The sequence below is a fragment of the Bacillus rossius genome, chromosome 11 (assembly GCF_032445375.1).
Source record: "Bacillus rossius redtenbacheri isolate Brsri chromosome 11, Brsri_v3, whole genome shotgun sequence".
NCBI lineage: Eukaryota > Metazoa > Arthropoda > Insecta > Phasmatodea > Bacillidae > Bacillus > Bacillus rossius.
This window is the reverse complement of record NC_086338.1, coordinates 14098682-15178154: the sequence shown is the minus strand read 5'-3', so window position 1 is coordinate 15178154 and position 1079473 is coordinate 14098682. Positions and strand designations below refer to the sequence as shown.

The window sequence follows — 1079473 nt, the reverse complement described above, 5'->3', positions numbered from 1 at the left end:
CCAAAAACAGCTGTCCGGTCTGCCCTACAGGGACGTCACAGAGTTCAGGGAACGTCTCCTGAACTACGATAAGCTGGAAAAGTTGGACAGGGCACCAGCTAATAAGGAGGAAAACGAGAGGGCTCCTCATCACAACCGCCAGCCACCCATGAACGCCTACTGGCAGAACCGGGATAATAAGCCCAGGGACAACCAATAAGCGATTGTCAACATGATAAGTTGGCAACCTAAGTGCAGAGAGCAGAGCTCCTATGGCAGATACACTGCGAGCCAGCGGAAGGGGGCTTATAACAAGAAAAAGACCTGGTGGTCAAATATACGCAACTACCACAGTGACGATGAAATCTACCACAGGAAGAAGCAGGACGACCGCAAGGACAACCGCCTCGTTGTACCGCATTGATGACAGCACCACCTCATCGGGCCGCCTATGGCAACCTACTGCGCCGCATACGCATACGCGTGTTTTCGGCTTCCACTCCGTGTCGCAGGTACATATGGCGAATGTCCCTGCCACGGCATGGTTTACCGGCAAGCCTGGTAGTAAGCATGCATGGCATACCCCCTCCATGTCGATGCTCACGGCTCCATCACGGCTCAATTCGACGCGCGTGGTAGCGACGCAGCTGCATCACCCGATCTCTGTGTGAGGCGCGTGGACTTCCGCTCCCACAACCGTTATCGCGCCTGGCGCGTAACTTGATGCGCGCCTATCGCGCCGTTATCGCCCCTTGCGCGTAGCTTGATGCGCGCCTATCGCCAGCATCCGCTCCCTTGCTCATCTGCACTTCGCATCTGTTCCAGCGCAATTCCTCTGTCCCTACACGAGCCCTACCTGCTTCACTAATTTTGACGCACTATGAAGTTGAAAGAAAAATTGAAAGTAAGTTATTAAAAAGCCACACTAGTTGAGTGCCATTTTGACACGAACCCCGCTACCTCTATGTGAAATTAAGTGACTTAAGTATTGTTCGGAATCTCAGGGTAGGTTCGGCCTTGTGGCTAGAGGCAGTGGTTCGACACAGTGGGGCCCCCTGAGCTGTTTCAGCCACTCGGCACGCCTGATAAGAACAAGAAAATACCGGCTGATTTCTTATTAATTTATTCTGGCACAGCCCAATACATAGTGCTGCCCTTCCTGGCCGTAATGGTTGTCCCGAAACGAATCGTCACACGCGCGACCACTCACTCAGTGGCGGCTCACGATTTTACTACCCGGTAAGGTCATTCACTTTGGAAACGATGCGATGATTAGATAAACAAACCCTAACATAACACACTAGAATCCTGAGCAAGATTACACTTCACAATTATAATTACGTAGTACACTGGGCTAAGAATGCGTAGGCCCGTAACTCCGGCGACGCTACATGAATCTTAGGACTGTCCCAGAAATTGACGCGTTTGTAAGACTGTTAGTTACGTGTTGCCTACTGGCTGCCCCGTGCGGGCTGAAACTAATTAGCCGACTGGCTAGGATATCGCGTGAAGCGCCAAAGTACCATCTCGCAGTTCGTACATAGTACTTACGTATCACATTGAACGATAGTCTTGGAGCACTGAATAATTAGGTTACATACCACTTGGTAAGTCAAGGCCGACCACGGGACTGGAAGAAAAGGTTTACAGAATTATACAACTATTAAAAACTACATATCAGTGAAAATAATAAATGCTGGTCCCATCTCGCGCGGAGGCTGCCGGCCTCTGTGAGCTCCGGAAGGATACTGCTGCTCTCACCACGCGCGACCCCCTCCCCGCCAGCCGTCCCGCGCAAAAAGGTGTGATTTTCGCGGGAAACTGAACCGGCCAGGTTTGGGACAAGGCGCACGGTGAAACATAATTTTAAAAAATATAAAATGTTAAACAATGAAAATAAAGTATTATATGTTCCTGTGGAAAAATACATAAACATTTGTTGTAGTTCGGCGGAGGTATATGCCACACCCGGCCGGATCCTTCCGCCGACGTGGCAGTTGTTTCATGGCGTTCGCCCTGTTGCACCTTCTACACTCCGGTGCGTGTACGAGCGCGTTCGGTGCACATGCCTTCGTGAGACGTTGATGAGGCATAGCTGTCTATGCGACATAGAGGACCATTGGCAGTCGGCATCAGAACTTAAATTTAAGGAAAAATCACCCATTAATATGAAGACAGAAGTTGATGACAAGATGTCTACTGCAAGAATCGGAAATATGAACCACCTCCAGAAGATGACGTTACGCGTACAGAGCAAAAAATCATGGAAACACGAACACCAAGAAAATGCAATGGTCCGGCCATACCTCGAGAACTTTCATTAGTCGTAAAAATGACTCAAACTTTGGAGTGTACAGAAAATATAAGAGGTGGTGCTCAGTGCTAAAGAAATAAGACTTCTCACCAGGAAATATATGTATAGATGAGTACAAAACACACAGGACTCCAGGCCTGTACAAATTGCTGTTTCGCAGGGAACGTAAAGGCTATTTCCACAAAGATTTGTAAGAATAATAAAGACTTCTATAACTAACTCATCCCCATTTTGGCAATAATGATCCAGAAAGTGGCATATATAAAGACGAATATCATGAAAAATTCGTCTTCTCACTAGAATCTTCAGTGAACTAGCAGTAGGTACATGATGAAGGCTTTAATAAACTAGAAAGTGGTCAAAACTTTGTGTATTGGGACGACCGAAACTAATTGATAGACAAGTTAAGACTTTTACTTGCTTTGCTTTTGCAGGAAACCATTCGCACATCAATGAAATAGTCTCCATACTCGAAGAACTGAGGGAAGCTTGCTAAATACTATGAGTCTAACCGGTATCGCTCGCGAACATAAAGCTCCAACAAGACGAAAATACCTTTGCTACATAGTCGTAGTGAGTGGACTTGTTGATTTATTCCAGGCAGATCTTGTTGAGATGATACCATATTTACGAATGAATAAAGGTTACAAGTACATGTTGGCGGTCATCGATTGGTATAGCAAGTTCACTTGGGCCAGACCTGTGAAATCGAAGAATTCAATCGATGTAACCAAGGCTATGGCAGATTTTTTGAATTGACATCGTCCGACCGAAGGCCACCCTAAAGCCCGACCTGCAACCGCCAGTATCGGACCCCGCTAACGGAACGCACCCCTAGCCATGGCCCACCCGAGTCAGGCGAGCCTTCGATGCCAAGGTAGAATCAAGGGCCGTGTCTAATTAGTTAAACACCACAACCCCTGTTCACGAATAATCAGACATAATTTAATAAGAACCGCACTAGTAATTAAAAACCCCGCCTAAGGAAAGTGCGACGCAGGAGTGCCCGAGTCACTCAAGTGTGAACTTACATTAACAAGTGTGTGAGTGCCCCCTTTGCGGCCTTCAGCCTTAATTAATTATAGTGTTGTGTTAACATAAATATTACCTCCCCGTTTTTTGTGTGTAACTAGCCACTGGAGCGGTCAACAAGTGTCGAACAGTCTCTGGTGTTACTCTTATTATTTAAACTTAATTTACGTAAATTTGTTAACCATAATTCTTGAAGAGTATCCGCCAATTATATTAATAATTAATAATTAATAATTATTGTACGAATTTAGAATCACTCTCAGTTTCTTGTTATCAAAATAATTTCCGAATAACGGAACTTTAGAAACTTTGGCGCGAGAAAACGCTGAGACCTTCCCTACCAGTACTGAGCGACTCACGGACCGGGGCGGACGTGCGTTCCACGGGGAGTCATCACCCTTTGTCTCCTCTGAACATTCTTCCTGGTAACTATAGTCATTTAAACCAAATATTTTCTCGTTGTGTAAACTCCCCATGCGTCCCCGGTCGTTTTATAGTGTAGGGCCTAACCCAGCCGCTTAACGATAAACTCCCCGCACTAGACATTACGCGGGGCAGTTCACCACACAGCACGGGCCAACTCTCGCTACAAGTGAATTTTTGTTAAACATCGAGTGCACAGGCACCGACGACAGCTACGCATAGAACTTGCATCTAATTTAATTGCGGACTGCGGTCCACACAGGTGGACCCGGGTACCGCCACACTAGCAATTTTCGGGATTGGCCGTCTCCATTCAACCTCCCCCTTAACCTCGACTGGCGTAAGGGCTTAGATTAGTGACAGTGCATCAATGTTAATTCAGTGTACTTTCGTAGGGTAATTTAACGTATGTCGTGTAAGTGTAAACTGTAATTGTAACTGTTGAACCAATTAAACGTCCACTCCGCACACTCCGTGCGCGATGTGTCACCGACAGTATAAAGTTCGAATCCGTGTATGTTATTGTGTTGAGTCTCCCTACCCCAGCTAGGAATCAGCGTGTTATGCTGCACAGGGCCTGTGACGTGTTAACAGCGAGGGATCCCTCCAACCGCAAATGTCGCCAACGGTCCTAGCGGGCCACGCAGGGGCAACGCACCCACAGAACCCAAACTTGATTAGATGCAGAGCTAGCCTGGCGCCCTCCCGGAACACATTTCACTAAGAGCCAGTTTTCCTGCTAGGATACACGCCTGGTCTCGAACACGAGAACCCGGACGACGGCAGCATGATGGACATGTACCGTCGGAACCTGCAAACGGATCTTGACAAAAAATTCTACAAAGCAACTTTCAAGGCTTTGATGAAGAAGTTTGGCATCAAACACTACTCTACATTTATTAATGTCAAAGCCTCCATTGTCAAAATGTTTAACAGAACTTTGCGCACCAAGATGTGGCAACAGTTTACTGCTAACAAAAATTACAAGTGGCTGGATATCTTGCCGAAACTAATAAGCGGGAAAAAATACCACGGTACATTTAACCACCAAAATAAAGTCTAAAGATCGGAAGGTTGATCACTTGCTTAGAAAATCATTTTCCAACACAAAGAAGAATTATCCACAAAAATCTAGAGTTAACGTCGGTGGCATTGTGCAGATCTCCAAGCAGAAAGGCATCTTCGAGAAAGGTTTTACTACGAATTGGAGTCTCGAACATTCCCATGTGACCCATGTTTACGAATCGGTGCCTAGGACCTATTACCTCGACAATTTTGACCACAAACCTATATGTGGTGGCTTCTATGCCGAAAAGATTCAACCTACGATGCATCCTGATACATACCTACTTGGTGGAGAAGATTCTCAAATGAAGAATTGTTCGATCCAATGTCAAATGGCTCGGCTTCCTTCCTCGCTTTAATTCGTGGGTTGCAGATGCAGAATTCTAGCAATGCAAGTAATTTCCTAGTTGTTCTTGTAGCAATATGTAATAAATTTTTATTAGTATTTTGTTGTTTTATTTCTCGAACCTGCGATTCTTTTGGTAATTTTTATATATTTTTTTGCATCAGTCTAGGATCGTACCAAGAATTGTAATCAATCGAATCAATCATTTTGACCTGATTTTTTTATTAATTTGGGAATATTTTCCCAACTTTCTAGCTAAAAATCACAAAATTTCAAGTTTGTGGCCAAGTTGCTAAAATGGTGGCCAAGACGGCCAATAAGTTGGTGGATATCGCGACAGTTGACTGTCTGTAAATAAATAATGGCTGTACTCTAGCTGGATAAAATTACACTACTATGACGACAGCACCCTCTAGCAGAAAAATAAAAGAAAGAGGACCCAAAATGACGGCCTCCTGCAGACAAAAACAAGATGGCCACCGTGATACTGGCCGATGTACTATATTCCTTGGTGGAAGGTCAGTCTGCCTATGGCTTCCATGGAAGAAGGATCCATCGCCATTTTTAATCGAATGACCTTACTGTGTTCAAACCAAGGACTCCATGGCATAATAATGTTTATTTTATTAAAAGTTTTATTATGTAACTTTTTATAAATTTTAAATTTTTTCCACTGGTTTTTCCTGACGAAAACTACTGATTTTCAAGATGGCGGCCTTAACAAAAATGTAATGGTGATGTAATATTTTTCAAAATGGGGATGCGAGTATTTTATATTAAATTTTAATTAATACAAATATTTATATATATTTTTTATTTTCCCATTAAAATGGACAATAATTATGGATTGTCAAAATGGTGACCGTAACGAAAATGTCAACATTATCGAGTGGGGCATTTGATACCAATATGGCGGGAATTTAAAATGGCGGGCGTAATGAAAAGTGTAATATCATAATTAAAAATGGCTGAATCGAAGATTTAGGGATACAAGATAGCCGCCGGGGTCAACGACCAAGGTCAAGGTCATCCAATATGGCCGCCGTGATGTCACAATTCAAGATTGCGGACCGGCACCACGGCTTCACAGCCTTAAACCTGTAAAAGAACATACATTTTTATACTACTATACTTTATACATATTTGAAATAAAGTATAATAAATTTTATTAAACTTCCTTCACAGGATCGAGCAGAGGTCTACAAATTCCATGGCATAACATTTTTTTTTTTTTAATTTAATTTTATTAACTTTTTTATATTTAAGATAAAAATACAACCAATGTTTCATTTTTTCAGTGGTAATCAAGGTGAAGGCCATTTCAGATGGTGGCAGTCGGTGGACGTCTTTGACTCGATCCACTGCTCCACACAATGGTCCAAGCTCGCGGGCCTACATTTACCTACTCGCTACTGTTTTATTATGCTTCTGGAAAGATTCATCTTGCGTAAATAGTTTATGTTTGTCTCACGGAAGCCATTATAAATTTTATATGGTATTTTCTAAAAAAAAAAAAAGCTAATTTGTAAGATTAACTTAAAAAAATTAAATAACAATAAACTTACAAAATATGTATTTTTAGAATCTCTTGCCTAAGGGGAAAAGTAAGTTATTTCCCCTTGCAATTCCATAAGTACTCCGACGTCATTGCAGACTTAAACATAAACTGTCTCATATTATGCTTCTTTACTAAAATTATGTTTTGAGCATCTTCTTAAGGACAACTCGGCCAATAATGATTAAGTTTAGCCATGAGATATAAATAACAACACAATGTAAGTAGGTACCCTAGTTGTTGATAAAAGGCTTTGGAACAATAATTATTGACAGTTGGTGTTTTTGGCAGTTATTGTTCTTATTGTTGAGTTATTTGTATGTGTTGGTCACATTTGAGGTCTAGAACTACATTATTGAAAAGGTACAGTTGTGTTATGGATTGAGTTTGGTGGAAGTGGAATATTTTGTAAGTTTGGTTTGTAAATTAAACATGATTATACGTTTTACCTGCAGTTTTGTAAGTAGATTATAGGCCCTACCTTAAAATAATGTTTTATATTTTAACAAAAACCAAATAAAAATCTTGTATTTGTAAAATAAATATTTGACTCTAAAATTATATAGGGACTGCATATTTCCATTAAATTTATTTAGGAAACTAGTCAGAGTGTTTGGTTCTTTTTATTCAAAACCAACCATCAACTGTGCCATGTCATATTTCACACTTTCACCAAAATACACAAATTACTACATCAGCTATCAAAATGCCTTATACTTAAATAACATTCAAATATTTTAATATATCAGGAATATTTTTAATTATACAATTTACCCAAATATGAGAAAATCATAAATATTTCTAAAACAGAAAATTATAAGTCAAACTATTTATTAAAAATATAAATTATGAATGAGTTTGAATTTGTTAAAACTGACCAAAATTCGTAATTATATGGAAAATTTTCAACGTGGATTAATTAAGTAAAAATTCTAGTCATAAATGAAATATGATTATTAACATGTTTTTAATTTTAAAATTTTAAAATTACATTCGATAGGTAGTTTAAGACTCAATTCATATTTATTTACATGCATTGTTAGATTTCTTCACATTTAAAATCATTACGCACTTGGTGATTGTCTATATTGATTTCCCCTAAGTACACTTTTGTATTTGACTGCTGAAGTAGAAAACTTTGGGAGACCTAAGATGTACATGAAGTTCTGCCATTCCCGATTACACCCGAACAATTCACCTTCGGCCAACTTCGGGATTTGTTTTATTTTTGCGCAGGAAAAGTCGGTGGTCGTCTCTCGGGGCGTGCGCATCTCTCTCGCGGGCTGTTGGCTGGGAGTTCCCTGCGCCCTATTGGGTAACCGAAGGCTGGCAGTGCGTGTTGGTTTTGTGTGCGTGCTGGGGGCGGCCTAGCAGCGCCAACTGCTACCGACCGCGTCCCGCGGGTGGCGGATACGGGAGCCCAGCTCGAGAGTTGCAATCTCGCTGGGGTGGCTGTGAATAACCAATAGCAGTCCGCGGACCAATGGCCGGCCTGTGGAGTCGTTATCACGGCTGTCGGGGAGAAAGGTAGCCTGAATGTAGCTCGGCGCGCGGCAGAAAGCAGCTTCGTCGGCGAAGGCACCGCAGGGGAGCTCGATGTGCCTTAGTAGCGAAGTGTAGACGAACTGCGGGCTGGAACTTGCGGAGCTGTGGACTGCCGCGCGCGCAACGGAACTGAACAGCATCGGAATTCTGAAGGAAGAGATGGCGGCGCCTTCAAGTTGGGGCCCTGTTGGAGCCAGTGGTAGCCTGGGCGGCGCGACCTTCAACCGACCCGGGAATTTGGGGGGCAAGAGGGTCCGACTCGCAAGATACTTCATTCGCCTGAACGACTTACCCCCACCCTGGCTTGAAAGGTCGTTGGCTGTTGACTGGAAGAAGGAAGATGAAGATGGCGCAATGTCAGGCTGCCTTTCGCTCCGGGAGCCAGCAGTTCGAGCCGGTTTACTGGCTCGTCTGCCCACTTCTGTCTTAACTGTGGCTGCCTGGGCAGCTGTGGCTGGGCTGACGTGAAGTCGCCCGCCCCTGGGGGCGCATGCGCCCCTGGCTAATAATAACCCAGGAGCTCCCAACTTTAAATGCGGGCCGCAAGGCCCAAGCACCCAACTCCACCAAGGTTGATTTTTCAGCCTCTCCAACTCTTCTTACATGGACCCTTCTTCCTCTTGTCCAGTAGTTACCTGCTTGCGTAATGCATGTTATTTGATCCCCGCATGAACCGGCCCAGGGTTTTCCCTGTGTCTATGCAGGTTTTACCTGGGTCACATTAGCTAGCTTTTAAGCTAGGCGACCAATGGGGCGTCAGTCATGGCGCCAATCGCAGCCATGGCTGGTCAGTAAACCCCAATAGCACACGATGCACGCGCCCTTGTCCTGCATGGTTAAAAACCCGCATGGTAGAGTGTATAGGCTTCGGCCTGAGACACACTTAGGTCCTCCCCTAACCTGGACCCTCCCCTACACACTTAGAATTAACTTAGGCTAGGAAAAAAGAAAAAATCGCGCAGGAAAAATGAATTCAAATATTGAAAGTGGTCGGTTAGGTTAGCTACATTAAAACACTTTAAAACACTATGGACGGTTGGTTAGGTTAGTATAGCTACATTAAAATAAACAGAGAAATATAAATAAACCCGAGGTTGGCCGAAGGTGAATTGTTCGGGTGTAATCGGGCAGGGACAGAACTTGATGGACATCTTGGGGTCCCCGAAAACTTGATCGAGTGTCTGCAGGGTGACCGGATGAAGCTAGTCCTTCTTGATGATCTCCGGCGGGAAGACGGGCAGCTGGAAGTTGTTCCTCCGGAGCGGGATCTCGGACAGCTGCTGGTCGATGGGGATCCTCTGGTCGTAGAGCGAGGGCGCCTGGAAGATGATGCCGCACGTGCCCACGATGCAGGCCATCGTGAACACCCACAGGAAGAACCTGTCCAGCACCATGGAGACGTACTTCCAGTCCTCCACCACCTGGGAACCACGCAACAAACTGCATTTGAACAGAGGTGTAAATCATTGTCTGGGCTCTATCGACATAATGGACTGTATAATTACTAATAATCACAAACTTCTACTGTCGCGCACGGCCGACCTACCGAAGCGAAAACAAACGAGAACGAACTGGTCACAAGATGGCGTGGGAGCAGCAGCGTCACGATTCCAACGCTGCAGGCGGGAGATTCAAATTCAACATTTACACCCGGCCTGAACAATCATTGTCACCCAAACATTTCACGATCGCATTTCTTTCGCGTTCACTACAAGTATGACACATCGTTAGACCAAATTATGTTCATGAATTCCATATAAATTATAGCTAGGGACAGGAAAATTTCGCGGGTTCAATGACCTACAGGATGAACTCCATTGATCTACGTACACTCGGTCAAACGTCACCCACTCATTGGCAGCTGTCTTGTAAAACGTCCCAACGTAGCAGCCTGTTATTCGATAAAGCTTTGGTCGGGCGTTTCTCATTGGCTCAGAGTCATCCAGGTGAGTTGTGAGCCAATGGCAGAGGCAGCACTTAGGTATAACTATTTGTATTTTAGGCTATCGCGAAATGAATTCGCGAATTTTTCCGGTCTCTAAGTATAGCGTAGTGAGCATCATGACTGTAAACGACTTTATGTTATTTTATAGAAGAATACATTCACACATGCTTGCAGCATTACTGCAGTTGTGAATGCTTAAAGGAAGAGAACGATAAAATAGTATTTTTTTCTTTTAGAAAATTATGTTGATATATGTTAGTACAAAATGGTCACTCCCCATGCAACATTAAAATTTGTTCAGTTCCTATGTGTATATATGCTAACGTTTTAATTCTTTTCAAAGCTTAAATAATAAGGTATTAAAGTTTTTTTTTTGTTATTTTGATATTTCTTTTGTAAATAAAATGGTAAAATTATTAACAATAAACACTTTAAATTAATAAAAACTAAAAATTTTCTGTAATTTATAATTTAGTAGTTCAACTTAAAACCTTGACAAATATTTACTTCGAGTCTCGCCAGAGGCGCTGGGAGCACCGCAGAGCGTTATTAAAATTTTATCTTCACTGTTATTACATAAATGTTTTATAAATTTAAAATAAAACCCATTTTTTTTCGGATAATAATTACGGATTTTCCATATGGTGTATATAAGTCATAATTTAAAATGTTGGGAAGTTCTACCGTGATAAAAACGGCAAAGTTTGGGAGTGGGGCACTCGATTCCAAGATGGCAGAAAGTTCTAGCAAACAAAATGGCGGACGTGACATCATATTTAAAAACTGCGGAATTCAAGATGGCGGTCGGAGTCAAGGTCAAGTTCAAAGTTCAAAGTGAAAGAACACGATAAAAGGTCCAGGTCAAAGGACAATTTCAAAAGTAAAGGTAAGCCAATATGAGCTCCGTGACGTCACAATCCAATATGGCGTACCCCGGCATCAGCACCTGACTCCGTACCCTGAGCCAGTAAATACTTTAATAGACTACTTTTGCTACGAATTAGTCATTTTCGGCTCGTCGGTACCTAAATATTCTTGCATCGGTAAGATAGAACTTCGTATGCCTAAAGTTCCATTTAGTTATATCTCAGTATTTTACTGTTTTTACTATCTTTTTCTTAATAAAAATTAAAACTTTCCAAAATGTTCTTTGAGATGTTAAATTAATTATTCCCGAAGAGCCAGCACGCTTGGAATATTCCACTCAAGCCACGACTGCACACGTGGAGTGGCGCAAGGGCGCCCATATGAAAGTTTGTAAGGGGGATGGGGCAGAGTTTGTAGGGGGAGGGGGGGGCAAACCATCACAAATGACAAAAAAAATGGCCAAAAATGGCCTTAAAGGACTCAAAATTTGTCCAAAATGCTCAAGAACACCTATTTTTTTTCTTCTTTGCCTGAAAGCTAGAGGGAGCCACGGACCCACCCTGCCCATAGGTATGGGCATTGGCGTAGCTGTGTTCATAAATTTGGGGGGGGACAAATAATGATTTTGATTTCATGTAAACCCATTCCCCTCTTACTAAGACTGGGGGTCCGGGGGTCCTCCACGGGAAAATTTTGATTTTAAAAGTGCAAAATAGCGCTTTTTAAGCAGTTTTTGTATCTAACCATTGGATACATCGATGTTAAAATTATTATTGTTTCCTTATGATAAAATTTGAGAGTGAAGAAATTACAAATAAAGTTGGGCAGAATAATATTATAAAATAAAAAATATCACGGTCTAGAAAGTTGGTGGGGACAGTCCCCTCCACCCAAAAAGTTCAGGGGGACACGTCCCCCCTGTCCCCCCCGGTTCCTACGCCCCTGGGTATGGGCGCCCTTGGAGTGGCGCGAGAAGCGAGTATACCTCGTTGTCCTTGTCGGCGTCCTTGATGTGCTGGGCGATGAAGCGGACCCCCTGCAGAGCGGACAGCACGTCGGGCGACAGCTGCCGAGGAAGAGTGTTGTCCGAGTCCGTCACTGCGCAGCCACCCGCGCGGTCACAACAACCAACCGTGCGTCACTTTTGGTCACATCACAAATGAGCGTAAAGAAAAACATCCCGCTATTCAATTTAATTTTTTCACAGGGACATGCATTTCAAATTTAGGTGGTCATATTACACCAATTTCTCCTGATAAGCATGCTTCGAGGTTGTTATTAAATTCAAAATATAACTGAAAACAAATGCGTTTTTTTCTTCTGAGCTCTTTTTTTTGCATTTAAACAGGTAAGTTAAAGTTTCTTTCAAATATACAGCAGTAAAACATCACGTGTTCAACAAGGAGACACAAGTATTTATAAATAATGACAATAATTTATTCATGTTGAACACGATGTCAATCCAAGGAAAGTTGATGCAAAATTAATGAAAAGTTATGAAAAACATTTGTCATATTGTAATTAAATCTTTTAAATTATTCATTTCCGATTCCAGGCACGAAATTTATTTTCCTGAATTTTTTATGTATTGATTTTTAAACCTATTAACTTTAATTTGTTAATCACACACCACTTAACTGACATGAAAGAATATATATATCCATCTTGAAACCGTATAAATTGTGCTAGTCAAAATTTAATTTCGAGTTGTGTGTTTTACAGTGATAAAATAATAATAAATATATATCATTACTGCATTGTTTAATGAACAACCTTCCCCTGGCTTCTAACAAAAATGTGCTATCAAAGTTAGTGTTAAACATTTTCAACCAAATGATTTTCCTCTGAGTTTTTCAAGATAATATCGTCTAAAATAGCTAGTTGTTAAGTGGGTATAGGAACTACAAGGTTATGTTTTATATTATTGTAAATTGTCAGTTACTCAGTTACTATCATCAGAATGAATATTATTTTCAACCATTCTTCTGTAGAAATTAATAATTGATATTATTTAATGGTTAGACATGAACTCATATATTAAATCAAGCCATATAACATGAGTAACACCTACATACAATTATAGGTAAATAGTTTACAGGGTAAAATACATATAGGCCTACACTAGTTCTACCATGTTGCAAATATGATTTTTTATGGTGATTTAATGGATTGAAACTGAGAAATGTACTGTAAAATGTAAGTCAAATCTAAATCAACCTCGTTAAAAAATATAATTTAAACACTCTGTTAAACTATTGAAGTGACATCATCTAAGTGAATATGTAAAGCTTTGTAAACACATTGTCTTTAGAATAAATATTTAGAATAACAATTCAATGCCAGATTCAATCAGGAAAAAAAATTTTAAAATAATGTAAAATTCCATCCAAACATCAGCAAGTATCCTCCCTACACTGGAGCTACAGAAGTTGGGTAGGTCTTCACTGGTGTGCAACTCGAAACTTGGAACAGGGGCGCAAATCTGTGGTATTTGCAAGGGTGCCCCTTGAAAAAAGGCCTCTTTTTAGGGGGAAAGGGGGGTGTGAGTGTATGAGAGTTTTGCGCGTGTGTTTTAACCAAAAAAACATGTCATTTCTGGACAGAGTGCTTGTTTATTGTAAGCTGTCCATATCTTGGCCTTTATGCATGCGATAAGCAGAAAAAAATTGAAATATGAAGTAAGTTTTCCATGAAGCATTGTTTTGAGTGTTCCACAAGCTAGGCCCCCTCAGTGAAGGGCTTCTTATCCCCAGGAGGGGGGAGATCCCTGACCCCCCAGCAATGGCGGCTTCAGGAGGGAGGGGCTATCGCACAAAGAAAGGTCGTAGTTGCAAAAAAATGAAAGTGGTCAGTAGTATAGGATAGCCGGTCCGAGATCTGGGTTCTGGGTGTGGTGGTGGTGTCGGTGTCCGCCATCTTGGATTTGTGACGTCACGGCGGCAAAAATTCCTCAAAATTCCTCAAAAATAACTCAAAATGACTCAAAATTTCCCGTTTTGAGGAAAAATTTCCTGTTTTCGAGGGAAAAATTCCCGTTTCGAGGGAAAATTTCCCGTTTTAGTCCTTAAAAATCCCAGTGGCTGAAAATTCCTAATACTGGCTTAAGCATCCTTAACTCAAGCCTCAGTTAAGCCATTTCTAGGAATAAGGATATCATGGCAGCCATATTGGATTCTGTCGTCACGGCGGCCATCTTGGATGAGCGTAACGGGACACAGCGTAACAGGACAAGTAGATCACGGCGCCCATATTGGATCCGCCATCTTTAAATCGAGCGCCCCACTCATTATGATGAAATTTTCGTCTCTTTCACCATATTGATTTTTTTTCTGTTCCACTGGAGGTCGCCATCTTGGATGAGCGTAACGGGACGCATCGTAACGGGACACAGCGTAACGGGACGAGTATATCATGGTGGCCATTTTGGATCTGCCATTTTGGATGACGTCATTGTGTTCTCGAACATTCCGACGATGTGTTTTCCGCCATTTTGGGTGATGACGTCACCGTTGCAATTATCGTTATGATCGCCCATCTTGAAATTTGGACGCCATCTTGAAAATCTTCAATTATTATCCGATTTTAATGAAAAAAATTCCAAAATCCATCAAAAAATTAACTTATTCGAATTCTGATTGATTATATCGATCACCGTCCTCGGTTCGAACCCGATGAGTGCAAAAAAAACTAAAAATGACGACAGGCTCCTTCCTCAATGGTGGATGCAGGCAGACTGACTCCTACCACTTTTTTTCAAAGCATATATATCGTCACCTAGTTTGACGTCATGTCCGCCATCTTGTCTTCATCCGCTGGAGATCACCATCTTGTTTTCGTCAGCTAGAGTGTGCTGATACCATGTTAGTATAATTATCTGGTCACCACACCTTTGACCTTGACCTTGAACCTTGACCTTGAACTTTGACCTTGACCTTGAACTTTGACCTTGAAATTTGACCTTGACCTCGAAATTTGACCTTGACCTTGAACTATGACCTTGACCTTGAACTTTGACCTTGACCTTGAAATTTGACCTTGACCTCGAAATTTGACCTTGACCTTGAAATTTGACCTTGACCTTGAAATTTGACCTTGACCTTGAAATTTGACCTTGACCTTGAAATTTGCCCTTAACCTTGAAATTTGCCCTTGACCTTGAAATTTGACCTTGACCTTGAAATTTGACTTTGTCCTTGTCGACCATCATGGATCCGACATTTTATGTTCAGTACATGCTACCAGGAGCCACCACCTGCCGGAGTACGTCATCTTGTGTGTACCTACTTGTATTATAGAGTACATTTCCATCTGGATAATTTTATTCTAACCCGCTACAGTGCAGTAATAATTTATTATTGCTGTGGCACCCGACATCTTGTCATTTGGCCGCCATCTTGTAAATCCGTAATTATTTAGCCAGAAATTCGGGAAAAATTCCAAAATTCATTAAATAAATCACTCATTAATTTACATATTGATTCGATCGATTCCCGTCCTCGGTTCGATACCCGATCGTTGAAATAATGTTTAATTTTATGTAAAAAATAATAATTTCAATAAACCATGTTCATCATTCGTAAAGAGACTCTAAATCCTCTACGACCACCATCCTATCAGACATCAAGACCACCATATTGGAAATTCGTAATTGTAATGCTAGAGATTCGGGAAAAAGTTCAAAATTCATTAAATAAATTTGTAATCTATATACTGATTGATTAGATCGACTAAGAACCTTGGTTCGATCCCTGACCGATACAAAACAACTTTAATTTTAAAAAAGTACCAGAAAAGTGTAAGGTTCGAGAAATAAAACACCTCAAAATCTTTTACAAACATAATATTTATTACACAATTTCTATTCTACTACAGAATCACTTGCAAAAGCCAGCAATCTTATAAACATTTAGCCCTGCATAGACGTACAACGACTACTTCTTAGCTCCAAATGCTCCAAACGGCCTCCAAATGGCTCCAACAGCTCCAACAGCCTCCAAATGCTTAACACAGCTCCAAATGGCTCCAAATGCTCCAAACGGCCTCCAAATGCTTGACAGCTCCAAATGCTTCAAAAGGCTCCAAATGCTCCAAATGACTCCAAAAGGCTCCAAAAGCTCCAACAGCTCCAAAAAAGGCTCCAAATGCTCCAACAGCCTCCAATGCATAACACAGCTCCAAATGGCTCCAAATGCTCCAAACGGCCTCCAAATGGCTCCAACAGCCTCCAAATGCTTAACACAGCTACAAATGGCTCCAAATGCTTGACAGCTCCAAATGCATAACACAGCTCCAATGGCTCCAAATGCTCCAAACGGCCTCCAAATGCTTGACAGCTCCAAATGTCTCCAGCAGCTCCAAATGCTCCAACAGCTCCAAAAAAAGGCTCCAAATGCTCCAACAGCCTCCAAATGCTAAACACAGCTCCAAATGGCTCCAAATGCTTGGCAGCTCCAAATGCTTCAAAAGGCTCCAAATGCTCCAAATGGCTCCAACAGCTCCAAAAGGCTCCAAATGCTTCAAAAGGCTCCAATTGCTCCAAGAGCTCCATCTTCAATTGGTTCCAACTGATTCCAATTACTTTTATCGAACTTGGCATGATTACTAACATGTCTTTATCAGTATACATTTTGACTGGCAGTGGTAACGTATTTTGCACCTTTAAGTTATAAGTTTTATTTAGAAATCAGATTTCGATAAATGGTAGATACTATTTGGAAAGAAAATATATTAATTTATCTTCAAGTTTATACACATACATTTAATTTAAGCCATTATTGTATGTAGCCAGCTTCCCTCAGTTCTTTGAGTATGAAGGATATTTCTTTAATGTTCGAATAGTTTCCTGCACAAAGCGATCCATGTAGTAGTCGTAGCCTGTCAACCAATATGTTAGGATCTTCCCATGAGGTATAATCAATCTCTTCTGCTGCGTTCATCATCCTTGCATGTTTATAATAAATATTATCTCTGGTGTCTATCGTTTTAACACCAACCACAAGGTCACTTTCGTCATCATGCCAGTGATTATCACAAGCTTGATCAGGATAATTTATTTTATTACGTCGTTTCCATCGTTTTGGTCTCAAACCACCATCACAGTCTTCGCTCTTGCATGCTTTTGGTGCTTCAGTACAGTACTCAATCATGTCAGCCTCAGATGTGTCACCACAATCTTCAATCATGCCAGCTTCTGATGTGTCACCACAGTCTTCAATCATGTCAGCACCACAAACTTGATCAGGATAATTTATTTTATTACGTCGTTTCCATCGTTTTGGTCTCAGACTGCCATCACTGTCTTCGATCTTGCCTGCTTTAGGTGCTTCAGTACAGTACTCAATCATGTCAGCCTCAGATGTGTCACCACAATCTTCAATCATGCCAGCCTCAGATGATTCATCAAAGTCTTCGACCTTGTGAGCTTCAGGTGGTTCTCCATCTTTCACATTTTCATGGAGACGACTAGATATTGGAGTAAATATATTTTCATTTCTAATGTGGTTACAACTTCCTTCGTTTGTTTTAAATTTTAAATTATTATCTTGATCTAGATCAGTAATTTTAGCATTAGCTTTTTCGTCTTCGTTCCTCTTTCGCGATGTTGTAGCCCAGTCTTCGTTATCTTTATTCATCTTAATTGTACAGATCTTGTAATGTCTATCCAAGTAATATCTTCTACCAAAGGATTTCTGACACTGACTGCAATGAAATGGTTTTTGACAAGGACCCAAATTACACTCGCTTCTCTCATGCCGTTTAGCATTCTTTCTCAAGGTAAACACCTTGCTACAGTATCTACAGTGATGACGTTTCGATACAGCAACTAATCCCGAATCAGGATTCATATTAGTTACTGAGACTAATGCCAGACGCAAACTAAGAGTTTTAAATTAGATATATTACTTAAATAGAATTTTTTAATTATTTCATCAGCGAGAATTAATTTATCTCATTCAAAGGTATTTGTTGCAAGTAGTTCTGCTTTTCAACAACAGATGTCGCCACATGTTACTTGCAGGTAAATAATATTTAATTATTTTATGCGGGATGCGGGATGCTCACTAAGATCACAATAGATCGATGGCTTCGCTAGACTCCAAGGAAAAGGATGTTTGTTCTTCCAGTCAGTGTTTCACAGATTTCTCAAAGCATATTATTAATTTGACTGAGGAATGTTATTTTTTTAAATTCCACCTGATAAAAAATATTGCAAGTTTTGATTTAGTAGCAGAAATTATCGAATTAAATGTAACTTCAAATAAAATGTCATGACTCATTAGACAAAAAATCCATGCAGAGAGCGGTTTCTCAGAATAGTCAGAAGCACTTAAAGAAACCACAGGAATGATAGCAAGAACACGGGAAAAACCATCAAAATATTGACAAGAATAATCAGGAGCTCACGGAGAAAACCACCATAATATTGACCAGATTAATCAGAAGCACTCGGAGAAATCCGCCACACGTTTTCTTTGATATCATAAAATTAAAAAAAAAATTAAAAAATAATAAAAAATTTAAAACCAAAAGAAATTACATAAAATACATAAATATATTCTGGCTTGTACTAGAACTCTATCTTTGCTCAACAATGATAAGTTTACAAGCTAGCAGAATCTATTTATGTATTTTATGTAATTTTTTTTGGTTTTAAATTTTTTATTATTTTTAAATTTTTTTTTAATTTTATGATATCAAAGAAAACATGTGGCGGATTTCTCCGAGTGCTTCTGATTAATCTGGTCAATATTATGGTGGTTTTCTCCGTGAGCTCCTGATTATTCTTGTCAATATTTTGATGGTTTTTCCCGTGTTCTTGCTATCATTCCTGTGGTTTCTTTAAGTGCTTCTGACTATTCTGAGAAACCACTCTCTGCATGGATTTTTTGTCTAATGAGTCATGACATTTTATTTGAAGTTACATTTAATTCGATAATTTCTGCTACTAAATCAAAACTTGCAATATTTTTTATCAGGTGGAATTTAAAAAAATAACATTCCTCAGTCAAATTAATAATATGCTTTGAGAAATCTGTGAAACACTGACTGGAAGAACAAACATCCTTTTCCTTGGAGTCTAGCGAAGCCATCGATCTATTGTGATCTTAGTGAGCATCCCGCATCCCGCATAAAATAATTAAATATTATTTACCTGCAAGTAACATGTGGCGACATCTGTTGTTGAAAAGCAGAACTACTTGCAACAAATACCTTTGAATGAGATAAATTAATTCTCGCTGATGAAATAATTAAAAAATTCTATTTAAGTAATATATCTAATTTAAAACTCTTAGTTTGCGTCTGGCATTAGTCTCAGTAACTAATATGAATCCTGATTCGGGATTAGTTGCTGTATCGAAACGTCATCACTGTAGATACTGTAGCAAGGTGTTTACCTTGAGAAAGAATGCTAAACGGCATGAGAGAAGCGAGTGTAATTTGGGTCCTTGTCAAAAACCATTTCATTGCAGTCAGTGTCAGAAATCCTTTGGTAGAAGATATTACTTGGATAGACATTACAAGATCTGTACAATTAAGATGAATAAAGATAACGAAGACTGGGCTACAACATCGCGAAAGAGGAACGAAGACAAAAAAGCTAATGCTAAAATTACTGATCTAGATCAAGATAATAATTTAAAATTTAAAACAAACGAAGGAAGTTGTAACCACATTAGAAATGAAAATATATTTACTCCAATATCTAGTCGTCTCCATGAAAATGTGAAAGATGTAGAACCACCTGAAGCTTACAAGGTCGAAGACTTTGATGAATCATCTGAGGCTGGCATGATTGAAGATTGTGGTGACACATCTGAGGCTGACATGATTGAGTACTGTACTGAAGCACCTAAAGCAGGCAAGATCGAAGACAGTGATGGCAGTCTGAGACCAAAACGATGGAAACGACGTAATAAAATAAATTATCCTGATCAAGTTTGTGGTGCTGACATGATTGAAGACTGTGGTGACACATCAGAAGCTGGCATGATTGAAGATTGTGGTGACACATCTGAGGCTGACATGATTGAGTACTGTACTGAAGCACCAAAAGCATGCAAGAGCGAAGACAGTGATGGCAGTCTGAGACCAAAACGATGGAAACGACGTAATAAAATAAATTATCCTGATCAAGTTTGTGGTGCTGACATGATTGAAGACTGTGGTGACACATCAGAAGCTGGCATGATTGAAGATTGTGGTGACACATCTGAGGCTGACATGATTGAGTACTGTACTGAAGCACCAAAAGCATGCAAGAGCGAAGACTGTGATGGTGGTTTGAGACCAAAACGATGGAAACGACGTAATAAAATAAATTATCCTGATCAAGCTTGTGATAATCACTGGCATGATGACGAAAGTGACCTTGTGGTTGGTGTTAAAACGATAGACACCAGAGATAATATTTATTATAAACATGCAAGGATGATGAACGCAGCAGAAGAGATTGATTATACCTCATGGGAAGATCCTAACATATTGGTTGACAGGCTACGACTACTACATGGATCGCTTTGTGCAGGAAACTATTCGAACATTAAAGAAATATCCTTCATACTCAAAGAATTGAGGGAAGCTGGCTACATACAATAATGGCTTAAATTAAATGTATGTGTATAAACTTGAAGATAAATTAATATATTTTCTTTCCAAATAGTATCTACCATTTATCGAAATCTGATTTCTAAATAAAACTTATAACTTAAAGGTGCAAAATACGTTACCACTGCCAGTCAAAATGTATACTGATAAAGACATGTTAGTAATCATGCCAAGTTCGATAAAAGTAATTGGAATCAGTTGGAACCAATTGAAGATGGAGCTCTTGGAGCAATTGGAGCCTTTTGAAGCATTTGGAGCCTTTTGGAGCTGTTAGAGCCATTTGGAGCATTTGGAGCTGCTGGAGACATTTGGAGCTGTCAAGCATTGGGAGGCCGTTTGGAGCATTTGGAGCCATTGGAGCTGTGTTATGCATTTGGAGCTGTCAAGCATTTGGAGCCATTTGGAGCTGTGTTAATTATTTGGAGGCTGTTGGAGCCATTTGGAGGCCGTTTGGAGCATTTGGAGCCATTTGGAGCCTTTTGAAGCATTTGGAGCTGTCAAGCATTTGGAGGCCGTTTGGAGCATTTGGAGCCATTCGGAGCTGTGTTAAGCATTTGGAGGCTGTTGGAGCTGTTGGAGCCATTTGGAGCTGTGTTAAGCATTTGGAGGCTGTTGGAGCTGTTGGAGCCATTTGGAGGCCGTTTGCAGCATTTGGAGCATTTGGAGCCTTTTGAAGCATTTGGAGCATTTGGAGCCTTTTGAAGCATTTGGAGCATTTGGAGCTTTCAAGCATTTGGAGGCCGTTTGGAGCATTTGTAGCCATTTGGAGCTGTGTTAAGCATTTGGAGGCTGTTGGAGCTGTTGGAGCCATTTGGAGGCCGTTTGGAGCATTTGGAGCCATTTGGAGCTAAGAAGTAGTCGTTGTACGGCTATGCAGGGCTAAATGTTTATAAGATTGCTGGCTTTTGCAAGTGATTCTGTAGTAGGATAGAAATTGTGTAATAAGTATTATGTTTGTAAAAGATTTTGAGGTGTTTTATTTCTCGAACCTTACACTTTTCTGGTACTTTTTTAAAATTAAAGTTGTTTTGTATCGGTCAGGGATCGAACCAAGGACCTTAGTCGATCTAATCAATCAGGTTATAGATTACAAATTGATTTAATGAATTTTGAACTTTTTCCCGAATCTCTAGCATTACAATTACGAATTTCCAATATGGTGGTCTTGATGTCTGATAGGATGGTGCTCGTAGAGGATTTAGAGTCTCTTTACGAATGATGAACATGGTTTATTGAAATTATTATTTTTTACATAAAATTAAACATTATTTCAACGATCGGGTATCGAACCGAGGACGGGAATCGATCGAATCAATATGTAAATTAATGAGTGATTTATTTAATGAATTTTGGAACTTTTCCCGAATTTCTGGCTAAATAATTACGGATTTTCAAGATGGCGGCCAAATGACAAGATGTCGGGTGCCACAGCAATAATAAATTATTACTGCACTGTAGCGGGTTAGAATAAAATTATGCAGATGGAAATGTACTCTATAATACAAGTACACACAAGATGAAGTACTCCGGCAGGTGGTGGCTCCTGGTAGCATGTACTGAACATAAAATGTCGGATCCATGATGGTCGACAAGGACAAAGTCAAATTTCAAGGTCAAGGTCAAATTTCAAGGTCAAGGTCAAAGTTCAAGGTCATGATCAAATTTCGAGGTCAAGGTCAAATTTCAAGGTCAAGGTTAAATTTCAAGGTTAAGGGCAAATTTCAAGGTCAAGGTCAAATTTCAAGGTCAAGGTCAAATTTCGAGGTCAAGGTCAAATTACAAGGTTAAGGTCATAGTTCAAGGTCAAGGTCAAATTTCGAGGTCAAGGTCAAATTTCAAGGTCAAAGTTCAAGGTCAAGGTCAAAGTTCAAGGTCAAGGTTCAAGGTCAAGGTCAAAGGTGTGGTGACCAGATAATTATACTAACATGGTATCAGCACACTCTAGCGGACGAAAACAAGATGGTGATCTCCAGCGGATGAAGACAAGATGGCGGACATGACGTCAAACTAGGTGACGATATATATGCTTTGAAAAAAAGTGGTAGGAGTCAGTCTGCCTGCATCCACCATTGAGGAAGGAGCCTGTCGTCATTTTTAGTTTTTTTTGCACTCATCGGGTTCGAACCGAGGACGGTGATCGATATAATCAATCAGAATTCGAATAAGTTAATTTTTTGATGGATTTTGGAATTTTTTTCATTAAAATCGGATAATAATTGAAGATTTTCAAGATGGCGTCCAAATTTCAAGATGAGCGATCATAACAATAATTGCAACGGTGACGTCATCACCCAAAATGGCGGAAAACACATCGTCGGAATGTTCGAGAACACAATGACGTCATCCAAAATGGCGGATCCAAAATGGCCACCATGATATACTTGTCCCGTTACGCTGTGTCCCGTTACGATGCGTCCCGTTACTCTCATACAAGATGGCGACATCCAGTGGAACAGAAAAAAAATCAATATGGTGACAGAGACGAAAATTTCATCATAATGAGTGGGCCGCTCGATTTAAAGATGGCGGATCCAATATGGGCGCCGTGATCTACTTGTCCCGTTACACTGTGTCCCGTTACGCTGTGTCCCGTTACGCTCATCCAAGATGGCCGCCGTGACGACAGAATCCAAGATGGCTGCCATGATATCCTTATTCCTAGAAATGGCTTAACTGAGGCTTGAGTTAAGGATGCTTAAGCCAGTATTAGGAATTTTCAGCCACTGGGATTTTTAAGGACTAAAACGGGAAATTTTCCCTCGAAACGGGAATTTTTCCCTCGAAAACAGGAAATTTTGCCTCAAAACGGGAAATTTTGAGTCATTTTGAGTCATTTTTGAGGAATTTTGAGGAATTTTTGCCGCCGTGACGTCACAAATCCAAGATGGCGGACACCGACACCACCACCACACCCAGAACCCAGATCTCGGACCGGCTATCCTATACTACTGTGGTCAGATATTGGCCTTGGAATGATATTTACAAATTACAGGTTTCAAATACAGAACCTTAGTAGCTCCATGCAACTCTTGATGAGATGAAAGTTTAACGTATGAAATTAAATATTTAAGTGAACATAAATATACAATAATCAATAACATTGGTCTCGGGAGGGGCTATCGCCCCCACCGCCATGGGCGTCGCAACCGTGGGGGACGGGGGGGACACGTCCCCCCCCCCCCCCCCCCCCAATAATAAAAGTCTTCAATTTCGTCCCCTCCAATAATATATTTAGTTCCGTAGTTACATTAAAATTATGATTTCTATGATATAACCCATATGTTGCGCATGGTGCATTTAGTCCAATCATGGTAATGTGAGCATTGTGTTTTTACTAATTTGTTCGCTGAAAATATTTTTTTTAAAAATAAATTATATATTGCAACCAACTATAATTAGAATATTTAGGAAATAAAATGCCTAAAAACCACCTTTGTGCACCTTCAAACCCGAAATTTTCCCGGGGGGACCCCCCACTTTTTCCCCAGGGGATGGATATTCCTCAACAACTAAATCAATTTCAGTCCCCCCCCCCCCCCCCACCTTGCGACGCCCATGCCCACCGCCCCGCTTCTGGAGCCGCGCTTGCCCCCCGGGGGGGAGGGGGAGCGACGGGAGATGCAGACCCGACGAGTGCGGCTGGTGCTGCCGCGCCTCCTCGTCCTGGCTCAGCACCGACTTGTAGGCCGACGTGACCGACTCGAAGCCCGGACTGCCCTTCAGCTCCGGCGGGTAGGGGTCGCTGATGCTGTCCCTGCAACCAGCAAGAGGCCGGCAAGCCTTCTCTTCACGGGCGAGAGAGACAAACCCCCGGTCGTGCATCTTCGGGGGGTTCTGCTTCGTTCATTGTAACTCATGATAACTAATGGTCAATTAGGTAAGGTTAGCTACATTATAAAAACTTTAAAACATTGTGGACGGTTGATCTGGTTAGGATAGCTACATTAAAGATACTGTGAAATCATGTAAACGGTTTCCTAGCCCGGGATAGCTATATATTAAAAAGTTATTTGCTAAACAACCATAAAATGATTTTAAAGTATTTATAATGCAGCTATACTTACCTAATATAACCGGCCATCCACAATGTTTTAAAGTATTTATAATGTAGCTGACCTATCCTAATCGACCGCAAAATTTAATGCCACACCGGTTTATACAATGAGATAGAACGGGAAAAATAAGCGAGCATGAACTTGGGGGAACTTCGGGTGAGGCTCTCTCGTCTGTGAAACGAAGGCTTCTTTTCGAGGACTCACACGCAGGGCCAGATTTAGAGGTCTGGAGGCCTCGGGGCAACAGAGGAGCGGAGGCCCCGTGGCTCCAAATTATTTTACAAATAAAATTAACAATTTTTTTCAGTCGAGTTTTCCAATAAATAATTTATTGTGAAATCAAGTAGATTCTCTTAGTATTTAAAAAAACATACATAAATATAATCGGAGATAAGAATTATATGAAATTAAATTTTAGTGTTAATGAATATTTCTGTTAATATTTAACAATAATATAATCATGTATGTACAAAGTAAACTGTAGGTAAATGTAAAACAGCGAAAAAAGAATATCAAAGGAAAAGGTGTTTAGTAGTGTTTACTTGTCGGAATTTGAAAGATTTTTTTCCGAAGTCTCTATTGTGGGGGCCCCTCCGTTTGTGGAGGCCCCGGGGCTTTCGCCCCGGTTGCCCTCCCCTGAATCCGGCCCTGGTCACACGGGCTCATGCTCGCAGTTGCTTCCCAGCGGCCGGCTTCCGAGTTCACCATCGATCCTCCCATTTCAGGTCAAGATCTTATATTTACAGTAATTACATATCAACTTGTAGACATTTTCGTTTGTTTAACTTTCATGAAATGAAAAATATTTACAGCTCATACTTTTTTTGCAAAATTATCTGCCAAGGTTACATTTTTAACTTTTTTTTGGATTGTACAAATAGGGAGAATTTAATTTATTGCAGAACTTAAACTTTTTTAGGTTTAACTGAAATACCACTGGCCACTTCAAGAAATTATTAGAATTTATTTCAGAAAATGTTAGTCAATTTTACCTGGCATTTCGAAATTCTCAAATTTGTTACAATCTTGACCGCCAAGAAACACGAAATGAGTTTTTGTCATAGAAATGCAAACCATATCATGAAGTAGCCAGTGACATTTAAGTTAAACCTAAAAAGTTTCAGTTCTGCAATAAATTAAACTCTCCCTATCTGTACAACCCAAAAACTTTAAAAATGTAACTTTGGCAGCTGATTATGCAAAAAGTATGCGCTGTATATATTTTTAATTTCCTGAATTTTAAACAATTGAAAAAGTCTAAAAGTTAATCAGTGATTAATATAAATATAACATCATGACCTGAAATAGGAGGCACGCCCTTAACATGCTACTCATGGCATTCAAAACCAACATCCCCTCACGTCTAACAAATGCGCTATGGAGATGGAATTTTTTAAAACCTTTACAAGCAATACAGCTGGGACAATAGGTGTGTATTGGTCTTGAAGGGATATTGGAGAAACTTACAGAAATGAGGTTTATTTTATTGGAATCAGTATATTTTCACATTTGTTTTATCAAGTTCTGAAGATCACAATAGGAAAATGTTGGCCATCAGCATCGATTCATTGATGAGGGCGATTTTGGAACCCACGAATTTTTAGTTTTCACTAAGCTACATGTGTGTTTAAGTGTGATAAAACTGTGTTTCTGTACATACTTAAGTGAATGTTTAAAATATAATTTAGTGGTTTTCAAGGCGAATGCATATTTGGTGTCAGCTTCATTTGGTTATCACAAGGGTAGTAGAGGAAACTTGCAGTTTGCTATGTTTGTTATATTTTCTGAATTTTTTTGTGTCACATCTTAAGAGTTTGCTTTTTTTTTCTGTTGGCTAAGCAAATGCAGCGCACCACCCATTATCTTTACAAATGAGTCTGTTATTTCAACACGACAAAACGCACCGATGATGTAGTTCAAAACACGACCGAGGATCAAATTAGAATCAAACAAGGCGAGAAAATTATTTCTTTGACCTGCCTTAAGAAGTTGGGTCGATTCCTCTCATTTCAAACTTACCTTCAGACTCGAAAAAGAAGCGCCTAGAGCCGCAAAAGTTAGAAAAGATGTTCCAGTTTGACCCCTGATGGAGTCTTACAGTATTTTAATACACCCAAATCAGTAAAGCATTTTTTACAGGAATTTCATATTAACGTTTACGCAGTTATGACTTTCAAAACTATAATTATAGTAACCACTGAAATTTTATTTTAGTATTAAATACTTCAATACGCTCTTATGACATGGATTTGAAACTGTTCCACACAGGATAAGATGTGTGTCGATGATTTCCTCTTGGAGAAATTACTGCAGTTGTCATCTCTTCAATTAATTATCTATTTTATAATTAATTGAAAAACTTCTGCAATGTGATATGTGCTGCATGTTTAAATAGATTCAACGATAATAGGCTAATTGTAAAAAAATAGCAAAACGTTTATGCAGCTGTGAAGTAGGCGTGCTGCTGAGCAGAGCGAAGGACTGCTCTCGATGATGGCACGTGCTTGAAAGCAGGCCTGGAGTCTAGTGGGTGTTGCCTGGGACCTCGCAAAGTCTAGCTTCGCCACGGGTGTACATTTCTTGGCTAGAACAAGAAGTTGATTGAGAGTTACATACACTTTTCCATCCATTTGTGGAGTTAATGCCATGGTACACGAAAACCAAAGTTGAGTAATTCTTTGTAGCTTGAATGTGTTTCATCAACACCGATATGTTGCACTCTTAATGCACTGCGATGCTTGCTATCACTTGGTGATAACCTTCGCTACATCATATAATTACGTAGTCCCACCCATAAAATGACGAAAAGAAGCACTATGTTGTTACAGTAATTAATTATAACTCCGAAGCTAATCAAACAAAATATAAAAAATACAATAATTATCAATTTCTGTTAATTTTTTTTGACGTGACAATGTCTAATAAATCGATGAACGCCAGCTGCACGCACGAAAAAGTGTCCCGTTACGCACATTGTTCCGTTACGATGTGTCCCGTTAAGCTCATTGTACGCTTGCGCCGCATCTATCTCTCTTCCACTTGACTGTTTATAAAGTGAAGTGAAAAGTAAATGTAGTTTTCATTGCTTATTACAACAACAATTTCGGCAATAAAGGTGAATTATTTTTGCATTTTAAAAATCTGATTACTACTATAATTTCAAGTATTTATTCATTTATTACTAAAATAAAAATGATTCAATTTTATTCATAAAGTATGCAATCATTTAATCAATGTTTTGTCATGACGTTGTCACGTTAAACTATCGTCCGTAAACCGACTTTACAGACAACCAATTTTTTTTGTAAATTCCCGATCCAAGGGGAGTGACCGGGTGAATAGCGGTTTATTCTCCTGCTTCTCGGGAATCCCACGATCGGGAGCCCAGAGCCCAGAGCCCAGAGCCCAGAGCCCAGAGCCCCGAAGACAGCGCCTCCTTCGACCAACTGCAGTGGCGCGCGCACTGACCGGAAGTCCAGCTCGTTGGAGTAGCCGTTGTCGCAGAAGTGGTTGCCGTCGCTGTTGTAGCGCAGAGAGTAGGGTGGCCGGCGCATCATCAGCAGCCGCGGCATGAAGTGCAGGAACACCCTCTTCACCCACGGCGACATCTTGTGCGTGGAGGGCGACCTGCGCAGAGCCGACACCACGCGATGTCCTTGCCTTCCATGGACCACGTGACACTGACTCGAGCGTGATCTACGGTCAGATCGTGGCTATATCACATCTTCTGTTGCACCATTGTGTTTTGAAAGCCCAACCAATATCATTGGGAAATAGGTACGATATGAACCGACACTCAGATAGATTCATGAAAAATGATATCGGATCTACACTGCATGAGCAGAAAAGTCCTGAATTTTTAAGTACATTATGCAGGTTAATTTAATCAGACATTTTTTTTTTACCTTAGTTTCAGTTCATTCATAATACAGTTATCAAAACTGGTACTTATTCTAATTTTACAACCACATCTTACGTAACATAACCTCTTTTTAAGTGTTTGAAATGTTTTTGTTTGGTTATGTTTTAATAAGACTTTTAATTTTATAACAATTACTTTCTATATTAAATACTAGCTGCCCGACCCGGGTTCGCACGGCTATACTAATGGAAAAAAAGTAAGCCACATCTCCCATTTACAGTAATGGTAAATAAAAAAAATCAGTGAAAATTTATTACAATGCTGTATAATGTACCGGAGAGAAAATGAATAGCACCGATGGTTTCCCGACTCGTGCACGCAACGTACAACTGATGTACCCGTACTTCGCTACGGCAGTCTTCAGGCAGATCACTCTTGCGCCGCTCATTATACATGCCCCTCCTTGTGGGTACGCCACTGCCGCGCGATGCCCGTTGCCATGGAGACGCAGAAGGCATGAACAATGCAAAATCCTGTTCTCATGCAGACAAAGTACCCACTGTTGCCTGGTTTTAACCACCCATGGGATCTAATTTTCGGAAAATGTCATCCTGCGTAACATTAGGAACATTACTGTGAAGTTTCAAGTCTGTATAATATATATACTTGAAAAAAGGGCAATAAAAACAAATTAAACACAGAGAGAGGAAAAAACAATAGTTTAGGTTTGCGATTTAAAGTGATAAAAAGTATTTAAATACTAATTGAACTCTTATGAGGGTACTGATTGCTTCGTTGTTAATATCACACGGGTGTTTTTTACTTGTATGGGAAAATTAAGAATGATAAGGCATCTAGTGCGTGGCAACAATGTTAATAGGCAATAGGAAATAAACTTCTAGCGCCTGCGGCATTGTCAACACACACTTCGTACGTGTACTGCATGTTGTATCTAACCCCCTCCAACGCATTTGATTCTAAATTGGACTTTTAGTAAGGATCCCTAATGTTATTAATAATATAATATAGCCTATAGCCTTCCTCAATAAATGTACTATCCAACACTGAAAAATTTTTCAAATCGGACCAGTGGTTCCTGAGATTAGCGCGTTCATACAAACAAAAAAAAAACTCTTCAGCTTTATAATATTAGTATGGATAGGCTTTTATAGTCAAAACCTATTAATATATCAGACTGCTTTGATTGATATTAACTTTTAAAACAGTATGTGTTTTCAGTCGTTATTAAAATTGAGTCAGCCGCCGTATGTGCTGCTATCTTGTGTCATAATCGATTGTAGCGACTCATATAGTTCCATCCCACCAATAGAAATGCACCTAACATTTCTTAGACACTGCTGCTACATGTTGTCGCAGATTAGAAATGTATGAACTTGAGTTCACGCGAAAGACGATGGTGTAGTCTCAGTACGTATTCGCGCAAAGATCATTTTTGGACTAAGATCATTGGCTCGCCGATCAAAGAGCAGAATGGTGTAATGCCCTCGCCATTGATGAGATGCGTCATCGGGCAGTATCACCGAGGACCCAGACGTGAATGAAATGCGCTGAAGAAGCTCGTGGCCGGCAGACTAGAACAAGTAACAAGACTACCCGAGGCCTGGTCTGAGGCGGGGCAGAGACGGCGCACTGACCTGAAGTGCACGTTGAGCACGAAGACGGTGACGGAGATGGACAGCTTGACGAGGATCATGGTGAAGAGCAGGTCTACCCGAGGCGGGGCAGAGCGGGCGCACTGACCTGAAGTGCACGTTGAGCACGAAGACGGTGACGGAGATGGACAGCTTGACGAGGATCATGGTGAAGAGCAGGTGTACCCGAGGCGGGGCAGAGCGGGCGCACTGACCTGAAGTGCACGTTGAGCACGAAGATGGTGACGGAGATGGACAGCTTAACGAGGATCATGGTGAAGAGCAGGTCTACCCGAGGCGGGGCAGAGCGGGCGCACTGACCTGAAGTGCACGTTGAGCACGAAGATGGTGACGGAGATGGACAGCTTGACGAGGATCATGGTGAAGAGCAGGTCTACCCGAGGCGGGGCAGAGCGGGCGCACTGACCTGAAGTGCACGTTGAGCACGAAGACGGTGACGGAGATGGACAGCGTGACGAGGATCCTGGTGAAGAGCAGGTCTACCCGAGGCCTGCTCTGAGGCGGGGCAGAAAGGGCGCACTGACCTGAAGTGGACGTTGAGCAGGAAGACGGTGACGGAGATGGACAGCGTGACGAGGATCATGGTGAAGAGCAGGTCTACCCGAGGCGGGGCTGAGAGGGCGCACTGACCTGAAGTGGACGTTGAGCACGAAGACGGTTACGGAGATGGACAGCGTGACGAGGATCATGGTGAAGAGCAGGTCTACCCGAGGCGGGGCAGAGCGGGCGCACTGACCTGAAGTGCACGTTGAGCACGAAGACGGTGACGGAGATGGACAGCGTGACGAGGATCCTGGTGAAGAGCAGGTCTACCCGAGGCCTGCTCTGAGGCGGGGCAGAAAGGGCGCACTGACCTGAAGTGGACGTTGAGCACGAAGACGGTGACGGAGATGGACAGCGTGACGAGGATCATGGTGAAGAGCAGGTCTACCCGAGGCGGGGCTGAGAGGGCGCACTGACCTGAAGTGGACGTTGAGCACGAAGACGGTTACGGAGATGGACAGCGTGACGAGGATCATGGTGAAGAGCAGGTCTACCCGAGGCGGGGCTGAGAGGGCCACTGACCTGAAGTGCACGTTGAGCACGAAGACGGTGACGGAGATGGACAGCGTGACGAGGATCATGGTGAAGAGCAGGTCTACCCGAGGCGGGGCAGAGAGGGCGCACTGACCTGAAGTGCACGTTGAGCACGAAGACGGTGACGGAGATGGACAGCGTGACGAGGATCATGGTGAAGAGAAGGTCTACCCGAGGCGGGGCAGAGCGGGCGCACTGAGCTGAAGTGTACGTTGAGCACGAAGACGGTGACGGAGATGGACAGTGTGACGAGGATCATGGTGAAGAGCAGGTTTACCCGAGGCGGGGCAGAGCAGGCGCACTGACCTGAAGTGCATGTTGAGCACGAAGACGGTGACGGAGATGGACAGTGTGACGAGGATCATGGTGAAGAGCAGGTCTACCCGGGGCGGGGCAGAGCGGGCGCACTGACCTGAAGTGCACGTTGAGCACGAAGACGGTGACGGAGATGTACAGTGTGACGAGGATCATGGTGAAGAGCAGGTCTACCCGAGGCGGGGCAGAGCGGGCGCACTGAGCTTAAGTGTACGTTGAGCACGAAGACGGTGACGGAGATGGACAGTGTGACGAGGATCATGGTGAAGAGCAGGTTTACCCGAGGCGGGGCAGAGCGGGCGCACTGACCTGAAGTGCACGTTGAGCACGAAGACGGTGACGGAGATGGACAGCGTGACGAGTATCATGGTGAAGAGCAGGTCTACCCGAGGCGGGGCAGAGCGGGCGCACTGACCTGAAGTGCACGTTGAGCACGAAGACGGTGACGGAGATGGACAGCGTGACGAGGATCATGGTGAAGAGCAGGTCTACCCGAGGCGGGGCAGAGCGGGCGCACTGACCTGAAGTGCACGTTGAGCACGAAGACGGTGACGGAGATGGACAGTGTGACGAGGATCATGGTGAAGAGCAGGTCTACCCGAGGCGGGGCAGAGCAGGCGCACTGACCTGAAGTGCACGTTGAGCACGAAGACGGTGACGGAGATGGACAGCGTGACGAGGATCATGGTGAAGATCAGGTCTACCCGAGGCGGGGCAGAGCGGGCGCACTGACCTGAAGTGCACGTTGAGCACGAAGACGGTGACGGAGATGGACAGCGTGACGAGGATCATGGTGAAGAGCAGGTACTTCCCGAGCAGCGGCACGGCCAGGCTGGTGGGCGGGATGATCTCGGCCAGCAGCAGGAAGAACACGGTCAGCGACAGCAGGATGGAGATGCACAGCGTCACCTTCTCGCCCGAGTCGGACGGCAGGTAGAACACCAGCACCGTCAGGAAGGTGATGCCCACGCACGGGATGATGAGGTTCACCGTGTAGAACAGCGTCTTGCGCCGCATCGTCATGTTGAAGGTGATGTCTGCAACACCGGCCGAGTGACTTTAAAACTGCACGTCACATTGACCCCGAGTTCAATACATCGCTTTCAAGAAGAAAATTTACTCAAGGAGAAACTTTCGAAGAAGGAAACCCTTATACAAAAAAATTCTGGTACCTGCAATGAGCATGGCAAACCAATAACAACCATTCCACTTATGTCAGAAACATACCAAAATATATTTTCTTAAAAGTAGCTTTGCTTGTGGCTCTGTATCCCATACCATGTACTTTTTCCTTTTTATTTTTTTGTCAATACTTTTATTTAAGGTCTATTTCTAAAATACTAACTCTATACCTTCCTTGAAATATGTAGCTCTACCATAAATAACTTCAAAATATATTTTCTAAGGGTAACATCATGGACATAAAAAAGCGCGCTAGTGATAATAATTACGAATACTTGCGCGCTTATTTACACCAGCATTATTATACTAAGTGAATTACTGTTACAAATTGTTGTGAGGAAGAAAAAAATTCAAGGGAGGTAACGAGTTTAAGGTTAAAAGTAGCTCTTACATAAAAGTATTGACGAAGAAACGAAAAGGGAAAAAAAAATCAACATTGCGTGTTAAGACCGAGCCTGAAATAAAAGATTGAATATGAATTCTACAAAATTGTTGCAAGCCTACTTCAGTTATATTTAGGAAAAATTTGTAATGTTTTTGATTTATAGTCAAAAATTATTCGATATTGCATGACACTGTGATATATCTTTAAGATATACCATCACCCTACTTAATTCGTGAGAAGACGAGTACTGCATTGCGACCCTGTCTTCAATCAAACTCCATCATATATATACAGTATAGTAATGAAACCTAATTTATATTTCAATATTTTCCTGGGGTTAGTGAATAGTTTTGAAATTTTTAATATCCAAAAGAACGCCTGTGGTTTTAGTCTCGTGGAATTCAGACGTTAAATTCACTTACATGAAAAAATTTGGAAGTTTATGATATTAATATGTTAGATATAACAATTATGTAGGACAAAATTCTATCTTCCCACAGAAACTGACCTTTACGAGTTTGCAAATAAATAAATATCAAACATTATAACCCAATGACAAGACGATCATTAACATGATGAGAAAGAATCGTGCTTAAAAAGTCAATCTCTCCTGCAAGAGTTTTTACAGACATACTTGAGTATAACTGTGTTGAAATAAGATGAAAATGCAGAATAAATCAAGTGAATACAGGGAAATAAATGTACCAACTTGTGGCTGTATTTGTGACATTGTGGTCTTTAGACTTTCTGTCAGAATGAACTTTTCCTAAATAATATTATAGATTTATTATTTTTTGTATACTCGATACATAATTATTTTTTTAGAAGCAGAACAGATGACCAATCGAAAAGCTCATTTTTTGTATCGTTTTGTGTCGTAAGTGTCCCTCCAACTCGTACACTGTGAACCATGGATCTTGTAGTGACACCCGACTGTAGAGTTGAGAGTGCATGAGCATGCAGACGATGTGCGCACCTGAGTAAGGCTCCTTGCAACAAGGATAGTACTCCTCGTTCCTAGTCGCAGGAACCTCTAGGATGTCCCACTCAACCGACAGGTAGAACTCGGTCAGGTCTATTCCTGTCTTGACTAGATTGCTGCCAGCCGTCTGCTCGATGTGCTTCAGGTCTACCTGCAGTCACATGTATAACATAAACCATACGTCACTTCACACAAGTTACTTAACTTAGTGCCTAATACATTTAATTCAGTAAATCTAAAGGTAGGTTTTAATTTTTCATGGTTTTGCACATTGGTAACGAGTATATAGTAATATTAAATGTTTAGCCACCCGAGTAACAATGCGGTGCTGATAAATTTAATCATATCATGTGTTAGGATCAAAACTACTTACTTCACCTCATGAACTTCGTTATTTTTGTTATGTTTTACACCAAAAAAAAATCGAAAAATTTACCAGGATAGGAAAATGATCCACCTGACAACTAAATAATTTAGTCATTAAGACTTGTAGTAGTATACATTGGTATTTCGTATGACTGGTTCCTGGTTTATGTGTGAAGTGGGATCAATGACCGACCGACCTCTGATGTCATGTCCACCATCATGGATGACCTTGACCTTTGACCATTGACCATGACCTTGAATTTTACCTTTGACCTCAGTCTCCAGCTTAAATTCATCCATCTTGAAATCCAACTTCCCAGTAACCTGACATTGCACTTTTCAATATGGGCGCCATATTGAATTGTGGAGCCACATCCGCAATCTTAGAACTGATTTCGCAGTCACTTTTTTCAATTCTGACGACACAGACGCCATTTATATCTAGTCGTCTGCTTGAGGCCGCCATCATATATGATATCACGGCCACCATATCGTTTTTTTAATGTTATGCTGGAATCCGCCATCTGCGGTTTGTTACAAGATAGCGCCAGAATCACTTCGTCTCATGCATATAAGGTCAATGTTCCATTACATGCCAATGTAGTTGTGGACCTTTTTGACACATTGAATTTAGGTTTTTATTCAAAATACATTGGAAGTGAGATGATTCGAACCATGACAGCTCGGAAATTTGTGTTGTAAATCATACGCCATTATATTGCCACCGTGACATTTCAAACCGAGAATTAAAAAAAGGTTTATAAAAATAACAACACATTAGCTGACTTGTAATTTTTATTTAATTAGAAGGAATAATAACATCTCCTGCTAGTGTGAGTTGCCGTCATATTTATTTTCAATACTTGCTATCAGGAGCAATAGTTAACAACATCGCCTGCTAGAAGGTGCTGCCTCCAACTTGTTTTAAGTAATCGATACCAGGAGCGGTAAGACTCTTTGTCCATTTTCAAGAAAAACACCAAGATGAACAATGGGAAACTCAAAATGCGCCATACAGCCTCGTTGCTGCTAATATATCGACCTGTTTGAAATTAAATAGCTTAATTTGTCAAGCATCAGGATTATCAATACTGAATACGTACTGACAAATCGCCATCCCAGTTTAAATATTTGCATATGTACTTGATTGATTTGACGGAATTGTAACATTCCACATTGATGTGCGCTTTAAATATTTTTGATAACAAAGGCTAATAAGGCACAATCCATCTGTTGTCGATTTCCATCTTGGCATTTCTCATTCTAATTGTAGCTGTGTGATTTACAACATCTGGTTTGTCGCGTAAGTATTGAGAATAGGCAGAATCACCAGTGCAAGTTTCATGAATAAATTCTCTGGAATACATTATCGTGCATTCATTACCAGAGTGACTTTAACTTCATAACTGGCACCCACTCCACAGACTAATATCGCCCTGTTTTCATTCAGTGTGAGTTGCGATCAGAAAACAAATTTTTAAGCTTATAGACGTAGCCAGAATTTGTGGATGGAAATTGAAGGGCCCTATTGAAGTTATTTTGAATATGCTAGTTTATGGGAGACTGAGCTTGAGTGGGGCGGGGAAGTGAGAGGTATGCAATACTCCCAAGATCCTCCCTCGGGAAGCTCTTTTTCAAAAGATGATGCTTTAAAAAATACATTTTTCAAATACTAAAACTCTTACATAATAATTGCTAGGGACCGGAAAAATTCGCGGATTCAATGACCTCTAGGATAGCCTCCATTATCCTCTCCATTTCTCAAGTAAACACGCGTGTTCATTGGGTACTAAATTGTGAGGCGTCTCCACTGGGTAGCTTGTGATTCGACGCTTCTTTGGTCGATAGTCTCTCATTGGCCCAGAGAGCTCCAGTTTAACTGCGAGCCAATAGCAGAACCAGCAAAATTATACACATGTTTGAATTTCAGCCTATCACGAAATGAATCCGCGAATTTTTCCGGTCTCTAATAATTGTAACTTATAAAATGTAGTCATTAATGTACCTCATAATAAGTGTTTAAAGGGAAGTCTACTCTATTTTTTCATATTTATTGGTCATAAATTGAGCCACACACTAGACACTTTAAGCTGGTGAATGAGTTTATTATTACTGAAAGACTCCGGCTCCGGAGGAAGGCCTGGCCACACCCGTGCTCGAGCCATCGGCTGCCCTGGCACACCGTCGCTCACCTGGAAGCCATTGTAGGTCCACGAGCCGAACTTCATGGTGCAGCTTTGCTCGTCGAAGGGGAAGTACTCGACGTTGATCTCGCAGGACGACTTGTAGATGGCGGGCGGCTTCCAGAACACCTCGCCCGTGAACTTGAGCGTGGCCTTCGTCATGAGCGTGACCTCGTAGTTGCCGTCGGCACTGCAAGGAAGTGAAGGAGGGGGGTCAGCATGGACACACGAGCACCAGCCTGCACGTGCCTGCAAGTGCCTACTCACTTGTTGAACAGCACGATGTCCGGCAGCCAGATGTGCTCGGAGGGCACGTACAGCATCTCCACACCGCCGTACTCGTCCGGGTTCCACTTCAGCTTGTAGTCCTCCCACATCTGCGACACGTGGCAGTAGTCCAGTCGATATAATTAAAAATAGGGGGTTAGCTGGAAAGTATTCCGAAGTTAATGAAATTTTATATGTCATTTGGGGGTACTCTGGGGTGTAGAATATGAGTTTTCGACCTCGAGGACCCTGTGCTAACTTCGGGAGGCCCAAAAAACCTCGAAATGTTTGGACTTTTTTCAGTTTTTCGCTTATATCTCGTGCAATAAGCGTTTTTGATGTACCATTTTGTGTTACAAAGTTGCAGATCATTAAATGTCCTTTAAAATACACTGTCTCACATTTTTTTCCTACGTAATATTAACCGATATACAGCCCGTCAAAGTTAGAAAAAATTTCTCAAAATTAAAAAAAAAAGCAAAAAAAAGAAGGGTTTTTGCCCATTAACTTTTTATTTTCACCATTCACACCAAACAACTACGACATCTATGGACCCCCCCCCCCCCTCCTTCGCTCCTTCAAAAGTCAATACTACGTCCTATTCCAATTTGAGAAATGCTTTACAAAAACCGTCTCTCACGCCAAAAACCCAAACATTGTATACCCTTCTGCGTGTAAGGGATTACTGGGGAAGTCAGCACAATGGAATGAACTCTCATAACCTCTTGCCCAGGTATAACATAACGGGATCAGGGACAGGTGTTTGGGCGAGCCTTATCAACACCGATTCAATAGAAGGCCTGAAACGCCGGACCCTTTGCCCTGCTGCCTAAAAGAGGGAGGCAGTCCTTGCTTGCTGTTGTGTTATGCTTTCTGTGGCAGTCGGCAGTTTTCATTTTAGTGTTTAGCTGCTTTTATTGTGCATTTCTGTGTTAATATTTATGTAATAATATTACAAAATATCTATTTTTAAATGTTTTGCAAGTGAGTGTGCAAATTGCACAGGAATTAATATGAACGGACCAACAGTGCACGTGTTAAAATTTCTACAAGATATCGAGACTAAAAAATGGCTTATAGCTACTTTAGTGAAAATTTTAAACAAAGTTGACGGTCAAGGGTAAGTCTTAAATTTTAGTTTAAAAACTACGCACTACTTTTACTTAAATGTCAATTCATTATTTATTTTTAAAAAATGTAATAATTGTTCTTATGTTATTGAAACAATCGTAGTGTGCTTGTACAAGAAGCCACATTTCATGAGGTCTGCCAAAACTACATGGACTATGTTCAAATGCACTTTGGGAGCAATGCCATTGTAGTTTTTGATGGATATCCTGTTGGGATCAGCTACTAAAGCACCAAAGCAGCAGAACGGCATCGGCGGTCATTGCTGCATTCATCAATGAAGTTTGTCTTTTTAAAGACAACATCTATCATTACAATTTCTTAGGCGAAATTTCTCTCCAATGACACCAACAAGAAGAACTTCATCACCATGTTGAAGACTGAAATGCAAGCCAAGGGTATCCAAGTAAAACAGGCATTAGAAGATGCCGATGTTATGATTGTGGAGACAGCTGTTTCAGCAGCTGACAATTTTGACAGTGTCACCATTACAGATCTCCTTGTGCTACTCATTGCATTAGGTTATTCCAAAGATAACATATATTTCCATAAGAGTGGCAAAGGTAACACCCCCACTGTTCTGTATTCATCCCATTCTTTCAAGTATGAACCACAAGATATTCTGTTCCTTCATGCAATAAGTGGGTGTGACACCACCTCAGCACCCTTTGGAATTGGGAAGAAGAAGGTTATGCAAGTGTACAATAAGTATCCTTGGCTTTCGAAAATGTTGGAGGTGTTCAAAGATCCCGAGGCAACGCCTAACCAAATCGCCGAAGTTGGGGAGAAATTCCTTGTGATACTGTACGGAGGGACTACCAATGCTGACAACCTAAACGACCTGAGGTACCGCACATTCTCAACCATGTTGGCAAAGCCAAAATGTCAACTTGCCAGACTGCCACCAACAAGAGATTCTGCCTACTATCACTTCTTCAGGACATACCTGCAAGTCCAGGCGTGGATGGGAAGTGAAGGGAGGTCTCATCAGAAGTTGCCTTCTGCTTGGGGAAGGAGCCTGACCAAACGAGGTTAGTATTTTATGCATGTTGACAACATGTCTGTCATGATATAGTAGTACATTGTAAATTTTTAAGCACTGTCAGACGATTTCCTATTCCTTCATTCATTGTGCTATTCCAAAATACATGTATTAAGTGAGTGATTAATCTGTTTATAGGTGTGGTCCCCATCACCACAACCATGGACGCTGCTCCAGAGAAGCTGCTCCACATCATCATCTGCAAGTGCACCACTGGATGCACCTCTGGAGGCTGCAGCTGCAAAAAGGCAGGACTCCGGTGCTCTGCCATATGCAAGTACTGCATTGGCACCACTTGCGAGAACTCTCCACATCCAAACATCAATGAAGAGGACACAGACGACGAATGCGACGATCAGGCCAACCTCCTCCAGAAAATGTTGCCCCAGGAAGAATACATAATGGACGATGACGATGGCAATGACGAAAACGACACAAACATGCCAGTAGCACCAAAGCGATCAAAGCGTTTGGATACTGATGTGCATCAGGTTTTTCAGTTGTTGATATTGATGAGTAAGTACATTATTCACCTGTAAATGGTGAAAAAAAAAGTTATTGGGCAAAAACTTTTTTTTTTGCTTTTTTTTAAATTTGAAAATTTTTTCTAACTTTGACGGGCTGTATCTCGGTTAATATTAAGTCGAAAAAATGTGAGAAGTGTATTTTTAAAGGAAATTTAATTCTCTATAACTTTTTAACACAATATTTTACACAAAAATGCTTAGTTTACGAGATATAAGTGGAAAACTGAAAAACGTCCGAAAATTTCGAGGTTTTTCGGCCCCCCCGAAGATAGCACAGGGTTCTCGAGGTCGAAAACTCGTATTCTACACCCGAGAGTACCCACAAATGACATGTGAAAATTTCATTAACTTCGGAATACTTTCCAGGTAAAAAGTGGATATCGACTGGACTACAGTGGGAGAGTGACTCGGAGATCTGTACACCGTGGCAGCGAGGCCATGCTGGCAGAAGTAATGTTTGAAAAAAAATAATTTGTGCCTTGATCAACATCCATGTATGCCAAGCTCAGACACTAACTACTACACAGTCATCCAACCGGAGATCTATACGCTGCAGAGTTCCTTGCGATGCATAGGAAAGGACTTTTGGAAAAAATTTAAGTTAATAAAAGATCTTGAGAAATATTTTGGGCCTGGTGAAAGAAAATGGCGAATGCAGAAGATAGCAAAACCATGAACTATACACACGGGTGAAAAAAAATAACTCAATGATGAGGCGGAGAAGGAGGATTGCATTTTATGACAGCTTCTGTCAGCTTGTGAACTTCTCATTTGTAGAACAAGAATGGAGTTCTAGCTCTAGCCAGAAGTTTTTGTATTTTTATAATTTTTAGTTTTTATTTTATATTATTTTTTTTATTTGTTTCTGTGATTTTTTGATAATAAAGAAATATGTGTGACGGTTTTCTCCGTGTGCTCCCAATTATTCTTGTCAATATATTTTGATGGTTTTCTCTGTGTGCTCCTGATTATTCCTGTGGTTTCTCCAAGTGCTTCTGGTTGTTTCTGAGAAACCGTTCTATGCAAGAAGGATTATTTACTTAATGAGTTATGTCATTTTATTCAGAGTTAAATTTAATTAATAGAATTTCTGCCACTAAATCATCACTTGAAATATTTTTATCGGGTGGATTTCAAACGACAAAACCATTACTCAGTCATATATAATAATAAGCTCTGAGACATCTGAAAAGAATCTTTGTCCCTGTCTTTTTCTAAGTTTGTTGGTTACTATCCCAACACATTGGGCACGTTGATATGAAACAGATTTAAAAATAAATCAAATAAAAGCCAAAATAAAGAATTAAATATTTGTTTTGAATATTATTGCTATTGTAATGCTTATAAGATGTTTTTAAATTGCTTTAAATTAATACTTGTAACAAAAAAGCAATAAATTTATTTATTAAATGGTAACTAAAGTCACTCATTCATCTTAGTATTTTTGTGTAATTTTGACCGCAAAAGTTATATCAAAAACAAAAAAAAATTAAAATTAATGTATGCCTAATTACCTGTTCCACCCAAACGTTCGTGGTCATGACTTGGTTTTTCAGGTTCTGAAACCAAATAAAAGATATTATATGATATGACTATACAGAAAAAATATTTTAAAAATAATATTAGTATAGCTGTACGTTAGAAAATTGTCAGAGAACATTAAATTATTTATACAACCGCCATTTTACAAGTTAACAAAGGCTCATGTGGCATAGAGGGGTAACATATATCTTGGAGTCCTGTATGATATTGAAGGTACCATGTCTTAAAGTTGGTGGCTGGGTTGGCGTCTGTAATGATTCAGTGTGAGGATACATACCATAATAAAGTTAATTTTTGTCTTAAGACTTTTTTTGACATTGTAATTTTAATTACATCCTGTAAGTTATTTGTGATGCCTTGAAGTTTAGTTTATTTGAAACTTAAATTTAACTTAGTAATTATATTAACATAATTACAAAAACAGACCAAATACTAATTCCAGCAAGAAATATACAATATTTTGTCCTAAAACGTCGGAGATATACTTATATAGAAGTGTACTAGAGTGTAGGTACTCACTATTAATAGACTTCAATTCTCGGTATTGAGTAAAGTGCAAAAACCAATTTTTAACCTAGTTATACTAATAGTAGGTAGATGAGAATTTAAGCTGATACTTCTTTAAGTTTAAAAAACAATCATGGATTCCAAGAGAAAAACACGTCTATATTTATTTCACAAAATGCTCAATGAAGGTACAGGACTACTCAGCGGTAAACAATAAGAACGAGCAATATCTCAAGTTAAATTTCTTCAAGCATTCACCCAACATTATTGATGAACAACATTACTGGTAACCAAAATTATTCGTGATCGGCGATTCGTATTGGTGATCAACATTATTGGTGAACCACATTATTGTTAAGCAACATTAAGGCTTAAAAGAAAAATTCTGAAGCTCATAAGCATACATGGCCTGTGGGTAAAAAAAAGAACATTACTGAGCGCAGAAGATGCAGAAAAGGCCTCTGTCCTCGGACATTCAACAAGGTGTTAAGCCAGAGACAGAAGTTTTAAAATTACATTTAACACAACTAACAGCAGTTCAAGCTTTAATGGCGCAGTATCAAAAGTTGTTTAAGAAGTGTGTGTGTGTATATATATATATATATATATATATGTATGTACATATATACACACAAACATTGACTAGACTCTTAACTCTATGAATACAAGAAAAATGTTACCTATATATTTTTAATAATGGCTAAAGTAGAAACTTATAAGTAAACAGTTTAAGTTAATTTAAGGGAAGTAATACACAGAGAATATATAGTGCTGCCCAATCATTCGGAGGGGTCTGAACAGGGTGAAATATCCTTCGCCAACACAAAATTACAAGTCAACCACTGAGTGAAAATTAACGAAGTGGAAGACGTGAATGTTGTGCAGGTGTTTCCACAAGGAACTTCACGCAGAATCACTGCAATCATCTTCAGCGGCGCGCAGTTCATAACCCAGACATGATTTTGAGAGTTGCGGCCGAGACAGAAGATTAAAAAAAAAAAAACCAAGTCTAAAATACACACTTAAGGGGCCCGCCTACCTGGGCACACATACGGTGTGCAGAGCTTCAGGAAAAACAACGCGATTTCTAAACTACTCAAGATATCTGAGTGGGACCTATTTACGAATAGCATTTAAGAGTTCGTTGAGGGCCGAAAAGTACTTTTAATTTCTGATTAAGTTTTTAAACTGTATTTTTAGAAGCGTTAAAATGCCTAAAACGCGTGTTTCCAGAGTAATTTTTAGGCATAAAACAATCAGTACAGATTCTTGAAAGCACTTAAGGGGCTTGCATAACACCTTTATCTTCATTTCTCCGCCATATAATGTTACGGTCACCGCTAAAATTTCACAGTTATCCTGTGCCGACGAGAAGACTGCGCGCCAGTTCAGAGACTTGCGCTTAGAGGCGATACCGCGCTGGAAGCACCAGCGAGCGTCGCGCTTATCATCCCGCCTCACTAACACATATACACCCCTGACGAGGTGGGCCTCTTAAGGCGTGACAACTTCACACCAATAGAGAAACAAGAAGCTAACAATTTGCCGTGACTCGCCCAAATAACCTCGCTAGGACACTCGCAGAGATGTTAAGCTTTCCTCGCAGTATTTTTACTTCATCCCAAACTCCAACACCGGCGTGCATATTGTTTAATTGGCCTAGAGAGCACACAGCCATCTGATTCTATCACTAACAAACCTATTTCTGCTATCATCACTACTTCTTCCCTCAAAAACCAATAAATTCGAGCAAAGCTTTCTTTCTCCGCCGTTATTTCATTCGCTTCGTCCATCTATAAACAAAAATGGCCTCCACCATATTGTGCAAAGGGAATTTGCTACCTTCTACCCAGGGCCGGTGCAAGGTAAATTGGCGCCCTAGGCGAAAACCTTGATGCCCCCCTACCCCCCCCCCCCCCCTCGGCCGGACACCCCCAAAAAAAAATTTCCTTGCCTCAAAATACATCACGTAAGCCTAATATTTTGTCAACAATCAAATGTAAGCAGGCTTGTGTTTTTTTTTTTACTTTTTACTTATTACAAATCATAAACAGGTCACCGTGGACTTTAAATAATTACTTATATTAATATAAACATTCCAAACTGTTACAAAAGTCAATTTTCATCTAGTTTCAATAATCGTTAAAAATATTATATCAGCTGTTATGTGTCGTGCTGCGCCACCCCCAGCTACATTGCGCCCTAGGGGGTTGCCTAGTTCGCCTATATGGACGCGCCGGCCCTGCTTCTTCCCTTCAAGATACGGCTGCTCTTAAATCGGAATTTAAAAGGAAATTCGTGGCTATGAGTTATCCCAATTCTATTACTTTTCAAATGAGCTCAAGGGAAGACAATTTAAAATGGCTGAACTGTTGCAGTCACGAGGTAAATGTTTCTATGCTTGGATATGGCTTTCAAACCATAATGTGCGCATCGTCCTGGGAATATTGCATATTTAAACCTCCATAGAAAATGTCTCTGGTGTCCTCAATACCATTGGTATCGAACATTCCAAAGTACTTTGTTTGGAAAGCAGAGGAGACTTCCCACAATCAATTTCCTCGTTTCTCATCGTCTTGTAAGGGACACAGCAGCTCTCATAGGTCCTACAACTCAAACACCTTCATGGAATCGGCGTAAAGTTCGAAATATTCGTGGCAGAGGGAGAAACAGCCAGTGCTACCGATGCCAGGCTTTATGTTCGATGTGGTGAGCATCGCATGTCAACAGAGTGTCCATGGCCTAAAACAGAAAAACCAACATACTGAATCTGTAAGGATAATCATCGGGCGAATTTCTCCGGTTGCTCATACCATCAACAATTGAAGTAAGAAAGCAAAAATGTATAAAGACGTAGCCTGCAGTTAAAGGGAATGTAGCAACTTCACCCAACATTCTTACTGCATAGTCTTCTAGGAGGAACTCGAACTGTTCCATCATCAATGTGGTCTTGGGACAAAATATCCTAACAGAGATAAACCGGCATAATGATCCATTTGACATTCCTATCGTAGACTCACTAAGGGACGTCATTCCCCTAACCCCGATGCTTCGAATTCTGCATATGGCTTCGCAAGTTTCAACAAAACATCCATCAGTTCCGATCAAGTTCTTCTCTTACCAACAAATGTGAAGTCATTCTAGCAGGGCTGTATATCATCATTTAGGCAGTGTTTTTTCCTTGGGGCATCCTACCGACATTCACAACTCCAATAACAACTAAACTCATCATCTGGAAAACCTTTTCTCTGGCCCCACAATTACCAGAGGTCCTCTAGCATTTGGATCTTTATCACTCAGACCTTGTTGGCTTAACCGAAGACTTGTTAACACCAAATATTTCATTAAGTATCCCAAGCTATGTAATTCATAGCACCGACAGAGGCACTAGAAGAGGAGGAGTTTCAGTGCTTGTAGAGTGAGGAATTCATCATTACCAAGGGACCCCTCTGCGGGACTCCCGTATCGAACATGTTTCCCTCCGAATCACAGGAGTTACCTCTCCTTTTACTCTCACAATATTGTTTACCTGGTACTTGGTCCCCCTTTTCCCCAGCAAAAAAATGCTTCGACTACTCAAAATTGACCATAATTCAATTATCGTGGGCGACCTCAACTGCCACCACAAAACCTGGGATGTGCAAAGACACCGCCCGAGGGAAAAACCTGGCCCTTTTGTCACCCTGTATGCATAGCCTAGTGATCTGTACACCACCCACTCCTGACAACTCTACTGACCACCTCGATGAGCTGGGACAGCCGCAGTCCCAGGCGCACGATCAGTGTCTCCGTGTTGTTGATGACCGGGCGTATCAGGCGGTTGTAGTTGCTCAGCAGGTCATCGTACAGCCTCTTGGCATCTGGGTTTGCCTCGTAGGTGACTGGCTTGCCGCCTGCAACAACCACACATTACCACAGCTACATTTACACATACGATTCCTGAAGTAAACCGTCTTACAGCAGACACAGTAAATACTGACGATGACACCACCATATCGTACAGAGTTATAAGTCTAATGACCAGTTGCACCATTCAGCTCTTCGATCCGCTATCCAATGATATTTGCCAAAGAATGATCTAAGGATCATTTCTCTAAACTTTGCGCCAAAATATATTTGGACTACACGCTCTTCGTTCACATGAACTATAATCCATATATTTCCAATCTGCTACAAGAGGCACCATCAGTGTGGAATAAATGCAATATGCATTTCTATTGGTGGGCTGAAACGTTGTAAAGTCACTACAGTCGATTGTATCACGGCGAGCAAATTTTAAATGCGATTAGTACAAGATAGCAGCACATATAGTCGCTGCATCATCTTTTGATTTTTACTAACTGCTGAAAACACATACTGGTACTCAAATTTTAAATACATCGAAGCAAGTGGAAATATGAATAGGCTTGACTTAAAAAGTACTTATATTTAACATTGAATGTAATCATGATGAAATAAAATATTAAAACTTTCATCTAAAATAACAATACCTATATAAAAAAATTTTAAAAATGGATTTTTCGTGTAACACTAGAATAAGTAAGAAAAAATTATTTGTGTATTATATATAATCTTAAATTATGAAAACAACCTCTAATTGTCACAACTGAGTAGACGAACCTGCTTAATGTTCGTGAAATGACGCCCATGTCTGCTCGCGCAGTAATGATTCGAGATCATTGCTACCAACCGACCCGAGAATCGGTTCACAGCGCAGTTCGGGAATCCTTCTTTTCACAGACGAGAGAGCCAAACGCCCAATCGTGCATATTCGGTTTTTTTGTTGTTTTTTTTTTTTGGTTCATTGTAACTCATGATAACTAATGGTCAATTAGGTTATGTTAGCTACATTATAAATACTTTAAAACATTGTGGACGGTTGATTTGGTTAGGATAGCTACATTAAAGATACTGTGAAATCATGTAAACAAAAGAGCGAGCATGAACTTCGGGGAACTTCGGGTTTGGCTCTCTCGTCTGTTGAAAGAAGGCTTGCCAATGTGAGTATTCGGGTCTGTGCAATACAAAATGTACATCGTAGGCTTCCCACCTGGCCACCGACTGGACGTTGCTGGTTAATCGACTCATGTGGAGATGCCCTGAACACACATATCAAGGCATGCAAAAGGACTCGCTTTGCCTTCTTAGAAGCCTGTAGACATAGAGAAACGCTTGAATTTTGCTTGTTTTTTTAACCTGTAGAATTTCTGTAACAATTTTTTTTATTTGTAATTTTGTTGGTTTTTTTCCCCAACATTTTCTTCTTCTTTTTTGTAATTTTAATTTAATGATCTTTTATTTCATCAAGCAACCATCGAACCAAGGATGGATGTCGATAAATTCAATCATTGTTTTAGCAAGTGATGTTTTTAATGAATTTAGAATTTATCCGAATTTATAGCTTGTAATTTACAGAATTTCAAAATGGTGGCCAAGACAGCTGACAAGATGGCGGACACCGCGGTAATGAATACTACTGCACTCTATCGGGGAAAAAAATGAACTAATATGGCGACAGCGCATTATAGCAGACGAAAATGAGATTGCGACCTCCACCAGACATGAACAAAATGGCGGACCCGAGATGGCTGCCATAACGTCATACTGTCTGGTATAATATCTGCCTTGGCATTAGTGGGGACAGGTCAGTCTGTCCGTGGCTTCCGTGGAGGAAGAATCCATTGCCATATTTAATCAAATGACCTCGCTGAGTTCGAACCGAGGACTTCCATCTCCATGACGTGAGTGCGTTTTTTAATTTTTAATTTTTAAATAACATTTTTATAAAGTTTTAAATTGGTCAAATGGCCGAGACGACAGAGCTCTTTTTTGCTGGTCTCCACATTCACCTGACATAACGCCATGCAATTTTTTTCTTTGCGGCTATATAAAATATTTGTGTCTACGTTCCACCACTACCTAATGATTTGCCAGACTTGATATACAGATTTGAAGAGGCTTTTGCATCAATTTCTCCGGATATGTTAACCAAAGTGTGGAAATAACTGGACTTTAGGTTGGATGTGTGCTGTATAACTGAAGGTGCACATATTGAACATTTGTAAGAAAAACTAGGTTAGTTTACTTTCAATTTGATGCATAATATGTTGTCTAAATTAAACTGTTATGATATACCATTGAAACTGGAACATTATTTTATTGAAACCTTACTTTTACACGGAGAGTTTACAGGGAAACATGGAAAATATAAATCAGTGTGTTCGGACCAAGACTTGAAACCGAGTCATTCCGAACATGAGCACAATGTTTTAATTTGGTTTGGTCTGGTTTTCTGTTTCCTTACCATTCGAGTTGTGGTTTAAAAAAGTGCACCAAATATGCAAACACAAAATAGTTATACTTATCTTGGAAAAGAATGTGTAATGTAACTGACAATTATGCTTGACACGGTTAGCTCCTAAAATATTTTCTGTGCTGTTCCTAGTGTTAGTAATTAAGATATTAAATTTTATTTTATAACAGATACGCGTGTATTACTTCACCATTGTAAAACCATTACTTAACTGCTGAAATTTTACCTTATTTCAATACATATGCTCCCACAATTCCGCATCTTTAAAATTTGTTATCTCGACTAATATTTATTTTACACCAGCTAACTTTCAGTTTACACTGTAAAAATTGTTAAACTGTAAGAGTGTTGGTGTATTTTGACATTATTGTCATGTTATTTGTAAAAACAAAGACAGCTTTTATATTTTAACACTAAAAACTCAACATTTGTTTAAAAGAAAAGTGGGTGCGTGTATTAGTAATGTACGCGCATTAGAAGTTATACTAACTTGGCGTAATAACAACTAACTTTAACTTTGTATGCAAATAATTAATAGATATAAAATAATAAAATGACTGGGGTGATATTAATATACTTAATTGGCAAGGCAAAAATCCATTTTAATTTAAAGATTTAAATAAATACTCAAAATTCAAATTTAATATAAACACATGTATAAAAGAATTATATTTTATTTAGTAAAATATTAAAGTGATAAAATTTAATTAGTAATGATAATTAATAAATAAACTGAGAGTTTATTCTAATTTATTAATTTTATTTATCACATGGAAATGTAATAACTTATAATCCAATAGATTATACATATGGAAACATAACATTACAAATACTGCTATGAAAACAGCCAGAAGACTACTAAAACTTCCACAGACACTCCCTGTCATCGTTATGCATACGGGAACACAACTTCACTTGTATAAATACACTTGAAAAAGTTTATAAACACAATGTCTATCACTAACATTTAAAATTAATCAATTTTTTGCTTAAATGGACCACTATTCAATCGCTTACACTTTGAATAAGTTTAAATAAATGTTTTACATAACCTTCTGTAAAAATAAACAAATGTAAATATTTTATTTCAATAAGAAATATCTTAAATAACACATTTTGATGTATATGTAAAATTACACAGACAAGTGTTACATTAATCAACGTATTTTTGTCAGATTATTGTAGTTATATAAACACACATCATTGTAACGAAACATACAATTTTTCACAGCAATTTCACAACAACCAGGGAACTACACAAAATACAATTTATTTTACTTATTATTATGATTAAAACCTATTTAATTTATTCGAGATTGTATCATCAGGATTGTCGTGAGTTTAAGATGCTTGATTACAAATTTGAAAGTTGTGGGTTTGAACCTCCGATGGGTCATTGAGAATTTAGAATATGATCGCTATATCATTTAAACACGTTAAAATTAAATATCAATTACACATAGTTAAATAACAACTACAACGTACAAAAAAAATTTATGTATTGCAAACTAACATGGTCTGTATTTTTTTTATTTAGTAAATGATTCAGTAAAATTACCTGACAATTGTGGTATACAACACAGAGTAAAAAAAAACACAACAGCTATGGTAAATCAACCAAACCATAGCAATGGTAATTGTACACTAAATGTACGTGGCAGCAGTCTCTACCGTTGATAGTGTAATTTCACACCTACGCGGTGTATTTTTTCCCTCCTGTTTTTAAGTGAATACATACCAATACATTTATGTGTGAAATTACAGAATTTGTTTTTGTTTGACGTGACAACGTCTAAGAAATCGATGAATGCCGGCTGCACGCACGAAAAAGGATTACTCATTGTCCCGTTACGCACATTGTCCCGTTACGCAGGGTCCCGTTACGCTCATTGTACGCTTGCGCCGCATCTATCTCTCTTCCACTCGATTGGAACAACCAGCGATTTGACTTTTTCGAGGCACATTAAACTTGAAACACTCCCATTCGTTTCCTACTTTACCTATCATCGTCCTATCCTCAACAGAATAACACAGATTGGAAGAAGTTAAATAGCAAACATGTATAAAAGTTATAGTTAAAATAATCTCTTCGTTAAAGTAATAAACATTTTGAATTAATGAGTGCAAATAAAAGTAAATTTATCAATTAAATTGTAGATTTCATTTCACTCCTTCTTTGTATCCATACAAAATAGTGATAATTCAATAAAAATGATTCAATTTTTTTCATAAAAAATTGCAATCATTTCATCAATGTTTTGTTATGACGTTGTCACGTTAAACTATCGTCCGTAAACCGACTTTACAGACAACCAATTTTTTTGTTTCAGTTGACGTGACGATGAGGCAAAGGCCGGAGGTGTCGGTGAGGACTGTCCTGGACATGCCCCCCCCCCCCCCCCCTCTAAAGGGTGTGGCTGGGTGGACCCCTGGATCCAGGGCGCGGGACCAGCCTAATTGTATTTTTCTGTAACTATTTTCAATTTTATCTAAGTGTGTAAAATAAATATACATACTCGCTGTGATTATTTTAAAGCAAAATAATTTTATAAATAAAGATTATTTTGGACTTATTAAATAGTAACCATAATTATACCCTGTATTTTCAGGTTATATAACATTCTAAAAAAAGAGTGTAGGTAAGAAATAACCATGCAATTATGATGTAGCGCGTGACTGTAAAATGAGGGGAGGAACTGTGTCTCCATTCCTGGGTCCAGGGCCCTTAATCTAATGTGTGGGCCACGGTCCTAGTTGCTAGGCATGGAGCCGGGGGAGACATGGACGTGTACTTATTGACTGACTCACGGCGTGTTGTTCAGAGACGACGAGGGGTGGTGATATGGCAGCCACGGCCATGCCACCAGTACACACTACACAGAGACCGTGCTCCATAGGGAAGCCTTCTTTTCACAGACGAGAGAGCCAAACGCCCGATCGTGCATCTTCGTTTTTTTTTTTGTTCATTGTAAATAAATATTGCGGTGTTGACAAAAGGATACTAATGGTCAATTAGGTTAGGTTAGCTACATTATAAATACTTTAAAACATTGTGGACGGTTGATTTGGTTAGGATAGCTACATTAAAGATACGGATAAAAAGCATAAACTTCGGGGAACTTCTGGTTTTGGCTCTCTCGTCTGTGAAAATAAGGCTTCCTGTGCTCCTCAGGGAAGACTGGCCGCTCTGCTGCTCCTCGTGCTGTCACGTTAGGACCTCGTGATTCCTGATTCCTGTTCCCTGGCGACAGCTGCAGTCACGTGTGTTACAAGATACCTGCAGTTTTTCCGAGTGACACTTCTTTGGGCGCGACGAGAATAGTTTCCAAGCCGAAATTTAATGCTTCTTTTTTCGTGAAGCGTTGTTGTCAAACATTTCTGACGCGGAAAGGTACTTGGCCAAATAAATATAAAGAGAGCACTTTGATATATACGTTGCTGGACTCGTTTTCGTTCTCCTCTTTGTGCGAAGATTCGTCCCCCGTCCAGAAAAAAAAAATAGAAACGAGAGAGCTAGATGAACGAAAAAATAACACACATAGTTTGCGCATGCGCTTTTTTCAGGAGATATATATGTGTGTGTGTATATGTAAATATATATATATATATATTTATAGAGAGAGAGAGAGTTTTATCATACGGACAACTGTGCGCGCCATGAATTTTATATTTGCTGCCAAAGCGCCTGCGTTCCTCCTTGTTCAACCAGCAGCGTAGATGGCGCTGTTGAGACAGTCCCTGCATTTCCCGCATAGATAGCGCTGTTATGAATTTCATATTTCGGTCAGAGATTTGGCGTGTTACAAATGGCATAATTTTTTGAAGAAACAGTAACACTCACAGTTTTTTTATGGTGTATTTCAACAGTGAGGTATAGCCTATTTATTGTTAAATAATCATTATTGATTTATCAATAATCATCGATATCATGAGCAGATATTTTGAAGTGAGTAATAATCTGATAATTCGTTTTTTTTAGATAATTTTCTTTATTTTTGTCTATTCTCTCTCTCTCTCTCTCTCTCTCTCTGCCGATTTATTCCCTACGATATACTTACGAGTCGAGTTTTGAATCGATAAAGATGTTTCACTTCCATCACATTTACTGAAATTCACGCGCACATTTTTTATCTAGCGATTATTATAATAAAGTTAATTTGATTGACTTATTAAGACATGGGCATTAACTTATATCCCACTTTATGAGCTGCCCCTTGCTACATTTTTGTACATTTTCACCTTAATGTTTGGTTCACAGACTAACGACAAGAACCATTTCAAAATGTTAGCTAAATATTCAAAAACGTATAAAAAAACTCGTTTTCCTTTCACATACATGCTCACTCCTTATGCCACATTACATTAACTATAGTCGTTAGTCGCTCTGCGGTATAGTTTCCGCGAAGATAGGTTATAGTGGACTACGAAAATCTCAAGTTTGTTTGCTGTGCGTTCTTCTTTAAAAAGTCCGTAAACAACTCTAGTTTCTTGCCCGTTTCGCAGATATTTCTCCATAAATGTTTGTGACTAGCAGCAAACCGTAACTGTAAGATGGCGATGGAGTCGGGCCCTCAATGGGAGGATCCTAAGTAACGAACAGCAACCCAAGAAAACTACACGATAAACTCTCTCCAGTTCGCTCTTGGAGGCAGGTGTTTTCGATCTCTTTCCGTTGGTGAAGCTAGCTGTTCAGAGCTGTATCCGAATAGTGATGTATCCGAATAGTGGCCTAATGGATCCCTTATCTAAGGGATCCATAGATAGTGCATCGTAATGGACGCGGCCATCTTTGAGTTGTATCCGAATTCTCACAAGGGATGTCGATACATCCTCTCATGCGTCCACTAATTCGAGATTTTTAGGGATGCGACTCTCGCATCCACTGATACGTCCATACATCCCTTAGCTTTGTTATTGTGAACATAACCTTTAAAGAGCGAACGTGTGATACGAGAAAATTAATCAAAATTGATTTTGAACTAGAAGATAAATACGTGAAATGTAACTATGGTATTTATAAATACTTATACCATAAGTATATGTTTACATAATTCACATAAACAGTACATTAATTTGATTTGTAGGAACAACAAGTCGCCGATTCAAATTTTCTTCCATATTTCAATTCCCAACGATAATTTAAATCATCCGAAGTTGTTTACAATTTTGAATGTTCATTTACGTTTTACTGGCCCACCTTAGATGCCAATCTACATTAGTACAATGACAAACCAACAGGTAGTGCTAGCTGCAAAACAATTCGGATATCGTACATCCTTTAGAATGCATCCTTTAAACTGTGGGTGCATTTGTTTAGGGATGTAGGGACGTGAACTTAAAGGACGCATCCCTAGGTATTCGGATACAGCCCAGATAAGAGGCGCCTGTGGCAGCGTGCCGTTGCAAGGTTACGTGCTTTTCAGGTGATTTCAAACATAATTTTTATTTTTTGGAATAAAATGCTGTACATTTAACATAAAAATAATTTTACACATAAATGAATTATTATTGCGAAATGTTTCAGATGTGATACTATTCATAAAATTAGGTTTACTAAGCGGCAATTACCTCTTTGATATTTGTTGGTAAGTAAACATCTGTTTTTATTTTATTGTATTCGTTTGGAGCGTCACAGCTGTATGCAGGAAAATTAACAGGCCTACAGGTAGTAACCAGCCCAACATTCCCTGCAGTAACCTTTTGAAACCTTGGTGTAATATACGAGGGAGATTAGATCAGGACTTGAATTTAGGGCCTTCTAAGTGCCAGTCAGTTGTATTGCAACTATGACACCTCACTCGGTTCTGTAAATACATAATTTAACGAATTATACCGAACATTCTGACACGAATATTGCGAACTATAAATTCGTAATCACATTCCTTAACCGTAATTCCAAATGTGCTCGTATCATATATTGGTCGAAAAATGCCCCAGCAGTAAAGTATTTTTTTTTAAGTGAAACTTTTTTGCTGAGCGAAAATTCCGATCGAATGAGGGGAACAGTCAGGTAGGTGGTGGGGGAGAACCGGTAGAGGAGGAGAGTGCGTCAGCGGCGACGCCTCTCCAAGGCATAACTAGCGGTCGAATGGGAAGACTGCAGGGGGGAGGTAGAAATGACGCAGCAGTGATGCCACAGTATGCTCGTAATGCTGCGTGTTTATGTCTGATCCTCAGTTTTCGTAACGACTAATGATTGAAGCTACCATATTACATATGTAAACAGTTTGATTTGATGTGTGAAATAGACGTATGTACTTAAGAGGTTCGCTTTATAAATGTAATTTATTTTTTGTATGTGAACATTGTGATTTGAAATGTCAAAAGATATTACACACTTCTAAGATTGACTTTATCTATAAGTGTAATTTATTTTCGATTATAGTGGTTTTTTATTCATTAATTTTATTCAGCTGGAGATCGTCATTAACAATATTAAAAATGCAGAAGCAAATAAGAGCTATTATCAAAGGCAAGGTGGGAATAAACCGCCAAAAGAGGCGCCAAAAAGTGCCAGTGAACTGATGCGAAAGTATAGGGTACGAAAAATGTTTTTTTTTAAATTTCAGATCATAATATCTGTTCAATAAAAAATATACTAATAATTCATCTCTATCTATACCTAATAAGCAAGAAGTTTCACAATTGTCGCGCGTGGACTTTTTTTACTACGCTTTTTTTTTCTATTTTATTTAGCCACTTTAGCTATTAATTACTATATCTTCGTTGCTATAAATACAATTAGTTGTGAAAGGAGAACCTTAAATGAATTACTTTTATGTGTGAAAGCATGCATGCTTGCAAGTAAAAAAAAAACACACATTCAGGCAAGCTTAAAAGCATGCAAACATGCAGACCCGCAACTTGCACGCCCACGCAGGCACGCAGACACTCAGAATAGCAGGCACGCAGTCACGCAGGCAAGAAATAACGCAGGCGCGGAAACACGCAGCTACGCCCACGGAGGCACGCGGGCACGCAGCTACGCCCATGCAGGTACGCAGGCAGGTGTGCACGCAGCTACGCCCACGCAGGCACGCAGACACTCAGAATAGCAGGCATGCAGTCACGCAGGCTAGAAAGAACGCAGGCGCGGAAGCACGCAGCTACGCCCACGGAGGCACGCGGACACTCAGGCTAGCAGGCATGCAGTCACGCAGGCTAGAAAGAACGCAGGCGCGGAAGCACGCAGCTACGCCCACGGAGGCACGCAGACACTCAGGCTAGCAGGCATGCAGTCACGCAGGCTAGAAAGAACGCAGGCGCGGAAGCACGCAGCTACGCCCACGGTGGCACGGAGGCGCGCGGGCACGCAGCTACGCCCATGCAGGTACGCAGGCACGCAGACACTCAGGCTAGCAGGCACGCAGGTACGTCAACTCAGGCAGGCACGCAGGTACGTCAACTCAGACAGGCACGCAGGCACGTACCTGCAACGGCGGCGACGAGCAGCGCGCACACAGCTGCTGCCCGCAGCAGCATGGCGGCAGCACTGGTCCAGAGCCCTGCCTCCGGCCTTGTGTACCATCGATCTGCGCGGCGCAGCTACTCCCTCCCTCCCTGTCCACCCTCTACCCTCAACCCTCACCCCTCTCCACGCCCCGTGTTGCACGTGTTTTATTCTGACACTGGCCTGTAGCTTTTGCCAGTTACTGGCCAGCTCTCGGCATTTCTAACACCTATACAAACAAGTACTCCAATAAACACATACGAATCCATAAGGGGACATTTATAGATAAAGGGTAAAAAAATAATCCATTAACAATAAAAGTAATTGTAAAAACTAGTTAATTTGTTGATACATAATAACGGACAAATTATTTCCGTGCTAACAAATAGTTGAACCGGCCCCATAGGAGACATGTAATTCGAGGTGGATTCACCCAGGAATCTCATGGAAGTCTCTCCTTCCTTTTCTTCACACACACGTTGTGCAGAGCTTCAGGGAAAACAACGCGATTTCAAAACTACTCAAGATATCCGAGTGGGCCCTGCTAACGAAAAGCATTTAAGAGTTCGCTGAAGGCCGAAAAGTACTTTAGATTCCGAATTAAGTTTTTAAACTGTATTTTTAGAAGAGTTAGAATGGCTTAAACTCATGTTTTCAGAGTACGTTTTAGGCGTAACACAACCGGTACAGATTCTAGAAATCACTTAAGGGACATGAATTACACCTTTATCTTAATTTCTCCGCCATATTATTTTACGTTCACCGCTCAAATTTCACAGTTATCCTGTGATTACGAGAAGACTGCGCGCCAGTTCAAAGCCTTGCGCTTAGAGGCTATACCGCGCTAGAAATACTAGAGAGTGTCGCGCTTATCATCCCGCCTCACTAACACACATACATACACGCCTGACGAGGCGAGCGCCTTAAGAGTCAACCTACTCCTTCCCTAGACTCTCCACCATCGACCTATCGCGTCACATTCCTTGCCTCTGTAGCACTCCGCTGCTACGAGCTTACTGCTTTCCAAAACTACAAGTGTTCCAAAGGTACCTGAGTACACACTTACCATAAAGTAAAACATGTTTATGTTTATAAACTACTAAAATAGTTCAGATTATTCCCACTTCACTAATATACGTGATCTAACTGCTCCAAATTAACAATAATGTTTTTAATTAATTCATTCATAACTCTTATCCCTAATTATGCCTTCCCTGACATGTTTCAGGCATATGCCACCCACAAACGCTCTTTCAGTTTGCAATCAGGACCATCCATATCTGCCCGGACATACGTCATGGCTGAAGTTCAATGTCAGAAATATAATGCTTGTTTTACCATTTAGTCCCAATTAAAGTTTATAAAATTATCAAGTGTCCACGCACATACTGCAAAAAAAGATAACCAGTTAGCAGCAATAGTTTTTATTAAAGTAGTTTATTACTTTTCTGATAAAGTTTCTTAAAAATCGCAGTTTACATCATTTGAAATATTCCCTGTTATTTTCTTCTTGACATGGCTATCGCCAAATTCTATCTACGTGGTGTTGACCTTTCAAACAATGTCCTCTTTATTAACGTGATTTAGGCAATGTACAGTAATGACACCATTCAATAAGTATTGTTGCGAGAGCGAGAGACCAGACCGCGACGCGCGCCAGGTTCGGAGCTTGCTGGCGGCCCCGCACGGCCACTGACGTCACGTGCCGTCCACTGACGTAAGGCATGCCACGTGTGCCTGGCCAGATTACAAGGGTCCTCTCTACGCACCCTCCTCCGCACCGTCACGCATCGGACTATTGTAACCTTTAGCGGCCTGGGAATTCCGGGCTTACAGAGGCCGCCACGCGGAGTGGCGTGAATAAGCGTTGCGGTTCTGGGTGCTTCGTGCGTCAGGTCGGCCCGGGATGAAGCGACACGTCACAGCCGCTCTCGTCCCATCGAGAAGGACGCTGGCCTCCGTGGGAGTTCAGAGGGTTCAGAGATTTCTTTGAGTAGGGGCGAGAGTCTCCCCCTCGGGAAGTGATGCTGGCGATACTCGTGCGATCAGCGAGAGGGGAAGAGGCCAAGTGGTCCTTGGTGAGCGAACCAAACCTATCGGGAGGTGATATATGCGAGATGGCCTGGCAAGGCAGTCGGGTGCGACGAGCGATAGTTGAGTACTGTGCTGCGGCGCGGTGTGTGCGAGTGTGCGGAGTAAGCGGACAGAAGAGCGAGCCACTGTTGAGCCAGGCTCCAGTGTAAAGTGTTAATATTTCAACGATCAGTGTAAGACTCAATCTTGGAACTGATCGAATCAATCAATATTTTAATAAGTATTTTTTTTAATTAATAATGTTTTTTGTTCTCAAATTTCTTGGTTAATCAATACGAATTTCCAAGATGGTGCACAAATTTCAAGATGGTGGGTAACATAGTAATAAATGATTACTGCCATCTAGTGGATAAAAATTAAACTATTATGGCATCATGTTCTATTCTACTAAACGAAAACAATAATTGGATCCAAGATGACGGTCTCCAGCAGACGTTCGTGACAACATAGGTAGTAGCTGTCGATATATATATATATATATATATATATATACACCTTGGCATTAGTGGTGGGAGGTCAGTCTAACGGTGGCTTCCGTAGAGTTAGGATCCGTCGCCATTTTTATTTTGATCCTAATCGGAACTGATGACACCGTGTGAAAGTGCGTTTTTAAATTAAAAGTTTATTAAAATTGATTAATTTTATTTTTTGTAAATTTTAATTTTTCCCCAATTTTCTAACTAAATAATTACGGATTTTCAAGATGGTGGCCGTGACATCATAATCCAAGATGCCGGAATGTTTTTATTAAAATTTTGTTAAATAATATTTTTAATGCTTTAAAATATTTTACATTAAAATCAGATAATAATTACGGATTTTTAAGATGGTGGCCGAAACGATAATTGCAACGGTTACATAACAAATTCAAATGGCGACCATGGCATCCTTATTGTTAAGGTCTGACCACAGCTGCTTATGGCGGCATGTAGATGCAGACTTTAAATCGCTTGCGAATTTTTTAAGCCATTTTGCGATTTGAGGACTAAAATAAGAAATTTCCCTTCAAAAACGGAATTTTTCCTTGAAATAGGGATATTTTAATTTTCAAATTTTTAATATTTTTTTGGCTTAATGTTTCCCTGTAACGCAAAATTTGACGATATTTTGACATTTTTTGGCAAATTTTTGAGTAATATTTGGCCAAGTTTGTCGAATTTTGAAGGTTAAGGTCACAGGTCAAGGTCTAATGTCAAGGTCAAGGTCATAAATGATGGCCGCCGTGACGTCACAATCCAAGATGGTGGACATGCAACCAGTCCTCTGGCCGGCACCAGGCGCCGGGCATACCAAGCTATACTACTAATGAGGACTGGATGATGCAACTCTCAATCCACCTCTGGCTCTGGTCCAGTGCGGATCATCTTGCTTGACTAGTTTTGGTGCATAAGTCCCGTAATCGTCTATTCTTAAGAACTCGATGACGACTTTACCATCTTTAACGACAACCTCGATAGACGTTGTATCATCGTCAGTGCAGACTTCGTTGGAAATGTTGCTGAAAGCTCCAGAGATCCCGATGGCGACGACGGTGGTGACGAAGAATCAGGGACTGGAAGTAACGCGCTACTAGTAACGACGTTATTTGTAATAGTTACTTTTTATGGTAACGATCGTGGTAACGCAATATATTAAGTTTTCAGTAACTGTAACTGTAACTGAATTACATTTTTCTGCCTTAAAGTAACGATAATTGTCGTTACTTCTTGCGTTACATTTTTTAAATGTATTTCTTATCGAACGAACAACGATTTGTTGATTTTTTCAATCCCAGAACGTAAATCCCGACAAGCAAATTATTTGCGATGGTATTGCTTGTACTTGTAAAACTGCTGTTGGTTAGCCTGCGCTCGTATTTTGATTATCATTTATTTAATATTTGCGACATGCGGGTTTACTGCTGTGCTGTTTAATTAATTAACCTACCTGTGCACATGCGCGAAAGCAATGACAGAATCTAATGAAGCGAGAAGCCTAGAAAGCAGTCCAGAATTTTCGTTGCCGTGGCCTTCATATTCTAATTTTTTCGAAGTTCGGTCGAGTGATAAAAATAACCTTAATGTGAAGTGCTTGTTGTGTGGTGCTGCCAACAATTTTGTAGTGTGAACTAACTACTCAATGTAATTTAAGACCTATTTAAATTTTTTAAGTTTAAAAAACATATATCTTTACTAAACACAATATGTTTTATCATCTTTTAATTATAACAAAATTACGTATCACATTTTTAGTTTTTTCACAAAGTAACTGTTAAAGTAACTTACAGTTACTTTTCTCAGAACTGTAACTGTAACTGGTTTATTTTCAGTAGTGTAACTTGTAGTTGTAACAGGGTGACATTTCCAATGGAGTATTTGTAACTGTAACTGAGTTACTTTTTAAAAGTAACTTTCCGGTCCCTGCGAAGAATAAACTGTTGGCAATAGCGTCAACAGTTGCACCTATTGCTCCAGTGGTGCAGGAGGTTTTAATGTTTGCAGTGTCTTCAGCAGCAGGACAAGGGTTGTCAACAAAGCCAGTGACATCGATAAAGGACGCAGCAACTAACGGTGTTCTATCATCCAATTGTATACACTGTGACATCGAAAACATGAAAATATGTGATTACATAATGCGCGATTGTATAAAAATAACTCTGAACGCATTAAATATCGGTGCAACAGGTGTTGTACCCAGTGTATATGCTATGGAAGATTAAAAAGACACATCAGGAATTGTGATGGACTGGTTGCGCTAACATCGGGATCAAACTGTATCTTCTGTGACGAGACGTTTGTGCACATGTTCAGTGGGAGGCATCATGAAATATAACACTGTCCTTTTAACGAAATTGAGAACTCTGTACTGTGTACTGTATGCGAAAATCAACTGTCATGTGGAGATGCCCTGAATTACATGCCAAGGTATGCAACGGACTCGCTTCACACTCTAAGGAGACTGTAGAAATCGATAAACGCTTGTAATTTGTGTGTTTTTGTTCTTGTAGTAGGTAGAGTAGAAATTAAGTAATGAAATGTTATTTGTTAAAGAACTTATAGTATTTTATTTCTTGAACCTGGTTCTTTTGTGGTAAATTTATGTTATATTTAATCAAATTACCTATTTTGCATTGACCAAGGATCGAAGCACGGGTAGGAATCCACCGATTCAATCAGTAAATTAATGAGTGATTTTTTTTAATGAATTTTGGAATTGTTCCCAAATTTATAGTCTAAATATTTACAGAATTTCAATAAGGTGGCCAATATGTCATCGTTAGCTTGCTGGAGGCTGGTAGTAGAGCATTTTAAGCCTCTTTTTAGGACTCTCCGCCATATTAATTAAACAAAAATTATGTGAAATTAAATTTTTTGCATCGACCAAGTATTGAACCAACGAAATGACTAAATTTAATGAATCAGTCATTAATGAGTGATTTTATGATGACTTTTGTAATTTTTCCCATTTTTCTAACTAAATAATTACGAATTCCAAGATTGCTGCCAAAACGAACCACAAAATGGCGAAAGCCTTAGCAATAAATAATGGACTCTAACGGGTAAAAATTAATCCAATATTGCGGCAATGCACTCTGGCAGACTACGTGACACTAGCGCTCCTGGTAATGAGTACATAAAATAAATATGCTGCCTCCAACAGACGAAAACAATATGGCGACTATGATGTCATAACCCAAGACAGCGGCCTTCAGAAGACGAAAATGAGATGGCTGCTGTGATGTCATAATCCAAGATGGTGGCCTCCAAAATACTAAAACAAGATGGCTGCCGTGATATAAACCAAGAGGTTGGCCTCCAGCAGACGAAAACAAGGTGAAAATGATGTCATAATCCAATATGGCTGCCTCCAGCAGACTAAAACAAGATGGCGGGCGTGACATCATATTAGCTGCTGTAATATATACATTGGTATTAGTGGTTGGAGGCCAGTGTCGGTGGCCTCTGTGGAGGAAGGATCCATCGCCATTTTTATCTTGTCCTCACCTGGTTCGAACCAAGCACTCTGAGCTCTATGATGTAAGTGCATTTTTCATTAAGTTTGTATGAAATTTTATTAAAATAATGTTTTATTAGATTATAATTTTTCCTTCGATTTGGATAATAATTGCGGATTTTCAAGGTGGAGGACGTGATGCTATAATTTCAAAATGGCGGAAGGTTTTTAATAAAAATTTTACAGTATAATTTTTTTAGAATACTTAAATTTTTTTCTCATTTTTTTTGATAACAATTGCCGAGTTTCGAAATGGCGACCATGTCGATGATCTCACAATTAAAAATGTTGGAATCCAATATGGCGTTAAACAAAATGGCGCAATGTTCTGGAATCAAATATAGCAGAAACTAAGATGGCGGAAACCAATATGGCATATTCCAGATGGCCACTGGGGTCAAGGTCAAGGACTAAGGTCAAGGTCTTCCAAGATGACTGTTGTGACATCACTATCTAAGATGGTAGTCATCAGCTCCAGCTTCACATCCATAACCCAGAGCTGGACCTACATTTATATACTTCTCTACAGTATGGATATAATCTACTACAAGAAAATTGACCAACTAACTATGCATGTTTTACGCTTAATATAGGACCAACAATCCCTGGAAAAATTTTACGCTTACCACAAGATGAAGTGGTGCTTAACCATTAGATCTGACTACAGAATTTGCTATGCATATTTAACAAAAAAATACACATTAAACAAAAAGTAAATACATTTAGAAGCGCTAAGTATATTTAACGAAAAGTACATACATTTGTATGAACATTGTACGAACATTCAACTCAGTAGGATACAATATCATCAGTAGGGATACGATCCCATCGGTAGGGTACCTTCCCATCAAAGAGATGAGATCTCATCAGTAGTAATACGATCCCAACAAAGGATACGATCCCATTAGTAGGATAAGATCCCTTTTATGGGATTGTATCCTACTGATGGGATTGTATACCTGTGATTATATCGTATCCTACTGAGTTGAATTTTCGTAAAAACGTATGTTCTTTTCGTTAAATGTGCGTAGTACTTCCAAATGTGCTTCATTTTTTTGTCGAATGTGTGTCTTTGTCGTTGAATGTGGGTAGCAAAGTCTGAAGTCAGATTTAATACGAAACGATTTTTACATTGGTAGTAGCCAATGCCGTAAAAAATGTAGGCCTATGTATAACGTAAGGCGACCGGCGAAGTTAGAGTGCCTCGCATGCGATACCAGCATACTCTAGTTTACAACCAACGAAATATCGGGTAGGAATGAGGATGTTAAAGACTAAAGTGGCCGATCATGATCGACGAACTCCCAATAATAGGCATCTAGAAGCGGACGCCCCCGAACATTGCCAAAATTTTAAGACTGGAAGCCAACAAGCCATCGAGCTGTAGTCCATACAAAAAAAAACGTGTCCCGAAATGGGCATTTACATTTTCCTCTTGGGACTTGATTCCCGCTCTCTCCTGGGTTGCAGCACCAGGGAAACACTCTCCCAGTTTCCTGTCAGATCTTCAAAGGTAACATTCTGCTGCAGATACTCGTGTTTCCTAGTACCTACTAGGCTCCATCAGTACAGGGTAATAGGGCAATGCAAGCCTCTCAGACGGGTGAACCCACTATTAGCCGACACATAAGCCAGGCGCGGCTTCATAAAGCGCAGATTGCCTAGAACTAGTCCACCCTAACGGACAGCCGAGCCACTGAAACGGCGCGAACTGAGGGCACACGGGGTCTAAACAGCATGGCATAGTAACCCAGGCACACGGTGTCAAAAAAAAATGGCTTCACGCTGCAAAAAAAAAAAAATTCCAGTATTCTGTTTCACTGTCATTCCCTGTGTTTTTGGGGTGCTGAATCCGAATCTGGAATCAAACAAGAAAATTTCCTGGTGCGGTTTGAGATATTCGCAAAAAAAAAAAAAAAAAAAAAGAACAGCGAAATTGTCGCACTATTTTTTGGACATGTTAAATTTAATAATAATAAAATCAAGAACAACGCCTGATTACGAACTCTGTAACATGAATTCAAATTGGTTTTGATCATTAAAGAAGTTATACATACACTATAAAATCTCATCCAAAACCACTAAAATGAAAGTTCTATCATTTCTGTGAAGTAAAGTTAACTAGTTTAAAATAAAACCCTTATAATGTTTTCCACGAAATTTCTGTCTAAAATTTCAAAGATAATCTGTTTTTAGGTTCAGGATTTGGGTTTTTAATAATCAAACTTATTTTAAATACATTATATAAGTATGGAACTTTTTATATATAAACCTCAATCTACTGAGGAAAACTTTATCAAGTAATAAAATAACGTAATGTTTATAGTTAGAATAAATTTTCAAAATATTTTAATATTTTTTTAGTGAGTTCTATTCTTACATATTATGCTATTTTTTTCATTTTACTTTATTACCGTTTATATTATAAATAAAAATATTTAGGTTGAATATTTTGCTTTAATTTATATTTTTAGCAATATCATTGTCGAATTTGATTTTTTTTTTTGTGATTTTTTTGTAGAACATTTTATTTTTCACAATAGTAAAGTTTGAAAAAAATTCTGCAACTGGTTTTTATTAATTCCTTAAAATCTTTATTCATATAATAAACTGTTTTAATATCCCACCATGGAAGAAAAAGTTTTTTTTTCTGTGAGGTGTGTTAAAAGCACCTGACCAGGTACATATTCTACCGTAGAGATGAAACATGATTGGCCAAACAAGGTGGTTGTACACAAGGGCGTACATCTGTAGGATTCGAACACAGGTGGTGAGCCACGTGGCTGGCCCGTGGGTTTTAACCAAGAGTCATCCCTGGATAGGCCGCTTGTATTCTGTACACTGCCCACATTCCTGCCTGTATGCATACAATAATTAGACAATTTGAAAATATATACAGAAACATAGTTTTGATGTTTCCGTTTATCAACGCTGTTTCACAGTCACGGTTTTGCAAGCACAATCTGGCTCCCCTCACTGAGTGGGGCTTCTTTGTTCGGAGGGGGGAGGGGGGCTGAATTGTATCCTCTTGGAAAGAGTACCTTTCATACTTTTGGTGGCGGTAGTGTAGCTGGGTAGAAACTGGAAAGGTACCCTTTACGATTTCTTAAAATGTTTTAGTTTTAATGCAAATATGCACTGGAAAGGTATCCCCTCGGAAATGGTACCTTTCAGGATTTTCTGTACAATGATACAGCAGAAAATAAACTGGAAAGGTACCCTTTTAAAATTTTGCTCTTTCGTAGTCCAATCAAAGACATAACTTAAGAATTAAGAAAGTATTTTTTTTATTACATTTCATTTGAAGTAGTTTTGAATCATGTCGTAAGTAACGATTAATAGGTTAAGATCATAAGCAATATAAAAAAATACTTAAAAATATTGTGGATGGTTGGTTTAATTAGTAAAGCTGCATTTAAAAAAACTATGAAATCATGTGATACCTTTCCAGTGCATACTTGCATTAAAAACGGAAACATTTTAATAAATCGGAAGTTTCTAACCAGCTACACTTACCGCCACCAAAAGTATGAAAGGTACCCTTTCCGAGGGGATGCAATTCTGTCGTCCCCTTTGTTCCAGGAAGGGGGGTCCGGGCACCCTCCGCTCCCCCCGTGGATCTGCGACCGTGTGGTTGGACAGCAACTGGGACGAGGACGAGGCGGTGACGAGTGAGGCAGGGCAGAGAGCGACCCGTCACCGCGCGCCCAGGCCTAGCAGCACGGGCCTCAGGCGCCTGGTGGACCCGGCAGTCAGCTCCTGGCGCAGGCGTCGCGGCGGCTCTGCCCTCGCCCTGCGCAGCTCTGCAACACCCGCGCACATCCCACTAGCTCACTGCAACCACTGCGCCACGAGGCCTGACAGCACACTGTTAGAACTGTTGCAATACCAGTATCCTCAGGCTCTTTAGATTTTGAAATTACATTTGACGTGACAACGTCTAAGAAATCGATGAACGCCGGCTGCACGCACGAAAAAGTGTCCCGTTACGCACATTGTCCCGTTACGCTGTGTCCCGTTACGCTCAATGTACGCTTGCGCCGCAACTGTCTCTCTTCCACTCGATTGGAACAACCGTCGATTTGACTTTTTCGAGGCACATTAAACTTTAAACACTCCCATTCGTTTCCTACTTTTCTTATCATCGTCCTATCCTTAACATAATAACACAGATTGGAAGAAGTTAAATAGCAAACATGTATAAAAGTTATAGTTAAAATAATCTCTTCGTTAAAGTAATAAACATATTTGAATTTATGAGTGCAAATAAAAGTAAATTTATCAATTAAATTGTAGATTTCATTTCACTCCTTCTTTGTATCCATACAAAATAGTGATAATTCAATAAAAATGATTCAATTTTATTCATAAAAGTATGCAATCATTTCATCAATGTTTTGTTATAACGTTGTCACGTTAAACTATCGTCCGTAAACCGACTTTACAGACAACGAATTTTTTTACTATTCACTATTTAAGATTACCAAATATATTCCAAGGTAGATTCACTTCATGAATATTAATTTGGCACACTTACACTTTTGGTATGTTCCCTAATTTTCATGACAGTGACTAAATGTGAGTTTATGTTCAAACACGTGGGTCCACAATTTCTTCCCGTGAAAATTTCGTTGCTTGGTACGCACGCATCGTAAAAATTATCTCTTATTTATTTTTCCATCAAGCGCCTGAAGAAATATTACTTCTACGATTCTACAGTTTTATTCTATCTTGGTGAAATTTAACACTGTTGACCGGGGACCAAAATAAAAGCTTCTACTCCTTGGCTCTTCGTGAGCGCAACCTTTATTTACAACATCCTAGCTGTACCCTGCGTTGCCCGGAATTCATACAAAGTGAATTAAATGATTTCACGATATTACAATCTCCTGTCACGCTTCGATGCGCAGTGGTTAAGAATAGTGCGCGGTGAATGAGCTAAGAAAGCAAGGTTATAAACTCAGCAGTGGAATTTTTTTCTCTTTTGAATTATAGATGACTGGTTTAGTACATAATTGTTCATTTATAAAATATAAAAGAACACGTTTTATTTGTTTATCGTATTGCTATAAAATTATTAATGCATAGCTCAGATCGATTTATTATTTCATACAGGGTGGTACCTATATATCCTCTATTTTTACTTCAAGTAATGTTAGATTAATTACATATGTTGTTAGGAAATGAATTTCCATTAATTCGCATAGTTAATAGAAGTAAAACTGTATAATAGTAAAACAATCCTTGATTACTTAATAATTTATAGTCCTCTAACACGTGTGGATACTAAACCGTATTAATTTTAAATGAATTTTAACAAGGTGAGCACTATTTTAATAATTTTTATTTTCAAAGATCACGTCTGAATCAGGGTTTAATATTTATTCAAATCTCTTTTTTATTTTTTTAATCGAAGATGTTTCATTATATAGGTTAATATTTCGCTCTGCAAATCGAATGATTTGATAGTTGATGTAGCTGCTACGATAGTAAATCCTAGTGGCGGGTGAGGAAATATGTGTGAGTCGCGTTCAGAAATTTTGTGATTTATATTAAATATTGGTCCATTTAATTTAAAACATTTATTGGTTTGGAATATTAGTGTTGTAAATCGTATTTATCATCTTTTGTAAGTGTATTTATATCAGTGAGGTTATGTTCCCGTATGTATTATTTATTTGTATTATAAATTATTACATTACTATGTAATAAATAAATTGATTAATAAATTTTAATAAACATTCCGCATATTTATTGATTTTCATTATTAGTTAAAATTAATCTCGATTATTTACCTAAATTATTTTATACACATATTTATACTAATATTGAATACTGAGAATTTATTTAATTAGTATTTTATGCAGTAAATTTCGAAATATTCAGTGTCTAAATAAAAAAAGTATAAATTCTAACGAAGTGCATAGTTATAACTTTTTTAAAATTTATAATTAACACCAAAGCAAATTTTATGTTATACCGCACGTATTTTTTACTAATCATTTACTACAAAGCTCGAGGCGCCATGTTTTTCATTTGTGGATCCGGAGAGTCAGACGTACACAGTTATTTTCGTCCTATTTTGAAAGTCAAGTGCGCCCAATTTTATCCATCTCAAATAGAAGCTTTTTAAGTAATTTAAATTTGTGTGCCTGCTGAGACTTATTTTATAAAACGTTTTCATAATATTTCTCAAAACTTTTATATTTTAACTATTTTGTTTATTATTAGGTTCATTGTTTGATTGAGGGTGAGTTAATTTAAGCTTGAGACAAAGTAACACGAAAAAGATTAAGTACATTAGGAGGGGGAAAAAATTGCCAAGAGTTTGGCTTCAGTGATTTTGAGAAGACATGGATGACTGAAATAGGGGTAACCATTTCGAACTGTCATAGATTAGAAAGACATAACTTTGAAGTGAAATAGCTTAGAAACAAATATTTTATGAACATGAAAAGATTGGGTCACATAACCTCCAAGCGGCGCGCACTCACCGCGGGCCCTGACCCTGGCGAGGGGGTGGAAGGGCGCGGGGCGCAGGGCCGGGGGCGACGCCGGGGGCAGGAAGGCACACCGCCGCCACGTCACGCCCGCCTCCGAGCTGCCCGGCGCGCTGTCTGCCCACACACACACACACACCCACACGCCTGCCCGGCCTCAGCACTCAGCGAGGAAGACACAGATTCCTTTAACTCAGGGTGGCCACATCCGCCCAATAACATGGTGTGTGAAGCTGTTATTATTTCACTTCAGTTAATTGTAGTGCCATGTTGTTTAGACGCCCAAAAATTTGGATGAAGTGAAGCGTTTGCCGTGTAAAAACAGTTTTAAAATTACTTTTTGACGTGACAACGTCTAATAAATCGATGAACGCCGGCTGCACGCATGAAAAAGTGTCCCGTTACGCACATTGTCCCGTTACTCTGTGTCCCGTTAGGTTCATTGTACGCTTGCGCCGCATCTATCTCTCTTCCACTCGATTGGAACAACCATCGATTTGACTTTTTCGAGGCACATTAAACTTGAAACACTCCCATTCGTTTCCTACTTTTCCTATCTTCGTCCTATCCTTAACAGAATTGGAAGAAGTTAAATAGCAAACATGTACAAAAGTTATAGTTAAAATAATTTCTTCGTTAAAGTAATAAACATATTTGAATTAATGAGTGCAAATAAAAGTAAATTTATCAATTAAATTGTAGATTTCATTTCACTCCTTTGTATCCATACAAAATAGTGATAATTCAATAAAAATGATTCGATTTTATTCATAAAAATTGCAATCATTTCATCAATGTTTTGTTATGACGTTGTCGCGTTAAACTATCGTCCGTAAACCGACTTTACAGACAACCAATTTTTTTTTGGAATATTAACCATATATGTTTCATATTATCTATTTTCCAAAATGGAATAACCATAAAAAAAATATGTTAAAGGGCGTTATATTTTGTTTCAAAACTTAAAAACTGCATAGCCGCAAAGTAAGAGTATTGAAAAACTTAGCCTCAGTTTCATGTGCAAAAATACGTGCTAACATCTGCATAGTATGTACCCGCACAATGCAGCCATGCTTATTTCATTGCTACCAAGATAGATAATTCAACATTGGCCAAAACTATTCCATAATATAATTGTATAATTACTTATAATACAAATGTTTATGAAATTAGGCTACTTATTTTCCTTCAAGTCATTGTATTTAAAAAAAATTCTGTTTTATAAATATTAAAAAATAAAATTTTTATTTTTGCATTCCTCACACTTGAATGCTGCCCACGGATACACGTCTGTTCCCGGCGCGGAGAGGTTGGAGATTGCCGAAATATGGCCGCTTCGCAAGGGAGGCAACTTTCTCCTCCTTTGTGAGACGGCGCCAAAAACTTGTAATAACCTAATTTGTTATATTATGAGTAAAAAACATCTTCCAGGTGCTTGATTAAAACTTTGCACCTGGTAAATAGTTTCCTAAGGCTTAACAGTTGTTTTAAATTATTTAATAATTTAAAAAGCGGCACCAAGTTGGCGACTGTAAATTGAACTATAAATGGTCTCAACGTGCACTGTTTGGTTGTGAATTCCCTTAGTTTGGCTAGACCACTATCACAGGGCAATTAATCAAGGCCAGTAGCCGCTGTGGCTAGTAACGAGGTTTGTTTTCTGTTCCGTGCGTGCCGCGCACGCACAGAGTCTCTAAGACGCACTTACTCACTGCTTGTGATTAATTAATTTTGTCTTAATGCCTCGTTTGGGAATTGTTTTCCGTAGTCGAGCCCCCGGGGTTTCGTGTCCTGATGTTTAATTCAGTTAATTGAGGTCACGCCCGGGGCGCTCGCTAGACTCATTCCGGCTGAGCTAGGGGTGCGCTCCGAAAACGGGATACGGTACTGGCGGTGCGGAGCACGGGCTTAAAGGCCATGGTTGGTACGACGTCACAGTGAAAAGTTAATGTGGTTTTCATTGCTTATTACAACAACAATTTCGGCAATAAAGGTTAGTTATTCTTGCATTTTAAAAATCTGATTACTAGTATAATTTCAAGTATTTATTCTTTTATTATTAAAATAAAAATGATTTAATTTTATTCATAAAATTATGCAATAATTTCATCAATGTTTTGTTATGACGTCACGTTAAACTATCGTCCGTAAACCGACTTTACAGACAACCAATTTTTTTTAGGTTTTCTGTATCATTTTTCGTGTCAGTGATTAATATTATAAGTTTCTTTGCAACATGAGATGACATTAATATCTTGGTTTTAAGATATTAAATGTTTACATATCACTGGCGAGTACTGAAAACTCTTTTTTTTATAGGTGGCTAATTTCAAAGGTATTGTTATTAACAGAACTTAATTTCTACAAATCTCAGTGAAGCTGTTTATATGTACTCTGTACATGGGCGCAAATCTGTAGGATTTCCAGGGGGGGGGGGGGGGGCCGTGAATTCTGTGGTTTAAGAATTTTGCGCTAGAGGTCAACCGAAACAAGTCTTCTCTGGATGATAAGCTCGTATGTTATACACTTTATTTTTACGTAAGTGATATTAACAATAAAGCAGAGCAACATATGTTTTAGTAATTATTAATTAATGACTATAAGAAATGATCTCTCAAACATGTTTGAATAATTTGCTAACCTAAATACATAAAATATCCATGAAAAAATCTATTAAAATAATATACGTGAATATAACGCTGTCCGTCCGTCTGTCTGTCCGTCTGCCACCAGGCTGTATCTCATGAACCGTGATAGATACAAATACTAAAAACATAGTAAAATAAATATTTAAGGAGGCTTCCATGCAACCAACGTGATTTTTTTGTTCGTTTTTGCTTGATATTGAAAACGGCAACAGGTAGACGCTTGAAATATTCACAGAATATTTAGTTATATATTCACTTTAAAATAAATGATTAAATTAAAATAAAACAAATTTTTAAGGGGGCTCCCATACAATAAACGTGAAAACAGAATAAAATTTCACAAATGATGTATTTCTGTTGCCGCTATAACAAGAAATTCTAAAACAGAATAAAATAAATATTTAAGTGGGGCTCCCAATCCCATACAACAGACATGATTTTTTTTGCCGTTTTTATAGATAATGGTACGGAACCCTTCGTGCGCGAGTTCGACTCGCACTTTGTCGGGTTTTTTATGCCACATCACATAATTACTGCGATTCAAATGCTGTTCGTGAAATTCTTTGTTCACAGTTTTTGATGCGCCCTAAAAACCCAAAGCTCCAAAGCTAATAAACGGATCAACATCAAATGAACGATCGAATCATATTAAAACCCTTAAAGACTATTTTATTTAGTAAAGGCATCAACCAGGTAAAAAAGAAAAAAAACTTAATGACACAAATGAAAAATCTCTTAGATAGAACTATGAAATTTATCCTACAGCTAATTGAACCACATACATTTCTCGGCTTATTTTTAGTATAATCAGTATTTTGGCAGTGAATATTATTTAGTTAAAATATACCGCTTGATTAGTTATTAAAGAGACGCGTTTGCTTCCTTATTAACTTAAATACGGATGTGTAACGTTTAAATACTTATTTCTCAATCTTACTTTTGTTTACTCGTGCAGTGTTGCAGTTATCAAATAACAAATGTTATAAAGTGATTATCGGCCATGAATTGTGAAAATTATCGTTTGATAATAAAAGGGGAGTGATTTTAAATTCCATATTGACGAGGAAAAAAATTATTCCCTGTATATTCACATGTAACGTACAGAGCAGCTAGCCTTACAGAATGGAGATGAGCTAAAAAAAATTCCAGTAATGGTATATAAGTTTCAGTTCGTAAATAAACTAAATTCTGCTATAATTACTGTTAAAGTATTAAGTTGTTTATTTACTGGGAAAAATAACGTTACATAATCACTTAAATAAAATATATTACCTAAATAATAGTCACTACTTATAAAACAATCAAGCTTACCAGGTGAGAATCAGATTCTGTTTTCCGTTTCTTCCGCGTCACGAAATTATCCATGCTGATGTTTGCCAAGAAAGCAGAAGACTGGCGCACACGAGAGCAAAACCACTTTAAAAACAGACTACCTGAAACCTATAATACTGTCGTTTCAGAGGACAAGGTAGTGTGGGTATCAATGGGGAGGAAATGCTAACGGAACCCTACCCTAGCTTCGTCCTTTGGAATGAACGGTTTCTAGGAATTAAGGGTTTCAAAGTTCTCACTGGAAAACTCCATGCCATGGCTTTCGCAGAAGGGGTAGGGGAAAATAACTACGGAACTCAAAGGTAGGAATATAAAGCATGTCAAAGTGTCTGTCGTCGTTGTAAATAATAATCTGATATATATGCTGTGTACACCATTAACTTTAAAACCACGAAGTGGGCCCCCCCAAGGAGGGGCCCATTAATTCCAGGGGGGCCAGGCCCCCCTGCCCCCACCCCCCCCCCCACCGGGATCTACGCCCATGACTCTGTGTAAGTAGTTATTATTGGAAAACAACAAATAAGTTGTTTGCCGCCTTGTGCGTTAGTAGTGAAATTTCACATGTAAATATATAAAAATGTGTGCGATGGCATACATATGCGAGTGTGTTATAATGCGAACATATCGTGGCCACATCTAGCCCCTCCCCCAAACCTCTCGTCAACAACTGTCCGACTCCCGATCGCTGGATTTTCCATTGCTCTCTGGGCGTAACATTTTCTTTTCGCTCTGATAATTTCTTCGCCTCAACTTACCCTGTTGGTAGTCTAAAGTTTTATATAAATAAAATATAAAGAAATTTCAGGAAATATGATAGTTAAATATGGCGCCTGCATCCATCCCCCATGGAAATGTATTTAATCAACTCTACTCACGCATGACGCGAACCTCCGCAACGTAGTGCGCCCACGCGCCGCCAGGTAGCAGCAGTATCAGCAGCAGCAACGCTGCCATGAGCGCGGCCTGAGAATGCACTCGGCCGATGCCTCGCGCTCAAAGAACCGGGAAGCGTTGCGTCTTGCTGATTGGCTGTTGTGGAACATGGAGGCGAGCCCACTCCTCCCACCGTCTGGTTTCCTCCCGCCTCTTCCCCCGACGAGACCGACCACGTGCCAGCTTGCTTGAAGCGCTCCCAACTAGAGGGACCTACGCAGGGCCGTATTTATGCTCAGGCTATCTAGGCTGTAGCCTATGGGCCCGCACCACAAATGGGGGCCCGCACCACACGACACGGAAAAAAAATTATACTGCGATGTGAATCTTCTTATACATATTCGTAAAATACGCGTCGACATAGTGTCCAGTTGTTTTGTGTGGATTAATTGCGCCGAACTAAACTCTTCTGTGGAAAGCTGATATATGAGTTGTATCAGCATTTAGAAATTTTCGATTATTTTGATTGGTTTTAGTGTCACTTAATTCCTTAACCTCTAAATACTGTTTTGTTAAATTGTCTAGTTTAATAATAAACTTTTTTTTTTTTCAAAATAGAAAATTGATCAAAACTATGAGTTTTGTAGGTCAGTTAAAATAAACTACCCACCCAGACCGAGGTAAGAGACACCCACTGTTTCACTGGAAGGGGATACCTACTCAATATACCCCCCCCCCCCTTAGAGAGGGCCCGCGCCACAGACTCAGCCGAGGGGCCCACAGGCAGTAAATCCAGCCCTGGACCTACGCACCAGAGGGAACTACTGTACAGGCGGAATATGGTCACTAGAAGAACTGTGCCATTGATAAATGCCAACATCAAAAATAAGTTTTAAATATGATTAAGACATAGAAATTCCCTAAACATAAAATAGTAATTTTACAAACATGCTTAGTTCAGAATTTATGGAATGGTGTATTAACGGACTGGCGTTTTGAGTATAGCTGCAAACTATTATACTTTGAAAATATTTTCTGTCAATGTTGAATTATCTTGGTAGCAATGAAATAAGCATGGCTGCCGTGTGCACATATTCAGACCTGTACATGTGTGTATTTTTTTCGCAATCGAAACTAAAGTTATGCTTTTCAACAGACTTTGCGGTTTTGTAGTGTTTAAGTTTAGAAACAAAACATAAAACACTTAACATCGTGTTTTTTTTGTTCCATATTGGAAAATAGATAATCCGAAATCACAGCAACGAACGACCAAAAGTAAAAATCAAGGTAGTCAATAGTTTCTTTCGAACAGTTAACGACTTTTAGTTTGTTAGGTTGCCGATAAATACCGCACAGTCCATTATTAATAAGAGCATCAGTTATAGCACTTAGTTGCGACTGAATATCTTCCTTGCTTTGTGCTATTGCTGCGCACTACCGGACCAGCAGTGGACAAGACGGCTCGGTCGCTGTCCGTGGACGTAAGTGACGACACAGACGATTCGGGATGTCAGGAGGGCTGAGGCTCACCACTTGTTCTGGTCTGGTGCAGCAATCTGTAGCGTTGTCGCCCAGACCACAGACAGAAAACTCCTCCGTTCCAGCATTAACTACTCTGTGACTTCTCCTTTCCATACCTCACTATCCGTTCACCGATTTGGGTTTATCTTTGTCCCAAAAATTGGTGGATGAAAAAAATTATATAACAGAAATTGTGGAGTGTTGGAATAATTATCGCTGTTTGTGGGAAATAAAGAATGATGCATTTTCAAATCGTGATCTCAGGACCAACAATTTGTCTTCAACAATTTGCTGTCGGTCTTCAAGAACGACCATCCAAATGTTACTGTTAACATGTCTGGATCACTAGATGCAACTCTGATGAATGACTGGTCCGGTAGTGTGTAGGCAATTTTAGTGTCAGAATATAGTCAGCTTTTGAGGCAATTTAACAAGAGTAGGTTTTGGGTTGAACTAACAGGCATATCAAGTCCACTGCACCGGTTATATTGACATACATTGCCCATCCTATGACTAAAAGTGCGACATGGCTAAGGCCGAGACTGGTGAGGCTGCGCAGTGGTAAACACCTGACTCCCATTCAGGGGACTCGGGTTGAAATTATGGATGGACCACCCTGTTACCGGGTTGTCGGGTTTTCCTTCAATAGCTCACACAAAAAATTTACCAATAAGTATGCCATACAATTTAACTTGTATTATGCACATATATAATTGTGTTCTGCATATTAAATAGAGTTAATGCCATTGGTTTTAGGAGACAAAACTGTTTTATTATCATTTGGAAGCTCAAACAATCACTGTTTATAATGATGATAAAACTCTTACTTGGTTATTTCCTTCTGAAAAGCTCTTGAAACTCATTAGCAGGTGATTCTCTACTTACCTTAATTAAATGGAGGCAACCAACTTCTGTCAAGACACGACCGCCATCTTGTTGTAGTACTCGCTACTAGCTGCGCTAGTGTCACATAGTACACAAAGCATCTGCTAGAGAGTGCTGTCGCCATCTTGTGTTCTATACTTGTTACTAGGAGCCATAGTGTCACTTAATACACACTTATTTTGTGTGTATTACCACCATGTTAATTTAATTTTTACACACTAGAGTGCAATAATAATTTATTACTGTGGCACCTGTCATCTCGACAATTGGCCGCCATCTTGGAAATCTCAAATTATTTACCTAGAAATTCGGGAAGAATTCCAAAAATAATTTACAACTAATTTACTGATTGATTCGATCGATTCCTGTCCTTTGTTTGATACTTAATCGATAAAAAATTTAAAATTTCAATAAATCTGGTGGAAATTCCTAAAAGAAGCTTAAATTACTCAGGTAATAACCTCCAGTAAGGATATGATAACATATTGACCGACATCTTGAAAAGTCAAAATAATAAACATAGAAATTCAGAAAAAATTTTAAAATTCATCGAAAAAATCACTCGTTAATATAATGATTGGTTAGGTTAATATCCATCCATGGTTCGGTAATTGATTAATAGGGAAAAAAATATTTTTGACAAAAAGTACATATTTAATCAATCGTTCAAAATCATAAAGGCAGCTTAACAGTAGCGGCCGGTATTAAAGAGCACATGTGCACGTGCACACCCAGTTTTCTTCAGAACATTCATTTATTTATTTTGTAGAGTTAAAAGTTCCTTTTTATCTACTTTTACCAGTGGCAGCTACCAGAGTTACACTCGTCGCTTTGTTTGCATCTGTCACGGACGTCTGTTTTTATTTTTTTCGATTGCGGCGATACGGCAACGCTGTAGTGTTCACAATGGATCTGTGCACGAAACGCGCTGCCTGCATGCCTGCCTCGGTCCTTATGCGCATGCGCACGAAGGAATTACGTCACCTCCTAGGGGACATTTAACACTGGACGAGTGCACGACTGTGGTGTGCTCGTGATTGTCCTGGCGTTTCATTGATGTAGTTCCAAATTTCAGCACGCACAGCAGCACTGATCAGAGAAGTAAGTCATAACTTATGAATCAGCCCGGTAGATGCCAGTATTGTCCACTCCAATACTATCACCAAATACAGTAGAGGGAGAATACAGGACAGCTCGCTCGTTTTCGCGAGAAACCGACGGTGCTGCGCTCTCGCGGCTCGGCGTGATGACTAGCCCTAGCTGCCGCGACCACGGCCGCGCCATACGAAAACCTCTGAAACTAAACTCGCTGAATTACAAAGAGTAACCGTCAGAATTGAAAGGAATTATTATTAAATACTTTTTTTAAAATTCTATTGCCTTATAGAACGTAAAAATTTTCCCCAAGTCAAAATATTTCTTTTAGAAAAACATACTATCGTGAGTGGTAATATTTCCCACTTCCCGCTTTCATTGTTAACTAAATATGCCTTATTTCTTGGTTTGTTGATATTATAGTGATTTTATGCATTGTTTTTTTCTTCTTATTTTCACACAATTCCTTTTCAGATAATGTATTTCATCGCAAAAGCATCGTACACACCTCTTTTATAAAACAATTGATTATGACATTAAAATATTTGTTTTACGATGAATGTGGGAGAACCCGGAGTAAAGAAAACAAAAAAAGCAAAAAAGTCATGCACATGTAAATTGTATGGAATATCTAGCATAGCAGTGGTTATAAGGTATGATCGGGGAAAATAAACTTCTTGCTACCTATTTAGGTACAGCTGGATAAAATTTTACAAGCATATTCGTCTTTTTTATATGATTTGCCTTTTTCATTTACAATGGAAGTGAATCTTGTAAAACTTGTTCTAGCTCTGGTACCATTGTAATAATGCATTTATTTAAATATTATTATTTTAAAGTAACGCGGTATTAATACATATTTAATATTTATGGTAGCTTAAGATGGTGCAATTGTAAGTTCTAATTTAAGGATTATATTGTTTATTTACATTGTGTCAAACGCTATGTACTTCTACATATTTATGTCATACTGAAATTATGTATTTTTTCATTTCCCTTTAATTTTCAATATTATTTAAATGTCCATGTTATTTAATTTTAGAGGTGTAAAAGTAACGAAAAAAGCGTACCCGTATGTATTCGTTACTATAACAATTAGTACTCGTTACTATCGTATCGTTACTTCTGATACCGCATAACATGCTATGTTATGTTGCAGCAACAAATCGAGTCGTATTGCGTACGCGTACAGTATGACGTCGCGTAAATAATAATAAATAGAATATAAATCATTAACAATATTTGATAATTAACCGTTTTTGTTAACCAAGAAACAATTAAATCTCATTAGAGCGGCTTTATTATATTATCTCTTTTAAGATAATAAAAAAACCGTGAAAATTCGCGATAATAAAAAACAAAAACATACATATTTCTTATTTGTAAAAAATACTTTCTTACGTTGTTTTTGTTCCTATCTCAAACTTTGTCTACACACACAATACCTTTAATAAACAGTAAAAAAACTTGGACGACGAATTTCCAAATTATACTTTACTTAATAAACAAACATCGTTCTTTGTAACGTAAATTCATCGAATATGCGCGCGCATGCGTGAAACATACGAAAAATGCGAGTAACGAAATGCAGCCGTGTGTAACGTTTCGTTACTCGTATATAGACGGCGCACCCGTGACTCAGTAACGAATACATACATACAGTTTGCTACAGCTCTATTTAATTTCATAATATCGTGCTGAAATCTCTGTTAACTGTACATATAATTATTATATACGTATTATACACTATATATATGAATAACTGTACTCATTATATTGCACATATTCATAAAAAAACTTATTTTAATCAATAGGCTGTTGAACGATAGCAAATCAATAGTATTTAGTGGCTAAAAAATTTGGATAATTTAATTAATTCATTAGAAAATTTCCTAAATGAACAATGATTAGCAATAGAATGCTTTGAAAATTTTTACTTCAATTTTCCTTGAAAATATGCTGTTCATTATTAACTATTTTTTACATCGAAAGCAACTAACTTTTCAGCAAATAAATTTACATCTGCATGGCCGCAAAGAATACGAGGGTCAACACAATTTTTTTCAAAGGAATCTGTTGATTAGTCTAGGTGCAATGACGAGTTGAATATAATACATTTTAGGCTTGGAATGCATGGCCGTGGGTACTGTTATCACGCCGAGCCGCTAGGTAGCAGCACTGACGCTCTTCGCCCGCGCGGCTGTGCTATTAGTATAGAGCTGTCCTGTATTCTCCTCTACAGTATTTGCTATCACCCCTAACCAAACAAACTTTTCGTTTTCAGTTTTTTTACGTCCAGTGGAAACAAGAAGTTGCGTGTGATTCAATGCTTGCGTAAATATCTTTAAATAATTAGTGTGCGTGTGCGTTTGTAAAATATTTTTCTATAGGACTACCTTACGCAGGACAACATTTTTCTGAGGTATGTTATAAAGTTTCCCTTTGTTGTAAGACTTTAACTGTGAAAATGTGACTGCATTATTTGGCGCGTACAGCAAACATGTACGATTTTTAAAAATCACCATAATGAATTCCGTACAAACAATTTTAGCGAACAGAAAACTTTCGTAGGTACGAGGAAAAGTTAACAATTAAAAATTTAGGTTCTGATCAGCCTCATTTAGAAATTACTACGGAAACAAAGTCACAAAAACGTATTTTCTTATGTAAATTTAACAAAAACATTTACACAAAACACAAGTGGCTATGCGGCTGTGTAAAAACAAATGCTCTGTTTTTTTTTCCGTGCCTGATTTTTAGTGCAGAAGTTAGCGCGTGGACAAAGTCAGGTTATAATGACCTCGTACATTTGGGCGAGAAAATTAATAAACATGAAAACTCTCTTGCTCACAAAAATGCCAATATTGAACTTACATTGTTAGGTAGAATAAACATCAGTACACAGCTAGACAGTACTTACAGAGAGTCTGTTAAAAAACATAATGAACAAGTGGACAGGAACAGATATATTGTCGGTAGACTGATAGATTGTGTAAAATTTTGTGGAGCGTTTGAACTGGCGTTACGAGGGCATGATGAAAGTGAAACTTCTGAAAATCCTGGTGTCTTCAGGGGCCTCGTTAATTTTGTAAGCTCGATCGACATTGCAATGAAAGAACACTTAGAAAATGCCACTGTGTTTAAAGGTACTTCAAAGACGATCCAGAATAAATCGTTAGAATGCATGTTGTGCGTTTGCAGGGAAGGAATTTCAGAGGAAATAAAACAAGCAAGTTATTTAGCTGTAATGGTAGATGAAACCAATGTTGTGTCCACTTCACAAAAAATGGTATTAGTATTTCGATACGAGAGAAATGGCATCATTTTGAAGAGATTTTTTTTTTTTTTTTTAAATCCAGAAGGTTTAGATGCTGAATCTATATACAAAGCTGTTTATTCAGAAGTAGACTCGCAACTGGGAGAGAACAAGACAAAATTAATTGCGCAGTGCTATGATGGTGCTGCTGTCATGAGTGGCCATGTTAATGGAGTGCAAACAAAAACGAGAGAACAGTATCCTTTTGTGTATTACATTCACTGCTATGCTCATCAGTTTAATTTAGTTTTGCAGAAATCTGCAGCCATAAACAGTTCTGTGAAAATATTTTTCTCCAATTTGTCAGGTTTCCCAGCATTCTTTACTCGGTCTTCGCAGAGGACAAAACTACTTGACAGTGTTGTGAAAAAGAGATTTCCAAGATTGGCAGCCACAAGATGGGTTTTCAACATTCAGGCAGTTAACACTGTATTTGAGCTAAAGAACGAGCTGATTGAGTGCTTAGAAGATATCTGTAATTCAGAGCGAGTAAAAGACAAAACACGACGAGAAAGCAGTGGACTTGTTTCTAATTTACACAACCCAGTATTTTTATTTTGGCTCGAGTTTTTTTATCGTATCATGCCGCACGCTGACATTTTGTTCAAACAACTGCAAACCACTGACATTGACTCTGGAAAAATCAAAACATGTAGTGAGCAGTTTGCAAGTTATGTACAGGTTGCTAGAGATAAAGTGGAGGACATGTGTAGGCCTACTTCAGTGGAGCAAACTGATCAAAACAAAAGGAGAAAATTATCATTTACATCCATAACTGCAAATGCTAAAGAAGTCTGCGATGCAATTATTGTTGGCATTAAAGATAGATTTTCGTTTAATGGTCATGTTATGGTTTCTAAACTTCTTCACGTCAATAGTTTTCCAGTGTTTTCAAATGCATTTCCAGAAGAAGAATTTATAGTAGCTCTTGAAACATACTCGTTTCTATCAAAGGAGCAACTGCGAACAGAGCTGCAAGTTTTGTATAGTAGGAATGACTTTCATCAAGCTTTGGTTATACTGCAGTTTCTTTTGAGCAATAATCTGGACCAGGACACATTTCCTCAACTTAGTAGTCTTCTGAGGATTATTGTAACAACTCCCATGACAACAAGTGAAGCTGAACGGTGCTTATCTACTCTCAAGAGGGTTAAAACTTTTCTTCGGAACACTATGTCAGAAGAAAGACTTACTGATTTAGCATTGTTGTCAATAGAAAAGTCTCTAATAAATAGCATGCATGATTTTAATCATAAAGTCATCAACAATTTTGCTCAGCTGAAAACCAGAAGAATGGACTTTTTTTTTTTACAAATAAATAATGGTGCAATACCTTTATAGCATTAAAGTTTGTAAAATCATATTTTTTAGCTTCACATTTCTTTCAGGTGCAACACTTTGATAAGCTTAAGCCCAGCTACAGATTTGAAAAATCAAGAACATCAAACATAATTTTTTATTATTTATGTGAGGCTTGATCAGCGATCTACCATTTTGAATTACAATTTAGAATCTCTTAAAAAACAACTAGTCTGCTCAATAAGCTTCGTTGTGTTAATTCAGGCTACAAATACAGACATGAGTTTATGTAATAAACGAAATATATCTTTCACGACTCCAAGATAAGCAGTAACTGCTACGGTGCCGCACCAACACAGATAATCTGACACTAAAGCAGGCTTCAAGAACGCAGTAAGGTAGGAGGTATTCTTTTTTTTTTCTTTATGAGTGCATATGTGTTCGCATGTGTGTATGTATGAGTGTGTGAACACCCATAATTTAACATTACCGGCCGCTACTGCAGCTTAAGTTCCTGGTATTCCAGCCGCCTATAAGCCGATATTACCACCATCTTGGAAATTTGTAATTAATGACCTAGTAATTTGGTAAAATTCCAAAGTAGTGTAGAATAGGGGCTACTGACCCTGGGGTCCAGGTGTGGTGGTGCCAGGGTCCGCCAACTTGGATTCTGATGTAATGATGGCTATCTTGGATGACCTTGTCCATGACCTTTGACCTTGACCTTTGACCCCGGCGGCCATTTGGATCCGCCATCTTGGGTCAGTAATTTTGTTTTCTAGAACATTCCACCATTTTGAATTATAATGCCACTGTTGCATTTTTCGATACGACCACTTTCTTGAAAATCTATAATTGTTATGCTATAAACTTGAAACAATTTTAAAATTTATTAAAAAAATTAATCAAATTTTAATAAAATATTATTAATATTAAGCATTATATTATTGGCCAAACCTGGTGAGGGTGAAATAAAAAATGGCGACCAATCCTTTCTCCATGGGAGTTACTGGCAGACTGACCTCCCACCACTTATGCCATGTGTATGGCAATCTTTGTGCATTTCGTTATGGACACCATCATCAATTCTAGATTTTTGCATGTTTCTTTACGCTCCACCATCTTGAAAATCCGTAATTTTTAAGCTAAAAGATAGGAAAATTTTAAATTTATAAAAAAATGTAGTTAATCAAGATTTAATTCAATATTATTTAAAACACACATTTATGTCCATGGTTCGAACCCGGTGAGGACAAAAATAAAAAATGACAACAGATCCTACCTCCACGGAAGCCACAGGCAGACTGACCTCCCACCACTAATGCCAGGGTATATATACATCGCCAGCTAGTATGAGGCCATGTCCGCCATCTTGTTTTTGTATGATAGAATGTGCTACCATTATGTTAGTTTAATTTTTTCCTACTAGAGTGCAATAATCATTTATTATTACTGTGGCATCGCCATCTTGAAATTTGGAAGCCATCTTGAAGATTCGTAATTATTTAGATATAATTTCGGGAAAAATTCCAAAATTCATTAAATAAATATGCAATTAATATACTGATTGATTCATTTGTTCCTGTCCTTGGTTCGATCCTTGAACAATCCAAATATTTTAATTTAATATAAAATATACTTATTTGTTCAAAGTCTTAAAAGTAGCCTAAGTTCCACATAAACTAGCATTCAGTAAGTCTTTATGCCCACCATCTTGGAAATCTGTAATAATGTAGCTAGAAATTTGGGAAAAATTCCAAAATACATCAAAAAATCACCATATAATAAAATGACTGAATATTTCAATTCCTGTCCTTGGTTTGATCCTTGGTCACGGCCTAAAGACTCATGTAGCCAATAAATGTTGGAGTCAATGACTGTTGAAGCCAATGAATGTTGGAGCCAATGACTGTTGAAGCCAATGACTGTTGGAGCCAAAATACTGATGGTGTCAATGACTGATGGAGCCAATAACTGTTGAATATAATGACTGACGGAGTCAATGACTGTTGGAGTCAATACTGTTTGAGGCATTATATCCTGTCGTAAATTGACGATCGCATCAAAATATCTTGAATGTATGCACATGTACATCCTTTTCTTTAGATGTACTTCTTTGTACTCAAATTTAAGTCCAAATGTGCGTCTTTTTCGTTAAATGTGCTTCATTTTTGTGGAATTTTCGTAAAAATGTGGGTCCTTTTCGTTAAATGCGTGTCCTATGTATACATTGCATTATCGGTGTGTGCATTGCATTTTTTGCATGTACATTGTGTGGTCATTGCATGTCCAGTGTGTCCATTGTGTATATTGCGTGTACTTTGCATGTACATTGCGTGGTTATTATGTGTACATTTCATGTAAAGTACATACATTACATGGTCATTGCATGTATATTGCAGGTCCAGTGCATACATTGCATGTTTGGTGTGTACATTGCATGGTCAATGCATGGTAATTGCGTGTACATTGCGTGTCCAGTGCGTACATTACATGGTTATTGTGTGTACTTTACATGTCCAGTGCGTACATTGAGTGAGTCGAAAGGCAATTGTACTTTTCTTGACGATATCATATAAAACATAATCATTCAATGTCGTAGCAACAAACGGTCCTTTAAAATATAACTTGTGGATGGACTGTGTGTATGGTAAGCCATATCCGTTTGAGTACAAAGTGAAGAAGTGTGCTTTCAAAACATCGGCTGTTGTAATTTACAGTTCTGACGATGTGAAGCAGTCTGTTAAACACGGTGTCCAGAAACTCTGTCAAGAAAAGTCAGTAAAGGATCTGGCTGGTCTCTGTCTAGTATAAAATGTTTGGAGCTGAGAATTAGTTATTCCATACCGATGCAAAACTAAATGATTATTAGATTGTTAACTTTCTCAAGTGTATCTGTAGTAGAATAGAAATTATGTAAAAAAAGATATGATTGTAAAAGAACTTTCGGTGTTATATTTTTAACCTGTAATTTTTTATTTCAATTATTGATCAAGTATCGGACCAAGATGATATAATCAAATATTATATTAATAAGGGATTTTTTTTATGAATTATGGAATTTTCCCCTAATTCCTAGGTCAATAAATACAAATTTCCAAGAATGTGGTCATAACAGCTTACTGGAAGCTGGTTGGTAAGGAAACTAAGCTGCATTAAGGACTTTCCATCATATTTATTTAAATTATTATTTTTTAGATAAAATTAATTTTTTGTATCACCCCGGGATTGAACCAAGGACAGGAACTGATCGAATCATTCGGTATATTAATTGCAGATTTGTTTAATGATGTTTGGAATGTTTCCCGAATTTCTAGCTGAATAATTACATATTTCCAAGATGGTGCCTAAATTTCAAGATGGCGGGCACCTCAGTAATAATAATTGAATATTGCACTCTAGTGGACAAAAATTTATTTAACATGGAGGTAGCGCACTCTAGCAAACAAAAACAAGTTGGTGGTCTCCAGCAGATTAAAACAAGATGGCGGACATTACATCATACTAGCTGGCGATATATATACCTTGGCATTAGTGGTGGGAGGTCAGTTGGTCAGTGGCTTCCGTGGAGGAAGGATATAACTTTTCTTTTTTTACTTCACCGGGTTCGAACCAAGAATGTAAGTGTGTTTTAAATAATATTTTGTTAAAATTTGATTCATTAATTTTTTATGTATTTTAAATTTTTTATAAATTTACAGCATAATAATTATGGATTTTCAAGATGGTAGCCATAAAGAAAAATGCAACGATCTAGAATCCAAGATAGTTTCTGTAACTAAACGTGCCACGATAATGTCATACACGTCCCAGATGGCGGTCGTAACGAAATGTGCAATATTTCTAGAATCCAAGATGTCGACCATAACGAAATGTGCAAGTGTTTTTAAATATTTTTTATTAATTATTTTTTTTATAATTTTTTTAATGTTTCTAATTAAATTCTAGTATAATTATTATTACAGATTTTCAAGATGGTGGCCAATGTCGCGGCCTCGTCTCTGGTGAAGCTGTGGAGACGGGGTGGACGTCGCTCGGTCGTTCAGTTGTTGTGTTGTTTGCCCGGCGCCAGCTCTTTGGTAGAGCAGCCTCACACTCTGAGGCGGGAGTAGACCGTTCGGCCCAGTGCAGCTGACCGAGGACGTGCTGACAAGGAGTAGTTAGCAGGAAGATTGGGTGTAGAAGAGAGGATGCCCGCGGTCTCACGAAAGTCGCTAGCGGAAAGGATGGAAGTTGGAGAGAGGGATGCCCGCGGTCTCACGAAGAGTCGCTAGCAGAAAGGATGGAAGTTGGAAAGAGGGATGCCCGCGGTCTCGCTAACAGGAGTGTAGGAGAGAGGGATGCCCGCGGTCTCACTAAGAGTCGCTAGCAGAGGATTGCCTGCGGTCTCACAAAGAGTCGCTAGCAGATAGGTGCGAGAGAATGAGAGAGAGAAGGAAAGCCCGCGGTCTCACAAAGAGTCGCTAGCTGAGGAAAGGAAGATGAGGAATTCAAGCCAATGATACCACTTTTGACTGAGGTAATATTTATTCTCCCAGATTGGCTGGGAGAGAGGAAAGCTCACAATGGTAAATATTCTCCCAGATTGGCTGGGAGATGAGAGCTGTCTAGGCTTGTTAGCCCGCACAATTTATACACGTTTCGTCTACAATCATTAGTGTTAAAGTTTTACATATTTCTATCTCTTTTGATCTTTTGCATTTTACAATATTATTTCCACATCTACAAAACATACTTACAATATACACTTAATAATCTACCTAAATATTTACAATAATAACATATATAAAATAACTATAATACATTGTCTCTTTATATTTACAACTGCCATCTGGTGGCGAGTGGTGGCACTACCAGGGCCATGGCTGGAGTGTTGCGCCGCGGACAGGATTGTGACCCGGGTTTTTTGTTTAATAAAGAGGAGGTACGACGTCAGACGCCCCCCCCCCCCCTGGAAGCCCGGGTCTAGGCCGTCCGCGCGCCCTCCAGCAGGCACATGATGCCTTCTCTCCTCGTAGTTGCGAGCGTCAGGGCCGGCCTGCTGGTTCCGGACTCCCTGGGTCGCCATTCACCAGTGTGTCCAGTTCGCTGCCTGTGACGTAATCTGCCAGGTACAGTGAGGGCCGGCGGCGTCGTCGGCGGTGTCTCTGGTTGTCCTCAGCTGGTTCCTCCACGTTGACCCGGAATTCGGCATCAGCGAGGGAGGCTCCATGCCCCCACCCACCTCGGGTAGGGGAGGGTGGTTCTGTTGTCTCAATGTCTTCCGGTTCTGTCACCAGGGGCTGCTCCTCTGTGGTGTTTAAGCCTGCCTCTGGTGTCCCTGTGACATCAAGGATCAGAATTCGTGCTGGGTGCCTCCGGTGCTGTCGCCTCGGGGTCGTGGCAGGGGCTTCTGCAGGCCTCTCCATTCTTGTCCTTGGGCTCGGTGTTCCCTGGAACAGATGCTGCATCCCTTGGGGTGTGACAGATCGGTGGTTGTCCGGCATCGGTCCTATCACATCTGGAGTAGGATCCTCCATGGCATTGCCCCCTTCTGGGAGTGCTGTTTTCCGGATATGGTCCCGGTGTACTTTTCGCATTTGTCTACCCCGGCGCACCAAATAAGTGTTTTGACTCAGCTGCTTCAGGATGCGGTGTGGTCCCGACCACCTGGGTCTCAGTCCAGCACAGTAGTTCCTAATTGCATTGGACAGGGTATGTGTGCGGACATACACGTGGTCACCGGGCTGTAGCTCCGGTGGTTGTCGTGTGGTCTGCGGGGTTATCTGCTGAGTGTAGGCCCTCTGGTGTTCTCGCGCTGTTGTCAGCTCAATCGCTTGCCGCCTACAGCGATCCTCGGTGTCTTCCCCTTTATCTCTCACTCCATGGGCCGTCCATTCGCCGGGCATGGTCCATATCTCATCCAGTTTTTCTGCTTGCTATGCTCGTCGACGCTCAGCATCTGGGGAGGTGCGTTGGGCGTCGAGAACTCGTTGTTTGAGTTCGATCAGGTCCGCTGGAGGTGGGTCATCATCTCCCACAGTGAGCAGGCGACAGGTCATGTCTCTTGGCCTGTGGTCGTGTGACCTGTGGGAAGGTGGTATGCTTCCTTGTGTATATACTGCCAGGCGCTCACGTTTACCTAAATTTACCCGGCCTGATGCTGGTGAAATCAAGGCATCCTGCTCTACCAACCATGGCTGTCCGAGTACCAAATCTTCTCTGAGTCCTTCTACCACGACTGCTGAAGTTTGGGTCACCATCTCCCGTATACCCACAGTGATGATGGCATCTCCAATGGCTGTCCCGGTTCCAGTGTTCGTAGCAAGGCGCAGGGCACAGCGTCTGGGTGTGATATCTGCGGGTGGTACACAGTGCTGGGCGACGAATACATGGCTCGCCCCTGTGTCTATAAGTGCGGCAGTCTGTCTCCCGTTCAGGGTGATGGGGATCCGCATCAGTCGGTTTTCTAGCGTGGTGAGCTGCCCCAGTTGTTCAATGTTGTTCTCTGTGGCTTGCGGCAGGGGATTGGCTGGTACGGGGGTTAAGTCTGTAGGTCCTACACCCCCTACTGCCCTTTTTCCTGCCAGTTGGTGTTGCTGTTGGTGTCTCTGGCAGTCCTGATGCCAGTGATACGTTCCCTGTGGGCATCCAAGACGGCACTGTGGTGGTCGGCCTCCATCGCGCCGATTGCCTGCATTCCGCCATCCTGGAGATGTGTTTTGGCTTGTCCCACCAGGTGGGCCCTCGATCGCCCGTGTTGCTGTCCGCCATGGACGTTCCTGCAGTATGTCCCTGCTTGTCCCTGCAGGTGCTCTAACCTGATGTCTGGGTCCTCGTTCGGGGATAGTTGCCCCGGTCCGACGTCCCAGGAGGTGTCGTAGGTTGCCTTCTGTAGCTGTTGCCTGTCGTACATAGTCCTCTACTGTTCCATTGCAGTATGGCCTGAGGAATGGTTGCAATTCTTCTCGCATTAACGCAGTAACTTCTGGCAAAGCTTGCTCGGGGTCTTCTCCTGGGGCTATGCGCCGGTACAGCCGCAGCTTGTTTGCCACGAACTGCTCTACTGACTCTGAGTCCTTTTGGGTTTCGCCGTAGAAGCGAGCCTTACAGCCCATGACTGCCATGCGGTCGTCGAAGCGCCGTGTTAAGCGGGTAGCGAACTCCTGCCACTGCATGTCATAGCGCCCCCACAGGTTCCACCACTCACGAGCTTGCCCGCGTAATTGCTCACTCGTGCGTTGTGTCCATTCTTCAATCTGCACCCCACATTGTGTCAACCGTCCCTGACACCACTGCACAAACTCGCATGGGTCCTCATGCGCTAGCCCACTGAACTCTGGAAGCACTATGCGTCCTGTTGCGGTAGCTGTCCGCCCTATATGCACGTTTGGTTTCACTGCTGGACTTGCAAGTACCTCCCAGTCTATGAGGTTTGCCCCTGCCTTCTGTGTTGGTGCCCCAAACCAAGGTACCCATTGCTAACTCTGCTCTCACTGGTTTGCACTCAGATGTGTTGTGCCACTGTTCCTCTCCTGTCATTAGGTCCAAGTCCCTTGGTGGTTGACCTGTTTCGCCTGTGGTTGTCAGTCTGTGTGGTAGCATTGTGTCACGAATTTCTACAAGTTCTGTCCTGCACACATTCTTCTACACTTGTTTAGTGAATATACACACTTCGGGTCGCCGAATCCTGCTGACTGTTCATGAACTCTGGTAGTCTCGATGATGGAGTGCCACACGTTCGGGCGCCAAATGTCGCGGCCTCGTCTCTGGTGAAGCTGTGGAGACGGGGTGGACGTCGCTCGGTCGTTCAGTTGTGTTGTTTGCCCGGCGCCAGCTCTTTGGTAGACCGTTCGGCCCAGTGCAGCTGACCGAGGATGTGCTGACAAGGAGTAGTTAGCAGGAAGATTGGGTGTAGAAGAGAGGATGCCCGCGGTCTCACGAAGAGTCGCTAGCGGAAAGGATGGAAGTTGGAGAGAGGGATGCCCGCGGTCTCACGAAGAGTCGCTAGCAGAAAGGATGGAAGTTGGAAAGAGGGATGCCCGCGGTCTCACTAAGAGTCGCTAGCAGAGGATTGCCTGCGGTCTCACAAAGAGTCGCTAGCGGATAGGTGCGAGAGAATGAGAGAGAGAAGGAAAGCCCGCGGTCTCACAAAGAGTCGCTAGCTGAGGAAAGGAAGATGTGGAATTCAAGCCAATGATACCACTTTTGACTGAGGTAATATTTATTCTCCCAGATTGGTTGGGAGAGAGGAAAGCTCACAATGGTAAATATTCTCCCAGATTGGCTGGGAGATGAGAGCTGTCTAGGCTTGTTAGCCCGCACAATTTATACACGTTTCGTCTACAATCATTAGTGTTAAAGTTTTACATATTTCTATCTCTTTTGATCTTTTGCATTTTACAATATTATTTTCACATCTACAAAACATACTTACAATATACACTTAATAATCTACCTAAATATTTACAATAATAACATATATAAAATAACTATAATACATTGTCTCCTTATATTTACAACTGCCATCTGGTGGCGAGTGGTGGCACTACCAGGGCCATGGCTGGAGTGTTGCGCCGCGGACAGGATTGTGACCCGGGTTTTTTGTTTAATAAAGAGGAGGTACGACGTCACCATAATGAAAATTGCAACGGTGATATCATATTCCAAGATGTCATCAGAGGCTTAGGGAGGGTTTTTGATGCGGAATTTGAGCCTCAATGCGGGTTGTTCAAACCGTTGAAATTTTTAAGGACTAAAACGGGAAATTTTCCCTTAAAATGGGAATTTTTCCCTCGAAATGGGGAATTTTTTTTTTAGTAATTTTGAGTAATTTTTGAGGAATTTTGAGTCATTTTGGATTCCAAAATGGCCGCCATGACGTCATAATCCAAGTTAGCTAGTGGCACCTCAGCACCTCTCCTTAAACCCTGCGCTCGGACTGGCTATTCTACACTTCTGATAACAGCATTGATAAAAGTTATCCAACCCCACTATGAAGGTGGATGCGATACAGAGCATCGTCTCTTACCTGGTCTCAATAGTGGTGGTTTTTCTTTTCTCTCATGCCTTAACCTCCGGTCGTCAACAGGATCAGTGCAAAACTGCCAGTTGTGGACAATAATTTTTTTTTAGCCTTATCTTGCCAATAATTTAATGTGGACTTTAATCAGACAAGCAGCACCTGAGGGGCTTGCCAGCATCTGGATAACTGTCAGACCCGTTGAAGCTGTCGAACAATTAATCGACATCAGCTACAAACGATGCAGTACATAACAGTACCTTCTGGAGGAAGTATAGCTGGAAGAGAACACAATCTTTATTTATTAAGTATATGAACTGTAATAGTACCTACTGTAAAACAGTAAATTATACAGTGTTGCACACATTAGAAGAAAAAAAAATTTGAAATTATTTTTTTTTACTTATTGAAATTTTTCTAGTCATTCCCTAAAAATAATATTGCATTATTAGTTTACTGGTTTAATAGTTAGTTACATTAGCAACATTAAACACTATAAAATTGTGAGAAAGCTTTTTTTAGGTTATCTACTTTAATATTATTTTATAATTGTGTACCTAATTAGTTTGCTATGTTAGGTCATCTACATTTAAGGTATTGTAAAATGGTTAGAAGGTTGGTTAGCAAACAGGAGCTTAAAACATCAAAAATAATAATTTTAGTCCTGACATTTTTTATTGTCATTCTGTAGGGAAAAAAGTCAGGATATTAAAACATACATTATCATATTTTTACTACAATGTTTGATGTGGCATCCTTACAGTAACAAATTACCAAGATATTGATAAATATAAAATAATGGCAAAATGAAAATAACACAGGCATCTTGTGTTTTAGTTCACGACATGCAAAATCGCCTAAGGTTTAAAAAAAAATTAAAACATTATCTTGAGAATCATACAGCCTGCATTGTAATTTATATCAACAAATAGATTGCTCTATTAGTATTTGGTCAGTTTATGAATGCAACTATGAATTGTTCCCTTTTAAGAATGGCTTGCAAGAACAGAGTCCTAATTTGAGGCTTAGGTTAGGATGGAATGATGTTTCACAAATATAATTTTCATACAGTTTGTATGATGTTAACTTAAGTGCCATTTGTTTCAGTGATTTATATAAGTAATGATATAATTTAGTTTATGTGTAGCAATAATGATTGCTGTTGTCATTAATTAATTCTTAGGCAAATTAATAAATAAGTTGAACCCTTGCTACATATTAAACTTATGTTACCAGATTGAGCATATTAAAAATATATATATATATTTCATACCCACCTCTACACACAGCTGTGGATAGTTGCTGCAGCAATGTGACTCATTACTTAGACTGCTGTCGACACATTCATTCGCTCACTTGAAGTTTGAGCAAGATGTGCTTCAGTAACTTTTGGTATTAATCTGAAAACTGATTACTTGTTTTCTTCATAGGTACATTTTTTAATGTGTTCCCACCTGACAGCACCAGCGATTGGTAACTCCCCACGAACATTTACACCTTTCACTATGTGTGAAATGTGTTTCTAGTACATTTCAATAAATGAGGCAGATCAAATACAACAGCAATTTCATGTCCATTGAAATGAAACACTGGGTCTGGAAACTTTGGTCCAAGCTGTTTCTGTGCTGACACATTTTTGGTGTCCATATCACATGCCGTGGCAACAACATTTAAACTAACTGTGAAACAGCAAGCTAGTACTTCTTCAAACGTTACTTTAAATTCTCCACTTTTCATACCATCATGTGTAAAATAACAGGTAACTGGTTGTTTCCACTTCTTCCTTAGACCTCATAACATAATCACCATAGCATAGTTCACAAAATCAGTAGGTGCATCGAGACTTACCACTGTCAACGCGTCTAGTGATGTTGTCCTCTTTAGGATAATATTGAACATTTTCTTTCAAAAACATTTACTCCAACATGAACCCGCAATAACGATCAGGAGACAAAAGTGACGAAACAATTTATTTGATGAGAAACATTACTTGGTTGACAACACCACATTTGAAGAGTACAGCATTCAACAAGTTCAATAATGACTTTTTGGATGGCGAAACAAGCATGTGTCGAAGAATAGAATTACAAGAAGGGCTCATTTAGTAAATTGAAAGAGCTACAATCTTTTCATCTACTGTCCAATGTCTTCCTTAGGGTTTCATATTTTTAAAGCATAGCTGCGATGTAAGGAGACGATAGGTTGCAGGTGACATATTCTTGAGTTCTCTAAGCTGAAGGTCAGCTGCCTTATCTACTATCTCACGAAAATTAAAATTCTATTCTCTAAGTTGTTTGCACACATGTTTCCTGGCTTTCACTGTCCGTTGAACTTTCTCAATAGTTTATTTTTATTTGGTGTCAACACTCACATCCTCGAAACACCGCAGGTTTCCAGAAGAGTGGTTCCTGTACTTTTTTTTGCTCTTAACATACAGTGGTTTCTGAACTGATTCAACTGTTGTATCAATCAAATACACAGCCAGTTCTGGACAGCGAGTTCTTCTGAGACCTTGTCTACACTGATGGGACACATTCCAGGATCTGTCAATTGCAGTCTGCAACGTGCTTTTGGTGGGCACACAGGTGTAGATGACGTATATGGCAAGAATATACTGTTGCTCACAAATGAATAAAAGGAGCCACAGTCAGTACTGTTCTCTGCATTTGGCAAAAAAGAAATTTTTGAATGTGTGTGCTTAACAGGCCGAACATGTGGTGAAGATGGAGACAAATTTGTCTCATACTGAAGCACAAATGGCTGTACCACACTTTATGTTGTTACATTTGGTGGTAATGAGACAGGCATTGCTTCAAAAACTGAGTGCAAAACATGGTGGTTTAGTTTATTTATTTTAATTTATAAAATCCGATTCAATGAAGTGATTTGCGCAAATGAACATTGAAGAGCATGTAAGTACTTTATTAGGATCGCTGATGGAAGTCATGCCAGGTGCAAATTTTGAGACAGCAGAAAGCCACTTCATCAACCTGAAACACAAATTTAACCTATTTTGCATATTATGTAACAGTCATTAGATCCAAAATATGTATTTACAGAAATAATATAAAGCTATAATAATAACAAAAAATCTAACACTGCATAAATATGCAATTACCAGTCAGCTATTTTGTCTGTACTTTAACAACTCCTACATTATGGAATCAAATAAAAAATATAGGCAAAGGTTCAGATTTACTTAAATATTGACTACCCCTTGAATGTTATTATAGACCTTGCCGTCACCCGACCTCTGATTAAGGCCCGGGAGGTACCTGACGTGCGCTACGGGCGTCATGGTGCTGCTGATGTCCGGGGGGTGCCAGGCTAGTGCGATACTAGGCCGTTGATGGTGGGTCGTCGGTACTCTGCCCCTGCGTGCCCCGCCAGGTACGCGGCTTGAAACCTATCCTGAGTTGCGGCGCTCAGCCGTGTGGAGGACGGAAGGGTGCAGAATGATGGTAGACGACACAGTTTAGATTAGACGGTGTTTAAATCACGTACTTTCAGGTGGTATGCGTGGGTACCTTGTACGCCCTACACGTACACTATGCGATACAAAGTCGCTACACAAACTGCACTAATGTGCTGTGCGGCATCTACGCCGTATTACATTTACACTTTAAAACAAAACACGACACTACAACAACCCTTGGATTTTACCACGGCAGTCTCGCGGGAACGTGATTAATGTTTGCTGGAATAGGCCAGCGCCGAGAGTTAACGAGTCTGGGAGGGTTCGACGAGCGTGACCCTAAATTAACTGTAACATTTACGTGATGTTGGAGCCGGAAGGTGTATGCGTGGCGAATTAACTAAAAAACACTGCGGCTGGAGTCGGCCAGTACCGTAAGTGGCATGATCCGCGACGCGGTGCGGAATAACTAAAAAGACGGTCGGGATAGGCCCAGTTCCGCGGAATACATGCCGAGTTGACGTGAGCAGCATCGAATTAGAAGGTTACGTGATTACATTACTTACAGAAGGAGCGATCGGTGAGCACAAAGGTGAAGGCTGCTCACGGACGAACACGTCTTGACCCGGCGCGGAGTGGTTCGAGACTGCCGAACATGGCCGCCTCGCAAGGGGGGGGGGACCTTTACTTCCCTTGTAAGATGGCACCAAAAACTTATATTATATTAATTGGTTGAATTATAACAAAAAACACATTTCAGGAGCTTAAATAAAATCTAGCACCTGGTAATTGGGTGCTTAAGGCTTAACAGCTGTTTTGTATTATTTAATGATTTGAAATGTCGCACCAAGTTGGCGACTGTCAATATAGTGACAAATTGTCTCAGTGTTAATTGTTTAGGTTGGATTTCTCCTAACCTGACTTGATCAGGTTCACGGGCACTGTAATTAAGGCCAGTGGCCGCGGCGACTAGTAATGAGGTTCGTTGCCCACTCTGTGGGTGCGGTGCTCGCACGGATTACCTACGACACACTTGCTTAATGCTTATGAATAATTACTATTGTTCTAGTGTCTCATTCATTGCTTGTTTTATGAATCCAGTCCCCGGGGTCTCGTGTCCTGAAGTTTATTCGAGTTTATTGAGGTCACGCCCGGGACGCTCGTTTGACTCATTCCGGCTGGGCTAGGGGTGCGCTCCGAAAACGGGATCCGGTACTGGCGGTGCGGAGCACTGGCTTAGAGGCCATGGTCAGTACGACGTCAACCTAAGCATTAATTTTGGCTGCTTAATTGTAGAAACGTTACTCCTGCAGAGTAGCGGCTTCCAGGAAATGGTGTGATTAACAACAAAAGTAAAAGGCTGGTTCGGTCAGCTACATTAATTACTTATTATGAATTCATTTTATGGTTATGTGTCTAAAATTTTCTGCATAACCTTCCCCTTCTGTTTTTATTCATTCGCCACTACCCGAGGTCTCGGGTTCGGGACCCGGAATGAACCCAGTAATTGCTGGTGGGATTATTTAGTGGATTACATTATGAGAGGGCCCCACGCTAGCCATTGTGGTTGTGTTGGTCATCAGCACCAGCATGGATCACTGGACTCGCGTTGATTATTAATTTAATAACTTCGGGCAGCGAAACAATTTTATGGGTTTACCAGTGTTTCCAATAAGCCTGTTCATATGCACTGTTCGTACCCTGTAAGCATAATTCTTCTCCAGAAGAATTATCTATTGCTGTTGTATTAGCTGGAACCTTGGGTTGATGCCACCACACACTTCATATAGTTCTTCACCACCCACACTATTAACGTTTGTAGCCGTTAACATGCGCTGTGGAGCACAATCGTGATTGTAGTCATCATCCTAAATAGGTCACACCATTCTGTTATCTACTGCCTGGCAGCAGTGTCGCAAAATTCCTCTGTGCGGGCCGCGCGAGGGGTGCGTTCTGCCAGCGTGATCCTTTGCTGACAGAGTGTGGACTGTCCTTTACCGCCGCACGATATACGACATCAATGTAACTTCCCAGAAGCTGCTTTTATACTAAATTTCCATCGAAATAATCAACTATAAAGCTATAAATTTTATATTTTTTTTATAGGCTATGCTGTAAACTAACTCAGATAAAACTAACCTGAATAGTAAATTAGGATTTAATTGTTCAGACAAATTATTATGAGCAACGAAATTTCGTACCAATATGTCACTCGTACACATGAATTTAAAGAAACTAATGATAATATATTAGCATTTTTGGTAAACCCACTAGTCATAAAGGCACAATCAGTTTACATACCAAGCTTACTTTACTGAAGCCCTTAGAAGTCTGAAGACGAAGACTTCTGGGATGACATGAAGACATAGAAAAGAGAGGGAGATTATTTGCACATGCTAACACAGAAAATCGATGACTATTCTTTGTTATGATGACAGTTTTAATATCAAATTAATTTTTTCCAATAGCTGGTATTTCAATATAAAACAATCACAAGATCCATCAAAATTACCCATAAACACGTGAAAACAACAATACAGGAGCTACGGAAACAGACTGCTAAAATAATTGGATGTTATTAAATTTTAGTATATATATTTCCAGAGATATTTGTGGACAGGAATACAAATAAAATTTAAGTTGTAATTTTTTTTTCCATTCTACCAAACTTAAAAGTAAAAGATAAATAACTTAAATTAAAGTTTGCTATGACTAGTTTTGTACTCAGTTGTTGTCATCTACTAAGATGTCCAAAAACAAGCAGACCAGGGAATCATTTCGCTCATTTAAGTGGGGCGACTGAATTGTTTCGACCCGGCGTAGTGACTATTCCGGATTCCCTAAGTAAAAGAACGGATTTCCATCGAACGGAATAGTGACTATTCCGTCTACGAAATAAATTCTGAAAGATGGCCCGGATTTGTACCGACACGGAATAGTGTATATTCCGCACAATCGTAGGAATGACGGAATTGTGTCGAAACGGCGTAGTGACTATTCTGTTTGTTGTTAGCATTTACAAATAGCACACGGAAAAGTGTCGAAATATTTTAGGTGAAATTCCAGTGACTAACCTGTACGCCAGAACCATACCGATCCGGAATTCTGTCGAATCTGATATTTTAAAACTAGTTCATATAAAATGACGGTAGATTGCAGGCTTATCCTGTTTGAGCAATGCTGCCACCTGGCAATGAAGCTAAAAGCTATGAGTTTGATTTGAAGTTGAAATACTATCCACAGAGTTTCGAAAGGGTCGCAGAGATCATCAAAACCAACGTTTTCATAATAGGATTATAAATGCCATTAACAGAATCTTAGTATCAGGTTTATTTCCACGTAATTTAAATACAAAAAAAGTCACATACCTATAGATGAAATAATAATTGGTTCATAAATAATAAATTGACAGTTAATGTTAAGAAAACCTGCTATACATGATAATATTAAAATATAATTATACTTCAGCAAATCTGGATATAAATTTGAACTATTATTAAATCCAAAAAGTACGCTTACAGCAAAGAAATTGGGCTTAAATATTGACTGTACTTTATTTAAATCATGGTTATGTACATTGGGCAGTCCCCACTCCTCCTATGTATATTTTTTTTATTTATTTTCTGAGCTCGGAACTTAACCTTATACTTCAGCTTACAGAATTAATACTTGAGTATGGTGGGTGATACCACAGGGGTGAAGAAAATGTTTAATCTGTGGTGTTGATGACTCGTTGACATATTTAAAACTAATTTGTACTAAAACCCTTGAACACTAAATACATTAAAATAAATGAGCCAACAACAAATGACTCCTGTTGCTGATAAACTGTAAATGATATGGTCAGTATGCTATGGAACCCTAGACTATAGTATACTGGTAGGAATGCAGTTAGAAAAGGAAATAACAACAAGAGAATTATGATGAGAGAAACAAAAAAAATTTAATGGTGGAAAATTTATTATATTTTATTAAGAGCCGTCTGGATGAAAATATAGTTTTGAAGGTGGAAATGGTAGATATACAAAATGACTATAAACAGGAGGCAAAACACAGCAAACACTTTCACTAACAACAAAACACTGACACACAGAACCAAACAATGATTACTGAAAACCTTCAAAATCTTACTTAAACAATATTAAGATTAATAAACATGAAAATCTTACATTAAGTTTACAATTCTATTTGGTGTATGACGCAATTGAGGATTAGTAGAAAATTTATTATATTTTACAGGCTTTATTTCTGAGCAAAAAAAAAATATATTATAATTATTTTGAATATTTAAAATTTACATGTGATCAATCCCTTCTGGAGTCTAATTGTAGCTAAACTCATTGGGAGATACGGAGGCACAGATAAATTTCAAATGTTTGTAGATACTTTAATACAGTTTAAATTCAAAGAGATAGTTATAACGAAAACAGAAAATAATAGTTACTTAAGGCACACGGCATTACTCAGTAGAAGCAATTTTTAATCGAACTGAAGGACCACTGAGTGTTCGGAAAACGTACTTCTCTTTAAAAACAGCCAAAAATATTTGATCTTCGTTCCAAATAATGTTTAAGGTTACATAGTTTACGTGACGGTACAGTTCAACAATTAACGCGGGCGTAAAATCACTTTTGCTATAAGCCCCTTGCTTAGTACAATGTCGACGCTACTTGCTTATGGCGTACCTTTACTAGTGAAACTTAAGTCAATTTTCATCTAAAATAATTTCCTTAGTTCCAGAACAACTTTACTCACTGTCGATGTCTGGGTCTAGATGCACAATTTTACATTACACCATATAAGCAACAATAACAAGAAAACCATATTTTATAGATTTTAAATCACCAAGGCGTTAGGCCTCAGCCTATACGTGGTAACGCCAAAAAAAAACCTTCCAACTTAATTTTTAATCTACTTCCTGTTCCGGTGCTGCCGAATCCCGTGAAGACCCTGTCTGGGAGATCCAGAGCAGCATCTCATGGCCTTCAGTCACAACAATAGTGTTAAATCACAGGTAAGTAATATCTCGAAAAACAATAAGATTCCAAATAAAAAATGTGAACAGGATGAAACATACATGAAAAATCAGTAGGACTTCCAACAATACATAGGAAAAATAAGTTCATAATAATAAGGTTCAAAATACTTATTATAAGTTCTTGTTTTCAGGTTAGACCTATAGTGTTTTTCAAGTTAAGGTAATACAACAATAGCGTGCTCGTAAAAATGCATTGACACGAGAGAAGGTTAATTCAAAGAATAAGAAAGTATATAAATAATACTGAAAATACATTTAAATAAGAATTAAATGTCTGTACGGACACTTTGTGGTAGTACAGAAGCTGTCCCATGGGGTAACAATAAAACGCAGTGGACACGAACTACGTGGCCGCCGGTTTAGTGATAGCCCATCTGTCTCTGTCTTATGTAGCATGCGCTTCAGGTTCCCGCGCGACGGTTGAGAATTGGCGGAGGGGTGGGGGTAACTGGCGCGCGACTGGCGACCAACCAAGTGCTGGCGCTCGGAGTGACTCGTTGTCTACCGCCGGCCGTCCTCGAAGCAACACCTCGCTGCTCCGCGCTCCAGAAATGGCGCGAAAACTCCGTTGTCTCGTCGTCGTGCTGGTGGTAAGGTGTTGGGAGGGTGTCTAGCATCAGGCAGGCTCAGGACACTGGTGAGTTTACTTACAATTGAATGCAGTGGACGGCGATTCAGTGTTAGGTGTACCATTAACAACCCTCAGTCGTTCTGCAGGTGTGACCACGGCGTTGTGGTGTGCCGATCCACGCCGGGGCAGACGGCAACGTCCTCTCCATGCCATCGCGGAGGGTGCCTGCTACCGAGAGGGCAGCAGGACGTGCCGTGCCGGGGTCACCCGCGCTCGTGGGGACGAGCGGCTGGCGGCGGCGGGTCCTGACAGGCGGTCCGCAGGGCAGCCCTATAGCCGTCCCAGATGGGGACCAGTGGTGTACAGCAGGGGGTGGACGGAGGTCCCATGCTGACGCAGCTGCGTCAGCGGACGTGGCGTCGACCGGACGTCCCGTTGGAGCGGGTCCAGCTCCGTCGTCGCACCGCTAAGTACATGGCCGTGTCCTACACTCGTTTTCACTTCCGCACTAAGCACATGACAGGCGTGTCTCTAGTATCTCGCGGTCTCATAACTTACTCCATAAATAATCATAACAATGTTCTGTGCTTACTGGTTGCTTTCTGGATTCGCCCTCACTGTCGCATTGGTGTAAGACAACAATAGGGATGTGATCACATACAAAAAAAAATTATCATTATTATGAAAAATATGAAATTATTAAGAATTCTTATAATTAATTATCATTGACTTATGAGAATACAGTATAGTATGCAACAATCGCATAACATCTTATTACTTCTTAAACACTAATATTTTGCTATAATTATTAAATATGATAGGAATACACTATTTACACAATGGTACTGCTAGTTTTATTCTTGGTTAACTAGTCTTTCAGTTGTACAATGGTTTAACTGTCTTGCTGGCTTTGTTTACATATAGTACTCTAGCCTTGGTACTGTACAATAATACTATAACTTGTTACCATAAAACTTGCAATTACAATAGAAATACTTATCATGGTTGGTTGGCATTTTTTTCCTTTCAGAAAAATTATGAAAATTGTTTTCATTCTAATTATTATCCTTAGACATTATGATAATTTAGTATACAATTGCTATTCAGCTTATTTTACTGACATATAACAGTCTTGTGATTTGAATCATAACAAACATAAAATATTTACAATACTTAAAATGTTTAAACAGCATTTTGTTTACTATTAGCTGAGTAAACTTGTTGACTATTAATGCAATTAGCAGTATTATTACAAATTTTATAACATATTTTAAGAGTTTTTTTTTTTTGTTTTTACAATTTGATCTCAGTGATTTTGGTTTTGTTTACATATGGATATATCACTTTCATGTGATGTTTGGTGTTCATACATCACAAATCAAAATTATTTATTACATGGAAAACAATTCTAAGAGATTATTAAATAGTAACATAACACAAGAAAAATATTTACACACAAAAATAACCAGTTGAAAAATTATATACATGCTTAAGCTTATACATAATCAAATATTATCATTTCTTATGATACCTTGACATTTATTATTAGTATTCAAGACTAGTATTATTATTTCTTGCCAGATGAATAATAATTTATATACAGTCTTTGAAAGGTTCAGTATTCTCTCTTGAATATGGTGAGGCTTTCAGCTGATTGTTCACAGTCTCTCACTCTGTTACTCTGGACACAGCTGCACAGTAGATTACTTGCAGAATGCTGTTGTCTTGTTAGATAGCCTGTCAGTTACTGGCTGATGCAGAGTCTCATATCATTTCAAGAATGTTCATGATCTTCCAGTCAGGTGTTACACCTATTTACACTGACATATAAAAATTTCTTGCACTTTTATACATTTGTCACACTTCTGTTACAGTGACTTCATACAACAACTGGGCAGCATAAGAGCAGACTTTCTCTCGCAACACCAGTGTTCCTTGCTACTGTGGATAACAACTCAGAAGACAATCACATCATCATGTGCTGCTGAACAACAGTGACGTCACTCGCGTGACAGTGTGATCCTCAAGATGACAGTGCTTCGAATTATGTGTTACACATCAAAAATAATATTCGGCGTTCATAAAATTAATTTGTGCCCATAATTTATAAAATCAAATTCCAAAATAAATCAGTTCCAATGCAGTTTTTTTTTTATTCTGATCGAGCAAAATAAATTCCACAAATTTCTTCATATCAAGCTTCCATAAATTTTCCTTTTTTAAATTGCAAAATATTATTAAATTTTTAATTTTTTTTTTTTTTTTCTTTTTTTTTTTCAAATAAGATAGCTTTGTGGGTGATACAACAACAAGCTAAGGCTCAGAGTGCTACGAGAAGGAGTATCATATCTGCAGGTAACTAGCAGTTAGAGTGTGCATGGCTTAGTAGTTGCAAGTGTTCTTGTGCTTGTAGTACGCAATGTGCATGTACTGCTTAGGAGTCACACAGCTGGTCGGCGAAAAAAATTAACACATAGTAGTCACTCTTGTTAGTTTGGTTAGCTCACACTATAGTGAATCAGTAGGTTTTTTTTTTCCTTCAGAGTAAACAACATGATTACACTGTTAGTAGCCATCTAGTCCTGCTCACATGTGTCACCGAAGTTTCATACCCATTTAGGTCATGCCATAGCCATACATTACGGTACCATAATAACCCTAGGTTAGTGCTGTACAACAAATCCCAGTGCGGCAGAGCCTTAGTCTTAGACCGTCACGAGATAACACACTGGTTTTAAGCTCATCAGGCAACCAGACTAGTGCATTTCCTTACACTAACAAATACAGCATACCGTACAACCTTGGCTAGCACAGGTCCTGACTTGGACACGAAACATTGAGCTTCACACACTTAACAGTGTTCGATGTACAGGTCCTTGATCACATAGGACTACACAGTGTAGACAACATGTACACCAATGTTGTTTCTATACTTCACATGGAAAAAAACAATTATACTAGCTAACACACAAACAACACATGTTACTGTGGGACAATAGGCTTGTGGTAGGCCCTTAGTTGGGTTAGGTTATACCTGCCTATGATGATGTTGGTGGCAGGGTCTGCCAACTCTTAGCAGTTGTTGTGAATTCTGTTTATGACCACATAGGGTCCCTTGAACAGCAAGAACAACTTCTTGGTAACATGGTCCCACTTCTTGCTCCCGCTTGCACTCCTGCATAACACTAGGTCTCCTATACTGAACTGCTTGATTTTAAAAGCACTCTTCCTTCTTTGCCTTGCTTGCGCCTCAGACTGTAGGCGGTCGTTGATCAACTGTTCTACCTCACTGCCTGTGGGTAGTTCTGCCTGATCAGTTTCCATGTCAAATTTGGGCATATAGAGCGGGTCGATCGCCACCGATCTATCCAGACACAGAGCTTCATAAGGGGTGACATGTAGGCTCTGGATAGCGGGTATGAGTTCGGGGCGATGCAAACCTGACCCGTTCTAGTTTAACGCTCTATCCTGGTTGTTCTGGCTGCACTGCTGGGCAGCTGAACCTGCTGGGTTAGGCCCTGTCCAATTACTTGGACCATTAGCAGCCCTGTTTACTGCTGCCTGAAACTCTGCAGCAACAGGATTCACTGGCGCATTGCGCTGGAAGTAGCCCTGTTGAGGCTGGGAATTGTCTTGCGATGAGAATGAGGGTGGTGGGTATGGAAAATGATTTTGGATGCCGCCAGATGAGCCGGTGTGATACTGTGGTCTGCAGCTTCTCTCTGGACTGGCAGGGGTCTTGCGGTGTGGCGGGCGGAAGTCAGGTTTCCCACTAGCGTAGTCAGAATAAAACCGCTTCTGGCCCTGGTGACGGTAGTCAGCCTCACCATCTGACTCGGCATAGCGCTGCGGGTAGGTGAACTTCCTGGGTGGCCGTTCAGTTGATGTTTTCCCCTGGAACTGGCTGTTGGGGTCCTCCTCACCGTCGCTGCAGGTCTGCTTGTTTGACCACCAGGTGGTCTTGTGGTAGGGCTTGTTACGGTTGCTTTTGCGGTTGTACTTGCCCTGGTGCTTTTTCCCTTGCTGCCCTTGGCTGGTGTACTCGTCATTTTTACCTGACCTCTCCCATGTCAGGGTGTGCACATTTGCCTGGCGATCATCCTTGGGCCGATTTTGCCAGTAATTGTGCACTGGCACATTTTTACTGGGAGGCTGCTGAGGTATTCGTTCAGCCTCATCCTTAGCTCCTTGCCCTCGCTGCAGCTTCTGCAGCTTGTCTACTGCCAGAACATGATCTCGGAATTCATTGACATCTTTGTATGTGTGTCCTGACATCTGGATTTGGTAGGCGAGTGGGAGCTGTGTCAACATGGTTGCTATGAACTCATCATCTGACATAGTTATATCTAAGTACCGGGTACGCTCATACATAGCTGAAATGTGAGCTTCCAGGCTACTCCCCTTGCGACAGTCAAACCGGTCCGTGTGCAATTGGGCCCTCAAATTGCCTTGCACTTTTAAGTTCCAGAACTGTGCTCTGAACTTTTCTCTAAACTGTTCGTAGGAGGTGATATGTAGGCTCTGGAGCTCCCACCAGAAAAAAGCAGTGCTTTTGAGTGCTACATTCAGGCACTTCAATTTTTCACTGTCACTTAATGAGAAAGTCTTTGCGTATTCCTCAAATTTATTGAGGAATCTGACTGGGTTCTCCAATGACTTGCCAGAGAACATGGGCATGGACTCGGCCCAATGTTTGGCTGGATGATGCAGTAATGCGGCTTGGTCAAGATGTGGGGTGCTGCACGATGGGGTAGGATGAGGTGGTGTGACAAGTGGTGAGATAGCTGGGGGTGGTGGTGAGTCTTGGCTGGCTGTCACTGCAGGCTGCAGGCTGGGTAGCTCGGTCATGGAGGTGTTTGTTGTCGCCATCCTGCTGTGCAGCTCTTCCACTCGCTGTTGGACTTGTTGCTGGAGAGCGCTGGCACATGCCTGTGCAGCTTGTTCGGCGGCTGCTCTTGCTCCTGACTCAACAGTTTCAATTCTTGCCTGTAGAGTGACTGTGGTTTCTTCAATGCGTTCGAGCCTCTGGTGGATCACTTGCGACTGGCCCTGTCCCTCCATCCGTACTCGGTCCACAGATCTAATCAAAGATGTGGTGTGGGATTCTAGGTTTTCCACCCTTTCCTGCTGTGTTTGCACTTGACTGGCCAGCTGTCCCACTGACTGAGTTTGCTCTTGCAGTCTGGCATCCAATCGTACCTCCAGGTCACTGAGGCCTGTTTGCAGCTGGCGATCTAAGCTCTCTATCCTTATATTCAGCTCACTCTTTAACTCGCAGAGGTTAGCGTCCAGTTGCCCCGCGACTGCATCAATCTTTTCACTCATGTTCTGGGCGTTGGTGTCCATCTTGCTATTCATACGTTGCAACATTAGCAAGATGCTGGTTAAATCAGCTGATGGTATGTCACCTGTAGGAGTGGTGGGGGCAGACATATCCGATTCCCCTGCTGGTGCCTTTTCCTCTTCAGTAGCAGCTGCAGGTGTGGCTGCTGCTGTCCCACCTTCCCTGTTGGTTTCACACCTCTCCGGCGTGTTGTGTTCAGTGAGCACCAGTATACCTTCAGGTATAGCTGCATAGGACTGTGTGTTCTGTCCAGGCTGTACATCCAGTAGATGTTGGTATACCTGCTCGTACTTTTCTTGTTGGCAGGCCTGTGCTGTGGTCATATGTTCCTGGCCTGGCACAGGTGCTGCAGTCTCGCCCATATCACTGCTGGTCTCAGACCGGCTCCTCAACTCATACACCTTGTTGAATGACATTTTGGAGTACAACAGTAGAGAAGTCGTTTCCCTGGTGCCAACACGTAGAATGCACACCTACTCTTGAAGTTGCTATGTTCGGCACTATTTCTTCGGAGCCACCACGTTGCGGGCGCCACTTCCCCTCTGGGCAGTCCCCACTCCTCCTATGTATATTTTTTTTATTTATTTTCTGAGCTCGGAACTTAACCTTATACTTCAGCTTACAGAATTAATACTTGAGTATGGTGGGTGATACCACAGAGGTGAAGAAAATTTTTAATCTGTGGTGTTGATGACTCGTTGACATATTTAAAACTAATTTGTACTAAAACCCTTGAACACTAAATACATTAAAATAAATGAGCCAACAACAAATGACTCCTGTTGCTGATAAACTGTAAATGATATGGTCAGTATGCTATGGAACCCTAGACTATAGTATACTGGTAGCAATGCAGTTAGAAAAGGAAATAACAACAAGAGAATTATGATGAGAGAAACAAAAATATTTAATGGTGGAAAATTTATTATATTTTATTAAGAGCCGTCTGGATGAAAATATAGTTTTGAAGGTGGAAATGGTAGATATATAAAATGACTATAAACAGGAGGCAAAACACAGCAAACACTTTCACTAACAACAAAACACTGACACACAGAACCAAACAATGATTACTGAAAACCTTCAAAATCTTACTTAAACAATATTAAGATTAATAAACATGAAAATCTTACATTAAGTTTACAATTCTATTTGGTGCATGACGCAATTGAGGATTAGTAGAAAATTTATTATATTTTACAGGCTTTATTTCTGAGCAAAAAAAAAAATATTATAATTATTTTGAATATTTAAAATTTACATGTGATCAATCCCTTCTGGAGTCTAATTGTAGCTAAACTCATTGGGAGATACGGAGGCACAGATAAATTTCAAATGTTTGTAGATACTTTAATACAGTTTAAATTCAAAGAGATAGTTATAATGAAAACAGAAAATAATAGTTACTTAAGGCACACGGCATTACTCAGTAGAAGCAATTTTTAATCGAACTGAAGGACCACTGAGTGTTCGGAAAACGTACTTCTCTTTAAAAACAGCCAAAAATATTTGATCTTCGTTCCAAATAATGTTTAAGGTTACATAGTTTACGTGACGGTACAGTTCAACAATTAACGCGGGCGTAAAATCACTTTTGCTATAAGCCCCTTGCTTAGTACAATGTCGACGCTACTTGCTTATGGCGTACCTTTACTAGTGAAACTTAAGTCAATTTTCATCTAAAATAATTTCCTTAGTTCCAGAACAACTTTACTCACTGTCGATGTCTGGGTCTAGATGCACAATTTTACATTACACCATATAAGCAACAATAACAAGAAAACCATATTTTATAGATTTTAAATCACCAAGGCGTTAGGCCTCAGCCTATACGTGGTAACGCCAAAAAAAAACCTTCCAACTTAATTTTTAATCTACTTCCTGTTCCGGTGCTGCCGAATCCCGTGAAGACCCTGTCTGGGAGATCCAGAGCAGCATCTCATGGCCTTCGGTCACAACAATAGTGTTAAATCACAGGTAAGTAATATCTCGAAAAACAATAAGATTCCAAATAAAAAATGTGAACAGGATGAAACATACATGAAAAATCAGTAGGACTTCCAACAATACATAGGAAAAATAAGTTCATAATAATAAGGTTCAAAATACTTATTATAAGTTCTTGTTTTCAGGTTAGACCTATAGTGTTTTTCAAGTTAAGGTAATACAACAATAGCGTGCTCGTAAAAATGCATTGACACGAGAGAAGGTTAATTCAAAGAATAAGAAAGTATATAAATAATACTGAAAATACATTTAAATAAGAATTAAATGTCTGTACGGACACTTTGTGGTAGTACAACATGTTGTATACAAAAATCTAAAACAGTCCCTGTACCCGTTCTTATATTTTAAAACATATATAATTTTTTTTTAGTTAAATTCATATTTTTTAATTTTGAAATGCACTTTCATTGATTGCCATTTGTAACGTTTCCGTGCATTATGGAAGCAGCAGATGCGACAATGAAATGTCAGGGAGATCCTTCTCCGTTCACGTTTTCGGTGTCTCCGTTTCCGTGCCATTGTAGAACGGGCCTGAGAGTGAATTTCAAGATTAATAAATAATAATAAAAAAATTTATTATTTTTTAAAATCTAATTACGGGCAGAATTTGCAAATATATATAATTAACGACAAATTAATAAAGAACAATAAAAATGTTAGTTTTTCAAACAAATGTTAACGTATTTAGAACATAAACAAACATGACTACCACCAAATCCAAATACTCGGCGTCTATTGGTCGCACGGAGCAACGTAAACGGAAGAGCTCAGCATTGCCGAGCTAATCCGTGCGGGTCCGTCTCCATCTGCGTGCCATTGTGGAAACTCTGTTCCGTGAGATCCGTCTCCGTTTCCGTGCCATTGTAGAACGGGCCTTAAAAAGAACCGTATCATTATGTTTTTTACAACTGACTTTCTGAATTATGAACATGACTTTTGTAGCCTTATTTTGGATGTCAGGTGCCACAGGAATGAAATTTATTAGGAAATGAGAATTGCAATCGTTAGAGTTAATACATTTTTCGCAGTTGGAGCTTTGTTTGCATTAACATTATTTCTTAAATCACGCCTTATTTGAGCCGTGAGCCGGCTGGTGTAAGCAATTTAGCCTTGCGTACATCTTGGATACAACTGTTTCTTAGAACATGCTAGGATTCAAAAACTGTATTTGACACTTCTTCGTCGCGTTTAATAGCTCCCTTATATTTTCTGAAAGCAAGTATCCCCTCGAGCCATCAATAACAACATGCCGGTCTCATCTGTGCAGACAGAGGACGCGCTACACGCCGGGTTTATAAGAATAACTAGACCACTTTGTTAAGCAAATCAGTTTGATCAAAAATTTTGATATTTCTGTAGCTAGAAACTTAGGTGCGCGAATGGAAAAGCATGGTAAATAAATTGTGGCGTGATAGACCCGGTGCAGGGAGATACCCATGGCACACAACTTTGTTAGAATTAGAGGTGATGATTAGGTCAAGCCACTAACTACCCAGATAGTAAAATAGACTTGAATCGAGCTTGAATCAAGCTTGCCATGAGTCATGACAAGCCTACAAGCTTGAATCAAGCTTGCCATGGCAAGTGTGTTAGCTTGAATCAAGCTTGATTCAAGCTAACTAGTTTACACTTGACAAGCTTGCAGCAGCAAGCCTGCCACGATAAGCTTGAAGCAAGCTTGCCATAATGTGATTGAATCAAGCTTGCAGCAGGCTTGCCGCGACAAGCTTGCAGCTGGTTGCCATGTCAAGCTTGCAACAGGCTTGCCTTGACAAAATTGCAGCTGGCTTATCGTGACAAGCTTGCAGCAAGCTTGCCGCGACAAGCTTGTAGCTGGTTTGCCATTACATGTTTGCTGCTGGTTTGCCATGACAAGCTTGCAGCTGGTTTGCCATGACAAGCTTGCAGCTGGTTTGCCGTGACAAGCTTGCATTAGGTTTACCATGACAAGCTTGCAGCTGGTTTGCCATGACAAGCTTGCATTAGGTTTACCATGACAAGCTTGCAGCTGGTTTTCCATGACATGTTTGCTGCTGGTTTGCCATGAAAAGCTTGCAGCTGGTTTGCCATGAAAAGCTTGCAGCTGGTTTGCCATGAAAAGCTTGCAGCTGGTTTGCCGTGACAAGCTTGCAGCTGGTTTGCCGTGACAAGCTTGCAGCAGGCTTGCCTTGACAAGCTTGCAGCTGGTTTGCCATGACAAGCTTGCAGCAGGCTTATTGCCTTGACAAGCTCGCAGCTGGTTTGCCATGACCAGCTTGCAGCAAACTTACCATGCCAAGCTGTCAGTGGCTTGCCACTAGATGTCATGACATGCTTGTTAAGCAGCAAGCTAGTAGTGAAGTGCTTGCAACAAGCTTATAACAAGTGTGCTTTCATATGCTTGTAGTAAGTCTGATGAAATTATTATACTATCAAATTGGTTTTTCTGCAAATTTGCAGAAAATTTCAAGACTGCCATTAGTTGTCTGAAGAGTAAAATAAATTTTGTACAATCAGTGCAACACTGCTGCTGATACAGGCGGAAGAACACATAATGCTTATATTGTTCTGTCAATAATCATTATTGTACATCATTCTACAAAAAGCCAGCTGCAAGTAGGTAGAGTTGACTATGCTTAATAAAATAACAAACCGAAAGTTTACCGCTGTATACCTTGTGCGTATCACCGAAAATTTGCATTTAAGTCCTAGATGACAGCGACTTACATTAGTCCATTAAAATGCTACCCATTTGTACAGTTTTTAATTTAGACTGTCCATAAAATTACCAAAATAATCTTGAGACTCTAATACAGCCATTAATGTTGTAAAAAGCATAAATTATTAATATTAAAGATATGATATTAAGCGATTAATTCATGACTTTTTTTTTATCTTTGCCACCCAGATAAAAATACGATATACACCAATTTGAAGAACCCAATGCGAGAAATGTCCAAATAAATGTTTATGGTTATACCTTTAGCTTTAAGACAGTATATTTATAAAGAGTCTAACGTAATTAGTTAGCTTATTAAAGCGGCCCGAGCGTTGCAATGTACTGCGGCCGTACTGATCTCTCACGGCCACCGCCGCGCTGGCGCGGCATTGCGACACACTGCGTACTGCGACACTCATTCAACTGGGTCTTATTTAGGGATTACTTTAAACATAGCTAATTCATATGATAGGGTGTATTTATGTTACATGTATTGAGATTATGCATTTTTTTCTTATATGAATTTTTTTGATACAATAAAATTAACAATAAACGATTTATGCTTGGAACTTGTAAATTAAAAACTCTAGAGGACCTCTGGTTTCATATATGCATGGATTTATTCTGTTACAACAATTTTATTATTAAAAATTATTTTTGTAGCAACTAATTTTTTTATTTCTGATAGATCGTTTTATTTTCGATCAGAACAATGCAAAATTTTAATGTTGCATGTATTATAAAATATTAAAAATTATATATTTACTTCTTTAAAATCAGTTTACAACATAACAATTTAATAAAACGATACATCGTAAATGTACTCTGAGTTTTTTTTTTTTAATTTTTATAACATAATTCTTATAATAATTGGTATTACTTTTTTTTTTAGAAAATAAATAAAACACGAGTTGTGTTGTAAAATGTATAGGTAGCATTACATATTTAATTTTTTTTTATAAGTTAGGCGGGTTACACACATATGCATCTCGCACGGTGCGACTAGCATTTTTCTTGCTACTAGCATGCAGCTCGAAGAATAACCTGTGTTAATCACGTGGAGATTACACACATATGCGACTGGCACGGTGCTACTGGCATCGTGCAGCTCGAGTGCTAGTCGCATGCAGCGTGCAGCACCACAGGAACCGATCGGTCGGTGTTTTTGCGCTGCATGCAGCGTGCGTCTTGAGTTGGCGCATGCGCAGAACACATTTCCAAGTCGCATGGCCATACGCAGACAGCCCTGACGCTTTCGTTCCCACGTGTACTGCGTTGACAAGTGCGGAAAGTCACTTTTTGAATAGCTTGAGTTTGTTATTAGTAATTTGTAATTAAATAGTGAATAAAATTGTGTGAATAGTTTGTTGTAATAATTAGAAATGCCTTTTCCGGAGGACGAAAAAACAAATATTGAATTTGTGTTAGCTGTGGAGGAGACTCCAATACTGTATAATTTTAAGTTGAAAGAATACAGTAACAGAAATGAGCAAGACAAGGCATGGAGACTTCTGGCATCGAAGTTCAACGCTTCAGGTTAGTGTTATTTATATATTTTATTATAATAAGGTACGTAGATAATAATTATTATTAATGATAAATTACATACCACGCTATCAACAGCTATATTAGTAATACAATACATGGAAACTTTGCAATTGATAAGGCTTTTTTATTTTAAGATTTGCCCCCACATATTTAGATTTTTAAATTAGGCAATATAACGATAGAAAAAACTAGGACAACTGATTCGAATGTTTGTAATATAGATTTGATGAGATTAGATAAGGAATAATTTATTACATAATGAAAGCTGTTTGTTATTTTCTTCTAAATTTAACAAATTCATACAAAGTTATACATATTTTGAAAAGGCAACGCGTTTTCTGGTCTTGTAAAATAATCACTCAGCATGGTACGAAGGTCCTTGGCACGAGACAACTGTCCTATTGGGCGAGTTAGTTGTAGTGGTGTCAAGTTGTTGTATGCTTCTTCAACTTCATTCTCGTACTGAGGTTTGCCGATGAACTTTGATGAAATTGTGCAAAACGCATGCAGATTTTACTATTTTAATTGCTTTTGTTGGCTCACATTCTATTTGGCCCAAGAAAATTCGAAACTTATGTGCCAACATTCCGAATGCACATTCTACACTCTTTCTTGCACGGGACAACCGATAGTTAAATGCTCTCTTAACATCATTGTCTCCTTTTCTTGGGTACGGCCGAAATAGAAACTCTTTTAAAGGAAAACCTTGGTCTCCGATGAAAAAGTAAGGGAATGGTGGGTCTGTAGTGTTTAGTAATGGCTTCGGATCCGGGATACGCAGATCATTCCTCTCTATAGCTTGGAGGAAGCCACTATATTGTATTACTCTTCCGTCGCTGTTCCTACCATAATCTCCAACACTTATCCATGTGAACAGGGAGTCCGCATCAACGCAGGCCAACAATACCAAGGAGAAAAATCCATGATAATTGTAATAAGCCAATCCAGAGTTCTGCGGGCACTTCAAACGCACATGTTCCCCGTCTATGCTTCCCAAACAATTCGGGATATTCCATTGTTGGTAGAACCTGTCACTTATCACTTTCCAATCGTTTTTGAAGGCATTGGCATATAGTCTGTTTGAAGAGTCTCCCACAAACACTCAGCAATGTGTTCCACAATTTCGCTTACAGTTGACAATCCACGGTAAAATTCGTGGGCCAGCGCAGTAAAGGTCAAACCCGTAGATAAATACCTGAAAATACAAACATATAAAGTAACTTTTAGCAATTATTTTGCTGAGTATGAAATGGTATTGCGGAGCAAAAAGACTTCTGCTGCTGCTACTAAAAAATCTGAGAAAATTTCAATGTAGCTACTCTAAAGTTTTCAGTTAAATATTAGGTATAGGGTTAAAATGTCTATAGGTGTTATTATTTTTTCAGAGGCGGAATGCAGATTGCGATGGAAAAACATCCGTGGTGGATTCACAAGGTACTTGAAGAGTATGAGCGATACTGGAAGCGGAGCGAAGAAACCTTACTACTTGTGGGACCAGTTGCAATATTTACGACCCTATACCAAGTCTAAATCTCAGTCGGGGAACCTCGGCTTAAGTCAATTATCTCAACAGGAGGAAACAGAAGATGGGATAGAAGAGTTAGGGGACGATGTTGAGGAACAACAACAGAACCAGCCTACTGAAACGGCCACAACAACATTTTCTACGGGTAATTCTTCACAAACCCCTCCTTCAACTACGCCTTCCTCGTCTTTATCAGCATGGCGAAGCTCGAAGTTAAGAAAAGCACAAAAAAAAAGAAGACTCATTAGAGAAGGCTGTCTCCACATACTTAGACAAGACCAGGTATGAAAGAGAAGATACATCATCAGCCGACCTCGACTTCTTCAAAAGTATTTTACCGGACATAAAGGGTTTTACACCTCCAACCAAAAGACGGTTTAAACGTAAAGTGTTGGATCTTATAGATGATCTGGTAGAAGAAGATCTTGCATCATCAAGCCGCTAATCTTCAGCAAATACACCTTTAGAAAGGGTTGGAGGAAATATTCCCAGTGCATCTATGAACTCTCCTAGAAACTTCAACCGTTCAGCGACCACACCACCAGTTCCAGTAACGATGTCAAATGAATTTCCCATGACCTCTTCTCAGAACTTCAACAACATGCAAGTTTACGATGCTTCGGATGCAGATGGAGCTACTGCTTCCTACTTGACATGGGACTACCGTAGGCCTACCAATTAACTCTATTTAAAACGTTTTAAATGAAATGGATTCACCATTGTTAATTGTACATTCAATTTATGACTGTACAAATCACAATTATTCATTGAGTTAAGTTTTGTTTATTGTTGTGAAATTCACTAAAATGGTTTTTCTTAAATAACTAAAGAAACAGACTCTTATTAATATTATCGCTAAAATAATCAGCTGATTCCATTACGTATAATGTTAATACTTAGCGATAGGCGTTTAACATTCCTATATATCATATATTGCAAAAACTCTAATGTATTCTTTCATATACCACATACCTTAAGAAAATAGAGAGTCGTTCCTCAACACCGACAGAATCACGCCATCTACTATTCTTTATGTCACAATGGTCTCTCAGTTCACTTAATTTGATATATGTGTCTGGATTCATGCGGTACAACTTCTGGAACTTCTCTGGGTGTTCCAAGAGCTGTTTACTGATTATGTATTGGCTACTTTCAACATTTTCGCGCCAATAAGGGTGTACCCAATATTCACGTTGAATATTTATTCTTCTTCGACGTCGTCTTCTTCTAATGACGGTAAGTAACAGAAGCATTTCATCATCCGACGACGACATTTTCCAATGAACTGAGTGCCAGAACGTCCCCACCTCTCTCACCTTGCCACTAGCACGTGCCACGACCATGCAGATGTTTTTGCAAGAGTTTGACCGTATTTTATGACCCTAGCTGTGAGAGGCTGTTCGTCCAAGAAATCCTAACGGTTAAGGAAACTAATCATTCTCTGTAGTCACGTACGGGTGTGCTACTCGCGCAGTATAGTCAAATATCGTCAAATATCACAACTTTCCGGGACGCTCGGTCATTTCTCGGTTAGCTCTGGTTTCACCACAGTAAACAGAACAAAATCTTGTCTGTAGTGATTTCATATTCCTATTACCGTAGCAGTATGGCGTTTGAAGAAAAACCAAGTTTGCTGTATACTGAGAGCCTACTTAAAAAAAGTATTTATGGAGTTATTTACGAAACACAATTTTGTGGATCGTTTGGGAAATTATCATTTAGGACTTAAATGCTCGTTATTGGTGTGATCACAGGGGTTACATCGGTAAACTTTTTACATGTTACTAAGAAACGGTCATTCTACAACTGTACAAATTTTCTTCTTTGGGATAATTTTCCATGTATTAAAAACCTTTGTTTCTTAACAGCGAAATTCGTCCCGACCCGAGCCAACTTCGGCAACCTCGCAGTACACACTACGCGGCTCGGATCGCTTCGGCGGTCAGACAAATTGTACCAGACTCCCAACAAATTAACTAATGTAAAGCTTAAGAACTTTGCAACTACTTTTATTTAATATTTTCACATTGGGCTTTTCATGTGTATTTCCATTTGTGCTATTTTTTTGCATAACACCTCTCTCCTAATATTATTGAATACATAGCATATTTAGTCAAACGTAGTGAAAGGTTTTTAAATTTAATCATAGAGATTAATGTTTTCAGTTAGTTTTGGTTTGCTTTTATGAAGGTCTACTATAAGCACGGTTAAATTGCCAATAAAGTAGGTATTATTTAGTACTTAATTACATGTTTTCGGTGTTACGCGCAAGGTTTGCGGAGGTAAACATTTTACATGTTGCTAGAAAACGTGTATGTTACTACTGTTTCAAATTTCAGTTTGGAGCAAATTTTACAAAGATTAAAACTCTTCTATTTCGTGGGAGTGGAAGTGGCCCCAGCGCTTGCGGATGTGGCTCTGTCGCAGTGCGTAGACGACATTGATACGCTCGGAAGGCTCTAGTGATCCAATTAATTAAGCTATACCTTTAAGAGATATGTCGCTGTTAAGCTTAAGAATCATACAACAATTTTTGTTCAAGAAATATTTTCGTAAAACCCTTTATTTTTAAGTGAATAATATTTTTATTTCCTTGACTGATGTAAAGAACTTATTTCATTAATGAAACAATTTTTTTCTTACCTTTTATATTAACACTTAGAACTTTATTCATTATAAATGTGTGTAGTAGTGCTTTAAGATTATTTTCATAAAGCTATCGAGAGTCTACGGTAAAGAGTGCGTAAATGGAAAGAATTTTAATTAACTGCTGTCAGTCGCTGTCATCTAGGGCTTAACTGCAAATTTTCGGTGATACGCACAAGGTCTACAGCGGCAAACTTTCGGTATGTTATTAAGCATAGTCGACTCTACCACTGTGCTATCATATTATTTATCTTGTTTGGTATCCTTCCGCCCAGCGGTCAAATTAACGTTGTCAAGGGCCTAAAACTCGTGCCCAAGCGTCTATTACGGGAAATGTGAACATATTACAACTTTTAAAAATTAACTACACGCCAATTCTTACGCAAACTTCACTGTACGCAGTCACATACACCTTTACCTGTAACTATTTTTAAATGGAGTTTAAATAGAATATAATTAATGTCCATATGGTTTATATATAATACTAGCTGCAGTACCCAACGTTTACCAGGCTGAACCCAGGGTGATATATTGTCTGCGAGTAAAGCCGGGCTTCAACCAAATTCACTCCGGCCGCGGGATTGGCATTTACATGCAAAACAAATTATTGCGCGATTTCCACAATTTTTGTGATAATAGCGTCAAACAAAAACATTGTTGTAGATTTTGAAGACCTTTAACAGTGCAATGGCTTCAAAAGTTTTAATTTTTTATTTCAAGATGGTGATATCATGTGATATAATATTCAAAGTATAATAGTTTTCAGGCTATTAATTAAATCGCTTAAACAGCTGTACTGCACCCTTGACTGAGTTGAATTCTTTTAAAAAAAAGTCAGCGGGACTGATACTCTATCTCTAAAAACAAAGACACAGCATGCAGGGGCGCAACAACTAAATTTCCAAAGGGTGGACAATATACCTTTTTATAAAGAATCATCTATCCCCCCTATTGAAGCGGGGGGGGGGGGGGGTCCGGGGGTCCTCCCCCGGGAAAATTTTTATTTCAAGGTGGAAAATGGTGCTATTTAAGCAGTTTTATTATCTAAAAATTGATTACACAGCACTTTCTTTGCCACCATTTGCCCCCACTTCAAGGTTTAAAAGGGGGAGGGGGGAGCAAAATACCCTTCCCCCCCTGTTGTTGCGCCCCTGACAGCATGGTTATTTGTAATGGAAACATTGAGGCCGCGAGGCCCAGCCAACACCCTCTGGACACAAGGCCTGCTTTCAAGCGCGTGACGTCATCAAGAGTGGTCCTTCACTCCGCTCTACGGCGCGCCTGTTTCACAGCGTTTTAGCTGCTTTTCGCTCTTATTTTATTACTTTTATATTCTTATAATTCTGTCTCACTGTATGGACATCACATATAACATTAATTAAAAGTAATTGTGGATTAAAATTTAACTAGTTAAGTCATGCGATTTAAATTCGGAGTACAAAATCAGTAATTTCTCGAAGAGGAAATCTTCGACACACATAATCTTAGCTTGTCTAATATAGTATTAGACACATTTCATTAAAGCGTATTCGTCAATCATTTAAAATTTAATAGAAAAATGTTATTAAAACTGATATTTTTAAGAATGAAAATGCGTGGCTAAGATAACCATTACAAAAACGTATCAGAGTGTTATAATACGGTTTTAAGAAATTGACTTAACGTTTATAGACAGTCATTTTTTTTATTACATTTTCTAACGTGTGCTTTTAAAATATACTTTGGATGTTTTGTAAAAACGTTTCTACTCACAGCAGTGCTAGTTTCGTTAATAAACACAGTTATAGACTGTTTTATCACGACAGCAGGCCACCGAAGCAAACTCTATTTTCTTTATTTTAATGAATTTTAGGTTGCTTGTCAAGAAGTTAGTTCAGTTTGACTAAGCTCATCGAAACACACGAACTCTGCTAAAGTAATTCAAAAAAATTCTGTCATTCCATTTATTATCCATAAACTGTTTTGGCTGTTTTTAAACTTATGTTGACAATATGTTTATAAAGCAAAATAATTACCACTGGAATTATTTTAGAACACACTTATAGTCTTACCTAACCCAGATGCCTCCCAAACAAATACGCTTAGTTTTAGTTAGGTTACGAAAAAAAGATCCAAATGGACTTTCAGTTTATGACTGAATATAGCTACATAACATAAAAACATACCTACACATAATAAACGATATTATAACAAGACGTAACTTTATTACATTTCATAATTGCTGAAGACAGTTTTGCTGTTACAGAACAAACTTTGAACATCATTCACAGTATATTGTTACAATACCAGCAGAGTATATAGTGATTAGTATATTTTAGCAGTAATTGGTTTTAATGGTTAAATGTAAACATCATCTTCATCCGACGATAAAAGGCTATAATGACCATAAAAACAAGTTCACTTTGTAGTCATAATACGGTTTCAAGTGAATTTAGTCAACCAGAGAAAAAGTACTCTTCTCTCGTATGTAACTGATACTTACTTTGTAGTGTTTCAAGAAATTAAAATTTTATTTGTTATTATTGTTGAACGGGCAATTTTTTTTGTGTAAAAATGAGGCAAAATTATTTCTTCCTGGGTTCCTAAAAGAATCTTATGGGCATGAGGTGTAATGGAATACACAAATTGAGAATTTCAAGTTACAGGGAAATAATTAAAATGTATGTTTTCAAATTCCAGGTGGACAGACTGTTCAAAAAATGAAATAACAAAAATTTGAGTTTAATTGAACATGTGCTAACTCCTGTTGCAAAAAAAATTATTTTTATTTCAGGGCTTTCTCGACTATGACTAGGTGCTGACAAATAAGAAGGGCAGTTGGGAAATATTTCTGGAACGGCATCATCACATAATCTTGGGTGTGCCAGTGGAGCAGTCAGATGTTTCCCAGTTCTAGAATAATAACAGCTTGTTTCCTTCAATATGTAGTCTGACTTGAAATGCAACTCGCATACCTTATAATAAAGAAAATAATTATTTGAAACAATGCATTCATTTTAACAAGACCAGTTGAGCAAATACAAATTTGGTTTATAGTGTATAATATTTTTCATTTATTGGTGTAGGTTTGACCTTTATTAAGTTTTCAGGGTCAGTTAATTGCGTTTACATAGAAAATATAGTTATTTAGCAATCTTTTTTATCCATAGCATTATAAATTTGAAAGTGGATGTATATGTATGTATGTAAGTATACATGTTTATATATAGTGTGAGTATTAGTGACTTGTAAATTTAATGCTTCTTGCAGGAAATTTCAAATATAATTCTAATAGGCCTTTGCTTTACTATATTATATTTATTTTTTCTCTTTGGTTATAAATGTTTTTGTTTTATAGTTCGTTACATTTGGTAACACAACAGCGATACGGCATGTTAACTGATCTCTCAGTTCCAAATCACATAAGAAACCCACATCCCGACACAACGACTATACGGAATGTTAAGTGATAGCTCGGTTCGAATTGCAGCAAAATCCGACATCGAGTAACAAAGCAGTGAACCACCATGTGAACTGACCGCTCAGCACGAAATCTGTACAAAAACTGACATTTGGCAAGCTACAGAAGGGAAGGAACACGTGCGCGCGCTAGGCTCGACCCTTGCCGGCCGGGGCAGGCTAGGACCACTCCTGCTGACGTCACACGCCTCCCTCCGTTTAGAAAGCAGGCCGAGGGTGTTGGCCCAGCACATGGTTGTTGACGAGGGTTGACAGGGGGGAGAGGAAGACGCGCGAGGTGGCGGAGACAGGCTGCCGTGTTGCCAGCTCCTTCCTGGAAGGTCACCCACCCCTCGCGACTTGAGCCAGGGAGACGGACACGCCTTGCGCGCGGGGTAGTGACAGTTCTGCATTTACAACTTCAGTGGTTAGTGTTTAACTCTTTACAGGACAGCTAATAAATACAAAAACTGATAGCATGATGGTCATGCATTAAAAATAATAAAAATTGTGCTCTTCGTCTTCACAAATTAAATTTGTACATTACTTTAAATAGTTTTTTTCTGTGGTCGTTTTTTCATATATAATTTAGGAGGATTTTATGTCACACTGTTATGTACACCGAGGTTTCTTCGAAACAATCCTGTCTAAACCAAATGCTTATTAATTTTTTTAACTTCACATTTATTATGACAAGAGATCTCAAATTCCTATCTGAGTATCTACACACACTTGATAAAATTTTATTTTAATAGCGAGTTTTAAAAATAACACAGAATAGTTTTTGCTATATTTAGGTTTAGGCTGCTCCTGAAAATTCAAATGTTTCTGAAGATGCACAACCGATTACATTTGTTTCAAACTTTGATATTTTTGGTAGAGCCGTGTAGATAAAAAAATCTAGCGACACTCACATTCTGTAAATTAGACTTTTTTTTAAGAAAAAGATTTTATGGCGTCGAGGTCCGTGGCTAGCTGCGCCCTCGGCTACCGAGCATGATGGGAAGGGATGGGGAAAGGTGTGTGACGCCAGCGTCTCGCCGAGGTCACTCATTCTCTCTTGTGTAGTATTAGTGTTCGGAACGCTCGACTACGTGTGACTTATTCAACGAAGTTTTATCAAGTCTTGGTACGCAGTGTGCGATTATGGGCAGCACAAAATTCCTCAAGAAACGGCCACAATAAATTGTCAAAGCGAAATAAATCCGCAAAAAAGAAAATGCTTCTGGCACGTATGCTAAAAATAAAAAAGGTACCTATCTACATTGAGTGTTATATTTATTATTATGCATACACGGATATGAGACATTTATGTGTGACCTACTGTAAAACTTTTAAAATAAGGTTGAAAACTGACTGTCCTGGAAATTCATTTTTAACATTATTAACAGTTAAAAAAAAATATATTTGCTCTAAACACATTTCAAAAGGATTTAAGGTTTTCTTTTATGCTTAAAAATAATTTATATATGCCTATATATTGAAAATTTATTAATGATACATTACACTTGTGTGCTAGTGACAATGTTAACCGTAAAAGTGCGGATGCATACGGGACAATTTTGATTTTTATATGCAGCTATAAATACCATTTTTATTAGGATGCAATTTTATGTCTATAATTTTTTTTGTAATCTTTACTGTCAATTTCACGTGCTGGCACTTATTGCCAGCGACAATAGATTATAAAACATAAAATTAAATAATTCAATCCAGAAATATTTCTGTAAAATATTCGTTATGTTATTCCATTTTAAAATTTTACCATGTGTATATATTTTTTTAGATGTATACGTAAAACAAATTTTTTTTTAAAAATTCACTTAATGTAAGAATCTATTTACGTTAAAAGTAGTACTAAATTAGATTTTCTGAGTTTTGGTGACGCCTTTGCCCACTCACCGATGGACTGCCATTGTGATTATACGCACGTCTTATATTTGCTACAATGTGACTGAAAAACGTTATATAATAAACGTTTGTATAGTTTTATTTAACAGTAATGAATAGTATCAAAATGTATATTATTAATGTCATGTTATAATTGCATGTCTAACATCTAACAGGTGCACAATGTTAGTATATTAAGGAGTATCATTTCTGTGACAAAACAACTTATGTAATTAATGTTGATTGCATCCCATCACTGCAAGTCACTTTGGAAGAAAGAAATAATATCGTAGAACGAACAAAAATGCAAGCTGATTGTGAGCTATGGCACAAAATGAGACGTGTGCGGTTAAAAGCCAGTCATTTTGGCGTTGTTTGTCGCCGGAAAGAATCTATGTCCTGTTCAAATCTTGTTAAACAGTTACCTACTTAACAAGCCCCCGTTTTCGACACTGGCAATGGAATACGGTCGTCGCAATGAGCATATTGCCATTCAGAGGTTTCAAGCACAAACCGGATTAGTTGTACAGAAATGTGATTTATTTTTGGATCTATAATACGGATATTTGAGTGCTAGCCCCGACGGACTTGGTCGAAGAAAATGCGATTGTTTAAATCAAGTGTGTGCCTTCTGTAGTTGACCAAGGGCTCCAAGAATCTGCAATAAGAAAAATAAAGTTTTTTCTACGTGTGAATGACGATGGAAGTTTAATTCTTAAACGTTCACACCTTTATTTTTATCAGCTGCAAAGGACTTAAACAAAGCGCGAATATTGTTACTTCATAGTAATGTCTGGCGTTCGTCAGAATTTACACGTAGAAAGAGCAGAAAGAGATAAGCTCATGTGGAAAACAGAAATGTTGCCGAAACTGACTAGATTTTATCGTAGGTGTTTGCTGCCTGAGGTAGTGGTGCCAAATCAAAGCATAGGCAGAGCCATTAGAGAACCAGACTACATTTTGGAAGCTGAAAGAAGCTTGGTAGAGAAACAGCAATCAAGACGTTAAAAACTGAGCTGGAAACAGCAAGGGATAAATGAATGTAAATATAATTGAAGTAAGATATTTTTGTTCTTTGAAACTCTGTACGATATGTTCTGTTGTGTTCAAATTTGTTCTAACATCGAAAACATTAAGTTAAACGAGAGAAAAAATTATTTTTGGAAGTAACTGTTCATGAGTTTTATATAAGGTTATAATTTTATCTGAAGTTTATATTTTATGTTCCGTGGAGACATACCTTTTAAAATATTGTTTACAATGAATTTCGAAGAACTGTTATATGTATTTGTTTATTTTGTGTATACTATGATGTAAAAAAAAACGAACATTGATTTATTTATTTAAATGGATGTTCTAGTAATATACATGTCTTTTGGTCTCTATGTTGATGTAAACTGCGTTTCTACTATCAGTGATATGGTTTTTCTTTTTAATATTAGTAATTTCTTATTTTTCAGCTTTTTTCTATAGTGCTTTATAGAGTCTAGATTACATACAGACTACCAATTTTGAGATATATACAGGTAAATAACTATGCACTGGCAAAACGTCTGTCGGGATCTGAAAGTGATATAAATTATTTTGCACACTTGACATTCAAATTAAGAAGACAATTACTATCTACATCTTATTTCGAAAAAGGTCCCATTCACCCTGTGTTCAGCCCGGGCAACGCCGGGTACTGCAGCTTGTCTATATATATATATATATATATATATATATATATATATAATTATTTTTCATGCATTAAGCACAGTTTTTACTCAACTGAAAATCTCTGTTTGTATAAATAAATGCATATATATATATTACTTCAGTTTATAAGTTTGCAAGTTAAGAACAATTATCCATGAACGATACGGGGCTCTTGGTTTGCCTATTGTACTTGCACTTGGCAATTGTTTTATAAACTTAAGTTTTAATACGTCAATGTATTAGGTCCTCATTTTTTACATTTCGTTAAATTGTCAATGTGTAGCAAGTATATGTATGTACATGGTGTTTTATTTCTTACGAAATATTTGTGTCTTGACTCATCTCGACTACTGTTAAATTATTCAGTAATTTACAAATTATTTAATATTTCAAAAATAGTCCTGCCCTATAACTCGAATAAATATATATATATATATATATATATATATATATATATATATATATATAATAGATAATGCCCGGCATGCGTTGCAATGCCTCAATCAATTTTTTTTTGTAATTTTTTAAACGTATACTTAGCATCTCTCTTATCTATCTCTCTATGTATATCTCTATAACTCTCTCTATCTTTCTATTTATATCTCTATCTCTCTATATATATTTCTACATATATATCTCTATATATCTTTCTAGCGGACCCGACAGACATATATATCTCTATATATCTTTCTAGCGGACCCGACAGACATTGTCCTGCCCAAATGTACTTTTTGTGAGATATGGATATGGCGGTAAGTATTTCTACGCTGGACATTTTGTATCTTCTCATTATACATACCCCTCCTCTTGGGCACGCCACTGCCGTTACCAAAAACCTTTCCCATGGTTACGCAGAAGGCAACAACAATGCAAAAGCCCGTTGCCATGGAGGCTAATTATCAACAATGCTTAGTTTTTTTGCTTTTAAAGCGTGTTTTTTTAGTTTTTTCTTAACTCAGAATCGAGATAAAATATCCAATTGTGAATCTAAACCATCCTCGAATCCCCGTGAACTCACACAAAAAATTTCATCAAAATCGGTCCAGCCGTCTAGGAAGAGTTCAGTGACATACACACGCACACAAGAAATATATATATATATATATATATATATAAAACATAATTCAAATATTTCGTCACAAGCGTTATATTCGCATACATTATGTGGAGAAGTTAAAATATTCTAAATTAAAAAAAATAGGTTTGCTCATAAAATTAAATGTGTGTTTGTAGGAAAACCCACCAGAGTGTCGGTGCTTACGTTACGGTGTTACGGGACGTAATCCTTGAACATGACATGTGATAGAGTCCAGTTTAACTGACCATTGGTTGTAGAATTATAACTAAAAAAATATATTAAAAAATACGTTATCAATTTAGTATCTGAATTCATCTCCAAAAAACCCTGCTCTATACGATGCCCAATTAAGATTCCTGCTGTCCCGGGCTTCTAGTGCTGAAACACTGCTGAGTGGGTGTGCCTCGCCTAACGGTCCGCCCCTAGCTAGGCACGCGGCTGTTCTCCTCAGTGGGACACAGAACTGGCAACACCGGATGAACACGTGTTCCCGCCGGCGCATCCCTTCCACCCTTCAGCCCACTCGCTGCCACGGTCATATCTCTATAGAGCTGTTTCTTGGTTAACAAAAACTGTTAATTATCAAATATTGTTAATTGTATATATTCTATTTATTATTGTTTACGTGACGTCATACTGTACGCGTACGCAATACGACTCGATTCGTTGCATGTTATGCGGTATCAGAAGTAACGAGTAACGATACGATAGTAACGAGTACTGATTGTTATAGTAACGAATACATACGGGTACGCTTTTTTTCGTTACTTTTACACCTCTATATCTCTGTCTGCGATCTCTCGCTCTCATCTCCACCCCAGCACTACCTGGTGACCATGATTCACAACCGCGACCTTGAAGCTTGCCCTTAAAACGAAATGTATAGCACTATATGCAGTGGCGAGGCGTGAGGTTTACATGAGGGGAAGCAATAACTCCGTTCACACCAAAACATGATGAGGTTGGGGGGGGGGGGGGGGTTTGGGGGCCCTCCGCCGGGAAAATATGGATTTCAAGGTACAAAATGGTGCTATTTAAGTAGTTTTCTTAACTGAACATTGACTATTCCACAGGTAGAAAAATTGACATTTTTTTTAAATACATTATTTTTGAAAAATAATGATTGACTTACATTATTCTGATAGTAAAATACCTACTCTACATTACTTATATACTAAGTGGGAGTGGAGTATCATCGTACGCCCACAAATCCCCCACGCACTGCCAGCCAACAGCCCACGGGAGAGATGCGCGCGCCCCGAGAGACGACCGCCGACTGAAACGCGACATCGCCACCTGCCCTGCCGAACTGTGGCGGACATAGCCGAAGCAGTCGGCGGAAAAATTCCACAGTCTGCTTCGGCCATGTTCGCTCCAGTTCGGCAAGAAAGCGTTACCTTCGTAGCTTCTACCGCGTATTTTTCCAGCCAATCCCCTCCCTGAACCTTTGTACCATGCCACCCCCCCTCCCGAAAGGAAACTACTGCGGCAGCCTTCCTGCTGAAAGCGGTCCTGCCAGCGCTTATAAACCTAGCAACGCTTCTAAAACAGCATGTTTTTGTGTCAACGAGTTCTTTTTTTATAGCGCACAGCGCACAGTATTGGGTCCCAAGAAGATAGTGTAAAAAATACATACACCTAACTGCACGAGCCAAAGTAAAATACTATTCTGAATAAAATATTTATTTAAAAAATACAATGTCTGGAAACTGCCTGGGCAAGCACTGCTTGCCTTGCTTGCCCTGACGAGACGCCACTGACTATATGAGAGTGTGGTGGACATAGAGAAATAACACACAATTGCTGTTTGTATGTCTATGAGCCTTTGTCCTATAAAAAACTTTTCATTTGAAAAAACAAATATTTAGTTCATTAATTGAGATAAAAACTATCCTACCCCTTAAGTTGGACTAAGTTACGTATATGTGCAAAATTTCATTAAAATCGGTTAAGTAGTTTCGGAGATTAGCGTGGACGAACATCGTGACACGGGATTTTTATGTATAAAGATATATCAATAAAAATATACAGCATTTCAGCTACCGTGACATGGGGTGAGATTGATATCAAGGGGTGAAATTAATCACTCATGCATTGTAGAAGTTTTAAATTTTTATTTTGTTGTATGTCTTTCTGGGAAAACATTTCAAATTTTAAAATGGTTGAAGAATGTATATAGCAACGACCTAGAGATATATAGACTGCTTATCACACTGCTTTCAGCGCCAATTGCTGCTGTCGACGGCATACTGAGGAACTACAATCCGAGCGAGAGAGACAGAGAGCTGATTTGACAGATTGGTGGGCAAAACATAGCTGTAAAAGCATTGGTTCTTATGGGAGAAAGGTGCAAGTTGCTAGTAAATTCCCTAAAAATGTAGGTTTTTCGCAATTTTACAGTTTTTGCGGGTAATACTTAAAGATGGAACGAGTGAAATATAATTTTAAATACAGTTTCATCGTAATGCGATGTGTAGGTACGACATTAAATGCGCTAGAAAATAGCTAACCCTTCTTCGACCCAACGTTTGTGACCAATATGTAGATCAGTTATTGAACCTATTATATATGTATTTCGTGTATGTAATTTGATACAGTACATGGAATTTATCTCATCACTAAGTACTATTAATTTAAAATAATCGACTGCAATGGAATAATGACCACTTTTAAATGATTTGTGTGGGTTTGTTATTATTGTAGTCGTATTCGTTCATTACGAGTTTTAGTTGTGTCTTTACTGTTAATATTTCAGATTCAATGCAATTACATAATTAACTTAGTACACTGCCACTTTTCTGCTGTCATCGTACGTTGTCTGCTAACAAAGCACTGTTTGCCCACCATTCTGTCAAATTCAATTGGAATCAAAGATGGCCTCCCACTAGCAGTCTATATATCTCTAGGTCGTTGGTATATAGTAACCAAACACATAAATGCCCAAAACAAAACAAAAAAAGCCAAACAAGTCAAAAATAATTTTTTAATGTAGGTAATAAAAATTGCATTAATTTTAAGTCTTAAAACTTTACAGCCGAGACTGTTAGCTTATTTTCATTTCGTAACAACTGATTAATAACACAAATGTCTGACATGTCTGCAATGTATACAAGTTTTCCCGCCTCTTTGTAACCTTTTAGGTTAGGAGATACAAACCATGTTTTACCATGGGGTGTGTGTGATTGATAGATGGTGTGGTGTTGAAATGATTTGTGTGTCTTGTATGAAATATTGTCAAAATTATAATGTGTAACTCTCTCTGGCAGTATATATTGGCCGTTTTCCATAAAACATAACTGCACTGCTAGCCACCAACATTTATTTATATAGTTATTTACAAGAGTGAACACATGTGGCAACAATGGACTGAAAATGGACCAAAGGGAAGCCCATGCTGTGCTGAACCATGCTGTTCATTTGGTGCACGATATAACCATACAATTCATGGGTGGATAGATGCCCAGACATTTACTGAATGGTTTGTAACATGCTTCCTTCCACATGCTCGGCGACTTGAAGGTAGAAAGGTACTTGTTGGAGATAACCTAGCCTCGCACTTTACAGACGAAGTCATTCAACTGTGTCAGGAAAATGAAATTTCTTTTGTGTGCCTACCGCCTAACACTACCCATCTCACCCAGCCTCTTGATGTGTGTTTTTTTTAGACCACTTAAGTCATCATGGTGTACTGAACTTACACTGTTCAAAATGAGAAGTTTGAGATCAACCGGAATCCCTAAGCAAGAATATCCTGAAATGCTTAATTACACTTTTAAAAGAATGAATGGAACACAGAACTCCATTAGCAAAAATGTAGTTAGTGGCTTCAAAGCAACAAGTCTCTGCCCTTTAAACCCAGACCAAGTTCTGCGAAAGCTACCAGGGCAATCGGTATGTGATGAAGTCATACATGACTTTCTTGTGGAGTACCTCAGCACTCAGCGACACCACGGAGACGGCAGTGTATGCCAGCGAAAAAGAAAGAGGCTTAATATAACAGCAGGGGCAAGTGTAACAGCTGCTGCAAGAGTAGATTCCGACGTAGATGATCCTCTTCCATCTACTTGGCAACTCATGCAGAAAGTGTTGAAGATCTCAGTGCTAAAAATTACAATGAAGCATAGCCATTAGTGTACATTCAATCAAGTTCTGAAATGCTGAAGACGGGAACTTTTGTTTTAGTTAAAGTTTTGTCTGGTAGGCGAAAATCAACAAATTTTCAGTATGCTGCTATAATTCAGCACCAAATCGACGAGACAGAGTTCAGAGTTATGGGACTTAAATCGATCGACACACAGAAAACAGTGTTTAAGAGTGTCGAGGAAGATGTGTTCTCGGTTACAACTTCTGACATTATAGCTGTTCTACCTTTTACCTGAGCCTATTGTAGAACGGTCAGGCAACAGGTTACGGTACAAATTCAGTGGACAAATAGAAGTTCATGAGTGTTAAATCATGTGTCACTATGTTATTGAAATAATTTCTAGTGAAACTTTTTTTTGAAGTTATCTCCTAGAATTTTAGTGAAAAAATTTAACTTTTTAAAATCTTTGTAAACATGCCACGTTAAACTGTTAGACTTGATTATTAGAAGTTATGATTTTTTTTTGTCCTTTTACTTCACTATCTTTTTAACTTTCTACAATGCTAAAGTAAACAAAAACTGTACACAGTTCATTCGCTAACATGCATGTGCTATACTAGGGGATCAATCTCACCCCAACCTATACAGAAATGTATATCTTGTAAACGGCTGAACCAATTTCCTTGTGGGTTCAGAATGATCCTTTGGATGTTACAGGCTTCAATTCTATGTAGTTTCAAGTGGGGTATCAAACTCACCCCAACCCATGGGGTGAGTTTGATCCACCATATATATATATATATATATAATGTAATATTAAAAAATAAAAAAATACTTTTCAGAACATCTCATTGTGTCACTGAAATATCTACGTAACCATGACGTTTTTTATTGGTTTTAAAAAAATTATCAAAACAAATATGACCCCAAAAGCATAGCAAACATATCAAACTCACCCCACGTTACGGTATATATTTACATTCAAAATCATAACGACTAAAATTATGTTATTTAAAAAATTCTGCTGTCTGAATATGCTTACTCATATCAGCCTCAAGGGCAAGATCATATTTTATAGTTATTAAAAATCAAAATAACTATATAATTATGTAACTAAAGATCAGAATTTTCAAACAGCTTTCTTTCGATCTTAAAAGTTCTATTTTAAATGTAGTGCAATAAAATGTCTCACAGAAAACTCATTTATTGAAAACTCATTTATTAAATTAACTAGTTTTTGTCATATTTTTCTGAGACATTTGCCCAAAATTTACTTACGTTCGCATGTGGAGCCATAAATATAATTTAATTAAGTACTACAACCATTTTATTATTGCTTACATGAAATAACCTTTGGCAGACCACGGCCATCGCTGTTATCAAACCACGTTATTTCGCACTGCTTCACAAGAAAAAGTCAGCTAGAACTCTGCCACATTAACAGAGGCAGCGCACTGGAAGTGTGACCCCACCCAATCAATATTTACAAGAACAATATAATATTAAGAAATAAACTCTTAAGTAGGTTTTTTTTAACGAATGTGAACTGATTAATTTTAATTTATGGAAGCGCCACGGGGTGTTGCGCATCGTCCCGGAAGCCATATCCTGGCTTTAGCAGAGGTTTAAGGTGAATTTTTGAATTCGTAGGCATCGTCTGCAGTTTGAAGTGCATTTCGGTTTGGAATCGCTGTAGACAGATAATTTTAAAAAAAAATTTTTATTCTTGGTAAAATATATATGCACCTATTTGAGATACCAGACGTTTGGGATAAGTTACAATTGAACCTTAAATGTGCAACATTGCAGCTCGTAACCTATAATTCGTACTCAAATCAGAAACGAAGATGTTTAACTTAAATATAAAAGAAAAACTAGTTTTGAATTAATATCATCTAATCCAGGCCATCATAAAATGGCTTTACAGTTAAAATTATATATAATTATATTTATGAAAGCATGAAAGACAAGCGAACTTAATCAGAAACACATAAGAATAATCAATATCCAAAATTTAAAACAAAATATTTTTCCAAAAAATTGGTTGTCTGTAAAGTCGGTTTACGGACGATAGTTTAACGTGACAACGTAATAACAAAACATTTATGAAATGATTGCATACTTTTATGAATAAAATTGAATCATTTTTATTGAATTATCGCTATTTTGTATGGATACAAAGAAGGAGTGAAAAGAAATATACAATTTAATTGATAAATTTACTTTTATTTGCACTCATTAATTCAAATATGTTTATTACTTTAACGAAGAGATTATTTTAACTATAACTTTTATACATGTTTGCTATTTAACTTCTTCCAATCTGTCCGTGCAGCCGGCGTTCATCGATTTATTAGACGTTGTCACGTCAAAAGTGTCCCGTAACGCACGTTGTCCCGTTACGCTGTGTCCCGTTACGCTCACTGTACGTTCCACTCGATTGGAACAACCATTGATTTGACTTTTTCGAGGCACATTAAACTTGAAACACTCCCATTCGTTTCCTACTTTTCCTATCACCGTCCTATCCTTAACAGAATAACACAGATTGGAAGAAGTTAAATAGCAAACACAGGGGTGCCCACTAGGGGGGGGTAACGACGCAGACTGCGTCATTAAAATTTCAAGGGGGGTGGTTAAAAGACGAGAAAAATGTATATATTATTTACATAATTATAGCTTCTAATGTGAAAATACGTTTCTGGTGCTTTGATAATTGAAAGGGATCTTGTAAATCAAATTGGCAACCCCGCACTTTCCTCAACAAAAGCAGTTTGTAATCTGTCGGTTCAGGATGGAAATATTACCTGATATGACCAAAATTATTAATATAAAATCAGTTTTAATTAATGCAAAATGTGATAAAATATAATACTAAAAAAGTATAATATTATAAAATAATTGAGTAAATCATTGAGAAAATGGCATAACAAAATTTCGAAGGGGGGGGGGGGTTGGGCGCATCATTAGGTTAGGGGGGTTGAGTCATAGTGTTGGGGGGGGGGGGGGGGGGTTGGGCACCTCTGGCAAACATGTATAAAAGTTACAGTTAAAATAATCTCTTCGCTAAAGTATTAAACATATTTGTATTAATGAGTGCAAATAAAAGTAAATTTATCAATTAAATTGTAGATTTCATTTCACTCCTTCTTTGTATCCATACAAAATAGTGATAATTCAATAAAAATGATTCAATTTTATTCATAAAAGTATGCAATCATTTCATAAATGTTTTGTTATGACGTTGTCACGTTAAAACTATCGTCCGTAAACCGACTTTACAGACAACCAATTTTTTTTTCTGAGATGGTGTATTTGTATTTGTTGTAGCTTAAGAATTTACGAAATTATTAGAGTTTTTTAAGGATTTTTTTTTGCAAACAACTTTAGATAAAGGCAGTTAACACACATTGAGCCTACCCTACACAAAACCACCAAATAGGCCTATACATCAGGAGAAACCTGAATGTTAGACACTGCAACTGAAACAAATGTTTTCATCATATATACATATTAGGCTATTTGTTTGTACTATTTTCGAGTCCCCCAAAATTGAGAAAATCTTCTCTTTCAACGATGGTCTTTGTAAAAAAAAAACTCGCTTTATATATTAGACAGAAAATAATTAACTATAAACACACATATACCTAATTATAATTTTATCGTATTGCAAAAATAATGTTTTGAATTGATAGTAATTAAGTAAGCATCAAACAATAAATAACAGTAAAAATTTCTCCTAACAAACCAACTTTCCGCCTTATTTTCAACTCATTAAAACACCAAGAAACGAACGAAAAAGATGAACAAAACTTTCTGCCTACTCTTGCAAATTAGTTTTAAATTCTGCGTTTTTCAACCAAAAAGTGTATATTCGCAACTTCAAAATTACACAATTATTTTTAAATCGTACTTAAAAAATTAAATAAATAAATGTGTGGCAACATCAAAATTTCATACATTTAAATATATTTCTTAAAATTGTTTAAAAAAAAGTTGAATTATAAAATATTTATGCTATATAAGATGCAAGAGAATCGGCAAATTAATTTAAATTTTAAATATAAATCTATCAACATAAATTTCACATAAGTTAGCTAACTTTTGAATTCATTAAAATTTCAGTAATGATGTGGTAACACGTTTTAAAATTTTTTTTGCAGAATTCAAAAAAGCTGAACCTTCAATCGGCTTAATGTTACAATAATAGCATTACCGTATGAATTCTACTCATGTTGTTAGTAAATATAATGCAATATATTTAATGAAACAGGGCTCACGCGTCTACCAAGTCAGTTTTATAATTATCACATCACCATGTGCGGGACACTTCAAATATGTGCAACATATTATTATACAACATAATACATGCCGTACGTGATCTATAACTCCTGTCGAGCTGTGTCAACCGATTATAATTCAAGTTTTTGGTCTAGTATTGTGGAACAGGAGATTGGCAGTTTTGATGTTTCAGAGACATTAATTTTTTTATATTTAAAAGTAAAAATTTATTCTGTATTGCACAGAAAATAAACATAGTCAGTGTATGAATTGACAATTTATGCACTTAAAAAGTACAGGCATAAAATAAATCATTTGTACAAATAGAAACCGAGATACACAATAAATTATAAAATTATAAATGGAAAAAGGGTATACTGGCGCACCCTGCTCAGTGATAATTCGCAATGAGCTTCAACAATTAGTTATGAGTAACTTGACCAGTGGTGTCTCGTCAGGGCAAGCAAGGCAAGCAGTGCTTGGCCAGGCTGTTTCCAGACATTGTATTTTTTAAATAAATATTTTATTCAGAATAGTATTTTACTTTGGCTCGTGCAGTTAGGTGTATGTATTTTTTACACTATCTTCTTGGGACCCAATACTGTGCGCTGTGCGCTATAAAAAAAGAACTCGTTGACACAAAAACATGCTGTTTTAGAAGCGTTGCTAGGTTTAGAAGCGCTGGTAGGATCGCTTTCAGCAGGAAGGCTGCCGCAGTAGTTTCCTTTCGGAAGGGGGGGTGGCATGGTACAAAGGTTCAGGGAGGGGATTGGCTGGAAAAATACGCGGTAGAAGCTACGAAGGTAACGCTTTCTTGCCGAACTGGAGCGAACATGGCCGAAGCAGACGGTGGAATTTTTCCGCCGACTGCTTCGGCTATGTCCGGTACAGTTCGGCACGGCAGGTGGCGATGTCGCGTTTCAGTCGGCGGTCGTCTCTCGGGGCGCGCGCATCTCTCCCGCGGGCTGTTGGCTGGCAGTGCGTGGGGGATTTGTGGGCGTACGATGATACTACACTCCCACTTAGTATATAAGTAATGTAGAGTAGGTATTTTACTATCAGAATAATGTAAGTCAATCATTATTTTTAAAAAATAATGTATTTAAAAAAAATGTCAATTTTTCTACCTGTGGAACAGTCAATGTTCAGTTAAGAAAACTACTTAAATAGCACCATTTTGTACCTTGAAATCCATATTTTCCCGGCGGAGGGCCCCCAGACCCCCCCCCCCCCCCCAACCACATCATGTTTTGGTGTGAACGGAGTTATTGCTTCCCCTCATGTAAACCTCACGCCTCGCCACTGAACTTGACAGATGGCGTTGCTAAACCACGCGAACACTGCGCTCTAACGTCGTTATGTAGGTACTACTTGAAAAATTCATATTCGAATAAAATCCGGATCGGACCATGTTTGACCAAACTACATTACTTCCATCGATAAAAATTCGACACTTTTCCGCATACAACTAACCCGACTTCCACCATACCCGGAAACTTCACTACAGGGAAATGTGTCGAACCGGAATAGTGACTATTCCGGGTCGGCACAAGTCCGTGCCAACTTGTGAGATTTAAATCTTGTATGGAATAGTGACTATTCCGATTCGACACAAATCCGTTTTTTGCCATTGCTTAGGCGGAATAGTCACTATTCTTTTCGACACAAATCCGCGTCCCCATTTAAGTTAAACCTCGCCCCCCCCCCCACCCACCCTTAAAGAAACCATGTTAAAACCAGAGATAATTAAATTGACCAGATGGAACATAAACACATCGTTTTGGTGAGGGGATTGAAGTCAGGTGGGAAAGGTCCGCCATATTGCTTAGTGAATAACCGTTGATTTCACCATTTGATTGCATTGTGAGTAGTTGAAAGTTTGTTAATTTGGTTTTTGAGTGTTGTAGGTGAATCTGTTGTAATTTCTCAAAAGTTTGGTGGTTTTAGAAGTAGAATGTGTGATTTTGAACGAGTGTGACAATCTATAAAGCATGATTTAATATATTATGGCATCGTGTGTTGTGTATGGTTGTGTGAACAGAAGTTCTAGGAAAACTGAGAGCCAGTTATTGAAGGAACAGGGCCGGCGCGTCCATATAGGCGAACTAGGCAACCGCCTAGGGCACCAAGTAGCTGAGGGCAGCGCAGCACGACACATAACAGCTGATATGATATGTTTAACGATTATTGAAACTAGATGAAAATTTATTTTTGTAACAGTTTGGAATGTTTATATTGATATAAGTAATTATTTAAAATCCACTGTGACCTGTTTATGATTTGTAATAAGTAAAAAAGTAAAAAAAACACAAGCCTGCTTACATTTGATTGTTGACAAAATCTTAGGATTACGTGATGTATTTTGAGGCAAGCAAAAAATTTTTTGAGGTGTCCGTCCGGGAAGGGGGGGGGGGTATTAAGATTTTTCGCCTAGGGCGCCAATTTACATTGCACCAGCCCTGTGAAGGAAAAGCATAAGAAGATAACCTTTCACAGGTAAATTGTGTTTGATTATTTTAGTGAAATACTATTTTGATCGGCTCTATTAGTTGCTATCTATATGATATTTAAGATGCAATAGACAATGTCGCAATTCCGTAGGAACAAATGTAATCAGACAGTATTGAAAAAGCAGTGTGTTATGCATCAAATGTTAGTAACTGTTGGATGGATTCATTGTTAAAGAAAGAGATATTAGTGTGGGCGATGGCTACCCTGAATTGTTGGCTGGGGAGGAGGATTCAAGTTTGAAGGCATAGTTTGAATTTATGGATATGTAAACGAATAGAAAGCATTCAGGTACCTTTCTTTGTTTAAACGACATATGGGTTAGGTAGGTAATGATGGAACTGATTATTGATGTTGAAGGGGTAATTATCTCGACTAGTCCCTCTTCCTTAAAAAAAAAAAAAAATTTAAAAAAAAACCGGCAATACTTTTATTTCGTGCTACAAAATGTCCTCTATTTAACACATTTTGTGGAGATAAGAAATTCCAACTCGTTTAGGAGATATTGCTGTTAATGAATAATTATTAACATACCTGTACATTGGTGCGGACTTCGCATTTATTTTTGCAGTGTGTCCATGTATGTTTGTTTAAATCAACTCATGATAACTAATGGTCGATTAGGTTAGGTTAGCTACATTATAAATACCTACTTTACAAAATTGTGGATGGTTGGTTATGTTAGGTTAGTATAGCTATATTAAAAATACTGTCAAATCATTTTAATGGTTGTTAAGGAATTTCTAATTTAATATGTAGCTATCCTGACCTAACACACCATTCACACAATCTCCCAATTTTTTTTAATATAGCTATACTAACCTAACTAACAATCCAAAATCATAATTTTAATGATTTTAATGGTTTTAGAATTATTATAACAACACGTGTGTGTTAGTTTGTTGTTTAAAACAGCTGTTCATGTAAACAATTTCTCAGCTACATAGGCACCATATTGCTTAGTGAATGCCAACTTCAAGAAGTATCGGTTATGTTCCATCTGGTCCATTTACTTCCAAGGAAACTTCCATCATGTAATAATGACTTTCACTACTACTAGCACTGATAGTTTGCAGGCCACCGCGAACTTCACTAAGCCGATGGAGAATAATAAACTTAAGTTGCTAGACATATCTATATGACCATGATATAAACAAATCCTGCAATATGTCATGACAAATAAAAAATATCACGCACGACAGCAATGCAGGCATTTTATCGCCGACTCCTATCCCAACAGAGCGCTTTAGACTTAAACGAATATGTACTTATAAAGTACAATCTCAGAGCATTTTTCAATAATCCTCTATATTTGAAGCCTTCATCGTTTGCTTTTTGCTGGAAACCATAATTAAAATTAAATATAGCAATGTAGACAGCCGCCGATTGATTCTTATTGGAGTGTTCTAAATTTTGGCCTTTGATCAGCTGTTAAAAATCTTGTTTTAAAACGAAAGATAGAAGACTTTCTACGATATACATACTTGACACATGAAAAAGCGTTATCTTTGGTATGTACCCTTTGTTTATTTTTTTATTGTTCATGTATAGTTTGTAACAATTTAAACTTTGTGTATTGTTCATCCCGCGCTTAGTAACCTAGAAACTCATGTGATTTTATCACTAGTGATTAAAATGTGGGCGTACAGTGTATATCCGTGCCCTCTTAGATCAAGTGTTGGCTGTTCATTCGTTTAAGAAGAGATTTGTTGTGATGGTAGTTACTGAAGTGATTTTTGTCTAGTTTGCGCAATTATGAATATCCTAATATGGAAGTGTATAATTTTAGTTGTATTATTTTTTTTATCATTTACACTGACACTCTTGCCACTAAAACTTGTGACAAGGCTACGAACTTCAGTTGATCCACTAGTTCCTTCTAGGTATGTATATAGGGTAAATATGTATTGTACGGATTAGCGCCAAAAAAAATCGTACAAATATGAAATAACTTTCATTATATGCTCTTTTACGTCCTCTTTTCAAAACCGCCTGCGGAGATTAAATATTCCAATTACTTTTGGAGATATCGCCGTTCTTATTTTGCAATACAAGCCCTATGTAATCATTTAACAGACGCCATTTTATATTTTGCCGTGTGCGCGTGAATGCCTAAATAACAGAAATTTTCCATTATGTAAGGTTAGTTACATGATAAATACTTCAAAATAAACGGAAATTAAAAATAATATAAATTAATTTTACTTGTATAGTTTTAAGTATTTATAATGTAACTGACCTGACCTAACAAAACGGGACAAAGGTAGATTAGGTCAGGTCAGCTACAGTATAAATACTTTGAAACTGAACGGACATTAAAAATAATAAAAATTAATTTTAATGGTTGTTTAGTTTTTAAGTATTTAAGTATAATGTAGCTGACCTGACCTAACAAACCGGGAAAAAGGATGAACAGTAGGAACTCACGTAATTTTCTTTTTACGTGATGTAGTCGTTCAACTACGTCGTGGGAAAAAAAAAAAAATCATACTTGTAAACAAGCAACAATGGTGAACGCGGGAAGCCTACGATTCACTCATCCTTCTGGACATACCCGAATACTCACGTTGGCAAGCCTTCTTTCAACAGACGAGAGGCAAACGCCCGATCGTGCATCTTCGGTTTATTTTTTTTTTTTTGTTTATTGTAAATAAATATGCAACTAATGAAAACTAATGGTCAATTAGGTTATGTTAGCTACATTATAAATACTTCAAAACATTGTGGATGGTTGATTTGGTTAGGATAGCTACATTAAAAATACTGTGAAATCATGAAAACGGTTTCCTAGCGCTGGATAGCTACATATTAAAAAGTTATTTGCTAAGCAACCATAAAATGATTTTACAGTTTTTTTAATGTAGCTATACTTACCTAATATAACCAACCATCCACAATGTTTTAAAGTATTTTTAATTACTTCTTACTAATTTTAAGAAAAGAAGGCTTGCCAACGTGAGTATTCGGGTATGTCCAGAAAGATGTGTGAATCGTAGGCTTCCCGCTGAACTCCGCTTCAGTGCACAGCATGAAAAGTAAAAAATTCCGTATCTCCTAAAGTATTTGGAATTTCTGATCTCCGCCGGGTTTAATGAAAAGAGGAAGTTAAAGAGCACAGAATAAAGGTATTTTCGGATTTTTAGATTTTTTTTTTAAAAAATCGCCAAAAAATTAATATTAAAAAATTCGATATCTCCAAAAGTAATTGGAATTTTTTATCTCCGCAGGCGGTTCTGAAATGAGGACGTAAGATAGCATATAATGAAAGTTATTTCATATTTGTACGATTTTTTTTGGCGCTAATCTGTACAATACATATTTACCGAGATCTATTTCACAGAAAAAAAAAATCCAGTTTTTTTAAGTAATTCATTCTCCAAGAGGGTAAAATTCTTATGTCACGGCTTTTTCATAAATAAATTTAGAAAATATTGTTTTCCACTACTACAGACGGTCCTCTATTTACCTTTAAAACAGCATTTGCAAATTCATATTGTTTTCAGAGAAATTACTGTTTATTGGTTACATTCGGTAATCAGTAGTCTGTGTAGTGATGCGGCTGTCACCATTCTTCTTGAGAAAAGCAACTTGGGAAATCTAATATTCACACTAAGTAGTCCATTTCAAAGCCCGAACCGTTCCAAAGTTCATCGCTTGCTCGTGAAACTTTGATTGCACATAATATAGAATAAAAATGTGTGATAATGATTTGCCAGAGTTGAGACACAGAATAATGAGGCTATTGTTTCCATTTCTCCGGACGTGTTAACCAAAGGGTGGGAAGAACTCGACTTTAGGTTGGACATGTGCCGTATAACTAAAGGTGCACATATAGAACGTTCGTAAGAAAAACTAGGTTAGTTTACATTCAATTTTATGTGTGATTTGTTATGAAAAGTCTAAATTAAACTGTAATGATATACAATAATTGAAAGTGGGATATTCTTGTAAGGACATACTGTATATTTATTTTGTGTTGCAGGCATGACCGCCTCATCAGCTTGCTCAGCTGCTTCGCTGGGGGAGTGTTCATGGCGACCGGCTTGCTGGACCTGCTTCCCCAAGTCGTCAGCGCATTTGTCGAGGTGAAGTATGATGACCTGGTGACAGACATTGACACAGTATAGTGTGCAGAGTGTGGAGCCTGGCTGACGCAGGGAGGCATCCCAGCGTGCTGTACGAAGCGTGTGGAATTGCAGGCCACTGCCTTTCCCATTTTTAGAGTTAATTTGATAAAGAGTTAATGTTTTTCAGTAATGCAATCCATCAGCATGTACGAGGCAATTTTTTTAAGTAAGTATCATTTTTAAATTAGGCCACTGCAATGCTGCGACCGGCATTCTGTACATGCGGGCTGTGTACTTGCATCTGTTGGGCAGCCACAGACACCATTGTGGAAATATTTTACAGTTTTTATGTTTGTTTGTGAGTATTTAAAAGGCCTCTGCCGATTAAGATTCCCTTCGACAGTAAAATATGCGCTGTGATTCGTTTTCTTAGTGCTAAATACGTGACAGACACTGAAATTCATTGTCAGATCGTTGGGTTTATCTGTTGGGCATACGGTAGCTGATTTAGGCTTGTGGGTTTGTGTTTTAATTTTTAATTCTTAATTTCCATTCTTGAATTTTTTCCATGTCGAACGGTGCAAAACTGGAATGGCATATGTCCAAGAAAATATAATTAATTTTCTGAGAATGCCATCTTATCTGTGGGTTGTTAAACAATTATTTGTATGCCTTTAAATTATCTATTTGCCTCATTAGAATTGAATTTTAAGAAACCAATAGTAAGGTGACTCAACACATTCACTGGCTAAAACTCTACAACTTGGTCTCCGAGGTACATTGCCACGGGGATCGGAGACCACATCATCCGTCTCCCACCTAGGCAATTCTTACATGTATTTTTCTAATTGTGTTAGAAATGTCTATGTAGCTGTATTTTCAACCGATGATTTAATCTCGTACTTGTGTCTCTTGCAAGCTTTTTGACGTGACAACATCTAATAAATCGATGAACGCTGGCTGCACGCACGAAAGTGTCTCATTACGCACATTGTCCTGTTACGCTGTGTCCCGTCACACTCATTTTACGCTTGCGCCGCATCTATCTCTCTTCCACTCGATTGGAACAACCATCAATTTTACTTTTTCGAGGCACATTAAACTTGAAACACTCCCAATCGTTTCCTACTTTTCCTATCATCATCCTATCCTTAACAGAATAAGGAAGAAGTTAAATAGCAAACATGTATAAAAGTTAAAATAATCTCTTCGTTAAAGTAATAAACATATTTGAATTAATGAGTGCAAATAAAAGTAAATTTATTAATTAAATTGTAGAATTTCATTTCACTCCATCTTTGTATCCATACAAAATAGTGATAATTCAATAAAAATGATTCAATTTTATTCATAAAAGTATGCAATCATTTCATCAATATTTTGTTATGACATTATCACGTTAAACTATCGTCCCTAAACCGACTTTACAGACAACCAATTTTTTAGTGTACCTTTTTCTATGTATTGTATACATAGAATAAGTATTCTTACTTAAAGCTTTTGTTCTTGTACATTTCCTACTAAGCCCAGGTTGATCTACTTGTATGTCCATATCAGTAAGGTGTTTCCACTCATTTAGGTAGGCCTACTCAAAATAAAACATTCTAAAAATGATAGAACCTTTATTGTGGCTTGTGTCTATGTATGTATTTAAAACTCTCTTACACATAATTTAAAATTACACCAATTTTGTAAAAACAATAATATTCATTACAATAACAAACTAATCAATATTTAAACATTATCTCTGTAAATAAAGTATAACTTTAAATCCCATATTATTATAAGTAGTTAGTGCATTTGTTTGGTAATGTATGTTTAAAATAAATTTTTAAGTCGTTACAAAATGTTCAGAAATTAATTTTTCATATTATTATTCCACCTACATTTTATTATATGACTATAATTTCAATTTTATTGTAAATAATATGTAATGTATTTTTTATACCATACTTTATGTACCTAGTGCATATGTTATATATTTATTTTATAAATAGTTCAGTTTGTATGATTTTTATTCTATTGCTTTGTATTTCAGGTTTGTAGTATTTTAATGCAGATATATATATTTTTTTCCCTGTCAGGAAGATTTTTGTGACATGACACTGATAAATAATATAAAGGCTACTGATTTATTTCTTTACCACAATGTTTTTACAAAAGATTGAAATTCCAGTATGAATTCTAAAAATATATATATTTTTTTAATATTATTTCTTCGTGCTGTTTGAAATGTGTAGGATTTGTTTTTAAGTTCCTTTACATTATTTTATTAAAATCAGTATTTTTTATTTGGCACTTTGTTTAGGAATAAATTATTCTTATTCATGCCTTCAAAATTTTCAACAGCCAAAATAATGTACAGTCAGGATGGTAAGTTATATATTCATCTAGAGACACGTGTTAAATATAGAATCAAAATAATATTATTAATTTTTTTTATAATTGTAATGGTTGTTATTGATTTGTGCTGTGCCTTACACATTTTGACCTGAAGTGTGTTAATAAAAAAAATGGGCTACATAGTTTAATGTGGAGATTATATTTTTCTGATGATAAGGAATTAAGTGGCTTATCTTAAATGAAAAGTAGGTTATCACATGCGTTTTTGTAAAATGAAATTAACTGTTGTGCTGTTCGTTTCATTGTATTGCTAGGTCGTCACTACCTCATAACTCTTATCAGTATATTTTGAGATTCCTGCTCTTGTTGTCTAGATCAGGGGTGAGGAAACTTTTTGGCCAAAGGTCAAAAGCCAGTCATTTGAATTGCATTGTAAGACAGTGGACATGCAATTAAATTTATCATTTCTTTACGTGTAATGGAATTGGTTACCATAATTACATACCTGCTATTCTTGAGCTTAATGGACCTTATTTTCAGGGGTGGAGGACCAGGATTGGCTGATTTAAACCAAGTGGTTTTTTTTTATAATAAAATTTTTTTTTCAATTAGGTATTGTATTTTTAAATAGAAAACATATCTTAATTTTTTTTAATGAAAGGTCTAATTCCACTCTAACAACAACATAAATTTGCTCATTAATGTTTTGTTGTGATTTACAGGAACAAAATATTTTATATGTACTAATCAAGATCTTATCATTTAAATTATCTGAATACATGTTAAATAATACCCAGCTAAATACACTTCTAAAATTATAAATATTAAATAGTTAATTCCTATTCTGTGGGAAATTCCTGACTGTATTATAAATCCCCTGTCTGCTGTTAAGTCCCAATCAAATGTGCAAATTTGCTTGATGTCAGTTATTTGGTGTTATTAACTTTTCTGGTTCAATATGAATGGCAGAAAGCAGGATGTTGTATGGCTTTCATTTGAACATGCTGAGAACCAAAATAACTAACGTAATAAAAATGCTGGTTTGAACCTAAAAACCAGGTGTGAACAAAAAAAGATTGTTTGGTTTTATTTTTTTTTTTCAAACCAGGTTTTTTTTCCAACACTGTGGCTTCAACAGGTCAAGTTTTAGCTTGTGATACGCCAGTGTAATTAAAATTGTCCAAAATCAATCACGATGAGGTCAAGTTAAATTCAGAGGATTCAGTGTCAGCCAGCGCAGTACGTAGAATGCTTTTAACAGTCCTCACCGAATTTTTCCGCGGTCCCATTTGTGTGCCGTTGTGTTGTAGAAATTTCTTGAAAGGTTAAAATATTCAAATACCAAAGTGTTATCAGTAGAGACCTGTAAAAGTAGATGTTATTTTCCGTATAAAATAGGTGTTGTTTTTCTTTGAAATAGAGGTTATTTTACCGTAAAATAGATATTATTTTCCTGAAAATATCACTAATTTTTTGTTTGAAAATAATTTTCAATGGAACTTAATTTATTTAGCTCGCCTATTTACAATTTAAACTATGATTTCTAATTTTATTAGGCCTTAATTAAAATGGTCAGCAAAAATCAGTTCAGTTGTGTGACATGTAAGCCTACTAATGCCTATAAAGTAGGAGTTGTATATGATAGAAAATAATTAATCAGTCATCAAAAGAGAGCATGGTGAAACATTCAATATTCTTCTCTTTCAAGTTCTGGCGTCTTTCGGTAATCACGTGATTGTAGTGACTCAGCAAACGTTCACAGTCCACATTATTTGTTGGGAGAAAGATGGCTTGAAGTGCAGCTGCAGCAAATGACATTTGTTCTGTGCCAATAGCCACCAGCATTTTACGAACATCACATTCTTGCCCTGCTTTAACTGCTTCTTGCACAGCTTCCTTCAGAGATTCGTAGCCTTTGTAAAGCACTGAATCGTCAACATCTCCAACCCCGGGGAGGCATTATGGTTGGCAAAATGTCTTTGGTGTTGTTAAGCAAGATATGCTTTGGGCTGAAAACCTTGTTCAGTGTTTTGAAAATTCTTGCACTTGGGTCTGCATTTTGTAGGCCTTGCAGTTTGTCCATACATACAGCTGAAGCTTTCTGGCACATTTGCTTCACATGAGCTTTGTCAGTCGTGGTCAAAGATGAGATTTTTTCTTAAAATCCCGCAGAAAAAATGCCTTGAGAAACACTATCGAAGCCTTTTATAAGGTCGTCTAAATATCCAGTCAACAAATGAGCTGTTGGATATTGTGACCCCTCAAGTTCTGTCAAGATTTCAACAAGTTTTGCAGCATGATTTTTTACAAAGTGACATTGAGCTAAAAGTATACATACATTCTTGCTTGGCAAAGATGTCAAGTACTTAATGCCACTGTTGTCCACTTTCAAGTCTTCCTGCTTGAAGAAGGAGATAATATCCACCAAGTACTCTGACAAGTAGAACACAGACTTGAACCACGAATTCCAGCGTGTACTAACTGGCATCGGGAACAATATTGCTGGCTTGTCTGTGTTTTCAGCTAGGTACTTAAGATAGTGGTGTCTGCGATTTCGTGTGTTAAGAAAAGCAGTGTTTACTTTAACAACACCATCATTAAGTTCATGTAACTCACAAGACATGACACTTCCTACAAGTGCCAGCTTGTGTGCCCAGCACTGCACATGTAAAACATGTTCCCCAAAAGGGTCATTCTCATTGAAAGGGATTAACGTCCCTTAACATTTAAAACTTAATAAAATGCTTTCTACATATTGGTATTAACTTAATATAACAAGTAAAATTAGAGTGACATTTCTATGTCCAGCCAAAAAAATATAAAATTTTATTTATGATAGATAACTGGTTCACAGTCATAGGCGTGCCCAGACATTTCCATTAGGGGGGGCCCTGCTAAATTTTTAAATCAGAAGCTGAATTTAGAATGTTAAATAGCCTAAATACATTCACTCATTGCCGTGTTTATATTTTTGTGCAGTATCGACGAGATATGAATGTTTACTAGTTAATATTTATATCCGTATAATTTTAGCAATCTTGAAAATATGTTTTTTTTCCATAGACAATGTTTAAAGGGTACTTACACATTTTTCCCTCTCGAATTTTCCAATAGCTTGGTCCAGATCTACCTTGAAATTAACTTCTTTTTAGTGAATGCAAACACAGCAATTCAGACAACGGAACTTTAACAAACCTCTTAATTTTTTTATTTTTGCATGGCCATTTTAAGAGACCTCGTGTTTTAAATAAACTTAGGCGGCTGTATTTCCAGAACGATAAAATGTTTAGAAATATTGATAATTACCACACTGCAACGCTGAAAAACAGTTTGAGTGTCACAGTGCCAGGAATATACGAATATTAACGAACGCATTAGAGAAAATGCCGATCTGAGTGATTACATTAGGAGGGTCCATGGCCCACCTGCCCCCCCCTGTAGGCACGCCTATGTTCACAGTATAGCTATGTATACCTCCGTGGACTGTCCCCCAAGACATTTTAGTTAACATTTTCTGTTGTTTCAAGTATATTTTAATTTTAAATAATAAATGTATTATTGTTAAAATTAATTAGATATTACTGTTATAAATTCTACTCAAAAGCATCAATGAACAATGAAGCAGAACATTTCTTAAAATTGTTTACATTTTGTCCTACAGACTGCGCATCTCCTCCGTGGACACAACTTAAAGTTAAAAAGAATTACCACTCTAGTGCTACAATATCTTTGGTTTTAAGGAAAATGGAATGTCAAAAGTAGACATTTTGTGATATCACTGCTGTTTGAATAGTAAATGTGACTATTGTGTCAAGATCATTCAGTAAAGTTTGATGAATGTTTTGTGTTGAGATGAAAGTGTCTCCTCTCTGACCACTGTAATATGAAAAGAAAAGGATATTTTTCATAGTTGTCTTCACTTGGCAAGTTATTTTTTGGTTGAATTTTACCAACTGTTTACTAAGTTTTCTAACCTTAAAATTAATAGCTAAGATATAAAATTTATGACTTTTTGTATCATCCGTGGACATCTCCTCCGTGGACACTTGCTGTCCACGGAGAGGAACACATTGTCCACGGAAGAGACAAAAATATACAAAGGCCTATTATTCGACAAAAAAATTTTAACTTTTTTGTAGCATTTGTTTTTATTAATAACATTAATACATTAACATGCCAATCAACACATTCTTGTAAGCGTGAGGGTATCAGTTTATTTTTAAAAAAGGAAAACATTTTGGTTGTGAATTTGCAATGCACCTAAATCTTCTCACAAATAATGTATTAAAAATAACTCATTCTGTTTGATTTAAAAGTCAGCCAGAATTAGGCTGGATTGGAGAGCTGAAGAGAGAAAATCTTGAGGTCTCCTCACCATAAAAATGCATTGGGAGGAGATCCCAAGATTTTCTCACTTTCACTAGCTGCAATGCAGCCTTAAGTATAATTTATGTAAAAAAAAAATTACAAGATATAGATGTTACTGTAAAACATGGTCAATTTGTAGGCAATTTTTTCTGTCAAAACATTCCGCAACTTTGTTTTCAATGTTCAGTTCCTTCGACACAAAAACTAATATATATAAATTAATGTCTCGCATGTCTCCACCTGATTCAAGTTACCGTTCTACGGTGCCTAACTCAGAATATCATGCAGCTATTTGTAAGGTTGGTTTGTAGCTTTGAAACTAAAAGTAAAGCCATAACGTACATTTTACATTATTTGTATTTGTTTATAGGAAAAATGGACAATTTAAAAAAGAAAAAACCTGGTTCTGATAAAATCAAAAAAAGACGGGAGCAGAAGAAATTTAGTATGAGAAATGCAAGACAAAAAATACGAGACTGTCCAGAACTGCACACTAAAGAAAAGCAGAAGGAAAGAGAAAGGTATCATAAAAGGAAGGAAAGTGGTAAAATAAAAAACATCACTGAAATGAATAGCAGAGAACAAAGAGCTACCAGAAAAGTATGGAAAGAAAATATCGCCAAGCAAAAGAAAAGAGAACAATTTCAGAAGAGTTTCCAGAAGAAAATGTTCCACAATGTACAAATATTTCAGAACTTAAGAACAGTCCAGGTACTGAAAACATTAAGAGTAAGAACACTAGCAGGGTTGAAAGTGGTAGAAAAAGGGCAAAGAAACAGAGGAAGAAGATGCTGAAAGAAATGAAATGTATGAACGAAAAAAATAGGCAACTTCAAAGAAGTGTTGACAAATACAAGAAGAGGATTCAAAGACTGAAACAAAAATCTACCAAAGCTGAAGACACACCAAGAAAGAAAGTAAATGCTCTTCTTAAGGATCAGTCTGTAAATAAAAAAGGTAACAAAAATATTTACAAGAAGTTACTTTTTGGAGAAGTCATTTCAACTCAGTTAAAAGAAAACTTTATACGACAAACATCAATTAGAAAGAAAAGAAGAACAATGTCACTACTAACGGGAAGAATTGTTAAAAAGTACAAATATCTAACGTACATAAAGTCTTTGACATCATACAAAATGTGCTCTGCAGATTATGTATTCAGGAAACCAGTACATGTGAGAGTCCAGATTGCCAGAAATGATGATGTGCAGTTCTTGGAACAGGATAACTGTAGTAGTGTGTGTGCCGGTAAGAAAGAGACAATTACCAAAAACAAGGATAAGAGACAGAAGCGTTACCTCAATGACTCATTGTACAACTTGCACAGAAGGTTTCAAAATGAGCATCCTGAACACAAAAACTTGAGCTATTCTGTGTTTTGTCGTTTATGCCCATTCTGGATCCTTTTCCCTGATGCAAAGTCTCAAGAAACTTGTTTGTGTAAAACTCATGAGAACATGTCATTAATTGTGAGGAAAATGAATTCATTACAAATCATAAATGAAAAAACACCACAGGAACTGTTTAGTTCAATTTGCTGCAAAGAAAATAATGAGAAATGTTTAGAAAGAACATGTGAGTCGTGTAGAAGCAAAGAGGTACGGTTCAATGATTATATAGAGGGGCCAGTCACATATGAAACATGGAACAGCAAGAAAATTCCCACTGAAATTAAAGGAAAAGTCAAATTATGTCAAAAGACAGTTAAGGAATCAATCGAGTGCTCAAAGAAGGAACTGATTTCTGTTTTCGATAGTCATATTTATAAATATATGCAGCATATTTCAAATATTCAGCATCAGTTTGCAGCCATAGATACCATCAAGAAAAATTTAGCCAAAACTGAAATCCTACTTCACATGGACTTTTCAGAAAATTATACATGTAAATATGCCCCAGAGATTCAATCTGCCCACTTTGGAGGATCCAAACCTCAAGTGACATTGCATACTTCAGTATTGTATTGCCATCCTGATGTAATCACCAAACCTGTCTCATGTGTTACATTAATAGAATGTAATCGCCATGATCCAGCTGCTATTGTAGCACATCTCCATCCAGTTATTGAAAATATAAAGTCGAGAGTTCCACATTTAACAACAGTTCATTTGCTCAGCGATGGACCATTCACAGTACAATAACAGAAATATGTTTCAGTTGTTTGGTAAATGCTTGTCAGAAAAATTTTTAGTTGAGGAGATGTGTTGGCACTACAGTGAGAGCGGACATGGAAATGGGGCCCCATATGGAGTTGGTGGATGCTTGAAGAGAACTGCAGACAATTTAGTTGCACGGGGTGTGGACATTCCTAATTTCAACAAACTTGTTCACCAACTTAATGACAATTGCAAAGGTGTAAAAGTGCTTACGGTTACAAATGAAGAGATTCATGAAGTAGACAACATCATACCAGAACGTATTCCTACATTTAAGGGTACTGGGAAACTACATTCAGTAACTTGGAAGAAAGGATGCGACTTCTTACAAGCCAACAGACTAAGTTGCACAGAATGCTCTCCTGGAATTGACTGTTCACATTATGGTATAGGTAGAATACCACTTGCTGCCTTAAAATCTCCTGTATGTAAAGGTTCGAAGGTAAGGTATTCCGAGGTTTATTCATCTGACAACAGTAGTGTTAGTGATTGTGATGCACAAGACATTTCCACGAATGCAGACTACCAAAGCTAAAATTGACATTCCAAACTTGAATGACTTTGTTGTAGTCCAATTTTGTGGGAAGAGATCAGTGCGACATTACATTGGTGTAATAGTTTCTGAAGACAAGTGGTTAAATGAATTTACAGTTAGATTCATGAGGAAATCTGGCAGATGTAAATTTGTTTTTCCAGATGCTGACGACATAGCTGTTGTAGAGGGAAGTGATATTAAGAGTATTTTAAGTTACCCAATTGTAAATAATCGGGATCAGTATGTATTCAATGATGATGTATCCCATTATGATAATGTATGTTAGGGGATATTTGTTAATCTGAGAAGTTTATTTCAACATGGAAAGTTAAAAACAGATATGATTGGTATGTAAGAAGGCAGTTTAATCAAAATATTTTGCCTTTTTTAAGTTTAGTCTACAGTCCTTAAGTTAAGTATTAATTAAATGTTTCTTCTTGCACAAATAAATGTTTTTTTTTCCTCTGCCATTGTATTAGTCTTGACCACAAGTTTTCTTAAAAATCTCCTCCGTGGACACTGATGTCTCCTCCGTGGACAGTTCAATTTTTAAATACTTTTTTACTTCATTAATTTAATGGAATCATCTTGACCATTTGCTTTATTACTGTGAGAAATCTGATGTGATCATTTATAATTATATTTCATGAATTTTAAAATAAATTTAGTTTAAAAAATTTTTAGCTTGAAAATAATCCCTTTCAATGAGAATGACCCAAAAAGGACCTGCAAAGATGACACACACTTTGTCATATAACGAGCAGAATCGGTTACAAGACCCTGGATGTTGCAAAATTGAATATCATATTTCTGAACACACTCATTCACTACTTGCATACAAGTAGTGGCATCTGATTTTTCTAAGTAGCTAACTGAAGCTACTTTCAAAACTGGGTCTTGTAAATTATCAAAAAAATTTTTGAAAAGCACTACAAAGACACATCTTCCTTTGTTGTCAGTGGTTTCATCAGACAGGATGAAAACTTTTCTGTTTCGCACCAAGTCCTTGAGAGAATTTTCTCGCTCTTGTGCTAGTTTTGGGATGTACTTTTCTCTCAGAGTTCTTACACAAGGCAAGTCACCTGCGCCTTCAATAAATTCATCCATCCACAATCTTAAGTTTGGATCCTCCAGCTTTTCTAACGGGATATTCGCTTTCGCAAACGCTTCTGTTGTTTTCAGTGCCAAGTTTTCAACAGAAACTTTTCGTCGAAAACACTGTTCAAACTGGTGAGCACTGACGTTTGAATTTTATTTTCTTCGGACATAGTCGCCACTTTATTTGCGGCCGTTTCATGTTTAGACGTTTTAATGTGTTTAACAACGCCGTCTCTCTTTTCGTAGGCCACCAGGCAGTTACAGTGCCGACACATCGGTAGCATAGAGGCCATCATTTTTGAATTCACCTGCCCGTAAATAGGCATTTACGGGTGGCTTCGGCATTCTGAAGAAAATATACTTATTTTCTTGGTCTAACAAAACTTAACATTTGTCCGTGTTCAGACCGTAAACAATAACAAAACGAATATTAGAGCGGCCAGTCGGTACACAACCGAAGTACCAACCACAGCTAATGATAAAAATGGCGCGGTTTTATTATGGGCCTACCGTAAAATGTATTAAAAAAACGTAAATAAATCGTGTATGTCTCAACTTTATTTAGGCAAAATGAAAACAAAACAATTTCACGTTTTTGAAACACTAACATAGTGTTATAATAATTTTACGTTCACTGATTTTTCATGTCTATCATTTATTTTGGTTATCCTGCAAATTATATATTTGAAGATGGCGTAAAACGCGTCTAAATAAACATTTACTCTTGTCGTGAGAGTAAATATTAAAGGTTACGTGATGTATTTTTGTTTATTTCTTTTGCGTTTTTGTGCGTAAGTATAAATTATTTCAATAAATATGGAAAAATGATAGGTGAAATTTTAAAAAAATGCCCAAATTCACATTTTTTTGTTTCAAAACGTCCTAATTCACGTTTTTCGTTTCAAAACGTCCAAATTCACGTTCTTTATCGCGTTATCGCGGCAGCGATTTTTCCAGGTCTCTAGTTATCAGATGTCACTTTTATAAACCAAATCAATCAAATACTTCACTTCTTCCTGACTTTTAGGTTGAAACCAGATCCGAGGAAATGAAGAAAATTTCGGCCAATCTTCATTCCTTCAGACATGGTCTCAACCAAATGCAAGCAGTAGTTAAGAACTCAGGACTCAACCTATGATCTAGCAATACTTGTCACAGGAACTTCATAGTTGTGTCACTTGATGGGGACAACATTGAAAATACGTGACACTATTTTTAGTGGCTTTCAACAATGATAAGCTAATACTTCTCAGCAGGTGGCCCTAAATAATCATTTTGAAGGTGCTGCCAAGGCCTCAGCTGCCATTGTAAGGGAATCAACGCCACTTTCAATGGCTTGTCCTTTGTGGCTGTCTCTCCGAAGGCTCCATCTAGCTTTGACCCTTTCACATATGACCTTGTCAAACTATTTATGTACATCATAAATTTTGATTCAATACAATTTCTTGGACATATGCCATTGCCGTTTTCACTTTGTGGAAAATATTCAAGAACGCAGTCTGTTTGTGCCTGATGAGGAGAACACATGCCAGTTCATGAACATCGCAACTGTTCCGTCGTTAGTTGATGTCATTGTACTGTCCATTATATCTGTTTATCTTCATCGTTGAGTTCATATGTTTGCTGCATTGGCCAGGTTTTGTTTATTTACTGTTATTGTTGAAACTGTCTCATCTTTGTTAGCCCAGTATGTTTGTCTGTGGTGTTTTGGTTTTTTCATAACTAAATTCCTTTCACGGAATTCTTGTGCTGTCTGATAATTAAGTCTTCTATGCTGTCATTGTTGTGTCGTCCATAATACCTGCTTAGGTTCATCGTTGGGTTTATGTATTCATTTTTAATTATTAATTTCATTTCTTTAATTATTTTCATGATAAACAGTGCAACACTGCAGTGGTGTAGGCCTATGCCAAGAAATTGTATTAAGTCAACATCTATGAAATCATGCTATTTATTATTGTTCAGTTTGTCTTTTATGTGTTCTAATCAATTACAAAACTTTTGTTTCATACCTGAATTATTTCTTAAATGTAAAAAATAAAGATTATGTATTTGAATTTTTAATTGTTTTTTTTTTTCTTAAAATTCAAATACCCGTAGCTTAAAAAAAAAAATCATAGACACCTGATTTTTGCACCAAATTTTTCAGAATTTTAAGCTTAATTCAAACATATCAATAACAACAATAACTTAAAAGCCAGAACTGACTGACGAGGTCCGCCTCACACACGTAGAATGATACACGAGCAACGACGTGCGGGTGGCTGCCCGGCAGGTGAAGGAGCGCCTGCAGCTGGAGTCGCAGTTCCCCGTCGCGGAGTTCTCGGTGGGGATGGGCTTCTTCCTGGTGCTGCTGCTGGAGCAGCTGGTGCTGGACTGCCAGGAGGGGGCGCGCGCCTCGGCGGAGCAGCGACGCCTGCTGCGGCGCGACGAGGAGGGGGCGGAGGAGAGAAGGGAGCCGCCCCCCCACCCCTCCCTGCGCTCGCTGCTGCTGGTGGCAGCGCTCTCCCTGCACTCGCTGTTCGAGGGGCTGGCGGTGGGGCTGCAGCAGAGCCCCGCCAGCCTGCTGCAGATAGCGGCCGCCGTGGGCCTGCACAAGGCCGTGGTGGCCTTCAGCCTGGGCATGAGCCTGGCGCGCTCGCGCTTCCGGGCCGCGCTGGCCGCCTGGTCCGCGCTCGTGTTCAGCGCGGCGTCGCCCCTGGGCATCGGCGCGGGCCTGGGGGTGAGCCGCCTGGGGCGCGGCACGCCGACCGTCGTCACCACGGCCGTGCTGGAGGGCCTCGCCTGCGGCACCTTCGTGTACGTCACCTTCTTCGAGGTCCTGCCCCACGAGCTGCAGAGCGGCGTCGACCGCAAGGCCAAGCTGCTGGCGGTGGTCGTCGGGTTCGGCGTGGTCTGCGGCCTGCTGTTCCTGGATCTGTGACGCGCGGCCGTCTGCGATAACTGCTAGTCCTTCCACCAAAGTTATGTGTTATAACTTTTGATAACCCTAATCTATTTTGAATATTGGTGGTTGCATTGTGATTTGATATTAATTTACAAAACTGAAACTTATTTTTTATATTTATATGTTATGTGTTTTTCTGGTCTAGTGAATTCTTTTAAATATGATTCACCGTTGTGTAAAACGAAAAACGTTTGCTTTAGATAGGCTAAACATAGTTTATAGTATTATAGTAGCCTTAAGTTTGAATTTTTATTTTTCAAGTGATCCTAATTTTACTATCAATTTTACCAGACATTATTTTTATTGTAAGATTATTAGGTTTTTATATATATATATATGTGTGTTTCTTGGAGAAAGATAAAGTTTAAATTAAAAAAATACTAGAAAATAAGTAGCTTGGAGTTCACACATTATATATTCTGTACTATCTATCTTATCATGCCAACAATGAATATCTGCTGCCCACTACGCATCAAAGTCCCACAGAAACATGTCAGAATTGACAAGATAGCAACTACGAGCATGGTTTTAAAACTCCCTCTGATTTTTATAAGATAGTCACTATTCAGTATTTGTGTGTAAAGACTAATTTACTTTTTTACAAATTTGATAATATTTTTTAAGTAGAAAATAAACAATGTTAGAGACGTATAAAAAAATAGTGCACGTAACTCAGTATCCTTGACAGAAGTTAACTTCTTTAGCAGTCTAAACCTTGATCATAAGTATATTGTAAGGGGTAAAACTGCAGTGAGAGAGGGAGAAAAAAGACAATTTTAAAAAAATAACACCTCATTGGGTTTTTTGCTTTCATTTCCTTTCCAAGTATTTAAGAATCCTAAACTTTTTTTTGTATTTATTAGAGATTTTATTACAAGTAAAAAAATTATATACAGGTTTCCCAATGATAGGGAAAACAGGGAAAATTCAGGGAAATTGAAATGGGTCAAAAACAGAGGGAAAACTCAGTGTGTGTATATATATTTATATATTGATTAATACATGTATCACAAGCACATTTTTTCTTAAAAACAAAATTGGAAAGTTGGGGTGCGGGTCGTACATGTAAATCAAAGTAATAGATAAGCCACGAGTCCGGGAAAATTTGGTTCACCATACAGCTGTGACGTGCCGAATTTCATGCTAGGCGGCCCCGGACCGTGCCGAGCTGCGCCAAGCTAGTTGCAGAAAACAGCGGCATCGTAGTTCGTATCTGTTTGGCCGTTTGTGTCATAACTTTGAAGTATCCAGTACGCTGGAAACTTTTTGAAGATTGTTTAGTGAACATATTTTCATTTATTTAGATGTATTTTTTCAAAAGTGCTGCAGCGGTGGTGGTATTTTTGTATCACTGTAAATTGTGTTTGTAGTATTATGGTTTCATGACGAGATTTTTGCCTATCAAACACAACAAAAACACCGCTAAAATAGTTACACATTGTGTTATTCTGAGTCAAGAGTTCTACAGAAGCAGTTAAATATATTTGAAATTTTTTAGTCAATTGTGAGAAGTGTTTTTTTTTTTCCAGAAGAAATCAACGGCGGCCCTCTTATTATTTTCTCATTAGAAATATAGGTTACGTTCACGGGTGTGTGCTAGCTCAGTTTCCTTAATTGTGCAATGAAAACACGATGAAACTTGTGAGACTAAGCGATTAAGTATCGAATGGGTTTTGCTGATCTACATTAGGCCTGGCCTATTCTTGATAGTCTGAGTGGATAATAGTGTGACATTCACGATGTCTAAATTCAATCCTGCTTGGCTATGTGGATCACTGTTTCCTGACTGGAAAAAGTGGCTACGTCGTGTTGAGGGTGGTGACAATAGTGCAAAGTGTATTTTGTTTAAAAAGGTATTTTCTTTGAGTAGTATGGGTAGGCAGTCTGTGAAGAGCCATCAAGAAGGGAAATTTCACAAACAGTTGGTTACTGCGAGCAGTATTTCTGCATCTATGTCAGCATACTTAACAAAGCCTTTAAATCACCAAGAAACGAAGGGATCAATTATTTCAAGAGTTTCCACAGCACCAAATTCTGAATTAGCATCCAGCACACCAGCATCCTTTTCATTGTTAACTGGATCATCATCATCATCATCATTCAGTGCTCTCAAAGAGGTATCTTCAGGCATGGTAAATAAAATACATTTTCAGGGAGACAGTAATGTCAGAAAGGCAGAAATATTGTGGGCATTACGTACATGTTGTTATGAAAAAAGACGGTTTTAATAGCCAACAAGGAATAAGCAGTTTGTTTGCTAAAATGTTTCCAGATAGTTCCATTGCACAATAAATGCAGCTTAGTAGTACCAAGACTGCATACTTAGTTAATTATGGACTTGCCACATATTTTTTTCACAAACTTACAGATGAAATCAGATCCACAAAATATACATTGTTGCGTGCTTTGATGAATCCTTCAATAGGGTATCAAAGGCACAACAAATGGACATAGCTGTATGTATATGGGATATCAACAAAAATCAAGTAATGACTAGGTACTGGAATTCTTAATTTTTAGGCCATTCTACAGCTGATGATCTCTTAGAAGGGTTTCAACAGGGACTAAAGGATGTGGAACTATCCAAAATTGTACAAGTATCCATGGATGGGCCGAATGTCAATTGGTTGTTCATGAAAAAAATTGAAGGCAAAAACTAAGGTGTGCGAAGAAGATCCAGATATATTAGACCTGGGATCTTGTGGTCTCCATGTTGTTCATGGTGCCTTTCAAATGGGTTTTAGAAAGACCGGGTGGGATGTTGTTCAATTTTTAAGGGCCATATATTCTGTGTTCAAAGACTCACCTGCTCGACGATCAGACTTCAGACAAGTTACAAGTTGCAGTGTTCTTCCGATCAAATTTTGTGATTGTCGGTGGTTGGAAAATGTCCCAGTGTGTGAGAGAGCTATACAAATTTTTTTTAAGACCAGTAAATTACCTGCTACATATTCTGTTGAGAAAGTGAAGGAATGTATGAGGGATCCTTTGTTGCTAGCTACACTGAGTTTTTTTTCCTGACAATGGCTTCTTCACTTGAACCATTTTTAAAGAAGTTCCAAACATCGAAACCAATGTTACCATTTCTGCATAAGGAATTGGTGGACTTGCTAAGAGAGTTGCTGGGACGTTTCATTAAGATGGAAATTTTGAAAGCCAAGACAACTTCATATCAGCCGATAATGATTAATAGTATAACATATTTATAGTTGAGTGTTATTCAACACATTTATAGTACGTAAAGTATATTTTCCTACACAATTTTGGAACACATTTAATAACTTAGCCTTGCTGTTTATGGAAACTAATGCTTCAGAATACGTTATTTTGAATAACGTAGAGCATTTTTAGGAACGAATTAGTTGTGCTAAGTGAGGGATAGGTGTACTGGAATTTGAATGGACGTTGTACACAAGAGCAAGTTTAGGAACAGATCATGATATTGGATGAGCACTCTTGATATGAGGTGTAAAGGCCTGGGAGTTAGGAGTAGGGAAAAGGTATTTCAGAGTAGGATTATAGTGGGCGGAGGAGAATCCATCAAGAGTGTTAGGAAGAATTTCAAATTTTTATGTGGAATACCTAACGAACCTGGGACAGTGCCATCATGTTGCGGCGGATAAGGAGAAGGTATTGATGGATGAAGAACAGGGATTTCCTAAGGAGTTGTGTGAACGAGGTGAGTCGAAGTCACTGTTGGTGGTGGATTGAAATAAAGATCAGGGAGGACATGTGGTTGTGTGGAAGCTGTGTGGTGGATATTTAAGGTGTTGGAGGTGGGGGCAGTGTGTTTGTTAGTATCTTTGTCAGGTTGGGGGAATTTTAATATGGAGTGTCATTTAATATTTAGAGTGGTTTCTTGGTACTGTTCATTATAGTAGAGTTGGACAATTTTAACCAATCTGGGGGCACGTGAGGACTCCGAAAATGGGATCGGGTACTAGCGGTGTGGAGCACGGGCTTAGACACCATGGTCGGTACGACGTCAACTATTAATATATGCCCTCACCCACCTCTGTGAAAGGCCCGGGGGGTACCTGACGGGCGCTACGGGCGTCGCGATGCTCTTGTTGTCCGGAGGGGCGCCAGGCTAGCGGGCTGCTAGGCCGTTGGTGTGGGGTCGTGGGTACTCTGCCCCCGCGTGCCCCGCCAGGTACACGGCTTGAATGTAACCTGAATGGTTGTACCTTGACTGTGAAGGCCGCTCGGCCGTGTGGAGGACGGGGAATTACGGAAAATGATATACGAGTTGGCGAGAATACATTTAATTTGGGAGTTTCACCGGGGGTCCATGTGGGTACCCGGTACACTCTACAAGTCCGCTCCGCGGTTCATTCCCGCTACAAAAATTCTCACCAACACTAAACACAACACTACGTGACAATGGTTACCGCGGCAGTCTCGCGGGACGTGGGTCGATGCTCGCTGGAGACGGCCAGCGCCGAAAGTTAACGGGTGCAGGGGGGGCTCTATGAGCGGGCTCCTAAATTCGGCGAAACACTTACGTGTGTGCAGCCGGCAGGCATATGCACGGCGTCCTTAAGTATAAACACTTTCGCTGGAGTCGGCCAGTACCGTACGTTCTGTGATACGATACGTCGCGCAGTATCACACTGAAGACGGTCGGGATAGGCCCGGCTCCGCAAAATACGCGCCGAGTCGACGTGGGCAGTGGTGAATTAACAAAAGGTTTTAAATTTAAAGATTTAGTACAGAATAAAAATAATCAAAGAAAGAAAACTTGAATGCTGCCCACGGACACACGTCTGTTCCCGGCGCGGAGTGGTTGGAGACTGCCGAACATGGCCGCCTCGCAAGGAAGAGAAACTTTCTCTTCTTTGTGAGTCGGCGTCAAAAAACTTATATTAATTGAATTTATTCTATTACCAGTTAAAACATGTTCCAGGTGCCCAATTAAAATGTAGCACCTGGTAATTGGGTGCTTAAGGCTTCACAATGGTTTTAATGTATTTAATTATTTAAATTGTGACATCAAGTTGGCGACTGTAAATTTACTAACATTGTCCCACTGTGAATTTTTTTAGAGGGATTTCTCCTATTCTGACTTGATCATAGTCACTGGCATTTTAATTAAGGCCAGTGGCCGCGGTGACTGTTAATGAGGTTTGTTGTCTGCTCCGTGCGTGGTGTACTCGCCCGGAGTGGCTACGACGCACTTATTACATGTCGGGTGATTAGTAATTTCGTACTAATGGCTTTTCCCTTGATTGAATTATGGGTTCGAGCCTCCGGGGTTCCGTACCTTTAAATTTCATTATGTCTATTGGGGTAACGCCCGAGGCGCTCGCCTGACTCAATCTGGCTGGGCAAGGGGCGCGCTCCGAAAACGGGATACGGTACTGGCGGTGCGGAACACGGGCTTAACGTCCATGGTCGGTACGACGTCATATAATTTGAAATTCTGCCAGCCTTCTTTAAAATCCTATTAGTATCAAAACTTTACTTTAATATATAAAATAATCATACAAAGTAGAACTAAAACCTCTTGTAAAATTATTTTAATACTATGATGAATGAGTAAATCACTTTATGTTCATCATTGGGAAAGATTTATTTTTCTAGTGTTTCCCAGCAAAAACAGTACTGTCAGAAATGTACCCCATTAAATAGGGTAATAAACAGAGATAAGTAAATAGACCAGATGGAACATAAAACACATCGTTTAGGTGTGGTTTTTGCCAAGGGGGGAAAGGTGAGGGGGAAGGTCCGCCATATTGCTTAGTGAATAACATCGTTGTTTTCGCCATTTGATTACATTGCGAGTAGTTGAAAGTTTCTTAATTTATGTATCGTTCATTTGGTTTTTGAGTGTTGTAGGTGAATCTGTTGTAATTTCTCAAAAGTTTGGTTGTTTTAGAAGTAGAATGTGTGATTTTGAACCGGTGTGACAATCTATAAAGCATGATATATTAATATATTTTGGCATCGTGTGTTGCATATGGTTGTGTGAACAGAAGTTCTAGGAAAACTGAGAGCCAGTTACTGAAGGAAAAGCATAAGAAAATAACCTTTGACGCCGTCCCCGTCGCCTGTCCTGGAAATTATGCTAAATTAAATTATGTCAAGGGAAATTTGGTCTCGAGGGCGGGGTTCTTTGCCTCGTGGCTGCAGGCAGGGACGCGTCTACAAAGGGCCCCCCGGGCTGTTATGGCCGCCCAGGACGCCATACTGATGAAAATAACACACGTGAAATTAACTGATTTATTACTGAAGCACACGTTACAATCCTCCACGTCGCATAAGGCACTTTCACGTGACTGGCCGTATCATCGTCGACCTCCACTCCGCCTACACGGCCCTCGATTGGCGGTACTGGTTAGTGTCTGACGGTATACCGGAGACTAGCACGTCGAGGGGTGCAGGCTACCCTGAGCTACGGAGATGATGACTCGTGAGAGCGGCAAGTCTAGTGCTTAGCACGTGGTAGTCCGGACGGTGCGAACACGGAAGATACACTAATGACTGAATGGAAAATTACACATAACACTGAATTACAACACTAAAGTCACTACGAGCAAGTCCCGGGCTCGGGGTGGTTTCAGCCCCTCTGTTCAGGGGAATTACGTCATTCGAGGCTCGTCCTCGTGGTGGCGTGGGCCACGTTAACCTGGGAACTGGCGCGGCGGAACCCGATGTGGTATCTCGTCCGCGACCGTTGCACGTCCCAGGGAATGATGCGTTCTGAAGTTCAGTTTCGCGTTAGGTGCAATGCCGCCCCGCGTGGGCAATTTTCAAGTTCTCCGTGGGGAGTTAGAATGGCGTGAAGCGCAGGCACCTCGACGGGTTACCTAAAGCATTATCAATTACGTAGCACACATGAAAGACTCGTAGTCGAGTCGCACATTTTAATTAAGGACCGTACGAAATATCGTACGGCCGGTTAGGGCCGACCATGGAACTGTAGAAAAGAAGATTCAGAAATATTACCTATGGACGTTACATGTGGAATCTGGCGCGAAAGTTGGATGCTCCCCGTGCGCGGGGCTGCCGCCCCTGGTGAGTGCTGGAAGGCTACTGACTGATGACTCTCCCTGGCAACCGGGCCAGGGAGGGGAGGAAAACCCGCGGGAAAACGACGGAGCGCGGGAAGATGATGCCAGCCAGTTTTGTGAACGGAAATATTTTATAATATCATTAATTAAATAACAAGAATTATTAGGCTCATTAAAAGTTTTAGTTTGTGTTTGTTAATTGAATTATTACATATGCACTGGATACCCTATGCTCATCGCCACACCCGGCCGGGCGCTTTGTGCATCTAGCCGGCCGTGACTGACGTCACGCCGTTCGAGGCACTGCACTACGCTGCACGCGTGGGCGTGTTCGGCGCACTGACACTGATTCAGGTGTTGAGGACACATAACGGCCTGTGCTCTCAGAGGGAGCACCGACGGCGGCGTCACCTTTCACAAGTAAATTGTGTTTGATTTTTTTTAGTGAAATACTATTTTTATCGGCTCTATTATTTGCTAACTATATGATATTTAAGATGCAATAGACAATGTCGCAATCCCGTAGGACCAAATGTAATCAGACTGTATTGAAAAAGCAGTGTTACGTATCAAATGTTAATAACTGTTGGATGGATTTGTTGTTAAAGAACGAGATATTAGTGTGGGAGATGGCTGCCCTGAATTTTTGGCTGGGGTGGAGGATTCAAGGTTGAAGGCATAGTTTGAATTTATGGATTTTGGTAATTATTACTTTAAGGGGCGCCTCCTTAATTTTTTTTCTTCGAATAATACCCTTATTTTGTGCAATAGACCTTCCACTATTTTTTCCGTAAGTGGAGATACAAAATTCATAATATTTTTGAGAAATTGATGTTAATATGAAACTACAGGACCCGTTAAGTAAGACGCAAACTGACATTTATTGCTATTCTGTGTAGTTAGGTAAGTATTATCTAGCATACTTTTCAATTATGCTAACATTTCTTAATTTAGTGTAACAACAAATTACTTGATTTGCAGCTTGTTTTTACACTAATATTATTACGATGCTTAAATCACAACGTTGCTGTATTCTTGTAGCTGTAGGTAGGTAGCCATTTCTTGTTTGCGAGTATCAAATATTTTTTCTTGTAATTGGAGAATGTTGTCATGTGAACGTGAGCCAATAGGTGATTAAGTATTCATTAATTAAAAACGGTGGCGGCGTGTATGCATGTTTTAGGCAACTTATATTTAAAAAGGTCAATTGACTACATTATAAATACTTTAAAACACTGTGGACAGCTAGTTAGGTTAGTATAGCTACATTAAAAATACTGTCAAAACATTTTAGTGGTTGTTTAGGAATTTCTAATTTAATATGTAGCTATCCTGACCTAACAAACCATTCACACAATCTCCCAATTTTTTTTAATGTAGCTATACTAACCTAATTAACCGTCCAAAATAGTTATTTTAATGATTTTAATGGTTTTAGAAGTATAACAACACGTGTGTGTTTGTTCGTTGTTTAAAACAGCTGTTCATGTTGAAGGGTACTTGTTGCAGATCAGCAAATAACCTCCAACCCACGCATGGATAAACTATAAAAAAGTACCCTCACAAAATATGTACCTGAAAACAAATGACAATGTCCTAAGCTGGATTAGGAATGGCTACTAGAGGTGTGTTATTGTAGGTATAAGCAAAGTTAAATTTTATCTTGACGTCATCTTTACTATCCTTTCAACTGCAAATAGGTACATTATAAACAGGTACAAAACAGTTTCTTTCACAAAATACATAGTTGAATAATTCTGATATAATACTGTATAATACTGATCCCTGTAATTGTAACAACCATAACTTGCACAAATTTATAACATGAAACTATTATATTTTACATTATCAAGTCCCGCAATCGGACTCTCACAAAGCAAAGCTAGCCAGCTGTGAATGTCAAAAAAAGAAAGAGTCGAATAGATACAGCACATTATGCCACAAACGGCCTGACTTGTTAACGTAGACCAGACTAATATAGAACTGGCACAGCAAGATACAGTTACTACAAGAAAAAAGAGAAAAGAATTGAAAAATTATTTAACTACAAAACCGCACGTACCACGAGACTACCCGACATGGTTACCCTACTGCAGAATGCCAAACGTAATTTCCAAGTGGCAAGCCGAAACAAATAATTTAGAAGAAATATCAATAAGCTACATAACGCTCACCTTACGTTAAGAACAGGGCCACAACCTGTTGGTGCCCAAGCACACAAACACAAGTACCGCGAAGAAGCTTACCATGTCGAGAGCTCGCCAGCGCCTTACCCCTAACTGACTTAAAAATTTACAAAAGGAACTACATGCTGCTCAAATGCAAAGTGACCCGACCCTGTCGGAGGCTACCGCTGAAAAGGCCACGAGACCTAGCACCTAAAATCCTCGAAAGCAGCGCCCCAGAAGGAGAACCGCGCAAGCGCAGTAAACCAGAAGGGCGGGGGATCAATTACCAATTGGCCGGAGAAGGAATCGTGACGTATTTAAAGGGGAAAGGAGGGGGAATGGGTAGGAGGGGTGACAACTACGCCGCGCCGAAGTCGAAGTATATGACGTCATTACAATGTTGCCGTCACCCGCGGTCTCGTGATCGAGACTCGGGACGGTCCTAGTGGTTTTAGTGGCTCTTAATGAAATCTCCAGCGGGCGCCAGGTTAATTTGAGTATTAACCGAGTTGGTCGTGGGTTTTTGCCCCTGCGTGTTCCACTAGGATCGGCGGCTGTGGATGGTGGAAGGGAGTCCCTGCTTTTGATACGCACTGGCCCTAAACAGTGTAGAGGACTGTTTCCTAACTGTTCAGGGGACGTCTATGAAATAAAGAACACGTTAATTAGGTGCTGGTTTTTAATCCCGCATCTCACAAAGTGTGGATGGGCACAAGTTATACAATTACACTGGACAAATACGTTGACACTACACACACTCGCACTGAATAATTAAACACGTTTTACGTTGCGGCACTTGCAAATCAGATCCCTACATGGGCTTGGGGGTCGTCGAAGAGTTTGAGTGGGTTAACGGCCACTCCCGTGATAAACTGGAATTAGCTTCGTGCCCGGGCTCACCTGTGTGAGTCGCGGGCCCACGAAAGTAATATTAAAAAGAAAAGTCTTTACGTTTGTAGCCGGCAGGCTTCTGCCCGACGAATTAAATTAAGTTCTGTTTGCGGGAGTCGGCCCGGACCGTAAGGTGACTGCGTCGCGAACCGTTGTTGCGCGACGAGCAAAAATTAACGCGGCCGGGTTAAGCCCTGCACCGGAAAAGGGCACGGGGACACGCGGGGAGAGGAAAAAAGAGGTTTTAATGAATTATAATATTTACCAGTATGAAGAAATCAGTAGCACAAAAGTTGAAGTCTCCCCACGGGATCACGTGTCCGCCCCGGCCCGTGAGTAAAACTCTACTGCCGCTTTGTGCCGGCTTGGGGGGTGGGGGGGAGGAAGCGTCATGACGCGCCGAACTTTCTAATATGCCGTTATTCCAAATTTATAATTATAATTAGACATTATTATTTCTAGAACCCTCGTAACTTAATGACATCTGTCTGAATTAGTTGGTGGAAGGCCTATAATAATAATACATAATAAAATTGAGATTAATAATATTTGAAAATAGAAAGTCAAGCTGGAGACTGTCTGTCACTTGTTGACTACTCCAGTGGCTATTTGCAGGTGAAAACGGGGAGGTTAATTAGGTTGATTTATGCTGTTGTTAATTATTGGCGGAAGGCCGCAAGGGATGTTCTGAACGTTTATTAATTGCGGTTTCCCACGGGGAAAACCGCTGCACCCCTACGACGCACTTTCACTCTTAAGGGTTGTTTTGATAATTAAAAATCACTTAATTACTCCCCGTAATTAATGAAGCATAAGAGTTGTTTGGTGGAGTTGGCATACGGGCGTAGTCTATTTAAACACTCACCGACGTCGTCGGCTCGCTTGACTCACGTGACCTGGGCTAGGGTTGTGTTCCGTTAGCGGGGTTTAATACTGGCGGGTGGAGGCCGGGCTTTATGGCCTTCGGACGGACGACATCAAACGCCCCCCCCCCCCCCCGCCCCCTGGAGAAGCCCGGCCTAGCCCGCGATAGACCCCGCCACGGTTTGGCAACCCTAGCTCTGGCAGCCGGTGTGTGCAGGTGTGCGCAGGTACCGCCTCGTTACTGCGGAGGCAGGCTGGCCGAGGGGCGGCGTCGTGGCGCCTGTGCGGACGAGAGTGCGCGCCTCCTCGGCGGCTGCTGTGGCAGGCTGGCCGAGGGGCGGCGTCGTGGCGCCTGTGCGGACGAGAGTGCGCGCCTCCTCGGCGACTGCTGTGGCAGGCTGGCCGAGGGGCGGCGTCGTGGCGCCTGTGCGGGCGAGAGTGCGCGCCTCCTCGGCGGCTGCTGTGGCAGGCTGGCCGAGGGGCGGCGTCGTGACGCCTGCTATTCCTGGCAACCGGTCAACTCGGGTGGTGTTCGTGGTTGGTAGGCCTGTCCCCTTGCTCTTGGGTCGTTCCACGTCGAGCACCCGGGGGTTGGGTTGTCCACCTGTCCCCTCAGGAAGTCTCCCAGGTCGTAATCGGCCAGGTACTTCGGGAGTCGTGGGGCTCGTCGGGGGCGCTCATTGGGGCCCTCCGCCTGGTGGTCGGGCTTCTCGTAGCTTGGGGCTGTGGGGCCCTCCCCTTCTGTGGTTGGTGGGTGGGGTATCGTTCGATAGGGCCTCCTGTCCCGTTCCGGGATGCCAGGTGGGTCGTGCGTCTCCGTCTCCGTCGTCCTGTGGGCTCCCCATGTAGGGGTCCTTGGATCGGTGAGACCGGTTCCGTTGTCGCCATGACCTATTCCGCGACTTCTCCCCGGGCAGATCGATGCGCACGCGGAAGGTGGCGTCAGCGAGTGAGGCGCAGTGTCCCCATGCTCCCCGTGTTGGGGACTCGGGTGTCACCTCCCCCTCTTCTGGCTCTGAGATAAGTGGGGTTGGGCCTGGGCCCTCTTCCGCTTCGGCCCCGTCCAAGTTGTGTGAGACGTCTGTTATTGTCAGTGTCCGTGGCCGTCGTCGGAGACGGCGTGGCCGTGGCCTGGGCCCCTCCTCCGGGTCCTCCCCGTGGCTCTGGTCGGGGGTGCTGGCCGGCTGATTGTGGTGGCCTTCGAGTTCGCCCACCAGGTCCCCGGGTGCCTCCGCAACTGCCTCTAGGGGCTCGATTTCCGCTGTTGTGGCTCCGTCGTCATCAGGCTCGACTGCGGTTCCAGGTAGCCCTCGGAGGGGAAGTGGGCATGGCTGTCCTTGTCCGTGTTGGCGTCGGTGGGGTGTCTGGTAGGGGTCTGCACCCTCTTCTTCGCGCGCTGCATCAGCCTCGGGGGTGGGCGGTGTCCCTGCGGCCGGGAGCCTGTCTCCTGGCAGACTGGTGAGGCGCAGGTCGTCCCGGTGTACCTTCTTCACCTTCCGCCCCCCGAGGTGTACCAGGTACGTTGTCCTCCCCGGTCGGCGCTGCACGGTGTAGGGGCCTCCCCATCGTGGTGCTAGACCGGCACAGTAGTTGCAGGGTGCAGCTGACAGCGGGTGCACCCGCGCGAACACCTGGTCCCCGGCTTGCACAGTCGGCGGTGGGTGCTGCGTCACCGGGGTTATCTCTTCGGCATAGGTCCTTTGGCGACGCCGGGCGTCCTCCTGGACTGTTGTGCGGCGCTGGTCGCGCTCCTCTGCGGTTTCTGTGGGGTGTGGGACCCCGTGAGTTGCCCACTCGCCTGGCAGTGGCAGGTTGTGTCCTTGTACCATCTCCGCCGGCGTCATGCCCGTCGCGGCGTTTGTCCGGCGGCGGATACAAAACAGTGCGTCAGCCACATGCAGGTTCCATTGCGTGTGATCCCCACCGAGACGTATGCGCAACTGAGCCTTCAGCTCCTGGTTACGTCGTTCGGTGGGGTTCGCCCTCGGATGGTAGGCGGGCGTGGTGTGGTGTTCGATGCGCTGTTCGTTGCACCAAACTTTCCACTGTCGTCCCAGGAATTGGCTGCCATTGTCCGTGAGGATGGACTGTGGGTAGCCCCAGCGCGGCAGGAACTCGCTAGACATGATCTCGGTGATGGTGGGAGTTCTTACGTTTCTACACGGGTATGCCTCTGTCCACCTCGTGAAGAGGTCCGTGACCACCAGCAGGAAACGTTTGCCGTGGGTTGTGCGGGGGTACGGGCTTATTACATCCAATGCTATGGTCTGGAACGCGGTAGTTGGTACCCGTGGCCGCTGCTGCTTTTCGCCGTCTGACAGGTCTCACATTCCCGAACGTACTCTCGCATGTCGTGGGTGACGCCGGGCCAGTGGTAGTGCTGGCCGACGGCCCGTCGCGTCTGGTCCGTCCCTGGGTGGCCCGCGAGGTCGTGGTCATGGAAGAACCTTAAGGTTGCCTCCCGTGCCTCAGGCGGTACGTAGACTCTCCAGTCGCGACGGCCCCCGGGTGTCCGGGTCATCACTGTCTCGTCTCGCATGCTCCACGCCTCGTGGTCTCCGGCTGTTGCTTGCCGGCGGCGCCGGTCGGCGTCCTGCGATGTCTCCTGAGCTCTGAGGACGCGATTGTGGACGTCGGCCGCTGTACTCGGTGGGCCCTCGTCGCCGTGCGCGTCGGCGGTGATGCGTGCGCACGTATAGTCCAGGTATGTCCGTTCGTCCTGCGGGCTGGGGGGCAGTATCCCTTCCCAGTCCTCGCCGTCCGTTAGCTGGGTCTGGGTGTCAGGTTCTCGTGACAGTAGATCGGGTAGTTGATTCTCGGTACCAGGGACGTGTTCTACTTCGAAATCGAAGGACTGAAGGAACAGCGCCCACCTAATCAATTTCCCCTTCCTCCCCTGCATTGTATGCAGCCACGTGAGACACCTGTTGTCCGTCCGCAGCGTGAAGTTTCTCCCCTCTAAGTGGGGGCGGTACTTTTTCATCGCCCACACTACCACTAGGCACTCTTGTTCATTGCTATGGTACCGGCGTTCGGCCGGACTGAACTTGGCACTAGCGTAGTCCACTACCTCCTTGTCACTGTTCGGGTTCACGTGGAACAGTACCGCCCCCACCCCCAGGGCACTTGCGTCCGTTTGCAGGTACAGGCAGCGGTCGGGGTCCACTCGCACCAGCGTGTGGCATCGTGTGAACGAGGTTTTGATTTCGTCAAACGCGTGTTTGGCCGCGTGGTTCCAGTGATATCGAGATTGTGGTGACAGAAGGTCCGTGAGTGGCGCTATTGTTCGAGAGAACTCAGGAATGTAGCACCTGAGCCAATTCACGAGTCCGACGAAATGCTGCAATTGCTTTCGGGTCTGCGGCACCTCTGCCTCCGCGATCTTGCGCAGGTGGCCGGGCTGGGGGCGGTTACCTTTGGCACTCACAACGTGGCCCAGGAACTCCACCTCCTGTGTCCCGATGTGGCATTTGTGGTGGGCGGCTGTCAGGTGGTGTGTCGCTAAACGCTCCAGCACTAATGCCAGGTGTCGGATGTGGTCCTCCCACGTCTCCGAGAAGACTTTTACATCGTCCAGGTAGGCGATCGCAAATTGGCCCACATAACCTTCCAGTACCCTCGTCATCATCTCCTGAAACGTGGCGGGAGCGCATTTCAGGCCGAATGGCATGGCCCTAAACTGAAAACGGCGTCCGTCCGGGATTGTGAAGGCGGTCTTTTCCCGGTCCTCAGGACGTATCGGCACTTGCCAGTAGCCGGCTTTCAAGTCAAAGGGTGCTGAATACCCTGGCTCGGCCTAGGCCCGCTACGGCGGCTTCGACACTGATCTGCGGTGGGGGGGAACTGACCGTGATGGCATTCAGCGGGCGAAAATCTACACAGAAGCGTAGGGAGCCATCTTTTTTAGGCGCTAGCACGACACATGCATTGTAGTGGCTGTTAGATGGTTATACTACTCTGTCCCTCAGCATCTCTGACACTTGCTCCCGAATGGCGCGCTGTTCCCGGAAGCCGTAGCCCCTAGGAGTCTCGCGCACGGGATTGTTATGAAGTGTGGGTATGCGGTGTTCCGCCACGGTGGTGCGTTTGAGGGGGTCGGTTGTCGCGAACACGTCCTGCCTCTCCGCTAGCACACGGTTCACCCTATCCTGATACATGTGGGGGACATCATGTCGCAATTGTTCTAATGTTAACAGTTCTGTGGGGGCCTCGGGTGTGGTACCGGTCGCGTACACAGTGAAACGTTCTTGGGTGCCTATGTGAACTCGCGCAGGCCTCATCTCTACCACTGCGTCATGCTCAGCTAACCAGGGCTGACCCAATACAATTTCTTCGTGTAAGTTTTCGACGACAAGGGCTGTCACTGTTGTTGATAGGCCCCGAAGGCTTACCTTAAGCTCCACCTGTCCCACCGTTACGCCTGGTTGGGTGCTGGTCGCCAACCGCAGTTCGGCCTGGTGTGGTCGCAGCGCGCCGGGTGGCACCAGGCTGGGAGACACGAACACGTGACTCGCGCCCGTGTCCACCAGGGCGGCTGCGGGCCGTCCTTCCACCTCCACCGGGAGGCGTATCAGACCATCCCGGGAGCGGGACAGTTGGTTCAGGACGGGCGTGGTTCCGTGCCGGTCCCGCACGTCTCGAGCTGCAGTTGTCGGGGGCAGGGCACATAGTTCCGCGCCCCCGGGGGTCCGTTTCCCGACGGGTGAGTTGGTGGCGGTCGCTGTGGTGGTGGTAGTGGGCAGTCCATGTGCCAGTGGCGCGTTCCAGGCGGGCAACCTTGTCAACATTGGGGCAGTGATGTGTTGGTCTGCCTGGATGGGCCGTCGTGACCTTCCCGTGCGTCTCTTCCGTTGTGCCTAGGTGCCTCCTCAATGTCACGTCGCCGTGTGGACGGTTGTGGTTGTCCATCGGCCCCCTCCGGTAGGTTCGCTAGGGGCGGGCCTCGCCTCGCTGGGAAATTAATTTGTCCCCTGTTGGTGCTCGGCGTGCTCCGGCGCCATAGCCCCTGCAGGTTGCGCTCAGTGTCTACGGCCTGTTGGACGTAGTGTTCGATAGAATCGTGCCGCTGGCATCTCAAGAAGGGCTGTAGCTCATTACATAATAGGGCTGTCACAGTAGTCAGTGCGTGTGTCGGCTCCCTGCCGGGCGATACCCGCCTGAAGAGCTGTATTTTCTGTGCGATGAATTGCTCGACTGGCTCGCCGTCCCATTGTCGTTTGCCATAGAACTGAGACGTACACTGTACGATGGCTTGGTCGGTATCGAAGCGCCGTGTGAACGTGGCTGTGAAGGCCTCCCAGGGCATGCTGAATTGCCCCCATGAGTTCCACCATTGGCGGGCAGTGCCTTTCAATTGCTCGCTGGTGCGTTCCGCCCATTCGTCCGTGGGTATCCCGGACCTAGCCAGTCGCGTTTCACAATGTTGCAGGAATGTGGTAGGGTCTTCGTGTGCAATCCCAGTAAACTCGGGCAGCACTAATTTGCTCTGGTTCCACGATGGTCGCGTGGGCGTCCAGGAGCTTGGTCCGGTTAGTGAAGCTAACATTCTAGCTCGTGTTGAGTTTGGTGCGGCATGCACATAAGTCGGGTACGATGTGGTCTTCGTGTCGATCAGCGTGGTGCTAATCTCGGTTTTTACTGTAGTGGGTGATATGGGCGTCTTGATGGGTTGCAGTGGCCATGGCAGTTCGCTAGCTCCAGCCTCTTGCTTGCACCCGCCCCAAGGGCAGCTGGTCACTTTCCCTGTCGGTGTGCATTGGCACGTGCTGTACCATGGTAGTGTCCCTGTCAACAGGTCTACTTCCCTAGGCAGTAAGCAGTACGCACACACGGTAGTCGCTGGTGGTGACTGCATGTTGTTGGTTAGCTGCTGGGTTGGTGCGCGGTGTTCCGCGCGTACATCAGTGAATGGGCGTGGCAGTGACGAGTCCGCAGGCCGGTCGCGCGCGCCGGGTCGGGCCGCTGGCTGAGAGGTGCCCGGACAGCTGCACAAAGAGGATTCGTGAAGGATTAGGGAGGGGAGCGCTGCCCGGATGACCGCGCAAAGCGGGGAGCGTCGAGAGGTGTGAGGAGGTGGGGGAAGAGTGCCCGGACAGCCGCACAAAAGGGAGAGCGGGAGGATGCGAAAGTGGAGAGGGGTTGGGGGTAGGCGCTGTGCTGTGACGTCAAGTGTCCGCGCGTCCCTTGTTCCGCCGGCTTGCCTTTGTCCAGGAGGCGGAAGGGGACCCTTTGTCCGCTAAATGGCCGCGCCTGCCTGTCTGACCCCAATCACTTGTCGCTCGCAAAATGGCCGCTACTTGCCAACGCCGTGGTCCGTTTGAAGAAAAATGGCTAAAAATTGTTAAAAAAGTCCGGTTTTCGCCACACGCAACGGGCGCCAAATGCCGTCACCCGCGGTCTCGTGATCGAGACTCGGGACGGTCCTAGTGGTTTTAGTGGCTCTTAATGAAATCTCCAGCGGGCGCCAGGTTAATTTGAGTATTAACCGAGTTGGTCGTGGGTTTTTGCCCCTGCGTGTTCCACTAGGATCGGCGGCTGTGGATGGTGGAAGGGAGTCCCTGCTTTTGATACGCAGTGGCCCTAAACAGTGTAGAGGACTGTTTCCTAACTGTTCAGGGGACGTCTATGAAATAAAGAACACGTTAATTAGGTGCTGGTTTTTAATCCCGCATCTCACAAAGTGTGGATGGGCACAAGTTATACAATTACACTGGACAAATACGTTGACACTACACACACTCGCACTGAATAATTAAACATGTTTTACGTTGCGGCACTTGCAAATCAGATCCCTACATGGGCTTGGGGGTCGTCGAAGAGTTTGAGTGGGTTAACGGCCACTCCCGTGATAAACTGGAATTAGCTTCGTGCCCGGGCTCACCTGTGTGAGTCGCGGGCCCACGAAAGTAATATTAAAAAGAAAAGTCTTTACATTTGTAGCCGGCAGGCGTCTGCCCGACGAATTAAATTAAGTTCTGTTTGCGGGAGTCGGCCCGGACCGTAAGGTGACTGCGTCGCGAACCGTTGTTGCGCGACGAGCAAAAATTAACGCGGCCGGGTTAAGCCCTGCACCGGAAAAGGGCACGGGGACACGCGGGGAGAGGAAAAAAGAGGTTTTAATGAATTATAATATTTACCAGTATGAAGAAATCAGTAGCACAAAAGTTGAAGTCTCCCCGCGGGATCACGTGTCCGCCCCGGCCCGTGAGTAAAACTCTACTGCCGCTTTGTGCCGGCTTGGGGGGGGAGGAAGCGTCATGACGCGCCGAACTTTCTAATATGCCGTTATTCCAAATTTATAATTATAATTAGACATTATTATTTGTAGAACCCTCGTAACTTAATGACATCTGTCTGAATTAGTTGGCGGAAGGCCTATAATAATAATACAAAATAAAATTGAGATTAATAATATTTGAAAATAGAAAGTCTTGCTGGAGACTGTCTGTCACTTGTTGACTACTCCAGTGGCTATTTGCAGGTGAAAACGGGGAGGTTAATTAGGTTGATTTATGCTGTTGTTAATTATTGGCGGAAGGCCGCAAGGGATGTTCTGAACGCTTATTAATTGTGGTTTCCCACGGGGAAAACCGCTGCACCCCTACGACGCACTTTCACTCTTAAGGGTTGTTTTGATAATTAAAAATCACTTAATTACTCCCCGTAATTAATGAAGCATAAGAGTTGTTTGGTGGAGTTGGCATACGGGCGTAGTCTATTTAAACACTCACCGACGTCGTCGGCTCGCTTGACTCACGTGACCTGGGCTAGGGTTGCGTTCCGTTAGCGGGGTTTAATACTGGCGGGTGGAGGCCGGGCTTTATGGCCTTCGGACGGACGACGTCAATGTAAACAATTTCTCAGCTACATAGGCCCCATTTTGCTTAGTGAATGCCAGCTTCAAGAAGTATCGGTTATGTTCCATCTGGTCCATTTACTTATCTCTGGTAATAAAGGGACAAATATTGAGGACGTTTATTAGGATGTTACTTGTCATAGAGTAAAGTCATGTGCATATTTTGTAAAAATAAAAAATAGTATATGTACCTCCTATATTTTCCAAATTCTCGGCAAATAGTGTTACCTGTTTTACAGTAGTAATAAAACAGGAAAATGTATTCCAATTACATCCTCGTCTACAGTATGCGATTTATGGTAAGTTAGAGCCTATTTTCCATATAAAATGAGGATACAAATTGATTATATGTCTAACTTTATAGATTAACCAGTTATTCCATCACAGAAAAAGCATGTGCGAATGTCATTTTTTTTCTAACCTAACTAAAATGAAGTGCATTTGTAAGAAGGGGAGGGGGTCCAGATTGTGGAGGAACATTCGTGCATCTCAGGCCGAATCCTTTAAGCCTAGTGATGTTTGGGAATAGCAATATAAGGAGAGACTCGCATGCATCGTGTACTTTGTACAGGGACTGGCCAGCCATGGCAGCGATTGATGTCAAGTTAAAACCAGCATAAACACAGGGAAAACTTTGGTTCAGATATGCAGGGTGCAATAGGCTTGCATTAATAGTGTAGGAAAATACAGGAGACAAAGGATGGTTTGGATGAAGAGTTGATCAGAGTATACAAGAGTCTACCATGTGGGTTTTGGGGGCATTTGGACGCGATGTGCGCTTTCATATTCTAATCGCATCTGGATTTAGATAACCAGAGATGCAAGCACCCCTGGTGGTGGGTGGCTACACTCAGTGGCGTAGCAAGCGGGTGGCAGAGATGGCCCCCGCCAGGGGCGCCGGAGCGGGGGGGGGGGGGGGGGGGCGCCGCCGCGACGATTTCGCGGTTACTGAACGCTCCCCCCCCTCTGTTTTAATCCAATAGGGGGCGCCATTTTCAAGTCTGGCCAGGGGCGGTAGTCACCTTAGCTACGCCACTGGCTACACTCACCACCCCCAACATCTAAATCAGCACCTAAACACAAATGAAGAAAGTAACAACAAACTTACAAACCAGGTACTTTATCAATAGATTATATCTTGCACAATGCACCCTGCATATAATTTTTGCATAGGTAGGTATACATTGCTTAGGCTAAACTTAGACAGTAGACTAAAGCTAATTATTTTTCTTTCTATAGTTTTGTTTGATTTTGAATTTTTTTTTTTGCTATACAAGTTTTATCACTACGTAAGATAAAGAGGACTTCATATTATTTAAGACTACAATCTTACGACATAACCTTAAATGACTGAACTGTACTTGTATTTGGGTAGAACTGTCAGCGTAAGTATGTAAATTACATATTCAAATTACAGGTGAATGGAGATGCGAGCATTAATAATTGTTTTATATTCTTTATAACAGAACTATTGCTAGCCAGCAAGCAGTATGCTACCCGTCGGTACATCAGGATTCGAAGTTGTACGATCGAGCGGCTAGCTTCGGATATGATCGGAACTGTTCGGGTGTCTGACTACGCTTAAGTGAATCTTAGTGTTCCATAAAAAAAAGTGGCGGCGGTAGAAAAAAACTGTAGCCCAACAAAGATCAGCTGTTTCGTGCATGCAGCGCGAAGCTACGAGCTGGCAAAATGGCGTGATGGTTAAAAATACTTACAATAATTTTGCCGTTATTAACTTCATCACTGATACGCAATGTGTAGATGACAAGCACAAGATTAGTTTTTTATACACACCAACAATATTTATTTTATACAACGTATAGCTGACGTTACAAGGTCGTGGATTTTTTGTTCCTGCCTCATTAGAATGTGTAGCAACGAGCAAGATTCCCTCGGTGAGTTGAAGTTTATATTTCGTAAAGAGATTTGCATGGCATGAAATGTTTTTTTTTATTTATATAATTTACAGCGATTAAACCATTTCAAGCACCTTTAAGTTGTGTTATTAAAATACGCTTTCTGCTAGAAAAATAAGCACACGATTGTAGCGCGTACATGTTTTTAAGGATATAAATTTAATTCACATAATTGAATTTTAAATGCCGCGTACTAGAGCTGTTGTAAGCGCGACTTCCAAGGCTATGGACACGACTTCCACTCTACCAATGTTCCCTCAAATCAAGCCTTAGGACATAAATTGCAAGTTCCTAGGTAGGCCTACTGGTCCCCTCCAACTAGTTGTCAGAGCGGTGCAAATGATTTGGTTACCGATGGGCAAGGGTTTCTACATTCATAAAAATTAATTTTTGGATTATGTAATGTTTCAATCAAAACACCACCAGAGTTAAGTCGTTCAGCATGTATGCTTTACATTTATTGTCACACGACCACATATTCTATGTGAATTTAAATCTTAAAAATGTTTATTATTTCAAAATGCTGTAGTTTTAGAAATAATTATGTAATACTGTATCAGTGTAATTTTTCAATAAGTTTTTTCCTTCTGATAAAAGTATACAATTATAACGAATTAACATTGTTACACAGTGCGTAAAAATTAAGTCAATTTTAATCTGCGGTGAATTTGCCGTAAAATATTATGCAGATAATGTTTTATTACTAGGATTTTTTTTCTCCATAAAATAACACCATATTTATTTAATTTTCTTTAGTAAAATACATTAATTTTGGTTTGTAAAAAAAAAGATAGCCCATTAATAAGTTACTTCTAAAATTATAACAATAATTAACCAACCTATATAATACCAATCTATTGAATGACACGCCATTGATTCGTTGTGACTGATACATGACACGCACACGCGCGCACTCAGGCGCACAGGACACAGTAACGCAGGCACCCCGAGGAATAACCGCGACCGAGGAGGATTTTTTTCCCTCAAAGGAACGAGCATCCCTCCATTTGTCGGGAGTATTCGGGAAACTACGGAATCATAATTATTCAGGCTGGCCAGCCCAGGACTCGAACACAGGTCATACGGAATGTGCGTCTAGTGTTTTAACACTGCGCCCCCCCCCCCCCCACCACTTTTTTTTTATACGTTTTCCTCATTGGTAACTTTTTCATCACCGACGAGACAACAATTTTTTTTTTTGCCATCTTTAGTTTTTTTATTAACTACATATCTTTACCATCTACGCGTTAAGGTGGGTTTACGATTGTTAAGACTTAGTCGTGTACTTACCAGATGACTCTATGTAAACTAGTGGAATGGTTTATGACTGTCGTGTGTGAATTTTGACGGGTCGTGTGCGAACCATATGATGACTTAAGACTTAACAGAAATGGTTATATTTTATATTTTTCGTTAAGACTTAAGGGAAGCGACCAATCACAACAAACCGGAACCTTTCAGCCGGAAGTTATTGTCTTGGTATTGGACCGAGCGAGGCAGTATTTTTTGTTAGAATTCGTATATTTGTAATTACGAATTAATTTAGACATGAGTGAACATTCTTATTCAACAGAATTTGACATTTCAGTAGAAGATGATGTAATGATAGAAGAAAAATAGATATCCCATTTGTCAATAACCTATTTCGAACAATGGCCGACCATGTGTTTTGTGCTGTAATTGGTTGGAATTAACGACTTCTATGTCAATCATAAACTGGAAAATGTAGTTTTGACTTAATAGTGTGCTCGATGTTAAGTTATAATTCTTAAGGAAATCAATCGTAAACCCAGCTTTACTGTGGCTCAGTCTAGTTAAAAGGAGAAGAAAGAAAAGAAATATCACATATACCGGTATATATATATTTTTTTGTATTTTGTTTGAAGTATGTACACATATACAAGACATTTCTCTCTATTGTATATATATGTACCTCTATAAATCTCACTACATTCTCTACCTATGTATAAAAATTTATTTTGTTCTCTATACATATATCTATATTTATTTCTCTATGTATATATATTTCTATTTATCTCTCTCTCTCTCTCTCTCTCTCTCTCTCTCTCTCTCTATATATATATATATATATATATATATATATATATATATATATATATATATATATACTTACTAGCGGACCCAACAGACGTTGTTTTGTTCAAACGTTTTAAATTTGAAAATTTACAGGAAATATCCCTGAATTAGTGATGGGTCGTTCGTTAACGATTCGTTCAAAAAGAACGAATCTTTGAGAGAACGAAATCTTGCGATTCGTTCGCGATGTAAAGAACCGGCTCTTTGAGAGCCGGTACCTTGAAATAGTGATGGGTCGTTCGTTAACGATTCGTTCAAAAAGAACGAATCTTTGAGAGAACGAAATCTTGCGATTCGTTCGCGATGTAAAGAACCGGCTCTTTGAGAGCCGGTACCTTGAAAGATTCGGTAGAACGAAAATGCGGAGAGAACGAGAAAACCAACCGGCTCTTTGAGAGCCGGTACCTTGAAAGATTCGGAAGAACGAAAACGCGGAGAGAACGAGAGAACGAGACGAGAGAACCGGCCACGCGCCCGGTCTGATTCGTTCGTGAAATGATTCATGACGTCAGGAGTCTGAAGAATTAGTAATCACAGCGTGAGCATGTTCATAAGAGCAAACGATAACTGATCAAATAAAATAGGGTAACATGAAAAGTATCTATACCTGAAAATGTCAACTGTTAAGTAGTGGTTTAAAATTGCGTTTTCACATTCACATACACAAATTTGGGGGGAAAAAAAACATGAATTAAAAATAACAGGGAAAGTAACTACAAATGTTCACACTTACCATTTAGGTGTTAATTAATGTACCTACTTCATTTTTCTCCATACTGAATCGCAGTAGTAGTATTCAATTTTTGTCTTTTTTTCTCTAAATGTGTTGGTCTACATGTAAACACTTTACTCTCTCTAGAGTGTAAATAGCCTGTATATTAATATTTGTAACTTAAAAAGTAATACAATATAAATAATCTTGTTTCATATACGCAACTGTGATTCACAGGCTACGAAAAGCAATGTTCAAGTACTAGCTATAATAGTGCGATTACAAATTTCGTACCTAACATTCTTAGATTTAATGCTCCCGTATTATATAGAATCACTGCATGAAGCATTTGCAGCGATCAACAGTCAATAATTTTATAACAGTCAGTATACAACTAGACGTTTGAAATTTCATTTACCCATGCAGAGTAGATAAAGATAACCACCCACGCGATCCAGCCTCCTCTCGTTATCGGGTCACGCGATAACGAGGGGAGGCTGGAAGCAAACACGTAGCCAATACTCTAAAGGATGAACGAGTTACGACACCTGATAAAAGAGCCAGATCCTATTCACAGAAAAGAACGAAATGACCGAGATGAACGAATCGTTCTGAACGAATCTTTCACGGAACTGATCCGAAAGTACCGGTTCGGTCAAAAGAACCGTTCTGCCCATCACTACCCTGAATATAATTGCAGCACCATCTGCCGGGTCGAACTGAAATAAAAATAAAATATTTTTGAATATTCGATAACGCGACCACAGCGCTTCCGACCGGATCCTATGTAAAACATCGAACGTTCAACAACAACATTAATTTAATTAATTAATTAATTACAAATATTATTTATCGGCTTGAATTGTGAATCTAAACAATTTTTAAATCCACCTGAACACACACTTTAAAGTGGACCCGACAGACGGTGTCCTGTTCAAACGTTGTAAATCCAAAAAAAAAAAAAAAAAAAAAAAAACTATAAATTAAACAATACAAAACTTCAATTTTAAATAGGCCTATACTTGAAACTATAATTACTGTAAGTAATTTAAATTATATAAATGTTATAATTTATTTTACAAACTTATATTTTTATTTTCAAAGAGACATCAATACGTCATAAGTTGCATAGAATAAAATGAGAACTAACAATTTAAAATTGTAGGTTAAGTTGATTGTTATTGAATGCACGTCTAAAATTAAAAGTAATGAAAAATCGTGTTAAATACTCACTTTGATACTGCACCTTACATATTTTGCACAATGTATATTTTTTATTACATTTTAATATGTAGAATAAAATGAGAACTGACAATTTAAATTTGGAGGTTAAGTTGATTGGTATTGAATTCACGTGTATACATAATTAAAATCACGAAAAATCATGTAAAATACTCACTTCAATACTGCACCTCACAAATTTGCACCTATATTTTTAATTACACTTTAAAACGTTATTTCAATAAATAATAATATAATAATCTCAATAATCAATTCTATTTTAATTTTAATGTAATAACAACAATTCATAAAATCCATCCAAAGATTAACAACAACACATAAATAAATACACAACACACACATATAGTATGTACTGTAAACCTAAACCATTCAAAGATCAACAACAATTTATAAATAAAAAAATTAATTAAATAAACATTTTCCAGTGAACCAAATTGTGAATCTAAACCATCCTCGAATCCCCGTGAACTCACACAAAAAATTTCATCAAAATCGGTCCAGCCGTCTAGGAGGAGTTCAGTGACATACACACGCACACAAGAAATATATATATATATATAAAGAAGAGATATATATATATATACAGACATAGAAAGATCGATAGAGGGAGATATACAGATATATAGAGATTTAAAGGTAGAGCTAGGGATATGTATATGTATGTGTGTATATATATATATATATACACACACACACACACATACATATATATATATATATATATATATATACATACCCCTAGCTCTACCTTTAAATCTCTATATATCTGTATATCTCCCTCTATCGATCTTTCTATGTCTATATATTTCTATCTATATCTTTATTTTAACAAAACAGAAGACGAACACACAAACATTCATTAAAATATATTGTTACATATCCTAATTTTTATCTATATTTTTATCTTTCACAGGGGTGACACAGGTATATACAAACTCGCGTGTATTCGAATGTAACGTATCAAATTTTCAAAGCAATCTGTGAAGAACTTTCGGAAAATAAATATTGTGAACGAACGAACATTTACATTTTTATGTATATAGATTGACAGTTTTGATGACGTGGACATAGTTGAGACTGATAGTAGACGATGCAAATGTGAACCTGTGCCTCAGCCGGGACTCGAACCCAGAGCCCTCGCGCCACGGAGCGGGGTTCTCGCTCTGGTGAGATCAAATGTTTCTTACGGGTTGTTCTCAGAAATATACTGCTCACACATCTTCAACAGAGCGATACGCCAGTCGTTGCAAACTTTCTTACATAGTTATTAATTTAAAATAAGCCAACGTTTAATGCTATTCAACATTTATTTATTTTCCATAAATTTTGTGTAAGAGTGTTGCATGTGTTGCAGCATGGTGCACGTAATAATTTTTAATGGTTAAAATACACGGCACTGCTCTTATTATGAAGCACAGAGGAAGTCTAATCCAAATGTTTCACTGTATAAAGTTACAAATCCAGATATCCAGTATAAATTTCAGGCCACCCATAGTTTTATACAGTAGTACCTCGACTTATGCTACCCCGTCTTTCGCGAATCCGGGGTTAATCGATTTTTAAATATTATCGTCTAATAGTTATTTTGTTTTAACGTTTCGCAACTTTCGATTCTCTACTTCGTACACACTGTTGATAGAGAGCTACGAGGAATTTCAGCGCGAGAAGAAAAAAATATTCGATTCGCCAGACGACTTTGTTGGATTTGATGAAGCCTTCTATGTTAAAATAACTTCAGTTTACGTTTTTGCAATTCATAATAACATAATTTGTTCTATTATCTTATATTTTATTACACATTCTTTTCTAAATTATTTTTTCCGTTAGTTTCCGGTCTCAATTAAACATAATTTGTAGGTAAATTGTACCCCGACTTACGAGAATTTTAATTATATGGATATCGTTCGGTCCCACCCTATTACTGCATACCAGACATCTTGTCTTCAAAAATAAAGTCCAAGTGTTTGTCAATCTGTAGGTCTGTATCCTTATATGTACTGAAGAAATAAAGCAGTAATTTTAACGCTTGTTTTTTTATCCTTTTCTGAAAGAGAGCCTACGAAATAGTGCACGTTATTATTTTGAATAACATGGAATATAAGATAATGGCATAGCTCCAGCTTTAAAACAATATGTACGTACATTCTCCTCTTTTTGCAGTTTTTTCAACTTAGTTATTAAGAAATTATGAAAGTGAATTTTTATTATGCGCCACACCATGCAGCGAAATTTTCGTAGGATGAAAAAAGGCTACATACAATTAAAAGTTATGTATGTGTTTCAAATCTTATACCATAGTAATTGATATTGAATACTTTTTCATATCATTAAAAAACATTCATTTTATGTGAATACAAGAGATAGAAATTGTGTTTATAACTTTTTGACTTTTTCAAGTGTATTTTGAAGTGAGAATTTGTTGTCCTATGTATAATTTATTTGCAATATAAATTAATAATTTTTTATTTGATAAATAATTAAAATAAATAATAATAAATTTTCCGAATATTTATTGATTTCCAGTATAAATTAAAATTTATCTCGATTAGGCCTATTTAATAAATTAAATAATCTATATTTTTACACATTTTTATATTAATATTAAGTACTGAGTATTTCATTTATCAACTTTTCATTTGCTTGAATTTATACTTTGCAACTGTATTTATAATATCACGTCAGTCCTTATATTATTTTATTTCTACTAATGATTTGCATGAAAAATTAAAGTTAGTTTTTGAATTTATACTTCATTAGGTGCAGTAACATGCAACGACATTTTCACGAAATTAAAAAGGCTACATAAAAAATAAAAACTATACATGTGTTTTAAATTATATAATATAGTGATTGATATTCAATACTGGTCCATATAATTAAAAAATAATAATTGTAAGTTATAGTGATAGAAATTGTGTTTCTTTTTAAATTTTCAAGTGTATTTTTATAAGTGATGTTATGTTTCGCATGTATAATTTATTTGCATTATAAATTATAAAATATATTATTTAATAAATAATTAAAATAACGAATAAGAAAAACTTTCAGCATATTTATTGATTTTCATTATTAATTAAAAATCATCTCGATAATTTTACTAAATTCAATAATTAATTTTATACACGTGTTTATATTAATATTGAATACTGAGTTTTTATTCAAATTTTAATTTGATTGAACGTATACTTTACCAACCGTATGTATGAACGGGAGATACCGAAGTTATTTGGCGACAGGCAAAAACCTCAATCTGGCACGTAATAGGTAAGTATTGCTCTCGCAGTTGTACCAGTTGTACAGTATATATATATATTCAAAGGTTGTACTAAGGATAGTTCGACTCACCCAGAACTCAGACTTTCGCGAACTCCCATGAACGGAAGGGACCAATCATGTGCAACCCAGTCTTGTTTTGTTTATAGAAGACAACGGCCAATCACCGAGTGACATAGGACTGTGCAGTTTATACCGGTCATTGAACGCCCGTTTGAAAAAAAAAAAAAAAAAAAAGCCTTCTTACGAGTACAACAGTATGTGTTGACGAAGAACATGTGATTGTTTTTTTTTTTTTTTGCTGTCACAGGCTAGTTCCGGAAAAATACCAAGCAAACCACCTAAAAATATTTAATCCAAAAATAAAATTAAATCATGCTATTCATCGGTATTTAATTTTCGTGAACAACCATTAGCTTAAATTTAGTAACCTAAAAATTACCAAAAAAAAAAAAAAAAAAAAAAATAGATCGTGACGTCGCGGCGGTCATCTGGGATTACCTTCACCTTGTCCATTAACCTTGGTCTTCACCCTGAAAATAAAAATTTGCCAAAAATTACTTAAAATTCCTCAAATTTACCACAAATTCACCAAAATTTCCAGTATTTAGGAAATAATTTTCACCAAAAGATCTTTAAAAAAAAAAAAAATTACAAATTTTCTTGGCAGTGACTGTAATATGTCGTTTAGGGCGCGGTTACACCGTACTCTGAACTACTTTAGGTTAACAAGTTAAATTTTTTCGTGCGGTTACACTCCGTCTGAACATGTTTCGTTCGAGGCCAATTCTCATTGAACCTAAACAGGTTGGCAACGTAGTTCCGAACGACATATCTTCTTCATAAACCTCTGATTGGCTTTTGAGTGTTGAGAGTATATTCAGTCCTTTGCAAGAAATTCAAGATGGAAAATGTTCCTGGCGCAAGTTCGTGTAATGTTTTACCGACTGCAGCAAAAATATAATCAATTAATTATTATTATTTTTTTTTTGTTTTGTAAAATTGAGGCTGATGGCAATTCTCTAACAGAGGTACACTTGCTCAAAAAAAATCAACACATTAATTTCGATGACATTAGACAATCGGGTTTGGAGTTTTAACACACTTCATACCAACCGCCGTGTGATCGTACATTTTAGCGTTTGTAAACCTGTCCACCTGAAGTAGTTCCGGTGTTACTGAGTCGCTTGCAGGATCAAGGTGTCTGCGCGGCGAGCGACCAAGGCCGGCCGCTCCGTGCTGTGTCTGCACAGCGCAGGTAACTGCACAGACCAGTGGCACGTGAACAGTCACGTGCCATTCCCGTGCCCGTGCTGCAGCCGTCAGGACGCACGGCAGGCACGTGGCCGGGGGGAGGGGGGGGAGGTCCTGGCCCTCCCGTCCAGGATTAAAAAGAAGAAAGAAAAAAATTGGTTGTCTGTACAGTCGGTTTACGAACGATAGTTTAACGTGACAACGTCATAACAAAACATTGATGATATGATTGCATACTTTATGAATAACATTGAATAATTTTTTTATTTTTATTATAAAAGAATAAATACTTGAAATTATACTAGTAATCAGATTTCTAAAATGCAAGAATAATTAACCTTTATTGCCGAAACTGTTGTTGTAATAAGCAATGAAAACCACATTAACTTTTCACTTCACTTTATAAACATTCGAGTGGAAGAGAGATAGATGCGGCGCAAGCGTACAATGAGCGTAACGGGACACTTTTTCGTGCGTTCATCGATTTATTAGACGTTGTCACTTCAAAAACACGCGAACATAATTAGAAAATAACAGCAATTTAGGTACCTACGGTTACAAAGATATCATTTTGGAAATTTTGTAATCCTAAGTGGGCAACATGAGTGCGTTTCCTCCATATTACAGCCCTCATACACAGAAACGGCAGAAATTGTTTTTCCAAGTAGGTACGTTATATGTGTATATATATATATTTAAAAAAATATATATAATGACAGTTTGTACACGTGTTACTGTAAGCATGTCTTTCATAAAACCTGACACGCGTGTTTCATGTATTTATTAATGTTAATATGCATGTATTAATGACTTGTCTTAACGAAGTCAAACAATTGACTTTAGAACACAGTATTAAAAACAGTTAATTAAAATGAACTAAATATAAATTGTCCAGTTTTATTTTCTCAAGCAAAATCATTACTTAAATATTCTATGTGAAACGTTATGATTAAATCTATTAGTCAAGTAATATTTCACGTAATGTTTCAAGTGGTTTAGTATTTTTGTTTTGTTTTGTCATAATGTTGCAGCGTGCTTGAATCAGGGTTCGAACACGCTACAATCTCTCACACGAAGAGGGAAGGGGGGGGGGGCTAAAGCGTGAGAGGATAACATAGAAAGGCAATCCCTTCCGGTAGGGATCAACAGTGTGTGACCAAGAGTATGTTAAAACTGTGCCAAATGATTAACTGACAAAATGTCTAATCAAAATATTTATTATTAACAGGCAACATGATGACACAAATCTCAGGTAACAAATGGCAAATATACAAACGACGTTCAGACAAAAAGACGGCTAGGGCCTGCCCAATTGAGGGCGTACAAATAAATATAGGGCCATAATTTTCTATGCGAAAACATTCACAAGTATTGAGGCATGAGTATATGGCTCAAGCCCCAAGCCCAGTCCACAACAAGAAAACACGCATGCTCTAAACCAAGGTCCAATTACTGTAGCATGCAATGCTGGCCAAATGCCTTAAACTAATTACAAGTTACATAGAGTTTGACGACGCACAGTGGGGCCAAATCCGAATTCCCTGGCCAAAAGTCAAAAAGGTTTGACAGTTGGCGCGAATTATCGTACTCGGAGGTTTTCGGGGTCGCTGAGTTCAAATCCATTGTTGTTACATCGAAATTCGAAATATTTACTTCGAAATTACTTCGAAAACAGCGAAAATGTGCCTTTGACGCAGAAAACGGTGTATTTGCTGGGTTTCTGAAGTCCCTAATTGTACATCTTTAAATGTTACGTCAAAATTTAATAACATTACTTCGAATTTTAATCAAAATTACTTCGAAAATACCACAACATTGATAGTAGCGTTAAAAAAATTGTCCCCTGAATGATTTCGAGGTCGCTGAATTCAATTTGTTTATTTTTACATAAAATTCTAACTAGTTACTTCGAAACTACTTTGAAACAGCCAAAAAGAAGCGTTTGACGCAGAAAACGGGATTTGGTTGGGTTCCCAACAAAACTGATAGCAAATCTGTTAATGCTGCTTTCAAAATTCGAGATGACTTCTCCGCAATTTGTTCGGAATAACTTCGGAAGTGTCAAAACATTATTTGCACGTAAAAAGTAGAGCCTCGGGGTTTTTGAGGCTGCTTAATTCAAATACCATAAAACTTATTTTAAGCTCGCAGTTTTTACCTTTAAATCTGAAGTGGTCATTTGGAAATTGATTTGAAATATTAAAAAGTATAAGTCTGACGAACAAATACCGGATGTGATTAGGCTGAAGGCAGTGATTGCAAATCGTTTGCTTAGGTTTGTATTTGACACGAACATCAAAAATAATTTTATAAACTTTTTTAATACCATAAAAATTAAAAATTAAATCGAAGCTAACAAGTAGCTAAAATTAACTAAGAAATTATTTATGCTTCCATATTTTTTAAAGATAAACAATCAACAAAAATATATTTACTAAACAAGTAAAACAGTCGACTGATAATGAAATCTCTTTTGATGTGTAGCTGTCTTTGGCCAAAATGGCAATGCAAGAAAAAAACCCAGTCTTCCTCAGATTCACTATCAAGAGTACTGGTGTCACTTCTACTGTCATCATCAGGTTGTTTTAAGAGGGCAACAACATCCCCACTCAGGCTGCCTGAGAATAGTAGTCTTTAGTACTTTCCAATGGCTTTCGCGTTTTGTGCTTTACAAAACTCGGTCTGGCATGGCGTCAGCCAGACAAATAAACAAAACCGTACGCGCGAAAATCCGAAGTACAACTAGCGCCAGGCAGCGCAGGGCGTGCTTGGTAAATCGTGCATCAAGTGTACACATGTCGTCTGCTAACAAAATTATAAGAAAATAAAAGCTTAACACATTTAAATATATTGCAGATTAATGGTGACATGTTATAATGATTTATAACAATTATTGTTTGCAAATAGTCACGGTAAAAAATATTTATAAACGGTACATAACAAGTGACAATTTCTTACGCACGACTACTGTGCGTGGAGATCGGCAGCCACTCACAATGTTTGTTTACAGTCGGCTTTGTTTATTTCAGAACTCAGCTAAGAGTGAACAAAGAATAATAAAAAAAACGATGATTCATCTTTGTTTACCACCTCCGAAACTTTCCAGTCAAAACACGAGAACCAACAAAAACACGCGTGGCGGTCACCATCGCTCGCAGCCCAGTTGAGTTTCTGCAGCTGAATATACTCCACGGGCAAATTAAAAATTATGTATCTTTCAAACGAGCAAGTTTGAGCAAATGCCGTTTTCAGGGATATATAGGGTACATATTAGGGTACCTAAAAACACAAAAATCTGGTTGGGGGAAATCGGGGGAAATTTTGTAGCTCAAAGAACAGTTAGGTTTACTTAAATTTTACCGTTATTTTATTAAAATACGTTAATTTGTAAGGTAGTTGCAGCTTTCCCGATACGAAATATGTACCCTAAGAATCAGAAAAGAACGTAGATTAAGCTAGTACCTCTGAGAACTCTAAAATGTTGAACCAAAAGTGAGTGCATCAATCAATAAACGACGTTTTTACTACCTAAATTTTTTCTGGAAGTTGAGTTTTTTGTCTTCTCTCAATTACTGTGCAAAAACTATTCGTCATAACGAAGTGATTTGTGAAATTCTTGATGCCCTGGACACTTATATTTCAAAATATAACTACAAGATTCGCGAGAAAAAAAAATTAATTTTAAGACTTTTGGCAAGGGAATTCGGATTTGGCCCCACTGTGCGACACGTCGACAACAGGGATGGCGCACTGCACATGACACGATAACATTTCAGGGCAGAAGAACTAGGAAAAACGAATTTAACAATACTGCCCAACATCACTGCCTAACCAAATCTACCGTCCACACTGGTTTAAAGTATTTATAATGTAGCTAACCATTAGTATCCTTTTATCAACACCGCCATATTTATTTACAATGAATTTTTTTTTTTTCCTAGCCTAAGTTAATTCTAAGTGTGTAGAGGAGGGTCCAGGTTAGGGGAGGACCTAAGTGTGTCTCAGGCCGAAGCCTATACACTCTACCATGCGGGTTTTTAACCATGCAGGACAAGGGCGCGTGCATCGTGTGCTATTGGGGTTTACTGGCCAGCCATGGCTGCAATTGGCGCCATGACTGACGCCCCATTGGTCGCTTAGCTTAAAAGCTAGCTAATGTGACCCAGGTAAAACCTGCATAGACACAGGGAAAACCCTGGGCCGGTTCATGCGGGGATCAATTAACATGCATTAAGCAAGCAGGTAACTACTGGACAAGAGGAAGAAGGGTCCAGGTAAGAAGAGTTGGAGGGGCTGAAAAATCAACCATGCTGGAGTTGGGTGCTTGGGCCTTGCGGCCCGCATTTAAAGGTTGGGAACTCCTGGGTTATTATTAACCAGGGGCGCAAGCACCCCCAGGGGCGGGCGACTTCACTCGTCAGCCCAGCCACAGCTGCCCAGGCAGCCACAGTTAAAACAGAAGTGGGCAGACGAGCCAGTAAACCGGCTCGAACTGCTGGCTCTCGGAGCGAAAGGCAGCCTGACATTGCGCCATCTTCATCTTCCTTCTTCCAGTCAACAGCCAACGACCTTTCAAGCCAGGGTGGGGGTAAGTCGTTCAGGCGAATGAAGTATCTTGCGAGTCGGACCCTCTTGCCCCCCAAATTCCCGGGTCGGTTGAAGGTCGCGCCGCCCAGGCTACCACTGGCTCCAACAGGGCCCCAACTTGAAGGCGCCGCCATCTCTTCCTTCAGAATTCCGACGCTGTTCAGTTCCGTTGCGCGCGCGGCAGTCCACAGCTCCGCAAGTTCCAGCCCGCAGTTCGTCTACACTTCGCTACTAAGGCACATCGAGCTCCCCTGCGGTGCCTTCGCCGACGAAGCTGCTTTCTGCCGCGCGCCGAGCTACATTCAGGCTACCTTTCTCCCCGACAGCCGTGATAACGACTCCACAGGCCGGCCATTGGTCCGCGGACTGCTATTGGTTATTCACAGCCACCCCAGCGAGATTGCAACTCTCGAGCTGGGCTCCCGTATCCGCCACCCGCGGGACGCGGTCGGTAGCAGTTGGCGCTGCTAGGCCGCCCCCAGCACGCACACAAAACCAACACGCACTGCCAGCCTTCGGTTACCCAATAGGGCGCAGGGAACTCCCAGCCAACAGCCCGCGAGAGAGATGCGCACGCCCCGAGAGACGACCACCGACTTTTTTACAATGAACAAAAGAAAAAAAAAACCCGAAGATGCACGATCGGGTGTTTGGCTCTCTCGTCTGTGAAAAGCAGGCTGCCCTGGTATGAGTGCCGGATATCCGTCTCTCCCCGGGCAGGCGGTACCGCGGACAGCCGGCAGAGCGTGTGAATGCGATGCGCAGTTGTTTGTGGTCGAGCGCTGGTGTCCCTGGCCTTGGGCGCGGCTGTCACGTGACCCTGGCCTCTGGGGGGGGGGGGGGGAGGGGGAGGGAGAGAGCATAGCGGGCGGACATGCGCTTGTGTGGAAAAGTCTGTCGCAGGGGGGGGGGGGGGGGGACAACAGAATGGGCCAACAGGACCATTAAAATATTTGCGCCGTTGTGAAATGCCAACATCAAAATATAAGTGTTAAATATAAAGAAACCATAGAAATTTCTTAAGCACAATGACTTAGATAAAGAAATAATAATTTTACTGACATTATCACGAGTAGTTCAGAATTTATGGAATGGCGTATTAACGAGGTAACATGTTGAGTTTAATTGCTGTTATATTATGGAAAAAATTTTTGACAATGCTGAATTATCCAGATCTTGGTAGCAATGAAATAAGCATGACTGCCATATGCACATGTGCAGACGTGGGATCGTGTGCATTATTTGCAATAATTTGCAATATTTCAATTATTGAAACTGAATTTATATGATTTTCAAAACCCATACTTTGCCACTATGCAGTTTATAAGTTTCGAAGCAAACGATAAATTATTTTAACATAGTGGTTTGGTTGTTACGTATTGGAAAATAGATATTAATGGTGAAATTTCCCAGCAACTAACGACAGAAAAAAAATTCAAGGTAGCCAACATTTTCTTTCTAAAAGTATCGACGTTCTAAAAGTACTGCACAATTTGCTGATTTACAAAGACAATAAGAGCATTAGTTATAGCTAGAGACCCGGAAATTTCGCGGATTCCTCTGGCCTCAGGATAGAATTCACAGTTATAGGTGTGCTCGACCCATGTTTACTTTCCCATTGGATAATTTCTTAGCGAGAACATTTTTATCCTTGTTATTTGGCACTACCTGATTCGCTTACTTCTCTCCTAGCTGGGCATCATTGGCTCACGGTCGTAGACGGGCGTGTCCAAACAACTGCGTGCCAATCATGAACACAGTGCGAGAGTGTGAAGGTTTGCATTCTAGCTTGCGACTAAATGAATCCGCGAAATTTCCGGGTCTCTAGATAGCATTGAGTTGCGACTCTTTATCTCCCTTGCTTTGTGGTCTGTCGTAAAATTCAAAACTAGGACGCGTGTCTAGAGATAGCCCCTCCCGACGTGACGTTATATTCATGTTTACTTAAATACTTTAATTAACGTGTTAAATTTCTCTTTCATCAAAATTTGTATGAGACTACATGGTATCAATAAAAGAATTTCCCGTTTTTAATGGTATATTATAACAGTTAATATTAGATTATTTACATCATATCATACATCACATTGAAAGTAAACTAACCTGGTTTTTCTTAAATATGTTCAATATGTGCACCTTTAGTTATACGTAGGGATAGGAAAAATTCGCGGGTTCAATGACCTGCAGGATGAACTCCATAGTTCTACGTACACTAGGTCAAATGCCACCCACCCATTGGCTGCCGTCTTGTGAGACGTCCCAACGTAGCAGGCTGTGATACGATAAAGCTTTGGTCGGGCGTTTCTAATTGGCCCAGAGTCATCCAGGTGAGTTGTGAGCCAATAGCAGAGGCAGCACTGAGGTGTAACTATTTGTATTTTAGCCTGTCGCGAAATGAACTCGCGAATTTTTCCTATCCCTAGTTATACGGCACACATCCAACCTAAAGTATAATTCTTCTCACACTCGGTTAACAATTCCGGATTAATTGAAGCAATGGCCTCTTCAATTCTGTGTCTCAACTCTAGAAAATCATTAGGTAGCGTTGGAACGTGGATATTATCTTTTATATAGCCCCGAAGGTAAAAAAAAAAGTCTCATGGCGTTATGTCAGGTGAACGTGGATTCCAGCGAAAAATAGCTCCGTCGTCTCGGCCATTACGACCAATGAAAAGGTCAGGTTCTTCGAGGTTCAACCACTCTCGTACAAAGAGATTCCAATGGGGAGGGGCTCCATCCAGTTGCCAAATGAAGGCGACAAGTTCACCCTCTACTAATTGGGAAAAGAGCCATTCTTTCGTGCTGCAAAAATAAAGCAGTATTCGCGCATGTGCACATCTAAAACTTTTTGAGTTATTAAGAGTGAGCTCGGGGCTCACTGGGTGCAGGGATGCCTACTGGGGGTTTCCCTCCCCCAAAATTAAGGGGGAACCAAGATGTAAAGTTTTTTGAAGTGAAAACTTCTTTAGCCGCGTTGAGCGATTTTTGGTAGGGGCAAAACTTATGGGTTCGCGTCACCGACATGCTAGTGACGTGTTGCGCCAGACTGGCGACGCGCAGCGGCCTGTGTACATGTATACGCATATATACACTAATACATTGTATATGCTCGACTGTATCATGTGCGTGTTGGACTCTTTTTCGGGTGGGTAAGATCTTGTGAGTTCGCATCACCGACATGCTGTAGTAGCAGTAAGTGAAGTTAATTTGACCACGTGAATACATGACCTAGGTCTGACATCACTGGTAAGTCATAGCTAGGTAATGAATTTTTACGTAATTTTTACATACCACTGACATCTGTTGTGACTAAAAAATGATGTAAGGATAAATGATATCGTACTGACATAATACCAAAATCATTTTCTTACTTACATTTGACGTAGAAATGATGTCATATTACACATTCAAAAACAAAGTTTTAAGTTTTCATTTCTTTTGACAGTCTCCATGACTGGCTATAAGGTAGTGGAGGGTAAGTTTGCGCAGGCGGGAAAGTGTGCGCAGTGATATTTTTCAGTAATTGGTATCACTGGTGCAGCAACTGACATGCTAGTATTGTAGCGAGTTGGGAAAGAAGCAAGAAGAATGAACAGCGAAGATTCCTAATTGAATTCTGCGATTTGTACAGGTAATATACTAGTTTTCACCGTACATAATGTAATATTTTGGTATGTTAATATAAGGGCTTAAGCCTTTGAAAACAATTCAATCGTGTTCTCGCAGTTGTCGCGTAAAAACTGGCAGGCGTAGCTTACGTTTGCTGTAGCTCACTTGTGAAAATGTTCCTTTTTATGCCATCTAGAGGGATTTTTATGAACTAGTGTTGCAGGCGTGCAAGTGTGCGCACCATTATTGTTAATGCGCACACTTACCCGCCGGCGTACACTTTGCCTCTCGTTCCCGAAAAATACATTCAATTAGATTATTATTAGTATTTTGCTATTACATAATTCCTGTATTGGAATCATAGGTTCATATTATTTTTTCCAGTTGTAGAAGTTGAAGAATTGGAGGATAAAATAACAGGAGAAGAAACAAAGACGCAAGAAAACACAAACGTGTCACAAATATAAATCATTCCAATTGCTGGTACTTCGTCAGGACCAACTGTCTCAGTCACAGCGATTTATCCCTTGCCCAAAGCTCAAAAGCAAACCAAAAGGAAAATAATTGGGCAGAAATATGAGATTTTAACTGCAACACCTTACAAAAATTTGCTCTTAGAAAAAAAGAAACTTAAAGAAGAGGAAGAAAAGAAAAAAAAATTGAAAATTTGAAAGCAAGAGCTGAAAGAAAGCTAATCAAGTCAAACACTCAGTTGTTGAAAAACAACAAAGAAGAGAAATGTGAAACATCGAAGTTACTTTCAGCCAAACGCAAACTAACATTCAATACGAGAAGTGCGTCCGATCAGCTATCTCCTTCACAAGACTACGTCTGCCCTGGATGTGATGAATCATGCAGTGATGAGGACTGGGTGCAATGTTGTGAGTGCAGTGAATGGTGGCATGAAGTTTGCTCATCTTATGAAGGGTGCGGAGTTTTTTTTATTGTGATTATTGTTTAAAGAATATGTGATGATTTTGACTGGGTGCGAGTAGTGTGTGTAGGGAATAGTAGCATCAGATTTATTGGTTGTATAAAAATAAATTCTAAATGTTTTAATGATCAAAATAATATTTTACATTTATGTATAAATGTATAAATGTTCGCCCAGTACGATTTTATGTGTAAAAGTGAATACAGTGGGTACAGAAATATAAAATATACGATGTACAACTGATAAGAATTATGCGCACACTTACCCGACATGCTGCGCACACTTACCCTCCCACAGAGGGTAAGTGTGCGCAAATGCCGACTTTTACCATTTTGCTCATTAAAAGAGAATCTCCTGCTGTATAATTACTTGGGCTCTTCAGGACATTCTCGAATAATTATTCTATCATCCTGTATTATTAATTTTCTTCAAATGCGTGTTGGTAAATATTTATGCCAAATATTCCACTAAATGCGCACACTTACCCTCCACTACCTTACATATTTTTTTTTGAAAAAAAAAGGGGGGTGGTACATTTATTTAGGGGTATTCTTTGGTGGGAATTTTTAGTGGGTGCATTATTTAATAAATTTTTTCGAGGGCTTGAAATTAAAATGTACATATCTTGGAAAAAGTGAGAAAAGAACAGCAACACAAGTGGCGCTGGTGGCTGGATTTCGCACTACGACCAACAACAACTTGCTGATCGAGAGAATTCAGTTTTTACTTTTACCGTTTCAACGTTTTCACGTCGTCAGTTGTCACGTTGAGGTTTTGTCCGTTGGTTTGTTGTCTATTCGCGAGTTTTATTGGATTGCAAACTAAGTCGTTTATGTTTTTTTTTTTTTGTGGTTCCAAGGAATAAAAATAACACAAATAATAATTTATTCGTTTTCAAATCTTTTCAAGAATGCCAAAAAAAAAAAAAAATTCATAAAAAATATACGAAATATTGGGAGAACGCTCCGGAACTTCAAGTTTAGTAAACATGTATTATTTAAACCGAAAATAAATTCGTACATATATAAAATTGTAGTTACTGAATGTTAGTTTTAAAAAAAAATTATGCTCTATTTGGGCAGAAAATTATGAAATGTAAATATGCATAATCTATATTGAAAGTGAAAAACGTGGTTCAAGAGAAAAATTTTTTTAGCTTTCAAACAGGGTGTACGATGAAAACTTTATAGAGGTTTTTAATAGACATCTAGGGGGATTTGAAGTTGGTCCTAGGGGAACACTCTAGAAGTTGGCATCACTGACGGGGTGGGCTCCTGCCCGTCCTGGTAACGAGTCGAGGTGGTTTGCGATGTCAGCTCGCGTTTCATGATGTGAAGTTTTAGAATGACTGGGCGGGCACCCATGTATCTGTCGGAGCTGCTTTGCTACAATATAAAAAGTTCAACATTAATTGTTTAAATTTAAGTCTGTGAGACTGTCAGGATGTTAATAATTATGTTAAAATGTTGAAATTTTGACTGTAATTATTTTAGATTAAGCTCATGAAAGTACGTATACGGATATAAACCGAAATCCAACACGCATTTACGGAAGATACGGCAAGTTTTTGGCTATTCTTTCTCACACAAAGTTTGACATTACGTAACTCCTTATCTATGGCAGTGTTTAGTCAGGCGCTGTCTGCGCGCAGTAGCGCCCACTTGAAGACTTGCCTCTGAGACTGTCAGGCAAGGGCTGTGAATTTTGACAAGGCTCATTCATTCTCATTTCGATAAACTTCTAGGCAAAAATATTCCGCGAAAATAAAGGAAATTATTGGCATATTTATCTGGGAATCTCAGTGAAATGTCTCACATTTACGTTTTTTTTTATCAATGGACTTAATGAAAGTAACAAAGTTCTCTGGTGACTAACATAATTTTTCCATATATCAAAATATAATTCGTTTATATCTTTAGTCATTTAAAAAGAGGTATTGCAAGAAATATTTATTTTAAAGATGCTGCATCTGTATTGTGTGAAAAATAAACAATTATTTCGTTATTTACCAACGAATAAAAATAGTGACGCGGTCAGGGCCTGATTAACCCTTAGGATATTTAGGCTGCAGCCTAGGGCGCTAGGGGGGGGGGGGCGCTGAAATCATGTCTTCGCATACACTATTAATCTAGCATCATTGCATCTACCCTACATATTTCAAACTAGACCGAGACAAAACACTAGAACTAAATGTGCTGTGAACTGAAAAAGCTTGGGACTTCCTGATTTTAACATTGATAGGTAGTATGAACAATGTTAAAATGTTCACACTAGTAAACAAAGCCCATAATTAGCCTAGGACGCGGTCCATTCCCTATCGGGTCTTCCTCACAATTATTGACCGAGATGGCGGTATCAATATGATTTTGAAACCTCAGTGCTAGCAGTTTTGTGACGCATTGATAGTTTTGAAGAGCCTGTACTTATTTAGTAGCTACACGTTTTCGTGCCATATTTTATGTTTCAAAGCATAGACATTGACGAGCTGATGCTTGGCGTGGCTCAAGTGATGTCCATCCTTGTCCTTGTCTCCCGAAGCTACGTGAGACACGACAATACTGGCCAGGGCTGAAGAGCTCCTAGGATAGACTCCACAATCCTCTACACACTCAGGCAAATGCCACCTGCTCATTGGCTATTGACTCGGACACCTGCCAACTGGGACGCTTGCGATTCGATACTCTTTTGGTTGAAGGTGTTTCATTGGCTCAAAATCCTTCAGATAAACTGTGAGTCAATCACAGAAGCAATATAAAGATACAGTTGTTTGTATGATATTATATCATGACTTGAACCCGCGAATGTTTCCGGTCTCTAATCATAACAGGATACATTCGAGAAGCAGTAAAAATATCAAAACACCCATCAAACATAAACAAGGAGTATGACTACAATTTAAGCAAAATGTGGGAACCACTTCTCAGAAATACTGAAAACTAATCTCTGCATCCAATAAAATACAGATCGCCCATGGCCTGGCCAGACGGCCCAGGAAACCAAAAGAGAAAAAAGAGGCCTTTGACTGGCCAGCAGCTTCAACCAACTACAGAGGTCCAGCCAACCAGAAGAAATGAAGGCTGTAATTGGCCTAAGCTGCAGCGAGTCAGCGAGTTAGGTACACGTAACGTTTTGTAGCATTACACTACAAGCCAGCGCACACACAGGCCCGTGTGCCAAATCTATCCGACAAGACACGCACCCCCGCCGTAGATTCAAACGATTCTACACCAGTGTGGGGTGCACCTGAATTACAATGCACCAAGCGAGTTGTAGACACTCCTGTTTCTGGCCTCGCCCACGCTTACTGCCCCGGATGGCAGTGTGATGAATCGGCGAATGTCACGAGTGAAGCCTGCAGTGCACTGGCGACTGGCGGCCTGCAGTGACGATTTTTTTTTCTAACCTAACTAAAACTAAGTTTATTTTGGAGGGGTCCGGGTTAGGGAGGGACCTGCTTGCAGTGACTCACGGGCACTGAGGCACGGTGAGGCACGGTGAGGCACGGTGAGGCTCGATGGCCGCGGGAGCCGCCCACTCCCCCCGCAGCTGCGGTGAGGTCACTCCCCGCGACCACCACCAAGGTCGCAGATAACTGCTATCGCGCTGTCAGTGAACTGTGCGCGTGACGTGGCCAATCTCGCCACCTGCAGCGCCTCGAGCAAGGAGTATAGAAGTAGAGAGAGATTTCACTCCCAGGTTGAAACTCTTTCCTTATTTTTTTTCTCGAATAACCGCCACTATGTAATGTAATAATACCAACAACCAGCGTGAAATAAACCATGCAAAAATGTATTTTCAATACGTATTTTATTAATGCATAATGTTAAATTATGGTTTTAAAATAGTTTTCGAACGGTTTTTTTTTTAAATTTATTAAATGTATGTACAAAAATTGAATTCAACGTTATTGTTTAAGAAGGTAATTTGTTTGTCCCAATACCGCAGGATCTAGGGCTCAATATTGTATAGGATCTAGGGTGTTATTTTTATTCCAGATTAATGGAAATATTTTTAATTCCCCCCCCCCCCCCCCCCACACACACACACACACAATTTTTTTGAAATTAGAATCGTTCGGAGAATAACTTAGGTTATCATCTCTCCATCAAATTAATAACTTATTCTGAAGTCCAACAAAAACACTAACCTAACAACATCATTAGGGAAACTAAAATTTTTCACATCGTTTCTAGCCTTAATATTTTCACAGTGCGGCACCCAACATCTTCTTCCAAAAGTTTTCTTCTTAACTTTTTCCATCTCAATTTTTTAAACAACTCAAAGTTATACCAAATTGCATTCGTTTCAAATTCAAACTATAACAGTTTTAAATTTTTAAACGAACAGTGACACCAACACCTACATTCAAAATATCAAAGAAATAATGTATTTAGCATGAATGATTTTAAACGAGTAAACTAAAGTAAATTTCGAAAATAAAATCAGATTCCTTCATCAAAGTCAAATTATTCAATATAAAATTATAAAATTATTTAGTTTAAAATAACTTTCTCACGTTGGCACAAGTCTTTTCACAGTCTTCAATAAGCCATCGTAGGCCCTATCTAGTGACTATCCCCTGGCCACGAGTGAAGAGGCACTCGCTGCTGCACAGCGCCACCTATAGGACGTGTAAAATTTGTCCGACGGCACAGCACGAATAACTACCTGTGTCCGCCAAGTCGTTTATGCTGCTGCCTTATAACTCATTTATTCAATAACATGTCGTATATTTATATTTTCATCACCTTCGAGATCATAATATTCTTCTAATATTTCACCTTCATTCCACTTTTCTGATTATCCTCGTTAGCAACATTTAGCAACATTTAGCGTGTTTGTGCTTATATTATGATGTTTATTCAAGACACATCTTCGAACAAATGATTTATGGCACTGGTTGCAAATAATTTTTTTTTGTTTTTGGTAAGGGCCCAATATACAATTCGTCCTCTCATGACGATTCACATTCTTTCTCAAAGTAAACTCCTTGCTCAAATAACTTCACCGGTGGCCTTTTGATAATGCTGCAGGCAACGTCCAGAATTCATATTTGTTTCTCTAATGATATCAAATACTTAAAAAGGAATTCCATAACTTTTTTTTTTTTAAATTTGGTGCCTATAGTAGTTCTGATTTTCACTAACAGATGTTGCATAATGTAATAACACAGTGATTATTTGAGCTATAAAACAATCTCAAAATAATTTGAATCCTGCCTAGCATATGTTACCATCTTTAATAATCAAAAATTCATAATATGTTGAGTCGTAAAAGCAGTCGCTGTTTTATGTGGGATACGGAATGCTCTCTCTCTCAGTCGCAAGAGAAGGACGGATTCGCTAGGCATCAACGGGAAAGGAAATCTGCTTGCATTGTAGAAACTAAACAAGGCATTTATTGTTTGATTGCCACCTGATTAAAATGTTATAAGTGTTGTTTTAATAATATGAATTCACAAACCAAACGAAACTACCTATATATATATATGTATCCATATATATATATCCATATATATATCCATATATATATCCATATATATATCCATATATATATCTCCATATATATGGATATATACTATATATCCATATATATATCCATATATATATATAATGAAGAAAACTTGTAACTAGTGATGGATGGGTTTCGCCAAGAAGAAGGATAGGAAGTTGCCAGACCTTAACTATATAACCGTGTGGCGGACATAGAGAAATAACACAAACTCACTGTCTGTGTGTCCATGACCTACCTCCTATAATTTTCTACTATAAAATTGGATTTCACCACTATTTCACCTCCTTTGGGGTGGAATTTATTATTTATAAGCAGTATATGTCACTCTCCGGCCCATAAATACATAAATAATATATATATATATATATATGCAAAAAATCATGTCGATACATCGCTCCGTTGCTGCGACAAGAAAGACAAACACACTTACGCATTTATAATATTAGTTTGTCCGTACATGAATGAAATTATCTCTAACCCCTCCTGGCATACATACATACATACCAACATCCAATTTTGTGTGTGTGTATATATATATAACACTCATGTGAACAATTTTCAGTAGCCGTATCACTACTTTAGAGGACATATGTTAACCTTTTGTGGCTCAAACTAACTAAATATACATTTTAATATTTATATATAGCATAGGCGTACCCAGGGGGGATGTTTTGGGGGTTCAAACCCCCCCCCCCCAAATAAGGCAAGAAAATTATGAACACTCATGTCATTCGAGCTCAATTTCTAAACACAGACCAACGAGATAAATAACGTCACTAAGCAGCCCAATTGGTAAATAAATGAAAACAAATTTGAATTGCAGTGGTTGGTTCATGATAGCTCAGTCTAAATTCTAAATTCTCAAATCGTGATGATTGGTCTATGGAATAATCAGTTCAACTCTACTTTGATTATGTTTTAGATTTGCTTAGTAGAATCGGGCATTGAGTAACAGTAGTGATTGTGACCTAATTTCATACAAAACTCTATAAAACTATTAAAACGTGGGGCGGATGGGAAGTTTTTTTGGTCGTTTTGTCAAGTCAGGTACTTTCATTTAAATACTGTACATCTGTACGTATAAATCGAAGAAAAAAGTTCGATTATCGCAAGGTGCGTAATTTTAAACGACTGTTACAAACATTGAAAAGCTGAAATATAAATCTCTCGCCTCAGATGAAAGGGACCTCGTTGAGTGCAACGTGATGTGAAGTTGTGTTTGAGTCAGTAGCTTAATGGCCTCAACTCAATGTGTAGGTGTTTTTAGCGAATATTGTAATAGAACAATATCATTTAATATATATATATATAATATACTAGCTGCCCGACCCAGCTTCGCACGGCTATACTAATGGAGAAAAATGAAACTAAATATCCCATTTACAGTAATAATAAATAAAATAAAATGCTATTAATTTCGACAAAAATTTATTTCAATGCTTTGCGATGTACCGGAGAGAAAACGAGACGCACCGATGGTTTCCCGATTCTCGAGCACGCAACGTACAACTGATGTACCCGTACTTTGCTACGGCAGTCTACAGGCAGAACACCTGCGCCGCTCATTATGCATGCCCCTCCTTGTGGGTACGCCACTGCCGCGCCTCGAATGGAAAAAAAAAATCAAAGCAATGCTTGCTGCCATGGAGACGCAGAAGGCATAAACAATGCAAAATCCCGCTGTCCCACTGTTTCCCGGGCTTAACCACCCTTGGGAGTTGATTTTCGGAAAACGTCATCCTGCATAACATGAGGAATATTACTGTCAAGTTCAAGTTTGTAAGATATAAAATTGAAAAAAAAAGGGCAATTTTTGATATTTAAAGTCCCCGTAAAATTTCAACGGTGATGAGGACTGCACTAACAGTGAATTAGTTCTTGCCATAGAGACGAATGAAGCATCAAAAAACAACAGCCGTTGCCATGGTGATTTTCTACCAAAAACTTGAATTTTGATATTTTACACCCCCAAAACTCCCTTTGGGAGCTGATTTTCGGAAAATCATATCTTAGTGAGCGTCTACATACATCACAAAATGAGTAACTAAGCTAAGTTTCAATCGGTTGAAAGATTTCAAGTCAATCGTAATGAGTCAGTCAGTGGTATTTCGCACAAATATTTTTTTTTAAAATTAAATAATTTTACATAAAATAATAATTAAATCTTTACAGAAATATGCCTCGAATTGAAAAAAAAAAATCGATCTAAGCGATGCCCGTTGCATGAAGATGCAGAAGGCATAAACAATGCAAAATCCCGTTGTCATGGAGATGGAGTACCCACTGTAATGTGCTTAACCACCCTTGTAAGCTGATTTTCGGAAAACGCTGTCATTAATCGAAATAAAATGTAGCCTATATGTAAAGTTGGACAAAGTTACAAATATCAATGCAGTAGTTTCGGAAATTAGCCCGGACAAACATCGTGACACGAGATTTTTATATATAAAGATTTAATTCTGTTTTGCTACACTTGAATTGTAAAGCCTAAACTACAACAGCCCGTCACATCCGTCCGTCAGCCGCCAAGCGATATACAACTGCACTTCACTTCACTGCTAGGATTTTGGCCTTGAGCAGTATCCGTTTAGCCAGAAATATCAATTTCATTATTCTTTTTCATCATCTTTTATCGCAAGTGTATATTTGAATAAGTCTCAATTTTACTCCCATACCTTACCCGGGACTCGAACCCAGAACCTCTCCCACCATAAGCCGGTGTGCATCCGACTACGCTACGGAGGTCGGCTGGCTATTTACAACACTCCGCTCGTCCATCATAATATTTCTCCATGTCAATGCTGACAACTGTTGAGAAAACTTAACAATTTGGGGGGAAAAAATTGTCCTATGTAATTATATTACTTAAACAATTATGCAATGTAAGTACTTGAATCTCATTAAACTCAGAGTTTTTTTTTCGGTATGTATTTTCACATTTCCAGAGTTACCATACGTAATTATAATACTTCCGTGACTTAGACCATTTTTGATTCAAAAAAGAGCTTCAAAATGTGTCCAAACGTAAGCTAAGAAATGATTTTGGAATCAACTAAACAATGAAACAAACTTTAATACATTTTAATATAATATTTTATATGCAAACACCTAGACGACATTAGGAGGTTATAGTTTCATCCGTTCACCCGTCAAAAGTATAAAGTTACCAAGCTTTAGACGGACGAGTGAATGACATTTTTCGGTCCATCTTATTGGGTGCAGGTCACGTAATTGACAGACGGATGACGGATGGACAGGCTATTGTAATTCCGGCCTTAGTTGCTAACGTCCTTATAATCAAATTATACAGCAATTATTCTATTGTCATGCCGTTAACTTATTAGGAATAAGTTTGTAAAGTGCGTACGTAAATTCGTTAAGTTAACTTATTATTTTTATTTATATATATATCTTTTTGGTTTATTTTGTAGGTATTTGAATATTGTAATGTGAACTAACTTAAGTTAATTGAAAGAAAAATTACATATCAACAATAGCCCAGGTTAAAAAATTAAATTTGAGACTATTCTATTTATTTACTCAAGAAATAATTAGTTTTTGGTGTTTATGCAGTTTTTCTTAAAAATCTGGAAGAACACCCCCCGAAAAAAATTCCTGGGTACGCCTATGATATATAGTATGTATGTATGTATGTATGTATGTATGTATGTATGTATGTATGTATGTATGTATGTATGTATGTATGTATGTATGTATGTATGTCGTAGATAAACTCCGACACCTTTTGACCGATCACCATGGAAGTTTGCACATCGAAGTGGTTTTTCATGGAGAAAGTTTTTATGCTATCCATTTTTTTTCGTAACTCGCCGCTAGATGGCGCTGCAGCGCATCAACTTCCAAACCTTTCAACCGTTCGCCATGGGTAAACAGAAAATCATAGGTCATAGACATACAAACAGTAATTGTGTATCATTTCTCTATGTACACCACACTGTCATAGAGCGCTATCCATTTTGCTTTAACTCGCGTACAATATATCACCCTGTGTTCTGCCCGGGCAACGCCGTGTACTGCCGCTATGAATAACTATTATTATTTTATTTGCAGGCAAATTAAATTTGTTTTAACGCATAAAAATGAATTTTTCAATTCATTTGAGCCACCTGGAATCTTACTCCCCAAATTGACGTTAAAAATTGTTTCGTCAATACTGCTTCTTCGGAATCTGAACACGCCAAAGTGATGCAACGGAACCAGACTTCCCGTGGGGAAAAAAAAAAAAAAAAAAAAAAAACGGATGTCAAATGTGATTGAAGCAACAGTAACGGCAAATGTAAAGGAGAAGAAGCTGTGCTTATTCCGCGCATTCCGAGTCCTCGCCGAGCTGCCCCTCACGTTCAAACGTCTGCAATTTCCCGCGCGTCTTGCGTCCATGATGACAATGCACAAAGCTCAAGGGCAGTCACTCGCGTTGCCGGATTAAATTTAACAAACCCATGTTTGTTTTTTTCCGCATTGTCAACTATATTTTACGGACGATAATTTTACGTGATAACGTCATTAGAAAACATTGATGAAAAATTGCATACTTTTTCATTTTCAAATATTGTTTACAGTTTTTGCAAATTTAATTTAAATAATTTGTTTAAATATAATCACGAACAATTTGTTAAAAAAAAAAAAAAAGCCCGCCATAACCTGTTTGATATTATAGAAGATTTTCTCGCACGGTGGTTTGGCCGTATACTTGCACGCTCGGCTCAGGCGGAACGTGACAATGAGTCATGCTTTTTCGTGCGTGCAGTCGGCGTCATCGATTTAAAAGACGTTATCACGTCAAAAAAAACTAATTAGTTTAATTACATAACTGTTCTTTAAGGTGAATTATTACTAAAAAAAAATTATGTTTAGTTTATACTAATAAATATAATGAAATCTTATCACTTTTTCCAAATGTTTTTATAACTTATTATAGTTTCTAGGTAAAATACAAACCCACCATTTTTAGATATAAGGGCGACGTCTGCCAAGCGCGGCTCCAGAGGAAGGGCGCAGGGGGCGACAGCCCCTTCCGAGCCCAAATTTTACTTCTTATTTCTTTGTAGGGAATATTAATGTTAACTTAAATACTTTCGTTAATGTGCTAAACTCTTCTTTCAATCAAAATTTGTACGAAAATACTAAATGTCAGTATTCGAGAGCATATATTTTGTGAATATCCCCAAGGGCAATGTCATCCTGCTGTGTGCGAGAGCCCTGCCCGAGAGGTGTTCCTGGCAGTCGCGCATGTCGGCGGAGCATGCATGCACGCATGCACTGTGCCGCAGGGAAGGACGGCACGACCGGCGCCGGGGGCTGGTGCCGGCGCGTGCCCGCCAGACACGTCATCATGGGCGTGCTGGCCTTCAAGCTGGTGCTCGTCACCTACATCGGCGCCATGTCGTCGCTCACGGTGGTCGCCATGGTGCGGCCGCGCAACGCCTCCAACGCCTCCGCCGGGGGCGACTGCCCCGCGCCCCTCGCCCCCGTCAACGCCAGCGGGCCGCCGGACGGCCAGGTCAGCTCCGCCAGCTCTCCCGCGCGGCGGCTGGTTCAGCTTCCTTGCAAAACCCCTCATTGCTAGAGACCGGAACAATTCGTGAAATCATTTCGCGACAGGCTAAAATACAAATAGTTATGCCTCAGTGCTGCCTCTGCTATTGGCTCACAACCAGGGCCGATGCAAGGTAAATTGGCGCCCTAGGCGAAAAACCTTAATGACCCCCACACCCCTCACCCCGCCGGACACCCCAAAAAATTTTTCCTTGCCTCAAAATACATCCCGTAAGCTTAAGATTATGTAAACAATCAAATGTAAGCAGGCTTGTGTTTTTTTTTTACTTTTTTACTTATTACAAATCATAAACAGGTCACCGTGGACTTCAAATAATTACTTATATCAATATAAACATTCCAAACTGTTACAAAAATCCATTTTCATCTAGTTTCAATAATTGTTAAACATATGATATCAGCTGTTGTGTGTCGTGCTGCGCCGCCCCCAGCTACTTGGCTCCCTAGGCGGTTGCCTAGGTCGCCTATATGGACGCGCCGGCCCTGCTCACAACTCATCTGGATGACTCTGGGCCAATTAGAAACACCCGGCCAAAGCTGTATCGAATCACAGGCTGCTACGTTGGGACGTCTCAAAACACAGCAGCAAATGAGTGGGCGACGTTTGACCGAGTGTACTATGGAGTTCATCCTGCAGGTCATTTTTCAAAATGACTTAAAATTTACTTATTTCGAGGGAAAAATTCCTATTTATTCCCTCGTAAACATCTGGACGCTAAAATTTCCTCAGAGAGGCTTGAATTCTTTAAAATAGCAAAAACTCAAGACTCTGAGTCATGACCTTGACTTTGACTGTCAACTTGAAACATATTTACAATATTTAATTCCTTTACGATTCAGGTCCTCAGTTCGATTCCAGGTGGACGCACTTGCAAAAAATAATGGTGACAAGTCCTTTCTCTACTAAGGCAGATATTACACTAAATCGTATGGAATCATGGCGGCCATCTTGGATTCTCCATTATAATTTCGTGTGCTGGACAGCACTCCGTCATATTAGTTTAATTTTTAGCCACTGTAGTGCAGTAGTATTTATAACCAGACCATTGTGGCATCCGCCATATTGTAGGCCATGTGGGATGCCATCTTGAATAAATATAATCATTTTCCAAGAAATCCAAAAAAAGTTCGAAAATTCTTTAAAAAAAAATCACTCAATAATATTGATTGAATTGGTGTATATATGTCCTCGTTTCGGTTCTTGGTCCATAAAAATGTAATTTTAGCTTAAAAAATTAATTAAATATGGTGAAAAATCCTAAAAAAAATTTTAAATACCCGTCAGAAATTAAATAAAAATGGGCAGGAATCGCATCAGCATTTAAAAAATGGAAAGATTCCAGTAATCTCACATTCGGAAACAGCATTACCAACAGTGGAAGTTTTTTTGCATGCATTACCAATTTGCTGTCCTACATGAAATCTGGTTATATTCCAGCTTGGGTGATGTCGTTTCCACATGCTATCCTCTTTGTTGTAGCTTCCCTTCAAGGCTCAAAAAACGAGAGATCCAGTGGTTGGAGTGCTTAAGTTGTATAGCTGGGCAAACAAACGATAACAACATCTTCCTTTTCAGCAGTTGCCAAAAAATCTAGGGCACTTACGTGAGAAGCATGTCCATCAAGAATAAGAACTGTTGTTCATGTTGGTTTTCTTGGTACATAATGTTCTACAAACCATCGAAGAAATAGTATAGCACTTGTATAGGAGGATTTTAGATTACCAGCAGGTAGCTCTTCCCTTTCTTAAGGTGTTAACAGGTGTGGACATTTATAGAACCTTAATTTGCTAGCATTTTCCTGGTTTGTTAATGTAAGGGGATCCCTATTCATTAACAGTAAAAATGCGACCTGGTTTGTCCATTCGATTATATTATTTTAACACCGACTAGGATTCTATAAAATGGCATGAATCGTCACGATTCATCCCTGCACCTATAGCAATAGAAAGACCTTCGGCTTATCTTAGCTTTATTTCAGTATTTATTTTGAGAAATGAGTTCAGCCAAGAATACACTGCCATTTCAGCTTCCCTATAAAACTTCTGTTCAGTGTTAAATTTTTTGGCTAACTTGGAAGCTAAAACACGGACTCATTCTCGAAAATGCCTAGATATTTAGCAAAATTAGTATTTCGGAAATTAAGGAGCAGATATAGAACATTGAAGATGCCATATTGGTTTCAAAAAACATAATGTAGTAATAATTTTCAGTCGATTCCTTTCCAAAATTTCGCTTCTTTGAAGCATAGTATAGAATTTAATGGAATGCCTGAAGTTAATATTAAATGACGGCTACAACTAGTTTTAACATATGAAATTGCATTAAGTATTAAGTTTATTTCTGAAAATTACTGCAATGCAATAATACTGTCAATACACACTATGTTATGGATTTTGAAAATGACTTAAGGTGATATTTGCTTTAACGATGGCAAAGTCTTTATCTTAATATATATAAATTCAGTGTCCTGATGTTTGTTTCCAGCGAACTCTTCACCAAGTCAACCGATTTCGATGAAAATTGGCATTTATGTGTAATTTTTTCCAACTTGAGAGATATGATAGTTTTTATTTCGATTAATGGTCTTAATAATTTATAATCAATAATAAACTGATTATCAATGTTGATTGGTGTTTAAGCCCGGGAAACAGTGGGTACTTCGTCTCCATGACAACGTTGCGTGTATTGTTGTATTAAGTTTTTGTCAAAATCAATTAATTTTAATTTTATTTCATTTATTATAACTGTAAATAAGATATTTGGTCTCATTTCCCCCCACCCCCCAATTAATACAACCGTGCGAAGCCGGGTCGGGCAGCTAGTATATAAATAAAGAATTTGTTATGGCATAAAATTTATTGTACTAGTATGGCACTTAAAATGTTACTGTCTCTCTGTCTCTGAACAGTTTAAAATAGTTGTTGACTACGCCTTGTCCACGGTTGCAGAGTGGCGAGTTCGACTGGGACGAGATGACCCAGTCGTACATCTACGCGGCGCCCTCGCTCGGGTCTCTGCTGTGCCTGCTGCTGACAGTCCGCCTGAACGAGGTGTGGGGCCCGAAGCTGGTGGTCGGCTGGTGCATGGCTTCCACGGCGCTGCTGGTGGCGCTGGGGCCCGTTGCTGCCAGGACCGGCGTCTGGGTCTACATAGCGCTCCTCTTCTTGCGGGGGTGTTTGGGCGTGAGTACTAGTCTGTCATCTCATCTCTACATACTGGCCTTCGGAGCATGTTAAAGACAGCACTGCTGGTGGCGCTGGGGCCCATTGCTGCCAGGACCGGCGTCTGGGTCTACATAGCGCTCCTCTTCTTGCGGGGGTGTTTGGGCGTGAGTACTAGTCTGTCATCTCATCTCTACATACTGGCCTTCGGAGCATGTTAAAGACAGCACTGCTGGTGGCGCTGGGGCCCATTGCTGCCAGGACCGGCGTCTGGGTCTACATAGCGCTCCTATTCTTGCGGGGGTGTTTGGGCGTGAGTACTAGTCTGTCATCTCATCTCTACATACTGGCCTTCGGAGCATGTTAAAGACAGCACTGCTGGTGGCGCTGGGGCCCATGGCTGCCAGGACCGGCGTCTGGGTCTACATAGCGCTCCTCTTCTTGCGGGGGTGTTTGGGCGTGAGTACTAGTCTGTCATCCCATCTCTACATACTGGCCTTCGGAGCATGTTAAAAACAGCACTGCTGTTGGCACTGGGACCCGTAGTCTCCAGGACCAACATCTGGCTCTACATTGTGCTCCTCTTCTTCCGGGGATGTTTGGGTGTGTGCACTAGTCTAGTGTCTGTGCTATAAGCCTATTCCACTTCTAACTGACTGCCTATAGAACAAAAGACATAATGCATGGCGGCTACAGAGCTCCTGGTGGCACTGGAAACTATTACCTCCAGATCCAGCGTCTGGCTCTACATATCTCTCCTCTTCTCGCGGGGATGTTTGGGTGAGAGTACTAGTCTAGTGTCTTTGCTATAAGCCCAATCTATTCCTACATACTGGCCTTCGGAACAAATGACTTGGTGCATGTTAAAAACATCACTGCTGTTGGCACTGGGACCCGTAGTCTCCAGGACCAACGTCTGGCTCTACAGTGTGCTCCTCTTCTTCCGGGGGTGTTTGGGTGTGTGCACTAGTCTAGTGTCTGTGCTATAAGCTAATGACGCGTGGCTTCCAGGAGCAGTATCTGGCTATGCAAAGTGCTCTTTTTTTTTGAGGTGTTTGGGCGTGAATACTTGTCTGTTATCTCCACTCTAAATAAATTTTATTTCTTTGTGCTGGATTTAAGAACAAGTTACAAGAGACTTGGTGCACGGTAGCCATTCTTGGAGTAAAATGTGATGGCATGATAGTTTTTAGTAATAATAAAATATTTAAAAAATATGTGTGTGTTCTTATTACGCGCGTTAGAATTTATACTTACTTGGCATAATACAAACTACCCTTAATTTTGCACACATATAATTAATACATACTCAATTGTTGCCCCCGGATAGAGGAAACAAGGGAGGTAGTTAGAGCGACACAAAACTGTGTTGTGAGAGTAGCAAGAATATTAACATGAAATACCGAGAGAGAGCAATAAAAATGTTAATACGATATACTCAAGTTGTCTTCGAATATTAGTATTCGTTATTGGATTGGGCCCGCTTGAATATACCAGGTGGCTGCCAACACAAAAAAAGAAGACATGTGAACAATTAACATGATGCAAATGTAGCGCTTCCGTTAGTCGCCGATGTTCTGCTGATGGTCTGCGGCTTAAGGGGCCTCCCTAGTAGCATCAGAAGTTAGCGGAACACTATGTTTTTAAAATAATGATGGGACTTTATTAATCGACACTACGAATCTGAAAATTTTTCACCCACGAGAAGATAATACACGAATTGTCTGTATAATTTTACATTTTTGTTTTTTTCTATCAAAATATGAAATAAAAAATCACCAACTTGTCCAACTTTGGGGCCATTTTATACTGCTTAGGAGAATGACAGAAAAAAAGTACAAGTCTAGAAAAAAAGATAATTTTTTTCTGAAGAAATTCATGTATTTAAAACATATAGTCATCGCTTTGAATTCCGAGATATCTTTTCCACAATTTCCGCAAATCCTGAAAGTTTTCCACCGTCTCGTGCTGCCGCTCGGCGAAGCCAGCTCGCAGGCCACACAGCTCAGGTAGCCGGGTGGAGGAACACGTGGCCGGAGGGGAGGCAGGCTACCTGTGTGTGCGTGCGTGCGTGAGAGGGAGACAACCCACAACCGGCACCGGTAAAAGATAATCCCGTGACCGAAAGAAATTCTCAGAATTGCTTTTAATGTGCCTCGCCACAGTACCATGTGCTCGACTTACTCTGTGACTATATTCGTGTATCTCTAAAACATTGCTTTTGTTTAAACTACAAATATCCTAAAGCTTACCATACTAGATCATGTATTACGAAATAAAGTATTGAAACTAATCAATCAACACATTGAAAGTTGTCCTACAAACTATTTATTGGTGGCTTTACAGTCTCGCTAGCTAATTCGACAAAATTTATATTTAATTTTTAACATGAAAATACACTTCATTGTTTTTCCTTTTATTTTTAATAAAAATTCAAGAAACAATTATTATACCACCCAATATTTTTTTAAATTATTTTAGTTTTCCAAAATAATTTTACACATCTTACAATGCCGGGGAAAAATTTTATACTGGTATTAACCAAATTAATTATTTACAAAAGTTTTGATACTTAAAAATGTAGGTTTTATATAAAATGTATTTTAAATTAAAAGAAAAATCGTATTTTGAAAACTAAATGTCATTTTGCTATGCTTTATGGTTAGATAGATATCTGATTGCCTGCACTGTTTTAAAAATGTTCATGGGATGATATATAAAAAAATAAAAACTAGGGAAGTTCTATATTAAATAAGCTAGTCAGAATTATGTAAATGTTCCTCCTGGCGCAGGAATCACGAGGAGGATTGAAGATGAGGTCAGTGACCGATCGCTCACATATGTAGTTATGGATGGTACGTTATTAATTACAAAATTCAAAAACCATTTTGAAGTTAAAAAGTATAATTAGTGGCAATGTTTAATAAAGATGACGTAAATTTTCAGATAAACTTATTTCTACAGCTCAATTAATTAATAAGGGCAGGAAATAAATTTTTTACAGCTATTATACAAAATTATTAAAAAAATTTAAACCACAATTAATTTATCCAAAAACCAAAATTAAGTAAATATTGCCCACACATTACAACATCCACGAAAGAACCTTGCAAATTATTTTTGTTATATGCATTATTTTGCATTCAAGTTCTTTATTTTTTTATACTTCACCTACTTATAATTGTTACATATTTGGCACATGGTCCGTCACGCCCAATTAAAGGGCCTGAATAAGTAGAACGCGTTTCTGATCAAATTGCACGCCTGTTACTTTACCTGCAACCCGGAGCGGTGTGAAATAAATTATTGTACATTCGTGACGTTGGCAATCAACTTAAATATTTATGAGTTAAAACCAAACATAACTATAACGGATAATCAAAGAAATTTTGAAATTTTGAAAGCTTGTTATGTTTTTATATAGTACACAAAGCAGTTAAACCATAAATTATTTGTTGTTGAAAAAAAATAATCCTTAACCTTTCATGCTTTTTTCATTTATTTTTATTACCAGATATTTCCGTTTAAGTAATACTTATATATATAACAATATAGCAATCTAGAAAAAAATTAAGGTAGCCTTATTCCAAATATAGACGTTAGTTAACTAAGAATATAAATTCGCTTTACAACCACAGCTTGTACACAAGTAAAAAAAACATGGTTTTACTTACAGGCCGTATTGAACGTAGGGTAGGTTTATGACAAATACAACAGCAATAAACATATGGCTGAGTCTGCTTTCATGTACACTTTTTTTTTAAGTTATCACTTTTAAAGCGGGTAAAGGGTACCTATCAAGTAGCTTAGCATTACCCAAAGTGAATGTCGTGCTCCAGAAAATGTTCGAACTATGTAATATTTGTATCACTGTTGCGTTACAGACCTGCAACTTTTTTCAGTGCGCGATGTCACTCTCATGTAAAAATATGCCGTGTTTAGCGCAAACGTGTTCGAATGAATCCACATGGAGCTGCCAAAGAATACCTATCGATGTCGGCAACATACATAAGTATACAAACCAACGTTTACAAGTGTATTCATACGTAAGTATAAAACTGGCGGCGGGCCATGATGCAGTTGGTTCTTCGCGTACAGTCCACTGACGGGATTAGAAGCGTCAAAGATCTTATATGGCTATTCTGTAAACTTGTATGTCATTTCACTGCCTGCTTTAGACAAACAACATCCATTACTTTTAGCTTTGGCTTGAAAAGAATTACTCCGGCCTGCTTTCTTATATTACTTATTTCAGCTCCTCGTGCGACCAGTGTGTATACCTAATTTGTCCGCGGCCTTATCTTTGGGTGAAAGTTATTTGTAAGGGAAGTTGTATCGGTAATGTTCATGTATTACATAACAATTCGACTTAGATACGCACATGTGTTTTTAAAATATATGTTTAATAACTTGCAATACAAAGTATGTGTTGAATTTCATGTATTGAATTTTTTTTTACATTATGTACGAACATAATAATCACAATATTTCATGAGAAATTTTTAAAACATTTTACAAAGTAATCTCTAATTTCTTCCACACCTCATGGTTAACCTTACTATTTTATTTCATGTTTCAGTTGATTTAAACTGTTTGGAATCATAATATGACGGACAATGAAGAATATTAGTTTCAGTAAATTTTATGAGATGATTTACTTATTACATTAAATATACCTCAATTTTTACCTCAAAGGAAAATAGTTGCATATAATTAAATGATAAATATTTGTTTCCCATTAATATAGTTTATGAACATAACTTATTGTTATAATACCTACATTAGTTAAATTGTGTTTTTGTAATGCTCTCCTATTTCAGTAAAATTTTGGGCAAATTGAATAGCATATAGTCGATCTTTAACATAAGCTTTTGGAATACATAAATATAATAAATTATGTTCTCGTGATTTTAACAATTAAATATTTCTTCGCATGAAAAAATTAATTAACTAAAAAATATTTCAGTAATTTATACTTAAGGACTAAAAAAATTTATTTTTATAATATAATAATATTGTATGTATGTATACTTTTCTGAAAAAAGTAGATTCAAGAAAACAAATTTTCTTTTTTTTAATTTTGTTCTTGAACTTACTTGACAAGCGATATTGAACTTCAACTTTATACTTTCGGTATAGTACTTTTCGATTTATTTTCTCCAAACGGGAATTAAAAGTAAAGAATAAATAACATTTTCCTCTATAATTATTGCAGCCGTATACTGAAAAGTTTAACTTTCCTTTATTTGCATGACGCGGAGCTCCTAACTACACAAAATTTTTGTTATTTATTTTGAACGTTGTATTTATGTTTCCTTACAAACTTAAATGAACCTCTTAACATTTAATTTCATCAAAAGTTATACAATATAAGTATCAAGTTAAAATATTTTTAAGTGTAGTTGTGGCTATTTTGTTGTTGAAAATGACACTCTTAAGTTTGAATGAAAGTGAGATATGATAAAATTATGTTTGTAGTTAAAAACAGATAATTCATTTCAAATTCAATCTTTTGTTACATGCATATTTCCAAATAAATTTGACAATATATTAAATTCTATGCATTTGAATCTATTCGTATATTCTGCAGCATTAATTCCTATAAGCAAATACTTATTACGTACAATGTACTTTTAGTCCTGTCGTATAGTTATGCAAAAAATTGTATCAAAAGTATTGTTTCTTCTATGCGGTTATGGTTTAAAAACAAAAAAAGTAATTTAATTTATTTTTAAATTCGGTTGTCAGTAAGAACACGCATTTAGTGTAATACGACATATATTATTCTGTTTATTAAAACATTACTATCGATAACTCCATTTTAGATTTATCTGTCTGTGTTATATTTCAAATTGATTCTTTTTCTTCGGCTTATGACAGCAGCAAATTTTGTTTTATCGCATATGTAATGTTTTTATGTTTTGCATATTATAATTAATGAGTTAGTATTGTTGCGGGTGAGGCTTTTTCACAAATGGACGCGTTCTTGGCGGCTAGCAGATAGGACGCGTGTATTACGCAGGCTGGATAGGGAAGTACGACTGCGGGCGAGCTCCATGATAGAAGCAACGGGAGTAGTATCACTCGGCTATTTGTATAGGTTGGGATAGCTGTGCGAATGGTAGAACAGACCACGGGACTATGGTGAGGAAAAAGGTCCCAAGCTCGACATCCCGACGATGAGACCGTTTACGAACTGTCGATGGATCATCAGGAAAGTTAACAACTTCTTCAGAAACTTGAGTCCCTCTTTCAAAATTCAGTTTAATACCTGGAGATGACTATATTCGGTGTTCTACCAAGCGAAGCATACTCTTAATTCATTACTAGTTGATGTTTAATATTTTGACGCAAAATAAAATTGTGAATCAGCTTACTTTGCTCATGCCAGGTTTTACAAGTTTTGTCAAAGTTAATTAAATGAATAAAAATTGTGTCCCTTTGTTACTGGCTACCCGCAAGAAATTATCATGGTGAATAATAATAATTTTAAGTCGACATGTAATATTTTGATTTTTATGGGATTGTGTTTTGGTAATGGTGTGTGTAACTGTCTTGTGTATTTTATTACATTCACTTCACGTAACGAATTGTCTGAACGTAATGTTATTGTTTGTTTGTTTTAATATTTCGTTTTATTGAACAAAGATACATAGTTTGCCACTTCGAGCGACTACAGAAATGACAATACAATTAGTTTACAGTGTTCCAAACATTTTAGTTTCCTCTACTGTACATGGGGGGAATATTTTTTATGTTATGTTTACTGAAACCATTTTACGCGCTAAGTGAGATGTTGCGATTGAGTAGAAGGGAAAATATGTCATAAAACCCTGCGTAATGTTATGAATTCCATTCATTCGTTTACTCTGTGATCCGGAGGGTCTAATGTTAAGACTGAATACATGTGCACTTCCTCTATGTAGAGTGGCTTCATTGAGATGAAAGCAAAGCTCACGTTGATGAAATACTTATTAATTAAAAAATTAAAATGTTGTTTTATGCTTCAATTTCTGTTAGTGTCGTACACAGATTAAAAATGTAATGCAGAGTTCCTCAGTTTTATGTATATTGAAATTTGCTCATGTGTAGAGTAGTTATTAAAAGCATAAAAAACATATATGACGAATTGTTGTGTATTATTTCCATTAGGCGTGACCATGAAAATAGATAAGATTTTATCATTATGTGAAATCTACATTTTAAATGTTGGCGTTTAAATATTTATGAAAGCGTGTGATCTTAAAGCACTATTTATCTATTAAGGAAGTAGGTAGTTTCTTTGATTTTAGAAGGGTTTTTTAAACAAACAACTAAATTAATTCAAAAATTTGAACTACTGCAAGCAAAAAATACTTTATTCCATTTTTATTTTAAAATTAGCCATTGTATTCTACCTTGCTTACACTCTATTATCGAAAAATATATTTTTTTGACAGAGATGAATACCGTAAATTAATACACAAAACATACATGTTTTCGTATGATACAATAATAGCTAGTGACAGTGACGAAACCAAAATTATTTTGATAGTTTGTATAGAAAATCCCCAACAGTAGTGGTGGTATATTTAGGGATTTATTTGTAGATGGGTAAGTACTATTCCACAATAAAAAATAGTTATCGTCAATTATCAAAGCAGCCATATTTCGTATCTTCTTTGACAGCCTAAATACAGCACCAAATGACGTACTTGGCTAAAAATTAATTCCAGCTGCATGCGTAGATTCCGGGAGGAGGGGAGAATCTCAGGGTGGCCCGAACCTCCCTGAAATAAAAAAGTCCGTCTGAGGGGGCCCCGCTTGCATTTGCAAAATCTTCACGTTATCCCGTGGGCCTCATGGGAATCCTACAAATTTTCGCCCGTGATTCCAGCTATACATTTCACTGACACCTTGAGCACAACAGTCAGTGCACACTGAGTTCTTCCATACCACCCGCACTTGTCTTCGATAAAATCTGAACTCAGGTGGATTCAGCGTGACTGACTAAGCCTGCAGTCTGAATCCACCTGTAGGCCGCTGTTGCAACAGCTAAGAAATTAACACTGCTCGTAGTGAACAGTCTGTATGTAACTCGAAACGTGATTCCAGTTCATTCGTGTATACTTATTCATCATATTATGCAACGTTAAAGTCATTAAAAAAATATGCAAAAATAAAATAAAATGCTAAACGTGTAATAAGAGCCAGAAAATAATAATATGCAGTAATATTTAGTGTAACTAAATACGACGTGAACCCTAGAATACAAAGTTGACGATGTGTCGTTGGTGGGAACACTTGTTTGTTCCTGACATTTTTTTTCTTTACAGAATTTAAAAGTAAGTTTGACATGCACTTTTTATTCAGGAAGTAAGTTAAAAATTTATTTGTCGTTATTGCGATTTAAAAAGTTGATTTGTGTCTAAGATTAAAAATAATTAATATTATTTTCATCATTTTATTCCCAGTTTTATTACTCAATTATTAGTAGGACGTGATTTCTCGTCGCGGTGCGGAATACTTTTATGAATGAAAGCATAACTGTTCGTGCAAAACCATTCATCACACAAATGTCAGTTCGAAAGTATAATGTTGGAAATTTTTTTAATGATATAATTTTTGCATTTTTCCCCCCCTAAAAACACAAGCTAACACATCGATTGTTGGTGACAGCATTTTTTGTAATGTATGTAAATCTCTTAATTATGTAGAACGTTAATTAAAATAAAAATACCTGTTTTAAACAGAATTGACGATTGTTTGCATTTCATGGATATGGACTGGATCGCAACACTAATTTAATGTTTCAAGTTAATAAACACTGTCAGGAAGCAAGCAAGGCAATATGAGAACATTATCTTTTGGTTGAATGTAGCGAAAGGGAAAAACAGTCATCTTTCTTGCCACGATCTTGTTCGCAGATAACGCAGGTATAAGTAGCAAATGGACTCCACACAATGACAACCCTCCCATTATTCCGCCCCCCCCCCTCGCTGAAACGCCCTCTCCCCCCTCCACCTCGGCGCAGGCGACAGTCTCAGGTATATCGCCCCGCCCAACCACTGGCCGTAGCACGTGGCCAGTGGCCCACCGCGCTAAACATTTTTACTAGGGAGGCCCCTTAAGCGCCGAGGGCCGAGGTCAGGGGTTTATATATCCCTCGGGCCGCATTCCTCTATGTTCTCTGACCATCCAGAACCTCGTGGTTACTCCTACTTCAGTCTGGACGGCCGGAAGGGAGGGCAGTCACGTGATCGCTCCCCAGTCACGTGGCGACCCCCTCCACTTCGCGGCTCTGGGTGGTGCGCGAGCGCGCTTGTTCAAGTGGGGCGCCTGTGGGTTTGGACACCCGCTACACAGGCACGTAACGCGGGAGGCAGTCACGTCAGGGTCATGTCCTGTTCGTTGTGGGACGCGTAGCTACCACAGCACAATAATAAAAGGACTAGAGTGATATTATAAATAAGGCTGGAAAAGAATAAATTCAATCAAATTAATTTTTTAATAACTTCTTAGTGTTCAATATTAATATAATCACGTGAGTAAAATTAATTATTAAATTTAGTAATATAATCGAGATAAACAATTTTCATTGATAGTAAAAATCAATAAATATTCTGAATGTTTATTATAATCAATTTATATTATTTATTAAATAATGATATAAATTTAATAATTTATATAAATACACTTGCAAAAGTTTATAAAAACTATTTATTTTACTTATATTCACAATAAATAAATGTTTTTAATGATGTGGATTAGTATTCAATAAAATTCACTAAAGTATAAGATTTAAAAGGACATATATAATTTTCATTCGTGTTTAGCCATTTATTCACTCAGTGTAAATTTTGTTTGATGTTGCGCGGACGTCAGCCGGTGCTTCGCCTCGTAGGCCTGATCCGACTCCACTGTCCAGATCCCCTCCTTCCTGGCAGTTGTACCGCCGACGTACCTACGTACGTGTGTGTTCAAATTGCGCGCCATGGGCGCTTAGCGGCAGTGCGACGTCACCCAGAAACCAATAACTAGAGACCTGCAAAATTCGCGGTTTCGATGGCCTTCAGGATAGACTGCACATACCCCTGTACACCCGGGCAAATAACGCAAGTTCATTGGCTTCCGTCTTGTAAGTCGTCTCAGCTGGTTTGTCTGTGATTCGATCCTTCTTTGGTTGAGGGTTTATAACTGGTTGAGATTCTTCCAGATGAACAGTAAGCCAATAGCAAAATTATGTAAGAGGTATATGTGTTTGAATTCTAGCCTATCACCGAATGAATCCGCGAATTTTGCAGGTCTCTACCAATAACAACAATTGTTATTTAAGAATTAACTTATAAAGTTGCGGATGTTTCATATTCTGAGTGTGTATAAATTATAACAGTGGTTTGTCTCTTCCTTAAAACTAACCTTTGGCGCGGGAGCACATAATAAGAATAACGGTTTTTGTTCCGGCGGGAAGCTGCCTGCTGCTCGCGCGCCCAGTTCTTCTGCATCAACAGCCGAGACCAGACGTGTGCGGAGTTACTAGAGACGTGGGGCCACGTGTCGCCCACCACGTGGTAACCGTATGCCTAGAGCCGGCCAGAGCTTAATAAACTAGCGCGACTAGTATCCCGCCTCACACGGGCCACGTAATGCCCTGACCGGGAGTCTCAGCCGGGTCCACGTGGTGGCGCCCACTACAAACTAACTCTGGTAAGCAGCTAGGTCCTCAGCGCGCTTAGTTAAAATTCACTCGTATCAGTGTTACATTGTAGTATAACTACAATAACAATGTCGTTGATGTTTGTATGGTTGTGGCAGTGGAAAGAGGATGCCAGAGTCTCGGGAAGGGGGGATTGTCTGCAGGTAAACCTGGTGTTGCTGTTGCAGGCGCCGGTTGGCACGGGCTTCGTCATCCTCTTCACCGCCTGGCTGCCGGCCAATGAGAGGACCCGCTCTGCTGGCATCGCCTTCTCCGGTACGCCTGTCCAGTCGGCTCAGAGATCCCTGTCATGGGGGACTGAGACCTGGTTGTTTGAAGTAGTTAGTAGCCCATTCGCTAGATCGTAGTAATTTTCATGATAAATATATAGGGGCAGGCATTTCTCGCGAATAAATCTGAACGCCCACTAGACTGCAACAAGGTGTACCCGCACCAGTGGTTTCTTCCTTGCGATTGGCGGCCGTCTGCGAGACAAGTCGTTGCCTTTTTTGACTAAGCCACTCAGGACGCGGTTGCTTTCGCACAGAATTACTCTGATTGGTGTTGTATCAATCAACATGTACCTGAAAGAAATTCACCCAATCACGAAAGATGTTTTAATTATAACTAGTCTCTGAATCTTTTCGCGAAATATACATGGCCCTATAAATATATTATTAACATAGCTAGATTCATTGTGAGAAGTTACGCATACATTATTATCAGGCAAACAAATCAGTGAAAATAAATTCATTTATTTGTGGAGTGACATACCTGAAATTTTGCATCTTTTACTAATTTATGTAAAACATTATGTTTTATTGCAAAACAGAATTGTTTATCGCACAGTTTAAATATCTGTTACCTACTAGGCATTTAATCGCCAGGCAGTTAAATTAGTATTATAAACCTAAAACTGGATTTGAACCCAGCTCCGTCCGAGATTTATTTTTCTGGTAGTTAATGGGCCTACCCAACAGATAGCGTCACAAGTTGCGCGAATTATGTTTTCGATTTCTACTGCAAGAGTCACACTTCTATATCTCCCTCCACCGAGTTTATGAGGGGGGTCGTTACCACAACGCCGAAATACCAAAACGCCAAATGTCAAAATTGACCACACCGCCGAAATACCAAAACGCCGAATGTCAAAATTGACCACAACGCCGAAATACCATAACGCAGAATGTCAAAATTGACCACAATGCCGACAGCTAGAAAACTGCTGTGTACCACAATGCCGAAATAACAACTGAATGAATTTGTGTGCGTTTCTTAAATGTACTGTCGTAGGGGGGGGGGGGGGGGGGTTCGGATGGACGAAAAGGAGTAATTTGGGCGCCACCACGTGGAAGGGCACGTGGACCCGGCTACGAACTCTCGGCTCAGGGTCGTGACGTGACCCTCGTGCGTCGTGTTCGTGGGCTCTTGAGGCGTCCCACACGCCTCGGAACTCAGGGAATTATACACGTGACCACTGAACCACACATTCTGAGCTAGTGATTTTATTACCAGCGATTTTATTACACGGCACGTTACAAAAATTTTAAAAGAGTTTTACGTAAAGTAATAAAAAACACCGTTGCGGGTGATAACCAGTTTATAGGCTGACCAGGTCACCGCGTGGCCTGGCCTCGAGAGTCAATCACGGATTACGCGTACGAAATATCCGTAAACGGAAAACAAATATTTAGGTGAAAGAGTCTACCACCTGGAGCAGGCCTCGAAGAAGTTACAAGGTTTTAGATTTATTTAAAGATGCGACGGAAACTAATGGATCAGTGAACAAAAGAGATGAAGTCGACGAGGTGCGCGGGCCGCTCCTACTCCAGGCGGCGAACGGAAACAGACTGACGAGACCAGGGCATCATGGCCGCCGGGAAGCGTTAAGTTCCCTTTATGTTACCAGGTAGCCGTCTGGTAACATACTTAACCAAACAAATATTATTTAAAAAACAAACAAAATTTAAGTACACTTATTTATAATTAACAACCTTTAGTTATGGTGTTATTTCTTATTAAAGTTTAAAAACTATTGGCGGGTAGTTCTGCGGATGCCCGCATGGGGCGCTGCGCCGTCCTTACTTACTAAAACTTGAGGCTTGACAATTAGGGATATTTTATTACATAAAAACTTTTATACATTATGTTTATTTTAATAAAAGAAAGGGGTCGTCGCACCGACTCTAGCACCGCCTCTTGCCGGGCGCCCAACACACCCACACACACGCACGGGGCGGGAGGTTTGAATAGAGGGTGGTGGTGGGAGGAGAGGGGTGGCGACGGCGTGAGGCACATCGGGCTTAGGGAGGACGTAGCCCCGGTCGACGTCAATTGCCCCCCCCCCCCCCTGAAGGAGCCCGATGTGACGATCTCACGGCGTCCGGCGTGTTGCAGAATCGCCGCGGTCGTAGGATGTAGCGTGGCGCGGGGGTGGGGGCCTCCACTGCTTACGCCATGCACTCCCACGTGGCAATGTTTTCGTTTCTGGTCGAGGAACACAGACACATGGCGCTGGTACACTAACCTGAAGGTGGCGACCCACCAGCTGTCCCTTGCGGCGGGCGGCGGTAGCGGCTCCGGATCGGCGGCGGCCAAGGTGCCGGCCGCCTGGTGGGGTGACTGCGGTCTGGCGGCTCGTTGCGGGCGGGCAGCAGGCGCGGGTGACGGCCCGGCTCGGCCTCGCTGACAGGCTGGTGCTTAGCGGCCGGTGTTGGCTGTGCGGCCCGGGTCTTGGTCACGCTCGTGGCTTGTGGAGTGTGCTGGCGGGGCGTCGTGGCGTCAACCTGCGCCGCGTCAGGCGGGCACAGTGACACTAGCTGAGGCAGCGGCTGTAGTGGCTTCTTTGCTGGGTGTCGCAATCCAGCCGTCTTGCGACACGCACGAAACGTTTCGGGCAGCCAGACAAGGCGGCGGCGTTTCCGTTGTACGATTGGGGTCGTAGGCCGGCGTCTCCTCGCGACGTTCGCCTCGGACAGGTCTGAGGCGTCTTGGTCTGTTTTGGAGGGCGTCTTGTTCGGTGTGCTGGGCGTCTCGGCGCGATGGTCTGATAGCGGCGCAGTCGGCGTCGGATAGAAGCTCGCAGGCCATACCAGCTGTGTCTCAAAGCCAGGCGGACACAGTGGACCAAATCCGGGCGGCGGTGCGTCACTGAGGCGTCGAATCAGCGTCGGGGCGCCGGGCGTCTCTTTGCGTGGCACTTTCTCGACTACGGGTGCGGTTGGCGGTGATGTGGCCGGGCAGTCCGGCGACATGATGGCGTCAAATCCGGGTGGCGGTGCGTCAATTAGGCGACGCGTCGGCGTCGTGACGCCGGGGGTGGCAGGGCGATTCGGCGGCAGGACGATTTCGAAACCCTGAGACGGCAGCGTCGTGATGCATGACGTTGGCCACGAGTCACAAGGCGTCGGTGACGAGTCAGGCCGTGCAAGCAGCGAGTCGAGTGTCTGTGACGAGTCGGGCGGCGTCAGAACGTACCTTTGTGGGGGCGGGGTCGGGCGGCGAGCGGCGGCGGCGGCGGGCGGGGGCGAGGTAGTTCTGGCGTCGGGGAACGTCGTGGACAAGCGACGAGTCGCTGGGAGCGGTGCTGACTGCGGCGAGCCGGTCGGTGACGTGCGTCTCTTGGTCGGCGTCGGCGGCGTAGGCGTCGGGACGAGCGGCGTCTAGTCGACGAATCGCAGGGAGCCGTGGCAGTGTGTGGTCAAGTCCGGTCCAGTCAAGTCGACGAGCGGGGACGGGAATGGCTTGACCAGCGGCGTCGGGACCAGTGGAGTGTTGTCGACAAATGGCAGAGAGCCATGTGGCGAAGGATATTGTTTGGTGATCTGGTCGGGAACACTTACATCGATGAGTGGCGGAGGGATTTGTGCAGGTGGCGGTCTGGAAACAGGAAGTTCCGGACATGGACTGACGGGTGTTGTGAAGACAGGCGTTCTCGAGTCGGGGAGCGTCTGAGGATAGCTCGGGGAGTGAGTGGTCGGCGTCGTGGTAGCGTCTCTGTAGGCGGCACATGACGGGCACGTGAACGTGAAGTACCGTCGCAAGATGGCTCGTTCGTGGTCGCCGATGCAGCCCCGATGCCATAGGCCGGCACATTCTTGGCAGCGATACCCGTTACCGTCTCCTCCAGGACATTTTTCTCTTGCATCGCAGAATGTCACACCGTGCATGCGATATTCACAGCACCAACCACATTCGTACCCCTTGGCTATCCTGCGGCCCGAGTTCCACTCAGGTCGCGGATAATAGCACCCAACACACTCGTCCTCGTACATGTCCCGGCACTCTCCAACAGTCACACTCACCTCTGTGATGAACATCGGCGATCACGTGGTCCGGAATTCCGTGTGCGCACGTGTTGTTTACGTGTACGACCGGCCGGAATACCGTTAGGCAGTCCGCGTGCACAATGGTTGTTATTCCGCGCGTTCCGCGGCACAACAGCACAACTCACACATTCTGTTTTCGCGGATCGTTGCCTGGCCCCACGTTGGGCGCCACTTGCCGTAAGGGGGGGGGGGGGGGGGGTTCGGATGGACGCAAAAGGAGTAATTTGGGCGCCACCACGTGGAAGGGCACATGGACCCGGCTACGAACTCTCGGCTCAGGGTCGTGACGTGACCCGTGTGGGGCTAGGCTAATTTCCCCTCCTCGTGCGTCGTGTTCGTGGGCTCTTGAGTCAGTACCTTAATGGCGAAATACCACAATCTTACCTAACCTAACCTAGCATAATCTAACCTAACTTAACCTAGCCTAGCCTAACCTAACCTAGTCTAACCTAGCCTAACTTAACCTAGTCTAACCTAACCTAGTCTAACCTAACCTAGTCTAACCTAACCTAGTCTAACCTAACCTAGTCTAACCTAACCTAACCTAACCTAACCTAACCTGACCTAGTCTAACCTAACCTAACCTTTGTGGCAGTCCTGCAATGACATCAATCAAACCTAACCTTACCTAACCTAGCATAATATAACCTAACCTAACTTAACTTAGCCTAGCCTAGCCTAGCCTAGTCTAACCTAGTCTAACCTAACATAGTCTAACCTAACATTGTCTAACATAGTCTAACCTAGTCTAACCTAGTCTAACCTAACCTAACCTTTGTGGCAGTCCTGCAATGACATTTTTGGCGTTAGTGTATTTCGGCATTGTGGTAACAGCAGTTTTCTAGCTGTCGGCGTTGTGGTATTTCGGCGTTGTGGTGTGTCCCCTTTTATGAGGTCTAGAGAATGTCTAGTGTGCTTGGTGCTCGAGTATAACAGGTCATGCAAGTGATCTTAAGGGAGATTATACCTCGCCATCTTGAACGTTCACATATTTTGATACCAGTTGCAATAAAACACAGGACTTTGCTTTGGTTACTTGTTGAAGGTAAACACCTGTGAACTAGTGTAACTATCATGGAATTTATAGTCGCCCGCGTGAATTAATATTTTATTTCTTAGTGGCACGGCGCTTACAGACTAGAGACTGCTAATAAATGTGCGGTTGCAACAAGGTAGAGAACATCAGGGAGACATGATTTATGCCTTGAGTTGGCAAGAATTGATACAAAAGGTACGAAAACAGAATATAGCAAAAACAAAGTGCGCGCGTGGAGTCCACGCACGACAGAAGTGAAACTTCTTGCGTATTATTTTATTAGGGATAGGATGCATCATTTTCTTTGCCAAAGGCTGTAGATATAAGAATGTATGCAAGTATGCCAGCTATAATTATGCTAACATGCAAGTAAGCAAGTGTGTAAGTATGCAAGTATGAGAGTGTGCAATTGTGGGAGTATGCTGGTATGTAATTGAGCATGAAAGTATGCGAGTGTAAATTTATGCTAATATGCAAGAGTGCAAGAAATTAATTTGTGCAATTGTGCAAGTCTGATGCGTGATTTCCAACTCTCCCCTGCCAACTCCTCTTCTACTGGTTACCCCACCACATACCTAACTATTCCATTCCGCTCCCGTTCCCCCCCCCCCTTTTCCATGTACCTAACTATTCCCCTCGTGCGATCGGAATTTGATTAACGCTCGAAAATCGCAGCACCCACAACAAATAATTATCACTTAAAAAAAAAAATGAAAAATATAAAGCGGCAGGGTCTAATCCACTGTAACCATGAAAACTATTATATAAAACTGGTATTTTGTAACAGCTAGCAAGCTACTGTTAGAAGGCTAGAGATGTATGTTGCCCGGTAATGAGGCTGAGCGGGACTAGCGGGTGTGTGCAGCCACCATCGTGGGCACGCTGCTGTCCATGTTCACGGCCGGCAGCCTCATGGAGCAGTACGGCTGGACCATGCCCGCCTACGCCTCGGCCGCCACCTCGCTGCCGTTCCTCGTCGTGTGGTACTGCCTGGTGTACGACACCCCGCTGCGCCACCCGCGGATCTGCCCGGAGGAGCGCGCCTACATCGTCGCCACCACCAACATGGACTATGTCGAGGTGCGCTGTCGCACCAACTACGGCTCCAGACGTCTGCCAAGATCTGTACAAATACAGACATCTCGATATATCCCCTGGCAGTCATTCCTTTTTATACTTACACAACTCCAGAAATCTCCTTGAAGTCATGCTAGGTGTGATTGTCCATTTTCTTTAGAAATACACAACTCCAGATACCTTCCAGCAGATATGCTAGGATTGTTTATCAATTAACAACTCCATATATCTCCTGGCACTCATAGTAGGGGTGTTTGTCATTCATTTTACAAATACACAACTACAATTGTAGATATCTCGTGGCAGTCATGGTAGAAGTGTTTGTCATTCTGCTTAAAAAATGCTCAACTCAAGATATCTCCTTGCATCTTTTCTAGAAACATATGTTATTTCCTTTTACAAATACTCAACTCCATACATGTAAATGGCAGTCATGTATGAGTGTTTGTCTTTCCGCATTACAAACCACACATTGTCAGATTTCTTCTGGCAGTCGTGCTAGGAGTGTTTGTCTTACTGGTTTACAAACAAAAATATCCAGTTGAGTTTGAGCCGGCAAACAGAAAAGTTGTGAGAATTGACGTGAGTAAAAGGTGTCTAAAAATCTGTTCTTTGCATCGCGTAAGTACCATTGCTTATTCATTTTTTTGGTTAAAGTGACTTAAAATAACGGTTATGTACTAAATTTGGAAGTAATTATATTATTGTTTACAAGTGTGAGTATTTTCTTGTGGATAATATTTTCTTGCAGTTCAGGGTTCCTTTTTTGTTTATAGTGTTAGTTCGATAAAAAATTGCAAAATTTTGGTCTCTCCTTTTCCCCCAAATTATACCTCTGTTTCTCTTTTTCTTTAAAATTTTTAATACTGTAAGTCACTATCCCAATCACTTATTTAAAAAAAAAAATAACTTTTACCTAGATAACATGATAAGCCACTTTCAGTTTTTATACCTGACAGTTTTTTTTAACTAAATCAAACCAATTCTTCAAGCCACACTTACTACTAGATAAATATTAAGTGATATTTATAGCTATAAGATTTCTATTTCTTACTCAAATTCATAGAGAAGTTAATTTTTAATGATATGTAATTTGTTTGGTTAATTATTTATATATGATATTGTTAGTTTATTTAAATGTAAGATCTCATTCATTTTTGTGGAAAAACTATTGTGATTGTGATAATTCAAGTCTGATTATCAAAAATGACTATTGTGTTAGAACATTTAATTACTTTGTTAGCAAAATTACAATAAAGAATCTGATTTTTTTTTTTTTCAAATATTTTGTAGGTTGTCATTTGCCATTCCAAATCCTGGATTTATTTTATTGTCTGTGCACAATCCCAAACTCCCGGGATTTATCTCTTTACAGTTTACGGTTTTACTGTTTCTCTGTTTACTATTCACACTTGTAAAAACTAATCAAATGACTTCCAAATTTAGTGCATTCCCAAATTCCCATTATTGTAGGTAATTAGTGCTAATCAACCAAAAAACTAATAAATAAAGCTACATACATACGCAATGAAAAGTGCGGTTTTTTTAGACACCACCTCACTCACAACGTCGCAACTCTCACAACTCGGCACTTCTCTGTGGGGATGGATGCTCAACTAGCGTGTCGCCCGAGCAGCTTTGGAGCGTGTCTTGGCTCATGTGGCGGGAGTCGCGGGCTCATGGCGTCACCAGAACATGAGCGCCGAGTGGACGGGCAGGTAGCCGCATACCGTCCCGGGCAAGTGTCTGCTCGCCAGCTCTGCCGGTATGGCGACTGCCATGTCGCCCTGTCCCATTTTAATATCGGCCTCACTCTGCAAAGATCATAGTTTTGGATCGCATGCCATCCATCGTGACTTCGGTTTTTCTTGGTTTTCTGAAATCACACTGCGCAAATGCTAATACGGTTGTGGTCCGCCGGTTACTTAATGTGTCTTCGTCACCTGTTCACACCTTTATGTTAATAATTAAATGTATTTAGTAATTGATTAATGTTATTGGCGGGATCCAGAGTGCTCGCCGGGGCACAACTGAAGTGTGCGGTAGAGAGTGCTGCAGAGTGGTCGTGCCTCCAGGTCACGCCGCCCGCCCCGTGGTTGAAGATAGTCTCCAGCGGCCCGATCTGGGCCCACATCGCCGTCCAGGTGGCCATGTCGTGGACCAGCTTTGTCTTCGGGGCGCAGCTGCCCACGTACCTGAAGAACATCCTGCACTTCAACATACAGCAGGTAGCGGCCCAGTTGTAGTGATGAGCTGCAGCTCTTGTGGTTCCGACTGAAACCTCGTGGCCAGTTACCAAAAAAGTGGTGCCAAGTGCCACTCGAGTGTTTAAACATAATACGCAGTTTTAATCAAGTTTTTTCAAGAATTAAAAATTTATTTCAATTATTATTTTACTTTAATTAAAAATGGATGAATAGACATCATAAAACTTAATTTCAATTAAAAGAAATACGTTATGATATATTTATTTCTACTTTTCACGAATCACTGTAAATTAGTCATAAAACAACAAAAATATAGCACGTAGATACCACATCAGAGCTTCCTGTCTTAACCACCCTACTGCCGATATCATTATAACAAAAAAGTGATTGTTTATTAGTGTTCTGTACCAACAAAATGGAACCCTTTCGCCGTCGCATCTCTGCTTTTTGTTCCGATACTCACTTTTAGCTCAAAGAATTTTAAAAATGGAAATTTTATTAGATTTTAACTGCTTTGACACATAGTTAAAACCATGTTTCCTATTTTTTTTTTAGATTTTTTCAAGGAAACAACATGTAATTAAAATTGGTGCTAAAAATCTTAAGGGATTTTCGGGTATTTGTGTCATTATCAAGCATTTGAACTTTGATGTCTTGTTCTAGTTGCATTCACTCTTTATAATTTCTGATCTTCATGGTTTTCGGAAATCATTTCAGGCGGATTTTAGTTACTTATTTGAGGCCACGGCCGATTTGTAATTGTTACATTGAATGTTACGTATTGATCTTTGCGAGTCAATTTTGGGTACGTATATATATATGTATATATATATATATGTATGTGTGTGTGTATATATATATATATATATATATATATATATATATATATATATATATATATGTTCTTGTATTATTTCCCTGTGTTTTTGCAAGCTCCGTAAAGCTCTTACAGCCACAGTGTTCCTGTGTGCTGGTCACTCCCTCAGCACCGTGGCATAAGCAACACTCTTGTGTCGCCAGCACAGTAGCTACTGGCGCAGTGCCCCAACTGCCGGATCCCGGCATCGAACTAAGCGCCCGCAAGGAGTCTTAGTAAAGACTGTCTATTGTACAGTTGTCCATAAAATAAGACCCAGTTATACATTTCAATAGTATCAACAAAGCATTGTAGAGTGTTGTTTCAAGGTCACAACTGAAGAGTAACTCAAGCAGTTTTAGATATGTGCATGTGCGAGTATTGCTTGGTTAATTTTTCGCTAGCAGCGCCACCTACGAAAAATGGCGACTCCTGAGCGTAAATCGTTTAGTGTTTTGTAATTTTCGAAAAGTGAAAATCTAATTTCAGTTAAATGTGCGTTTCTCATAAAGTTAATTGTGATCTCACATGCGGCAATTCGAGACGACAGAGCTCTTATTTTCTGGCCTCCACATTTATATGAGATAACGCCATGCAATTTTTTTCCTTTCGGGCTTTCTAAGAGATCGTGTCTATGTTCCGCCGCTGCCTAATGATTTACCAGAGTTGAGACTTGGAATTGAAAAAGCTATTGCTTCCATTACTCCGAACGTGCTAACTAAAGTGTGGGAAGAAATTGACTTTAGGTAGGATGTGACGTATGACTAAAGGTGCACATATCGAACATTTTTAAGAAAAACTAGGTTAGTTTACCATAAACTTTATGTATGATTTGTTATAAGAAGCTTAAATTAAACAGTTAAATATACCATTGAAATTTGGATATTCTTTTATTGACACCGTGTAATTGCGGCATAGGTCAAAGTGTCTACGATGTGGTTTTATTGGTATAAAGTTAGTTTCAAGAAGTGACGCTCAAGACACCGAATGGGTCGAATGTCAGGGGCGTCACAGTGGGGCGCATGGCGCCACCTGTTTACCTGTGAGAAGCCTCCAAAGTGGCTCGATTATGCGAATTCCATATTATTGCCTTTATAACGTCACAAAAGTACGATATTCCCACGCTCGTTAGTGGAAAAAACCTACAATGAATTCATTTGGGCATTAAACAGTAGTCTATTTCGATGTAGATGAGACTTGTAAACACCATAGAATTATACTTTAATTGGATTATCACATTTTGTTTTCGTGTGAGTTTGAGTTTGGCATACACGTTTGTACAATTTTAGACGTACTAAATTTTCGCCACTAGTCCCAACTTTATTTTTGGTACTGACATATTCAGAAAACATGACTTCGAGACGTGCTTCATGTTGCCACCTTGGCGGGAAAGCGCCGATGAGTGACAACGCGAGGCCCAGCGGCCAGGCACCGGACGAGCAGGTTCAGACCTGTCTGTACTTGTTTCAGAGAGAGCAGCGCCGCAAGTAGCAACGCGGAGTGCCTCGAATGTAATGTACTTAGTTTCGCAGATATGTCGGCCAAATTAACATATCGAGAGATATACCATCTTCTCATGGATAAGTAAAGTAACATTTGGAGCCTTGGGCACTGACATGTGTGTGATCATGTCGAAAATAATCATGGCATGAGCGGTAAGAATAAAGTTATCATGCATTCAGTCACGAGAATATGTTAGCTTGTTAGGAAAAAAATGGAAACAGCACAATAGAATCGAAGGAAAATTTGTTACTTCTTGCAACAAATGGCGGGACAAAATAGTGTGGATCTAGAAACCTGCGTCAGCCAAAATCACTCATGTTAAATTAGGTGAGCTCATTCTCTTACCGTATTCAATCTGTCTGTCATAAATTGAACACTTAAAATAAAAGTAATTAAAAACTGTCATAAATTGAACACTTAAAATAAAAGTAATTAAAAATTTAAAAACCGTTGTTACTATTTTGCATTTAAATAAGTTATGAAATCAATAATTGTGATGTAGTCATTGTTTATTTTTTATTTTTAAAATAGTATTTTACCAATTCAATTATTGGTTTTGTGCCATTTTTCTTTTATTTTAATTTTGGAATCAGCATGATATAGCTATTTATCATCCGAACTATTAAGCAAGTTATGTAAAAAGCACGAAGTTGAGTTGCTTGCTTCTCATTCATTTAAAGCTGATTGGCTAACTGTACAGAAATATTAGAAATGCTGTACTGCTCATATTGCTGAAAATTTAAGTTTTGAATGAATTATTCATTTGTTGTGACAATGTCAAAAAGTCATAGGGAGACGAGACAAACGCTTCTGTGTCTTACATAAATCACATATTTAAACAGTTGAAATAAAAAAAACTATAGGGATGTTTACACATTTAAAATGTACAATTTGTATATAAATATTACATAACTTGAATTAATTTATAAAAATTTCAACTCTGCTCTGTGTCTAAGAACTTCAAACTGTATCTAATCACTTTAGCTTGGAAGGCCTGTATTGATGAACAATTTAAAAAAACATACCTTAACGTATATCTTGGTCCTACCCAGGTCACCCAACGAATGATTTTGAGAGTAGTTGTGGGCGCAGCAGAAAAAGGAAAACGTAAGAAATTATAACTTCTGCTTCAACTGGAGCTCTTACCTACTCTGCTAGTAACCCATGATCTCCTTTATTAGAACTCTCTTGCCAAGAAACCGCAAAATAATGTAGTCAATTGTTCTTTCCTCACTTAAAACTCCTTTCGTCTCCAACTTTTCTGTTTAAAGTGGCAGTGACGATGATGATGATGATGATGATGATGATGATGATGATGATGATGATGATGATGATGATGATTAGGATAAGAAATTGTACTGATACCGAATATAGGTGTTTGTTCTTAACATAGTTTTTATGTTTTTTTTTTAACTAAACAGAGTTCCACTTTTATTTTGACTTACGTATTACTCCTATGATCGAACAATATGATAATAATTAAATTAGAACTGTATGCGTATTAAATTCTGTTTTTAATTGATCATTTAGTGACAGGAATATTGTAAAAGTTGAAATAAATGTAATTGTCCGAGGACAGCGGCTGTGCTGTCGTTGACCCCAGTGGCGGGGTGCAGACAGAGTGAAGGAGGGGCAGAGGATGTGCGGTGTTGCAGAGCAGCTTCATATCGGCGCTGCCGCACCTCGCGAACCTCGTGAGTAACGTGACCTGCAGCGCGCTGTCGCAGTGGCTGAGGAGCCGCCGTCTGCTGGGACACCTCACCTGCTACAGGCTCTTCAACTTCCTGGGTGCGTGCCTCTCCCCCGCTGGTACCATCACCTCCCCAGATAGTAGACACCTCGGCAGGTTTTGTTTACCTCATGATGTAAACAACCACCTCCCCAGCAAGTAGACACCTTGGCAAGTTTTGTTTACCTCAGTTGGTACACCATTACCTCCCCAGCTATTAGACACCTCGGCAGGTTTTGTTTACCTCATGATGTAAACAACCATCTCCCCAGCAAGTAGACAGCTCGTCAATTTTGGTTTACCTCATGATGTGTACCATCTCCCCCCTCCCCCCCAGCTGGTAGACATCTTGGCAGGTTTTGTTTACCCTATGATGTCTACAATCACCTCCCTAGCTGGTAGACACCCCGGCAGGTTTGTTTACATCATGATGTGTACCATCAGCTCCCTAACTGAAAGACACCTCGGATAGCCTTTATATCTCACGATGTGTACTACCACCTGCAAGCTAGTAGACACGTGGGTAGGTTTTGTTTACTTCACCAGGTGGTCTACCACCTCGTCAGCTGTTAGATACCTTAGTACGTAATATTGTATACTTTATGTGTACCATTACCTTTCCAACTTGAGGGCGTATGGTGTTATGGAGAAATTATCGGTACTAAATAATGGGCGCCACCACGTGAGTGGGCACGTGGACCCGGCGAGAGACTCTAACCCAGGGCATTACGTGGCCCGTGTGTGGCGAGATACTTGGCCCTCTAGATATTAAATGCGCTGCTCTCGGCCCTACCTAAGCCCGCTCTCAGCGTCGGGCACGCTTCTAACACGCAGTGGGTTCTCAGGGCGTCCCACACGCCGCCGGCCAGGTTGGGGTCCCACGTGGTCCCCCGAACACAAAGACACGTAACACAGTTAATTGGTTTATTTTACTCACGATTTATTTCCGTACACGTTCCTTCACTGGTACAACTGAGAAAACGCCCGAGGCACGAATCGGCTTAGGTGAAGAGGCGAACCACGCACGTGGCCGCCCCAAGTCGTTACATATTACAATGATGATACCAAAAACTCCGAGGAGTTAATATTAAATATTTATACAGTCTCTCCGACCGAGAGAGGCCCCGAGGATGAAAGAAAGAGATTCAAATAAATTAAACTATGGAATTATTACTCAGTGACTCAACGGTGATGTCCTCGGGGTGTCGACAGAGACGTCCGCTCTCGGCCGGCTGTAGAAGGAGACTGGGCTGAGCTCATGGTTTGCAGGTGGCAACATGGCGCCCTTCGCGCCGAACACAATTACCGTTACAACATTCTGCGATTCCGTGCCCCGGCGAAAGTTAAGTAAATAATAGATTACATTAATAAATATATAAAAATTACTGGCAATTTAAAATACCTTAATGTTTACGTAGTTATTGAGAATTATTATAAAACATTTCTACCCTCGTCCAAGTCCGTGCCTATTCGGGTCCGCCCGGGCAACGTCTATAGTTTTATAATTAATGTAATATTTAAATTGAAGAAACACATGATTAAACTGCAACAAGACACTGGGGCAAAAGAATGAAAGAAAAAGGGTTACAATATTAATTAGCATACTTAGGGGTGCGGCGCACTGCATCTAAGCGCCCTCTTGCTGTAGTTCGTGGCGCGCAGTTTGAATCGCACACGGCTATGTATGCTACGACACAAATGCCGGGTAGGGAAGGTGTTGGGAAAGGGAACGGAGGATGATCAGGCTCGTGGGGCGAAGCCCCGGCTGACGTCAAACTATTAAAAAATCTTGCTTATGTTGTTTACCCCAGGAGGTTTACCATTACTTTCTCTTGCTTAGTTGGCTGCAGCTCATTCATGCGAACTTATCTTTGGCGACTCTTGTTATGCTCTTGTCGCAAATGTGTTACTCAAGTTTGTATCCATAGCCAAGTTATTCACTTTAGGACTCATTTCCCACTCCCTCAGTACAGCTAGTGGCGAAATATTTGAGCTAAGTGCCAAGAAGTCAGGTTGGGCAGTTTGTGACTTAGTTCACAAACTGGACCAAACTTAAGTGCAGTGTGTAGAGATTTGGATTATCTGTTGCCGAGATTTTAGTTTTGCGTTGAGTATGTATGTAGTAAAAATTACACTTTCAGTTTTAATTTCTAAATTTTATTTGAATACAGAGCAGTTGTTATTTGGATTGTTATTGGCAAATATGAAATGCATGTGCTAAGTGTTGTCTATAATCACAGAAATACTTGCCCTCTGTTCCCATCTAAATACATTATTTCTTAATCCAAAGCCTTATTTAGCCGGTGATCTCCAGCGACTGAATGAACAGAGATGAGAGAATGCGGTGGGAATCATTATTCACACATAACTTAGAAAGTCACAGCTTAGAAATACCAAAACTTAGAACTCAAAATGCTGCATAAATTATTACTTTCCTACTTAGAGAAATAATTACTTAGCAACACACAAGCTAGAACGACACTAAATTCCGATAAATAAAAAATGTTATTAATTTAAGACTATTTATTTAGAAATGTTTCAACATGTAAATACACACAGCTATATCTAAATTAAATTATAAACATGTAATTTAAAAACCCTAATCACTGAACTACACAACTCAGAACTTATGTCACAACTTAGAAACACATAACTTAACTCTCTTCATTAAAAACATGTAACATTAAATAAGTAACAAACATTAACTTAGAAACACTCAATGTTGAAACACTTATCTTTGAATAAGTTTTAAAATAGTAACTTATATAAACCCAGTGCCAAAACCCTGAAGTCTTAAATGTCACAGTTTCTTTCGCATACATTCTATATGGATGGACTGTAACCTGCATTATGTCCAGGGTGTTCATGGAGGTTTGTTTTGTGTTCAGGGTGTCCATGGTGTCATGATGTAATGGTGTCATTATATAATGGCCTCCATGGTGTCTATGGTGTCATAATGTTCTTGGTGTTCATGGTGACCATGGTGTCATTGGTGTCATAGTGTAGAGGAATTCATGTTGTTCATTGTGTTCATGATGTAATGTTGTAATTTGTATTCATGGTGTCGGAGTGACCATGGTTTTTATAGTGTCCATTGTCTTCATGGTGTTCATGGTGTACGTAATGTTCATGGTATCCATGATTTCCATAGTGTCCATGGTTTTAATGGTGTCCATGGAGCCATGTAATAATGTTGTCAATGGTGTCCATGGTGTTGACGGTGTTGTTGCAGCCACGGTGGCCTCGGCCGCAGTTATCGCCGCCATCTCGGGCCTCGGCTGCGACTCCACGGCCATCGTGGCGGTGCTTGTGGTCGCCATGGCGCTCAACGGCTCCTACTTCGGCGGCAGTTTCATGAACAACCTGGACCTGGCCCCCAACTTCGCCGGCTCAGTCAGCGCCCTGTCCTCCACCGTCACCGGCACCATCAGCATCATTGCTCCGACCATCATCGGCGCCATCACGGACCAGCAGGTGAACTACCCTTGCCCCTCAGCCCCTCAGCCCCGCTTGTCACCAGTTGGTGCGTCTCATCCTCTCTCTCTCTGGGCCGATGCCCGGCGGGGTCACCTCGGACGTCAACGTGGCGGACGTTGCCGTGAGCCTGTGGGTTTCCTCGGGCTACTCCCACCTCCCCCTTCCCCGTCGTTCCGTTCTCTTATTGCTCCTGTCTCATATCATCGCCTGTAACCGACTCTGATGAGCGCGAATTTGACGAGACGTTCCATTCAGTGAAACTAAGTGTTTTCAGTAATTTAAAAATCAATTTTTTGACTACTATCATTTTGTGTACAAATGTTAAAGAAACAATCAAACGTTTGTGAGTTGGTAGCACTAGTTTTTTTTGTTTTGTTTATGTGAGAAGAGGGACGATAATAAGATGTATAAAAGGAAGTAGAAATACACGTTGTTTCTGTGATATTAAGTCTTTTAATATGTAATTCGCACCCTAAAAGATTAATAACATTTAATAGGTTATGGGCCCAGACACAACCTGGCAAGGTCTGCATCTGTTTAAGTTGAATACGGGATTGTGAGTGGAATTATTATTGTATTGCTCCCGGTCGCCATTACTGCAGTGCCGTTCGTAAGCAGTAAGTTTAAAATCACATTTGAGTCATGGAGAGTGAGAAAAGTGTAGTTATTCTAAAGGGAAAAAATAACTGGAATATTTGGAGTTTCCAAATTAGGATAATTTTAGCTGCAAAGGAATGCCTTGACGTCGTAGAGGCAGACTTGAAACCAAAAAATGAAAATTCGTCATCGTTCACAAAGGAAAGCAAAGAATGGTGGTTAAAAGATGTCAAGGCACGTGAAATCATCGTCACAAGAATGGACGAAGATACGATGAAGCATATTTTGACGTGTGTGACTGCCCATGAAATTTGGTGCAAACTAAAATCTATCTTTGAGCAGAAGTCGCAAGTTAGTTTGCACCTACAACAACAGAAATTTTTCAGTTACAGCTACGCCGAGAAGGGTATCGCACATCATGTGTCAGAATTGCAGGAACTTGCTTTCCACATGAGACAAGCAGGTGAGCAAGTTTCTGACCAAATGCTTATTACCAAGATCCTGATGTCACTACCAGCACGATATAAGCATTTTCGAACGTCTTGGGAGTCAGCGACCCCGGACAAGCAAACACTCAATGAACTCCTAGGCCGCTTGCTGATGGAAGAAGAGAGGTTAGGTGATGAAGATGAACCAACACACGTGGAGACTGCACTACTTGCAAAGCGAATGAGTGGAAATTCCAAAGACGGTTCTCAACATTATCAAGAAAAACGTGTGTGTTTCTATTGCAAAAAGCCTGGACATATAATAAAAAACTGTTTCTTTCTTAAGAACAAGGAAAAAAGGGCCATACCCTCAGAGGCTTTAGTGTGCATGGCTCTGTATCATAACAGTAGGTCAGATTCTCAGGGCTTTTATCTAGACAGTGGCAGTTCAGACCATATGAGCTGCCGTCGCGAATGGTTCTCGTCATTTCGCCCAGTGAAAAGAAATGTAAAAATAGGGAATGGGAAATTGCTGGAAGCCTGTGGAGTAGGGGACATAAATGTGTCTGTATTTAATGGTAGTTCGTGGACTGAAACTGTTATAAAAGATGTGTTGTGTGTCCCAGAATTGGAGCTGAATCTGCTCTCGGTAGGTGCATTGGTAAACAAAGGCTTCACAGTGATTGGAAGGTCAGAGGGGTGTTCAATTGAAAAAAACAGTGTTGTGTTTGCGATAGCTGAACGTCATGACAACTTGTTCGTTGTGAAGATTAAAGTACTTCTCAGTTCCTCATATTCTGTAAAATCAGATAACTCTCTAAATATGTGGCATAAAAGGCTTGCTCACCAGAGTGTCTCACATGTGAAGCGTGTTTTGAATAGAATGAATATAGAGTACACGGACAGCGAAAACTGCAACTTCTGTGAAGACTGTGTAAGTGGAAAACAACACAGGTTGCCATTTCCTTGCAGTCAAACTAAAACTCATTACCCTTGTGAACTGGTTCATGTTGATTTAAATGGACCAATGGAAGTGAACAGCCTTGGTGGGGCTAGGTACTTTCTGATCTTCAAGGATGACTTTTCCCATTTCAGAACTGTATACTTTCTTAAGAGTAAAAATGAAACTGTGACAAGATTTAAAGAGTTCTTGGCAGCAGCAGAAAGTGCAACAGGATTCCCAGTGAAAACTATCCGCAGTGACAATGGTACTGAGGTGTCTAACACAGAGGTTGAAACACTTTTGAGGGATAAAGGAATCGAGCATCAGAAGTCTGTCCCTTATGCTGCTGAACAAAATGGCAAGGTTGAGAGGGAAATGCGCACCATTGTGGAGGCAGCCAGAACACTTTTGTCTTCTTCGGATCTAGGAAAGGAGTATTGGGCCGAAGCAGTCAATACATCAGTGTATGTCATAAATAGGACAGGCACAAGTTCGGTGACAGACAAAACCCCATTTGAATTATGGTGTGGCAAACCCAGCAAGATAGACTACTTTCAGGTATTTGGTTGTGAGGCCTATGTACATGTGCCTAAGCAAAAACGCAGAAAATGGGATAGCAAAAGTAAAAAGGGAATATTTGTGGGGTATGGAGAGAACATGAAAGGATACAGGATATGTTTCCCCGAAGAAAAGAAGGTTATCGTTGCGCGTGATGTAATATTCCATCACAAGAGTTGTCCAAAGGAAATCATAAAAAGGAAACACATAATGCTTGTTGAATCAGAAGAGAATCGGGATGATCAACAGCTGGATGAAGAAGATGTATGTCACCACCGAATCGAAGCGGGCCAAGGCCTAAATGATGATGCATCAGAAGCAGGAAGTAATTCATCGGCAGAAGATTTCATAGGATTTGACAGTGAAGAAGTGAGACATTTAGATGCTCAAGATATTCGTTCTCTAAGATGTCGAGAGTTGTTAAGGATGCCAAGCAAATTTCAAGATTACTGCCTTTTCTCTAACAGTGGAATCAGTGAACCTCAGTCTTATGCAGAGGCCCTTGATAGACCAGAAGGGAAAATGTGGAAGGAAGCAGTTGAAAGAGAACTGAAAGCATTGGAAGAAAACAACACCTGGAGTGAAGTGGATCTTCCAGCAAACCAGAAACCTATCGACACGAAGTGGGTGTTCAAAATCAAGGCAGGAGATCAAGATGAAGACATCCAGTACAAAGCACGGTTGGTGGCAAAAGGGTTTCAGCAAACTCATAACTTTGATCACTCGGAAATATATGCCCCAGTTGCCAAGCTACCAACTATGAGATTGTTCCTGGTTATTGCTCTCAAGTACAATATGACTATCTACCAGCTTGATGTCAAAAATGCATTCTTACATGTAAGAATAGATGAAGAGGTCTACATTACCAAGCCAGAAGGTATGGATGCTGCAAACAACGTGATTGGGGAAACACCAGTTAGAGTGTTGAAATTAAATAAATCACTATATGGTCTGCAAAAGTCACCAAATTACTGGAATGAAGAATTTAACTCATTCATGATGGAATTGGGATTCAATCGCTCAAGGTCAGACTACTGTCTTTATTGTAAGCTTGAAGGGAATGCCAGAACCTATCTTCTCTTGTATGTAGATGACTTGTTGCTGATGGGAATGGATCGTGAGGAAGTGGACCTGATTCGACAAAAGCTAGCCTCTCGATTTAAAATGACAGATCTGGGAACAGTCTCAAACTTCCTTGGTATAAACATTTGTCAACATGATGGAGAAATAACGCTGGACCAAACAAAATACCTCGAGAATGTTCTGCTTCGCTTCCACATGACTGATTGTAAGCCTGTGTCAACCCCTCAAGAGGTTGGGTTGGATATCACAGACAAATCTGAGGACACAGAACTCGAGAAGAGGTGTAGAGCACTCATCGGTTGCCTGATGTACGCCATGTTAGGCACTCGACCAGACCTCAGTGCAGCAGTCAGCTTCTTGAGCCGTTTTCAAAGTCATCCTGGAATGGAGTTGTGGAAAGCTTTGAAAAGGGTCTTAAGATACATTCGAGGTACAACAGAACTACAATTGGTGTACACATCCAGGAACCAATGTCCAACTCTACAGGGATATGTTGATGCCGATTGGGCTGGCAGTTCTTCAGACCGTAAGTCGACGTCAGGCTACGTTTTCCAGGTGTTTGGCTGTACAGTTACCTGGTCCTCTACCAAGCAGCAGTCAGTCTCACTGTCTTCAACTGAGGCTGAATATATTGCTCTAAGTTCTGGAGTAAGTGAAGTGCTGTGGCTAAAGAGTGTCTTGATGGAGCTAGGTATTGATGTAGAAGAACCTGTAACCATCTACGAGGACAATCAGTCAGCTATTTATGTGGCAAAAAACCCTGAAAACCATAGACGGCTGAAACATGTGGATATTAAGTACCATTTCGTTAGAGATGTGGTTAATTCGGGAGTGATTACCCTCAACTACATCAAGTCTGATGAACAGTTGGCAGATGGCTTTACCAAGCCTCTAGGAAAACTGAAGTTTGAACAATTTGTGTATCTCTTAGGTCTTGAGTCCAAAAAAAAAAAAAAAAGCAGTAAATAATAAAACATAGTGGTACGCTAGATTAGTAGCTAGTTATGTACGTTTGATTGAGAGGGAATGTTAAAGAAACAATCAAACGTTTGTGAGTTGGTAGCACTAGTTTTTTTTGTTTTGTTTATGTGAGAAGAGGGACGATAATAAGATGTATAAAAGGAAGTAGAAATACACGTTGTTTCTGTGATATTAAGTCTTTTAATATGTAATTCGCACCCTAAAAGATTAATAACATTTAATAACAAATAACTGGCAGAAAGTAAATCTCTCAGGGAACAATTCAGAATTTACAAAGCTAAATTAATTGTGATACTAAAACTGAAAAGAACTATAAATGATTGATGCAAAATTTATACATTTTATATACCTATGACTTAAAGAAAGTAAAATTTGGCATTCTTAAGTTTATCTGAAAATTATTAAAACATATTTAGGCTCTTATGCATGACTATTATTAATACTTTAACATGCCAATTACAGTGCAATATGGAAGGACACTGTACTAAACACTATTTTCATGATTTATCTTGTGTTTCTTTAATCCATTGTTAGTAGTACTTATAATTTGTGCTAGAATGATAAAATATTGGTATAAATATGTTCAATTGTTAGGTTATACAGTTGGATAGAACTAACAAAAGTCTTGTTAGCTTGAACGGGTTTCTGATGTGCATATTCGAAGTCATGTATTATCATACTTGAAAAACCATGACTTTCCAGTTTAATAACTTAGTTTTTTTCTTAAAACTAACATACACAACATCCATTGTGTTTTTGGCTGATGTGTTAATTGTATTAACAAATATTGTTGTTTTTACCTTTTGTAGTTTTGCTTACTTTAATGCTAAATATTATAAATGATGTCAACACAAGTATACTATTTTGTGTAGGTACATAGTGTTTAGGTTGAATGGAAAGATTAGGAGGGGCCTACCAAATAGTTTCATTTTTACTGTCAGTGTTTATAAGCCTTATTTGTGAATGTAAATCTGTCTTTGTGGTTTAGAATCTAACAAGTGTCGGTCAAAAATTAAAAAATTTGTTTTGATTATGTTAATAAGTAGTATCATATTATAGGTCCGAGTGCAGAGGAGCCAGGAGCAGGATTCAGGACTTGTAACTTTTGACCTATAACGTTTCGTTATATACAAAAAATAAAAATAAAAAGATGTTAAGTGCCAATTGTAGTTTTTGTTTTATTATTCAATATAGAATGCTGCACAGATGAATCCAATCACTTTCAAAATTTTTCTCACTCATTCAACTTGTACATCCGCCTGTCGAGAATTGCTCGCAGCTCGGTCGATCTTAATTAACGAAAAATAACGTAGGTTAAGTCCTTCAGTAACATTTTACTGTAAGTACACGAAATCAGTGCAGCCTCAAACATAGCCGCACCCAGCAAAAACGAATTTCGCTATGAGCCAGACGCCGAAGTCGGCAGCCGTAATTTCTAGTTAAAAATGTCCAAAAAGTTCCAAAAACAACAAATGATTAATAAATTACCATCTTCGGCATGGCTCTAGCTACCAACGTTAAATTTATCCTTCTCAATTACTACATATTTTGTGAGAAAGCCACCGAACGCGCACTCCTGGTGCAGCGATCGACAGACGACTGGTGAGACCACGGCACTGGTTCCTCCATGCAGGAAGGGCAGTCACATCACCTCACCGACCAATCACATACACTCTTCATTCACACTAACAATTACAAGCCAATCAGAACACAGAACATATACACTGAAAACCATTTCCACACATAGAAACAGGGGATTCAATTTCTCCTTCTCTCTCTAACACTGTGGAAGAGTAGTTCTCCTTCAGTTCACACGCAGTGACGAGATATAGTTTCTGTCTCTCTCTTGGTGGGGAAATCACCGTTTCACTCGCACTCATAGGTCTCATATACCTGCCTCTTTCTAATACATCCCACACCAAGTCCATTGTTCTAGAACATTAGGTAACCGCAATCATAATAAATTACTTGACAAAATTAAACTTATTTAGAAAAACCTGAAAAAGTAGGCCAAAACAGGCAAAAATCCAGTACAACGACTTATTTGTGAACAATTACATAAAAAATAGTAATGATTTAAAATGTCTGTTAAAATACAAAGTACATTCTTAAAACATACAGCTAGAGCAAATATCAACCCTAAAATACATAAAAACTGTACAAATATTCTTAGCAGTACTTTTTAAGAAATGTTTACATGCATGAAAACAGTTTAAAAGAAAAATATTTAGCTAGGAGGGCAGGGGTCTTGCAACGTTACAGACCCCTGACATCACCGCTTTCCCAGAAATGCCCCTATTTTCCACGAATTTCCTCGAAATTTCCAGTTGACAAGGTCGGGGGATTCGGTAGTATTTATAACGTACTTTTAGTGGGCGCCACCGTGTCTAGGGGGCACAGACCCGGCGAGAAGACTCTGTCTCAGGTGTGACGTAGCCCGTGTGGCGGCGTGACTCGTTTCCCCCTTTCGCAATTACCTTAACCACACAGTGGGATCTCAGGGCACCCCACACGCCGACAAACAACACTCGAAGCACGCAAACACAATGGCTCTATGCAAACGCCTTCCTCGGAGAGCCGGAACGGAGCGTCTCTCTTCAGCTGGCGACGGGAAGCGACTGCGCGAGCAATGGCCGCAGAGGTAGCGTTGCGAAGAGGGGGGGGGGGGGGGGGTGTTTGGCGCCAAGCGCCCTGAACAGTTACCCTGTCTCTCGTCGTGCTGCGGACGTGGTTAGTGATTGAAATGCATAAAAATTACAATAAATTTTAATATAAAAACATATGGCACTTGGGGAACAAAACAAAAGATTGCACAGTATTATTATATCTTGGGGAGCGAAGCACTGATTCTACAGCGCCCTCTTGCGGCGGCGCGCTATTTAAAACACGTCAGCCGGGAGGATTAACAGGAGGGGAGGGAGGTGGTGGCACATCGGGCTCAGATGGGCGTAGCCCTGGACGACGTCAATTGCCCCCTCCTAAAGTAGGCCGATGTGATGACATCTCCCGACCTTGAGTGGGCGTGGCATTGTTTACCTCGCGCTCCCTGTGGCAATGTTTACATTTCGCCAGCTGAGCAGCAGCTCCGTGCCCTTGGATGTCTCCTGGGTCGGAGGTTGTACCTTGGAGCGGGCTCGGGTGCTTCTTTCTCTCCTTCACCTGCCTCGGATTCTGCGGGTTCTTCCACGAAGACCCGAAAGTCTGAGTCCTCTATGGAATAGTGGAATGGCCACATCATCTCATGGCTGTCCGGCGACTCTGGTCGTTCGTCCGCTTCGTCTGGCGTCCATATCAGAGGCAAGGGCATACCGTCTCCTCTCGTCGACAGTTCAGTTCGTCTGTTTCCGCGAACCCGCGGAAGGGAGAGTCCTCTCCGTCTGTCTCTGTGAACAGCTGTCTTGTCAGGCCCGTTCTGCGTGGGGCTGGAACTGGTGACTCCACTTCCACTCCTGGAAACCCCTGGAATCCTGCGCCCTCGTTCTCCATAGGGGTTGATGTCGCAGCATTGGCGTGATGTTGGTCCTCGGTAACTGTGGGGGTCACGGGTTCGCTTCCCTCTCCCTCAGGGCCTCCTTCCCCGCCTCCGTGCGCGATTCGTACATCATCCCGATGGTACTTCGCGGCACGACCACTCGGAAGTGTGACTACGACCGCGGTGAGACCTGGTATGCGCAACACTGCTATGGGGCCGATCCACTTGGGTGCAAGCCCCGCACAGAAGTTTTTGTTTCCAGCTGAGAGTGGATGTAGACGCGCGTACACCATCTGCCCAGGTGTCAGTGGCGGCGGTGGTCGTGTGGTGACGGGTGTGTGTTGCGCCTGGTAGGCCGCCTGCCTGCGACGAGCCTCTTCATGCGTCATAGCGATGTTCCGCCCGCGCTCCTCTGGGGATTCTTCCCTGTCCTCCGCGCATCTCTCTTGCACCCGGTACTGGCCGGGCAGGGGTAGGTTACGTCCTTGCACGAGTGTGGCTGGAGATTCGCCGGTAACTGTGTTCACACGGCGCCGCAGGCAATAAGTGATTTCCGGGATGTGCGTGTCCCACAGGGTGTGGTCTTCAGCCAGCCGGAGTCTCAGCTGCGCCTTTATCTCCTGGTTGCGCCTCTCGGTGGGGTTAGCGCGGGGGTGGTACAATGGCGTGGTATGCGTCGTGACTCGCCACGCCTCGCATAGCACCCTCCACTTCCGTCCCGAGAACTGTGACGCGTTATCCGTCAACACAACGCGTGGGTAGCCCCAGCGCGGGAAAAATTCTGTGTCCATGGTGCGTGCAATGGTGCCAGCGTGGCAGTTTGACAGCGGAAAGGCCTCGACCCAGCGCGTGAAGCAATCCGTCACAACCAACAGGAATCTCTTCCCGCGTGCTGACCTTGGGTACGGCCCCATCAAATCCAGAGCGACAGTGTGAAATGGCTCGGATGGTCGCCGGGGTCTTTGTTGTTCTCGCCCATCGGCTCGCTGCGCCTTTCGCCGTTGGCAGTGTCGGCATCCTCGCACGCCGTCCCTCACATACTTGTTAACTCCGGGCCAAAAGAAGAGGTCTCGTACTGCACGTACAGTCTGATCCATACCCGGGTGTCCGGCTAGTCTGTTCACATGTAACATTGTGAATATTTCGCGTCGCGTCACTGCGGGTGCAAATGTCCACCATGGTTGTTGAGTGCCTGCGGTGCGTGCCTGTAACAATCCCTCGAGCACACGATACCCCTCGCACGCCGCCTCCCCGCACTGACGTATTAGCCCTTGCGTGTGTTCGTCTCTGCGTTGTGCCGCGCGCACGAATGCGTCTAGATCGTCTAGTTCCGCCCCTGGCGGTAGGGTGGGGGTATTGTTTACATCTGTGATCGCACACAGCGCCGCAGCCTGACTAAGTGTGTGTGGCCTAGGTGTCGGTGTGCCGCTCGTGGGTGGGAGGAGCTCGTCCCAGTCCGCGTTGTCCCGCGCCTCTACCGTGTCGTCTGGGTTACGCGACAGCTCGTCGGCCAGCTCGTTCTGTTTGCCAGCGACGTGTTCCACAGTAAAGTCGAGTGCTTGCAGGACCATAGCCCACCGCGTCAATTTTGACCGCTGCCCCTGCATAGTGGCAAGCCATTTCAGGCACTGGCTGTCTGTCCGCAGTATGAAATGCTGGCCCTCTAGGTGTGGCCTGTACCTCCTCAGGGCCCACACCATGCCCAAACACTCCCTCTCATTCACACTGTAGCGTTGCTCTACTGCCCCGAACTTGGCGCTCGTGTACTCAATTATGCGAGGCTCGCCAGCATCTCCAAGCTGTAACAATATGGCTCCTATTCCCTGTTGGCTTGCGTCCGTTTGTACAATTATCTGCTTCCCTGGATCTAGTCGGGCCAGCAAGTGACATTGCCGGAAACGCTGTTTCAATTCCTCGAAAGCTGCTTGCATTTCCGTGGTCCACCGGTAGGACTTTTTTGGTGACAGCTGTTCCGTTAGTGGTGCGGCGATGACAGAGAACTCTGGTATGAACGCACGTAGCCAATTGGCCAGTCCGATGAACCGTTGCAGCTGCTTACGAGTGTTTGGGATAGGCTTGTTTACAATGACAGACAGTTGTTGTGACGTTGGCCGATTCCCCTCCGCATTCACGACCAGGCCCAAAAAATCTAGTTCCGTTGTACCTACGTGACATTTCTCGGGGTTACATGTAAGCCCGTGGGCGGCTAGTCGCTCTAGGATCAACGCGAGGTGGTGCGCGTGTTCGTTCCATGTCTGTGACCAAATGATAATGTCATCAAGATATGCGGCCGCGAACTTGCCCGCGTAGTCCCCTAATACACGCGTCATCATGTTCTGGAACGTGGCGGGTGCATCCTGCAATCCAAAGGGCATGGCGCAAAACTGAAACCGTCTGCCGTCCGGAGTCGTAAAAGCGGTTTTAGGGCGGTCCTCTGGGCGTATGGGTACTTGCCAGTAACCCGCTTTTAGATCTAACGAGGAAAAAATCTTTGCATTACCCAACCCCGCGATTGTATCTGCGATGTTCAACAGTGGAGGTGGTGCGTTTACTGTTACCTTGTTAATTGGTTTAAAATTAACGCAGAAACGTAAAGTGCCATCTTTTTTTTCCGCTAGCACGACCTGGAAGTTGTATGGGCTCTCGCTGGGCTCGATAATGCCATCTCGCAACATTTCCCTCACTTGATTCAGGATGGTCTGTTTCCCCGTGTGCCCGTAGCTGCCAGGAGGGATGAACATAGGGGTGTGGGGGTGAGTAGGAATAGAGTGCTCTGCGACCGTCGTACGTCTCAGCGGATCGGCAGTCGCGAACACGTCACTGCGGGGTACAATTACACTCTGGATAGCTGCCTGGTGCTCACGGGGCACCCCATGCTTGAAAGTAGCGAGACTGAGCTGGTGTTTGGTTGGTGGCGGTGAGCGTCCGAGGCCATACACTGTACGGCGGCCCTGGTTGCCGACATGTACGCACCCATCGCGTACCTCGATCATGGCACCTTGGTCGTACAGCCACGGATGTCCCAGGATAACGTCGTCTCGGAGGTCGTCGACCACCAACGCCGTGGTGCTTGAACGTTGGTCGCGCACGTCCACGTGCAGCGTTACGACGCCCCTGGTGTGGCAGGCGTTCCCAGTGGTCGCCAGCTGGAGTTGGCCCGGCCAGGCCTCGAAGGGCGTCCCTTCGGCGAACTGTGATGACACACAGTTGTGGCTGGCGGCGGTGTCAATGAGGGCACTGACTGCCCGCCCGTTGACCACGACCGGGATGCGAAGTAGCACGCACTCCTCCACGCTCACGTGCCCCAGGCTTGGTCCAGCTGTTGTTGTTGTGATAGCCGGTTGCGCGGGGGTGGCGGGCCGTGTTAGCGCGTCGCCCCCGGCTGCCCGTTTCCTGACGGATCGTTCCGTTGGGCTGCTGGTCGATATCGGTTGCGCACTGGGCAGTCCTCATGCCAGTGGAAGGTGCCACTCGGGCACAAGTGGCATTGCGGTGGCGGCCCCACGCCAATCTCGCGTCTACGCCACGCCGGTGCCGGGCGTTCCTGCCGACTGTTGTTGGCGAATGGGAAGTACGGCACCACAGCCGTTGCGTCAGCGGCTGTCACGGTCTCTGCTCGTACTGTCGATTTGGATGACCGTACCGACTTCAGGTCATACTCAACGGCGCGCGCGTGTTGCGTGAACTCCTCGGCTGTCTGGCGGGTTGCATGTCGTAGATGCGGGCGTAGCTCCGGACGCATCAGCTCGACGATGCGCTCCAACAATCCCTCCGGGCCGCTCGCCGGGAACAGCAGTCTATGTAGCCGGAGCTTCTTGACAATGAACGCCTCCGCCGATTCATTCAGACTCTGTTCCAGACAGTACAACTCCGTCCTGACCTTCATCTCCGCTTTCACGTCCGCGAACCGCGCCTCGAATCGCCGTGTGAACTCCGACCAGGGCATGTCGAATTCACTGACGATGCTCCACCACGTCTTCGCCTCCCCTCTTAGCGCGCCTCCCACGCGCTCTGCCCACTCCACGTCTGGCACGCCGTACCGATTCAGTCTCTCATGACACACTCGCACGAACTTCCCCGGGTCGTCACACGTCCGTCCAGAAAATTCTGGCAGCTCGATGTGACCCACAGGCGTAGGTCGCGCGCACGCATTTGTTGGCTCGACATAGACTCGCGTCCCCATGGCGAACGCCGCCCTGCGTGTTGCGAACTTCACCTCCTGACATTCGGTGCAGTCGTACCAACTGTCGCGTGAAGAAGCCTGCTCGGTCTGGTCCATACACCGCACGTGTTTGAAGGCCCGGCAGTTTCGGCACCAAGCGTCTTTGCCCGCCTCTCCAGTACAGGTTGCCACAGTACACTTCAAACGTTCTATCCCGAATGAATTCATTCGCCCCGCAAAACCGTCCAGGCGTGGTTCGCAGCGTTCCAGACACACGCACGTGTCCATCCACGAGGCCCCCGTGACGCCCCCCACGTGCCTCGGACGTGCGTACGTGACGCAATACATACTGTTTATATTAAACACGAGCTCTGGTTTAATTAAGCCCACTCCAGCTGCCGGTCGTCTATCGTCTGCCATGCTCGCATTAGTTCAACTCACATAAGCACTGCAACAAAATTACCGCTCCCGGGATGCGGAATGCCTCTGCTGCGCCTGGATTCCTGGAAGCGCGCTAGTGGTCACTGGATCGGTCGCGACGGAGTACCGTTAGGCGCGCTGCACGGACAATGGCTGCTCGGCTCCGTGCACTCCGGTTAACAATCGCACAACTCCCGCGCATCCGGTCTTGGTGGTTAAGGCAGCTTTTTGTCACGCCCCACACTCTTGGGAGCCAATTGACAAGGTCGGGGGATTCTGTAGTATTTATAACGTACTTTTAGTGGGCGCCACCGTGTCTAGGGGGCACGGACCCGGCGAGAAGACTCTGTCTCAGGCGTGACGTAGCCCGTGTGGCGGCGTGACTCGTTTCCCCCTTTCGCAATTACCTTAACCACGCAGTGGGATCTCAGGGCACCCCACACGCCGACAAACAACACTCGAAGCACGCAAACACAATGGCTCTATGCAAACGCCTTCCTCGGAGAGCCGGAACGGAGCGTCTCTCTTCAGCTGGCGACGGGAAGCGACTGCGCGAGCAATGGCCGCAGAGGTAGCGTTGCGAAGAGGGGGGGGGGGGGGGGGGGGGGGGGTTTGGCGCCAAGCGCCCTGAACAGTTACCCTGTCTCTCGTCGTGCCGCGGACGTGGTTAGTGATTGAAATGCATAAAAATTACAATAAATTTTAATATAAAAACATATGGCACTTGGGGAACAAAACAAAAGATTGCACAGTATTATTATATCTTGGGGAGCGAAGCACTGATTCTACAGCGCCCTCTTGCGGCGGCGCGCTATTTAAAACACGTCAGCCGGGAGGATTAACAGGAGGGGAGGGAGGTGGTGGCACATCGGGCTCAGATGGGCGTAGCCCTGGACGACGTCACAGTTTTTCCTCAAAATTTCCTATTTTCCCACAAAATGTCCCTATCAAATTTTTTCCATCCCACAATTTTCTAAGAAGGCACTCATTTCCCCTTTGTAGTTTAGTATCCCCCCTACCAACCACCTGATTGGCCGGTTCATGCATGATATATTTGTTTCTGAGTTGTCCACCATATTGGTTAATATTAATTTATTTGTAAGTATTAGAGCAATGGATATGTATATCCTTGCACTGCTATATCAAACTATCAACGGTCGTCATCTCGAATTATGCCATTTCCGTCCTCTATCTTAAATTCAATTTTCTCATGCTCTGTCATTCCACTTATTGCAGCCATATTCGATTATGTCTTTCCCATCATTCATTTTGGATTACGGTATGTAGTTTTCAGCCACCCTATCGCCATTTTGATATTCAAGTTTTTACATGTAACTTAGCATGTGTAACTCAGAGTAATGCAATTAATTTTGACTGCCTGTAATTTCCTATACAGCACTCTATGTTTTGGATACATACATTTCATAAATGTCATGTTTGTTGCCTTTCTGATAAAATTGTAGTTTTTTTTTTAAATTATAGAACAACTTAAGCACTTGTGCTGTATGGGTTGTCTGTCAATACAATTTACCAACTTCAGCTTTATAGCGTACACCTTTGTTCAGGATGTAGGTTATAACACTGTTCATTCACATGCTTCCTTAAAATCAGTGTTTCATTTTTATATCCCAACTGTCACTTGGAAAGCATTGCGTGATGAATGTTTTGGAATACTGAAAACCACATAGAGTAGTTTTTAAACACACTTTTAAAAGTGCAACAGTGGTAGAGAGAGGTATTTATTACCTTTGAGCAGTGTGATATCTGAGACTAGCTACACAACACAGTCACAACTTTGCTGTGTTGTTTGTGTAGAGCAGCAGACTACAGCGGTGCTGTGGTGTTGATCTCAAGAAGCATACTACAACTGAGCTAGTGTTTTTTGTTCTAGAGCAGCAGTCTACAGCTGTTCTTGTGTTATTGGTGTCAAACAGCAGACTACAGCTGTGCTGTGTTTTTAATGTTGAGCGGCAGACTACTTCTGTGTTATGTTGTTTGTGTTAAGCAACCGCTACAACTGTGCTGTGTGGTTGGTCTCAAGCAGCAGACCACACCTGTGCCCTTGTTTGGTTGAGCAGCAGACTACAATTATTGTGCTATGTTGTTGGTCTCAAGCAGAGATAAAGCCACGCTTGTGTTGTTGTTCTCAAGCAGTAGACTACAGCTGTGCTGTGTTGTGGTGTCAAAAACCATACTGTAGGTGTGCTATCTTGTTAGTCTAAAGCAGCAAACTACAGCTTAGCTGTTTTGTTTGTGTCGAACAGCAGACTACTACAGTGCTTGTGTTTTTTGTCATGAGCAGCAGACATCAGCAGTGCTGTGCGGTTGGTCTGAAGCAGCAGACGACACTTGTGCTCTTGTCGTTGGTGTCAAGCAACATACTATAACTGTGCTGTGTTGTTGGTTTCAAGCTGCAGGCTACATCTGTGCCCTTAATATTAGTGTCCATCAGCAGACAACAGATGTGCTGTTGTTTTAGTCTCGAGCAGTAGATTTCAGCTGAGCTGTTTGGTTTGTGTCGAGCAGCTATCTACATCTGTGCTTGCAATGCTGGTGTCTAGCAGCAGACTATAGCTGTGCTGTGTTGTTGGTGTCGAGGTAAAGACTACATTTGTGCCTTTGTTGTTGTTCTCAAGTTGTGTACTTTACCTGTGGTGTTCTCGTCGGTGTCGAGCAGCAGACGCTGGCCGCTTGGAGCAAGGTGTTCTACGTGTCGGCTGCGGTGTCTGCCGCCCCGTACCTCGTCTTCTTCGCGCTGGGCTCCGTCGACGAGCAGCCCTGGAACAGGATCAGCAAGGACGAGGAGCAAGTGCCCATCATCAACGCAGAGGCGGAAGCCCTTGCTGTGGACACATCCCAGGACTGCTGACGCATACTGCGTGCTTCGCTCTATGGGCAGAGCATGGTATTCCTACCCAAAAGTATTATTTCGCATATTGATACAAATCAATATTCTTTATTTGTGATGGAGGTCATAACTCAGGGTGCAATAATAACTTTCCTGTGCCTTATTATAAATATTTTTTTTTTTAGAATAGTAGTTTTAAACTGCCACTTTTGCAGTCCTCACATGTGTTAGCTTTCATATAGAGTTATCCTAATACAATTTTATATATATATATATATTTTTTCATTGAGATGTAATACTCTGCATAGCACAATAGTATATTTAAATTTTAAAAATGATTATATTTGACTTATTGACACCAGCATATTACTATATTAATATCATTAATAATATCAAGCCATTGTGAAGTTGAGTGTCTCAGATACAAGAAAGTGGATATGAAACTATTAATGGACTCTTTGGCTGAAGAATACAGTATTCCCATGTTTAGTCAGAGTACTTAGTGAGGATGACAATGCATAGCTTTTTAACACTTGCTGGTTATAAGAGAGTTTTTCGACCACTGTAGGTGTCGGCAGAAATAAATTTGTAATAGTACCTTATACAGGCCTAAACTGAAATAATTAAAGTTTGTATGTAGAGGTGAAAAGTATGTCCGAAGACACTGCATTTTTATTAGTCTGATTAAGTTTCAAAGTAACACTTTGTTCTCTCTTCATTTGAATTGTTTTCTAAAATATTTATAATTTTGTTACTTGCATACCTGTACTCTCATTTTTATCAAAATTTTATCTCTTATTTCGTATTCCTAATGTTACTTTATCTCCTTTTCCTCATATCACCATATCTTCATATGCCTCACATTACATGTTATCTCATTTGTATTTCTCTCTACCATTTAATCATAACTTACAGCCACGCCCCCTTTACTTAATATCTTGTACACAACATTCTTAATCACATTATATACTTATGATATTTATTCATAGTTCCACACCTAACAATACAGGAGCATATTGTTCACATATATGTCGCTTATCCTATGGCTATGACGGTCCGTCCAGGTTTTGGAGCTTTTTTTTTATCTCATGCAAGGAATAAGGAGTTTATTCGTTTCTACAAAAACTTATTTTTTAGAGTGATTAGTGAAAACTGTGTTGGAAATTTTGAAAGTCTGATGTATAACGTGACGTCGTCCGGGCCTGCGGCCCCTTTGAGCCCGATATGACACCGCCCAACCACCGTTTCAGTTCAAACCTCCCGCTCGTGCGTGCGTGTGTGCGTGTGTGTCTAGCCCGGCAAGAGGGCGCTTAGCTGCAGTGCGCCGCACCCCTAATTTGCTACGTTTTAATATTATTTGTAAACCCTTTTTGTTTTCATTCGTCTTTGCCCCAGTGTTGTGCAATTTACTTGTGTTTTCTGTAATTTAAATAGGTTACCTTAAATAACTATAGACGTTGCCCGGGCGGACCCGAACAGGCACGGACTTGGACGAGGATAGGAATGCTTTTATATGAATTATCATTAAATAAGTAAATAGTAACAAACTTTCCATTGTCAGTAATTTTTATATATTTTTAATGTTTATCTGTAATTTACTCAACTTTCGCCGGGGCACGGAGTCGTAGAATACAGTAACGGTAATTGTGTTGGCGCGAAGGGCGCCATGTTGCCACCTGCGAGCGATGAGCTCAGCCCAGTCGATCTTCATCACTGACCGAGAGCAGACGCGCCAGCACCCCGGGGACTTCAACCTTTGTTCTGCACTGACCAAGTAATTCTGTCTCGTTAAGTATTTCTGAATCTCTTTCGCTCGTCATCCTCGGGGCAGCTCTCGGTCAGCGGACTGTTTAATTAATTAATTGTCTCAGTCGAGTTTCTTTCATCACCGTGTAATAAGTAAACTTTGCAGCATGGCCACGTGTGTGGACCATGCCTTCACCTAAACCGATTCGTGCCTCAGGCTTTTTAACCGTGTAATGTGTAACGTGTAACGGGCGTGTAGAGAGACGTGTTAGTGAAATTAAATCTGGAGAATAAATATAAAGTGAGTACTTATTTAATCACGTGGTGAGTGAGTCTAGGAGTGTGGCGTGCCCGACGCCTAGAGCGGGCCAGGTCTGGGTAGCTAGGATAGAAAGGGCTGGTAACTCGTCCCCACTTGGGCTACGTCACGCCCTGAGCGAGAGACTCCGCCGGGTCCACGTGCCCTTCCACGTGGTGGCGCCCATAGTTAACATCTCGAAATCACCGGCAATGCGCGATCAGCCCTCAAATGGCGCCCAAGAGCGTGGGGCGAGTTACATCTTCCGCGAAAACCAGACCTGTACGAGCGTGTGAGATAGGCGGTTGTTACGCGGAGCGCGCGGAACTAAAGTTCGCGCCGGAACTATTGTTCGCGCGGAGCGCATAGCGGGACTCTGGCGCGCCGGCCACGTGATCAGCCAAGCGCACGCTTCCAGGAATCCGCGCACAAACAACGGACTCCGAGCGCAGTAAGTAACACAGTGCTGATGTGTTCGTGAGGACTGTTCGTGTGCAGAGTACCACGTGCGTAGACATGTATCCGTATCCGGACGAGTGTATCGGGTGTTACTTTCCCCGCCCGAGTTGGGACTTGCATGGCAGGACCGCCGCCGGATACGAGTGTGGCTACTGTACGGAGTACCGCATACACGGCGTGACGAAATGTGGAGCTAGGTCGTGTCCCGGAGGTAGTAGCGAGGGATACCGCTGCCAGGAATGTGCCGGCCTGTGGCATCGTGGCTGTATCGGCGAACGTGAATGGACCGTACTGCGCAAGTTTTTTACCTTCACGTGCGCACGGTGCACTGCCTACCTAGCCACCCAGGCGCAGTACGAGGCAGAGACGCTGGAAAATCCTCCACGACACGCCTCGACGCTTCCCGAAACGCCGACGCCGCTCACGCCGACACCGATCACGCCGACACCACTCACGCCGAAAAAGACGCCGCTCACGCCGACGCCAACCACGCCGAAAACGACTCCGCTCACGCCGACGCCAACCACGCCGGAAAAGACGCTGCTCGACTCGCCGACGCAGCCCGTGCCAAGGACGCCGCCCGTTGCCGGAACGTCACCGCCGCACCAAGCCGACTCCTCACGCACGACGCCGACCCCAGCACCACGAAGGTACGTCCTGACGTCACCCGCACCGCCACGTGTTACGTTACCGACGCCTACCGCTCTGACAAAGACGCCCGTCGTCCTGACGCCCACGCCCGTCGTCCCGACGCCGACGCCCGCCGTCCCGACGCCCGCCGTGCCGACGCTCATCGACTTGACGTCTCCCGACACAAGTCCGATCCCGCCGCCGCCTGCCACACTGCGTTTCGTCGACCCGACGCCACTTATCCCGACGCCGACGCTCGCCGTCCCGACGCCGACAATTCCGCTTCCGCCACCTCCTGTCCTGGAGCCGCCAACCTCGGCACCTCTCGTCGACCTGACGTCTCCCGACGCTGGTCCAAACGCATCATCGCCAGCAAGACCTCGTTTCGCCGACCTGACGCCACTCATCCCGACTATGATGACGCTTGACTCGCCGAAGCCAACCGAGCGACGCCCGACAACGACCGTCCCACCGCAGTCTGCCACGCCGTCCAGCACCCGCCTCGTGTCGGAGACACCTCCCGACGCCGGAATGACCTCGCCACCGCACCGAACCGCCGTCCCGACGCCACCAAGGTCATTTCCGGCGAAACCCGCATCGTCTCCGCCACACGACTCGCCACGGACGCCACCAGATTCGACGCCGACGCTTCGTGTCACCTTGTCGCCACCACCTGGCTTCGACGTCATCCGGCCGTCGTCACCGCTACCAGAGTGCGCAGTCGCAAACAGGACGCTTTGCGACACGATGTCCAGGGCCATGACGCCGAGACGCCTGAGCGCCGCCCCGCCGCCTGGATTTGCTCCTCTGTGCCCGCCTGGTTTCGAGGCACAGACGGATGAACCGGACCGAAAGAGAAGGACGCGCGCGACGCCGACGCGGACGCCGCCTACAGGCCCACCTGACGCGACGCCAGGAACGACCGAGACGCCACGACGCCCGATTCCGACGCCGAATGCCGCAGTACCGGAACACCGGTCAAGTGCCCTGCCGCCCGAGACGCCACAAAAATGTCGCAAGTTGGCAACATTGGGACGCCGCACCGTGAAGAGTCGCCTGAGCTCCCTACATCCGCCTGTCGCGATGCAGGTCGACGCCACGACGCCGGGACGCCCGACCGTCCCACCACCGAACGTGACCACCACCCGGACTTCGACACCTGTCACCCGTCTGTCACGACGGGCCGCGAAGCGCCCGCCTGTCGGCGAGGCTGAGCCGGGCCGTGCCGAGCGCCGCCCGCGCTTGCTGCCCGCCTGCCACGAGCCGCCTGACCTTGGCCGCCGCCGTCCCTGCCGGCCGGCGCCCTGGCCACCGCCACGCTATCACACGCAGCAGCCGCCGCAGCCGCAGCTGACGCAGATTTGGGGCTCGGGACAACTGGTGGGTCACCACCCACAAGGTTAGTCAGCCAGCGCCCATTCTGTCCGTGTGTATCGTCCTCCATAGTGTAAATATTGCTCAACTGTCATTTTGTAAACATTGCTCGCCGCCATCATGTAAGCATTGCTCGCCCTTCCATCGTGTAAACATTGCTTGTCCGTCCGTCATGTCAACATTGCCACGTGGGAGTGCGCGACGTAAACACCACAGGCAACGCCCCCCAACCATCTGTCAAACGGCGCTGTCATATCGGCCTACTTTCGGAGGGGGCAATTGACGTCGTCCGGGCCTGCGGCCCCTTTGAGCCCGATATGACACCGCCCAACCACCGTTTCAGTTCAAACCTCCCGCTCGTGCGTGCGTGTGTGCGTGTGTGTCTAGCCCGGCAAGAGGGCGCTTAGCTGCAGTGCGCCGCACCCCTAATTTGCTACGTTTTAATATTATTTGTAAACCCTTTTTGTTTTCATTCGTCTTTGCCCCAGTGTTGTGCAATTTACTTGTGTTTTCTGTAATTTAAATAGGTTACCTTAAATAACTATAGACGTTGCCCGGGCGGACCCGAACAGGCACGGACTTGGACGAGGATAGGAATGCTTTTATATGAATTATCATTAAATAAGTAAATAGTAACAAACTTTCCATTGTCAGTAATTTTTATATATTTTTAATGTTTATCTGTAATTTACTCAACTTTCGCCGGGGCACGGAGTCGTAGAATACAGTAACGGTAATTGTGTTGGCGCGAAGGGCGCCATGTTGCCACCTGCGAGCGATGAGCTCAGCCCAGTCGATCTTCATCACTGACCGAGAGCAGACGCGCCAGCACCCCGGGGACTTCAACCTTTGTTCTGCACTGACCAAGTAATTCTGTCTCGTTAAGTATTTCTGAATCTCTTTCGCTCGTCATCCTCGGGGCAGCTCTCGGTCAGCGGACTGTTTAATTAATTAATTGTCTCAGTCGAGTTTCTTTCATCACCGTGTAATAAGTAAACTTTGCAGCATGGCCACGTGTGTGGACCATGCCTTCACCTAAACCGATTCGTGCCTCAGGCTTTTTAACCGTGTAATGTGTAACGTGTAACGGGCGTGTAGAGAGACGTGTTAGTGAAATTAAATCTGGAGAATAAATATAAAGTGAGTACTTATTTAATCACGTGGTGAGTGAGTCTAGGAGTGTGGCGTGCCCGACGCCTAGAGCGGGCCAGGTCTGGGTAGCTAGGATAGAAAGGGCTGGTAACTCGTCCCCACTTGGGCTACGTCACGCCCTGAGCGAGAGACTCCGCCGGGTCCACGTGCCCTTCCACGTGGTGGCGCCCATAGTTAACATCTCGAAATCACCGGCAATGCGCGATCAGCCCTCAAACGTGTACTGCATAAGTACAAATTATGGGAAATGAAAGTAGTTATAGGGAATGTAAACTATGTATCATTGTGAAGAGACATCAAGTGGAACCTGACTTTAAACATACATTTTGAAAATTTTTATAACATTTTTGTTAGTTATTTTCTACATAGAAAACTGTGATAGAGAGAGAGGCATTAGCAATTTATAGGCGTTTAAGCAATTGTTTTGTTTTAAAACATACCGTTCGTAGAACATTGTTATTGCAAATGGCCTGCATGTTAAGAGCAAACCTGAATTTTCTGTAGGAAACACTCGAAGCGAGAGCCAGGCTTGTTCTGTTGGCATGACTGCGCATGCTTCGTGCCGCCCCCTGCATGATGTCACGTGACAGTATTTAGAATGTTTTTTTGGTTTTCATTCCTTAGTTTATGGACATATTTTGACTTTGCAAACATGACCGGATTGAAACTTCATGAAGTTTTAAGATATGCACATTTTGATTCAATTATTAAAATTTTTTTTTTCTGAACTTAAAATCGATGGATGTTAGTAATATAATGATTAAAAATAATCAAGTTTACTATTTAGAAAGTTCTTTTTATTGGCAATAGTGTGTGGTGCGAACATTGTCAAATTTACTTCTCATTAAATAGACACTGGTGTATAAACATGCAAATTTAACTTTCAGTGTATAAAGCGTTTGTGTCTTGAAAATAATGTCATTTAAACTTCTACCATAGTTCAGTATCTAACGTGGTCTTAAAGTAGCAGAAACGGTAATGCTTAAAATCAGACAATCCAATGCTTTTTCTTAAATGACTGTGTAGCTTAAATATTTTTACTTCAAATAACATAAGTTAATATTTTTAAATATTCAAATTTATTTCCGTGCTAATGATATTTTCTTTTAATAGGCCTAATTAAGTGCTTAAAACATAAATTAAAATTTATACACTAACATTATTTGCCATAAATACAAAGCTTAAAATGCAAAATCGAATTTTATTTAAAATCTGTCATTTGTGAAATGTCTCTCTCAGCTCACTGTGTTTGATCTCAGTACTTTTGTTTTTAAAACAGGATGAAAATAATTCTCAAATATTTCAAAGTATTAGCCATAGCCAATATCGCATTACTGCAAACATGTCGCTTTTAAATGCTCGATAAAAAAAATGTATAAAATGTTTTCAGCCATTTCATACGCAACCGATGTTTGTTTACAAGTTCATTTAAACTGACCCGATTAAAAACCATGACGTTTTATTCAAATGTAATATTTATTATGTAAACGCTTTAAAGTGAACACTAATAGATTTTCCAAATGGATATAGTATATACAACATTAAAACAACACAACTAGCTGAACGTTACCCGGGCTTCACACGAGGGATATGCTTCATGTCGGGGGTCGGGAGCGGTAGGCAGGTAGGAAGCCATTCGCATCCGCCGTGTTTGTCGCGCTGACATCACAGAAGTGTTGAGCGTGATCGGTTAGGATGATATTCCGTTCGCTTCGTGTCCGTTGCGCTATTGCTGTCCCAGCGTGCCTCGGCCAATCAGAGCTCGGCAACCGGGAGAATCCCCGCCTACCCCCTGAGCGACCGGCCACTAGCCTCGGTGCAGGACCTCACACTGGTTCAACTACTTACAAGGGCGTATATTCCTGCGTGGGGGGGCCAGGGACCCCTCTTCCTGGAATTAAGAATCCCCTAACTGAGGGGGCTCGCTTATGCTTGCAAAGTATTGACTGTGAAACAGGATTGATAAACGTAAATGTTAAAACGATGTTTCATGGAAAACTTTCTGTACATTTAAAATATTTTTGCTTCTTGCAGGCATATAGGCCTAGATATGGGCAATGCACAACATACAAGCACCACTCATGCTGTTGAAACCCACGTGCAAAACTCACCCCCTCTCCCCCCCCCCCCTCTCTTCCCCTTTCACAGCGAATTGTCTGCGGCTCTTTGAGAATCTTGCACATTTGCACCCAGACTACGTATCTCTCACACTTTGTAATCCATATTGCCCTTTATATCTATGGCAAAGTGTATCTGCACAACACAGCTATGGTCAAATTGTATATGCGTTAATTTTCCCTTAATACCACCATTAGGTAGTTAATTATAAATTCACACAAGTGGGTTTGTAAAATGCCATTTCACTGCGCTACATTCTTCACATTGTAAAAACATTTACGTAATGGTTCTTATAACAAAATGGATTGCAGTACCACATTTAATTAGGATATTATTCAATGAATTATTTGTTTATATATGTCTATAGTTTGTTGTTATTATTTTAATGTCTGCTGTATTTTATGGATAGTATTTTAATAAAATTTCTTATCGAAATCAAGGTCCAAAGCCGGGTTTTGTATTTTTTGACGTGACAACATCTAATAAATCGAACGCCGGCTGCACGTACGAAAAAGTGTCCCGTTACGCACATTGTCCCCTTGCGCTGTGTCCCGTTGTGCTCATTGTACGCTTGCGCCGCATCTATCTCTCTTCCACTCGATTGGAACAACCATCGATTTGACTTTTTTGAGGCACATTAAACTTGAAACACTCCCATTCGTTTCCTACTTTTCCTATCATCGTCCTATCCGTAACAGAATAACACAGATTGGAAGAAGTTAAATAGCAAACATGTATAAAAGTTATAGTATAGTATAGTATATCTTTGTTAAAGTAATAAACATATTTGAATTAATGAGTGCAAATAAAAGTAAATTTATCAATTAAATTGTTGATTTCATTTCACTCCTTCTTTGTATCCATACAAAATAGTGATAATTCAATAAAAATGATTCAATTTTATTCATAAATGTATGCAATCATTTCATCAATGTTTTGTTATGATGTCACGTTAAACTATCGTCCGTAAACTGACTTTACAGACCACCAATTATTTTTTAAGTCTTCTTTCGCATTTATCGGAGCTGTTTCCTTAAATAGTTTAAAATTTCGGCCTGCAAATAGAATTCTAGCGGTGGGTGCGGAAACTACTTGTGATTTTAGAGAGGCAGTGTAGTTAAAAACACAATTTGCATTGATTTTTGTTTTGTTTTGATTCCCTCGAGACCCTTATTCAACGAAAAATTTCTATTCCAACACCATACAATAAAGTTGGTATAATAAAGATGGAGGGTTATGATGTCACCGAAAACGTTCCTACGCTGCCATGTTTGTTTTACATGTTTGGTGGATTAGGTGTTTATCAAATATTATATATATATATATATATATATATATATATATATATATATATATACACACACACCTTTATATGCATGCACACACAAACAATATAAATATTGCATAATAGTTTGGACATTTTGTACTGTCTTGAGCAGGGGCGCAACAACTAAATTTCTAAAGGGGGGGGGGGGGGGGGCGATATACCTATTTATAAAGAATCGTCGATCCCCCCTATTGAAGCGGGGGGTTCGGGGGTCCTTCCCCGGAAAAATTTGTATTTCAAGGTGGAAAATGGTGCTATTTAAGCAGTTTTATTATCTAAAAATTGATTACACAGCACTTTCTTTGCCCCCGTTTGCCCCAACTTCAAGGTTTCAGAGGGGGGGGGGGGGGGGCGGCAAAATACCCCCCCCCCCCCCCCCCCCCTGTTGCGCCAATGGTTTTGAGGAAATTCCTATGTTTAATTGTTTCCTTATTGTGCCCACCTATTTGTACAAAGATTTTATTGAAAATATTTTTTTTTGAAAATGTTTTCATTTAAAATGTTAAATTTCTTGGTTAATGTAAAATATTTTCTTGTTTATAATGTAAATGTGAAAACTCAAATAATTTATAGAATTTGTCAATAAGATATGGCCAATTATTTGTTTTATTATCGTTAACTTTAAATGAAAATGAAGTATGTACTTGTTGGAATTATTTCTACTTAGAGTATGATTATCAAAAATATTCTGGACTTTGGACTTACTTTTTGCACAGGCTGTGACCGATTTATGCTTGGAGTGAGAAAGAGAAACATAAAGCGGATTATAAGAAAAATTTTAATAAAATTTTTTATTACATTGATTTTTGTTTTGTTTTGAATCCCTTAAGACCCTGTTTCACTGACAAATTTTCTATTCCAACACCTTACAATAAAGTTGGTATAATAAAATAAAGATGGAGGGTTATGATGTCACCGAAAACCATCCTACCGCTGCCATGTTTGCTTGACTTGCTGGGTGGATTAAGTGTCTATCAAATATATCATATATATAGGACTGATCATAAAAAACTTGTGTTGTTTAATGGAATATGCCAATCAGAATCCTATCCAGCAAAAACGCAAATGGTTGCTGTTTCTGTCAAAACGAATCTTTAAAATGGCGAATAACACATGGACGATTAAAAAGGTAATGCATGTAAAATAATGATGCCATGTGTCAAGTAATTTACTTAGAAGTGCATTGGTGTAGCATACAGGAAGAACCTGAGACCACCCCGCTTCCTGCTGGAGGAATGTCCTGGTCCCCTGGTCTCCTGGTCTCCTGGTCCCCTGGTCCCCTGGTCCCCTTGTCCCCTGGTCCCCTTGTCCCCTGGTCTCCTGGCTCCCTGGTCCCCTGGTCCCCTGGTCCCTCTGGTCCCCTGGTCCCTCTGGTCCCCTGGTCTCTCTGGTCCCCTAGCCCCGTGCCACGATGCACAGAGCAACATGTTCTGTTCTTTTACAAAAGATTCCTTTGGAAACCAATTGCCAAGAATGAATTTGTAATAACCTACTATAAAGATGTAAGTAACTTCATACAACACATAGCTATGGTTATTTTTGTAGATATGAAGTACTTTTTTCGAGGTAATAGGCTTCTAAGTTTTCTTACGAAAACTTATGCATAATTTTTTTGATTTAAATTGATGTTTCACTCAAGCATATTAACTGTGAACGTATTATTTACACATATTAATGAGAACATTATGTTACATGAATATTTCTGTTTGAACAAATTTACAGTTGTTTCCATTGATTCTTAATATCAACCAAGTCAAAATTTATTTTCTTTAAAATTAATGCTATATTTTCTTTAAAAAATATATTGTTAAGACAACCAAAAGTGAATACGTAATAGGTGTTTCTTGCATAAGACTGAAAAATTTTGCTTGTAAACAATGTTATTGTGGATGGACAGCAAACTTCCATTGTAAGTCACATCGGAAATAATTTCTTTGAGACTAAAAGTGGTAAAGTAATATCAACCAAGTCAAAATTTATTTTCTTTAAAATTAATGCTATATTTTCTTTAAAAAATATATTGTTAAGACCACCAAAAGTGAATAATAGGTGTTTCTTGCATAAGACTGAAAAATTTTGCTTGTAAACAATGTTATTGTGGATGGACAGCAAACTTCCATTGTAAGTCACATCGGAAATAATTTCTTTGAGACTAAAAGTGGTAAAGTAATAAGGAGGAAAGTGTTGAAATAGGTTACTTGTACAAGATCTGGAGCAGAGTTAGATGCATAGTTCTGAATGCCCGAGCGCATTTAGACGCTGTAGGAACTGCCAACATTACAAACAGAAGTAACAACATACGAATGAACCATAGAAAACTTCATAACTATACATATACAAGAAATTTCAACAGCGAAGGCTGAGAAGGGCAATAAGATTATCCTGAAGGTATGTGAGTAGTATATAAATGGGCATACTGGCCTTGGAATCAGAGTGCGGATTGGGATTGTAGACCACCATCTTGGATTGTGACGTCACGGCTGCCAACTTGAATGTCCTTGACCTTTGATCTTGACCTTCAAAATTAGCAGAATTTTTTTCAATAATTTGTCAAAATTTCAAATTTTTAGGAAAAATATTCCGCAAAAAATCTTTAAAAAATCAGAAAAGTAAAATATTTCCTTTTCGAGGGAAAAATTCCTCAATGAGGTTCTGTAGTTGGATCTTGACCTTGATCTTTAACCTGATCTTGGCCGCTATCTTATATGAAGTCACGGCCGCAATTTTGGATTCTGCCCCCTTGGATTCTAGAACTTCCCGCGATCTTGGATTTAGGAACTTTTCTTCAATTTAGATTGCGCAATATTTAATTCTAGAACTTTCCATCATCTTAGAATTGAGCGCCCCGCTCATGAACGTTACACTTTTCTTTACGGCATAACATCCCGCCATTTTGAATTGTGACATCATTGTTGTAATTTGCGTTACGTTCACCATCCTTAAAATACCGTAAATATTAATTTAGAAATTCGGAAAAAATTAAAATAAATTAAGGAAAAAATTATTTTTTGCAATTTTAATAACAAACGCACTTACATCATGGAGTCCTTGGTTTAAAACCGTTGGGGGCGTACTGACCTTCCACCACTACTACCAAGTCAGATATTACGGCAGCTAGTATGACGTGTCCGCCATTTTGGATTGTGACGTCACGGCTACGTGAACCGAGGAGGATCCCTGTGGGATATTTAAGTCTGTAACATTGACCGCATTGGAGACTTGGGGACAGTTGGAAAAAGATGGCCACATAGCTTGATCAAATGTAACTCTAGTTGGTGATTTACGAAATAAAAATGTAACACGTGGCGACGAGGATGGGATGTTGTGCCGGAAAGAATAATCCGTTTATTCAGCGTTGTTAAAATGGGAGGTTTCAAAGTGGAAAATTTTGTTTGCAGCGAGGATTCGTGGGAATCGTACGTTGAGCGGCTGGAACAGTGTTTTAATGCCAATGGCGTCAGTGATAAAGAAGAGGACCTAGCAAAGCGGCGCGCAATTTTGATATCATCATTAGGCAAAGAAACATACAAAGTCTTACGGAATTTGTGCGAACCAAAGAAACCTCAGGACGTGAGTTACAGGGAACTTTTTAAGTTGTTGAGTGATCATTATTCTCCCAAGCCATCGGTCATAGCTGAACGGCACAATTTCCACAAGCGTGTGCAACAAGATAGCGAAACAATTTCTGACTTTGTGGTTGGGTTACGGAAATTAATAGGTATTGTAATTTTGGGACGTTTTTAGACGCGGCTTTGCGTGACCAATTTGTGGTCGGGGTAAGAGATAAACATATAACACATAGGTTATACTTGGAACCAGAAGACATCACGTTTGAGAATGCCGTAGCGCTTGCAGCTGCGTATGAAGCGGCTATGGATAATGCATCTTTAGGTGTGGCAGATTTGAAGGTTAGTGAGGTACCTTGTCAGACGCCTCCAGTGACCGAGGCCGTAAATGTAGTCAAGTTTAGGCCCAGGAAGGTAGATGAAAAAGGGTTAGGAACAGTGAAATGCTTTTGCTGTGGTAGGGCTAACCATGTGGTGAAAGACTGTAAATTTAAGAGTTATAGGTGCAACAATTGTAAACAGCTGGGTCATTTGCAGCACATGTGTCCAAATCAAGCGATGTCAAAGAAGGGTGAGTCGAGAGCACACAACTTTGTGGTACATGATGGTGCAGAGAACCAAGTTGGCCTCGTAGATCGGTGGGAAAGTGAGTTCACATCAGTGTTTTGTATATCAACTGGAACAAAACCAAAGCCATGGGTAATACCTGTTTTGGTTGGGGAAGTACAATTAGACATGGAAGTGGACAGCGGTGCTGCTATATCTGCCATATCAGAACATACCTACAAACAATTGTTTGCAACCCATCCCTTGAGGCCTACCAATGTCAGATTGAAGTCTTATACAAATGAGGTGATGAGTCCGTGTGGTACGTTGAGGGTGCCCGTGAAAGTAAAGGGACAGCCTGAGACTGCAGAATTAGATCTTTTTATAGTACCAAATGGTGGTCCACCCTTGCTAGGGAGAGACTGGTATGATGCTTTACATTTACCACGACCGCACTTGTATCATATCGAGACATCAGAGAAGCAAAAGTGGGAGTTGTTTAACAGCTTGGTAAGGCGATATCCACTGGTTTTTGATGAGGGCCTGGGAACATTTACTGGTGGGCAGGTCTCCTTACGACTAAAGGAAAATGTCCCTCCTGTGTTTTTGCCTGCCAGGACCCTTGCGTTCGCACTAAAAAGCAAGGTGGACACGGAGCTAGACAGACTGTTAGGGCTGCACATTCTGCACCCCGTAACATTCAGTAAATGGGCTACACCGATTGTGCCAGTGGCAAAAAGTGATGACAGTGTACGCATATGTGCTGATTTTAAAATAACTGTAAATCCTGGATTAGTAGCAGAGTATTACCCACTACCCAGGGTGGAAGAGCTGTTTGCAAAGTTGAAGGGTGGTGAGGAATTTTCTACAGTAGATTTGTCTCAGGCATTCCAGAAGTTAAAGTTAGATGAGGCATCTCAAGAATTGTGCACAATCAATACACACAGGGGTCTTTTCAGATACAGCAGACTACCATTCGGAATTGTGTCCTGTCCGGCCATTTTTCAGCGTACAATGGAGCAGGTTCTTCAGGGCCTAGACAGGGTTGGTTTTCTTTCAAGATGACGTTCTGGTGACTGGTCCGACAAGGGAGCAGCACTGGAAAAATCTGGGTACAGTATTCCAGCGTCTAGACAAATATGGTCTCAAGGTAAATACGAAGAAGTGTAAAATCATTGAGCCTTCAGTAACATTTTTGGGTCACACTATTGACAAAGAGGGGCTACATACTTGCAGCGATAAGGTCAGTGCAGTTGTGGATGCACCAGTTCCGCAAGACCTTAAGCAGCTGCGTGCATGGCTGGGGTTGGTAAACTATTATGCTCGGTTCTTACCTAACCTCTCTACAATCCTCGCACCCTTGCATGGGCTTTTGAAGAAAGGATGTCGTTGGAGTTGGACCTCGCAGTGCGACGTTGCCTTCAAGCAGCTCAAGGATTTAATTGTTTCATCTACTGTACTGGCCCACTATGACCCTGAGTTGCCTATCAAGATGGCGTGTGATGCTTCCCCATATGGCCTCGGGGCGGTGATCAGTCATGTGTATCTGGATGGCTCGGAGAAGCCAATCGCATTTGCTTCTCGTACATTGTCAGAAGCCGAGAAGAACTATTCGCAGTTAGATAGGGAAGCCTTGGCAATTGTTTTTGGCGTCAAGAAATTCTTCCAGTATGTGTATGGGCGGAAGTTCTGCCTGGTTACCGATCACCAGCCCCTAACGCACATATTTGGCAACCATTGCGGCATTCCTCAATTGGCTGCAAATCGCCTACAGCGCTGGGCTGTTTTGTTGCGAGGATTTGACTATGAGGTACAGTATGTGAGAGGTTCAGCAAACTCCAATGCAGATGCCCTTTCCAGGCTGCCGTTGCACCGGGTAGAGGTTTCAAAAGAGTTTTCATATCTGCACGTTGCAAAGGCTGAGCTTTTACCAGTGACGGCACAAGCCATTAGGATTGCTACAGAGCGTGACCAGGTTTTGAGCAAAGTATTGTTGTGCGTTCGTGATGGCTGGCCGTCAGAGGTTGAAGAGGCTTTGAAACCATTTTACACAAGAAGGCTGGAATTGACGCTTGAGCAGGGAGTGCTGATGTGGGGCCACAGAGTGGTCGTGCCGTTGTCTCTACAGAGTAAAATTTTGCAGGAATTGCATTCCAGCCATTTTGGTGTGTGTTAAATGAAAGCTCTAGCACGGTCTTACGTTTGGTGGCCGAAGTTAAATGATACATTGGAAAAGGTCACAACATCGTGTGAGTCATGCTTGCAGGAGAAGTCTATGCCTGATAAGTCTATCCTTCTGCCATGGGTATGGCCTGGTAAGCCATGGCATAGAGTACATGTGGACATTGCTGGTCCCTTCCTGGGAAAGAACTTCTTGGTGTTAGTGGACAGCTACTCTAAGTGGCCTGAAGTGTGTGAACTCACAAGTACTAGCAGCACAGCCATTATCAACAAATTGCGTGGGTGGTTTGCAACGCATGGCCTCCCGGAGCGGCTTGTATCGGATAATGGCCCCCAGTTTACATCGGAAGAGTTTCAACATTTCTGCCGTCAGAATGCCATAAGACACACATTTTCCCCACCATACCACCCAGCAACCAACGGGCAAGCTGAGAACATGGTCAAGACGTTCAAGCAGAAGATCAAAGCCATTCTCCACTCTGGGGTGCCAATGGAGGTGGCACTCCCTAGGTTCCTTCTGAGCTACCGGACGACACCTCATGCTGTTACTGGAGAGTGTCCCAGCAGTTTGATGTTTGGCAGGGTATTGTGAAATAGACTCTCCCTGGTTACGCCTTCCGTAGCAGCCACGGTTGCTACCCACCAACCACCTCCTGTTTCTTAACCTCGGTGCAGGTCGGACACTTTTGCGCCTGGCAGTGCAGTGACTTTTTGAGTCTATGGGCATGGAGAGAACAAATGGGACCGAGGCATCATAGTTGACCACCTGGGTCCGCTCACTTACAGGGTAAATGGTATTGGAGGAGGTGTTTTCCATCGTCATCTTGATCAGATCAGATTATTTTCCCCATTTCAGACATTTGTGCCACCCTTCGACCAGCACGGCGTAGACAGTGACACGAGTACTTGGGCTGCAGTAGCGCCTCAAGGTGCGAGAACTCCCTCAGAGTCAGTCACTGCCAAGGTCCGTGATACTGTTGGGAAAATAAAGCGTGTTACACCAGGGATGGTTACTGGTGCGAATGGTAGTGCCTTCTTCAAGCGGTTCAGTCCAGCTACAATGGTCAGTGAGAGTCGTGAAATAGGAAGGGGGAAGAGTGTGCTTGACAGTGACAGCGGTACGGACCAACAGGTTTTAGGAAACAGCAGTACGTCATATGCAGGCAGAATGGAGGACGAGCAATTCAAAGGATTTCCTGTAGAGGCATCTTCACTTGGCAACAGCACTGTTAAGGATCGTAGGTACCCGATGAGAGACAGAGTACCAAAGAAGGTTACTGATGTATAGTGTGTTATCTGCAGTGTAGGACATTTGTTGGCAACAATGTAGGTATTCGTTTGTTGTACTCTTTGTAATGTAGGCGTGAGTGACTGGTTTGTGTTCTCTAGTGTATTTGTACTTTCTTTTTAGTATTGGTTTATATACCAATTCTTCTTCCAAATGGTTATGTGGGGGAGGAGTGTGGGATATTTAAGTCTGTAACATTGGCCGCATTGGAGACTTGGGGACAGTTGGAAAAAGATGGCCACATAGCTTGATCAAATGTAACTCTAGTTGGTGATTTACGAAATAAAAATGTAACAATCCCGGTTCCTGCCAACCACCTTCCGTAGCTGCCTCCTCGCCCATCTCTTACGAGCTAGAATCCTACGAGGCGTAAACGCCAATTAATTCATTCATTTAGGTTTTTTTGTTGTGTAACATCTTAGTTATCGGTATGCGGCATTTGGTGAGAATAATTTCGTGAATGCAACTGAAGTCACATGGAACGGAAGTGTGTAACAACCACGTTGCTTCTATCTGTGGTGGATGGCGCAAACCAAAGTTCGCAAGCCAAATGGAAATATATAGTGGTAACCATAGGCGTACCCAGGAATTTTTTTCGGGGGGTGTTCTCCCAGATTTTTAAGAAAAACTGCATAAACACCAAAAATTAATTATTTCTTGAGTAAATAAATAGAACTGTCGAATGGGGATACTTGAGACAGCAGGGAAACTTGAGCCATTTAAGATTTGTTTTTATTTTCATGTTGGTAGCTTTGCTGAAAATATAAATAATCATATGTTCTTATAATGGCTGAGTAGTTCACATTTTAAAGAAGTACTTTGAAATTGATAACATTGTTTAGTTGTGTTTAACATATTTCCTGCATAGTTTTTATTATTTTTTGTAAAAAACCATAAAAAGTAAGTAAAATAACTTATGTACAACAAACACTAATATGCTTACTGTTTGATGGCTACTTTTCCAAAACGTATTGGTGTATGCATGATATCATATTGCTAATACATCCTGCTTTATTTGTATGTACTTTTTTTTAGCTAACAATGTTTGTAATTGTGTCACTTACTTGAGCCACAAGCATGAAAATCGCAAATTATATAAAATCTGATGTTATGTTCACATTTTGTTTAGCTTTTAAGCACTATCATACAAATAATTACTAAAGTACATACTAGGTATATTTTGACCAGTAATTATGTGCAGATTATAGACTATAAAAATCAACTTAATTACTTTTATACATTTTCATGTTCCAGAATGGTCAGAAAGCATGCAAGGAAACCAGGAAGTACATATGCTGCTTACTCAAATAAAGCAATGGAAGATGCGATGAAAGCAGTAAGCGAAGGTAAATTATCAATCAGAAGTGCTGCAGAAAAATATTCAGTGAACAGGTGTACACTTAATCGAAAACTGAAAGGAGTTCATGTTCAGCAATATGGGAGACCACCAGCATTTCACAAGATGAAGAGGCAGTTCTACTGAAGAGTATCATAACAGCTGCAAAATGGGGCTTTCCCCTTTCATGTTTAGATGTTAGATTTATTGTGAAACAGTATTTGGACAAAAAAGGTGTTACAGTATCTCGTTTTAAGAACAATCTTCCTGGAGAAGATTGGTGTCATTCCTACTTGGGAAGACATAAAGATGCCCTCACCATAAGGCTGAGTGAGAACATTAAGCGCAGTAGGGCCCAGTGCCAGCGCGCCCTGTTCTGCGAACCGCAAAGGGCAGACGAGGACGTGGAAACCTTCATCCGGTCCAAGATGAGGCTACACCGACGTCTAGACGCCGGCGGGCCAGTCAACACGGCGCTTGACGTGACGGTAGAGCTGATGAAGAGGGAGCTGCGCCCGCACCGGCGGGGGGCCGTGGACAGGGAGCTCAATAACTTCGTCCAGCTGGCGAAAGAAATCGAGCGGGACCTACGCCTGTCACCGCGCCCGCGGGACACAGCAGCCCGCCGCCGAGGGGCGTCCCCGTCACCCACGACGGCCCCGGAAGACGAGTGGGCGGTAGTACCGTACATGAACCCCCCTCCCCCTCCCGGCGCCACCTGCCGGGGGGCGAAGTGAGGGAGAGAGGGACCACGACGCAACCCGCCGCGCCCGCGGCCAACACCATAACACCGCGGGCCGCGCGCGCTAACCTGCGGGCCGAGGGACAGCGAGACCGGCCCCCACGGTGCCACTACTGCAGGGAGGAGGCCTACCACTGGCACGAGGTGTGCCCCACCCGGGCTGCGCTATGGCAGGACCGCCAACCCGGGGCAACACAGTCGGGAAACGCCCGCTAGGGAACAGGATACCGGCGGGCTACTGTTCCTGGATCACGGCCAGCGCATCAACCACGAGGCCAGTCCGCACAGCAACATCGCTGCCCGTCAGACAGGGCGGCGGTGAACCCCAACACCCGTCAACGTCCCGCACCGGGTCGTCGGCGAGCGGCGCCGCGTCACTGGCGCCCCCGACGCACCCAGCACCACCTGCGGGACCTGACCGGGCATCATCGCCGCCCGTCGGACCAGGCGGTGGCATGCCCCAGCACCCGTCAACGTCCCGCCCCAGGTCGTCGGCGAGCGGCGCCGCATCACTGGCGCCCCCGACGCACCCGGCACCACCTGCGGGACCTGACCGGGCACCATCGCCGCCCATCGGACCAGGCAGTGGCATGCCCCAGCACCCGTCAACGTCCCGCCCCAGGTCGTCGGAGAGCGGCGCCACGTCACTGGCGCTCCCGACCCCCCCCCCCCGGCACCACCTGCAGGACCTGACCGGGCACCATCGCCGCCAGTCGGACCAGGCGGTGGTGTGCCCCAGCACCCGTCAATGTCCCGCCCCAGGTCGTCGGCGAGCGGCGCCGCGTCACTGGCGCCCCCGACGCACCCGGTACCACCTGCGGGACCTGACCGGGCATCACCACCGCGGCTGGGGCGAGCAGGGAACACCACGGACAAGCTGATGCGGGTGCCCGTCCTGCTGAATGGCCAGCCCGTCCACGCCCTGGTGGACACCGCGGCGAGCCACACCTACGTCGCGGCCCAACTGGTGCCCGAGGCAGACCTGGAGCAGCAGGAGGGAGGCGTCCAGCTGGCCACCTGGGGAGCTAGCGCGCTCACGACGGGGGGCGCCCAGGTAAGGATCGCCGTCAGGGATATGTGCAGTCGGACAACAGCCCTGGTGGTGCCGGAGCTGAGGGACGACCTGATCCTGGGACTACCGTGGCTCGTACAGGAGGACGCCGCCATCGACGTAGGTGAGGGTAGAATTCACGTCGGGCGTCAGGGGAGGAGGACGCTGTACAGTGTCAACCAGAGGGGGACAGCCCCGCCAACCCCCACCATCACCCTAGCGGACCTGCAGAATGAGGTGCCCCCTGAGTACAGGAACATGTTCAACGAGGTACTGGCCCAACAAGCGCAGGTGTTCGCCACCGCGGACATGCTGCGGCGGACCACAGTCACCCAACACACCATCCCGACACGACCCCACGAGCCCTGCTTTGTCAAGCCCTTCGGTTTCGGACCCAGGGAGCGGGAGGCGATTCAGGCCCAGATCGCGGAGATGTTGCGGGACGGGGTAATCGAACCGAGTGAGTCGCCGTACAACTGCTTGGTAGTGATGGCCAAGAAGAAGGACGGCTCACTCCGGTTCTGCGTAAACTTCAAGCCCATTAACGCAGTCACCATTCCCGCCCCTCCACCGATCATCAACATCACGGACGCCCTAGCCGGGTTGGGGGAGGCAGGCATATTCACCTCATTGGACCTCAAGTCAGGGTACTGGCAGGTACCCGTCTGCCCCGAGGACCGGCCGAAGACGGCCTTTACCGCGCCCGACGGCCGCAGGTTCCAGTTCTGCGCCATGCCGTTCGGGCTGATGGATGCCCCCGCGACCTTTCAGACCATGATGGTGCGCCTCCTGGACGGGTTCGTGGGCAAGTTTGCCGCGGCCTACCTGGATGACGTCATCATCTGGTCGAGGACGTGGGAGGACCATGCGCACCACCTCGCCATGGTCCTCGAACGGCTGGCCTGCCACGGCCTGACCTGCGCGCCCCGCAAGTGCCATGTCGGCGCGGTAGAGCTAGCCTACCTGGGGCACATGGTGAGCGCGGACGGGTGCCGGCCTCTGCCTGCCCAGCTCGATCTGATCGAGTCCAAACCTCCCCCACGTACCCGGAAGCAGTTGCAACAGCTGGTGGGGCTGCTAAACTGGCTCAGGAGCTTCATACCCGATTTCGCCGTCGTCACCGCCCCCCTGACCGACCTTCTGTCGCCAAAGTACCGGTTCCGGTGGACCCCGGAGGCCGACCACGCCCTGAACGCCGTCAAACGCCTGTTTCGGGAATGTCACACCCTTGCTCGTCTACAACCCGCAGAGCACATATACCTGCAGACCAACACCAGCCAGGAGGGCATGGGCGCGGTCCTGTATCAGCTGGGTCCCGACGGGGAGCGGCGCATCGTAGAATACACCAGTTCCAAGTTTGGGCTGGCGGCGCGCCACTACCACGTGAACGAGCAGGAGTGTCTGGCGGTCGTGTGGGCTGTGGGACGCTACCGTCACCACCTCGAGGGTCGACCCTTTACACTCCGGACCGACAGCCAGTGCCTGAAGTGGCTAGATTCGGTGCAGGGACGGAAATCCAAGTTCACCCGGTGGGCACTCACCTTACAGACCTTTGACTTCCACGTAGAGCACGTGCCGGGTCGGGAGAATCAACTGGCCGACGAGTTGTCACGCCACCCCGACCCGGGCACAGAGTTCGAAGACGAGGGGACGTGGGATGAGTTGTTGCCGCCACCTGGAACTTCCCATGACCAGCCCGAGGGGGGGGAGACAGCCACCCTGTACGCCACCCAAAACCCCGCTACACCGGAAACCCCCCGGCCCGACAATCTGGCCAGCCTCGTCCAGGTCGTGCGTCACGCACAACTGACGGACGCGACGGCGCTCGCCGATGAAGCCGCGTGCGCGGCCGGGCACCGCTCCTTCCAGCGGTGTCTGGACGGCGAGCTGCAGACACGCGCCCCCGGCGATATGGAGAGCTGGCGCACATACGTGCCCGCCACCGCCCGTCCGGCGGTAATGCACTTCTATCACGACCACGACTTGGCGGGGCATCCCGGGGCGGAACAGACCCAGGAGGCGCTGTGGCACACCTTTCACTGGCCCGGGGTAGCACGAGACGTACGGGAGTACATCAGAGGCTGTCAGCCGTGCCAACAACGCAAGGCCCGGAGGGCCGACGGGGTAGAACAGCAACAGCCCCGCAGGCCGCAGGCACCCTTCCACACGCTGGCGCTAGACGTCATGGGCCCGTACCCAAGGACACCCAGGGGGAAACGCTTCCTCGTGGTCGTCACCGACCTCTTCACGCGATGGGTGGAGGCGTTTCCGGTGTCTAACGTCCGGGCTCGGACGATCACCAACCTGTTGGAGGGAGAGGTCTACTCCCGTTACGGATTCCCGAAGGTCCTCCTGACGGACAACGGAAGTCAGTTCATGGGCAAGCAATGGCGGGCAGACTGTCGTCGTTGGGGCATCACCCACCACACTACCCCCACGTACCATCCCCACGCCAACCCTACAGAGAGGAGAAATCAGGACATCAAGGCCCAGCTCCGGCTACGCCTGGGGGATGACCACACTAAATGGGACGTTCACTTGCCGAAGATTTTGTATTGCCTGAGGCGGCGCGTCAACGCCGTTACCGGCCACTCTCCCGCGGAGCTCGTGCAGGGGCAAAACCTGGCACTCCCGGGGGAGTGTCGAGTAGCCAACACAGCCACCGAGGACTGGTGGGGGGAGGAGTTGCGGCCCCAAATCGAGGCCATGCGAGAGCAGGCGCGGGAGAGACAGGCCCAGTTCCTCGCCCACAAAACGCCCGCCACCACACACGCCCCTGTCCCCCTCACACCCGGACAGTGGGTCTACGTCCGCCAACACCACCTTTCGGCGGGGGCAAAGAACTTCTGCGCCGGGCTGGCCCCGAAGTGGTCCCCGCCGCAGCAGGTGCTGTGGAAGACGGGGCCGTCCACCTACGCCGTGCGCACCCCGAGCGGGCGACCGGCCAAGGTACATCGGGACGATTTAAGACTAGTAACCACCCTCCCCGACACATCGACCGGCGGGGCAAGGGAACGACGCACGGGGGACTCCGATTCCCCTGAACCCACGGACGTCAACCTCCCGACGAGTCCAGTCACTGCACCCATGGACGTCAACCTCCCGACGAGTCCAGTCACCGCACCCACTAAAATCAACCTCCCGACGAGTCCAGTCACCGCACCCACTGACGTCAACCTCCCGACGAGTCCAGTCACCGCCCCCACTGACGTCAACCTCCAGACGAGTCCAGTCGCCGCACCCACTGACGTCAACCTCCCGACGAGTCCAGTCACCGCACCCACTGACAGCCAACCGGACGGGACAGGGGCAACGACGTAATCCCGTAACCATCCCGCTACAGACCCTACCGGCACGGGCGAGACCACACCCATCGTTAGTCACCCGGACGACGAGACCTACGTGCCGGAAGCGGACGAGGAGGACGAGCCGTGGTGGCCACTAGACCTAAACCTGAGCACGTCAACATTCCGAGTAGTGATTGAGGAACCGGCGGCCGAGGCAGGGGATGAGGAGATAGCGGATAGGAGGTATCCACGCCGGAGGCGGCGTCTGGTACGACCCACATGCTGTACAGGAGAGCCGTTGGCAAGGGGGGAGGAGAAAGGGCAGCTGGCCCGCAAGCTAGGGCAGTAAGGGACACGAGGAACCTAGACGAGCAGGCCGACACAGGGACGGCCCGGCCCCAGAGGGACCGACGGGCCCCTTTGCACCTGGGTGACTACGTCACCAGCAACCAGGCCGACAGGGAGGCAAATAGCAACCGGGAGACCGGGGCCCCCACTCGTGCCCACCGGCCCGAAACTGAGCCCCCAGGTCCCCGCGGCCGTCTAGGCCGCACTCGCCAGGCCCCAACCCACCTCCGGGACTACTTTCTGGGGACAATCACGTCACTCACCGGGGGCACACAGCCAGGAGCACCCAGCATCCACAAGGGGGGACCCCTATTCACCTGGAGGGACCACACCTCACCCCAGTACCATACTCATAGCTTAATCAGACCCGTGTGCGAACCAATGCAACGTCAGAGTGCGGCGATCCACCGTGTGTAGAGGTGTTGAGGCACAGAACGGCCTCGTCGAGGGGGGGGGGGCATTTGACGCCGCCGTCAGTGCTCCCTCTGAGAGCACAGGCCGTTATGTGTCCTCAACACCTGATCTGTGCCGCGCCTCGAACGCGCCAGTGCGTGCAACATAGTGCAGTGCCCCGAACGGCGTGACGTCAGTCACGGCCCCCTACGTGTGCAAAGCGCCCGGCTGGGTGTGGCACTGCGCAATTAAATAATTTTTTCATGCTTTTGATAAGATAAACAAAAACTAATAAGTGTGAAATCACTAATAATTAATGTTAGTTTAATAATCATTTTGTAAAGTGTTATCATTCACAAAACTGGCCGAAATCATCTTCCCGCGCTCCGCAGTTTCCCGCGGAATTTCCCCCCTCCCTGGCCCCGGCGGCCAGGGAGGTTAGTCAGTCGCCATCCAGCACTCGCCCGGGCCGGCAGCCCACGCACGGGGAGCTCTCAACTTTCGCGCCAACATCACCAGTCACTACAATAGGTAATTATAGCCAAATCGTTTTAATTCAGCTCCCCGGTCGGCCCGAATCGACCGTTCGAGACTCCACGCGGTCCTTTAATAAAATGTGCAGTCCGACACAGGACTTTTAGTATACTACGTTAATGATTAGGTGGCCCATCGTGGCACCTGCGCCTCACGCTGTAAAGTCCCACATCGGGACTTAGTTCATCGCCCCCGCAGGGCGGCACTGCGCCAAATGCGAATTTAAACTTTCAGACGAGTCATTAACTGGGACGTGCCACGGTCACGTGTGTGATATCCTGCAGGGTTCCACCGCGCCCGTACCCAGCATAACGTGGCCCTCGCCACCCCGCGGAGTAGCCGCAATTAGGTAACCAGTTGAGAGGAACACTTTATCTAGACCCGAACACGGGACTAATCGCAGTGACTATTGTGTAGTGTTTGATTTTAAGTAATTTTGTGTGAACAATCTCCCCACGCATTTCACGTTGCGTGCCGCAGACTTTCATATAGTTATGAACAGACTTATCGCCTGCCAGAGCATCCCACTCGCAATTCGCCGGGATTAGCCCCTATCAACGTACTTGCCACCGGGCTACCGTGCGGCCGTAACAAGTCCGCCTATAGAGGGTGGCATGTGTGGAGCTTAGGTCGACGATGAAGCGGCCAGTTACGTGAGCGTGTAACGTGTAAAGTGTGCGACGGAATAAACCAGCTAAAAGTACGTGTGTGTTTTTATTAATAAGGCGTCCTGGGAGGCCAAAACAGCCCGGGGAGCCCTTTGTCGACGCGTCCCTGCCTGTATCCACGAGGCCAGGAACCCCGCCCTTGAGATTAAAATTCATCGAACCTATCAAATTCACGTAAAATTCAGATCAGGCAACGGGGACGGCGTCAACTTTATACTTTTGACGGGTGAACGGATGAAACTATAACCTCCTAATATATTCTAGGTGTTTGCATATAAAATATTATATTAAAATGTATTAAAGTTTGTTTAATTGTTTAGCTGATTCCAAAATCATTTCTTAGCTTACGTTTGGACACATTTCGAAAGCTCTTTTTTGAAACAAAAATGGTCTAAGTCACGGAAGTATTATAATTACGTATGGTAACTCTGGAAATGTGAAAATAATACCAAAAAAACTCTGAGTTTAATGAGTTTCAAGTACTTACTTTACATAGGCCTAATTTTTGAAGTAATATAATTTTCATATGATAATTTTTTTTCCCCAAATTGTTAAGTTTTCTCAACAGTTGTCAGCATTGACATGGAGAAATATTATGATGGACGAGCGGAGTGTTGTAAATAGCCAGCCGACCTCCGTAGCGTAGTCGGATGCACACCGGCTTATGGTGGGAGAGGTTCTGGGTTCGAGTCCCGGGTAAGGTATGGGAGTAAAATTGAGACTTATTCAAAATATACACTTGCGATAAAAGATGATGAAAAAGAATAATGAAATTGATATTTCTGGCTAAACGGATACCGCTCAAGGCCAAAATCTAAGTATTGAAGTGCAGTTGTCTTTACAATTCAAGTGTAGCAAAACCGAATTAAAATCTTTATATATAAACATCTCGTGTCACGATGTTTGTCCGGGCTGATTTCCGAAACTACTGCATTGATTTTAATGAATTTTCGCACAAATATTTGTAACTTTGTCCAACTATATATATAGGCTACATTTTATTTCGATTAATGACAGCGTTTTCCGAAAATCAGTTCCCAAGGGTGGTTAAGCACTAGCAACAGTGGGTACTCCATCTCCATGACAACGGGAATTTGCAGTGTTTATGCCTTCTGCGTCTTCATGGCAGCGGGCATCGCTAAGATCGATTTTTTTTTTCAATTCGAGGAATATTTCTGTATAGATTTTATTATTATTTTATTTAAAATTATTTAAATTTAAAAATTTATTTGTGCGACTGACTGACTATTATACGATTGACTTGAAATCTTTCAACCGATTGAAACTTAGCATAGTGTGCTACTCATTTTGTGATGTATGTGGACGCTCACTAAGATATGATTTTCCGAAAATCAGCTCCCAAAGAGAGTTTTGGGGGTGTAAAATATCCTTATTACAGTTTTTGGTAGAAAAAAAACCATGGCAACGACTGTTGCTTTGTTGATGCTTCATTCGTCTCTATAGAAAAAACTAATTCACTGTTAGTGCAGTCCTCATCACCGTTGAAATTTTACAGGGACCGACTTTAAATATCAAAAATTACTCCTTTTTTTTTTCATTTTTATATCCTACAGACTTGAACTTGACAGTAATTTTCCTCATGTTATGCAGGATGACGTTTTCCGAAAATCAACTCCCAAGGGTGGTTAAGCCCGGGCAACAGTGGGACAGCGGGATTTTGCATTGTTTATGCCTTCTGCGTCTCCATGGCAACGAGCATTGCTTTGATTTTTTTTTTCCATTCGAGGCGCGGCAGTGGCGTACCCACAAGGAGGGGCATGTATAATGAGCAGCGCAAGTGCTGTTTGTAGACTGCCGTAGCAAAGTACGTGTACATAAGTTGTACGTTGCGTGCTCGAGAATCGGGAAACCATCGGTGCTACTCGTTTTCTCTCCGGTACATTACAAAGCATTGTAATAAATTTTTGTCGAAATTAATAGCATTTTATTTTATTTATTATTACTGTAAATGGGATATTTAGTTTCATTTTTCCCCATTAGTATAGCCGTGCGAAGCTGGGTCGGGCAGCTAGTATATTATATATATATTAAATTATATTGTTCTATTACAATCTTTGAATATATATACTGTATAGAAGTCGCCAGCCCAGGTTAAAATTTCTAATACGGTTTTGAGGTAGTTGGTTAATTCACCGCCGCAATCGCCACCATCTTTAGGGCATCGACTTGTGGTGGTCCCTAGCGGACAACTGTCGAACTCTTCAAACACCCCTTCCCCACCAGTTGAACGACCTTGAGCTGCAAGAATGATAGGTGGGGGTGCGGGGAATGACAGCGGGCGACAGTGCTGCGCTCTAATGTGTAAATAACAACTAAGACGATACAGGGCGTTACGGCAGCTCACTGCAGCCATGAAGTTCCCAAGCTGCTCATCATACGCTTCTGAAAAAAGTAGAGTAAATCCTATCCACTCGCGACTTCTATACAGTATATATATTCAAAGATTACAATATTCGCTAAAAACACCTACACATTGAGTTGAGGCCATTAAGCTACTGACTCAAACACAACTTCACACCACGTTGCACTCAACGAGGTCCCTTTCATCTGAGGCGAGAAATTTACATTTCAGCTATTCAATGTTTGCAACAGTCGTTTAAAATTACGCACCTTGCGATGATCAAACTTTTTTCTTCGTGTTATACGTACAGATGTACAGTATTTAAATGAAAGTACCTGACGACAAAACGACCAAAAATGTCCCATTCCACCCCCCCCCCCCTCCTCAAAAGTTTAATAGTTTTGTAGAGTTTTGTATGAAATTAGGTCGCAATCACTACTGTTACTCAATGCCCAATTCTACTAATCAAATCTAAAACATAATCAAAGTAGAGTTGAACTGATTATTCCATAGACCAATCACCGCGATTTGAGAGTTTAGACTGACCTATCATGAACCAACCACTGCAATTCAAATTTGTTTACGTTTACTTACCAATTGGGCTGCTTGGTGACGTTATTTCTCTCGTTGTTCTGTGTTTATAAATTGAGCTCGAATGACATGAGTGTTCATAATTTTCTTGCCTTATTGGGGGGGGGGGGGGGGTTTAACCCCCAAAACACTCTCCCCCCCCCCCCCCCCGCCGGGTACGCATATGGTGGTAACTGTTTAGTGAATTTCAACAAGATGGGCAGTATTTTAATAAAATTTCTTATCAAAAAATCAGGTCCAAAGCCGGGTTTAGTATTTTTTTTCTACTCTTTCGCGTTTATCGGAGCAGTTTCCTTAAATAGTTTAAAAAATTTGCCTGCAAATGGAATTCTAGCTGCGGACACGTAAACGAAATTTTGATTTTCATCACGCAATGCAGATGAAAACTTAATTTGCACATATCTGTATCATGCTCGGATTTATTTGAAAGAATTTTAGGTAAAATTTCGTGTCCGAGTTTCGTATTATAAGATTATTTGCAAGTTGAGAACACTCGAAGCTGCTTGTCGCTGAGGTTAGGTTTGACACGTCACTGGCGGCTGCTGAGAGAATCGCTCACATGTTGGTTCGCGGCGACGCAGTTCGCGACAGGCTCGCCAGGCGGCGACGTGCAGGCTATAGCGACTAGCTGCTACTTTAGAGGTCAAGCGTGATCTCAGTTACACGCTGGTTTGATTGTCGTTCCACCACATTGTTTGTTGCGCCTTTGTGTTGTGAGCGGTCGGCGAAAATCATTCCATGTGAACCACTCTCGGGCAGTGGCGTAGCCAGGATTTGTGTATGGGGGGGGGGGGGGGTTAAGAAGCATGGTTACCCCCCCCCCCTATTAAAACGGGGGAGTCCGGGGGTCCACCCCCGGAAAACATATTTGAATTTTAAGGTGTAAAATAGTGTTATTTTAGCAGTTTTCGGTACTTAACTTTAAATACTGTAATGGTAAAAATATTATTAATTTTTAATAAAAAATTGTTTGAGTGAAGAAGTAAGAAATTAATTAAAGATATTTTTATCAATCCAAGTGCCTCGTTTACGTCCACTCAAAATCATAAATCTTGCTCGAAGCTCGACAGTAAAAAAAAAAGAAATAAAAAGGGTTGGGTTTCGGCAGAACTGATCTATTCCTGGAAACAATTAGCTTTAGCTTTAAGAGTTACATGACATCATGTGGTCGTCTCAATTCTATACTCACACAGTGATCCTTACACTTTTGGAAGCCCAGTCAACACCTGCTTATAATTACCACACTGGTTAAATACAGTAGGTGTAAGATATTTGAAAGCTTGGGACCCGTCATGGCGTCACAACCTTATAGCTTCTGCTCGCTACAGGGTAGGGGAAGGGAAGGAGAATCGGTAGGGCTCGCTTACTCTTCCCCTCCAGTGCAGTGGCCGGTGATAGCAGTAAGACACCCAGGCTTTCAGCTAACCTGCTTTCAGATAAGAAAAAATAATTGGGCTAAGGGGGGGGGGGGGGGGGTTAGAACCCCTGAACCCCCCCCCCCCCCCTGGCTACGCCCCTGCCCACGGGTCGGTCGGTTCGCAACGATCTTGAAGCGACACCGCGCGAGGAGACTTGGCAGCCATTTTCACGGAATTCCTGCCCGTTAGTTTAATATTTAAAAAATTGGTAAAGTCGGTTTACGGACGATAGTTTAACGTGACAACGTAATAACAAAACATTGGTGAATTGATTGCATACTTTATGAATAAAATTGATCATTTTTATTAAATTATAACTATTTTGTATGGATACAAAGAAGGAGTGAAATTAAATCTACAATTTAATTGATAAATTTACTTTCATTCGCACTCATTAATTCAAATATGTTTATTACTTTAACGAAAAGATTATTTTAACTAAAACTTTTATACATGTTTGCTATTTAACTTCTTCCAATCTGTGTTATTCTGTTAAGGATAGGACGATGATAGGAAAAGTAGGAAACGAATGGGAGTGTTTCAAGTTTAATGTGCCTCGAAAAAGTCAAATCGATGGTTGTTCCAATCGAGTGGAACAGAGATAGATGCGGCGCAAGCGTACAATGAGCGCAACGGAAGACAGCGTAACGGGACAATGTGCGTAACGGGACACTTTTTCGTGCGTGCAGCCAGTGTTCGTCGATTTATTAGACATTGTCACGTCAAAAAAAAAAAACAACAACGAAAAAGCAGTCATGTGGACTGTCAACAGAAGTGAAAACTTAAAACTTTTGATTTTGAAAAGATGTACATGTTTCCGAAGTGGAGACCGTTTGGTTCTTCGAGCAAACTCAGTAAATCGCATGTTTCCCCGCAGTTGGATGGTCCTGTGATTATTCGCCGTACGGTGAAATACAATGACGACCCATGTAGCGATATGTGCGCATTGGCTTCGTCGTTGTGCGTCACCCGCCGTACAATAACCTCCATATTACTGACAGTCTTCAAGCAAAACTGAAGGAAGAAGTGCCAAAATTAATTTTCCCACATTGTTATGCACATGTTTTAAACTTAGTGCTAGGGGGTACGACGTCAAGCTGTACTGAAGCAAAGAATTGGTTTGAGCTCTTGGAGACTACCAGTGTATTCATTCATGAATAATTTATCCGCACATCTCTATGGGTGGACAAAATTTCAGAATTAATAGCTGGACAAGGCAAATTGAGACGATTACAGAATATTGGAAAAACTAGATGGTGGGCTAAAGACAAAGGCTTGACCACTATTATAGAGAAAACTCGATATGTCGTGCTAATAAAAACTTTAAGTCCCATATCTTCGAGCACGGAGTTCGAGCCAAAGGTTCGTTCCAAGCAAAGGCATTGATGGATTCCTTTTTGAAATTTGAAACTATCCTGAGAGCCTTCAAATTCAGGAAAATGTTTGACATATCAACCCTAGTAAGCCAATATCTCCAAACCCCTACATTGGATTATCTTAAAGCTTGGGGATTCATCAAATGTATAGATATGAATTTACGATGATATTTAGATACTTTTGATGATGTTTTCAAAGCTGCAAGTTTATTTGCATCTGATGTTCAAGACGATTCACGCCAAAAACATTGATCTCGACATACAAACCACGTTGCTGTTACGAGAATGCCTTAAAAAAAACCGAAGAAACATTATGAGTTATGGCAAGATGAAGCAACATTTTTGGCTACAGACCCAAAGAGATTCTATTCTATTTCTGTCTACAAAGTCATTATTAATTCAGCTTTAGTTAAAATAAACGAAAAATTCATCTGCAACGAAAAATTAATGAAAGATGCCGCTTGTTTGGACCCGAAAAACTTCAATAAAATCAACGCAAATGGGATTCCCAATGACGCACTAAAGTCTCTCGCATCAATTGCAAATATTGATTGAAAGTTGCTGTCAAAAGAACTGAAATCTTTTGCAAATAATTTTGATGAAATGTCTAAAACTCATTGGGATGAGCACATTTCACCTAGGCAACATAAGCAAGACTCAGATTCACAAAGTGAAGAAAAAGACAACGAAGATGTGTTAGACTTAGACCAAACAGCAGAGGACGCCATGTGTTTTTCCAGAAGTGGTTTGGACGTCTGTCAAAGTTGCATACCATGTGCATGTAAACTTTTATCACAGTATAACATGCATATCAGCACGTACACCACCTTATATGTTGCATATTGTGTAATTATCACAATTTCATTCATGTGAGAGACGATTTTCAGCGTTGAAGCTCATTAAAACGAGACTTCGCTCTCTACTGGGGCAAGAACTGTTGGATTCGTTGATTATATTAAACACAGAATCGGATCGAATCAAGGATGACGAGAACATCAGGTTTTACGATCGAGTCATTAACTGCTAAGATGAAGGTTCTCCTCTTTTAAAAAAAAAGTTGATTGGCTAGCTTTATATATTATTTGTTATACTTATTATTATATTTTATTATTGATTGAGATATCCAACAGCTTATATTTAATATGCATGTTTGAATTGTGTTATACATAATACAAAAGCCAATAATAGAATGTCATTGCCAAAGTAACCAAGCACTCAATGGTTGCTATTTTATGTAAGTGTAATTTAAAAACAAAAACAATATTTAAAGGTATGTAGTAGGTAATGTACATGTGTATTAAATACTAGGAAAATAAAATAACCTACAGCCCAATAATGTTAGAGGAGAGACTATATAATTAATATCAGTCCTTTGTGTCAAACAATTTACAAAGAACGCCTTTCTTAAGTGTGTGTTTGTAATTTAATTCATAATTATTGGAATATCTATCTGAGCTCGAGTTATATGAAACTCGCCTATTAAGGGAAGTCCTTTATTACTGTAACCTGATGTGCTATTGTCCGTACCTAATAATTTATTACATCGTTTATAATTAAATTTTATATTTTGTTTATCTCAATTTGTGTATCTCGGTATTTTCCGATAGTATCCCAGCTACCATCATCTAGTCTCGGGCCCCGGGGTTGTGGTCAGCCACCCGGGCCCTTCCGACCCAGTCCAACCCTGCAACAGGCTATATGTTCGTGGTAGTGCGGTCACTCAAGCCTTCGTTTCCTGGCAGACGTGTATAAGAACCACATAATGTAGCACCTGGGTCTCACAGACGGTGGGAAATACTTAGAGTGTTGCAATCCAACTTGATAGACTATAGTCTGTTGCAGTTAAACTATATTTAAAAAATTGTCAGTCATGATCATCCTCAGCAGTAATAGCACTGAACTTCGCTCCACGTTTATTTCTCTTCTGGCTTGAAAGACGGACCTTGGGCCACAGCCTGGGCGGTTTTTCAGGCCTACTACAGCCTTTCAAATGTGAAAGAAAATACTGAATTTTCCGTTATAGTACAAAAACGAGAAATAGATGCACCAGGCCATCTGGCCAGTGGGTTCCTACGAGTGTCGGTTTTGGAAGCTTACATCAAACAAGCACTCCCTGTGGATGAGACGTTTGTGTTGATGGAGAAACTCATTATCAAAACGAGTCATTGAGAAAAAAAATTGTTTTAAAAATAGTGGAGGTAAATAAATTTTGTTATTTTGTCTGTTTGCCGAAGCATAAAATAACCAATTGACGAGGCTAACTCATGAACCAAATGGGATTTTAAGCTTTATTTTATTTATCAGTTGGTGGACGACACATTTCAATCATTACTGTACAATTGGGCTAGGAGGAAACTTCTATGATCTAATTATGAGCAATCACTACATAAATTATTGTGAAATAAATTATTTTCAATTTTCATAGAAATTAAATTACTTTCCAAATTTAATTCATAGAGTACGGAATTGTGCATAACTTAATAATATAATTTAGAACAAATCGAAACAGTAAAGATTTTGTAGGATAACTCTTACTTTAATCACTAAATATAGTTGATGTATAATGTGTGTAAAATTCTCTGGCGCGCTCGGTTGTAACGGCGCGCGCATTCGTTACGCCTTTCCCCGCGACTTTTGCACCGACACCTGACTGCGGTTGAGTGAGCGATTCCTGAATTATGCAGTAAAACCAAGCTCTGGGTCGGTGAATGTGTTCGGTACCACGTAAATGGTCGGACATTCTCTAACATTCACCTAAATTGGGAGCAGCCCGCGCTGGGTAGATATAGGGACCAGGCGCGGCGTCCAGACACAGCCAACTGCTGCCTCAGAGTCGCACCATGACGTCTTTCGTGAACTAGTCATGAGGAACAACCGCTAGAGGACGCCTGCTAGAATAGGGATTTACGTGGAAAAAGCCTGGGCGTCATGTGAAGGCTTGAAGTCAGACCGGCAGCCCGACCAGAGACCGGCAGTCAGACCAGAGACCGGCAGTCCGACCAGAGACCGGCAGTCCGACCAGAGACCGGCAGTCAGTCCAGAAACCGGCAGTCAGTCCAGAAACCGGCAGTCCGACCAGAGACCTGCAGCCATACCAGAGACCGGCAGTCAGTCCAGAGACCGGCAGTCAGTCCAGAAACCGGCAGTCCGACCAGAGACCGGCAGTCCGACCAGAGACCGGCAGTGCGACCAGAGACCGGCAATCCGACCAGAGACCTGCAGCCATACCAGAGACCGGCAGTCAGACCAGAGACCGGCAGTCAGTCCAGAGACCGGCAGTGCGACCAGAGACCGGCAGTCAGTCCAGAAACCGGCAGTCAGTCCAGAGACCGGCAGTCAGTCCAGAAACCGGCAGTCCGACCAGAGACCGGCAGTCCGACCAGAGACCGGCAGTCAGTCCAGAAACTGGATGTCAGTCCAGAAACCGGCAGTCCGACCAGAGACCGGCAGTCCGACCAGAGACCGGCAGTGCGACCAGAGACCAGCAGTCCGACCAGAGACCGGCAGTCCGACCAGAGACCGGCCGTCTAACCAGAGACCGGCAGTGCGACCAGAGACCGGCAGTCCGACCAGAGACCGGCAGTGCAAACAGAGACCGGCAGTCCGACCAGAGGCCTGCAGCCATACCAGAGTCAGGCAGTCCGACCAGAGACCGGCAGTCCGACCAGAAACCGGCAGTCCGACCAGAGACCGGCAGTCCAACCAGAGACCGGCAGTGCGACCAGAGACCGGCAGTCCGACCAGAGACCGGCAGTCAGTCCAGAAACCGGCAGTCCGACCAGAGACCGGCAGTCTAACCAGAGACCTGCAGCCATACCAGAGACCGGCAGTCTAACCAGAGACCGGCAGTCCGACCAGAGACCGGCAGTCTAACCAGAGACCGGCAGTGCGACCAGAGACCGGCAGTCCGACCAGAGACCGGCAGTGCGACCAGAGACCGGTAGTGCGACCAGAGACCGGCAGTGCGACCAGAGACCGGCAATCCGACCAGAGACCTGCAGCCATACCAGAGACCGGCAGTCAGACCAGAGACCGGCAGTCAGTCCAGAGACCGGCAGTCAGTCCAGAAACCGGCAGTCCGACCAGAGACCGGCAGTCCGACCAGAGACCGGCAGTCCGACCAGAGACCGGCAGTCAGTCCAGAAACCGGCAGTCCGACCAGAGACCTGCAGCCATACCAGAGACCGGCAGTCAGTCCAGAGACCGGCAGTCAGTCCAGAGACCGGCAGTCAGTCCAGAGACCGGCAGTCAGTCCAGAAACCGGCAGTCCGACCAGAGACCGGCAGTCCGACCAGAGACCGGCAGTGCGACCAGAGACCGGCAATCCGACCAGAGACCTGCAGCCATACCAGAGACCGGCAGTCAGACCAGAGACCGGCAGTCCGACCAGAGACCGGCAGTCCGACCAGAGACCGGCAGTCAGTCCAGAAACTGGATGTCAGTCCAGAAACCGGCAGTCCGAGCAGAGACCGGCAGTCCGACCAGAGACCGGCAGTGCGACCAGAGACCGGCAGTCCGACCAGAGACCGGCAGTCCGACCAGAGACCGGCAGTCTGACCAGAGACCGGCAGTGCGACCAGAGACCGGCAGTCCGACCAGAGACCGGCAGTGCGACCAGAGACCGGCAGTCCGACCAGAGGCCTGCAGCCATACCAGAGTCAGGCAGTCCGACCAGAGACCGGCAGTCCGACCAGAAACCGGCAGTCCGACCAGAGACCGGCAGTCCGACCAGAGACCGGCAGTGCGACCAGAGACCGGCAGTCCGACCAGAGACCGGCAGTCAGTCCAGAGACCGGCAGTCCGACCAGAGACCGGCAGTCTGACCAGAGACCTGCAGCCATACCAGAGACCGGCAGTCTAACCAGAGACCGGCAGTCCGACCAGAGACCGGCAGTCTAACCAGAGACCGGCAGTGCGACCAGAGACCTGCAGTCCGACCAGAGACCGGCAGTGCGACCAGAGACCGGTAGTGCGACCAGAGACCGGGAGTCCGACCAGAGGCCTGCAGCCATACCAGAGTCAGGCAGTCCGACCAGAGACCGGCAGTCCGACCAGAGACCGGCAGTCCGACCAGAGACCGGCAGTGCGACCAGAGACCGGCAGTGCGACCAGAGACCGGCAGTGCGACCAGAGACCGGCAGTGCGACCAGAGACCGGCAGTCCGACCAGAGGCCTGCAGCCATACCAGAGTCAGGCAGTCCGACCAGAGACCGGCAGTCCGACCAGAGACCGGCAGTCCGACCAGAGACCGGCAGTCCGACCAGAGACCGGCAGTCAGTCCAGAAACCGGCAGTCAGTCCAGAAACCGGCAGTCCGACCAGAGACCGGCAGTCTAACCAGAGACCGGCAGTGCGACCAGAGACCGGCAGTGCGACCAGAGACCGGCAGTCCGACCAGAGGCCTGCAACCATACTAGAGTCAGGCAGTCCGACCAGAGACCGGCAGTCCGACCAGAGACCGGCAGTCAGACCAGAGACCGGCAGTGCGACCAGAGACCGGCAGTCCGACCAGAGACCGGCAGTCAGTCCAGAAACCGGCAGTCCGACCAGAGACCGGCAGTTCGACCTGAGACCGGCAGTGCGACCAGAGACCGGCAGTCAGTCCAGAAACCGGCAGTCAGTCCAGAAACCGGCAGTCCGACCAGAGACCAGCAGTCCGACCAGAGACCAGCAGTCCGACCAGAGACCGGCAGTCAGTCCAGAAACCGGCAGTCAGTCCAGAAACCGGCAGTCCGACCAGAGACCGGCAGTCCGACCAGAGACCGGCAGTGCGACCAGAGACCGGCAGTGCGACCAGAGACAGGCAGTCAATCCAGAGACCTGCAGCCATGCCAGAGACAGGCAATCTAACCAGAGACCTGCAGCCATACCAGAGACAGGCAGTCTAACCAGAGACCTGCAGCCATACCAGAGACAGGCAGTCTAACCAGAGGCCTGCAGCCATACCAGAGTCCGGCAGCCCGACGAGAGACTATGAGCCCTACGGGAGACCGGCAGTCCGACCGGAGACCGAGTTCTACTAGAGCATGGCGGTCCGACCAAAGTCCGGCATTCTGTCAGAAGGCCTAGTAGCACGATCAGAGTCCGGCATTCTGTCAGAAGGCCTAGTAGCACGACCAGAGACCGGCATTCTGTCAGAAGGCCTAGTAGCACGACCAGAGACCGGCATTCTGTCAGAAGGCCTAGTAGCACGACCAGAGTCCGGCATTCTGTCAGAAGGCCTAGTAGCACGACCAGAGACCGGCATTCTGTCAGAAGGCCTAGTAGCACGACCAGAGACCGGCATTCTGTCAGAAGGCCTAGTAGCACGACCAGAGACCGGCATTCTGTCAGAAGGCCTAGTAGCACGACCAGAGTCCGGCATTCTGTCAGAAGGCCTAGTAGCACGACCAGAGTCCGGCATTCTGTCAGAAGGCCTAGTAGCACGACCAGAGACCGGCATTCTGTCAGAAGGCCTAGTAGCACGACCAGAGACCGGCATTCTGTCAGAAGGCCTAGTAGCACGACCAGAGACCGGCATTCTGTCAGAAGGCCTAGTAGCACGACCAGAGACCGGCATTCTGTCAGAAGGCCTAGTAGCACGACCAAAGTCCGGCATTCTGTCAGAAGGCCTAGTAGCACTACCAGAGACCGGCATTCTGTCAGAAGGCCTAGTAGCACGACCAAAGTCCGGCATTCTGTCAGAAGGCCTAGTAGCACGATCAGAGTCCGGCATTCTGTCAGAAGGCCTAGTAGCACGACTAGAGTCCGGCATTCTGTCAGAAGGCCTAGTAGCACGACCAGAGACCGGCTGCCCCGGGGTGTACACCACGGAGGAGTCCGTGGAGGGCCCCACCTCCGGAGTAGACGGAGCAGGACTGGAGGCATGTTCTTTTTAGAACGTTAGTGACAACCTGTTTTTGAGCCGTGTCATTCGGCTTTTAGAATTACTGATGCATCATGTAAAACCCAGTAATGTTTTTATTACATTACAACACTTTTCTTTGAGCACTTTGACAGAAATATATTTATTTGTGGCTTAATTTTACTAGTAGTGATTACTGTCCTCCATGCAAAGCTAGTAACGGTTTTAAAAAACAACTATACGAGTCAGTCTTTAGTGAAAATTATATTCGCCGAGCGATCAATAATTTAATTATTATTATACTCGCCAAGCGAGTTTCTGAATGTGAGCTTTATTTCATAAATTTGTAACAAAATGTAAACTCATAATTTAGAGTTGCATTAATACAATATTTTGTGAAGATGTATCTATTTTTATGTATTTCTTATTAATCGTAATTTAATAATTTGTTCTTACGCTATGGGTCGAATATAAACACAGCTGGTGACGAACCTGCTTTAGGAAGATGTGATAAAATATTTTCAAGGTTTTAAAAACACTTGCTGTTGTTTGTAATATTTACTGTAATAATATTAATATTTGAAACTAATTATTTTGTTCGCTGCTGTGTCCTTGAAGTGCTTGAAGATTTGTTGCGCTAACGTAGCTAAATAAAAGGTGATTTTTAACAAGTTTGGTGTGATAGAGCAAAAAATTATCATTAAAACCTTAAATTAAAAAAAACTTGATATTAGACAATGTTGCAATCAGCATATGGTATCCTAATAGACCCGGAGTCTTGCAGTTATTTTACCGCAAATGAAGGCTAGCAAACACAGCAACACTGTTATCTAACAATGGCGAGTGAAGGACCAGGACCTGCAGTACGCTCGCGTGAGCGCTGCTACGTCGTGTCGTGTCGTGCCGGGCGGTGTTTGCTCGGCCAGCCGCCGCCGCTGTTTGCTAGCGCGGCCCTGCAGATAAGCCCCCTGCGCAGCCAATGGCCAGCCCTGCTACAGCCGGGGTACCGCAGTGCAGGAGCTCCGCGGCTGTCAGCACCGGCGCAACACAATGAAGGGTGAGCTCCAGTGTAACATAGATAAGAGAAAGTTACAGATGGAGCATAAACACAGTTTGTAGGTATCTCTGTTGAAGCCAGGGGACGTAAGGGGGAAGCAGGTCGCCACCATATTGTGACATGAAGAAAATCGCAATTTCTAATAAGTGATGTATGTATGGTGGTGGAAAAGTGCATGAATATTAAACAACTAAAGACTGTTGACTCGAGAAAAATGATTGTGTACAAGAGTATGTAGGCAGGGGCGGAGCCAGGGGGGGGGGTTTAAGGGTTCAACCCCCCCCCCCCTTAGCACCAAATCTTTAATTAATTTCTTATTCATCACTCAAACAAATATCATATTAAAATAAAAAAATTTACCATTACAATATTTAAATTATTTAAATTTAAGTACCGAGAACTGCTAAAATAGCACTATTTTACACCTTAAAATCCAAATTTTCCCGGGGGAGGACCCCCGGACCCCCCGCTCTAATACGGGGGGGGGGGGGACACATGCTTCTTAATTAACACCCCCCATACACAAATCCTGGCTACGCCACTGGTAGTAAACTACATTTCTATATACTATATAAACAAATGGCCGCCATCTTCTTACGTGTACAAACTGGCCACAGTGCTCAGAGCTTATGCTCCATCAGTAACTTTCTCTAATCTCTGGAGTGTACGGCCGGACCTAAGTCTGCTCTAAGGCCTCTGCAGCTCTTTGAGCTGCGTGATGCTCAGCATCTAAACTCTGCTCCCCAGGTTCTTGGGTTCCAGCTACTTTCGCAGCTCGAGCTTTGATAGAGCTACCTACGTGCTTGATTTGATGTACCCTTGCGAGGCATATTAGAAATCTCGGATATACTCACTAAGTAATTACTCAATAAAAATCAGACAGAAAAATAACTGAGTATTTTACATTATCTATCTTAGTACTAAGTAATTACATACCTGTATGAAAACTATAACCAATGAAAAAAACAATTTTTTTTTTTAAGTTTTAACTTTGTACTAAATTTCTGACCAGGATCACGATGAAATCAAACTTTCTAACTTTATAGGTTAAACATACAACATATGTACTGACTTTATTCATCGCGATGGAAAAACAATTGTCAAAATTTCTAACTTTATAGGTTAAACATACACCATACATAAAATTACACTAAATATTAACTTTCTTAACAGAAATGAAAGAAAAAAATTGTCAAAATTTCTAAATGAATATGTTAAATGTACTACAAAAATACAGCAACCCAAACTTAAAAAAAAACATAAAGCATCGTTGATTATTTGTCTCCATGGCGACGGGCATTTGTAACCCAAAGCGATCTATCGGCACTCGAAGAAAACTCACCAAGGACAAGGTGGTACATGCCGTGTGGTAGAAATAGAGAAATATGACACACTCACTGATAGTATCTCTATTACCTACCTTCTATGATTTTCTATTATAAAACTGAATTTACCTCTTTTCACTCCCTTAATTATAGAATTTAATATTTATATGTAGCCTATGTCTTATTCCAGGACATGAGCTAGCTGTGGGGCAAATTTCACTCAAATCTGTCGAGCGGTTCGGGCATGAAAGAGTAAAAAAAAAAAATTATTGATTCCTCACACAAACATTCATCCCCTATTTCACCCCCTTCAAATTTTATTTTCGCGACTAAAATGTGACTATCTCATTCTCCAATGTCCAAAATAATTCTATACCAAAATGCAAAATTGGTTCTGTAGTTTAGGCGTGAAAAGTTAACAGACAGAGTTACTTTCATATGTATAACAGAGGCCAACAAAAAAAAAATTTTTTTTGGTGCCTAGTATTTTGGAACAGATTTTACATATATTTTAATTAAATTATGTATGTTCGCAGACAATTTGAGAAAAAATGGATTAGTTTAAGGAATTTGATGTTTGCTCAAGTGCTATGTAGTGACAAGAAACGAAAAATATGGAATTATATATATTTAGATACCAACCATACAATTATAACAATTTAAATACGAAACATATTAAAAAAATCCTCGGGTATGTCGTATATCTAGAACCAAACTGCCATGATCAAAGAAGTCACCAGTAGTTCCCTGTACACATAATGAAGTAATAATAATAAACATCCAGTGGTTACAAACAGAAATATTACAAAAATATGCACTTAACAATGAGTTAGGTTATTCAGAAGCATATAGTAATAAATATAGAATTGAAAAACAAACCAAATTACCAATAATATGGAATCACTTCAAAAAAAGAAAACAAAGTTCAGACATTTCAAACACAGAAAGGTGAAAAAACGCAAGTAGATCAGTAGAAGATTCAAAGACCAATTCCCCCTCTCGGATAAAGGATGATAACCATTGCAGTAGCACACATTGTCCCACATATGTATCGAAACACAGGGTTAGATCGTAACACACACGAATTCCAGGATGTTTCCACCATCATGTTTGGAACCTTTATACTTATTTTTAAATTTAAATTTACATTGATTAACAACGAGAACCTAAAATATATAAACAGCAGCACCGATAGTAGCTAAACACAACACTCTAAATAGAATATTCTCCATCACGTTCACAAATCCATCCGTGAAATAAAAATGAAGCAACCAAGAAAAAGTATCGATATAAAGACCCTAAACTCTGCCGGCTACCGAAGCCCAGCATGAGTTGCCAGAAGTGTCCTTCACAGACCGTGGTCAAGTAAATGCGCTGGACAGCAACAGCAAAACATGGCGCCATACTGTATGGGAGGTAATTCTACTACACACGCTGAAAACATCACTTTTTTAACATAATTTAACGAAAATAAAAGCATATAAAAGAAAGAAAAATGTATGAAATATACAACATAACAACATATATGTACCATAATATTAACAAAAAAAGTTTAAAACAATAAAAAACTTAAATTGTTGAAATATCAAGATAAACACAGCCCATATATTTTACAAATTTCTTTATATTTAAACGTCTCCAGGACTCATACCATGTATTGGCCGAACATCAGCCATGTACCAAATGAAAGCTGTCACCTTACTTAACAAAATATACTGTTCAGAATTTTTGTCTGGGCCGACACTTTTAATGCCGACGGACAGCAACAAGATCGCGCGCCCAGTTTCACTTGCAGGCAAAAGCTTCACCCGCCCATTACAGGCCTTGAAAAAAACATTTTACTTCTCCGTTAAAAAGTGAAATATGAAAATTCAACAACGAGGTCCTAAGCACAAGATATAAGGCTTTTTATTTAACCTAAAAAATTTGTAATTTAAAAACATTTTTTAAAATTATTTAAGGTCAAACAAAGTTCATATTTCAGAAAATGGCATTATATTATAACGACTCCAGGACTCATACCATGTATTGGCCGAACATCAGCCATATACCAACTGAAAGCTGTCACCTTACTTAACAAAATATACTGTTCAGAATTTTTGTCTGGGCCGACACTTTTAATGCCGACGGACAGCAACAAGATCGCGCGCCCAGTTTTACTTGCAGGCAATAGCTTCACCCGCCAATTACAGGCCTTGAAAAAACCATTTTACTTCTCTGTTAAAATGTGAAAAATAAAATCCAACAACGAGGTCCTAAACACAAGATGTGAGGCTTTTTATTTAAACAAAAAATTTGTATTTTTAAAAACATTATTTAAAGTTATTTAAGGTAAAACAAAGTACATATTTCAAAAACTTGCATTATATTAAAACGACTCCAGGACTCATACCAAGTATTGGCCGAACATCAGCCATATACCAAATGAAAGCTGTCACCTTACTTAACAAAATATACTGTTCAGAATTTTTGTCTGGGCCGACACTTTTAATGCCGACGGACAGCAACAAGATCGCGCGCCCTGTTTTACTTGCAGGCAATAGCTTCACCCGCCCATTACAGGCCTTGAAAAAACCATTTTACTTCTCTGTTAAAATGTGAAAAATGAAAATCCAACAACGAGGTCCTAAACACAAGATGTGAGGCTTTTTATTTAAACTAAAAAATTTGTATTTTTAAAAACATTATTTAAAGTTATTTAAGGTAAAACAAAGTACATATTTCAAAAACTTGCATTATATTAAAACGACTCCAGGACTCATACCAAGTATTGGCCGAACATCAGCCATATACCAAATGAAAGTTGTCACCTTACTTAACAAAATATACTGTTCAGAATTTTTGTCTGGGCCGACACTTTTAATGCCGACGGACAGCAACAAGATCGCGCGCCCAGTTTTACTTGCAGGCAATAGCTTCACCCGCCCATTACAGGACCTGAAAAAACCATTTTATTTCTCTGTATAAAACTGAAATATAAAAATCCACCTAAAGGGTCCTAAACGCAAGATATGGCGCTTTGTATTTAATTTAAAAACTTAGTATTTGTTAATAGTATTATTAAAATTATTTAAGGTCAAAAAGGTACATATTTCAAAAACCTGCATTATATTAAAACGACTCCAGTACTCATACCAAGTATTGGCCGAACATCAGCCATATAACACATGAAAGCTGTCACCATACTTAACAAAATATACTGTTCAGAATTTTAGTCTGGGCCGACACTTTTAATGCCGACGGACAGCAACAAGATCGCGCGCCCAGTTTTACTTGCAGGCAATAGCTTCACCCGCCCATTACAGGACCTGAAAAAACCATTTTATTTCTCTGTTTAAAACTGAAATATAAAAATCCACCTAAAGGGTCCTAAACGCAAGATATGGCGCTTTGTATTTAATTTAAAAACTTAGTATTTGTTAATAGTATTATTAAAATTATTTAAGGTCAAAAAGGTACATATTTCAAAAACTTGCATTATATTAAAACGACTCCAGTACTCATACCAAGTATTGGCCGAACATCAGCCATATAACACATGAAAGCTGTCACCATACTTAACAAAATATACTGTTCAGAATTTTAGTCTGGGCCGACACTTTTAATGCCGACGGACAGCAACAAGATCGCGCGCCCAGTTTTACTTGCAGGCAATAGCTTCACCCGCCCATTACAGGCCTTGAAAAAACCATTTTACTTCTCCGTTAAAAAGTGAAATATGAAAATTCAACAACGAGGTCCTAAACACAAGATATAAGGCTTTTTATTTAACCTAAAAAAATTCAAATTTAATAACATTTTTTTAAATTATTTAAGGTCACACAAAGTTCATATTTCAGAAAATGGCATTATATTATAACGACTCCAGGACTCATACCAAGTATTGGCCGAACATCAGCCATATACCAACTGAAAGCTGTGACCTTACTTAACAAAATATACTGTTCAGAATTTTTGTCTGGGCCGACACTTTTAATGCCGACGGACAGCAACAAGATCGCGCGCCCAGTTTTACTTGCAGGCAATAGCTTCACCCGCCCATTACAGGCCTTGAAAAAACCATTTTACTTCTCTGTTGAAAAGTGAAAAATGAAAATCCAACAACGAGGTCCTAAACACACGATGTGAGGCTTTTTATTTAAACTAAAAAATTTGTATTTTTAAAAACATTATTTAAAGTTATTTAAGGTAAAACAAAGTACATATTTCAAAAACTTGCATTATATTAAAACGACTCCAGGACTCATACCAAGTATTGGCCGAACATCAGCCATATACCAAATGAAAGCTGTCACCTTACTTAACACATTATACTGTTCAGAATTTTTGTCTGGGCCGACACTTTTAATGCCGACGGACAGCAACAAGATCGCGCGCCCAGTTTTACTTGCAGGCAATAGCTTCACCCGCCAATTACAGGCCTTGAAAAAACCATTTTACTTCTCTGTTAAAATGTGAAAAATAAAATCCAACAACGAGGTCCTAAACACAAGATGTGAGGCTTTTTATTTAAACAAAAAATTTGTATTTTTAAAAACATTATTTAAAGTTATTTAAGGTAAAACAAAGTACATATTTCAAAAACTTGCATTATATTAAAACGACTCCAGGACTCATACCAAGTATTGGCCGAACATCAGCCATATACCAAATGAAAGCTGTCACCTTACTTAACAAAATATACTGTTCAGAATTTTTGTCTGGGCCGACACTTTTAATGCCGACGGACAGCAACAAGATCGCGCGCCCTGTTTTACTTGCAGGCAATAGCTTCACCCGCCCATTACAGGCCTTGAAAAAACAATTTTACTTATCTGTTAAAATGTGAAAAATGAAAATCCAACAACGAGGTCCTAAACACAAGATGTGAGGCTTTTTATTTAAACTAAAAATTTTTTTTTTTAAAAACATTATTTAAAGTTATTTAAGGTAAAACAAAGTACATATTTCAAAAACTTGCATTATATTAAAACGACTCCAGGACTCATACCAAGTATTGGCCGAACATCAGCCATATACCAAATGAAAGTTGTCACCTTACTTAACAAAATATACTGTTCAGAATTTTTGTCTGGGCCGACACTTTTAATGCCGACGGACAGCAACAAGATCGCGCGCCCAGTTTTACTTGCAGGCAATAGCTTCACCCGCCCATTACAGGACCTGAAAAAACCATTTTATTTTTCTGTATAAAACTGAAATATAAAAATCCACCTAAAGGGTCCTAAACGCAAGATATGACGCTTTGTATTTAATTTAAAAACTTAGTATTTGTTAATAGTATTATTAAAATTATTTAAGGTCAAAAAGGTACATATTTCAAAAACTTGCATTATATTAAAACGACTCCAGTACTCATACCAAGTATTGGCCGAACATCAGCCATATAACACATGAAAGCTGTCACCATACTTAACAAAATATACTGTTCAGAATTTTAGTCTGGGCCGACACTTTTAATGCCGACGGACAGCAACAAGATCGCGCGCCCAGTTTTACTTGCAGGCAATAGCTTCACCCGCCCATTACAGGACCTGAAAAAACCATTTTATTTCTCTGTTTAGAACTGAAATATAAAAATCCACCTAAAGGGTCCTAAACGCAAGATATGGCGCTTTGTATTTAATTTAAAAACTTAGTATTTGTTAATAGTATTATTAAAATTATTTAAGGTCAAAAAGGTACATATTTCAAAAACTTGCATTATATTAAAACGACTCCAGTACTCATACCAAGTATTGGCCGAACATCAGCCATATAACACATGAAAGCTGTCACCATACTTAACAAAATATACTGTTCAGAATTTTAGTCTGGGCCGACACTTTTAATGCCGACGGACAGCAACAAGATCGCGCGCCCAGTTTTACTTGCAGGCAATAGCTTCACCCGCCCATTACAGGCCTTGAAAAAACCATTTTACTTCTCTGTTAAAAAGTGAAAAATGAAAATCCAACAACGAGGTCCTAAACACACGATGTGAGGCTTTTTATTTAAACTAAAAAATTTGTATTTTTAAAAACATTATTTAAAGTTATTTAAGGTAAAACAAAGTACATATTTCAAAAACTTGCATTATATTAAAACGACTCCAGGACTCATACCAAGTATTGGCCGAACATCAGCCATATACCAACTGAAAGCTGTGACCTTACTTAACAAAATATACTGTTCAGAATTTTTGTCTGGGCCGACACTTTTAATGCCGACGGACAGCAACAAGATCGCGCGCCCAGTTTTACTTGCAGGCAATAGCTTCACCCGCCCATTACAGGCCTTGAAAAAACCATTTTACTTCTCTGTTAAAAAGTGAAAAATGAAAATCCAACAACGAGGTCCTAAACACACGATGTGAGGCTTTTTATTTAAACTAAAAAATTTGTATTTTTAAAAACATTATTTAAAGTTATTTAAGGTAAAACAAAGTACATATTTCAAAAACTGGCATTATATGATAACGAGTCTAGGACTGATAGCAAGTATTGGTCGAACATCAGCCATGTATCAAATGAATGCTGAAATCTTTCTTAACAAAATATTCTTATCATAATTTTTTACTGGGCCGACACTTTTAATGCCGACGGTCCTCAACAAGTTCTTACGCCCTGTTTTCCTTGCAGGCAATAGCTTCACCCGACAAATATGTTGATATTTTTATTTATTTCATTATATTTGAACCACTATTATAGATTTTATTATTTATTGCATACTTAATTATTGTATATAAGTTTTTGATATGTCTTACTAATACTGCAAGGGGTGGAAAATTTTCAATCTGCGCTGCCATCGGAAGAGGACGTGTTGTGGAGCTGCTCCAAGGGTTTATGACGAGCGCAACGACCCGACCTTTCAAAGTATAAAGAAAGGTTTCCTTTCTGCTAAGACGCTCAGGCTATAAAAGTGTCAACTCATCTATAAACTTAGTCACCCGACTTGGCTACACCCGGGAAGCTAACATCCCTATAGCCTTCTTGTCGCCGGGCGTACATTCGCTAGCTTCGCTCGCGCGTGCTGTCGGCCGGGAGTGCCCTGCGCCCTTTGGGAATCACCTAAGGCGTGCAGTTCACCGAAGGGGAGTTGATGCGGGAACCGTAGCGTTTACTCACGGCATGCGCGGGGTGTGTCGCCCTGCCCAGGCCCTTGTCTAGGAAATACAAAAAGAATCACAAATCTGTGAAAAATTTGTCCATAGCTGAATTTCTGCCAATTGTTAGAGTTGACTATGCTTAATAACATACCTGAAGTTTACCGTTGTAGACCTTATGCGTATCACCGAAAACGTGCAGTTAAGTCCTAGAAGTTAGAGTCTTACAGCAGTCCATTAAAATGATTCCCGTTTACGCAGTTAATAACGTAGACTCTCTGTAAGTGCATAAAAATAATCCAGAAACACTATTCAACACGATCACGTTAAAAAAATTCAATGTTGAATAAAAAGTTGAAACAAAGTCGATAACGTTATTGATTATGTTTTTTTTTAAACATTCATTGAAATAAAAGTATGATTTACATACAAAACAAGGGTCGGCGTGTGTGCCGTCCTGCGGCGGTGCTTTGGTCGCAGCAAGCCGGCGCGACGAGCGTTGCACGCGACCTTCATGGCCAAGTTTCAAAGTTCCGAAGATTTAGTTTAGGGATTGCTGCAGATATGTTACGTTTATTCGATTTAACAAAAAATCCGTTAAATTATCGCAAATAAGATAATAATCTAATATTTTTTCATAAGTTATGATGGCTCCATAAAGTTGCAATAAACAATTTTGTTAGAACTTGTTAACAGGAACACCCAAAAATACCAAGTTTAACAATTATGTATACAAATATCTAAAAAAAATTGGGAAAGCTTTCCTTCTCATAAAGAACGATTTAAGCTTTTATTTCTTATTTGACTAAATCTGTTTGAAATGGGAAAATCGAAACACTAATGAACTTTAAAGTAATAACTCTAGGCATCGGACGCATGACGTCACATTGGAGATGAGGCACAATATCAATATTTGAGAGCATGTTTTCAGTTCGTAAACTTAAAAAAAAAATGCTTTAGTAAAGACTGAAAAACCAGATTAGAAAAACTAAGTAAAGAATTTAAAATTAATACCAATACTAATCAAAAAATAAATATATGATAGTTATTGTCTTATTCTATTACTTCAGTAACGTAATCTATTTTTTATCCAGGCTTCATGGTCTATTAGAAACAAAACATTTACAGTTTTCATAGCGCCCATAAAGGTTTGTGGTTTTTATCTTAGGTAAATATTTTCATTCTGATGTATTGTAATAAAATCAAATAAACTTTTGCATCTACTTACATTAGTTAATTGGAGGAATTTACTAGCGATTTTTATCTTTATTTTTAATATCTTTGTTGCCTGTGACTAAAACACTCCAACACAAACGACTTTAGCATGAAGCCTAGAGCAGTACACATTGCGACGCTCTAACGGCTCTAGCGACCCAATAGGTTATTGTAGACAACTAAATATATACCATTTAAAAACTAATAAATATCAAGAAACTTAATTTAAAAGACTTTCAAGTTCCTGTAGTTTATATATATATTAATTCCTGCGATTTTGTAAAAAAAAAAAAACATTTCGCAAAATTTTGTTGATACAACTTTCTTATTTTGCATTATATATATATATTAATTCCTGCGATTTTGTAAAAAATATAATGCAAAATAAGAAAGTTGTATCAACAAAATTTTGCGAAATGTTTTTTTTTTTTTTTTACAAAATCGCAGGAATTTATATATATATATATATATATATATATATATATACACACTTCTAAACTTTCAAAAGTATAAAAGATTTTGAAAACTAATTTTATTTGATAACTGAGAAGATACAATAATAAAAACGTTTGTAGAATTCATATTTGTAGAGCGCAACAAGGAGCTAAGATTTAGGACATAACCGCTAGTTTTCTGAGTGATGCACAAGGTATGGGGCGATAAACTGTTGATATGTTACTACAGAACGTTGATTCTAACTCTACTAAATAAATTCAGCGTTTATGTTTTTTTTATATTAAAAGTGTTAGTTTCCTAAGAGCTAAATTCACCGCAGCCCAAGTGACTTCAGCACCTCCCGCAGTAGAATAGGCCTACACATTACGCCGCTCGGAACGCTTCAGCGCCAGCGGGCAGATCAATGGAGTCACACTCTTAAGCAATATACCATTTGTTAAAGCTTAAAAAATATGCAACTTCGTTGGTTTAAATGAATTTTACGTGGGGCCTTTCATGTTTATGTAATTGTATTTTTATTTTCTTAAATTAAAAAAAAAATTGGTTGTCTGTAAAGTCGGTTTATGGACGATAGTTTAACGTGACGTCATAACAAAATATTGATGAAATGATTGCATACTTTTATGAATAAAATTGAATCAATTTTATTGAATTATCACTATTTTGTATTGATACAAAGAAGGAGTGAAATGAAATCTACTACCTATTTAATGAAAATATATTTAATCTTTATAAATGTGTTTGTTTTTAACAATTGAAGTTAAGTTCCTAGAACATTTTGGGCTTCATTATGAGATTATACTATAGAAATTGCATTTACAAAATTTATTTTTGTGGGTCAATGCAAGAAATTGTAACTTAGGCCTTAACTGCACGATTTTGGTACAACGCACAGGGTTTGCAGCGGTAAACTTTTGATATGTTACTAAGAAATATTGATACTGCTGCTGTACAAAATTTCAGGTTTTATGTAATTTTCCATATGTTAAAAAACTTAGTTTCCTAAGACCTAAATTTGTTCCGACCCGAGCGACTTAAGTACCCACACGGTAGGATACACACTACGACGCTCGGAACCTTTCAGAGGCCCGGTCAGTTGAGTCAGAGAATTAACCAATATACCATTTTAAAGCTTTAAAAATATGCAACAACGTTTGTAAAAGTGATTATTACGGCGGACCATATATCTTTATGTTAATCGTGTTTTTAATTCTTTCGTTGTGAATAAAAGACACTTCTTATTACTTCATCGATTAATATCGTACCTTTAGTATTAACATTTTGAAAATGTTTTAACATAAATGTGTAAAATGGTGTTTCTAGATTATTTGGATGCATTTACGGAGAGTCTACGTTAATAACTGCGTATACGCGAATCATTTTAATGAACTGCTGTAAGTCGCTGCCATCTAGGACTTAACTGCACGTTTTCGGTGATACGTACAAGGTCTACAGCAGTAAACTTTCGGTATGTTATTAAGCATAGTAGGCTCTACCACTGTGCAAAAATTCAGCTTTGGGGAAATTTTTCACAGATTGAAAGCTTTGTTTCGTGGACGACTCGGGGTGCTCGCCTCGCAACAAGAACCGGGGGCGACAGCTGCAGGCACTCTGGAGCCGGGGCGCCCGCCCGGGCTGTGTGCCTGCGGGGAGGGCGTAGAGGCAGTCAGTCACGCCCTGGAGGTTTCCAATACAGGAGCTCTTTGTTGGGAATATAGTGAATACCAACTCGCGGACAATTCGGCGGAAGTCGCTGTTGTATCGTCGGCCCTGAGAAGATCAGTGGAAGCCGATTTTTCAAGTCGATAATGGGAAAGGAACGAGAATATTATAATAATACAAATTTGACAAAAAGTTGCGTGTAAAACGTTACACTACCAAAGCGTTGTGCTCTTATTTATGACAACTTGGTATTGTTCCACGTGGTGAGAACAAAACATGCAACACGCTTTGTTGCTGGTAAGACGAGAGTCGTAGCGCCAAGGTGCCATCCTTAAGGACGTGGTTCAGGTGTATAAAACATTTTCTGCCATTGCGATATTTCACTGTTATTCTATTTGAAAACGGGAAAACTTCTATTGCTGCCTATTCGAAGACTTAACTTTGCTATTGCAATTAAAGCTAACGATAATTAGATAAAATAACTTTTAACTCTAAAAATAGGAGCTAGAGTATGAGTCAAAATGCTGTCAATCAGTGTTGTTATGTAACAGATACCTAACATTTTATTCATACATGATAATCAAAATATGTAGTTTCATTGTTTTTCTAAAGTATTATCCCTAAAGTCTCCTACAGATACAATTGGATCATAGTGCTCCATTAATGAGGAAATAATTATTTTCTTTATTTTGGTGAATACATGTGATGACAAAATTAAAATTTTTAAGTGAAATAAGTATAAATACTGCTAAGAGTAAAAGAAGTTTTATGGATTACTTAGATGCTTTGTGCGTTTCCTTTTTTTTCTTAACCTAACTAAAACCAAATGTATTTGGGAGGGGTCTGGGTTAGGGAGAGACCTAGGTCCGTCTCAGGCCGAAGCCTATACGCTCTAATCATGCAGGGGTTAGCCATGCAGGAGAGGTCGCATGCATCATGTGCTAGGAGGGAATTGGTCAGCCATGGCCACCATTAGTGCCATGACAAACTCCCCTCACTGACTACTCTAGACTAACACTAGATAAGGTGCGCCCAGGTGAAACCTCTATTGACAGAGGGAAAACCCTGGGTTCATTCATGCTGGATGCAAAATTAATGTATTAATTAACAAGCAGGTTGGTTACGGGAACAGAAGGGTTGTTCTGGAAGAAGAGTTGGACAGAGTAAAAAAGCACTACTAAGCGAAGGTGGTGAGCTTGGACTGTTTGGTCCGTGTTCGCGCCATGATGCCAGCCAGCACACATTCTTAAACTAGAAATATCAGTATGAATGTGTACATGTGTATGGGATTATTCTTGGGCGCTTCGCCATTCAAGGTCTCAGGAGACCAAAAAAGTGGAAAATCAGACGATAATTCGAGCCCTGCTGGGCCGAAACACGACAGTATTTTTCGCCTACACGGAAGGACCTACAGGGAGGGCTGCGTCGGTGTTGGGCGTTGTATGTCAATTAGAACCATATTATACTTAATAATACTTAATACTATGAGCTGCCAGCTTAGGATTGCAAGAACTGTGCTTTTTCGCTGGCTCAGTATATGTGCTTAATGAAGCACCCCCTCAGCAGACTCTCGTCTGACTGATAAAGGGATAACATCATCGCCGATGTGGGCCGCGGGGCCCGAATGCCGCATCTTGGCATCGAACTCCGCGACCCTTTAGGAGTACCAGGTGGCTTACTGCCGACCCATAACCTCCTGTTTTGCCTAATGTGTTTTCGGTTTTGACTTTTTGTGTGACTGACTTTTAAATAAGCTGCGAAGCTGTGTTTTGTTGCAAGTGACCTGGTATAATCTACTTTAATTTCGTGTGGTGACTCTACTTTAAACTCGTGTGTTGTCCAGCCCTCCCTTTAAGTTTAAAATTTAAATTCAAAGGGGGGGAAGGGGGGTGAATATTAATTTAATCTGAGCAGTTGGCCTTAGCTGCTCAGTTTGTTTTGATTTTTATTTACTTGCTTGAAGAGCGTGTTGATTTATTTATTTGCGTGTGGGCAAAGGCTGGACTGATTTACTGTGTTAGCTACTGTGTTGTGTGTGTGGCGAGGTTCCTAGACCGTGGGCTGCTGACCCCCTCCCTTTAACGGGAAGAGGGGCTAGGCCGGCGGAGGGGACAAGTCCCCTCTGCCCACGGCTGGCTCGGTGTGTACCTAGCGCGGCTCAGCACCGCAGTTAACATTTCTGCCAACTGCAGCACTGCGCCGCGCGGAGCAGACTGCAGCTCGGTGCGGCCCCAGGCCCTGGGGAGCTGCGGTCTGGTGTGAGCTGGTTCAGCTGCGAGCTGTGCGCCCTTGGTGGCTAGGCCGGCCTCCAGGAGTCGAGTGGCTTCTTCAGGTGTTGCAAAAGCCACTCGGTGAAGGCCGGTGGGGCGCCCTGTTGCCTTGCTGCGTATGCGCCAACACTTGGTCGGTTTGTGGCCGGCCTCGTGCAGTGCAGACTCCACTTCTTCGGTCGGTACCCCAGCCCCTCCGCCGCCCCGCAGGACGACAAAGTGCCAGGGCACTCTCTTCAGTTGCGGAGGCCGCTGGCGATGTTCTGCAGCAGGCTGCAGTCTTGGTTCCCGCGCATCAGTGGCGGCCGCCTCCCTCTTCTTGGCTGGAGGGGCCGGCGTCACTGGGCGGTCTCGAGGCGTGCGCAGCTGTTGTTGACTTGGTGCTGGTGCTGTGGCTGCAGTGCTGGTACCTTTCTCTGCCGTAAAAACGGCGGTTTGGGTGCCAGAGTGTTTCCACTTGGCTGCGGCGGGCGTCTGACACGAGGTGTGTCGGAGCCCTGCTGGTTTGTCCGTCTGTGTGCTGCAGTCCTGCAGCTCTGGAGTGAGCTCAGGCGTCTGGAATGAGCTGTCGTTGCTGTGGTTATTCTTGTTTTGCCTTGCTTGCTCCTCGCATTGCACCACATCCCAGTAGATGCCCCATCCGAGGTAATCCGGCGGGTCTGATGCAATGCGGACGACCGCATTTGTTGTACGAATGCGGTACCTTGAGTCCCGCACTCTCTTGAGACGGTCAAGGCAGGCCGAATCACGCAGATACACCAACGCCTCTGTGGTGCCTGCTGCGCTGCGGATCGGCACTACATCTACTTCTGGCTGGTACTCTTCATCGTCGTAGTCCTCCACGTATCCAGTGACCAGCTCGCTCAGCTTCCCCGGCTCGATGGCTGGATCCCACTTGATCGTGCAACAGAAAGCCGGGGAGCCGATGCCAGCGGGCATGTGTTCCTCGTAGATCTTCTCGTAGAAGTCGATTATTCGACCACTCTCTGAGCGCATCGGCGACCAGTCCTTGAACTCTGCCTCTAGGCTGGATTCGCATTGCTCGGTGTGCTTGTGGCCGCGGTGGTTTCCCCTCCTCTTTCGGTGCGGGTTTGGCATCTTGCTGCTAGTGAGGAGAGAGCTCGACCGACCAGGTGCTTTTTCGCTCCGCGCGCATTGGCCGGCAGTGCCGCTTATATTTTTGTCTTACGTCCGGATCAAAATTTCCGAGCGATAAAACATGTGGGTTTTAACTATTTACGCATTTATCGTAAAATGTTTCTGGGGTTCGAATGTAAAAGTCTTGCAAAGTTTCCGTGTCCGTTTCACAATGCAAGGCTTCTGTAGGGTAATACATTGGAGCGTCTGTAGCTATTCGAATACATTTATTCTGAATTCGCTGCAGCTTTAATAAATGTGTTTTCGCAGTGGTTGCCCAGACTGGGGCTGCGTACGTAATAATAGGGTGAATCAGTGTTTTGTAGAGCACAGTAAACCGTTCGTTACTGTGCCTCCACATCGCCTGCTCATTACTGGATATAGTGAGCTTAGTCTAACCTCAGTTTGAATTCTCTAGGCATCTATATGATGGTGCCAGAGAAGCTTCCTGTCCATGTGGACGCCTAGATATTTTACGACGTCCTTGTGTGGGATTTGTTCGCCAAACAAACGTATTTATGGCCTGTGTTCTACAGGTGGAAGATTTCCGCGAGTAAACACAATAGCTTCGGACATCGTTGTGTTCACTTTGCTAAGCCAGGTCGTACACCATTGCTAGCACACAGCTAATGCATCCGTTTTTTTCCTAGCCTAATTTAATCTAAGCTAATGCAGTCTGGTAGTGGCTAGGTGAAGTGTGTATGATCTGCTATACAGAAACGTGTCGTTTGCATAGCACATAGCAGCCTAACTTCACTAGGCGGTGTTCGGGGCGTGGCAAATCTCTAGAAGGCTATATATGTTAAATAGAACAGGGCCTAGAATACTGCCCTGTGGTACGCCTGCTCTTATTTGTTTGATGTCAGACATAGTTCTTTAAGTTGATACTGAAAACGTTCTGTCTTCTAGGTAGGACGCGACTAGCTTGGTATAGCAGACCAGGAAATTAGTTTGATATAGTTTGTATAGATTAGCCCCGCGTGATAAACTCTGTCGAAGGCTTTTTCTACGTCTAAAAACGTCGCAACTACATAATCTTTTACGTTGAAGGCGCTTGTTATCTCTTCAGTGAGGCGTATGAGTTGGTGCACTGTCAAGTGATTACTGCGAAAAATAGAATGGCCTAAGTGTACAGGCCTGCCCGATCCGCGGACGAAATTTTCACGTTCTGCGCGCATACTTTTCGTTGGTGATACTGCCGACGAGCGCGGGTTTGAATGGTAGTTTGATGATATGAATTGACAAACTGCTAGACTGTGTGTAATATAGTTACCCAAATAACACTAAAACAACAAAAATGAATTAAATAATAAATAACCATCTCTTTTAAAACTATAACGTGTCAGAACTGAGTGTTATTGTGCAAACAAAGACTAATTTTAGCAAAGATTATTGCACGAAGTAAGGAAGGTAGGGTTATATGAATAGTCAAAATAAGTTTTTATAGCAACTGATCTTGAGAAAATGATTTTTTTGTTTGTGTAGGCCTCAACTTTGACAGCTGAGTAAAGTTTATTTAAACAAAGGCACAGCATTTCAATAAGTGTTTTATTTTTTAATGAATTTCTGAATTATAACCTTGTCACAAATTTTTATGTAGGATACATACAGATGCAAGTTTATTATAAACTGAACTATTAGTATTAATGTTTATACGTTTCATTTAGAAAATAAATTTAGCTCATATTGTTACATGAATTAATATATCTGATACGCTTACTTGCGTTATTAAAATAACTTGCATTAACTTCGGAACAATTGTAACGTGTCCCAAATTTTCGGTTGTAAACGCAAACCAAATATTTTCATTTAATTATATTATTAATTGATGTCATGTTATGTTGATAGAACTAACAAAAAACGGCGAAATATAAATTCAAATTTTTGATATTCGTGCTTTATTGTTTGGCTATTTATTTTGGCAATTTTTCATAGTTTAAGCACTTATGAAAATATTTACATAAAATTCTTATAAATGTTTTTTGAGATTCTTTAATTATGTGTGATGATTCTGCTAATAGTTGTTGAGATAATTGAGGTAGATTACCGGTATTTTACCATTGGTTTTGTATTTTGTATTACGTTAGCTACTTTTAAAATACTTTTAAGTCATTTGGATGGTTGGTTAAGTTTTGTTAGCTTAATTTAAAACATTGTTTAATCGTGTGAATGGCTGGAGGGATAAGGTAATTTAATTTCGAACACTGTTCAATTATTTGAATGATTGGTTGTATACAATATTCATTTAAAATACTGTATATTGGTGTAAATGTTTGGGTAAGTTACGTTAGCCACATTAAAAATACTTAACGGCGTTCTTCGGGATAGGTGTTATTCAAAAAACCATTAAATGTTCTTAATGGAGAACCTTCTCTAGAAAATTAGCATTACTTGAAATAGGGATAACAATCTGCAGGTAGAGAAGTAAAGATTGTGTTAGGTAAGTTCCGGGAAGAGGAGTGGCAGATTTTGCATTTAAAACTGCAGAATAAAAAGTACGAATTTTTGAAAAATTTAAATATTTAAGCTTTGTGAAACGATTAATAACCATGCAACATTTTTAAATAATCAATATTAATATTACAAGAGTGACATATTTTTAATTATATAATCTTGATTTTTGAAATAAATGCTTTTTTTTTTCGGATGAGGTTGTACTAACCAGCGAAATGATTTTTTTTCCGTATCTAAACTACCGCGTTATTATTTTCCTGCCTAGTATTTTGTTAGTACAATATATAGTACACAATATATAGTGCACAAAATAATTTATTACGGTTGTGGCAAACAACAGTTAACTGGTGTCACTGCTACAAAAGTTTAACATTATTTAGCCAAACTTGTGTTGTGAATGTATTACACTGAAATAAATAATAAAATCACTTCAGGCTATATAAAAAAAGATTGTCAAAATTAAATGATATCGTAGCTTTCGTCCATTCGAAACCTAAATTGGGCGGAGACAAAACAAAATACAGAAAAAAACTTATTTTGTAATAAATGAGGCAATAAAATTAGTTATAGGTATCTAATTTCTTAATTTATTTACTTGAATTGAAATAAATTTGCCATTAGAATCATCATTTGTTGATAACCGCCGTTCTAACAAAATGTAAATCTCTGATTAACGTATATTTCCGTATACATAGCCTACTTTAGCAAAATATCTCCAGAGTGACGTCACAAATTGCTAGCCAGTGAAAGAGAAAGGTGCGCAAAAGGATACATATATAACTTCACGATGATTCACCCGTTATGTTCACAGTTGACAGAACAGAAGAACGAATGAATATCAAGCAATGATTTGTGTAACATTTTCTTAAGTGTTATGAGTACGTAATAAATATTCTCGCAGAAACTGTATGGTGTTATGTAGGCTGAAGTATCTATTTATTCGATTTTTTATTTATTAGAAAACAATTTGATCCGATTTCCGCATAGGTAGTTGAGAAGTGTAATTAGGATAATAAATTTTAAGCTCAATATTGTGCTAAAACAGATTAAGATAAATTGTAATTGGAACCGAATTAGGGGTTCATATGTAAAAATACAAATGTTTGTTAAGTGACACAATATTTCTGTAAACCTTTGTGTTCTGTACCATTACAAGAAGGAACAACCATATTTCTATACATTTGAGAATAATAACAGTAGTATTACAGAATTATTTTTATTTGGTTTCATATAGAACTTCTATAAGCACTCGAACTATGGTCAATGGACTGGGAATGTTTAGTTTAATGCCGATTATAATTTGTTGTGTTTGTTGCCAGCCAAACTTGTTTAACTATATGATAGAACCTTACACTTAGTACGTGTGGTTTCCAAGTGATGTTATGTTCTCTGGATTATGTAATTACAGTTTCCCTTATACGAATGTACCGAACAAAAATAAAGTGTTGTGGTGTATACCACCATTGAAATATAAGAAACCTCTTAGTTAACACTAGGAAAATAACAAATGCAAGTGACAAGTAGCTCATTTGACATTGAACAAGAGGATCGTTCCAAAGAGAGGTTGCACCCTCCTTCCTGAGCGAGCCTTTTGTGACGTTGCAAGTTGTTTCTTGTTTCATTACAAAGAAAAATTGAAAAAGTAAGCCATAAATTGCACCATTTTAAAACATATTTGCAACATTGCAAATAATTGCTTGAATATCTTTCACACTTGGGGTTGGCTAATGACTAAATTTCGAATAAAATTTTGTATTTACTCATTGATATAACGTTACGTTAACCATGCAAGCACATTTGTTGAAATGCAGCATGTACTTTGTATGGTGTACAATTAACAGCATCTTTCATGTACTTTATTTTAATAATTCTTGGGAATTTTTTTTCCAGAACTAATTGATATGTTCTCGCCCCTTAAATACAGGTAACGAGATGCTGGCCCGTTACCATCACATGCAAGGTCTCAATAGTATATAAACAACATTATTCTAATGTATTGTTATTGTGGTGACTAGCGAATGAATGCAGCAGATTCCAACTCTTCAGAATTGTTTCCAGTAGACGCAGCGTTGCACTGCGTGGCTGCGACTGGTTGATAATCGCTGGCTCCTCTGTGACATTGTGGGCATTGGTGAATCAAGCTTGTCGTGAATGTCAGTGCGCTTGCAAACGGACTCCCCTGCTGCAGCTCATACACCGGTCGTCACTGGATTCTGATGTACTTTGTAATAATTAAGATAGTTTCTGAACCAGAACAGTTGATAAGCTACGGTCCTGAATCAAAAAAGGTAAATTTAAAATGTGTCGTAACTTTATCTTTGAGCCTCATTTAGAAAATGTTAACATACTCACCTTTCATTGTTAGGTACATATTTTTTTACACAATCCCGCATAACCCTGCAAGTTATAAAAATTCTTCCAATGTATGAATTTCCCAATTACATACATATTGATAATGCCGAATGTGGACTTTATATATATATACACATGCATACTTACACATATATGTATAAAAATTGAAAGAAAATGTTTGCTTCAATGTCTCCCCTATAAATAATAAATGAATTACCTATATGATTAAATATCCGTGTTCTTAGTGGATATAACTAGGAAAATCTGCATAATTTGTATGTATTTTGGTAGTTATTAAAAAAGTACAATTAAACTTACAATATTATGAATTGTCATACCTCTAATGTTAAATTTTACTCTTGTACAGATAGCACACTGTATCTAAGTAACATAATTAAGATGTCACAGATATAATAATTAATACTTACTAATTTTATTCGACAATGTGTTTCCGATTCATTTGACTTCTTGCAAATGGGTTATAAATTAAGTATAACTCCAGAGACGTACCAAATTAGGTTACCTTGAGAAACTCATGACGTCAGCGTGTATGGTTTATGTGTTAGGGAAAATTTATTCAAATACTGTGTATTAAAAAAGTGCATGACATGGTATATTATTGTTTTATTTTGAAACAATTAACCCCAATTATTGCGAACACCATGGTAATATGCTTAAAAAATGTGTGAACTCTGGAGTGTATGAGAAGTTATTTCCAGGCCGGCCGTCGAATCGTCCGGTTTTAGGATCGAGTATAAATGACAGAACTTCGACTATCATCCCTTTTCTACGTGTGTCTAAAGCCAACCAGGAGCGTGGAGAAACCCCCCTGAAAAGCCTGACTCGAATGACAATTGAAATGTTTTCCTAACTTAAATTAAACTAAGCTAAAGTGTGTGGGAAAGGGGCCAATTTAAGGTAGGACCTAGGCGTGTCTCAGGGCAAACCCTATACACTAGAATAAATACCAATTATTTAAGTTAAATACAAAGCGTCATATCTTGCGTTTAGGACCTTGTAGTTGGATTTTTATATTTCAGTTTTAAACGGAGAAATAAAATGGTTTTTTCAGGGCCTGTAATGGCCGGGTAAATTTATTGCCTGCAAGGATAACTGGGCGCGCGATCTTGTTGCTGTCCGTCGGCATTAAAAGTGTCGGCCCAGACAAAAATTATGATTAGTATATTTTGTTAAGAAACGTTACAGCTTTCATTTGGTACATGGCTGATATTCGGCCAATACTTGGTATGAGTCCTGGAGTCGTTTTTATAAAATGAAAGTTTTTGAAATATGTACCTTTTTTGACCTTATATATTTTAAAGAACACTATTAATAAATACTAATTTTTTTAGTTAAATACAAAGCGTCATATCTTGCGTTTAGGACCTTGTAGTTGGATTTTTATATTTCAGTTTTAAACGGAGAAATAAAATGGTTTTTTCAGGTCCTGTAATGGGCGGGTGAAGCTATTGCTTGCAAGGAATACAGAGCACGCGATCTTGTTGCTGTCCGTCGGCATTAAAAGTGTCGGCCCAGACAAAAATTCTGAAAAGTATATTTTGTTAAGAAACGTTACAGCTTTCATTTGGTACATGGCTGATATTCGGCCAATACTTGGTATGAGTCCTGGAGTCGTTTTTATAAAATGCAAGTTTTTGAAATAAGTACCTTCTTTGACCTTATATATTTTAAAGAATACTATTAATAAATACTATTTTTTTTAGTTAAATACAAAGCGTCATATCTTGAGTTTAGGACCTTGTAGTTGGATTTTTATATTTCAGTTTTAAACGGAGAAATAAAATGTTTTTTTCAGGTCCTGTAATGGGCGGGTGAAGCTAGTGCCTGCAAGGAAAACAGGGCACGCGATCTCGTTGCTGTTCGTCGGCATTAAAAGTGTCGGCCCAGACAAAAATTCTGAAAAGTATACTTTGTTTAGAAATGTTACAGCTTTCATTTGGTACATGGCTTATGTTCGGCCAATACTTGGTATGAGTCCTGGAGTCGTTTTTATAAAATGCAAGTTTTTTAAATATGTACCTTTTTTGACCTTATATAATTTTTAGAATACCATTAATAAATATTCTTTTTTTAGTTTAATACAAAGCGTCATATCTTTCGTTTAGGACCTTGTAGTTGGATATTTATATTTCAGTTTTAAACGGAGAAATAAAATGGTTTTTTCAGGGCCTGTAATGGGCGGGTGAAGCTATTGCCTGCAAGGAAAACAGGGCACGCGATCTTGTTGCTGTCCGTCGGCATTAAAAGTGTCGGCCCAGACAAAAATTCTGAAAAGTATATTTTGTTAAGAAATGTTACAGCTTTCATTTGGTACATGGCTGATGTTCGGCCAATACTTGGTATGAGTCCTGGAGTCGTTTTAATATAATGCAAGTTTTTGAAATATGTACTTTTTTTGTATTTAAATAATTTAAAGAATACTATTAATAAATACTATTTTTTTTTGTTAAATACAAAGCGTCATATCTTGCGTTTAGGACCTTGTAGTTGGATTTTTTTATTTCAGTTTTAAACTGAGAAATAAAATGGTTTTTTCAGGTCCTTTAATGGGCGGGTGAAGCTATTGCCTGCAAGTAAAACAGGGCGCGAGATCTTGTTGCTGTCCGTCGGCATTAAAAGTGTCGGCCCAGACAAAAATTCTGAAAAGTATATTTTGTTAAGAAATGTTACAGCTTTCATTTGGTACATGGCTGATGTTCGGCCAATACTTAGTGTGAGTCCTGGAGTCGTTTTAATATAATGCAAGTTTTTGAAATATGTACTTTTTTTGAATTTAAATAATTTTAAGAATACTATTAATAAATACTATTTTTTTGTTAAATACAAAGCGTCATATCTTGGGTTTAGGACTTTGTAGTTAGATTTATATATTTCAGTTTTAAATGGAGAAATAAAATGGTTTTTTTCAGGGCCTGTAATGGGCGGGTAAATCTATTGCCTGCAAGGAAAACTGGGCGCGCGATCCTGTTGCTGTCCGTCGGCATTAAAAGTGTCGGCCCAGACAAAAATTCTGAAAACTATTATCTGTTAAGAAATGTTACAGCTTTCATTTGGTACATGGCTGATATTTGGCCAATACTTGGTATGAGTCCAGGAGTTGTTATAATATAATACCATTTTTTGAAATATATATCATATTTGACTTTTAAATAATTTTAACATTGCGTATAAAAATTCACTTTTTTTTAATATTATTAACTAGCCTTACGTTTTGCCTTTATGACTTCGTAGTTGTATTTTGGCTTACATTTTGTCTATTTTATGTTTGGGTAAATGTTTTTGAAACGCGAAAACTGTCATGGCCGAAATGTATGTGTGCGTCTGTTGCTGTTGCTGTCCAAATGCATAATTTTGACTCCGGTCCTTCACAGACAGAAGGGGTTGCCAGTGCGCAACCAATATGTAATTATTGTAAAAGACGCATCTAAAAAAAATCAAACATGTACGTTAAACCAGGCTAGCATTCTCACAGTTTACATGAAAACAGGCCGGAACACAACTTGGTAACATAATATTAGCTATTCCTAAACCCTAAATACATACAATGTAAGAAATCGCACTAGCCAACTTAACACTCACATTCCAAAAAATATAAGTTCACCGAGATATAATGACACACGAATATATGCATGAATGATAGATAAGTACTATACAAGACACAAAAAAAATTCCACTATACTTCAAAACATATATATCAAAGTACACTTTCAATACTATCCCAATGAAGCAGAAAAATTCTATTACAGCCCAAGCATTGTATTTTTTATTTATTTTTATAGTTCAATTGTGATATGTGCTTACTTTCATATACAATGCTTGGGCTGTAATAGAATTTTTCTGCTTCATTGGGATAGTATTGAAAGTGTACTTTGATGTATATGTTTTGAACGTGTTTGGTCACAAACGTAAATCTAGGTTAAATGGCTTCATTATATTCATTTAGCTTAGTCCTTTAACTTTTACACGTCTTTAACGAGTGGTTGTCTTTTTATAGTCCGTGTCTTTCTACTTTCTATTTTACAGGTATGTTATTAGGAATGCTGACTATTACCATCGAATATTTTGCGAGGGGAAGCGATGGGTGGTTTTTCTGAATGCATTTTTTCTTATGCTAGGTAATGTAATATATCGTTTGTAATGTTTAAAATATATATTTCTACTTAATTGTACTATCATGTGTATACTTCAATATTTACCCAAATTTCTGTTGAGTTTAGACTTTTGAAATTGCTCTTTTAGTTCATTCTCATGTTTTGTTTTATTTTTTTTATTTTTTGAGGCTGTGATATTTTCGGTGGTGTTTAATTGTTTCTTTTATATTTACTTTCAGTTATGGAGGTTACACCTGTTCTCATTGGCATACATGTGTCTTTTTTAGTTCAGCATCTGTAGTATATGGAATGTAATTTCTCCTGGCCATCTCTGTGGGTTTGTGAAGTTCTGGGTTTGAGTCTTGGGTTGGGCATCTTGTGCTCGTTTCGATGTAGGTTGCATATTTCTATATGTCTGTAGGCGTTGTTTGGTTTTTTTTTTCGAGTTGACTTGTTTTCTATTACTGATAACGATATTGTGGTAATATTAACAAATATATCTATGTGGGGGTAAAAATTCAAGGAACGTTTATGAGAAATATACAATTTTGTTTGTGTAGGCTAAACGCTTTAGTTACTTCAATACTTATTGTTTAGTATTCTCCTGACACGATATTTATTTTAATGTAAATATATTTTATATAGCTATAATTGGTTATTTTATGTCTGGCAATAAATGGATTAGCACTAATAGGTAGTATATAGTTGGTGGGCAATGAGTGTTCGTACACCACATTTACTTGGATACATGTTTACTTTCATGTAAATTTCTTTTTTCTTTACTCCTTGTCACTATAAAGTCGTTGTCGGGCTTCGTCGTTCACGATATATAGTTTAAAGGCATGGGTGTCGTAGATGATAGTTTGCAAGGCATCCTTGTTGTTTTACATATTTTAATATATTATTTTATCCAGCATTACAGCTGGAACAAGTTTTTGGAGGACGCTGCGTGTATGTTATTTCCGTCTGCCCTCCGGCAATGTGAAAGTTACAAGGTCCGCCGAGGCACCTGTAGCAGTCTCTGTGAGGCGGATATAGTTTTTGTGTTCTGGACCATCGTCGAAGCGAAGCGGTGTTTGAGGCGTGGAATTGCTATGTCTGTTAATAATATGTTATGAATCTCCTCGTGTGTTCTTTCACAAACATTACTATTCAAGTTTCGTCGGAATGGGATTATAGTGCTTCCTATGCTTAATGGGATGCATAGTAGTAGAATATAGATTCTTATTTAAAACTGAACCAGTAACCTTTTATTTTTTACTTTTTTTATTAACGCCTTAGAACTTCTGGGGTTCCTATGCTTATTGGGATGTAGTTAAATAGGTTCTTTTTTTTATTTACCCCGATATATCCTTAATTATTATTTACTAGTATGAAGTCTATAGTTGGTATACATTGCTCTGATTATTCATCTACCACTATATATAGAGATTGTGTTTTATCTAGCCTTGATGGAAATTTAACAATATTCTTATAAGCATTCTTACTGTACAACATGACTCATATAAAATTCTTTTATGAGGGTCAACACTCCTTATTTAGAACACCACACACACACACTCTATGTATATGTCATGAGCGAAAGGGAAGGATGGATAGCCCTTAATATTTTTTTTGTTTAAATAAATAGTATGGTTATTTAGTAGCCTAACGATGGTATAACTATTTCAAATGAGTTAGCGGTATATTGCGGTCTTTATACTACAATGATACATACTTTATTTTATTATTAGAATAACATGCTATGTTCATAGCCAGGAACTATCATTCGTATTTCTTATATGAAGGACAAATTAGTCAGATCTGATGATCTACCTATAAGCATTTGTATTACACAGACCGTTAAAACGACTTATGTTTATATTTCTACAAAGTTTGACTATAAGAGCTTAAACCTGCAGATATTTAGTTTAGAGTACAACACGTTTTACTTACATATATATTATTTAATGGCTATAAGCATGCGCTATACTTACATTTTTTACTATATTTTTTACATAACAACGTATTGTGGCTATATCGCTTTGTACTTCCTATTTAGTGACTATAGTACAGTATGCCTACACAAATACTATAACCGATTTTATTTATTAATGAATGTATACTAGCTGGGCCTGCACTAAAGACTCGTACGTGCATCTTATGTGGGCTGTGGTTTGTTCCGCTGGCTTTTTATTTTTTTGTGTCTTTGTTTGACAGGGTTTACGTTCTCTATTTTCGTATCGCATGAGTGCTTCGTTAATTATTGTAGAGATATAGCTTGTTCCTTCAGTTGGTGTGGTGCTTTGAGTGAGATGTAGTGCTGGCCTCTCAGTCGACAGGTCTTGGTTTCGAATCTTTCCCTGGGTTTGGTGTTATGGTCGTTCTTTCCTGTTGTGTATGTATGTTTCTTATGTTTCGGTTGCTTGATGACATATTTTGAGGATGTAGGTATTTATGGTTATTGATATTTATTTGTGTTGTCATTTCTCGGGCCATGGCATTTGGTGTGTTGACTTGAGAGTGTGTTAGTTTTATAATATTGTTCTCGTAGATAGATTTTTTTAAAAGACTAGTTTTGGTTTATTGGCTTTCTGTGGGGGTTCTATTGTGATTTCCTTATGCATTGTGTTTAGCCTAGTGGTATAATTTTTTTTTGGGGGGGGGGGAAATAGGGGTTTCCGTCCTTATTTATTTCCTAAATGTGTAACTGAATTAGTATTTTTATTGCCTTTCTTGCATTTATTTTTTGGTGTGGCCTGCTGTTGATGGTTTTGCTTGTTTATTTTATTACGTCTTATGGTTGTTTTCTCGCGGATCCGCGTTTGTTTTATTTTTTTTTCCTATTTACGTATAGGGATTTTTAATCTTTGCTTCATGATGTCTCACTAAGCGATTTATTTTGTGATGTGTGTTCTATTATTTCATGGGGTTTTCGCTGCTGAGGTTTTATAATCTGTGATTGGCGATTTTGTCTGCATTCCGCTGTATTGTGTTCGTGATTGTGTGTGTCTGATATAGCATTTTGTTATATTTTACGTGGTTTGTTTTAATTGGTTTATTGATACCTATTTGTATTGTTATTTACACTTGATTTATGGTATTTATTGTCACAGTTATAGTTCGGCGTTTGATTAACCTCATGTATCACTGGGTTATACGTTTTAATTATTGTGTTCCATGCTTAGGCGAGTTCCGTGACTCTACTGCAAGCTACTATAGCTCGCAGCGGGGCAGTGTTAAAAACAACTTTCCCTTCTCGCTGTCGTCACACGAGGACTTTTTCAACAGTTTTCCTAGTGGTTACACGGCGTACAGACGTGTTTCTCTAACGCTCCCGCTTTGTTATATGTTTTATAAAATTTACTTATCGTTAAATGCTGTCGGTTGTGTGGGTTGCTCTCCACACGGTTTACATAGCGTTCCTATTTTTAATATATCTTTTCGTCTGCGTTTTTATTTTTAATTACACGTCGCCGGGTTGGACTGGGTGCATTCCAGTGAGTTTTTCTTTTATGTATGTTTATTGGTACATGTCGCTGAGTGGTGTTTGGATGGTTAGTACTGTTTTTATTTCAACTATGCCTATATGGTTTATTTCTGGTGTTCGTGCCGCAGCTCAGCGGGCCGGGTTCCCCGACGAGCGGTGTAAACATATTTTTTTTTCTGGGTCTTCACCCACTCCGTGCGGTTTTTTATTTTAAATATGTTTATTACTTAACGTTAAGCCGCACGAGCGGCGCACGAGTGATCGTTCAACACTCTTTCCTACACGGGCGTTTGTTCACCATTTATTTAAATGTATATTTATGACCATTATTTACTTATCAATACATATCGCTGGGGTGGGCGGGGTTCGTTCCAGTGAGTTTTTTTCTTTTATTTTATGTATGCTTATTTGCTACGTGTCACTGAGCGCTTTTTGGATGGTTAGTACTGTTTTTATTTTAACTATGCCTATATGGTTTGTTTCTGGCGTCTTGCCGCAGATGAGCGTTCGTGCCGCTGAGCGTTCCTACAAATTTAAATATGTTGATTACTTAACACTACGTGTTAACTGTAGGGGTCCTAACTATGCTTATTACTTAACACACTGGTAGAGAGCCAATTTCTACACGAGATTTGTACAATATTTATTTTACTTGACGTATTGGAATAGAAATAATAGTCTTTGTCCTAACTATGCTTAATACATTTCTATGCTTATTATTATTAAATGGTGATCTACATTTTTTAACTATCCTTATTTTTTCTGTCTTTACAATATTATAGATTTTAACTATGCTTATGCCATTGGCAGAGGGAGAGAGTGCTATTTGTTGTTTCCCCCAAACAGCATTGGTAATATTTATATTTTAAAGACATTATTATGCTTTTAAATATATATAATATGGTGTGGGAATTTTAATTGCTCATTTTATGCGTTGAGTCCCTGCAGGCAACATCTCGCTCTCTGTGCGCGGGTTTTGAGGTTATGTTGCGCCAAGGTAAAGTCATAGATAGTATGGCGGTGTTTGTTTTAAACATACTCTGGGTGGTGGGGATTTTAAGCATACTGGAAATTTAAGCATAGCGGCAAATTTTATAGACATAGCTAGTATGGCTGTGTTGTTTAAAAAATACTCTGGGTGGTGGGAATTTTAAGCATACTGGAAATTTAAGCATAGCAGCAAATGTGGAGTGGTGGGGGTTTATAGACATAGCTAGTATGGCTGCATTATTAAAGCATATTTTTTTCGAAACTAAACATGGTGGTTTAAGCATATTTTTTTCGTAATTTAAACATGGCGGTTGGAAATTTAAAAACATTCCGCCTTTTAAGCATATCTTCCTTATTTAATTCTACTCTCCTCAACTGGTCTCATGGTCTAGTGGTTAAGGTGTCTGCCTCCTAACCACGATGCTGTTGCGTCCCACTGATCGAATCCCCACGCCGCCCAGGATTTTTTGTATACAATTCCCGCCTTCGGAGCGATGGTGGCGCGCTCCGGTAACCAAAGGCTGAACTAAGATGGCGGCCTCCAGCAGACGAATCAATATGGCGACCTCCAGTGGCTGCGACGGTGGCGCGCCCTGGTAACCAATGTCAACAACAATGGCGGCCTCCATGAAACAAGATGGCGGCCCCCAGGGGGAGTACTGGCACAATGTTTACATTTCAATGTTTACATTGAGCCAGAACCCCCTTGGTGCCCCTACTTTCGTGGCACATGCTTCGGGATGCCTGGTCATATGGTTACCGACAATTGTCGTCTGGTGCCACAAATGCTGGTACTGCTGGCGTGTACGTTCAGAGTTCGTGGCACATGCTGCAGGATGCCTGATCATTTGGTTACTGACGAGTGTCGTCTGGTGCCACTACAGCTGGTACTGCTGGTACACATGTTCAGTTTTCGGGAAACCATTAATGTCACAGCTATAAAAAAACACTTTTTGTTCTTAATTACAATAAATGTGATTCATCTAAAACTCACCAACGTCATTTTCGTCAACATTATGACGCTGAAACTCCAACCTCTCAGATCAGTGGAGGTGGCACCAGCATATTTTAAGACTGTTTATTGTAAATTATACAAAAATCATGCATTGTTTAAGAATACCTAAATTTGCTTGTAGCAAATACCATTATTAATGTTAATGTTATAAAATTGTGTAATCGGATTGATCTTAGGAGAAAAAAAATAAGTAGTATGTAAATGTACCTCCTGGCACAGGCTTCAGGCTGTGGAGCCGGGAGCCAAGCCACCATCTTAGATTTGTGATGTCACGGCGGCCATCTTGGACTAGAAAATTCCTCAAAATTCCTAAAAAAATGTCTCAAAATGACTCAAAAATTCCCGTTTTGAGGAAAAATTTCCCTTTTTTGTCCATAAAAATACCAGAGGCTGAAAATGTCCATATAGAGGCTTAAGCATCCATGTCTACAGCCTCCGATAAGCCTCTGACGTCATCATGGAATATGATATCACCATTGCAATTCCCGTTATGCCCGCCATCTTTAACTTTTTTACTATCCGATTTTAATAAAAAAATTAAAATTTATAAAAAAATCAATTAATAAAATTTTTACAAAAAATTAAGAAAAAACATACATATACAGCACGGAGCTCGGAGTCCTCGGTCCTTACCCGGTGAGGGCAAAAAATAAATAAAAATGGCGAACGATCCTTCCCTCACATTGGCTGCAGGCAGACTGACCCCCCACTCAGGTAGTATGACGTCATTCCGCCAACTTGAAATGTGAACGACATCTTGAAAATGTTTCAAAATTCATCAAAAAATGAACTTATTAGGATTCTGATTAATTAGATCGATTCCGTCCTTGGTTCGAAACCGCTAAGAGCAAAAAAAATCATCATCATATCCTTCCTCCACAGAAGCCACCTACAGACTGTCCTACCACCACCAATACCAAGGTATATATCGTCAGCTGGTATGACGTCATGTCCGCCATCTTGTCTTCGTCCGCTGGATTCCGTCATCTTGTTTTCGTCTACTAGAGTGTGCTGGCTACATGTTAGTATAATTTTCTGTCCAACATACCTTTAACCTCATATGTTGGCATTCAACTTTGACATTGACCTTGAACTTTGACTTCGACCTTGAACTTTGACCTTGATCTTTAACTTGACCTTGACCTTTAACTTGACCTTGATCTTTAACCTTGTAATTTAACCTTGACCTTGGAATTTGACCCTGAACTTGATCTTTGACTTTGACCTTGACGTCCATCATGGATCCGACATTTTATGTTCAGTACATGCTACCAGGAGCTACAGCCTGCTAGTGGTAATTGCAACCATCTTGTTTTCGTCTGCTGGAAGCCACCATCTTGCCATCAAGCTAGTTTTATTCTAACCCACTACAGTTTAGTAATCATTTATTATTACTGTGACACCCGCCATCTCTAAATTTGGGCGCTATCTTGAAAATCCGTGATTATAATGCTAGAAATGCGGGAAAAATTACAAAATGCATCAAAAAATTCACGCATTAAGGAAATAAATGATTCGAAACTTGGTTAGATCCTGGATGATGCAAAAAAAATTAAATATAACATCAATTTAACATAACAGTGACAGGTTCAAAAATAAATCACTACAAGTGCTTTCACAGAGATAATATTTATTACGTAATCTATATTTTACTACAGGATCACTTGCGAAAGCCAGCAATCTTATAAACATTTAGCCCTGCATAGGCGTGAAATGACTAATTCTTAGCTCCAATCGGTTTATACTAGACAGAGACCAACCAGAAAATTTACAGACATTGTCCTCCTCTTCTTGACAGAGTTTCTGGATACCATTTTTAACAGTTTGCTTCACATCGTCAGAACTGTAAATTACGGCAGCCGATGTCTTGAATGCACACTTCTTCACTTTGTCATCGAACGGATATGGCTTTCCATATAAACAGTCCAACTACAAGTTATACTTCAAAGGTCCGTTTGTTGCTACATCATTAGTAAGCTGATTGATTATGTTCTGTCTGATATCGTTGAGAAAATTACTAATGTCTTTCGACTCACTTAACGTATTTAGATAATAGTAGACTTTCAATGTTCCACGAAATGCAGACTGCGCCAAGTAGAAGCCATTATCGTTTACTTGTAATGCTCCGAACACAGTCTTAGGTTTATTTTCATGTTCATACGTCATATCAATCGGTTGCTGCACACCGGTTTTTTTGCTTGCACGCTTACGAGTCTCCAATCTAAAGCGAGGAGTCGAAATGTCTGCGGGTAGTTCATCAGTAGGCGCACGGACTTCACCTTTACAGTTTTTCACATGTCGGTGCAAATTATCAATTCGAGTAAACCATTTAAGGCACTCATCACAGAGAAACTTCATGCGAGAAGGATTCTTCGTGCATTTGCTCCACTCATGTCTTCGTGCATCATGTGAAAATGCGAACGACGTATCACAGTAGCTGCAAGGATACCGTGGTGATGAAGACGAGCCTCTCAGGCCTGATCCAGATACTGGCATTGCATCAGTAGTACAATTTCCAGGCATACTCTTATGCACATCAATCATTCGCTGTTGCACCGAAACCTTTACTTTCTGCCGCTCTGCAGGACCTTTGAATGTCTCCATGTGATGCTTCAAATTAGCTTTTCTTGTAAATCGCTTGCGACACTTAATACAAACAAACATTTTACGATATAGGTTCTTATTACATTCTCTCTTCTCGTGATGTCGTGCATTGCTGATGTTTGAGAAAATCTTGTCGCAGTAACAGCACAGATGATCGTTAGTTGTTGACGATTCTCCATCCATTGAAGTCTCCATCGAGGTCGAATCGTCGTTCATCGTGGTTTCCTGCACAGCCAGCTCTGTAGTCATTAGTCTCTCTTCTGCTGGTGGTACCACGACTGATGAAGTCTCCTCCAATGTTGACGTCGTCGTTGCCAACGGGATCTGCACCTTCTTCGTCGTCGCTGACGTCAATGTTCCCGTAGTCGATGGTACAACGCCCATCAAGTTCGTCGTTAAAGTCGGTAAAAATGCCATCGAGTTCGTAAGAAAAAGTAACTACGCGACTTATGCACCAGATAAAACAAATTAGGTGATCCTTACACCGTCGTCGTCAGTAACAAACTGAGCGGTCTGCTGTCAAGTACTTGCTTATATACATGCACTGGATGGAATAATACGCTAGTCAAATCAAGAACAATTTACTGTAATACAAGAGTCAAAACATCATTAAAAATAGAAGCACCATCATCAAAAGGGCAGCTAATTTTGGAGGCACCGTAAATAAAACAGGAAGCACATTCTTCAAAACGAAAGCACATTTAACGAAAAGGAGGTACATTCTCACTTAACTTCAACTCGGTAGGATGCGATCGTCAGTGCTAAGTTCGGATATAATGCCTCCATCAGCATATGAATCCATCATTTTTTAATTCCATAAGTCATTGGCTCCAATATTCATTGGCTCTAATAGTCATTGTCTTCATCAGTCATTTACTCCAACAGTCTTTTGGCTCCAAAAGTAATTGGCTCCTACAGTCATTGACTCCAACTGCCTTTTGTTTAAAATAAAAAAATACAAAAAATGATTCTGCTAGCTTGTGAACTTATCATTGATGAGCAAAGAGAGAGTTCTAGTTCAACTCATACCGAGTTGAATGTAAGTGAGAATGTACCTCCTTTTCGTTAAATGAGCTTTCGTTTTGAAGAATGTGCTTCCTTTTTAATTGACGGTGCGTCCAAATTGAGTTGCCAATTTGATGATGGTGCTTCTATTTTTAATGATGTTTTGACTCTTGTATTACAGTAAATTGTTCTTGATTTGACTAGCGTATTATTCCATCCAGTGCATGTATATAAGCAAGTACTTGACAGCAGACCGCTCAGTTTGTTACTGACGACGACGGTGTAAGGATCACCTAATTTGTTTTATCTGGTGCATAAGTCGCGTAGTTACTTTTTCTTACGAACTCGATGGCATTTTTACCGACTTTAACGACGAACTTGATGGGCGTTGTACCATCGACTACGGGAACATTGACGTCAGCGACGACGAAGAAGGTGCAGATCCCGTTGGCAACGACGACGTCAACATTGGAGGAGACTTCATCAGTCGTGGTACCACCAGCAGAAGAGAGACTAATGACTACAGAGCTGGCTGTGCAGGAAACCACGATGAACGACGATTCGACCTCGATGGAGACTTCAATGGATGGAGAATCGTCAACAACTAACGATCATCTGTGCTGTTACTGCGACAAGATTTTCTCAAACATCAGCAATGCACGACATCACGAGAAGAGAGAATGTAATAAGAACCTATATCGTAAAATGTTTGTTTGTATTAAGTGTCGCAAGCGATTTACAAGAAAAGCTAATTTGAAGCATCACTTGGAGACATTCAAAGTCCTGCAGAGCAGCAGAAAGTAAAGGTTTCGGTGCAACAGCGAATGATTGATGTGCATAAGAGTATGCCTGGAAATTGTACTACTGATTAGGCCTGAGAGGCTCGTCTTCATCACCACGGTATCCTTGCAGCTACTGTGATACGTCGTTCGCATTTTCACATGATGCACGAAGACATGAGTGGAGCAAATGCACGAAGAATCCTTCTCGCATGAAGTTTCTCTGTGATGAGTGCCTTAAATGGTTTACTCGAATTGATAATTTGCACCGACATGTGAAAAACTGTAAAGGTGAAGTCCGTGCGCCTACTGATGAACTACCCGCAGACATTTCGACTCCTCGCTTTAGATTGGAGACTCGTAAGCGTGCAAGCAAAAAAAAACCGGTGTCCGGCAGCCGATTGCTATGATGTCTGAACATGAAAATTAACCTAAGACTGTGTTCGGAGCATTACAAGTAAACGATAATGGCTTCTACTTGGCGCAGTCTGCATTTCGTGGAACATTGCAAGTCTACTATTATCTAAATACGTTTAGTGAGTCGAAAGACCTTTGAAATTTTCTTAACGATATCAGACAGAACATAATCAATCAGCAACAAACTGACCTTTGAAGTATCACTTGTGGTTGGACTGTTTATATGGAAAGCCATATCCGTTCGATGACAAAGTGAAGAAATGTGCATTCAAGACATCCTGCAGTAATTTACAGTTCTGACGATGTGAAGCAAACTGTTAAAAATGGTATCCAGAAACTCTGTCAAGAAGAGGAGGACAATGTCCGTAAAGGTTCTGCTTGGTCTCTGTCCAGTATAAACTGATTGGAGCTAAGAATTAGTCATTTTACGCCTATGCAGTGCTAAATGTTTATAAGATTGCTGGCTTTCGCAAGTGATCCTGTATTAAAATATAGATTATGTAATAAATATTATGTTTGTGAAAGTACTTGTGGAGAATTATTTTCGAACCTGTCACTTTTATGTTAAATTTATGTTATATTTAATTTTTCTTGCATCATCCAGGATTCAACTAAGTTTATAATCAATCATTTCCTTAATGCGTGAATTATTTGATGCATTTTGGAATTTTCCCCGCATTTCTAGCATTAAAATTACGGTTTTTTAAGATAGCGCCCAAATTAAGAGATGGCGGGTGTCACTGTAATAATAAATGATTACTACACTGTAGTGGGTTAGAATAAAACTATCTTGATGGCAAGATGGTGGCTTCCAGCAGACGAAAACAAGATGGTTGCAATTACCACTAGCAGGCTGTAGCTCCTGGTAGCATGTACTGAACATAAAATGTCGGATCCATGATGGACGTCAAGGTCTAGGCAAAGATCAAGGTCAGGGTCAAATTTCAAGGTCAAAGTCAAAGTATAAGGTTAAAGGTCAAGGTCAAGTTAAAGATAAAGGTCAAAGTTCAAGGTCAAGGTCAACGTTTATGGTCAAGGTGTAAGTTCAAGGTCAAGGTGTAAGTTCAAGGTCAAGGTCAAAGTTCAAGGTCAATGTCAAAGTTCAATGTCAACAGTCGAGGTTAAAGGTATGTTGAACAGAAATTTATACTAACATGTAGCCAGCAGCACATTCTAGTAGACGAAAACAAGATAACGGTCTCCAGCGGACGAAGACAAGATGGCGGACATGATATCATACCAGCTGACGATATATACCAAGGTATTGGTGGTGGTAGGACAGTCTGTAGGTGCCTTCTGTGGAGGAAGTATATGATGATTTTTTTGCTCTTAGCGGTTTCTAACCAAGGACGGAATCGATCTAATCAATCAGAATTCTATAAGTTAATTTTTTGATGAATTTTGAACTTTTATTCATTAAAATCAGATAATAAATAATGATTTTCAAGATGGCGTCCATATTTCAAGATGGCTTACATGACGTCATACTACCTGATGATATATATTCATGGTAATACTTGGTGAGGGTCAGTCTGCCTGCAGCCACTGTGAGGGAAGGATCGTTCGCCATTTTTATTTATTTTTTGATCTCACCGGGTTCGAACCGAGGACTCCGAGCTCCATGCCCTTAATGTATGTTTTTTTTAAAATTTTTTATTAAAGTTTTATTAATTGATTTTTTTTTATAAATTAAAATTTTTTTCATTAAAATCGGATGATAAAAAAGTTTAAGATGGCGGGCGTAATGGAAATTCCAACGGTGATTTCATAATCAATGATGACGTCAGAGGCTTATCGGAGGCTGTAGACATAGATGCTTAAGCCTCTATATGGACATTTTCAGCTTCTGGTATTTTTATGGACTAAAAGGGGAAATTTTTCCTTAAAACGGGATTTTTTGAGTCATTTTAAGTCATTTTTGAGGAGTTTTGAGGAATTTTCAAGTAAAATATGTCCACCGTGACGTCTCAAATCCAAGATGGTGGCTTGGCTCCCGGTTCCACAGGTTGAAGCCTGTGCCAGGAGGAACATTTACATACTACTATTATAGTTTCTTTTTTTAAAATACAATTGTTGTGAGGAGAACTGCTGGGTTCGTAAATATATAGCCAAATTATAGTTTTTATTACTATGTACACAGTTTTATTGATTACCAATATTTACAACATTAACAAATTATCTTTCTTAAAATGCCTAATAATTAATTACTCTCGATTCTTACACACTTCACACCTCGCTGGGCCACAATCCCTGGCGCAACTCTCGCCGCAGCACCCCTCGTGGACCTCCGTCGCCGCACTCCGCCTCCGCCGTCGCACTTCCCTTCACCGAGGGTCCACTCGACGCTTCGCTCGAAACTTCGCTCGGGACTATCTTGCTCCAGACCCGCGGAGGCCGGCATCCCGATCTTATATGGATCTGCGCCCTTCCAAAGGCACGAATGCTGCTGGGGTCAGTCTCGTCATTCCGCATTGACCTGACGCCTGAAGCATCGAGAAAGGTTGACGTTACAGGCCGCATCTTCCCGGGACGACCCGACACCCGATGTGTCGAGAAGGGCATTGGCAGCTCGCGCGATATCCCGCGGGATTCCCTATTGCTGCCAGGTGCCAGGTGCATGGTGCCAGGTGCCAGGGCACCTAGACGAGGGGGGTAGCGAAGACCCTTGTGATCCGGCCAGATGCGCAAGGCGTGGTGGCCGCCAGCCAGCTCCAAACCTGGCATCGCGGAATGGTCTCTCACATTCGTAACAATATTTTCTATCACAGTTTAGTCTTTTAAACTTTAACTCTCAAATCACTTAATTCTTTTAAACCTTTGTATATATGCATATGTTTATACTTAAAACACTTTTTGTGTAATAAGAACACGTGAACTTTACTGTTTCAGGTACCTTTAATAGCTGGACATTGATATCCATACTCATATTGAAGTTAACACAAGCACAGAACTCGCCTGCATTTGGAGCGCACCCTCCCATACTCGATGGCAGGAAAGCGCTCGCACATGGACAAGCCGGCTTCGTCCTCTCTATCTTCCACGAGTACTTGGAGCGAGGCATGAACATGCTCGTGGTGAAGACGGAGAGGTCGGCTGATCCGCGCACCGTGGCCGAGGTGATGGCGGGCATCCACAGTAGCCTGGTCCCCGTGCTCGACGTGCTGCAGCTCGGAGACGAGGCGCGCTACGCCAAGCTGCGCATCGCGAACGCGACCGAGAGGAGCACTGGCCTCATCGCTTTCACGGGAGAGACGACGGACAAGTGTTTCCTGGGCTTGGATTGGACCACCGCTCCTTTCTGGAACACTCAAGCATTTTTCTTGCTTGTGGTAACTGATGTTGCCACCAACCTCACAAATAAAACCCTCGCATTGTTCAAAGATTGCTGGGAAAACTTCAACATGTTGAACTTGGTACTGGTTCAGTCTTTCGCTTTTAAAGTGGTGTCTAGCAGTGGAATTATACTGCCTCAAAATTGTGCTATTCACTACAACCCAATCTCTAACGAAGATGTATTGTGCAATACATGTTTGACTACACTCAAAGGGTGTTCAAATTTATATAAAAATAAACTACTCGACATGCAACAACATCATGTCGGGATGACCCACTTTGGCTCCCATCCTCTCTTGACTGTTGAGATGCATCACAACAACCAGGTTTCATTCAATGGGCCAGATGGAAAAATATTCGAAATGATCACAGATGCTTTAAACAGCAAGATATTATATCTTGGCACATACAATTCTTCTCAACAGTATACAAAAAAATACTCTAGAGCATTTATAGGACATAAAATAATACTACTGCCATTTTATCGGAATAATCATCCCTATCCTTCCAGTGACGAATGTGTGACAGTAGTGGTTCCAAAAGCTGAGCAAATACCTGAATATATGAACTTTCTTTTACCCTTCACATGGCAAACATGGTTATCATATTTAACTAGTATGGTATTTTATGCAGTTATCTGGAAATGTGTTACTAATTTTGGCCCTGAAAATAACAGTGGTGGTACCATTTTGGAAACCATCAGACTTTTCATTTCTGGTGCAACAGAGAGGTCAGTATTTTTTACTTACCAGCGCTTGTTTGTTCTTATGGGCATTCTATGTAATATGATCATTGGTAATGCGTACCAAGGATCCCTCACGAGTTACATTACCGTGCGGCATTACTACCCAGACATGAATACTATTCAAGAACTTTTGGATTCTAATATCAAGGTTTCTTCATTTGTAAACTTAGAAGAAGTAAACAGATATATAGAAGAAATGGAATTTAGTGACGAAATTTTGGCAGCTCTGCCAAGATATGTGCCCATAGAAAAAGACTCGGATGCCCTCGACATGATCGCGTTCAGCAGGAATGTCACAAGGATCTTGATAAGGACAGCGGCCCTGCATGAGGTGTCCCGACCCAAATACTTCAAGGACGGGTACCCGCTGCTACACGTCATGGAGGGTTGCTACATGCGGGCTTTCTTCGGCTACCCGGCAGTTGCTTCCAACAATCCCTTCTTGGCTGTGTTCAACGATATACAAATGAAGATTATAGAAACAGGTTTTGTTAGCAAGTGGAGAAGAGATTTTCTGGACGACTCTTACAAAATGAAGAGCAACTTAAGAGCAGTAACCGAACCGACAATAATTAATATAAAACACTTATTACTACCGCTTGGATTTATTCTCTTTGGACTTATTCTATCATCAGCAATATTTTTGAGTGAGATTTTGTATTTCTTTTTAATTTACATGCACTTTGAGAGTTTAAATCACATTTTTAATCGTATTACTTTTTACATTCAGCATTTGGTTAGAGGCTAAGCACTGAGATGTTAGGATTATATACTCTCTTAATATAAAAATCACTTTTCATAAACATCTTTGCATTTGTCTTAGTTAAAAAATTATTTTCTTTGATTTTTTTAATGATGAATAATTCTGAAAAGATAAATTGGTAAGTAATTTTAAATACATATTTATTTTGTCTGGTCTTGTTTCAAACATTAACTATTAAAATGATAAATTAAATTGATAACCACAACGCATAACAAAACTTACATTTATAAAATATACTATTCTATAACCCGTGGCTTCGCTCATGCAATTTCAGGTCACTGCTGATGTGCTTCCATGGAAAAGAGGGTATTATATTAATTTAAAAAGTCTTTACTAAAGAAACAGACACAATAAATTGTCAGGGGCATATTTTAAATCATAAGAAATAAGTTCAAATTTGATGTTTTTTTAAGGCTTATTCATTGTTTTTTTTTTTGTTTAAATTAAACGCTGCAGCAAAACCGGTATGCTAAACTTCAGCTACATCTTGTGGGGCTGCCGGTAACCCCTAGGCAAGACGTGACGGACTCACCAAACGATAGGGCGATTCAAATTCAAGGCAATGCCCTCTATTAAAGAAATTCAAAACTAAACGGTTATTAACGTCGTTATTTAGTTAACCATAGCGAGTTCCACTAAGTGGACGGGCTTCACAAAGGAAAAGGATAAGAAATAAACAGACCTTACTAAATGACCGTGTGGTGGAAATAGAAAAACACTCACTGTATTGCACTTGTTTCAGCCATTTTGGCATGAAGAGATGATTACACAGTTACGCTCCAAATCTATCTCACAGGATCCATGTTTTTTCCGGGATGAAAAGTAGTGTATGACACTCTCTAGCCCGTATCTCTATGCAAATAATTATGTCGATCCATTGCTTCCTTGTGGTGTGAAAGAACAAATCAACAAACAAAAAAATACACATTTTCGCGTTATTTGCAATATTAATAAGAATTTCTTTATGTATTTACATTTTTAATGTGCAAAAATAAGACTGTACTAGTGAAGCTAGCTAAAGGTATCGGAGTGAAGCCTGCCGATAACCTATTTAAAAAGCAAATCCGATTAAAAACCTTAATGGAAAAAGAAAAGGAAAAATAATACAGAAAATTAAGTTTGGATACATGATTTACTGTAGCTCTGTATAAGGTGGCGATACGAAACAGTATGGTTAGGCTAATATTTATGCAAGAGCCAAGCACCACACGTAAAAATCTAGATATTAATAAACAAGCATGGTGTAAAGAAACCACAACAGCTAAATATAAATGGATATGGGCGCAAAGGCATTCAATTAAAAAGTGCCAATAAATTACTGATAAAAATATTTACACTCAATATGCAATATACTTGTACAAAGTCCTTATACTATCCCACTATCATACAGCGTGTGTAATCCAATGGTAAATGTAACAGTTCATTCATAGGCGCAAGAAACAGTGTCTGCAAACCATACACAATTCCCAGCGCCCGAGCCACAATTGCGCTGGTGTAAGAAAATTGCTGTGCTATAATAAGGTATACCTGCACACAAACATCTTGTAGGATAGTAGAGAAAAATGCTTATAAATGTGCAAATGCGCTCAACTGAATGCGCTAACATAAATCATCTGTTAAAAAGTGTAGGACGGAAAGTTTATGCTTGCAAAACCAAAATATTATCAAAATACAGCTACAAAAAGCGTTATTATTTGAGTCATACCATATCATGAACTTGTGCGCGCTGCAACTGCTGCTAATGAAAAACTTTGCTTTTCGCATCGTCTAATGCATCGCTTCTATACAGCGCAAATGGCCAAGCGAGGTACAGTACTGTTCACGGACGAGGCACACTTGAGATTAACACACTCGTAGCCAAGGCTGTAAACCTAGCAAAATGAGAACTAAAATTATGATGGCTAGGTTAAAGGCCGTGACACGAATATCGTGTGGAAACAAATGTTTAAAGACGAGGTAACAATTTAGTGCACACTAAATAAATCACTCAAACAGCACCCAATCTTGACTGTGAGTAAAGGGCGGTGTAACCTTACTTGATAATTTACACGCTGGCATCCAGGCCGGTGTCACGTCCCAGGTCTCCGTTGCCATCGGGAGCAAGTAGTTCTGCATCGGGCTGGCAGTCCTGTCCGGCAAATGTGCGCTGCAACCACCCACCGCCGAGGCGCAGCTCGTAGTCCGATGGTGGCGCCGCACCGCGCCCACGAGACAAACCAACAAGGCGCGATAGTTACGGTACATCCGCGCCTACTTGCCACAATAATGGTGCCCATAGTAGATACATTGAAAAAGGACAAACATATAACACGAGTGAAAAATAAAAAATAAAAACTTCCAACTGTAGGGATAACAATCAATGAACAAGATAATGAAAATGAAAATAAAAAGAAACCAGAGGCTTGAGGAGTCAGCACACTCCACAAATTTCAGACTTAAGGAAACATATTTTTCGCTTTATTTTGTAATGCTTCTCTGTACAAAGAATGTGTAAATTATTTCAAGGAGAATGTACTACCCTATTTTAAGGTAGGAAAGTGTAGAGAAAGAAATAGTAGAATAAGAAAAAAATACTTTATGTAGAAGTGAGTAATAAAGTAAGTAAATTCTTACTTATGTTCACTAATTTCTGCGCAGTTTAATATCCTATTACAAGAAAAAAAATATTTCTCTCTATTGTTTTGCTTATTGAAATTACAAAATTACTGAAATTGACATTTCCTCTGGTATAGTTTCCAACTGATCAGGTATAGCTGATATTATCTGATAGTGGCAATGAATTATAATATTGTTGTAGTTGCTAGTCTGCACATAACATGTTTTTCCCCCCTAGTTTTAACCTTGCACCCCTGAATAGTTCTATTCCCGTCAAACACTCGTGGCCAATTCTCCAGGCAAGTTATTGCCGCTAGTTTCACGCGCCTCTGCTGAAGCAGTGGAGGGGTAGGGGGTGACCACGTTACCACGTGACTGCTCACGTGACTACCACCCCTCCTTTCGTCTCCGCCGAAGTAGGAGTAACTCAGACCTTCTGGGCGATTCGAGGAAGAAGTGGAAGCGCGCCCGAGGAGTATGTACAACCAGGACTGAGCACAGAGCACGGAGAGTGCGGGAGGAAGAAGCACGAAGCACATCTCCATGATCTTCATCCTGCCGCCTCCAGCCAGACCACCAGGAGCGCCACTGTGCCTGGGCACGCATCCAACATAAAAATTGCTATCTTAGTCCCTGGGGCCGGTAAGCTCAACTTGCATGTTACTTTGGAGATCGGACTTGGCCCAGATGAAGGCAGTGTGCGGAGAGCGACTTAGCGAAGAAGGTAACCGTCGGCGGTTTGATGCGTTTACTCGTGGACCGAGTTTGCGACTCGTCGGGCGAGTTTTATGTTAAAAGTCGTTCTACTGTTTTGGGACTTGTGTACGTTGGACATTAGCACCAGAGGGCTGAAAATTATCGCCGTTGATGTGTCACGTTTTACTCGCTGAGCGAGTACGAGAGAGTGAGCAGAAACTCTGAAGGTAGTACTAGTGGCTTATGTGTGTGACTGCGGTGGTTGGTTTGTGGCTGGCATGCTATGGCAGTGCAATAATATGCCCAACTTTAACTTTCTTACCGATAGACACTTGTAACCCCAAGGCAACTATTATTGACTCTGTATAAGTGTGTTGAAGACGTGCGAGTCCCCTGGTTTGAGTGTGACAGGGGTGGACATGCTGTTCTTCGCGTCGCTGTGTCGCAGTCATCGAGGCAACACGTTGTTCCTGTTCGCAAGCGCGCCACGCAAGTCCTGCTCGACTGCTGTTGGGGCAGCAGAGCGCTGGTCGGCGAGCGAGACCGGGACTGGACGCTCTGCGAGTGTCAGGCCAGATTTCACCCACAGTCAAGAGGGGATCATTTAAAGTTGTTGAGAAATTTTGGGTAAATTATTGAAGTTTGAAGCGTTGTGCACGCAATCTAAATGCTTAATGATAGTTGTAATGTTGTAAATAGTGGGTTCAGTTGAATGTCATCATTGTTGTCATTATAACATAAGTGTCTCAGATAATTTATTCTTTATGCTTGGCTTAGTTTCATTTAACGTATGGGATTTTTATATTCATTCATGTTTGCTATTGTAATTATTGGAGGCAATAATTATTTTAAACATAATTATTCACTTTATTTATTTTTCAGAAAAATAATATTTCACTATATGTTAAAGTTGATGTACGATTTGTAAGTAATAATCCATATATGTTTGTTGATAGGCACATGATGTGCAAATGTGAGCAAGCCAAGAAACAAATAACATGTGCAAAAGACCAATTAAGTACTCCAGATTTATCTGTTTGTCTTTATTAACCACATATTCGCAGATAATAAAATGTGTGAATCTCACAAGCCAATTGTCTGGTTTCCCTCGAGCACAACCCTTTATTGTTTCCCCTCCCGGAGACAAAAATATAGTAGCGTAAATTTACTAAGTGTATTCTTTACTTCAGTAATATTATTTAAATTCAGAACATTACGCATACGAAGTATACATAACACACTGATAAATACCATGACAATTATATACACATAACACTGCAAATATGGACACTCGCATATAACACATGAAAAGACATAGATATATAATATTTAGATAAAGTATCAGAACCTGTTTAAATGATATAGAAATATTTTAAAAAAATTATTATGTTCTAACTAATTGTTAGGTTAGACACGAATAAATCACTTTTCAGATGAATAATTTCAATTTTCAAATCAATTTAAGAAATTTAAATTAAACATATAGTTATCAGGGTTTCATTTTCAATGATAAAATAAATAATCTGTTTGTTAGCTCAAGGTTCACACTAATACCCTTTATCCCATACACAGAGATATTACACAAGTTCTCATGAGCAAAGTTTTTTTTCCTTTAAAATTTGGTGCCTAAAAATATTTTGCCAGAATGAAAATTAATCTCATTACAGATGGATATGTAGCATATAACTTGTTTTGACATAAATCTTTCCAAGAAATTAAGCCAGGAAGACAAAGAAACTTAAATGGCTTCCTTTGTACATGTGCAGTTAAGCTTACCACAGTCCCAATATGGCTTCATCTCTCAAAAGCATAAGTCACACACAAAAGTTAAGCTCATGACAAAAACTGTAAAAACCTTAGTATATTCAGATATTAATAATACCAGACATACAAGTGCTAGACTCAATATTAATGCAGAAATGATTAAATCTTCACTAGCATCACTATTAGCCCCATGGTTGCCAGAAGTCCCCAAAGGAGTTTCGTCCTTCTGGAATAACTAGAATATTCATATAACTTTCAAACAACACAATGATTCTTTAAACCATCAGTTTTGCGCAAAACCAGTACCTTACAACATGACAGGCTAAAAAAATGATTAAAGAGATCAGCAATAAAAATCATAACTTATCTGCCAAAGTCCTGTGAAACCTGCGCAAAATAACATCATTTAAATTTAAAAATTAATTACATAAAAACATGTTCAGATAGCACAAGGTTTTATAAGAAACAAATTATATTTCAGCAAAACGAAATTCCAAATTCCAAAAATAGCTGTCACCAACTTCAATTATGTACAAAACATCATTGTCCAGAGAGAAAGCAAAAATTTCTCCATAGATAAAAAACAGTTAAATAATTGGCCTGATTTACAAAAAAAAAAGATATAAACAATTCATGTTAGGCAAACCCCTGTACGCACTATGCTTACAAAAGTGTAGTGAAGAAAGTTTTAAAAGTTAGTATTTTAACTTTTCTGCAAAGGGTACATGTTTATGTATGTGTGTGTCCACACCATTTACCAAACAGTAAATAACTGCAATAAAATGGCATTAATATAAATTAATTCACGTTATTTTTCTGTAGCATCTAATGTGACCTACTGTTGGGTTTCAAAGCAAAAATTTCCCTTGAAAACTAAAGTATTTCGTAAATTTTAACAAAATCTTCCGAGCCGTTTTCAAGTAAGTTATTACTTGCACATAGCGGAGACCATCTTGAACCCTGGCATCTTCCCCTGCACAGGACAGCAGAGTGTCAGCAGTATAGAAGTCAGTTGAAATGGGCTGGGAACATAGAGGTCCGCTATGTATGGCGTAAATAAGGGTGGACAGGCTGTAGAAGTGGTATGTCAGCTCTTTGGTGCATTAGACCATTGTATTGCACCAAATTGTGTTTCTGTTGAAATTAAAGGTTTTGGAGATGGCGTTGGGTTATTTTGAACAGAGCCTTATGGCATGGATGTAGAACTTTGAATATTCATAGGTGATTTGGTGGCGTTCACTTAGATGTAGACATTTTCCTGTCTTCAGACCCAGTCTGGGACAAGTGCCTTGCTGCATCAGATTGTCGTCGAACTGGGTGTGTTCTTGGCTGGGAAGCCAAGTGTTTGTCCATGACGTTATTTGAATCATTTAGGTATCATGTGGAAAAACAAACAGCGAAAAAACTGAATACAGCTTACTCTAAATTCAAATAACTTGATTGAGTAGGTATATGGTCAGAATAAGGTTTTGTATTGCTGCATTCACGACTATGGCAACCTTCAGTTGGGTAAATGGTTCATATAGATAGATTTCAGAGTCCTTTGCTGCATATGCGATGAACAAATTCTGTTGAACGAAGTAAGGCAAATGTGTATCCACACTATGTTCAAAATAAAAATAAATAAGGTTAGCAACCCCAAATGATTCTGAAAATATAATAATAATTCTGCTTGAAAATAGGAAGTGAAATAAAACCATTTTCACAACTCTTGATTCATCCATCCACTCGATCCATGGTTGGGTTATCATATTCAATGTGGTGATTGTTGACGTGTTTGCAAGAAGATGCAAGAACAGATATTGACATAGTTATTAAACAAAATCAAACTCATGGCAGCTTAAAATAAAGCCTGAAGCACAAAGATAGGTCTTGACACGAATAATTCACTCGCAAAAGTTCTGAAACCTGGAAATAACACCAAAATTCGGAGAGTTTCACAGTTTAGCACTGGCCGAGGCCAAAATGATGGATGTGACAAGATTGGTATACAGTTACTTATCTTAACATATTTAACTAATGGATTTGGTCTATTTAACCTATCCCTTTACTTAAGCTTTAAAAGTTAAATTCCCAAATAACCGAACCACGTGTGTGTTGATGCTCTGTGTCAGACGACAGGGTACCCATGTCGGAACTGCCTCGGCCGGAAAATGTACTACTCTGGATGTGAACAGCTTGGCAGGAGCCCCACTGGCCTTGGCTCGTCAGTTTGGCTTCCAAGCACCGCGGACACTGCAGATGGTTCTCTGGAAATCATCAGCCATGCTCATAATAACGATTTTGTTCAACACAAGTACGCAACGACTCAACAGCTTCCCAGAATGTTATAAATTATACATTGTTGTATTATTTGAACTTACTGTTTCTAAACAAAAATACAATCCCTTATATCCCTTAAACTTTCTGAGAAATAAATATTTCCCCCCATTTAACTATAAACATACCCATATATGTATATATATATAAAGAATACAACTAAAATAACCGTGGAATCTGTCCTCAAATACTTATATTTACCGCTAGAGTCAATACAACATGCAATAAAAAATTCATTTCGGCACAACCAACAGACGTAGGTAGATTTAAAAGTAACTATTTCTTCTGGAAATGTTCTGGAAACTTCTACAAACTTCTGAAAAATTATAAGAACCTTTGTAACTGACATCCTATATGTTCTCGAATTTTTCCAAAATGTTCGATGCAATTTTTCTCATATACCGTGCAGTGAAAATGTTTGAATGTTTTTAACTCAATGAATCCAGCACTGAATAGCTTAAAACGAATTTCATATTATGTATACTAAGGTAGTTAATGCATTTTGGAATTTCAAAACTTATTTTGCACTAATACGTGGTCGTATATAAATTTGCTATGGATCAATGTGTAAGATTATATTAAGATGGTTTAAAATAAATTCGAACGAATTTGATAGCAAGTAAGGTTTGAATTGTTTTAATGTAAACTTATTTTTACGATGATAGTCCGTTTCATTAAAAATTATTTCAGCCAAAAATTTTAGATACAGTTTAGAATTTTTACAATAAATTATAATGGAATTGATAGTAGGCTGTACCTACTAAAAACGTTATGATTTTTATGTCTTGTTATTTCCACCACTTGCAGTAACGTTTGTTTGCATAAAAATTTACTTAAGGCAAACATTTTAGACAACATTTAGAAAGTTTAAAACAAATAAGAACAGGCTATACAGTATATACTGGTACGGAAGTTTTATTTATTTATTTTATTCCAACACCTGGTTTTTTCAAACTTTTTTTTTTTTGTAATTGTTCGTCTAAACCGAAATAGTTTTAGACTAAATTTATGGATAATTTTAAGAATATTTTGAAATAATTAGCGCTTACCAAATAAGGGAGATACAATTTTTTTTTTTCCTTTCTTCACCTGTTTATTCCGCCCTTAGCAGCAATAGTATGTTGTATGAAAAAAATTTATTGACAAATGTTTTAGATAAAAAAATACAAACAATTGAAACAAATTCGATTGTGAGCTTACTAAGGGTGTTATGAATTTTTTGTCCCCCATACCTTGTTTTTTCCACCCCTTGAAGTTATGTTTCGCATGAAAAATTCATTTACACAATATTTTTGGTATTACTCCTACGAGTTATAATACATTCAAACGTATGCGACACTTGTAATGTTACGGGAGCTTTAGCGATTTTTCTGTTTTTCAAAAACCTTCCCAATTTTTACCCCTTTGGTATGATTTTGTCCATTAACGAGCTCGATGGAGATTTTCCATTACTTTATTTTACGTCTGTTTGTAAGTGATTTGTATAAAATTAAGACATTTAACGTGTCCATAAAAATTATATATATAAAAATGTTATGGACACGTAAAATGCCTTTATATACTTATATCAACTTTTGGGTTAACAGATTTTTTGGTGTCTATTGACAATGAAAAAAAAAACTATAAAAAATTGGTTGTCTGTAAAGTCGGTTTACGGACGATAGTTTAAAGTGACAACGTCATAACAAAACATTGATGAAATGATTGCATACTTTTATGGAAAAAAAATTAATCATTTTTATTGAATTATTTATCACTATTTTGTATGGATACAAAGAAGGAGTGAAATGAAATATACAATTTAATTGATAAATATACTTTCATTTGCACTCATTAATTCAAATATGTTTATTACTTTAACGAACAGATTAATTTAACAATAACTTTTATACATGTTTGCTATTTAACTTCTTCCAATCTGTGTTATTCTGTTAAGGATAGGACGATGATAGGAAAAGTAGGAAACGAATGGGAGTGTTTCAAGTTTAATGTGCCTCGAAAAAGTCAAATCGATGGTTGTTCCAATCGAAAGGAAGAGAGATAGATGTGGCGCTAGCGTACAATGAGCGTAACGGGACACAGCGTAACGGGACACTTTTTCGTGCGTGCTGCCGGCGTTCATCGATTTATTAGACGTTGTCACGTCAAAAAATTGGTTGTCTGTAAAGTCGGTTTACGGACGATAGTTTAACGTGACAACGTCATAACAAAACATTTATGAAATGATTGCATACTTTATGAATAAAATGGAATCATTTTTTATTTTAATAATAAAAGAATTAATACTTGAAATTAAACTAGTAATCAGATTTTTAAAATGCAAGAATAATTAACCTTTATTGCCGAAATTGTTGTTGTAATAAGCAATGAAAACCACATTAACTTTTCACTTCACTTTATAAACAGTCATGTGGAAGAGAGATAGATGCGGCGCAAGCGTACAATGAGCGTAACGGGACACAGCGTAACGGAACAATGTGCGTAACGGGACACGTTTTTGTGCGTGCAGCTGGCGTTCATCGATTTATTAGACGTCACTTCAAAAACTTCCCGGAAGTCACACCGTGGTAACGACTACAATAGTATTTCTACGAAATCTACCTTAATCACCGGATACATGTTGTGTGGAATGCCTTATCGGCAATCGTGTGCACGGTACACAACACGGGCGTTGGCTCGGTCTGTGTTGTGTGCTGTGGTACCTGTGGTTACAAGTGCTTGCGTTATCGCATCTTATCAGTTGGCAGTCCAGGCGAAACACAGCGTGCTGTTCAAAGCACCAAACAACATGATAGGGGTTCTGGTATGGTTAGGTTTGTTTTTTACCGTAGTAGTATTCCACATAACAGGGATCCATTCCACCACATTTTATAAGATGACGGTTATAGCCATAAACAGAAGCATTAGAGGACCTGGGTTCATCTTTCAAGAACAGTTGTGTGTGAACGTGCATTTATGTGCGTTTATGTATATAAACACAATATACGTATAAATATAAATTATAATATAGGTAAAATTATTGAAAACATTAGCGTAAATAAAAAATTGTCACATAGGTATTTAAAGTGAAAGAAAATGATGAAGGTTACCTTAAAGAAAGGGGGATAGGCCAGGGCCCCCCTGCCATAAAAAATAAGGGGGTTGTCTGTAAAGTCGATTTACGGACGATAATTTTACGTGATAACGTCATATCAATTTTTTTTTAATTGCTGCTTTTAAAAAGACCGCCTTAACCCTTTTGATATTATACAAGATTTTCTCGCACGGTGGTTGGTCGGTTCTTGCACGCTCGGCTCAGGCGGAACGTGACAATGAGTCATGCTTTTACGTGCGTGCAGCCGGCGTTCGTCGATTTATAAGACGTTATCACGTCAAAAAAACACTATTCCAAAGATAATAATTAACGTTAAAGCAAAACTCGTAATAATTTCTTCGTTGTACGAAGTAGCGGCAAGAATTCCACTTGCAGCGTTGTACTACTCTGGCGGGGGAAGCCTTCTTTTCACAGACGAGAGTGCCAAACGCCTGATAGTGCATCTTCGGTTGTTTTTTTTTGTTCATTGTAACTCATGATAACTAACGGTGAATTAGGTTAGGTTAGCTACATTATAAATACTTTAAAACTTTGTGGACGGTTTATTTGGTTGGGATAGCTACATTAAAGATACTGTGAAATCATGTAAACTGTTTCCTAGCGCTGGATAGCTACATATTAAAAAGTTATTTGCTAAGCAACCATAAAATGATTTTACAGTATTTTTAATGTAGCTACACTTACCTAATATAACCAACCATCCACAATGTTTTAAAGTATTTATAATGTAGCTGACCTATCCTAATCGACCGCAAAATTTAATGCCACACCGGTTTATACAATGGGATGGAACGGAGGGAAAAAGAGCGAGCATGAACTTCGGGGAACTTCGGGTGTTGCTCTCTCGTCTGTGAAATGAAGGCTTCCCCTCTTAGTCAGCCAACGTGTCTGCTCAGCCCGGCCGTCGAGTGGCGCTGACGCCACAGAGCCGCGCCAACGCCCTTCTACAAACAACATTGCCCGGCGAGTGGCGTCCAGCGCTGTGGTGTGCAACACGGCGTGCTCTGCCAGTGGAATTACTCCTCTGCACGCGATTGTTCAGCCACGTTCATGCTGATTCTTTCCTGTCAAGTTTCTGTCTACGATCTCGTATTAAAAATTTCCTGGACACGAAAGGTGACCTGAATGAAATATAAAAACGCATAGGACCAGGACGAATAAAAACGAAGCATGTTTATTCCTCTGCCATATTTGTTTTTTGTATAACTCTTGTTTAAAACCCAGCTTCTGCACGATATAATATTTTTTATCTCAACCATGACATGGCAAAATAAGAATCTAATTAAAATACATAGATATAATTTAAAAATTAACATGATTTGTACGAGTTTACTGCAGCCTCTCTGCCACATTTGTTAATTATTTTTCATCTATATAGCAAAACAGATTTTTAAAATCCTCTAGTAACGATAGTTCTTTGCAAAACACGGCCGTTTTATAAACAAACCATGACACTGGCCCATGGTACAAGTGCAGAGAAATCTTAAAAGGTATACTATGCTTGCTATGCCATAGAAGAAACACGCCACAACTAAGAATAACCCATAAACCATACCAGCTGCATAAATTATTCTAAGTCCAATATTCACCAGTAGTAGGTAGTCCGGCGCCTGAGTTTCTTGAGAGAAGCTGGGTGGGGTCGAGGACCCGACCGCCATCTTGAATTCTGAAGTCACGGCGGCCATTTTGTATGACGACCTTGACATGACCCTGGAAGCTATTTTTAATAATGTCAAATACACAATTTTGTTTTTTCGCCATCTTGGATTCTAGAACTTTCTACCATATTGTTATTGCACCATTTAGTTTTCTATAACTTTACGCCATATTGCATTTGTATGACATCACCATTCCTCTTTTCGTTACAATTCTATCTTAAAATTCAGAAAATATTAAACTAGAATCTCGGGAAATGATAAAAAATTTATAAACAAATTATTAACAAAATTGTAATAAAAAATACTATTCCGCCATTTTGAAATTAGTTCGCTATACTGAAAATCCGTAATTTTTAAGGAAAAAAATCAGGGAAAAATTTAAAATTTATAAAAACATTACTTTATTAAATGTTGATAGTATAAAATTTATAAATGTTTCTGGGTTCGTTTAAAGCGAGGTAATTCTATTAAAAAGGGCGATGGGTCCTTCCTTCACAGAAGCCAACGGCAGACAGATCTCCCACCACGAATTTCATGAAATATTTTACATCGGCCAGTATGATGTCATAGCGGCCATCTTGTTTTCGCCTGCTGTAGGCTGCCATCTTGGATATGGTATATTGTTTTGGTCTGGTGGTGGGTGCGGTCGCTGTATTAGTTTAATTTTTACCAGTTAGCGTGCAGTATTATTTACTACCGTGACATCCGCCATCTTGTTGGCCATCTTCTTGGACGCCATCTTGAAATTATGTAATTATTTAGTTATAAATTCGAGAAAATTCCAAAAGTCATTTAAAAAATCGGTTCTTAAGATAAAGATTTATTCGATCAATTCCTGACTTGGTTCTATCCTTGACTGATGCCACGATTCGTACGCCTTACCCTCCGTCACTATTTTCGCTCCCAGGCGGAATGATACTCAAGGCCTGCTATTCCTCTCGGTTCTCGGCGCGATTCCAGAGAGAATATTCTGGGCCCTCGTCGTGACAGAATGCTACTGCCGCGCTCGACTCTGTTGCTTTTTTTCCCTCGGTTATCCGTGACAAGTTTGGATAGGAGATGTAGTCCGAAAACTACGAGATTGACTCCCACAAGTTTCGTTTGTTTTAACATTTATTTTTTGTTTACTGGTTTCTGTTAATTTTATATTGTGTATTCTGCCCGGGTGTCGTACTATGTGGCTGAGCATAGACTCTGGTGTTTCTTCATCTCCTCACCATGTCTTGATGACTCTTTGGCTACCCATATAATTGGTAAGTGTGTTCTAGGAAACTACATCTGCGCGCACACCAATGACACACAAACGCAGCCTCGTGCTATAACGAGGACGCAGAGGGTGTACGAGGTTGGTTTAGACCTTAGTAACAGTTTAGCAAAGTACAGATCGTAGTATGCAGGACAGCGTTCGTGGCGGAGAATTATAAACAAAATTCCAATTACATTTTTATTTAAAAACTAGGCCTAACAATGCTCGCATTAAGATTCACAAATGCAGGTACACAGTACGCTCATACAAATAGTCAATTCAGCTTTAAGATTGTATAAAATAGAACGAATATTAAAAAGGCAAAGAAAATGAGCATCAGTAGACAGAGTAAGTGTAGAAAATACAGTAATAAAAATATATTAATACATTTCATCAAAACCACTGGGCAAAAAAAAAAAAACTAGACGCCACACTGAGCGTGGGAAGCCTAAGATGTACATCAAGCTCTGTCCCTGCACGAACACGCCCGAATATTCACCTTCGGCCAACCTCGGGTTTATTTATATATATTTATATTTCTCTGTTTATTTTAATGTAGCTATACTAACCTAACTAACCGTCCATAGTGTTTTAAAGTGTTTTAATGTAGCTAACCTAACCGACCACTTTTAATATTTGAATTCATTTTTCCTGCGCAAAAATAAAACAAATCCCGAGGTTGGCCGAAGGTGAATATTCGGGCGTGTTCGGGCAGGGACAGAGCTTGATGTACATCTTAGGCTTCTCCACTGAGCGTACCCTTACCAGTCACGTGTTTACACAGTCCGATCGGCTTCAGTTACCAAGAATGCTCAATCGAACCTCGAGACACACATGTCTATCGAAAAACGCCACCACCGGGCAACGTGTGAAGCAAACATTCAAAGCTTAAACGAATACACATTAGAAACTATACACGAGCCCGTGAACAAGAAGACAATGTGGAGAGAGCATGGCAATACAGAATCCTGAACTATCACAGTAACGCGCGCAATACAAACGTCACGTCCCTGGGAAAAACATACCAAATTAAAGGAATCACGGCCACAATCAAACTCGAGCTGAAGGCCCACACAGGTAGTGAGAAAATCCGGGCAAAGCAAGAAAGAATTTGCGTTACGCGGGAGGTGTCCCGAGCGACACAAAGGAAGACAGCGAATAACAGGCATAGAGCATCCTAGTTATGACACCGCGCACAGCCTCATGAGTGAGACCCCGCCTCTCTGTACTCACACAAATTTAAACTGGCACGTGGTTCCACCAATACGTTGACTCAGTGAAAGGCCACAACACATAAGACGTGAAATGGCAAAAATAGACTGACTAAAAAAAAAACCTCCAGCAAGGCTGTACAAGTTAAGGCGCTCAACAACGAGAACGAAAAGCAAGAATACATGAAGGGAAATTACAAGCTAAGCCTTGGGTCGACATAGTTACAATACCGGAGACGCGTGAAACTAGACGCCGAATAAAAAAGCGAGACGGCGGAGAGAAGCGAAGTGAAGTTGACAGCCCGAAACTTACTCAACGAAAGAGGCTTCAAAATAACGACACGGCCCACTGCGCAGGCGCAGAAGGAGAAATTACGGGGAAAAGAAAATCACAAGGTACACATACGTCACAATGAAAGAAGGCTAGGAAGGGGAACGGTTGGTTTGCTGAAGAGGTGGAGGGGGCACCGAAGGACGGCAAGCGCGCGGACTTCAAAGCAGCGGAGACGTCCGCTGCAACTGGATAGTATGATACTTTGAATTCCGTGGGAAAAAAACCGGGAAAACCATTTTTTTTTTGTGAATACAGGTCTCACTTTTTTCCCCTCCCTCCTCCACCACCAGGCCAGCCTGCGGCGTGTACTTACCTGCTAGTCTCGAGGCGCTGATTAGGTGGGCACGCGGCCATCTTGTGCTTCCCCCCTCTCCTATTCCAGCAGGTGAAGGCCGGGCGGGCAGTCAGTCTGCTAGAGCCCGCAGAGCAGTCAGCAGTGTCTGCCGGCTTGGAAGGAGGTCGCTCTGCGCCATGTCGCTCGACGAGGTGAGTGCCGCTCTCTAGCGGGCAGACAGTCTGCTCCGCCAGATGTCACCATAGAGCAACGAGGGAGACATACAAGTGCGACTCTTCTTACAGTTGAAACAAGGCCGTCTTAAACTATGCCGGGGCCCTTGGGCACACAAGAATTTGGGGCCCTTTTGGAAAGTAAAGATAGCGAATTATACTAACATTTTTCTATTATGATCTTCTATTTATTAAGGGTAATAAAATAAACAATATAATATGTCATTAATGATATTACTTAGTATGCTGCTTTTTTTTGTTATGTTTAAGATAATGGTTTCTTTCGGGATTTATGTTGAGCAAAATCTGCTATAGACAATGTCAACATCTATTTTAGGCCTCGTTTAGACTGTGCAGCTTGACTTTGGAATTGGATTGGTTTACATGTTTGATCGCTAGATGGTGTACTTAGTAAATTAGGATGCGTTCTGAAATATTATTAATTAGTGCAAACCGAGAAACGAAAATTTTGAAGTGGCGCTGTTAGGTACTGTGCTCGACAAAAATGTTTTGTGAATAAATGTTTTGAGAAATTGTCGGTCCTTCGGGGCCCTGGGCTCGGGCCCCGTGTGCCCTTGTGGTGAAGACGGTATTGAGTAGAAACTGAAACCATGTTTCGCGCGAATGTGACGCTATCTGTCGGGTGGGACAATAACTACTAGCAAAATAAAATTTTGCCGGGTGGAGGGGGGTTTCAAATCCAGTGTTAGGTTTATAATATTAATTTAACTTCTTGTCTAATTGTTTAGTAACAGAAATTTTAACTGTGTGAGAAACACTGAACGTTGTTTTGTAAGAAAACATCATGTACTATATAAATTAGTAGAATATGGAAATTGTCTGTGTAGCCACACCAGAAAATACGTGACTACAAAAACAAAGTGAATTAAATTTCACTAGCTTGTATGTTTAACGTGTATGCATAACTTCTCTTAATATAGCTGTGTTAGTTATATCGAAACCTTTTCGCGAAAAATCACTGCCCCTAACTATACACACGACTCGACGTTCGTAATTCTCCTGAGAGCATCTGACACCTTTTAATAAAAATGGGTGCGTGCACTTATGTACGCGCTTTAGAAGTTATACTTATTGGCATAATAAAAAATAACTTCACTTTTTCATGCAAATAATGATATAAATAAAATAATTAAACGACTGGAGTGATATAAATACGATTGATAAATTATAAATTCAATCTAATTTTTTAAAAAAAAAATTTCATAATCAGTATACAATATAAGTATAATCATATAATCATATGTACACAATTATTTATTTAATTTAGAAAAATAATCTAGAATATTATCAATTATTAACAAAAATCGAAAAATATGCTGAATGTACATTTTAATTTATTAATTTTCATTATTTTTTTAAATATAATATATTATTTTTAAATGAAATTTTTATTTTGTTTCTATTTATCGGTCACAATATCATTTGTCAGCCAGCTTTAGGAGAGTTGTAGGATTACGAAAACATACACTGCAAACATAAAAAGGCTTACCTTTAGACATCCGCGCATGATTGGAAAGCTGTTGTCATCTGAAAATTTTCTCTTCGAGCAGCAATTAATAAATGTTGCGCCTTCGTTTACGTGGTATTACATTGTTACGCAAAATGTGGGGGGGGGGGGGGGGAAATTTTATCGTAAGGGATGGCCCAATCAAGCGGCTGTGACGTGTCGCGTCATCGCGGGCCGACTCGACGTCCGAAATGTACAGAAAGGTGGCGTTTATTCGCGCCCCTCCACGCAGAATTCCCAGATCGCCTAAAGTGTCAGTGACAATAGCCCGGGGAGTGGAGGGAGATGGTCAGACAGACCCTTGTGATCCGGCCAGGCACGCGTGGCATGCGTGACGTCAGCGCCCGTGCGGCGCCGCTGGGGGAGCTGAATTGTTGCCCTTTGGATGGGCAGCCCTTCAGGATTTTTCTGGCAATGGTTAGTTTAGGTTAGGTTAGGTTAGGTTAGGTCACTTTACAAACTAACCACTGTCAGAAAAATCCTGAAGGGCTGCCCATCCAAAGAGCAACAATTCAAACAAGCTTTCAAAAACACCACTGTTAGAAAAATCCTGATGGGCTGCCCTTCCAAAGGGCAACAATTCAGACAAGCTTTCAAAACACCACTGTTAGAAAAATCCTGATGGGCTGCCCTTCCAAGGGGCAACAATTCAGACCACCTTTCAAAAACACTACTGTTAGAAAAATCCTGATGGGCTGCCCATACAAGGGGAAAGTTTTCAGGATTATTTAAACTCTTAAAGGAGCGTGTTTTCAGAAATTGGATGGGCTGCCCTTCCAGTCTCTGTACAAATAAACCACTGTCAGAAAAATCCTGAAGGGCTGCCCTTCCAATGGGCAACAATTCAGTCGCCCCGCGCCGCTAGCCAGACTCGCTGGAAGGCGCGCTCAGGTGCCTGGCTCGCGGCCTTGCCTCCTTACACGCACGGAACAATATATATTCAAAAATATTTTCAGTCTTTGTCTTGATATTACTTTAACAAATGTTAAAAGATTTATAAAAAAAATTTGGAAAAATATGATTCACATATGAAAGAAAGACTTTATTTCTCAAGGAGCGGGGCGCCCACGTGGCTGCCTTCACCGATGTTTCACAGACTTCCACAAGTTCTCGTGTGTCACACAACTAGTGACATGAAATATCTGCGTTGTATCCTCTAGAAAAGAACATTCCAAGACACTAATATATTATTTTTTTTATAAAGTAGTTCCTTTTTATGTAACAACTAATAAAACGTTGGTAGTACACAGTATGGACTGCGTCCGGGCACAGCTCCATACTTCGGTACAAACATGGATCCTGTTGGCTACACACGGCTACACACACGTGCATTTGAATACACTCTTGAATACCTAAACCGGCATTCGGCTCTACATATTTATTCATAATTAAAACACGACGCTCATAATCATAGTTAATTTCTTTTTTATTATTATTTCCACAGCTTTGTCAAAAATAGATTTTAATCACTTGTTCGTCACAAGTAACGGATTCTTTAACCTAAAGTTAGAAATTGATGTACAAAAAATAAAACAATGAATATAAAAATCCCTAATATATATTTATTTATTTCATATACCTATACAGTTAGTACAAGTCAATCATGGTCTTGATGGAGACTATGAAAAGGCGTAGACTAAGTTCTCGTGGTTCAAAACCTCTTTTTTATGTACGTCCTGACACTCTTGTTTATAGGTCGAAACAATAATCCAGAAATGGTATGAGTATAGAACGGAAATGAACCCATGTTGTAACTGCGCTGACTGAATTGTGTTCGGAGGACAACTCTGGTAGAAGGCCAGTCCGGGCACAGGACGTCGGAATGAAACCCACGACATATCTCGTGCGAGCCAGGCTTACCATCACGCTTAAAAAAAAACATACCACGTCGTTATGTGCTGGTCCGTAACGATGAAACCAGTCTCGGGACAACTCGCGTGCTGCTGGCAAGGTCAGTTGGCAGACAGGCAGTAGAGCGAGAGTGGTTTCTCCAACACTCCTGTCGGTCTACTGACTGCTACACTGCAGACTCTGCACCTGCCTCGCTCTGCAAGGTCGGGCCGGCAAGTGACGGCCGCCGGGAAATACACAACACATTCACTACATATAATGTGCCAGGAATATTACTTTTTATTTTCGCTTTCGTGCGGGACAAACAGAGGAAATGAGAAGAGAGAAAAAAAAAATTATGCTTAGCCTTCGAACAACCTACCAGGCGTTATCCGTCTGAAAGTAATTAATTGGCTGTTTCCTCATCGGACCCAGGACCGGTTGGACGATAGTCTCCTTGTCCTATTTAGAAGCAGGCTATCAAAGTAGTTTGTCCGTGTTTCTTATAAGCCGCGTAAAGGCAGGTCTCTATCCAAGTGTAAATAGTAGTTGATAACTATATCTGTATTTAAGTAACTGGGCGACCCATTTTCCCCACTTGTAACACTATGTTTAATGACTTTTCTACTCGTAAACTGCTTAGGCGCACGTAAAAGATCTATAGTTGGAAATGCGATATCCTATTAATATATAAAAGTGAAAGATAACATGTTTGGATGTTTGTATGTTTGAATGTTTGGATGTTTCTTGCTCAATCATGTCTTTAATCCTGGACGAATTCGGATAAAATTTTTAAACAGATATGGATTAACACATTAACTACATACAATTATGAAATTCCACCCCTAAAAGAGTAAACGAGTGGTCAGCTCAGTTTTACAATAGAATATCATAAGATGTAAATCATAGACATACAAATTTATATACATACCAACAGTGAGTGTCCGTCAAACAATAACCGCAAATTTTTGAAGTTATTTTGATGTTTTCTCTTACTACACCGACTATAGTAGTGTGTAGGAATGTTTTTAGTGTATTTTCACTCAATCACGGAACAGTAAATTTCTTTCACGCTGAATATCAATTCATTATCATGGGAATCACAAATATGATCCGTTCTAATATGATAAGACCTAAAATTTAACAGCATAAATTCTCTCCAATTTAGTTTTAAACAGGGCGCCAGTTTCTTTCGCAATCTATTCAAATGAATGAACCAAATCCGATGACCCATTTATACCTTTACTTCATCAAATTAAAATTACCTTACGTAATACATCACAAACATTTATACAAATGTGTACACATAATCGGTTTTAAATCTATTTTATAACTAATTGTGTTGTATCAGTACTTTGGTTTAGATTCCATCAGTAGTTGGGGTTTCAGCTCTGTCATCCAATATGTAAAAACATTGTGGACAATCAAATATATTATTTATAATAATATTTAGACTCAATAGTAATATTTAAAATTCATAGTAAAGCTATGTTGAAATTAAATATAATAATGTCATCAGTGTTTAATTTATCTGTTAGATTTATTATGTTAATTTAACTACTATATGTCTAATTACTTGGCAACCGAAATTTAAACTGTTCGTAGAAAAATTAATGCTGTTTTGTGATTAAAAAAAGAATTTTCTATATAAATGAGTAGTAGATAGAGAATTTTTGGTATGCTGAACCACTAAACAAGTGGCTACAAAAAAGTGAATTAACTCTCAGAAGTTTGTTTGCCTGATTACTTGCATTACTTCTCACAATAAATATCCATAGTTATGTTAGTAAGTAATATATTATGAAAGCTATTATATAGAGGATGTGCCCAAAACTTCTTCAGAAAACTATATCTCAGTTTCGGATATTAGAGTTTCTCCCTCGTGTCTGGCACTGTCGCACGAGTGTCTGACACTGTCACACGAGTGTCTGGCACTGTCACACGAGTATCTGACACTGTCACACGAGAGTCTGACACTGTCGCTCGAGTGTCTGACACTGTCGCACGAGTGTCTGACACTGCCACTGCCCCACGACTGTGTGACACTGCCACACGACTGTGTGACACTGCCACACGACTGTGTGACACTGCCACACGACTGTGTGACACTGCCACACGACTGTGTGACACTGCCACACGACTGTGTGACACTGCCACACGAGTGTCTGATACTGCCACACGACTGTGTGACACTGCCACACGACTGTGTGACACTGCCACACGACTGTGTGACACTGCCACACGACTGTGTGACACTGCCACACGACTGTGTGACACTGCCACACGACTGTGTGACACTGCCACACGACTGTGTGACACTGCCACACGACTGTGTGACACTGCCACACGACTGTGTGACACTGCCACACGACTGTGTGACACTGCCACACGACTGTGTAACACTGCCACACGAGTGTCTGGCCCTACACACGTGTGTATGGCCCTACACACAAGTGTCTGGCCCTACACACGTGTGTATGGCCCTACACACAAGTGTCTGACTCTTTCACACGAGTGTCTGATACTGTCACTCGAGTGTCTGCCCCTATAACGAGTGTCTGATACTCTCACACGAGTGACTGGTACTGTCACACGAGTGTGTGGCACTCTCACACGAGTGTCTGGTGTCTGACACGCGTGTGCTGTTGAGCGTGCCCGGGCGGCCGAGAAGCGGCTAACAGTGCATGTGAACCAGGCTTGCCGTGTGCGCACGCAGTTAGAGGGCGTGACCTCCCCCTGCCTACGTGACTGTTTTTACACACAATTATCTGCGCCAGCCTCGCTCCTCATTAGCATCTGAGCGGACTTCCGCCGTAACTACTTGCTTTCACTTGTTTCATTTCGAGACATAGCGGTTCGCACAGGTTTCTATCAGAGGATATATTATTTCTGATGTCGCGGTCATGCCTTGTTGCTTTTGAACTGTAAAATTGATTCCTAGAATTACGATATTTGGAACTGAGACATCGTGAATAGATTATACCTTAAATTAAATATTTTTTCGATCGCGACAGAGAAACAAGAAATTTGTGAGTAAAGCTCTCCGAAGGAGGTGTTCAACCCCATTAGGGGATTTTTGGGAGCGAAACCTTTTGAGGGGATTTGGGGGGTGAGCCTTCACTAGATAAAGTTCAAGAGCAAATTTGGGAGGCGAAACCCTCAATGACCTAATCGTATATATAGCTGAATAAGATAGATGGATAACGCCCCCGCAATAATCCTTGGGAACTGATTTTCGAAAACCTCGTTCTCTGTTTATGTCTATGTGATATAAGGAAAACCACTGCCGAGTTTCAAGTCCTTAGGAAATTCACTTTTAAAAGGGGAAATTAAAGCCCCCAAAAATTGTGTATAACTTATTGTTGAAAAACGTGAGAAGTTGAATTTTAACGTCTCCGTTTGAGGGTTGATTTTCGTAAAATCCGTTCTTAGCGAATACCTTCATATAAAAAGTCATTCACGTCCCAAATTTCTAGTGTTTTGGTCTCGTAGTTACGGAGATTTCGTGATGAGTTAGTTAATGAGTCAGTGAGTGGTATTTTGCTTTTTTATGTACATATTGTGGTTTCTCTGTGTGGGGTTGTGTCAAAGACAAGGTGTTCGTGCCACCTTTTCCGGGTCTGAGACAGCGACTCAAGAGTGGCAGTTGAGTCCATCACCGCCGACACACTGCACCAGGTGTGGGACGAGTTTGAATACCGCCTCGATGTTCCCCACGTGACTCGAAGAGCACGCATTGAGTCACTGTAACTTGTAGAAAAACTTTCAGGGATTCTCTGTTTAATAAATAATAGTGCAATAATTTATAATACAAATAGATTATACATACGGATACATAACCTTAAAAACATCGTAAAAATTCACTCTCATTAATTTTTTTTTTTTCGCAACGCGCCTTAAGAAGTATAAATTCAAAAAACTTGGTTTAAACAAGTGCAATGACTCTTAAATGCAATTCGTAATGAGACGATTTCCAGAAATCTTGAACGATTCCAGCCGGGCGACGCCGTGGGAGCCTCTGCTTCGCGCACGGAGCGCACGGAACTCAAGGCCGAGGCCTCGTCAGAGGACTGGTTGTGCCGGCCACGGGCTGGAACCGGTTTGTGCCCTGGAGTCGCCGGTATGCTCACACCAACTAAACCGGTGCTTCGTGTGGTCGTGTGGTACTGTGGTCGTGTGGTCGAACACCGCACCACCTCGACACAGCTCTCGCCGCAGTTGGCGAGCCTGGCGTGTGACGTCACTAGAGTTGTTCACGACGAGCGCAGTGCAGCCACGCATGTTTACAACTGCCGTCAACAGACATGCGCATTGTTATGTTCGGAACAAGTGGGTCTTTGGAGTTCACAATGCTGTAGGTGCATCGAATTCATTAATTACACGTGTTTATTTTGAGTTGTTATGAAAACCTTTTGTGTGATAAGCCACCATAGACTTTGGAGTACCTAAGAAAGTTCAATTTGGTCAGTTCTCCGTGCGTGCTGGCTTTAGTTGACCATTGGGTCGGATGCGTTCAGAGCTAACAACAGCACGAATTGCGGACGTAAAGCTGGCGTGTAAACAACGTGGCTGAGAACACAGAACTCCTCAGAGTTGAAAACATTAGCATTATTAACGTGACAACGTCTAATAAATCATAAAAACGCCGGCTGCATGCACGAAAAAGTGTCCCGTTACGCACATTATCCCGTTACGCTGTCTCCCGTTACGCTCATTGTACGCTTGCGCCGCATCTATCTCTCTTCCACTCGATTGGAACAACCATCGATTTGACTTTTTCGAGGCACATTAAACTTAAAACACTCCCATTCGTTTCCTACTTTTCCAATCATCGTCCTATCCTTAACAGAATAACACAGATTGTAAGAAGTTAAATAGCAAAAATGTATAAAAGTTATACCTAGTTAAAATAATGTCTTCGTTAAAGTAATAAACATATTTGAATTAATGAGTGCAAATAAAAGTAAATTTATCAATTAAATTGTAGATTTCATTTCACTCCTTCTTTGTACCCATACAAAATAGTGATAAGTCAATAAAAAGATTCAATTTTATTCATAAAAGTATGCAATCATTTCATCAATGTTTTGTTATGACGTTGTCACGTTAAACTATCGTCCGTAAACCGACTTTACAGACAACCAATTTTTTTTATTCATGAGTAGGAATACTAGATTGGAAGGGCATGAGTGAGTCCGCATGCAGCACTCAGGGTCCATGAAAATGTTTTGCGATAAGTGAATGTTTACATGTGAACACATTCGGTCTTGATTCTCAAACAGCAATACCCGTTCAAACATTTGTACGAGAGTAAGGCTGTCTTTAAACACTATAGTGCCACGTATCATAATATTTCAGTATTTCTATACATACAACATAACATGTACCTATTTCTTTATATACATGCATACAACACACAATGCTGTTTGTAATTTTAAAAAAAAAAGCCTGTTCTATAGAAATTAGTACGAGATACAAGATTTCTGGTATGCCATACCGCCAAATATATGTTTACCAAAATAAAGTTAATAAATTTAACTGGTTTGTTTGCTTGATAATAGCTTACGCATTTCTTCTCACAGTGAATAAACCTATGTTAGTAACATCATGAAAGCTTCTATCTAGCGTGTGGGCCCAAAACTACTTCAAAAAAACTAAGTCTCAGTCTCAGCAATAGTGGTGTGAAGCTCCCAGTTTCAGGCAGTCGCTGGTTAAGACGTATGAAGGTCTTCCTATTCGATGTGTGCCACTTATTGGCATATGTCACCTTTTCAGGGAATATTTCATTTTTCCCAGGAACCATTTTATTTTGCCAGGCCACATCCTCGGGCCTTCCCGCGTGGCCGGTCGGAATCTCCTTCCAACGCAGCGCTAGCAACGATGACCATTTCCTCTCGCCTTCAGTCACGCACAGACGTGACAACTCCTGTGTCTCAGGGCTGGGAGACCACGTCTCTCGACTCCGGTCCAGGGGGTTTATTCTAAGTTTCCAGCGTTTTCTATCGGAACATTTCGATATCGATTCCGACATATAGCTCTTTGGCCGATCGGCAACACACGGTTCCGAACGATCGTAATCGAAAGGTACTGAAATTGCTATTCTAAGCGCGGTATCGTTACGAGGCCTAACTATCTCGGCAAAGTTCGTGTTACGATTTCCCCCTCTACAATTTTTCTGGCAGCGAAGATGAGATTTTAAAACTTCAACATAACAACAAAAAACACTTCATATTTCTAACAAATTTATAAATAAAAACACAGAGTTTATAAGACAATATACTTTCCAGATGTTTCAATGTTGATAAAAGTATTAATAAAAATCTTAAGTAATTTTAAAAGTGCTCGAGCAAGCGAAAACATGTTTATTTCTTAAATTATTTTTACGGGATATTTGGTGTGTAATGTTTAGAGTTGTTTGCACGTGGTCGGTCATTGTATTATTGAAATAATGGCTGCTCAGCGATCTCGTGTGAGTGAGAGGCAAATTAAAATGTTGCTTTATTTTATGGAGGAGCACCCTGAATTCTTGCGGAGAAAATTTTCATCGAATTTCACGACTGAAACAAAATACACACGCTGAGTTATTGTTGAAACTTTTGATATCTGAAACAGGTGAATAATTTATGAATATGTATTGTGGCCAACTCCCCTTATACCGGGGTAGTTGCACACGTCCGCACTCACCACGCCAGTCCCGTGTACGCGTCACCACTGACATACTGATACTGAGAGTGTAAAGAAATTAAGTTTAAAAGACGCGCATCGACTGGTCTAACATTTGGCAAGTGCGCAAAAAAATATATTAGCATACTAAATTTACCGACAGTCCTGGAAACTCTATCGTGATAGGTATAATAATGATTTACCAAACCAAAGATGCTCAAACTTAAATACAGTAAAAAGGCAAAGGGACTTAAAAGGTAAATTCTAGGTATCATTTAAATTGGTATAATTACATTCACAGTGTAACGACATTGGTTTACAGACACTCTTGCAGTATAATTAATTCTAATCCAAAGTCCCAAAGAAGTCTATTACGGAGGAGGGGGGAGGAACCGAAATTATGACGTTCTTCAGCCTATATAATCCAACCACTAAATCCCGTCGCCGCACTCTGTTTTCAATACACATCTTCTGTAAACCGTACCAGCCGGGAAAATAAAGTACTAAAATCCAGTTCTCACACTTACTTGTTACTGAAGCATACCTCTGAAGCCGGAGACTCCCGGGGTCGGGCGTAAACCCCACTCACTATTTGCGCCTCTAGCAGCGCAATGCTTCTGTGGCCCGTGCACTAGCCCCACACCATCGCGCGCTCGTGTACCACCACGCTTTTTGCTTCGCCAAACGTGCCATGGCATTACCGTCATATTGCCGTTAATTCTCGTTCACGTAACGTAACACAACTTCCCCATGGCTGGGATGCGATTCCTACATTCACGAGCAGTTCCGCGGCCGGCGGTCAAAAACACACTCTCTTCGCAAACAGCTGGCAGCCGCCTCCCACTCGTCACGTCAGCTGACGTCACCCCCCTCCTCTGCTACCACCCCTCACTCCGCTAGATCGTTCTCGTTACTTCTCGTGGGTCCCACTACAGAGTAAGAGTACTTAACGTAAAACAAACTAACTATACTATTAAAAAGTTACAATAAATAAATATTAAAATACACCATTAAATAAAATAAGGACATAAATAGTTTTATAAAAAATTGAATCATCTTAGAATAAACTTTACGCAAAATAAAAATAATAATATCCAAGACGACTGAGGCCGCCACAAGTGGTTCCTCTACACGCTTCCCTCACGCCTCACGGCCAGTGTTCACCATCCTTCCCGCCAGCTCGTGACTTGGTCGCGAGTCTCGCCGCAGCGCTTGCAAGTCCGGGTCTCCGTGCCGAGGCGCTGTATTCCCAGTGCCTAGCGAGTTCCTCCGTTTCCTTTGTATTTCTTCGCGTTTTAATATCATGGAGCAAGTATAATTTTTATTTAATTTACGCGACTGTGCTTATTCGTCGGTGTGACGACTGATGTGCTCCGATGATTTAGTTCTGGATTTACACCCCACAGTAATCGACATATTTTTCTCCCAGATGTATTATTAATCTGTTTCCATAACTGATATTCCTTTTGTTCTTTTACTTTTTTTTTATCGCTACGTTACCTTTGTTTCGCGGTGGGGTTTCTAAACTACCGTTCCAGCTTCTAGTCCAGAGTTGGATCTCTTCTGGACTTCGCACTCCATGCACCGTCACCCCTTCTGAATGACTCCGCCATAATCTTCGGCCTCCTCCCCTACCCCCTCGTGAAGGGCCCTAACCCCCGCTCTACCAGTCTGGCCAACATCCACACACAAACTCACTGTCACCACAAGATGCAGTGGTCTGTACTCCTCGCGGGGCCTTGGTTCGATGCCCGGCTCTGGCACACGGACCACGAGGCCTGTAATTAGCTGTACAGTTTGCGGCACTCTGTGTCGCAGTGTTGTGTGATTAAGCAAACAGACTGAGCAATCTTCCCAGTCTGGCCGGGCACGCAGGCAGATTAAGTCCTCGCTAAAATTAATGTTCTATTCATTAATAAATCTACGTTTCGATTAACGACTGCGTCAAAACCGGACTTCAATTAGTTTAAAAGACTTATCATAATGAAACCAAAATTAAGGCACAAAAACAAATGTTTTTTTCTTTTTTAAATTTGTTGATTTTTTTTTTTTAGATTATTGTGATCATTGTCGAAGTATGTTTACAAAGTTATAAGGTAAACATAGGACTTCAATTATTCATTGTCATTAAGTAATTACACCGGCCGATTTCATGGAAGTTTGTTTTCAATTATGATGTAACTAACTTCACGAATTTTATTTGCCACTATTTATAAACTGTATAAGGACTGTGTTATGGGCCAAAATAACCAGAATGTTGAGTTTATGTCAGAAAAGTTAACGCCCACATTTTAGTAAAGAATGAATTAAAAAAAAAAAAAAAAAAAAAGGTCAACCAGATTCTCTAGACTTATTTTTTCTTATTCCCTGTCATTCCAATCCACTTTTAGACACATTTGTCTGCCTAGATTTGCGTCAACACTCGCTTTTCCACCTCTGGTGTTTTAACTTTAAACTTTCCATTCACCAGTACGCATTCCAAACTTTTAAATATGGTGATTATTTCCTTTAATGTATAACAGAGGGAAAGAGAGTAACGCCACTGCCTTTCCTCCCGCCTTTCGTGCACCATGCGCATAACATCCACGTCTGCTATGCTATTGCTGTAATCGCAGTCCTCAGTACAGCCGCTCAAAGGCCCAGAGCCAAACCTCCCAACCCCCCACTGCCGGTTCAGAGAGCGTGTGGATGGTTTCAAACATCTGCAGTCCGGAAAGCCTACAACTCACGTAGTTTCGGTTCCCTGCAAGAATTTCCGAAGATTTCCGAATTTTTGCGTTTTGGTATTAACGCCACTTCAGCCGCTAAATCAGAAGTTTCCAATGAAAACAAGCATGTTGTGACTGACCTAACCTAACCTAACCTAACCCTTCGATTTTTTTAATTTCATTTTTTGAGAGAAATCCGAAGTTGCACGAACGTGGTAGGGAACCGAAACTACTTGAGTTGTAGGCTTCCCTCTGCAGTCCACTAGTCACGCTGCTTCCCACGGCGCTGCGTTCGCACGTCCTCTCAGCCAGGGGCGTAACCAGGGGGGGGGGGGGGGGGTAGGGGTTGAACCCCCCCCCCTCCTTACCACCAAATCTTTAATTAATTTATTATTCATCACTCAAACAAATTTCATATTAAAATTAATAAAAATTTTACCGTTACAATATTTAAATTTAAGTACTGAAAACTGCTAAAATAGCACTATTTTACACCTTAAAAACCAAATTTTCCCGGGGGAGGACCCCCGGACCACCCGCTTTAATATGGGGGGGGGGGGGGCCATGCTCCTTGACACCCCCCATACACTAATCCTGGCTACGCCACTGCTCTCAGCCAATGGAGTGGCTTCTATTCTGATGCTCGCGAAATTCAAATTTGCACGTTACTATTCGTGTCTGTAACGATACAGGTTTACATTTTTTTAACTATAGAAAAGTAGCCTGTTTCGGCATTTCCTGCCGGTCATTAAAATTATGCTCAGCAATTTCCGAGCGTCCTCTGTAGTAACAAAACTTCCCAGCATTTTCCTCAGACCAGTATTCGAATTTATTGCCTGGCCTCTGCGCCACCTTGGCTGTCCTGTCTCGCAATCTTACTTGCGTCAAGAACCGTCATGGACGTGTTTTAATAGACCTTCAACGCAGTGAATGAAGCCAAACATTAATGAAAGGAGGGCACATTAAGACCACTATAAAAGTGTGATTAATTTCATACCAAATAAGGGCGTTCCGAAAACTCCTAACTATTTCAGCGGTCCACAGATACGGACGTTATTCCCGTGGTACCCTCCATTTATCAGCGTGATTCGGCCAAGGCAAGCCAGCCACCAGCAACAAGCCTATCAGGACAAGTTGCGTCGTGTGACATGGGTCCTCCGCTGTGTTGCAACATCACCGAGTACAAGTCCAAATATCTCGCGTGCTGTCATTAAAGTGCCAGTGATTTATACGTGTGTGTGTAGGTGTGTGTGTGTGTGTGTGTATATATATATAGCGCATGTAACTCCGTACATGTGATAGAACTGAAACTTATTTGGCAATTCAAACCTACACTTGTAAGTATAATGATAAAATAGCAACGAGAGAAAAAGAGAGAAAGAAGACCATTTTTATAAATAAAATGAATTAACAAAATTATGATTCATTTTAAATAACTGCTCATGATAACAACAATTCTTGATCAATCAATAATGATTATTTAACAATAAATATTACTCAGTGTTGAAATAATCACACCATAAAATGATAGGTACATTAAGATTTTCAGGACCCCAACTATAGCACGAAAACAATTCTTACTACATTTATACACATTTTAAAAAGTAATTCAGGTACGATCAATTTTATACTCAACCACATTTATTATGTTACTTAGTATTACTCAGCAAAACCATTTATACAGTTTAATAACAAGATAACACAGCATTTTATGGTGTGATAATTTCAACAGTGAGCAACATTATTTCACGTGCAAACATCTGACACTATTGACTTTGTATTTCACACAAACCCCCTCCTGCGCCCTTTTCACCAACGAGCAATGAACTTGCGAAGGGTCACTAGCTATCATCGTAATTCTCGCGAAGCTCTGCTAGATAATGTAGTTCACTTGAAGTGCTGCTAGATAATTTCGTAGTGCATGCGAAGTTAATCTAAATAATGTCATAACTCACGATAAATTTTGTCAGATAACGTCGAAGTACTTACGATGCGCTTCTAGATAATGTCGTATTTCACATGAATCACTGCTATATAATGTGGTTAAACAGTCAATAGATGAAGTATTCCCAAAATGGAGCCGAGTTATCCTTTATAAACATGCTCTTCTCCTTACCACTCGTTTTTATTTGCGTGAAACATTGCTTCACTTTTAGACTTTTAAAGGCACACTATATTAAAAAAATTATAAACAATTATGTCTCTTTATAACTAACTTAATGTCAAGTTTAATACAATGGGGACTTTCCCATTGGGAGAAATAAGAATCATTAAAAAAAACTCCAATATTTAGATTAAAAGTTATTATTACTGGCTACTTCCTGACAATTTAACATTTTTATAATTTTACTTTAAGATCAAAATCTCTTATAGTGTTTGAGAATTTCGACACTTAAACAAACTATACCAATTTACATGGTGGAAACTATGTGTAGGCCTATGTCATTATGTAGTCCTGAAGAAGGAAATATTTAGAAATGATAAAAATATGTGTACTTTTCCCTTGACTGAGTAGGGAACATTCACTTATATAAATACACTTGAAAAAGTTTATAAACAAAATTAATTACACTTATATTCACAATAAATAAATGTTTATAATTATATGGACCAGTATTCAATATCATTCACTAAATTTCTGAACGCGACTCAATCTTAGTTCCGCACCCGCCGCTAGAATTCGCTACTGACCGGAGAAGCTACGTCGAATATCGAATCATTCGAATTGCAGAGCGAAAAGTTAAACTATGTAATAAATTGTGTTTATAAACTTTTTCAAGTGTAATATAAGTGAGGTTATTTTCCCATATGTATAACATATTTTCAATATAAAAATTGCATTAATTTTTAAATAAATAATAATAAAATTAAAACAATTAGAATAAACATTAGGCATATTAACTGATTTTCATTTTGAATTAAAATTTATCTGGATTATTTTACTGAACGAAATAATTAATTTATACACATGTTTATATTAATATTGTAATATTCAATAGTGATTATTCATTTAATTAATTTTTGTTACAATAAATTTCAAATCTTATCAGTGTCTTTTATCAAAAAGAAGTATAACTTCTAACCACATACATAAGTACACGCCACACACCTTTTATATATATATATATTTTTTATCGGGACGTGGACCACTGCAGTTATGAACAACTGAGGAACGTTGTGAGAACCTGGCCTTCCAGGAAGACCACCGCACGCGTCCTTGATACGTCGCACGTCAAAGGTTCGCGCGTGAACGCAGTGCGCTTCGGGTGTTTGTTTATTCACTACCATTGTTAGTAGCTTTGGCTGCAGCTTTTAGCGCACTTGTGACTCGGCCTGAGAGGAAACTTCCATTCACATGGCATCACTGCTGTGCTCCTATTGTTACCGATGGTATATGTACGATGTCAGGCAACAGTCTTCTTCCTCCAAATGCAAGTGCCATTATCATTATTTTTGTTTAACGGTAAAAAATATGAATTATTAGTCTTATTAGTCTAGGGTTTATTAGCTTTGAAGAATAAACTTTTTTTTATTAATTGTCGATGTAAATTAATTGATATTAAATATTTTATCTTATAGATGACTGCAAGTGCAATAAGTCTCAGGAAATCTAATCGCGTGCATCCTCCGATCAACAGAAGCACATTTTCAAATACCACTCTCATTTAAAAAAAAAAAAAAAAAAAAAAAAAAAAGTTTTTGTGAACGTAACATTAATACAGAATTGTCGACTGCTCTTTTTTTTAAATATTTATTGCCACATGCATAAATAAATGATTGATTGGTGTGGAATATTTTCCGGCTGGCTGCCTTGTAAATGGTTTTTCCAAGGTGGAATTTCCGTCCTCATTCCAAGCACACGTGGTTATTTAATATAGAACTGCTCTGCTAGCCAGCAGGCACGCAGTTTAACGGTGTTTGTTGGTGCGTGTTGCAGAGATTCAACAAGGCCGCTGAAGATGTGAAAGGCCTGACCAAGAGGCCGACGGACCAGCAGCTGCTGGACTTGTACGGTCTCTTCAAACAAGCCACCGTGGGCGACAATGAGACCAGTAAGTCTACTACGCGGACCCCACAGAGTCTTCTCATTGGCTTGAGTGGCCAGGAAAAACTCAAACTCGACTGAGAAAAAGTGGTGTTTGTTGTAAACGTCGCAGTAGATACTATTTTAATGGGTTTGCATGTTCTTGGCTTCTGGGTGTAGGCACGACCCACACCCAGAAGCCAAGAAAATGCAGACAATGGCCGTGAAAGCCTGCTATCTTTATTATTTAATGGGTGTTCGTGTATATTAAGATTTGGCGCAACATGTCCACTTCTTGCAGGAAAAGTGTTGTTGATATACATGACTTTATCAGAAACTGAATTAGCTTATGTCCACTACCACTTGTCTCCATGGTCTCCTCAACCTCTCGACCAAGCTGTGTGCTCACCAGTAAAATGCTACGATTGGAAATGGCGAATCTATTTCCCGGTTCTCGGAACCCATGTTTGGCACTGGTAACAGTGTCAGGCATGTAAAAGACCCATCTTTCTCCTAACCAGGATAACACCCTAGCGGGATCATATGCCTGGGGGAGTATTGATGAATTTTTATGAGGTGTGAACCTAAGTTACATGTCTCCCTGGTTTAATGAATAAATGTATTAAATGCCACCAGTTGTCTTGCTGGGAGTGTACCAGCATCGCCGTGCTGGCTACTGCGTCTCTCGCCCCTACATAGTGCCACTCCCATGTACCAGACACCGAGCGAGGAGATGCAGTGGTAACACGCTGGTCTCGCATTCGGAAGTACACGGGTTCAACACCGGTCAAGAAATTCTGATTTCTGTTTTCCGTGGTTGCTCGAAATTACGCAAGGAAAATACTGGAATGGTTCCTTACGATACAGCATGATCTTGTTGACAAGATGTAGAAACCGGGACTTATTGAGCGCCAACACAAAGCAACCTCATTCCGGAGCCAGTACCGTTGCAGAAAGCAAGTTTGAACTACGCTTAAAACAATTGACAACCATCGTACACTTATCACAAACAGGTCGCCCATTGAAAAATAATGTTTTCAGTGTTACATAATGGGTAGGCAAATGACCTCACTCGCTTGAGTGAACATTAAAACATTTATTCTGTTAATATTTATTCAGCTCTGACATGTTAAGAAATGGAGATAACATTAATTTTAACGGTCGTATACAGTCTTTTTTTAATGGAATAATAGTACATAATTTGAACAAAGTTAGGGAAATAAATGATATCCCGTTTAAAAAAACTGAATTTAATAAGAAATAAGAAATTTGATTCGTTAGGTACCGATTAAAAAAATACAAGGAAAAATGCTACCATTGATTCATTATTGCGTTTCATTAACTCACTCTTTAACCACATTTGATCCGTACTCGCCAATGATATGTAAACATCTAAACTTGGTAACGAGTTATCATGTTGCCAATAACCCTGTAATTCGAAGCTTTGACACGAATTTTTCTCTAAAATAATGCTGAGCGTGATAAATATATTAAAAAAAAATGATTAATTTTAGGGGAAAATTGTTAACATTTTCCTTCTTTTTAAACCCCAAATATAATTTTGTTTAACAACAAAACCTAACTTTTATTTATTTCCTACAATTTTTCTTAAAGTAAGTATGTGTAATTGATGGACTTCGAATAGTTTAGGGACAGTTATGATGCAGTTCATGCGCTGGTATAGGCATGGTGTCTTAAAAGAACAAAAAGTAAAGTTAGTGCACTTGATGCACTACAGGAGGTTTCAGGACAGCTACGGTGCTTTGGTACGCATGGCGTGAGGCAGTTGAGCGAAGTTGTCATCATCTGTTATTCCATGCATGCGACACTCTACTCAAACATACCCTGATGGTCGGCGAAAAAATATCATACAATTTTTGTCTAACAAGCAATATACAAGTTAGATTGAAATAATAAATAAAAACATGCAAATTAATGCCACAGTCGAAAAGAATAAATATAATTGACATGTGATACAAAAATATAAAAAAAGGAAATATATGTTTAAATGCATGTTAGGTCAACTGTGTAAATTATGGTACGCATACAAAACAGTATATCGTAACAACACACGAGCTAAAACTTAAAAACGCAATAATTCTAACTATATTCCAATCTCTTGCATAAAGTTTCATTGGGCACACCAACATGTTTGGTGTGTTCCCTAATTTTTAAGAACGTGACTATACATGGGTTTATGTTCTTACACATGGGTTCGTTATATTTGTCCCACATGAACGTTTATCGACTTCTGTTCCATTTTCAAGAAATTACTCCTACCAAATGCAGCATGCTGAGAGCTAAGATGTTTACACTTCAATAAGTTCTTGTAACTATGGGTTTTGTTTACTATAACAACAGGCAGTTCATAATCTAATACACTCCCTTTATGATAAATCTACCTCACTAAATTACATTCTTCCTGCCAATGAAGAACTTAGGTGTCTAAAACTTTACATGTGAGTAGGCCAGTTGCAAAGTAAGCCTTGTCCACAAAAATTGAAAAACGAGTTTATGGTGGTTTTGGGTGCACCTTTGTGGTTGGTATCAGTGACAGTTAAGAAACTGGAACAAAATAATTCTTTTCCCTGTTTAAAAGCAGCACAAAATACCAGTACAGTTTCAAAACATGCCTTGTCCAAATTTGCTACTGTTACAAAACAGGTTATGTCCATCCCGAATACTGTAGCAAAATAGGTCTTGTCCTTTAAAAATCTAGTGTTTTCAAATGCGTGGTGTCAAAACGGGTCTTGTCCATTAAACATTATTTAAAAATTAGTACGTGCTGTGAGAGGTTTTATAAATCTACAAATGTTGTGTAAAATAAAAAGGCCAATATTGATGAATATTGTCGTAAATATTATAGTGTCGTAAAACTATTTCACTCGTGTAGTTTTGTACTGGGTAGGCATAAAATAAAACGAGTTTTTAAAATATACCAAAGTGATAAATCTAACATCAACTTCAAACATTAATTGCTTACAGGAGTTGTATACTATATTAATTTATTATCACTTCAGCCATAGCATTAATATTGTTACTTAATTTTGGTTTCGTTTTGTTGAAGGTGCACCAAAAGAAAATCGCAGTGGTGATGTTAGATCCAAACAATTTGCCTTAAAAAAACAAGCTGTCGAAACATACATTCAATCACTACAACTACTAGAATCGCACTACTGTCGTGGCAAATCAGAACAGCAATATTTGCAGAGTTCTCTTAAAATAAAGAAGCTTTGGCGTTATTTTAACCAAGCTTCAGGCATCAGCCTAAGAGTTAAATATGAATACTTTAGAAAGATCTTTGTTGAGGACTTCAATATTAATTTTTGGTTGCCCATCAACAGATGCATTTTTATTCTGTATTCGGTTGAAAGAGGAGATTAGTTACATCCATGATCAGGGCAGCAAACAAGATCTAATTACTCAAAGCAGAGTGCATAAGCTCAAAGCAAAAGTGTTTTATGAACTGCTTAAGAAAGAAGAAGATGGTGTAGTTAGTTTTAGCTTTGATTGCCAAAAAAATCAAGTGCTACCTAAACTACCTGATCAGTCTGCTTACTGCAGCCGACAACTCTATTGCTACAACTTTACGATATGCCAGGGCACGTCATCCTCCATACAAGATCACCATAGTACTTATGTTTACACGTGGACTGAGCCAGAAAGGTATAAAGGGTCTAATGCTATTGCATCTGCAGTCTACCATCGACTAAGGAACACAAGCCTTGCTGGTGTACATACCGTAAGTTTGTACTGTGATGGCTGTGGTGGCCAGAACAAAAATAGCTCAATGATCGGTATGCTATGCAAATGGTTACAATCATATGCTCCACAAAATGTAAACAGAATTATACTGACGTTTCCGATCACAGGACATCCATACATCCCTCCCGATAGAGTCTTTGGCCTCATTGAACAAGTGATAAAGAAGAGGGAAACCATAGTTGCTCCTGAAGAATACTATAAACTGTCCAGGGAGCATGGCCAGCTATTTAGACCAGTAGAAGATTATAAGGTTTATGATTGGAAGAGTGCAGCTGAAGTAATATTAAAGAAACCTGGTAACTGGCATTTTCAATTTTCTCCGTTCAAGCGGTTCGTAATACATCGTTCAGAAAATGGAAGTGTTCTCGTAAGAGGAGAGCCTAACTACAAGGTAGATAGATGTTGGAGCTGCTAAATCAATATGCAGGCGTGGCAAAACCATTTCATACATAACACCACAAGAATTGAAATTGGGAGTACCAATAAAACCTGAGAAACTAAAAGATGTGGAAAGCCTTTTGTGTAAGCATTATGGAAGTGAATGGAAAGACAATCCCCTTCTTGGCTGGTACAGTTCTATCCTTGAAGACACAACAGTAGGTGAGGCAGAAGATGCCGAAGATGACATTATCATGACAGATGATGAACTTAGTATATAGTATTTAGGACAAACTAAGAAACTCACTGTTTGCTCATTGCAAACCTTTAATTTTTTTATTTGCATATGTATGTTAAAATTGTGTTGAAAACAATGGTAAGCAAGTCGGTTTGTTTAGTGTTCTTAACTTACAATTTAAATGACCTGTCTGTTCCAAAGTCTGCATCTGTAGCTAAAATACACAATATAAATTTAATTAGTTATAATGTACATTCCTTTAGCAAAGTGCATCTTGTCCAAACCCAGCAGTTTCAAAATAAGCCATGTCCAGCTGACTGTTTCAAAATAGGCTATGTCCAAACAATTTTATTTAATTTAAGACACCCCAATTGTGCAATTTGTATGATACTTTGTGCCGTGGAAAGAAGACTCACTAGCAGTTTGGTAGTAATTTTTAAATCACTGTTAACGCTTGGTAAATGGCGGCAGCAGTTTTTCCTGCATTACGCAAAATGATTTATGCTGGACAAGGCTTACTTTGCAACTGGCCTACTCATGTGTAAAATCTGCATAGCCTGAGTCAGAATCTATTTAGGCCTTTTGATAAAGTGTATGTAATGCCCTCCTTAAATAAGTAACTGTAAACATTTATCATCATCAAAAATATTTTCGAAAACAAACAACATGAATCAATGATACTGGAGAAGAAATTGGTGTTGTAAGGAACTATCTCGCATTAATGGATTTGTCTGGCATGATTTCGGTAAATTGTGGAAACGTTATCAGGAAGTTGGACCTGGATCCAAACGCTAGTCCTCGAGGTGCGAGTCACACCACTGGCCAACCACCGTGTGTTGCCGACAAGTAGCGCTCCTGGCTGCTGTGTTGGGCAGGGTAGCTACTTCCCGACATCTCGTGCTATCCAGATATGGCCAAAGCTTTAATTATAAGTTATTTTTTACACATTTTTGTTTGAGAAGAAATGAAGAACGCATTTATATGTTGTCATTTACAGTCAAATTCTGACATTAATAAACAGTCTCCCGCCTATAACTTTTAGCGAGAAGTCAAATTTTACGTTTTTTTTTACCAGCAGGGCAGCTATATTTTTGCGGATCTGGAGGGGGTGAACTGGCTTCTCTGTGGGCAGTGCAGAGTAAAATTATTGTCATTATTGTGAACCATTATTCCCTTATATATAGACTTGTATTACTGAAGTAACATTATGTTGTTGCCTTTTGAAAGCATGATACAATTTCTCCAGCGTGGATGTTTTTCAAAACCCGTGGCTGGCGTGGCTGGCGTGGCTGGCGTGGCTGGCGTGGCTGGCGTGGCTGGCATGGCTGACGTGCGCGCGTGTGTCGCAGGCAAGCCGGGACTCCTGGACCTGAAGGGCAGGGCCAAGTGGGAGGCCTGGAACGGCAGGAAGGGCACCAGCCAAGAGGACGCCAAGGAGCAGTACGTGTCCTTCGCCAGCTCCCTGCTGCAGGAGTACGCGTGAAGTCCTTCGTCTTGCCGCACCCGACATCACAGCACCACAGCATCACAGCACCTGGCCAGCACAACACCTTAGTGTTTTGGGACAGTTACGAGAGTGCCAAAGGTTTCGCAATTCACTGTCCAACAATGCTGATTTTATTCATGTGTTATTTTTATGTTTTAATTTCAAAATAAAAAATAAAGATTTTATATTCTTATTTTTATTCCTTGTTTTTTAAATAAATATGTTGAAATGGCTATCCTGTTACCAGTTGTGGTGAGGATTACGGTTGGCTCCAGGCTCCACACCCTGAACCCTGTGCCCGGAAATACGTTTGTATACTACTTGGCAGGTCGCGAGCATCATCAATGCCCCCATTGTGTGTCACTATGCATGCTATGCATGCAAATTTCCCACTAATAACAAGCTTTATCCACGCGCATTGGTCCGGACACTCGTGGTGCCTGAACATGGTACACACATCGCACCCCAGTCCATCAGCAATCCCACTGGGGCACAAATGGGAACCACACAAGTTATTCTGTAGACCAGATAATCGTAGCACTAGCCACACTCGTACATGGAGAAGACCCTGGGCCGTGAATCATTGCCGCGGGAAAAAGTACAGTGCCAACAGTTGTTAAGTCTGCATTCCCTTCATCATCTCTCGCTGTACTTCTTTCGTCCTCTTATAGTAGTGAAGTGACTTGTGGTTGGAAGGTCATCTTGGTTCATGGATTCCTCTTGTGGGTTGCAGTTACTGGGCTAGTAGTGGCCGCTTCGCTTCCGGACATGCGCACGATACATTTATACATTTGGCCTTGATTCCAAACTCCTATGCATACATACAACATTATATTACATCTGTCCATCAGTCCAGTTTCCCGGTGGAAACAACGCAGAATCGTCGCAGGTACTTCGCTCAGCAGCATCTCGAAATGGTGCATTGCGGGAAGGGGTGGAGCGAGGCATGGCCACTCCACCGGCATTACGACACATGCGCGGGTCGAGGTGGTTGCTTTCGAGCTTCGCCGAAGTTCACCGAAATGCATTGTCCCTAGAAGGTTGTTGGAGGGGGGGAATGTAGCGGTGAGAGGAGAGAGTCTGTGATGCACGCAATTTGATATGCCTGGGACTCAATGGCGATTGCACTCATTATCAGCCTGGACATCTGGTGTTGTCTTGCTCCAATCTCGCACAACAGAGAAGGGGGAAAACGGAGCCGCTCTCCATGTCCCAAATGGCAATTTCGCTTGCACGTTGATTGGAACAAATGAAAATTTTTTTGATCTTCATTACATGCTGGGGTGCCAAATTCCATCACCCATGGTCTGTGGTATCCTGACCCGGGGTGGGCCTAGTGGGGATTGGTGTGAAAGAGTTTTGACTTTCTTATGTGAGTGTGCCAGGTTTGCTCTTGCTGCTAACCACTGATGTTTCGTGTGTCGTCGGTCCCAGTGTGATCCACTAGGCTCGGAGACTGAGGTTTAACTAGCAGTTAAAATACACACAGACACACTGCCTCGCAGGTCAATCTGAAGAAGCATTTGGAACAAAAATGTTTTATTGCTGTTTATGTTGGCAGTGTTTCACAGTGTGGGCATTGCGTCGACAGAACAGGGCATTTGCAAATTAAAATTGGCATGTTAAAAGATACAGTTCAAGTTACACAGGTGTATCACACTGTAAGATTAGTGGTTTTGCAAAGTTACAAATACAGTGGACAAGACAGAAAATTATGCATTAATATTTATGTGTCATTATTGAGAGTTAAAATATATGCGTAGAACTTTATGTTACTTGATATAATCTTTGGCGACAGTCTTCTAACAGTGTTTACAGGAGTTGGCCAGTGCCGTAAGTTCTGGACCACGCGGTGGAAGGATCACGTGGCAGAAGGAGGTAAAGACTGCTGGTTAAACCCTGCACCATAAATGGTCTGGAGATGCATGGAGGGGAAAAAGCAAAAATGTTTAGGATGAAAAAAACTATAATTACCAGATGTAATGTAGCCAGTGAGGACAATGGTAATGACCCCTGCGGAACGATGCATCCGCCCTGAACCAAGGCCTGTTGAAGACTAAAAACTGCTGCGAAGTGGTGGTTCTTTTGATGGAGGGGGGGGGGGGGGGAAGAGCTGCCTCCCGCCAAACCATGTAAAAGAATTTTAACTAATTTCAAGTGAAACTTAATAATTAAACACTTCAGAAATCAGTTGAATAAAAATATAATGACAAATTAAGTGGCTGAAGGCCTAAAAATGCAGTAGTTAAATTTTAATGTTAATAAATAGTTTTAAAAACATGTGTCAAAATGGAAATCGTATGTCGTTTCTGTGACCACTCTATGTTTTTTTTAAACTTAGGAAACACAATTAACCGTATGGATTAACTTAAGAATTTGAAAGAAGGATTGTGGGCAAAAACACACACTGAACTTATTAGTTATTTTGTGTTAACACTATGGCTTCTCTGACTCGTGTGGTCTGGTTTGAGGGTGCCTTCCACCAGTGGGGGAATAATACTTGCGAGTTGGGAACTGAGCTTTAATGCCGCAGAAGGTACGACGTAATTAGTAAATGCCTAATCTGTACCATGCCTTAAAATCTTTTTGCATTTGTCAGTTAATTTGAAGTGGTAAGAGAGAAAGCCTCGTTATTTTCTTACGCCTGGTTGTAATGAATGTAACAGTTTAAAACTATCAAGTTATTTTTGTTTTGTTTTTAAAGCTACCATACCTAACGATCTGGTTAAAGAAAAATGACAAGCTGCAATAGGTGCAAAGGACATTAAGAGTGATATTCATATTTATGTCTTGAACAATTCCTTCGTCAAGAAATTCTTATATGCATTCTTATTTAAACACTTGGGTGCCATAGACGTTGCTTGAGATGTCTCAAGAGATCACAAACAAGGCAGTCTTGATGAAAGTGAGAGTGCCGTCGTCCGGGGTCTCTGGCTCGAGTCCCGGTGCGGCTCCTAGCGGGAATGGCGGTTATTGATGTAGTGTTTCCGGGTGGGCGCCAGACTAGCTCTGTTTCTAGTCGATAGGTGGGTCGTGGGGTCGGTTGCCCTGCGTGGCCCACTAGGACCATCGGCGGTGTTGCGTGGGTTATGAGGAATTCCCTACTTGGCGGTGGTTGGGAGTCCTATGGTTAATTAATCAGACGCTGAAGTGATGCAACAAATGACGTGCGTCGTTTATTCCTGCGACTGTGGGTTTGGTGTAATACCGTTGATTACACGCCACGTCATACAGAGGGTGACGTCACACAATACAGAAGTTACACAATTACACAAAGTTAGTCTGAAAGTTACATAATAAGACGTGGCACAAGTTCACAAAAAATGTTACGCGGAGGTGCGTTGCACAAGTTTATTGAATGTTACGCGATGGCGCGTCGCACAAGTTTACAAAAGAAAACATTCTAGATTCAAGGCGTCGCACAAAGTTACTAAATATTATGTATTAGCGTGGCACTAGGCGGTTCTGAGCCTGTTTACTCAAAAGAGGGGTGAGGGCGATTGGAGGCAGCCAATCCCGTATATCAATGTCTCGAGGCGGTGTTCGCGTCCACTGTCGTGGAGCGCGGACCGCAGCTAAAATTCGTCCAAGTTCCCTTACGGGGTAGTGTCAGTGCCGGAGCGACTGGTTTTAGTTAAAGTTCTGTTCTTCGGGAGGCAGCCCGTGCCATATGCTGAAACTACCCCACAGACCAAGTGTGGTGCAGGGGGTTTTAAAAGTTATCTGGCCGGATTAAGTCCTGGACCGAAAATTGGACCGGGTACGCACGGAGAGATAAGTAAAAAGAGGTTTCGAGGAAGTGACTATAATTACCAGAAGTGAGTTCAATGCAGACAATGGATGATGTCTCTCCGTGGGATGTGCGTCCGCCCCGGTCCATGAGTCGCGCTGTACTGGCGTGATGTCATGGTTTCCCGGCCGAGGCTCGGTGGCCCTCGCGCCAGGGTTGACCTCATTACGTTAGTTTCTAATGTGACACGTTAATAAGAGATTTTAAGGGCGCTAAATTCCTACATTAATTATCAAGGTTAAAATAACATCACTCGTCCCTTCTACAATTTGGAGTTAGTATGTTTACGAATTATGTCCTCTAAATTATACGTCACACCAGCGACTGTTCGTCTCTTGCCGGACTGCTCTGGTGGGGGTTAATAACGAACACAAGGGGTTAATAATTATGTCACATGGGTTAATTAACTAATCTAGGCAGAAGGCCACCAGGGGGACACTCACACACGTATCGACGTATTTTCACACATGAGTGCCTGGGCACTCCTACGTCGCAATTTCGTTAATCAACTTTTAATTTATACACAATACTGTTTAATATTCTGTGTTTGTTTTTGCAACGTGGTCGGCTGTAATGTCTGTCTGTTTATTAGGGGGCCGGGTTCTACCTTGGTTGCTGGTGGCTCGCCTGACTCGGGTGGGCCATGGCTAGGGGCGCGTTCCGTTAGCGGGGTTGAATACTGGCGGTTGCAGGTCGGGCTTTAAGGTGGCCTTCGGTCGGACGACGTCAAACACCCCTCCTTCGAGAAGCCCGACCTTGCGCCGCTAGTGACCCCGCCACGTGGGGGCGCCCCTAGATTCGGCAGCAGCTCCATCCAGGTGGTACTCGCGGTGGCCGCAGCTAGTAGGACCTGCGTACTGGGCCCAGGTCGTCCCACGTCGAGCAGCCGGGTGTCGGTTTGTCGGGGTAGTCCGGCAGTTATTAGGGCCTGCGCTCTGGACCTGGATCGTCCCGCGTCGAATGTCTGGGGTGGTCCGGCAGCTGGTAGGGCCTGCGCTCTGGATCTGGGTCGTCCTACGTCGAACACCCGGGTGCTGGCCTGTTTGCGTCGTCCCTTGACGCCTGGTACGGCGTGGATGGGTACAGCCTCCTCTCCCATTCCGGTATTCCGGGCGGGTTTGGAGTGGAGGCCTCCTCGTCCTCGTCGTCCAGTTCCGTCACCATGGGGTAGGTGTCGGCGTGGTCGTTGTTCGGTTGTGCCCTAAGCACCACCCCGGACTCGTTCTCGGGGGGTGACAGTTGCTCCGAGAGTGGCTGCGGTGTCTCGCAGCGTGCGGCAGTGCGGTGGTGGCCAGGGTGCCGGCCGGCAGGGGCGGTGGCGAACAAGGTCAGGTGGCTCTTGGCAGGCGGGCAGCAAGCACGGGCGGCGCCAGGCACGGCCCGGCTCAGCCTCGCCGACATGCGGGCGTTTCGTGACCCGTCGCGCCAGACGGATGACAGATGTCATCGTCTGAGTGACGGCCACGTGTGGTGGTGGGGCGGTCGTGCGTCTAGGTGCCGTGGCGTCGACCTGCATTGCGTCAGGCAGATGCAGGGAGCTCAGGCGACCCGGTAGCCGCAGTGATGTCACGGTGTGGTGGCGCGGAAACTTTGAGGGCCAGAGTGCGCATCTCCTCGGCAGCTGCTGTAGCAGGCTGGCCAAGGGGCGGCGTCGTGGCGCCTCTGGAGCGCAGAGTGCGCGTCGCCTCGGCAGCTGCTGTGGCAGGCTGGCCGAGGGGCGGCGTCGTGGCGCCTCTGGAGCACAGAGTGCGCGTCGCTTTGGCAGCTGCTGTGGCATGCTGTCCGAGGGGCGGCGTCGTGGCGCCTCTGGAGCACAGAGTGTGCGTCGCTTCGGCAGCTGCTGTGGCAGGCTGTCCGAGGGGCGGCATCGTGGCGCCCCTAGCATTTTTGATTTTGCTTCAGGCGGTGACGAAGATGGCGTCGGCATCGTGCGCGTCTGTCACGTTTTGGCGGGCTCAATCCACTGTGCCTCGAAGCCAGGCGGGCACCGCGGGGTGAATCCCGGCGGCGGGGCCTCGCACAGGCGTCTCCGCGTCGTGGCCCTGGGCGTTTCGTTGTCCAGCGTCCCTTTTGAGACTGCGTACTCATGTGGCAGTGATGACAGCTGCATGATGTTGGAGCCAGACGGTGGCGACGGTGTGGCGCGACGTATTGGTGTTGAGTCTGGTGGCGTCCCGGATGAGGCGTATGTCCGAGACGACGCGGGTTGCGTCGGAATGGTCTTCGCGGCACTGTGACAGTGGTCAGATGCGGTGGCGAGGCCATCCCATCGTCGTGAGGTGTCTCGGACACGAGGCGGTTTCGGGATGTCGTGGCAGACTGCGGTGGGACGGTCGGCATCGTGCGTCGTTCGGTCGGCTTCGGCGGGTCAAGCGTCGTCACAGTCGTGTTGAGTGGCGTCTGGTCTGCGAGGGTTGTTGAGGCTGGTGGCTTTGGGCCCGGAGGCGGAGGGAGCAGGATTGGCGGCGAGGGGGTGACGAGCGTCGGCGTCGGGACGGAAGGCATCCTTGGTGAGGCGTAGTGCGTCGGCGTGAGTGGCGTCAGGTCGATGAAGCGTGGTCTCGCTGGTGATGGTGTTTCCGGACTTGGTTCGTGAGGCGTCAGGTCTACGAGGGACGCCGAGGTTGGTGGCTCCGGGACAGGAGGCGGTGGTAGCGGGATTGCTGGCATCAGGAAGCCGAGCGTCGGTGTCGGGACAGTAGGTGGCTGGAACATTGTACGTGACGGTGCGGATGTCGTCGGGACGTTTGTTCGTGATATGTCATGCGTCGGCGTGAGTGGTGTCTGGGTGTCGTGGATCGTCACGGTGTATCGTAGGGGAGGAATCGTTAGCATCGCTGCCGAATACTGCACCTGGGTGGCTCATTCTGCGGTACATCGCGCGCACGTGAAGGTGAAGGACTCGCGCCACAAAGTCCCTTCACGCTCGTTGGTACAGTCACGATGCCACAGGCCGGCACACTCGTCGCAGTGGTAGCCCATGCTACTTCCTCCGGGACACGACCGGTTTCCACACATCGTCAACCCATATAGGCGGTACTCTTGACAATAGCCACACTCGTACCCCGCGGCGGTCCTGCCATATAGGTCCCAACTCGGGCAGGGATGGTAAAACCCGATGCATTCGTCCGCATACATCTCTGTTTTCGTGCATGTTCAGCTGTGTCGATTCGTGTTTTTCAGTCGTGGCTCTGTGCGCGCGGGGTCGCGCTCGCCGGCTGGGCAGGTGCCCAGACAGCCGCACAAAACGGAGGCCGAGAATGGCCGCGGCGGAGGTGATGCGCAGATTGTTGTGCGCAGCGACGGCTGAGAGCGCCCGGACAGCCGCACAAAGCGGAAGTCGAAAACTGTCCACGGCGGGGGAGGGGGTGCAGATGGGCGTGTGGGGCAACGGGCGAGGGCGCCCGGACACTCGCACAAAGCGGAGGCCGATGAGGGGGGTTTGGGCTGTGACGTAGGCTTCTGCGTCGCGTGTGGCACTGGAGTGTCGAGCGGGGTGGGGGGTGTTGAAGCCCCTTTGTCCGCTTGCTTCGTCGCGCCAGCCTGTCTGGCCCTAATTACTTTTGCCTGTGCAAATTAGCTGTCCCATGTCTGTGCGGTGGCTTGGTGTGGCCGGAAAAAAAAATCTGACTTGATAATGGCTCAAATTTTTCGTGTTTTCGTGAGAGTTCTTTGTAATTTTGTGTGAAGAAAATCTTGATTTTTCCTGTCTTCGCCCCACGTTGGGCGCCAAATGCCGTCGTCCGGAGTCACGGGCCCGAGTCTCGGTGCGGCTTTTAGCGGGAATGGCGGTTGAGGATGTAGTGTTTCCGGGTGGGCGCCAGACTAGCTCTGTTTCTAGTTGATAGGTGGGTCATGGGGTCGGTTGCCCTGCGTGGCCCACTAGGACCATCGGCGGTGTTGCGTGGGTTATGAGGAATTCCCTACTTGGCGGTGGTTGGGAGTCCTATGGTTAATTAATCAGACGCTGAAGTGATGCAACAAATGACGTGCGTCGTTTATTCCTGCGACTGTGGGTTTGGTGTAATACTGTTGATTACACGCCACATCATACAGAGGGTGACGTCACACAATACAGAAGTTACACAATTACACAAAGTTAGTCTGAAAGTTACATAATAAGACGTGGCACAAGTTCACAAAAAATGTTACGCGGAGGTGCGTTGCACAAGTTTATTGAATGTTACGCGATGGCGCGTTGCACAAGTTTACAAAAGAAAACATTCTAGATTCAAGGCGTCGCACAAAGTTACTAAATATTACGTATTAGCGTGGCACTAGGCGGTTCTGAGCCTGTTTACTCAAAAGAGGGGTGAGGGCGATTGGAGGCGGCCAATCCCGTATATCAATGTCTCGAGGCGGTGTTCGCGTCCACTGTCGTGGAGCGCAGACCGCAGCAGCTAAAATTCGTCCAAGTTCCCATACGGGGTGGTGTCAGTGCCGGAGCGACTGGTTTTAGTTAAAGTTCTGTTCTTCGGGAGGCAGCCCGTGCCGTATGCTGAAACTACCCCGCAGACCAAGTGTGGTGCAGGGAGTTTTAAAAGTTATGCGGCCGGATTAAGTCCTCGACCGAAAATTGGACCGGGTACGCACGGAGAGATAAGTAAAAAGAGGTTTCGAGGAAGTGACTATAATTACCAGAAGTGAGTTCAATGCATACAATGGATGATGTCTCTCCGTGGGACGTGCGTCCGCCCCGGTCCACGAGTCGCGCTGTACTGGCGTGATGTCATGGTTTCCCGGCCGAGGCTCTTTGGCTGTCGCGCCAGGGTTGACCTCATTATGTTAGTTTCTAATGTGACACGTTAATAAGAGATTTTAAGGGCGCTAAGTTCCTACATTAATTATTAAGGTTAAATTAACATCACTCGTCCCTTCTACAATTTGGAGTTAGTATGTTTACGAATTATGTCCTCTAAATTATACGTCACACCAGCGAGTGTTCGTCTCTTGCCGGACTGCTCTGGTGGGGGTAATAACGAACACAAGGGGTTAATAATTATGTCACATGGGTTAATTAACTAATCTAGGCAGAAGGCCGCCAGGGGGACACTCACACACGTATCGACGAATTTACACACGTGAGTGCCCGGGCACTCCCAAGGTTAGTAGAGAGAGGTTGTCTCGATCCCATAAGAACAATGTAGACAGCCCGACACTCCGCTCTGACGTCATCTGCAGCCCCGCCGTTCCCAGCCTTTATACTGCACCTGCTGATTGACGGCTTTCTCTTATCAGCTCGGCTCGTTTCACATGTCTGATACGCAATAATTATAGTATTTCATTTATGCTGTGTAGATTACTGTTAATTATAATCGTTTTGATATGCTTTTCAAATGACAACATGCTGTGACTGAAAACAAGGATGAATAATTAATTTCAACATATTTTTTCAGTGACAGTAAAAATTTTCAAAATATCAATGATGCATCCATGAATTTTAAAAAAATTTATATAATTAATATGTAACTAGTAAACAAAATGGTTTATTTGTATTTATTTCTCAGCAAGATTATAATATTTAAAATAATTGCATATCAATTTCTTAATGTTTAATAAAAGTAGCCATAGCTCATTAAAACGTTTTGGGAATGTTTGCAATGTAAATATACTGAAGTTAGATTTAAAAATGAATTTCTAACATGAATAGAGCAGTTATTCGTGTAATCGTTTCATCCTCTTTTGCATCATACTCGAGCGTTTTCTTCACTTTTACTTCGTCAAAGAACAACAATGCGTTCGAAGTCTAGCAACGAAGAACGTGCTACATTCAAAAGTTCAAACATGTTTTACTAGGATGTCTAGGATACCTTTTCTCATGTCAAATGAAGATGCCCATCGTTGAAGAGTTGAAAGTCCAGGCAATGGGAAGTTAAGTTTCTGTTTTAAAAATAAATAACATCGCTTACTGAAATAACGCAAAGTGAAAGCGAGATCTATTTCCTCATTGGTCCAGTGTACTCTTTTTTTTTTCAACGAAAGTAATAATTCAAATTGATTTTTTGAAAAAAAAAAAAAAACACTGGAAAGAATATTCCGCATGCGGAACTCTAACGAAGAACGTTTTTTTTTGTTTGTTTTTAATATTTAGGTTTTCTTTTTTGAGTGTTTTCATGACTTTCAAATTTAAAACTGACTTTCTTTCAGCAAGAAACAAATTTTCTTTAAGAATTTGGATTTCCTTCCTAAGCATTTAAACCAAGTCATTGTTAGAACAAGACTTTGAATGCTTTAACTGACTACAAGAACATATTTCTTCTTCACTTACATTTTCATTTGAATCTACGATTAATTTACATAACAGTTTGTTTTTTTTTTTGTTTTCCCTGCATTTAACTCGGTCTTCTCGGCGCACACGACTTTCCAATGTTTCTACAGTTGTTGTAATTCCAAGTTTTAACGAAGGTATATCATTTGGTTTAAGACGTCTTTTAGCGCATGTATTTAACAACTCAGCTTTCAAGTCGGGCTCGTAATCATCATCTGTAAAGTGCTCTGAACATATGTAAGTTGTTTTTGGATTTCCCTCACCCTCACGTCGGCATTTCTGAACCCACACTTTCAACAGATGATCATGGCGTGGGAATCGATGATATTTTATATGATTTGTTTCAGGTAAAGATTTTGTTTTTACCAAACTATTTGCACACACAGCCACTGTACACCACGTACCTGGCATTGTAATGTTTAAATACAACTTGTTAACAGCGTTTAGCCTAACAAAACAAATTCACTTTAAATTCGTGTTCTTAACGTTTTGCCTGCTAGTTATAATTAACGAAGCACCTGTGCAGTTATGATATAAGCAACACCAACATTTTATAACACACGCACTCTCAATTAAACTCCTCACAACAATAACTCCCCCTGCATTACGCTGTAGTTTGACACGCTATTACGAGCAGATGTGCTTGTAAACTAAGTAACTGATAGGAGCGGACGGACTGGCAAGCCGAGCCGGGGCTGCAAGTGACGCGATGCGCAGAAAGATGCGCAAGCGATCGAGGCAACCTCTCTCTACTAACCTTGGGGCACTCCTACGTCGCACTTTCGTTAATCAACTTTTAATTTATACACAATACTGTTTAATATTCTGTGTTTGTTTTTGCAACGTGGTCGGCTGTAATGTCTGTCTGTTTATTAGGGGGCCGGGTTCTACCTTGGTTGCTGGTGGCTCGCCTGACTCGGGTGGGCCATGGCTAGGGGCGCGTTCCGTTAGCGGGGTTGAATACTGGCGGTTGCAGGTCGGGCATTAGGGTGGCCTTCGGTCGGACGACGTCAAGAGTGCCATATTTCTTATTTCCGAGAGGGCATTCTCTTGTATCATAGTCGTTGCTTGAGAACACCATCGCATAAGCATATTTCATAGTCGCTGAGATCTTGCTTAAGATCACGAATAAGACAGTATTTGCCAAGACCAAGCATTTGCTTGTTCAGATCGCAGTGTATAAAATGGCTGATTCTAATGAACCTCGTATTTTTAAACTTATTTAAATACTATATGAAGAGCTGAAGTAATTTAATATGTGTTTTAAATGAATGTAGAGTTTGTTTATGAATGGTGGTCACATTTTCAAGTGCTAAACAGACCTGTTTATTTACATATAGATTACAGAACGAGTAAAATGGATGTGGAAGACAATGAGTTTAATGTGACGACAGTCGTCGTACCCTCCCAGATGCAGAGGCCTTACCTGTCCTCCGACGTGGGCCTAAGGGAGATATGTTCACCTCAGGAAATTAGGGACCATAGGCCGAGGGACGTCAAATGATGATTGATGAAGTTCATATCACCATCAGAAAAATTAAATCTACATTCATTACACCCAGAATCCATTAAAAAATAATAAAAAACTGTGGCATTCATATTCATAATAATATATAATCTCCCTATCAAGTTTCTTAGAGCTTCGGTAGTGCAATGGTTAGAGTGCTAGGTTTTGGACATAAATGATAAGGTGAGATGGTATCTACGGTTTAAATCTTGTTGTTTACATGACTTTTTTTCTTAAAGGTTATTTAATACAAATATAATTTTTAGAAAAATTGTATTAATAATATTTTTGTTTATATAATTGTTATAATATTTTTAAATATATAGCTAAGTTCATTGGATGTGGTTATTTCATACTCGGTAGGCTTTGTGACATATGTTTTACTTCTAATAAGATTCAATTACAGGATCACAAGTAACTTGAACAAGAAAAATTAAACTATTATATTAGGAAATGAATGTTAAATTTTATTAATGAAAAAGCGAGCACTTTATAGGAAATTAACTACGTGCATGTTAGCCTTACCTTAAAGCAAAACCCAATTCACTCGTATCCTTTTAATGTTATGTAACGGGAGTTTCAAATTCAATCTCTTTAAGCCTAAATCTACTATTTTTTAATACTAAGACAACTTAATTATAACTTAGTTATAGTTAGTGATGTGCAGAAAGTAAAATATCAAAAATTAATTATAGGTTGCATACTTTTAAAATAAACATCTGAAATTTTATAACATTACACATTTGATTCAATGATCAGTAACATGTTTACAAACCCCCTTAAAAAAAAATATCTCATCTGTGTGAAGTTTGACGTCGTCTGGCCGACGACCACCCCAGAGCCCGACCTGCACCCGCCAGTATACGCTCCCGCTAACGGAACACACCCCTGGCCATGGCCCACCCGAGTCAGGCGACCCGAACAGCAATTAAAGAAAAAGCCGCGGAAACCTGAGTAGACAGATCAAGAACCGCCTTTTCCCACTAGGAGCCACACCGGGACTCGAGCCCGAGACCCCGGACGACGGCATTTGGCGCCCGCTGCGTGGGGCAGAAAATAACGTGAAAAATTTTTTTTTTTCACTTCTGAACATTTTTGAAATAAATTCACCAACAGGCGACAGCGGAGACACGAAACTGCCATTTTGGACACAGGAAGGGTCGAAGGCCAGACAGACCGGCGCGACGAGGCGAGCGGACAAAGGACACTCCAACCACCCCCACCCCCGCACGTCATCATGGCGAGGCGAGCAACGGAGCGACGTCACCACCCCCACTCCGCACGGACCGTTTTCGCCTCCTCTTTGTGCGGCTGTCCGGGCACCTGCCCGCCGCCGATCTCAAACCCGCGCGCTACAACACGCGCCCAGACAACAAACAGCCCGTCACAGGCGGCGAACTTGAACGTACAACATGCAGCTCAACATGCAGGCACCACCTACAGACCTCGTGTGCACGCGTTGCCTATTACCAAGGGAAATAGACCTATTGACGGGATCACTGCCGTGGTACAGGACATGCCAATGCGCGAACACCCGGGACAACGTCACCGAACAGACCTGGGGCAAGCCCTGGAGCGAGACGTTACTCGGCGAGCCGCACACCCAATTACCGTGGTCATGGGCACCGCTTAAGACGGAGGCACAAGCTAACGTCACACTGGGAGGCATACTACCGACTATGGGCCTCACGAGTGCGCGGACCAATCCGGCACCCAAATACATCCCACCACCAAGCGCAATCACCGGACCAAACACGGGGATACATACACGCAACCCGTGCTACACAGGGAAGTTAGCACTACCCGAGTTCAGCGGAATAGGGCACGAAGTACCCAGAGACTTCCTAACACACTGCGAGGTCAGACTGGCACTGTCCGGAATACCGACCGATGAGTGGTCGGGGCGAGCGAGCGAACAGCTGAAGGGGACCGCCCGCCAATGGTGGAACATCTGGGGACGCTTCGGCATGCCCTGGGAGGAGTTTGCCATGTCGTTCAACCGCCGATTTGACACGGAACACGCACTGGTCCAATGCATGACACAGTTCTATGGCGATCGCCAACGCGACGGCGAACCCGTCGAGCAGTTTCTGGCCAAGAAAATGCAACTGTTCAATCGAGTAGCACCCGGCGCCGCGCCAGCCACCGCGCTCTCAACCATTACCACCCTCCTACACAATGAACTGCAACCGTTCATGCGGTGTTACCGCGCAGAGGAAGTCGAGGATTACGTCCGACAAGCCATAGACACGGAACGGAACATCCGGGGACTGCGACACTACGACCCCCCGAACACCGACCGGGACCTGGCCAGACGCCCAATGGGTCAGAGAATAGCCAGCGTCCAGAACCGGGAAGCAAGGGGGCTACCCACCCGACCGCCCGCGACGAGCCATCGAGGACGCACCACCACCTGGTAGGCCCGATGGGTCATCGACACAGCAGGAACCCCCACTACCGCGATGCCAGTTGGGCTGCCCCGCAGGTACCCGCCACTGGCATGTCGACTGCCCACGCCGGCAAACACCACCCGTCACCAACACGTCGGGAAACGCCCACCTGGGGGCACGGCGGTAAAACCCGCGCCTCCGAGCAAACGGAGCCAACCCACACCCGCCGCGGAAATAGCCACACCGCAGCTAAACCAGCTAGTCCGTCCCCGCGACGGCCTACTCCGCATCCCCGTGGAAGTCAACGGGCGACCCACGGCGGCCCTGGTAGACACGGGCGCGAGCCACGTGTTCGTGGCCCCCCACCTGGTACCCCCCGACGCGCTGCAGCCCCACCAGGCCGAGTTACGGTTAGCAACCAGCACGCAACCGGGAAGGACAGTGGGGCAAGCCGAACTCGAGGTACGCATTCGGGACGACGTCACCACGGTAACCGCCCTAGTGGTAGAGGACTTACACGAAGGGATAGTACTAGGCCAACCATGGTTAGCGAGACAAGATGCGGTGATCGAAATGAAACCCAGACGAGTTTACATTGGCACCCGCGAGCGGCTCACGGTGTACGCCATAGGCACTACCCCCGAGAGTCAGGGGGAGAAAGTAACCTTAGACCAGTTCCGCCACAACGTCCCCCACGAGTACCGAGCAGCAGTGGAACGCGTGTTGGCAGAAAGGCAGGACGTCTTCGCGGTAGCCGACCCACTGAAGCGCACAACCATCACCGAACACCACATCCCGACCACCCACGACAACCCAGTACACGAGGCCCCGAGAGGCTACGGGTTCCAGGAGCAGAGGGCCATCCGGGAGCAAGTGGCGGACATGCTTCGCGACGGGGTAGTCGAACCGTCCAACAGTCATTACAATGCTTGCGTCGTATTGGCCCCAAAGAAAGATGGTTCGCTACGCTTCTGCGTCGACTTTCGGCCGCTAAACGCGATCACGATTAGCTCGCCCCCACCTCAAATCAGCGTCGACGCCGCCGTAGCCGGACTCGGCCGCGCGAAAGTCTTCAGTACGCTCGACCTGAAGGCTGGGTATTGGCAAGTGCCCATACGGGCGGAAGATAGGGGGAAAACCGCGTTCACGATACCAGACGGGCGGAAGTTTCAATTTCGCGCCATGCCTTTTGGGCTAAAGTGCACACCGGCCACGTTCCAGGGAATGATGACCCGAGTGTTGGAGGGGTACCTGGGCCGGTTTGCGATCGCGTACCTCGACGACGTGATCGTCTTCTCCGAGACGTGGGAGGACCACGCCAGACACCTGGCGCTGGTCCTAGAACGCTTGGCCACACACCATCTCACGGCCGCACACCACAAGTGTCATATCGGGACCCAGGAGGTCGAATTCCTGGGCCACCTAGTAAGCGCGGCTGGCAACCGACCCCAACCCGTTCACTTGCGCAAGATCGCTGAAGCGGCACCACCGCGGACGAGGAAGCAACTCCAACGGTTTATCGGCCTGGTGAACTGGCTCAGGGGGTACATCCCCGACTTCTCCCGTACCATCGCACCACTGACCGACCTCCTGTCACCACGGGCACGGTACCATTGGGGTGAACCCGCGCAACGCGCCTTCGAAGAAATAAAAGCCGCCTTCACTCGCTGTCACACCCTCACACGAGTAGACCCCGGACGCCGCCTCTACCTTCAGACCGATGCCAGCGCACTCGGTGTGGGCTATGTGCTTTTCCACACGGACCCGAACGGGATCCGCGAGGTCATCGACTACGCTAGCGCGAAGCTCGGACCGGCCGAACGCCGGTATCACAGCAACGAGCAAGAGTGCCTAGCCGTAGTATGGCCCATGAAAAAGTACCGGCCCCACCTGGAGGGGAAGTGCTTCACACTGAGGACGGACAACAGCTGCCTCACCTGGCTGCGTACGATGCAGGGGCGGAAAGGCAAACTCATACGATGGGCGCTATTCCTCCAGTCGTTCGACTTCGACGTCGAGCACGTTCCCGGCACGGAGAACCAGCTCCCCGACTTACTGTCGCGGGAACCCGACGACCGAACAGAGCTGACGGACGAGGACGACTGGGAGGAGATTCTACCCCCGGACACACCACACGGACACGCATCGCACGACTCGGCATGCGCGCGCATCATGGCCGACGCGGACGGGGACGAAGACCCACCCAACACCGTGGCCGACGTCCAGGACCGGGTACGTCGAGCACAGGAAACGTCAATAGACGAGGCAAGACGCCGCCAGCAAGCGACCGCCGGACATGAGGCATGGAGCGTGCAAGACGGCCTGATTCAGACTCACACACCCGGACACCAGGAAGACTGGAGGACCTACGTCCCGACGGAAGCCCGAGAAGCGGTCCTTCGGTTCTTCCACGACCACGACCTCGCTGGACACCCGGGGACCGATCAGACACGACGAGAAGTCACCCGGCACTACCACTGGCCCTGCGTCACGTACGATGTACGTACGTACGTGCGCGAATGCGAGGTCTGTCAGGCGAGGAAAGCGAAGCGGCGTGACGGCGAAGAGCAACAACGACCCAGGTAACCCACCACCGCCTTCCAAACGATAGCCTTAGACGTAATGGGCCCCTACCCCCGCACACCGCGCGGCAAACGCTTCCTCCTCGTCGTGACGGACCTCTTCACGCGGTGGACGGAGGCGTATCCATGCGGGAACGTGCGCACACCTACCATCATCAGCCTGCTGACCAGGGAATTCCTGTCACGTTGGGGATACCCCCAGTCGGTGTTGATGGACAACGCCAGTCAGTTCCTGGGGCGACATTGGAAGGGCTGGTGCGACGAACACCAGATCGAGCACCACACGACGCCCGCCTACCACCCAAGAGCGAACCCGACAGAGCGCCGGAACCAGGAACTGAAGGCACAGCTCCGATTCCGGCTGGGGGCGGACCACACGCAGTGGGACCTGCTCGTGGCTGACGCCCTCTTCTGTGTACGACGCCGCACCAACGCCGCAACCGGCCGCACACCGGCCGAAATGATACAGGGCCACAACCAGCTCTTACCGGGAGAATGGGCCACACACGGCACTCCACACCCCGACGAGACAACGGAGGAACGTGACCAACGACGGGTGACTCTGCACGACGAGGCAAGACGTAGGCAGGAGAGGTACGCCAACCGGATCACCCCAACCACAGATCATCCTCCACCCGCCGTGCAGGTCGGCGATCAGGTGTTCGCCCGACTACACCCACTTTCAGCCGCACCCCGCAACTATTGCGCGGGACTGGCCCCGCGCTGGGGCGGGCCATACACGGTACGGCGACGACTAGGCAGGACGACGTACTTAGTCCGCACGGAGGGACGGCGCCTGAAGAAGGTGCACAGGGACGACATCCGGCTCACCGCCCTACCTGGGGAGAGGAACCCAGACGGAGACGCAGGACCCCCCACTCCGGAAGAAAACGGACGCCGTACGCCGGAGAGCGACATAGTCCAGGAAGAGGACGACTCGCCAGAAGCGACCCCCGCTAGGAGCCGACCCGAACCGCGCCCATACCGTACCCTGGTGTTCACGAACACCACGTCCAACAGGCCCCGCGACGAACCCGCGGACACGCCCGTGACATCACCCGCAGAGGCCGCGTCAGACGACGAGGCGAGGCCACAACCACGGCGGTGGCGGCGCCCGCCCACGTACCTCGACGATTAGCACTTAGCACGGCCACGGGGGACACCGGGGGCGACCCCGCCCACGACGTGCCAGACGAGCCGGAAGAGGTCGATGAGGACGCACCGGAGACGGCAGTGGTACCCTGGGAGGGGAGCGTGGTGTACGAGAGCCCCCCACCGCAATACTACCCACGGGGCGAGGACGAAGAGGCCGTGGAGATCGCCGAGCTGTCGCACAGCATAGGTCAATCCGATGCATGCAACGACGACGGGCCAACGCCGATCGTCACGCAACCCGGAGAGACCGACCCGGAGATCGCCGCCTCAGCATCAGCCGCCATACCCGAACGGGAACGGACCCCGTACCAGTCCACGAACTGTCAACCGCCGCACAAGGAGGACCTCCGCGGACCGGGACATCGACTGGGGACAAGCGAACCCGCCAGCGAGCCCGCGGAACGACCCCGACGGGCCCACAGACCTCCAGTTCGCCTGGCCGACTACGACCTGGGAACAGGGCGCAGAGCCTGTCAGCCGCAAGGCCACCTCGACGAGTCGACCCCCGGATGTTCGGCGTGGGACGACCCGGGACAGGTGCTCGGGCCCTACCAACTGCGGCCACCGCGAGCACCACCCGGGTGGACCTGTTGCCGGAGCTAGGAGGCGCCACGATGCCGCCCCCGGCACGCCTGCCACGACGGCAACCGGGGCGGCGCGCACGCTGGCCCAATCGGCCACGATCACCAGGTCCAGTGCGCTGACCCTATCAGCCACTGACCCCGCACAGGCGCCACGACGCCGCCCCCGGCACACCTGCCACGACGGCAACCGGGGCGGCGCGCACGCTGGCCCAGTCGGCCACGATCACCAGGTCCAGTGCGCTGACCCTTTCAGCCGCTGACCCCACCCAGGCGCCACGACGCCGCCCCCGGCACGCCTGCCACGACGGCAACCGGGGCGGCGCGCACGTTGGCCCAGTCGGCCACGTTCACCAGGTCCAGTGTGCTGACCCTATCAGCCGCTGACCCCGCACAGGCGCCACGACGCCGCCCCCGGCATGCCTGCCACGATGGCAACCGGGGCGGCACGCACGTTGGCCCAGTCGGCCACGATCACCAGGTCCAGTGCGCTGACCCTATCAGCCGCTGACCCCACCCAGGCGCCACGACGCCGCCCCCGGCACGCCTGCCACGACGGCAACCGGGGCGGCGCGCACGTTGGCCCAGTCGGCCACGTTCACCAGGTCCAGTGCGCTGACCCTATCAGCCGCTGACCCCGCCCAGGTGCCACGACGCCGCCCCCGGCACGCCTGCCACGACGGCAACCGGGGCGGCGCGCACGTTGTCCCAGTCGGCCACGTTCACCAGGTCCAGTCCGCTGACCCTATCAGCCGCTGACCCCGCACAGGCGCCACGACGCCGCCCCCGGCACGCCTGCCACGACGGCAACCGGGGCGGCGCGCACGCTGGCCCAGTCGGCCACGATCACCAGGTCCAGTGCGCTGACCCTATCAGCCGCTGACCCCGCCCAGGCGCCACGACGCCGCCCCCGGCACGCCTGCCACGACGGCAACCGGGGCGGCGCGCACGTTGGCCCAGTCGGCCACGATCACCAGGTCCAGTGCGCTGGCCCTACCAGCCGCTGACCCCCCACAGGCACCACGACGCCACCCCCGGCACGCCTGCCACGACGGCAACCAGGGTGGTGCGCACGCTGGCCCAGTCGGCCACGATCACCAGGTCCAGTGCGCTGACCCTATCAGCCGCTGACCCCGCCCAGGCGCCACGACGCCGCCCCCGGCACACCTGCCACGACGGCAACCGGGGCGGCGCGCACGTTGGCCCAGTCGGCCACGTTCACCAGGTCCAGTGCGCTGACCCTATCAGCCGCTGACCCCCCACAGGCGCCACGACGCCGCCCCCGGCACGCCTGCTACGACGGCAACCGGGGCGGCGCGCGCGCTGGCCCAGTCGGCCACGATCACCAGGTCCAGTGCGCTGACCCTATTAGCCGCTGTCCCCACACAGGCGCCACGACGCCGCCCCCGGCACGCCTGCCACGACGGCAACCGGGGCGGCGTGCACGCTGGCCCAGTCGGCCATGATCACCAGGTCCAGTGCGCTGACCCTATCAGCCGCTGACCCCCGCCCAGGAGACACGACGCCGCCCCCGGCACGCCTGCCACGACGGCAACCGGGGCGGCGCGCACGTTGGCCCAGTCGGCCACGTTCACCAGGTCCAGTGCGCTGACCCTATCAGCCGCTGACCCCGCACAGGTGCCGCGACGCCGCCCCCGGCACACCTGCCACGACGGCAACCGGGGCGGCGCGCACGCTAGCCCAGTCGGCCACGATCACCAGGTCCAGTGCGCTGACCCTATCAGCCGCTGACCCCGCCCAGGCGCCACGACGCCGCCCCCGGCACGCCTGCCACGACGGCAACCGGGGCGGCGTGCACGCTGGCCCAGTCGGCCATGATCACCAGGTCCAGTGCGCTGACCCTATCAGCCGCTGACCCCGCCCAGGAGCCATGATGCCGCCCCCGGCACGCCTGCCACGACGGCAACCGGGGCGGCGCGCACGTTGGCCCAGTCGGCCACGTTCACCAGGTCCAGTGCGCTGACCCTATCAGCCGCTGACCCCGCACAGGTGCCGCGACGCCGCCCCCGGCACACCTGCCACGACGGCAACCGGGGCGGCGCGCACGCTAGCCCAGTCGGCCACGATCACCAGGTCCAGTGCGCTGACCCTATCAGCCGCTGACCCCGCCCAGGCGCCACGACGCCGCCCCCGGCACGCCTGCCACGACGGCAACCGGGGCGGCGCGCATGTTGGCCCAGTCGGCCACGTTCACCAGGTCCAGTGCGCTGACCCTATCAGCCGCGGACCCCGCACAGGCGCCGCGACACCGCCCCCGGCACGCCTGCCACGACGGCAACCGGGGTGGCGCGCACGCTAGCCCAGTCGGCTACGATCACCAGGTCCAGTACGCGGAGCCAACCAGCTGCTGAGCCGCGAACCACGCCGGGATGGAGCGGCCGGAGCTAGGGGTGGCCCCATGTTAGCGGGACCATAAGCGGCGCAAGGTCGGGCTTCGCAGGGGGGGGGGGGGGGGCGTTTGACGTCGTCTGGCCGACGACCACCCCAGAGCCCGACCTGCACCCGCCAGTATACGCTCTCGCTAACGGAACACACCCCTGGCCATGGCCCACCCGAGTCAGACGACCCGAACAGCAATTAAAGACAAAGCCGCGGAAACCTGAGTAGACAGATCAAGAACCGCCTTTTCCCACTAGGAGCCACACCGGGACTCGAGCCCGAGACCCCGGACGACGGCATTAGTTTTTACATCTCGTTAGAGCGATATCTAATCTTTTTCGTAATCTAGTATTAATATGACCGATTATAACAGCAAGGGGTGGAAAAAGCAGGGTTTAAAAGATGAATAAATTCATAAGTTCCTTCACTATTAAGAAAAAAAGTTCGAAATAAAAATATATAACTTCTGCACTCTGTACTTAAGCTGGTTTTAAGATTGATTTCCTTAAGAATTATAACTTAACATCTAGCACACGATTAAGTCAAAACTACATTTTCCAGTTTATGATTGACATAGAAGTCGTTAATTCCAACCAATCACAGCACAAAACACATGGTCGGCCATTGTTTGAAATGGAGAAGCAGGTTTGAAATAGGTTATTGACAAATGGGATATCTATTTTATTCTATCATTACATCATCTTCTACTGAAATGTCAAATTCTGTTGCATAAGAATGTTCACTCATGTCTAAATTAATTCGTAATTACAAATATACGAATTCTAACCAAAAATACTTCCTCGCTCGGTCCAATACCAAGACATAAACTTCCGGCTGAAGGGTTCTGTTTTGTAGTGATTGGTCGCTTCCCTTAAATCTTAACGAAAAATATATAATATAACCATTTCTGTTAAGTCTTAAGTCATCATATGGTTCGCACACGACCCGTCAAAATTCACACACGACAGTCATAAACCATTTCACTAGTTTACATAGAGTCATCTGCAGTGGCGAGGGGTGAGTTTTACACAAGGGGAAGCTACTACTGGTGTAGGAACATCCGTACCATTCGTAAAGTGGGGGGTCCGGGGGTCCTCTCCCGAGGAAAATTGAATTTATAGTGGCAAATTGGTGCTATTTAAGTGGTTTTAGTGCCTAAACATATAATATACACCTGGTAGACATATTAATATTTTTATGGTATAATTTGTTTGAGTGAAGAATTTAACAAAGATACCTTTATCAAACCCGAAGACTTACCCAGTCAATATCTGTATTATTTTTTATACTGGGAGAATTATAACATGCATTACAATTCTCATTGACAGAAAATATAATTTCCATTTCAATACTAATTAAATCTTTAATATAACAAATTATAGCATTCCAGTAATATTTATGACAACACATTAGATTTTTTAAAATGCAAAAGTGTATCTACACAAACAGTAAATAACGATTTAGAATTAACATTTTTAATGATTTTCACAAACTCACCTATGATGCGCAACGTCCCAGCTGTTTAGATCACTACGCCTCAAAGCAGTTTACACTCTTCGCGGGTACTTGCCTTATAGGTTAATATAGGCCTTCTGTATCGATTTTATACAACAAACAACAAAACTACCCTAACTTTTGTACACAAAATTCATTCTTCTCTCCTTTTTTTTCACAAATTCCGCCGTGACACATTCATAAAAATCAACTGACAGTTTTATTTTTGACAAAAGTTTCTTCTCTATAGAGAAAAGTGCGAGACCAGATAGTCTGTTTTGCCCCATTGTGTTTCGTGAGTAAGTTTTTATTCGTTTTAATGTAGAAAATGAACGCTCCACAGATGATGTTGTGAACGGTATTGTTGCCACCAACACACACAATTTATGGAACTGTGGAAGAGCATCTTGTAAATCATTGTCATGAATGTATTTAAGAAAATTTTGAACACTTTTGGTTTTCATAGCATCTCGACTATACACAACTTTGAGTTCAGACCGTAGCTTATCAAGTTCAAAATAACTGCCATAATATTCCATTAGGGACTTAAACTGGATCTCAGGAAAACTCTGTGAAAACTGCTGGAATTTTGAAGCATTTACAAGTTCTAAAAATTTTAATTTATTGATGTTTTCGAAACGAGTTTCGATTTGTGTGATGATATTGTCTAATATTTCGGCATGTAGTCTCGAATACTCTCGCGTTGGGTCTTCTACTTCTTTGTGTTTCCGACGTTTATTTTCTAATTCTAGGCCGAATTTTAGCGTGTCACAGAAAACACTTTCAAAATCGTTTCTGAGTTGACAGAGAAATGCTTTCGTTTCTTGTATTTCCTGAATACAGAAACTGATGTCGAGTTGTTTGGTCTGCAGTATATTATACAGGTGTCCAGTGCTGTCAAAAATCTTAGAAAATAGAACTAGGAAAAACACATTTTCAAAACTTTCTAGAAAACTGATGAAACCTTTTGCTGAAGAAATAGTGTCATTATCCCATTCTTGTGGATGTTCTGTTATTGTGGTAAACATTTCCAAAAGGGAATCTCGATTACTGAATGCAGTGTTAACAAGTCTATCATTATAATTCCATCTTGTTGGTGCAACACCTGGCAGCCGTTTCCCAACTATCTTATCTAGCAATGCTACCCACTTAGTAGAGTGCGAAAAAAAAGCAGAAAGTCCAGAAAGGGTGCTGAAGAACACTCTACACTTGCTAATGTTATTTACAGACTGCGTTAAGACAAGGTTCAAAACGTGTGCTGCGCAATGTACAAACAAAGAACTCGGGAATTGGTCACGTACCAGTTTCTGTACGGAATTTAAATTTCCTGCCATAACTGCAGCTCCATCATAAGACTGTGCGATAAGTTTGCTCCCACAGTTAGCTAATGCAACTACGTCAATTGCATGGCCAGCTATGGCTCTCGCTGACCTATTACAGCTAACATCAGTGAATCCATAAAATCTCTCGTTTATTTCTCCATCACTACTTACAAATCTAAAAACAGTGGACAACTGAGAAAGTTTAGCACAGTCTGATGTCTCGTCGAGTAAAATTGACACAAAAACTGATTTTTTAATTTCCTTTTTAATTTCAGCCAACACAACATTCTGAATGGATTCTATTAGATCGTTTTGAATGTTGCATGACATACCAGAAAATACTGTGGACGTCTCAAGATGCTGCGACAATACTGGATCATAAGTCGCAATTAAAGCAAGTAATTCGCCATAATTACCACGGTTTTCCGATTCTTTTGTTTCGTCATGACCACGGAATGGCAATTCCTGCACACCTAAGAAACAAACAACATCTATTAAACGCTTCAAAATTTCTCTGTTTCTTTTAACTTGTTCGTTATGTCGTTGTGTGCTTAATTGTTTGGATCTATCTAAACCAAGATCGACTCTATGTTTCCCAAATTCTTTAAGAGACAAAAACGAGTTTATGTGAACTTCAGAACGTTCGTGTTTTTTAACAGCATTACAAAGATTGTTGAGGTCACAATACCCAGTAGAAGTCCATGTGTTGACTTCTTTTGAAAACAACAAACATGGCCAGCAAAACAGTTTGTTTAGGCTGTTGCATCCCGCTAACCACAAATGTTTTTGATAGACATTTTTTTGGAAATGGCGCACAAAACTGCCTTTCTTACGTGTTGTCGTAATAGTAACTTTTGGTGTCGGCCTACCTTCTTTAATAATGTCACATCTATCCTGAAAAGTGTAGGCACTGCAGGAAAAATTCTTCGCTCGTAATCCACACACACCACACTTACATTCACGTTTTTCTGTTTCATCATTCATTTTATTTTCTCGGTTCTTAGTCTCACAATTAACTTTCTTATTTCGGTTATCGGTGTATACTGTAAAGCCTACATTGCTAACGAATATGGAATAAATTCTAAGTAGCAAAATTAAAATTAAAAAAATCAATAGGTACGAGTTATGTGATAGCGTTACCACGCGCGCAAACAAACGTACTGAGTTAGTATCTCGCCACCTGCCGTGCCGAACTGTAGCGGACATAGCCGAAGCAGTCGGCGGAAGAATTCCACCACCGTCTGCTTCGGCCAAGTTCGCTTCTGTTCGGCAAGAAAGCGTTACCTTCGTAGCTTCTACCACGTGTTTTTACAGCCAATCCCCTCCTCGAACCTTGGTACCTTGCCACCCCCCCCTCCCCCCCCCCCCTCCCGATTGGAAACTACTGCGGCAGCTTTCCTGCTGAAAGCGGTCCTACCAGCGCTTCTAAACCTAGCAACGCTTCTAAAACAGCATGTTTTGTGTGTCAACGTTTCTTATAGCGCACAGCGCAGTGTTGGGTCCCAAGAAGATAGTGTAAAAAATACATACACCTAACTGCACGAGCCAAAGTAAAATACTATTCTGAATAAAATATTTATTTAAAAAATACAATGTCTGGAAACTGCCTGGGCAAGCACTGCTTGCCTTGCTTGCCCTGACGAGACGCCACTGGTCATCTGGTAAGTACACGACTAAGTATTAATTCTTAATTTTCAATCATAACCCACCTTTATACTATCAAATCCATTCTTATTTATTTTTAACCTTTTTAATATTATGTTGAACTTTTGTTAAAGATAAATTTTGATAAAAGCTATTATACCGCAAGGGGTGCGAAAGTACTCAAACACTATTAAAAAAATTTGTCTGAACAATTTTTGATGAGACGAAATATTACTGTTGGAGGTTGAAATAACAAAAGCAATTTAAAAAATTTAAAACTATATTCGTTCTAACTTATTGTTAAATTTCTAAACATAATTTTTTTCTTATCTAATGTTAAAATTTATTTTGCTGTGTAGTTAAATATTATATGTTTATTAAACTAATATTTACGGTAGGTGCCTTATCCTGAAGCTGAAGCAGAGTGACATTTCCACAAAAAAATACAAAGCGCAGTTTTTCAGTTTTTCATCATCAGAAATGTTTTTTTAATCATTTGGTAAAGGCTCGTTGCAGTTAAAAAAAAGTAGTTGTTCAGTAATTCCAGTTATGGAGATGCTAGTTTAGGGTAGTTATACTTGAAAAACTATAATACCAAGTTAATGGTTAATTAAGTTAGGATAACTACATTAAAAGTATAGTGAAAATGATTGATTCGTTTAGGTTTGCAACGTAATGATATGGTAAAATATGTTAAATGGTTTCTTATGTCGTATTCGCAAAAATAACTGTAGAAATGTAGCAGAGCTATTTTAAAAACAGTTTAACCTAATTTTCGTATTATTTTGAAAAAAGTATATTATTAAATCGTTAGATACATTATAACGTTAACTTGCACAGGAAAGACAAAAGTATAGAAAGTTCTTAATAGAAGGCGTGCATCTTTGTGGTTGCAAAAAACTTGTTTTTCCAGGTGTGATTCAACAGTATTGAAATAATAAAAAATCTTCCTGACCTCAACGTACAAACACACCTCAAATTCTGGGGTTTCAGTGCTCTGTGTGAAAAGTAGCACAATATTTAACGAACGAGTCAGTCGGCAAGGTTCGGATATGCTCGTTTCTTTTCGGCTGTCTTAAGTAACCGCTTCGTCAAGCCAGAAGTACGTCAAACAAGCTGTTGTTTGAGCATGGAGACTTCATGAAGCTTATCATGCTCACGGACTATGAAACATGGACATTGAAATCGCTCCCTTAAGAAACAAGACGGTCTTCGCCAAGATTGACTCAAGAGATTGCTCCAGACACGACTATTAATACCAACCTAACAGTTGAAATCTTACTTGATTAAAAATAATTAATTTTAAATAATGGCACCTGCTTAAAATTTAAATGTTTAGCAAACGAATATTCTTGATTTAAATATGCAATTAACATTTCAAAAAATCTTCCCTATGGGAGATCCCAGTTTGTTTGGGTTCAGCATTCTCAACACTCCCACTTTTAACTGACAATTGTAGCAAAGTTATAAGTTACTGATATACATTTAACGCCTAAATATCTCTATAATAAATTTAAAAATCCTAAACTTTAACTTAAGTTTAAAATGAAAGAGTCTTTTAAAAAAAATTCCCACTTTTATAGGAAACTTTCATTTAACACTATGTAAATAATGGGGTCTACTACTACTAGCGCCATTAGTTTGCAGGCCGCCACCAGCTGCCAGTCGAGAGAAAAACGATATGAAGTTATCAGACATATGACAGTGGGAAGCCTTTTTTTCACAAACGAGAGAGCCAAAACCCGAAGTTCCCCGAAGTTCATGTTTTTTTACGTATCTTTAATGTAGCTATCCTAACCAAATCAACCGTCCACAATGTTTTAAAGCATTTATAATGTAGCTAACCTAACCTAATTGACCATTAGTATTCTTTTATAAACACCGCCATATTTATTTACAATATTACAATGAACAAAAAAACAACCGAAGATGCACGATTGGGCGTTTGGTTCTCTCGTCTGTGAAAGAAGGCTTCACGTCAGTGATATGTTGTTTTGTGTGGTATTGGGCGTTGATTGGGCGTAAGGGGTCAAATGAGCAAGGCTAAAGATAAGCGGTTAAGCTTCGAGTGATAACTTTTGAAATTTGTTTTCTAAAGCCACTGATAAGCTATAATCACCGGACGTTGCTGTAAGTATTTTGGCTGAAGTATTCTTAAAACGCCGGTATTTTGTTTTCATTCATAAATAAAATCACTAGTTTAAGGGAAAAAAACATAATATCAGTAGGCCTACGTAGTTTAGAAGTTTCATTTAGCTATGTGGACTGTACGATTACTTTGCGAACTTGAAGGAAGGAAATGATTCCGTGGTAAATATTTTACGTCGCGGCTTTTCAGCAAAGTAGAAATAAAATGGGGTGTGGCTGTGTCATGGACACAGCCGTGTGTTGTACTTTAATACAGCCGTGTGTTGTACTTTAATACGTGTACGTAACAGGTAATATTTTCTATACAAAATATAAAATACACTAATTTATGTATGTTATAATCATGTTTGAACACTAAGAAGTCGTCATCCACGTACATAAATTCAATCGCCCCAGCTACAGATGTACTGGCACCGTCGTTGTTCCGCTCGGCCGCATTCATTCTTTTACTTTCCCGGCATTGCTTCACTCGGTCATATGGTGTTTTATTGGTATCATTCGATTGCTATTTGGAAGCTCTTTCCAACAGTTTGCGATATCTGTATTTGGATTTGGCTTTTTGACGCGTATAGGCCGACATTAAATATTTTATTTATATATATTCACTGACTATATTACACTAATGTTTTATATATGCAATCAATATATTTTGACGAGAGCTGATGATTGAAACTCAAACATCGTAGCTTCTCCGAATCAAAAGTTATATTAAATGGAAATCTCGAAACGCAGCAAAATGACCTCAAAATGGTGGCGCTTCCCCCTCCACCGCACGCGATGCGTCACAGTCCTCACTTAGCCTAACAAATTCTTTGATTCTTTTTCTATCCAGTGGTGTAATTAAATTTTGGATGGAGATGATAGATATGTAGCTGCAACACCAAACTGTATCCCCTGATTTTGTAATGTTTCGTTTTTTGAATTACCTCCCACTATGGAAGCAATTTTAAAGACGTATTCACGTCAAAATTTAAGACAATACCATTTTGCAACACGAGACATTCCTGTACAAGTCCTGAAAACAGCGTTAATAAATTCCTACTAGTTTATGATGAATCACAGTTTTTAGTGCACATTTCAATACGTGTGCTTTGCCACTGCTGTTGCCATTAATTGGATACCTCTGTCGGTTTTTTTGATTTGCTGAACTTTATTCCAATATTGTGAATGGTCCATTTATAGGTAAAGTTAGCTACCGTAGAACAGGCTTGACCCGGACAGCGTGCAGACCATTTTTAAAATCTTAAACCACAAACTCACCTTATGCGATAATGCTATAATTGCATTCAAAGATACTTCAAGGTAAAAGTTTAGTAAAATGTATCCAAGTTTATCCCTTGATCCTGATGGCATGATACTTGCTGTTTTAATTTAGTACGTCAAAAGATTCTGCTCTAAACAAAAACTTGTGATATAACAAGTTACCTATGATCTTAAGTTGAATAAAAAGGAAAATATATTTTGTATTTAAATTAAGATCATTCATTGTTACATGACAAGTTTTTATGTGCAGGATCTTTCGACATACTAAATTAAAACAGCAAGAATCGTGTACACAGGATCAATATTGACAGTATCATGCCATCAGGAATAACGGACAAACTTACTTGGATATGTGGTACAGAACAATTACCTACTTCAAAACACAATTTAAATAGCTGTATAAGTATTAGAGGCTGTGATGCTTTTTTTCCCGTTGTCTTTTGCAGGAATACCAACTGCAAACTTAAAAAAAATTTTTTTGTCCAACTAAGGTTTATTAGATTTCATATTTATCGACAAACATGTTAACTTATACTTTATATAATTCTGTTCAGTATTTTCTCACGAACAAGATTTATATAGTTTAAAACATAGTTTGCTAATCTGAAAAAAACTATTTGAGGAAAAGTTAATCCAGTTTTGACTCTGACACTTCGGCTAAGTGAGATTCGGTGCTGTGAACTCTAGGCCTACTCACGTCTGCTAGTGCACTTCCTGCCAAATACCACAAAATTGACATTTAGAGGTTAGTAGAGTGTGTGTGTGTTATCTAAGTTTACGTGAGGCTTGTTTTTTTAGTTTTTTTTTTTTAAATAAATATATTACTGTTATTGATGTTAGTGAGTGTTAAATGAGTGAACAATATGAGTGTTTGCAAAAATGTGTTCAAGAAATCAAAGACAAAATCTATATCACTTAGAAATGCTGCAAAGAAATATTCTTTACCAGGTACTTACTAGTACTTCATATATTATTTATACTTATTATATATTGACGTCCCTCGGCTTCTGGTCCCTATTTCCCCGTTTACTTAAAATTCCTGTTGTGCCCGTTCTGCTCTCGTCGGAGAGGTGTGGGTCCAGGCCGACGTGGCCGGGACCGGGAAATACGGGACCTGGAGGGAGAGTGAGGTGAGGAGGAAGAATGGTAGGCGGTACCAAGGATAACTCGATGCTAACAGTTCCACGAGCCCCTTTAATTGTAGTTTTTAGAGCCTGAAGCAGCCTGGCAGGTCCGTCGCGGAACGAGCGCCCTTCCCACGACGACCCGGACTCCCGAAAGACCGTCCCGTCCGTTACCACGTCCCGACTCAAACTGCAAATTTCCCCACGTAACAATGTCCCCGATTAAGTTGCTCCACTAAGATGTGTGACACGTGCGCGGTCCGTTACGTAAAAAGTCTCGTAATGACGGCGAAGATTCGGCGGTTCGTGACTACGCTTCCGCGTTCTAGTACGTTCGACTGGTGACGTAACTCATAAACTCAACAGGGTGAGCGACTCGGCGGATGCAGCTCAGCTGCCGCGACAACCCGTGCAGTTACACTGTCGTCGGACTACGAGCGCAGAAGACGCACCCCGCGAGCAGCGCGGAGCGGCGTGTACGTCTGTCTCTGATCGAGCCCTGAGCAACACTGCCCTTTCCCGCCCGCCAGCGGGCCGAGGCCCACGGGCCGCGGGGGAGGGGAGGAGAAATCGGCCGGCGTGGGAGAGGCTCCCCCTCGCGACGCGCCAGGCTGCGATTACATACTAGCACTGCGAAACATTTGAGAAAAGTTACAAGATTATTTACACAACTTAGCGAGACGTTAATGAAAAGTAAATTTACACAAGAATTAATAAATTACGATTACATTATTTACACACTTATTGAGGTTCGCGACCATTTGAAAAATACATAAAGCAGAATTATTTGTAACACTAAAAGAGCCCACTGGCATGCTAGGGCGCACGCGGGTGCGTCCCTGCCCGTCGCACTACACAGATGGTGCACTCGTAACGCAAGGGAGGACGTTGACGAGGCATAACAGCCTGAAGGAGCCGAGGAGACACTTGGGTCGACGTCAATATATATTAAAGAATTTAACATTGTTGTCTATATAACAATAAAAATTTTATATTATTAATTAGGCTAACTTGGTAAATAAACTAATTTTAATACAGTTAAACATAATTAAATTAAATTCTTATATAATTTTCAAACAGGATGTGTATTATAAATTAAATTTTGGTAAATATGTAGAGTCGCGGTATATGCGGAAAAAAAATGCTAAAAATCCGAAAATACTTTTATTCTATGCTCTTTCACTTCCTCTTTTCAAATCAACCGACAAATATTTTTATATATATTAATATATAGATTGATTCTGACTATAGTTTAAAAAGTTATTAGGATAAATGAATGTAAATTTTTGCTTTCAATTTATTTATGTAATTCCTGTGTTTAGTATTGAATATTAAGTTAATTTTGATATGTGTAGGCCTATTCTTTATAGTATTGTAGATGTTTGTGCCAACATACACAATTAAAAAACAATAAATGTAAATGAATATTTGTGATTATCTGAGTAAAGATTTTTCTGTGAGTAGGCTATATATTTGTAGGTGAAATCAAAATATGTATATTAATCTTTTAAATTTAAAATTTAAACTAGGATTAGATACCCTATTATTTTATAAATTAAAATTGCCCAGGGTAGTAAAAGTTTTATTCTTTAAACTTGAAGAATTTTGCAGTGTTTTAGTCTATTTACAGGAATTTGTCCCAAAATTGATAGTCCTCATATCTTTCCTAAATTGGTTATATGCAGTATGTATACCACCCTTATTTACCATTATATACCCATAATTCTGTTGCTTGCTTCTTTGGATTATGCTCCATTTGTTCAGTTGATTCCATCAAGTAAAAGTTATCTACTGTGGTACGCCATGACATGTTTTGTGCTCATTAAAAAATATATTGGTTTATTATTTAAGTTTTCAGTAAAAAGTTCAAATGTTTGAAATGGTAGGCTAATGTTCTTAAATTTATTGGAGCCAGGAGAATTTCCTCTTTTGGTTAGAAAAGCAAAGAATTTTGATAGTCAATCTTGTGTAGCTTATATGTTTTTGAGTTGTAACAAATTTATATGCAGCATGTCCAATACAATAGTGTGTAGAAAATTCACAATCTAAGGATGAAAATAAAATTAAAATTTTAAAAATAAATCAATTTTTTTTTTTAAAATTGGTTAGTTTTCTTTAAACTAATAGTTGATACTTTTATTTTGCTCATATTTATTTTGATTAATTTTCTTGTGTAAATGCTTTTTCAAAATTACAAAAAATAATTTTCTGAAATTATATTTTTTGTGTACTGTTTTTTTTAATATGATTGCAAAATTTAAACATATATAGATAAATTAATTCTAGAGAACAACTTTAATTTCCAGTTGAGCATTCTCAAAACAAATCTAGGTTTTATTCATTTTTTAATGTGGCTGACCTATCCCAATCAACTCTACGCTTCAATTGTAATTGCCGTACCTGCGAAACAAAGAATAAACACAATTTTAAAAAAAGTAGTTTTTTTTAGGCTAGGACTTAAACTCTGTGAGTGTTAGGCTATCTGAATAAACAACACTAGTACAAATGTAAACTAAAATCTTTCTCAAGCAATAAAACAATAATTAGGTTTTGCAAGTTTTGGTATTTTATAATCGTTACATTAATTGATTAACAGTAATCATTAATAACTTTATTTATTTATTTTTTTCTGTATAAGCACTTAACACTAGAAAATTATTTTGTATGTCATGCCCACAACTGAAGGCTCCAAGATGCATGACCCGGACATAAACTTGCACAATGCAGCCTCGCTTGTACAAGTCGACCATTGTCAATTGTAAGCTCATGTGTCACGTTCCTGAGGAGAAGTCCTGGAGTTGTGCAGTACAGGTACGAGTGTGTGTTTTGTTGCAGGCTGCAGCTGTTCACGATGTCTGTAGACGAGGTGAGTGTGGCGGGCGAGGAAGCAGTGTCGTGGTAGACACGTACGCTGGATGGCAGCTCTGTCGTGCTGACCTTGTCACATTTTCTCTGTCTCCATATTTTTATAAAGAAATATTTCAAGCCTGTATTACTCCGCTGTGGGAACCCACAAATTATTTTTCTTGGCGTAGTTTTTTAATTTTACTTTGCCACGTGAAACTCTTTAGAATATGATCACAATCACTACATTCAAACACCGAGTAAAGAACCCAGACACTAACTTTCTGAATCAAATTTTACTGCTGGGAACATGTACCAAAATTTAAGTATTCAAACAATATTTTTTTTTTTTTTATTAATACTACTTTACCTTCATTTTATGACAATACATTCTGCGTATCTTCAGTCATGGAGCCACACTAGCATATAAACTTCCACCATTCACTTCTTAAAAGATTTTCCCACATTTTTACAGTCCAGGAACTCTTGATTGCTGAGACAGAGACGTAGTTTTTCAAATAGTTTTGGGCTGACCCACCTGATAACACCTGATAGCTTTCATAATATTATACTAACATAGCTACACTGATTGTGGGAAGTAGGTAATGCAGCACCTATTATCAGGCAAACAAACCAGTGAAAATTAATTTACTTAATTTTGGTAGCCACATGTTTTTTGGTGTGGCATTCCAGAAATACTGCAGCTAATATTCATTGTTTACGAGAGGGGAAAAAAGGGACTAAGAGCGCATTGCCATTCGTAGACGTAGTAGAGAGTTTTCCCGCTAGGTGGAGTTAATAGATATATTCACTAAACAGCTGCCCTGACGGTGTCATTTTGTAGGTTAAGGTTTGAGCGTAGTATTTTTTTTTTTTTTTTTTCCACCTGCGAAGTCGTTATGGCAGATTTAAAAGAACAAAGTGTATTTGAAATTTGGTTTCCTGCTTGAAAAATCGGCAATGAAAGCTTACCAAATGCTTCAACAGGCTTTCAAGGTGGATGTTATGAGCCACACACAAGTTGTTGAATGGTTTGGGACTTAAAATGTGGTGAGATGTGTGTTGAAGACCATGCTCGTTCTGGGTGCCCTTCACCATCTTGAAACCATGAAAATGTTGGAAAAAATCTGCCAAAAAATTAACAAAGATCGTCGTTTCACGATTGACAAGATTTCAGAAGAGACAGGAGTTAGTTGAATATCATGCCTGCGGATTTTGACTGAGGATTTTCAAATGAGATGTGTTTCCGCTAAATTTGTTCCTCGCCTTCTCAAACAGGATCAAAAAAACCATTTGATTGAATTTGATCCAGGACTTGAAAAAAGAGATTGGAAATGATCCAAACATTTTAACCAAAGTCATAACAGGTGCTGAGAGTTGGCCTTAAGTGTGTGACCCAAAAACCATGCAAGCATCAAGCCAGTGGAAGACTCCCAACTCCCCCACACAAAAAAAAAGCTAGATGAGTACCTAAGGTCAAATGTTAAAGACAATGATCATTGTTTTTTTGATGTTTGTGGATTTGTTCCCCCTGGCCAGACTGTTAACCAGCACTTTTTTATTTGGAAGTTTTAAGACATTTGTGGGAGGATGTACGGAGGAAACGTCTGCAATTTTGGCTATCAGGTGAGTGGTTCCTTAATCACGACAATGCCCCCGCACACACGGCCTTACGAGAGAACTGCTATTTGGCCTCTCAGGTGGTCTCTCGTTCCCCACCCTCCGTATTCGCCAGACCTAGCCCCGTGAAACTTTTTCCTGTTCCCAAGAATTAAGAAAATTCTAAAACGGAAGCATTTTGATGATGCAGAGGCGGTAAAAACAACTTCGTAAAGGGCACTGGAGGATATCAAAGTCGTAGAGTTCCAGAGGTGCTTCAAATAGTGGGGAAAAAAAGACTTGACAAATGCATCACATCTAATGGAGAGTACTTTTAAGGTGACTGAAGGAATTTTGTAAAAAAGGTAATAACAATTTTTTTTAATGACAAAAATCCATTTTTTTGGTCCCCCCCTTATAGAACATGACTTTTTATTACAAAACCATTTTAAGTGCTTTTTTGTTTACACAGTTTAAATTTCTTTTACTGAGCTATTAGTCATCAAGCAAGTGAATGATCATTATAAAACTAACAACCTTCCACCCTAGTTTTTTTCCCTTGAAGTTGAGGGCCCACCCAACAGATAGTGCCATGTGTTGTGCAAAACAGTCTCAGTTTCCACTGTAAAAGTTGTACTTCTCTAACTCTTTCCTTGTTCTATGTGTCTCAACAAAACCATGAATACCATACTATTTTATTCTTAAAATTCTCCATATACAAATTGATTTAAAAAATAACATATTACCCTTTCTCTATACACAATTACCATTGTAAAGAACCATAATTTGGTCCATGACATATAGGAATAATAGAACAACAAAATTATATTTTGTCTCAGAAAAAAAAATTTCTTTTGTAATTTTTCAACGTGAAGGCATGATACGACCTCAAATGTTGCATTGTTGTAAACATGCAATTTTCAACAGCTCGGCAAACTGAAACACGCAATCAGTGTAACTGTTGTGTTTGATAAAATTTTGTTTAGTCAAAATTTAATATTTTTTTCCAAAATGTCATTGTACATGAACAAGTTTGGTAAATTTCCCAAACTAATTTAGTAAATAACACCTTAAAAATTAAATGCACACACTCATCTCTAAGAAAAGGTTTTTAAAAAGTAAGTGCAGGAATAAATATGCTCTTTATTAGAAACTTGTTTTCTTAATTCAGTAGGACCGTAAATTGTTTTATATTTTGAATTTTTTTGTGTCTTAATTTTTTAATCATGTTGGAAAAATATTTAAAACTTGGAAGTTAGTTATTTCTTTTAATTTTGAAGCATTATACCTAATTGTTTCAAAGTTTATTTCAGTACTTGTGAAAATAGTTTTTGACTATAGTCAATATTTTTAAGCTCGTGACAGCAGAAATTGCAGGTAGATGTTGAGCAAGATTAAAATGAAATTAGTGTTTCATCGGAACTTTGTATCGAACAGCTTGGAATGGGTATGCATGCCGGTTGCGTGTACGTAGGTAGTTGTGGGAAGCAGTGGTTGGCGAGCGGCTGGTTGCAGTTGGCAGCACTGTGACTTGCTCCAGGAGTTCGCCAAGGCAGCGCAGGACGTGCAGAACCTGAAGGCCGTCCCCTCGGACACGGAGCTGCTGGAGATATACGCTCTCTACAAGCAGTCCACGGTGGGCGACGTCAACACAGGTGACATGCCTTCTTTCCAGGGTCTTTTTGTTAAGATTAAACCAGCTTTATATATCTTAATACAGTAAACTCCCGGTATATCGCGCCCCGATTGATCGCGGAATGGGGTATATCGCGAGTCAAACCATGTCCCCCAATCAGAAATGAATAATAATAATAATAATAATAATAATAATAATAATAATGGAATAAATTGTTGACAGCCGATTAGGATAATTTTGCGTCGTAACTCACAAACTAAGCATCGGGCAGAAAAAAGCCTAGGCGTAGAAAATGTCCACAGTGAAATTCTAAACAAGATATCTCCATACATTATTCCTCTATCTTGTAGGGTTTTAAAACTATGGTCCAATCCAGCCCAGAGTTATTTTCTGAAACACTAGTTCTTAACTTAACGTCGCTTTATCTCACAAATTAAACATCGGACAGGGGACCCGATAAAGCCCACCGTCCAGCGACATTATCCAGCGTGACTCAGCTGGGGATTGATGTTGGATAGGCTTGGTTGACGGCAAGTGCTGGGAGGGGAGATGCGAGCAGAGAATATATGCGACCAAGACACCCGGGTAGACGGGAGGGGTGGAATATCAGCGCTAGTGATGAGAGGGGCGATGAGTAAGACGAAAGGGGGGAAGTTTGGTGACCTTGAGTATGTAGTTCACTCATTTCCCGTCTGCACACTTCTCGTGGTCTCGTGTGTTGACAAGCGGAGACAAGTCATTGTTGACCGTGCGTTATTGAAGACGTGTTTTTACAGTCAGTCTTGTTAGCGCTTGGTACGATGTCACAGAAACGAAAAACTCATTCTATAGCAGATAAACTAAAAATCATTGAGCGTGTGAAAAAAGGTGAGACGAAAGCGAGCATATCACGTGAGTGCGGTATCCCAGAAGCTACAGAAAGACAGAGTGAGCCCAATCATGTCCCGTTGCTTCACCTGGCAAACTTAAAGCATTATGCAGAACAGAAACGCACTGCATTAGTACGACAAACAAAAATGTCTCTATTATTTTAAAAGAAAAGAATAGGTACACATACATATGTAATGCATACATATATTTCAGTGATAGTGTAAACGCTCCACGCTGTAAATGTAAATTTGAGGGCAGTTTTTTATTTTTATTTAACGTCTTACCTGTCCCATGCTATGCTGTCTAGACAGGAAAGGTTGCGGTATTATGTATAGCAGTGAATGGGGCGGGGTAGTTGAAGTATACTGTCCGAGAGGGAAAAGGTGGGAGGGAAATATAAGGTGTAGAGAGAGTTAGAGATTGGAGCGGGCAGAAAAACGGCAGGGGGCGGGGTTGGGGGAGGGAATGTGTTCACGCAGCACACAGGCAGAGCATGAGTCACTTGACTGAGCAGCGTCCCTGCGTACAAGACAAAATCAGGTAGTCTAGTGTTTAAAATTCCACTCCAGAATCTTCCCTTTTAGTGTGGAGCACTTACACTAACTATGACTTATTTTATTTTTTTACATCTTTTACGGTACAGTATGTAATGTATTAATTGGTATTTTACTGAACATCTGTATATAAATGTTTTGTTACAACTTGAACCTACTGACGTAATATTATTGGGTAATTCATTGTATTATACATGTTCATCTTTTTACTTTGGTATAATGTTTTAACATTAAATTGTAAAGTAAATCAGCTAGCATATTTATAATATTTGCAGAGGAATTCCCAGTGGTCCAATACTTACGTGAACCATACTGTACCACTTTTGCCGTGAGGTAGTAAACAAGTCCCGGAAATGTTTATGTGTAGCGGTCTCCCGACCTTTATCCAGAGGCTGGGGAATATAACACTTGCCGATCCGAGCCACACACACTCAGCAACTCAACACAGCGTTTGGTGGAATAAGTAAAGACAAAGTTTAACAGACTTTTTTTTAATACGGCGACACTGATTGCGCTAAAATTAATTTGGTGCAATTTTTGTTTCCCACATGTGACCATTTATAATTTACTGTAAACATGGATAATAAAGTTGAACCACTTGACACAATAGACGGTTCTTTATTTTTTTATTGTACGAATGCTAGAATAGTTTTTCCTGTATCTGCGGCCTACTTCTGCAAAAGACACGCTATCAGTAAGTAAATCTAGAATTTTTATTTTGTCAATCAAACTCGGTACTTTGCGATTCATATTCGGTTTGAAGTATCTCTACGGCCTTTCTGTTTAGAAGACTTTGACCACAGAATCGTGTGTAACCGCACACACTGCACTTACTTTGTTACGGATACTCAGACGAAGCAGATACTGTGGCTAACACCACGAGACTGGCAGCAGCTTGTGTGCCGCACGTGTGTATGGCAGCGTGTGGCGCGCTCGTAGGCAGTGCGACAAACTGTGCGCGGTTTGCGGAACAAAAATATTCAACATTTAATATTTATCTTTAAAATTTATTATTTTTATTTTTTCACCCGCTTTTAGTGAAAACTGCGGATGCAAAGTCCGCACATAAGGCGGGCCGTCTATACTGTGCGTGCTTGCCGACCAATTAGAACACAGGCGGTGTTTTATGCCTTTTGACCTTGGTCACATCGAAACATCGCGGTTATGCAACAACGCGGGTAAAAGTTATGTCCCCCGACAACCGCGTTAAATAGGGAGTGTACTGTATATATAAATCCAGTGTCCTGATGTTTGTTTCCAGTGAACTCTTCACCAAGTCAACCGATTTCGATGATAATTGGCATTTATGTGTTTTTTTCCAACTTTAGAGATATGATAGTTTTTATTTTGATTAATGGTCTTAATAATTTATAATTAATAATAATCTCATTATCAATGTTGATTGGTGTTTAAGCCCGGGAAACAGTGGGCACTTCGTTTCCATGACAACGTTGCATGCTCGAGAGTCGGGAAACCATCAGTGCTATTCGTTCTTTCTTCGGTACATTACAAAGTTTTTGTCAAAATTAATTTATTTTCATTTTATTTCATTTATTATAACTGTAAATAAGAGATTTGGTCTCATTTTCCCCCCCATTAATACAACCGTGCGAAGCCGGGTTGGGCAGCTAGTATATACATATATACTACATTAGTTATTTTTATTCTCACCATGTTCAAATGAAAGTCGTACAACATCACGTTTTCTGCCGCTCATGTAGAATCAGAAAAGTTATAACATCAAAAGAACTGAAGTCCAGCAAATCTGCACATCTGACTTGGACTTATAACACAGAAAGGGTATTTCCCCACAGGAGAAGGATTCTCCAGAGTATGGGTGTTTACACACAGTATGGGGATTTACAGTGCAGTCTGGAATTTTCCACAGAATAGCAATAAACAATTTGTTTTAATTGTTACTGCTTTGACTTTCAGCAGCCATTTTATTCATGAGAGTTAGTCATTTTTGGCATTTTCAGAGATTAGCAGTAAGTTAAATAACATTTATTAAGATATTAACTTGAAATAAAAAACCATTTTATTCAAAATGAAACCATCTACAAATCATGTTATGACCAAAAAATTTTTATGTGTTAAGGAAATAACTTTAAACTGAACTAGAAAATTATGTTTCGATTTGAAGAATTTAGAGTATTTTTTTTAGAGAAGGAATCAAAACCCAACTTTAATATTTTTTCCCCTTAAACTGTATAATAGATGCCAATACTTGAAAAAAAAAATTTGATACCTTTCAAATGTCTCCTTTAGGTTTTATGAGCCGCCGAATATCACTATTTGTCCAAAATTGATTTTCGAATAGGTATATCTTAAAAAAGGACAACCAAAAAATTTGATATTTTCACAAAATTAATTTCTAGTTAACTTCTAGTATCTCTAGTAACATACAATTTCATCATTGGGTTTTGATCAAAAGTATATTAAATTAATTTAAGGAAAATAAAGAACTACACAAATGATGCACATTGCAACACACACTTGAGTGTTAAAACACTGCAAAAATGTTGAAGTAAGATTAGTTAATAAATATCCTTCTAGTACAAGGTAGGCATCATATGGATTTTAATTCAGTACAACCTAGTTGACTTTTTAAAGTATCAGCAATTTTTACAGTCTTCTTTTGTAAAGCAAGAATCAGCTGGGACTTATTTAGCTTGATTATTTTTATGGCTGGGGAAATATCCAACTTGTAACAGAGTTTATTACATTAAATTTACTTTTTCTAAGTCCGCAACAAAGACATTGTCACTTGCTGAGGGATTTTCTTGAAAGCTAAATACTTTTTTATAACATGAAGGACAAAGAGATTTTCCTGGCACAAAATCAACTTTAGATTGTTTTGGCTTGTCTAGCCATTCATGTTTAATTTCTCATAAACTTTTATTCACCACCTGTTTATGGCTGAGGAATGGATTACTAGTCTTTTCCAAAAATGTGATTTAATTTTCTATATACTTATTTCTATGGTACTGACAAACTGAAATTATATTTTGATTAACTCTTAACTTCATCAAAGTCTTCACATTTTGAGGTAGATCACTTATATACTTGAAAAATCTCTAGAATATGGATATTTTTTTCTTTTACAAACCAACAGAACACTCCATTTCACTTCCTTTTTAACATAACAATAAAAGAAAATACACACAATTCCAAACAAAGAACTACAGTATCTTATATGACAAAGCACTTGTTCCTTTCATGTCCTGACTTGTTGGGAGAGCTAAGCTAGATATTTTCCTGTAGAGACTTGCTTCTTTCATGTCCTAACATGGATTTGAATGATCAAGCAGTGAGACCTGATCTTTTTTTTAACATATATGTATTAACATTATTGTTTTAACAAAAAAAAAAAAGGTGGTTTGTACTTTTAAAGTTTATTATTTTTTAAACAATAAATTTAAGTAGAAAAGGCTATTTAATTATTTATTAATCTCTTTTTCCCATTTTTTACTGTGTTTTAATACTAACAGGTCTGCTGCAATGTGCATCATTTGTATAGTTCTTGATTTTTCTAAAAATAAAAATACTTCTGATCAAAACACAATGATGAAATGTGTTTTGATTCCTTTGAAAAAATTACCCTAAATTCTTCAATTTATTCAAATCGAAACACAATTTTCTAGTTAAGTTTTAGGTTATATCCTTAACACTTAACAAATTTTTTGTCATAACATGATTTTTAGATGGCTCCATTTAGAATAAAATGGTTTCTATTTCAAGTTGATATCTTAATAAACAAAAATGTTATTTAACTTATCGCTAAACTCTGAAAATGCTAAAAATTACCAACTCTCATAAACAGAATGGCTGCTAAAATCTTATTTGGTATTGATAAAAAAATGTTTAAAACATATATATATATATATATATATATATATTAATACTCCAATAAATGTGTATAAACATAAATTGCATGAATTAAAAATTAAATTAAATATGTCAGCAACATTTTATTTTATTATTGGTTGATTTCATATGGAATAGAACGTGCATGTAGTGAGATGCTGAACCCTCTCCGCAAGTGCCTGTTGTCGGAGTGTGACTGCGAGCGCGGGGCGCGGGGCGTGTTGCAGCGCGGCCGGGCATGCTGGACTTCAAGGGCAAGGCCAAGTGGGACGCGTGGGAGGGCAAGAAGGGCATGTCCCAGGACTCCGCCAAGCAGGCGTACGTGGCCAAGGTGCAGCACCTCATCCAGACGCACGGCCTCAAGTGACGGCCTCCGGTCGCTCTTCAGCTGTTACAAACCAACCAGCAATTATGATTTATATCGGCCAGCTTTTTCATGGCTCCACAAACAATGTGTTTGGTGATAAGAGATTTGGAATAATAAATATGCAACACATTTACAAGCAATAACATTTAAGCTTTAACGTGAAAGAGTTTTGTGAATGGGAGTCTTTGTTTTTTGTTATATTCATGTTATGTCTTTGAAATAAATGTAGTCTAGTCTTATTACAGTGGAAATTTTTTTTTTGTCTCCTTACTGTTGTAATACTTAAATGTGTGGTTTTGTGCAACACAACCAGAAATATTATGTTAAGTATTTAAACTTTGGAATGAAACACATTTGCCTTGAGGTGAAGCACTTGGCAAGAGCTTTAGAGATGCTTCTTTTAAAAAGACTGGAATGTTACTTTAGGATAAAATTATTTTTTGTGTCTGCCTCTATTAGAGGAGAGTTTTTCTAAGAAAACTGTTAGCTGTTACTGTATTGCCCCGAAAATAGTCAGTCCGCATATAAATCAATATATTTCTTTTCAGATCTAAATGTGGAAGAATAAATTTATTAAATCGGAAAAAGATTTTTTAAAAATTACTTGCTTAAAAATAATCTAATATATTTGTGAGAACCTGCTGGTCATATGAATATACATCTTATAGTTTATACACAAATTACTTTACAATTAATGGTTACACACCAGATTTAGGTACTAAAATATTTCATTAAATGAAATTTTTGAACTTGAAACTAGGTGGTAACAAATAACAACCGTAGTCACTATCATTGCCATTACTGCAGCTCTTCTCTGGTGGCAACACACACCCAGCTAACAAACATTTTGCAACTCCTCAATTTGTTATTAACAAATATGTTATTTAAAAAGGGTTTTACACCATTGGTAATTTCAGAAATTTTCCAACATTGAGGATAAAATTGATGTATTTTTAAGGTACCCTATACTTAGGGAAGGGAATTTTTCGCGGTCGCGAATTATTCGCGAATTCCGAGGCAAAATGTGAATTATAGCTTAGTCACAAAATATAGCAAAACTTGCACATTATTGTTAATAAAAAAGTTTTAAACATAGTGGAACCTCGCTACTACGAGAGCTTACAATGGCGAGAAAAATCCTCCTAACGAGTACTCGTAATAACAGAACATAGAAAATTCAAGTCTAGTTTAAAATCCTGAACCTTACCAAAATGTCTAAAAGTCACTCCATAACTCCAAAACGGTGCACTGTAGTGAAAAAACGCATAGAATAAAAGTTGAAGCAGATTAAATTTCGAATGGAAAAGGCCTGTATATTTATTTTGTACCTTCAACGGTTTTTGTTTTAATCGCGAATGAAATGGTCTGACTCCTGACCGAGCTACGCGACGCAAAGTAAACGCTGGCACCGTCGCCGCGCCGTGCTTGACGAAGGAAAGGTTTGTGGTTGGGAGGGGAGAGGAGATAAGTGGAGTGGAGAAAGGAAAATGTAGGAGGGAGGGAAGATGGGAAGGACATCTGCCCTCCTCCCTCCTTATGCTGTTGCCGTTTCTAATGGGAAATATTCGGTGTCGCATGCCGAATATAAGTTATTGTGAGGGGTTTATTAATTAAAGTGAATTCTTTGTGTGGCGCATTTCAACATAGCGCCGGTACCCTTGGTTCCACACTAGAACAAGAGACAGGAAATTTTGTGGGAAAGCTCAGACGCTATCGTAATATCGCATCATTAAATCCTGTAATGCTAGACAGGAAGAGTTTTTTTTTTTTTTTTTTTGCTGCCGAGCCTCCATTAACACGCTAACGTACGCAACGTGGTCTCGTATACACACATGCACACACGCACACAGGGGACACGGCTCTAGTACACAGTACACAGGGGCTGGGTTATTTTTAGAATTACCCCTCTTCCGAAAGCCAGCCTAGCGGCAGTTATGAACAGGGGGGAAGGGCTTCTTGAAACGGCATTAATAGCGTAGATGCTAGGCTAGAGTCTTTCAATGACAGAAGGTGGCAATTTCTCTAACTGACCGACTGCCTTTTGCTGGCAACAGGTCGACCTGAAGCTATGTCACCATTCTGGAGTCTGGCTCGATGCCCTGCTCGCGACCGCAGCTCACACAGCGTAGTACTGCAGCTAGGACTTTTCAATGACAGATGGTGGTAATTTCTCTAACTGACCGACAGCCTTTTACTGGCGACAGGTCGACCTGAAGCTATGTCACCACTCTGGAGTCTAGTCCGACGCCACAGTTCGCGACCGCCCCACTTACACGATCATATTACACAGCCACAATGAGTGCTAACTGGCAGCACGACGGGAAACGGCATAAGCCGCCCCCAAAAAGACCAGACCTGACCAAACCAATGCGGACTAAAAGTGCAAGTGCCCCACCCCTTGCATAGTAGAACTTCTACCACGCCCCACTCTTCTTCCAGGACCATCCTTCTATTCCTGTAATCCACCTGCTTGTAATAATGCATGACCTTTGCATCCCGCATGTATGTGCCCAGGGTTTTCCCTCTGTCTATGGAGGTTTTACCTGGGCCCAACTTATCTAGTTTTAGTCTAGAATTAAGAGTGAGGGGAGTTGGTCATGGCGAAAACGTCTGCCATGGCTGGCCAATCCCCTCCTAGCACATGATGCACGTGACCTTTTCTGCATGGTTAAAAACCCGCATGTTTAGAGCGTATAGGGCTTGCCGTGAGACGCACTTAGAGTCTTCCCTACCTAGACCCCTCCCTTACACACTTAGTTTTAACTTAGGTTAGGAAAAAAAAAAAAAAGAGACAGTGAGAAAGGGAGCATATTGTCCGCCACCAGACCCCCTCCCCTCCCCCACACCATTTCATTCTTTCTCGACAGCTAACTGTGAGTCATTGTCCGTGGCGCCAGCGGCCAGCATAACGGCCCTCTCCCGCTTAGCAGCAGAGAGGGGGTGAAGAAGGAAGTGGAAAAGAGGGCAATATTGACAAAGAGAGAGACGGGTGGTTGGAATGCACGCAGGAAGACGTCACTGTTGTTAAGCGACTATCTTTCGGGCTGCTCTACTCTAAAAATAGCTTTGCCTCCCTCTTCTTCAACACACTTCACTACCCCCCTCGCAACCCAACCGGGAAGCAAAACGACCTGCGCAGTGCACCTGCCCGACAGCAGTCACGGTAAAACCTGCCTAGCGCACGTACGTATGTAGATGTAAATAAACAAATTGTCTTGTACTACTGGCAAATATCGGTAATTTGATCATGGTGAATTAAAAACATTCTAAAGGTGATTTGAAGTGAGAGTAGGTACTGAAAATGCCGAACAATAAATTAAGTGCTCGCGACAGGGCATTTCAACATCAGAAAAATGGATTCTATTGCTCAGATAGTCGCACCGTAATGTGCAAATTTTGTAAGTGTCAGGTTGCGTGGGAGCGTAAAGATTCTATAGAAAAACACCTAAAATCTGCCAAGCACATCAGTGCAGAAAAAGGTTGCCCTGAATCAAAATTACAGCCTTCGATCGCTACACGCTTCAGTAGTGCGGAAAGGAAGAAAAAAAAACTGCTGAATACCTCGGCAAACGAGTGACGGAAACTTTTCTGAAGGCAAATATTCCGCTAAAAAAACTTGAAAATCCGCATCTGAAAGATTTCCTGAACGAGTTTGTTGAAGGTGCTGGTGATATTCCTTGTCTAAGAGTACTAAAAGAAAAGCATCTTCCATCAATGCAGCAAAAGAGAGAGGATGTAGTAAGAGAAAAGGTGAAAGACAAACTTATAGTAATTCTGTGTGATGAAACTACGGACTTAAGAGGAAGCTGTGTATTTGTTGTACTATTTAAAGTAATTGATAGCAGTGACAAAATTGATACTGTTGTTGGTGATGTCCATACTCTGGAAACAGCCAATGCAAAGAACTGCTCCAGGGCTATTTTGGATTCCCTAAAGAAGTACAACATTGACTTTGACAACGTGTTAGCGCTTGTTGATGCATTTGATGCTGCTGTCACCAAGGAAGATGTGATTTTCCCTTTGAAGACAGCTTTTTCACAAGCAATCAAGAGCTCATTTACTTTCTGTTGCTTGCCAGTGTGTGAGGCTACTGTACACCTTATCAAGAAACTTTGGTTCTGCCAAACACTCATGATTCATAAGCAATTTTTACCTCCAATCCTCTAAATAACAACACTCATTTTGTTCAAAATGGGAAAAAAATTATCTTTATTACAAACGGCCGAGAAACACATTAATTATACAATTGGAAAGTCCACGAACCAATCGTTCAATTAGTTTCATTTCTGGGCTGTGAATATAACCTCAATCACCGAAACCGGTAAATAAACACTACCTTAGCTTCATAGATATGATACCGACGTGCATGCAACACTTCCACAAAATGGCTGCCGAATTGTCTGGAACTTGAGCGCTAATGGTGGCAGACTTCAGTACCACGGCTTGGACATAAAAAAGTCTGATTCTTCCATCGAAGCTGTGCAGTTGTTGCACTATATCTGTGATAACCAATTTGTTTTGGTTCCGGGTTCCGCTTTTATACGTTTTTTTTTAAGTGAGGAAGTTTGATAGCTACACATGTGGTAGTTGTGTTCTTTTTCTTTGTCTTAACATATATGCCTTCACAGCAGTATCACAGATGCCGACGACATTAATGGAAAGTGCAAGAGCGTTAGTACTGTGGAAATGAGAAATGATCCATCATGTTTATTTTATTTTGTCACGTCCTCACGTCCAATACCGTGTTGAGTTTTTAGTGTGAAAACAATCTTTGTGCTGATTGTAGAAATGAGTGAAAACGTGAAAGGTGCATTTAAAGGTCGAAGTGCGGTTTGGAAATTTTACGAAAAAGTGTCAGAAACGCATTCAAAATGCAAAACATGTGGCAACAAACTTAAACAAGTTCATGGAAGCACAACCAGCATGGCTAAACATCTCGCAAAACACACTGACGTATATTCAGAATTTTTAAAATTGCAATCTCAAATGAAATCTGTGGTACTTCCATCTTCATCTGTACCCAAACAGAAAATTGTCCAGCAGACATTGCAAACTGCATTTTCTAGGCTATAAAAATATCCAAATGATCATCCCAGAGCAGTTTCCATTACCAGTGCAATAGGCAAAATGTTGGCAACAGATCTTCAACCATTCAGCATGGTCCAAGATACAGGTTTTAGAGACCTCATGTCATTGGTTGAACCAAAATATAGCATGCCTGACCGTAGAACATTTGCAAGGCGTGTAATTCCAGATCTTTATGAACATCATCTTGAAAGAATAAAAACAAAACTGGCAACAGACATTGACGGCGGAGTAAATTCCATAGCTTTAACCACAGACATGTGGACTTCGCGAAGTAATGATTCTTTCTTATCATTAACAGCACACTACCTTGATGAAGATTTCATACCTTCACATTTGATGCTGGGAAATTCTCCATTTACATGCGAACACACTGGTACTGCAATTTCACATACCTTAACTGAAATGTTTGAAAAGTATAACATTCCAAGCTCGCTACCAGTATATGTTGTGTCGGACAATGCCAGAAACATCAAGTCTGCATTGTCAAAGACACCTTGGACTTCTTTCAGTTGTCTGGGCCATACGTTACAACTGGCACCTTGGACTTCTTTCAGTTGTCTGGGCCATACGTTACAACTGGCAATCAATGATGCAAAGAAAGAAACGCCTGGAATTGAGCCCCTTTGCAAGAAAGCACGTGCAGTTGTAGGGCACTACAGACGCAGCACACAAGCCCGTCAACGACTCCACGATCTTCAAGTTTTAATGAAAAAACCTGAACACAAGTTAATTCAAGACGTTGACACTCGCTGGAACAGTGAATTTGCCATGTTAAAGAGACTTGTTGAACAAAAAGAATCAATTTCAGCAGAAACTGCATCATCTGGTTCCATTGACAATTTGAATTCTAGTGAATGGAAACTAGCTGAAGGTCTAGTTAAGGTTCTTGAACCTCTAAATCATGCAACTCTTGAATTCAGTAGCCAGAATTTCCCAACAATTTCAATGATTATACCCATCATAGATGGTATAAGAAATATGCTACATTGTTTTGTATCAAAAGCAGAGTCGGGAGATGGAATTTTGTTTGCCAGGAATCTGTCGAAGGCTATGTTATCAAGGTTTGCTGATATTAAACTGACTGGAGAATATGTCGCAGGCATGATTCTTGACCCCAGGTTTAAAGCAGTTCTACTTGAAGCTCACGAACGAGAAAAGGCAATTGCCTTTATAAAGCTTAATATTCCTAAGAATGTTAATGTGCCTGCAGAGTGCATTCCCATACAGACAGGACATGTTGAATGTCAGCCTGGGCCATCTGTAAATATTTGGAGCAATTTTGAGGAACAATGTGCCAAGAATGAATCATGTTTCGTTGAAGCATTTAGTGATCCAGTGGGGCATGAGATATCAAGATACCTCAGTGAACCTGTTGAGAAAAGACATATTAACACATACGACTGGTGGAGAGAAAACAAGACTGTATACAAATATTTGTCAGTTGCTGCCAGGAGATTTCTATGCATTCCCGCAACATCAGTTCCCAGTGAACGTTTGTTTTCTGCTGCTGGAAACATTGTAACATCTCGAAGGCAATGTCTCTCGCCTGATGTTGTTGAACAGTTAGTTACTGTTTTTACATGAAAACATAAATGCTAATTAGCAATAATAACATAGTGTCAATGACAATGTAATAATTGATTTCTTATTTGTTTTATTTATGGAAAATTGTAGGTATGCTTTTGAGAAATGTATACTATTTCATAGTACCAGTTTAGAGGGAATTTATCTTCAAATTTGTAAGAAATTAGGGTAATTAATATCTGTAATATTGGTTGAGGAATATATATTTAAAGACTAAAGAATGTTTGCCTACATTGTTAGAAATTTTTTTTTACATTTGTTTACCTTATGCATTTGCTCTAGAATTAAAGAATCGAATCGAAATCGAAATTTCAATTTTTTTACAGTAATTTGAATCGGAATCGAATCGAAATGAAATCTGTGGAATCGCCCAGCCCTAGTTATAACGTTTAAAAGAAAATTTACTCATCAGACAACATTGTATTTCTATTAATTAAATAAGTAAGTGGTAATTTCTGAATAAATATTAGATTTATACTTTAAAATACATTGTTTTATACGGAAAAAAATACCTACACAAAGCGCTCCGAATCTAATAGCGGGACCAAAAACGTGCGACTTTTACGTGAAAGATTTTTTATCCAACTTTTGACCCCCTAAAATATTGGTGTGACAATTATGCGAAAAAACAGGATATTTGTAAACAATATTGACATCATTTTTCTCATGAGAGAACACAAACAGATTTAGTTTAGTGGTCACATGCGAAAGGGCTACGTATAGCTGTTCATCTGAAATCAATCAATGCTCAAACCTATTCATTTATAAGACCTACAATTCTGTGCCATGAAAGAATCTTTTTACAGCTTGGTTACAAAACATCAAGATTTTTCTCTACTATCTTTAAATTTAATATGAATGTAATTACACTTAACCTTCTGGAAGAAATTCTCTAAATGAAGGTGAAATCAGCATCAAAATCCAGTGTGTAGATTAGAAGAAGTGAACAGACAGGCAAACCAAAATAGCGACTTTTCTTTTGTATAATTTAGAGATATATTAGTGATGTCAGTTGTATTCTTTTCTTGGTTTGGTTACAATTCTTAAAATAAGGTTCTCAATTTTAGGTTAACCTACACACAATGTCCAGTCTAATGGTGTGTTTATTTTTTCAACATGACGTAACATGTGACCACTAACCAGTCACCCAGCCCCTAGGTAGCACAGTTTCTTCACATCTCAGTAGATGCTAGAGCAGCACTGCACCAACATCCTGTGATGCAACACCGTCTAGTAAACATATTAACTTAATTTTTTTGCTTGGTCAGTATTTAATTTAGACACTATTACAACTCAGATCACCTGGCTAAAAGGCAACCTGACTTGAAGTGTCACAAAAAAAAAACACTTAAAAAATAGTAATTTAATTCTGAAGAATTTCGTTGAAAATTTTTTTTTGTTTAAAATTTTATTTTTTGTTGGAACTTAGATAGGCTCACTTTATTAATGAAAAAGACTTTAATTTATTCTAGTAGATTTTTTTTAGTGCTCCCAGAAAAAAAAAAAACATTAACCACCATTACATGATGTTTACAATAGGTCCACACTGTTTCCATAGTAACACAAATTTTCCCTGCTCAAAAAATAAATGTTTGTTAATTTTGATGATGCCAAAAATTATGAAAACTGATACATACCAAACTACATATTATCAAGTTAATTATTTTACACGATTAACATGAACTATAACTTTGCTAAGAGAGGGAGGAGTTAATTGAATATTAAAACCATTACACCAGAAGTAAAGTTGATGGATTTATTGCATGAAACTCCTGTATCACAGTTAATTGATAAATATTGTGACTATAAGTCATCACTATTTTACCTTAAGCACATAATTAGAATTTTATCAGCAACAGAAAAACAAAAAATCTCACCTATAAAGAAACTGGTAATTCACAATTGAGGCGGTCTACGTAAAACGGGCGTATAAGCAAAAATGATGTTTTGAGAAAACACAAAAAGAATATTTCATTGCTTTCTCCTGTTGTCATAGTAATCATTATTCCTGTAATTTAAATTTAATATAGATACTAGATCTATATGAAAACACAGTCAATGAGTTTAAAACAAATCAAACGAATAACATAACCACAAAACAAGAAAACCTGACTGTGAAAACCAGCTGACATCACCTCACAAAAACAGGTGTACCAACTTCAATTTTCAAGATATTGCGATGAAACTTGCACCACTGAATTCTACATGAAATGGCGGATCAAATAAAGCGATCTGCGTAAAAAGGGCGTATGGACCCATACACCCGTTTTACGTAGACCGCCTCAATTTGTAAAATTAAAATCCTCAAAAAAAAAAGTTATAAATAAAAAGGATTTAAACTCTTTTTCAACAACAGGTACAGGAATATTGTGTTAAAAATGCTTGCTTTGTAAAAAAAAAATTTTGGGAGAGAAAACCAGACCCTTATGATGACTATTTATGAGCTTGCATAACTAGGTGTATCCATTTCACAATGCTACACCACAGTCGCTCAGCCATCAATAGTTTGATCCCAAAACCCACAAGGTGATATTCCAGTGGTTCACAGCTATCAACAATCTTGTAGATTACATCATGGTTACTCTCTTTAGATAACACCTCCAATACAAATGACAGTTGGTATTCTTGCAACTGCATTCTTCTTGAAACAAAGCGCGCTCCCGTGCAGATGTTCTGAACGGTCGTTGGACTGGCCGTGGTTCGTGAAGGCTCGCACCACACAAGGACGGCGGCACTAGCCCCGGGAGGCCGGGGCGAGGGGGCACACGTCCAGCACGCAGAAGCGGTTGCGGCACATGGGGCAGGTACACTGCGCGCCCAGCCAGCCACCCGGCCGCTCCTGGTCCTGCCTCGACGCAAACCTGCGCAGCACACTCTCCCGTGGACCTCACGACTGCTGGTGCTCTCAGGGAGAACAGATGTGATACAGACCAGGCAGCATGCTTCTACTTGTTACAGTCTGTAGCGCAGTTTCCTGGGAACACTGGCCGGGGGGGGGGGGGGGGGGGGAGGAGGTAAAACTGTGGTGACAGTGAGAACGAGGCTCTACGGTGAAAATGACTCACGTCAGGCGAGGCCTTAGAAACAGCCTGCCATTATAGCTTGCAGGACATAGCAGTTCATGTCACGGCTTGGAGGCGAATTACAGGCAACGTTCGTGCGCCAAGGCGGGAATAAAATGATCGCCCTGCTGGGTCATTGAATGGTAGGCAAAATCATATGCTGGTAAGGATTGGGGAGATAGGTCTGACATAGATTAAAAGTTGGAGTGTACAGGAGGAGGAACAAGTTTAAGTTCTTGCAGCAAGCAAATAAAATGACAGGTGACAAAAATTTTTAAAAATTCAAATTTAAAATTGTGCTAAAAATACTAATTGGCGGCAAAAGATCATGCTCATGGATTTATAATTACAAATAATAGTAAACAGCTAATACAAACCAGTAAACAGCATTCACCTGCATATTCACTGCATTAATTATTACAAAACTGAGATTAAAAATTTGAGGTGCAACCATAGTAAGGAATTTTTGAGGAAATTATTTCAAAATGATTCCTTTATACCTATATATTCTAAAAAATTGTATTAATTGTGACGAGAAGAAATGTGCATGAACTGTTTACTGCTGATTAAATTTTACAAACAGTATATCTTGGAATTAATTGAATCAAATTAAGTGGTCCGCTGCAGCTGTGGGCCATGTCGGACGTGCCTCTCCTTCCCCTATGCAGAAGCATGGCCAACTCCCCTCCCCCACCCGGGGACTCGCCCCCCTCACTCACAGCAGCACATGACCCAGTTCCCCCTCATCTCTTCCGATATGAGTGGTAGCAGATGGCAGACATCGTAGAGAACTGAGCAAGAACTGTGAGTCATGCACATTTTTTTCCCTTTACAGAATATTCCTGCTCAGCAGCCCAATTCACACGTTCTGCATTCGCAATCACACGGAAACGGAAGCACTCGTAAACAAAAATTGGGAAATGTACTCTCTGAAATTTTTGCCATTTTAGACTCGTAGTTGTTTTTAAAAAAATCATTTGCATCACAAAATAAGGTCATATTTGCAGAAACAAAAAGTTTTGTTTCATCAAGACAATGCACCAGCTCACACCTCAAAGGTTGCCATGGCCAATATCTACGAATTGCAGTTTGAACTCGACCACTCTCCTTACTCACCAGATCTAAACCCAACTGACATTTTTTTTGTCCCTAATTTGCGCTCGGAGAACAAAGATTTTTGTTCAATTAGGCGGCCATCACGAAACTTTTCAGACAATCCTCGTATGCTGTGTACAAAACTGTACTTTTATCATTTTTACTCACAGAAATTAATTAAAAACTCTACAAAAACACACAACGATGCTTTAAAATCTCACAAAACGAAAACACTGTCTTGCTAGTCTCAACTTGTAGCACACACTCCCTCCATTACTCTACTTCTCTTCCTTCTTAGCAGCCAATTACACCCGGCTCGAGGCCAAAGACGTTACAAGCTGCCTATAATGTAATCAAACTGCATTTAGTGATTAAATTTAAGATACGATGGAATCGTCCAATAATGACATTCATAATGATAAAATTTTGATGAAAAGAATAAAAATGTATGAATGCCTATTAAGCCAAAGCTATGTATTGTAAACATTCCCAGTGAAATAAAAAGTTTATTTTGAGAATAAGGGCTTTACCTCAACTTTAATTAATGAAAAGTAAAAATTCTGCTATTTAAAAAAAAACTATTATAAACTCCCAATACACCAATATTTGTAAAGATTTCCAATAAGTCAGATTCTTAATTAATCGAACACTATCATATTAACTGTACAAAATTCCTTTAAATTTTACATCATCCTGGTTATTCAGACGATCCCTGATTAATTGAACGGTAGCTTGATAAAACCTTAAAATAACTGGACAGTACCTAATTAAACAGACAAAACCTGATCAATCAGATGAATAACCTAGTTGAAAGTATCAGGGAATCTAGGGATCAACTTTGATGTTCGTATTAGGTTGAGGTTTTGCTATGGTTCATAATCCTGTGATTCCAGGCTAGAACTGACCCAATGGGCCAAACGACAGACGGCTTCAGGACTCACCACTTGCCCATGCAGTCGAGGCACCACATGGGACGGCAGTAGCACGGCACGCACGGCTCCGACCTCGTCACCTCCGCCCCGGCACACATCTTCTGCAATTTCACCTCCGCCGGCCTCTGCATGCAGCCGATGCACACCTCCGGCTCCTGGCACACAGCACGGCCCACAGTGCACACGCCCACACGCCCCTGCCACGGCTCACTTAACGTAGCCACAACATATCTGGTGATCAATGTGTGAGCTTTAAATATCCACATATATATTTTCAAAATGCTTAAGTTGCACAGAGAATGCAAACTGATGTAGGTTGTAACGTTGCAAGACTCCTGCCCTCCTAGCTTAATATTGTTCTTTTAAACTATTTTCATGAATGTAAACATTTCTTAAAAAGTCTTGCTAAGAATATTTTACCGTTTTTATGACTTGCTGTATGTTTTAGGAATGTACCTTGTATTTTAACAGACATTTTCAATGATAAAAGCTGGGATTCACCACTGGTCGTCGGAACTGTGTGATAACTGCTGTCTCACGGTGTGGGAGAGAGAACGAGAATGGGGAAGTCCCTGTTTCTATGTATGAAAATCGTTTTCATTGTATCTTTGCTGTGTTCTTATTGGCTTGTGATGTGTAGTGTGAATGAAGCATGCGTGTGATTGGTCAGTGAGGTCATGTGATTTCTCCTCCCTGCGTGGAGGAGACGGTGTCATGAGTTCACCAGTCGTCTGGCGATCGCTGCAAGGCGAGGGCGCGTTTTGGCGGCTCGTGGCGGCTGTGTTTCGCCAGGTGTGGCCGCGTTTGAGGCCGCACAGATTTCGGGTTCTTACCTCAAAAGGTTAGTGAAAGACTTAATCGACGTTATTTTTATTTATTTTCATCGCCCGAGCTGCGAGCATTTTTTCGACAGGCGAATATATGTGTTGAATGAGTGCGTAAAACATTGAAAGTGATTGGATGCGTTTGTTTCGTCTTTCGGACAATAAAACACGAATTAAAAAGTAAGAAAATCTTTTTATTTCATATAACGAACGGTAATAAGGTGAGGATATGCACAGTAGGTTTCTTGTTGCATGGGTGCCACTGTATGAGAAGGATGCACAGACTTGGTGTCCGGCGTGACGTCTGTGTGGGGAACGAGACTGAACCCTCTTGTAGCTCCTTACCAGCACTGGCGATGCTGATGGAAATTAGCGAGGATAGTAACTGTGTCATCTCACAGCTTCCTACTAGCAGGGTCGCCAAGAGAAACTAAAGGCCCTAGAAAAAAAGTTTATTTTGAATGCATACTGGCGTGAACTTCTTATTCATTATAAATACTTTTTTTTTGTTAAGAATTCTTTAAAAATATATCAAAAAGAGTTTTGTGTGTTTCAAGGGAAAGGACCTACTGTTAATTCCAGCTGCAAAAAAAAAAAAAAAAAAGAGTCAAAATATGACAAAACAACACAAGTGAATAATGTTCAAATTACTAGTTAATGGAGTGTAGCACTATAAGGCAAAAAGCCACAGACTGATATAATGTAGGTCTACACATAACATAACCAACCACAGACATTCAATTAAGTAAATGTTTCACAGCATTTTTCTCAAGAAAACAATTAGTTAATTCATTTGTGAATCACCTACTCGCACTTGGCAATGAATTAGTGAAAGTGTTAATTCAATGTCGAGTTAATAGTTATCTGGTTGCAAGCAATAGAGCTTAAAATTTTCGTCCAAATCACCTTGCACTATTCTTACTTTTAGAGTAAAGTAAATAAGAAAAGGGATTTTTTTTTTCATAGAACCATTAAAATACATAATATTAAATTTTTACGTTTATTGTGCAAAATACGGAATAAAAAATAATGTAATCATTAATTTATTGATGAAAAACCGTATATTGCTAACACTTTACTATAAAAAAGGGGAGGGGGGGTGGAACTGCCGTAGTACGTAAATTTCAACTTATTTACTAAGACATTGGAAACTTAAAAGTCTGTAGACATAATACGCTGCAATCTTACGTGATGGAAGAGAAAGTCCGCGAGAGATAGTAACATTTCTGATTTAGACGTAGGGCATAACGCAGGTCACACCGAGCAGATCGACCCGCATTTTCAGCCACATGAGTCACGCTGAAATATGAAATCGATTGAAACTACTACGAGCGTAAGAAAAGAAACAGCAATTTTTCCTAAACTGTTACTAATTCAAAGTAATGATTAATATATAAACGTAAAATACCCCTGCAAAATTTTTATAATATTAGTCAAAAATCGTTATAAATAACTACGGGTAACTCATTCAAAGATATGAATAGGTATATTAAACTAAAATAGTTATTGAATTTTATTTTAAAACTATGAAAATAGGTTACGCAAACAATAAATTAATCAAAGTAACAAAGAAAAAATTTGTAATAAAATATATACTTTTAAATTTAAAACCTTATTCCCGTAAAAATACTACATTATCTCACATCAAGTAATGAGAGTTACTCGGAAATGCACTACGTATAATACAACGATGTAGCGCAAACGCGTAAGATCAAGTTCGAAATCATTCCCACTCAAATCGAAAATCTCATTTCATGAATCTTGATTTTTTACCACCTCTCCAATGACCTAGCCGTCATGTTGGAACCAGCTGTCTGGCCAAACGTTTTCTGCATCCCCAGTAAACATTTCTTGTGCAGTATTGCCCCGGAAATCAACAGGAAAATAGTACCTTGATATAAATTTTATGAAATGAAAAAATTAAATTTTTATGTTCCTCATATATAAAATTTGCAACGTTTTTTTATACAAAAATGTTTTAAAAAGATTTAATAACTACCCTGCGTCTGATCATTAATGTTTCTGCTTCCTCTACATTACGTGATTTCTCACTTATTAAAATTTTAATGATTATTTTACATACATCCTGTATTTATATTCTCAAGATTATGTTTAACGCTACATTTAAAAAAAAGTAAACCTTTTATATTAAATAAATGGCACTAATGTAACCTTCGAGAGAAGAATACTTAATGCCGCTACAACGAAAGTACTTAAGATAATACAAGTTCAATTTATATATATATATATATATATATATTTATTTATTTATTTATTTATTTCGTTTTAAATTTCCGTCAACAGTGACATCATAGAAACCGGGAATATTAATTCAATTCTTTTTCTTCTTGGATTTACTTGTAGTTATTTAAAAACGTGAATTTAGCCCAACGCTCATTATGTAATCAATTTAATTTATTATAGCTATACAAAAAAACATATTTTTACTAACACAAATTAAATTATAATCATTGAAAACAGGAATAAAATAAACGTGTTCAGATGTGGCGAGCAAACCATTAGCTGAAGTCAATTTAGCTCTGTGTGGAACTAACAGCGCCATCTATACAGAGAGAACCAAACTGAACACGAAAGTAACTATTTAGCCACAAGAGTGCAGCTCTGAATGCAGGGAGTGCAAACAAAAATATTTCTCACTACAGTCCTTTCAAAATATTTACGCCTTCTCATTCAAATTCTAAGTAACGTGATTCGGCGTTATGTGTTTCTAAGTTACGTGTTTCTAAGTTATGATCATTCTAAGTTGTGTGTTTCTAACTTGTGATAGTTCTAAGTTGTGACTTTTTACGTTATGACGTTTCTAAGTTGTGTGATTCTGCATTGCGTGTTTCTAAGTTATGATCGATCTAAGTTGTGTGTTTCTAAGTTATGATAGTTCTAAGTTGTGATAGTTCTAAGTTGTGACTTTCTACGTTATGACGTTTCTAAGTTGTGTGGTTCTGCGTTGCGTGTTTCTAAGTTACGTGTTTCTAAGTTATGATCGTTCTAAGTTGTGTGTTTCTAAGTTATGATAGTTCTAAGTTGTGACTTTATACGTTATGACGTTTCTAAGTTGTGTGGTTCTGCATTGCGTGTTTCTAAGTTATGATAGTTCTAAGTTGTGTGTTTCTAAGTTATGATAGTTCTAAGTTGTGACTTTCTACGTTACGATGTTTCTAAGTTGTGTGGTTCTGTGTTGCGTGTTTCTAAGTTACGTGTTTCTAAATTATGACAGTTCTAAGTTGTGTGTTTCTAAGTTATGATAGTTCTAAGTTGTGACTTTCTACGTTATGACGTTTCTAAGTTGTGTGGTTCTGCATTGTGTGTTTCTAAGTTGTGTGTTTCTAAGTTATGATCTTTCTAAGTTGTGTGTTTCTAAGTTACGTGGATTTTCCCAAGTTTTCTAAGTTATGGCAGTTCTAAGTTGTGACTTTCTAAGTTATGTGTGGTTCCCTAGCCAGCCAACCAGACAAAGGAGTGTCGGTACCTGCTCCACCCACTTCCCTTCCTCCATCATTAACCCTCTTCCTCCCCTCTTCTACTCCGTCAACACTGCACACCAACACAAGCCCGCGAGTCCAGCTTTCTTTATCTTTATGTCGTTTGAGATAGGACTAACTGCTTACGTCTGGCATGCCTCACGACGGTCCTACTGAGAACGGACAAACTATAATAGCAGTCTCTGTATCACTGCCACTTACAAAATCACCTCCCGCCGCTCACAATACATGGCTTGCTGTTTGATGCATGCCAAGCTGCCCTGCCCTCAGATAAACCCAGAAAAACACGTTTTTAAATTTTTTCTCAAAAATGTTTACAAAAAAAGGAGGGGGGGCGTATACGCGGGCGGGGCCTTTACGCGAGTAAATACGGTATTCACCACACGGTCACACAAAATAAAGTCACGTGGTAAGGTAGAACATAATAATTTACACCTGTATCTGCCTGTTTGTTGATATACAAATAGCAGACAGGATGTCCATAAAAGAATGTCCAGTTTCAATGGTATTTTATAATAGTTTAATTTAGACTATTTACAACAAATCATACATCAAATTGAAGGTAAACCATCCTAGTTTTTCTCAACTTCTCAAAATGTGCACCTTTGGTTATACGGCACACATCCAACCTGAAGTCTAATTCTGTGTCTCAACTCTGGAAAATCAATAGGTAGCGGCAGAACGTAACCACACTCTTTTATAAACCCCCAAGGAAAAAATCGCATGGCGTTACGTCAGGTGACCATGGAGACCAGCTTTTTCCTAAGTGAGGTGATACAACATTATTGTTTAATATCATTATCATTACATTATGATATTTTAAACAAAAATGGGAGTGAATCTTCAGTACTCGCCAGAGATGTGTAAACATGTAACCTCGGTAAAGAACAAATTCATGTGTTATTATGTTCCTCAAGTTGCAAATAAACATTTAAGATGTAACTCAAGCCACAAAATTTACAGTAGAATTCTTTAAAATAATACTGAGTGTAATAAATATACAAAATTTATTTATTCATTTTAACGGAAAATGGTACAAATGTTTTCCCTTTTCAAAACCTAGCTAATATTCTATTTAACCGGTTGCTAAACACCTAACTGAACCAAACACTACCCAACCTAAGTTAGGTTAGGCTAATTTTTATTTATTTCCTACAATTTTTCTCAAGGTCGGTGCATTTATCGTAACAATTATCACGTCCACTTTTGTATCACTCTCTCATTATCCGTAATTTACTTAAAAATTGAACATAAAATATTTGAAATCAAGTTGGCATCTTTTATTTTTTTTCTTAAAAACGGTGTTTTAATCATTTTTAAGATTATACATTTGGCAACATTGATTATTGATTTTCTTCTGAAGTTTGTTGTCAAACATAACCTAATAATATGGCAAAGATATTTATGTCTGTCAAAACTAGGGATGTGCGAATCCTTGATTTTCAGTTTGGTTCGAATCCGATTCGAATCCCTGGCAATATTTAAGATATGAATCCGATTCCTTAAGCACAGAATAATTAAAAATAACTGATTAATTTAAATTAATGTGTGTTCTTTTTTTTCTAACTGTAACTACTGGCAATTATTTATTATACTGAGATTGAAATGTGTATAATTATGTAAACTTAATTAATAAAAAACTCTTTAAAATATGAAAACCAAAACATATTCGATTCTCCAACTCAATAGTAGGGATGGGCCGGTCGAATCCTCGAATCCTCGAATCCCACCGAATCTCTAGTATTTGAAAGATTCGAAGATCGAGGGAAAAGATTCGGGATTCGAGGAAAAATATTTAAAAACTTAAATGCTTACAATTTACTTGGCCTGTTCACGTTTTCCTTGGAACACATCCTATTGAGGTACAGTAGAACCTCGTTAATACGTGATGGTCGGGACCGAGATAATCACGTATTACCGAATTTCACGGACTAGCGATTAAAAGCCCGGAAGGTCTTGTCAAGCTTCTCAGACACCGGCGTGCAGCTGGGTTAAGGCCAAGGCTTACTGCGCCTTGGCAGCAGATGGTTAAAAAATAGTAAACTCCCCATTATTCGTGTTAATTAGGACCCGCCGATGCCCGGACAATTGAAATCCTGTAAAAAAAAAACCCGGATAATCCGTTCAGGGTAAGGGCCTGTAACCAGTACAACTGTTTACAGTGATATATTATTATTTTTATTATGATTGTAATATTAATTGTATATTCCATGAGGGAATATTATGTATTTAATTGTTTTGATTGTAAAGAGGACAACCAAGGCATAACAAATATGACACATCTTATTACCATAGACGACACACTTTCAACTTCAGGGTCTTCTAAGAATTATTCCTTGTAAACTTTATTCATTTGGTCTTAGTTCGATTCTTTTACACTCCAACATCCACGTTTTTATTTCACTATGCAGCTTATTCTGTTTGCTGATATCGATAGCTCCTTGGTTGCTAGGGACGTCGAGTAAATAGATATTAGGAAGAAGAAGGGAGACGCCATCGCCATCTTGCGGAAAGAAGACGTTTCTCGGGCTGGGGCGAACCAAAGCCTTGGTTGCCGCCCGAGAAATAGAAGATTTCGCGTCATCCGCGATCGTGTCCTGCTTAGCATTCTCCTCTCTACGAGTTGAGAAAATTGTATCTGGATTAAATAAATCCTAGATAGGGAGTATCGGCGACTTCGAGTGCCAACTTCCGCGTCGGTCCCGTTTTCGTCTCGTAGTGGTTCCAGACATCTGAGGGCAGCGCCAGCTGAGATTCGACCACGAAGATTGGTGAGACCAATCCAGAATTCAACCAGACTTTCCAGGACGAGAGGGATGTCGAGTCTTCAGCTGATACCCGGCGACCTCAGCACCTCTGTAGTTCGCTAATTACAGCATTACAGCATCCAGAGTTCCAGTGTAGCAGCAGACCACCTGGAGGTCCTGTGAAGAGAGCCTCAAGCCTCCGACTACGGATAGCTAGACCCGGCAGGATATTCAACGTGTTCTAGTGACGTCATTTGCATCTAATTTCCGACACCTAGATTTGACACCTTGGTTGTTTCTCAATTAATCTCTTTTAAACGTAACTTCACACCAATATTTAAGAACCATTAAAATCATATGTTTTTCAATTATTATTATTTCATTTATATGCAAATTTCCACTATTCACGTAACACCACTCAATTTACTTTTTATAATTACTATCCATACAGTAACCCAGGGCAGTGACGTGCTAGCTGGACTATCAGTCTGGGCAGACCATCCAGCAGTAGCGGTCCTGGTATTTACTGCAACGAGGGTAGGCGCCAAGAACCCCATGAGAACACATCAATACAATAGCAAGGAGGTTTATTACAGTGTCGCCACAACTAGGGGCCAACAGTTTACTTTCAGTGGCGCCACAACTAGGAGCCTGTAGTAGCAAGATTGTTGTTTCAGTGGCGAGCCAACTTAGGGGCTTCGACGAGGGTCGACACACACTGGACGAGCTACAAAAGTGAAATTGTGTAGTTTGCTGTAGCATAGCATACTAGTACGTCGGAACCACAACAAGATGGCCGACGAAGGTATGTATTTCCTGAGGCACAAAAAGACCATCTCCGACAAGGAGGAAACGTCAGTCGAGGGCCAGAAAGAAATGCTAGGCTGTGTTGACAACGAAAACAAAGAGGATACACCCACACTAAGCGTTGAGGCAGGTCAAGAAATCAGCTTTGCTCCCGAACCCGCGCGCATAGAGGAAAGTAACGCGTCCGCACCAGTTGTGCAGGCAGCTAAAGAAAACACGAACAATATTTCCATGGAGGATTTAATGCGAGCATTGAATGTGGTTACTATACAAATTAATACTGCGTTAGAATCACAGCGTATGGAACAGGCAAAAACATTATCTGACGAGATGGTTAGGCAGAGGTCAGAAGCAGCAGAACAGGCAAAAACATTATCTGACGAGATGGCTAGGTAAATTAATAATGTGTTAGAATGTCAGCGTACCGAAGCGGCGGAACAGTCTAAAAATTTGTCTGAAGAGCTAGCGCGACAATACTTTGAATTGATAGACAAAGTAGAAGCTAAAATTGGTGATGTAACTAGACAACTAGCGACACAAATTCGCGACACGCAGGAGGAAGTTCATAACATTCGCGAAACGGTAATGAACAGATTTGAGGAAATTGATGCGCAAGTAACCGAGTTACAACAACACGTAATCAACACGGAAACTACGTGCATAGAAGTAGCAAAACGTGCTGCAGAGGAACAGTTCAACCATTACGTTCAGCTTAGCGAAACACAATTCGCGAACGTAAATACCGCGCTACAACGACATGAAGCGAGTAGTACAGACGACATTCGAAACGTGAACAGAAAATTGATCCAGCTCGAGAACTGCGTGCAGCATTTGTCATTGTCTGGAGCGGCAGCGCATACTCCGATAAACGTTGACACAACAAGCGCGTCTGCGGCGGAAACGATGACGTCAGCGCAGCGAGACCCGTCCGCGTCGTCACACCAGGCTACGCCTACTTACCGTTCACAAGACGTGATTACCAACACTGCAACCGGACAACAAGTAATATTAGTGGATACAGCAGCCTTAAACCACCCTGCTAGGCATTGGTCAGAGGAAATGCCTGTATTTTCCTCAAAATCCACGGAAAATCCACGTAAATTTATAAAATTATTCGAAGAATACGCGGAGAGATTCAATCTTTCGGACACAGAAAAATTGCGATGTTTGAACAACTGCTTGAAAAGTACCGCATATTATTGGTGGGAAGTTCACCAAACTTCCATATCATCATTTGGACAGTTTAAAGCAGCTTTCCTACAACAGCACTGGAGTTTAAAAATTCAGGGGAATTTACGCGCTCAGTTACACGGAGAAAAGTATGATCCTAAGAAAAACAAAACACTCGAGGCTCATTTAAGCGACATGTTCGAGCGTACCCGCTATCTAGACGTTGTCATGAGCGACGATGAATTCGTGGCAATGATTCTAGGCCAACTTCCGATGCGCTACCAATTACATCTGACAGGTAGAAGCTTTGACGGCATAGCAGATTTCAGGGAACAGCTACTCGCATATGACAGGCTCGACCGTCAGAATAGGAGTAGCCAGCGAGAGGAATCTGAAAAATCACCGGTGAACAGACAACCACCGCTGTATCAGCCTTGAAATCAGCGGCGTAATGAAAATTACCCGGACAATAACCAACGTAAACAGCCGCACGTGAACAGTCTAATTTGAGGCAAGAATAAGCCGGCCCATAGACGAAACACTTGGTATTCAGGCCGTGACAACAACGATGTTTACCATAGAGGTTCGAAGTCACGCGAGTTTGAACGCTCAAAACACAACCGCTCGTGGCGTAACAGCGAGGAACGCGGAGAATACAGGCGCGGAGGAATTATTTATGATTCAACGCCTAGGCGAGAAGGAAGGGGCGAACAGTCTAGAACCCCGCCTACCTCACCGAGACGGCCACCCAGGTCGCCGCGCTATAAGGACGACAGACATTCGCCCAAATACTCGAGTAAAAACTACGACAAATTGGAAACATTACTATGAAAATCGAGGAGAAGCGAAGTCATCCGGTAGTCCGCGGAACCGACAGCCACACAAACCAAACTCCCCTAGCAAGTTATCGGTTAACCAACTGAGAAGTGAAGCCGCCGGTAATGAAGCTATTCAATTCTCACAAAATGCATTCCAGAATCAACCTTCATCTTCATCACAGTACGCAGGGTATTTTGCAAGACAAGAACCCGTCAATCCTATCACCTACTATGCAAATCCACAAGGCATAGAACCGATACTGGCTAAGTCTACGTCCAGTACCGTGACGTTTAGCGCCGGTAATAGCCAGAAAAATAGAAAGTTAAACTAGAATAGGTCGGTGATGGTACGCCCCGAGCACCGATCGCGAATAGTAATAAGGGGTTAATCCTAGTCCAAGACAGTAAGAGTATGTGTACAATAGTAATGCATGAAAATGAGAGAGATTTCTTGTCAAACGAAGATGACATTGTTACTAAAATTCCAGAAGCATTTTGTCCGGAATTAAATTTAATTGTTTGCGGATTACTCACACCTGTGTTATTGGATAGTGGTGCTGAGATAAGTTGCATTAGCGAAAGTTTAGTATCTGCAATTGAAGATACAGCTTTTAAATTACCTATATTACCCATTTCAAGTCTCAAGATATTAGGAGTCACATCTAGAGCAAGCCCAGTAGTGAATCGACAGGCAATGATTACTATAGAAGGATTGGGACACACTAAAACAGCTAACCCATTGATTGTTAGAGGTCTAGCTAAACCAGTCATTCTAGGAACAGACTTCTTAACAAAGTACGGCATTATACTAGACTTTGGAGGATGGTTAGTAACTACTACTGACAGCACAGTACCAAACACTACTACAAAATGGCAGGTATCTGATAAATTAGTCGGATTGCTACAGCAAGAGATAAGATTACACCAGATGTCTAATGTGAGTGAAGGAAAATCTTTAATGGCCACATCCGAAGATTTGTTGCAAGCCGTTTTAGAGGTAAAGACGATCGAGAATAATCAGAAGCAGGAGCTGTATAATTTATTGGAAAACCATAAAATTGTATTTTCAGATAAACCAGGTCGGAACAACTTGTATGAAGCTAAAATAGTTGTGAAAGCAGGAGAACCGTTCCACAAGAAATCGTATCCGATACCTGCGAAGTATTTTCGTGAAGCCGAAGAATATTTAAATTTAATGTTAGACTGGAAAGTAGTTCACAGAGAAGCTAGTCCATTCGCTAATCCGATGGTCTGCGTAAGAAAGAAGGATGGTAGTGTAAGGCTATGTTTGGACGCGCGAGAAATAAACAAAATAACTGTAAGAGATCGTGAAAGTCCGCACAACACGAGCGATATACTGAGATTATACCAGGGAGTCAAGTACTTAACTACTCTTGATTTATCTGCAGGCTATTGGCAGATTCCGTTCAAACGAGAGTCACAGCAGTACACCGCATTTCTATTCAGAAATCATCAATACGTGTTCAAGGTCATGCCATTCGGACTTTGCAATGCGGTGGCGGAGTTCACTCGTTGTTTAGATGCGACATTGGGTCCGGAATGCAAGAGTTTTGCACGCGCATACGTGGACGACATATTGATAACTTCCAGTACGTTTGAAGAACACATGCAACATCTAAACATGGTAATATCGAAACTGAGAGCCGCAGGAATGACAATCAAGCTAAAGAAATCGCTATTTTGCAGGGAAGAGGTACCTTTCTTAGGTCACATACTCACACCTTCAGGTATTAGAACTGCACCTGATAAGCTAAATGCTATCGTGAATTTTCCTACACCGAGGAATGTAAAGCAGCTCAGAGCTTTTATCGGAGTGATAGGTTTCTACAGAAACTATTCGGATCAAGTTGCTAAGATCGCATTACCACTTTTTGCATTACTTAAGAAAAGTAAAGAATGGAATTGGACTGAAATTGAACAGCAAGCGTTTGAATCGTTAAAAGCCATATTTTTGAACGAACATGTAATACACCATCCAATCCAAGGACAAACGTTTATTCTGTACACTGACGCATCAGCGTATGCATTGGGCGTGAAACTAGCGCAATATGATGAATTGGGCATAGAGAAAACAGTTGCTATGGCGGGTCGTACTATGAACGCAGCGGAAAGAAATTATACAGTAACCGAGCGAGAAGCGTTGGCAATCGTCTGGTCTTTGCAGAAGTTTAGAGATTTACTCCTTGGCGAGAAAATTAAATTAATGACAGATCATCAGGCACTGACGTGTCTAAAAACTGGCAAGACATTCGGTAGCAGATTAACGCGCTGGTGTTTACTGATCCAGGAGTACGACATTGAAATACACCACGTGAAAGGTCAAGACAATATAGCAGCTGACTATTTGAGCCGAGCTCCGGACATGTTAGGCGAGTCGTCAATTCAAAACAGAAATAGTAAGGAGTACCTGGTAGCGAAGTTAATCACGCAAGCCATAGAGGAAAATCCTAAGTTACAGGATATATTTCACAATCTTAAGGGAGCGCAAGAAACGGACGAGTTTTGCCAAGCTGTCAAAACTAAATTATTGGAATTACCACAAACTCACAAGATACATCTATTGTATAGTATATCAGAGGAAGGAATTCTCTTTAGGAATAACGCACCTAAAACACCAGTGGAAAAGTATTGGAAACCAGTGATACCAGCTAGCATGCAAAACACTATAGTTCGAGAAATACACGAATTGGTAGGTCACATTGGTTCTCCTAAGCTATATGAAATGCTACGAAGACCAGTTTACTGGAATAATATGCCGAAGTGTATATTAAAAATAGTGTCTACTTGTGACCTATGTCAGAAATCCAAACACTCTAACGAAAGTATGGAAGGGACATTTCAGCCAATTTTACCTGAAAAGCCGCTACAGCTAGTTTCTATTGATCTGTATGGACCCCTACCCACATCCAAGGCAGGCGTAAAATACGTTGTAGTAATTATGGATATATTTTCCAAATATACTAAGCTTTTTGCTATTAAGCAAGCAAACGCTGAGACCGTGTTAAGGAAGATGAAATCATTCATTTCGCAAATAGGAAAAGTAGAGTGCATTTTGTCAGACCGTGGAACGCAATTCACCAGCGCTAAGTGGCAGCGAGGTATGCAAAGTTTAGGGGTGATACCTACTACTTCTTCTGTCCGTCATCCTCAAAGTAATCCTGTGGAGCGGCAGATGAGGAATCTAGGAAATATGCTTAGGGCATATTGTCACAATGCACAACAAAGTTGGCGAGATTATATACCATTGGTAGAATGCATCCTTAATCATACAGTACACAGTTCGACAGGATTAACACCCCATGAAATTATTACTGCGGAACGATCAGAGGCGTTACCTATTACCATATTACCCGACCACGATAAGGACACGAAAGAACCGGAAACGATAAGCGAAGATATGAGGGAACAAATAGAGAAGTTTGTTACAGCTCGTCTACATCTAGCTGCAGAACGTCGAAGTAAGCTACAGAAGCCGAAACGAATAACGAAATTAAATATAGGAGACCTAGTGCTTAAACGAACTAATCCTGTTAGTGACATGTGGAAACAGGTGATGAAGAAGTTGTTTTTATTATACGAAGGACCATTTCAAGTTTGTGAACGAATAAATGAGAACTGTTACACTCTCAAGGAAACTGACAGTGACAAGGTCATCGGAAGATTTAATCTAACACAGCTAAGGCTTTATAAGCAACCTAAGGCTTAGATACGCTGATCTATAACGTATATTTAAGAGATGATGTTTGGTCAAGTCATCAGTGACATTCGACATGAAGTAAATTTATTGTTTGGCTATAATTAATGTTTATCCCAACAGTAAGGGAGTACTATGTTGCATCGCTAAAACAAGCACGCATGCTTGAGGCTAATTTAGTGTCCACTGTGTCGGAGTACCAGTGAGGACATTTCTGTGCGTAGAGCACTTATCGACGATTTGTTTTTGTCCACTGAGCATGTAGGCCAGTGCGGACATTTGTCGCGGATATGCGATTTTCGTCGTCGATGTTTGTCACACCTATAGGTGGTGTGAATTTTTATTAGCCAGTGCGTAAGATTTGAGCCATGCCACATAATTATTTTATCTTTGAAATTATTGAAGAATTTGATATCTACTGAATGTATACGTCATGGAAGAGTTGAAGATCATGAAGATAACTCGTCAAGATCCAGTAGCGTTCGTCGAGAGGCGTCATCTAAGAGAGAAGAGCCAGCTGTTAGTCAGGCGAAACACGTCACTGTCACATACACAATCATTAATACCTGAGATTCTTTTGAGAGATAGTTCACGTTACCGTTCGTCCTTCAACTTACTTACATATCTGAACACAGCTCCGTCATTATTGCACTGACACATACACTACTTCGTTTCATTTCTCCTAGCTTCGACATTCATATTATTTTCTATTTAGGAATTGTTCCTACCATACACGCTAAGCTAAACAAAGAGATAGTATTTCATTACTCTTGTTATAAATATATGAATCTGATGAGATTTCATTTAATTGAATTTGTCATTTGGCACATGCTTCTTACAAAAGAAAAAGCTTGCCTTATGAGCTAATTTTGAGTATCATTATACTCAACCATTAGTATTGAGCTTATAATAAAGACATTTCAATACTATTATAATTAATTTTGCATAAGCAGAGAACAACCATTTATTTAAAATATTTTTGTCAGTCAAACTAAAGGAAGTGAACACTAGTGAGTGCATTTTCGTCGACAACGAGAAAGTGTTCAAGAACACGAGTGTGTATACGTGATAGCTACGTAATGTTTTATTTGTGATTCATAACTTCGTGCATTATCTGAACGGAAAACATTGTCAGATATTTTGTCAACGATCTACGAATTTGTCAATAACATTTCTACGTACTTGTGTCTATTGTACATGTTTATTCTATTATTTTATTAATCTTTATCTACAAAGGAAAACAAAAACACTAAGTCACTTTAGTATTCAGGACTAGATACTGATGATATGTGATATTGTGTATATATAATATGAGAATTTGATTTGTTTTAAATAATTAATTGATGTTGATTGAAAAGATAACAACATGTTACCTATTAGTCTAAAACAAGGGATATGTTTAATTTTATTATCTTGAATATTATGTTAATAATTATTACTTTTATGATATGCTGAATGTAACGTCATGAAACTTATCTCACACAGACTCTGATAGACTTTCAACGAACAGAAGTGAGAAATTTATGAATTGTTATTCAAGAAAAACATAGTCATGTTAACTCAATGTATATTTAGAAAGTTTATTTTGATTTTTCTGGAAGAAAAGATCACAACAAACATTGAAGCGGCTCTGTAACCAGTACAACTGTTTACAGTGATATATTATTATTTTTATTATGATTGTAATATTAATTGTATATTCCATGAGGGAATATTATGTATTTAATTGTTTTGATTGTAAAGAGGACAACCAAGGCATAACAAATATGACACATCTTATTACCATAGACGACACACTTTCAACTTCAGGGTCTTCTAAGAATTATTCCTTGTAAACTTTATTCATTTGGTCTTAGTTCGATTCTTTTACACTCCAACATCCACGTTTTTATTTCACTATGCAGCTTATTCTGTTTGCTGATATCGATAGCTCCTTGGTTGCTAGGGACGTCGAGTAAATAGATATTAGGAAGAAGAAGGGAGACGCCATCGCCATCTTGCGGAAAGAAGACGTTTCTCGGGCTGGGGCGAACCAAAGCCTTGGTTGCCGCCCGAGAAATAGAAGATTTCGCGTCATCCGCGATCGTGTCCTGCTTAGCATTCTCCTCTCTACGAGTTGAGAAAATTGTATCTGGATTAAATAAATCCTAGATAGGGAGTATCGGCGACTTCGAGTGCCAACTTCCGCGTCGGTCCCGTTTTCGTCTCGTAGTGGTTCCAGACATCTGAGGGCAGCGCCAGCTGAGATTCGACCACGAAGATTGGTGAGACCAATCCAGAATTCAACCAGACTTTCCAGGACGAGAGGGATGTCGAGTCTTCAGCTGATACCCGGCGACCTCAGCACCTCTGTAGTTCGCTAATTACAGCATTACAGCATCCAGAGTTCCAGTGTAGCAGCAGACCACCTGGAGGTCCTGTGAAGAGAGCCTCAAGCCTCCGACTACGGATAGCTAGACCCGGCAGGATATTCAACGTGTTCTAGTGACGTCATTTGCATCTAATTTCCGACACCTAGATTTGACACCTTGGTTGTTTCTCAATTAATCTCTTTTAAACGTAACTTCACACCAATATTTAAGAACCATTAAAATCATATGTTTTTCAATTATTATTATTTCATTTATATGCAAATTTCCACTATTCACGTAACACCACTCAATTTACTTTTTATAATTACTATCCATACAGTAACCCAGGGCAGTGACGTGCTAGCTGGACTATCAGTCTGGGCAGACCATCCAGCAGTAGCGGTCCTGGTATTTACTGCAACGAGGGTAGGCGCCAAGAACCCCATGAGAACACATCAATACAATAGCAAGGAGGTTTATTACAGTGTCGCCACAACTAGGGGCCAACAGTTTACTTTCAGTGGCGCCACAACTAGGAGCCTGTAGTAGCAAGATTGTTGTTTCAGGCCGGCCGTCTTCAAATTAGTGTCTCGGCTTAAAAAAATACAGCACTGCCTAGCCATTAGTTCAGGGTCATTTACAACAGCGGAAGAGAGAAAGATAAGATTGTGCTGACCTTGCACATCTCTCTCTCTCTCTCCCCCCCCCCCCCCCCCCCCCCCCCCCCCCCCCTTCTCTTCGTACAGCCGAATGCCAGCCAGACACGTCACTCGCCAGGGGCCCTATGCTGGAGTTTTAAGTCGTATGCGAGTTGCCAGACGAATGGTCTTTTCCGATCGGTTTGATGCTTTGGTATGCACGAACTGTTCCAGTTTACTCGTGTGCGACTCGAGTGTTCGGAATGGAAACCGAGGGGTCCAACTCGAATGAGATAACCATTAGGAATGCGAAAAGTCACGAAAACAGTGAAAATGGCGGAGTGGTTGGATGTTTTGGACATTGAAGAGCTTGAATTAGCTGAAATAGAAGCAGCTAGAAACCCTCGTCGATTCCTAGAACGGAAGGATGCGTTTGAACTGGACGACAACAAATTTGTTAAGTTGTTTCGTCTTAACAAGCGGTGTGCCGGAGACCTGATTAGCAGTCTGGAAGAGGTTATGCCGGCACCTTCTCGTACAACTGCACTTTCTGTTGAAACTAAAGTAATTGTTAGCACCTTATAAAAAACAAAGAAGCCCTATTGTTATCTTTATGTGCTTGCTTACGTGTAGTTTCGGTGACAAAACAAATGGTTCGTTAGCTGTCAGAGTGCAATGTTATGCAGAAGGCAGTTAGGCCTGTAGTACATTTTTAATATAATTATTGACTGAAGTCAAACACTAAAGCACCATTAACACAGAATGGCAGTTTATCCCTCCTTGGAGCATACCTGAATTAAGTTACCAGTTACAATAAATAGCTAATCAAAGATAAACATAGTAAACCCCCTGTTTAAGCATTATACAGGTTTAAATAGGTACGCCTATTTCAGTTATGTTAACATGCTTGGTTTGTTCCTGTGACAGTGGTAATAGCCTGGCATATTTAGTTCCAAGTGAACGTCTATGTCTTGTGTGTATCCACATTAAAATTAGCATATGTAGCCTGCTCCCTAACGCCAAACTGAACATTAATGGTTAGGCCTACATGTTCATTACAATACTGTAAACACAACACTAGTTAAGGCTACTTAGTCTTAATTTTGGTAAATATGTAGAGTAGCGGTATTTGCGAAAAACAAAATGCTAAAAATCCGAAAATACTTTTATTATATGCTCTTTAACTTCTTCTTTTCAATAAACCCGGCGGAGATAAGAAATTCCAAATACTTTAGGAGATATCGAATTTTTTAATATTCATATTTGGGCGATATTTGTTTAAAAAAAATTAAATTCCGAAAATACTTTTATTCTGTGCTCTTTAACTTCCTCTTTTCATTAAACACGGCGGAGATAAGAAATTCCAAATACTTTAGGAGATATCGAATTTTTAATTTTCATCACAATACCTGTGCTTTCATGGGGCGTTCATATTTGTTGCTTGTTTACGAGTATGAATTCTTTTTTTTCGCGACGTACGTGAACGACTACATCATTTTCTACTAATGGCAAAGGAATTGTACCCGCCTCTAACTTAGGCGAGTTTTTAACGTTTCAAATTTTAATGTTTTATTTGTTATTTTGATATTGTTGCGCAAGTAATAAGTAAAAAAAAAAATTACGTGAGTTCCTACTGTTCAGCCTTTGTCCTGGTTTGTTAGGTCAGGTCAGCTACATTATAAATACTTTAAAACTGAACAACCATTAAAATTAATTCATATTATTTTTAATGTCAGTTTAGTTTGAAAGTATTTATAATGTAACTGACGAACACACAGCAAAATAAAAAAAATGTTTTGATAAAGAGTTTGTCTTCTTCCTACCAAACACGACAACAAACGAAACGGCGATCGTTGATTGGCCAGTTGGAACACGAGCAGAGTAGCCATCCTGACAAATTCACAGTTCTCTCCGAATTCCCACAATCCACTCGACTTCTCCGTCTCGAAGACTTTTGTGTAAGTCGCATGCGACAAGTAGCACCTCGAGCATAGCAAATGTCGAACACACCAAGTCGTATGCGAGTTCATCACTCTACTCGACTCGAATGGTCTATGAAGTCGAACGATTTCGAGCATTAGGGCCCAGGGGCCCTATGCTGGAGTTTTAAGTCGTATGCGAGTTGCCAGCCGAATGGTCTTTTCCGATCGGTTTGATGCTTTGGTATGCACGAACTGTTCCAGTTTACTCGTGTGCGACTCGAGTGTTCGGAATGGAAACCGAGGGGTCCAACTCGAATGAGATAACCATTACGAATGCGAAAAGTCACGAAAACAGTGAAAATGGCGGAGTGGTTGGATGTTTTGGACATTGAAGAGCTTGAATTAGCTGAAATAGAAGCAGCTAGAAACCCTCGTCGATTCCTAGAACGGAAGGATGCGTTTGAACTGGACGACAACAAATTTGTTAAGTTGTTTCGTCTTAACAAGCGGTGTGCCGGAGACCTGATTAGCAGTCTGGAAGAGGTTATGCCGGCACCTTCTCGTACAACTGCACTTTCTGTTGAAACTAAAGTAATTGTTAGCACCTTATAAAAACCAAAGAAGCCCTATTGTTATCTTTATGTGCTTGCTTACGTGTAGTTTCGGTGACAAAACAAATGGTTCGTTAGCTGTCAGAGTGCAATGTTATGCAGAAGGCAGTTAGGCCTGTAGTACATTTTTAATATAATTATTGACTGAAGTCAAACACTAAAGCACCATTAACACAGAATGGCAGTTTATCCCTCCTTGGAGCATACCTGAATTAAGTTACCAGTTACAATAAATAGCTAATCAAAGATAAACATAGTAAACCCCTTGTTTAAGCATTATACAGGTTTAAATAGGTACGCCTATTTCAGTTATGTTAAAATGCTTGGTTTGTTCCTGTGACAGTGGTAATAGCCTGGCATATTTAGTTCCAAGTGAACGTCTATGTCTTGTGTGTATCCACATTAAAATTAGCATATGTAGCCTGCTCCCTAACGCCAAACTGAACATTAATGGTTAGGCCTACATGTTCATTACAATACTGTAAACACAACACTAGTTAAGGCTACTTAGTCTTAATTTTGGTAAATATGTAGAGTAGCGGTATTTGCGAAAAACAAAATGCTAAAAATCCGAAAATACTTTTATTATATGCTCTTTAACTTCTTCTTTTCAATAAACCCGGCGGAGATAAGAAATTCCAAATACTTTAGGAGATATCGAATTTTTTAATATTCATATTTGGGCGATATTTGTTTAAAAAAAATTAAATTCCGAAAATACTTTTATTCTGTGCTCTTTAACTTCCTCTTTTCATTAAACACGGCGGAGATAAGAAATTCCAAATACTTTAGGAGATATCGAATTTTTAATTTTCATCACAATACCTGTGCTTTCATGGGGCGTTCATATTTGTTGCTTGTTTACGAGTATGAATTCTTTTTTTTTCGCGACGTACGTGAACGACTACATCATTTTCTACTAATGGCAAAGGAATTGTACCCGCCTCTAACTTAGGCGAGTTTTTAACGTTTCAAATTTTAATGTTTTATTTGTTATTTTGATATTGTTGCGCAAGTAATAAGTAAAAAAAAAAATTACGTGAGTTCCTACTGTTCAGCCTTTGTCCTGGTTTGTTAGGTCAGGTCAGCTACATTATAAATACTTTAAAACTGAACAACCATTAAAATTAATTCATATTATTTTTAATGTCAGTTTAGTTTGAAAGTATTTATAATGTAACTGACGAACACACGGCAAAATAAAAAAAATGTTTTGATAAAGAGTTTGTCTTCTTCCTACCAAACACGACAACAAACGAAACGGCGATCGTTGATTGGCCAGTTGGAACACGAGCAGAGTAGCCATCCTGACAAATTCACAGTTCTCTCCGAATTCCCACAATCCACTCGACTTCTCCGTCTCGAAGACTTTTGTGTAAGTCGCATGCGACAAGTAGCACCTCGAGCATAGCAAATGTCGAACACACCAAGTCGTATGCGAGTTCATCACTCTACTCGACTCGAATGGTCTATGAAGTCGAACGATTTCGAGCATCAGGGCCCAGGCGCCTGCCGTGCGTTGGCGGATGGAATCAAACAAAGGGAGACGGGAAGCAGACGTCAGGACATCCTCCTCAAGTTTAAAGAGTGACAAATGTGACAGCTGAAAGGGGGGCGACACAAAGGGTCGGTACAAACAGCGTGGCAGAGTTTGGCAGCCCACGCGATGGTTTGCAGTGTTTGCCGGCCGCCGGCCCGCGTGTTGTTAATTTTAAGGGCTGACAATTTTTACTTCTCTTTTTTTTTCTGCTCTTTTTAATCGTCCCGGATTATCCGATTCCCGAATTAGCACGTCACGGATTAACGAGGTTCTACTGTATTGTACTTTTAATTTGTTATTATATAAAAAAATTATGAAGCATGTACTGATTGGGAATCTTACTTTATATTCATGAACATGAATGCATTGTCGCTACATTGGCATTAAATAAGGCATAAATCACAGATGTATTCTCAGAATATGCTAAAAAATAAAATTAAGCACATTTAGGATCTAGACTAGTAACATGAATCTTGTTTTTTTTAATAACTTTAATGAGAAATCTGTTACTTAGTAATACAACAATAATGCCGACTTTCATCACAAGTTACGGTCACACATGTAGTAATAACAATGAAATAATGAATGACAAAAATTAATACATTCAACAATAATTATTTTAATCGCATTTCAATTTTTAATATTCTGATACACGTTCTATTTATGAATTTTTTTAGGACCAAATTTGGTTTGTGTAGACTACCAACGATAAAATATGTATTAATTGAGATTTCCACAATGGCCAACCAATGAATTTGTTAGCCAATCATTTTGAGCAACACAAAAAATAACTAATATTAATATAAAAAATTTTAATGGGTAAACTAGAGAAAACACCCCGTCACTTTTAACTTTGGGCATATTAATCACTATGCTTTAGTGAGGCTTAATTTTAAAAGACGCAAAACAATATTTCTTATGGCCTAAAACCATTGAAGCCAAGATGGCACCTTTCAGTTTCCATTAAATATTTCAGGAAAGTGTTTATCTTCATTTGGGACTTTAAACAAATGTCAAGTTGGTAACTACAAAATATTGTTCCGTCGGATGTTGAATTTCGTTTTCCGATTTCCGTGGATACATGAATTACTGTACTCACAGATAATGCCTGAATGCCTTAAATCCACCAAGTCGGAATCTACAGCAATTGATGAAGTGACCAGATTCTTACGTGATCCTACAATTAACCCAGAAATAAACATCCTCAAATACTGGAAAACTCAGTCTGCATGTTCACCCAGGCTACATAAACTGTCCAAAAAATATTTGTGTTCACCACCTGCGACAGTGTTCTCTGAACGTTTGTTCAGCACTGCAGGAAACATATGTGACCAAAAACGGAATCATCTTGATCCAGACCGTGTCAAAATCCTTGTTTTTTTTTTAATAAAAATTTAAAGGGTTAAATAATTCTGCATAATGTTTAATTTTTTCTCTTAACTTATAAATTATTTTATAATTAACCCTTGAGATCTGGATTCGGATTCGAGGGGTGGATTCGAGGTACTGTTTGGGATTCGAATTCGAGATTCGGATTCGGGAAAAAAGGGATTCGACCCATCACTACTCAATAGTAATAAACTGCAGGCCACAGGGAAATCTCAGTTTTATAAACGTTTCAGCAAACGAAACCATTTTTTCTCCAATAAATAGCCAAGACGTTTTTTTTCTTGTAGGTATGTACGTAATTGTTTTTAGTTTATAGTTGCTGTACGACGAAATTCGTAATTATAGTTTAAGCTCTCGAAATCTCGAAATTCTTTTAATCTCACTGGGTTAATTATTTAATTTACATATCTTTCTTTGATACATCATATTATAAATACTTACGTAATAGTAGCCTAATTTTATTTTTCACTGCTAGTATTTTTGAGCCGTATTAAAATAATTTATAACTTTTGTGAATATTCGTAATACTGTTCGAATCCATGTACGTACAACGATTCCGGGTTCGGGTAATTGTGGATTCGAACCGTACCCAAAATTTCGGGTACTCGCACATCCCTAGTCAAAACTAAAAATAATTTAATTTAACATATCACATTGAATACTATTTTTAACGCCAAAGGTTTTTACTATTTCCCCGAGGTATTAATCCAGAGGAAAAAAATTATTTCCTTGATGTTTGGGAATGGTCTCTTTCCCAACTCTTATCCCGAGTTTCGGGATCCCATCCACCTCTACATATACTAATGAATTACACGGGTCTGCCATGTTGTCGAGGTTACTGAGACACGTGCGCAGACACACCGTTGTTAAGGATTTCCGTTCCAATCACGACATTACTCCTTCCAAATGCAGTATGCTGAGAGCTAAGATGTTTACACATAAAAAATAAAACTAATCTAGAAACAAACGAGAAGTATTGTACAATTTGTGTCATTAGAGTTTACAGTATTCGTTTAGTAGGACATAAATCTACTATTTCCAAGAAAATTTTGATCTTATGTTATGAAGCCAAAATCTTTTGAGATAAACTCGATTTGATTTTCAGTGGACAGTACAACTATTTATATTAAATTTTCGACTACAAACTGAGTGAGGCATCAACAAACAAAATGTTGGGGTTTAAAGGTTTGCGACCTCCAGCACCTTGTTCTCGGACCAGAGTGCGCGGGGCGGGAGCTGAGAGACGCACCTCGGCAGCGGGGAACACAGGGTTCTGCTGCACCACGTCCCTGAAGGTGGCCAGGAAGCGGTCCATGAGCGTGGGGTGGAACACCACGTCCCTGAGCACGGCTATCGGCCGGCTCACACGGTCCTGCAGGTCCCTGAAGTCCGCCGCGTTCAGCCTGCCACAAGCACGACACTCGCAGCGCTCCGCGACAACTGCCTGCGACTGTGTGGCAGTCGGTTAGATGGTCTTGTGAGCAAAGTCTAAATGACATGGCGAATTGCGATAAAACCCAAGTAGCTCTGAAAAGCAATGTGCAATTGAAATCATTTAACTGAAACACTTGATGCAAATAAAAAAACTTCAAACCTTTATTGTTTTAAATTTAATGAATGTCATTGTTATTACAAGATTGAACCAAATTGTATGGGAGAAACTACTAATGAGTTGAATTATTTTTTTTTTGTTTTGAACATATCTGTTATAAGCAAATTTGCTACATTTTACTCTACTACAAATATTTTAGCATGTTAACATTACACTACTTTAAAAGAATATTTATTAAGAGACTCAATTTATGAAAAAATTTAAAAACCAATAACACCTAGGCCTATATCTCCTGTTATAAAAAGAAACTGAAGTAATAAAAAATCACAGTGTCGTCAGGCCATTTTCGTATGCAACAACAAGCTGACATTAGAGAAAATTGATTCTTGTTCGAAACAAATAGTATATAGTGCGTATAAAGTCGAATGGTTCTGACTCTTAATTCTAGCCAAGTTTTTGCTTTTTTTTTTGGTACTTAATTGTTTTTAAGTTAAAATCAAATCCAAACAGACACATTGGAAGTAAACAATGAAAAATGTAAGAGACAGAAAAAAACACACAAAATGTTTCAATTTTGGGGTCAGGATTCTTTCTCAAATGTCACATGACATAAGTAAAACACACAATCACAAGTACAGCAAAAGGTCTTCGATCCAGCATTCTACAGTTATGCAGTCTGTAACGCACTGCTGGCATTTAAAGTTCGCTCAGAATTTATTGTTACAACATGTTTTCATTTTAGTATAGTGATATGTACTAGCTGGTTTTCACGTGTCTACATTTGGTATTCCTGTTAGAATTATAGTGACGTTTAATATCCGGCAAAATCACTAATCTGGCATGGCCGAAATACAGAAAATTCCATATTAAAGAGCTAATTGATTTGAATTTGTGACGCCTACCAACTGCTGAGAAGCCTTTAATGGTAGGCAGAACACAAACACACTCAAACATAGACATTACATTAACGTAAACACAAAAACAGACAAGGACATGACCACTAGACAATAATAGATAACACTAGATAACTCAACAGTTAACATATTTACAAGATCATGTGATATTTAAATTAAATAAGAGACAGAAAAAGTTATCTCTATACATATATAGCGGTTGCAAACAAATATTGCATCTAGTATTTTTCTCCTCTCGTTATTTTGACAGAGAACCAAGAAAATAGTTTAATTCTACTTTAGTTTCATTTAACTTTTATGTATGGTTTATATTTTTAATTTATTTTACACTTAATTAAGTTTGTCCATTTACGAATTATTAATGTGGTTCCAATAATATAGTCATATGCCAGTTGTGTACCTTAAAAAATACTAACGACATTATATACGTACATACTTATTACACATTTCAATCAATATAAAAACTTCTTACAATCAACTAGTGATAAGAAACACATTAAAAAGTTCTATCCTCTGCCAATCCATAGTGCTAAATTTATCTGTATTTTTATTTATTTTTTTATCATGTAATTTAATCTGTTCATAACTTTATTTATTATTATTATGATGTGTCTATGTGTTGTTTTTTTTTCTGTATTAACGTTGTCACCTTTTGTTGTAGTGTTGCGTTGTCACAGCAGGTGGTGCCTGCACGCTGGTGGTGCCCACATTGTGTGTAGCGGCTACATGCAGTGTCCCACCTGGCTGCCGTGCCTACTTCTTGTTTGTTGCCCTGTCTATCCTGTACAGCCATTTTGTGTTTGTGCCTGCCCCAAAAGTATCTATACTGTTGGCAGGCATGTAACAAATGTATAAATAAGTAAATAAATAGATCAAACCAGAGCTATGCAAAGACTAAAACACCATTTTAATTAAAGAAGAATTCATTTGAACTTATTTGGTTTCACGTATCGACGGAGAGGTGATGGGACCGAACATCCAGACCTCGCGACTGGAGGATGGATGCAGAGCTGGTACTCACCGTATGGTGAAGGAGCGGCTGCGTGCGGAGGTGGCCTTCACCTCGATGTTGAGGAACTGGGCGGGCCCCGGGCCGCCCAGGGACACCTCGTGGGTGTCGCTGCTCGACAGCACCAGCGCGCAGTCCCCCTGGTGCGCCACGGCCAGGGCGTAGGGCGTCACCTTCACCAGCCAGTTGGCGGTGGCGACCACCCGCACCACGCTGCTCGTCGCCACGCAGAACTTGTCCACGCTGGGGAGATGACGCACGCCTCTCTCATGCTCTGCTGCGCAACACTGGCGCTCATGACGAGTGTGAAGAGCTTAAAGATACTCTTCGCATCACACAAAGGGTCCTGATGCGGTTTCACACAGTTCAAATACCGCGTAGAATGTTGGTCTGGTTCTTATCCCCTAGAGCGACATACTGCCCAGAGATGGGGTAAAGATGGTGTAGAGATTGGGTGAAGTAACTACAGAATGGGGCAAAAAAAAACCTTAGCCCTACATTCTAAGCTCATGGTCGCAACAAAGTTGATATTCTGAAATTCCCTGACAATCTGTAATAGGTTTCTCAGGGCTAATTTTGTGATTTAAGCTCTCTTTAGTGACCACAGGAGAACTATATGCCCTTCAAATATGCATATCATTTTATTCAAAAATATTAAATTTAGTGAAATAAATTAGTATTCAATAAATACAATGTCATATATCAGTGCACACATGGTACATACTGTTTCACATCTTTATTCACATCATGAAATGCCATAATTTTTATTGTATTTTTTTTTTAAATTGTCTGACCGCTCTGTTTTCAATTGCCTTGTCCCTGACTTTCCCAGTTTTCCTGCACTTATAGCCCACTGCTATCTGGCCGTGGCAACTGCTCTCTGTCGCTCGCATCTGGCTCGTGCGAAAGAACAGAATCACTAGTCAGTTCTTCTGAACCAGCCAAAGGAGGTAAGGAAGATGCACAAAGAAAAACCTAATTATTTTATTTTTGGAGCTCACTGGCTTACGTCCACTCTGACCATCACACATCAGACTATGACAGAAGACGTGCCTGCACACACGCAAATTTTATTCAACTCATTTGCTTCCCATCAAGGTGATGCGAGTTAGTTCTATACTACAAGAGATCAAATGAGTTGTTGACACATGTTGCTTTCCACACCAACCATGAGAATGAGCACTTGCCATGTTCTATTTTACATTCCTCTGGTAATGTTTCTTTGTGCTAGGTTTCATTGAAATGGTGCGAGCAACTAGATTGTGTCAAATCTACATCCTAAATCATGATATTCACCCATTTCATTAGGAGATTGTCCCTCTAAATTGGAGCTTTTGCCAAAATCAAAGAGACTAAGTGAGGGGGAGAGAATAAGCAGACGAAGAATGGTTCCATCCACATCAGAGTAATCACAATTCTCTATTGCTTCCTGTAGATCTAATGTTTGAAAGTTATTGCATGTTATACTTTGGCAAGTTCATAATCATTTTTTTTAACTTTTAAGACCTGCTCTCTGACAGAACCGCATTGCCTATCACATGCCTTTGACAGTTGCATGAACTTAAAAGTATAATATAGTCAAGTTAAGGTGGTAAGGCTGTCAGGCATGGTCAGCGAAATTATAGTTACTTACCATGTGATTACCGCTGTGCGCCTACTTTCAGGAATTTTATGAAGTAATTGTAAAGAAAATATCTAAAAAAGAATGCTTTCGTTTCGCACAATCTCAGACAAATATTCGAATCTTGGCAACCATAATGAGTGGGAGGGAAGACAGAAGGGGCAAAGTGTATTTTGCCTGCTGCGGCCTTGTCCACCAGAAGTTTTATAAACAAGAACAAAATATCGTCGAGTAATTACACAAAAAGAGCTCAGACCGACAGAGAGTTGTGAAGCAGCGAAATTTTGTGGCCAACCTTTACAGAGCCTACATACACATGATACTTTTTTATATCAATAGGCATCAAAATTATACCTACAAGGGTTGTCTGAAAAGTTTCCAACCTCAACATGAAAGATGGGAGCACTTGTCAACAAAAATTGGGGGATATTTTTGCTTATGCTTAGGAATGTACTCTCTGAAATTTTAGCTATGTAATACCTGCTAAGGGCAAAAAAAAAATGGCACTACAGTAAAAATTTAACACAAAATAATGTGTACTTATAATATGTTGAGAATCTTATTGAACGTATTTATATTTAACAAATAATAATAGTTAGAACGAGTAAAAAAGGTTCATAAACTGTTTTGACAGGTTAAGCAATGGTAATCTCACAAAGGCAAGTTATTAAGTAGGCAGCGTGGTCACCTCCTGTACTCTGCGTTGATGTCGGAAGCGACGGCCGCCCAGTCGGGGGGACTCTGGTTGGAGAAGGCGGCCAGCGCCTGCGCGATGGGGTGCGGCTTCCAGCGGCCGTGCCTCCAGGCGCCCACCAGCGCCAGGGCTGCCAGCGGCACGGCAACTGACGCCAGCACGAACAACCTCCACAGCAGCGACCCCAGCAGCAGGAACGACCAGCCCCCTGCCTCCCCAGCACAGTAGAGGCCGGCCACGTAGCCTGCAACACCACCACTGCCTCCGTCACCAGGGAATTGCGATCAAACCCAAACAACACTGAAAAGCAAAATTCTAGTAAAAACCCCACAAAGCACCAAGATGCAATTAGAATCATGAAACGAATTAGCATTTTCAATCCAAACTTGACTCTAATCACAAATACCTAATCTATTAAATATTAAATTCAACAAAACTAATTTATAGCCTACTGTAAACAAATAAATATGTTTTATCAAGATAACAGTAACGTTACTAGGGCAACTAGAACTTGCACTGAAGGATAATCACATGTTTTATTCCAACGCCTCACAATTCTCTAAAACAATCTCATCATCAGACATTCAACGATTAATTATGTTTGTAGGTACAACAATTATTACAAAAGGTTTAGGAAAAAAAATACTTTTTTTTTATCTTGCAACTGTTCCCTACTATTTACTCATTTTTACGTTACAACCATAAACTTTTCAAACACAGAAATACTTAACAGATTTACTGAATTTGTCCCAAAAAGAAATACTTATTATAAGTCATTATATTGAAAAAGTGCATCATGGACCGTGATTCATGGTATCAGTCAAAAAGACACTGTTTTGGAGAAATTAGTATCATGGAACATTCAAGTATAATACCTATTTTTTCTGTAATGTCATTTTTTTTAATAAATAGAATTCATTAAAAATTTAAAAAAAAAATTACCAAAAATATACCGTTTTTAAAATGTAATTGGCCAAAATCTAATTTGTGATGTAATATCTTACTTAAACTTCTTAGTATAGTTTTGTTGCTTGAAATGTTGCTGTACTGTATTTTAAATGGTTAAAAATGACATTTTTTTAATGTAAATACTTCATTGAAAGTTATTAGTCTTCTTGATTTCTTAGCTCATTATGTTGCCACATTTAACATTAATACTGCAGAGCTTCCAAGTGTAAAAATTTAATTAAAATTTTGAAATGACTTAACTTAATTTTTAGTGAATATTCAATGTTATATTCCAAATCTATAAATGATATTCCATTACATTAGAACAAACTTTGCAAATTAAAAGATAATAAGGTAGCAGACAAAATAGTTAGGCAAATGTATTTTAATGCCTGGCAAAGAAGCGAATGCATTTTCTATTGACTGACAAAAGGACTTATGTTACAACCAAAGATGGCAGACATACATTAAAAATTAAACTGGTGTTTTTATTCCGATGTCCCTTTAATTGCCTATATCGTATTTGTTAATATCTTAACAGTTTTTTGTTCCTCCTGTAAAATAATGATTTTGTAACATTCGTCCTATTGCCAATCAGGAGACGATAAGTCATTATTTTATAGCAATTTGGAATTTTTTCTTCTTTTCAAACAAGTGGTTTTCCTTCAGAATTTCTGCAATATTACAATGTCCCATCAGCAAAAAAAAAAAAAAAAAAACGCCTGAATACAAAAAAAAATCTCATTTATTAATCCCACTTAGTTCTAGTATGCTGCGACATTCAAAAATTTTTGAATATTAAAAAATTCGATATCTCCAAAAGTAATTTGAATTTTTTATCTCCGCAGGCGGTTCAGAAAAGAGGACGTAAGATAGCATATAATAAAAGTTATTTCATATTTGTACGATTTCTTTTGGCGCTAATCCGTACAATACAGATTTACCAGGAAATGTACCCGCCTCCAACTTAGGTGAGTTTTTAACGTTTCAAATTTTGTTGTGTTATTTTTTATTATATTGTTGCGCGTAAAAAAAAAATTACGTTCGTTCCTACTGTTGTAATTAAACATCGTTTTAAACAATAATAAATTAATCATCACCTATTGGTTCATTTGAATATTGGCCTATCACGACCTATCACGTGACAACCTTATCCAATAAAACACAATTGACACTCGTAAACAAAAAGCAATGGTCGACGCCGTGTGAATGTACAGATATAGTGATTAAAATTAAAAAATTCAATATCTCCTAAAGTATTTGGAATTTCTTATCTCCGCCGGGTTTAATGAAAAGAGGAAGTTAAAGAGCACAGAATAAAGGTATTTTCGGATTTTTAAAATTTTTTTTTAAAAAATCGCCAAAAAATGAATATTAAAAAATTCGATATCTCCAAAAGTAATTTGAATTTTTTATCTCCGCAGGCGGTTCTGAAAAGAGGACGTAAGATAGCATATAATAAAAGTTATTTCATATTTGTACGATTTTTTTTGGCGCTAATCCGTACAATACAGATTTACCATCCACACAAAACAACTGGACACTATGTCAACACATATTTTAAGAATATAAGAAGATCCAAATCGCAGCATAATTTTTTTTTTGTGTCGTGTGGTGCGGGCCCATAGGTTACAGCCTAGATAGCCTGCACGTAAATACAGCCCTGATGTTAGCAATGGAAATATTATATTCGTCAACAAATTGCCCCAGTCTCAACCCAAAATAAACAGAATCCATTAAAAACATTCCTGCATAATTTTACAACTGCAGAAACCATTCGATAATGTTTTGTTTTTGTTGGTTTCTAATATACATGCAGACACGTGTTATAGAAATGATTGGCAGGAGCGAATGGCACTTACAAAGAGGGATAAAAGAATGGATCAGCATTGTTGCTGCGCTGCGACGTATGTGGTACTGCACGAACATCTCATTCTCACTTCCCAGCCATGAAGAACATAACGTAGGAATTGTCAAACCAGCAGACACAAATTCACTTGGAGGAAATACGAAGCACAATGAAAATACAATGTAGAAAATAGTAAAAATTACATCTGCGCTGGCCATCCTTTTAATTAATTATCACTTTGCAAAAAAATATACTGCATTACGGTTCAATCATTGAATATGTGGGTCTGTAATGATGGCATATATTATATAAATTTTTAGGCCGCGTCACATTTCCTAAGTATTAAGTATGCATTGATGGATTAACACAGTATTCTTTTTCTTTTTTTTACTTGAAACTATTTTTCGTCAGCCAGCTGGTCATCGATGGCCATTGTTTGTTTATAAACTGGTGAAGATAGTTTGGCCAACATGCCGCAAAGCAGCGTTTGGGATGGATCAATCGAACAATAATTATAAAATCTTTATATATTAACATTTTATGAATTCAAATGTTTGAACTATAAGCAACAGAAAAATACATTATACATAATAATATAAAACATATTAAAATTTAACGAAGGCAACATTTTTACAGTTTCTAATCTCTGTTTCTTAGATGGCGACACTGTGTTAGTAAAAAAAAATATATGTGAAACAAAACATTTGCCATTTACAAAATAATTGCTGTATTTGTATGCTGCAATCATGACACTGACAAATTTTGAGGTATGTATTTTGTAATAATTACCGATAAGTTATTAATTGTGATTATTTCCTACGTATTCTTTTTAAGTGAGACTACTTTTGATTATTAGAAAAGTTTGGTTTTTACACTAATTATATACGGAAAGAGAGGATGAGTGGTCGATCATAACCTGTACATAAAGTTCTACAATTTTAAGTACTTATTTAATATTTGTAATTGCATAATGTGCGATGCATCTATTTGTTGCTGGAGTTTAAAAAAAATTTGGGAGGAGTATAGATCGCAATACCATATAGCTATGTCTACACTTATGCGCTTTCATCTTCCTTTTTCCTTTCCACTTGCAATTCCTCTTTCTTTTCAACTTTCCTTCAACTGCATGCGTCTAACGCATGCCTCTGACGCAAGCTATACCTGTCTAAATTGGTGCGTCAGTTTCGTTCAACACTCACGATAGATGTTCACTTGTTGTGATAAGTGCAGTTTATTTAGTAATTAATAGTGATAAAAAGAAGAAAAAGCACAGGCAATTATCAATTTGCCCTTTTCACAAATTTCTCAAGGGTGTCAGAAGCCAACTTTGACACTTTATTGAGAATGGTTCAGCGAAAAATTGAACCCCCAATGGTGATTCGTACCTCTCATCAGCCCCAGAACCCGTCTTTTTCTTACAAACTTTTTGTGTTATTTCGAAAAGCATAAGCTTTTTATTTTATTTTTTAAACCCTGAACATAAAGATTATACTTCTTTCCCAAGTTACTTAACGCGTCGTTTCGAACGGTTTTGTTTGTATACAACTTTGAGGAAACATCCCACAAAGCAGGACACTTTTTATAGTCTTCTATAAAATTTTAAAGTCTCCTCAACCGCAGACGGCATGGCTTCAAAAATATCAAAAGCGCAAGGAAAGACGTATGAAATCCCAGAGTTGTACGGATCGGCTTTCAACACTGTGTGCGCTACGTTCACTCACCCCGTTCAACTCCGATGACGCATGCAACAACACATTCGTCAGTTGCGTTCCTCCGTGCGCTAGATGCATGCCTTTGATGCAAGTAAAAACGCACCAGTGTGGACATACCTTAAAATTGATGATGTCGCCAACATAACATTGACGTCATTACTACATCTACATTCTTACGGGTCAAACGGGGGAATATGGGGTTCATTCACGTGCTTGTTTTTCACAAAATAAGTTTTTTTATTAAACTAAGATATAATTTATACCATAGTCTTTACTATTCAAGTATAGAGTACAATACGGAAGATATATTTCCCACGTTATCATATGTACACAATAATCCTGCCACGTTTTATACATTGGCGATACTAAACTTCATAATTTTTTTTTTTCAAAATGATTTTAACATTCTGGGTATCATAAAGTATACTATAGCCCTACCTCTTCTAGTTAATAACAGGATACCATTAATATCATATTTACGGTATCATGTTCTATACTACAGTTCCACCCGATTAAGTAGGCCTATATTATGTGACACCACATTTGTACATCATAATCTTTGATTGTATTGCATTATGATTTAAACTTTCAGATATCATTAAGTTACACTTCAGCCCTACCTATTATAGTATAGAACACAATAACAAAAATATATTCCGTACTCTTATTTAATTTTCTCAATAACAATATCTTGTGCTAAACAAACATGTGAATCTTCCCCATCCAAAACGCCCATACCCGCACTTGTACCATAAGAACTTACAGGTCGTATTTACTTCAGCACAGCCTTGTTGATGACTTCATCAATATCCCTACCATAACGTGATGCAAACGTATATAATTTTTTGTATTAGCAGACCTACTCTCACCAAAACATTTGCTTTTTTTCAATCATTTCATCAATTGCAAAACTAATCTATAGGAAAACAAACAAATTTCCATTACCTAATAAATTTTATGACTTACCTTACCAAAGAAAGTATTTCAAGTAACATCGCAAATCACACACAACATATCTGTCACCTAACAGCAAATAAAATGCACTTAAAAAACAACTGCAAATCACAAATAAAAGCCATAAAAAACCACTTACCTTTCTTTCAATTATGGCAATAATAGTTTAAAGTCAGTATAAATAATCACAACCTTGCTCTTTTTTTGTGACTAATACACTCATTACCACACACATAAATAAATTTCTTACTTCTTACTAAATACTTATTGTGTACTTATTTATTCACTTTATAAAGATACATATTACATTCCACTTATTACTTAACTCATATTTGTGACACAACCACAGTTTTCACTCCAAAACTCACACTATCATTTGTATTTATTTTCATGGTGCTATTTGTCTTTCATTGCTGTCAATATTACATTCAATATTTTTCTTCGTTCCTTCATTCAAGTTTATCATCATTGACTAATGACATGAGTTATACATTTCTCCTACTTTCTTTCCAACCAGTAGTATGTATGTTATCGAATAATATACTTAACCCAAAAAAATTGATTTTAGTAATGATGCAGCAGCATAAGCATTGCTATTCCGGGGAAAGGGTGGGGGGAAATGGAAAACAGTGGGACACATGTTCTTTAGTTCACCTGAAAAAGGGTGGTGTTATGAAATTCAGGCCTTGCTGAAAAAGAGCCGCTATTTGGGGAGTAATTCAAAACGCTTGTTTCCATTTCCTAACAGGTTTTCAGACCTGCCAACTCTCACGATTTTGGTGTGAGGCTCATGATTTTAAGGTCCATCTCACGCCCTCACGCCAAAATAGTGTTTCCTCACGATTTTTCGGGGCCTCAAGATTTTGTTTGTAAAAGTTACAAATGAAAGCTTACAGTAACGAGTTTCCATCAATACTCGAGTCACGTAAAGGAAGCAATTTTGCGTTTTGTAGCGTGTGCCGTGCTGATTTTTCTATCTCTCATAGTGGAAGAGGAGACATTGTGAAACATGTAGCTACAAAAAAACACAACTAACACGTGAAGTGTATTGCTTCCAATAAAAAAATTAATTTTGCTGTGAACAGTGATAATAGTGTTATACGAGCAGAATGTTATTTTACATATTTTTTAGTTGCGGCCTGCATGATCACTACATGACAGCGCTAAATTATGTTCAACTAAATTAAATCTGCAACCTATAATTTGTTGAAATAAATTTTGAAGCAGAGACCATGTAACATATGTACAGGCATGTCACTTAAATTTAAAGTTTCTTATTTGTTGTTTTTTATATCTAACCTGTATTTATGGGCCTAAAAATTTTTATCGAGGACCTCATGATTTTTTAAATTTGAATGTTGGCAGGTCTGGGTTTTTTTAATCATTTCCTAAGGGGGCTTTGGGATTCTCCTAGTAGTTAACCTGAGATTATCATTTTAAGTATTTGTTAGGTTATACTATTATACTACAAATAATGTGATATCTTAAAAATGTCGGTTGGATTTGGTTATACGAGGTATGGATATTAGATAACCGGACTGAAGTCATAACACTTTTTATTCATCGCTAATTACAGCAGAAGTTTTATTGCCTTCAATGTACTCTCCTTGGTAATCCCTACACTGCTCCATATGATGTTTCGATTTTTGGAAGCAGTTGGATGTCCTCTTCTGTCAGCTGGTGGAGAACCTCTGTTGCTTTTACTTGAACCGCTTCCACACTTTCAAATCTTGCCCCTTTCAGAGCTGAATTGACCTTGGGAAATAGAAAAAAGTCACAGGGGGCAAGGTCGGGTGAGTACAGTGGATGTTCCAACACGGTGATGCCGTATTTTGCGAGGAATGCTTTCACAGACAAGGCAAAATGGGCTGGTGCATTGTTTTGGTGAAGGATCCAGGACTTGGTCTTCCACAAATGGGGTCGTTACCTTCTCATACGCTTGCGTAGGGCCTTCAAAACCTCTATGTAGAACTGTTGATTGACCTTCTGACCCTCGGGCACCCAGTGAACTTAGATAATGTCACGAATGTCGAAAAAGAAAAATCATCATTGCTTTGAATTTGGATTTGCTCATCCTGGCTTTTTTTGCCTTGGCGAGCTTGGGCTCTTCCAATGAATGGATTGCCTCTTTGTTTCGGAATCGTAAGTAAAAAACTACGATTCATCACAAATAATTACCTTGTCTAACAAATCTGGATTAGTGGCGATGTTGTTAAGGACTCTGTCTTGATTCCTTTTGCTCGGGTGTAAGGAGTTTCTGCACTATTTTTGCGCAAACCTTCTGCATGTTAAATGATTCATGAAAAATCTGTCAAACACTTACTTTTTTGATTCCTGTCATTTCAGCAAGCCCTCGGATGCTCAGACAACAATCAGCCCGGATTAATTTACCAATTTGTTCAATGTTTTAGTCCGTTTTTGACGTTGAGGGCCGTTTTAGGTGCCGATCGTCTTCGGTCGTTTCACGCCCTTCTTTAAACTGTTTAAACCACTCAAAAACTTGTGTGCGGAATAAACATTAATTCCAGTAGACTTCTTTCAACATTGCTTCTGTGGGAGTTTTCTCTAGTTTAACCAGAAACTTGAGGTTATCCCGTTGCTCCGCCTGACCACTTGGCATTTTTCCGACGCATCACTAGTGCGTAGACTGCTGCAGTGAAACTGAGTGACCGACTGGCTTGTCTAGCGAGCTCAGGGTGGGGGAAGGACACAGTCATGTTCAAACATGTCGCGGCACGCTCGCAGTTTGCTGGTGGCAGCATCAGTCCGGTTATTTAATAGCCACACCTCGTATACTGCCATAAAAAAAAACTCTAAAATTAATCTATTCAGTTCCTTAATTATTTTATAATAATTCTGTGGGGGCGCATTATGATATTTCAAGAACTGTACATATAATTTGGTAACCGTTTTAACGTTATCATTCATCCATCAATAATTCATCTATCATTTGTCTTCCATCTATCATCACCCATCATCATTCATCATCCATCCAACAATCATCCATCAGTTATTCATCAGTAAAAAATTCATTTTTCAATAATTTATGTGTCTTTCATCAACAATTATCAATCAATATCCATTAAACATACATCATCCATCATCTATACATCATACATCCATTATCCAACCATTTTCCATCCATAATTCATCATTCAAAACCCATCATTCATTATTCATTCATCATCCATTAACCTCCCATTATTCTTCACCCATCCAGCATTCATCGACCTCCCATCATTCATCATTCACCCAGCATTCCTTTTCCAGCCATCATTCAAAATCATCCATCTTTCACCATCCATCATCCATTTGTCATTCATCATCCGTCCATAAATTATCTATAATTCTTTTGATTATCCATTCATCCATCAATCATTTATCATCTAACATACACCATCCATTATATCCAACATCCGTTTTAAATCCTTTAACTATCATCCATCCTTTTTTCTCCATCCATTTTCCATCCATCAGTCATCATCTATCAATATCATCTATCATTCATCCATCCTCCATTAATCATCCATGTTCTCATCTATCTAGTATTCATTATCCATCCAGCATGCATTATCCTTCTATCATTGATCATCCATCCATCAAACATACATCCATGATCCATCATTTTTATATTATTCTTCCACCAACCACCCAATATTCACCAATCAATCATCCATCATTAATCCATCATTCATAATCCAACATCATCCATGAGCCTTTTTAATTCATCATCCATCCTTTTTCCATTCATCATCAAAAATTAATCATTCATCATACCTCATTCATTACATTAACCATTGAACAATCATTCATTAGTCAACAAAATAAATCATTACCATCATCCACAATCATTCATCATCTAATATTTATCATCCTTCAATCATCCATCAACATTTATCATTATCTAGGCATCAACAATTTATCATACTTCATCCATCCATCATCCATCAACCTATCAACCATAATCCATTCATCCATCAATCATTCATTATCCAACCTTCATCAACCATCATAAATCACACATCCATGATCACCATCCCTTATTTATCATCCACTGTTTATCATCTCTCATTCATTACATTAATCATTCAACCATCATTCATAATGTATCAACCATCATCCATCTATCATTCATAATCAATTAATTATTATTCATCTTTCATAAATCATCATTTATCATCAGTCATCATCCATCGTTCATCATATATCTTTCATCATCCATCCATCATTATCATCCACATTAATTAGCAATCATTCAACCTCCATCCTTCATCATACTTCATCATCACGCCTACATGGGTCTGGCGCATGCATGCATGTAGAGACTATAATGTTTAGTATATCTGTTTGTAAGTTGTACCCACCTAAAATGTTCCCAAACTGTTGGTGGGCATGTTACAAATATAAATAAATAAATAAATCATCAACTGCTTCCAGTTTGTGGGCGCATAGTGAGTATTGTACAGCACTTATTTGCATTTTGATGGCAGCTTCCTGTTCCATGTCAAATCCCTCACACACCTGTAGATTGCATCCTCTTGTTGTCCTCATCTTACATTGTCCTTGTTTTTGCCCCTTCCCTCCAATATACTTCCTAGATGTTTGAAGGCTTAACCTTTTTCAACTCAACACCATCTAATTCAAACTTCTCCTTGCTTCATTTTTATTCCCAATCATGACCATCACTTAACTCTTTAGTGCTGAATCTCATACAACATTTCCTCACTTCCTCACTCCATGTTGTTAGTTGCTCTTGCACCTCACTTTTCTTTTATCCCCCCACAATCATATAGGTAATCAGCAAATAAAATGGCCTTTATCTTTCCGTCTCTAATCTTTTCATTTACTCTCTTCAACACTACAATGCAATAACCTGCTTCACTATATTGGCTTGTTTGAATGACTTCGTCATCCCTCTTCCAGTTCTCACACTGCTTCTGTTTTGTCTATACATATTACTCAGTCTAATCATTACCTCTTTTTTAATACCAGCTTCTTCCATAGCTTGCCAAACACACTATTGTACGCCATCTTCACATCCAGGAATATCATTACGAGATCTTTCCCTCGTTCATAACCTCTTTCCATCAGTTGTTGTATGGCAACAATCGGTTCATGGTAGACCTCCCCTCTCTAAGTCTATGCTGCTTCTCACGCCATTTTCCTGCCATGCCCTTCCTTATCTTCTTTTCCAAGATCTTATAAATTTTTTCACATAGACATTCTATAGTTCATTGTTGTGGTCATTTTAAAATTCAAATTATCGCATTTATGTCATAATTCAACTAAAGAACGATTCGAAGATAACGTCATTGACTGATAGTAATGAACCAACATATTTTACCATGCCTTGGATGATTGGTTAGGGCATTGGTAGAGCTCAAATTTCATCCACCTCTATGTATTAAGTTCTGGATCATTTCAGCAATAAATTATTCAAAATGGGTGAAAAACTGAATATATTCTTATAAAATATGTAGTTAAATACATAAAATTTCTCATTGGAACAATTTAGTAAAAAAAACTCTGTATGTGTGCATGCATGAGTGTGTGTTTTGTGTGTGTGTTTTGTGTGTGTGTTTTGTGTGTGTGTTTTGTGTGTGTGTGGGTGTATGTGGGTGTGTGGGTGGGGGGTGGGGTCGGGCAGGTGGGCGCACGCGTGCGTGTATAATACAACAATGTCTTTATGTAAAAATAATAAATACATTAGAATTTTCATAAAACTGAAGTAACTTACTTTAACATAGAGAGGTCAGAATTATTAATCTGTGAAATTTGAAATTTAATCATTAAAGTAATAATTTCTTTTTTTCCTTTTTAACTTAGCACTAAGTCCTTTTGCAGGCACTAGATTTAACACAGGAAAAAAAAAGTTTCCATAGATTAGCATGTGAATATGGAACTTTCTCACACTAGTGTTAGAATTCAGTACACAAAAATTTACTTTTTTCAACCACTTTAGTAGATAGCCCTCTTTGCTCGCTTACTGTGTGTGTGGCACTGGTAGGTACATATGTTTTGCTTAATTGTTTGCAAGCTACCTACTTCTCTTATTGAATTTTGAATTAACCTATTTCTTTTATTTGGGAGTATTTATCAAGTAGTCTACCTTATAACGCTTACTAACTCCTGCAAAATTAATCATTAAAAGTCTTCATGTTTTACTGAAGGTTTCATAATTAATAATTTTTTTTTTATTTCAGATGGAAGTGGATGATAAACTTTCTAAAGGTGAAGGTTTCAGACCATATTATATCACGAAAATTGAAGAACTTCAACTTATTGTTGCAGAAAAGAGTCAGAATTTACGCCGTCTTCAAGCTCAGAGAAATGAACTTAATGCAAAAGGTAAGAAAGGTTATTAAGAGAGTACTAATTCAAAAATTAATCTTTAGTCTTAAAAAGCAATATTACAGATACCTAGGTAGTAATTTTTCCTAGTGTAAAATTTTCGGAAACTCTTAAAGTGCTTTTGTTTGGAAGTGTACATATTTAAAATTGGGGCACACCATACACTAAAATATTATTATACCAAACGTACAGTAACTACAAAAAACTTTAACACTAACAGACTATATCATCATAATACTCATAACACATAATATCATTGCATTAGTGCCTTGGAATAAGCCTACAAAAAACATAATTGACTGTATGAAGTAAGTGAACATTTGCCATATCTCTTTGTCTCTTTGTTTGTCTTATACTTGCTCACCATCTTTAACAGTTCCCATTCTGTGAGCTATGGGATTAATGAAGCTGAAGAGTACATGTTATTTTAAGCTTGCAGCCACAAAAAGTGTGAGATGATCACAATTTGTCAATTAGGTTGTCCCATTCGTGCAGGAATTAACCCATTTGGAGAAGTTTCAGTTTCAACTCGCTACAGAAACAGGTATTACAGGGGAATACAGACTCCATGAGGCTGTAAGGACCTCTCTTGTGGTTCACATTCACAAACTGATGAAAAATTTTAAGATAAAACCAACTACAAGTCAACATATTGCATTTCCAAATATTTAAATGCAGTTATACCCTCTTAAGAAAATCCCACTTATGAAAATTTCCTTCATAATAAGTTGCTGCTAGTATAACTGTGAAGAGCAGTGTATTGGGATGTTTCATTAAGTATGTAATTAATTTTGGTAGCACTGTGTCGGTAAGAATTTCAGAAGGAAACATCTCTGGTGGTTCGTCAACAATGCATCAAACCGCACACGTGATAGAACATTACGTTATACTGTTGTGTCTGCGGAGTCGCAGAAGTCACTTAAAGGCACCAATTGCAGGAAACGTCACTGAAACTAGTTGCCTTCAGTCTGTACTTAATTAAATATGAAAAATGGTTTGGATGTTGATGTGAAGTTCCAATAAGAGCAAAATTATTTCTCAGCTCTAGTTTTTTTGGTAGGTAGGCAGGGAAATTAAAAAAAAATGATGATCTGTGTAAGCAGGCGGTGGGGTCGGGAGTGTTACTAGCGAGGGTTACTAGCGAGTGTCGCATGCTGCGTGTGGTGTGCAGTGCGCATGCTGCGCGAGGAGCTGCAGCTGCTGCAGGAGCAGGGCTCCTACGTGGGCGAGGTGGTCAAGCCCATGGACAAGAAGAAGGTGCTGGTGAAGGTCCACCCCGAGGGCAAGTTCGTGGTCGACCTCGACAAGAACATAGACATCAACGACGTGACCGCCAACTCGCGCGTGGCGCTGCGCAACGAGAGCTACACCCTCCACAAGATCCTGCCCAACAAGGTGCGTGCACTTCTTGCCTCTCTCTCTCGCTTTGCCACGCTCACACGTGAGCTACGTTGACTGGGAGCCGGAAACATTAACATTGCTAGAAACGTGAATCTGTAGTCATTACAGTAATTCTTATTAAAAATTGTAAGTAGCCGGTGCAATGTATATTAGAGACCACATAAAATATAACGTGTTTATAAAAAAGTTGTTTAGCACAGAACTGTTTTTTCAACATTCACTGCACACTAAATGCCGTGATCCGTTGTCAGTTGTCCGCTTTTCACACTGAAACTAAGATCTTGGCTATTTTCACGTATTCCGATTGTACCCGAAGCCACACAGCCGGACCGGGGAACCGGACTACTGCTCTGATTCCCTTGTGCCAACAGTAAACACGTGAGCACTATGAATTAATGTGGTGTTTAAAACTGGCATTTTATAAAAAACGTAGACTTTATGACAACTTATTACAAAAAAAAATCTTAATAGATCCTCAATACATGAAATTTATTGTTGAAAGTTAAAAAAAATATATATAAGTATGTCTTTCACTACTCGCCAGTGATGTGTTAACATCTAACCTCAGTAACGAGCGTATTCATGTGTTCTCATGTTGCACATAAACTTATAATGTGAAACTCAGAACCAAATGTAATGTAAAATTCTTTAAAACAATGCTGAGCATGATAAATATATTAAAAGTTTGCATTTTAAGGTAAAACTTTATGGTAGTGAAACTATCCTATAATACATTTTGTAAACTTGAAAAGTCATAACAAAATATCATAGGAACTTTAAAAATACCTATGATTTATTAGTCAGGAAAATTGTTTTGGGACATACATGGCATTCAAGATATTTAACATATTTTTGGTACTCTAAAGCATTACGAATATGGCACTTTCTTTGAAGTATTTTCAAACTGAAAGTTGCTGTCCAATAGATCCCGGATTTGGACTTAATTTTCGACAAGGAATTATATTAAATACTGCCCATCTGGTAAAAATTCACTAAAAATTTTTATGCTAAAGTGTTAAATCTGAAAAATTTTAAAACATATTACATTAAATATATGTTTGTGTATTTGTTTTTGCTGAAACGACGGAAATCCGTCTGTAAATATTTTTTACATCAAACGTTAACCTAATTGAGTTGATTCAACGTAAATGTTATATAATATTTTATTATAATATTTTATTTTAATATTAAATAGTAAAAAAATATTTTTTTTCTATGAGATATGAGCCACAGACCTCATGCTCATGAAGCACACACCTTACTACCATGCTACCAAGACTGTTGGGAGTTAATAACGAGAATATGTATTATAATCATTATAAAGCCAGTTATATTTTGCTAAGGTGATATATTTGAAAGCAACGTCTTTTCCCCCCAAAAAGCAACACCAAGTGAGCCGCGGGAAGTTCATGGAAACTCGTGGGTGACGTGCTGGTGCGCCCGGTGTGGCAGGTGGACCCGCTGGTGTCGCTCATGATGGTGGAGAAGGTGCCGGACAGCACCTACGAGATGGTGGGCGGCCTCGACAAGCAGATCAAGGAGATCAAGGAGGTGATCGAGCTGCCCGTCAAGCACCCGGAGCTGTTCGACGCCCTCGGCATCGCCCAGCCCAAGGGCGTGCTGCTGTACGGCCCGCCGGGCACAGGTCCGTGCCTGCCTCTCTGCTCCAGGGCTGCCGGAGAGTCCTCCTGTTCTTAGAGGACTTTCTGTTGTAGATGTTTGTGCATTCATTGGCGAGTTGGAACTTCATATTATATCATGAACTATAAAGATCATGTAGTACTAACTTAGCACGATACACGAGGAACCTGATTTTGCGAGTACATTTTCTGGAACTGTTGAAAAATCAGAAGTTTTGACACCGAAATGTAAATAATCAGGAAGAAATTTTAAAAAAATCACAATGAAAGCTTATAAAAATAGGTTATTTTTTAAATGCACTGCGTTTATTTTACGTGGGGTTTAATACTCTCGGTTATGTTCCAGTTTTTTTTAAAATTTGGCGGTGGTAGCTTCTGTGATGTAAGTGGGAACTCATCCGGCTGGACGGACTGGCAGCAGAGCATCGTGACATTGTACGGCTTATAGTCCATTACTAAGAAATCTGTGCACAGTGGTAGAATATACTATGCTTAATAACATGAACATGACAGTGACATACAGCAGTCTATTGTAATGCTTCTCATTTACGTCATTAAATTGTTAGATGCTCCCGTGGACCACTTAGTTGGTTTCAAGTACTTTCCTGTTCTAGAGTCTTCCTGGGGGGCATGCGGAGTAGCGTAATTGAAGTGTGGGCGGCTTGTCACAACCTGTGTTTTATCTCCCAGTTGTGTGCCCTAGTTACAAAAGATGTAATTTTAAATTTTTGCTTGTTACACAGAGTGTCATGAGTACTGACAAAAAAAAATGAACATGACAACTCACAGAAAACAAGACAAACTCAACTTATGTCAAAAGTTTTAAAAAAGTAATACAGAACAGATGGATACAGTGGACTAACAATGACAAAACAGTTTCAACAAGAACACTTAAAAAGACAAAAAAACTTGGACAATACAGCTACAAACAGGCAAACCTGTTGGATCATGTAGACAACACGACGACAACACAGAGACGCACAGCTGATCTCGGTGATGTGACAGAACAGATATTATAGACACCACAACCACAACGGTAGCAACTGTTTTGTTTTAGAAAGTCTACTGTGTTTTACTGTGCTGTTGTTGTAGCATCCAGAATATCTGTTTAGTCATATCACTAGGTTAATGTATGCTTCTCTGTGTTGTTTTGTTACCAGATTATCTGTTTAGTATACAGTAGAACCCTATTATAATATTCCTGCTTATGGCACATTTTTATAGTCCCAAAAGTTTCCCCATAAGGACAGTGTATTTATTTCCTGCATATAAAATTTCATGAATAGTTCATTTCCTGCTTAAAAGGTTTGCTTTTTAATCTTCAATAAATGCAAAAAAGGTTTTAAGAACCTAACTATTCCAACATTATCCTATCTGTGAAGTTTTTGTTTACAATCATTGCTGCACCATAGTTGTAGATTGTTCAAATAGGATTGTATACAAAAACAAACTGCTAAAACACTAGTGCTACATGTTAGTGCTAGCTAACACTGTGTATTCAATACATTGAAGATACATTATGTTCGCAGTCGTGTCTGTTGGCACCTTTGTCTGGAAGGGGGAAAAAATTACAAATCCTTCCATCCTTGCCATTCTAGTGTGTTGTCAGATGTACGTTCATAGTCCTACAATGTTTTAGTTTGCCAACAATTTTGCAATGAGAAGAATAAAAAACAAAATGTTTTCTATTGCTGATAAAGAGTTTAATTTATTTCATAGTCATCATCACAAATCGTAAATCATTTTACAGAAATGTGGCCGCTAGAAGCACGATGAACTAGAAAAATTGTTGGCTTGGTTAAGCAAATTTGAGTATCCAGTGTATCCATCAGTGGTTTTAAGTGGGCGTGTGTGTGTGTTTCCAGGCAAGACGCTGCTGGCCCGCGCCGTGGCGCACCACACGGAGTGCACCTTCATCAGAGTGTCCGGCTCGGAGCTCGTCCAGAAGTTCATAGGCGAGGGCTCCCGCATGGTGCGAGAGCTGTTCGTCATGGCCCGGTAGGTTCGCAGCCTCCAGCCTTGCAGCTTGTGCCGTGTCACTTGTCTCTGTGTTGACAGTTCTACGCATCCTTCTGCTGGAGTTCTAACAACAGTGTTTGTAAAGTAAACAAGCATCATGTGTTGCTTTCAAGTAACAACTGGGACACTTTAGAGCTGTCAAGTTTGATTCTAGTGACACGACACAGACTGTACCATGAATTTATCGAGGTTATCGTTAATTGTAACAGACATTGTGAAACATCGACAAAATCAGTCTCTCTGTTCCTGATGCCGGGAACACGTTCCAGTTCCCGAAACATTGCAACTGTTTTGGCATAGGAAACCTGTGTTCGTTGATGTTGTCAGCATTGTGTTGTCCACAATGTCTTTTTATCTTCATCGTTTTGTTCGTATATTTCCTGCATTGTCCAGGTTTTCTTTTCTGTCTGCATGTACTGTTATTATTAAAACTGTCTTGTCTTTGTTAGCCCACTGTGTTCTTCTGTGCTGTTATTTTTTTTTTCATGACAAAATTCCTTCCACGGAATTAATGTGCTGTCTGATATTTAAGTTTGATTGTGTTTGTCTGTGCTTATGTCGTTTTGTCCATAAAACCTGTTTAGGTTCATCGTTGGGTTTATCTGTTTGACATAGCTGATTTAGACTTGTTCTCTGTGGGTTTATATTTTCATTTTTTTTCCCCCTTAATTGGTGTTGTTGAACGTTTTCCATTACAAACAGTGCCTAACTGCAATGGTGTATGTCCATGAAATTGTATTAAATCAAAATTCCCCATTGCTTAGATCATTTAAAGAATATATCAAGGCTCCACATTAAGGGGCCTCCCTAGTAAAAATGTTTAGCGCGGTGGGCCACTGGCCACGTGCTACGGCCAGTGGTTGGGCGGGGCGATATACCTGAGCCTGTCGCCTGCGCCGTGGTGGAGGGGGAAGAGGGCGTTTCAGCGAGGGGGGCGGAATAATGGGAGGGTTGTCATTGTGTGGAGTCCATTTACTGCTCATACCTGCGTTATCTGCGAACAAGATCGTGGCAAGAAAGGTGACTGTTTTTCCCTTTCGCTACATTCAACCAAAAGGATAATGTTCTCGCATTGCCTTGCTTGCTTCCTGACAGTGTTTATCATCTTGAAACATTAAATTACTGTTGCGATCCAGTCCATATCCATGAAATGCAAACAATCGTCAATTCTGTTTAAAACGTGTATTTTTATTTTTTAATTAACGTTCTACATAATTAAGAGATTTACATACATTACAAAAAATGCTGTCACCAACAATCGATGTGTTAGCTTGTGTTTTCAGAAAAAAAATTGTAAAAATTATATAATTAAAAAAATTTCCAACATTATACTTTCTAACTGACATTTGTGTGATGAATGGTTTTGCACGAACTGTTACGCTTTCATTCATAAAAGTCTTCCGCACCGCGACGAGAAATCACGTCCTACTAATAGATTGAGTAATAAAACTGGGAATAAAATGATGAAAATAATATTAAATATTTTTACTCTTAGACACAAATCAACTTTATAAATCGCAATAACGACAAAGAAATTTTTAACTTACTTCCTGAAGAGAAAGTGCATGTCAAACTAACTTTAAAATTCTGTAAAGAAAAAAAATGTCAGGAACAAACAAGTGTTCCCACCAACGTCACATCGTCAACTTTGTATTCTAGGGTTCACGTCGTATTTAGTTACACTAAATATTACTGCATATTATTATTTTCTGGCACTTATTACATGTTTAGCATTTTATTTTTGCATATTTTTAATGACTTTAACGTTGCATAATATAATGAATAAGTATACACGAATGAACTGGAATCCCGTTCCGAGTTACATACAGACTGTTCACTACGAGCAGTGTAAATTTCTTAGCTGTTGCAACAGCGGCCTACAGGTGGATTCAGACTGCAGGCTGTCAGTCACGCTGAATCCACCTGAGTTCAGATTTTATCGAAGACAAGTGCGGGTGGTATGGAAGAACTCTGTGTGCACTGACTGTTGTGCTCAAGGTATCAGTGAAATGTATAGCTGGAATCACAGGCGAAAATCTGTAGGATTCCCATGATTCCCGCGGGATAACGTGAAGATTTTGCAAATGCAAGCGGGCCCCCTCAGACGGACTTTTTTATTTCAGGGAGGTTTGGGCCACCCTGAGATTCTACCCTCCTCCCGGAATCTACACATGCAGCTGGAATTAATTTTTAGCCAAGTACGTCATTTGGTGCTGTATTTAGGCTGTCAAAGAAGATACGAAATATGGCTGCTTTGATGATTGACGATAACTCCTTTTTATTGTGAAATAGTAGTCTACCCATCTACAAAGAAATCCCTAAATATACCACCACTACTGTTGGGAATTTTCTATACAAACTATCAAAATAATTTTGGTTTCGTCACTGTCACTAGCTGTTATTGTATCATACGAAAACATGTATGTTTTGTGTATTAATTTACGGTATTAATCACTGTCAAAAAAAAATATTTTTCGATAATAAGAGTGTAAGCAAGGTAGAATACAATGGCTAATTTTTAAATAAAAAAGGAATAAAGTATTTTTTGCTTGCAGTAGTTCAAATTTTTGAATTAATTTAGTTGTTTGTTTAAAAAAACCTTCTAAAATCAAAGAAACTACCTACTTCCTAAATAGATAAATAGTGCTTTAAGATCACACGCTTTCTTAAAATTATTTAAACGCCAACATTTCAAATGTAGATTTCACATAATGATAAAATCTTATCTATTTTCATGGTCACGCCTAATGGAAATAATACACAACAATTCGTCATATGTTTTTTATGCTTTTAACAACTACTCTACACATGAGCAAATTTCAATATACATAAAACTGAGGAACTGCATTACATTTTTAATCTGTGTACGACACTTACATAAATTGAAGCATAAAATAACATTTTTATTTTTTAATTAATAAGTATTTCATCAACGTGAGCTTTACTTTCATCTCAATGAAGCCACTCTACAGGGAGTAAGTGCACATGTATTCAGTCATAACAACAGACCCTCCGGATCACAGAGTAAACGAATGAATGGAATTCATAACATTACGCAGGGTTTTAAGACATATTTTCCCTTCTACTCAATCGCAACATCTCACTAGCGCGTATAATGGTTTCAGTAAACATAACATAAAAAATATTCGCCCCATGTACAGTAGAGAAAACTAAAATGTTTGGAATACTGTAAACTAATTGTATTGTCATTTCTGTAGTCGCTCGAAGCGGCAAACTATATATCTTTGTTCAATAAAACGAAATATTAAAACAAACAAACAATAACATTACGTTCAGACAATTCGTTACGTGAAGTGAATGTAATAAAATACACAAGACAGTTACACACACCATTACCAAAACACAATCCCATAAAAATCATATAATATTACATGTCGACTTAAAATTATTATTATTCACCATTATAATTTCTTGCGGGTAGCCAGCAGCAAAGGGACACAATTTTTATTCATTTAATTAACTTTGACAAAATTTGTAAAACCTGGCATGAGCAAAGTAAGCTAATTCACAATTTTATTTTGCGTCAAAATATTAAACATCAACTAGTAATGAATTAAGAGTATGCTTCGCTTGGTAGAACACCGAATATAGTCATCTCCAGGTATTAAACTGAATTTTGGAAGAGGGACTCAAGTTTCTGAAGAAGTTGTTGACTTTCCTGATGATCCATCGACAGATCGTAAACGGTCTCATCGTCGGGATGTCGAGCTTGGGACCTTTTTCTTCACCATAGACCCGTGGTCTGTTCTACCATTCGCACAGCTATCCCAACCTATACAAATAGCCGAGTGCTACTTCTCCCGTTGCTTCTATCATGGAGCTCGCCCGCAGTCGTACTTCCCTATCCAGCCTGCGTAATACACGCGTCCTACCTGCTAGCCGCCAAGAACGCGTCCATTTGTGAAAAAGCCTCACCCGCCAACAATACGAACTGATTAATTATTATAATATGCAAAACATAAAAACATTATATATGCGATAAAACAAAATTTTCTGCTGTCATAAGCCGAAGAAAAAGAATCAATTTGAAATATAACATAGACAGATAAATAGAAAATAGAGTTATCGATACTAATCTATATATATATATATATATATATATATATATATATATATATATATATATATATATATATATATATATATATAACTCGAAGGTGACTGACTGACATAGTGATCTATCAACGCACAGCCCAAACCACTCGACGGATCGGGATGGAATTTGGCATGCAGGTAGATGTTATGACGTAGGCATCCGCTAAGAAAGGATTTTAATTCTACCCCCAAGGGGATAAAATACCACTCACTGACTCACTCATCACGAGATCTCTAAAACTATACACCCGATTGACTTGAAATTTAGCATAGTTACTCATTTTGTGATGTAGACGCTCACTAAGAACGGAGTCTGCGGAAATCCGATCCCAAGGGGAGTTTCGGGGGCGTAATATATCAAAATTTCCAGTTTTTGGTAGGAAATCACCATGGCAACGGCTGTTGCTTTGTTGATGCTTCATTAGTCTCTATGGCAACGACTATTTCATTGTTAGTGCAGTCCTCATCACCGTTGAAATTTTGGCGGGTACTTAAAATTTTCAAAAATTGCCCTTTTTTTCAAGTATATATATTTTACAGACTTGAAACTTCATGGTAATGTACCTTATGTTACGCAGGATGACATTATCCGAAAATTAGATCCCATGGGTGGTTAAAACCAGGCAACAGTGGGTACTTTGTCTGCATGAGAACAGGATTTTGCATTGTTCATGCCTTCTGCATCTCCATGGCAACGGGCATCGCGCGGCAATGGCGTACCCACAAGGAGGGGCATGTATAATGAGCGGCGCAAGAGTGATCTGCCTGTAGACTGCCGTAGCGAAGTACGGGTACATTAGTTGTACGTTGCGTGCACGAGTCGGGAAACCATCGGTGCTATTCATTTTCTCTCCGGTACATTATACAGCATTGTAATAAATTTTCACTGAATTTTTTTTTATTTACCATTACTGTAAATGGGAGATGTGGCTTAATTTTTTTTCCATTAGTATAGCCGTGCGAAGCCGGGTCGGGCAGCTAGTGTTTTAATAAACAGAATAATATATGTCGTATTACACTAAATACGCGTTCTTACTGACAACCGAATTTAAAAATAATATAAATTACTTTTTTTCTTTTTCAACCATAACCGCATAGAAGAAACAATACTTTTGATACAATTTTTTGCATAATTATACGATAGGATTAAAAGTACATTGTACGTAATAAGTATTTGCTTATAGGAATTAATGCTGCAGAATATACGACTAGATTCAAATGCATAGAATTTAATATATTGTAAAATTTATTTGGCAATATGCATGTAACAAAAGATTGAATTTGTAATGAATTATCTGTTTTTAACTACAAATATAATTTTATCATATCTCACTTTCATTCAAACTTAAGAGTGTCATTATTAACAACAAAATAGCCACAACTTCACATAAAAATATTTTAACATGATACTTATATTGTATAACTTTTGATAAAATTAAATGTTAAGAGGTTCATTTAAGTTTGTAAGGAAACATAAATATAACGTTCAAAATAAATAACAAAAATTTTGTGTAGTTAGGAGCTCCGCGTCATGCAAATAAAGGAAAGTTAAACTTTTCAGTATACGGCTGCAATAATTATAGAGGAAAATGTTATTTATTCATAACTTTTAATTCCCGTTTGGAGAAAATAAATCGAAAAGTGCTATACCGAAAGTATAAAGTTGAAGTTCAATATCGCTTGTCAAGTAATTTCAAGAACAAAATTTAAAAAAAAAGAAAATTTGTTTTCTTGAAACTACTTTTTTTCAGAAAAGTATACATACATACAATATTATTTAAAATAAAAATAAAAATTTTTAGTCCTTGAGTATAAATTTACTGAAATATTTTTTTAGTTAGTTAATTTTTTCATGCGAAGAAATATTTAATTGTTGAAATCACGAGAACATTATTTATTACATTTATGTATTCCAAAAGCTTATGTTAAAGATCGACTATATGCTATTCAATTTGCCCAAAAGTTTTACTGCAATAGGAGAGCATTACAAAAACACAATTTAAATAATGTAGGTATTATCACAATAAGTTATGTTCATAAACTATATTAATGGGAAACAAATATTTATCATTTAATGATATGCAACTTTTTTCCTTTGAGGTAAAAATTGAGGTACAGTAAACTCCCGGTATACCGCGCCCCGATAGATCGCGGAATCGGGTATATCGCGGGTCAAACCATGTCCCCCAATCAGAAATGAATAATAATAATAATAACACAGTAAAACCTCGTTAATTCGTGATGGTCGGGACCGAGATAATCACGGATTACCGAATTTCACGGACTAGGGATTAAAAGCCCGGAAGGTCTTGTCAAGCTTCTCAGACACCAGCGTGCAGCTGGGTTAAGGCCAAGGTCATGTGACGTAACATCTCCCGAGGCTTACTGCGCCTTGGCAGCAGATGGATAAAAAATAGTAAACTCTCCATTATTCGTGTTAATTGGGACCCGCCGATGCCCGGATGATTAAAATCCTGTAAAAAAAAATAGTAATAAACCCGGATAATCCGTTCACGGTAAAGGCCATCTTCGAATTAGTCTCGGCTTAAAAAAATACGGCACTGCCTAGCCATTAGTTCATGGTCATTTACAACAGCCGAAGAGAGAAAGATAAGATCGTGCTGAACTTGCACACATAAATTTTGGGTACCCCCCCTCCCCTTACTCATCCCACTTCGTCCAGCCGAATGCCAGCCAGACACGTCACTCGCCAGGCGCCTGCCGTGCGTGCGTTGGCGGGTGGAAACAAACAAAGGGAGAAGGGAAGCAGAAGTAGGACATCCCCCTCAAGTTTAAAGAGTGACAAATGTGACAGTTGAAAGGGGGACGACACAAAGGGTCGGTACAAACAGCGTTGCAGAGTTTGGCGAAGGCTTGCAGTGTTTGCCGGCCGCCGGCCCGCGTGACGTTAATTTTAAGCGCTGACAATTTTTACTTCTCTTTTTTTTCTGCACTTTTAAATCGTCCCGGATTATCCGATTCCCGAATTAGCGCGTCACGGATTAACGAGGTTCTACTGTAATAATAATGGAATAAATGGTTGACAGCCGATTAGGATAATTTTGCGTTGTAACTCACAAACTAAGCATCGGGCAGAAAAAAGCCTAGGCGTAGAAAATGTCCGCAGTGAAATTCTAAGCAAGATATCTCCGTACATTCTTCCTCTATCTTGTAGTGTTTTCAAATTATGGTCCAATCCAGCCCAGTGTTATTTTCTGAAACACTAGTTCTTAACATTTTTTTAACCCACAAATAAAGCATCGGACAGGGGACGCGCTGGGAGGGGAGAGGCGAGCCGAGAATATGCGACCAAGACACCCGGGTAGACGGGAGGAGTGGAATATAAGTGCCAGTGATGAGAGGGGCGATTAAGCCGAAAGGGGGGAAGTCTGGTGACCTTGAGTAGTTCACTCATTTCCGTCTGCACACTTCTCGTGTTCACGTGTGTTGACAAGCGGAGACACATAAATGTTTTGTTACAACTTGAACCTACAGACGTAATATTATTCGTTGTATTATACATGTTCATCTTTTTACTTTGGTATAATGTTTTAACATTAAATAGTAAAGTAAATCAGCTAGCGTATTTTTAATCTTTGCCGAGGAATTCCCAGTGGTCCAATACTTACGTGAACCATACTGTACCACTTTTGCCGTGAGGTAGTAAACAAGCCCCGGAAATGTTTATGTGTAGCGGCCTCCCGACCTTTAACCAGAGGCTGGGGAATATAACACTTGCCGATCCGAGCCACACACACTCAGCAACTCGACACAGCGTTTGATGGAATAAGTAAAGATAACGTTTAACAGACTTTTTAATACGGCGCCACTGATTGTGCTAAAATTATTTTGGCGCAATTTTTGTATCCCACATGTGACCATTTATAATTTACTGTAAGCATGGATAACAAAGTTTAACCACTTTACACGATAGACGATTCTTTATTTTATATTGTACGAATGCTAGAATCGTTTTTCACGTATCTGCTGCATACTTCTGCAAAAGACACGCTATCTGTAAGTACGTAAATCTAGAATTTTTATTTTGTCAATCAAACTCTGTACTTTGCGATTCATATTCGTTTTAAAGTATTACTATGGCCTTTCTATTTAGAAGACTTTGACCACAGAATCGTGTGTAACCGCACACACTGCACTTACTTTGTTACAGACACTGACGAAGCAGATACTGTGGCTAACACCACGAGACTGGCAGCAGCAGCTTGTGTGCCGCACATGTGTATGGCGGCGTGTGGCGCGCTCGTAGGCCGTGCGACAAACTGTGCGCCGCATGCGGAAAAAAAAAATTCAACATTTAATATTTATCTTTAAAATTTATTATTTTTATTTTTTCACCCGCGTTTAGTGAAAACTGCGGATGCAAAGTCCGCACAAAGGCGGGCCGTCTATACTGTGCGTGCTTGCCGACCTATTAGAACACAGGCGGTGTTTTATGCCTTTTGACCTTGGTCACATGGAAACATCGCGGTTATGAAACAACGCGGGTAAAAGTTATGTCCCCCGACAACCGCGTTAAATAGGGAGTGTACTGTATATTTAATGTAATAAGTAAATCATCTCATAAAATTTACTGAAACTAATATTCTTCATTGTCCGTCATATTATGATTCCAAACAGTTTAAATCAACTGAAACATGAAATAAAATAGTAAGGTTAACCATGAGGTGTGGAAGAAATTAGAGATTGCTTTGTAAAATGTTTTAAAATTTTCTCATGAAATATTGTGATTATTATGTTCGTACATAATGTAAAAAAAATTAAATACATGAAATTCAACACATACTTTGTATTGCAAGTTATTAAACATATATTTTAAAAACACATGTGCGTATCTAAGTCGAATTGTTATGTAATACATGATGAACATTACTGATACAACTTCCCTTCCAAATAACTTTCACCCAAAGATGAGGCTTAGGACTAATTATACACACTGGTCGCACGAGGAGCTGAAATAAGTCATATAAGAAAGCCGGCCGGAGTAATTCTTTTCAAGCCAAAGCTAAAAGTAATGGATGTTGTTTGTCTAAAGCAGGCAGTGAAATGACATACAAGTTTACAGAATAGCCATATAAGATCTTTGACGCTTCTTATCCCGTCAGTGGACTGTACGCGAAGAACCAACTGCATCATGGCCCGCCGCCAGTTTTATACTTACGTATGAATACACTTGTAAACGTTGGTTTGTATACTTATGTATGTTGCCGACATCGATAGGTATTCTTTGGCAGCTCGATGTGGATTCATTCAAACACGTTTGCGCTAAACACGACATATTTTTACATAAGAGTGACATCGCGCACTGAAAAAAGTTGCAGGTCTGTAACGCAAAAGTGATACGAATATTACATAGTTCGAACATTTTCTGGAGCACGACATTCACTTTGGGTAATGCTAAGCTACTTGATAGGTACACTTTACCCGCTTTAAAAGTGATAACTTAAAAAAAAAAAGTGTACATGAAAGCAGACTCAGCCATATGTTTATTGCTGTTGTATTTGTCATAAACCTACCCTACGTTCAATACGGCCTGTAAGTAGAACCCATGTTTTTTTTACGACTTGTGTGCAAGCTGTGGTTGTACAGCGAATTTATATTCTTAGTTAACTAACGTCTATCATAACATATTTGGAATAAGGCTACCTTAATTTTTTTCTAGATTGCTCTCTATATATATATATATATATATATATATATATATATATATATATATATATATATATATATATATATATATATATATATATATATATACACACACACACACATACATATACATATATATATACACACACACATATATATATATATATACACACATATATATATATCAGTATTACTTCAACGGAAATACAGTAAACTCCCGGTATACCGCGCCCCGATAGATCGCGGAATCGGGTATATCGCGGGTCAAACCATGTCCCCCAATCAGAAATGAATAATAATAATAATAATAACACAGTAGAACCTCGTTAATTCGTGATGGACAGGACCGAGATAATCACGGATTACCGAATTTCACGGACTAGCGATTAAAAGCCCGGAAGGTCTTGTCAAGCTTCTCAGGCACCGGCGTGCAGCTGGGTTAAGGCCAAGTGACGTAACATCTACCGAGGCTTACTGCACCTTGGCAGCAGATGAATAAAAAATAGTAAACTCTCCATTATTCGTGTTAATTGGGACCCGCCAATGCCCGGATAATTAAAATCCTGTAAAAAAAAGTAATAAACCCGGATAATCCGTTCACGGTTAGGGCCGCCTTCGAATTAGTCTCGGCTTAAAAAAATACGGCACTGCCTAGCCATTAGTTCATGGTCATTTACAACAGCCGAAGAGAGAAAGATAAGATCGTGCTGAACTTGCACACATAAATTTTGGGTAGCCCCACCCCCTCGTTCTCGTTCATCACACTTCGTCCAGCCGAATGCCAGCCAGACACGTCACTCGCCAGGCGCCTGCCACGCACGGGTGGAAACAAACAAAGGGAGACTGGAAGCAGAAGTCAGGACATCCCCCTCAAGTTTAAAGAGTGACAAATGTGACAGCTGAAAGGGGGACGACACAAAGGGTCGGTACAAACAGCGTTGCAGAGTTTGGCGGCCCATGCGAAGGCTTGCAGTGTTTGCCGGCCGCTGGCCCGCGTGACGTTAATTTTAAGCGCTGACAATTTTTACTTCTCTTTTTTTTTCTGCACTTTTAAATCGTCCCGGATTATCCGATTCCCGAATTAGCGCGTCACGGATTAACGAGGTTCTACTGTAATAATAATGGAATAAATGGTTGACAGCCGATTAGGATAATTTTGCGTTGTAACTCACAAACTAAGCATCGGGCAGAAAAAAGCCTAGGCGTAGAAAATGTCCGCAGTGAAATTCTAAACAAGATATCTCCGTACATTATTCCTCTATCTTGTAGTGTTTTCAAATTATGGTCCAATCCAGCCCAGTGTTATTTTCTGAAACACTAGTTCGTAACATTTTTTTTAACCCACAAAGCATCGGACAGGGGACCCGATAAAGCCCACCGTCCAGCGACATTATCCAGCGTGACTCGGCTGGGGATTGATTTTGGATAGGCTTGGTTGACGGCAAGTGCTGGGAGGGGAGAGGCGAGCCGAGAATATGCGACCAAGACACCCGGGTAGACGGGAGGAGTGGAATATAAGCGCCAGTGATGAGAGGGGCGATTAAGCCGAAAGGGGGGAAGTCTGGTGACCTTGAGTAGTTCACTCATTTCCGTCGGCACACTTATCGTGTTCACGTGTGTTGACAAGCGGAGACACATAAATGTTTTGTTACAACTTGAACCTACAGACGTAATATTATTCGTTGTATTATACACGTTCATCTTTTTACTTTGGTATGTTTTAACATTAAATAGTAAAGTAAATCAGCTAGCGTATTTTTAATCTTTGCCGAGAAATTCCCAGTGGTCCAATACTTACGTGAACCATACTGTACCACTTTTGCCGTGAGGTAGTAAAAAGCCCCGGAAATGTTTGTGTGTAGCGGCCTCCCGACCTTTAACCAGAGGCTGGGGAATATAACACTTGCCGATCCGAGCCACACACACTCAGCAACTCGACACAGCGTTTGATGGAATAAGTAAAGACAACGTTTAACAGACTTTTTAATACGGCGCCACTGATTGCGCTAAGATTATTTTGGCGCAATTTTTGTATCCCACATGTGACCATTTATAATTTACTGTAAGCATGGATAACAAAGTTTAACCACTTTACACGATAGACGATTCTTTATTTTATATTGTACGAATGCTAGAATCGTTTTTCACGTATCTGCTGCATACTTCTGCAAAAGACACGCTATCTGTAATTACGTAAATCTAGAATTTTTATTTTGTCAATCAAACTCGGTACTTTGCGATTCATATTCGGTTTGAAGTATTACTATGGCCTTTCTATTTAGAAGACTTTGACCACAGAATCGTGTGTAACCGCACACACTGCACTTACTTTGTTACGGACACTCAGACGAAGCAGGTACTGTGGCTGACACCACGAGACTGGCAGCAGCTTGTGTGCCGCACGTGTGTATGGCGGCGTGTGGTGCGCTCGTAGGCCGTGCGACAAACTGTGTGCGGCATGCGGAAAAATAAAAAATAAAATTCAACATTTAATATTTATCTTTAAAATTTATTATTTTTATTTTTTCACCCGCGTTTAGTGAAAACTGCGGATGCAAAGTCCGCACAAAGGCGGGCCGTCTATACTGTGCGTGCTTGCCGACCTATTAGAACACAGGCGGTGTTTTATGCCTTTTGACCTTGGTCACATCGAAACATCGCGGTTATGTAACAACGCGGGTAAAAGTTATGTCCCCCGACAACCGCGTTAAATAGGGAGTGTACTGTATCTGGTAATAAAAATAAATGAAAAAAAGCATGAAAGATTAAGGATTATTTTTTTTCAACAACAAATAATTTATGGTTTAACTGCTTTGTGTACTATATAAAAACAGAACAAGATTTCAAAATTTCACATTTTCTTTGATTATCCGTTATAGTTATGTTTTGTTTTAACTCATAAATATTCAAGTTGATTGCCAATGTCACGAATGTACAATAATTTATTTCACACCGCTCCGGGTTGCAGGTAAGGTAACAGGCGTGCAATTTGATCAGAAACGCGTTCTACTTATTCAGGCCCTTTAATTGGGCGTGACGGACTATGTGCCAAATATGTAACAATTATAAGTAGGTGAAGTATTAAAAAAAAAAACTTGAATGCAAAATAATGCATCTAACAAAAATAATTTGCAAGGTTCTTTCGTGGATGTTGTAATGTGTGGGCAATATTTACTTAATTTTGGTTTTTGGATAAATTAATTGTGGTTAGTAAAATTTTAATAATTTTGTATAATTGCTGTAAAAAATTTATTTCCTGCCCTTATTAATTAATCGAGTGTAGAAATAAGTTTATCTGAAAATTTGCGTCATCTTTATTAAACATTGCCACTAATTATACTTTTTAACATCAAAATTGTTTTTGAATTTTGTAATTAATAACGTACCATCCATAACTACATATGTGAACGATCGGTCACTGACCTCATCTTCAATCCTCCTCGTGATTCCTGCGCCAGGAGGAACACATTCATAATTCTGACTAGCTTATTTAATATAGAACTTCCCTAGTTTTTATTTTTTATTTATCATTCCATGAACATTTTTAAAACAGTGCAGACAATCAGATATCTATCTAACCAAAAAGCATAGCAAAATGACATTTAGTTTTCAAAATACGATTTTTCTTTTAATTTAAAATACATTTGATATAAACCTACATTTTTAAGTATCAAAACTTTTGTAAATAGTTAACAATTTGGTTAATACCAGTATACAATTTTTCCCCGGCGTTGTAAGATGTGTAAAATCATTTTGGAAAACTAAAATAATTAAAAAAAATATTGGGTAGAATAATAATTGTTTCTTGAATTTTTATTAAAAACAGAAGGAAAAACAATAAAGTGTATTTTCATGTTAAAAATTAAATATAAATTTTGTCGAATTAGCTAGCGAGACTGTAAAGCCACCAATAAATAGTTTGTACGACAACTTTCAATGTGTTGATTGATTAGTTTCAATACTTTATTTCGTAATACATGATCTAGTATGGTAAGCTTTAGGATATTTGTAGTTTAAACAAAAGCAATGTTTTAGAGATACACGAATATAGCCACAGAGTAAGTCGAGCACATGGTACTCTGGCGAGGCACACTAAAAGCAATTCTGAGAATTTCTTTCGGTCACGGGATTATCTTTTACCGGTGCCGGTTGTGGGTTGTCTCCCTCTCACGCACGCACGCACACACAGGTAGCTGCTTCCCCTCCGGGCCAGGATCCACCACCACGCTACCTGAGCTGTGGCTGCGAGCTGGCTTCGCCGAGCGGCAGCACGAGACGGTGGAAAACTTTCAGGATTTGCAGAGATTGCGGAAAAGATATCTCGGAATTCAAAGCGATGACTATATGTTTTAAATACATGAATTTCTTCAGAAAAAAATTATCTTTTTTTCTAGACTTGTACTTTTTTTCTGTCATTCTCCTAAGCAGTATAAAATGGCCCCAAAGTTGGACAAGTTGGTGATTTTTTATTTCATATTTTGATAGAAAAAAAACAAAAATGTAATAGAATACAGACAATTCGTATAGTATCTTCTCGTGGGTGAAAAATTTTCAGATTCGTAGTGTCGATTAATAAAGTCCCATCATTATTTTAAAAACATAGTGTTCCGCTAACTTCTGATGCTACTAGGGAGGCCCCTTAAGACCTGGCTGAAACCAGACTTTTGCAAGGAAAGTACAGTTGTTTCCTAGAGAAACAAATTTAGCTACAGCCTTGGAACTACATCAACAAAAAAACCTAGAACTTATGTTATGGCTAGGGGCAAATATTTTTCACCGATAAATCTGGACGTTCATTAGACTGCAATAAGATATTCCTGCACTAGCTATTGTTCCCTTGCAATTGGCGGCCGTCTTCAATAGAATCTGTTGCCTTATTTGGCCAAGCCATTCAGGATGTGTTTGCTTCCATACTGAATGACTGTGATTTGTGTGCCGATGTGTATGCATTACTTAAATAAATCCAACCAATTATGAAACATAGACAAATCTATAGTGTTTAATACACAGTTAGACTCGAAATCTATTTCACAAAAAGTAAATGGCCCTAGCTATGGATGAAATTGGAACACTGTATTTGAAACAATGTTTAAATAAATAGTTGTGATCAATCTTCCACCATGTTCACTAACAATGTGAATATTATTTTGTTACAGAGAGCATGCTCCATCCATCATCTTCATGGATGAGATCGATTCTATTGGGTCCTCTCGCATCGAGTCTGGGAGTGGGGGGGATTCCGAGGTCCAGAGGACGATGTTGGAGCTTCTCAATCAACTGGATGGCTTTGAAGCTACCAAGAACATCAAGGTATGCACTTGATTCACTTTGTGTTGAGATTTGTGGTTATGGTAGGCATTTGATGTACGTATTTGTAGCCATACAAAACATGATACGTGCCTGATAGAGGTGCCATTGTGTGACATGTTTGCTGCAAGTAATTGAACGTTACCTCAGAAGAGCACAGGTGGAAGTGAACTTTTTTTTCCCACAAAATTCTTGTCACTTAGAAAAGTAGTGCAATGCCTCTAGGAGGTCTTGGGTTGGAACTCTGATTTTTCGTGGTTTATCCATGGTTGTTACAGGACTAGAAAACCGGGAAAACCGGGAAATGTCAGGGAAATTAAAATGGTCAGGGAATTCCGGGAAATGTCAGGGAAAATTCTACGAATTCTGGAAATTTTAAAGTTGCTTATGATTCAAATTTAGCTTTGTTTTGATGCGCTCGTACCGCTACCGAACGACTCCGCTAAAAGGTTGCTGCTTAAGGCACACGGCAACTACAACTTTTTTTTTTTACTTGGTCTACGATTGTCCGTTGCAACAGGCTGTTACAACCACCCACCATAACTTCTGGCCAATCCAGGCACTCGTTTGTTCACTAGCGAACCCAAGCCTTCATTTTTTCGTGTTTTGCTCCTTTTTAATTTGCCCTTGAGACTTTGTCTTATGTTATGTTCCGTTCCATGCAGTGAACTACAGAACGGGCATGGCGTCGTTTATCTTTTGAAGGCTATTTTCACGTGGAATAAGGTGAGTTCAAAGCTTATTACGTGAATTTAAAGGCGTTGTTTCAGGTGGAGTTAGTTTTTGATGCGATCATAAGAAAATAAAGTGCATTTTGATAAAGAGGCAATACCAATTCTCATTTTTAAAACTACCAAGCTGATAATAAAACACGTGCCTTTTGTGTGCGGTTATGATTTTGCATTTTTTTTCTACCTATTTTTTTATTCCTTTTTGGTAAATATGTAGTTGGGCTGTATTTGCGAGAAAAAAAACTGTTAAAAATACAAAAATACTTTTATTATATGCTCTTTAACTTCCTCTTTTCATTAAACCCGGCGGAGGTAAGAAATTCCAAATACTTTAGGAGATATAGAATTTTTAATTTTCATAGTTAAGCGATATTTGTTAAAAAAAATTAAAATTCCGAAAATACTTTTATTCTATGTTCTTTTTAAACTTCCTCTTTTCATTAAACCCGGCGGGGATAAGAAATTCCAAATACTTTAGGAGATATCGAATTTTTAAATTTCCATCACAATACCTGTGCATTCATGCTGCTTTCACTTTATTTCTTGTTTACGAGTATGAATATTTTTTGTTCGCGACGTAGGAGAACGACTACATCATTTTCTACTAATGGCAAAGGGTTGTACCCGCCTCTAACTTAGGTGAGTTTTTAACGTTTCAAATTTTAATGTTTTATTTGTTATTTGGATATTGTTGCGCAAGTAATAAGTAAACAAAAAAATACGTGAGTTCCTACTGTTCATCCTTTGTCCCGGTTTGTTTGGTCAGGTCAGTTACATTATAAATACTTTAAAACTAAACAACCATTAAAATTAATTGACATTATTTTTAATGTCAGCTTAGTTTGAAAGTATTTATAATGTAACTGACCTGACCTAATCGACCATTTTAATTAATTAGGCACTCACTAACACACTTCAAAATAAAAAATAAAAATTGCTACGGTCGAATGATTGTACAAATCTTGTATTGCAAAATAAGAACGGCGATATCTCCTAAAGTATAGGCCTGTGCGAATACCAGTTTTTCAATGCGAAGCGAAGTGCGAAGCGAATACTTACTATTCGTGCGAAGCCAAATCGAATAGTAAATATTTTTTTCTGCTGTAATTTTAAATACTGAATTTTGTTACTCTAAAAATTTTTTTACTGCACATATGTAGTTAAACAAGTGAAAACTAAATGCAAGTTGCATATTGGTAGGTAATTTTATTAAAATTAGTAATAGATTCAATATACTGACTATTCACAAATCCACATATTGCTACTGAAAGTAAAGGTAATCCTGTATTGCTTTTGCTTATAAAAATTACTGAATAGAAATTACAGATTCTTAAGCAACATTGAGTATAAGAATAATATAAGAAGCCAACATAATCCTCTAAAAAATTTTTTCACTTCCAAACTAAACAATACAACTGAAAATTTCAACATACTAATTTCTCACTGCAATTATTTATAGTGAAACACATGTACCTAACCTCATTACTTTTTGTATATTAGGAATAAAATTTAAGTAGCATAAATAAATAACACTCAAATGGAACAATAATAAATTAACTTGTAGCCTTGCAGTTGCAATTTAACAATTTTAAAAAAAAATACATTACATATTAAAAATTATAGCCATACATTACTCTGCTAATACTAGTTTTACATTGCCAAAATACACACGAGTATATTTTTAAAGGACATTACACAGTTTTCTTATGCTTCAAATTAGCATGTAAAAATACTAGCTGTTCCACATGTTCGGGCAAGAGACTTTCCCTACGGCTGCTGACCACATTTCCTGCAGAAGAAAAAAGTCTCTCTGACGATACCTGAGTTGCAGGAATACCCAGGTATTTAACAGCAATCTGTGCTAGGTGAGGATATTTGTTTCTGCCTTCAATTTTCCACCAGTGAAGGGAATCATCACCTCTGTTAAGACGTGGTTCTTTGAGGTATCTTCTCACTTCCTCCGATTCATCTATGTCGACTTGATTAGGAATAGAATCTAGGACACACCACAAACTTGATGCTGGACTCTGAGAGGATGTAGGTACATCTTGAGGTAACTTATTTTCTTTTGGCAATAGTCTGAGTGCAGAAATCAGTGTAGCCTGTGCTTCTGTGTCAGAAATTAACACACCCTTGAACCTTGGATCTATTAACATTGAAATGCGATTCACTGACTCCATAATAAAATTTTGGAATCTGGATTTCAAAAATTTTATTAACGCTCTTGCAAATGTTACTCCATCTTTCTTCTGGCGAATATGCAGCTCAAGGTTAGCCAACAAGCAGTGCAAAATTGGGATTACCATTGATGATGTAGCATATTTTTCCCCACTCATTTCATCAGTGGCCTCTGCAAGTGGTTTTAAAATCTCAACAATACCTTCTGCTTGCTTCCACTCTGACACAGAGAGCATTTCTGTACTGTTTGAATCTGCATGTTCGGCCACCATAGCAGGTCTTATCTGAATCAGCCGCTTCAGCATAGCAAACTCAGAATTCCAACGTGTGTCCACATTTTGGATAACCTCCAGTTTTTGTATGTTCATCTGTTCTTGAAGTTTGTGCAGTCGTTTCCTTGCAGAACTACTGCGTCGGTAATGACCAACAATAGCTCTTGCTTTGGAAAGGAGTGTTTGTGTACCTGCACATTCTTTCTTTGCATCTTCAATGGCTAATTGAAGCGAATGGGCAAAACAATTTCGGGCATTTTCATGAAATAGTGATGAACATGCTAATTTATAGTTTGCAGCATTGTCAGTGATGCAAAAAATGGGTATAGTGGCATTATCAACAGAAATACCCCAGTCACATAAAACTGATTTAATTGCTGTAGCAATGTTGACACTTGTGTGAGATTCCTGAACTACAATATTGCTCATGGCAAATGAAACCAGGGAAAAATCGGGCCTGAGGTAGTGGCACGTCAGACTGATGTAACTGTCATTGGAACGAGAAGTCCAGCCATCTGATGTTAATGATATGGCTGACAGTGATGGAAGGTCTGCAACAAGCATTGACTGAAGTGCCTGTTTAGTTTCTTCGTAGAGGGCCGGGACATAGTGTTCGGAAAATGTGGTCCGAGAAGGTACTTGGTAAGTTGGTGCTACGTGCCGGTTGGCCATCAGTTCTTTGAAACCTTGACCTTCTACGAAATCGTATGGCAACAACTCTGTTGCCAACATTTTTGTAATTTGTTTCGTAATGGACTGAGCTCTGGGGTCACTTGGTGGCATTTTTGTGGATTTCATTAATACTTGTGAAATGGTCGGCTGCTGCAAGCTTGTTTTAGTAGCTTGTTCGGGATTTGGTTTTAATGTTGAGGTCTCTTTCTTATCTTGCATCATGCGATGGTATAATGCTGCATGTTTAGCCTGCAAGTGATTTTGCAATGTAGTGGTTGTACCTGGAACCGAACCACAACATAAAGGTACTTTTATGTGTGGTGTGTGTATTAAAAAATAAATAATATATAGAGAAATTATTTTATATATATTTTGTTAATATGGTAGATAGCATGGTAGTTAACATGGTAGATAGTTAAACTTTAAGACGTTAAGAATAAATATGGACTTGTATAATTCGCTGCAATTTTCACTAAACATATAAAATAATACTCAAATTGAAATTAAAACAAAGAATGTTGTAATGTTATTCCAATATTGATTTAAAAATGCTCTTTACCGTTAACAGCCTAGTCTGGATAGTCAATCGAGTCTCAAACCTTCACCCAGCTTCCCCATAAAGTCTCAGCTTGTTTTATTTAAATACAGGCCTACACGTCCCTTTTCCTAACCTCTAAATCCATTCAAATTGTAAGTCAATAAATTTCCCATACATTATTTCTCCTTTTGAAATAATTGTATAAAGGCATTGGTTTGTAACGCCAGTCCACCTCGGCGAATTATATCCTATGTACACGCGTTTCATTTTCTCCAGACATTGTTTACAATAGGTTAGAGTAACTAAAACGGGACATCTAGGTTACAGTAATTAAAACTGTATATTTCCGTCAAGTTTGAATTAATAAACTTTCGGTTTGGACAGGTAGCACAATTTTTATTTAAAACAACTTTAGCATCGCAAAGTAATTTACCTCGTAGCGTTTTTAGTTTCACGTTACAGGAGTTGCACTTCGCAACGTCGTCGTTCCCTTTCGTGAAATAATGCCATACTTCACTCTTTCTTCTTTTGGGCGTATTTTCTGAGTTTAAATCAGACATAATCTCCGGTCCGCTAATTACCAGTATCTTTTCGTGGTTTTTAAAAACTTAACAAGCGCAGACCTCTCCCACGTTCTCAAAAACAAAAGCAAGTGAGAGCAAGTGTTCTGTTATTTACCGTTCAAAGGAACAAAGAAACGATTGTGTCAAGAAGCAATATCGATTGTTACAAAGTAAGGATCGATTGTTGACTCGCGCACGCTATTAGTCGATACGTAGTGGTTCGGCTACGAATTATTCTAAACATGCGAATATTTAACAAGAGTCTAGCGACAGCAATGCTACCTGCCTGCAACTGGCAGCAAATGCCGCACCGCTCACGCTCGTTCCGGGGCCGGCTGCAAATGCCGACGCTTGTTCCGGGGCCGCCGACGGCGTGCTCGGACGTTCAGCGAGCGCAATGATGTTAATGCAGGATCTGACGCTTTACTAAAGTATTTTCTATTTAGTTTACTAAGCTTCGTCAAACACCGACCAGTGTGGTGAAAAAACGTTATAAAGCATATTGTTTTCTAAAGTTTTATTTTAATAAATAGAATAATATTTAAAACATTACTTTAAAAGAAAGTTGAAACTTTAAACTATACTGAGAATGACTTACACAATTATGTAATTTTATTTGCACCAATTAACACAGACTTTACACCCTAACAAAAAACAAATTATTTACAAAAACTTTAACCCTATTTTGTCACTTATAAGCACAAAATAAATCAAAAATAATTGTAATATTAATAAAATATAAAGATAAAAATTTGAATTATTATATATATAATATTAGTTATACATGTAAATGCCACCCACTAAACACGTGGCTTCAATCATTAACAAAATATTATTCAACTATGTGCACCAAAATGAAGCTTACTGATGGTTATCCTAAACAAATGGATAGTTATAATTTGAGATATTTCGTCCTTAAAACAATAAGTATAATACTGAATAAGATTAATTCACTGTAAATGCTTAACAGAGTGTATAAATAATATGACAAATACTAACATACCACTGAACATTGTACAATTATTTAACTAATATAAGTTAAGTTTGACACTTCAAATGAAATATAAATGTTAGTTGTTGTGAAGTAATGATATTGCGATGTCTTGAATTTCTGTTTCATTTGGTTTCACGATTCCAGCGCGATGACTCACTTTTCTTCGTTTTGTAGAAAACAGTCTTCTCTGTGGCAATATATTTCGTTTGAGTTGCTCTCTTCCCGGAACGGCCTGCTGACTGTTTGAAAGGCATCCATTCTGCGAACGAACTGCAGCTAAAGTTGCTTTAATGGCTGCAGTGTGCCGTCTGATTACCTCAACCTCGCTTTGAGTGGAGATGCCTTTAATTATCTCGTGCATATCTTTTTCAAGTTTGACTTGTTCACAACTTATATTAAAGAAAGTACTACATTTTGTTTTGTTGAGTTCAGCAACTATATCTTCCTTTTCAGTAAATTCTAGTTCATTTTCTAAATGAATACATAAATTGCCATCGCTAGTGGAAGCACTCGCTTGAACATTTTCGGATGCAGTTGTTTCATGTTTTTTTTTCTTTTGACAAATCAGGTGGATATGCTTGCACATGTTCCATTTGATAGTGGAATCCACACACGTGCAAGTATATTTATGGATGCATGTGGCACATTCGGTACATACTAGTTTGCAAGGGCAGTCCAATCTGTTTTCTTTTACGTGATACAATTCTTTTACCTCAGATGCGGATGAAACTTTCCAGCCATTGTCCTCTTCGATAATCAAGTCCATGTTAAGAAGTAGACTCGCTCTATGCCTACTTCTTATATTTACAAGTTTACTGGTCACTTTGCCTTTAGTTAGAACAATTAGCCTGTCAAATAGCTTATCCCTAAGAAAGTTCATAATAGCAAAAATTGCTTTATCCAAACGTCGTCCAGACTTTCCTTGCAAATATATGTATTTTAAAGTTCTATGCATACGTTCTATATGCATGTTTGTATTGATGCCACTATTCAGCCTGAAACAATATGCCCATGACTGAATATTTTTTACGTAGTTCTCACTGAAATATGCCCCAAAATCAGCTGTGTCTGAATCTCTATTCAGTCGGTTTATTACAGCAGGGAGCATCATTTCAAATGCAGCAGGGTCCCTTTCTTGCAACAATGTTCGCAATAGTTTGTAGACTTCGGCCTGTTTCTCTCTACCGTTAACTTTTGACAAATTTTTCCGCCAGGCTCTGTAAACGTGCCAAGAGCAGTAAAGTCTCACAGTTGGTGGCTCCATTGTTAAAACCCATGCATTGAAGAATGAGTCAGCCATGTCAGACATAAAAACTTTGGGGCATATTATTCCAGCTTCTTTTTTTATGTACTCAAAAAAAATTGATAGTACATGTTGATCAGATCTATTCGATATCAGAAATGCGCAAGGAAAACCCTGCCTCATGTCATCTAAAACGAGTAATGTAATCAGTTCGAACCCGTAATTGTTAAGACCATGGGTACCATCGATACAAATGCAGTCACTGCCATATTTTTTCAATAAGTCACACTGAGCATTGTTCATAATAATTAAGACAAAATCATCATTTTTTAACTCGGGATGCAGTTCAGTGACTGTATTTTGAGGCTTGTAAAACAAAACACATGGCTTATCACTTGCACTTACCTCGTTAACCCACGCCTCCACGCTAGTCCCATCATCTCTGTGTCTCACAGAATCTGCACATAGGTTATAACACTGCTCGATATTATATAGGTCTTTTCTGGTTAGAAGGTGAATTCTTTCTAGTTTTGAATCAGATACTGAATCGCGTATCTTGTCTAGAATGGCATGGAATGGAATCTTATTGGCAAGGTCTGTTGCTAAATCACATCTTTCCGAATCGGAGAGATTGAGATGGCCTATGTCATTTTGATGACCTACATGTGTTGAAATGTAACTAATTTTACACATTCCACCTTCAGATTCTATTACTCGTATGCTTGCAGGACATGTCCCATTGATTTTATTACTGCCCTGAGTTTTAATGTGCCTCTGACCTGTACTTTTACACATGTAATAGCCCGAACGATGACATACAAAATAATGCCTAGTAGAATTGTCAGCACAATGTATTGAACCACGTTCTTTCACATACCTGGAAAATGTCTCTTTTTCAACATTTTGCTTCCATTTCACAAAATCTTCGAAAGAGGAAAACTCGAGATCTTGGGACTTGACACCAGCACTGTGTTCCGACTCCAGATGATCCAGAAATGACGTTTTCGTATTAGGTCTGAACTCACACAATGAGCACTTGAAACGGTTTGTGGTTTCCGCACTGTGAAATTTCCGTTCATGGTATCTTAAATTTCGAAAAAGATTATATTGCCTATCGCAACTTTTGCACTTGAATTCCAAATTTTTTTTCCTGTTAGAAACTACGTCATAAATTTTACCGGGTTTTTTCGTCAGTTCGTGTGGCTGAAGATTTGTGTGATATTTCCGTTCATGGAAGCTTAGATTTCGGAAATGACTAAATTTTTTATCGTAATTGTTGCACTTAAATTCACAATTATTTTTCTTGTTCTCTGAAAAAGATACGTCGTCAACTTTCCCGGGATGTTTCGTCCGCACGTGTTGGCGAAGACTTTTCTTATATTCATACCCTCTCCGCATTCTTCGCATACAAATTGATTACAGTTACTCATAGCTTAACACTCACTAAGCACGCACACTAAACAGTCTGTGTGGTTTTTTTATACTGGAGAGAAAAAACGTGCGCGTAAAAATAAAAAAACATCCACACTAAACAGTCTGTGTGGTTTTTTTATACTGGAGAGAAAAAACGCGCGCGTAAAAATAAAAAACATCCAGGGGGTAGGCGCTCCCGATCGGCCAACTTCGGAAAGGATCGGCATTTGCTGCCAGTTGCAGGCGGGTAGCATTGCTGTCGCTAGACTCTTGTAATATTTAAAATGTATTCGAATTGAAGCGAATATTAAATTATGATTCGAATCGATTCGCATTTGCGAAGCTTCGCACAGGCCTACTAAAGTATTTGTAATTTCTTATCTCCGCCGGGTTTAATGAAAAGAGGAAGTTAAAGTGCATAGAATAAACATATTTTCGGATTTTTAACATTTTTTTTTTTCGAAAATACCGCCCAACTACATATTTACCTTATATTTTTTTAAGAATTCATAAACAATAATGTTTTAACCTAACCTGAAAATATTAATATGTACTTTTTTTTTAGCTTAGAGATGTCGAAGAAAACTACTTTTAAGGAGAATTGGCTCAAGGAGCCACAGTTTCAGCTCATCAAACCCTCTGCTAAAAACATAAATTCTGCGTACTGCACTTTGTGCTACAAAAGTATTCAACTCAGCAATACGGGTCGAAGAGCTCTCACCAGCCATGTCGAAGGAAAAAACACATTTGCAATTCTGCCGTCAAAATAACACAAAATAAAAACCTTATTGTACCTCATCTTGAAATTTTTATATTACATTTAATCATTTATGCACGTTAATATTTATGGTATGTACTTCAAAAGAAAGTCAGGGAATTTTTCTCTTAAATTTCTGGAAAATAGGGAAAAGTCAGGGAATTCTAAGATAATATTTCTGTAGCAACCATGTTTATCTGAATCTTGAAACTGAACTTAGCCCTCCATGTTTTGTTGTATTTACACATATTTGGGTTTTATTGCGCTTACAATGGATATTTCACTGTACTGGCTTTGCATTTTTTTCCCGAGATATATTGCTACATGTTATCAGTTATTTGTAAAATGTTATGCAAATATTCATCATTAGAGATGGTGATTTATAGCATTTAAAATAATAACATTTAGCATTTTGAATTTGAAATATAGCATTTTGTAGCATTTTTAAAAAACAAGATTTAGCCAATTCTCTCATTTTACATTACCGAAGAAAAGTATATTTTTAAAAAGCATTAAATAATACACATATTAATTATTAACAACCACAGAAATAAAGATCTAGCACAACTACAAAGATAGCCTATCTTGGCAGGTTTCCAAACAACTTTTTAGCACTTATGAGTGCAATAATTTGAATACTTAAAATTACAATAAATATTTTTTAGCCGTGTTCATGGTCATAGTTGATGTAGAGTGCACAAATAATGTTATTGAAACTGGTTTTTTCAATTTTTTTTTTTTTCGTTTTTTCAATTTTTGCCTTCTTTTGGTTTTCGATCATGCCAGAAACTGTTGCTTGCCGTTTTACCGACTTTTTTTCTTCATCCGATTTCTCGGTGAATATATTTTTTTGCAGCCTGATGTCCCTCAGATTTAATGTGCTTTTCAAGTACATCTTTTTTTTTTCCACTCCAGACGGCGATTACATAAATTGCGCATTAAAATATTTGTATCACTTTCGTAGAACTGTTCACTTTTGTATTCATTTATGCAATCGCGAATGGAAATGACGTTTCGTCCCATTTTTACCACGAGAAATAACAGTATACAACACATTCACGAGTATGCACGTATTTGTAAACACACCACCTTCCACAGACTAGAGGTGGGTCGAAAAGTATCAACCTGATACTTTGTCACTGATACGCGCCTGTATCAGGAACGGCAAACGAGTACACTTGAAAAGTATCAGAGACTTTAGTATCAGTTCAGAATTCACCTGGAACAACATAAAGGCCAATGAGCGCAGTACCGGATCGCAGATGACGGTCACTTGGGCGGAGCTTGTGAAAGGGGAGGGAGCAGGAATGACGAATAAGGGATAAAGAAGGGAAAGAATGTAGGGGAGGAAGCGCAGGGGAAGGCGTTGAAGCCTTGAAGGAGAGGCGCAAAGCGATATTGTTACAAGCAGGGCTGCCACTCATGGGTTTTTCCACCCAGATCTGTGTTTTTCCAATGGTGTTTGGGTTTCTGGGTTTTTAAATAATGAATTCCAACAATTCTAGGTTTTTTATAATTTTAATTATTTTCATACCGAAAACAATAATAAAGGTAGTAGCTACTGTATCTGTTGCAATATCTGTTTGATAAATGCAAACAAGTCTATGTGTTTCACACACAAAAATACATATAAACACAAAACTAGTTTTCAAGAAGCTAAGTCGAATATTAAATTAGACACATTCTTCAAAGAGGCTTGCAGAACACAAAACCAATGCAACAATTAACCTTCAAACCAACCTTGTAGAATCAGACTCTGAATAAAGACTAATGTACATGATGCAGTTTTATAAAAACAATTACCGGTTTAAAGAATGCAGTGAGGGTGTTTGTTTTGTCATGTATATATTTGTAGGTTTTTTTATGATATGTGCTGGTCCAAAAATTACTTATACAGCCATTTTGCTGCAGTGTAATTTTCTTGTATTGGTTGTATTTAACCGTTTTCAGTCTTGTAAGGTAATTAATTGTTTTATATTAAAACCAGTTATGTTTATATTTTTGAATTAGTACGCAAACATTTTCAACGATAGCATTTTAGACGCATCTGGGTTTTTTACCCATGTGTCTGGGTTTTTTTGTAGGTTATCTAGGTTTTTCATGAATTAAAGAGTGGCAGCCCTGGTTACAAGTCGTTTTGTTTATTGTCCTACTTCAAAGTACGCTCAATGCGCAGTGCGTGCACCGTCTCGTTCAATAATAAAACTAATGAAATTTTAATATTAAAAAGTACATTAATACAAGATATAATATTTATATTTGTGCACCTAACAGCTATGAAAATGCAAATAAATTCTCAGTTGACACTATAATAACAGATGTAATCAACATATGGACTTTCTTTTTTCGAAAACAATTAGTAACTAGTGTTTTTATATATTAAAAATTCACGATTTTATCAAAAATAAAAAATAAAAAAACAGATAGGTACATTAGTGAGCATACTATATCAATGTTTTTTCAAATGTTTCTTCAGATTAGTCGATGATTTATAACTCCGTTTTTGTTTACACAAATTACAATTAGCAAACTCATTATTTTCCGTGAAAAAATTCCACACAAATGAAGTCTTTTTCGTGCACTTATCCATTCCTTACTAACTACAAAGCATGACAGCCCGCAACATGGTGATACACGGCCAGGACGAACTGCAGTGAATGTTGAACTGATTGATACTGGTTGTATCAGGCGGGCATGAGAGTATCAGAGGTAGAGAATTACCGGGCGTGATAAATAATGTATCAGATTCTCCTTCCGGTCGCACAGTCTGCGTACGCGGAGCTTTGTTGCCTCCTGGGACCGTCTGATACAGAAGTATCAGAGACTTGTACCATGGTACAATGCTGTATCAGTATCAGGTTGGGACAGATACCGAAAATTGCTGTAACAACCCACCTCTACCACAGACTACACAAAAACGCGGCTTTCACGTGAAATACAGCCAGAAAATGGGAATTGTTAGCGCGGCGAAGCAGAGATGTCGCAATATGGCGGCCTAAAAACTTGTACTCTGCAAGATGACGGACACTCTTCCAGTTAGTTGTTCTTTGCTTTGTTTACAATCGCGAGGCACGGATGGCCATTTTTCATTCAATATTTACGAACAATAGTGTTGTGAATGACGTGACAATAAGATACTTGTGCTGAATACGCCATAAAATGATGGTTTCTTTTGATACTGAACTGAAACGAAATACAATGTGTAAATAAATTGTGTAGAGTGAAGACGAATCTACGTTTTTTACCTTGATATCGCATTTATCTCGGAATAGTCTAGATTTCGCATTTTATAGCGGAAAAAATATAATTTAGCATATTTTCGCATCTATTTCGCGAAAACGAAAAATCACCATCCCTATTCATCATGTAAATTTTAGCCTAGCTATTAGTGTCTGCACCCTCTGTAAGCTGTTTCCTGTGTTTCTGTAGCTTGGTAATTTGTACAACTTTATTTTCAATAGTCCAATTATCAAAATATTCCTTCCAAAGATAAGGAATCAGCGAGATAAACAGGGTGGGTAAAGCGGAGCTTTAAGGCAAATGCTGGAATGGCTGTTACCTGAAGGCCGTGCAAGTTTCCCTAGCACATGTTTGTTGTGTGTCCAGCCCTAGCCCCCGGAGTTGGTGGGGCTTGAGGCTGCAGTCAGGCGAATATTCAGTAACTGTGTTTTGGTAACATCTAAAACTAAAACATGCACCGCAAATATTTCTGAAATTAACAGGTCAATTGATGTGATATTTTCACATAATATAATCTAAACAAAGATGCATACTTGCAGTTCATATCCATATTTTAATAATTATTAGATATTAGAGTTATTTAGTGAAAAATGTTTCAATTAAACAATGCCAAGTGACATAAAAAAAAATAAAGCTATATTATACATGAATGTACCAGTGGTGTAATTTTCTGGATTCTAGTGTCTAGTAGTTAACGAGTTATTGTAAACTAACCATTTAACATGCCTACATTTATCTGCTCATTTTAACTACTTATTTAGCAGTACAGCGAAACCCTGTTAAAATGTTTCTCAAGGTATTTATAAATGTATACTTATTAACTGAGAAAACTTATTAAAAATGAAAAACTGTGTCTAATTATAATACAGGGAAATATTCAATGGGAGAGGGTAAATACCCCCTTTCACAAATCCTAAAAAAAAAATTTAATTCTATCGTTTCCCCCCCCCCCCCCCTCCTCCAAAATGAAATTCTGTGTACACCTCTGGTGCAAAATTTCTTAAGCTTTTTTTGCAAGAAAGTATTTTTTTTTTTATTAACAATAAACTCATGCTTACATTTTGTACCTCATGTATATTTTTTACCACCTTTACCTGAATATAAGGCAATGATTTTTACCTAAACTCTTGAAACTAACAGTGGGGGTCACATTATAATCGCAAACTTGTATCTTGTCGTTGGAAACAGCGTAGTTGAAGAAGATCTGCTCCGCCTGCAACCTGCATCACTTATACCACTTTAGACTGTTATTAGTTATTGCCTCCTAAACTCTGCACAGGTGTGAGATATGAGAGGATGACACATGGAATGTGGAATGAGGGAGAGGGGCAAAGGGTTCCTTCTGCTTTTCTTCACCATGGCTGGCGAAGGCTCCTTCTTTGTCATCCTCCCAGTTGACTACTGCATTCCTCACTTTCTGAGCAGCTGCTTTTCAACTACAGTCATAGAACACAATTTGTTTTCTTTAACTGCCCGTAGTGTTTGAAAAGAGGCTGTGTAAATACCTCTACTGACGAAAGAGGTGCCAGAAAAGGTTTAGTAAAATATGGAATAAATTTTCTAATTTAAATAATTTCAAGTTTCAAGGACTTGAATTGTGATTTCCCCTACGTAAAATAGTTTTCATAAACTCATAATCAAAAAGTCAGAGTCACGTTATATTTGGTTAAATACTGTATATTTCTTCAAAAACAGAATAGTTAATAAACAAGTTCAGAGAATTCTGAAGAATAGTAAATAGAAAACCATTTCAATAGAAACATAGAATTTCAAAATCTTACATGATTTAATTCAAAAATTTGGAGCCAAAAAACATCTTAATAAATTGGAGTATACTAGTTCTAAATAAGCAGTTAAATGGAGCAGATATGTTAGATCATGTTAAGATAACTCATCAACTGCTTGCTCTATGATTCTGCAAAGACACTTCTGTTCCATTTGCAATATTTATACTTTTTTAATTAAATGCATTATAATAATTATTGAAATCTTTATATGAGCTGAAATTATGCATCCTTGTCTAAACTTCAATTCTTTTTAAACATCACATCAGTAGCACCTTTCATTTCAGTAATATCTGCAGTGCAAGTCCAAGGGCACCATCTGCCTGGGCACACATATGTTGTGCAGAGCGTCACAAAAAAAAATCATGCGATGTGATATCTGCTGAAGGTATCTCAGTGGTGTTTGTTTATGAAAAGCATTTATTAAGAATAAGTTGATTGCGGATGAGAAGTTATATTTCCATAATTCATTTTTAAGCTGTATTTTTAAAATAGTGAAAATGGCTAAAACACATGTTTTCAGAATATTTTTAAAGATGAAACTCCCGGTACAGATTCTTGAAAACACTTGAAACATTTTCAATACACATTTATTTTCATTTCTCCATCATATAAGGTTATGGTTACCGCTCGAATCTCAAAGTTTCCCTATGCCTTGCACTTGGAGGCAATACAGTTGTAGAAGCACCAGAGAGTGTCGCTTTTACCATCCCACCTCGCTGACACAACTCCCCCCCTGACTAGGGCTGGTATTCACCAAATAACTCAAATGTTAAAAGTTATTATTCAAGCCAAATCATGTGATCAAATATAATTTTGGTTAGTGGAATTGCATGAAGTCGGTTCAGTATGTATGCAAGGCTGGATGCTTAGTGAGACTGGTTGCCTTAAGTGAGGAGGAGATTTGTCGTTGTTGGCCAACCGGAAGGATGGACGAGGAAAGACGAGTTACTTAAACAGGATGGGCAAAAAAAACCTACGCAATCATTGTGTAGCTTCTCTCGTTAAGACTTTCCAACTGAAACATTTACAGTGCCGGAGGATCATCTCAACATCAAGTAAACCTTGTTTGTTATTATAGAGGGAAGAGTGATTGTGTTGCCTTTTGAAGGTGATCATGGCAACGAACAGAATAGACATTCTGGACCCTGCGTTGCTGCGCCCTGGACGTATCGATCGCAAGATAGAGTTCCCGCCACCAAACGAGGAGGCTCGACTGGACATCCTGAAGATCCACTCGCGCAAGATGAACCTGACGCGCGGCATCAACCTTCGCAAGATAGCCGAGCTGATGCCCGGAGCATCCGGCGCCGAGGTCAAGGTATCTAGACACGCACCTGGACAGGTCCGTGTGCTTGTTGCACACACCTGCAATAACTGTCCTGTTGCTGCACCAGTGTTTAAACTTCCCACCTACTTCTCCATGCGTATATTGAAGAGCATTTCAGTTCCTATGTATACTTAATATCCCCCATGTTCTAATTAGTCTTGCATATATAGTGCCGGTCACTTCAGTTTTTGTTGGCACGTGCTTCTATGTTTAACAAAGTGGCACCGGTGTTGTTCATTTAGTTATGACATAATTTTATATATATATATACATATATATACATACATAGACACACACACACACACAGTGCATTAATCATATTTTTAAATGTTTACACAATTGCTTTGAAGTTTGTGAAATTTGACATTTCGTATAGCAGCTATGTTGAAATAATGTGAAGGCTGAATAGCACCGAGTTGCCACCCTGCTTCACTCTGAGATGCTGTCGTGACGCAGTTACGTGGACATGCCGTGCTGTTCCGTGGTTGACGGCACGGAGGCTGGGGCAGTGCTGCGAGACATGTGTTGTGTTTGGTCTGTGCAGGGAGTGTGCACGGAGGCCGGAATGTACGCTCTGAGGGAGCGCAGAGTTCACGTGACTCAGGAGGATTTCGAGATGGCTGTAGCCAAGGTCATGCAGAAAGATTCTGAGAAGAACATGTCTATTAAGAAACTCTGGAAGTGAATGCATTTTGCCACAAAAATTTTCACTAACAAAATTTGTACTGAAATATAAAGTTAATAATTTACAAGTTAAGCTTTTAACATGTAACTTATTTGATTCTTCTAGTATTTTGTTTTAAACAGCAAATAAATTACATTTCATTCTATCTTAATTTTAAAAAAACCTGTTCCTCATAGATGTTGTGTGTAACATATATGATTAAAAGTTAATGAAAAAATTGTCCAACCTGTTTTTTGTTCTTTAGAAGTTGGTTTAGTTAGTTCCTTTATGACTAGGTACTAAGAGCTTCGATGATTTTTATGTAAAAAAAAATTGTTCTCAAGGTAGATATCAGTATCCTATGTAACACACAAAAAATCTTAATATTTTCAATGTAAAGGTCACTCCATATATATATATATATATATCTGTCTTCAGTAGACTTCCATAGATACAAGTGAAGTCTTTGTTCTCTGTCTGAGCTTATTGGTGTGGTAAGAAATAGGGCATTGGTGTGAACCCTCTGTCCTCTTTTTGTCTGCTTTCTGTGCTACTTTATTACTTTAGAAAGGAGTGATGCGGCATTTTTACACCCACTGCTCTCTTAATTCCCCCCCCCCTCCCTTTTCTTTGCTATGACCCCACCTTCTAAAAAAAAGAAGGATTCAACACATTTTTTTATTCCCATGTGTGTATAACTTCTCAGCTTTTGTATTCTTTTACTTGTCCCCTTCCCAAATAGAAAAAAGGCAGCAAGCTACCTTTTTTTGTCAGTCCTTCTATAAAAACTAGCAGCAGCACGTTGTAGTCAGTGAGAAACTTGTGTGGAGCTGGAGGAACGTAAAAGCTGCACTTCAAAACACCAACGATGGCTGCAGTTTCGTCGTGGAATATTGCATTTGAAAGCTGGTAAATGTCATGTAAAACACAATAATGTACAGTCACACCTTAAACACCCGTCGGAATAGACACATGAAGATCGAGTACAGTGCCAGTTCACTGACATTTAAAACAATGAGCGTAAGGGAGAACCATCAACACCGCTACGTGACCGCACGCACTTGTAGAATTCACACACACTAAATCCGTCTCGTTTATGTTTATATTTTCCCCCTCTTCCAGCCGAATGTTAGCCCAGTAAGTCGCATCACTTGCTGGCGCCTGTCTGGCGGATGGCAGACATAGCACGACGACGTCATTCATAGTGCTTTACACGCACTGCTGAGATATTAATTACCAATGACATATAATAAACTAATGCAGGAAAGTTATTTATGCACATACTCAATGACACACTGCAATATGAAAATTTTATTTATTTACCCAAAATGAAAAACTTGCATAAGGATTGCACTAACACTTTGTGTGTGTTTATCACATGTCGTAACTGGTTCTGACAGTTTATGATAAAACTGCCTACTCCTCTATAGTGACAGATTTTAGGTAGCAATGAAAATATTGTTGCCACAGAAATCTGGGATACAGTTGAAATTGCTGGTTCTGGATACTGCAGTGACCTTTTTATTTGCAAAGGGCCACGTGCATTAATCAAGCCATGTTCTGGTGTTATTTCTGTTGCACTCCATATTCCTATCATGGAATTGTAAGTCTTCCTCACAAGAATAATTTTGTAAGGGAATGAAATCATTTTCAGCAGCATTTCTGACATCTTGCACTACAAAGTTTCGAAGTGTGTCTAGGGCACCTACACAATCATCTTCACAATTTGAAGAAACATAATGGGCAGAATTGAAGTGGTTTATGAGGATTGGTTTAAATGATAATGCAAAAGATGTACAACTGGGATTAACATTTTTAATGCCATGTGCTCTGATGGACCCTACAAAATTCTCTACAGTGCCTTGATTAAATAATTTTTTAGGTAAATATGTTAATTTTCCAGAAACACCCATTTTCTTATACAAAGTCATTTGTCTAGGGTAGTGATGAAGTTTTTAATATATGTAGTGTACATTACACTGCTTATTATCTCGTTGCAGAAAGTTATTGTCCTTAAAATGTTTACACAATTCCTCCACAGTTGAATGTGACATGAAGTTTTAGTGATGGCTGTTTTATATATCTTGCCTGTTTTGTTGTACAATGACAAACCATTCAAGCTATCGAACAACTCATCAGAAAAAGTAAAAGGTCTGAAGTTTGTGTCCCTTCAGCATCAATGTCAGGCATTTCTAAAACCTCTGCAAAACAAAAATTCAAACATATAAGTACTGCATGATCCAAAAATATGATGAAAAGTTTATTGACATTTGGTAATTTAAAAGAAACGCAGTAGCAAAATCAGTTGAAATTAGTAATATGAAAAAATACACATTAAGATAGATTAACTAAATGCCAAGGACTGCCAAAAAGGTTCAAGGTAGTATTAGAGAGGTGACACCGGGCCAGGGAAATATCTAGGGAGTTCTTGATCTGCAACACCCATGGGTGGCTTGCGAGGATGTTGCCATGGATAAACTGTAACTTGTGAGAAATTGCAGAATTAGGGATGAATGTCCACCAGGCATCCATGATCTCTAGGGCCTTAGTCTGTAGTACCCCTTCCAGCCAACTCTGGTATGCCTGTAGTTTATCCCCGCATGAAGCTACTCCGGTTCGTGTGATAGCATCTGTTTGATGGGCCCGGTGAATGACATGGAAGAGGTCGGTCAGGGTGTTGGGACTGTCTGGGTCGGGTATTATGGCTGACTTGGTGATGGCATATAGGGTGGCTGTAGTACTATGCCCTGGTAGGGTCAGGGGATTTCCCTACGGTGGCAGCAAGTTGTCCTGGATACCCTTGTCCTGGTAGGAGTCTTTGGGGTCAGGGTGATGCGAAAACTCGTCTGCCAACTGGTTCTCTCATTCAGGTACATGTTCCACATAAATGTAGAATTTCTGGAGCATGAGGGCCTACCTTGTTGTGAACTTTGACTTGCACCATTTCACAGAGTCCGACCACTCTAGGCACTAATTGTCCTTGCTAAAAGTGAAGGCCTTAAATTTGAGGTGGTGCCGGTACCACTGCACTGCCCACATGACTGCTAAACACTCCTGCTGGTTTACATGGTACCTGCATTCAGCGGGCCCGAATTTTGCGCTAGAGTACTCGATAAGTCACTCTGCCCCTTCTCCCAGCTGGTACAGGACCAGTCCCATGCCCTTCTGGCTGGCATCGGTCTGGAGGTTTTTGGGATCCTCGGCTTTCAACCGAGCCAGCATTTGGCACTCTCGGAACATAACGTTTCACATCACTGAGGGCGCTGTCTGCCTTTCTTGTCCATTTGAACTTATATTTCGGGGATAACCGATCTTTCATCAACATGGTCATACTGGCGAAGTGTGGGATAAAGTTTCAGAGCCAATTTAGTAACACCTGCTGCCACTGCAGCTCTTTGTGTGTTTGAGGAGCAGGTTAGGATTAAATCAGGTCCAGTTGGCCGGGAAGAAGTGTTTTGCCATCTGCACTAACCACATGGCTCAGGAACTACAGCTTCTCCAACCCGATATGATCGTTGTTGGGTGCGCACTTCAACTCTTGTCTGGCGAGCTGCTCGAGGACAATGTTGCGCATGGTCCTCCGACATATATGTAGTCAAGGTAGGCCGTGAAAATTTTGCTCACGAACCAGTCTAATACATGGACTATCATGGCCTGGAAGGTAGGGGGGACCATCCATCTTCCCGAATGGCATGGCACAGAATTGGAATTTACGGCTGTCATTTTGAGTTGACCTCTGGGTGGATAGGCACCTACCAGTAGCCCGATTATAGGTCCATGGATGAAATAAATGGGCATCGCCCAGCTCTGCCATGGCATCGATGATGTTGTTGAGTGTTGGGGATGTGGAGATGATGACTGAGTTAACAGACTTTAAGTTTACACAAAATCGGAGTGACCCATCCTTCTTCTTAGCCATTACCACCAGACAGTTGTACGGAAACTCGTTTGGCACCATCCCACAGCATTTCGGCAATTTGGGATTGGATGGCGTCTCGTTCCCTAGGTCCAAAAACTATTGCCTTCATAGATCGGGGCTCATGTGGTCGGGTGGGGTTGGTGTGTTAAGTTACTGTGGTGTGATGCAGCATGTCCATTGCTGCTAAAACCTGCGGCTGCTGTGCCAAACAGTTCTAAGAATACACATTTGAAATTTTTTATGAAGGGGTTGGGTTAATTCCTGTATTAGGTTATAGAATTTCCAAAATTAACAACAAATGTTAAGTTTTTATTCATATTAGTACATAGTAAAAATACATATCAATAAAGGTTAAAGAAACCTGTAGTTTTTAAGGTAACTGTTAATAAATGTTTTGACAGTGTCCCTATTACATTACTGTTTTGGTTAGCTGCACAAATAAGCACACAGGTGAGTACAGGACATATTGTGATGGCTTCCTTAGGGTGGAGCTGGTGCAGCATCTATCACTAGAATGAAAACGAGGGTGTCACGAGGTCGTATGTACGAGCGAGTGGAGGTAAAGCGCTCAGTAGCAGCCAACTGGCAGGTAACAGTTGGACGGTGGCAAGGCACTCGGTAGCAGCCAGACAACAGTTTGGCAGTCAAGCAGGTGTAAGGTACTCAGTAGCAGCCAGCCAGCAGCTGGCAGTCAAGCAGGTGTAAGGTGCTCAGTAGCAGCCAGTTTGAAGCTGGCAGTCGGGTGGGGATAAGGCACTCAGTAGCAGCCAGTTGGCAGCTGGCAGTCGGGTAGGGATAAGGCACTCAGTAGTAGCCAGTTGGCAGCTGGCAGTCGGACGGGGGAATGAGGCTCAGTAGCTGGCAGTAGAGCAGTGGCAAGACGTTCAGTAGCTAGCAGCTGGCAGTCGGGCATTGGCAAGGCATTCAGTAGCAGCCAGCCAACATTTGGCAGTCAAGCAGGCATGTATAAGGTGTTCATTAGCAGCCAGCCAGCAGATGGCAGTGAAGCAGGTGTAAAGCACTCAGTAGCAGCCAGCCAGCAGCTGGTACTTGATCAGGTGTAAGGCACTCAGTAGTAGCCAGTTGGCAGCTGGCAGTCGGACAGGGGAATGGCGCTCAGTAGCTGGCAGTCGGGTGGTGGCAAGACGTTCAGTAGTTAGCAGCTGGCAGTCGGGCGGTGGCAAGATGTTCAGTAGTAGCCAGTCGGCAGCTGGCAGTGAAGCAGGTGTAAGGCACTCAGTAGCAGCCAGCCAGCAGCTGGTACTTGATCAGGTAGTGTAAGGCATTCAGTAGTAGCCATCTGGCAGCTGGCAGTCGAGTGGTGGCAAGATGTTCAGTAGCTAGCAGCTGGCAGTCGGATGGTGGCAAGGCACTCAGTAGCAGCCAGCCAGCAGCTGGCAGTCCATGAGGTGTAAGGTGCTCAGTAGTAGCCAGTCGGCAGCTGGCAGTCGGGTGGTGGTGGGGGCCCCCAGTATTCCGGCAGTAATGGCTCTTGGTAGGGGTAATGCAACGCCCCACAGTACTGCTGCTCAACCACTGGTAAGCCCCAGTTGTGTCCTGTCCCTGGCTCCAGCACCGCCTGCAGGTGCCTGATGTAGCGGATAGCCATCCTGTCAACAACACACAACACACTCGCTTATAGCCCTGCCTAATTGGTAGTCTCACTGTCGAGAGAAATTAAGATTTACACTTATAGATACCTATTATTAATGTATATTAAACCCAATTCCCCAATTCCATTCAAAGTATTTAAGAGTTGAGAAATTAAGCATTTCAAACATTATTGTTTACTAAAATTGTAGTGAAGGTATTAATTAGTGCTGTTAGTTATTGAACAGGAATTCATCCAATTGCATATAAAAACTATTAACTCTGAATCTGTGACCATGAAGATTAAAGACAAGTTATTGAAGTGAAATTTCTTTGAGCACAATGGCAGCAAAATTTCAAAACCGAATTTTAATGATGTGTTCGTGTAAAATTGTTGTGAAATATGATGGAATACTGGTTGTGGACAGTACAGAGAATTTGTCGGGCTCATTTCCCTTGAGCAGGCTCACGTGGTGGTATGCGGCTCAGGTTAAACCCTGTATACTGAAGTGATAGGCGGGTCGCGGTGGTAGGAACTGGCCTGCGTCTGACGCTATTCGACTTGCTGGCATATAGTAAGGAAGTGTTGGGCAGAGGGCAACACAGTGGTGTTTAAGCGTTTCGTTGTGCGCCGCGCTACGGTTGTGTTTTTTCAAGTATGTAAAATTTAAATTACATACATTAGTGGCAGCACATACTCTGTGGTGAGTGTACAAATAAGCTGGCCATAAAAGTATTATTTCTACAACCATCGCATTCGCAACGATGAGATGATTAATTTGATATATCCCAGACTATGGATACAAACATTATAAATGATTATCTTTAAGAAAAGATGGTGGTCATAAACAAAATGACTGTGGATTTTTTGTGGATTGAGTGTGTATTTTGTGGATTTTTTGGTCTATAAGGTTAGAAAATATAAACACATCCTTACATACTCTGGCGCACTTTAGGAACCGACACTCTATGGTGATATCCATCAGATGAAATCAAGATGGTGGACTCTACTAAACAAGATGGCTGCCTCCAGCATATGATTCCTGTATACTTTTATTACATTATTATTTATTTTGATAATAAAATTATTTTTAACTGGTGGACCTAGGAAAAATGTAATGCATATGAGTGGGGTGTTAGATGATGTAACGAAAAGGGCAACGCACAGAAGTGTGACATTCGATTTAAAATGGGCCTAAAGTTATATAAAACAAAATGGCGGACATTATATAATTCAAAAAAAGATGTCTTTGAGCATAATGAGGCCTTTTGAGGTGTTTTTGCCACCAGAAGTGATGTAATCCAAGATGGCCACCGTGGATCCCTAAATACGAGCCTGAATAAATTGACTAAATGACAGGTTAGACTAGCACTATACAAAATAAGAGAATAGACCCTCTTTGGGGAGCTCACGATCCCCCTGGGGAGCTTGCACCTCTGGATATTTTTCAAGGGGGGGAAAAAGAGTATTTTCTCGAAAAGGGAACTTTTTTTCGAAAAGGGAAATTTTCCCTCGAAAAAGGGAAAATTTTGTGAAAAATGAGGTGTTTTTGTCGCCGGAATTGACATAATCCAAGATGATGGCCACGAATCCCTGAATCCCAACCCGGGACCCGATGCCCCAGAACCTACTATATTTACCTACTGACCCTAAGTGAATTTAAATAATTTTAAAGAACTATGATTATTGAAATAGGTATATGGAATAGGAAAACTTGAATCATAAACCCCCCAGTAATCGTATCTAGTTGTATTAGGAGAAATATTTTTGTGTTCAACGAATGTTTTTGTAATATTAATTTCGAAGCAAATAACCCTGAGACACTAGCAGATATGGATGTGTTGATTTTTCTCCATATTCAGTCTGGATAACTCTTGCTGTTTATAATTTGTATCCACCATTTGCAATGTTTCCCAGGAAGAAAAATTATCTTAGTGCTTATGCTGTGTTGTTCTTGGATTACGTGGTTCTTAATGAACATTAAAACAGTTGAGATTCTTAAATAATATTTTTTATCCTTGATTGTGTTTTTATTGATAGTGCATTAAAAGTATTTATGCATGTTCTGTATGTCTTATTGTGCTGAAATTGTCTTCGAATAGTAGCCTCTTTGTATACTGCATTGACTATATGTGTATGTCATTGATAAGCAAAGTCCCCAAATATATAAAATAATATATTTTGAAACCTAACCAGCCTGTATATTATATTATACCATTCAGTATTGCTTACAGATATTATCAGTAATTTATGTTTCTCTAATTATCAATTCAGTATATATATTTTAGTAATTTACCATTCAACTTTATAAGTATTTTACTGCAAGTAACTATAACATTTAGCATGTTTATATTCAGTAACAGTAAGAAATTTGTTTATCATTTTACCACTGTCAAATCTCAGAATAACATTTATACTTATTCATTAAGGCATCCAATGTTGGACTCAATGTATAATTGACGTCGTCCGACCGAAGACCACCCTAAAGCCCGACCTGCAACCGCCAGTATTCAACCCCGCTAACGGAACGCACCCCTATCCATGGGCCACCCGAGTCAGGTGAACACCGGAACGAAAGGTAGAATTAAAGAACGTGCCCCAATCAGACACCGCGGTTCCTGTACGTTATAAATTTAACGTAAATTAATGATAACATCACTTTTCATTTTAAAAAAAAAACGTACAAGGGAAGTGCGACGTAGGGGTGCCCGGGTCACTCACGTGTGGATTTTTATTAATACATTTATGAGTGCTCCCCTTGCGGACTTCAGCCTAAATTAAATAAAGTAGTGTGTGACTTAATTATAACCTCCCAAATTTTTGTGTATCATTCGCCACTGGAGTAGTCAACAAGTGACGAACAGTCTCCAGTGTGACTCACATTATTCAAAATTAATTAATGTAAACTTGTTGAATCCAATTCCTAAAACGTTTCTGTGTATTAGATTAATTCTTATTATTTTTTGTATGACTTTAGAGCCACTTTCAATCTCTTATTAATTTAATAATTTCCGAATAACGGAAGTTTAGAAACCTTGGCGCGAGAGGACGCGGAGCCCTCCCCTCGCGCCAGGGCCAGACGCCAGTACCGCAGGGTGTCCACAGTTAGTACTTTCGTACTAGATCTAGTACTTTTATTAATTTTTTCGTGGTCTAGTACATTTACGCTCAGATCTAGTACTTTTTTTCTTTAATATAATAATATTACAGTAACTTCAATATGTTTTATTATTAAGCGTAATTATTTTTAAAAACTATGGAATGTATGTGTGTGTGTGTGTGTGTGTGTGTGGTGTGATGTTTAAGTTCAAGCATTGCAATGTCATAATAACTTCCTAAATTGTTAAAACGATAACAAATTATAATTTAGTACTTTTTGTTCAAATCTAGTACTTTTTTCTCGCCTAAGTTGGTACGAAATATGTTTTCCTTGTGGACACCCTGCAGTACCGAGCGACTCGCGGACCGGGACGGACGTGCGTCCCACGGGGAGCCTTCAACCATTGTCTACACAGATTTCATTCTGGTAGTTATAGTCACACTTCAAATCATTTTTTAACTAACTCCCCGTGTGCGCCCGGTCCTTTTACGGTGTAGGGCTTATCCCAGCCGCTTTAACGTAAACCCCCTGCACAACGTATTACGCGGGGCAGTGCAGCATACGGCGAGGGCCGACTCCCGCAATCACAGACTTTCAGTCAACTGCCGCAGTGCACAGGCACCGGCCACAGCGACTTAAAGACTTTTAACGAATTTCATAGCGAGCCGCGGTCCACAGGTGGGCCCGAGCGTCGCCGTTCGCAATTTACGGGATTGGCCGACTCCAATCAAACTCCTCCCCTCAACCTCGACTGGCGTGAGGACCTAATATTAGTGACGGCGCGTCTGAGCGCCCAGTGTCAACTTAGTGTAATTTGTGTAGGGAAAATTAGTATGAATAGTGTAACTGTAACTGCAAGTGTAACTGCCGAATTCAATTAAACGTCCACTCCGCACACTCCGTGCGCGACGTGTATACGACAGTGCCAAAACCAGACTCGTGTATGTTATTTTGTGAACCTCCCCAATCCAGTAAGGGATCAGCGTGCTATGCTGTGTAGGGCCAGTAGTGTATCAATAACCAGGGATCCCTCCCACCACGACCACCGCCGCCGTTCCTAGCGGGCCACGCAGGGGCATTCGCATCCAACAACCCACCTCGTGGTTAACCACCGAGCTAGCCTTGTGCCCTCCCGGACACATTTTCAGTAAAAACCAGCCTTCCCGCTAGGAACTACGCCGGATCTCGAACACGAGAACCCGGACGACGGCATAATATATTTATTTGATGAGTTACACATTGAAAATCATAATCAAGAAATAACTGTTAGTCTGCCAAAATGTGTATGTATGCTTGAAAATGTAAGATATTTATGTTTTTTGGTTTGAGAAAAATAAAGAAGAAAATGTTATAAACCATGCGGTTATTCACGCGGACACAAAACCGGTGGCACGGCAGTGAAGGACGCACCTCAGGGACTCTATCTTGGAGAGCTTCTTGCCCGGGGGCTTGCACAGGGGCAGCTTCTCCCTCAGCAGGTCGAAGGCCCGGTTCATGTCCCTCATCCTCGTTCTCTCGCGGTCGCACGCCGACTTCTTGTAGTCTGCAGCACACGCGGCTCTCACTGGCAATACACACAACTGCAACATCGCTGACAAAATATTACAAATTATATCTAATTAATTGTTACAATTTAAAACTCTCAGTAAGCATCTGGTATAAGTCACAGAACCTAATATGGATGCTGGTTAGATGACTGTAACATTATCGAAAGAACATCGCTGTAGATACTGCAGCAAGGATTTTCCTTGAGAAATAAAAGATAAATGTCACGAGAGTACCGAGTGTATTTTGGGTCCTTGTTAAAAGCCATTTAGTTGCAGTCTGTGTCCGAAATCCTTTGGTCGAAGATATTTCTTGAATAAACATTGCAAGATATGTACAACTAAGATGACTTAAAGATAACGAGAGCGGGTCTACAACACCAAGGAAGTGGAATGACGGCAAAATATGAGACGACTATAATGATCACGAAGAATGTAAAAATGCTAAAGCTAAAAATACTATCCCAAATCTCGCTAATAATTTAAAATTTAAAACAAACGAAGAAAGTAGCATCTTTAGGGGAAATGAAAAGCTATTTACACCAAATTCTAATCACCTCCATGAATTTGTGAACAATAGAGAACTACCTGAAGCTGACATGATTGAGACTGTGATGAAGCGCTGAGACCAAAACATTGGAAACGATGTGTTAAAATAAATTATTCTGATCAAGCTTGCGATGATCACTGGGTCAATGATGAAAGTGACCTTGAGCCTGGTATTAAAACGGAAGACCTCAGAGATCTTAATAATATATATTACAGACATGCAAGGAAGATGATAGCAGCAGAAGAAATTGATTACGCATCATAAGAAAATCCTAACATATTGGTCGATCGTCTGAGACTACTGATAGAATCGATTAGTGGGGAAACTATTCACACCTCAACGAAGTAGCCTTCATACTCAACGAACTGAGGGAAGCTGGCTACATAAAATAATGACTTGTTTTACTTACAATGTGTATAAAATTGAAAAATAAAATAATATTTTGGAGTCCAAAATGTATTGCTTTATTCTTCGTAATCTGATTTCTAACTAAGGCTGATTTCTCGTAATACAACTTCTAACTTAAAGATGTAAAAATCATCACCGATGACTAAATAAAATGAATAGTAATAATAAAGTAATTCCAGCAATCGGGCCAAGTTAGATCGAAATGAATTTCAAATTAGTTGGAGCCAAATGTAGTTGGAGCATTTGGAGAAAATGAAGCTTTGGAAAACCTTGGAGCACTTGGAGCACTTGAATTGATTGGAGCGTTGGAGCATTAAGTTAAGTTCACTTCTGTAGATGAAATATCTGGGTATGGAATCCATGCACAAGAGTATTTCCAGAAAAAAACAAAAAAAAACAGAGAAAGGCATGGGAATGTAGCCAACACTTTCTGGAACTTGAAAATACGAGAATAAAATTTAATTCTTGCTCAAAAAGCGAAGCAGAAACCTTGGTCCCAGAATCTTCATTCATTAGCATAACATAGGATCGTATCGTCCATGCTCTGAAAGGTGATCAGTATAACAGGCTGGAACAGAGATACCTAAGAGGAAAATTTCCAAAGCTAGATTGGGCAAGAAACCCAAAAGATCAAAATTTCGAAAAGGTCCAAAAATTAACTATATGAAGATTTAACAACTTGAGCAATACAGCTCTGATTTGTTCAAGATAAGTACAATATATTTTTTGAATGCGATGTTAAAAAATATTTTAATTAATATAAGCACTCAAAATTTAAATAATAAAAAATATATTAAATATTAATAAATTATATTATAAATTTAGATGTACAACTATGTAAACTTGCCAACTTTCGACATTCACATTCCAGTAGAAATATTATAATGGTTAATTTAAGCGGAAAACAGACACGACAATTTGGTTACTCTATGATTAAACCTGACAACTTACTAAATATTGTACAATTTATATTATCTACCGAAGTCAAAATATTTCATATACCCTTATACAATATATAGCTATTAACTGACCTGAGAAATCTGCATTGTAAATTGCATAGTTTACCACATCTTCTAATAGAAATTTACACAATATCGCACTCATTATCAGTACATATAGAACTTAACACAACATTGTACCAATCATCAGTTCATTTCATAAATTTATTTACAACACTTAAACTAGTTATTTTTTCTCAAGGAAAATGCTTTAGCGATGCTGCAGTTCTTTTCTTATCTCTTTATATAAATTTATCAGAAAATTTCTGATCATAGCGAAAAGGTTTTCAAGCTCCATAAGGTAAGTGCGATTTAATATAAAAATTATAAAAATTGTATTTAAATATTTTTTTCTTAAATTAAAATTTTTCCTAATTTTTGGGATAGTAATTATTGAGTTTCAAGATGGCGAACATGTCATAATGACAGAAAGGTGCCTATTTATTATATATTTTTTTTATAAATTTTAAACTTTTTACCAAATTTTTTTGATAGTAATTACTAATTTTCAAGATTCCGGTCGTAACAATAATTGCAATTATGATGTCACAATTCAACATGATGGTCTCCAGCAGGCATCAAAATGAATGACATAACCTCGGCGGCTTGGGGCGACTAGCTGATGAGGAATTTATGTATTTTTGTAGGATTTTCATTTTTTAAAAGGCAAAAATATTTTTTAGGTTTTCCGAATTCCTATTTTAAAAAAATAAATTATTTGGAGGAATTTAATTCCTAAAAACTTGTAATTTGGGCGATTTAAGGCAATTTTTGAGTCATATTTGGGCATTTTTGGAAAATTTTCAAGTCCAGGTCATGCAAGATGGCCGCCGGGACGTCACAATACTTCAGTAGCTATGTACCACTGCGACGTCCTGCAGGCAGTGAGAGGTGTCGCGAGGCGCACGTGGAGCAGGAACACGCACCTCTCTCGGAGCGGGAGCCGGCCGTCCAGGCGTCGTTCCTGCAGGGCGTGATGGCGACCACATGCGCGTCCAGCGACACCTGGCGACCCGCCACCTCCTCGCGGGGCGCGCTGAAGGGTCCCGCCAGCTGCCCCCCGGACATCTGCAACCAGGGTCCCCGCCCGCGCCCTGGAAGCCTCCTCGGCGGAGCCGCCACGCTCGATACTGCACCATTGTAAACAAGTGAATAATCGATACCCACGTGTTGTCCCCACATGGGTTAGGGTTGTCTTGAATGAAACGAGAAGAAGCCGCTGGCTACCTTCCAGGCCGGCCTGTGGCATGAACGATACACCAGAATGTAAGTGATAGTACCCATAGTACTCACACACCGAGGCAGTGTCTACCACACTACCCATGTAAGATTCCTTGTTCTAAAAATGGCTAGCCTGCTAAGCTTGGAATCGAATCTGAGTCCACAGCTGTGCTGTACCAGCGACCAACTGCTGAGCTAACAGAGCAGGATCGTGGTCTTTGTACACTCCAACGAGGAAGTCCTATCTATACTAAAATTATAAAGCTGAAGAGTTTGTTTGTTTGTTTGTTTGAACGCGCTAATCTCAGGAACCACTCACTGGTCCGATTTGAAAAATTATTTCAGTGTTGGATAGTACATTTATTGAGGAAGGCTATAGGCTATATTATATTATCAATATTATTAAGGATCCTTACTAAAAGTCCAATTTAGAATCAAATGCGTTGGAGGGGGTTAGATACAACATGCAGTACACGTACGAAGTGTGTGTTGACAATGCCGCAGGCGCTAGAAGTTTATTTCCTATTGCCTATTAACATTGTTGCCACGCACTAGATGCCTTATCATTCTTAATTTTCCCATACAAGTAAAAAAACACCCGTGTGATATTAAGAACGAAGCAATCAGTACCCTCATAAGAGTTCAATTAATATTTAAATACTTTTTATCACTTTAAATCGCAAACCTAAACTATTGTTTTTTTTTTCCTTTCTCTGTGTATAATTTGTTTTTTTATTGCCCTTTTTTTCAAGCATATATATTTTACAGACTTGAAACTTCACAGTAATGTTCCTTATGTTACGCAGGATGACATTTTCCGAAAATTAGATCCCATGGGTGGTTAAAACCAGGCAACAGTGGGTACTTGGTCTGCGTGAGAACAGGATTTTGCATTGTTCATGCCTTCTGCGTCTCCATGGCAACGGGCATCGCGCGGCAGTGGCGTACCCACAAGGAGGGGCATGTATAATGAGCGGCGCAAGAGTGATCTGCCTGTAGACTGCCGTAGCGAACTACGGGTACATCAGTTGTACGTTGCGTACACGAGTCGGGAAACCATAGGTGTAATTCATTTTCTCTCCGGTACATTATACAGCATTGTAATAAATTTTCACTGAATTTTTTTATTTACCATTACTGTAAATGGGAGATATGGCTTAACTTTTTTTCCCATTGTTATAGCCGCGCGAAGCCGGGTCGGACAGCTAGTTACTGCATAAGAAAGGTTTCTTGCGAATCTTGAATATTTTAATCAGCCTTAGAAAAAATTATCCATAATTTTGAATAAATAAACATTGTAGTTTTCTGGTTGCATATTGGAATCGGAACTATTGTAATAATTGCTAAAAGTAGTTTACAAAATATTTACATTTGCGCATTATTAATGCATAGTTACAAAATATATTACCAAGATCCAAGTAAATTCTGACCTACAGCAAAATATACACAAAGAAAATTTACAAAGGAGCTACTCAAAATATTCTATAGTGTTATTTGGCTAACTAGAAAATGTGTTAAGTTATTTGGTGAAATTCCTGAATTAATTAAGAAATAATAATTGTTTAAATTACATAAATGTAGTTATTTATAGTGTAAAAAAGTAACCCATTAACACATTTAGTAAATCTTTAAAATTGATTTTAAAAAAATACGCTAAAATAGGTGGAAAAAACATTTTAAACCAAAATTAGGTCAACACTTTTATATGAAAATGGAACAATTGTCACTAACCATAGTTTTAAAAGTATACAATATAATATACTACTGCTAATAAAACATTAAACATTAAATATATAAAATAAAATCAACCAAATGAATTGCCAACTTATTTGAATAAATTAAATAAAAATGATCGAGCAACATTTTTTATAAAGTTAACATTAAAGAAACATTAATAAATACCAAACATATTTGTCTACAAAGTTAATTTGATGGTACTAAAAAATATTTATAATAACTTAATTAAATAAATACAAATTTTATATTTTCAAAAAACCTGAAAATTATCGAAATAAGGTATAAAAAATAACACATATTTAAACTTGTATTTTTTTTACTTTTGAAGGTTTATAGTATAGCGCTAGAGGGCGTGGCCAACAATTTTTCTATTGTTATTACATTTTCGTTTTAAACCAAATATATATTGATTAAATAGGCTAGCAGCCAGTATGTACTATGTAGATACTAATATGTTCGCTGAAGGAGTGTACGACAATGACAACAATCAGGCGAGTGTCGCTGAGGGACTGTACGACAATGACAACTCTCGGGCGAGTGTCGCTCAGGGAGTGTACGACAATGACAACTCTCGGGCGAGTGTCGCTGAGGGAGTGTACGACAATGACAACTCTCGGGCGAGTGTCGCTGAGGGAGTGTACGACAATGACAACTCTCGGGCGAGTGTCGCTGAGGGAGTGTACGACAATGACCACTCTCGGGCGAGTGTCGCTGAGGGAGTGTACAACAATGACAACTCTCGGGCGAGTGTCGCTGAGGGAGTGTACGACAATGACAACTCTCCGGCGTGTGTCGCTCAGGGACTGTACGACAATGACAACTCTCGGGCGAGTGTCGCTGAGGGAGTGTACGACAATGACAACTCTCGGGCGAGTGTCGCTGAGGGAGTGTACGACAATGACAACTCTCGGGCGAGTGTCGCTCAGGGACTGTACGACAATGACAACTCTCGGGCGAGTGTCGCTCAGGGACTGTACGACAATGACAACTCTCGGGCGAGTGTCGCTCAGGAACTGTACGACAATGACAACTCTCGGGCGAGTGTCGCTGAGTGAGTGTACGACAATGACAACTCTCAGGCGAGTGTCGCTCAGGGACTGTACGACAATGACAACTCTCTGGAGAGTGTCGCTCAGGGAGTGTACGACAATGACAACTCTCGGGCGAGTGTCGCTGAGGGAGTGTACGACAATGACAACTCTCGGGCGAGTGTCGCTGAGGGAGTGTACGACAATGACAACTCTCGGGCGAGTGTCGCTGAGGGAGTGTACGACAATGACAACTCTCGGGCGAGTGTCGCTGAGGGAGTGTACGACAATGACAACTCTCGGGCGAGTGTCGCTGAGGGAGTGTACGACAATGACAAATCTCGGGCGAGTGTCGCTGAGGGAGTGTAAGTCAATGACAACTCTCGGGCGAGTGTCGCTCAGGGACTGTACGACAATGACAACTCTCGGGCGAGTGTCGCTCAGGGACTGTACGACAATGACAACTCTCGGGCGAGTGTCGCTGAGGGAGTGTACGACAATGACAACTCTCAGGCGAGTGTCACTGAGGGACTGTACGACAATGACAACTCTCTGGCGAGTGTCACTGAGGGACTGTACGACGATGACAACTCTCGGGCGAGTGTCGCTGAGGGAGTGTACGACAATGACAACTCTCGGGCGAGTGTCGCTGAGGGAGTGTACGACAATGACAACTCTCGGGCGAGTGTCGCTGAGGGAGTGTACGACAATGACAACTCTCGGGCGAGTGTCGCTGAGGGAGTGTACGACAATGACAACTCTTGGGCGAGTGTCGCTGAGGGAGTGTACGACAATGACAACTCTCGAGCGAATGTCGCTGAGGGAGTGTACGACAATGACAACTCTCGAGCGAGTGTCGCTCAGGGACTGTACGACAATGACAACTCTCGGGCGAGTGTCGCTCAGGGACTGTACGACAATGACAACTCTCGGGCGAGTGTCGCTGAGGGACTGTACGACAATGACAACTCTCAGGCAAGTGTCGCTGAGGGACTGTACTACAATGACAACTCTCTGGCGAGTGTCGCTCATGGAGTGTACGACAATGACAACTCTCGGGCGAGTGTCGCTGAGGGAGTGTACGACAATGACAACTATCGGGCGAGTGTCGCTGAGGGAGTGTACGACAATGACAACTCTCGGGCGAGTGTCGCTCAGGGACTGTACGACAATGACAACTCTCGGGCGAGTGTCGCTAAGGGACAGTACGACAATGACAACTCTCGGGCGAATGTCGCTGAGGGAGTGTACGACAATGACAACTCTCAGGCGAGTGTCACTGAGGGACTGTACGACAATGACAACTCTCGGGCGAGTGTCGCTCAGGGACTGTACGACAATAACAACTCTCGGGCGAGTGTCGCTCAGGGACAGTACGACAATGACAACTCTCGGGCGAGTGTCGCTGAGTTAGTGTACGACAATGACAACTCTCAGGCGAGTGTCACTGAGGGATTGTACGACAATGACAACTCTCTGGAGAGTGTCGCTCAGGGAGTGTACGACAATGACAACTCTCGGGCGAGTGTCGCTGAGGGAGTGTATGACAATGACAACTCTCGGGAGAGTGTCGCTGAGGGAATGTACGACAATGACAACTCTCGGGCGAGTGTCGCTGAGGGAGTGTACGACAATGACAACTCTCGGGCGAGTGTCGCTGAGGGAGTGTACGACAATGACAACTTTCGGGCGAGTGTCGCTGAGGGAGTGTACGACAATGACAACTCTCGGGCGAGTGTCGATGAGGGAGTGTACGACAATGACAACTCTCGGGCGAGTGTCGCTGAGGGAGTGTACGACAATGACAACTCTCGGGCAAGTGTCGCTGAGGGAGTGTACGACAATGACAACTCTCAGCCGAGTGTCGCTGAGGGAGTGTACGACAATGACAACTCTCTGGCGAGTGTCACTGAGGGACTGTACGACAATGACAACTCTCGGGCGAGTGTCGCTCAGGGACTGTACGACAATGACAACTCTCGGGCGTGTGTCGCTGAGGGACTGTACGACAATGACAACTCTCAGGCGAGTGTCGCTGAGGGACTGTACGACAATGACAACTCTCTGGCGAGTGTCGCTCATGGAGTGTACGACAATGACAACTCTCGGGCGAGTGTCGCTGAGGGAGTGTACGACAATGACAACTATCGGGCGAGTGTCGCTGAGGGAGTGTACGACAATGACAACTCTCGGGCGATTGTCGCTCAGGGACTGTACGACAATGACAACTCTCGGGCGAGTGTCGCTGAGGGACTGTACGACAATGACAACTCTCCGGCAAATGTCGCTGAGGGAGTGTACGACAATGACAACTCTCAGGCGAGTGTCACTGAGGGACTGTACGACAATGACAACTCTCTGACGAGTGTCGCTAAGGGACTGTACGACAATGACAACTCTCGGGCGAGTGTCGCTCAGGGACTGTACGACAATGACAACCTTCGGGCGAGTGTCGCTGAAGGAGTGTACGACAATGACAACTCTCGGGCGAGTGTCGCTGAGGGAGTGTACGACAATGACAACTCTCGGGCTAGTGTCGCTGAGGGAGTGTACGACATTGAACACTCTCGGGTGAGTGTCGCTGAGGGACTGTACGACAATGACAACTCTCGGGCGAGTGTCGCTGAGGGACTGTACAACAATGACAACTCTCGGGCGAGTGTCGCTGAGGGAGTGTACGACATTGACAACTCTCGGGCGAGTGTCGCTGAGGGAGTGTACGAAAATGACAAATCTCGGGCGAGTGTCGCTGAGGGAGTGTACGACAATGACAACTCTCGGGCGAGTGTCGCTGAGGGAGTGTACGACAATGACAACTCTCGGGCGAGTTTCGCTGAGGGAATGTACGACAATAACAACTCTCGGGCGAGTGTCGCTGAGGGAGTGTACGACAATGACAACTCTCGGGCGAGTGTCGCTCAGGGACTGTACGACAATGACAACTCTCGGGCGAGTGTCGCTCAGGGACAGTACGACAATGACAACTCTCGGTCGAGTGTCGCTGAGTTAGTGTACGACAATGACAACTATCAGGCGAGTGTCACTGAGGGATTGTACGACAATGACAACTCTCTGGAGAGTGTCGCTCAGGGAGTGTACGACAATGACAACTCTCGGGCGAGTGTCGCTGAGGAAGTGTATGACAATGACAACTCTCGGGAGAGTGTCGCTGAGGGAGTGTACGTCAATGACAACTCTCGGGCGAGTGTCGCTGAGGGAGTGTACGACAATGACAACTCTCGGGCGAGTGTCGCTGAGGGAGTGTACGACAATGACAACTTTCGGACGAGTGTCGCTGAGGGAGTGTACGACAATGACAACTCTCGGGCGAGTGTCGCTGAGGGAGTGTACGACAATGACAACTCTCGGGCGAGTGTCGCTGAGGGAGTGTATGACAATGACAACTCAAGGGCGAGTGTCGTTGAGGGAGTGTACGACAATAACAACTCTCGGGCGAGTGTCGCTGAGGGAGTGTACGACAATGACAACTCTCGGGCGAGTGTCGCTGAGGGAGTGTACGACAATGACAACTCTCGGGCGAGTGTCGCTCAGGGACTGTACGACAATGAAAACTCTTGGGCGAGTGTCGCTCAGGGACTGTACGACAATGACAAATCTCGGGCGAGTGTCGCTGAGGGAGTGTACGACAATGACAACTCTCAGGCGAGTGTCGCTGAGGGAGTGTACGACAATGACAACTCTCTGGCGAGTGTCACTGAGGGAGTGTACGACAATGACAACTCTCTGGCGAGTGTCGCTGAGGGAGTGTACGACAATGACAACTCTCGGGCGAGTGGCGCTGAGGGAGTGTACGACAATGACAACTCTCGGGCGAGTGTCGCTGAGGGAGTGTACGACAATGACAACTCTCGGGCGAGTGTCGCTGAGGGAGTGTACGACAATGACAACTCTCGGGCGAGTGTCGCTGAGGGAGTGTACGACAATGACAACTCTCGGGCGAGTGTCGCTGAGGGAGTGTACGACAAAGACAACTCTCGGGCGAGTGTCGCTGAGGGAGTGTACGACAATGACAACTCTCGGGCGAGTGTCGCTCAGGGACTGTACGACAATGACAACTCTCGGGCGAGTGTCGCTGAGGGAGTGTACGACAATGACAACTCTCAGGCGAGTGTCGCTGTGGGACTGTACGACAATGACAACTCTCTGGCAAGTGTCGCTCAGGAAGTGTACGACAATGACAACTCTCGGGCAAGTGTCGCTGAGGGAGTGTACGACAATGACAACTCTCGGGCGAGTGTCGCTGAGGGAGTGTACGACAATGACAACTCTCGGGCGAGTGTCGCTGAGGGAGTGTACGACAATGACAACTCTCGGGCGAGTGTCGCTGAGGGAGTGTACGACAATGACAACTCTCGGGCGAGTTTCGATGAGGGAGTGTACGACAATGACAACTCTCGGGCGAATGTCGCTGAGGGAGTGTACGACAATGACAACTCTCTGGCGAGTGTCGCTCAGGGACTGTACGACAATGACAACTCTCTGGCGAGTGTCGCTCAGGGACTGTACGACAATGACAACTCTCGGGCGAGTGTCGCTCAGGGACTGTACGACAATGACAACTCTCGGGCGAGTGTCGCTGAGGGAGTGTACCACAATGACAACTCTCGGGCGATTGTCGCTGAGGGAGTGTACGACATTGACAACTCTCGGGCGAGTGTCGCTGAGGGAGTGTACGACATTGACAACTCTCGGGCGAGTGTCGCTGAGGGAGTGTACGACATTGACAACTCTCGGGCGAATGTCGCTGAGGGACTGTACGACAATGACAACTCTCGGGCGAGTGTCGCTGAGGGAGTGTACGACAATGACAACTTTCGGGCGAGTGTCACTGAGGGAGTGTAAGACAATGACAACTCTCGGGCGAGTGTCGCTGAGGGAGTGTACGACAATGACAACTCTCGGGCGAGTGTCGCTAAGGGACTGTACGACAATGTCAACTCTCAAGCGAGTGTCTCTGAGAAAGTGTACGACAATGACAACTCTCGGGCTAGTGTCGCTGAGGGAGTGTACGACAATGACAACTCTTGGGCGAGTGTCGCTGAGGGAGTGTACTACAATGACAACTCTCGGCCGAGTGTCGCTGAGGGAGTGTACGACAATGACAACTCTCGGGCGATTGTCGCTGAGGGAGTGTACGACAATGACAACTTTCGGGCGATTGTCGCTGAGGGAGTGTACGACAATGACAACTCTCGGGCGAGTGTGGCTGATGGAGTGTACGACAATGACAACTCTCGGGCGATTGTAGCTGAGGGAGTGTACGACAATGACAACTCTCGGGCGAGTGTCGCAGAGGGAGTGTACGACAATGACAACTCTCGGGCGAGTGTCGCTGAGGGTGTGTACGACAATGACAACTCTCGGGCGAGTGTCGCTGATAGAGTGTACGACATTGACAACTCTCGGGCGAATGTCGCTGAGGGACTGTACGACAATGACAACTCTCGGGCGAGTGTCGCTGATGGACTGTACGACAATGACAACTCTCGGGCGAGTGTCGCTGAGGGAGTGTACGACATTGACAACTCTCGGGCGAGTGTCGCTGAGGGAGTGAACGACATTGACAACTCTCGGGCGAGTGTCGCTGAGGGAGTGTACGACAATGACAACACTCGGGCGAGTGTCGCTGAGGGAGTGTACGACAATGACAACTCTCGGGCGATTGTCGCTGAGGGAGTGTACTACAATGACAACTCTCGGGCGAGTGTCGCTGAGGGTTGTACGACAATGACAACTCTCGGGCGAGTGTCGCTGAGGGAGTGTACGACAATGACAACTCTCGGGCGAGTGTCGCTGAGGGAGTGTACGACAATGACAACTCTCGGGCGAGTGTCGCTGAGGGAGTGTACGACAATGACAACTCTCGGGCGAGTGTCGCTGAGGGAGTGTACGACAATGACAACTCTCGGGCGAGTGACGCTGAGGGAGTGTACGACAATGACAACTCTCGGGCGAGTGTCGCTGAGGGACTGTACGACAATGACAACTCTCGGGCGAGTGTCGCTGAGGGAGTGTACGACAATGTCAACTCTCGGGCGAGTGTCGCTGAGGGAGTGTACGACAATGACCACTCTCGGGCGAGTGTCGCTGAGGGAGTGTACGACAATGACAACTCTCGGGCGAGTGTCGCTGAGGGAGTGTACGACAATGACAACTCTCGGGCGAGTGTCGCTGAGGGAGTGTACGACAATGACAACTCACGGGCGAGTGTCGCTCAGGGACTGTACGACAATGTCAACTCTCGGGCGAGTGTCGCTGAGGGAGTGTACGAAAATGACAACTCTGGGCGAGTGTCGCTGAGGGAGTGTACGACAATGACAACTCTCGGGCGAGTGTCGCTGAGGGAGTGTACGACAATGACAATTCTCGGGCGAGTGTTGCTGAGGGAGTGTACGACAATGACAACTCTCGGGCGAGTTTCGCTGAGGGAGTGTACGTCAATGTCAACTCTCGGGCGAGTGTCGCTCAGGGACTGTACGACAATGACAACTCTCGGGCGAGTGTCGCTCAGGGACTGTACGACAATGACAACTCTCGGGCGAATGTCGCTCAGGTACTGTACGACAATGACCACTCTCGGGCGAGTGTCGCTGAGGGAGTGTACGACAATGACAACTCTCGGGCGAGTGTCGCTGAGGGAGTGTACGACAATGACAACTCTCGGGCGAGTGTCGCTGAGGGAGTGTACGACAATGACAACTCTCGGGCGAGTGTCGCTGAGGGAGTGTACGACAGTGTCAACTCTCGGGCGAGTGTCGCTGAGGGAGTGTACGACAATGACCACTCTATGGAGAGTGTCGCTCAGGGAGTGTACGACAATGACAACTCTCGGGCGAATGTCGCTGAGGGAGTGTACGACAATGACAACTCTCGGGCGAATGTTGCTGAGGGAGTGTACGACAATGACAACTCTCTGGCGAGTGTCGCTCAGGGACTGTACGACAATGACAACTCTCGGGCGAGTGTCGCTCAGGGACTGTACGACAATGACAACCTTCGGGCGAGTGTCGCTGAGGGTGTGAACGACAATGACAACTCTCGGGCGAGTGTCGCTGAAGGAGTGTACGACAATGACAACTCTCGGGCGAGTGTCGCTGAGGGAGTGTACGACATTGACAACTCTCGGGCGATTGTCGCTGAGGGACTGTACGACAATGACAACTCTCGGGCGAGTGTCGCTGAGGGAGTGTATGACAATGTCAACACTCGGGCGATTGTCGCTAAAGGAATGTACGACAATGACCACTCTCGGGCGAGTGTCGCTGAGGGAGTGTACGACATTGACCACTCTCTGGAGAGTGTCGCTCAGGGAGTGTACGACAATGACAACTCACGGGCGAGTGTCGCTGAGGGAGTGTACGACAATGACAACTCTCGGGCGAGTGTCGCTGAGGGAGTGTACGACAATGACAACTCTCGGGCGAGTGTCGCTGAGGGAGTGTATGACAATGACAACTCTCGGGAGAGTGTCGCTGAGGGAATGTACGACAATGACAACTCTCGGGCGAGTGTCGCTGAGGGAGTGTACGACAATGACAACTCTCGGTTGAGTGTCGCTGAGGGAGTGTACGACAATGACAACTTTCGGGCGAGTGTCGCTGAGGGAGTGTACGACAATGACAACTCTCGGGCGAGTGTCGATGAGGGAGTGTACGACAATGACAACTCTCGGGCGAGTGTCGCTGAGGGAGTGTACGACAATGACAACTCTCGGGCGAGTGTCGCTGAGGGAGTGTACGACAATGACAACTCTCAGCCGAGTGTCGCTGAGGGAGTGTACGACAATGACAACTCTCTGGCGAGTGTCACTGAGGGACTGGACGACAATGACAACTCTCGGGCGAGTGTCGCTCAGGGACTGTACGACAATGACAACTCTCGGGCGTGTGTCGCTGAGGGACTGTACGACAATGACAACTCTCAGGCGAGTGTCGCTGAGGGACTGTACGACAATGACAACTCTCTGGCGAGTGTCGCTCATGGAGTGTACGACAATGACAACTCTCGGGCGAGTGTCGCTGAGGGAGTGTACGACAATGACAACTATCGGGCGAGTGTCGCTAAGGGAGTGTACGACAATGACAACTCTCGGGCGATTGTCGCTCAGGGACTGTACGACAATGACAACTCTCGGGCGAGTGTCGCTGAGGGACTGTACGACAATGACAACTCTCCGGCGAATGTCGCTGAGGGAGTGTACGACAATGACAACTCTCAGGCGAGTGTCACTGAGGGACTGTACGACAATGACAACTCTCTGACGAGTGTCGCTAAGGGACTGTACGACAATGACAACTCTCGGGCGAGTGTCGCTCAGGGACTGTACGACAATGACAACCTTCGGGCGAGTGTCGCTGAAGGAGTGTACGACAATGACAACTCTCGGGCGAGTGTCGCTGAGGGAGTGTACGACAATGACAACTCTCGGGCTAGTGTCGCTGAGGGAGTGTACGACATTGAACACTCTCGGGTGAGTGTCGCTGAGGGACTGTACGACAATGACAACTCTCGGGCGAGTGTCGCTGAGGGACTGTACAACAATGACAACTCTCGGGCGAGTGTCGCTGAGGGAGTGTACGACATTGACAACTCTCGGGCGAGTGTCGCTGAGGGAGTGTACGAAAATGACAAATCTCGGGCGAGTGTCGCTGAGGGAGTGTACGACAATGACAACTCTCGGGCGAGTGTCGCTGAGGGAGTGTACGACAATGACAACTCTCGGGCGAGTTTCGCTGAGGGAATGTACGACAATAACAACTCTCGGGCGAGTGTCGCTGAGGGAGTGTACGACAATGACAACTCTCGGGCGAGTGTCGCTCAGGGACTGTACGACAATGACAACTCTCGGGCGAGTGTCGCTCAGGGACAGTACGACAATGACAACTCTCGGTCGAGTGTCGCTGAGTTAGTGTACGACAATGACAACTATCAGGCGAGTGTCACTGAGGGATTGTACGACAATGACAACTCTCTGGAGAGTGTCGCTCAGGGAGTGTACGACAATGACAACTCTCGGGCGAGTGTCGCTGAGGAAGTGTATGACAATGACAACTCTCGGGAGAGTGTCGCTGAGGGAGTGTACGTCAATGACAACTCTCGGGCGAGTGTCGCTGAGGGAGTGTACGACAATGACAACTCTCGGGCGAGTGTCGCTGAGGGAGTGTACGACAATGACAACTTTCGGGCGAGTGTCGCTGAGGGAGTGTACGACAATGACAACTCTCGGGCGAGTGTCGCTGAGGGAGTGTACGACAATGACAACTCTCGGGCGAGTGTCGCTGAGGGAGTGTACGACAATGACAACTCAAGGGCGAGTGTCGTTGAGGGAGTGTACGACAATAACAACTCTCGGGCGAGTGTCGCTGAGGGAGTGTACGACAATGACAACTCTCGGGCGAGTGTCGCTGAGGGAGTGTACGACAATGACAACTCTCGGGCGAGTGTCGCTCAGGGACTGTACGACAATGAAAACTCTTGGGCGAGTGTCGCTCAGGGACTGTACGACAATGACAAATCTCGGGCGAGTGTCGCTGAGGGAGTGTACGACAATGACAACTCTCAGGCGAGTGTCGCTGAGGGAGTGTACGACAATGACAACTCTCTGGCGAGTGTCACTGAGGGAGTGTACGACAATGACAACTCTCTGGCGAGTGTCGCTGAGGGAGTGTACGACAATGATAACTCTCGGGCGAGTGGCACTGAGGGAGTGTACGACAATGACAACTCTCGGGCGAGTGTCGCTGAGGGAGTGTACGACAATGACAACTCTCGGGCGAGTGTCGCTGAGGGAGTGTACGACAATGACAACTCTCGGGCGAGTGTCGCTGAGGGAGTGTACGACAATGACAACTCTCGGGCGAGTGTCGCTGAGGGAGTGTACGACAAAGACAACTCTCGGGCGAGTGTCGCTGAGGGAGTGTACGACAATGACAACTCTCGGGCGAGTGTCGCTCAGGGACTGTACGACAATGACAACTCTCGGGCGAGTGTCGCTGAGGGAGTGTACGACAATGACAACTCTCAGGCGAGTGTCGCTGAGGGACTGTACGACAATGACAACTCTCTGGCAAGTGTCGCTCAGGAAGTGTACGACAATGACAACTCTCGGGCAAGTGTCGCTGAGGGAGTGTACGACAATGACAACTCTCGGGCGAGTGTCGCTGAGGGAGTGTACGACAATGACAACTCTCGGGCGAGTGTCGCTGAGGGAGTGTACGACAATGACAACTCTCGGGCGAGTGTCGCTGAGGGAGTGTACGACAATGACAACTCTCGGGCGAGTTTCGATGAGGGAGTGTACGACAATGACAACTCTCGGGCGAATGTCGCTGAGGGAGTGTACGACAATGACAACTCTCTGGCGAGTGTCGCTCAGGGACTGTACGACAATGACAACTCTCTGGCGAGTGTCGCTCAGGGACTGTACGACAATGACAACTCTCGGGCGAGTGTCGCTCAGGGACTGTACGACAATGACAACTCTCGGGCGAGTGTCGCTGAGGGAGTGTACCACAATGACAACTCTCGGGCGATTGTCGCTGAGGGAGTGTACGACATTGACAACTCTCGGGCGAGTGTCGCTGAGGGAGTGTACGACATTGACAACTCTCGGGCGAGTGTCGCTGAGGGAGTGTACGACATTGACAACTCTCGGGCGAATGTCGCTGAGGGACTGTACGACAATGACAACTCTCGGGCGAGTGTCGCTGAGGGAGTGTACGACATTGACAACTCTCGGGCGAGTGTCGCTGAGGGAGTGTACGACATTGACAACTCTCGGGCGAGTGTCGCTGAGGGAGTGTACGACATTGACAACTCTCGGGCGAGTGTCGCTGAGGGAGTGTACGACAATGACAACTCTCGGAAGAGTGTCGCTGAGGGAGTGTACGACAATGACAACTCTCGGACGAGTGTCCTGAGGGAGTGTACGACAATGACAACTCTCGGGCGAGTGTCGCTGAGGGAGTGTACGACATTGACAACTCTCGGGCGAGTGTCGCTGAGGGAGTGTACGACAATGACAACTCTCGGGCGAGTGTCGCTGAGGGAGTGTACGACATTGACAACTCTCGGGCGAGTGTCGCTGAGGGAGTGAACGACAATGACAACTCTCGGGAGAGTGTCCTGAGGGAGTGTACGACCATGACAACTCTCGGGCGAGTGTCCTGAGGTAGTGTACGACAATGACAACTCTCCGGCGAGTGTCGCTGAGGGAGTGTACGACATTGACAACTCTCGGGCGAGTGTCGCTGAGGGAGTGTACGACATTGAAAACTCTCGGGCGAGTGTCGCTGAGGGAGTGTACGACAATGACAACTCTCGGGCGAGTGTCGCTGAGGGAGTGTACGACAATGACAACTCTCGGGCGAGTGTCGCTGAGGGAGTGTACGACAATGACAACTCTCGGGAGAGTGTCGCTGAGGGAGTGTACGACAATGACAACTCTCGGACGTGTGTCCTGAGGGAGTGTACGACAATGACAATTCTCGGGCGAGTGTCGCTGAGGGAGTGTACGACAATGACAACTCTCGGGCGAGTGTCGCTGAGGGAGTGTACGACAATGACATGTCTCGGACGAGTGTCGCTGAGGGAGTGTACGACAATGACAACTCTCGGGCGAGTGTCGCTAAGGAAGTGTACGACAATGACAACTCTCGGGCGAATGTCGCTGAGGGAGTGTACGACAATGTCAACTCTCGGGCGAGTGTCGCTGAGGGAGTGTACGACAATGACAACTCTCGGGCGAGTGTCGCTGAGGGAGTGTACGACAATGACCACTCTCGGGCGAGTGTCGCTGAGGGAGTGTACGACAATGACAACTCTCGGGCGAGTGTCGCTGAGGGAGTGTACGACAAAGACAACTCTCGGGCGAGTGTCGCTCAGGGAGTGTACGACAATGACAACTCTCGGGCGAGTGTCGCTCAGGGACTGTACGACAATGACAACTCTCGGGCGAGTGTCGCTGAGGGAGTGTACGACAATGACAACTCTCGGGCGAGTGTCGCTGAGGGTCAACTCTCGGGCGAGTGTCGCTGAGGGTGTGTACGACAATGACCACTCTCGGGCGAGTGTCGCTGAGGGAGTGTACGACAATGACAACTCTCGGGCGAGTGTTGCTCAGGGACTGTACGACAATGACAACTCTCGGGCGAGTGTCGCTCAGGGACTGTACGACAATGACAACTCTCGGGCGAGTGTCGCTGAGGGTGTGTACGACAATGACTACTCTCGGGCGAGTGTCGCTGAGGGAGTGTACCACAATGACAACTCTCGGGCGAGTGTCGCTGAGGGAGTGTACGACAATGTCAACTCTCGGGCGAGTGTCGCTGAGGGAGTGTACGACAATGACCACTCTCGGGCGAGTGTCGCTCATTGAGTGTACGACAATGACAACTCTCGGGCGAGTGTCGCTGAGGGAGTGTACGACAATGACAACTCTCGGGCGATTGTCGCTGAGGGAGTGTAAGACAATGACAACTCTCGGGTGAGTGTCGCTGAAAGAGTGTACGACATTGACAACTCTCGGGCGAATGTCGCTGAGGGACTGTACGACAATGACAACTCTCGGGCGAGTGTCGCTTATTGACTGTACGACAATGACAACTCTCGGTCGAGTGTCGCTGAGGGAGTGTACGACATTGACAACTCTCGGGCGAGTGTCGCTGAGTGAGTGAACGACATTGACAACTCTCGGGCGAGTGTCGCTGAGGGAGTGTACGACAATGACAACACTCGGGCGAGTGTCGCTGAGGGAGTGAACGACATTGACAACTCTCGGGCGAGTGTCGCTGAGGGAGTGTACGACAATGACAACACTCGGGCGAGTGTCGCTGAGGGAGTGTACTACAATGACAACTCTCGGGCGAGTGTCGCTGAGGGAGTGTACGACAATGACCACTCTCGGGCGAGTGTCGCTGAGGGACTGTACGACAATGACAACTTTCGGGCGAGTGTCACTGAGGGAGTGTAAGACAATGACAACTCTCGGGCGAGTGTCGCTGAGGGAGTGTACGACAATGACAACTCTCGGGCGAGTGTCGCTAAGGGACTGTACGACAATGTCAACTCTCGGGCGAGTGTCTCTGAGAAAGTGTACGACAATGACAACTCTCGGGCTAGTGTCGCTGAGGGAGTGTACGACAATGACAACTCTTGGGCGAGTGTCTCTGAGGGAGTGTACTACAATGACAACTCTCGGCCGAGTGTCGCTGAGGGAGTGTACGACAATGACAACTCTCGGGCGATTGTCGCTGAGGGAGTGTACGACAATGACAACTTTCGGGCGATTGTCGCTGAGGGAGTGTACGACAATGACAACTATCGGGCGAGTGTCGCTCAGGGAGTGTACGACAATGACAACTCTCGGGCGATTGTAGCTGAGGGAGTGTACGACAATGACAACTCTCGGGCGAGTGTCGCTGAGGGAGTGTACGACAATGACAACTCTCGGGCGAGTGTCGCTGAGGGTGTGTACGACAATGACAACTCTCGGGCGAGTGTCGCTGATAGAGGGTACGACATTGACAACTCTCGGGCGAATGTCGCTGAGGGACTGTACGACAATGACAACTCTCGGGCGAGTGTCGTTGATGGACTGTACGACAATGACAACTCTCGGGCGAGTGTCGCTGAGGGAGTGTACGACATTGACAACTCTCGGGCGAGTGTCGCTGAGGGAGTGAACGACATTGACAACTCTCGGGCGAGTGTCGCTGAGGGAGTGTACGACAATGACAACACTCGGGCGAGTGTCGCTGAGGGAGTGTACGACAATGACAACTCTCGGGCGATTGTCGCTGAGGGAGTGTACTACAATGACAACTCTCGGGCGAGTGTCGCTGAGGGTTGTACGACAATGACAACTCTCGGGCGAGATTCGCTGAGGGAGTGTACGACAATGACAACTCTCGGGCGAGTGTCGCTGAGGGAGTGTACGACAATGACAACTCTCGGGCGAGTGTCGCTGAGGGAGTGTACGACAATGACAACTCTCGGGCGAGTGTCGCTGAGGGAGTATACGACAATGACAACTCTCGGGCGAGTGACGCTGAGGGAGTGTACGACAATGACAACTCTCGGGCGAGTGTCGCTGAGGGACTGTACGACAATGACAACTCTCGGGCGAGTGTCGCTGAGGGAGTGTACGACAATGTCAACTCTCTGGCGAGTGTCGCTCAGGGACTGTACGACAATGACAACTCTCGGGCGAGTGTCGCTCAGGGACTGTACGACAATGACAACCTTCGGGCGAGTGTCGCTGAGGGTGTGTACGACAATGACAACTCTCGGGCGAGTGTCGCTGAAGGAGTGTACGACAATGACCACTCTCGGGCGAGTGTCGCTGAGGGAGTGTACGACAATGACAACTCTCGGGCGAGTGTCGCTGAGGGAGTGTACGACAATGACAACTCTCGGGCGAGTGTCGCTGAGGGAGTGTACGACAATGACAACTCACGGGCGAGTGTCGCTCAGGGACTGTACGACAATGTCAACTCTCGGGCGAGTGTCGCTGAGGGAGTGTACGAAAATGACAACTCTGGGCGAGTGTCGCTGAGGGAGTGTACGACAATGACAACTCTCGGGCGAGTGTCGCTGAGGGAGTGTACGACAATGACAATTCTCGGGCGAGTGTTGCTGAGGGAGTGTACGACAATGACAACTCTCGGGCGAGTTTCGCTGAGGGAGTGTACGTCAATGACAACTCTCGGGCGAGTGTCGCTCAGGGACTGTACGACAATGACAACTCTCGGGCGAGTGTCGCTCAGGGACTGTACGACAATGACAACTCTCGGGCGAATGTCGCTCAGGTACTGTACGACAATGACCACTCTCGGGCGAGTGTCGCTGAGGGAGTGTACGACAATGACAACTCTCGGGCGAGTGTCGCTGAGGGAGTGTACGACAATGACAACTCTCGGGCGAGTGTCGCTGAGGAAGTGTACGACAATGACAACTCTCGGGCGAGTGTCGCTGAGGGAGTGTACGACAATGTCAACTCTCGGGCGAGTGTCGCTGAGGGAGTGTACGACAATGACCACTCTATGGAGAGTGTCGCTCAGGGAGTGTACGACAATGACAACTCTCGGGCGAGTGTCGCTGAGGGAGTGTACGAAAATGACAACTCTGGGCGAGTGTCGCTGAGGGAGTGTACGACAATGACAACTCTCGGGCGAGTGTCGCTGAGGGAGTGTACGACAATGACAATTCTCGGGCGAGTGTTGCTGAGGGAGTGTACGACAATGACAACTCTCGGGCGAGTTTCGCTGAGGGAGTGTACGTCAATGACAACTCTCGGGCGAGTGTCGCTCAGGGACTGTACGACAATGACAACTCTCGGGCGAGTGTCGCTCAGGGACTGTACGACAATGACAACTCTCGGGCGAATGTCGCTCAGGTACTGTACGACAATGACCACTCTCGGGCGAGTGTCGCTGAGGGAGTGTACGACAATGACAACTCTCGGGCGAGTGTCGCTGAGGGAGTGTACGACAATGACAACTCTCGGGCGAGTGTCGCTGAGGAAGTGTACGACAATGACAACTCTCGGGCGAGTGTCGCTGAGGGAGTGTACGACAATGTCAACTCTCGGGCGAGTGTCGCTGAGGGAGTGTACGACAATGACCACTCTATGGAGAGTGTCGCTCAGGGAGTGTACGACAATGACAACTCTCGGGCGAATGTCGCTGAGGGAGTGTACGACAATGACAACTCTCGGGCGAATGTTGCTGAGGGAGTGTACGACAATGACAACTCTCTGGCGAGTGTCGCTCAGGGACTGTACGACAATGACAACTCTCGGGCGAGTGTCGCTCAGGGACTGTACGACAATGACAACCTTCGGGCGAGTGTCGCTGAGGGTGTGTACGACAATGACAACTCTCGGGCGAGTGTCGCTGAAGGAGTGTACGACAATGACAACTCTCGGGCGAGTGTCGCTGAGGGAGTGTACGACATTGACAACTCTCGGGCGATTGTCGCTGAGGGACTGTACGACAATGACAACTCTCGGGCGAGTGTCGCTGAGGGAGCGTATGACAATGTCAACACTCGGGCGATTGTCGCTAAAGGAATGTACGACAATGACCACTCTCGGGCGAGTGTCGCTGAGGGAGTGTACGACAATGACCACTCTCTGGAGAGTGTCACTCAGGGAGTGTACGACAATGACAACTCACGGGCGAGTGTCGCTGAGGGAGTGTACGACAATGACAACTCTCGGGCGAGTGTCGCTGAGGGAGTGTACGACAATGACAACTCTCGGGCGAGTGTCGCTGAGGGACTGTACGACAATGTCAACTCTCGGGCGAGTTTCGCTGATGGAGTGTACGACAATAACCACTCTCTGGAGAGTGTCGCTGAGGGACTGTACGACAATGTCAACTCTCGGGCGAGTGTCGCTGAGGGAGTGTACGACAATGACCACTCTCTGGAGAGTGTCGCTCAGGGAGTGTACGACAATGACAACTCTCGGGCGAGTGTCGTTGAGGGAGTGTACGACAATGACAACTCTCGGGCGAGTGTCGTTGGGGGAGTGTACGACAATGTCAACTCTCGGGCGAGTGTCGCTGAGGGAGTGTACGACAATGACCACTCTCTGGAGAGTGTCGCTCAGGGAGTGTACGACAATGACAACTTTCGGGCGTGTATCGCTGAGGGAGAGTACGACAATGACAACTCTCGGGCGAGTGTCGCAGAGGGAGTGTACGACAATGACAACTCTCGGTCGAGTGTCGCTGAAGGACTGTACGACAATGACAACTCTCGGGCGAGTGTCGCTGAGGGAGTGTAAGACAATGACAATTCTCGGGCGATTGTCGCTGAGGGAGTGTACTACAATGACAATTCTCGGGCGATTGTCGCTGATGGACTGTACGAAAATGACAACTTTCGGGCGAGTGTCGCTGAGGGAGTGTACGACAATGTCAACTCTCGGGCGATTGTCGCTGAGGGAGTGTACGACAATGACCACTCTCGGACGAGTGTCGCTGAGGGAGTGTAAGACAATGACAACTCTCAGGCGAGTGTCGCTGAGGGAGTGTACGACAATGACAATTCTCGGGCGAGTGTCGCTGAGGGAGTGTACGACAATGACAACTCTCGGGCGAGTGTCGCTGAGGGAGTGTACGACAATGACATGTCTCGGACGAGTGTCGCTGAGGGAGTGTACGACAATGACAACTCTCGGGCGAGTGTCGCTAAGGAAGTGTACGACAATGACAACTCTCGGGCGAATGTCGCTGAGGGAGTGTACGACAATGTCAACTCTCGGGCGAGTGTCGCTGAGGGAGTGTACGACAATGACAACTCTCGGGCGAGTGTCGCTGAGGGAGTGTACGACAATGACCACTCTCGGGCGAGTGTCGCTGAGGGAGTGTACGACAATGACAACTCTCGGGCGAGTGTCGCTGAGGGAGTGTACGACAAAGACAACTCTCGGGCGAGTGTCGCTCAGGGAGTGTACGACAATGACAACTCTCGGGCGAGTGTCGCTCAGGGACTGTACGACAATGACAACTCTCGGGCGAGTGTCGCTGAGGGAGTGTACGACAATGACAACTCTCGGGCGAGTGTCGCTGAGGGTCAACTCTCGGGCGAGTGTCGCTGAGGGTGTGTACGACAATGACCACTCTCGGGCGAGTGTCGCTGAGGGAGTGTACGACAATGACAACTCTCGGGCGAGTGTTGCTCAGGGACTGTACGACAATGACAACTCTCGGGCGAGTGTCGCTCAGGGACTGTACGACAATGACAACTCTCGGGCGAGTGTCGCTGAGGGTGTGTACGACAATGACTACTCTCGGGCGAGTGTCGCTGAGGGAGTGTACCACAATGACAACTCTCGGGCGAGTGTCGCTGAGGGAGTGTACGACAATGTCAACTCTCGGGCGAGTGTCGCTGAGGGAGTGTACGACAATGACCACTCTCGGGCGAGTGTCGCTCATTGAGTGTACGACAATGACAACTCTCGGGCGAGTGTCGCTGAGGGAGTGTACGACAATGACAACTCTCGGGCGATTGTCGCTGAGGGAGTGTAAGACAATGACAACTCTCGGGTGAGTGTCGCTGAAAGAGTGTACGACATTGACAACTCTCGGGCGAATGTCGCTGAGGGACTGTACGACAATGACAACTCTCGGGCGAGTGTCGCTTATTGACTGTACGACAATGACAACTCTCGGTCGAGTGTCGCTGAGGGAGTGTACGACATTGACAACTCTCGGGCGAGTGTCGCTGAGTGAGTGAACGACATTGACAACTCTCGGGCGAGTGTCGCTGAGGGAGTGTACGACAATGACAACACTCGGGCGAGTGTCGCTGAGGGAGTGAACGACATTGACAACTCTCGGGCGAGTGTCGCTGAGGGAGTGTACGACAATGACAACACTCGGGCGAGTGTCGCTGAGGGAGTGTACTACAATGACAACTCTCGGGCGAGTGTCGCTGAGGGAGTGTACGACAATGACCACTCTCGGGCGAGTGTCGCTGAGGGACTGTACGACAATGACAACTTTCGGGCGAGTGTCACTGAGGGAGTGTAAGACAATGACAACTCTCGGGCGAGTGTCGCTGAGGGAGTGTACGACAATGACAACTCTCGGGCGAGTGTCGCTAAGGGACTGTACGACAATGTCAACTCTCGGGCGAGTGTCTCTGAGAAAGTGTACGACAATGACAACTCTCGGGCTAGTGTCGCTGAGGGAGTGTACGACAATGACAACTCTTGGGCGAGTGTCTCTGAGGGAGTGTACTACAATGACAACTCTCGGCCGAGTGTCGCTGAGGGAGTGTACGACAATGACAACTCTCGGGCGATTGTCGCTGAGGGAGTGTACGACAATGACAACTTTCGGGCGATTGTCGCTGAGGGAGTGTACGACAATGACAACTATCGGGCGAGTGTCGCTCAGGGAGTGTACGACAATGACAACTCTCGGGCGATTGTAGCTGAGGGAGTGTACGACAATGACAACTCTCGGGCGAGTGTCGCTGAGGGAGTGTACGACAATGACAACTCTCGGGCGAGTGTCGCTGAGGGTGTGTACGACAATGACAACTCTCGGGCGAGTGTCGCTGATAGAGGGTACGACATTGACAACTCTCGGGCGAATGTCGCTGAGGGACTGTACGACAATGACAACTCTCGGGCGAGTGTCGTTGATGGACTGTACGACAATGACAACTCTCGGGCGAGTGTCGCTGAGGGAGTGTACGACATTGACAACTCTCGGGCGAGTGTCGCTGAGGGAGTGAACGACATTGACAACTCTCGGGCGAGTGTCGCTGAGGGAGTGTACGACAATGACAACACTCGGGCGAGTGTCGCTGAGGGAGTGTACGACAATGACAACTCTCGGGCGATTGTCGCTGAGGGAGTGTACTACAATGACAACTCTCGGGCGAGTGTCGCTGAGGGTTGTACGACAATGACAACTCTCGGGCGAGATTCGCTGAGGGAGTGTACGACAATGACAACTCTCGGGCGAGTGTCGCTGAGGGAGTGTACGACAATGACAACTCTCGGGCGAGTGTCGCTGAGGGAGTGTACGACAATGACAACTCTCGGGCGAGTGTCGCTGAGGGAGTATACGACAATGACAACTCTCGGGCGAGTGACGCTGAGGGAGTGTACGACAATGACAACTCTCGGGCGAGTGTCGCTGAGGGACTGTACGACAATGACAACTCTCGGGCGAGTGTCGCTGAGGGAGTGTACGACAATGTCAACTCTCGGGCGAGTGTCGCTGAGGGAGTGTACGACAATGACCACTCTCGGGCGAGTGTCGCTGAGGGAGTGTACGACAATGACAACTCTCGGGCGAGTGTCGCTGAGGGAGTGTACGACAATGACAACTCTCGGGCGAGTGTCGCTGAGGGAGTGTACGACAATGACAACTCACGGGCGAGTGTCGCTCAGGGACTGTACGACAATGTCAACTCTCGGGCGAGTGTCGCTGAGGGAGTGTACGAAAATGACAACTCTGGGCGAGTGTCGCTGAGGGAGTGTACGACAATGACAACTCTCGGGCGAGTGTCGCTGAGGGAGTGTACGACAATGACAATTCTCGGGCGAGTGTTGCTGAGGGAGTGTACGACAATGACAACTCTCGGGCGAGTTTCGCTGAGGGAGTGTACGTCAATGACAACTCTCGGGCGAGTGTCGCTCAGGGACTGTACGACAATGACAACTCTCGGGCGAGTGTCGCTCAGGGACTGTACGACAATGACAACTCTCGGGCGAATGTCGCTCAGGTACTGTACGACAATGACCACTCTCGGGCGAGTGTCGCTGAGGGAGTGTACGACAATGACAACTCTCGGGCGAGTGTCGCTGAGGGAGTGTACGACAATGACAACTCTCGGGCGAGTGTCGCTGAGGAAGTGTACGACAATGACAACTCTCGGGCGAGTGTCGCTGAGGGAGTGTACGACAATGTCAACTCTCGGGCGAGTGTCGCTGAGGGAGTGTACGACAATGACCACTCTATGGAGAGTGTCGCTCAGGGAGTGTACGACAATGACAACTCTCGGGCGAATGTCGCTGAGGGAGTGTACGACAATGACAACTCTCGGGCGAATGTTGCTGAGGGAGTGTACGACAATGACAACTCTCTGGCGAGTGTCGCTCAGGGACTGTACGACAATGACAACTCTCGGGCGAGTGTCGCTCAGGGACTGTACGACAATGACAACCTTCGGGCGAGTGTCGCTGAGGGTGTGTACGACAATGACAACTCTCGGGCGAGTGTCGCTGAAGGAGTGTACGACAATGACAACTCTCGGGCGAGTGTCGCTGAGGGAGTGTACGACATTGACAACTCTCGGGCGATTGTCGCTGAGGGACTGTACGACAATGACAACTCTCGGGCGAGTGTCGCTGAGGGAGCGTATGACAATGTCAACACTCGGGCGATTGTCGCTAAAGGAATGTACGACAATGACCACTCTCGGGCGAGTGTCGCTGAGGGAGTGTACGACAATGACCACTCTCTGGAGAGTGTCACTCAGGGAGTGTACGACAATGACAACTCACGGGCGAGTGTCGCTGAGGGAGTGTACGACAATGACAACTCTCGGGCGAGTGTCGCTGAGGGAGTGTACGACAATGACAACTCTCGGGCGAGTGTCGCTGAGGGACTGTACGACAATGTCAACTCTCGGGCGAGTTTCGCTGATGGAGTGTACGACAATAACCACTCTCTGGAGAGTGTCGCTGAGGGACTGTACGACAATGTCAACTCTCGGGCGAGTGTCGCTGAGGGAGTGTACGACAATGACCACTCTCTGGAGAGTGTCGCTCAGGGAGTGTACGACAATGACAACTCTCGGGCGAGTGTCGTTGAGGGAGTGTACGACAATGACAACTCTCGGGCGAGTGTCGTTGGGGGAGTGTACGACAATGTCAACTCTCGGGCGAGTGTCGCTGAGGGAGTGTACGACAATGACCACTCTCTGGAGAGTGTCGCTCAGGGAGTGTACGACAATGACAACTTTCGGGCGTGTATCGCTGAGGGAGAGTACGACAATGACAACTCTCGGGCGAGTGTCGCAGAGGGAGTGTACGACAATGACAACTCTCGGTCGAGTGTCGCTGAAGGACTGTACGACAATGACAACTCTCGGGCGAGTGTCGCTGAGGGAGTGTACGACAATGTCAACTCTCGGGCGAGTGTCGCTGAGGGAGTGTACGACAATGACCACTCTCGGGCGAGTGTCGCTGAGGGAGTGTACGACAATGACAACTCTCGGGCGAGTTTCGCTGAGGGAGTGTACGACAATGACAACTCTCGGGCGAGTGTCGCTGAGGGAGTGTACGACAATGACAACTTACGGGCGAGTGTCGCTCAGGGACTGTACGTCAATGTCAACTCTCGGGCGAGTGTCGCTGAAGGAGTGTACGACAATGACAACTCTCGGGCGAGTGTCGCTGAGGGAGTGTAAGAAAATGACAACTCTCGGGCGAGTGTCGCTGAGGGAGTGTACGACAATGACAACTCTCGGGCGAGTATCGCTGAGGGAGTGTACGACAATGACAACTCTCGGGCGAGTGTCGCTGAGGGAGTGTACGTCAATGACAACTCTCGGGCGAGTGTCGCTCAGGGACTGTACGACAATGACAACTCTCGGGCGAGTGTCGCTCAGGGACTGTACGACAATGAACACTCTCGGGCGAGTGTCGATGAGGGAGTGTACGACAATGACAACTCTCGGGCGAGTGTCGCTGAGGGAGTGTACGACAATGACAACTCTCGGGCGAGTGTCGCTGAGGGAGTGTACGACAATGTCAAGTTTTGGGCGAGTGTCGCTGAGGGAGTGTACGACAATGACCACTCTCTGGAGAGTGTCGCTCAGGGAGTGTACGACAATGACAACTCTCGGGCGAATGTCGCTGAGGGAGTGTACGACAATGACAACTCTCGGGCGAATGTCGCTGAGGGAGTCTACGACAATGACAACTCTCTGGCGAGTGTCGCTCAGGGACTGTACGACAATGACAACTCTCGGGCAAGTGTCGCTCAGGGACTGTACGACAATGACAACCTTCGGGCGAGTGTCGATGAGGGAGTGTACGACAATGACAACTCTCGGGCGAGTGTCGCTGAGGGAGTGTACGACAATGACAACTCTCGGGCGAGTGTCGCTGAGGGAGTGTACGACATTGACAACTCTCGGGCGATTGTCGCTGATGGACTGTACGACAATGACAACTTTCGGGCGAGTGTCGCTGAGGGCGTGTACGACAATGTCAACTCTCGGGCGATTGTCGCTGAGGGAGTGTACGACAATGACCACTCTCGGGCGAGTGTCGCTGAGGGAGTGTACGACAATGACAAATCTCGGGCGAGTGTCGCTGAGGGAGTGTACGACAATGACAACTCTCGGGCGAGAGTCGCTGAGGGAGTGTACGACAATGACAACTCTCGGGCGAGTGTCGCTGAAGGACTGTACGACAATGACAACTCTCGGGCAAGTGTCGCTCAGGGACTGTACGACAATGACAACTCTCGGGCGAGTGTCGCTCAGGGACTGTACGACAATGACAACTCTCTGGCGAGTGTCGCTGATGGAGTGTACGACAATGTCAACTCTCGGGCGAGTGTCGCTCAGGGACTGTACGACAATGACCACTCTCTGGAGAGTGTCGCTGAGGGAGTGTACGACTATGACAACTCTCGGGCGAGTGTCGCTGAGGGAGTGTACGACAATGTCAACTCTCGTGCGAATGTCGCTGAGGGAGTGTACGACAATGACCACTCTCTGCAAAGTGTCGCTCAGGGAGTGTACGACAATGACAACTTTCGGGCGAGTGTCGCTGAGGGAGTGTACGACAATGACAACTCTCGTGCGAGTGTCGCTGAGGGAGTGTAAGTCAATGACAACTCTCGGGCGAGTTTTGTTCAGGGACTGTACGACAATGACAACTCTCGGGCGAGTGTCGCTCAGGGACTGTACGACAATGTTAACTCTCGGGCGAGTGTCGCTCAGGGACTGTACGACAATGACCACTCTCGGGCGAGTGTCGCTGAGGGAGTGTATGACAATGACAACTCTCGGGCGAGTGTCGCTGAGGGAGTGTACGACAATGACAACTCTCGGGCGAGTGTCGCTGAGGGAGTGTACGACAATGACAACTCGGGCGAGTGTCGCTGAGGGAGTGTACGAATATGACAACTCTCGGGCGAGTGTCGCTGAGGGAGTGTACGACAATGTCAACTCTCGGGCGAGTGTCGCTGAGGTAGTGTACGACAATGACCACTCTCTAGAGAGTGTCGCTCAGGGACTGTACGACAATGTTAACTCTCGGGCAAGTGTCGCTCAGGGACTGTACGACAATGACAACTCTCGGGCGAGTGTCGCTCAGGGACTGTACGACAATGTTAACTCTCGGGTGAGTGTCGCTGAGGGACTGTACGACAATGTCAACTCTCGGGCGAGTGACGCTGAGGGAGTGTACGACAATGTCAACTCTCGGGCAAGTGTCGCTCAGGGACTGTACGACAATGACCACTCTCGGGCGAGTGTCGCTGAGGGACTGTACGACAATGTCAACTCTCGGGCTTGTGACGCTGAGGGAGTGTACGACAATGACAACTCTCGGGCGAGTGTCGCTGAGGGAGTGTACGACAATGACAACTCTCGGGCGAGTGTCGCTGAGGGAGTGTACGACAATGACAACTCTCGGGCGAGTGTCGCTGAGGGAGTGTACGACAATGACAACTCTCGGGCGAGTGTCGCTGAGGGAGTGTACGACAATGACAACTCTCGGGCGAGTGTCGCTGAGGAAGTGTACGACAAAATCAACTCTCGGGCGAGTTTCGCTGAGGTAGTGTACGACAATGACCACTCTCTGGAGAGTGTCGCTCAGGGACTGTACGACAATGACAACTCGGGCGAGTGTCGCCGAGGGAGTGTACGACAATGACAACTCTCGGGCGAGTGTCGCTGAGGGAGTGTACGACAATGACAACTCTCGGGCGAGTGTCGCTGAGGGAGTGTAAGACAATGACAATTCTCGGGCGATTGTCGCTGAGGGAGTGTACTACAATGACAATTCTCGGGCGAGTGTCGCTGAGGGAGTGTACGACAATGACAACTCTCGGGCGAGTGTCGCTGAGGGAGTGTACGACAATGACAACTCTCGGGCGAGTGTCGCTGAGAGAGTGTACGACAATGACAACTCTCGGGCGAGTGTGGCTGATGGAGTGTACGACAATGACAACTCTCGGGCGAGTGTCGCTGAGGGAGTGTACGACAATGACAACTCTCGGGCGAGTGTCGCTGAGGGAGTGTACGACAATGACAACTCTCGGGCGAGTGTCGCTGAGGGAGTGTACGACAATGTCAACTCTCGGGCGAGTGTCGCTGAGGTAGTGTACGACAATGACCACTCTCTGGAGAATGTCGCTCAGGGACTGTACGACAATGTTAACTCTCGGGCGAGTGTCGCTCAGGGACTGTACGACAATGACAACTCTCGGGCGAGTGTCGCTCAGGGACTGTACGACAATGTTAACTTTCGGGCGAGTGTCGCTCAGGGACTGTACGACAATAACCACTCTCGGGCGAGTGTCGCTGAGGGAGTGTACGACAATGACAACTCTCGGGCGAGTGTCGCTGAGGGAGTGTACGACAATGACAACTCTCGGGCGAGTGTCGCTGAGGGAGTGTACGACAATGACAACTTTCGGGCGAGTGTCGCTGAGGGAGTGTAAGACAATGACAATTCTCGGGCGATTGTCGCTGAGGGAGTGTACTACAATGACAACTCTCGGGCGAGTGTCGCTGAGGGACAGTACGACAATGACCACTCTCGGGCGAGTGTCGCTGAGGAGCTGTACGACAATGTCAACTTTCGGGCGAGTGTCGCTGAGGGAGTGTACGACAATGACAACTCTCGGGCGAGTGTCGCTGAGGGAGTGTACGACAATGACAACTCTCGGGCGAGTGTCGCTCAGGGACTGTACGACAATGTCCACTCTCGGGCGAGTGTCTGTGAGGGAGTGTACGACAATGACAACTCTCGGGCGAGTGTCGCTGAGGGAGTGTACGACAATGACAACTCTCGGGCGAGCGTCGCTGAAGGAGTGTACGACAATGACAACTCTCGGGCGAGTGTCGCTGAGGGAGTGTACGACAATGACAACTCTCGGGCGAGTGTCGCTGAGGAAGTGTACGACAATGTCAACTCTCGAGCGAGTGTCGCTGAGGGAGTGTACGACAATGACAACTCTCGGGCGAGTGTCGCTGAGGGAGTTAACGACAATGACAACTCTCGGGCGAGTGTCGCTGAGGGAGTGTACGACAATGTCAAATCTCGGGCGAGTGTCGCTGAGGGAGTGAACGACAATAACCACTCTCTGGAGAGTGTCGCTCAGGGAGTGTACGACAATGACAACTCTCGGGCGAGTGTCGCTGAGGGAGTGTACGACAATGACAATTCTCGGGCGAATGTCGCTGAGGGAGTGTACGACAATGACAACTCTCAGGCGAGTGTCACTGAGGGACTGTACGACAATGACAACTCTCTGGCGAGTGTCGCTCAGGGACTGTACGACAATGACAACTCTCGGGCGAGTGTCACTCAGGGACTGTACGACAATGTTAACTCTCGGGCGAGTGTCGCTCAGGGACTGTACGACAATGACCACTCTCGGGCGAGTGTCGCTGAGGGAGTGTACGACAATGACAACTCTCGGGCGAGTGTCGCTGAGGGAGTGTACGACAATGACAACTCTCGGGCGAGTGTCGCTGAGGGAGTGTAAGACAATGACAATTTTCGGGCGATTGTCGCTGAGGGAGTGTACTACAATGACAACTCTCGGGCGAGTGTCGCTGAGGGACAGTACGACAATGACCACTCTCGGGCGAGTGTCGCTGAGGGAGTGTACGACAATGACAACTCTCGGGCGAGTGTCGCTGAGGGAGTGTACGACAATGACAACTCTCGGGTGAGTGTCGCTGAGGGAGTGTAAGACAATGACAATTCTCGGGCGATTGTCGCTGAGGGAGTGTACTACAATGACAACTCTCGGGCGAGTGTCGCTGAGGGACAGTACGACAATGACCACTCTCGGGCGAGTGTCGCTGAGGAGCTGTACGAAAATGTCAACTTTCGGGCGAGTGTCGCTGAGGGAGTGTACGACAATGACAACTCTCGGGCGAGTGTCGCTGAGGGAGTGTACGACAATGACAACTCTCGGGCGAGTGTCGCTGAGGGAGTGTACGACAATGACAACTCTCGGGCGAGTGTCGCTGAGGAAGTTTACGACAATGTCAACTCTCGAGCGAGTGTCGCTGAGGGAGTGTACGACAATGACAACTCTCGGGCGAGTGTCGCTGAGGGACTGTACGACAATGACAACTCTCGGGCGAGTGTCGCTGAGGGAGTGTACGTCAATGACAACTCTCGGGCAAGTGTCGCTCAGGGACTGTAGGACAATGACAACTTTTGGGCGAGTGTCGCTCAGGGACTGTACGACAATGACAACTCTCGGGCGAGTGTCGCTGAGGGAGTGTACGACAATGACCACTCTCGGGCGAGTGTCGCTGAGGGAGTGTACGACAATGACAACTCTCGGGCGAGTGTCGCTGAGGGAGTGTACGACAATTTCAACTTTCGGGCGAGTGTCGCTGAGGGAGTGTACGACAATGACAACTCTCGGGCGAGTGTCGCTGAGGGAGTGTACGACAATGTCAAGTTTTGGGCGAGTGTCGCTGAGGGTGTGTACGACAATGACCACTCTCTGGAAAGTGTCGCTCAGGGAGTGTACGACAATGACAACTCTCGGGCGAATGTCGCTGAGGGAGTGTACGACAATGACAACTCTCGGGCGAATGTCGCTGAGGGAGTCTACGACAATGACAACTCTCTGGCGAGTGTCGCTCAGGGACTGTACGACAATGACAACTCTCGGGCAAGTGTCGCTCAGGGACTGTACGACAATGACAACCTTCGGGCGAGTGTCGCTGAGGGAATGTACGACAATGACAACTCTCGGGCGAGCGTCGCTGAGGGAGTGTACGACAATGACAACTCTCGGGCGAGTGTCGCTGAGGGAGTGTACGACATTGACAACTCTCGGGCGATTGTCGCTGATGGACTGTACGACAATGACAACTTTCGGGCGAGTGTCGCTGAGGGAGTGTACGACAATGTCAACTCTCGGGCGAGTGTCGCTGAGGGAGTGTACGACAATGACCATTCTCGGGCGAGTGTCGCTGAGGGAGTGTACGACAATGACAACTCTTAGGCGAGTGTCGCTGAGGGAGTGTACGACAATGACAACTCTCGGGCGAGTGTCGCTGAGGGAGTGTACGACAATGACAACTCTCGGGCGAGTGTCGCTGAGGGACTGTACGACAATGACAACTCTCGGGCGAGTGTCGCTCAGGGACTGTACGACAATGACAACTCTCGGGCGAGTGTCGCTCAGGGACTGTACGACATTGACAACTCTCGGGCGAGTGTCGCTGAGGGAGTCTACGACAATGTCAACTCTCGGGCGAGTGTCGCTCAGGGACTGTACGACAATGACCACTCTCTTGAGAGTGTCGCTCAGGGAGTGTACGACAATGACAACTCTCGGGCGAGTGTCGCTGAGGGAGTGTACAACTATGACAACTCTCGGGCGAGTGTCGCTGAGGGAGTGTACGACAATGTTAACACTCGTGCGAATGTCGCTGAGGGAGTGTACGACAATGACCACTCTCTGCAAAGTGTCGCTCAGGGAGTGTACGACAATGACAACTTTCGGGCGAGTGTCGCTGAGGGAGTGTACGACAATGACAACTCTCGTGCGAGTGTCGCTGAGGGAGTGTACGTCAATGACAACTCTCGGGCGAGTGTCGCTCAGGGACTGTACGACAATGAAAACTCTCGGGCGAGTGTCGCTCAGGGACTGTACGACAATGTTAACTCTCGGGCGAGTGTCGCTCAGGGACTGTACGACAATGACCACTCTCGGGCGAGTGTCGCTGAGGGAGTGTACGACAATGACAACTCTCGGGCGAGTGTCGCTGAGGGAGTGTACGACAATGACAACTCTCGGGCGAGTGTTGCTGAGGGAGTGTACGACAATGACAACTCACGGGCGAGTGTCGCTGAGGGAGTGTACGACAATGACATCTCTCGGGCGAGTGTCGCTGAGGGAGTGTACGACAATGTCAACTCTCGTGCGAGTGTCGCTGAGGTAGTGTACGACAATGACCACTCTCTGGAGAGTGTCGCTCAGGGACTGTACGACAATGTTAACTCTCGGGCGAGTGTCGCTCAGGGACTGTACGACAATGACAACTCTCGGGCGAGTGTCGCTCAGGGACTGTACGACAATGTTAACTCTCGGGCGAGTGTCGCTCAGGGACTGTACGACAATTACCACTCTCGGGCGAGTGTCGCTGAGGGAGTGTACGACAATGACAACTCTCGGGCGAGTGTCGCTGAGGGAGTGTACGACAATGACAACTCTCGGGCGAGTGTCGCTGAGGGAGTGTACGACAATGACAACTCTCGGGCGAGTGTCGCTGAGGGAGTGTAAGACAATGACAATTCTCGGGCGATTGTCGCTGAGGGAGTGTACTACAATGACAACTCTTGGGCGAGTGTCGCTGAGGGACAGTACAACAATGACCACTCTCGGGCGAGTGTCGCTGAGGAGCTGTACGACAATGTCAACATTCGGGCGAGTGTCGCTGAGGGAGTGTACGACAATGACAACTCTTGGGCGAGTGTCGCTGAGGTAGTGTACTACAATGACAAATCTCGGGCGAGTGTCGCTCAAGGACTGTACGACAATGTCCACTCTCGGTCGAGTGTCTGTGAGGGAGTGTACGACAATGACAACTCTCGGGCGAGTGTCGCTGAGGGAGTGTACGACAATGACAACTCTCGGGCGAGTGTCGCTGAGGGAGTGTACGACAATGTCAACTCTCGGGCGAGTGTCGCTGAGGTAGTGTACGACAATGACCACTCTCTGGAGAGTGTCGCTCAGGGACTGTACGACAATGTTAACTCTCGGGCGAGTGTCGCTCAGGGACTGTACGACAATGACAACTCTCGGGCGAGTGTCGCTCAGGGACTGTACGACAATGACCACTCTCGGGCGAGTGTCGCTGAGGGAGTGTACGACAATGACAACTCTCGGGCGAGTGTCACTGAGGGAGTGTACGACAATGACAACTCTCGGGCGAGTGTCGCTGAGGGAGTGTACGACAATGTCAACACTCGGGCGAGTGTCGCTGAGGGAGTGTACGACAATGACAACTCTCGGGCGAGTGTCGCTGAGGGAGTGTACGACAATGTCAACTCTCGGGCGAGTGTCGCTGAGGGAGTGTACGACAATGACAACTCTCGGGCGAGTGTCGCTGAGGGAGTGTACGACAATGTCAACTCTCGGGCGAGTGTCGCTCAGGGACTGTACGACAATGACCACTCTCGGGCGAGTGTCGCTGAGGGAGTTAACGACAATGACAACTCTCGGGCGAGTGTCGCTGAGGGAGTGTACGACAATGTCAACTCTCGGGCGAGTGTCGCTGAGGGAGTGAACGACAATGACCACTCTCTGGAGAGTGTCGCTCAGGGAGTGTACGACAATGACAACTCTCGGGCGAGTGTCGCTGAGGGAGTGTACGACAATGACAATTCTCGGGCGAATGTCGCTGAGGGAGTGTACGACAATGACAACTCTCTGGCGAGTGTCACTGAGGGACTGTACGACAATGACAACTCTCTGGCGAGTGTCGCTCAGGGACTGTACGACAATGACAACTCTCGGGCGAGTGTCACTCAGGGACTGTACGACAATGTTAACTCTCGGGCGAGTGTCGCTCAGGGACTGTACGACAATGAACACTCTCGGGCGAGTGTCGCTGAGGGAGTTTACGACAATGACAACTCTCGGACGAGTGTCGCTGAGGGAGTGTACGACAATGACAACTCTCGGGCGAGTGTCGCTGAGGGAGTGTACGACAATGACAACTCTCGGGCGAATGTCGCTGAGGGAGTCTACGACAATGACAACTCTCGGGCGAGTGTCGCTGAGGGACTGTACGAGAATGACAACTCTCGGGCGAGTGTCGCTGAGGGAGTGTACATCAATGACAACTCTCGGGCAAGTGTCGCTCAGGGACTGTACGACAATGACACCTTTTGGGCGAGTGTCGCTCAGGGACTGTACGACAATGACAACTCTCGGGCGAGTGTCGAGGGAGTGTACGACAATGACCACTTTCGGGCGAGTGTCGCTGAGGGAGTGTACGACAATGACAACTCTCGGGCGAGTGTCGCTGAGGGAGTGTACGACAATGAACCTCTCGGGCGAGTGTCGCTGAGGGAGTGTACGACAATGTCAAGTTTTGGGCGAGTGTCGCTGAGGGAGTGTACGACAATGACCACTCTCTGGAAAGTGTCGCTCAGGGAGTGTACGACAATGACAACTCTCGGGCGAATGTCGCTGAGGGAGTGTACGACAATGACAACTCTCGGGCGAATGTCGCTGAGGGAGTCTACGACAATGACAACTCTCTGGCGAGTGTCGCTCAGGGACTGTACGACAATGACAACTCTCGGGCAAGTGTCGCTCAGGGACTGTACGACAATGAAAACTCTCGGGCGAGTGTCGCTGAGGGAGTGTAAGACAATGACAATTCTCGGGCGATTGTCGCTGAGGGAGTGTACTACAATGACAACTCTCGGGCGAGTGTCGCTGAGGGACAGTACGACAATGACCACTCTCGGGCGAGTGTCGCTGAGGAGCTGTACGACAATGTCAACTTTCGGGCGAGTGTCGCTGAGGGAGTGTACGACAATGACAACTCTCGGGCGAGTTTCGCTGAGGGAGTGTACGACAATGACAACTCTCGGGCGAGTGTCGCTCAGGGACTGTACGACAATGTCCACTCTCGGGCGAGTGTCTGTGAGGGAGTGTACGACAATGACAACTCTCGGGCGAGTGTCGCTGAGGGAGTGTACGACAATGACAACTCTCGGGCGAGTGTCGCTGAGGGACTGTACGACAATGACAACTCTCGGGCGAGTGTCGCTGAGGGAGTGTACGTCAATGACAATTCTCGGGCAAGTGTCGCTCAGGGACTGTAGGACAATGACAACTTTTGGGCGAGTGTCGCTCAGGGACTGTACGACAATGACAACTCTCGGGCGAGTGTCGCTGAGGGAGTGTACGACAATGACCACTCTCGGGCGAGTGTCGCTGAGGGAGTGTACGACAATGACAACTCTCGGGCGAGTGTCGCTGAGGGAGTGTACGACAATTTCAAATCTCTAGCGAGTGTCGCTGAGGGAGTGTACGACAATGACAACTATCGGGCGAGTGTCGCTGAGTGAGTGTACGACAATGTCAAGTTTTGGGCGAGTGTCGCTGAGGGTGTGTACGACAATGACCACTTTCTGGAAAGTGTCGCTCAGGGAGTGTACGACAGTGACAACTCTCAGGCGAATGTCGCTGAGGGAGTGTACGACAATGACAACTCTCGGGCGAATGTCGCTGAGGGAGTCTACGACAATGACAACTCTCTGGCGAGTGTCGCTCAGGGACTGTACGACAATGACAACTCTCGGGCAAGTGTCGCTCAGGGACTGTACGACAATGACAACCTTCGGGCGAGTGTCGCTGAGGGAATGTACGACAATGACTACTCTCGGGCGAGCGTCGCTGAGGGAGTGTACGACAATGACAACTCTCGGGCGAGTGTCGCTGAGGGAGTGTACGACATTGACAACTCTCGGGCGATTGTCGCTGATGGACTGTACGACAATGACAACTTTCGGGCGAGTGTCGCTGAGGGAATGTACGACAATGTCAACTCTCGGGCGATTGTCGCTGAGGGAGTGTACGACAATGACCACTCTCGGGCGAGTGTCGCTGAGGGAGTGTACGACAATGACAACTCTCAGGCGAGTGTCGCTGAGGGAGTGTACGACAATGACAACTCTCGGGCGAGCGTCGCTGAGGGAGTGTACGACAATGACAACTCTCGGGCGAGTGTCGCTGAGGGACTGTACGACAATGACAACTCTCGGGCGAGTGTCGCTCAGGGACTGTACGACAATGACAACTCTCGGGCGAGTGTCGCTCAGGGACTGTACGACATTGACAACTCTCGGGCGAGTGTCGCTGAGGGAGTGTACGACAATGTCAACTCTCGGGCGAGTGTCGCTCAGGGACAGTACGACAATGACCACTCTCTGGAGAGTGTCGCTCAGGTAGTGTACGACAATGACAACTCTCGGGCGAGTGTCGCTGAGGGAGTGTACGACTATGAAAACTCTCGGGCGAGTGTCGCTGAGGGAGTGTACGACAATGTCAACTCTCGGGCGAGTGTCGCTGAGGTAGTGTACGACAATGACCACTCTCTGGAGAGTGTCGCTCAGGGACTGTACGACAATGTTAACTCTCGGGCGAGTGTCGCTCAGGGACTGTACGACAATGACAACTCTCGGGCGAGTGTCGCTCAGGGACTGTACGACAATGACAACTCTCGGGCGAGTGTCGCTGAGGGAGTGTACGACAATGTCAACTCTCGGGCGAGTGTCGCTGAGGGAGTGTACGACAATGACAACTCTCGGGCGAGTGTCGCTGAGGGAGTGTACGACAATGTCAACTCTCGGGCGAGTGTCGCTGAGGGAGTGTACGACAATGACAACTCTCGGGCGAGTGTCGCTGAGGGAGTGTACGACAATGTCAACTCTCGGGCGAGTGTCGCTCAGGGACTGTACGACAATGACCACTCTCGGGCGAGTGTCGCTGAGGGAGTTAACGACAATGACAACTCTCGGGCGAGTGTCGCTGAGGGAGTGTACGACAATGTCAACTCTCGGGCGAGTGTCGCTGAGGGAGTGAACGACAATGACCACTCTCTGGAGAGTGTCGCTCAGGGAGTGTACGACAATGACAACTCTCGGGCGAGTGTCGCTGAGGGAGTGTACGACATTGACAACTCTCGGGCGAGTGTCGCTGAGGGAGTGTACGACAATGTCAACTCTCGGGCGAGTGTCGCTCAGGGACTGTACGACAATGACCACTCTCTGGAGAGTGTCGCTCAGGGAGTGTACGACAATGTCAACTCTCGGGCGAGTGTCGCTGAGGTAGTGTACGACAATGACCACTCTCTGGCTAGTGTCGCTCAGGGACTGTACGACAATGTTAACTCTCGGGCGAGTGTCGCTCAGGGACTGTACGACAATGACAACTCTCGGGCGAGTGTCGCTCAGGGACTGTACGACAATTACCACTCTCGGGCGAGTGTCGCTGAGGGAGTGTACGACAATGACAACTCTCGGGCGAGTGTCGCTGAGGGAGTGTACGACAATGACAACTCTCGGGCGAGTGTCGCTGAGGGAGTGTACGACAATGACAACTCTCGGGCGAGTGTCGCTGAGGGAGTGTAAGACAATGACAATTCTCGGGCGATTGTCGCTGAGGGAGTGTACTACAATGACAACTCTTGGGCGAGTGTCGCTGAGGGACAGTACAACAATGACCACTCTCGGGCGAGTGTCGCTGAGGAGCTGTACGACAATGTCAACATTCGGGCGAGTGTCGCTGAGGGAGTGTACGACAATGACAACTCTTGGGCGAGTGTCGCTGAGGTAGTGTACTACAATGACAAATCTCGGGCGAGTGTCGCTCAAGGACTGTACGACAATGTCCACTCTCGGTCGAGTGTCTGTGAGGGAGTGTACGACAATGACAACTCTCAGGCGAGTGTCGCTGAGGGAGTGTACGACAATGACAACTCTCGGGCGAGTGTCGCTGAGGGAGTGTACGACAATGACAACTCTCGGGCGAGTGTCGCTGAGGGAGTGTATGACAATGTCAACTCTCGGGCGAGTGTCGCTGAGGTAGTGTACGACAATGACCACTCTCTGGAGAGTGTCGCTCAGGGACTGTACGACAATGTTAACTCTCGGGCGAGTGTCGCTCAGGGACTGTACGACAATGTCAACTCTCGGGCGAGTGTCGCTCAGGGACTGTACGACAATGACCACTCTCTTGAGAGTTTCGCTCAGGGAGTGTACGACAATGACAACTCTCGGGCGAGTGTCGCTGAGGGAGTGTACGACAATGACAACTTTCGGGCGAGTGTCGCTGAGGGAGTGTACGACAATGACAACTCTCGTACGAGTGTCGCTGAGGGAGTGTACGTCAATGACAACTCTCGGGCGAGTGTCGCTCAGGGACTGTACGACAATGACAACTCTCGGGCGAGTGTCGCTCAGGGACTGTACGACAATGTTAACTCTCGGGCGAGTGTCGCTCAGGGACTGTACGACAATGACCACTCTCGGGCGAGTGTCGCTGAGGGAGTGTACGACAATGACAACTCTCGGGCGAGTGTCGCTGAGGGAGTGTACGACAATGACAACTCTCGGGCGAGTGTTGCTGAGGGAGTGTACGACAATGACAACTCACGGGCGAGTGTCGCTGAGAGAGTGTACGACAATGACATCTCTCGGGCGAGTGTCGCTGAGGGAGTGTACGACAATGTACACTCTCGGGCGAGTGTCGCTGAGGGAGTGTACGACAATGTACACTCTCGGGCGAGTGTCGCTGAGGTAGTGTACGACAATGACCACTCTCTGGAGAGTGTCGCTCAGGGACTGTACGACAATGTTAACTCTCGGGCGAGTGTCGCTCAGGGACTGTACGACAATGACAACTCTCGGGCGAGTGTCGCTCAGGGACTGTACGACAATGTTAACTCTCGGGCGAGTGTCGCTCAGGGACTGTACGACAATTACCACTCTCGGGCGAGTGTCGCTGAGGGAGTGTACGACAATGACAACTCTCGGGCGAGTGTCGCTGAGGGAGTGTACGACAATGACAACTCTCGGGCGAGTGTCGCTGAGGGAGTGTACGACAATGACAACTCTCGGGCGAGTGTCGCTGAGGGAGTGTAAGACAATGACAATTCTCGGGCGATTGTCGCTGAGGGAGTGTACTACAATGACAACTCTTGGGCGAGTGTCGCTGAGGGACAGTACAACAATGACCACTCTCGGGCGAGTGTCGCTGAGGAGCTGTACGACAATGTCAACATTCGGGCGAGTGTCGCTGAGGGAGTGTACGACAATGACAACTCTTGGGCGAGTGTCGCTGAGGTAGTGTACTACAATGACAAATCTCGGGCGAGTGTCGCTCAAGGACTGTACGACAATGTCCACTCTCGGTCGAGTGTCTGTGAGGGAGTGTACGACAATGACAACTCTCGGGCGAGTGTCGCTGAGGGAGTGTACGACAATGACAACTCTCGGGCGAGTGTCGCTGAGGGAGTGTACGACAATGACAACTCTCGGGCGAGTGTCGCTGAGGGAGTGTACGACAATGTCAACTCTCGGGCGAGTGTCGCTGAGGTAGTGTACGACAATGACCACTCTCTGGAGAGTGTCGCTCAGGGACTGTACGACAATGTTAACTCTCGGGCGAGTGTCGCTCAGGGACTGTACGACAATGTCAACTCTCGGGCGAGTGTCGCTCAGGAACTGTACGACAATGACCACTCTCGGGCGAGTGTCGCTGAGGGAGTGTACGACAATGACAACTCTCGGGCGAGTGTCGCTGAGGGAGTGTACGACAATGACAACTCTCGGGCGAGTGTCGCTGAGGGAGTGTACGACAATGTCAACACTCGGGCGAGTGTCGCTGAGGGAGTGTAAGACAATGACAACTCTCGGGCGAGTGTCGCTGAGGGAGTGTACGACAATGTCAACTCTCGGGCGAGTGTCGCTGAGGGAGTGTACGACAATGACAACTCTCGGGCGAGTGTCGCTGAGGGAGTGTACGACAATGTCAACTCTCGGGCGAGTGTCGCTCAGGGACTGTACGACAATGACCACTCTCGGGCGAGTGTCGCTGAGGGAGTTAACGACAATGACAACTCTCGGGCGAGTGTCGCTGAGGGAGTGTACGACAATGTCAACTCTCGGGCGAGTGTCGCTGAGGGAGTGAACGACAATGACCACTCTCTGGAGAGTGTCGCTCAGGGAGTGTACGACAATGACAACTCTCGGGCGAGTGTCGCTGAGGGAGTGTACGACAATGACAATTCTCGGGCGAATGTCGCTGAGGGAGTATACGACAATGACAACTCTCAGGCGAGTGTCACTGAGGGACTGTACGACAATGACAACTCTCTGGCGAGTGTCGCTCAGGGACTGTACGACAATGACAACTCTCGGGCGAGTGTCACTCAGGGACTGTACGACAATGTTTACTCTCGGGCGAGTGTCGCTCAGGGACTGTACGACAATGAACACTCTCGGGCGAGTGTCGCTGAGGGAGTTTACGACAATGACAACTCTCGGACGAGTGTCGCTGAGGGAGTGTACGACAATGACAACTCTCGGGCGAGTGTCGCTGAGGGAGTGTACGACAATGACAACTCTCGGGCGAATGTCGCTGAGGGAGTCTACGACAATGACAACTCTCGGGCGAGTGTCGCTGAGGGACTGTACGAGAATGACAACTCTCGGGCGAGTGTCGCTGAGGGAGTGTACGTCAATGACAACTCTCGGGCAAGTGTCGCTCAGGGACTGTACGACAATGACACCTTTTGGGCGAGTGTCGCTCAGGGACTGTACGACAATGACAACTCTCGGGCGAGTGTCGAGGGAGTGTACGACAATGACCACTCTCGGGCGAGTATCGCTGAGGGAGTGTACGACAATGACAACTCTCGGGCGAGTGTCGCTGAGGGAGTGTACGACAATGACAACTCTCGGGCGAGTGTCGCTGAGGGAGTGTACGACAATGTCAAGTTTAAGGCGAGTGTCGCTGAGGGAGTGTACGACAATGACCACTCTCTGGAAAGTGTCGCTCAGGGAGTGTACGACAATGACAACTCTCGGGCGAATGTCGCTGAGGGAGTGTACGACAATGACAACTCTCGGGCGAATGTCGCTGAGGGAGTCTACGACAATGACAACTCTCTGGCGAGTGTCGCTCAGGGACTGTACGACAATGACAACTCTCGGGCAAGTGTCGCTCAGGGACTGTACGACAATGAAAACTCTCGGGCGAGTGTCGCTGAGGGAGTGTAAGACAATGACAATTCTCGGGCGATTGTCGCTGAGGGACTGTACTACAATGACAACTCTCTGGCGAGTGTCGCTGAGGGACAGTACGACAATGACCACTCTCGGGCGAGTGTCGCTGAGGAGCTGTACGACAATGTCAACTTTCGGGCGAGTGTCGCTGAGGGAGTGTACGACAATGACAACTCTCGGGCGAGTTTCGCTGAGGGAGTGTACGACAATGACAACTCTCGGGCGAGTGTCGCTCAGGGACTGTACGACAATGTCCACTCTCGGGCGAGTGTCAGTGAGGGAGTGTACGACAATGACAACTCTCGGGCGAGTGTCGCTGAGGGAGTGTACGACAATGACAACTCTCGGGCGAGTGTCGCTGAGGGACTGTACGACAATGACAACTCTCGGGCGAGTGTCGCTGAGGGAGTGTACGTCAATGACAACTCTCGGGCAAGTGTCGCTCAGGGACTGTAGGACAATGACAACTTTTGGGCGAGTGTCGCTCAGGGACTGTACGACAATGACAACTCTCGGGCGAGTGTCGCTGAGGGAGTGTACGACAATGACCACTCTCGGGCGAGTGTCGCTGAGGGAGTGTACGACAATGACAACTCTCGGGCGAGTGTCGCTGAGGGAGTGTACGACAATTTCAAATCTCTAGCGAGTGTCGCTGAGGGAGTGTACGACAATGACAACTCTCGGGCGAGTGTCGCTGAGTGAGTGTACGACAATGTCAAGTTTTGGGCGAGTGTCGCTGAGGGTGTGTACGACAATGACCACTTTCTGGAAAGTGTCGCTCAGGGAGTGTACGACAGTGACAACTCTCAGGCGAATGTCGCTGAGGGAGTGTACGACAATGACAACTCTCGGGCGAATGTCGCTGAGGGAGTCTACGACAATGACAACTCTCTGGCGAGTGTCGCTCAGGGACTGTACGACAATGACAACTCTCGGGCAAGTGTCGCTCAGGGACTGTACGACAATGACAACCTTCGGGCGAGTGTCGCTGAGGGAATGTACGACAATGACTACTCTCGGGCGAGCGTCGTTGAGGGAGTGTACGACAATGACAACTCTCGGGCGAGTGTCGCTGAGGGAGTGTACGACATTGACAACTCTCGGGCGATTGTCGCTGATGGACTGTACGACAATGACAACTTTCGGGCGAGTGTCGCTGAGGGAATGTACGACAATGTCAACTCTCGGGCGATTGTCGCTGAGGGAGTGTACGACAATGACCACTCTCGGGCGAGTGTCGCTGAGGGAGTGTACGACAATGACAACTCTCAGGCGAGTGTCGCTGAGGGAGTGTACGACAATGACAACTCTCGGGCGAGTGTCGCTGAGGGAGTGTACGACAATGACAACTCTCGGGCGAGTGTCGCTGAGGGACTGTACGACAATGACAACTCTCGGGCGAGTGTCGCTCAGGGACTGTACGACAATGACAACTCTCGGGCGAGTGTCGCTCAGGGACTGTACGACATTGACAACTCTCGGGCGAGTGTCGCTGAGGGAGTGTACGACAATGTCAACTCTCGGGCGAGTGTCGCTCAGGGACTGTACGACAATGACCACTCTCTGGAGAGTGTCGCTCAGGGAGTGTACGACAATGACAACTCTCGGGCGAGTGTCGCTGAGGGAGTGTACGACTATGAAAACTCTCGGGCGAGTGTCGCTGAGGGAGTGTACGACAATGTCAACTCTCGGGCGAGTGTCGCTGAGGTAGTGTACGACAATGACCACTCTCTGGAGAGTGTCGCTCAGGGACTGTACGACAATGTTAACTCTCGGGCGAGTGTCGCTCAGGGACTGTACGACAATGACAACTCTCGGGCGAGTGTCGCTCAGGGACTGTACGACAATGACCACTCTCGGGCGAGTGTCGCTGAGGGAGTGTACGACAATGACAACTCTCGGGCGAGTGTCGCTGAGGGAGTGTACGACAATGACAACTCTCGGGCGAGTGTCGCTGAGGGAGTGTACGACAATGTCAACTCTCGGGCGAGTGTCGCTGAGGGAGTGTACGACAATGACAACTCTCGGGCGAGTGTCGCTGAGGGAGTGTACGACAATGTCAACTCTCGGGCGAGTGTCGCTGAGGGAGTGTACGACAATGACAACTCTCGGGCGAGTGTCGCTGAGGGAGTGTACGACAATGTCAACTCTCGGGCGAGTGTCGCTGAGGGAGTGAACGACAATGACCACTCTCTGGAGAGTGTCGCTCAGGGAGTGTACGACAATGACAACTCTCGGGCGAGTGTCGCTGAGGGAGTGTACGACATTGACAACTCTCGGGCGAGTGTCGCTGAGGGAGTGTACGACAATGTCAACTCTCGGGCGAGTGTCGCTCAGGGACTGTACGACAATGACCACTCTCTGGAGAGTGTCGCTCAGGGAGTGTACGACAATGACAACTCTCGGGCGAGTGTCGCTGAGGGAGTGTACGACTATGACAACTCTCGGGCGAGTGTCGCTGAGGGAGTGTACGACAATGTCAACACTCGTGCGAATGTCGCTGAGGGAGTGTACGACAATGACCACTCTCTGCAAAGTGTCGCTCAGGGAGTGTACGACAATGACAACTTTCGGGCGAGTGTCGCTGAGGGAGTGTACGACAATGACAACTCTCGTGCGAGTGTCGCTGAGGGAGTGTACGTCAATGACAACTCTCGGGCGAGTGTCGCTCAGGGACTGTACGACAATGACAACTCTCGCGCGAGTGTCGCTCAGGGACTGTACGACAATGTTAACTCTCGGGCGAGTGTCGCTCAGGGACTGTACGACAATGACCACTCTCGGGCGAGTGTCGCTGAGGGAGTGTACGACAATGACAACTCTCGGGCGAGTGTCGCTGAGGGAGTGTACGACAATGACAACTCTCGGGCGAGTGTTGCTGAGGGAGTGTACGACAATGACAACTCACGGGCGAGTGTCGCTGAGGGAGTGTACGACAATGACATCTCTCGGGCGAGTGTCGCTGAGGGAGTGTACGACAATGTCAACTCTCGGGCGAGTGTCGCTGAGGTAGTGTACGACAATGACCACTCTCTGGCTAGTGTCGCTCAGGGACTGTACGACAATGTTAACTCTCGGGCGAGTGTCGCTCAGGGACTGTACGACAATGACAACTCTCGGGCGAGTGTCGCTCAGGGACTGTACGACAATGTTAACTCTCGGGCGAGTGTCGCTCAGGGACTGTACGACAATTACCACTCTCGGGCGAGTGTCGCTGAGGGAGTGTACGACAATGACAACTCTCGGGCGAGTGTCGCTGAGGGAGTGTACGACAATGACAACTCTCGGGCGAGTGTCGCTGAGGGAGTGTACGACAATGACAACTCTCGGGCGAGTGTCGCTGAGGGAGTGTATGACAATGTCAACTCTCGGGCGAGTGTCGCTGAGGTAGTGTACGACAATGACCACTCTCTGGAGAGTGTCGCTCAGGGACTGTACGACAATGTTAACTCTCGGGCGAGTGTCGCTCAGGGACTGTACGACAATGACAACTCTCGGGCGAGTGTCGCTCAGGGACTGTACGACAATGACCACTCTCGGGCGAGTGTCGCTGAGGGAGTGTACGACAATGACAACTCTCGGGCGAGTGTCGCTGAGGGAGTGTACGACAATGACAACTCTCGGGCGAGTGTCGCTGAGGGAGTGTACGACAATGTCAACTCTCGGGCGAGTGTCGCTGAGGGAGTGTACGACAATGACAACTCTCGGAAGAGTGTCGCTGAGGGAGTCTACGACAATGTCAACTCTCGGGCGAGTGTCGCTGAGGGAGTGTACGACAATGACAACTCTCGGGCGAGTGTCGCTGAGGGAGTGTACGACAAGGTCAACTCTCGGGCGAGTGTCGCTCAGGGACTGTACGACAATGACCACTCTCGGGCGAGTGTCGCTGAGGGAGTGTACGACAATGACAACTCTCGGGCGAGTGTCGCTGAGGGAGTGTACGACAATGACAACTCTCGGGCGAGTGTTGCTGAGGGAGTGTACGACAATGACAACTCACGGGCGAGTGTCGCTGAGGGAGTGTACGACAATGACAACTCTCGGGCGAGTGTCGCTGAGGGAGTGTACGACAATGTCAACTCTCGGGCGAGTGTCGCTGAGGTAGTGTACGACAATGACCACTCTCTGGAGAGTGTCGCTCAGGGACTGTACGACAATGTTAACTCTCGGGCGAGTGTCGCTCAGGGACTGTACGACAATGACAACTCTCGGGCGAGTGTCGCTCAGGGACTGTACGACAATGTTAACTCTCGGGCGAATGTCGCTCAGGGACTGTACGACAATGAGCACTATCGGGCGAGTGTCGCTGAGGGAGTGTACGACAATGACAACTCTCGGGCGAGTGTCGCTGAGGGAGTGTACGACAATGACAACTCTCGGGCGAGTGTCGCTGAGGGAGTGTACGACAATGACAACTCTCGGGCGAGTGTCGCTGAGGGAGTGTAAGACAATGACAATTCTCGGGCGATTGTCGCTGAGGGAGTGTACTACAATGACAACTCTCGGGCGAGTGTCGCTGAGGGACAGTACAACAATGACTACTCTCGGGCGAGTGTCGCTGAGGAGCTGTACGACAATGTCAACATTCGGGCGAGTGTCGCTGAGGGAGTGTACGACAATGACAACTCTCGGGCGAGTGTCGCTGAGGGAGTGTACTACAATGACAACTCTCGGGCGAGTGTCGCTCAAGGACTGTACGACAATGTCCACTCTCGGGCGAGTGTCGCTCAGGGACTGTACGACAATGACCACTCTCGGGCGAGTGTCGCTGAGGGAGTGTACGACAATGACAACTCTCGGGCGAGTGTCGCTGAGGGAGTGTACGACAATGACAACTCTCGGGGGAGTGTCACTGAGGGAGTGTACGACAATGACAACTCTCGGGCGAGTGTCGCTGAGGGAGTGTACGACAATGACAACTCTCGGGCGAGTGTCGCTGAGGGAGTGTACGACAATGTCAACTCTCGGGCGAGTGTCGCTGAGGTAGTGTACGACAATGACCACTCTCTGGAGAGTGTCGCTCAGGGACTGTACGACAATGACAACTCTCGGGCGAGTGTCGCTGAGGGAGTGTACGACAATGTCAACTCTCGGGCGAGTGTCGTTGAGGGAGTGTACGACAATGACAACTCTCGGGCGAGTGTCGCTGAGGGAGTGTACGACAATGTCAACTCTCGGGCGAGTGTCGCTCAGGGACTGTACGACAATGACCACTCTCGGGCGAGTGTCGCTCAGGGACTGTACGACAATGTTAACTCTCGGGCGAGTGTCGCTGAGGGAGTGTACGACAATGACAACTTTTGGGCGAGTGTCGCTCAGGGACTGTACGACAATGACCACTCTCGGGCGAGTGTCGCTCAGGGACTGTACGACAATGACAACTTTTGGGCGAGTGTCGCTCAGGGACTGTACGACAATGACCACTCTCGGGCGAGTGTCGCTCAGGGACTGTACGACAATGACAATCTCGGGCGAGTGTCGCTGAGGGAGTGTACGACAATGTCAACTCTCGGGCGAGTGTCGTTGAGGGAGTGTACGACAATGACAGATCTCGGGCGAGTGTCGCTGAGGGAGTGTACGACAATGTAAACTCTCGGGCGAGTGTCGCTCAGGGACTGTACGACAATGACCACTCTCGGGCGAGTGTCGCTCAGGGACTGTACGACAATGTTAACTCTCGGGCGAGTGTCGCTGAGGGAGTGTACGACAATGACAACTTTTGGGCGAGTGTCGCTCAGGGACTGTACGACAATGACCACTCTCGGGCGAGTGTCGCTCAGGGACTGTACGACAATGACAACTTTTGGGCGAGTGTCGCTCAGGGACTGTACGACAATGACCACTCTCGGGCGAGTGTCGCTCAGGGACTGTACGACAATGTCAACTCTCGGGCGAGTGTCGCTGAGGGAGTGTACGACAATGTCAACTCTCGGGCAAGTGTCGCTCAGGGACTGTACGACAATGACCACTCTCGGGCGAGTGTCGCTGAGGGACTGTACGACAATGTCAACTCTCGGGCGAGTGACGCTGAGGGAGTGTACGACAATGACAACTCTCGGGCGAGTGTCGCTGAGGGAGTGTACGACAATGACAACTCTCGGGCGAGTGTCGCTGAGGGAGTGTACGACAATGACCACTCTCGGGCGAGTGTCGCTGAGGGAGTGTACGACAATGACAACTCTCGGGCGAGTGTCGCTGAGGGAGTGTACGACAATGACAACTCTCGGGCGAGTGTCGCTGAGGGAGTGTACGACAATGACAACTCTCGGGCGAGTGTCGCTGAGGGAGTGTACGACAATGACAACTCTCGGGCGAGTGTCGCTGAGGAAGTGTACGACAAAATCAACTCTCGGGCGAGTTTCGCTGAGGTAGTGTACGACAATGACCACTCTCTGGAGAGTGTCGCTCAGGGACTGTACGACAATGACAACTCGGGCGAGTGTCGCTGAGGGAGTGTACGACAATGACAACTCTCGGGCGAGTGTCGCTGAGGGAGTGTACGACAATGACAACTCTCGGGCGAGTGTCGCTGAGGGAGTGTAAGACAATGACAATTCTCGGGCGATTGTCGCTGAGGGAGTGTACTACAATGACAATTCTCGGGCGAGTGTCGCTGAGGGAGTGTACGACAATGACAACTCTCGGGCGAGTGTCGCTGAGGGAGTGTACGACAATGACAACTCTCGGGCGAGTGTCGCTGAGAGAGTGTACGACAATGACAACTCTCGGGCGAGTGTGGCTGATGGAGTGTACGACAATGTTAACTCTCGGGCGAGTGTCGCTCAGGGACTGTACGACAATGACCACTCTCGGGCGAGTGTCGCTGAGGGAGTGTACGACAATGACAACTCTCGGGCGAGTGTCGCTGAGGGAGTGTACGACAATGACAACTCTCGGGCGAGTGTCGCTGAGGGAGTGTACGACAATGACAACTCTCGGGCGAGTGTCGCTGAGGGAGTGTAAGACAATGACAATTCTCGGGCGATTGTCGCTGAGGGAGTGTACTACAATGACAACTCTCGGGCGAGTGTCGCTGAGGGACAGTACGACAATGACCACTCTCGGGCGAGTGTCGCTGAGGAGCTGTACGACAATGTCAACTTTAGGCGAGTGTCGCTGAGGGAGTGTACGACAATGACAACTCTCGGGCGAGTGTCGCTGAGGGAGTGTACGACAATGACAACTCTCGGGCGAGTGTCGCTCAGGGACTGTACGACAATGTCCACTCTCGGGCGAGTGTCTGTGAGGGAGTGTACGACAATGACAACTCTCGGGCGAGTGTCGCTGAGGGAGTGTACGACAATGACAACTCTCGGGCGAGTGTCGCTGAGGGAGTGTACGACAATGACAAGTCTCGGGCGAGTGTCGCTGAGGGAGTGTACGACAATGACAACTCTCGGGCGAGTGTCGCTGAGGAAGTGTACGACAATGTCAACTCTCGGGCGAGTGTCGCTGAGGAAGTGTACGACAATGACAACTCTCGGGCGAATGTCGCTGAGGGAGTATACGACAATGACAACTCTCGGGCGAGTGTCGCTGAGGGAGTGTACGACAATGACAACTCTCGGGCGAGTGTCGCTGAGGGACAGTACGACAATGACCACTCTCGGGCGAGTGTCGCTGAGGAGCTGTACGACAATGTCAACTTTCGGGCGAGTGTCGCTGAGGGAGTGTACGACAATGACAACTCTCGGGCGAGTGTCGCTCAGGGACTGTACGACAATGTCCACTCTCGGGCGAGTGTCTGTGAGGGAGTGTACGACAATGACAACTCTCGGGCGAGTGTCGCTGAGGGAGTGTACGACAATGTCAACTCTCGGGCGAGTGTCGCTCAGGGACTGTACGACAATGTCCACTCTCGGGCGAGTGTCTGTGAGGGAGTGTACGACAATGACAACTCTCGGGCGAGTGCCGCTGAGAGAGTGTACGACAATGACAACTCTCGGGCGAGTGTGGCTGATGGAGTGTACGACAATGACAACTCTCGGGCGAGTGTCGCTGAGGGAGTGTACGACAATGTCAACTCTCGGGCGAGTGTCGCTGAGGTAGTGTACGACAATGACCACTCTCTGGAGAGTGTCGCTCAGGGACTGTACGACAATGTAAACTCTCGGGCGAGTGTCGCTCAGGGACTGTACGACAATGACAACTCTCGGGCGAGTGTCGCTCAGGGACTGTACGACAATGTTAACTCTCGGGCGAGTGTCGCTCAGGGACTGTACGACAATGACAACTCTCGGGCGAGTGTCGCTGAGGGAGTGTACGACAATGACAACTCTCGGGCGAGTGTCGCTGAGGGAGTGTAAGACAATGACAATTCTCGGGCGATTGTCGCTGAGGGAGTGTACTACAATGACAACTCTCGGGCGAGTGTCGCTGAGGGAGTGTACGACAATGTCAACTTTCGGGCGAGTGTCGCTGAGGGAGTGTACGACAATGACAACTCTCGGGCGAGTGTCGCTGAGGGAGTGTACGACAATGACAACTCTCGGGCGAGTGTCGCTCAGGGACTGTACGACAATGTCCACTCTCGGGCGAGTGTCTGTGAGGGAGTGTACGACAATGACAACTCTCGGGCGAGTGTCGCTGAGAGAGTGTACGACAATGACAACTCTCGGGCGAGTGTGGCTGATGGAGTGTACGACAATGACAACTCTCGGGCGAGTGTCGCTGAGGGAGTGTACGACAATGTCAACTCTCGGGCGATTGTCGCTGAGGTAGTGTACGACAATGACCACTCTCTGGAGAGTGTCGCTCAGGGACTGTACGACAATGTAAACTCTCGGGCGAGTGTCGCTCAGGGACTGTACGACAATGACAACTCTCGGGCGAGTGTCGCTCAGGGACTGTACGACAATGTTAACTCTCGGGCGAGTGTCGCTCAGGGACTGTACGACAATGACCACTCTCGGGCGAGTGTCGCTGAGGGAGTGTACGACAATGACAATTCTCGGGCGAGTGTCGCTGAGGGAGTGTACGACAATGACAACTCTCGGGCGAGTGTCGCTGAGGGAGTGTAAGACAATGACAATTCTCGGGCGATTGTCGCTGAGGGAGTGTACTACAATGACAACTCTCGGGCGAGTGTCGCTGAGGGACAGTACGACAATGACCACTCTCGGGCGAGTGTCGCTGAGGAGCTGTACGACAATGTCAACTTTCGGGCGAGTGTCGCTGAGGGAGTGTACGACAATGACAACTCTCGGGCGAGTGTCGCTGAGGGAGTGTACGACTTTGACAACTCTCGGGCGAGTGTCGCTCAGGGACTGTACGACAATGTCAACATTCGGGCGAGTGTCGCTGAGGGAGTGTACGACAATGACAACTCTTGGGCGAGTGTCGCTGAGGTAGTGTACTACAATGACAAATCTCGGGCGAGTGTCGCTCAAGGACTGTACGACAATGTCCACTCTCGGTCGAGTGTCTGTGAGGGAGTGTACGACAATGACAACTCTCGGGCGAGTGTCGCTGAGGGAGTGTACGACAATGACAACTCTCGGGCGAGTGTCGCTGAGGGAGTGTACGACAATGACAACTCTCGGGCGAGTGTCGCTGAGGGAGTGTACGACAATGTCAACTCTCGGGCGAGTGTCGCTGAGGTAGTGTACGACAATGACCACTCTCTGGAGAGTGTCGCTCAGGGACTGTACGACAATGTTAACTCTCGGGCGAGTGTCGCTCAGGGACTGTACGACAATGTCAACTCTCGGGCGAGTGTCGCTCAGGAACTGTACGACAATGACCACTCTCGGGCGAGTGTCGCTGAGGGAGTGTACGACAATGACAACTCTCGGGCGAGTGTCGCTGAGGGAGTGTACGACAATGACAACTCTCGGGCGAGTGTCGCTGAGGGAGTGTACGACAATGTCAACACTCGGGCGAGTGTCGCTGAGGGAGTGTAAGACAATGACAACTCTCGGGCGAGTGTCGCTGAGGGAGTGTACGACAATGTCAACTCTCGGGCGAGTGTCGCTGAGGGAGTGTACGACAATGACAACTCTCGGGCGAGTGTCGCTGAGGGAGTGTACGACAATGTCAACTCTCGGGCGAGTGTCGCTCAGGGACTGTACGACAATGACCACTCTCGGGCGAGTGTCGCTGAGGGAGTTAACGACAATGACAACTCTCGGGCGAGTGTCGCTGAGGGAGTGTACGACAATGTCAACTCTCGGGCGAGTGTCGCTGAGGGAGTGAACGACAATGACCACTCTCTGGAGAGTGTCGCTCAGGGAGTGTACGACAATGACAACTCTCGGGCGAGTGTCGCTGAGGGAGTGTACGACAATGACAATTCTCGGGCGAATGTCGCTGAGGGAGTATACGACAATGACAACTCTCAGGCGAGTGTCACTGAGGGACTGTACGACAATGACAACTCTCTGGCGAGTGTCGCTCAGGGACTGTACGACAATGACAACTCTCGGGCGAGTGTCACTCAGGGACTGTACGACAATGTTTACTCTCGGGCGAGTGTCGCTCAGGGACTGTACGACAATGAACACTCTCGGGCGAGTGTCGCTGAGGGAGTTTACGACAATGACAACTCTCGGACGAGTGTCGCTGAGGGAGTGTACGACAATGACAACTCTCGGGCGAGTGTCGCTGAGGGAGTGTACGACAATGACAACTCTCGGGCGAATGTCGCTGAGGGAGTCTACGACAATGACAACTCTCGGGCGAGTGTCGCTGAGGGACTGTACGAGAATGACAACTCTCGGGCGAGTGTCGCTGAGGGAGTGTACGTCAATGACAACTCTCGGGCAAGTGTCGCTCAGGGACTGTACGACAATGACACCTTTTGGGCGAGTGTCGCTCAGGGACTGTACGACAATGACAACTCTCGGGCGAGTGTCGAGGGAGTGTACGACAATGACCACTCTCGGGCGAGTATCGCTGAGGGAGTGTACGACAATGACAACTCTCGGGCGAGTGTCGCTGAGGGAGTGTACGACAATGACAACTCTCGGGCGAGTGTCGCTGAGGGAGTGTACGACAATGTCAAGTTTAAGGCGAGTGTCGCTGAGGGAGTGTACGACAATGACCACTCTCTGGAAAGTGTCGCTCAGGGAGTGTACGACAATGACAACTCTCGGGCGAATGTCGCTGAGGGAGTGTACGACAATGACAACTCTCGGGCGAATGTCGCTGAGGGAGTCTACGACAATGACAACTCTCTGGCGAGTGTCGCTCAGGGACTGTACGACAATGACAACTCTCGGGCAAGTGTCGCTCAGGGACTGTACGACAATGAAAACTCTCGGGCGAGTGTCGCTGAGGGAGTGTAAGACAATGACAATTCTCGGGCGATTGTCGCTGAGGGACTGTACTACAATGACAACTCTCTGGCGAGTGTCGCTGAGGGACAGTACGACAATGACCACTCTCGGGCGAGTGTCGCTGAGGAGCTGTACGACAATGTCAACTTTCGGGCGAGTGTCGCTGAGGGAGTGTACGACAATGACAACTCTCGGGCGAGTTTCGCTGAGGGAGTGTACGACAATGACAACTCTCGGGCGAGTGTCGCTCAGGGACTGTACGACAATGTCCACTCTCGGGCGAGTGTCAGTGAGGGAGTGTACGACAATGACAACTCTCGGGCGAGTGTCGCTGAGGGAGTGTACGACAATGACAACTCTCGGGCGAGTGTCGCTGAGGGACTGTACGACAATGACAACTCTCGGGCGAGTGTCGCTGAGGGAGTGTACGTCAATGACAACTCTCGGGCAAGTGTCGCTCAGGGACTGTAGGACAATGACAACTTTTGGGCGAGTGTCGCTCAGGGACTGTACGACAATGACAACTCTCGGGCGAGTGTCGCTGAGGGAGTGTACGACAATGACCACTCTCGGGCGAGTGTCGCTGAGGGAGTGTACGACAATGACAACTCTCGGGCGAGTGTCGCTGAGGGAGTGTACGACAATTTCAAATCTCTAGCGAGTGTCGCTGAGGGAGTGTACGACAATGACAACTCTCGGGCGAGTGTCGCTGAGTGAGTGTACGACAATGTCAAGTTTTGGGCGAGTGTCGCTGAGGGTGTGTACGACAATGACCACTTTCTGGAAAGTGTCGCTCAGGGAGTGTACGACAGTGACAACTCTCAGGCGAATGTCGCTGAGGGAGTGTACGACAATGACAACTCTCGGGCGAATGTCGCTGAGGGAGTCTACGACAATGACAACTCTCTGGCGAGTGTCGCTCAGGGACTGTACGACAATGACAACTCTCGGGCAAGTGTCGCTCAGGGACTGTACGACAATGACAACCTTCGGGCGAGTGTCGCTGAGGGAATGTACGACAATGACTACTCTCGGGCGAGCGTCGTTGAGGGAGTGTACGACAATGACAACTCTCGGGCGAGTGTCGCTGAGGGAGTGTACGACATTGACAACTCTCGGGCGATTGTCGCTGATGGACTGTACGACAATGACAACTTTCGGGCGAGTGTCGCTGAGGGAATGTACGACAATGTCAACTCTCGGGCGATTGTCGCTGAGGGAGTGTACGACAATGACCACTCTCGGGCGAGTGTCGCTGAGGGAGTGTACGACAATGACAACTCTCAGGCGAGTGTCGCTGAGGGAGTGTACGACAATGACAACTCTCGGGCGAGTGTCGCTGAGGGAGTGTACGACAATGACAACTCTCGGGCGAGTGTCGCTGAGGGACTGTACGACAATGACAACTCTCGGGCGAGTGTCGCTCAGGGACTGTACGACAATGACAACTCTCGGGCGAGTGTCGCTCAGGGACTGTACGACATTGACAACTCTCGGGCGAGTGTCGCTGAGGGAGTGTACGACAATGTCAACTCTCGGGCGAGTGTCGCTCAGGGACTGTACGACAATGACCACTCTCTGGAGAGTGTCGCTCAGGGAGTGTACGACAATGACAACTCTCGGGCGAGTGTCGCTGAGGGAGTGTACGACTATGAAAACTCTCGGGCGAGTGTCGCTGAGGGAGTGTACGACAATGTCAACTCTCGGGCGAGTGTCGCTGAGGTAGTGTACGACAATGACCACTCTCTGGAGAGTGTCGCTCAGGGACTGTACGACAATGTTAACTCTCGGGCGAGTGTCGCTCAGGGACTGTACGACAATGACAACTCTCGGGCGAGTGTCGCTCAGGGACTGTACGACAATGACCACTCTCGGGCGAGTGTCGCTGAGGGAGTGTACGACAATGACAACTCTCGGGCGAGTGTCGCTGAGGGAGTGTACGACAATGACAACTCTCGGGCGAGTGTCGCTGAGGGAGTGTACGACAATGTCAACTCTCGGGCGAGTGTCGCTGAGGGAGTGTACGACAATGACAACTCTCGGGCGAGTGTCGCTGAGGGAGTGTACGACAATGTCAACTCTCGGGCGAGTGTCGCTGAGGGAGTGTACGACAATGACAACTCTCGGGCGAGTGTCGCTGAGGGAGTGTACGACAATGTCAACTCTCGGGCGAGTGTCGCTGAGGGAGTGAACGACAATGACCACTCTCTGGAGAGTGTCGCTCAGGGAGTGTACGACAATGACAACTCTCGGGCGAGTGTCGCTGAGGGAGTGTACGACATTGACAACTCTCGGGCGAGTGTCGCTGAGGGAGTGTACGACAATGTCAACTCTCGGGCGAGTGTCGCTCAGGGACTGTACGACAATGACCACTCTCTGGAGAGTGTCGCTCAGGGAGTGTACGACAATGACAACTCTCGGGCGAGTGTCGCTGAGGGAGTGTACGACTATGACAACTCTCGGGCGAGTGTCGCTGAGGGAGTGTACGACAATGTCAACACTCGTGCGAATGTCGCTGAGGGAGTGTACGACAATGACCACTCTCTGCAAAGTGTCGCTCAGGGAGTGTACGACAATGACAACTTTCGGGCGAGTGTCGCTGAGGGAGTGTACGACAATGACAACTCTCGTGCGAGTGTCGCTGAGGGAGTGTACGTCAATGACAACTCTCGGGCGAGTGTCGCTCAGGGACTGTACGACAATGACAACTCTCGCGCGAGTGTCGCTCAGGGACTGTACGACAATGTTAACTCTCGGGCGAGTGTCGCTCAGGGACTGTACGACAATGACCACTCTCGGGCGAGTGTCGCTGAGGGAGTGTACGACAATGACAACTCTCGGGCGAGTGTCGCTGAGGGAGTGTACGACAATGACAACTCTCGGGCGAGTGTTGCTGAGGGAGTGTACGACAATGACAACTCACGGGCGAGTGTCGCTGAGGGAGTGTACGACAATGACATCTCTCGGGCGAGTGTCGCTGAGGGAGTGTACGACAATGTCAACTCTCGGGCGAGTGTCGCTGAGGTAGTGTACGACAATGACCACTCTCTGGCTAGTGTCGCTCAGGGACTGTACGACAATGTTAACTCTCGGGCGAGTGTCGCTCAGGGACTGTACGACAATGACAACTCTCGGGCGAGTGTCGCTCAGGGACTGTACGACAATGTTAACTCTCGGGCGAGTGTCGCTCAGGGACTGTACGACAATTACCACTCTCGGGCGAGTGTCGCTGAGGGAGTGTACGACAATGACAACTCTCGGGCGAGTGTCGCTGAGGGAGTGTACGACAATGACAACTCTCGGGCGAGTGTCGCTGAGGGAGTGTACGACAATGACAACTCTCGGGCGAGTGTCGCTGAGGGAGTGTATGACAATGTCAACTCTCGGGCGAGTGTCGCTGAGGTAGTGTACGACAATGACCACTCTCTGGAGAGTGTCGCTCAGGGACTGTACGACAATGTTAACTCTCGGGCGAGTGTCGCTCAGGGACTGTACGACAATGACAACTCTCGGGCGAGTGTCGCTCAGGGACTGTACGACAATGACCACTCTCGGGCGAGTGTCGCTGAGGGAGTGTACGACAATGACAACTCTCGGGCGAGTGTCGCTGAGGGAGTGTACGACAATGACAACTCTCGGGCGAGTGTCGCTGAGGGAGTGTACGACAATGTCAACTCTCGGGCGAGTGTCGCTGAGGGAGTGTACGACAATGACAACTCTCGGAAGAGTGTCGCTGAGGGAGTCTACGACAATGTCAACTCTCGGGCGAGTGTCGCTGAGGGAGTGTACGACAATGACAACTCTCGGGCGAGTGTCGCTGAGGGAGTGTACGACAAGGTCAACTCTCGGGCGAGTGTCGCTCAGGGACTGTACGACAATGACCACTCTCGGGCGAGTGTCGCTGAGGGAGTGTACGACAATGACAACTCTCGGGCGAGTGTCGCTGAGGGAGTGTACGACAATGACAACTCTCGGGCGAGTGTTGCTGAGGGAGTGTACGACAATGACAACTCACGGGCGAGTGTCGCTGAGGGAGTGTACGACAATGACAACTCTCGGGCGAGTGTCGCTGAGGGAGTGTACGACAATGTCAACTCTCGGGCGAGTGTCGCTGAGGTAGTGTACGACAATGACCACTCTCTGGAGAGTGTCGCTCAGGGACTGTACGACAATGTTAACTCTCGGGCGAGTGTCGCTCAGGGACTGTACGACAATGACAACTCTCGGGCGAGTGTCGCTCAGGGACTGTACGACAATGTTAACTCTCGGGCGAATGTCGCTCAGGGACTGTACGACAATGAGCACTATCGGGCGAGTGTCGCTGAGGGAGTGTACGACAATGACAACTCTCGGGCGAGTGTCGCTGAGGGAGTGTACGACAATGACAACTCTCGGGCGAGTGTCGCTGAGGGAGTGTACGACAATGACAACTCTCGGGCGAGTGTCGCTGAGGGAGTGTAAGACAATGACAATTCTCGGGCGATTGTCGCTGAGGGAGTGTACTACAATGACAACTCTCGGGCGAGTGTCGCTGAGGGACAGTACAACAATGACTACTCTCGGGCGAGTGTCGCTGAGGAGCTGTACGACAATGTCAACATTCGGGCGAGTGTCGCTGAGGGAGTGTACGACAATGACAACTCTCGGGCGAGTGTCGCTGAGGGAGTGTACTACAATGACAACTCTCGGGCGAGTGTCGCTCAAGGACTGTACGACAATGTCCACTCTCGGGCGAGTGTCGCTCAGGGACTGTACGACAATGACCACTCTCGGGCGAGTGTCGCTGAGGGAGTGTACGACAATGACAACTCTCGGGCGAGTGTCGCTGAGGGAGTGTACGACAATGACAACTCTCGGGGGAGTGTCACTGAGGGAGTGTACGACAATGACAACTCTCGGGCGAGTGTCGCTGAGGGAGTGTACGACAATGACAACTCTCGGGCGAGTGTCGCTGAGGGAGTGTACGACAATGTCAACTCTCGGGCGAGTGTCGCTGAGGTAGTGTACGACAATGACCACTCTCTGGAGAGTGTCGCTCAGGGACTGTACGACAATGACAACTCTCGGGCGAGTGTCGCTGAGGGAGTGTACGACAATGTCAACTCTCGGGCGAGTGTCGTTGAGGGAGTGTACGACAATGACAACTCTCGGGCGAGTGTCGCTGAGGGAGTGTACGACAATGTCAACTCTCGGGCGAGTGTCGCTCAGGGACTGTACGACAATGACCACTCTCGGGCGAGTGTCGCTCAGGGACTGTACGACAATGTTAACTCTCGGGCGAGTGTCGCTGAGGGAGTGTACGACAATGACAACTTTTGGGCGAGTGTCGCTCAGGGACTGTACGACAATGACCACTCTCGGGCGAGTGTCGCTCAGGGACTGTACGACAATGACAACTTTTGGGCGAGTGTCGCTCAGGGACTGTACGACAATGACCACTCTCGGGCGAGTGTCGCTCAGGGACTGTACGACAATGACAATCTCGGGCGAGTGTCGCTGAGGGAGTGTACGACAATGTCAACTCTCGGGCGAGTGTCGTTGAGGGAGTGTACGACAATGACAGATCTCGGGCGAGTGTCGCTGAGGGAGTGTACGACAATGTAAACTCTCGGGCGAGTGTCGCTCAGGGACTGTACGACAATGACCACTCTCGGGCGAGTGTCGCTCAGGGACTGTACGACAATGTTAACTCTCGGGCGAGTGTCGCTGAGGGAGTGTACGACAATGACAACTTTTGGGCGAGTGTCGCTCAGGGACTGTACGACAATGACCACTCTCGGGCGAGTGTCGCTCAGGGACTGTACGACAATGACAACTTTTGGGCGAGTGTCGCTCAGGGACTGTACGACAATGACCACTCTCGGGCGAGTGTCGCTCAGGGACTGTACGACAATGTCAACTCTCGGGCGAGTGTCGCTGAGGGAGTGTACGACAATGTCAACTCTCGGGCAAGTGTCGCTCAGGGACTGTACGACAATGACCACTCTCGGGCGAGTGTCGCTGAGGGACTGTACGACAATGTCAACTCTCGGGCGAGTGACGCTGAGGGAGTGTACGACAATGACAACTCTCGGGCGAGTGTCGCTGAGGGAGTGTACGACAATGACAACTCTCGGGCGAGTGTCGCTGAGGGAGTGTACGACAATGACCACTCTCGGGCGAGTGTCGCTGAGGGAGTGTACGACAATGACAACTCTCGGGCGAGTGTCGCTGAGGGAGTGTACGACAATGACAACTCTCGGGCGAGTGTCGCTGAGGGAGTGTACGACAATGACAACTCTCGGGCGAGTGTCGCTGAGGGAGTGTACGACAATGACAACTCTCGGGCGAGTGTCGCTGAGGAAGTGTACGACAAAATCAACTCTCGGGCGAGTTTCGCTGAGGTAGTGTACGACAATGACCACTCTCTGGAGAGTGTCGCTCAGGGACTGTACGACAATGACAACTCGGGCGAGTGTCGCTGAGGGAGTGTACGACAATGACAACTCTCGGGCGAGTGTCGCTGAGGGAGTGTACGACAATGACAACTCTCGGGCGAGTGTCGCTGAGGGAGTGTAAGACAATGACAATTCTCGGGCGATTGTCGCTGAGGGAGTGTACTACAATGACAATTCTCGGGCGAGTGTCGCTGAGGGAGTGTACGACAATGACAACTCTCGGGCGAGTGTCGCTGAGGGAGTGTACGACAATGACAACTCTCGGGCGAGTGTCGCTGAGAGAGTGTACGACAATGACAACTCTCGGGCGAGTGTGGCTGATGGAGTGTACGACAATGTTAACTCTCGGGCGAGTGTCGCTCAGGGACTGTACGACAATGACCACTCTCGGGCGAGTGTCGCTGAGGGAGTGTACGACAATGACAACTCTCGGGCGAGTGTCGCTGAGGGAGTGTACGACAATGACAACTCTCGGGCGAGTGTCGCTGAGGGAGTGTACGACAATGACAACTCTCGGGCGAGTGTCGCTGAGGGAGTGTAAGACAATGACAATTCTCGGGCGATTGTCGCTGAGGGAGTGTACTACAATGACAACTCTCGGGCGAGTGTCGCTGAGGGACAGTACGACAATGACCACTCTCGGGCGAGTGTCGCTGAGGAGCTGTACGACAATGTCAACTTTAGGCGAGTGTCGCTGAGGGAGTGTACGACAATGACAACTCTCGGGCGAGTGTCGCTGAGGGAGTGTACGACAATGACAACTCTCGGGCGAGTGTCGCTCAGGGACTGTACGACAATGTCCACTCTCGGGCGAGTGTCTGTGAGGGAGTGTACGACAATGACAACTCTCGGGCGAGTGTCGCTGAGGGAGTGTACGACAATGACAACTCTCGGGCGAGTGTCGCTGAGGGAGTGTACGACAATGACAAGTCTCGGGCGAGTGTCGCTGAGGGAGTGTACGACAATGACAACTCTCGGGCGAGTGTCGCTGAGGAAGTGTACGACAATGTCAACTCTCGGGCGAGTGTCGCTGAGGAAGTGTACGACAATGACAACTCTCGGGCGAATGTCGCTGAGGGAGTATACGACAATGACAACTCTCGGGCGAGTGTCGCTGAGGGAGTGTACGACAATGACAACTCTCGGGCGAGTGTCGCTGAGGGACAGTACGACAATGACCACTCTCGGGCGAGTGTCGCTGAGGAGCTGTACGACAATGTCAACTTTCGGGCGAGTGTCGCTGAGGGAGTGTACGACAATGACAACTCTCGGGCGAGTGTCGCTCAGGGACTGTACGACAATGTCCACTCTCGGGCGAGTGTCTGTGAGGGAGTGTACGACAATGACAACTCTCGGGCGAGTGTCGCTGAGGGAGTGTACGACAATGTCAACTCTCGGGCGAGTGTCGCTCAGGGACTGTACGACAATGTCCACTCTCGGGCGAGTGTCTGTGAGGGAGTGTACGACAATGACAACTCTCGGGCGAGTGCCGCTGAGAGAGTGTACGACAATGACAACTCTCGGGCGAGTGTGGCTGATGGAGTGTACGACAATGACAACTCTCGGGCGAGTGTCGCTGAGGGAGTGTACGACAATGTCAACTCTCGGGCGAGTGTCGCTGAGGTAGTGTACGACAATGACCACTCTCTGGAGAGTGTCGCTCAGGGACTGTACGACAATGTAAACTCTCGGGCGAGTGTCGCTCAGGGACTGTACGACAATGACAACTCTCGGGCGAGTGTCGCTCAGGGACTGTACGACAATGTTAACTCTCGGGCGAGTGTCGCTCAGGGACTGTACGACAATGACAACTCTCGGGCGAGTGTCGCTGAGGGAGTGTACGACAATGACAACTCTCGGGCGAGTGTCGCTGAGGGAGTGTAAGACAATGACAATTCTCGGGCGATTGTCGCTGAGGGAGTGTACTACAATGACAACTCTCGGGCGAGTGTCGCTGAGGGAGTGTACGACAATGTCAACTTTCGGGCGAGTGTCGCTGAGGGAGTGTACGACAATGACAACTCTCGGGCGAGTGTCGCTGAGGGAGTGTACGACAATGACAACTCTCGGGCGAGTGTCGCTCAGGGACTGTACGACAATGTCCACTCTCGGGCGAGTGTCTGTGAGGGAGTGTACGACAATGACAACTCTCGGGCGAGTGTCGCTGAGAGAGTGTACGACAATGACAACTCTCGGGCGAGTGTGGCTGATGGAGTGTACGACAATGACAACTCTCGGGCGAGTGTCGCTGAGGGAGTGTACGACAATGTCAACTCTCGGGCGATTGTCGCTGAGGTAGTGTACGACAATGACCACTCTCTGGAGAGTGTCGCTCAGGGACTGTACGACAATGTAAACTCTCGGGCGAGTGTCGCTCAGGGACTGTACGACAATGACAACTCTCGGGCGAGTGTCGCTCAGGGACTGTACGACAATGTTAACTCTCGGGCGAGTGTCGCTCAGGGACTGTACGACAATGACCACTCTCGGGCGAGTGTCGCTGAGGGAGTGTACGACAATGACAATTCTCGGGCGAGTGTCGCTGAGGGAGTGTACGACAATGACAACTCTCGGGCGAGTGTCGCTGAGGGAGTGTAAGACAATGACAATTCTCGGGCGATTGTCGCTGAGGGAGTGTACTACAATGACAACTCTCGGGCGAGTGTCGCTGAGGGACAGTACGACAATGACCACTCTCGGGCGAGTGTCGCTGAGGAGCTGTACGACAATGTCAACTTTCGGGCGAGTGTCGCTGAGGGAGTGTACGACAATGACAACTCTCGGGCGAGTGTCGCTGAGGGAGTGTACGACTTTGACAACTCTCGGGCGAGTGTCGCTCAGGGACTGTACGACAATGTCCACTCTCGGGCGAGTGTCTGTGAGGGAGTGTACGACAATGACAACTCTCGGGCGAGTGTCGCTGAGGGAGTGTACGACAATGACAACTCTCGGGCGAGTGTCGCTGAGGGACTGTACGACAATGACAACTCTCGGGCGAGTGTCGCTGAGGGAGTGTACGTCAATGACAACTCTCGGGCAAGTGTCGCTCAGGGACTGTACGACAATGACAACTTTTGGGCGAGTGTCGCTCAGGGACTGTACGACAATGACAACTCTCGGGCGAGTGTCGCTGAGGGAGTGCACGACAATGACCACTCTCGGGCGAGTGTCGCTGAGGGAGTGTACGACAATGACAACTCTCGGGCGAGTGTCGCTGAGGGAGTGTACGACAATGACAACTCTCGGGCGAGTGTCGCTGAGGGAGTGTACGACAATGACAACTCTCGGGCGAGTGTCGCTGAGGGAGTGTACGACAATGTCAAGTTTTGGGCGAGTGTCGCTGAGGGAGTGTACGACAATGACCACTCTCTGGAAAGTGTCGCTCAGGGAGTGTACGACAATGACAACTCTCGGGCGAATGTCGCTGAGGGAGTGTACGACAATGACAACTCTCGGGCGAATGTCGCTGAGGGAGTCTACGACAATGACAACTCTCTGGCGAGTGTCGCTCAGGGACTGAACGACAATGACAACTCTCGGGCAAGTGTCGCTCAGGGACTGTACGACAATGACAACCTTCGGGCGAGTGTCGCTGAGGGAATGTACGACAATGACAACTCTCGGGCGAGCGTCGCTGAGGGAGTGTACGACAATGACAACTCTCGGGCGAGTGTCGCTGAGGGAGTGTACGACATTGACAACTCTCGGGCGATTGTCGCTGATGGACAGTACGACAATGACATCTTTCGGGCGAGTGTCGCTGAGGGAGTGTACGACAATGTCAACTCTCGGGCGATTGTCGCTGAGGGAGTGTACGACAATGACCACTCTCGGGCGAGTGTCGCTGAGGGAGTGTACGACAATGACAACTCTCAGGCGAGTGTCGCTGAGGGAGTGTACGACAATGACAACTCACGGGCTAGTGTCGCTGAGGGAGTGTACGACAATGACAACTCACGGGCGAGTGTCGCTGAGGGAGTTTACGACAATGACAACTCTCGGGCGAGTGTCGCTGAGGGAGTGTACGACAATGTCAACTCTCGGGCGAGTGTCGCTGAGGTAGTGTACGACAATGACCACTCTCTGGAGAGTGTCGCTCAGGGACTGTACGACAATGTTAACTCTCGGGCGAGTGTCGCTCAGGGACTGTACGACAATGACAACTCTCGGGCGAGTGTCGCTCAGGGACTGTACGACAATGTTAAATCTCGGGCGAGTGTCGCTCAGGGACTGTACGACAATGACCACTCTCGGGCGAGTGTCGCTGAGGGAGTGTACGACAATGACAACTCTCGGGCGAGTGTCGCTGAGGGAGAGTACGACAATGACAACTCTCGGGCGAGGGTCGCTGAGGGAGTGTACGACAATGACAACTCTCGGGCGAGTGTCGCTGAGGGAGTGTAAGACAATGACAATTCTCGGGCGATTGTCGCTGAGGGAGTGTACTACAATGACAACTCTCGGGCGATTGTCGCTGAGGGACAGTACAACAATGACCACTCTCGGGCGAGTGTCGCTGAGGAGCTGTACGACAATGACAACTCTCGGGCGAGTGTCGCTCAAGGACTGTACAACAATGTCCACTCTCGGGCGAGTGTCTGTGAGGGAGTGTACGACAATGACAACTCTCGGGCGAGTGTCGCTGAGGGAGTGTACGACAATGACAACTCTCGGGCGAGTGTCGCTGAGGGAGTGTACGACAATGTCAACTATCGGGCGAGTGTCGCTCAGGGACTGTACGACAATGATCACTCTCGGGCGAGTGTCGCTCAGGGACTGTACGACAATGTTAACTCTCGGGCGAGTGTCGCTGAGGGAGTGTACGACAATGACAACTCTCGGGCGAGTGTGGCTGATGGAGTGTACGACAATGACAACTCTCGGGCGAGTGTCGCTGAGGGAGTGTACGACAATGACAACTCTCGGGCGAGTGTCGCTGAGGGAGTGTAAGACAATGACAACTCTCGGGCGAGTGTCGCTGAGGAAGTGTACGACAAAATCAACTCTCGGGCGAGTTTCGCTGAGGTAGTGTACGACAATGACCACTCTCTGGAGAGTGTCGCTCAGGGACTGTACGACAATGAAAACTCGGGCGAGTGTCGCTGAGGGAGTGTACGACAATGACAACTCTCGGGCGAGTGTCGCTGAGGGAGTGTACGACAATGACAACTCTCAGGCGAGTGTCGCTGAGGGAGTGTAAGACAATGACAATTCTCGGGCGATTGTCGCTAAGGAAGTGTACTACAATGACAATTCTCGGGCGAGTGTCGCTGAGGGAGTGTACGACAATGACAACTCTCGGGCGAGTGTCGCTGAGGGAGTGTACGACAATGACAACTCTCGGGCAAGTGTCGCTGAGGGAGTGTACGACAATGACAACTCTCGGGCGAGTGTCGCTGAGGGAGTGTACAACAATGACAAGTCTCGGGCGAGTGTCGCTGAGGGAGTGTACGACAATGACAACTCTCGGGCGAGTGTCGCTGAGGAAGTGTACGACAATGTCAACTCTCGGGCGAGTGTCGCTGAGGAAGTGTACGACAATGACAACTCTCGGGCGAATGTCGCTGAGGGAGTCTACGACAATGACAACTCTCGGGCGAGTGTCGCTGAGGGAGTGTACGACAATGACAACTCTCGGGCGAGTGTCGCTGAGGGACAGTACGACAATGACCACTCTCGGGCGAGTGTCGCTGAGGAGCTGTACGACAATGTCAACTTTCGGGCGAGTGTCGCTGAGGGAGTGTACGACAATGACAACTCTCGGGCGAGTGTCGCTCAGGGACTGTACGACAATGTCCACTCTCGGGCGAGTGTCTGTGAGGGAGTGTACGACAATGACATCTCTCGGGCGAGTGTCGCTGAGGGAGTGTACGACAATGTCAACTCTCGGGCGAGTGTCGCTCAGGGACTGTACGACAATGTCCACTCTCGGGCGAGTGTCTGTGAGGGAGTGTACGACAATGACAACTCTCGGGCGAGTGCCGCTGAGAGAGTGTACGACAATGACAACTCTCGGGCGAGTGTGGCTGATGGAGTGTACGACAATGACAACTCTCGGGCGAGTGTCGCTGAGGGAGTGTACGACAATGTCAACTCTCGGGCGAGTGTCGCTGAGGTAGTGTACGACAATGACCACTCTCTGGAGAGTGTCGCTCAGTGACTGTACGACAATGTAAACTCTCGGGCGAGTGTCGCTCAGGGACTGTACGACAATGACAACTCTCGGGCGAGTGTCGCTCAGGGACTGTACGACAATGTTAACTCTCGGGCGAGTGTCGCTCAGGGACTGTACGACAATGACCACTCTCGGGCGAGTGTCGCTGAGGGAGTGTACGACAATGACAACTCTCGGGCGAGTGTCGCTGAGGGAGTGTACGACAATGACAACTCTCGGGCGAGTGTCGCTGAGGGAGTGTACGACAATGACAACTCTCGGGCGAGTGTCGCTGAGGGAGTGTAAGACAATGACAATTCTCGGGCGTTTGTCGCTGAGGGAGTGTACTACAATGACAACTCTCGGGCGAGTGTCGCTGAGGGACAGTACGACAATGACCACTCTCGGGCGAGTGTCGCTGAGGAGCTGTACGTCAATGTCAACTTTCGGGCGAGTGTCGCTGAGGGAGTGTACGACAATGACAACTCTCGGGCGAGTGTCGCTGAGGGAGTGTACGACAATGACAACTCTCGGGCGAGTGTCGCTCAGGGACTGTACGACAATGTCCATTCTCCGGCAAGTGTCTGTGAGGGAGTGTACGACAATGACAACTCTCGGGCGAGTGTCGCTGAGGGAGTGTACGACAATGACAACTCTCGGGCGAGTGTCGCTGAGGGACTGTACGACAATGACAACTCTCGGGCGAGTGTCGCTGAGGGAGTGTACGTCAATGACAACTCTCGGGCAAGTGTCGCTCAGGGACTGTACGACAATGACAACTTTTGGGCGAGTGTCGCTCAGGGACTGTACGACAATGACAACTCTCGGGCGAATGTCGCTGAGGGAGTGTACGACAATGACAACTCTCGGGCGAATGTCGCTGAGGGAGTCTACGACAATGACAACTCTCTGGCGAGTGTCGCTCAGGGACTGTACGACAATGACAACCTTCGGGCGAGTGTCGCTGAGGGAATGTACGACAATGACAACTCTCGGGCGAGTGTCGCTCAGGGACTGTACGACAATGACCACTCTCGGGCGAGTGTCGCTGAGGGAGTGTACGACAATGACAACTCTCGGGCGAGTGTCGCTGAGGGAGTGTACGACAATGACAACTCTCGGGCGAGTGTTGCTGAGGGAGTGTACGACAATGACAACTCACGGGCGAGTGTCGCTGAGGGAGTGTACGACAATGACAACTCTCGGGCGAGTGTCGCTGAGGGAGTGTACGACAATGTCAACTCTCGGGCGAGTGTCGCTGAGGTAGTGTACGACAATGACCACTCTCTGGAGAGTGTCGCTCAGGGACTGTACGACAATGTTAACTCTCGGGCGAGTGTCGCTCAGGGACTGTACGACAATGACAACTCTCGGGCGAGTGTCGCTCAGGGACTGTACGACAATGTTAAATCTCGGGCGAGTGTCGCTCAGGGACTGTACGACAATGACCACTATCGGGCGAGTGTCGCTGAGGGAGTGTACGACAATGACAACTCTCGGGCGAGTGTCGCTGAGGGAGTGTACGACAATGACAACTCTCGGGCGAGTGTCGCTGAGGGAGTGTACGACAATGACAACTCTCGGGCGAGTGTCGCTGAGGGAGTGTAAGACAATGACAATTCTCGGGCGATTGTCGCTGAGGGAGTGTACTACAATGACAACTCTCGGGCGAGTGTCGCTGAGGGACAGTACAACAATGACCACTCTCGGGCGAGTGTCGCTGAGGAGCTGTACGACAATGTCAACATTCGGGCGAGTGTCGCTGAGGGAGTGTACGACAATGACAACTCTCGGGCGAGTGTCGCTGAGGGAGTGTACTACAATGACAACTCTCGGGCGAGTGTCGCTCAAGGACTGTACGACAATGTCCACTCTCGGGCGAGTGTCGCTCAGGGACTGTACGACAATGACCACTCTCGGGCGAGTGTCGCTGAGGGAGTGTACGACAATGACAACTCTCGGGCGAGTGTCGCTGAGGGAGTGTACGACAATGACAACTCTCGGGGGAGTGTCACTGAGGGAGTGTACGACAATGACAACTCTCGGGCGAGTGTCGCTGAGGGAGTGTACGACAATGACAACTCTCGGGCGAGTGTCGCTGAGGGAGTGTACGACAATGTCAACTCTCGGGCGAGTGTCGCTGAGGTAGTGTACGACAATGACCACTCTCTGGAGAGTGTCACTCAGGGACTGTACGACAATGACAACTCTCGGGCGAGTGTCGCTGAGGGAGTGTACGACAATGTCAACTCTCGGGCGAGTGTCGTTGAGGGAGTGTACGACAATGACAACTCTCGAGCGAGTGTCGCTGAGGGAGTGTACGACAATGTCAACTCTCGGGCGAGTGTCGCTCAGGGACTGTACGACAATGACCACTCTCGGGCGAGTGTCGCTCAGGGACTGTACGACAATGTTAACTCTCGGGCGAGTGTCGCTGAGGGAGTGTACGACAATGACAACTTTTGGGCGAGTGTCGCTCAGGGACTGTACGACAATGACCACTCTCGGGCGAGTGTCGCTCAGGGACTGTACGACAATGACAACTTTTGGGCGAGTGTCGCTCAGGGACTGTACGACAATGACCACTCTCGGGCGAGTGTCGCTCAGGGACTGTACGACAATGACAACTCTCGGGCGAGTGTCGCTGAGGGAGTGTACGACAATGTCAACTCTCGGGCGAGTGTCGTTGAGGGAGTGTACGACAATGACAACTCTCGGGCGAGTGTCGCTGAGGGAGTGTACGACAATGTCAACTCTCGGGCGAGTGTCGCTCAGGGACTGTACGACAATGACCACTCTCGGGCGAGTGTCGCTCAGGGACTGTACGACAATGTTAACTCTCGGGCGAGTGTCGCTGAGGGAGTGTACGACAATGACAACTTTTGGGCGAGTGTCGCTCAGGGACTGTACGACAATGACCACTCTCGGGCGAGTGTCGCTCAGGGACTGTACGACAATGACAACTTTTGGGCGAGTGTCGCTCAGGGACTGTACGACAATGACCACTCTCGGGCGAGTGTCGCTCAGGGACTGTACGACAATGTCAACTCTCGGGCGAGTGTCGCTGAGGGAGTGTACGACAATGTCAACTCTCGGGCAAGTGTCGCTCAGGGACTGTACGACAATGACCACTCTCTGGCGAGTGTCGCTGAGGGACTGTACGACAATGTCAACTCTCGGGCGAGTGACGCTGAGGGAGTGTACGACAATGACAACTCTCGGGCGAGTGTCGCTGAGGGAGTGTACGACAATGACAACTCTCGGGCGAGTGTCGCTGAGGGAGTGTACGACAATGACCACTCTCGGGCGAGTGTCGCTGAGGGAGTGTACGACAATGACAACTCTCGGGCGAGTGTCGCTGAGGGAGTGTACGACAATGACAACTCTCGGGCGAGTGTCGCTGAGGGAGTGTACGACAATGACAACTCTCGGGCGAGTGTCGCTGAGGGAGTGTACGACAATGACAACTCTCGGGCGAGTGTCGCTGAGGAAGTGTACGACAAAATCAACTCTCGGGCGAGTTTCGCTGAGGTAGTGTACGACAATGACCACTCTCTGGAGAGTGTCGCTCAGGGACTGTACGACAATGACAACTCGGGCGAGTGTCGCTGAGGGAGTGTACGACAATGACAACTCTCGGGCGAGTGTCGCTGAGGGAGTGTACGACAATGACAACTCTCGGGCGAGTGTCGCTGAGGGAGTGTAAGACAATGACAATTCTCGGGCGATTGTCGCTGAGGGAGTGTACTACAATGACAATTCTCGGGCGAGTGTCGCTGAGGGAGTGTACGACAATGACAACTCTCGGGCGAGTGTCGCTGAGGGAGTGTACGACAATGACAACTCTCGGGCGAGTGTCGCTGAGAGAGTGTACGACAATGACAACTCTCGGGCGAGTGTGGCTGATGGAGTGTACGACAATGTTAACTCTCGGGCGAGTGTCGCTCAGGGACTGTACGACAATGACCACTCTCGGGCGAGTGTCGCTGAGGGAGTGTACGACAATGACAACTCTCGGGCGAGTGTCGCTGAGGGAGTGTACGACAATGACAACTCTCGGGCGAGTGTCGCTGAGGGAGTGTACGACAATGACAACTCTCGGGCGAGTGTCGCTGAGGGAGTGTAAGACAATGACAATTCTCGGGCGATTGTCGCTGAGGGAGTGTTCTACAATGACAACTCTCGGGCGAGTGTCGCTGAGGGACAGTACGACAATGACCACTCTCGGGCGAGTGTCGCTGAGGAGCTGTACGACAATGTCAACTTTAGGCGAGTGTCGCTGAGGGAGTGTACGACAATGACAACTCTCGGGCGAGTGTCGCTGAGGGAGTGTACGACAATGACAACTCTCGGGCGAGTGTCGCTCAGGGACTGTACGACAATGTCCACTCTCGGGCGAGTGTCTGTGAGGGAGTGTACGACAATGACAACTCTCGGGCGAGTGTCGCTGAGGGAGTGTACGACAATGACAACTCTCGGGCGAGTGTCGCTGAGGGAGTGTACGACAATGACAAGTCTCGGGCGAGTGTCGCTGAGGGAGTGTACGACAATGACAACTCTCGGGCGAGTGTCGCTGAGGAAGTGTACGACAATGTCAACTCTCGGGCGAGTGTCGCTGAGGAAGTGTACGACAATGACAACTCTCGGGCGAATGTCGCTGAGGGAGTATACGACAATGACAACTCTCGGGCAAGTGTCGCTGAGGGAGTGTACGACAATGACAACTCTCGGGCGAGTGTCGCTGAGGGACAGTACGACAATGACCACTCTCGGGCGAGTGTCGCTGAGGAGCTGAACGACAATGTCAACTTTCGGGCGAGTGTCGCTGAGGGAGTGTACGACAATGACAACTCTCGGGCGAGTGTCGCTCAGGGACTGTACGACAATGTCCACTCTCGGGCGAGTGTCTGTGAGGGAGTGTACGACAATGACAACTCTCGGGCGAGTGTCGCTGAGGGAGTGTACGACAATGTCAACTCTCGGGCGAGTGTCGCTCAGGGACTGTACGACAATGTCCACTCTCGGGCGAGTGTCTGTGAGGGAGTGTACGACAATGACAACTCTCGGGCGAGTGCCGCTGAGAGAGTGTACGACAATGACAACTCTCGGGCGAGTGTGGCTGATGGAGTGTACGACATTGACAACTCTCGGGCGAGTGTCGCTGAGGGAGTGTACGACAATGTCAACTCTCGGGCGAGTGTCGCTGAGGTAGTGTACGACAATGACCACTCTCTGGAGAGTGTCGCTCAGGGACTGTACGACAATGTAAACTCTCGGGCGAGTGTCGCTCAGGGACTGTACGACAATGACAACTCTCGGGCGAGTGTCGCTCAGGGACTGTACGACAATGTTAACTCTCGGGCGAGTGTCGCTCAGGGACTGTACGACAATGACAACTCTCGGGCGAGTGTCGCTGAGGGAGTGTACGACAATGACAACTCTCGGGCGAGTGTCGCTGAGGGAGTGTAAGACAATGACAATTCTCGGGCGATTGTCGCTGAGGGAGTGTACTACAATGACAACTCTCGGGCGAGTGTCGCTGAGGGAGTGTACGACAATGTCAACTTTCGGGCGAGTGTCGCTGAGGGAGTGTACGACAATGACAACTCTCGGGCGAGTGTCGCTGAGGGAGTGTACGACAATGACAACTCTCGGGCGAGTGTCGCTCAGGGACTGTACGACAATGTCCACTCTCGGGCGAGTGTCTGTGAGGGAGTGTACGACAATGACAACTCTCGGGCGAGTGTCGCTGAGAGAGTGTACGACAATGACAACTCTCGGGCGAGTGTGGCTGATGGAGTGTACGACAATGACAACTCTCGGGCGAGTGTCGCTGAGGGAGTGTACGACAATGTCAACTCTCGGGCGATTGTCGCTGAGGTAGTGTACGACAATGACCACTCTCTGGAGAGTGTCGCTCAGGGACTGTACGACAATGTAAACTCTCGGGCGAGTGTCGCTCAGGGACTGTACGACAATGACAACTCTCGGGCGAGTGTCGCTCAGGGACTGTACGACAATGTTAACTCTCGGGCGAGTGTCGCTCAGGGACTGTACGACAATGACATCTCTCGGGCGAGTGTCGCTGAGGGAGTGTACGACAATGACAATTCTCGGGCGAGTGTCGCTGAGGGAGTGTACGACAATGACAACTCTTGGGCGAGTGTCGCTGAGGGAGTGTAAGACAATGACAATTCTCGGGCGATTGTCGCTGAGGGAGTGTACTACAATGACAACTCTCGGGCGAGTGTCGCTGAGGGACAGTACGACAATGACCACTCTCGGGCGAGTGTCGCTGAGGAGCTGTACGACAATGTCAACTTTCGGGCGAGTGTCGCTGAGGGAGTGTACGACAATGACAACTCTCGGGCGAGTGTCGCTGAGGGAGTGTACGACTTTGACAACTCTCGGGCGAGTGTCGCTCAGGGACTGTACGACAATGTCCACTCTCGGGCGAGTGTCTGTGAGGGAGTGTACGACAATGACAACTCTCGGGCGAGTGTCGCTGAGGGAGTGTACGACAATGACAACTCTCGGGCGAGTGTCGCTGAGGGACTGTACGACAATGACAACTCTCGGGCGAGTGTCGCTGAGGGAGTGTACGTCAATGACAACTCTCGGGCAAGTGTCGCTCAGGGACTGTACGACAATGACAACTTTTGGGCGAGTGTCGCTCAGGGACTGTACGACAATGACAACTCTCGGGCGAGTGTCGCTGAGGGAGTGTACGACAATGACCACTCTCGGGCGAGTGTCGCTGAGGGAGTGTACGACAATGACAACTCTCGGGCGAGTGTCGCTGAGGGAGTGTACGACAATGACAACTCTCGGGCGAGTGTCGCTGAGGGAGTGTACGACAATGACAACTCTCGGGCGAGTGTCGCTGAGGGAGTGTACGACAATGTCAAGTTTTGGGCGAGTGTCGCTGAGGGAGTGTACGACAATGACCACTCTCTGGAAAGTGTCGCTCAGGGAGTGTACGACAATGACAACTCTCGGGCGAATGTCGCTGAGGGAGTGTACGACAATGACAACTCTCGGGCGAATGTCGCTGAGGGAGTTAACGACAATGACAACTCTCTGGCGAGTGTCGCTCAGGGACTGAACGACAATGACAACTCTCGGGCAAGTGTCGCTCAGGGACTGTACGACAATGACAACCTTCGGGCGAGTGTCGCTGAGGGAATGTACGACAATGACAACTCTCGGGCGAGCGTCGCTGAGGGAGTGTACGACAATGACAACTCTCGGGCGAGTGTCGCTGAGGGAGTGTACGACATTGACAACTCTCGGGCGATTGTCGCTGATGGACAGTACGACAATGACAACTTTCGGGCGAGTGTCGCTGAGGGAGTGTACGACAATGTCAACTCTCGGGCGATTGTCGCTGAGGGAGTGTACGACAATGACCACTCTCGGGCGAGTGTCGCTGAGGGAGTGTACGACAATGACAACTCTCAGGCGAGTGTCGCTGAGGGAGTGTACGACAATGACAACTCACGGGCTAGTGTCGCTGAGGGAGTGTACGACAATGACAACTCACGGGCGAGTGTCGCTGAGGGAGTGTACGACATTGACAACTCTCGGGCGAGTGTCGCTGAGGGAGTGTACGACAATGTCAACTCTCGGGCGAGTGTCGCTGAGGTAGTGTACGACAATGACCACTCTCTGGAGAGTGTCGCTCAGGGACTGTACGACAATGTAAACTCTCGGGCGAGTGTCGCTCAGGGACTGTACGACAATGACAACTCTCGGGCGAGTGTCGCTCAGGGACTGTACGACAATGTTAACTCTCGGGCGAGTGTCGCTCAGGGACTGTACGACAATGACCACTCTCGGGCGAGTGTCGCTGAGGAAGTGTACGACAATGACAACTCTCGAGCGAGTGTCGCTGAGGGAGAGTACGACAATGACAACTCTCGGGCGAGGGTCGCTGAAGGAGTGTACGACAATGACAACTCTCGGGCGAGTGTCGCTGAGGGAGTGTAAGACAATGACAATTCTCGGGCGATTGTCGCTGAGGGAGTGTACTACAATGACAACTCTCGGGCGATTGTCGCTGAGGGACAGTACAACAATGACCACTCTCGGGCGAGTGTCGCTGAGGAGCTGTACGACAATGTCAACTTTCGGGCGAGTGTCGCTGAGGGAGTGTACGACAATGACAACTCTCGGGCGAGTGTCGCTGAGGGAGTGTACTACAATGACAACTCTCGGGCGAGTGTCGCTCAAGGACTGTACAACAATGTTAACTCTCGGGCGAGTGTCGCTGAGGGAGTGTACGACAATGACAACTTTTGGGCGAAAGTCGCTCAGGGACTGTACGACAATAACCACTTTCGGGCGAGTGTCGCTCAGGGACTGTACGACAATGTCAACTTTTGGGCGAGTGTCGCTCAGGGACTGTACGACAATGACCACTCTCGGGCAAGTGTCGCTCAGGGACTGTACGACAATGTCAACTCTCGGGCGAGTGTCGCTGAGGGTGTGTACGACAATGTCAACTCTCGGGCAAGTGTCGCTCAGGGACTGTACGACAATGACCACTCTCGGGCGAATGTCGCTGAGGGACTGTACGACAATGTCAACTCTCGGGCGAGTGACGCTGAGGGAGTGTACGACAATGACCACTCTCGGGCGAGTGTCGCTGAGGGAGTGTACGACAATGACAACTCTCGGGCGAGTGTCGCTGAGGGAGTGTACGACAATGACCACTCTCTGAAGAGTGTCGCTCAGGGACTGTACGACAATAACAACTCTCGGGCGAGTGTCGCTGAGGGAGTGTACGACAATGACAACTCTCGGGCGAGTGTCGCTGAGGGAGTGTACGACAATGACAACTCTCGGGCGAGTGTCGCTGAGGGAATGTAAGATAATGACAATTCTCGGGCGATTATCGCTGAGGGAGTGTACTACAATGACAATTCTCGGGCGAGTGTCGCTGAGGGAGTGTACGACAATGACAACTCTCGGGCGAGTGTCGCTCAGGGACTGTACGACAATGTCCATTCTCGGGCGAGTGTCTGTGAGAGAGTGTACGACAATGACAACTCTCGGGCGAGTGTCGCTGAGGGAGTGTACGACAATGACAACTCTCGGGCGAGTGTCGCTGAGGGAGTGTACGACAATGACAACTCTCGGGCGAGTGTCGCTGAGGGAGTGTACTACAATGACAACTCTCGGGCGAGTGTCGCTGAGGGACAGTACGACAATGACCACTCTCGGGCGAGTGTCGCTGAGGAGCTGTACGACAATGTCAACTTTCGGGCGAGTGTCGCTGAGGGAGTGTACGACAATGACAACTCTCGGGCGAGTGTCGCTGAGGGAGTGTACGACAATGACAACTCTCGGGCGAGTGTCGCTCAGGGACTGTACGACAATGTCCACTCTCGGGCGAGTGTCTGTGAGGGAGTGTACGACAATGACAACTCTCGGGCGAGTGTCGCTGAGGGAGTGTACGACAATGACAACTCTCGGGCGAGTGTCGCTGAGGGAGTGTACGACAATGACAACTCTCGGGCGAGTGTCGCTGAGGGAGTTTACGACAATGACAACTCTCGGGCGAGTGTCGCTGAGGAAGTGTACGACAATGTCAACTCTCGGGCGAGTGTCGCTGAGGGAGTGTACGACAATGACAACTCTCGGGCGAGTGTCGCTGAGGGAGTGTACGACAATCTCAACTCTCGGGCGAGTGTCGCTAAGGGAGTGTACGACAATGTCAACTCTCGGGCGAGTGTCGCTGAGGGAGTGTACGACAATGACCACTCTCTGGAGAGTGTCGCTCAGGGCGTGTACGACAATGACAACTCTCGGGCGAGTGTCGCTGAGGGAGTGTACGACAATGACAATTCTCGGGCGAATGTCGCTGAGGGAGTGTACGACAATGACAACTCTCAGGCGAGTGTCACTGAGGGACTGTACGACAATGACAACTCTCTGGCGAGTGTCGCTCAGGGACTGTACGACAATGACAACTCTCGGGCGAGTGTCACTCAGGGACTGTACGACAATGTTAACTCTCGGACGAGTGTCGCTCAGGGACTGTACGACAATGACCACTCTCGGGCGAGTGTCGCTGAGGGAGTGTACGACAATGACAACTCTCGGGCGAGTGTCGCTGAGGGAGTGTACGACAATGACAACTCTCGGGCGAGTGTCGCTGAGGGAGTGTACGACAATGACAACTCTCGGGCGAATGTCGCTGAGGGAGTCTACGACAATGACAACTCTCGGGCGAGTGTCGCTGAGGGAGTGTACGACAATGACAACTCTCGGGCGAGTGTCGCTGAGGGAGTGTACGACAATGACAACTCTCGGGCGAGTGTCGCTGAGGAAGTGTACGACAATGTCAACTCTCGGGCGAGTGTCGCTGAGGTAGTGTACGACAATGACCACTCTCTGGAGAGTGTCGCTCAGGGACTGTACGACAATGTTAACTCTCGGGCGAGTGTCGCTCAGGGACTGTACGACAATGACAACTCTCGGGCGAGTGTCGCTCAGGGACTGTACGACAATGACAACTATCGGGCGAGTGTCGCTGAGGGAGTGTACGACTTTGACAACTCTCGGGCGAGTGTCGCTCAGGGACTGTACGACAATGTCCACTCTCGGGCGAGTGTCTGTGAGGGAGTGTACGACAATGACAACTCTCGGGCGAGTGTCGCTGAGGGAGTGTACGACAATGACAACTCTCGGGCGAGTGTCGCTGAGGGACTGTACGACAATGACAACTCTCGGGCGAGTGTCGCTGAGGGAGTGTACGTCAATGACAACTCTCGGGCAAGTGTCGCTCAGGGACTGTACGACAATGACAACTTTTGGGCGAGTGTCGCTCAGGGACTGTACGACAATGACAACTCTCGGGCGTGTGTCGCTGAGGGAGTGTACGACAATGACCACTCTCGGGCGAGTGTCGCTGAGGGAGTGTACGACAATGTCAACTTTCGGGCGAGTGTCGCTGAGGGAGTGTACGACAATGACAACTCTCGGGCGAGTGTCGCTGAGGGAGTGTACGACAATGACAACTCTCAGGCGAGTGTCGCTCAGGGACTGTACGACAATGTCCACTCTCGGGCGAGTGTCTGTGAGGGAGTGTACGACAATGACAACTCTCGGGCGAGTGTCGCTGAGAGAGTGTACGACAATGACAATTCTCGGGCGAGTGTGGCTGATGGAGTGTACGACAATGATAACTCTCGGGCGAGTGTCGCTGAGGGAGTGTACGACAATGTCAACTCTCGGGCGAGTGTCGCTGAGGTAGTGTACGACAATGACCACTCTCTGGAGAGTGTCGCTCAGGGACTGTACGACAATGTAAACTCTCGGGCGAGTGTCGCTCAGGGACTGTACGACAATGACAACTCTCGGGCGAGTGTCGCTCAGGGACTGTACGACAATGTTAACTCTCGGGCGAGTGTCGCTCAGGGACTGTACGACAATGACCACTCTCGGGCGAGTGTCGCTGAGGGAGTGTACGACAATGACAATTCTCGGGCGAGTGTCGCTGAGGGAGTGTACGACAATGACAACTCTCGGGCGAGTGTCGCTGAGGGAGTGTAAGACAATGACAATTCTCGGGCGATTGTCGCTGAGGGAGTGTACTACAATGACAACTCTCGGGCGAGTGTCGCTGAGGGACAGTACGACAATGACCACTCTCGGGCGAGTGTTGCTGAGGAGCTGTACGACAATGTCAACTTTCGGGCGAGTGTCGCTGAGGGAGTGTACGACAATGACAACTCTCGGGCGAGTGTCGCTGAGGGAGTGTACGACTTTGACAACTCTCGGGCGAGTGTCGCTCAGGGACTGTACGACAATGTCCACTCTCGGGCGAGTGTCTGTGAGGGAGTGTACGACAATGACAACTCTCGGGCGAGTGTCGCTGAGGGAGTGTACGACAATGACAACTCTCGGGCGAGTGTCGCTGAGGGACTGTACGACAATGACAACTCTCGGGCGAGTGTCGCTGAGGGAGTGTACGTCAATGACAACTCTCGGGCAAGTGTCGCTCAGGGACTGTACGACAATGACAACTTTTGGGCGAGTGTCGCTCAGGGACTGTACGACAATGACAACTCTCGGGCGAGTGTCGCTGAGGGAGTGTACGACAATGACCACTCTCGGGCGAGTGTCGCTGAGGGAGTGTACGACAATGACAACTCTCGGGCGAGTGTCGCTGAGGGAGTGTACGACAATGACAACTCTCGGGCGAGTGTCGCTGAGGGAGTGTACGACAATGACAACTCTCGGGGGAGTGTCACTGAGGGAGTGTACGACAATGACAACTCTCGGGCGAGTGTCGCTGAGGGAGTGTACGACAATGACAACTCTCGGGCGAGTGTCGCTGAGGGAGTGTACGACAATGTCAACTCTCGGGCGAGTGTCGCTGAGGTAGTGTACGACAATGACCACTCTCTGGAGAGTGTCGCTCAGGGACTGTACGACAATGACAACTCTCGGGCGAGTGTCGCTGAGGGAGTGTACGACAATGTCAACTCTCGGGCGAGTGTCGTTGAGGGAGTGTACGACAATGACAACTCTCGGGCGAGTGTCGCTGAGGGAGTGTACGACAATGTCAACTCTCGGGCGAGTGTCGCTCAGGGACTGTACGACAATGACCACTCTCGGGCGAGTGTCGCTCAGGGACTGTACGACAATGTTAACTCTCGGGCGAGTGTCGCTGAGGGAGTGTACGACAATGACAACTTTTGGGCGAGTGTCGCTCAGGGACTGTACGACAATGACCACTCTCGGGCGAGTGTCGCTCAGGGACTGTACGACAATGACAACTTTTGGGCGAGTGTCGCTCAGGGACTGTACGACAATGACCACTCTCGGGCGAGTGTCGCTCAGGGACTGTACGACAATGACAACTCTCGGGCGAGTGTCGCTGAGGGAGTGTACGACAATGTCAACTCTCGGGCGAGTGTCGTTGAGGGAGTGTACGACAATGACAACTCTCGGCCGAGTGTCGCTGAGGGAGTGTACGACAATGTCAACTCTCGGGCGAGTGTCGCTCAGGGACTGTACGACAATGACCACTCTCGGGCGAGTGTCGCTCAGGGACTGTACGACAATGTTAACTCTCGGGCGAGTGTCGCTGAGGGAGTGTACGACAATGACAACTTTTGGGCGAGTGTCGCTCAGGGACTGTACGACAATGACCACTCTCGGGCGAGTGTCGCTCAGGGACTGTACGACAATGACAACTTTTGGGCGAGTGTCGCTCAGGGACTGTACGACAATGACCACTCTCGGGCGAGTGTCGCTCAGGGACTGTACGACAATGTCAACTCTCGGGCGAGTGTCGCTGAGGGAGTGTACGACAATGTCAACTCTCGGGCAAGTGTCGCTCAGGGACTGTACGACAATGACCACTCTCGGGCGAGTGTCGCTGAGGGACTGTACGACAATGTCAACTCTCGGGCGAGTGACGCTGAGGGAGTGTACGACAATGACAACTCTCGGGCGAGTGTCGCTGAGGGAGTGTACGACAATGACAACTCTCGGGCGAGTGTCGCTGAGGGAGTGTACGACAATGACCACTCTCGGGCGAGTGTCGCTGAGGGAGTGTACGACAATGACAACTCTCGGGCGAGTGTCGCTGAGGGAGTGTACGACAATGACAACTCTCGGGCGAGTGTCGCTGAGGGAGTGTACGACAATGACAACTCTCGGGCGAGTGTCGCTGAGGGAGTGTACGACAATGACAACTCTCGGGCGAGTGTCGCTGAGGAAGTGTACGACAAAATCAACTCTCGGGCGAGTTTCGCTGAGGTAGTGTACGACAATGACCACTCTCTGGAGAGTGTCGCTCAGGGACTGTACGACAATGACAACTCGGGCGAGTGTCGCTGAGGGAGTGTACGACAATGACAACTCTCGGGCGAGTGTCGCTGAGGGAGTGTACGACAATGACAACTCTCGGGCGAGTGTCGCTGAGGGAGTGTAAGACAATGACAATTCTCGGGCGATTGTCGCTGAGGGAGTGTACTACAATGACAATTCTCGGGCGAGTGTCGCTGAGGGAGTGTACGACAATGACAACTCTCGGGCGAGTGTCGCTGAGGGAGTGTACGACAATGACAACTCTCGGGCGAGTGTCGCTGAGAGAGTGTACGACAATGACAACTCTCGGGCGAGTGTGGCTGATGGAGTGTACGACAATGTTAACTCTCGGGCGAGTGTCGCTCAGGGACTGTACGACAATGACCACTCTCGGGCGAGTGTCGCTGAGGGAGTGTACGACAATGACAACTCTCGGGCGAGTGTCGCTGAGGGAGTGTACGACAATGACAACTCTCGGGCGAGTGTCGCTGAGGGAGTGTACGACAATGACAACTCTCGGGCGAGTGTCGCTGAGGGAGTGTAAGACAATGACAATTCTCGGGCGATTGTCGCTGAGGGAGTGTACTACAATGACAACTCTCGGGCGAGTGTCGCTGAGGGACAGTACGACAATGACCACTCTCGGGCGAGTGTCGCTGAGGAGCTGTACGACAATGTCAACTTTAGGCGAGTGTCGCTGAGGGAGTGTACGACAATGACAACTCTCGGGCGAGTGTCGCTGAGGGAGTGTACGACAATGACAACTCTCGGGCGAGTGTCGCTCAGGGACTGTACGACAATGTCCACTCTCGGGCGAGTGTCTGTGAGGGAGTGTACGACAATGACAACTCTCGGGCGAGTGTCGCTGAGGGAGTGTACGACAATGACAACTCTCGGGCGAGTGTCGCTGAGGGAGTGTACGACAATGACAAGTCTCGGGCGAGTGTCGCAGAGGGAGTGTACGACAATGACAACTCTCGGGCGAGTGTCGCTGAGGAAGTGTACGACAATGTCAACTCTCGGGCGAGTGTCGCTGAGGAAGTGTACGACAATGACAACTCTCGGGCGAATGTCGCTGAGGGAGTATACGACAATGACAACACTCGGGCGAGTGTCGCTGAGGGAGTGTACGACAATGACAACTCTCGGGCGAGTGTCGCTGAGGGACAGTACGACAATGACCACTCTCGGGCGAGTGTCGCTGAGGAGCTGTACGACAATGTCAACTTTCGGGCGAGTGTCGCTGAGGGAGTGTACGACAATGACAACTCTCGGGCAAGTGTCGCTCAGGGACTGTACGACAATGTCCACTCTCGGGCGAGTGTCTGTGAGGGAGTGTACGACAATGACAACTCTCGGGCGAGTGTCGCTGAGGGAGTGTACGACAATGTCAACTCTCGGGCGAGTGTCGCTCAGGGACTGTACGACAATGTCCACTCTCGGGCGAGTGTCTGTGAGGGAGTGTACGACAATGACAACTCTCGGGCGAGTGCCGCTGAGAGAGTGTACGACAATGACAACTCTCGGGCGAGTGTGGCTGATGGAGTGTACGACAATGACAACTCTCGGGCGAGTGTCGCTGAGGGAGTGTACGACAATGTCAACTCTCGGGCGAGTGTCGCTGAGGTAGTGTACGACAATGACCACTCTCTGGAGAGTGTCGCTCAGGGACTGTACGACAATGTAAACTCTCGGGCGAGTGTCGCTCAGGGACTGTACGACAATGACAACTCTCGGGCGAGTGTCGCTCAGGGACTGTACGACAATGTTAACTCTCGGGCGAGTGTCGCTCAGGGACTGTACGACAATGACAACTCTCGGGCGAGTGTCGCTGAGGGAGTGTACGACAATGACAACTCTCGGGCGAGTGTCGCTGAGGGAGTGTAAGACAATGACAATTCTCGGGCGATTGTCGCTGAGGGAGTGTACTACAATGACAACTCTCGGGCGAGTGTCGCTGAGGGAGTGTACGACAATGTCAACTTTCGGGCGAGTGTCGCTGAGGGAGTGTACGACAATGACAACTCTCGGGCGAGTGTCGCTTAGGGAGTGTACGACAATGACAACTCTCGGGCGAGTGTCGCTCAGGGACTGTACGACAATGTCCACTCTCGGGCGAGTGTCTGTGAGGGAGTGTACGACAATGACAACTCTCGGGCGAGTGTCGCTGAGAGAGTGTACGACAATGACAACTCTCGGGCGAGTGTGGCTGATGGAGTGTACGACAATGACAACTCTCGGGCGAGTGTCGCTGAGGGAGTGTACGACAATGTTAACTCTCGGGCGATTGTCGCTGAGGTAGTGTACGACAATGACCACTCTCTGGAGAGTGTCGCTCAGGGACTGTACGACAATGTAAACTCTCGGGCGAGTGTCGCTCAGGGACTGTACGACAATGACAACTCTCGGGCGAGTGTCGCTCAGGGACTGTACGACAATGTTAACTCTCGGGCGAGTGTCGCTCAGGGACTGTACGACAATGACCACTCTCGGGCGAGTGTCGCTTAGGGAGTGTACGACAATGACAATTCTCGGGCGAGTGTCGCTGAGGGAGTGTACGACAATGACAACTCTTGGGCGAGTGTCGCTGAGGGAGTGTAAGACAATGACAATTCTCGGGCGATTGTCGCTGAGGGAGTGTACTACAATGACAACTCTCGGGCGAGTGTCGCTGAGGGACAGTACGACAATGACCACTCTCGGGCGAGTGTCGCTGAGGAGCTGTACGACAATGTCAACTTTCGGGCGAGTGTCGCTGAGGGAGTGTACGACAATGACAACTCTCGGGCGAGTGTCGCTGAGGGAGTGTACGACTTTGACAACTCTCGGGCGAGTGTCGCTCAGGGACTGTACGACAATGTCCACTCTCGGGCGAGTGTCTGTGAGGGAGTGTACGACAATGACAACTCTCGGGCGAGTGTCGCTGAGGTAGTGTACGACAATGACCACTCTCTGGAGAGTGTCGCTCAGGGACTGTACGACAATGTCCACTCTCGGGCGAGTGTCTGTGAGGGAGTGTACGACAATGACAACTCTCGGGCGAGTGTCGCTGAGGGAGTGTACGTCAATGACAACTCTCGGGCAAGTGTCGCTCAGGGACTGTACGACAATGACAACTTTTGGGCGAGTGTCGCTCAGGGACTGTACGACAATGACAACTCTCGGGCGTGTGTCGCTGAGGGAGTGTACGACAATGACCACTCTCGGGCGAGTGTCGCTGAGGGAGTGTACGACAATGTCAACTTTCGGGCGAGTGTCGCTGAGGGAGTGTACGACAATGACAACTCTCGGGCGAGTGTCGCTGAGGGAGTGTACGACAATGACAACTCTCAGGCGAGTGTCGCTCAGGGACTGTACGACAATGTCCACTCTCGGGCGAGTGTCTGTGAGGGAGTGTACGACAATGACAACTCTCGGGCGAGTGTCGCTGAGAGAGTGTACGACAATGACAATTCTCGGGCGAGTGTGGCTGATGGAGTGTACGACAATGACAACTCTCGGGCGAGTGTCGCTGAGGGAGTGTACGACAATGTCAACTCTCGGGCGAGTGTCGCTGAGGTAGTGTACGACAATGACCACTCTCTGGAGAGTGTCGCTCAGGGACTGTACGACAATGTAAACTCTCGGGCGAGTGTCGCTCAGGGACTGTACGACAATGACAACTCTCGGGCGAGTGTCGCTCAGGGACTGTACGACAATGTTAACTCTCGGGCGAGTGTCGCTCAGGGACTGTACGACAATGACCACTCTCGGGCGAGTGTCGCTGAGGGAGTGTACGACAATGACAATTCTCGGGCGAGTGTCGCTGAGGGAGTGTACGACAATGACAACTCTCGGGCGAGTGTCGCTGAGGGAGTGTAAGACAATGACAATTCTCGGGCGATTGTCGCTGAGGGAGTGTACTACAATGACAACTCTCGGGCGAGTGTCGCTGAGGGACAGTACGACAATGACCACTCTCGGGCGAGTGTTGCTGAGGAGCTGTACGACAATGTCAACTTTCGGGCGAGTGTCGCTGAGGGAGTGTACGACAATGACAACTCTCGGGCGAGTGTCGCTGAGGGAGTGTACGACTTTGACAACTCTCGGGCGAGTGTCGCTCAGGGACTGTACGACAATGTCCACTCTCGGGCGAGTGTCTGTGAGGGAGTGTACGACAATGACAACTCTCGGGCGAGTGTCGCTGAGGGAGTGTACGACAATGACAACTCTCGGGCGAGTGTCGCTGAGGGACTGTACGACAATGACAACTCTCGGGCGAGTGTCGCTGAGGGAGTGTACGTCAATGACAACTCTCGGGCAAGTGTCGCTCAGGGACTGTACGACAATGACAACTTTTGGGCGAGTGTCGCTCAGGGACTGTACGACAATGACAACTCTCGGGCGAGTGTCGCTGAGGGAGTGTACGACAATGACCACTCTCGGGCGAGTGTCGCTGAGGGAGTGTACGACAATGTCAACTCTCGGGCGAGTGTCGCTGAGGTAGTGTACGACAATGACCACTCTCTGGAGAGTGTCGCTCAGGGACTGTACGACAATGTAAACTCTCGGGCGAGTGTCGCTCAGGGACTGTACGACAATGACAACTCTCGGGCGAGTGTCGCTCAGGGACTGTACGACAATGTTAACTCTCGGGCGAGTGTCGCTCAGGGACTGTACGACAATGACCACTCTCGGGCGAGTGTCGCTGAGGGAGTGTACGACAATGACAATTCTCGGGCGAGTGTCGCTGAGGGAGTGTACGACAATGACAACTCTCGGGCGAGTGTCGCTGAGGGAGTGTAAGACAATGACAATTCTCGGGCGATTGTCGCTGAGGGAGTGTACTACAATGACAACTCTCGGGCGAGTGTCGCTGAGGGACAGTACGACAATGACCACTCTCGGGCGAGTGTTGCTGAGGAGCTGTACGACAATGTCAACTTTCGGGCGAGTGTCGCTGAGGGAGTGTACGACAATGACAACTCTCGGGCGAGTGTCGCTGAGGGAGTGTACGACTTTGACAACTCTCGGGCGAGTGTCGCTCAGGGACTGTACGACAATGTCCACTCTCGGGCGAGTGTCTGTGAGGGAGTGTACGACAATGACAACTCTCGGGCGAGTGTCGCTGAGGGAGTGTACGACAATGACAACTCTCGGGCGAGTGTCGCTGAGGGACTGTACGACAATGACAACTCTCGGGCGAGTGTCGCTGAGGGAGTGTACGTCAATGACAACTCTCGGGCAAGTGTCGCTCAGGGACTGTACGACAATGACAACTTTTGGGCGAGTGTCGCTCAGGGACTGTACGACAATGACAACTCTCGGGCGAGTGTCGCTGAGGGAGTGTACGACAATGACCACTCTCGGGCGAGTGTCGCTGAGGGAGTGTACGACAATGACAACTCTCGGGCGAGTGTCGCTGAGGGAGTGTACGACAATGACAACTCTCGGGCGAGTGTCGCTGAGGGAGTGTACGACAATGACAACTCTCGGGGGAGTGTCACTGAGGGAGTGTACGACAATGACAACTCTCGGGCGAGTGTCGCTGAGGGAGTGTACGACAATGACAACTCTCGGGCGAGTGTCGCTGAGGGAGTGTACGACAATGTCAACTCTCGGGCGAGTGTCGCTGAGGTAGTGTACGACAATGACCACTCTCTGGAGAGTGTCGCTCAGGGACTGTACGACAATGACAACTCTCGGGCGAGTGTCGCTGAGGGAGTGTACGACAATGTCAACTCTCGGGCGAGTGTCGTTGAGGGAGTGTACGACAATGACAACTCTCGGGCGAGTGTCGCTGAGGGAGTGTACGACAATGTCAACTCTCGGGCGAGTGTCGCTCAGGGACTGTACGACAATGACCACTCTCGGGCGAGTGTCGCTCAGGGACTGTACGACAATGTTAACTCTCGGGCGAGTGTCGCTGAGGGAGTGTACGACAATGACAACTTTTGGGCGAGTGTCGCTCAGGGACTGTACGACAATGACCACTCTCGGGCGAGTGTCGCTCAGGGACTGTACGACAATGACAACTTTTGGGCGAGTGTCGCTCAGGGACTGTACGACAATGACCACTCTCGGGCGAGTGTCGCTCAGGGACTGTACGACAATGACAACTCTCGGGCGAGTGTCGCTGAGGGAGTGTACGACAATGTCAACTCTCGGGCGAGTGTCGTTGAGGGAGTGTACGACAATGACAACTCTCGGCCGAGTGTCGCTGAGGGAGTGTACGACAATGTCAACTCTCGGGCGAGTGTCGCTCAGGGACTGTACGACAATGACCACTCTCGGGCGAGTGTCGCTCAGGGACTGTACGACAATGTTAACTCTCGGGCGAGTGTCGCTGAGGGAGTGTACGACAATGACAACTTTTGGGCGAGTGTCGCTCAGGGACTGTACGACAATGACCACTCTCGGGCGAGTGTCGCTCAGGGACTGTACGACAATGACAACTTTTGGGCGAGTGTCGCTCAGGGACTGTACGACAATGACCACTCTCGGGCGAGTGTCGCTCAGGGACTGTACGACAATGTCAACTCTCGGGCGAGTGTCGCTGAGGGAGTGTACGACAATGTCAACTCTCGGGCAAGTGTCGCTCAGGGACTGTACGACAATGACCACTCTCGGGCGAGTGTCGCTGAGGGACTGTACGACAATGTCAACTCTCGGGCGAGTGACGCTGAGGGAGTGTACGACAATGACAACTCTCGGGCGAGTGTCGCTGAGGGAGTGTACGACAATGACAACTCTCGGGCGAGTGTCGCTGAGGGAGTGTACGACAATGACCACTCTCGGGCGAGTGTCGCTGAGGGAGTGTACGACAATGACAACTCTCGGGCGAGTGTCGCTGAGGGAGTGTACGACAATGACAACTCTCGGGCGAGTGTCGCTGAGGGAGTGTACGACAATGACAACTCTCGGGCGAGTGTCGCTGAGGGAGTGTACGACAATGACAACTCTCGGGCGAGTGTCGCTGAGGAAGTGTACGACAAAATCAACTCTCGGGCGAGTTTCGCTGAGGTAGTGTACGACAATGACCACTCTCTGGAGAGTGTCGCTCAGGGACTGTACGACAATGACAACTCGGGCGAGTGTCGCTGAGGGAGTGTACGACAATGACAACTCTCGGGCGAGTGTCGCTGAGGGAGTGTACGACAATGACAACTCTCGGGCGAGTGTCGCTGAGGGAGTGTAAGACAATGACAATTCTCGGGCGATTGTCGCTGAGGGAGTGTACTACAATGACAATTCTCGGGCGAGTGTCGCTGAGGGAGTGTACGACAATGACAACTCTCGGGCGAGTGTCGCTGAGGGAGTGTACGACAATGACAACTCTCGGGCGAGTGTCGCTGAGAGAGTGTACGACAATGACAACTCTCGGGCGAGTGTGGCTGATGGAGTGTACGACAATGTTAACTCTCGGGCGAGTGTCGCTCAGGGACTGTACGACAATGACCACTCTCGGGCGAGTGTCGCTGAGGGAGTGTACGACAATGACAACTCTCGGGCGAGTGTCGCTGAGGGAGTGTACGACAATGACAACTCTCGGGCGAGTGTCGCTGAGGGAGTGTACGACAATGACAACTCTCGGGCGAGTGTCGCTGAGGGAGTGTAAGACAATGACAATTCTCGGGCGATTGTCGCTGAGGGAGTGTACTACAATGACAACTCTCGGGCGAGTGTCGCTGAGGGACAGTACGACAATGACCACTCTCGGGCGAGTGTCGCTGAGGAGCTGTACGACAATGTCAACTTTAGGCGAGTGTCGCTGAGGGAGTGTACGACAATGACAACTCTCGGGCGAGTGTCGCTGAGGGAGTGTACGACAATGACAACTCTCGGGCGAGTGTCGCTCAGGGACTGTACGACAATGTCCACTCTCGGGCGAGTGTCTGTGAGGGAGTGTACGACAATGACAACTCTCGGGCGAGTGTCGCTGAGGGAGTGTACGACAATGACAACTCTCGGGCGAGTGTCGCTGAGGGAGTGTACGACAATGACAAGTCTCGGGCGAGTGTCGCAGAGGGAGTGTACGACAATGACAACTCTCGGGCGAGTGTCGCTGAGGAAGTGTACGACAATGTCAACTCTCGGGCGAGTGTCGCTGAGGAAGTGTACGACAATGACAACTCTCGGGCGAATGTCGCTGAGGGAGTATACGACAATGACAACACTCGGGCGAGTGTCGCTGAGGGAGTGTACGACAATGACAACTCTCGGGCGAGTGTCGCTGAGGGACAGTACGACAATGACCACTCTCGGGCGAGTGTCGCTGAGGAGCTGTACGACAATGTCAACTTTCGGGCGAGTGTCGCTGAGGGAGTGTACGACAATGACAACTCTCGGGCAAGTGTCGCTCAGGGACTGTACGACAATGTCCACTCTCGGGCGAGTGTCTGTGAGGGAGTGTACGACAATGACAACTCTCGGGCGAGTGTCGCTGAGGGAGTGTACGACAATGTCAACTCTCGGGCGAGTGTCGCTCAGGGACTGTACGACAATGTCCACTCTCGGGCGAGTGTCTGTGAGGGAGTGTACGACAATGACAACTCTCGGGCGAGTGCCGCTGAGAGAGTGTACGACAATGACAACTCTCGGGCGAGTGTGGCTGATGGAGTGTACGACAATGACAACTCTCGGGCGAGTGTCGCTGAGGGAGTGTACGACAATGTCAACTCTCGGGCGAGTGTCGCTGAGGTAGTGTACGACAATGACCACTCTCTGGAGAGTGTCGCTCAGGGACTGTACGACAATGTAAACTCTCGGGCGAGTGTCGCTCAGGGACTGTACGACAATGACAACTCTCGGGCGAGTGTCGCTCAGGGACTGTACGACAATGTTAACTCTCGGGCGAGTGTCGCTCAGGGACTGTACGACAATGACAACTCTCGGGCGAGTGTCGCTGAGGGAGTGTACGACAATGACAACTCTCGGGCGAGTGTCGCTGAGGGAGTGTAAGACAATGACAATTCTCGGGCGATTGTCGCTGAGGGAGTGTACTACAATGACAACTCTCGGGCGAGTGTCGCTGAGGGAGTGTACGACAATGTCAACTTTCGGGCGAGTGTCGCTGAGGGAGTGTACGACAATGACAACTCTCGGGCGAGTGTCGCTTAGGGAGTGTACGACAATGACAACTCTCGGGCGAGTGTCGCTCAGGGACTGTACGACAATGTCCACTCTCGGGCGAGTGTCTGTGAGGGAGTGTACGACAATGACAACTCTCGGGCGAGTGTCGCTGAGAGAGTGTACGACAATGACAACTCTCGGGCGAGTGTGGCTGATGGAGTGTACGACAATGACAACTCTCGGGCGAGTGTCGCTGAGGGAGTGTACGACAATGTTAACTCTCGGGCGATTGTCGCTGAGGTAGTGTACGACAATGACCACTCTCTGGAGAGTGTCGCTCAGGGACTGTACGACAATGTAAACTCTCGGGCGAGTGTCGCTCAGGGACTGTACGACAATGACAACTCTCGGGCGAGTGTCGCTCAGGGACTGTACGACAATGTTAACTCTCGGGCGAGTGTCGCTCAGGGACTGTACGACAATGACCACTCTCGGGCGAGTGTCGCTTAGGGAGTGTACGACAATGACAATTCTCGGGCGAGTGTCGCTGAGGGAGTGTACGACAATGACAACTCTTGGGCGAGTGTCGCTGAGGGAGTGTAAGACAATGACAATTCTCGGGCGATTGTCGCTGAGGGAGTGTACTACAATGACAACTCTCGGGCGAGTGTCGCTGAGGGACAGTACGACAATGACCACTCTCGGGCGAGTGTCGCTGAGGAGCTGTACGACAATGTCAACTTTCGGGCGAGTGTCGCTTAGGGAGTGTACGACAATGACAACTCTCGGGCGAGTGTCGCTGAGGGAGTGTACGACTTTGACAACTCTCGGGCGAGTGTCGCTCAGGGACTGTACGACAATGTCCACTCTCGGGCGAGTGTCTGTGAGGGAGTGTACGACAATGACAACTCTCGGGCGAGTGTCGCTGAGGTAGTGTACGACAATGACCACTCTCTGGAGAGTGTCGCTCAGGGACTGTACGACAATGTCCACTCTCGGGCGAGTGTCTGTGAGGGAGTGTACGACAATGACAACTCTCGGGCGAGTGTCGCTGAGGGAGTGTACGTCAATGACAACTCTCGGGCAAGTGTCGCTCAGGGACTGTACGACAATGACAACTTTTGGGCGAGTGTCGCTCAGGGACTGTACGACAATGACAACTCTCGGGCGTGTGTCGCTGAGGGAGTGTACGACAATGACCACTCTCGGGCGAGTGTCGCTGAGGGAGTGTACGACAATGTCAACTTTCGGGCGAGTGTCGCTGAGGGAGTGTACGACAATGACAACTCTCGGGCGAGTGTCGCTGAGGGAGTGTACGACAATGACAACTCTCAGGCGAGTGTCGCTCAGGGACTGTACGACAATGTCCACTCTCGGGCGAGTGTCTGTGAGGGAGTGTACGACAATGACAACTCTCGGGCGAGTGTCGCTGAGAGAGTGTACGACAATGACAATTCTCGGGCGAGTGTGGCTGATGGAGTGTACGACAATGACAACTCTCGGGCGAGTGTCGCTGAGGGAGTGTACGACAATGTCAACTCTCGGGCGAGTGTCGCTGAGGTAGTGTACGACAATGACCACTCTCTGGAGAGTGTCGCTCAGGGACTGTACGACAATGTAAACTCTCGGGCGAGTGTCGCTCAGGGACTGTACGACAATGACAACTCTCGGGCGAGTGTCGCTCAGGGACTGTACGACAATGTTAACTCTCGGGCGAGTGTCGCTCAGGGACTGTACGACAATGACCACTCTCGGGCGAGTGTCGCTGAGGGAGTGTACGACAATGACAATTCTCGGGCGAGTGTCGCTGAGGGAGTGTACGACAATGACAACTCTCGGGCGAGTGTCGCTGAGGGAGTGTAAGACAATGACAATTCTCGGGCGATTGTCGCTGAGGGAGTGTACTACAATGACAACTCTCGGGCGAGTGTCGCTGAGGGACAGTACGACAATGACCACTCTCGGGCGAGTGTTGCTGAGGAGCTGTACGACAATGTCAACTTTCGGGCGAGTGTCGCTGAGGGAGTGTACGACAATGACAACTCTCGGGCGAGTGTCGCTGAGGGAGTGTACGACTTTGACAACTCTCGGGCGAGTGTCGCTCAGGGACTGTACGACAATGTCCACTCTCGGGCGAGTGTCTGTGAGGGAGTGTACGACAATGACAACTCTCGGGCGAGTGTCGCTGAGGGAGTGTACGACAATGACAACTCTCGGGCGAGTGTCGCTGAGGGACTGTACGACAATGACAACTCTCGGGCGAGTGTCGCTGAGGGAGTGTACGTCAATGACAACTCTCGGGCAAGTGTCGCTCAGGGACTGTACGACAATGACAACTTTTGGGCGAGTGTCGCTCAGGGACTGTACGACAATGACAACTCTCGGGCGAGTGTCGCTGAGGGAGTGTACGACAATGACCACTCTCGGGCGAGTGTCGCTGAGGGAGTGTACGACAATGACAACTCTCGGGCGAGTGTCGCTGAGGGAGTGTACGACAATGACAACTCTCGGGCGAGTGTCGCTGAGGGAGTGTACGACAATGACAACTCTCGGGGGAGTGTCACTGAGGGAGTGTACGACAATGACAACTCTCGGGCGAGTGTCGCTGAGGGAGTGTACGACAATGACAACTCTCGGGCGAGTGTCGCTGAGGGAGTGTACGACAATGTCAACTCTCGGGCGAGTGTCGCTGAGGTAGTGTACGACAATGACCACTCTCTGGAGAGTGTCGCTCAGGGACTGTACGACAATGACAACTCTCGGGCGAGTGTCGCTGAGGGAGTGTACGACAATGTCAACTCTCGGGCGAGTGTCGTTGAGGGAGTGTACGACAATGACAACTCTCGGGCGAGTGTCGCTGAGGGAGTGTACGACAATGTCAACTCTCGGGCGAGTGTCGCTCAGGGACTGTACGACAATGACCACTCTCGGGCGAGTGTCGCTCAGGGACTGTACGACAATGTTAACTCTCGGGCGAGTGTCGCTGAGGGAGTGTACGACAATGACAACTTTTGGGCGAGTGTCGCTCAGGGACTGTACGACAATGACCACTCTCGGGCGAGTGTCGCTCAGGGACTGTACGACAATGACAACTTTTGGGCGAGTGTCGCTCAGGGACTGTACGACAATGACCACTCTCGGGCGAGTGTCGCTCAGGGACTGTACGACAATGACAACTCTCGGGCGAGTGTCGCTGAGGGAGTGTACGACAATGTCAACTCTCGGGCGAGTGTCGTTGAGGGAGTGTACGACAATGACAACTCTCGGCCGAGTGTCGCTGAGGGAGTGTACGACAATGTCAACTCTCGGGCGAGTGTCGCTCAGGGACTGTACGACAATGACCACTCTCGGGCGAGTGTCGCTCAGGGACTGTACGACAATGTTAACTCTCGGGCGAGTGTCGCTGAGGGAGTGTACGACAATGACAACTTTTGGGCGAGTGTCGCTCAGGGACTGTACGACAATGACCACTCTCGGGCGAGTGTCGCTCAGGGACTGTACGACAATGACAACTTTTGGGCGAGTGTCGCTCAGGGACTGTACGACAATGACCACTCTCGGGCGAGTGTCGCTCAGGGACTGTACGACAATGTCAACTCTAGGGCGAGTGTCGCTGAGGGAGTGTACGACAATGTCAACTCTCGGGCAAGTGTCGCTCAGGGACTGTACGACAATGACCACTCTCGGGCGAGTGTCGCTGAGGGACTGTACGACAATGTCAACTCTCGGGCGAGTGACGCTAAGGGAGTGTACGACAATGACAACTCTCGGGCGAGTGTCGCTGAGGGAGTGTACGACAATGACAACTCTCGGGCGAGTGTCGCTGAGGGAGTGTACGACAATGACCACTCTCGGGCGAGTGTCGCTGAGGGAGTGTACGACAATGACAACTCTCGGGCGAGTGTCGCTGAGGGAGTGTACGACAATGACAACTCTCGGGCGAGTGTCGCTGAGGGAGTGTACGACAATGACAACTCTCGGGCGAGTGTCGCTGAGGGAGTGTACGACAATGACAACTCTCGGGCGAGTGTCGCTGAGGAAGTGTACGACAAAATCAACTCTCGGGCGAGTTTCGCTGAGGTAGTGTACGACAATGACCACTCTCTGGAGAGTGTCGCTCAGGGACTGTACGACAATGACAACTCGGGCGAGTGTCGCTGAGGGAGTGTACGACAATGACAACTCTCGGGCGAGTGTCGCTGAGGGAGTGTACGACAATGACAACTCTCGGGCGAGTGTCGCTGAGGGAGTGTAAGACAATGACAATTCTCGGGCGATTGTCGCTGAGGGAGTGTACTACAATGACAATTCTCGGGCGAGTGTCGCTGAGGGAGTGTACGACAATGACAACTCTCGGGCGAGTGTCGCTGAGGGAGTGTACGACAATGACAACTCTCGGGCGAGTGTCGCTGAGAGAGTGTACGACAATGACAACTCTCGGGCGAGTGTGGCTGATGGAGTGTACGACAATGTTAACTCTCGGGCGAGTGTCGCTCAGGGACTGTACGACAATGACCACTCTCGGGCGAGTGTCGCTGAGGGAGTGTACGACAATGACAACTCTCGGGCGAGTGTCGCTGAGGGAGTGTACGACAATGACAACTCTCGGGCGAGTGTCGCTGAGGGAGTGTACGACAATGACAACTCTCGGGCGAGTGTCGCTGAGGGAGTGTAAGACAATGACAATTCTCGGGCGATTGTCGCTGAGGGAGTGTACTACAATGACAACTCTCGGGCGAGTGTCGCTGAGGGACAGTACGACAATGACCACTCTCGGGCGAGTGTCGCTGAGGAGCTGTACGACAATGTCAACTTTAGGCGAGTGTCGCTGAGGGAGTGTACGACAATGACAACTCTCGGGCGAGTGTCGCTGAGGGAGTGTACGACAATGACAACTCTCGGGCGAGTGTCGCTCAGGGACTGTACGACAATGTCCACTCTCGGGCGAGTGTCTGTGAGGGAGTGTACGACAATGACAACTCTCGGGCGAGTGTCGCTGAGGGAGTGTACGACAATGACAACTCTCGGGCGAGTGTCGCTGAGGGAGTGTACGACAATGACAAGTCTCGGGCGAGTGTCGCAGAGGGAGTGTACGACAATGACAACTCTCGGGCGAGTGTCGCTGAGGAAGTGTACGACAATGTCAACTCTCGGGCGAGTGTCGCTGAGGAAGTGTACGACAATGACAACTCTCGGGCGAATGTCGCTGAGGGAGTATACGACAATGACAACACTCGGGCGAGTGTCGCTGAGGGAGTGTACGACAATGACAACTCTCGGGCGAGTGTCGCTGAGGGACAGTACGACAATGACCACTCTCGGGCGAGTGTCGCTGAGGAGCTGTACGACAATGTCAACTTTCGGGCGAGTGTCGCTGAGGGAGTGTACGACAATGACAACTCTCGGTCAAGTGTCGCTCAGGGACTGTACGACAATGTCCACTCTCGGGCGAGTGTCTGTGAGGGAGTGTACGACAATGACAACTCTCGGGCGAGTGTCGCTGAGGGAGTGTACGACAATGTCAACTCTCGGGCGAGTGTCGCTCAGGGACTGTACGACAATGTCCACTCTCGGGCGAGTGTCTGTGAGGGAGTGTACGACAATGACAACTCTCGGGCGAGTGCCGCTGAGAGAGTGTACGACAATGACAACTCTCGGGCGAGTGTGGCTGATGGAGTGTACGACAATGACAACTCTCGGGCGAGTGTCGCTGAGGGAGTGTACGACAATGTCAACTCTCGGGCGAGTGTCGCTGAGGTAGTGTACGACAATGACCACTCTCTGGAGAGTGTCGCTCAGGGACTGTACGACAATGTAAACTCTCGGGCGAGTGTCGCTCAGGGACTGTACGACAATGACAACTCTCGGGCGAGTGTCGCTCAGGGACTGTACGACAATGTTAACTCTCGGGCGAGTGTCGCTCAGGGACTGTACGACAATGACAACTCTCGGGCGAGTGTCGCTGAGGGAGTGTACGACAATGACAACTCTCGGGCGAGTGTCGCTGAGGGAGTGTAAGACAATGACAATTCTCGGGCGATTGTCGCTGAGGGAGTGTACTACAATGACAACTCTCGGGCGAGTGTCGCTGAGGGAGTGTACGACAATGTCAACTTTCGGGCGAGTGTCGCTGAGGGAGTGTACGACAATGACAACTCTCGGGCGAGTGTCGCTGAGGGAGTGTACGACAATGACAACTCTCGGGCGAGTGTCGCTCAGGGACTGTACGACAATGTCCACTCTCGGGCGAGTGTCTGTGAGGGAGTGTACGACAATGACAACTCTCGGGCGAGTGTCGCTGAGAGAGTGTACGACAATGACAACTCTCGGGCGAGTGTGGCTGATGGAGTGTACGACAATGACAACTCTCGGGCGAGTGTCGCTGAGGGAGTGTACGACAATGTCAACTCTCGGGCGATTGTCGCTGAGGTAGTGTACGACAATGACCACTCTCTGGAGAGTGTCGCTCAGGGACTGTACGACAATGTAAACTCTCGGGCGAGTGTCGCTCAGGGACTGTACGACAATGACAACTCTCGGGCGAGTGTCGCTCAGGGACTGTACGACAATGTTAACTCTCGGGCGAGTGTCGCTCAGGGACTGTACGACAATGACCACTCTCGGGCGAGTGTCGCTTAGGGAGTGTACGACAATGACAATTCTCTGGCGAGTGTCGCTGAGGGAGTGTACGACAATGACAACTCTTGGGCGAGTGTCGCTGAGGGAGTGTAAGACAATGACAATTCTCGGGCGATTGTCGCTGAGGGAGTGTACTACAATGACAACTCTCGGGCGAGTGTCGCTGAGGGACAGTACGACAATGACCACTCTCGGGCGAGTGTCGCTGAGGAGCTGTACGACAATGTCAACTTTCGGGCGAGTGTCGCTGAGGGAGTGTACGACAATGACAACTCTCGGGCGAGTGTCGCTGAGGGAGTGTACGACTTTGACAACTCTCGGGCGAGTGTCGCTCAGGGACTGTACGACAATGTCCACTCTCGGGCGAGTGTCTGTGAGGGAGTGTACGACAATGACAACTCTCGGGCGAGTGTCGCTGAGGGAGTGTACGACAATGACAACTCTCGGGCGAGTGTCGCTGAGGGACTGTACGACAATGACAACTCTCGGGCGAGTGTCGCTGAGGGAGTGTACGTCAATGCCAACTCTCGGGCAAGTGTCGCTCAGGGACTGTACGACAATGACAACTTTTGGGCGAGTGTCGCTCAGGGACTGTACGACAATGACAACTCTCGGGCGAGTGTCGCTGAGGGAGTGTACGACAATGACCACTCTCGGGCGAGTGTCGCTGAGGGAGTGTACGACAATGACAACTCTCGGGCGAGTGTCGCTGAGGGAGTGTACGACAATGACAACTCTCGGGCGAGTGTCGCTGAGGGAGTGTACGACAATGACAACTCTCGGGCGAGTGTCGCTGAGGGAGTGTACGACAATGTCAAGTTTTGGGCGAGTGTCGCTGAGGGTGTGTACGACAATGACCACTCTCTGGAAAGTGTCGCTCAGGGAGTGTACGACAATGACAACTCTCGGGCGAATGTCGCTGAGGGAGTGTACGACAATGACAACTCTCGGGCGAATGTCGCTGAGGGAGTTAACGACAATGACAACTCTCTGGCGAGTGTCGCTCAGGGACTGAACGACAATGACAACTCTCGGGCAAGTGTCGCTCAGGGACTGTACGACAATGACAACCTTCGGGCGAGTGTCGCTGAGGGAATGTACGACAATGACAACTCTCGGGCGAGCGTCGCTGAGGGAGTGTACGACAATGACAACTCTCGGGCGAGTGTCGCTGAGGGAGTGTACGACATTGACAACTCTCGGGCGATTGTCGCTGATGGACAGTACGACAATGACAACTTTCGGGCGAGTGTCGCTGAGGGAGTGTACGACAATGTCAACTCTCGGGCGATTGTCGCTGAGGGAGTGTACGACAATGACCACTCTCGGGCGAGTGTCGCTGAGGGAGTGTACGACAATGACCACTCTCTGAAGAGTGTCGCTCAGGGACTGTACGACAATAACAACTCTCGGGCGAGTGTCGCTGAGGGAGTGTACGACAATGACAACTCTCGGGCGAGTGTCGCTGAGGGAGTGTACGACAATGACAACTCTCGGGCGAGTGTCGCTGAGGGAATGTAAGACAATGACAATTCTCGGGCGATTGTCGCTGAGGGAGTGTACTACAATGACAATTCTCGGGCGAGTGTCGCTGAGGGAGTGTACGACAATGACAACTCTCGGGCGAGTGTCGCTCAGGGACTGTACGACAATGTCCATTCTCGGGCGAGTGTCTGTGAGAGAGTGTACGACAATGACAACTCTCGGGCGAGTGTCGCTGAGGGAGTGTACGACAATGACAACTCTCGGGCGAGTGTCGCTGAGGGAGTGTACGACAATGACAACTCTCGGGCGAGTGTCGCTGAGGGAGTGTACTAAAATGACAACTCTCGGGCGAGTGTCGCTGAGGGACAGTACGACAATGACCACTCTCGGGCGAGTGTCGCTGAGGAGCTGTACGACAATGTCAACTTTCGGGCGAGTGTCGCTGAGGGAGTGTACGACAATGACAACTCTCGGGCGAGTGTCGCTGAGGGAGTGTACGACAATGACAACTCTCGGGCGAGTGTCGCTCAGGGACTGTACGACAATGTCCACTCTCGGGCGAGTGTCTGTGAGGGAGTGTACGACAATGACAACTCTCGGGCGAGTGTCGCTGAGGGAGTGTACGACAATGACAACTCTCGGGCGAGTGTCGCTGAGGGAGTGTACGACAATGACCACTCTCGGGCGAGTGTCGCTGAGGGAGTGTACGACAATGACAACTCTCGGGCGAGTGTCGCTAAGGGAGTGTACGACAATGACAACTCTCGGGCGAGTGTCGCTGAGGGAGTGTACGACAATGACAACTCTCGGGCGAGTGTCGCTGAGGGAGTGTAAGACAATGACAATTCTCGGGCGATTGTCGCTGAGGGAGTGTACTACAATGACAACTCTCGGGCGAGTGTCGCTGAGGGACAGTACGACAATGACCACTCTCGGGCGAGTGTCGCTGAGGAGCTGTACGACAATGTCAACTTTAGGCGAGTGTCGCTGAGGGAGTGTACGACAATGACAACTCTCGGGCGAGTGTCGCTGAGGGAGTGTACGACAATGACAACTCTCGGGCGAGTGTCGCTCAGGGACTGTACGACAATGTCCACTCTCGGGCGAGTGTCTGTGAGGGAGTGTACGACAATGACAACTCTCGGGCGAGTGTCGCTGAGGGAGTGTACGACAATGACAACTCTCGGGCGAGTGTCGCTGAGGGAGTGTACGACAATGACAAGTCTCGGGCGAGTGTCGCTGAGGGAGTGTACGACAATGACAACTCTCGGGCGAGTGTCGCTGAGGAAGTGTACGACAATGTCAACTCTCGGGCGAGTGTCGCTGAGGAAGTGTACGACAATGACAACTCTCGGGCGAATGTCGCTGAGGGAGTATACGACAATGACAACACTCGGGCGAGTGTCGCTGAGGGAGTGTACGACAATGACAACTCTCGGGCGAGTGTCGCTGAGGGACAGTACGACAATGACCACTCTCGGGCGAGTGTCGCTGAGGAGCTGTACGACAATGTCAACTTTCGGGCGAGTGTCGCTGAGGGAGTGTACGACAATGACAACTCTCGGGCGAGTGTCGCTCAGGGACTGTACGACAATGTCCACTCTCGGGCGAGTGTCTGTGAGGGAGTGTACGACAATGACAACTCTCGGGCGAGTGTCGCTGAGGGAGTGTACGACAATGTCAACTCTCGGGCGAGTGTCGCTCAGGGACTGTACGACAATGTCCACTCTCGGGCGAGTGTCTGTGAGGGAGTGTACGACAATGACAACTCTCGGGCGAGTGCCGCTGAGAGAGTGTACGACAATGACAACTCTCGGGCGAGTGTGGCTGATGGAGTGTACGACAATGACAACTCTCGGGCGAGTGTCGCTGAGGGAGTGTACGACAATGTCAACTCTCGGGCGAGTGTCGCTGAGGTAGTGTACGACAATGACCACTCTCTGGAGAGTGTCGCTCAGGGACTGTACGACAATGTAAACTCTCGGGCGAGTGTCGCTCAGGGACTGTACGACAATGACAACTCTCGGGCGAGTGTCGCTCAGGGACTGTACGACAATGTTAACTCTCGGGCAAGTGTCGCTCAGGGACTGTACGACAATGACAACTCTCGGGCGAGTGTCGCTGAGGGAGTGTACGACAATGACAACTCTCGGGCGAGTGTCGCTGAGGGAGTGTAAGACAATGACAATTCTCGGGCGATTGTCGCTGAGGGAGTGTACTACAATGACAACTCTCGGGCGAGTGTCGCTGAGGGAGTGTACGACAATGTCAACTTTCGGGCGAGTGTCGCTGAGGGAGTGTACGACAATGACAACTCTCGGGCGAGTGTCGCTGAGGGAGTGTACGACAATGACAACTCTCGGGCGAGTGTCGCTCAGGGACTGTACGACAATGTCCACTCTCGGGCGAGTGTCTGTGAGGGAGTGTACGACAATGACAACTCTCGGGCGAGTGTCGCTGAGAGAGTGTACGACAATGACAACTCTCGGGCGAGTGTGGCTGATGGAGTGTACGACAATGACAACTCTCGGGCGAGTGTCGCTGAGGGAGTGTACGACAATGTCAACTCTCGGGCGATTGTCGCTGAGGTAGTGTACGACAATGACCACTCTCTGGAGAGTGTCGCTCAGGGACTGTACGACAATGTAAACTCTCGGGCGAGTGTCGCTCAGGGACTGTACGACAATGACAACTCTCGGGCGAGTGTCGCTCAGGGACTGTACGACAATGTTAACTCTCGGGCGAGTGTCGCTCAGGGACTGTACGACAATGACCACTCTCGGGCGAGTGTCGCTTAGGGAGTGTACGACAATGACAATTCTCGGGCGAGTGTCGCTGAGGGAGTGTACGACAATGACAACTCTTGGGCGAGTGTCGCTGAGGGAGTGTAAGACAATGACAATTCTCGGGCGATTGTCGCTGAGGGAGTGTACTACAATGACAACTCTCGGGCGAGTGTCGCTGAGGGACAGTACGACAATGACCACTCTCGGGCGAGTGTCGCTGAGGAGCTGTACGACAATGTCAACTTTCGGGCGAGTGTCGCTGAGGGAGTGTACGACAATGACAACTCTCGGGCGAGTGTCGCTGAGGGAGTGTACGACTTTGACAACTCTCGGGCGAGTGTCGCTCAGGGACTGTACGACAATGTCCACTCTCGGGCGAGTGTCTGTGAGGGAGTGTACGACAATGACAACTCTCGGGCGAGTGTCGCTGAGGGAGTGTACGACAATGACAACTCTCGGGCGAGTGTCGCTGAGGGACTGTACGACAATGACAACTCTCGGGCGAGTGTCGCTGAGGGAGTGTACGTCAATGACAACTCTCGGGCAAGTGTCGCTCAGGGACTGTACGACAATGACAACTTTTGGGCGAGTGTCGCTCAGGGACTGTACGACAATGACAACTCTCGGGCGAGTGTCGCTGAGGGAGTGTACGACAATGACCACTCTCGGGCGAGTGTCGCTGAGGGAGTGTACGACAATGTCAACTCTCGGGCGAGTGTCGCTGAGGGAGTGTACGACAATGACAACTCTCGGGCGAGTGTCGCTGAGGGAGTGTACGACAATGACAACTCTCGGGCGAGTGTCGCTGAGGGAGTGTACGACAATGTCAAGTTTTGGGCGAGTGTCGCTGAGGGAGTGTACGACAATGACCACTCTCTGGAAAGTGTCGCTCAGGGAGTGTACGACAATGACAACTCTCGGGCGAATGTCGCTGAGGGAGTGTACGACAATGACAACTTTTGGGCGAGTGTCGCTGAGGGAGTGTACGACAATGACAACTCTCGGGCGAGTGTCGCTGAGGGACAGTACGACAATGACCACTCTCGGGCGAGTGTCGCTGAGGAGCTGTACGACAATGTCAACTTTCGGGCGAGTGTCGCTGAGGGAGTGTACGACAATGACAACTCTCGGGCGAGTGTCGCTGAGGGAGTGTACGACAATGACAACTCTCGGGCGAGTGTCGCTGAGGGAGTGTACGACAATGTCAAGTTTTGGGCGAGTGTCGCTGAGGGAGTGTACGACAATGACCACTCTCTGGAAAGTGTCGCTCAGGGAGTGTACGACAATGACCACTCTCGGGCGAGTGTCGCTGAGGAGCTGTACGACAATGTCAACTTTAGGCGAGTGTCGCTGAGGGAGTGTACGACAATGACAACTCTCGGGCGAGTGTCGCTGAGGGAGTGTACGACAATGACAACTCTCGGGCGAGTGTCGCTCAGGGACTGTACGACAATGTCCACTCTCGGGCGAGTGTCTGTGAGGGAGTGTACGACAATGACAACTCTCGGGCGAGTGTCGCTGAGGGAGTGTACGACAATGACAACTCTCGGGCGAGTGTCGCTGAGGGAGTGTACGACAATGACAAGTCTCGGGCGAGTGTCGCAGAGGGAGTGTACGACAATGACAACTCTCGGGCGAGTGTCGCTGAGGAAGTGTACGACAATGTCAACTCTCGGGCGAGTGTCGCTGAGGAAGTGTACGACAATGACAACTCTCGGGCGAATGTCGCTGAGGGAGTATACGACAATGACAACACACGGGCGAGTGTCGCTGAGGGAGTGTACGACAATGACAACTCTCGGGCGAGTGTCGCTGAGGGACAGTACGACAATGACCACTCTCGGGCGAGTGTCGCTGAGGAGCTGTACGACAATGTCAACTTTCGGGCGAGTGTCGCTGAGGGAGTGTACGACAATGACAACTCTCGGTCAAGTGTCGCTCAGGGACTGTACGACAATGTCCACTCTCGGGCGAGTGTCTGTGAGGGAGTGTACGACAATGACAACTCTCGGGCGAGTGTCGCTGAGGGAGTGTACGACAATGTCAACTCTCGGGCGAGTGTCGCTCAGGGACTGTACGACAATGTCCACTCTCGGGCGAGTGTCTGTGAGGGAGTGTACGACAATGACAACTCTCGGGCGAGTGCCGCTGAGAGAGTGTACGACAATGACAACTCTCGGGCGAGTGTGGCTGATGGAGTGTACGACAATGACAACTCTCGGGCGAGTGTCGCTGAGGGAGTGTACGACAATGTCAACTCTCGGGCGAGTGTCGCTGAGGTAGTGTACGACAATGACCACTCTCTGGAGAGTGTCGCTCAGGGACTGTACGACAATGTAAACTCTCGGGCGAGTGTCGCTCAGGGACTGTACGACAATGACAACTCTCGGGCGAGTGTCGCTCAGGGACTGTACGACAATGTTAACTCTCGGGCGAGTGTCGCTCAGGGACTGTACGACAATGACAACTCTCGGGCGAGTGTCGCTGAGGGAGTGTACGACAATGACAACTCTCGGGCGAGTGTCGCTGAGGGAGTGTAAGACAATGACAATTCTCGGGCGATTGTCGCTGAGGGAGTGTACTACAATGACAACTCTCGGGCGAGTGTCGCTGAGGGAGTGTACGACAATGTCAACTTTCGGGCGAGTGTCGCTGAGGGAGTGTACGACAATGACAACTCTCGGGCGAGTGTCGCTGAGGGAGTGTACGACAATGACAACTCTCGGGCGAGTGTCGCTCAGGGACTGTACGACAATGTCCACTCTCGGGCGAGTGTCTGTGAGGGAGTGTACGACAATGACAACTCTCGGGCGAGTGTCGCTGAGAGAGTGTACGACAATGACAACTCTCGGGCGAGTGTGGCTGATGGAGTGTACGACAATGACAACTCTCGGGCGAGTGTCGCTGAGGGAGTGTACGACAATGTCAACTCTCGGGCGATTGTCGCTGAGGTAGTGTACGACAATGACCACTCTCTGGAGAGTGTCGCTCAGGGACTGTACGACAATGTAAACTCTCGGGCGAGTGTCGCTCAGGGACTGTACGACAATGACAACTCTCGGGCGAGTGTCGCTCAGGGACTGTACGACAATGTTAACTCTCGGGCGAGTGTCGCTCAGGGACTGTACGACAATGACCACTCTCGGGCGAGTGTCGCTTAGGGAGTGTACGACAATGACAATTCTCTGGCGAGTGTCGCTGAGGGAGTGTACGACAATGACAACTCTTGGGCGAGTGTCGCTGAGGGAGTGTAAGACAATGACAATTCTCGGGCGATTGTCGCTGAGGGAGTGTACTACAATGACAACTCTCGGGCGAGTGTCGCTGAGGGACAGTACGACAATGACCACTCTCGGGCGAGTGTCGCTGAGGAGCTGTACGACAATGTCAACTTTCGGGCGAGTGTCGCTGAGGGAGTGTACGACAATGACAACTCTCGGGCGAGTGTCGCTGAGGGAGTGTACGACTTTGACAACTCTCGGGCGAGTGTCGCTCAGGGACTGTACGACAATGTCCACTCTCGGGCGAGTGTCTGTGAGGGAGTGTACGACAATGACAACTCTCGGGCGAGTGTCGCTGAGGGAGTGTACGACAATGACAACTCTCGGGCGAGTGTCGCTGAGGGACTGTACGACAATGACAACTCTCGGGCGAGTGTCGCTGAGGGAGTGTACGTCAATGCCAACTCTCGGGCAAGTGTCGCTCAGGGACTGTACGACAATGACAACTTTTGGGCGAGTGTCGCTCAGGGACTGTACGACAATGACAACTCTCGGGCGAGTGTCGCTGAGGGAGTGTACGACAATGACCACTCTCGGGCGAGTGTCGCTGAGGGAGTGTACGACAATGACAACTCTCGGGCGAGTGTCGCTGAGGGAGTGTACGACAATGACAACTCTCGGGCGAGTGTCGCTGAGGGAGTGTACGACAATGACAACTCTCGGGCGAGTGTCGCTGAGGGAGTGTACGACAATGTCAAGTTTTGGGCGAGTGTCGCTGAGGGTGTGTACGACAATGACCACTCTCTGGAAAGTGTCGCTCAGGGAGTGTACGACAATGACAACTCTCGGGCGAATGTCGCTGAGGGAGTGTACGACAATGACAACTCTCGGGCGAATGTCGCTGAGGGAGTTAACGACAATGACAACTCTCTGGCGAGTGTCGCTCAGGGACTGAACGACAATGACAACTCTCGGGCAAGTGTCGCTCAGGGACTGTACGACAATGACAACCTTCGGGCGAGTGTCGCTGAGGGAATGTACGACAATGACAACTCTCGGGCGAGCGTCGCTGAGGGAGTGTACGACAATGACAACTCTCGGGCGAGTGTCGCTGAGGGAGTGTACGACATTGACAACTCTCGGGCGATTGTCGCTGATGGACAGTACGACAATGACAACTTTCGGGCGAGTGTCGCTGAGGGAGTGTACGACAATGTCAACTCTCGGGCGATTGTCGCTGAGGGAGTGTACGACAATGACCACTCTCGGGCGAGTGTCGCTGAGGGAGTGTACGACAATGACCACTCTCTGAAGAGTGTCGCTCAGGGACTGTACGACAATAACAACTCTCGGGCGAGTGTCGCTGAGGGAGTGTACGACAATGACAACTCTCGGGCGAGTGTCGCTGAGGGAGTGTACGACAATGACAACTCTCGGGCGAGTGTCGCTGAGGGAATGTAAGACAATGACAATTCTCGGGCGATTGTCGCTGAGGGAGTGTACTACAATGACAATTCTCGGGCGAGTGTCGCTGAGGGAGTGTACGACAATGACAACTCTCGGGCGAGTGTCGCTCAGGGACTGTACGACAATGTCCATTCTCGGGCGAGTGTCTGTGAGAGAGTGTACGACAATGACAACTCTCGGGCGAGTGTCGCTGAGGGAGTGTACGACAATGACAACTCTCGGGCGAGTGTCGCTGAGGGAGTGTACGACAATGACAACTCTCGGGCGAGTGTCGCTGAGGGAGTGTACTAAAATGACAACTCTCGGGCGAGTGTCGCTGAGGGACAGTACGACAATGACCACTCTCGGGCGAGTGTCGCTGAGGAGCTGTACGACAATGTCAACTTTCGGGCGAGTGTCGCTGAGGGAGTGTACGACAATGACAACTCTCGGGCGAGTGTCGCTGAGGGAGTGTACGACAATGACAACTCTCGGGCGAGTGTCGCTCAGGGACTGTACGACAATGTCCACTCTCGGGCGAGTGTCTGTGAGGGAGTGTACGACAATGACAACTCTCGGGCGAGTGTCGCTGAGGGAGTGTACGACAATGACAACTCTCGGGCGAGTGTCGCTGAGGGAGTGTACGACAATGACCACTCTCGGGCGAGTGTCGCTGAGGGAGTGTACGACAATGACAACTCTCGGGCGAGTGTCGCTAAGGGAGTGTACGACAATGACAACTCTCGGGCGAGTGTCGCTGAGGGAGTGTACGACAATGACAACTCTCGGGCGAGTGTCGCTGAGGGAGTGTAAGACAATGACAATTCTCGGGCGATTGTCGCTGAGGGAGTGTACTACAATGACAACTCTCGGGCGAGTGTCGCTGAGGGACAGTACGACAATGACCACTCTCGGGCGAGTGTCGCTGAGGAGCTGTACGACAATGTCAACTTTAGGCGAGTGTCGCTGAGGGAGTGTACGACAATGACAACTCTCGGGCGAGTGTCGCTGAGGGAGTGTACGACAATGACAACTCTCGGGCGAGTGTCGCTCAGGGACTGTACGACAATGTCCACTCTCGGGCGAGTGTCTGTGAGGGAGTGTACGACAATGACAACTCTCGGGCGAGTGTCGCTGAGGGAGTGTACGACAATGACAACTCTCGGGCGAGTGTCGCTGAGGGAGTGTACGACAATGACAAGTCTCGGGCGAGTGTCGCTGAGGGAGTGTACGACAATGACAACTCTCGGGCGAGTGTCGCTGAGGAAGTGTACGACAATGTCAACTCTCGGGCGAGTGTCGCTGAGGAAGTGTACGACAATGACAACTCTCGGGCGAATGTCGCTGAGGGAGTATACGACAATGACAACACTCGGGCGAGTGTCGCTGAGGGAGTGTACGACAATGACAACTCTCGGGCGAGTGTCGCTGAGGGACAGTACGACAATGACCACTCTCGGGCGAGTGTCGCTGAGGAGCTGTACGACAATGTCAACTTTCGGGCGAGTGTCGCTGAGGGAGTGTACGACAATGACAACTCTCGGGCGAGTGTCGCTCAGGGACTGTACGACAATGTCCACTCTCGGGCGAGTGTCTGTGAGGGAGTGTACGACAATGACAACTCTCGGGCGAGTGTCGCTGAGGGAGTGTACGACAATGTCAACTCTCGGGCGAGTGTCGCTCAGGGACTGTACGACAATGTCCACTCTCGGGCGAGTGTCTGTGAGGGAGTGTACGACAATGACAACTCTCGGGCGAGTGCCGCTGAGAGAGTGTACGACAATGACAACTCTCGGGCGAGTGTGGCTGATGGAGTGTACGACAATGACAACTCTCGGGCGAGTGTCGCTGAGGGAGTGTACGACAATGTCAACTCTCGGGCGAGTGTCGCTGAGGTAGTGTACGACAATGACCACTCTCTGGAGAGTGTCGCTCAGGGACTGTACGACAATGTAAACTCTCGGGCGAGTGTCGCTCAGGGACTGTACGACAATGACAACTCTCGGGCGAGTGTCGCTCAGGGACTGTACGACAATGTTAACTCTCGGGCAAGTGTCGCTCAGGGACTGTACGACAATGACAACTCTCGGGCGAGTGTCGCTGAGGGAGTGTACGACAATGACAACTCTCGGGCGAGTGTCGCTGAGGGAGTGTAAGACAATGACAATTCTCGGGCGATTGTCGCTGAGGGAGTGTACTACAATGACAACTCTCGGGCGAGTGTCGCTGAGGGAGTGTACGACAATGTCAACTTTCGGGCGAGTGTCGCTGAGGGAGTGTACGACAATGACAACTCTCGGGCGAGTGTCGCTGAGGGAGTGTACGACAATGACAACTCTCGGGCGAGTGTCGCTCAGGGACTGTACGACAATGTCCACTCTCGGGCGAGTGTCTGTGAGGGAGTGTACGACAATGACAACTCTCGGGCGAGTGTCGCTGAGAGAGTGTACGACAATGACAACTCTCGGGCGAGTGTGGCTGATGGAGTGTACGACAATGACAACTCTCGGGCGAGTGTCGCTGAGGGAGTGTACGACAATGTCAACTCTCGGGCGATTGTCGCTGAGGTAGTGTACGACAATGACCACTCTCTGGAGAGTGTCGCTCAGGGACTGTACGACAATGTAAACTCTCGGGCGAGTGTCGCTCAGGGACTGTACGACAATGACAACTCTCGGGCGAGTGTCGCTCAGGGACTGTACGACAATGTTAACTCTCGGGCGAGTGTCGCTCAGGGACTGTACGACAATGACCACTCTCGGGCGAGTGTCGCTTAGGGAGTGTACGACAATGACAATTCTCGGGCGAGTGTCGCTGAGGGAGTGTACGACAATGACAACTCTTGGGCGAGTGTCGCTGAGGGAGTGTAAGACAATGACAATTCTCGGGCGATTGTCGCTGAGGGAGTGTACTACAATGACAACTCTCGGGCGAGTGTCGCTGAGGGACAGTACGACAATGACCACTCTCGGGCGAGTGTCGCTGAGGAGCTGTACGACAATGTCAACTTTCGGGCGAGTGTCGCTGAGGGAGTGTACGACAATGACAACTCTCGGGCGAGTGTCGCTGAGGGAGTGTACGACTTTGACAACTCTCGGGCGAGTGTCGCTCAGGGACTGTACGACAATGTCCACTCTCGGGCGAGTGTCTGTGAGGGAGTGTACGACAATGACAACTCTCGGGCGAGTGTCGCTGAGGGAGTGTACGACAATGACAACTCTCGGGCGAGTGTCGCTGAGGGACTGTACGACAATGACAACTCTCGGGCGAGTGTCGCTGAGGGAGTGTACGTCAATGACAACTCTCGGGCAAGTGTCGCTCAGGGACTGTACGACAATGACAACTTTTGGGCGAGTGTCGCTCAGGGACTGTACGACAATGACAACTCTCGGGCGAGTGTCGCTGAGGGAGTGTACGACAATGACCACTCTCGGGCGAGTGTCGCTGAGGGAGTGTACGACAATGTCAACTCTCGGGCGAGTGTCGCTGAGGGAGTGTACGACAATGACAACTCTCGGGCGAGTGTCGCTGAGGGAGTGTACGACAATGACAACTCTCGGGCGAGTGTCGCTGAGGGAGTGTACGACAATGTCAAGTTTTGGGCGAGTGTCGCTGAGGGAGTGTACGACAATGACCACTCTCTGGAAAGTGTCGCTCAGGGAGTGTACGACAATGACAACTCTCGGGCGAATGTCGCTGAGGGAGTGTACGACAATGACAACTCTCGGGCGAATGTCGCTGAGGGAGTTAACGACAATGACAACTCTCTGGCGAGTGTCGCTCAGGGACTGAACGACAATGACAACTCTCGGGCAAGTGTCGCTCAGGGACTGTACGACAATGACAACCTTCGGGCGAGTGTCGCTGAGGGAATGTACGACAATGACAACTCTCGGGCGAGCGTCGCTGAGGGAGTGTACGACAATGACAACTCTCGGGCGAGTGTCGCTGAGGGAGTGTACGACATTGACAACTCTCGGGCGATTGTCGCTGATGGACAGTACGACAATGACAACTTTCGGGCGAGTGTCGCTGAGGGAGTGTACGACAATGTCAACTCTCGGGCGATTGTCGCTGAGGGAGTGTACGACAATGACCACTCTCGGGCGAGTGTCGCTGAGGGAGTGTACGACAATGACCACTCTCTGAAGAGTGTCGCTCAGGGACTGTACGACAATAACAACTCTCGGGCGAGTGTCGCTGAGGGAGTGTACGACAATGACAACTCTCGGGCGAGTGTCGCTGAGGGAGTGTACGACAATGACAACTCTCGGGCGAGTGTCGCTGAGGGAATGTAAGACAATGACAATTCTCGGGCGATTGTCGCTGAGGGAGTGTACTACAATGACAATTCTCGGGCGAGTGTCGCTGAGGGAGTGTACGACAATGACAACTCTCGGGCGAGTGTCGCTCAGGGACTGTACGACAATGTCCATTCTCGGGCGAGTGTCTGTGAGAGAGTGTACGACAATGACAACTCTCGGGCGAGTGTCGCTGAGGGAGTGTACGACAATGACAACTCTCGGGCGAGTGTCGCTGAGGGAGTGTACGACAATGACAACTCTCGGGCGAGTGTCGCTGAGGGAGTGTACTACAATGACAACTCTCGGGCGAGTGTCGCTGAGGGACAGTACGACAATGACCACTCTCGGGCGAGTGTCGCTGAGGAGCTGTACGACAATGTCAACTTTCGGGCGAGTGTCGCTGAGGGAGTGTACGACAATGACAACTCTCGGGCGAGTGTCGCTGAGGGAGTGTACGACAATGACAACTCTCGGGCGAGTGTCGCTCAGGGACTGTACGACAATGTCCACTCTCGGGCGAGTGTCTGTGAGGGAGTGTACGACAATGACAACTCTCGGGCGAGTGTCGCTGAGGGAGTGTACGACAATGACAACTCTCGGGCGAGTGTCGCTGAGGGAGTGTACGACAATGACAACTCTCGGGCGAGTGTCGCTGAGGGAGTGTACGACAATGACAACTCTCGGGCGAGTGTCGCTGAGGAAGTGTACGACAATGTCAACTCTCGGGCGAGTGTCGCTGAGGGAGTGTACGACAATGACAACTCTCGGGCGAGTGTCGCTGAGGGAGTGTACGACAATCTCAACTCTCGGGCGAGTGTCGCTAAGGGAGTGTACGACAATGTCAACTCTCGGGCGAGTGTCGCTGAGGGAGTGTACGACAATGACCACTCTCTGGAGAGTGTCGCTCAGGGCGTGTACGACAATGACAACTCTCGGGCGAGTGTCGCTGAGGGAGTGTACGACAATGACAATTCTCGGGCGAATGTCGCTGAGGGAGTGTACGACAATGACAACTCTCAGGCGAGTGTCACTGAGGGACTGTACGACAATGACAACTCTCTGGCGAGTGTCGCTCAGGGACTGTACGACAATGACAACTCTCGGGCGAGTGTCACTCAGGGACTGTACGACAATGTTAACTCTCGGACGAGTGTCGCTCAGGGACTGTACGACAATGACCACTCTCGGGCGAGTGTCGCTGAGGGAGTGTACGACAATGACAACTCTCGGGCGAGTGTCGCTGAGGGAGTGTACGACAATGACAACTCTCGGGCGAGTGTCGCTGAGGGAGTGTACGACAATGACAACTCTCGGGCGAATGTCGCTGAGGGAGTCTACGACAATGACAACTCTCGGGCGAGTGTCGCTGAGGGAGTGTACGACAATGACAACTCTCGGGCGAGTGTCGCTGAGGGAGTGTACGACAATGACAACTCTCGGGCGAGTGTCGCTGAGGAAGTGTACGACAATGTCAACTCTCGGGCGAGTGTCGCTGAGGTAGTGTACGACAATGACCACTCTCTGGAGAGTGTCGCTCAGGGACTGTACGACAATGTTAACTCTCGGGCGAGTGTCGCTCAGGGACTGTACGACAATGACAACTCTCGGGCGAGTGTCGCTCAGGGACTGTACGACAATGACAACTATCGGGCGAGTGTCGCTGAGGGAGTGTACGACTTTGACAACTCTCGGGCGAGTGTCGCTCAGGGACTGTACGACAATGTCCACTCTCGGGCGAGTGTCTGTGAGGGAGTGTACGACAATGACAACTCTCGGGCGAGTGTCGCTGAGGGAGTGTACGACAATGACAACTCTCGGGCGAGTGTCGCTGAGGGACTGTACGACAATGACAACTCTCGGGCGAGTGTCGCTGAGGGAGTGTACGTCAATGACAACTCTCGGGCAAGTGTCGCTCAGGGACTGTACGACAATGACAACTTTTGGGCGAGTGTCGCTCAGGGACTGTACGACAATGACAACTCTCGGGCGAGTGTCGCTGAGGGAGTGTACGACAATGACCACTCTCGGGCGAGTGTCGCTGAGGGAGTGTACGACAATGTCAACTTTCGGGCGAGTGTCGCTGAGGGAGTGTACGACAATGACAACTCTCGGGCGAGTGTCGCTGAGGGAGTGTACGACAATGACAACTCTCAGGCGAGTGTCGCTCAGGGACTGTACGACAATGTCCACTCTCGGGCGAGTGTCTGTGAGGGAGTGTACGACAATGACAACTCTCGGGCGAGTGTCGCTGAGAGAGTGTACGACAATGACAACTCTCGGGCGAGTGTGGCTGATGGAGTGTACGACAATGACAACTCTCGGGCGAGTGTCGCTGAGGGAGTGTACGACAATGTCAACTCTCGGGCGAGTGTCGCTGAGGTAGTGTACGACAATGACCACTCTCTGGAGAGTGTCGCTCAGGGACTGTACGACAATGTAAACTCTCGGGCGAGTGTCGCTCAGGGACTGTACGACAATGACAACTCTCGGGCGAGTGTCGCTCAGGGACTGTACGACAATGTTAACTCTCGGGCGAGTGTCGCTCAGGGACTGTACGACAATGACCACTTTCGGGCGAGTGTCGCTGAGGGAGTGTACGACAATGACAATTCTCGGGCGAGTGTCGCTGAGGGAGTGTACGACAATGACAACTCTCGGGCGAGTGTCGCTGAGGGAGTGTAAGACAATGACAATTCTCGGGCGATTGTCGCTGAGGGAGTGTACTACAATGACAACTCTCGGGCGAGTGTCGCTGAGGGACAGTACGACAATGACCACTCTCGGGCGAGTGTTGCTGAGGAGCTGTACGACAATGTCAACTTTCGGGCGAGTGTCGCTGAGGGAGTGTACGACAATGACAACTCTCGGGCGAGTGTCGCTGAGGGAGTGTACGACTTTGACAACTTTCGGGCGAGTGTCGCTCAGGGACTGTACGACAATGTCCACTCTCGGGCGAGTGTCTGTGAGGGAGTGTACGACAATGACAACTCTCGGGCGAGTGTCGCTGAGGGAGTGTACGACAATGACAACTCTCGGGCGAGTGTCGCTGAGGGACTGTACGACAATGACAACTCTCGGGCGAGTGTCGCTGAGGGAGTGTACGTCAATGACAACTCTCGGGCAAGTGTCGCTCAGGGACTGTACGACAATGACAACTTTTGGGCGAGTGTCGCTCAGGGACTGTACGACAATGACAACTCTCGGGCGAGTGTCGCTGAGGGAGTGTACGACAATGACCACTCTCGGGCGAGTGTCGCTGAGGGAGTGTACGACAATGACAACTCTCGGGCGAGTGTCGCTGAGGGAGTGTACGACAATGACAACTCTCGGGCGAGTGTCGCTGAGGGAGTGTACGACAATGACAACTCTCGGGGGAGTGTCACTGAGGGAGTGTACGACAATGACAACTCTCGGGCGAGTGTCGCTGAGGGAGTGTACGACAATGACAACTCTCGGGCGAGTGTCGCTGAGGGAGTGTACGACAATGTCAACTCTCGGGCGAGTGTCGCTGAGGTAGTGTACGACAATGACCACTCTCTGGAGAGTGTCGCTCAGGGACTGTACGACAATGACAACTCTCGGGCGAGTGTCGCTGAGGGAGTGTACGACAATGTCAACTCTCGGGCGAGTGTCGTTGAGGGAGTGTACGACAATGACAACTCTCGGGCGAGTGTCGCTGAGGGAGTGTACGACAATGTCAACTCTCGGGCGAGTGTCGCTCAGGGACTGTACGACAATGACCACTCTCGGGCGAGTGTCGCTCAGGGACTGTACGACAATGTTAACTCTCGGGCGAGTGTCGCTGAGGGAGTGTACGACAATGACAACTTTTGGGCGAGTGTCGCTCAGGGACTGTACGACAATGACCACTCTCGGGCGAGTGTCGCTCAGGGACTGTACGACAATGACAACTTTTGGGCGAGTGTCGCTCAGGGACTGTACGACAATGACCACTCTCGGGCGAGTGTCGCTCAGGGACTGTACGACAATGACAACTCTCGGGCGAGTGTCGCTGAGGGAGTGTACGACAATGTCAACTCTCGGGCGAGTGTCGTTGAGGGAGTGTACGACAATGACAACTCTCGGGCGAGTGTCGCTGAGGGAGTGTACGACAATGTCAACTTCCGGGCGAGTGTCGCTCAGGGACTGTACGACAATGACCACTCTCGGGCGAGTGTCGCTCAGGGACTGTACGACAATGTTAACTCTCGGGCGAGTGTCGCTGAGGGAGTGTACGACAATGACAACTTTTGGGCGAGTGTCGCTCAGGGACTGTACGACAATGACCACTCTCGGGCGAGTGTCGCTCAGGGACTGTACGACAATGACAACTTTTGGGCGAGTGTCGCTCAGGGACTGTACGACAATGACCACTCTCGGGCGAGTGTCGCTCAGGGACTGTACGACAATGTCAACTCTCGGGCGAGTGTCGCTGAGGGAGTGTACGACAATGTCAACTCTCGGGCAAGTGTCGCTCAGGGACTGTACGACAATGACCACTCTCGGGCGAGTGTCGCTGAGGGACTGTACGACAATGTCAACTCTCGGGCGAGTGACGCTGAGGGAGTGTACGACAATGACAACTCTCGGGCGAGTGTCGCTGAGGGAGTGTACGACAATGACAACTCTCGGGCGAGTGTCGCTGAGGGAGTGTACGACAATGACCACTCTCGGGCGAGTGTCGCTGAGGGAGTGTACGACAATGACAACTCTCGGGCGAGTGTCGCTGAGGGAGTGTACGACAATGACAACTCTCGGGCGAGTGTCGCTGAGGGAGTGTACGACAATGACAACTCTCGGGCGAGTGTCGCTGAGGGAGTGTACGACAATGACAACTCTCGGGCGAGTGTCGCTGAGGAAGTGTACGACAAAATCAACTCTCGGGCGAGTTTCGCTGAGGTAGTGTACGACAATGACCACTCTCTGGAGAGTGTCGCTCAGGGACTGTACGACAATGACAACTCGGGCGAGTGTCGCTGAGGGAGTGTACGACAATGACAACTCTCGGGCGAGTGTCGCTGAGGGAGTGTACGACAATGACAACTCTCGGGCGAGTGTCGCTGAGGGAGTGTAAGACAATGACAATTCTCGGGCGATTGTCGCTGAGGGAGTGTACTACAATGACAATTCTCGGGCGAGTGTCGCTGAGGGAGTGTACGACAATGACAACTCTCGGGCGAGTGTCGCTGAGGGAGTGTACGACAATGACAACTCTCGGGCGAGTGTCGCTGAGAGAGTGTACGACAATGACAACTCTCGGGCGAGTGTGGCTGATGGAGTGTACGACAATGTTAACTCTCGGGCGAGTGTCGCTCAGGGACTGTACGACAATGACCACTCTCGGGCGAGTGTCGCTGAGGGAGTGTACGACAATGACAACTCTCGGGCGAGTGTCGCTGAGGGAGTGTACGACAATGACAACTCTCGGGCGAGTGTCGCTGAGGGAGTGTACGACAATGACAACTCTCGGGCGAGTGTCGCTGAGGGAGTGTAAGACAATGACAATTCTCGGGCGATTGTCGCTGAGGGAGTGTACTACAATGACAACTCTCGGGCGAGTGTCGCTGAGGGACAGTACGACAATGACCACTCTCGGGCGAGTGTCGCTGAGGAGCTGTACGACAATGTCAACTTTAGGCGAGTGTCGCTGAGGGAGTGTACGACAATGACAACTCTCGGGCGAGTGTCGCTGAGGGAGTGTACGACAATGACAACTCTCGGGCGAGTGTCGCTCAGGGACTGTACGACAATGTCCACTCTCGGGCGAGTGTCTGTGAGGGAGTGTACGACAATGACAACTCTCGGGCGAGTGTCGCTGAGGGAGTGTACGACAATGACAACTCTCGGGCGAGTGTCGCTGAGGGAGTGTACGACAATGACAAGTCTCGGGCGAGTGTCGCTGAGGGAGTGTACGACAATGACAACTCTCGGGCGAGTGTCGCTGAGGAAGTGTACGACAATGTCAACTCTCGGGCGAGTGTCGCTGAGGAAGTGTACGACAATGACAACTCTCGGGCGAATGTCGCTGAGGGAGTATACGACAATGACAACACTCGGGCGAGTGTCGCTGAGGGAGTGTACGACAATGACAACTCTCGGGCGAGTGTCGCTGAGGGACAGTACGACAATGACCACTCTCGGGCGAGTGTCGCTGAGGAGCTGTACGACAATGTCAACTTTCGGGCGAGTGTCGCTGAGGGAGTGTACGACAATGACAACTCTCGGGCGAGTGTCGCTCAGGGACTGTACGACAATGTCCACTCTCGGGCGAGTGTCTGTGAGGGAGTGTACGACAATGACAACTCTCGGGCGAGTGTCGCTGAGGGAGTGTACGACAATGTCAACTCTCGGGCGAGTGTCGCTCAGGGACTGTACGACAATGTCCACTCTCGGGCGAGTGTCTGTGAGGGAGTGTACGACAATGACAACTCTCGGGCGAGTGCCGCTGAGAGAGTGTACGACAATGACAACTCTCGGGCGAGTGTGGCTGATGGAGTGTACGACAATGACAACTCTCGGGCGAGTGTCGCTGAGGGAGTGTACGACAATGTCAACTCTCGGGCGAGTGTCGCTGAGGTAGTGTACGACAATGACCACTCTCTGGAGAGTGTCGCTCAGGGACTGTACGACAATGTAAACTCTCGGGCGAGTGTCGCTCAGGGACTGTACGACAATGACAACTCTCGGGCGAGTGTCGCTCAGGGACTGTACGACAATGTTAACTCTCGGGCGAGTGTCGCTCAGGGACTGTACGACAATGACAACTCTCGGGCGAGTGTCGCTGAGGGAGTGTACGACAATGACAACTCTCGGGCGAGTGTCGCTGAGGGAGTGTAAGACAATGACAATTCTCGGGCGATTGTCGCTGAGGGAGTGTACTACAATGACAACTCTCGGGCGAGTGTCGCTGAGGGAGTGTACGACAATGTCAACTTTCGGGCGAGTGTCGCTGAGGGAGTGTACGACAATGACAACTCTCGGGCGAGTGTCGCTGAGGGAGTGTACGACAATGACAACTCTCGGGCGAGTGTCGCTCAGGGACTGTACGACAATGTCCACTCTCGGGCGAGTGTCTGTGAGGGAGTGTACGACAATGACAACTCTCGGGCGAGTGTCGCTGAGAGAGTGTACGACAATGACAACTCTCGGGCGAGTGTGGCTGATGGAGTGTACGACAATGACAACTCTCGGGCGAGTGTCGCTGAGGGAGTGTACGACAATGTCAACTCTCGGGCGATTGTCGCTGAGGTAGTGTACGACAATGACCACTCTCTGGAGAGTGTCGCTCAGGGACTGTACGACAATGTAAACTCTCGGGCGAGTGTCGCTCAGGGACTGTACGACAATGACAACTCTCGGGCGAGTGTCGCTCAGGGACTGTACGACAATGTTAACTCTCGGGCGAGTGTCGCTCAGGGACTGTACGACAATGACCACTCTCGGGCGAGTGTCGCTTAGGGAGTGTACGACAATGACAATTCTCGGGCGAGTGTCGCTGAGGGAGTGTACGACAATGACAACTCTTGGGCGAGTGTCGCTGAGGGAGTGTAAGACAATGACAATTCTCGGGCGATTGTCGCTGAGGGAGTGTACTACAATGACAACTCTCGGGCGAGTGTCGCTGAGGGACAGTACGACAATGACCACTCTCGGGCGAGTGTCGCTGAGGAGCTGTACGACAATGTCAACTTTCGGGCGAGTGTCGCTGAGGGAGTGTACGACAATGACAACTCTCGGGCGAGTGTCGCTGAGGGAGTGTACGACTTTGACAACTCTCGGGCGAGTGTCGCTCAGGGACTGTACGACAAAGTCCACTCTCGGGCGAGTGTCTGTGAGGGAGTGTACGACAATGACAACTCTCGGGCGAGTGTCGCTGAGGGAGTGTACGACAATGACAACTCTCGGGCGAGTGTCGCTGAGGGACTGTACGACAATGACAACTCTCGGGCGAGTGTCGCTGAGGGAGTGTACGTCAATGACAACTCTCGGGCAAGTGTCGCTCAGGGACTGTACGACAATGACAACTTTTGGGCGAGTGTCGCTCAGGGACTGTACGACAATGACAACTCTCGGGCGAGTGTCGCTGAGGGAGTGTACGACAATGACCACTCTCGGGCGAGTGTCGCTGAGGGAGTGTACGACAATGACAACTCTCGGGCGAGTGTCGCTGAGGGAGTGTACGACAATGACAACTCTCGGGCGAGTGTCGCTGAGGGAGTGTACGACAATGACAACTCTCGGGCGAGTGTCGCTGAGGGAGTGTACGACAATGTCAAGTTTTGGGCGAGTGTCGCTGAGGGAGTGTACGACAATGACCACTCTCTGGAAAGTGTCGCTCAGGGAGTGTACGACAATGACAACTCTCGGGCGAATGTCGCTGAGGGAGTGTACGACAATGACAACTCTCGGGCGAATGTCGCTGAGGGAGTTAACGACAATGACAACTCTCTGGCGAGTGTCGCTCAGGGACTGAACGACAATGACAACTCTCGGGCAAGTGTCGCTCAGGGACTGTACGACAATGACAACCTTCGGGCGAGTGTCGCTGAGGGAATGTACGACAATGACAACTCTCGGGCGAGCGTCGCTGAGGGAGTGTACGACAATGACAACTCTCGGGCGAGTGTCGCTGAGGGAGTGTACGACATTGACAACTCTCGGGCGATTGTCGCTGATGGACAGTACGACAATGACAACTTTCGGGCGAGTGTCGCTGAGGGAGTGTACGACAATGTCAACTCTCGGGCGATTGTCGCTGAGGGAGTGTACGACAATGACCACTCTCGGGCGAGTGTCGCTGAGGGAGTGTACGACAATGACAACTCTCAGGCGAGTGTCGCTGAGGGAGTGTACGACAATGACAACTCACGGGCTAGTGTCGCTGAGGGAGTGTACGACAATGACAACTCACGGGCGAGTGTCGCTGAGGGAGTGTACGACAATGACAACTCTCGGGCGAGTGTCGCTGAGGGAGTGTACGACAATGTCAACTCTCGGGCGAGTGTCGCTGAGGTAGTGTACGACAATGACCACTCTCTGGAGAGTGTCGCTCAGGGACTGTACGACAATGTAAACTCTCGGGCGAGTGTCGCTCAGGGACTGTACGACAATGACAACTCTCGGGCGAGTGTCGCTCAGGGACTGTACGACAATGTTAACTCTCGGGCGAGTGTCGCTCAGGGACTGTACGACAATGACCACTCTCGGGCGAGTGTCGCTGAGGGAGTGTACGACAATGACAACTCTCAAGCGAGTGTCGCTGAGGGAGAGTACGACAATGACAACTCTCGGGCGAGGGTCGCTGAGGGAGTGTACGACAATGACAACTCTCGGGCGAGTGTCGCTGAGGGAGTGTAAGACAATGACAATTCTCGGGCGATTGTCGCTGAGGGAGTGTACTACAATGACAACTCTCGGGCGATTGTCGCTGAGGGACAGTACAACAATGACCACTCTCGGGCGAGTGTCGCTGAGGAGCTGTACGACAATGTCAACTTTCGGGCGAGTGTCGCTGAGGGAGTGTACGACAATGACAACTCTCGGGCGAGTGTCGCTGAGGGAGTGTACTACAATGACAACTCTCGGGCGAGTGTCGCTCAAGGACTGTACAACAATGTCCACTCTCGGGCGAGTGTCTGTGAGGGAGTGTACGACAATGACAACTCTCGGGCGAGTGTCGCTGAGGGAGTGTACGACAATGACAACTCTCGGGCGAGTGTCGCTGAGGGAGTGTACGACAATGTCAACTCTCGGGCGAGTGTCGCTCAGGGACTGTACGACAATGATCACTCTCGGGCGAGTGTCGCTCAGGGACTGTACGACAATGTTAACTCTCGGGCGAGTGTCGCTGAGGGAGTGTACGACAATGACAACTTTTGGGCGAAAGTCGCTCAGGGACTGTACGACAATAACCACTCTCGGGCGAGTGTCGCTCAGGGACTGTACGACAATGTCAACTTTTGGGCGAGTGTCGCTCAGGGACTGTACGACAATGACCACTCTCGGGCGAGTGTCGCTCAGGGACTGTACGACAATGTCAACTCTCGGGCGAGTGTCGCTGAGGGTGTGTACGACAATGTCAACTCTCGGGCAAGTGTCGCTCAGGGACTGTACGACAATGACCACTCTCGGGCGAATGTCGCTGAGGGACTGTACGACAATGTCAACTCTCGGGCGAGTGACGCTGAGGGAGTGTACGACAATGACCACTCTCGGGCGAGTGTCGCTGAGGGAGTGTACGCCAATGACAACTCTCGGGCGAGTGTCGCTGAGGGAGTGTACGACAATGACCACTCTCTGAAGAGTGTCGCTCAGGGACTGTACGACAATAACAACTCTCGGGCGAGTGTCGCTGAGGGAGTGTACGACAATGACAACTCTCGGGCGAGTGTCGCTGAGGGAGTGTACGACAATGACAACTCTCGGGCGAGTGTCGCTGAGGGAATGTAAGACAATGACAATTCTCGGGCGATTGTCGCTGAGGGAGTGTACTACAATGACAATTCTCGGGCGAGTGTCGCTAAGGGAGTGTACGACAATGACAACTCTCGGGCGAGTGTCGCTCAGGGACTGTACGACAATGTCCATTCTCGGGCGAGTGTCTGTGAGAGAGTGTACGACAATGACAACTCTCGGGCGAGTGTCGCTGAGGGAGTGTACGACAATGACAACTCTCGGGCGAGTGTCGCTGAGGGAGTGTACGACAATGACAACTCTCGGGCGAGTGTCGCTGAGGGAGTGTACTACAATGACAACTCTCGGGCGAGTGTCGCTGAGGGACAGTACGACAATGACCACTCTCGGGCGAGTGTCGCTGAGGAGCTGTACGACAATGTCAACTTTCGGGCGAGTGTCGCTGAGGGAGTGTACGACAATGACAACTCTCGGGCGAGTGTCGCTGAGGGAGTGTACGACAATGACAACTCTCGGGCGAGTGTCGCTCAGGGACTGTACGACAATGTCCACTCTCGGGCGAGTGTCTGTGAGGGAGTGTACGACAATGACAACTCTCGGGCGAGTGTCGCTGAGGGAGTGTACGACAATGACAACTCTCGGGCGAGTGTCGCTGAGGGAGTGTACGACAATGACAACTCTCGGGCGAGTGTCGCTGAGGGAGTGTACGACAATGACAACTCTCGGGCGAGTGTCGCTGAGGAAGTGTACGACAATGTCAACTCTCGGGCGAGTGTCGCTGAGGGAGTGTACGACAATGACAACTCTCGGGCGAGTGTCGCTGAGGGAGTGTACGACAATCTCAACTCTCGGGCGAGTGTCGCTAAGGGAGTGTACGACAATGTCAACTCTCGGGCGAGTGTCGCTGAGGGAGTGTACGACAATGACCACTCTCTGGAGAGTGTCGCTCAGGGCGTGTACGACAATGACAACTCTCGGGCGAGTGTCGCTGAGGGAGTGTACGACAATGACAATTCTCGGGCGAATGTCGCTGAGGGAGTGTACGACAATGACAACTCTCAGGCGAGTGTCACTGAGGGACTGTACGACAATGACAACTCTCTGGCGAGTGTCGCTCAGGGACTGTACGACAATGACAACTCTCGGGCGAGTGTCACTCAGGGACTGTACGACAATGTTAACTCTCGGACGAGTGTCGCTCAGGGACTGTACGACAATGACCACTCTCGGGCGAGTGTCGCTGAGGGAGTGTACGACAATGACAACTCTCGGGCGAGTGTCGCTGAGGGAGTGTACGACAATGACAACTCTCGGGCGAGTGTCGCTGAGGGAGTGTACGACAATGACAACTCTCGGGCGAATGTCGCTGAGGGAGTCTACGACAATGACAACTCTCGGGCGAGTGTCGCTGAGGAAGTGTACGACAATGACAACTCTCGGGCGAGTGTCGCTGAGGGAGTGTACGACAATGACAACTCTCGGGCGAGTGTCGCTGAGGAAGTGTACGACAATGTCAACTCTCGGGCGAGTGTCGCTGAGGTAGTGTACGACAATGACCACTCTCTGGAGAGTGTCGCTCAGGGACTGTACGACAATGTTAACTCTCGGGCGAGTGTCGCTCAGGGACTGTACGACAATGACAACTCTCGGGCGAGTGTCGCTCAGGGACTGTACGACAATGTCCACTCTCGGGCGAGTGTCTGTGAGGGAGTGTACGACAATGACAACTCTCGGGCGAGTGTCGCTGAGGGAGTGTACGACAATGACAACTCTCGGGCGAGTGTCGCTGAGGGACTGTACGACAATGACAACTCTCGGGCGAGTGTCGCTGAGGGAGTGTACGTCAATGCCAACTCTCGGGCAAGTGTCGCTCAGGGACTGTACGACAATGACAACTTTTGGGCGAGTGTCGCTCAGGGACTGTACGACAATGACAACTCTCGGGCGAGTGTCGCTGAGGGAGTGTACGACAATGACCACTCTCGGGCGAGTGTCGCTGAGGGAGTGTACGACAATGACAACTCTCGGGCGAGTGTCGCTGAGGGAGTGTACGACAATGACAACTCTCGGGCGAGTGTCGCTGAGGGAGTGTACGACAATGACAACTCTCGGGCGAGTGTCGCTGAGGGAGTGTACGACAATGTCAAGTTTTGGGCGAGTGTCGCTGAGGGTGTGTACGACAATGACCACTCTCTGGAAAGTGTCGCTCAGGGAGTGTACGACAATGACAACTCTCGGGCGAATGTCGCTGAGGGAGTGTACGACAATGACAACTCTCGGGCGAATGTCGCTGAGGGAGTTAACGACAATGACAACTCTCTGGCGAGTGTCGCTCAGGGACTGAACGACAATGACAACTCTCGGGCAAGTGTCGCTCAGGGACTGTACGACAATGACAACCTTCGGGCGAGTGTCGCTGAGGGAATGTACGACAATGACAACTCTCGGGCGAGCGTCGCTGAGGGAGTGTACGACAATGACAACTCTCGGGCGAGTGTCGCTGAGGGAGTGTACGACATTGACAACTCTCGGGCGATTGTCGCTGATGGACAGTACGACAATGACAACTTTCGGGCGAGTGTCGCTGAGGGAGTGTACGACAATGTCAACTCTCGGGCGATTGTCGCTGAGGGAGTGTACGACAATGACCACTCTCGGGCGAGTGTCGCTGAGGGAGTGTACGACAATGACCACTCTCTGAAGAGTGTCGCTCAGGGACTGTACGACAATAACAACTCTCGGGCGAGTGTCGCTGAGGGAGTGTACGACAATGACAACTCTCGGGCGAGTGTCGCTGAGGGAGTGTACGACAATGACAACTCTCGGGCGAGTGTCGCTGAGGGAATGTAAGACAATGACAATTCTCGGGCGATTGTCGCTGAGGGAGTGTACTACAATGACAATTCTCGGGCGAGTGTCGCTGAGGGAGTGTACGACAATGACAACTCTCGGGCGAGTGTCGCTCAGGGACTGTACGACAATGTCCATTCTCGGGCGAGTGTCTGTGAGAGAGTGTACGACAATGACAACTCTCGGGCGAGTGTCGCTGAGGGAGTGTACGACAATGACAACTCTCGGGCGAGTGTCGCTGAGGGAGTGTACGACAATGACAACTCTCGGGCGAGTGTCGCTGAGGGAGTGTACTAAAATGACAACTCTCGGGCGAGTGTCGCTGAGGGACAGTACGACAATGACCACTCTCGGGCGAGTGTCGCTGAGGAGCTGTACGACAATGTCAACTTTCGGGCGAGTGTCGCTGAGGGAGTGTACGACAATGACAACTCTCGGGCGAGTGTCGCTGAGGGAGTGTACGACAATGACAACTCTCGGGCGAGTGTCGCTCAGGGACTGTACGACAATGTCCACTCTCGGGCGAGTGTCTGTGAGGGAGTGTACGACAATGACAACTCTCGGGCGAGTGTCGCTGAGGGAGTGTACGACAATGACAACTCTCGGGCGAGTGTCGCTGAGGGAGTGTACGACAATGACCACTCTCGGGCGAGTGTCGCTGAGGGAGTGTACGACAATGACAACTCTCGGGCGAGTGTCGCTAAGGGAGTGTACGACAATGACAACTCTCGGGCGAGTGTCGCTGAGGGAGTGTACGACAATGACAACTCTCGGGCGAGTGTCGCTGAGGGAGTGTAAGACAATGACAATTCTCGGGCGATTGTCGCTGAGGGAGTGTACTACAATGACAACTCTCGGGCGAGTGTCGCTGAGGGACAGTACGACAATGACCACTCTCGGGCGAGTGTCGCTGAGGAGCTGTACGACAATGTCAACTTTAGGCGAGTGTCGCTGAGGGAGTGTACGACAATGACAACTCTCGGGCGAGTGTCGCTGAGGGAGTGTACGACAATGACAACTCTCGGGCGAGTGTCGCTCAGGGACTGTACGACAATGTCCACTCTCGGGCGAGTGTCTGTGAGGGAGTGTACGACAATGACAACTCTCGGGCGAGTGTCGCTGAGGGAGTGTACGACAATGACAACTCTCGGGCGAGTGTCGCTGAGGGAGTGTACGACAATGACAAGTCTCGGGCGAGTGTCGCTGAGGGAGTGTACGACAATGACAACTCTCGGGCGAGTGTCGCTGAGGAAGTGTACGACAATGTCAACTCTCGGGCGAGTGTCGCTGAGGAAGTGTACGACAATGACAACTCTCGGGCGAATGTCGCTGAGGGAGTATACGACAATGACAACACTCGGGCGAGTGTCGCTGAGGGAGTGTACGACAATGACAACTCTCGGGCGAGTGTCGCTGAGGGACAGTACGACAATGACCACTCTCGGGCGAGTGTCGCTGAGGAGCTGTACGACAATGTCAACTTTCGGGCGAGTGTCGCTGAGGGAGTGTACGACAATGACAACTCTCGGGCGAGTGTCGCTCAGGGACTGTACGACAATGTCCACTCTCGGGCGAGTGTCTGTGAGGGAGTGTACGACAATGACAACTCTCGGGCGAGTGTCGCTGAGGGAGTGTACGACAATGTCAACTCTCGGGCGAGTGTCGCTCAGGGACTGTACGACAATGTCCACTCTCGGGCGAGTGTCTGTGAGGGAGTGTACGACAATGACAACTCTCGGGCGAGTGCCGCTGAGAGAGTGTACGACAATGACAACTCTCGGGCGAGTGTGGCTGATGGAGTGTACGACAATGACAACTCTCGGGCGAGTGTCGCTGAGGGAGTGTACGACAATGTCAACTCTCGGGCGAGTGTCGCTGAGGTAGTGTACGACAATGACCACTCTCTGGAGAGTGTCGCTCAGGGACTGTACGACAATGTAAACTCTCGGGCGAGTGTCGCTCAGGGACTGTACGACAATGACAACTCTCGGGCGAGTGTCGCTCAGGGACTGTACGACAATGTTAACTCTCGGGCAAGTGTCGCTCAGGGACTGTACGACAATGACAACTCTCGGGCGAGTGTCGCTGAGGGAGTGTACGACAATGACAACTCTCGGGCGAGTGTCGCTGAGGGAGTGTAAGACAATGACAATTCTCGGGCGATTGTCGCTGAGGGAGTGTACTACAATGACAACTCTCGGGCGAGTGTCGCTGAGGGAGTGTACGACAATGTCAACTTTCGGGCGAGTGTCGCTGAGGGAGTGTACGACAATGACAACTCTCGGGCGAGTGTCGCTGAGGGAGTGTACGACAATGACAACTCTCGGGCGAGTGTCGCTCAGGGACTGTACGACAATGTCCACTCTCGGGCGAGTGTCTGTGAGGGAGTGTACGACAATGACAACTCTCGGGCGAGTGTCGCTGAGAGAGTGTACGACAATGACAACTCTCGGGCGAGTGTGGCTGATGGAGTGTACGACAATGACAACTCTCGGGCGAGTGTCGCTGAGGGAGTGTACGACAATGTCAACTCTCGGGCGATTGTCGCTGAGGTAGTGTACGACAATGACCACTCTCTGGAGAGTGTCGCTCAGGGACTGTACGACAATGTAAACTCTCGGGCGAGTGTCGCTCAGGGACTGTACGACAATGACAACTCTCGGGCGAGTGTCGCTCAGGGACTGTACGACAATGTTAACTCTCGGGCGAGTGTCGCTCAGGGACTGTACGACAATGACCACTCTCGGGCGAGTGTCGCTTAGGGAGTGTACGACAATGACAATTCTCGGGCGAGTGTCGCTGAGGGAGTGTACGACAATGACAACTCTTGGGCGAGTGTCGCTGAGGGAGTGTAAGACAATGACAATTCTCGGGCGATTGTCGCTGAGGGAGTGTACTACAATGACAACTCTCGGGCGAGTGTCGCTGAGGGACAGTACGACAATGACCACTCTCGGGCGAGTGTCGCTGAGGAGCTGTACGACAATGTCAACTTTCGGGCGAGTGTCGCTGAGGGAGTGTACGACAATGACAACTCTCGGGCGAGTGTCGCTGAGGGAGTGTACGACTTTGACAACTCTCGGGCGAGTGTCGCTCAGGGACTGTACGACAATGTCCACTCTCGGGCGAGTGTCTGTGAGGGAGTGTACGACAATGACAACTCTCGGGCGAGTGTCGCTGAGGGAGTGTACGACAATGACAACTCTCGGGCGAGTGTCGCTGAGGGACTGTACGACAATGACAACTCTCGGGCGAGTGTCGCTGAGGGAGTGTACGTCAATGACAACTCTCGGGCAAGTGTCGCTCAGGGACTGTACGACAATGACAACTTTTGGGCGAGTGTCGCTCAGGGACTGTACGACAATGACAACTCTCGGGCGAGTGTCGCTGAGGGAGTGTACGACAATGACCACTCTCGGGCGAGTGTCGCTGAGGGAGTGTACGACAATGTCAACTCTCGGGCGAGTGTCGCTGAGGGAGTGTACGACAATGACAACTCTCGGGCGAGTGTCGCTGAGGGAGTGTACGACAATGACAACTCTCGGGCGAGTGTCGCTGAGGGAGTGTACGACAATGTCAAGTTTTGGGCGAGTGTCGCTGAGGGAGTGTACGACAATGACCACTCTCTGGAAAGTGTCGCTCAGGGAGTGTACGACAATGACAACTCTCGGGCGAATGTCGCTGAGGGAGTGTACGACAATGACAACTCTCGGGCGAATGTCGCTGAGGGAGTTAACGACAATGACAACTCTCTGGCGAGTGTCGCTCAGGGACTGAACGACAATGACAACTCTCGGGCAAGTGTCGCTCAGGGACTGTACGACAATGACAACCTTCGGGCGAGTGTCGCTGAGGGAATGTACGACAATGACAACTCTCGGGCGAGCGTCGCTGAGGGAGTGTACGACAATGACAACTCTCGGGCGAGTGTCGCTGAGGGAGTGTACGACATTGACAACTCTCGGGCGATTGTCGCTGATGGACAGTACGACAATGACAACTTTCGGGCGAGTGTCGCTGAGGGAGTGTACGACAATGTCAACTCTCGGGCGATTGTCGCTGAGGGAGTGTACGACAATGACCACTCTCGGGCGAGTGTCGCTGAGGGAGTGTACGACAATGACCACTCTCTGAAGAGTGTCGCTCAGGGACTGTACGACAATAACAACTCTCGGGCGAGTGTCGCTGAGGGAGTGTACGACAATGACAACTCTCGGGCGAGTGTCGCTGAGGGAGTCTACGACAATGACAACTCTCGGGCGAGTGTCGCTGAGGGAATGTAAGACAATGACAATTCTCGGGCGATTGTCGCTGAGGGAGTGTACTACAATGACAATTCTCGGGCGAGTGTCGCTGAGGGAGTGTACGACAATGACAACTCTCGGGCGAGTGTCGCTCAGGGACTGTACGACAATGTCCATTCTCGGGCGAGTGTCTGTGAGAGAGTGTACGACAATGACAACTCTCGGGCGAGTGTCGCTGAGGGAGTGTACGACAATGACAACTCTCGGGCGAGTGTCGCTGAGGGAGTGTACGACAATGACAACTCTCGGGCGAGTGTCGCTGAGAGAGTGTACTACAATGACAACTCTCGGGCGAGTGTCGCTGAGGGACAGTACGACAATGACCACTCTCGGGCGAGTGTCGCTGAGGAGCTGTACGACAATGTCAACTTTCGGGCGAGTGTCGCTGAGGGAGTGTACGACAATGACAACTCTCGGGCGAGTGTCGCTGAGGGAGTGTACGACAATGACAACTCTCGGGCGAGTGTCGCTCAGGGACTGTACGACAATGTCCACTCTCGGGCGAGTGTCTGTGAGGGAGTGTACGACAATGACAACTCTCGGGCGAGTGTCGCTGAGGGAGTGTACGACAATGACAACTCTCGGGCGAGTGTCGCTGAGGGAGTGTACGACAATGACAACTCTCGGGCGAGTGTCGCTGAGGGAGTGTACGACAATGACAACTCTCGGGCGAGTGTCGCTGAGGAAGTGTACGACAATGTCAACTCTCGGGCGAGTGTCGCTGAGGGAGTGTACGACAATGACAACTCTCGGGCGAGTGTCGCTGAGGGAGTGTACGACAATCTCAACTCTCGGGCGAGTGTCGCTAAGGGAGTGTACGACAATGTCAACTCTCGGGCGAGTGTCGCTGAGGGAGTGTACGACAATGACCACTCTCTGGAGAGTGTCGCTCAGGGCGTGTACGACAATGACAACTCTCGGGCGAGTGTCGCTGAGGGAGTGTACGACAATGACAATTCTCGGGCGAATGTCGCTGAGGGAGTGTACGACAATGACAACTCTCAGGCGAGTGTCACTGAGGGACTGTACGACAATGACAACTCTCTGGCGAGTGTCGCTCAGGGACTGTACGACAATGACAACTCTCGGGCGAGTGTCACTCAGGGACTGTACGACAATGTTAACTCTCGGACGAGTGTCGCTCAGGGACTGTACGACAATGACCACTCTCGGGCGAGTGTCGCTGAGGGAGTGTACGACAATGACAACTCTCGGGCGAGTGTCGCTGAGGGAGTGTACGACAATGACAACTCTCGGGCGAGTGTCGCTGAGGGAGTGTACGACAATGACAACTCTCGGGCGAATGTCGCTGAGGGAGTCTACGACAATGACAACTCTCGGGCGAGTGTCGCTGAGGGAGTGTACGACAATGACAACTCTCGGGCGAGTGTCGCTGAGGGAGTGTACGACAATGACAACTCTCGGGCGAGTGTCGCTGAGGAAGTGTACGACAATGTCAACTCTCGGGCGAGTGTCGCTGAGGTAGTGTACGACAATGACCACTCTCTGGAGAGTGTCGCTCAGGGACTGTACGACAATGTTAACTCTCGGGCGAGTGTCGCTCAGGGACTGTACGACAATGACAACTCTCGGGCGAGTGTCGCTCAGGGACTGTACGACAATGACAACTATCGGGCGAGTGTCGCTGAGGGAGTGTACGACTTTGACAACTCTCGGGCGAGTGTCGCTCAGGGACTGTACGACAATGTCCACTCTCGGGCGAGTGTCTGTGAGGGAGTGTACGACAATGACAACTCTCGGGCGAGTGTCGCTGAGGGAGTGTACGACAATGACAACTCTCGGGCGAGTGTCGCTGAGGGACTGTACGACAATGACAACTCTCGGGCGAGTGTCGCTGAGGGAGTGTACGTCAATGACAACTCTCGGGCAAGTGTCGCTCAGGGACTGTACGACAATGACAACTTTTGGGCGAGTGTCGCTCAGGGACTGTACGACAATGACAACTCTCGGGCGAGTGTCGCTGAGGGAGTGTACGACAATGACCACTCTCGGGCGAGTGTCGCTGAGGGAGTGTACGACAATGTCAACTTTCGGGCGAGTGTCGCTGAGGGAGTGTACGACAATGACAACTCTCGGGCGAGTGTCGCTGAGGGAGTGTACGACAATGACAACTCTCAGGCGAGTGTCGCTCAGGGACTGTACGACAATGTCCACTCTCGGGCGAGTGTCTGTGAGGGAGTGTACGACAATGACAACTCTCGGGCGAGTGTCGCTGAGAGAGTGTACGACAATGACAACTCTCGGGCGAGTGTGGCTGATGGAGTGTACGACAATGACAACTCTCGGGCGAGTGTCGCTGAGGGAGTGTACGACAATGTCAACTCTCGGGCGAGTGTCGCTGAGGTAGTGTACGACAATGACCACTCTCTGGAGAGTGTCGCTCAGGGACTGTACGACAATGTAAACTCTCGGGCGAGTGTCGCTCAGGGACTGTACGACAATGACAACTCTCGGGCGAGTGTCGCTCAGGGACTGTACGACAATGTTAACTCTCGGGCGAGTGTCGCTCAGGGACTGTACGACAATGACCACTTTCGGGCGAGTGTCGCTGAGGGAGTGTACGACAATGACAATTCTCGGGCGAGTGTCGCTGAGGGAGTGTACGACAATGACAACTCTCGGGCGAGTGTCGCTGAGGGAGTGTAAGACAATGACAATTCTCGGGCGATTGTCGCTGAGGGAGTGTACTACAATGACAACTCTCGGGCGAGTGTCGCTGAGGGACAGTACGACAATGACCACTCTCGGGCGAGTGTTGCTGAGGAGCTGTACGACAATGTCAACTTTCGGGCGAGTGTCGCTGAGGGAGTGTACGACAATGACAACTCTCGGGCGAGTGTCGCTGAGGGAGTGTACGACTTTGACAACTTTCGGGCGAGTGTCGCTCAGGGACTGTACGACAATGTCCACTCTCGGGCGAGTGTCTGTGAGGGAGTGTACGACAATGACAACTCTCGGGCGAGTGTCGCTGAGGGAGTGTACGACAATGACAACTCTCGGGCGAGTGTCGCTGAGGGACTGTACGACAATGACAACTCTCGGGCGAGTGTCGCTGAGGGAGTGTACGTCAATGACAACTCTCGGGCAAGTGTCGCTCAGGGACTGTACGACAATGACAACTTTTGGGCGAGTGTCGCTCAGGGACTGTACGACAATGACAACTCTCGGGCGAGTGTCGCTGAGGGAGTGTACGACAATGACCACTCTCGGGCGAGTGTCGCTGAGGGAGTGTACGACAATGACAACTCTCGGGCGAGTGTCGCTGAGGGAGTGTACGACAATGACAACTCTCGGGCGAGTGTCGCTGAGGGAGTGTACGACAATGACAACTCTCGGGGGAGTGTCACTGAGGGAGTGTACGACAATGACAACTCTCGGGCGAGTGTCGCTGAGGGAGTGTACGACAATGACAACTCTCGGGCGAGTGTCGCTGAGGGAGTGTACGACAATGTCAACTCTCGGGCGAGTGTCGCTGAGGTAGTGTACGACAATGACCACTCTCTGGAGAGTGTCGCTCAGGGACTGTACGACAATGACAACTCTCGGGCGAGTGTCGCTGAGGGAGTGTACGACAATGTCAACTCTCGGGCGAGTGTCGTTGAGGGAGTGTACGACAATGACAACTCTCGGGCGAGTGTCGCTGAGGGAGTGTACGACAATGTCAACTCTCGGGCGAGTGTCGCTCAGGGACTGTACGACAATGACCACTCTCGGGCGAGTGTCGCTCAGGGACTGTACGACAATGTTAACTCTCGGGCGAGTGTCGCTGAGGGAGTGTACGACAATGACAACTTTTGGGCGAGTGTCGCTCAGGGACTGTACGACAATGACCACTCTCGGGCGAGTGTCGCTCAGGGACTGTACGACAATGACAACTTTTGGGCGAGTGTCGCTCAGGGACTGTACGACAATGACCACTCTCGGGCGAGTGTCGCTCAGGGACTGTACGACAATGACAACTCTCGGGCGAGTGTCGCTGAGGGAGTGTACGACAATGTCAACTCTCGGGCGAGTGTCGTTGAGGGAGTGTACGACAATGACAACTCTCGGGCGAGTGTCGCTGAGGGAGTGTACGACAATGTCAACTTCCGGGCGAGTGTCGCTCAGGGACTGTACGACAATGACCACTCTCGGGCGAGTGTCGCTCAGGGACTGTACGACAATGTTAACTCTCGGGCGAGTGTCGCTGAGGGAGTGTACGACAATGACAACTTTTGGGCGAGTGTCGCTCAGGGACTGTACGACAATGACCACTCTCGGGCGAGTGTCGCTCAGGGACTGTACGACAATGACAACTTTTGGGCGAGTGTCGCTCAGGGACTGTACGACAATGACCACTCTCGGGCGAGTGTCGCTCAGGGACTGTACGACAATGTCAACTCTCGGGCGAGTGTCGCTGAGGGAGTGTACGACAATGTCAACTCTCGGGCAAGTGTCGCTCAGGGACTGTACGACAATGACCACTCTCGGGCGAGTGTCGCTGAGGGACTGTACGACAATGTCAACTCTCGGGCGAGTGACGCTGAGGGAGTGTACGACAATGACAACTCTCGGGCGAGTGTCGCTGAGGGAGTGTACGACAATGACAACTCTCGGGCGAGTGTCGCTGAGGGAGTGTACGACAATGACCACTCTCGGGCGAGTGTCGCTGAGGGAGTGTACGACAATGACAACTCTCGGGCGAGTGTCGCTGAGGGAGTGTACGACAATGACAACTCTCGGGCGAGTGTCGCTGAGGGAGTGTACGACAATGACAACTCTCGGGCGAGTGTCGCTGAGGGAGTGTACGACAATGACAACTCTCGGGCGAGTGTCGCTGAGGAAGTGTACGACAAAATCAACTCTCGGGCGAGTTTCGCTGAGGTAGTGTACGACAATGACCACTCTCTGGAGAGTGTCGCTCAGGGACTGTACGACAATGACAACTCGGGCGAGTGTCGCTGAGGGAGTGTACGACAATGACAACTCTCGGGCGAGTGTCGCTGAGGGAGTGTACGACAATGACAACTCTCGGGCGAGTGTCGCTGAGGGAGTGTAAGACAATGACAATTCTCGGGCGATTGTCGCTGAGGGAGTGTACTACAATGACAATTCTCGGGCGAGTGTCGCTGAGGGAGTGTACGACAATGACAACTCTCGGGCGAGTGTCGCTGAGGGAGTGTACGACAATGACAACTCTCGGGCGAGTGTCGCTGAGAGAGTGTACGACAATGACAACTCTCGGGCGAGTGTGGCTGATGGAGTGTACGACAATGTTAACTCTCGGGCGAGTGTCGCTCAGGGACTGTACGACAATGACCACTCTCGGGCGAGTGTCGCTGAGGGAGTGTACGACAATGACAACTCTCGGGCGAGTGTCGCTGAGGGAGTGTACGACAATGACAACTCTCGGGCGAGTGTCGCTGAGGGAGTGTACGACAATGACAACTCTCGGGCGAGTGTCGCTGAGGGAGTGTAAGACAATGACAATTCTCGGGCGATTGTCGCTGAGGGAGTGTACTACAATGACAACTCTCGGGCGAGTGTCGCTGAGGGACAGTACGACAATGACCACTCTCGGGCGAGTGTCGCTGAGGAGCTGTACGACAATGTCAACTTTAGGCGAGTGTCGCTGAGGGAGTGTACGACAATGACAACTCTCGGGCGAGTGTCGCTGAGGGAGTGTACGACAATGACAACTCTCGGGCGAGTGTCGCTCAGGGACTGTACGACAATGTCCACTCTCGGGCGAGTGTCTGTGAGGGAGTGTACGACAATGACAACTCTCGGGCGAGTGTCGCTGAGGGAGTGTACGACAATGACAACTCTCGGGCGAGTGTCGCTGAGGGAGTGTACGACAATGACAAGTCTCGGGCGAGTGTCGCTGAGGGAGTGTACGACAATGACAACTCTCGGGCGAGTGTCGCTGAGGAAGTGTACGACAATGTCAACTCTCGGGCGAGTGTCGCTGAGGAAGTGTACGACAATGACAACTCTCGGGCGAATGTCGCTGAGGGAGTATACGACAATGACAACACTCGGGCGAGTGTCGCTGAGGGAGTGTACGACAATGACAACTCTCGGGCGAGTGTCGCTGAGGGACAGTACGACAATGACCACTCTCGGGCGAGTGTCGCTGAGGAGCTGTACGACAATGTCAACTTTCGGGCGAGTGTCGCTGAGGGAGTGTACGACAATGACAACTCTCGGGCGAGTGTCGCTCAGGGACTGTACGACAATGTCCACTCTCGGGCGAGTGTCTGTGAGGGAGTGTACGACAATGACAACTCTCGGGCGAGTGTCGCTGAGGGAGTGTACGACAATGTCAACTCTCGGGCGAGTGTCGCTCAGGGACTGTACGACAATGTCCACTCTCGGGCGAGTGTCTGTGAGGGAGTGTACGACAATGACAACTCTCGGGCGAGTGCCGCTGAGAGAGTGTACGACAATGACAACTCTCGGGCGAGTGTGGCTGATGGAGTGTACGACAATGACAACTCTCGGGCGAGTGTCGCTGAGGGAGTGTACGACAATGTCAACTCTCGGGCGAGTGTCGCTGAGGTAGTGTACGACAATGACCACTCTCTGGAGAGTGTCGCTCAGGGACTGTACGACAATGTAAACTCTCGGGCGAGTGTCGCTCAGGGACTGTACGACAATGACAACTCTCGGGCGAGTGTCGCTCAGGGACTGTACGACAATGTTAACTCTCGGGCGAGTGTCGCTCAGGGACTGTACGACAATGACAACTCTCGGGCGAGTGTCGCTGAGGGAGTGTACGACAATGACAACTCTCGGGCGAGTGTCGCTGAGGGAGTGTAAGACAATGACAATTCTCGGGCGATTGTCGCTGAGGGAGTGTACTACAATGACAACTCTCGGGCGAGTGTCGCTGAGGGAGTGTACGACAATGTCAACTTTCGGGCGAGTGTCGCTGAGGGAGTGTACGACAATGACAACTCTCGGGCGAGTGTCGCTGAGGGAGTGTACGACAATGACAACTCTCGGGCGAGTGTCGCTCAGGGACTGTACGACAATGTCCACTCTCGGGCGAGTGTCTGTGAGGGAGTGTACGACAATGACAACTCTCGGGCGAGTGTCGCTGAGAGAGTGTACGACAATGACAACTCTCGGGCGAGTGTGGCTGATGGAGTGTACGACAATGACAACTCTCGGGCGAGTGTCGCTGAGGGAGTGTACGACAATGTCAACTCTCGGGCGATTGTCGCTGAGGTAGTGTACGACAATGACCACTCTCTGGAGAGTGTCGCTCAGGGACTGTACGACAATGTAAACTCTCGGGCGAGTGTCGCTCAGGGACTGTACGACAATGACAACTCTCGGGCGAGTGTCGCTCAGGGACTGTACGACAATGTTAACTCTCGGGCGAGTGTCGCTCAGGGACTGTACGACAATGACCACTCTCGGGCGAGTGTCGCTTAGGGAGTGTACGACAATGACAATTCTCGGGCGAGTGTCGCTGAGGGAGTGTACGACAATGACAACTCTTGGGCGAGTGTCGCTGAGGGAGTGTAAGACAATGACAATTCTCGGGCGATTGTCGCTGAGGGAGTGTACTACAATGACAACTCTCGGGCGAGTGTCGCTGAGGGACAGTACGACAATGACCACTCTCGGGCGAGTGTCGCTGAGGAGCTGTACGACAATGTCAACTTTCGGGCGAGTGTCGCTGAGGGAGTGTACGACAATGACAACTCTCGGGCGAGTGTCGCTGAGGGAGTGTACGACTTTGACAACTCTCGGGCGAGTGTCGCTCAGGGACTGTACGACAAAGTCCACTCTCGGGCGAGTGTCTGTGAGGGAGTGTACGACAATGACAACTCTCGGGCGAGTGTCGCTGAGGGAGTGTACGACAATGACAACTCTCGGGCGAGTGTCGCTGAGGGACTGTACGACAATGACAACTCTCGGGCGAGTGTCGCTGAGGGAGTGTACGTCAATGACAACTCTCGGGCAAGTGTCGCTCAGGGACTGTACGACAATGACAACTTTTGGGCGAGTGTCGCTCAGGGACTGTACGACAATGACAACTCTCGGGCGAGTGTCGCTGAGGGAGTGTACGACAATGACCACTCTCGGGCGAGTGTCGCTGAGGGAGTGTACGACAATGACAACTCTCGGGCGAGTGTCGCTGAGGGAGTGTACGACAATGACAACTCTCGGGCGAGTGTCGCTGAGGGAGTGTACGACAATGACAACTCTCGGGCGAGTGTCGCTGAGGGAGTGTACGACAATGTCAAGTTTTGGGCGAGTGTCGCTGAGGGAGTGTACGACAATGACCACTCTCTGGAAAGTGTCGCTCAGGGAGTGTACGACAATGACAACTCTCGGGCGAATGTCGCTGAGGGAGTGTACGACAATGACAACTCTCGGGCGAATGTCGCTGAGGGAGTTAACGACAATGACAACTCTCTGGCGAGTGTCGCTCAGGGACTGAACGACAATGACAACTCTCGGGCAAGTGTCGCTCAGGGACTGTACGACAATGACAACCTTCGGGCGAGTGTCGCTGAGGGAATGTACGACAATGACAACTCTCGGGCGAGCGTCGCTGAGGGAGTGTACGACAATGACAACTCTCGGGCGAGTGTCGCTGAGGGAGTGTACGACATTGACAACTCTCGGGCGATTGTCGCTGATGGACAGTACGACAATGACAACTTTCGGGCGAGTGTCGCTGAGGGAGTGTACGACAATGTCAACTCTCGGGCGATTGTCGCTGAGGGAGTGTACGACAATGACCACTCTCGGGCGAGTGTCGCTGAGGGAGTGTACGACAATGACAACTCTCAGGCGAGTGTCGCTGAGGGAGTGTACGAAAATGACAACTCACGGGCTAGTGTCGCTGAGGGAGTGTACGACAATGACAACTCACGGGCGAGTGTCGCTGAGGGAGTGTACGACAATGACAACTCTCGGGCGAGTGTCGCTGAGGGAGTGTACGACAATGTCAACTCTCGGGCGAGTGTCGCTGAGGTAGTGTACGACAATGACCACTCTCTGGAGAGTGTCGCTCAGGGACTGTACGACAATGTAAACTCTCGGGCGAGTGTCGCTCAGGGACTGTACGACAATGACAACTCTCGGGCGAGTGTCGCTCAGGGACTGTACGACAATGTTAACTCTCGGGCGAGTGTCGCTCAGGGACTGTACGACAATGACCACTCTCGGGCGAGTGTCGCTGAGGGAGTGTACGACAATGACAACTCTCAAGCGAGTGTCGCTGAGGGAGAGTACGACAATGACAACTCTCGGGCGAGGGTCGCTGAGGGAGTGTACGACAATGACAACTCTCGGGCGAGTGTCGCTGAGGGAGTGTAAGACAATGACAATTCTCGGGCGATTGTCGCTGAGGGAGTGTACTACAATGACAACTCTCGGGCGATTGTCGCTGAGGGACAGTACAACAATGACCACTCTCGGGCGAGTGTCGCTGAGGAGCTGTACGACAATGTCAACTTTCGGGCGAGTGTCGCTGAGGGAGTGTACGACAATGACAACTCTCGGGCGAGTGTCGCTGAGGGAGTGTACTACAATGACAACTCTCGGGCGAGTGTCGCTCAAGGACTGTACAACAATGTCCACTCTCGGGCGAGTGTCTGTGAGGGAGTGTACGACAATGACAACTCTCGGGCGAGTGTCGCTGAGGGAGTGTACGACAATGACAACTCTCGGGCGAGTGTCGCTGAGGGAGTGTACGACAATGTCAACTCTCGGGCGAGTGTCGCTCAGGGACTGTACGACAATGATCACTCTCGGGCGAGTGTCGCTCAGGGACTGTACGACAATGTTAACTCTCGGGCGAGTGTCGCTGAGGGAGTGTACGACAATGACAACTTTTGGGCGAAAGTCGCTCAGGGACTGTACGACAATAACCACTCTCGGGCGAGTGTCGCTCAGGGACTGTACGACAATGTCAACTTTTGGGCGAGTGTCGCTCAGGGACTGTACGACAATGACCACTCTCGGGCGAGTGTCGCTCAGGGACTGTACGACAATGTCAACTCTCGGGCGAGTGTCGCTGAGGGTGTGTACGACAATGTCAACTCTCGGGCAAGTGTCGCTCAGGGACTGTACGACAATGACCACTCTCGGGCGAATGTCGCTGAGGGACTGTACGACAATGTCAACTCTCGGGCGAGTGACGCTGAGGGAGTGTACGACAATGACCACTCTCGGGCGAGTGTCGCTGAGGGAGTGTACGACAATGACAACTCTCGGGCGAGTGTCGCTGAGGGAGTGTACGACAATGACCACTCTCTGAAGAGTGTCGCTCAGGGACTGTACGACAATAACAACTCTCGGGCGAGTGTCGCTGAGGGAGTGTACGACAATGACAACTCTCGGGCGAGTGTCGCTGAGGGAGTGTACGACAATGACAACTCTCGGGCGAGTGTCGCTGAGGGAATGTAAGACAATGACAATTCTCGGGCGATTGTCGCTGAGGGAGTGTACTACAATGACAATTCTCGGGCGAGTGTCGCTGAGGGAGTGTACGACAATGACAACTCTCGGGCGAGTGTCGCTCAGGGACTGTACGACAATGTCCATTCTCGGGCGAGTGTCTGTGAGAGAGTGTACGACAATGACAACTCTCGGGCGAGTGTCGCTGAGGGAGTGTACGACAATGACAACTCTCGGGCGAGTGTCGCTGAGGGAGTGTACGACAATGACAACTCTCGGGCGAGTGTCGCTGAGGGAGTGTACTACAATGACAACTCTCGGGCGAGTGTCGCTGAGGGACAGTACGACAATGACCACTCTCGGGCGAGTGTCGCTGAGGAGCTGTACGACAATGTCAACTTTCGGGCGAGTGTCGCTGAGGGAGTGTACGACAATGACAACTCTCGGGCGAGTGTCGCTGAGGGAGTGTACGACAATGACAACTCTCGGGCGAGTGTCGCTCAGGGACTGTACGACAATGTCCACTCTCGGGCGAGTGTCTGTGAGGGAGTGTACGACAATGACAACTCTCGGGCGAGTGTCGCTGAGGGAGTGTACGACAATGACAACTCTCGGGCGAGTGTCGCTGAGGGAGTGTACGACAATGACAACTCTCGGGCGAGTGTCGCTGAGGGAGTGTACGACAATGACAACTCTCGGGCGAGTGTCGCTGAGGAAGTGTACGACAATGTCAACTCTCGGGCGAGTGTCGCTGAGGGAGTGTACGACAATGACAACTCTCGGGCGAGTGTCGCTGAGGGAGTGTACGACAATCTCAACTCTCGGGCGAGTGTCGCTAAGGGAGTGTACGACAATGTCAACTCTCGGGCGAGTGTCGCTGAGGGAGTGTACGACAATGACCACTCTCTGGAGAGTGTCGCTCAGGGCGTGTACGACAATGACAACTCTCGGGCGAGTGTCGCTGAGGGAGTGTACGACAATGACAATTCTCGGGCGAATGTCGCTGAGGGAGTGTACGACAATGACAACTCTCAGGCGAGTGTCACTGAGGGACTGTACGACAATGACAACTCTCTGGCGAGTGTCGCTCAGGGACTGTACGACAATGACAACTCTCGGGCGAGTGTCACTCAGGGACTGTACGACAATGTTAACTCTCGGACGAGTGTCGCTCAGGGACTGTACGACAATGACCACTCTCGGGCGAGTGTCGCTGAGGGAGTGTACGACAATGACAACTCTCGGGCGAGTGTCGCTGAGGGAGTGTACGACAATGACAACTCTCGGGCGAGTGTCGCTGAGGGAGTGTACGACAATGACAACTCTCGGGCGAATGTCGCTGAGGGAGTCTACGACAATGACAACTCTCGGGCGAGTGTCGCTGAGGAAGTGTACGACAATGACAACTCTCGGGCGAGTGTCGCTGAGGGAGTGTACGACAATGACAACTCTCGCGCGAGTGTCGCTGAGGAAGTGTACGACAATGTCAACTCTCGGGCGAGTGTCGCTGAGGTAGTGTACGACAATGACCACTCTCTGGAGAGTGTCGCTCAGGGACTGTACGACAATGTTAACTCTCGGGCGAGTGTCGCTCAGGGACTGTACGACAATGACAACTCTCGGGCGAGTGTCGCTCAGGGACTGTACGACAATGACAACTCTCGGGCGAGTGTCGCTGAGGGAGTGTACGACTTTGACAACTCTCGGGCGAGTGTCGCTCAGGGACTGTACGACAATGTCCACTCTCGGGCGAGTGTCTGTGAGGGAGTGTACGACAATGACAACTCTCGGGCGAGTGTCGCTGAGGGAGTGTACGACAATGACAACTCTCGGGCGAGTGTCGCTGAGGGACTGTACGACAATGACAACTCTCGGGCGAGTGTCGCTGAGGGAGTGTACGTCAATGACAACTCTCGGGCAAGTGTCGCTCAGGGACTGTACGACAATGACAACTTTTGGGCGAGTGTCGCTCAGGGACTGTACGACAATGACAACTCTCGGGCGAGTGTCGCTGAGGGAGTGTACGACAATGACCACTCTCGGGCGAGTGTCGCTGAGGGAGTGTACGACAATGTCAACTTTCGGGCGAGTGTCGCTGAGGGAGTGTACGACAATGACAACTCTCGGGCGAGTGTCGCTGAGGGAGTGTACGACAATGACAACTCTCAGGCGAGTGTCGCTCAAGGACTGTACGACAATGTCCACTCTCGGGCGAGTGTCTGTGAGGGAGTGTACGACAATGACAACTCTCGGGCGAGTGTCGCTGAGAGAGTGTACGACAATGACAACTCTCGGGCGAGTGTGGCTGATGGAGTGTACGACAATGACAACTCTCGGGCGAGTGTCGCTGAGGGAGTGTACGACAATGTCAACTCTCGGGCGAGTGTCGCTGAGGTAGTGTACGACAATGACCACTCTCTGGAGAGTGTCGCTCAGGGACTGTACGACAATGTAAACTCTCGGGCGAGTGTCGCTCAGGGACTGTACGACAATGACAACTCTCGGGCGAGTGTCGCTCAGGGACTGTACGACAATGTTAACTCTCGGGCGAGTGTCGCTCAGGGACTGTACGACAATGACCACTCTCGGGCGAGTGTCGCTGAGGGAGTGTACGACAATGACAATTCTCGGGCGAGTGTCGCTGAGGGAGTGTACGACAATGACAACTCTCGGGCGAGTGTCGCTGAGGGAGTGTAAGACAATGACAATTATCGGGCGATTGTCGCTGAGGGAGTGTACTACAATGACAACTCTCGGGCGAGTGTCGCTGAGGGACAGTACGACAATGACCACTCTCGGGCGAGTGTTGCTGAGGAGCTGTACGACAATGTCAACTTTCGGGCGAGTGTCGCTGAGGGAGTGTACGACAATGACAACTCTCGGGCGAGTGTCGCTGAGGGAGTGTACGACTTTGACAACTCTCGGGCGAGTGTCGCTCAGGGACTGTACGACAATGTCCACTCTCGGGCGAGTGTCTGTGAGGGAGTGTACGACAATGACAACTCTCGGGCGAGTGTCGCTGAGGGAGTGTACGACAATGACAACTCTCGGGCGAGTGTCGCTGAGGGACTGTACGACAATGACAACTCTCGGGCGAGTGTCGCTGAGGGAGTGTACGTCAATGACAACTCTCGGGCAAGTGTCGCTCAGGGACTGTACGACAATGACAACTTTTGGGCGAGTGTCGCTCAGGGACTGTACGACAATGACAACTCTCGGGCGAGTGTCGCTGAGGGAGTGTACGACAATGACCACTCTCGGGCGAGTGTCGCTGAGGGAGTGTACGACAATGACAACTCTCGGGCGAGTGTCGCTGAGGGAGTGTACGACAATGACAACTCTCGGGCGAGTGTCGCTGAGGGAGTGTACGACAATGACAACTCTCGGGCGAGTGTCGCTGAGGGAGTGTACGACAATGTCAAGTTTTGGGCGAGTGTCGCTGAGGGAGTGTACGACAATGACCACTCTTTGGAAAGTGTCGCTCAGGGAGTGTACGACAATGACAACTCTCGGGCGAATGTCGCTGAGGGAGTGTACGACAATGACAACTCTCGGGCGAATGTCGCTGAGGGAGTCTACGACAATGACAACTCTCTGGCGAGTGTCGCTCAGGGACTGTACGACAATGACAACTCTCGGGCAAGTGTCGCTCAGGGACTGTACGACAATGACAACCTTCGGGCGAGTGTCGCTGAGGGAATGTACGACAATGACAACTCTCGGGCGAGCGTCGCTGAGGCAGTGTACGATATTGACAACTCTCGGGCGATTGTCGCTGATGGACAGTACGACAATGACAACTTTCGGGCGAGTGTCGCTGAGGGAGTGTACGACAATGTCAACTCTCGGGCGATTGTCGCTGAGGGAGTGTACGACAATGACCACTCTCGGGCGAGTGTCGCTGAGGGAGTGTACGACAATGACAACTCTCAGGCGAGTGTCGCTGAGGGAGTGTACGACAATGACAACTCACGGGCTAGTGTCGCTAAGGGAATGTGTACGACAATGACAACTCACGAGCGTGTGTCGCTGAGGGAGTGTACGACAATGACAACACTCGGGCGAGTGTCGCTGAGGGAGTGTACGACAATGTCAACTCTCGGGCGAGTGTCGCTGAGGTAGTGTACGACAATGACCACTCTCTGGAGAGTGTCGCTCAGGGACTGTACGACAATGTTAACTCTCGGGCGAGTGTCGCTCAGGGACTGTACGACAATGACAACTCTCGGGCGAGTGTCGCTCAGGGACTGTACGACAATGTTAACTCTCGGGCGAGTGTCGCTCAGGGACTGTACGACAATGACCACTCTCGGGCGAGTGTCGCTGAGGGAGTGTACGACAATGACAACTCTCGGGCGAGTGTCGCTGAGGGAGAGTACGACAATGACAACTCTCGGGCGAGGGTCGCTGAGGGTGTGTACGACAATGACAACTCTCGGGCGAGTGTCGCTGAGGGAGTGTAAGACAATGACAATTCTCGGGCGATTGTCGCTGAGGGAGTGTACTACAATGACAACTCTCGGGCGATTGTCGCTGAGGGACAGTACAACAATGACCACTCTCGGGCGAGTGTCGCTGAGGAGCTGTACGACAATGTCAACTTTCGGGCGAGTGTCGCTGAGGGAGTGTACGACAATGACAACTCTCGGGCGAGTGTCGCTGAGGGAGTGTACTACAATGACAACTCTCGGGCGAGTGTCGCTCAAGGACTGTACAACAATGTCCACTCTCGGGCGAGTGTCTCTGAGGGAGGGTACGACAATGACAACTCTCGGGCGAGTGTCGCTGAGGGAGTGTACGACAATGACAACTCTCGGGCAAGTGTCGCTGAGGGAGTGTACGACAATGTCAACTCTCGGGCGAGTGTCGCTCAGGGACTGTACGACAATGACCACTCTCGGGCGAGTGTCGCTCAGGGACTGTACGACAATGTTAACTCTCGGGCGAGTGTCGCTGAGGGAGTGTACGACAATGACAACTTTTGGGCGAAAGTCGCTCAGGGACTGTACGACAATAACCACTCTCGGGCGAGTGTCGCTCAGGGACTGTACGACAATGTCAACTTTTGGGCGAGTGTCGCTCAGGGACTGTACGACAATGACCACTCTCGGGCGAGTGTCGCTCAGGGACTGTACGACAATGTCAACTCTCGGGCGAGTGTCGCTGAGGGAGTGTACGACAATGTCAACTCACGGGCAAGTGTCGCTCAGGGACTGTACGACAATGACCACTCTCGGGCGAATGTCGCTGAGGGACTGTACGACAATGTCAACTCTCGGGCGAGTGACGCTGAGGGAGTGTACGACAATGACCACTCTCGGGCGAGTGTCGCTGAGGGAGTGTACGACAATGACAACTCTCGGGCGAGTGTCGCTGAGGGAGTGTACGACAATGACAACTCTCGGGCGAGTGTCGCTGAGGAAGTGTACGACAATGACAACTCTCGGGCGAGTGTCGCTGAGGAAGTGTACGACAATGTCAACTCTCGGGCGAGTGTCGCTGTGGTAGTGTACGACAATGACCACTCTCTGAAGAGTGTCGCTCAGGGACTGTACGACAATGACAACTCTCGGGCGAGTGTCGCTGAGGGAGTGTACGACAATGACAACTCTCGGGCGAGTGTCGCTGAGGGAGTGTACGACAATGACAACTCTCGGGCGAGTGTCGCTGAGGGAATGTAAGACAATGACAATTCTCGGGCGATTGTCGCTGAGGGAGTGTACTACAATGACAATTCTCGGGCGAGTGTCGCTGAGGGAGTGTACGACAATGACAACTCTCGGGCGAGTGTCGCTCAGGGACTGTACGACAATGTCCATTCTCGGGCGAGTGTCTGTGAGAGAGTGTACGACAATGATAACTCTCGGGCGAGTGTCGATGAGGGAGTGTACGACAATGACAACTCTCGGGCGACTGTCGCTGAGGAAGTGTACGACAATGACAACTCTCGGGCGAGTGTCGCTGAGGAAGTGTACGACAATGTCAACTCTCGGGCGAGTGTCGCTGTGGTAGTGTACGACAATGACCACTCTCTGAAGAGTGTCGCTCAGGGACTGTACGACAATGACAACTCTCGGGCGAGTGTCGCTGAGGGAGTGTACGACAATGACAACTCTCGGGCGAGTGTCGCTGAGGGAGTGTACGACAATGACAACTCTCGGGCGAGTGTCGCTGAGGGAATGTAAGACAATGACAATTCTCGGGCGATTGTCGCTGAGGGAGTGTACTACAATGACAATTCTCGGGCGAGTGTCGCTGAGGGAGTGTACGACAATGACAACTCTCGGGCGAGTGTCGCTCAGGGACTGTACGACAATGTCCATTCTCGGGCGAGTGTCTGTGAGAGAGTGTACGACAATGACAACTCTCGGGCGAGTGTCGATGAGGGAGTGTACGACAATGACAACTCTCGGGCGAGTGTCGCTGAGGGAGTGTACGACAATGACAACACTCGGGCGAGTGTCGCTGAGGGAGTGTACTACAATGACAACTCTCGGGCGAGTGTCGCTGAGGGACAGTACGACAATGACCACTCTCGGGCGAGTGTCGCTGAGGAGCTGTACGACAATGTCAACTTTCGGGCGAGTGTCGCTGAGGGAGTGTACGACAATGACAACTCTCGGGCGAGTGTCGCTGAGGGAGTGTACGACAATGACAACTCTCGGGCGAGTGTCGCTCAGGGACTGTACGACAATGTCCACTCTCGGGCGAGTGTCTGTGAGGGAGTGTACGACAATGACAACTCTCGGGCGAGTGTCGCTGAGGGAGTGTACGACAATGACAACTCTCGGGCGAGTGTCGCTGAGGGAGTGTACGACAATGACAACTCTCGGGCGAGTGTCGCTGAGGGAGTGTACGACAATGACAACTCTCGGGCGAGTGTCGCTGAGGAAGTGTACGACAATGTCAACTCTCGGGCGAGTGTCGCTGAGGGAGTGTACGACAATGACAACTCTCGGGCGAGTGTCGCTGAGGGAGTGTACGACAATCTCAACTCTCGGGCGAGTGTCGCTAAGGGAGTGTACGACAATGTCAACTCTCGGGCGAGTGTCGCTGAGGGAGTGTACGACAATGACCACTCTCTGGAGAGTGTCGCTCAGGGCGTGTACGACAATGACAACTCTCGGGCGAGTGTCGCTGAGGGAGTGTACGACAATGACAATTCTCGGGCGAATGTCGCTGAGGGAGTGTACGACAATGACAACTCTCAGGCGAGTGTCACTGAGGGACTGTACGACAATGACAACTCTCTGGCGAGTGTCGCTCAGGGACTGTACGACAATGACAACTCTCGGGCGAGTGTCACTCAGGGACTGTACGACAATGTTAACTCTCGGGCGATTGTCGCTCAGGGACTGTACGACAATGACCACTCTCGGGCGAGTGTCGCTGAGGGAGTGTACGACAATGACAACTCTCGGGCGAGTGTCGCTGAGGGAGTGTACGACAATGACAACTCTCGGGCGAGTGTCGCTGAGGGAGTGTACGACAATGACAACTCTCGGGCGAATGTCGCTGAGGGAGTCTACGACAATGACAACTCTCGGGCGAGTGTCGCTCAGGGACTGTACGACAATGACAACTCTCGGGCGAGTGTCGCTCAGGGACTGTACGACAATGACAACTCTCGGGCGAGTGTCGCTGAGGGAGTGTACGACTTTGACAACTCTCGGGCGAGTGTCGCTCAGGGACTGTACGACAATGTCCACTCTCGGGCGAGTGTCTGTGAGGGAGTGTACGACAATGACAACTCTCGGGCGAGTGTCGCTGAGGGAGTGTACGACAATGACAACTCTCGGGCGAGTGTCGCTGAGGGACTGTACGAAAATGACAACTCTCGGGCGAGTGTCGCTGAGGGAGTGTACGTCAATGACAACTCTCGGGCAAGTGTCGCTCAGGGACTGTACGACAATGACAACTTTTGGGCGAGTGTCGCTCAGGGACTGTACGACAATGACAACTCTCGGGCGAGTGTCGCTGAGGGAGTGTACGACAATGACCACTCTCGGGCGAGTGTCGCTGAGGGAGTGTACGACAATGACAACTCTCAAGCGAGTGTCGCTGAGGGAGTGTACGACAATGACAACTCTCGGGCGAGTGTCGCTGAGGGAGTGTACGACAATGACAACTCTCGGGCGAGTGTCGCTGAGGGAGTGTACGACAATGTCAAGTTTTGGGCGAGTGTCGCTGAGGGAGTGTACGACAATGACCACTCTCTGGAAAGTGTCGCTCAGGGAGTGTACGACAATGACAACTCTCGGGCGAATGTCGCTGAGGGAGTGTACGACAATGACAACTCTCGGGCGAATGTCGCTGAGGGAGTCTACGACAATGACAACTCTCTGGCGAGTGTCGCTCAGGGACTGTACGACAATGACAACTCTCGGGCAAGTGTCGCTCAGGGACTGTACGACAATGACAACCTTCGGGCGAGTGTCGCTGAGGGAATGTACGACAATGACAACTCTCGGGCGAGCGTCGCTGAGGGAGTGTACGACAATGACAACTCTCGGGCGAGTGTCGCTGAGGGAGTGTACGACATTGACAACTCTCGGGCGATTGTCGCTGATGGACAGTACGACAATGACAACTTTCGGGCGAGTGTCGCTGAGGGAGTGTACGACAATGTCAACTCTCGGGCGATTGTCGCTGAGGGAGTGTACGACAATGACCACTCTCGGGCGAGTGTCGCTGAGGGAGTGTACGACAATGACAACTCACAGGCGAGTGTCGCTGAGGGAGTGTACGACAATGACAACTCACGGGCTAGTGTCGCTGAGGGAGTGTACGACAATGACAACTCACGGGCGAGTGTCGCTGAGGGAGTGTACGACAATGACAACTCTCGGGCGAGTGTCGCTGAGGGAGTGTACGACAATGTCAAATCTCGGGCGAGTGTCGCTGAGGTAGTGTACGACAATGACCACTCTCTGGAGAGTGTCGCTCAGGGACTGTACGACAATGTTAACTCTCGGGCGAGTGTCGCTCAGGGACTGTACGACAATGACAACTCTCGGGCGAGTGTCGCTCAGGGACTGTACGACAATGTTAACTCTCGGGCGAGTGTCGCTCAGGGACTGTACGACAATGACCACTCTCGGGCGAGTGTCGCTGAGGGAGTGTACGACAATGACAACTCTCGGGCGAGGGTCGCTGAGGGAGTGTACGACAATGACAACTCTCGGGCGAGTGTCGCTGAGGGAGTGTAAGACAATGACAATTCTCGGGCGATTGTCGCTGAGGGAGTGTACTACAATGACAACTCTCGGGCGATTGTCGCTGAGGGACAGTACAACAATGACCACTCTCGGGCGAGTGTCGCTGAGGAGCTGTACGACAATGTCAACTTTCGGGCGAGTGTCGCTGAGGGAGTGTACGACAATGACAACTCTCGGGCGAGTGTCGCTGAGGGAGTGTACTACAATGACAACTCTCGGGCGAGTGTCGCTCAAGGACTGTACGACAATGTCCACTCTCGGGCGAGTGTCTGTGAGGGAGTGTACGACAATGACAACTCTCGGGCGAGTGTCGCTGAGGGAGTGTACGACAATGACAACTCTCGGGCGAATGTCGCTGAGGAAGTGTACGACAATGACAACTCTCGGGCGAGTGTCGCTGAGGGAATGTAAGACAATGACAATTCTCGGGCGATTGTCGCTGAGGGAGTGTACTACAATGACAATTCTCGGGCGAGTGTCGCTGAGGGAGTGTACGACAATGACAACTCTCGGGCGAGTGTCGCTGAGGGAGTGTACGACAATGACAACTCTCGGGCGAGTGTCGCTCAGGGACTGTACGACAATGTCCACTCTCGGGCGAGTGTCTGTGAGGGAGTGTACGACAATGACAACTCACGGGCGAGTGTCGCTGAGGGAGTGTACGACAATGACAACTCTCGGGCGAGTGTCGCTGAGGGAGTGTACGACAATGACAACTCTCGGGCGAGTGTCGCTGAGGGAGTGTACGACAATGACAACTCTCGGGCGAGTGTCGCTCAGGGACTGTACGACAATGTCCACTCTCGGGCGAGTGTCTGTGAGGGAGTGTACGACAATGACAACTCTCGGGCGAGTGTCGCTGAGGGAGTGTACGACAATGACAACTCTCGGGCGAGTGTCGCTGAGGGAGTGTACGACAATGACAACTCTCGGGCGAGTGTCGCTGAGGGAGTGTACGACAATGACAACTCTCGGGCGAGTGTCGCTGAGGAAGTGTACGACAATGTCAACTCTCGGGCGAGTGTCGCTGAGGGAGTGTACGACAATGACAACTCTCGGGCGAGTGTCGCTGAGGGAGTGTACGACAATCTCAACTCTCGGGCGAGTGTCGCTAAGGGAGTGTACGACAATGTCAACTCTCGGGCGAGTGTCGCTGAGGGAGTGTACGACAATGACCACTCTCTGGAGAGTGTCGCTCAGGGCGTGTACGACAATGACAACTCTCGGGCGAGTGTCGCTGAGGGAGTGTACGACAATGACAATTCTCGGGCGAATGTCGCTGAGGGAGTGTACGACAATGACAACTCTCAGGCGAGTGTCACTGAGGGACTGTACGACAATGACAACTCTCTGGCGAGTGTCGCTCAGGGACTGTACGACAATGACAACTCTCGGGCGAGTGTCACTCAGGGACTGTACGACAATGTTAACTCTCGGGCGAGTGTCGCTCAGGGACTGTACGACAATGACAACTCTCGGGCGAGTGTCGCTGAGGGAGTGTACGACTTTGACAACTCTCGGGCGAGTGTCGCTCAGGGACTGTACGACAATGTCCACTCTCGGGCGAGTGTCTGTGAGGGAGTGTACGACAATGACAACTCTCGGGCGAGTGTCGCTGAGGGAGTGTACGACAATGACAACTCTCGGGCGAGTGTCGCTGAGGGACTGTACGACAATGACAACTCTCGGGCGAGTGTCGCTGAGGGAGTGTACGTCAATGACAACTCTCGGGCAAGTGTCGCTCAGGGACTGTACGACAATGACAACTTTTGGGCGAGTGTCGCTCAGGGACTGTACGACAATGACAACTCTCGGGCGAGTGTCGCTGAGGGAGTGTACGACAATGACCACTCTCGGGCGAGTGTCGCTGAGGGAGTGTACGACAATGTCAACTTTCGGGCGAGTGTCGCTGAGGGAGTGTACGACAATGACAACTCTCGGGCGAGTGTCGCTGAGGGAGTGTACGACAATGACAACTCTCAGGCGAGTGTCGCTCAGGGACTGTACGACAATGTCCACTCTCGGGCGAGTGTCTGTGAGGGAGTGTACGACAATGACAACTTTCGGGCGAGTGTCGCTGAGAGAGTGTACGACAATGACAACTCTCGGGCGAGTGTGGCTGATGGAGTGTACGACAATGACAACTCTCGGGCGAGTGTCGCTGAGGGAGTGTACGACAATGTCAACTCTCGGGCGAGTGTCGCTGAGGTAGTGTACGACAATGACCACTCTCTGGAGAGTGTCGCTCAGGGACTGTACGACAATGTAAACTCTCGGGCGAGTGTCGCTCAGGGACTGTACGACAATGACAACTCTCGGGCGAGTGTCGCTCAGGGACTGTACGACAATGTTAACTCTCGGGCGAGTGTCGCTCAGGGACTGTACGACAATGACCACTCTCGGGCGAGTGTCGCTGAGGGAGTGTACGACAATGACAATTCTCGGGCGAGTGTCGCTGAGGGAGTGTACGACAATGACAACTCTCGGGCGAGTGTCGCTGAGGGAGTGTAAGACAATGACAATTCTCGGGCGATTGTCGCTGAGGGAGTGTACTACAATGACAACTCTCGGGCGAGTGTCGCTGAGGGACAGTACGACAATGACCACTCTCGGGCGAGTGTTGCTGAGGAGCTGTACGACAATGTCAACTTTCGGGCGAGTGTCGCTGAGGGAGTGTACGACAATGACAACTCTCGGGCGAGTGTCGCTGAGGGAGTGTACGACTTTGACAACTCTCGGGCGAGTGTCGCTCAGGGACTGTACGACAATGTCCACTCTCGGGCGAGTGTCTGTGAGGAAGTGTACGACAATGACAACTCTCGGGCGAGTGTCGCTGAGGGAGTGTACGACAATGACAACTCTCGGGCGAGTGTCGCTGAGGGACTGTACGACAATGACAACTCTCGGGCGAGTGTCGCTGAGGGAGTGTACGTCAATGACAACTCTCGGGCAAGTGTCGCTCAGGGACTGTACGACAATGACAACTTTTGGGCGAGTGTCGCTCAGGGACTGTACGACAATGACAACTCTCGGGCGAGTGTCGCTGAGGGAGTGTACGACAATGACCACTCTCGGGCGAGTGTCGCTGAGGGAGTGTACGACAATGACAACTCTCGGGCGAGTGTCGCTGAGGGAGTGTACGACAATGACAACTCTCGGGCGAGTGTCGCTGAGGGAGTGTACGACAATGACAACTCTCGGGCGAGTGTCGCTGAGGGAGTGTACGACAATGTCAAGTTTTGGGCGAGTGTCGCTGAGGGAGTGTACGACAATGACCACTCTTTGGAAAGTGTCGCTCAGGGAGTGTACGACAATGACAACTCTCGGGCGAATGTCGCTGAGGGAGTGTACGACAATGACAACTCTCGGGCGAATGTCGCTGAGGGAGTCTACGACAATGACAACTCTCTGGCGAGTGTCGCTCAGGGACTGTACGACAATGACAACTCTCGGGCAAGTGTCGCTCAGGGACTGTACGACAATGACAACCTTCGGGCGAGTGTCGCTGAGGGAATGTACGACAATGACAACTCTCGGGCGAGCGTCGCTGAGGCAGTGTACGACAATGACAACTCTCGGGCGAGTGTCGCTGAGGGAGTGTACGATATTGACAACTCTCGGGCGATTGTCGCTGATGGACAGTACGACAATGACAACTTTCGGGCGAGTGTCGCTGAGGGAGTGTACGACAATGTCAACTCTCGGGCGATTGTCGCTGAGGGAGTGTACGACAATGACCACTCTCGGGCGAGTGTCGCTGAGGGAGTGTACGACAATGACAACTCTCAGGCGAGTGTCGCTGAGGGAGTGTACGACAATGACAACTCACGGGCTAGTGTCGCTGAGGGAGTGTACGACAATGACAACTCACGAGCGTGTGTCGCTGAGGGAGTGTACGACAATGACAACACTCGGGCGAGTGTCGCTGAGGGAGTGTACGACAATGTCAACTCTCGGGCGAGTGTCGCTGAGGTAGTGTACGACAATGACCACTCTCTGGAGAGTGTCGCTCAGGGACTGTACGACAATGTTAACTCTCGGGCGAGTGTCGCTCAGGGACTGTACGACAATGACAACTCTCGGGCGAGTGTCGCTCAGGGACTGTACGACAATGTTAACTCTCGGGCGAGTGTCGCTCAGGGACTGTACGACAATGACCACTCTCGGGCGAGTGTCGCTGAGGGAGTGTACGACAATGACAACTCTCGGGCGAGTGTCGCTGAGGGAGAGTACGACAATGACAACTCTCGGGCGAGGGTCGCTGAGGGTGTGTACGACAATGACAACTCTCGGGCGAGTGTCGCTGAGGGAGTGTAAGACAATGACAATTCTCGGGCGATTGTCGCTGAGGGAGTGTACTACAATGACAACTCTCGGGCGATTGTCGCTGAGGGACAGTACAACAATGACCACTCTCGGGCGAGTGTCGCTGAGGAGCTGTACGACAATGTCAACTTTCGGGCGAGTGTCGCTGAGGGAGTGTACGACAATGACAACTCTCGGGCGAGTGTCGCTGAGGGAGTGTACTACAATGACAACTCTCGGGCGAGTGTCGCTGAGGGACAGTACGACAATGTCCACTCTCGGGCGAGTGTCTCTGAGGGAGGGTACGACAATGACAACTCTCGGGCGAGTGTCGCTGAGGGAGTGTACGACAATGACAACTCTCGGGCGAGTGTCGCTGAGGGAGTGTACGACAATGACAACTCTCGGGCGAGTGTCGCTCAGGGACTGTACGACAATGTCCACTCTCGGGCGAGTGTCTGTGAGGGAGTGTACGACAATGACAACTCTCGGGCGAGTGTCGCTGAGGGAGTGTACGACAATGACAACTCTCGGGCGAGTGTCGCTGAGGGAGTGTACGACAATGACAACTCTCGGGCGAGTGTCGTTGAGGGAGTGTACGACAATGACAACTCTCGGGCGAGTGTCGCTGAGGAAGTGTACGACAATGACAACTCTCGGGCGAGTGTCGCTGAGGGAGTGTACGACAATGACAACTCTCGGGCGAGTGTCGCTGAGGGAGTGTACGACAATCTCAACTCTCGGGCGAGTGTCGCTAAGGGAGTGTACGACAATGTCAACTCTCGGGCGAGTGTCGCTGAGGGAGTGTACGACAATGACCACTCTCTGGAGAGTGTCGCTCAGGGCGTGTACGACAATGACAACTCTCGGGCGAGTGTCGCTGAGGGAGTGTACGACAATGACAATTCTCGGGCGAATGTCGCTGAGGGAGTGTACGACAATGACAACTCTCGGGCGAGTGTCGCTGAGGGAGTGTACTACAATGACAACTCTCGGGCGATTGTCGCTCAGGGACTGTACGACAATGACCACTCTCGGGCGAGTGTCGCTGAGGGAGTGTACGACAATGACAACTCTCGGGCGAGTGTCGCTGAGGGAGTGTACGACAATGACAACTCTCGGGCGAGTGTCGCTGAGGGAGTGTACGACAATGACAACTCTCGGGCGAATGTCGCTGAGGGAGTCTACGACAATGACAACTCTCGGGCGAGTGTCGCTCAGGGACTGTACGACAATGACAACTCTCGGGCGAGTGTCGCTCAGGGACTGTACGACAATGACAACTCTCGGGCGAGTGTCGCTGAGGGAGTGTACGACTTTGACAACTCTCGGGCGAGTATCGCTCAGGGACTGTACGACAATGTCCACTCTCGGGCGAGTGTCTGTGAGGGAGTGTACGACAATGACAACTCTCGGGCGAGTGTCGCTGAGGGAGTGTACGACAATGACAACTCTCGGGCGAGTGTCGCTGAGGGACTGTACGAAAATGACAACTCTCGGGCGAGTGTCGCTGAGGGAGTGTACGTCAATGACAACTCTCGGGCAAGTGTCGCTCAGGGACTGTACGACAATGACAACTTTTGGGCGAGTGTCGCTCAGGGACTGTACGACAATGACAACTCTCGGGCGAGTGTCGCTGAGGGAGTGTACGACAATGACCACTCTCGGGCGAGTGTCGCTGAGGGAGTGTACGACAATGACAACTCTCGGGCGAGTGTCGCTGAGGGAGTGTACGACAATGACAACTCTCGGGCGAGTGTCGCTGAGGGAGTGTACGACAATGACAACTCTCGGGCGAGTGTCGCTGAGGGAGTGTACGACAATGTCAAGTTTTGGGCGAGTGTCGCTGAGGGAGTGTACGACAATGACCACTCTCTGGAAAGTGTCGCTCAGGGAGTGTACGACAATGACAACTCTCGGGCGAATGTCGCTGAGGGAGTGTACGACAATGACAACTCTCGGGCGAATGTCGCTGAGGGAGTCTACGACAATGACAACTCTCTGGCGAGTGTCGCTCAGGGACTGTACGACAATGACAACTCTCGGGCAAGTGTCGCTCAGGGACTGTACGACAATGACAACCTTCGGGCGAGTGTCGCTGAGGGAATGTACGACAATGACAACTCTCGGGCGAGCGTCGCTGAGGGAGTGTACGACAATGACAACTCTCGGGCGAGTGTCGCTGAGGGAGTGTACGACATTGACAACTCTCGGGCGATTGTCGCTGATGGACAGTACGACAATGACAACTTTCGGGCGAGTGTCGCTGAGGGAGTGTACGACAATGTCAACTCTCGGGCGATTGTCGCTGAGGGAGTGTACGACAATGACCACTCTCGGGCGAGTGTCGCTGAGGGAGTGTACGACAATGACAACTCTCAGGCGAGTGTCGCTGAGGGAGTGTACGACAATGACAACTCACGGGCTAGTGTCGCTGAGGGAGTGTACGACAATGACAACTCACGGGCGAGTGTCGCTGAGGGAGTGTACGACAATGACAACTCTCGGGCGAGTGTCGCTGAGGGAGTGTACGACAATGTCAAATCTCGGGCGAGTGTCGCTGAGGTAGTGTACGACAATGACCACTCTCTGGAGAGTGTCGCTCAGGGACTGTACGACAATGTTAACTCTCGGGCGAGTGTCGCTCAGGGACTGTACGACAATGACAACTCTCGGGCGAGTGTCGCTCAGGGACTGTACGACAATGTTAACTCTCGGGCGAGTGTCGCTCAGGGACTGTACGACAATGACCACTCTCGGGCGAGTGTCGCTGAGGGAGTGTACGACAATGACAACTCTCGGGCGAGTGTCGCTGAGGGAGTGTACGACAATGACAACTCACGAGCGTGTGTCGCTGAGGGAGTGTACGACAATGACAACACTCGGGCGAGTGTCGCTGAGGGAGTGTACGACAATGTCAACTCTCGGGCGAGTGTCGCTGAGGTAGTGTACGACAATGACCACTCTCTGGAGAGTGTCGCTCAGGGACTGTACGACAATGTTAACTCTCGGGCGAGTGTCGCTCAGGGACTGTACGACAATGACAACTCTCGGGCGAGTGTCGCTCAGGGACTGTACGACAATGTTAACTCTCGGGCGAGTGTCGCTCAGGGACTGTACGACAATGACCACTCTCGGGCGAGTGTCGCTGAGGGAGTGTACGACAATGACAACTCTCGGGCGAGTGTCGCTGAGGGAGAGTACGACAATGACAACTCTCGGGCGAGGGTCGCTGAGGGTGTGTACGACAATGACAACTCTCGGGCGAGTGTCGCTGAGGGAGTGTAAGACAATGACAATTCTCGGGCGATTGTCGCTGAGGGAGTGTACTACAATGACAACTCTCGGGCGATTGTCGCTGAGGGACAGTACAACAATGACCACTCTCGGGCGAGTGTCGCTGAGGAGCTGTACGACAATGTCAACTTTCGGGCGAGTGTCGCTGAGGGAGTGTACGACAATGACAACTCTCGGGCGAGTGTCGCTGAGGGAGTGTACTACAATGACAACTCTCGGGCGAGTGTCGCTGAGGGACAGTACGACAATGTCCACTCTCGGGCGAGTGTCTCTGAGGGAGGGTACGACAATGACAACTCTCGGGCGAGTGTCGCTGAGGGAGTGTACGACAATGACAACTCTCGGGCGAGTGTCGCTGAGGGAGTGTACGACAATGACAACTCTCGGGCGAGTGTCGCTCAGGGACTGTACGACAATGTCCACTCTCGGGCGAGTGTCTGTGAGGGAGTGTACGACAATGACAACTCTCGGGCGAGTGTCGCTGAGGGAGTGTACGACAATGACAACTCTCGGGCGAGTGTCGCTGAGGGAGTGTACGACAATGACAACTCTCGGGCGAGTGTCGCTGAGGGAGTGTACGACAATGACAACTCTCGGGCGAGTGTCGCTGAGGAAGTGTACGACAATGTCAACTCTCGGGCGAGTGTCGCTGAGGGAGTGTACGACAATGACAACTCTCGGGCGAGTGTCGCTGAGGGAGTGTACGACAATCTCAACTCTCGGGCGAGTGTCGCTAAGGGAGTGTACGACAATGTCAACTCTCGGGCGAGTGTCGCTGAGGGAGTGTACGACAATGACCACTCTCTGGAGAGTGTCGCTCAGGGCGTGTACGACAATGACAACTCTCGGGCGAGTGTCGCTGAGGGAGTGTACGACAATGACAATTCTCGGGCGAATGTCGCTGAGGGAGTGTACGACAATGACAACTCTCGGGCGAGTGTCGCTGAGGGAGTGTACTACAATGACAACTCTCGGGCGATTGTCGCTCAGGGACTGTACGACAATGACCACTCTCGGGCGAGTGTCGCTGAGGGAGTGTACGACAATGACAACTCTCGGGCGAGTGTCGCTGAGGGAGTGTACGACAATGACAACTCTCGGGCGAGTGTCGCTGAGGGAGTGTACGACAATGACAACTCTCGGGCGAATGTCGCTGAGGGAGTCTACGACAATGACAACTCTCGGGCGAGTGTCGCTCAGGGACTGTACGACAATGACAACTCTCGGGCGAGTGTCGCTCAGGGACTGTACGACAATGACAACTCTCGGGCGAGTGTCGCTGAGGGAGTGTACGACTTTGACAACTCTCGGGCGAGTATCGCTCAGGGACTGTACGACAATGTCCACTCTCGGGCGAGTGTCTGTGAGGGAGTGTACGACAATGACAACTCTCGGGCGAGTGTCGCTGAGGGAGTGTACGACAATGACAACTCTCGGGCGAGTGTCGCTGAGGGACTGTACGAAAATGACAACTCTCGGGCGAGTGTCGCTGAGGGAGTGTACGTCAATGACAACTCTCGGGCAAGTGTCGCTCAGGGACTGTACGACAATGACAACTTTTGGGCGAGTGTCGCTCAGGGACTGTACGACAATGACAACTCTCGGGCGAGTGTCGCTGAGGGAGTGTACGACAATGACCACTCTCGGGCGAGTGTCGCTGAGGGAGTGTACGACAATGACAACTCTCGGGCGAGTGTCGCTGAGGGAGTGTACGACAATGACAACTCTCGGGCGAGTGTCGCTGAGGGAGTGTACGACAATGACAACTCTCGGGCGAGTGTCGCTGAGGGAGTGTACGACAATGTCAAGTTTTGGGCGAGTGTCGCTGAGGGAGTGTACGACAATGACCACTCTCTGGAAAGTGTCGCTCAGGGAGTGTACGACAATGACAACTCTCGGGCGAATGTCGCTGAGGGAGTGTACGACAATGACAACTCTCGGGCGAATGTCGCTGAGGGAGTCTACGACAATGACAACTCTCTGGCGAGTGTCGCTCAGGGACTGTACGACAATGACAACTCTCGGGCAAGTGTCGCTCAGGGACTGTACGACAATGACAACCTTCGGGCGAGTGTCGCTGAGGGAATGTACGACAATGACAACTCTCGGGCGAGCGTCGCTGAGGGAGTGTACGACAATGACAACTCTCGGGCGAGTGTCGCTGAGGGAGTGTACGACATTGACAACTCTCGGGCGATTGTCGCTGATGGACAGTACGACAATGACAACTTTCGGGCGAGTGTCGCTGAGGGAGTGTACGACAATGTCAACTCTCGGGCGATTGTCGCTGAGGGAGTGTACGACAATGACCACTCTCGGGCGAGTGTCGCTGAGGGAGTGTACGACAATGACAACTCTCAGGCGAGTGTCGCTGAGGGAGTGTACGACAATGACAACTCACGGGCTAGTGTCGCTGAGGGAGTGTACGACAATGACAACTCACGGGCGAGTGTCGCTGAGGGAGTGTACGACAATGACAACTCTCGGGCGAGTGTCGCTGAGGGAGTGTACGACAATGTCAAATCTCGGGCGAGTGTCGCTGAGGTAGTGTACGACAATGACCACTCTCTGGAGAGTGTCGCTCAGGGACTGTACGACAATGTTAACTCTCGGGCGAGTGTCGCTCAGGGACTGTACGACAATGACAACTCTCGGGCGAGTGTCGCTCAGGGACTGTACGACAATGTTAACTCTCGGGCGAGTGTCGCTCAGGGACTGTACGACAATGACCACTCTCGGGCGAGTGTCGCTGAGGGAGTGTACGACAATGACAACTCTCGGGCGAGGGTCGCTGAGGGAGTGTACGACAATGACAACTCTCGGGCGAGTGTCGCTGAGGGAGTGTAAGACAATGACAATTCTCGGGCGATTGTCGCTGAGGGAGTGTACTACAATGACAACTCTCGGGCGATTGTCGCTGAGGGACAGTACAACAATGACCACTCTCGGGCGAGTGTCGCTGAGGAGCTGTACGACAATGTCAACTTTCGGGCGAGTGTCGCTGAGGGAGTGTACGACAATGACAACTCTCGGGCGAGTGTCGCTGAGGGAGTGTACTACAATGACAACTCTCGGGCGAGTGTCGCTCAAGGACTGTACGACAATGTCCACTCTCGGGCGAGTGTCTGTGAGGGAGTGTACGACAATGACAACTCTCGGGCGAGTGTCGCTGAGGTTGTGTACGACAATGACAACTCTCGGGCGAGTGTCGCTGAGGAAGTGTACGACAATGACAACTCTCGGGCGAGTGTCGCTGAGGGAATGTAAGACAATGACAATTCTCGGGCGATTGTCGCTGAGGGAGTGTACTACAATGACAATTCTCGGGCGAGTGTCGCTGAGGGAGTGTACGACAATGACAACTCTCGGGCGAGTGTCGCTGAGGGAGTGTACGACAATGACAACTCTCGGGCGAGTGTCGCTCAGGGACTGTACGACAATGTCCACTCTCGGGCGAGTGTCTGTGAGGGAGTGTACGACAATGACAACTCACGGGCGAGTGTCGCTGAGGGAGTGTACGACAATGACAACTCTCGGGCGAGTGTCGCTGAGGGAGTGTACGACAATGACAACTCTCGGGCGAGTGTCGCTGAGGGAGTGTACGACAATGTCAACTCTCGGGCGAGTGTCGCTGAGGTAGTGTACGACAATGACCACTCTCTGGAGAGTGTCGCTCAGGGACTGTACGACAATGTTAACACTCGGGCGAGTGTCGCTCAGGGACTGTACGACAATGACAACTCTCGGGCGAGTGTCGCTCAGGGACTGTACGAAAATGTTAACTCTCGGGCGAGTGTCGCTCAGGGACTGTACGACAATGACCACTCTCGGGCGAGTGTCGCTGAGGGAGTGTACGACAATGACAACTCTCGGGCGAGTGTCGCTGAGGGAGTGTACGACAATGACAACTCTCGGGCGAGTGTCGCTGAGGGAGTGTAAGACAATGACAATTCTCGGGCGATTGTCGCTGAGGGAGTGTACTACAATGACAACTCTCGGGCGAGTGTCGCTGAGGGACAGTACGACAATGACCACTCTCGGGCGAGTGTCGCTGAGGAGCTGTACGACAATGTCAACTTTCGGGCGAGTGTCGCTGAGGAGCTGTACGACAATGTCAACTTTCGGGCGAGTGTCGCTGAGGGAGTGTACGACAATGACAACTCTCGGGCGAGTGTCGCTGAGGGAGTGTACGACAATGACAACTCTCGGGCGAGTGTCGCTCAGGGACTGTACGACAATGTCCACTCTCGGGCGAGTGTCTGTGAGGGAGTGTACGACAATGACAACTCTCGGGCGAGTGTCGCTGAGGGAGTGTACGACAATGACAACTCTCGGGCGAGTGTCGCTAAAGGAATGTACGACAATGACAACTCTCGGGCGAGTGTCGCTGAGGGAGTGTACGACAATGACAACTCTCGGGCGAGTGTCGCTGAGGAAGTGTACGACAATGTCAACTCTCGGGCGAGTGTCGCTGAGGGAGTGTACGACAATGACAACTCTCGGGCGAGTGTCGCTGAGGGAGTGTACGACAATCTCAACTCTCGGGCGAGTGTCGCTAAGGGAGTGTACGACAATGTCAACTCTCGGGCGAGTGTCGCTGAGGGAGTGTACGACAATGACCACTCTCTGGAGAGTGTCGCTCAGGGCGTGTACGACAATGACAACTCTCGGGCGAGTGTCGCTGAGGGAGTGTACGACAATGACAATTCTCGGGCGAATGTCGCTGAGGGAGTTTACGACAATGACAACTCTCAGGCGAGTGTCACTGAGGGACTGTACGACAATGACAACTCTCTGGCGAGTGTCGCTCAGGGACTGTACGACAATGACAACTCTCGGGCGAGTGTCACTCAGGGACTGTACGACAATGTTAACTCTCGGGCGAGTGTCGCTCAGGGACTGTACGACAATGACCACTCTCGGGCGAGTGTCGCTGAGGTAGTGTACGACAATGACAACTCTCGGGCGAGTGTCGCTGAGGGAGTGTACGACAATGACAACTCTCGGGCGAGTGTCGCTGAGGGAGTGTACGACAATGACAACTCTCGGGCGGATGTCGCTGAGGGAGTCAACGACAATGACAACTCTCGGGCGAGTGTCGCTGAGGGAGTGTACGACAATGACAACTCTCGGGCGAGTGTCGCTGAGGGAGTGTACGACAATGACAACTCTCGGGCGAGTGTCGCTGAGGAAGTGTACGACAATGTCAACTCTCGGGCGAGTGTCGCTGAGGTAGTGTACGACAATGACCACTCTCTGGAGAGTGTCGCTCAGGGACTGTACGACAATGTTAACTCTCGGGCGAGTGTCGCTCAGGGACTGTACGACAATGACAACTCTCGGGCGAGTGTCGCTCAGGGACTGTACGACAATGACCACTCTCGGGCGAGTGTCGCTGAGGGAGTGTACGACAATGACAACTCTCGGGCGAGTGTCGCTGAGGGAGTGTACGACAATGACAACTCTCGGGCGAGTGTCGCTGAGGGAGTGTACGACAATGACAACTCTCGGGCGAGTGTCGCTGAGGGAGTGAACAACAATGACAATTTTTGGGCGATTGTCGCTGAGGGAGTGTACTACAATGAACACTCTCGGGCGAGTGTCGCTGAGGGACAGTACGACAATGACCACTCTCGGGCGAGTGTCGCTGAGGAGCTGTACGACAATGTCAATTTTCGGGCGAGTGTCGCTGAGGGAGTGTACGACAATGACAACTCTCGGGCGAGTGTCGCTCAGGGACTGTACGACAATGTCCGCTCTCGGGCGAGTGTCTGTGAGGGAGTGTACGACATGACAACTCTCGGGCGAGAGTCGCTGAGAGAGTGTACGACAATGACAACTCTCGGGCGAGTGTCGCTGATGGAGTGTACGACAATGACAACTCATGGGCGAGTGTCGCTGAGGGAGTGTACGACAATGTCAACTATCGGGCGAGAGTCGCTGAGGTAGTGTACGACAATGACCACTCTCTGGAGAGTGTCGCTCAGGGAGTGTACGACAATGACTACTCTCGGGCGAGTGTCGCTGAGGGAGTGTACGACTATGACAAATCTCGAGCGAGTGTCGCTGAGGGAGTGTACGACAATGTCAACACTCGTGCGAATGTCGCTGAGGGAGTGTACGACAATGACCACTCTCTGCAAAGTGTCGCTAAGGGAGTGTACGACAATGACAACTTTCGGGCGAGTGTCGCTGAGGGAGTGTACGACAATGACAACTCTCGTGCGAGTGTCGCTGAGGGAGTGTACGTCAATAACAACTCTCGGGCGAGTGTCGCTCAGGGACTGTACGACAATGACAACTCTCAGCGAGTGTCGTTTAGGGACTGTACGACAATGTTAACTCTCGGGCGAGTGTCGCTCAGGGACTGTACGACAATGACCACTCTCGGGCGAGTGTCGCTGAGGGAGTGTACGACAATGACAACTCTCGGGCGAGTGTCGCTGAGGGAGTGTACGACAATGAGAACTCTCGGGCGAGTGTTGCTGAGGGAGTGTACGACAATGACAACTCACGGGCGAGTGTCGCTGAGGGAGTGTACGACAATGACAACTCTCGGGCGAGTGTCGCTGAGGGAGTGTACGACAATGTCAACTCTCGGGCGAGAGTCGCTGAGGTTAGGTACGACAATGACCACTCTCTGGAGAGTGTCGCTCAGGGACTGTACGACAATGTTAACTCTCGGGCGAGTGTCGCTCAGGGACTGTACGACAATGACAACTCTCGGGCGAGTGTCGCTCAGGGACTGTACGACAATGTTAACTCTCGGGCGAGTGTCGCTCAGGGACTGTACGACAATGACCACTCTCGGGCGAGTGTCGCTGAGGGAGTGTACGACAATGACAACTCTCGGGCGAGTGTCGCTGAGGGAGTGTACGACAATGACAACTCTCGGGCGAGTGTCGCTGAGGGAGTGTACGACAATGACAACTCTCGGGCGAGTGTCGCTGAGGGAGTGTAAGACAATGACAATTCTCGGGCGATTGTCGCTGAGGGAGTGTACTACAATGACAACTCTCGGGCGAGTGTCGCTGAGGGACAGTACAACAATGACCACTCTCGGGCGAGTAACGCTGAGGAGCTGTACGACAATGTCAACTTTCGGGCGAGTGTCGCTGAGGGAGTGTACGACAATGACAACTCTCGGGCGAGTGTCGCTGAGGGAGTGTACTACAATGACAACTCTCGGGCGAGTGTCGCTCAAGGACTGTACGACAATGTCCACTCTCAAGCGAGTGTCTGTGAGGGAGTGTACGACAATGACAACTCTCGGGCTAGTGTCGCTGAGGGAGTGTACGACAATGTCAACTTTCGGGCGAGTGTCGCTGAGGGAGTGTACGACAATGACAACTCTCGGGCGAGTGTCGCTGAGGGAGTGTACGACAATGACAACTCTCAGGCGAGTGTCGCTCAGGGACTGTACGACAATGTCCACTCTCGGGCGAGTGTCTGTGAGGGAGTGTACGACAATGACAACTCTCGGGCGAGTGTCGCTGAGAGAGTGTACGACAATGACAACTCTCGGGCGAGTGTGGATGATGGAGTGTACGACAATGACAACTCTCGGGCGAGTGTCGCTGAGGGAGTGTACGACAATGTCAACTCTCGGGCGAGTGTCGCTGAGGTAGTGTACGACAATGACCACTCTCTGGAGAGTGTCGCTCAGGGACTGTACGACAATGTAAACTCTCGCGCGAGTGTCGCTCAGGGACTGTACGACAATGACAACTCTCGGGCGAGTGTCGCTCAGGGACTGTACGACAATGACCACTCTCGGGCGAGTGTCGCTGAGGGAGTGTACGACAATGACAACTCTCGGGCGAGTGTCGCTGAGGGAGTGTACGACAATGACAACTCTCGGGCGAGTGTCGCTGAGGGACTGTACGACAATGACAACTCTCGGGCGAGTGTCGCTGAGGGAGTGTACGTCAATGACAACTCTCGGGCAAGTGTCGCTCAGGGACTGTACGACAATGACAACTTTTGGGCGAGTGTCGCTCAGGGACTGTACGACAATGACAACTCTCGGGCGAGTGTCGCTGAGGGAGTGTACGACAATGACCACTCTGGGGCGAGTGTCGCTGAGGGAGTGTACGACAATGACAACTCTCGGGCGAGTGTCGCTGAGGGAGTGTACGACAATGACAACTCTCGGGCGAGTGTCGCTGAGGGAGTGTACGACAATGACAACTCTCGGGCGAGTGTCGCTGAGGGAGTGTACGACAATGTCAAGTTTTGGGCGAGTGTCGCTGAGGGAGTGTACGACAATGACCACTCTCTAGAAAGTGTCGCTCAGGGAGTGTACGACAATGACAACTCTCGAGCGAATGTCGCTGAGGGAGTGTACGACAATGACAACTCTCGGGCGAATGTCGCTGAGGGAGTCTACGACAATGACAACTCTCCGGCGAGTGTCGCTCAGTGACTGTACGACAATGACAACTCTCGGGCAAGTGTCGCTCAGGGACTGTACGACAAAAAAACAACTTTCGGGCGAGTGTCGCTGAGGGAATGTACGACAATGACAACTCTCGGGCGAGCGTCGCTGAGGGAGTGTACGACAATGACAACTCTCGGGCGAGTGTCGCTGAGTGAGTGTACGACATTGACAACTCTCGGGCGATTGTCGCTGATGGACAGTACAACAATGACAACTTTCGGGCGAGTGTCGCTGAGGGAGTGTACGACAATGTCAACTCTCGGGCGATTGTCGCTGAGGGAGTGTACGACAATGACCACTCTCGGGCGAGTGTCGCTGAGGGAGTGTACGACAATGACAACTCTCAGGCGAGTGTCGCTGAGGGAGTGTACGACAATGACAACTCACGGGCTAGTGTCGCTGAGGGAGTGTACGACAATGACAACTCACGGGCGAGTGTCGCTGAGGGAGTGTACGACAATGACAACTCTCGGGCGAGTGTCGCTGAGGGAGTGTACGACAATGTCAACTCTCGGGCGAGTGTCGCTGAGGTAGTGTACGACAATGACCACTCTCTGGAGAGTGTCGCTCAGGGACTGTACGACAATGTTAACTCTCGGGCGAGTGTCGCTCAGGGACTGTACGACAATGACAACTCTCGGGCCAGTGTCGCTCAGGGACTGTACGACAATGTTAACTCTCGGGCGAGTGTCGCTCAGGGACTGTACGACAATGACCACTCTCGGGCGAGTGTCGCTGAGGGAGTGTACGACAATGACAACTCTCGGGCGAGTGTCGCTGAGGGAGAGTACGACAATGACAACTCTCGGGCGATGGTCGCTGAGGGAGTGTACGACAATGACAACTCTCGGGCGAGTGTCGCTGAGGGAGTGTAAGACAATGACAATTCTCGGGCGATTGTCGCTGAGGGAGTGTACTACAATGACAACTCTCGGGCGATTGTCGCTGAGGGACAGTACAACAATGACCACTCTCGGGCGAGTGTCGCTGAGGAGCTGTACGACAATGTCAACTTTCGGGCGAGTGTCGTTGAGGGAGTGTACGACAATGACAACTCTCGGGCGAGTGTCGCTGAGGGAGTGTACTACAATGACAACTCTCGGGCGAGTGTCGCTCAAGGACTGTACGACAATGTCCACTCTCGGGCGATTGTCTGTGAGGGAGTGTACGACAATGACAACTCTCGGGCGAGTGTCGCTCAAGGACTGTACGACAATGTCCACTCTCGGGCGAGTGTCTGTGAGGGAGTGTACGACAATGACAACTCTCGGGCGAGTGTCGCTGAGGGAGTGTACGACAATGACAACTCTCGGGCGAGTGTCGCTCAAGGACTGTACGACAATGTCCACTCTCGGGCGAGTGTCTGTGAGGGAGTGTACGACAATGACAACTCTCGGGCGAGTGTCGCTCAAGGACTGTACGACAATGTCCACTCTCGGGCTAGTGTCTGTGAGGGAGTGTACGACAATGACAACTGTCGGGCGAGTGTCGCTGAGGGAGTGTACTACAATGACAACTCTCGGGCGAGTGTCGCTCAAGGACTGTACGACAATGTCCACTCTCGGGCGAGTGTCTGTGAGGGAGTGTACGACAATGACAACTCTCGGGCGAGTGTCGCTGAGGGAGTGTACGACAATGACAACTCTCGGGCGAGTGTCGCTGAGGGAGTGTACGACAATGTCAACTCTCGGGCGAGTGTCGCTCAGGGACTGTACGACAATGACCACTCTCGGGCGAGTGTCGCTCAGGGACTGTACGACAATGTTTACTCTCGGGCGAGTGTCGCTGAGGGAGTGTACGACAATGACAACTTTTGGGCGAGTGTCGCTCAGGGACTGTACGACAATGACAACTTTTTGGCGAGTGTCGCTCAGGGACTGTACGACAATGACCACTCTCGGGCGAGTGTCGCTCAGGGACTGTACGACAATGTCAACTTTCGGGCGAGTGTCGCTGAGGGAATGTACGACAATGTCAACTCTCGGGCAAGTGTCGCTCAGGGACTGTACGACAATGACCACTCTCGGGCGAATGTCGCTGAGGGACTGTACGACAATGTCAACTCTCGGGCGAGTGACGCTGAGGGAGTGTACGACAATGACAACTCTCGGGCGAGTGTCGCTGAGGGAGTGTACGACAATGACAACTCTCGGGCGAGTGTCGCTGAGGGAGTGTACGACAATGACCACTCTCGGGCGAGTGTCGCTGAGGGAGTGTACGACAATGACAACTCTCGGGCGAGTGTCGTTGAGGGAGTGTACGACAATGACAACTCTCGGGCGAGTGTCGCTGAGGGAGTGTACGACAATGACAACTCTCGGGCGAGTGTCGCTGAGGAGGTGTACGGCAATGACAACTCTCGGGCGAGTGTCGCTGAGGAAGTGTACGACAATGTCAACTCTCGGGCGAGTGTCGCTGTGGTAGTGTACGACAATGACCACTCTCTGAAGAGTGTCGCTCAGGGACTGTACGACAATGACAACTCTCGAACGAGTGTCGCTGAGGGAGTGTACGACAATGACAACTCTCGAGCGAGTGTCGCTGAGGGAGTGTACGACAATGACAACTCTCGGGCGAGTGTCGCTGAGGGAATGTAAGACAATGACAATTCTCGGGCGATTGTCGCTGAGGGAGTGTACTACAATGACAATTCTCGGGCGAGTGTCGCTGAGGGAGTGTACGACAATGACAACTCTCGGGCGAGTGTCGCTGAGGGAGTGTACGACAATGACAACTCTCGGGCGAGTGTCGCTCAGGGACTGTACGACAATGTCCACTCTCGGGCGAGTGTCTGTGAGGGAGTGTACGACAATGACAACTCTCGGGCGAGTGTCGCTGACGGAGTGTACGACAATGACAACTCTCGGGCGAGTGTCGCTGAGGGAGTGTACGACAATGACAACTCTCGGGCGAGTGTCGCTGAGGGAGTGTACGACAATGTCAACTCTCGGGCGAGTGTCGCTGAGGTAGTGTACGACAATGACCACTCTCTGGAGAGTGTCGCTCAGGGACTGTACGACAATGTTAACACTGGGGCGAGTGTTGCTCCTGGGACTGTACGACAATGAAAACTCTCGGGCGAGTGTCGCTCAGGGACTGTACGACAATGTTAACTCTCGGGCGAGTGTTGCTCAGGGACTGTACGACAATGACCACTCTCGGGCGAGTGTCGCTGAGGGAGTGTACGACAATGACAACTCTCGGGCGAGTGTCGCTGAGGGAGTGTACGACAATGACAACTCTCGGGCGAGTGTCGCTGAGGGAGTGTAAGACAATGACAACTCACGGGCGAGTGTCGCTGAGGGAGTGTACGACAATGACAACTCTCGGGCGAGTGTCGCTGAGGGAGTGTACGACAATGTCAACTCTCGGGCGAGTGTCGCTGAGGTAGTGTACGACAATGACCACTCTCTGGAGAGTGTCGCTCAGGGACTGTACGACAATGTTAACTCTCGGGCGAGTGTCGCTCAGGGACTGTACGACAATGACAACTCTCGGGCGAGTGTCGCTCAGGGACTGTACGACAATGTTAACTCTCGGGCGAGTGTCGCTCAGGGACTGTACGACAATGACCACTCTCGGGCGAGTGTCGCTGAGGGAGTGTACGACAATGACAACTCTCGGGCGAGTGTCGCTGAGGGAGAGTACGACAATGACAACTCTCGGGCGAGGGTCGCTGAGGGAGTGTACTACAATGACAACTCTCGGGCGATTGTCGCTGAGGGACTGTACAACAATGACCACTCTCGGGCGAGTGTCGCTGAGGAGCTGTACGACAATGTCAACTTTCGGGCGAGTGTCGTTGAGGGAGTGTACGACAATGACAACTCTCGGGCGAGTGTCGCTGAGGGAGTGTACTACAATGACAACTCTCGGGCGAGTGTCGCTCAAGGACTGTACGACAATGTCCACTCTCGGGCGAGTGTCTGTGAGGGAGTGTACGACAATGACAACTCTCGGGCGAGTGTCGCTGAGGGAGTGTACGACAATGACAACTCTTGGGCGAGTGTCGCTGAGGGAGTGTACGACAATGTCAATTCTCGGGCGAGTGTCGCTCAGGGACTGTACGACAATGACCACTCTCGGGCGAGTGTCGCTCAGGGACTGTACGACAATGTTAACTCTCGGGCGAGTGTCGCTGAGGGAGTGTACGACAATGACAACTTTTGGGCGAGTGTCGCTCAGGGACTGTACGACAATAACCACTCTCGGGCGAGTGTCGCTCAGGGACTGTACGACAATGACAACTTTTGGGCGAGTGTCGCTCAGGGACTGTACGACAATGACCACTCTCGGGCGAGTGTCGCTCAGGGACTGTACGACTATGTCAACTCTCGGGCGAGTGTCGCTGAGGGAGTGTACGACAATGTCAACTCTCGGGCAAGTGTCGCTCAGGGACTGTACGACAATGACCACTCTCGGGCGAATGTCGCTGAGGGACTGTACGACAATGTCAACTCTCGGGCGAGTGACGCTGAGGGAGTGTACGACAATGACAACTCTCGGGCGAGTGTCGCTGAGGGAGTGTACGACAATGACAACTCTCGGGCGGGTGTCGCTGAGGGAGTGTACGACAATGACCACTCTCGGGCGAGTGTCGCTGAGGGAGTGTACGACAATGACAACTCTCGGGCGAGTGTCGCTGAGGGAGTGTATGATAATGACAACTCTCGGGCGAGTGTCGCTGAGGGAGTGTACGACAATGACAACTCTCGGGCGAGTGTCGCTTAGGAAGTGTACGACAATGACAACTCTCGGGCGAGTTTCGCTGAGGAAGTGTACGACAATGTCAACTCTCGGGCGAGTGTCGCTGTGGTAGTGTACGACAATGACCACTCTCTGAAGAGTGTCGCTCAGGGACTGTACGACAATGACAACTCTCGGACGAGTGTCGCTGAGGGAGTGTACGACAATGACAACTCTCGGGCGAGTGTCGCTGAGGGAGTGTACGACAATGACAACTCTCGGGCGAGTGTCGCTGAGGGAATGTAAGACAATGACAATTCTCGGGCGATTGTCGCTGAGGGAGTGTACTACAATGACAATTCTCGGGCGAGTGTCGCTGAGGGAGTGTACGACAATGACAACTCTCGGGCGAGTGTCGCTGAGGGAGTGTACGACAATGACAACTCTCGGGCGAGTGTCGCTCAGGGACTGTACGACAATGTCCACTCTCGGGCGAGTGTCTGTGAGGGAGTGTACGACAATGACAACTCTCGGGCGAGTGTCGCTAAGGTAGTGTACGACAATGACAACTCTCTGGCGAGTGTCGCTGAGGGAGTGTACGACAATGACAACTCTCGGGCGAGTGTCGCTGAGGGAGTGTACGACAATGTCAACTCTCGGGCGAGTGTCGCTGAGGTAGTGTACGACAATGACCACTCTCTGGAGAGTGTCGCTCAGGGACTGTACGACAATGTTAACACTCGGGCGAGTGTTGCTCAGGGACTGTACGACAATGACAACTCTCGGGCGAGTGTCGCTCAGGGACTTTTCGACAATGTTAACTCTCGGGCGAGTGTCGCTCAGGGACTGTACGACAATGACCACTCTCGGGCGAGTGTCGCTGAGGGAGTGTACGACAATGACAACTCTCGGGCGAGTGTCGCTGAGGGAGTGTACGACAATGACAACTCTCGGGCGAGTGTCGCTGAGGGAGTGTACGACAATGACAACTCTCGGGCGAGTGTCGCTGAGGGAGTGTAAGACAATGACAATTCTCGGGCGATTGTCGCTGAGGGAGTGTACTACAATGACAACTCTCGGGCGAGTGTCGTTGAGGGAGTGTACGACAATGACAACTCTCGGGCGAGTGTCGCTGAGGGAGTGTACGACAATGACAACTCTCGGGCGAGTGTCGCTGAGGAGGTGTACGGCAATGACAACTCTCGGGCGAGTGTCGCTGAGGAAGTGTACGACAATGTCAACTCTCGGGCGAGTGTCGCTGTGGTAGTGTACGACAATGACCACTCTCTGAAGAGTGTCGCTCAGGGACTGTACGACAATGACAACTCTCGAACGAGTGTCGCTGAGGGAGTGTACGACAATGACAACTCTCGGGCGAGTGTCGCTGAGGGAGTGTACGACAATGACAACTCTCGGGCGAGTGTCGCTGAGGGAATGTAAGACAATGACAATTCTCGGGCGATTGTCGCTGAGGGAGTGTACTACAATGACAATTCTCGGGCGAGTGTCGCTGAGGGAGTGTACGACAATGACAACTCTCGGGCGAGTGTCGCTGAGGGAGTGTACGACAATGACAACTCTCGGGCGAGTGTCGCTCAGGGACTGTACGACAATGTCCACTCTCGGGCGAGTGTCTGTGAGGGAGTGTACGACAATGACAACTCTCGGGCGAGTGTCGCTGACGGAGTGTACGACAATGACAACTCTCGGGCGAGTGTCGCTGAGGGAGTGTACGACAATGACAACTCTCGGGCGAGTGTCGCTGAGGGAGTGTACGACAATGTCAACTCTCGGGCGAGTGTCGCTGAGGTAGTGTACGACAATGACCACTCTCTGGAGAGTGTCGCTCAGGGACTGTACGACAATGTTAACACTGGGGCGAGTGTTGCTCAGGGACTGTACGACAATGAAAACTCTCGGGCGAGTGTCGCTCAGGGACTGTACGACAATGTTAACTCTCGGGCGAGTGTTGCTCAGGGACTGTACGACAATGACCACTCTCGGGCGAGTGTCGCTGAGGGAGTGTACGACAATGACAACTCTCGGGCGAGTGTCGCTGAGGGAGTGTACGACAATGACAACTCTCGGGCGAGTGTCGCTGAGGGAGTGTAAGACAATGACAACTCACGGGCGAGTGTCGCTGAGGGAGTGTACGACAATGACAACTCTCGGGCGAGTGTCGCTGAGGGAGTGTACGACAATGTCAACTCTCGGGCGAGTGTCGCTGAGGTAGTGTACGACAATGACCACTCTCTGGAGAGTGTCGCTCAGGGACTGTACGACAATGTTAACTCTCGGGCGAGTGTCGCTCAGGGACTGTACGACAATGACAACTCTCGGGCGAGTGTCGCTCAGGGACTGTACGACAATGTTAACTCTCGGGCGAGTGTCGCTCAGGGACTGTACGACAATGACCACTCTCGGGCGAGTGTCGCTGAGGGAGTGTACGACAATGACAACTCTCGGGCGAGTGTCTCTGAGGGAGAGTACGACAATGACAACTCTCGGGCGAGGGTCGCTGAGGGAGTGTACTACAATGACAACTCTCGGGCGATTGTCGCTGAGGGACTGTACAACAATGACCACTCTCGGGCGAGTGTCGCTGAGGAGCTGTACGACAATGTCAACTTTCGGGCGAGTGTCGTTGAGGGAGTGTACGACAATGACAACTCTCGGGCGAGTGTCGCTGAGGGAGTGTACTACAATGACAACTCTCGGGCGAGTGTCGCTCAAGGACTGTACGACAATGTCCACTCTCGGGCGAGTGTCTGTGAGGGAGTGTACGACAATGACAACTCTCGGGCGAGTGTCGCTGAGGGAGTGTACGACAATGACAACTCTTGGGCGAGTGTCGCTGAGGGAGTGTACGACAATGTCAATTCTCGGGCGAGTGTCGCTCAGGGACTGTACGACAATGACCACTCTCGGGCGAGTGTCGCTCAGGGACTGTACGACAATGTTAACTCTCGGGCGAGTGTCGCTGAGGGAGTGTACGACAATGACAACTTTTGGGCGAGTGTCGCTCAGGGACTGTACGACAATAACCACTCTCGGGCGAGTGTCGCTCAGGGACTGTACGACAATGACAACTTTTGGGCGAGTGTCGCTCAGGGACTGTACGACAATGACCACTCTCGGGCGAGTGTCGCTCAGGGACTGTACGACTATGTCAACTCTCGGGCGAGTGTCGCTGAGGGAGTGTACGACAATGTCAACTCTCGGGCAAGTGTCGCTCAGGGACTGTACGACAATGACCACTCTCGGGCGAATGTCGCTGAGGGACTGTACGACAATGTCAACTCTCGGGCGAGTGACGCTGAGGGAGTGTACGACAATGACAACTCTCGGGCGAGTGTCGCTGAGGGAGTGTACGACAATGACAACTCTCGGGCGAGTGTCGCTGAGGGAGTGTACGACAATGTCCACTCTCGGGCGAGTGTCGCTGAGGGAGTGTACGACAATGACAACTCTCGGGCGAGTGTCGCTGATGGAGTGTACGACAATGACAACTCTCGGGCAAGTGTCGCTGAGGGAGTGTACGACAATGTTAACTCTCGGGCGAGAGTCGCTGAGGTAGTGTACGACAATGACCACTCTCTGGAGAGTGTCGCTCAGGGACTGTACGACAATGTTAACTCTCGGGCGAGTGTCGCTCAGGGACTGTACGACAATGACCACTCTCGGGCGAGTGTCGCTGAGGGAGTGTTCGACAATGTCCACTCTCGGGCGAGTGTCGCTGAGGGAGTGTACGACAATGACAACTCTCGGGCGAGTGTCGCTGATGGAGTGTACGACAATGACAACTCTCGGGCAAGTGTCGCTGAGGGAGTGTACGACAATGTCAACTCTCGGGCGAGAGTCGCTGAGGTAGTGTACGACAATGACCACTCTCTGGAGAGTGTCGCTCAGGGACTGTACGACAATGTTAACTCTCGGGCGAGTGTCGCTCAGGGACTGTACGACAATGACCACTCTCGGGCGAGTGTCGCTGAGGGAGTGTACGACAATGACTACTCTCGGGCGAGTGTCGCTGAGGGAGTGTACGACAATGACAACTCTCGGGCGAGTGTCGCTGAGGGAGTGTACGACAATGACAACTCTCGGGCGAGTGTCGCTGAGGGAGTGTAAGACAATGACAATTCTCGGGCGATTGTCGCTGAGGGAGTGTACTACAATGACAATTCTCGGGCGAGTGTCGCTGAGGGAGTGTACGACAATGACAACTCTCGGGCGAGTATCGCTGAGGGAGTGTACGACAATGACAACTCTCGGGCGAGTGTCGCTGAGGGAGTGTACGACAATGACAACTCTCGGGCGAGTATCGCTGAGGGAGTGTACGACAATGTCCACTTTCGGGCGAGTGTCTGTGAGGGAGTGTACGACAATGACAACTCTCGGGCGAGTGTCGCTGAGAGAGTGTACGACAATGACAATTCTCGGGCGAGTGTCGCTGATGGAGTGTACGACAATGACAACTCTCGGGCGAGTGTCGCTGAGGGAGTGTACGACAATGACAACTCTCAGGCGAGTGTCACTGAGGGACTGTACGACAATGACAACTCTCTGGCGAGTGTCGCTCAGGGACTGTACGACAATGACAACTCTCGGGCGAGTGTCACTCAGGGACTGTACGACAATGTTAACTCTCGGGCGAGTGTCGCTGAGGGAGTGTACGACAATGACAACTCTCGGGCGAGTGTCGCTGAGGGAGTGTACGACAATGACAACTCTCGGGCGAGTGTCGCTGAGGGAGTGTACGACAATGACAACTCTCGGGCGAGTGTCGCTGAGGGAGTGTAAAACAATGACAATTTTCGGGCGATTGTCGCTGAGGGAGTGTACTACAATGAACACTCTCGGGCGAGAGTCGCTGAGGGACAGTACGACAATGACCACTCTCGGGCGAGTGTCGCTGAGGAGCTGTACGACAATGTCAATTTTCGGGCGAGTGTCGCTGAGGGAGTGTACGACAATGACAACTCTCGGGCGAGTGTCGCTGAGGGAGTGTACGACAATGACAACTCTCGGGCGAGTGTTGCTCAGGGACTGTACGACAATGTCCACTTTCGGGCGAGTGTCTGTGAGGGAGTGTACGACAATGACAACTCTCGGGCGAGTGTCGCTGAGAGAGTGTACGACAATGACAATTCTCGGGCGAGTGTCGCTGATGGAGTGTACGACAATGACAACTCTCGGGCGAGTGTCGCTGAGGGAGTGTACGACAATGTCAACTCTCGGGCGAGAGTCGCTGAGGTAGTGTACGACAATGACCACTCTCTGGAGAGTGTCGCTCAGGGACTGTACGACAATGTCCACTCTCGGGCGAGTGTCTGTGAGGGAGTGTACGACAATGACAACTCTCGGGCGAGTGTCGCTGATGGAGTGTACGACAATGACAACTCTCGGGCGAGTGTCGCTGAGGGAGTGTACGACAATGTCAACTCTCGGGCGAGAGTCGCTGAGGTAGTGTACGACAATGACCACTCTCTGGAGAGTGTCGCTCAGGGACTGTACGACAATGTTAACTCTCGGGCGAGTGTCGCTCAGGGACTGTACGACAATGACCACTCTCGGGCGAGTGTCGCTGAGGGAGTGTACGACAATGACAACTCTCGGGCGAGTGTCGCTGAGGGAGTGTACGACAATGACAACTCTCGGGCGAGTGTCGCTGAGGGAGTGTACGACAATGACAACTCTCGGGCGAGTGTCGCTGAGGGAGTGTACGACAATGTCCACTCTCGGGCGAGTGTCGCTGAGGGAGTGTACGACAATGACAACTCTCGGGCGAGTGTCGCTGATGGAGTGTACGACAATGACAACTCTCGGGAAAGTGTCGCTGAGGGAGTGTACGACAATGTCAACTCTCGGGCGAGAGTCGCTGAGGTAGTGTACGACAATGACCACTCTCTGGAGAGTGTCGCTCAGGGACTGTACGACAATGTTAACTCTCGGGCGAGTGTCGCTCAGGGACTGTACGACAATGACCACTCTCGGGCGAGTGTCGCTGAGGGAGTGTACGACAATGACTACTCTCGGGCGAGTGTCGCTGAGGGAGTGTACGACAATGACAACTCTCGGGCGAGTGTCGCTGAGGGAGTGTACGACAATGACAACTCTCGGGCGAGTGTCGCTGAGGGAGTGTAAGACAATGACAATTCTCGGGCGATTGTCGCTGAGGGAGTGTACTACAATGACAATTCTCGGGCGATTGTCGCTGATGGACTGTACGAAAATGACAACTTTCGGGCGAGTGTCGCTGAGGGAGTGTACGACAATGTCAACTCTCGGGCGATTGTCGCTGAGGGAGTGTACGACAATGACCACTCTCGGACGAGTGTCGCTGAGGGAGTGTAAGACAATGACAACTCTCAGGCGAGTGTCGCTGAGGGAGTGTACGACAATGACAACTCTCGGGCGAATGTCGCTGAGGGAGTGTACGACAATGACAACTCTCGGGCGAGTGTCACTGAGGGACTGTACGACAATGACAACTCTCGGGCGAGTGTCGCTGAGGGAGTGTACGACAATGACAACTCTCGGGCGAGTGTCGCTCAGGGACTGTACGACAATGTCCACTCTCGGGCGAGTGTCTGTGAGGGAGTGTACGACAATGACAACTCTCGGGCGAGTGTCGCTGAGGTAGTGTACGACAATGACAACTCTCTGGCGAGTGTCGCTGAGGGAGTGTACGACAATGACAACTCTCGGGCGAGTGTCGCTGAGGGAGTGTACGACAATGTCAACTCTCGGGCGAGTGTCGCTGAGGTAGTGTACGACAATGACCACTCTCTGGAGAGTGTCGCTCAGGGACTGTACGACAATGTTAACACTCGGGCGAGTGTTGCTCAGGGACTGTACGACAATGACAACTCTCGGGCGAGTGTCGCTCAGGGACTGTACGACAATGTTAACTCTCGGGCGAGTGTCGCTCAGGGACTGTACGACAATGACCACTCTCGGGCGAGTGTCGCTGAGGGAGTGTACGACAATGACAACTCTCGGGCGAGTGTCGCTGAGGGAGTGTACGACAATGACAACTCTCGGGCGAGTGTCGCTGAGGGAGTGTACGACAATGACAACTCTCGGGCGAGTGTCGCTGAGGGAGTGTAAGACAATGACAATTCTCGGGCGATTGTCGCTGAGGGAGTGTACTACAATGACAACTCTCGGGCGAGTGTCGCTGAGGGACAGTACGACAATGACCACTCTCGGGCGAGTGTCGCTGAGGAGCTGTACGACAATGTCAACTTTCGGGCGAGTGTCGCTGAGGGAGTGTACGACAATGACAACTCTCGGGCGAGTGTCGCTGAGGAAGTGTACGACAATGTCAACTCTCGGGCGAGTGTCGCTGAGGGAGTGTACGACAATGACAACTCTCGGGCGAGTGTCGCTGAGGGAGTGTACGACAATCTCAACTCTCGGGCGAGTGTCGCTAAGGGAGTGTACGACAATGTCAACTCTCGGGCGAGTGTCGCTGAGGGAGTGTACGACAATGACCACTCTCTGGAGAGTGTCGCTCAGGGCGTGTACGACAATGACAATCTCGGGCGAGTGTCGCTGAGGGAGTGTACGACAATGACAATTCTCGGGCGAATGTCGCTGAGGGAGTGTACGACAATGACAACTCTCAGGCGAGTGTCACTGAGGGACTGTACGACAATGACAACTCTCTGGCGAGTGTCGCTCAGGGACTGTACGACAATGACAACTCTCGGGCGAGTGTCACTCAGGGACTGTACGACAATGTTAACTCTCGGGCGAGTGTCGCTCAGGGACTGTACGACAATGACCACTCTCGGGCGAGTGTCGCTGAGGGAGTGTACGACAATGACAACTCTCGGGCGAGTGTCGCTGAGGGAGTGTACGACAATGACAACTCTCGGGCGAGTGTCGCTGAGGGAGTGTACGACAATGACAACTCTCGGGCGAATGTCGCTGAGGGAGTCTACGACAATGACAACTCTCGGGCGAGTGTCGCTGAGGGAGTGTACGACAATGACAACTCTCGGGCGAGTGTCGCTGAGGGAGTGTAAGACAATGACAACTCTCGGGCGAGTGTCGCTGAGGAAGTGTACGACAATGTCAACTCTCGGGCGAGTGTCGCTGAGGTAGTGTACGACAATGACCACTCTCTGGAGAGTGTCGCTCAGGGACTGTACGACAATGTTAACTCTCGGGCGAGTGTCGCTCAGGGACTGTACGACAATGACAACTCTCGGGCGAGTGTCGCTCAGGGACTGTACGACAATGACCACTCTCGGGCGAGTGTCGCTGAGGGAGTGTACGACAATGACAACTCTCGGGCGAGTGTCGCTGAGGGATTGTACGACAATGACAACTCTCGGGCGAGTGTCGCTGAGGGAGTGTACGACAATGACAACTCTCTGGCGAGTTTCGCTGAGGGAGTGTAAAACAATGACAATTTTCGGGCGATTGTCGCTGAGGGAGTGTACTACAATGAACACTCTCGGGCGAGAGTCGCTGAGGGACAGTACGACAATGACCACTCTCGGGCGAGTGTCGCTGAGGAGCTGTACGACAATGTCAATTTTCGGGCGAGTGTCGCTGAGGTAGTTTACGACAATGACAACTCTCGGGCGAGTGTCGCTGAGGGAGTGTACGACAATGACAACTCTCGGGCGAGTGTCGCTGAGGGAGTGTACGACAATGACAACTCTCGGGCGAGTGTCGCTGAGGGAGTGTACGACAATGACAACTCTCGGGCGAGTGTCGCTGAGGGAGTATACGACAATGACAACTCTCGGGCGAGTATCGCTGAGGGAGTGTACGACAATGTCCACTTTCGGGCGAGTGTCTGTGAGGGAGTGTACGACAATGACAACTCTCGGGCGAGTGTCGCTGAGAGAGTGTACGACAATGACAATTCTCGGGCGAGTGTCGCTGATGGAGTGTACGACAATGACAACTCTCGGGCGAGTGTCGCTGAGGGAGTGTACGACAATGACAACTCTCAGGCGAGTGTCACTGAGGGACTGTACGACAATGACAACTCTCTGGCGAGTGTCGCTCAGGGACTGTACGACAATGTTAACTCTCGGGCGAGTGTCGCTCAGGGACTGTACGACAATGACAACTCTCGGGCGAGTGTCGCTGAGGGAGTGTAAGACAATGACAATTCTCGGGCGATTGTCGCTGAGGGAGTGTACTACAATGACAACTCTCGGGCGAGTGTCGCTGAGGGACAGTACAACAATGACCACTCTCGGGCGAGTGTCGCTGAGGAGCTGTACGACAATGTCCACTTTCGGGCGAGTGTCGCTGAGGGAGTGTACGACAATGACAACTCTCGGGCGAGTGTCGCTGATGGAGTGTACGACAATGACAACTCTCGGGCAAGTGTCGCTGAGGGAGTGTACGACAATGTCAACTCTCGGGCGAGAGTCGCTGAGGTAGTGTACGACAATGACCACTCTCTGGAGAGTGTCGCTCAGGGACTGTACGACAATGTCCACTCTCGGGCGAGTGTCTGTGAGGGAGTGTACGACAATGACAACTCTCGGGCGAGTGTCGCTGATGGAGTGTACGACAATGACAACTCTCGGGCGAGTGTCGCTGAGGGAGTGTACGACAATGTCAACTCTCGGGCGAGAGTCGCTGAGGTAGTGTACGACAATGACCACTCTCTGGAGAGTGTCGCTCAGGGACTGTACGACAATGTTAACTCTCGGGCGAGTGTCGCTCAGGGACTGTACGACAATGACCACTCTCGGGCGAGTGTCGCTGAGGGAGTGTACGACAATGACAACTCTCGGGCGAGTGTCGCTGAGGGAGTGTACGACAATGACAACTCTCGGGCGAGTGTCGCTGAGGGAGTGTACGACAATGACAACTCTCGGGCGAGTGTCGCTGATGGAGTGTACGACAATGACAACTCTCGGGCGAGTGTCGCTGAGGGAGTGTACGACAATGTCCACTCTCGGGCGAGTGTCGCTGAGGGAGTGTACGACAATGACAACTCTCGGGCGAGTGTCGCTGATGGAGTGTACGACAATGACAACTCTCGGGCAAGTGTCGCTGAGGGAGTGTACGACAATGTCAACTCTCGGGCTAGAGTCGCTGAGGTAGTGTACGACAATGACCACTCTCTGGAGAGTGTCGCTCAGGGACTGTACGACAATGTTAACTCTCGGGCGAGTGTCGCTCAGGGACTGTACGACAATGACCACTCTCGGGCGAGTGTCGCTGAGGGAGTGTACGACAATGTCCACACTCGGGCGAGTGTCGCTGAGGGAGTGTACGACAATGACAACTCTCGGGCGAGTGTCGCTGATGGAGTGTACGACAATGACAACTCTCGGGCAAGTGTCGCTGAGGGAGTGTACGACAATGTCAACTCTCGGGCGAGAGTCGCTGAGGTAGTGTACGACAATGACCACTCTCTGGAGAGTGTCGCTCAGGGACTGTACGACAATGTTAACTCTCGGGCGAGTGTCGCTCAGGGACTGTACGACAATGACCACTCTCGGGCGAGTGTCGCTGAGGGAGTGTACGACAATGACTACTCTCGGGCGAGTGTCGCTGAGGGAGTGTACGACAATGACAACTCTCGGGCGAGTGTCGCTGAGGGAGTGTACGACAATGACAACTCTCGGGCGAGTGTCGCTGAGGGAGTGTAAGACAATGACAATTCTCGGGCGATTGTCGCTGAGGGAGTGTACTACAATGACAATTCTCGGGCGAGTGTCGCTGAGGGAGTGTACGACAATGACAACTCTCGGGCGAGTATCGCTGAGGGAGTGTACGACAATGACAACTCTCGGGCGAGTGTCGCTGAGGGAGTGTACGACAATGACAACTCTCGGGCGAGTATCGCTGAGGGAGTGTACGACAATGTCCACTTTCGGGCGAGTGTCTGTGAGGGAGTGTACGACAATGACAACTCTCGGGCGAGTGTCGCTGAGAGAGTGTACGACAATGACAATTCTCGGGCGAGTGTCGCTGATGGAGTGTACGACAATGACAACTCTCGGGCGAGTGTCGCTGAGGGAGTGTACGACAATGACAACTCTCAGGCGAGTGTCACTGAGGGACTGTACGACAATGACAACTCTCTGGCGAGTGTCGCTCAGGGACTGTACGACAATGACAACTCTCGGGCGAGTGTCACTCAGGGACTGTACGACAATGTTAACTCTCGGGCGAGTGTCGCTGAGGGAGTGTACGACAATGACAACTCTCGGGCGAGTGTCGCTGAGGGAGTGTACGACAATGACAACTCTCGGGCGAGTGTCGCTGAGGGAGTATACGACAATGACAACTCTCGGGCGAGTGTCGCTGAGGGAGTGTAAAACAATGACAATTTTCGGGCGATTGTCGCTGAGGGAGTGTACTACAATGAACACTCTCGGGCGAGAGTCGCTGAGGGACAGTACGACAATGACCACTCTCGGGCGAGTGTCGCTGAGGAGCTGTACGACAATGTCAATTTTCGGGCGAGTGTCGCTGAGGGAGTGTACGACAATGACAACTCTCGGGCGAGTGTCGCTGAGGGAGTGTACGACAATGACAACTCTCGGGCGAGTGTTGCTCAGGGACTGTACGACAATGTCCACTTTCGGGCGAGTGTCTGTGAGGGAGTGTACGACAATGACAACTCTCGGGCGAGTGTCGCTGAGAGAGTGTACGACAATGACAATTCTCGGGCGAGTGTCGCTGATGGAGTGTACGACAATGACAACTCTCGGGCGAGTGTCGCTGAGGGAGTGTACGACAATGTCAACTCTCGGGCGAGAGTCGCTGAGGTAGTGTACGACAATGACCACTCTCTGGAGAGTGTCGCTCAGGGACTGTACGACAATGTCCACTCTCGGGCGAGTGTCTGTGAGGGAGTGTACGACAATGACAACTCTCGGGCGAGTGTCGCTGATGGAGTGTACGACAATGACAACTCTCGGGCGAGTGTCGCTGAGGGAGTGTACGACAATGTCAACTCTCGGGCGAGAGTCGCTGAGGTAGTGTACGACAATGACCACTCTCTGGAGAGTGTCGCTCAGGGACTGTACGACAATGTTAACTCTCGGTCGAGTGTCGCTCAGGGACTGTACGACAATGACCACTCTCGGGCGAGTGTCGCTGAGGGAGTGTACGACAATGACAACTCTCGGGCGAGTGTCGCTGAGGGAGTGTACGACAATGACAACTCTCGGGCGAGTGTCGCTGAGGGAGTGTACGACAATGACAACTCTCGGGCGAGTGTCGCTGATGGAGTGTACGACAATGACAACTCTCGGGCGAGTGTCGCTGAGGGAGTGTACGACAATGTCCACTCTCGGGCGAGTGTCGCTGAGGGAGTGTACGACAATGACAACTCTCGGGCGAGTGTCGCTGATGGAGTGTACGACAATGACAACTCTCGGGCAAGTGTCGCTGAGGGAGTGTACGACAATGTCAACTCTCGGGCGAGAGTCGCTGAGGTAGTGTACGACAATGACCACTCTCTGGAGAGTGTCGCTCAGGGACTGTACGACAATGTTAACTCTCGGGCGAGTGTCGCTCAGGGACTGTACGACAATGACCACTCTCGGGCGAGTGTCGCTGAGGGAGTGTACGACAATGACTACTCTCGGGCGAGTGTCGCTGAGGGAGTGTACGACAATGACAACTCTCGGGCGAGTGTCGCTGAGGGAGTGTACGACAATGACAACTCTCGGGCGAGTGTCGCTGAGGGAGTGTAAGACAATGACAATTCTCGGGCGATTGTCGCTGAGGGAGTGTACGACAATGACAACTCTCGGGCGAGTGTCGCTGAGGGAGTGTACGACAATGACAACTCTCGGGCGAGTGTCGCTGATGGAGTGTACGACAATGACAACTCTCGGGCGAGTGTCGCTGAGGGAGTGTACGACAATGTCCACTCTCGGGCGAGTGTCGCTGAGGGAGTGTACGACAATGACAACTCTCGGGCGAGTGTCGCTGATGGAGTGTACGACAATGACAACTCTCGGGCAAGTGTCGCTGAGGGAGTGTACGACAATGTTAACTCTCGGGCGAGAGTCGCTGAGGTAGTGTACGACAATGACCACTCTCTGGAGAGTGTCGCTCAGGGACTGTACGACAATGTTAACTCTCGGGCGAGTGTCGCTCAGGGACTGTACGACAATGACCACTCTCGGGCGAGTGTCGCTGAGGGAGTGTTCGACAATGTCCACTCTCGGGCGAGTGTCGCTGAGGGAGTGTACGACAATGACAACTCTCGGGCGAGTGTCGCTGATGGAGTGTACGACAATGACAACTCTCGGGCAAGTGTCGCTGAGGGAGTGTACGACAATGTCAACTCTCGGGCGAGAGTCGCTGAGGTAGTGTACGACAATGACCACTCTCTGGAGAGTGTCGCTCAGGGACTGTACGACAATGTTAACTCTCGGGCGAGTGTCGCTCAGGGACTGTACGACAATGACCACTCTCGGGCGAGTGTCGCTGAGGGAGTGTACGACAATGACTACTCTCGGGCGAGTGTCGCTGAGGGAGTGTACGACAATGACAACTCTCGGGCGAGTGTCGCTGAGGGAGTGTACGACAATGACAACTCTCGGGCGAGTGTCGCTGAGGGAGTGTAAGACAATGACAATTCTCGGGCGATTGTCGCTGAGGGAGTGTACTACAATGACAATTCTCGGGCGAGTGTCGCTGAGGGAGTGTACGACAATGACAACTCTCGGGCGAGTATCGCTGAGGGAGTGTACGACAATGACAACTCTCGGGCGAGTGTCGCTGAGGGAGTGTACGACAATGACAACTCTCGGGCGAGTATCGCTGAGGGAGTGTACGACAATGTCCACTTTCGGGCGAGTGTCTGTGAGGGAGTGTACGACAATGACAACTCTCGGGCGAGTGTCGCTGAGAGAGTGTACGACAATGACAATTCTCGGGCGAGTGTCGCTGATGGAGTGTACGACAATGACAACTCTCGGGCGAGTGTCGCTGAGGGAGTGTACGACAATGACAACTCTCAGGCGAGTGTCACTGAGGGACTGTACGACAATGACAACTCTCTGGCGAGTGTCGCTCAGGGACTGTACGACAATGACAACTCTCGGGCGAGTGTCACTCAGGGACTGTACGACAATGTTAACTCTCGGGCGAGTGTCGCTGAGGGAGTGTACGACAATGACAACTCTCGGGCGAGTGTCGCTGAGGGAGTGTACGACAATGACAACTCTCGGGCGAGTGTCGCTGAGGGAGTGTACGACAATGACAACTCTCGGGCGAGTGTCGCTGAGGGAGTGTAAAACAATGACAATTTTCGGGCGATTGTCGCTGAGGGAGTGTACTACAATGAACACTCTCGGGCGAGAGTCGCTGAGGGACAGTACGACAATGACCACTCTCGGGCGAGTGTCGCTGAGGAGCTGTACGACAATGTCAATTTTCGGGCGAGTGTCGCTGAGGGAGTGTACGACAATGACAACTCTCGGGCGAGTGTCGCTGAGGGAGTGTACGACAATGACAACTCTCGGGCGAGTGTTGCTCAGGGACTGTACGACAATGTCCACTTTCGGGCGAGTGTCTGTGAGGGAGTGTACGACAATGACAACTCTCGGGCGAGTGTCGCTGAGAGAGTGTACGACAATGACAATTCTCGGGCGAGTGTCGCTGATGGAGTGTACGACAATGACAACTCTCGGGCGAGTGTCGCTGAGGGAGTGTACGACAATGTCAACTCTCGGGCGAGAGTCGCTGAGGTAGTGTACGACAATGACCACTCTCTGGAGAGTGTCGCTCAGGGACTGTACGACAATGTCCACTCTCGGGCGAGTGTCTGTGAGGGAGTGTACGACAATGACAACTCTCGGGCGAGTGTCGCTGATGGAGTGTACGACAATGACAACTCTCGGGCGAGTGTCGCTGAGGGAGTGTACGACAATGTCAACTCTCGGGCGAGAGTCGCTGAGGTAGTGTACGACAATGACCACTCTCTGGAGAGTGTCGCTCAGGGACTGTACGACAATGTTAACTCTCGGGCGAGTGTCGCTCAGGGACTGTACGACAATGACCACTCTCGGGCGAGTGTCGCTGAGGGAGTGTACGACAATGACAACTCTCGGGCGAGTGTCGCTGAGGGAGTGTACGACAATGACAACTCTCGGGCGAGTGTCGCTGAGGGAGTGTACGACAATGACAACTCTCGGGCGAGTGTCGCTGAGGGAGTGTACGACAATGTCCACTCTCGGGCGAGTGTCGCTGAGGGAGTGTACGACAATGACAACTCTCGGGCGAGTGTCGCTGATGGAGTGTACGACAATGACAACTCTCGGGAAAGTGTCGCTGAGGGAGTGTACGACAATGTCAACTCTCGGGCGAGAGTCGCTGAGGTAGTGTACGACAATGACCACTCTCTGGAGAGTGTCGCTCAGGGACTGTACGACAATGTTAACTCTCGGGCGAGTGTCGCTCAGGGACTGTACGACAATGACCACTCTCGGGCGAGTGTCGCTGAGGGAGTGTACGACAATGACTACTCTCGGGCGAGTGTCGCTGAGGGAGTGTACGACAATGACAACTCTCGGGCGAGTGTCGCTGAGGGAGTGTACGACAATGACAACTCTCGGGCGAGTGTCGCTGAGGGAGTGTAAGACAATGACAATTCTCGGGCGATTGTCGCTGAGGGAGTGTACTACAATGACAATTCTCGGGCGATTGTCGCTGATGGACTGTACGAAAATGACAACTTTCGGGCGAGTGTCGCTGAGGGAGTGTACGACAATGTCAACTCTCGGGCGATTGTCGCTGAGGGAGTGTACGACAATGACCACTCTCGGACGAGTGTCGCTGAGGGAGTGTAAGACAATGACAACTCTCAGGCGAGTGTCGCTGAGGGAGTGTACGACAATGACAACTCTCGGGCGAATGTCGCTGAGGGAGTGTACGACAATGACAACTCTCGGGCGAGTGTCACTGAGGGACTGTACGACAATGACAACTCTCGGGCGAGTGTCGCTGAGGGAGTGTACGACAATGACAACTCTCGGGCGAGTGTCGCTGAGGAAGTGTACGACAATGTCAACTCTCGGGCGAGTGTCGCTGAGGTAGTGTACGACAATGACCACTCTCTGGAGAGTGTCGCTCAGGGACTGTACGACAATGTTAACTCTCGGGCGAGTGTCGCTCAGGGACTGTACGACAATGACAACTCTCGGGCGAGTGTCGCTCAGGGACTGTACGACAATGACCACTCTCGGGCGAGTGTCGCTGAGGGAGTGTACGACAATGACAACTCTCGGGCGAGTGTCGCTGAGGGAGTGTACGACAATGACAACTCTCGGGCGAGTGTCGCTGAGGGAGTGTACGACAATGACAACTCTCGGGCGAGTGTCGCTGAGGGAGTGTAAAACAATGACAATTTTCGGGCGATTGTCGCTGAGGGAGTGTACTACAATGAACACTCTCGGGCGAGAGTCGCTGAGGGACAGTACGACAATGACCACTCTCGGGCGAGTGTCGCTGAGGAGCTGTACGACAATGTCAATTTTCGGGCGAGTGTCGCTGAGGGAGTGTACGACAATGACAACTCTCGGGCGAGTGTCGCTGAGGGAGTGTACGACAATGACAACTCTCGGGCGAGTGTTGCTCAGGGACTGTACGACAATGTCCACTTTCGGGCGAGTGTCTGTGAGGGAGTGTACGACAATGACAACTCTCGGGCGAGTGTCGCTGAGAGAGTGTACGACAATGACAATTCTCGGGCGAGTGTCGCTGATGGAGTGTACGACAATGACAACTCTCGGGCGAGTGCCGCTGAGGGAGTGTACGACAATGTCAACTCTCGGGCGAGAGTCGCTGAGGTAGTGTACGACAATGACCACTCTCTGGAGAGTGTCGCTCAGGGACTGTACGACAATGTCCACTCTCGGGCGAGTGTCTGTGAGGGAGTGTACGACAATGACAACTCTCGGGCGAGTGTCGCTGATGGAGTGTACGACAATGACAACTCTCGGGCGAGTGTCGCTGAGGGAATGTACGACAATGTCAACTCTCGGGCGAGAGTCGCTGAGGTAGTGTACGACAATGACCACTCTCTGGAGAGTGTCGCTCAGGGACTGTACGACAATGTTAACTCTCGGGCGAGTGTCGCTCAGGGACTGTACGACAATGACCACTCTCGGGCGAGTGTCGCTGAGGGAGTGTACGACAATGACAACTCTCGGGCGAGTGTCGCTGAGGGAGTGTACGACAATGACAACTCTCGGGCGAGTGTCGCTGAGGGAGTGTACGACAATGACAACTCTCGGGCGAGTGTCGCTGATGGAGTGTACGACAATGACAACTCTAGGGCGAGTGTCGCTGAGGGAGTGTACGACAATGTCCACTCTCGGGCGAGTGTCGCTGAGGGAGTGTACGACAATGACAACTCTCAGGCGAGTGTCGCTGATGGAGTGTACGACAATGACAACTCTCGGGCAAGTGTCGCTGAGGGAGTGTACGACAATGTCAACTCTCGGGCGAGAGTCGCTGAGGTAGTGTACGACAATGACCACTCTCTGGAGAGTGTCGCTCAGGGACTGTACGACAATGTCCACTCTCGGGCGAGTGTCTGTGAGGGAGTGTACGACAATGACAACTCTCGGGCGAGTGTCGCTGATGGAGTGTACGACAATGACAACTCTCGGGCGAGTGTCGCTGAGGGAGTGTACGACAATGTCAACTCTCGGGCGAGAGTCGCTGAGGTAGTGTACGACAATGACCACTCTCTGGAGAGTGTCGCTCAGGGACTGTACGACAATGTTAACTCTCGGGCGAGTGTCGCTCAGGGACTGTACGACAATGACCACTCTCGGGCGAGTGTCGCTGAGGGAGTGTACGACAATGACAACTCTCGAGCGAGTGTCGCTGAGGGAGTGTACGACAATGACAACTCTCGGGCGAGTGTCGCTGAGGGAGTGTACGACAATGACAACTCTCGGGCGAGTGTCGCTGATGGAGTGTACGACAATGACAACTCTCGAGCGAGTGTCGCTGAGGGAGTGTACGACAATGTCCACTCTCGGGCGAGTGTCGCTGAGGGAGTGTACGACAATGACAACTCTCGGGCGAGTGTCGCTGATGGAGTGTACGACAATGACAACTCTCGGGCAAGTGTCGCTGAGGGAGTGTACGACAATGTCAACTCTCGGGCGAGAGTCGCTGAGGTAGTGTACGACAATGACCACTCTCTGGAGAGTGTCGCTCAGGGACTGTACGACAATGTTAACTCTCGGGCGAGTGTCGCTCAGGGACTGTACGACAATGACCACTCTCGGGCGAGTGTCGCTGAGGGAGTGTACGACAATGTCCACTCTCGGGCGAGTGTCGCTGAGGGAGTGTACGACAATGACAACTCTCGGGCGAGTGTCGCTGATGGAGTGTACGACAATGACAACTCTCGGGCAAGTGTCGCTGAGGGAGTGTACGACAATGTCAACTCTCGGGCGAGAGTCGCTGAGGTAGTGTACGACAATGACCACTCTCTGGAGAGTGTCGCTCAGGGACTGTACGACAATGTTAACTCTCGGGCGAGTGTCGCTCAGGGACTGTACGACAATGACCACTCTCGGGCGAGTGTCGCTGAGGGAGTGTACGACAATGACTACTCTCGGGCGAGTGTCGCTGAGGGAGTGTACGACAATGACAACTCTCGGGCGAGTGTCGCTGAGGGAGTGTACGACAATGACAACTCTCGGGCGAGTGTCGCTGAGGGAGTGTAAGACAATGACAATTCTCGGGCGATTGTCGCTGAGGGAGTGTACTACAATGACAATTCTCGGGCGAGTGTCGCTGAGGGAGTGTACGACAATGACAACTCTCGGGCGAGTATCGCTGAGGGAGTGTACGACAATGACAACTCTCGGGCGAGTGTCGCTGAGGGAGTGTACGACAATGACAACTCTCGGGCGAGTATCGCTGAGGGAGTGTACGACAATGTCCACTTTCGGGCGAGTGTCTGTGAGGGAGTGTACGACAATGACAACTCTCGGGCGAGTGTCGCTGAGAGAGTGTACGACAATGACAATTCTCGGGCGAGTGTCGCTGATGGAGTGTACGACAATGACAACTCTCGGGCGAGTGTCGCTGAGGGAGTGTACGACAATGACAACTCTCAGGCGAGTGTCACTGAGGGACTGTACGACAATGACAACTCTCTGGCGAGTGTCGCTCAGGGACTGTACGACAATGACAACTCTCGGGCGAGTGTCACTCAGGGACTGTACGACAATGTTAACTCTCGGGCGAGTGTCGCTCAGGGACTGTACGACAATGACCACTCTCGGGCGAGTGTCGCTGAGGGAGTGTACGACAATGACAACTCTCGGGCGAGTGTCGCTGAGGGAGTGTACGACAATGACAACTCTCGGGCGAGTGTCGCTGAGGGAGTATACGACAATGACAACTCTCGGGCGAATGTCGCTGAGGGAGTCTACGACAATGACAACTCTCGGGCGAGTGTCGCTGAGGGAGTGTACGACAATGACAACTCTCGGGCGAGTGTCGCTGAGGGAGTGTACGACAATGACAACTCTCGGGCGAGTGTCGCTGAGGAAGTGTACGACAATGTCAACTCTCGGGCGAGTGTCGCTGAGGTAGTGTACGACAATGACCACTCTCTGGAGAGTGTCGCTCAGGGACTGTACGACAATGTTAACTCTCGGGCGAGTCTCGCTCAGGGACTGTACGACAATGACAACTCTCGGGCGAGTGTCGCTCAGGGACTGTACGACAATGACCACTCTCGGGCGAGTGTCGCTGAGGGAGTGTACGACAATGACAACTCTCGGGCGAGTGTCGCTGAGGGAGTGTACGACAATGACAACTCTCGGGCGAGTGTCGCTGAGGGAGTGTACGACAATGACAACTCTCGGGCGAGTGTCGCTGAGGGAGTGTAAAACAATGACAATTTTCGGGCGATTGTCGCTGAGGGAGTGTACTACAATGAACACTCTCGGGCGAGAGTCGCTGAGGGACAGTACGACAATGACCACTCTCGGGCGAGTGTCGCTGAGGAGCTGTACGACAATGTCAATTTTCGGGCGAGTGTCGCTGAGGGAGTGTACGACAATGACAACTCTCGGGCGAGTGTCGCTGAGGGAGTGTACGACAATGACAACTCTCGGGCGAGTGTTCCTCAGGGACTGTACGACAATGTCCACTTTCGGGCGAGTGTCTGTGAGGGAGTGTACGACAATGACAACTCTCGGGCGAGTGTCGCTGAGAGAGTGTACGACAATGACAATTCTCGGGCGAGTGTCGCTGATGGAGTGTACGACAATGACAACTCTCGGGCGAGTGTCGCTGAGGGAGTGTACGACAATGTCAACTCTCGGGCGAGAGTCGCTGAGGTAGTGTACGACAATGACCACTCTCTGGAGAGTGTCGCTCAGGGACTGTACGACAATGTCCACTCTCGGGCGAGTGTCTGTGAGGGAGTGTACGACAATGACAACTCTCGGGCGAGTGTCGCTGATGGAGTGTACGACAATGACAACTCTCGGGCGAGTGTCGCTGAGGGAGTGTACGACAATGTCAACTCTCGGGCGAGAGTCGCTGAGGTAGTGTACGACAATGACCACTCTCTGGAGAGTGTCGCTCAGGGACTGTACGACAATGTTAACTCTCGGGCGAGTGTCGCTCAGGGACTGTACGACAATGACCACTCTCGGGCGAGTGTCGCTGAGGGAGTGTACGACAATGACAACTCTCGGGCGAGTGTCGCTGAGGGAGTGTACGACAATGACAACTCTCGGGCGAGTGTCGCTGAGGGAGTGTACGACAATGACAACTCTCGGGCGAGTGTCGCTGATGGAGTGTACGACAATGACAACTCTCGGGCGAGTGTCGCTGAGGGAGTGTACGACAATGTCCACTCTCGGGCGAGTGTCGCTGAGGGAGTGTACGACAATGACAACTCTCGGGCGAGTGTCGCTGATGGAGTGTACGACAATGACAACTCTCGGGCAAGTGTCGCTGAGGGAGTGTACGACAATGTCAACTCTCGGGCGAGAGTCGCTGAGGTAGTGTACGACAATGACCACTCTCTGGAGAGTGTCGCTCAGGGACTGTACGACAATGTTAACTCTCGGGCGAGTGTCGCTCAGGGACTGTACGACAAAGACCACTCTCGGGCGAGTGTCGCTGAGGGAGTGTACGACAATGACTACTCTCGGGCGAGTGTCGCTGAGGGAGTGTACGACAATGACAACTCTCGGGCGAGTGTCGCTGAGGGAGTGTACGACAATGACAACTCTCGGGCGAGTGTCGCTGAGGGAGTGTAAGACAATGACAATTCTCGGGCGATTGTCGCTGAGGGAGTGTACTACAATGACAATTCTCGGGCGAGTGTCGCTGAGGGAGTGTACGACAATGACAACTCTCGGGCGAGTATCGCTGAGGGAGTGTACGACAATGACAACTCTCGGGCGAGTGTCGCTGAGGGAGTGTACGACAATGACAACTCTCGGGCGAGTATCGCTGAGGGAGTGTACGACAATGTCCACTTTCGGGCGAGTGTCTGTGAGGGAGTGTACGACAATGACAACTCTCGGGCGAGTGTCGCTGAGAGAGTGTACGACAATGACAATTCTCGGGCGAGTGTCGCTGATGGAGTGTACGACAATGACAACTCTCGGGCGAGTGTCGCTGAGGGAGTGTACGACAATGTCAACTCTCGGGCGAGAGTCGCTGAGGTAGTGTACGACAATGACCACTCTCTGGAGAGTGTCGCTCAGGGACTGTACGACAATGTCCACTCTCGGGCGAGTGTCTGTGAGGGAGTGTACGACAATGACAACTCTCGGGCGAGTGTCGCTGATGAAGTGTACGACAATGACAACTCTCGGGCGAGTGTCGCTGAGGGAGTGTACGACAATGTCAACTCTCGGGCGAGAGTCGCTGAGGTAGTGTACGACAATGACCACTCTCTGGAGAGTGTCGCTCAGGGACTGTACGACAATGTTAACTCTCGGGCGAGTGTCGCTCAGGGACTGTACGACAATGACCACTCTCGGGCGAGTGTCGCTGAGGGAGTGTACGACAATGACAACTCTCGGGCGAGTGTCGCTGAGGGGGTGTACGACAATGACAACTCTCGGGCGAGTGTCGCTGAGGGAGTGTACGACAATGACAACTCTCGGGCGAGTGTCGCTGATGGAGTGTACGACAATGACAACTCTCGGGCGAGTGTCGCTGAGGGAGTGTACGACAATGTCCACTCTCGGGCGAGTGTCGCTGAGGGAGTGTACGACAATGACAACTCTCGGGCGAGTGTCGCTGATGGAGTGTACGACAATGACAACTCTCGGGCAAGTGTCGCTGAGGGAGTGTACGACAATGTCAACTCTCGGGCGAGAGTCGCTGAGGTAGTGTACGACAATGACCACTCTCTGGAGAGTGTCGCTCAGGGACTGTACGACAATGTCCACTCTCGGGCGAGTGTCTGTGAGGGAGTGTACGACAATGACAACTCTCGGGCGAGTGTCGCTGATGGAGTGTACGACAATGACAACTCTCGGGCGAGTGTCGCTGAGGGAGTGTACGACAATGTCAACTCTCGGGCGAGAGTCGCTGAGGTAGTGTACGACAATGACCACTCTCTGGAGAGTGTCGCTCAGGGACTGTACGACAATGTTAACTCTCGGGCGAGTGTCGCTCAGGGACTGTACGACAATGACCACTCTCGGGCGAGTGTCGCTGAGGGAGTGTACGACAATGACAACTCTCGGGCGAGTGTCGCTGAGGGAGTGTACGACAATGACAACTCTCGGGCGAGTGTCGCTGAGGGAGTGTACGACAATGACAACTCTCGGGCGAGTGTCGCTGATGGAGTGTACGACAATGACAACTCTCGAGCGAGTGTCGCTGAGGGAGTGTACGACAATGTCCACTCTCGGGCGAGTGTCGCTGAGGGAGTGTACGACAATGACAACTCTCGGGCGAGTGTCGCTGATGGAGTGTACGACAATGACAACTCTCGGGCAAGTGTCGCTGAGGGAGTGTACGACAATGTCAACTCTCGGGCGAGAGTCGCTGAGGTAGTGTACGACAATGACCACTCTCTGGAGAGTGTCGCTCAGGGACTGTACGACAATTTTAACTCTCGGGCGAGTGTCGCTCAGGGACTGTACGACAATGACCACTCTCGGGCGAGTGTCGCTGAGGGAGTGTACGACAATGTCCACTCTCGGGCGAGTGTCGCTGAGGGAGTGTACGACAATGACAACTCTCGGGCGAGTGTCGCTGATGGAGTGTACGACAATGACAACTCTCGGGCAAGTGTCGCTGAGGGAGTGTACGACAATGTCAACTCTCGGGCGAGAGTCGCTGAGGTAGTGTACGACAATGACCACTCTCTGGAGAGTGTCGCTCAGGGACTGTACGACAATGTTAACTCTCGGGCGAGTGTCGCTCAGGGACTGTACGACAATGACCACTCTCGGGCGAGTGTCGCTGAGGGAGTGTACGACAATGACTACTCTCGAGCGAGTGTCGCTGAGGGAGTGTACGACAATGACAACTCTCGGGCGAGTGTCGCTGAGGGAGTGTACGACAATGACAACTCTCGGGCGAGTGTCGCTGAGGGAGTGTAAGACAATGACAATTCTCGGGCGATTGTCGCTGAGGGAGTGTACTACAATGACAATTCTCGGGCGAGTGTCGATGAGGGAGTGTACGACAATGACAACTCTCGGGCGAGTGTCGCTGAGGGAGTGTACGACAATGACAACTCTCGGGCGAGTATCGCTGAGGGAGTGTACGACAATGTCCACTTTCGGGCGAGTGTCTGTGAGGGAGTGTACGACAATGACAACTCTCGGGCGAGTGTCGCTGAGAGAGTGTACGACAATGACAATTCTCGGGCGAGTGTCGCTGATGGAGTGTACGACAATGACAACTCTCGGGCGAGTGTCGCTGAGGGAGTGTACGACAATGACAACTCTCAGGCGAGTGTCACTGAGGGACTGTACGACAATGACAACTCTCTGGCGAGTGTCGCTCAGGGACTGTACGACAATGACAACTCTCGGGCGAGTGTCACTCAGGGACTGTACGACAATGTTAACTCTCGGGCGAGTGTCGCTCAGGGACTGTACGACAATGACCACTCTCGGGCGAGTGTCGCTGAGGGAGTGTACGACAATGACAACTCTCGGGCGAGTGTCGCTGAGGGAGTGTACGACAATGACAACTCTCGGGCGAGTGTCGCTGAGGGAGTGTACGACAATGACAACTCTCGGGCGAATGTCGCTGAGGGAGTCTACGACAATGACAACTCTCGGGCGAGTGTCGCTGAGGGAGTGTACGACAATGACAACTCTCGGGCGAGTGTCGCTGAGGGAGTGTACGACAATGACAACTCTCGGGCGAGTGTCGCTGAGGAAGTGTACGACAATGTCAACTCTCGGGCGAGTGTCGCTGAGGTAGTGTACGACAATGACCACTCTCTGGAGAGTGTCGCTCAGGGACTGTACGACAATGTTAACTCTCGGGCGAGTGTCGCTCAGGGACTGTACGACAATGACAACTCTCGGGCGAGTGTCGCTCAGGGACTGTACGACAATGACCACTCTCGGGCGAGTGTCGCTGAGGGAGTGTACGACAATGACAACTCTCGGGCGAGTGTCGCTGAGGGAGAGTACGACAATGACAACTCTCGGGCGAGTGTCGCTGAGGGAGTGTACGACAATGACAACTCTCGGGCGAGTGTCGCTGAGGGAGTGTAAAACAATGACAATTTTCGGGCGATTGTCGCTGAGGGAGTGTACTACAATGAACACTCTCGGGCGAGAGTCGCTGAGGGACAGTACGACAATGACCACTCTCGGGCGAGTGTCGCTGAGGAGCTGTACGACAATGTCAATTTTCGGGCGAGTGTCGCTGAGGGAGTGTACGACAATGACAACTCTCGGGCGAGTGTCGCTGAGGGAGTGTACGACAATGACAACTCTCGGGCGAGTGTTGCTCAGGGACTGTACGACAATGTCCACTTTCGGGCGAGTGTCTGTGAGGGAGTGTACGACAATGACAACTCTCGGGCGAGTGTCGCTGAGAGAGTGTACGACAATGACAATTCTCGGGCGAGTGTCGCTGATGGAGTGTACGACAATGACAACTCTCGGGCGAGTGTCGCTGAGGGAGTGTACGACAATGTCAACTCTCGGGCGAGAGTCGCTGAGGTAGTGTACGACAATGACCACTCTCTGGAGAGTGTCGCTCAGGGAATGTACGACAATGTCCACTCTCGGGCGAGTGTCTGTGAGGGAGTGTACGACAATGACAACTCTCGGGCGAGTGTCGCTGATGGAGTGTACGACAATGACAACTCTCGGGCGAGTGTCGCTGAGGGAGTGTACGACAATGTCAACTCTCGGGCGAGAGTCGCTGAGGTAGTGTACGACAATGACCACTCTCTGGAGAGTGTCGCTCAGGGACTGTACGACAATGTTAACTCTCGGGCGAGTGTCGCTCAGGGACTGTACGACAATGACCACTCTCGGGCGAGTGTCGCTGAGGGAGTGTACGACAATGACAACTCTCGGGCGAGTGTCGCTGAGGGAGTGTACGACAATGACAACTCTCGGGCGAGTGTCGCTGAGGGAGTGTACGACAATGACAACTCTCGGGCGAGTGTCGCTGATGGAGTGTACGACAATGACAACTCTCGGGCGAGTGTCGCTGAGGGAGTGTACGACAATGTCCACTCTCGGGCGAGTGTCGCTGAGGGAGTGTACGACAATGACAACTCTCGGGCGAGTGTCGCTGATGGAGTGTACGACAATGACAACTCTCGGGCAAGTGTCGCTGAGGGAGTGTACGACAATGTCAACTCTCGGGCGAGAGTCGCTGAGGTAGTGTACGACAATGACCACTCTCTGGAGAGTGTCGCTCAGGGACTGTACGACAATGTTAACTCTCGGGCGAGTGTCGCTCAGGGACTGTACGACAATGACCACTCTCGGGCGAGTGTCGCTGAGGGAGTGTACGACAATGACTACTCTCGGGCGAGTGTCGCTGAGGGAGTGTACGACAATGACAACTCTCGGGCGAGTGTCGCTGAGGGAGTGTACGACAATGACAACTCTCGGGCGAGTGTCGCTGAGGGAGTGTAAGACAATGACAATTCTCGGGCGATTGTCGCTGAGGGAGTGTACTACAATGACAATTCTCGGGCGAGTGTCGCTGAGGGAGTGTACGACAATGACAACTCTCGGGCGAGTATCGCTGAGGGAGTGTACGACAATGACAACTCTCGGGCGAGTGTCGCTGAGGGAGTGTACGACAATGACAACTCTCGGGCGAGTATCGCTGAGGGAGTGTACGACAATGTCCACTTTCGGGCGAGTGTCTGTGAGGGAGTGTACGACAATGACACTCTCGGGCGAGTGTCGCTGAGAGAGTGTACGACAATGACAATTATCGGGCGAGTGTCGCTGATGGAGTGTACGACAATGACAACTCTCGGGCGAGTGTCGCTGAGGGAATGTACGACAATGTCAACTCTCGGGCGAGAGTCGCTGAGGTAGTGTACGACAATGACCACTCTCTGGAGAGTGTCGCTCAGGGACTGTACGACAATGTCCACTCTCGGGCGAGTGTCTGTGAGGGAGTGTACGACAATGACAACTCTCGGGCGAGTGTCGCTGATGGAGTGTACGACAATGACAACTCTCGGGCGAGTGTCGCTGAGGGAGTGTACGACAATGTCAACTCTCGGGCGAGAGTCGCTGAGGTAGTGTACGACAATGACCACTCTCTGGAGAGTGTCGCTCAGGGACTGTACGACAATGTTAACTCTCGGGCGAGTGTCGCTCAGGGACTGTACGACAATGACCACTCTCGGGCGAGTGTCGCTGAGGGAGTGTACGACAATGACAACTCTCGGGCGAGTGTCGCTGAGGGAGTGTACGACAATGACAACTCTCGGGCGAGTGTCGCTGAGGGAGTGTACGACAATGACAACTCTCGGGCGAGTGTCGCTGATGGAGTGTACGACAATGACAACTCTCGGGCGAGTGTCGCTGAGGGAGTGTACGACAATGTCCACTCTCGGGCGAGTGTCGCTGAGGGAGTGTACGACAATGACAACTCTCGGGCGAGTGTCGCTGATGGAGTGTACGACAATGACAACTCTCGGGCAAGTGTCGCTGAGGGAGTGTACGACAATGTCAACTCTCGGGCGAGAGTCGCTGAGGTAGTGTACGACAATGACCACTCTCTGGAGAGTGTCGCTCAGGGACTGTACGACAATGTTAACTCTCGGGCGAGTGTCGCTCAGGGACTGTACGACAATGACCACTCTCGGGCGAGTGTCGCTGAGGGAGTGTACGACAATGACTACTCTCGGGCGAGTGTCGCTGAGGGAGTGTACGACAATGACAACTCTCGGGCGAGTGTCGCTGAGGGAGTGTACGACAATGACAACTCTCGGGCGAGTGTCGCTGAGGGAGTGTAAGACAATGACAATTCTCGGGCGATTGTCGCTGAGGGAGTGTACTACAATGACAATTCTCGGGCGAGTGTCGCTGAGGGAGTGTACGACAATGACAACTCTCGGGCGAGTATCGCTGAGGGAGTGTACGACAATGACAACTCTCGGGCGAGTGTCGCTCAGGGACTGTACGACAATGTCCACTCTCGGGCGAGTGTCTGTGAGGGAGTGTACGACAATGACAACTCTCGGGCGAGTGTCGCTGAGGGAGTGTACGACAATGACAACTCTCGGGCGAGTGTCGCTGAGGGAGTGTACGACAATAACAACTCTCGGGCGAGTGTCGCTGAGGGAGTGTACGACAATGTCAACTCTCGGGCGAGTGTCGCTGAGGTAGTGTACGACAATGACCACTCTCTGGAGAGTGTCGCTCAGGGACTGTACGACAATGTTAACTCTCGGGCGAGTGTCGCTCAGGGACTGTACGACAATGACAACTCTCGGGCGAGTGTCGCTCAGGGACTGTACGACAATGTTAACTCTCGGGCGAGTGTCGCTCAGGGACTGTACGACAATGACCACTCTCGGGCGAGTGTCGCTGAGGGAGTGTACGACAATGACAACTCTCGGGCAAGTGTCGCTCAGGGACTGTACGACAATGACAACCTTCGGGCGAGTGTCGCTGAGGGAATGTACGACAATGACAACTCTCGGGCGAGCGTCGCTGAGGGAGTGTACGACAATGACAACTCTCGGGCGAGTGTCGCTGAGGGAGTGTACGACATTGACAACTCTCGGGCGATTGTCGCTGATGGACTGTACGAAAATGACAACTTTCGGGCGAGTGTCGCTGAGGGAGTGTACGACAATGTCAACTCTCGGGCGATTGTCGCTGAGGTAGTGTACGACAATGACCACTCTCGGGCGAGTGTCGCTGAGGGAGTGTAAGACAATGACAACTCTCAGGCGAGTGTCGCTGAGGGAGTGTACGACAATGACAACTCTCGGGCGAATGTCGCTGAGGGAGTGTACGACAATGACAACTCTCGGGCGAGTGTCACTGAGGGACTGTACGACAATGACAACTCTCGGGCGAGTGTCGCTGAGGGAGTGTACGACAATGACAACTCTCGGGCGAGTGTCGCTGAGGAAGTGTACGACAATGTCAACTCTCGGGCGAGTGTCGCTGAGGTAGTGTACGACAATGACCACTCTCTGGAGAGTGTCGCTCAGGGACTGTACGACAATGTTAACTCTCGGGCGAGTGTCGCTCAGGGACTGTACGACAATGACAACTCTCGGGCGAGTGTCGCTCAGGGACTGTACGACAATGACCACTCTCGGGCGAGTGTCGCTGAGGGAGTGTACGACAATGACAACTCTCGGGCGAGTGTCGCTGAGGGAGTGTACGACAATGACAACTCTCGGGCGAGTGTCGCTGAGGGAGTGTACGACAATGACAACTCTCGGGCGAGTGTCGCTGAGGGAGTGTAAAACAATGACAATTTTCGGGCGATTGTCGCTGAGGGAGTGTACTACAATGAACACTCTCGGGCGAGAGTCGCTGAGGGACAGTACGACAATGACCACTCTCGGGCGAGTGTCGCTGAGGAGCTGTACGACAATGTCAATTTTCGGGCGAGTGTCGCTGAGGGTGTGTACGACAATGACAACTCTCGGGCGAGTGTCGCTGAGGGAGTGTACGACAATGACAACTCTCGGGCGAGTGTTGCTCAGGGACTGTACGACAATGTCCACTTTCGGGCGAGTGTCTGTGAGGGAGTGTACGACAATGACAACTCTCGGGCGAGTGTCGCTGAGAGAGTGTACGACAATGACAATTCTCGGGCGAGTGTCGCTGATGGAGTGTACGACAATGACAACTCTCGGGCGAGTGTCGCTGAGGGAGTGTACGACAATGTCAACTCTCGGGCGAGAGTCGCTGAGGTAGTGTACGACAATGACCACTCTCTGGAGAGTGTCGCTCAGGGACTGTACGACAATGTCCACTCTCGGGCGAGTGTCTGTGAGGGAGTGTACGACAATGACAACTCTCGGGCGAGTGTCGCTGATGGAGTGTACGACAATGACAACTCTCGGGCGAGTGTCGCTGAGGGAGTGTACGACAATGTCAACTCTCGGGCGAGAGTCGCTGAGGTAGTGTACGACAATGACCACTCTCTGGAGAGTGTCGCTCAGGGACTGTACGACAATGTTAACTCTCGGGCGAGTGTCGCTCAGGGACTGTACGACAATGACCACTCTCGGGCGAGTGTCGCTGAGGGAGTGTACGACAATGACAACTCTCGGGAGAGTGTCGCTGAGGGAGTGTACGACAATGACAACTCTCGGGCGAGTGTCGCTGAGGGAGTGTACGACAATGACAACTCTCGGGCGAGTGTCGCTGATGGAGTGTACGACAATGACAACTCTCGGGCGAGTGTCGCTGAGGGAGTGTACGACAATGTCCACTCTCGGGCGAGTGTCGCTGAGGGAGTGTACGACAATGACAACTCTCGGGCGAGTGTCGCTGATGGAGTGTACGACAATGACAACTCTCGGGCAAGTGTCGCTGAGGGAGTGTACGACAATGTCAACTCTCGGGCGAGAGTCGCTGAGGTAGTGTACGACAATGACCACTCTCTGGAGAGTGTCGCTCAGGGACTGTACGACAATGTCCACTCTCGGGCGAGTGTCTGTGAGGGAGTGTACGACAATGACAACTCTCGGGCGAGTGTCGCTGATGGAGTGTACGACAATGACAACTCTCGGGCGAGTGTCGCTGAGGGAGTGTACGACAATGTCAACTCTCGGGCGAGAGTCGCTGAGGTAGTGTACGACAATGACCACTCTCTGGAGAGTGTCGCTCAGGGACTGTACGACAATGTTAACTCTCGGGCGAGTGTCGCTCAGGGACTGTACGACAATGACCACTCTCGGGCGAGTGTCGCTGAGGGAGTGTACGACAATGACAACTCTCGGGCGAGTGTCGCTGAGGGAGTGTACGACAATGACAACTCTCGGGCGAGTGTCGCTGAGGGAGTGTACGACAATGACAACTCTCGGGCGAGTGTCGCTGATGGAGTGTACGACAATGACAACTCTCGGGCGAGTGTCGCTGAGGGAGTGTACGACAATGTCCACTCTCGGGCGAGTGTCGCTGAGGGAGTGTACGACAATGACAACTCTCGGGCGAGTGTCGCTGATGGAGTGTACGACAATGACAACTCTCGGGCAAGTGTCGCTGAGGGAGTGTACGACAATGTCAACTCTCGGGCGAGAGTCGCTGAGGTAGTGTACGACAATGACCACTCTCTGGAGAGTGTCGCTCAGGGACTGTACGACAATGTTAACTCTCGGGCGAGTGTCGCTCAGGGACTGTACGACAATGACCACTCTCGGGCGAGTGTCGCTGAGGGAGTGTACGACAATGACTACTCTCGGGCGAGTGTCGCTGAGGGAGTGTACGACAATGACAACTCTCGGGCGAGTGTCGCTGAGGGAGTGTACGACAATGACAACTCTCGGGCGAGTGTCGCTGAGGGAGTGTAAGACAATGACAATTCTCGGGCGATTGTCGCTGAGGGAGTGTACTACAATGACAATTCTCGGGCGAGTGTCGCTGAGGGAGTGTACGACAATGACAACTCTCGGGCGAGTATCGCTGAGGGAGTGTACGACAATGACAACTCTCGGGCGAGTGTCGCTCAGGGACTGTACGACAATGTCCACTCTCGGGCGAGTGTCTGTGAGGGAGTGTACGACAATGACAACTCTCGGGCGAGTGTCGCTGAGGGAGTGTACGACAATGACAACTCTCGGGCGAGTGTCGCTGAGGGAGTGTACGACAATAACAACTCTCGGGCGAGTGTCGCTGAGGGAGTGTACGACAATGTCAACTCTCGGGCGAGTGTCGCTGAGGTAGTGTACGACAATGACCACTCTCTGGAGAGTGTCGCTCAGGGACTGTACGACAATGTTAACTCTCGGGCGAGTGTCGCTCAGGGACTGTACGACAATGACAACTCTCGGGCGAGTGTCGCTCAGGGACTGTACGACAATGTTAACTCTCGGGCGAGTGTCGCTCAGGGACTGTACGACAATGACCACTCTCGGGCGAGTGTCGCTGAGGGAGTGTACGACAATGACAACTCTCGGGCAAGTGTCGCTCAGGGACTGTACGACAATGACAACCTTCGGGCGAGTGTCGCTGAGGGAATGTACGACAATGACAACTCTCGGGCGAGCGTCGCTGAGGGAGTGTACGACAATGACAACTCTCGGGCGAGTGTCGCTGAGGGAGTGTACGACATTGACAACTCTCGGGCGATTGTCGCTGATGGACTGTACGAAAATGACAACTTTCGGGCGAGTGTCGCTGAGGGAGTGTACGACAATGTCAACTCTCGGGCGATTGTCGCTGAGGGAGTGTACGACAATGACCACTCTCGGGCGAGTGTCGCTGAGGGAGTGTAAGACAATGACAACTCTCAGGCGAGTGTCGCTGAGGGAATGTACGACAATGACCACTCTCGGGCGAGTGTCACTGAGGGACTGTACGACAATGACAACTCTCGGGCGAGTGTCGTTCAGGGACTGTACGACAATGACAACTCTCGGGCGAGTGTCGCTCAGGGACTGTACGACATTGACAACTCTCGGGCGAGTGTCGCTGAGGGAGTGTACGACAATGTCAACTCTCGGGCGAGTGTCGCTCATTGACTGTACGACAATGACCACTCTCTGGAGAGTGTCGCTCAGGGAGTGTACGAAAATGACAACTCTCGGTCGAGTGTCGCTGAGGGAGTGTACGACTATGACAACTCTCGGGCGAGTGTCGCTGAGGGAGTGTACGACATTGACAACTCTCGGGCGATTGTCGCTGATGGACTGTACGAAAATGACAACTTTCGGGCGAGTGTCGCTGAGGGAGTGTACGACAATGTCAACTCTCGGGCGATTGTCGCTGAGGGAGTGTACGACAATGACCACTTTCGGGCGAGTGTCGCTGAGGGAGTGTACGACAATGACAACTCTCGTGCGAGTGTCGCTGAGGGAGTGTACGTCAATGACAACTCTCGGGCGAGTGTCGCTCAGGGACTGTACGACAATGACAACTCTCAGCGAGTGTCGCTCAGGGACTGTTAGACAATGTTAACTCTCGGGCGAGTGTCGCTCAGGGACTGTACGACAATGACCACTCTCGGGCGAGTGTCGCTGAGGGAGTGTACGACAATGACAACTCTCGGGCGAGTGTCGCTGAGGGAGTGTACGACAATGACAACTCTCGGGCGAGTGTCGCTGAGGAAGTGTACGACAATGTCAACTCTCGGGCGAGTGTCGCTGAGGGAGTGTAGGACAATGACAACTCTCGGGCGAGTGTCGCTGAGGGAGTGTACGACAATGACAACTCTCGGGCGAGTGTCGCTGAGGGAGTGTAAGACAATGACAATTCTCGGGCGATTGTCGCTGAGGGAGTGTACTACAATGACAACTCTCGGGCGAGTGTCGCTGAGGGACAGTACGACAATGACCACTCTCGGGCGAGTGTCGCTGAGGAGCTGTACGACAATGTCAACTTTCGGGCGAGTGTCGCTGAGGGAGTGTACGACAATGACAACTCTCGGGCGAGTGTCGCTGAGGAAGTGTACGACAATGTCAACTCTCGGGCGAGTGTCGCTGAGGGAGTGTACGACAATGACAACTCTCGGGCGAGTGTCGCTGAGGGAGTGTACGACAATCTCAACTCTCGGGCGAGTGTCGCTAAGGGAGTGTACGACAATGTCAACTCTCGGGCGAGTGTCGCTGAGGGAGTGTACGACAATGACCACTCTCTGGAGAGTGTCGCTCAGGGCGTGTACGACAATGACAATCTCGGGCGAGTGTCGCTGAGGGAGTGTACGACAATGACAATTCTCGGGCGAATGTCGCTGAGGGAGTGTACGACAATGACAACTCTCAGGCGAGTGTCACTGAGGGACTGTACGACAATGACAACTCTCTGGCGAGTGTCGCTCAGGGACTGTACGACAATGACAACTCTCGGGCGAGTGTCACTCAGGGACTGTACGACAATGTTAACTCTCGGGCGAGTGTCGCTCAGGGACTGTACGACAATGACCACTCTCGGGCGAGTGTCGCTGAGGGAGTGTACGACAATGACAACTCTCGGGCGAGTGTCGCTGAGGGAGTGTACGACAATGACAACTCTCGGGCGAGTGTCGCTGAGGGAGTGTACGACAATGACAACTCTCGGGCGAATGTCGCTGAGGAAGTCTACGACAATGACAACTCTCGGGCGAGTGTCGCTGAGGGAGTGTACGACAATGACAACTCTCGGGCGAGTGTCGCTGAGGGAGTGTACGACAATGACAACTCTCGGGCGAGTGTCGCTGAGGAAGTGTACGACAATGTCAACTCTCGGGCGAGTGTCGCTGAGGTAATGTACGACAATGACCACTCTCTGGAGAGTGTCGCTCAGGGACTGTACGACAATGTTAACTCTCGGGCGAGTGTCGCTCAGGGACTGTACGACAATGACAACTCTCGGGCGAGTGTCGCTCAGGGACTGTACGACAATGACCACTCTCGGGCGAGTGTCGCTGAGGGAGTGTACGACAATGACAACTCTCGGGCGAGTGTCGCTGAGGGAGTGTACGACAATGACAACTCTCGGGCGAGTGTCGCTGAGGGAGTGTACGACAATGACAACTCTCGGGCGAGTGTCGCTGAGGGAGTGTAAAACAATGACAATTTTCGGGCGATTGTCGCTGAGGGAGTGTACTACAATGAACACTCTCGGGCGAGAGTCGCTGAGGGACAGTACGACAATGACCACTCTCGGGCGAGTGTCGCTGAGGAGCTGTACGACAATGTCAATTTTCGGGCGAGTGTCGCTGAGGGAGTGTACGACAATGACAACTCTCGGGCGAGTGTCGCTGAGGGAGTGTACGACAATGACAACTCTCGGGCGAGTGTTGCTCAGGGACTGTACGACAATGTCCACTTTCGGGCGAGTGTCTGTGAGGGAGTGTACGACAATGACAACTCTCGGGCGAGTGTCGCTGATGGAGTGTACGACAATGACAATTCTCGGGCGAGTGTCGCTGATGGAGTGTACGACAATGACAACTCTCGGGCGAGTGTCGCTGAGGGAGTGTACGACAATGTCAACTCTCGGGCGAGAGTCGCTGAGGTAGTGTACGACAATGACCACTCTCTGGAGAGTGTCGCTCAGGGACTGTACGACAATGTCCACTCTCGGGCGAGTGTCTGTGAGGGAGTGTACGACAATGACAACTCTCGGGCGAGTGTCGCTGATGGAGTGTACGACAATGACAACTCTCGGGCGAGTGTCGCTGAGGGAGTGTACGACAATGTCAACTCTCGGGCGAGAGTCGCTGAGGTAGTGTACGACAATGACCACTCTCTGGAGAGTGTCGCTCAGGGACTGTACGACAATGTTAACTCTCGGGCGAGTGTCGCTCAGGGACTGTACGACAATGAACACTCTCGGGCGAGTGTCGCTGAGGGAGTGTACGACAATGACAACTCTCGGGCGAGTGTCGCTGAGGGAGTGTACGACAATGACAACTCTCGGGCGAGTGTCGCTGAGGGAGTGTACGACAATGACAACTCTCGGGCGAGTGTCGCTGATGGAGTGTACGACAATGACAACTCTCGGGCGAGTGTCGCTGAGGGAGTGTACGACAATGTCCACTCTCGGGCGAGTGTCGCTGAGGGAGTGTACGACAATGACAACTCTCGGGCGAGTGTCGCTGATGGAGTGTACGACAATGACAACTCTCGGGCAAGTGTCGCTGAGGGAGTGTACGACAATGTCAACTCTCGGGCGAGAGTCGCTGAGGTAGTGTACGACAATGACCACTCTCTGGAGAGTGTCGCTCAGGGACTGTACGACAATGTTAACTCTCGGGCGAGTGTCGCTCAGGGACTGTACGACAATGACCACTCTCGGGCGAGTGTCGCTGAGGGAGTGTACGACAATGACTACTCTCGGGCGAGTTTCGCTGAGGGAGTGTACGACAATGACAACTCTCGAGCGAGTGTCGCTGAGGGAGTGTACGACAATGACAACTCTCGGGCGAGTGTCGCTGAGGGAGTGTAAGACAATGACAATTCTCGGGCGATTGTCGCTGAGGGAGTGTACTACAATGACAATTCTCGGGCGAGTGTCGCTGAGGGAGTGTACGACAATGACAACTCTCGGGCGAGTATCGCTGAGGGAGTGTACGACAATGACAACTCTCGGGCGAGTGTCGCTGAGGGAGTGTACGACAATGACAACTCTCGGGCGAGTATCGCTGAGGGAGTGTACGACAATGTCCACTTTCGGGCGAGTGTCTATGAGGGAGTGTACGACAATGACAACTCTCGGGCGAGTGTCGCTGAGAGAGTGTACGACAATGACAATTCTCGGGCGAGTGTCGCTGATGGAGTGTACGACAATGACAACTCTCGGGCGAGTGTCGCTGAGGGAGTGTACGACAATGTCAACTCTCGGGCGAGAGTCGCTGAGGTAGTGTACGACAATGACCACTCTCTGGAGAGTGTCGCTCAGGGACTGTACGACAATGTCCACTCTCGGGCGAGTGTCTGTGAGGGAGTGTACGACAATGACAACTCTCGGGCGAGTGTCGCTGATGGAGTGTACGACAATGACAACTCTCGGGCGAGTGTCGCTGAGGGAGTGTACGACAATGTCAACTCTCGGGCGAGAGTCGCTGAGGTAGTGTACGACAATGACCACTCTCTGGAGAGTGTCGCTCAGGGACTGTACGACAATGTTAACTCTCGGGCGAGTGTCGCTCAGGGACTGTACGACAATGACCACTCTCGGGCGAGTGTCGCTGAGGGAGTGTACGACAATGACAACTCTCGGGCGAGTGTCGCTGAGGGAGTGTACGACAATGACAACTCTCGGGCGAGTGTCGCTGAGGGAGTGTACGACAATGACAACTCTCGGGCGAGTGTCGCTGATGGAGTGTACGACAATGACAACTCTCGGGCGAGTGTCGCTGAGGGAGTGTACGACAATGTCCACTCTCGGGCGAGTGTCGCTGAGGGAGTGTACGACAATGACAACTCTCGGGCGAGTGTCGCTGATGGAGTGTACGACAATGACAACTCTCGGGCAAGTGTCGCTGAGGGAGTGTACGACAATGTCAACTCTCGGGCGAGAGTCGCTGAGGTAGTGTACGACAATGACCACTCTCTGGAGAGTGTCGCTCAGGGACTGTACGACAATGTTAACTCTCGGGCGAGTGTCGCTCAGGGACTGTACGACAATGACCACTCTCGGGCGAGTGTCGCTGAGGGAGTGTACGACAATGACTACTCTCGGGCGAGTGTCGCTGAGGGAGTGTACGACAATGACAACTCTCGGGCGAGTGTCGCTGAGGGAGTGTACGACAATGACAACTCTCGGGCGAGTGTCGCTGAGGGAGTGTAAGACAATGACAATTCTCGGGCGATTGTCGCTGAGGGAGTGTACTACAATGACAATTCTCGGGCGAGTGTCGCTGAGGGAGTGTACGACAATGACAACTCTCGGGCGAGTATCGCTGAGGGAGTGTACGACAATGACAACTCTCGGGCGAGTGTCGCTCAGGGACTGTACGACAATGTCCACTCTCGGGCGAGTGTCTGTGAGGGAGTGTACGACAATGACAACTCTCGGGCGAGTGTCGCTGAGGGAGTGTACGACAATGACAACTCTCGGGCGAGTGTCGCTGAGGGAGTGTACGACAATAACAACTCTCGGGCGAGTGTCGCTGAGGGAGTGTACGACAATGTCAACTCTCGGGCGAGTGTCGCTGAGGTAGTGTACGACAATGACCACTCTCTGGAGAGTGTCGCTCAGGGACTGTACGACAATGTTAACTCTCGGGCGAGTGTCGCTCAGGGACTGTACGACAATGACAACTCTCGGGCGAGTGTCGCTCAGGGACTGTACGACAATGTTAACTCTCGGGCGAGTGTCGCTCAGGGACTGTACGACAATGACCACTCTCGGGCGAGTGTCGCTGAGGGAGTGTACGACAATGACAACTCTCGGGCAAGTGTCGCTCAGGGACTGTACGACAATGACAACCTTCGGGCGAGTGTCGCTGAGGGAATGTACGACAATGACAACTCTCGGGCGAGCGTCGCTGAGGGAGTGTACGACAATGACAACTATCGGGCGAGTGTCGCTGAGGGAGTGTACGACATTGACAACTCTCGGGCGATTGTCGCTGATGGACTGTACGAAAATGACAACTTTCGGGCGAGTGTCGCTGAGGGAGTGTACGACAATGTCAACTCTCGGGCGATTGTCGCTGAGGGAGTGTACGACAATGACCACTCTCGGGCGAGTGTCGCTGAGGGAGTGTAAGACAATGACAACTCTCAGGCGAGTGTCGCTGAGGGAGTGTACGACAATGACAACTTTTGGGCGAGTGTCGCTGAGGGAGTGTACGACAATGACAACTCTCGGGCGAGTGTCACTGAGGGACTGTACGACAATGACAACTCTCGGGCGAGTGTCGTTCAGGGACTGTACGACAATGACAACTCTCGGGCGAGTGTCGCTCAGGGACTGTACGACATTGACAACTCTCGGGCGAGTGTCGCTGAGGGAGTGTACGACAATGTCAACTCTCGGGCGAGTGTCGCTCATTGACTGTACGACAATGACCACTCTCTGGAGAGTGTCGCTCAGGGAGTGTACGAAAATGACAACTCTCGGTCGAGTGTCGCTGAGGGAGTGTACGACTATGACAACTCTCGGGCGAGTGTCGCTGAGGGAGTGTACGACAATGTCAACACTCGTGCGAATGTCGCTGAGGGAGTGTACGACAATGACCACTCTCTGCAAAGTGTCGCTCAGGGAGTGTACGACAATGACAACTTTCGGGCGAGTGTCGCTGAGGGAGTGTACGACAATGACAACTCTCGTGCGAGTGTCGCTGAGGGAGTGTACGTCAATGACAACTCTCGAGCGAGTGTCGCTCAGGGACTGTACGACAATGACAACTCTCAGCGAGTGTCGCTCAGGGACTGTTAGACAATGTTAACTCTCGGGCGAGTGTCGCTCAGGGACTGTACGACAATGACCACTCTCGGGCGAGTGTCGCTGAGGGAGTGTACGACAATGACAACTCTCGGGCGAGTGTCGCTGAGGGAGTGTACGACAATGACAACTCTCGGGCGAGTGTTGCTGAGGGAGTGTACGACAATGACAACTCACGGGCGAGTGTCGCTGAGGGAGTGTACGACAATGACAACTCTCGGGCGAGTGTCGCTGAGGGAGTGTACGACAATGTCAACTCTCGGGCGAGTGTCGCTGAGGTAGTGTACGACCATGACCACTCTCTGGAGAGTGTCGCTCAGGGACTGTACGACAATGTTAACTCTCGGGCGAGTGTCGCTCAGGGACTGTACGACAATGACAACTCTCGGGCGAGTGTCGCTCAGGGACTGTACGACAATGTTAAATCTCGGGCGAGTGTCGCTCAGGGACTGTACGACAATGACCACTCTCGGGCGAGTGTCGCTGAGGGAGTGTACGACAATGACAACTCTCGGGCGAGTGTCGCTGAGGGAGTGTACGACAATGACAACTCTCGGGCGAGTGTCGCTGAGGGAGTGTACGACAATGACAACTCTCGGGCGAGTGTCGCTGAGGGAGTGTAAGACAATGACAATTCTCGGGCGATTGTCGCTGAGGGAGTGTACTACAATGACAACTCTCGGGCGAGTGTCGCTGAGGGACAGTACAACAATGACCACTCTCGGGCGAGTGTCGCTGAGGAGCTGTACGACAATGTCCACTTTCGGGCGAGTGTCGCTGAGGGAGTGTACGACAATGACAACTCTCGGGCGAGTGTCGCTGAGGGAGTGTACTACAATGACAACTCTCGGGCGAGTGTCGCTCAAGGACTGTACGACAATGTCCACTCTCGGGCGAGTGTCTGTGAGGGAGTGTACGACAATGACAACTCTCGGGCGAGTGTCGCTGAGGGAGTGTACGACAATGTCAACTTTCGGGCGAGTGTCGCTGAGGGAGTGTACGACAATGACAACTCTCGGGCGAGTGTCGCTGAGGGAGTGTACAACAATGACAACTCTCGGGCGAGTGTCGCTCAGGGACTGTACGACAATGTCCACTCTCGGGCGAGTGTCTGTGAGGGAGTGTACGACAATGACAACTCTCGGGCGAGTGTCGCTGAGAGAGTGTACGACAATGACAACTCTCGGGCGAGTGTGGCTGATGGAGTGTACGACAATGACAACTCTCGGGCGAGTGTCGCTGAGGGAGTGTACGACAATGTCAACTCTCGGGCGAGTGTCGCTGAGGTAGTGTACGACAATGACCACTCTCTGGAGAGTGTCGCTCAGGGACTGTACGACAATGTAAACTCTCGGGCGAGTGTCGCTCAGGGACTGTACGACAATGACAACTCTCGGGCGAGTGTCGCTCAGGGACTGTACGACAATGTTAACTCTCGGGCGAGTGTCGCTCAGGGACTGTACGACAATGACCACTCTCGGGCGAGTGTCGCTGAGGGAGTGTACGACAATGACAACTCTCGGGCGAGTGTCGCTGAGGGAGTGTACGACAATGACAACTCTCGGGCGAGTGTCGCTGAGAGAGTGTACGACAATGACAACTCTCGGGCGAGTGTGGCTGATGGAGTGTACGACAATGACAACTCTCGGGCGATTGTCGCTGAGAGAGTGTACGACAATGACAACTCTCGGGCGAGTGTCGCTGAGGTAGTGTACGACAATGACCACTCTCTGGAGAGTGTCGCTCAGGGACTGTACGACAATGTAAACTCTCGGGCGAGTGTCGCTCAGGGACTGTACGACAATGACAACTCTCGGGCGAGTGTCGCTCAGGGACTGTACGACAATGTTAACTCTCGGGCGAGTGTCGCTCAGGGATTGTACGACAATGACCACTCTCGGGCGAGTGTCGCTGAGGGAGTGTACGACAATGACAACTCTCGGGCGAGTGTCGCTGAGGGAGTGTACGACAATGACAACTCTCGGGCGAGTGTCGCTGAGGGAGTGTAAGACAATGACAACTCTCGGGCGAGTGTCGCTCAGGGACTGTACGACAATGTCCACTCTCGGGCGAGTGTCGCTCAGGGACTGTACGACAATGACCACTCTCGGGCGAGTGTCGCTGAGGGAGTGTACGACAATGACAACTCTCGGGCGAGTGTCGCTGAGAGAGTGTACGACAATGACCACTCTCGGGCGAGTGTGGCTGATGGAGTGTACGACAATGACAACTCTCGGGCGAGTGTCGCTGAGGGGGTGTACGACAATGTCAACTCTCGGGCGAGTGGCGCTGAGGTAGTGTACGACAATGACCACTCTCTGGAGAGTGTCGCTCAGGGACTGTACGACAATGTAAACTCTCGGGCGAGTGTCGCTCAGGGACTGTACGACAATGTTAACTCTCGGGCGAGTGTCGCTCAGGGACTGTACGACAATGACCACTCTCGGGCGAGTGTCGCTGAGGGAGTGTACGACAATGACAACTCTCGGGCAAGTGTCGCTCAGGGACTGTACGACAATGACAACCTTCGGGCGAGTGTCGCTGAGGGAATGTACGACAATGACAACTCTCGGGCGAGCGTCGCTGAGGGAGTGTACGACAATGACAACTCTCGGGCGAGTGTCGCTGAGGGAGTGTACGACATTGACAACTCTCGGGCGATTGTCGCTGATGGACTGTACGAAAATGACAACTTTCGGGCGAGTGTCGCTGAGGGAGTGTACGACAATGTCAACTCTCGGGCGATTGTCGCTGAGGGAGTGTACGACAATAACCACTCTCGGGCGAGTGTCGCTGAGGGAGTGGAAGACAATGACAACTCTCAGGCGAGTGTCGCTGAGGGAGTGTACGACAATGACAACTTTTGGGCGAGTGTCGCTGAGGGAGTGTACGACAATGACAACTCTCGGGCGAGTGTCACTGAGGGACTGTACGACAATGACAACTCTCGGGCGAGTGTCGCTCAGGGACTGTACGACAATGACAACTCTCGGGCGAGTGTCGCTCAGGGACTGTACGACATTGACAACTCTCGGGCGAGTGTCGCTGAGGGAGTGTACGACAATGTCAACTCTCGGGCGAGTGTCGCTCAGGGACTGTACGACAATGACCACTCTCTGGAGAGTGTCGCTCAGGGAGTGTACGAAAATGACAACTCTCGGTCGAGTGTCGCTGAGGGAGTGTACGACTATGACCCCTCTCGGGCGAGTGTCGCTGAGGGAGTGTACGACAATGTCAACACTCGTGCGAATGTCGCTGAGGGAGTGTACGACAATGACCACTCTCTGCAAAGTGTCGCTCAGGGAGTTTACGACAATGACAACTTTCGGGCGAGTGTCGCTGAGGGAGTGTACGACAATGACAACTCTCGTGCGAGTGTCGCTGAGGGAGTGTACGTCAATGACAACTCTCGGGCGAGTGTCGCTCAGGGACTGTACGACAATGACAACTCTCAGCGAGTGTCGCTCAGGGACTGTTAGACAATGTTAACTCTCGGGCGAGTGTCGCTCAGGGAGTGTACGACAATGACAACTCTCGGGCGAGTGTCGCTGAGGGAGTGTACGACAATGACAACTCTCGGGCGAGTGTTGCTGAGGGAGTGTACGACAATGACAACTCACGGGCGAGTGACGCTGAGGGAGTGTACGACAATGACAACTTTTGGGCGAGTGTCGCTGAGGGAGTGTACGACAATGTCAACTCTCGGGCGAGTGTCGCTGAGGTAGTGTACGACCATGACCACTCTCTGGAGAGTGTCGCTCAGGGACTGTACGACAATGTTAACTCTCGGGCGAGTGTCGCTCAGGGACTGTACGACAATGACAACTCTCGGGCGAGTGTCGCTCAGGGACTGTACGACAATGTTAATCTCGGGCGAGTGTCGCTCAGGGACTGTACGACAATGACCACTCTCGGGCGAGTGTCGCTGAGGGAGTGTACGACAATGACAACTCTCCGGCGAGTGTCGCTGAGGGAGTGTACGACAATGACAACTCTCGGGCGAGTGTCGCTGAGGGAGTGTACGACAATGACAACTCTCGGGCGAGTGTCGCTGAGGGAGTGTAAGACAATGACAGTTCTCGGGCGATTGTCGCTGAGGGAGTGTACTACAATGACAACTCTCGGGCGAGTGTCGCTGAGGGACAGTACAACAATGACCACTCTCGGGCGAGTGTCGCTGAGGAGCTGTACGACAATGTCCACTTTCGGGCGAGTGTCGCTGAGGGAGTGTACGACAATGACAACTCTCGGGCGAGTGTCGCTGAGGGAGTGTACTACAATGACAACTCTCGGGCGAGTGTCGCTCAAGGACTGTACGACAATGTCCACTCTCGGGCGAGTGTCTGTGAGGGAGTGTACGACAATGACAACTCTCGGGCGAGTGTCGCTGAGGGAGTGTACGACAATGTCAACTTTCGGGCGAGTGTCGCTGAGGGAGTGTACAACAATGACAACTCTCGGGCGAGTGTCGCTCAGGGACTGTACGACAATGTCCACTCTCGGGCGAGTGTCTGTGAGGGAGTGTACGACAATGACAACTCTCGGGCGAGTGTCGCTGAGAGAGTGTACGACAATGACAACTCTCGGGCGAGTGTGGCTGATGGAGTGTACGACAATGACAACTCTCGGGCGAGTGTCGCTGAGGGAGTGTACGACAATGTCAACTCTCGGGCGAGTGTCGCTGAGGTAGTGTACGACAATGACCACTCTCTGGAGAGTGTCGCTCAGGGACTGTACGACAATGTAAACTCTCGGGCGAGTGTCGCTCAGGGACTGTACGACAATGACAACTCTCGGGCGAGTGTCGCTCAGGGACTGTACGACAATGTTAACTCTCGGGCGAGTGTCGCTCAGGGACTGTACGACAATGACCACTCTCGGGCGAGTGTCGCTGAGGGAGTGTACGACAATGACAACTCTCGGGCGAGTGTCGCTGAGGGAGTGTACGACAATGACAACTCTCGGGCGAGTGTCGCTGAGAGAGTGTACGACAATGACAACTCTCGGGCGAGTGTGGCTGAGGGAGTGTACGACAATGACCACTCTCTGCAAAGTGTCGCTCAGGGAGTGTACGACAATGACAACTTTCGGGCGAGTGTCGCTGAGGGAGTGTACGACAATGACAACTCTCGTGCGAGTGTCGCTGAGGGAGTGTACGTCAATGACAACTCTCGGGCGAGTGTCGCTCAGGGACTGTACGACAATGACAACTCTCAGCGAGTGTCGCTCAGGGACTGTTAGACAATGTTAACTCTCGGGCGAGTGTCGCTCAGGGAGTGTACGACAATGACAACTCTCGGGCGAGTGTCGCTGAGGGAGTGTACGACAATGACAACTCTCGGGCGAGTGTTGCTGAGGGAGTGTACGACAATGACAACTCACGGGCGAGTGACGCTGAGGTAGTGTACGACAATGACAACTTTTGGGCGAGTGTCGCTGAGGGAGTGTACGACAATGTCAACTCTCGGGCGAGTGTCGCTGAGGTAGTGTACGACCATGACCACTCTCTGGAGAGTGTCGCTCAGGGACTGTACGACAATGTTAACTCTCGGGCGAGTGTCGCTCAGGGACTGTACGACAATGACAACTCTCGGGCGAGTGTCGCTCAGGGACTGTACGACAATGTTAAATCTCGGGCGAGTGTCGCTCAGGGACTGTACGACAATGACCACTCTCGGGCGAGTGTCGCTGAGGGAGTGTACGACAATGACAACTCTCCGGCGAGTGTCGCTGAGGGAGTGTACGACAATGACAACTCTCGGGCGAGTGTCGCTGAGGGAGTGTACGACAATGACAACTCTCGGGCGAGTGTCGCTGAGGGAGTGTAAGACAATGACAATTCTCGGGCGATTGTCGCTGAGGGAGTGTACTACAATGACAACTCTCGGGCGAGTGTCGCTGAGGGACAGTACAACAATGACCACTCTCGGGCGAGTGTCGCTGAGGAGCTGTACGACAATGTCCACTTTCGGGCGAGTGTCGCTGAGGGAGTGTACGACAATGACAACTCTCGGGCGAGTGTCGCTGAGGGAGTGTACTACAATGACAACTCTCGGGCGAGTGTCGCTCAAGGACTGTACGACAATGTCCACTCTCGGGCGAGTGTCTGTGAGGGAGTGTACGACAATGACAACTCTCGGGCGAGTGTCGCTGAGGGAGTGTACGACAATGTCAACTTTCGGGCGAGTGTCGCTGAGGGAGTGTACAACAATGACAACTCTCGGGCGAGTGTCGCTCAGGGACTGTACGACAATGTCCACTCTCGGGCGAGTGTCTGTGAGGGAGTGTACGACAATGACAACTCTCGGGCGAGTGTCGCTGAGAGAGTGTACGACAATGACAACTCTCGGGCGAGTGTGGCTGATGGAGTGTACGACAATGACAACTCTCGGGCGAGTGTCGCTGAGGGAGTGTACGACAATGTCAACTCTCGGGCGAGTGTCGCTGAGGTAGTGTACGACAATGACCACTCTCTGGAGAGTGTCGCTCAGGGACTGTACGACAATGTAAACTCTCGGGCGAGTGTCGCTCAGGGACTGTACGACAATGACAACTCTCGGGCGAGTGTCGCTCAGGGACTGTACGACAATGTTAACTCTCGGGCGAGTGTCGCTCAGGGACTGTACGACAATGACCACTCTCGGGCGAGTGTCGCTGAGGGAGTGTACGACAATGACAACTCTCGGGCGAGTGTCGCTGAGGGAGTGTACGACAATGACAACTCTCGGGCGAGTGTCGCTGAGAGAGTGTACGACAATGACAACTCTCGGGCGAGTGTGGCTGATGGAGTGTACGACAATGACAACTCTCGGGCGATTGTCGCTGAGAGAGTGTACGACAATGACAACTCTCGGGCGAGTGTCGCTGAGGTAGTGTACGACAATGACCACTCTCTGGAGAGTGTCGCTCAGGGACTGTACGACAATGTAAACTCTCGGGCGAGTGTCGCTCAGGGACTGTACGACAATGACAACTCTCGGGCGAGTGTCGCTCAGGGACTGTACGACAATGTTAACTCTCGGGCGAGTGTCGCTCAGGGACTGTACGACAATGACCACTCTCGGGCGAGTGTCGCTGAGGGAGTGTACGACAATGACAACTCTCGGGCGAGTGTCGCTGAGGGAGTGTACGACAATGACAACTCTCGGGCGAGTGTCGCTGAGGGAGTGTAAGACAATGACAACTCTCGGGCGAGTGTCGCTCAGGGACTGTACGACAATGTCCACTCTCGGGCGAGTGTCGCTCAGGGACTGTACGACAATGACCACTCTCGGGCGAGTGTCGCTGAGGGAGTGTACGACAATGACAACTCTCGGGCGAGTGTCGCTGAGAGAGTGTACGACAATGACAACTCTCGGGCGAGTGTGGCTGATGGAGTGTACGACAATGACAACTCTCGGGCGAGTGTCGCTGAGGGAGTGTACGACAATGTCAACTCTCGGGCGAGTGTCGCTGAGGTAGTGTACGACAATGACCACTCTCTGGAGAGTGTCGCTCAGGGACTGTACGACAATGTAAACTCTCGGGCGAGTGTCGCTCAGGGACTGTACGACAATGACAACTCTCGGGCGAGTGTCGCTCAGGGACTGTACGACAATGTTAACTCTCGGGCGAGTGTCGCTCAGGGACTGTACGACAATGACCACTCTCGGGCGAGTGTCGCTGAGGGAGTGTACGACAATGACAACTCTCGGGCGAGTGTCGCTGAGGGAGTGTACGACAATGACAACTCTCGGGCGAGTGTCGCTGAGGGAGTGTAAGACAATGACAACTCTCGGGCGAGTGTCGCTCAGGGACTGTACGACAATGTCCACTCTCGGGCGAGTGTCGCTCAGGGACTGTACGACAATGACCACTCTCGGGCGAGTGTCGCTGAGGGAGTGTACGACAATGACAACTCTCGGGCGAGTGTCGCTGAGAGAGTGTACGACAATGACAACTCTCGGGCGAGTGTGGCTGATGGAGTGTACGACAATGACAACTCTCGGGCGAGTGTCGCTGAGGGAGTGTACGACAATGACAACTCTCGGGCGAATGTCGCTGAGGGAGTCTACTACAATGACAACTCTCGGGCGAGAGTCGCTGAGGGAGTGTACGACAATGAACACTCTCGGGCGAGTGTCGCTGAGGGAGTGTACGACAATGACAACTCTCGGGCGAGTGTCGCTGAGCAAGTGTACGACAATGTCAACTCTCGGGCGAGTGTCGCTGAGGTAGTGTACGACAATGACCACTCTCTGGAGAGTGTCGCTCAGGGACTGTACGACAATGTTAAATCTCGGGCGGGTGTCGCTCAGGGACTGTACGACAATGACAACTCTCGGGCGAGTGTCGCTCAGGGACTGTACGACAATGACAACTCTCGGGCGTGTGTCGCTGAGGGAGTGTAAGACAATGACAATTTTCGGGCGATTGTCGCTGAGGGAGTGTACTACAATGACAACTCTCGGGCGAGTGTCGCTGAGGGACAGTACGACAATGACCACTCTCGGGCGAGTGTCGCTGAGGAAATGAACGACAATGTCAACTTTCGGGCGAGTGTCGCTGAGGGAGTGTACGACAATGACAACTCTCGGGCGAGTGTCGCTGAGGGAGTGTACGACAATGACAACTCTCGGGCGAGTGTCGCTCAGGGACTGTACGACAATGTCCACTCTCGGGCGAGTGTCTGTGAGGGAGTGTACGACAATGACAACTCTCGGGCGAGTGTCGCTGAGAGAGTGTACGACAATGACAACTCTCGGGCGAGTGTGGCTGATGGAGTGTACGACAATGACAACTCTCGGGCGAGTGTCGCTGAGGGAGTGTACGACAATGTCAACTCTCGGGCGAGTGTCGCTGAGGTAGTGTACGACAATGACCACTCTCTGGAGAGTGTCGCTCAGGGACTGTACGACAATGTAAACTCTCGGGCGAGTGTCGCTCAGGGACTGTACGACAATGACAACTCTCGGGCGAGTGTCGCTCAGGGACTGTACGACAATGTTAACTCTCGGGCGAGTGTCGCTCAGGGACTGTACGACAATGACCACTCTCGGGCGAGTGTCGCTGAGGGAGTGTACGACAATGACAACTCTCGGGCGAGTGTCGCTGAGGGAGTGTACGACAATGACAACTCTCGGGCGAGTGTCGCTGAGAGAGTGTACGACAATGACAACTCTCGGGCGAGTGTGGCTGATGGAGTGTACGACAATGACAACTCTCGGGCGATTGTCGCTGAGAGAGTGTACGACAATGACAACTCTCGGGCGAGTGTCGCTGAGGTAGTGTACGACAATGACCACTCTCTGGAGAGTGTCGCTCAGGGACTGTACGACAATGTAAACTCTCGGGCGAGTGTCGCTCAGGGACTGTACGACAATGACAACTCTCGGGCGAGTGTCGCTCAGGGACTGTACGACAATGTTAACTCTCGGGCGAGTGTCGCTCAGGGACTGTACGACAATGACCACTCTCGGGCGAGTGTCGCTGAGGGAGTGTACGACAATGACAACTCTCGGGCGAGTGTCGCTGAGGGAGTGTACGACAATGACAACTCTCGGGCGAGTGTCGCTGAGGGAGTGTAAGACAATGACAACTCTCGGGCGAGTGTCGCTCAGGGACTGTACGACAATGTCCACTCTCGGGCGAGTGTCGCTCAGGGACTGTACGACAATGACCACTCTCGGGCGAGTGTCGCTGAGGGAGTGTACGACAATGACAACTCTCGGGCGAGTGTCGCTGAGAGAGTGTACGACAATGACAACTCTCGGGCGAGTGTGGCTGATGGAGTGTACGACAATGACAACTCTCGGGCGAGTGTCGCTGAGGGAGTGTACGACAATGTCAACTCTCGGGCGAGTGTCGCTGAGGTAGTGTACGACAATGACCACTCTCTGGAGAGTGTCGCTCAGGGACTGTACGACAATGTAAACTCTCGGGCGAGTGTCGCTCAGGGACTGTACGACAATGTTAACTCTCGGGCGAGTGTCGCTCAGGGACTGTACGACAATGACCACTCTCGGGCGAGTGTCGCTGAGGGAGTGTACGACAATGACAACTCTCGGGCAAGTGTCGCTCAGGGACTGTACGACAATGACAACCTTCGGGCGAGTGTCGCTGAGGGAATGTACGACAATGACAACTCTCGGGCGAGCGTCGCTGAGGGAGTGTACGACAATGACAACTCTCGGGCGAGTGTCGCTGAGGGAGTGTACGACATTGACAACTCTCGGGCGATTGTCGCTGATGGACTGTACGAAAATGACAACTTTCGGGCGAGTGTCGCTGAGGGAGTGTACGACAATGTCAACTCTCGGGCGATTGTCGCTGAGGGAGTGTACGACAATGACCACTCTCGGGCGAGTGTCGCTGAGGGAGTGGAAGACAATGACAACTCTCAGGCGAGTGTCGCTGAGGGAGTGTACGACAATGACAACTTTTGGGCGAGTGTCGCTGAGGGAGTGTACGACAATGACAACTCTCGGGCGAGTGTCACTGAGGGACTGTACGACAATGACAACTCTCGGGCGAGTGTCGCTCAGGGACTGTACGACAATGACAACTCTCGGGCGAGTGTCGCTCAGGGACTGTACGACATTGACAACTCTCGGGCGAGTGTCGCTGAGGGAGTGTACGACAATGTCAACTCTCGGGCGTGTGTCGCTCAGGGACTGTACGACAATGACCACTCTCTGGAGAGTGTCGCTCAGGGAGTGTACGAAAATGACAACTCTCGGTCGAGTGTCGCTGAGGGAGTGTACGACTATGACCCCTCTCGGGCGAGTGTCGCTGAGGGAGTGTACGACAATGTCAACACTCGTGCGAATGTCGCTGAGGGAGTGTACGACAATGACCACTCTCTGCAAAGTGTCGCTCAGGGAGTGTACGACAATGACAACTTTCGGGCGAGTGTCGCTGAGGGAGTGTACGACAATGACAACTCTCGTGCGAGTGTCGCTGAGGGAGTGTACGTCAATGACAACTCTCGGGCGAGTGTCGCTCAGGGACTGTACGACAATGACAACTCTCAGCGAGTGTCGCTCAGGGACTGTTAGACAATGTTAACTCTCGGGCGAGTGTCGCTCAGGGACTGTACGACAATGACCACTCTCGGGCGAGTGTCGCTGAGGGAGTGTACGACAATGACAACTCTCGGGCGAGTGTCGCTGAGGGAGTGTACGACAATGACAACTCTCGGGCGAGTGTTGCTGAGGGAGTGTACGACAATGACAACTCACGGGCGAGTGTCGCTGAGGGAGTGTACGACAATGACAACTCTCGGGCGAGTGTCGCTGAGGGAGTGTACGACAATGTCAACTCTCGGGCGAGTGTCGCTGAGGTAGTGTACGACCATGACCACTCTCTGTAGAGTGTCGCTCAGGGACTGTACGACAATGTTAACTCTCGGGCGAGTGTCGCTCAGGGACTGTACGACAATGACAACTCTCGGGCGAGTGTCGCTCAGGGACTGTACGACAATGTTAAATCTCGGGCGAGTGTCGCTCAGGGACTGTACGACAATGACCACTCTCGGGCGAGTGTCGCTGAGGGAGTGTACGACAATGACAACTCTCGGGCGAGTGTCGCTGAGGGAGTGTACGACAATGACAACTCTCGGGCGAGTGTCGCTGAGGGAGTGTACGACAATGACAACTCTCGGGCGAGTGTCGCTGAGGGAGTGTAAGACAATGACAATTCTCGGGCGATTGTCGCTGAGGGAGTGTACTACAATGACAACTCTCGGGCGAGTGTCGCTGAGGGACAGTACAACAATGACCACTCTCGGGCGAGTGTCGCTGAGGAGCTGTACGACAATGTCCACTCTCGGGCGAGTGTCGCTGAGGGAGTGTACGACAATGACAACTCTCGGGCGAGTGTCGCTGAGGGAGTGTACTACAATGACAACTCTCGGGCGAGTGTCGCTCAAGGACTGTACGACAATGTCCACTCTCGGGCGAGTGTCTGTGAGGGAGTGTACGACAATGACAACTCTCGGGCGAGTGTCGCTGAGGGAGTGTACGACAATGTCAACTTTCGGGCGAGTGTCGCTGAGGGAGTGTACGACAATGACAACTCTCGGGCGAGTGTCGCTGAGGGAGTGTACAACAATGACAACTCTCGGGCGAGTGTCGCTCAGGGACTGTACGACAATGTCCACTCTCGGGCGAGTGTCTGTGAGGGAGTGTACGACAATGACAACTCTCGGGCGAGTGTCGCTGAGAGAGTGTACGACAATGACAACTCTCGGGCGAGTGTGGCTGATGGAGTGTACGACAATGACAACTCTCGGGCGAGTGTCGCTGAGGGAGTGTACGACAATGTCAACTCTCGGGCGAGTGTCGCTGAGGTAGTGTACGACAATTACCACTCTCTGGAGAGTGTCGCTCAGGGACTGTACGACAATGTAAACTCTCGGGCGAGTGTCGCTCAGGGACTGTACGACAATGACAACTCTCGGGCGAGTGTCGCTCAGGGACTGTACGACAATGTTAACTCTCGGGCGAGTGTCGCTCAGGGACTGTACGACAATGACCACTCTCGGGCGAGTGTCGCTGAGGGAGTGTACGACAATGACAACTCTCGGGCGAGTGTCGCTGAGGGAGTGTACGACAATGACAACTCTCGGGCGAGTGTCGCTGAGAGAGTGTACGACAATGACAACTCTCGGGCGAGTGTGGCTGATGGAGTGTACGACAATGACAACTCTCGGGCGATTGTCGCTGAGAGAGTGTACGACAATGACAACTCTCGGGCGAGTGTCGCTGAGGTAGTGTACGACAATGACCACTCTCTGGAGAGTGTCGCTCAGGGACTGTACGACAATGTAAACTCTCGGGCGAGTGTCGCTCAGGGACTGTACGACAATGACAACTCTCGGGCGAGTGTCGCTCAGGGACTGTACGACAATGACCACTCTCGGGCGAGTGTCGCTGAGGGAGTGTACGACAATGACAACTCTCGGGCGAGTGTCGCTGAGGGAGTGTACGACAATGACAACTCTCGGGCGAGTGTCGCTGAGGGAGTGTAAGACAATGACAACTCTCGGGCGAGTGTCGCTGAGGGAGTGTACGACAATGTCAACTCTCGGGCGAGTGTCGCTGAGGTAGTGTACGACAATGACCACTCTCTGGAGAGTGTCGCTCAGGGACTGTACGACAATGTAAACTCTCGGGCGAGTGTCGCTCAGGGACTGTACGACAATGACAACTCTCGGGCGAGTGTCGCTCAGGGACTGTACGACAATGTTAACTCTCGGGCGAGTGTCGCTCAGGGACTGTACGACAATGACCACTCTCGGGCGAGTGTCGCTGAGGGAGTGTACGACAATGACAACTCTCGGGCGAGTGTCGCTGAGGGAGTGTACGACAATGACAACTCTCGGGCGAGTGTCGCTGAGGGAGTGTAAGACAATGACAACTCTCGGGCGAGTGTCGCTCAGGGACTGTACGACAATGTCCACTCTCGGGCGAGTGTCGCTCAGGGACTGTACGACAATGACCACTCTCGGCCGAGTGTCGCTGAGGGAGTGTACGACAATGACAACTCTCGGGCGAGTGTCGCTGAGAGAGTGTACGACAATGACAACTCTCGGGCGAGTGTGGCTGATGGAGTGTACGACAATGACAACTCTCGGGCGAGTGTCGCTGAGGGAGTGTACGACAATGACAACTCTCGGGCGAATGTCGCTGAGGGAGTCTACTACAATGACAACTCTCGGGCGAGAGTCGCTGAGGGAGTGTACGACAATGAACACTCTCGGGCGAGTGTCGCTGAGGGAGTGTACGACAATGACAACTCTCGGGCGAGTGTCGCTGAGGAAGTGTACGACAATGTCAACTCTCGGGCGAGTGTCGCTGAGGTAGTGTACGACAATGACCACTCTCTGGAGAGTGTCGCTCAGGGACTGTACGACAATGTTAAATCTCGGGCGGGTGTCGCTCAGGGACTGTACGACAATGACAACTCTCGGGCGAGTGTCGCTCAGGGACTGTACGACAATGTTAACTCTCGGGCGAGTGTCGCTCAGGGACTGTACGATAATGACCACTCTCGGGCGAGTGTCGCTGAGGGAGTGTACGACAATGACAACTCTCGGGCGAGTGTCGCTGAGGGAGTGTACGACAATGACAACTCTCGGGCGAGTGTCGCTGAGGGAGTGTACGACAATGACAACTCTCGGGCGTGTGTCGCTGAGGGAGTGTAAGACAATGACAATTTTCGGGCGATTGTCGCTGAGGGAGTGTACTACAATGACAACTCTCGGGCGAGTGTCTCTGAGGGACAGTACGACAATGACCACTCTCGGGCGAGTGTCGCTGAGGAAATGAACGACAATGTCAACTTTCGGGCGAGTGTCGCTGAGGGAGTGTACGACAATGACAACTCTCGGGCGAGTGTCGCTGAGGGAGTGTACGACAATGACAACTCTCGGGCGAGTGTCGCTCAGGGACTGTACGACAATGTCCACTCTCGGGCGAGTGTCTGTGAGGGAGTGTACGACAATGACAACTCTCGGGCGAGTGTCGCTGAGAGAGTGTACGACAATGACAACTCTCGGGCGAGTGTGGCTGATGGAGTGTACGACAATGACAATACTCGGGCGAGTGTCGCTGAGGGAGTGTACGACAATGTCAACTCTCGGGCGAGTGTCGCTGAGGTAGTGTACGACAATGACCACTCTCTGGAGAGTGTCGCTCAGGGACTGTACGACAATGTAAACACTCGGGCGAGTGTCGCTCAGGGACTGTACGACAATGACAACTCTCGGGCGTGTGTCGCTCAGGGACTGTACGACAATGTTAACTCTCGGGCGAGTGTCGCTCAGGGACTGTACGACAATGACCACTCTCGGGCGAGTGTCGCTGAGGGAGTGTACTACAATGACAACTCTCGGGCGAGTGTCGCTGAGGGAGTGTACGACAATGACAACTCTCGGGCGAGTGTCGCTGAGGGAGTGTACGACAATGACAACTCTCGGGCGAGTGTCGCTGAGGGAGTGTAAGACAATGACAATTCTCGGGCGATTGTCGCTGAGGGAGTGTACTACAATGACAACTCTCGGGCGAGTGTCGCTGAGGGACAGTACGACAATGACCACTCTCGGGCGAGTGTCGCTGAGGAGCTGTACGACAATGTCAACTTTCGGGCGAGTGTCGCTGAGGGAGTGTACGACAATGACAACTCTCGGGCGAGTGTCGCTGAGGGAGTGTACGACAATGACAACTCTCGGGCGAGTGTCGCTCAGGGACTGTACGACAATGTCCACTCTCGGGCGAGTGTCTGTGAGGGAGTGTACGACAATGACAACTCTCGGGCGAGTGTCGCTGAGGGAGTGTACGACAATGACAACTCTCGGGCGAGTGTCGCTGAGGGACTGTACGACAATGACAACTCTCGGGCGAGTGTCGCTGAGGGAGTGTACGTCAATGACAACTCTCGGGCAAGTGTCGCTCAGGGACTGTACGACAATGACAACTTTTGGGCGAGTGTCGCTCAGGGACTGTACGACAATGACAACTCTCGGGCGAGTGTCGCTGAGGGAGTGTACGACAATGACCACTCTCGGGCGAGTGTCGCTGAGGGAGTGTACGACAATGACAACTCTCGGGCGAGTGTCGCTGAGGGAGTGTACGACAATGACAACTCTCGGGCGAGTGTCGCTGAGGGAGTGTACGACAATGACAACTCTCGGGCGAGTGTCGCTGAGGGAGTGTACGACAATGTCAAGTTTTGGGCGAGTGTCGCTGAGGGAGTGTACGACAATGACCACTCTCTGGAAAGTGTCGCTCAGGGAGTGTACGACAATGACAACTCTCGGGCGAATGTCGCTGAGGGAGTGTACGACAATGACAACTCTCGGGGGAATGTCGCTGAGGGAGTCTACGACAATGACAACTCTCTGGCGAGTGTCGCTCAGGGACTGTACGACAATGACAACTCTCGGGCAAGTGTCGCTCAGGGACTGTACGACAATGACAACCTTCGGGCGAGTGTCGCTGAGGGAATGTACGACAATGACAACTCTCGGGCGAGCGTCGCTGAGGGAGTGTACGACAATGACAACTCTCGGGCGAGTGTCGCTGAGGGAGTGTACGACATTGACAACTCTCGGGCGATTGTCGCTGATGGACTGTACGACAATGACAACTTTCGGGCGAGTGTCGCTGAGGGAGTGTACGACAATGTCAACTCTCGGGCGATTGTCGCTGAGGGAGTGTACAACAATGACCACTCTCGGGCGAGTGTCGCTGAGGGAGTGTACGACAATGACAACTCTCAGACGAGTGTCGCTGAGGGAGTGTACGACAATGACAACTTTTGGGCGAGTGTCGCTGAGGGAGTGTACGACAATGACAACTCTCGGGCGAGTGTCACTGAGGGACTGTACGACAATGACAACTCTCGGGCGAGTGTCGCTCAGGGACTGTACGACAATGACAACTCTCGGGCGAGAGTCGCTCAGGGACTGTACGACATTGACAACTCTCGGGCGAGTGTCGCTGAGGGAGTGTACGACAATGTCAACTCTCGGGCGAGTGTCGCTCAGGGACTGTACGACAATGACCACTCTCTGGAGAGTGTCGCTCAGGGAGTGTACGAAAATGACAACTCTCGGGCGAGTGTCGCTGAGGGAGTGTACGACTATGACAACTCTCGGGCGAGTGTCGCTGAGGGAGTGTACGACAATGACAACTCTCGGGCGAGTGTCGCTCAGGGACTGTACGACAATGACAACTCTCAGCGAGTGTCGCTCAGGGACTGTACGACAATGTTAACTCTCGGGCGAGTGTCGCTCAGGGACTGTACGACAAAGACCACTCTCGGGCGAGTGTCGCTGAGGGAGTGTACGACAATGACAACTCTCGGGCGAGTGTCGCTGAGGGACTGTACGACAATGACAACTCTCAGCGAGTGTCGCTCAGGGACTGTACGACAATGTTAACTCTCGGGCGAGTGTCGCTCAGGGACTGTACGACAATGACCACTCTCGGGCGAGTGTCGCTGAGGGAGTGTACGACAATGACAACTCTCGGGCGAGTGTCGCTGAGGGAGTGTACGACAATGACAACTCTCGGGCGAGTGTTGCTGAGGGAGTGTACGACAATGACAACTCACGGGCGAGTGTCGCTGAGGGAGTGTACGACAATGACAACTCTCGGGCGAGTGTCGCTGAGGGAGTGTACGACAATGTCAACTCTCGGGCGAGTGTCGCTGAGGTAGTGTACGACAATGACCACTCTCTGGAGAGTGTCGCTCAGGGACTGTACGACAATGTTAACTCTCGGGCGAGTGTCGCTCAGGGACTGTACGACAATGACAACTCTCGGGCGAGTGTCGCTCAGGGACTGTACGACAATGTTAACTCTCGGGCGAGTGTCGCTCAGGGACTGTACGACAATGACCACTCTCGGGCGAGTGTCGCTGAGGGAGTGTACGACAATGACAACTCTCGGGCGAGTGTCGCTGAGGGAGTGTACGACAATGACAACTCTCGGGCGAGTGTCGCTGAGGGAGTGTACGACAATGACAACTCTCGGGCGAGTGTCGCTGAGGGAGTTTAAGACAATGACAATTCTCGGGCGATTGTCGCTGAGGGAGTGTACTACAATGACAACTCTCGGGCGAGTGTCGCTGAGGGACAGTACAACAATGACCACTCTCGGGCGAGTGTCGCTGAGGAGCTGTACGACAATGTCCACTTTCGGGCGAGTGTCGCTGAGGGAGTGTACGACAATGACAACTCTCGGGCGAGTGTCGCTGAGGGAGTGTACTACAATGACAACTCTCGGGCGAGTGTCGCTCAAGGACTGTACGACAATGTCCACTCTCGGGCGAGTGTCTGTGAGGGAGTGTACGACAATGACAACTCTCGGGCGAGTGTCGCTGAGGGAGTGTACGACAATGTCAACTTTCGGGCGAGTGTCGCTGAGGGAGTGTACGACAATGACAACTCTCGAACGAGTGTCGCTGAGGGAGTGTACGACAATGACAACTCTCGGGCGAGTGTCGCTCAGGGACTGAACGACAATGTCCACTCTCGGGCGAGTGTCTGTGAGGGAGTGTACGACAATGACAACTCTCGGGCGAGTGTCGCTGAGAGAGTGTACGACAATGACAACTCTCGGGCGAGTGTGGCTGATGGAGTGTACGACAATGACAACTCTCGGGCGAGTGTCGCTGAGGGAGTGTACGACAATGTCAACTCTCGGGCGAGTTTCGCTGAGGTAGTGTACGACAATGACCACTCTCTGGAGAGTGTCGCTCAGGGACTGTACGACAATGTAAACTCTCGGGCGAGTGTCGCTCAGGGACTGTACGACAATGACAACTCTCGGGCGAGTGTCGCTCAGGGACTGTACGACAATGTTAACTCTCGGGCGAGTGTCGCTCAGGGACTGTACGACAATGACCACTCTCGGACGAGTGTCGCTGAGGGAGTGTACGACAATGAGAACTCTCGGGCGAGTGTCGCTGAGGGAATGTACGACAATGACAACTCTCGGGCGAGTGTCGCTGAGGGAGTGTAAGACAATGACACATCTCGGGCGAGTGTCGCTCAGGGACTGTACGACAATGTCCACTCTCGGGCGAGTGTCGCTCAGGGACTGTACGACAATGACCACTCTCGGGCGAGTGTCGCTGAGGGAGTGTACGACAATGACAACTCTCGGGCGAGTGTCGCTGAGAGAGTGTACGACAATGACAACTCTCGGGCGAGTGTGGCTGATGGAGTGTACGACAATGACAACTCTCGGGCGAGTGTCGCTGAGAGAGTGTACGACAATGACAACTCTCGGGCGAGTGTCGCTGAGGTAGTGTACGACAATGACCACTCTCTGGAGAGTGTCGCTCAGGGACTGTACGACAATGTAAACTCTCGGGCGAGTGTCGCTCAGGGACTGTACGACAATGACAACTCTCGGGCGAGTGTCGCTCAGGGACTGTACGACAATGTTAACTCTCGGGCGAGTGTCGCTCAGGGACTGTACGACAATGACCACTCTCGGGCGAGTGTCGCTGAGGGAGTGTACGACAATGACAACTCTCGGGCGAGTGTCGCTGAGGGAGTGTACGACAATGACAACTCTCGGGCGAGTGTCGCTGAGGGAGTGTAAGACAATGACAACTCTCGGGCGAGTGTCGCTCAGGGACTGTACGACAATGTCCACTCTCGGGCGAGTGTCGCTCAGGGACTGTACGACAATGACCACTCTCGGGCGAGTGTCGCTGAGGGAGTGTACGACAATGACAACTCTCGGGCGAGTGTCGCTGAGAGAGTGTACGACAATGACAACTCTCGGGCGAGTGTGGCTGATGGAGTGTACGACAATGACAACTCTCGGGCGAGTGTCGCTGAGGGAGTGTACGACAATGTCAACTCTCGGGCGAGTGTCGCTGAGGTAGTGTACGACAATGACCACTCTCTGGAGAGTGTCGCTCAGGGACTGTACGACAATGTAAACTCTCGGGCGAGTGTCGCTCAGGGACTGTACGACAATGACAACTCTCGGGCGAGTGTCGCTCAGGGACTGTACGACAATGTTAACTCTCGTGCGAGTGTCGCTCAGGGACTGTACGACAATGACCACTCTCGGGCGAGTGTCGCTGAGGGAGTGTACGACAATGACAACTCTCGGGCGAGTGTCGCTGAGGGAGTGTACGACAATGACAACTCTCGGGCGAGTGTCGCTGAGGGAGTGTAAGACAATGACAACTCTCGGGCGAGTGTCGCTCAGGGACTGTACGACAATGTCCACTCTCGGGCGAGTGTCGCTCAGGGACTGTACGACAATGACCACTCTCGGGCGAGTGTCGCTGAGGGAGTGTACGACAATGACAACTCTCGGGCGAGTGTCGCTGAGAGAGTGTACGACAATGACAACTCTCGGGCGAGTGTGGCTGATGGAGTGTACGACAATGACAACTCTCGGGCGAGTGTCGCTGAGGGAGTGTACGACAATGTCAACTCTCGGGCGAGTGTCACTGAGGTAGTGTACGACAATGACCCCTCTCTCGAGAGTGTCGCTCAGGGACTGTACGACAATGAAAACTCTCGGGCGAGTGTCACTCAGGGACTGTACGACAATGACAACTCTCGGTCGAGTGTCGCTCAGGGACTGTACGACAATGTTAACTCTCGGGCGAGTGTCGCTCAGGGACTGTACGACAATGACCACTCTCGGGCGAGTGTCGCTGAGGGAGTGTACGACAATGACAACTCTCGGGCGAGTGTCGCTGAGGGAGTGTACGACAATGACAACTCTCGGGCGAGTGTCGCTGAGGGAGTGTAAGACAATGACAACTCTCGGGCGAGTGTCGCTCAGGGACTGTACGACAATGACAATTCTCGGGCGATTGTCGCTGAGGGAGTGTACTACAATGACAACTCTCGGGCGAGTGTCGCTGAGGGACAGTACGACAATGACCACTCTCGGGCGAGTGTCGCTGAGGAGCTGTACGACAATGTCAACTTTCGGGCGAGTGTCGCTGAGGGAGTGTACGACAATGACAACTCTCGGGCGAGTGTCGCTCAGGGACTGTACGACAATGTTAACTCTCGGGCGAGTGTCGCTCAGGGACTGTACGACAATGACAACTCTCGGGCGAGTGTCGCTGAAGGACTGTACGACAATGACAACTATCGGGCGAGTGTCGTTGAGGGAGTGTACGTCAATGACAACTCTCGGGCAAGTGTCGCTCAGGGACTGTACGACAATGACAACTTTTGGGCGAGTGTCGCTCAGGGACTGTACGACAATGACAACTCTCGGGCGAGTGTCGCTGAGGGAGTGTACGACAATGACCACTCTCGGGCGAGTGTCGCTGAGGGAGTGTACGACAATGACAACTCTCGGGCGAGTGTCGCTGAGGGAGTGTACGACAATGACAACTCTCGGGCGAGTGTCGCTGAGGGAGTGTACGACAATGACAACTCTCGGGCGAGTGTCGCTGAGGGAGTGTACGACAATGTCAAGTTTTGGGCGAGTGTCGCTGAGGGAGTGTACGACAATGACCACCCTCTGGAAAGTGTCGCTCAGGGAGTGTACGACAATGACAACTCTCGGGCGAATGTCGCTGAGGGAGAGTACGACAATGACAACTCTCGGGCGAATGTCGCTGAGGGAGTTTACGACAATGACAACTCTCTGGCGAGTGTCGCTCAGGGACTGTACGACAATGACAACTCTCGGGCAAGTGTCGCTCAGGGACTGTACGACAATGACAACCTTCGGGCGAGTGTCGCTGAGGGAATGTACGACAATGACAACTCTCGGGCGAGCGTCGCTAAGGGAGTGTACGACAATGACAACTCTCGGGCGAGTGTCGCTGAGGGAGTGTACGACATTGACAACTCTCGGGCGATTGTCGCTGATGGACTGTACGACAATGACAACTTTCGGGCGAGTGTCGCTGAGGGAGTGTACGACAATGTCAACTCTCGGGCGATTGTCGCTGAGGGAGTGTACGACAATGACCACTCTCGGGCGAGTGTCGCTGAGGGAGTGTACGACAATGACAACTCTCAGGCGAGTGTCGCTGAGGGAGTGTACGACAATGACAACTCTCGGGCGAGTGTCGCTGAGGGAGTGTACGACAATGACAACTCTCGGGCGAGTGTCGCTGAGGGACTGTACGACAATGACAACTCTCGGGCGAGTGTCGCTCAGGGACTGTACGACAATGACAACTCTCGGGCGAGTGTCGCTCAGGGACTGTACGACATTGACAACTCTCGGGCGAGTGTCGCTGAGGGAGTGTACGACAATGTCAACTCTCGGGCGAGTGTCGCTCAGGGACTGTACGACAATGACCACTCTCTGGAGAGTGTCGCTCAGGGAGTGTACGACAATGTCAACACTCGTGCGAATGTCGCTGAGGGAGTGTACGACAATGACCACTCTCTGCAAAGTGTCGCTCAGGGAGTGTACGACAATGACAACTTTCGGGCGAGTGTCGCTGAGGGAGTGTACGACAATGACAACTCTCGTGCGAGTGTCGCTGAGGGAGTGTACGTCAATGACAACTCTCGGGCGAGTGTCGCTCAGGGACTGTACGACAATGACAACTCTCAGCGAGTGTCGCTCAGGGACTGTACGACAATGTTAACTCTCGGGCGAGTGTCGCTCAGGGACTGTACGACAATGACCACTTTCGGGCGAGTGTCGCTGAGGGAGTGTACGACAATGACAACTCTCGGGCGAGTGTCGCTGAGGAGCTGTACGACAATGTCCACTTTCGGGCGAGTGTCGCTGAGGGAGTGTACGACAATGACAACTCTCGGGCGAGTGTCGCTGAGGGAGTGTACTACAATGACAACTCTCGGGCGAGTGTCGCTCAAGGACTGTACGACAATGTCCACTCTCGGGCGAGTGTCTGTGAGGGAGTGTACGACAATGACAACTCTCGGGCGAGTGTCGCTGAGGGAGTGTACGACAATGTCAACTTTCGGGCGAGTGTCGCTGAGGGAGTGTACGACAATGACAACTCTCGGGCGAGTGTCGCTGAGGGAGTGTACAACAATGACAAATCTCGGGCGAGTGTCGCTCAGGGACTGTACGACAATGTCCACTCTCGGGCGAGTGTCTGTGAGGGAGTGTACGACAATGACAACTCTCGGGCGAGTGTCGCTGAGAGAGTGTACGACAATGACAACTCTCGGGCTAGTGTGGCTGATGGAGTGTACGACAATGACAACTCTCGGGCGAGTGTCGCTGAGGGAGTGTACGACAATGTCAACTCTCGGGCGAGTGTCGCTGAGGTAGTGTACGACAATGACCACTCTCTGGAGAGTGTCGCTCAGGGACTGTACGACAATGTAAACTCTCGGGCGAGTGTCGCTCAGGGACTGTACGACAATGACAACTCTCGGGCGAGTGTCGCTCAGGGACTGTACGACAATGTTAACTCTCGGGCGAGTGTCGCTCAGGGACTGTACGACAATGACCACTCTCGGGCGAGTGTCGCTGAGGGAGTGTACGACAATGACAACTCTCGGGCGAGTGTCGCTGAGGGAGTGTACGACAATGACAACTCTCGGGCGAGTGTCGCTGAGAGAGTGTACGACAATGACAACTCTCGGGCGAGTGTGGCTGATGGAGTGTACGACAATGACAACTCTCGGGCGAGTGTCGCTGAGAGAGTGTACGACAATGACAACTCTCGGGCGAGTGTCGCTGAGGTAGTGTACGACAATGACCACTCTCTGGAGAGTGTCGCTCAGGGACTGTACGACAATGACAACTCTCGGGCGAGTGTCGCTGAGGGAGTGTAAGACAATGACAACTCTCGGGCGAGTGTCGCTCAGGGACTGTACGACAATGTCCACTCTCGGGCGAGTGTCGCTCAGGGACTGTACGACAATGACCACTCTCGGGCGAGTGTCGCTGAGGGAGTGTACGACAATGACAACTCTCGGGCGAGTGTCGCTGAGAGAGTGTACGACAATGACAACTCTCGGGCGAGTGTGGCTGATGGAGTGTACGACAATGACAACTCTCGGGCGAGTGTCGCTGAGGGAGTGTACGACAATGTCAACTCTCGGGCGAGTATCGCTGAGGTAGTGTACGACAATGACCACTCTCTGGAGAGTGTCGCTCAGGGACTGTACGACAATGTAAACTCTCGGGCGAGTGTCGCTCAGGGACTGTACGACAATGACAACTCTCGGGCGAGTGTCGCTCAGGGACTGTACGACAATGTTAACTCTCGGGCGAGTGTCGCTCAGGGACTGTACGACAATGACCACTCTCGGGCGAGTGTCGCTGAGGGAGTGTACGACAATGACAACTCTCGGGCGAGTGTCGCTGAGGGAGTGTACGACAATGACAACTCTCGGGCGAGTGTCGCTGAGGGAGTGTAAGACAATGACAACTCTCGGGCGAGTGTCGCTCAGGGACTGTACGACAATGTCCACTCTCGGGCGAGTGTCGCTCAGGGACTGTACGACAATGACCACTCTCGGGCGAGTGTCGCTGAGGGAGTGTACGACAATGACAACTCTCGGGCGAGTGTCGCTGAGAGAGTGTACGACAATGACAACTCTCGGGCGAGTGTGGCTGATGGAGTGTACGACAATGACAACTCTCGGGCGAGTGTCGCTGAGGGAGTGTACGACAATGACAACTCTCGGGCGAATGTCGCTGAGGGAGTCTACTACAATGACAACTCTCGGGCGAGAGTCGCTGAGGGAGTGTACGACAATGAACACTCTCGGGCGAGTGTCGCTGAGGGAGTGTACGACAATGACAACTCTCGGGCGAGTGTCGCTTAGGAAGTGTACGACCTTGTCAACTCTCGGGCGAGTGTCGCTGAGGTAGTGTACGACAATGACCACTCTCTGGAGAGTGTCGCTCAGGGACTGTACGACAATGTTAAATCTCGGGCGGGTGTCGCTCAGGGACTGTACGACAATGACAACTCTCGGGCGAGTGTCGCTCAGGGACTGTACGACAATGTTAACTCTCGGGCGAGTGTCGCTCAGGGACTGTACGATAATGACCACTCTCGGGCGAGTGTCGCTGAGGGAGTGTACGACAATGACAACTCTCGGGCGAGTGTCGCTGAGGGAGTGTACGACAATGACAACTCTCGGGCGAGTGTCGCTGAGGGAGTGTACGACAATGACAACTCTCGGGCGTGTGTCGCTGAGGGAGTGTAAGACAATGACAATTTTCGGGCGATTGTCGCTGAGGGAGTGTACTACAATGACAACTCTCGGGCGAGTGTCGCTGAGGGACAGTACGACAATGACCACTCTCGGGCGAGTGTCGCTGAGGAAATGAACGACAATGTCAACTTTCGGGCGAGTGTCGCTGAGGGAGTGTACGACAATGACAACTCTCGGGCGAGTGTCGCTGAGGGAGTGTACGACAATGACAACTCTCGGGCGAGTGTCGCTCAGGGACTGTACGACAATGTCCACTCTCGGGCGAGTGTCTGTGAGGGAGTGTACGACAATGACAACTCTCGGGCGAGTGTCGCTGAGAGAGTGTACGACAATGACAACTCTCGGGCGAGTGTGGCTGATGGAGTGTACGACAATGACAATACTCGGGCGAGTGTCGCTGAGGGAGTGTACGACAATGTCAACTCTCGGGCGAGTGTCGCTGAGGTAGTGTACGACAATGACCACTCTCTGGAGAGTGTCGCTCAGGGACTGTACGACAATGTAAACACTCGGGCGAGTGTCGCTCAGGGACTGTACGACAATGACAACTCTCGGGCGTGTGTCGCTCAGGGACTGTACGAAAATGTTAACTCTCGGGCGAGTGTCGCTCAGGGACTGTACGACAATGACCACTCTCGGGCGAGTGTCGCTGAGGGAGTGTACTACAATGACAACTCTCGGGCGAGTGTCGCTGAGGGAGTGTACAACAATGACCACTCTCGGGCGAGTGTCGCTGAGGGAGTGTACGACAATGACAACTCTCAGGCGAGTGTCGCTGAGGGAGTGTACGACAATGACAACTTTTGGGCGAGTGTCGCTGAGGGAGTGTACGACAATGACAACTCTCGGGCGAGTGTCACTGAGGGACTGTACGACAATGACAACTCTCGGGCGAGTGTCACTCAGGGACTGTACGACAATGACAACTCTCGGGCGAGAGTCGCTCAGGGACTGTACGACATTGACAACTCTCGGGCGAGTGTCGCTGAGGGAGTGTACGACAATGTCAACTCTCGGGCGAGTGTCGCTCAGGGACTGTACGACAATGACCACTCTCTGGAGAGTGTCGCTCAGGGAGTGTACGAAAATGACAACTCTCGGGCGAGTGTCGCTGAGGGAGTGTACGACTATGACAACTCTCGGGCGAGTGTCGCTGAGGGAGTGTACGACAATGTCAACACTCGTGCGAATGTCGCTGAGGGAGTGTACGACAATGACCACTCTCTGCACAGTGTCGCTCAGGGAGTGTACGACAATGACAACTTTCGGGCGAGTGTCGCTGAGGGAGTGTACGACAATGACAACTCTCGTGCGAGTGTCGCTGAGGGAGTGTACGTCAATGACAACTCTCGGGCGAGTGTCGCTCAGGGACTGTACGACAATGACAACTCTCAGCGAGTGTCGCTCAGGGACTGTACGACAATGTTAACTCTCGGGCGAGTGTCGCTCAGGGACTGTACGACAATGACCACTCTCGGGCGAGTGTCGCTGAGGGAGTGTACGACAATGACAACTCTCGGGCGAGTGTCGCTGAGGGAGTGTACGACAATGACAACTCTCGGGCGAGTGTTGCTGAGGGAGTGTACGACAATGACAACTCACGGGCGAGTGTCGCTGAGGGAGTGTACGACAATGACAACTCTCGGGCGAGTGTCGCTGAGGGAGTGTACGACAATGTCAACTCTCGGGCGAGTGTCGCTGAGGTAGTGTACGACAATGACCACTCTCTGGAGAGTGTCGCTCAGGGACTGTACGACAATGTTAACTCTCGGGCGAGTGTCGCTCAGGGACTGTACGACAATGACCACTCTCGGGCGAGTGTCGCTCAGGGACTGTACGACAATGTTAACTCTCGGGCGAGTGTCGCTCAGGGACTGTACGACAATGACCACTCTCGGGCGAGTGTCGCTGAGGGAGTGTACGACAATGACAACTCTCGGGCGAGTGTCGCTGAGGGAGTGTACGACAATGACAACTCTCGGGCGAGTGTCGCTGAGGGAGTGTACGACAATGACAACTCTCGGGCGAGTGTCGCTGAGGGAGTGTAAGACAATGACAATTCTCGGGCGATTGTCGCTGAGGGAGTGTACTACAATGACAACTCTCGGGCGAGTGTCGCTGAGGGACAGTACAACAATGACCACTCTCGGGCGAGTGTCGCTGAGGAGCTGTACGACAATGTCCACTTTCGGGCGAGTGTCGCTGAGGGAGTGTACGACAATGACAACTCTCGGGCGAGTGTCGCTGAGGGAGTGTACTACAATGACAACTCTCGGGCGAGTGTCGCTCAAGGACTGTACGACAATGTCCACTCTCGGGCGAGTGTCTGTGAGGGAGTGTACGACAATGACAACTCTCGGGCGAGTGTCGCTGAGGGAGTGTACGACAATGTCAACTTTCGGGCGAGTGTCGCTGAGGGAGTGTACGACAATGACAACTCTCGGGCGAGTGTCGCTGAGGGAGTGTACGACAATGACAACTCTCGGGCGAGTGTCGCTCAGGGACTGAACGACAATGTCCACTCTCGGGCGAGTGTCTGTGAGGGAGTGTACGACAATGACAACTCTCGGGCGAGTGTCGCTGAGAGAGTGTACGACAATGACAACTCTCGGGCGAGTGTGGCTGATGGAGTGTACGACAATGACAACTCTCGGGCGAGTGTCGCTGAGGGAGTGTACGACAATGTCAACTCTCGGGCGAGTGTCGCTGAGGTAGTGTACGACAATGACCACTCTCTGGAGAGTGTCGCTCAGGGACTGTACGACAATGTAAACTCTCGGGCGAGTGTCGCTCAGGGACTGTACGACAATGACAACTCTCGGGCGAGTGTCGCTCAGGGACTGTACGACAATGTTAACTCTCGGGCGAGTGTCGCTCAGGGACTGTACGACAATGACCACTCTCGGACGAGTGTCGCTGAGGGAGTGTACGACAATGACCACTCTCGGGCGAGTGTCGCTGAGGGAGTGTACGACAATGACAACTCTCGGGCGAGTGTCGCTGAGGGAGTGTACGACAATGACAACTCTCGGGCGAGTGTCGCTGAGGGAGTGTACGACAATGACAACTCTCGGGCGAGTGTCGCTGAGGGAGTGTACGACAATGTCAAGTTTTGGGCGAGTGTCGCTGAGGGAGTGTACGACAATGACAACTCTCGGGCGAGTGTCGCTGAGGGAGTGTACGACAATGTCAAGTTTTGGGCGAGTGTCGCTGAGGGAGTGTACGACAATGATCACCCTCTGGAAAGTGTCGCTCAGGGAGTGTACGACAATGACAACTCTCGGGCGAATGTCGCTGAGGGAGAGTACGACAATGACAACTCTCGGGCGAATGTCGCTGAGGGAGTTTACGACAATGACAACTCTCTGGCGAGTGTCGCTCAGGGACTGTACGACAATGACAACTCTCGGGCAAGTGTCGCTCAGGGACTGTACGACAATGACAACCTTCGGGCGAGTGTCGCTGAGGGAATGTACGACAATGACAACTCTCGGGCGAGCGTCGCTAAGGGAGTGTACGACAATGACAACTCTCGGGCGAGTGTCGCTGAGGGAGTGTACGACATTGACAACTCTCGGGCGATTGTCGCTGATGGACTGTACGACAATGACAACTTTCGGGCGAGTGTCGCTGAGGGAGTGTACGACAATGTCAACTCTCGGGCGATTGTCGCTGAGGGAGTGTACGACAATGACCACTCTCGGGCGAGTGTCGCTGAGGGAGTGTACGACAATGACAACTCTCAGGCGAGTGTCGCTGAGGGAGTGTACGACAATGACAACTCTCGGGCGAGTGTCGCTGAGGGAGTGTACGACAATGACAACTCTCGGGCGAGTGTCGCTGAGGGACTGTACGACAATGACAACTCTCGGGCGAGTGTCGCTCAGGGACTGTACGACAATGACAACTCTCGGGCGAGTGTCGCTCAGGGACTGTACGACATTGACAACTCTCGGGCGAGTGTCGCTGAGGGAGTGTACGACAATGTCAACTCTCGGGCGAGTGTCGCTCAGGGACTGTACGACAATGACCACTCTCTGGAGAGTGTCGCTCAGGGAGTGTACGACAATGTCAACACTCGTGCGAATGTCGCTGAGGGAGTGTACGACAATGACCACTCTCTGCAAAGTGTCGCTCAGGGAGTGTACGACAATGACAACTTTCGGGCGAGTGTCGCTGAGGGAGTGTACGACAATGACAACTCTCGTGCGAGTGTCGCTGAGGGAGTGTACGTCAATGACAACTCTCGGGCGAGTGTCGCTCAGGGACTGTACGACAATGACAACTCTCAGCGAGTGTCGCTCAGGGACTGTACGACAATGTTAACTCTCGGGCGAGTGTCGCTCAGGGACTGTACGACAATGACCACTTTCGGGCGAGTGTCGCTGAGGGAGTGTACGACAATGACAACTCTCGGGCGAGTGTCGCTGAGGAGCTGTACGACAATGTCCACTTTCGGGCGAGTGTCGCTGAGGGAGTGTACGACAATGACAACTCTCGGGCGAGTGTCGCTGAGGGAGTGTACTACAATGACAACTCTCGGGCGAGTGTCGCTCAAGGACTGTACGACAATGTCCACTCTCGGGCGAGTGTCTGTGAGGGAGTGTACGACAATGACAACTCTCGGGCGAGTGTCGCTGAGGGAGTGTACGACAATGTCAACTTTCGGGCGAGTGTCGCTGAGGGAGTGTACGACAATGACAACTCTCGGGCGAGTGTCGCTGAGGGAGTGTACAACAATGACAAATCTCGGGCGAGTGTCGCTCAGGGACTGTACGACAATGTCCACTCTCGGGCGAGTGTCTGTGAGGGAGTGTACGACAATGACAACTCTCGGGCGAGTGTCGCTGAGAGAGTGTACGACAATGACAACTCTCGGGCTAGTGTGGCTGATGGAGTGTACGACAATGACAACTCTCGGGCGAGTGTCGCTGAGGGAGTGTACGACAATGTCAACTCTCGGGCGAGTGTCGCTGAGGTAGTGTACGACAATGACCACTCTCTGGAGAGTGTCGCTCAGGGACTGTACGACAATGTAAACTCTCGGGCGAGTGTCGCTCAGGGACTGTACGACAATGACAACTCTCGGGCGAGTGTCGCTCAGGGACTGTACGACAATGTTAACTCTCGGGCGAGTGTCGCTCAGGGACTGTACGACAATGACCACTCTCGGGCGAGTGTCGCTGAGGGAGTGTACGACAATGACAACTCTCGGGCGAGTGTCGCTGAGGGAGTGTACGACAATGACAACTCTCGGGCGAGTGTCGCTGAGAGAGTGTACGACAATGACAACTCTCGGGCGAGTGTGGCTGATGGAGTGTACGACAATGACAACTCTCGGGCGAGTGTCGCTGAGAGAGTGTACGACAATGACAACTCTCGGGCGAGTGTCGCTGAGGTAGTGTACGACAATGACCACTCTCTGGAGAGTGTCGCTCAGGGACTGTACGACAATGACAACTCTCGGGCGAGTGTCGCTGAGGGAGTGTAAGACAATGACAACTCTCGGGCGAGTGTCGCTCAGGGACTGTACGACAATGTCCACTCTCGGGCGAGTGTCGCTCAGGGACTGTACGACAATGACCACTCTCGGGCGAGTGTCGCTGAGGGAGTGTACGACAATGACAACTCTCGGGCGAGTGTCGCTGAGAGAGTGTACGACAATGACAACTCTCGGGCGAGTGTGGCTGATGGAGTGTACGACAATGACAACTCTCGGGCGAGTGTCGCTGAGGGAGTGTACGACAATGTCAACTCTCGGGCGAGTATCGCTGAGGTAGTGTACGACAATGACCACTCTCTGGAGAGTGTCGCTCAGGGACTGTACGACAATGTAAACTCTCGGGCGAGTGTCGCTCAGGGACTGTACGACAATGACAACTCTCGGGCGAGTGTCGCTCAGGGACTGTACGACAATGTTAACTCTCGGGCGAGTGTCGCTCAGGGACTGTACGACAATGACCACTCTCGGGCGAGTGTCGCTGAGGGAGTGTACGACAATGACAACTCTCGGGCGAGTGTCGCTGAGGGAGTGTACGACAATGACAACTCTCGGGCGAGTGTCGCTGAGGGAGTGTAAGACAATGACAACTCTCGGGCGAGTGTCGCTCAGGGACTGTACGACAATGTCCACTCTCGGGCGAGTGTCGCTCAGGGACTGTACGACAATGACCACTCTCGGGCGAGTGTCGCTGAGGGAGTGTACGACAATGACAACTCTCGGGCGAGTGTCGCTGAGAGAGTGTACGACAATGACAACTCTCGGGCGAGTGTGGCTGATGGAGTGTACGACAATGAACACTCTCGGGCGAGTGTCGCTGAGGGAGTGTACGACAATGACAACTCTCGGGCGAGTGTCGCTTAGGAAGTGTACGACCTTGTCAACTCTCGGGCGAGTGTCGCTGAGGTAGTGTACGACAATGACCACTCTCTGGAGAGTGTCGCTCAGGGACTGTACGACAATGTTAAATCTCGGGCGGGTGTCGCTCAGGGACTGTACGACAATGACAACTCTCGGGCGAGTGTCGCTCAGGGACTGTACGACAATGTTAACTCTCGGGCGAGTGTCGCTCAGGGACTGTACGATAATGACCACTCTCGGGCGAGTGTCGCTGAGGGAGTGTACGACAATGACAACTCTCGGGCGAGTGTCGCTGAGGGAGTGTACGACAATGACAACTCTCGGGCGAGTGTCGCTGAGGGAGTGTACGACAATGACAACTCTCGGGCGTGTGTCGCTGAGGGAGTGTAAGACAATGACAATTTTCGGGCGATTGTCGCTGAGGGAGTGTACTACAATGACAACTCTCGGGCGAGTGTCGCTGAGGGACAGTACGACAATGACCACTCTCGGGCGAGTGTCGCTGAGGAAATGAACGACAATGTCAACTTTCGGGCGAGTGTCGCTGAGGGAGTGTACGACAATGACAACTCTCGGGCGAGTGTCGCTGAGGGAGTGTACGACAATGACAACTCTCGGGCGAGTGTCGCTCAGGGACTGTACGACAATGTCCACTCTCGGGCGAGTGTCTGTGAGGGAGTGTACGACAATGACAACTCTCGGGCGAGTGTCGCTGAGGGAGTGTACGACAATGTCAACTCTCGGGCGAGTGTCGCTGAGGTAGTGTACGACAATGACCACTCTCTGCAAAGTGTCGCTCAGGGAGTGTACGACAATGACAACTTTCGGGCGAGTGTCGCTGAGGGAGTGTACGACAATGACAACTCTCGTGCGAGTGTCGCTGAGGGAGTGTACGTCAATGACAACTCTCGGGCGAGTGTCGCTCAGGGACTGTACGACAATGACAACTCTCAGCGAGTGTCGCTCAGGGACTGTACGACAATGTTAACTCTCGGGCGAGTGTCGCTCAGGGACTGTACGACAATGACCACTTTCGGGCGAGTGTCGCTGAGGGAGTGTACGACAATGACAACTCTCGGGCGAGTGTCGCTGAGGAGCTGTACGACAATGTCCACTTTCGGGCGAGTGTCGCTGAGGGAGTGTACGACAATGACAACTCTCGGGCGAGTGTCGCTGAGGGAGTGTACTACAATGACAACTCTCGGGCGAGTGTCGCTCAAGGACTGTACGACAATGTCCACTCTCGGGCGAGTGTCTGTGAGGGAGTGTACGACAATGACAACTCTCGGGCGAGTGTCGCTGAGGGAGTGTACGACAATGTCAACTTTCGGGCGAGTGTCGCTGAGGGAGTGTACGACAATGACAACTCTCGGGCGAGTGTCGCTGAGGGAGTGTACAACAATGACAAATCTCGGGCGAGTGTCGCTCAGGGACTGTACGACAATGTCCACTCTCGGGCGAGTGTCTGTGAGGGAGTGTACGACAATGACAACTCTCGGGCGAGTGTCGCTGAGAGAGTGTACGACAATGACAACTCTCGGGCTAGTGTGGCTGATGGAGTGTACGACAATGACAACTCTCGGGCGAGTGTCGCTGAGGGAGTGTACGACAATGTCAACTCTCGGGCGAGTGTCGCTGAGGTAGTGTACGACAATGACCACTCTCTGGAGAGTGTCGCTCAGGGACTGTACGACAATGTAAACTCTCGGGCGAGTGTCGCTCAGGGACTGTACGACAATGACAACTCTCGGGCGAGTGTCGCTCAGGGACTGTACGACAATGTTAACTCTCGGGCGAGTGTCGCTCAGGGACTGTACGACAATGACCACTCTCGGGCGAGTGTCGCTGAGGGAGTGTACGACAATGACAACTCTCGGGCGAGTGTCGCTGAGGGAGTGTACGACAATGACAACTCTCGGGCGAGTGTCGCTGAGAGAGTGTACGACAATGACAACTCTCGGGCGAGTGTGGCTGATGGAGTGTACGACAATGACAACTCTCGGGCGAGTGTCGCTGAGAGAGTGTACGACAATGACAACTCTCGGGCGAGTGTCGCTGAGGTAGTGTACGACAATGACCACTCTCTGGAGAGTGTCGCTCAGGGACTGTACGACAATGACAACTCTCGGGCGAGTGTCGCTGAGGGAGTGTAAGACAATGACAACTCTCGGGCGAGTGTCGCTCAGGGACTGTACGACAATGTCCACTCTCGGGCGAGTGTCGCTCAGGGACTGTACGACAATGACCACTCTCGGGCGAGTGTCGCTGAGGGAGTGTACGACAATGACAACTCTCGGGCGAGTGTCGCTGAGAGAGTGTACGACAATGACAACTCTCGGGCGAGTGTGGCTGATGGAGTGTACGACAATGACAACTCTCGGGCGAGTGTCGCTGAGGGAGTGTACGACAATGTCAACTCTCGGGCGAGTATCGCTGAGGTAGTGTACGACAATGACCACTCTCTGGAGAGTGTCGCTCAGGGACTGTACGACAATGTAAACTCTCGGGCGAGTGTCGCTCAGGGACTGTACGACAATGACAACTCTCGGGCGAGTGTCGCTCAGGGACTGTACGACAATGTTAACTCTCGGGCGAGTGTCGCTCAGGGACTGTACGACAATGACCACTCTCGGGCGAGTGTCGCTGAGGGAGTGTACGACAATGACAACTCTCGGGCGAGTGTCGCTGAGGGAGTGTACGACAATGACAACTCTCGGGCGAGTGTCGCTGAGGGAGTGTAAGACAATGACAACTCTCGGGCGAGTGTCGCTCAGGGACTGTACGACAATGTCCACTCTCGGGCGAGTGTCGCTCAGGGACTGTACGACAATGACCACTCTCGGGCGAGTGTCGCTGAGGGAGTGTACGACAATGACAACTCTCGGGCGAGTGTCGCTGAGAGAGTGTACGACAATGACAACTCTCGGGCGAGTGTGGCTGATGGAGTGTACGACAATGAACACTCTCGGGCGAGTGTCGCTGAGGGAGTGTACGACAATGACAACTCTCGGGCGAGTGTCGCTTAGGAAGTGTACGACCTTGTCAACTCTCGGGCGAGTGTCGCTGAGGTAGTGTACGACAATGACCACTCTCTGGAGAGTGTCGCTCAGGGACTGTACGACAATGTTAAATCTCGGGCGGGTGTCGCTCAGGGACTGTACGACAATGACAACTCTCGGGCGAGTGTCGCTCAGGGACTGTACGACAATGTTAACTCTCGGGCGAGTGTCGCTCAGGGACTGTACGATAATGACCACTCTCGGGCGAGTGTCGCTGAGGGAGTGTACGACAATGACAACTCTCGGGCGAGTGTCGCTGAGGGAGTGTACGACAATGACAACTCTCGGGCGAGTGTCGCTGAGGGAGTGTACGACAATGACAACTCTCGGGCGTGTGTCGCTGAGGGAGTGTAAGACAATGACAATTTTCGGGCGATTGTCGCTGAGGGAGTGTACTACAATGACAACTCTCGGGCGAGTGTCGCTGAGGGACAGTACGACAATGACCACTCTCGGGCGAGTGTCGCTGAGGAAATGAACGACAATGTCAACTTTCGGGCGAGTGTCGCTGAGGGAGTGTACGACAATGACAACTCTCGGGCGAGTGTCGCTGAGGGAGTGTACGACAATGACAACTCTCGGGCGAGTGTCGCTCAGGGACTGTACGACAATGTCCACTCTCGGGCGAGTGTCTGTGAGGGAGTGTACGACAATGACAACTCTCGGGCGAGTGTCGCTGAGAGAGTGTACGACAATGACAACTCTCGGGCGAGTGTGGCTGATGGAGTGTACGACAATGACAATACTCGGGCGAGTGTCGCTGAGGGAGTGTACGACAATGTCAACTCTCGGGCGAGTGTCGCTGAGGTAGTGTACGACAATGACCACTCTCTGGAGAGTGTCGCTCAGGGACTGTACGACAATGTAAACACTCGGGCGAGTGTCGCTCAGGGACTGTACGACAATGACAACTCTCGGGCGTGTGTCGCTCAGGGACTGTACGAAAATGTTAACTCTCGGGCGAGTGTCGCTCAGGGACTGTACGACAATGACCACTCTCGGGCGAGTGTCGCTGAGGGAGTGTACTACAATGACAACTCTCGGGCGAGTGTCGCTGAGGGAGTGTACAACAATGACCACTCTCGGGCGAGTGTCGCTGAGGGAGTGTACGACAATGACAACTCTCAGGCGAGTGTCGCTGAGGGAGTGTACGACAATGACAACTTTTGGGCGAGTGTCGCTGAGGGAGTGTACGACAATGACAACTCTCGGGCGAGTGTCACTGAGGGACTGTACGACAATGACAACTCTCGGGCGAGTGTCACTCAGGGACTGTACGACAATGACAACTCTCGGGCGAGAGTCGCTCAGGGACTGTACGACATTGACAACTCTCGGGCGAGTGTCGCTGAGGGAGTGTACGACAATGTCAACTCTCGGGCGAGTGTCGCTCAGGGACTGTACGACAATGACCACTCTCTGGAGAGTGTCGCTCAGGGAGTGTACGAAAATGACAACTCTCGGGCGAGTGTCGCTGAGGGAGTGTACGACTATGACAACTCTCGGGCGAGTGTCGCTGAGGGAGTGTACGACAATGTCAACACTCGTGCGAATGTCGCTGAGGGAGTGTACGACAATGACCACTCTCTGCACAGTGTCGCTCAGGGAGTGTACGACAATGACAACTTTCGGGCGAGTGTCGCTGAGGGAGTGTACGACAATGACAACTCTCGTGCGAGTGTCGCTGAGGGAGTGTACGTCAATGACAACTCTCGGGCGAGTGTCGCTCAGGGACTGTACGACAATGACAACTCTCAGCGAGTGTCGCTCAGGGACTGTACGACAATGTTAACTCTCGGGCGAGTGTCGCTCAGGGACTGTACGACAATGACCACTCTCGGGCGAGTGTCGCTGAGGGAGTGTACGACAATGACAACTCTCGGGCGAGTGTCGCTGAGGGAGTGTACGACAATGACAACTCTCGGGCGAGTGTCGCTGAGGGAGTGTAAGACAATGACAACTCTCGGGCGAGTGTCGCTCAGGGACTGTACGACAATGACAATTCTCGGGCGATTGTCGCTGAGGGAGTGTACTACAATGACAACTCTCGGGCGAGTGTCGCTGAGGGACAGTACGACAATGACCACTCTCGGGCGAGTGTCGCTGAGGAGCTGTACGACAATGTCAACTTTCGGGCGAGTGTCGCTGAGGGAGTGTACGACAATGACAACTCTCGGGCGAGTGTCGCTCAGGGACTGTACGACAATGTTAACTCTCGGGCGAGTGTCGCTCAGGGACTGTACGACAATGACAACTCTCGGGCGAGTGTCGCTGAAGGACTGTACGACAATGACAACTATCGGGCGAGTGTCGTTGAGGGAGTGTACGTCAATGACAACTCTCGGGCAAGTGTCGCTCAGGGACTGTACGACAATGACAACTTTTGGGCGAGTGTCGCTCAGGGACTGTACGACAATGACAACTCTCGGGCGAGTGTCGCTGAGGGAGTGTACGACAATGACCACTCTCGGGCGAGTGTCGCTGAGGGAGTGTACGACAATGACAACTCTCGGGCGAGTGTCGCTGAGGGAGTGTACGACAATGACAACTCTCGGGCGAGTGTCGCTGAGGGAGTGTACGACAATGACAACTCTCGGGCGAGTGTCGCTGAGGGAGTGTACGACAATGTCAAGTTTTGGGCGAGTGTCGCTGAGGGAGTGTACGACAATGACCACCCTCTGGAAAGTGTCGCTCAGGGAGTGTACGACAATGACAACTCTCGGGCGAATGTCGCTGAGGGAGAGTACGACAATGACAACTCTCGGGCGAATGTCGCTGAGGGAGTTTACGACAATGACAACTCTCTGGCGAGTGTCGCTCAGGGACTGTACGACAATGACAACTCTCGGGCAAGTGTCGCTCAGGGACTGTACGACAATGACAACCTTCGGGCGAGTGTCGCTGAGGGAATGTACGACAATGACAACTCTCGGGCGAGCGTCGCTAAGGGAGTGTACGACAATGACAACTCTCGGGCGAGTGTCGCTGAGGGAGTGTACGACATTGACAACTCTCGGGCGATTGTCGCTGATGGACTGTACGACAATGACAACTTTCGGGCGAGTGTCGCTGAGGGAGTGTACGACAATGTCAACTCTCGGGCGATTGTCGCTGAGGGAGTGTACGACAATGACCACTCTCGGGCGAGTGTCGCTGAGGGAGTGTACGACAATGACAACTCTCAGGCGAGTGTCGCTGAGGGAGTGTACGACAATGACAACTCTCGGGCGAGTGTCGCTGAGGGAGTGTACGACAATGACAACTCTCGGGCGAGTGTCGCTGAGGGACTGTACGACAATGACAACTCTCGGGCGAGTGTCGCTCAGGGACTGTACGACAATGACAACTCTCGGGCGAGTGTCGCTCAGGGACTGTACGACATTGACAACTCTCGGGCGAGTGTCGCTGAGGGAGTGTACGACAATGTCAACTCTCGGGCGAGTGTCGCTCAGGGACTGTACGACAATGACCACTCTCTGGAGAGTGTCGCTCAGGGAGTGTACGACAATGTCAACACTCGTGCGAATGTCGCTGAGGGAGTGTACGACAATGACCACTCTCTGCAAAGTGTCGCTCAGGGAGTGTACGACAATGACAACTTTCGGGCGAGTGTCGCTGAGGGAGTGTACGACAATGACAACTCTCGTGCGAGTGTCGCTGAGGGAGTGTACGTCAATGACAACTCTCGGGCGAGTGTCGCTCAGGGACTGTACGACAATGACAACTCTCAGCGAGTGTCGCTCAGGGACTGTACGACAATGTTAACTCTCGGGCGAGTGTCGCTCAGGGACTGTACGACAATGACCACTTTCGGGCGAGTGTCGCTGAGGGAGTGTACGACAATGACAACTCTCGGGCGAGTGTCGCTGAGGAGCTGTACGACAATGTCCACTTTCGGGCGAGTGTCGCTGAGGGAGTGTACGACAATGACAACTCTCGGGCGAGTGTCGCTGAGGGAGTGTACTACAATGACAACTCTCGGGCGAGTGTCGCTCAAGGACTGTACGACAATGTCCACTCTCGGGCGAGTGTCTGTGAGGGAGTGTACGACAATGACAACTCTCGGGCGAGTGTCGCTGAGGGAGTGTACGACAATGTCAACTTTCGGGCGAGTGTCGCTGAGGGAGTGTACGACAATGACAACTCTCGGGCGAGTGTCGCTGAGGGAGTGTACAACAATGACAAATCTCGGGCGAGTGTCGCTCAGGGACTGTACGACAATGTCCACTCTCGGGCGAGTGTCTGTGAGGGAGTGTACGACAATGACAACTCTCGGGCGAGTGTCGCTGAGAGAGTGTACGACAATGACAACTCTCGGGCTAGTGTGGCTGATGGAGTGTACGACAATGACAACTCTCGGGCGAGTGTCGCTGAGGGAGTGTACGACAATGTCAACTCTCGGGCGAGTGTCGCTGAGGTAGTGTACGACAATGACCACTCTCTGGAGAGTGTCGCTCAGGGACTGTACGACAATGTAAACTCTCGGGCGAGTGTCGCTCAGGGACTGTACGACAATGACAACTCTCGGGCGAGTGTCGCTCAGGGACTGTACGACAATGTTAACTCTCGGGCGAGTGTCGCTCAGGGACTGTACGACAATGACCACTCTCGGGCGAGTGTCGCTGAGGGAGTGTACGACAATGACAACTCTCGGGCGAGTGTCGCTGAGGGAGTGTACGACAATGACAACTCTCGGGCGAGTGTCGCTGAGAGAGTGTACGACAATGACAACTCTCGGGCGAGTGTGGCTGATGGAGTGTACGACAATGACAACTCTCGGGCGAGTGTCGCTGAGAGAGTGTACGACAATGACAACTCTCGGGCGAGTGTCGCTGAGGTAGTGTACGACAATGACCACTCTCTGGAGAGTGTCGCTCAGGGACTGTACGACAATGACAACTCTCGGGCGAGTGTCGCTGAGGGAGTGTAAGACAATGACAACTCTCGGGCGAGTGTCGCTCAGGGACTGTACGACAATGTCCACTCTCGGGCGAGTGTCGCTCAGGGACTGTACGACAATGACCACTCTCGGGCGAGTGTCGCTGAGGGAGTGTACGACAATGACAACTCTCGGGCGAGTGTCGCTGAGAGAGTGTACGACAATGACAACTCTCGGGCGAGTGTGGCTGATGGAGTGTACGACAATGACAACTCTCGGGCGAGTGTCGCTGAGGGAGTGTACGACAATGTCAACTCTCGGGCGAGTATCGCTGAGGTAGTGTACGACAATGACCACTCTCTGGAGAGTGTCGCTCAGGGACTGTACGACAATGTAAACTCTCGGGCGAGTGTCGCTCAGGGACTGTACGACAATGACAACTCTCGGGCGAGTGTCGCTCAGGGACTGTACGACAATGTTAACTCTCGGGCGAGTGTCGCTCAGGGACTGTACGACAATGACCACTCTCGGGCGAGTGTCGCTGAGGGAGTGTACGACAATGACAACTCTCGGGCGAGTGTCGCTGAGGGAGTGTACGACAATGACAACTCTCGGGCGAGTGTCGCTGAGGGAGTGTAAGACAATGACAACTCTCGGGCGAGTGTCGCTCAGGGACTGTACGACAATGTCCACTCTCGGGCGAGTGTCGCTCAGGGACTGTACGACAATGACCACTCTCGGGCGAGTGTCGCTGAGGGAGTGTACGACAATGACAACTCTCGGGCGAGTGTCGCTGAGAGAGTGTACGACAATGACAACTCTCGGGCGAGTGTGGCTGATGGAGTGTACGACAATGACAACTCTCGGGCGAGTGTCGCTGAGGGAGTGTACGACAATGACAACTCTCGGGCGAATGTCGCTGAGGGAGTCTACTACAATGACAACTCTCGGGCGAGAGTCGCTGAGGGAGTGTACGACAATGAACACTCTCGGGCGAGTGTCGCTGAGGGAGTGTACGACAATGACAACTCTCGGGCGAGTGTCGCTTAGGAAGTGTACGACCTTGTCAACTCTCGGGCGAGTGTCGCTGAGGTAGTGTACGACAATGACCACTCTCTGGAGAGTGTCGCTCAGGGACTGTACGACAATGTTAAATCTCGGGCGGGTGTCGCTCAGGGACTGTACGACAATGACAACTCTCGGGCGAGTGTCGCTCAGGGACTGTACGACAATGTTAACTCTCGGGCGAGTGTCGCTCAGGGACTGTACGATAATGACCACTCTCGGGCGAGTGTCGCTGAGGGAGTGTACGACAATGACAACTCTCGGGCGAGTGTCGCTGAGGGAGTGTACGACAATGACAACTCTCGGGCGAGTGTCGCTGAGGGAGTGTACGACAATGACAACTCTCGGGCGTGTGTCGCTGAGGGAGTGTAAGACAATGACAATTTTCGGGCGATTGTCGCTGAGGGAGTGTACTACAATGACAACTCTCGGGCGAGTGTCGCTGAGGGACAGTACGACAATGACCACTCTCGGGCGAGTGTCGCTGAGGAAATGAACGACAATGTCAACTTTCGGGCGAGTGTCGCTGAGGGAGTGTACGACAATGACAACTCTCGGGCGAGTGTCGCTGAGGGAGTGTACGACAATGACAACTCTCGGGCGAGTGTCGCTCAGGGACTGTACGACAATGTCCACTCTCGGGCGAGTGTCTGTGAGGGAGTGTACGACAATGACAACTCTCGGGCGAGTGTCGCTGAGAGAGTGTACGACAATGACAACTCTCGGGCGAGTGTGGCTGATGGAGTGTACGACAATGACAATACTCGGGCGAGTGTCGCTGAGGGAGTGTACGACAATGTCAACTCTCGGGCGAGTGTCGCTGAGGTAGTGTACGACAATGACCACTCTCTGGAGAGTGTCGCTCAGGGACTGTACGACAATGTAAACACTCGGGCGAGTGTCGCTCAGGGACTGTACGACAATGACAACTCTCGGGCGTGTGTCGCTCAGGGACTGTACGAAAATGTTAACTCTCGGGCGAGTGTCGCTCAGGGACTGTACGACAATGACCACTCTCGGGCGAGTGTCGCTGAGGGAGTGTACTACAATGACAACTCTCGGGCGAGTGTCGCTGAGGGAGTGTACAACAATGACCACTCTCGGGCGAGTGTCGCTGAGGGAGTGTACGACAATGACAACTCTCAGGCGAGTGTCGCTGAGGGAGTGTACGACAATGACAACTTTTGGGCGAGTGTCGCTGAGGGAGTGTACGACAATGACAACTCTCGGGCGAGTGTCACTGAGGGACTGTACGACAATGACAACTCTCGGGCGAGTGTCACTCAGGGACTGTACGACAATGACAACTCTCGGGCGAGAGTCGCTCAGGGACTGTACGACATTGACAACTCTCGGGCGAGTGTCGCTGAGGGAGTGTACGACAATGTCAACTCTCGGGCGAGTGTCGCTCAGGGACTGTACGACAATGACCACTCTCTGGAGAGTGTCGCTCAGGGAGTGTACGAAAATGACAACTCTCGGGCGAGTGTCGCTGAGGGAGTGTACGACTATGACAACTCTCGGGCGAGTGTCGCTGAGGGAGTGTACGACAATGTCAACACTCGTGCGAATGTCGCTGAGGGAGTGTACGACAATGACCACTCTCTGCACAGTGTCGCTCAGGGAGTGTACGACAATGACAACTTTCGGGCGAGTGTCGCTGAGGGAGTGTACGACAATGACAACTCTCGTGCGAGTGTCGCTGAGGGAGTGTACGTCAATGACAACTCTCGGGCGAGTGTCGCTCAGGGACTGTACGACAATGACAACTCTCAGCGAGTGTCGCTCAGGGACTGTACGACAATGTTAACTCTCGGGCGAGTGTCGCTCAGGGACTGTACGACAATGACCACTCTCGGGCGAGTGTCGCTGAGGGAGTGTACGACAATGACAACTCTCGGGCGAGTGTCGCTGAGGGAGTGTACGACAATGACAACTCTCGGGCGAGTGTTGCTGAGGGAGTGTACGACAATGACAACTCACGGGCGAGTGTCGCTGAGGGAGTGTACGACAATGACAACTCTCGGGCGAGTGTCGCTGAGGGAGTGTACGACAATGTCAACTCTCGGGCGAGTGTCGCTGAGGTAGTGTACGACAATGACCACTCTCTGGAGAGTGTCGCTCAGGGACTGTACGACAATGTTAACTCTCGGGCGAGTGTCGCTCAGGGACTGTACGACAATGACCACTCTCGGGCGAGTGTCGCTCAGGGACTGTACGACAATGTTAACTCTCGGGCGAGTGTCGCTCAGGGACTGTACGACAATGACCACTCTCGGGCGAGTGTCGCTGAGGGAGTGTACGACAATGACAACTCTCGGGCGAGTGTCGCTGAGGGAGTGTACGACAATGACAACTCTCGGGCGAGTGTCGCTGAGGGAGTGTACGACAATGACAACTCTCGGGCGAGTGTCGCTGAGGGAGTGTAAGACAATGACAATTCTCGGGCGATTGTCGCTGAGGGAGTGTACTACAATGACAACTCTCGGGCGAGTGTCGCTGAGGGACAGTACAACAATGACCACTCTCGGGCGAGTGTCGCTGAGGAGCTGTACGACAATGTCCACTTTCGGGCGAGTGTCGCTGAGGGAGTGTACGACAATGACAACTCTCGGGCGAGTGTCGCTGAGGGAGTGTACTACAATGACAACTCTCGGGCGAGTGTCGCTCAAGGACTGTACGACAATGTCCACTCTCGGGCGAGTGTCTGTGAGGGAGTGTACGACAATGACAACTCTCGGGCGAGTGTCGCTGAGGGAGTGTACGACAATGTCAACTTTCGGGCGAGTGTCGCTGAGGGAGTGTACGACAATGACAACTCTCGGGCGAGTGTCGCTGAGGGAGTGTACGACAATGACAACTCTCGGGCGAGTGTCGCTCAGGGACTGAACGACAATGTCCACTCTCGGGCGAGTGTCTGTGAGGGAGTGTACGACAATGACAACTCTCGGGCGAGTGTCGCTGAGAGAGTGTACGACAATGACAACTCTCGGGCGAGTGTGGCTGATGGAGTGTACGACAATGACAACTCTCGGGCGAGTGTCGCTGAGGGAGTGTACGACAATGTCAACTCTCGGGCGAGTGTCGCTGAGGTAGTGTACGACAATGACCACTCTCTGGAGAGTGTCGCTCAGGGACTGTACGACAATGTAAACTCTCGGGCGAGTGTCGCTCAGGGACTGTACGACAATGACAACTCTCGGGCGAGTGTCGCTCAGGGACTGTACGACAATGTTAACTCTCGGGCGAGTGTCGCTCAGGGACTGTACGACAATGACCACTCTCGGACGAGTGTCGCTGAGGGAGTGTACGACAATGACCACTCTCGGGCGAGTGTCGCTGAGGGAGTGTACGACAATGACAACTCTCGGGCGAGTGTCGCTGAGGGAGTGTACGACAATGACAACTCTCGGGCGAGTGTCGCTGAGGGAGTGTACGACAATGACAACTCTCGGGCGAGTGTCGCTGAGGGAGTGTACGACAATGTCAAGTTTTGGGCGAGTGTCGCTGAGGGAGTGTACGACAATGACAACTCTCGGGCGAGTGTCGCTGAGGGAGTGTACGACAATGTCAAGTTTTGGGCGAGTGTCGCTGAGGGAGTGTACGACAATGATCACCCTCTGGAAAGTGTCGCTCAGGGAGTGTACGACAATGACAACTCTCGGGCGAATGTCGCTGAGGGAGAGTACGACAATGACAACTCTCGGGCGAATGTCGCTGAGGGAGTTTACGACAATGACAACTCTCTGGCGAGTGTCGCTCAGGGACTGTACGACAATGACAACTCTCGGGCAAGTGTCGCTCAGGGACTGTACGACAATGACAACCTTCGGGCGAGTGTCGCTGAGGGAATGTACGACAATGACAACTCTCGGGCGAGCGTCGCTAAGGGAGTGTACGACAATGACAACTCTCGGGCGAGTGTCGCTGAGGGAGTGTACGACATTGACAACTCTCGGGCGATTGTCGCTGATGGACTGTACGACAATGACAACTTTCGGGCGAGTGTCGCTGAGGGAGTGTACGACAATGTCAACTCTCGGGCGATTGTCGCTGAGGGAGTGTACGACAATGACCACTCTCGGGCGAGTGTCGCTGAGGGAGTGTACGACAATGACAACTCTCAGGCGAGTGTCGCTGAGGGAGTGTACGACAATGACAACTCTCGGGCGAGTGTCGCTGAGGGAGTGTACGACAATGACAACTCTCGGGCGAGTGTCGCTGAGGGACTGTACGACAATGACAACTCTCGGGCGAGTGTCGCTCAGGGACTGTACGACAATGACAACTCTCGGGCGAGTGTCGCTCAGGGACTGTACGACATTGACAACTCTCGGGCGAGTGTCGCTGAGGGAGTGTACGACAATGTCAACTCTCGGGCGAGTGTCGCTCAGGGACTGTACGACAATGACCACTCTCTGGAGAGTGTCGCTCAGGGAGTGTACGACAATGTCAACACTCGTGCGAATGTCGCTGAGGGAGTGTACGACAATGACCACTCTCTGCAAAGTGTCGCTCAGGGAGTGTACGACAATGACAACTTTCGGGCGAGTGTCGCTGAGGGAGTGTACGACAATGACAACTCTCGTGCGAGTGTCGCTGAGGGAGTGTACGTCAATGACAACTCTCGGGCGAGTGTCGCTCAGGGACTGTACGACAATGACAACTCTCAGCGAGTGTCGCTCAGGGACTGTACGACAATGTTAACTCTCGGGCGAGTGTCGCTCAGGGACTGTACGACAATGACCACTTTCGGGCGAGTGTCGCTGAGGGAGTGTACGACAATGACAACTCTCGGGCGAGTGTCGCTGAGGAGCTGTACGACAATGTCCACTTTCGGGCGAGTGTCGCTGAGGGAGTGTACGACAATGACAACTCTCGGGCGAGTGTCGCTGAGGGAGTGTACTACAATGACAACTCTCGGGCGAGTGTCGCTCAAGGACTGTACGACAATGTCCACTCTCGGGCGAGTGTCTGTGAGGGAGTGTACGACAATGACAACTCTCGGGCGAGTGTCGCTGAGGGAGTGTACGACAATGTCAACTTTCGGGCGAGTGTCGCTGAGGGAGTGTACGACAATGACAACTCTCGGGCGAGTGTCGCTGAGGGAGTGTACAACAATGACAAATCTCGGGCGAGTGTCGCTCAGGGACTGTACGACAATGTCCACTCTCGGGCGAGTGTCTGTGAGGGAGTGTACGACAATGACAACTCTCGGGCGAGTGTCGCTGAGAGAGTGTACGACAATGACAACTCTCGGGCTAGTGTGGCTGATGGAGTGTACGACAATGACAACTCTCGGGCGAGTGTCGCTGAGGGAGTGTACGACAATGTCAACTCTCGGGCGAGTGTCGCTGAGGTAGTGTACGACAATGACCACTCTCTGGAGAGTGTCGCTCAGGGACTGTACGACAATGTAAACTCTCGGGCGAGTGTCGCTCAGGGACTGTACGACAATGACAACTCTCGGGCGAGTGTCGCTCAGGGACTGTACGACAATGTTAACTCTCGGGCGAGTGTCGCTCAGGGACTGTACGACAATGACCACTCTCGGGCGAGTGTCGCTGAGGGAGTGTACGACAATGACAACTCTCGGGCGAGTGTCGCTGAGGGAGTGTACGACAATGACAACTCTCGGGCGAGTGTCGCTGAGAGAGTGTACGACAATGACAACTCTCGGGCGAGTGTGGCTGATGGAGTGTACGACAATGACAACTCTCGGGCGAGTGTCGCTGAGAGAGTGTACGACAATGACAACTCTCGGGCGAGTGTCGCTGAGGTAGTGTACGACAATGACCACTCTCTGGAGAGTGTCGCTCAGGGACTGTACGACAATGACAACTCTCGGGCGAGTGTCGCTGAGGGAGTGTAAGACAATGACAACTCTCGGGCGAGTGTCGCTCAGGGACTGTACGACAATGTCCACTCTCGGGCGAGTGTCGCTCAGGGACTGTACGACAATGACCACTCTCGGGCGAGTGTCGCTGAGGGAGTGTACGACAATGACAACTCTCGGGCGAGTGTCGCTGAGAGAGTGTACGACAATGACAACTCTCGGGCGAGTGTGGCTGATGGAGTGTACGACAATGACAACTCTCGGGCGAGTGTCGCTGAGGGAGTGTACGACAATGTCAACTCTCGGGCGAGTATCGCTGAGGTAGTGTACGACAATGACCACTCTCTGGAGAGTGTCGCTCAGGGACTGTACGACAATGTAAACTCTCGGGCGAGTGTCGCTCAGGGACTGTACGACAATGACAACTCTCGGGCGAGTGTCGCTCAGGGACTGTACGACAATGTTAACTCTCGGGCGAGTGTCGCTCAGGGACTGTACGACAATGACCACTCTCGGGCGAGTGTCGCTGAGGGAGTGTACGACAATGACAACTCTCGGGCGAGTGTCGCTGAGGGAGTGTACGACAATGACAACTCTCGGGCGAGTGTCGCTGAGGGAGTGTAAGACAATGACAACTCTCGGGCGAGTGTCGCTCAGGGACTGTACGACAATGTCCACTCTCGGGCGAGTGTCGCTCAGGGACTGTACGACAATGACCACTCTCGGGCGAGTGTCGCTGAGGGAGTGTACGACAATGACAACTCTCGGGCGAGTGTCGCTGAGAGAGTGTACGACAATGACAACTCTCGGGCGAGTGTGGCTGATGGAGTGTACGACAATGAACACTCTCGGGCGAGTGTCGCTGAGGGAGTGTACGACAATGACAACTCTCGGGCGAGTGTCGCTTAGGAAGTGTACGACCTTGTCAACTCTCGGGCGAGTGTCGCTGAGGTAGTGTACGACAATGACCACTCTCTGGAGAGTGTCGCTCAGGGACTGTACGACAATGTTAAATCTCGGGCGGGTGTCGCTCAGGGACTGTACGACAATGACAACTCTCGGGCGAGTGTCGCTCAGGGACTGTACGACAATGTTAACTCTCGGGCGAGTGTCGCTCAGGGACTGTACGATAATGACCACTCTCGGGCGAGTGTCGCTGAGGGAGTGTACGACAATGACAACTCTCGGGCGAGTGTCGCTGAGGGAGTGTACGACAATGACAACTCTCGGGCGAGTGTCGCTGAGGGAGTGTACGACAATGACAACTCTCGGGCGTGTGTCGCTGAGGGAGTGTAAGACAATGACAATTTTCGGGCGATTGTCGCTGAGGGAGTGTACTACAATGACAACTCTCGGGCGAGTGTCGCTGAGGGACAGTACGACAATGACCACTCTCGGGCGAGTGTCGCTGAGGAAATGAACGACAATGTCAACTTTCGGGCGAGTGTCGCTGAGGGAGTGTACGACAATGACAACTCTCGGGCGAGTGTCGCTGAGGGAGTGTACGACAATGACAACTCTCGGGCGAGTGTCGCTCAGGGACTGTACGACAATGTCCACTCTCGGGCGAGTGTCTGTGAGGGAGTGTACGACAATGACAACTCTCGGGCGAGTGTCGCTGAGGGAGTGTACGACAATGTCAACTCTCGGGCGAGTGTCGCTGAGGTAGTGTACGACAATGACCACTCTCTGCAAAGTGTCGCTCAGGGAGTGTACGACAATGACAACTTTCGGGCGAGTGTCGCTGAGGGAGTGTACGACAATGACAACTCTCGTGCGAGTGTCGCTGAGGGAGTGTACGTCAATGACAACTCTCGGGCGAGTGTCGCTCAGGGACTGTACGACAATGACAACTCTCAGCGAGTGTCGCTCAGGGACTGTACGACAATGTTAACTCTCGGGCGAGTGTCGCTCAGGGACTGTACGACAATGACCACTTTCGGGCGAGTGTCGCTGAGGGAGTGTACGACAATGACAACTCTCGGGCGAGTGTCGCTGAGGAGCTGTACGACAATGTCCACTTTCGGGCGAGTGTCGCTGAGGGAGTGTACGACAATGACAACTCTCGGGCGAGTGTCGCTGAGGGAGTGTACTACAATGACAACTCTCGGGCGAGTGTCGCTCAAGGACTGTACGACAATGTCCACTCTCGGGCGAGTGTCTGTGAGGGAGTGTACGACAATGACAACTCTCGGGCGAGTGTCGCTGAGGGAGTGTACGACAATGTCAACTTTCGGGCGAGTGTCGCTGAGGGAGTGTACGACAATGACAACTCTCGGGCGAGTGTCGCTGAGGGAGTGTACAACAATGACAAATCTCGGGCGAGTGTCGCTCAGGGACTGTACGACAATGTCCACTCTCGGGCGAGTGTCTGTGAGGGAGTGTACGACAATGACAACTCTCGGGCGAGTGTCGCTGAGAGAGTGTACGACAATGACAACTCTCGGGCTAGTGTGGCTGATGGAGTGTACGACAATGACAACTCTCGGGCGAGTGTCGCTGAGGGAGTGTACGACAATGTCAACTCTCGGGCGAGTGTCGCTGAGGTAGTGTACGACAATGACCACTCTCTGGAGAGTGTCGCTCAGGGACTGTACGACAATGTAAACTCTCGGGCGAGTGTCGCTCAGGGACTGTACGACAATGACAACTCTCGGGCGAGTGTCGCTCAGGGACTGTACGACAATGTTAACTCTCGGGCGAGTGTCGCTCAGGGACTGTACGACAATGACCACTCTCGGGCGAGTGTCGCTGAGGGAGTGTACGACAATGACAACTCTCGGGCGAGTGTCGCTGAGGGAGTGTACGACAATGACAACTCTCGGGCGAGTGTCGCTGAGAGAGTGTACGACAATGACAACTCTCGGGCGAGTGTGGCTGATGGAGTGTACGACAATGACAACTCTCGGGCGAGTGTCGCTGAGAGAGTGTACGACAATGACAACTCTCGGGCGAGTGTCGCTGAGGTAGTGTACGACAATGACCACTCTCTGGAGAGTGTCGCTCAGGGACTGTACGACAATGACAACTCTCGGGCGAGTGTCGCTGAGGGAGTGTAAGACAATGACAACTCTCGGGCGAGTGTCGCTCAGGGACTGTACGACAATGTCCACTCTCGGGCGAGTGTCGCTCAGGGACTGTACGACAATGACCACTCTCGGGCGAGTGTCGCTGAGGGAGTGTACGACAATGACAACTCTCGGGCGAGTGTCGCTGAGAGAGTGTACGACAATGACAACTCTCGGGCGAGTGTGGCTGATGGAGTGTACGACAATGACAACTCTCGGGCGAGTGTCGCTGAGGGAGTGTACGACAATGTCAACTCTCGGGCGAGTATCGCTGAGGTAGTGTACGACAATGACCACTCTCTGGAGAGTGTCGCTCAGGGACTGTACGACAATGTAAACTCTCGGGCGAGTGTCGCTCAGGGACTGTACGACAATGACAACTCTCGGGCGAGTGTCGCTCAGGGACTGTACGACAATGTTAACTCTCGGGCGAGTGTCGCTCAGGGACTGTACGACAATGACCACTCTCGGGCGAGTGTCGCTGAGGGAGTGTACGACAATGACAACTCTCGGGCGAGTGTCGCTGAGGGAGTGTACGACAATGACAACTCTCGGGCGAGTGTCGCTGAGGGAGTGTAAGACAATGACAACTCTCGGGCGAGTGTCGCTCAGGGACTGTACGACAATGTCCACTCTCGGGCGAGTGTCGCTCAGGGACTGTACGACAATGACCACTCTCGGGCGAGTGTCGCTGAGGGAGTGTACGACAATGACAACTCTCGGGCGAGTGTCGCTGAGAGAGTGTACGACAATGACAACTCTCGGGCGAGTGTGGCTGATGGAGTGTACGACAATGAACACTCTCGGGCGAGTGTCGCTGAGGGAGTGTACGACAATGACAACTCTCGGGCGAGTGTCGCTTAGGAAGTGTACGACCTTGTCAACTCTCGGGCGAGTGTCGCTGAGGTAGTGTACGACAATGACCACTCTCTGGAGAGTGTCGCTCAGGGACTGTACGACAATGTTAAATCTCGGGCGGGTGTCGCTCAGGGACTGTACGACAATGACAACTCTCGGGCGAGTGTCGCTCAGGGACTGTACGACAATGTTAACTCTCGGGCGAGTGTCGCTCAGGGACTGTACGATAATGACCACTCTCGGGCGAGTGTCGCTGAGGGAGTGTACGACAATGACAACTCTCGGGCGAGTGTCGCTGAGGGAGTGTACGACAATGACAACTCTCGGGCGAGTGTCGCTGAGGGAGTGTACGACAATGACAACTCTCGGGCGTGTGTCGCTGAGGGAGTGTAAGACAATGACAATTTTCGGGCGATTGTCGCTGAGGGAGTGTACTACAATGACAACTCTCGGGCGAGTGTCGCTGAGGGACAGTACGACAATGACCACTCTCGGGCGAGTGTCGCTGAGGAAATGAACGACAATGTCAACTTTCGGGCGAGTGTCGCTGAGGGAGTGTACGACAATGACAACTCTCGGGCGAGTGTCGCTGAGGGAGTGTACGACAATGACAACTCTCGGGCGAGTGTCGCTCAGGGACTGTACGACAATGTCCACTCTCGGGCGAGTGTCTGTGAGGGAGTGTACGACAATGACAACTCTCGGGCGAGTGTCGCTGAGAGAGTGTACGACAATGACAACTCTCGGGCGAGTGTGGCTGATGGAGTGTACGACAATGACAATACTCGGGCGAGTGTCGCTGAGGGAGTGTACGACAATGTCAACTCTCGGGCGAGTGTCGCTGAGGTAGTGTACGACAATGACCACTCTCTGGAGAGTGTCGCTCAGGGACTGTACGACAATGTAAACACTCGGGCGAGTGTCGCTCAGGGACTGTACGACAATGACAACTCTCGGGCGTGTGTCGCTCAGGGACTGTACGAAAATGTTAACTCTCGGGCGAGTGTCGCTCAGGGACTGTACGACAATGACCACTCTCGGGCGAGTGTCGCTGAGGGAGTGTACTACAATGACAACTCTCGGGCGAGTGTCGCTGAGGGAGTGTACAACAATGACCACTCTCGGGCGAGTGTCGCTGAGGGAGTGTACGACAATGACAACTCTCAGGCGAGTGTCGCTGAGGGAGTGTACGACAATGACAACTTTTGGGCGAGTGTCGCTGAGGGAGTGTACGACAATGACAACTCTCGGGCGAGTGTCACTGAGGGACTGTACGACAATGACAACTCTCGGGCGAGTGTCACTCAGGGACTGTACGACAATGACAACTCTCGGGCGAGAGTCGCTCAGGGACTGTACGACATTGACAACTCTCGGGCGAGTGTCGCTGAGGGAGTGTACGACAATGTCAACTCTCGGGCGAGTGTCGCTCAGGGACTGTACGACAATGACCACTCTCTGGAGAGTGTCGCTCAGGGAGTGTACGAAAATGACAACTCTCGGGCGAGTGTCGCTGAGGGAGTGTACGACTATGACAACTCTCGGGCGAGTGTCGCTGAGGGAGTGTACGACAATGTCAACACTCGTGCGAATGTCGCTGAGGGAGTGTACGACAATGACCACTCTCTGCACAGTGTCGCTCAGGGAGTGTACGACAATGACAACTTTCGGGCGAGTGTCGCTGAGGGAGTGTACGACAATGACAACTCTCGTGCGAGTGTCGCTGAGGGAGTGTACGTCAATGACAACTCTCGGGCGAGTGTCGCTCAGGGACTGTACGACAATGACAACTCTCAGCGAGTGTCGCTCAGGGACTGTACGACAATGTTAACTCTCGGGCGAGTGTCGCTCAGGGACTGTACGACAATGACCACTCTCGGGCGAGTGTCGCTGAGGGAGTGTACGACAATGACAACTCTCGGGCGAGTGTCGCTGAGGGAGTGTACGACAATGACAACTCTCGGGCGAGTGTTGCTGAGGGAGTGTACGACAATGACAACTCACGGGCGAGTGTCGCTGAGGGAGTGTACGACAATGACAACTCTCGGGCGAGTGTCGCTGAGGGAGTGTACGACAATGTCAACTCTCGGGCGAGTGTCGCTGAGGTAGTGTACGACAATGACCACTCTCTGGAGAGTGTCGCTCAGGGACTGTACGACAATGTTAACTCTCGGGCGAGTGTCGCTCAGGGACTGTACGACAATGACCACTCTCGGGCGAGTGTCGCTCAGGGACTGTACGACAATGTTAACTCTCGGGCGAGTGTCGCTCAGGGACTGTACGACAATGACCACTCTCGGGCGAGTGTCGCTGAGGGAGTGTACGACAATGACAACTCTCGGGCGAGTGTCGCTGAGGGAGTGTACGACAATGACAACTCTCGGGCGAGTGTCGCTGAGGGAGTGTACGACAATGACAACTCTCGGGCGAGTGTCGCTGAGGGAGTGTAAGACAATGACAATTCTCGGGCGATTGTCGCTGAGGGAGTGTACTACAATGACAACTCTCGGGCGAGTGTCGCTGAGGGACAGTACAACAATGACCACTCTCGGGCGAGTGTCGCTGAGGAGCTGTACGACAATGTCCACTTTCGGGCGAGTGTCGCTGAGGGAGTGTACGACAATGACAACTCTCGGGCGAGTGTCGCTGAGGGAGTGTACTACAATGACAACTCTCGGGCGAGTGTCGCTCAAGGACTGTACGACAATGTCCACTCTCGGGCGAGTGTCTGTGAGGGAGTGTACGACAATGACAACTCTCGGGCGAGTGTCGCTGAGGGAGTGTACGACAATGTCAACTTTCGGGCGAGTGTCGCTGAGGGAGTGTACGACAATGACAACTCTCGGGCGAGTGTCGCTGAGGGAGTGTACGACAATGACAACTCTCGGGCGAGTGTCGCTCAGGGACTGAACGACAATGTCCACTCTCGGGCGAGTGTCTGTGAGGGAGTGTACGACAATGACAACTCTCGGGCGAGTGTCGCTGAGAGAGTGTACGACAATGACAACTCTCGGGCGAGTGTGGCTGATGGAGTGTACGACAATGACAACTCTCGGGCGAGTGTCGCTGAGGGAGTGTACGACAATGTCAACTCTCGGGCGAGTGTCGCTGAGGTAGTGTACGACAATGACCACTCTCTGGAGAGTGTCGCTCAGGGACTGTACGACAATGTAAACTCTCGGGCGAGTGTCGCTCAGGGACTGTACGACAATGACAACTCTCGGGCGAGTGTCGCTCAGGGACTGTACGACAATGTTAACTCTCGGGCGAGTGTCGCTCAGGGACTGTACGACAATGACCACTCTCGGACGAGTGTCGCTGAGGGAGTGTACGACAATGACAACTCTCGGGCGAGTGTCGCTGAGGGAGTGTACGACAATGACAACTCTCGGGCGAGTGTCGCTGAGGGAGTGTAAGACAATGACACATCTCGGGCGAGTGTCGCTCAGGGACTGTACGACAATGTCCACTCTCGGGCGAGTGTCGCTCAGGGACTGTACGACAATGACCACTCTCGGGCGAGTGTCGCTGAGGGAGTGTACGACAATGACAACTCTCGGGCGAGTGTCGCTGAGAGAGTGTACGACAATGACAACTCTCGGGCGAGTGTGGCTGATGGAGTGTACGACAATGACAACTCTCGGGCGAGTGTCGCTGAGAGAGTGTACGACAATGACAACTCTCGGGCGAGTGTCGCTGAGGTAGTGTACGACAATGACCACTCTCTGGAGAGTGTCGCTCAGGGACTGTACGACAATGTAAACTCTCGGGCGAGTGTCGCTCAGGGACTGTACGACAATGACAACTCTCGGGCGAGTGTCGCTCAGGGACTGTACGACAATGTTAACTCTCGGGCGAGTGTCGCTCAGGGACTGTACGACAATGACCACTCTCGGGCGAGTGTTGCTGAGGGAGTGTACGACAATGACAACTCTCGGGCGAGTGTCGCTGAGGGAGTGTACGACAATGACAACTCTCGGGCGAGTGTCGCTCAGGGAGTGTAAGACAATGACAACTCTCGGGCGAGTGTCGCTCAGGGACTGTACGACAATGTCCACTCTCGGGCGAGTGTCGCTCAGGGACTGTACGACAATGACCACTCTCGGGCGAGTGTCGCTGAGGGAGTGTACGACAATGACAACTCTCGGGCGAGTGTCGCTGAGAGAGTGTACGACAATGACAACTCTCGGGCGAGTGTGGCTGATGGAGTGTACGACAATGACAACTCTCGGGCGAGTGTCGCTGAGGGAGTGTACGACAATGTCAACTCTCGGGCGAGTGTCGCTGAGGTAGTGTACGACAATGACCACTCTCTGGAGAGTGTCGCTCAGGGACTGTACGACAATGTAAACTCTCGGGCGAGTGTCGCTCAGGGACTGTACGACAATGACAACTCTCGGGCGAGTGTCGCTCAGGGACTGTACGACAATGTTAACTCTCGTGCGAGTGTCGCTCAGGGACTGTACGACAATGACCACTCTCGGGCGAGTGTCGCTGAGGGAGTGTACGACAATGACAACTCTCGGGCGAGTGTCGCTGAGGGAGTGTACGACAATGACAACTCTCGGGCGAGTGTCGCTGAGGGAGTGTAAGACAATGACAACTCTCGGGCGAGTGTCGCTCAGGGACTGTACGACAATGTCCACTCTCGGGCGAGTGTCGCTCAGGGACTGTACGACAATGACCACTCTCGGGCGAGTGTCGCTGAGGGAGTGTACGACAATGACAACTCTCGGGCGAGTGTCGCTGAGAGAGTGTACGACAATGACAACTCTCGGGCGAGTGTGGCTGATGGAGTGTACGACAATGACAACTCTCGGGCGAGTGTCGCTGAGGGAGTGTACGACAATGTCAACTCTCGGGCGAGTGTCACTGAGGTAGTGTACGACAATGACCCCTCTCTCGAGAGTGTCGCTCAGGGACTGTACGACAATGAAAACTCTCGGGCGAGTGTCACTCAGGGACTGTACGACAATGACAACTCTCGGTCGAGTGTCGCTCAGGGACTGTACGACAATGTTAACTCTCGGGCGAGTGTCGCTCAGGGACTGTACGACAATGACCACTCTCGGGCGAGTGTCGCTGAGGGAGTGTACGACAATGACAACTCTCGGGCGAGTGTCGCTGAGGGAGTGTACGACAATGACAACTCTCGGGCGAGTGTCGCTGAGGGAGTGTAAGACAATGACAACTCTCGGGCGAGTGTCGCTCAGGGACTGTACGACAATGACAATTCTCGGGCGATTGTCGCTGAGGGAGTGTACTACAATGACAACTCTCGGGCGAGTGTCGCTGAGGGACAGTACGACAATGACCACTCTCGGGCGAGTGTCGCTGAGGAGCTGTACGACAATGTCAACTTTCGGGCGAGTGTCGCTGAGGGAGTGTACGACAATGACAACTCTCGGGCGAGTGTCGCTGAGGGAGTGTACGACAATGACAACTCTCGGGCGAGTGTCGCTCAGGGACTGTACGACAATGTCCACTCTCGGGCGAGTGTCTGTGAGGGAGTGTACGACAATGACAACTCTCGGGCGAATGTCGCTGAGGGAGTGTACGACAATGACAACTCTCGGGCGAGTGTCGCTGAGGGACTGTACGACAATGACAACTATCGGGCGAGTGTCGTTGAGGGAGTGTACGTCAATGACAACTCTCGGGCAAGTGTCGCTCAGGGACTGTACGACAATGACAACTTTTGGGCGAGTGTCGCTCAGGGACTGTACGACAATGACAACTCTCGGGCGAGTGTCGCTGAGGGAGTGTACGACAATGACCACTCTCGGGCGAGTGTCGCTGAGGGAGTGTACGACAATGACAACTCTCGGGCGAGTGTCGCTGAGGGAGTGTACGACAATGACAACTCTCGGGCGAGTGTCGCTGAGGGAGTGTACGACAATGACAACTCTCGGGCGAGTGTCGCTGAGGGAGTGTACGACAATGTCAAGTTTTGGGCGAGTGTCGCTGAGGGAGTGTACGACAATGACCACCCTCTGGAAAGTGTCGCTCAGGGAGTGTACGACAATGACAACTCTCGGGCGAATGTCGCTGAGGGAGTGTACGACAATGACAACTCTCGGGCGAATGTCGCTGAGGGAGTTTACGACAATGACAACTCTCTGGCGAGTGTCGCTCAGGGACTGTACGACAATGACAACTCTCGGGCAAGTGTCGCTCAGGGACTGTACGACAATAACAACCTTCGGGCGAGTGTCGCTGAGGGAATGTACGACAATGACAACTCTCGGGCGAGCGTCGCTAAGGGAGTGTACGACAATGACAACTCTCGGGCGAGTGTCGCTGAGGGAGTGTACGACATTGACAACTCTCGGGCGATTGTCGCTGATGGACTGTACGACAATGACAACTTTCGGGCGAGTGTCGCTGAGGGAGTGTACGACAATGTCAACTCTCGGGCGATTGTCGCTGAGGGAGTGTACGACAATGACCACTCTCGGGCGAGTGTCGCTGAGGGAGTGTACGACAATGACAACTCTCAGGCGAGTGTCGCTGAGGGAGTGTACGACAATGACAACTCTCGGGCGAGTGTCGCTGAGGGAGTGTACGACAATGACAACTCTCGGGCGAGTGTCGCTGAGGGACTGTACGACAATGACAACTCTCGGGCGAGTGTCGCTCAGGGACTGTACGACAATGACAACTCTCGGGCGAGTGTCGCTCAGGGACTGTACGACATTGACAACTCTCGGGCGAGTGTCGCTGAGGGAGTGTACGACAATGTCAACTCTCGGGCGAGTGTCGCTCAGGGACTGTACGACAATGACCACTCTCTGGAGAGTGTCGCTCAGGGAGTGTACGACAATGACAACTCTCGGGCGAGTGTCGCTGAGGGAGTGTACGACTATGACAACTCTCGGGCGAGTGTCGCTGAGGGAGTGTACGACAATGTCAACACTCGTGCGAATGTCGCTGAGGGAGTGTACGACAATGACCACTCTCTGCAAAGTGTCGCTCAGGGAGTGTACGACAATGACAACTTTCGGGCGAGTGTCGCTGAGGGAGTGTACGACAATGACAACTCTCGTGCGAGTGTCGCTGAGGGAGTGTACGTCAATGACAACTCTCGGGCGAGTGTCGCTCAGGGACTGTACGACAATGACAACTCTCAGCGAGTGTCGCTCAGGGACTGTACGACAATGTTAACTCTCGGGCGAGTGTCGCTCAGGGACTGTACGACAATGACCACTTTCGGGCGAGTGTCGCTGAGGGAGTGTACGACAATGACAACTCTCGGGCGAGTGTCGCTGAGGTAGTGTACGACAATGACAACTCTCGGGCGAGTGTTGCTGAGGGAGTGTACGACAATGACAACTCACGGGCGAGTGTCGCTGAGGGAGTGTACGACAATGACAACTCTCGGGCGAGTGTCGCTGAGGGAGTGTACGACAATGTCAACTCTCGGGCGAGTGTCGCTGAGGTAGTGTACGACAATGACCACTCTCTGGAGAGTGTCGCTCAGGGACTGTACGACAATGTTAACTCTCGGGCGAGTGTCGCTCAGGGACTGTACGACAATGACAACTCTCGGGCGAGTGTCGCTCAGGGACTGTACGACAATGTTAACTCTCGGGCGAGTTACGCTCAGGGACTGTACGACAATGACCACTCTCGGGCGAGTGTCGCTGAGGGAGTGTACGACAATGACAACTCTCGGGCGAGTGTCGCTGAGGGAGTGTACGACAATGACAACTCTCGGGCGAGTGTCGCTGAGGGAGTGTACGACAATGACAACTCTCGGGCGAGTGTCGCTGAGGGAGTGTAAGACAATGACAATTCTCGGGCGATTGTCGCTGAGGGAGTGTACTACAATGACAACTCTCGGGCGAGTGTCGCTGAGGGACAGTACAACAATGACCACTCTCGGGCGAGTGTCGCTGAGGAGCTGTACGACAATGTCAACTTTCGGGCGAGAGTCGCTGAGGGAGTGTACGACAATGACAACTCTCGGGCGAGTGTCGCTGAGGGAGTGAACTACAATGACAACTCTCGGGCGAGTGTCGCTCAAGGACTGTACGACAATGTCCACTCTCGGGCGAGTGTCTGTGAGGGAGTGTACGACAATGACAACTCTCGGGCGAGTGTCGCTTAGGGAGTGTACGACAATGACAACTCTCGGGCGAGTGTCGCTGAGGGAGTGTACGACAATGACAACTCTCGGGCGAGTGTCGCTGAGGGAGTGTACGACAATGTCAACTCTCGGGCGAGTGTCGCTGAGGTAGTGTACGACAATGACCACTCTCTGGAGAGTGTCGCTCAGGGACTGTACGACAATGTCAACTCTCGGGCGAGTGTCGCTCAGGGACTGTACGACAATGAAAACTCCTGGGCGAGTGTCGCTCAGGGACTGTACGACAATGACCACTCTCGGGCGAGTGTCTCTGAGGGAGTGTACGACAATGACAACTCTCGGGCGAGTGTCGCTGAGGGAGTGTACGACAATGACAACTCTCGGGCGAGTGTCGCTGAGGGAGTGTACGACAATGTCAACTCTCGGCGAGTGTCGCTGAGGGAGTGTACGACAATGACAACTCTCGGGCGAGTGTCGCTGAGGGAGTGTACGACAATGTCAACTCTCGGGCGAGTGTCGCTGAGGGAGTGTACGACAATGACAACTCTCGGGCGAGTGTCGCTGAGGGAGTGTACGACAATGTCAACTCTCGGGCGAGTGTCGCTCAGGGACTGTACGACAATGACCACTCTCGGGCGAGTCTCGCTCAGGGACTGTACGACAATGTTAACTCTCGGGCGAGTGTCGCTGAGGGAGTGTACGACAATGACAACTTTTGGGCGAGTGTCGCTCAGGGACTGTACGACAATGACCACTCTCGGGCGAGTGTCGATCAGGGACTGTACGACAATGACAACTTTTGGGCGAGTGTCGCTCAGGGACTGTACGACAATGACCACTCTCGGGCGAGTGTCGCTCAGGGACTGTACGACAATGTCAACTCTCGGGCAAGTGTCGCTGAGGGAGTGTACGACAATGTCAACTCTCGGGCAAGTGTCGCTCAGGGACTGTACGACAATGTTAACTCGGGCGAGTGTCGCTGAGGGACTGTACGACAATGTCAACTCTCGGGCGAGTGACGCTGAGGGAGTGTACGACAATGACAACTCTCGGGCGAGTGTCGCTAAGGGAGTGTACGACAATGACAACTCTCGGGCGAGTGTCGCTGAGTGAGTGTACGACAATGACCACTCTCGGGCGAGTGTCGCTGAGGGAGTGTACGACAATGACAACTCTCGGGCGAGTGTCGCTGAGGGAGTGTACGACAATGACAACTCTCGGGCGAGTGTCGCTGAGGGAGTGTACGACAATGACAACTCTCGGGCGAGTGTCGCTGAGGGAGTGTACGACAATGACAACTCTCGGGCGAGTGTCGCTGAGGAAGTGTACGACAATGTCAACTCTCGGGCGAGTGTCGCTGTGGTAGTGTACGACAATGACCACTCTCTGGAGAGTGTCGCTCAGGGACTGTACGACAATGACAACTCTCGGGCGAGTGTCGCTGAGGGAGTGTACGACAATGACAACTCTCGGGCGAGTGTCGCTGAGGGAGTGTACGACAATGACCACTCTCGGGCGAGTGTCGCTGAGGGAGTGTACGACAATGACAACTCTCGGGCGAGTGTCGCTGAGGGAGTGTACGACAATGACAACTCTCGGGCGAGTGTCGCTGAGGGAGTGTACGACAATGACAACTCTCGGGCGAGTGTCGCTGAGGGAGTGTACGACAATGACCACTCTCGGGCGAGTGTCGCTGAGGGAGTGTACTACAATGACAACTCTCGGGCGAGTGTCGCTGAGGGAGTGTACGACAATGACAACTCTCGGGCGAGTGTCGCTGAGGGAGTGTACGACAATGACAACTCTCGGGCGAGTGTCGCTGAGGGAGTGTACGACAATGACAAATCTCGGGCGAGTGTCGCTGAGGGAGTGTAAGACAATGACAATTCTCGGGCGATTGTCGCTGAGGGAGTGTACTACAATGACAACTCTCGGGCGAGTGTCGCTGAGGGACAGTACGACAATGACCACTCTCGGGCGAGTGTCGCTGAGGAGCTGTACGACAATGTCAACTTTCGGGCGAGTGTCGCTGAGGGAGTGTACGACAATGACAACTCTCGGGCGAGTGTCGCTGAGGGAGTGTACGACAATGACAACTCTCGGGCGAGTGTCGCTCAGGGACTGTACGACAATGTCCACTCTCGGGCGAGTGTCTGTGAGGGAGTGTACGACAATGACAACTCTCGGGCGAGTGTCGCTGAGGGAGTGTACGACAATGACAACTATCGGGCGAGTGTCGCTGAGGGAGTGTACGACAATGACAACTCTCGGGCGAGTGTCGCTGAGGGAGTGTACGACAATGACAACTCTCGGGCGAGTGTCGCTGAGGAAGTGTACGACAATGTCAACTCTCGGGCGAGTGTCGCTGAGGGAGTGTACGACAATGACAACTCTCGGGCGAGTGTCGCTGAGGGAGTGTACGACAATCTCAACTCTCGGGCGAGTGTCGCTGAGGGAGTGTACGACAATGTCAACTCTCGGGCGAGTGTCGCTGAGGGAGTGTACGACAATGACCACTCTCTGGAGAGTGTCGCTCAGGGAGTGTACGACAATGACAACTCTCGGGCGAGTGTCGCTGAGGGAGTGTACGACAATGACAATTCTCGGGCGAATGTCGCTGAGGAAGTGTACGACAATGACAACTCTCAGGCGAGTGTCACTGAGGGACTGTACGACAATGTCAACTCTCGGGCGAGTGTCGCTGAGGTAGTGTACGACAATGACCACTCTCTGGAGAGTGTCGCTCAGGGACTGTACGACAATGTTAACTCTCGGGCGAGTGTCGCTCAAGGACTGTACGACAATGACAACTCTCGGGCGAGTGTCGCTCAGGGACTGTACGACAATGTTAACTCTCGGGCGAGTGTCGCTCAGGGACTGTACGACAATGACCACTCTCGGGCGAGTGTCGCTGAGGGAGTGTACGACAATGACAACTCTCGGGCGAGTGTCGCTGAGGGAGTGTACGACAATGACAACTCTCGGGCGAGTGTCGCTGAGGGAGTGTACGACAATGACAACTCTCGGGCGAGTGTCGCTGAGGGAGTGTAAGACAATGACAATTCTCGGGCGATTGTCGCTGAGGGAGTGTACTACAATGACAACTCTACGGCGAGTTTCGCTGAGGGACAGTACGACAATGACCACTCTCGGGCGAGTGTCGCTGAGGAGCTGTACGACAATGTCAACTTTCGGGCGAGTGTCGCTGAGGGAGTGTACGACAATGACAACTCTCGGGCGAGTGTCGCTGAGGGAGTGTACGACAATGACAACTCTCGGGCGAGTGTCGCTCAGGGACTGTACGACAATGTCCACTCTCGGGCGAGTGTCTGTGAGGGAGTGTACGACAATGACAACTCTCGGGCGAGTGTCGCTGAGGGAGTGTACGACAATGACAACTCTCGGGCGAGTGTCGCTGAGGGACTGTACGACAATGACAACTCTCGGGCGAGTGTCGCTGAGGGAGTGTACGTCAATGACAACTCTCGGGCAAGTGTCGCTCAGGGACTGTACGACAATGACAACTTTTGGGCGAGTGTCGCTCAGGGACTGTACGACAATGACAACTCTCGGGCGAGTGTCGCTGAGGGAGTGTACGACAATGACCACTCTCGGGCGAGTGTCGCTGAGGGAGTGTACGACAATGACAACTCTCGGGCGAGTGTCGCTGAGGGAGTGTACGACAATGACAACTCTCGGGCGAGTGTCGCTGAGGGAGTGTACGACAATTACAACTCTCGGGCGAGTGTCGCTGAGGGAGTGTACGACAATGTCAAGTTTTGGGCGAGTGTCGCTGAGGGAGTGTACGACAATGACCACTCTCTGGAAAGTGTCGCTCAGGGAGTGTACGACAATGACAACTCTCGGGCGAATGTCGCTGAGGGAGTGTACGACAATGACAACTCTCGGGCGAATGTCGCTGAGGGAGTCCACGACAATGACAACTCTCTGGCGAGTGTCGCTCAGGGACTGTACGACAATGACAACTCTCGGGCAAGTGTCGCTCAGGGACTGTACGACAATGACAACCTTCGGGCGAGTGTCGCTGAGGGAATGTACGACAATGACAACTCTCGGGCGAGCGTCGCTGAGGGAGTGTACGACAATGACAACTCTCGGGCGAGTGTCGCTGAGGGAGTGTACGACATTGACAACTCTCGGGCGATTGTCGCTGATGGACTGTACGACAATGACAACTTTCGGGCGAGTGACGCTGAGGGAGTGTACGACAATGTCAACTCTCGGGCGATTGTCGCTGAGGGAGTGTACGACAATGACCACTCTCGGGCGAGTGTCGCTGAGGGAGTGTACGACAATGACAACTCTCAGGCGAGTGTCGCTGAGGGAGTGTACGACAATGACAACTCTCGGGCGAGTGTCGCTGAGGGAGTGTACGACAATGACAACTCTCGGACGAGTGTCGCTGAGGGACTGTACGACAATGACAACTCTCGGGCGAGTGTCGCTCAGGGACTGTACGACAATGACAACTCTCGAGCGAGTGTCGCTCAGGGACTGTACGACATTGAACTCTCGGGCGAGTGTCGCTGAGGGAGTGTACGACAATGTCAACACTCGTGCGAATGTCGCTGAGGGAGTGTACGACAATGACAACTCTCTGCAAAGTGTCGCTCAGTTAGTGTACGACAATGACAACTTTCGGGCGAGTGTCGCTGAGGGAGTGTACGACAATGACAACTCTCGTGCGAGTGTCACTGAGGGAGTGTACGTCAATGACAACTCTCGGGCGAGTGTCGCTCAGGGACTGTACGACAATGACAACTCTCGGGCGAGTGTCGCTCAGGGACTGTACGACAATGTTAACTCTCGGGCGCGGTTCGCTCAGGGACTGTACGAAAATGACAACTCGCGGTCGAGTGTCGCTGAGGGAGTGTACGACAATGACCACTCTCTGAAGAGTGTCGCTCAGGGATTGTACGACAATGACAACTCTCGGGCGAGTGTCGCTGAGGGAGTGTACGACAATGACAACTCTCGGGCGAGTGTCGCTAAGGGAGTGAACGTCAATGACAACTCTCGGGCGAGTGTCGCTCAGGGAGTGAACGTCAATGACAACTCTCGGGCGAGTGTCGCTCAGGGACTGTCCGACAATGACAACTGTCGGGCAAGTGTCGCTGAGGAAGTGTACGACAATGTCAACTCTCGGGCGAGTGTCGCTGAGGGAGTGTACGACAATGACAACTCTCGGGCGAGTGTCGCTGAGGGACTGTACGACAATGACAACTCTCGGGCGAGTGTCGCTGAGGGAGTGTACGTCAATGACAACTCTCGGGCAAGTGTCGCTCAGGGACTGTACGACAATGACAACTTTTGGGCGAGTGTCGCTCAGGGACTGTACGACAATGACAACTCTCGGGCGAGTGTCGCTGAGGGAGTGTACGACAATGACCACTCTCGGGCGAGTGTCGCTGAGGGAGTGTACGACAATGACAACTCGCGGTCGAGTGTCGCTGAGGGAGTGTACGACAATGACCACTCTCTGAAGAGTGTCGCTCAGGGATTGTACGACAATGACAACTCTCGGGCGAGTGTCGCTGAGGGAGTGTACGACAATGACAACTCTCGGGCGAGTGTCGCTAAGGGAGTGAACGTCAATGACAACTCTCGGGCGAGTGTCGCTCAGGGACTGTCCGACAATGACAACTGTCGGGCAAGTGTCACTCAGGGACTGTACGACAATGACAACTCTCGGGCGAGTGTCGCTCGGGGACTGTACGACAATGACCACTCTCGGGCGAGTGTCGCTGAGGGAGTGTACGACAATGACAACTCTCGGGCGAGTGTCGCTGAGGGAGTGTACGACAATGACCACTCTCGGGCGAGTGTCGCTGAGGGAGTGTACGACAATGACAACTCTCAGGCGAGTGTCGCTGAGGGAGTGTACGACAATGACCACTCTCTGGAGAGTGTCGCTCAGGGACTGTACGACAATGTTAACTCTCGGGCGAGTGTCGCTCAGGGACTGTACGACAATAACAACTCTCGGGCGAGTGTCGCTCAGGGACTGTACGACAATGTTAACTCTCGGGCGAGTGTCGCTCAGGGACTGTACGACAATGACCACTCTCGGGCGAGTGTCGCTGAGGGAGTGTACGACAATGACAACTCTCGGGCGAGTGTCGCTGAGGGAGTGTACGACAATGACAACTCTCGGGCGAGTGTCGCTGAGGGAGTGTACGACAATGACAACTCTCGGGCGAGTGTGGCTGAGGGAGTGTAAGACAATGACAATTCTCGGGCGATTGTCGCTGAGGGAGTGTACTACAATGACAACTCTCGGGCGAGTGTCGCTGAGGGACAGTACGACAATGACCACTCTCGGGCGAGTGTCGCTGAGGAGCTGTACGACAATGTCAACTTTCGGGCGAGTGTCACTGAGGGAGTGTACGACAATGACAACTCTCGGGCGAGTGTCGCTCAGGGACTGTACGACAATGTTAACTATTGGGCGAGTGTCTCTGAGGGAGTGTACGACAATGACAACTCTCGGGCGAGTGTCACTGAGGGAGTGTACGACAATGACAACTCTCGGGCGAGTGTCGCTGAGGGAGTGTACGACAATGACAACTCTCGGGCGAGTGTCCCTGATGGAGTGTACGACAATGAAAACTCTCAGGCGATTGTCGATGAGGGAGTGTACGACAATGACAACTCTCGGGCGATTGTCGCTGAGGGAGTGTACGACAATGACAACTCTCGGGCGAGTGTCGCTGAGGGAGTGTACGACAATGACAACTCTCGGGCGATTGTCGCTGAGGGAGTGTACGACAATGACAACTCTCGGGCGAGTGTCGCTGAGGGAGTGTACGACAAAGACAACTCTCGGGCGAGTGTCGCTAAGGGGGTGTACGACAAGTACAACACTCGGGCGTGTGTCGCTGAGGGAGTGTACGACATTGACAACTCTCGGGCGAGTGTCGCTGAGGGACTGTACGACAATGACAACTCTCGGGAGAGTGTCGCTGAGGGACTGTACGATAATGACAACTCTCGGGCGAGTGTCGCTGAGGGAGTGTACGACATTGACAACTCTCGGGCGAGTGTCGCTGAGGGAGTGTACGACATTGACAACTCTCGGGCGAGTGACGCTGAGGGAGTGTACGACAATGACAACTCTCGGGCGAGTGTCGCTGAGGGAGTGTACGACAATGGCAACTCTCGGGCGAGTGTTGCTGAGGGAGTGTACGACAATGACAACTTTAGGGCGAGTGTCGCTGAGTGAGTGTACGACAATGACAACTCTCGGGCGAGTGTGGCTGAGGGAGTGTACGACAATGACAACTATCGGGCGAGTGTCGCCAAGGGACTGTACGACAATGACAACTCTCGGGCGAGTGTCGCTGAGGGAGTGTACGACAATGTCAACTCTCGGGCGAGTGTCGCTGAGGGAGTGTACGTCATAGACAACTCTCGGGCGAGTGTCGCTCAGGGACTGTACGACAATGACAACTCTCGGGCGAGTGTCGCTGAGGGAGTGTACGACAATGACAACTCTCGGGCGAATGTCGCTCAGGGAGTGTACAACAATGATCACTCTCGGGCGAGTGTAGCTGAGGGATTGTACGACAATGACAACTCTCGGGAGAGTGTCGCTTAGGGAGGATACGACAATGACAACTCTCGGGCGAGTGTCGCTCAGGGACTGTACGACAATGACAACTCTCGGGCGAGTGTCGCTGAGGGAGTGTACGACAATGACAACTCTAGGGCGAGTGTCGCTGAGGGAGTGTACGACAATGTCAACTCTCGGGCGAGTGTCGCTCAGGGACTGTACGACAATGACAACTCTCGGGCGAGTATCGCTCAGGGACTGTACGACAATGACCACTCTCTGGCGAGTGTCGCTGAGGGAGTGTACGACAATGACAACTCTCGGGCGAGTGTCGCTGAGGGAGTGTACGACAATGTCAACTCTCGGGCGGATGTCGCTGAGGGGGTGTACGACAATGACAACTCTCGGGCGAGTGTCGCTGAGGTAGTGTACGACAATGTCAACTCTCGGGCGAGTGTCGCTGAGGGAGTGTAAGACAATGACAACTCTCGGGCGAGTGTCGCTGAGGGAGTGTACGACAATGTCAACTCTCGGGCGAGTGTCGCTCAAGGACTGTACGACAATGACCACTCTCGGGGAGTGTCGCTGAGGGAGTGTACGACAATGACAACTTTTGGGCGAGTGTCGCTGAGGGAGTGTACGACAATGACAACTCTCGGGCGAGTGTCGCTGAGGGAGTGTACGACAATGACAACTTTTGGGCGAGTGTCGCTCAGGGACTGTACGACAATGAATACTCTCGGGCGAGTGTCGCTCAGGGACTGTACGACAATGACAACTTTTGGGCGAGTGTCGCTCAGGGACTGTACGACAATGACCACTCTCGGGCGAGTGTCGCTCAGGGACTGTAAGACAATGTCAACTCTCGGGCGAGTGTCGCTGAGGGAGTGTACGGCAATGTCAACTCTCGGGCAAGTGTCGCTCAGGGACTGTACGACAATGACCACTCTCGGGCGAGTGTCGCTGAGGGACTGTACGACAATTTCAACTCTCGGGCGAGTGACGCTGAGGGAGTGTACGACAATGACAACTTTTGGGCGAGTGTCGCTCAGGGACTGTACGACAATGACCACTCTCGGGCGAGTGTCGCTCAGGAACTGTACGACAATGACAACTTTTGGGCGAGTGTCGCTCAGGGACTGTACGACAATGACCACTCTCGGGCGAGTGTCGCTCAGGGACTGTAAGACAATGTCAACTCTCGGGCGAGTGTCGCTGAGGGACTGTACGACAATGTTAACTCTCGGGCGAGTGTCGCTGAGGGAGTGTACGACAATGACAACTTTTGGGCGAGTGTCGCTCAGGGACTGTACGACAATGACCACTCTCGGGCGAGTGTCGCTCAGGTACTGTACGACAATGACAACTTTTGGGCGAGTGTCGCTCAGGGACTGTACGACAATGACCACTCTCGGGCGAGTGTCGCTCAGGGACTGTAAGACAATGTCAACTCTCGGGCGAGTGTCGCTGAGGGAGTGTACGACAATGACAACTCTCGGGCGAGTGTCGCTGAGGGAGTGTACGACATTGACAACTCTCGGGCGATTGTCGCTGATGGACTGTACGACAATGACAACTTTCGGGCGAGTGACGCTGAGGGAGTGTACGACAATGTCAACTCTCGGGCGATTGTCGCTGAGGGAGTGTACGACAATGACCACTCTCGGGCGAGTGTCGCTGAGGGAGTGTACGACAATGACAACTCTCAGGCGAGTGTCGCTGAGGGAGTGTACGACAATGACAACTCTCGGGCGAGTGTCGCTGAGGGAGTGTACGACAATGACAACTCTCGGACGAGTGTCGCTGAGGGACTGTACGACAATGACAACTCTCGGGCGAGTGTCGCTCAGGGACTGTACGACAATGACAACTCTCGGGCGAGTGTCGCTCAGGGACTGTACGACATTGAACTCTCGGGCGAGTGTCGCTGAGGGAGTGTACGACAATGTCAACACTCGTGCGAATGTCGCTGAGGGAGTGTACGACAATGACAACTCTCTGCAAAGTGTCGCTCAGTTAGTGTACGACAATGACAACTTTCGGGCGAGTGTCGCTGAGGGAGTGTACGACAATGACAACTCTCGTGCGAGTGTCACTGAGGGAGTGTACGTCAATGACAACTCTCGGGCGAGTGTCGCTCAGGGACTGTACGACAATGACAACTCTCGGGCGAGTGTCGCTCAGGGACTGTACGACAATGTTAACTCTCGGGCGCGGTTCGCTCAGGGACTGTACGAAAATGACCACTCTCGGGCGAGTGTCGCTGAGGGAGTGTACGACAATGACAACTCTCGGGCGAGTGTCGCTGAGGGAGTGTACGACAATGACAACTCTCGGGCGAGTGTTGCTGAGGGAGTGTACGACAATGACAACTCACGGGCGAGTGTCGCTGAGGGAGTGTACGACAATGACAACTCTCCGGCGAGTGTCGCTGAGGGAGTGTACGACAATGACAACTCTCGGGCGAGTGTCGCTGAGGGAGTGTACGACAATGACAACTCTCGGGCGAGTGTCGCTGAGGGACTGTACGACAATGACAACTCTCGGGCGAGTGTCGCTGAGGGAGTGTACGTCAATGACAACTCTCGGGCAAGTGTCGCTCAGGGACTGTACGACAATGACAACTTTTGGGCGAGTATCGCTCAGGGACTGTACGACAATGACAACTCTCGGGCGAGTGTCGCTGAGGGAGTGTACGACAATGACCACTCTCGGGCGAGTGTCGCTGAGGGAGTGTACGACAATGACAACTCTCGGGCGAGTGTCGCTGAGGGAGTGTACGACAATGACAACTCTCGGGCGAGTGTCGCTGAGGGAGTGTACGACAATGACAACTCTCGGGCGAGTGTCGCTAAGGGAGTGTACGACAATGTCAAGTTTTGGGCGAGTGTCGCTGAGGGAGTTTACGACAATGACCACTCTCTGGAAAGTGTCGCTCAGGGAGTGTACGACAATGACAACTCTCGGGCGAATGTCGCTGAGGGAGTGTACGACAATGACAACTCTCGGGCGAATGTCGCTGAGGGAGTCTACGACAATGACAACTCTCTGGCGAGTGTCGCTCAGGGACTGTACGACAATGACAACTCTCGGGCAAGTGTCGCTCAGGGACTGTACGACAATTACAACCTTCGGGCGAGTGTCGCTGAGGGAATGTACGACAATGACAACTCTCGGGCGAGCGTCGCTGAGGGAGTGTACGACAATGACAACTCTCGGGCGAGTGTCGCTGAGGGAGTGTACGACATTGACAACTCTCGGGCGATTGTCGCTGATGGACTGTACGACAATGACAACTTTCGGGCGAGTGTCGCTGAGGGAGTGTACGACAATGTCAACTCTCGGGCGATTGTAGCTGAGGGAGTGTACGACAATGACCACTCTCGGGCGAGTGTCGCTGAGGGAGTGTACGACAATGACAACTCTCAGGCGAGTGTCGCTGAGGGAGTGTACGACAATGACAACTCTCGGGCGAGTGTCGCTGATGGAGTGTACGACAATGACAACTCTCGGGCGAGTGTCGCTGACGGGACTGTACGACAATGACAACTCTCGGGCGAGTGTCGCTCAGGGACTGTACGACAATGACAACTCTCGGGCGAGTGTCGCTCAGGGACTGTACGACATTGACAACTCTCGGGCGAGTGTCGCTGAGGGAGTGTACGACAATGTCAACTCTCGTGCGAGTGTCGCTGAGGGAGTGTACGACTATGACAACTCTCGGGCGAGTGTCGCTGAGGGAGTTTACGACAATGTCAACACTCGTGCGAATGTCGCTGAGGGAGTGTACGACAATGACCACTCTCTGCAAAGTGTCGCTTAGTTAGTGTACGACAATGACAACTTTCGGGCGAGTGTCGCTGAGGGAGTGTACGACAATGACAACTCTCGTGCGAGTGTCGCTGAGGGAGTGTACGTCAATGACAACGCTCGGGCGAGTGTCGCTCAGGGACTGTACGACAATGTTAACTCTCGGGCGCGGTTCGCTCAAGGACTGTACGAAAATGACCACTCTCGGGCGAGTGTCGCTGAGGGAGTGTACGACAATGACAACTCTCGGGCGAGTGTCGCTGAGGGAGTGTACGACAATGACAACTCTCGGGCGAGTGTTCCTGAGGGAGTGTACGACAATGACAACTCACGGGCGAGTGTCGCTGAGGGAGTGTACGACAATGAAAACTCTCGGGCGAGTGTCGCTGAGGGAGTGTACGACAATGTCAACTCTCGGGCGAGAGTCGCTGAGGTAGTGTACGACAATGACCACTCTCTGGAGAGTGTCGCTCAGGACTGTACGACAATGTTAACTCTCGGGCGAGTGTCGCTCAGGGACTGTACGACAATGACAACTCTCGGGCGAGTGTCGCTCAGCGACTGTACGACAATGTTAACTCTCGGGCGAGTGTCGCTCAGGGACTGTACGTCAATGACCACTCTCGGGCGAGTGTCGCTGAGGGAGTGTACGACAATGACAACTCTCGGGCGAGTGTCGCTGAGGGAGTGTACGACAATGACAACTCTCGGGCGAGTGTCGCTGAGGGAGTGTACGACAATGACAACTCTCGGGCGAGTGTCGCTGAGGGAGTGTAAGACAATGACAATTCTCGGGCGATTGTCGCTGAGGGAGTGTACTACAATGACAACTCTCGGGCGAGTGTCGCTGAGGGACAGTACAACAATGACCACTCTCGGGCGAGTGTCGCTGAGGAGCTGTACGACAATGTCAACTTTCGAGCGAGTGTCGCTGAGGGAGTGTACGACAATGACAACTCTCGGGCGAGTGTCGCTGAGGGAGTGTACTACAATGACAACTCTCGGGCGAGTATCGCTCAAGTACTGTACGACAATGTCCACTCTCGGGCGAGTGTCTGTGAGGGAGTGTACGACAATGACAACTCTCGGGCGAGTGTCGCTGAGGGAGTGTACGACAATGACAACTCTCGGGCGAGTGTCGCTGAGGGAGTGTACGACAATGACAACTCTCGGGCGAGTGTCGCTGAGGGAGTGTACGACAATGTCAACTCTCGGGCGAGTGTCGCTGAGGTAGTGTACGACAATGACCACTCTCTGGAGAGTGTCGCTCAGGGACTGTACGACAATGTCAACTCTCGGGCGAGTGTCGCTGAGGGAGTGTACGACAATGTCAACTCTCGGGCAAGTGTCACTCAGGGACTGTACGACAATGACCACTCTCGGGCGAGTGTCGCTGAGGGACTGTACGACAATGTCAACTCTCGGGCGAGTGACGCTGAGGGAGTGTACGACAATGACAACTCTCGGGCGAGTGTCGCTGAGGGAGTGTACGACAATGACAACTCTCGGGCGAGTGTCGCTGAGGGAGTGTACGACAATGACCACTCTCGGGCGAAAGTCGCTGAGGGAGTGTACGACAATGACAACTCTCGGGCGAGTGTCGCTGAGGGAGTGTTCGACAATGAACACTCTCGGGCGAGTGTCGCTGAGGGAGTGTACGACAATGACAACTCTCGGGCGAGTGTCGCTGAGGGAGTGTACGACAATGACAACTCTCGGGCGAGTGTCGCTGAGGGAGTGTACGACAATGACAACTCTCGGGCGAGTGTCGCTGAGGGAGTGTACGACAATGACAACTCTCGGGCGAGTGTCGCTGAGGGAGTGTAAGACAATGACAATTCTCGGGCGATTGTCGGTGAGGGGGTGTACTACAATGACTATTCTCGGGCGAGTGTCGCTGAGGGAGTGTACGACAATGACAACTCTCGGGCGAGTGTCGCTGAGGGAGTGTACGACAATGACAACTCTCGGGCGATTGTCGCTCAGGGACTGTACGACAATGTCCACTCTCGGGCGAGTGTCTGTGAGGGAGTGTACGACAATGACAACTCTCGGGCGAGTGTCGCTGAGGGAGTGTACGACAATGACAACTCTCGGGCGAGTGTCGCTGAGGGAGTGTACGACAATGACAACTCTCGGGCGAGTGTCCCTGAGGGAGTGTACGACAATGTCAACTCTCGGGCGAGTGTCGCTGAGGTAGTGTACGACAATGACCACTCTCTGGAGAGTGTCGCTCAGGGACTGTACGACAATGTTAACTCTCGGGCGAGTGTCGCTCAGGGATTGTACGACAATGACAACTCTCGGGCGAGTGTCGCTCAGGGACTGTACGACAATGTTAACTCTCGGGCGAGTGTCGCTCAGGGACTGTACGACAATGACCACTCTCGGGCGAGTGTCGCTGAGGGAGAGTACGACAATGACAACTCTCGGGCGAGTGTCGCTGAGGAAGTGTACGACAATGACAACTCTCGGGCGAGTGTCGCTGAGGGAGTGTACGACAATGACAACTCTCGGGCGAGTGTCGCTGAGGGAGTGTAAGACAATGACAATTCTCGGGCGATTGTCGCTGAGGGAGTGTACTACAATGACAACTCTCGGGCGAGTGTCGCTGAGGGACAGTACGACAATGACCACTCTCGGGCGAGTGTCGCTGAGGAGCTGTACGACATTGTCAACTTTCGGGCGAGTGTCGCTGAGGGAGTGTACGACAATGACAACTCTCGGGCGAGTGTCGCTGAGGGAGTGTACGACAATGACAACTCTCGGGCGAGTGTCGCTCAGGGACTGTACGACAATGTCCAATCTCGGGCGAGTGTCTGTGAGGGAGTGTACGACAATGACAACTCTCGGGCGAGTGTCGCTGAGGGAGTGTACGACAATGACAACTCTCGGGCGAGTGTCGCTGAGGGAGTGTACGACAATGACAACTCTCGGGCGAGTGTCGCTGAGGGAGTGTACGACAATGACAACTCTCGGGCGAGTGTCGCTGAGGAAGTGTACGACAATATCAACTCTCGGGCGAGTGTCGCTGAGGGAGTGTACGACAATGACAACTCTCGGGCGAGTGTCGCTGAGGGAGTGTACGACAATGACAACTCTCGGGCGAGTGTCGCTGAGGGAGTGTACGACAATGACCACTCTCTGGAGAGTGTCGCTCAGGGAGTGTACGACAATGACAACTTTCGGGCGAGTGTCGCTGAGGGAGTGTACGACAATGACAATTCTCGGGCGAATGTCGCTGAGGGAGTGTACGAAAATGACAACTCTCAGGCGAGTGTCACTGAGGGACTGTACGACAATGACAACTCTCTGGCGAGTGTCGCTCAGGGACTGTACGACAATGACAACTCTCGGTCGAGTGTCACTCAGGGACTGTACGACAATGACAATCTTCGGGCGAGTGTCGCTGAGGGAGTGTACGACAATGACAGCTCTCGGGCGAGTGTCGCTGAGGGAGTGTACGACAATGACAACTCTCGGGCGAGTGTCGCTGAGGGAGTGTACGACATTGACAACTCTCGGGCGATTGTCGCTAAGGGACTGTACGACAATGACAACTCTCGGGCGAGTGTCGCTCAGGGACTTTACGACAATGACAACTCTCGGGCGAGTGTCGCTGAGGGAGTGTACGACAATGACCACTCTCGGGCGAGTGTCGCTGAGGGAGTGTACGACAATGACAACTCTCAGGCGAGTGTCGCTGAGGGAGTGTACGACAATGACAACTCTCGGGCGAGTGTCGCTGAGGGAGTGTACGACAATGACAACTCTCGGGCGAGTGTCGCTCAGGGAGTGTACGACAATGACAACTCTCGGGCGAGTGTCGCTCAGGGACTGTACGACAATGACAACTCTCGGGCGAGTGTCGCTGAGGGAGTGTACGACAATGACAACTCTCGGGCGAGTGTCGCTGAGGGAGTGTACGACAATGTCAACTCTCGGGCGAGTGTCGCTGAGGGAGTGTACGACAATGACAACTCTCGGGCGAGTGTCGCTGAGGGAGTGTACGACAATGACAACTCTCGGGCGAGTGTCGCTGAGGGAGTGTACGACAATGACAACTCTCGGGCGAGTGTCGCTGAGGGAGTGTACGACAATGACAACTCTCGGGCGAGTGTCGCTCAGGGAGTGTACGACAATGACAACTCTCGGGCGAGTGTCGCTCAGGGACTGTACGACAATGACAACTCTCGGGCGAGTGTCGCTGAGGGAGTGTACGACAATGACAACTCTCGGGCGAGTGTCGCTGAGGGAGTGTACGACAATGTCAACTCTCGGGCGAGTGTCGCTGAGGGAGTGTACGACAATGACAACTCGCGGTCGAGTGTCGCTGAGGGAGTGTACGACAATGACCACTCTCTGAAGAGTGTCGCTCAGGGATTGTAGGACAATGACAACTCTCGGGCGAGTGTCGCTGAGGGAGTGTACGACAATGACAACTCTCGGGCGAGTGTCGCTAAGGGAGTGAACGTCAATGACAACTCTCGGGCGAGTGTCGCTCAGGGACTGTCCGACAATGACAACTGTCGGGCAAGTGTCACTCAGGGACTGTACGACAATGACAACTCTCGGGCGAGTGTCGCTCGGGGACTGTACGACAATGACCACTCTCGGGCGAGTGTCGCTGAGGGAGTGTACGACAATGACAACTCTCGGGCGAGTGTCGCTGAGGGAGTGTACGACAATGACCACTCTCGGGCGAGTGTCGCTGAGGGAGTGTACGACAATGACAACTCTCAGGCGAGTGTCGCTGAGGGAGTGTACGACAATGACCACTCTCTGGAGAGTGTCGCTCAGGGACTGTACGACAATGTTAACTCTCGGGCGAGTGTCGCTCAGGGACTGTACGACAATAACAACTCTCGGGCGAGTGTCGCTCAGGGACTGTACGACAATGTTAACTCTCGGGCGAGTGTCGCTCAGGGACTGTACGACAATGACCACTCTCGGGCGAGTGTCGCTGAGGGAGTGTACGACAATGACAACTCTCGGGCGAGTGTCGCTGAGGGAGTGTACGACAATGACAACTCTCGGGCGAGTGTCGCTGAGGGAGTGTACGACAATGACAACTCTCGGGCGAGTGTGGCTGAGGGAGTGTAAGACAATGACAATTCTCGGGCGATTGTCGCTGAGGGAGTGTACTACAATGACAACTCTCGGGCGAGTGTCGCTGAGGGACAGTACGACAATGACCACTCTCGGGCGAGTGTCGCTGAGGAGCTGTACGACAATGTCAACTTTCGGGCGAGTGTCACTGAGGGAGTGTACGACAATGACAACTCTCGGGCGAGTGTCGCTCAGGGACTGTACGACAATGTTAACTATTGGGCGAGTGTCTCTGAGGGAGTGTACGACAATGACAACTCTCGGGCGAGTGTCACTGAGGGAGTGTACGACAATGACAACTCTCGGGCGAGTGTCGCTGAGGGAGTGTACGACAATGACAACTCTCGGGCGAGTGTCCCTGATGGAGTGTACGACAATGAAAACTCTCAGGCGATTGTCGATGAGGGAGTGTACGACAATGACAACTCTCGGGCGATTGTCGCTGAGGGAGTGTACGACAATGACAACTCTCGGGCGAGTGTCGCTGAGGGAGTGTACGACAATGACAACTCTCGGGCGATTGTCGCTGAGGGAGTGTACGACAATGACAACTCTCGGGCGAGTGTCGCTGAGGGAGTGTACGACAAAGACAACTCTCGGGCGAGTGTCGCTAAGGGGGTGTACGACAAGTACAACACTCGGGCGTGTGTCGCTGAGGGAGTGTACGACATTGACAACTCTCGGGCGAGTGTCGCTGAGGGACTGTACGACAATGACAACTCTCGGGAGAGTGTCGCTGAGGGACTGTACGATAATGACAACTCTCGGGCGAGTGTCGCTGAGGGAGTGTACGACATTGACAACTCTCGGGCGAGTGTCGCTGAGGGAGTGTACGACATTGACAACTCTCGGGCGAGTGACGCTGAGGGAGTGTACGACAATGACAACTCTCGGGCGAGTGTCGCTGAGGGAGTGTACGACAATGGCAACTCTCGGGCGAGTGTTGCTGAGGGAGTGTACGACAATGACAACTTTAGGGCGAGTGTCGCTGAGTGAGTGTACGACAATGACAACTCTCGGGCGAGTGTGGCTGAGGGAGTGTACGACAATGACAACTATCGGGCGAGTGTCGCCAAGGGACTGTACGACAATGACAACTCTCGGGCGAGTGTCGCTGAGGGAGTGTACGACAATGTCAACTCTCGGGCGAATGTCGCTGAGGGAGTGTACGTCATAGACAACTCTCGGGCGAGTGTCGCTCAGGGACTGTACGACAATGTCAACTCTCGGGCGAGTGTCGCTCAGGGACTGTACGACAATGACAACACTCGGGCGAGTGTCGCTCAGGGACTGTACGATAATGACCACTCTCGGGCGAGTGTCGCTGAGGGAGTGTACGACAATGACAACTCTCGGGCGAGTATCGCTGAGGGAGTGTACGACAATGACATATCTCGGGCGAGTGTCTCTGAGGGAGTGTTTTACAATGTCAACTCTCGGGTGAGTGTCGCTGAGGGAGTGTACGACAATGACCACTCTCTGAAGAGTGTCACTCAGGGAGTGTACGACAATGACAACTCTCGGGCGAGTGTCGCTGAGGGAGTGTACGACAATGACAACTCTTGGGCGAGTGTCGCTGAGGGAGTGTACGACAATGTCAACTCTCGGGCGAGTGTCGCTGAGGGAGTGTACGTCAATGACAACTCTCGTGCGAGTGTCGCTCAGGGACTGTACGACAATGACAACTCTCGGGCGAGTGTCGCTGAGGGAGTGTACGACAATGACAACTCTCGGGCGAATGTCGCTCAGGGAGTGTACAACAATGATCACTCTCGGGCGAGTGTAGCTGAGGGATTGTACGACAATGACAACTCTCGGGAGAGTGTCGCTTAGGGAGTGTACGACAATGACAACTCTCGGGCGAGTGTCGCTCAGGGACTGTACGACAATGACAACTCTCGGGCGAGTGTCGCTGAGGGAGTGTACGACAATGACAACTCTAGGGCGAGTGTCGCTGAGGGAGTGTACGACAATGTAAATCTCGGGCGAGTGTCGCTCAGGGACTGTACGACAATGACAACTCTCGGGCGAGTATCGCTCAGGGACTGTACGACAATGACCACTCTCTGGCGAGTGTCGCTGAGGGAGTGTACGACAATGACAACTCACGGGCGAGTGTCGCTGAGGGAGTGTACGACAATGTCAACTCTCGGGCGGATGTCGCTGAGGGGGTGTACGACAATGACAACTCTCGGGCGAGTGTCGCTGAGGTAGTGTACGACAATGTCAACTCTCGGGCGAGTGTCGCTGAGGGAGTGTAAGACAATGACAACTCTCGGGCGAGTGTCGCTGAGGGAGTGTACGACAATGTCAACTCTCGGGCGAGTGTCGCTCAAGGACTGTACGACAATGACCACTCTCGGGGAGTGTCGCTGAAGGAGTGTACGACAATGACAACTTTTGGGCGAGTGTCGCTGAGGGAGTGTACGACAATGACAACTCTCGGGCGAGTGTCGCTGAGGGAGTGTACGACAATGACAACTTTTGGGCGAGTGTCGCTCAGGGACTGTACGACAATGACCACTCTCGGGCGAGTGTCGCTCAGGGACTGTACGACAATGACAACTTTTGGGCGAGTGTCGCTCAAGTACTGTACGACAATGACCACTCTCGGGCGAGTGTCGCTCAGGGACTGTAAGACAATGTCAACTCTCGGGCGAGTGTCGCTGAGGGAGTGTACGACAATGTCAACTCTCGGGCAAGTGTCGCTCAGGGACTGTACGACAATGACCACTCTCGGGCGAGTGTCGCTGAGGGACTGTACGACAATTTCAACTCTCGGGCGAGTGACGCTGAGGGAGTGTACGACAATGACAACTTTTGGGCGAGTGTCGCTCAGGGACTGTACGACAATGACCACTCTCGGGCGAGTGTCGCTCAGGAACTGTACGACAATGACAACTTTTGGGCGAGTGTCGCTCAGGGACTGTACGACAATGACCACTCTCGGGCGAGTGTCGCTCAGGGACTGTAAGACAATGTCAACTCTCGGGCGAGTGTCGCTGAGGGACTGTACGACAATGTTAACTCTCGGGCGAGTGTCGCTGAGGGAGTGTACGACAATGACAACTTTTGGGCGAGTGTCGCTCAGGGACTGTACGACAATGACCACTCTCGGGCGAGTGTCGCTCAGGTACTGTACGACAATGACAACTTTTGGGCGAGTGTCGCTCAGGGACTGTACGACAATGACCACTCTCGGGCGAGTGTCGCTCAGGGACTGTAAGACAATGTCAACTCTCGGGCGAGTGTCGCTGAGGGAGTGTACGACAATGTCAACTCTCGGGCAAGTGTCGCTCAGGGACTGTACGACAATGACCACTCTCGGGCGAGTGTCGCTGAGGGACTGTACGACAATTTCAACTCTCGGGCGAGTGACGCTGAGGGAGTGTACGACAATGACAACTCTCGGGCGAGTGTCGCTGAGGGAGTGTACGACAATGACAACTCTCGGGCGAGTGTCGCTGAGGGAGTGTACGACAATGACCACTCTCGGGCGAGTGTCGCTGAGGGAGTGTACGAAAATGACAACTCTCGGGCGAGTGTCGCTGAGGGAGTGTACGACAATGACAACTCTCGGGCGAGTGTCGCTCAGGGACTGTACGACAATGACAACTCTCGGGCGAGGGTCGCTGAGGGAGTGTACGACAATGACAACTCTCGGGCGAGTGTCGCTGAGGGAGTGTACGACAATGACAACTCTCGGGCGAGTGTCGCTGAGGGAGTGTAAGACAATGACAATTCTCGGGCGATTGTCGCTGAAGGAGTGTACTACAATGACAATTCTCGGGCGAGTGTCGCTGAGGGAGTGTACGACAATGACAACTCTCGGGCGAGTGTCGCTGAGGGAGTGTACGACAATGACAACTCTCGGGCGAGTGTCGCTCAGGGACTGTACGACAATGTCCACTCTCGGGCGAGTGTCTGTGAGGGAGTGTACGACAATGACAACTCTCGGGCGAGTGTCGCTGAGGGAGTGTACGACAATGACAACTCTCGGGCGAGTGTCGCTGAGGGAGTGTACGACAATGACAACTCTCGGGCGAGTGTCGCTCAGGGACTGTACGACAATGTCAACTCTCGGGCGAGTGTCGCTGAGGTAGTGTACGACAATGACCACTCTCTGGAGAGTGTCGCTCAGGGACTGTACGACAATGTTAACTCTCGGGCGAGTGTCGCTCAGGGACTGTACGACAATGACAACTCTCGGGCGAGTGTCGCTCAGGGACTGTACGACAATGTTAACTCTCGGGCGAGTGTCGCTCAGGGACTGTACGACAATGACCACTCTCGGGCGAGTGTCGCTGAGGGAGTGTACGACAATGACAACTCTCGGGCGAGTGTCGCTAAGGGAGTGTACGAAAATGACAACTCTCGGGCGAGTGTCGCTGAGGGAGTGTACGACAATGACAACTCTCGGGCGAGTGTCGCTGAGGGAGTGTAAGACAATGACAATTCTCGGGCGATTGTCGCTGAGGGAGTGTACTACAATGACAACTCTCGGGCGAGTGTCGCTGAGGGACAGTACGACAATGACCACTCTCGGGCGAGTGTCGCTGAGGAGCTGTACGACAATGACAACTTTCGGGCGAGTGTCGCTGAGGGAGTGTACGACAATGACAACTCTCGGGCGAGTGTCGCTGAGGGAGTGTACGACAATGACAACTCTCGGGCGAGTGTCGCTCAGGGACTGTACGACAATGTCCAATCTCGGGCGAGTGTCTGTGAGGGAGTGTACGACAATGACAACTCTCGGGCGAGTGTCACTGAGGGAGTGTACGACAATGACAACTCTCGGGCGAGTGTCGCTGAGGGAGTGTACGACAATGACAACTCTCGGGCGAGTGTCGCTGAGGGAGTGTACGACAATGACAACTCTCGGGCGAGTGTCGCTGAGGAAGTGTACGACAATGTCAACTCTCGGGCGAGTGTCGCTGAGGGAGTGTACGACAATGACAACTCTCGGGCGAGTGTCGCTGAGGGAGTGTACGACAATGACAACTCTCGGGCGAGTGTCGCTGAGGGAGTGTACGACAATGTCAACTCTCGGGCGAGTGTCGCTGAGGGAGTGTACGACAATGACCACTCTCTGGAGTGTGTCGCTCAGGGAGTGTACGACAATTAAAACTCTCGGGCGAGTGTCGCTGTGGGAGTGTACGACAATGACAATTCTCGGGCGAATGTCGCTGAGGGAGTGTACGACAATGACAACTCTCAGGCGAGTGTCACTGAGGGACTGTACGACAATGTCAACTCTCTGGCTAGTGTCGCTCAGGGACTGTACGACAATGACCACTCTCGGGCGAGTGTCGCTCAGGGACTGTACGACAATGACAACTTTTGGGCGAGTGTCGCTCAGGGACTGTACGACAATGACCACTCTCGGGCGAGTGTCGCTCAGGGACTGTAAGACAATGTCAACTCTCGGGCGAGTGTCGCTGAGGGAGTGTACGACAATGTTAACTCTCGGGCAAGTGTCGCTCAGGGACTGTACGACAATGACCACTCTCGGGCGAGTGTCGCTGAGGGACTGTACGACAATTTCAACTCTCGGGCGAGTGACGCTGAGGGAGTGTACGACAATGACAACTTTTGGGCGAGTGTCGCTCAGGGACTGTACGACAATGACCACTCTCGGGCGAGTGTCGCTCAGGAACTGTACGACAATGACAACTTTTGGGCGAGTGTCGCTCAGGGACTGTACGACAATGACCACTCTCGGGCGAGTGTCGCTCAGGGACTGTAAGACAATGTCAACTCTCGGGCGAGTGTCGCTGAGGGACTGTACGACAATGTTAACTCTCGGGCGAGTGTCGCTGAGGGAGTGTACGACAATGACAACTTTTGGGCGAGTGTCGCTCAGGGACTGTACGACAATGACCACTCTCGGGCGAGTGTCGCTCAGGGACTGTACGACAATGACAACTTTTGGGCGAGTGTCGCTCAGGGACTGTACGACAATGACCACTCTCGGGCGAGTGTCGCTCATGGACTGTAAGACAATGTCAACTCTCGGGCGAGTGTCGCTGAGGGAGTGTACGACAATGTCAACTCTCGGGCAAGTGTCGCTCAGGGACTGTACGACAATGACCACTCTCGGGCGAGTGTCGCTGAGGGACTGTACGACAATTTCAACTCTCGGGCGAGTGACGCTGAGGGAGTGTACGACAATGACAACTCTCGGGCGAGTGTCGCTGAGGGAGTATACGACAATGACAACTCTCGGGCGAGTGTCGCTGAGGGAGTGTACGACAATGACCACTCTCGGGCGAGTGTCGCTGAGGGAGTGTACGACAATGACAACTCTCGGGCGAGTGTCGCTGAGGGAGTGTACGACAATGACAACTCTCGGGCGAGTGTCGCTCAGGGACTGTACGACAATGACAACTCTCGGGCGAGGGTCGCTGAGGGAGTGTACGACAATGACAACTCTCGGGCGAGTGTCGCTGAGGGAGTGTACGACAATGACAACTCTCGGGCGAGTGTCGCTGAGGGAGTGTAAGACAATGACAATTCTCGGGCGATTGTCGCTGAGGGAGTGTACGACAATGACCACTCTCTGGAGAGTGTCGCTCAGGGAGTGTACGACAATGACAACTCTCGGGCGAGTGTCGCTGAGGGAGTGTACGACAATGACAATTCTCGGGCGAATGTCGCTGAGGAAGTGTACGACAATGACAACTCTCAGGCGAGTGTCACTGAGGGACTGTACGACAATGTCAACTCTCGGGCGAGTGTCGCTGAGGTAGTGTACGACAATGACCACTCTCTGGAGAGTGTCGCTCAGGGACTGTACGACAATGTTAACTCTCGGGCGAGTGTCGCTCAAGGACTGTACGACAATGACAACTCTCGGGCGAGTGTCGCTCAGGGACTGTACGACAATGTTAACTCTCGGGCGAGTGTCGCTCAGGGACTGTACGACAATGACCACTCTCGGGCGAGTGTCGCTGAGGGAGTGTACGACAATGACAACTCTCGGGCGAGTGTCGCTGAGGGAGTGTGCGACAATGACAACTCTCGGGCGAGTGTCGCTGAGGGAGTGTACGACAATGACAACTCTCGGGCGAGTGTCGCTGAGGGAGTGTAAGACAATGACAATTCTCGGGCGATTGTCGCTGAGGGAGTGTACTACAATGACAACTCTACGGCGAGTTTCGCTGAGGGACAGTACGACAATGACCACTCTCGGGCGAGTGTCGCTGAGGAGCTGTACGACAATGTCAACTTTCGGGCGAGTGTCGCTGAGGGAGTGTACGACAATGACAACTCTCGGGCGAGTGTCGCTGAGGGAGTGTACGACAATGACAACTCTCGGGCGAGTGTCGCTCAGGGACTGTACGACAATGTCCACTCTCGGGCGAGTGTCTGTGAGGGAGTGTACGACAATGACAACTCTCGGGCGAGTGTCGCTGAGGGAGTGTACGACAATGACAACTCTCGGGCGAGTGTCGCTGAGGGACTGTACGACAATGACAACTCTCGGGCGAGTGTCGCTGAGGGAGTGTACGTCAATGACAACTCTCGGGCAAGTGTCACTCAGGGACTGTACGACAATGACAACTTTTGGGCGAGTGTCGCTCAGGGACTGTACGACAATGACAACTCTCGGGCGAGTGTCGCTGAGGGAGTGTACGACAATGACCACTCTCGGGCGAGTGTCGCTGAGGGAGTGTACGACAATGACAACTCTCGGGCGAGTGTCGCTGAGGGAGTGTACGACAATGACAACTCTCGGGCGAGTGTCGCTGAGGGAGTGTACGACAATTACAACTCTCGGGCGAGTGTCGCTGAGGGAGTGTACGACAATGTCAAGTTTTGGGCGAGTGTCGCTGAGGGAGTGTACGACAATGACCACTCTCTGGAAAGTGTCGCTCAGGGAGTGTACGACAATGACAACTCTCGGGCGAATGTCGCTGAGGGAGTGTACGACAATGACAACTCTCGGGCGAATGTCGCTGAGGGAGTCCACGACAATAACAACTCTCTGGCGAGTGTCGCTCAGGGACTGTACGACAATGACAACTCTCGGGCAAGTGTCGCTCAGGGACTGTACGACAATGACAACCTTCGGGCGAGTGTCGCTGAGGGAATGTACGACAATGACAACTCTCGGGCGAGCGTCGCTGAGGGAGTGTACGACAATGACAACTCTCGGGCGAGTGTCGCTGAGGGAGTGTACGACATTGACAACTCTCGGGCGATTGTCGCTGATGGACTGTACGACAATGACAACTTTCGGGCGAGTGACGCTGAGGGAGTGTACGACAATGTCAACTCTCGGGCGATTGTCGCTGAGGGAGTGTACGACAATGACCACTCTCGGGCGAGTGTCGCTGAGGGAGTGTACGACAATGACAACTCTCAGGCGAGTGTCGCTGAGGGAGTGTACGACAATGACAACTCTCGGGCGAGTGTCGCTGAGGGAGTGTACGACAATGACAACTCTCGGACGAGTGTCGCTGAGGGACTGTACGACAATGACAACTCTCGGGCGAGTGTCGCTCAGGGACTGTACGACAATGACAACTCTCGGGCGAGTGTCGCTCAGGGACTGTACGACATTGAACTCTCGGGCGAGTGTCGCTGAGGGAGTGTACGACAATGTCAACACTCGTGCGAATGTCGCTGAGGGAGTGTACGACAATGACAACTCTCTGCAAAGTGTCGCTCAGTTAGTGTACGACAATGACAACTTTCGGGCGAGTGTCGCTGAGGGAGTGTACGACAATGACAACTCTCGTGCGAGTGTCACTGAGGGAGTGTACGTCAATGACAACTCTCGGGCGAGTGTCGCTCAGGGACTGTACGACAATGACAACTCTCGGGCGAGTGTCGCTCAGGGACTGTACGACAATGTTAACTCTCGGGCGCGGTTCGCTCAGGGACTGTACGAAAATGACCACTCTCGGGCGAGTGTCGCTGAGGGAGTGTACGACAATGACAACTCTCGGGCGAGTGTCGCTGAGGGAGTGTACGACAATGACAACTCTCGGGCGAGTGTTGCTGAGGGAGTGTACGACAATGATAACTCACGGGCGAGTGTCGCTGAGGGAGTGTACGACAATGACAACTCTCCGGCGAGTGTCGCTGAGGGAGTGTACGACAATGACAACTCTCGGGCGAGTGTCGCTGAGGGAGTGTACGACAATGACAACTCTCGGGCGAGTGTCGCTGAGGGACTGTACGACAATGACAACTCTCGGGCGAGTGTCGCTGAGGGAGTGTACGTCAATGACAACTCTCGGGCAAGTGTCGCTCAGGGACTGTACGACAATGACAACTTTTGGGCGAGTGTCGCTCAGGGACTGTACGACAATGACAACTCTCGGGCGAGTGTCGCTGAGGGAGTGTACGACAATGACCACTCTCGGGCGAGTGTCGCTGAGGGAGTGTACGACAATGACAACTCTCGGGCGAGTGTCGCTGATGGACTGTACGACAATGACAACTTTCGGGCGAGTGTCTTTGAGGGAGTGTACGACAATGTCAACTCTCGGGCGATTGTAGCTGAGGGAGTGTACGACAATGACCACTCTCGGGCGAGTGTCGCTGAGGGAGTGTACGACAATGACAACTCTCAGGCGAGTGTCGCTGAGGGAGTGTACGACAATGACAACTCTCGGGCGAGTGTCGCTGATGGAGTGTACGACAATGACAACTCTCGGGCGAGTGTCGCTGAGGGAGTGTACGACAATGTCAACTCTCGTGCGAGTGTCGCTGAGGGAGTGTACGACTATGACAACTCTCGGGCGAGTGTCGCTGAGGGAGTTTACGACAATGTCAACACTCGTGCGAATGTCGCTGAGGGAGTGTACGACAATGACCACTCTCTGCAAAGTGTCGCTTAGTTAGTGTACGACAATGACAACTTTCGGGCAAGTGTCGCTGAGGGAGTGTACGACAATGACAACTCTCGTGCGAGTGTCGCTGAGGGAGTGTACGTCAATGACAACGCTCGGGCGAGTGTCGCTCAGGGACTGTACGACAATGTTAACTCTCGGGCGCGGTTCGCTCAAGGACTGTACGAAAATGACCACTCTCGGGCGAGTGTCGCTGAGGGAGTGTACGACAATGACAACTCTCGGGCGAGTGTCGCTGAGGGAGTGTACGACAATGACAACTCTCGGGCGAGTGTTCCTGAGGGAGTGTACGACAATGACAACTCACGGGCGAGTGTCGCTGAGGGAGTGTACGACAATGAAAACTCTCGGGCGAGTGTCGCTGAGGGAGTGTACGACAATGTCAACTCTCGGGCGAGAGTCGCTGAGGTAGTGTACGACAATGACCACTCTCTGGAGAGTGTCGCTCAGGACTGTACGACAATGTTAACTCTCGGGCGAGTGTCGCTCAGGGACTGTACGACAATGACAACTCTCGGGCGAGTGTCGCTCAGCGACTGTACGACAATGTTAACTCTCGGGCGAGTGTCGCTCAGGGACTGTACGTCAATGACCACTCTCGGGCGAGTGTCGCTGAGGGAGTGTACGACAATGACAACTCTCGGGCGAGTGTCGCTGAGGGAGTGTACGACAATGACAACTCTCGGGCGAGTGTCGCTGAGGGAGTGTACGACAATGACAACTCTCGGGCGAGTGTCGCTGAGGGAGTGTAAGACAATGACAATTCTCGGGCGATTGTCGCTGAGGGAGTGTACTACAATGACAACTCTCGGGCGAGTGTCGCTGAGGGACAGTACAACAATGACCACTCTCGGGCGAGTGTCGCTGAGGAGCTGTACGACAATGTCAACTTTCGGGCGAGTGTCGCTGAGGGAGTGTACGACAATGACAACTCTCGGGCGAGTGTCGCTGAGGGAGTGTACTACAATGACAACTCTCGGGCGAGTATCGCTCAAGTACTGTACGACAATGTCCACTCTCGGGCGAGTGTCTGTGAGGGAGTGTACGACAATGACAACTCTCGGGCGAGTGTCGCTGAGGGAGTGTACGACAATGACCACTCTCGGGCGAGTGTCGCTGAGGGAGTGTACGACAATGACAACTCTCGGGCGAGTGTCGCTGAGGGAGTGTACGACAATGTCAACTCTCGGGCGAGTGTCGCTGAGGTAGTGTACGACAATGACCACTCTCTGGAGAGTGTCGCTCAGGGACTGTACGACAATGTCAACTCTCGGGCGAGTGTCGCTGAGGGAGTGTACGACAATGTCAACTCTCGGGCAAGTGTCACTCAGGGACTGTACGACAATGACCACTCTCGGGCGAGTGTCGCTGAGGGACTGTACGACAATGTCAACTCTCGGGCGAGTGACGCTGAGGGAGTGTACGACAATGACAACTCTCGGGCGAGTGTCGCTGAGGGAGTGTACGACAATGACAACTCTCGGGCGAGTGTCGCTGAGGGAGTGTACGACAATGACCACTCTCGGGCGAAAGTCGCTGAGGGAGTGTACGACAATGACAACTCTCGGGCGAGTGTCGCTGAGGGAGTGTTCGACAATGAACACTCTCGGGCGAGTGTCGCTGAGGGAGTGTACGACAATGACAACTCTCGGGCGAGTGTCGCTGAGGGAGTGTACGACAATGACAACTCTCGGGCGAGTGTTGCTGAGGAAGTGTACGACAATGTCAACTCTCGGGCGAGTGTCGCTGAGGTAGTGTACGACAATGACCACTCTCTGGTGAGTGTCGCTCAGGGACTGTACGACAATGACCACTCTCGGGCGAGGGTCGCTGAGGGAGTGTACGACAATGACAACTCTCGGGCGAGTGTCGCTGAGGGAGTGTACGACAATGACAACTCTCGGGCGAGTGTCGCTGAGGGAGTGTAAGACAATGACAATTCTCGGGCGATTGTCGGTGAGGGGGTGTACTACAATGACTATTCTCGGGCGAGTGTCGCTGAGGGAGTGTACGACAATGACAACTCTCGGGCGAGTGTCGCTGAGGGAGTGTACGACAATGACAACTCTCGGGCGATTGTCGCTCAGGGACTGTACGACAATGTCCACTCTCGGGCGAGTGTCTGTGAGGGAGTGTACGACAATGACAACTCTCGGGCGAGTGTCGCTGAGGGAGTGTACGACAATGACAACTCTCGGGCGAGTGTCGCTGAGGGAGTGTACGACAATGACAACTCTCGGGCGAGTGTCCCTGAGGGAGTGTACGACAATGTCAACTCTCGGGCGAGTGTCGCTGAGGTAGTGTACGACAATGACCACTCTCTGGAGAGTGTCGCTCAGGGACTGTACGACAATGTTAACTCTCGGGCGAGTGTCGCTCAGGGATTGTACGACAATGACAACTCTCGGGCGAGTGTCGCTCAGGGACTGTACGACAATGTTAACTCTCGGGCGAGTGTCGCTCAGGGACTGTACGACAATGACCACTCTCGGGCGAGTGTCGCTGAGGGAGTGTACGACAATGACAACTCTCGGGCGAGTGTCGCTGAGGAAGTGTACGACAATGACAACTCTCGGGCGAGTGTCGCTGAGGGAGTGTACGACAATGACAACTCTCGGGCGAGTGTCGCTGAGGGAGTGTAAGACAATGACAATTCTCGGGCGATTGTCGCTGAGGGAGTGTACTACAATGACAACTCTCGGGCGAGTGTCGCTGAGGGACAGTACGACAATGACCACTCTCGGGCGAGTGTCGCTGAGGAGCTGTACGACATTGTCAACTTTCGGGCGAGTGTCGCTGAGGGAGTGTACGACAATGACAACTCTCGGGCGAGTGTCGCTGAGGGAGTGTACGACAATGACAACTCTCGGGCGAGTGTCGCTCAGGGACTGTACGACAATGTCCAATCTCGGGCGAGTGTCTGTGAGGGAGTGTACGACAATGACAACTCTCGGGCGAGTGTCGCTGAGGGAGTGTACGACAATGACAACTCTCGGGCGAGTGTCGCTGAGGGAGTGTACGACAATGACAACTCTCGGGCGAGTGTCGCTGAGGGAGTGTACGACAATGACAACTCTCGGGCGAGTGTCGCTGAGGAAGTGTACGACAATGTCAACTCTCGGGCGAGTGTCGCTGAGGGAGTGTACGACAATGACAACTCTCGGGCGAGTGTCGCTGAGGGAGTGTACGACAATGACAACTCTCGGGCGAGTGTCGCTGAGGGAGTGTACGACAATGACCACTCTCTGGAGAGTGTCGCTCAGGGAGTGTACGACAATGACAACTTTCGGGCGAGTGTCGCTGAGGGAGTGTACGACAATGACAATTCTCGGGCGAATGTCGCTGAGGGAGTGTACGAAAATGACAACTCTCAGGCGAGTGTCACTGAGGGACTGTACGACAATGACAACTCTCTGGCGAGTGTCGCTCAGGGACTGTACGACAATGACAACTCTCGGTCGAGTGTCACTCAGGGACTGTACGACAATGACAATCTTCGGGCGAGTGTCGCTGAGGGAGTGTACGACAATGACAGCTCTCGGGCGAGTGTCGCTGAGGGAGTGTACGACAATGACAACTCTCGGGCGAGTGTCGCTGAGGGAGTGTACGACATTGACAACTCTCGGGCGATTGTCGCTAAGGGACTGTACGACAATGACAACTCTCGGGCGAGTGTCGCTCAGGGACTTTACGACAATGACAACTCTCGGGCGAGTGTCTCTGAGGGAGTGTACGACAATGACCACTCTCGGGCGAGTGTCGCTGAGGGAGTGTACGACAATGACAACTCTCAGGCGAGTGTCGCTGAGGGAGTGTACGACAATGACAACTCTCGGTCGAGTGTCGCTGAGGGAGTGTACGACAATGACAACTCTCGGGCGAGTGTCGCTCAGGGAGTGTACGACAATGACAACTCTCGGGCGAGTGTCGCTCAGGGACTGTACGACAATGACAACTCTCGGGCGAGTGTCGCTGAGGGAGTGTACGACAATGACAACTCTCGGGCGAGTGTCGCTGAGGGAGTGTACGACAATGTCAACTCTCGGGCGAGTGTCGCTGAGGGAGTGTACGACAATGACAACTCTCGGGCGAGTGTCGCTGAGGGAGTGTACGACAATGACAACTCTCGGGCGAGTGTCGCTGAGGGAGTGTACGACAATGACAACTCTCGGGCGAGTGTCGCTGAGGGAGTGTACGACAATGACAACTCTCGGGCGAGTGTCGCTCAGGGAGTGTACGACAATGACAACTCTCGGGCGAGTGTCGCTCAGGGACTGTACGACAATGACAACTCTCGGGCGAGTGTCGCTGAGGGAGTGTACGACAATGACAACTCTCGGGCGAGTGTCGCTGAGGGAGTGTACGACAATGTCAACTCTCGGGCGAGTGTCGCTGAGGGAGTGTACGACAATGACAACTCGCGGTCGAGTGTCGCTGAGGGAGTGTACGACAATGACCACTCTCTGAAGAGTGTCGCTCAGGGATTGTACGACAATGACAACTCTCGGGCGAGTGTCGCTGAGGGAGTGTACGACAATGACAACTCTCGGGCGAGTGTCGCTAAGGGAGTGAACGTCAATGACAACTCTCGGGCGAGTGTCGCTCAGGGACTGTCCGACAATGACAACTGTCGGGCAAGTGTCACTCAGGGACTGTACGACAATGACAACTCTCGGGCGAGTGTCGCTCGGGGACTGTACGACAATGACCACTCTCGGGCGAGTGTCGCTGAGGGAGTGTACGACAATGACAACTCTCGGGCGAGTGTCGCTGAGGGAGTGTACGACAATGACCACTCTCGGGCGAGTGTCGCTGAGGGAGTGTACGACAATGACAACTCTCAGGCGAGTGTCGCTGAGGGAGTGTACGACAATGACCACTCTCTGAAGAGTGTCGCTCAGGGACTGTACGACAATGTTAACTCTCGGGCGAGTGTCGCTCAGGGACTGTACGACAATAACAACTCTCGGGCGAGTGTCGCTCAGGGACTGTACGACAATGTTAACTCTCGGGCGAGTGTCGCTCAGGGACTGTACGACAATGACCACTCTCGGGCGAGTGTCGCTGAGGGAGTGTACGACAATGACAACTCTCGGGCGAGTGTCGCTGAGGGAGTGTACGACAATGACAACTCTCGGGCGAGTGTCGCTGAGGGAGTGTACGACAATGACAACTCTCGGGCGAGTGTGGCTGAGGGAGTGTAAGACAATGACAATTCTCGGGCGATTGTCGCTGAGGGAGTGTACTACAATGACAACTCTCGGGCGAGTGTCGCTGAGGGACAGTACGACAATGACCACTCTCGGGCGAGTGTCGCTGAGGAGCTGTACGACAATGTCAACTTTCGGGCGAGTGTCACTGAGGGAGTGTACGACAATGACAACTCTCGGGCGAGTGTCGCTCAGGGACTGTACGACAATGTTAACTATTGGGCGAGTGTCTCTGAGGGAGTGTACGACAATGACAACTCTCGGGCGAGTGTCACTGAGGGAGTGTACGACAATGACAACTCTCGGGCGAGTGTCGCTGAGGGAGTGTACGACAATGACAACTCTCGGGCGAGTGTCCCTGATGGAGTGTACGACAATGAAAACTCTCAGGCGATTGTCGATGAGGGAGTGTACGACAATGACAACTCTCGGGCGATTGTCGCTGAGGGAGTGTACGACAATGACAACTCTCGGGCGAGTGTCGCTGAGGGAGTGTACGACAATGACAACTCTCGGGCGATTGTCGCTGAGGGAGTGTACGACAATGACAACTCTCGGGCGAGTGTCGCTGAGGGAGTGTACGACAAAGACAACTCTCGGGCGAGTGTCGCTAAGGGGGTGTACGACAAGTACAACACTCGGGCGTGTGTCGCTGAGGGAGTGTACGACATTGACAACTCTCGGGCGAGTGTCGCTGAGGGACTGTACGACAATGACAACTCTCGGGAGAGTGTCGCTGAGGGACTGTACGATCATGACAACTCTCGGGCGAGTGTCGCTGAGGGAGTGTACGACATTGACAACTCTCGGGCGAGTGTCGCTGAGGGAGTGTACGACATTGACAACTCTCGGGCGAGTGACGCTGAGGGAGTGTACGACAATGACAACTCTCGGGCGAGTGTCGCTGAGGGAGTGTACGACAATGGCAACTCTCGGGCGAGTGTTGCTGAGGGAGTGTACGACAATGACAACTTTAGGGCGAGTGTCGCTGAGTGAGTGTACGACAATGACAACTCTCGGGCGAGTGTGGCTGAGGGAGTGTACGACAATGACAACTATCGGGCGAGTGTCGCCAAGGGACTGTACGACAATGACAACTCTCGGGCGAGTGTCGCTGAGGGAGTGTACGACAATGTCAACTCTCGGGCGAGTGTCGCTGAGGGAGTGTACGTCATAGACAACTCTCGGGCGAGTGTCGCTCAGGGACTGTACGACAATGTCAACTCTCGGGCGAGTGTCGCTCAGGGACTGTACGACAATGACAACACTCGGGCGAGTGTCGCTCAGGGACTGTACGATAATGACCACTCTCGGGCGAGTGTCGCTGAGGGAGTGTACGACAATGACAACTCTCGGGCGAGTATCGCTGAGGGAGTGTACGACAATGACATATCTCGGGCGAGTGTCTCTGAGGGAGTGTTTTACAATGTCAACTCTCGGGTGAGTGTCGCTGAGGGAGTGTACGACAATGACCACTCTCTGAAGAGTGTCGCTCAGGGAGTGTACGACAATGACAACTCTCGGGCGAGTGTCGCTGAGGGAGTGTACGACAATGACAACTCTTGGGCGAGTGTCGCTGAGGGAGTGTACGACAATGTCAACTCTCGGGCGAGTGTCGCTGAGGGAGTGTACGTCAATGACAACTCTCGTGCGAGTGTCGCTCAGGGACTGTACGACAATGACAACTCTCGGGCGAGTGTCGCTGAGGGAGTGTACGACAATGACAACTCTCGGGCGAATGTCGCTCAGGGAGTGTACAACAATGATCACTCTCGGGCGAGTGTAGCTGAGGGATTGTACGACAATGACAACTCTCGGGAGAGTGTCGCTTAGGGAGTGTACGACAATGACAACTCTCGGGCGAGTGTCGCTCAGGGACTGTACGACAATGACAACTCTCGGGCGAGTGTCGCTGAGGGAGTGTACGACAATGACAACTCTAGGGCGAGTGTCGCTGAGGGAGTGTACGACAATGTCAACTCTCGGGCGAGTGTCGCTCAGGGACTGTACGACAATGACAACTCTCGGGCGAGTATCGCTCAGGGACTGTACGACAATGACCACTCTCTGGCGAGTGTCGCTGAGGGAGTGTACGACAATGACAACTCTCGGGCGAGTGTCGCTGAGGGAGTGTACGACAATGTCAACTCTCGGGCGGATGTCGCTGAGGGGGTGTACGACAATGACAACTCTCGGGCGAGTGTCGCTGAGGTAGTGTACGACAATGTCAACTCTCGGGCGAGTGTCGCTGAGGGAGTGTAAGACAATGACAACTCTCGGGCGAGTGTCGCTGAGGGAGTGTACGACAATGTCAACTCTCGGGCGAGTGTCGCTCAAGGACTGTACGACAATGACCACTCTCGGGGAGTGTCGCTGAGGGAGTGTACGACAATGACAACTTTTGGGCGAGTGTCGCTGAGGGAGTGTACGACAATGACAACTCTCGGGCGAGTGTCGCTGAGGGAGTGTACGACAATGACAACTTTTGGGCGAGTGTCGCTCAGGGACTGTACGACAATGACCACTCTCGGGCGAGTGTCGCTCAGGGACTGTACGACAATGACAACTTTTGGGCGAGTGTCGCTCAGGGACTGTACGACAATGACCACTCTCGGGCGAGTGTCGCTCAGGGACTGTAAGACAATGTCAACTCTCGGGCGAGTGTCGCTGAGGGAGTGTACGACAATGTCAACACTCGGGCAAGTGTCGCTCAGGGACTGTACGACAATGACCACTCTCGGGCGAGTGTCGCTGAGGGACTGTACGACAATTTCAACTCTCGGGCGAGTGACGCTGAGGGAGTGTACGACAATGACAACTTTTGGGCGAGTGTCGCTCAGGGACTGTACGACAATGACCACTCTCGGGCGAGTGTCGCTCAGGAACTGTACGACAATGACAACTTTTGGGCGAGTGTCGCTCAGGGACTGTACGACAATGACCACTCTCGGGCGAGTGTCGCTCAGGGACTGTAAGACAATGTCAACTCTCGGGCGAGTGTCGCTGAGGGACTGTACGACAATGTTAACTGTCGGGCGAGTGTCGCTGAGGGAGTGTACGACAATGACAACTTTTGGGCGAGTGTCGCTCAGGGACTGTACGACAATGACCACTCTCGGGCGAGTGTCGCTCAGGTACTGTACGACAATGACAACTTTTGGGCGAGTGTCGCTCAGGGACTGTACGACAATGACCACTCTCGGGCGAGTGTCGCTCAGGGACTGTAAGACAATGTCAACTCTCGGGCGAGTGTCGCTGAGGGAGTGTACGACAATGTCAACTCTCGGGCAAGTGTCGCTCAGGGACTGTACGACAATGACCACTCTCGGGCGAGTGTCGCTGAGGGACTGTACGACAATTTCAACTCTCGGGCGAGTGACGCTGAGGGAGTGTACGACAATGACAACTCTCGGGCGAGTGTCGCTGAGGGAGTGTACGACAATGACAACTCTCGGGCGAGTGTCGCTGAGGGAGTGTACGACAATGACCACTCTCGGGCGAGTGTCGCTGAGGGAGTGTACGACAATGACAACTCTCGGGCGAGTGTCGCTGAGGGAGTGTACGACAATGACAACTCTCGGGCGAGTGTCGCTCAGGGACTGTACGACAATGACAACTCTCGGGCGAGGGTCGCTGAGGGAGTGTACGACAATGACAACTCTCGGGCGAGTGTCGCTGAGGGAGTGTACGACAATGACAACTCTCGGGCGAGTGTCGCTGAGGGAGTGTAAGACAATGACAATTCTCGGGCGATTGTCGCTGAAGGAGTGTACTACAATGACAATTCTCGGGCGAGTGTCGCTGAGGGAGTGTACGACAATGACAACTCTCGGGCGAGTGTCGCTGAGGGAGTATACGACAATGACAACTCTCGGGCGAGTGTCGCTCAGGGACTGTACGACAATGTCCACTCTCGGGCGAGTGTCTGTGAGGGAGTGTACGACAATGACAACTCTCGGGCGAGTGTCGCTGAGGGAGTGTACGACAATGACAACTCTCGGGCGAGTGTCGCTGAGGGAGTGTACGACAATGACAACTCTCGGGCGAGTGTCGCTCAGGGACTGTACGACAATGTCAACTCTCGGGCGAGTGTCGCTGAGGTAGTGTACGACAATGACCACTCTCTGGAGAGTGTCGCTCAGGGACTGTACGACAATGTTAACTCTCGGGCGAGTGTCGCTCAGGGACTGTACGACAATGACAACTCTCGGGCGAGTGTCGCTCAGGGACTGTACGACAATGTTAACTCTCGGGCGAGTGTCGCTCAGGGACTGTACGACAATGACCACTCTCGGGCGAGTGTCGCTGAGGGAGTGTACGACAATGACAACTCTCGGGCGAGTGTCGCTAAGGGAGTGTACGAAAATGACAACTCTCGGGCGAGTGTCGCTGAGGGAGTGTACGACAATGACAACTCTCGGGCGAGTGTCGCTGAGGGAGTGTAAGACAATGACAATTCTCGGGCGATTGTCGCTGAGGGAGTGTACTACAATGACAACTCTCGGGCGAGTGTCGCTGAGGGACAGTACGACAATGACCACTCTCGGGCGAGTGTCGCTGAGGAGCTGTACGACAATGACAACTTTCGGGCGAGTGTCGCTGAGGGAGTGTACGACAATGACAACTCTCGGGCGAGTGTCGCTGAGGGAGTGTACGACAATGACAACTCTCGGGCGAGTGTCGCTCAGGGACTGTACGACAATGTCCAATCTCGGGCGAGTGTCTGTGAGGGAGTGTACGACAATGACAACTCTCGGGCGAGTGTCACTGAGGGAGTGTACGACAATGACAACTCTCGGGCGAGTGTCGCTGAGGGAGTGTACGACAATGACAACTCTCGGGCGAGTGTCGCTGAGGGAGTGTACGACAATGACAACTCTCGGGCGAGTGTCGCTGAGGAAGTGTACGACAATGTCAACTCTCGGGCGAGTGTCGCTGAGGGAGTGTACGACAATGACAACTCTCGGGCGAGTGTCGCTGAGGGAGTGTACGACAATGACAACTCTCGGGCGAGTGTCGCTGAGGGAGTGTACGACAATGTCAACTCTCGGGCGAGTGTCGCTGAGGGAGTGTACGACAATGACCACTCTCTGGAGTGTGTCGCTCAGGGAGTGTACGACAATTAAAACTCTCGGGCGAGTGTCGCTGTGGGAGTGTACGACAATGACAATTCTCGGGCGAATGTCGCTGAGGGAGTGTACGACAATGACAACTCTCAGGCGAGTGTCACTGAGGGACTGTACGACAATGACAACTCTCTGGCTAGTGTCGCTCAGGGACTGTACGACAATGACCACTCTCGGGCGAGTGTCGCTCAGGGACTGTACGACAATGACAACTTTTGGGCGAGTGTCGCTCAGGGACTGTACGACAATGACCACTCTCGGGCGAGTGTCGCTCAGGGACTGTAAGACAATGTCAACTCTCGGGCGAGTGTCGCTGAGGGAGTGTACGACAATGTCAACTCTCGGGCAAGTGTCGCTCAGGGACTGTACGACAATGACCACTCTCGGGCGAGTGTCGCTGAGGGACTGTACGACAATTTCAACTCTCGGGCGAGTGACGCTGAGGGAGTGTACGACAATGACAACTTTTGGGCGAGTGTCGCTCAGGGACTGTACGACAATGACCACTCTCGGGCGAGTGTCGCTCAGGAACTGTACGACAATGACAACTTTTGGGCGAGTGTCGCTCAGGGACTGTACGACAATGACCACTCTCGGGCGAGTGTCGCTCAGGGACTGTAAGACAATGTCAACTCTCGGGCGAGTGTCGCTGAGGGACTGTACGACAATGTTAACTCTCGGGCGAGTGTCGCTGAGGGAGTGTACGACAATGACAACTTTTGGGCGAGTGTCGCTCAGGGACTGTACGACAATGACCACTCTCGGGCGAGTGTCGCTCAGGGACTGTACGACAATGACAACTTTTGGGCGAGTGTCGCTCAGGGACTGTACGACAATGACAACTCTCGGGCGAGTGTCGCTGAGGGAGTGTACGACAATGACAACTCTCGGGCGAGTGTCGCTGAGGGAGTGTACGACAATGTCAACTCTCGGGCGAGTGTCGCTGAGGGAGTGTACGACAATGACAACTCTCGGGCGAGTGTCGCTGAGGGAGTGTACGACAATGACAACTCTCGGGCGAGTGTCGCTGAGGGAGTGTACGACAATATCAACTCTCGGTCGAGTGTCGCTGAGGGAGTGTACGACAATGACCACTCTCTGGAGAGTGTCGCTCAGGGATTGTACGACAATGACAACTCTCGGGCGAGTGTCGCTGAGGGAGTGAACGTCAATGACAACTCTCGGGCGAGTGTCGCTCAGGGACTGTACGACAATGACAAATGTCGGGCAAGTGTCGCTCAGGGACTGTACGACAATGACAACTCTCGGGCGAGTGTCGCTTGGGGACTGTACGACAATGACCGTTCTCGGGCGAGTGTCGCTAAGGGAGTGTACGACAATGACAACTCTCGGGCGAGTGTCGCTGAGGGAGTGTACGACAATGACCACTCTCGGGCGAGTGTCGCTGAGGGAGTGTACGACAATAACAACTCTCAGGCAAGTGTCGCTGAGGGAGTGTACGACAATGACCACTCTCTGGAGAGTGTCGCTCAGGGACTGTACGACAATGTTAACTCTCGGGCGAGTGTCGCTCAGGGACTGTACGACAATGACAACTCTCGGGCGAGTGTCGCTCAGGGACTGTACGACAATGTTAACTCTCGGGCGAGTGTCGCTCAGGGACTGCACGACAATGACTACTCTCAGGCGAGTGTCGCAGAGGGAGTGTACGACAATGACAACTCTCGGGCGAGTGTCGCTGAGGGAGTGTACGACAATGACAACTCTCGGGCGAGTGTCGCTGAGGGAGTGTACGACAATGACAACTCTCGGGCGAGTGTCGCTGAGGGAGTGTAAGACAATGACAATTCTCGGGCGATTGTCGCTGAGGGAGTGTACTACAATGACAACTCTCGGGCGAGTGTCGCTGAGGGACAGTACGACAATGACCACTCTCGGGCGAGTGTCGCTGAGGAGCTGTACGACAATGTCAACTTTCGGGCGAGTGTCGCTGACGGAGTGTACGACAATGACAACCTTCGGGCGAGTGTCGCTCAGGGACTGTACGACAATGTTAACTATCGGGCGAATGTCTCTGAGGGAGTGTACGACAATGACAACTCTCGGGCGAGTGTCACTGAGGGAGTGTACGACAATGACAACTCTCGGGCGAGTGTCGCTGAGGGAGTGTACGACAATGACAACTCTCGGGCGAGTGTCCCTGATGGAGTGTACGACAATGAAAACTCTCAGGCGATTGTCGATGAGGGAGTGTACGACAATGACAACTCTCGGGCGATTGTCGCTGAGGGAGTGTACGACAATGACAACTCTCGGGCGAGTGTCGCTGAGGGAGTGTACGACAATGACAACTCTCAGGCGATTGTCGCTGAGGGAGTGTACGACAATGACAACTCTCGGGCGAGTGTCGCTGAGGGAGTGTACGACAATGACAACTCTAAGGCGAGTGTCGCTGAGGGAGTGTACGACAAGGACAACAATCGGGCGTGTGTCGCTGAGGGAGTGTACGACATTGACAACTCTCGGGCGAATGTCGCTGAGGGACTGTACGACAATGACAACTCTAAGGAGAGTGTCGCTGAGGGACTGTACGACAATGACAACTCTCGGGCGAGTGTCGCTGAGGGAGTGTACGACATTGACAACTCTCGGGCGAGTGTCGAGGGAGTGTACGACATTGACAACTCTCGGGCGAGTGACGCTGAGGGAGAGTACGACAATGACAACTCTCGGGCGAGTGTCGCTGAGGGAGTGTACGACAATGACAACTCTCGGGCGAGTGTTGCTGAGGGAGTGTACGACAATGACAACTTTAGGGCGAGTGTCGCTGAGTGAGTGTACGACATGACAACTCTCGGGCGAGTGTGGCTGAGGGAGTGTACGACAATGACAACTCTCGGGCGAGTGTCGCCAAGGGACTGTACGACAATGACAACTCTCGGGCGAGTGTCGCTGAGGGAGTGTACGACAATGACAACTCTCGGGCGAGTGTCGCTGAGGGAGTGTACGTCATAGACAACTCTCGGGCGAGTGTCGCTGAGGGAGTGTTTTACAATGTCAACTCTCGGGTGAGTGTCGCTGAGGGAGTGTACGACAATGACCACTCTCTGAAGAGTGTCGCTCAGGGAGTGTACGACAATGACAACTCTCGGGCGAGTGTCGCTGAGGGAGTGTACGACAATGACAACTCTCGGGCGAGTGTCGCTGAGGGAGTGTACGACAATGTCAACTCTCGGGCGAGTGTCGCTGAGGGAGTGTACGTCAATGACAACTCTCGTGCGAGTGTCGCTCAGGAAATGTACGACAATGACAACTCTCGGGCGAGTGTCGCTGAGGGAGTGTACGACAATGACAACTCTCGGGCGAATGTCGTCCAGGGACTGTACAACAATGACCACTCTCGGGCGAGTGTAGCTGAGGGAGTGTACGACAATGACAACTCTCGGGAGAGTGTCGCTGAGGGAGTGTACGACAATGACAACTCTCGGGCGAGTGTCGCTCAGGGACTGTACGACAATGACAACTCTCGGGCGAGTGTCGCTCAGGGACTGTACGACAATGACCACTCTCGGGCGAGTGTAGCTGAGGGAGTGTACGACAATGACCACTCTTAGGAGAGTGTCGCTGAGGGAGTGTACGACAATGACAACTCTCGGGCGAGTGTCGCTGAGGGAGTGTACGATAATGACAACTCTCGGGCGAGTGTAGCTGAGGGAGTGTACGACAATGACAACTATAGGGCGAGTGTCGCTGAGGGAGTGTACGACAATGTCAACTCTCGGGCGAGGGTCGCTGAGGCAGTGTACGACAATGACCACTCTCTGGAGAGTGTCGCTCAGGGAGTGTACGACAATGACAACTTTCGGGCGAGTGTCGCTGATGGAATGTACGACAATGATAAATCTCGGGCGATTGTCGCTGAGGGAGTGTACTACAATGACAACTCTCGGGCGAGTGTCGCTGAGGGACTGTACGACAATGACCACTCTCAGGCGAGTGTAGCTGAGGGACTGTACGACAATGTCAACTTTCGGGCGAGTGTCGCTGAGGGAGTGTACGACAATGACAACTCTCGGGCGAGTGTCGCTGAGGGAGTGTACGACAATGACAACTCTCGGGCGAATGTCGCTCAGGGACTGTACAACAATGTCAACCCTCGGGCGAGTGTCTCTGAGGGAGTGTACGACAATGACAACTCTCGGGCGAGTGTCGCTGAGGGAGTGTACGACAATGACAACTCTCGGGCGAGTGTCGCTGAGGGAGTGTACGACAATGACAACTTTGGGGCGAGTGTCGCTGAGGTAGTGTACGACAATGACAACTCTCGGGCGAGTGTCACTGAGGTAGTGTACGACAATGACAACTCTCGGGCGATTGTCGCTGAGGGAGTGTACGACAATGACAACTATCGGGCGATTGTCGCTGAGGGAGTGTACGACAATGACAACTCTCGGGCGAGTGTCGCTCAGGGACTGTACGACAATGTCAACTCTCGGGCGAGTGTCGCTGAGGTAGTGTACGACAATGACCACTCTCTGGAGAGTGTCGCTCAGGGACTGTACGACAATGTTAACTCTCGGGCGAGTGTCGCTCAGGGACTGTACGACAATGACAACTCTCGGGCGAGTGTCGCTGAGGGACAGTACGACAATGACCACTCTCGGGCGAGTGTCGCTGAGGAGCTGTACGACAATGACAACTTTCGGGCGAGTGTCGCTGAGGGAGTGTACGACAATGACAACTCTCGGGCGAGTGTCGCTGAGGGAGTGTACGACAATGACAACTCTCGGGCGAGTGTCGCTCAGGGTCTGTACGACAATGTCCAATCTCGGGCGAGTGTCTGTGAGGGAGTGTACGACAATGACAACTCTCGGGCGAGTGTCACTGAGGGAGTGTACGACAATGACAACTCTCGGGCGAGTGTCGCTGAGGGAGTGTACGACAATGACAACTCTCGGGCGAGTGTCGCTGAGGGAGTGTACGACAATGACCACTCTCGGGCGAGTGTCGCTGAGGAAGTGTACGACAATGTCAACTCTCGGGCGAGTGTCGCTGAGGGAGTGTACGACAATGACAACTCTCGGGCGAGTGTCGCTGAGGGAGTGTACGACAATGACAACTCTCGGGCGAGTGTCGCTGAGGGAGTGTACGACAATGTCAACTCTCGGGCGAGTGTCGCTGAGGGAGTGTACGAAAATGACCACTCTCTGGAGTGTGACGCTCAGGGAGTGTACGACAATGACAACTCTCGGGCGAGTGTCGCTGTGGGAGTGTACGACAATGACAATTCTCGGGCGAATGTCGCTGAGGGAGTGTACGACAATGACAACTCTCAGGCGAGTGTCACTGAGGGACTGTACGACAATGACAACTCTCTGGCGAGTGTCGCTCAGGGACTGTACGACAATGACAACTCTCGGGCGAGTGTCACTCAGGGACTGTACGACAATGACAATCTTCGGGCGAGTGTCGCTGAGGGAGTGTACGACATTGAAAACTCTCGGCCGAGTGTCGCTGAGGGAGTGTACGACAATGACAACTCTCGGGCGAGTGTCGCTGAGGGAGTGTACGACATTGACAACTCTCGGGCGATTGTCGCTAAGGGACTGTACGACAATGACAACTCTCGGGCGAGTGTCGCTCAGGGACTGTACGACAATGACAACTCTCGGGCGAGTGTCGCTGAGGGAGTGTACGACAATGACCACTCTCGGGCGAGTGTCGCTGAGGGAGTGTACGACAATGACAACACTCAGGCGAGTGTCGCTGAGGGAGTGTACGACAATGACAACTCTCGGGCGAGTGTCGCTGAGGGAGTGTACGACAATGACAACTCTCGGGCGAGTGTCGCTCAGGGACTGTACGACAATGACAACTCTCGGGCGAGTGTCGCTGAGGGAGTGTACGACAATGACAACTCTCGGGCGAGTGTCGCTGAGGGAGTGTACGACAATGTCAACTCTCGGGCGAGTGTCGCTGAGGGAGTGTACGACAATGACAACTCTCGGGCGAGTGTCGCTGAGGGAGTGTACGACAATGACAACTCTCGGGCGAGTGTCGCTGAGGGAGTGTACGACAATGACAACTCTCGGGCGAGTGTCGCTGAGGGAGTGTACGACAATGACAACTCTCGGGCGAGTGTCGCTCAGGGAGTGTACGACAATGACAACTCTCGGGCGAGTGTCGCTCAGGGACTGTACGACAATGACAACTCTCGGGCGAGTGTCGCTGAGGGAGTGTACGACAATGACAACTCTCGGGCGAGTGTCGCTGAGGGAGTGTACGACATGTCAACTCTCGGGCGAGTGTCGCTGAGGGAGTGTACGACAATGACAACTCTCGGTCGAGTGTCGCTGAGGGAGTGTACGACAATGACCACTCTCTGAAGAGTGTCGCTCAGGGATTGTACGACAATGACAACTCTCGGGCGAGTGTCGCTGAGGGAGTGTACGACAATGACAACTCTCGGGCGAGTGTCGCTGAGGGAGTGAACGTCAATGACAACTCTCGGGCGAGTGTCGCTCAGGGACTGTACGACAATGACAACTGTCGGGCAAGTGTCACTCAGGGACTGTACGACAATGACAACTCTCGGGCGAGTGTCGCTCGGGGACTGTACGACAATGACCACTCTCGGGCGAGTGTCGCTGAGGGAGTGTACGACAATGACAACTCTCGGGCGAGTGTCGCTGAGGGAGTGTACGACAATGACAACTCTCGGGCGAGTGTCGCTGAGGGAGTGTACGACAATGACAACTCTCGGGCGAGTGTCGCTGAGGGAGTGTAAGACAATGACAATTCTCGGGCGATTGTCGCTGAGGGAGTGTACTACAATGACAACTCTCGGGCGAGTGTCGCTGAGGGACAGTACGACAATGACCACTCTCGGGCGAGTGTCGCTGAGGAGCTGTACGACAATGTCAACTTTCGGGCGAGTGTCACTGAGGGAGTGTACGACAATGACAACTCTCGGGCGAGTGTCGCTCAGGGACTGTACGACAATGTTAACTATTGGGCGAGTGTCTCTGAGGGAGTGTACGACAATGACAACTCTCGGGCGAGTGTCACTGAGGGAGTGTACGACAATGACAACTCTCGGGCGAGTGTCGCTGAGGGAGTGTACGACAATGACAACTCTCGGGCGAGTGTCCCTGATGGAGTGTACGACAATGAAAACTCTCAGGCGATTGTCGATGAGGGAGTGTACGACAATGACAACTCTCGGGCGATTGTCGCTGAGGGAGTGTACGACAATGACAACTCTCGGGCGAGTGTCGCTGAGGGAGTGTACGACAATGACAACTCTCGGGCGATTGTCGCTGAGGGAGTGTACGACAATGACAACTCTCGGGCGAGTGTCGCTGAGGGAGTGTACGACAATGACAACTCTCGGGCGAGTGTCGCTAAGGGGGTGTACGACAAGTACAACACTCGGGCGTGTGTCGCTGAGGGAGTGTACGACATTGACAACTCTCGGGCGAGTGTCGCTGAGGGACTGTACGACAATGACAACTCTCGGGAGAGTGTCGCTGAAGGACTGTACGATAATGACAACTCTCGGGCGAGTGTCGCTGAGGGAGTGTACGACATTGACAACTCTCGGGCGAGTGTCGCTGAGGGAGTGTACGACATTGACAACTCTCGGGCGAGTGACGCTGAGGGAGTGTACGACAATGACAACTCTCGGGCGAGTGTCGCTGAGGGAGTGTACGACAATGACAACTCTCGGGCGAGTGTTGCTGAGGGAGTGTACGACAATGACAACTTTAGGGCGAGTGTCGCTGAGTGAGTGTACGACAATGACAACACTCGGGCGAGTGTGGCTGAGGGAGTGTACGACAATGACAACTCTCGGGCGAGTGTCGCCAAGGGACTGTACGACAATGACAACTCTCGGGCGAGTGTCGCTGAGGGAGTGTACGACAATGTCAACTCTCGGGCGAGTGTCGCTGAGGGAGTGTACGTCATAGACAACTCTCGGGCGAGTGTCGCTCAGGGACTGTACGACAATGTCAACTCTCGGGCGAGTGTCGCACAGGGACTGTACGACAATGACAACACTCGGGCGAGTGTCGCTCAGGGACTGTACGATAATGACCACTCTCGGGCGAGTGTCGCTGAGGGAGTGTACGAAAATGACAACGCTCGGGCGAGTGTCGCTGAGGGAGTGTTTTACAATGTCAACTCTCGGGTGAGTGTCGCTGAGGGAGTGTACGACAATGACCACTCTCTGAAGAGTGTCGCTCAGGGAGTGTACGACAATGACAACTCTCGGGCGAGTGTCGCTGAGGGAGTGTACGACAATGACAACTCTTGGGCGAGTGTCGCTGAGGGAGTGTACGACAATGTCAACTCTCGGGCGAGTGTCGCTGAGGGAGTGTACGTCAATGACAACTCTCGTGCGAGTGTCGCTCAGGGACTGTACGACAATGACAACTCTCGGGCGAGTGTCGCTGAGGGAGTGTACGACAATGACAACTCTCGGGCGAATGTCGCTCAGGGAGTGTACAACAATGACCACTCTCGGGCGAGTGTAGCTGAGGGAGTGTACGACAATGACAACTCTCGGGAGAGTGTCGCTGAGGGAGTGTACGACAATGACAACTCTCGGGCGAGTGTCGCTCAGGGACTGTACGACAATGACAACTCTCGGGCGAGTGTCGCTGAGGGAGTGTACGACAATGACAACTCTAGGGCGAGTGTCGCTGAGGGAGTGTACGACAATGACAACTTTTGGGCGAGTTTTGCTCAGGGACTGTACGACAATGACCACTCTCGGGCGAGTGTCGCTCAGGGACTGTACGTAAATGTCAACTCTCGGGCGAGTGTCGCTGACGGAGTGTACGACAATGTCAACTCTCGGGCAAGTGTCGCTCAGGGACTGTACGACAATGACCACTCTCGGGCGAGTGTCGCTGAGGGACTGTACGACAATTTCAACTCTCGGGCGAGTGACGCTGAGGGGTGTACGACAATGACAACTCTCGGGCGAGTGTCGCTGAGGGAGTATACGACAATGACAACTCTCGGGCGAGTGTCGCTGAGGGAGTGTACGACAAATATAACTCTCGGGCGAGTGTCGCTGAGGGAGTGTACGACAATGACAACTCTCGGGCGAGTGTCGCTGAGGGAGTGTACGACAATGACAACTCTCGGGCGAGTGTCGCTGAGGGAGTGTACGACAATGACAACTCTCGGGCGAGTGTCGCTGAGGGAGTGTACGACAATGACAACTCTCGGGCGAGTGTCGCTGAGGAAGTGTACGACAATGTCAACTCTCGGGCGAGTGTCGCTGAGGTAGTGTACGACAATGACCACTCTCTGGAGAGTGTCGCTCAGGGACTGTACGACAATGACAACTCTCGGGCGAGGGTCGCTGAGGGAGTGTACGACAATGACAACTCTCGGGCGAGTGTCGCTGAGGGAGTGTACGACAATGACAACTCTCGGGCGAGTGTCGCTGAGGGAGTGTAAGACAATGACAATTCTCGGGCGATTGTCGCTGAGGGAGTGTACTACAATGACAATTCTCGGGCGAGTGTCGCTGAGGGAGTGTACGACAATGACAACTCTCGGGCGAGTGTCGCTGAGGGAGTGTACGACAATGACAACTCTCGGGCGAGTGTCGCTCAGGGACTGTACGACAATGTCCACTCTCGGGCGAGTGTCTGTGAGGGAGTGTACGACAATGACAACTCTCGGGCGAGTGTCGCTGAGGGAGTGTACGACAATGACAACTCTCGGGCGAGTGTCGCTGAGGGAGTGTACGACAATGACAACTCTCGGGCGAGTGTCGCTGATAGAGTGTACGACAATGTCAACTCTCGGGCGAGTGTCGCTGAGGTAGTGTACGACAATGACCACTCTCTGGAGAGTGTCGCTCAGGGACTGTACGACAATGTTAACTCTCGGGCGAGTGTCGCTCAGGGACTGTACGACAATGACCACTCTCGGGCGAGTGTCGCTGAGGGAGTGTACGACAATGACAACTCTCGGGCGAGTGTCGCTGAGGGAGTGTACGACAATGACAACTCTCGGGCGAGTGTCGCTGAGGGAGTGTACGACAATGACAACTCTCGGGCGAGTGTCGCTGAGGGAGTGTAAGACAATGACAATTCTCGGGCGATTGTCGCTGAGGGAGTGTACTACAATGACAACTCTCGGGCGAGTGTCGCTGAGGGACAGTACGACAATGACCACTCTCGGGCGAGTTTCGCTGAGGAGCTGTACGACAATGACAACTTTCGGGCGAGTGTCGCTGAGGGAGTGTACGACAATGACAACTCTCGGGCGAGTGTCGCTGAGGGAGTGTACGACAATGACAACTCTCGGGCGAGTGTCGCTCAGGGACTGTACGACAATGTCCAATCTCGGGCGAGTGTCTGTGAGGGAGTGTACGACAATGACAACTCTCGGGCGAGTGTCACTGAGGGAGTGTACGACAATGACAACTCTCGGGCGAGTGTCGCTGAGGGAGTGTACGACAATGACAACTCTCGGGCGAGTGTCGCTGAGGGAGTGTACGACAATGACAACTCTCGGGCGAGTGTCGCTGAGGAAGTGTACGACAATGTCAACTCTCGGGCGAGTGTCGCTGAGGGAGTGTACGACAATGACAACTCTCGGGCGAGTGTCGCTGAGGGAGTGTACGACAATGACAACTCTCGGGCGAGTGTCGCTGAGGGAGTGTACGACAATGTCAACTCTCGGGCGAGTGTCGCTGAGGGAGTGTACGACAATGACCACTCTCTGGAGTGTGTCGCTCAGGGAGTGTACGACAATGACAACTCTCGGGCGAGTGTCGCTGTGGGAGTGTACGACAATGACAATTCTCGGGCGAATGTCGCTGAGGGAGTGTACGACAATGACAACTCTCATGCGAGTGTCACTGAGGGACTGTACAACAATGACAACTCTCTGACGAGTGTCGCTCAGGGACTGTACGACAATGACAACTCTCGGGCGAGTGTCACTCAGGGACTGTACGACAATGACAATCTTCGGGTGAGTGTCGCTGAGGGAGTGTACGACAATGACAACTCTCGGGCGAGTGTCGCTGAGGGAGTGTACGACAATGACAACTCTCGGGCGAGTGTCGCTGAGGGAGTGTACGACATTGACAACTCTCGGGCGATTGTCGCTAAGGGACTGTACGACAATGACAACTCTCGGGCGAGTGTCGCTCAGGGACTGTACGACAATGACAACTCTCGGGCGAGTGTCGCTGAGGGAGTGTACGACAATGACCACTCTCGGGCGAGTGTCGCTGAGGGAGTGTACGACAATGACAACACTCAGGCGAGTGTCGCTGAGGGAGTGTACGACAATGACAACTCTCGGGCGAGTGTCGCTGAGGGAGTGTACGACAATGACAACTCTCGGGCGAGTGTCGCTCAGGGAGTGTACGACAATGACAACTCTCGGGCGAGTGTCGCTCAGGGACTCTACGACAATGACAACTCTCGGGCGAGTGTCGCTGAGGGAGTGTACGACAATGACAACTCTCGGGCGAGTGTCGCTGAGGGAGTGTACGACAATGTCAACTCTCGGGCGAGTGTCGCTGAGGGAGTGTACGACAATGGCAACTCTCGGGCGAGTGTCGCTGAGGGAGTGTACGACAATGACAACTCTCGGGCGAGTGTCGCTGAGGGAGTGTACGACAATATCAACTCTCGGTCGAGTGTCGCTGAGGGAGTGTACGACAATGACCACTCTCTGGAGAGTGTCGCTCAGGGATTGTACGACAATGACAACTCTCGGGCGAGTGTCGCTGAGGGAGTGTACGACAATGACAACTCTCGGGCGAGTGTCGCTGAGGGAGTGAACGTCAATGACAACTCTCGGGCGAGTGTCGCTCAGGGACTGTACGACAATGACAACTGTCGGGCAAGTGTCGCTCAGGGACTGTACGACAATGACAACTCTCGGGCGAGTGTCGCTTGGGGACTGTACGACAATGACCGTTCTCGGGCGAGTGTCGCTAAGGGAGTGTACGACAATGACAACTCTCGGGCGAGTGTCGCTGAGGGAGTGTACGACAATGACCACTCTCGGGCGAGTGTCGCTGAGGGAGTGTACGACAATAACAACTCTCAGGCAAGTGTCGCTGAGGGAGTGTACGACAATGACCACTCTCTGGAGAGTGTCGCTCAGGGACTGTACGACAATGTTAACTCTCGGGCGAGTGTCGCTCAGGGACTGTACGACAATGACAACTCTCGGGCGAGTGTCGCTCAGGGACTGTACGACAATGTTAACTCTCGGGCGAGTGTCGCTCAGGGACTGCACGACAATGACCACTCTCAGGCGAGTGTCGCAGAGGGAGTGTACGACAATGACAACTCTCGGGCGAGTGTCGCTGAGGGAGTGTACGACAATGACAACTCTCGGGCGAGTGTCGCTGAGGGAGTGTACGACAATGACAACTCTCGGGCGAGTGTCGCTGAGGGAGTGTAAGACAATGACAATTCTCGGGCGATTGTCGCTGAGGGAGTGTACTACAATGACAACTCTCGGGCGAGTGTCGCTGAGGGACAGTACGACAATGACCACTCTCGGGCGAGTGTCGCTGAGGAGCTGTACGACAATGTCAACTTTCGGGCGAGTGTCGCTGACGGAGTGTACGACAATGACAACCTTCGGGCGAGTGTCGCTCAGGGACTGTACGACAATGTTAACTATCGGGCGAATGTCTCTGAGGGAGTGTACGACAATGACAACTCTCGGGCGAGTGTCACTGAGGGAGTGTACGACAATGACAACTCTCGGGCGAGTGTCGCTGAGGGAGTGTACGTCAATGACAACTCTCGTGCGAGTGTCGCTCAGGGACTGTACGACAATGACAACTCTCGGGCGAGTGTCGCTGAGGGAGTGTACGACAATGACAACTCTCGGGCAAATGTCGCTCAGGGAGTGTACAACAATGACCACTCTCGGGCGAGTGTAGCTGAGGGAGTGTACGACAATGACAACTCTCGGGAGAGTGTCGCTGAGGGAGTGTAAGACAATGACAATTCTCGGGCGATTGTCGCTGAGGGAGTGTACTACAATGACAACTCTCGGGCGAGTGTCGCTGAGGGACAGTACGACAATGACCACTCTCGGGCGAGTGTCGCTGAGGAGCTGTACGACAATGACAACTTTCGGGCGAGTGTCGCTGAGGGAGTGTACGACAATGACAACTCTCGGGCGAGTGTCGCTGAGGGAGTGTACGACAATGACAACTCTCGGGCGAGTGTCGCTCAGGGACTGTACGACAATGTCCAATCTCGGGCGAGTGTCTGTGAGGGAGTGTACGACAATGACAACTCTCGGGCGAGTGTCACTGAGGGAGTGTACGACAATGACAACTCTCGGGCGAGTGTCGCTGAGGGAGTGTACGACAATGACAACTCTCGGGCGAGTGTCGCTGAGGGAGTGTACGACAATGACAACTCTCGGGCGAGTGTCGCTGAGGAAGTGTACGACAATGTCAACTCTCGGGCGAGTGTCGCTGAGGGAGTGTACGACAATGACAACTCTCGGGCGAGTGTCGCTGAGGGAGTGTACGACAATGACAACTCTCGAGCGAGTGTCGCTGAGGGAGTGTACGACAATGTCAACTCACGGGCGAGTTTCGCTGAGGGAGTGTACGACAATGACCACTCTCTGGAGTGTGTCGCTCAGGGAGTGTACGACAATGACAACTCTCGGGCGAGTGTCGCTGTGGGAGTGTACGACAATGACAATTCTCGGGCGAATGTCGCTGAGGGAGTGTACGACAATGACAACTCTCATGCGAGTGTCACTGAGGGACTGTACAACAATGACAACTCTCTGACGAGTGTCGCTCAGGGACTGTACGACAATGACAACTCTCGGGCGAGTGTCACTCAGGGACTGTACGACAATGACAATCTTCGGGTGAGTGTCGCTGAGGGAGTGTACGACAATGACAACTCTCGGGCGAGTGTCGCTGAGGGAGTGTACGACAATGACAACTCTCGGGCGAGTGTCGCTGAGGGAGTGTACGACATTGACAACTCTCGGGCGATTGTCGCTAAGGGACTGTACGACAATGACAACTCTCGGGCGAGTGTCGCTCAGGGACTGTACGACAATGACAACTCTCGGGCGAGTGTCGCTGAGGGAGTGTACGACAATGACCACTCTCGGGCGAGTGTCGCTGAGGGAGTGTACGACAATGACAACACTCAGGCGAGTGTCGCTGAGGGAGTGTACGACAATGACAACTCTCGGGCGAGTGTCGCTGAGGGAGTGTACGACAATGACAACTCTCGGGCGAGTGTCGCTCAGGGAGTGTACGACAATGACAACTCTCGGGCGAGTGTCGCTCAGGGACTCTACGACAATGACAACTCTCGGGCGAGTGTCGCTGAGGGAGTGTACGACAATGACAACTCTCGGGCGAGTGTCGCTGAGGGAGTGTACGACAATGTCAACTCTCGGGCGAGTGTCGCTGAGGGAGTGTACGACAATGACAACTCTCGGGCGAGTGTCGCTGAGGGAGTGTACGACAATGACAACTCTCGGGCGAGTGTCGCTGAGGGAGTGTACGACAATATCAACTCTCGGTCGAGTGTCGCTGAGGGAGTGTACGACAATGACCACTCTCTGGAGAGTGTCGCTCAGGGATTGTACGACAATGACAACTCTCGGGCGAGTGTCGCTGAGGGAGTGTACGACAATGACAACTCTCGGGCGAGTGTCGCTGAGGGAGTGAACGTCAATGACAACTCTCGGGCGAGTGTCGCTCAGGGACTGTACGACAATGACAACTGTCGGGCAAGTGTCGCTCAGGGACTGTACGACAATGACAACTCTCGGGCGAGTGTCGCTTGGGGACTGTACGACAATGACCGTTCTCGGGCGAGTGTCGCTAAGGGAGTGTACGACAATGACAACTCTCGGGCGAGTGTCGCTGAGGGAGTGTACGACAATGACCACTCTCGGGCGAGTGTCGCTGAGGGAGTGTACGACAATAACAACTCTCAGGCAAGTGTCGCTGAGGGAGTGTACGACAATGACCACTCTCTGGAGAGTGTCGCTCAGGGACTGTACGACAATGTTAACTCTCGGGCGAGTGTCGCTCAGGGACTGTACGACAATGACAACTCTCGGGCGAGTGTCGCTCAGGGACTGTACGACAATGTTAACTCTCGGGCGAGTGTCGCTCAGGGACTGCACGACAATGACCACTCTCAGGCGAGTGTCGCAGAGGGAGTGTACGACAATGACAACTCTCGGGCGAGTGTCGCTGAGGGAGTGTACGACAATGACAACTCTCGGGCGAGTGTCGCTGAGGGAGTGTACGACAATGACAACTCTCGGGCGAGTGTCGCTGAGGAAGTGTAAGACAATGACAATTCTCGGGCGATTGTCGCTGAGGGAGTGTACTACAATGACAACTCTCGGGCGAGTGTCGCTGAGGGACAGTACGACAATGACCACTCTCGGGCGAGTGTCGCTGAGGAGCTGTACGACAATGTCAACTTTCGGGCGAGTGTCGCTGACGGAGTGTACGACAATGACAACCTTCGGGCGAGTGTCGCTCAGGGACTGTACGACAATGTTAACTATCGGGCGAATGTCTCTGAGGGAGTGTACGACAATGACAACTCTCGGGCGAGTGTCACTGAGGGAGTGTACGACAATGACAACTCTCGGGCGAGTGTCGCTGAGGGAGTGTACGTCAATGACAACTCTCGTGCGAGTGTCGCTCAGGGACTGTACGACAATGACAACTCTCGGGCGAGTGTCGCTGAGGGAGTGTACGACAATGACAACTCTCGGGCAAATGTCGCTCAGGGAGTGTACAACAATGACCACTCTCGGGCGAGTGTAGCTGAGGGAGTGTACGACAATGACAACTCTCGGGAGAGTGTCGCTGAGGGAGTGTACGACAATGACAACTCTCGGGCGAGTGTCGCTCAGGGACTGTACGACAATGACAACTCTCGGGCGAGTGTCGCTGAGGGAGTGTACGACATTGACAACTCTAGGGCGAGTGTCGCTGAGGGAGTGTACGACAATGACAACTTTTGGGCGAGTGTCGCTCAGGGACTGTACGACAATGACCACTCTCGGGCGAGTATCGCTCAGGGACTGTACGACAATGTCAACTCTCGGGCGAGTGCCGCTGAGGGAGTGTACGACAATGTCAACTCTCGGGCAAGTGTCGCTCAGGGACTGTACGACAATGACAACTCTCGGGCGAGTGTCGCTGAGGGAGTGTAAGACAATGACAATTCTCGGGCGGTTGTCGCTGAGGGAGTGTACTACAATGACAATTCTCGGGCGAGTGTCGCTGAGGGAGTGTACGACAATGACAACTCTCGGGCGAGTGTCGCTGGGGGAGTGTACGACAATGACAACTCTCGGGCGAGTGTCGCTCAGGGACTGTACGACAATGTCCACTTTCGGGCGAGTGTCTGTGAGGGAGTGTACGACAATGACAACTCTCGGGCGAGTGTCGCTGAGGGAGTGTACGACAATGACAACTCTCGGGCGAGTGTCGCTGAGGGAGTGTACGACAATGACAACTCTCGGGCGAGTGTCGCTGATAGAGTGTACGACAATGTCAACTCTCGGGCGAGTGTCGCTGAGGTAGTGTACGACAATGACCACTCTCTGGAGAGTGTCGCTCAGGGACTGTACGACAATGTTAACTCTCGGGCGAGTGTCGCTCAGGGACTGTACGACAATGACAACTCTCGGGCGAGTGTCGCTCAGGGACTGTACGACAATGTTAACTCTCGGGCGAGTGTCGCTCAGGGACTGTACGACAATGACCACTCTCGGGCGAGTGTCGCTGAGGGAGTGTACGACAATGACAACTCTCGGGCGAGTGTCGCTGAGGGAGTGTACGACAATGACAACTCTCGGGCGAGTGTCGCTGAGGGAGTGTACGACAATGACAACTCTCGGGCGAGTGTCGCTGAGGGAGTGTAAGACAATGACAATTCTCGGGCGATTGTCGCTGAGGGAGTGTACTACAATGACAACTCTCGGGCGAGTGTCGCTGAGGGACAGTACGACAATGACCACTCTCGGGCGAGTGTCGCTGAGGAGCTGTACGACAATGACAACTTTCGGGCGAGTGTCGCTGAGGGAGTGTACGACAATGACAACTCTCGGGCGAGTGTCGCTGAGGGAGTGTACGACAATGACAACTCTCGGGCGAGTGTCGCTCAGGGACTGTACGACAATGTCCAATCTCGGGCGAGTGTCTGTGAGGGAGTGTACGACAATGACAACTCTCGGGCGAGTGTCACTGAGGGAGTGTACGACAATGACAACTCTCGGGCGAGTGTCGCTGAGGGAGTGTACGACAATGACAACTCTCGGGCGAGTGTCGCTGAGGGAGTGTACGACAATGACAACTCTCGGGCGAGTGTCGCTGAGGAAGTGTACGACAATGTCAACTCTCGGGCGAGTGTCGCTGAGGGAGTGTACGACAATGACAACTCTCGGGCGAGTGTCGCTGAGGGAGTGTACGACAATGACAACTCTCGGGCGAGTGTCGCTGAGGGAGTGTACGACAATGTCAACTCTCGGGCGATTGTCGCTGAGGGAGTGTACGACAATGACCACTCTCTGGAGTGTGTCGCTCAGGGAGTGTACGACAATGACAACTCTCGGGCGAGTGTCGCTGTGGGAGTGTACGACAATGACAATTCTCGGGCGAATGTCGCTGAGGGAGTGTACGACAATGACAACTCTCAGGCGAGTGTCACTGAGGGACTGTACGACAATGACAACTCTCTGACGAGTGTCGCTCAGGGACTGTACGACAATGACAACTCTCGGGCGAGTGTCACTCAGGGACTGTACGACAATGACAATCTTCGGGCGAGTGTCGCTGAGGGAGTGTACGACAATGACAACTCTCGGGCGAGTGTCGCTGAGGGAGTGTACGACAATGACAACTCTCGGGCGAGTGTCGCTGAGGGAGTGTTCGACATTGACAACTCTCGGGCGATTGTCGCTAAGGGACTGTACGACAATGACAACTCTCGGGCGAGTGTCGCTCAGGGACTGTACGACAATGACAACTCTCGGGCGAGTGTCGCTGAGGGAGTGTACGACAATAACCACTCTCGGGCGAGTGTCGCTGAGGGAGTGTACGACAATGACAACTCTCGGGCGAGTGTCGCTGAGGGAGTGTACGACAATGACAACTCTCGGGCGAGTGTCGCTGAGGGAGTGTACGACAATGACAACTCTCGGGCGAGTGTCGCTGAGGGAGTGTACGACAATATCAACTCTCGGTCGAGTGTCGCTGAGGGAGTGTACGACAATGACCACTCTCTGGAGAGTGTCGCTCAGGGATTGTACGACAATGACAACTCTCGGGCGAGTGTCGCTGAGGGAGTGTACGACAATGACAACTCTCGGGCGAGTGTCGCTGAGGGAGTGAACGTCAATGACAACTCTCGGGCGAGTGTCGCTCAGGGACTGTACGACAATGACAACTGTCGGGCAAGTGTCGCTCAGGGACTGTACGACAATGACAACTCTCGGGCGAGTGTCGCTTGGGGACTGTACGACAATGACCGTTCTCGGGCGAGTGTCGCTAAGGGAGTGTACGACAATGACAACTCTCGGGCGAGTGTCGCTGAGGGAGTGTACGACAATGACCACTCTCGGGCGAGTGTCGCTGAGGGAGTGTACGACAATAACAACTCTCAGGCAAGTGTCGCTGAGGGAGTGTACGACAATGACCACTCTCTGGAGAGTGTCGCTCAGGGACTGTACGACAATGTTAACTCTCGGGCGAGTGTCGCTCAGGGACTGTACGACAATGACAACTCTCGGGCGAGTGTCGCTCAGGGACTGTACGACAATGTTAACTCTCGGGCGAGTGTCGCTCAGGGACTGCACGACAATGACCACTCTCAGGCGAGTGTCGCAGAGGGAGTGTACGACAATGAATACTCTCGGGCGAGTGTCGCTGAGGGAGTGTACGACAATGACAACTCTCGGGCGAGTGTCGCTGAGGGAGTGTACGACAATGACAACTCTCGGGCGAGTGTCGCTGAGGGAGTGTAAGACAATGACAATTCTCGGGCGATTGTCGCTGAGGGAGTGTACTACAATGACAACTCTCGGGCGAGTGTCGCTGAGGGACAGTACGACAATGACCACTCTCGGGCGAGTGTCGCTGAGGAGCTGTACGACAATGTCAACTTTCGGGCGAGTGTCGCTGACGGAGTGTACGACAATGACAACCTTCGGGCGAGTGTCGCTCAGGGACTGTACGACAATGTTAACTATCGGGCGAATGTCTCTGAGGGAGTGTACGACAATGACAACTCTCGGGCGAGTGTCACTGAGGGAGTGTACGACAATGACAACTCTCGGGCGAGTGTCGCTGAGGGAGTGTACGTCAATGACAACTCTCGTGCGAGTGTCGCTCAGGGACTGTACGACAATGACAACTCTCGGGCGAGTGTCGCTGAGGGAGTGTACGACAATGACAACTCTCGGGCGAATGTCGCTCAGGGAGTGTACAACAATGACCACTCTCGGGCGAGTGTAGCTGAGGGAGTGTACGACAATGACAACTCTCGGGAGAGTGTCGCTGAGGGAGTGTACGACAATGACAACTCTCGGGCGAGTGTCGCTCAGGGACTGTACGACAATGACAACTCTCGGGCGAGTGTCGCTGAGGGAGTGTACGACAATGACAACTCTAGGGCGAGTGTCGCTGAGGGAGTGTACGACAATGACAACTTTTGGGCGAGTGTCGCTCAGGGACTGTACGACAATGACCACTCTCGGGCGAGTGTCGCTCAGGGACTGTACGACAATGTCAACTCTCGGGCGAGTGTCGCTGAGGGAGTGTACGACAATGTCAACTCTCGGGCAAGTGTCGCTCAGGGACTGTACGACAATGACCACTCTCGGGCGAGTGTCGCTGAGGGACTGTACGACAATTTCAACTCTCGGGCGAGTGACGCTGAGGGGTGTACGACAATGACAACTCTCGGGCGAGTGTCGCTGAGGGAGTATACGACAATGACAACTCTCGGGCGAGTGTCGCTGAGGGAGTGTACGACAAATACCACTCTCGGGCGAGTGTCGCTGAGGGAGAGTACGACAATGACAACTCTCGGGCGAGTGTCGCTGAGGGAGTGTACGACAATGACAACTCTCGGGCGAGTGTCGCTGAGGGAGTGTACGACAATGACAACTCTCGGGCGAGTGTCGCTGAGGGAGTGTACGACAATGACAACTCTCGGGCGAGTGTCGCTGAGGAAGTGTACGACAATGTCAACTCTCGGGCGAGTGTCGCTGAGGTAGTGTACGACAATGACCACTCTCTGGAGAGTGTCGCTCAGGGACTGTACGACAATGACAACTCTCGGGCGAGAGTCGCTGAGGGAGTGTACGACAATGACAACTCTCGGGCGAGTGTCGCTGAGGGAGTGTACGACAATGACAACTCTCGGGCGAGTGTCGCTGAGGGAGTGTAAGACAATGACAATTCTCGGGCGATTGTCGCTGAGGGAGTGTACTACAATGACAATTCTCGGGCGAGTGTCGCTGAGGGAGTGTACGACAATGACAACTCTCGGGCGAGTGTCGCTGAGGGAGTGTACGACAATGACAACTCTCGGGCGAGTGTCGCTCAGGGACTGTACGACAATGTCCACTCTCGGGCGAGTGTCTGTGAGGGAGTGTACGACAATGACAACTCTCGGGCGAGTGTCGCTGAGGGAGTGTACGACAATGACAACTCTCGGGCGAGTGTCGCTGAGGGAGTGTACGACAATGACAACTCTCGGGCGAGTGTCGCTGATAGAGTGTACGACAATGTCAACTCTCGGGCGAGTGTCGCTGAGGTAGTGTACGACAATGACCACTCTCTGGAGAGTGTCGCTCAGGGACTGTACGACAATGTTAACTCTCGGGCGAGTGTCGCTCAGGGACTGTACGACAATGACAACTCTCGGGCGAGTGTCGCTCAGGGACTGTACGACAATGTTAACTCTCGGGCGAGTGTCGCTCAGGGACTGTACGACAATGACCACTCTCGGGCGAGTGTCGCTGAGGGAGTGTACGACAATGAAAAACTCTCGGGCGAGTGTCGCTGAGGGAGTGTACGACAATGTCAACTCTCGGGCGAGTGTCGCTGAGGGAGTGTACGACAATGACAACTCTCGGGCGAGTGTCGCTGAGGGAGTGTAAGACAATGACAATTCTCGGGCGAGTGTCGCTGAGGGAGTGTACGACAATGACAACTCTCGGGCGAGTGTCGCTGAGGGAGTGTACGACAATGACAACTCTCGGGCGAGTGTCGCTGAGGAAGTGTACGACAATGTCAACTCTCGGGAGAGTGTCGCTGAGGGAGTGTACGACAATGACAACTCTCGGGCGAGTGTCGCTGAGGGAGTGTACGACAATGACAACTCTCGGGCGAGTGTCGCTGAGGGAGTGTACGACAATGTCAACTCTCGGGCGAGTGTCGCTGAGGGAGTGTACGACAATGACCACTCTCTGGAGTGTGTCGCTCAGGGAGTGTACGACAATGACAACTCTCGGGCGAGTGTCGCTGTGGGAGTGTACGACAATGACAATTCTCGGGCGAATGTCGCTGAGGGAGTGTACGACAATGACAACTCTCAGGCGAGTGTCACTGAGGGACTGTACGACAATGACAACTCTCTGACGAGTGTCGCTCAGGGACTGTACGACAATGACAACTCTCGGGCGAGTGTCACTCAGGGACTGTACGACAATGACAATCTTCGGGCGAGTGTCGCTGAGGGAGTGTACGACAATGACAACTCTCGGGCGAGTGTCGCTGAGGGAGTGTACGACAATGACAACTCTCGGGCGAGTGTCGCTGAGGGAGTGTACGACATTGACAACTCTCGGGCGATTGTCGCTAAGGGACTGTACGACAATGACAACTCTCGGGCGAGTGTCGCTCAGGGACTGTACGACAATGACAACTCTCGGGCGAGTGTCGCTGAGGGAGTGTACGACAATGACCACTCTCGGGCGAGTGTCGCTGAGGGAGTGTACGACAATGACAATACTCAGGCGAGTGTCGCTGAGGGAGTGTACGACAATGACAACTCTCGGGCGAGTGTCGCTGAGGGAGTGTACGACAATGACAACTCTCGGGCGAGTGTCGCTCAGGGAGTGTACGACAATGACAACTCTCGGGCGAGTGTCGCTCAGGGACTGTACGACAATGACAACTCTCGGGCGAGTGTCGCTGAGGGAGTGTACGACAATGACAACTCTCGGGCGAGTGTCGCTGAGGAAGTGTACGACAATGTCAACTCTCGGGCGAGTGTCGCTGAGGGAGTGTACGACAATGACAACTCTCGGGCGAGTGTCGCTGAGGGAGTGTACGACAATGACAACTCTCGGGCGAGTGTCGCTGAGGGAGTGTACGACAATATCAACTCTCGGTCGAGTGTCGCTGAGGGAGTGTACGACAATGACCACTCTCTGGAGAGTGTCGCTCAGGGATTGTACGACAATGACAACTCTCGGGCGAGTGTCGCTGAGGGAGTGTACGACAATGACAACTCTCGGGCGAGTGTCGCTGAGGGAGTGAACGTCAATGACAACTCTCGGGCGAGTGTCGCTCAGGGACTGTACGACAATGACAACTGTCGGGCAAGTGTCGCTCAGGGACTGTACGACAATGACAACTCTCGGGCGAGTGTCGCTTGGGGACTGTACGACAATGACCGTTCTCGAGCGAGTGTCGCTAAGGGAGTGTACGACAATGACAACTCTCGGGCGAGTGTCGCTGAGGGAGTGTACGACAATGACCACTCTCGGGCGAGTGTCGCTGAGGGAGTGTACGACAATAACAACTCTCAGGCAAGTGTCGCTGAGGGAGTGTACGACAATGACCACTCTCTGGAGAGTGTCGCTCAGGGACTGTACGACAATGTTAACTCTCGGGCGAGTGTCGCTCAGGGACTGTACGACAATGACAACTCTCGGGCGAGTGTCGCTCAGGGACTGTACGACAATGTTAACTCTCGGGCGAGTGTCGCTCAGGGACTGCACGACAATGACCACTCTCAGGCGAGTGTCGCAGAGGGAGTGTACGACAATGACAACTCTCGGGCGAGTGTCGCTGAGGGAGTGTACGACAATGACAACTCTCGGGCGAGTGTCGCTGAGGGAGTGTACGACAATGACAACTCTCGGGCGAGTGTCGCTGAGGGAGTGTAAGACAATGACAATTCTCGGGCGATTGTCGCTGAGGGAGTGTACTACAATGACAACTCTCGGGCGAGTGTCGCTGAGGGACAGTACGACAATGACCACTCTCGGGCGAGTGTCGCTGAGGAGCTGTACGACAATGTCAACTTTCGGGCGAGTGTCGCTGACGGAGTGTACGACAATGACAACCTTCGGGCGAGTGTCGCTCAGGGACCGTACGACAATGTTAACTATCGGGCGAATGTCTCTGAGGGAGTGTACGACAATGACAACTCTCGGGCGAGTGTCACTGAGGGAGTGTACGACAATGACAACTCTCGGGCGAGTGTCGCTGAGGGAGTGTACGACAATGACAACTCTCGGGCGAGTGTCCCTGATGGAGTGTACGACAATGAAAACTCTCAGGCGATTGTCGATGAGGGAGTGTACGACAATGACAACTCTCGGGCGATTATCGCTGAGGGAGTGTACGACAATGACAACTCTCGGGCGAGTGTCGCTGAGGGAGTGTACGACAATGACAACTCTCAGGCGATTGTCGCTGAGGGAGTGTACGACAAAGACAACTCTCGGGCGAGTGTCGCTGAGGGAGTGTACGACAATGACAACTCTAAGGCGAGTGTCGCTGAGGGAGTGTACGACAAGGACAACACTCGGGCGTGTGTCGCTGAGGGAGTGTACGACATTGACAACTCTCGGGCGAGTGTCGCTGAGGGACTGTACGACAATGACAACTCTAAGGAGAGTGTCGCTGAGGGACTGTACGACAATGACAACTCTCGGGCGAGTGTCGCTGAGGGAGTGTACGACATTGACAACTCTCGGGCGACTGTCGATGAGGGAGTGTACGACATTGACAACTCTCGGGCGAGTGACGCTGAGGGAGAGTACGACAATGACAACTCTCGGGCGAGTGTCGCTGAGGGAGTGTACGACAATGACAACTCTCGGGCGAGTGTTGCTGAGGGAGTGTACGACAATGACAACTTTAGGGCGAGTGTCGCTGAGTGAGTGTACGACAATGACAACTCTCGGGCGAGTGTGGCTGAGGGAGTGTACGACAATGACAACTCTCGGGCGAGTGTCGCCAAGGGACTGTACGACAATGACAACTCTCGGGCGAGTGTCGATGAGGGAGTGTACGACAATGACAACTCTCGGGCGAGTGTCGCTGAGGGAGTGTACGTCATAGACAACTCTCGGGCGAGTGTCGCTCAGGGACTGTACGACAATGACAACTCTCGGGCGAGTGTCGCTCAGGGACTGTACGACAATGACAACACTCGAACGAGTGTCGCTCAGGGACTGTACGACAATGAACACTCTCGGGCGAGTGTCGCTGAGGGAGTGTACGACAATGACAACTCTCGGGCGAGTGTCGCTGAGGGAGTGTACGACAATGACAACACTCGGGCGAGTGTCGCTGAGGGAGTGTTTTACAATGTCAACTCTCGGGTGAGTGTCGCTGAGGGAGTGTACGACAATGACCACTCTCTGAAGAGTGTCGCTCAGGGAGTGTACGACAATGACAACTCTCGGGCGAGTGTCGCTGAGGGAGTGTACGACAATGACAACTCTCGGGCGAGTGTCGCTGAGGGAGTGTACGACAATGTCAACTCTCGGGCGAGTGTCGCTGAGGGAGTGTACATCAATGACAACTCTCGTGCGAGAGTCGCTCAGGGAATGTACGACAATGACAACTCTCGGGCGAGTGTCGCTGAGGGAGTGTACGACAATGACAACTCTCGGGCGAATGTCGTCCAGGGACTGTACAACAATGACCACTCTCGGGCGAGTGTAGCTGAGGGAGTGTACGACAATGACAACTCTCGGGAGAGTGTCGCTGAGGGAGTGTACGACAATGACAACTCTCGGGCGAGTGTCGCTCAGGGACTGTACGACAATGACAACTCTCGGGCGAGTGTCGCTCAGGGACTGTACGACAATGACCACTCTCGGGCGAGTGTAGCTGAGGGAGTGTACGACAATGACCACTCTTAGGAGAGTGTCGCTGAGGGAGTGTACGACAATGACAACTCTCGGGCGAGTGTCGCTGAGGGAGTGTACGACAATGACAACTCTCGGGCGAGTGTAGCTGAGGGAGTGTACGACAATGACAACTATAGGGCGAGTGTCGCTGAGGGAGTGTACGACAATGTCAACTCTCGGGCGAGGGTCGCTGAGGGAGTGTACGACAATGACCACTCTCTGGAGAGTGTCGCTCAGGGAGTGTACGACAATGACAACTTTCGGGCGAGTGTCGCTGAGGGAATGTACGACAATGATAAATCTCGGGCGATTGTCGCTGAGGGAGTGTACTACAATGACAACTCTCGGGCGAGTGTCGCTGAGGGACTGTACGACAATGACCACTCTCAGGCGAGTGTAGCTGAGGGACTGTACGACAATGTCAACTTTCGGGCGAGTGTCGCTGAGGGAGTGTACGACAATGACAACTCTCGGGCGAGTGTCGCTGAGGGAGTGTACGACAATGACAACTCTCGGGCGAATGTCGCTCAGGGACTGTACAACAATGTCAACCCTCGGGCGAGTGTCTCTGAGGGAGTGTACGACAATGACAACTCTCGGGCGAGTGTCGCTGAGGGAGTGTACGACAATGACAACTCTCGGGCGAGTATCGCTGAGGGAGTGTACGACAATGACAACTTTGGGGCGAGTGTCGCTGAGGTAGTGTACGACAATGACAACTCTCGGGCGAGTGTCACTGAGGTAATGTACGACAATGACAACTCTCGGGCGATTGTCGCTGAGGGAGTGTACGACAATGACAACTCTCGGGCGATTGTCGCTGAGGGAGTGTACGACAATGACAACTCTCAGGCGAGTGTCGCTGAGGGATTGTACGACAATGACAACTCTCGGGCGAGTGTCGCTGAGGGAGTGTACGACAATGTCCACTCTCGGGCGAGTGTCGCTCAGATACTGTACGACAATGACCACTCTCGGGCGAGTGTCGCTCAGGGACTGTACGACAATGTTAACTCTCGGGCGAGTGTCGCTGAGGGAGTGTACGACAATGACAACTTTTGGGCGAGTGTCGCTCAGGGACTGTACGACAATGACCACTCTCGGGCGAGTGTCGCTGAGGGAGTGTACGACAATGACAACTTTTGGGCGAGTGTAGCTCAGGGACTGTACGACAATGACCACACTCGGGCGAGTGTCGCTCAGGGACTGTACGACAATGTCAACTCTCGGGCGAGTGTCGCTGAGGGAGTGTACGACAATGTCAACTCTCGGGCAAGTGTCGCTCAGGGACTGTACGACAATGACCACTCTCGGGCGAGTGTCGCTGAGGGACTGTACGACAATGTTAACTCTCGGGCGAGTGTCGCTCAGGGACTGTACGACAATGACCACTCTCGGGCGAGTGTCGCTGAGGGAGTGTACGACAATGACAACTCTCGGGCGAGTGTCGCTGAGGGAGTGTACGACAATGACAACTCTCGGGCGAGTGTCGCTGAGGGAGTGTACGACAATGACAACTCTCGGGCGAGTGTCGCTGAGGGAGTGTACGACAATAACAACTCTCAGGCAAGTGTCGCTGAGGAAGTGTACGACAATGACCACTCTCTGGAGAGTGTCGCTCAGGGACTGTACGACAATGTTAACTCTCGGGCGAGTGTCGCTCAGGGACTGTACGACAATGACAACTCTCGGGCGAGTGTCGCTCAGGGACTGTACGACAATGTTAACTCTCGGGCGAGTGTCGCTCAGGGACTGCACGACAATGACCACTCTCAGGCGAGTGTCGCAGAGGGAGTGTAGGACAATGACAACTCTCGGGCGAGTGTCGCTGAGGGAGTGTACGACAATGACAACTCTCGGGCGAGTGTCGCTGAGGGAGTGTACGACAATGACAACTCTCGGGCGAGTGTCGCTGAGGGAGTGTAAGACAATGACAATTCTCGGGCGATTGTCGCTGAGGGAGTGTACTACAATGACAACTCTCGGGCGAGTGTCGCTGAGGGACAGTACGACAATGACCACTCTCGGGCGAGTGTCGCTGAGGAGCTGTACGACAATGTCAACTTTCGGGCGAGTGTCGCTGACGGAGTGTACGACAATGACAACCTTCGGGCGAGTGTCGCTCAGGGACTGTACGACAATGTTAACTATCGGAAGAATGTCTCTGATGGAGTGTACGACAATGACAACTCTCGGGCGAGTGTCACTGAGGGAGTGTACGACAATGACAACTCTCGGGCGAGTGTCGCTGAGGGAGTGTACGACAATGACAACTCTCGGGCGAGTGTCCCTGATGGAGTGTACGACAATGAAAACTCTCAGGCGATTGTCGATGAGGGAGTGTACGACAATGACAACTCTCGGGCGATTATCGCTGAGGGAGTGTACGACAATGACAACTCTCGGGCGAGTGTCGCTGAGGGAGTGTACGACAATGACAACTCTCAGGCGATTGTCGCTGAGGGAGTGTACGACAAAGACAACTCTCGGGCGAGTGTCGCTGAGGGAGTGTACGACAATGACAACTCTAAGGCGAGTGTCGCTGAGGGAGTGTACGACAAGGACAACACTCGGGCGTGTGTCGCTGAGGGAGTGTACGACATTGACAACTCTCGGGCGAGTGTCGCTGAGGGACTGTACGACAATGACAACTCTCGGGCGAGTGTCGCTGAGGGACAGTACGACAATGACCACTCTCGGGCGAGTGTCGCTGAGGAGCTGTACGACAATGTCAACTTTCGGGCGAGTGTCGCTGACGGAGTGTACGACAATGACAACCTTCGGGCGAGTGTCGCTCAGGGACTGTACGACAATGTTAACTATCGGGCGAATGTCTCTGAGGGAGTGTACGACAATGACAACTCTCGGGCGAGTGTCACTGAGGGAGTGTACGACAATGACAACTCTCGAGCGAGTGTCGCTGAGGGAGTGTACGACAATGACAACTCTCGGGCGAGTGTCCCTGATGGAGTGTACGACAATGAAAACTCTCAGGCGATTGTCGATGAGGGAGTGTACGACAATGACAACTCTCGGGCGATTATCGCTGAGGGAGTGTACGACAATGACAACTCTCGGGCGAGTGTCGCTGAGGGAGTGTACGACAATGACAACTCTCAGGCGATTGTCGCTGAGGGAGTGTACGACAAAGACAACTCTCGGGCGAGTGTCGCTGAGGGAGTGTACGACAATGACAACTCTAAGGCGAGTGTCGCTGAGGGAGTGTACGACAAGGACAACACTTGGGCGTGTGTCGCTGAGGGAGTGTACGACATTGACAACTCTCGGGCGAGTGTCGCTGAGGGACTGTACGACAATGACAACTCTAAGGAGAGTGTCGCTGAGGGACTGTACGACAATGACAACTCTCGGGCGAGTGTCGCTGAGGGAGTGTACGACATTGACAACTCTCGGGCGACTGTCGATGAGGGAGTGTACGACATTGACAACTCTCGGGCGAGTGACGCTGAGGGAGAGTACGACAATGACAACTCTCGGGCGAGTGTCGCTGAGGGAGTGTACGACAATGACAACTCTCGGGCGAGTGTTGCTGAGGGAGTGTACGACAATGACAACTTTAGGGCGAGTGTCGCTGAGTGAGTGTACGACAATGACAACTCTCGGGCGAGTGTGGCTGAGGGAGTGTACGACAATGACAACTCTCGGGCGAGTGTCGCCAAGGGACTGTACGACAATGACAACTCTCGGGCGAGTGTCGCTGAGGGAGTGTACGACAATGACAACTCTCGGGCGAGTGTCGCTGAGGGAGTGTACGTCATAGACAACTCTCGGGCGAGTGTCGCTCAGGGACTGTACGACAATGACAACTCTCGGGCGAGTGTCGCTCAGGGACTGTACGACAATGACAACACTCGGGCGAGTGTCGCTCAGGGACTGTACGACAATGAACACTCTCGGGCGAGTGTCGCTGAGGGAGTGTACGACAATGACAACTCTCGGGCGAGTGTCGCTGAGGGAGTGTACGACAATGACAACTCTCGGGCGAGTGTCGCTGAGGGAGTGTTTTACAATGTCAACTCTCGGGTGAGTGTCGCTGAGGGAGTGTACGACAATGACCACTCTCTGAAGAGTGTCGCTCAGGGATTGTACGACAATGACAACTCTCGGGCGAGTGTCGCTGAGGGAGTGTACGACAATGACAACTCTCGGGCGAGTGTCGCTGAGGGAGTGTACGACAATGTCAACTCTCGGGCGAGTGTCGCTGAGGGAGTGTACGTCAATGACAACTCTCGTGCGAGTGTCGCTCAGGGAATGTACGACAATGACAACTCTCGGGCGAGTGTCGCTGAGGGAGTGTACGACAATGACAACTCTCGGGTGAATGTCGTCCAGGGACTGTACAACAATGACCACTCTCGGGCGAGTGTAGCTGAGGGAGTGTACGACAATGACAACTCTCGGGAGAGTGTCGCTGAGGGAGTGTACGACAATGACAACTCTCGGGCGAGTGTCGCTCAGGGACTGTACGACAATGACAACTCTCGGGCGAGTGTCGCTCAGGGACTGTACGACAATGACCACTCTCGGGCGAGTGTAGCTGAGGGAGTGTACGACAATGACCACTCTTAGGAGAGTGTCGCTGAGGGAGTGTACGACAATGACAACTCTCGGGCGAGTGTCGCTGAGGGAGTGTACGACAATGACAACTCTCGGGCGAGTGTAGCTGAGGGAGTGTACGACAATGACAACTATAGGGCGAGTGTCGCTGAGGGAGTGTACGACAATGTCAACTCTCGGGCGAGGGTCGCTGAGGGAGTGTACGACAATGACCACTCTCTGGAGAGTGTCGCTCAGGGAGTGTACGACAATGACAACTTTCGGGCGAGTGTCGCTGAGGGAATGTACGACAATGATAAATCTCGGGCGATTGTCGCTGAGGGAGTGTACTACAATGACAACTCTCGGGCGAGTGTCGCTGAGGGACTGTACGACAATGACCACTCTCAGGCGAGTGTAGCTGAGGGACTGTACGACAATGTCAACATTCGGGCGAGTGTCGCTTAGGGAGTGTACGACAATGACAACTCTCGGGCGAGTGTCGCTGAGGGAGTGTACGACAATGACAACTCTCGGGCGAATGTCGCTCAGGGACTGTACAACAATGTCAACCCTCGGGCGAGTGTCTCTGAGGGAGTGTACGACAATAACAACTCTCGGGCGAGTGTCGCTGAGGGAGTGTACGACAATGACAACTCTCGGGCGAGTGTCGCTGAGGGAGTGTACGACAATGACAACTTTGGGGCGAGTGTCGCTGAGGTAGTGTACGACAATGACAACTCTCGGGCGAGTGTCACTGAGGTAATGTACGACAATGACAACTCTCGGGCGATTGTCGCTGAGGGAGTGTACGACAATGACAACTCTCGGGCGATTGTCGCTGAGGGAGTGTACGACAATGACAACTCTCAGGCGAGTGTCGCTGAGGGATTGTACGACAATGACAACTCTCGGGCGAGTGTCGCTGAGGGAGTGTACGACAATGTCCACTCTCGGGCGAGTGTCGCTCAGATACTGTACGACAATGACCACTCTCGGGCGAGTGTCGCTCAGGGACTGTACGACAATGTTAACTCTCGGGCGAGTGTCGCTGAGGGAGTGTACGACAATGACAACTTTTGGGCGAGTGTCGCTCAGGGACTGTACGACAATGACCACTCTCGGGCGAGTGTCGCTGAGGGAGTGTACGACAATGACAACTTTTGGGCGAGTGTAGCTCAGGGACTGTACGACAATGACCACACTCGGGCGAGTGTCGCTCAGGGACTGTACGACAATGTCAACTCTCGGGCGAGTGTCGCTGAGGGAGTGTACGACAATGTCAACTCTCGGGCAAGTGTCGCTCAGGGACTGTACGACAATGACCACTCTCGGGCGAGTGTCGCTGAGGGACTGTACGACAATGTTAACTCTCGGGCGAGTGTCGCTCAGGGACTGTACGACAATGACCACTCTCGGGCGAGTGTCGCTGAGGGAGTGTACGACAATGACAACTCTCGGGCGAGTGTCGCTGAGGGAGTGTACGACAATGACAACTCTCGGGCGAGTGTCGCTGAGGGAGTGTACGACAATGACAACTCTCGGGCGAGTGTCGCTGAGGGAGTGTAAGACAATGACAATTCTCGGGCGATTGTCGCTGAGGGAGTGTACTACAATGACAACTCTCGGGCGAGTGTCGCTGAGGGACAGTACGACAATGACCACTCTCGGGCGAGTGTCGCTGAGGAGCTGTACGACAATGTCAACTTTCGGGCGAGTGTCGCTGAGGGAGTGTACGACAATGACAACTCTCGGGCGAGTGTCGCTCAGGGACTGTACGACAATGTCCAATCTCGGGCGAGTGTCTGTGAGGGAGTGTACGACAATGACAACTCTCGGGTGAGTGTCGCTGAGGGAGTGTACGACAATGACAACTCTCGGGCGAGGGTCGCTGAGGGAGTGTACGACAATGACAACTCTCGGGCGAGTGTCGCTGAGGGAGTGTACGACAATGACAACCCTCGGGCGAGTATCGCTGAGGAAGTGTACGACAATGTCAACTCTCGGGCGAGTGTCGCTGAGGGAGTGTACGACAATGACAACTCTCGGGCGAGTGTCGCTGAGGGAGTGTACGACAATGACAACTCTCGGGCGAGTGTCGCTGAGGGAGTGTACGACAATGTCAACTCTCGGGCGAGTGTCGCTAAGGGAGTGTACGACAATGACCACTCTCTGGAGAGTGTCGCTCAGGGAGTGTACGACAATGACAACTCTCGGGCGAGTGTCGCTGTGGGAGTGTACGACAATGACAATTCTCGGGCGAATGTCGCTGAGGGAGTGTACGACAATGACAACTCTCAGGCGAGTGTCACTGAGGGACTGTACGACAATGACAACTCTCTGGCGAGTGTCGCTCAGGGACTGTACGACAATGACAACTCTCAAGCGAGTGTCACTCAGGGACTGTACGACAATGACAATCTTCGGGCGAGTGTCGCTGAGGGAGTGTACGACAATGACAACTCTCGGGCGAGTGTCGCTGAGGGAGTGTACGACAATAACAACTCTCGGGCGAGTGTCGCTGAGGGAGTGTACGACATTGACAACTCTCGGGCGATTGTCGCTAAGGGACTGTACGACAATGACAACTCTCGGGCGAGTGTCGCTCAGGGACTGTACGACAATGACACCTCTCGGGCGAGTGTCGCTGAGGGAGTGTACGACAATGACCACTCTCGGGCGAGTGTCGCTGAGGGAGTGTACGACAATGACAACACTAGGCGAGTGTCGCTGAGGGAGTGTACGACAATGACAACTCTCGGGCGAGTGTCGCTGAGGGAGTGTACGACAATATCAACTCTCGGTCGAGTGTCGCTGAGGGAGTGTACGACAATGACCACTCTCTGGAGAGTGTCGCTCAGGGATTGTACGACAATGACAACTCTCGGGCGAGTGTTGCTGAGGGAGTGTACGACAGTGACAACTCTCGGGCGAGTGTCGCTGAGGGAGTGAACGTCAATGACAACTCTCGGGCGAGTGTCGCTCAGGGACTGTACGACAATGACAACTGTCGGGAGAGTGTCGCTCAGGGACTGTACGACAATGACAACTCTCGGGCGAGTGTCGCTCGGGGACTGTACGACAATGACCACTCTCGGGCGAGTGTCGCTAAGGGAGTGTACGACAATGACAACTCTCGGGCGAGTGTCGCTGAGGGAGTGTACGACAATGACCACTCTCAGGCGAGTGTCGCTGAGGGAGTGTACGACAATAAAAACTCTCAGGCAAGTGTCGCTGAGGGAGTGTACGACAATGACCACTCTCTGGAGAGTGTCGCTCAGGGACTGTACGACAATGTTAACTCTCGGGCGAGTGTCGCTCAGGGACTGTACGACAATGACAACTCTCGGGCGAGTGTTGCTGAGGGAGTGTACGACAATGACAACTTTAGGGCGAGTGTCGCTGAGTGAGTGTACGACAATGACAACTCTCGGGCGAGTGTGGCTGAGGGAGTGTACGACAATGACAACTCTCGGGCGAGTGTCGCCAAGGGACTGTACGACAATGACAACTCTCGGGCGAGTGTCGCTGAGGGAGTGTACGACAATGTCAACTCTCGGGCGAGTGTCGCTGAGAGAGTGTACGTCATAGACAACTCTCCGGCGAGTGTCGCTCAGGGACTGTACGACAATGTCAACTCTCGGGCGAGTTTCGCACAGGGACTGTACGACAATGACAACACTCGGGCGAGTGTCGCTCAGGGACTGTACGATAATGACCACTCTCGGGCGAGTGTCGCTGAGGGAGTGTACGACAATGACAACTCTCGGGCGAGTGTCGCTGAGGGAGTGTACGACAATGACAACTCTCGGGCGAGTGTCGCTGAGGGAGTGTTTTACAATGTCAACTCTCGGGTGAGTGTCGCTGAGGGAGTGTACGACAATGACCACTCTCTGAAGAGTGTCGCTCAGGGAGTGTACGACAATGACAACTCTCGGGCGAGTGTCGCTGAGGGAGTGTACGACAATGACAACTCTTGGGCGAGTGTCGCTGAGGGAGTGTACGACAATGTCAACTCTCGGGCGAGTGTCGCTGAGGGAGTGTACGTCAATGACAACTCTCGTGCGAGTGTCGCTCAGGGACTGTACGACAATGACAACTCTCGGGCGAGTGTCGCTGAGGGAGTGTACGACAATGACAACTCTCGGGCGAATGTCGCTCAGGGAGTGTACAACAATGACCACTCTCGGGCGAGTGTAGCTGAGGGAGTGTACGACAATGACAACTCTCGGGAGAGTGTCGCTGAGGGAGTGTACGACAATGACAACTCTCGGGCGAGTGTCGCTCAGGGACTGTACGACAATGACAACTCTCGGGCGAGTGTCGCTGAGGGAGTGTACGACAATGACAACTCTAGGGCGAGTGTCGCTGAGGGAGTGTACGACAATGACAACTTTTGGGCGAGTGTCGCTCAGGGACTGTACGACAATGACCACTCTCGGGCGAGTGTCGCTCAGGGACTGTACGACAATGTCAACTCTCGGGCGAGTGTCGCTGAGGGAGTGTACGACAATGTCAACTCTCGGGCAAGTGTCGCTCAGGGACTGTACGACAATGACCACTCTCGGGCGAGTGTCGCTGAGGGACTGTACGACAATTTCAACTCTCGGGCGAGTGACGCTGAGGGGTGTACGACAATGACAACTCTCGGGCGAGTGTCGCTGAGGGAGTATACGACAATGACAACTCTCGGGCGAGTGTCGCTGAGGGAGTGTACGACAAATACCACTCTCGGGCGAGTGTCGCTGAGGGAGTGTACGACAATGACAACTCTCGGGCGAGTGTCGCTGAGGGAGTGTACGACAATGACAACTCTCGGGCGAGTGTCGCTGAGGGAGTGTACGACAATGACAACTCTCGGGCGAGTGTCGCTGAGGGAGTGTACGACAATGACAACTCTCGGGCGAGTGTCGCTAAGGAAGTGTACGACAATGTCAACTCTCGGGCGAGTGTCGCTGAGGTAGTGTACGACAATGACCACTCTCTGGAGAGTGTCGCTCAGGGACTGTACGACAATGACAACTCTCGGGCGAGGGTCGCTGAGGGAGTGTACGACAATGACAACTCTCGGGCGAGTGTCGCTGAGGGAGTGTACGACAATGACAACTCTCGGGCGAGTGTCGCTGAGGGAGTGTAAGACAATGACAATTCTCGGGCGATTGTCGCTGAGGGAGTGTACTACAATGACAATTCTCGGGCGAGTGTCGCTGAGGGAGTGTACGACAATGACAACTCTCGGGCGAGTGTCGCTGAGGGAGTGTACGACAATGACAACTCTCGGGCGAGTGTCGCTGAGGGACTGTACGACAATGTCCACTCTCGGGCGAGTGTCTGTGAGGGAGTGTACGACAATGACAACTCTCGGGCGAGTGTCGCTGAGGGAGTGTACGACAATGACAACTCTCGGGCGAGTGTCGCTGAGGGAGTGTACGACAATGACAACTCTCGGGCGAGTGTCGCTGATAGAGTGTACGACAATGTCAACTCTCGGGCGAGTGTCGCTGAGGTAGTGTACGACAATGACCACTCTCTGGAGAGTGTCGCTCAGGGACTGTACGACAATGTTAACTCTCGGGCGAGTGTCACTCAGGGACTGTACGACAATGACAACTCTCGGGCGAGTGTCGCTCAGGGACTGTACGACAATGTTAACTCTCGGGCGAGTGTCGCTCAGGGACTGTACGACAATGACCACTCTCGGGCGAGTGTCGCTGAGGGAGTGTACGACAATGACAACTCTCGGGCGAGTGTCGCTGAGGGAGTGTACGACAATGACAACTCTCGGGCGAGTGTCGCTGAGGGAGTGTACGACAATGACAACTCTCGGGCGAGTGTCGCTGAGGGAGTGTAAGACAATGACAATTCTCGGGCGATTGTCGCTGAGGGAGTGTACTACAATGACAACTCTCGGGCGAGTGTCGCTGAGGGACAGTACGACAATGACCACTCTCGGGCGAGTGTCGCTGAGGAGCTGTACGACAATGACAACTTTCGGGCGAGTGTCGCTGAGGGAGTGTACGACAATGACAACTCTCGGGCGAGTGTCGCTGAGGGAGTGTACGACAGTGACAACTCTCGGGCGAGTGTCGCTCAGGGACTGTACGACAATGTCCAATCTCGGGCGAGTGTCTGTGAGGGAGTGTACGACAATGACAACTCTCGGGCGAGTGTCACTGAGGGAGTGTACGACAATGACAACTCTCGGGCGAGTGTCGCTGAGGGAGTGTACGACAATGACAACTCTCGGGCGAGTGTCGCTGAGGGAGTGTACGACAATGACAACTCTCGGGCGAGTGTCGCTGAGGAAGTGTACGACAATGTCAACTCTCGGGCGAGTGTCGCTGAGGGAGTGTACGACAATGACAACTCTCGGGCGAGTGTCGCTGAGGGAGTGTACGACAATGACAACTCTCGGGCGAGTGTCGCTGAGGAAGTGTACGACAATGTCAACTCTCGGGCGAGTGTCGCTGAGGGAGTGTACGACAATGACCACTCTCTGGAGTGTGTCGCTCAGGGAGTGTACGACAATGACAACTCTCGGGCGAGTGTCGCTGTGGGAGTGTACGACAATGACAATTCTCGGGCGAATGTCGCTGAGGGAGTGTACGACAATGACAACTCTCAGGCGAGTGTCACTGAGGGACTGTACGACAATGACAACTCTCTGGCGAGTGTCGCTCAGGGACTGTACGACTATGACAACTCTCGGGCGAGTGTCACTCAGGGACTGTACGACAATGACAATCTTCGGGCGAGTGTCGCTGAGGGAGTGTACGACAATGACAACTCTCGGGCGAGTGTCGCTGAGGGAGTGTACGACAATGACAACTCTCGGGCGAGTGTCGCTGAGGGAGTGTACGACATTGACAACTCTCGGGCGATTGTCGCTAAGGGACTGTACGACAATGACAACTCTCGGGCGAGTGTCGCTCAGGGACTGTACGACAATGACAACTCTCGGGCGAGTGTCGCTGAGGGAGTGTACGACAATGACCACTCTCGGGCGAGTGTCGCTGAAGGAGTGTACGACAATGACAACACTCAGGCGAGTGTCGCTGAGGGAGTGTACGACAATGACAACTCTCGGGCGAGTGTCGCTGAGGGAGTGTACGACAATGACAACTCTCGGGCGAGTGTCGCTCAGGGAGTGTACGACAATGACAACTCTCGGGCGAGTGTCGCTCAGGGACTGTACGACAATGACAACTCTCGGGCGAGTGTCGCTGAGGGAGTGTACGACAATGACAACTCTCGGGCGAGTGTCGCTGAGGGAGTGTACGACAATGTCAACTCTCGGGCGAGTGTCGCTGAGGGAGTGTACGACAATGACAACTCTCGGGCGAGTGTCGCTGAGGGAGTGTACGACAATGACAACTCTCGGGCGAGTGTCGCTGAGGGAGTGTACGACAATATCAACTCTCGGTCGAGTGTCGCTGAGGGAGTGTACGACAATGACCACTCTCTGGAGAGTGTCGCTCAGGGATTGTACGACAATGACAACTCTCGGGCGAGTGTCGCTGAGGGAGTGTACGACAATGACAACTCTCGGGCGAGTGTCGCTGAGGGAGTGAACGTCAATGACAACTCTCGGGCGAGTGTCGCTCAGGGACTGTACGACAATGACAACTGTCGGGCAAGTGTCGCTCAGGGACTGTACGACAATGACAACTCTCGGGCGAGTGTCGCTTGGGGACTGTACGACAATGACCGTTCTCGGGCGAGTGTCGCTAAGGGAGTGTACGACAATGACAACTCTCGGGCGAGTGTCGCTGAGGGAGTGTACGACAATGACCACTCTCGGGCGAGTGTCGCTCAGGGACTGTACGACAATGTTAACTATCGGGCGAATGTCTCTGAGGGAGTGTACGACAATGACCACTCTCGGGCGAGTGTCGCTGAGGGAGTGTACGACAATGACAACTCTCGGGCGAGTGTCGCTGAGGGAGTGTACGACAATGACAACTCTCGGGCGAGTGTCGCTGAGGGAGTGTACGACAATGACAACTCTCGGGCGAGTGTCGCTGAGGGAGTGTAAGACAATGACAATTCTCGGGCGATTGTCGCTGAGGGAGTGTACTACAATGACAACTCTCGGGCGAGTGTCGCTGAGGGACAGTACGACAATGACCACTCTCGGGCGAGTGTCGCTGAGGAGCTGTACGACAATGACAACTTTCGGGCGAGTGTCGCTGAGGGAGTGTACGACAATGACAACTCTCGGGCGAGTGTCGCTGAGGGAGTGTACGACAATGACAACTCTCGGGCGAGTGTCGCTCAGGGACTGTACGACAATGTCCAATCTCGGGCGAGTGTCTGTGAGGGAGTGTACGACAATGACAACTCTCGGGCGAGTGTCACTGAGGGAGTGTACGACAATGACAACTCTCGGGCGAGTGTCGCTGAGGGAGTGTACGACAATGACAACTCTCGGGCGAGTGTCGCTGAGGGAGTGTACGACAATGACAACTCTCGGGCGAGTGTCGCTGAGGAAGTGTACGACAATGTCAACTCTCGGGCGAGTGTCGCTGAGGGAGTGTACGACAATGACAACTCTCGGGCGAGTGTCGCTGAGGGAGTGTACGACAATGACAACTCTCGGGCGAGTGTCGATGAGGGAGTGTACGACAATGTCAACTCTCGGGCGAGTGTCGCTGAGGGAGTGTACGACAATGACCACTCTCTGGAGTGTGTCGCTCAGGGAGTGTACGACAATGACAACTCTCGGGCGAGTGTCGCTGTGGGAGTGTACGACAATGACAATTCTCGGGCGAATGTCGCTGAGGGAGTGTACGACAATGACAACTCTCAGGCGAGTGTCACTGAGGGACTGTACGACAATGACAACTCTCTGGCGAGTGTCGCTCAGGGACTGTACGACTATGACAACTCTCGGGCGAGTGTCACTCAGGGACTGTACGACAATGACAATCTTCGGGCGAGTGTCGCTGAGGGAGTGTACGACAATGACAACTCTCGGGCGAGTGTCGCTGAGGGAGTGTACGACAATGACAACTCTCGGGCGAGTGTCGCTGAGGGAGTGTACGACATTGACAACTCTCGGGCGATTGTCGCTAAGGGACTGTACGACAATGACAACTCTCGGGCGAGTGTCGCTCAGGGACTGTACGACAATGACAACTCTCGGGCGAGTGTCGCTGAGGGAGTGTACGACAATGACCACTCTCGGGCGAGTGTCGCTGAAGGAGTGTACGACAATGACAACACTCAGGCGAGTGTCGCTGAGGGAGTGTACGACAATGACAACTCTCGGGCGAGTGTCGCTGAGGGAGTGTACGACAATGACAACTCTCGGGCGAGTGTCGCTCAGGGAGTGTACGACAATGACAACTCTCGGGCGAGTGTCGCTCAGGGACTGTACGACAATGACAACTCTCGGGCGAGTGTCGCTGAGGGAGTGTACGACAATGACAACTCTCGGGCGAGTGTCGCTGAGGGAGTGTACGACAATGTCAACTCTCGGGCGAGTGTCGCTGAGGGAGTGTACGACAATGACAACTCTCGGGCGAGTGTCGCTGAGGGAGTGTACGACAATGACAACTCTCGGGCGAGTGTCGCTGAGGGAGTGTACGACAATATCAACTCTCGGTCGAGTGTCGCTGAGGGAGTGTACGACAATGACCACTCTCTGGAGAGTGTCGCTCAGGGATTGTACGACAATGACAACTCTCGGGCGAGTGTCGCTGAGGGAGTGTACGACAATGACAACTCTCGGGCGAGTGTCGCTGAGGGAGTGAACGTCAATGACAACTCTCGGGCGAGTGTCGCTCAGGGACTGTACGACAATGACAACTGTCGGGCAAGTGTCGCTCAGGGACTGTACGACAATGACAACTCTCGGGCGAGTGTCGCTTGGGGACTGTACGACAATGACCGTTCTCGGGCGAGTGTCGCTAAGGGAGTGTACGACAATGACAACTCTCGGGCGAGTGTCGCTGAGGGAGTGTACGACAATGACCACTCTCGGGCGAGTGTCGCTCAGGGACTGTACGACAATGTTAACTATCGGGCGAATGTCTCTGAGGGAGTGTACGACAATGACAACTCTCGGGCGAGTGTCACTGAGGGAGTGTACGACAATGACAACTCTCGGGCGAGTGTCGCTGAGGGAGTGTACGACAATGACAACTCTCGGGCGAGTGTCCCTGATGGAGTGTACGACAATGAAAACTCTCAGGCGATTGTCGATGAGGGAGTGTACGACAATGACAACTCTCGGGCGATTGTCGCTGAGGGAGTGTACGACAATGACAACTCTCGGGCGAGTGTCGCTGAGGGAATGTACGACAATGACAACTCTCAGGCGATTGTCGCTGAGGGAGTGTACGACAATGACAACTCTCGGGCGAGTGTCGCTGAGGGAGTGTACGACAATGACAACTCTAAGGCGAGTGTCGCTGAGGGAGTGTACGACAAGGACAACACTCGGGCGTGTGTCGCTGAGGGAGTGTACGACATTGACAACTCTCGGGCGAGTGTCGCTGAGGGACTGTACGACAATGACAACTCTAAGGAGAGTGTCGCTGAGGGACTGTACGACAATGACAACTCTCGGGCGAGTGTCGCTGAGGGAGTGTACGACATTGACAACTCTCGGGCGAGTGTCGATGAAGGAGTGTACGACATTGACAACTCTCGGGCGAGTGACGCTGAGGGAGAGTACGACAATGACAACTCTCGGGCGAGTGTCGCTAAGGGAGTGTACGACAATGACAACTCTCGGGCGAGTGTTGCTGAGGGAGTGTACGACAATGACAACTTTAGGGCGTGTGTCGCTGAGTGAGTGTACGACAATGACAACTCTCGGGCGAGTGTGGCTGAGGGAGTGTACGACAATGACAACTTTCGGGCGAGTGTCGCTGAGGGAATGTACGACAATGATAAATCTCAGGCGATTGTCGCTGAGGGAGTGTACGTCAATGACAACTCTCGTGCGAGTGTCGCTCAGGGAATGTACGACAATGACAACTCTCGGGCGAGTGTCGCTGAGGGAGTGTACGACAATGACAACTCTCGGGCGAATGTCGTCCAGGGACTGTACAACAATGACCACTCTCGGGCGAGTGTAGCTGAGGGAGTGTACGACAATGACAACTCTCGGGAGAGTGTCGCTGAGGGAGTGTACGACAATGACAACTCTCGGGCGAGTGTCGCTCAGGGACTGTACGACAATGACAACTCTCGGGCGAGTGTCGCTCAGGGACTGTACGACAATGACCACTCTCGGGCGAGTGTAGCTGAGGGAGTGTACGACAATGACCACTCTTAGGAGAGTGTCGCTGAGGGAGTGTACGACAATGACAACTCTCGGGCGAGTGTCGCTGAGGGAGTGTACGACAATGACAACTCTCGGGCGAGTGTAGCTGAGGGAGTGTACGACAATGACAACTATAGGGCGAGTGTCGCTGAGGGAGTGTACGACAATGTCAACTCTCGGGCGAGGGTCGCTGAGGGAGTGTACGACAATGACCACTCTCTGGAGAGTGTCGCTCAGGGAGTGTACGACAATGACAACTTTCGGGCGAGTGTCGCTGAGGGAATGTACGACAATGATAAATCTCAGGCGATTGTCGCTGAGGGAGTGTACTACAATGACAACTCTAAGGCGAGTGTCGCTGAGGGACTGTACGACAATGACCACTCTCAGGCGAGTGTAGCTGAGGGACTGTACGACAATGTCAACTTTCGGGCGAGTGTCGCTGAGGGAGTGTACGACAATGACAACTCTCGGGCGAGTGTCGCTGAGGGAGTGTACGACAATGACAACTCTCGGGCGAATGTCGCTCAGGGACTGTACAACAATGTCAACCCTCGGGCGAGTGTCTCTGAGGGAGTGTACGACAATGACAACTCTCGGGCGAGTGTCGCTGAGGGAGTGTACGACAATGACAACTCTCGGGCGAGTGTCGCTGAGGGAGTGTACGACAATGACAACTTTGGGGCGAGTGTCGCTGAGGTAGTGTACGACAATGACAACTCTCGGGCGAGTGTTACTGAGGTAGTGTACGACAATGACAACTCTCGGGCGATTGTCGCTGAGGGAGTGTACGACAATGACAACTCTCGGGCGATTGTCGCTGAGGGAGTGTACGACAATGACAACTCTCAGGCGAGTGTCGCTGAGGGATTGTACGACAATGACAACTCTCGGGCGAGTGTCGCTGAGGGAGTGTACGACAATGTCCACTCTCGGGCGAGTGTTGCTCAGATACTGTACGACAATGACCACTCTCGGGCGAGTGTCGCTCAGGGACTGTACGACAATGTTAACTCTCGGGCGAGTGTCGCTGAGGGAGTGTACGACAATGACAACTTTTGGGCGAGTGTCGCTCATGGACTGTACGACAATGTCCACTCTCGGGCAAGTGTCGCTCAGGGACTGTACGACAATGACCACTCTCGGGCGAGTGTCGCTGAGGGACTGTACGACAATGTTAACTCTCGGGCGAGTGTCGCTCAGGGACTGTACGACAATGACCACTCTCGGGCGAGTGTCGCTGAGGGAGTGTACGACAATGACAACTCTCGGGCGAGTGTCGCTGAGGGAGTGTACGACAATGACAACTCTCGGGCGAGTGTCGCTGAGGGAGTGTACGACAATGACAACTCTCGGGCGAGTGTCGCTGAGGGAGTGTAAGACAATGACAATTCTCGGGCGATTGTCGCTGAGGGAGTGTACTACAATGACAACTCTCGGGCGAGTGTCGCTGAGGGACAGTACGACAATGACCACTCTCGGGCGAGTGTCGCTGAGGAGCTGTACGACAATGTCAACTTTCGGGCGAGTGTCGCTGAGGGAGTGTACGACAATGACAACTCTCGGGCGAGTGTCGCTCAGGGACTGTACGACAATGTCCAATCTCGGGCGAGTGTCTGTGAGGGAGTGTACGACAATGACAACTCTCGGGCGAGTGTCGCTGAGGGAGTGTACAACAATGACAACTCTCGGGCGAGTGTCGCTGAGGGAGTGTACGACAATGACAACTCTCGGGCGAGTGTCGCTGAGGGAGTGTACGACAATGACAACCCTCGGGCGAGTATCGCTGAGGAAGTGTACGACAATGTCAACTCTCGGGCGAGTGTCGCTGAGGGAGTGTACGACAATGACAACTCTCGGGCGAGTGTCGCTGAGGGAGTGTACGACAATGACAACTCTCGGGCGAGTGTCGCTGAGGGAGTGTACGACAATGTCAACTCTCGGGCGAGTGTCGCTGAGGGAGTGTACGACAATGACCACTCTCTGGAGAGTGTCGCTCAGGGAGTGTACGACAATGACAACTCTCGGGCGAGTGTCGCTGTGGGAGTGTACGACAATGACAATTCTCGGGCGAATGTCGCTGAGGGAGTGTACGACAATGACAACTCTCAGGCGAGTGTCACTGAGGGACTGTACGACAATGACAACTCTCTGGCGAGTGTCGCTCAGGGACTGTACGACAATGACAACTCTCGGGCGAGTGTCACTCAGGGACTGTACGACAATGACAATCTTCGGGCGAGTGTCGCTGAGGGAGTGTACGACAATGACAACTCTCGGGCGAGTGTCGCTGAGGGAGTGTACGACAATAACAACTCTCGGGCGAGTGTCGCAGAGGGAGTGTACGACATTGACAACTCTCGGGCGATTGTCGCTAAGGGACTGTACGACAATGACAACTCTCGGGCGAGTGTCGCTCAGGGACTGTACGACAATGACACCTCTCGGGCGAGTGTCGCTGAGGGAGTGTACGACAATGACCACTCTCGGGCGAGTGTCGCTGAGGGAGTGTAAGACAATGACAACACTCAGGCGAGTGTCGCTGAGAGAGTGTACGACAATGACAACTCTCGGGCGAGTGTCGCTGAGGGAGTGTACGACAATGACAACTCTCGGGCGAGTGTCGCTCAGGGAGTGTACGACAATGACAACTCTAGGGCGAGTGTCGCTCAGGGACTGTACGACAATGACAACTCTCGGGCGAGTGTCGCTGAGGGAGTGTACGACAATGACAACTCTCGGGCAAATGTCGCTGAGGGAGTGTACGACAATGTCAACTCTCGGGCGAGTGCCGCTGAGGGAGTGTACGACAATGACAACTCTCGGGCGAGTGTCGCTGAGGGAGTGTACGACAATGACAACTCTCGGGCGAGTGTCGCTGAGGGATAGTACGACAATATCAACTCTCGGTCGAGTTTCGCTGAGGGAGTGTACGACAATGACCACTCTCTGGAGAGTGTCGCTCAGGGATTGTACGACAATGACAACTCTCGGGCGAGTGTTGCTGAGGGAGTGTACGACAATGACAACTCTCGGGCGAGTGTCGCTGAGGGAGTGAACGTCAATGACAACTCTCGGGCGAGTGTCGCTCAGGGACTGTACGACAATGACAACTGTCGGGCAAGTGTCGCTCAGGGACTGTACGACAATGACAACTCTCGGGCGAGTGTCGCTCGGGGACTGTACGACAATGACCACTCTCGGGCGAGTGTCGCTAAGGGAGTGTACGACAATGACAACTCTCGGGCGAGTGTCGCTGAGGGAGTGTACGACAATGACCACTCTCGGGCGAGTGTCGCTGAGGGAGTGTACGACAATAACAACTCTCAGGCAAGTGTCGCTGAGGGAGTGTACGACAATGACCACTCTCTGGAGAGTGTCGCTCAGGGACTGTACGACAATGTTAACTCTCGGGCGAGTGTCACTCAGGGACTGTACGACAATGACAACTCTCGGGCGAGTGTCGCTCAGGGACTGTACGACAATGTTAACTCTCGGGCGAGTGTCGCTCAGGGATTGCACGACAATGACCACTCTCGGGCGAGTGTCGCTGAGGGATTGTACGACAATGACAACTCTCGGGCGAGTGTCGCTGAGGGAGTGTACGATAATTACAACTCTCGGGCGAGTGTCGCTGAGGGAGTGTACGACAATGACAACTCTCGGGCGAGTGTCGCTGAGGGAGTGTAAGACAATGACAATTCTCGGGCGATTGTCGCTGAGGGAGTGTACTACAATGACAACTCTCAGGCGAGTGTCGCTGAGGGACAGTACGACAATGACCACTCTCGGGCGAGTGTCGCTGAGGAGCTGTACGACAATGTCAACTTTCGGGCGAGTGTCGCTGAGGGAGTGTACGACAATGACAACTCTCGGGCGAGTGTCGCTCAGGGACTGTACGACAATGTTAACTATCGGGCGAGTGTCTCTGATGGAGTGTACGACAATGACAACTCTCGGGCGAGTGTCACTGAGGGAGTGTACGACAATGACAACTCTCGGGCGAGTGTCGCTGAGGGAGTGTACGACAATGACAACTCTCGGGCGAGTGTCCCTGATGGAGTGTACGACAATGAAAACTCTCAGGCGATTGTCGATGAGGGAGTGTACGACAATGACAACTCTCGGGCGATTGTCGCTGAGGGAGTGTACGACAATGACAACTCTCGGGCGAGTGTCGCTGAGGGAGTGTACGACAATGACAACTCTCGGGCGATTGTCGCTGAGGGAGTGTACGACAATGACAACTCTCGGGCGAGTGTCGCTGAGGGAGTGTACGACAATGACAACTCTCGGGCGAGTGTCGCTGAGGGAGTGTACGACAAGGACAACACTCGGGCGTGTGTCGCTGAGGGAGTGTACGACATTGACAACTCTCGGGCGAGTGTCGCTGAGGGACTGTACGACAATGACAACTCTCGGGAGAGTGTCGCTGAGGGACTGTACAGTGTCGCTGAGGGAGTGTACGACAATGACAACTCTCGGGCGAGTGCCGCTGAGGGAGTGTACGACAATGACCACTCTCGGGCGAGTGTCGCTGAGGGAGTGTACGACAATGACAACTCTCGGGCGAGTGTCGCTGAGGGAGTGTACGACAATGACAACTCTCGGGCGAGTGTCGCTGAGGGACAGTACGACAATGACCACTCTCGGGCGAGTGTCGCTGAGGAGCTGTACGACAATGTCAACTCTCGGGCGAGTGTCGCTGAGGGAGTGTACGACAATGACAACTCTCGGGCGAGTGCCGCTGAGGGAGTGTACGACAATGACAACTCTCGGGCGAGTGTCGCTGAGGGACAGTACGACAATGACCACTCTCGGGCGAGTGTCGCTGAGGAGCTGTACGACAATGTCAACTTTCGGGCGAGTGTCGCTGAGGGAGTGTACGACAATGACAACTCTCGGGCGAGTGTCGCTGAGGGAGTGTACGACAATGACAACTCTCGGGCGAGTGCCGCTGAGGGAGTGTACGACAATGACCACTCTCGGGCGAGTGTCGCTGAGGTAGTGTACGACAATGACCACTCTCTGGAGAGTGTCGCTCAGGGACTGTACGACAATGTTAACTCTCGGGCGAGTGTCGCTCAGGGACTGTACGACAATGACAACTCTCGGGCGAGTGTCGCTCAGGGACTGTACGACAATGACAACTCTCGGGCGAGTGTCGCTGAGGGAGTGTACGACAATGACAACTCTCGGGCGAGTGTCGCTGAGGGAGTGTACGACAATGACAACTCTCGGGCGAGTGTCGCTGAGGTAGTGTACGACAATGACCACTCTCTGGAGAGTGTCGCTCAGGGACTGTACGACAATGTTAACTCTCGGGCGAGTGTCGCTCAGGGACTGTACGACAATGACAACTCTCGGGCGAGTGTCGCTCAGGGACTGTACGACAAATACCACTCTCGGGCGAGTGTCGCTGAGGGAGTGTACGACAATGACAACTCTCGGGCGAGTGTCGCTGAGGGAGTGTACGACAGTGACAACTCTCGGGCGAGTGTCGCTGAGGGAGTGTACGACAATGACAACTCTCTGGCGAGTGTCGCTGAGGGAGTGTAAGACAATGACAATTCTCGGGCGATTGTCGCTGAGGTAGTGTACTACAATGACAACTCTCGGGCGAGTGTCACTGAGGGACAGTACGACAATGACCACTCTCGGGCGAGTGTCGCTGAGGAGCTGTACGACAATGTCAACTTTCGGGCGAGTGTCGCTGAGGGAGTGTACGACAATGACAACTCTCGGGCGAGTGCCGCTGAGGGAGTGTACGACAATGACCACTCTCGGGCGAGTGTCGCTGAGGGAGTGTACGACAATGACAACTCTCGGGCGAGTGTCGCTGAGGGAGTGTACGACAATGACAACTCTCGGGCGAGTGCCGCTGAGGGAGTGTACGACAATGACCACTCTCGGGCGAGTGTCGCTGAGGGAGTGTACGACAATGACAACTCTCGGGCGAGTGTCGCTGAGGGAGTGTACGACAATGACAACTCTCGGGCGAGTGTCGCTGAGGGACAGTACGACAATGACCACTCTCGGGCGAGTGTCGCTGAGGAGCTGTAGGACAATGTCAACTCTCGGGCGAGTGTCGCTGAGGGAGTGTACGACAATGACAACTCTCGGGCGAGTGTTACTGAGGGAGTGTACGACAATGACAACTCTCGGGCGAGTGTCGCTGAGGGACAGTACGACAATGACCACTCTCGGGCGAGTGTCGCTGAGGAGCTGTACGACAATGTCAACTCTCGGGCGAGTGTCGCTGAGGGAGTGTACGACAATGACAACTCTCGGGCGAGTGCCGCTGAGGGAGTGTACGACAATGACCACTCTCGGGCGAGTGTCGCTGAGGGAGTGTACGACAATGACAACTCTCGGGCGAGTGTCGCTGAGGGAGTGTACGACAATGGCAACTCTCGGGCGAGTGTCGCTGAGGGAGTGTATTACAATGACAACTCTCGGGCGACTGTCGCTGAGGGAGTGTACGACAATGACAACTCTCGAGCGAGTGTCGCTGAGGAGCTGTACGACAATGTCAACTCTCGGGCGAGTGTCGCTGAGGTAGTGTACGACAATGACCACTCTCTGGAGAGTGTCGCTCAGGGACTGTACGACAATGTTAACTCTCGGGCGAGTGTCGCTCAGGGACTGTACGACAATGACAACTCTCGGGCGAGTGTCGCTCAGGGACTGTACGACAATGTCAACTCTCGGGCGAGTGTCGCTGAGGGAGTGTACGACAATGACAACTCTCGGGCGAGTGTCGCTGAGGGAGTGTACGACAATGACAACTCTCGGGCGAGTGTCGCTGAGGTAGTGTACGACAATGACCACTCTCTGGAGAGTGTCGCTCAGGGACTGTACGACAATGTTAACTCTCGGGCGAGTGTCGCTCAGGGACTGTACGACAATGACAACTCTCGGGCGAGTGTCGCTCAGGGACTGTACGACAATGACCACTCTCGGGCGAGTGTCGCTGAGGGAGTGTACGACAATGACAACTCTCGGGCGAGTGTCGCTGAGGGAGTGTACGACAGTGACAACTCTCGGGCGAGTGTCGCTGAGGGAGTGTACGACAATGACAACTCTCTGGCGAGTGTCGCTGAGGGAGTGTAAGACAATGACAATTCTCGGGCGATTGTCGCTGAGGTAGTGTACTACAATGACAACTCTCGGGCGAGTGTCTCTGAGGGACAGTACGACAATGACCACTCTCGGGCGAGTGTCGCTGAGGAGCTGTACGACAATGTCAACTTTCGGGCGAGTGTCGCTGAGGGAGTGTACGACAATGACAACTCTCGGGCGAGTGTCGCTGAGGGAGTGTACGACAATGTCAACTCTCGGGCGAGTGTCGCTGAGGGAGTGTACGACAATGACAACTCTCGGGCGAGTGTCGCTGAGAGAGTGTACGACAATGTCATCTCGCGGGCGAGTGTCGCTCAGGGACTGTACGACAATGACCACTCTCGGGCGAGTGTCGCTCAGGGACTGTACGACAATGTTAACTCTCGGGCGAGTGTCGCTGAGGGAGTGTACGACAATGACAACTTTTGGGCGAGTGTCGCTCAGGGACTGTACGACAATGACCACTCTCGGGCGAGTGTCGCTCAGGGACTGTACGACAATGACAACTTTTGGGCGAGTGTCGCTCAGGGACTGTACGACAATGACCACTCTCGGGCGAGTGTCGCTCAGGGACTGTACGACAATGTCAACTCTCGGGCGAGTGTCGCTGAGGGTGTGTACGACAATGTCAACTCTCGGGCAAGTGTCGCTCAGGGACTGTACCACAATGACCACACTCGGGCGAGTGTCGCTGAGGGACTGTACGACAATGTCAACTCTCGGACGAGTGTCGCTGAGGGAGTGTACGACAATGACAACTCTCGGGCGAGTGTCGCTGAGGGAGTGTACGACAATGACAACTCTCGGGCGAGTGTCGCTGAGGGAGTGAACGACAATGACCACTCTCGGGCGAGTGTCGCTGAGGGAGTGTACGACAATGACAACTCTCGGGCGAGTGTCGCTGAGGGAGTGTACGACAATGACAACTCTCGGGCGAGTGTCGCTGAGGGAGTGTACGACAATGACAACTCTCGGGCGAGTGTCGCTGAGGGAATGTACGACAATGACAACTCTCGGGCGAGTGTCGCTGAGGGAGTGTACGACAATGTCAACTCTCGGGCGAGTGTCGCTGAGGTAGTGTACAACAATGACCACTCTCTGGAGAGTGTCGCTCAGGGACTGTACGACAATGTTAACACTCGGGCGAGTGTCGCTCAGGGACTGTACGACAATGACAACTCTCGGGCGAGTGTCGCTCAGGGACTGTACGACAATGTTAACTCTCAGGCGAGTGTCGCTCAGGGACTGTACGACAATGACCACTCTCGGGCGAGCGTCGCTGAGGGAGTGTACGACAATGACAACTCTCGGGCGAGTGTCTGGAGGGAGTGTACGACAATGACAACTTTCGGGCGAGTGTCGCTGAGGGAGTGTACGACAATGACAACTCTCGGGCGAGTGTCGCTGAGGGAGTGTAAGAAAATGACAATTCTCGGGCGATTGTCGCTGAGGTAGTGTACTACAATGACAACTCTCGGGCGAGTGTCGCTGAGGGACAGTACGACAATGACCACTCTCGGTCGAGTGTCGCTGAGGAGCTGTACGACAATGTCAACTTTCGGGCGAGTGTCGCTGAGGGAGTGTACGACAATGACAACTCTCGGGCGAGTGTCGCTGAGGGAGTGTACGACAATTACAACTTTCGGGCGAGTGTCGCTCAGGGACTGTACGACAATGTCCACTCTCGGGCGAGTGTCTGTGAGGGAGTGTACGACAATGACAACTCTCGGGCGAGTGTCGCTGAGGGAGTGTACGACAATTACAACTCTCGGGCGAGTGTCGCTGAGGGAGTGTACGACAATGACAACTCTCGGGCGAGTGTCGCTGAGGGAGTGTACGACAATGACAACTCTCGGGCGATTGTCGCTGAGGGAGTGTACGACAATGACAACTCTCGGGCGATTGTCGCTGAGGGAGTGTACGACAATGACAACTCTCGGGCGAGTGTCGCTGAGGGACTGTACGACAATGACAGCTCTCGGGCGAGTGTCGCTGAGGGAGTGTACGACAATGTCAACTCTCGGGCGAGTGTCGCTCAGGGACTGTACGACAATGACCACTCTCGGGCGAGTGTCGCTCAGGGACTGTACGACAATGACCACTCTCGGGCGAGTGTCGCTGAGGGAGTGTACGACAATTACAACTCTCGGGCGAGTGTCGCTGAGGGAGTGTACGACAATGACAACTCTCGGGCGAGTGTCGCTGAGGGAGTGTACGACAATGACAACTCTCGGGCGAGTGTCGCTGAGGGAGTGTAAGACAATGACAATTCTCGGGCGATTGTCGCTGAGGGAGTGTACTACAATGACAACTCTAAGGCGAGTGTCGCTGAGGGACAGTACGACAATGACCACTCTCGGGCGAGTGTCGCTGAGGAGCTGTACGACAATGTCAACATTTGGGGGAGTGTCGCTGAGGGAGTGTACGACAATGACAACTCTCGGGCGAGTGTCGCTGAGGGAGTGTACGACAATGTTAACTCTCGGGCGATTGTCGCTCAGGGACTGTACGACAATGTCCACTCTCGGGCGAGTGTCTGTGAGGGAGTGTACGACAATGACAACTCTCGGGCGAGTGTCGCTGAGGGAGTGTACGACAATGACAACTCGGGCGAGTGTCGCTGAGGGAGTGTACGACAATGTCAACTCTCGGGCGAGTGTCGCTGAGGTAGTGTACGACAATGACCACTCTCTGAAGAGTGTCGCTCAGGGACATTACGACAATGTTAACTCTCGGGCGAGTGTCGCTCAGGGACTGTACGACAATGACAACTCTCGGGCGAATGTCGCTGAGGGAGTGTACGACAATGACAACTCTCGGGCGAATGTCGCTGAGGGAGTCTACGACAATGACAAATCTCTGGCGAGTGTCGCTCAGGGACTGTACGACAATGACAACTCTCGGGTAAGTGTCGCTCGGGGACTGTACGACAATGACAACCTTCGGGCGAGTGTCGCTCAGGGACTGTACTACAATGACAACTCTCGGGCGAGTGTCGCTCAGGGACTGTACGACAATGTCAACTCTCGGGCGAGTGTCGCTCAGGGACTGTACTACAATGACAACTCTCGGGCGAGTGTCGCTCAGGGACTGTACGACAATGACCACTCTCGGGCGAGTGTCGCTGAGGGAGTGTACGACAATGACAACTCTCGGGCGAGTGTCGCTGAGGGAGTGTACGACAATGTCAACTCTCGGGCGAGTGTCGCTGAGGGAGTGTACGACAATGACAACTCTCGGGCGAGTGTCGCTGAGGGAGTGTACGATAATGTCAACTCTCGGGCGAGTGTCGCTGAGGGAGTGTGCGACAATGATAACTCTCGGGCGAGTGTCGTTTAGGGAGTGTACGACAATGTCAACTCTCGGGCGAGTGTCGCTCAGGGACTGTACGACAATGACCACTCTCGGGCGAGTGTCGCTCAGGGACTGTACGACAATGTTAACTCTCGGGCGAGTGTCGCTGAGGGAGTGTAGGACAATGACAACTTTTGGGCGAGTGTCGCTCAGGGACTGTACGACAATGACCACTCTCGGGCGAGTGTCGCTCAGGGACTGTACGACAATGACAACTTTTGGGCGAGTGTCGCTGAGGGACTGTACGACAATGACCACTTTCGGGCGAGTGACGCTCAGGGACTGTACGACAATGTCAACTCTCGGGCGAGTGTCGCTGAGGGAGTGTACGACAATGTCAACTCTCGGGCAAGTGTCGCTCAGGGACTGTACGACAATGACCACTCCCAGGCGAGTGTCGCTGAGGGACTGTACGACAATGTCAACTCTCGGGCGAGTGTCGCTGAGGGAGTGTACGACAATGACAACTCTCGGGCGAGTGTCGCTGAGGGAGTGTACGACAATGACAACTCTCGGGCGAGTGCCGCTGAGGGAGTGTACGACAATGACCACTCTCGGGCGAGTGTCGCTGAGGGAGTGTACGACAATGACAACTCTCGGGCGAGTGTCGCTGAGGGAGTGTACGACAATGGCATCTCTCGGGCGAGTGTCGCTGAGGGAGTGTATTACAATGACAACTCTCGGGCGAGTGTCGCTGAGGGAGTGTACGACAATGACAACTCTCGGGCGAGTGTCGCTGAGGAGCTGTACGACAATGTCAACTCTCGGGCGAGTGTCGCTGAGGTAGTGTACGACAATGACCACTCTCTGGAGAGTGTCGCTCAGGGACTGTACGACAATGTTAACTCTCGGGCGAGTGTCGCTCAGGGACTGTACGACAATGACAACTCTCGGGCGAGTGTCGCTCAGGGACTGTACGACAATGACAACTCTCGGGCGAGTGTCGCTGAGGGAGTGTACGACAATGACAACTCTCGGGCGAGTGTCGCTGAGGGAGTGTACGACAATGACAAGTCTCGGGCGAGTGTCGCTGAGGTAGTGTACGACAATGACCACTCTCTGGAGAGTGTCGCTCAGGGACTGTACGACAATGTTAACTCTCGGGCGAGTGTCGCTCAGGGACTGTACGACAATGATAACTCTCGGGCGAGTGTCGCTCAGGGACTGTACGACAATGACCACTCTCGGGCGAGTGTCGCTGAAGGAGTGTACGACAATGACAACTCTCGGGCGAGTGTCGCTGAGGGAGTGTACGACAGTGACAACTCTCGGGCGAGTGTCGCTGAGGGAGTGTACGACAATGACAACTCTCTGGCGAGTGTCGCTGAGGGAGTGTAAGACAATGACAATTCTCGGGCGATTGTCGCTGAGGTAGTGTACTACAATGACAACTCTCGGGCGAGTGTCGCTGAGGGACAGTACGACAATGACCACTCTCGGGCGAGTGTCGCTGAGGAGCTGTACGACAATGTCAACTTTCGGGCGAGTGTCGCTGAGGGAGTGTACGACAATGACAACTCTCGGGCGAGTGCCGCTGAGGGAGTGTACGACAATGACCACTCTCGGGCGAGTGTCGCTGAGGGAGTGTACGACAATGACAACTCTCGGGCGAGTGTCGCTGAGGGAGTGTACGACAATGACAACTCTCGGGCGAGTGCCGCTGAGGGAGTGTACGACAATGACCACTCTCGGGCGAGTGTCGCTGAGGGAGTGTACGACAATGACAACTCTCGGGCGAGTATCGCTGAGGGAGTGTACGACAATGACAACTCTCGGGCGAGTGTCGCTGAGGGACAGTACGACAATGACCACTCTCGGGCGAGTGTCGCTGAGGAGCTGTACGACAATGTCAACTCTCGGGCGAGTGTCGCTGAGGGAGTGTACGACAATGACAACTCTCGGGCGAGTGCCGCTGAGGGAGTGTACGACAATGACAACTCTCGGGCGAGTGTCGCTGAGGGACAGTACGACAATGACCACTCTCGGGCGAGTGTCGCTGAGGAGCTGTACGACAATGTCAACTTTCGGGCGAGTGTCGCTGAGGGAGTGTACGACAATGACAACTCTCGGGCGAGTGTCGCTGAGGGAGTGTACGACAATGACAACTCTCGGGCGAGTGCCGCTGAGGGAGTGTACGACAATGACCACTCTCGGGCGAGTGTCGCTGAGGTAGTGTACGACAATGACCACTCTCTGGAGAGTGTCGCTCAGGGACTGTACGACAATGTTAACTCTCGGGCGAGTGTCGCTCAGGGACTGTACGACAATGACAACTCTCGGGCGAGTTTCGCTCAGGGACTGTACGACAATGACGACTCTCGGGCGAGTGTCGCTGAGGGAGTGTACGACAATGACAACTCTCGGGCGAGTGTCGCTGAGGGAGTGTACGACAATGACAACTCTCGGGCGAGTGTCGCTGAGGTAGTGTACGACAATGACCACTCTCTGGAGAGTGTCGCTCAGGGACTGTACGACAATGTTAACTCTCGGGCGAGTGTCGCTCAGGGACTGTACGACAATGACAACTCTCGGGCGAGTGTCGCTCAGGGACTGTACGACAATGACCACTCTCGGGCGAGTGTCGCTGAGGGAGTGTACGACAATGACAACTCTCGGGCGAGTGTCGCTGAGGGAGTGTACGACAGTGACAACTCTCGGGCGAGTGTCGCTGAGGGAGTGTACGACAATGACAACTCTCTGGCGAGTGTCGCTGAGGGAGTGTAAGACAATGACAATTCTCGGGCGATTGTCGCTGAGGTAGTGTACTACAATGACAACTCTCGGGCGAGTGTCGCTGAGGGACAGTACGACAATGACCACTCTCGGGCGAGTGTCGCTGAGGAGCTGTACGACAATGTCAACTTTCGGGCGAGTGTCGCTGAGGGAGTGTACGACAATGACAATTCTCGGGCGAGTGCCGCTGAGGGAGTGTACGACAATGACCACTCTCGGGCGAGTGTCGCTGAGGGAGTGTACGACAATGACAACTCTCGGGCGAGTGTCGCTGAGGGAGTGTACGACAATGACAACTCTCGGGCGAGTGCCACTGAGGGAGTGTACGACAATGACCACTCTCGGGCGAGTGTCGCTGAGGGAGTGTACGACAATGACAAATCTCGGGCGAGTGTCGCTGAGGGAGTGTACGACAATGACAACTCTCGGGCGAGTTTCGCTGAGGGACAGTACGACAATGACCACTCTCGGGCGAGTGTCGCTGAGGAGCTGTAGGACAATGTCAACTCTCGGGCGAGTGTCGCTGAGGGAGTGTACGACAATGACAACTCTCGGGCGAGTGTTACTGAGGGAGTGTACGACAATGACAACTCTCGGGCGAGTGTCGCTGAGGGACAGTACGACAATGACCACTCTCGGGCGAGTGTCGCTGAGGAGCTGTACGACAATGTCAACTCTCGGGCGAGTGTCGCTGAGGGAGTGTACGACAATGACAACTCTCGGTCGAGTGCCGCTGAGGGAGTGTACGACAATGACCACTCTCGGGCGAGTGTCGCTGAGGGAGTGTACGACAATGACAACTCTCGGGCGAGTGTCGCTGAGGGAGTGTACGACAATGGCAACTCTCGGGCGAGTGTCGCTGAGGGAGTGTATTACAATGACAACTCTCGGGCGAGTGTCGCTGAGGGAGTGTACGACAATGACAATTCTCGGGCGAGTGTCGCTGAGGAGCTGTACGACAATGTCAACTCTCGGGCGAGTGTCGCTGAGGTAGTGTACGACAATGACCACTCTCTGGAGAGTGTCGCTCAGGGACTGTACGACAATGTTAACTCTCGGGCGAGTGTCGCTCAGGGACTGTACGACAATGACAACTCTCGGGCGAGTGTCGCTCAGGGACTGTACGACAATGACAACTCTCGGGCGAGTGTCGCTGAGGGAGTGTACGACAATGACAACTCTCGGGCGAGTGTCGCTGAGGGAGTGTACGACAATGACAACTCTCGGGCGAGTGTCGCTGAGGTAGTGTACGACAATGACCACTCTCTGGAGAGTGTCGCTCAGGGACTGTACGACAATGTTAACTCTCGGGCGAGTGTCGCTCAGGGACTGTACGACAATGACAACTCTCGGGCGAGTGTCGCTCAGGGACTGTACGACAATGACCACTCTCGGGCGAGTGTCGCTGAGGGAGTGTACGACAATGACAACTCTCGGGCGAGTGTCGCTGAGGGAGTGTACGACAGTGACAACTCTCGGGCGAGTGTCGCTGAGGGAGTGTACGACAATGACAACTCTCTGGCGAGTGTCGCTGAGGGAGTGTAAGACAATGACAATTCTCGGGCGATTGTCGCTGAGGTAGTGTACTACAATGACAACTCTCGGGCGAGTGTCGCTGAGGGACAGTACGACAATGACCACTCTCGGGCGAGTGTCGCTGAGGGAGTGTACGACAATGGCAACTCTCGGGCGAGTGTCGCTGAGGGAGTGTATTACAATGACAACTCTCGGGCGAGTGTCGCTGAGGGAGTGTACGACAATGACAATTCTCGGGCGAGTGTCGCTGAGGAGCTGTACGACAATGTCAACTCTCGGGCGAGTGTCGCTGAGGTAGTGTACGACAATGACCACTCTCTGGAGAGTGTCGCTCAGGGACTGTACGACAATGTTAACTCTCGGGCGAGTGTCGCTCAGGGACTGTACGACAATGACAACTCTCGGGCGAGTGTCGCTGAGGGACAGTACGACAATGACCACTCTCGGGCGAGTGTCGCTGAGGAGCTGTACGACAATGACAACTTTCGGGCGAGTGTCGCTGAGGGAGTGTACGACAATGACAACTCTCGGGCGAGTGTCGCTGAGGGAGTGTACGACAATGACAACTCTCGGGCGAGTGTCGCTCAGGGACTGTACGACAATGTCCAATCTCGGGCGAGTGTCTGTGAGGGAGTGTACGACAATGACAACTCTCGGGCGAGTGTCACTGAGGGAGTGTACGACAATGACAACTCTCGGGCGAGTGTCGCTGAGGGAGTGTACGACAATGACAACTCTCGGGCGAGTGTCGCTGAGGGAGTGTACGACAATGACAACTCTCGGGCGAGTGTCGCTGAGGAAGTGTACGACAATGTCAACTCTCGGGCGAGTGTCGCTGAGGGAGTGTACGACAATGACAACTCTCGGGCGAGTGTCGCTGAGGGAGTGTACGACAATGACAACTCTCGGGCGAGTGTCGATGAGGGAGTGTACGACAATGTCAACTCTCGGGCGAGTGTCGCTGAGGGAGTGTACGACAATGACCACTCTCTGGAGTGTGTCGCTCAGGGAGTGTACGACAATGACAACTCTCGGGCGAGTGTCGCTGTGGGAGTGTACGACAATGACAATTCTCGGGCGAATGTCGCTGAGGGAGTGTACGACAATGACAACTCTCAGGCGAGTGTCACTGAGGGACTGTACGACAATGACAACTCTCTGGCGAGTGTCGCTCAGGGACTGTACGACTATGACAACTCTCGGGCGAGTGTCACTCAGGGACTGTACGACAATGACAATCTTCGGGCGAGTGTCGCTGAGGGAGTGTACGACAATGAAAACTCTCGGGCGAGTGTCGCTGAGGGAGTGTACGACAATGACAACTCTCGGGCGAGTGTCGCTGAGGGAGTGTACGACATTGACAACTCTCGGGCGATTGTCGCTAAGGGACTGTACGACAATGACAACTCTCGGGCGAGTGTCGCTCAGGGACTGTACGACAATGACAACTCTCGGGCGAGTGTCGCTGAGGGAGTGTACGACAATGACCACTCTCGGGCGAGTGTCGCTGAAGGAGTGTACGGCAATGACAACACTCAGGCGAGTGTCGCTGAGGGAGTGTACGACAATGACAACTCTCGGGCGAGTGTCGCTGAGGGAGTGTACGACAATGACAACTCTCGGGCGAGTGTCGCTCAGGGAGTGTACGACAATGACAACTCTCGGGCGAGTGTCGCTCAGGGACTGTACGACAATGACAACTCTCGGGCGAGTGTCGCTGAGGGAGTGTACGACAATGACAACTCTCGGGCGAGTGTCGCTGAGGGAGTGTACGACAATGTCAACTCTCGGGCGAGTGTCGCTGAGGGAGTGTACGACAATGACAACTCTCGGGCGAGTGTCGCTGAGGGAGTGTACGACAATGACAACTCTCGGGCGAGTGTCGCTGAGGGAGTGTACGACAATATCAACTCTCGGTCGAGTGTCGCTGAGGGAGTGTACGACAATGACCACTCTCTGGAGAGTGTCGCTCAGGGATTGTACGACAATGACAACTCTCGGGCGAGTGTCGCTGAGGGAGTGTACGACAATGACAACTCTCGGGCGAGTGTCGCTGAGGGAGTGAACGTCAATGACAACTCTCGGGCGAGTGTCGCTCAGGGACTGTACGACAATGACAACTGTCGGGCAAGTGTCGCTCAGGGACTGTACGACAATGACAACTCTCGGGCGAGTGTCGCTTGGGGACTGTACGACAATGACCGTTCTCGGGCGAGTGTCGCTAAGGGAGTGTACGACAATGACAACTCTCGGGCGAGTGTCGCTGAGGGAGTGTACGACAATGACCACTCTCGGGCGAGTGTCGCTCAGGGACTGTACGACAATGTTAACTATCGGGCGAATGTCTCTGAGGGAGTGTACGACAATGACAACTCTCGGGCGAGTGTCACTGAGGGAGTGTACGACAATGACAACTCTCGGGCGAGTGTCGCTGAGGGAGTGTACGACAATGACAACTCTCGGGCGAGTGTCCCTGATGGAGTGTACGACAATGAAAACTCTCAGGCGATTGTCGATGAGGGAGTGTACGACAATGACAACTCTCGGGCGATTGTCGCTGAGGGAGTGTACGACAATGACAACTCTCGGGCGAGTGTCGCTGAGGGAATGTACGACAATGACAACTCTCAGGCGATTGTCGCTGAGGGAGTGTACGACAATGACAACTCTCGGGCGAGTGTCGCTGAGGGAGTGTACGACAATGACAACTCTAAGGCGAGTGTCGCTGAGGGAGTGTACGACAAGGACAACACTCGGGCGTGTGTCGCTGAGGGAGTGTACGACATTGACAACTCTCGGGCGAGTGTCGCTGAGGGACTGTACGACAATGACAACTCTAAGGAGAGTGTCGCTGAGGGACTGTACGACAATGACAACTCTCGGGCGAGTGTCGCTGAGGGAGTGTACGACATTGACAACTCTCGGGCGAGTGTCGATGAAGGAGTGTACGACATTGACAACTCTCGGGCGAGTGACGCTGAGGGAGAGTACGACAATGACAACTCTCGGGCGAGTGTCGCTAAGGGAGTGTACGACAATGACAACTCTCGGGCGAGTGTTGCTGAGGGAGTGTACGACAATGACAACTTTAGGGCGTGTGTCGCTGAGTGAGTGTACGACAATGACAACTCTCGGGCGAGTGTGGCTGAGGGAGTGTACGACAATGACAACTCTCGGGCGAGTGTCGCCAAGGGACTGTACGACAATGACAACTCTCGGGCGAGTGTCGCTGAGGGAGTGTACGACAATGACAACTCTCGGGCGAGTGTCGCTGAGGGAGTGTACGTCATAGACAACTCTCGGGCGAGTGTCGCTCAGGGACTGTACGACAATGACAACTCTCGGGCGAGTGTCGCTCAGGGACTGTACGACAATGACAACACTCGGGCGAGTGTCGCTCAGGGACTGTACGACAATGAACACTCTCGGGCGAGTGTCGCTGAGGGAGTGTACGACAATGACAACTCTCGGGCGAGTGTCGCTGAGGGAGTGTACGACAATGACAACTCTCGGGCGAGTGTCGCTGAGGGAGTGTTTTACAATGTCAACTCTCGGGTGAGTGTCGCTGAGGGAGTGTACGACAATGACCACTCTCTGAAGAGTGTCGCTCAGGGAGTGTACGACAATGACAACTCTCGGGCGAGTGTCGCTGAGGGAGTGTACGACAATGACAACTCTCGGGCGAGTGTCGCTGAGGGAGTGTACGACAATGTCAACTCTCGGGCGAGTGTCGCTGAGGGAGTGTACGTCAATGACAACTCTCGTGCGAGTGTCGCTCAGGGAATGTACGACAATGACAACTCTCGGGCGAGTGTCGCTGAGGGAGTGTACGACAATGACAACTCTCGGGCGAATGTCGTCCAGGGACTGTACAACAATGACCACTCTCGGGCGAGTGTAGCTGAGGGAGTGTACGACAATGACAACTCTCGGGAGAGTGTCGCTGAGGGAGTGTACGACAATGACAACTCTCGGGCGAGTGTCGCTCAGGGACTGTACGACAATGACAACTCTCGGGCGAGTGTCGCTCAGGGACTGTACGACAATGACCACTCTCGGGCGAGTGTAGCTGAGGGAGTGTACGACAATGACCACTCTTAGGAGAGTGTCGCTGAGGGAGTGTACGACAATGACAACTCTCGGGCGAGTGTCGCTGAGGGAGTGTACGACAATGACAACTCTCGGGCGAGTGTAGCTGAGGGAGTGTACGACAATGACAACTATAGGGCGAGTGTCGCTGAGGGAGTGTACGACAATGTCAACTCTCGGGCGAGGGTCGCTGAGGGAGTGTACGACAATGACCACTCTCTGGAGAGTGTCGCTCAGGGAGTGTACGACAATGACAACTTCGGGCGAGTGTCGCTGAGGGAATGTACGACAATGATAAATCTCAGGCGATTGTCGCTGAGGGAGTTAACTACAATGACAACTCTAAGGCGAGTGTCGCTGAGGGACTGTACGACAATGACCACTCTCAGGCGAGTGTAGCTGAGGGACTGTACGACAATGTCAACTTTCGGGCGAGTGTCGCTGAGGGAGTGTACGACAATGACAACTCTCGGGCGAGTGTCGCTGAGGGAGTGTACGACAATGACAACTCTCGGGCGAATGTCGCTCAGGGACTGTACAACAATGTCAAACCTCGGGCGAGTGTCTCTGAGGGAGTGTACGACAATGACAACTCTCGGGCGAGTGTCGCTGAGGGAGTGTACGACAATGACAACTCTCGGGCGAGTGTCGCTGAGGGAGTGTACGACAATGACAACTTTGGGGCGAGTGTCGCTGAGGTAGTGTACGACAATGACAACTCTCGGGCGAGTGTTACTGAGGTAGTGTACGACAATGACAACTCTCGGGCGATTGTCGCTGAGGGAGTGTACGACAATGACAACTCTCGGGCGATTGTCGCTGAGGGAGTGTACGACAATGACAACTCTCAGGCGAGTGTCGCTGAGGGATTGTACGACAATGACAACTCTCGGGCGAGTGTCGCTGAGGGAGTGTACGACAATGTCCACTCTCGGGCGAGTGTCGCTCAGATACTGTACGACAATGACCACTCTCGGGCGAGTGTCGCTCAGGGACTGTACGACAATGTTAACTCTCGGGCGAGTGTCGCTGAGGGAGTGTACGACAATGACAACTTTTGGGCGAGTGTCGCTCAGGGACTGTACGACAATGACCACTCTCGGGCAAGTGTCGCTCAGGGACTGTACGACAATGACCACTCTCGGGCGAGTGTCGCTGAGGGACTGTACGACAATGTTAACTCTCGGGCGAGTGTCGCTCAGGGACTGTACGACAATGACCACTCTCGGGCGAGTGTCGCTGAGGGAGTGTACGACAATGACAACTCTCGGGCGAGTGTCGCTGAGGGAGTGTACGACAATGACAACTCTCGGGCGAGTGTCGCTGAGGGAGTGTACGACAATGACAACTCTCGGGCGAGTGTCGCTGAGGGAGTGTAAGACAATGACAATTCTCGGGCGATTGTCGCTGAGGGAGTGTACTACAATGACAACTCTCGGGCGAGTGTCGCTGAGGGACAGTACGACAATGACCACTCTCGGGCGAGTGTCGCTGAGGAGCTGTACGACAATGTCAACTTTCGGGCGAGTGTCGCTGAGGTAGTGTACGACAATGACAACTCTCGGGCGAGTGTCGCTCAGGGACTGTACGACAATGTCCAATCTCGGGCGAGTGTCTGTGAGGGAGTGTACGACAATGACAACTCTCGGGCGAGTGTCGCTGAGGGAGTGTACAACAATGACAACTCTCGGGCGAGTGTCGCTGAGGGAGTGTACGACAATGACAACTCTCGGGCGAGTGTCGCTGAGGGAGTGTACGACAATGACAACCCTCGGGCGAGTATCGCTGAGGAAGTGTACGACAATGTCAACTCTCGGGCGAGTGTCGCTGAGGGAGTGTACGACAATGACAACTCTCGGGCGAGTGTCGCTGAGGGAGTGTACGACAATGACAACTCTCGGGCGAGTGTCGCTGAGGGAGTGTACGACAATGTCAACTCTCGGGCGAGTGTCGCTGAGGGAGTGTACGACAATGACCACTCTCTGGAGAGTGTCGCTCAGGGAGTGTACGACAATGACAACTCTCGGGCGAGTGTCGCTGTGGGAGTGTACGACAATGACAATTCTCGGGCGAATGTCGCTGAGGGAGTGTACGACAATGACAACTCTCAGGCGAGTGTCACTGAGGGACTGTACGACAATGACAACTCTCTGGCGAGTGTCGCTCAGGGACTGTACGACAATGACAACTCTCGGGCGAGTGTCACTCAGGGACTGTACGACAATGACAATCTTCGGGCGAGTGTCGCTGAGGGAGTGTACGACAATGACAACTCTCGGGCGAGTGTCGCTGAGGGAGTGTACGACAATAACAACTCTCGGGCGAGTGTCGCTGAGGGAGTGTACGACATTGACAACTCTCGGGCGATTGTCGCTAAGGGACTGTACGACAATGACAACTCTCGGGCGAGTGTCGCTCAGGGACTGTACGACAATGACACCTCTCGGGCGAGTGTCGCTGAGGGAGTGTACGACAATGACCACTCTCGGGCGAGTGTCGCTGAGGGAGTGTAAGACAATGACAACACTCAGGCGAGTGTCGCTGAGGGAGTGTACGACAATGACAACTCTCGGGCGAGTGTCGCTGAGGGAGTGTACGACAATGACAACTCTCGGGCGAGTGTCGCTCAGGGAGTGTACGACAATGACAACTCTCGGGCGAGTGTCGCTCAGGGACTGTACGACAATGACAACTCTCGGGCGAGTGTCGCTGAGGGAGTGTACGACAATGACAACTCTCGGGCAAATGTCGCTGAGGGAGTGTACGACAATGTCAACTCTCGGGCGAGTGTCGCTGAGGGAGTGTACGACAATGACAACTCTCGGGCGAGTGTCGCTGAGGGAGTGTACGACAATGACAACTCTCGGGCGAGTGTCGCTGAGGGAAAGTACGACAATATCAACTCTCGGTCGAGTTTCGCTGAGGGAGTGTACGACAATGACCACTCTCTGGAGAGTGTCGCTCAGGGATTGTACGACAATGACAACTCTCGGGCGAGTGTTGCTGAGGGAGTGTACGACAATGACAACTCTCGGGCGAGTGTCGCTGAGGGAGTGAACGTCAATGACAACTCTCGGGCGAGTGTCGCTCAGGGACTGTACGACAATGACAACTGTCGGGCAAGTGTCGCTCAGGGACTGTACGACAATGACAACTCTCGGGCGAGTGTCGCTCGGGGACTGTACGACAATGACCACTCTCGGGCGAGTGTCGCTAAGGGAGTGTACGACAATGACAACTCTCGGGCGAGTGTCGCTGAGGGAGTGTACGACAATGACCACTCTCGGGCGAGTGTCGCTGAGGGAGTGTACGACAATAACAACTCTCAGGCAAGTGTCGCTGAGGGAGTGTACGACAATGACCACTCTCTGGAGAGTGTCGCTCAGGGACTGTACGACAATGTTAACTCTCGGGCGAGTGTCACTCAGGGACTGTACGACAATGACAACTCTCGGGCGAGTGTCGCTCAGGGACTGTACGACAATGTTAACTCTCGGGCGAGTGTCGCTCAGGGATTGCACGACAATGACCACTCTCGGGCGAGTGTCGCTGAGGGATTGTACGACAATGACAACTCTCGGGCGAGTGTCGCTGAGGGAGTGTACGATAATTACAACTCTCGGGCGAGTGTCGCTGAGAGAGTGTACGACAATGACAACTCTCGGGCGAGTGTCGCTGAGGGAGTGTAAGACAATGACAATTCTCGGGCGATTGTCGCTGAGGGAGTGTACTACAATGACAACTCTCAGGCGAGTGTCGCTGAGGGACAGTACGACAATGACCACTCTCGGGCGAGTGTCGCTGAGGAGCTGTACGACAATGTCAACTTTCGGGCGAGTGTCGCTGAGGGAGTGTACGACAATGACAACTCTCGGGCGAGTGTCGCTCAGGGACTGTACGACAATGTTAACTATCGGGCGAGTGTCTCTGATGGAGTGTACGACAATGACAACTCTCGGGCGAGTGTCACTGAGGGAGTGTACGACAATGACAACTCTCGGGCGAGTGTCGCTGAGGGAGTGTACGACAATGACAACTCTCGGGCGAGTGTCCCTGATGGAGTGTACGACAATGAAAACTCTCAGGCGATTGTCGATGAGGGAGTGTACGACAATGACAACTCTCGGGCGATTGTCGCTGAGGGAGTGTACGACAATGACAACTCTCGGGCGAGTGTCGCTGAGGGAGTGTACGACAATGACAACTCTCGGGCGATTGTCGCTGAGGGAGTGTACGACAATGACAACTCTCGGGCGAGTGTCGCTGAGGGAGTGTACGACAATGACAACTCTCGGGCGAGTGTCGCTGAGGGAGTGTACGACAAGGACAACACTCGGGCGTGTGTCGCTGAGGGAGTGTACGACATTGACAACTCTCGGGCGAGTGTCGCTGAGGGACTGTACGACAATGACAACTCTCGGGAGAGTGTCGCTGAGGGACTGTACAGTGTCGCTGAGGGAGTGTACGACAATGACAACTCTCGGGCGAGTGCCGCTGAGGGAGTGTACGACAATGACCACTCTCGGGCGAGTGTCGCTGAGGGAGTGTACGACAATGACAACTCTCGGGCGAGTGTCGCTGAGGGAGTGTACGACAATGACAACTCTCGGGCGAGTGTCGCTGAGGGACAGTACGACAATGACCACTCTCGGGCGAGTGTCGCTGAGGAGCTGTACGACAATGTCAACTCTCGGGCGAGTGTCGCTGAGGGAGTGTACGACAATGACAACTCTCGGGCGAGTGCCGCTGAGGGAGTGTACGACAATGACAACTCTCGGGCGAGTGTCGCTGAGGGACAGTACGACAATGACCACTCTCGGGCGAGTGTCGCTGAGGAGCTGTACGACAATGTCAACTTTCGGGCGAGTGTCGCTGAGGGAGTGTACGACAATGACAACTCTCGGGCGAGTGTCGCTGAGGGAGTGTACGACAATGACAACTCTCGGGCGAGTGCCGCTGAGGGAGTGTACGACAATGACCACTCTCGGGCGAGTGTCGCTGAGGTAGTGTACGACAATGACCACTCTCTGGAGAGTGTCGCTCAGGGACTGTACGACAATGTTAACTCTCGGGCGAGTGTCGCTCAGGGACTGTACGACAATGACAACTCTCGGGCGAGTGTCGCTCAGGGAGTGTACGACAATGACAACTCTCGGGCGAGTGTCGCTGAGGGAGTGTACGACAATGACAACTCTCGGGCGAGTGTCGCTGAGGGAGTGTACGACAATGACAACTCTCGGGCGAGTGTCGCTGAGGTAGTGTACGACAATGACCACTCTCTGGAGAGTGTCGCTCAGGGACTGTACGACAATGTTAACTCTCGGGCGAGTGTCGCTCTGGGACTGTACGACAATGACAACTCTCGGGCGAGTGTCGCTCAGGGACTGTACGACAATGACCACTCTCGGGCGAGTGTCGCTGAGGGAGTGTACGACAATGACAACTCTCGGGCGAGTGTCGCTGAGGGAGTGTACGACAGTGACAACTCTCGGGCGAGTGTCGCTGAGGGAGTGTACGACAATGACAACTCTCTGGCGAGTGTCGCTGAGGGAGTGTAAGACAATGACAATTCTCGGGCGATTGTCGCTGAGGTAGTGTACTACAATGACAACTCTCGGGCGAGTGTCACTGAGGGACAGTACGACAATGACCACTCTCGGGCGAGTGTCGCTGAGGAGCTGTACGACAATGTCAACTTTCGGGCGAGTGTCGCTGAGGGAGTGTACGACAATGACAACTCTCGGGCGAGTGCCGCTGAGGGAGTGTACGACAATGACCACTCTCGGGCGAGTGTCGCTGAGGGAGTGTACGACAATGACAACTCTCGGGCGAGTGTCGCTGAGGGAGTGTACGACAATGACAACTCTCGGGCGAGTGCCGCTGAGGGAGTGTACGACAATGACCACTCTCGGGCGAGTGTCGCTGAGGGAGTGTACGACAATGACAACTCTCGGGCGAGTGTCGCTGAGGGAGTGTACGACAATGACAACTCTCGGGCGAGTGTCGCTGAGGGACAGTACGACAATGACCACTCTCGGGCGAGTGTCGCTGAGGAGCTGTAGGACAATGTCAACTCTCGGGCGAGTGTCGCTGAGGGAGTGTACGACAATCACAACTCTCGGGCGAGTGTTACTGAGGGAGTGTACGACAATGACAACTCTCGGGCGAGTGTCGCTGAGGGACAGTACGACAATGACCACTCTCGGGCGAGTGTCGCTGAGGAGCTGTACGACAATGTCAACTCTCGGGCGAGTGTCGCTGAGGGAGTGTACGACAATGACAACTCTCGGGCGAGTGCCGCTGAGGGAGTGTACGACAATGACCACTCTCGGGCGAGTGTCGCTGAGGGAGTGTACGACAATGACAACTCTCGGGCGAGTGTCGCTGAGGGAGTGTACGACAATGGCAACTCTCGGGCGAGTGTCGCTGAGGGAATGTATTACAATGACAACTCTCGGGCGACTGTCGCTGAGGGAGTGTACGACAATGACAACTCTCGAGCGAGTGTCGCTGAGGAGCTGTACGACAATGTCAACTCTCGGGCGAGTGTCGCTGAGGTAGTGTACGACAATGACCACTCTCTGGAGAGTGTCGCTCAGGGACTGTACGACAATGTTAACTCTCGGGCGAGTGTCGCTCAGGGACTGTACGACAATGACAACTCTCGGGCGAGTGTCGCTCAGGGACTGTACGACAATGTCAACTCTCGGGCGAGTGTCGCTGAGGGAGTGTACGACAATGACAACTCTCGGGCGAGTGTCGCTGAGGGAGTGTACGACAATGACAACTCTCGGGCGAGTGTCGCTGAGGTAGTGTACGACAATGACCACTCTCTGGAGAGTGTCGCTCAGGGACTGTACGACAATGTTAACTCTCGGGCGAGTGTCGCTCAGGGACTGTACGACAATGACAACTCTCGGGCGAGTGTCGCTCAGGGACTGTACGACAATGACCACTCTCGGGCGAGTGTCGCTGAGGGAGTGTACGACAATGACAACTCTCGGGCGAGTGTCGCTGAGGGAGTGTACGACAGTGACAACTCTCGGGCGAGTGTCGCTGAGGGAGTGTACGACAATGACAACTCTCTGGCGAGTGTCGCTGAGGGAGTGTAAGACAATGACAATTCTCGGGCGATTGTCGCTGAGGTAGTGTACTACAATGACAACTCTCGGGCGAGTGTCTCTGAGGGACAGTACGACAATGACCACTCTCGGGCGAGTGTCGCTGAGGAGCTGTACGACAATGTCAACTTTCGGGCGAGTGTCGCTGAGGGAGTGTACGACAATGACAACTCTCGGGCGAGTGTCGCTGAGGGAGTGTACGACAATGTCAACTCTCGGGCGAGTGTCGCTGAGGGAGTGTACGACAATGACAACTCTCGGGCGAGTGTCGCTGAGAGAGTGTACGACAATGTCATCTCGCGGGCGAGTGTCGCTCAGGGACTGTACGACAATGACCACTCTCGGGCGAGTGTCGCTCAGGGACTGTACGACAATGTTAACTCTCGGGCGAGTGTCGCTGAGGGAGTGTACGACAATGACAACTTTTGGGCGAGTGTCGCTCAGGGACTGTACGACAATGACCACTCTCGGGCGAGTGTCGCTCAGGGACTGTACGACAATGACAACTTTTGGGCGAGTGTCGCTCAGGGACTGTACGACAATGACCACTCTCGGGCGAGTGTCGCTCAGGGACTGTACGACAATGACAACTCTCGGGCGAGTGTCGCTGAGGGTGTGTACGACAATGTCAACTCTCGGGCAAGTGTCGCTCAGGGACTGTACCACAATGACCACACTCGGGCGAGTGTCGCTGAGGGACTGTACGACAATGTCAACTCTCGGGCGAGTGTCGCTGAGGGAGTGTACGACAATGACAACTCTCGGGCGAGTGTCGCTGAGGGAGTGTACGACAATGACAACTCTCGGGCGAGTGTCGCTGAGGGAGTGAACGACAATGACCACTCTCGGGCGAGTGTCGCTGAGGGAGTGTACGACAATGACAACTCTCGGGCGAGTGTCGCTGAGGGAGTGTACGACAATGACAACTCTCGGGCGAGTGTCGCTGAGGGAGTGTACGACAATGACAACTCTCGGGCGAGTGTCGCTGAGGGAATGTACGACAATGACAACTCTCGGGCGAGTGTCGCTGAGGGAGTGTACGACAATGTCAACTCTCGGGCGAGTGTCGCTGAGGTAGTGTACAACAATGACCACTCTCTGGAGAGTGTCGCTCAGGGACTGTACGACAATGTTAACACTCGGGCGAGTGTCGCTCAGGGACTGTACGACAATGACAACTCTCGGGCGAGTGTCGCTCAGGGACTGTACGACAATGTTAACTCTCAGGCGAGTGTCGCTCAGGGACTGTACGACAATGACCACTCTCGGGCGAGCGTCGCTGAGGGAGTGTACGACAATGACAACTCTCGGGCGAGTGTCTGGAGGGAGTGTACGACAATGACAACTTTCGGGCGAGTGTCGCTGAGGGAGTGTACGACAATGACAACTCTCGGGCGAGTGTCGCTGAGGGAGTGTAAGACAATGACAATTCTCGGGCGATTGTCGCTGAGGTAGTGTACTACAATGACAACTCTCGGGCGAGTGTCGCTGAGGGACAGTACGACAATGACCACTCTCGGTCGAGTGTCGCTGAGGAGCTGTACGACAATGTCAACTTTCGGGCGAGTGTCGCTGAGGGAGTGTACGACAATGACAACTCTCGGGCGAGTGTCGCTGAGGGAGTGTACGACAATTACAACTTTCGGGCGAGTGTCGCTCAGGGACTGTACGACAATGTCCACTCTCGGGCGAGTGTCTGTGAGGGAGTGTACGACAATGACAACTCTCGGGCGAGTGTCGCTGAGGGAGTGTACGACAATTACAACTCTCGGGCGAGTGTCGCTGAGGGAGTGTACGACAATGACAACTCTCGGGCGAGTGTCGCTGAGGGAGTGTACGACAATGACAACTCTCGGGCGATTGTCGCTGAGGGAGTGTACGACAATGACAACTCTCGGGCGATTGTCGCTGAGGGAGTGTACGACAATGACAACTCTCGGGCGAGTGTCGCTGAGGGACTGTACGACAATGACAGCTCTCGGGCGAGTGTCGCTGAGGGAGTGTACGACAATGTCAACTCTCGGGCGAGTGTCGCTCAGGGACTGTACGACAATGACCACTCTCGGGCGAGTGTCGCTCAGGGACTGTACGACAATGACCACTCTCGGGCGAGTGTCGCTGAGGGAGTGTACGACAATTACAACTCTCGGGCGAGTGTCGCTGAGGGAGTGTACGACAATGACAACTCTCGGGCGAGTGTCGCTGAGGGAGTGTACGACAATGACAACTCTCGGGCGAGTGTCGCTGAGGGAGTGTAAGACAATGACAATTCTCGGGCGATTGTCGCTGAGGGAGTGTACTACAATGACAACTCTAAGGCGAGTGTCGCTGAGGGACAGTACGACAATGACCACTCTCGGGCGAGTGTCGCTGAGGAGCTGTACGACAATGTCAACATTTGGGGGAGTGTCGCTGAGGGAGTGTACGACAATGACAACTCTCGGGCGAGTGTCGCTGAGGGAGTGTACGACAATGTTAACTCTCGGGCGATTGTCGCTCAGGGACTGTACGACAATGTCCACTCTCGGGCGAGTGTCTGTGAGGGAGTGTACGACAATGACAACTCTCGGGCGAGTGTCGCTGAGGGAGTGTACGACAATGACAACTCGGGCGAGTGTCGCTGAGGGAGTGTACGACAATGTCAACTCTCGGGCGAGTGTCGCTGAGGTAGTGTACGACAATGACCACTCTCTGAAGAGTGTCGCTCAGGGACTGTACGACAATGTTAACTCTCGGGCGAGTGTCGCTCAGGGACTGTACGACAATGACAACTCTCGGGCGAATGTCGCTGAGGGAGTGTACGACAATGACAACTCTCGGGCGAATGTCGCTGAGGGAGTCTACGACAATGACAAATCTCTGGCGAGTGTCGCTCAGGGACTGTACGACAATGACAACTCTCGGGTAAGTGTCGCTCGGGGACTGTACGACAATGACAACCTTCGGGCGAGTGTCGCTCAGGGACTGTACTACAATGACAACTCTCGGGCGAGTGTCGCTCAGGGACTGTACGACAATGTCAACTCTCGGGCGAGTGTCGCTCAGGGACTGTACTACAATGACAACTCTCGGGCGAGTGTCGCTGAGGGACAGTACGACAATGACCACTCTCGGGCGAGTGTCGCTGAGGAGCTGTACGACAATGTCAACTCTCGGGCGAGTGTCGCTGAGGGAGTGTACGACAATGACAACTCTCGGGCGAGTGCCGCTGAGGGAGTGTACGACAATGACAACTCTCGGGCGAGTGTCGCTGAGGGACAGTACGACAATGACCACTCTCGGGCGAGTGTCGCTGAGGAGTTGTACGACAATGTCAACTTTCGGGCGAGTGTCGCTGAGGGAGTGTACGACAATGACAACTCTCGGGCGAGTGTCGCTGAGGGAGTGTACGACAATGACAACTCTCGGGCGAGTGCCGCTGAGGGAGTGTACGACAATGACCACTCTCGGGCGAGTGTCGCTGAGGTAGTGTACGACAATGACCACTCTCTGGAGAGTGTCGCTCAGGGACTGTACGACAATGTTAACTCTCGGGCGAGTGTCGCTCAGGGACTGTACGACAATGACAACTCTCGGGCGAGTGTCGCTCAGGGAGTGTACGACAATGACAACTCTCGGGCGAGTGTCGCTGAGGGAGTGTACGACAATGACAACTCTCGGGCGAGTGTCGCTGAGGGAGTGTACGACAATGACAACTCTCGGGCGAGTGTCGCTGAGGTAGTGTACGACAATGACCACTCTCTGGAGAGTGTCGCTCAGGGACTGTACGACAATGTTAACTCTCGGGCGAGTGTCGCTCTGGGACTGTACGACAATGACAACTCTCGGGCGAGTGTCGCTCAGGGACTGTACGACAATGACCACTCTCGGGCGAGTGTCGCTGAGGGAGTGTACGACAATGACAACTCTCGGGCGAGTGTCGCTGAGGGAGTGTACGACAGTGACAACTCTCGGGCGAGTGTCGCTGAGGGAGTGTACGACAATGACAACTCTCTGGCGAGTGTCGCTGAGGGAGTGTAAGACAATGACAATTCTCGGGCGATTGTCGCTGAGGTAGTGTACTACAATGACAACTCTCGGGCGAGTGTCACTGAGGGACAGTACGACAATGACCACTCTCGGGCGAGTGTCGCTGAGGAGCTGTACGACAATGTCAACTTTCGGGCGAGTGTCGCTGAGGGAGTGTACGACAATGACAACTCTCGGGCGAGTGCCGCTGAGGGAGTGTACGACAATGACCACTCTCGGGCGAGTGTCGCTGAGGGAGTGTACGACAATGACAACTCTCGGGCGAGTGTCGCTGAGGGAGTGTACGACAATGACAACTCTCGGGCGAGTGCCGCTGAGGGAGTGTACGACAATGACCACTCTCGGGCGAGTGTCGCTGAGGGAGTGTACGACAATGACAACTCTCGGGCGAGTGTCGCTGAGGGACAGTACGACAATGACCACTCTCGGGCGAGTGTCGCTGAGGAGCTGTAGGACAATGTCAACTCTCGGGCGAGTGTCGCTGAGGGAGTGTACGACAATGACAACTCTCGGGCGAGTGTTACTGAGGGAGTGTACGACAATGACAACTCTCGGGCGAGTGTCGCTGAGGGACAGTACGACAATGACCACTCTCGGGCGAGTGTCGCTGAGGAGCTGTACGACAATGTCAACTCTCGGGCGAGTGTCGCTGAGGGAGTGTACGACAATGACAACTCTCGGGCGAGTGCCGCTGAGGGAGTGTACGACAATGACCACTCTCGGGCGAGTGTCGCTGAGGGAGTGTACGACAATGACAACTCTCGGGCGAGTGTCGCTGAGGGAGTGTACGACAATGGCAACTCTCGGGCGAGTGTCGCTGAGGGAGTGTATTACAATGACAACTCTCGGGCGACTGTCGCTGAGGGAGTGTACGACAATGACAACTCTCGAGCGAGTGTCGCTGAGGAGCTGTACGACAATGTCAACTCTCGGGCGAGTGTCGCTGAGGTAGTGTACGACAATGACCACTCTCTGGAGAGTGTCGCTCAGGGACTGTACGACAATGTTAACTCTCGGGCGAGTGTCGCTCAGGGACTGTACGACAATGACAACTCTCGGGCGAGTGTCGCTCAGGGACTGTACGACAATGTCAACTCTCGGGCGAGTGTCGCTGAGGGAGTGTACGACAATGACAACTCTCGGGCGAGTGTCGCTGAGGGAGTGTACGACAATGACAACTCTCGGGCGAGTGTCGCTGAGGTAGTGTACGACAATGACCACTCTCTGGAGAGTGTCGCTCAGGGACTGTACGACAATGTTAACTCTCGGGCGAGTGTCGCTCAGGGACTGTACGACAATGACAACTCTCGGGCGAGTGTCGCTCAGGGACTGTACGACAATGACCACTCTCGGGCGAGTGTCGCTGAGGGAGTGTACGACAATGACAACTCTCGGGCGAGTGTCGCTGAGGGAGTGTACGACAGTGACAACTCTCGGGCGAGTGTCGCTGAGGGAGTGTACGACAATGACAACTCTCTGGCGAGTGTCGCTGAGGGAGTGTAAGACAATGACAATTCTCGGGCGATTGTCGCTGAGGTAGTGTACTACAATGACAACTCTCGGGCGAGTGTCTCTGAGGGACAGTACGACAATGACCACTCTCGGGCGAGTGTCGCTGAGGAGCTGTACGACAATGTCAACTTTCGGGCGAGTGTCGCTGAGGGAGTGTACGACAATGACAACTCTCGGGCGAGTGTCGCTGAGGGAGTGTACGACAATGTCAACTCTCGGGCGAGTGTCGCTGAGGGAGTGTACGACAATGACAACTCTCGGGCGAGTGTCGCTGAGAGAGTGTACGACAATGTCATCTCGCGGGCGAGTGTCGCTCAGGGACTGTACGACAATGACCACTCTCGGGCGAGTGTCGCTCAGGGACTGTACGACAATGTTAACTCTCGGGCGAGTGTCGCTGAGGGAGTGTACGACAATGACAACTTTTGGGCGAGTGTCGCTCAGGGACTGTACGACAATGACCACTCTCGGGCGAGTGTCGCTCAGGGACTGTACGACAATGACAACTTTTGGGCGAGTGTCGCTCAGGGACTGTACGACAATGACCACTCTCGGGCGAGTGTCGCTCAGGGACTGTACGACAATGTCAACTCTCGGGCGAGTGTCGCTGAGGGTGTGTACGACAATGTCAACTCTCGGGCAAGTGTCGCTCAGGGACTGTACCACAATGACCACACTCGGGCGAGTGTCGCTGAGGGACTGTACGACAATGTCAACTCTCGGGCGAGTGTCGCTGAGGGAGTGTACGACAATGACAACTCTCGGGCGAGTGTCGCTGAGGGAGTGTACGACAATGACAACTCTCGGGCGAGTGTCGCTGAGGGAGTGAACGACAATGACCACTCTCGGGCGAGTGTCGCTGAGGGAGTGTACGACAATGACAACTCTCGGGCGAGTGTCGGTGAGGGAGTGTACGACAATGACAACTCTCGGGCGAGTGTCGCTGAGGGAGTGTACGACAATGACAACTCTCGGGCGAGTGTCGCTGAGGGAATGTACGACAATGACAACTCTCGGGCGAGTGTCGCTGAGGGAGTGTACGACAATGTCAACTCTCGGGCGAGTGTCGCTGAGGTAGTGTACAACAATGACCACTCTCTGGAGAGTGTCGCTCAGGGACTGTACGACAATGTTAACACTCGGGCGAGTGTCGCTCAGGGACTGTACGACAATGACAACTCTCGGGCGAGTGTCGCTCAGGGACTGTACGACAATGTTAACTCTCAGGCGAGTGTCGCTCAGGGACTGTACGACAATGACCACTCTCGGGCGAGCGTCGCTGAGGGAGTGTACGACAATGACAACTCTCGGGCGAGTGTCTGGAGGGAGTGTACGACAATGACAACTTTCGGGCGAGTGTCGCTGAGGGAGTGTACGACAATGACAACTCTCGGGCGAGTGTCGCTGAGGGAGTGTAAGACAATGACAATTCTCGGGCGATTGTCGCTGAGGTAGTGTACTACAATGACAACTCTCGGGCGAGTGTCGCTGAGGGACAGTACGACAATGACCACTCTCGGTCGAGTGTCGCTGAGGAGCTGTACGACAATGTCAACTTTCGGGCGAGTGTCGCTGAGGGAGTGTACGACAATGACAACTCTCGGGCGAGTGTCGCTGAGGGAGTGTACGACAATTACAACTTTCGGGCGAGTGTCGCTCAGGGACTGTACGACAATGTCCACTCTCGGGCGAGTGTCTGTGAGGGAGTGTACGACAATGACAACTCTCGGGCGAGTGTCGCTGAGGGAGTGTACGACAATTACAACTCTCGGGCGAGTGTCGCTGAGGGAGTGTACGACAATGACAACTCTCGGGCGAGTGTCGCTGAGGGAGTGTACGACAATGACAACTCTCGGGCGATTGTCGCTGAGGGAGTGTACGACAATGACAACTCTCGGGCGATTGTCGCTGAGGGAGTGTACGACAATGACAACTCTCGGGCGAGTGTCGCTGAGGGACTGTACGACAATGACAGCTCTCGGGCGAGTGTCGCTGAGGGAGTGTACGACAATGTCAACTCTCGGGCGAGTGTCGCTCAGGGACTGTACGACAATGACCACTCTCGGGCGAGTGTCGCTCAGGGACTGTACGACAATGACCACTCTCGGGCGAGTGTCGCTGAGGGAGTGTACGACAATTACAACTCTCGGGCGAGTGTCGCTGAGGGAGTGTACGACAATGACAACTCTCGGGCGAGTGTCGCTGAGGGAGTGTACGACAATGACAACTCTCGGGCGAGTGTCGCTGAGGGAGTGTAAGACAATGACAATTCTCGGGCGATTGTCGCTGAGGGAGTGTACTACAATGACAACTCTAAGGCGAGTGTCGCTGAGGGACAGTACGACAATGACCACTCTCGGGCGAGTGTCGCTGAGGAGCTGTACGACAATGTCAACATTTGGGGGAGTGTCGCTGAGGGAGTGTACGACAATGACAACTCTCGGGCGAGTGTCGCTGAGGGAGTGTACGACAATGTTAACTCTCGGGCGATTGTCGCTCAGGGACTGTACGACAATGTCCACTCTCGGGCGAGTGTCTGTGAGGGAGTGTACGACAATGACAACTCTCGGGCGAGTGTCGCTGAGGGAGTGTACGACAATGACAACTCGGGCGAGTGTCGCTGAGGGAGTGTACGACAATGTCAACTCTCGGGCGAGTGTCGCTGAGGTAGTGTACGACAATGACCACTCTCTGAAGAGTGTCGCTCAGGGACTGTACGACAATGTTAACTCTCGGGCGAGTGTCGCTCAGGGACTGTACGACAATGACAACTCTCGGGCGAATGTCGCTGAGGGAGTGTACGACAATGACAACTCTCGGGCGAATGTCGCTGAGGGAGTCTACGACAATGACAAATCTCTGGCGAGTGTCGCTCAGGGACTGTACGACAATGACAACTCTCGGGTAAGTGTCGCTCGGGGACTGTACGACAATGACAACCTTCGGGCGAGTGTCGCTCAGGGACTGTACTACAATGACAACTCTCGGGCGAGTGTCGCTCAGGGACTGTACGACAATGTCAACTCTCGGGCGAGTGTCGCTCAGGGACTGTACTACAATGACAACTCTCGGGCGAGTGTCGCTCAGGGACTGTACGACAATGACCACTCTCGGGCGAGTGTCGCTGAGGGAGTGTACGACAATGACAACTCTCGGGCGAGTGTCGCTGAGGGAGTGTACGACAATGTCAACTCTCGGGCGAGTGTCGCTGAGGGAGTGTACGACAATGACAACTCTCGGGCGAGTGTCGCTGAGGGAGTGTGCGACAATGATAACTCTCGGGCGAGTGTCGTTTAGGGAGTGTACGACAATGTCAACTCTCGGGCGAGTGTCGCTCAGGGACTGTACGACAATGACCACTCTCGGGCGAGTGTCGCTCAGGGACTGTACGACAATGTTAACTCTCGGGCGAGTGTCGCTGAGGGAGTGTAGGACAATGACAACTTTTGGGCGAGTGTCGCTCAGGGACTGTACGACAATGACCACTCTCGGGCGAGTGTCGCTCAGGGACTGTACGACAATGACAACTTTTGGGCGAGTGTCGCTGAGGGACTGTACGACAATGACCACTTTCGGGCGAGTGACGCTCAGGGACTGTACGACAATGTCAACTCTTGGGCGAGTGTCGCTGAGGGAGTGTACGACAATGTCAACTCTCGGGCAAGTGTCGCTCAGGGACTGTACGACAATGACCACTCCCAGGCGAGTGTCGCTGAGGGACTGTACGACAATGTCAACTCTCGGGCGAGTGTCGCTGAGGGAGTGTACGACAATGACAACTCTCGGGCGAGTGTCGCTGAGGGAGTGTACGACAATGACAACTCTCGGGCGAGTGCCGCTGAGGGAGTGTACGACAATGACCACTCTCGGGCGAGTGTCGCTGAGGGAGTGTACGACAATGACAACTCTCGGGCGAGTGTCGCTGAGGGAGTGTACGACAATGGCAACTCTCGGGCGAGTGTCGCTGAGGGAGTGTATTACAATGACAACTCTCGGGCGAGTGTCGCTGAGGGAGTGTACGACAATGACAACTCTCGGGCGAGTGTCGCTGAGGAGCTGTACGACAATGTCAACTCTCGGGCGAGTGTCGCTGAGGTAGTGTACGACAATGACCACTCTCTGGAGAGTGTCGCTCAGGGACTGTACGACAATGTTAACTCTCGGGCGAGTGTCGCTCAGGGACTGTACGACAATGACAACTCTCGGGCGAGTGTCGCTCAGGGACTGTACGACAATGACAACTCTCGGGCGAGTGTCGCTGAGGGAGTGTACGACAATGACAACTCTCGGGCGAGTGTCGCTGAGGGAGTGTACGACAATGACAAGTCTCGGGCGAGTGTCGCTGAGGTAGTGTACGACAATGACCACTCTCTGGAGAGTGTCGCTCAGGGACTGTACGACAATGTTAACTCTCGGGCGAGTGTCGCTCAGGGACTGTACGACAATGATAACTCTCGGGCGAGTGTCGCTCAGGGACTGTACGACAATGACCACTCTCGGGCGAGTGTCGCTGAAGGAGTGTACGACAATGACAACTCTCGGGCGAGTGTCGCTGAGGGAGTGTACGACAGTGACAACTCTCGGGCGAGTGTCGCTGAGGGAGTGTACGACAATGACAACTCTCTGGCGAGTGTCGCTGAGGGAGTGTAAGACAATGACAATTCTCGGGCGATTGTCGCTGAGGTAGTGTACTACAATGACAACTCTCGGGCGAGTGTCGCTGAGGGACAGTACGACAATGACCACTCTCGGGCGAGTGTCGCTGAGGAGCTGTACGACAATGTCAACTTTCGGGCGAGTGTCGCTGAGGGAGTGTACGACAATGACAACTCTCGGGCGAGTGCCGCTGAGAGAGTGTACGACAATGACCACTCTCGGGCGAGTGTCGCTGAGGGAGTGTACGACAATGACAACTCTCGGGCGAGTGTCGCTGAGGGAGTGTACGACAATGACAACTCTCGGGCGAGTGCCGCTGAGGGAGTGTACGACAATGACCACTCTCGGGCGAGTGTCGCTGAGGGAGTGTACGACAATGACAACTCTCGGGCGAGTATCGCTGAGGGAGTGTACGACAATGACAACTCTCGGGCGAGTGTCGCTGAGGGACAGTACGACAATGACCACTCTCGGGCGAGTGTCGCTGAGGAGCTGTACGACAATGTCAACTCTCGGGCGAGTGTCGCTGAGGGAGTGTACGACAATGACAACTCTCGGGCGAGTGCCGCTGAGGGAGTGTACGACAATGACAACTCTCGGGCGAGTGTCGCTGAGGGACAGTACGACAATGACCACTCTCGGGCGAGTGTCGCTGAGGAGCTGTACGACAATGTCAACTTTCGGGCGAGTGTCGCTGAGGGAGTGTACGACAATGACAACTCTCGGGCGAGTGTCGCTGAGGGAGTGTACGACAATGACAACTCTCGGGCGAGTGCCGCTGAGGGAGTGTACGACAATGACCACTCTCGGGCGAGTGTCGCTGAGGTAGTGTACGACAATGACCACTCTCTGGAGAGTGTCGCTCAGGGACTGTACGACAATGTTAACTCTCGGGCGAGTGTCGCTCAGGGACTGTACGACAATGACAACTCTCGGGCGAGTTTCGCTCAGGGACTGTACGACAATGACGACTCTCGGGCGAGTGTCGCTGAGGGAGTGTACGACAATGACAACTCTCGGGCGAGTGTCGCTGAGGGAGTGTACGACAATGACAACTCTCGGGCGAGTGTCGCTGAGGTAGTGTACGACAATGACCACTCTCTGGAGAGTGTCGCTCAGGGACTGTACGACAATGTTAACTCTCGGGCGAGTGTCGCTCAGGGACTGTACGACAATGACAACTCTCGGGCGAGTGTCGCTCAGGGACTGTACGACAATGACCACTCTCGGGCGAGTGTCGCTGAGGGAGTGTACGACAATGACAACTCTCGGGCGAGTGTCGCTGAGGGAGTGTACGACAGTGACAACTCTCGGGCGAGTGTCGCTGAGGGAGTGTACGACAATGACAACTCTCTGGCGAGTGTCGCTGAGGGAGTGTAAGACAATGACAATTCTCGGGCGATTGTCGCTGAGGTAGTGTACTACAATGACAACTCTCGGGCGAGTGTCGCTGAGGGACAGTACGACAATGACCACTCTCGGGCGAGTGTCGCTGAGGAGCTGTACGACAATGTCAACTTTCGGGCGAGTGTCGCTGAGGGAGTGTACGACAATGACAATTCTCGGGCGAGTGCCGCTGAGGGAGTGTACGACAATGACCACTCTCGGGCGAGTGTCGCTGAGGGAGTGTACGACAATGACAACTCTCGGGCGAGTGTCGCTGAGGGAGTGTACGACAATGACAACTCTCGGGCGAGTGCCGCTGAGGGAGTGTACGACAATGACCACTCTCGGGCGAGTGTCGCTGAGGGAGTGTACGACAATGACAAATCTCGGGCGAGTGTCGCTGAGGGAGTGTACGACAATGACAACTCTCGGGCGAGTTTCGCTGAGGGACAGTACGACAATGACCACTCTCGGGCGAGTGTCGCTGAGGAGCTGTAGGACAATGTCAACTCTCGGGCGAGTGTCGCTGAGGGAGTGTACGACAATGACAACTCTCGGGCGAGTGTTACTGAGGGAGTGTACGACAATGACAACTCTCGGGCGAGTGTCGCTGAGGGACAGTACGACAATGACCACTCTCGGGCGAGTGTCGCTGAGGAGCTGTACGACAATGTCAACTCTCGGGCGAGTGTCGCTGAGGGAGTGTACGACAATGACAACTCTCGGTCGAGTGCCGCTGAGGGAGTGTACGACAATGACCACTCTCGGGCGAGTGTCGCTGAGGGAGTGTACGACAATGACAACTCTCGGGCGAGTGTCGCTGAGGGAGTGTACGACAATGGCAACTCTCGGGCGAGTGTCGCTGAGGGAGTGTATTACAATGACAACTCTCGGGCGAGTGTCGCTGAGGGAGTGTACGACAATGACAATTCTCGGGCGAGTGTCGCTGAGGAGCTGTACGACAATGTCAACTCTCGGGCGAGTGTCGCTGAGGTAGTGTACGACAATGACCACTCTCTGGAGAGTGTCGCTCAGGGACTGTACGACAATGTTAACTCTCGGGCGAGTGTCGCTCAGGGACTGTACGACAATGACAACTCTCGGGCGAGTGTCGCTCAGGGACTGTACGACAATGACAACTCTCGGGCGAGTGTCGCTGAGGGAGTGTACGACAATGACAACTCTCGGGCGAGTGTCGCTGAGGGAGTGTACGACAATGACAACTCTCGGGCGAGTGTCGCTGAGGTAGTGTACGACAATGACCACTCTCTGGAGAGTGTCGCTCAGGGACTGTACGACAATGTTAAATCTCGGGCGAGTGTCGCTCAGGGACTGTACGACAATGACAACTCTCGGGCGAGTGTCGCTCAGGGACTGTACGACAATGACCACTCTCGGGCGAGTGTCGCTGAGGGAGTGTACGACAATGACAACTCTCGGGCGAGTGTCGCTGAGGGAGTGTACGACAGTGACAACTCTCGGGCGAGTGTCGCTGAGGGAGTGTACGACAATGACAACTCTCTGGCGAGTGTCGCTGAGGGAGTGTAAGACAATGACAATTCTCGGGCGATTGTCGCTGAGGTAGTGTACTACAATGACAACTCTCGGGCGAGTGTCGCTGAGGGACAGTACGACAATGACCACTCTCGGGCGAGTGTCGCTGAGGAGCTGTACGACAATGTCAACTTTCGGGCGAGTGTCGCTGAGGGAGTGTACGACAATGACAACTCTCGGGCGAGTGTCGCTGAGGGAGTGTACGACAATGTCAACTCTCGGGCGAGTGTCGCTGAGGGAGTGTACGACAATGACAACTCTCGGGCGAGTGTCGCTGAGAGAGTGTACGACAATGTCATCTCGCGGGCGAGTGTCGCTCAGGGACTGTACGACAATGACCACTCTCGGGCGAGTGTCGCTCAGGGACTGTACGACAATGTTAACTCTCGGGCGAGTGTCGCTGAGGGAGTGTACGACAATGACAACTTTTGGGCGAGTGTCGCTCAGGGACTGTACGACAATGACCACTCTCGGGCGAGTGTCGCTCAGGGACTGTACGACAATGACAACTTTTGGGCGAGTGTCGCTCAGGGACTGTACGACAATGACCACTCTCGGGCGAGTGTCGCTCAGGGACTGTACGACAATGTCAACTCTCGGGCGAGTGTCGCTGAGGGTGTGTACGACAATGTCAACTCTCGGGCAAGTGTCGCTCAGGGACTGTACCACAATGACCACACTCAGGCGAGTGTCGCTGAGGGACTGTACGACAATGTCAACTCTCGGGCGAGTGTCGCTGAGGGAGTGTACGACAATGACAACTCTCGGGCGAGTGTCGCTGAGGGAGTGTACGACAATGACAACTCTCGGGCGAGTGTCGCTGAGGGAGTGAACGACAATGACCACTCTCGGGCGAGTGTCGCTGAGGGAGTGTACGACAATGACCACTCTCTGGAGAGTGTCGCTCAGGGACTGTACGACAATGTTAACACTCGGGCGAGTGTCGCTCAGGGACTGTACGACAATGACAACTCTCGGGCGAGTGTCGCTCAGGGACTGTACGACAATGTTAACTCTCAGGCGAGTGTCGCTCAGGGACTGTACGACAATGACCACTCTCGGGCGAGCGTCGCTGAGGGAGTGTACGACAATGACAACTCTCGGGCGAGTGTCTGGAGGGAGTGTACGACAATGACAACTTTCGGGCGAGTGTCGCTGAGGGAGTGTACGACAATGACAACTCTCGGGCGAGTGTCGCTGAGGGAGTGTAAGACAATGACAATTCTCGGGCGATTGTCGCTGAGGTAGTGTACTACAATGACAACTCTCGGGCGAGTGTCGCTGAGGGACAGTACGTCAATGACCACTCTCGGTCGAGTGTCGCTGAGGAGCTGTACGACAATGTCAACTTTCGGGCGAGTGTCGCTGAGAGAGTGTACGACAATGACAACTCTCGGGCGAGTGTCGCTGAGGGAGTGTACGACAATTACAACTTTCGGGCGAGTGTCGCTCAGGGACTGTACGACAATGTCCACTCTCGGGCGAGTGTCTGTGAGGGAGTGTACGACAATGACAACTCTCGGGCGAGTGTCGCTGAGGGAGTGTACGACAATTACAACTCTCGGGCGAGTGTCGCTGAGGGAGTGTACGACAATGACAACTCTCGGGCGAGTGTCGCTGAGGGAGTGTACGACAATGTCAACTCTCGGGCGAGTGTAGCTGAGGTAGTGTACGACATTGACCACTCTCTGGAGAGTGTCGCTCAGGGACTGTACGACAATGTTAACTCTCGGGCGAGTGTCGCTCAGGGACTGTACGACAATGACAACTCTCGGGCGAGTGTCGCTCAGGGACTGTACGACAATGTTAATTCTCGGGCGAGTGTCGGTGAGGGAGTGTACGTCAATGACAACTCTCGGGCAAGTGTCGCTCAGGGACTGTACGACAATGACAACTTTTGGGCGAGTGTCGCTCAGGGACTGTACGACAATGACAACTATCGGGCGAGTGTCGCTGAGGGAGTGTACGACAATGACAACTCTCGGGCGAGTGTCGCTGAGGGAGTGTAAGACAATGACAATTCTCGGGCGATTGTCGCTGAGGTAGTGTACTACAATGACAACTCTCGGGCGAGTGTCGCTGAGGGTCAGTACGACAATGACCACTCTCGGGCGAGTGTCGCTGAGGAGCTGTACGACAATGTCAACTTTCGGGCGAGTGTCGCTGAGGGAGTGTAAGACAATGACAATTCTCGGGCGATTGTCGCTGAGGTAGTGTACTACAATGACAACTCTCGGGCGAGTGTCGCTGAGGGACAGTACGACAATGACCACTCTCGGGCGAGTGTCGCTGAGGAGCTGTACGACAATGTCAACTTTCGGGCGAGTGTCGCTGAGGGAGTGTACGACAATGACAACTCTCGGGCGAGTGTCGCTGAGGGAGTGTACGACAATTACAACTTTCGGGCGAGTGTCACTCAGGGACTGTACGACAATGTCCACTCTCGGGCGAGTGTCTGTGAGGGAGTGTACGACAATGACAACTCTCGGACGAGTGTCTGTAGGGAGTGTACGACAATGACAACTCTCGGGCGAGTGTCGCTGAGGGAGTGTACGACAATGTCAACTCTCGGACGAGTGTAGCTGAGGTAGTGTACGACAATGACCACTCTCTGGAGAGTGTCGCTCAGGGACTGTACGACAATGTTAACTCTCGGGCAAGTGTCGCTCAGGGACTGTACGACAATGACAACTCTCGGGCGAGTGTCGCGGAGGGACTGTACGACAATGTTAATTCTCGGGCGAGTGTCTGTGAGGGAGTGTACGACAATGACAACTCTCGGGCGAGTGTCGCTGAGGGAGTGTACGACAATGACAACTCTCGGGCGAGTGTCGCTGAGGGAGTGTACGACAATGACAACTCTCGGGCGAGTGTCGCTGAAGGAGTGTACGACAATGTCAACTCTCGGGCGAGTGTAGCTGAGGTAGTGTACGACAATGACCACTCTCTGGAGAGTGACGCTCAGGGACTGTACGACAATGTTAACTCTCGGGCGAGTGTCGCTCAGGGACTGTACGACAATGACCACTCTCGGGCGATTGTCGCTGAGGGAGTGTACGACAATGACAACTCTCGGGCGAGAGTCGCTGAGGGAGTGTACGACAATGACAAGTCTCGGGCGAGTGTCGCTGAGGGAGTGTACGACAATGACAACTCTCGGGCGAGTGTCGCTGAGGGAGTGTAAGACAATGACAATTTTCGGGCGATTGTCGCTGAGGGAGTGTACTACTTTGACAACTCTCGGGCGAGTGTCGCTGAGGGACAGTACGACAATGACCACTCTCGGGCGAGTGACGCTGAGGAGCTGTACGACAATGTCAACTTTCGGGCGAGTGTCGCTGAGGGAGTGTACGACAATGACAACTCTTGTTGAGTGTCGCTGAGGGAGTGTACGACAATGACAACTCTCGGGCGAGTGTCGCTCAGGGACTGTACGACAATGTCCACTCTCAAGCGATTGTCTGTGAGGGAGTGTACGACAATGACAACTCTCGGGCGAGTGTCGCTGAGGGAGTGTACGACAATTACAACTCTCGGGCGAGTGTCGCTGAGGGAGTGTACGACAATGACAACTCTCGGGCGAGTGTCGGTGAGGGAGTGTACGTCAATGACAACTCTCGGGCAAGTGTCGCTCAGGGACTGTACGACAATGACAACTTTTGGGCGAGTGTCGCTCAGGGACTGTACGACAATGACAACTCTCGGGCGAGTGTCGCTCAGGGACTGTACGACAATGACCACTCTCGGGCGAGTGTCGCTGAGGGAGTGTACGACAATGACAACTCTCGGGCGAGTGTCGCTGAGGGAGTGTACGACAATGACAACTCTCGGGCGAGTGTCGCTGAGGGAGTGTACGACAATGACAACTCTCGGGCGAGTGTCGCTGAGGGAGTGTACGACAATGACAACTCTCGGGCGAGTGTCGCTGAGGGAGTGTACGACAATGTCAAGTTTTGGGCGAGTGTCGCTGAGGGAGTGTACGACAATGACCACTCTCGGGCGAGTGTCGCTGAGGAGCTGTAGGACAATGTCAACTCTCGGGCGAGTGTCGCTGAGGGAGTGTACGACAATGACAACTCTCGGGCGAGTGTTACTGAGGGAGTGTACGACAATGACAACTCTCGGGCGAGTGTCGCTGAGGGACAGTACGACAATGACCACTCTCGGGCGAGTGTCGCTGAGGAGCTGTACGACAAGGTCAACTCTCGGGCGAGTGTCGCTGAGGGAGTGTACGACAATGACAACTCTCGGGCGAGTGCCGCTGAGGGAGTGTACGACAATGACCACTCTCGGGCGAGTGTCGCTGAGGGAGTGTACGACAATGACAACTCTCGGGCGAGTGTCGCTGAGGGAGTGTACGACAATGGCAACTCTCGGGCGAGTGTCGCTGAGGGAGTGTATTACAATGACAACTCTCGGGCGAGTGTCGCTGAGGGAGTGTACGACAATGACAACTCTCGGGCGAGTGTCGCTGAGGAGCTGTACGACAATGTCAACTCTCGGGCGAGTGTCGCTGAGGTAGTGTACGACAATGACCACTCTCTGGAGAGTGTCGCTCAGGGACTGTACGACAATGTTAACTCTCGGGCGAGTGTCGCTCAGGGACTGTACGACAATGACAACTCTCGGGCGAGTGTCGCTCAGGGACTGTACGACAATGACAACTCTCGGGCGAGTGTCGCTGAGGGAGTGTACGACAATGACAACTCTCGGGCGAGTGTCGCTGAGGGAGTGTACGACAATGACAACTCTCGGGCGAGTGTCGCTGAGGTAGTGTACGACAATGACCACTCTCTGGAGAGTGTCGCTCAGGGACTGTACGACAATGTTAACTCTCGGGCGAGTGTCGCTCAGGGACTGTACGACAATGACAACTCTCGGGCGAGTGTCGCTCAGGGACTGTACGACAATGACCACTCTCGGGCGAGTGTCGCTGAGGGAGTGTACGACAATGACAACTCTCGGGCGAGTGTCGCTGAGGGAGTGTACGACAGTGACAACTCTCGGGCGAGTGTCGCTGAGGGAGTGTACGACAATGACAACTCTCTGGCGAGTGTCGCTGAGGGAGTGTAAGACAATGACAATTCTCGGGCGATTGTCGCTGAGGTAGTGTACTACAATGACAACTCTCGGGCGAGTGTCGCTGAGGGACAGTACGACAATGACCACTCTCGGGCGAGTGTCGCTGAGGAGCTGTACGACAATGTCAACTTTCGGGCGAGTGTCGCTGAGGGAGTGTACGACAATGACAACTCTCGGGCGAGTGTCGCTGAGGGAGTGTACGACAATGTCAACTCTCGGGCGAGTGTCGCTGAGGGAGTGTACGACAATGACAACTCTCGGGCGAGTGTCGCTGAGAGAGTGTACGACAATGTCATCTCGCGGGCGAGTGTCGCTCAGGGACTGTACGACAATGACCACTCTCGGGCGAGTGTCGCTCAGGGACTGTACGACAATGTTAACTCTCGGGCGAGTGTCGCTGAGGGAGTGTACGACAATGACAACTTTTGGGCGAGTGTCGCTCAGGGACTGTACGACAATGACCACTCTCGGGCGAGTGTCGCTCAGGGACTGTACGACAATGACAACTTTTGGGCGAGTGTCGCTCAGGGACTGTACGACAATGACCACTCTCGGGCGAGTGTCGCTCAGGGACTGTACGACAATGTCAACTCTCGGGCGAGTGTCGCTGAGGGTGTGTACGACAATGTCAACTCTCGGGCAAGTGTCGCTCAGGGACTGTACCACAATGACCACACTCGGGCGAGTGTCGCTGAGGGACTGTACGACAATGTCAACTCTCGGGCGAGTGTCGCTGAGGGAGTGTACGACAATGACAACTCTCGGGCGAGTGTCGCTGAGGGAGTGTACGACAATGACAACTCTCGGGCGAGTGTCGCTGAGGGAGTGAACGACAATGACCACTCTCGGGCGAGTGTCGCTGAGGGAGTGTACGACAATGACAACTCTCGGGCGAGTGTCGCTGAGGGAGTGTACGACAATGACAACTCTCGGGCGAGTGTCGCTGAGGGAGTGTACGACAATGACAACTCTCGGGCGAGTGTCGCTGAGGGAATGTACGACAATGACAACTCTCGGGCGAGTGTCGCTGAGGGAGTGTACGACAATGTCAACTCTCGGGCGAGTGTCGCTGAGGTAGTGTACGACAATGACCACTCTCTGGAGAGTGTCGCTCAGGGACTGTACGACAATGTTAACACTCGGGCGAGTGTCGCTCAGGGACTGTACGACAATGACAACTCTCGGGCGAGTGTCGCTCAGGGACTGTACGACAATGTTAACTCTCAGGCGAGTGTCGCTCAGGGACTGTACGACAATGACCACTCTCGGGCGAGCGTCGCTGAGGGAGTGTACGACAATGACAACTCTCGGGCGAGTGTCTGGAGGGAGTGTACGACAATGACAACTTTCGGGCGAGTGTCGCTGAGGGAGTGTACGACAATGACAACTCTCGGGCGAGTGTCGATGAGGGAGTGTAAGACAATGACAATTCTCGGGCGATTGTCGCTGAGGTAGTGTACTACAATGACAACTCTCGGGCGAGTGTCGCTGAGGGACAGTACGACAATGACCACTCTCGGTCGAGTGTCGCTGAGGAGCTGTACGACAATGTCAACTTTCGGGCGAGTGTCGCTGAGGGAGTGTACGACAATGACAACTCTCGGGCGAGTGTCGCTGAGGAAGTGTACGACAATTACAACTTTCGGGCGAGTGTCGCTCAGGGACTGTACGACAATGTCCACTCTCGGGCGAGTGTCTGTGAGGGAGTGTACGACAATGACAACTCTCGGGCGAGTGTCGCTGAGGGAGTGTACGACAATTACAACTCTCGGGCGAGTGTCGCTGAGGGAGTGTACGACAATGACAACTCTCGGGCGAGTGTCGCTGAGGGAGTGTACGACAATGTCAACTCTCGGGCGAGTGTAGCTGAGGTAGTGTACGACATTGACCACTCTCTGGAGAGTGTCGCTCAGGGACTGTACGACAATGTTAACTCTCGGGCGAGTGTCGCTCAGGGACTGTACGACAATGACAACTCTCGGGCGAGTGTCGCTCAGGGACTGTACGACAATGTTAATTCTCGGGCGAGTGTCGGTGAGGGAGTGTACGTCAATGACAACTCTCGGGCAAGTGTCGCTCAGGGACTGTACGACAATGACAACTTTTGGGCGAGTGTCGCTCAGGGACTGTACGACAATGACAACTATCGGGCGAGTGTCGCTGAGGGAGTGTACGACAATGACAACTCTCGGGCGAGTGTCGCTGAGGGAGTGTAAGACAATGACAATTCTCGGGCGATTGTCGCTGAGGTAGTGTACTACAATGACAACTCTCGGGCGAGTGTCGCTGAGGGTCAGTACGACAATGACCACTCTCGGGCGAGTGTCGCTGAGGAGCTGTACGACAATGTCAACTTTCGGGCGAGTGTCGCTGAGGGAGTGTAAGACAATGACAATTCTCGGGCGATTGTCGCTGAGGTAGTGTACTACAATGACAACTCTCGGGCGAGTGTCGCTGAGGGACAGTACGACAATGACCACTCTCGGGCGAGTGTCGCTGAGGAGCTGTACGACAATGTCAACTTTCGGGCGAGTGTCGCTGAGGGAGTGTACGACAATGACAACTCTCGGGCGAGTGTCGCTGAGGGAGTGTACGACAATTACAACTTTCTGGCGAGTGTCACTCAGGGACTGTACGACAATGTCCACTCTCGGGCGAGTGTCTGTGAGGGAGTGTACGACAATGACAACTCTCGGACGAGTGTCTGTGAGGGAGTGTACGACAATGACAACTCTCGGGCGAGTGTCGCTGAGGGAGTGTACGACAATGACAACTCTCGGGCGAGTGTCGCTGAGGGAGTGTACGACAATGTCAACTCTCGGACGAGTGTAGCTGAGGTAGTGTACGACAATGACCACTCTCTGGAGAGTGTCGCTCAGGGACTGTACGACAATGTTAACTCTCGGGCGAGTGTCGCTCAGGGACTGTACGACAATGACAACTCTCGGGCGAGTGTCGCTCAGGGACTGTACGACAATGTTAATTCTCGGGCGAGTGTCTGTGAGGGAGTGTACGACAATGACAACTCTCGGGCGAGTGTCGCTGAGGGAGTGTACGACAATGACAACTCTCGGGCGAGTGTCACTGAGGGAGTGTACGACAATGACAACTCTCGGGCGAGTGTCGCTGAAGGAGTGTACGACAATGTCAACTCTCGGGCGAGTGTAGCTGAGGTAGTGTACGACAATGACCACTCTCTGGAGAGTGACGCTCAGGGACTGTACGACAATGTTAACTCTCGGGCGAGTGTCGCTCAGGGACTGTACGACAATGACCACTCTCGGGCGATTGTCGCTGAGGGAGTGTACGACAATGACAACTCTCGGGCGAGTGTCGCTGAGGGAGTGTACGACAATGACAACTCTCGGGCGAGTGTCGCTGAGGGAGTGTACGACAATGACAACTCTCGGGCGAGTGTCGCTGAGGGAGTGTAAGACAATGACAATTTTCGGGCGATTGTCGCTGAGGGAGTGTACTACTTTGACAACTCTCGGGCGAGTGTCGCTGAGGGACAGTACGACAATGACCACTCTCGGGCGAGTGTCGCTGAGGAGCTGTACGACAATGTCAACTTTCGGGCGAGTGTCGCTGAGGGAGTGTACGACAATGACAACTCTTGTTGAGTGTCGCTGAGGGAGTGTACGACAATGACAACTCTCGGGCGAGTGTCGCTCAGGGACTGTACGACAATGTCCACTCTCAAGCGATTGTCTGTGAGGGAGTGTACGACAATGACAACTCTCGGGCGAGTGTCGCTGAGGGAGTGTACGACAATGACAACTCTCGGGCGAGTGTCGCTGAGGGAGTGTACGACAATGACAACTCTCGGGCGAGTGTCGGTGAGGGAGTGTACGTCAATGACAACTCTCGGGCAAGTGTCGCTCAGGGACTGTACGACAATGACAACTTTTGGGCGAGTGTCGCTCAGGGACTGTACGACAATGACAACTCTCGGGCGAGTGTCGCTCAGGGACTGTACGACAATGACCACTCTCGGGCGAGTGTCGCTGAGGGAGTGTACGAAAATGACAACTCTCGGGCGAGTGTCGCTGAGGGAGTGTACGACAATGACAACTCTCTGGCGAGTGTCGCTGAGGGAGTGTACGACAATGACAACTCTCGGGCGAGTGTCGCTGAGAGAGTGTACGACAATGACAACTCTCGGGCGAGTGTCGCTGAGGGAGTGTACGACAATGTCAAGTTTTGGGCGAGTGTCGCTGAGGGAGTGTACGACAATGACCACTCTCTGGAGAGTGTCGCTCAGGGAGTGTACGACAATGACAACTTTAGGGCGAATGTAGCTGAGGGAGTGTACGACAATGACAACTCTCGGGCGAATGTCGCTGAGGGAGTCTACGACAATGACAAATCTCTGGCGAGTGTCGCTCAGGGACTGTACGACAATGACAACTCTCGGGCAAGTGTCGCTCAGGGACTGTACGACAATGACAACCTTCGGGCGAGTGTCGCTCAGGGACTGTACTACAATGACAACTCTCGGGCGAGTGTCGCTCAGGGACTGTACGACAATGTCAACTCTCGGGCGAGTGTCGCTCAGGGACTGTACTACAATGACAACTCTCGGGCGAGTGTTATTCAGGGACTGTACGACAATGACCACTCTCGGGCGAGTGTCGCTGAGGGAGTGTACGACAATGACAACTCTCGGGCGAGTGTCGCTGAGGGAGTGTACGACAATGACAACTCTCGGGCGAGTGTCGCTGAGGGAGTGTACGACAATGACAACTCTCGGGCGAGTGTCGCTGAGGGAGTGTACGATAATGTCAACTCTCGGGCGAGTGTCGCTGAGGGAGTGTGCGACAATGACAACTCTCGGGCGAGTGTCGCTGAGGGAGTGTACGACAATGTCAACTCTCGGGCGAGTGTCGCTCAGGGACTGTACGACAATGACCACTCTCGGGCGAGTGTCGCTCAGGGACTGTACGACAATGTTAACTCTCGGGCGAGTGTCGCTGAGGGAGTGTAGGACAATGACAACTTTTGGGCGAGTGTCGCTCAGGGACTGTACGACAATGACCACTCTCGGGCGAGTGTCGCTCAGGGACTGTAAGACAATGACAACTTTTGGGCGAGTGTCGCTGAGGGACTGTACGACAATGACCACTCTCGGGCGAGTGTCGCTCAGGGACTGTACGACAATGTCAACTCTCGGGCGAGTGTCGCTGAGGGAGTGTACGACAATGTCAACTCTCGGGCAAGTGTCGCTCAGGGACTGTACGACAATGACCACTCTCGGGCGAGTGTCGCTGAGGGACTGTACGACAATGTCAACTCTCGGGCGAGTGTCGCTGAGGGAGTGTACGACAATGACAACTCTCGGGCGAGTGTCGCTGAGGGAGTGTACGACAATGACAACTCTCGGGCGAGTGTCGCTGAGGGAGTGTTCGACAATGACCACTCTCGGGCGAGTGTCGCTGAGGGAGTGTACGACAATGACAACTCTCGGGCGAGTGTCTCTGAGAAGTGTACGACAATGACAACTCTCGGGCGAGTGTCGCTGAGGGAGTGTACGACAATGACAACTCTCGGGCGAGTGTCGCTGAGGGAGTGTACGACAATGACAACTTTGGGGCGAGTGTCGCTGAGGGAGTGTACGACAATGATAACTCTCGGGCGAGTGTCGCTGAGGTAGTGTACGACAATGACCACTCTCTCGAGAGTGTCGCTCAGGGACTGTACGACAAAGTTAACTCTCGGGCGAGTGTCGCTCAGGGACTGTACGACAATGACAACTCTCGGGCGAGTGTCGCTCAGGGACTGTACGACAATGTTAACTCTCGGGCGAGTGTCGCTCAGGGACTGTACGACAATGACCACTCTCGGGCGAGTGTCGCTGAGGGAGTGTACGACAATGACAACTCTCGGGCGAGTGTCGCTGAGGGAGTGTACGACAATGACATCTCTCGGGCGAGTGTCGCTGAGGGAGTGTACGACAATGACAACTCTCTGGCGAGTGTCGTTGAGGGAGTGTAAGACAATGACAATTCTCTGGAGAGTGTCGCTCAGGGAGTGTACGACAATGACAACTTTAGGGCGAATGTCGCTGAGGGAGTGTACGACAATGACAACTCTCGGGCGAATGTCGCTGAGGGAGTCTACGACAATGACAAATCTCTGGCGAGTGTCGCTCAGGGACTGTACGACAATGACAACTCTCGGGCAAGTGTCGCTCAGGGACTGTACGACAATGACAACCTTCGGGCGAGTGTCGCTCAGGGACTGTACTACAATGACAACTCTCGGGCGAGTGTCGCTCAGGGACTGTACGACAATGTCAACTCTCGGGCGAGTGTCGCTCAGGGACTGTACTACAATGACAACTCTCGGGCGAGTGTTATTCAGGGACTGTACGACAATGACCACTCTCGGGCGAGTGTCGCTGAGGGAGTGTACGACAATGACAACTCTCGGGCGAGTGTCGCTGAGGGAGTGTACGACAATGACAACTCTCGGGCGAGTGTCGCTGAGGGAGTGTACGACAATGACAACTCTCGGGCGAGTGTCGCTGAGGGAGTGTACGATAATGTCAACTCTCGGGCGAGTGTCGCTGAGGGAGTGTGCGACAATGACAACTCTCGGGCGAGTGTCGCTGAGGGAGTGTACGACAATGTCAACTCTCGGGCGAGTGTCGCTCAGGGACTGTACGACAATGACCACTCTCGGGCGAGTGTCGCTCAGGGACTGTACGACAATGTTAACTCTCGGGCGAGTGTCGCTGAGGGAGTGTAGGACAATGACAACTTTTGGGCGAGTGTCGCTCAGGGACTGTACGACAATGACCACTCTCGGGCGAGTGTCGCTCAGGGACTGTAAGACAATGACAACTTTTGGGCGAGTGTCGCTGAGGGACTGTACGACAATGACCACTCTCGGGCGAGTGTCGCTCAGGGACTGTACGACAATGTCAACTCTCGGGCGAGTGTCGCTGAGGGAGTGTACGACATTGTCAACTCTCGGGCAAGTGTCGCTCAGGGACTGTACGACAATGACCACTCTCGGGCGAGTGTCGCTGAGGGACTGTACGACAATGTCAACTCTCGGGCGAGTGTCGCTGAGGGAGTGTACGACAATGACAACTCTCGGGCGAGTGTCGCTGAGGGAGTGTACGACAATGACAACTCTCGGGCGAGTGTCGCTGAGGGAATGTTCGACAATGACCACTCTCGGGCGAGTGTCGCTGAGGGAGTGTACGACAATGACAACTCTCGGGCGAGTGTCGCTGAGAAGTGTACGACAATGACAACTCTCGGGCGAGTGTCGCTGAGGGAGTGAACGACAATGACCACTCTCGGGCGAGTGTCGCTGAGGGAGTGTACGACATTGTCAACTCTCGGGCAAGTGTCGCTCAGGGACTGTACGACAATGACCACTCTCGGGCGAGTGTCGCTGAGGGACTGTACGACAATGTCAACTCTCGGGCGAGTGTCGCTGAGGGAGTGTACGACAATGACAACTCTCGGGCGAGTGTCGCTGAGGGAGTGTACGACAATGACAACTTTGGGGCGAGTGTCGCTGAGGGAGTGTACGACAATGATAACTCTCGGGCGAGTGTCGCTGAGGTAGTGTACGACATTGACCACTCTCTCGAGAGTGTCGCTCAGGGACTGTACGACAATGTTAACTCTCGGGCGAGTGTCGCTCAGGGACTGTACGACAATGACAACTCTCGGGCGAGTGTCGCTCAGGGACTGTACGACAATGTTAACTCTCGGGCGAGTGTCGCTCAGGGACTGTACGACAATGACCACTCTCGGGCGAGTGTCGCTGAGGGAGTGTACGACAATGACAACTCTCGGGCGAGTGTCGCTGAGGGAGTGTACGACAATGACATCTCTCGGGCGAGTGTCGCTGAGGGAGTGTACGACAATGACAACTCTCTGGCGAGTGTCGTTGAGGGAGTGTAAGACAATGACAATTCTCGGGCGATTGTCGCTGAGGTAGTGTACTACAATGACAACTCTCGGGCGAGTGTCGCTGAGGGACAGTACGACAATGACCACTCTCGGGCGAGTGTCGCTGAGGAGCTGTACAACAATGTCAACTTTCGGGCGAGTGTCGCTCAGGGACTGTACGACAATGTTAACTCTCGGGCGAGTGTTTCTCAGGGACTGTACGACAATGACCACTCTCGGGCGAGTGTCGCTGAGGGAGTGTACGACAATGACAACTCTCGGGCGAGTGTCGCTGAGGGAGTGTACGACAATGACATATCTCGGGCGATTGTCGCTGAGGTAGTGTACTACAATGACAACTCTCGGGCGAGTGTCGCTGAGGGACAGTACGACAATGACCACTCTCGGGCGAGTGTCGCTGAGGAGCTGTACGACAATGTCAACTTTCGGGCGAGTGTCGCTGAGGGAGTGTACGACAATTACAACTTTCGGGCGTGTGTCGCTCAGGGACTGTACGACAATGTCCACTCTCGGGCGAGTGTCTGTGAGGGAGTGTACGACAATGACAACTCTCGGGCGAGTGTCGCTGAGGGAGTGTACGACAATGACAACTCTCGGGCGAGTGTTGCTGAGGTAGTGTACGACAATTACAACTTTCGGGCGTGTGTCGCTCAGGGACTGTACGACAATGTCCACTCTCGGGCGAGTGTCTGTGAGGGAGTGTACGACAATGACAACTCTCGGGCGAGTGTCGCTGAGGGAGTGTACGACAATGACAACTCTCGGGCGAGTGTCGCTGAGAAAGTGTACGACAATGACAACTCTCGGGCGAGTGTCGCTGAGGGAGTGTACTACAATGACAACTCTCGGGCGAGTGTCGCTGAGGGAGTGTACGACAATGACAACTCTCGGGCGTGTGACGCTGAGGGAGTGTACGACAATGACAACTCTCGGGCGAGTGTCGCTGAGGGAGTGTACGACAATGATAACTCTCGGGCGAGTGTCGCTGAGGGAATGTACGACAATGACAACTCTCGGGCGATTGTCGCTGAGAGAGTGTACGACAATGACAACTCTCGGCGACTGTCGCTGAGGGAGTGTACGACAATGACAACTCTCGGGCGATTGTCGCTGAGGGAGTGTACGACAATGACAACTCTCGGGCGAGTGTCGCTGAGGGAGTGTACGACAATGACAACTCTCGGGCGAGTGTCGCTGAGGGAGTGTACGATAATGATAACTCTCGGGCGAGTGTCGCTGAGGGAATGTACGACAATGACAACTCTCGGGCGATTGTCGCTGAGAGAGTGTACGACAATGACAACTCTCGGGCGAGTGTCGCTGAGGGAGTGTACGACAATGACAACTCTCGGGCGATTGTCGCTGAGGGAGTGTACGACAATGACCACTCTCGGGCGATTGTCGCTGAGGTAGTGTACGACAATGTCAACTCTCGGGCGATTGTCGCTGAGGGAGTGTACGACAATGATAACTCTCGGGCGAGTGTCGCTGAGGGAGTGTACGACAATGACAACTCTCGGGCGAGTGTCGCTGAGGGAGTGTACGACAATGACAACTCTCGGGCGATTGTCGCTCAGGGAGTGTACGACAATGATAACTCTCGGGCGAGTGTCGCTGAGGGAGTGTACGACAATGACAACTCTCGGGCGAGTGTAGCTGAGGGAGTGTACGACAATGACAACTCTCGGGCGAGTGTCGCTGAGGGAGTGTACGACAATGTCAACTCTCGGGCGAGTATCGCTGAGGGAGTGTACGACAATGTCAACTCTCGGGCGAGTGTAGCTGAGGGAGTGTACGACAATGACAACTCTCGGGCGAGTGTAGCTGAGGGAGTGTACGACAATGACAACTCTCGGGCGAGTGTCGCTGAGGGAGTGTACGACAATGTCAACTCTCGGGCGAGTGTAGCTGAGGGAGTGTACGACAATGACAACTCTCGGGCGAGTGTCGCTGAGGGAGTGTACGACAATGTCAACTCTCGGGCGAGTGTCGCTGAGGGAGTGTACGACAATGACAACTCTCGGGCGAGTGTCGCTGAGGGAGTGTACGACAATGACAACTCTCGGGCGAGTGTCGCTGAGGGAGTGTACGACAATGTCAACTCTCGGGCGAGTGTAGCTGAGGGAGTGTACGACAATGACAACTCTCGGGCGAGTGTCGCTGAGGGAGTGTACGACAATGTCAACTCTCGGGCGAGTGTCGCTGAGGGAGTGTACGACAATGATAACTCTCGGGCGAGTGTCGCTGAGGGAGTGTACGACAATGATAACTCTCGGGCGAGTGTAGCTGAGGGAGTGTACGACAATGTCAACTCTCGGGCGAGTGTCGCTGAGGGAGTGTACGACAATGATAACTCTCGGGCGAGTGTCGCTGAGGGAGTGTACGACAATGATAACTCTCGGGCGAGTGTCGCTGAGGGAGTGTACGACAATGACAACTCTCGGGCGATTTTCGCTGAGGGAGTGTACTACAATGACAACTCTCGGGCGAGTGTCGCTGAGGGAGTGTACGACAATGACCACTCTCGGGCGAGTGTCGCTGAGGGAGTGTACGACAATGACAACTCTCGGGCGAGTGTCGCTGAGGGAGTGTACGACAATGACAACTCTCGGGCGATTGTCGCTCAGGGAGTGTACGACAATGATAACTCTCGGGCGAGTGTCGCTGAGGGAGTGTACGACAATGACAACTCTCGGGCGAGTGTAGCTGAGGGAGTGTACGACAATGACAACTCTCGGGCGAGTGTCGCTGAGGGAGTGTACGACAATGTCAACTCTCGGGCGAGTATCGCTGAGGGAGTGTACGACAATGTCAACTCTCGGGCGAGTGTAGCTGAGGGAGTGTACGACAATGACAACTCTCGGGCGAGTGTCGCTGAGGGAGTGTACGACAATGTCAACTCTCGGGCGAGTGTAGCTGAGGGAGTGTACGACAATGACAACTCTCGGGCGAGTGTCGCTGAGGGAGTGTACGACAATGTCAACTCTCGGGCGAGTGTCGCTGAGGGAGTGTACGCCAATGACAACTCTCGGGCGAGTGTCGCTGAGGGAGTGTACGACAATGACAACTCTCGGGCGAGTGTCGCTGAGGGAGTGTACGACAATGTCAACTCTCGGGCGAGTGTAGCTGAGGGAGTGTACGACAATGACAACTCTCGGGCGAGTGTCGCTGAGGGAGTGTACGACAATGTCAACTCTCGGGCGAGTGTCGCTGAGGGAGTGTACGACAATGATAACTCTCGGGCGAGTGTCGCTGAGGGAGTGTACGACAATGATAACTCTCGGGCGAGTGTAGCTGAGGGAGTGTACGACAATGTCAACTCTCGGGCGAGTGTCGCTGAGGGAGTGTACGACAATGATAACTCTCGGGCGAGTGTCGCTGAGGGAGTGTACGACAATGATAACTCTCGGGCGAGTGTCGCTGAGGGAGTGTACGACAATGACAACTCTCGGGCGATTTTCGCTGAGGGAGTGTACTACAATGACAACTCTCGGGCGAGTGTCGCTGAGGGAGTGTACGACAATGACCACTCTCGGGCGAGTGTCGCTGAGGGAGTGTACGACAATGACAACTCTCGGGCGAGTGTCGCTGAGGGAGTGTACGACAATGACAACTCTCGGGCGAGTGTCGCTGAGGGAGTGTACGACAATGACCACTCTCGGGCGAGTGTCGCTGAGGGAGTGTACGACAATGACAACTCTCGGGCGAGTGTCGCTGAGGGAGTGTACGACAATGATAACTCTCGGGCGAGTGTCGCTGAGGGAGTGTACGACAATGACAACTCTCGGGCGAGTGTCGCTGAGGGAGTGTACGACAATGACAACTCTCGGGCGATTGTCGCTGAGGGAGTGTACGACAATGACAACTCTCGGGCGATTGTCGCTGAGGGAGTGTACTACAATGACAACTCTCGGGCGAGTGTCGCTGAGGGAGTGTAATAGTGTCACGCTTGCTAGTCCTACAGGGGTCTGCTAGGTGTACGTCGCCACTGCCATTGAAAAGCGCCGCGTGGCGGCTGCTTTGCTGGAAATTACAGTAACGGCTAAACAAAATGTGGGTATTCTTACTGTAGACTTGATCAGATTTATAATTGTTCGTTAATATACCAATAATATTATTTCGTATTCATGTTCATGTTCAAACTAAATGAACTCAATGTTCGTAAGTTTACGAAGATAGCTGTACATTTTGCAAATTCCCTTGTTAACTTGTACACAGTGTTATTCGTAAAATAAAGGTGGACATTTTTAACAGTGTAGTGGTTCTCCCTATGGGTGTAGTTCCACCCCCCCCCCCCCTCATCCCGAGAAGGTGGGTGTAGTTCCCCCCCCAGCCCGAAGAGGGGGTGGGTGGGGGGGTAGGACCCCCTGGAACTAACATTCCCCTCTCTGATGGGGCCTGCTTATCTTTTAAAATCGAGACTGTGAGACGGGGTTGATAAACGTAAAAAAAAACTGACTGAATATTTTATAGTTCTATGCTTATTGCAAGCATGCAGGTCAAAGTGTGGGCAGTACACAACATACGCGCGCCGTATCGAGAGATGACCACGCGCAGATCTTCGGGCCGCTTGCAGTTCCCCCGGACTACGCCCCCTGTGCGCTGGTTAGCGCAGGGCGAGTGGGAACTGCCTTCAGACGCGCCGTGCAGACTCACTGCTGCAGTGACGGAGCTCTCGCGTGGAGTGTCCTGCTGACACGGGGGAACAACTCTAATTGCCGAGACTGAGACCTTGTTGTTTTGGGCCCATCCACTATAGTGTAGCTTTCATAATGTCATACTAGTATACCTATACTCACTGGGAGAAGTAATGCATAAGCTATTATCAGGCAAACAAACCAGTGAAATTCATTCCGCTTAATTTTAATATCGATATATTATTGTAGTGTGGCGTTCCAGAAAATTTTCATTTCTACTCATTTATATAGAATATGCTTTTCTATTACAAAATTGCATTAAGTGTTCTCACACAGTTTAAATCTCCGTTGCTAAGCAAATTAGTCGACTGTAGTTAGATGAACATTATAAATCCAACCTAACACAGAGAATTGGAACCTCCCGCCCGTGTACTGCTAGTAGTTCAGGGTGCACCCAACAGATAGCGCTATCTGCCCGCGCTTGTACAGTGCCTGCAAATGTGCAGCTCCCAGTGTTGCCAACTGGCCGAAATTTTTCCCTCGAGCATATTTTAAAATTCCCTAAATTCAGACTTAAATACGCTAACTTCTAATGTGATAAAAAATTTTAAATCACTTCATACAATTTAATTTTGTAATAATTTATTGCTGAGCATTATTGATTAATCAAAATAATAATATATCTAACTACATATTATATTTTAATTTAAATCTGTCTAATTAAATTACAGACATTCTGAGTCAAACATTCATAAAATTCCCTAAAAAAAAATATTTTCCCATAAAATCCTTTTTTGTTTATTTCCCCCCTAGTTATCGCCAAGTTGGCATGACTCACGTGAGCGTGGCGGTCTGCGACGAGCTGGCGACGACGGGCGACTGGCGCGCCACAGCTGTGTCATTAGCGTGTCGCTACAGGGATAATCCCCTGGCAGGTGGCCGCTGTGCCCCCTCCCGGTAAGTCAACATCCCGTCACGGCCTGCCTGGCGGCCTGGCGCCACCGCAACTGCAGCATCGCGGCGTCTCCGCGGCGGTGCTGTCCAGTTGGCCACACTGCAGCCCCTGCGCGAGCGTCTGGGATGTACATGCCAGGGCGCAGCACTGAGAACCTAGTTCAGTGATTCTCTTTGTAACCAGTGGCGCATCAACAGGGGGGGGGGGGGAAGGGTATTTTGCCCCCCCCCCCCCCCCCCCTCTGAAATCTTGAAGTGGGGGCAAACGGGGGCAAAGAAAGTGCTGTGTAATCAATTTTTAGATAATAAAACTGCTTAAATAGCACCATTTTCCACCTTAAAATACAAATTTTCCCGGGGGAAAGGTATATTGCCCCCCTTTTGGAAATTTAGTTGTTGCGCCCCTGTTTGTAACGGTATATGAAGGATTGAAGAGCTGAAAATACTTGTATATATGCAACTTGTAAAAAGCACATCTGAGTTTTCCTTCTCATGATCTTAAATTTCATCGATACCACACACACACACAAACACACACACATATTTTGCATTTATTTTAAAGCATGTGATATCTGCTTGTTTTAACACTTACAAAATATTCAAATACTAAAAAAAAATTTACATTGAACTACAATCACAGTCCGCCATATTGCAATTAAACAGCACACTGGCTCTGAAGACGCTCACAAACGGAAGCACGACTTGGGACATTTACGACGTGTGTATTAGTAGTGCATACCTTCAGGCTGTTCGCCCCTTAAAAAAAATAAAGTGCACTGGCCAGCCATTTCCGAAGGGTGGGGGGGGGGGGGTACTTTTGATGAATTAAGCAAGTGTATATACACCTAGCCAACGCCGCAGCGACCTGGATGGTAACGTACTTGCTCGCTCGCCAGGCGCTTGGGTTTCCATTCTGACATCTGACAATATTTTGACATCTTGTACAGTTAATTAAGGATGATTATTTACATGGTGACATTGTAGTAGTAGATATGTTGTAAAACATATTTTATTCATTCAAGAATAAACTGGCACATGTTAAGAGTTTGCAGAGAAATATTAATGATCAAACTGTAGAAAAATTATATACAATAGTGGGATAGAAGTTACCTCATTCTTATTTTCAATAGAAACCATAGTAAAATATAGAAACGCAACTGCTCAGGTCATATCAAAAATGGTTTCAACCGAATATTTTGTAACCGTTTGATGGAATATTTTTTCAACTTTTAATTACATTTTAATTTTTTTTAATTTATAACTATTAATATAATACTCATTATTGTTTCGTATTTTAAAGATGTAATTATTATTGTAATTTATATTTCAAGTACCGTACCTACTATATGTTATAAAAAATTAATTAATTAATTAAAGTTGTTTATATTTAAATTAATTATATTTGTAAACAGCAGATTTATTAAAAAACAAATTAATAAATTAATTTAAAAAGTGGCCGTCAGCGAGAATGGAAACCCTGGCGCCTGGCGTGCGAGCATCCAGGCCTCTAGAGTGAAACTCAACCAGTGTGTAAACTGGGCTTGGAGTCCCTAAGGCTTGTTGCTTGGAACTGGCTGGCCGGGGACACTCTACCAACACACAGAGTCTCTAGAAGCCATGCTTCCCCTTGTGAGCGGAGCAAGACAGCCACAGCATGGGCTCGCCGAGTGCGCCGAGTGCGTGCCAGTGGCGTTGCTGGCACTCGCTACCAGGTAACTGTACGTGTCCTACATGCATGGAGTGTCGCTCGTCAAACTGGGGTTGGTTCAAGCAGAGATCAGGAAAGCATACAGATGGAGCATTAGCCGTCAGATGTGGAACCGTTTTCCCCCCATTTCCTTTCTTCTCCTGATTTTCATGTACCAATATGGCGGACGTTTGTTTATATTTATATCAGCTGTCGTAGCCTGCTTTTATTAGCGACTGTAGTTGAGCTGCTCCGAAGAAAATTATATGAAAATATTACTGTTGATCTAATATATGAGCAGTTTGGAGACTACCATACTCTAGTCCCCTCATTTTAATCCTTTGTGCATGACCTTGCTACAAAAAAAAGACACTATCTAGAGCTTTTTGTAGCCTAACACTGCTCAAGGCAATTATCGTGATTTTTTTTTCCATCGAGCTGTACGTGTTGTAGACAGTGAGGTCATGAAGTCGGTAAAGGCCCGTCTACAATAGTCCGAACCTGTGCGTGGTCCGTGTCCTTATCCGAATGTGAGTGACGTCACATTGTCTCACCGAAAACTGCCATGTCCACAATTGTGATGTCCGATGTCCGAATGTATTGATTTCTAAAGTTGCTACCAGAGCGCAGTAAATGTGCCAAACAAATTTTTTTGTTTATTGTTTTGATGCTTTGTAGTTTGAGATTGAACTTTTGAAAGTTGTGGGAGTTCAATTTTATATATTTATTCAGTAAGGCAAAGTGGCAAATGTAGATGCTAAAAAAATGAACTCATGTCACAGCAATCGAACAGCACTAATTTAAATGTCGTCTTGCTCTTCTTGAATTACAACACCTTCCATTTCCTTCAATAACAAAAACAAACACCACGTTTTCAAACGGGAACCGGAAATTCAAATATCGTGAGTGTTCTGTTCCTTTTTCTGTGTCCGAAGTACACAGGTTGGGACAAAAAGTTAAAATTGACGAATGTCTTCGGACCAGGTAGGTTCGGACCTTCGCACACTTGACGCATGACGTCAGAGGGTCACGTGGACCAATCAGCGACGAGTTTCCTTCGGACACAGTTTAGGACATTGCTATTGTAGACGGGCCTTTAGACGACAACATCGGAGCTTATGGTGAGGAACTACGCCAGTATTTCCCTGCAGTAAATTCGCAGTCACGTAGAATATTTATCATAATTACTTAACTGGGATACGAACTCGTGCTCTCCACAATGCGAGCGCAGTGTCTTATCACTGCGCCACCGCATTCCATTTCTTAGTACGTCAGCAACAAATAATTAAGAAGTCCAACAATTGGGTTAACTTCTTACAGCATTTTATGTTTATTTATAAGCAATATTACCTATTGTAGTCGTTGACATGGGGTGACTATCGGAAATTTTTTATGTAGTTTTTCGTTTCATGGTCCATAGATCCCAAAACCATAGTCAAAATAGGTATCACAATTTTGTGGACAAGATAACTGTCGTATTTTGTTTACAAATCACTTCCAAACTGATAAATAGAATCTAGTAGCGTAAAATATCGGTCGTGTTGGTTAATAAGAAATATTCTACCAAAGGGGTTGAAATGGGGAAGGTTTTTTGAAAAACATAAAAATCGCATAATATAGAAAATATCGCATACGTTTGAACATATTATAACTCGTAGGAGTAATACCAAAATCTTTTGTCTGAATAAAATGTTGATACGATCAACCATAACTGCAAGGGGTTGAAAAAACAAGGGTTGGAGGACAAAAAAAAATCGTAACACCCTTCGTAGGCACAACATCGAATTCGTACAAATTATATATTAATCTTATAGTTTTTTATCTAAAACTTTTACCTGAAACAATTATTGAATAGACGAACCATTGCTGCAAAGGGGTTAAAAAAAAAATAGATAAGGGATAGAATTTAAAAAAAATCCATAACTTCCTTAGTAGGTACACTATCAAATCCGTTCAAATTGTTTGTAAATCTAATAAATTTTATCCAGAACCTTTTTTTCTGAATCTTTTTTGGATAAGATGAACCATTATTGTAGGGGGTTTGAAAAACTAAAGGGGTAGAATTTTAGAAATTCATAATTTCCGTACCATGTACACTATTAAATCAGTTATTTTTTTATTGTAAAACCTTTAATTATTATCTACAACATTCGTCTGAAGTAATATTTTATACGACCAACTATTACTACAAGGGGTGGAATAAAAAGGGGTTGAATGAAAAAAACCCTTAGTAGGTAATTATACTATAATTCCGTTCAAATTGTTTTTAATTCTTATAATTTTTACCTAAAACTTTTTTCTGGAACAATTTTCGATTAATACAAACCATTACTGCTATATAGTTTGTAAAAATCTGGGGTTGAAATAAGAAAAATATAACCGCCCTCCATCTACTCTATTGAATTAAAGTTTATTTTTGTTTAACTTTTTAAATATTATTGAAAACTTTTGTCGACAGTAAATTTTATAACACAAGTCATTGCTGCAAAGGGTGGTAATAACAAGGGTAGAAAGATCAAATGTCATTACTTTTATTTAATAAATATACTATCAAATCCATTATAATTTACTATTAAACTCCTACACGTTATCTTAAACCTTTGGCTGAAACAATTTTTGATGAAACGAACTATTACCAAAAAAACAGGGGAGGACATTTTGTATTAAAACTTTGTTAGTACCTATCAAATTCGTCGGAATTTACTAACCTTTTTGATATTACCTTAAACCTTTGTCCAAAAACATTTTTTATACGACCACGTAGCAAGGGATGAAAAATAGTGTTTGAAGTTCAAAAATCATTGCATAACTAACATAGTAGACATAATATGAAATTCGTAAAGTCATTCTATGATGCATTAAGTTAAAAACATTCAAAATATTTTCACTGCTTTGAAAATGAGAAAATGTTTAATAGATTTTTTTTTATATTGGCGAACATGTATGATGGTATGTACATTCTTCTAAGCACGTTTGTAATAATTTTAAGAATCAAAGCGCTTTATTTTTTGTATTTTCATCAAAGTAAACTTTCAGTATGTAGCAACTATTTTTGCCTGCGCGTTAAACTCCGATGCGTCACTTCAGCGTGTGACGGTTTAAGCAGCAAAACGACAAAGTGAACTTATTGGTATATACGAACAACCGAATTTCTTCCCCTTTTAAACGTCATTGGCCGGGTCGACCGTTTGCAGTTCAGCTGAGCTATTTTTTCCGTTCGGCACTAATACTCTTGGTGAGTTAACACATGTTCGGTTTGTTTTTCTTTCCCCCTGCTGCCTTGTATAATTACTGTTTATATTTAAAACTATACTTCCTTCACTGTTGTGTCGTTCCGTTCTTGATAATGCAGCTGTGTAAATATTTAAACAAGAAACAGACAACGTCACGTCTTTGTTTGCGTAGTTTGTACAGGGTTCGACAACGAGTGTGTTGCGTGGAAAGGTAGCTATACAGACAAGCAGACAAATCCAGCGAAATGTTGAATTATCCTCCTCACTATCACTTCTGATCTTAGTTCACACTGGGTACAAATACTTTTCTGGGGGAACCTGAGAACAAATTTTAGTTTCTGCACTTAGTGTAGGTTTTACATTGCACACGTTTATATACAGGCTTACAGGCTAGTTTACCTAAGAGATTTCAGATTGCTCAGAAACTCTATTGAGTATTGACTCGCTACTCACAAATTTGAGTCACGCTGGGGTAGGGATCTACTCTAATACAAGTATAAACAAAATACAATATCGTCACCGAATTTTCAGTTCCCCAGCAGTCTGAAACCAGTAGGCCTACTTCATGTGTATTGGAACATATTTTCAGTACACATCACTACTACACCTTTCACACTTGCATGTTTTAAGAGCTGGGTTTTTGAGGCAGTAGTGTTCATGCCGCTTGCGAATGTCGCAAAATACGGAAGTCTTATTGTAGTAAAACAATATTGGCAAATGCAGCTCTTGCAGCCACAGATGGTGATGCAATAGACATCGTGGTTGATGTAAATGGAGGAACTGCTTTATCCTCTGCTAGCAAAACTGTATCCACTAAAGTGACAGCAGACATGGCATCGAGATCACCACTACCAGTGGAGTTGGCATTTTCGCTTGTGTTGAAGGTGATAGGTCACGATTACCAGTGGAGTTGGCATTGTCACTGGTGTTGAAGGTAATAGGTCACGACTTCCAATGGAGTTGGCATTGTCGCTTGTGTTGTAGGTGATAGGTCACGGCTACCAGTGGTGTTGACATGGTCACTGGTGTTGTAGGTGATAGGTCGGACTAGTCTGAAGTAGCGATGGTATGGGTGCCATCGAGGTCTTCGTCACCGATATTTCTGAAGCCATCGGAGATGGTACCTAGTGATTGTGTTTGCATAATACAATACAGAGATTGTCAACCCGGAGATTATATCAACACTCTTCCACGAACAAAAGGCAAACTGAAAGTCACATAATGTGGTACGACATGTGACCTTACGTAACTAATCCCATAAGATGACTTGTTCATTGGACATTTCCAGTCATCCTTAGTTGTATAGAAATGGGGTTCAGAGGCCAGGCTGGAGGCTGTGGTGCCATATTGACAGCCGCCATCTTGGAGTGTTATGTCATAGCCACCATTTTTAATGACAATGACTGTTGACCTTGAACTTTTACCTTTGAAATTTCTTAACTCTCCATATTTTACCAAAAATTCGTTAAAATTGAGTCAAAATTTCACGTTTTTATGAAAATGTTTTACCAAAAAATTACAAAAAGTCAAAACTTCTCATTTGGAGAAAAGTCCCATTATTTTTCTCAACAAATCTGGTGGAGCCATTTTCATCAAAGAGGGCCAATTTTCCTCATAGGCCTAATTACAAATCATGACTTCGAACTTGACCATCAACTTAAAAAGGAAGCGCAATTCTCGGACTGGGATTCCTGTACCCACCATCTACAGAACGCGGTCAGTAGCAGATGGCACTGCTATGATGCATTTAGACAGCCCACAATTCACCCGCGCACTGCCAGCCTTCGGTAACCCGGCAGGTTGCAGGGCACATTCCGGCCAACATCCCGCAGGAGAGAAGCGTGCACCCCGAGAGACGACAACCGACCGAAATATCAAGACCGGGAAACGATTTCTGAAGCCAAAAGGTTGCGGACGGTGCAGAGAACTTGGTGGGCCGCGGGCTCCACTTGACGGCATACGGATAACATTTAACCTTATCGTGCTGCAAACATAGGCTGGTCGAGGCAAGGGACGAGCCTGCGCCTTACGGCACCCCGACTTTAAGGAGTATTTCGGCAGAGGGCACAAACAGGGTTTAAGCTTATTGTTGTGCACCATGCCACGGGTCATATTCGCAATAAAGTTGTGTTCTTTCTAGTATGTATTATTTTAATTACTTTTGTAAATCAATATTGTTAAACAGGGCTGTATGAGCATTGTTTTATATGTAGAACAAATTATTTTTTTTTGATATATTTATTTTACGCTTTGGTTTTACATTGAAGTTATTTTACATGTTATTATTTAAGTAAATAAATCACACACCATATTACAATAATTAACTCATGAGCATGTAAATATGTTGAGTCCAACTAAGAATAAACTAGTTTAAAAAATTTTAAACAAATCCTGTGTGTGTAATATAAACTGTTTTTATTTTCACTTTTTGACATTGCAGTTATAATGTAAAGAATTACACTGAGGTAGGTCCGTGTCACTAAGTTTACACATCACTAAGTGGCGGACATGTTCTGGCTGAACATTATCAATGCTTATGAAAGCATTGCAGTATGTCTATGGAGCCTATTGGCAGAATCCGTTGCACTGTAACTCAATGATAATGTGGTATTAGCAGAGCTCAAAATCAGGTTATTAGAATACTCAATCACATCTGACGTAGTACCGACCATGGCCTCTAAGCCCGTGCTTCGCACCGCTAGTACCCGATCCAATTTTCGGAGTGCACCCCCAGGCCAGTGGGAATGAGTCGGGCGAGCGCCTCGGGCGTGACCCCAATAGACGTAAAGAAACTTAAGGGCACGGAACCCCGGGGGCTCGAACCCATAAAACAATTAAGGGAAAAGCCATTAGGACAAAATTACTAATTACTTGACATTAAACAAGTGCATCGTAGCCACTCTGTGCGAGCACCGCACGCACGAAGCAGACAACAAACCTCACTAACATTCACCGCTGCCACTGGCCTTAATTAAAGTGCCCGTGACAATGATCAAGTCGGATTAGGAGAAATCCTTTTAAAACAATTCACAGTTAGACAATATGTTGATAAATTTACAGTCGCCAACTTGATGCCAACATTTAATCATTAAATACTCTAAAACCATTGTTAAGCCTTAAGCACCCAATTACCAGGTGCTACCTTTTAATTGGGCACCTGGAACGTGTTTTTAGATTATAATAGAGCAAATTAAGTTAATATAAGTTTTTGGCACCGACTCACAAAGGAGGTGAAACTTTCCCTCCCTTGCGAGGCGGCCATGTTCGACAGTCACCAACCACTCCGCACCAGGTCAAGATGTGTGTCGGTAAGCAGCCTTTCACTTTGTTTCACCGAGCGTTCATTCTGCAGTCAATTTAATACCTAAACCTTTTCTTTTATTTCATAGCTGCTCACGTCGACTCTGCGTGTATTTTGCGGGCCCGGGCTTATCCCGACCGCCTTCGTTAGTGGTTCCGCACCGCGTCGCGGACCACGCCACGTACGACACTGGCCGACTCCAGCCAACACGCTTTCGATAAACCGCCGCGCATACGCCTGCCGGCTGCCACCACAAGTAAGTAACCTTCGGTACTGGCCATCTCCAGAACACTTATAACAGCACCCCGCGAGACTGCCGCGGCGAATTTATTGTGTGATATTAGTGTCGTATTTTGTTCTGTAAGTAACGTATGTTCATGTGACTGTATAATGGCTCAACGCTGCATAGCGCATTCATGCAGTATTTGTAGCGGTTCTGCCACAGCATAGAGTACGCAAAGGGAGTACTGCATACCCATGTGTACAACCGGAGAAGTCCGTTAATTAAACGTAAACCAACATAACCGGTATCGTTTACAATTATTTCACACCACTCCGTCCTCCACACGGCCGAGCGGCCTCAGGGGATTTCAGGGTAGACTTCAAGCCGCGTACCTGGCGGGGCACGCAGGGGCAAAGTACCCACGACCCACCATCAACGACCTAGTGTCTCACTAGCCTGGCACCCCCCCAGACAACAGCAGCACCGCGACGCCCGTAGCGCCCGTCAGGTTCTTCCTGGGTCTTTCACATAGGCCGGGTGATGGCACATCTAACCTATAAATAAATTAAAATTAAATGAAAAACTAGTTTATGATTACCAATCCGAGGTTTGATTTTACTAAACAAATTTTATTTATGGTGTGTAATATTTATTGTTTATTAATCAATATTAATTGATCAATAATTATTAATATACTGATCTGATATTTTAGAGTAGGTAAAAATGTTAATTCATATTTATTTTTATTTTAACCAATTTACAAATAAATACAAAACGCTTGGATTCTTAAATAGGTAGGTACTTGAAAAAAAGAAATGAAAGCCAAAAAAAATAACCCAATGCTGTTTTAACTTTTTATTAAATTATTTAAACGTTTATGCTGATAATAGGTAGTATTATAAATGTTGTTTAAAATAAAATTAATTGAATTAATTTTCTTTTTAAAATGTGTATAATTTGCAGTTAGAATGGTTTTCTTGTTATGACACGTATCCTTAAAATATTTAACTTTATATGGTGTTATTAAATCAACAGTAATATTTATTGTTAATCATAATTGATGATCAGTAATTATTAATATCCTGAGCAGTTATTTTGAAGTGAGTAATTATTTTGTTAATTTATGTTTATTTAGGACATTGTCTTATTTCTCTCTCCCTGCCGTTTTACCCATAGAGGTACCCCCTTACGACATACTTAAGGCCCTGTCACACTGTCAAATTTTAGCTTCCAACACCTTCCAATATGTTGGATCCAATATCTTTGAGGGTTGTGACGTCACGTTAAACGTCACTATCGCAGCCATGTTTATTTGAGAGATTGAATGTCTAGAGTTTCCTTCAAATATTTTACGTATAGGACTGGTTCTAAAATATGTTGGATGTTGGATGGGATCAGCCAATCAGAGTTATCTAAAATAAAGCGGCCGCTTTTGTTTCCGTTTCCGAAGTGTAATAGTTTAAATATCAGCAATGGCGAATGGGAAATAAATGCAGTAATTGAATTAATACTATTTTATTTCCTGCTGGAATATGTAAATTGTTATTGTATATTTTCCTCCAATTGAATCTGTATATACGGAAGTGCAGGTTAATATATTTGACTAAAAGAAGTTACTGTAGTTTTGGAATATTATGGTCCTTAAACCAGAAAACATCTTCTATTTAACTTACGATCATTATTTGATTGCTATACCAGTTTTGCTTATGTTCAGGTATTGTTGATACACTAAATTAAAACAGCAAGCATTGCGTACAAAATGTGCCATCAGGAATGAGGTATCAAAACTAGGATACGCATTTCGGAACTTTTACCTACAAATCCAAATTAATAATACCTAAAATAAATTTTAAAATATTTCAATTCAGAGACTTCATGTAACTAAAATTATTTTGGCTTACCCAATCAATCTTTCTTATAAGTCATTATTCTCCTTATTTCACAATAGCTGTTACTCTGTAAGTATTGTCTGGAATTTTCTGAAATATAGACTCATAATTTCCTGACAATAGATGGTACTGACTTATGTTAAAGCAGCATCTCTGAGTAAGCAAGTAGCTCTGGTGATTTGCAAGAAAGGCCTAGAAATATTAAAATTCTGCCTACGTGTTCAATTATTATTATTTAAGTTTTGAAAGTAATACCATTTTTCGTGAATGTAAATATTTGTGTAGCAGATCCTTGTCAGTAAGCCTATACTTTCCAGGCTGTACGAAACAAGCATACCTGGTCAAATATCTCGTTAAAAAATTATTTTAAAGAGATAATGTGACTGAGGTGAAGTTAGCTTAAAGGCTCAGGTTGAAGTTTGTAACAGTAAATACACTTAATTCAAAATAAAACAAAATTGCCAATTTCTAAACACAGCAAAAATTAACACATTCACTTAAAATTATAGGAACAATTTTGATGAAATACAAGTGAAAGTGTCCATACAACAGCAGCTAGTTGGGTGAGAAAATAAGCGGGAATGAGAAGGGATATGCCTACTTGCAGATTTACATTTAACTATATGTTTTATTCTTACTAAACATACCTTTAAATATTGTTTTTGAAGAGCACTATAAATTGCACTACAAATTTCAGGTAAAAATTTTGAGATGGTGTTGTGTGGAATACTTGTAGAGAACATAAGGGACTTAAATGATTCCCCTGTCGCCAAAAATCTTAATGTAACTGCCAGCCTCTGCTTTGCTGGTATAGACTGGCACAAATGAGTATCCTTCTTTGCAATGCGAGACTCCACAATTGAAAGAAGAAGATCAAAACTTTCAGAATCCATTATTACATAGTTCGGAAATGAATCGGCATCTTCGTATCGAAGTTCATGACAAAAAGGGGTAAAACACCATTTGTTAACCGGGAAAGTATCCACTGTCTCGTCCACCATCTGCGTTTCCTTTTCTTAGATAACTCTTCTAGTTTACTGAGACTTGCTACAATTGCAATTACAGCTACAGCTTTTGAAACATTTTGATGCTCTTAATGCAGGCATTGCAAACACCTGGAAAACGTAAATTTTAAACTGTGTATGATCACAATATACCTAAATTGGAATATAACCTACTTAAAAAAGCCCGCGTTCCTTGACCCAAAATTTGTTTTTGATTCTAAATACTGTCATTTACAGTTCTCTACAGAATGTTTGGTAAAACGAGCTCACTCAAAGAAAATTGATTGTGAAATGACTTCAAATATATTTTACATTGCTCGTCAAATAATATTGAATACAATATATTTGAAGACGTATTTCATCCAAAATTACCCTTCAAATTTTGTTGTCCAATTTATTGGATACAATATATTTGACAGTGTGACAGGGCCTTTACGAGTCGAGGTTTGAATTACTTTATGTTTGAATTAGGGATACAACATCGCTCTTAAAAATATCGATATCACGAACATGGATGTTCAAACGAAAAAACATCGATGTCAAAAAACATCGTTCTGACAACCGATACATCGATGTTTTAACCGATGTTTTTAAATATCAGGAAAAACTTGCCAAAATGATTTAAATTATACCTTGTATGTAGCCAAAAACCATACCTACTACAGGTTCCTGACCACAATATCCACAACCCATTTACAGTCGTGTCTCATGCAGAACAAAAACACGTATTAAAAACAATTGGGAAAAAAATAGGGAAACAGCATGAAGTGTATGTGCAGGTTTAAAATGTAACATTAATTTTCTCGATAGAGCTAGCGAGAACGTATCGGTACCAATCAATAGCTTGTATGTACAACAAGCTAAGAAATTGGCCATAAAGTCTCGCTGCTTTGTTCCTATATTTTTCAAAATTTAAAAGAAAATTCTTTTGTAAACAAATTTTTAACAGTATTTATTTTTTCCAAATTATTTTACACATCTTAAAGTACTAGAAAAAAATATTGATACTGAAATCAACCAATAGTTCAATATTTACAACATTTTTGATACCTACCTACTTAAAAATGTAGGTTTTTATATTAAGTATAGACAGTTGAAAAAATTGTATCTTAAAAACTAAATTTCGTATCATAATGGTTTTTTATATATTCATTAAATATTCATGAAATGATAGCCAAAATATTATAAAAAAACTAGGGTAGTTTTAATGATGAACGATGTCGATGTTTTTGGACTTTTTAGGGCCGGTATTATGACCCCCGGCTAAATCTGCAGGTTAACTAGCCTTCAAGGTTAGGCTAGCCTCCTGTTAACGAACGAGGGGTGTATTATGACCCATACTTAGCCTGCGGTTGGCTAACCGGAACCTGACGAAGAGTATGGTGTAATAATGGGTGTGTTGGTAATGAAATAAACCAAGAATTTTGTAACTTTTGTTGCAAGACAGTTTTTTTTCTGGTAGAATGTTAGTCGGCTGTTTGTTTGTATTGTGATTCGGAATGTTTACAGCTGCAGTAAAGAAATATGCCGCGAACTTTATCTTGCAACAGATATAATTAAATTAACCAAAAACTAATTCGACTTCAAACCTGCTTTGTATTAAACCATAAAATTACAATTTACGATTCAAAACCGTGTGTTTTCAACTTTACTCTTGTATTGAAACTCATGATTTTGTTAGGTTATATATTAAGCCAAAACTAACGAAGTAATTCTATACAAACAAATAAATAGGGATGACATAATTGCTAGAGAACACTTATTTCTTTCATAAATTTATTTCAAAATCAAATAATATAGACCCTGTTTCGGGAAAATACTTGTCGATTTTCATTTCACTGGTGTAGGTTTCATTTTTGTACTAATAGTTTCGTATCATGTATCCAAATTAATCCAATCCTGATGGAATTAGTTTGTGGTATAGGATGCTTGCTGTTATAATTTAGTAGGTCGAGAGATCCTAGACATATTCACTGGGAAAATAATTATGATTGTAAAATGTATACGAAAGAAATACATTTTTACAAGACCTGACATAATTTGTTTGTATCATGATATGTTAGGTATTTTGAGTTATGTACAGGATTTTTCAACATTCTAAATTAAAACAGCAAGTCTAATGTAAAACAAGACCAACATATAATGGGTCATGCCGATAGGATCAAGGGATAAACTTGGATACGGGAAACAGAATAATTCCAGTGCTGTTTCGTTTTGCACTTGCGTGGCGTGGCAGGTAGATAATAAGTACCTACCTAAAGGTTTGTAAGATAGGGAAGGGATAATTAGGTAACATTTATTTTCACATTCAATTGTATTCATTGAATTAGAACCATGTCTGAAGTCGTATGTGAAGTGCATTTCATTCCCGGCATATGTACACTGTATTACAAATAAAAATTCACAGATACAACTTCCACGAAAACACACATTTTTTAGGTAATAATAACCCTCGTTTTACAATTTTAAAATTCACGTATTTACACATATTCTTAAGCAGGAACATTTAAGTTTATATACATTGCATACATTTATGTACTTCGTGATCAATTAAAGTCAAATAATAATACACGACTCGAAGAGAATAGAAAAGCGTGACTACACTTTCATGTCATGTAGTTTTTAATAAAACTTTGACGAATACAGCGAAGCATTTTATATTTAGCAATAAATTATTCCATCGCATCCTGCAAATATTCAATAGAATTCCTCAAATAGTCATCATCACTATCAACAACTAACCTCGCCTGATACATCGCCATTTTATTTTCTCTCGCTTAGTCTCGTGTTAAGCGGCTAGCGACCGGTTCAGGGCCGGTTTTATGACCTCCGGCTAAAGTTTCGGCTAAAATTTAACCGCAGGCTAGCTCTTATTTCGGTTTTATGACTCCCTGTTAACGTCTACCTTCCAGTTAAAGTTCCGGCTAACCTACGGGTGGATGAACCGGTCGTTAGCTGCTTAACCGGAAGCTAAGCAACAGAAAATAAAATGGCGATGTATCAGGCGAGGTTAGTTGTTGTTAGTGATGATGACTATTTGAGGAATTCTATTGAATATTTGCAGGATGCGATGGAATAATTTATTACTAAATGTAAAATGCTTCGCTTTCGTCAAAGTTTTATTAAAAATTACATGGCATGAAAGTGTAGTCACGCTTTTCTATTCTCATCGAGTCGTGTATTATTATTTGACTTTAATTGATCACGAAGTACATAAACGACAAACGTATGCTATGTATATAAACTTAAATGTTACTGCTTAAGAATATGTGTATATAAGTGAATTTTAAAATTGAAAAACGAGGGTTATTATTACCCGTAGGTACCTATAAAATGCGTGTTTTCGTGGAAGTTGTGTCTGTGAATTTTTATTCGTAATACAGTGGACATATGCCGGGAATGAAATGCACTTCATACGACTTCAGACGTGGTTATAATTCAATGAATACAATTGAATGTGAAAATAAATGTTACCCAATTATCCCTTCCCTATCTTACAAACCATTAGGTACTTATTATCTACCTGCCACGCAAGTGCAAAACGAAAACAGCACTGGAATTATTCTGTTTACCGTATCCAAGTTTATCCCTTGATCCTATCGGCATGACCCTTTATATGTTGGTCTTGTTTTACATCATACTTGCTGTTTTAATTTAGAATGTTGAAAAATCCTGTACACAACACAAAATACCTAACATATCACGATGCAAACAAATTATGTCAGGTCTTGTAAAAATATATTTCTTTCGTAAGTATACATTTAACAATCATAATTATTTCCCCAGTGAATATATCTAGGATCTCTCGACCTACTAAATTAAAACAGCAAGCATCCTATACCTCAAACTAATTCCATCAGGATCGGATTAATTTGGATACGTGATACGAAACTATTAGTACAAAAATGAAACCTACACCAGTGAAATGAAAATCGACAAGTATTTTCCCGAAACGGGGTCTATATTATTTGATTATGAAATAAATTTATGAAAGAAATAAGTGTTCTCTAGCAAAAATGTTATCCCTATTTATTTGTTGGTATAGAATTACTTCGTTAGTTTTGGCTTAATATATAACCTAACAAAATCATGAGATTCAATACAAGAGTAAAGTTGAAAACACACGGTTTTGAATCGTAAATTGTAATTTTATGGTTTAATACAAAGCAGGTTTGACGTCAAAGTAGTTTTTGGTTAATTTAATTATATCTGTTGCAAGATAAAGTTCGCGGCATATTTCTTTACTGCAGCTGTAAACATTCCGAATCACAATACAAACAAACAGCTTGACTTGTCCCGGGCTTCTGAGAGGGGCACAGGGAGGAGCGGGAGCGGTCCCCGAGCAGGGGTCGCTGCCCAAGAGCAGGGAGTGGTAGGAGCGGTCCCCCAGAGAGGTCGCTGCCTACCAGAGGAGGAGGGAAGGAGGAGGAGCGGTCCTGCAGAGAGGTCACTGCCTACCAGAGAAGGAAGGAAGGAGGAGGAGCGGTCCTGCAGAGAGGTCGCTGCCTACCAGAGGAAGGAAGGGGGAGGAGCGGTCCTCCAGAGAGGTCGCTGCCTAAAACAATACTGCTCAAGTATTCAGTCACTTTTATTGGCCCAGAAATACTGGGAAGAGCTTTCTGCCTGGCTTAGCTCAGCCAGGGTAAATATACAAAATATGTACATATTCAGTAGGGAGGGCACATCTGTACCCTTCCTGTGCATACATATTCGACTTACAAAACTCTTTACATTCACTTGTATCATTAACAGTTTCTTGTCACAACACCATATATTTACATATTTGCCCTGAGTTAGACGGGGCAGGTAGACAAAGTCACCTTACTTTACATTCCCCTTTGTCTGCCATCTAGGGGCGGGTGGCGAACTAAATGTCCTGCCCATAGAGTGTGTAGGAGGGGTGGCGCACCTGGGGCTTGTGCTATTATACCAGCCGAGGCCAAAATGGTGGGTATGACAATTCGCCCCCCTCCCTCTGTGGTCTTGACTGGGATCGTTGCACATGCCAGGAGTCAGCACGCTGGGCTTCAGTCCCAGGGCTGGCTCCTCTACACTGGCCACTACACTTCGCTTTATGACAACCGGTACCGTGCAGGTTTGGTGAGGCGATCCCGTGGTCGTAGCCTCTGGCATGGACTGGAGTGTCTTCTTGGAGTGGTGTTTTCCTCTTGCCGAGTGTCCTGTGGTCCTGATGACATCGTCCCTAATGATGGGGATTTGCGGAGGTTATCTGGGCCTGAGTTAGGTTTTCCGGTGGGATCCCTTAGTGGGGATTTTCGTAGGTCCTTTTGGTGGACCTTGATGGTCTTCTGAGGATTCATTTCTAGGGCGAGCACTTGCCCGCGTCTCCCCACTATTGGGTAGGGTCCCTGCCACCTAGGGGAGAGGCTGGCGCAGAAGTTATCCCCCTGTGAGGACATTGGGTGTGTCCGCCAGTAGGCCCAGTCCCCTACTTGGAGTGTTGATTCTTGCACTCCTTCAGGAGACGCAGGGTGAACCCTTTGGTGGTATTGAGACTGATGTTCTCTGGCGGCTTGTTGTCGGACTTCGGCTTTTTGGGGTTGGGTAGTGGGTAACTCCCATTCTCCCGGTCGGGGAAGTTCGTTTCCCAGCAGCAACTGGCTGGGGCTGCAGCCGAGCGCTTCATTGTATCTGTTCCGAAGGGAGAATAATATCGATGGGATATGCGAGTCCCATTGGCGGTGGTCTTCCCCAAGCCGAATCCGTATTCCCTTTTTAATTTCTTGATTCCTTCGCTCGGTGGGGTTCCCCCTGGGGTGGTACAGTGCGGTGGTCCATCGGTTCACTCGCCATCGCTTGCAGGCTTTGTCCCATTGTTCTCCGGTGAATTGCTTTCCATTGTCTGTAAGGATCTGTTTGGGATATCCCCAGCGTGAGAAGACTTCATTCTCCAAGGTTTGTATTAACCTTGGTGCTTTAGAGTTTCTTAAGGGAAATGCCTCCACCCATCGGGAGAAAAGGTCGGTCACCACTAATAGGAACCGATTTCCCCGGGCACTCGTGGGGTATGGCCCCATGAGGTCGGCTGCTACTGTTTCCCAGAGTTTCTCTGGGCGGCGAGGATGAAGGTGGTCGGGCCCCGCAGGTCGGTGTGCTTTGGCCGTGTTGCACCGATAGCATTGCCCTACATACTCTTCCACATCCCTCTTTATCCCGTCCCAGGTGTATCCCTTTTGGATTGCCCTCCGGGTTTCCGCCATGCCGGGGTGGCCGGCGAGATCCGCATCATGGTATTCCCTTACTACCCTTTCCCTTAAGGCTCGGGGAACTAATAGTTGCGGGTTGACCCCCTTGTCAGGCCATCTCACTAGGCCAGTGGGGTGGAGGCGGTGGGTGCGAGCAAACTGTTGATCAGCGGGCGATTGCTCAGAAGGTGGGGTATTATGTATGCGCTGCAAGCGCTGCACCATCATACAAATGCCTGGGTCTGCTTGTTGACCCTGTGTTATGGCTTGGCAGAGACTTTCTCCTAGGATCCCCGTTTGTTGTAGGCTCATCCCTTCCGTTGCTGTTGGAGGGAGTGGGTTCGGGTCTGCGACCATCCTGTCGTAGTCTTGGAAGTCATCTTCCAGTGGTGGTCCTGTGGGTGCTCGTGACAAGGCGTCTGCGAACTCATTGTCTTTCCCGGCGCAATGCTCAATGGTGAAATCGAACTCCTGTAACATCAATGCCCAGCGGGCGAGTTTCGCCTTACTGTCCTTCATGGATCCCAGCCACGTAAGTGCCCTGTTGTCGGTGCGCAACGTGAAATGCTGGTCTTCCAGGTATGGCCGAAATCGCTTGATGGCCCACATGATGGCCAAGCACTCCAGCTCATTGCTGTGGTATTTTTGTTCTGCCGGTGATAGCTTGGTGCTGGCATAGGAAATGATCCTTCGGTTTCCCGGAGTCGGTTCCTGGTATAGTACCGCTCCTAGTCCCTTTTGGCTGGCATCTGTTTGTAGCGTGAATGGCTGGGTTGGGTCGGGTCGGCCTAGCCTCTTGATCTGGGAGAATGTCTTGCGGAGGTCTGCCAGGGCTTGTGCTTGTTCGGCCCCCCAGTGAAAGCGCACTTGGGGGCTCAGCAGATCGGTAATGGGTTGGCAGATACTAGAGAAATGTGGTACAAATTCCCGGATCCAATTGCAGAGACCCATTAGCTTCCGGACTTGACGTACCGATCTGGGCGCTTCAGCTTCCATGATGGCCTGTATTTTCTCTGGATTAGCTTCGTTTCCATCTGCTGATACGATGTGTCCCAGGTACTCCAGTTGGCTCTTTCCAAAGTGACATTTTTTTAGATGACAAGTTAGATGGTGTAACTGACACCGTTCCAGTACTTGTGCTAGATGGGTTAGGTGCTCCTCCCAAGAGTTGGAAAAAATAATAATGTCATCGAGGTAGGCAAAGCAGCATTGCCCAATGAGGTCCGGTAATACATCCTGTGACATCATTTGCTGGAACGTACTAGGGGCGTTCTTCAGGCCGAAGGGCATGACTTTGAACTGATAACGCTCCCCTGTCGGAGTGGTGAAGGCAGTCAAATGCTTGGAGTCTGGGTGCATGGGGATCTGCCAGTACCCTGATTTAAGATCCAGGGTGGAAAATACCCGTGCTGTCCCAATGGCTTTAAGCGTTTCGTGGATATTTACTGCCGGGGGTGCTGCACTGACTGTCGCCTCATTCAGCAGCTGGAAGTTAATGCAGAAGCGTGGTGTCTTGTCCTTTTTTGTCACTATGACAATTTTCGAGTTGTATGGAGACCGGCTGGGCTCTATGATATCCGCCTCCCGCATTTCAGCCACCTGTTCTGCAATCAACTTCCGCTTGAGGTGTGGAGGATCCCCCGGCCTACAGTAGATGGGACGGTTGTCTTTTAGCGTGATTTGGTGACATGCACTTGAAGTTCGTGGCAGGTTTCCATTGGGCATGAATACAACTCTATAGGGCTGGAGCATATCAACCAATTGTTGTTGAAGAGACTCAGGGAAGGCTTGTTGTAGGTCTGCCAATGATAGTTCCGGTAGGGATGTCTCAGTTACTCGCCGGGCTACCCAGTAGAGGGTTTGGCGTGGAGCTCTTCCAAAACATATCCGCTCTGCTTCGAAATCCATAACAGCCTTTTGTTCAATAAGCCAGTCTTGCCCCAGTATCATGTCTTCATGGAGGTCCTCGGCTACCCAGCAGGAAACTGGCACTTCCCTGTCTCCAATGTGGCATCTCAAGGAGGTCCTGCCTTGGAGCATAATCCGGGTGTTTCGTTGTGCCAGTTGGGCATACTGTACTTGTGTGGTCATGGCGGCTCCAGTCTTCTGAACCAACTCAGCTTTTACGTAACTGGTAGTGGCTGCAGAATCCAGTAATGCATAGATTTGGTGAGGGCCCAGCTGTACGGAAAGGCGGGGTAGGACCCGAGGGTGGTTCTGCTGGATGCTCGTCACTTGCCCAGCTCCCTCTGGTTCTCTTGATATGGCCAGCGGGTTCTTGTATTCCTCCATTCCCTTGGGGAAGGTTCCGGAGGTAGGTTTCCTTCCCCTTATGCGTTTCCCTGCAAGGGCTTCTTGTCCTGGGTGTCCCGCTGTTGGCGTCGGACCGGGCATTCTGCGTTGAAGTGCCTCTCAGGGCAGTACCAGCATTTTGGTACCTCCTGGCGGCTGACAGGTTTCTCTTCCCGAGTGGGGAAGGTGTTCACTTTTCCCGTGGGAGTGCTCCGGATCTCTTGATAGTCCCGTTGTACTGCGGTTGCTCGGAGATGTAGCTCTGCCCAATCCTTGGGAGGTGGATGTCTGAGGAATGGCCGTAGGTTGGGTCTGACCAATTCCAGTGCCGTAGGAAGGAATTCCTTCACATTTCTATCAGGGTAGAGGCGTTCATATAGTTTCTTCTTGCGGGCGAGGAAACTCTCTATCTCCTCGCTGTCCTTCTGCTTGCGGCTGAACAACTGGGCAGTAAGTTCCGCGATTCGTGGCAGGCTGCCGAACTGGTTGGCGAAACTTGAGGCGAAATCTTCCCAGGTGTCGTAAAGTCCTTCATGACTCTTCCACCATCCAATAGCTTCTCCCATTAGTAGTCCTCCGACATGGTCAATCCATTCGCCCTGGGGAATCCCCTGGGTCTGTAGGGCCTGCTCCCAGTGCTGGAGCTGTTTGACAGGATCCTAATGGTCTTGTCCCCGGAAAGGCCTCGGTGTCATCTTCGTTTCGGCGCCACTGGGAATTTCTGGGATGTTCCTACATATCCCGCACTTGAAAGAGAGTTCTGTGAGGTTCAGTGGGGTGTCCTCCCAGCCTAAGCAGGATAAATGGTACTCCCGATAGCAGCTCTTGCAGGTGGTAAGTACTAGGGCAGTCCGTGGGCAGCCTTGGGCGAAGCATCGGCGTGGTACAACTGACGTTGGCTTCTGGTCCCGCAATTGTTCTCGGCAGGTTTGGCATATGTGGATGAAGTCTTGGGGATCGAGGTCTCGCTTATTGTGTCCCAGACACTGCAAGTGGAATAATGTCCTGCAACACACGCAGGGGGTTTGGGGTCCATCCTGGGCACTGCAATCTGGGGCGGCGCACGGTGTAACCTCCATCGCGGTACTTCTGTTGGGCGCCACCAGGTGTTGTCTGCACTCCTGGAAGTGGATGTTTGCTCCAGCTGTGCTGATGGCTCTCGTAGAGGCAGGGCGTGGTCCTCAGGTTATCCAAGCTGACTGGCCCCACGTTGGGCGTCAAATTGACTTGTCCCGGGCTTCTGAGAGGGGCACAGGGAGGAGCGGGAGCGGTCCCCGAGCAGGGGTCGCTGCCCAAGAGCAGGGAGTGGTAGGAGCGGTCCCCCAGAGAGGTCGCTACCTACCAGAGGAGGAGGGAAGGAGGAGGAGCGGTCCTGCAGAGAGGTCACTGCTTACCAGAGAAGGAAGGAAGGAGGAGGAGCGGTCCTGCAGAGAGATCGCTGCCTACCAGAGGAAGGAAGGGGGAGGATCGGTCCTCCAGAGAGGTCGCTGCCTAAAACAATACTGCTCAAGTATTCAGTCTCTTTTATTGGCCCAGAAATACTGGAAAGAGCTTTCTGCCTGGCTTAGCTCAGCCAGGGTAAATATACAAAATATGTACATATTCAGTAGGGAGGGCACATCTGTACCCTTCCTGTGCATACATATTCGACTTACAAAACTCTTTACATTCACTTGTATCATTAACAGTTTCTTGTCACAACACCATATATTTACATATTTGCCCTGAGTTAGACGGGGCAGGTAGACAAAGTCACCTTACTTTACATTCCCCTTTGTCTGCCATCTAGGGGCGGGTGGCGAACTAAATGTCCTGCCCATAGAGTGTGTAGGAGGGGTGGCGCACCTGGGGCTTGTGCTATTATACCAGCCGAGGCCAAAATGGTGGGTATGACAAGCTGACTAACATTCTACCAGAAAAAATAACTGTCTTGCAACATAAGTTACCAAATTCTGTTTTATTTTATTACAAACACACCCATTATTACACCACACGCTTCGTCAGGTTCCGGTTAGCCAACCGCAGGCTAAGTATGGGTCATAATACACCCCTCGTTCGTTAACCGGAGCCTAGCCTTACCTGGAGGCTAGCTAACCTGAAGATTTAGCCGGAGATCATAATATCGGCCCTTAGTCGATGCATTGGCAATGTATCGCTCTTAGAAACATCGATGCTAACATCGATGTTTCATGAACGATACATCGATGTTTTGCAAACATCGATGTATCGTTTGCATCCCTAGTTTGAATTGCTAAAGAAGTGTCATTTCTGTCACATGTGCTGAGTTACATGCATTCTTTTGTTATTATGAATATATAAATATTTTGTGCTTCCAACTTAGCTTAACCTAATCAACCTTGATTTCAGTTCCTATTCACCATGGAGTTAAGAAGTTAGGGAGTAGGTGTGTGTAATCTCTGCTGTGTTAACAGTTGAAGTCAAAACAAAAAACGACCACGCCCCCTTGTGAGAGCAAAACATCACTGGTTGCAATGCATTTAAATGCAGAATACTGTATTTTGTTAATCCGATATTAGCTACCAACGGCGTATATGTGCAAGTTTATCTTGTTAAGATTATGAAATGAAATATAATGTTGTGTTGCAAGATGATTTTTTAGTAGAAATAAGGCAATAAATCCCGATATATGTAATGACGAAATGGGTTATAAAATTAATTTATTGCTTACTTAACAGCATTCAGGTAGGGTGCATTGATGTTATTTAGGCAGTATGTTGTGTCAATAACATTATAGTACCCTTGTTTACATTATTTGTGCTTAAAGAAGGTTTTTTTTCGTCATTTCATTTATCGGACTATTACAATGTTAAAAATATTAGCTTATTACCTACATGTTACTGTAAACGAAATGAACAAATTAACTGATATTTAAATTCTCGTCATAATTATTAGGCCTATGTGTATGGATGGATTAGCTGTCACGAGCCCACTCGCCTATATTAACTTGTACATGCTACAACTTTTGCATTTTATTTATATATTTATTTATTTATTTATTGCAGTGGCCACGCAATAGTAAACATACCAGTAGTTTCTTCAGAGCTAAATTAGTCCTTTGCACGAATATTTCACTTTAGGAGCCAGTACTGTAAAGTAACAGTAATAACAGAGGGCACACATGCCTACCTGCAGCAATGTTGCAGTGATTACATTTGCAACTTTTTTTATTTTTTACTATAGCGATTCCAAGTGTTATATATTTATACTGTCTACGTTTTAATTATTTTTCATCCCACAATTTTAGCCTTGAATGTGTGCCTTAAGCTTCTTTGAGATCAGTGAGGATTATAAAATGCTAGTGAAGATATATTTAAATCGAAAATTATATTTTTGTATTTTTTGTTCTCATAGGGGGCAATATTTACCCACAATTTCCCTAATATTCATATCCATTCAACTATAGATTTGCAAAAATTAGTTCATAGAAATTTTTTCTAGGAAACCTAATTATTTTTGGCAAGATTTTTTCTTGGTTTCCCTTACTTGATGACACACATAAATACTATGTAGCAATAACCAATCAATACTTACTAAGACTGCATATAAATACAAAAAATACTTATGTTTCTGATTTGTAATAGGTAAAACAGTTATTCTTGAATGGAATAACAAGATCACTTGAAGCTCAGAAGGAAGAATGCATACATAGCTACTAGAAGTTTGACTGCAAAAATTCTCATTGACCCTTAAACAAAATTGTCTTCGTAAACATCTTTTGAACAGAATCACTAGTTTAAATTATATTCTTAGCAAAATAATTGAACCTTATACAAACATACTTATCAGAAACTGCTTTTGTCAAATAAACAATATGATTATTCAATGGGGACATGTCATGCATATGCTGATTCAAAGAGCAAAAAAATGTCTTTTCGTCTTACAAATACTTTGCACGTCCTTAGACAGGTATGTTATTCCACCTCTATCTTTCTGTGCAATTAATGAATTTTCAGCATTTCCCTCTGGCAACTGGTACATCTTAAATTGGTAATTCCTGAAAAACACTAAAAATATTTTACAGCATTTTTAATGTAGCTATACTAACCTAACCTACAATCTAGTGTTGTTACTAACCTAGCCTAATCAAACACTATCCACATTTGACTACTTCGAAAGAAATATTTTCGAAATTGATTTTTATTACTTTAATTACGGAAAAGTTACGCCGAGGGAATTTTAGAACAAAATGATACTAAACCACACTGCATAAAACTAAAAGTGAAATGTTTTACAGATTAAATCACTTCTCCTCATCCATTTCCTCACCATATTTTTTAAGTTAAGTCTTATAATCGTCGATGATAAAATTGGTACATTATTGGGCTTTGGTAAAAGCAAGCTGGTAGCACAGTGTTGCAAATTTAAAATAGGGTGAAATTATGCGAAATCAACTACAAAACAAGACGTACTGAAGTAAAAACTATAATTTATTAACAAATAACAAGACATTACATAAATGTATATAATTTGGACAACAAAAATCAATGGAAAATATATTATGGTTTCATGCAGATAACACAATCTATTTTATTTCATTTTTTTAATTTTTTTCAATCCACCTGCAGATCCCTACATGAGCCAACAGCTCAAGGGATATTGACCTTGTCACATTATAAACAAAAATTAAACATAGTTAAAATTGCAATAAAATAATCAAGTTTACAATTATAATGAATTTTGCTGATCTACACTTTCAACAAATAATCACAAATTTTATAATTTTCACAATTTACACAACACAACAAACAGTACATATTTTTCATTTAATATACTCTGAATCATTTGTAGGGTGTCCTATTAATTATACAGCAAATTACATATTATTTATATTGTCATTACAAGGTGTTATTTCACCAGCTAAATAAATATTTTTTTCCTTTGATGTATTCTCTAACAACTTTTTTGAATTCATTAAAATTTTGTAGTAATATAATTTCTTTAGGTAGTTTATTAAATAGTGTTATACCTCTTAAGTGTGGAATTTTGGTTTCAGTCTATAGTTATATCTTGTGATATATGGTTCAGTATGTTCAGATTCTACAAAATTATTTACAATTTTACAAATAAGAGCAACCTATAAATATATTACGAAAAAAAAGGGAATATATTCAACTCAGTAAATAAAGGTTTACATGAGGCTCTTGTATCAGCTAAACATATAATACATAGGGCTTTTTTTTGCAATCTAAAAATTTTAATACTATTACTACACTTACCCCATATTTCAATTACATATACCATGTGTGTGTGAAAAAGTGCAATGTATGCAGTTCGTAGAGAATTTCTGTCTATAATTTGGCTAAGAATTCTGAGGGCGTAGCAAGCTTTACTTAATTTATGAATAGTTTGATTGATATGTTCATTCCATTTTAGTTTATCATCAATATGTAAGCCCAAGAATTTAGTTGATTCAGTTTGACTTATCGCTTGATTCTGAAATTCAGATAATACTTGATCGAGCAGTCTTTTATTACCAAATTTAATAAATTTTGTTTTTATTTATATTAAGTTTTAAATTATTTGCATCAAACCACTTATTCAAGTTAATTATTTCAAATTCAGTTTTATTTTTTAATTCCAATATTTTTCTGGAGTTATAAGAAGATTTGTGTCATCAGCAAAAGATACCTACTCGTACAAAATTGTACTTACTACAGAGTCAGAATTTTTTCATTAGTTTTCCTTATCCCTATATTTACACATGAGTTATCCATCAAGTCAAATCTGTGTGGGATTGTACATACCGCCACTTTTGTGTTACATAATGAAGGTAATACATATTTCAAACTGAGATACACAGTTTTTGATTGTTTCTTTAACACGTAATTTCCACCTGCTACTATAACTATCTCATCTTCTTTCTTGAGACATGTCTTGTCTTCTCTTATTTCTCTCACCATTTCAATTATAGAAGCTCCTGGTTTGATATAAACTTACTTGTGAAATGTAATTCCCGTCTGCTTTTTCGCTAGCCTATTCGTACAACCATAAGCACAACACGACATTGTTCACCATTTCAAACTTGTATTCGCCGTTTGTTTTGGTCGCATTAGTGGGCGTGTCCCAAAAAGCAAAATGACTTCAGCATCCACGCCAAACAACCACTCCCTAACTTCTTACCTCCATGCTATTCACCTAATTTTTTAGAACCTGATAATTCTTTCGCCTTTTACTAAAGATTATCTATGGTTTTTCGCAGTGCATAGTATAGATTGATTTTACTGTAAATAGGCCTATTTCGTGATTGTGACATGTGCTCCGACATTTTCCATCAAATTCTACACCTGCTGAAATGAATGTGAGTACATTTATAGTGTAAATACTGTGAAACTTGTGCATTTTCGCATAACATGGCCGCCGCCTTTCCTGTCGCTAGACAGCAGGGATAGTGCCAGGAATGCAACAAAGTGAAGTCTCCTCACTACCAACTTCGGGCGCCATGTTGGTTTCATTCCCTAAATAAACTGACGCCAGCCGATAGTGCGCCTCTTAGTCGCACAGGCCGCGATGCCTCTCCGACGCCTCTCAAAGCCGTGTGCCACGAACACGCCCGCGCGTGCAACATGGTGCAACGAGTGTGAGTGCACCGAACGACCCGCAGCTAGCACCACTACCGGCCACCTCGCCGGAAGCACTCCGCCCAGTGGCGAGGCGTGAGGTTTACATGAGGGGAAGCAACAACCCCGTTCACATGAAAACTCTATTGGGGGGGGAGGGGGGTCCGGGGGCCCTCCCCCGGGAAAATCTGGATTTCAAGGTTAAAAATGGTGCTATTTAAGTAGTTTTCTTAACTGAACATTGACTATTCCACAGGTAGAAAAATTGAAATTTTTTTTAAATTAAATTATTTAAAAAAAAATAATGTTTGACTTACATTATTCTGATAGTTAAATACCTACTCTACATTACTTATATACTAAGTGGGAGTGTAGTATCATCGATATCTGGTACAAAATATATAAACGGACAACACATGGCAAAGTAAGTACTTAAAATAAAGAGAAGAACCTCATAAAAATGTACTAGAATAGTAAAAATTAAACCTTGGTAATTCTTAGTACCAACACAAAAGAAATTATCTTCATACGTTGATCAGAAACTATGTTAACTGGTACGTGTACCAAGAAACTGGCACGTCAATCATTCCTGAAACGCTACGATTTTTTTTCCTAGCCTAAATTATTCTAAGTGTGTAAGGGGAGGGTCCAGGGAGGACCAGGCCGAAGCCTATGCACTCTACCATGCGGGTTTTTAACCATGCGGGGATCAATTAACATGCATTAAGCAAGCAGGTAACTACTGGACAAGAGGGAAGAAGGGTTCAGGTAAGAAGAGTTGGAGGGGCTGAAAAATCAACCATGCTAGAGTTGGGTGCTTGGGCCTTGCGACCCGCATTTAAATGTTGGTTACTCCTGGGTTATTATTAACCAGGGGCGCATGCGCCCCCAGGGGCGGGCGACTTCACTCGTCAGCCCAGCCCAGCTTCCCAGGCAGCCACAGTTAAACCAGATGTGGGCAGACGAGCCAGTAAACCGGCTCGAACTGCGGGCGCACGGGGCGAAAGGCAGCCTGACATTGCGCCATCTTCATCTTCCTTCTTCCAGTCAACAGCCAACAACCTTTCAAGCCAGGGTGGGGGTAAGTCGTTCAGGCGAATTAAGTATCTTGCGAGTCGGACCCTCTTGTCCTCCAAAATCCCGGGACGGTTGAAGGTCGCGCCGCCCAGGCTACCACTGGCTCCAACAGGGCCCCAACTTGTTGGCGCCGCCATCTCTTCCTTCAGAGTTCCGATGCTGTTCAGTTCCGTTGCGCGCGCGGCAGTTCACAGCTCCGCAATTTCCAGCCCGCAGTTCGTCTACACTTCGCATCCAGGGCACATCGAGCTCCCCTGCGGTGACTTCGCCGACGGAACTGCTTTCTGCCACGCACCGAGCTGCATTCAGGCTACCTTTCACCCCGATAGCCGTAATAACGACTCCACAGGCAGGCCATTGGTCCGCGGACTGCTATTGGTTATTCACAGTCACCCCAGAGAGATTGCAACTCTCGAGTTGGAATCCCGTATCCGCCACCTGCGGGACGCGGTCGGTAGCAGTTGGCACTGCTAGGCCGCCTCCCGTACGCCCACAAATCCCCCACGCCCTGCCAGCCAACAGCCCGCGAGAGAGATGCGGGCGCCCCGAGAGACGACCGCCGACTGAAACGCGACCTCGCCACCTGCCCTGCCGAACTCTAGCGGACATAGCCGAAGCAGTCGGCGGAAGAATTCCACCGTCTGCTTCGGCCATGTTCGCTTCAGTTCGGCAAGAAAGCGCTACCTTCGTAGCTTCTACCACGTGTTTTTACAGCCAATCCCCTCCCTGAACCTTTGTACCATGCCACCCCCACCTTCTGAAAGGAAACTACTGCGGCAGCCTTCCTGCTGAAAGCGGTCCTACCAGCGCTTCTAAACCTAGCAACGCTTCTAAAACAGCATGTTTTGTGTGTCAACGAGTTCTTTTCTTATAGCGTACAGCGCACAGTATTGGGTCCCAAGAAGTTAGTGTAAAAAATACATACACCTAACGGCACGAGCCAAAGTAAAATACTATTCTGAATAAAATATTTATTTAAAAAATACAATGTCTGGAAACTGCCTGGGCAAGCACTGCTTGCCTTGCTTGCCCTGACGAGACACCACTGACTCCGCCGGGTGTGGCAATGTGCTTCCGCCGGACTATAGCATTCAAGGGCACATGTTTTCTCTCACAGACATAAACTATGTAATGTATATTTCATCAAATGGTTTTATTTATTAATGCAATTGTTCAACATGTGAATAGGTCCTAAACTTGGCCGCGTCTGTTTCCAGCGCGCTGCGCTTCTGGCGCGCAATTGGCAGGCCTGCTGTAGCGCCGTGCTACACGAGCGAGTCAGTATCCACCGGGAGCTCGGAGAGGCTGGTCGTCTTCGCGCAACGTTGAGAGGCCACCTTCGCGCCAATTCCGCAACCTCATCTAGATCGTGAGTTATAACACCACTGGCTGTGCATCACCACGCAGGTCTTAGCAGCAACGTCAGTCAAGTACTGTTCTCTCAAAACTCCCCCTCTCTCCATTATAAGCGGGGTCATCGCCGAACAGCCGTACACGCGCAGAGCTCTCTAACCCCGAACAGTCGCGGCCAGGGGATGGATAGCACCATGTAGAGGTTGATGTGTAATAAAAACCACACTTTACGTAGCGGAGTGTATCATTTGTAGTGTAAGGCATCTTGGGTGGCCTAAACAGCCCAAGGATCACCTCTACGGACACGTCCCTGCCTCCCGCCACTTGGCCGAACCCAAACCCCGAGACCCATTCCGCAAAACCTTGATAGCTTTGACGGGGAGGCAGCCGGACCGGTGTCAAAACAATAGCGTAAAATTAATTCTTGAACACAGTTTTCGTTTTTCTGGTGCATAAAAACTATTTATATTCCTGTTCTAGTGTTTTTAGTCGATGGTGTTTAATTTATAGTGTTCAAACAGTTTTTTATCAGTACAATTGCAGCAATTTTAATTTTCATCCAAACTGTCTCATTTGTTTTGGCTGTTTAATTTATTTTCACATGTTTTATCCTTTCGTATGTTGTAAATATTTTCGCTTGTGACTGTAACCAATAATGGTGGACTTAATTCTCTCAATTAAAGAAAATAGTGTAATATATTGTAAATAATACTTAACCAGAGTGATGGACAGCCACATCTCCGACTGGAAAAATTTACCCTCCCTACCGCAAATCACAAATACCCCTCCCAAAAAGACCTATGGACGGCCCAAGCCCGCCACGACTTGCAACGAAAGGCATTCTGATGGGTAACAACAACCACAAAGACACCCTGATGACCGCTCCCGCCCACAGACACCAGCCAACAACAGTGCCAAGCCCCAAACGACCTGTGTAAAGGTGTCGGAACTGCACTGGCTTGACAAAGCTCATCCCGGCTACAAGCCTACCGAAAACAACAACCACCACCACCACCATTACGAGCCACACGGGTATCCCATCGTTGCTAGACCTCCCCCTCCCACTCCCCTGCACTCCTCCCAGCAACCAGGGAACTCACCCAGCTGCACCCGGGATACCACCTACAACCACCACAGCACCACTAACCACCACCGCCGACATGGACCTGTCTGACGGGTTCCAGCCAGTGCGGAAGAAAAACACCGTTAAGCGCCGCCGCACCACCTCCACAGCATCGGACCATTCCATGGCCACCAGCAACCGCTTTGTATCCACCTTTACGATTGGCGACACCGACGAAGATGACACCACCACACCGCCGATGCTGACCAAGCCCAGACCCAAGACAAAATGGACCATTATACTGCTTGACCACCAGCAACAATCCACCTCCTGTGCTCCCCCTCCCCCTCTACCCTCCACAACAAACATTCCCAAGATGACCCCCATTTCCTGCATTGTCTCCTCCACGAACCAGCCCTTCCTGACAGCTGCAAAGCTACAAAAAGAACTCACCGGCCCCCTCACCATCTCCTCCATCAGAGAAAAAACATCGTTCTACACCACTAAAGCAAGGTATCATGACTACATGTACAAGAAGCCTGCCGCAGGGGGCTTCCTACCTTATACCCACCTCCGCCCCGACGAACGACAAACCGGGTAGTCATCAAAAGACTACCCCTATCGACGACACCGGATGAACTGCTGACGCAACTGCAACTGGAATCATCTGTCCTCCCCCTGCGGATGCCCCCCGACGCAGACACCAGGCCGTTCCTGGTGACCACGAACCGCCTGGGAGAGGCCTCCCAACTCTTCTGCATCAAGAACCTCGTCGGCTGGGTCGTCAGGGTCGAGCGGTACCGCGGGTCCGGAATGGTCCCCTAGTGCTACCGCTGCCAGATGCCTGGCCACAACTCTAACAAGTCCAACCATGCCCTTCACTGCTTCAAGTGCGCGGGGGGACACTGGTCGCGCGACTGCACCTTCACCCCCGACCATAGGAAGTGCTGACTCTGTAAAGTGTCACCCACATCGCCACCTCCTCTGAATGCCCCACCCTCATCGCCTACCAACGACGCCACCCCCCATGCCAACCCGTCGCCGCACCCACCACCATCTCCAACCCCATGCCACCTGAAGTTACCTCCCAGAGCACCTTCCCTGCCATGGAAGGGCAACGTGTTGGCCAAACCTCCCTCCACTGAAAACCTACATCCGCACCCAACCTGCCCAGCCGACCCACCCCACCATCCATTCCCACAAACCCACCACCAGCTGGAGAACCTGAAACTGCATCCCTTGCCGACACCATCTGCGACATCATCACTGCCTTCCGCACCTCCCTCCCTCTCATCCAACGCACCATGGCAGCGCTCTCCCGCGCCCGCACTCCAGCCGAGAAGATAGAGGTCCTCATCCAATCTGTCCTGTCCCTCTTTGAATGAATCCACACCCTCCCCTGAAGATCCTCATCTGGAACTCCTTCTCCCTCCTTCCCAAGCTCCCCGACCTCCTCCGCCTGTTCCAAACTCACTCCCCCGATGCTGTGTTCCTTTCCGAAACCTGGCTAACCCCCAACGACCAACTCCACATCCCAGGATTTGCCACCCACTGCGCCGACCGCGATGGCAGGGGTGGTGGAGTGGCACTCCTGCTCCGCTCCTGCATCTTCCACCACCATCGCAAGGTCCAACTCTCCCCCGCGACTGAGGCCGTTTCCGTGAGGCTGCACAAAGGCCCCTACTCCCTCACTCTCGTCTCCCTATACCTCCCCCCACAACATCTCTTCCCCAACGCCGACGTTGTTGCCCTCGGCCGGCTCGACGCTCACGTCGTGCTGGCTGGGGACTTCAACGCCACCCACCCCTTCTGGGTGTGCGTCACCACCAACCGACGGGGTAGCTCCCTCCGCCAACTCCTCAGAACCTCCAATTTTTCTATTCATGCCCCCCAACACCACCACCACTCTTCCCAGCTCAAAGAAAATGCCATCCCAGCATCATCGACTTCGCCCTCTCCTCGCAACTCCCTGTCATCACTGACCTCCGAACTATCACCACGGGAACCTCCGACCACATTCCCGTCATGGGCCACCTTCTTTACCTCCCTCACACAAACCCCCACCTCCCCCGCTTCGACTTCCCTAAAGCCGACTGGCATGCCTTCCAGGATGCCCTCTCTTACTCCCTGCACCTATCCACCCACCTCCACTCCCCAGCCGACATCGATGCATACACCACCATCTTCACTCAAGCCATCACTTCCGCCACCCAAGCCCACATCCCCCTCACTGCCCCCCGCACTGCCATCACCCCCTTCCCCCAACTCCTACGTGATGCCCTTTCCCTGGGAACCGCCTCTGAGCCTGCTGGCAGGCCGACCGGTCCCCGCTGCTCAGGAGAGTTCACCTTGTGCTGCAGGGCTGGTGCCGCCGGCTGGTGAGGGAGTGGAAAGCCCAGTAGGAGACTCAGCGCCTCGCTTCCCTCTCTGCCAACACCAGATCTCTCTGGTCCTTCCTCCGCCACTTCAAGTCTGCCCCTACCACAATTCCCCCCATCACCACTCCCAACGGAGTCGCGGAGACGGCCGCGGAGAGATCTAAGGCAGTGGTCGCGTTCCTCCACTCTACCTACGCCCCCGCTGCTAACACCGCCCTATCCTCAGACTCCTCAGACAAGGAGGCCTCCTGCCCCTCCCTACATACCACACTACCCCTTTCCCCCCCCCCCCCCCCATTCTCACTCGTCACATGCAAAGAAATCCGGACCATCATCTCCCGCCTCCGCATCTCGGCCGCTCCTGGCTCTGACTCCATCCCTGCGCCCCTACTCCTACACCTCCCCCGCAAACCCACCGTCCTTCTCACCAAAATCAATGCCATGCTCCTCCACTGCCACTTCCCCTCCCCCCTGGAAGACGGCCATAGTCTGCCCCATCCCAAGCCTGGAAAACCACCCACACTCCTCTCATCCTATCGTCCTATCTCACTCCTGCCCATCCTGTCCAAGATCGCTGAGCGCACTATCCTTCAATGCCTCCTGCCATCAGTCATTACCCACAACCTGCTCCCCAATCACCAGTTTGGATTCCGCACACATCACTCCACTTCCCACGCCATTGCCAGTGTGGAGCTCCTGGTAGTCCAAGGATTCTCCGGACGGCAGCACACGGGAATTGTGCTCCTCTATCTAGCCAGAGCCTTCGACTCAGTCCCGCACTCCCATCTCATTCACCGCCTCTCTGCCACCGACATCCCTCCCCACCTGATCCGCCTCCTTTGCTCCTTCCTGGAAGACCGGTCCTTCCGGGTTAGAGTAGAGGGGACACTCTCCCAGCCCCGTCTCATCCTCGCTGGCGTCCCACAGGGTGCCATCCTCAGTCCCCTTTTGCGACTTTTGGAATTACGTTTTTCACGGCCAGAAATTGCCCGAGGTTTCGGCGAAACTTTCAAAAAGAGCCTCCAGCCTATTGTTGTAAAAAATGCTACTAAAAAGAAGCTTGGTTTTGGCCATTTTGGTGCGTGCAGCTCCACGTCAGGACGTTCCTGACGTGGGCCTACCATAAGTTATGTTACGTGTGCGGTAATAATAGTATGTAGGCTCTCAGAATGTTTTTTAAAACACAGTGTTTCGGAAGGTTTTTGAAGAAAAAAATTGACCACCCATTTTATTTTTTTGCAGCTGAATTCGGGCACGTGCATGAAATATAATTAATCCGTAGGAAGCGCAATGGTTTAAAGTATTGATATTGAAGATTTGAAAAGATTTATTGAAATAGTGTGAGAGAACGAGCGAGTTGAGTGAGAAGATGTGCGCTCTCAGCCACATGACGTGCGCAGTTGCAAACAAAAAAATAATCCATTCCGCCTCCCCATGGCGAAGGATGAGTGAAAGAGAAACCTGCTAAACCTTCCCCTCCTCCGGGCACGATAGAACCGTATCGGCTGTGTGTTAGAGGGAGAGGGAGATACAATCTTCGAGGTTATGTTAGTTACTGCTAGATGGCAGGCCGCAGAGCAACCGCCAGCGACACCCTTCCCATTTGAAGTCCATCTCGCCACTGACGAGCTGGAATTAAGCTCCTGACCTCCCTACATAGTAACGGTCACCCACATAGGCATCTAGACTCTTCAATGATCATATGATACAAAATTCATTGTTTTCGGGCCTGTGACCGTTTTTTACCGTACACCAATCGCCTTAACCTGTAAAGAGTTGTGTCTGTTGGTCACCATATTGTTTTTTTGTTAACTGGAATCTAGCTGAGAAAACCTTTGTCATTGTCTATTTTATGTTCTACTACAGTAAAATTTGTTTTCTTATACTAGGTTGGTGGTAATTTCGTAAGTTATGATGCTTTGAACCCTTCCACAATATGTGTTTGTTGTTTTGGTTACTTTTCATAGACTCAACAGAAAATATCAGGCACCCAACACTTAACACCTAGAGTGTGTATATTTATCCCATTTATTTTTGAATAACAAGACATTATTATTGTCTATGCTGGTTTACCAAAAGTCAAAGTAAGAGTATTTTACAGTAGTAGTAATTAGTAACAGCAAACATCTATCTTTCACTTAGCACGACTAATTCGATCCTAATAATGCTCGTGCTATTCAAAATCGCCTATTCTGAAGCATTAGTGTACATAAATAGCAAGGATAATTTATTCAATGTGTTCCAAAATTGTATAGGAAAATATACTTTACGTAATATAAATGCATAGAATAACACTTAACTATAAATATGTCATCATTAATCTTTATACGGGAGATACATGGTTATGTACTTATCAGTCGGCTGGCTGACTTGGCCCGCCCGGTCATGACCTTCAACTCACGTTGCATACCTTTCTACACCATCCTTTACTGACAGTTAAACCGATATTACAGTCCGGATGATCACATTTTAATTTTTCAAAAATGAAATTTCTTATTTGCGTATCACCACCTGGTTCACGCCAATCCCTTCAGGCCAATGATTATTTTTTTCATTGAAACATTTATTTAACAACCTTTACCATGTGGATCAACTGTTAATTTCTGTTCCGGTATCTAATGTCAAATATATTCCCGCTAGTACAATTAACAGCATCAGACTTGCACGTACAGTTACCGGCAGCTGAACGGGCAAACATTGCTTTTGTTTGAGTGAATTCCCTGCCATTGGCTAGACTTGAGTTCATGGCCCGGTTTGTGGCCAGTCGACAACGGTACGATACCACGGTATACGCGCGGACGTAAAACATTTGGTCCTTTACACTCCATAGCAGCAATTTAACTTGCCATAGCTGATGTTTGTACAACAGCCTATAGCATAGACAGACCTGCGCAAGCGTATCTTCCCCCCTTGTTTGGCTAACTGTATCCCACGGCACATCTGTTTACAGAAATATGCGTCGTGCTCAACTTTTTTTTGCCTGCCGAGATTTTGTTTTAACTAAAATTTACAGGTGTGTTATTCAAGACTGGGGCAGTAAAATTCACATCGTGCTAAATGAATCCGTGCAATCTGAAGACGTGCTACAAAGGTATTGACAGTCATGTTTGTTGTTTAAGGGGGTGCCTCCCATTTCAGGTCATGATTTAATTTTTATATTAATCGCTGATTAATGTTTAGACCTTTTCAATTGTTTAACTTTCACAAAATTAAAAATATATACAGCGCATACCTTTTGCATAATAGCTGCCGAAGTTACATATTTAATGTTTTTGGGTTGTACAAATAAGGAGAATTTAATTTATTGCAGAACTGAAACTTTTTAGGTTTAACTGCAAAGGCATTTTTCAGGTTTTAGTCATTTTTGCCTTCATCACTGTATTGTTGCAACGAGACAAAAATGCTGCAGTTTTTTCTGAGAAGAATCCTTTTGCTTGTCTCCCCAATGACAAATCTATTCTTTCAAGGTGGTCCCAGAACATGATTTGTAACTATATGCATAACGATCGTGCGGGTTAACTCGGTTCCTGACAGAGCGCGCGCGTGCATGCAGTCTGCGAGCTATCGATATCAATCTTCAACTACGTGCGCGCGCGCTCTATACAGGAATACAGGAATCAACACAACAAAACTGGCGCTGCTTACGTTTTTATAAGCAATAGGCACGTTGTAAACGAGTTTATTACATTACATCAAATGAGGTTACAACGGGACAGAAATAAAATGGTTCAAATAACGGGAAAACGTAAATAACGGTAACGTAAATAAGGGGTTTTGGTGAATAATTTAAGTGGAAGATGTAATCATCCATTAGCCAGGTTGTGTAGTCCATTCTCGGTCAAATAAATATTTTTATGGGCTTATACGACTGTCCTTCGCCGTTAATAAATACTTTATTAGTTTAAGTTATTATGATACAATTTGTTTATTAGTCACACAGCAGTTTCTGCTGAAAAATCACTAATACCTCGAATTTTATTGAATAGAAAAATTTAGCAGGGCCGTAAATATATTTATTTTACTGCATAGTTACTTTTCCATCTGCATTCGAACGTGTTTTTTTTCTTCTTTTTTTTTTACGCTGTGAAGGGTCGTGGAAAAGATAATTGCTTGAGCTGTCAAAATAAACATCGCTGACGGCAAGGGCGGGAGCGCATCCTGTCGGTCTGCCGCTGTGATTGTCTACTCCAAAAACATGTCACAGCATTTCAGGATAGCCTTTTTCTTATATCTTTCGTTTAGAGCCGAATGTTTTCTACCTGATCCACACAAGTTCCTTCGCCACGTTTTGAACGAAAATAACAACCAGGCGGCTAGCATAGCCGAACTCGCCTGACGCGAATACACTTAGCGACAAAAAAAATGGTAAACGAAGGGCGATGTTGCACCTGGATGGCAAACAAGTAGAAAAAGGGAAGGGGAGAAGCAATGGTTTCCCCAGCCACTATCTTATCTGTGTCGGGAACTTCCTCACGTGTCAGACCAATTGCACGTTTAAAACGCAAACCGCTGTAGATATAAAAAATCATAACAGGCCTTTTTTATTTGAAATTAAATTTACTACAACTTTTATTCTGTGCATTTTTTCAATACAAAGCACTGTTTTTGAGTTATAGTCTACAATTAAGACTTTTTAAGAAGTCAGGAATCTAACTTGTCTTCAATTTTCTATATTCGGTTATTAAGAGTACTTGATGCTACAACAATTTATCACGCCATTATCAGCTCTCGTAGTAGCGGAGTTTTACAGTACCCGTTAACTCTTTCGTGCACGGCGCGCCGGCCGTTCTCGTCATTAAATTACCGGTGCAACCTATATGGGGGGAATCTTAAATACCAAATTCAAGACCTCAAATTATGGGTGCGACCTATGTGCGATGGCGACCTAAATGCGAGTAAATACGGTATATCACCACAAATCTATACGTTTTGTTACTTTTTCGCGAATTTTTGGCAAATAAGCAAATTTCGCGAAATGGTTCTGGTTCGGCGAAAATTTCGCGATTTCGCGCATAGCGAAAAACAGGTGACTATGTATGTTAATCATTTTGCTGGAAATTTATTTACCAGTTTAAGTAAATTTTGGTGTAGTAATGCCACGCTACTAATAGAATTTATACATTATAGTGAAAATATGATACTTTAAACTGAAACCGTTTTGCATGGTGAAGATAAGATTTTTGGCGGGGACTCAAAAAAAATATGTTAAAGTTAAACATACGTTGTAATGAGGTATGTTGTACCGGTATTCTACTGTACAAGTACAACCATAATCCATCATATTAGAGGGAATCAACAAAATTTATAAAGTGTGCATGCAAACAACACATATGTTTTCTTTGATTTAGGGACAACCTAACCTCAAGAAGGCTAAGAAATAAAAATACCTTACCTCTAAAGTTGCTACGATCATAAATGCCTAGTTAAAAAAACAGCACGACTAAATGGATAATTTGTTTTTTGCTCAGGATTCTTTTAATATATTTTCTGATCATTAACTGAGTTCTTATTTCTTATAAAGGTCAAGTCATGATCACAGGTTTAATAAACACCATCAGATAACACATCATAATAATAGTGCAGATTGTTTTTCGTTATGTATGCCACATACAATGCTTATTCTCTTTAATAGCAATTAATGATAAACATAACAAAAATCTGGCGAGAAAAAAAACACAAATCAAACATGTACATAAGTCAAGAAAAAAATTTCATGGAACGAAAGGTACCAAAGAAGCACTTCTCAAACTGTTGCTGGTTAAAAGCAAGACTCAGCGTAGAGAACTCAATATACCAAACAAAATACTGATTGTTTAACCTTCGGCATCCGGCTACTGGCATTTCCGTATGGAAGCATAAAATCTTTGGTAACGATGCAGAGTTTTTTAAAGACTGATAATGCGGATAAATTGAAACCAAACAATAGTTAGGAAAATCATGTACACAGAAATTTTTCATTATTCTCATGCAATTAACTGGCTCAAATGGTTATGGAAGAGAATTCTCTGCATTTTTAATTAAGTGAAAACAGTGCATTTTCAACCAAAAAAGGGTCCAAATTTGCACAAAAATACACGTTATTGTAAATGTGATAAATGCATGTCTCTACTTATCAGTGCTCCCTGGAACACTGACAAAAATTTTCGACTGCCATTACATCTGAACAACCCTACAACCACTCAAAGGTGTTTATTAACTAGGTCAAAAACTACAAAACTTACAAAATCTTCATCTATTTACCACATGATTTAATATTTCAAAATAAGTGTAGAGGCACAGTACAAGAACAAAAACAATATGTTTCAGTTAACATGATTAAACAAACAGCAGCAGCCGGTCGTTCCTTTGCCTGTGCTTCTCAACGACTAGACAGTAACAAGTTCTCTCCATCGAAAGAAACAATCGTTTTAAAACATTACAGCTGAGCATTGTACATAATGAAGGATAGAAGTGAACATACCACACAGTCCACGTAACAAATATATATTTCACAAATAGAGCACTTCCCAATTCTGATGTTGCGAAACTACCTACTATTTACAAAAAAAAATTGAAAGGATTTACCCAAAACATCACAACTTAAAAATGCATCTATTATTTAATTGATACATACAATCAATTTTTTTACAAATAGATCTGAGCATCTACTGTATTCCAGTTAATTACACATAGGATTGCTTCGGGCGTCCATCCTAAATAAATATGTATGTATACGGGTGCGAGCTGTGATAGTAAAATGGAAGCAACTGCACATCACTATATACACGTCCACGAGCTATGTACACTTCGACCAACAGGTGAGTGGGCGCGCGCGAGTCCAGCACACGTCCTGCACGTCACTACCTCGGGGGCTGTCCGTCCATGGTCCATGCCCCGAAGCTGTTGCGCAGGCCTCGCCAGGGGTGTGGCCCGTCCTGGGAGTACGTCCCCAGGGGCCTGGAGCGAGCGTTGGGCCTCTGGGCAGGGTAGGGGCTCGACGACACCGCCCTGCCCCTGTAGGGGTAGCCCCTCGCTCGCCCTCGTCCCACCAAGTTCGTGGTCACAGCCGGGGGGTAGGAGCCCTCCGGACTCTTGGGGCCGGGGGAGGGGTCTTCTTGCGGTCGCGGGAGGGGCTCGGGTGCCACGTCCCGCGGGTAGGGCTTGGAGAGCATGGCCGCCGCCCCGGCCAGGCCGTGGTGGCTGAGCAGCGCGGCCAGTGTGCCACGCACTCCGTCCGTGGCTAGCGCAGAGCTGCCCTGGTCACGGCTGCCGTTGCTGCTCACGGCGTTGTCTCCGTCGTACACTGCGTGCGCGTCGAAGCTGTCCATCTTGCGGTTCTTGTCCCAGCTCGACACACCTACAACACGCACCACCGTGACGTGCCATAACAACTTACAGTAAAGAGGCTGGTTCAATACTGAATATTAGAGCCACTGCAAAATTCAATTAGTAAGATGTGATATTGATTTTCAATTTTGGAAAAAGACTTTTTTTTTTTGCAAAACGAAATTGTGCTTCTTAATTTCAAATTGCAGATGATCACAACTGAAGTAAAGATTTGTTTAGGTTGGTGTGATCAGCCACATTAATATGAAAAAAAGCCTCACTGTTCATAAACATTTTAGTTTTATTTTTTCTAGTTTAGTATGATTTCTTATATTTTAGATACTTTTAAGGTAAATTTTTTTTCGCCTAAAAAAAGTGATTTTAAAATTGGATTTACACATATACACAAAATCATTTGTGCATAACATATTGCTGTCCGTGTGTAAACAAAATTCAGTTTTTACGTTCTCATTGATGTTTTATTTGCAGTGACCCAAAAAATATCTTGCATTATAAAATCTATTGTGAATTCTAATCACAATAAACAGAAAATATCTCATGATCAGTTAGTGCTTTAATGTCAATGTATACGTTCACAGACGTACAAAAAGTGAATCACAACAAACAGCACTTATAAGGATCATGGCAGGAGAGAGGAATTTCACATCAACACAAAAACATGGATTTTACAACTGAGAATTAGCATCGAAATAGAACCTGAAGTTTCTGAACATTCAAGAGTAAAACCAATTTTGCAAACATGTCACACTGTAAGTTATAGATTTTTAACACGCAAGGAAATTATGAAAAGCAATTATTTGTATTTTTTTTTTCCCCATTTAGAGTGCCAATAGATAGTATCTATGTATAGGACCAACATAATATTATAGTGTGTATAATGAGAGATAAGGGTTTAATTTGGTATATTATATTTTCGTAATTATTTCAATAATTGGGTAGCTTTTTGTTTATTACCAATGTTAATACTAATTTTACAACAGATTTTATGAAAATTTATAAATACTACTACTTGACATGACATTTAAAAATACACTAGAGTCCCGTTAAAGCGAGGTGTCATGGTTCTGGGTTTGATCCTCACTATAACCGTGTCCTCGCTATAACCGAATTGGACAGATTTTGGCCCCCAAAAAAATAAAAATTAACCGAAAATAGCATAAAAATTGTGTTTGAACCTGTATAATTGGAAAATAAGTTTTATTAACGAAATCTCAATTTCTGTGAGCAGATGTGTGAATTCTCTTTAAAACGATACCCCACAAGTACGGATGCAATCACCGATTGCGTCAAAATAACCAGAATACCCTACCACACCATGTAAGTATAGCATCTCAGCCCGCGGCCGACACAGCATTGTCCTGCTATCTATTGTCGACGCGGGCTGTCTGCTGGCGGCCATGTTGGTTCGGGATGTTGCTAATAGGTGGCGCTAGTATAGCACGACGATTTAATTCCTTACAATAAAAGAAGGAGTGCGGCAACGCACGTACGCCTCAAACGAAATTGTCGCTGGAAAACTATACTTTTTTGATTTAAAGAAACCTGTAAACTTTTTTTGATAATAAATTTGGGATTAAACTCAAACTATTGTAAAGGTAGTTGTCCTTTTACTAAACGTGAAGGGAGGCCAGAACCTGGCATGGACTGGGGTATACGTGAATGGAGCAGATTAGGTATGCAAGGTAAATGGTATCAGGTACACAGATATTTTATTCTAACATCAAATTATAACATTAGGTTACTGATGAGGTTAAGCGAATACAATTTAGGCAAGGCTAAATACAATGATTTTAGACAAAACGGGCTTGTTAACAACAAGCTTCAAAGGTAAGCTGGCTACACCGTAAGCGATCCCATCATACAACGCGCAGTTGACGCGAAGCAAAAGCAGTGCCAAGTATGCAGTTAAATTCAGACATTTTACATTTTACAAACTACTGCAAGGTGCAGTTACAATTAAACAATTAAAGAAAGAAGTTACATTATTTACGTTTTACAAAACTACTGCGAAGTGCAGTTACAATTAAAGAAAGACGTTACATTATTTACGTTTTATAAAACTACGCAAAGTGCAGTTACAATTACAGAACGAATTTACATTAACAAGAAATAATCAAAAAACAAAGTTGACAGTGAATTTACGTTAATGCATTAATCCAAACTAAACAATTTTCAAGGTGGCGGCCGAAAAGGAATTTAGACAGACCAATTCAAGAATAAATGATTCTACATTAAGGTAAGGGCCACCGCCTCACACACAACTCAAACCAACTTACATTTTCCCCTGAGGTCGCACACCCACGTAGTTCAAACTGAACCTAACGGACTACATGCTAGTAGATTACAACAGATCAGCTACTGCTGACAACCGAGCCTGACTAAAACCAGAAGTAAGAAAGAGGCTCCTGACATGGTTGCAGCTCAATTTATAAGATCGCGCCGCAGCGCGCGCATGCGCCAACCAAGGGAGGGAGGGGGGGGGGGGGGTGAACAAGTAGACATTGAACAACCACTAGGAGGGGGGAAAAGGAGGGAGAAGGAGGAGGGGAGCGGAGTGCCGGAGGCCGATGCGGCACGCGCAGTTCAAACCGCTACACCATCACTACCCCCTTCCCGGACAGATATCCCAACAACCGACCGAAACAAAAGTTACAAGAAAACTGTCCTAGCGATTCGGAAATAAATACGGTAGTGCCTACTATTTGTCAGATAGTAAAATAAATAACGTGACGTGTTTGTAAATGTGTCACGACAAATAATTCCAAACAAGTTTAAAAATATTTGTGTATTATTAACGCGATCAATTAGCAACAAGTATAAAGACGGCTCTGACTTTTTTGCCCTAACATAGTTATAAACAATGTTATTATTCGTTAATGAAAATGTCCCAACAAATTAATTAAGAGCATTTATATTTTTAAAAAAAGTGCGCATTGTTATGTTTAATGGCGGGAAAAAATAGATTTTGACTGTTTTCTAAATAATAAGAAATGCGTACAAGTATATGTATATACAAAGGCTTGGTTTATTCGAGTCGAGCATACCTTGGCCTTGAAACCAAGTGGAAGTTTGATAAAAAAAAAAAAAGAAAGGACGGGATTCTATTTTTAAAGCCACACAATTAGGTGGCGACTACAAGGCTGAAGAATGTGACGGGTCAACGGCAAGATGTCTACTGGTGAGCTAGAGGGGTGGAGATAAAGCAGGCAAATAACCAAGGCGCGCTTCACGCGATCACGCCGGAAATTCCTCAAAAAGACCTCGTTATAGCAGTGTTCTCGCTATTACCGTGCTCGCTATAACGGGATTCTCCTGTATGTAAGTATGTATTGTTATTTTAGAAAGCAAAATATTTGTTAATCACATTTTTTACAGTATGAAAATAATTATTTTTTTGTTTGCTGTTTAGTTTTGTATATCAAAACTTGGCACTCGGATATGCTCTTATGAATACACAAAATTAATTTTTATGCATGGTTTTTTTATCATTTCTATTGACAGGTGTTAATCATAGGGCCCAATTGGTTGTATAATCATTACAACTGTTAATTTTATATAGTTTTTTCATTCTAGTATTTTACAAAAATAAGTGTAATACAGTCTAGCTGATAAAATATTACCCAATTCAATAAGACTGACAATTATTTTTAAAACTTCAATTTGATATTCGCTTCACATTAAAAAACTGGTACAGTAAAACCCTGCTAAGAAGTTTTTCAAGGGACTGGATGCTTAAAACTTCTTAACAGGGAAAACTTCTTAAATGGGAAAAGTAAATTCCAACATAAAAATCGATTTTACTCAAATGACATGTACTGTATTCACACAAAAATACACTTACTATCATTGGCATGCTGGAATAATGGAATAACTAATTACATATTTTTTATCAGTAAATTGAGTTATTAAAACTGTATTTAATTTAATAAGCACATTAAAATTAGTATCATCAAAACACTAGCAAAAAAAAAAAGCAATAACTAACATTTATTGTTTTAAAAAATATACGCAAATAATTCAAAGAAAGTAATAGCTGGCGGTATATGGTTTACTTTGTTTTCGCCAAGTGACTTGAATAGGAAAATTGGTGTACTGATAGCCTATAGTTAGAGGCACGATTATATGGTAATGCGCGATAAAACGAAATAACTCCGAAAACCGCTTGAAAACACGAAATAAAACGAAATTGTGCGAAATCCGCGATATGTCACGAAATTTTGTCTATCCTGATTATTTATGTTTTTTTTTTCCATTTTGTGAGGACAATTCACTATCTTCAGCACAATCAAATATTGCTGACAGTAACTAGCAGCCATATATATTATATGCGACGGTGATTCATTATAGATTTTAAAATGAAGTCTCGGAATTAACGTAATATTTTCTTTAAACGGTAATCTTGTGTACCATAATAATTTAAGATGTTGATAACTATGATACAATGGCCGCCGTTCACTTTCTGTAAATACAAAAATAACAAACGTCCAAAATATGTTTTTCTAAGATTACGTTTTTAATCATTAAAATATTACACACTAAAGCACATTGCTTTTACTGTTTATTTAAATAAAGTACGTAGGGTACGAAAAAAAAATAAACCCTGCTTAACGTAACGATTGTAAATAATAAATAGTACATGTTTATGTCGGTATTAATTTTCACGTACGTATGTTGGTATTCGGTATGCGTTTGTATTTGCATCTATTCTCCATTGTTTTGATCTTTCCAGCACGGCAAGTTTTTGCGTAATAAGAGGTTAAATTGTTCCTATGTGATTAAAAATTTTTGATAATGCCTAAAACGAAGGTTTCTGCCAGTGACCGATCGAAAGAATTTTCCAGCGAAGGATTTTATTTCAGTGATAAAATTTTAATGTGCAAATTCTAAAACTGCAGGCTAGACTACGAGAGACGCGATATTCTTGCAAAACATGTCGCGAGTGAGAAACATAAGCGTTTGAGGCAAAACTCATCTGTTAAACGACATCCTTGTCTAAGAGTCTTTAATGCCATTAATTTGCTGTTCAACCCAAGAAATGTGAGTAGGGTTAGCATAGAAGATGCAAACCTACAGAAGTCTCTGCATAACTTGCCTTCTGTTTCCCATCTTCCCATTGATACATTCATACATGGCTATGTTGCTTTCAAAAAAATAATTGAGGATGAACTTTCATTGCCAGAAACAAGCCAAATTGATGTTGCAAAGGTACTTTGCTCCCTTAAAGGGGACTACAGTGAATTTGCTCAAGTCAGTTTAAGGGCAATCTGGTTCCCAACATAAAATGTTGATGCAGAACATTCATTTTCCAGGTACTCACTGGTAGTCAATGACAGAAGACAACGTCTCACTCTAGAAAATGCAGAAAATTTAACTACGATAGCATTTCAATAAAACCGTCTTAATAGTAACTTTGGAAGTGCTTAATTGTGTAATTTTATAGTGTATGTGATTGTAATTAAGTTGTGAAATTTTTAGAAGTTATTTAAAAGTTTGAATTTATGAATTTGCAAATGAACTTAATTGTAATTATATCATGAGGTTTAAGTGTTTATTAATATTTGTTTTAATAAATTTGCATGTCGTACAGAAAAGCAAGAAAATTTTGCCGTGGGTATTTTTAGCAAAAAAATAAAACCATATAACACCGAAATCTTTATTTCTTTACACCGAAATTGGTCTTAAAATAACACCACAAAATCTTGACTACCTATAGTCCCTGAGAATGCAAGCAGGTGATTGGTCGTGTGGCGTGCAGCACAGGTTGTCGATTCTCATTCGTCAGTTAAGCCACGAATGGGGAAAATGTCCTGCAGGTGGAACAGCCTCTCAGTCCTAACAAACGCAGGCATATGATTCGTCAAAATACACACAAGTAACAGCGTGTGGCGTGCGGCGCAGGTTTCGACGATCGTGCATGTTTCTCATTCATCACTCTAAACGGCGCACAGATAGAACAGCGTGTGGCGTGAGGCGCAGGTTTTTTGACAGTCTTGTTCTGTTCAAATTAACTACCATATTGGCCCGAATATAAGGCGACCTGTAGTTTCAGGAGGCCAAACAAATGTAAAAATAATTTTGGTAGAAATTAATGTGAAAATTCATTAGATATAAGTTTTGTGTATACCTTTTTGCATTTATGAATACCGCATTTAACTTTCCGTTTAACTTATGCTACGTATTACTATTTAGTAGTGTGCTAAACGTAACAAAGAAAACAAAGAATGCAGCTTGCCAGAACAAAACAAGTGGCTAGCTGCCATGGTAAAGCATACGGCCATGAATAACTTCAATGACGTGACCGCAAATATTTGTCCACATTACTCTCTGACAGAGTCTCTGTCCTATGAATTTTAAAGAATAATCTATGATAATTGTGTTGTTTGAAAGGTTTTTACATAAATAATGAGTGGATTACTGTGAAATTATTAAAATAGCTTTTGAAACAACGTACCAAATTCCTGTAAATATGGCGTCTTCGTGCGTGTTTGGCAATGTTCGTTTTAGAACAAAGAAATAATGTGGAAAGACAGTTGGCAGCCGTGAATTTCCAAACATTACATCCGAAATGTTCTAAACATTTTCTGTTTGTAAATGTAAACAATCGTTCTGAAAATAGCTGTGATATTTTAGTACAAATATTTCCGTTAAAAATCTGAATTTAAATTACCGTAAATAAAAACACTCTATTGTACACAAAGTATAAATATGAATTGTGTAATAAAAGGTTGCATTTTGAGATACTTCAACATTCACATTTTGACTCAAGAACAAATATTTTAATTTTCATCTTTAAACAATTGTGAATTACTGCAATATTGGGTGGATTTATCGTTTTCCCCGTGTGAGGTAACGATGTTTTAGTTAATATAAAAAATCGTGAACGTTTTGTTTAACAATGTTTCTACTGTAGCTTTCAGCTTGGAACTAATGTTAGCGGTGTTGACATCTTGGGTGCGAAAATAAAGCGTCTCCCAATTTTCGCATCTCATTTATGTAAAAATGGCCGCCTTATATTGTAGCGTTGCAGAACCCTGCCCTCCAAAATAAATAATTTTCTTTTAAACTTCTTTTTGTATAGGTAAATATAAATAAGTCAATGTTTTTAGAGTGGTGTGTATGTTATGAGACAGTATAATCAGACGTTATGGCTATTAATAATTGTTATTTGCTCGCACGACGTGTTTAAAAAAGGTATTTTGTATTTTAACAGACATTTTAAATCATCAGTATTTTTTATGTAATTATTCACAAAGAAGTCGCTGTACTAGATTTTTGCCGGTTTAGGCCTACTTTTTCAGGTTTTTTCTAAATGATTTTAATTTTCTAAAGTAATTTGTATTATGATTGCTGTTCTTAATTTTAATTAACGTGTGGAATGATTCTAGAACACGGGACTGTGTCTGGTGTGATGGATAGAGAGGCATGAGAGGCCTGTAAGTGTAAGTGAGAAAGAAACAGTGCTTCCCCGCCAACCGAGATAAAGACGGTATTTCCCCCACTTCGTGGGAACTGAGTGATAACTGCTGTCTCACGGTGTGGGAGAGAGAACGAGAATGGGAGTCTCGAATTTTGATGTGAAATTGAAAAGAGACAGAACCAGGGAAGCCCCGAGTTATGTTTGTACAGGGTTTTTTCATGTATTGTAATTTGTTCTGTGATTGGCTTGTATCTGTAAGTGTGAATGAAGTGTGCGTGTGATTGGTCGGTGAGGTCATGTGACGTCTACTCCCTGCGTGGAGGAGACAGTGGCAGGATTTCACCAGTCGTCCGTCGAACGCTGCACCAGTAGGTCGCGTTCGGTGGCTTCTCGCCAAATTATGAAGTAATTTGCTAATAGATCATTTAACGTTGGTGGTCAGAGCCAGGCCGAGTATTAAGTCAACCTAATTTGTTTTATTTTCTTTCGAACAGTACTAAATTAGAAATTGTGGCCACCTTCGTCGGCATTTTGGCTCGTGGCGAAATTCGTTTTCGCTGGGTGCGGCCATGTTTAAGGCCGCACTAATTTCATGTATTTTCAGTAAAACATTACTGAAGGACGCTATTTTTTCGTTAATTCTCATCACGCGAACCGCAGGCATTTTTCGACGGGCAGATGTATGTGGAATGAGTGAGTAACCTTTTTTGGAAGTGTTTGGAGTCGTCTGTGCATTCTAATATTTAAAAAATAAAACAACAAAATTTGCAATTGGCGGAACATCTGTTTATTTTTGTATGTAACGAACCGTTATAATATTCGGACAAATACGGTATTAAACGTTTGTAAATATGTAAATTTTTAAAATTAACCTTAAAAATTGTTCAAAAGTAAAAAGATAAACGATATTATTTTATTTTTTCCCCACAAACGCTGAACGTTATATGCGGGAAACATATATAAAGACAAACGTTATGAAAGGGAAATATTAACATAGGGATGTATGGAAGTGATCAAGGGAATAATTTTTTGAACTTAATAAACGGGAAAACGTGTTACGCGGGAACATCTTAAGCGAGTTTTACTGTATTTGTACAGGTCTAAGAGAGGTGCAACAAAACAGCACTGCTAAGTTTACAGTATTGGATCCTCCAGTCTCCCTGACACCATGTACAATTATTAATGTGGCTGTCACAAAGTGCATTTGTTGTATTAATTTAACCCTGAATTAAAATGGTCACAACTACATATATTTCAGATGTACAGCACATTCGGGACCAGGATCGTGCCCGAATAGAGAATTTTCCAAATTATCGAACATCAAAATATTTTCTACAAGAATACAGCAGATAATATAAAGTCACAGGTAATATACAACGTTAATGTACATGCTCAATACATAGGTCTAATAAAGTATTTAACCTCACACTGTTAATGATTTATTATGGAAGGTTGGATGATTTATTTCAATGTAGCGCTTCTTCAGAACAAATCTAGACTTGGAAGATGTGTGTCAATACCAAAGGACGCATAAACAATAAGAAGCCAGTATTAAGTCTATTTTCAGTAGCCTCTTATTTTTAGTGGTGCACCGATATGACTTTACCGATTACCGATTCGATTACCGATTATGAGAGCAATAATCGGCAGATACCGATTCAGTTACCGATTATAATGAACAAATTTTTTTAAGTGTAATAATGCACACAAAATTTTTTATTCCCATGTGAATTTAATAACAAGATTAGGTAAAATTGAGAATACAGTTATAATAACAGTATAAAAATATATAAAATACACTATTAGTCATTGAAAGTGGAAATTAAATTAAATTCTATATAAATATTTGTTATTGTAAACAACTTGAACTACAGTCTAATAATTGTAATTTACAATGGGTAAGTTTTTGTTGCGGAAAACTAGCATTATAATCGACTATCACATAAGGTTGCATCGAGAAATTACCGTTTAACAATGTAAACATGCTGCTTTATTTTGTTCACTTGAGTTTATAGAAAAATGTTTCCACACTTCACTTTTTTTCTCCCTACTAGCCATCTCACTATAATTATATAAAAATGACTAAAAACCAATTCTAGCACATGTGATTGAATTTATGTTGACTGAATATATAAAATTATAAATACTTTTTCACTTTTCACGTCACATACAAATAACAAACGGATAATGTTTCCAAAGACGCCCATAACGAGTTTGTAAAACGCAGTGATAAAAACTAGAAGGTATCGGGACCACGATTTTGAACCGCTACTACGACTCCAAAAGATCGATTGTCATAGAATCCACTGCAACTGTTTATGGAATTTTGATTGCGTGCCATCTATTTTACTTCTCTGGCTATACGTAATGTACAAGGCCACTAAACAAAAGACGAAACGTAAATAAACGTGTAAGAAAAATGCATTTTTTTATTGTTTGAGGCAATGAGATTTATTAAACTTAACGAAATATCTGTAATTATGATATGACGCAGTTGGATGAATTTTGTATTATATACAAATATTACCGTATTTCGTCCTAAAATGTGTAACAAAATATTACACGGTAAAAACCTACTTAATTACGCCGGGACGTAAATAATCGGCAAAGTAATCGTTAAGATAATCGCAGATTACGATTAATCGGTAAGTACCCATAATCGCCGATTAAGATTCATCGGTATCCGCATCGGTGCACCACTACTTATTTTATTCTTTAAAAATAATTCCTTTTAATGGTTACGTGTCTTCTGAAAAAATTCATACCAATGTAGTCAAATTCAATATCATTTTGTCATTAAAAAAAACCAGAGCATAAGCACAGGGCGACAATTAGGTTTTTACGAATAGATGCGAAACCCATGTTCAGAGACTTCAAATAGAAACTATAATTAAATTTTTACTGAAATTTTATTTTATTTACATAAGTATAAGTCTCATTAATGAAAACATACCATACAACTGCAAATATCACCTTTAATTGAGACAAAAAGAAAAAATCATAAACAAGATACTGCTCCTAGCTTGTAGAAAGAAACTAGATAGTACAAAATCTTTTTTTGAGTGGCTTATTACTAGAAAATAAGTTTCCCTATTACAACATAAAATAATATGAAATTTCTTCTGAACTAAATTTTACCCAAGACAATAAAATTACATACCGTATTTACCTGAATGCAAGACGACTATTTTTTCTCTCGGCAACGGTAAAAAATTTCACATTCGTCTTGCATTTGAAAATCTTGATTTTTGATGGTAGTTTGTCCCACATTTTTAGGCTAATACAATGTGGAAATTACTTTTATGGTTACTTTTATGGGTACAGGCAATAAATAACTATTAACATTATCATGGTTGCTACAGAAATAGAATCTTAGAATTCCCTGACTTTTCCCTGTTTTCCAGAAATCTAAGAGAAAAATTCCCTGACTTTCTTAAGAAGTACATACCATAAATATTAACGTGCATATGATTAAATGTAATATAAAAATTTCAACATGAGATAAAATAAGGTTTTTTTATTGTGTTATTTTGACGGCAGAATTGCGAATGTGTTTTTTTTTTCCTTCGACATGGCTGGTGAGAGCTCTTCGGCCCATATTGCTGAGTTGAATACTTTTGTAGCACAAAGTGCAGTACGCAGAATTTATGTTTTTAGCGGAGGGTTTGATATGCTGAAACTGTGACTCCTTGAGCCAATTCTCCATAAAAGTAGTTTTATTCGACATCTCTAAGCTAAAAAAAAAGTACATATTAATATTTTCAGGTTAGGTTATAAAATTATTGTTTATGAATTCTTAAAAAAATATTACTACACAAATACAAAAACTATTACAAATTCACACCTAGCAATATAACGGGCATACTTAGAGAATTACAATAGCAGCATTACAACATGCAATACTCTTACATTCTTACAATGTTAACTAACGATTCTGGGGAAAAACATGTTCAGTTATGCATATTTTTTTATACACAATGCAAGTGTCACGCAACAGAACTCACGGATTATAACGGTTGAAAAAAAAAGTAATTAAAAAAAATAGAAAAAATGCAATAACATAACCGCACACAAAATCCACGTGTTTTCGTATCAGCTTGGTAGTTTTCAAAATGAGAATTGGTATTGCTTCTTTATCAAAATGCACTTTATTTTCTTATGATCGCATCAAAAACTAACTTCACCTGAAACAACGCCTTTAAATTCACGTAATAAGCTTTGTACTCATCTTATTCCACGTGAAAATAGCCTTCAAAAGATAAACGACGCCATGCCCGTTCTGTAGTTCACTGCATGGAACGGAACAAATACAAAGTCTCAAGGGCAAATTAAAAAGGATCAAAACACGAACAAATGAAGGCCGGGTTCGCTAGTGAACAAACGAGTGCCTGGATTGGCCAGAAGTTATGGTGGGTGGTTGTAACAACCTATTGCAACGGACAATCGTAGATCAAGTAAAAAAAAAAGTTGCTGTTGCCGTATGCCTTAAGCAGCAGCCTTTTAGCGGAGTCGCTCGGTAGCGGTACGAGCGCATCAAAGCAAAGCTTTGTTTGAATTATAAGCAACTTTAAAATTTCCAGAATTCGTAGAATTTTCCCTGACATTTCCCGGAATTCCCTGACCATTTTAATTTCCCTGACATTTCCCGGTTTTCTAGTCCTGTAGCAACCATGATTATAATCATTTAATGAAAAATACAGTACAATTTCAAGCTAATTTGTACGCAAAAAGATTATAAAAGACATCTACGGTACTAGTTGCCATGCTTTGTTTATTTGCGCTCACGCCATAGATAAAGTATGCACGAAAGAAGATGTGAAACCTAGACTTGGGAGTTGGTAAACCAGGTCATTTCTCATGCTGAATTTTGTAGTACATGACATCTCCACTATGTTGCGAGCGCTGTAACAATTTTAGTAACCCAAAGTGTTGTATACGTTTGAACAATGTTATTCTATGTAAACGAAATTGTTTATTTTCGTTAATAAACAAATGCAGTAAATTGCGGGAACCTAAAATGGATAGTGTTGAAAGGCGAGGAACATCAAGTTCTTTTATAAAGAAAGGCTGTCGAACATATGTTATGTAAAATGTTTATTTATAGCTTGTTATATACTATTTTCTGGTTTATAAAGGTTAAAAAGTTGACCTCGTCTTGCATTCAAGTCGTCTTGCAATTGGGTAAATACGGTACCTCGTTATCGTGAAAGGTGTCATTTTCATTTCCAAGTTAAGCATAAGTTATAGTGATATAAACACAGTTAATTTTTCGTGGTTTCCTACAGTAGGTTGAAGAATACTTTTCTAGGAATGGGTTGATTTCATATTTCTTCAATGATAATTCACCATTTTGTATTCATATAAAAACATACCGTATTTACCCATGTACCACCCGCACATTTTTTCCGAAAAACAACATTCAAAAATCGGGGTGCGGGTCATGCACGGAATTTGAGGTTTTGGACAAAAATTAAGACTGAAAAAAATGGATTTATCGTACATTACAGAATGCTGGAAGCATTTATTACAATGAAAATATAAGTATCCAACCCGTTACTATCATATTCATACCTGCCAACTTTGGCCAGTCAAAAAGCGGGAGGTTTTTTAGTGGAGTAAACAATGCTTGTTGCCCCCAATAAAACGCGGAAGAAAGGGGGGGGGGGGGGTGAAATTTTGTTTATTTTGACGGAAACATCACGACACAAAGAAAAAAATGCAGCATGTTCACCTTTCCTCGATTGCAAAATGCACGGAAATTCGTCACTAAATCTCTTCTTGTACACAACAAGATACTTCACTGTAGGCCATTTCTATTAAATCCCTATTGCGGAGTAGGCCTACAACTAAACGCGTACAAAATACTCATCACGCAACTGCTTCCACAAAATAATATTTTTTTTGAATACACCGTTGAATTAATTCGAAGACTACTATAATGCTACCTCTACACTTATTCTGTGAGCACAGACGCGAACAAAGGTGAATGTGTTCGGGGACGAACAAACAATTCACACATAGCCGGCTAACAAACCGAAGCGAATTTGGGCACGAATGTAAACAGTGGTATCATAAACTCATTATTAATCCAGTCCGTCTTTATTTCAAAACACCACAGAAAACACAGTTTACAATGTTGACAAAACACGCCATTTTGGAAAACAAACCTTTTTCTGGTTGGCTAACAAACACCAATGACGAACGTGTACCAAAACAGCTCCCATAATTATCGTAAATAACTACGTTTCTTTCTTAGATGTACGCTTAACCAAGAGTTTTAGCCGACAATTGTGGGCATTTAGGCTATTAAAATAACTACACGTTATGGTACGAACCGTAGTTACTATACAATTGTACGGAATAATGGTACAAACATATTAATTCTATAAATTTATTGGATTAAAAACTTAAAGAGAAACAGAACCAAAAAACGGGAGATTTTAATGACAAATCGGGAGGGCGGGAGAAAGGGTATAAAATCGTGAGTCTCCCGCCTAAAGCGGGAGGGTTGGCAGGTATGCATATTGTAGTGCGGGTGAATAGCAAACAAGCAATATTTTTAACTACGTCGTGCGCCGCGTGTACAGCTTGCGTCGCCCGCTGGGATGTGCCAAGGCGGCACCGAACCGTGCCGTGCAGCGCCGGACCGTGCCGAGCAGCATCGGACCGTGCCGACCTAGCATTCCAGGCAGCACCGGACCGTGCCGAGCAGCATCAAGCCAGTATAATAAAATTCTGTGTTTTCTTTGTTGTTACAATGACAGACTCTTCTTCCCTATTTATGCTGGCACATGTAAATGACATTATAGTGAAAAAAAAAATTTTTCCTGGAAAGTGTGTTGAAAATTAGGGGTGCGGGTCATACATGGGGGCGGGTGGTACATGGGTAAATACGGTATTTGAACAATCCAAATCTCTGGTATAACAATGACTGTAAACAGAAATGTAAGTAAAGTGTGTTGAAATTTTTTAATTTATGCATTTAGCTTCACAGGTTGAATAATTGGAATAGTTATGTTTATAAAAACTTTTTCAGCACATAATTAATTCAGAAGGCAAACATTATAAGAAGGAAATGGATAATTCGTGAAATAATATAAACAGGTTAAATACAGTGCTTTTATAGGGTAAATGTTGGGTCTTAAAACATACGGCATTATAAGCAGGAAAACATTATGTGCTGCAACATTATAACTGGGTTTCACTGTATATGCAATGTATAATACGTAGCTACATTAAAATTATAGTAACAGTCAATAGCTCCATACCCCTTTGTCCTAATTTTCCACAACTGAAATAGGCTCCCAACAATTATGATTTGAGAGTTGCTCTATTGTATTCCTAACAACATTTGAGGATAAATATATTTTTCCTTCGAATCAATAACTTTTGAGGCTAGTTTGACTGTAAAGCGTTTGAGAAACGATGGCAGACGTGCCGACTTACCTTGGACGTTGAAGACGGGCAGCTTGGGATCCAGCTTGACCGCGCCTGCACTGGAGCTGTTGTGCTTCAGGCTGGCTGCTCTCTTCAGCTCGATGTGGAGGTTCTCTATGAGCTGCAGCGTCTGGCTGTCCACCTGCAACGCACCGCGCCCGTCCTCACCTCCGTTCTCACCTCCCTCGCACAGACACAAGCAACACACCACATCCATCCTCACCTCCCTCGCACAGACACAAGCAACGCACCACATCCGTTCTCACCTCCCTCGCACAGACACCAGCAACGCACCACATCCGTCCTCACCTCCCTCGCAAAGACACAAGCAACGCACCACATCCGTCCTCACCTCCCTCGCAAAGACACAAGCAACGCACCACATCCGTCCTCACCTCCCTCGCACAGACACAAGCAACACACCACATCTGTTCTCACCTCCCTCGCACAGACACAAGCAACGCACCACATCCGTTCTCACCTCCCTCGCACAGACACCAGCAACGCACCACATCCGTCCTCACCTCCCTCGCAAAGACACAAGCAACGCACCACATCCGTCCTCACCTCCCTCGCAAAGACACAAGCAACGCACCACATCCGTCCTCACCTCCCTCGCACAGACACAAGCAACGCACCACATCCGTCCTCACCTCCCACGCAGACACCAGCAACGCACCACATCCGTCCTCACCTCCCTCGCACAGACACAAGCAACGCACCACATCCGTCCTCACCTCCCTCGCACAGACACAAGCAACACACCACATCTGTTCTCACCTCCCTCGCAGACACTGCGCCACACACACAGACACAAGCAACACACCACATCCGTCCTACACAAGCTGTAGCTAACTGTAAACTTTCAAAATTATACTGTTTTCATAATATGAAAACCTACATGGTTGAAAAAATCTTGAGGTTTGTTCATTTACGGTTTTCTGTGCCGGTTAATTTGCTGAGGACCGAGCCCGACCCATCCCTAATACTACCACCATATTTGACCTAACTTTTAAACCCTACATCATGATTGTGACAAGGTGAATGACCATGTAAATTGATCCTGCATCAAATTATAAATTTAAAAAAAATACATGGTAGATTAATTTGCTGTTTACTCTAACATTTAATTAATGTTGAACAACATAAGAATTTTCAAGAACCCATGAATTCAATAAACACATAGGTATTAAAAATTACTAATCCAGTTTGGTTAATTAAGAAATTGGCAAATATCCATGTTAGGCACATTTGGATGAAAACTTTCTTTTTCTTAAGATTTCCCAGTTTTTGAGAGTTACCTGTTTAGAAGGGACCCAGCACATAATTATAAACTAAAGAAGATAACTGAAAAACCAAATTTTGGCAGCTTATTGGATAACTTTATAATGAACTGCTAATATGTGTAATACACCTTGTAGGCTTAAAATGATAAATCCTTCAAAGTGAACCATGGTGGCTTGACAGTTGTATGTGCAACATTATACTAATGTTAGATGTTACTGTAACTGAACAATTTATTTCTCTACTTGTATTATCCAAGCCCTTAATGACTGCTAATTTGGTCAAAGAAAGAAATTAAATTTTATGTGCTATTTTATTATTTAATTGGGGCTTCAGATCTCTTTGCCACCGAGATTAGTAACAGATCCTTGCACCAAACACACTGAAGGAAATCACCCCCAGCCGAGATTTTGCTTGGGCTATTTATGGAAAACATGGAAAATCAAAACCAGAATGGGTGGATTCCACCTCAGGTCATCTGGCATTGGTGTCAAATGTTTCACCACTGCATCAACCTCGTTCGATTCACACACACGGCCAAGAATATTGTTACCAACTAGTGATGGGTCAATTCCTGTTTTTTCCCGGTTCTCGGTTCGGTACCGGTTCTTAAAAATCGGTTCTCGGTTCTGACTTATAAAATAAATATTATTCACACATTACTTATGAGGTGTTTTAAGTAATAAACTATTTATTGTTTTGGCTACAAAAAAAAGCACTGTTTCAAGCTACAGTAAACACACCAACCTATTAAAAATGTAATATTTATTAATAAAAAATTTAATACGAAATAATATAGAGAACACTTAATAAAACTAAAATTTACTATATCAATCTAGTCATTACCTCACGAAATCTACATACACCCTCCTTTAAAACATAGGAATAAAAAGAAAATGTTACAATAATGGAAATAAATACAGTGATGTGAACTTTCAAAGAATAAAAATATTAAATTGTCCATCAAACTTATTGCCTACATTGAATTCAGTTTGTTTGCACAGTCAACAGTATATTATTGCCACACTTCTGATGACATTTCTTACACAAATTGCTCTATTTGGCCAGAGTTATACTTTACAAGTGTCAACAAGCATTTCGTTTGACCAGCCAATAGTAAAATACATCTACACATCCATACACCACTTTACTAAAAAAAAAAAAAAAACTTCCCCCTTCAAAGCAATTCCGTTTACCTAAAAGAGAAAGTTACTAGCCATTATGCTATATGGCTGCAGATGCAGTGAACTTACAGTCCAAAGCACTGCACAAAAAGCATAAAATTTTAGAATGCCGAAAATTATTATATAAATTTTAAATCAATCATTAATTCTATTAAACATATATTCTGTGGAATTTTGCACTTTTAATTGTTCTTTATACACCAGTCACCCTTACTTATGTGTAGGGCCACCTGAAAGTGGTGAATAAAAATGTGGTATTTCGTCATTATAAACAGGTAAAAGCGGTATAAAAATTCGTTAAAAAAAACTGAAAAGCGGTGTTAAAAATCGGCAAAAAAAATTGCCGGCAAATAATATTATTTTTTAAAATTATTTTTCCATTGAATTTACTATACAAATATGCATATATACACTTTATTAACTTTAGAATAGCATATTAAAACTAATTAACTTAGCATATAATATATAATGCATTTATATTCAAGCCACTTAATGCATATACCTTGCAATAAATTTTTAAAATATATACATATATAGGTATATTTATATTGATAATTTATTTAAAATGTACAACAATGGTGTATGCTTGAAATGGTTGGCCTGAAGTATCAGACTGCAGTTACAGGAATCAAGTATTTTCGCAGCCACTCCACACTATATACAATACTTGTGCAATACTTGCACATCATAAATTTACTTCCTTCATCAAAAATAAAAAAGCCATCACTTTGAAATTCCTTTACACGTTTTTGGCATGTTGAACTAACCAACAATTAATTACTTCCAAGAAAATTTTTTTTTAATTTCAGGACCTAATGTGTTGCATTCATTGTGAATACTGAACATTTCCAGAACGGCGCCATTTTGGAATAGTGGTGATATTGCCTTTTAAAAACATTGTGCTGTATTGGATGGATAACTTACAGTTCAAATAGAAACCACAAGCACAACCTGAAATCTTCCGAAGTTAAACGTTATCTTAGGTTAGGTTGGCGTTATTTAAAATACTTAATGACCGTAAAATAAAATTTTTTTAATCCTTTAATTATGGTGCTTTTTTACTTGCGATCGGAAAACTTCGGATCTGTTCGGGTGAGCGGCTTTCTACATCTTGATAGACTCATCTATGCATAGAAAGAGTCTGTGACTCTTTGGTCAAATTTGCAGTATCAACAAAGAAGATGGCGCGTGACTTCGTAAATAAAATATATTATCACGATCGTTTCGACGGATGGTTGTATTTAATTTTTTTCCGACAGCTTTATATATACAAGTTATCTGAGGTTATAAAAAATATATTATAAATTGGTAACGTTGCTACGGGGAAAAGAAATACCGTTTGGATTCCAATCCACATCCCTTACCGCATGAATTTATGAGAATACAATTTTAGTACTCTACTCACGTCAGATTTTTAAGGATTGTTGAAATTTCTTGCAGTGTTTACAGTTATAAAACGTATTGCATATTATTTTCGTAGTAAGGTGGTACAAGTTGGCACTGTCTCTGTCGTGTTGAACAAAGTAGTTAATAAATATTTTTTGTGTTTTTCGCGTGTTTTATCGTGAATTGTCAAAAAAAAAGGTGAATTTCGTGGGAAAATCAGATTTAATGAATATTTCGCGTTTTTTGTTGTTTTTTCGCGATCGCGAAAATTGCATGGCCATACTTATGTGTCAACAACTCAATTAACTACCTATTTTTAAAAACAAATTGAAACAAACATGGCGTCTTTCTGTTCTCACATCTCTGCTGAGGCACGTTATATAGTTGCACACATCTATGGACTACATACATCTATGGCACCTTCAACTGTTATGTTTTGATTGTATAACGTACTTTGTTTACAGATGTGACGAGAACATTAAATATCTTCACGTGTAATTTCTTTTATAGTTAGATATGAATATTATTCTACAGAAGTCCAAAAAAATAATTCATATGTGAATTGAACGTGAGTTAAGCCATTTCATGCTGCAGTTAAGTTGTAGTGAAGAACTATTTTCGTAAAGGGTTTTGCTATACTGCCGGCACCGGTACCGGCACCGACATTTTAGCTGTGGTTCTCGGTGCCGGTTAAAATGCTGAGAACCGTAGGAACCGAGAACCGTGAACCGGTACCAACCCATCCCATGATCTAACCTGTTTCTTATTCACCCAAACCCCACACGTTTGATTATGCACAGTACACAAATAAGAAGCACAATTAAGTTACAAATTTTGTTAACATGAAACCACTCACACGTGCTGGTAAGTTTTCTTAAGACATAAAGTATAAAGTGATGAATTATGCCTGACACAACATCACGGCAGTGGAACGAGGGTGGAATACCTCCTTGTCCACGTGCAGGGACAGCAGCTGCTCCACCCGCACCGGCACGCAGCCCACCAGCGCCTGGGCCAGGCCCGACAGCTGGCGCTCCAGCGGGGACCGCGACCCCTCCGAGTGGTTCGAGCACGCCGGCGCGGGGGGTGGCGTCAGGGAGGCCTCCCCCAGGCGCGGGATGGGCCGGCCCGCCGGGGGCGACTGTGGCCCCGGGGAGACGCCCCCCGCCAGCGACATGGCCGCCGCGAACACCGCCTGATGGTACGCCTCGGGGGCCTCGCGCGAGGCCAGGCCGCCCGCCTCCTTCTTCAGCGCCTTCGACGAGCTGCCGACACCAACACGCACTGCCTTCCGTCCCGTCGCACCAAGCCACTCAGGACGAACATATCTGTTCAAGTGGACTACAAACTTCCTTCACCTTTTTTTGCCATTCAATTTTCTTTTTGCTTTATCCAATTTGCTCTACTGAGCAAGGAATGATTTTCTAACATTTTATCACGCCGAGCCAATCTTTTAACCAAATTCCATGAATATATTAATTACAATACTTTCCTCAAACGCACTCCAGGGCAAGCCAATTAACACTATAAAAAACACAAGACATTAATATTTGATGTTCTTAAACATGTCACTGTGTCTTAAACGTCTGCTCTATGCTAATTTGTTTTATAAAAAAAAAAAAAAAACCAAATATACAAACATTAAAAACCTGGATGAAGTGAACCACATCATTGCAGCATGTTAGTTGGGGAGGAATGAAAAGGAAAGAGTCAATCGCACAGGTGAGGGACGCAAGCATGCAGTTACAGCACACGGCTCTCACGCAAGTGTATTATTTACCTTCCGTGCATTTGCTGCCTGTTCGGGGTGTTGTTGGAGGATCTGCAAGCAATTAGAACCTCAGCAGGACAGAACCAAACAAAACTACTAACTAAAATAAAGAGCTACCAACAGAACAAATAAAAAAAACATTTACTTAAATAAAGCACTGGCAACATATTCATTGTGTTCTTTTCCTGTACTTAGTACATCTTGGCATGGTTTCACCAATTAGTGTAAAATACACTGAAATGCAACTAATTACGTACCATGAATAATAAATACACTACGATTAAGATTATTAAGTTACTCAGACAAGCTACTTATTCACACAAAAGTACAGTGGCTGCATGGGTAAAAGTGAAAAGGTTGGTTTAAACAAATATCTAACACTGATCAGCATTAATCACCTTGCAATTAAACTTTTGCATCTGGTAAAGTAAAAATCCTGAAGATGGATTGAAGTTGCCAAAACTGAGCCTAGCATCTGCATTTTGAATCAGCACAAAAATAAGCTCAAAATTTTGTCTGATTTCAGCTTGATAGTCAAGCCTATTTTCATTGGCACAAGCAACAAACAAATTTTTTTTGATATACCTAACATTTAAGTTTGCAAACATAAAAAAAAGAACACATCTGAGATGGTGTTTGTGCAAAATATAGCCACGTCCGAGATGTTATAACCATATATATTGTCACGATCAACGTTGCTTACAGTGCTCTTGAAAGTTATCAATATACGTATGTTAAAATCTTACCATCGTAGCACATGTAGTTTCTGCACTAGTTTGCACTCCACGTGCTGTACGTAGGTTCATGTCTAGATCCGCGGTTGTTCCACAATATTGCTACTTTTGTACACCGATCGCGAACTTTTGCCCATTGGTTCAATTAAATGGCAAACAATTGTGTAGTGTCCAAAATACACTAGAATATAAGAGAGCATAATAGCATATGTACGCACTTTGGTTACTGGTAAATAGAGAGAAGGTGTTTGTTTAAAACCTTCAGACAACACGTTTTAAGTTTGAATCTAATCCTGAAAATTACTTCTATGTTTTAAGATGTAAAAAATATGTAATTATGATCTGTTTATTTTTTTTAACTAAGGTCATTAAGTAGAGCCTTAAAATATTGTTGACTCCAGTGCAGGTTAGCTAAAATTTTTTTGAAGATAGCTGAAGCTGGGCTGGGTCACGAGTGATTGAAGACACCCACTATTGATCCCAGTGTTACAACCCTTAACAACTGTGTGCTTTTATGTTCTACAATCTTTATCAATAGACATGCACAGATATGTTTGAAAAATAATTTCCATAATATACAGTCAAACCTCAATAATATCAACCTAAAGGTACCATAATTTACAATCATACCTGCCAACTTTTACGGATTGTCCGTAAGTTTTACGGATTTTAATACTATTTTACGGTTTTACGGACGTCTTTAATATCTTACGGATTTATTTTTGCGTGGCGGTTTATTACCGTTCACTGTACCGGCCATGTATACCTGCCAACTTTTACTGTACTGGCCATGTTACCGACGCACCGACGGAAGACGGAATGAAAACAAAACAAGAGATATAGTTAGTTATTTGTATATGGTTTGGACTGGACGGTCTACGGTCATTTTCCACTTACCGCAACGAAAAAGTGCTTCCTTAAACGGAGGAACGGACCACAATTGTGACGTCAGCCCTACCTCCTTTGTCTGTTCCTTGTTCCTTAAATTATAGCCAAAATGGCTGACTATTGTTCGTAGTTCCAATGTAGTGCTGTGCAACAGTTTTTTTTCCGTGTGTGTTTATGTGGTGGGAACCATGAGTTAGCTAGCCAACAAGAAATATATTCAGACTTACCGTGCTGCGTATAACAAAGAATTCCCGTGTATTCTGAAATCGCAAAAAGAAGAAACTTTTGTGTTTTGCACAATGTGCCGGTATGATTTTAGTATTGCTCATGGAGGTAGGTCCGACATAACTACACAAGTTTAAGTGTCCTAAGCATAGGAAAAACGTGCTTTCCACAGTAATTCAGAATAGGAGCGCATTTTCAGTATGGTCAAAAAAAAAAACAGTACCCTATTTAGGTCCTCCATGTCATCTGAAACTTTGCAGTCTATTTCTGTGTTGAAATCAAGGAATTGTGTTTGTTATGAACAAAGGTTTACCTCAGATTTATTAGGTAAAGCAAATAAGGCACATTCAGTCTTAAAATTGCATCAAGGATGATAATCAGGAGATGACTGAAATATGTAACAAACATGTGATATAGCAAGGTATGTCTTGAAGTAATCTTGTTTAGTGAATACTATTGCTTTTGTTTTGTACTTGATCATTTTGCTTTTCATATGCATGCTGTGTAATTTGGCACATTCTGGATAGGTTTAGTTTCCCAGTACATTTACAATATTGACTGTATGAGGTTTTCATTCTAGGCCATCGATATGCCCTTCATGTCATTAGTAAATTAGCAGAAACCAAATGGAATAGAAAAATAGAAAATAATTGCACATAAAGCATGTAAAAAAATTGCCGCATTTGATTTACGATACATTTTCCCAATTTAAAAGTTTTCTTGATGACCAAACTAAAAAGTTGGCAGGTATGTGCAATAACGAGGTTTGTATTAACCAAACTATTACACAATTTAATAACAATAATTTTTTTATTTCTAAATTAAATTTCAATATACCATACGTATGGAATTTTTTTGGGTTGAAAAATATTTTCTAATGTAACACACTAAAAAGGATTCAAGACAGAAGAATAAAGCAAAGATCTAAAAATTACCTACAAAAGACATACTGCCATCATTTTGGAAGACTAAAATTTTCAAGCTTTTTCCCCAACATAAAATAAACCAAAACAATGGCATCAATATTATTTTAGTTGAAACTTCACATTAATTCTTTACATTATTCTGAGATATTTATATTAACCACCCTTTTACTACATGTAATTGTTTACCCTTGGAAAAAAATAAGTTGTAATACATAATAACTATACTTCTGTATTAAACATATTAATTAGCAGTACAACTCCCATATATTTTCTAGGTATTGTGATAATACTTTGTATTAATGAGAGTTATATATTAACACAGTTTTTATTAATGAGGTTTCACTGTAAATGGTTTTATGGTTTCACTAACATATGCACTATTAAATATTTCAAGCAAAATGAAATAAATAACATTCAAATCTGTAGAGTTAGTTTTTAAAAGTTACAGTAATAAGAATTTTTCAATGACTCATACTTGAAAGTCAAAAACAACATGTGTGACCTAGCTGTATGTTTCAGAAGAAAACACATATTCATAAGTAACAATATTCATAGATGTCAAACAATGCCAAGATACACTAAGCACATAACAGCTCATGAGCAAATGTGCAAATTTTTGATTTGAACTGAACCGAGTCAAGTTCAGTAATAATACCTTCTAGGCCAGTATAGACATAAAAGGAGGTGTTAAAAAGAGCCAAACTTAAAAAGTTATAGAATTTTTTGAATCAAACAAAAATATAAAAAAATAAATAAAAAGTATAATTTTCAGTTCTTCTAATTACTGCAATATTCAAAGTTTTGTATTACCTGAAACTAACTATTGGTTACTTTAGGTTAAGTGCAATCAAAATAGTTTGAAGCCGCTTGTAGATTAGATTAGCTACTTTTAATATACTGTAATATCACTTGAACAGTCAGTCAGGTTAGTTTCATGAAATTATCAAAAAAATATGCTAGTGGTAAAAAATACAATTTTATAAATTTTTTGTATAACTTTGCTAGGGATTTTGTATTAAATGTTTTATATTCACTGAACTAATGATATTTTAATGTTTGTATAATGTTTTCACTATTTAATAGACATAGTAGACATTAACACCAATCAATTAACATGTTAAAAAAACTTTGCTTTAACTATAAATTACTTAAATTTAATGTGTAAATAAACATAAGTTAGCTCTATATGAGGTATTTACTGGCTGTCAAATATTTTCCTCAATCAAAAAATGACAATTAGGGATTTTCAAGTCATGTCACATAGTTTTATAAAACTGGGTATTAAAAAAGTTTTAAATATAAAATAGAATCTCTAATAAATAAACAAAGCCTACCTGTATTATAACCAGATAATCACAGATCTGAAGGTGCAAGCTGTATCACTTTACTTTTGATACAGTTGTGACTAACATAGATTATATTGACACTGCCGTAGAAATAATAAAACATTTAGACATTAAAATTATTTTTCCTTCAGAAGATGTTTGCTATGTCACAAATCTATTAGTACCGCAGGCCTTTCATTGCAATATGGGCTTTCCTGAACTCTTAAGTGATAAGAATGTGATACAGCATGCGTGTTCAGGGCAGTGTAATTACCTATGTAAAATAATTGTACTTTTAAAACTGTGTTCCAGGAAATCATAAACATGAAGTTTCATTGTAAACTGCTTGCAAAAACAGTGGAACATGTGTTTATGCTCAATGAAAATTTCAATAATGCATTGAGTTTTTAAGAAAACTGTAGTCCAGTACAAAGAACTCAAGTTTTAAGTTGAGACAGCTGAAGCTACTGTCTCGACTCGGCTCAAGATCTGGAGGATTGCCCCATGCTAGATTTCAGCCCGAGATACTGTTTCGTTGAAAATTTAAGATACTCAATTTCTCATTTGCAATCACAGGCAAATGTAATTCTTCAATAAATACATAAGAGAGTAACAGAAAAAAGAACTTATGGTTGGTATCCACACTACAGCTAGCAGTAAGAGGTGCCACAGGAAGTGGGGGTGATCATACCTGCATACGTCTGCTTCCAACACTAAGAGTTCCGAGCCCGGACAACCGAGTGGTTTTAAGGAAATATGTAAATATTTCACGTTTGTGCACTGCAAACAAAAGAGTGAACTTTACCAAGACCGATGCCTAACGCACGGACATCAAGCGCAACTCGACCACACAGGCAACGAGCCGAGGTCTAGTCACTGTGCGCAACAGAGCACCAAGTGCGGGCCTGCAAAGGGTCAGTAGCTAGCAACTACGACAACTAAAGCATTTAGTATGTACACACGTGATGAGAATATTACATAGACTCGTAAACTAGTATTTCTCAGTCTGAAAGCCAAGTTGAATTTAGAAACATAAGAGAATGTTCAGTACCATAATAGGTAGGTATTTAAATCTAACACTGTGATCTATTCACTAAAAGCAGACAAAACTGAATTTCGGAAAAACACAACACACAATATTCGGCTGCGTTGGCTCAAACATGTTGCAGATATGAGCTACCGGTAGGACGGACAGGAGCGCTCACTGCCTGTGCAACCTGCTTCCAGGCAATAAGTGGCTACACATCAACTACAAAAAAAATCAAATTGTTTACTGAAACATGCTCTGCACAAACTGTTGCATTTAGAGTGGAGAGGAGAGGACCACAGAAAAGTGATTGTGAGGAGACGAGTGAATGGCATCGTGCTGTTGCTGATAGTACCGGGATAACTTTATGACTATCATTAATATAGGAAAAAAAAATATGTACCAAATTTGATTTTGGCTCTAAATCTTAAAACAAAATATAAAATTTATTCGATAAAGTACCCAGCGTTGCCAGAGCTAAACTACCCTTGGGAGCTAATTTTGGGAAAACCTCGCTCTCAGTTGATGGCTATGTAATGTGAGGGATATCAATGCCAAGTTTCAAGACTGTGCAACATTTACTTGAAAAATGGGAAATTTTCGTCTTGAACATCCCTGCAACATTTTTAACAGACAAAGAATGCATAAACAATGCAACCTTCCTTGCCATTAGGATTTTCAATCACAAACTGGAATTTTGATCTGTAAATCAGGAAACCCTCCTTAGGAGATGGTTTTTCAAAAAGAATGAGACATGTATTCCTTAATTTATTTATTTCAAAAAGTATATTTATAAAATTTCAATATCATGATTTTAATTTTACCACTAAAAGTATATGAAAAATAAATTGACACAATAAATTGTCAGGTGTTTAAACAATTTAATTCACAAAAAAAAAATGTTTAGGAATTATATTTTCTGAAGTGTTCATGTATAAACTTTTTTTTAGCACAGATCAAGTTTTTGATTTTGTAAATCACAAAGTGTGTTTGAGGATTTATTTCACCTTAGTAAAATCACACATCTTTTTCATATTAAGAGGTAACCAATTAAAAAAATGTTTAACACATGCCTGTTTAATTTTAATTAAAATTATGCCATAAATTACACCTTTATTTATTTTGGTTATAGCTATCATTAAAATAATAAGTGATTTCACCTTATTCCAGATACCTATATTATTTAAGATTTTTAAAACTCTGAATAGTGAAATCTTATTTTATTTAAATTATAGCAAAAATGAGCTAATTATATTTATATTGTTATTCCAAAGAGAATAGGTATTACAGAATGTTAAGCTGAAATTTAATTATACAGTGAAATTTATTAGCGAATGCAGTGTCATGAATGTACTTGGAAAATCAATATCTCTTACTAATGAACAGGAATAAAATTTTTAATTTAACTAAAAAAAAATAAACATACAAACTGTACCAAGTGATACAGACAATAAGCGAACTGACAATGTAAGAGGCACAGGCAATCAGGATATGTTGCATTTGGATACAACTCAAGTTACTTTTCTTCCAAAATTTAACGTAACTAACTATACATGCTCAAAAATAAATATATAAAATACCAAAAATAGCCATGCTATAGAAAAAGGTTAAAAAGCAAAACTAAAAACATGTTAATATGGAAAAAGAGGGACACGGTGCCTAAACGAGGAAGTGCATATTGAGAAGAATAATGGAGAGAATTGAGGAGAGAGAAGTAACTTAACATTCCATTTTCAGCAAACCAAATTATTTGCTAATTCAGTACCGGTTCACCTGTCTGTGTCAACAATTGCAAATTGCAGGTGGTTTACAACCAGATCTTTCTGAATAAGACCTCGGTTATAGCAACAAATTTTTATTAGGTATTTCATTTATATGCCAATACATTTCTATACTTCTTATTTACATTATTATTGTTTGGTCAACATTATTAGTGTTTGGTCAATTAAATGTATTTTTTTTTAATATTCAGCTTACTGTGAATTTACGTAAACACTAAATCTCTCCTGAGAAGTGTCACGCAGTTATTTCCAAATATGTGTATATAAGTAATAAGTAATATTGTAGCACATTAAATTGTTGCATGCAGACATCAAATTTATTCATGCAAATATAATAGGTTTTAATCGAAACTGCCCATTGGTGAAATCAAACGAACAACACTAAGCATAAAATAAAAGCTTTGTGGTACAAGTACCGTGTTTTATCGCATAATTGTCGCAAAATTTTATACTAAAATCAAGTTTGAAAAGTAGGGTTGCGACTTTTATGAGAAATTTTTTTTGTTAGGTAAAGTTATTTATAAAAACAAAACCCATTTGTGGAAAGTACATTTACTTAAAGAGTAGAGTAGAGTCATGGGGAGGAAACTGGAATAGGAAATCGTTGCACAGGCTTTTTTTTTATGATGGACCCTTTTTTTTGTTAGTTCGTCATTCGCCATGATACAGGTGGCCGCGCTAAATGCAATATCACACAATCACACTAAAGACTTCAACAAGTATAGCATAGCTACTTGTACTTGTAACGAAGTTTCTACATCAATTTTTGAAATTATTCAGTATTATAATAAAAATAATTTGCTTTGAAAATACTCCGCTAAAATAAGTAGGATATTTATTTGACTCGCAAGGGTTGACTTGCTGGCGCCATGTTGTGTTTAGTGGTAAACAACAACTTGCATCTAGTAAATTAGAAATCATTTTAAAATATTTGGTTAGCAAGAAAACGTGAAAAGATAAAAATGTCTGGACGATATGCCTATGAGCGAAAATGTGCAGTAAGATACTGTCGTTCAAAACCAGAAGAGCAAAGATTTGTTTCTAATGAGTTTAGTGAATATTTTTATAAAATAGTGCATAGCCAACTCCGTGTTCATCAGATTATTAATAATAATATGTACAATACAGCCTCCATTTCTGGCACAACCTATACATCGTCTTCTATTTACATATTTCCTGTAACTAAAATTGAGTTATTGTCAGTAGTTCATAAATCAAAAGGTAAACGTTCATCAGGTTTAGATGCTGTACCTGATTTTATTATTAAAGACTGGTATTGATTATATAGCTGACCCATTGTTATATCTTTATAATGAATCTTTTATGCAAGGTTATTTTCCTACCTTATGGAAGTATTCAAAAGTTATTCCCTTGCATAAAAAAGGTCTTTGTGACGCCTGTCAGAATTACAGTCCAATATCTCTTCTGTCCTCATTCTCAAAAATATTAGAATTATTAATGTTTAATAGATTAATGTCATTTTTTGAGAAAAATATAATTTTAGTGGGCAGTCAACATGGATTCAGGCGTTGTAAATCGACGATAACTGCACTTTATGAATTTATCAGCATTATAACTATGGACCTACACAGAAGGAATCATCCTGTTGGGCTATTTTGTGACCTAAGTAAGGCTTGTGATAGTGTTAACCATAAAATATTAATTAAAAAGTTAAGCACATATGGTGTAAGAGAGACAGTGCTTAATTGGTTAACATCTTACTTGTCTCAGCGTTCACTAGTAGTCGTAGTACAACATATAGATCCCTTAACCAACATAAAATATAATGTTCATTCAGATAGGCAAAACATATCTGTTGGTGTTCCTCAGGGTTCTGTACTAGGACCTTTGCTTTTTCTTATATACATTAACGATTTGCCTAAAAATGTTGTATTATATGCTGACGACACTAATATATCTATACATGGAGATAACCCTTTAAGTTTAATTGCAAATATTAAAATTTTAACTAGGGACATCATAGATTGGTTTAAGGCTAATGAATTAATTCTTAATAACACAAAAACGTGGCTGCATTTTAAACTTAATAACTTATACAATTTGCAAGACCCAACTGTATCGATTAATGGTTATAATATATCTCAATCAAATTCAACCAAAATACTAGGTAAATATATTGAGAAGAACCCTAATTGGAAATCACATATTGCTCATTTAACTAAAAAAATGAGCTCAATATTATTTGCTATGAGAACATTTTCAAAATGGACTAATCTAAATGCTTTAAAAATTATTTACTTTGGTAATGTTGAACCTCACGATATGGAATAATATTTTTGGCTAATTCCACGGACTCATCTAAAATTGTTCAAATACAGAAAATATTTGTACGTATAATAATGCATGTAAATAATCGTACCTCATGCAGACAACTTTTCAAAAGCTTAGGTGTCTTAACATTACCATTGTTATACATTTATGAATTACATATATTTGCTCATTCACAATTGAATGAACTACAGAATTTCAATTTACATAATTATTCGACTAGATCAAAAAATAATTTTCATATATTACAACATCGTACAAAATGTTTTGCAAATAGTCCGAGATACTCTGCTATATGTTTTTATAATAAACTTCCACCACATTTTTAATCAGAAAACCAACTTTGTGTATTAAAAAAAAAAAAAATACTGAAAGATTTGCTGTTGGAGTTCAGATTTTATTCTATTAATTATATTATGGAAGCAAAACTATGCTAAAAATGTATTATTATTATTATTATAAAATGTACATTATTTGTTTTTTACTATTTAACTATTTACGTTTATGTGTATATGATTGTACTTAAATGTGTATTCATAATGTTTAATATTCTTGACGAGTCCTATACTACATGTACAATATAATTGTATATTTTTGTAGTCGACTTGGACATTTTAAAAAATAAATAAATAAAATAATAACTTTTCTTCTTCTCGCTGCTGAAGAGTGTAAACATTTCTTCATATATTGGTTGATTTTTTGCTCATCATGATATTTAATGTATAAAATTCACTTGTCCAATATATTTGTAGAAAATTGTACTCTGAAATGATCTGGCGGATGTAATAAACTAATTAGTAGAGTAAATTATGTTGTTTGACTCAGGTAAACTAGTAATACATATAAATAGCCTATTCAGGTTACCTTTGCATGAAATATATTCTGCATTTCAAAATAATCTGGCCCAAGTAGGTCATACCCTGACTTTGGAGCTTTCAGTATACCCTGTGACAGTTATGGCACTACAGCACCACAAAAGTGAGTGGGTGAAACCCTAACAACTGGAAAAATTACCTTGGTACATATTTACACTATTATACAGCATTAATTTGTTGTAACAGTGTTGTTTTTTATTGTTGAAATATAATTTTAACATTAATTTTGTAAATATAGGAAAACAAGACAACTATATTTACAAATTTTATTGGCACCAGTAAACATGGGTTTAGGTTTTGTGTCTTGTGAACAGTGAACCTTTTAATTTGTTATCTTGAATGAAATTTAAATATATTGGTATAACATGTCTGAAGGTACATTGTTTTACTTACAGCAAATTCAATTTCCTCTTTCCTTTTTTCAGAAAGTATGGCACATAAATAAGACATTCATTAATTCATTCATTGAAATAGGTTTCATATCAAACATCAGAGTGATCATGGTTAACTGTTTTTGCCAACTTTTGGACAGTTGTTTTGACAGCTTGATCTACTAGGGCTCCCAGAAGCCAGATTTTTGCAAAACAGAGTACACAGCATTATTGATCCGTCTGGATAAATGTATGCTCATGACTTAGGCAAAAACTGCTATATTTAATTATTCTGCTTTAGTTTTATATATTCTGATTAAAAACCTGTATAGTTCAACAAATATTAACAGTGTTGATTATGGGTCAATGTTAGCCTACATTATATCCCAACCTTCAAGATGCTTCTTATTCTGCAAAAAAAATATTTTGAGAAGTGGCGACTGGCAATGCAGTGCAACAGCGCAATTTCACTGAGTAGTTAGTAAAGTATAAACATGTTCTCGCTTCTCAATATGTTAATGTATAGTCTGTATGGCTATACTGCTGCTCCGCCTGAAAGATAGTTTACCTACCTAGCTACTGCTGCCTTGTGAGGACCTGCCAAGCAGGGGTTTGGTTGGGCTTGCAGTGTGCAGAAAGATGTCATGGTCTGTAGGAATGCCACATAGTTTGTGGTGAAACTCTCCCTCCCACCTCCTTGCGAAGCCAGCTATATGCGCTGGCCAACATTTAAGGCCCATTCTATAAGTGAGAATCTATTACAAAATGCAATTCTGGCCTATTTGTGTACCATGTAATTCAGCATTTTGAGGTAATATGTTATTAATGTTTAACTGTGTATAAAACCACTGAAGGGGGGGGGGGGGGGGGGGGGTTGAAACTGTAAAACCAGTTGTGGTAAAATTGGTTTTAATGGTAACAAAGTAGGATTTAGTCAGGCCTACAGGAGAAAAAAAACTTTAGTAACGAACATGATAACTAGATTCATTTCATAACAGAACATTCCTGACCTATGTGTTAAAAAGTGTAATTAAATGTATTCACACCTGGGTTAGAAGCCTGTATGTTTTTAAAATATAGGTACGTTTTATACATGCGCATGGTAACTTAAACCAAACAAAATGCTCACGAAAGTGATTCCATTCTGGCAATATATTTATTATGGTTAACATGACAGATGTCGGGGTTTCATATGGTACAAACCAGATAATATCAGGCACCTTAACAAGAATATTAGCCTTTCTTTGCAATTTAAAGCTTAAAGAAGGTTAAGTATTTAACGAGTGTAACTTTTAGAAATAAACATGCAGAGATGCAATAGGTCCGAGTTACGCCTGTTTCGATTTAGTACATAATGATTGCCGAGAAAATTCATTACAAGTGTTTTATAAGGCAATATCAAAGTAACTGACCAATTTAGTTTAGAAAATAATATAAAGTAACATCCTTTGTGAAGAATGTGTTGCTTCTCTGCATCTTTGTTTACAAACAAATCGTTAATTTTCTGTATGGCGGGAAAAGCAAGCACGTGGCAGCTAAAAAAAAAAAGGGCTCCTAATGAGCATGCGCCGCACGCTCGTTAGTTCAGGTTTTACCACGACACACATGGTATCGCTGCGGTCGCTCCATAGCAGTCTGCTTATTGTGACACGCATTTAACATGGAAGTTACCACTCTTTCCGTAGGAGTAATGCTCGTTGAGTAGAGTACACAAAACCACGCCAAACAATTTAAATTAAGAAGCCATGCAACTAAAACCTTTCTTTAACTTTAAATAGAAAAACATAATGTGTGACCCGAATGCGAGCCTGAACTAACGCATAACTATCGTCATGGTACACACTACGAAAGAGTGCGGGCCATCAAATGTAGTTAACTCGGCACTCAACAGAGAGCGCGCGTTGCATGTAATTGGCAAGGTATCGATATTCAACTACGTGTGCGCGCTCTATACGGGAAGCAACATAACCAAACATGAATGATGCCAACTAGTGCTGGCTACATTTTTATAAGCAGTACACCGTGGCGACCCAGACAAACAGATAAAGGTTATAACGTTTAAAAACGTTTTTAAAAGAAAATTTACATCAGAAAACTTTGTATTTCTGTTAATTTAATAAGTAAGTAGTAATGTCCGAATAAATATTAGATTTCTATTTTAAAATACATCTTTTATACGGAAAAAAAAAACCTTCACAAAGCGGTCGGAATATAATAATGGGACCAGAAACATCATGCAACGTTTACGCAAGAAGTTTTTTTTATCCAAATTTTTATGCCCTAAAGTATAGGTGCGACGATTATGCGATAAAACACTGTAGTTCATTTGCAGTAAAAAAAATATTTTTACAGCCTTGCTAAATTTTTTTATCTAAGTTATTTTGAAGTATGTGATTTTCCAGCAGAAATACTGCTGTATAATTAATGAACACAGTGTGGCTGTCTGATGCCATAAATAACTTAAACAGTATTTATTAACGGTAAATGACTGTCGCCTGGGCCTCAAAAATATTAATTTTACCGGGACTGGACTGTAAGTAGGGGGGAGGGATGGGAGAAGGATGTTGACATTTTCTCAGGGGAAGGTTGTAAGAGAGGAGGGAATGTAGAAATGTTAAGAGGGGGGAAGAAAGATGGACTCTCGTCTCTGGGAGGGATGAGATTCAGTCTTGAAGTATGTAAACCAGGGGAGGGAGAGGTAAGCCATATGACGTCCTATCGATGGTTCCTGAGAACGTATTCATAAAATCGCGCTACTTCATTAAATCCAGGGGTCGTAAAATTGGGGTTCTAGTGTAATTCTGATTATTTGGTTTATGTTTGAAATGTTGAATAAAGAGCTTACTTACAATTGTGCCCGTAAATATTTTTTAGGTCACTATTAATGGTTTGAGTTTTAATTGTTAAAAGTGGTGTATTTTCAATTGCATGCATGTATTTAATCAGGTAAGAGTGCAGTGTTTTGTCTGTAAATAGTTTTTTAACAAGTCTGAGACATGGATATGTATAGTACCAAAACAAAATCGGGAATCGGGAAAAATTAATTTCCTACCCGACGTTTTAGGAACGACACACTCCCGGTTTTTCGGCATAAACTGAGATCCAGCTCAGATATAGTATTATTGCATTTCACATGATGCTTAGACAGTCCTTACTTTTGTACAGACAATTATTCCTTGATTAGAAAACAACCTCTAAATCATTTGCATATGGACAAACTTGCATTTGGAACAAAAATCCTAATCTATTAGCTATGGTATCATTCCATTCCTAGTTATGCAAATTATAAGTTATTTGTTATTTAAAAATAAATGAACAAAACCAGACAATAAGAGACTTAAAAGGTTAATGACAAAAGACACATAATTGTTAAGTCAGTAAACTTCACATTGATAAGAGTTCCCCAAGCCGAAGTGGCTGAATTCACATCATGTTAATATACCAGTGGAAGGCTTCACCTAGCTTCTAATTTTATTTTGCATTGCACAACTACTAACTCTAATTTTTGTGCATTTAAGGTCAGTTAATTTTATCATGGCTCAGTACAAATTGGAAGCAAATAGCAGTATTTTACCAAAGATTTATTCCAAACGAAAACATGTGGACTCCTACTAAGTGTTGTTCTCTATAGTAATTGTTCACTTGCTAGGACTTACCGGACACCATGAGCCAGAAACAAACAGCCTGTGCGAGTGGGAAGAGACAGCTACCTAATGACACCTGTAGTGGTTGAATCGTAACAATCCAATACCGTGTTTTATCGCATAATGGCCGCACGCGTGTAAGCATCGCAACCATATTTTAGGCTGACAAAATTGGGATAAAAAAACTTCTTGGGTAAACGTCGTATGATGTTTTTGGTCCCGCTAGTAGATGCCGAGCGCTTTGTGTAGGTATCTTTACCGTATAAAACGATGTATTTTAAAGTAGAAATCTAATATTTATTCGGTCATTACCACTACTTAATAAATTAACGGAAAAATACGAAGTTGTTTGACCTGTAAATTTTCTTATAAAGACATTTTTAAACGTTATTTCCTTTATCTGATCATCTGCGTCGCCGCGGTAAAGGTATAATCTAAAATTTAATTTCGGCCATTACCACTTATTTATTTAACAGAAATACGAAGTTGTTTCACGTGTAAATTTTCTTATAAAGATGTTTTTAAACGTTATTTCCTTTATCTGATTGTCTGCGTTGCCGCAGCGTACCGCTTATAAAAATGTAGCCAGTGCATCATTCATGTTTGGTTATGTTGCTTCCCGTATAGAGCGTGCGCACGTAGTTGAATATCGATATCTCGCCGATTGGATGCAATGCGCGCTCTCTGTCAGGTGCCGAGTTAACTACATTTGATAGCACGCATTCTTTCGTGGCAAGTGTGTACTACATATCGTTAGTTCACGTCAGATTCAAGTGGCTTGCGTTCGCGTTAGAAATTTGGTTTTTCTATTTAAAGTTGAAAGGTTTTTGTTTAAAAAATTATTAATATAGATTGTTTGGCGTGCTCTTGTATACTCCACCTTTTTTTTTTTTTAAATAAACGTATTTTGCATGAACGGGTTTTGTTTTTATGAATAACTAGCGACCCCAGAAAATGGTGAACCGCGAAATACACGAAATACAGCAAAATTGGGCATTATTTCACCGTTTTCACGAAATCTGCTATTTTTTCACAAAAGACGAAACTTTGCGCGAAATCCACGTAATTTCCGTTACCAAGAATGTTTACATTAATCGGATACTGTAAATAATCTTACTATCGATTGTATTGATATCGCGTAACGAAATCGATTGTAGTTCCAACATGGCGGCAAACGTGTATATTTACGTTGCCGCTATGTAGCAGCGTTACAAACACAATTTTCGTGTAGTTGGTATCAGTTCTCAAAAATTCTAGCGCACAGAAGCGAACACAATATTCACGCTTACATAATACCGTATTTACCCGATTGCAAGACGACTCGAATGCAAGACGAGGTCAACTTTTTAACCTTTATAAACCAGAAAATAGTATATAACAAGCTATAAATAAACATTTTACCACCACCGTCGCACGTTTGCTTCGGATATGCCAAAACGTCTTGATGCAGCACTGTTGTTTTCTTCTGCATATTTTACCACAATGAGCTTAAAATTTGCATCGTGATATGTTCGAGAGCCTTTCTTTATAAAAGAACTTGATGTTCCTCGCCTTTCAACACTATCCATTTTAGGTTCCCGCAATTTACCGCATTTGTTAATTAACGAAAATAAACAATTTCGTTTACATAGAATAACATTGTTAAAAGTATACAACACTTTGGGTTACTAAAATTGTTACAGCGCTCGCAACATAGTGGAGATATCATGTACTACAAAATTCAGCATAAGAAATGACCTGGTTTACCAACTCCCAAGTCTAGGTTTCACGTCTTCTTTCGTGCATACTTTATCTATGGCGTGAGCGCAAATAAACAAAGCATGGCAACTAGTACCGTAGATGTAGATCTTTTTGCGTACAAATTAGCTTTAAATTGTACTGTATTTTTCATTAAAGGATTATAATGTTAATAGTTATTTATTGCCTGTACCAATAAAAGTAATTTCACATTGTATTAGCCTAAAAATGTGGGACCAACTACCATCAAAAATTAGTGATGGGTCGATTCCGATTCCGGAATCGGTCGGTTCCACCGATTCCAGTATAATCGTGGGATTCAGAATACAATGGTTTTGGAATCGACCATGACCGATTCCTGCATTGTTTTTAAGTTTGCAAAATACATCTCCTACGCAACGTAAGAAAATATTAAAATGCATGCAAATATAATTTTTAACCTACATAATACATTCTTTTTTTACGGAACTGATTTACGAATTACGGTGATTAACGTATTTATTTACTTGCACCGGCATTTTCCCTACAGTACAAATGCAGTATCTACTTTCGGAAATTACGTTGCAGCAGCACTGCATTTAATAGTAAACCTCCAGAAATAATTAGACAAAACCATAAATGTTAAAAGAAAATTATGTAAATGTAAACGGCAAGTAAAATAATGTAAACGTTAACTATTTGATCATGGCAGCTACATTTGCCATTGTAAACAACCTAATTTTTTTTTTTGCTACCTGCCATGGTAAACCATACGGCCATGAACCAAATCTTTGGTGACGTGAACGTGAAAATTAAGATGTTTCACATCTCTGCACTTTAAACTTTAAATAATTAAAATGAAATAATTTTTGAATGAGATTTTACCCAAATTCACAGTGGATTACAGTGGCGGCCATATTAAAATAAGTTTAAAAGCAACATAACCAAATTGCTGTAAATCGGCATTCTTGTGCGTGTTCAGCGATGCTCGTTGTACGTTAGATATATTTTGGAAAGGCAGTTAGCTAATCTGAATTTCCAAACATTGCTGCTGAAACGTTTGTAAATTTTTATTACCAAACATAAACAATCTTTTGAAAGTAGTTGTGTTAGTTTAACAGAATTGTTTACGATAAATTTCTGAAATTAATTAAATGTTAACACGCGATTATTTGAAGAGTTTAATATTTTGTGTAAGAAAATCTCACCAAAAATTTTGAAATTTTGAGATGCTAAAACATGCACAGAACTTTCTTACTCAAGTTTCTTACTTAAGAACCGAAAATTTATTTTCTCTTTACGGTTGTGAAGAACTGCAAGACTGGATGGATTTATTCTTTTCACCAAGTGAGATAATTAAGTTCTGGGTAATATATAGGGATGGGACGAATCCACATTTTGGTCGAATCCGAATCCTTGTTCGAATCCTCAGTGTTTGTCATCGAATCTCGAATCCCAGTCCCACACTAAACTTCAAATGTTATTAAAAAAATCACACATTTATTTTTAAAAAATACATAGGCCTATGTATTAAAAAAAAGCACATGTGTATTTATAAAAATTATAAAATAAGTGCATAGTGTATACGCCTGATATAAAATAGAGACAAATAACCTCAAAAACCACACATGTAAGTTTTCATCTGTCTAATTCTCTGTTAAATTAATCCTTCCTATGTTTTCAATAAAATATGTTTGTATAACAGACACTATTTAAAAAAAGTTATGTTTTTTTCTGCAATGTTATATCATTGAAGGTTGGAAATGATCGAGTAGTAATGCTAATTGACAAAATACAGCGTAGTTTATCTATGTTTGTGCTATTTCCGTTACCTTTACAATATAGTTTAGGTATACAATTTTCTAGAGCTGGATGAACCTCAGTTCTCTGGTTTCGAACCGAACCATAGCAAAAAAATTTCGAACCGTGCCGAACCGAACCTCATACAGAAATAACTGTTTTGAATTAAAATGAACCGACCACCAGCATTTTGGTCTTTAACTGAATGGTGAGAAAGAAAGGTTCTCCAGCCATATGTAAAATTAAAACATTATATAGCTTAGCTTTATTAAAACATTGCAAAACATTTTATAAGTAAAGTTTATACAATAAATAATGAAGGAAAGAAAACAGTTTAGAGAAAATCATATACTTTTAATTCATGAAGAAGTTCCATCTAAATTTCCAAAAGACTATCTTCCTTTTTCAGTGTACACCAACCTTCATTTAAAAAAATATTATATTATAAAGATGACGAACATTCAGCATAAGGCCACATAACATATTTTTGTGGTAGACATAATCTAACATTTTCAATAAGTAAAACTTTTTAATAGGACATAAAAAAAAGTCGAATGTGAATTAAGTTACCTATCTACCTACATTACAAAACCCGCTGACTGCAGTTGTTGTTTTCTTGGAAGAATGCTGCTCGTCAGAAGAAACTTAGACATTTTTTGGGGTGGTTCTGGGTCATCTGGGTCGTCATTATCTTTTCTCCATTTGGAAAACTTAAACGACGTAAGCCTGCTCATCGCAAATCACCTCAAGAACAATTATATTGTAAACGTAACGTAATAAGTGTGGTTATAGAAATTTGCGTCGGGAAAAAAGAAAACACGAGAAATAATTATGGCTGCCGCGACTACGCTAGTCAACTTAGTACCGTACTGTAAAATTTACTGGACCAGTACTTTTAATAAACAAGATTAAATTAATATTTTCAGTACCTGACTGTTATAACCAAAAAGGCCAAAGAAAATAAATACATCCCAGTAATTTAAAATACGTACCTAATTTACGTAATCATTTTCTACCTCATTTGTCTTGTGTTAACTTGATCACGTTAGTTTTGCCGAAATACGAGTGTTCTCGTACATGCGCTTTAGTTTAACGTATGGGGTACGTAATCTTTGGTGATTTTACAACACTTCTCGTACACGCACTATAGTTAAAGGTATAATATACAATACCTTTGGCATTTGTACGATAATTTATATTACGTAGTACGAGAAATGCATACAAAATTCTCTAAAGTAAACAAAAAACAAAGCGCGCCTATGTGAAAAAATGCTTTACGAGTTATGCGACAATTAATAAATTTTTTATTTTGTCTGCGCTTGAAACTGTTGAGGCGACGATTATGCGATAAAAGTCAGAATATTACAAGTAATGGAATTTTGTTGTGTTGTTTTGTGAATGGTCTCAAATGGGGGTTAGAAAATTATAAAAACGTATTTTTTTTTTTTTAAACGAACGTTCGGTTTTTCGAAAATATTTTAAGAGGTTTCGAACCGAACCGAACGTAAGGGTTCGGTTCGGTTCGAAATTTTCGAACTTCGGCCAGCACTACAATTTTCAATTACTACCTAAAACTCTTAAAAACCCACTTCGAATCCCACTTCGAATCCTACCTCGGATCCTACGAATCCTCGAATCCATAGGATTCGGTATATTCGACGAATCCAAGATTCGAAAATCCCATCCCTAGTAATATATTATAACGTAAGCATCTATGACATTTTATTTTAGTGTAGTACATATTTGTTTCTTGTCATTTCCATCTTAATGAGATAATAAAATTTAATTTTTACATTTCCCTCTTTTTTTTTTCGCCCTGGTCCCTTGAAATATGTATAAACGAGGTTATATTGTCATTTTATTTGGATCATTATTTAGTTGTGCTTGAAAATAAAATTCTTAACCTAACCGTACAAACCTCTTTTTTTACAATTAATCAATGTAAGGTATCTAAAGTTGGTTAAGTTATAACATTATTTACAATTTACGTCATAAGACATCTTTGATTATTGGCAGTGTTTGCACACGTGTTTCATCTAACTAGTGGTGCACCGATGCGGATACCGATGAATCGTAATCGGCGATTATGGGTACTTACCGATTAATCGTAATTGGCGATTATCTTAACGATTACTTTGCCGATTATCTACGTCCCGGCGTAATTAAGTAGGTTTTTACCGTGTAATATTTTGTTACACATTTTAGGACGAAATACGGTAATATTTGTATATATTACAAAATTCATCTAACTCAGTCATATCAAGATTACAGATATTTCGTTAAGTTTAATTAATCTCATTGCCTCAAACGATAAAAAATGCATTTTTTCTACACGTTTATTTACGTTTCGTATTTTGTTCTGTCTTTTGTTTAGTGGCCTTGTACATTACCTATAGCCAGAGACGTAAAATAGATGGCACGCAATCAAAATACCACAAGCAGTTGCAGTGTATTCTATGAGAATCGATCTTTTCGAGTCATAGTAGCGGTTCAAAATCGTGGTCCCGATACCTTTCAGAGTTTATCACTGCGTTTTACAAACTCGTTATGGGCGTCTTTGGTAACATTATCCGTTGTTGTGTTATTTGTATGTGACGTGAAAAGTGAAAAAGTATTTATAATTTTAAACATTCAGTCAACATTAATAAAATCACATGTGCTAGAATTGGTTTTGAGTCATTTTTATATAATTATAGTGAGATGGCGACTAGGGAGAAAAAAAGTGAAGTGCGGAAACATTTTTATATAAACTCAAGTGAACAAAATATAGCAACATGTTTACATTGTTAAACGGTAATTTCTCGATGCAACCTTATGTGATAGTCGATAATAATGCTAGTTTTCCGCAACAAAAACTTACCCATTGTAAATTACAATTATTAGACTGTAGTTCAAGTTGTTTACAATAACAAATATAAATAGAAGTTAATTTAATTTACTCTTTGCAATGACTTAATAGTGTATTTTATATATTTTTATACTATTATTATAACTGTATTCTCAATTTTACCTACTCTTGTAATTAAATTCACTTGGGAATAAAAAATTTTGTGTGATTACACTTAAAAAAATTATTTCATTATAATCGGTAACTGAATCGGTATCTGCCGATTATTGCTCTCATAATCGGTAATAGAATCGGTAATCGGTAAAGCCAAATCGGTGCACCACTACATCTAACTATATGCAAGGTTTGAAAGGCCAAATTGTGCTAGAAATTCAAGGTAGCGTAACTTGATGGTAATGAATATACTTTTTAACATTATATAAGCTGTATATAATGCTAATTTCTGCCTAGAAAATGAAACACAACGCAATTACAATTTTAAAATCATAAACAACCTTTTTTTTCCTGAGTATATTACTCTGTTGAAGATTGTCAGATAAAAATTAAGGAATCGGAATCGGATTCGAAGTATCGACCCTTAAATTTAAGAATCGAAAATGGAATCGGAATCGGTATATTTTAGGAATCGGCCCAACACTATCAAAAATAAAGATTTTCAAATGCAAGACGAATGTGAAATTTTTTACCGTTGCCGGGAGAAAAAATAGTCGTCTTGCATTCAGGTAAATACGGTAGTTTCATTCTGGCCGAACACAATATTTGTTCGTGTACGTGCCACTACGGCATAAATGTTTTTACGGTGCAGCTTGCAGTAGTGTTTTTTTTTTATGACGTCTCGGTTACTCGGTATTAATTTCCAAGCATCTAGTTAGTACAGTATAACCCCGACCTAACGAACACCGTTATAACGACAAACTCTTTATTACGAACACGCAATATGGTCCCGCCAAAACTGTATTATTTTTTACGTATATTAACCTCTAATTAACGAGCATTTTTTCTTCGCCACATGACGTAACTCCGTTATTACGAATTACTTTTACCATAGGACGATAACTAAAATAACTTTAAACACGATATAGTGTTTGCAAGCTACATATTTCCTTGTATTATGCTTTCGCGTAATATGTATACATTCGACTTCACAACGTAAATATTGGCTTAGCTTCATAGATAACCATAGTACAGGCTACATACCACATCTATTGAAAAAAGTAAACATCTATGAAAACCTATTCCATAGCTGCGACAATACATTTTAGAAAAACCTCGACAGTAACTATCGATTATAGCCACAGTTGCAGTCTCATCTCTGTTTTGCCAGGTGACGATTACTGCATTTAAGTATGACATCTCTGACTGTTATGAGTTTTTTTTACCGCCCGCTAGTTACATTCGTGTGATGTTTGTGTGCGCGATACACTGCAACGAAATTAACGAAGTGAAATATTAATTTGTTTTGATCGATGGAGGGTAAAAGAAAACGCAATGCAATTTCGCTAGCCACAAAAATGGAAATTCTGCATGCTGTAGATAGTGGTGAAAAAAAATCTGACGTCGCTAAGAAGTATGGAATACCATCATCATCTCTCTCGACTATACTTTCGAACAGAAGTAAAATAGACAGTGCAGTTCTTCTTGGGACAGATAAAAAGAAATATTGACCATGCCAAGATGAAGCGTTAGATATGAAAATGTTCGATTTTTTGATGGAGTCACGATCAGCAAACATACCTATTTCAGGGCCGATTCTGCAGGAGAAGGCACGGTATGAAGCACTGAGAATGGGGATAGAAGGCTTTCAGGCATCTAATGGATGGTTGCACCGATTTAAAAGTCGATGGAGCCTGACAACTTTAAAGGTTTCTGGCGAAGAAGGCTCTGTTGACCCTGCAGTAGAAGAAGCATGGACTTCAAAACTCAATGGAATTACAGCCGGTTATGCACCAAACAACATCTTTAATGCAGATGAGGCTGGTGTGTTCTTTAACCTCCTTCCAGATAAAACCTTGGCACTGAAAGGGGAAACATGTCACGGGGGAAAGAAAAGCAAGGACAGGTTTACAGTTCTTTTGTGTTCAAATTCAGATGGAACAGAAAAGTTGGCACCACTTGTCATTGGTAAATTTGCAAGACCCCGCTGCTTTAAAAATGTGAAGAACCTGCCATGTCCTTACAAATTCAACAAGAAATCATGGATGACCTCATCTATATTTTGTGAGTGGCTTGGAAGCGTAGATGCACGAATGGGTTGTAAGAACAGGAAAATATTAATGTTACTTGACAACTGCTCTGCACACAGAGTGGAAGGAATACAACTGAGAAATGTAAAAGTGGTTTACTTCCCACCAAACACCACTAGCAAGCTCCAGCCAATGGATCAAGGTGTGATATCGCAGGTAAAGAGGATTTTCTGTCGCCAACTTGTGCAGTACCTCATCAGAAAAATGGAATGTCAAGATACAGAAAACATGAAGTGGAACATACTACAGGCAATGCAACGCATATGTATGGCATGGAGCAGCATTGAAGCAACTTCCATTGCCAAATGCTTCCAGAGAGCAGGCTTTCAAGTTAGCCCTAACGAAATAGATGATGAAACACTTGAACATGTTGATGAGGATGAGTGGAAGCATGTTACCAACAATGCAGCAGGTGCTACATTTGAAGATTTTGTTGAGGTTGACAGTGCAGTCATCACAAGCTCATCTTCCACAGATGAAACTCAACCAACATGCAAGGATAATGAACAAGATGAAGAAGGTGAAGAGATTGAAGCTGAAGTGACCAGACCATCAAGAAAAGATGTGTATTCTGCTCTTGACGTACTCGAAAGATTCCTTTTGACGTCAGATTGTTCGAACAATCAGTCAAGCTTGAAATCACTACGCCAGGTAGAGTGTGCAGTTGTACAAGAAATGAAAATCAGCAGCTGTAAGCAAACTTCAATTCGGGACTACTTTTCAGAAAAGTAGATGTATATTTTCTGCATTGTACAGTAACCTGTACAGAATTACATATTAATGGGTCAGTGCCGATTGTCCTTATTAATCAAATCAATTAATTTTCTGTTTTTATTGTGAAATGTTGATATTATTTGCTATGGCCTAATTGTAAGTTATTCTCTTGCAATTGTGCCATGTTATTATTTTTTATGATTGATGTGTACAGTATGTAGGCTATTGTGTTTGTCTTGGATCGTTTACTGTATTTCAAAATTCCTATTATCGATACCTTATTAAATTTGTCAAAAAACAAACTTTTTCGAGATTTTGGATAAAAAAAATGACCCCTTTATAAAGAACTCCTTTATAACAAACATGCCAAAATTTAATCCCTTCAATTTTGTTATAAAGAGGTTTTACTGAGTGCTTATTTTTGTGTTAAGATGCCGAAAATAGTTGCGGTTTTCGATCGAGAACGAGAGATGAAGCAGGAAGGATTTTATATATTTGATGTTAAGGATAAGATAATAATGTGTAAGTTTTGCAACGTTCGTGTGGACTGGATGCGTCGAGACACAACTCATAAAAAAAATTATGTGCGGCATCAACGTCGACTACCGGTACTGCAAAACAGATGTCTATAGGAGCTGCTTTGCAAACTTCTAAAAACATAGTTGTAAACAAACAATAATTTATAATTGACTTTGTTGAAATGATGGTGCAATATGTAAAAAGTAGAGGTGTGCGGGAATAGGTTTTTGTACTACGGGAAATTTTCGGGAAAAATAAATTATTCCAGCGGGAAACGGGACGGGATCGGGAAAAATTTAAAAAAAAAAAAAGCAAATTTTTTAATTCTAATATGAGAAGATGGCCATTTAAAAGTTTCTTGCAAAGTTAGTTGTTTTTTGCTGCTATTTCTTTTGTCTGCTTCACTTGCCCTTTTTTCGGCTGCAACTTCGTATTTTTTAGCATCCTCAAATTCTTTTTTTATAGAGGGATGTTTATTGAGATGTCTTAGTAATCCAGATGTGCTACCATGCTCGCATCTTAAAAATTTTCCACACGAGACACACTTTGCCAGGGATTTACTGTCTGTCAGACGTTCTAAATACTTCCAAACACCTTTAGGTTTACAAGTAACAGGCTGATCGGTTGCGAACTCCATTATTTGTAGGCTGCTAGTTTGTTTTAATATACAACGGCATCGGAAATAGGAACATATACTTTGCACAAACAATAACGTAACGTCAGCCGACAAAGCCCGCCAAACTAAACAGTAAACAACTATTTTTTTCTCCCAAAGCAAAATCATAGATATTTAGATACTCGTGAGCAGTGGTGTAAAACTACGTGATTTCATATTTTTCAAAGTGCCAATACAGTTCTCTATTTGCCACTGTTATCAAGTAATGAGAACGGTTACGCTTCGTTATGTAACGCAAGTCTAGTATTTCTTATATCTTTGGCGAAAAGATGCACATGTTTTGTTTGTGTCTAAGGACACACGGTGGTTTAAGGTTAAGTATTCGATGGTGACGGCAATAACGTTATATAACTGACTATTCACGTATCTTGCAAATTTGTACCCTTGAAGAAATATATTTATGAGCGCATACAATATTTAAGGTACTCCATGCACGTTTTTTATATTCCAATTAGATATGTGTAAACGATTATCATAATTCACTGCACACCACAGCTGTCACAACGATCCGTATAAGTTTAAAAGATGTTTTGCGTTTAAATAGTACGGAAACCCTTCAAAAATGTACGAATCCATAAAAAATATTGTTGTAAAAACAGTTTGAATTGATAGAAAACATGTTCACATGATTAGTAAACATTTGTAAATTTTTAAACAATTTCCCGAAAAAATCGGGAGTAATAAAATTCCCGCCCGGCATTTCGGGAAGCCTATTTTCCCGACTTTTTTCCCGAAGCGTCGGGATCCCGCACACCCCTAGTAAAAAGGTTTTATAATGCACACATTAATTATTTTTAATTCAAGTGTTGAATTTGTACATAAGAAATCATAATTTTTGTTTATCTGTATTTTCTCTTGTTTATGGTAGTACCTATATTGACTCTTAAAATAAGATCAATGTTAACATTTTGTTGTGATAAAGTGCTTGACTGTTCCAAGTTTTTCAGCTCAAAATATTAGAGACGTGCGAGTCTCGTTAATATCGAGAAATTATCGAGATCAAAATATTCTCTATTTCGTCTCGAGAACATTTTAGAATTTCCGAGAATTTCGAGAATTTGTATTGCTTAGCTCTGATTGTCTACTTATGCATTTAAATAAAACGAAGTTTTTACTTACACGTAAAAAAAGAGCTACTAGGTACTTAAAATAAAAACTTGAATTAGTCACCACATGCCGACATAAAACAGTGTATGTTCTATTGTTTATTTTCCACGTTCACGTAAATTTTTTTCGAAACAGTGACGTTTCACAATACAAACGAACACCAATACATGTCGCACTTTAAAAATATATCATATTTTGAAAGAACGTCGCTTGGATCGCTAGCAACAACGGCACGGATACGGCAAGAAGTGAACACTCACTGTTTGTGTGTCCCGTAATCTATGGAAAGAGCTCAATACTTTGTTTATTTTCTTTTTGGGGTTAAGTTTAGTTTAAATTACCGGGAAATAAAAGATCGTGCCAGTTTTTTTATTATTATTTTCAGCGCTAATACATGTAATTATTAGAATGGCTGATAGTTCTGGAAATGTTCAAGACCGTAAATTGTCGCACATTTGGAAATTTTATGAAAAACGAAAGGGTGAGGGTGAGTGCAAAGTGTGCAAAAAACGTATTCAGACGCCTACTGGTTCAACAAGTGGTCTCTTACGACACTTGAAACTTCATCCAGCCGCCGAAAAGAATTATTTGGATTTAACAAAGGAAAAAGCTACAAAACAAAAAGAAAATTCTTATAGACAGTTATCAATTCAAGACTGTGTCACAAAGAAACAAAAAGTTAGCGAAGCTAGAAAAACCATAATTGACAGGAAAATTGGTGTAATGATGGCATGTGATTTTCAGCCATACAGCATTGTAGAGGATCGCGGATTTAAAGGACTGCTCAATGAACTAGAACCAGGTTATGAAGTACCATCTCGCACTACATTTTCCAGGTCTATTGTACCAAAAATTTACCGTGAAGAAAAAGCCAAACTTGCAGAAGAAATAAAGACAGATGTTGATGATGGACTTCAGTCTGTTTCATTTACTACTGACATGTGGTCATCCGCAAGGCAGGACAGTTTTATTTCTCTCACAAGTCACTATTTGACAAAAGACTTTGAGTTGAAATATCATGTCCTTGGAAATTACCACTTTTCAGGTTCGCACACTGCTCTGGCAATCCAAGAGAAGTTGACAGCAGCTATAGAGGAATGGAATTTTCCCACCAATTCAATTCCATTGTACGTAGTTACAGATAATGCTAAGAATTTCACAGCTGCCATAAACAAAACATCATGGATTCACACACGGTGTTTTGACCACACACTACAGTTGGCAGTTCAAGATGCTAAAAGTGAACACAATGTTGCAGACCTTCTAGCAAAAGGCCGGGCAATCGTGGGACATTATCGCCACAGCAATATTGCTCGAGAAAGGCTTCATGCTCTGCAGCTAAAGTTGAGCAAACCTGTACACGAGCTGTTACCTATGGTGCCGACAAGATGGAACAGTGAGTTTACAATGCTCTCCCGCCTTGTTGAGCAGCAGGTACCCTTATCTGCAGATCTAGGAGATTCAATGGCAGTAGAAAATTTTACATTGAGTGAGTGGAAACTTGCTGCTAATGTAGTAAGTGTGTTACAGCCAATAGAACAAGCCACAAGAGAGCTGTGTTATTCTAAATTTCCCACTATCTCTTCCAAAATACCTTTGCTGTATGGCATTGAGGCAACACTTTCTAACTATGTTGAAGAACAAAGTAACCCTGGAATTGCATTTGCTATTTCTCTTCAGAAAAGTATTAAATCTAGGTTTCCGTTGTACACAACAGTAAAAGAAGACATGATTGCAATGGTACTTGACCCAGGCTTCAAAAACATTTTGCTGCAAGATCACGAAAATCTTATTTGTGTGCAGCGTATTACTTCAGATCTCAAAGTGGTTGTTGATAAAAAACAGCATCTGTTCCAGAAGAAAATCCATCAGATACAGTTGAAGCCAGCTGTTCTCTGTGGAATACTTTTGAACATCTGAAGAAATCAAGCTGTTCCTCAGTAAAGTCACCAAGAGTTGAAAATGAACTTACCATTTATCTTGGTGAAAATGTTATCCCCTGATCAAGTGACCCTCTTATGTGGTGGCAGCAGAACCAGTCACGTTTCCCTGCGCTTGCCAGAGTCGCAAGAAAATATTTAGCCATACCAGCCACGCAGGTGGAAAGCGAAAGGCTTTTCAGCAGTGCTGGTAACACTGTTACATCCAGAAGAGAGAATCTGTTGGCCGAAAATATAGAGCAGCTTGTCTTTTTAAACAGCAGATTTTAAATGTGACCTACCAAATAAAGTTGACTGTTTTCAATAATAGGCTATTGAAATGATCATGTGACTACAGTGCAGGACTATTTATTTTTGTGGATTCATTTTTGTAAATGTATATTTTATAGCATATATGTAGTCCTTTCATTTCTTTCATTAAATAGCTTATGCATGTAAAACTGTTGATATTTGCACATCAAGAATTACAAAGAACTCAAGAGGAAAGAGTAGGGTGGGCCCAATTTATTGCATCTAAAATCTCGTTGAGGAAAACTTCACTGACACCAAATTGCAATTTTGAAATAAGAAAAAAAAAACTGTATTCTCGATCTCGTCTCAGTTCTCGAGAATTTTAGTATTTGTGTCTCGATCTCGTCTCGGTTTTTGAAAAGGACTTCTCGCACATCTCTACAAAATATGTTACATATTTAATGGATTGTACAGTCTCTCCACTTCATTTTCTTCTTAAATTAATGAATTGTAATACTATTGTTTCTGTAATTAATAATTATAATTACTTTTCTTCTTATTCAGACAATACATTATTTTAATTTCCAAACACAGTAATATTACAACACAATTTTTAAAAAAAACCAACATTTGGTTAGAAACAGATGGAATAGAATTGGCTAGGGGAACACAGGGTTGCTGTAAAGGAGACAAGACCAAGAAGAAAACTAGAAACACTAAAAACTTTTTAGTGTTTGCCAACTGAGTGCATTTTATGTTTAATATTAAAATTTTAAAAAATTTGAAGCATAACAATCCTCGTTTGCCAATTTCAAATTTAATTTAATGTATCTCACCAAATTTTTACACCGATTTTTAGCACCGCTTTTGTCATTTTTTTACACCGATTTTTCGCACCGCTTTTGTCATTTTTTTACACCGAAATGAGCCAGTTTTATTTATCATTTTCTGGGGTCCCTATGAATAACTTACCTAACATAAATTTATTTTTCCGCATATTCGTCGCACCCCTAGTTTTCAAACTTGATTTTAGAATGAAATGTGCTACGATTATACGAGAAAACACTGTTAATTTATCAGGCTTATGAGCCTAAAAAAATTGGCATTTTAATAAAACTTCATCTCTGAATTTAGGATATGGTTGAACAATTTGTGGCGTTCCATTGTACATAAACAGAATTTACTCCATTTCTTAACATGCACCTTCTTGTAAGTGTCGTACCTTGAAAATGTGGAGCATCTTAAAAGCTGCAAAGACAGGAGCGAAGGGAGCACTCACCCCCCGGCGTCCAGCCCCTCGTCGAAGGGCTTGCCCCCCGCCAGCTTGTCCTTCGGCGCGGCCTTGCCGGGCGGGACGACCTGCATGTCCTGCTGCTCCTTCAGCTGGCGCCGCCGCTTCTTGGTCCACAGCTCGTGGCAGTCCTGCCACGTCGGCAGCTCCGGCGGCGGCATCCTGCAACACACCGCGCCGCCGCTGCCTCTACGCTGTTCCCAACCACCGCTGACTTTCAGAAACCAGGTCTTCAACAGAACAGAGAATTACTGGTACTTCGGTACTAGGCAGTATTTTTATTAATCGTGCAGCAGTCTGTAATTGAAGTAGCAATAGTTAATATTGAACGATTTAACAAGGTTTAGTGACCAGAAGTAAAAAGATAAACATTTCTGTTACAAGTCTGGCTAAAAAAAAACATCAATCTGATATTGAGTTCTTTAGTGATTTGTGATGGTAAACAGCAAGACTACCGTTACTGAAATCACACTTTTGGGAGGAAAAATAGTGATAAAACATTAAAAACACGATCAAAAGTCACGAGATTACTGTTCACATACCACTACCCACGCAATTCGGATAAACATATGCTATAAATATATTATTATTAATTTATGGAAAAAAACACATTTCCCTTTTATGTGAAGTACTAATACTCAACTATATTTAAATTGATTCAATACTACATTGCTACAACTTAAAAAAAATTGTTTCAGTTTTTCTTAAAAGAAATGTAACATGTCAAAGTTAAGTGCGTGCAGTCCATTACCCCACATTCCCTACTATCATTGGCACTGGCACATACACTAAAGATATCAAAACACTTTGTTATAGAAATCAAAGTCTTGTGTTACTAATCTATGATGTACCACATGAGACTTTCAGAAATGACATTGATCTACAAAAAAAAAAAACAATATTTTATACAAAACCTTGCATTTCACAACAAAAAATCACCTCAATATGTCACATTTTACAAATTTCACACTACACAGTTTTTTGGGGAGCTTACCTATAGTTTATTTTATGTAGAATAAGTTGTCAGCAGAAACTGTTATGGAGCTATGGTAGTCTCAGAAGTACAGTAGAACCCGTTTATAGTGAACCCGCCTATAATGAATTCCCGTTTATTGTGAATTTCCGTCTCAGTCCTGGCAAAATGATGTGAGGTTATGTATTAATTTATTGGATATAGCGCACAACTTTTGTCAATGTTGATACGTTTTCCCGTGTACCACGAACAAATTTTGCCAACATAATGCACATTTATCTCAAATATTTCCATATAATTACAAGTTTTTTCACAAAAGTCTATTCTGGCTCATATTGAAGTTTTTCTCCGCAATACGCTACTCGATTGTCCACTGTTCATATTATAAACAAGTTGTAATCAAGTGGACTTGGTAGGCTACGTGTAGCCAAAAATGGTGATCAGTTTGGTGAAAATAAAAAATAGTTTTCCCTGCATAGTTGGGCGAACGCGTGCACATTTAATTATGTTATCAAAATTAAACATAAATTACAGCCACACAAATACGTTTGTACATTATAGCAGCAAATTCAATATTTTTACGTCTCATTTTTATCGTTCACGTTTCGGACATTTTGATCGAGTAAGGTTCGTAAGACTACCACTAGATACAACTCTGTGAACTAAATTTTTCCATAGAAAGTGAGAAAATTTCGATCCAGCTTTAGCAACTGAGATACTAAATGATACGTAGTGATCTTTGATGCGCCAGACTTGTTATTTTTCGTTTATTTACTTTTTATGGTAAAAATAATTTCATGTTATTAAGCTGCAAATATGCTTCAATAAGAAATACGTACTTAAAAATGGGTGAAAAAAGCGGTAAAAAACGTAAGACATTATCTGTGCGAGATAAACTGGACATTACTTAAAAGTAGTGGTGCACCGATGCGGATACCGATGAATCGTAATCGGCGATTATGGGTACTTACCAATTAATCGTAATCGGCGATTATCTTAACGATTACTTTGCCGATTATTTACGTCCCGGCGTAATTACGTAGGTTTTTACCGTGTAATATTTTGTTACACATTTTAGGACGAAATACGGTAATATTTGTATACATTACAAAATTCATCTAACTGCGTCATATCATAATTACAGATATTTTGTTAAGTTTAATAAATCTCATTGCCTCAAACAATAAAAAATGCATTTTTCTTACACGCTTATTTACGTTTCGTCTTTTGTTTAGTGGCCTTGTACATTACGTATAGCCAGAGAAGTAAAATAGATGGCACGCAATCAAAATACCACAAACAGTTGCAGTGGATTCTATGACAATCGATCTTTTGGAGTCGTAGTAGCGGTTCAAAATCGTGGTCCCGATACCTTCCAATTTTTTACACTGGGTTTTACAAACTCATTATGGGCGTCTTTGGTAACATTATCCGTTTGTTATTTGTATGTGACGTGAAAAGTGAAAAAGTATTTATAACATAAATAAAATCACATGTGCTAGAATTGGTTTTTAGTCATTTTTATATAATTATAGTGAGATGGCGAGTAGGGAGAAAAAAAGTGAATTGTGGAAACATTTTTCTATAAACTCAAAAGTGAACAAAATAAAGCAGCATGTTTACATTGTTAAACGGTAATTTCTTGATGCAATAGTGTGATAGTCGATAATAATGCTAGTTTTCCGCAACAAAAACTTACCCATTGTAAATTACAATTATTAGACTGTAGTTCAAGTTGTTTACAATAACAAATATTTAAAAAAGAATTTAATTTAATTTCCCCTTTCAATTACTTAATAGTGTATTTTATATATTTTTATACTGTTATTATAACTGTATTCTCAATTTTACCTAATCTTGTTATTAAATTCACATGGGAATAAAAAATTTTGTGTGCATTATTACACTTAAAAAAATTTGTTCATTATAATCGGTAACTGAATCGGTATCTGCCGATTATTGCTCTCATAATCGGTAATCAAATCGGTAATCGGTAAAGTCATATCGGTGCACCACTACTTAAAAGGTAGACTCCAACCCCACTGTCCCGCATGTGTTAATAGCAAAGGAACTGGGAATTGCAACATCCACATTAAGTACAATATTAAACAAGCTGAACAATCTTCTTTCTCAAACTGCGAAAACGTCACAGAGTATTAAATGCCTGAAAAAAGGATAATACGCCGATGTCCAAAAACCAATAGGTAATAGAAAGTTTGTACATGTGTAGTTCATTAAAAATAATATCTGCATTTGCTCATAAAACTGTTGCTTTGAGTATTTTCATTCGTTCTTTTCTTGGCTTAGGCCTATGTGTAGTTAAGATTTTGCTTTTGAGTATGTATTGCCAATATAAAAGTTTTCCCAGATATAAAGTTTCCCCTCTATAGTGAACATATAAACTACTCCCTTCAGATTCGTTAAAACAGGGTTCTACTGTATTGAAAAAAATATATTTATATATATCTGTAATCTAAATGGTCATTCTTTTTAGATAAATAATTTTTTCTTAAATTTTTTTTTAAATACTATGTTTAAAATAATGTTTTGATTCTTCATGATATGCTACGTATTGTATTTATTTTTTGTTCTACAGAAAAATACAACATACAAAAGAGTTGTTAGAAAATTAATATCTACTCATGTGTCAGGACCTCAGATCAGTTTGAAGAATGATATCTGGCCTTGGAGAAGAGATATTACTCACTTGTCTGGACCTCAGATTAGTTATAAGAACGATATCAGGCCCTGGAGAAGAGACACCACTCACTTGTCCGGGACAATGTTCTTGAGCCAGGAGGAGCGCAGGGCATCCTCGGCAGTGATCCTCTTCTCGGGGTCCATCTCCAGCATCTTGTCCAGCAGGTCGAGAGCCGGCGTGGGCATGAACACAAACTCCTCGCGCAGGCGGCGGCGGTGCGACTTCTTGGGCTTGAGCGTGTGCCACAGCGGCAGCTTGATGACGGAGGGCCACACGGCGGGCGTGGGCGTGCCGCACAGCAGCGAGATGGCCTCCAGCTGCGCCAGCTCCACGTTGGCCTGCGCACCACGCAACCACCTCAGTATCGAACCAGACATGCCGAATTGGCAGTTTCACGAAACTGGTATCAGTAGGCGTGAAGCACTGGCAAAAACCAAGTGATTACAGTAGTTGAAGTAAATCAAAAACACCTTCATGTTGGTTGGGCTTAAATAGCAAATGCAAAAAAAAAAATTTATGCTCACTACTCAACTCGAGAATACTTGATTTTTTGCACTACTCAATTCGACTTATCGTTAAAATATGCTACTCATGCACTCCTAATAATTAGGGACCCCAGAAATTGGTAAATAAAACTGGCTCATTTCGGTGTAAAAAAATGACAAAAGCGGTGCAAAAAACTGGTGTAAAAATTAGCAAGCGGTGCAAAAAATCGGTGTAAAAATAAGCAATCAGTAGAGACCCCAAAAAATTGTGAAAAAATTATGCCATTGGCAGTGTAAAAAAAACCTCATAGCCTTACTGCTTCCTTATTTGCCTGGCCAATTTTTGGGACATAAGTTTCTCTAAGAGTGTTGGCTGATGATGGCAAATCCCCTGCACCTAAAATGTATACATAACTTACAATATACTTATAAATAGGTAGCATTTATAAGGTTATCGCTGAAAAATATTAATGGGCTAATTTATTCAAAACAATTCTTAGCCAAACCTAACCTAACCTTTTCTAGATTAGGTACTGCTGGATTACAGAGTCAAACCATCAATCAATCAGTCAAAAATATATTGTGGTGTGCTCACCATTTCACAATGCAATCCATCCTACATCACTTTTACATAATTTCCGATACCGCGATTTTTTTTTGCGAAATACGTCTGTTTACCACAAATAACCACACATTCCCGCCATTTGGTAACTAAAAAAAAGTAAATACACAGCCGTTGTAACCAATGATAACACCATCAACGTAAAGACTACACTTGCCAATGTTTACGTTTTATTATTTATTTGATACGACACGTTCTTGGCGAACTGCACTCGTTCACTAATACGTTAGTTACGTACTATCAAAGGCACGTTTACAGAGTCAAAGAGTAATGTACAGCCATTTTGTTGGATATTTTGTGTGTTACAGCGCTTGTGTCGCAAAGCATATTATAATTTACGAACAACTGTTCATCTTGCATCTACGATGTACTGTGCAAACTGTTTTAATTTGTTCTCGTACTGTAAACAAACTTAATAATTATGTTTTCTAGGGCTGATCGGTTCCCACATTTTCAGTTCGGTTCGGCTCGGCTCGGTTTTTTGTTAAAAATGTCGGTTTTCGGTTCGGTTCGGTCACTACTTCAAAATTTTTCTTTGAGCTGTCATACCAAAAAAAATTCCACTATAGTATTTGATTACTTGCAATATCTTGCAAAAGTTTAATTTCTTAGGGGAGTCACTTTCTCAGCAATATAAAAGTTATTTTCAACTACTATTTGTATTTATAAATAAGTTTATATGCTACTGAAACAACCATATGTGTAAAAAGGAACAGAACAAAACAGTTTAGAACATTAATAATTAGTATTACATTAACCTTGTTGCCAGCTTGAATTTATGAAATGTACTGGAATAAAATTCAATAGCAATAATGTGATTAAAAGCAATATACAAATAAAAACTTCCTACTGTAGCCTCTATGCCGGGAGTTAATGGACAAGCCAACATAAACAAACGTCTTAACCAAGAAAACGTCTTAACCTACCAGTGCATTAAGGGGTATTGATCCCTAAGTTAAATGTGCTCAGATAATGCTTGCCTTGCGTTCAAGTGTTTCTTACATTAAAAGTGTATGTTCTTTCAACAAAAAAAATTATTAGCATTTTTTTAATATATTTTTAAAGCATTTTAATTGTTATTTGACTCATATTTTGCTGGAAACTCCAGCTTTAAGCAGGTGAAAAATTTTCTTGTAGAAACTTGATTTTTATTAAGAATAAAGTATATGGAATGCCATGAGATAATGATTTTCTTTAAATTGTGCTTTAAAATGTAGAAATATCTAGTTTTAAATGCCGTTGTAAATCTCCTTTTTCAAGTTGAGAATCAACAACTTTCAACACTAAATTAAAACGAGTTATGTATCAAAAAAGTAGAAAAACTTTAGCTCAGAGTATTCTTCAGCATTTAACGAATACATATACTCATGGATTCTGATGTTTAATTCCTTCAATTACTTGCTGGAGATGCTAAGATAAAGGCTTGCATTCTTCAAACAGATATAACATTCAAATACCGTGCAGTGCAGCCCTCTCGCGCCAAAGAGAAGAACTACTTGGACTCGCCACGCCTTCACCCTCTGCCCCCTCATCATGGTTGTTTGAATGGAGCCAGACTGTAACATGACGCGCTGTCGGTGGTGGTGAATCACTTGGTCTGTTCGCTTGCGATAATGTGTGGACGGGTTGGAGGGAGGGGTGGAAGGTAGGGAATGCACAGAACAGCGTTGCCTGATGTCCTTGTAGCGGGACAGCTCAGTCACGAGCCTGTTCGGCCGAGGGCTAGACTGCTGAAAGGCAAGGGGCAGTTCCGAGCGATACTGGGCATGGGGCGTTGTGCATATAAAATAGTTTTTACTAATCTTGTGTGAGGTCGTAATTTGCAACGGGTAATGAGAAGAGTTCATAATGAACTAATTAACAAGTCAAATATGTGTGATATCGCGAAAACTTACAGCTTACACCAAACAATTAACTAAATAAACACCAATTAAATTTGTGTATCAGTCATTGCGTTCATTACTTAGGTTATCGATTGAAGTTCAAAAACAAACAAAAAATAAGTTTATGAAGGAAAAGAAATGGTTTTTTTCTTGCTTCGATGATTTTCATGGATGTTTTTGTAATCGGCCGTGTTCGGCCGTGTGTGTGATAGTTTCTTTCAGAGAAACATACCTTTCTAGCTGCCAGCTATCAGTTTTGTTGGAAGCTTCTAGCGGAATCCAAACGAAACTTTCCATCGCCTGATACGGGCTTACACTATGCGCGCATGATGTTACACGCCACCGAAACATTGTTGCTAATTTATAGGGGAATATTACCAATTGGCAAAGTGGGAAAAATATAGCTCTAGAACGCACAGATTTAGGATGTTGTGCAAGTTGTTTGAAAAAGTTTGACAAGATATATAAAGTAATAAGCTAATGTGAAATAGTGGAATTATGTGGAAAAAATAATTCGATAACTATTTTATATTATGTAACATTACTGTAACCTTTTAAAAATGCATTTATTTCTTAAAAATAAATTATTTAGGAATACAAAAAATATAGCCTATCGCGGCCGGGATTTTTGTTTTCGCGTGGATTGTTCTCGTCGTGATGACGTTGTGAAGTGGATTTAATAAAGGGGGCCACCCTGGGTGCGGGCGGGGTGGTTCTTCTCGGTGAGGTGCTGCAGGTCTGTCGGAGCCCCGGCCTGGCGGGTAGCTGCGTGCTGCCGTTCGACGGTGTTGTAAGTAATGGCGAACTCGTAATTTTCTTTCACCTCTTGTAACATCTGGGGGCGTATTTCAAACTTGGGTTAGGATGACTTAACGTTTTGATTCTTTCCAGGAGTGCAGGCAGTGTGTGGTATCCAGTAATGGTAATGTAAACTTTCTTTCGTTTATTTAGCTTAAGGATGGGTCGAGGTGTGCGTTAAGAATAATCATGTTATTTTAAAAGGAAGTAATACTCGTTCTAAGAAGAGGATAAATTATTGTGTATTTATTTATTTTTATTGTTTGTTACCAGAGATATTTTGACATGATTGACTTTATTTAATTATTTAATTAGTTATTTATTTACTTTTGTGTTGGTCACAGTTTACCATAAATAAAACCTGAAACGATGTGGGATAAATAATACTTTATTTTCTTTCAGTCAACACCCTACACCCCCTGTCCTAAGGAGGTTAGACCATCCCTGTACCAGCTCTACTGCTACCACCCCCCCCCCCCCCCTAATGTTTATTTTGAGTGACATTTGTGTTGATCTTGACGGAGACTGAGGGCGATTGCGATTCCATAACACAACGCCATTCCGCCAACCGACGCTATCCCCCCCCTCCACCGGTCATGCTAGACTCGCACTTCTGCCACCTGGTGGCGACACAAACACCAGCACGTCACGCGCACGAACAACAACAATTATTATTAATTTGTACGTAACAGGTTGTAACTTGTACTCAAGAACAATTGGTACAACATTTTTGTTGAAATAATTTAATAGTACCCAATGAAAGTAAATTTTATACGACTCGTACACAATACGAATATAATTGGTTCAGACAAAACTTACATTATTTAAATATTTTAAGATAGGGCCTATGTACATTATTTCATTTGTGCATACAGCTACGCTATTATTTGATATTTGGAATCAGGACAATATTTCCAAACTTACGCAAAGTTGCTGACGACTAGTGAAGAAATTTAAAAGTTTAGAACTAACAAAACGGAATAGGTTAACGACTCTAGCCACAAGTGAATGTTCTCAAAATTGTATTTCAATGAAAAAAAGTCACAAATGTTGGTTAAAATATGATAAGCAAAACACTAGCGAAACTATGAAACAGCAATATAGCATGATATTTCGTATTCTCAACGGTAAAAGTTATTTACAAACAGTAAGGTATAACCGAGCATACACACACACACACACTTATTATTGCAAATATAATTTTACAGAATTAAATGCGTAATAAGTACCTACATGCTTGTTGCATAAGATATTGATAACTGGCAGCATTATTGTAATTTCTATTCACTTAAATGCATGTAATTGTTCCGTCATAATCATTAAATTAACAAACACAACATGTATAAACGTGGAACCATTGAAATTTCAAAACACTGAACTATTAGAACAATTCCTTTGTTATTTCTTAACACCAAATTGCAACTCTTTCATAATATTATCTTACGTAATGTTACTATATTATAGATAATGTAATAAACAAAACATCTATGTTTGCTTTTGCGTACTGGCGTGAATTGCGCGGGCGTTCTGTGATATTACTTTTTCCTTATTTTTTTATTACCGACTGTACCTGTGCTCGGCGCGCAAGATAAATTCAGCCTATCACTTGCTGACGCGGCGGGCGCAGTGATACAGCGGTGTTTGTTTACTTCGAAGCTCAGCTAAGAGTGAACAGAGAAACGTTGTTTGTTTGTCCTTTTGCAAGGGCCTGGATTCAGTTGTCTTTTGACAGTAGCAATGAGCAGGTCACGCATGACGCTAGTAGGCTGCGTTTTTACGAGTCAAAATGTTTTCTATAACTAGGATTGAGTTGTACAAAGTCATTAAAGTGCAAACAAAGAGGAATTTAAAGCATTATCACGCGTTTACCTTCGTCGAGCGAGCCACGGGCATAGAAGATATATCGGAGAAGGTACGAGCACAAATTAAAAAGGATGTAGCCCGCGAGGTCTCTAAATTTAAATATAAACTGGACAGCGTTCAAAGAGGAGAAGAAAAGTTCCTGTCGAAATTTGCAATCACTGCCTTCAGCCTAATCACATCCGGTTTTTGTTCGTCAGTCTTATGCTTTTCAATATTTCAAATCAATTTCCAAATGACCACTTCACATTTAAAGGTAAAAACTGCGAGCTAAAAATAAGTTTTATGGTATTTGAACTAAGCAGCCTCAAAAACCCCGAGGCTCTACTTTTTACGTGCAAATAATGTTTTGACACTTCCGAAGTTATTCCGAACAAATTGCGGAGAAGTCATCTCGAATTTTGAAAGCAACATTAACATATTTGCTTTCAGTTTTGTTGGGAACCCAACCAAATCCCGTTTTCTGCGTCAAACGCTTCTTTTTGGCTGTTTCAAAGTAGTTTCGAAGTAACTAGTTCGAATTTTATGTAAAAAAAAAAAAAAAAAAAAAAACAAATTGAATTCAGCGACCTCGAAATCATTCAGGGGACAATTTTTTAACGCTACTATCAATGTTGTGGTATTTTCGAAGTGATTTTGATTAAAATTCGAAGTAATGTTATTAAATTTTGACGTAACATTTAAAGATGTAAAATTAGGGACCTCAGAAACCCAGCAAATACACAGTTTTCTGCGTCAAAGGCATATATTCGCCGTTTTCGAAGTAATTTCGAAGTAAATATTTCGAATTTCGATGTAACAACAATGGATTTGAACTCAGCGACCCCGAAAACCCCCGAGTACGATCATTCGCGCCAACTGTCAAACCTATTTGACTTTTGGCCAGGGAATTCGGATTTGGCCCCACTGTGCGGCGTCCAGTTATATGAGCGGTCCAGGCAAGATATGGAGATAAATAAATGGATTTATTAGTTACTTCGGGTAATATAATAACATCCAAAATGACATGAATTAGTTATACAAGTGTAAGGCATTCAATACAAGGTGTACTAAGCAGTTTAATTATAGTGACGCACTGTGAAATGACCTTTTTCTTTTGTAGATTTTCAACTGACTCGAGTTTTTCTATGCACCATCTTTCAAAGTGAGATACAATCTTAAATATCTCAATTCAAAAAATATTTGCAATAAATTTTATCTTTGGCAATGCATGAAATAATTTTGTTCTTTATTGAATACATTGCGTTTAAGGCTTGTTTATGAAAAACGTTTAACCGGCGATGGGATAGGGGGGAATTGGGGACATAAAGGAAGTCAATGTAACGTATTTGTGTAAACAGAAAATTATTAATGACTTTCATTTGAACGAATATTAAAATATGTAGTACTGAATTAATAGGACAAAGATTAAGAAAGTTCGTTGATTATGCCATTAACGTATTACGTCACACGCCACCGAAACATCGTCGCTAATTTTTTGAGAAATATTACCAAATGGGTGAGCGGAAAAAAATATAACTCAAAAACGCTTAGGCATAGGGTTTGGTGCAAGTTGTGTTAAAACGTTTGACAAGTTGTTTGTAGTAATAATGAAAATAATGACAATAATGAAAAAAGTCAAAAATTGTTTCCGTTAACGAGTTGAGCTTAGGTAACATTGATGTAAAATTTTAAAAATGCCTTTGTTTAAAAAATATGAAAGAGATATTAATATATATAAATAAATACCTGAATCGGCCTATCATTAAATTGAAAACATGTTTTAAATTGTACTCAATAACATTTACTGCAAACTTTTGGTTGAAACCATTTAAAAGTACCACAACGAAAGGAATTCTCTAGGAACACTCGTGCAAAACACAAAAATAACTGGTTATAACTGAACTAATATTCTTTATAGTTACATATATTTACATATTTTATATTAACATAATTATATTAAACAACCCTCATGTGGGCACACAGCTACACTATTTAGAAATTACTTCCTTACCTATTGTCCGGAAAGCAGAAATCGGATAGTAACATTTAGGAATTAAGAAAATATTTGCAATTTCACGCAAAGTTGTTGACATAAACCATCATAGCAATAAACGAATAGCATGAGAAATACTGTATGTTTTCACATTTGTAGGTATTGCCATGAAAACAAGTTTTGAACGTTGGTTAAAAATGATCCAGCAAAGCAATAGCGAAACAATGAAATAACCTAACATAAAATTTCGTTATTCTCCACGGAAAAGTTATTTATTTGAGGTATGACCCAAGCAACACACAGTCTAATTATTACAAGTGAATTTCACAAAATTTAATTTGAAATTAGTACGCGCTAGTTTGGATAAAACATTAATAATTTAGCAGCATGATTGTAATTTTAACACTTCAATGCATATAAACGATTTATCATAATTACTATACTACCAGAAATAATAGATGTATGTATTGAAGTGGCACAAACGAAATTTCAAAATACTAAACTCGTAGAACGAAACTTTTTTTTATAATTTCTTAATACAGTAACAAAAACTACAGTATTATACAAACATAACTTGTAGAACATTAAACACAAAATGCATTAGCCCTACATTTATCTTAATATGATAAAAAATTTGTAAAGTGTGTGTGGATGTATTATTATCTTATTACTTATTTTGTTACACTGTAACACAATACCACTCACTGGTTGTGGTGTCTAGTGCACTGCACTATGCACATTAGTTGCAAAAAGATAAAATATCAATTAGTGAAAAATATAAATATTTGTAATAATATACACAACCCATGAATAGCTGACATTTACTTTTGGTAGAATCATAAATAGGAATACAAAATAATAAAATTATTTTAAAACTAATATATTAATTAAACACAAATAAATAAATACCATGTATTCCTAAATTCAGTATTTACGTTTAACCGAAATAACATTCAGGTTTTTCCTATCTATCTTGGCGAGATACGATGCACACACTGTTACAAATGTACAAATAAATTTACGTTTCGAATGTTTGCTAGCTCATAAATTAAATCAATTGTCCGGTAGAACTTGAGATCTATATAGTCTTAATACCTGTAAGTCAGTTGTGTATTTGAATGTTCGTATGATTGTGCCATTTAACACTTCAAAGAGGCTAATGAAATTATTCAATATAATATTTAAGAGCAGCGGGTTAAAGTTTATTAATGTAATGTCAATGCATTCAAAATATCGCTCGCAAATGTTAATATGTTACGTGGCGTCGGTATAGGCTAGCGTTAGTGACAAAGCATTAACAAAATGGCCATACCTGGACGGACGATTTATTCTTACGTTAATAACGTAAAATTTCGAATGCTGGTTCGCAACTTATTATATCACCAGCCTTATGATGATATCAGGTATCTTTTTTTAATCTAAAAATAGCAATCATTAATTATATTTTAATAGTGCAGAAATACTAAGTTTATCTTCATCACTTCCTTATTAATAAGAGCATGCATTTTCTGCGAAAAGATTTCGAGACTAGCTGAGAGTTAAAACACTAGTATTGTCTATGTTTCGTGACTGGTTCAGTTTCGTTCAAGCACATGCTTACTATTAGTACATGAAACACAGCCATCCAGTGCGGGAGAAAACGCGTTGTGATATTACATCTCACATGATTGACTATTTTATTTTGTTTCTCCCAACCATAAATGATAATTCTTTGTAAAATAACATTTATATTAATTGCTCTATGCAATAGTGCTTTGAATTTATGACGTAAACGAAAAAGAAAATCTGTTGATTGGAATTATTTATTGTAAGAAAATTTTATTAATGGTAGAACGTTTTTATATCAGAAGTGTAATGAAAATGAATTACTGTTAATAAGACATTGAGGTAATGAAATGAAATATTATTCAAAAGTACTGACTACGTAATTAAATATGAATGCACATCAAGACATTGTGAAATACCATTATAGTTTGCTACGATGTGATATATGAAACTAGTTAAAACTGAAGATTTGTTGAAGTTAGTCAACTAACTATGTTTTAAGGAGTTGAACTACAAAGACTTTTAATTCAAATTCGACGGAGAACTTCGAAAAGGAGCTGATAAACTTTGAACTACACCAATTTAACTGCGTTCTGCAAGGGATGGTACTACTATTGTCTTTGAAGAGAAGTCGCAGCAATCGTCTGGAACACGTCTGCAATGCAAAGAACACGCCCAACGAGGACTGCTGCCGACGATTCCACTTTCTTCCATCGTGCTGTGATCTGTTTCAACTCAGCTTGTACAGCGACGCATCTTTTTGTACGTGACGTTTGAACAGCATCGTACAAAATCGTCGATATATCCTTTGATTAATTTATTGTCCAATTTTATGTATCATCAAACGGCGTGTACTCAAGTTAGTGTATTGTGTATGTAAATGTTTACTTTGAAAGTGTTTATGTAATTTTGTGATATTCCCAATTCCATCTCCACACATTGATATTATTCCTTCCCATATTACTTAATATTTACTTGTCTTGAACTAACTTAAATTGCCTTGTTGAATACTTTGTTTGACCAATTTTAATGTAAATCTTCAGTTCATTTCTGTACTAACTAAAAGCCTATTAGAGTACCCTAGAGAGAAAGAGATTCTTGCAATTGCTTTACTCACACTGAGCTTAGTCAGAATAATATTGTTTGACTTAATTATATGATATATATCTATTAACCTACTCAATTTATCACAAACTGAAACTGGCTAATCTCCACCGATGGAAATCGGAATATCAAATCTTATATAAGTATTATCTTAAAAAGTTATGTAAATAAGTATTTATGTATTAAGATATACTGATTGACTATGATGCAGGAATTTGTATTCATATGGTTGTAATGAAACCTGACCAGATAGTTGTTAAAAATATAGATCTGACAAAGTTAATATTTATATTTCATGGTAGATTTGGCTGGACAGGACAATGATATACAGTTTATGAAGGTAAATTGGCGCCCTAGATTCCGGAAGTAATTTATTACCCTATACTCAAATTTTAATATTCAGAGTACATTTAAATATTGCATTAAACCGACCAAGTATATGTTAGAAGTAGGTGTTTGTTTCTATGGGCTTTGACTTTTCAACTTTGATATGAATCGATATCAAAGTTGAAGGTGCGGAGTAACATAGAGTTCTGAACGGCACGGTGAAATAGGGCTGTCTTCTCTTGCAGGCGGCCACCAGTCACAAGGAGGAAACCGTTGGCGTGGGCATACCTTCTTGCGGTCTAATGGACATTAGAATTTTTTCGCGAACTTCATGGCCCTACTTATTAGTCGTGAATAAATTATTTTGACGTGGCAACGTCTAATAAATCGATGAACGCCGGCTGCACGCACGAAAAAAAGGCCCGTAACGCACATTGTCCCGTTTCGCTGTGCCCCGTTACGCTCATTGTACGCTTGCGCCGCATCTATCTCTATTCCACTCGATCAGAACAATCATCTATTTAACTTTTTCGAGGCACATTAAACTTGAAACACTCACATTCGTTTCCTACTTTTACTTTTCCTATCATCGTCCTATCTTTAACAGAATAACACAGATTGGAAGAAGTTAAATAGCAAACATGTATAAAAGTTATAGTTAAAATAATCTCTCCGTTAAAGTAATAAACATATTTGAATTAATGAGTGCAAATAAAAGAAAAATTTACAATTAAATTGTAGATTTCATTTCACTCCTTCTTTGTATCCGTACAAAATAGTGATAATTCAATAAAAATGATTCAATTTTATTCATAAAAGTATGCAATCATTTCATCAATATTTTGTTATGACGTCACGTTAAACTATCGTCCGTAAACCGACTTTACAGACAACCAATTTTTTTTGGATATGCGATTGTTCTCCGGAAATGTGTCTTTTTTGTTACACATTAAGAAACATTTAAATACAATGTTCCTGGGACCTTTACCCATTTGTCTAACTGCTTTTAATAATAGGTGTTGCTTTAACTCATCCGTGTTTCTCCACTCTTGATGTCTGTACCAAATTTGCCAACGATTTCTTACTTTTAACACCGTTATTCAGTTTCTTGATATAAAAAAAAGGTTGGTTGTCTAGACCAAGCGACAAGGTAAACAAAAAATCTGGCTTCCTTTAAGTACAGGCTGGAAAAACATCTTTGTAACACCTGGTTACCATGACCACTTCGGCGCTACCCTATTGCTTGAATCTGTGTGTGAATGTGCGAGTGACTGGTTTTAATGTAGTAGCACCTTTTTTTTTTTTTTTTTAAAAAAATACTATTTGCTGTATGTTTAATCACTTCCCTTTTTATGTATGTCTATGCTTAATTTTTAATTACTTTAAATTAGTTATGGTTGAATCTTTGGTAATACCGTATTGGCCCGAATATAAGGCGACCCCGAATATAAGGCGACCTGCAGTTTCAGGAGGCCAAACAAATGTAAAAATAATTTTTGGTAGAAATTAATGTGAAAATTCATTAGACATACATTTTGTGTTGATAAATCGTTTTTGCATTTATGTATAACAATTAATTTATATTTATCACTTTACTTATTTAAAATAAGTTTGAATGGCCTACCCTAAAAGTCAAAAGAAAACAATTAGAAAATATTTACACTTTTAAATATTACACTAGAAATTTTTTCGTGTTTACTCTAATGAAGCTGCATAATTGTCATCTTCAGAGCTGTTTATTTGTCTAGAGCTCGTTCCCCGCCGTTCCACAGATGTGTGATTGTTCATTTTTCACAGTTTACTGTATCTACGAATTTAAAATTTTTACAATGGCTATTAATCACTCTTAAAATACAGCATTTAACTTTCCGTTTGACTTAAGCTACGTATTACCACAGAACAAGGTGTATTACTATTTAGTAGTGTGTTTAACGTAAAAAAAGCAAACAAAGAATGCATCTTGCCGGAACAAAACAAGTGGCTAGCTGACATGATGAAGCATACGGCCATGAATAACTTCGGTTACGTGACCGCGTATATTTGTCCATATTACTCTCTGACAGAGAGAGTCTGTTCTATGAATTTGAAAGAATAATCTATTATAATTATGAAAGGTTTTTACATAAATAAAGAGTGGATTATTAAAATAGCTTTTGAAGCAACGTACCAAATTCCTGTTAATATGGCGTCTTCGAGCGTGTTCGGCAATGTTCGTTTTACAACAAAGAAATATTGTGGAAAGACAGTTGGCAGCCGTGAATTTCCATACATTACATCCGAAATGTTTGTAAACGTAAACAATTATTCTGAAAATAACTGTGATATTTTAGTACAAATATTTCAGTTAAAAATCTGAAGATAAATTACCGTAAATGTTAACACGCGATTGTACACAAAGTACAAATATGAATTGTGAAATAAAAGGTTGCCATTTTGAGATGCTTCAACATTCACGTTTTTACTCAAGAACAAATATTTTAATTTTCAACTTCAAACAATTGTAAATTACTGCAATATTAGGTGGATTTATTGTTTTTCCCCGTGTGAGGTAACAAAGTTTTAGTTAATATAAAAAATCGTGAACGTTTTGTTAAACAATGTTTCTACTGTAGCTTTCAGCTTGGAACTAATGTTTGCGGTTCTGACGTCTTGGGTGCGAAAATAAGGCGACTTCCAATTTTTGCATCTCTCGTTTATGTAAAAATGGTCGCCTTATATTCGGACCAATACGGTAGTTAATATTTGAACATTAAGTTAAAATTTTAATTTTTTCTCTTAATATTTAGTCAACATCTGCTTATATAATGCTTAATTTTTAATATTCCACTATTTGATGTAATTGCAGAAAAGTGGTTAAGTGTAAGAAAAGGCGTACCACGCCTTAACTTCGCCACCAATAAAGCGATAAATAAATAACTAAATAAATAAATTTGCGCCACTTTGGCATTTTGACAGAACCGAAAATGCCGTAGACTTCACTCCAACTCTACCGCTCCGTCTGCAGTTTGGCAACAACGTAGAGGACGACAACCAGGGATGGGACGAGCTCAGTATTTCTGAGAATCGGGTATCAACACGAGTGTTTGGTGTCAAAGATAAAGATTAGACCCGGGAGGGGTGGGAGGTGGGGAGGAGGAAAGGTTCGACTGACGCGCTATCCTACGGACAACAGTTGAACTTTTTTCTCATTCTTGCCCTGTGTTTCTGAAAACGACCAACAGATGTGTTAGCATCGGAAATTTATTCTCGTAGCCGAGGGCCTAATAAGCCTTAAAGGCAGAATGAATCATAATGACCATATTTTCAAAATACACAAGTAAAGTATTCATATTTAGTATGCGGTATTTACTAGGATTTTTTTTCCGTCACGTGCGTAACATCATCATCTTTGCGGAACACGGGCGGTATTATTTTTAATTCCTTCGTCACAGATGTTCATAGTTGCCTCCAATTACCTAGACGTAGTGGCAAAAAAGAATTTTTATTTTACGAGAAATCAAATACTCTAGACTATAACGACGCAAAGCCGCAATAATCACGCGCGAATAGTAAACAAACTACATCTGAAGGGTCTGACGACATGCACATTCATTCTCCAACTGCCATTTGGAACAGAACTTGGAAGGCAACTAATCGATCCTAGCGCACGTATAGCGCATTCTGTGATGTGAAAATAGAACTGAGTGACGCCATGCGTCGTGAGCGCCCTGCAGAATACGGACGGAACTAAGCAATGCTACGAAACTTCTACCGTTTTAGCTTACGAACCGGAATTAAATAAATATTATTTTAGTAACGGAAGTGATATATCCTTTAAATAAGAAAAAACCATATATTTAAGAGAAAATAGTAGTATTCCGACAGAAACTTCCGACGTTAAACATAGGAAATAGTGAACTGTAAGAAACGCTTAGACTTTACTATCCCATGGTGAAAATGGCGAACATTAAGAGAATAGATGATTAAAACGTTTTATAGTGAAAAACTTAGCATGCGTCTTAAATGTGTTTTGATGTATTATGCAAGCGGTACGTTTTTTATCCAATATGAATGTTAAATACATTATTTGGTAGATACTTGAAGTTAGTTTTTAATGCCCTAATAAAAACCGAATCATCGGTTTTTTCTGGGAATTCGGTTCGGCTTCGGTTTTTACAAAAATGACCGAACCGAACCGAAAATTCGGTCAACCGATCAGCCCTAATGTTTTCTGTTTAAGAATTATATGTTTCGTTTAAAAATGTTTTACCTATACAGTGCTGCTATTTTATAAAAACTTTAGTTTGTGATAGAAAAAGTCTTCATATTCTTAGCAGAAGCGTGAAAGTGTAAAATATGCCGAAACCTCAAGCAACCACCAAACTTTGTGAGCGCGAATTTCGTGATCGTGGGTTTTATGCGAGTGATTAAAGAACATTAATGTGTCGACACTGCAATGTTACTGCCTCGTGGGATATAAAGGACACCTGCACAGGCTGGCTGCTAACAATATTAAAAAGAAAAGACAAATGTCTCTCTCAGCTGTGTTGCAAACTGCAAAAAAAAAAAAAAAAAAAAAAGCGCAAACTAAATAGCGAAAGACACAGTGGAAGCTTTTGTTAAAGCAAATATACAGTAGAACCCTGTTATAATGAATCTGAAGGGAGTAGTTTATATGTTCACTATAGAGGGGAAACTTTATATCTGGGAAAACTTTTATATTGGCAATACATACTCAAAAGCATAATCTTAACTACGCATAGGCCTAAGCCAAGAAAAGAACGAATGAAAATACTCAAAGCAACAGTTTTATGAGCAAATGCAGATATTTTTAATACACTACACATGTACAAACTTTCTATTAATGGTTCTTCGACATCGGCGTATTTTCCTTTTTTCAGGCGTTTAATACTCTGTGACGTATTCGCAGCTTGAGAAAGAAGATTGTTCAGCTTGTTTAATATTGTATTTAATGTGGATGTTGCAATTCCCAGTTCCTTTGATATTAACACGTGCGGGACAGTGGGGTTGGAGTCTACCTTTTTAACAATGTCCAGTTTATCTCGCACAGATAATGCCTTACGTTTTTTAACGCGTTTTTCACCCATTTTTATGTACGTATTTCTTATTGAAGCACATTTGCAGCTTAATAACACGAAATTCTTTTTACCGTTAAAAGTAAATAAACGAAAAATAACGAGTCTGGCGCATCAAAGATCACTACGTATCATTTAGTATCGCAGTTGCTAAAGCTGGAACGAAAATTTCTTACTTTCTATGGAAAAAATTAGTCCACAGAGTTCTATCTAGTGGTAGTCTTACGAACCTTACTCGATCAAAATGTCCAAAACGTGAACGATAAAAATGAGACGAAAAATTTTGAATTTGTTGCTATAATGTACATACGTATTTGTGTGGCGGTAATTTATGTTTAATTTTGATAACTTATTAAATGTACACGCGTTCGCCCATTCTTTAACTATGCAGGGAAAACTATTTTTTATTTTCACCAAACTGAGCACCATTTCTGGCTACACGTAGCCTACCGAGGCCACTCGATTACGACTTGTTTATAATATGAACAGTGGACAATCGACAATCGAGTAGCATATTACGGAGAAAAACGTTAATGTGATCCAGAATAGACGTTATGTGAAAATACTTGTAATTATATGAAAATATTTGAGATAAATGTGCATTATGTAGGCAAAATTTGTTCGTGGTACACGGGAAAACGTATCAACATTGACAAAAGTTGTGCGCTATATCCAATAAATTAATACATAACCTCACATCATTTTGCAGGGACCGAGACGGAAATTCACAATAAACGGGAATTCATTATAAGCGGGTTCACTATAAACGGGTTCTACTGTACCACTGAAAAATCTTGATGATCCCAACATTCGGAGTTGGATGGATACATATATTGAAGGAGCGGGCAATTTACCACACTAAATGAACCCTTAGAGAAAAATATGTTCCTGAGCTTGCTAGTTCACGTCTTGAAGAGGTCAAGGCAAGAATATTGACATTCTTTGCGACAACAGACAAAATGGGGCGGTGCGTGTTTTTTGTGCTTTTTAGGATTTAGACTGATTCTAGTCCTGAACTTCTTGTTGGTAGTGTTCACTTTCTCTACAGTAAATATTGATTATTTAAAAATTTCTCATTCTCGCGAGAAAAATATTTCTTTTTTCGAGGCCTAAATCTCATTCTCGCACAACCCTAATTATAAGTAATATTAATTATATTTATATTCGTGTTTAGCTGAGGTTGCCAGTTTCGCAAGCTGAGGTTACATGATTTTGAAAGATAGTTTTATGAGTCACTCCTTTCATACCGACATCCTTGCAGATTATGGTATTGCCACATTTCATAGAACATAATGTTTTTTCTCAATTTTTTTTTTAGTTTTGAATTCCTCAATGATTCAGATGTAATTTTCCCCCTACTAGTATCAAAACATGTGCAGTCTAGTTTTTTGTTTCATAAATTTTGTTTAATATTGTTACGAACACAGACAGAACCGCGACACGTGCCAGGTTCGAAGCTGGCTGGCGGCCTCGCATGGCCAACGACGTCATGCGCTTGCTGTCTATTGACATAAGGAGGCCTGCCACGCGTGCCTTCTGCTCCCTGCCGCATTGTCCTTCCTTGACGCTGTTATCTATCGATTAGCAGCTTTGGGAATTCCGCAGGCCGCTGCTTGGAGTGGTGCGAATAAACAATGCCTTTCTCGATGTTTCGGGCATCGGGTCAGCCCAGGATGACGCGACTCGTCTGTTTGAGAAGGGTGCCCCAGGTACTTAAGCAGCGACTCCATCCTCTGTGAGAGGCCCGTGACAATTCCGCGAGTCCTGCGAGTGAAGGGAAGTGCGACATCGGCGAAGAGGGTGGAGCGACAAGATCGAGAGTGTGAAAGAGTGGCACGAAACTGTGTTTGTGGACAGGCCCAAGGTAAGGAGCAAACCACTGTTGAGCCTAGCTTCAGTGAGGAGTGCGAACTGTGGAACTTGACAGACATTGAGTGACTTGGGAATGAACATTTTTAAGTGCAAGTGATTGGCGATAAGACATTTTTAAGTATACAGTAGAATCTCGTTATAAATTACATCAATAAAACCTCAACTTTCATACTTAGTAATGAAAGTACAGTCAAACCTCTATCTACCGAACTCGCATGTATTGATTGTCCGTGTTTATCGTACACTTTCTACGGTCCCGGCAAAATTGCCATACAATTAAGGTTAAAAAAGTCAGTTTGTACCGATGTTCGAATTATTGTTTTGTCCGCATTGATCGTACAAAATATGTGGTCCCGTCACTAAAAATTATAATAGATGATCCTTTAACCTTAAAGATTTTGCAGAAATAACCATTACTTAGAAAGAAACCGTCATAAAAACAGTAACGATAGTATACAGAAGTAGTAAAAATCACAGTATATCTGCAGCCATTTTATAATAGCAACGAGTGAACTGTCAAAAAACAGTAGATGGCTAACATTGGTGCCATATTTCTGTGAAATCGACTCGTCACGAAACGTTGCCACACTTCCGACTTGTATTTATGTACGAAACTTTTTCATGTCGGCTAAAATGGTAACGTAAAAAACAAAACATTTTATACTGTACATATATAAAATCATTTCAAGAATAAACATGTCCATTATTATGACTGAGCATTGAGACGTCTCGTTTATAAGGTACAAAGAAACCAATATGGCGTCTGCTGTGGTGTTGAAAATTTATTGATTCCTGTGCAGCATCATGAACACATTTCTGTAGGCTATCCTAATCTATGGCACATGTTACATCCTGTTTCTGATCGGTGTTTACTTTACATGTGCGTGAATGTTGACTTAATAAAAAGTGCAAAAGTGACGTTAACGTTTTAGAGCAATTAAAATGTCTCGGCATAGTAAATAATTGAGAACACTTGATGAATGAATTAGGATTATTGAAGAAATTCATATTCAACTAGCAGCCCGACCCGGCTTCGCACGGCTATAGGTAGAGCCAAGATTATATGGTTTTATGCGAAATCGCGAATTTTCACGCGAAATTCATCCCAAACCGCGAAAAATGCGAAATGTTTTCTAACCACAAATAAACACCTCAATATTGATTTAAATCGTTAACTACCGACTATTGGTTGATTGACAAAAATTCCGTAACTGTTTGTAGAAGAAATGGTCGTCATCCAACTGCAGTGTGGTGGTTATTTAATGCGTTAATTATTCATCTTAAAAAATTACAAGATATCACAAAAATTGACGATTTCACGAACAAAAAAAGATCGTTATCGGAGTTAGGTTAGGGTTTTTAAACGCATCTAGCCACTAGAGATCACGCAATATTAACAACTGACGATCGTAAACTTAAAATTATCAAGTTAACAAACACAACAACGTGAAAAATCTCAGCGCCTTGTTTGCTGTATCCTTTGAAAAATACACGTGAAAAAAAACTGCATTCATTAAATAAATACGTATGAAAATAAAATAAAAGCGAACATTGATATTTAATGATCACTTAATATTTAATGAAATTTCACTGTAACGCAATTTTGTGTGCTTGTTGAATAAGCAGTTTACCGTGAAGCCTTCATTTTCATTTCACACTTCACAGGCGAGAGTGCCAAAATCGTAACATAATCGAAGTTTTCCGATCGCTAATGAAAAAGCACCATATTGCAAGGATTTATTTATTTTACGGTCATTAAATATTTTAAATAACGCTTACATACCCAACCCTCCCGGAAAATAAATAAAAACATTTATTTCACTGACCTGACATAACCTAACCTTTTACTTCGGGTTGAGTATATGGCTCTCTCGCCTGTAAAAAGTAGGCTTCCCGCGGTTTATTTTTTCGCTAAAACTTCAGTAAATACTAGTTTTTGGTACCTCCGGGCTTTGTTTACAAATGATGTGCATAAATGAAAGCTAAATTTCTTAATCATGCCGAAAAATAAAGCTACTGAGGCATCACGTGCTGACGAGTTTAAGAATGAGGGATTATATGTCAGTGACGGAAAAATACTTTTCTGTAAATATTGTAATTGCAGTTTGGAGCATGAACGTAAGGACACGGTAAACAAGCACATAATTAGCGACAAACATGTAAAAGCTAAACGATCCCCATGCACTTTGAAACGACAGCTTTCTATCCCAGAAGCAGGAGTGGCGCAAATATGCGCAAAAAAAACAAAAGGAAGATTTTGTTCTCGAAACTGTTGAAGCCTTTGTAGCTGCAGGTATTCCTCTTGAGAAACTTGACAACAGCAAGCTGACTGCATGGATGCAGAAGCATGTAAGTGGTGCTGGTGATCTTCCAACAGCGGATTGGATGAGGAAAAAGTACATTCCCCTACTTAGAGAGAAAAAAGAAGTGGAAATCAAGCAGCAGCTCTTGGGGCAAGATGTGGTCATACTCGCAGATGAAACCACTGACAAGAGTAATAATTGTGTTTTCAACATCTTGTTTAAAATTCTGAAACCAGGTGCTGAACAAGATGTTATCTTAGGGGCTTCTTGTGTCCTTGATGCAGCAAATGCTGTTTGTTGTTCTTGGGCAGTGATTGATGTATGCTTCAAATATGAAGTCAAGGAAGAAAACATAATTGCGTATGTTACAGATAGTGCCAGGTACATGACAAAATCTGCTGGTACCCTTGAAGGTGTATTTGGTGACCACATGTACCACATACAATGTTGGGCCCATAAAGTAAACAAAATGAAAGCGGATTATCCTGAATTTGCAGCTGCTGCTTTAAAGTTAATATGGATACCTGCAACGAATGTGGACTCAGAAAGATCTTTTTCTAAGTATTCTGTAGTTGTAAGTGACAGAAGAAGATCTCTAAAACCAGAGAATGCTGAACTGCTGACAATGGTGGCTTTTTCCTGAGCTTAATTATATTGCATTTATAGAACAAAAGTTTAACTGTAGTTTCTATTTTAATTAATTTAGACTCTCTCCTGAACTCAGGAACAGTACTTACCTGCATAAGAATACTAAATATTTTAGTTGTTAATTTTTTATGTACTCTCAACATAGTATTGTTTAATGTGCATATTTTAAGTCTCTAAGCACGAATTATTGAAGCATTTGATCAAGGCAGCTCTGCTAGGTGTGTACATGTTATTACATGTGTTTTAATTTTTTATGACGATAAAGACGAAATCCACAATTCTTAATGACGAAAAGTCCTTTTTCATAACACCATAAAATCTTGGCTCTAGCTATAGGTACTAATGGAAAAAAATTAAGCCACATCTCCCATTTATAGTAATGGTAAATAAAAAAAAAATTCAGTGAAAATTTATTACAATGCTGTATAATGTACCGGAGAGAAAATGAATAGCACCGATGGTTACCCGACTCGTGCACGCAACGTACAACTGATGTACCCGTACTTCGCTACGGCAGTCTACAGGCAGATCACTCTTGCGCCGCTCATAATACATGCCCCCCGTTGTGGGTACGCCACTGCCGCGCGATGCCCGTTGCCATGGAGACGCAGAAGGCATGAACAATGCAAAATACTGTTCTCATGCAGACAAAGTACCCACTGTTGCCTGGTTTTAACCACCCATTAGATCTAATTTTCGGAAAATGTCATCCTGCGTAACATAAGGAACATTAGGGGCAGGCATATTTCGCGAAAAAATCTGCTCGGTGTCGGCGGTCCCTCTCCCACCCTCCCCCTACCCCTGCCCACTACCGCCACAACTCCCCCTCCCACTCCCGCCACACCTCCCCTTCCCACTACCACCACACCTCCACCTCCACCCCCCACTACCACCACACCTCCCCCTCCCACTACCACTTGCAAAATTTCAACGGTGATGAGGACTGCACTAACAATGAAATAGCCGTTGCCATAGAGACGAATGAAGCATCAACAAAGCAACAGCCGTTGCCATGGTGATTTCCTACCAAAAACTGGAAATAAAAAAAAAATTTAGGGGTGGACTACCCCTAACATTTAGGGGGATGAAAAATAGATGTTGGCCGATTCTCATAGATACCAGATAAGCACAAAAAATTTCATCAAAATCGGTCAAGCCGTTTCGGAGGAGTATGGCAACGAAAACTGTGACACGAGAATTTTATATATAAGATAAGGCTAACCTTCAACATGCGTGTTACACCATTCCCTCATAGCTGGATGATCAGCTTTTTCCAAAGGAATGTTAACTTACAGCATCATATTAACAAAATCAGAAAAAAAATTCTTGTTTTCTGCACTTTCAAGCTTGTTTGCTTTATTCACGCTGTCGCCTATCGAGATTTGTTTAGACACGGTAGAATGCTTGACAAAATAATTGTCTTTTTTGTTTTGTTTTGTGTGTGTAATTTGCTACATGATTTTTGCATGTGTCTTTGCGTGTACAATCAACCCGCACGTTGCAGAACTTGCACATCATAATTTTGTCCCGCTGATCAAAAATATAAAATCATCCGATATTATCTCTCTTTCGCGATCAAACATTGTCGAAGTTTTCGGCATCTTAGCCACAAATTCAATTGTATCACAAAACTTACAAAATGTGGACGGTAGTTGTAAACACTCATAGAAATGTGCACGCAATAAATATAGTTTAAAAAACTAAAGAAACATGCTTTTAAAGATTATCAAACTAAAAAGTAAAAAATAATTTTAAAATTAAATTTATGACAATAGTATATAAGCAATACTAGTATAAATGAGAAAAAAGCTTGAGGCGCTTTGTGCCATATTTTTTGAATATTAAGCGCCCCATGCTTTTTTCTCATTTATACTAGTATTGCTTATATACTATTGTCATAAATTTAATTTTAAAATTATTTTTTACTTTTTAGTTTGATAATCTTTAAAAGCATGTTTCTTTAGTTTTTTAAACTATATTTATTTTTAACTTTTTAGTAGGGGTGGTCGGGCAGAGACATATAGTTTCGGGCGGGCTCGGGCGGGTAACCAGCTTATACCTTCGGGTTCGGGCAGTTTCGGGTCGGGCATCAAATTAAATCAATTTTGCGCATAATGTAGCCTGCTTTCTTTACAAAAGAGTTTTTACACTGACTGTTTAGTATTTATTTAAAAATTAGCTACAATAACATCTATCAATTATTTATTAATTTAATTTCTAACAACAAAATGCAAGGTTATGCCAGTTACTGCATTCCCTTGGTTAAATTTTGACTAAGCATAACTAGTTCCTCAACATGTTCGTCCAGCAGTCTCTCTCTTCGAGAAGTACACACATTTCCTGCTGTAGAAAATACTCTTTCACTGGCAACTTGACTGGCTGGAATTGGCAGATATTTCAAGACTAAGTTTCTCAGAGCAGGAAAGCGCACTATATTGTCAGCCCACCATTTGCAGGGATTTTCATCTTGCTGCAGTAAAGGTTCTGCCAAGTAACTGTCCAGTTGTTCACATGGAGAAGCATTTAAAACATAACCACCAGACAGACGTGTTTCTGATGAAGCTTTCTGCACCCTACTCCAAATACTGCTACTTTGAAAACTTGATTGTCCATCAGAAGTACTAGGTGTATCTGAAAAAATAAAAATTGAATATAAATATTAAGTACTAAACTTTCTATATGTCTAAAAGAACCAAAACATTTTTAAAGGACATGCATAATCCTTGAAAGGGCTGTGTAGACCAAAATTGTTCAGTGCTACATTTACATGTGAAGTTATTCTATTAGTATTATAATAAGATGTTATCAGCTTACCTTTTACAGTGTTCTCTGATGGTCCCAATTCTTTTTTGAGATTTTTTTTTACAATTTCCTTTCTTGCTTGTGTCAAAACACAGTCCTTGAATCTTGGGTCCATAACTGTGCAATAGCAATAAGGTTCCATGTTTTCAAACATGGGAAATCTGCTTTTTATTGCAGCATAAAGATTCTTAGCAAATGTTTTAGCGGATTTCTGTGCACACAAACCGTTCACATAATCCTCTAAAAACGAAGTAAGACCATACAAAATGGGAATAACCATTGATGCAGTTGGTAGGTGGTCAGTACTAACATCCCTGGTTGCTTCATCAAGAGGTTTTAACACTTCAACATAACCAGCAATCAATTCCCAGTCATTAGGAAGTAAGTTTTCACAGTTTGACTTCACAAGCTCAATTGATAAAGGCAGCTTGAGTTGCAGCAGTCTGTGAAGCATTGCATACTCGCTGTTCCAGCGTGTCTCTACATCCTGTATAATTTCCAGTGTTGAACTCATTCCACATTCTGTTTGTTGCTTTCTTAAATTTTCCGAAGCTACGTCGCTCGACTTGTAGTGGCCCACAATCTGCCTAGCTTTAGCTAACACTTGAGGAGCTCCAGTAGTCGCCTTCTTGGCATCTGATATTGTCAACTGCAGTGTGTGTGCAAAACATCTCATTCCAGTCAACTGCTCAGCCTTCCTCATTGCTGAACACATGTTCGCAGCATTGTCGGTGATACAGTAAACAGGTATTTCTAACTGTGAGAGCTGATAGTCCTCCAAAATTGACTGCACACACTGGCATATTGCATCTCCTGTATGGCTGCCAACAAAATGTTTGCAGCCCAGGCAGTAACATCTCATTTCAAATTTACCAGTCATATAATGACATGTCAGTGACAAAAAAGATATGCTGCTCCTTGAAGACCACATGTCACTAGTTAGGGAGAGGGACATAAAATTGTCTTTTTCAGAAAGGATTTTTGACAGAATGTCTTCTTTCATAGACATTTACATTGCTGGGATCACTCTACGTGAAAACGTTTGTCTTGAAGGCACTGTATACTGGGGTTGTGCCTCTTCAATCAGTGCATTGAATCCTTCCTCTTCAACAACAGAAAAAGGATGGGAATGCTGAGCTATCCATTTCCCAATTTTGTTGGTAAGTTTCTCAGCTTTCGAATGTGTGGATGGCCATTTTTGTGTTCCAGTAAACTGTTTCATTGTCATCTGCTTCTTGTGTGGCTGATTACCTTCTTTGTCTTTCATCGTTTTTTTCACACTTGCTTCTTTCTTCATAGTTTGCAACTCCATGAACTGTTTTTCAAGATTAGGATGTTTTTTCAAGTGCCTTTGCATGCTTGTTGTGTTGCCGTAAAGTGTTTTAATAACGCCGTCACAGTGTGTGCATTTAGCATTGTCTTTATCCACACGGGTAAAAAACTTCCAAATTGGTGTTTTCAAGATTAGTTGAGAGTCACTATTAGAAAGTATGTGGTCTTGTATGCCTTCACTGGTGTGGGTTGAGCTGCTTGCTTGGCCCTCAATTATTTATACTCATGATGAGGTAGGAAAACTTATTAATTATTACTTAAGTTTTTGTATTAATGGAGCCATTAACAAGTGCACTTAAATTCCTGAGAACTGCCAAGACAATATCAAATATTAATCAGTTTTGGCCAAACACTTAATAATTTCAACCAGTTTACTTTTTCCGAAAATATGGCCAATGCAATGATACGCTTGAAGAATATCTCGTTTCAAATGTATACAAACAGTACTTCCATTGTTCCAGCAGTTATCATTGTTTGTTGGTTTTACTTCATGGCCAGCGGCTCAGCCACACGGCCAGTCATTTTACCGTGTGTAATAGTAAACACTTGGGTTAGAAAATAGGTGAAAACGGTAAAACGTTTTTTCAAATGCGCCAACTGGTTCAAAAAAACTGTTGTTTTTAATTTTATGTCATCCTTAAACATTATACGGACAAAAAGCAATATTGCACTTTTGATTTGAACTGTCAACTTAAAGTCACCGTCTTCGTCCAACGAAAAAAAAAGTCACAATCGCTCGGGCATGCGCATATCTTTTGTACTGTGTTGTCTTTGGTGCCATGGTGTCTACAATCACAACCAACATGGCCATTCAAATAAAACAATTACCAATAATTTATGTCTCATTTTACGATTGCGAACTTAGTTTTTTAGCCAATCTATTGTAACGCCGTAGAGTTTTAACAAAATGTACGGTATTTAACTTAGCGTAACCTTTTAGGTAAGTTACAGTTTATTTAGAGGCTTTTTTTTAATTTACGATGTATAGTGTTTTAAGGTTAGTAAATAATTCACGGTTATTTAAAACTTATATAAAGTTCAAAATATATTTAAGTAAACGCATGAAGCTATTTATTTTGCAGTTTTTAACAATTTTGTTACCAATTTCTGAACAATTGATCTTAAACACAAATTTTGCCCGATTTTTCGGGAAAAAACGATACCCGACCGGTACGTCGGGTATTTGTAGTACCCGAAACGTGACCCGAAATTTCGGGTACCCGACCACCCCTACTTTTTAGTTTGATATTCTTTAAAAGCATGTTTTTTAGTTTTTTAAACTATATTTATTTTTAACTTTTTAGTTTGATATTCTTTAAAAGCATGTTTTTTTAGTTTTTTAAACTATATTCATGTATAATTATCATAGGGAAATGAGTTACCGACACTACCTATTACCATCTGAGATAACTATTTGGAGTTGCAACATCACAAAGAAATGGTAAAGTCTCTACGAATCATTTGCAGTTAGATGTATGGATATAATATTAGAATTTACCGGGGAAAAAAAACATTTTTTTTTTCGGCGTGGCCGGGAGTAGAACCCACGATCGCTGAATCCGAAAGCTGACGTCACAGAAGTCGCGCACCTTAGACCGCTCGGCTAACGAACGTAATGAAATGGGTGGGACATTTTACAGTGATGAGTCACTCACTCTTAGTCGAAAGAGTTACAGACGGACAGACAGAGTTACAGACAGACAAACATACAGGTGAAGCTAATATAAAGCATGTAAAAATGACTGCAATCTTAGCTTGATGCGATTAAATTAGGTTAGAAAAATCGACACCAGTGCGTTTTGCGGCAGAAACGACCATTATTCAAAACACGAAAACTGTGGAGTCAATTTGTTATGTTGGTAGTGCGCACATATTGATTGTTGACAATTTTTACATTTTGTTTTCATTTGCGATGGCAATATTTACTGCTTGTAAACAGAGTAATAAAAATACGTGGATTTCAGTAACGTGTCAAAACGAAGATAATATCACGGCACTAGTCTTCCAGTCTATGTTTATTTCACGCCTATGTTTATGATGGCGTAAATAAATAGAACTTACGACATAAGGACATTATTTTGTGCGAAAAAGTGTGAATTTCGCGCGAAAATTCGTGAATTTCGCGACTATGTCAAAATCAAAGGAAAGTCGCAAAATTCGTTTAAAGTATCAAATTTTCGCGTTATTTCGTGAATTTCGCGCTTCACCATTTTTCGGGGTCTCTACTAATAATTGATAGTTATATACTACTAATTCTTTCAACAGAAATGACTCATTTAAGACATACATAATCTTTCATATGATGCTAATACAGTGAAACTTCATTTATTCGTTCCCGCATTGTAGAATTTCCCGGTTTTATTGTTCAATGTCCGTGGTCCCGAAAAAATCCCGCAAGAACAATGTTAAAAAAATCCCGTTTCCATCGTTTACGAATATTTTTTAACCCGGTTTAACGGGTTGAATTTTACAGGCTTTTTACCGATTTAACATTCAAATTCCCGAGAAATATTCCAGTTTACGCGTGTCTACACGACACGCAATACCAATATTTACATATGGCGGCCATTACTAAAAGAAAACGAATAAAGTGAGCATGACGCTGTTGCTAACAGGTACACCAACTTCGATAAAACAACAGACGAAAGCTAACGCTCGCACGATAGTTCTTGCTTTGTGCGATAATCGATACAACAATATAACCGTGGTCGATATACTGTACATACTAGCCCAACGTAAAACGTAAACACGTTTCTATTTAGCGACAGTGAAATCCTGCGAGAAACATAGACGAAATTGTTCATCTTAGCGTTTCCGTGGCAGGCCGTATATGCGCGAGATTTTCTTTGTTTACGGTAAATTAGCTTTACGCATTTAACTCTAATGCACGTGTGAAATTTGTAAAGGTTCATTGATATGTATCGGCCTACAAAAGAGGTTAAAACCATTAAAGAGCGTTTAGAAATTATAAATGCAGTTGAAAAAAATCCAGGCGAAAAACGGGTTGATTTGGCAAAGCGCTATGGTATTCCTCCATCGACTCTTAATTCTATCTTCGCTAGAAGAAATGAGATTCGGAAACAAGCAAGTCAGTTCGGCCAGTCTTCAAAAAAACGGAAAATGGCAAGACAGTCGAAATACAGTGAGCTTGAGAAAGTTTTGTTTTCTTGGTTCCAGCAAGTTCGGGCATCAAACATCCCAGTGGATGGCACGTTTTGTTCATTTAAAAAAATTAAGGAAGTAGTGAAACCCCTTATTTACGTTACCGTTATTTACATTTTCCCGTTATTTGCACTATATTCTTCAGGTTCCGTTTGGTTCCCATTTAATCCAATACAATACTTTCACGTGAATTACGTATCAAAAATCTAATCCATCCCGCTATTTACATCACGTAACAACGATAGTAGGCCTAAAAACATTGTGAAAAACGTAACTTTATAGTCGGCAGTGAACATTTTAAATCGCAAAATAAACATATTTTATAACATGAAAAGTTGCTTTTATTTCTAAACATATAATAATTTAAGCCTAGGCGTGTAAAAGTCCGATTAATTATAGCAGGAGGCAATCTAAAATGTACTCGGGAAAAACGTAAACTCACGAATGTATAAACGTTCTGTTACTATATGTCACAACTTAGCCGAAATACTGGTACGAGACATAAACCTCACTAGATAAAATGAGCGGAGTCTTGGTAACTGTTTTAAACGTATTTTATAATTTCGGAAGTATTGTACAGTTGACGCATATTTTTTAAACTAACCATTTATATCTGGGGATCGTAAATAATTAATTATTGGTATCAAGAAATCAAGGTGAACGTAAACTTGAACACGTCACGGCAGCGAGAAAACTGGTGCGTATACCAATAAACTGGTATTAGAACTGGACAAAACTGGTACACAGCGGTGGAGCTTATATTTTTTTCCGCTAAGCTCGCATCTTTTGGCTGGCTGCTGATGGAACGTCACAAGTCTGGGCGGAGCGTTGAGTGAGTTATACTGCGCATGCGCAGCTCAGACAACAGAGAGAGCCAGCCGGCGGCTACGCCGCGCCATAACAGCTGATTGAGTACGATGACCTTTCTCCGCGCACGGCACGCTATTGACGGTAAATTTCCAATTTTTTTACTGTAGTGCAATGCGTATGTGTAATGTAGCCCGCATTTGTTATGAACGCTGCAGGATGCGACTGTATTTTAATTAACTTTAACGTATTTCTTACTTTTCCCTTTATTTACACTTTCCCGCTTTTTACACTTTTTTACTTTGTCCCCATGAAAAGTGCAAATAAGGGGTTTCGCTATAATTTTCCAATATTGATAGTGTATTAGACACCTGCGAGTACTCGAAATTCGAGTTTCGAGTCGAGTTTTTTAGTAATACTCGAACTCGAGCTCGTGGCTTTTCAACAACTCGAAATTCGAGCGAGCTTTTCTTGCACTCTACCTATAGAAAAAAAAAGACTCTCATTATAAGGGAATAAAAGTCTTACAACACTATTATCCTTTACTTTATAATGTAACATGATCGACCGTATACATGAACACATCATTTTTACGTACCCGGGATTTACGAATTTCCGTGATGAATTTTTTTTACTTCAATAATTTTCCGCATAGTTTTAATGTATCACTTTCCTGCTTTATGCGGAAGTATTTCCCGCTTTATGCGGAAACATTTCCCGCATTTTACTGTAAAAAGCGTTTAAATTGTCCGGGGTCTCATCATTTACGCCATAAAATGTGTGATATAAAGTCCCGTTTAAAATTTTTATGAAAGTTCCTGCCAGTAATGGCGCACGTAATTATAAATATGAAGAAAAGACAAATGAACAACAACTTACGAAGAAATATGGATGATGTACCATAACTACAGTACAATTCCAATAGTTATCTTAAGATAATTACCATAAAAAGAACTAACGATTCTTTGTGGATACCATAACTACTGCAGAAGCATGATAGTTACCACATTTGCACTATAGTTGCCGTAATAACCGAGATGTGTATTTACCGTGATGGTAATGTATTTATTTAGGACATATTAAAAAAAAAGGATGTTAAATCTTGATATGTACGGTTGGCACATGTTGCTAAGAAATAATGCGATCTGAAAGAATGCAGTACTACTACGAAAAGTGAAAAGGGTACTAGTGGATTTTTAGGTTATGGCAGTCTCTTTCGTTTTTCAGTAATATCGGCCGAAAATTAACAAGAGTATTGGAAGTTGGCAGAAATGCCGATTCAACTAAATATTGGCAAAATCGGCTTCTTCAGTACAGCTCTACATTTGATGACATGAGTAAACATATTTCAGACTACAGGACATTGAAAAAGACTTTAATTTCCATGTAGGTTTATTGTGCGTAAGTTTTTTTTGCAAGTGTAAATTGAATTAAGTAAAATGCTTCTATTTTTATTACTTTAAATTGATTAAACTTAATGACAAGTTACAGATATTTGACACTAATTTCGAGGTTAAACAATTTGGTAAATATGTAGAGTAACGGTATATGCGAAAAAAAATGCTAAAAATCCGAAAATACTTTTATTCTATGCTCTTTCACTTCCTCTTTTCAAATCAACCGGCGGAGATAAGAAATTCCAAATACTTTAGGAGATATAGAATTTTTTAATTTTGCAATACAACACCTGTACAACCATTAGACCGACGCCATTTTTGTTATTTTGCCGTGTGTTCGTGAATGCGTAATAAATAAAATGGTCGATTAGGTCAGGTCAGTTACATTATTAATACTTTCAAACTAAGCGGACATAAAAAATAATGTGAATTAATTTCAATGGTTCTTTAGTTTTAAAGTATTTATAATGTAACTGACCTGACCTAACAAACCCGGACAATATCAAAATAAAAAATAAAACTTTAAAATTAGAAACGTTAAAAACCCACCTAAGTTGGAGGCGGGTACATTTCCTTTGCCATTAGAAGGAAATGATGTAGTCGTTCACCTACGTCGCGATACCTCCGACGGATTAATAAATAAATAAATAATCACGTATTGGTTCATTTGAATACTGGCCAATCACGGAACTGTCACGTGACAAAATTGTCCAATAAGAAACATAATAGATACTCGTAAACCAGAAACAATGGTGATCGCCGCATGAATACCCAGGTATTGTGATGAAAATTAAAAAATTCGATATTCCTAAAGTATTTGGAATTTCTTATCTCCGCCGGTTGATTTGAAAAGAGGAAGTGAAAGAGCATAGAATAAAAGTATTTTCGGAATTTTAGCATTTTTTTTCCGCATATACCGCGACTCTACATATTTACCAACAATTTTACTAAAGCATTCCAGCCACACAGGTTGCCAGCGAGAGATGCTTCTCATCTGCTGTAAACACCATCTCCAATCGTAGAGCTAATTTAACTCCTGAACGTGCAGAACAAATTATTTTTCTGCATGATAGATTGAAGAACAGAATTTAATACTCTATGACAATCTCTCTCAGAATTTTTGTGCCGAAAAGTGGAAATGTTGAAACAATGTGAATGTACTTTTCAAACAACATGATTTTTGGTGCTCAGTTAGTTGAAGCTCAGTAAGGACTCCAGAAAAATTGACAAGGATGAAATTATTCCAAAGTTATGTTACATTTACACAAACATATACGTACTTGTAAACTGTGGTTATGTTAGTTGGATGATATCAGTTACTAATGAACCAATGGAAACAGGTTAGATTCAATGGAAAACATGTTTTTTTTCCTAGCAGTGCAAATTATAAAAGCACTCTGTAAATAGTTACCCAAAATTAATAAGCCCACTTCATTTTAATACTTTATTCAAACATTATACCTACTAAGTTTAAGGTAAAAATAATTTCCCAAAAGTGTAACTGTATCACAAAAGCTCAAGCTTCGAGAACTTTCAAGTAGGCTCGCTCGAGCTTGGCTCAAAGTAAAATTCTTAGGCTCGCAGACCTCTAATGTAGGTCTATCTATTTAGTAGGCTAACAATGATAATGGTTTCTTTTTTTATTTCCATATTTTTCTCAAAAGTTCTCACATTTTATTACTCCATCACAGTAAATTTATGTGCAATAAACTGAAAAAAAAAAAACTCGAACTCGACTCGATACTCGCGAGTATTTTAGCAAACTCGCTCGAGCTCGACTCGAAGTGAAAATCTTCTGCTCGCAGAAGCCTATAGTGTATATACAGTGTGCTGCTGGTGTCAGTTTATGGAAATACCTAACTGATTCACTGAAAGTTTTTGCAATAGTACATACATTGTTCATTTGGTAACTTTAGAGTGTGTTCCCACATTGTAGGATTTCCTGGATTATCCGTTTTTTTACTCATGGTCCATTGGAAAACGGATAATCAGGGTTTCACTGTACACACACATCTAACCCAAACCTAGTGCCTATCTGAAATTTGTAGCCCTAACCCAAACATTAAGTTTGATCACTATTTCATTTACTTTATTAAGTTCAAAGTAGGAAAATAAAACAGTAAGACAATAATTTTTAGTATAAAGGTTGCAATAAAAAAATCGATAAAAATTTTTTTATGTATGAAATCTAAAAGACTGGCTTGCGTTGTGTTCCTTACGTATTTAATAAACACAGCTTTGGGCCTTGATACACAATGCTGCCAGTTTCGACTCGGTGATTTCTCATAGGAGAATTGTTTACACGTTTAATTTTGGTAGATTTACTTAGTGCATTCTTGGGAGACTGGTATTATGAGCTGTAAGAAAATCGGTCGAAAGAACACTAAGCGGGAAAAAAAAAATCGCTGTGGGAGTTTTAGTCGAAGCAGCAGGAATGTTATATTGTACAGCGCATGCTCACAGCTTTGTTTGCTGCCAAATTGTGAAAAAATAAGATAAGCATAGCCACATTTATCCATTACTTTAATGCTTCATTCTTAGCAAAGGATCTTTTAAGGATTCTTAGTGAAATTAAAGGACTTTCAAAAGATAACCTGATGCACCGTAACCACTGAAAACAAACAAGAGTCACGGCTGTGCCATGCACTCACGCGGAAGAGGGGCTTCTTCCAGAAGAGCTCGCCCAGGATGCAGCCGCAGCTCCACACGTCGATGGCCGGGCCGTAGCGCTCCTCGCCCAGCAGCAGCTCCGGGGGCCGGTACCACAGCGTGATGACCTTGTTGGTGTAGGGTCGCTGGCGGTCCTCCGCGCTGTACAGCCGCGCCAGCCCGAAGTCCGCCAGCTTCACCTCGCCCCTGCGGCCAGCACCAAGTGCACTTCACGGCGGACCACGGGCAGGGCCAACACCGATTATACCGACACGCTATAATTAAAAAAATTAAAATTAGTATCTTGGGAGAAACTAGCACCAAAAATATTATATGGTTAGTTGTGATAAAACAAAACAAAGTTAAACACAAAAATCATGTGAATACACCATCAAGATTACACTGTGAATTGCGATAAAACCGAAGTAACACCGAAAAGCATGTCGAAACACTAAATAACACCATAATACAAGTTATATCACGGGATCAAGTAGCATTCACCCGAGGCTTAATTGAACTGAAAAAAAAATAATGTTTAAAGTTTAAGGAATGTCATGTCCAGACAAACAAAGTTGTACAAAAATGCAAGAATCAGAAAAATTAATTTTATTAATTTAATTTTGCATCTCTTATTGAATCACTTTCATCCACAAATACTTGGTAATTTTTTTTATTGTTCTAAATGTATCTGTTTTAGACCAATTAATTACATATTATTTTATCGTAAAAATAAAACAAGTAAATTTTACCACTACTTTGGTGGAGTAAATATTTCAAAACAGCTTTTATAAAAATAAAAACAATAACACCAAATATATTGTTTTAAAAATGAAGTTGGAATAAAAATATAACCCTAAAATCTTGTCTCTAACCATTCAACACAATGCAAGCTAATATACCACATAGCACCCAAACTTGAAGTTAAATAATATAATCAAGCAGCACTGAAACCAAATTTCATTTAAAACAGAAAAATTAAATCTTTTAATGAAGGAAGTTCAATGAATTTCATTATTTTAGGATTAAGATTTTACTGAAGTGAAAAATTGATTTACTTTGATTGAACCACTCTAATTTAATCAATTTTAAACTACTGATAATTGTACATTAAAAAAAATAATAATTCTTGTTTTCTTACTATTGCTCTGAACATGTCGAACTTTCTATGAATGGGTTTTGTTTTTATGAATAACTTTACCTAACAAAAAAAAATTTTTTTTCTGATAAAAATCACACTCCTACTTTTCAAACTTGATTTTTGTACCAAATGTGCGACAATTATGCGATAAAACACAATTTATTAGTGTCAATAATTTAAAACCACAAAAATTAAATAGTTACTTCAAGGGGCCGGTGTAAAATAAATCAGTAGGCAATGATGGAACAAAAGTTTAAAACATGCTTCAAAATACACGCAACATAAAGCAATGCATGCTTCAGAAAAACGTGATCAACTACCAAGCACTGATTAGGTAAATAAAAGAGTGAATTACTTGAGACGACAGATAAGACGAAAAACGGAGAGAGGGAGAGAAAATAATGTATCACCAAAAAACTCCTCTTAATCTTTCCCCTTCGTGTTGCTGGCTCTAAGTACAGACTGTAAGACTGATGTGCTTTAGATGCTAAATACTATCAGTGCATTGACAGATGTCTGATAAAGCAACTGACAAAATTCTTACTGGCCCATGTGAAAGCTTCAGTATTACCGAGGAAGATTTAAACGTGAAAACAAATTGGAAAACAATAGCAAAGAAAAAAATTCCCGAACACTGGGTCTAAATCCTGTACAACTCCAGTTTTTTTTTCCTCGGCTTGTAAAGCTCATGTACAATTCCTGAATTTTCTGGTCAGTAGACACCCTGTTTTACATCCAACAGTGAAGAGCATTTACCAACCAAATTGTATTTTTTTTAAAAAGTGTTATAGTGGATGCAGTTTCCACATTGTTTACATTATAACATACAACACCGTACACATCTTAGTTTCTAGGGTTCTGCGAACATTCGAAATTTCTGAATTCCAGTTAGAATTTTTTGATATTCGATTCGTAATTTCAAATCAAATTCATTTTACAATAATTCGACTTGGAAAATCTCGCCCGGGTACACTAATATAAGACATCCCCCTCCCCCATTTTTAAAAGAAATGCAAACGGGCGATTACATCTTCCACTTACAAAAAATTATGCATGGAAACCCCTTATTTACGTTACCGTTATTTACGTTTTCACGTTATTTAACCATTTTATTTCTGTCCCGTTTTAACTTCATTTAATGTAATGCAATGAATTCCCGTTGTTTACAACGCGCCTATTGCTTTACGCAGTTTACGCCGTTCGTTCTGATAAAACTGCTTACCAACTTAATTAATCTTATTACAAAGTAATCTGATGTGTAAATCGTGTTTTAAAGACGTTTTTAAAAGTAAAAAACTTCATCTTTAACGTCTTGGGAGTCGCTTTATACCGCTTATAGAAACGTAAGCAGCGCCAGTTTGGTTGTGTTGATTCCTGTATTTCCGTATAGAGAGCGCGCACGTAGTCTAAGATTGATATCGATAGCTCGCAGACTGCATGCACGCGTGCGCTGTCAGGAACCGAGTTAACCAGCACGATCGTTATGCGTATAGTTACAAATCACGTTCTTGTTACGGGTTTCTTTTTTTTTTACATTGAATAAAATGGTTTTATTGCATCACTCATTAATTTAAATTATTTAGCTTGCTTTCACAGTCTACTTTTTAAATAAACTTATTTTCCATGAATAGGTTTTGTTTTTATGGATTACTTTACATTTTTTTTTTGCATAATAGTATTCTCCGTTCACATTTACCTGAGTTTTGGAATAAACAAAGCCTCTTGTAAACAAACATTTTCATTGGCTGCCGGCCGCTGCGCACATTATTCGTGCGCAAGAAATAGTTCCTTGGTTACGTACCATTTGTAAGTATTATTACACTGCCTTTTTTATAACAATTGTTGTTATATAGCATTATAGCGTTTCACCATTAATATCCAATACAGTTTAATGTGTCAGCAAGTATTTACTTACAATTATGTTAGCAGACGCCGTGTGTAGAGTTGATGCCCGGCGCAACAACTGTATTTCGGATCGCACGCGCACGGTTTGTTATGGCTGACGCCGGACTGAGTTTTGTAAAGCACAGAACAGGAAAGCCTTTGAAAAGTGCACAGAAAACTATTGTGTTCAATGTTTTTAAAACATTTTCAGACAAATATCCAGATTGTTGTGTGAACGATATCGCGAGTTTAACTGCGGAATTTACGAGTGTTTCGAAGAGCAGTGTGCTTCGTGCAAGGAAAGAATTACAGGACACTGGGACATTAACAACTCCCGGGAAGAAAAGTAAACTTGAGTATCCTGTTATCAAAACTTGTGATAATTTTGTAAAGACGGCTATTAGGCGTAAAGTGCATAGTTTTATCTTCGCAAATGAACCACCTAAGCTGAACAAAGTGCTATGGTGCTTCCTGTTATATTACTTCTCCGTTATTTTATTAGCACCGACTGTACTGAAGTTTGTGTGTTGTAACTAGTGCTTGGCGCGCAAGATTAATTCAGCCTATCACTTGCTGACGCGGCGCAGTGATACGACGGTGTTTGTTTATTTCAAAACTCAGCTAAGAGTGAACCCACGGTCTCACCCCTAAATTATAAACTTGATTTTAGAATAAAATGTGCAATGCTTACACAATAAAAACGGTAAATTTGTTTTTTATTTTTGTACCTCTTCCTTATGCTGTGAAATTTTTATTAATATTTTTATCCTTGAAAGTCAAACATGCTAAATAAGGTGGCAAGTGAGAGAGTTTTCTCTACAGCAGGCAACATATTTACCAGCCGCAGAGAATTGTTGTTGCCGCACCATGTCGGTGAACTCACCTTTCTCCATGACAATTTGAAATGATTTGCGAAGTGATTTATGTTAGTGCTATAGACATATAATTTTTAATTTTTTTTTTTTAATTTTAGAGAATCTGGTTGTGCACTTCAATATAGTCTCACTTTAATTTTAGTTACTTGATTTAAACTGTTAATTATGTGACAAGGTGGTATGTTAAAAAAATTTAATGATCTATGTTATTTTAATAAATATTCCCTAATTTGAAACTCGTGAATATTTTTGAAATACTATTCGAACAGAAAAATCACAATTCGCAGATGTCTATTAGTTTCCATAATAAGTGTTGTTTTATATATCATTACTAGCACATTTAAATATGTTCTGGTCCAAAATACAAAATAGTAAAATACTACTACCCACTAAATGAAGAAAAGCGAGACGGCACACGCACCTGTTGTTCATGAGGATGTTGCTGCACTTGATGTCGCGGTGCAGGAAGTTCTTCTTGTGGCAGTAGTTGAGGCCGTCCAGCAGCTGCTTCATGATGGAGGCGTTGTGGGCCTCGTTGAAGTCCACCATGCCCGACTCCAGCAGCCCCATCAGGTCGTGGTCCATGTACTCGAACACCAGGTAGAACGAGCCCTTGTCCTGCACACCACAGCCGGGCCTCATCACCGCCGCTCGGCCCAAACACAGACAGATACTGCTGACACAGAACACATATATGGTACTAACAAACTACATTCTTCAAACAGTTACAGCATACTTTAGTCTCGTATACTAGGAGCCTCTAAGGTGTCTAAGGCACCCGTTCAAAAATTACGAAAATAAGAAACACTTCAATTTAATATACTTTAAATTTTTACAAATATTCAATTCCTTTTAATGTTGTGCAAATGAAAATTATTTCTGATACATCTGTATGTATAAAAATAATTTTAAAAATTTGACAAAAAATTATATACGCCATCTGTGCAGTTTACTAATAATTTTAGCAGCACAAAATTAAGTAACCACAAAAGAAGAATACAATACAAAAATTCAAGAGCGTAACTACAAAAAGGCAAATCTACCAAAACAACTTTTGGGCATACAAATATATATTATGTACATAAAATACAAAAATATATATATATATTTTTTTATATTAATCATAAACCGTAAAGACATAGGCATATTTAAAAAATAAAATAATATTTTTGAAAGGGCTGAGGCATTGGGCGCACCTCTACACGACTCTATGTTCATTATGATTGATTACCTGGTAATTTTAATTTGGGGGTAGGCCTTCGTCACGTTGCCTTTAATATTTTTTTGTATTCTTTGGTTAATTGTTTTTAAGTGTGCTTTTGTAATTTTTAAATTTAAATTTATTTTTAGCAAATTCATTTATGGTAAAATTTGATAAGTTTTTATTGTCCTATATATTTTGGTATGTGTGCCACTTTATTAGCTTTGCTTACCATAATTAGCATGACTGAGTGCATGGGTGTGCAACCAGTGCTGCGACTAATACCAAATTTTTGGTGTGTTTTATTGGGATGCACGAATGGCGCGAGCATCGCATGCGCGACAACCTGGTGGCAATCATTCGCCACGGTGCACAAGAACTTCATCGTGTCACTTGGTGGGAACAAAACGTCCGGGAGCAGGCCTCTCAATGCATTTGTGGGTCAACCTCAGACGCCATCGGACAGACGCAACAAGACTAAGAGATCACGGCCACTACCTGGCCCCTGGCTTCCAGGCTTAAGACCTCCAGCTGTCTAGTATTCTGTACTCTGCCCCTAATTTTGCATTTCGCAAGAGTGTTAATGCTTTCAAGGAAAAAACCTAAAAATTGTGTTTCTCTTTTCGACTTGCGTGCAAGTGCAACTTTAAATTATATCTGCAAACTTTTCTTCGTGCCAGCATCACAAGATACTTTTTGGCGATCATTTATCAGAATTGTGCACGCAAAGTAATTGCGCATTGGCTGCCCCGAGGCAGGACCCAAGCGACGAGTCTTGCACATTACACTGTACCTGCCGCCTACCCAGTTTAATTCCTCCTGCAAGCAACTACCGTATTTACCCAAATATAATGTGATGATTTTTACCAAAATTGCTGGAACTGAAAGTGAGTCTCGCAGCATAATCGCAAATGTACGTCTTACCGCCGGAGGAATGTTTTGAAACGGCGTGGCAAGACAACTGTGTCAAGGTCACGGCAGGCGCCAGCTATGCGACTAAAACGTGAAGTAAGCGCTGCTAGTCTCAGCTTGGGTCAGTATTAGGTAGAAGCGATTGTCGTTTGTTTGGTCGCTTGTGCTATGTTACTGTGACGTAAGTTTTGTTTTGCATCGTAAGAAAGTGAGAGATTTTTTATAACATGGATACTGTAGAGAAGCGTGGGAGTACACGATTAAATATGCCTAAAGGGCTGAGAAGAAGTTACGATGCAGGCTGTAAGATTATTGTGGAAAATTATGCCATACAAACGAACAACTGCCAAGCTGCTCGTAAATACAACGTCAGTGAAAGTAACGTGCGTAACTGGAGGTAAGATTTGCGTTGTCTAAAAAACGCAAGTAGTACCAAAAAAGCATTCAGAGGGCCATAAAAAGGACGGTTCTTGGATATTGAAACCCGCTTTGTGAATTTTATTGAAGAGAAGAGACGGGATGCCTATTTCGCGAAAAGTCATAAATTTAAAAGCCCTAGAAATTGCCTGGGAGTTTAATATTCCGCGGACTCGCTTCAAGGGTAGTACTGGCTGGTGCGTGAGAATGATGCGCCGTTGCAGTTTTTGTTTGCGCGCAGAACATCATTAGCAAAAAAGCTGCCAAAAGATTTCCAAGAGAAATTGACTAGATTTCAGTGTTTTGTGATTGGTTTGCGTAAACAACACGATTATTTGAACTGCCAAATCAGGAACGCAAACGAAACAGCAGTTTATTTTGACATGCCCCGCAACACTACCATTGATACAAAAGGCGTCAAGACTGTTACCGTGTGCACGACTGGTAATGAAAAGCTGCGAGTCACGGTGATGTTATCTGTTTTGGCAGAAACTGCCACCATTCGTCATATTAAAAAGAAAAACACTTCTCAAGGAAGCATTTCCGCCGGACGTATTCATTCGTTGTCAAGAAAAAGGCTGGATGACGAGTGATTTGATACAAGAATGGTTTCGACTTGTGTGGAATCGGCGCCCCGGTGCACTGCTGAAGAAAAGGGGCATGTTGGTTCTTGATGCGTTTCGGAGACATCTGACACCTGAGGTTAAAGCTGCGGTATGTAATTTTAACACAGACTTGGTTGTTATTCCCGCTGGAATGACTCATGCTCTCACACCGACTGGGAAAATGAAGAAACCATCAATTCTGCAGCTAGCAAGATGGATTTCCACTGCGTGGAAAAGGATAACTCCAGAGTTCATCGTCCATGGTTTTAAGAAGTGCTGCATTTCAAATGCCATGGATGGCACTGAAGATGATCTGTTGTGGCAAAAGGATGCTGCAGCGAGAGTTGCGCCAGAGGTGCGGCCCAGCAAGGTGTGTGGATTGTAAAAACGAGTGACTGAGGAAGCAACATTAATTTTTAAGTGCAATTGATTATTTGCCATTTTAGAAGATTAATATTAAGTGACATAAGTAGTGGTTATCAATAAAACTGTGTGTGTAATAAAATCTTTGATTGGGCTATCCTTTACAAACCTGCGGTAAATCGTAACAATAGCATCAAAAGATTCTCAGTGACGTAAACTTTTATTTCCAAAAAGGGAAAAAAATTTCACATTTTAAGCTCAGGACTAAACTTTATGAGATATAAGCATTTCTAGTAATTATAAGCATAGTTAGTTGTAAGATGCATCATCTCTGAAAACTGATGAATATAACTAACACTTTAGTTTTCCAAGTAAGTGTATATTATTGCACTCATGTAGCTTAATTTTAAATGTTCCTCTATTGTCACACTTCCATTTTCTATTTTACCCACATCTCTAAGGAGTAGATTTTTCTCCAAGGTATACATGTTTCTTTGGCATTACAGTTAGTGACAACCGTAACTTTATGTAGGATTAATACAGTAGACTTAATTATCTTTGCCAATCAAGGGTAATGATGCCGGGGACAGTCCATTAGGTTAATTTACAAGCCTTACATATAAAAGCACATGGTTCGTACCCTCTTGAGCAATCAAATATTAAGGAGTTTTTCAAGACCCCTTAATGGCATTTACCAATATCAAGGGGGTATAAAACCATTTGTAATATCACAAAATACCTCCAGAAAATAATTGTCAAATTGTTAATGAACAAAAAATAACTTTGTTAGTTCATTTCTTACAGATCAGGGCCTGTTGTCCATAATTATCTCTGGAACACTAATCTAACCCAAGCCTTGTCTATCTGAAATTTATGGCCATAATATTTAATTTTATTTTAAACTCTATTTACTCATTCAATTAAAAAGATATTAAGGTCTTTTTAAGGATATCAAGGAGACGTACCAACCCTGAAACATAATAATAACCAGACTTCATATAAAAATATTGATTGAAACATTGATTTATTAAAATAATGGATGTCTTCTGAACAAACAGGTACTTTGGAAGGAATATAAAACATCTCTCATTACCGAAGGAACACAAATAAGTAGGGATGTGCGAAAGTGACTTTATCCACACGAAATGAAAGTGAAAGAAAATTTATCAAGTTTCGCGAAAGTGAAACGAAAATGAATTTTTCTATGAGATAAATATATTCTTAACGAAAGTTAAGCGAAATTTTTTAATTAACAAAGAAAAAAAGTGCCCCAAAATTTGCTCTTCAGTAATAAATTCTATTACATAAATCATTTTGGTACCTTTTGATGTATATATAAATATTACTATTTAATATAATCAACATCCGCCCTAGACCACACAACACAGCCCCATGTCACTCGTAAATTTCAAGAATCAATCCAGATCTTTCAGCGCACAGACTATTTCCTTTACAGTCATAATGTCGCAGTCTATGATAATATATTTATTTGTGCATGGCACTGATGAAAAAATACGTGAATACTGCGGAACGGCCGCCATCTTGCACTACTGTCACACATGGCTAGCTCAAGAAGCTGTAAACCAGGCAAGGGACATGGTCAAAACAAAACATAACATAACAAATGGTTGCTGCCAAGTGGTCATTACATCCAGTGACTTGTTGACATTTTTGTCTAATTGGCTGTATATTATGAGGATTTTTATATGCCAGTCAGAGTATGTAAAATTTAAATAAAGCAGACGACAATGTTTTTTTTTGGCTGTGCGCGAATAAAAGTAGGTACGTTCTTTGTTTATGTGTATACGGTAAATACTAAATAGTGTACTAACAGTTCTGGAATGTATGTTTTACGAATATAGTACCTACACTACTGTTTGAAAGCAAATGAATCAGGTAATTTTTCAAATATTGCATGATTTTGTTTTGATACCTAGGCCTACTGTAATCACGGTTAAATTTTGTTTACTTTATCTGCCATGTTTGTTCAAATTATGATTTTACCGTATTTTCATTAACGTGAGTTTTTTTCATCACCCCGTAAATTAATCTTAATGGAAATCTTTTTTCTAATTAATGTCTTTATATGATTTGCATATGTTATTACATTATTAGTAATAACAAGCAAATCATATAAAGACATTACAGTAGAATCTCAGTGCTAAGTACTTACAGGTACCTCAAGTTTTTGTACTTAGTACTGAAACATGCATACATATCTTTACAAAGAGAAAAAAATATATAAAAAAAATAGCTACAGGAGAGCCGCAATGCCATATGTATTCGCAACTGCGACTTGCTTTTTTCCCCTTGTCTAGTTCTCTGAGTATATCCACTTTTTCCTTAAGCGTGAATTGCTTTAGTTTCTTTTTATCTCCAGGATCATTCATATTGTAGCACAAATACAATGCGGTGTCTAAATAACGTAACTTGAAAATAAACTCAACGATAACAATAAACAATCCCGGCACAGACATCAAACAGTATTTTTAGCGTAGCGTAACACTTTTGTCTAAATAATTAATACTTCTCTCAAACCTCCGTCTTTCGATGTATCGAATGGTGTTGTGTTGCTCACGTCGCATACTACGTACGGTATAATCTATGGTTGTGCGCGCAACTGTTTGTTAACTTTGTTTTGAGAATTTAGAGGTTAGAAAATACGTTGCGGTGGTATTTGTGTATCTTTGTTCTACTACATTAATCATTTAGCTGGAAATTTATTTACCAGTTTAAGTAAATTTTGGTGCAGTAATACCACGCTACTAGTAGAATTTATACGTTATAGTGAAAATATGATACTTTAAACTGAAACCGTTTTGCATGGCGAAGATATGATTTTTGGCGGGGACTTAAAAAAAAGTACATTTTTATTAAATTACGATTTCTTTTTCAACTAGAACAAACGAACTTCGGTAAGCTATTGAACTTTCGTTTGGCTCGGTATATTTCGCTAAAAACGAACTTCGACAGATGAAATTCTTACCGAAATCGAAAATGAAAGTAGCAAAATTTCGATTTCGGTATCGGTATACTGAACATTCGCACAACCCTACAAATAAGTAGTGATGGGCCGAGACTCGAAAATTCGAGTCGAGTCGAGCGAGTAGCATCAGCTCGGCATTCGAGTTTATTTTACTCGACGGGGCGAAACTCGAAAGGAAATTCGGGTAAAACTCGATGATAAAATATAATAAAATTGAATTACAATAAATTCTTAATATCTCCTTACGTGACTTCGGCCGACACTAAAAATTACGTACGTAAGACCGAAACACGTACTTACAAACAATGACAACAATCGGCCATATTATTTATATTTTAGTTTTACAATTGCCAACTTAACAGGTGTGACCACATAGCAAAGAAGACGAACATATTTTTAATAAACAAAACACGAATTAAATTTTATAATAATAATGGCAGAAATATTACTTTTTTTTTTAGTAAATCCGTGCTACAATCGGTGCAACGTTACAATAATAAATTAACGGTAGCGTTATATTTGTGCGCATGTTTGCGACTGATACGCCACCAATCACGAAATGGCATTTAAAAAAACTTTGCTCCACTAATTTTAGGAAGTATAGGTTGGCGAACATGAATTTTTTTTTCCCTGTTTGTTTACACTATTACGTTCGGCGAGATTGCGTTTTGTATAATTGTTTGCTATCCAAGTTAAGTGGCAAGTTAAAATTAATTATGAAGTATAAAGAATTTTATAAAGTGTAACTATTCAATACAAATACAGAAGCATGTATTGGTTGGAAGTGCCAGCTTGCGATTGGCCGGCAACGTAACGGCGTTAGTGTTGTAGCAATAATCTTTAAATGTATTATATTTGTTATGGGGACGTTTATTGTAATGTTGCGCCAATTGTAGCACGGCCTTACACTTCCCATAAGTGAAAGTTTTCAAAAATGTTCTAATGATTGTGTGAAACTTACCTTAACCTTCGCGCCAACAAGCCTAAATTATATTCAATGTTTTTTATTGACTCGTGAATGCTACAGGCCGCAGCTAACTCGTTCGGTTCAAAATAAGGTAAATATGTAGTTGAGCGGTATTTGCGAAAAAAAAATGTTAAAAATCTGAAAACACTTTTATTATATGCTCTTTAAATTCCTCTTTTCATTAAAGCCGGCGGATATAAGAAATTCCAAATACTTTAGGAGATATCGAATTGTTTAATTTTCACAGTTGGGCGATATTTGTTAAATAAAATTTAAAAATTCCGAAAATACTTTTATTCTATGCTCTATACCTCAATTATTGAATTGTATTATATCAGTTAAGAATTTAACCTAAATGAATTATTTGTATTAATACTTGTATTTTAAATATATTTGATTAAGTGGGCCATGATATAACAAGACAACCATCTAAGGACTCTTAGCAATAAAGTGCAAATATTCAAGCTCGACTTAAGTGTCAAAGATTCAAATAAAAATTCAGACTCGAATCGACTCAACTTGAATTTATGATCTACAAACTCGACTCGAATCGACTCGAACTAATTATTGTAAAATTCGACTCGACTCGACTTAAAAATTTGCACGTTCGTACATCTCTACAAATAAGTCATCCCAAATTTGGCAAGTCCATTTTCATCAGCACGTTGCAAGAACATATTTGTTTTTGTTTTAATAATTATTTATATATTTATTAGTCATACATCTTGACGACTTCGAGATTACAGACGTGCCCGGGACGTCGCGCATCAACCTAACACTGAAAAGTATCCATAAAACAAAGATGTATGCAGCAATACATACGCATCTTTAGGAGCCGTGGCTTCAGTGTTCATCATGAAATATCACAGTTAAAAGCATGGGGAATAAATAGCATAAGACAATGATATTGTTGGTATCATGAAAACCTGTTGTGATACACACTCAAAGATTGCCTTCACGTACATTGCTAGCTCACAGTCATTTACAACAGCCGAAGAGGAAAAGTTAAGATTGCGCAAACCCTGCACTCGCGAATTCTGGATAATTTTTTTCCCGGTGTTGCTTCCTCCAGTCGAATGCCAGCCAGTCACATCACTCGCCAGGCACCTAAGGAGCCGAAGGGCAGCCAGAAAGTAGCATAACGGCACTTAAAACCCACAAGCAAGAGACTGGTGTGTGAAGCAGCCGTCAGGGCACTCCCTCGAGTTTGAAGCGAGACAGAAGTGACAGCTGAAAGGGTGGGTGACACTATGAGTCGGACCAAACAGCTTTCTGACACAATAATACAGAACAGCCAAGCGAAGAAATGCACCGGAGCGAAACCATATTCTTTTTATAGCTTCAGAACATAACTAATAATTTAAGTAAATTTTAGCATGGATAATGAGAAAATAGGAAAATCTGAGCGTGGATAACTGGCATTTTACTATATTTAAAACCTATGCATTTCCTGTTTATAAAGTTTGCTCTTTAAAATTCAAGAAGCACAAAATAATTTTGAAAACTTCCATATATTAAAGGTACATTTGTTCGCAGTTAAGTGTATTTCAACTTGCATTGGAAAACAAAATCACAAATACTTATATTCCTTGCCAATGTAGGGCTTTTTCAATTTGCAATTGCACAAAAAGAATCGAAGCTTTGTATATTGCTTATAGAGTTGTCCTTATTTCATTCATAGAAATGGAAAAAAAAAAACACATGCTCAAGTGGCGAAGGAATTGTACTTATTTATTTTCACTCTAAACAATACAGTAGAACCTCGATGATACGTTCCCGTTTCATAGATTTTCCCGTGTCATACGCCGATTAATTTTGGTCCCACCGAAAGTACTATATTTACAATGGTTTTCTTTCCCGGAACATACACTTATAAAATTATTAATTTCCCGTTTCATACGTTTTTACGAGGCGGAAAAGTCCTAAAATTCACAAATTTATTTGTTAAATTCCTCCTGATAATATACGTTTTAATGCTTTTATTTTGAAAAACGTTCATTGATTACCTTTGCAAACATAAGAAAATAACTTTATCGCACCATAGATATGGATAGTATCAGGAAGACTGTGCACTTCGCTAGTAGCATCTATGGCCAGCACCGAGCGAGACTAGTGGCGCAAACTAGCAATGATTATGAAAATGGTGCCGCGCTTTACCAAGGCACGGATCTCATATTTTGTGCATTCATTAATCTTTGAATTGAATATACCCGTTTGTTATTGTTTTCTTACGATCGGATTGTTTTGTATTTTACGTTTCTCAAGTTAAAATTTTATTGAAAATTGTTCTGTTGCATAAAGTTGTTTGTAAAATGAAACAAACAAGCAAAAATTTCTGATTTTCTTTTTACAATAGCTTAATTTTTTTTATTTCTAATTTAGGCTTGTAGACTTCTCCCCCCCCCCCCCCCCCTCCAAGAAAGGACTGCTTTACTTGATTATGGACTATATTTTACATTTCTGGTGGTTTTATTATATGTACATATAATGATGAATTCATATCTTTCATTAATATAATGCAATTATTCACACATTATGTATTGAAGTTTAATCTGACATTGTGCTGGTATGCTAGATTGAAAAAATTTGTATTATTGCCATTCCCTTTTCATACACTTTCCCGCATCATACACAATTTTTGTGCCCTCCGTTGAAAAGTGTATAACAGGGGTTCTACTGTATTGTGAATTATAAGACAATTTTACAAAAATTTAACAGTGTCTCTGTAAAGACTTGAAAAAAAAAAGCTGGAAGCACCATAAAGTTGAAATAAAATTGTTGGCTCGGTGACTATCTCAGGAAAAGGCTTACCTTCCTGAAGTCCAGAGCATCCTGCTTGTCTGTCACTATCTCTCTCAGGTTGATTATGTTCTTGTGGTTCAGCTGGCGCAGAATCTTTATCTCCCGGACGGCCGTGATCGGGAAGCCCTCCTTCTCGTTCTCCAGCCGCACTTTTTTCAACGCTACCAAATCACCTGCAGACACATCAGCTATGTAAATCACAGGAACCACTTTCACACAGCTTTAACACAACTAACCATGTGAGAGCTCAGTAAACAAGAAGTCACGTGCGATATGTGCAAGTCGACTTTGTCTCTGTATCGGCCACTCCCCAGTAGATCAGGCACCAACACAAGTCCTGACTACACTGTAGTGTCATAGATAAATGAAGAAAGTAAGCTACTTCTGTATGAACATGATGGTAGAATGAGCAAAACTACTGATTTAACATCGCTTCAACACCTTCAACTAACGTGTTCACATTTTGTTATAGCATAACAGTTTCAGTGGTTTTTTTGTTGATGTTGTTCATAGCTAAAGACCATTTTGTTTACCGGTATGTGTTATGAAACAATCAAATAATGTTTCTTACGCATATAACATGGTGATGGTCCGTCTTTTCATTTTGAAGGGTACTTGTTGCAGATCAGCAAATAACCTCCAACCCACGCATGGATAAACTATAAAAAATACCCTCACAAAATATGTACCTTAAAACATTTGACAAAGTCCTAAGCTGGATTAGGAATGGCTACTAGAGGTGTGTTATTGTAGGTACAAGCAAAGTTAAATTTTATCATTACGTCTCCTTTAATTACTATGTATCCTTTCAACTGTAAATAGGTACATTATAAATATATACAAATAGTTTCTTTCACAAAATACATAGATGAATAATTGGCATATAATACTGATAATACTGTATAATACTGTAACTGTAACATTTAATACTTGTACAAAAAATTATAAGCATAACATGAAACTATTATTATTATTATCAAGTCCTGCAATCGGAATCTCGCAAAGCAAAGCTAGCCAGCTGTGAATGACAAAAAGAGAAAGAGTCAAATAGATACAGCGGCTCATGCCTCAAACGGCTTAAACTATTAACGTAGACCAGATAACAATAAAGAACTGGCAAAGCAAGATACAGTTACACCAAAAAAAGAGAAAGGAATAGGAAAATTATTTAACCACAATACCGTACGTACCACGAGACTACTTGACATGGTTACCCTCCTGCAGAATTCAAAACGTAATTTCCAAGTGGCAAGCCGAAACAAATAATTTAGAAGAAATTTCAAAAAGCTATAGAACTATCACATGACGTTAAGAACAGGGCCACAACCTGTTGGTGCCCAAGCGCACAAACCCAAGTTCCGCGAAGAAACTTACCATGTCGAGAGCTCGCCAGCACCGTACCCCTAACTGACTTAAAAGAGTTACAAAAGGAACTACATGCTGCTCAAATGCAAAATGACCCGACACCGTCAGTAGCTACAGCTGAAAAAGGCCTCGAGACCCACCGCCGAAAATCCTCGAATACCGCGCCCCAGAAGGGGAACCGCGCAAGCGCAGTAAACCTGAGGGTGGGGGATCAATTACCAGTTGGAAGGAGAAGGAATCGTGACTTATCTAAAGGGGAAAGAAGGTGGAATGAGTAGGAGGGGTGACAAATACGCCACGCCGAATTAAAAGTTCATGACGTAGTCATTACAATTTGTAGACTAGCTTTGTTCCGCTACCCTACCGCAACAGTAGTGAAATAATTTTGATCACGTGTTGTATGTTTGAAATGCTGCATCGTGCCTGCGAATGTTTGAGGAGCCACCAGACAGGGAGGACGGGAGAGGAGAGAGCCATTACCCGAGCGCTTGTCGCGGGCCTTGTACACCTGGCCGTACGTGCCCTCGCCGATCTGCGCGATGACCTCGAACACGTCCACGCAACGCTCGCCCCAGTCCTTGCCGCTGGACGCCGACATGGGCGCGCTGCTGTTGCGCGAGCCGCGCCGGCGGTTCAGGATCTTGGGCCTCTTCAGCTTGGAGCGCGGCTTGCTCTTGGCCGGCTTGAGCACGGTCGGCGGCGGCGGCGTCAGCGTGGCGTCCTCGTCCGCGCTCAGATCCTCCGTGCCTGGAACAACTGCCCGCGCACCACGCGTCATCTCTCAACGCAACTCCTCAACTCCTCAACCTGCCAACTGCACAACTAGTATTTGTAAACAATGGTTTACAAGTAGTTCTTCAAATAACATGTCTGTAAGAAAATCACATATCAAATTTAATGTTGTAGATAGTTGATGCCACCTACTTTCCAATTACAAGAACGGTAATGAAGTATCAAAACCTACTACACTGAAACACTGACAACAACACAACAAACATCTTTTTACAGTTGTATTGGCAAACAAGCCATTAAGTGTTAAGGCCTCAAGTGTGATACATTATTCACATTATTACTTTTTAAAACCTAGCTTCTAACAAATATAAGCATTGCCTGCCCTCAAGATGCTGCAGCTAGAAAAGAAACAGAGTTCTATGTCTCATCCTCTTTTTGAAAGGTGAATAATTGCACCAAGAATTAAATATGTATGCGGGTTGAAACCAAAATTAACAGTTGATTAATAGGAGCATGTGACGTGATGATTGCAATACACCTAGTATTGTGAAAAAGGGTTGTAAGATATGTCAGTACAATTATGTAATTTGTTATAGTTTCTAATACAAATCAGTTTGATAATCATAACCAACCAGTTATTGTGACAAATTACACATTAGCACATACACATACACACACACACACATTAATAGCATAAATTATAATCAAATCCTTTAATATAATAGTAATATCACTTAATATTGCTAGCCAGGGTATTGTTTGGATTCCAAGTAAAAAATAGAATTGACTAACATTAAATTTGCTAGCTTTTAATTAAACCTATATATTTCTGTAAGACATAATATGTAATTAATAAATGGAAGCAGTATCATCACAATAACAAAAAAGTTTTTTAACAAGCAGACCTTATAATTTAAAAAAAAAATTGAGTTTTACGGGTTACATGAAGTTAATTTGAAAATCATATAGAAAAAATTGTGCATGAAATTTAAGTTCATTTTAATTTTATAATAATAAAAAAATTTCTGCATGTTTATCTGAGTAACTCACACGCTGGTATTTCTTTAAAACAGAAGGTAAGTACACCAGTGTTAGTGACCTCAAGCTGTATGTGTGTGATTGTGACTGCTGAGCTAGCCTGCAAGCCCACTGGTGCATCTGGGAGTGACTCTCACCTGGAGGCATGGGCAAGTCCTTGATGCCCTTCCTCGGAGGTGTCTTGATCCTCTCCAGCTGAGGCTCCGGGCTAGGAGACTTGCTGGGAGGCGAGTCTATACTCTCAAAGTCACTCTGGTTTATTCCCGGCGGCATCGGCAGCTTGGTCAGACTCTTGGGTTTCTGCGGCGTGACCTTGGTCTCCGTCGCGTGGGCCTGATCCGCACCGGTATCAGCCTCGGGTTCGGTGGTCTGCCGGGTCTCTTCAGAGGCCTCGGTGCTGCTCCTGAGCTCCAGCCCTGGCTCCGGCACCGGCTCAGGCTCCTGGCTCGCGCTGGGTGCGACGGGCGAGAGGCTGGGTGGTGGGGGTGTGCTGGGCCGAGCGAGCTGGGGGGCAGGGGAGAGGACCTGCGGCGGGGGAGTGCTCGGCCGATGCAGCTGTTGGGGCTGTTGGGACTGCTCCGGGAAGCTCTGCTGAGGCATCTCAACGTGCTGAGGCTGAGGGGCAGCCGACAACCCGCTCATGCTCTGCACCGAGTGCATCACACTCTGCATGGCGTAGGTGTGGGGCACCAGGCCGGGGTGGGGGCCCATGGCCACCATGGGAGGCATCACGAGGGACAGACCGGGCATCAGGAGCATGCCCGGGGGTGGCGGGGGAGGAGGGGCGAGGTGCGGAGGTCGCGTGGTGTAGTAGAGGGCGGGGTTCACCAGGGGTGGCTGGATGGCTTGCACCACCTGAGGCTGCTGCTGCAACATCGACTGTGGCTCCGGCTGCGATGGCAGGCTCGTGACTGGCTCGCTGCTCACCGGCTGGACCGGGGCGGCCTCCGTGTACGGTGGAGCCTCGTCCGGCATCAAGTCCATCATGGATTTGGGAGATTCGGGGCGCACTTCTTCCATGATCACCACGTCATCCGCCTCGCTATCTTTCGATGCTTCCTTCTCTTTGATGGCTGCCAGACGCTTCATTGCCAAGTCCCGCATCTTCTTGTCCTTCACCAATTCTGCAAACAGACTTGTTTCGCTCATCTTGGCAGCTCGCAACTCCCTCGCACTCGGCGTAAGCGAAGAAGAAGTAGAGAGGGGGCTCCTGGGAGAACGAGAGGAGTTTTTGCGTGGCGGACTTCTCGACCGGATGCGTATGGACTTGCTGGGGGGCGTGCGTGAGCTGCGAGAGCTCGCTAGCTTGGGAGAGCGCGAGCGGCGCCGGTCGGAGGGCGATCGGGAACGACGGGCCGTGGAACGCGAGCGAGCTCGCTTCGAGGGAAGCTTCGGCCGGCTGCGGCTCCTGGAGTGACGCAGCGACTGGCGAAGAGGAGGGTAGCTGGGAGATCGGGTCCAGCGACGGATGTGCGGCGATCTGGAGCGAGACCTGGATATGTGCCGCCACCTCTGGATGCTGCGACTTCTGGAGCGGGATAGGGAGCGACTGAGACGCCTGTGCACTCTGAAATGACATTAACAAAATAGTGGTTAGCAATATAACACTAGGCCAAATATGTTAAATTTGTTTGCAAGCAAACATAGTTACCTATCTGGCTTTTAGAAATAACCATTAACTATTAAAAGAAACTTAACATACACAAACTTTAAATATAAATTTTTTATAATTTAAGAAGTTTGCATAAGGTCCTCCATGCTGAGATTGACTGTTTTGCATTGTGAGTTCCATGTGTTTGTGTGCAGATGGAGAACATGAATAGATTGCAAACAAGTTGCACAATAGTTAAGACATGCAACGTTTGAAAGTCCCATCATAAAGCAGTTCCTTTGTGTGCGGAGGGTCTTAAAGTACAAGAGTACAACACACCATATCATGCTATTAGAAGATTGAGAATGCTAAGAAGTAGACATAAAATTGAAGTTTCATAGATTTCCCACATCATTGATATTACCAAGTAATAATTTATTTAAATAAAATATATTACAATTCTCTTTATAACTGTGATAAAATCATGTAATGAAAAATAATCCACAGGTAACACAATCTGACTGAATTACAAATTACGTATAATTTTGGAAATGCAATTTACATTCAAAAACCAATATTAAAATTATTTTAGTAATACGCTTAATACCATTGCTTCATAATATCTTAAAAGGTTGGTAAAAAAAAACTACTACTAAATACTAACTTTGATTTTTATATATTTTATACACACACACTTATGTAATTAGTGTCATTAGTTCACAAAAGCACCTAAGTCAATCAGTAAACTGTTCTGATGGAAAAAATTAATTCACTTCAGGCAGGAAACCAATATTCATCAAGCTCTACATAACTGTACCTTTGCACACTTTCAAATGATTTCTTACAATGCTGCATCTCTTACAGGCAACAAAAAGTGCAAAATATATTAAACTTAAGGTGCTGACAATATAAATAAGACAAAATAAACCTGCTATTGACGAACCTCATTCCAATTACCTAAAACAGCCCGAGGGCCTCACCTGGCCTGTGTAAAGCAACCAACACAAGTAAATGTGTAAGTTTAGACCACCTAACATATATTATCTATCACTGTTTTTAAAATTCCATGCATATCCCTCAAATTTCCCAATTAGTTTATAAATTTTACTAACCAAATGTCATAGCATCAAAAAGATAAATACATTTTGAATTAGTAATATGATGTTTTTAACTCTTTATCAGTAAACCCTCGAAAAAGAGACACTAGTGAACAATTATGAAGCAAGATTCAATAAGTGTAAGAGTTACGCCACAATCAAATAACAGGGTTTGATTTACTTGAAGTCTCTTTTTGACCTTCTAACTCCGGCGGCACGTTTGCGCGTTTTACTTGCCGGAAACAGTATGGCAGGTGGCCATTTCACTCGAGGGGGCATGATGCTCCCAGGTCAACGCTCGTCCCCTCGAGGAAGAGTTGCGAGATCAAGTCATCTGCTGGTTGTTTCAGTGCTATCGTCTACTTCTGTGTTGCTTGTAGTGGTCAGTGTGTTGTGATTCATCAATGTTTTAGAGAGTGGAAAAAGTTTGGAGTTAACGATTATTAACTTGAACTTTAAGGATAGCATTCTAAAGGAAGTAGGGTCAATATATCTTGGCACTGTAACATTTTTCATCAAAAAGTGAATATAAATTAGTTCATGATCAACAAGAGGAACCAGATTAGGTAAAGGAAATTTCTTTATAAACATAAGAGTTAATTTAGTTTTTATGCTTTCTAATTTATTTACATCAGCCATATTGGTGCCATTCCAGATTATTGAGCAATATGCCAATTAAGATCTAATTAATGCCAAATAGAAAGAAAGAATTGAATTATGATTGGTAGCATAGAAAATAATAAATTAAATAACAGCAAAAGTTCTATAAGAGGAACATAAATAATCCACATGCCTATGGAAGAATAATTTTGTATCTAGAATAACTTCAAAATCTTTAATAAAAAGAATTAAGATGTATTCAAACTTTACAGGTTGATACTTCCTAGTACAGGATATCTTTGTTTTATCTTTATTAAGTGTAACTAAATTATTTTTGCACCCATTAATGTCTACTGAAATATTTTGTAGTAAGAGGCAACCATTAGTTGTTGCTATTTTCCTATAAATCTTTAAATCATCAGCAAAAAGTACACCTATAGAATGGTTTAGAACCAGAGTAAGGTCATTGATGAATATATTAAATAGAAGAGGTGATAAAAAGTGCCTCCCTGGGGGACACCTGACGAGGCATTAAACAAGGAAGAGTTGTGATTATTAATGGAAACGAAAAAACTTCTGTCATTAGTTTTGCATAACGCCAAAATTTGCTAGGGTTTCGTTTCATATTGTTATAGTAGTTCTAATACAATGTACTTTGTCACATTTAGATAGAATTTTAACTAACTTAGGAAATTTTAAAAAAAACATGACTAGTAATATAAATTATTATTCCTTTTGAAAAGTTTATGAAAACACTTTTTTTTATTTTAACACTTGAAATAGTTCTTTAGAAAACCAAATAGGAAATTTAGAACTTTTTTAACAGATAAAGGGATAAAAGTATTCATTTTATCAGATAGGCAGTTAGTTAATTGTTCAATAAGCCTAATAAACATATTCAACAAAATGTGTGCATATTCAGACCTATTCAGAAACTAACATGATTGATAAGACTTCAACAACCCTTGCAAGTAGACCTGTGATCTCTTGCCCAAACAAGTCTCTTCAGGTAAGTACGTACGTGTATACACACACACACAAACAGAGATAGAGATATAGAGAGCGATAGAGCGATAGAGAGAGAGAGAGAGAGAGAGAGAGAAAGAGAGAAAGAGAGAGAGAAAGAGAGAAAGAGAGAAAGAAAGAAAGAAAGAAAGAGAGAGAGAGAGAGGAAGAGAGGAAGAGAGAAAGAGAGAAAGAGAGAAAGAAAGAGAGAAAGAGAAAGAGAGAGAGAAAGAGAGAGAGAGAGAAAGAGAGAGAGAGAAAAGAGAGAGAGAGAAAAGAGAGAAAAGAGAGAAAAGAGAGAGAGAGAAGAGAGAAGAGAGAGAGAGAGAGAGAGCAATACTGATTATGATAGTTCAGTTTTCTTTATGCATTTGGTTGGTTGTGTGAAGTTTTATGTGATTTGGAAATATGGAAACACAATGTTCTACCCAAATTTTCAAGAAAGATGAGTGCCATAAGTGTGTGTTATGATTGGTGTTGTGCCGAAGACAATTGCAACATTAAACACATATTCTGAAAAGGATCAATTTTTATTTTTTAAGATAAAGAAATCATTCAACATCACAACAGTAAACTTCTTGATCAATTTTAAAATTCTGTGGCAGAGAGTAACCTGAAGTGCTTGATTTTTTTCATAAGCTATAGATAGGGACAGGAACTTTTCGGTGAGTAAAATTAGTGAAAAGCGGTGAGCAAAAATGCCCAAAGCAGTGAGAAAAAATGCCAAAAGCGGTGAGGAAAAAAAAGCAGCGAAATGTATCTACGCGTACCTTTTTTAAGAAAAAGTTAAATGATCTCAGTAATGAATAGTCAAAATGTTTAGAACTAATATTTAGAAGTGAAAAACCCTTCAAACTTAAAAGTAACTATTCTTCCAGAATGTCAAATCTTTTGGGTTTAGAGGGAAGGTTTGTCAATAAAATATATTCCTAACTCAGGTGGTATGCTAGGCCAAAAAGTTAGGTTTCTTTAGTTTTAGGTTTGGTTGGTTTAGGCGAGTCTTATTTTATATTTGGTAAGTTTAGCTAAGGTTAGTTTTAAAATGCCCATTTCCAACTAGCTTAAATTGGGTTTGGTTTTGAGAGCTTCTAAATTTAAGCCACTCCATGATTACAGACATTGATGTAGGCATAAATACAAAACTTCAACACATTTCTTCATCCAGCTTAAAATACTGGGGTCCTGAAGTTTATGAAGTGGGATGTTCACTTTGAGGAAAACCTCAGTGGTCTCCATAGCAAAACTATGCGCTTCAGTTTTCCTTTTTTTTTTGCTTGCTGCGCACAAACACCACTAGTATGCTGCAGTGCTACAGTAGCGAGGGAAGAAATGCGTGACTTATTGTGCTTTTCACTGCTTATGTGCTTAACAATTGAGGGGTTGTTACCACAATGCCGAAATACAACAACGCCAAACGTACAATAACGCCGAATGTCAAGATTGACCACAACGCCGACAGCTAGAAAACTGCTGTGTACCATAACGCTGAAATAACAACTGAATGAATTTGTGTGTGTTTCTTAAATGTACCTTAACGCCGAAATACCACAATCAAACCTAACCTTACCTAACCTAGCGTAATATAACCTAACCTTACCTAACCTAGCGTAATATAACCTAACCATACTTAACCTAGCCTATCCTAACAACCTAGTCTAACCTAACCTAGTCTAACCTAACCTAGTCAAACCTAACCTAGTCAAACCTAACCTAGTCAAACCTAACCTAATCTAACCTTTGTGGAAGTCCTGGAATGACATTTTTCGGCTTTTATGTATTTCGGCGTTGTGGTACACAGCAGTTTTCTAGCGTGCCGGCGTTGTGGTCAATTTGGCATTCGGCATTATTGTACGTTTGGCGTTGTGGTATTTCGGCGTTGTGGTGCGTCCCCCAATTGAGTCCCTACGGTCCCAATTGACTTGCAATTACAGTATTTACAAAATAAAACTGCCTTATCTGTCGAATAGAGACCATCTGAAGAAAATTCTTAGGCCCTATCTAGTGTGTTTATGTCATACTTCGTTCAGTTACCGCAACGAATAGCCACCGAACAATAATAAATGCACGCATGTGCAGTAACCTAACAACCGAAAAAAAAATCACATACATACATTAATTTGTTTGTTGCAGTTTAAAATTGCCTAAAGTATTTTATGGTTAAGTAAATTATGAAGAAAAAACACTTGTAATTTTCATTGATATCAAAATTTATGCGTTCTGAACGCGGTATCGTTTTTATCTACCGAACACGCTTGATTGTATGACTAAACAACAATCAATTGTTCGTAAACGTTCATGTTCTTTCTCGCATTCTCGTACTGCTACGTTGGTAACACGTTTATTGAGAAACGTGTTTTGTTTTGATAACTTCATGGCACGAGAATCAAATGTTGAAGCTTGTAATGTTAAAATGCAAAATATAAACGGTCCTGGATCACCGTCATCTGTGGTCATTAACCTCGCCGTGATTTATTTCCACAGAATGTGGTTTTTGTGGTTATGGTTGGAGAAAATAAATTGTTTACCTAGTTTTGCCTAGTAATGTTCAGGGTGGCCACTACATTTGTGATACAAAATTCCAGGTTTTTTCCAGGTTTTTCCAGGTTTTTTCAAGATTTTCCAGGTTTTGCAATATATACAAAATTACATGTTTTTATTTATGTAATACATGATACAAAGCACACATTTTAAAACACAGGAACTTTATAGTACTAAATATAGTAAAACAAAAATGCACAAAATGTGATACATACCTAACTAAAAAAACAGGTGACAGTCAGGGGCGCAACAACTAAATTTCCAAAGGGAAGGGGGAATATACCTTTTTATAAAGAATCATCGATCCCCCCTAATGAAGTGGGGGGTCCGGGGGCCCTGCCCAGGGAAAATTTGTATTTCAAGGTGGAAAATGGTGCTATTTAAGCAGTTTTATTATCTAAAAATTGATTACACAGCACTTTCTTTGCCCCTGTTTGCCCACACTTCAAGGTTTCAGAGGGGAGGGGGGGGCAAAATACCCTTGGCCCCCCCCCCCCTGTTGTTGCACCACTGGTGACAGTTTACTAAGTTTATATTTGCCACCTAACTTTAACCTTATTTTGCGTTTCAAATTTCTTCGTCTATGAGAGCTGTCTGTTTTACGGCATCACTCATTATTTTGACTTTTTTTGTTTACGGCATCACTCATTATTTTGACTTTTTTTGTCTCAAGTCCCATGAGAGTCTTTTCAGCTAGTTTTTTTTTTTTTTAACCAAATATATCTGGTATATTTTGTGCATATTAAATAGAGCACAACACTGGCCGGCTGGTGGTTGTTTTCATTCAAAACGTGGCTAAATAACTTGCATGGATCAGACTGAAAACATCAGGCTGTAAGTTATAAGGAATCTTATTATCATGAATTGAGATATGTTTTTCCAGTAGATATACACAGCGACCGACCGGATGCTCGCCCGCGTCTTGTCTTAACTGTCGCAGCGATGTTTATTTTGACAGCTCAAGCAATTATCTTTTCCCGTGGGTTGATAGAAAAAGGTCGCTTCACCCAGCATAAAAAAAAGGGCTACGCCACTTATTCCCCACGCAGGAAACACACTGGCTGCCTTCTGTCATCCCCCGCATTTCTCCCTTTCTTTCTTTTAACATTCCACGTCTCGCCTCTCACGCGAGCAATAACGAAGCGATGTAGCAGTTGCACCACACATTGGGCCGTGTTTATGCTTTGTTTGGTGACCGCAGGAGGTCCAACATGCTTTTATTCGGTATATTCCCTTTTCATAGGACCACTGCTATTAAAATTCATTAATATTTAAGTTTGAAAGCTTGTAAATTCCTTGCCAGAGATGACTGAACTCTAACTTTGTCCCCCCCCCCCTTCCCACAACTCTTCAGTACCCTATTCACAGTAGCCAAATTTTACGGGCGAAAGGAGGGTTAAAAGAGCAGTTTCTCACTGAAGGTTTTTCAAAGGGGAGGGATGTTGGGGTGTTATAAGGGAGGACACTAGATGGTTTGTGTGAGCTAGCCTTGAAGAATGTGACAGAGGGGAGGGCGTCATGAAGCCGCTGCCGCCAGCCAGCCGGGCGAGCTTAGTGTGCGCCCACTCGCGGTGCGTAACCTACCGCTGCCATATTTTTAAAGGAAATGTCCCATTTTTTTTTTTTGTTATTCTTACATGAACATTATTGGAAGTGTTAAAGCCAACACAAAAATACGCTGTGTGTTAAAATTAAAAGATTTTAATGATCTTTCATTGCATTTTTTAAATATTTTTTTTTCTGATTTTCACATTTTGGTCAAAATGTCCAATTTTTTGACGGTTCCCGAGAATGTATTCGTAAAATCACTGCTTAGTTAAATCCGGTGTTTGTGAAATCGGGGTTCTGGTGTACATAATTATTATACATTTAGTATTATTATTTTACAAATTTTAAGTGAACATAGCATTACCGACGTTAAGGTGCGTTAATGCGGAAGGTTTATCGGCTAGCCTCAACACACAGCTGTGAATATTCGTAAAAAAAGCAGTGTCGTTAGTTACTGGACATATTTGACAGTTTATTGATAGGCGATGTATTACAAGACGTTGTAGTTTATAACACCGCTAAACCGTTGGAAGCTTCTAGTATAAATTAAAGTAATAAAAGTGCAAACGTAGGACTTCTTTGTTACAGGAAGCGTTGGTTTCATCCTGAGGAGGTTGAGTGGAAAAAAATTCTGTAACTTGCAGGTTTCTTGATTGGTTATTTATAACTCTAATGTGATTTTTAGATTTGGCATGGCTTGTAAATGCTCCCCTACCCATCGTATCGATCTTGAAACTTTTATTGCATATCTTGCATCTCGCACAAGTTCTGTCTTTCGCATCCTCAGTAGCCCATGGATACTCAGACTTGTAACGACAGGAATACCTAGTAGACATTGCCTCAATGGCTTCCTAACAAACTGCACAGCGTAAGACTAACATCGCTCGAAGACTTGTACTGAACAGAACAAATTAGAACAACATCCTGCATTGCACGCCGTAGTGCGGTTCATATTCCCCCTCCCCCTCTTAGTGACGTATTGCGTCTATGAGGAAAGAAGAAACATGACACGCCTGGGAACACTACAGCCGCTGCCAACATGACACTGTATAGATTTGCCGCGTGATTATCAGACGCCGCGATGTACGTCTTATATAAGTTGTGCGCATTTACACCGCAGCATTTGTCCAGGAAAGAAGTAAAATTCCAGACAGTTTCCCGGTTTTACCCGGGCCCTTTCAAATTCCCGACATTTTCCCGGTTTTTCCCGTTTTCCCGGTTTGGTGGCCACCCTGAATGTTGCCGGCACGGTGAAATGTATTTTTATGTAGTGTTTTATTGTTTTATTTTTTATTGGTGCGCTGGTGTTACGAACGGAAGATGAAATATATCTAAATTATATGTGTTTGTGGCAATTTAAGCTTCAAATAACGAAATTTTGACCAAATTCGCGATGAAACAGTGGAAAATCGCAAAATTCGCATTTTCGTAAAAAAGGGCCAAATTCGCGAAATAACGACGGTGATTCGCGATCGCGAAAAGTACTTGTCCCTAGCTATAGAATATGAAATTCATTCCACAACAAAAGCTGTACAAATAACACTTAACACAAGGGATTCTATCAAATGTGTAATATGATAATCATTGGCGGCTGGCAGAGGTGAATGACACTAGTGATATCAACAAAGATGTGCTAGTAACATTTATCATCGCCGGACCAAGGACAGCTTTAAAGAAAAAGGAGAAAGACCAGACTTGGGTGCCCATGAACAATGTTTTAAGGAAACTAAATGCCTTAGCACTTATAACAACTACTGGAAGATCAAACACACAAAATTTTCCCAAAACTAAGTAAAGAAATATCAATACTTTTTAATGAATACAAATCAAGCTAGAATGATAAACATGATGCAAGTGTAATATCAATACTTTTGAGTTATGTAAATTGTAAATAATTTATCAATACTTTTACTTCAAGTTTTGAAGTGTTTTAACAATAATTATCTATAATAAAAAAATGTGTCGCAATATAGTGGATAAAGAAGCCTCTGTATACTGTGGAATCTGAAGTGAACATGAAACATATTCAAATTATTCAAGTTCATAAAACATTTAAATCAAGCACAAGACACATTATGTAAAAAAAAAGTTTAAATGTAAGAGGTAATATTAGTTGAGATCATGTTATTTCTGAGTAATATAAGTTTACGTAAGCCCTTACAAATGCAAAAATCCGCACGTTTTGTAAAACAAAAATGGCTGCCATTGGAATTCAGTAAAAGATAAAAATTATAAATTAGAGTTTTTGGACTCTCTAATCATGTAGGAATCAACAAACAAAGTATTATTTGATTATAAAATTGTCAAGCAACCACCTCGAAATGACCTAGTAGCATAAAAAACCTCCATGAAAAAACTCTGTGCCAACTTTCATGATAATTGTTCAAAAAGTGTCAGAGATTATTAACGTCTTTATCATGTATTTATTTTCAAGGAAATTATTACGTGTTTCAGCTATTTATTTTGCGCACAAAACACTATATTGAGACACTTGTGTTCGGCAAATCCCCAGCTCACTTTTCGATAATTTTTAACTTGCTCATGGCATGGATGTATTTGCATGGTTTTAATTTACTCAGAACTCGTCTAGACATAATATAAATTATTTTATTTTAGTTGTTCATTTACTGGGCTTACTGACTGTCCCCCCTGGTTGCTGGTAGGTTGAATACAGGACCAGCTAACAATATAACCCCACACACAGTACCTGGGAGGGGACCTGATGGTGTGCAGAGCGTTCTGTTTCCTGGCCTTGGACTTGTGATGGCGCCTCTCGCGATCCCCGCGCCGGCGCGTGCGACTCTTGTCGCGCTCGCTCTTGCTGGACTTCCTGCGCTTGCGCGGGCCGGGGCTGAGCCCCAGGTGCTGGTGGTGATGCGGGGGCGACTTGGGCTCAGGCGTCAGCTTCGACATCTGCCACCGCACGTGGTCCCGGTGCAGGTAGTCCTCCTCCTCCAGAACTTGCAGTCGGTGCGAGGTTCTGTTTCTGTCGGGACTCTGAGAGTGCTTGGGCGTGTGGTGACGGCGCCGTGTTCCCACCACGCACACTTCCTGCTTCCCCGGGCTCACCGATTTTCTCCTCCCGGGGTTGGAAAAGGTTTTCCTGTTGGTAGGGCTGGAAGACCTTCTACCGCTCACTTCACCTTCCTCCGGACACATCTTGGAAGGGATCAGTCTCTCGTAGGCCTTGGGGGGGAGGGGCGGGGTGTGAGGGGACATGGGAGGAGTTCTTGCCCCGCCCAGTGACGGAGACGCTCCCACGGTGATGAGTGCCTCCGGTGGGCTCTGTTTCGACTCGTCAGACTCCACGTCCATATCGCTGCCATCCTGCGCAGAAATCGTGGAGCCGATGACCAGCGGAGACTCTGAGTTTTCGTTCTTGCTCGGCGAACGAGATGGCACTGGCGAAGCCGTGTTAATGTTCGAAGAAACGGACTTGTCCCAGTTCTTGTTGGGCGACTTTCTTGCACTGGTGCTAGCTTGATCGAGCACGACCAATTGTTCGATGTGAGGTGGAGATGAGGGTTTATCCGACTTGTCATCACAGCTCGAACTCCTGGAGTGATGCTTTGATTTCTTCTTCTTTTTCTTGTTTCCCAGGGGACTCTTGCTAGACCCAGACCTGCCCACACGGAACTTGCGCTCTTTCTCGCGCTTGTGTTTCTTGTCCTTCCTCTTGTTAGTGCTGCTGGAACGATGGCGGCTGCTAGAACTGGACACATCATCCTTTAGTTTTCTATAAACTTCCAATGTGGAAGACGGTGACATGCTCCGACTGCTGCGAAGCCTGTGCCGCTCTGTCGAAGGCGAGTCTCTGTGTTTCCTGTGCCTGGCTTCGTTGGAGCCCGCAGAGGAAGAGCGTCGCTCCCGCCGCTTGGCGCTGTGGCTCTGCTTGTCGCTTCTCGACGGAGAGGTCGCGGTCCGGGACTTCCTGTCCCCATGGTGCCGAGACCGAGAGTCCAGGTGGTGCTTGCGGTGGCCGTGGCCCCGAGGACTCACCTCCCCTTCGCTGATGGACGCCACGCTATCGTCGCTCTGTATCTCCCCTGCCTCTGGGCCCGACAACGCCTCCGAACTGACGTCCGAATACTCCACTAACGGTTTCACCAAGGAGGAGGCCACCGACAGCACCGAGGGATCGACAACACTTCCGTCCTTGGACTGACGCCTCTTGTGAGATCGCTTCGTAACCGCACCTGCGCCGGAGTCCCTGGGCTTGCTGGAATCGCTGTGTCTTCTGACGTGTTTGCTGCGCTTCGCTGGTTCCATTACAGTCTCTAAGTCACTTCCAGATGCATCAGAGCGCTTGCTGGCGCTTCCCGATTGGTGTCGGTTGTTGAGTCTTCCATTTTGCTCCACATCATGACTGGGCATATCACCTGCAACACACAAAACTCAATTACAGTATGTGCTAACCTTCAATGACTTACAAAACTTCTGAACGATGATAGTTCTTTCGAGAAACACTTCTACAGGTGATGACAAGAATCCTTAAAACCTCCCATAACCATTAATGTACTTTTAAATTCAAGGACACTAACACACATTATTTATACATCAAGGATGAATAGTTTGTGTGTTGTAGAGCAAGAGGAAAGATATTGCATATGAATAATAAACATATAAACACAACCAACTTCTTTTGACCAATTTTTTCAAAATTCTACCTCATAAAGGGGTATACTTGGTTTGATAAAAAAAATTCATATCACAGAATCTACAAAAGCAGATGTTACGAAAATAAGCATGAATGGTAAATATTGAAAGTCGCTCCTGATTAGAACTAAGTAGGATTTATTAACTAATTCAATTTTGACCTCGTCTAGAATTTACTTTTTTTTTGTAAACAGGAGCATTTAAATATTACAAGATATTTTTACCTGTGAAGATTTGTGAAATGGCTGGTTTATTTAAAACTTTTTAACAATTACAGTATTGTACATTGTTACACACAAAACAAGATGTCACATGTGTAGTAACTGGTTAGAAATTTTAATAAAATTGAATTTTATAATATAAGCACTGTCGTAAACCTTTGTGTGTTTGTTAGATATTTATCTTTTAATTTGTTTTTGTGTGTTTAATAGATTTTGAATATACAGATTATAAAATGTTTGTATACATAATATTTGGAAATTGCGAGCATAAATTTAATGGGTGGTAGGAAATGCCAAAACAAACAAAATTATGTTTATTTTTTTGTTAATTAACATATGTACAAATGCAAACCTGCAAAGTGGCAAGCAAATTACAAATTCCTGCCCAGTGGGCAACACTCCACTGACAGAGCAGACGCACCGCTGCTGAGCAGAGGTTCAAATGTGCGGGGAACAGGCGGTGTGCCGTTCGCAGACGTTTGGAGTTAGTCATACGCACTAGCAACCAGCAGTCTGGTGTCAGCACCCTTCGTGGCATAATGGTACACAAATATCACATTGTTACAGATATTTTTGTCCAATTTGTTTAATGGTCACACAGAAAAAGTGTCTGTATGAGCCAGGACTATGACACACTGGTTGGATAAAAAATTTCACTGAAATGAAACTGCTGCTGTAGAGACATTTTTGATATGTCTATTTTCATTTGCTACCCTTAGAAGAACAACTGTCGTTTAACCAAACTCAACTGGTCTACTGCTTTTTGTGACAAGCACTCAGCATTATGTTTCGCCTATCATATAAAATATAAATGAATGTTTTTCACTGCCTAACATACATAGATCAACATCAGTCAAGTGGAAAACCCCACAGACAAGATAATACAACAAAGACCTAAAAATAACCAGAAATATTACTTGTCGAATATGATGAAAAATGACCCGCCCCCATAAAGATAATTAAAATGAGTATTCTCGTAATGTTACTGTTGACTTTGGTAAATATAATTATCAAGATACCCTTTCCCCCATTCTCATCCTTTAGTTTTAAGACCTCCATCCAGGTTCCATGTACAAGGTACTGGAGTGAAGGACACAGGGGGAAGCCTGTAGTAGTCATAAACCAAACTGCAAGTTCTTGGGAGTGAGGCTTTTGCTCACATACCACCAAAGCAGAAGCATAGATGTTTCTATAAAAAAGGAAAAGTTGGCTTTTTTTTAGTGCTGTGAAAATTCCAGGGTGTATAAGCTAATCAAGCAGAGAACTACCAGGGTTATCAATGATCACAATGTAGTACTCATTGAAAACTAAATATTTCAGAGTTGGTCTGAGAAGACATATCTTTTTACTTGATGTCAGATGCTTCCACCTAAGTAAGTCACAACAGATGTTGAAGGCAATCACAAACAAAACCATTTATGTATCCCAAAATATAAAATTAAAATTTTTTCATCCTAGCAGTTTATGATGACATTGTCATTGCTCACCATTCAGATGAAGGCTGATATTAAAACTGGGTTAATGAAACTAAGCCATTTTACAGTGTGCATGACTAAGCTTCACAACATATGGGAAAAAAAAAGTATTTAAAGTCTGGGTGATGGCATACCAAAGCATGAGATTTCCCCCTCAAATTACTATCATCGAGGATTTTCCATGGCTTTTCCAAGTTTAAAACTAAATTCTCTGACTTTCCTTGGTCAATTTCAACTTCCCTGACTTTCTAGAATGTAGATACGGTGCATACACATTACCAAAGAGGCTACAGAACATAAGTATAATGTACATACAATAAGACCCTGAACTTATGCGATAAGTGACATTGAGCAATAATCGTGTAAGTCAAATTCTCTTAGTTGGGATACAATTTTTTGTATAAATACATAAATGTAAAATATGTATAGTAAAATCTTAGATAATAAAACATATTATATTATTAAAAATTGCAAAACTGTAAACCAATCTTATTTTGACATAGAATGCTTCATAAAATCTTGTCTGAAGCTAATAATTTTTTTATTCCTTGTTTTGTTGCAGAACTGCACTCTTCGTTGGAGTCTTATGTTTACCAAAATTTGTTAACTTTTTTCGATTGAATTGAGGCCTTCTGTCAAGTTTCCGACCAACGAGAGATTTAAAACTGCTTAACTCCAGATTTGCGTACGACGGGGTAACGTCAAGTCGAGGCATTACTGTATATCAGCAAACCAGACTAGGCACCGGATTTCCACTAAGTGCTGTAGTAGTTCAGTAGTAATTCAGGGAATCCTCACTGGATGAACATGGAAATGATAACGCAGTAAAGAAAGGGCACAATGAAGCTTGAATTCACCAAAGATTGTAGGATATCGCAATGCAGACTGGATCATCATGATGATCAGAAATTCGTGAGGGCTACGTTTTCACAATGCAAAGAGATGCTGTTACTTGGAGCTGTAAGAAACAAGACTGAAGCGCTATCGATGGCCGAATCAGAGTACATGCCACTTTCTGCAGGATGTGAAGAAGTGCTGTGGCTCAGAGAAATCGTAAGCAAGCTAGAAGATGAACATTGTCAAATAACCATGTACATCTTATAAGACAGAAAAAGTATCATTGATTTGGCAGCAACAGGTGGGTATTGGACCAGAACCAAACAAATTGATGAAAATGTGTTTAAGGTGCTTCATCAGCCTTTTCCATAACAGTTTTGTAATAAGTCTTTTGCACATGTAATTTGACTGGTGTCATTTCACTCCTCTGATAACAGATAACTAAGTTTTGTAATGGACTGATTTAATCATGCTTGGCAATGCTTCTTGTGTGGTTTTATTTAGGTGTTCTCAAGGTAAATTGTACTCTCGTGTTCCACTGCAGGCGTGTTTCATAAAGTATTTTTATCAACACACACAAATAGGACAAAGTATGTGAATGTGTAACCCTATTCCTTGAAACAAGATTTCTAATGTTTTTAATGCTGTGTAAGAACAGTCCCAAACTTATTAATTTTCAAGGTAAATAATTGTTGACAACTTTTTAATATTTCATAATATGTTGTGAGGTGACCTGTCTTTGTATAAACCTAAATAGTTCTGAATGCATGTTTTTTTTCGCATATAGTAATTGCTCTTAATCTTAATCTGCTTCTGATTTATTTTTTAACTTTGTATATTAAATGATGCATTTTTACATATGTCTTGAAGTCTGGATAATCTTTTTCATCAGTCAAACTGAACAATTTTCTGCCATGAACCCCAACTAAGATTGTAGGGGTCATTCCTTTGCATGATTACCAAAAATGATGTAGGTATGCACATTTAATAATGAGATTAAGTTAAGTGTGTGAGTATTATGATGGATGATTCTTGAAAATAAAAGTAATGACGGAAATCATGGGCGAAAATCCGTTGGATTCACAGGGGGCCCTGCTGGGATGACATTTATCATCCCATTTCATTTACGATTTTGAAAATGCAAGTGTACCCTCTCAGAGAGGGGCTTTTTGATTACAGGAGGACGTGAGCCCCCCTGTGTCCCGTCCCCCCAGATATACACCCATACCTGAATTATAAATTTTAAATGTTTGGGATAAAGAATTTTGTAAAATGGAACCTAGCATTCCAAAATAAAGATCTATATGTTATATAATTTATAACAAAAAGTGTAAATAGACCTTATAATTCTTCAGTTGTCACCTCAAATTGTTATACTCATAAAGTGCAATAATTCAGGTCTTTCAAAATTTGTATTTATTGTTTGCTGTTTGGTTTACAAAATTCAATGTTTTAGTTAAGTTTTGTTGTGGACATTTATCCTTTCCAAATGCCAACAGTCATCGTGAAAAAGATGGTAAATTGACATTGTAGTATATGATTTTAAATCATTTCAAAAATTCTAAGGTTGATAGACTGTTACACAGTATATCATTGAATTAATGATGAAAAGCGCAAATTTAATCAACGAATGTGTATTGTACATTAGTTTGGATTAGCAATTAAATATACTTTGGAAAATGAAAGCTTTTATGAGTTAATAATTAATGCTATTTTACATTGCTGTCAAGCAGATGATTACGGTTTTTATATAATAAAAGTTAAGTGTTGGTTGGATTGATTAGATTAGCATCATGAATAATTTTTAAACTGTTTATTTAATACTTTCACAAATATTAGATCATACATTTTTTTTTATCATAATAGTATGATTTAGCATGTTCAGGTGATAGTATCAATGTGAAAGGTTTGTTATGTTGGTCAGTTACATTTATAATACAGTTACGAGCGCACTGGAAAGCAAGGCCGTAACAAGTGCCAGGTACCTGAGTAGGCTTTTAGCAGTAGCTAGGCCCCGCACGGCCACTGACAGTCATGCGCGCATACGTTTGGAGATTAGGGGGGGCCAACCTTGCCACCCCCCTGCCCCTCGGCACTGTCATCTATCCCGTAGTGGCCTGGGAATTCTGCTGGCTTTCACAGGCCGCCACGTGGATTAACCTGCTATTCACGCCACTGTTCTGGATGCTTCTGGCGTCGGGTCGGCCCGGGATGAGACGACACAACACAACCACTCAAGACCATTCCGGAAAGGCGGCCAAATGTTATAAAAGTGGCAAAGCCGGCCTCCGCGGCAGTTCAAAAAGTGAGAGTTCGGTGAAGAGGGCGAGAGCCCCTCCTCCCCTTTGCGAGCTGCGCGGACACGGAGCAACAGGCCATGCGTGTGTGTGACCAAGTAGCGCGAGACTGTGTGTGGACAGGTGTGAGGTAAGGATCAAACCACTGTTGAGCCTAACTCCAGTGGGATATGTGAACTGTGGACTGGACATATATTTTTAGTGATATGTGATGACATTTTTAAGTGCTATGATTTAATTATTAATGTAAATAAAATAAAACTGTATAAAATTAATTGGGCTATCCTTACAAACCCACTATCCCCACTCGTTTATTTGTTGTCAGAAATGGGATAGCCCTAATTAAATTATTTACGAATAATTATTTGTGAATTTTTTTCCCAGACCTTATTCCTTATTACTAAGTAAATCTACATTTAGATATTTCTATTACTTATTTCATTAGCTACGGTAGAATTAATATAACAGTAGCATTTTCACACAAGGATATGATTTTTGCCATGTTGAATTCTTGAACAAAAATTGCATGTCTGTAATTCGAAAATGCATTTTATTTTTATTTCCTAACGTTTTTCTTAAACATTATATAACAAGTAATTGCATAACTATATGTACTTTACCATTTTATCAGACTGCTAAATTGGCTCTGTAAACTAATTGTGATTGGTACAAACTGGAAGCAAGTAGGAGTATTTGTGCCACAGAGTAGTAAGATAAAGAATCTCATAAGCTGTGCTAACCTTTGTTGTATTTATCTCTTTAAATTAATTTTACAGGCTAATTTGTTATTGTGAAAACGAAATCTCTACTAGTGGAATGCTTACTACATTTCAAACTGTTCTTTTGTCCCTGTTATTATATTACACATTTTTTTATAATGTAAATATATAATTCACGTTAATTTGTGTTGTATTGAGTACCATAGCTGAGACTGTTTTCCACGAGAGATAACCCTAATCCTGTTGCAGTTCTACTGTTTACTTGATACTAGCTGCAAGCTGATCCTGTGGTTCTCCACAGATCTTTAGGAATATAGTTTAGATCGGGCTGTTTTCAAAAAAACACAGAGATTTTTTAATGTTAGTATTATATGGCTATGGTCAAGGCAGTTTTCAGTTTTCTACTCTAATTAAATTTCAATTTAAAAAAAATTAAACTATATTCACCTTAACTGAAATACAGGGCTGCCAGCCACCAGGTAGGTAAAAATTAGGGTGTTTTAGGGCCCTCAGACATAAAATTAGGGAACTTTTAGGGACTACTGAATTGAAATTACAGACTTTCGAAAACAAATGGTTCACAGAGAAAATTTTCTAGATAGGCTATATATTGCTAATTACTTTGTAAAATGGTCACCCTTCTCCCCAGTAAACAAGAATACTGTGTAAATTAATAAAAATAAGTTTCCACCATTTAATATGGTGGTTGATTTAACTTTCTGATATTGAAAATAAATAATGCATGTCACTAAAAACTAAGGACATTAAAAAATTAAATTTTTGGTTTACGTAATATTTTTGCTTACACCATTCCCTTTTCCACCAATGTATTTTCAATGATAGTTTTTTTTACATTTTGTTTTAATATTTTTTATCTTACAGAAATAGCTCACAAATAAATGTCAAATGAAGATGAATAACATTTGATTAAGGTCCTTTAAAAACAAGGAAATTGGAGTTTCCCGATTTCATAAACTGGAGTGGAATTCAAGATCAGTTGTTCCCCATTAATGTTACCACAGACAATGGTGACAGAGTGAAATGGTCACAGCTGTGTGGTCTTAAGGTCACCAAAGGAACACAGGAAATTGAGATTTGGTCATCTAGTGTGCATAAAGAACCGACGACATAAATTATAACAATTCTGAAACGAAGGAAAATCATGCCTGAAGTTGGACGGGCTTACCATTATCAGATGCCAAGTACAAAGATTTGCAAACTTTATGCAGGAAAATGATAATTCCACCAGAATTCCACCAAGAATACCTACAAATGCAGCATGATTCAAATGCACAAGACTGTCTTCCTGAGACTGACACAGAAGATGAAGTTGACTAATTTTGCCAGTTTTTTATTGTACTCTTTGGTGTTAATTTTTGTTAATTTGATGATTAAAAATACTGATAAATTAACCTCCACATAACACAATAATGTAATCTCTTGGATTAGTTGATAATAAAAACATTAAAAACCAATGGACATATTAAGATGGTCCCAACAAACCTACTCGTGTGATTTGTAATAAGGACCCATGTGACATATTTTTATGAAACTTTTTGTGTGATTCAATTTATATAATTTTCATTAGAGCGATGTCTCTGTTACATCTATATGCCCAATTTACATATTATTGCCATAAATAATTAAAATACAGTGATACATTACAGTGTGCTCATTTTGTTTTTCTGCTCGCCTGAAAATTTTATGATTTATAGGTTAGCCCCTTCTTACAAATGACTGATGATATTGACATTAAAAAGAAAAACATTGAAGCTTTATCTAATATTAAATTTTCACAAATAAATAATTGTGAAACAAAGATGAAATACATTTTAACAATACAATATTTGGATTGAAAAAAAAAAAAAAAACATTTGAATGTGAACCAAATGCTGCACATTTTCCGATCTTTATTTAAATTAACCCAAATTCAGTTCTCTGCCAACTTTTAATCTTTTAAGTTAGAACAAACAATTTTTTTTTTTACAAACAATGTGATTGAAAAATTAGGTGATAGTTCTTGATTACAATTGTCATTTTTCCTCGTTCTACTTCTTCTGAAAAAAGTCTGTCATTAAAATACTTTTAGTTTTCTTCTGCAAACTATTTTGTAAATCATCAGCTTTTCTTTTGTGTGCAGATGCTTCCTTCTCCACCTTTGCAAGGTGGGCAGAAAAGTACCCACCTATCTGCTCATTAAAGAATCCCGTGTGTAAGAGACTTTAGTAAAAGATGTGTGGCAGTTTAGATAGTAGATAGTCAACATTTATTGCAGTACATACATATTTCATTAATGACATCCTCCTCCCCTTCAGCCATCCTTACCTCGCCACATGTTTTATTATACATTTTTGCTTCAAACTCTTCAATTAAAAAGGGACTTTTAGGGACTTGAATAAAATTAGAGGACTTTTAGGGACAAGCAAAAAAAAAGGGACTTTTAGGGAATTCTAGGGACCGCTGGCAGCCCTGGAAATACCAATAAGGGTGGAAAAAAGTCTTGGTTCCAGCCATAACGTACAACATTAAAAATCCTTGTCTTTTAAAAAAAAAAGTCTCAGCTATACTGTATTCAAAAAACTTTGGAGAATGAAGTAGTTTACCAGTTTTTACCATTATAATGGGTGATGAGGTAAGGTTACATATTGCAAATTATGTAACATTGTAAGAATTGTCAGTAAGTTAGGTTAGCGAAAAATACTTAAAAATAGTGTCGAAAGTTGATTAGATTAGGTAAGCTATATTAAAGTTCATGTAAAATGTTCTAAGCAATTGATTAGGATTACCAATGTAAAATAACGCTAACTTAGCTTAACCTTACTATTTTATTGTATTTTTATTGAAGATAAACCATTCACACAAATAAGATATCTAATATAACTAAAATTAACCATTATCACGACTTAATACTATTTTTAATGTACCTAACATAATCATTTTTTAAACTGGGCAATTAATGGCAAACTATGACGTACTTTAAGTATTATAAAACACTCTTAGTTAATGATTAGGAAACATATCATGAAGATAAAAAAATTCTTGGAAACTATATTATAATCTTTACGGAAAAGTGGATCACCTACAGAATTACCTTAGTATCAACCAGTTATACCGTTAAGCTGCGAAAATAGAATTGGGCATACTTCTTGTGGAAAACAGCCTCAGCTATGTTATTAAAACACAACTACAATTTATGTCTATATTTACATTACAGGTAATGTTTACAATAATTTTGAAAATGTAACCAATAAACGTGATTGAATTGTGTACCTAACCTAATTATTAAAACCTATATTTCTGTACTTGGAGTTTCGATAAACCTTTTTTCTCAGTGATTAGGATGGAAGCAAGCAAATAAAATAAGCAATTAAAATATGTTTGCCTTTGTTTCGATGTTCCCCTGTCCGCAATATTTACCATTAACACCAGTACACCTATTTTACTGCGACAATAACAAAAGATTATTCAAGGAAAAACTAAGAATTTCATTGACCAAAAACACAAATATTTAAATAATTACTCTGATACAATACCTATTACTTAAAAGCAAATTTAAAAAAAATTTTTTTGGAAAATCTTAATTTTCTCTCACAGCCTAAGCCTTACCTTCATATTAAATTTAAAATAAAAAAATTATTAAAAAGTACAGGTAAATAGGTTTACACAAAAATGCCCAGAGGGCTCAAATTGTTATTTTAGTAACCAAGCCTACAAGCACTGTAAACAATTCATTCGTGCGATATCACTAGTTTACACGCACTGTCCGCCATCTTGGATTATATATTTCTTCACCGAAATTTACGAACACACAATCTACATTTAAGGACACACGCTTTACACAAGCTAAACATGCATAACGTACTCACCACTAATGATAGGTACTCTCGTTAGGCGAATGTAGACACCTCAATAATCCTTTGCGAAGGATACGGAGTGCCCGCACCGAACTTCATCAGTATTCGTGTAAAATGCTCGTTCCTTCATGTAACGGAACGTATACGCTATAAAAATAAAGGTAGTGTCACAAAGGATTTTATTGTATTGTTCAAAAAATACTTTATTTCTAGAACACATTTAATTTATAACAGAAAGGATTTACTATTACTTTGATCATCCGCTTTAACCCAAAATATCTTTCGACCATTTCATGACTTCAATGACGTAGCTCAACCTCAAAGCTACTGATAGCCAACATAACAAGCAAAAAATACAAAGAGATAGCGAATACTTTATACACAGACTAAAAAATAAAATCATTTTTATATACGTTTCTAATGTTTTCAAAATGTAAAAAAAAAAATTAAACAAATTATAACAATTTTTAAATTATAAAATATTTAAAAAAATAGTTGAGTCAAAAAAATTTTAAAAGGATAAAAATTTCAAAACTAATAACACAGCCAGTTTTAAAAAATGATACAGGAGAAAATGTATCAAACACTACATTAAGACTAAAAAAACAAGTATAAAAATTTTAAGATACCAAACATCAGTTAAGATCAAGAATTTACGTTTAGCTTAAAGTTAACCCAGGATTCTTTTAAAACTACAATATTTCTTAATTTAAACTTTAACAAAAAATTTAACTCAAGGATAGCTAGCATTTTTGTTTCATGGCCATGGTAAAAGTCTGACAATAACTATTTTCGGTTAAAGTTTGTAGTGGATGAATTATTATGGAAAACCAGTTTGCATAGAAAGCTAACAAGCTTCAGAAAATAAATGGCGATGTATCAGGAAATACCAGTTGCTAAGAGAGATTTTCAGCCGTCAGGCGAGCTGACAGTCTAGTCATTCTGGAGTAAGGCCCTATGCAGCAGCTCACGATAGCAAACCGTATGTATTCGGTACTGAGTAACGGGTGCACTATCTAGTACTGAGGAACGAAACGTTACACACGAAAGCATTTCGTTACACGCATTTTTCGTAGTAAGGAACTGTTCACTTATAGTTCTACACTTTTCCTTTTAAATCAAATTAAATTTAGAATGACTTAAACACAAGTCTGGTTCAAAATACGGAAAAGTAAAATAAGGCACCTTACGCAGTTTGGTATGAAATGTATAAGTAAGGTATGTTTTCTATTAATTACGAATGTTGCGACGCCGTGACATCATACTGAGCGCGTACGCAATACGACTCGATTCGTTGCTCTAACATAACATAGCATGTTATGAGGTATCAGAAGTAATGAGTAATGTAACGATATGATAGTAACGAGTACTAATTATTATAGTAACGAATACATACGGGTACACATATTTCCCCATTACTTTTACACCTCTAACATATACTAATGTCTACACAAGCGTACACTAAATCTTAAGTTTTAGCAACATGAGCTGGCTGGCAGCCTGGCGGGAAACGACGAAAGACACCCCCAACAAACCAGTACATTCCAAAACCAATCTGGACAGAAATGCCCTAGTTCTCGCCCATTGCTTAGTAGTTTAATTCTACTCTGAGGAACTCTTCTTCCAGAACCATTCCTCTCTTCCTGTAACCAACTTGCCTGATATTATTGCATGATTTTTTGCACCCCGCATGAAATTACCCTGGGTATTCCCTGTGTCTATGCAGGATTTACCCGAACCTAACTTATCTAGTTTTAATCTAGAATAGTCAGTGCGGGGAGTTAGTTATGGCACCAAATGCTGCCATGGCTGGCCAATCCTCTCCTAGCACATGATGCATGCTACCTTTCCTGCATGGCTTAAACCCTGCATGATTAGAGCGTTTAGGGTTCGGCCTGAAACACACATAGAGTCTCTCCCTAACCCATACATCTCCCAAATACACTTAGTTATTATGTAGGTTAGAAAAAAATAGAAATATAAAGTTTTTTTTTACACACAGTCTCTTTTGCTTCCTCGAAGTTGTAAATTTAGGAGGAAATGAACTTAAGCCAAAAAGTGTTGGTAACTCACGTAGGCAAAGAAAACGAACTGAGTTGTTTATTTTTTTTGACGTGACAATGGCTAATAAATCGATGAACGCTGGCTGCATGCACAAAAAAAGTGTCCCGTTATGCATATTGTCCCGTTTCGCTGTGTCCCGATACACTCATTTTAAATTGCTCTTTGCTAACCTGAACCTCCTAGCATTGCGACCGAGTCCGTGGCATAATTCTGTTTTCATGCTTTTCAATGTAACATTTTCATTGCTCTTTGCTAACCTGTTCCTCCTAGCATTGCTGCAGAGTCCGTGGTGCAAATATATTATTTTTGACTGCATCTTGGTGTTGGGTAAAGGCCCTGTCACACTGTCAAATATATTGTATCCAATAAATTGGACAACAAAATTTGAAGGGTGATTTTGGATGAAATACGTCTTCAAATATATTGTATTCAATATTATTTGCCGAGCAATGTAAAATATATTTGAAGTCATTTCACACTATCAATTTTCTTTGAGTGAGCTCGTTTTTCCAAACATTCTGTAGAGAACTGTAAATGACAGTATTTAGAATCAAAAACAAATTTTGGGTCAAGGAACGCGGGCTTTTTTAAGTAGGTTATATTCCAATTTAGGTATATTGTGATCATACACAGTTTAAAATTTACGTTTTCCAGGTGTTTGCAATGCCTGCATTAAGAGCATCAAAGTGTTTCAAAAGCTGTAGCTGTAATTGCAATTGTAGCAAGTCTCAGTAAACTAGAAGAGAAATCTAAGAAAAGGAAACGCAGATGGTGGACGAGACAGTGGATACTTTCCCGGCAAACAAATGGTGTTTTACCCCTTTTTGTCATGAACTTCGATACGAAGATGCCGATTCATTTCCGAACTATGTAATAATGGATTCTGAAAGTTTTTATCTTCTTCTTTCAATTGTGGAGTCTCGCATTGCAAAGAAGGATACTCATTTGTGCCAGTCTATACCAGCAAAGCAGAGGCTGGCAGTTACATTAAGATTTTTGGCGACAGGGGAATCATTTAAGTCCCTTAAGTATTCCACACAACACCATCTCAAAATTTTTACCTGAAATTTGTAGTGCAATTTATAGTGCTCTTCAAAAACAATATTTAAAGGTATGTTTAGTAAGAATAAAACATATAATTAAATGTAAATCTGCAAGTAGGCATATCCCTTCTCATTCCCGCTTATTTTCTCACCCAACTAGCTGCTGTTGTATGGACACTTTCACTTGTATTTCATCAAAATTGTTCCTATACTTTAAAGTGAATGTGTTAATTTTTGCTGTGTTTAGAAATTGGCAATTTTGTTTTATTTTGAATTAAGTGTATTTACTGTTACAAACCTCAACCTGAGCCTTTAAGCTAACTTCACCTCAGTCACATTATCTCTTTAAAATAATTTTTTTAACGAGATATTAGACCAGGTATGCTTGTTTAGTACAGCCTGGGAAGTATAGGCTTACTGACAAGGATCTGCTACACAAATATTTACATTCACGAAAAATGGTATTACTTTCAAAACTTAAATAATAATAATCGAACACGTAGGCAGAATTTTAATATTTCTAGGCCTTTCTTGCAAATCACCAGAGCTACTTGCTTACTCAGAGATGCTGCTTTAACATAAGTCAGTACCATCTATTGTCAGGAAATTATGAGTCTATATTCCAGAAAATTCCAGACAATACTTACAGAGTAGCAGCAATTGTGAAATAAGGAGAACAATGACTTATAAGAAAGATTGATTGGGTAAGCCAAAATAATTTTAGTTACATTAAGTCTCTGAATTGCATATTTTAAAATTTTCTTTTAGGTGTTATTAATTTGGATTTGTAGTTAAAAGTTCCGAAATGCATATCCTAGTTTTGATACCTCATTCCTGATGGCACATTTTGTACGCAATGCTTGCTGTTTTAATTTAGTGTATCAACAATACCTGAACATAAGCAAAACTGGTATAGCAGTCAAATAATAATCGTAAGTTGAATAGAAGATGTTTTCTGGTTTAAGGACCATAATATTCCAAAACTACAGTAACTTCTTTTAGTCAAATATATTAACCTGCACTTCCGTACATACAGATTCAATTGGAGGAAAATATACAATAACAATTACATATTCCAGCAGGAAATAAAATAGTATTAATTCAATTACTGCATTTATTTCCAATTCGCCATTGCTGATATTTAAACTATTACACCTCAGAAACGGAAACAAAAGCGGCCGCTTTATTTTAGATAACTCTGATTGGCTGATCCCATCCAACATCCAACATATTTTAGAACCAGTCCTATACGTAAAATATTTGAAGGAAACTCTAGACATTCAATCTCTCAAATAAACATGGCTGCGATAGTGACGTTTAACGTGACGTCACAACCCTCAAAGATATTGGATCCAACATATTGGAAGGTGTTGGAAGCTAAAATTTGACAGTGTGACAGGGCCTTAAGCCATTTTCCTTCACATCAACCTTCAAACACTCCCATTAGTTTCCTACTTTTCCTTTCGTCGTCCTATCCTTAACAAAATAACACAGATTGGAAGAAGTTAAATAGCAAACATGTATAAAAGTTATAGTTAAAATAATCTCTTCGTTAAAGTAATAAACATATTTGAATTAATGAGTGCAAATAAAAGTAAAATTTTCAATTAAAATGTATATTTAATTACACTCCTTCTTTGTGTCCATACAAAATAGTGATAGTTCAATAAAAATTATTCAATTTTATTCATAGAAGTATGCAATCATTTCATCAATGTTTTGTTATGACGTTTGCATTCGCCCGAGTTCTCGTGTTCGAGATCTGGCGTAGTTCCTAGCGGGAAGGCTGAGTTTTTACGGAAAAACGTGTCCGGGAGGGTGCCAGGCTAACTCGGTGGTTAACCACGAAGTGGGTCGGTGGGTACGAATGCCCCTGCGTGGCCCACTAGGAACGGCGGCGGTGGTCGTGGTGTTAGGGATCCCTGGTTACTGATGCAATACTGGCCCTACACAGCATAGCACGCTGATCCCTAACTGGATTGGGAAGATTCACAAATAATATACACGAGTCTGGTTTGCACTGTCGTATACACGTCGCGCACGGAGTGTGCGGAGTGGACGTTTAATAAAAGTTGGCAGTTACACTTGCAGTTACAGTTACACTATTTTTCCCTACACAAATTACACTATGATTACACTGGGCGCTCTGACGCGCCGTCACTATAATTAAGCCCTCACGCCAGTCGAGGTTGAGGGGGAGAGTTCGATTGGAGTCGGTTAATCCCGTAAATTGCGAACGGCGATGCTCGGGCCCACCTGTATGGACTGCGGTTCGCTATGAAATTAGTTAAAAGTCTTTAACTAGATGTGGTCGGTGCCTGTGCACTTCGGCAATAAACCAAATGTCTGTGATTGCGGGAGTCGGCCCGCGCCATATGCTGCACTGCCCCGCGTAAAGCGTGGTGTGGGGAGTTTACGTTTAAGAGGCTGGAATAGGCCCTATACCGTAAAAGGACCGTGCGCACACGGGGAGTTAATTACAAAAAGGTTTTGGAGAGTTGCTATTATTACCAGGAATGAAATCGGTGCAGACAATGGTTGAAGGCTCCCCGTGGGACGCACGTCTGTCCCGGCCCGTGAGTTACTCGGTACTGGCGTCTGGCCCTGGCGCGAGGGGGTGGCTCAGCATTCTCTAGCGCCAAGGTTTCTAAAGTTCCGTTATTCGTAAATTATTATATTAATAAAAGATTTTAAGTGGCTCTAAATTCACACATTAAATAATAACAATTAACCTAATACATATATACATTTTGGAAATTGCATTTAAAAAGTTTACGTAAATTAAGTTTGAATAATGTGAGTCACACTGGAGACTGTTCGTCACTTGATGACTGCTCAAGTGGCCAATGATACATAAAAATTTGGGGCGGTGATAATTAAGTTACACACTTCTATATTTAAATTAGACTGAAGGCCGCAAGGGGAGCACTCACAAAAATATTAATAAAAATCCACACATGAGTGACCCGGGCACTCCCACGTCGCACTTCCTTTGCACGTGGTTGTTAATTAAAAGTGATGTGAACATTAATTTACGTTGAATTTATAATGTACAGGACTCGTGTTGTCTGGTTGATTACGGCATGGGCTTTGATTCTACATTTTCTCCGCGGTGCTCGCCTGACTAGGGGCTAGGGGTGCGTTCCGTTAGCTGGGTCGGATACTAGCGGTTGCAGGTCGGGCTTTAGGATGGCCTTCGGTCGGACGACGTCATGTTGTCATGTTGATGTCGTTCCTCCTCTTTATTTAAACTAAAACCCGGGTGACAGTCCTGTCCGCGGCACAACTTTCCGGCCATGGCCATTTTAGTGCCACCACTCGTCACCAGATGGCAGTTGTAAATATGAACAGACAATGTATTATAGTTATGTTAAGACGTGTTATGATTGTAAATATTTATGAAGATTATTAAGTGTGTAGTGTAAGTATGTTTCGTAGCCTTGTAAATAATATTGTAAATGCAAAACATCCAAAGGGATAGCAATATGTAAAGTTTTAACACGAATGATTGTAGAAGGAAACTGTATAAATCGTGCGGGCTATCAAGCCTCGCAACTTTTTGTGATAGGGATGGGCAGTACAATTCATTCCAGTGAGTGATTCGGAACCTATTCGTTCTTCAAAGTGAACCAGTTCTTTTAAATGGTTCAGTGGTTCATTAAAAAAAAGTCTCGTACAACTCGAAGGAATCGCTCGTTTTCTCTTGATATTCGGCTTCGGCACTCGCCTCACCGAGTGTGTTCTTTCTAGAGGTGTAAAAGTAACGAAAAAAAGCGTACCCGTATGTATTCGTTGCTATAACAATTAGTACTCGTTACTATCGTATCGTTACTCGTTACTTCTGATACTGCATAACATGCTATGTTATGTTGCAGCAACGAATCGAGTCGTATTGCGTACAGTATGACGTCGCGAAAATAATAATAAATAGAATATAAACAATTAACAATATTTGATAATTAACAGTTTATGGTAACCAAGAAACAATTAAATCTCTATTACAGCGGTTTTATTATATTATCTCTTTTAAGATAAAAACGTAAAAATACGCGATAATAAGAAACAAAAACATACATATTTCTAATTTGTAAAAAATACTTTCATATAAACTGACATCGTACAGCCGAAGGCCACCCCAAAGCCCGACCTGCACCCGCCAGTACTCGGCTCCGCTAACGGAAAGCACCTCTAGCCATGGCCCACCCGAGTCAAGTGAGCGGACCGCAGCCCAAGGTAGAGAATAGCGGACCATTTTAATTACGCATGCAATGCACTCCCCGTGCCTACAAAATTCCCCACACAATAATAAAGTAATCAAAAACAAACAAAAGCCCCTAATTAATAAAGTGCGATGTAGGAGTGCCCGGGTCACTCACGTGTAGTTTTCTACTAAAACAGCTGTGAGAGCAACCCTTGCGGCCTTCAGCCTAAATTCAGTAGTGAAACGTGTGACGTAACGCAAACCGCCCCAAATTAGCATTATCATTCGCCACTGGAGTAGTTATCAAGAAACAGACAGTCTCCAGCTTGACTCTAATATTCAAACTTATTTTAGACAAACTTATTAAATGTCAATTCTAAAACATATATAGATATTAAGTTAATCATTAAGTTTTATTATGTGAATTTAGAGCCACTTAAAATTAGTTAATTATATAGATTTTTACGAATAACGGAACTTTAGAAACTCTGGCGCGACAGGGAGCTCACCCCTCCCCTCGCGCTAGGGCTGCACGCCAGTACAGCGCGACTTGCGGACCGGGACGGACGCACGTCCCACGGGGAGCCAGCATCTCTTTGTTTCACCGAACGTCCATCTGGTAATTATAGTCACAACCAAAACCTTTTTTTAAATACTCCCTATGTGCGCCCGGTCCTTTTCCGGTGTAGGGCCTAACCCAGCCGCGTCAATTCAACACGCCCCACACAAAGCATTACGTGGGGCCGTGCAGTATACGGTACGGGCCGTCTCCCGCCACCCCAGAACTTTATTTAATCGCCCAGTGCACAGGCACAGGCTACATTCAAGCTCAAACGTGTTTTTAATTTAATAGAGAGCCGCGGTCCGCACAGGTGGGCCCGCGCGTCGCAAGTTACAGATTACGAGATTAGCCGATGCTAATCGAACGCTCTCCCCCGACTGCGACTGGCGTGAGGACTTAAGTAAACACACGTAGAGGCACGCAGGTGTCCCTCTCAGATAACGTGTGCAGTGTAATCGTGTACGTAAAAGCACCACAGAGTGCCGTTTTATCAAGTGTAATTGTAATAATAGTGTCATCAAAACTTCTACGTGTTCCGACGCCTCATTGGCAGTCATGTACCGCCGAGTAAACCTCGCGCCCAATGTAATGAACCAGTGTCAATCGTGAACAATAAAAAGTCCACCCCGCACCCACCGTGCGCGATGTGCGACCCGTAAAACAACCAGAACAGTGTGTGTAAACTAACCTAAACAACCCAACCTAATCAGGAAACAAATTCCATCACCGCCGACGGTTCTAGCGGACCACGCTGGGGCAACGAACCCACGACCATCACACGGTTAGACACCGAGCTAGCCTGGCGCCCTCCCGGAACAGAAATCTCTAAGAAAGCCAGCCACCCCGCTAGGACCTGCGCCCGATCTCGAACACGACACCGCGGCGGATGGCAAAACAGTAAAAAACTTGGACGACGAATTTCCAAATTATACTTTACTTAATAAACAAACATCATTCTTTGTAACGTAAATTCATCGAATATGCGCATGCGAGCGTAAAACATACGAAAAATGCGAGTAACGAAATCCAGCCGTGTGTAACGTTTCGTTACTCGTTACTAGATGTCGCACCCGTTACTCAGTACCGAATACATACGGTTTGCTACAGCTCTAGTTCTTTCTAATGCTCAACGCTCAAGTCTTTCTTTTCTCATATTCCTCTGTACTATACTGACTCATCGATTCCGGCTGTTGTTTGAAAATTGAAATGACTGTCGTTATGGTTTGACTTAGTAAAATTAATTTTAATTTTATGCAAAAAAAAACATTTCTTTCAACAGCATGGAGAAAAAGTTCACTATTTCATGAGCGAAAGATTGAGGAACGGTTTCAGAAACGTTAAAAAAAACCCAAAGGCTTACAACATATCGTAAGCACAGTAATTAAAAATATATATATTAGAACCATTTAAATTTAAAATGAAACTCTGAAAAAAAAAATTGTTGATATCAATTCTGCAGTGTTAAAATTAATCAACATTATAACTGAAATTCGCATTTGCAAAAATCATTTTGGCAATATTCATTAATTGAAACAAATTACCATAACAGTAAAATTTATAAAAAATATATTAATGTATAAGTATGTACTTAACCAGAGGAAAGCGTATTAATTATACATTACTTTGATCTGTAACACAATGCACAGAAACACGCTGAAGATATAATACTAACGACACTAGAGTTATTTATCTCCACGCTCTTCTGTGAAGTTGGTCACAGTTATCGCTCGAGTTGATTAATCGGTATACATCACGAGCGAGAGTCGAGAGAAGTGTTAGCAGATATCTGGGGGAAACAGAGAGAGAGAGAGAGAGAGAGAGATAGCTAAAAACATTGAAACAGTATCCTGGCGACCTCTTGGTGATGGGGGAGGGGGGGGGGGGGAGGGGCAAAGAATCGTGGGGAGCGAATCAGCGTCCAGCGATGACAAGAAGAAAGAAGGATGAACCAAGAACCACGAGTCCGCGCCGGACGCGATAGCCGAGAGTTGTGGAGGAGAAGGAACAAAGAACCACTAGCGAACCAGCGAACCTCTCCTTCAGTGTTCTTCCCACTGTCCGCGATTGCTGAGCTGGTGAACCACGGTTCTTTTTCTGGGAACTAGTTCCTGGGTGTTCTTGGACACGAACCGATTCATTTAAATGGTTCGTGTCGTGAATCATCGGCCCATCTCTACTTTGTGAGACTGCAGGCTTCCTCTCTCTCTCTCCCCTCCTGTACCCATCTGCTAGCGACTCTAGCAACTCTTCGTGAGACGGAGGAGCATCCCTCTCTCCTAACTTTAACCTTTCCGCTAGCGACTCCTTCTAATTACCGTCCCCGAAAACCCATACCGCATCCTCGGTCAGCTGCACTGGGCCGAACGGTCCACTCCCGCCTCAGAGTGTGAGGCTGCTCTACCCAAGAGCTGGCGCCAGACAAACAACACGACAATCGAACGACCGAGCGACGTCCACCCCGTCTCCACATCTTCAGCAGTAACGAAGCCGCGACATCGTTAAACTATCGTCCGTAAACCGAATTTACAGACAACCAAATTTTTTTTACATGGCACAAAAGCAGACGACTTATAAAATACTATTGTGTATTTAGATTCGTCTAAAGGTGAAACTGCTTAGGCAATAACTAATATCGTGCAACAAATAATGAGAGCTCAATCAAATTTTGTATGTGTTTGAATGTAAGATCATCAATACGAATATACTCCACATAACCTGCCATTGGCCGGGGTCTCGGGTTCGAATCCCGCGGCGAGTCTAAGGGTCTGGTGGTTCTTTATGGTGTGTGGCTAGTGAGACACTAGGCCGTTTATGGTGGGTCGTGGGTACTCTGCCCCCGCGTGCCCCGTCAGGTACGCCGCTTGAAGTCTACCCTGAAATCCCCTGAAGCCACTCGGCCGTGTGGAAGACGGGGTGGCGCGGAATAATTGTACGCGACACTGGTTCTGTTGATTTACATTTAATTAACAGACTTCTCCGGTGGTACGCTTGGGTACGCAGTACTCCCTATGCATACTCTACACGGTGGCAGAATCGCTACAAAAACTATGCGAATGCGCTATGCGGCATCTGAGCCATTGTACGGTTGGGGCGACTGAATTGCGCCCTATTGGAAAGGGCGCCTTTCAGGTTTTTTAAAGCACACACACAATTGTTTAAATCCTGATAGGCTGCCTTTCCAGAACGAGTTATTAACTGAATTTTAAACCTAAAAGAATCCTGAATTGTGCCCCATTGGAAAGGGTGCCTTTCAGGTTTTTCAACATAAGCAAAAGAATTTGTAAAATCCTGATAGGCTGCCTTTCCAGAACGTGTTATAGATTTCCTTTTAAGACAAAAAATATCCTGAAATATGCCCCATTGGAAAGGGCGCCTTTCATGTTTTTCTTCATATGCAAAACAATTTACAAAATTCTGATAGGCTGCCTTTCCAGGGCTTGATTTTTGCTTTGTTGTTTCCGGGAAAATATCCTGAATTGTGCCCCATTGGAAAGGGTGCCTTTCAGAAATTTTTAGTTTTCGTTAGATCGTTGTGGGCACTGAATTGTGCCCCATCGGAAAGGCCGCCTTTCAGGTTTTTTCCTTGTACGCATACAGTTCGTAAAATCCTGATGGGCTGCCTTTCCAGAGTTGGCTGTTCGCTTTGTTTTAAGCGAAAGAAAACCCTGAATTGTGCCCCATCGGAAAGACCGCCTTTCAGGTTGTTTCCTTGTACGCATACAGTTCGTAAAATCTTGATGGGCTGCCTTCCCAGATTTTTTGGTAATTTTGTGTTAAGCCAAATCAGTCCTGAACAAAATTATACAAATACAATTAAACATTAGATATTACCAGTGGGTGAAATTAATTTTCGGAATAGTATAGACCTCCATTCCTTACAGAATTTTAATACGCCTGCGCGTAATTGTTACTTTAAGAATTGAGTGCTTCTCTAGTATTGAAGACCAGTAACATATTACATACTCATTGTTCCGGAAACAACTACTGATGGCTCTAAAAGCAATGCAAAGGTTTTCCAGCAATGTAAGTTGATCGTGTGGGATGAATGCACGATGGCACATAAAACGTCTTTGAAGGCGTTGACACTGAACTATGTAAGATCTGCGAAACAATATAAATATATTTGGTGGAGCGATGATTTTGTTAGCAGGAGATTTTCGTCAAACATTACCACTGATTCCACGGTCAACGCCAGCAGATGAACTCAGTGCATGTTTAAAGTCCTCCATTTTGTGGAAATACATTAAGATACTAAATTTAAGCAATAATGTGCATATGGAATTACAAAATGATCGATCTGGAGAAATATTTTCTAAACAGCTAATTGACATTGGTAATGGCAAAATCCCTGTAGATATTTTGACTGGCTGCATTTAATTTCCTGTCAATTTTTGTCAGTTTACTGAAACAAAAACCGAGCTCATACAAAAGGTGTTCCCAAACGTCGCTCAAAATTACAAAGATAATTTTTTGTTGAGTGAACATGCTATATCAGCTGCCAAAAACAAGGATGTAAATGAAATAAACTTCAAAATTCAAAATTAAATTGCCTGTAAATTAAGGACATACTACAAATCAGTTGATTTCGCAACTAATCAAGATGATGTCAACTATCCCCCAGAATTTTTGAACTCATTGGATTTGTCAAGATTGCCACCCTATAA

The 1079473-nt window shown here is 45.5% G+C and overlaps 10 protein-coding genes and 2 long non-coding RNA genes across 20 annotated transcripts; 6 read left to right on the top strand and 6 right to left on the bottom strand.

Moving 5' to 3' along the window:
* Positions 1-7318: 7318 nt before the first annotated feature.
* Positions 7319-55571, bottom strand: LOC134536675 (acetylcholine receptor subunit beta-like 2). Its single transcript, XM_063376512.1, has 11 exons — positions 55514-55571; positions 45509-45663; positions 41236-41280; positions 37025-37134; positions 36767-36947; positions 34203-34359; positions 32393-32696; positions 28201-28359; positions 24304-24431; positions 12057-12169; positions 7319-9680 (listed from the first exon to the last, which is right to left on the bottom strand). Exons 1-11 carry the CDS (start codon positions 55563-55565, stop codon positions 9462-9464), a joined length of 1623 nt encoding a protein of 540 aa, XP_063232582.1. The 5' UTR covers positions 55566-55571; the 3' UTR covers positions 7319-9461.
* Positions 55572-99042: 43471 nt separating this feature from the next.
* LOC134536498 (uncharacterized) lies at positions 99043-101266 on the top strand. The gene is made up of 3 exons (XR_010075795.1): positions 99043-99180; positions 99261-99584; positions 100989-101266. It is a non-coding gene; the product is annotated as an uncharacterized LOC134536498 (long non-coding RNA).
* A 33976-nt stretch (positions 101267-135242) lies between these two features.
* LOC134536674 (zinc transporter ZIP1-like) lies at positions 135243-152168 on the top strand. 3 transcript variants are annotated; one of them, XM_063376510.1, is made up of 3 exons: positions 135243-135370; positions 137842-137944; positions 150702-152168. In XM_063376510.1, the coding sequence occupies exons 1-3, from the start codon at positions 135351-135353 to the stop codon at positions 151347-151349; spliced, it is 771 nt and encodes a 256-aa protein (XP_063232580.1). In that variant the 5' UTR covers positions 135243-135350; the 3' UTR covers positions 151350-152168. The 3 variants fall into 3 exon arrangements, with proteins under 3 accessions (XP_063232580.1, XP_063232581.1, XP_063232579.1); XM_063376511.1 differs by lacking the exon at positions 135243-135370 and adding an exon at positions 135391-135576; XM_063376509.1 differs by lacking the exon at positions 135243-135370 and adding an exon at positions 135391-135742.
* Positions 152169-163552: 11384 nt separating this feature from the next.
* On the bottom strand, positions 163553-164435 carry LOC134536422 (uncharacterized). Its single transcript, XM_063376135.1, has 2 exons — positions 163794-164435; positions 163553-163735 (listed from the first exon to the last, which is right to left on the bottom strand). Exons 1-2 carry the CDS (start codon positions 164433-164435, stop codon positions 163553-163555), a joined length of 825 nt encoding a protein of 274 aa, XP_063232205.1.
* Positions 164436-171805: 7370 nt separating this feature from the next.
* Positions 171806-246459, top strand: LOC134536673 (uncharacterized transporter slc-17.2-like). Its single transcript, XM_063376508.1, has 9 exons — positions 171806-172062; positions 200597-200826; positions 203832-204065; positions 214908-214995; positions 220949-221163; positions 223236-223388; positions 227382-227514; positions 230688-230929; positions 246254-246459. The coding sequence occupies exons 1-9, from the start codon at positions 172035-172037 to the stop codon at positions 246443-246445; spliced, it is 1515 nt and encodes a 504-aa protein (XP_063232578.1). The 5' UTR covers positions 171806-172034; the 3' UTR covers positions 246446-246459.
* Positions 246460-328361: 81902 nt separating this feature from the next.
* On the bottom strand, positions 328362-339719 carry LOC134536672 (uncharacterized). Its single transcript, XR_010075836.1, has 2 exons — positions 339533-339719; positions 328362-331606 (listed from the first exon to the last, which is right to left on the bottom strand). It is a non-coding gene; the product is annotated as an uncharacterized LOC134536672 (long non-coding RNA).
* LOC134536671 (acyl-CoA-binding protein homolog) lies at positions 339571-362531 on the top strand. The gene is made up of 3 exons (XM_063376504.1): positions 339571-339705; positions 356393-356507; positions 362210-362531. The coding sequence occupies exons 1-3, from the start codon at positions 339691-339693 to the stop codon at positions 362341-362343; spliced, it is 264 nt and encodes an 87-aa protein (XP_063232574.1). The 5' UTR covers positions 339571-339690; the 3' UTR covers positions 362344-362531.
* Positions 362532-389146: 26615 nt separating this feature from the next.
* LOC134536669 (putative acyl-CoA-binding protein) lies at positions 389147-403990 on the top strand. Of its 4 annotated transcripts, none has more exons than XM_063376502.1 (5): positions 389206-389609; positions 391578-391635; positions 394850-394880; positions 397998-398112; positions 403612-403990. In XM_063376502.1, the coding sequence occupies exons 3-5, from the start codon at positions 394866-394868 to the stop codon at positions 403749-403751; spliced, it is 270 nt and encodes an 89-aa protein (XP_063232572.1). In that variant the 5' UTR covers positions 389206-389609; positions 391578-391635; positions 394850-394865; the 3' UTR covers positions 403752-403990. The 4 variants fall into 4 exon arrangements, with proteins under 4 accessions (XP_063232570.1, XP_063232571.1, XP_063232572.1 ...); XM_063376503.1 differs by lacking the exon at positions 389206-389609 and adding an exon at positions 389679-389917; XM_063376500.1 differs by lacking the exon at positions 391578-391635 and having other exon boundaries at positions 389147-389609; positions 397932-398112.
* Positions 403991-412165: 8175 nt separating this feature from the next.
* On the bottom strand, positions 412166-446349 carry LOC134536667 (E3 ubiquitin-protein ligase TM129). The gene is made up of 6 exons (XM_063376497.1): positions 446145-446349; positions 443329-443578; positions 441032-441262; positions 438794-438947; positions 415522-415667; positions 412166-413284 (listed from the first exon to the last, which is right to left on the bottom strand). Exons 1-6 carry the CDS (start codon positions 446347-446349, stop codon positions 413158-413160), a joined length of 1113 nt encoding a protein of 370 aa, XP_063232567.1. The 3' UTR covers positions 412166-413157.
* Positions 446350-446563: 214 nt separating this feature from the next.
* Positions 446564-491922, top strand: LOC134536666 (26S proteasome regulatory subunit 8). Its single transcript, XM_063376496.1, has 8 exons — positions 446564-446898; positions 455001-455145; positions 456320-456543; positions 458002-458194; positions 460055-460187; positions 475148-475301; positions 490795-491004; positions 491558-491922. The coding sequence occupies exons 1-8, from the start codon at positions 446878-446880 to the stop codon at positions 491696-491698; spliced, it is 1221 nt and encodes a 406-aa protein (XP_063232566.1). The 5' UTR covers positions 446564-446877; the 3' UTR covers positions 491699-491922.
* Positions 491923-495884: 3962 nt separating this feature from the next.
* Positions 495885-901636, bottom strand: LOC134536668 (T-cell acute lymphocytic leukemia protein 2-like). 2 transcript variants are annotated; one of them, XM_063376499.1, is made up of 5 exons: positions 901522-901582; positions 900573-900735; positions 504714-504855; positions 501698-501830; positions 495885-497206 (listed from the first exon to the last, which is right to left on the bottom strand). In XM_063376499.1, the coding sequence occupies exons 3-5, from the start codon at positions 504853-504855 to the stop codon at positions 497017-497019; spliced, it is 465 nt and encodes a 154-aa protein (XP_063232569.1). In that variant the 5' UTR covers positions 900573-900735; positions 901522-901582; the 3' UTR covers positions 495885-497016. The 2 variants fall into 2 exon arrangements, with proteins under 2 accessions (XP_063232569.1, XP_063232568.1); XM_063376498.1 differs by lacking the exon at positions 900573-900735 and having other exon boundaries at positions 901522-901636.
* A 38512-nt stretch (positions 901637-940148) lies between these two features.
* Positions 940149-1067283, bottom strand: LOC134536665 (cyclin-dependent kinase 12). 3 transcript variants are annotated; one of them, XM_063376493.1, is made up of 13 exons: positions 1066952-1067283; positions 1055588-1057259; positions 1044639-1046068; positions 1043212-1043487; positions 1041376-1041539; positions 1031535-1031731; positions 1027219-1027423; positions 994640-994908; positions 990885-991058; positions 961736-961777; positions 960902-961220; positions 956111-956243; positions 940149-941257 (listed from the first exon to the last, which is right to left on the bottom strand). In XM_063376493.1, the coding sequence occupies exons 2-13, from the start codon at positions 1057252-1057254 to the stop codon at positions 940761-940763; spliced, it is 5373 nt and encodes a 1790-aa protein (XP_063232563.1). In that variant the 5' UTR covers positions 1057255-1057259; positions 1066952-1067283; the 3' UTR covers positions 940149-940760. The 3 variants fall into 3 exon arrangements, 2 of the variants coding, with proteins under 2 accessions (XP_063232563.1, XP_063232565.1); XM_063376495.1 differs by lacking the exon at positions 961736-961777; XR_010075835.1 differs by lacking the exons at positions 940149-941257; positions 956111-956243; positions 960902-961220 and adding an exon at positions 966516-966604.
* Positions 1067284-1079473: the final 12190 nt, after the last annotated feature.

What these genes read in the sequence shown, in the direction of transcription:
- LOC134536675 (XM_063376512.1), bottom strand. Translation starts at nt 55,565, where the DNA reads ATGCTGCTGCGGGCAGCAGCTGTGTGCGCGCTGCTCGTCGCCGCCGTT. An exon ending in CGAACGTTTGGGTGGAACAG is followed by an intron (nt 37,135 to 41,235) that starts GTAATTAGGCAT and finishes CACGTGTCGCAG; the next exon opens with ATGTGGGAGGACTACAAGCT. An exon ending in TTGCAAGGAGCCTTACTCAG is followed by an intron (nt 32,697 to 34,202) that starts GTGCGCACATCG and finishes CCGGTGTTGCAG; the next exon opens with ACATCACCTTCAACATGACG.
- LOC134536674 (XM_063376509.1), top strand. Translation starts at nt 135,615, where the DNA reads ATGAATATCCTAATATGGAAGTGTATAATTTTAGTTGTATTATTTTTT. An exon ending in GATCCACTAGTTCCTTCTAG is followed by an intron (nt 135,743 to 137,841) that starts GTATGTATATAG and finishes TTTGTGTTGCAG; the next exon opens with GCATGACCGCCTCATCAGCT. An exon ending in TCGTCAGCGCATTTGTCGAG is followed by an intron (nt 137,945 to 150,701) that starts GTGAAGTATGAT and finishes GCTGCCCGGCAG; the next exon opens with GTGAAGGAGCGCCTGCAGCT.
- LOC134536422 (XM_063376135.1), bottom strand. Translation starts at nt 164,435, where the DNA reads ATGTCTAGCGAGTTCCTGCCGCGCTGGGGCTACCCACAGTCCATCCTC. An exon ending in GGGGGCGGAAGGTGAAGAAG is followed by an intron (nt 163,736 to 163,793) that starts GTACACCGGGAC and finishes TCCCGGCCGCAG; the next exon opens with GGACACCGCCCACCCCCGAG.
- LOC134536673 (XM_063376508.1), top strand. Translation starts at nt 172,035, where the DNA reads ATGTGTAGCAACGAGCAAGATTCCCTCG. An exon ending in GCGGGCCGCCGGACGGCCAG is followed by an intron (nt 200,827 to 203,831) that starts GTCAGCTCCGCC and finishes CCACGGTTGCAG; the next exon opens with AGTGGCGAGTTCGACTGGGA. An exon ending in CCAACATGGACTATGTCGAG is followed by an intron (nt 221,164 to 223,235) that starts GTGCGCTGTCGC and finishes TCGTGCCTCCAG; the next exon opens with GTCACGCCGCCCGCCCCGTG.
- LOC134536671 (XM_063376504.1), top strand. An exon ending in CGTGGGCGACAATGAGACCA is followed by an intron (nt 356,508 to 362,209) that starts GTAAGTCTACTA and finishes CGTGTGTCGCAG; the next exon opens with GCAAGCCGGGACTCCTGGAC.
- LOC134536669 (XM_063376500.1), top strand. An exon ending in GGTGGGCGACGTCAACACAG is followed by an intron (nt 398,113 to 403,611) that starts GTGACATGCCTT and finishes GGCGTGTTGCAG; the next exon opens with CGCGGCCGGGCATGCTGGAC.
- LOC134536667 (XM_063376497.1), bottom strand. Translation starts at nt 446,349, where the DNA reads ATGGCCAGCGCAGATGTAATTTTTACTATTTTCTACATTGTATTTTCA. An exon ending in ATCAACGCAGAGTACAGGAG is followed by an intron (nt 441,263 to 443,328) that starts GTGACCACGCTG and finishes TCATCTCCCCAG; the next exon opens with CGTGGACAAGTTCTGCGTGG. An exon ending in CTCGACTGCATGGGCAAGTG is followed by an intron (nt 413,285 to 415,521) that starts GTGAGTCCTGAA and finishes TGTGCTGCGCAG; the next exon opens with GTTTGCGTCGAGGCAGGACC.
- LOC134536666 (XM_063376496.1), top strand. Translation starts at nt 446,878, where the DNA reads ATGACACTGACAAATTTTGAG. An exon ending in GTACGGCCCGCCGGGCACAG is followed by an intron (nt 458,195 to 460,054) that starts GTCCGTGCCTGC and finishes GTGTGTTTCCAG; the next exon opens with GCAAGACGCTGCTGGCCCGC. An exon ending in GAGCTGTTCGTCATGGCCCG is followed by an intron (nt 460,188 to 475,147) that starts GTAGGTTCGCAG and finishes ATTTTGTTACAG; the next exon opens with AGAGCATGCTCCATCCATCA.
- LOC134536668 (XM_063376498.1), bottom strand. Translation starts at nt 504,855, where the DNA reads ATGTCCGGGGGGCAGCTGGCGGGACCCTTCAGCGCGCCCCGCGAGGAG. An exon ending in CGGCTCCCGCTCCGAGAGAG is followed by an intron (nt 501,831 to 504,713) that starts GTGCGTGTTCCT and finishes CGTGTGCTGCAG; the next exon opens with ACTACAAGAAGTCGGCGTGC. An exon ending in TCCAAGATAGAGTCCCTGAG is followed by an intron (nt 497,207 to 501,697) that starts GTGCGTCCTTCA and finishes TGTTGTTGACAG; the next exon opens with GATGGCTATCCGCTACATCA.
- LOC134536665 (XM_063376493.1), bottom strand. Translation starts at nt 1,057,254, where the DNA reads ATGCCCAGTCATGATGTGGAGCAAAATGGAAGACTCAACAACCGACAC. An exon ending in ACCATCAGGTCCCCTCCCAG is followed by an intron (nt 1,046,069 to 1,055,587) that starts GTACTGTGTGTG and finishes ATGTCATTTCAG; the next exon opens with AGTGCACAGGCGTCTCAGTC. An exon ending in GGAAGAAGCCCCTCTTCCGC is followed by an intron (nt 994,909 to 1,027,218) that starts GTGAGTGCATGG and finishes CGTGGTGCGCAG; the next exon opens with GCCAACGTGGAGCTGGCGCA.